This window comes from Mesoplodon bidens, assembly GCF_964165515.1.
Source record: "Mesoplodon bidens genome assembly, chromosome: 11".
Taxonomy (NCBI): domain Eukaryota; kingdom Metazoa; phylum Chordata; class Mammalia; order Artiodactyla; family Ziphiidae; genus Mesoplodon; species Mesoplodon bidens.
This window is the reverse complement of record NC_138167.1, coordinates 37,067,760-38,221,192: the sequence shown is the minus strand read 5'-3', so window position 1 is coordinate 38,221,192 and position 1,153,433 is coordinate 37,067,760. Positions and strand designations below refer to the sequence as shown.

Genomic DNA, 1,153,433 nt, shown 5'->3' with positions numbered 1-1,153,433 from the left:
AGTGACCTAATAATCTATCTTTTGTTGCCAATAATATATTTTGCATATATCTGCCCAAAGGCCAGATCAGGCCATGGTCACCTACATGGAAACCAAAAATTGCAGGCAATGACTCCAATAAGAACAGGAAAAAAATGCACATGCATGCATATATATATGTATCACATACATCTGCATAAACACACACATTCATGTGCACACACTCACACACCATGTGTAATATAACCTGAAACAATGAGGCATGGCAAATGGAAAAAAAGCAGGTAAACCATGTTCATATACCATTTCCAAATGAAAGTCACAAAGGGAATAAGGCATAGGCCCTGTAGTTGATGATCAAAAGCACTTATGAACAATGAGAGAAGACTGCAAAATATTTATATCAATCTTTACAGACATCTTCTTTTACACTGATAAAAACATATCCAGTTTTTCCATTGAATCTATCATTAGTAGCATCCATCAATCTACAACCTACACTGAGATATCAGTGAAATTTGACAGTCTTCTGATTGTACCAAGGCCTGAATCTTTCTGCTTTTGATCCTTCCCACTTCAGTCCCAAGCCAATTTTAACTCAACATCTTGCTCCATTGCATTTTGTAACTACCTGATAGATCTTTGTGTTTCCTGTTATTCGTAGGTGAATGCTTCATGTTTTAAGCCATATAATGGAGAAAATATAAGAATATAAACTTCTACTAAGTTGCTACCTTTCTCTTTCATTTTACCCCAGAGGCTAGGTTTCTTTAAAGAAAACAATGTTTAAAATAAGTCCTTTATATTCTTTAATTCAGAATACATGTTTACTAAACATTTTTCTAATTTTTCTAGATACCTTTGTCATTTATTTTTATAATATTAAGATTCATCAATTTTGTCTTAATATGCCTTAAAACCAAGTGGAAGAAGTGTCAAATTATCTCAAAATTTTGTTTTTAAAATTCAGTATACAATATTTGAATCTACTACAAGTTAAGCTAATACTACTTTAAGCAATACATGTGATAGGACTGTCTTTTAATATAGGCTAATTTAAATAAATGCCACTCAAAGGAATTTTTGTAGAAGGCACCTGTGCAAGATAGACTAGCAATAACTCAGTGGATCTACATTCATGGATCCTCTTCACAGTGGGATTACAGTGTATTATCAACACCTACCAGGTTCAAATATGAATTTGCATGGTGCTTTTTTATTACACATTTCTAATATATATTTACTTACATACCCCATTCAGGAATCGTTACTAGAATGTATAACAATAATAATTATAAGGATGATAACAGCTAACATTTATTGAAAGCTTACTATGTGCCTGGTCTATACTTTATGCAAGGTTTTTCAGCTAACCCTCACAAAAGCCTTATGAAGTAAGTAGTCTTACTGTATTTCTTTTACAGAAGAGGAAACTAAAGTTCAGAAAAACTAAGAACATTATTGTATTATATGAAAAATACATGAGAAACATTCAGGGGATAGTGAACTGATCGACTCATCTGAAATAATTTAATATAAGACAATAACCAGTGGAAAATAGGGGTGGGTAAACAGTTTGAACAAAATACAGTTATTGAGAGACAGAATAAGTTGTTTGGAGAGAATGTAAAGAAGGTTTAACAGTTCAATTTTGGAATCAGACCAGGAATATTCCCATCTTCATCACTTGCTAGTCATATGACCTTGGACAAATTTCATTGGGTATAAAATAAGGATATTACCAATACCTCACAGGCTTGTTGTGAAGATTAAATGAGATGAATGAGACGATGGATGGTAGAAGCAGTTAGTACATGCTCAGTAACTTCTAATCATTGATCTGATCCTATAGGTAGAAGGGGATAATGTTTCAGAAGTCTTCAAGACATCTCTCTTTTGTAAATAATAAATAGAAAAGACATGAATTGGATTAGAAATGCCCATTAAGAAGCTAAACTGCATTAATTGCTGGAATTCTTTCCTTTAGGTCCTGGTAAAAGCAGTGAAATGGAATATAATGGAAGGCAAGGTGGAAAAAATCAAGGAAAGGAAATACATTTGTGAAACATCTGCCAGTCTTGCACAAGGTCTGAATAAAGAGTTCAAGGTTCCAAATTTAAATAATCACAAATGTTAATAGATGGACTTTCATCTAGACTCACCAAATGTTTTAATATCATCTGTAACATGCCTGCCAAGTATTTATAGAACATATATTGAACAAACTGCTGAACAGAATAGGCTTCTTAAAATAGATCATTTTTTTTCAGGCAACTTTAAACTGTATAAAAGCAAAACTCCGAAATAGCTCATATCTACCTTGTGCCCCTAATACTAGTGTCTGAATCTATGTAGTCTGATCCCATTTCCACACACAGAGTCTTTCAGATAATGTAGCCCCTGCTAAATTTTCTACAAATAAAGTCCCTCAGCCCATTCAATTGTTTGCAAGCTGAATTTTTTTTAATTTAATTTTTATTGAGGTAACATTGATTTATAACATTATATAAGTTCATGTGTGCAACATTATAATTCTACTTTTGTGTACACTAACAAGGTGCTCACCACCAAAAATTCAGTTTCCATCCTTCACCATACAGTTGACCTCCTTCACTCATTTCACTCTCCCCCCACCCTTTCCCCTCTGGTAACCACTACTCTGTTCTCTATGTCTACGTGTTTGTTTTTGTTTGTTCATTTATTTGTTTTTTTTTTATATTCCACCTATGAGTGAAATCATATGGTAATTCTCTTTCTTCATCTGACTTGCTTCACTTTGCATAATACCTTCAAGGTCCATCCATGTTGTCAGAAATGAAAAAATTTCATTCTTTTTTATGAATGAATAGTATTCCATTGTATATATACACCACATCTTCTTTATCCATTCATTAAAAAAAAAGAACAAGGCTGAGTTTTTTAATCTTCTCACTATCCTTGTTCTTCTTAATGAGCTCTGCTTTGTCATGTCCCCTTTTAAAGAGTGGAGCTCAACATATGGCCTTCTACTTGAAGAGTACACACGGTGCTATAACAGAGGTGTGCTCAAGGTGCTAGAGACAGAGAAGTATCAACTCACTCTGCCTACAGAGCAGTGACTTCTGTGAAGACAGAAATCTTCACATGGGGTAATATTGAACTTGGATGATTAGGAATGTCTGAGTTGGAAGAGAACAACATCAGTCCACAGCTTTCAATGTATGGAATTTGAAGAAAAAGTACAGCATGCTAAAGTAAAGCTGTGAACCCATGAGGGATAAATGTAATTTAGAGCGCATGAAGAATAAGTTTGGAAAACAAAATTGCAAAGAAGATGAGAAAAGACTGTGAATGACTCTGTGTACTACACTAATACCATAGCAAAATAACATATCTGTTTATGAAATGGCTTGTTATTATTGCTCTTAAGATCACTAAAATTACAAATTTATTTTATCCATACTTGTTTCTGCTATCAAGCTATGTTTTACTCAACCTGAATTTGAGCACTTAATTCATTGGCTCCAACCTATAAGTCATTAGTCAGGCTTATTACAATTTTTTTCTATCATGATTGTATTACGTATTTTTCTTACCTTCCCATTTTCCCATGCTCCCTATATTTGCTTATTATATTATGACATAAAGCCTAGTGACTAGAATTACAGTACAGTTGACCCTGAAACAATGTGGGGGCTAGGGGCTACAACCCTCTGCACAGTCGAAAATCTGTGTATAACTTTACAGTGGGCCCTCTGTGTCCATGGCTCCGCATCCACAGATTCAACCAACCAGGCAGATTGCAGAACATGTAGTAGTATATCTTTATTGAAAAAAATCTGTGTACAAGTGTACCCATGTTGTTCAAAGCACTGTTTTTCAAGGGCCAAATGTATTACAAATTCTGGCTATTATATCACACATCACATACAAAAATTAAATCAACACAGACCATAGACTTAAATGTAATATTTAAAACTTATAAAACATCTAGAAGAAAATATAGGAGAAAATCTCTGTGACCTTGGAGTAGGCAATAGTTTCTTATATACAACACCTGAAGCAAAAAAGAAAACAACAACAAAAACCCTGATAAGTTGGCCTTAATCAAAATTAAGGCTTTTTTAAATAAAATCACACATTCAAGCCACAGATGGGGAGAAAATAATTACAAATCACATATTTAATAAAGTACTTGTATCCAGAATACATAAGGACATTAAAAATGGGCAAAAGATTTTAAAAGTTACTTTACAAAGGAAACACCTGGCAAATAATCACTTGAAAAGATGCTCAACATCATTACCCATTAGGAAAAAAGCAAATTAAAACTACATGAGACCAACAAGGACCTACTTTATAGCACAGGAAATTATACTCTATATCTTGTAATAACCTATAATGGAAGAGTTAATGTAAAAAAAGAATATATATATGTGTGTGTGTGTATATATATATATATATATATATATATATATATGTATATATATAAACTGAATCACTTTGCTGTACTCCTGAAACTAACACAACATTGTAAATCAACTATATTTCAATAAAAAACTATATATATATAAAAAAACACAGGAAAACTATATGAGCTACCAATACATTTCTATTAGAATAGCTAAAATGATATGTCAACTATTGTTGAGGTTGCAGACCAACTGGAACACTCATACACCACTGGTGAAAATGTGAAATGGTACAACCACTATGAAAAATTGTTTGGTAGCAACTTATAAAATTAAACGTATATCTACCATATGACCTATGTATTGTGCTCCATAGGTATTTATCCAAAAGAAATAAAAGTGTATGCCCATACAAAGGTATATATATGAATATTTATAGCAGCTTTATTTACAATCATCCAAAACTGGAAACAACCCAGGATGGATAAATAAATTGCAGTATATCCACACATTGGAATATTATTAACCAAAAGAAATGAGCTACAGATACATGAGGATACATGGATGAATCTCAAAATAATCATGCTGTGTGAAAAAGCCAGACCAAAAGAGTACATGCTATTAATTCCATTTATATAATATCCTAGAAAAAGCAAATTAATATATAAGTAACAGAAAGCAAATCAGTGATTGCTTGGGTACGAGTAGAGATGGACAGGGAGAGGCAGGTGGGAAGAATCACAAAGGACCAGAAGGAAGCTTAAAGGATGTTGAATATGTTCATTATTGTGACTGTGGTAAGCGTTTCATGGATACATACATATTTCAAAATTATCAAATTGTATACTTTAAATATGCACAGTTTATTGTGTGTCAGTTATACTTCAATAAAGTTGCTTTAAAAAAATCAGATAAATCTTTCAGTTTCAACATAGCCTCCAACAGTTTGCTGGATGATGGATGTCCTCCATCTTGTTTTTTGTGTGAGTCATGGTCCTCACTAATAAAAAGCAAAGTTGACATTTCTCAGCCATTTCTTAAGAACTCAGGAGAAAAGTATTATGTCTTACATGGAAAGCATCTCTTGAAGCCTGGGAATAAAGACTCTGATAGGAGACCTGACTAATTATAAGGAGAAAAAAAGTCAAATAGCTTCAGGTAATCTGTTATTGTAAATGGTGTAGTAACCTTGTGTGCCTCAATTAAAATATTTATCATATTTTTTCTAAATGTTTATTTTACTTATTTGCATCCCCACTTAAATTTGGAGCTCTTTCATAAAAAGAATTTACATCTTTTTTATCCATTGCCTAGCATCACTCCTGGCACTCACCTCTACCTAGTAAATGTTGATTCAACAACTAAGTGAATGAAAAATGGATAACACCTTGTATGCTATAGGAGGAAAACTCATAATGGAAGGAATACTAAGAATGATTTACCAAAAATAATTGGGAAGATGGTTGGAACCACTACCAAAGACCTCAGAAAATCATAGTCACTCCTATTTGAATATCTTTTGTATTTAGGCCACTTTACACAAATTGCCTCTAACCCTTAAAACAAACTTATAAGATAGGCATTATTATCTTCATTACAAAAATAAATAAAGCTTCTATTCACAGAGTTAAATGAATTGTCGGAGGTAATTATTCAAGTAAGTTGTGGACCTAGGATTTCTGGTGGATTTAGGTTTTGAAGCCAGATCTGCTGAATACAACAACCATGCTTTTTCCACTACATCTTGCTGGTGCCTAGTAGATACAAACAATTTCATAGAAAATTAATTATCATTATTTGAATTTGAAATCATAGTAAAATATGGTGAATATCCTTCCTTTTCCATCAGTGATCTTGAAGGGATGAAATTGGAATGTCTCTAGGAGAATATTCTCTATTAAAATGTCTAGTTCCATGAGAAAATTCTAGGTATATTTCTACCTAAATGAAAAAAACAAACCCCAAAACAGTGTACTCAGGGTTCTAAGGCATTATATAGGAGTTATGGAGAACTTTTAACTCTTCAGACACTTAGAAGTTTGTTTGGTGTTTTTCAGCTAAAAACATTATCTGGTCAGTTCTTGACCTTTCTTACTGAAAATGTCATCTTCTAGAAGACATAAGAAGTGATGGTTGAAACCACAAGTAACATGTGAATTGAGATAAAAGGAGCCCAAGGAATAGAGGTGATGTCATTTGGAAAGTGTATTACTAACTCCTTGGTCAGATGTGGAGAATGGTTATGTTCCTGACACAGATTAGTGTCTAGGTTGGGCATCTTCTAGAACTTCCATTGTTCATTGCACTCCAGATTGATTACACTGGGCTGTTTCCAGAATACCTTCTCTCTCATTACCACCATCCTGATCCACAGCATACCTCAATATTATGATCAACAGTAATTAGGAAATTTTAAAAGGAGTGCAGATTGGTAGATACAATATTGACTTTGGGTCATGACATTTGAGATTGAGGGAAAGAGTTGGTTTGTAATAAGAAATGTCCACTAGATATATATAGCTATTTTTCTGGAGTACTGAAGAGAGTTGATGTTGATGCAGGCTTTTGGGGCCATATGTATAGAAGTGAGATCAAAGCTTTGGAAGTAAAAGAGGTATCTAAGGGAAGGAGTATACACAGAGAAGAGAGCAGGAGGCGAATGATTAAAGCTATTCCCCAAGGAGGTGGGGGAATATAAACAAATATAAGAGACGTCAAGGTGTTTTCTGAAATAGAAGTTAACCAGGTTTGCATCAACTAGTGCCCACTTTCTAGGTTAAGAATTCAAGGGTCCTGTAAGGCAGTAGCTCACTTTGCAATGAAATTTCTTTGGGCATTATTTTATTTTTTAAGAAATGCACTTGGAAGCACAGAAACACTAAAATAGGCAAGAATGGTAAAAAGCTAATTCATGTAGATCCAATTAAAAACATGTTTCTGTGGCAGATGATACAATCTTGGTCGAATATCTTTTATATGCTACTCAAAGGAGCTCTGTGGTCCTTTAGAGAAACTCATTTTCTGGCAGAAGTTGGAAAGCATTTCTGGTATTAAAAAAATCAATGAGGAATAAAGCAAGAAGGATGAGTGGTAAACTCTCATTTAAAAACCTGTACACTGAACGGAATGCCTTTTTACAGCCTTTCAATGAGACAGGACTTCTTTAATTTGAACTGGAACAGCCTGTCTTCTATATATTTCTTAGCTTGCCTGACATAGAGGTCAGAAATTTACTGTGGGACAAGTTAGAATCACTTACGTATTATCTTAAATTTAGATTTGGCCTAGTATTTTTTTTTTTGCTGAAATGATAAGAGACACGGCAATAAAATGAAACTGCTGCTTTTATCACTTTCTGCTTGCAAAGTTTACAAAAATCATAAAATAAATTGTGCTTAAGGAAACCACTGAACTCATTAAGTTGTCTCTTTAAAATGATTAAGTCATTTTATCTCCCAATCAGCCCTGAATTGTTTTTTAAATGACCTTGTGGCATTTCCTGAATAGCCTTTCTTAGCAGGCAGGCACAAATATATACAAATGTGAGAATAAAATTATGTGAACTGTAATAGTGTTCAGTGTGAATTTTGACTTCTTTTTTACATGCTACCCCCAACTCCGCACCCTAAAGTTGTTCTGTAGTCGTTGTCACAGAAGAGTTGAATCAATTGAGTCAATTTAGTGTGTGCTTATTGATCATTATAAGGTGAAATGTACTTTATTGCTAGAGGTGTGCCTACCTTCAAAAAAATTACAATTGAAGAGGCAAGATATAAGTCCATAAAACTTTTAAAATAAAAATTAACTAGTAAAGTAACTCAACCAACAGTAGACTGCTTAGAAGAGGAAGAGACCACTCTAAGCTGGAATGACTGATTAATTAAGATATTATATGAGGTGGAGATCTGACTCATTAAAAGCTACTCAAAGCTAAAGATTTGATTCCTCCCAGTAGGATGCCCCCGTAACTTTTGCCTGTTTTCTTGTTTCAGGTACCTCATTTGCTTCTGTTCAACTACCAGATGCTCACCTTCCACAGACAGGCATCTCCACAGTTGCTTCAGAATATATCCCAGGGAACATCCCACAATCAGCTCCAACTAACCTTCCTCAATGCTTTTTTGGATCACACAATACATTTTGGATCACACAATAAACCCAATGCTAGATTCAGGCTTGAACCTGCAGGTATGACAAGAATGGTTAAAAAAGGTACCATAGAGTAAGTGCATCGATATTTGTAAGGATTTAGCCCTGACTGGGCATATAGTGCAAAGACCACCGGCATCAAAGTGCTGACCATGCAGTGAGTAGTTTGTGAGCATTAGGACTAGGAGACAAGAGTTAGCTGGAAGCAAGGAAAAACACAAGTATGTGGGGCAGAGTCACTATACTCTTCCTGACCCATCATCATGTGTGAAAAAGAATTCGACATATAGAGGTAAACTCCAGGCTTGGTTCTGGGGTCTGAAAAGAGAACTGGTCAAGGAAAGTAGGAGAACAGGGTTTAGAAGTACACAGAAGATACAAGAAGTGTCAGGTAAAGCCCAGAATACCCTAGGAATTCCACTTAAAGGAAGGAAAGGACTATCAGATAAAGGTATAGAGCTGGCTATAATATGATGATATGTGGGAACTGGCAATTTTAAAGGACATGGTAGGGAAAGATTCACTAGAAGGTGCCATTTTAGCAAAGAGTTGTAGGAATAGAGACTATATTCTTCCCTTCCTCCTCCAGGGTTCTGCTAATGAGGAGGAAAACCCATTGCATGATAATAATGATCATACTTGTATTACTTCCCCCAGTCTACTCTAATCTTCAATTCAGGATTGAATTCTGTACTGAAAACTTTCACAAAGAATAAGGCAAGGTGAAGTCTGATCTCTTCATGGAGGAAAGAAATTACTGCTACCAAACAGTATCATAGACATAATCATAGAGGAGAGAAGATTATTAATAAACACTGTTGATTTAGTATGAGAGGGAAACACATTCATTTAAGTATATATCGCTCTATCACATTGACAGATTCTGGGGGCAGAAGAGAAAATAGCCCTTGTCTTTGTGGTGCTTACAGTGCATAAATGTCAATCTACACGCTATGATGGAAACACACATTTGTAATCTAGGTCTGCATAAGAAGTCAGTGGAGTCTTGCAACAACAAAACTGAGATTAAAAAATGGAATAAGTAAGAGTTAAAAAGAACGGGAGATTAGGGGAGTGAATGATTTTGTGCTAGAGTAGAATCATATAACTCAGGGAAGATCTTAGACAGTTTAACAAAAGAAGATCAAATAGCTACCTACTGAACAAGAAGAGAAGAGTAGTTGGCTATGAGACTTCAGAGACAGGTGAGTAGGCAGGCGCAAGTGTGGCTCATTTAAAGATTTTGGTCTTTATATTTCAGGAAATGGGAAGCCAGTGAAAAGTTTTAAGCAAGAGAATGAAATGAATTTTAGAAAAGTCTTTGATTTGTATTTTTGAAGTTTCACTTCGGCAGCTGAGGTGAAAACATATTAGAGTGAGACAAGTGTAGATGTTGGGACCTGAGTTAGGGGTCTGAGGTTTGGTTAGTTTAGACCAGTTCCTAACAGTGGAAATGGACAGAAGAGACTTAGTGGCTGATTGGATGTGGGCCATGAGAGATGGGGGATAAGTCAGGAATGAATTTTAGGTTGATTTTATTAACAACTGAGGAGATTGAGAAGGCCATGTAGTGACATAGGATTCATTGGAATTAAAGCAGGTTTGGAGGATTCTGGGAAAGATGCAGAGAAGCTTAAAGATGGCTGTGAACTGAATGGGGAACAAACTGGCATGATCTGGGTTTGAGTCTAGTTTGTAAATACCAATACCACTATTGTTAGCTGTCATCTCTGGTTTATTTTCCACACAGCCAACATAATGATCCTTTTGAAATACAAGTAGAACATTTTGCTGTCCGCTAAAATCCCTCCAATGAATTCCCATCTTCCTGAAAGGAATTTCATGATCTTCATCCTCTACCCTCATCCACAGCCTCTGAGATCACTGCTTCAATTTCCTCTCACTCCCCACCTTACTCACTTTCCTCTGCCCCAGTGATGTCCTTACTTGTCTGTGATTAATGCCAAGTAATTCCTGTCTCTGCCTGGAAAGACTATCCTCCAGATATCCTCAAGGATAACCCCACTACTTTATTAATGTCTCTACTTAAGTCTCACCTTATCAGAGAGGTCCTCATTAATGAACATCTAAAAAACACTCATTTTTTTCTTTCCCTACTCTGGTTTATTTTTCATCTCAGCCTTCATCACACCTCAATTAATTATATAATAATATGTTTATTAAGAAAATAAGCTCTTTGAGAATAGGAAATTTATTTCCTTCCCTCATGTAACTTCAACGCATAGAACATAGCAAGCACTTAATTCATACTTGTCAGTTGACTATAGATTTTGTTCAACACTTCTTCTCACCAATTTCCTCTTCTCTTACACCTCTGCCCTTTTTAAATACTAGAGGAAACTCTTAATTAATCTCTACTAACTCAACTTTCCAGATTAACCAGTGCCATATGTTCCCTCTGTAAAGTCTGATGTCCAGAGAATACTGAAATCTCACAGCTGTTAGACTACTTCCTAGCAGTCTTATTTAATTCTTCTACCAGTAAATCAATAACATTGGTTTCCAATCTGTTGCTATCAGTTGGACTTGTCAGTGTCATTACAGAAAGTAATTTATTATTATGTAAATTGATATGAGTGTAAAAGGGAAAAACTGTTGTTTCTGTGAATACTAATTTGAATAATATGGAAAGACTTGATAAATTAGATTTATATTTATTTTTAAAATATTTATTTATTTATTTGGCTATGCAGGATCTTCGTTGCCGCATGCGGGATCTTCATTGCGGCATGTGGGATATTTAGTTGTGGCATGCGAACTCTTAGTTGCAGCATGTGGGTTCTAGTTCCCTGACAAGGGATCAAACCCAGGCCCCCAGTATTGGAAGCATGGAGTCTTAGGCACTGGACCATCAGGGAAATCCCAATGGGATTTATATTTTAAATCATTGCTATTGGCTGTCAACTTTAAAAGACTGAGGGGAAAATGTCATAAATAACCAGAATTATTCACTCCATATGATTATATATGCATATAGCCTTGTTCTATTTTAAATATGTTCAAACTGGAAATCTTAGATAATGCCTTATGGGTGTGGTTTATGCCAAAAAATGATGTTGAATTTCAATCAGTGAAAAAGAAAAGTCTTGGCTAGGCATCAAAAACTTGATAAATGTACGTTTATATGTTTGAAGTTAAAATGTTCAGGGCATTCATGAATATTTTTAATTCTACAATTTAACTGTTTTTTTCTCATTAATTAACACTGCAAGCATTTACTAGTAAATCGATTTCTCCTTAATCTAACCCTATAGATAATCCATATTCTGTCCTTCCCACATGCATCTCAGCACAGACGAAAATGAAGTTTCATCTTGTGTGTAAACTTGGATCTACTGGCATTGGTTGACCTTACTTCTATGTCAAAAAGCTACCTGTATTAGTCTGGTAAGGCTGCCGTAACAAAGTACAATAAATTGGGTGGCTTAAAAAAACAAACTTACTGTCTCATGGTGCTGGAGGCCAGAAGTCTGAAATCAATGTGTCAGAAGTGTTATGCTGCCTCTAAAGGTGCTAGGGAAGGATCTGTTACAGGCCTCTCTCCTAGCTTCTGATTGTTCTTTGGCTCAAGGTAGCATAACTCCAGTCTTCATAGGGCATTCTCCCTGTGTATATGTCTGTGTCCAAATTTCCTTCATTTTATAAGGACAACAGCCATATTGGAATATGGGCCCACACTACTACAGTACGACCTCATCTTAAGTTAACGAATTACATCTGCAATGACCTATTTCCAAATAAGGTCACATTCTGAACTACTGGAGGTTAAGACTTCAACATATGAATTTGGGGTGGACACAATTCAACCCATAACAATGCCTAACAGAAAACTTTGAATACAATAGAAACTTAGTAAATTCATAAGAGAGATATTAAAAAGTGAATGAGAAAATATGTGACTAAGTGAATGAAAGTATGAATGCTACCAGTTTTTTCCTTTTCCTACTTTCTTTTTCCATTATTTTGCCAACCCTATGGTTTATCCTCTGAAATTCAGATTCACTTTTCCAACACTAATGAATATAAGCCAACTCTGCAAATACACAAATGGACAGATACAACTATTTAAGAACTTTACAAATTATTTTCTTTATTTCTCAAATTTAATTATATCTTCCAGGGGAATAAATGTCTGTCATTGTTTATGCCAAACACAAACTTCAGTCTATACAGGACTTTAGTTCTTGCCTAAATATTAAGAGATTACAATTTTAGTTCAAGATTATACAAAAATAAACACAAACACAGTATGTTTGGAGAATCCTTCTTCCCAACATTGAAAAGTACAATATCAAATTACTCTTAAACCATTATTTCCATAATATTAAAACAGGTAACTGTGTGAAAATGACAATCTAAATGACATGCTGAAATGCTGATAGGCTCAGGCAGACATAACCAAATTAAAGTGAAAGTCTGAGAAAATATTCATTGAACATAGAGTTCATCACATAGCCAGTTCAAATATATTAAGTGGATTAAAACTTCCAGTTACACAGGCATTTATTAATCCACTGGTAATCATAAAACTTGACTTTGCTTATAAGCCATAATGACTAGGTCAGCTTATTATAGCCTCAGGTTTTTTGTTTTTGTTTTCTACTTCTAAGGACGCTTCCTTTTTTAATAGTGAAACAGTTCTTAAATTGAAGCATTAACAATGCTTACATCTTCTCTTTGAAATAACGGGTGATTCGTCATCAGGACAAGTTTCTTACAGATGACTCATTTATCTCAGCATGCAGTCTTAATCATAAAAAAAATTCAATGACAAGATCAGTGATGGATAAGAAGATATACACATGCATAATTTACTAATGCTTTCTTGCCAAATTTTAAAATATTTAAGTAAGACAAGATGATTTTCTTCATCTACTATGAAGAAAACAATTAGTCTTAAAAAAATAAGTCATAGCAAATAATTTTATCCTTACTGGACTGAATTTTGGGAGTCACTAATACAAAGAGGAGATTGCAGTAATATATGAAGTTTTTCAATTGATGTGGCCACTGACTTCCAACTGACAATCTAGTTTTCAGTTTATTTCATTTTTAAAATCTTACCTGACCCTCAAAGAAAAAATCTCATCATATTTTTCCCCTTTCCTTTTATTTCTGTTAACAGCATTACCATTCTCTTAATCAACCAGACTGAATCTTGAACTTCATTTATCTATTCAACAAATATATGCCCGATGACTACCAACTGGTAAAACTGTTCTAGCCTCTGGGAATATAAAGGTAAGAAGAGACAACTTACAAACAAAACCCATAATCAGACACCATTTCATACTCACGAAATGGAAAAATATGAAGAGTATAAAAATGGTAAGTTTTGTGGAGGATGTGGATTAACAAGAATTGTTACACACATTGGGGGAATATAACTTGATCAACAACTTTGGAAGACATTCTAACATTGTCTGTTAAAGCTGAAGATACACATACCATAGGCCAAGCAATTCCACTTTTAGGCATATACCCTAAATAAGCTCATGAATGTGCATAGCAGGACATATATAAGCATGTACATATCCTTAGTGTAACAATCCTATGCCTAATATATGTCCTTGCCTTCCAAAAGTGAAGAATATCCAATGAAATGTTAGTGAGAGGTGAGTATTTAGGTGTTATCATTGTTGTTATTATTTCTTACATATCTTATAGTTATTCTTTTGAAGACATTTAATTTGAAAAAGTAATAAGGATAAAGAAGCACTGATAATCATAAAAAATAAGACTTATGAAAATGAGGAACAAAATCAGAACAATACAAACCAATAGTAAGTAGAAGTGACAAAGAATCCATAAAGATCATAGAAATAAAAATAAAGCTATTGATTTAAAAGTAATTAGGAAAATTATACTTACACAGTCAAGAGAATTAGTGAATGGGAATATACAACTGAGGAATTCACCCAGAGCACAGTTCTGAAAGCTGCTCTTTGTAAAACCCACACCAAACCCACAATACCATCCTGCACTGAGTTTAGATATTGCCCACTGACTTTGGAATTTAAATGAAGCATCCAGAACTCCAATTTGTACTTTAAAACTCTTCCCTGACTGATTCTGCCTTTATATTGTGAGGTTACACATTCTGCCACCAACTGTGTGTGTTCTGACACTGGCTCAGGCATTTAGTTACCATGTGAATTTGTATGATGAATTAACTAATTTCTCTCTGCAGTGTGTTTATGTGTAAAATGAGGAAAATTATAGTGCCTTCCTAGTATTTTATTAAGATTAGATGAGTTAATATGTGTAAAATGCCTTTTTTTTCAATTCTTATTTCATTTTGGATAGTTTCCATTACTAATTTTACAAATGTACCTTTCTTTTCTTCTGCAGTGTCTAATAGGCTACTAATCTCTTCCAGTATATTTTTCATTCCAGACATTGTAATTTTCATCTCTAGAGGTTCAGCATTGTTCTTTTTTTATATCTTTCATGTTTCTACTTAATGAAATTCATCTTTCCTCTACCTTTTTGAACATATGGAACATAGAATAGAACTGTGTTAATACCCATGGCTGTTAATGCTATAATCCGTGTCACTTCTGGGTCTGTTTCCATTGATTGAGTTTTATCCTCATTATGGGTTGTATTTTAATGCTTCTTTTCATGCCTGGTAATATTTAATTTAATTTTAACTCGTTGGATCTGGAAATTTTGTACTTCTATATATTCTTAAGCTGTTTTCTAAGATACAGTTTATGCTACATAGAAACAGTTTTTGAGTTGTATTAGGTAGGACCAGAGCAGTCTTTAGTCTAGGGATGATTTTATTTCACTACTGAGGTGTTAGCATTCTGAGTACTCAACACAATACATCTTGATTTCAAGATTTTATACTCTGGCAAGTGGGAACACCAACTATTTCTGGCCTTATATGAGTTTACAGGGAGTGTGCCCTCTGTTCCTTTCAGGTGGTTCTTTTCCTGGCCTTTGGGTTGTTTCCTGGCATGTAATCAGTGCTCAGCTGGAGACTCTAGGGAGGCTCTCTGAAGATCTCTAAAATTTGTTCTCTTTTCTATCATTCTCTATGAAACACTGTACTCTGCTATGTGAGTTCTAACTACCTTGGCCTTACTGGACTCTCAACTCAATCTCCTCAACTCAGGAAGACTGCCAATATCTGAAAATAGATGTTTTATATATTGGTTTCAAATTTTTTAGCTCTTTTCAGGTGGAAGAGTAAATCTGGTCACTGTTCACCCTCTTGGCTAGCAGCAAAAGTTATGTAAGCTATTATTAACAGTGACACTTTCCTCTGAATCTTATCTAGCCCTTACATGTGAATGGCATGAAGTTAGTGAGGATATGCTTGCATGTGTGTTAACATCACAATTAACTCCAAATGGAAAAATAGGCAGCATTGCTTTCATGTTTTTCAGCCATGTATCCAGTGGTGTTTCACTGGCCCATTGACCCTTCACCCACATAGTCCCAGAAAGGTCCTCATTTAATCACTTCATGCTTCTAGCCATCTCCTTTCCCTTCTTCTGACTTCTCTTCTCATTTACCTCTGTGGAACAATAAAAACAACGATCCTCTCCTACATTTTTTGTATGATGATTCAGACCTTTTCTTTGCACATTTTGCTTTTCAGCCTTTATGCAGGGTCTCTAGACTTTACTTTTCTAAACAAAGGCAGTTGCTGCTTCCCAAAGGAAAATGAATGTGTCAGATGTTGAGATAATAAATACAGTGGTCAAGTACTCAAGTTATGGAATTAAACTGCTTGGTTCCAACTCTGACTTATTCTACCACTTGTACTCTAAATAACTTTAATCAGGCCATCTCTTGGTTCATCAGCCTTACCACCTGAAAACAAAAATAATCATACACCATACTATAAAGAGTTGTTTTCAGAATGGCACGAGATAATGCATTTTAAATGTTTTGTACAATGCCTGGCACACAGAAACTGTTCAGTATGTATGAGCTATATATATTGCAAGCAACGTGAACAAAAAAACCCTTCAAGTTGCTGTTTGTTAAATCAATTTCAGAGGTTAGAAAAATGAAGCTCAAAAATGTTATGACTTGCCAAAAACTTAACAACCAGTCAGTAGCAGAGACTGAATATGACCTCATCTCTTCTTGAACTCTCAGAAGTGCTATGACTGTTACTAACTCTCATTCTCATTCTGACTGTACTCTACTCTTGTAACAATTGTAATCAGAAATAACATCATTCTTAAAGCAATCAATGTAACTGAGGCCACCAGAGTACTATGGAATTGGTGAGGGACCTGTTTCTGCCACCAGTATAGGCTTGATGCCCACTAAGGTTCCTAGGAATCTAGAAAACTTGGCAGTAATATACAACTTCATATCCATTACAATGGTTAAAATTAAGAACACTGAGACTACAAATTGTTGACAAAGATAAGGAGCAACTGGAATATTCATACATTGCTGGTGGGAATGTAATTTAATACAACCATTCTGAATAGAAGTTTGACATTTATTTATCAAATTAAATGTCATATGACACAGCAATTTTATTGCTACAAATTTACCAAAAAGAAATGAAGACTTAAGTCCACAAAACAACTTATTCACAAAGGTCTATAGCAGCTTTATTCATAATTGCCAAGAGCAAAAAAAGAGCTCAAATGTCCATGAACATGTGAATGGATAAACAAATTGTGATATACTTATGCAATGGAATCCTCTCAGAAATGAAAAGAAATATTTATATGTACATTAACATGGATAAATTTTAAACATATATGCTTACTGAAAGAAATCAGAGACACAAAAGTATACATATGGTATGATTTCATTTCAGTGGAGCTTTAACACAAATAAAAGGAATCTGTAGTGATACAACTGAGATCAGTGGTGGCCTAGGGGTAGGGATGGGTAATTTGAGTGAAAAGGGATAAAGAGAATTTCTATATCTTTATTTTGGTAATGATTAAGTGGGTATACACATTTGTCAAAATTTACCAAAATATGCACTTAATATGTGTTTATTTTATTAATGTAAATTAAACCTCAGTAAAGTTGACAAAAAGAAGAAAATGCAATTGGCAAAATTTTTTACAAAGACAACCTATGGTCTTAGTGGACTTAACATTTAAACATTTTTCACTGAGCACCCCTTAAAAATAATCTGTTCTCTCAAGATCTTTTCTTTTTAACCTTTTATTTTATATTGGAGTATAGTTGATTAACAATGTTGTGTTAGTTGCAGGTGTACAGCAAAGTGATTCAGTTATACATATTCATGTATCTATTCTTTTTCAAATTCCTTTCCCATTTAGATTGTTACATAATACTGAGCAGAGTTCCCTGTGCTATACAGTAGCACAGGGAACTATACAGTAGGTCCTTGTTGGTTATCCATTTTAAATATAGTAGTGTGTACAGTCAGGATCTTCTAACTTTCTGTTTCTCTTTGTCTGCAGTGCTCTTTCCCAAAATAACAAGATCCACATAGACACTTCTTTGAGTTCTCTGTTGAATGTCATCTTATGAAAGACACCATCCATGACATCCTGTGTAACATCGTGTACCTACTTTTTGTTCCCATCACTCCACTTCCTTATCTTGCTTGATTTTTCTTCATAGCAGTTATTACCACCTGCACATTCTGTGTGTGTGTTTTTTTATGTATTTATTGTCTGCCTTCTCCCACTACTGAACGAGACAGAGTTTTTGCTCTTTCGTTCACCTCTATGTCCTCAAAACCACAAACAGGCAAGTGCTCCCATGTATGTGCTCAATATTTGCTGACCAATTGTTAGCAAGCAAGAATGCAGTAGAAAAATTAGCTACACAATAGTCAGCACAGAAGGTGGTTGCTGCTGCTGCAGGCCTGGCTGAAGTTAAAACTGGAGGCAATGGAATTAAAATTACAGGAGAGTAGAGCAGTGGTCTTCAACACTGGCTGCAAATTATTAGTACCTGGAGAGCTCTTAAGTAAAACACTGCTAATATCCAGGCCCTGCCACTGAAGAATCTAATTTAATCGGTCTAGAGTGGACCCAGACATTAATTTCTTTAAAGCTATCCAAGTGATATTAATGTGCAGCCATGGATGAGAACCACAGATACAGAAGAACAATTCACCCCTGTTCTTGCTCTCTGACTTTTGCTGAGGCATCTTTTCAATATACCCACAGGCCAAAAACTATGGCCACTTTCCTGGCTTCAAAGCTCAACTCTCCCAAGCAAGGAGCAGAGAAAAGTTATGATTCTAGGCATTTATATCAGCAGCAAATGTCTGCGAATTTCTGTCAGTGTGTGTATGTGCAAGTATGGGAGTGTACGTCTGTGAGCATGCATGTCTTTGAGGGGCAGGGAGGGAAAGAGGGAGAAAGAGAAAGAAAGAGTGTGAGTGTGTGTGTGTGTACCGTTAAGTATTTGAAACATACTTTTGGATTTGTTCAAAGAGACACAAAACACAGTTGGATAATTTAGTAATTTATCTAAGTACCATGACGTTTGTTTGGTTTGCATGGTTTCATGATTTTTTAAGTATTGTAAGACATAGCATCCTGGCCAACAGCCCTTTCTTTTTCAACTGGAACTCTAAGAGCAAGTGCCAACTGCAGGAGTGATATCAGGTCTAGACTGCAAGTTGCAGAGTGTGCAAGAATGTTGCTGAGGTAACCTCTTGGTCAAGAAGCAATCAAATATTTGAAAACAAATTTCAATCCGAGACTGGGATGAGGAGTCAAAACCAGGCTTAAAGTGGGAAGATAAGATAGTGAGGGGACAGCCAATAAGATCAAGCACATGGGTTTGAAAAAGAACATGAAAAACTGGAGCTAGATATAACTTGAATGCTGTGATGTGGGCACAGTCACATCTCCAGCTTCATGTGGGTACAGACATGACCTACTATTATTGCAACTATATTCTACTCATCTGGTTTAGACAGCTTTGAAAATAAAATACACCAGTGAAAGGAGAAAAACTAAACAAAACAATCATCATTTAATTAATTTGTCTACATAGTGCACATATGTTTGGAGTTAATTTTTATTTCACTAAGCAGACTATTCAGCCTGTCTTTTCTCTAGATTTTTATTATTTAGAATCTGTCTAGATCATTGGACATTTAAAAAAATAAGTATTACTAAAATGAACTAAGAAAACTACTCACATTTGTGTTATATCAAAATAATTTTAATATTAAGTGGGCAAGTGACTGCAAGTTAGGAATAACTTTTTAATATAGTTGCATGGGAAAAAACCCTAAGTTTTCAAATTATATCTATTAGGGGTTAGTTTTTTTTACAGTACCAAGAATATACTTTTGGAAATGGGAATATGTTTTCCTAGCAGGGGAAAAAATGCATTTATTGGAAATGCATTTGTTACATCTAAAGGCAAGTGATACTTAAATATACAAAGTAATCATAAAATTTAAACAAGATCTACATCAAATGTTAGAAGGGGAAAACAGGAAGATACAACAATGGACAGTGTGAAAATAAGAAAATAAGATTTGAAAATAAGATTTCAATCATGGTAAAATAACCAAATTTACTAGTTAAATACCTCTAGCTCCCCCTAGTTTTTGAAAGCATTTTAAAATGTAGTCATATTTCCAAATAGTGCCTTTACACTAATAGAAAAATTCTTCGAACAAAATGATTAAATCATTTCCTTAGCGAAGTTTTCAGTGAACTACTATAATTACCACTAAGTTCTCTTTAAACCCCTTATCAGTCAGGGTTTAATCAAGAGACAAATCACACAGTAATTTGAACAGGGAAAGTTTAATATAAACAAATATAAACTACTTATAGGTAATTAGCTACTCAAGGGAATTAAAAAAAAAAAAACAACTCTAAAGAATACACTATGGCTGAGAAACAGTACCAAGAATAAAACAAACTTGGAGATGGGGGCCTCTTCCCAAGGCTGGAGTTTGATTATTGTTTCAGAGACTGTGATTGAAGTACACTGGAGGTTGGAAAAATTCATGGCATTCCCCAGAGCCAGAGCTAGTCCATAGTCAGTGATCTGAGGCCGGTAGGTGGAGAACTTCCCAATGATATTAATGAAGTTCACTGGTTAAACTCACAGGGAGCTGGTTGGACTCCCACAGGATTTGCTAAAAGTTGCTGCAAGGGTGGGATGGAGGGAGAAGATGCTGAATTTATCCAAAAACCATGTGGGGCACCCATGGAACTCTTAGAAATCACCTTGGGGTGGAAGGTGAGGGAGGGTGTCCTGAGGAACTCATGAGAAATGCCCATGGGGGATGGTGACCAGGAAACCAGATGCAGGGCCTGAGGAACCTGCAGGAAGGCTTCCCCAGAGATGCTTCTTCCACTGGGAGCTCTGCATGCCAGTCTGGTGCCACAGGAGCCAGTAGGAAGAGGATCACAGCAGGAAGTGTAAGAGAACTCCCTCCTGCTGTGTCCTTCCTGCCCCCTCAACTGGAAAAGCTTAACACTGGGCCAGCTGGCCAGAGAGAAATATCAGTACCACAAGCAGGGCAATGAAGGTAAATTTAGAGCTGAGAGACAATACGTTGATAACGGGCCCACCACCCCCCTCACCAAATTTCTAGTACTCTTCACATCAACCTACCAATAGTTTGGAGCTCTATTTTTGAATAAATGATTACAATGTCATAAAGTCTTTCGTGACTAATTTTAACATGTTTGTTACAAAATGATCTGTATCTAGCAACTTCTCTTTCAAGATCAGTTTCTAATAAATTTTAAAACTCAGAACATCAGTAGCCTTCCAAAAACATCAGTAGCAATGACCTATTCATGAAAATCAGTAGCAATAACCTGTTCATGGTTAATTTTTCCTGGATACTTTGAGGAAAAGATTTAGCATATACTTAGTATTTCCATTATTACATGAGTATCAATCAGTGCATTATTAAGGAGTAAAATTAACAACACTAATACATTTTTCTCATCTCCTAAAGCTACTTCTAATATATAACTAAGTTGAATGAAACTAATTCATTTTCATTTTTAATAATCCACACGTGAATTTAAAAATATGTAACTCTTGTTAAAAATCATCTTTTTTCCCAGCCCAAAATATTTGGAGAAATATACTTAAAGCAGTATATGAATTTAATGCTCTTTTAAAAATATCATTGAATAAAGTAATAATATTTAGAGAAAAAATTCAGCTGCTTTTCTAAATTTTCTTTATTCTTATAAAGTTTTAGTTGCAAATGCTGGTTATTTGGAGTATTAAATGACTGACAAGAGAAATGTCTTTCTAGAATTCTCTGGCACTACTTAAGTATGAATATTTAGCTCTACAGAAATATAGGCCTTTACTGCAACTCTCACAGAGCAAGATGACTAAAAGCAAACAGCTGCTATGTCACAAAAGAGTCACCCCTAGTAATCTTCCCATCGGACTCAATTTAACACCTTCTTTTTTTTTTAATTTTTAAAATTTAAAATTTTAACTTCTTTTTTAATTTGTTTTTTAACATCTGTATTGGGGTATAATTGCTTTACAATGGTGTGTTAGTTTCTGCTTTATAACAAAGTGAATCAGTTATACATATACATATGTTCCCATATCTCTTCCCTCTTGCATCTCCCTCCCTCCCACCCTCCCTATCCCACCCCTCTAGGTGGTCACAAACCACATAGCTGATCTCCCTGTGCTATGCGGCTGCTTCCCACTAGCTATCTGTTTTACATTTGGTAGTGTATATATGTCCATGCCACTCTCTCACTTTGTCACAGCTTACCCTTCACCCTCCCCATATCCTCAAGTCTATTCTCTAGTAGGTCTGTGTCTTTATTCCCGTCTTGCCCCTAGGCTCTTCGTGACCTTTTTTTTTTTTCTTAGATTCCATATATATGTGTTAGCATACAGTATTTGTTTTTCTCTTTCTGACTTACTTCACTCTGTATGACAGACTCTAGGTCCATCCACCTCACTACAAATAACTCAATTTCGTTTGTTTTTATGGCTGAGTAATATTCCATTGTATATATGTGCCACATCTTCTTTATGCACTCATCTGTTGATAGACACTTAGGTTGCTTCCATGTCTTAGCTATTGTAAATAGAGCTGCAATGAACATTTTGGTACATGACTCTTTTTGAATTATGGTTTTCTCAGGGTGTATGCCCAGTAGTGGGATTGTTAAGTCATATGGTAGTTCTATTTTTAGTTTTTTAAGGAACCTCCATACTGTTCTCCATAGTGGCTGTATCAATTGACATTAGTGCAAGAGGGTTCCCTTTTCTCCACACCCTCTCCAGCATTTATTATTTGTAGATTTTTTTGACGTAAATCACAGCAAGATCCTTTTTGACCCACCTCCTAGAGAAATGGAAATAAAAACAAAAATAAACAAATGGGACCTAATGAAACTTCAAAACTTTTACACAGCAAAGGAAACCATAAACAAGACCAAAAGACAAACCTCAGAATGGGAGAAGATATTTGCAAATGAAGCAACTGAAAAAGGATTAATCTACAAAATTCACAAGCAGCTCATGCAGCTCAATATCAAAAAAACAAACAACCCAATCCAAAAATGGGCAGAAGACCTAAATAGACATTTCTCCAAAGAAGATATACAGATTGCCAACAAACACATGAAAGGATGCTCAACATCATTAATCATTAGAGAAATGCAAATCAAAACTACAATGAGGGCTTCCCTGGTGGCGCAGTGGTTGAGAGTTCGCCTGCCGATGCAGGGGACACAGGTTCGTGCCCCGGTCCGGGAAGATCCCACATGCCGTGGAGCGGCTGGGCCCGTGAGCCATGGCCGCTGAGCCTGCGCGTCTGGAACCTGTGCCCCGCAATGGGAGAGGCCACAACAGTGAGAGGCCCGCGTACCACAAAAAAAAAAAAAAACTACAATGAGATATCATCTCACACTGGTCAGAACGGCCATCATCAAAAAATCTACAAATAACACCTTCTTATTACTCATCAAATGCATCTAAACAAATGAGTCTAATGACATCATTTGTTTCACAGCTGGCCCACTTGATAAAAGAAAATTATTTCCATGCTCAGTATCTGAGAGGTAATGGATTCTATAATGGCCCAAAGTACTGTACTTTACCTTGTTTCTAGAAAAATTTCAACATAAACATGTATATAAATGTACTGTAAAACATGAAGGTTATTTGTACTTAATATAACTGCTCACTATTCTTTCACATTGTTAGGCTCTATATGGTACATGTACAAAAGAGTAGAAAAAGACAATGAGGGCTTGAATCTATAGCAAGTAAAACCTTGGATATTTATAGTGTATTCCCTCACAAAATGCAAAGTGCATTCCAATAGACTAGCTCATTTATATTATAAATTGAATAACCACAGGATCTAGGTTTCCACTAATGGTATAAAATCTAAGACACCAAACAAGCAGGAGAAAGGACAGATCCTCACTGCTTGGAGCCCCCATGAAGGGACTGTATCTATCTAACACCAGCCTTCACAAGGAAACACAGCTGGGGTCTGTGAACTGGCTCAGTGCAGCACCAATAATGTTGCATAGTGTAAAGCTAGAAGGCTAATAAAGGTCACTTCATAGAGGTCAGGCCAGTCACGTTTTCTTTCCATGGTGTGCCAAATATCTGTAAGCTGTTTATACAAAGAGGAAATGGCGTCAAAACCGTCAATCTGTCCAGCTCCCTTAAGGGACCACTGATGCACATGTGCTTGTCTCAGAGAAACATTTGTTACCATCTTCATGGAGAACTATTTTCTTTCAAACACACCATAAAAAATCTCTGACAGTACTTCAACTGGAAAGTTTGCTTGGTAAAGGGACATATATGTAGGGCCAGTTTAGGTGAACATCGACTGAAATTCTGACTCCCTCTGTGGTCTTTCTTCTCTCTTTACAAAGCGCAAGGAACCAGTACTGATACTGTCTTCTAAATGCCAAAAAAATGCAAATTCTAGTGAACGCTCAAATCCCAACCAATCACAATTAATTAACTGAATTTCTGTGAAGCAGTGTGACCTAAATGATATGGGAATTATGACATCCCAAGGCAGAGCAAAATGATGGAAAATTCTCTCCAAACTCAGTGAAAACTGTCATTTCACTTACGTGATCCCATTTACAATGTGGAAAGTCTGGAAGTCGTTGTCAAGACCAATCGCCTCAAACTTTCTGAAAACCCTGACATTCTCACATCGATTATATGACTATCTGAATAAGGTGGAAATGCAAGCCACTCTTGGCTATTTAAGGGTTAGTTTATGAATCAGCTAATTTTTGGAGGCCTCACCCATTTCTCTTCAATCACTACATTAGAAAAAAATGCTCCCAGGATAAAAACTTTAATTGCAGTTAGAACTTTTCCAAAGATTTTTGTATTTATTTTATCATCAAATCTCCATACCAACCTCAGCCACACAACACATAAAGTATAAATCCGTGACAGATAAACCTGGCAAAATGATCTTAATATTGATGAAGGCCATTACTTGTTTTCTCCCCAGCATATGCCCTTTTCACCCACATGCTGCTTTCCTTTTCTCACCAAGTACCTTCTCTAGATTTCATTAATAAAGACTTGTTCTCAGCAAACTAGACTAGCCATGGAAGTAGTTAATTTTAAGTTAGGTTAATAACGGCAAAAGTTATAGTTTTTCAGAAAGGCATTTGCATTATAGGACTTCAGTTTAATTTTTGATGTTGGTTTCTTGTGTACTGCTTCAGATCCTCTCAGCCCCACATTTTATTCCAGCCACTGGAGCAATTACAAATTCTGTGATGAAAGCATTTGATCAGATGAAATCTTTAAGTTCCTTTCCTAAGCTCCATATCATGAACATTTCATTTTCTGTCCTGAGGCTCCAGAATGCTTCATTGCATGACACTCACTAAACCCTCTTGGCGTTCATACATGTGAAAGGACATTTTGTGTGGAAAGAGAGTAAATGTGAAGTGAGAATATATATTGTCTTGGGAAGTGGCCAGTGTTATGGTCATCTGAGCAGGTGCTTGAAATAAGACTGAAAGATCAGAGATAAGGAAGGCCATTAGAGAAATAGAATGGACAAATGGGAGTTGGCAAAGCATGTAAAGATTTCTGTAAAACCAGAAAGCAGCCATCATGGAATATGCACTAACACCAAATAGACAAAATGATTAGCCTGCTTTCATCATAAGCACCCCAGAAATGGCATAATGCATAGATGAATGGAGTGTCCTTGATGACAGAGGTAGAGGCTATGTATGGGCCCAACAGGAGGGATTCAAACATTCCTAGGTCCATCTAACTAATGCTGCTGCTTCTAAATGTCCAATCTATCAAGAACAGAAACCATCACTCAGCCTTTGGTATAGCGGCCAGGTGGATTAAACTGGTTCTCTTCTGTTTGGAAGGACCAGAAGTTCATCCTCATGGAGAGAGTTACCTATTCCAAGTATGTGCTTGCCTTTCCTGTCTTCAGAGTCTTAGTCAACACCACCGTCTAGAGGGCTTATGGAATGCCTGATCCACAAGTAGGTAGTCCTACACAACATATCATGCACTTCACAGCAAAGAAAGTATGAGAGTGAGCCCATTACCATGGGATCAAGTGATTGTATCACATACTGTATCATCCTGAAGAAGCTGGTTTCATAGAGCACTGTAATGTCCTTCCAAATGCACAGCTTAAGTGCTAGTTCAGAACCATATGCTGGAAGGATGGTATGCTACCCTTCAGGATATGAGATATGCAGTAGATCAGAGACCATTTTATGTGCTGTTTCCCCTAACAGGGAAAGAACATGGGTCCAAGAACAAAAGAATAGAAGCAGGAGTGGGTCATTATCCTCAATGACCCACTGAGGAACCTAATGTTTACCATTCCCACAACTCTGGGCTCTACAGGGGTAGAGATCCTGGTTTCCAAAGGTGGTGCCATCTTGCAAGGGGACACAATAAAAGTCCCATCAGACTATAAGCTATGGTGGCCACCAGAATAGTTTGTACTCCTTGTGTCTGGGAACCAAGAGAAGAAATCATCTTCTTTGGGGCAGTAATTTACCCTAACCACCAGAAGGACATAGTACTGTTTCTACAAAATGGATGTAGAAGGAATATGCGTTGAATACAAGTGATCCACTTGGGTACCTCTCAATATTCTCTTACTCCACTGTAACTGTGAATGCAGCAACTCTGACCTGAAAAGAACATGAAGCCCCTTTTATGAAGTCCCTGAAACTCCCCTTACTCATCAGTACTGTAACTCAGAAGCAGTAATACATCCCAAAAGGAAGCGTAAGGATTAATGCCACCATCAAAGATTTAAAAGGTTTAGGGGTGGCGATATCCATTATATCTTCAGTCAATACATTTGTTGGGCCCTACGAAAACTGAATGGATAATGGCAGATAATGTTGAGCTCCATAAATTTTGCCAAGTGGTAGCCCCAATCACAACTGCCATGCAAAATGAGGTGTCTTCACTGGACAGAATAATGGGGCACATGGTACTAGGTGTGCAGCTATTGATCTGGTCAATGCACTCTTCTAAATCTTTATCAATAAGGAGGATCAAAGGCTGTTCTTTATTATTGCATGGGAAAACACATATAGTCTCTTTGCTCCATGATTATATTCATTTTCCTGCTCTGTCATAATACAGTCCTTAATTATCTTAATATTACATGGAAATGGACCATACTATAGCTACTCTTTAGGAGCATGATTTAAAAAAAAAAACTTCTGAAAATAAATTCCTCATATATTTCATCTCAAAATATATATACTTTTTTACTTTAATAACATAGCATATTCTGTTAGATTATATCATAATTTATTCAATCATCTGTTAATAATGCTTCCAATTTTGCTTGTAAACAATGATCCACTGGTTTTCTAGATAATGTGTGATTTGTTTGATAATTTTCTTAGAACATAAGACTACAAATGAACTTTAGTAGGACAAAGGATACATAATTTTTAAAACCTTAGATATGTATACAGTCACCTCAAGAAATATTATTCTAGTTTGCATTGCCACTAACATTTCTTGATACATTCACCAACATTAGGTAATAAAAATGGAAGAATTTAATTTAATAGTATCTTCCTTGGGGAAAGCTGTCCCTCCCTCTCTGTTTGTTGTTCGTTTATTTCTTAACCACCCCAGGATTATTTCAGTAATAGAAGGGTACCACTAAACTGATTTTTTAGGTGTCTAGTCCTTTTAAATGGAGTGGCCTTTTAAATGTTTTTAATGGCCTTGATAAATTTGAGTGTTGACATTTGGGGATAAAAGATAAAGCTGAACTGATTGCTCTATATAGGAGTGAATAAGGAATTATGAGATTCTCAGAGAGTGAGATCTGGAGAGCAGAAGAGGAAAGTGAGAAGAAAAAACAAAAGCAAAGGAGAAAGAGAAACAATGCATACATGATCAGAAGGGAAAGAAACAGAGACAGAAAAAGAGGTGGGGATGGGGAGAAGAAGAGGAAGAGAGAGAGAGAGAACATAGGGGAGCACTCACATCATGGCAAGAATGGTAAATTTAAGGGGAGAAGAAAACTAGGATTGGCACAGGCAATGAGGACACTTGAAAGGGAGAATAAACAAGAGCTTTTAAGTGATATGTGTTAAGATGTGCAATATAGACATTTGAAAGATTTTCTGTAAAGTCTACCTTTTGCATTAATGTCATTGTTTAAATGGAAAAGAAAAGGGGACTTGGGGTGATGCTGAGTGCCAAATCCTTCATCCACTTGGCAGTGATTCACAGTGGTTTGTCAAAGATTCTGGTGTACTGAAAGGGTAATTCTGGGCAGCTTCGGACTAGTAAGAAAACACTTAACCTGGGGTCAGGAGACTAAATCTAAGTTCTGGTATCACCTTCTAAGCGATAATGAGAGAGTCGTCTAAAGCCCTCCCAACCAAAATTTCTTCAGTAGGAAAAATTAAAAGATAATATTGAGCATTCTGAGTTATTAGACTAAGTTAAGTATATAATTTTTGAAGAAAAATGATTTGCATAATGTATTCCATGTAGTAGTCATTCAATAAATGTTTGCTGAATTTTGCAGACTATAATTCTTAGAAATACGATAGAAACAACCCAGAATAAAATATGTAAACCAATGGAAACTAGGTAAGAAGGAGACAAAGGAATTTTACAGCTCTATAAAGTAAGAATTGTCCAACTTATTTGACTCTAATTTGATTCCATCTCTTATTTACAAAAACCATATTATTGAATTTCAATATAAAATAATACATAACTGAAAACTTATTTGAAAATTCCTATAAAGAATATATAAAGTTGTCTCTTTTCAGTGATTACCATTTTCCATCAGATGGTTGGAAAGCCTTACTTCAAGAAGTGTTTGCCTAAACCCCAGCAATATTGTGATTTCTTATGATGTTTAAAATACTTAAATATTTAAAAATATTTATAAAATATAATAAGAATTTTCTACTTTATTAGTTTCCACATATTTATTTTTTCCATAATCAATCAGAGAGGTTTAGAGGGAGTGAACTGTTTAATTTTAATTATCATAGTCTATTTGATTCACATAGAAATATATTGAATTACTTACAAAGCTGCTAACTATGTAAATCTACTTCTTCAGAAGATATTGACTGAGGAAGCCCTAATAATCTAATGTAAAAATATGTACGTTTTATTTATTTATTTATTATTATTATTTTTTTGCGGTACACTGGCCTCTCACTGCCGGGGCCTCTCCTGTCGTGGAGCACAGTCTCCTGATGCGCAGGCTCAGTGGCCATGGCTCACAGGCCCAGCCACTCCGCGGCATGTGGGATCTTCCCAGGCTGGAGCATGAACCCATGTCCCCTGCATCGACAGGCGGACTCTCAACCACTGCGCCACCAGGGAAGCCCTGACCATTTTTAAAATATGAATTATTGATCCAACTATCAGTTCCAAAGGAGCTATTAATGTCCATCATTAAAACTATTTAATGGGGGCTTCCCTGGTGCAGCAGTGAGAGGCCCATGTACCGCAAAAAACAAACAAAGAAACAAACAAAAAACCTATTTAATGATTTTTTAAAGCAATGATTATTCACCTAATTGACCATAACAGTTGCTTTGGTGGAGTTATGGTATGACATCTAATATCTACTTAAAGACTTTATGAAATTACAATTATTGCTTCATTGTACTATCACAGAAAGGTAAGTAATCACTACTACCAATTGTCAACGGGAGAGCGGAATTAAAACTCACCCTTGCTCAGTGGAGTAATTTTCAACGTTGTAACATCAGGATATCACAATAGGAATGAATTTACCTGTCAAGATGTCTCAGAAACTTAAGTGTGAGAGTTACTGTACCCTCAATGATTTAAGCCCATATTCTGAACTTCCTTCCCTCTCACTTTTTTTTCCTGTCCTCCCTCTCTGCTTCTTTTCTTCCCCACTTTCCTGCATCATTCTCTCTTTTTAATTTTACTAACAGTTATACACTGTGCTCAGTGTACAATTATACACTGCTTGACCCCAGTAGCACAAGTTAAATAAAACCCATTCCCCTTTTCATATTCTGGTGGAGTAGGGAGAAAAGTTGATGAAAATTTATGGCTCAGTGTATTAAATGTTATGATAGATATGTACAAATGAATCACAAAAAGATGTCTTCTAATTCAGATGAGAGAGTCAGAGAAGGATGTCTGGAAACCATAATGATACATAACCTGAACTTTTTGGAAAGAAGTCTATTCAAGTAGATCTGGAGAGAGAGGGTACATCTGTCCGTGGCCCATGGCAAGAAATCATATTTGACTTATTCCAACCTCTAACCATCAAGTGAATTAAATTTTCCTCTTTTGGATTTACTGGAAGCTAATGCAACTTCTATTGTCTGTCTCTTAGTTGAGAACTTACATTTATATTTAACTAATGCTGCATTTAAGTAGTAAGATACTTGTTGCAAGAGAACACTATGCATGGTTGCACAGTGGTTAAGACTCCACACTCCCAATGCGGGGGGCCCGGGTTTGATCCCTGGTCAGGGAACTAGATCCCACATGCATGCCACAACTAAGAGTCTGCATGTCACAACTAAGGAGCCCGCATGTTGCAACTAAGAAGCCCACGTGCCACAAATAAGCAGCCCACATGGCACAACTAAGGAGCCCGCCTGCTGCAACTAAGGACCAGTGCAACCAAATAAATAAATAAATACATAAATATTAAAAAAAAAAAGTTTCTGGCTTGGAAAGCTTAGCAGTCTGTCAGGTCTTGCTCTCCTTGACACTGCTGCAGGATATTTAAGGTCTATCTGGCCCTTCTGAAGCTTAGACAAGAAAAAGAAATCAAAGGTTGGTGAATTTGTGGTGATGTAACATATGAGTCATCTATTGTTTCTGATCCTGGTGTTTCCTACTGTTTATTTGTTTGAATTAGTACCATGGTTTCTATAGAAGTAGAGGACAATCACTCAAATGTCCTTGCTTCACTTACTCAATAATAAGTTCTCTCCTCCCATTACGGACAAGCAAGAATAGGGTGGTGAATCACTTTCCACCAGGATTTATGATAGCAGGAAAGGTCTGGAATTGGAGTGTCCATTGCAAAATTAGTTGACATTCTAAAGGATAGGGGGGAAAAACACACATTAAGATTATGAGAGAACAAAGGGATTATAGAAACAGTTCCATTATTACTTGCTAAGGCATATCCCCAACATCCAGTTGGACTGAAAATCAGGCTAGCATGAATATAAATACTCACTCTTTCTAGGGCAAACAGCAGAGTTGTACAGCAACCTAGGAATTTATAATAGCAAATTTCTATCTCTGGATTGTGCATATATATCTGTGTGTTCAGGATTTGAAACAGGCCTAATGGAAATATTGCAGGCCTAATAGAAATATATGCCACAAAGAAAGAGAGTCTGATGCATCAGATAACTGTATTTCATTTCAGTATGGCAGGAATATAAAATGTGTACATGTGTGTGCACACATTTTCTTGTCTGGGTTTTTTGCTATGTACATTGGATGGAGGTAGCAAGGTAATGAAAAATAAAGGTACAGGGATAAGTAGGGAAGTCACCTAATAAACTGGCCTTATATGGCCAATTAGGGTATTTGGACCTTATCCTAGAGATCAGATAGAGAACAATCAAGAGTAAGTATGGGGCTTCCCTGGTGGCACAGTGGTTGGGAGTCCACCTGCCGATGCAGGGGACGCAGGTTCGTGCCCCGGTCCGGGAGGATCCTGCGTGCCATGGAGCGGCTGGGCCCATGAGCCATGGCCGCTGAGCCTGCGCATCCGGAGCCTGTGCTCCGCAACGGGAGAGGCCACAAGGGTGAGAGGCCCGCGTACTGCAAAAAAAAAAAAAAAAAGAAAAAAATAAAGTATGGAGGAACAGTGTTAATTTCTGGAAAACTCACTCTGACACATCAATGAAGGATAGATAAATTGGGAAGGGATCTGAATGAAATTAAGCAGACCAGAAAGGAGGTCTTGGATATTGTCATAAGTCAGTTGAGATAACCTGTGCTTCAATTAAACATTGCCAAAAGCATTAAGAGGAAATGAAAACAAGATGAAAAGAGTCATGGGGATGAATGATGGTGAGTTGCACAACAATGTGAATGTATTTAATACCACTGAAATGTACATTTACAATGGTTAAGACAGTAAATTTCATGTCATGTGTATTTACCACAATAAAAAAAATTGGAGAAAAAACAGAAAGTAGAGTACACAGAAATATTTGAGAGGCAGGATTGTATTTTAGACTCAACTTAATGTGGGTATGAATAAGGAGACTCTCTGGTGAATCTTTTATTTCTGAGTTGTACAACTGAATGGGAAAGGTGGACATTCTCAGATTCAGGAAAAACAGGGGAAGAGTAGAGTTTTTGATTGGAGGAAGGGTGACAGGCTAGATCATGTATTAACTGTTAGACTTGTTGATTTTGAGATGTCTGTTGCCATCTAGTTTATGATGCCCAATAGGCAAAGAGAAATATAGATGTGGGCCTGAGGGGAAAGGTCTGAGTGAGGGATATTGGAGATATAAATTTCAGTCATAAAATTTGAAGTCATAAATAGGAGTCATAAAATTTGAACTTAAAGCTATGGGGGTGGCAAAGAGAATGCCAAAGAGGGTTAGATAGGATGAGAGCAGTTTCAAGCTGAGCACTGAACCTTGGTTACCCCTATGTGAATGGGGCAAGTGATGGAAGAGTAGCCCTGGAATAGTGAAGAATAAACTGTCAAAAAAGGGAGAAAAGGGATTAGAGGAGACTGAGATCATAAGATAAAAGACAGGATAAGATCTCAAAAGAAAGAGCTTTAAGCAGTAGCAAATGGTGCAGAAAAAATATATAAAAGAATGACATATAATTTATAATTAGGAAGAACAAATAGTTTTAGCAGAAAGTTGGGCACAAAATCTAAGTCAGGCTAAATAAGAGTGAATTGATAAGGAAATGCCAATGACAAGGGGAGATATATAGCTCAGACACGATCCAGACATATAGTTCATGCTTGATATAAAAGGAAACAGAGAATAAAACTGTAACTGCAGGGAGAAGCTGAGTGTGTAGATACAAGATGAAACAAAAGTTATTGTTTATGTCTATTTTCTCGTTTTGTTTTTAGATGGGAGACATATTGGTCTGTATTTTGCTTAAAAGGCATCATTGTACAGAGAGGCATTGAAGGTTCATGATAACATAAATAATTAGAAGAAGAGCGGGCTTCTAAAATATGAGTGGTTTATTAGCCTGGAACAGAAGGAATAACATTTCTGCTAAGATATCAGGAAAGAAAGACAAGAAAGATTATCAAGAAACACTTGGGGGCTTCCCTGGTGGCACAGTGTTCTTGTCTGGGTTTTGTGCTATGTACATTGGATGGAGGTAGCAAGGTAATGAAAAATAAAGGTACAGGGATAAGTAGGGAAGTCACCTAATAAACTGGCCTTATATGGCCAATTAGGGTATTTGGACCTTATCCTAGAGATCAGATAGAGAACAATCAAGAGTAAGTATGGGGCTTCCTTGGTGGCACAGTGGTTGAAAGTCTGCCTGCCGATGCAGGGGACATGGGTTCGTGCCCCGGTCCAGGAAGACCCCACATGCTGCAGAGCAGCTAGGCCCGTGAGCTATGGCAGCTGAGCCTGTGTGTCTGGAGCCTGTGCTCCACAACAGGAGAGGCCACAACAGTGAGAGACCTGCGTACCGGGGGAAAAAAAAAAAAAAAAGAAACACTTGTAGTTCATGCCAAATGGCCTCTTTTAGGAGGCAAAATAATATCATTGTTATAAGCTGAGGCTCTGAAGAAAGACAATTTGGGCCCAAATCCCAGTCATATCACTTGGGAAATTTGCTTAGGTTCTTTCAAGCCTGCTTCCCTGTTTGGAAAAATAGGGTGACATGGAATTAATTGAGAAAATATATATCAAGTGATTAATATATTACACAGTAAATGCTCAATTCATGTTATAAGCTATTATTTTCTTTAGGAAAAAAAACTGAGACAATAACCAGTGACACTAAAGTCAGCTACGTGGTGAAGGTTTAGTGAGTAGGTTGGGGATTTGGGAGAGTTACTTGACTACAAGATGTGTAACATGACATTAAGAACTTTCTGCATGACATTGGGAGATCAGTAATGCCTTTCTTCAAATATAGTAAGTTAGAACACCAAATTATTTTGCAGCTTTCATCTCATTCTTGCCCCATGCACTCTTGTACTAATACAGCTTTAATGGCTCTCCATTAAAATCTGTTTTTTTAACTGACATATACTGAGCAGCTTTTATATGGCAGGCACTGTTCTAGGCTCCTTGAACACAGCACTGAATAAAACAGGTAAAACTTTCCACCCTCATGGAATTTCAGTTAAGCAGGAAAATTATACTGAGCAAGATAAATTAGTGAAATAGGTAGTGTGGTAAGTGGTGGTAAATGCTAAGGGGAAAAAACATGGAAATAGAAGAAAGTAGGGCTACAATTAGAGAAGATGACAGGTAAGGCCTTACTTGAAAGGTGACTGTTAAACAAAGATCCCAGAGGTGAGGGATCAAGTTACGTTGATAACTGAAGTATTCCAGGCACTTTATTTTTTTATACATCTTTGTTGGACTAAAATTGTTTCACAATGCTGTGTTAGTTTCTGTTGTACAACAAAGTGAATCAGCCATATGCATACATATATCCCCATACCCCTTCCCTCTTGAACCTCCCTCCCACCCTCCCTTATCTCACCCCTCTAGGTTATGGCAAAGCACTGAGCTTATCTCCCAGTGCTATGCTGCTGCTTTGCACTAGTTATCTATGCTACATTTGGTAGTGTATATATGTCAATGCCACTCTCTCACTTTGTCTCAGCTTACCCTTCCCCTGCTGTCTCATCGACTCCATTCTCTACATCTGTGTCATTATTTCTGTCCTGTCCCTAGGTTCTTCAGAACCCTTTTTATTTTATTTTTTTTTTAGATTCCATATATATGTGTTAGCATATGGTATTTGTTTTTCTCTTTCTGACTTACTTCACTCTGTATGACAGATTCTAGGTCCATCCATCTCACCACAAATAACTCATTTTTGTTTCTTTTTAGGGAGGAGTAATATTCCATTGTATATATATGCCACACCTCCTTTATCTATTCATCTGTCAATGGACGTTTAGGTTTCTTCCATGTCCTGGCTATTGTAAATAGTGCTGCAGTGAACAATGTGGTACATGTCTCTTTTTGAATTATGGTTTTCTGAGGGTGTATGCGCAGTAGTGGGATTGCTGGGTAATATGGTAGTTCTATTTTTAGTTTATTAAGGAACCACCATACTGTCCTCCATAGTGGCTGAATCAATTTACATTCCCATCAACAGTGCAGGAGGGTTCCCTTTTCACCACACCCTCTCTAACATTTATTGTTTCTAGAGTTTTTGATAATGGACATTCTGACCAGTGTGAGGTGATACCTCATTGTAGTTTTGATTTGTATTTCTCTAATTATTAGTGATGTTGAGCATTTTTTCATGAGACTCTTGGTCATCTGTATGTCTTCTTTGGTGAAATGTCTATTTAGGTCTTCCACCCATTTTTGAATTGGGTTGTTTGTTTTTTTGATATTGAGCTCCATGTGCTGTTTGTATATTTTGGAGATTAATCCTTTGTCCATTTTTTCATTTGCAAATATTTTCTCCCATTCTGAGGGTTATCTTTTCATCTTGTTTATAGTTTCCTTTGCTGTGCAAAAGCTTTTAAGTTTAATTAGGTCCCATTTGTTTATTTTTGCTTTTATTTTCATTACTCTAGGAGGTGGATCAAAAAAGATCTTGCTGCAGTTTATGTCAAAGAGTGTTTTTCCTATGTTTTCCTCTAAGAGTTTTATAGTGTCTGGCCTTACATTTAGGTCTTTAATCCATTTTGAGTTTATTTTTGTGTATAGTGTTAGGGAATATTCTAATGTCATTCTTTAACATGTACCTGTACAGTTTTCCCAGTACCACTTATTGAAGAGGTTATCTTTTCTGCATTGTATGTTCTTGCCTCCTTTGTCATAAACTAGGTGACCAAATGTGTGTTGGCTTATCTCTGGGCTTTCTATTCTGTACCATTGATATACATTTCTATTTTTGTGCCAGTACCATACTGTCTTGATTCCTGTAGCTTTGTAGTATAGTTTGAAGTTAGGGAGCCTGATTCCTCCAGCTCCATTTTTCTTTCTCAAGATTGATTTGGCTATTCAGGGTTTTTGTGTTTACATTCAAATTGTAAATTTTTTTACTGTAATTCTGTGAAGAATGCCATTGGAAGTTTGATAGGAATTGCATTGAATCTGTAGATTGCCTTGGGTAGTATAGTCATTTTCACAATATTGATTCTTGCAATCCAAGAACATGGTATATTTCTCCATCTGTTTACATCATCTCTGATTTCTTTCATCAGTGTTTTATAGTTTTCTGAGTACAACTCTTTCACCTCCTTAAGTAGGTTTATTCCTAGGTGTTTTATTCTTTTTGTTGCGATGCTAAATGTGATTGTTTCCTTAATTTCTCATTCTGATTCTTTGTTGTTAGTGTATAGGAATGTCAGAGATTTCTGTGCATTAATTTTGTATCCTGAAAACTTACCAAATTCATTGATTAATTCTAGTAGTTTTCTGGTGGCATCTTTAGGATTTTCTATGTAAGTTTCATGTCATCTGCAAACAGTGACAGTTTCACTACTTCTTTTCCAATTTGTATTCCTTTTATTTCTTTTTCTTCTCTGATTTCCTTGGCTAGGACTTGCAAAACTATGTTGAATAAAAGTGGCAAGAGTGGATATCCTTGTGTTGTTCCTGATCTTATTGGAAATGCTTTCAGTTTTTTACCATTGAGTAGGAGGCTTGCTGTGGGTTTGTCATATATGGTCTTTATTATGATGAGGTAGGTTCCCCCTATCCCCATTTTCTGGAGAGTTTTTATCATAAATGAGTGTTGAGCTTTGTGAAAAGCATTTTCTGCATCTCTTGAGATGATCATATGGTTTTTATTCCTTACTTTCTTAATATGGTGTATCACATTGACTTATTTGCATATATTGAAGAATCCTTGCATTCCTGGGATAAATCCCTCTTGATCATGGTGTATGATCCTTTTAACATGTTGTTGGATTCTGTTTGCTAGGAAATCAAAAGAAAGCTGGAGTAGCAATACTCGTATCAGATAAAATATACTTTAAAATAAAGACTGTTGAGGAGACCTTCAAGATGGTAGAGGAGTAAGACGTAGAAATCATCTTCCTCCCCACAAATACATCAAAAATACATCTACATGTGGAACAACTCCTACAGAACACCTAGTGAATGTTAGCAGAAGACCTCCGACTTCCCCAAAGGCAAGAAACTCTCCACATACCTGGGTAGGACAAAAGAAAAAAGGAAAAACAGAGACAAAAGAATAAGGATGGGACCTCCACCCCTGGGAAGGAGGTGTGAAGCAGGAAAAGTCCACACACTAGGAAGCCCCTTCACTGGCAGAGACGGCAGGTGCAGGGGGGAAGCTTTGGAGCCACAAAGCAGAGCAGAGCAACAGGAGTGCAGTGTGCAAAGCAGAGAGATTCCCGCACAGAGGATCGATGCCAACCAGCACTCACCAGCCTGAGAGGCTTGTCTGCTCACCCAGTGGGGCAGGTGGGGCCTGGGAGCTGAGGCTTGGGCTTCGGAGATCAGATCCCTAGGAGAGGACTGGGGTTGTCTGCATGAACACAGCCTGAAGGAGACTAGTGCTCCACAACTAGCCTGACAGAGTCTGGGAAAACATCTGGAACTGCCTAAGAGGCAAGAGACCATTGTTTCCAGGTGCACGAGGAGAGGGGATTCAGAGCACTGCATAAACGAGCTCCAGAGACAGGCGCTTGCCGTAGCTATCAGCACGGACATCAGAGATGGGCATGAGATGCTAAGGCTGCTACTGCAGCCATCAAGAAGCCTGTGTGCAAGCACAGGTCACTATCCACACCTCCCCTCCTGGCAGCCTGTGCAGCCTGACACTGCCAGGGTCCAGTGATCTAGGGACAACTTCCCCAGGAGAACACATGGCACGCCTCAGGCTGTTGCAACATCACTATGGCCTCTGCCACCGCAGGCTTCCCCGCATTTCGTAATCCTTCCTTCCCTGGCCTAAATGAGGCAGAGCCCCTGAATCAGCTGCTCCTTTAAAGCCCTCCTGTCTGGGCAGGGAACAGACGCCCTCAGGTGACCTACACGCAGAGGCCAAAATTTAAATTTGAGGACAGATACAAAGCTGAACCCCAGGAGCTGTTCGAACAAAGAAGACAATGGGAAACTTCTCCCAACAGCCTCAGGAGAAGCAGATTAAATCTCCACAGTCAACCTGATGTACCCTGCATCTCTGAAATACATGAATGGACAATGAATCATCCCAAAATTGAGGTGGTGGACTTGGGGAGCAACTGTAGACTTGGGGATTGCTTTCTGCATCTAATTTGTTTATCTTAGTTTAGTATTTAGAGCCTATTAACATTGGTAGATATGTTTATTGTTTCGGTTGTTCTCTTCCTTTATATACATATATATATATATATATATATATATATATATATATATATATATATATATATATATATATGTTTATTTCCCTTTTCTCTTTTTCTGAGTTTGTATGTATATGCTTCTTTGTGTGATTTTGTCTGTATAGCTCTGCTTTTACCATTTGTCCTAGGGTTCTGTCTGTCCATTTAGTTTGTTTATTTTTTATATAGTTTTATGTGCTTGTTATCATTAATGGATTCATTTTTTGGTTTGGTTGCTCTCTTCTTTCTTTCTTTTTTTATTACTTTTTTGTCTTTTATTTTGAATAATAATTTTTTTAGTTTTTATTTTGATAATTTTATTTTATTTTACTTTTTTCTTTCTTGCTCTCTTTCTTTCTTTTTCTCCCTTTTCTTCTGAGCTGTGTGGCTCACAGGGTCTTGGTGCTCCAGCTGGGTGTCAGGCCTGAACCTCTGAGATGGGAGAGCCAAGTTCAGGACAATGGTCCACAAGAGACCTCCAGGCCCACATAATATCAAATGATGAAAGCCCTCCCAGAGATCTCCATCTCAATGCTAAGACTCAGCTCCACTCAACGACCAGCAAGCTACAGTCCTGGACATGCTATGCGAAACAACTAGCAAGACAGGAATACAAACCCACCCATTAGCAGAGAGGCTGCCTAAAATCATAATAAGATCACAGACAACCCAAAACAGCACAGGACTCAGTCCTGCCCACCAGAAAGACAAGATGCAGCCTCACCCAACAGAACAGAGAAACCAGTCCCTTCACCAGGAAGCCTACACAACCCACTGAACCAACCTTACCCACTGGGGGCAGACACCAAAAACAACGAGAACTATGAAGCTGCAGCCTGCAAAGAAAGACTCCAAACACAGTACATTAAGCAAAATGAGAAGACAGAGAAATACGCAGCAGAGGAAGGAGGAAGGTAAAAACCCACCAGACCAAACAAATGAAGAGGAAATAGGCAGTCTACCTGAAAAGGAATTCAGAGTAATGATAGTAAAGATGATCCAAAATCTTGGAAACAGAATAGAGAAAATACAAGTAACGATTAACAAGGACCTAGAAGAACTAAAGAGCAAACAAACTATGATGAACAACACAATAAATAAAATTAAAAATTCTCTAGAAGGAATCAATAGCAGAATAACTGAGGCAGAAGAACAGATAAGTGACCTGGAAGATAAAATAGTGGAAATATCTACCACAGAGCAGAATAAAGAAAAAAGAACAAGAAGAATTGAGGACAGTCTCAGAGACTTCTGGGACAACATTAAATGCACCAACAATTGAATTGTAGGAATCCCAGAAGAAGCAGAGAAAAAAAAGGGACTGAGAAAATATTTGAAGAGATTATAGTTGAAAATGTCCCTAATATGGGAAAGGAAATAGTTAATCAAGTCCAGGAAGCACAGAATCCCATACAGGATAAATCCAAGGAGAAACATGTCAAGACACATATTAATCAAACTATCAAAAATTAAATACAAAGAAAAAATATTAAAAGCAACAAGGGAAAAGCAACAAATAACATACAAGGGAATCCCAATAAGGTTAACAGCTGATCTTTCAGCAGAAACACTGCAAGCCAGAAGAGAATCCCCATAAGGTTAACAGCTAATCTACCAGCAGAAACTCTGCACCAGAAAGGACAAACAAGGTTTTTCCCTTTCACTGCGTATTTAAAGTGATGAAAGGGAAAAACCAACAACCAAGATTACTCTACCCTGCAAGGATCTTATTTAGATTAGATGGAGAAATTAAAACCTTTACAGACAAGCAAAAGCTAAGAGAATTCAGCACCACCAAACCAGCTTTACAACAAATGCTAAAGGAACTTCTCTAAGCAGGAAACACAAGAGAAGGAAAAGACCTACAATAACAAACCCTAAACAGTTAAGAAAATGGTAATAGGAACATACATATCAATAATTACCTTAATTGTAAATGGATTAAATGCTCCAACCAAAAGACATAGACTGGCTGAATGGATACAAAAACAAGATCCATATATATGCTGTCTACAAGAGACCCACTTCAGACCTAGGGACACATACAGACTGAAAGTGAGGGGATGGAAAAAGATATTCCATGCAAATGGAAATCAAAAGAAAGCTGGAGTAGCAATTCTCATATCAGACAAAATAGACTTTAAAATAAGGTGTATTACAAGAGACAAACAAGGACACTACATAGTGATCAAGGGATCAAACCAAGAAGAAGATATAAGAATTGCAAATATTTATGCACCCAACATAGAAGCACCGCAATACATAAGGCAAATGCTAACAGCCATAAAAGGGGAAATCGACAGTAACACAATCATAGTAGGGGACTTTAACACCCCACTTTCACCAATGGACAGATCCTCCAAAATGAAAATAAATAAGGAAACACAAGCTTTAAATGATACATTAAACAAGATGGACTTAATTGATATTTATAGGACATTCCATCCTAAAACAACAGAATACACTTTCTTCTCAAGTGCTCATGAACATTCTCAAGGATAGATCATATCTTGGGTCACAAATCAAGCCTTGGTAAATTTACAAAAATTGAAATCATGTCAAGTATCTTTTCTGACCACAGTATTATGAGACTAGATATCAATTACAGGGAAAAAAACTGTAAAAAATATGCATGGAGGCTAAATACCCCACTTTCACCAATGGACAGATCAACCAAAGTGAAAATACATAAGGAAACACAAACTTTAAGTGATACATTAAACAAGATGGACTTAATAGATATTTATAGGACATTCCATCCAAACAAAACAGAATACAGTTTCTTCTCAAGTGTTCATGGAACATTCTCGAGGATAGATCATACCTTGGGTCAGAAATCAAGCCTTGGTAAATTTAAGAAAATTGAGATCCTATCAAGTATCTTTTCCAACCACAACACTGTGAGACTAGATATCAATTACAGGAAAAAAAAAACTGTACAAAATACAAACACATGGAGGCTAAACAATACATTACTAAATAACCAAGAGATCACCGAAGAAATCAAAGAGGAAATCAAAAAATACCTAGAAACAAGTGACAATGAAAACACGACGGCCCAAGACCTATGGGATGCAGCAAAAGCAGCTGTAAGAGGGAAGTTTACAGTGTTACAATCCTACCTCAAGAAACAAGAAAAATCTCAAATAAACAACCTAACCTTACATCTAAAGCAATTACAGACAGAAAAACAAAAAAAAAACCCAAAGTTAGCAGAAGGAAAGAAATCATAAAGATCAGATGAGAAATAAATGAAAAAGAAATGAAGGAAATGATCACAAAGATCAATAAAACTAAAAGCTGGTTCTTTGAGAAGATAAACAAAATTGATAAACCATTAACCAGACTCATCAGGAAAAAAAGAGAGAAGACTCAAATCAACAGAATTAGAAATGAAATAGGAGAAGTAACAACTGACACTGCAGAAATACAAGAGGTCATGAGAGATTACTAAGAGCAACTCTATGCCAATAAATTGGACAACCTGGAAGAAATGGACAATTCCTTAGAAAAACACAACCTTCTGAAACTGAACCAGGAAGAAATAGAAAATATAAACAGACCAATCACAAGCACGGAAATTGAGACTGTGATGAAAAATCTTCCAACAAACAAAAGTCCAGGATCAGATGGATTCACAGGTGAATTCTATCAAACATTTAGAGAAGAGCTAACACATATCCTTCTCAAACTCTCCCAAAATATAGCAGAGGGAGGAACACTCCCAAACTCATTCTACGAGGCCACCTTCACCCTGATACCACATCAAGCCAAAGATATCACAAGAAAACAACAGACCAATATCACTGATGAACATAGATGCAAAAATCCTCAACAAAATACTAGCAGAACAGAATGAGCAGCACATTAAAAGTATCATACACCATGATCAAGTGAGGTTTATCCCAGGGATGCAAGGATTCTTCAATATATGCAAATCAATCAATGTGATACACCATATTAACAAATTGAAGGAGAAAAGCCATATGATCATCTCAACAGATGCAGAAAAAGCTTTTGACAAAATTCAACACCCATTTATGATTAAAACTCTCCAGAAAGTAAGAATAGAGAGAGCTTACCTCAACATAATAAAGGCCATGTATGACAAACCCACAGCCAACATCGTTCTCAATATTGAAAAACTGAAACCATTTCCACTAAGACCAGGAACAAGACAAGGTTGCCCACTCTCACCACTATTATTCAACATAGTTTTGGAAATTTTAGCCACAGCAATCAGAGAAGAAAAGGAAATAAAAGGAATCCAAAACAGAAAAGTAGTAAAGCTGTCACTGTTTGCAAATGACATGATACTGTGCATAGAGAATCCTAAAGATGCTACCGGAAAACTACCAGAGCTCATCAATGAATTTGGTAAAGTAACAGGATACAAAATTAATGCACAGAAACCTCTTGCATTCCTATACACTAATGATGAAAAATCTGAAAGAGAAATTAAGAAAACACTCCCATTTACCATTGCAACAAGAAGAATAATATACTTAGTAATAAAGTTACCTAAGGAGACAAAAGACCTGTATGCAGAAAACTATAAGACACTGAGGAAAGAAATTAAAGATTATACAAACAGATGGAGAGATATACCATGTTCTTGGATTGGAAGAATCAACATTGTGAAAATGAGTATACTACCCAAAGCAATCCACAGATTCAATGCAATCCCTATCAAACTACCAATGGCATTTTGCACAGAACCAGAACAAAATGCACAATTTGTATGGAAACACAAAAGACCCCGAATAGCCAAAGGAATCTTGAGAAAGAAAAACGGAGCTGGAGGAATCAGGCTCCCTGACTTCAAACTATACTACAAAGCTTCAGGAATCAAGACAGTATGGTACTGGCACAGAAACAGAAATATAGATCAATGGAACAGGATATAAAGCCCAGAGATAATCCCATGCACATATGGTCACCTTATCTTTGATAAAGGAGGCAAGCATATACAGTGGAGAAAAGACAGACTCTTCAATAAGTGGTGCTGGGAAAACTGGACAGCTACATGTAAAAGAATGAAATTAGAACACTTCCTAACACCATACACAAAAATAAACTCAAAATGGATTCAAGACCTAAATGTAAGGCCAGACACTGTAAAACTCTTAGAGGAAAACATAGGAATAACACTCTTTGATATAAACCGCAGCAAGATCTTTTTTGACCCACTTCCCAGACTAATGAAAATAAAAGCAAAAGTAAACAAATGGGACCTAATTAAACTTAAAAGCTTTTGCACAGCAAAGGAAACCTTAAGATGAAAAGACGACCCTCAGAATGGGAGAAAATATTTACAAATGAAAAAATGGACAAAGGATTAATCTCCAAAATATACAAACAGCACATGGAGCTCAATATCAAAAAAACAAACAACCCAATTCAAAAATGGGTGGAAGACCTAAATAGACATTTCTCCAAAGAAGACATACAGATGGCCAAGAGCACATGAAAAGATGCTCAACATCACTAATAATTAGAGAAATGCAAATCAAAACTACAGTGAGCTATAACCTCACACTGGTCAGATGGCCATTATCAAAAACTAGAAACAATAAATGCTAGAGAGGGTGTGGTGAAAAGGGAACCCTCCTGCACTGTTGATGGGAATGTAGATTGATTCAGCCACTATGGAGGACAGTATGGTGGTTCCTTAATAAACTAAAAATAGAACTACCATATTACCCAGCAATCCCACTACTGGGCATATACCCTCAGAAAACCATAATTCAAAAAGAGTCACGTACTACAATGTTCACTGCAGCACTATTTACAATAGCCAGAACATAGAAGAAACCTAAATGTCCATTGACAGATGAATAGATAAATGAGGTGTGGCGCATATATACAATGGAATATTACTCAGCCCTAAAAAAGAAATGAAAATGAATTATTTGTGGTGAGGTGGATGTACCTAGAGTCTGTCATACTGAGTGAAGTAAGTCAGAAAGAGTTTACCATATGCTAACACATATATATGGAATCTAAAAAAAAAAAAAGAAAAAAGTGGTTCTGAAGAACCTTGGGGCAGGACAGGAATAAAGACACAGATGTAGAGGATGGACTTGAGGATATGGGGAGGGAGAAGGGTAAGGTGAGACAAAGTGAGAGAGTAGGATCGACATATATACACTACCGAATGTCATATAGATAGCTAGTGGGAAGCAGCTGCATAGCATAGGGAGACCAGCTCATGCTTTGTGAACACCTAGAGGTATGGGATAGGGAGAGTGGGAGGGAGACACAAGAGGGAGGGTTTATGGGGATATATGTATATGTATAGCTGATTCACTTTGTAATACAGCAGCAAGTATCACAACAGTGTAAAGCAATTATCCTCCAATAAATATGTTAGAAAAAAATCATATGTAGAAACTGTCCTTAATATCAACATTAAACCCACTTCATTTTAAAAAATATTTATTTTTATAATGAGCTGCATATACAAGTTATAGAAAGGAACGATTATAATACATTATTAGTTATCCAGAGTTTTAAGTTGTTACAGGAAGGTTATTACCAGGCTGACAGTTTAAGCAAATATGTAGTACAATTGAACAATTTGATCTTCAAGTAAAATAAATGGAAATCCATCTACTAGGGTTTTTAAATAAATCTAACTACAAAATGTTTTAGAACTAGTATGATTTTTCCCATTTGTTTTGACGTTTTAAAGATAAGCCTTACAAAATTTTCTTCCTTTTACACTAGTTCCTTGTAGTATATATTATTTATATCTTCCTGAACCACATACTTGATAGAACGTGTTAAATTATATGATACTTCAAGACAATGGGAAGCCACAAAAATTGCATGCACTATCAAAAATTTACTTATGAAATGAGAGCTTGGCTGTTTTTTTATTATTCATGTCTTTAAAAGACATTCAGCAAGTACATGTGTCTACTTAAAGGAGAGACTGTGTATCACATGATATTTCTTATTCAAAAATGATCTCGTTTCTTATCTAAGCATGTGTCAAGAAGTTTCAGTCTGTCCTCCATCTCATACAGGTTGAGTGACTAACATAAAATTGTGACAGCAACACCTGGCACATTTGAAGTCAGTGTAGTTAAGTGTGGATAGGATCAGATTAGGAAGCAGATAATCTCACTCAGTTAACAAATGCTCTGAGGACCCACTATGGGCTGGGCACTGCACCAACATTGGGGAATGTGCCAGGTGTTTAAGAGCCTTAATGCTGTATTTCTAAGATGCACATTTTTTCATGCTTTACCATCTCTGACATTGTGGTACCTCTTACAACAAACAAATGGCATGTTAGCTTTGATGAAACATGGTCATTCTAATTCCCTTTACTAAAATAGCATTTTTTAAAGGACGATAAGTACAATAAGCAGCCTGGAGTGAAGAGCATGGAGGTTAAGTATATGAGTAAATCTTGATCCTTTTTCTTATACTACTGCGTGAGAGGTCTTCTACTAGCATTTAAATAGCATGCTTTTAGGGCTTCCCTGGTGGCACAGTGGTTGAGAGTCCGCCTGCTGATGCAGGGAACATGGGTTCATGCCCCGGTCCAAGAAGATCCCACATGCTGCGGAGCGGCTGGGCCCATGGGCCATTGTCGCTGAACCTGCACATCTGGAGCCTGTGCTCTGCAGTGGGAGAGGCCACAACAGTGAGAGGCCCGCATACAGCAAAAAAAATAAATAAACAAATAGCATGCTTTTAATCATATGTATGTGTGCAAGCACTTTAATTTCTCAAGTTGTGAGCTACCTGAAGCCAAGGATAATATTGTATTCTTCTCTTTTCTCAAACTTGTGAAGAATAGGCACTCATTATATATGTATGAATAGGGACGTGATCATTGAGACCTGAGCTACAAAGGGAAGCATTTTTCCTCTTTCTCCCATTAAATTTGTGTTTGTATTCCACAAATAATAACAGATACTTGGTAAGGAGTCATTTCCTTCAATTACTGACTGTATAGGTATTTTCCAAGAGTGTGCATGTACGTGTGTTCTTTATTATGGTTAAAATCCAAATTCAATAAAATTGTGTGAATATTTACATTCACTTGAAGATAATGAAACATTTTGACCTGATGCCATCTTTGTATGTTTAAAAAAACAGATCAGAAGTTATAATTAAGATAATTTTAGACATTTGGCATTTGACCCGTTCAAAATCATGACTGAGTCTACAGAATACTGGGAACTCTTATTTTGGGTTCTTTCTTAATATAAAGCACATAATAAGCCACAACTAAATATCTGGACATAAGCTAAGGGTATGTTCCCAGCTAGAGAGATTTTTTCTCATGACTCAGGATTTTGTGTATCTTCATGTATCCTCTGCTATGGATCTGTGCACAATACCAAGACTTTCTTCTCCCCTGTTGTCAAACAGACAGAATCCCACAGATATGGCTTGTGTGATTTCTCAAAAAGCCCCCTTTCACCTGCTTTTAGAAATTTAACTTGGTTCAGGGGAATTTCAACTGCAAGAGCAAGCAAGCATCTTGCTCACGCTGTGGTAAACAAAGGATCTTGGTTTTGCAACACAGGGAGTGCCCCTAGCTTCCAGAATCACATGTACTAGTTCTTCTGAAGACTAGCAGAGGCAGCATCCTTTCTCCTCTTCCTCCCACATGCCCTGCTATTCAGTCCTCTCAGGCTTTGTCAACCCTTTTATCTAGTTTTTATTTTTGGGGGTTTAGCTGTCTCCTAGTTTCACAAAATTTATTTGTTAATTTCGTGTTTGGTATTTCTTGTTGCTTTTGGGTAATCCTCAGGAAGGAAATGAAATGCCAGCTTTACCCCATCATCCTTAAATCAGATATTCCCTGGAAGTGTTTCTATTAAAGCAGGAACCATTGAATGTATTTCTACTATAGGTAAAAAAATTTTCTGGGGAACTGCTATCAGAATTAATTGACGAACAGCAAGCTGTTCTCCACCTATTTATTCCTTCCTCCATTGAGTTATTGCTTCTTTCTTGCCTCTGGCTCCAGGGAAGTCACATTTTAAATGTGACTGGTGGATTCTACCCCACCAGGAATGACATCAAATCCCCATTGCAGTCCCCTAAGTTGAAGCAAACAGGTTGGTTACCATTAAGGAAGGTATTTTGCTATTGGTTCATTCTTCCCCAACCACCCTGTAAACACAGTAGAGCATTTATCTACCTTTGAACAATTATCATTCTAAATATTTGCCTTTCATCCTGCCTGATGGACATATTTATGATCTCTGTCAACGGTACTGTATCTGAACTGAGGGTTGTTGTTATTGTTTTATTCAGTTTTGTTTTAAGCAATCTACTAATTTGATTGAATTTCTACTCTAACTTTAAGTACTTATATTTTAAGCTGTGCCCGCCTTTGGGGAATTTACAACCTAATGTTTTCTCAACCTTCTTGTGGATGCTCTAGTGCTGGTTGACCTCTCTGTTGTGACTCTGAACCTCACTGAACTTCAAGACCTGGAAATAATTCACTCAGCACTCTTTACTTGATTCTAAACCTTTAGCTCTCAATTCATTACCATACCCTGAAACCCTAGTTTCTGCCTCAGCCAACCAAATGTGAGCATCTTATCAATGTAAAGAGAACCCACTGCCACTAATTCTCTGCTGCATCAACCACCCACCTTTTAGTGAGCTCTGAACATCCTCAGATATACTAATGTTTTTAACTATGCAGAAAATAATATTCTCTATAGTATTAGAAGTAGAAGCTTTTATTTAAGTACTTTATGCTGAGCACCAACTATGTCAGCTTAAAGCAGATAATGTTTCAAGAATCACGAGCACAACTTGAAAAGTAAAGGAAGAGTGCCAAATTGTAGCTGAGCGAACAGCTGTGGCCTAGATCTAGAAAAGCTATAGCAGCGGTGCTCTCAATTTAAAATGAACCCTGTGAAAGTTCTGAATGGCAGATCTCAGAGAAACTATATTTAAATTTTCACATAAAATTAAAGAACTTTCTTTTATATACACAGCAGTAGGTGATAGGAATTCAAAGCTTGGTCTCCTAAACAAATGACCACAAGCTCTTCCAGAATACATTTCTTTGCACTTCTCTGTTTATCTCCCTATAAATTAATTGTGGATGTTTATGTATTAGTATCAGAGAATTGGTCAACTTAATAATTAATAAAATGGTAGAAAGTCTGAATGTTATTGAGAACATTTTTTGGTAGGCTTAAAGAATAAGATGCTATTTTGTTTTGGGGGATCCTTATGAACATTTATCAGGAATCAAATATACAATATCATTAATAAAGGTGTTTTACAGTATACAAATATATTAAAATAAAATTAAGATGAATTGGATTTAATTAATGGACTGGTTACTTTGTTGTTGATGTTGCTTTAATTGAAGGAGTGAGAAAGTTATTTAAATGCTGAGGCAATCATTTGTTTTGCTGAGGTCATCTATGTTAGAAGAAGTAGGAGATTATCAGTGTAAATTTGGAATGAAGAAAATCTTCCTACAAAGACAATAAACCCAGAATATATAAAGACAAAATACAGACATATTTGACTATATACAAAGGAATAAAAAAGGGTATGATAAATATATTATGAACAAAGTCCAAAGGCATGTGATAGATTGAGAAAAATATTGGCAAAATGTGGGGCAGATAAAGAGTCAATAATCCAACCACCACCAAATGCCTACACATTGAGAAGAAAAGGCAAACAACCTAAAGAAAAATCAACAAATGATATGAGTAAGAGTTTCATAGAAGTAGAAATCCAAATATTAAATGAATCTATGCGTTCCCAAGTGTATTCATAGCCTAGGAAATGCAAATAAAAGATCCAAAAGGTGCTATTTTTAAACTATCAGATATTGGCAGAAATTTAAGGTACACCATCCAGTGCTAGTAAGAACATGGATAAATGTATATCCTAATTTACTACTAGTCAAAGTGTAAATTGCTGCAAACATTTTGGAAATTAGTCTGGGAATATGTATTAAAATTAATATTAATAAATGGACATTTTGAACTTTCAGTTTGGGAAGCATTTCCATGGAAATAAAAGAATTGGTATATAAGAATATACATACACACACACAGATATGTATTGTAGCATTATCCATAGGAAAAATTAATACAGAAAGCAACCAAAATAGACAACGGTAGGTGAATGATTGAATCAAATGGTGTTGCTTTCACTCAATGGGATATTCAGCAGTTATTAAAAAGTTTGTGTCTAATCAGTAACTATTTAAATGGAAGGATACCCAGGATATACTGTTAAGAAGAAAAAGAGGTTGCAATATAATGTGCACTAAATGATCTAGTTTTAATAAAAAGAAACAATTGCAAAAATAAGAGCACCATTTATATGGGTTTAGATATTTGTGTATATTTACATAAGCATGAGAAAAATAGTGTATGGATCAGGCCACTAAAACTGGTAATTCTGCAGACAGGGATGAGAGTTTGAATACAAAACCCATCTGCAACTTAAGAATTTAATAAAGTAAAACATTAAATATAAATATTTAATAGAAAAACACAGCATTTCTCTACTTGGCATTTACTTTAGTGTAAGGAATGAGGTTGGAATCAAACTTCAAGTTATTTTCTCAAAGATTAGTTAGTTGTCTGAGCACCATTATCTTTTCACCCACTCACTTGAAATATTATCTTTATCTTATATGAAATCCCCATATTGATTCATCTCATTCTGTACTACTATTATACTGTGTTAATTTCTGTAGCTTTATAAAACAGTCTACAATATAATTTAAAACTCTATCATTACTCTTTATTATAATTTTGTTAGATACTATCACACATGAATTTTACCATATAAAGTTGTTTATCATTTTGTCAAATTCCAAAAAATTGACATTAGATTAGGATTTTGTTTAATTTACAGTTTTATTTAGGGAAAATTAATATTTCACTATATTCAGTATTTCTTTCTCCCCAAAATATATTTTTTTATTTATTCAAATATTCTTTCAGAACATCAGAAAAATTTGTTTTCTTCCTATCAGTTCTGCACATTTTTTATTTGTGAATGTGTTATGCAAGTATGAAATAAGCTATTGACTCAGCCTTAGTTGAAAAAACTAAGCACACTATTTAAGTTTGAGCCAAAATAGTTCAGGAACCTACCAAACATACTTTAATGACTATAAACATGATTCAGTGGTTGGAGGTAGTTCTTAATCCACAATGTAGTCCATGTCCTTACAATTTATAAACAATGCTTTGTTCTAAGTTCTTTGTTTTTTTAGTCTTATTTTTTATTCTAACTTGCCTCATGCTAATAATTTTTCAATATATATCAGGGAAAAGAACATGGAACTGAAGCCAATCACAATTTTTTTAAGTCTTTTGGAAAATTTCTAAATAGAATATAGTACATTTCTCAATTTATAGCTTATTGAGTTATAATGTTCCATATAATAAGCATTTTGAAATGTCTGTCTATATTTGAGATCCAAGATAAGTATCTATGATGTAAAAATATTTTTAAACCTAAAAGCAAAGAATGCAAGTGTGTTATAACCAGCATGGTACTATATCACAAACCAATAAATTAGTCTGATTTTTTTTTTTTTTTTTTTTTTTTTTACTGTGTAGCAAAATTTACTCAACAAACACTTATTCCATCGTTTATTCAACAACAGTTTTGGATACTTAATGTGTGCCTGGAAATGTACTAGATTCTGAGGATATAAAAATGAGTATCAGTGGAGCGTACATAAAGTAAACCAGCAATTACAACACAAGATATAATATTTACTACTTTAGTCATAAGCCCAGAGCACATGACAGGCTCCTCGGCTCTTCAAGTTTTTGGTGAGATGGGGAATGTGGTGTTTTAGGGAAGGCTTCTGAGAAGTGATGTTTAAGTTGAGAACTAAGGAGGAATAGGAGCTAGTGTGCCCAAGAGTGAGAAAAAAAAAGAGTTCTGCATCGTAGATAACTCAGTGTGAGTATGGTAGGTTCAGACATCTGTAAGTGCTAGACCAAGAAAAATGTATTTTTGACTTTGCTGTGGGTTTTTTTTGTTGTTTTTTTGTTTTTTGCGGTACGCGGGCCTCTCACTGTTGTGGCTTCTCCCGTTGCGGAGCACAGGCTCCAGATGCGCAGGCTCAGCGGCCATGGCTCACGAGCCTAGCAGCTCCGCAGCATGTGGGATCTTCCCGGACCAGGGCACGAACCCGTGTGCGCTGCATCGGCAGGCGGACTCTCAACCACTGCGCCACCAGGGAAGCCCTGTTACTTTTCTTAACACATGAAGTGGTAAAGAAAGCCCTACACTGCACACATAATACTTGCAAATGCTAAAAAAAAAAAGTTGGACTTCAGTACCCACTAATGAAACACCCGTTGACAGAACAGATATAACTGCAGTTATAGATTCTTAACATACCAAAAGTTTTAACTTCTATCATATGAAACTTGAAACATCTTTGCTTTATAATTTACTCTATTTGGTCTTTTTTATCCTTAAAGCATTTAAAGATACTGAAGCAGTATTATATTTTACTCAAGTTTTTAAGAATTCACCTAAAAACAACGAATGGATATGACCTCTATTGAATAACTGAGTAAGTTAGGTTTCAGTGAAGAATATTTTCTTCCAAATGAGTCAAGCTGAAATAGAATTGATACACTTATAATTTGAGCATGTACTAAAATATTTAATATGCAGAGCTTGCAGAAGAGTAAAAAGTCAAGACTTCAAAAGGGTCAGAAAGGGCAAACAAAATAGTCTTTTTGGCACAAGAAATACTAAGTAATTCAAATAATATCAACAATATTAAGTACATTTGTGTTCTCTGTAGCAAACCCTTACATTTTCAACATAAACTATCTATTCCCATAACAGTTTTGTCCTCTATGTCCTCCCTGCAAATAGCCAGGCTCATGCTGCCTCCTTTCCTTTATTTATATGGGTTCAGGGGTTGAAGTGTTGACCCACTTCCTTCAAGAGCTGCCTCAAGCTCTTCTTCTTCATGAAGCTTTCTGTTAACATTCGAGCCCATAACAATCTTCACATTCTCTGAAGCACCAATATTATCAGTACCATGCATTTAGCATTATTCTTCAAATGGTAATTGAGTAGTTGCCTACACAGTGCTAGGTGCCAGGTACACAATAGTAAAGCTTGATGCCTTCTCTCACATTGCATAGAGACTAATCAGGGAGACAGACATAGAAAAAATTACAATGGAAAGCACTTTGTTAAACGTATTCAGGAAATGCCATTAAGAGGCGAGGGTATTTCGTTTAGTCATATTCTATTTTTATTTATTTGTTTCATGTATACTTTTATATAATTATTGTTTGCCTCCTAGCTCACAGCAGACTATAACACTGACCATCTAGTGATCTACTGAGTAGAATGTTTGCATATATTTTCATGAAAAAAATAACTGTCTTTGTAATTTTTCTGTAAATCTAGAACTGTTCCAAAACTTGAAAACTTATATAAAAATGATACTAAGGACTATGTGTATCTAAAGAGAAGTAATATTTGTAAATTACTCAAGTTCCCATTCATTCCATATGTATTTCCCCTCTTCTTAATAATTTTGACTATTGTTCTCAGAGCCTATTACCTCTTTCCCACATCCAATTCTTTGTCTAGAATTCCCCTACATTTTCTCTAAATTAGTAAAACCTGCAAGATGATTCAAATTGATTAACATGCAGTAGTTTGAAAATGAACACAGATTCCAATTTTGAAAAATAAGTGTGTAGCCAATTTTAGCATGTTAACTTGAAAATGTCAGTTGGCTACATGTGCATATGGAGCCTCAATGCTGAATGTCTGACTGCTAGACCAGTTGCACCATTAAAAAAGAGAGATTTGTAGTTCTTTGTGGAGACAACCTGAGATAACAGGATACTCCACACAGTATAACATGTTACTTGCACCTCCTGGAATGTGGTTATATCAGTTTCCTATTGCTGCTATAACAAATTACCTCAAACTTAGTGGCTTGAAACAACACAAATTTATTGTCTTTCAGTTTGAGAAGTCAGAGCCAAAAATGGGCCTTAATGGGCTAAAAAGCAAATGTCAGTAGGCCTGAGTTTCTTCTGGTGGTTTTAGGAGAGATTTGTTTCCTTACCTTTTCCAGCTTCTAGAGACTACCCACATTCTTTGGCTCATGGCCCCATTCCTCTATCTTCAAAGCATCAACGTTGAACTGAGTCCTTCTCACACTGCCAACTCTCTGGTTCTCTCCTGCCTCCCTCTTCTACTCTTCCCTTGTGATTACACTGAGCTCACCTGGATGATCCAGGCTAATCTCCTCATCTCAGAGTCAGCTGATTAGCAAACAATTCCATCTGCTCCCTTAAGTCCCCTTTGCCATGTAACCTAACATTTTAAAATCTGGGGATTAGAACATGGATATCTTTGGAAGATGTTTATTGTCTCTAGCATGGTGCTGACAAAATATCTACCCTCCTGTGATCAGACAAGACAGAACCAGCTTTTCAGGGTCCTACAGAGAGTGGAAATAAGACTGGATACCCTCTCTGCCTTTAGAAAATACAGCCCCATGAATTACCACTCATGGTGAATACTGAAAACCTTTACTTTCCCTTGAGGCAGGGATTCTGCCATTCTCAGGAGGTACAGCTCTTGACTCTGTCTTGTGTGTGATAAGCCCCACTGGATTAAAAGCAAAAGAACCTGTTTTCAGCTTTCTCTTTGGAAGTCAATTTTAACAACTTTAAAGATAGAGTATTCGTCAAGATTTTTCGTTTGATCGTAAATTAAAGCTGATCCTGACTAGACATTGCTATTGAGAAAATTCAAGTGCCATATCTGTACTGTGGACTGGATAGCAGCATTGCTTTAGCAGATTTTATGCTGATCATGAATTTAAGCCTCATTAACGATAGGCTGAGGGATTCGTCTAGCCATTCAGCACAAACTTGTTGAATACTACTTTCTTCAAGGCCATGGGCTAACACGTGGGGATTCAGGGGAAATAAAGACTGATGTAGTCTTATCTACATAAATTTAACCTTTTACCATGAGACAGAGATGTGAAACTACTAAATATACAATGAATTATTTAATTACAATTGTGGCCAGTGTTGCGAAGAGCAAAGCTCTATATATCCAGTAATTCTCCAGCTGTCATCAATTAGGTTAGAAGAAAGAGCTCATGAAAAGGAAAAGAAAGCACTAATGAAGTGAAAAATTTACCTGTTTAGTTCACCACTGTGTATGTATCACTTTGCACAGTGCCTGGCATTTACTAGAAACTTATTAAATATTTACTACATGAAAGAAGATGCTAGAATGGAAAAACCAGAGTGTTTTTATTAAGAACTATATTATTAAAAATGTATAATATTTGGACAGCAGAGCAGCCTTATATAAACCACGTTTCCCATAGGTTTATACAGAAGAAAGATGATGATCTGTGTTGAACAAGTCCCTTCCTGTTCTGTACCAGGTCTTTGATTGGGTTTCCTCACAATTTTCTGAGCCCACAATGAAGTAGTAGAGCCAAAAACAGTCTGACATGTCTCAGACACTGGAGTGAATGGAGCTGGCATGATCAGGTCTAGGGATTAGGGTAAAATCTATGGCCTAGACTCACTGAAATCTCATACACAACAGCAAGCCTGAGAAGGAATTATTGTGAGACCCAGAGGAACAATGAGACAACAGAGCTGGCAAGTGCTGATGAGAAGGTAAGCATGGAAATGAGGAATAAGTTTGTTAACATTTGGCCAGACTACACTCTTATGTCTCAGGTTGCCTTATGAAAATCATAGCACCTACATCCCATGCTGAGCTTTAAGACTTTCAGGACACTCATAATCTGTTAACTGCCAACACTTATCTTCAAAAACGGGGGTGTGGAATGAATAACAGTAATATTCTTCTCTTCTAAATCAATATGAAATAAAACTAAAAGTAAGCCTATAAGAGTGAGAACAGAAAAAACTTTTATTCCTCTTATTTTCAAAATATGTATAATTTCCTAATATAGATTAGGAAATATAGGAATCTATATTAACCTATATTAGGTTAATATAGATTAACCCTGTAATCTTCTCACATTACATATCAAAGAGGAAATCAGTTGTAGCTTATCTTATTTTTTCCCTCTTTTTTTTTTTTTGTTTTGAACCTGGCCTAGAAACATTAAGAAAGGCAAAGTAGTCTCACAATTCTTTCAGACAAAGAGAAAATAACCTTGAAGTCAAATGAAGAATGTCTATCATCTAAAGTAGAGATGAAAGAAATCTGATTAAAATCAGAATTCCCAACACTACATCTCTATTCACCACACCAAAATCAGGGGCTATTGATTCCTTTAATTAAAAAAGATCTGATATAGAAATACTACATTGAGACCAAGCCCACATGGGCAAGTCTGTCTGGATTTCTATATTTTGGCTCATACCTCAGAGACAGACATGCTTAAATTTGTAATTAAACATTACAAGACCATGATGCATGCTCATCCACTGAAAAATCCTGCAGGAAAGAGTGTAGGACCAAGGGAAGAGGAATGTGGGAAAGTGAGTAGACTCTCATGTGAGGAGGGGAAAATATAATAAGAGCCCAAAACACAGAATAATGGGTCAAAGGAACCAAAATAGAAAATAAAGAAAAAAGGAAAAAATTAATGAAAGTAAATCATTAAAATCAAGGTGAATTATGCATTAATCACTCATATCTCCCAAAGTGCATGACCAAAATACTATTAAATGAAGTTTAGACTGGGTACAGTCCTGTGTTAAATCCAACATCAAAAGATTATTCATGCATTAACTCTAAAAATGTGAATCAATGTTTATTCTGATTCCATGTCTCTCTAATACTGTCATTCTGTGCAGCTGATAATAAGGTAGACCTCAGCTAAGAAGTAGGAAACAAGGTAAAGCTTATATTCTTTTTTTCCCTAATAATCAGTAATAACTGTAATTCAAAGGAAACATCAGCTTTCTGAAGATATGCACACTGACACCAATTAATGACTTTCTACAGTTGTTTTATCTTTTTCATATATTAGTATTCACAACATATACATGGAAACAAAGTAAGAGGAAAGGGAGTAGAAAATGGAAGGAGAACAGCAGGAAAAGAGAGAAAAAAATGAGAGAAAGTGTGTCACTTCATAAATGGACCTGATCATTAAATTTTCATTGCAGTTTATCTCAGTTTTACATTTCAAGTACTTCAAGTATTTTAAAGTACTTACATTCCTTCTGTTTATTAAATGGCAAACTGGTTTAATGTTCTTAGGTCTAGGACCATGATGCTGGCATCTGAAGCAGAGCCAGTTCTCTACACTTATAAAACTGTCCTAAATATCTATTTCCTACGTGTATTATTAATAATGAATTTTTCTCTCCCTGGGACAGACTCTTTTATATATGCACATGGGATGGTGTTTAAATGCAAAATGCAGCATAAAAGGAATAAAACCACTGCAGCAACTTACAAAATTCTGAACAGAAAATGAGGAAGGCATAAAATAAACAAACCTACGAGAAATGGTAAAAAGAATACAGAAGTAAATGAGGAAGCGTAAACTATAAAACAGGAAAAGATGCTGAGAAAACAAGGTGTGGGCCAATTTAGCAGAAGAATGACTAAAAGTCTTCCAGACATTACATCTGCTTACCCTGATTGTTTCCATTGGAAAGACTGATTTCTACAGAACTTTGTCAATGATTCCTCTACCTGAGGGATATTAAAGAGAAAAGCCACAGGCCCAAAAGGGTGTCAATTGTGCTACAGCCCATGATACCAAACCTAGATTTAATACCTAGCCTAACTGCAGTTTCAACCTTCCTCAGAAATGTAATCTTAATCAGTTTGGAAGTTTCTGCTCAGAATCAATGAGGTAATCTGTCAAATGGGACCTCTCCATCCCCCGAAGAGGAAGAAGAGGCAATCTGCATAATAAAACCTTTACCATTCCAAAGCACCGCCCCCCCCAAAATAGGTGTGCTGGCCTAAAAATAATTCTTTTTTTATTTTGCTAATAGCTCCCTTGCCCCACTCTTCTTCCTATAAAAACTCCATTTTGTATGGCCTCTCAGAGGGCCCCCTGTTTGCTAGATGGGTTGCTGCCTGTTTCATGAATCAATGAATAAAACAAATCAGCTGTACAGATAAACTAGGTTGAATTTCAATTTTTAACATGGACCACAGTTGATTGATTAATCTGTCATTTAAACTGTAAACATTTCAAAGGCATTTCTTCTAGTGTGCTTGTGGCACCTTGAAGCTCAAAAATATTTGGTCAATTCAAATTTTGTTTGACATTTTATCAAAATAGTAAAGAGGAAAGGTATCACCATGTATTACCATCCAGTGGGGGAAAAAAAGGAAAAATATTTAAATTATTAATTTTAGGGGCATGGTTTGTATACTAAAGAACCGATGATCATATACAACTCACATGTCCACCACAACAGAGAAGGGATACTCCATAGAAAAGAGAAAAAATTTTTCAATCACAGAATTTTAGGTTTCCTGTCCTAGCTGTGATTCTTGAAGATCTCTGGAAGCTGTTCACAATTAAGATGCCTATGAGCAAAAGATTATGTTCCCCTTTGCTTTGCCAACAACAAACAGGATCTTTTAAATGTCCAATATCTGGTTCACAGAAGAGTTTATGGAAACCAAAAACATTAAAATTAGGAGCAAATCCTGGTGGTCTTGTACACTATTCTAGGAATCTATTGAAAAAGAGGTGAGTTTTATGGGAAAGATCTGGTGGCAGAGATGGTAGAGTAGGAAAGCCCTTAGCTCACCTCCTCCCATGGGCATACCAAAATGACAATTTACAGAGCAACTATCTATGAGAAAGACCTGAGGACTAGCAGAAAAGATTCTTCACAAATAAATATACAAAGAAGGAACCATAAGATAGGTAGGAGGGGCAGAGACACAGTATAGTCAAGACCAACACTCCCAGGTAGGCGATCCACACATGGAAGGATAATCACAACTGCAGAGGTTCTTTCCAAGGAGCAAGGGCTCTGAGCCCCACATTGGGTTCCGTAGCCCAGGGGCCTTGCACTGGGAAGACAAGACCCCAGAACATCTGGCTTTGAAGGCCAGTGGAGCTTGCATATGGGAGAGCCAGAGGACTGTAGGAAACAGAGATTCCAATCTTAAAGGGCATGTGCAAACTCTCACAAGCTCTGAGTCCCAGTGCAGAGGCCATAATTTGAAAGGAGATTGGGTCAAACCCACTTGCTAATATTGGAAGGCCTCCCTCCAGGAAACTGGGATTCCCCCTGAGGGCATATGCTGACAAGTGCCATTTTGGAGTCTTCTCTCTAGCCTATTAGTGGCAGGGGCTTACCTGCCCACTAGCAGACCAGCACCTGTCCTGGGATCCATGGGCCAAACAGCCAACTTCATAGGAACCTGGCCCCACACACCAGTAGGCTGGCACCAGCCCCAGCCTCCCAGTAGCCAGCCACCCTAGGACATACCCTCACCTACCAGTAGTTCAGCACCAGTCCCAGGACCCAATGAGCCCTGCAGCCAGACACCCAGGATGCAGTCCTACCCACCAGAAGGCTGGCACCAGCCCCAGGACCCCCAAGCCCTGCAGCCAGCCACCATGGGAACTGGCCCTGCCCACCAGTGAGCCAGCAGCCACCACATGAGGCAGGACCTGGCACCCACCTGGACCAGGGGGCAGCCCCACCTAACAGCATACTCACAGCAGTTGGCCCCATCACAATAGAAGAGTCCACAAAGCCTACATCAGGGCTACTCCTAGAGCATATAGCTCTGGCGATCAGAGGGAATTGTGCTGCTAGACTCCATAGGACATCGCCTATGAAGTAGGCATAAGTCTACTTCTACAAGATTGGGAAATGTAATTGACCTACCTAATAAGCAGAAATTACACACAGAGAATTAGGCAAAATGAGGAGACAGAAGAGTGTCTCGAACTAATGAATAAGTCAAAACCCCAGGAGAACTAAGCAAAGTGGAGATAAGCAATGTACCCAATAAAGTGTTCAAGGTAATGATCATAAAGATGCTCTAACTTGGGAGAAGAATGGTTGAACACAGTGAGAAATTTAACAAAGAGTTTTCTAGCATATATTTATATATTTATATTTTCTAATGTAAAATAAAGATGGACTGGGTTTCCCTGGTGGCACAGTGGTTGAGAGTCTGCCTGCCGATACAGGGGACACAGGTTCATGCCCTGGTCCGGGAAGATTCCACATGCCGTGGAGCAGCTAGGCCCGTGAGCCATGGCTGCTGAGCCTGCACGTCCAGAGCCTGTGCTCCACAACGGGAGAGGCGACAACAGTGAGAGGCCCACGTACCACAAACAAACAAACAAAAACAAACATGTGGAGGCTATATAGGATGCTACTAAAAAACCAATGGGTTACTGAAGAAATCAAAGAGGAAATCAAAAGATACCTGGAGACAAATGAAAATGAAAACACAAAAATCCAAAATCTATGTGATGCAGCAAAAGCAGTTCTAAGAGGGAATTTTATAGCAATACAAGTCTACCTCAGGAAACTAGAAAAATCTCAAAAAAAATCTAAACTTACATCTAAAGAAACTAGAAGAAGAAGAAAAAACAAAACCCAAAGTTAGTAAAAGGAAAGAATAAAGATCAGAGCAGCAATAAACGAAAGAGACAAAAAAAAAATAGCAAAAATCAATGAAACTAGAGCTAGTTCTTTGAAAAGATGAAAAAATGATTAACCTTTAGCCAGACTCATCAAGAAAGTAAGAGACAGAACCCAAATAAATAAAGTCAGAAGTGGAAGAGGAGAAGTTACAACTGACACCACAGAAATAAATAAGATCTTAAGAGATAACCATGAACAATTATACACCAATAAATTGGACAACAGGGAAGAAAATGAATACATTCCTAAAAACCAACAAATCTCCCAAGACTGAATCAGGAGTATATAGAAAATCTGAACAGACCTATTACCAGTAAAGAGATTGAATCAGTAATCAAAAAACTCCCAACAAACAAAACTCCAGGACTAGATCACTTCACAGTTAAATTCTACCAAACATTTAAAGAAGAGTTAACACCTATTCTTCTCAAACTATTCCAAAAATTTGAAGAGAAAACAACACTACTGAACTCATTCTCAGCATCACCCTCACACCAAAACTAGACAAAAACCACACACACAAAAAGAAAATTATAGGCTAATATCACTGAAGAAAATATATTCAAAAATCCTCAACAAAATATTAGCATACTGAATTCAACAATACCTGAAAAGAATCACACACAATGATCAAGTGGGATTATCCCAGGGATGCAAGTTGGATATATCTGTTCTGGCACTTCCATGGGGCATGAGAGCTGTTGGGGAGGGGGATATTTCCCCCTCTATCCCTCTTGAGATCTTGTGGCTGGACTAATAATCAAATTGACTCAAGACAGATTAACAGAAGAAAAAGAAACAAATTTTAGTTCATGTGCATGGAGGTCTCATAGAAATGAGACCTAAGAAGTGACCAAAGCAGGAAGCTTTTATCCTTTTTAGACAAAGAAACAATAAATTTGAGAGGAATTGGTAAGACAAAGAAACTTATGCTTGGATGCTTAATTAGTAAAGAATCTAAACAGAGTTTGGGCTTGGGGTAGTTAATTAAAGAAGTAACAAGATTTGTTTACACAGGCTTCTTGGCCCCAAATTCCCTATCCCTGGTGATAAGAGTGTCCATCTACTTCCAGATGCAGGGAGCACATCTTTCACATGAGAGACTTATTTCCTACTTTTGGGGAGACAGAGAGGAGAGTCAAAGTGTCCCACTTATTTGGCTGCTTAAGTAATTTTAATTCAAAATAATCAATATGCCATTGAGGCATATTTTGGGGTGGCTTGCCCTGGTCCCCAACAGAGTCCAGTTTCTGCCCTGGTCTCTCACTTGGGCCAAAGCCATTCCCCTAATGATTGGGTGGGTTAGATATTTTTACTGAAAGTAGTTTGAGAAGTGTTCCCTACACCTGAACAAACATTTGCTTCAATTAATGCATATTATAACACTCTCCTCACCTGCAGCTGAGACAACAAATATCCTACCCCCAAAATTAGCTCTCTTTTTCACTTGCAGACAATAGGGGATCTAGTGTCCCAGTTTCTTACTGGTTATATGCCCAAAGTGGTCACCAATATATAAAAATGTTGAAATACAAATACAAAATTATAGAAAAGTTGGCAGAAAAATACAGTAATATATCTTTCACTAGTCTGGAGACTAGTGATAATTTTCTCAGCTTTAGAAAAATATAAAAAGCCATAAAGGAAAGATTAGCAGTTTCAAAATTTCAGAAGCACCCTTACAATGAAAATCAACAAAACTGGGTCATATAGGAAAGCATCCTCCTGGTCTATGTAAGTGTTCATGTATGACAAAGAATTAACGTTCATATTATGCATAGATCGCCTTTGGATTTATGAGAAAAATATCAAGACCCCCAAGAGATATGTAGGCAAGAATTATGAATAGATCATTAGCAACCAAGGAAAAGCAAATACTGTAAAGATGAAAATAGTTCATCCTCACTGCTAAATTTAGAAATGTATATAAAATCAATTAAAATACCATTTTAACCCTACTAAGTTGCAGGGAAGGGAGTTCCACTCAGAGCTATTTATATAGGAGATAAATAGATATGCTTATACAATGCTTGCTGAATACCGAGTTAGAAAAATCCTAAAGGCAAGCAATGTAACAATATATACCAAGAACAAAAAATGTTCATTTTGTCCCAGGAATGTCACCTCTGGAAATTTATCATAAAGACAACTGAATGGAAGAAAAAAATCAATAGATAAAAAGAAGCTCGTCACAGGGCTGTCAAATGCTAACTACACATACAAACACACACAGGTATGCTCCCTACATTCTCTGAGTAACACATAGCATAGACTCTGTAAGAAATATGCCATACAATAGAATCATAATTTTGAAGATCATGTAGAAACACAAAGTTTATGGTATAAATGGAAAAAGAATAAAAATAAACAGAGGAATTTATACTATGACTGTACTTATAGATAGAATACATACACTTCAAAAGACTGGCAGTTAATCTGTAAAACTAGAAATCATGTTAAGAGGCTGGGATTAGAAGTAGTCTATTTTTCTAACATTTTAATAATTGTATATTGCTCTTAAGATTTACCAGAAATCTTCTTTCAAAGATTTGTTTCTGTAAGGTAAGTCATTTGTCATTCTCAGCACTGTCATAAGAAAATTTTAAGAGTTTCATTTGCTATGGAAATAAATTAATTCAAATTTTAGTTGACTCTAAACCCTGTTAAATTTTGATCCATAGAGAGGGAAAGAAACAGAAAAGGTGAATATTTTTCACATTTAAGGGAAACCCAAACTGTCATCAGCACCCTAAAATACTGCATACTCTGGTCACTTAACTATATGAAAGGAAAAATAAAGTCAAAGACGAGAGCTGGAATGTGTGTGAAATTATTAGTGCATTCTCATGTCAAAGAAAACAGTCATAAGCTATTCTCCAACTTAAAGTACCTGTGGGTCCAACTATAAAAAACTGCAAAAACTTCTGATGTTTCACTGACTTTAATCTCCAGAGACATCTTTAAACTCTGAGAAAGATTTTGACAATAAATTGCAAGAAATAGCTATATTAATTCCAAGAAAAATAGACAAGTCACTGAATAGCAGATATGCCTAGGGATTTCTTATTGTTATGAACTGGTGATGAAAATACTCAAACATTTCTCATCTTTTAGGCATCACAACAGGAGTGTACAGTTTTTATTAATTTAGCTTTTATTTTTATCAAAGATAAATATACTCATAATTTCAGGCATTAAGTAATTCTACAGGATTTTTTTTCTTTTTTTCCTTTTTTTTTAGAAAACAGTGATCTTTTTGTACCCCATTTCCTCTCTCCAAAGGATTCATGTTTAGCTAAAGCTTTTCATGTTTACTTCCTTATTCCTAATAGTTGCTCATAATGATACCTGTAAATTTTATTTCCATTCTTAGGCACTATTAAGTAAGTAGATAATGCCCTCCCAGTGCCCACCACAAACACATTCACATTTCTCAACTCACTAACCTCTGAATTTGATTAAGATAAATATTCTGTTTTTCTTTACTAGATGCATGGTTGTCACTGCTGAACTATGTTTGTTACCATGATTATTTTTTCTTTCCTGGACAATATTTTGCTTTCCCTGTAGTTAATTTTTTTCTGCTCACTTGCTTAGCTATCTACATACTCACCATTGATTTAACCCCCTAAACCTAACGAGATGTGTAATCCTCTCCTCAATACACTGAAAGAATTAGTTATTGCATTACTTTCATTTTTCTTAAAGAAATCTTTGCCAGAACAATTTCCCCTCCATTAGCCTGTTTGTCCTCTGAATCTGATGCATTGTCATTTTCTTGGGAACCTCTCTCACTGATATCTTGGCATTTCTTTTGCTTTTCTCCCTTTGGAGACTTTGTTTTTTTCATTCCATATTTTCCTCTATCTGTAAATAAAAATTCTAGATAGGAAATATTTTTCCATCAAAATTATTAAGCCATTGCTCTATTACCTTCCAACTGCCATGTGTCTGTTAAGATTACCTAATGCCATTCTGATTGTGGAAATAGCGGATCATCTTGTTTGTACCATCTAGAAATTTCAGAATGATGGGCATCCCCATGTGTCTTTTTCATCCAGTGTGCTATACACCTTGAGGGGGGACTTTCAATCTTGGAAGTGATATTCATTTCTATGTATTTTTCTTGAGTTGTTTCTTTGGTGATTTTCTATTTTGTGCTTTCTATCTTCTCTAATTCTGGCAATCATACTGTTGTGATGTTGGACTACCTGGATTAGTTCATTAATCATGTTATCTTTTCTCTCTTGCTTTACATATCTTTATCTCTGACAAATCTCGAGAAAATAGGGATTTTCTGGAGGTTTTCCTGATCTTATCTTCTTATTCTTTTTTGTTATTTTATTTCTATAATATTTCAATAACCAAGAGCTCACTTTTACATCTAAATGTTCCTTTTTATGACATATTTTTCTTATTTAATCGATACAGTACATTTTCTTATTGTTCTAAAAATATTAATGATATTTTAAATATTTTCTTCTGCCTTAAAAGTCCGTACTTATTCTAAATTGAGAGGCCATATAATATAGCGGTTATTAGTGTGGACTCCAGTAACTAAGTGCCTCCATTCAAGTCCAGACCCCACTACTTATTAGTTATGTGACCTTGCAAAAGTTAGTTAACCCTTCAGTATCTCAGTTTCTTTATCTATAAAAATTATAAATGATAGAGTTGTTCTGAATATTAAATGACTAATACATATAAAGTACTCATAACAATGCTTGGCATAAAGTAAGCCCTATATTTGTTGTGTTAAATGAGAAGCTGATCATTTTTCCCCCGTTTGTTAGTTTTGGACTTTGCCATTCATTCATTCATTTCTTTAAATATCTTGTGATATCCAACAGTATGCTCAGATCTATTTCTAGAGTACCGAAGAGATGACTGAAAACTCTATGCTTGCCAAGGATCTTTCCACTTGCAGTCTTCACTGTAGGCCATTTAGATGGGGAGCCCTGGAAATCAGTATGTTCATATCTTGGGCTTGTCAGATCCCTTGCCTGAAGAGTACACACCTATCTGTCAGGTAAGAGAAGATGGCTGGGCTTTCCAACCTTCAGTGTAAATGTTTACTTAAGCTTTTCCTTAAGGTATTTCTACCTATCACTCTGGTTTATGGTTTCTGGGGAATAAACTCCAGTGTTCAGTCTGTAAGGGATGAGCTAAATTAGGGAGAAGATCTGGGTAACTAATTTCCTCTTTTTTAAAAAATAAATAAATTTATTTATTTATTTATTTATGGCTGCATTTGGTCTTCGTTGCTGCGCGTGGGCTTTCTCTACTTGCGGTGAGCCGGGGCTACTCTTCGTGGCGGTGCAGGGGCTTCTCATTGCTGTGGATTCTCTTGTTGCAGAGCATGGTCTCTAGGTGCACTGGCTTCAGTAGTTGTGGCTCATGGGCTCTAGAGCGCAGGCTCAGTAGTGTGGTGCATGGGCTTAGTTGCTCCGCGGCATGTGGGATTTCCTGGACCAGGGCTCGAACTCGTGTTCCCTGCATTGGCAGGCGGATTCCTAAGCACTGTGCCACGAGGTAAGCCCTAATTTCCTCTTAAAACAAATTTCTTCAGAGGTCATTTCTCAGATTTCATTGTCACTGGCTTGCAAATCATATTCTCTGAGCTGGTCAGTTAGTAACCACTTAACCACAACTTTCCAGATTCCAATGCTCTCAACAGAAGTGGTTTTATATCTTGTTATAAACCTTTGATATTTCTTAAGGGATTTTACAGAGAATAAAGGTGAAAGTGAATGTTCAATTTACTATCTCTACCAAGATGTTGAAATGCCTATTTAAGACAATGAAAGGAAATTATTAGTGGAAAAAAAAATTGTCTAGTTTTACCTAGGCATTTATGTCTATAAATTTCTTTTTCTTCACAAGCATTGATATTTTGGGAATAGCACTACTGAATAATTGCGCCCTGTACTCATTTAAAATTTTTCTCTCGGGGCTTCCCTGGTGGCACAGTGGTTAAGAATCCACCTGCCAACGCAGGGGACAGGGCTTCGATCCCTGGTCTGGAAAGCTCCCACATGCTGTGAAGCAACTAAGCCCGTGCGCCACAACTACTGAGCCTGTGCTCTAGAGCCCGTGCTCCACAACAACAGAAGCCGCCGCAGTGAGAAGCCTGTGCACCGCAAGGAAAAGTAGTCCCCGCTAGCCACAATTAGAGAAAGCCCGTGCACAGCAACGAGGACCCAAAGCAGCCAAAAATAAACAAATAAATACATTTATTTAAAAAATTAAAATAAAATAAAAATTTTCTCTCAATAACAAAGCAGAAATAAAACCTTAGTTCTGACTCCAACCATGATATTCACTCCTCTGCTCAGCCAGCATCAGTCCCTCTACAGAGCAATTCCCAGTAGTGCTGGTATTCAGCATCAATCACCACACATTGCCTTCTTCACTTTGTGCTTAAGCATGTAAACATACATGAGGTTGTCTGTCTATAAGGTGCTATGTCTCACATTGTCTTTGCCATCTTCCATGAAAATGGTTCCAAAAAGAGATTTTTAAAAGGCTCAAGTGCTTAGGATAGATCTCAGAGAAACATCGTCTTTGGAATTGATTCAGAAAAGCTCAGCAAAAGAGAGTGAGAAAGTGAGAAAGAGCAATGACCAGAATATCCACTTTCTTTGTGTCTGGTATGGTGAAAGAAGCCTTACTTTTCAGGTTTGAATTTGCTATAAGCAGCGCTGTACTTTTAAACAGAATGTGCTTTATGGTAAGAGTTATTTCAGGAAATGTCTTTTTTGCCTTACACTCCGTTTGGGGGAAAACAAATTAAAAGCATTAAAGTGGTAGTAGGTGTATTTCTTTTGTAAAACAGAGTTTCAGTAATGCTAATTAATATTGCCAAGCTTAGCTATTCATCTATTCTATTTTTTAATTAAATAAAATTATAAGTTAATGGAAAGACATTTTATTACCTGTCTCCTTGATTAGCACTATAGGGTTTAAAAGCAAAGATTATCACTAAAACACTACTCCAGTGGTTCTATGATGGCAGCAAAATCCCTACTGTAGACAAGTAACATAGTGGAAATCAGGAACCACTTCAGTACTGAGCCATCAAACCTACTAAAGATACAATGTGACAACAGCATCTGGAACATAACATGTCAACCCTGAGTCAACTGAGCTTATCCTCTTTTGAAACACTGTCTCTGTCTCTGTCTATCACATGTTATACCTGATCCAAATGTTTTGACCTGTATTGATATCAAAGGAGCACAGTGAATGATTTAAGCATATAAGGAACACTGAGTGAAAGAAATCTTTTCTATAAGGTTAGTTCCTGAAATTATCGATAGCTGTTACAGAACACCTGCTCTGCAGATTTCTTCAGACCAAACAGAATTATTAAATTATTATTTCTTACTAAATTTTAAGAAACTATATTCAGTTGTTAAACTTAAGTATCCTCAGGTTGTTCTGTTATGCACCCAAATTCAAGATAGTCATACTGAAAAAAATTTTTTTTGACATGTAAAATGATTTCTATTGTACTCTGAAAATTCATTTTGCTCAGCACACATTAAAATTAGATCACTGATCACTCATTATTTTCTTTTTAAAAATTAATCAGCTATATTTATAAATACAAATATATATGTTCTATATAACTATATTTTATATATGAATATATTTTTGAGCAAAATAATTAATCCCCTGAGACTTCCCATGTAAATTTACCAACCTCACAAAAGCATATCTCTCCATCATAAAAAATACTCCATGCGTCTGACAGTATATTAGGCTTTGATTTGGAGAGGAATGGAGAATAAGATTTTGACATCATGTGGAAAAGTGAATTTAAATTATCGTAGATAGGCAACAATATTCATTATAAAATATCAGAAACTTAAATCACTGGTTCCCCATTATTTTCTTTTCTTAAATCATACACAAGCTGTGAGACAGAAGTGCCCTGGTTGCCTAGCTGAGTGATGAGAGCATGTGTCACTCGCTGCCAATTCAGACACACACTCCCTGATAAAGACTGAAATTGTAGAGAATTTTAATGGAAAGACAAACTGTGAAGTTCTTCTGTAGAGGCTATTACTTGATGCAGATGAAAAATGCAGAGCACAGTGCTCTGGGCTCTTTGGCCCATTCTGCTGAATTGAAAGGGAGAATTGAAAGGCTCCAATTATTCCATTTATTACCTTGATGAGTTTTTATAACATGAAACGAATTTGTGGTTAATGAGGATTTTATGTAGACTGTACATAGAAAAACTTATCTACAAAAAGCAAATAGTATTAGTTTCTGGCTAGTGAAGGTGAAAATGAAATGCAAAATAAAGTTGATTGACTTAAATTTAATATATAAAAGGTAGCACTAGTTAATAGAGTATTGATTAAAGATATAAAAAGAGAGGGTGACAATTCATCAAATATCCTTGTTCTAGGTCCTCAGCATGGCTGCTTAATAAACATCTTTTCTTGTAACTGATTTATATTTTCACATTACTCCTTTCATATCTTGTTTCTTTTTCTTATAGAAATATCAAAATCACATGCTACCATTACCAGCAGCACTTGCTCATGCAAAAACTATTATTAGAAAAAACCTCCTAGTTTATTTTAACATTTTAAATGGGATTGATCTTACAATAGGAGTAGGTACCAAAGGGTTAGGAGTAAATATAATTAAAACACATCAGCCAGAATCAGTCAACTAATTCAGGCTCAAAGTTATAATTGAAAAATAAATACATCTATAATCTGTATGTCCTTAATCTATGTAATATTAAATTTTCAAGTAATATATGATTCACTCATATATTTTATATGAATTTATGTATTTTATATAAATTTATAATATAATTTGCTTCTATTAAACACTTGTACCTAGGACCATTTTACAATATATCAAATATTAAAATAATTTTTAAATCTTAAGAAAATGCTTGGTTATCTTATTGAATTTACCTTCTCTTTCCTTTTACTAGGTGTTGTACTCCCCATATATGACAATTTACATCCTCAAACCACACACACACATACCAGCTTCCATTAAGTTTTTAGCACTGTGAAAGAGAAGAAATCTACACACAGCCTCTCCCCAGGGTTATGCAAAAACAATTCTGAATCCTAATTCAAGAAAAAATTTAACTGCTCTATGTGCAACAACTTCATCCTTTGTTATCCTCTAAGTCTTGGCACATAAAGTGATGGGTAGGTCCCTAATCACCACACTTCAACCCTCCTGAGAATACCTCATACCTCATGGAGTGCATGTTGTTCTGTAACTCGCAAATCTTGGAACTGAACAGAATACAGGAACAATCACCCTACTTATTGTAGAGTGTTTTAAGCATTTTCTTCTTTTTTTTGAACCACTAGTTAATTTTGAGCTACGCTTGACAATTCGAGCCTAAGCAAGAAATCTGCAATTCTGTGAAAAGTGACAATCAGTACTACTCCATGTCCATATATGGCCAAATAAATGGACTGTGATCCAGCACAGGGTGAATGGCCAACTTAACTATCAATCCAATTGTCAATCTGGTCAGCTGGTCCAAGAAACATCTAGCTAGAAACAATGGACTGTTCACAGGAAAATACGTTGAATAATTCTATTATGCCCTACTTAAGTTTCATAAATATTTTTCAATATATAAGAACATAAAAATACAGTAATTCTTTACATTTATTGATGATAGAAAAACAGGATTGAGTTGCATTATTTCTGCTCACAAATAGGATCCTGAAAAGTTGAGAACACGCTAGGGTAGAACTATTCTCTCCTTGAAATGATGTAATGAAAGAGTAAAAATACTTGCTGGACCAGTATTTTAAAAAGAAGCACAAGATTTTAGACTTGAACTAAAAAAGAAACAAACAAAACCTTAGCAGATGTTTTTGTTCCAAATTTATCATTTATGTTTAAAGAAATGTACAGCACATCTCTGTACATCTACCTTCTATAGTCAAGTGTGATCATTCTTGCCATGTACTCCCAAGATAATAGAAACTAAGAGCATTGTGCTAGAATAATTTTGAACCCTCATTAAAAAAGCTGCTGAATATGGTTAAGTATTACTATTAATCACTAGCTATGCTTAGGATCAATATAGCTGCATATTAAATTCAGCTTAGCATGAATTATGCCTAAAGATATATTTAAACAATTATGTGATACTTCTACATAGCTATGTGGACCATACAACCCAAATTTTCCAGCTCAATTCCAGTGTTAAATATTACATTTCATTGTCAGCACATGTGTCCTGGTTTTTATTTTGAAAACTTTAGTCACTTTATATATCAGTGATATTCCATGATTCATGATATTTATGTGGTATATTCTAATTAAAACTTCCTCTTGCTGCTTTGCTAAACACAACTCTCCATGGGAATAATAGGAAATGCCATATTATTTCCAAAGTTCATGAACATATATTTTTTCCTTTTACCTAATTAGTCCAAAAGTTGGTGTAAACAATAAAAGATAACACTACATTGTTTGCCATTCTTCCTTCTTCTTTATAGTCATCAAATTACTAAATCAATGTTAGTTACAATAGGCAAAAAATCAATCACTGTTCAGTCTAAAAAAGGGAGCAAAGAGATTTCCCCACACCTGATATAAGCCATATCTTCACAGAGGATGTATTAGGGACACAGTTTGCAAAAACACATAGCTATTCATAATAACACAATAATAATACCAGATACAATGGATAAATGAATACATTTCAGGACAAGGTTTTATTCTCCATTTCTTCCTAGGAGCAAGGCTTTTGTAGGATAAGAAACAGAGAGGTGGGAGGGTGAACCCATTTTGCATTATAATGGATACAAAGTAGCTAAGAGGCCATCAGAAGTAGCAAGATAAAGTTTTGTTGTTTTTAGATTGTTTTTATAGCTATTTCCCTCTGGAAAATGTGAAGGATCTAAATTTCCCCATCACAGACAGTGTAAGGACTGAAATGATCTGTTGCCTCTTCAGTTTCAATAACAAAGAGAAACTGAAGAACCTTGCCTATCCATTAAAGAATGTAGTCTGGATCTTTGAATGAGGGCATAGTGGTAGAAAATGCAAAGAGAAACATGTAAGGGAAGGGGGAGAGAGAGAGAGAGAACACCCATCTGAGGTGGATATTGTATGCACCATCAGATAAACTCAGGAAATTTTCCCACCATGCTCTAGACTGATCCATTTATAATTCTTTCTGATAATGATTATGGCAGCAGTAGGAGTTATATTTTGGAAGGTTCATCTAGTACACTGTTGAAAAACAGTTTTGGAGATGATTCCACTAAGTCTTACGTTTAAATTCAGTTAGCAAACATAACAGAAGAGTACAATGAGACTGTTGACATGGGTGGGGAATCTCACAAGGAAACAGAGTAGCCGCAACTGGCAGTAGGTGTAGCATCCCTGCATCAACTTAGGACTCAGAGAGCCACGGGAGGAATAGAGGGGACGTGAGTGAAAATTAGATTCAGTGAAGTTACACACTCTCAATTGCAGTTTTCTAACATCTAGTTCAGTGCTTCTAGCAGTCTGGAAACACCCACAATGAACTGAACTGGGCCATCTAAATACAAACAGGATATCCTGAGTTTAAAAAAATAGTATAGGAATGGTAATAATTTTTGTTGCTTAACATCAGTGCAGTTGTAGAATCAGCAAAGAGAAGTTTCACTTCTCCACTTAATTTGGGGGAGTTGAGATAGAGTAAAATATAGAAAGGAATCACCTGAAAGCCTAATTCAGCAGCCTGAGTACTATCAATTCTCAGAGGAGGCGACTATTTTAGATTTTGGAGGCTTTACTTCTTTCTCACTTAGAAGTTTATATTTCTTCTAGGAATCTCATCTATTTATTTGTAATAAAAAAACCCAGTTTTTAGCTTTTATCTGACCAGTTTCCTGCTACAAATAACAAAGGAAGGTGATATTTTAATAATCTGTCAATAATTTTTTTTTTTGGCCATACCACGTGGCTTGTAGAATTTTAGTTCCCTGACCAGAGATTGAACCCAGGCCCTCAGCAGTGAGAATGTGGAGTCTAACCATTGGACCGCCAGGGAATTCCCAAAAATTTGTTAATAAATTTAGCACAAAAAATTCATGTCTCAATAATGACAAGACAATGTATTTCAAAGATATTTTATAACTAGGCTGGAATGTCTGGGAGGAAGACAGAAAAAAAGACATTGTTTATTTGCATTTTAATAGAGTAAGAATCCCATTTTGAAAACTGCTGCAGCTTCATTTTAAACCAAACCATGTTTGAATATACCCATTTCAGCATTTTTAAACACCTCTGTTTCCCATTAAGCCACTACAGACATTTAATTTCCTCAGTAGAAACTCCACTGAGATAACTATATACAGAAAAAAGCATGAGCACTTTGGGCAATCCACTGACAGCAGTAATTGTGTGCGTGTAGTATGTTCCATCTCAGTGCCCAGAAAGTACCAATTCTGACAAAATAGATTCTTACTCTCCTAAATGGACAGACTTCACTACACTAACTCAAAGATGACTACATCATATTGCCACTTTTTAAGGGAAAATTTTATTTACATATGCTTCCTTTCTCCTTGACTCTAAACCAAATGAATTGAGTTTTATTTTGTCCAGTGATGTTATAAATCATGTTGAACATCTAAAGAATCTCTATTGTGAGGTAGTTTATTACCAAATATTTTCAAGGGTAATATGAAGGGATGCGGTGTTCATTCACATAGGAATGAAACTAGAAAACTGGAACTGTTGAACTACTGTTTATGTAATGAGGTCTGTAACTTCTAATTTTAAGTTAGTGCCAATTATTCCTCTGTTGGGGAAACTAACTTTCACTAAAGTTAATTACGAATAAATGCATTACATTGAGAGATTATTCTACCTGTCAATAAAACTGATCCTAGGATGTTTTGATGCCTGTCACTCTAAAAGTCATAAATCTTGAAAATAACATTGTCAATTCTTAATTATCTAAAAAATAATCTCTCTTCTCCTCCTTCCCTCCTGTTTCAGAGGAGGAATTACTCTAGTCTTTTTTTTTTTTTTTTTTTTTTTTGCTGTATGCAGGCCTCTCACCACTGCGGCCTCTCCCGCCGCGGAGCACAGGCTCCGGATGCGCAAGCCCAGCAGCCATGGCTCACGGGCCCAGCCACTCCACGGCATGTGGGATCTTCGCGGACCGGGACACGAACCTGTGTCCCCTGCATCGGCAGGCGGACTCTCAACCACTGCGCCACCAGGGAAGCCCTACCCTAGTCTTTTTCATGACTAATGTGTCTATGTCTATTCTGCTTTCATTTATTGCTGCCTTTTACAGAGAAAACCTTTGCTAGTACAGGACACTTTAAAAGTTGAAAGAGATTGACTTTCAGGAATAAATAGACCTCAGTTCAGACCTTGATAACTGTTTCCTAATTCCCAGAGGTGTGACCTTAAGGAAATTACTCAATCACCTTGCACCTGTAGGTAAAGAGTTTGCAAAATCTTTTTCCCTATTGCATGAAAATTTGGCCATTGGTTAACTTTAGCCAAATGACTCCTGCATGGTAAATTGTATTTAGACAGGGAGAAACTAGAAACATACTGTGAATACCTTATGGGAAAGCCATAGGTATTGACTTCCCTAAACGTAAAGTCTCTTGCAACTAACAACTTCCTTGCAAGGACCCTGGAAACTATGCTTGTGGAGTTGTTCAAGACCTTTTGGCTTTGGGGGAGCATGGGGATTCTAAGTCAGACCCACTTTAAATCCCTCTGATGAATCTCCTCTCCTAATACCTGAGCTGTCTGCTGGATGGTCTCCCGTGGGAGAAAAATATATGATGCTTCCCTGCTGGCATTCTGTGTTCCTATCCTATATATCCTTCTGAGCATCTAGTGTCAAATATGGCCTATGATAGTCTTGTAAATCTGAATATTTAATTGAGCCTAAGAAGACCTCCCCCCTTGAACAATGTGGAAGGATAATAAAATCTACCTTCTAATGATACTATGAGCATTAAATCAGATTGATCAGATTATACATAAATACATACACACATACTGATTTCCAACATACCTATACATGTTTCCTCACATACATGGTAAGAGCAAGCTCGTTGCATTGGAATTTTATCACAACTGTACTTTAAAGTGTGTTTTTGTAATTTATGATGTCAGTCTTCCCCTGGTAATTGTAAATTTGATGAGGGCAACAGTCATGACTTTCATTTTAATGTTCCCAGCTCCTATCAGACTGCTGCCACATAATAGATGTTCAACTTATGTCTTTGAACTTATGTTCTTTCCTATCACTGCCTCCTCTCACTGGAGAGATCCCAAACTGAGACCTGAAGAAAGCCAATTCCTTACAGTTTTAACAAGAGTTACTCTAAATGGGAAAGAAAAAGACTCATTGGCCAAATATATTTGGGAATCACCAGGTTAGGGGATGCTAAACGAACTTTGTTTTTTTCTTGTTGTTGTTTTGTTTTTTTTTTTTGTGCTACGCGGGCCTCTCACTGCTGTGGCCTCTCCCATTGTGGAGCACAGGCTCCGGACGCGCAGGCTCAGCGACCATGGCTCACGGGCCCAGCCGCTCCACGGCACGCGGGATCCTCCCAGACCGGGGCACGAACCCACGTCCCCTGCATCGGCAGGCGGACTCTCAACCACTGTGCCACCAGGGAAGCCCCACGAACTTTGTTTTTAATACAGTACTTTTTGCAATTCTCCAGAATGAAATGGAATGAGAGAAAGAGACATATACTTCCTGCTTGTGCAGTTCCATCCCTCTCTTTTAGGGCCAGATTTTGAGATAGGTTTTGTGCAGGAAATAACTGCCAGAAATTGAAAGATAGGTCCTCTTGGAGTGATAAGTGTCCTTGAATATAAACAGATGCAACTAATTCTCTCATATACAAGTGAGGGGAATGAGAACAGAAACATTTAGTAGATTTCCAAAAATCCCACAGCAAGTAATATTTCCCTATAGAGCTCACCCTACTGTTGATGGAAAATTGTTTAAAAAACTTGCCACAGCTTGTCGGACTATAACCCCACCCCACACACGTATAGAAATACTAATCATTCCAGATGATAACACAGTAAGATAAAGTAGAAAACTAAACACAAGTCCAAGAACCAGAGGAATCCTCAGGTGCTGGGTCTGTGGGAGTGATCTCACCTGGCCTTCATGCAAGTACTATTGGAACATTTGCTCACTACAGAGGCAAGATGAAGTTTTGCATTAGTTGCATCTGCTTTTCCCAGTCTCCCTTGGATCCTCAACTCTCAGCTCAATGACAACAAAGCATTGCCTCCCTTACTGCTTCTAAAGCCCTGTATGGTTTTCAGATCTTGGTAAGAACCTGTACTTAATTCTCTCTGGCACCTGTTTCCTTGTTTGCCTGCCCAGCTCAATCATAATTTCCACAGTGAGAGCCACTATCAATCACTCATACTATAACCCCCAGGATTCAGCACATAGTATGTCCTTACCAAATACTTTAAAAATTAATAGATGAGCTAATGTGATGAGGAGAGTTTAAAAAGAGCTGATCTGAGTGAGGAAATGGAGAAAGCAATATTTGTCCAGATAACGATCAATCTTTCTGTTTATGCAAACAGGGGGAAACATATTTAATAAAATTCTGTCATTAACTCTCATAACCATACAAGCATTTACTGAAAACTTAGGACCTTCTGATGATTCCTAATATATTTCACTGGGCTTAATAAAGACTGTATGGGGTCCAGAGCATGTAGGCTGTTGTTAGTTTAAGGTAAATAATTAAATATATAACATTTAAAAAAGAATTCTCAAAGAATCTAAGTCTCCTTTTACTCAGGATAGAGCAATTTTCTTCTTTCTTATTATAAAAGAAGTTATATAATCTCCAAGCCTCAGAAATCATTAAGAAGAGAGAAGTGGGAAAGGGAACCTATTTTACTTCTGAAGAGATTCGGGGGAAAAAGAGAAGAGGTAAATCCATGACTAGATCCTAAAAGACACAAAGCTTATTAATGCACTATATAAGTATTATACCATCAAATTTTACTCACAAAAGGAAAGAAAAATTGACCTTCATGAATCATTTAAGGGAACTTTGTCCTACATTTGTACTGGAAAGACAGAAGGAAAGGTCTAGATGTCATAAAGATAGGTTGTAAGGAAAAATTCTTATTTTTACCGTTAGCTAAAACAAATTAGAAATGTGTACACCCAGAGATGAACACACATACACACACACACACACACACACACACACACACACACCCCTATGGTCACCTAATCTGTGACAAAGCAGGCAAGAACATACAATGGAGAAAAGACAGCCTCTTCAATAAGTGGTGCTGGGAAAACTGGACAGCTACATGTAAGAGAATGAAATTAGAATACTCCCTAACACTACACACACAAAGTAAACTCAAAATGGATTAAAGACCTAAATGTAAGACCAGACACTATAAAACTCTTAGAGGAAAACATAGGAAAAACACTCTTTGACATAAATCACAGCAAGATCTTTTTTGACCCACCTCCTAGGGTAATGAAAATTAAAACAGATATAAACAAATAGGACCTAATGAAACTTAAAAGCTTTTGCAGAGCAAAGGAAACCATAAACAAGATGAAAAGACAACCCTCAGAATGGGAGAAAATATTTGCAAAAGATGCAACTGACAAAGGATTAATCTCCAAAATATACAAGCAGCTTATGCAGCTCAATATCAAATAAAACAAACAACCCAATCAAAAAATGGGTGAAAGACCTAAAGAGACCTTTCTCCAAAGAAGACATACAGATGGCCAACAAACACATGAAAAGGTGCTCAACATCACTAATTATTAGAGAAATGCAAATCAAAACTACAATGAGGTATCACCTCGTACCAGTCAGAATGGCCATCATCAAAAAATCTACCAAAAATAAATGTTGGAAAGGGTGTGGAGAAAAGGAAACCCTCATACACTATTGGTGGGAATGTAAATTGATACAGCCAGTATGGAAAACAGTATGGAGGTTCCTTAAAAAACTAAAAATAAAAGTACTGTATGACCCAATAATCCCACTACTGGGCATATATCCAGAGAAACCCATAATTCAAAAAAACACATGCATCCCAATGTTCATAGCAGCACTAATTACAATAGCCAGGACATGGAAGTAAACTAAATATCCATGAGCAGAGGAATGGATAAAGAAGATGTGGTACATATATACAATGGAATATTACTCAGTTGTAAAAAGGAATGAAATTGGGTCATTTGTAGAGATGTGGATGGACCTAGGGAGTCTCATACAGAGTGAAGTAAGTCAGAAAGAGAAAAGCAAGTATCGTACAATAACACATATATGTGGAATCTAGAAAAATAGTATAGATGACCTTATTTGCAGCTATAGAGACATAGACGTAGAGGACAAATGTATGGATACCAAGGGGGAAAGCAGTGGGGAGGGAGGAATTTGGAGACGGGGATTGACACATATATATTATTGATACAATATATAAAATAGACAACTGATGGGAACATACTGTATAGCACAGGGAACTCTGCCTAATGCACTGTGGTAACCCAAATAGGAGGAAAGTCCAAAAGGGAGGGGATATCTGTATGTGTACGGCTGACTAATTTTGTTGTTCACTGAAGGCTAACACAATATTGTAAAGCAACCATACTCCAATAAAATTTAATTTAAAAAAATGTGTACACAGATACCTGATTTATTTGACTGAAAAGGAATCTCTTCACCCACAATGACTCTTAATCATCATCTTAAAGACAAGCCCCCCTCCCACCTTCTAAAAGACCTCACTTATTCACGTTCTTGAATTAATAAAGAATATGTTGATTACAAAGAAACTCAACTCAAAATAAGTTAAACAGAAAGGAGGATTTGATTGGCTAGAAAATCCAGGTCTTCATGAAAGAGTTGAACAACCAAACAAATTTAATAAATGAGCTTGTGTGGTAAGGCAGTAATGCAGGCTGGATCTCAGAAACCAGAGAAGCAAGAGTGCAAGCACCCATAGGATGACCTCCAGGCCTCAGCTCAGCTTCCTTCTTATTTTTGGCCATACCATGAGGCTTGTGGGATCTTAGTTTCCCAACCAGGGATTGAACCCGGGCCCTTGGCAGTGAAAGAGCAGAGTCCTAACCACCTAATCATCTACCTTCTGCTCACCACTCTCTCATTACAAACTTACAAACTGCACACATGGCAAAAATAATAACCTCAAGTTTATGTTTGGGTGCTTCAGCATTGAAAGATTCATTGGACTTTCTTTCTAGATTCCAAGAGTGCCTCAATTTGGAAAGAGTGCCCAATATATATCAGTGAACCATAATCAGGGGAGCAAGCTCACGTAAGAATATAAGAGTTCCCTTAGTGTCCATATGAATGGGTGAAGAGAGAGTTAGTTCAAGAGGAAGGAGAGCTATTCCTGCAAGAGTTGTCACAAGACAAACAAATCACACATTGGTAAGTAGAGTAATAGCCCCCAAAGATGTCCATGTTTTTATCATCCTAATGCCCGGAACCTATGAATATATTACCTTGTACGGTAAAAGGAACATTGCAGATGTGATTAAGTTAAGGTTCTTGAAATGGGGAGATTATAATGGATTACTTGTGTATGCCCAATATAATCACAGGGTCCTTATAAAAGAAAGAAGGGGACAGGAGGGTCAGAGTCAGAGAGAGATATGAAGATGCTACACCTCTGGTTTTGAAGATCGAAAAAGGAGCCATAAGCCAAGAAATACAGCCTGCCTTCAGAAGGTGGAAAAGGCAAGGAAAAATTCTCTCTGAAGCTCCAGAAGAACACAGCCATGCTGACACTTTAATTTTAGCCTAGCAAGCTACATTTAGATCCCCAACCTCCAGAACTGTAATATAATAGATGTACTGTTTTGAGCCACCAAGTTTGTGGTACTTTTTTACAGCAGCAGTTGGAAACTAATTCATAGTCTGCCTATTGTAACCTTACTTCTTTAAGCAGCAGACTTACACATGCCATGTTCCAACATACACAATTTTCCATTTTCTTGAAAGAGTAATTTAAAATTAAAACTCCACCCTCCTGACTTATATTTAAAGTATAACTTTCTGCAGCATGACTTCTCACACCAGACCTCTGACTGATCTCTAAAAGGCCATCAGATGACTTCTTAGTGGACAAGCCATGTCTCCACATCTCCTTGGAAATACAGACCCATCAGTAGACTCCATTGACCAATATTCCTTCTTGAAAAGTCTCTCTTCCACATCTTTGGGTTAGTGTCCTCTCTCACTCTATTTTTTATATTGAGGTATGTTTGACAATTAAGAATTATATATATTTAAAATGTACAATTTGATGATGTGATATATATATATATATATATTATAAAAAATAATCAGCACATTCATGTTAATTAACATATCCAGGTGAGTGGGCTCTTTTAATTCTCTATTGCTGGTTTATTTTGTTATTTCCTCTTCGACTGATCCCTTAAACATAAACATCTTTTCCTCCAGCCTATGATCTTCTTCTCCTCTATACACTTTCTCCAAAGATCACTGGCTTGGCACATGGAGACACATAGATTTTAGTCTTGTGTCTGACAGTCAAATATTGGTCAGAATGTTTAGCATGATTGCATTTCCCAAATGACCATAATACCTGCTTATATGGTTGTTGGATGATCAGAGACAACATCTAGAAAATATCTGCACATAGTATAGACAATAAATTATGCCTTTATTATTTTGCTTCCTATGTTTCTCCTTTCATCCTTTTATAGTTGTCTTTCTCTAACCTTGCTCTTTCTTATCTAAATCTAAAACTGCCTACTGGACATCTGCCTAAGGATACTCTTATGGCCACATGTCTAAAAACCATCTCATTTCTCTCCTCTTATAGACCACAACTTCTGAGCTTATACCATCATAACATAATCACAAGTAGTCAACACCCCAAATCACAAGTCACAGTCATCACCCTGACTGGAAAGTTAATAAGTTAACAAATTACCTTCCAACTAGCTGTTTCTTAAAACCAATTATCATGAAATATCTCAGTTGACTTCTACATAATATACACATTTCTATTTCCAAACATTTTCTATTTTCTTTTACCCCCCATTCCCAACCCTACCATCTTCACTTTGTGTAATGATACTACTTTATAATTTGATGAAAATGAGTTCTGATGAGCTATCTCATCTTGCACCCCTTCACCTCAAATTTTCTCAACATCTCAATCACATTCTTACCCTTATCCTTCTATCAGAGAAAAAGCATTACTCTTCCTCTCCACCTACCTTTGAAAGAAGGAAAACCTCATAGCAATTTAAAAAAACAAGTTTAAGTATCAAAGAGACCTGGATTAAATTCCAAGCTTTTTTCACTTATTAGCTATATGATCATAACTTATCTTTTGTCTTGCTTTATTCAACTGTAAAACAGGCAAAATACCTCAAAAGACTGAGATGATGATTCAAAATGAAAGCACTTTGGATGGTGCCTTTACACTATTCTTGATCCCATTTCCTCTTGGTGATATTCCCCTGCTCACTACTGTATATGTTCTCTCCCATCACTAGACTTCTAACCTCAATCTCATCTTATTAAACTGAAATAGGGTTTGAGACTAAATGTCCTTCCTCCAAACCAGATTGACTGAAAAATGTTTAATCACCATACAGGGGGTTGCCTGATTCAGCAAATAAAAATACAGGACACTCAGTTAAATTTGAATTTCAGATAAACAATGAATATATTTCAGGATAATTTTTTAGTATAAGTATGTTGCATGCAATATTTGGGACATAACCATACTAAAAATATTTATTGTTTATCTGAAATTGAAATGTAACTAGGTAGCCCAGTATTTTATCTGGCAACCTTGATGATATATCATTTTAGAGATAGATGGGATCTTAGAAAAACCTCTGCTTTAATCCTTTCAAGAGACTTAAGTGGAGTGTTCTAAAAGTTAAATGAGTTAGTGTATACAAAGTACCCAGAAAATGTAGGGCACATGGTAAGCCCTTGTTAAATTGTTGCTATTTACTAAAACTTTTGAAAGTCTTATAGGTGCTTCTATTAATACTGACAAATATTACTATTTTATAGATGATAAAACTTAGGCTCAGAAAGACTAGGTGACATTATCAAGGTCTTGTGGATGTATAATGGTAGATGGTCACCTCCTCTAACTGCTAAGCTGATGCTTTTCATACTATTTGAGGTTACCTGCCATGAACTGTTGTAGGTCCCAATTTATACAACATGTGGAGTTACCTCAGAGTACTGGTGTCTCGGTCAAAGCAACAATGTAGTTTAAAAAGATAAATCTGCTCTTAAAAAAAAAAAAAGGAAGAGAAAAGAAAGAGAAAGTAGGCAAGAAAGGAGAGAGGGAGGGAGGGAGGGAATGCATTAAACTGAAAATGGATCATCCATTATCACTCTGGGTTTTGTGGTTTATTAAGATAAGCTCATCATAGGTAAAGCATTGACACACTTTTACTCCTGCTGAGTGACTCATGCCATGGAAAAGTTCCTGTTTTCCTTTACTCCTCTCCTACTGGTGGATAATACCCTTTCTTATTAATAGTCATTTTCACTAGAATTGGTGAAAACAGATATTTAAAATGAACCATTTTTACTCACTCTATAGCTGAGAGAACTCAATTCTGAGGACAATGAATTGCTGTCTCCCTTCTTTACAATGGACCAGTATGTGCCTAATGCCATTTCCTAGGTCTTCAGCTGAGATATTACCAACCTAACAGGGACAAACCGCTAATATGTGCAGGGACAGAATACTCTCAAGACATCTCATATTTTAAAAACACACTGGAATATGTCTATTTTGTATGATCTATAACCTCCCACACAGTACTGAAAAACACACACTGTGCTGAAGAAACAAAGTACAGAGGTCTAGTTATAAATAGCTACAGATGTAACTAGAAGAAATTAGTATTTGATTTCAAACATTCAAAGATATACTAAGGATCTAAACCTATTTTATTTTGAATTGGCAATGTTAAACTTACTGATCACCTAAATGGACTCATGAGAAACCTAATTTGATATTTCAACTCTTAAAAAGTAGAGAGTCAATATTTATTTGGTTTTGAAACCAAGTGGCTATAGCTATTGATCACAGCATAACCAAATACAAGTCAACTTGAACCCAGACCCATGGATAAGTATTGTGGTGAAGAATAGCACACATTTGAATTTTTGATATTATTTATTGACTTAATTAAGAGCAAATACTTAATTTTCCTATTGCATTTCATTTGTCACCTGCACCATCTTGATTGAAAATCAGTAGCAAGTAAGTGTCTAGACTTACATTTTTGACTACATTGTTTGAGTAATTCCTTGACTACATTTTTTGAGTAATTCCTGGACTGAAGGTATAACAATAATAAAATAATGATTCTAGCTTAACAATTATTAGACTCCAATCCAATGTCATCAATAAAAATAAGGCCATGAAAGGAAAGTACAACATTTTCATTAACTTTCTAAAAAAAAATCACTTCTAAATAGCTGCTTCAATCACTTCTTCTGCTTGGCAAGCAGCGGGGATTTTCTAAAACTTTTTAGTGCTCACAGTGGCCCACACATTTGGACAAGTTTACCTTCTTATCCTTTGTGGTCCACTTGCAAGAGTGAAAAGAATTAGGGGAGCAAATATACTTTACCTCAATCAGAATTCTAGGTGCAATCTGCAGGAGACTTTTATAACAACCAATTTTCTGTAGCCAAATCAGTCACAAGCCATACGCAGGATTGCTTATGCAAGATGGGTTCACCATAGGTGGGACAACTTCTGATGAAAAACCATTAAGGTAACTAGCGTGTGGTCAGCATCATTGGGGACCTGGCAGATTCAGGTAAGGATAGTACCTTCCCAAATATATCATAATCAGAGGACTGTTGTTTCCAAACTATAAGGTGTTTCAACTTAAATCCCTGAATATCATTTATGTCAAAGGCCTAATTAAGACTCAAAACATCACAATTGATGAACTACATATAAATTTATAAAACAGTAAATAGATAACAAAGATCCTCTTATGTTGTAAACTTGACATTTTTATAAAAAATAATGTGTCTAAAATAGTTAACAACCAAGTATCATAGGTATAGCAACAATAAAATAATGATTCTAGTTTAACAATTCTTAGACTTAATCTTAATTTTTCTAGCTACAAATGCCATTACATTTTTTACTTAAATTAGTTTATTATAATACACAGCTATAACTAGTTATAGACTTGATATAGGAATAGTTATTCTAAATTTATAAAATCTTTAGACAAAAGAATTATAAAACTATCAAACAAACAATATCAAATTTTGCATCAATAGTTTAATAGGTTGTGTTATTTTACTAAAATTGAACAATTATTTTCAGTGTATATATGATACATATTGTTATGGTGAAGGTTCTAAGTTTAAAATACATATATCTACTTTTTTATTGTGGGAAAATACACATAACATAAGATTTTTTTTTGCGGTACACGGGCCTCTCACTGCTGCGGCCTCTCCCGTTGTGGAGCACAGGCTCCGGACACGCAGCCTCAGCTGCCATGGCTCACGGGCCTAGCCGCTCTGCAGCATGTGGGATCTTCCCGAACTGGGGCACGAACCCAGGTCCCCTGCATTGGAAGGCGGACTCTCAACCACTGCGTCACCAGGGAAGCCCAAGTGTACTCTTCTGTGATATTAAGTATGTTCACATTTTTGTGCAATCATCACCACCATCCATCTCCAGAACTTTTTCATATTCCCAAACTGAAACTCTCTATCCATTAAATACCAACTCCCCATCTTATCTTCCCCTCAACCCCTGGCAACCACAAATCTACTTTCCGACTCTAAGAGTTTTACTACTCTAGGTACCACATATAAGTGGAATCATATAGTATTTGTCCTTTTGTGACTGGCTTATTTCACTCAGCAAAATGTCCACACAATTCATCTATGTTGTATCATGTGTCAGAATTTTCTTCCATTTTAAGGCCGAATAATATTCTATTGTATGTATGTATTACATCTTACTTATCCATTCATCTGCAGATGGACACTTGTATTGTTTCTGCCTTTTGGCTCTTGTGAATAACACTTCTATGAACAAAGGTGTACACATATCTGTTTGAATCCCAGCTTTAATTTCTTTGGGGTATATACCCACAAGTGAAATTGCTAGATCATATGGTAATTCTATATTTAATTTTTTGCGTAATTGCATGCTATTTCCCATAGCAGCTGCACCATTTCACATTCTTACCAGCAATCAAGTTACATTTTTGATCCTACTCCTTTTCAGTAGTGCCCTGATCTTGAAGCCCCACTGTCTAGTTTGGACTGACCGCCTTTGAGGCTAATAAAAATAATCTCAAAAATTATGCTGATAATGGTAGTCCTCATAAGTCCTTGGTTTTAATGGATGAAGATGTATCCTTACAGCCCTGTTAGCATTCTATTACTGTTACTTCTAACTTCTCCCTATTTTGGGCTCTTTGCATTAGCATATATGTGTATTAATGTAACAAAAAGAGAAAGGCACTCCTCTGTGTCTACTCAGGAAAAGAAGTCTTATTTTTTGTCATCCTGAATTCATTTGCAAAAGGTTCACTATTTCTCTTCTCCAGTAACCAACCCTTGTGTGTTTTTTGTGCTGTTTCCCAGGACTGAGTTTTCTCTGGGTGCAATCTCAGATTTGCTGGGCCTCTCAGGGCTGTTAGTGATGTGCCTGGTCACACTCCTGAGACAAGGGGAATTCTGCCCTGGTCCTGGACCAGTAAGCTCACTGCTCCTGTCTTCTTCTCCTGGGCTCTGCAGGTGGTCACAACTTCCTCTACCATTACTACTTCATCTTCAGCATCACATCTTCCCCATCACCCTTGATACTTAGATTCCTGCCAGTTTCTAGACTCTCATGTTCTCCATTGTTTGAGGCAGAAAGAAATAACTTCTGAGCACCATTCTGCTAAGAAAAATATCACCCATCTACTTCATTCTGATCTATTCTAATTCACCCCCTTTTTAAAAAGAGTAATTCAGGATATAGCTAGAAGAAAATCTAGCAGAAAATGGGTGTAGTTATTATTTTTTTATAAGAGGATTTCTATTTTTCAATATAATGGTAGAAGTGAAAGAAAAAAATAAAATACTTAAAATATCTCTACATAAAAAATTGCTACAACTTGGATGGATCTGGAGACATTATGCTAAGTGAAATAAGCCAGAAACAGAAAGACAAATACTGTATTATCTCACCTATATATGGAATATAAAATATTTAAACTCACAGAGCAGAGAGTTGAATGGTGGTTGCCAGAGACTGGGCTTGGGGTTGGAGGGAGTTGGACAAATAGAGAAGTGATGGTCAAAGGATACAAAGTTTCAGTTATGCAAGATAAATAGTTCTGGATATCCACTATATAGCATAATGCCTACAGCTAATTGTATTATATACTTAAAATTTGCTAAGAGGGTAGGTCTATGATAAGTGCTCTTACCACTAAATAAATAACTAGGATAATAATAAAGGGGTTGAGTAGAAATAAACGGGAGGTGATGAATATGTTTATGGCATTGATAGCAGTGATGGTTTCACATGTATATACTTATCCCCAAACTCATGGAGCTGCATACCTTAAATATGTACTGACTTCTACAAGTCAGTCATACCTCAATACATTTTTTTATTTTAAAAAGAAAGCATGTGACCTAGAAAGTAATGCATCAAAATATTATCAGTAATTAAATAGAGTATTGGGATGATCAAGTGATTTGTTTTTCACAGATATATTTGTGTTTTCCTCCCAAAATAATTATACATTACTCTCATCATCAGTAAAAACAAAATAGTTAATTAAAATAATATCAGTGATTTAAACAAAATGCATAGTAGTGGAAAGACCGAGTGCATTGGAAGAATATCCTCTGGGGCATGGATCTTGCGTTCCACCACAAACTAGCCACATGCGCTTGGTAAATTACATAAGCTCTCTGAACCTCAGTTTACTCACCTGAAAATCAGGTATAATACTTTTTTTTTTTTTTTTTTTTTTGCAGTACGCGGGCCTCTCACTGTTGTGGCCTCTCCCGTTGCGGAGCACAGGCTCCGGACACGCAGGCTCAGCGGCCATGGCTCACGGGCCCAGCCGCTCCGCGACATGTGGGATCTTCCCGGACCGGGGCACGAACCCGTGTCGCCTGCATCGGCAGGCAGACTCTCAACCACTGGGCCACCAGGGCAGCCCAGGTATAATACTTTTACCTTGAAGGGCTGTTATAAGGACTATGAGTCAACATAAATATGAAACACCAAAATGTGGTATATCTTAAGTGCTCATCACATGAGATCCAATATTACATCTTGCAAAGATTTTACCTTTTAATCATCTTTTTCCCAGCCTCTGGAGAGCAAGAGACACCATGTTTAATACATTAAAGCTACAGCTGGCATTATCCAACTCAGCAGCAAATCCATTTAAACACCTTTAAACACTCAAAAGTTTCCCAACCCTACCTGTCTGCTTGCACTAATGATCCCCAGCATTCAGAGACCTGCCTTTTATTCCTCCTGTGAGGCTCTGGCACCAACACAAAGACTGGTTATGTTTCTCACGCTCTGTCTTCCACTTTCACCGCTTTGTTCAGAGTACTGTAATAACATCTCAGAAAGTAAATTTGTGCTAGCCCAGGTAAACTTTGTTATCCTGTGGCACATTCTTGCTAAGCCATTAAATGCTCTAGAGTAAATCCTCCTGCTCTGCAGTTTAATAGGGGGTCACTCAGAGTTGTGGAACCAATTACATTCCTGCTCCCTGCTTCCCTCTATGGAAAAGGATTGACAAAGGACACACAAGAAGCCTGGTTACTGAAACGAGTCACTTTTCCCTTAATTGCAGCTTAATCAGCATGGTAGTCTCAGTGCTAATGAACATTAGTCCAACCAGATTTCAGCTGGAAGCAACCTAGAGAACTTCTCCAAGGCAATCATTTTATAGATGAGAAAATTCAAATCCAAAGAGTGAATGAACCCCTGGGACATAGTTGGCACTGATTATAAGCTTGGTGAATGAATTAACATTTATGTCAGAGGGCTAGATTATAGGACAAAAAGTGCTAGATAATATATTTTAAGGGATGACTATTGTTCTGTACTCTTCTAGGAGCTTTATGTGGGTTAGCCTTGGGGAACCTTACCACAACACATTTTACAAATGAGGAAACAGGTTTAGAACATTTGGTGATTCAACCAAGGCCACAAAGCTCTTAAGGGGTGGAGGTGGACTTTGATCCCCAAAAAATATGTCCACAGGTCACATACTCTTAATAAATAGTCTAAGCTCTTCTTCAGATTAGGGCTCCAGGCATGCATTTCTATTTTTAAAATACCTCTTAAGTCCCTCCATTTCTCTCCACCATTAATATTACTTAAGTTCAGCCACCATCCTCTCTCACTTCTCTTCCTGAAGCAGCCTCCTAACTAGTTTTCTTATCTGCAATCTTCTCCCTCTATTATTCTTTTCAGAACTATCAGACTCATCCTTCTGAAAGACAATTTAATCATACCATTCTCCATGGTTTAAACCCTGCAATGCATCCTCATTATCCTTGGTATATAATTCAGTTTATCAATGGCTCATAGGACCCTTCATATTCATTTCCCCCTTGAAACCCATAGGCTTATCATACTGAATTTCTTTCACTTGCTACAAAGCAATACTCTCTTTAACCTCTGCTCTAATCTACCCTTTGCCCTTGCTGGCTAACATCTATTGATTACAGGTTGCAGCTTAAACTTACTTGGGAAAGCATCCACTCAACCTCTCCCAAGTCTTGCTTAGATGCCTATCCTTTGTATGTGCTTCTCTAACAAAGAAAAACCCCAATCATGCCATATTGAAGATAATTGTTGAGTTGCCTTTTTCTCCCATTAAATTATTTACCAAGGCAACAATCAAACTAAATTTGCCTTTTCATCATTTGATCCCATTTGCCTAGGAAATTTTTCAACCTCTCTGTACTTCAAATTCCTCAACTAAAATGAGGATGATGAATGATACCTAACTTCACTGAGTTAAGTGAGAAAAGACATGTAAAATATGTAGTGCCGGGCTTCCCTGGTGGCACAGTGGTTGAGAGTCCGCCTGCCGATGCAGGGGACACGGGTTCGTGCCCCGATCCGGGAAGATCCCACATGCCGCGGAGAGGCTAGGCCCGTGAGCCATGGCCGCTGAGCCTGCGCGTCTGGAGCCTGTGCTCCGCAACGGGAGAGGCCACAACAGTGAGAGGCCCGCATACCGCAAAAAAAAAAAAAAAAAAAAAAAAAAAAAAAAAAAAATGTAGTGCCTGACACATAATAATGACTTAATGAATGGCAATAAATACAAAATTTCAATATATAGATACTTTGTGATATTTCATTAGGAAGGCAGGACAATTATATTAAATATCAGCTAAAATGGTGTCTGATATGTTTAAAATGAAATACATATTTGATTTTGAACAGTGGCAAGTTAAAGAAATGCTAAGGGAAAGGGTGAAGATGAGAGAGAGCAAAGGGGAAAGGCAAAGTAGGCTTTGAAGAAAAGCAGGGATTTGAAGAAGCTGGCTTTCTTGTGAGGCTGCAGGGCCCTGTATCATCCTGTGCAAAGGCCCTGTGGCCAAGGGAGCCCAATTCAGCTTCCTGAGGGAAGGAGGAATCTACCACGGTGGAATAAGAAGTTCATAGGGCATACTATTCCAGTATGGAATATTCTATATTATTTAGGAAACTCCCATTTAAATTCTGGGGAAAAAATTCACCTTATCTGCTTGCTAAATCTTGTATTTTTCTTAAAAAGAAACACGACATTTATTTCACAACAAAAAATGAAAGACAAACTTTACCAAAAATGTCTAAGCTGCCCATTTTAAACTCATTCACACTAAAGTAGAACTAGTCTATCAGCAGTTGTTAGATTCTTCCCATTTTCATTTCTAGAGGCAGATAGAGAGCAGGACAACTTCAGTTACATCAAAAGTTGAAGTATTCAGCTAAGTCTGTGTCTAGTGTGAGAGTAAGAGGAGTGGCAACAACAATCAACACAAGGTATGTTTCAAAGACTTCCTAAACAGCTCAGTTTAGGGCAGTGGATAGTGGGAGTGAGTAGAAATTGTGTATAAAGGTGTTTTGTCTTATAAAACTTTGAACTCAAAAAGCTCTGCTTCATATATTTTAGGGGCATGTGTAATTGTTTAGTGTGGAATCTCAGTTCCTATGGGAGTTCTTAATCTTGTGGTTGTGTACATAGGAAGCTGCCCTCCAAGAAGCTAGCAACTTAACAAGAGAAACCACAGTGGGCTAAATGAAGGAGGGGCTCCATCCACTTGAAAACCCATGCTTTTGTATGGGCCAGACCACCTCCCCTCCAGAATAAATCATGGGTAGAGAATGTGGTTCCCTTAAAAAGAGAAAACTGCACCACAGTAAGGTTCTCCAGTGTAATAAACCAAACACTTAGAAGGCTTTCACTATATATATATATATATATATATATATATATACACTGTGTGGATGTATGTGTGAGTGTATGTATGTATGTGTGTGTGTGTACATACACACATACATTATATATACATAAAAAATGAAATAAATTACAATTTTTTTTCCATGCATGACCAGCAAAATAAGAAACAAAGTACTTATGGTAAAGTGTTTTGACTTTGGAGTATTAACCACTTGACAGACAGCATGCTAAGCACTGCCTATGTATCCTCATGTATCTTCATAAGAATGTTGACGGACAGTCACTGTTATTCTTATTTTACTATGTAGAACTTGAGGTTCATAGAGGTTAACTAAATAGCCCAAGGTGACACAGCAGTACATGGCAGAACCAAAATCCAAGCCCTGCCCAAACTTCCTAGGCTTAAAGATGAGGCCATAGCCCCAAACCACAGCACAGGTGATCCTCATTTATTCTCCAACTGAATAACTACCATTACAGAAGCACCTGATTTCAAACACAAGCAAAGGCAAGTAAAGGCCCTGGATGATACAGCTTCAGCTCCAAAGGGAAAAACAAAGTCAAGGTTTAACTACCCAGAAAGCACCCCGAACTATAAAGAATGTTCTTCCCTTTTAAAGCCACCCTCATGATGTCAGGCTGCCAAGCATTTCCTTGCTGGAAGATATTACATGACTTTGCAGAGGATCCCAGTGCTTCTACTTCCCTCACACTCAACAGCCCCACGCCTTCAGCCTCCTATTTGCTTTCTCTTTAAGAAAATGCCCTCCAGACCCAAACATAATATCAAACAAAAATACATTTTTATTTCATTAAAACACCACTTCAGGCCAGAACAGGATTCTTACAGCTTAATCTTGTTTTCATGTCAAACATCTTAGTTGAAAAACAATTTTCAGTCATTGATTTCCCCAAATTCCCACTCCCCAAACATATCCCAAATATTTATCTCCCAAGAAGTTCTGTACTAGCAGGTTAAGTTATTTCAGATACATTGAATTATGATCTCTCAGGCGTTTAAAATAATGTAAGCAATAACTAAAAACACAACCGTCAAACTGTCCAAAGAGAACTTAATAGCCCTATTTTCCCTAAATTTTAAAACAGTGAATGAAAGGAAACAAACATTTGAATATCAAATCAGGATAATATTCTTCAGAGACAAATGTGAAAATAGGGAGTTGATTTCCCTGTAAAATTAAGAAGTTATACAGCATGTCGTGGTACATCTCAGACTTTAAAGTGCATGTGACTTACCGTAGGATCTTCTTACATTTGAGATTCCATTCCAGTAGGGCTGGAGTAGGACTGAGATTCTGCGTATCTAACAAACTCCTGGTTGATACTGCTGCTTCTGGTCTAGGTAACCAACTTCGAAGAGCAAGAACCTGGTATTTGAGTGGCTCTTGAGTTAAATAACCTGAGTTTGTTGCAACTTAATTACCTTGTGATCTTAGGTGCATTATTTAACCCTCTGTCTGCTCAAAGTTGTCTGCAAAGCAGGGCTAATCAGAATGTTGTTGTATAAGGCAACGTATGTGAAACATTTATCACTGTGTTTGGCAAATTAGAGATAATTAGAAGAAGGAGCAGGAGGAGGAGGGGAATTAGTGACGAATTAATGTGTTTTCTTTTGGTTTTTTTTTTTTTTTTTTTTTGCAGTACGCGGGCCTCTCACTGTTGTGGCCTCTCCCGTTGCAGAGCACAGGCTCTGGACGCGCAGGCTCAGCGGCCATGGCTCACGGGCCCAGCCGCTCCGCAAAATGTGGGATCTTCCCAGTCCGGGGCATGAACCCGCGTCCCCTGCATCGGCAGGCAGACTCCCAACCACTGCGCCACCAGGTAAGCCCCTGTGTTTTCTTTTAATGTGGCTGTTTAGTAGGTTCAGAGGGACAAGTCCTCAGCCTTATGGAAATAATGGAATTGTGTGTGTGTGTGTGTGTGTGTGCTCACTGTTTCACAACGATTTCAGTATATATGCATATATATTCACTATTTCACAATTATATAATTATACACATATAATATATAGCTTTAGTGTCAATTCACATATTTACTTAGCCTCTCTCCAAAAAGGATAAGAATGAATGATAAAATGATGAACACCCCTCAGGATCTAAAGAGCAGATATAAATGGGTCATTGAGTGTGAGCTTCTTAACTAAGCTCAGGACCTAACGACTAGGTCAAAAGCCAGAAGATTCAGGGAAGCCTTGAGCTCATGAAACTGCTAACACAGGACTAACTTGGCTACTGAAAGACTACTGAGAAATTCCGAAGGTCACTTGGAGCTAATTTCCCAGCCAGAGGAATTTCTGGTCAGCTAGGGATGATAAAAGATTTTTCAGGAGGAGTAAAAATTAACTTGACTAGTAGAAAGAGAAAACAGCATGAGCAAAGATCGTGTGATAAAATGGAGTGTGGTGGGAAAGAATCATTGGAAGAAGGTAGCCATTCTGGGAGAGCAAAGAGCAGGGGGCTACATGGCATGAAACGAGGGTAGATACTGGGGCAGTGCCAGATCATGTCTGACCTGGAGTCCATAGAAGGAGCTTTGTGTTGCTCTTATGAGCATTAATACGTTTTAAGCAATCACTGACATGATCAGATTTCAAAATATCACACTAGCTTCAGTATGATGTAAGGTCTGGAATGAAGCCAGAGCTGATACTGACCAGTTAAAAGACAATGAAAATCGGGCTTCCCTGGTGGCGCAGTGGTTGAGAGTCTGCCTGCCGATGCAGGGGACACGGGTTCGTGCCCCAGTCCAGGAGGATCCCACGTGCCGTGGAGCGGCTGGGCCTGTGAGCCATGGCTGCTGAGCCTGTGCATCCGGAGCCTGTGCTCCACGGCGGGAGAGTCCACAGCAGTGAGAGGCCTGCGTACTGCTAAAAAAAAAAAAAAAAAAAAAAGACTATGAAAATCATTGAAGACAATGATGGTAGAGTGAGAGAGGGGGATGGTGAGGCATAGGCACTGGAAATCATTAAAGGATTATAAACAGTGAATCAAGAAGGTAAGGTTGTCACTTTAGAAATATGTATGATAAATTAAAGATGGCAAGTCCAACGTAAGGTCAGTTTAAAGATTATGACAAAAGGACAAGAAGAAAATATGAAGATATGCACTAAGATTGAGGGGTTGGAGAGGAGAGAATGGATTTAAGCAATACTTAGAAATTAGAATCCCTTTTTAAATCACATGCTTGATGGTCCCCCAGCAGTCGGTGACATCATCAGTAAGGGAAAGATACAGATAAGGAGAGAAAGGGCTTTGAAAGGCTAGGTCATAGGTTCATGACTTGCAACACGGTTTAGTTGAGATACTTAATACACTTAACCATTCAGCAGCTTAATGTATGTCTTCCTTCAATCCTTTCACCTTTTTGCTAATAAAATTTCAGAGTTGCAGTAGTTCTCAGAGCAACACTGTAAGTCAAATAATATCATCCAAGTATAATTTCCCAAATATTTTTATGAAAGGGAGTTATGTTCTGACCAAGAGGTTGATATGCAATGATTTAAGAGCCAGACCTCAAATGTCATATTTAATCAACTGTAGCTTGGTGTGTGAGTACCCTGTATGAATGAAAACCACTTTATCAAGAGGCAGTGTCTGAGTCTGTAAACCGGATTGCACCTCCAGAGTAACGCTAGTCATCACAGGGTTTAACCATCTGAAACCTGAAACCAGAGAATCAAATCTTATGAACTGAAGCACATGGGGAGTCAACAGGTCAATGCAGTGTCTCGCTATTCGTTATAATGGCACTAAGCAATCACACGGATGGACTGGCAGAGCAACGTTCATGTGAATCACTGTTGTAACATCATCCTGCGTTCGTTTTTAGTTTGAACTATCTATGAAAGAGGTAGAGGAGACACCTGGCAATGCCCCTAAAGTAGGTGCTTTGACTTAGGAGCAGATAATGCCAAGATGAGTGTGTATTTATCTTTATCACAGAGAGCTGGATGGCAGTGCAGCCTGGGAAAGTTCCAGGGACATAGCTCACCCTTGATGATAAAGAGATCAGTGTTTTAAGGGAAAGAACATAGGCTTTAGAAGCTGGACTATTATAAACCTGGTTTTGCCCTAAAGTACTGCAATTCCTTGCTTTGCGTGCTTGAGAAAGAGAGCTTGGAAAAATCACATTTTCACCCATGAAATAATAATGACATTTATACCACATATAAAGACTAAAGAGCCAATATACAAAAAGCACATGGAAAAGTGACACACTTGTCACATATAAGTGCTCATAAATGTGTGTTCTTCCCCTCATTTTTCGATGAATGCTTCAAGACTTTAGTGTACATAAGAAGCCCCCAGGGTGCTTGTAATACTGTGGGTTCCTAGTCTCCACTTGCCAGTAATTCTAACTCATAGGTCTAGAGTAGTACTCAGAAATGTACATGCCGAAGTACACCAGTGACTGACACAGTTGATACCTGGACTGACTACATGTTGAGAGAGTGTTACAAGAAAGCTGAGACAGTTATTCAGGGACACAAAGGGGCAATCCTGGAACCACTACGAGAAAAGCACCGATAAAAATACACTACAAAAAAGGACTCAAGTTTCTTTGAGTGGTCCAAAATCTCCATAGGAAAGAAGGTGTTCCTTACCTGGGGCCAAATGCAGGATATTCCTCAGAGACAAATGTCACCGACATTGAAGATCATTCTGCAAAGTAACCTCAAATTTAAGACAAAACCATAAGTGATCGTCCTAAGACCAAGGATGTTCGACTTTAAAAAGTTAACTCTCAGGGCTTCCCTGACAGTCCAATCACTAAGACTACAACTTCTAATGCAGGAGGTGTGGGTTCCATCCCTGGTCAGGGAGCTAAGATCCCACATGCCTTGCAGCCAAAAAAAAAAACAAAAAACAAAACAAAACATAAAACAGAAGCAATATTGTAACAAATTCAATAAAGACTTTAAAAAATTGGTCCACATCAAAAAAAAACTTTTAAAAAAAAGGTTAAGCTCAGTGAGCTCAGTGAGTTCACTTATTTAAGCTCAGTGGATGAGTTTTTAGGAAAAAAACGAATCAAATATTTTAGTGTTAGGACATATATTTTCCTGTGCAAATTCATCATTTTCTGTGTTTTTCCCCCTGCTTTGCTATCTCAGAATCCCTAAGGAGTAAAGTCAGTTTCTTCTTATTACCCCCTCACTTAACATTTCCTTTGCTCAGTGCTGTACACAGAGCTCTCACATTAAGAACGATGAGTCAGTCAATCCTCTCCATACAGGATGTAGTACTTTACACTGTGTGCAAACACAGCAGCAGGTACAACGACATTCTACCTGATTTCCAAAAACTGTTCATCTCCCTAAGCAAGCTCTGTTCATTTAACTTGGCAGCCAACTTCCCCCTCCAGCAGTGGTTAGTGAGTGACCCAACTATTCTCATTCCCAGGTACCTTTCCATTCATCTAATAGCCTTGCTCTTCAAGATGTGTGAATGTATTAAATCACTCGTTGCTGGGCGGTGGTATATCACAGCTCTGCATGCCTAACTTCCACTGAAGCCGCTGACAAGAAAATCTCATGAAAAGAGATTACTCAATATAATAATCTTGTTCCAGATATGATTTGGGGGGGAGCCAGAGACCACAAAAAAGGAAGAAAAGGAGAAGAGGAAGAAGATATCAGGCAGCATGAATCAAAAATGAAAAAAAAAAAAACGAACAGTTTAGGCCCCTTCTTTTAAAATAGCTTTGGTATATGAGAGAATGAGAAAAGATTTCCCCCAAATCACAATACTTTGGGAACAAAACTAAACTGGGCTTTGTAAATAAGAATTTAAGACTTAGGAGAAAAATAGTTTAAAAGTTGCTAATCATTACTTTCAAATGCTCAAAAAAAACTCCAAACATCTCTCTATATTTAGGTCTTTTTAGAGCCCCAGAGAGAAATCAAGGAACTGGTAATCAGCACTTTCAAGATTAAATTCTAAGTGCCCCCAGACAATCAGAAAGTGGAACTTTCTTCTCTTCAGAGGTGTATGTAGTATGTGACTTGACTGAATGCAATCAGGTAGAGAACATAAAAGACCCGATTCTGAGTTAAAACCAAATTTCAGAGGTACAGGGGAAAAGGAGGACTGCAGAAAACGGGAGAGACAAAATCATCAATCTATCTCTCACAAGATTTTAAGACATATATATTTTTCCATATCTACAGTCTTTGTAGCTGCAAGAAAGGCAAATTAATTAAGGAACAGTTTGTTTTAGAAAAACTATCAATGAAAGATTTCACTTCCTGTAAATAATTATTTCTTTTATAGTACACTCTGTGCTAAAATATATTGCTATACAGGTTTCCCCAGTCACATTTATTGCCTAAAATAAGGTTCACCTATCTTCTGGTTTCCATAGAAAAGCCTCTAATGTGCCTAGATTTTAATCATTAAGAAACTTTTCTTATGAAGGAGAAAAGAAACCACTTGAAAGTTTTTCATGTATTTCCCCTTGAAATATTTCTGAAAGACTTTGAATGAAATATAATATTAATTCAGCAAAAATTCATGGAGTAGCAACTGTTCCAGCCTCTCTGCTTTCCCAGTTTGAGGCTGCTTCATTGTGAAGACTGGCTGTGCAGTCTGACACCATCAACGCATCCAGCCATGCTCCCTAAAGCTGAGGCAGCCCTCCCCGCAGAGTCCCTCTTCTTACACGCCCTGGGCACACCCTCTTGGTTAGAAGGCACAATTGCAGGTGGAATGCACATGTTAGATTCAGTTTCCACTTATCACTGGCCTAAGCATCACACCTACCCCCACCACGAGGATTATCGGGTCACTTGGCCCACACTGTGGGTATATTTCATCACCAGTCCTAGGAGAATATATAATGCGTCTATATTTTGAGTTCTCACACGCTGAACTCTCCAGTACTTTGCTACTTATTTCGCTGTGATCTTGTGAACTAGATATAGTAACAAGGCCAGCTAAGTATAGGCCCACCTCACTCTGTCCATCCAGCGTGTAATAATATAGCTTCTACTGTCCCTGTGCCAAAGACCACGTGTGGTCCTAAATTTTCACGATAACATTAAATACCAGCTTAAGCCACAAGGCTACTCACAACCTGTAACACCCATCCCTCTTGCCCAGCCTCTTCTCCTGCCCCTCCAGGAAAAAAATATGTATAAGCCTGTTGCTGCAGTCCTATTCTACCAATTAGAGTCGTGCAAATGAGGCATATAGTTCCATATCTCTGTACCTTTGAAAGTTTTTCTCTCTTTTCATAAAGCTAACTCCAGCATATCCCTCAAAACTCTACTCAGGCATAGAATCTCCTGGAAGCTTTCCCAGGTCCTTCCTTCCCAAATCTCTCTCACCTCTGTGCCCGAAGCTCTGCTGTGCACAAGGCTATAGTAACCTCTTCACTGTTCATTTATTGGTCTGTCACCCTCAAACAATTTGACTCATTGATTTATTAGCATGTTGCCATTTTAGGAGTTCTTTCTACATCTGCTTCCATGCTAAGTACCCAGACCTCTGGTGAAGCATTTAATTCTTAAAAGTCAGAGATAAAATTGTTTTCTCCATTCCTCAAAAGGGAAAGCAGTCTCCGGGGGGAAAAAATGATTTGCTCAAGGCCAAACAACTAGGAAACAGTGGAGCGAAGATTGGAACCTCCAAAGCTTTCAGTCTTTGCCAGTTTCCATTACTAGTCTTCTATCCTTAATGACAGTAGCAATGCTCAGCCCTTGTTAAGTGCTGAATAGATACTTACTGATAAGAATGAGTGAATGACACTGTTGATTAGACACAGTTGATTAGATTAGGAAAGGTACTTGACCACAGCTGTGCCAATCAGATTCTCTCTCCCAAGAATTTACAATTGGACTACATTCATGTTATTTTAACCTCCAAAGTACTATCCTGGAGAACTTACTCAGTGACAAACTGGGCACCTAGCTCACAATCTCTCTCTCCTTCAAAACCTGCCATCATCCTGGGGAAACTGGATACCTCACCCAACCTGCTGGCATCTCACTTTCCTGAAGCCTCCAACAGACATTTCTATAGACCTCTACTCTTATCTTGATCCCCTTACCCTGAGAACTGACCCTAGACTGCAGGGATGACCCCAGGAAGTCAGGTTAAGAGTATGTAACACATTTCTTGGACACAGTTGATTAGATTAAGAAAGATATTAGACCAGAATTGTGCCAATCAGATTCTCTCTCCCAAGAATATAGAATTGGACTGGTCAACTGAACAGAGAAAACAAACTCTGGAACTGAGAAGTGGCCTCATTTGTTCATGTACATGTCAAGCAGTGAAATCTAGTGTAGAGAGAGAATTTTGAAGCAGATACATAAAGCAGAAGCAAAAAAGATACAGAATATCACTTGAATTATTAATATTTTATACTTACTTTTACAGCATGGCTTAATTCCAGGCCACCCTTGAGTTTGTTCCATGAACTATCCATGTACATATAATATCTCACAAATTTTCTTTATTGTTTTGCTTGAGTTACTTGGAGAGTTTTACCTAAGATACTTCTTCATGTCCAGGTACCTTCTCCATCACTTTTCTTTAGTCACATGGACCTTGGATGCACACCAAATAGCTTTACTGTTACAGAACCAAACTTGAGTCTGCACGCCTGTGTGTAGTAAAGCCCATCTACTGACACTGGGTGTGGTAAAGGAAAGTGCAGCCTTTATTATAAGGTGCCAGACAAGGAGTCCGGGCCAACTAATGCTCAAAAAACACCCAAACTCCCCAGCGGGTTTTAGGAAAGCATTTTTCAAGGCAAGATGAGGGAGGGGAGTTGAGCTTATGCACAGTTCTCTGCTTGGTTGATGGTGAGGTAACAGAGTGTTGTCACAGGGGTTAATATTATCAATCCTCAGGCTCCAGTACATCCGGCGGTTTTGTGCTCATGGCCATCATGTAGTTAACTTCTTCCATTTGGTGGGGGTTTTAGCATCTGTAAAACAACTCAGAAAATATGCATCAGGCACTGTTATCTAGATAGTTCAAGGAGGAACTAAAGATTCTGTGGCTGCCATATGCCTGATTTACTGTTTCAATTCTTACCAGTTCTCCTGGCCCAACTGCTACTTTTGTCACTACATGTTTACGTCCTTTCTATCACTAATTCTTAAGCCAGGTTTTTGTGACTCAGGGGATACCTGGGAGACTACAGGTTTTCTACAAACGACAGACAGGGTGAGGACATGGTGGGAGGAGTCTGTCCCTGGAAGGCCCCATAGGATCCTGCTCTGTTACATTATTTTCAACATCATTAAGGCCAATATCCCCCTTCTGACTAAAAATTTAGGTTTTCCAACTTGCTTTGTCAGCTAATTTCTCTAACTGTTCATCAACCCTATCTAATTCTCTAGCCCATTGGGGCTTCAACCTTCTTCCTTTCCAAAAGCTTCCCATTGTGTGTTCACCTCCCTTCCTGTTCAGTTTAAATGTCATGGTCTTTCACTACTACCACTTGTCAATAGACTTCATTTCCTTGACACTTTGACCTTCTCTAGGATCATCTAAAACCCAAACATCCTCACACCAACCATAGCAACCAACTTGGATGAATCCAATTATCATGCCTTTTTCTATACCTGTATTTGGACAGCTAATATATATATACATTACATATATATGCTAATATACTTTATATATATATATATGTGTGTGTGTGTGTGTGTGTGTGTGTGTATATATATATATATACTTCTAAGCCAAGCACTATTTCAAGAGTTTGCTTACACAAACTCATGTAATATATGAGGTAAATATTATTATTTATATTTTACAGATAAATAAACTGAGGCACAAAAGGAGAAGTGACTTCCCAAGGTCACACAACTACTAAGAGGCAGAGCCAGAATTCAAATCCAGGCAGGTCTGGCTCTATAAAATGTGTTCTTATTTCATCCTTCTTCACATAAAAAAATAAAAATATATATATATAAACACCATTTTATAGGAATTCTCTCTCTGTGCCACCAAGAAGTTGAAATGTAGGTATGCACCCCCATTCTTTCTTTTCCTCCATCCCTCCTATTAGAATATTCCCTCTCTTTATGTCTGGATTTCTATTCCCTATACCCCATCTTCTCTGAAACCTTACTCTGGTTATTATACTCTCTCTCTTCTGTTTCTAAACCCTAAAGCCTAATTTCTAAGGAATTTCCTATTTTTTATATTCCAAACATTCCGTTATTCATTTTGCTATTATATTTTTAACAACCAAGAGATACTTCTTGGTCCTGATATTTCTTTCTTAATTTAACCTTTTTCTTGTTTAAGGCACACAAAACTTTTCTTATCTCTCAAAGGACATTAATTATAGTATTTTGAAATTTACTTTGTTTTCTCCATTGTCTTTATGGCATCCATGATTCTTTCACTCTTTGTTTATTTTGATCTGTCTTTCATGATTGAGGTTTTGAAAGGATGCTGTTTCTTCTTTAGCTATAGATTCATTCTTAATGCACTGATGACCTAATAGAATCACTGTGTTTGGGGGAAGAGCTTTCCCATATTAACTTCTGTGCAGAAAGATCTAAACATTCTGCTTGGGGACTCCAAAATATATCTGGGTTGGTTCAAGTTTGACATCTGTTATGGGCTGAACTGCAGTCCTCCCAAGTTCATATGCTGGAGTCCTAACCCCCAGTACTTCAGAATATGAACTTAACTTAATTGGAAATAGGGTTGCTGCAGATGTAATTAGGATAAGGTCATACTGGAGTAGGTTGGGCCCCTAATCCAATATGACTGATGTCCTTATGAAAGGGAAATTTGGACACAGAGACATACACACACACACAGAGCATTATGTGAAGATTAAGGCAGATATTGGGGTCATGCAATAGAATTGAAAGAATTCCAAAGATTGCAGGCAAGCCACCAAAAGCTAGGAGAGAGGCATGGAACAGATTTTTTTCTCACAGACCTCAGAAGGAACCAACCCTGATGACACCTTGATCTCAGACTTCTATTCTCCAAACTGTGAGACCATAAAATTATGTTGTTTAAGCCACCCAGTTTTTGGTACTTTGTTATGGAAGCCCTAGCAAACACCTCTAATTGCGCTTTAGGAGAGTTTGTTTCTGGCTTCTGCCATTTAAGGAGCAGGGTGATAAATACCAACTGGGATGCCCACTTTTCAGTATGTAAACTTTCAATTCCTCTGTTTGTAGTCCTGCAATTCACCACCTACACACCCAAACACACACACACACACGCACACACATACACATTCATCCTGTTGTGTCCAGTGTCCTGAAACTTTTTGATTTAATTTCTTCAGAGAAAAAGTCCTCTGGATAGTTATGGGGTGGAGGGGCAGGGTGGTGTTCTTCTGACTTTAATGACTGGGACAGTGGATCAACAACTCAAGTTCTCCATACGCAGATCTTCAAGATCCCCCTCTTTTCTTTCTATGCCTGCTATTTACTTTCTGTGGTAAATGGTTTCTCTGAGACCTGAAACTCTATGAGGAGTTTTGAGTCATTTAGAGGTACTGAAAATTCAGCAATATTGGTATCTCCTTCTGCAATAGCCTGGTTTCTACATTTCTATGCTTCATAAATGACTGATCATTTCTCTCTTTTGTGGTTTTCGAAAGCATGTGGCATACTCACTGTCACCGTTGTGGATACATATCTTTCTTAATCCTTTTATCTTCATTTTAACTGGTTTTCTAGGAGTGTGGCGGTAAGCATGTGTGAAGAATTTATCTTCTCTCAAGAAAACTCAATCAGCCTTTAAATATGTTCCTAAATTTGTACCTCTGTTAATTCCACATTTCCCCTTAACTACTATTCTGTCAGCCTCCCCCACAAACCTTGAATTATTTATACTCTCTCTCTATTTCATTACCTCTCCGTCCATCCTCACACATCTCATCTAAGCTTCCGCCCCTTCACCAGCTCCATTAAAAGTACCCATATAATGTCCCCTAAGATTTCAATGTCATTCAGTTGACTTCTGATCAGCACTGGTTAGATGGACATCCCCTACTTCTTGTCACATTCTCTCTCTTTGCCTCTCATGACCCTTTATCTTCATAACTTTCCTTCTACCTTCAAGGCTATGCATTTTCAGCGTTCTTTGTTAGCTGAGTCTTGTCAACCTGAAGTTTAAATGTTGGGATTCCCCAGGTGTTTCTCTGAGGCACATTTCTCTCCCAGGCTACTCTCTGCATGACAATTCATGCTACTCCCATGGCTCCACTTATTGTGCATTCCCTTGTGATTCTTAGGTGTACTTCTCTAGCTCAAACTGAGTCTGGGACCCACTGACCCATATATTCTACTACCCATTTGACATCTCCTTGCAGATTTCTTATAGGCATTTCAAACTAAATATTTAAGTTTAAAAAAGGTAATAGGGACTGCCCTGGTGGTGCAGTGGTTGAGAATACTCCTGCCAATGCAGGGGACACAGGTTCGAGCCCTGGTCAGGGAAGATCCCACGTGCCGTGGAGCAACTAAGCCCAAGCGCCACAACTGCTGAACCTGCACTCTAGAACCGTGAGCCACAACTACTGAGTGCATGTGCCACAACTACTGAAGCCCATGCGCCTAGAGCCCGTGCTCTGCAACAAGAGAAGCCACTGCAGTGAGAAGCCCACTCACCACAACGAAGAGTAGCCCCTGCTCACTGCAACTAGAGAAAGCCCATGCACAGAAATGAAGACCCAATGCAGCCAAAAATAAATAAATAAAATAAATAAATTTATATATAAAAAAGGGTAATATACCAAGACCACAATACAAGACACAGAAAAGCAGGTGTGTAAAGGAAATGTCATAGTAATAACCAGAATTGTAGAGGAATTAGTAGTGCCTGTTTCCTCAAGGAAAACAGAATAGAACACTAGAACGATGGATTTATAAATCAAGGTATTGTTAAGATCTGGTAAGAATCAACACTTGGAAAAAAATAGGTATTAGGTGAGATAAATTTTGAAAGAAGAATGAGAGGTTCAGCAAAACTGTGGTTTTGCTAGTGTAGAGGCATTTAGTGAGGGTCTTTGGGCAGCTGGGAGGTCAAGTGATGGCACATGGGATGAAGGAGCCAGACAGGAGCCTTCTTCTCACAATCTGTCCTGATGTTCATCCTGATTACAGATTTAATTATTAGTATGCTATTCATGTATAAAACATTTATATTTAAAAATCTTTCATTCAGTGTTGTCAACCATCTCTCAAGCTACAGCCACATAGGGGCACAGACAAGACTCACTTTGACTATATACCTTTTATTCCTTAGTTCAGCCCCACCAGCTAGATCCCCACAACTCATGAAAGAAAGCCCCGTCCTCCGTGTGAGGGATGAAGATGGAGAGGAAGGTCAGTGGAAGGCGTGACCTCTGTGATGCTTGAGGAACTGTTTCTTCTTCCTCTTGGGGATTCTTAGTTTGTCTCACCAGAGGGATAGTGCAAACTTTCCAGAAAAATATTGTTAATGAACCAAACTTGAATCTGCTGGATTGATGCTAGGCGAAGCCAATCTAGTGACACCAGGTTGTGGTGGAGGAAAGTACAGCATTTATTACAAGGTGCTCAACATGGGCCAAGCAAGGAGAATGGGCCACTCACGTTCAAAAGACCCGAACCCCTCAACGTCTTTTGGGGAAGGGTTTTTAAAGTCAGGGTGAGGGAGATGGTTGCAGGGTGCCTGATCAGCTTGTGCATATTCTTCTGATTGGTTGGTGGTAAGGTAACCAGGTGGTATTTGGGGAATCTCAGTCATCAATCTTCTGGTTCCAACTGGTCTGAAGTCTACATGCTGGTGGTCAGCATGCAATTAACTTCTTCCACCTGGTGAGGGTTTTAGTATCTTCAAAATAAGTCAAGGATTTGGCTCAGGATATTATCTATAGCCCTTGGGAGGAACTAAAGTCCCTTGACTTTGTTTTATGGCTATTATTATTTTTTCTTGCTTGACTGTTTTCCTTTGTTTCTGCATTTTCTCATTTCTCTGATTAAATTTGCTCTTTGGAACTCAGGGAAGGCCTAAGAAGCTAAAGCTTTGTTACAAACAAGAGGAAGGGACACAGGGCTGTCTGTCCGCAGGAAGGTCCTGCAGGGTTCTGGTCAGTTTCAATATGAGTGTCTGGTGCCAACATTACTTTCCCACCTGTGCTGTTGTTGTGAAATGAAGCCTTTTGTTTTCTTTCTCCCATAGCTCTGATCCCAAAATGGTATAAATATGCTTCTCCAGGGCAACCAGTGTTGCTTCACAACCTCCTCAGGAGCTTCCCAGGTGTAATCTGAAACTGGCCCCTGTCCTTGGCAGGGGGAGACCAAGAAAAAGGTAGATTACTCCAAATTGGTAGGTGGTAGGTTTAATAAGCAAGGGAACTTAGGTAGGATGCTTGTCTTGGTCAGCTGTAAGACAAGTAGATCTCAGCATATACCTGCCAGAATCTTAAAAGTTTACAGTCTTAAAAGTTTACCAGGGGGCTTCCCTGGTGGGGCAGTGGTTGAGAGTCCGCCTGCTGATGCAGAGGACACGGGTTCGTGCCCCGGTCTGGGAGGATCCCACATGCCGCAGAGCGGCTGGGCCCGTGAGCCATGGCTGTTGAGCCTGCGCATCTGGAGCCTGTGCTCCGCAACGGGAGAGGCCACAACAGTGAGAGGCCCACGTACCACACACACAAAAAAATTTACCAGGCATCAGCCATGTACTCAGTCCTGAGAGTCCCATCACCACATTTCTATTTCAATGAGGTATCCTTGGAGCAGCTTCTGGGAGTGGGGAAGGCAAGCTGAATGCACATTCCAAGGACAGGGGAGGGGGTGGGGAGCCTCCAGTTGCCTACTTCCAGTGTGTGCATCAATTGGCGACCACATCTTCTTGATTCCTTGCTCCAATGACCAGATTACATTGTTCTGCACTTTGTCATTCTGATTATTCTTCAGTTTGTTTTTTTTTTCCCCACTATGTCTTACCTTAGAACCGGTTTTTGAGATTGTTTCTCTTTATTTGACATGGACATTCAGTTTCACAGGACAAAACAGGCTCTCACAAAACTCTAACTTTCAGCCCTGCCTTTTTCCAAGGAACTGATCTTCCCCCTAAGCCATCTGTCTTGCCTCATTCTCATAGTTTAGTCAGCAGCAACTTGAGTATGTGTCTCTTTGGAGCTGTAACTATCCATCTTTAAGCTAATATTGAGAAATAGAACCCATTTCATATTCCCATCTTAAAGATGACAGTACTGACACTTAGACTGGTTATTTCAGGAAATTATAAAGCTAGTTAAATAAGATACTGTCTATAAAATGTTTAGCAGATAATTACACTTCTCACTACTTCCATACCACACCACCTGGCCAAATCATGATAATCTCTCATCCAGATTATTCCAATAGGCTCTTCATTGATCCTCCCACTGTTTATTATTCATTCTCACACAACAGCTCATGATATTTTTATTTTTTCATTTATTTTTTTAACATCTTTATTGGAGTATAATTGCTTTACAATGGTGTGTTAGTTTCTGCTGTATAACAAAGTGAATCAGCTATACATATACATATACCCTCATATCTCCTCCCTCTTGCGTCTCCCTCCCATCCTCCCTATCCCACCCCCATGATTTTTTTTTTTTTTTTTTTTTTTTTTTTTTTTTTTGCGGTACACCGGCCTCTCACTGTTGTGGCCTCTCCCGTTGCGGAGCACAGGCTCCAGACACGCAGGCTCAGGGGCCATGTCTCACGGGCCCAGCCGCTCCATGGCATGTGGGATCCCCACAGACCAGGGCACGAACTCGTGTCCCCCGCATCGGCAGGCGGACTCTCAACCACTGCGCCACCAGGGAAGCCCCGCATGATATTTTTAAAACACAAATTTGATTATGTCATTCCACAGCTCAAATTCTCTGATGGTTTCCCGTCTCAGAGTCAAAACCAAAGTCCTGACAATGCCCTATAAAGCTCCGTTTGACCTGGCCCTCTATTATGTCTCTTACTTGATCTGAAATGACTTTCCCTTCCATTTTCTGTCTCTGCCACATTGGCCTCCTGCTGCCATAGCGTGCACCAAGCGTGCAGCCACCTCAGGGCCTTTGCCCTGTTCTTATCTGCCTAGACACCCCCTCCCCCCACCATCCCAGGTATTTGCATGGCTGGATTCTTTATCTCCTTGAGGTCTCTGCTCAAGCATCACCTTTGCAGCTTGCCTAGCCACCTGATTTTAAATTGCAACCCTCCCATGACTCCCCGAACTCCCCAACTTCTCCCCTATCTAATTTTCCTCCATAATATTTTTCACTATCTAATATACTCCATGTTTTAGTTATTTTGTTTATTGTCTGTATCCTAAACACACACACACACACACACACTGTAAACCACAACAACAGGGACTTGTTTCTGTTTTGTTTACGGCTATATCCCTAGCAAACAGAAAACTGCCTGGATACCTAGTGGGTGCTCAATAAATATTTGTTGAATTAACAATGAAAACTCTTTTCCATAGTAGAGCTTAATAAATATTTGGTACATTTATTATTGATATTGTTCTCTTGTCACTGTACTATTACCATTAGTATTAGCCAGAATGAGAACCCAGTTCATCCGATGTCACATCTCAGTGATCTTCTTACTCATCCAAAAATACTGTTGGTGAGAAATAGAGAATAAATTATAGCAGCAAAAATAAATAAATAAATAGAAATAAAAAGGCACTCTGCTCTAAGAACTAATAAGTTTTCATCAAATGTGCACTGAAAATATGAAGGATGCAGCAAAACTGTTAAAATATGTTCCATATCCTCCCACATCATCTTCCAAAGTAGCATGGAGGCCAGTGATGCAAATAATGATTCAGGTGTTGTTATCAGAGAATAAGAATTACATGATTCAAGGTGCATGAATGTGTACGTGTTAAGAGTACTTTGAGAAGACATTTCTTAAATCAACAGAAGGTACTGGAGGAAAAGTTTATAACTCCCTTCCTTAAAAGAAAATATTGAACTTTTTCCTAACTTGGGACTGGAGGGCACTAAATACACATTCTCATAGTAGTCAAAAAATGGAAATAACTCCAAAAACCCCTTTCCTTAATTTTGAATTTATTAGATCACTCCCATGAAGATGGTTACATTAGAGATTCCCCTAAAGACACTTCCTGCCTACTTAAAGAGGTATTACTAGCCACATACCTACTGTATTTATGGTTTATGGGCTAGGTCAGACAATTGCTAACCTGTCCATGTCACAACACACTTAGCATATGGAGACCACAGGGTTGCAATCAGTGTCTTACACTAGTTGAAGGAGCTTTACAATGTTACTCAGCACCCCATGAGCGTTTGTTTTCTCATCTGTAAATCGCTATCATTGTATCCTTTCCATATGATGTTGAGAGGATTAAAGAAATGATGTATGTAAAATTCTTAGCACAGAGCCTGGAAAATAGCAGGTATATGATAAATGTTAATTTCCTTTCAATTTCCCCAGATACCCAAACCATGGGGCTCTTCCTCTGACTAGTTCATCTGATCACCTAATGTTAAGTATGTTAGCCTTCACTGATAATAGAAAACATTCTTACTGAAAAATGTTCTATGCCAAAATAAGTGACAAAATTGATACTAATATGGCATCTAAAATGCATCATAGAAGAGAAATTTTGAAGAAGATAAGACATAATTAGCTGATTGACAACTTTACCTAAGTAAGCTCAGATCAGAATAAACATACTATACAAATGCTGTTATGAGATGATGATTAAACAGGGTTGTAGTGAACAGTTGTTGTCTTTGCTGCTCAGCTCCCATGCCCTCTTCTGTTAGAAAGTTTGCTTTATGGGAACCTACCCTGCCTTGCTCTCATGCTGTGCCTTTAGGGTGAAGTGAGTGCCTTCTCTGGGCTACGGTACGGAGCATATGGCCTGGGCTAGGTCAGGCAATGCATTCCACCCACATGCTCACACTGGATGTCTCTGAGATGATACTTGTCCTGAGTCTGACCGGTCAGAGCCAATGAGACCAGTTTTAAACCCTCAAGTAGCTCTTCTGCTAGACTGACTGTGCTAAAAATGTAAGCCTGAAGCTGTGCGTGGCCCCCATGTAGAGCCTAGGAACAAAACCATTCCAAAGAAAGTAGAACAAAATATGTTTTCTTGTGTTAGAATATAATCGCCTAATTTAAAAGTATGTGTGACAGATATTGTTGGTGCCCTGCCCTTATCTTTTTAGCAGCTAAGGTTCCCATGCTTGGCTTCCTACGGCCAGCACCTGCAAGTCTATACCTGAAGTCTGTCTCTGGCTGCAGGAGCATGCTCTACCTAAAAGCAGAGGAGGTTGGAAATGCTTGGAAGGTCTCACCCCTTGGAATAGTCAAAAGTGAATGAGAAATAAGAATTAGGGGAAAAACAACCCAACTTCCTCACTCCTTGGAGTTGGAATAACTCTGAGACTGTTTTGTAACATCCCAGGTGAGCCCCACTTTTCCACAGAGGTAAGCTGTTAGCACGTCCTCACTTGGCTTCCTTCCTTTCCTCTCTTGCTTTCCAAATCCCCTACCAATTCTTCCTTCGGATTACTTCCAAAATAAGTACAAAAGTGCACGAAGCCTTCTTTTGGACTCTGCTTCCAGGAGAATCCAACCTAAGACATTTGACACCTGAGTAGCCCCAGGAAGCTGGCCCTCAAGGTGGAATGCTTGAATTGGTTCCCTCACTGGCCAACTGACAGCAAGGCCACCACTGCTGGTTTGTGCAGTGGAGTCCCTGACTTGAGATAGGATCAAGATTATCAAGAAACTCCCCTGTGGTAGATTGGGATGGGGTAGAAATGGAAGGTGATGAAGAAGCTTATGAAATAAGGCTTTGAAAGACATGGGAGTGTTGGTAATTACAGCTGTTCTAGAGTCGGTAGCCTGTTGTTTTGAGCAAAAAATCCCTGAAGGAAGAAAATAAGTCAATTATTAAAAGAGATTATCATTAGCTGCAGGCAGAGGGATGACTGTGCTGAAAATCAGGCCCAAGATTTGATTATAAGGATTGTGTTACAAAAGAAGCTTATAGCCCTGGCAACTTTCCTACTCTAAAGTCAGAAACTTGACAGGGAAGGAATGAGGCCCTTCTGGCCTACTCAATTCCCCACTCCACTGATGGTGCTTCAGAGATCAAGTCACAGACAACATGCACTCAAATTTCTACTTCCAGGTCTGCATCTAGGTTTTTTTTCTAGGGAAAACTAACCTAAACCAACACCTATAGTTTGGACTAACTCAGAACATTTTTGCTTATGTGAGCTAATAAAATTCCATTTCCATAAACCTATTTGAGCCAGGTTTTCTTTCACTGGCAACAAATGAGTTCTACCTCTTACAGAGGCTATAATAAAGTAGCTCTATGCCTATTTTTATAGAACAAGCATTATTTGCACAATTTGGGAGACCAACGTTACTTTTCTTAACCATTACCAATCATAATATAGATTTTCTAAAGTGTATATTCCTCAAAGCTAGGAATCATGGCACTGCTTTATTTGTAACTTTCACAACTCTCTAAACAGGATACATATTCCCTTTTGACTCCCATTTTCTAACCACAATTTCCTATTTTTCTAACTCAACATTTTAAGAATTAGCAATCTCTAGGTTTTTGTCTTTTATTTTTCTCATATTCTTCATGATTTAAAAAAAGACCTCATTTATCCCTTGTACATACTATGGTTTCAACTGTCACCTTCTTATTTCTTTTACCTGTTTACCTTCTGAGCATCACACTAAATGCCCACAAGACAACCTGTGCTCTGAGCCTCAGTACCCTAAATTAACTTCACTCCAAAACTAATCATTCACTATTCCCATCTCTCCTGTACCAAAACTTGTTAACTTGTCACTTCTAAATAAGTGATTTTACCAACCATGGAAGACCCAGCACTAGAAAAATCTCTCTCTCACTTTCTCTTTCTCCCTTTCTCTCCCCCTTTCCTACTTCCCCTTCTCTTCTCCTCTCTCTCACACTTTCTTTATTATCCATTCAACACTGAGCATGACTTTTCACCTGTTGCCAACATTACATTCATAAAAGCCAAAGAGGAAAGTCCAAGGGTCAAACAAAACCTTTTGTTCTAATTTACCCATTAGGAATGCCTACATGAATTAAGCCTGACCATTCAAGGCTGATGAGAATCAATTCAGAAATTAATACCTAAAAGAGTTATGTAAGTATCTAAAGTGTCTCCCTCTCCCCGTTGTTCTTCATATCCAATTAGTCATATCATGTTAATTGTAACACTTAAATAGCTCTCATTTCTATTGAGTCTATTCTCACCCTTTTCTTGACCACTTGTATGGGCCTTCTTAGGTCTCTCCAGTCCTGCCTAGATTACTGCAGCCCAAGTACCCCACTCTCTCTATCCCAGCCTCTGCACTGTTGCTGGAATGATCTTCCTGAAAATCCAAATTAAACTCTCTTTCTTCCTATTTAAAGCCTTCTAGGTTATGGTTGTCTTAAATGTGAAATTCAGTCTCTTGACCGTATAAATCTCTTCATAATCTGATACTCTATTCCCCCAGTCTCAAGCCCAGCATCTCGCCATGCAGCAGGTCCCCCCACTCACCTGGCTCCTCTGTATCAACTCAAACATCACCTCCTCTTGGAAGTCTTCCCTGACTCCCCAAGGCTGACTTAGTTAAGTGCTCCCACTTCTATCTCCATGAACATTTTGTGCAGATATATTATGGCAAATACCTCACTATATTTTATATATATGTGTGTGTATATATATATATATATGTATATATATATATATATATATATATTCCCATTTGACACTAAAGTGCTGAGGGCATGCTTTGTAGCTTATTCAACATTGACTTCTTAATGCTAAGCAAAGTGCCATGAGCTTTCAATAAATGCTTATTGAGAAAAATAAATGAATGAGTAGGTTGGTATCACATGTGGCCTAGCTTCTCTACATAGCATTGAGGGTCTATAGTAAAAATCCTAAATATTTATTTGCTTTCTCAAAGGGCCGTTAAAGATGTTCCACGAGGTCTCAGAAACACTATCCCTTGGAGTATAGGGGAAGAATTGGGCTGCTCAAGCCTTCTAATGGAGTCTGAGCAATGAAAGGTCATCTATAGAGCAATGTAATACACTTCTTCGGAGCAAAGCCTGTGGCATATTTTCAATGACTTAGCAATGCATTATGTATTGTCAATAATATCCAGACTGTAGCCAAGTAGGTTTGCATGTAACTAGAGCACAAGGTCACAGGAGAGATTATGGTGCTTGTAACTGAGCAGCATAAAGTCAATCTTCAGTTCAATGAAGGAAATAACATCACTGACAGCATCACTTTTCAATATGAGACAAATAAATTGCTTTTATGATTAGAGACATGTAACAGAAGTGTCCAATCTCCAATTCACTTTCAATAATGAGTTCAGCTCTCAACTAACCCTAGCCTTCAGAGCCAAGCAGGTTGTTGTAAGACAGCATAACGCCATCGCAAGACTCTCTCTACAACCCCTCCTCTGCAGTTAGTTCAACCCAAATGCACTGGAGCGTGTGTGCACACATGTGCGCACACACACACTCAGAGGAGCTGTGAATTATCTTGTGCCTCTGTCTGACCCAGGCTCAGTGGTTGCTCCTAACAACAGAAGTCTTCCAGCCTTTTGCACTCTCTTCTGTGTAATACTCTTTGTCAAGCTCAAATATCAATTCCTTTTTGAAGACATCCAGTCCATCTTGTTCAAAATGAGACTATCCTCCCTCCATTCCCCCATGGCCATTTGAACAAAACACATATTGTAATACATATATCAAAGTTATTCTAATTATTTGTTTATCTATATCATTTTTTTCACTTGATGGTTAACTCCTTAAGGACAAAGAATATGGTTTGCTCGGTTTTATGTCTCAGTATATCGAAGGATGCCTGGCACATCTAATGTGCTCATTATAAGTTGTTGAATGAATCAGTCATTATATTTCAGTTCTGGATTTGTCATTATTCTTCTAAGAATACAACTTTAAGAAAAGATAAATAATCCTTCTCAGATGGGAGAAGGATTATATTATTATATATTATTATATATAATAATATATTATTATAGAATTATATTATAGAATTATATTATTATATAGATTATTATATTATTATATAGATTATATTATTATATAGATTATATTATAGAATTATAGAATTATAATTCTAGAATCATGCATATCTGGGAAAAGAAAACATAGCTTAATTGGTCTGTCCAAGTGGTTAGAGCTTTATGTCCGAAGTAGGAGTCCTCCTTTCCAGCCAGATTGGCTCACCACTGCCCTGCATACATTAAATGCTAATCCCTACCCTGATACATTCAATCTAGAGGGCCTTTCCTCCTCTGCTCTGTGTATTTAACACTTATCTATCTTGAAAGATCCCGTTGAAATCCCACTTCCTCCATAAAGCTTCCCCAACAAGTCTGCACCTGACTTACCCTTTCATCCAAGGACTGGGACCAAAGCTATGCCTAGCACCTGACCTGAAGTTATCCTTCTCTTATCTGCACAAATCCTTGATTTGTATTCTCCACAAGATTCAGCACTTATAAATCCTTTCCCATGTTGCTTTTCACTTATTTTTCCCATTTTTATCTCCCAAGCCTCCTAAAAGATATAGGGCATTCCAATGTTTCCCTTTTATAGCATTAAGTAGATATGGATCATTTACATTGTAACCACAAACTTTGTCAAGTGTCATACCATCTCATGAGAAACTGATTAATTTCCTAAATTTGACTAAATCTGGGAACCTTGAGTACAAAGATGATATTACAATAATTCTTCACAACTTATTTAGTATGGAATAAAAATTTTAAGAAAGAGAAAATTAGTCCTTTGGCTACTTGACAAATTAGGGAAAGGAATTTTCTTTCCTCAGGCCCAAAATAATTTTGAGAAGTACAAAATTAATTTAAACACTATAAATTTATAGCAATATTTTTATGATCAGTATTAAAGAAGTTTATATTCACGGACACTGAGAAATTAAAAAATGTATCTACAGCAATGTGACAGAAAGCATTACAAGTAAATGTCTACAACATGCATGTACAAGTAAACAAAACTATACCTTTCAGATTTCCTATAACAATTGAATATATGTTCTAATCTCAGTGTCTAACACATAACTGCATTAGTAAAAGCATAAAATTATGTGAGACTTAAAATACCTTATACCGTACAGCCCACTATGCTAATTTATGTAGAGAGGCAACTTACATAATTTACTTTCTCTTTCACAGAGCAGGTGGAAAGCACAGGAAAAATTATTTTAAGGATATGTAGCTGGGCCTTTCAAAGCATAACATTTACAGAAAAATATTTTATTTAAAAAGAGGAACTTAACTCAGTACCCCTATTGTTTCTCAATACCTGAATGTTTGTTATTATGTAAGTTTGGACAATTTTCTTTGCTTTTATTTCCTATTAAGATATACCAAGTTTGTGGAGACAAAGCTGGGCAATTCTGTTCAGTAGTGATTTTGTGAAATATCTATAGCCTTCAGGAGGGGAAGGGAAAGAAATTGCATGTATTTATCACCCACTATGATCCAGGAACTGTGCTTGTTACTTAACCCTTATTATCTCTTGTACTACCTTGTTGATAAATGTGTACAGGTTGATCCAATCAAAAATATTCACTTTGAGGCCATTAATATTTTTAGTAGTGCAGTGTACAGTAAATACAGTTTACAGTAGTATAGCAGACTCTAGAGTGAGAGTGCCTGATTCAAATCACAACTGTACCATTTACTGTTTATATGACCTCTCTGGACCTCAATTTCCTAATCAATAAAATAATAGCGTTAAAACTTCCACCACATAGGTTTGCTGTGAAGATTAAATTGAGTTTATCTCTTAGAATAATGCCTTGGAAAGTAGACGTGTTCTCTAAATGTTCACTGATATTATTTAAAACTAATTACATAATAAATTATTCCCTGCTCAGGATGCAGTTTTTGCAATAGTTGCTTCTCAGATGTCAGTCTTAAAATTACCCTTGCAGGGTCACCAACATGGAAATGAAATGATAAGCTGAGCTCACCTGAACATAAACTCCTTAACATATTTATTAAGTTAGTACTTTAGAGACAGATGGATTGTTAAGGGTTAACCAAATTTTATTATTAAAAAAGATAAATAAATTTAAGTGGTTTTGTTTAGTAAATAAACATTTTCAAAAGTTACAGGCACTGAAGTGCTTGCTGGTAAACCAACTCTCTGGGGGGAAAAAATCTTTGATTTTTACTGTTTTCAGATTTCTTTGATATAAATTCTCCCACAAGCTAACTATTCTTTAATACCAACTAACACAATTCTTGTATATTTGACATTTTGGTTCTTATAAGCTGGCATGAGCCAGCCCCAAAGACCATGGGTATATGTATATTATCCACCTTCATTCCTGTTCTAACCAGAATCCCTCCAGGAACAGGGGCAGAGTGTTATCTTTGTCTAGTACTTGCTTTTCCATTTATTACCTGTTTTGGTTCTGTGTGACTAGAGCCTTTTAACTGCCCATGTATTCACAGAGTCTCCAGTCATTATGTCACAAAGGGCTTGAATGTGCTAACTGCCAAGTGAGCCTCAAGCAGCAGGGTGTAACATAAAGGTCACCACCCTGCAGTCACTGGGCTGGATTCAGCTTTTAGAGTTTTGTTTGATCAGTCAACAGCTTTCTAAAATACTGAATTAATTAGCAGCATCTACAAATTACGAGATTTCACATAAAAACATACATTCTCAGTTTGTCTTATGAAGTTTGAAGATCTGACAACATCAAGCCCACATCCCCACCAGGCAGTATCTTCCTGAAGCTAAATGGGCACTGCCCGCTTTAAAGGAAGCATACCACACTCTCTCTAGGTTGCCAATGTGTCCTCCACCCCTGATGCCTCACACCCTAGCCAATTTTGCTCATTTCTATTACTTACCTTGCCCCTGAAAGATTTTGAGTTGGGACCTATGGCATAATGTGTTTACAAAAAAAGAAAAAAAGCTTTGGAGTTATAGACAAACCTGGGAACTAGTCCAGCCTCTGCCACTGACTAATGTGTGAACATAAGCAAGTGATGAAACTCTGCTAAATCTGTTGCATTCTCTGAGAAATGAAAATAGAAATGAAAGTCACCTCCAAGGGTTATAAGGAGGACTAAACATGACAGCATATGACCATGTCTTGCCCCGGCACCATCATAGAATGGGGCTCCATACATGGTGGCCATCCATTCTCCCTTTTCTCCTAAGCTGACCTCTCGCAACTCTTCAGATTGTGTTCATATCACTTTGGCCAAACTCTCTTATGCTGTGCTCACTGAATTAGGCTTCTTTATTCCTTTTTCTTTACCATTCCTTTTGTTCCAAGTTGTATTTTCTTTGTACAAGTGCTACTTGTCTCAGAAATGTCAATGACCTCACTGATCTCTTTTTTGCACTCTGGTCATGCCAGTCATTCTAACTGTGTAGAACACAGGTACATCTGCAATATCTGACCCCTAGTCTCATCTGTCCACACACAGTGAAAGAAATAGGGAGATACCCCAGTGGTTTAGATGGAAAACAACCCCTTATTAACCAATTCCACGACCCCCTCCCTGCTCCACAGAAAACAAAGTACAGACTTTCAGTTATGAGATGAATAAGATCTGAGGCTCAATCACATAACATGATGACTGTATTTGATAACACTGTATTGTGTAATTGAAACTTGCTAAGAGAGGAGAACTTCAATGTTCTCACCAAATAATAAATAAAAAGTAAATATGTGAGGTGATGGATGTATTAATTGAGGGGAATCCTTTCACAGTGTGTACATATATCACATCATCACATTGTACACTTTAAACATCTTACAATTTTATTTTTCAGTTATACCTCTATAAAGGTGGAAGGGGATGGGGAACAACGTAACTTAGCCTTCAATGCATGCCCTGCTCTTTAAGTTTTAAGGTTTTTCCCACCCATTATTGTTGGATGGGGTAAAAATTGCTAAAAATCTAACTTACAAACTAGCTGCTGATTCTATTCATGTTTTTAATCTCTACAGAGAAGTATTTTATCACTTTATCACTTTTACTTTGATAACCCACTCCTTCCCAGCACACATATGCTACTAACCATCTAACTAAATGAAAGTACTTGTACTTTTTGATAGTAATAATGGTAATAATAACAGATTTATCTCCCGTCTTTACTTACTATCACATAATAAGTCATCAATTTCTGTTGATTCTACTTCCAGAACATACTTTAAGTCTATGTCTCTGTATCTCTGCTATTATCCACCCTAGTTTGAGCCATTCCAATTTCTTGCACAGAAAACTGCCACAGCCTCAGAGCTGCTCTGTCCACATACACCTTGACCTACATGAACCTAGTCTCCATCCAGTAGCTAGAGTGATCTTCTTAGCTATCGTCTGATAGCTAAAATGCTGGAAATGCTCCCCTGCTGGAAATGCTTCAAGGATTTCATTGCCCTTAGGAGAAATCTCAAATTCCATGACTGTGAGATGAACTGGTTCTACAGCAAGGAATAAGCCAGGCATAGGCCCTGCCTTCAAGGAGTTTAACATCTAGTGGCAGACAGAGACAGTAAAATAGTAAAAAAACATAAGTAGCTCTATAATTATGATTTTGGTAGGTTCTGTGAAGGAATTTTATAAATATTTAAATGAATTTATTGTGTCATTTCTATTTTGAAGGTTGCTATGACAAGACTCTGATAGGTAAAGGAGAGGATAGTGCAAAGCTTTAATTAATAACAGTTTCTTACAATAATAAAACAGTGTTTTCTAGGCACTCTGTGTGCACTCTCTCATTGAATTTGTGTAGTAGTCTTTTGTTTATTCTTTTGCAAATATTTATTGACCACTATGTGCCAGGCATGGTATGAGGAAATGATGTTCCAGAAAGGATTAAGACAGAAAAGAGAGGAGGAGATTAAAACCATAATAGCATAAGAAAAAGAACAGTAAAATTACAATTAAAATAATTACTGTAAATGAACGGTTGAGGTGGTCTGATGGATATAACAGGGACTAAAATTAAGGGTCACGAAATCTTTAGGCTAAGCCCTAAAAGATGAATAGGACTTAAAGGAGAGATAACAGATAAATTAAGAGTAGATACAGTGTAAAACTATGAGATCTAGTGTGTTAAAATGAATTGAGATTAGGAAACTGGAGTAAAGATAGATTTGGTGAGCAGACTATCTCCATTTTACAGATGAAGAAACTGTGGCAGAGGAAAATTAATAACCTGTCTAGGGTCACTTATCTATAAAGCTACTATTAAAAGGTTTGAACCCACCACTGTCTTCCTCCCAAATCTATTCTCTGGATCACCTCCTTGTGCTCTCTCTACAAGGTAGAAGCATGTATTTTAGTCAAGAATCCTACATTTATTCTATTATACACTTAAGAGAGCATGTCCTTATTATTTTTAATAACTAAATATAGAATTTTAATTATAAAATAGTTTCACACATTAAAAGCTACATAACAATTGAAAAACAATGATCCACATGACAGAGTATGAGGATTTGTTAAATGCATAATTAATTTTATTGATCTAAAAATCCAAATCACTTAATTACTTAAATCTTATAGCTTAGCAGTCTCTATTGACCAAAATAATTGGAAGATTGTTGAATTCCTACTCCCTTTTGAACTCCAGGTAGAGAGTTTTCATGTCTTTGCTTTGTTTTGTTTTTCATTGGTCATTTCAATATAGAAAATAATTATTATGACTCTATTTCTATGTCAACCTTAGCATATTTCAATAGAGAGCTAGATGCAAAATAGAGTTAATTGAATGAATGTCTCCTTCCTGGAAGAATGGAGTGTTTCAATGATCTAGGTAGAATAACTGCCAAATCAAGCGGGATTACCACTTTCATTGAACCATCTCATCTCAGGATTGGACAGGATAAAAAAGGGATTTATGTCCAGCCTACTTTTATGTGCTTAAGTTGCCTGTCAACATTGACACCTGGTGGTTATCTGGCACGTAAAGGAAAAGCTCTAGAGCTTCCCTGGTGGCGCAGTGGTTGAGAGTCCGCCTGCCGATGCAGGGAACATGGGTTCGTGCCCCGGTCTGGGAAGATCCCACATGCCGCGGAGTGGCTGGGCCCATGAGCCATGGCCGCTGAGCCTGCGCGTCCGGAGCCTGTGCTCCACAACGGGAGGGGCCGCAACAGTGAGAGTCCTGCGTACCGCAGGAAAAAAAAAAAAAAAGGTCTAGTGATGAGATACTTCTCAGAAAAATCCACTTACTCTTCAGAAAACTTGTTCAGAAAAATTTTCCTCATCTGGAACTGCAGTCACTTTCTTGGGGTTCACACTGTTCTATTTGAGGCATATCGAGCAAGTCTGTTTTCTCTTCAATATAACTAGCCCATTGAACATTATTTTGCATTTGTTAAAATATCTCTTTATTAACTATTAAAAGCAGAATAACTGTTATGTTACAATTGAGTTTTGCTTCCCAACGGTCAGTGTAACTAAGGCTGTCTTTCTGATTCTACGTCTCTGCAGGAATGAGTAACTGTTATTACAATGTTCTCCAGGCCATGCATAGATGTTTACTCCAGTTGTCTTGTCAACTCTCTCTCCATCTTCCTTCCTAGGCTGACCCATTTGGTTCCTACAAGCAACCATCGTAGGAAATAGTTGTAACTTCTCTGAGCATGTTCCCAATTCATTGTGTTCTAGAGTTAATGGCTCAATACAAACTCAGCAGTTAGTATGTATATTTTTCTAAGCTATGTTGATTACAACATTTAAAAAGAAAATTCACTTAAAAAGAGAATCTATTGGCTCAAATAAGTGAAAAGTTGAAGGAAAAATCTTTCTTCAGGCCCGATTGCATTCAAGGCTGCTGGGAACAAAGTCCAGGATGTGTAATTTGCACTTGACTCTGTTTTGGCTTCATTCTCTGGCAGCAGCTCTCTCTCACATTCCTCCAGCATAACAAAACTGTCGAAAGAGAGCACTCATTTTCCAGTTCTTCTGGCAAAATTCTCGGATTGATATTGACTTCCTGGCTTGCTCACATGTCTACTTTTAGTCAAAAGACTGGGTCTTTGGGTTATTCTATTCCCTTTGGCCAGGCCCAACTCATGTGGCCATTCCAGGAGGCAGCATCAGTCCTACTCAAATCACATGGACTAAAAAAGAAAAATAAGGAGTTCTCTAATACCAGAAAAAGGAAGGGCTGGGCAGGTGAAAGTACCGATATTCATTACACTGTAAAAAGAGCCATAGTGACAGCTCTTGTATGCCCTGTGGTCAGACAGAGACATAAAATAAATTACCATTTGTAGCACCTGAAAGATTCTATATAAGTTACACATGGCCTGTAAGTGGTGATTAGTGACTTTAAGTTAGAAGAAGGCCAGTTTGAATCTGTCCAAAATTTGAATCTTTTAAATTCACCAGCATATATCCTGTATTTAGGACAGTGCTTTGGCTATAATAGATGCTCAGAAAATATTTGTAAAATTGTTGTTGAAATTTTAAGCAAATATAACTATATGACACTACAAAATGGTGAATTTGTTTTCAAATATAAATATTAAAATCAGGACCCAAATATAAATTATGAATTAGTCCAGATATCCATCAACAAAGTATAAGACCTTCTTTGCATTCAATGTGCAAAGAAATTTACATAGATTTGTTTATTTAAAGTAGGTGAGAGAGATATAAGGAGGTTTGGGGAAAAATAAAAGGAAAACTATATGTGGCATCATGGAATAACAGGGAAGGTAAGTGTGTGTCAGTAAAACTCCTTAATTGTGAATAATACATTTAATTATTAAAACTGAAAGCGGAGTAAACATTCTGTTTACTTTGATTTGACACTCTTCCCTCTTTTATCTCAAACTAGAAGATGAAAATAGACAGGTTCATTGTAATTTTCTAAGCAGTCAGTTTCACTTCTTGATCACAGCATAGATTTTTCATGGGTTCACAACAAGGCAGAGAATTTGTTGATTCAATGAAAACAATTTCCATGGGTTTTAAAATTAATTTGATGATAGCTTTCCCACCAACATTAAAGTGTATGAAATTCACTTGCAAAATTAAACTAAAAGTTATACTTTTCATTATAACTTTTGAAAAAATGGTAAAATGAGAAAATTTATCAATAATAATTTACAAATGTATAATTTAAACTATGTAAGTTGCATTCTAGTGATATATACAAAGAACAAACAAGCAAACCAATAAAGTAATTTAAACCTATAAGTGTCATTCAGGATGCAAAAAAAAAAAAAAAAGACTGACACAGAGAACGACAGATGTGGTTAGGGTCAGTCTCTCTGAGAAGGTAATTTTTTTTTTCTTTTTTTTTTTTGCCGTACGCGGGCCTCTCACTGTTGTGGCCTCTACCGTTGCAGAGCACAGGCTCCGGACACACAGGCTCAGTGGCCATGGCTCACGGGCCCAGCCGCTCCGCGGCATGTGGGATCTTCCCAGACCGAGGCACGAACCCGTGTCCCCTGCATCGTCAGGTGGACTCTCAACCACTGCGCCACCAGGGAAGCCCTGAGAAGGTAATATTTTAACTAAGACAAAAATGCTAAAAAGGAGTTTTCCATACAAAGAACGGAAGGAGCTGCATCCTTGGCAGTGAGAACAGCACATGCAAAGGCTCCAAGACCAAATGACATTTGCAAATTTAATGAATTGTAAAAAGCCCTCATGTGACAGCTGTTTAAAGGGTTTAACGTGCAGGACTTTAGAGAGTATGGTAAAAAGTTTAAGTTTAATCTTTAGGAAGAAGAATAAACTACATCACAGGTTTTTAAACAGGGGAATGTTATGATTTAATTTGTGAACATATATTTAAATAAATAATAAATTGAAATCATCAAATATATGTGTTATGGGAACTCAATATCCCCATCATTAAATAGAAACCCTATTCTCCCATATCCTTTGCTCAGGATAATGAAACACTTTAAATACTGTAAAAACTCTCTAGATGCCTGCAAACAGAAAATAAGTAAGATCTACTTCTAAAAATGATAAAGAGAGTAATCTCAGACTTGTTAAAGAGAGTTTAGAGGAAGTTCTTTTTTAAATGATGAACAAAGGATAATTTTCTTTATAAATACCATTCAAATCAATAGTAAAAAGTAAAGCAACATATTAAAAATGAACAAGTGACATGAGGAGTTAATAAAAAGAAAAATATGAATCCTGAAGAGAATTTTGAAACAATGCTTAAGCTTATTAATGAATCAAACACAAGACTATGATGGGCTTTTGCCCCTGTTAGATTGGTGATTTTTTTTAATGCTAAAATCTAGTAGTGGCAATGATGTGGAAAAAACCAAGCATTAGAGAAAGTTCTAGTGAGGGGTTTGGAGAAGGCAAAAGAGATCCTAAGGAGAACTCACTAGGAAGAAAATTAGTATTACAAACTCAAGAGGAAACACTTACTGAACACTTACTATAGGCAAGATAATATTAAAAGCACTTATTTGTATAAATAAATCTAATTCATGTGATGATTTATTATGGCCATAGGGTCTTTACACAGTTAAACTCATTTAATACTCACAATAATGAGACAGTTACCATTATCATTCCTATTTACCAACAAAATAACAGAGCCCTAGAGGTACCTTGCCCAAGGTCATAGAGCTATCAAGGGGTTAAAGCTGAGATCCATGTGAGTCCAGGCAGCCTGATTGCAGTCAGCACTCTGAAATATGCTCTGTTGCACACAGAAAAGTTTGGCCTTGCTTGAGCTGTTGAATGAATCAATTTTCTGCACTTTTCTCATGGACCAAGCAAGCTCACATGTCACTTTCCTCCCATAAGCAGGTGCAGTGATGTAGAAATGCACTAAATTGTGCAGGAAACTCTAGCAGTCTTGGTTAGTAAACACTGGATCCCCTAAACCTACCATGGCGCTCCTCAAATACCAGTTATAAGACCAGACAAAGACTCCCTCCTTGACCAGACTTTAATCAGGTTCCTCTGTGCCCTCTTCTCAACCTGCCATCAACTCCCAGTTCAGTTTCAGCAAAGAATCCTGCTAAACCAGTTCATCAAGAATCCTCCCACCCTGGATATCTGATTATTTTGGCCTGCCTTTAGCAAGAATCCTATGAATCCAGTTTAGCAAAATCCCCCTACACTTGATATCTAATCGAGTTCCTCTTTGTAATTTTCCATCCATGGATCCCCTTACTCTGCTTATTTGCTACAAGTCCCCACAGCTATCTTTGCTGTGTTTGGAGTTGAACTCCATTCTATACTGAAGACTCTCTCCCCTACTGCAGTAGTTTAAATAAAATCTGTCTTGCCATTTTAACAAGTACAAACATTTCTTTTATAGACTCCAACTTACAGAAAGGTTCTGCTTACACCTATCCATAAAAAAAGATAAAGTGATTGTATCTAAAATATTTACTTTGAGCAGAACACAATGCAACAGTACTACACTGTGGAACTACATAAATCTATCACAAACTATCCAAAGAAGAAGAGAAGTCTATCATACATAACTTTATATGCTGTGTATTTAGCTATAACATATATTTAACAACAATTATTTAACAACATATATTTAACAACTATTAACATTAAGTAGATAAATCACTTAATGTTGGAGAAGACTAAAAAAAATCACATTTTAACATACACAACTAAACTGTAAATTTTGTTTGTTTTTATGTTTACAATTTATTTTGTGAAGATTGATTTTGCATTTAGATCAAAGTGCTTGCTTTCAATTCCAAGTTTTCTTGTGCACATATGGAAAGTGAAGCAATAGCTGTTATTATGCTAGTTCCAGTAACAGAAGAATTTCATAAACTCAAAATGTAAATTTTATGTGTCATAAGATACTTCAAATAGAATGTCAAAAAATTAATTTTGATAAATGTGATATTGTTTCATCCAATTCATGTAATCTAAGAAAAATGTTAGGGTATTCATTAGTTCAAAGGTGATATACGACATTATTTTTAATGCTAATATAAACTCAGTGCTCGAAATAGAAAATGATTTTTTTTTTTGAGGTGACAGTGTGGATACAATTTTGGATGGAGCACGTTGTGAAGCAAAACCAGGTCCTTATTAATTAAGAAAAATCTAAAACATAGAAATGTACTTAAAACTGATTGTGATGAACACCTAATTTGTAATTGTGTAGAAATGAGCTATAACATACCAATCCAAAAAGAAGTTGAAGTGTCAAAATATACAACTATTTTTATATATACATAGTGAAAGTAACTGCTGAAGTGAAGCTGAAGTTGAACACAAAAGAATACTTCAGCTTTACGGTGTATGCTTTCTGACTTAAATTCCTTTCATCAAGTTGATTTTAAACCTGTATGTGCTTTTGAAATTGACTTTGTAAATAAATTGTAAATATTTTAAATTGCATAAACATGTGGTCAAAAATGATAATTTTATATAGAAGGATGGAGGGGCCCCTAACAGGTTAACTTAGTTTAAAAATAAGATTTAAATGTTCAGAACACTCATAAGAATGTCAACAGTGTCCCTTCTTCCCCACAGTGTCACTCAGAAGAGCCCAACATCTTCTTGCAACAGTATGTGAGTGCTCAAACCTTTTCCAGTTTCCTTTATTAATCTCGATGTTTAAAAACTCATTTTATTCTGATTTCAAAAAGTTACTAAAAGAGTAATTCATTGCAAATATTCAGACTATTATGAAAGATATAAAATATAAAGGGAACATCCTCCTTAATTGCACCTCACAAAAATAACTACTGTTAACAGTATGTGCATTTTTTCCAGGTCTTTTTCTCAGTCTCTCTTCATTTATATTTTTACATATATATGTGTGTGTGTGTGTGTGTGTTTATATATATATATATATATATATATATATATATATATATATATATATATATATATATACACGTGTGGGTCAAACACGGGTTTATGCTGAGCATGTTATTCTACAATTTTTTTAATTTAACAACATGTCAATATGCATTGGACATCTTTCCATATCATACTGATCTTCCACAATCTGTCTGAGAGCATAGAAATCTGCTTTTAAACTAGCAGCCATTCAGAAAATTGTATGTCCATTATATAAGCTGAGTCTTTCTCAAGATTTCACTAAATTTCTATTAATGAAAAGTTACCAAGGAGCACGGGAAAAATAATTGAGTATAATGCCTATCAGCTGAGGAAGGAGGGAAACACTCCAGCTGGAGTCACTCACCACTGCTCAGGTCTAAGGGTGAAGCGACAGCTTGAATTTAAAGGACTTCCATAGGAAAAACTCCACGATCACATAACTGTGGAGTATAAAATGATCTTATCGCTAACAAAATATATATTTCTAATAATGGAGTAGTGTATTGAAAGCTGGTTTGGGGGCAGGCCATTGTTAAAGGAAAAGTCTGTCATGCCAGTGATGTCAGGGTTCTGAGGGTTATGGAAATAGACTCTATCAGGACTGTAGCTCAGGAAATGGAGTGTAACATGTCAAGTACTGTATCAATTTGGGGCAGGCCACTGGGCAGAAGTGCTCCTGGCATGGGTCAGTGCCCCAGCCAAATGAAAAACAATATAAATAGATCCAATTAAAAGCAATCCCCTTTTGGATGTCACTTTGGCCTTAAAGTAAGACAGGAAGGCAGACCTGCTTATCTTTGGTTAACGTTTGGGGGGAAGTAAAAAACGAAACAAAACAAAACTTCTGTAGCCTTCTTCCATGGCTCGACGTAGAATGAGTAACTAGGATGGAAGAAATAAAATTAAATTCCATGATCACAAACAGATTATCTAAAGAAACTTGGGACAGCTACTTGGATGCTGCAATTCAATTTCTGCTGCTGAAGTGTGACCTTAGGAAGTTAACTACTATTATAGCTCATCATGATTAAACTGCCATAGGCATTAAGAATCAGAAAGTTAGAAAAGAATTGTTCAGACAATTGGGGAAGAGACCATTTGAGGCAAATATTTTCTTTGTCTAAATTAGCTAGACTGGCAGAATATATTAAATGAATTCACAACATGAGTCCAAATTTCACAAATATTTATTGAACACTCTATGTTCAAAACATGGTGCTAGGTGCAGTCACATAACTTTTCATAATCTAACTGAGGCAACAATTATGAGAGAGGGTTATGATAAAGACTGTTACTCAAAGTTAAGAAATGACTTACCAGGGCTTCCCTGGTGGTGCAGTGGTTGAGAGTCCACCTGATGATGCAGGGGACACTGGTTCATGCCCCAGTCTGGGAGGATCCCACGTGCCGCGGAGCGGCTGGGCCTGTGAGCCATGGCCGCTGAGCCTGCGCTCTGCAATGGGAGAGGCCACAGCAGTGAGAGGCCCACGTACTGCAAAAAAAAAAAAAAAAAAAGGAAATGACTTACCAGAAATCATTGTTAGCTAACAGAAGAGCCCTTTTTGAACCCAATCTCCCATACACCACAGCTATAAAATTGCTAAATGTTCTACTTCTCTTAACAGAAGCACATTCTGCAACACATGATGTCCGGTTATACATAGTGACCCATGTCACTTTTCTTCCAGCAGTGTCCACTGGTAAAAAGCCCACAGGTCTGTTCACAGGAAACCAAGGTTTCAGCCCTAGGACTGCCCTTAGCTGTGTATTCCCAAGCAAGTCAATTCAACTGGCTTTGATTTCCTACAAAGGGAATGAATTAGTAAAAATTATGTAAGTTCTCTTCTAACTCCAAAATACAAACTTTAATGGTTATTAGTATCGATCATGTGAATTTTGATCCAGATTTAGCAAAATGTGTCTTGAGAACCCACTGAATAAAGGGTACTGTACTAAATATTTCCCCAAAGATTAGACATTTTTTCCTCCCAACAATCCTATGGAGTAGATATTATTGTTCCTATTTCACATATTAAAAACAACAGAATCTCAGAGACTGTAGAAAAATAAGCTCTCGCTGATTATAAATGACACAAACCATAATTTATATCTAGGTATCCTGACAACAAGTTCAGTGCCTCTATCATGACCACCCAGCTGTCTCTTGATCATGGTGGATGAATTTAATTTATATTGGCTCCATTACTTCAAAACTCCTTCTCAGGACCATTTTAAGGTTAGGGTTCCAGGAAAACGGTGTAGAAAAATTCAACAACGTCAAGCTTTTTTGGAAAGTTGCAGTAAAACTGAAATATATGACACTGACTGTAAGTTGCTGACAACTTTAATGAGCCTGAGCAATCCACAGGAAGAAAGTCTGTTACTATGTTTTCATTCCTAAAGCCAAAATTCAGAAATGTAATCTGGCCTAGGGAAGGGAAGTGTGTTGACAGCATTTGTGTCCCTGGTATTTGAGAGAGTTTCTAAAAGCAGCTTTTATATTTTATTCTTTATTCAGTTTCCAATATCTGTTGCACAAGTTGTAGCCTGCGCTGCAAGACTGGGAGAGAACACACATCCCAGCATTCTGTATTAATGTTTTCCTTCTTTGAAAACACATCTAAATTTCTACATTTTTGAGTTCTCTCTTTTTACTCCTTTGCAAGAGACTTAAATTATTTTTGTCCAGTTTTATTGCGATATAATCAACATTGAACATTGTATTAATATTAGTCCAAGATGTACAACACAATAGTTTCATATATGTATACACTGCAAAATGATTACCACAGTACATTTAGTTAACATACATTTCCACACAGGGTTGTGCTTTTTCTTGTGATGAGTACTTTTAAGATCTACTATTTAAGCGACTTTCAAATATACAGTATTGTTAACTATAGTCACCATGCTGCACATTACATCCCCGGAACATATTTACCATATAACTGGAAGTTTCTACCTTTTGACTGGCTTCACACATTTACCCCACTCTCCCAACTCTCACCTCTGGCAATGACCAACCTGATCTTTGTATCTATGAATTCAGGTTTTTTAGATTCTACAAATAAGATCATACAGTATTTGTCTTTCTCTGTCTGACTTATTTCACTCAGCATAATGCCTACAAGGTCCATCCATGTTGTTACAAATGGCAGGATTTTCTTCTTTTTTATGAAAATAATATCCCATTGTATATATAAACCATATTTTCTTCATTTGTTCATCTGCCAAAGGACACTTAAGTGGTTTCTATTAGGCTATTGTAAATAATGCTGCAATGAACATGGGGGTTCAGATATCTCTTTGAGATAGTTATTTTGTTTCCTGATATACCCAGAAGTGGAACTACTGGATCATATGGCAGTCCTATTTAAAATTTTTGAGCAATCTCCAGTAGTGCACAAGGGTTCCCTTCCTCCACAGCCTGGACAGCATTTGCTATCTCTTGTCTTTTTGACAATAGCCATTCAAACAGGTGTGAGGCGATATCTCATTATGGTTTTTAAAAAGACTTAAATTCTTAAAACAACTAAAAATATTTCTTAAGAGATAAGAAAAATGAGAGTTACAAATGTCATTTCAGTAAATGGGATAGTGCACATTCATAAGAATAGTCAAACATAGCACACACACACATATATACACACACTTCCTCTTTAAAAAACTACTCCCTGTTTTAAACCAACCATTTGCAACTCTGGCAATCTTTCAAAATAGCAACAAGAGTGATAAGAAAATGTATTTGTAACTATGCTCACTTTTCTGGGGAACACATTCAAAGAACTGTGACCCTCAGGAAACTGAGAACTGCTACTTATCTAAGTGCTAAAAAGTTAAAATCTACCGAGACTAATTGGACCATAATCTAGAAAATGCATTAATTTCTGTTTTCATTGGGTTCAATGTTAATGGGCACTATTAAATTATCAACATGGCAATTGGCAGTCAGTGCTGTTGGATAACTCTTGTTGGATAAATTGTGTCACGCCCCATTCACACTGAATCATATCTGGAACATGAAAAAATATATACACATCACTGTCAAATCAAATGATACCTTTTTATTGCCATAATTTGTGGTATCATAGATGGGAAATTTTAACTGAATGAGATATTATGTAATTTATTCTACTCATAATAAAAAAAGTAATAGTCTAGGGAAAATGATGATTTTTTGGTCTTTGTATTGAGAATGTGGCATATTGGTGGTACTTTAAACAAATTTTGTGCCTAAAGACTTAATGTGCATTTCCTGACCATCCTAGACATATAGTCTCTGTATATTTCCTTCATTTTTATTTGTTTATCTAAAATGTCCTTCTTATGACAGTTATATGCATTTATATACTCTTCTCAAATAGATGAAACTCTCTTAAACAGAAACTTTAAAATATTAGTCTAGCTGTTGAATGGAAAATGAATTAGGAGATGAGATAGGAAGAGAAGCAGCCAGAAGATCATAATAACAACTAAGGCAGGGACAGAGATAGGGCAAGTGAAGTAAATTTCATATTTATTTGAACTGAACAGATAAGGAACTGTGAATAAACAGGAAGATGTGGTGATACTTGTCAAGAATGACCCATATTCTTGACTTCAGAAATTATGTCAATGGTGGTAGAACTTTCTTGTGGGTTATGGTAAGAAGAGCAGTTTGGGAAATGGAAGCGAGGTGTACCAAAAGTGTATGTGTGCATATTAAGTTTGAGGTGTCTGTAGGAAATGCTAGTGAAAATGACAAATATTTGGCTCCAGGAGTGAGGAGTATGGAACTCAGAATAGATGTCTGAGTTGGAGAAATCTTGGAGTTACCACCACAGAGATTGCATTGTAAGCCATGTCTTAAATAACCTAGGAAAAGACTACAGAAAGAGAATTTAAGATGATCTTAGGCCAATTCCTTGGGAACTCTGCTATTGAGAAATCAGGGAAGGAGTTGAAGTCACCAAAGGAGATGAAGAAAAAGAGTCAAAGAGTAGAAAAAACACTAGAAGACAAGAGAAAAGACTGTTTAAAAGAGAAGTGATCAACAATATTATCTTCTGCTAAGTCTAGTAAGATATCTACAAAAAAATTCATCCCATTCCATATTATGGGAGTCATTGGTAAGCTGAGCAGAAGAATAGTGAAATAGAAGGGGCATACGTGTGAAGAAAATGAAAAAGTGTTTGCAAAATGTCGTCGCAGGAGTTTGACTGTGGGAAAAGGTGGAAGAACAGAGTGGTAGCTCTGTGTATCAGGATAATTTATGCTAGCTGCCTCTAATAGACAAACCCAAGGATTTTACACAGTCAGTGGTTATGTCTCACTCACATGGTATTCAGTGATGACCCCTCCTGGCCCTCATCCCATAATTATACCATCTGGAACACGTGGCCTCTAAGTTCACTGTGGCAGGATCTATGGAAAAGGGATATCAGCTCTTAGTGTTACATACCACTTTCACTCACACTCCATGAGCCAGAACCAGTCTTATGGCTCAGGAAAGTTAGAAATTTTAAGAGAGCACTTGAAATAGTTGGTGCATACATACTACTTAACCACTAAAACTGAAGCAGCAGGTGGGGGTCAAGGAATATTTTAATTTGTTGATTGGTTTGTTTTGTTTGTTTTTAAGATGGGAAGTATTAGAACCCATTTATTACCTGATGAGAATAGTCTGGGAAAGAGAGAAAGAGTGAGGTAGAATCAGAAGAGAAGGAAAGTCTCAGAAGACAAAATTTCATGAGAAGGGAAAAGGGGATGGAATCCAAAACACACGAGAAGAAACTAGCCTCTCGCATTTTATCTGCTGAATCACTGTCATAAAAGGAACCCATGGAGATTGGTTGAGGTATATTTGTAGATTTGGTGATGGAAAGATGAAGTGCCCATTTGATGACTTCTTGTCATCATAATGTGAAACAAGGTTATCAGCTGAAACTCCAGTAAATGGTGGGGTGGAAGCCCAAGAGATTGAGGAGCATGCTAAAGACATGAAATAGTTTCCATGGAGAAAAGAAGTCTTCCACTGGAAAACTATTTGATTTATTTCCTGCCACTTTCCCTCAAATATTCAGTTCTCCAACCACCTTAAAATACTTAATATAACCCAAATATGCCATGTACTTGCTCGGGTTTCATGATTTTATTCTTGCTTTTTCTCTTTCTAGACTATTCTCCCCAACCCCACCTTGTCTGCCTTGCAAATCTTCAGTCATCCTTTAGCTCTTGTCCCAAGTAGTGTCTCTTTTATGAAGACTTTTCTGTTCCTCCAGGAAGAGTTGGTCCCTTCTCCTTCCTCTTCCAGTAATCCATGTCTCCCCCATTAGACTCTAAGTTTCCTGAGATTATGAAACCTTTGCTCACAGAACTTAGCGCAGAGCATTGCACAAAATGTGGAGATGCTCATAATTGCTGGTGGACCAGATATTGGCATTTAGTAGAGTATAAAGTATATTAAAGGTTGTGAATAAAGTTTGTTACTCTAAAAATCTGATAGAAAGCTAAACTTTAATTAAATGTTTAAAATAGAATTCAAAATAGCAAAACAGGATAGAAATCAGCCCATATTTACTAACAGAGAATGGGTGTTTTCTGCCACATAAGCAGCCAGTTCCAAGTCAGAAACACTGTAAATAACTAATTAAAATATCTTTCTGTTGTAATAAAAATAAAATGCCTTAAGCAGTCTAACCTGCTTTCCCCAACTCATTTAGCAACTTCCTTACTGTGTAAGCGCCCTTTACAAAATAGACACCAGCTTTGCAGAAGGTATTTTTGAATAATTGAAATTTGAAAGCAAAAATTTTAAGGCATGCCATCTGTTTTGTTTTTCTTGGAACCCAATGATTTTATCTTTCCTGAGATTCAAACTACCTCACCCTTTATAGCAATTCATTAAAACTTCACAGCAAGGGGAAGGTGAACAGGAGAAGCACAGCCATAGGATATGAAAAATAGCTGTTTCTGCTCTGATTTCTGTATTCAGACCTCCCAGTTAATCCAGGGCATTTCTACCACTTTGAGTTATTTCTCTCATCTCTACAGGCGCTATGGGCAGGAAGATTTGGAGCTAATTTCCAATTTGGCAATTCAATTTTTAACCAATCTACACTGACATGGTTAAGTCTTCCATACCACTGCACAAATCCAATTAAAATCACCACTATTTAGGTAAAATAAAGTATTGCTAGATTTCTCAAAATCAATTAAAATCTAGGGTTCCAAAGTTGTCATCACCACACGCACCCCCGCACATTATTAGGAAGCAGCATGTAATTAGTGGAGGCAGGGTTTATGGGGAACTCAAATTTATTCGGCTAAAGGCAAAATTTTGGAGCATACTCCTTTATCCTCAATTAAATTACAAAATTAAATGTCCCTTCAAAAGTAAAGGAAGCCCCCACTGCATGGGAAACCCTGAAATGAAACAGGTACAATGGAAAAAACACTGGTCGCCCATGTGAGAGCCTCAGGTTTCAGAACTCCTACCACTACCTACTGTGCAACACCATACCTCTGAGTCTTGGTTTCCTCACCTGTGAAACGAGGGTGTTGGACCTCTTGATTCTTAAGATCAATTTCAGCCCTACAATTTGAAGAAATGCAAAGGCTGCAGATGGCATTCATGTCTCATTGTGAAACCTATCTGTATTCCTTTCATATTACCCAGGGCTGTGAAACTCAATAGGTGTTTAATAAATGGTGAATAAGTAAATGAATGCCTATGTGAAAGCAGGTGTATGAAGAGATTTGTAAGTCAGTGGAATGCAAGAAAGTAGAAGAGAGAAGCAGGGATAAATGGTGACTAAAAAGGAGAAAAAACATACAAGACCAGTGAAATATTTACATTTATTTAGTATGCTTGCCCACTGCTTCTTACTCACCTGCTACTTATTCTTTCAGGTACTGTTTGCTTCTAAGCCAGTAGTGAAAGGAATTGTTATGTATTAAAGTACCTGTTTTAATTAGTGTTTAGCTCAGCAACCAGCATTAAAAAATCTAAAATAATAGTGGCTTAATTGAGAAAAATGATTAGCTCTCACTCATGTAAATTAGGCAGTTCAGAGCTGGTGGTGTAGCTCCATGATCATCAGTAATGCAGGCTTCCTCTGTTCTTTGCTCTCAGTTTGAAAATGTTCCACCCTGCAGCCAGGAGGGCTGAGCAGCTCTAGCATAACTGCATGTCAGAACTAAGAGAATAAAAAGGAAGAAAAAAAGGCTTGTCTTTGTTTGAGGACACATCACTTATTCTTACATGCAAAGAACATAGTCACATGGCCAAAGATACACAGGAGGCAAGTGTTTTTCTGGGAAACTGTTATTACCACTAACATTTGGGGGAGTGTCTATTACTTTGAAGGAAAAGGAGAATGGATTTGGGGGGATGATATCTCCCACTGGACTTCTGGCCTATGTGCAGAATCTTGTGCTAGACTCAGAAGAAAAACTGTGAAGTAGCTTTTAGGAGCACCTAGCTTCCATTTTCTGTCACTCTCATTCTTGTAACAATTACTTCTTTCCTCCCAATCTCTCTTAACCTGGCGGAAACTAGACAAACTCCTCAGTTTTAATCTATTAGATACTCAGCGTGGTATCTTTCCAAAGAATGTTTGCATTTTCAAAGAAAATCCCAAGAGGTCAAAACTTAAGCCTAGAAATGAAATAAATGTCTCATTAAGTCTTACTGAAGAAAGGGAAAAGAAGGCACTCTTCCCTGAGCAGCTCAAATGATACTGCTAAGTACCAACTAGTTCATCTAGCAATAGGACCAACCTTGCAGCACATTCATTCTTGTTTTTGCTCCAATAGTTCTTGGCTCCATCCTTCTGCTGAATCATGGTTTTCTTCTTCCTGTATTCTTATTAAATGTTACAGAACTACATGGTATAAAGCAGAGTTTTATTGTTATTTTAATGCTATAATTAAATTTGATCTTCTAAATCTAAATGAAGATTATGGCTTGACATCATTGAAAACTTCAGGTTACAAAATCACCAAAAATATAACTATCAAACTCTTGGTAGACACTAATTTATGGACACTAATGTACTCATATGCAATTAATAATATTAAATTTTAATAAATAATAGCTATGCTAATTAAAGCAACAATAAAGAAATAAGTGACATCTATTACTACAAGACATTCCAATTTATGGAAGAAATTCAGCCCTTCATATGCCTCACTGTGTCTAGCTATTAGAGCACAGGGATCACTTTTGATTCCACATTGTGAGTCACTTATCATTCACTTGGCTCACTTTATAGCCACTATAGTCTACTGGGTGAATTCCAGATTCTAAATTAAATACCAAGGAGCATGACAGCTCTCCATATCTTTAAACTTCTGTTTAAAACAATGTAGACCGCTTAAAATTGGGCTGAAGCATCTGGTAGGTGTTAGTTCACTTAAACACGGTACATTTTTATCCTAAATTAAAATGCTGGAAAATTTTAGGAATCTCTTAAAGACATCACAGTTATGCTGAGGAGTTAGAAATAACTGGGACACCGTTCCATGACCACCTAGTCTACCAATATGCAAATTCCTCAGACAGCATTTGTTCTGGGTCCCCAGGCAACTCAATTCTGACTTGGTCAAAGATAAAGAATGGTACAAAAAGTGAGGAAGAGATGTGCGTAAAAATATCTGGGAAACTCTTAAAAGGGCAAATTCATGCAAAGCCCTGGGGTTCAATCTTGTTTCGGCATAGAGTGCAGATAGAGTGCAAAAATCTCCCTTTTTTTAATTACAAGAAAATCAGGTGATTCTGATAGAGGTTGCGGCAGGCCGAATACTCCCCCTCCCCCATCATAATCCCTGGAACCTGTGACTATTTACCTTACACAGAAAAAAAGGTTTATGGCAAAGGACCTTGAGATGGGGAACAAGAGCCTAGGTTATCCAGGTGGGCCCCATCTAATCACACAAATCCTTAAAAGTAGAGAACCCTTCCCATCTGCAGTCAGAGGGAGTCAGGACTGCAGAGGAAGGGTCAGAGAAGTGCAGTGTTGCTGGCTTTAAAGATGGAGGAAGGGGGCCGTGGAACAAGAAATGTGGGTTGCCTCTAGAAGCTATAAAAGGCAAGGAAATGGATTTTTTTTTCCCCCAGAGCCTCCAGAAAGGAAAGCAGCACTGCTGACACCTTGATTTTAGCAAATGAGATCTGTGTTGGACTTCTAACCCACAGAACTATAAGGTAATCAATTTATGTTGTTTTAAGCCATTAAGTTTGTGATAATGTGTTACAGTAACAATAGAAAACGAATACATGGGTGGTCTGAGAACCACACTTCAAATTCCTGTTAAGCGTTCAAAAATACGAAAACGCAAAATTCAGTGACATTTAAGTGGAGTAGTGTGACCTATTGCTCAAAAGGGAAAACGTTTTCTTTAGTCTGTTTAAATTCAGTGGTGGGAGTATTGCTTTTATGATACGGTTCTAAAGCAAATGTAAAATTGTTTTTCAATTTCATCACAAACTAAAAAGTAAAAAGATACAAAGATAAGAAAGAAAAGAATGCAGGAAGTAGAAAGGGAATAAGAAGAAAACAAAAAAAATGAGAGAAAAACAGGAGACTTTTGCTTACGTATATTGGGGAAGTAGCCTGATAAAGGATTTTAATGCTTTCTTATTACAAACACAAAGGCCTGACAAGTTAAAAAAAAAGAATGTCATAAAGCGGCCTAATAGCCACAACTGTTCCATATGTAGAACTTTTTTCTGAGTATGCCAATGTTTTATGTCCTGTGAAGCACACATGCCCCAGTAACTTCGATTCTGTTCTAAATCTGGCTCATAGTCACTATTCCACTTTCAGTCAAAAACACTTTGCATCTATTGTCTCCACACATTTTGACTTTTTTATTTCTATAATAAAATCCCTGCATCTGCTAAATGCTATACGTTTCCCAAATCCTGAATTCCAAATCAATACTTTTTAAAGCCCAGTAACACAACCGAATTCCCTTGTCTCTTCTCCAGGGCCAACCAAAAGCAAACTGTAAACAAGGATAAGTATATCTTTGAGCAAAGGGTTTTCTCTTGCTAGAGCCTACACTCTGCCCCATAGGTTGGAAACCCTAAGCCCCTAAATCGTTTATAAACCTCAGGCTGGGGTAATTTGGAGGGCATGTGGGAGGTTTGAGTTTCCGTATTTTAAAGCCAAAGATCAGAGTTAGAAAAAGTGGCAGTTAAAACATGTACTAGTTAGCATGAAGATGTACTAGAAAATATGTAGGTAATATAACCCTCCAGCTTAGTAAGAGCAAGGAGTCTTGGTAATCGACCTCAGCTGTGATCTAGCTAAATATGCTATCAACCCCATGTGCGTTGTCTTTTGAGAAAGCTGCCTTTTTCCCTGGATTTTTTTTTCCAGTTGAACACTCTGATTTACCAGAAATAAGTGAATGCCTGCTGCCACGTTTATAAAAGTACCTTATTTCTGCCGACACACTGATCCAGAGGGATCTTGGTCCGCCCAAGCCTTCCTTCTCTGTTAATACCCTATCCACCTTTCAAGCTTTATTTCTCCTCCATACCACTCAGCCAATGCTCCAGCTGTCCCAGTTGTTATGTCAGAGCATAATGGATAATTTACAGACCTTCCTTATCAACGAGTTTCCCCTCCTGTGTTCTAAACTCCCAGTAGGCTCTAATTAAGGAAGTAATAGCAAGCCAGGACCCAAAGAAGGCCTCTAGCCCAGTTACCTTTTACAATATGGCCCAAGAATTCAGTTTACAAAAAGCAGTCAGATTTGGATTAAAAAAATATTTTAAGGCAACTGATGCAGATACAGGGAAGAAATTTTTAAATATTCACTTTTTTTAATTGAACTAAGCATAAGCTTAGTTTTAGATTTCTGCATGGGATGAACCTTTTTTTAGTTTTAACTGAAGTTGAAACTCAAGCACAAGGCTCTGCAAGAATATGAATTATACTGAGTGGCCAGAGTTGTGGCAGTCACCCCCCAAAGAAATGGGTGATGCTGACAGCATGTGTCACGCTCCCTATGTACCCCATGTAAGAAGGAGAGAAATAAACAATAAATGGATCAAAGACTTGCATATAAAAACAAAATCATAAAAACTCTAAAAGGAACAACATAGAATGCTGTGGTGGTGGTTATTTTGTAGTAGAGAAGCATTTCTATGTTTTTTACATTTCCATTATAAAATTTTCAAATATGTAGTGTGGTAGGCAGAATGGTCCCCCAAAGACAACTACACCCTAATCCCTGGATCCTGTGATTATATTACTGTACAGGGCTAAAGGGACTTTGCAAATATAATTGTGGCAATGAATTTTAAGATAAGGAGAGTACCCTGGATTATCCAGGTGAACCCAATCTAATCACATGAGTAATTAAAAGCAGAGAACTCTCTGGCTGGAGTCACAGTGATGTGGCAGAAGAAGTTTGAGAGGTTAAAAGTGTGAGAGATTTGATCCACCTTTGCTGAAGGGAGACCATGTGGAAAGCATGAGCTGGAATATGGCAGCCTCTAGGAGGAGACATGGGGCCTAGCTGACAGCGAGCAAGGAAACAGGGAGCTCAGTCCTGTAAATGAAAGGAATTAACTTGGCCAACAACCTGAATGCCCTTGGAAGCAAATTCATTCCCCAAATCTTGAGAAAGGAAATCAGCCCTGCTGACTAACTGAATATGATTTTGTGATACTGGAACTGGAGATCACAGTTGAACTACTGTGTATCTGGTCTTCTGACCTATATACTGTGAGTTAAACTACAGAAGCAATAGAAAACTACAGAAGCAGTGTTAAATTATTTCATATTAAAAAAATTAAATGCAATAAACATCTTTGCCCACTACCTAAATTCAACAATCCTAAACATTGTCATATTACTTATGTTGTATTTTGCTCAGTCACCTCAAAGTGAGTTACAGAAGATCTGACTTCACCACTAAATTCTTGATCATGTATCCCCCCAAAATGACTCTCCTACATAATAACTACAGTATCATTATCACAGTTTACAAAATTGAAAATACAATCAGTTCTGCTATAATGTTTATTATGAAAGAATTTGTTCCAATACAATTAATACATTAGGAACAATTTGAGCATAACAGGATTTTGAATTTGTTTATGATTTTGCCAACAAGCTATAAATACTTTAATTTGGAACAGGATCCAATCGAATATCACAGATTGCATTTGGTTATGTCTCTTAGATCTTATCTGTAAAAGCACATATTTTTTTATATGACATTGATTTTTTAAAATCAGGTCAAGCTGTCCTAATAGAATATCTTAGATTGTTCCTGGACTTACCAAATTGTTTCTCATGATTTAATTTGTTTCTCTCCTTTACATTTTCTGTAAAATATTAGTTAGAACTGAAGTCTTAATTAGAATCAGGTTTTATATTTTGGAAGAGCAAGTCACAGGTGATAACTGTAAACCAACCTTCCTCTCCTTTCTTTCATCAACTGGGTCTATTTATTATTCTGTCTAAATTTCTACTGACTAGTCAAGAAAAATGTTTAATTCTTCCCCTTGCCAATTTTCAGAATAAGGACTAGGTGTAATAAGAATATGGGAATTCTAAGAAGATAAACTCAGAAGTAATAGAAGATTAATGTAAATGAGCTACAGGTTTTAAAAATGGATGCATCATAAAATTATGATGAAGTTAAATATTTCTTCTAGTTTTTTCTTTCATTACTCATACTAGAGTTAATGGCTAATTTCCATAAAAGAAAAACATCTGTAAATCAGTAAGAAAAATACCAACATTTCCGTAGAAAAATGAGAAAAACGACTATCAGTATAGAGAAATGCAAATGACTTCTAAATATAATATGCTCAACATTTATCTTACCTTTCCAATCACCAAAGATCAAAGATGTATCAATGTACAACTTTTATCAGTGTATAATACATACAATAATGATAAAATACAGTGTGATTGAAATGTGGAGAAACAGGTGTTCTCATGTGGTGTAGCTAAAAGTCAAAATTTGTACAACCTTTATTGAAGGCTACTTGGTAATGATTTTTTTTATGTTGGAACTGGGATATGGATTCTTTATTTTTTTCTTTTAATTTTTCTTTTATATTGGAGCATAGTTGATTAACAATGTTGTGCTAGTTTCAGGTGTACAAAAAAGTGATTTAGTTATACATATACATGTATCTATTCTTTTTCAAATTCTTTTCCCATTCAGGTTATTACAGAGTATTGAACAGATTTCCCTGTGCTATACAGTAGGTCCTTGTTGGTTATCTATTTTAAATACAACAGTGTGTATATGTCAGTCTCAAATTCCTGATCTAACCCTCTGCCCCACCCTTCCCCTCAGTAACCATAAGTTTGTTCTCGAAGTGTGTGAGTCACTTTCTCTTTTGTAAATAAGTTCATTATCATTATTTTAGATTCTGCATATAAGTGATATCATATGATATTTGTCTTTCTCCATTTGACTTACTTCACTTACTATGATAATTCCACGTCCATCCCACATTGCTACAAATGGCATTATTTCATACTTTTTAATGGCTGAGTAATATTCCATTATATATTTGTACCACATCTTCTCTACCCATTTATCTGTTGATGGACATTTAGGTTGCTTCCATATCTTGACTATTGGAAATAGTGCTGCAGTGAACATTAGGGTGCATATATCCTTTCAAACCATGGTTTTCTCCAGATATATGCCCAGCAGTGGAATTGCTGATCACATGGTAGCTCTAGTTTTAGTTTTTTAAGGAACCTCCATACTGTTCTCCATAGTGGCTGTACAAATTTAAATTCCCAACAACAGTGTAGGAGGGTTCCCTTTTATCCACACCCTCTCCAGCATTTGTTGTTTGTGGATTTTTTGATGACAGCTGTTTCGATTGGTGTGAGGTGATACCTCATCATCGTTTTGATTTACATTTCTCTAATAATTAGTGATGTTGAGCATCTTTTCATGTGTCTCTTGGCCATCTCTATGCCTTCTTTGGAGAAATGTCTACTTAGGTCTTCTGCCCATTTTTTGACTGGGCTGTTTGTTTTGATGATATTAAGCCACATGTGCTGTTTGTAAATTTTGGAGACTAACCCCTTGTCGGTTGCATCATTTGCAAATATTTTCTCCAATTCTGTGGGTTGTCTTTTTGTTTTGTTTATGGTTTCCTTTGCTGTACAAAAGCTTTTGAGTTTAATTAGGTCCCATTTGTTTGCTTTTGTTTCCATTACTTTAGGAGATGGATAGAAAGATATTGTTGTGATTGATGTCAAAGAGGGTTCTGCCTATTTTCCTCTAAGAGTTTTACAGTATCCAGTCTTACATTTAGGTCTTCAATCCATTTTGAGTTTATTTTTGTGTATGGTGTTAAACTATGTTCTGATTTCATTTTTTTAAATTAATTAATTTTATTTTTGGCTGCGTTGGGTCTTCGTTGCTGCACGTGGACTTTCTTTAGCTGCGATGAGTTGGGGCTACTCTTTGTTGCGGTGCGCGGACTTACTGCGGTGGCTTCTTTTGTTGTGGAGCATAAGCTCTAGGCACATGGGCTTCAGTTGTTGTGGCTCATGGTCTCTAGAGTGCAGGCTCAGTAGTTGTGGCACACCGGCTTAGTTGCTCTGTAGCATGTGGGATCTTCCTGGACCAGGGCTCAAACCAGTGTCCCTTGCATTGGCAAGCAGATTCTTAACCACTGCACCACAAGGGAAGTCCTAATTTCATTTTTTTTTTTTACATGTAGTTTTCCTGTTAACCCAGCACCATTTATTGAAGAGACTGTCTTTTCTCTATTGTATAGTCTTGCCTCCTTTGTTGTAGATCAGTTGACCATAGGTGCGTGGATTTATTTCTGGACTTTCCATCCTGTTCCATTGATCTATATTTCTGTTTTTGTGCCAGTACCATATTGTCTTGATTACTGTAGATTTGTAGGATAGTCTGAAGTCAGGGAGCCTGATTCCTCCACCTCCGTTTTTCTTTCTCAAGATTGCTTTGGCTATTTGGGGTCTTGTGTCTCCATATAAATTTAAAAATTTTTTGTTCTAGTTCTGTGAAAAATGCCATTGATAATTTTATAAGGATTGCATTGAACCTGTAGACCACTTGGTAATGATTATCAAAGTTAATCCATATACACTTTGAATCAATTCTCCTTAAGAATTTAGCCTATGGACATTCTTACAGATCAAAAACTAACAATATTTCAGTTACATTTTTAATAAGAATTTGGTAATGGTCTAAATGTCCATTAATTGGGATTGATTAAATGAATTTGGGCAGGCTTATAAAATGGAATGCTATGCAATAATGAAAAATAATGGGACAAAACTGTTAAATAATTTTATAGACAAGTTAAGTAAAAACACTACATGCAGAACAGTGAGTATAGGCCAGAACCGGTATCTATTAAAAATACAAGTATGTATATAAATAAGCATGTGTGCATATATCACATACACATAGGCATGTGTATGTTTGTATATGCAAAGACTATCTGGAAAAGTAACTGATAGCAGTCCCCTCCTGGGAGGTGAACTATGTCGCTTGGAACAATTACTGGAGAGAACATTTTGATATATTTTTTTTGTACTTTGTGCATGTTATGCTTTGTGGATATATTACCTAACCAAAAATAAATTAAAATACATATGTATGACTGGAAGAGATCACTTAATGAGTGAATCTAGTAGAAGGGAAAGATTCAAGAACTTTATTGTCAGTTCTGGAGTCTGGAACTTGGAAGTCAAGGTGCCAGAAGGGTTATGCTCTCACTGAAGACTTGAGAGAAGAATCCTTCCACGTTTCTTCTAGCTTCTAGTGGTCCTGATCTCTGGTGGCCTTGGCCTGCAGCCGCTCAAAGCAGGGTTTCAGTTCCCGGCCAGTGATTGAGGTCGGGTCACAGCAGTAAGAACACCTAATCCTAGCCGCCAGACCACCAGTGGTCAGTGACAAGGCCCTGGCCCTACGTCTTTGAGGAAAAAGAATTCCCACAAAGATGGAAAGTAGTGAAACAAGTAAAGTATTTATTAAGAGAAAAAATAGTACCTGTGGATAGACACATGGGCAGGCTCAGAGAGAGAGTCGTGCCCTCGTGGCAGTTTAAATCACTTATATGGGGCATTTCTTCTGTGTTTCCTTTGACCAATCATTTTGATTTGTCTGGTTCAAAGTCCGTATTTGGTATAGCTCAGGATTTTCCCATGCGTGTGCACACATCTCTTAGCCAAGATGGATTCTACTGAAGAGGCCTATGGGTAAGTGAGCATTAGTTGGCATCACTCTCCTTTTGACCTACAAGGAGCCTTTCTGCACATGTGTAGTTGGGGAGGTCTCCTGACTTCAAGAATGAGGAATATGTGGTCTCTTATCTTCTATCTAGGCAGGGCCTGGCCTCCTCCATCAATTGTCCTGTTATTCCCATCTCAGAGTATTAGTCCACAAGGAACGAACTCAAACTGTTTACCCTGGGTGTCCATCTGTCTCCTGCCTCAGTCCCAGGTATTTCCTGGTTTGTGAGAAAATAACTCCAATATCTGCCTCTGTCTTTAAGCTGCCCTCTTTTCTGTGCATGTGTTTTTCCAAATCCCCTTCTGTAAGAACACCAGTCACTGGACTGAGGCCATACATCCCAACCCAGGATGACTTCATCAGAAGATGCTCAGTTACATCTGCAAAGACCCTATTTCCAAATAAGGTCATATTCTGAGGTTTCAGGTGGATGTGAATTTTGGAGGGGACACTGTTCAACCCACAACACACTTCTACCAGGGGAGCTGAGAAGTATAGCATTTATTCTGAGCTGCTATAGATTTGGCGAAAAGTGAAGGTTCTGTTGCTGTGACAGAGAAGGTTAAACTGATCTAGAGGAACCAGCTCTCTCTGCCTCCCTGCACTAGCTTGGTTTTATTTTTACCTCACTGTTTGGTCCCCTTTTTTGTCATTATGGTTTTCTTTCCCTATTTTTCCCCCCAAACTCTAAATGTTGGAGAGCCTCAGATCCCAGTTCTTGAATTTCCCTAACTCTGATTTCCTTGGGTAATGAGGTTTGTATCCAAAATCTTTAAGATCTTAGCTTCACATCATGCCCTCACCATTGTGCCCAAGCCAGGACCACAAAGTGTGTCCCATCATAGTCTTGAAAAACAGTCCCTCTTGGAGCCATGCAGTTCAGTCTGTGCAGCCGATTTGGCAGCCCAAGCCCTGGCTACTATGCACATCTTTTAACTTCCAGCACTTTCATTCTCATGTCTTTCCCTCTATCTGGAATTCTTCCAATTCTTCATCTACCTTGTTCCAACTCATTCTCCAACTGTCAGCTAAACACAGCTTCCTAAGAGAAGCTTACCCCAACCTATCACAAATTATTCTATGCCCTCTATTATATGCTCTCACTTTTTACTCTCTACTTTTTTCCATAATAGCACTTATTTCCATTAAATTGAATTCATCTCTGAAACCATGTACCTAATGAAAGGCAACATGGCAGAGTGATGAAGAACACAGACTCTGGAACCAGTTCAACTGGGTTTAAATCCTGTCTTATAACCTAGCTTTCTGACCTCGGACAAATTGCTTGACTATCCTCAGCTTCCTCGTGTGTAAAATAGGATGAATATAGTATATACCTGATGAGATAGTTGTGGGAATATGGATTAAGGATATGAATAAGTCTAAACGTAGAGACATGTGAATGGATACATCTGATATATGTGACACATCGTTCAGCCATGGCATAATCATAGGTGGGCAGAAGGATTTGTCTTTTCTGCGAGTGACACAACTAGAACTTTGGGTATTATGGAAGCTGGAACTTATAATTGCAGATGATTTGAGGCACTAGTGTATATTCGGTTAAAGTATATTTCTTTAGAAAAGCTCCATATACATGTGTGGAAGATAACATAGGGCAACTCAGATAGCCAGTTCCTATATTTACCCTTGTCTTGCTCAAAATATGGGCTTGGGTACAGAATATTAGAATTCTAAGCTTTCTGTCAGCCAGAAATGACTGGGAGACCAAATTTTGACTAATAACAAGGGTACAGAAATCCCTACGAGGACTTTTCTTGATGAATCAAAAGACAGGTCCTTACAGGAGAAGGCTTAGGTGGTGGTTACCTAACCCTTTGCTGAATTTCTGTGTCCAGAATTCATAAGTGATGCCTAGAGTTCTGAGAGACTTTTGTATCCCCATGAGATCCAAACACTTAAGAATGGTAGAGTCAGAGAGTGGAAAGAGCCAGGTGCCTTGATGACTTGTATGACTATGTTAGCCCTGGATGCCCACACTGGACTTCTTGTTATGTGAGAAACATTGACCCTAAGAGGTTGAGTATATAAACAATGGCCAGACTACGTACAAAAATAGAACTCTGATCCACATACAAAGCCCAGGAAGCCAAACCATAGTCTGCAGCAATGGGCCTAGAATGGTCAGAACTTTTTCAAGGGTTACTGACAACTGTTTTTGCTTGCTCTCCTTCAAACTCAGAACCAACCAGCAAAAGCCAATATTTCCCTCCAAACCAATCATGTAAGATGCCCTGTTCCTAGTTAGCCTGCCTCCAGCTTCCCCAAACCAATAACTTCCAGTCAGAGCACATGTGACACGTTGTCTTTTTTTTTTTTTAAGTATAGAATTTTCCCACTCCTCTAATTGCTTTTGAGTCTCTGCCAAATGCAGATGATGATGTCTGCCTCCCTTGCTATAGAAAGTTCTGAATAAATAGCCTGTTTTTTCTCATTTGGGTGGTCTTTGTTTCCACAACCACATATGTGTTTAAACATCTGTTTGCCAGCTTTTCTGTTGCTTAGAGCTAAGTGAAATCTTGATGCACCATTATTGTTGTTTATAATGAGCTATTGTACTAATAAGGCAAAGAAAGCTATTGGGTAGTGCAGTGCTTCTCAAACTTCCATGTGCCTATAAACCCCCTGGGTTTCTGTTTTAGTAGGTGTGGGGTGAGGTCCAAGACTATAGTTCTAACAAGCTCCTAGGTGATGTCAGTTCTACGGGTCTGAGGCCCACATTTTGAGCAGTAAGGCTACAGTGGATACCTTCCAGCAAGCATTTAGATTTCCATCTTCAACAATTTTATAATTAAAAATATCAATTTTCCTTTTTATTAGGGGGAGAGGGATGCCAGGGAGGCATGAGTTCAGCCAAAGAAATGAACATGGTTTTTCATGTCCTCCTTTACCCCAATGTTCATTCTTTGGTGTCGAGGATTTCTCCCTAGGTTTTCCTTCTAGACCCTCTGGGTAGAAAAAGTCAAAGAGTTTATCAAAATGTGCTAGAAGACCAAGCAGGCAATCTGAATCCTTCACTCAAACACTCTTCTTTGTGAAATGCGATGAGAATCTGTGCTTGACAGCCTGGCTGCTGCAGGGCTTAACCCCCCATAGGTCACACAATCTGGCCCTCCAATATCAAAACGATGATACAGCAGTGCTTTGGTAATGAGAGGAAAATGTTTTTTGAATGAGCCTGCAAAATGCTGAGTCTCCAACAGATAAATATGAGAATGAGAGAGAAGGGAATTCATCAACTATTTCACTATATGCCACATTTTTTACATTCAAAACAAACATACAGCATTTCCCAAATCACTCTGTTATACAAACACTGTAAGGAAAAGAAACACCCCGGCATAATAAATAAAAGTCTGTTTATTAACATCACAGGAAGGTATGCTTTGAATTTCTGAGGGAGGTTTTACGTTCTGAAAATTTAGTAAGACTGAGCCTGAATTTTTTTTCAAACAGAATCTTCATTAAAGGCCCTGTCAGGAGAAGAAATCTTTGAATCTAGTAGTTATGTTTTTTTCCTAGATATTTTGAGATGTATGAAATTCAAATAAGAGTTAGCCTCTAAGACTGCTTAGGAGTTGTGACAGTCTCCAGTCTCAATTAATTTTGTGCCAACATGGCTTTAGAAATAGTGTGAACAAATCTACCAAACACACATAGTTTTGAGAATTGTAAATCAGACTGGCTGCCCAGTTCATAGAAAATAAAGTCATCATCATACCCTTCTCCCAGGCATCTGGAAGTCTGAAACACCCACTGAAAGAGTGAAAGGCTGTTGTAGCTCCTGATATCTGATAAATGGATATTAAAGCAATTACCGTCTTAAAGTGGTAATCTGACAATCTTTGTGCCGATAGCATAACAAAGTAAATATAATCTTAAATGTGGTCAATGACCAGAACGGTCTAATATTTCCCTTGACTAAGTTTGCTTGACTAAGTTAAATGGACTTGACTCTAGGCCCTCAACCCTTTTCTTATACAATTTACATTAGAAAACTTGCAATTGTGACTTCTTTCTCTGCCCCTTTGATATGTAAATCTTATTAAAAGCTTCTTACCAGTTTTACAAACTAAAAATATCTGTCTGAAGGACCTGGGTGCCAGCCCTTTGAAATAAAATCAAGGAAACCACCACAGGCTTGAGCAGAAACCTAGGGTATTTGTGGCCTCAAGGCTCCTTCTGTGGCAGGAGCTTCCACTTCCCTGAGGGGTGAAGTTCTTCATCAGTCATTTAGCTCCTGCTTCTTGGAGAGCTCCAGGAATACCTGAAAGTGGGGGGAAGAAATAAAGATAGGGATGCCAGGCTGCCTCCTGTAGCTCCAACTGAGAGCAAACTGTATGCACGTATTATACATTCTTATTCCTTGGATGATATAAAATTACTAAAACTGACCCACCTGCTCCAGGTGGACTGTGAGATGCTGTCCTCCTCCAGGCTGAAGCTCTGGACCTACCTCCCAGTCTCTGTGGGAGTGGGAGTGCCTAACTCCTGTAGGTGCCTTGCTCCAAATTGTAAAATGACCTCCTGTTAGGACAATAGAAGAAAGTTGACTCTTGTTTTCGGTAAGGCCAACTAGTAAACACAGGTGGCCTCTTCCCACCTCAGCTCTTAAAAACTCCCCAGCCCTTTGTTTCAGCCGAATTGAGCTCAGACTGTGTTCTGATCTCTCTCCCCTATTGCAATAATCTTGAAAAACTTCCTTGCCTGTTTAACTTTATCCAGTGCAATTTTTCCTTTGACATAGACATTCAATTATGTAAACTACTAAATGAATGCACTCATGTTCTCTAACATATTCACCATTAAAGAGAGGTAATGAAAGGAGGCAGTTTTCCAAGTAGTACTTATAACCACCACCACAACAAAATCGTGAGCCTTCTGGATTGGAAGAAGACACCAATGAACTGATTTGTTTATTAAGTTTCACAGCAAGCATGTTAGGTTTATACCATATTCGAGGTAAAATGTAAGGAAATAGAGGTACAGAGAGGAAAGTCACGCTCCCTGTGGACTATCACTCCCACACTCCAGAGGGGAGTCTGGGATGTAAATCAACAATTGTGATTCAGTGTGATAATTGCTTTCCTAGGAGTACATGCACTGAGTCTTTTGAAGGTCAAAGAGGAGTGTCTAATTTAGATAGGGAGGTGTTAGAGAGCAAGTGACATTTTAATTACAACTTGAAGGATCAGTGGGTATTAACCAGGCAGAAAGTTAGAGAATAGTTTAGGTAGCAGAAACAACAGCACAAGCCATGGAAATATGACAAGGCAGAGCATAATTTGAGACGATGCATTGTTTAGCAGGTGGCTAGTTCATAGTGTGTATGTGGAGCCCTTAACTCTTGTTCCCTCACCCCATAGCATATGTGTTAGCAAGCACGTTCAATTCAACTTCCAAAACAGAATCTGTCCACTTCTCCCCATCTCTACCCTACTTAAGTTTGATAAATAGAAGACATTTTAAGGTTGTCATTTCAGAGGCTCAGAACTGAGCCTCTCTGGTTTGAGCAAGGTCATAACACGAGTGAAATCACTAGCATAGAATTCAACCACTTCTCACTCCCTCCACCATGACTTCCTTAGAAGACCAACATATTTTTCACCTGGGTCATTCCAACAGCTTCCCAACTAGTCTGCCTGCTACCACTGTTTACCCTCCTACAATGTCATCTTCAGGCTACAGCCAGAATGTTCCCTTAAACATGCAAGTCAGAATCATGCTTTTGGTTAAATTCTTGTAGTTGCTTCCCATTGTCCTTACAATAAAATCCAGACTTTTTTTTTTGAGGGGAGCATGAATATGTTCATTCTGCTCCTCTGGTTTCATGAAAGGTTTTACAAAGGTACTTTTAGGCTTTTGCTTCATTTAAAAAAAAAATCCTCACAATGAAGTTATCTTTAATTACTGCATCAATAAATTGGGAAGAGAACTGGGCAGAGATAGCTCAGCCCCTCCCTTCTCCTTGGGATCTATAGAATTGTGGGGAACTTACCCACAGTCCTGCTCTCTGCCAACCAAAGAAAGGGTCCTGGCCCCAGAGGACGTTTTTGTATGATTGACTCCCTATTTAGCAACACATCTCAAATATCACCTGACTAGCATGTCTAAAGTAAGCCTTTCACCCCCATCACTCTCATAGGAACCACTGTTACTTTATAACATCACTCACATGACATTTTCTTCATTTGTTTTGTTTTGGTTTTTGGTCTCTCCACACTGGAAAATAAATCCATAAGAACAGGAATCTTTTCCTTCTATATCTCCAAAGCCTAGAACCATACCCAGCACAGGTAAACAAATAATTGTTATGTAGATTGAATCTACAGAAGGAAGGCTAGATAATGAAAAACAGTTGTGTCTAGCTAACGGCCTCAAATTTCATAGCATAAAACCTTTGTCCTCTTCAAATAGAGGGATTTTAAAACTTAAAACTTTAAAGCATTATTTAAAGTTTCAAAACTGAAAAAAAATAAAAGGAAATTAACTTTCAAATAATGATTTTTATAAAGCAGATTAGGAAATAATTAAAATAACTATAGCTACGCAGCTATGCAGAATACATGTTTTCTATTGGCTACTTGAAAGAAATACATCAATAGACAAGTTAGGACTTGGTTACATCAAAAATGGTCACATTTTGATTAATTGCTTAATAATGTAAATTTACTGCTTACCTATACTTAAGACTGTGAGAAATGTAATTGGGTTCTCTACCCTATGTGAGTAATCTCTAATTTTCATATTCATTAAATGACTTTTAATCTCACACACGAAAATATGCTGCTGCCCCTAGTTGTCTAAATAGGAAGATTCATTGTGTAAATGAAAGCAGCTGTAACATGACTCATTAATCTCTATAACATCATAGGTGATTCAAAGGACATGATTTTAAAACAACTGTCTACCCTGTACTATATAAAGATGGTTTCAAATTTGCTGTCAATGTCTCCTGGTCATTTGCTTGTGGTTTTAAGATAAGTCTCAGCTAATGTGTCTAGCTTGATTTAGAAAAACCTAAGGCATCATATATCTGAGGCAAAGATATTGATCTTCCTGAATGATAGTGTTTAAATTCCCACAGACCATATTCTCCAAAAGAAATTCATTAGTAGAATTGAAGATGCTCAGGAATTAGAAAGACAAGAGAATTTCTTCTTTCAGCACTTCATTCCATTGATCCTCTATAATTCCTCCTCTCTCAGATGAAGCTTGGGTAAGGCATCTGGCAACAAGATTGTCATTGCTGCTGTTGAAGTGACATTTGATTAAGCCAAGCTTCTAGGGCTTATATTTAAAAGGACTGGATTCTTGTGCTAAGAAGTTAATCCTTGTGTCTCTGATTCAACTACATTTGCAGATTTCAACAAGGGTTTTTATTTCTATCTCTTCTTCCATGGGTGATTACTTTGAAGGAGTTCTGATAGTCTGAGTTGCATTTGCTGTTTCTTTTGGAGATCTTCAAATAAAGGAATGTAGGTAGCCTTAGAAACCATCTTCCTCTTTCTATTTTTATAAGGTAAGGAAGTTATGGCATTCTTTTAGCTATTGATTTTTATTGATTTTGTGAATGTTTCTAAAACTTAAAATGTACAAACCACTTTCAAAAAACAAAATGTCTTTAAGACTATTGGTATTCAAATAAATTTTTTGTAAAATGACTTAAAATTTATACAAGCATAAAACCAGATGTAAAATCCTTTCATGTATATATCTTAACTACCATAAACCTGAAATTAAATATTAAACACTAAAACACACAATAGTTACAATTTTATTTATTGTGATGGATGATGTTGTGTCACTGGAATTAAATTGCCAAAGTTGGGGTTTAATAGTTAAAAGATGGAGCCTCAGGACTAGTTCCATGTGTAATAAATTCCTCAATTTTAACTTTTAATTCAGAAAATGGACTTTTGCAAAAATATGATTGGTAAGAATACATTAATAGTTCCCTTTTTGTTTGCTATTTCAGAAAACTCAGATGACTACCACTTAAAAATCATGGCTATCAAGCATATTCTCAAATGCCAGTTTTAAAAGTCAGTTGGTAACTCAAAACTTTCTGATTCAAATTAGCATTAAACTGAATGAAAATCCAATAGTTGATAGAATTGGGAAAATAAACACTAATCATTTCATATTTATTACCATAGTCACCGCTACTGAAATACTATAAATGGTTTATACAAATTAGATTTACTATAATACCTCTGGTCACAATGTTTCTAGACAGTGCAATTTCAGCACTGGTTCTTTACTCTTGATGGGTCTATACTATTTGGAGTCTGATGATCACTCAATTTCCCACTGATGTTCTCTGAGCTACATCAATACCCTCTTTTATACAGTACCTTACAGGGCCTTCAGCCTTCATCTGGGGTAAACATGATCTTAAACACAAATGTAAATGTTGGCACCATAATTTTGTGAAAATCTTCAGTAGTAACTCTTGAACCCCCAAGATTTTATCCCCAGATCCATGGAAGTATTGACTTTGATTATGTATTTATTTAACCACAAAAAGAGGAGGTAACATTGGTGGGCATAGTATGTGTTTCAAAGGAAAGACACATCTTTTTCCTTTTCTTTCCTTTTTTACCCCCCTACTTTCAATGTGCTCCCTGGCCGAGGGAGGAGTAGATGAGGGCTCAACAAGGCTAAAATGTTAGCTGCCTTCTGTGTGCCTGGTGACTTACATACTTAATCTCAGTTAATCCTCACACTATCCTTCACCATTTAGGACACAGGAGTCCAGAGAGATTATATAACTTGCTCAATCCCACAAACTAATAATTGTTTCAATCAGTTTCCAAACCTGGTTTATTCTTTCCAAAGCTGAGGCTCTTTCCCCTGAAGTCTTTATCTAAAGAACCCATACCATCAAATTTTAGTGATCATCATCTGTTGTGAGGTTTGTTTTTCCCCAAAAGACAGCAAAGTCCTGGGAGTTCCCTGGTGGTCCAGTGGTTAGGACTCTGTGCTTTCACTGCCATGGAAGAGGTGTAGTATCATATTCACTGTGGTGAAAGGAGTCCAGCCTAGTGTGGTGATAGTTATTTGTCCATGACTACTTTTCTATGAATGAATAAGTGAAAGAACGAATGGAAAAATAAAAGCAAATTATTCCTGGACATAAAATTTATATCTTTAAATCAATCCAAGTTTAGATTATTCTCTTAGCAACTGGAATGAGACAACATTACACTGACTAACTTCTACAAGCTTTCATGGACAAGCTCAGGAAACAGGGAACAGAAACCTGGACTATGTGCCTGATGGAGCTAACCCTAGAAACTATACCTAGTTGCATGTAATGTTATTTTATTAATTACTAAATAAACTTAAGCATCATGAGCTGCAATTACAAGGCCAGGCCCTGACTGATACCCTATGCAAAAAAAAAGTCCAGTAAGAAAGTTCTATCTACTCTATTTGCCAGAGTTAAAAAAAAAAAAAAAAAAAAAAAGGTGGGAAAGGAAAATTCCTAATCAAAGTTCTAGACAGTGATCTTCCTTATGGGCTACTAAAAATGATGCTTATACCTTCTCTTATACCTCCTTCTCATTTATTCATTAAGCTAATTATGAGTATCACCCCTTACTGTTTTTAACATTGTGCTGTATTTTAGAGAGTATGCCAAGAACTATTTTTCACACTTTGTATATTGTCCTGAGGAATAATGAATATCAGTAGAGATAATAAAATGAGAAATCATGCAATAAAAGCAAAAATGCAAGGCAATATAAAGACAAATGCTAAATTAATTGGCCCTTACCTTAAATATAATTGGGTATAACGGCTGTCATACCCCTTATAATATACAGTGTGGTGAGTAACCACCCAAATTCTATTTTCTCCAACTAGTCTTCATTTATATCTTTGACAAGAGGAATAATAATTCTTGTAAAAACAAGTCTTACCAAAAGGAAGCATGAGAGAGCTATGCAAGTGTTCTCAGATTGAAACAGTGTCAGAACCCTGAAGCTTCAAGGTGATAGTGAGTTTCCCCAAGATGAACCGCAGGGGTGTGTGTGTGTGTGTGTGTGTGTGTGTGTGTTTGTTTGTGTGTTTTAAAGATTGATTCATTATGTATTTACTTATTTTGGGCTGCATCGGGTCTTAGTTGCGGCACGCAGGATCTTTGTTGAGTCATGTGGGATCTTTCTTTGCTGCATGTGGGCTCTTTGCTTCAGTGCGTGGCCTTCTCTCTAGTCGTGGTGTGCAGTTTTTCTCTTCTCTAGTTGTGGCGTGCAGGCTCCAGGGCACATAGGCTCTATAGCTGTGGCGCATGGGTTCCAGAGCATGTGAGCTCTGTAGTTTGTGGCATGCAGGCTCTCTAGTTGAGGCATGCGAGCTCAGTAGTTGTGGCACATGGGCTTAGTTGCCCCGCGGCATGTGGGATCTTAGTTCCCTGACCAGGGATCGAACCCTCATCCCCTGCATTGGAAGGTGGACTCTTTACCACTGGACCACCAGGGAAGTCCTGCCCCAGGTGCGTTTTTATTTAGTTTTTATTAAGACTTGGAATAAAGTGGTTCTACTCATAAACCTCTCATGTCTTAGGAAAAAGGAGGCTAAAGCCCAAACTAATCACCTCATAATCGCTCTTCATTCCTGCCAGAAAAGGCACAACACATTTTAAAGATGACTACTATATTTTTTGCAAAAAAGTTAGCAAAATAAATTTTTTAAGATGTTCTACCAAAAAAATGCATGCAAGTAAGCAGCAAAACGATCTTTTGAATCTCTTTACTCTGATTATTTCTGACAGAAGCATCATAAAACAGATAAATTTATATCTATATGAAAAAGTTCCCACTAATTAAGATTGTTATATTTTCATTAAATATTTAATGAATATTACAATTTACACTCCAATTCTCTAATATGGCATTTATGATTATTAATTTAGAAATCTTGGAAATGTATTATTTTCAGCAATTAAATATTTATCCTTTTTTTTCAACAAAATGAGTATTATAGGTGCCTACAGTGTTCTGCTATTTATTTTTACCCTTTTAGGAAATGTTAATAAATAAATAAAAGTTGTGCCCATTGATGGACTATGAGAGGAAAAAAAAATCTGTTCTTCCTTTCTTTCCCTATTTTTAATTATTTTTAACTTTTTATTTTATATTGGAGTATAGTTGATTAACAATGTTGTGATAGTTTCAGGTGTACAGCAAAGTGATTCAGTTATACATATATAAAGGTATCTATTATAGGTATCTATTCTTTTTCAAATTTGTTTTCCATTTAGGTTGTTACATAATATTGAGCAGAGTTCCCTGTGTTATACAGTAGGTCCTTGCTGGTTATCCATTTTAAATATAGCAGTGTGTAAATGTCAATCCCACACTCCCTAACTATCTCTTCTTCCCAGATAATCATAAGTTCGTTCTCTCAGTCTGTGAGTCTGTTTCTGTTTTGTAAATAAGTTCATTTGTATCATTTCTTTTTAGATTCTGCATATAAGTGATATCATATATTTCTTTCTCTAACTTATTTCACTCAGTATGACAATCTCTATACATATTCCATTGTATATATGTACCACATCTTCTTTATCCATTCCTCTGTTGATGGACATTTAGGTTGCTTCCATGTCTTAGCTATTGTAAACGGTGCTGCAGTGAACACTGGGGTGCATGTATCCTTTTGAACCATGTTTATCTCTGGATATATGCCCAGGAGTAAGGTTGCAGGATCATATGGTAGCTCTAGTTTTAGTTTTTTAAGGAACCTCCATACTGTTCTCCATAGTGGCTGTACAAATTTAAATTCCCACCAACAGTGTAGGAGAGTTCCCTTTTATCCACACCCTCTCCAGCATTTGTTGTTTGTGGATTTTTTGATGACAGCCATTTTGACTGGTGTGAGGTGATACCTCATTGTCGTTTTGATTTGCATTTCTCTAACAATTAGTGATGTTGAGCATCTTTTCATGTGCCTCTTGACCATCTGTATGTCTTCTATGGAGAAATGTCTATTTAGGTCTTCTACCCATTTTTTGATTGGGTTGTTTGTTTTGATGATATTAAGCCACATGTGCTGTTTGTAAATTTTGGAGACTAATCCCTTGTCAGTTGCATCATCTGCAAATATTTTCTCCAATTCTGTGGGTTGTCTTTTTGTTTTGTTTATGGTTTCCTTTGCTGTGCAAAAGCTTTTGAGCTTAATTAGGTGCCAGTTGTTTATTTTTGTTTTTATTTTCATTACTCTGTGAGACAGATTGAAAAAGATATTGCTGCGATTAATGTCAGAGAGTGTTCTGCCAATGTTCTCCTCTAAGAGTTTTATAGTGCCAGGTCTCACATTTAGGTCTTTAATCTATTTTGAATTTATTTTTGTGGATGGTGTTAAAGAATGTCCTAATTTCTTTTTTTTTTTTTTTTTTTTTTTTTTTACATGTAGCTGTCCACTTTTCCCGGCACCATTTTTTGAAGAGGCTATCTTTCCTCCATTGTATAGTCTTACCTCCACTGTCATATATTAATTGACCATAAGTGCATGGGTTTATTTCTGGGCTTTCTGTCCTGTTCCATTGATCTCTATTTCTATTTTTGTGCCAGTACCATACTGTCTTGATGACTGTAGCTTTGTAGTATAGTCTGAATTCAGGGAGCTTGATTCCTTCAGTTTTGAAATTGATTCCAAAGCAGTTTCTCAAGGTTGCTTTGGCTATTCGGGATCTTTTTTGTCTCCATACAAATTTTAAGATTTTTGTTGTTGTTGTTCTAGTTCTTTGAAAAATGCTGTTGGTAATTTGATAGGAATTGGACTGAATCTGTAGATTGCCTTGGGTAGTATAGTCATTTTCACAATATTGGTTCTTCCAATCCAAGAACATATTATGTCTTTCCATCTGTTTGTGTCAACTTTGACTTCTTTCATCAGCATCTTATAGTTTCTGGCATATAGGACTTAGGTCTGCTTAGGTAGGTTTATTCCTATGTATATTATTCTTTTTGATGTGATGGTAAATAGGATTGTTTCTTTAATTTCTCTTTCTGATTTTTCATTGTTAGTGTATAGGAATGCAAGAGATTTCTGTGTATTAATTTTGTAACCTGAAACTTTACTAAATTCATTGATGAGCTCTAGTAGTTATCTGGTAGCATCTTTAGGATTTTCTGTGTATAGTACCCATGTCATCTGCAAACAATGACAGTTTTACTTCTTCTTTTCCATTTCGGATTCCTTTTATTTCTTTTTCTTCCCTGATTGTCATGGCTAGGACTTCCAAAACTATGTTGAATAAAAGTGGCGTGAACGGACATCCTTGTCTTGTTCCTGATCTTAGAGGAAATGCTTTTAGCTTTTCACTGTTGAGTATAATGTTAGCAGTAGGTTATCGTATATGTCCTTTATTATGTTGAGGTAGGTTCCCTCTGCGCCCACTTTCTGGAGAGTTTTTATCATAAATGCATGTTGAATTTTGTCAAAAGCTTTTCCTGCATCTATCAAGATGATCATATGGTTTTTATTCTTCAATTTGTTGCTGTGGTGTATCACACTGATTGATTTTTCTTGTTTCTTTAGGTAAGATTGTATTGCTATCAACTTCACTCTTAGAACTGCTTTTGCTACATCCCATAGGTTTTGGATCATTGTGCTTTTATTTTCATTTGTCTCTAGGTATTTTTTGATTTCTTCAGTGATCCACTGGTTGTTTAGTAGCATATTGTTTAGCTTCCATATGTCTGTGTTTTTAACAGTTTTTTCTTTCTTGCAGTTTATTTATAATCTCATAGTGTCATGGTCAGAAAAGATGCTTGATATGATTTCAATTTTTCTTAAATTTACCGAGACTCACTTTGTGGCCCAGCATGTGGTCAATCCTGGAGTGTTCCATGTGTGTTTGAGAATAATATGTATTCTGCTGCTTTTGGATGAAATGCTCTATAAATATCAGTTCAGTTCATCTGGTCTAATGTGTCATTTAAGGCCTGTGTTTCCTTATTGATTTTCTGTCTGGATGATCTGTCCATTGATGAAAATGGGGTGTTGAAGTCCCCTAATATTATTGTGTTACTGTCGATTTCTCCCTTTATGGATGTTAGTATTTGCCTTATATATTGAAGTGCTCCTATGTTGTGTGCATATATATTTACAATTGTTATATCTTCTTCTTGGATTGATCCCTTGATCATTAGGTACTGTCCTTTGTCTCTTATAAAAGTCTTTTAGTCTATTTTGTCTGATATGAGTATTGCTACTCCAGCTTTCTTTTGATTCCCATTTATGTGGAATACCTTTTTCCATCCCCTCTCTTTCAGTCTGTATGCGTCCCTAGGTCTGAAATGAGTCTCTTGTAGACAGCATATATATGGGTCTTATTTTTGTATCCATTCAGCCAGTCTATGTCTTTTGGTTGGAGCATTTAATCCATTTACATTTAAGGTAATTATGGATGTGTACATTTCTATTGCCATTTTCTTAATTGTTTTGGGTTTGTTTTTGTAGGTCTTTTTTCTTCCCTTCCTCTTATGTTCTCTTCTCCTGTGGATTGATGGCCATCTTTACTGTTGAGTTTGTGTTGCTTTCTTTTTTTTGTGTGTATCTATTGTAGTTTTTGGGTTTGCTGTTCCCATGAGGTTTTGATATAGCAGTCTATATATTTACAAGGTTGTTTTAAGTTGCTGGTCTCTTTCTTGCCTAGAGGAGCTCTTTTAGCATTTTTTTGCAAAGCTGGCCTGGTGGTGCTGAATTCTCTCAGCTTTTGCTTGTCTGTAAACCTTTTTATTTCTCCATCAAATCTGACTGAGAGCCTTGCTAGGTAGAGTATTCTTGCTTGTAGCTTCTTCCCTTTCATCATTTTAAATATATCATGCCACTCCCTTCTGGCCTGAAGAGATTCTGCTGACAGATCAGCTGATAACCTTATGGGAGTTCCCTTGTATGTTATTTGTCATTTTTCCCTTATTGCTTTTAACAATTTTTCTTTGTTGTTAATTTTTGTTAGGTTGATTCATATGTGTCTCAGTGTGTTCCTCCTTTGGTTTATCCTGCCTGTGACTCTGCGCACTTCCTGGACTTGGGTGACTGTTTCCTTTCCCATGTTAGGGAAGTTTTCAGCTATTATCTCCTCAAATATTTTCTCAGGTCCTTTCTCTCTCTCTTTTCCTTCTGGGACCCCAATAATGCAAATGTTGGTGCATTTAATGTTGTCCCACAAGTCTCTTAGACTGTCTTGCTTTCTTTTCATTCTTTTTCTTTATTCTGTTCCACAGCAGTACTTTCCACCATTCTGTCTTCCAGGTCACTTATCCATTCTTCTACGTCAGTTATTCTGCTATTGATTCCTTCTAGTGTATTTTTCATTTCAGTGATTGTATTGTTCATCTGTTTGTTTGTTCTTTAGTTCTTCTAGGTCTTTGTTAAACACTTCTTGCATCTTCTCGATCCTTGCCTCTGTTCTTTTTCCAAGATCCTGGATCATCTTCATTATCATTATTCTGAATTCTTTTTCCAGAAGGTTGCCTATCTTCACTTCAGTTAGTTGTTTTTCTGGGATTTTGTATTGTTCCTTCACCTGGGACATAATCCTCTGCCTTTTCATTTCGTCTGACTTCTGTGATTGTGGTTTTCATTCTGCAGGCTGCAGGATTGTAGTTCTTCTTGCTTCTGCTGTCTGCCCTCTGGTGGATGAGGCTATCTAAGAGGCTTTTTCAAGCTTCCTGATGGGAGGGGCTGGTGGTGGGTAGGACTGGGTCTTGTCCCTCTGGTGGGCAGGGCTCAGTAAAACTTTAATCCATTTGTCTCCTGATGTGTGGGGCTGTGTTCCCTCCTTGTTGGTTGTTTGGCCTGAGGCGACCCAGCACTAGAGCCTACAGGCCTTTTGGTGGGATTAATGATGGCCTCTGGGAGGTCTCACACTAATGAGTACTTCCCAGAACTGCTGTTGCCAGTGTCTTTGTCCCCACAGTGAGTCACAGCTGCCCCCGACCTCTGCAGGAGACCCACTCCAGCAGGAGGGTCTGACTTAGTCTCCTATGGGGTCACTGCTCTGTTCCTCAGGCCCTGATGCACACAAGACCCTGTGTGTGCCCTCCAAGAGTGGAGTTTCTGTCCCCCCCCATCCAGTGGAAGCTTTGCTGTTAAATCCCATTGACCCTCAAAGCCACACTCTCTGGGGACTCCTCCTCCTATTGCCAGACCCCCAGGCTGGAAAGCCTGACATGGGGCTCAGCACTTTCACTCCAGTGGGAGAACTTCCGTGGCACAATTGTTCTCCAGTCTGTGGGTTGCCCACCTGGCAGGTATGGGACTTGATTCTATTGTGATTGCACCTCTCCTACCATCTTGCCGTGGCTTCCCCTTTGTCCTTGGATGTAGGGTATCTTTTTTGGGAGGTTCCAGCATTTCTTTGTCGATGGTTGTCCAGCAGTTAGTTGTGATTCCAGTGTTCTCTTAAGAAGGGGTGAGTGCATGTCCTTCTACTCCATCATCTTGAGCTAATCGGCCCCTTTTTTAACATTTCAATTTACTTTGAAACTGTCTACTAGCATTTAATACTTAAAAGATTTCACTATGTCAGTTTTAAATAAGCTAAACCATCATTATTAGAATGGCATAGGGATTAATATTCCATCAGTTTTCCAGATCATTTTCTTAGTCAAGAGAGAGATGGGCCATATTCTTGTGCATGTTCTTTCATCCTACTCCCTGTAACTTCAGAAAAAAATACATATACCTTAAATATTTACTGTAGAAAGGAGACAGGCAGAGAAGAGACATATAATCCACAACGGAAAAATACATTAGTAAACGCCATTATGCTAATTCATTCAGTGAACACCTCATATGTGCCAGGGACTGCAGTAGTCACAGGGAATATAAGGGTGAGCAAGGCTGACCTTGTATAGACCATCACAGAACTTCAGATTGGTTGGAAATAGGGAAGAAAAAATTCCAGGATTCAAGACAGGGCACAAAGCTTAAATTAGCAAGCCCTCTGACAGAAGTGATGTGAAAATGGGCCTGACCTAATGGAAGATAAAATTAGAAGGCAGTGAGATAAGATGATGGAGAGGGTGGTGAGGAAGGGAACAGATAGGGCTAGAATAACAGGATTAATGTCTTTGAATAAAATGGAAAATTGAATTTTAGAAATAGTCTAAAGTATGATCTGCCTCAAACTATAAACAGATGTAACTTCTCAAAGAGTTTTCCCAAACCAGAAATCCATGTATTAACATTATTGCATTACATTGCATTCCACTGTGATAGTTTTTTGTTTTGGTTTTGGGCATTTCGAATGTAGTACTTCAAAATGTAGATGTCGTGCTTTTTTTTTCATAAATGTGTTTTGGAGGAGAAATTTGAAAGATGTAATGTATTAGTTGATAAGAAATAAATTCTGAAAACATAAAAGCATTGTAGAAAAAGTAACATTCATTCATTTGTTACTTTTTTTGATATCTACTATGTACTAGGTACTGCTTCTATATCTCAGGTATAACATGAGAAACCAAGAAGAAAATGTCTCCACCTTCACAGAGTTTTCATTCAAGTGGGAGAGACACATAAAAAGAGAATAAACGAATTATTATATGATACAATGACAGGAGACGTGTGCAAGAAAGTAGAACAAGTGTAAAAAGAGATGAAGATGGTAAGTGGGCAGCAGAGATATTTTGGATACAGCGAGCAGATAGGAATGTCAGAGGAGGTGACATTTGACCAAAGACCTGAAGGGAAAGAGGAATGAGCCATGTGAGGATCTGGGTGTGGGAGGGCAAAGGAGGGCTTCCAGGGAGATGGAACAGTGACTGGAAATTTACTGAGGTGGGAACTTGACATGTTTAGAAATGATAGGGAGGACAATAGGGCTGTGACCAAAGACAGAAGTGGCAGGAAAGAAGGACCGAGAGGTAATCAGGTAGGGCTTTGGAGGCCATAGTAAGACAGTTGAATTCTATTCTAAATATCATGGAAACCAACTGGACACTTTTGAGCAGAAAATGATGCAGTCTGATTTGTGCCTTGAAAGGATGTCACTCCTGTTTGGGGAAGAAACCATAGGATGTGCTGATAGAAACAGGGAAAGTAGTTAAAAGGCAATTAGTAGTAATCTAGGTAAGAGATTTGGTGACTTGGGTATATGCAAGTGGTGAAGGTGGTCAAAAGTGGCTAGATTCAGGATATAATTTGAAAAAGGACTGACAGAATTGTTAATGGATATGATTGGTGAAAGGAGAAGGTAAGCAGAGTTCATGATGACACCAAACTTTGGGGTATACGCAAGTGGGTATGTGGTCATGTCATTTATCAAACTGGGCACTATTAAGAGTAGATGGGAAACAAACAAAAAAAATGAGATCGAGAATTGAAGAAAATATAGGAGAGATGTTCTTATTCAGTGCAAAAATAGAAAGTGAAAACAAGGAAGAGAACAAAGGTGAAGGCAGAAGTCTTAAATGGGAATTCAAATGCAGCGATTGTATTTAATAGAAATTAAAACTTTAAAAACCTTTTCAAAAAGTGCGATTACTTGACTTTGTAATTGAATAGTTCTGTTGTCACAGACCAGGAAATATCTTCACATCACTGGCAGACTTTACATTGAATAGACATTATATTATTGTTATAGTATACTCCCCCAGACAATTGCTTTAATAGTATATGAATATGTCCTTTGCTTGAAGCCTCAGACAGGTAAAGCACAGTAGGTCTGTGCATTCATGTCTTATTGTCGAGCCTGAAAGAGAAGGTGCAGTAATCTAAGTGTCTTTCTCACATGGAAGGTGATGGCAGCCCTAGAAGATAATGATCTTCCATGGGGTGGACAGCCAGCATGTTGTTACATGCTACTGACGTGTCCTCCTAGAGCAATTTATTACTCAGAAGTTTTGAATTTCCCTAAGAGGAAAGAAAGCTTTTCGTGGGCATAGGTTTCTTTAGTGAATGCTTATGACAGAGCATTTCCGCTTCATTCTGTGTCACAAAGCTGCTTATCTATTAGGAATGGGAAAAGTCAGCTTTGATAAATTAGAAGCCTATTTTAAATTCTCCAGCTCAGAGCCATTATCTCTCAGTGCCTTTTAAGGTTTCACATTCCCTATTTTCAAGCTCAAGGGAAAATGGGAAGAAAGCTATCCCTTCTAACATAATACAGGGCTTTGATTGCTGGAGTTTGGTTGCAAAACAATTTGTAAGTCACAGACATTGATCACATTAATTTCCAACTGTAGTTTTTATAGCTACAAAATAAATAGTGTCAGAGTTGGTCTTAAAAGGAAACACAGAAAGACTACCATGTGCACATCAGCCCTTAACCTAAATTCACAATATTACAGTGGCTCAGATTTTTGCTTTCCAGTAGCACCACCCCCTATTTGGATAGAAACAGCATAATTAGGTGTGAGGTTTGATCTTTTATTGACACCCTATGGAGGCTAATGACAGTTTAAAGAGAGCCGTAATGATCTTAGCCTACATTTGGGGGAAAAGCAAAAGGTGTATCTGGAATTCTGGATAACAGTAGGGCTAAAACCAAATCTACCTGCTTTCCAACATGTTCTAGCTCAGAACATGATAAGAGGCCTGGAAGCACCACTGGGTAATCTCCACAGAGCTAGCAGCTGAGTCATTATGTGACTTAACACAAAAGCAAATTTCGAAGAATTGCAAGCTTAGGCAATCCCTATGATTTTTGAAGTTTATCCATCCACAAAACTGTTGCTTAAGCCCTTTCTATTGTTGTTTACCCCAAATCACCCTCCTCATCAGCAAGCTGAGTTTGAGTACATTTAAACCTAGCTGAACTTATTGGGCTCTTTCACATTTACCCCCAAATAAAAAGTTTTGAAATAGAGGATAGTTCAGAGATCACTAAGTAACTCCACCTTGCAGAGCAAAGATTCCTCAAATCATTTTGTTATCCTCTTTGTTCATGCTAATCTCTGGACCATCTTGGCTGGCCCCTCTGCTGTACAGACCTCTTTCCATGAGACTGGGATTTTGATTCTGTTTGTACCGATGCTGTTTTATCGTCTTAGTCCACTCTATGTTGAATGGAAATGTTAATAGCTGACACCCATCATTACCTAGAACAAAGTAGGAGTTGAATAAATGTGGGCTAGATTAACAAGTTAATTCTAATAACACCACATCTAGGAAGATATATCATTTCTGCCTTCGAAAATGTCTAAATTTAAGTAGTTGGGTCTCGGGGTGGGGCTTGCTAAGGAGATGATGACTAAATATCTGAGCAGAATTGGAGAGGAGGCAGGCAGAGGCCCTGCTGGCCATCACCCCTGGTTTCTGGAAATACTCACCATTGAAAGAGCCAGTGATTAGAACTTTAAAATATGAATTTATATATTATCTGATATTTGGGAAGACCTTCTTTATTAGCTCCAAATTTATTTTTGAAAGGAAATCACCTTTCCCTTAAAATACAAAGCTACTATTATTACTATTACTACTAGAATCATATCCTGCTGACCCAAACTATTTAATTTGAATCATGTAAATGGACTATGTACTTCCATTTGTGGTGTTCATGAAGGAACATAGGAGACTTAGAGATTCTTATACCAGGACTTTGAGGGAGAACAGAGGTGGTGGAGTCTCAGGTTGTAATTTCAGACAGGAAATAAAGGGATCTCATCAACTCCAACAACATTTGACCAAGACAGTCTTAATGTTCCTGCCCTTGGCTTGACTAAACTTTAGACTGGTTTTGTCCTGACTATAGGCTCCTGACCTCCCTTTTCTTAGAGCATTTACTTTAGACTACTTCTAATTGTAAATTCATTTTCTACATCTTTAAGATGTAAATCTTTTTAAAAGCCTCTTACCAGTTTCACAACCCAGGAATATCTTTCTCAAAAACCTGGGAGCCATCCTTTCGAAATTATCAAGAAAGATAGAGCCCCTTATCTCCCAGTCTCTGTGGAAGACTCAGAGCCTGTCTCCTGTGGGCGCCTTGCTCCAAGTTGTAAAACCACCTTCTGTCAAAATTTTACCTTCCTTTTGGGTAAGACGAACTATCAAACACAGGTGGCCTAAGATTCCCTCCCCCCTGAGCACACCAACACACATACCAACACACATACCAACACACACATGCACGCGCACACACTTGCTCTTAAAAACTCTCCCGCCTTTCTTTTCCTTCTAGTTGGGTATCCAGACCTGGTGTGCTCCCCCCATCCACCTATCTCTGGCAGTAGTATCAGACTAAAATCAATTTATGTTTGTCCATCTTATCCAGTGAACGTTTTTTTAACACCCTACTGCTCTTACACCAAGAAAGAAACAGTTTACGCTTAGAGTCCTACTGTCCCTGATCCTTCCTTGACAGGTTTATAGGCCTTTGTAGGTCTGCCACCTGCTCCATTTCTGTCGAGGAATGGGACAGAAGACGACTTCACCTGGGTCTTCATCAAGTTCCATACACTTCTGGTTGGAGACACCATCTTTTTCTTTCTTTCTCCTTCCTTCCTTCTCCTGCCCCCTTTCTCTTCTCCTTCCCATTTTTCTCCTTTCCTCTCCCTTTCTCCCTCTTTCTTTAGTGACAATTATTCACTTTTCCTGAAGGACAAGTCATCTCTTTAATGAGTTCAGGCTTTCAGAGGAAATAAAATAAAATCAATTTCCTTCTAATACAAAGGAAATTGCCAACATGGTTCTGCTTTCTACACTGAAAAGGCCACTGAGGTAAGGAAAGCTAAAGGGCCAGGCTACCTTCTTGAAGGGGAAAGAGGTTGAGAACAAAATAGGCACAGGAAACAAAATCAAAAACTGATATCTCAACCAAGTATCCTGCTAAAATAGCATGACCAAGTCATCCTCTTAAAGGAGAAATGAGAATTTGACCACCACTGTTCTATGAACAATTCAAGTGTAACTCTTCTTAAGTGAGACAGCCTGGTAGGTAACCCTGCAGACTAGCAGCACTGGCATCACCTGGGAGCTTTCAGAGACACCAAATCTCAGATGTTAACCTACTGGATCCAAACTGCAGTGTGATGAGGATCCCAGGTGATTCCAGTGCTCACTAAAGTTTGAGAAGCCTTGGCATGGAGAGAGCAAGCTCTGGAGTCTGAATAATAATCATGACGATTCAGCATAATGTGTCCAGTACAGTCAAGTGAGTTATATTATCACCAATACTTTTAACAGAGAAGGAAACAAGGCAATGAGAAGTAACTTGTCTAAAGTCAGAAAGCTAATGCGGGCATACCTTGTTTTATTGTGCTTCACTTTACTGGGCTTCAGATATTGCCTTTTTTTTACACATGGAAGCTTTCTGGCAACTCTGCTTTGAGCACATCTATTGGTGCCATCTTCCAACAGTATTTGCCCACTTCATGTCTCTGTCACATTTTGGTAATTCTTGCGATATTACAAACCCTCCACCAGCAAAAAGATTACTATTTGCTGATGGTTCAAATGATGGTTAGCACTTTTTCATCAATAAAGGTTTTTTTGTTTTTTTTTTGCCGTATGCGGGCCTCTCACTGTTGCGGCCTATCCCGTTGCGGAGCACAGGCTCCGGACGCGCAGGCCCAGCGGGCATGGCTCACGGGCCCAGCCGCTCCGCGGCATGCAGGATCCTTCCGGACCGGGGCATGAACCCGTGTCCCCTGCATCGGCAGGCGGACTCTCAACCACTGCGCCACCAGGGAAGCCCAATAAAGTATTTTTTAATTAAGGTATGTACATAGTTTTTTTAGACAATGCTACGGCACACTTAATGGACTACAGTATAGAGTAAACATAACTTTTATATGCAAGGGGAACCAAAAAAATTCGTGTGACTTTCTTTATTGCATATTTGCTTTATTGTGGTTGTCTGGAAGCAAACCTGTAGTATAGCTGAGGTATGCCTATAAATGGAATCAGGAAGTTAAATAAGAGTTAAATAACACCCAAGTTGAAACCCTGAGTCTGCTGCTTACTGGCTCTAGGCAACCTTGAGCAAGCTACCGAAACTTTGAGACTTTCTTATCTGAAAAATGCAAGTGGTATATACATTCCATGGTTATGTAGATTAAATGAGATTACTTGTATAAAGAATCACACATACATAGATATTGTTATTTGTATTTTCAGTGCTCCTGATAATCTCTGGAGAAGAAATAGTCGTTCTGTTCAAGAATAAATATATTCAATCATCCTTATGTTAGATGTGAGTTGGGAGTGAAGGTAACTACAACAGGTATATGAGACAGTACTGAGGAGAATTTATTTAATTTTCAGATCTTTGGCTGTGGAAATACATGATATATTCCAGGGACAGAGACTAGAGAAGAAATTGACAGGTCTGAGACTTCAAAGAAAAAAATGAAAGAAGTCATGGGAGGAAATGTTTAAACGGGCATCTTTTGTTGCCCATTAGCAGATGATTTTAATTTAATGTTTGCATTAAACCCTCAAGTGTTTAAAGTTAGCATAATTAGTCATTTTGCAATGTGATTTGCCTTAGGTTTTCCCATTGCTTTGTTTTTTCTTTGTTTCTTTTTTCTCTTTCTTTTTTTAGCCAGAGATTTACTCCGTAGGGTAGAAGATGAGAGACATAAAAAGGTGGAACCTGTTAAGAAGTAGTGAGCCTGTTAAAATCATGTCCCTAGAATCCTGATTCTATACTAGGCTTGTCAAGCGATGAGGCAAACTGAGAAGTCTCCTACAGTGTTTTCAAAGAAACCCGATACAAAAAACAATCTAAAAGCAAGCAGTGTGAGGTGTGAAATAAATCATGCTGCTGCAAAGACACCCCCTTGCTTTAACCCAGGAGCACCCATACTATATGAGTGCACAATTCACCCCTACATGTAGACACCCGCCCCCCACACACACACCCTTATATCCCCTCCTCATCTATCTGTCCCTGGTGTTTTGCTTTGCTGGTGACCAGAATAGAGTTTCTGAAATTATACTCTATATGGTACATTTGAAAAAAATTGATTTAAATTTCCTTTAAAATATATTTTTGCCTTGAAATTTATCACCAAGAACATATAACATGGGGCATGCTACAGTGCAGGCAGGGGACATTGCTAGGGTTCCTCATATACCATTTAAACCTCCAATTTCCTAATTATCACCTACTTCCTACTCCTTAGAATGAAACTGTTAGTGTATTTTACAGTATTAATAGATTTTTCATTAGCAATTGTGTTTCAGAATTGCTTTTCATATAAAAGCCTTGCACTTATTGTGTCATCCCATTGATCTTACCTCAGTGCATTCCTTACAGTCATTTCAGATGGCTAATAACTTGCTAATATAACTTTACAGGTACATTTTGTCCCTTTCTCTCCACCATTGTAGACATACCAGCTCATTAAACACTGTGAAAGCACAGAGGCTAAGGCCCTTTCTTTTAACAAGCCAGCCGTGTGAAACCAAAGTCTAAGCTCTTTTTCTTGTAATGATCTTGCCAAACCACCTCCATAATACCAGGAGGGTAGGGTGTGTGGAGGGAATATTTCACAGAATGGCTCCTACAAGGGGTAATTAATTTGGGGGTGGTATTTCTAAAGTTTTCTTTCAGATGTCGCTTTAATCTTCTTCCTATCTCGTGTCGTTTCCAAGTCTCATTGGTGCAGTTAGCGGGCTGAACAAGGAGCACTCCAAGCTCACACTGCACAATGAAACTTGTGTTGAGGCACAACTAACATTACTGGTTCCAGCCCCGCACCGCTTCTAACAACACATAAAATGACAACAAGTTGCTGTCACTTAGCAAAATAGCATCTGGGACGGTGTGAGTCTGCAGGAATCCTTAAGGGATTCCTGTTGTTGCTAACACGGTTGCTAACTATAAAACACAGGATTTTTCTATTCCCAGTTGTCCTTGTGATTACATTTGATTATTTGGGGGTTATGTTGGAATGAAAAGTGTTGACACTAGTCCAGACTGTTTAATAAATTGCTTACAGATAAAGGTGAAATAGGCCTGAAATTATTTATATGTTCCATAACAAAATAGAAGCCAGTAAATAGTAGAACCAGTAAGAATTTAGTAGTGCCTCTTGCTGAGTTTACTGTATATTTATATAAAACAAATATTGCATACCTGCCAGAAAAAAAATCAGCACAGTTTAATTTTAATTCCATTACCCCAGTTAAATTAACACAAAATGACAAAATTGTTCAATAATTGTATTTTATTATACCCACTGCTTATGCTTTCAAATAAAATCAGTCAGCTCTTAAAAACAGTGTTTCTCACAGGAGACTCTTTTAGTGAATGCCTGCTTCCAAAGTCTTCACTCAGAGTGAACTTGCCCTGACTTAATTCACTTACAGATATTTTCATAACCTCTCTCACACGAACATAAATGTTCATGGGCTACATCCAAGAAGTTAACAAGCCTAAGATAACAGCTCTGCCGAGCTGTGAATTCAATTCCTACTCTACTTTGAGGGAGAACATGGGATGCTAGCAAAATAATAAATGCAATACATCAACCTGTCTGCCTAGAGAACTCAACTTGCTCAAAATAAATTAACTTAAACCACCAATCTGGAGAGTTGAAATGCAAATGAACTAACATGGCTGCACTACCAATTCCATCTAGTTTTCACCACAGCAGTAGTTTTCAGTGACTGGAACACAGTTATAGTGGCTCTCACCACAGTGCGCCTGTAATACAATGTACACACTGCCATTCTAACCTTTTCTTCCATGTTTCATATTTATTTCTTTGGATGAGTTTTTTTCCCCCAGTGGTCTTGGGTCCACTGAAGGAAGATAGGGAGCATGTTTTGGTTTTAACAAATACTTGTCAAATAAATGAATGAATGAGTCAATAAATTAATTGAATACTAAACATTTCCATTTTTTTCAAATGACCTGAGTTCTTCATTTCTAACTTATGTGTTTAATATTAATACTATTTTATGTTTGCAGATATTTCAAATTTCAAATGTCTTTATTTGACTAAGCATCTTCCAAAGACCATTTCAAATGTAACTTCAACCATGAAGCCTTTGGTAATTCTTCTAACAGATATGACCTCTTCCTCCTTTGAGTACCCATAGCACTTTAAACGTACTTCTGTTTCAGAACCTTTCTTACTCCCTTTAATTTAGAGTTATTTCTTTTATTTCCCCAAACACACAGTAGGCTAAAATTTTCTCAAGGACAGGCAAGGACCACATTTTCCAGTTGCTAAGTTCAGCATGCAGCCATGTAAATGGGAGGTGTTTGATTCAAAGTAACTTAACCAAAATTATTGATCACAAAATATGGCTCAGTATTATAAAAGGTATCTTAATGATTAAAAAAAACCCATAATCCTCACTTATAAAAATTCTGGCCTTAAAAATAAAATATGTGAATTTCACCTAGTTCAACTAACTTACCAAAATGAAAAATGTGGGCTAAAATAGTTATGGATATCAGCATAGGAAAGAAGGAACATTTTAAAAACTAGAGAAGAAACAAGAACCATTATCTATGAAAAACAAATATCAGGAGCTATACTGTAATACAGTGGAATGAGCTCTGCCATTTGCTATTTCAAATGACCTTGGCAAAATTGCATTGCCTTTTAGGATCTCTATAAAATGGACAATCATACCCACTTTATTGTGAGAAGAATGAGAAGATTTCTGAAACTTCCTTTAAACTTTAAGATGCTACACAAATATGTTTTTAAACAAACAGAGGATGTGGCTTCAGGGATAGAAGGAAATGATGATGGTTGGGAAGGGTAAGGTTGTGTTGAAAACTCTCAAAGTCAAACAGAGCAGCTTGGATTTGATGAAGTAGAAAGTAGAACATGTGCATCTATCTTTAATGTGAAGAATGACATTATAAAAGTATCTTTAAGATATATAAATACAAAGTATTCAGAAGTGAAATGTCTGCCAGAGAAAGACAAATACTGTATATGCTCACCTATATGTAACATCTGAAAGAGCTGAACTCCTAGAAATAGAAAGTACAATGGTGTTTTCCAAGGGCTGGGGGAAATGAGATGTTGGTCGAAGGGTACAAATTTCCAGTTACAAGATGAGTGAATTTGGGGGGTCTAATGTACAGCATGGTGTCTGTAGTTAACAACACTGTATTATATACTTGAAAGCTGCCAAGAGAGGAGATCTTGAATGTTCTTACCACCAAAAAATGGTAATTATGGGAGATGTTTAGAGATGTTAACTAACATTATTGTGGTAATCATTTTGTAATATATATATCAAATCATCCTCTTGTATACCTTAAGCTTATACAATGTTATGTCAATTACATCTCAATAAATCTAGGGGGGAAGGGGGATACAGTAAACTTGTATGTTTGGGAGAAGGTGCCAGGCATCATCATTTTTAAAAAACACACCAGCTGATTCTAATGTGAACCAAATGGAGAATAAGACTATTCGTTGTGGTTATCATACTTTAATATGCATAATTACACCTGGGGATATTGTCAATATGCATGTTTTGAGGCAATGGGTCTGGGTTGTACCTGAGATTCAGTATTTGTAATAAGTCAATCATAGGTCCTACCAGGATCCTTTTTACTCCCAGATAAACTTTAATAAAAAATAAGTTTTGAAATGATCTGCAATTCTTAGAAGTCAAAATTTCTGTACAGTATGTTGTGTTTGGGAGAAATATTTTTGGAGTAGTTTTTTCCCCCAAGTTTTATTGAGACATAATTGACATATAGGATTGCATAACTTTAAGGTGTACAAAATAATGGTTTGCTATATGTGTTTATTGCAAAATGATTACTACAATAATTTTGGATAACATCTATCACCTCACATAGTTAAAATTTTTCCCTTGTGATGAGATTTTTTAAGATCTACTACTCTAGCGACTTTCAAATATATAATACAATATTAGCCGTAGTCATCATGCTGACATTTTGTTGATTGTTCCCTTTGCTGTGCAGAAGCTTTTTAGTTTGATATTGTCCCACTTGTTAATTTTTGCTTTGTTGCATTTACTTTTGGTGTCATATCCAAAAAAATCAATTGCCAGTACTAATGAAATGAAATTACCCCCTATTTTTCCTAACACTATTTATTGAAGAGACTATCCTTTCCCTATGTATATTCTTGGCTCCTTTGCTATAAATCAATAGACCATATATGTATGTGTTGATTTCTAGGCTCTCTATGCTGTTCTATGTTTCTGGTTTTATGCCAGTATATACTGTTAATTACTATAGCTTTGAATAACGTTTGAAATCAGAAAGTGTGATGCCTTCAGCTTTGTTCTTCTTTCTTAGGGCTGCTGTGGCTATTCAAGTTCTTTTGCAGTCCCATACAAAGTTTAGAATTATTTTTTCTATTTCTGCAAAAAAAAAAAAAAAAAAGCCATTGGGATCTTGATAGGGATTGCACTGAATCTATAGATGGCTTTGGGTAGTATGGCTGCTTTAACAATATTATTCTAATCTATGAACACTGGATATAGTTCCATTTATGTGTTTTCAATTTCTTTCATCTATGTCTATAATTTTCAGTGCACAGATCTTTCACCTCCTTTGTTAAATTTATTCCTAAGTGTTTTATTATTTTTGGTGCTATTGTAAATGGGTTTTCTTTTTCAGATATTTCTTTGTTAGTGTGTGGAAACACTACTGACTTTTGTGTGTTCATTTGGTACCCTGCATCTTTACTGAATTCATTTATTAAACCTAACAGGTTTTTTTTGTTGTTGGCATCTTTAGGATTTTCTATATATAATGTCAAGTCATCTGCAAATAAAAATAATTTAACTTCCTTTCCAATTCTAATGCCTTTTATTTCTTTTCTTGCCTCATTGCTCTGGTTAGGACTTCCAGTATTATGTTAAATAAAAGTGGTGACAGTGGGCACCCTGTCTTGTCCCTGATAGTAGTGGAAAATCGTTTACCATTGAGTATGATGTTAGCTGTGGGCTTGGCAAATTGTTTTAAACTTTGAAATAAATTTAAAAACACACAAAAAGCACTCAGCATGCCCTGGTGATTGAGACCAGAGTCAAGGAGACTAAGCTAGGAGATAGCAACAGAAATTTAAGCAAGGGGTGATTGAAGCCCAACTAGAACAATGGCACATAGAATGCAGATGAAAAGGGAGAAAACTGTGAGACATCTTAATGGAATACTGAGTAGAACTTGAACAAATAAGGATAGGGTGATGGGAAAGGCTGATGATTAATAAAGCAGAGACAAAGAAAATGAATGGTGGCCCAGTAGTAGATGGAACAAATGAAAAGGTAAACCAATGTACTATTTTATGTTGGATGTGAATTTAGAAAACAGTGGTCATAATCTACAATTTGGGATATAAACAAGTTGTTGTAGTGTAGCCACATTGATTTCGGAGGACCTAGATAGCCTTATTATCCTGAAATATTGATCCAACCCTCAACTTTCTGGATGAGGCAGGGTGAGGTGGGGGGGTCCTTTATTGTCTTAAGTGATAGTGCTCTGAGGAAGTACACTTGTCATTTACAGATGGTATTAGATCTGGCACTTTTTACTCTCAGAACTGTATCTTCCTGATGTTCCAGCCTATTTATTTTTTTTAAATCCCTTGCATAGACTGAATCAACTTCTGTTTTCAAAATATAAGTAAATTAATATAATCTATTGGGTACTTAATGCTATTATAAATGTGATGAAATGCAAAAATAGAGAAGCAAAGATTATTCCATGTTCACATGGTGTTTACAGTCTAGAAACTAAGAAAGGTTCACAGTCCTTCCCAGTTACTGGAAATTAGAGCTATTAATTTTAGACCCAGTTGTGTCTGATTCTTGCATTATTCCTCACCAAAGCAGGCATGATATTAACAAGGAGAAAACTCATGTGTCTTTGAAGGTCCAATGTCTGGTACGAGTCTCAGAAACTTAGAACCCCACTAAACTTAAATCTAACCTTACCTTTGTTCTGTGTACAATGGCTGGACTTCTGCCTCAGTTTCTCTTCTAGTCCTCCTGCTCTACACTTTGCTATTTTGTTGGCCAACCTAGGTCAGGTTGGTTCCTTTCCCTTGGGGATAAATTTTGTGCATATCCTAACCTGGCCATGAATACACTGCAAGTGTATCTTTTCAACTGGACTCCTCTTTCTATAATCTGTTCATCAGATTCAGTCATTCTTCCCTTCAATAAACACTGAGTTTTTATTTCAGCCTAATATATTTCAGGTTGGCTCTCCATACCTACATTTACTTGCCTAAGTCAAACGTAACCCTTCTAACACTTTACATTGAACTTCCTGAAATGCCCTAATAGGATTAAGACCTGTAGCCAACTCTGTTACTCACCCTCAAATCAAATCTTGTTTCTAATGCCTTTTCTTCCCATAGGCTTGCTAAAACTCTAGCATGAGTTGTGGCTGGGTCTGTCCAAGACATTTAAAAAGCAAGGTATATTTATATAACAACTTATATAGATATTACTGAGTCCCAAATGGGAGTCTTCTTAATGAAGTTCAAGTAAGTATGTAGTGCCCTACCTGTGAGATACACTTTTCACAATTTCTTCTGTGAATTTGCTGGGCATGCAGTTTTGCAACTCAATAATGTTTCTTGTGTTCTTTCATCTGCCACCTGGTTTGCAACACCCATACCGAAGCCTTTCACCTAATCCAATCTTTGTTCACATGATAAATGTCAACTTTTTTCTTTACCAAGCTCTGGAACAATTTGTTGTCTACAATCTTAACTTTTGTTTCTTTGAAGAGTCAATCAATCTGCCTCTGTGGAAACTTGAAAAAAGCATAAATTATAAAGGGACTCCTTACCTAAATTTTTCTATTCTGGATACCGTAATCTTAAATAAAAATCTATGGATCTCACTTATCTAGATATCAACTTAAGAGAATAACTGAGCAACTAAACTTGTTTTATTCTTAGCCTTATAAAGACAGCAAAATATTTAGTTGAGAATAACATCCCCACTATAGAATAAGAATTATATACATATTATTTAGAACCATTATATGAAAACATTATATTTTTAAAAGCTATATATGTAGTAGAGCTATGATACTAATCCTGTTTATTCTCATTAAGGAATGGTGACAGACTTTAGCCTAATATGACCGGTTCTACTGGGATTCCTGGTCTTGTGTTGTCAAAACTATGCTGATCTTTTTCTGTGGACTCCACACAGTTTTTGTCTCCTCAAAGTGTGTTCAGAGATACTTCTTTCTTATTACTGGATTTTTATCCTCAACTTTACCATTTAAAATTGCTGAAGTTTTACTCTAAGTACCTAGTCTGGGGCAGAGACAAGATGGTTGTTTACCAAACCCATGTCCTCCTTTTCCTGAGCACAGGAGTAGATTATATTTCTTTACAATGAGATGTGGCTGTGAGACTAAGCTCTGACCAGTGGAATGTGGATAGGGAGCCACACCCATAAAAGCCCTCCACAAGTGATCCAACATGCTTTGTTTCTCTTCTGACCAGCTGGAAGGGAGCTGACCCTAAGGGCCACTTTGTGAACCATAGATTGAAACTTGTATAGTCACAGGAAGAAAGGAGTCTAGGTTTTACGCCATTGAGAGAAGAGCCACTCACCAATCAGGAATACCCGTTTGGACATTATAGGAGAAAAAAATAGACTTGTGATAATCCATTTTAATATGAGATTTTATCTATTATATCAGCTAGTAATATCTTATTTAATAAGGTACTATTTAGGCCTGGAAATGGCTGAAGTGATACATTTCTGCTCATTGTCTTAATGAGTTGGGTATTTTGTTCATGGCCACTCATTGGCTAAGTTTTGTCCATTTATGTCTTGGGTTTGAATTTCAAAGCTCTAACATTTCTTTCTCAGTAGTAAACAATTTTACCTTAAGTCTAGTTAAAAATTCAAGAACAGATTATTTATGCATCTATTCTCTTCCTACTCCTATTTCTGTTGTGTAAAGGAAATAGAAAACAGGAAAGAGAAAACACAACTTCTCAACCAAGGTTATCCTGCATCAGTGAAGAATTTAGAGGTGGGAAGACTGGTCCAAAGTCTCTCTGGATGTATAGGCAGATAAGCAACAAAGTAGACTCTCAAAACCAAATGCCAAGTTGGGAGGTGGTCTGGGAAGCTGCTCCATCTTAGAGTAAGCAGCTCACATGGATATTTCCACCCAGTTGGGAAAAGTCATGACATGGGAAGTGGTATCTAGAAACCTGTCTTAGCTGTTGGACCCCCCCCCACCATGTAGGTGTTTATCCCCTCCATCTGCCTATGGAGAGATGCACTTACCTTCTCTGTGTTCTGGGGTCCCTGCCTTGGCTGATGGTAGGTATATTTCCACTCAGCCCTGTCTCAGTACTTAGAATTTAAGACAGACTTTATATGTTTTACTAATACCCTTTTTTTGTTAGGAAGTTTATACAAATTTGCTTATAAGTAACTCTCTTACTCCATCTCCTCCTACAAGTACCCATTTTCATATGCCATACTGTTACAGCCCTCCTGACCCAGAAATAGAGTCCTTACAAAATGTTGTAAGTAGTAAAGGAGAAGCGATTTAAACTGGGAATTAGACCCCAAGCCTCTTTTCCTCAGTAATACTACTCTACAAATATTAAGCACCTGCTGTATGCAAGCCTCTGTGCTTGGCTCTAGCTGTGAACGCAGGCTCAGCCCCTGCCCTTGTTGGAGCTTTAAGTCTGGTCAAATATGCTAGAAGGGAGAAATAGGGAAGGTATGTTCTATTCTTTTTGCCAGAAATTACACTTTTCTGATGGTTATCTGAACTGAAAACACCTTCCTTTTTAACATCATTAGCAGTTTGAAGGACCTAAGGGACGTGATATTTAAAATACATTCCATGCCCTGTAGGTCACAATAACTCTTATGATGTGTTTACCTACATTTTTTTTTCTAGCAAGTGTGTACATTGTTCATTACAGGAACCATATTTTTGTATCCTTTTCATTGCCAAGCACACTACCTGGCACCTGGTAAACACTCAATAAATAATTGATTTCTGCAAATAGTTCTCTGACCAGAATGCCTGAGTACCATTTTTGCTTGCATGAAAAACTGGCTACCCTCTCCTGTTACCTCTTACCATTCATATGAGAATCATGGAAATGTGCCCCACTGACTGTGAAAAGAGCTCAATCAATCCTAGAGAAATCTCTTCTTTAAACCTGTTTTCAGTTCAGACTCAAATCTTCTCACACTATTGCCAACATCTCCATCACATTTCTAACTCATAGAAATTATGTCTGGATATACCCTCCTACTCAGTGGGAGAAAACAGCAGGGCAAGTTTATACTCTTGCCCTTATTTCAAGAGAAGAGACTGTGAGGTACATTCATCGATCACTATCCAGAAAGTAATGAGAGAAGTAAAATCTTTGGGAAATCAATAATAAGGTGAGAGAGCGTGCAGGAGACAGCTGGCAGAATCTTGAAAATCAGAGTAATTCCACGGACAGAATTTCCTTACTCCAGATAATACTACATGAAAATATTATTGGACATGTTTAAAATATCAAATTTTAAAAAGAATACTGAGTATAGCTATCAGAAAAGTCTTTGGAACTGACCTATTCATTTGTATATTGACAGCAACTCTTTCCAAATGCTTAATTAAAACTTAATCATTAGGTATCATAAACTACTTATGTACAAATTCTTCAGAAAACATGCATTTTGTGAAAGAAGAGTTTGATTTGATTTAGATCTTTATTTTGTGGCTCCATGAGGAGAATTTATTTCTATATTACCATCAAATACTTTAAAAGTACATATATATTGGAAGGTTACAAACATATATTACTTTCTGGTATAATTGGAGGTAACTAATGTTTTTGCTAGCCTGTAAAATTATAATAAGTGTTTTAGGTGACAGTCATATCAGAAGAAAAGGAGCTTTCCTTCTTTATGCCCCTTAAAACTTTTACTATTATCAGTTTATAACAAAGCAAACATAATAAGACCTGTATATTCCTAAATTTTCATTGGTAATTAAAAAACAACCAACTTCAGTGAGATTCAAAAATTAATCATATTGTTTCTTTTTCTAACTTTTGCAAACTTTTTGGAATAGGAATAGGTAATACCATCAAGTCAGTTGATGTTGTCATAGTTAAAGATTAACTAAAATCAAATCAAGATTCACTGTACTACACTACATGGCTTCCTATAAATATTAAAATACAAGGCAACGTTTCTATTAACTATTCAATCATATTGTGGTATTTATAAGATTGTTCAAAAAATGAAATGATTTATTCCATTTAAAAGGGGAGGTGGTATAATATTCAAAACTGAAACACATTGAGAAATACTAGAGTAGAGAATAATATGTTAATATCTCAGACATTTCAAGTTTTTATCAAGAAAGACATGATTAATGAACAACCAAAATTAAAATTTCCCATAAAAATGAGATGAGTAAGAGAAGAAAGGCTGTATTTCCCATATATATATATATATATATTTATATACACACACACATATAAATGTGTATATATATATATATATATGTGTGTGTGTGTGTGTTTCTATGTGTACATGTATCAACCAAAAAAGACTATGAGAGCTGAAATTCCCTTAGGAATCAACCTCTCAATTAAAATGGGATTGATTCTCCAAGGCAGCACTGTTAGAAGAACAACTGCGCAGACTGGGTCAATAATAAAGTGAGGACATCCTCCAAGCCATTCATAATCTAACTCCTGTCCCATAGTTCAGATGCCTGAAAATGTAAGTCTGAGCATATGCCTCTACAAAAAATTTCTCATTTCACCCTCAAACTTCAGGATTATCTTATAAGAGGTGATGAATAGAACCTTCAGTTGATCCTGAGAAGAAATTCAATTTGATTTTTCCTGAGGCAGCAACCTGCCACCCACACATTATCTACCCCCTGAGTTGAAATAGCTCTTAGCATTCAAATGAACAAAAGTTCAAAAATGAAGAAAATACAGCTTTGGTACTATTGAATTCCAGTCCAAATCTGACTACAGAACTTAGAGTGTTAGAATAAAACCCAAATCTGAGTCACAATACAGTGAACATATGGGTTCATATATCCATTGTAAACGGTCCTACTGGGAAAAGTTTAGGGAATCCATGTAGAAATAGTTACCAAAACTCTATTGTATTTGTCTTTGGTCATCCTTTCTATCACCACAATCATTTTTAGTGTTTAAAGAGAGTGACATGGCAATAATAAAGAAATGGTCATCATAAGTACCCCTTCTCACATTATGGATTAATTTCAGTCCACAGTGTAAGAAGGGTGTTTTTATTTATTTTTCCCTTCCTATGTACAGCTTTTCTGTTTACAGTCCTTTGTTTTAAGCCAAGATTACCGAAGTGGGTGCTTAGTGTTTACAGTCCTCAGTTTGGCAATACAACACAAACACATTCAAAGCGAGTATTATCATACTAGGCCAAGAACAGGCACTCAGCTACTCTGGATGGGCTTCTACTTTTGATGCTTTCCTAAAATTATGTTATACCAAAGAAATGAAAATGTGGCCATGGTTTTGCTAGTATCACAAATCATATACAAAGCAAAGAGAAAATTCCACTCAACTTATAATGGAAAAGAGGCATTAATTTCCTCTAAAAAAATTCTGATTTTAAATATTATATGTTTTTTAAAAAATATTGTAAACTCATAAGATAGCAAAAAAAATTAATAGAAATTGCCATTATGTCATCACTTGGATAAAACCATCACTAATATTTTAGAATATTTTTCACATTTTCCAATGAATTCATGAGTGTGTTCATCTGTATATGACATAATATTTTTTATACGGCCTACATTTTTACTTATTATATGTGTTGTGTAATTTAAAACACTTTCATGGAAATTATTTTAATGGCTACATAATATTTAAAGATGGGCTTCCCTGGTGGCGCAGTGGTTGAGAGTCCGCCTGCCGATGCAGGGGACACGGGTTCGTGCCCCTATCCCGGAAGATCCCACATGCCGCGGAGCGGCTGGGCCCGCGAGCCATGGCCGCGGAGCCTGTGTGTCCGGAGCCTGTGCTCCGCAACGGGAGAGGCCACAGCAGTGAGAGGCCCGCGTACAGAAAAAAAAAAAAAAAAAAAAAAAAAAAAAAAAAATATTTAAAGATGATTACATCATACTGAATTCTTTTTTTTCTAAGTTTTTTGAGAAATATTTAACATAATATTTTACAGTTAAGTTGTACAACACAAAGATTTGGTATATGTGTAAATTCCAAGCTAATTACCACAATAAGTTTAGTTAACATACATTACCTCACATAGTTAAGTTTTTTTTCTTATGATGAGAGCTTTTAAGATTTACTCTTTCAGCAACTTTCAAATATACAATACAGTATTAAATATGGTCACCATGCTGTACATTACATCCCATGACTTATTTATTATAAGTTGGTACCTTGTGACTACCTTTATCCCCACACCTCCAAATCCTGTCTCTGGCAGCCATGAATAGGTTCTCTGCTTCTCTAAGTTTGTTTCTTTTAGATTCCACATATAAGTGAGATCATATAGTATTTGTTCCTGTGTCTGACTAAATTCACTTACCAAGATACCCCCAAGGTTCATCTATGTTGTTGCAAATGGCACAATTTTCTTTTTTTTTATGGCTGTGAATAATATATTCCATTGTAAACAAACATTTCCTTTATTCATTCATCCATTTAGAATGTTTACATGTATTATTGGCTATTCTGACTAATGCTGCAACAAACATGAAGGTGCAGGTATCTCCTTAAAATAGAGACTTTGAGAATTTCAGTGCGGTGGCCCAGGTTCAATCCCTGGTCAGGGAACTAAGATCCTGCGAGCTGTGTGGTATGGCCAAAAAAATTCTTTTAATAATAATAAAAAAATTATTTCCTTTTGATCTAGACTCAGAATTGGGATTGCTGGGTCATATGGTAGTTCTATATTTAACTTTTGTGGAACCTCCATAATGTTTTCCATAGTGACTGTACCAATTTACACATCCCTACCAACATGTACAAGGGTTCCCTTTTCTCCACATCCACACTAACACTTGTTTATTGTCTTTTTGATAACAGCCATTTAATTTGATGGCAGCCATTCTAACAAGTGTGAGGTGATATTGTGATTTTGATTTTCATTTCCCTGATGATTAGTGATGTTGAGGATATTTTCATGTTTCTTTTGTCCATTTGTATGTCTTCTTTGGAAAAATGTGTATTCAGTTCCTCTGCCCACTTTTAATTAGATGGTTACTTATTTATTTTTGTATTGAGTTGTATGAATTCTTTATATATTGGGTTGGCCAAAAAGTTCATTTGGGTTTTTCCATAAGATGTTACGGAAAATCCCGAATGAACTTTTTGGCCAATCCACTATTTTTGGATATTAACCCCTTATTGGATATATTGTTTATATATATTTTCTCCCATTATTTAGGTTGCCTTTTGATCTTGTTGGAGGTTTCCTTGGCTTCACAAAAGCTTTTTTAAAAATTTTATTCCACGTAGTCCCACTTAACCTATAACTTATTTTTGTTTTTGTTGCCTTTTCTTTTGGTGTCATATCCAAAAAATCATTGCCAGGACTAATGAAAGGAGCTTACCCCCTCTTATGTTTTCTTCCAGACATTTTATGGTTTCAGGTCTTACATTCAAGTCTTTAATCCCTGTTGAGTAGATTTTTGTGTATAGTATAACATAGGAAACCAGTTTCATTATTTCATATGTGGCTGCCCAGTTTTCTCAACACCATTATTGAAGAGACTATCATTTCCCCATTGTGTATTCTTGACTCCTTTGTCATAAATTGACTATTTATCTGTAAGTTTATTTATGGCTCTCCATTCTGTTCTATTTATTGATCTATGTGTTTGTTTTTATGTCAGTACTATAGTGTTTTGATTACTAAAGCTTTATAATATAGCTTGAAAATCAGAAAGTGTAATGCCTCCAGCTTTGCTTTTTCTCAAGATTGCTTTAGCTATTTAGGGTCTTTTTTGGTTCCATATGAATTTTAGGATTATTTTTTTCTATTTCAGAGAAAAAATTCCATTGGAATTTTAATAGGGATTGCATTGAATCTAAAAATGGCTTTGGGCACTATGCACATTTTAGCAACATGAATTCTTCCAATCCAAAAACATGGTAATTCCTTCTATTTATTTATCTTCTTCAGTTTCTTTCATTGACATCTTATAGCTTTCAGTGTACAGAATTTTCACCACCTTCAGTTTATTCTTAATTATTTTGGGGATACTATTGCAAATAGAATTTTTTTTTCTTATTTCTCTTTCTGAAAGTTTATTCTTAGTGTATAGAAATGCAACTGATTTTTGCATATTGATTTTGTATCCTGTAACTTTCTTAAATGTATTTGTCCTAACAGGTTTTGGTATCTTTAGGGTTTTCTATGTATGATGTTATGTCATCTTCAAATAGAGATAGTTTTACTTTTTTCTTTCCAATTTGGATGACTTCTTTCTTGCCTTCTCTTTTCTTGCCAAATTGCCCTGGCTAGGACTTTCAGTAATATGTTGAATGAAAGTAGTGAGAGTGGGCATCTTTGCCTTGTTCCTGATCTTAGAGGAAAAGCTTTCAGCTTTTTAACCATTGAGCATGATGTTAGCTATGGACTTATCATATACAGCCTTTATTACATTGAGGTATATTTCCTCTATACACACTTTGTTGAGAGTTTTTTTATGAAGGGATGTTGAATTTTGTCAAATTCTCTTTCTGTGTGTCTTGAGTAATTATGATTTTTTAATCCTTCATTTTGTTAATGCAGATCACATTGATATGTGTATGTTGAACCATTCTTTCCTCACTAGGATAAATCCCACTTGATCACAGTGTATGACACTTTTAATGTATGGTTAAATTTGGTCTGCTATTATTTTATTGAGAGTCTTTGCAACTATGTTTATCAGGGATATTGGTCTGTAATTTTCTTCTAGTGTCCTTATCTGATTTTGATATCAAGGTAATGCCAGCCTTGTAAAATGAGTTGAGAAGTGTTCCTTCATCTTCTCTTTTTGGAAGAGTTTGAGAAGGATCGATATTAATTCTTCTTTAAATGTTCGGTAGAATTCACCAGTGAAGTCATTTTATTTATTTATTATTATTATTTTTTTTGCTGTACGTGGGCCTCTCACTGTTGTGGCCTCTCCCGTTGCGGAGCACAGGCTCCGGATGTGCAGGCTCAGCAGCCATGGCTCATGGGCCCAGCCGCTCCGTGGCATGTGGGATCTTCCCGGACCAGGGCACGAACCCGTGTCCCCTGCATCAGCAGGCGGACTCTCAACCACTGCGCCACGAGGGAAGCCCCATTTTATTTTTTTGATGGGAAGATTTTGATTCCTGATTTAATCTACTAACTAGCTATTGATCTACTCGGATTTTCTGTTTCTTCATGATTAAGTCTTGATAGGTTGTAAGTTTCTAAGAATTTATCCATCTTTTTCTAGGCTCTCCAATTTGTTGGTGTATAATTGTTCATAGTAACCTTATGATCCTTTGTGTTTCTGTGGCATTATTTGTAATGTTTCCTATTTCATTTATAATTTTATTTATTTGAGCCTTCTCTTTCTTGGTAAGTCTAGCTAACACTTCTTTTTCTTTTCTTTTTTTTTTTTTTTTTAAATATGTGGACACTGTAGCAGAGGCTTTTGATGGCTACCAGAGACCATTCCCTTTCTCCCTCTTCTTTGGTCACATCTCATTATAAAAGCTTACCAAAACTTTCACTCAGTTTCCCAGGGTCCTATCTAGTTAGGGTAGCCAGGTGACCAAGCTCTGGCCATGAAGGAGACTGCTAGAAGAATTACTCTTAAGGCATCTGCTTTTCTGATAAGAATAATAGATGAGAGAAGAGAGTTGTTTCTGCCTCCTGTTTCTCCTTCCTTCATGAACTTGATGTTTCAAGCCAGACAGTTTTCTTGCAACTTTGTAGTGACAATAGTAAAGATGAAATGCAGGAATATAGATGTAGATGTAGAGAACAGACATATAGACACAGAGGGGGAAGGGGAGGGTGGGACGAATTGGGAGATTAGGTTTGACATAAATACACTACAATGTGTAAAAAAAGATAGCTAGTGGGAACCTGCTGTGTAGCACAGGGAGCTCAGCTTGCTGCTCTGTGATGACCTAGATGGGTGGGATGGGGTTCGGGGTGAGAGGGAGGTCCAAGATGGAGGAGATATAGGTATACATATAGCTGATTCACTTCATTGTACAGCTAACACAACATTATAAAGTAATTTTACTCCAATTAAAAAATGCTAATAAACTATGGATGGATGAACAGAAAGGTAAAGTGAACCTGGGATCTTGCTCATATTGCTGAGCTGCGAGATTAACCCTAATACCGTTGTTACATATACAGTGAATGTGCTTACCACTTAAAAACCTTGTGTAATGCCTAGCCGGATCTTTGCTATAGCCAGTATTTTTCCTAGCTGATCAGACATTTAGATGTTTTCAGGATTCTACTATATGAGACAACGATGAATGAAAATTTCCATACATAGATTTGTGTCCCCATTTCCTTATGTATTCTTTAAAATATAAAATGAAATAAATGTCATTTTATTATGTGTTTACAGAAAATCAATTGATTATATCTTAATATTTCAACAAAGAGCTGTAGATAGTATTTTATCATTCTGAAATTGTAACATCTCTTACATGCAACAGTTCTCCCTTCCTTTCTAATACCTGTTTTTTGTGTGTTTTAAGGTAATATTTTATCAAAAAAAAACATTTTTTAACATCTTTATTGGAGTATAATTGCTTTACAATGGTATGTTAGTTTATGCTGTATAACAAAGTGAATCAGCTATATGTATACATATATCCCCATATCCCCTCCCTGGTGTGTCTCCCTCCTACCCTCCCTATCCCACCCCTCTAGGTGGTCACAAATCACTGAGCTAACCTCACTGTGTGATGCAGCTGCTTCACACTAGCTATCTATTTTACATTTGGTAGTGTATATATGTCATTGCCATTCTTTCCCATCGTCCCAACTTCACCTTCCCCGTCCCCATGTCCTCAAGTCCATTCTCTATGTCTGTGTCTTTATTCCCGTCCTGCCCCTAGGTTCATTAGAAACATTTTTTTTATATTCCATATATATGTGTTAGCATATGGTATTTGTTTTTCTCTTTCTGACTTATTTCACTCTGCATGACAGCCGCAAGGTCCATCCACCTCACTACAAATAACTCAATTTCATTTCTTTTTATGGTTCAGTAATATTGCATGGTATATATATGCCACATCTTCTTTATCCATTCATCTGTTGATGGACATTTAGGTTGCTTCCATGTCCTGGCTATTGTAAACAGTGCTGCAATGAATATTGTGGTACATGACACTTTTTGAATTATGATTTTCTCAGGGTATATGCCCAGTAGTGGGATTGCTGGGTTGTATGGTAGTTCTATTTTTAGTTTTCCAAGAGAGCTCCATACTCTTTCCATAGTGGCTGTATCAATTTACATTCCCAACAACAGAGTATGTGGTTGCCTTTCCTCCACACCCTCTCCAGCATTTATTGTTTCTAGATTTCTTTTTTTCCCTTTTATTTTTTATTTATTTATTTATTTTTATTTTTATTATTAGTTTCTGCTTTATAACAAAGTGAATCAGTCATACATATATATATGTTCCCACATCCCTTCCCTCATGCATCTCCCTCCCTCCCACCCTCCCCATCCCACCCCTCCAGGCAGTCACAAAGCACCGAGCTGATCTCCCTGTGCTCTGCGGCTGCTTCCCACTATCTATCTACCTTACGTTTGGTAGTGTATATATGTCCATGCCTCCCTCTCGCTTTGTCACAGCTTACCCTTCGCCCTCCCCATATCCTCAAGTCCATTCTCTAGTAGGTCTGTGTCTTTATTCCTGTTTTACCCCTAGGTTCTTCATGACATTTTTTAAAATTCCATATATATGTGTTAGCATACGGTATTTGTCTTTCTCTTTCTGACTTACTTCACTCTGTAGGACAGACTCTAGGTCTATCCACCTCATTACAAATAGCTCAGTTTCGTTTCTTTTTATGGCTGAGTAATATTCCATTGTATATATGTGCCACATCTTCTTTATCCATTCATCCGATGATGGACACTTAGGTTGTTTCCATCTCCGGGCTATTGTGAATAGAGCTGCAATGAACGTTTTGGTACATGTTTCTTTTTGAATTATGGTTTTCTCAGGGTATATGCCCAGTAGTGGGATTGTTGGGTCATATGGTAGTTCTATTTTTAGTTATTTAAGGAACCTCCATACTGTTCTCCATAGTGGCTGTACCAATTCACATTCCCACCAGCAATGCAAGAGTGTTCCCTTTTCTCCACACCCTCTCCAGCATTTATTGTTTCTAGATTTCTTGATGATGGCCATTCTGACTGGTGTGAGATGATATCTCATTGTAGTTTTGATTTGCATTTCTCTAAAGATTAATGATGTTGAGCATTCTTTCATGTGTTTGTTGGAAGTCTATATATCTTCTTTGGAGAAATGCCTATTTAAGTCTTCTGCCCATTTTTGGATTGGGTTGTTTTTTTGCTATTAAGCTGCATGAGTTGTTTATAAATTTTGGAGATTAATCCTTTGTCAGTTGCTTCATTTGCAAATATTTTCTCCCATTCTGAGGGTTGTCTTTTGGTCTTGTTTATGGTTTCCTTTGCTGTGCAAAAGCTTTGAAGTTTCATTAGGTCCCATGTGTTTATCTTTGTTTTTATTTCCATTTCTCTAGGAGGTGGGTCCAAAAGGATCTTGCTGTGATTTATGTCATAGAGTGTTCTGCCTATGTTTTCCTCTAAGAGTTTGATAGTTTCTGGCCTTACATTTAGGTCTTTAATCCATTTTGAGCTTATTTTTGTGTATGGTGTTAGGGAATGATCTAATCTCATACTTTTACATGTCCCTGTCCAGTTTTCCCAGCACCACTTATTGAAGAGGCTGTCCTTTCTCCACTGTACATTCCTGCCTCCTTTATCAAAGATAAGTTGACCATATGTGCGTGGGTTTATCTCTGGGCATTCTATCCTGTTCCATTGATCTATCTTTCTGTTTTTGTGCCAGTACCACACTGTCTTGATTACTGTAGCTTTGTAGTAGAGTCTGAAGTCAGGGAGCCTGATTCCTCCAGCTCCGTTTTTCGTTCTCAAGATTGCTTTGGCTATTCGGGGTCTTTTGTTTTTCCAAACAAACTTTGAAATTTTTTGTTCTAGTTCTGTGAAAAATGCCAGTGGTAGTTTGATAGGGATTGCATTGAATCTGTAGATTGCTTTAGGTAGTAGAGTCATTTTCACAATATTGATTCTTCCAATCCATGAACATGGTATATCTCTCCATCTATTTGTATCATCTTTAATTTCTTTCATCAGTGTCTTATAATTTTCTGCATACAGGTCTTTTGTCTCCTTAGGTAGGTTTATTCCTAGATATTTTATTCTTTTTGTTGCAATGGTAAATGGGAGTGTTTTTCTAATTTCACACTCAGATTTTTCGTCATTAGTACAGGAATGCCAGAGCTTTCTGTGCATTAATTTTGTATCCTGCAACTTTACCAAATTCATTGATTAGCTCTAGTAGTTTTCTGGTAGCATCTTTAGGATTCTCTATGTATAGTATCATGTCATCTGCAAACAGTGACAGCTTTACTTCTTCTTTTCCAATTTGGATTCCTTTTATTTCCTTTTCTTCTCTGATTGCTGTGGTTAAAATTTCCAAAACTTTGTTGAATAAGAGTGGTGAGAGTGGGCAACTTTGTCTTGTTCCTGATCTTAGTGGAAATGGTTTCATTTTTTCACCATTGAGAATGATGTTGGCTGTGGGTTTGCCATATATGGCCTTTATTATGTTGAGGAAAGTGCCCTCTATGCCTACTTTCTGCAGGGTTTTTATGATTAATGGGTGTTGAATTTTGTCGAAAGCTTTCTCTGCATCTATTGAGATGATCATATGGTTTTTCTCCTTCAGTGTGTTAATATGGTGTATCATGTTGATTGATTTGCGTATATTGAAGAATCCTTGCATTCCTGCATAAACCCCACTTGATCATGGTGTATGATCCTTTTAATGTGCTATTGGATTCTCTTTGCCAGTATTTTGTTGAGGACTATTGAATCTATGTTCATGAGTGTTATTGGCCTGTAGTTTTCTTTCTTTGTGGCTTCCTTGTCTGGTTTTGGTATCAGGGTGATGGTGGCTTCGTAGAATGAGTTTGGGAGTGTTCTTCCCTCTCCTATATTTTGGAAGAGTTTGAGAAGGATAGGTGTTAGCTCTTCTCTAAATGTTTGATAGAATTCTCCTGTGAAACCATCTGGTCCTGGGCTTTTGTTTGTTGGAAGATTTTTAATCAGAGTTTCAATTTCATTACTTGTGATTGGTCTGTTCATATTTTCTATTTCTTTCTGATTCAGTCTTGGCAGGTTGTGCATTTCTAAGAATTTGTCCATTTCTTCCAGTTTGTCTATTTTATTGGCATGGAGTTGCTTGTAGTAATCTCTCATGATCTTTGTATTTCTGCAGTGTCAGTTGTTACTTCTCTTTTTTCATTTCTAATTCTATTGATTTGAGTCTTCTCCCTTTTTTTCTTGATGAGTCTGGCTAATGGTTTATCAATTTTGTTTATCTTCTCAAAGAACCAGCTTTTAGTTCTGTTGATCTTTGCTATCGTTTCCTTCATTTGTTTTTCATTCATTTCTGATCTGATTTTTATGATTTTTTTCCTTCTGCTAAGTATGGGGTTTTTTTGTTCTTCTTTAATTGCTTTAGGTGCAAGGTTAGGTTGTTCATTCAAGATGTTTCCTGTTTCTTAAGGTAGGATTGTATTGCTCTAAACTTCCCTCTTAGAACTGCTTTTGCTGCATCCCATAGGTTTTGTGTCGTCATGTCTCCATTGTCATTTGTTTTTACGTGATTTCCCCTTTGATTTCTTCAGTGATCACTTCGGTATTAAGTAGTGTATTGTTTAGCCTCCATGTGTTTGTATTTTTTACAGATCTTTTCCTGTATTTGATATCTAGTCTCATAGAGTTGTGGTTGGAAAAGATACTTGATACAATTTCAGTATTCTTAAATTTATTGAGGCTTGATTTGTGACCCAAGGTATGATCTATCCTGGAGAATGTTCCATGAGCACTTGAGAAAATTGTGTATTCTGTTGTTTTTGGATGGAATGTCCTATAAATATCAATTAAGTCCATGTTGTTTAATGTATCATTTAAAACTTGTGTTTCCTTATTTATTTTCATTTTGGATGATCTGTCCATTGGTGAAAGTGGGGTGTTAAAGTCCCCTACTATAAATGTGTTACTGTTGATTTCCCCTTTTATGGCCATTACTGTTTTCCTTATGTATTGAGGTGCTCCTCTGTTAGGTGCATAAATATTTACAATTGTTATGTATTCTTCTTGGATCGATCCCTTGATCATTATGTAGTGTCCTTTTGTGTCTCTTGTAATAGTCTTTATTTTAAAGTCTATTTTGTCTGATATGAGAATTGCTACTTCAGCTTTCTTTTGGTTTCCATTTGCATGGAATATCTTTTTCCATCTCCTCACTTTCAGTCTGTATGTGTCCCTAGGTCTGAACTGGGTCTCTTGTACACTGCATATATATGGGTCTTGTTTTTGTATCCATTCAGCCAGTCTGTGTCTTTTGGTGGGAGCATTTAATCCATTTGCATTTAAGGTAATTATCAATATGTATGTTCCTATTCCCATTTTCTTAATTGTTTTGGGTTTGTTATTGTAGGTCTTTTCCTTCTCTTTTGTTTCTTGCCTAGTGAAATTCCTTTAGCAGTTGTTGTAAATCTGGTGTGGTGGTGCTGAACTCTCTCAGCTTTTGCTTGTCTGTAAAGGTTTTAATTTTTCCATCAAATCTGAATTTGATCCTTGCTGGGTAGAATAATATTTTTTGTAGTTTTTCCTCCTTCATCACTTCAAATATGTCCTGCCAGTCCCTTCTGGCTTGCAGAGTTTCTGCTGAAAGATCAGCTGTTAACCTTATGGGGATTCCCTTCTATGTTATTTGTTGTTATTCCCTTGCTGCTTTTAATATGTTTTCTTTGTATTTAATTTTTGACAGTTTGGTTAATATGTGTCTTGGCGTGTTTCTCCTTGGATTCATCCTGTATGGGACTCTCTGTGCTTCTTGGACTTGATTAACTATTTCCTTTACCATATTAGGGAAGTTTTCAACTATAATCTCTTCAAATATTTTCTTTTCTTTTCCTTTCTTTGTCTCTTCTTCTTCTGGGACCCCTATAATTCAAATGTTGGTGCGTTTAATGTTATCCCAGAGGTCTCTGCGACTGTCCTCAGTTCTTTTCATTCTTTTTTCTTTATTCTGCTCTGCAGTAGTTATTTACACTATTTTATCTTCCAGGTGAGTTATCCGTTCTTCTGCCTCAGTTATTCTGCTATTGATCCCTTCTAGAGTAATTTTAATTTCATTTATTGTGTTGTTTATCATTGCTTGTTTCATCTTAATTCTTCTAGGTCCTTGTTAAATGTTTCTTGCATTTTCTGTATTCTATTCCCAAGATTCTGGATCATCTTTACTATCATTATTCTGAATTCTTTTTCAGGTAGACTGCCTATTTCCTCTTCATTTGTTAGGTCTGGTGGGTTTTTATCTTGCTCTTTCATCTGCTGCGTGTTTTTCTGTCTTCTCATTTTCCATATCTTACTGTGTTTGGGGTCTCCTTTTTGCAGGCTGCAGGTTCATAGTTCCCGTTGTTTTTGGTATCTGTCCCCAGTGGCTAAAGTTGGTTCAGTGGGTTGTGTAGGCTTCTTGGTGGAGGGAACTAGTGCCTGTGTTCTGGTGGGTGAGGCTGGATCTTGTCTTTCTGATGGGCTGGTCCACATCTGGTGGTGTGTTTTGGGCTGTCTGTGGCCTTATTATGATTTTAGGCAGCCTCTCTGCTAATGGGCGGGGTTGTGTTCCTGTCTTGCAAGTTATTTGGCATAGGGTGTCCTGCACTGTAGCTTGCTGGTCGTTGAGTGAAGCTGGGTGTTGGTGTTGAGATGGAGATCTCTGGGAGATTTTTGCCGTTTGATATTACATGGAGCTGGGAGGTCTCTTGTGGACCAGTGTCCCGAAGTTGGCTCTCCCACCTCAGAGGCACAGCACTGATTACTGGCTGCAGCACCAAGAGCCTTTCATCCACACGGCTAAGAATAAAAGGGAGAAAAAGTAGAAAGAAAGGAAGAAAGAAAGAAAGAAAGAGGATAAAAAATAAAATAAAGTAAGATAAAATAAAATAAATTTATTAAAATAAACAATAAAAAATAATTCTTAAGAAAAAAATAATTTTAAGTAAAAATAAAAACGGACGGACAGAACCCTAGGACAAATGGTGAAAGCAAAGCTATACAGACAAAATCTCACACAGAAGCATATACGTACACACTCAGAAAAAGAGGAAAAGGGGAAAAAATAATAAATCTTGCTCTTAAAGTCCACCTCCTCAATTTGGGATGATTTGTTGTCTATTCAGGTATTCCACCAATGCAGGGTACATCAAGTTGATTGTGGAGATTTAATCTGCTGCTCCTCAGGCTGCTGGGAGAGATTTCAATTTCTCTTCTTTGTTTGCACAGCTCCTGGGGCTCAGCTTTGGATTTGGCCCTGCCTCTGTGTGTAGGTCGCCGGAGGGCCTCTGTTCTTCGTTCAGACAGGACAGGGTTAAAGGAACATCTGATTCAGGGCCTCTGGCTCACTCAGGCCTGAGGGGGAGGGAGGGGTACGGATGCGGGGCGAGCCTGGGTGGCAGAGACTGGCATGATGTTGCAGCAGCCTGAGGTGCACCGTGCATTCTCCCGGGCATGTTGTCCCTGGATCACGGGACCCTGGCAGTGGCGGGTTGCACAGGCTCCTGGGAGGGGAGGTGTAGATAGTGACCTGTGCTTGCACACAGAATTTTTGGTGGCGGCAGCAGCAGCCTTAGCTTCTCATGCCAGTCTCTGGGGTCCACGCTGTTAGCCGGAGCTCACGCCCATCTCTGGAGCTCTTTTAAACAGTGCTCTTAACCCTCCCCTCTCCTTGTGCAGTGGGAAACAAAGAGGGAGGAAAAAGTCTCTTGCCTCTTTGGCAGGTCCAGACTTTTCCTCGGACTCCCTCCCGGCTAGCCGTGGTGCACTAATCCCTTCAGGCTGTGTTCACACCTCCAGTCCTCTCCCTGTGATCCCCGAGCCTCGGCTTGCAGCCCCCGCCCGCCCAGGCGGGTGAGCACACAAGCCTCTGGGGCTGGTGAGTGCCGATAGGCAGAGATCCTCTGTGCGGGAATCTCTCCACTTTGCCCTCTGCACCCCTGTTGCTGTGCTCTCCTCCGTGGCTCCGAAGCTTACCCACCCCCGTCTCCACCCGTGAAGGGGCTTCCTAGTACGTGGAAACCTTTCCTCCTTCACAGCTCCCTCCCACTGGTGCAGGTCCCGTCCCTATTCTTTGTCTCTATTTATTCTTTTTTCTTTTGCCCTACCCAGGTACGTGGGGAGTTTCTTGCCTTTGGGGAAGTCTGAGGTCTTCTGCCAGTGTTCAGTGGGTGTTCTGTAGGAGTTTTTCCATGTGTAGATGTATTTTTGATGTATCTGTGGGTAGGAAGGTGATCTCCACGTCTTACTCTTCCGCCATCTTCCCCCTCTAATTTTATTGATTTGAGTCCTCTCCCTTTTGTTTCTTGATGAGTCTGGCTAAAGGTTTATCAATTTATTTTTTATCTCTTCAAAGAGCCAGGTTTTAGTTTTATTGATCTTTGCTATCATTTCCTTCATTTCTTTTTCATTTATTGCTGATCTGATATTTATTATTTCTTTCCTTCTGCTAACTTTGGATTTTTTTTGTTCTTCTTTCTCTAATTGCTTTAGGTGTAAGGCTAGATTGTGTATGTGAGATGCTTCTTGTTTCTTGAGGTAGTGTTGTATTCCTATAAACTTCCCTCTTAGAACTGCTTTTGCTGCATCCCATAGGTTTTGGGTTGTCCTGTTTTCATTGTCATTTGTTTCTAGGTATTTTTTGATTTCCTCTTTGACTACTTCAGTTATCTCTTGGTTATTTAGTAGTGTATTGTTTAGCCTCCATGTGTTTGTAATTTTTACAGTTTTTATTTCCTGTAATTGATTTCTAATCTCATAATATTGTGGTTGGAAAAGATGCTTGATACAATTTCAATTTTCTTAAATTTACCAAGGCTTGATTTGTGACCCAAGATGTGATCTATCCTGGAGAATGTTCAATGAGCACTCGAGAAGGAAGTGTATTCTGCTGCTTTTGGGTAGAATGTCCTATAAATATCAATTAAATTTTTCTGGTCTATTGTGTCATTTAAAGCTTGTGTTTCCTTATTTATTTTTTGTCTGGATCATCTGTCCATTGGTGTAGTGGGGTGTTAAAGTCCTCCACTATTTTTGTATTACTGTCAATTTCCCCTTTTATGGCTGTTAGTATTTGCCTTATGTATTAAGGTGCTCCTATGTTGGGTGCATAGATATTTACAAGTGTTATATCTTCTTGGATTGATTCCTTGATCATAATGTAGTGGCCTTCCTTGTCTCTTGTAACAGTCTTTATTTTAAAGTCTATGTTTTCTGATATGAGTATTGCTACTCCAGCTTTTTTTGTTTGTTTGTTTGTTTGTTTTTTGCGATACACAGTCCTCTCACTGTTGTGGCCTCTCCTGTTGTGGAGCACAGGCTCCAGACACGCAGGCTCAGTAGCCATGGCTCACGGGCCTAGCCGCTTCGCGGTATGTGGGATCTTCCCAACCAGGGCACGAACCCACATCCCCTGCATTGGCAGGCGGACTCTCAACCACTGCGCCACCAGGGAAGCCCTCCAGGTTTCTTTTGATTCCCATTTGCATGGAATATCTTTTTCCATCCTGTCACTTTCAGTCTGTATGTGTCCCTAGGTCTGAAGTGGGTCTCTTGTAGACAGCATATATATGGGTCTTGTTTTTGTATCCATTCAGCTAGTCTGTGCCTGTTGGTTGGAGCATTTAATCCATTTACATTTAAGGTAATTATAGATGTGTGTGTTCCTATTACCATTTTCTTGATTGTTTGGGTTTGTTCTTGTAGGTCTGTTTCTTTTCTTGTGTTTCTCACCTAGAGAAGTTCCTTTAGCATTTGTCATAAGAAGGCTTGTTTGGTTGTGCTGAATTCTCTTAGCTTTTGCTTGTTTGAAAAGCTTTTGATTTCTCCATCGAATTTGAATGAGATTCTTGCTGGGTAGAGTAATCTTGGTTGTGAGTTTTTCCCTTTCATCACTTTAAATATGTCCTGCCACTCCCTTCTAGCCAGCAGAGTTTCTGCTGAAAAATCACCTGATAACCTTATGGGGATTCTGTTGTAGGTTATTTGTTGCTTTTCCCTTGCTGCTTTTAATATTTTTTCTTTGTATTTAATTTTTGTTTGTTTGATTAATATGTGTTTTGGTGTGTTTCTCCTTGGGTTTATCCTTTTTGGAACTCTCTGTGCTTCCTGGACTTGGGTGGCTATTTCCTTTCCCATGTTAGGGACGTTTTTGACTCTAATCTCTTCAAATAATTTCTCAGGTCCTTTCCCTTTCTCTTCTTTTTCTGGGACCCCTATAATTTGAATGTTGGTGCATTTAATGTTTTCTCTGAGGTCTCTGAGACTGTCATCATTTCTCTTCATTCTTTTTTTCTTTATTCTGCTCCTTGGCCGTTATTTCCACCATTCTGTCTTCCAGCTCACTTATTCATTCTTCTGCCTCAGTTATTCTCCTGTTGATTCCTTCTAGTGTATTTTTCACTTTAGTTATTGTGTTGTTCATCACTGATTATTTGTTCTTTAGTTCTCCTAGGTCCCTGTTAAACATTTTCTGAATCTTCTCAATCCGTGCCTCCATTCTATTTCTGAGATCTTGGATCATCTTTATTATTATTACCCTGAATTCTTTTTCAGGTAGACTGCCTATTTCCTCTTCATTTATTTGGTCTTATGGGATTTTACCTTGCTACTTCATCTGTAGCATATTTCTCTGTTGTCTTATTTTGTCTAACCTACTGTGTTTATGATCTTCTTTCCACAGGCTACAGGGTCATAGTCCCTCTAGCTTCTGGTGTCTGCCCCCTGGTGAGTGAGTCTAGTCCAGAGGCTTGTGCAGGCTTCCTGCTGAGTGGGCCTTGTGCCTGTGCTCTGGTGGATGGATTGAGTCTTTTCCCTCTGTAGGGCAGGGCCTCATCAGGTGATGTATTTTGGTGTGTCTGTGTGCTTAGTACCACTTTAGGCAGCCTGTCTACTGATGGGTGGGGCTGTATTCCTGTCTTGCTGGTTGTTTGGCATGAGGTGTCTAGCGCTGGAGTCTGTCTAAGCACTTATATGGGGCTGGGTCTTGGTGTTGATATGGATAATTACAGGAGCATGCATGCCAACTAAGATTCCTTGGATCCAGGAATTCTCTAGTGGCCCAGTGTCCTGGACTCTGTGATCCCACCCCAGAGGTTTGGGTCTGTTAGATGTTGACACAGTAATTAATTATTTAAATATTTTGGTTTCCACAGAGGGGTTGTTATTTTGTTGTGATTGTTAATTTATCAGATGATAGTTATGGTCATAGTTATTATTTTTACCTATGAATTCTGTTTATACTAAGCTGAAAATAAACCTCTGCTATTTCTGCTTTGTACCAACAATTTTTTGTAGAGTATTACAACCATATTTTGTACATCTTAGAGGCATTTAAAAAGAAAATATATTTTCTGTTCTGGTTACAATGCTTAATGTAGTTTTATCAATCCAACTTCATTAATTCTACTCAAAACTGAGATGTTATCACTTAATTTTTGACTACTTATGATAAAAACTGATAGTGATGTTAACCTTCCCAGTTGTAATTAAGCTTCTGTTCATCTCTCCTTGAATTCCTAAAATTTATTTCCATATTTTTATTCACATAAATTCACACAAATTTTCTGGCTGTTATAATTTCTTTATGGTATTTAACTTTCATGTATATGGAAATACTTTTTTTTCAATTTTTTCCCCTTACTCTTTTGTCTGCTCTTAATATTAACAAACTCTTTTTGTTTTAGTGGCTTTTACTTAATGTATCTTTGTTCACTTTTTTAATTTTTATCTTTCTGATTAAAAAATAGGTGCCTCTATTTAAAACCTATTTTTTATTTTACTTAATTTTATTGTAACTAAAATGTTTGTTATTTTTAAGTGTTTGTATCTTCACACTGACTGCTGTTTCCTACCCTTAGATTTCTGTCTTTTACTGTATTTGCTCTTCCTTGTCCTGTTATAAAAATATATATGCTGTATTTGATTCTACAGTGGTTACCTCAAAATTTTCCCAAAATTCACAAACTCTGTAATTCTCTATATTGCTATTTTATAAAGTCATTCTGAGAAGAACTAGCTTAGGGGATATTAATAGGTAGTCCTAATGATCAGAAAAGCTTGGGATGTAACAACCCCCTGTAAAATCTTAACAGCTTATAACAACAGGTTAGCATTTTCTCTCAGTTCTCTAGGGTGAGTGGGTTCAGCTCAGGGTCCCTGATTTTGTCAGGTTGGACAGGGTTCCAGTCATTAGAACCCACAATTGTGGTGGATGCCCAGGGGGACTCACTGTGATAGCTTGTAGCTTATCCTGGCTGTTGCTGAGACTGGGCTTACCAACTAGTGTGTCCACACACAGTTTTAACATGTAACTTTTTCTTCTCGCAACACGGTGGTGACTGGGTTCTGAAACAGAAAATCCCAAGAAAAAAGTGATCTAAGAATACCAAGCAGTACCTGTAAGATGACTTTATCTAACCTCAGAAGCCCTAGGAAAAAACTTCTGATGCAATAAATTGCTCAGAAAAAGTTAAGGCCAACCCAGATTCAAGAGGAGGGAAAATAAGTTCCACCTTTTTTGGAAAGAACAGTATTTTCATACAAGGAGGGAAGGAATTGGTAGAGGTCATCTTTTAGAGATTGACAAAACTTTCTCGTAGTTACAATATTTTTGAACATGTTGAAGAAAAAACTTGTGGAAGAGCTAACCAAATTATTTATTCTAGACAAGCCTTTTTCTCACATTTAACTTGCCATTCTTATAGCAACATTCCCTTAACAAGTAGCTTCAGAAGTGTGGCTTTAGGCCAGCACTGTCTAATACTACACATCTTGTATAATTTTAAGTGTTCTAATAATCACATTAAAACACAAAAATTAATTTAATAGAATATTTTATTTAACCCATTATTTCTAAAATATCATTATAACAAAATTAACAAAAAATAAGATGTTTTACCTATTTTTGTATTTGTCTTTGAAATCCAGTGTTGTTGAAATCTGTTATTTCCATATTACTTTTCTCTCTGAGTGATCTATCCATTGTTCATAGTGGAGTATTAAAGTCCCATACTATTATTGTGTTGCTGTGTATTTCTCCTTTTAGTTCCATTTGTATTTCTTTATATAGTTAAGTAATCTGATGTTGGATGCTTAAATATTTACAACTGCTATGTTTTCTTGATGAATTAACCTCTTTATCATTACATAATAACCTTCTTTGTCTCTTGTGACATTTTTAGCTTAAATTCTATTTTGTCTAAGTACCAGACAACCCTTGGTCTCTTTTAGTTAACATTTGCTTGGAATAGCTTTTTCCATCCCTTCACTTTCAGTCTATGCATATCATTTTGGCTAAAATGAGTCTCTTGTAGGCGTCATATCATTGTATCTTGTTTATATATCCACTCAGCCACTCTTGTATTTTGATTGGAAAACTTAATCCATAATGTTTAAAGTTACTATTGATAGGTATAGACTTACTATTGCCATTTTGTTCATTGTTTTCTGACTGTTTTGTAGCTCCTTTTATTCTTTGCCCCTCTCTTGTCTTGCTTTGTTATATGATGACTTTCTGTGGCAGTTTGCTTTCATTCCTTTGTCTTACTCTCTTGTACTACAGGTTTTTCCTTTGTGCTTACCATGAGGCTACATAAAATATTTTATAGTTAAGCATCCTATTTTAAGCTGGACCACTGGCTGGGCTGCACAATCACCTCTGGTTGGGTGGGATCACCACCTAGCAGGGTCGTGCCTACAATTAGTGCTGTAAGCTGGGCTCCTCAATTTTTCCTGGCCAGAATGAAGCCTTAGGCTGTGCTTCCCAAGTGGATCTGTCTGGATTCTGCATTCAGGCGGGGCTTCAAACAGAGCTTCATGATTAGACAGGGCTGTGCTCCACAATCAGGAGAGCCATAGTCTGTGGCCTGAAGTTAGATCAGGCCACACACTGGATTCCACCATTGGGCAGGTGTTGGTTGTGCTTTGCTGTTGGGCAAGGTCATTGGCCAAGTTCCCTGGTCAGGTGGGTTCCCCAGCTGAACCCTGCAGTTAGGTATCGCTGGAGGCTGCTGTGCTCCTTGTTTGTGCAGGGTTGCTATCCAGGCTCCCTGGTCAGGTGGTGCCATGGACTGTACTCAACAATCAGGCAGAGCCATAAGTTGTACTCTATAGTTGGGCAGGGCTGTAAACTGGGCTCTTTGGCTGGGCAGTTCCACAAGATGGGCTCTGAGGCCAGCTGGAATCACTGTTTCGGCTTCCTGGTCAGATTGGGTAGGAAGGTTTTCTCAGCAGTTTGGCACATCTGCTGACTTGCTTCCCTACTCAGGCATGCCATTGAATGTGCTGTGCAGCTGCCTGGCATCTATGGCCAGGCTTCCTGGTGGGACAGGACAGGAGCCATGCTCAGCAGTTGGACAGGGCTAATGACTTGCTGTCCTGTCTGCATAGGGCTGTAGAATGGGCTCCATAGTTTATATGGCTGTTGGCTGGGGACCCAAACAAGGCAGAACTGCTCACTGAGTTCTCTGGCCAGATAGGGCCATAGCTTGGATCTCTGCTTGGGCACCACCACCAGCAGAAACGTGTTCTGCCAATATTCATGCACTAGCTGCTGTGAGCTGTGACCTCCTTCTCCATCTCTGTCTGATCCCTCATAGTCCAGGCACAGCCAGTGATGCCTGTGAGGCAAGATCCAAGGAGCCCTTCTGGGAAGTATCTGACAGTGGTGTGAAGCAGGATGTCTACCTTGGGCTCTCTTTTGCCCACTAGAGAAACTGGAGGCCAGTGGGGGCTCTTATCAGTGTGGTGCCATGCCAGCCTGTGGGAGGAGCAATGCAGTCAAAGTGAAATCTCCTTTGACTTCTTCTAATGTGGTCCTTCTCAGTCTCTATGGTCCAAGGGAATGCTTCTGCCTAACCTGTGCATTCTGGAATCTTCACAAATGTGTCTTTTCTATGGATAGTTGCTAGTTGGTCTTGTCAGTGGGAATGAAGTCAGGAAGCACCTATTCTGCCATCTTAATGACATCACCTTGTTTCTTTTAATAAGGAAAAAGTAACCTGACTTCAGATTGTCAGTAGAAAGAGAATACAGATTACCCTTCATTCTGCTCCTCAGTTATTAGGCTGTTATAAAACTACTGCTGTCAGGTTTAAAGTAAACAGATACAGAAAGAAATGCATAGTTCACTTGTGTTGATCCATAGGAATTCATCTGATATGACTTTGCTGAGCAAAGGTAAATTGCTGCCCACACGCCTCAATTCTTTATCGGAAACAGAAATTGTTTCAGTGCAACAGTATGCATTTCTTCTTTATATAGGTTTAGTACATGAGAGACCACATCTTCAAGCATATACCATACACACATCTTTCATTCTTCCCTCTCATCTACAGTTTTTGGTGTAAGAAAATCATATATATCAGAATCCTGTATCCTACTGTGTACCACCTTCAACTTCCTGCTCTACTGTTTCCTAGTAGATATAAGCCCCAAAGGATGTAAGAATGTACTAATGGGACCTAGGGAGGGGATGGGCTTGATTCTGCTTTAGAAACCAACACTGAACAGTAGGGGATTGATTGCCAATTTTCTTGTTGCCATACAATCTGCATCAAAATGCAGGAAGTAAATAGCAAGGAGAACTGAACTCACTTCATGGTAGACACGGTTCTATTTCAAAATGGCAAAATGTGTCACAATGTTGTATCTTACTTCAGCTCCACATGATCTAAGGTTATTGTAATTTATTCTCAGTCTCATACATATGGTACTCTTAAATAAAGTTAATTTCAGAGATCAATTAATCAGTTAATCAAAACATTAATTCAATTTACCCAATGTAACTAAAATGATGATAATAATAATATAACAACAATAGTGGTAGAGTCCAGTATCAGTTATACAATGCCACTAGAGAGAGTTTAAGTATTCCCTACAATTTTCTACCTTAAGGAAAAGCACTGATAGGAATAGGTGAAGTATAAGGACAGTATTTGGTAATGATGCCAGGGTAAATTTTTGACTAATAGGGAAAAGAATAAAAAACACTTCTCCATAGCATGTGCTCTTTGCCTTTTTCTGGCAGGGGATTGCATCTCTCTGAGTCATCTTTGGATCTTCTTTTGAGATCTTGATCCTTTGAAACTCATGAAGACTGGTACAAAGTGCCTGTTAAATCTCCCATTTGGTAATGGATTCTTCTTCTGGAAAAGCCTAGAGTAGTAGTTCTCAACAGAAGGCAATTTTGCTACAAGAGGACATTTGGTGATGTGTGGAGTCATTTTACATGCTACAATGTACAGGACAGTCCTCCACAACAAAGAATTACCCATTCCAAAATATCAATGTGCTAAGATTGAAAAACTCTGTACTGTAATGATAAGGATGAAGGCCATGGGGTGGGAGGTGGGTGGGAAGCCAAGAACAGGTGACATAGGTACTTACATTATTACAGCTATTTCTAATTTTCACTATCACAATAAGCTTGTCATGTTGGTATTATCATCTCTAATCTTCATTTTTCACATGAGGAAGGTATTACGTATGTATGTACACACATAGGTAGACACATAGATAGATACATAGATATGTAGATACACAGAAAAATTATAAATAACCCTACAAAGTGTATTTTAATTACTAGAGTTTTTTGGCATTCAGAAAATATTATGACATTTCAACTGAGTTATTTTGCCCAAAAGCTCACAGAGCCAAGATCTAAATCCAAGTCTTACTGCAAACCCTTCAACTTTCCACGGTACAACTCTAGTTGTAATAACAGAAGTGCATATTCATTCATCTGTGAGCCACTGGTGAACACTTACTTGCCTGCTATTTTGTTCTGAGGGGTGAATGGACCTGGAAAGTATCAGGCGGCATGTGTTCACATGTATGTAGCTCTGTGCCATTGTAGAAAGTGTTTTTTTCATACATTATCTCATCCTCAAAACAGATCAGAAAACTGTGTTTTAGGTACATCAAGATTCACCACTGGATCTTTATGATTCTTTCCATTAACCTTTACTAGAAAAGACAGTCTCACCTTAGCTCTTCTCATGTTCACCGCAAGTGTTCTTGTGGTGTTCTTGTGGTTCTAATATTTGCTTAGTCACTCTAGGCAAAGAGAGGTGTTATTTGCTCATTATCCTGGGGCTTTGGCTGTCCCAAACCCTCCCAGGCCACAAGAGCTGAACACACTAGTAACCCACACCAGTGTGTTGTAGACACTGGTTGAGAGTATCTGTTTAGCGTCACATATAGGCTTTACAAGACTTCTCGTTTACTCCATTGCTCACTAAAATGTAGTAAGCAATGCTACTAACATTATGTCAGTACAAGCACAAATTTATGATCAAAATCACAATGATTAGTGCCCACATCAGATGTCCTATCTCTATAAACATAGCACCTTCATGTTTCCTAATATTTAAAACATTATAGAAAGGCTAGTTCAAACATTATCCAAATTATTACTGGAGATAGAGTAAAGAAATAGGTGTCTCTTATGAGAACATAAATGGCTAGGATATTTTTCTCAATGTTTTTTCTCATCATCAACAGAAACCAGTAAGAAAAAGTGAATTATGATATAATTATGTGCTTTTCTAGTGTACCATTAGTCTTTACCTTTACATGCTATTATAATTCACTTTACCCAACAAAAACAACATTCTTGATATATTAGCTCAAATTTACTGTAGTACGTCAGGAAGTAGAAATAAGAATCTCAAACATAATAACATGTCAATATGAGTGAATTTCTTTCTGTGACTGTGTCACTTTTGAGCATATTTCCCCCCACTCATTGGATTTTGGTCTCTTCAAACAACACTTCCCAACTCCTATCACACCATTATAAGTAAGTTTTAAGCCCTTTTAAATTAAATAATTTCACAGTTTCCTCTTGGCTAACCTTTTTCTCTAGCTAATCTAGAGTTTCTGTGAAATGTGAACAGATCAAATAATCACATGCATCCAATTTCTTACTTGAATGTGATAATTGTTAACAACTTCTTACAGTATTTTCTATTACCATGGATAAGATCACATTGATTTGCTTCATCAAAGGTGCTGAAATATTAATAATTTGTAGAAACAGAGTGTATTAAATAATCTAGTTTATTTGGTAGGTTTTTAGTAAAATTGAATTGTGATTGGGAGAGATTGTAGAATTTTCAAACATGGTATCTTGTCTTAGAGGATATTTAGTAGCTTTTTTATGGCTACAAGCTTTCAACCTGCTATGTTAATAATTCTTAGTAAATCAGTAATTTAATCTCCTAGTGAAGAGAAGGCATGTTCTTGTGGAATTCCAGAAAATAAGATGCCAGTCATCTGTGAATTAATTGTCCAAAATCTAACCTCAACAATTCAAATATTATAAGCTCATGCACCTGTGTTTTCAAAGCAAATGTCTGATATTTGTACCCTATATTTTTGGTTTTGACATATGAATTGAACTGAAAAACAAATTATGATTCATATATCTATTAATAAACAAAAATCTTAGCTCTGAAAATTTGTCTCATTTTTCTAAATACAATGTTTATAACTGCTATTCCTGTTTAGTTACATACACACACATAAACACACAAGTTCCTTCTCTTTTCTACCAAGTAGAGAATTGGTTATGAAATGAGAAAAAATAAATTGAAAAATAATTCATAGACAGTGACTCATAATTGGTATAATAGAAAGAAAAACTTTTTCAAATATAAATCTGTTTAGATCTCTGTCCTGCTCCAAGTCTTCAGTAATCCCCTCACTGCTTCAGGATAAATACTAAGTATTTTATTAGGTACCCAAGGCTCTTCAGTCTTTCCAGCCTCATGGCTCACCCCTCTTCACCATGCCTCTGATCCAGGTTTAGTCTATCTGATGTTCCTTGAACATACACACCAGAAGTATTGTTATTTTATGCCTTTGCCTAGCAATGCCTTTCCCAGGCTTCTATACCTGATGAGCTCAAATATTTTTTCCCACTGAGAGTAATCAGCATTCTTGACTTACCCTGTGCCTGTAGCCCTAGTTTGTCACTTGGTCTTCTTATGCTACGTTGTGCACACCTCTCCTTTCATTAAAGCATGAAATACTTCCACAGAACAAAAATGTTTGATCCTCCTCCAAGAAACATACAGGACCTTAGAATGTGAATTTTGTACAGTAAACTTACACTTGTTTCAACCTAAACTTATCTCCCCTTGTAACCTTGTTCTTTCACTTAACTTGTTTTGACCTTGAAGTCTTACATGACTACATTTTAAAATAAGTAAATATAGTTGTATTAATTTAAAAGCTGGCATCAAAATTCTTTTAGAGAAAATTGTCTTTATTAGGAAGCACATTTTAAAACCACAGTGAAAAGGTAACCCCCTGCGGGCATGTGTTGGCAGACTTTAAGACTATAAAAGCTATCCTGAAACTGCTCTGTGCTGACAATGAAGAGGAATTGGTTGGTGGGAAATGAGGAGGAAAGAGGATAGGAGGGGGAGAAAAGAGGACAATAGAAGACTTCAGCTAGAATTTTGAATATTGCAGAGAAACTTAGGAACAGGATTATCCTACTATTAAGCTGATTTCATTGATGTCATACAGACCTGTCCATCATTCTAAGTATCAAATACATAATCTGCAACAAGGGACAGAATTCCATCTCTGGGATGTCTAGGTACATAGCAGGTATACTGCTATGTACCTAGCAGTACCTACTGAATGGTGTTGTAAAAGGATCCCTAAAATGAGCTAATCTTGGAAGTGGTAGCTGGAATCAGGTATATCCATGAGACCATAAGAACACCTGATATTTGCAGGTATGTTTTTCTAGGCATTGACAACAATCTATGGAAAGCCAGTTAAATCCATCTGAGCTATACTTTAAGGACAGTGTGACTCCGCCTGATAGTTAGTTTGGAAGAAAATCGATCATGGTACCATTAACATAAGACTTTGTTTGAAAAATGCTTAGCAAGAGAAGGCACCAAAGATCTTTCTAATTTGAGAAATACCGGTAATGATTTTATAGAACTTTAGCAGGAGGGTTAACCTAATTTTCAGCTAATTTTAAATACAGTGCAAGGGCAAATATAAATTAAAAACAAAATGCTTAATTTTCATTTTTGAAAATAGAGACTTCTTTCCTCTCCTTTCCTTAGAAAATTTATTTTAAAAAACTTATAAGTTCTTTCTCTGTCTCTTTGAAATGCATGTAAATCTTTTCAGAAGTTATTAAGCCTCTTGCCAGCTTTATGATCCAAGAATATCTTTCTCAAGGACCTGGGAGCCATCTCTTTGAAATGCAAACATCAAGAAAGATAGTACCCGGCTTCCCTGGTGGCGCAGTGGTTGAGAATCTGCCTGCTAATGCAGGGGACACGGGTTCGAGCCCTGGTCTGGGAGGATCCCACATGCCGCGGAGCAACTAGGCCCGTGAGCCACGACTACTGAGCCTGCGCGTCTGGAGCCTGTGCTCCACAAGAGGCCGCGATAGTGAGAGGCCCGCACACCGCGATGAAGAGTGGCCCCCGCTTGCCACAACTAGAGAAAGCCCTCACACAGAAATGAAGACGCAACACAGCAAAAATTAATTAATTAATTAATTTAAAAAAAAAAAAAAAAGAAAGATAGTACCCCTACCTCCCCAGTGTCTGTTGGCAGGGCAGGAGCCTACCTTCAGCAAATGCCTAGCTCCAAGTAGCAAACCTACCTCCTGTCATAAAGATATGAGAAGTTTATTTTTCTTTGGTGTAAAAGCAATTAACTAATACAGTCATCCCAATTACTAGGTGAATTTAGGATGAACTATGTATGACAAATGGTGATATCAAGTACTCTGACTTGACTAGTTATTTATCGTCAAAACATGTATGCAATGGGTTGTATCTGCTTGCCTATATAAAAGGGTGAGGTTTCTTCTTATCTTTGTGATCTCTTCATAAATTGCCTATAGTACCTATCACGTCCAGGTTTACTGCTCATTCAGTAGTAAAACTTTTCTTTCTCTATTATCCTTGTGGTGAGGTTTTATACATTGGGAGGATATTTTGTTTTTAATTATTTCTACAACAACAGTTGGTCAAAAGAAGTTTCTCCCAAAAAGAAGGAATTTTTCTTGTAGATTAGTGACAATTGAGCAATTTGGATTTTATTGAGAGAGAATGAGGAGGAGGGTTTATTAAACCAATATCTTATGTATTAGACCAATATCTTGTGCAAAAGATATTGGGGAAAAAACAGCTGTGACAAAGAAGGGAGATGCAAGGACGTGAAAGAATCATGGTAGAAAATTCTCAGTCAATGTCTATTATGATGAATTATAAAAGTTAACATCAGTTATTGATTTGAATTATCTCTCTTCTATAAACACACTGACATCAAAGGGATTGTGTGACTCATGTCTATCCTTGCTGTCTAGCATTTACTACAATGTAATACTGTTTCTTTTTTGAGTTGATATATAATTGAGGGAAATTGTTTCAAGGTGGTGGAGTAGAAGGACACGTGCTCACTCCCTCTTGTGAGAGTACCAGAATCACAACTAACTGCTGAACAATCATCGACAGGAAGACACTGGAACTCACCAAAAAGACACCCCACATCCAAAGACAAAGGAGAAGCTGCAATGAGATGGTAGGAGGGGTACAATCACAATAAAGTCAAATCCCATAACCGCTGGGTGGGGACTCACAAACTGGAGAACATTATACCACACAAGTCCACCCACTGGAGTGAAGGTTCTGAGCTCCAGGTCAGGCTTCCCAACCTGGGGGTCTGGCAATGGGAGGAGGACTTACCAGAGAATCAGACTTTGAAGTCTAGTGGGATTTGATTGCAGAACTTCGACAGGACTGAGTGAAACAGAGACACCACTCTTGGAGGACACACAGAAAATGGTGTGCGAATCAGGTCCCAGAGGGAAGGAGCAGTGACCCCATGGGAGACTGAACCACACCTACCTGCTAGTGTTTGAAGGGTCTCCTGCAGAGGTGGGGGGTGGCTGTGGCTCACTGTGGGGACAAGGACACTGGCAACAGAAGTTCTGGGAAGTACTCCTTGGCATGAGCCCTCCCAGAGTCTGCCATTAGCTGCACCAAAGAGCCTGTAGCCTCCATTGCTGGCTCACCTCAAGCCAAAGAACCAACAGGGAGGGAACTCAGCCCCAGCCATCAGCAGACAAGTGGATTAAAGTTTTACTGAGCTCTTCCCACCAGAGAAACACCCAGCTCTACCCACCACCAGTCCCTCCCATCAGGAAGCTTTCACAAGCCTCTTAGGTAGCTTCATCCACCAGAGAGCAGACTGCAGAAGCAAGAAGAACTAATATCCCACAGCCTGTGAAACAAAAAGGACATTCACAGAAAGACAGACAAAATAAAAAGGCAGAGGACTATGTACCAGATGAAAGAACAAGATAAAATACCAGAAAAACAATTAAATGAAGTGGAGATAGGCAACCTTCCAGAAAAATAATTCAGAATAATAATAGTGAAGATGATCCAGGACCTCAGAAAAAGAATGGAGGCAAAGATCGAGAAGATGCAAGAAATGTTTAACAAAGACCTAGAAGAATTAAAGAATAAACAGAGATGAACAGTACAATAACTGAAATGAAAACTACACTAGAAGGAATCAATAGCAGAATAACTGAGGCAGAAGAACGGATAAGTGACCTAGAAGGCAGAATGGTGGAATTCACTGCTGTGGAACAGACTAAAGAAAAAAGAATGAAAAGAAATGAAAACAGCCTAGGAGACCTCTGGGACAACATTAAATGCAACAACATTCGCATTATAGGGGTCCCAGAAAGAGAAGAGAGAGAGAAAGGAGCCAAGAAAATATTTGAAGAGATTATAGTCAAAAACTTCCCTAACATGGGAAAGGAAATAGCCACCCAAAATCAGGAAGCAGAGAGTCCCAGGCAGGATAAACCCAAGGAGAAACACGCCAAGACACATAATAATCAAATTGGCAAAACTTAAAGACAAAGCAAAATTATTAAAAGCAACAAGGGAAAAATGACAAATAACATACAAGGGAACTCCCATAAGGTTAACAGCTGATTTCTCAGCAGAAACTCTACAAGCCAGAAGGGAGGGGCATGACATATTTAAAGTGATGAAAGGGAAGAACCTACCACCAAGATTACTCTACCTGGCAAGGATCTCATTCAGGTTCGACAGAAAAATCAAAAGTTTACAGATAAGCAAAAGCTAAGAGAATTCAGCACTACCAAACCAGCTTTATAACAAATGCATAGGGAACTTCTCTAAGTGGAAAAAAAAAAGAGAAGAAAAGGACCTACGAAAACAAACCCAAAACAATTAAGAAAATGATAATAGGAACATACATATCAATAATTACCTTAAATGTGAATGGATTAAATGCTCCAACCAAAAGACACAGCCTTGCTGAATGGATACAAAAACAAGATCTCTATATATGGTGTCTACAAGAGACCCACTTCAGACCTAGGGACACATACAGACTGAAAGTGAGGGGTTGAAAAAAGATATTCCTTGCAAATGGAAAACAAAAGAAAGCTAGAGTAGCAATCCTCATATCAGATTGAATAGACTTTAAAGTAAAGAATGTTACAAGAGACAAGGACACTGCATAATGATCAAGGGATGAACCCAAGAAGAAAATATAACAATTATAGATATATATGCACCCAAATGTATGCACCCATACATTTGCCTTATGTATAGGAGCAGCTCAGTACATAAGGCAAATGCTAACAGCTATAAAAGAGGAAATCGAGAGTAACACAATAATAGTGGGGGACTTTAACACCTCACTTACAGCTATGGACAGATCATCCAGACAGAAAATTAATAAGGAAACACAAGCTCTAAATGACAATAGACCAGAGAGATTTAATTGATATTTATAATACATTCCCTCCCAAAACCGCTGATATATAATTGACATGACATTGTATAAGTTTAAAGTTGTCTAATATGTTGATTTGAAACATTTACATATTGCAATATAATTACCACCATAGCTTGAGATAACACCACTCTCACATCACGTAATTATTTCTTTTGTGGTATGAGGACATTTAAGATCTAGTCTGTTAGCAATTTTGAAGTATATAATACAGTATTATTGATTATAATTAATATGCTGTGCATTAGATTTCTAGAACTTGTTTATCTACTAGTTGCAAGTTTGTACCTTTTAATAACATTTCCCCAATGCCCCTCCTCCCAACCCCCAGTAATGACTATTCTACTCTGTTTCTACTAGTTTGACTTTTTAAACTTCCATTAAATAAGTGATATCATACAGTATTTGTTTTTCTGTGTCTGGCTTTTCTCATTAAGCATAATTCCCTTAAGATCCATCCATATTGTTCTTTCTTTTCCATGGCTCAATAACATTTTATTATATATAAATACCACATCTTTATCCATTCATCCACTGATGGACACTTAGGATGTTTCCAATTCTTGGCTATTGTGAATAACACTGAAATAAACATGGAAGTGCAGATATCCTTTTGATATCCTGTTTTCATTTCCTTTATGTATATACCCATAAGTGAGATTGCTGGATCATGTGGTAGTTCTATTTTTAATTCTTTGAAGAGCCTCCATATCATTTCCCTTAGTAACTGTACCAATTTACATTACCACCAGCAGAATGCAAGGTTTCCCTTTTCTCAACATCCTTGCCAAAACTTATCTCTTTTCTTTTTCATAATAGCTATTTGAACAGGTGTGAGGTGCTATCTCATTGTGGTTTTGATTTGCATTGCCCTGATGATTAGTGATGTTGAGCATCTTTTCATGTATCTTTTGTCATTTATATGTCTTCTTTGGGAAAATGTCTATTCTGTTCCTCTGCACATTTTAAATTGAATTGTTTAGTTTCTCACAATTGAGTTGTATGAGTTCCTTATATATTTTGGATATTAACTCCTTATCAGATATATGTTTTGCAAATATTTTCTTCCATTCTGTAGGTTGTCTTTTCATTTTGTTGATTGTTTCCTTCATTGTGCAGAAGCTTTTAGTTTGATGCAATACCACTTATTGTTTTTTGCTTTATTATTATTATTTTTGGCTTAGTTTTTGGTGTCATATCCAAAAAAATCATTGCCAGAACTGATGTAAAGGAATTTGCCCCGTATGTCCTCCTCTAGATGTTTTATGGTTTGAGGTCTTACAGTCAAGTCTTTAGTTCATTTTGAGTAGATTTTTGTGTATGATGTAAGATAGGAATCCAGTTCCTTCTTTTGCATGTGGCTGTCCAGTTCTCCCAACACCATTTATTGAAGAAACTATCCATTCCCCATTATACATTGTTGGCTCCTTTATTATAAATGAATTGACCATATATTTGTGGGTTTATTCTTGGTGCTCTAGTGTGTCCCATTGATCTATGTGTCTGGTTTTATGCCAGTACATACTGTTTTGATTACTACAGATTTGTACTGTAGTTTGAAGTCAGGAAACATGATGCCTCTGGCTTTGTTCTTTCTCAAAATTGCTTTGGCTATTCAAAGTCTTTTGCATTTCCTACAAATTTTAGGATTGTTTTTACTATTTCTGTGAAAAATGCCATTATAATTTTGATAAGGATTACATTGAATCTTTAGATGGCTTTGAAAATTATGGATATTTTACAGTATGAATTCTTCTGATCCATAAAGAAAGGATACTTTTCCATTCATGTTTTCAGCTTCTTTTATCAGAATCATAGTTTTAATTGTACAGGTTTTTACTTCTTGGTTAAATTTATTCCTAAGTATTTTAATGGTTTTGATGCTATTGTGAATGGGATAGTATTATTTTAGCTCTTTTTCAGATATTTCATTGTTATTATATAGAAACACAATTGACTTCTGTATATTGATTTTATATCCTACACCTTTACTAAATTGGTTAATTAGTTCCAAAAGATTTTGGATTGAATCTTTGTGTTTTTTTATGTATAAGATTATATCATCTGTAAACAGAAACAATTTTATTTTTCTGATCTGGATGCCTTTTATTTCTTTCTCTTGTCTGATTGCTTTGGCTAGGACTTGCAGTACTACATTGAATAAGAGTGGTGAAAGTGGACACACCTTGTCTTGTTCCTAATATCTGAAGAAAAGCTTTCAATTTTTCACCATTAAGTATAATGTTGGCTGTGAGTTTACTGTAATGTCCTGTTTTATGTTGGGGTATGTTTCTTCTATACCCAATTTGTTGAGGGTTTTTATCATGAAAGGATGTTTTATTGTGTCCAATGCTTTTTCTGTATCTATTGAGATTATCATATGAGTTTTATCTTTCTATTAATGTGGTGTATCACATTTATTGATTTATATATGTTGAACCATCCATGCATCCCAAGGATAAATCCCACTTGGTTATAATATATGATCCATTTTATGTGTTGAATTCAGTGTTAATATTTTATTGAGAAGTTTTGCAACAATATTCATCATGTATATTGACTTATAGTATTCTTGTAGTGTACTTATCTGACTTGGTAATCAGGGTAATGCTACCTGGTAAAATGAATTTGGGGTTGTTCTCTGCTCTTTGATTTTTTGGAAGAATTTGAGAAGGATTGGCATTAATTCTTCTTTAAATATTTGGTAGAAATGAGCAGTGAAACTGTCTGATCCTGGGTTTTTCTGTGTTGGAAGGTTTTTGACTACTGATTTAATCTCCTCACTAGTTACTGGTCTCTTCAGATTTTCTATTTCTTCATGATTCTGTCTTGGTAGGTTGTATGTTCTAGGAATTCATCCATTTCTTTTAAGTTATTCAATTTCTTTGCTTGTAATTATTCATAGTAGTCTCATATGATCCTACATATTTTTGTGGTATTACTTGTAATGTCTCTTCATCATTTCTAATTTTATTCATTTGAGTCTTCTCTCTTTTTTCTTAGTTATTCTAGCTAAAGGATTGTTAAGTATATCTTTTTTAAAAAAACAGTTCCTATTTTTCTCTTTTCTAATGTGTTTCTGATCTCCTTTTTCATTTATTTGCACTGTGATCATTATTATTTCCTTCCTTCTGCTAACTTTGGGATTAGTTCGTTCTTTTTGAAACTAAGAGCTGACAAACTTTTGCCAACTTCTAGGCTTCTAATACAAATTAATTTTAAAATAGGTCTAGCTCTTGTGTAAAAGAAAAGGTCTTCTTACACAAAGCTTGTCTTTAATGACCTTATTTCTCTGTCCATTTGTTGGAAAGATTAATTGTGCTCCCCAGAACCTACAGTCATCTGAATCTGCTTTTGAAATTTGGCTTTTTCATTATAGTGGTTTTGTTTGTTTCATTTGGCTTTGAATCTCTGTTCTTCTAATAACCTTTCTGTCGCTATCCTAATGTCTTTTCACTTAAATATTCTTTCAAAAGTTACATGTTCCATGGTATAGGTTTCAAAAAACCTTGGAATTGAAGGATATTGCTTTCTCATTCTTAGTACAGTTACCTCATGCCATGGGACACTTTCCTTATTACTGTCCATCTAAGGGTGAAGATAATGACAGCCCCTGAAAATCCCACACCCAGCCCCCAGGGATGCTTTAATCAAATCTGTAATCTCCAGGGGGTTAAATAAGCATGTCCTTCTCTGCCTCCTCCACTGTAATACTGACCACCCTACTCTAATCATGTCTAACTCTTCCACCACCTCTTCCACCAGACTTAGAGCTCCCAGGAGGTCAGAAATATACTCCATTTATATTTTAACCATTAGCATCCAGTACTTTCTCTGGGGCTTAATAAATGTTTACTCACTCAATGAGTGAATCAAAATTTCTCCCAATACAAATGAAACTTGCTAAATTAAACCAGGATGAGGAAGGAAGTTGATCTAGTATACATCTTTGTATGATTCATAGTGATCATTTGGGAGCTATGTTGAGAAGGACTCTGAATATAAATATAAGTATGTAAATAAATCAGCATATAAATACACATACACACACTCCTTAAAAAGACTACTGTAATTAATTAGTAATATTTGCTTTGAACTAGTAGAATAATGCTAGCATGAGTGACACATATTTACCATCTCAAGACAAGATTTTAAAAAATATATGTGTGTGTGTGTGTGTGTATATATATATATATATATATATATATATATATATTTTTTTTTTTTTTTTTTTTTTTTTTGCAGTACAGGGGCCTCTCACTATTGAGGCCTCTCCCATTGCGGAGCACAGGCTCTGGACGTGCAGGCTCAGCGGCCATGGCTCACGGGCCTAGCCGCTCCATGGCATGTGGGATCTTCCCAGACCAGGGCACGAACCTGTGTCCCCTACATCGGCAGGCAGACTCTCAACCACTGTGCCACCAGGGAAGCCCATATATATTTTATATATGTGTATATATATATATTATTTTATAGTTAGTTTTCAAAAACCCTAATGTAATTTAAAGCATTTGATTTTTTCACAGCAACCTTGTTTCCTGCTTTATAGATGTGTAAAAGGAGATTAGAGCATTAAGTCATTTTCCAAAGCTTATAATTTATAATGTTAATAACTGGCTAACCTGGGACTCAAACCTGACTTCTAACAACAATAACAAAATAACAGAGATATCCCCACTACACCACTATTGCTCACTTCTCTATTGCCTGTAATTATATACAACTCTTGTGCAGGCATGCCCAAGCAATATATGGATGGCTACCATTATAGCATAATTACAGCAAGGAAACAGGCTGGAAAGTACAAATTGAACAATTTTACCAAAATGGATCCAGATGTCTCTTGCAAATGTCAGTTGTATTAACAGTTACTAATTACATGTTCTTGTACTATTCAGTGCAAAGTACTGTATTGTCCAAGTGATTGGAAGTTATTCAAGAGTTAGTTTAACAACAGAAATGTCCAGATAGTGATTGAACTTTGGTGGTAAAAATTAAGTTGAAGCCCTTCCTATTTGCTTTGCGTTGCCTTAAAAGTCAAATTAGCATAAATAAGCAAATATCTCTAACAACTATAATCCAAGAATACTGTAGCTCAAAAATATGTAAGGGGAATGAATAAGACATGAGGAAAAAACTCAAGAAGGCTGACACAAGGCATTAGCCTTCTCATGGTATTTGGTATTTTGTTTTCTTATTCTATGTATTCATAGTCCCCCCACCACCCCCTGCCGCAGTTCAACTCCTCAGGGATTTAGAAATTGGTGGTGAACAAAAGAACAATTCTAAATATTTCTGCAATCCTCTATAAACTCTGCTAAGGCCTATAGTAATATGTTCTGAATTGGGGGCTGAGGAATAAAGAAGTTAGGGGGACAGAGAAGGGGAGTCAGAAAGGTTGTATATAGATGTGGGAAGACATCTTCTTGTCAGCATTACTGTGTGACCATGGGCAAACAGATTTCCCACAGGTCTCTGGCATCAGCTGGCTCACCAAATAGTTGGGATAATAACGTGGAGTTGTGCGGGTCAAATGTGCAAATGTGCAAAATGTTTAGGAAAATGCCAGGGCTATGCCAGCTACTGAATAATTATAAGCCACTAGTAATAAAAATAGGTGTGGTTGTCAAAATTATTGGTTTTTAAAAAAAAAGAATAATTTCAGGAGTAGTATTAAGACAGTGCTGTAGTGCAAAGAACATAGAGTTGAAATACCTGGCTTTAAATCCAACCCCTGCTGATTATAATTAAACCTCTTAAACTCACTGATTCTTAGTGTCACCATAGGCAAAATAATATTTAATACAAAGGTCTATTGTGAAGATCAAGGCTTTGCACATAAAAAAAAGTCTTTGTAAATGAAAAGAAAAAATACTATGTAAACATTGGTTACCCTATTCCCACATATTCTCAGCACAGCCAGTTTGTGAGTTGAATGTCACAGTTTTCCTGGTGAAAATCTCTAGATGTTTTCTCCACCATTAGAGATTATTTCTGTAGCTTTTACAAATGCTTCTAAAGAAAGAATATATAAAGCTGTTATGTCAGTAGGTCCAGATGTGTAATGGATTTATGCCAGTCATTTCCATTCTGACAGCTAGGTAGAACAGATTTGAATAGGAGGTTGGAGAAGGAGGGCAGAGACAAAAGAGAGAACCAGAGCATGAAACACTATTTTGGAAGGACAGAAGTGACTAATTGATTATGAGTAAAGAGCATTAGACCTCCAAGAAAGAAGGCATTGGTAGGATCAAACACCCAAGAAAAATTTCACCCACAAACAGCACAGTTCAACTAAGTTAGACCTAGCTTGAACTTTTTATTTTCTTTTTGATTTAAAAACTATGAAGAATATATTATTGGACAAAATATTTTGCTCAGTTTAAGTATGATGTGAAAACCTTTTTTTAAGAGTTCATTTTCTTCACGTTACTTGCCAGCTCACTAATTTACTCAAGTTAACTATAAACACCACATAGAAATTACCATTTTTCTTTAATCACTGTTAGGAAAAAAGCTTCCTTTATCTTAAATTATTTGGTGTGTTTTCCCCAAAGATTCTGTGATGAACAATGCAGAATTCTAATGTGTTATAGTTCATGAAACTCACTTTATAAAAGTGGAAAACAACATTCTGGCTACCAGAAATCTCTGTAATGACACTGCCATCTTGAAGGAGCAGAGAACTGTAGAGGAGGCCACCTGTCAGCAGACCTTGGTAAAACAGTACATCTTTCAGAGCAGACTGTAACCATTACCTCTTTAATATGGAAATGAGCAGTCTCAGCATAGTTTCAAAACTTCTGAAATGTCAACACATAACATTTCACTGCACCTGCGTGAACCACAGAAATAACAGCTGTGTCCCCAATCTCGCTAAAAACATCATTGACAATTGCCTAAACTCACTTTTTTGCTTTGAAACTGTAAACTCTATTTTCTGTTTCCTGTCCTAAGCACATATATCTAGATTTCCCTGAGAAGAGCAACCTTACCTTAGCTATAACTTTTTGAGATACACTGTGGTAATGCTAATTCATGTGCAAGATTGTAAAATTGCCCATGATTCTAAATTGTGTCCTGTGGCATTCTTAATTAATGTGCAAATGTATTGTATTCCTTTCCAGATATTCTTCTCTACCTAGTCACAACAAAGCCACAGTGAGGTCTTGGATCACTGACTTCCAGGGTCACCTATAGGAGAAACACATTCCTAGGTTAATGAGCATCTTTGGGGTTTGGAAAAAACATCTATGGAATTAACCAAGTAAAAGACTGGATATTTTGCTAGTTAATATGTGGAGTGTTAGAGCATTCAGACCCAGAGCAAAATGTAAACATGACCTTAATTTACTAAGTTGTCCAAGTGATGTACCTAAACTTTTCCTCTCCACAATCACCCTGAAAGAACTCTAGGGATTATCTGGGATAAAAACAAGCAAATAAAATTAATAATAATATAGAATCTTATTAAGAATTATAGTAAATCAATATGTCAGTTCAGTGGTACATGTATAAAGCTTGAAGTGCCATTTTTCACTTGAACCAGTTTTCCTGAACAGTGTCTGTGAGCTAGTTTAATATGGCTTATTACATCAGAATTTTCCTGGCCAAGCTTCCTGCAGCTGAGGCACACATCCCTCCTGCTGAATACTGATCACCAAGGGATACTTACGTTCTTCCCTTGGTAGATGCCTCTTCTGTCTCTTTCAGCTGATGCCAAAGCCACGATTCACACATTGGGTAGTCCCAACATGTCTAAGAAATTCTCATCTCCTTGCTTTTAGTCACCATCTTTCTCTCTTCCCCTTCCCTTCGTTCAGATGTCATGTCCCTTGACCACCTTGTAGAGCAGTCACTTCAAGCTTTTAGCTACCTTTAACTCATCTGTTGACCCTTTGCACCATGACACTCCCCCTAATTGCATGATGGTCAGTGGATTTTCTCTTCCCAGTTTTAAAGGTACATGAATTTAGAACAGTGAAAAAGATTATTTTAAAATAAAGCAATTCTGATAATCTGCTGTTTGGATATTTGAATCTTTATTTTTTCCATGTTTATAATTAGAAATTTTATAAAAATTTTCCTGATTTTTCATTATTTTGGCAAAATATTCATATACTAATTAAAAGCATGGAAAACCTCATCAATTCTTCTTCAGTACCATATTGCCTTTTGTTATCCTAAGGTATGGATAACTTACAGCTTTGGGGAAAGGTTTAAAAGAAAAAGAGAAACAAAATATCTACAAATATATACCACTACCCTATTAAATAGGAAATGTAATAGTATAGCAAAGGAAGTTAAAATAATATAAATTATGAGTAGTGACAGGGCAGAGGTCTGCACAGAACTCAGAATTATAATTGGCCCACCCACGCCCAAACCAGAGTAGCCAATAACTCAGAAAACCCTATTCTCATGTGTCAATCTCCACCAAGATCCAGAGAGAAATGAAATGTGACCTTTAGCTGAAGGACAGTGAATGAAGAGGAGAATGCAGCTACCTTAGTTCCAGTATCACAAGGATCTTTGCAGCAGCAAACAGGAAAATATAGCTGGTGCTATGTAAATATAGTTGCTAAAGACTCCACACCTTAAAATCTGAATTATATAAACTTATAGACAGAGCATAAGAATTGTCTGCACCTTGAATATCAAGGATGACACAAAGAAGTGATCACAGTGTGGTGAGCCAACTCCTTTGAAATAGAAAAGGGGATTAGGAAACTACCAAATTCCACAATATACGTGGAAGGCTAAGGGTTGAGACATCTAACACATGCCGTCTAAACTAAATATAGCTCCAGTTTTCAAGATATATTGATTGGTGTGAAAGCCAACTTGATATTGCAGAGGGACCCAAAAATCAATGGTTCAAATAAGACAGAAGTTTGCACTGTAACAGTGTAAGACTGGCAGGTGGGCTCCACTCCATCAAGCTATCTATGGTTCAGACTAGCAGGGCAGCTCTACCATCCTGTGGACGTTGTCATCATCTGCATAGTAGAAGTGAGTTTGGACTATCCCCCAGTCCAAAGGTGATACATTTCACTTCTGCTCACATTCCCCTAGAAAAATTAAAGAGCAAAACTTGGTGGAAAGCTAGCCGGATTTGACTTAACAGTAGGGCTGCACGTTTTGTTTTTGGTTTAAGAGAAATGTGTGGTTAGATGAATGGTTGGATGGATGATTGACAACTATTAATGGTTTTCTAAACACTACAATGTATATGATCTAGTTGGTGTAATGACTCTTAACTAACCCTTTTTATGTTATAAATTCATTGTCTTGAGTTTAAGGATTGCTTATGTTGTTTGCAAAAAAATTAATGGATCTGAACGGGACTCAAATTGCAGAGATTAAAGTGTTGAGAATAAGGAGAGTAGGTGAGCATCAACATCACTGAATGATGTCTAAATAAGGATATCTCTAGACCTTCCCTTTTCTGTTACCAAGGATTTACATCCATTTTCCCTTATCCTCAATTTTCTTTATTGATGCATCAATGTTTGCTACTTTTCTACATAGTGAGCAATGACACATAGGTACAACATACATATGTAACACATCATTGAGAAATATGCAGCACAAACCAGTAATAAAATGTGCTGTGAGGTTGTGAAGAAAAGGAAACCCTTGTGTACTGTTGGTGGGAGCGTAAATTTGTACAGCTGCTGTAGGAAATGATACGGTTTTTCTCAAAAAATTAAACTTAAAATTTAAAATTAGCAATCTCACTTCTGGGCATATGTCCAAAGGAAATCAGGAACTCAGAAATATCTGCACCACCATGTTCACTGCAGCATTATTCATAATAGCCAAGATATGGAAATAACCCAAGGGTCTATCGATGGACGATTAAAGATGTGGTATATATATATATATATATATATATATATATATATATATATGGTGTGGTGTGTGTATGTGTATATATACACATACACACACAATGCAATATTATTCAGCCTTGAGAAAGAAGGAAGTCCTGCCATTTGTGACAACATGGATTAACCTGGATAATATTACGCTAAGTGAGATAAACCAGGCATAGAAAGACAAATACTGTATGTGGAATCACTTATATGTGGAATGTAAGAAAAAAAATAAACTTATAGAAGTAGAGAGTAGAAAGGTAATTAGTTACTGGGGCTAGATGGGTGGGGGAAATGGGGAGAATTTGTCAAAGGGTACAAAGTTGTGGTTGGTAGGATGATTAAGTCTGGAGATCTCATACACAGCATGATGGCTAGAGTTAATACTGTACTGAATACTGGAAATATGCTAAGAGTAGATTTCAGGTGCTTTATAAAAAGAAATGGTAACTATGTGAGGAGATGTGTTAATTAGCTTGACTTTAGTAATTATTTCACTTTACAACTTGATTTGATATACATATATCCATTTGATATATGTATATCAAATCATGTTATATGTTGTATACCTTATATGTACTATCTATATTAAAAATATATTTTATTTATTATTTATTTTTAACATCATTATTGGAGTATAATTGCTCTACAATGGTTAGTTTCTGCTTTATAACAAAGTGAATCAGCCATACATATACATATATTCCCATATTTCCTCCCTCTTGCATCTCCCTCTCACCCTCCCTATCCCACCCCTCTAGATGGTCACAAAGCACTGAGCTGATCTCCCTGTGCTATGTGGCTTCTTCCCACTAGCTATCAGTTTTACATTTGGTAGTGTATATGTGTCCATGCCACTCTCTCAATTCGTCCCAGCTTACCGTTCCCCCTCCCTGCATCCTCAAGTCCATTCTCTATGTCTGCGTCTTTATTGCCTGTCCTGCCCCTAGGTTCTTCAGAACCATTTTCTTTTTTTTTTTTTTAGATTCCATATAGATGTGTTAGCATACGGTATTTATTTTTCTCTTTCTGACTTAATTCACTCTGTATGACAGTCTCTAGGTCCATTCACCTCACTACAAATAACTCAATTTTCTTTCTTTCTATGGCTGAGTAATATTCCATTGTATATACGTGCCACATCTTCTTTATCTATCACTGTTGATGGACACTTAGGTTGCTTCCATGTCCTGGCTATTGTAAATAGAGCTGCAATGAACATTGTGGTATGTGACTATTTTGAATTATGGTTTTCTCAGGGTATATGCCCAGTAGTGGGATTGCTGTGTCATATGGTAGTTCTATTTTTAGTTTTTTAAGGAGCCTCCATACTGTTCTCGATAGTGGCTGTATCAATTCACATTCCCACCAAAAGTGCAAGAAGGTTCCCTTTTCTCCCCACCCTCTCCAGCATTTACTGCTTGTAGATTTTTTCATGATGACCATTCAGACCAGTGTGAGGTGATACCTCATTGTAGTTTTGATTTGCATTTCTCTGATGATTAGTGATGTTGAGCATCCTTTCATGTGTTTGATGGCAATCTGTATATCTTCTTTGGAAAAATGTCTATTTAGGTCTTCTGCCCATTTTTGGATTAGGTTGTTTGTTTTTTTGATATTGAGCTGCATGAGCTGCTTGAAAATTTTGTAGATTAATCCTTTTTCAGTTGCTTCATTTGCAAATATTTTCTTCCATTCTGAGGGTAGTCTTTTCGTCTTGTTTATGGTTTCATTTGCTGTGCAAAATATTTTAAGTTTCATTAGGTCCCATTTGTTTAATTTTGGTTTTGTTTCCATTTCTCTAGGACGTAGGTCAAAACGGATCTTTCTGTGATTTATGTCATAGAGTGTTCTGCCTATGTTTTCCTCTAAGAGGTTTATAGTGTCTGGCCTTACATTTAGGTCTTTAATCCATTTGGAGTTTATTTATGTGTATGATATAGGGAGTGTTCTAATATCATTCTTTTACATGTAGCTGTCCAGTTTTCACAACACCACTATTGAAGAGGCTGTCTTTCCTCCATTCTATATTCTTGCCTCCTTTATCAAAAAGAAGGTGACCATATGTGCATGGGTATATCTCTTGGCTTTCTATCCTGTTCCCTTGACCTATATTTCTGTTTTTGTGCCAGTACCATACTATCTTGATTACTGTAGCTTTGTAGTAGTATAGTCTGAAGTCCAAGAGCCTGATTCCTCCAGCTCCATTTTTCTTTCTCAAGATTGCTTTGGCTATTCGGGGTCCTTTGTGTTTCCATACAAATTGTGAATTTTTTTGTTCTAGTTCTGTGAAAAATGCCATTGGTAGTTTGATAGGGATTGCATTGAATTTGTAGATTGCTTTGTGTTGTAAAGTCATTTTCACAATATTGATTCTTCCAATCCAAGAACATGGTATATCTCTCCATCTGTTTGTATCATCTTTAATTTCTTTCACCAGTGTCTTATAGTTTTCTGCATAGAGGTCATTTGTCTCCTTACGTAGGTTTATTTCTAGGTTTTTATTCTTTTCGTTGCAGTGGTAAATGGGAGTGATTCCTTAATTTCTCCTTCAGATTTTTCATCATTACAGTATAGGAATGCAAGAGTTTTCTGTGCATTAATTTTGTATCCTACTACTTTACCAAATTCATTGATTAGCTCTAGTAGTTTTCTGGTAGCATCTTAGGATTCTCTATGTATAGTATCATGTCATCCTCAAACAGTGACAGTTTTACATCTTCTTTTCCAATTTGGATTCCTTTTATATCTTTTTTGTCTGTGATTGCTGTGGCTAAAACTGCCAAAGCTATGTTGAATAATAGTGGTGAGAGTGGGCAACCTTGTCTTATTCCTGATCTTAGTGGAAATAGTTTCAGTTTTTCACATTTGAGAACGATGTTGGCTGTGGTTTTGTCATATATGGCCTTTCTTATGTTGAGGTAAGTTTCCTCTGTACCTACTTTCTGGAGGGTTTTATCATAAATGGGTGTTGAATTTTGTCAAAAGCTTTTTCTGCATCTCTTGTGATGATCATATGGTTTCTCTCCTTCAATTTATTAATATGGTGTATCACATTGATTGATTTGCATATATTGAAGAATCCTTGCAAAGCTGGGATAAACCACACTTGATCATGGTGTATGATCCTTTTAATGTGCTGTTGGATTCTGTTTGCTAGTATTTTTCTTTCTATGTGACATCTTTGTCTGGTTTTGGTATCAGGGTGATGGTGCCCTCATAGAATGAGTTTGGGAGTGTTCCTCCCTCTACTATATTTTGGAAGAGTTTGAGAAGGATAGGTGTTAGCTCTTCTCTAAGTGTTTGATAGAATTCTCCTGTGAAGCCATCTGGTCCTGTGCTTTTGTTTGTTGGAAGATTTTTAATCACAGTTTCAATTTCAGTGCTTGTGATTGGTCTGTTCATATTTTCTATTTCTTCCTGGTTCAGTCTCGGCAGGTCCTGCATTTCTAAGACTTTGTCCATTTCTTCCAGGTTGTCCATTTTATTGGCATATAGTTGCTTGTAGTAATCTCTCATGACCCTTTGTATTTCTGCAGTGTCAGTTGTTATTTCTCCTTTTTCATTTCTAATTCTGTTGGTTTGATTCTTCCCTTTTTTTGTTTATGAGTCTGCTAATGGTTTATCAATTTTGTTTATCTTCTCAAAGAACCAGCTTTAATTTTATTGATTTTTGCTATTGTTTCCTTCATTTCTTTTTCATTTATTTCTAATCTAATCTTTATGATTTCTTTCCTTCTGCTACTTTTGCAGGGTTTTCTTGTTTGTTTTTGTTTTTCTTTCTCTAATTGCTTTATGTGTAAGTTTAGGTTGGTTATTTGAGATTTTTCTTCTTTCTTGAGGTAGAATTGTATTGCTATAAACTTCCCTCTTAGAACTGTTTTTGCTGCACCCCATAGGTTTTTGGCTGTTGTGTTTCATTGTCATTTATTTTTAGGTATTTCTTGATTTCCTCAGTGATCTCTTGGTTATTTAGTAGTGTACTGTTTAGCCTCCATGTGTTTGTATTTTTTACAGATTTTTTCCTGTAATTGATATCTAGTCTCATAGCATTGTGGTCAGAAAAGATACTTGATACGATTTCAATTTTCTTATATTTACCAAGGCTTGATTTGTGACCCAAGATATGATCTATCCTGCAGAATGTTCCAAGGCCACTTGAGAAGAAAGTTTATTCTGTAGTTTTTGGGTGGAATATCCTATAACTATCAATTATGTCCATCTTGTTTAATGTATTATTTAAAGTTTTGTTTGCTTATTAATTTGCATTTTGGAGGATCTGTCCATTGGTGAAAGTGGGGTGTTAAAGTCCCCTAATATGATTGTGTTACTGTAATTTCCCCTTTTATGGCTGTTAGCATTTGCCTTATGTATTGAGTTGTTCCTATATTGGATGCATACATATTTACAGTTGTTATATCTTCCTCTTGGATTGATCCCTTGATCATTATGTAGTGTCCTTCTCTGTCTCTTGTAATAGTGTTTATTTTAAAGTCCATTTTGTCTGATATGAGAATTGCTGCTCCAGATTTCTTTTGATTTCCATTTGCATGGAATGTCTTTTTCCATCCCCTCACTTTCAGTGTGTATGTATCCCTAGGCCTGAAGTGGGTCTCTAGTAGACAGCATATGTACGAGTCTTGTTTTTGTATCCATTCAGCCAGTCCATGTCTTTTGCTTGGAGTATTTAATCCATTTACATTTAAGGTAGTTATCAATATGTATGGTTCCCATTACCATTTTCTTAATTGTTTTGAGTTTGTTATTGTAGGTCTTTTCCTTCTCTTGTGTTTCCTACCTAGAGAAGTTCCTTTAGCATTTGTTCTAAAGCTGGTTTGGTGGTGTTGAATTGTCTTAGCTTTTGCTTGTCTGTAAAGGTTTTAATTTCTCCAACAAATCTGAATGACATCCTTGCTGAGTACAGTAATCTTGGTTGTAGGTTTTTCCCTTCCATCACTTTAAGCAAGTCAAGCCATTCCCTTTGGCTTACAGAGTTTCTGCTTAAAGATCAACTGTTAACCTTTTGGGGATTCCCTTTATGTTATTTGTTGCTTTTCCCTTGCTGCTTTTAATATGTTTTCTTTGTATTTAATTTTTGATAGTTTGATTAATATGTTTCTTGGCATGTTTCTCCTTGGATTTATCCTATATGGGACTCTCTGCTCTTCCTGGACTTGCTTGACTCTTTCCTTTCCCATGTTAGGTAAGTTTTCAACTATAATCTCTTCAAATAGTTTCTCAATCCATTTCTTTTTCTCTTCTTCTTCTGGAACCCCTATAATTTGAATGTTGGTGCATTTAGTGTTGTCCCAGAAGTCTCTGAGACTGTCCTCAATTCTTTTCATCTTTTTTCTTTATTTTGCTCTGTGGTAGTTATTTCCACTATTTTATCTTCCAGGTCACTTATCCATCCTTCTGCCTCAGTTATTCTGCTATTGATTCCTTCTAGAGAATTTTTAATTTCATTTATTGTGTTGTTCATCATTGTGTGTTTGGTGTTTAGTTCTTCTAGTTCCTTGTTATACATTTCTTGTATTTTCTCCATTCTGTTTGTAAGATTTTGGATCATCTTTACTATCATTACTCTGAATTCTTTTTCAGGTATACTGCCTATTTTCTCTTCATTTGTTTGGTCTGCTGGGTTTTTGCCTTGCTCCTTCATCTGCTGTGTGTTTCTCTATCTTCTCATTTTTCTTAACTTAACTGTGCTTGGGTTTCCTTTTTGCAGGCTGCAGATTCGTAGTTCCCATTGTTTTTGGTGTCTGTCCCCAGTGGCTAAGTTTGGTTCAGTGGGTTGTGTAGGCCTCCTGGTGGAGGGGACTGGTGCCTGTGTTCTGGTGGATGAAGCTGGATCTTGTCTTTCTGGTGGGCAGTTCCGTGTCCAGTGGTATGTTTTGTGGTGTCTGTGACCTTATATAATTTTAGGCAGCCTTTCTGCTCTTGGGTACGGTTGTGTTCCTGTGTTGCTAGTCATTTGGCATAGGGTGTCCAGCACTGTAACTTCCTGGTCGTTGAGTGGTGCTGGGTCTTAGCATTGTGATGGGGATCTCTGGGAGATTTTTCACCGTTTGGTATTATGTGGAACTGGGAGGTCTCTGGTGGATCAGTGTCCTGAACTCAGCTCTCTCACCTCTGAAGCACATGCCTGACACCTGGCTGGATCACCAAGATCCTTTCAGCCACACAGCTCAAAAGAAAAGGGAGAAAAAAAGAAAGAAATAAATAAAATAAAGTTATTAAAATAAAAACTTTTAAAAATTGTTAAAAATAAAAAAATTAAAATTGATTAAAAAAATGAATGAAGAGAGCAACGAAACCAAAAAACAAATTCACCAACGATAACAAGTGCTAAAAACTATCCTTAAAAAAAACAAAACAAAAAAAGGGACAGAGAGAACCCTAAGACAAATGGTAAAAGGAAAGCTATCCAGAAAAACTCACACAAAGAAGCATACACATACACACTCATGGAAAGGGAAAAAGGAAAAAAATATATATATATATCTATATATTAAAAAAAAAGGAAGAGAGCAACCAAATCAATAAACAAATCTACCAATGATAATAACGTCTAAATACTAAACTAAGATAAACATAAAACCAGAAACAAATTAGATGCAGATAGAAAACCCCAAGTCTACATTTGCTCCCAAAGTCTACCGCCTCGATTTTGGGATGATTCATTGTCTATTCAGGTATTCCAGAAATGCAGGGTACATCAGATTGATTGTGGAGATTTATTCCGCTGCTCCTGAGGCTGATGGGAGAGATTTTCCTTTCTTTGTTTGCACATCTCCTGGGGTTCAGCATTGAATTTGGCCCTGCCTCTGCATGTAGGTCACCTAAGGCCACCTGTTTCTGCCCAGACAGAACAGTGTTAAAGGAACAGCTGATTAGGGGGCTCTGGCTCACTCAGGCCAGGGGGAGGGAGGTGTACAGAATGTGGGGTGAGCCTGTGGTGGCAGAGGCCAGTGTGACGTTGCAACAGCCTGAAGTGCGCCGTGTGTTCTCCTGGGGAAGTGGTCCCTGGATCACGGGTCCCTGGCAGTGGCAGGCTGCACAGCCTCCCAGGAGCGGAGGTGTGGATAGTGACCTGTGCTTGCACACAGGCTTCTTGGTGGCTGCAGTAGCAGCCTTAGCTTTTCATGCCCGTCTCTGGTGTCTGTGCTGATAACCATGGCTCGCGCCAGCCTCTGGAGCTTCTTTAGGCGGTGCTCTGAATTCCCTCTCCTCACGCACCCTGAAACAATGGTCTCTTACTTCTTAGGCAGATCCAGACTTTTTCCCAGACTCCCTCCCTCCAGCCTAGCTGTGGCGCAGTAGCCCCCTTCAGGCTGTGTTCACGCAGCCAACCCCAGTCCTCTCCCTGGGATCTGATATCCGAAGCCTGAGCCTCAGCTCTCAGCCCCCGCCTGCCCTAACGGGTGAGCAGACAAGGCTTTCAGGCTGGTGAGTGCTGGTCGGCACTGATTCTCTGTGAGGGAATTTCTCCGCTTTGCCCTCTGCACCCCTGTTGCTGTGCTCTCCTCCGTGGCTCCGAAGCTTATCCCCTCTGCCACCCCCAGTCTCCACCCGTGATGAGCCTTCCTAGTGTGTGGAAACCTTTCCTCCTTCACAGCTCCCTCCCAGTGGTGCAGGTTCCACCCCTATTCTTTTGTCTCTGTTTATTCTTTTTTCTTTTGCCCTACCCAGGTACGTGGGGAGTTTCTTGCCTTTTGGGAAGTCTGAGGTCTTCTGCCAGCGTTCAGTAGGTGTTCTGAAGGAGTTGTTCCATATGTAGGTGTATTTCTGATGTATTTGTGGAGAGGAAGGTGATTTCCACGTCTTACTCTTCTGCCATCTTGAAGGTCTCCCAAAAAGTATATTTTAAAATGTGCTGTATACTGGCCTGGGGATCAACTGACTCCTCGTATTATTGGAAAGAGGAAGGTTTTTCAAGGCCCTCCAACCATTTTTTCCATAAAACTCCTCTCTTCCCTCAAAACAAAGTAGTTCAAGTGGTTATGAAGATGCATGTTTAGGGGTGTACATGTACAAAGGCCAGTCTCTCAACTGCTTTTGTGTCTGACTCATTCACTTTCACTATTTCCCTACTAATATGATAATGGAAATGTGGGAGCGGGGTTTATGACAACTGTTTGAAGATTTCTTGATCTGAGAAGTGGAGAGAGCATACCATTATGACAGTCTATCAAGGAGAGTTTAAAGGGTGTATTTAACCTGACTTATTTTTTTTTTTTTTTTGTGGTATGCGGGCCTCTCACTGTTGTGGTCTCTCCCGTTGCGGAGCACAGGCTCCGGACGCGCAGGCTCAGCAGCCATGGCTCACGGGCCCAGCCGCTCCACGGCATGTGGGATCTTCCCGGACCGGGACATGAACCCATGTCTCCTGCATCAGCAGGCGGACTCTCAACCACTGCGCCACCAGGGAAGCCCTAACCTGACTTTTTTGAACTAGATCATTTGGCAGTCACAGAGTCCAAGTACCACTCTTTTAGTTTCCCATTACGTTGATCTCAACAACATCCAAATAAAGAGAATGGCATATTCTCAAAAACAGAAGGTTTCTACAATTCTGCTGAGGTGTGAGCAGTGGCAGCATCTGCAGAAAGTTGCATAGAAACAGGTTTACACCAAGCTTCTATCAGTAATTCTTAGGGTATTAAGCTCATTTCACTGACAAGAAATGGCTTCATCCCTATAAAAATGTCTTCCAGCACAGTTTTTATTTGCACACCAGTATTTCTTATATGAAGCAGAAGAACACATTAAGGAAGATGAAGGAGGTAGTCTTACATTCCTGATTAGACATAGAGGCTTTGCAGGCAGACCAGTAGATATGCACCCATTGCTTGCTAGCTTTGAATCAGGCCAAATTATTTAAACAACCTAGGGCTCAGTTTCCTAATCTGTAAAAGGGCTATCATGTTTATTTCATGGCACAGTCTGAGGATGAAGTGAAAGAATATGTGAAAAGCACTTAGGACAGAGCTTGGCACATGGTTAGCAGTCACTAACCATGTCACACTTACCTACTATTGTTTATTCTTTGATGGACTTTGGGTTTAAGAATAATATTGACTATTTTTACAAATTATGGCAGAATCCTGCTGTTGTCTCTATCCATATCTGCAATCCAGTGTCTTTCATTAGTATTTAAATTGATGGTAAATATGTACATTTCCACAGCACTTCAAGATAATGTTTTCCTATATGTTTCAGTGGTGACTGATGGTCAAAACATCTGAGACTCACTATGCTTGGGAAAGTGGTAATGAAGCTTATAGAGCTTATTGAAAGTTCCATTTAACAAAATGTATTAGCCCATTCCAAATGTCATCTCCAACTCTATTGTATTTCAAGTCAAACACCATGCAAAAACAGATCTAAAGGGCTCTATTACTTGCTTATTTTCAAGGGCATGGGGAAAATGTCACCAGTTTGCAAACATAAGGGTCTCTATAGTGTCTGACAAAATGGTGGAAAGCAAGCTATGCACAAAATAGTTGCTGGTAATGATTCCTCACTAATAAGGAAATAATCAATGTTTTCTGATTTCCAAATCTTTCAGAATAGAATCTGCTCATTTCATTATTTCATTGACATGTTTTTTTTGGGTATCCATTAATGTAATATTTCCTTCCCCACTCAGTGGGGGAGATTTCTCTCTCGTGAAATGTCACCCTCCATAAATAAGAGTAGTTCAAGCCTTCTGTCACTCTAATAGTTAAACGATGGCAAAGCTGAGTGATTGAAACAGAAAGAGAAGTCACCTTGACAGGCCTGTAGCTGGGAAGCAGCTTAAGGCACCAGAGATTTTACTGCGAATGAGTTGAGTGAGTTTATATCTATCCACCAAACAAAATATATTTAAATAATATTCCAGCTTTGAGACAAATCAAGGAAATTCTTCTTGGAGTTTTTACTTCTCTGTTCAGTTATAAGAAAATATACACACTTTGGAAAAGGAAATTATAGGTTCTCTAGGCATTATGAAAATTACTGACGTCACTTTGGGGTCTTTTACAAAAGAATGTCATTAAAATAAAAAATAAATGAAGTGCTTACTATTGACCCTTCATATGAATTCTAGGACTCTGTAAAGGTTTGCGTTTTGTTATTGTTTAATATCCCACAATAGGTGTTAGAAAATCAGTTACATTCGTCAATTTGGAGTTGTATTAGCCAAAGTAAATATTAGGAAGAAATAGACGACAAGGAATTTAGAAAAATAAGTGTGCTACTTTAATATACAACTCACTGGGTAGGATCTTTTTTTTCTCCCTGAATTAAACACATAATTGCACCAAATTGCCATTTGGCATCACTAAAGTAAACTCTTTTGAACATTGTCATTACTATTTTCAACACAATCCAGGAAATGGCAGCACTTCACTTTATATAATAAAAATTAGAAGACTGCTTTGAGTCACAAATATGTAGAATCTTTTATACTTTTAGATTGGGTAAAGATTCCACTTTAATGATCTGAACAAAAATTAAACTGCCAGTTCAATATTATTGACATTTAAATTTTATGTAGGAAATACTGTATGACCCAACAACGAAAATTAGAGTTTTTCTTAAAAAAACAAAAAAATTAGAACCATTAGCCTTAATGTTTATTGCCTATCAACAGATTTTCCAAATTTAATAAAATGTAATGTGTTCCTGCTTTGATGCATTAACATTTCCCATCACACTTTCAATGCATGTTGATCATTGCTTAAAATTAAATTAAACTTGAGCAGGCCTCCAAGTCTAAGTTCAAGAGCTGCTCAGTTGCTGCATGACATTTTTCTGGAAGTGATAGAAATATAGGTAAAGATGCTGCATTAATCAGGAATATGCCTTGTAGTGCCCCACTAGGCAAGCTAAGTTCTTCCTGAAATAGTTACAGAATAACTTGTTTTCATGGAAGCAACTAGAGACCCTTTTAGTTAATTCAGACCCTGTCGCAGTTGGGAATGTGTGAAATCCTGCACACTGACTCTACACGAAAACAAAGCAAGCCTTGTCCCAGCTGTTCCAGGTGACCTGGAAGTGACTGCTCACGTCCCATTGGACTTTCCAGATCCACCTGTCTTTCAACCAGGAATCCCTGTCCAACATAATTCTTCCCCAATAGTGTTTATTGCCTATGTATTGTTTATGCCTTACAGTGTATAAGCCTACACACACACACACACACACATGTGCTCACATGTTGTGTTATTGGGATATTTTTCTTTTTTTAAACATCCTTTTATTTAGAATTACTACTGTTATTTTCCTTTATGTAATGCACAATGAAAACGAAAATTAATATCATGAGACTCTTGGTAGAGCCAAGAAAATCCAGAACCACCTGCTGAAACACTGACATGAAATCTTCAGGTTTGTTTTTCTATATATTTTCCTGGTTTCTGAACTTTGAAAGTTTATTTATGAGTATATATCAGTGGTGATTTTGTTATCAAAACTGAAAATAATGCTTTATAGGATGACATATACAAGTATACTTATGAAGAAAATAGAAGAGGATTTTTAAAAATCAGAATTTCTTTTATAAAATGTGGTATATTGTTTCTTGGGCCTTTATTATATTCCATGAGGAGGCTGCCCATCTGTGTGGGATATTGGCAGGACTGGTCTCAGACCAAAATGGAGTCACCACTTTCCATCCCAGAGATCAGTCAAAGTGTAAAATATTGAATGGGTCTGATTCTAACTATAGGCTTGAGCCTGGGAATTCCATTAACATATCTTAATGTATTTTGCTGAAAGCAAATTCTTAAAGGGCCAAGCCTGACAACTGTCTTCATATTTAAATGACCTTTTAAAACTATTACAATAAATCTATAAAATAGCTATATGCTGCTGTAATATGATGGAACCGATGGTTATCCTGACATTTTTTTCTTAGGCATTATCCTTTTTGCTTCCATAAGCAATGCCCTAAATTTTTGGTACAACTACCCTTTTATAGAAAAAGGTATTTAACATAAAAATCAGCCTTCAGCATTGTTTGACCTGAATATTACCAAATTATAAATCCCTTCATTCTCAGGCAAGCAGTGCTCAGTGTTTTTGGTATTCTACACAATCATTGCATTGCCTTTGTGAGGCTGATTTATACATGAAAAGCAAAAGATACAATAAAGCTATTCTTACCTTAACCTATATGTATAATTAAGTTAATTCTTATTTTGCTTGTCATATGTAAATAAGTCACTGATGGCTATTTAACCGTCTCCCTTTACATGACATCCTTTTTTTGGATTCCTGATTCCTGATGAAGTAGCCCTAGTGGTTCTTCCAATTACTTTGTCTCTACATGACAAATACAGTTGACCCTTGAACAACATGGGTTTGAACTGCACAGGTCCACTTGAACCCAATTTTTAAAAATAGTAAAAACTACAGTACTACATAATCCATAGTTAGTTGAATCTGCAGATGTGGAACCATGGATACAGAGGAACAAAACTATGTATAAGGAGGGCCAGCTATATGTTATAGGTGGATTTTCCACTGCACGGAGGGTTGGCGCCCCTAACCCCTGCATTGTTCAAGGGTCAACTCTCCAGTAATTATAAGTCCACTGTTGGATTCATTTAAAATCCCAGGTTAATATTTAAGCCTATGGTGGTATGTATCTTTCCCAGAGACTAGACTGACAAATTGAAAAATTTGGTTTCCTTGACTTATCAAGACTCAACTATATAGTGAGTCACTAGAAACAATTGTTCTTTCAGTCTGTTCAACAGGGAAGAAAATTGAGTGAATTTTGTCTCCTGGCATATTTGCTTCTAGCCTATCCCTACCAAGCTTTGAAAAAGTGAAAATGTGGTAAATGCTTATATAATCTGATCAAAGCATAGAGTCATGAAAAATAACCTACTTTTCACATTCCGTATCCAAGCTTAAATTTATCATACTGAATACACAATTCCCAGATTTCTACTTTTCTCAGCTTCCTCAAAATGATTCTTAAAAAGGAAACAAAACTTACTATCCAATTTTCTGGGACCCTGGAAGAAGCCCAGTGTAAGTCAAAGAAGATAGTATTCTTAGAACTTGGCTTTTGTTATAAAATGCTACTTGAATGCTTGGTTTTCAAATCTAGATTTTTTCCTGTCCCCCATGGCTCAACTGAGATTATCGTTTTCATAAAAACTTTCCATTGGCATCAATGACAGAAGGAGAGCCAAGGGCTTTAATTAAAGAACTCATGAACAGCAAAAGTCAGATGAGATCTTGTGTTATATTTTACAGTAGGCTTTCTTTACCAGTTGTGCCACTGCAAAGAACTTGCCTACCAAAATAGCAAGTTACCAAAAAAGAAATGTTTTCTGATAGAATTATTGATAGAAATCATGATTCATACTATATAACCAGGTGATGATAATGTGCAACAAATCTTATCTACAAATATTAGAGTCAAGTCTCAGAAGAAAAAAAAACAATTCTATTTCAAAACAGTCTGAATGATTTAAACCTGGGTATATATTTGTTCACACTGGCAATTGTCACTCTGGTAAAAAATAAAATAAAATAAATAAAAGAAAGTTTCTATTATCTGAATGCCCTATTTTACCCTTTATCCTAGTAGGATAAAAGTATTTTTAAAATAAATGTATTAGTTGGGAAACTACTCAGTAATAATTATGATGGTGATAAAAACTTACCTGCTAGAACCTTCTTGACATTAATTATTTCACAAAATTCTCACAGCTGCAGAGTTAGATTCTGTTGCCCTTATTTTACAAATGAGAAAATTAGGACTTAGAGACCATAAATAAGTTGTGCAAAGCTGTGGAAATGGAACTGGGATCCAGGTCTTCCTGACTGCAGACACCAAGCTCGGAACCACTTAGCAAAAGCACCTCTGTCCTTTTAATGGAAGTAGTCTACCATTGAAAGAGATTATAGCTACAGGACATTCAGCATTCTCTCTTCCAGAAGAATAAAGCATTCTGAATTTCACTAACTAGAATTTCAATATCAGAAGAGAAAATTAGAGTAGACAACCCCTCTGACCGGGAGACTAGTAAACATTTATCTCAATTGACAATCTTGGGGCTTGTGTTTAAGACGGTGAGAACTATGTCACTACCTATGGTATGAAAGACCAGCCATGACTATTTCTAGTAAGCTGTTTGCAGTAAGATCTTTTAGAATATAAATACACTATTAGATAGCATTTGCTACTAATAGCACTATGTTTCCCTCCATATGTTCTTCCTGTAGTTGTCTAATGAGTTCCTACATATAAAAAATGACAAGGGAATCTGTCTGAGGGATAATTCCAGCAACTATGGCATATGGAGACATTGTTTTCAAGTCCTTTTGCCATGATTTTGAAGCACAGCAGCAAGATTACCTGGTGGTAGAGGCTAGAACAATTGTCATCCCCTGCTTGTAAGTTCCACTGTGCTCTCTGCTGCAAATCTCAGGCTATCCTGTCAAACTTTGTGCTAACGGTGATAACGGGAAACAAGGCAAAATTTCTGTCAGAATTTGAGTACACACTTTCTCTTGTCCATCCCACGGTGACATCCTTCTGCCAAAAGATCAATTCCATGGCTCTATGAAAAGAATCATTAGGACTTTTACATTTGGTGTATTTAGTTTTACATCATTTATGTAGCCCTCCTGTGTTTCTGAGCAGTTTATGATCCTCCAAATACTGGTGAAGATTTGCCAGACTGACAGGTTTTATTTCAGTAAAGATATTTCCCAATCTAAAGCTCTGCTTTTCCCCAATTCAAATGGAGAAGACACTAACACCTTTGAGACAACATGGTAGAGAGCTGTAATGTAGTGAGAAGTGACTCTCCACCCCCTTTATCCTTCCACTTCCTTAAAGCAGTAGTCCCCAACCTTTTTGGCACCAGGGACCAGTTTCACGGAAGACAATTTTTCTATGGTGGGGGGGATGGTTCAGGCGGTAACGCTAGTGATGGGGAGCGATGGGGAGCGGCAGATGAAGCTTCGCCTGCTAGCCCACCACTCACCTCCTTCTGTGCGGCCCAGTTCCTAACAGGCTGCAGACCAGTATTGGTCCACAGCCCAGGGGTTGGGGACCCCTGCCTTAAAGACAATGGTTGTGCATCTCATTTCTCCCACATTCTAGTTACACAGATATATATTTACACCTCTACTTACTCACAAATAACGCATTCCTGGATTGAGCAGCTAGCACTGCCTTCTATCACACTTCTGTGTGTCCAGTCCTGCGTACTAGTACAGACATTTACTTTACTGATTATATGCCGCTCCCCAGTTTTGTGTTTTGACATTAACAGAATTGACAGTCTTCACTCACACCTATATTTTGTTTTCAACTATTCAAGCAAGTGGGTATTCCAGTTTTTCTTTCCCTCACTCTCTTTCTCTTTCTTCTCTCTTTTATTTCATCATTTAAACAAACAGGAATGTAAGTGTCTGCTACTTGCTAGACACTGTTTTAGGATCTGGGGAAACACTGCTTAAGATAAACAAGATCCTAACTTCCTGGGTTTACATTTGAGTCAAATGGGGACACCTAAATAATGCTGCTAATAACATTGCAGTGCATGTAACTTTTCAAATTAGTGTTTTTTTTTTTTTATATGTATATCCAGGAGTGGAATTGCTGTCATATGGTGGTCCTATTTTTACTTTTTTTGAGAAACCTCTGTATTGTTTTCCACAGTGGCTGCACCATTTTACATTCCCGCCACAGTGTACAAGCGTTGCCTTTTATCCACATCCTTGCCTACATTTGTTATTTGTGTTCTTTTTGATGGTATCCATTCTGACAGGTGTGAGGTAATATCTTATGGTTTGTTTTGTGTTTTTTTTGTGGTATGTGGGCCTCCCACTGTCGTGGCCTCTCCCGTTGCAGAGCACAGGCTCCGGACGCACAGGCCCAGCGGCCACGGCCCACGGGCCCAGCCGCTCCGCAGCATGCGGGATCCTCCCAGACCGGGGCACGAACCCGCCCCCCCTGCATTGGCAAGCGGACTCTCAACCACTGCGCCACCAGGGAAGCCCCTATCTTATGGTTTCGATTGGCATTTCCCTGATGATTAGTGATGTTGGCCATCTTTTCATTTGCCTGTTTTCAATCTGCATTTCCTCTTTGGAAAAGTATCTATTCAGTTCTTCTGCCCAGTTTTTAAGTGGGTTTGTTTTTGATGTTGAGTTGTATTTACTATTTATATATGTTGGATATGAATACCTTATTAGTCATACCATTTGCAAATATTTTCTCCCATTCAGTTTTGTTGATAGTTTCCTTTGCTGTGCAAAACTTTTAACTTTAATTAGGTCCCATTTGCTTATTTTTGCTTTTATTTCCTTTAGGAGAAGGATTAAAAACTATTACTATGATTTATGTCAAAGAGTGTCCTGCCTATATTTTCCTCAAGGAGTCTTATAGTATCCAATCTTACATTTAGGTCTTTAATCCATTTTGAGTTTATTTTTGTATATGGTGTTAGAAAATGTTCTACTTTCATTCTTCTGCATATAGCTGTCCAGTTGTCCCAGCACCACTTATTGAAGAGACTGTCTTTTCTCCATCATATATTCTTGTCTCCTTTGTCATAGATTAATTGATCATAAGTGTGTGGATTTATTTCTGGGCTTTCTATCCTGTTCCATTGATCTATGTGTCTGTTTTGTGCCAGTACTATACTGTTTTGATTACTGTAGCTTTGTAGCAGCTTGAGAACTTTCTTGTTTCTTAATGAGGTGTTAATTGTTCTGACCTTCCTTCTGAGAACTGCTTTTGCTACATCCTATATATTTTGGTATGTTGTATTTCCATTTGTTTGTCTCAACATTTCTTTTTAAATTTCTATTTTGAGTTTTTCTTTGATCTATTGTTTGTTCACTAGCATGTTGTTTAATCCCCACATATTTGTGAAATTCCAGTTTTCTTCTTATAATTAATTTCTTGGTTCAGACCACCATGATTGGAAATGGGGCTTGATATGCTTTCAATCTTTTAAAATTTATTAACAAATTTTGTGACCTAATATATGATATATCTCAGAGAATGTTTCATGTATGCTGAGAAGAATGTGTATTCTGCTGCTTGGATGGAATGTACTGTAAATGTCTGTTAAGTCTTTCAGGTCTAACATGTAGGTTAAGTCCAATTTTTCCTTATTGATTTTCCATCTGGATGATCTATCTATAGATGAAAATGGGGTATTAAGTCCCCTACTTTTACTGTATTGCTGTTTCTTTTTCACTTTTGGTGTTTAAATATTTGCTTTATATATTTAGGTGCTCCAATTTTGGGTGCTAAATATTTACAAATATTATATCCTCTATTGCATTGACCCCTTTATTATTATATATGATCTTCTTTGTCTATTACAATCTTTGTCTTAAAGTCTAAATTTTCTGATATAAGTACAGCTACCCCAGCTCTCTTTTGATTTTCATTAAAAAAATTATTTTTTATTTTCTTTTTTTTATTAGTTTCTGCTTTATAACAAAGTGAATCAGTTATACATATACATCTGTTCCCTTCCCTCTTGCATCTCCCTCCCTCCCACCCTCCCTATCCCACCCCTCTAGGCGGTCACAAAGCACCGAGCTGATCTCCCTGTGCTATGCAGCTGCTTCCCACTATCTACCTTACGTTTGGTAGTGTATATATGTCCATGCCTCTCTTTCATTTCATCACAGCTTACCCTTCCCCCTCCCCATATCCTCAAGTCCATTCTCCAGTAGGTCTGTGTCTTTATTCCTGTTTTACCCCTAGGTTCTTCATGATATTTTTTTTCTTAAATTACATATATATGTGTTAGCATATGGTATTTGTCTTTCCCTTTGTGACTTACTTCACTCTGTATGACAGACTCTAGGTCTATCCACCTCATTACAAATAGCTCGATTTCATTTCTTTTTATGTCTGAGTAATACTCCCTTGTATATATGTGCCACATCTTCTTTATCCATTCATCCGATGATGGACACTTAGGTTGTTTCCATCTCCGGGCTATTGTGAATAGAGCTGCAATGAACATTTTGGTACATGTCTCTTTTTGAATTATGGTTTTCTCAGGGTATATGCCTAGTAGTGGGATTGCTCGGTTATATGGTAGTTCTATTTTTAGTTTTTTAAGGAACCTCCATACTGTTCTCCATAGTGGATGTACCAATTCGCATTCCCACCAGCAGTGCAAGAGTGTTCCCTTTTCTCCACACCCTCTCCAGCATCTTTTTCCATCCCTTTACTTTCAGTCTGTGTATATGTCTTAAAGCTAACATGAGTCTCTTATAGGCAGCATAGCAGTTGGATCTTAATTTTTTTCTATTCAGCTACTGTCTTTTGATTGGAAAATTTAGTCCATTTACATTTAAAGTGATTATTAGTAGGTATGTACTTATTTCCAATATGTTAATTGTTTTCTGCATGTTTTTAATTCCTTTCTTCTCTTGTTCTCTTCCTTTGTAATTTTTAAAAAATTAATTAATTTATTTATTTTTGGCTGTGTTGGGTCTTCATTTCTGTGTGAGAGCTTTCTCTAGTCCTGGCAAGCAGGGGCCACTCTTCATTGCAGTGCGCAGGCCTCTCACTATCACAGCCTCTCTTGTTGCGGAGCACAGGCTCCAGATGTGCAGGCTCAGTAGTTGTGGCTCACGGGCCTAGTTGCTCCGCAGCATGTGGGATCTTCCCAGACCAGGGCTTGAACCCATGTCCCTTGCATTAGCAGGCAGATTCTCAACAACTGCACCACCAGGGAAGCCCTTCCTTTGTAATTTGATGACATTCTTTAGTGGTATGCTTAGATTTCTTTCTCTTTGTTTTGTGTATCTACTATAGTTTTTTTCACATACACACACACACACACACACACCGGGAGGTGTGTGTGTGTGTATATATATATATATACTTACATTTATAACAGTCTATTTTAATTTGATAACAATTTAAGTACAAATACATCTGAAGTTCTACTTATATTTTCACTCTCCCACCCCATGTTTTATGGGGGTTTTTTGTCACATTTTACTTCTTTTTATCTTGCCTATCCCTTAACTAATAATTGTAGTTATTATTTTTTCTTTTACCCTTCATACTAGCTTTATAAGTGATTCACCCACTACCTTTTTTAAATGTATTTACCTTTACCAGTGAGATTTATACTTTCATATGTTTTCTTGTTACAAATTAGCACCCTTTCATTTCAGCTATAATCACTATAACATTTCTTATAAGGCTTGTCTAATGGTGATGAAATTTTTCAGCTTTTGCATGTCTGGAAAACTCTTCATCTCTCCTTTAATTCTGGAGGACAGCTTTGCTGGGGAGAGTATTTTTGATTGGCATAATCTCTTTCAGGACTTTGAGTGTATTGTGCCACTCCCTTCTGGCCTGCAAAATTTCTGCTGACAAATGTTGATAATCTTTTGGGGATTCCTTTGTAATTAACAGGGTGTTTTCTTTTGCTGCTCTTAAGATTCTGTCCTTGCCTTTAACTTTTACAATTTAATTATTACCTAGGTGTGGGTCTCTGGATTCTTCTCACTTAGAACTTTCTGGGCTTCCTGAATGTGGGATGTTTGTTTTTTTCTCTAGGTTAAGAAAGTTTTCAGATATTATTTTATCAGATAAGTTTTCTTCACCTTTCTCTCTCTTCTCATTCTGGGAACCTTACAGGACAAATATTAGTCCTATTGATGTCATCACATAAGTCCCTTAGGCTATCTTCACTCTTTTTCCACCATTTCTTTTCTTGTTTTTCTCCTCCAATTTTATGAGTACCACTGCTTTGTCTTCAAGATCACTGATCCCTTCTTTGCTTCATCTAGTCTGCTACTGAACCCCTGATTGAGTTTTTTACTTCAGTTATCATATTCTTCAGTTCTGTATTTTGTTTGGCACTTTCTTATATTTTCTAGCTCTTTGGCGAAATGCACTTGATTTATGCATTGTTTTCTTGATCTCAGTGAGCATCTTTATCACACTTATTTTGAATGCTTTATCAGGTAATCACTTATCTCCATTTCATTAAAATCTTTTTCTGGGACTTTTATCATGTTCTTTCATTTGGAATGTGTTCCTCTGTTTCTTCACTTTCCTTGACTCTGTGTTAGGATTCAATGCATTAGATGAAACAACAACCTCTCCCAGTCTTGAAGGAGTGGTGACAGGTAGGAAATGAAACTTATTGTTTAACTTTGTCCTAGCTTTTGCTTGTCTCTAAAATTTCTGTGTTCGTCCAAACAGTCTGCTCTGTTCATAGTGGTTCCCAGTAGTTGACGTTGTTCTAAGACCTGTCAGTGTCTCAAAGAGGAGAATCTCAGTCAGCACCTAGATGCAGGCTTATTAGAAACTGAACCCTCAGGCAACAGCTTTTAAAATGTGTAAATATACCTCTTTTAGGGGAGACTGGGAGATGGGTATTTTTGCCTGCTCCCTCTGGTCAAGCCCTAGGTGGATAGACCATTAAGAACTGTTTGTTTGCTACTATCCTGTTGAGCCAGTGAATACAATCCCTGCTGGTCCTCAGAGCCAGGCTTATCAAAGGATGTAACCTCTGGGCAGCAGGCACATAAGCTTGGATATCAGATGTGTACACAAGCTGCTTTGGGGAGATGCTGGCAAATTGACGTGAGAAAGAGGGAGAACATGAAGATGGTGACTGCCTGCCTCTCCAGTAACTGGAAAGTATTGCAGTCAGCCCCTAGATGTGTGTTAAATAGAAGCCTGGCCCTCTGGTGGCAGCTCTGAATAAGCCAATAGGTTTCTTTCGTGGAAAGACTGGGTATTTCAGTCTGCTGCCTCTGCAGTGGGTCCTGCCTGGGGAAGATACTGGTGGTGAGTCCATGTGAACCCACTAAGAACTCTTTCTTAGTTCATTATGGCCTTGTGGGTCTCATGGACACAAGCCCTGTTAGCTTTCAGAGGTAGATGTTTTGGGGAGCTCTCTCTCAGGTAGAAATCTTAAATGTTGGGGCATGTGGGGCTTAAACCCTTCTCTCCTCAGAGAGAAGCTGGGGATTGTGAGTTCCTTCCCATTGTGTGTTGATGCTTGTGTGTCCCAATTATGTGTCATCAAGAATGGAGTTTATGACAAGAATGTTTCTCATCCTCTCCTACCCATTTTTTTCTCTTTCACCAAATGTGTACGAGCCACTCTGCTGGGTTCTGGATTTCTTTCAGAGAAAAGAATGTTCCATATATAGCTGTAGATTTAGTGGTTCCATAGGAGGAGGTAAGTTCAGGAGCTTCCTGTGTCACCATGAAGTGAAACTCTTACTGTTGAGTTTTGGGAGTTGTTTATATATTCTAGACACTAGTTATTTATTGAATATGTGGTTTGAAAATATTTTCTCCAAGTCTGTCATCGGTTTTTTCAATCTTTTCATGATTTTTCACAAAGCAGTTGTTTAAATTTTGATGAGGTCCAAGTTTTAATTTTTTTCTCTTATATTTTAGTATCAAGTCTAAGAACTTTTTGCCTAACTGTAGATCCCAAATATTTTCTCCTACCTTTTTTTTTCTAAGAGCTTTATAGTTTTGCATTTTACATTTGAGTCCACAATCTTTTTTGAGTTAATTTTTGTATAAGGTGTGAAGTTTAGGTTAAGATTTTTTGAGTTTTGGCTTTGTTAGTTTATCTGTTTTATTGTTTGCCTATGAATGTACAATTGTCTCAGCACAATTTGTTGAAAGGTAGCTTTATACTTTGGAAAATTTATTTTGGCTGTTGTGTGGAGGATGGATTATGCTAATGGGATAGAAATAGGGTGACCGGTTAAAAATTTGTTGTTTCATTTGTCTAGGTAATAGATGATGGTGAATTGTACCAGGGTGATAGCAGAGAAAATAAGGCAAAACAGATTCAGGGTGTTTGGAGCTGTAGAGTGAATAGCACTTGCTGATGGATTAGATGCAGCAGTGACAAAGAAAGAGAAATCAGAGATGAGTAAGTTTTTAATGTGAGAAACTGGGTGTACTGTAATTGTATTTACAAAATTAGAGGAAACTGAGGAAGAAGGTTTGAAGGTTGAGGTAGAGGAATCAAAAGTTCTGCTTTGCCCATGTTCTGTTTGAAACACCAATTAGACATCTGAGTGGAGATGTCAAGTAGGTTGTTGGGGTAAGGATCTTGTCATTCAAGGGCAAGATTAGGGCTGAAGCTACTAATTTGAGGAGTCATCATGAATAATATTTCCTAGGGAGAAAATATAAATGGAGAAGATAAAATCTTTCATCATTGTCTTAGATTAAGAAATTAAGTATCCTGAAATATTCACAGATGTAGATATCCTGAAAGTGATCAAGTTGGGTTAACTATTAATCTAATTTAGTAAATCTCTAATTCTGTTTAATTATTTATTCTGAGCATGCATCTGTGATTAAATATCTTAATATATTTTATTGTAAGAAATTACTAATTACCTAAATTAAATTATGTATCTTAGTAGAATCTTGTATGTGCATTATTGCAACCAAAAATATTAGAATCTAGTAAAGATTCTGCTTACAGTTGTGCATGATGGACACTGTACAACTCAAGGGACTGACATTCACATAGTGGAGTAGGTCAGTGGTGTTCCTTGGATTTGTGCAGTGCCCAATCTTATGACCACATGAGGCATGTATGAAACAACTAGTTTTACTGATCCAAAAGCACAAGTTAGAAACAGCAAGGAGCAGAAGAATTGACATCCTGATTTCCATTTCATTTTGTGGTTTCACAGCAAAGAAAAGAAGATGAAATCAAACAAAAGCAACTTTAAGAGAAAATCTGTCACTCTGGTTGAATTTTCTTTTACTTGAAATTCACCCTGTCTATATTCAGTTGAATAGAATGACATTTGATTGAACTGACGGGGAGAGAAAGTGACAAGATACATTCGGATTCAAGCTGTCAAAGTTGGTTTATTGTTTAGTGCAGCAACCCCTGAAATTAAATGAACACATACAGGAGATTCATCATAATGCTATCTGTGGAGTCCTGTTATAGGGAGACAGTGCTATTACAAAGTTCTCCCACAGTTATACTCCCAAGATGCACTTGATATTCTGCAAAAGAGCACATTGCATTGAAGCGATTCTGGAACTTTTTTTTTCCTTTTTTTTCATTTAAATTAGAAATCTGGTAATTGGATTTTTAAAAGCTCCTTGTGAAGTAATTATCTGTAATACATTCTCAAGTATTCTTTCTTAGTAAACCTGTAAGGGACACTGAGATATCTCATACCTTCCCTTTCACAACTGCCACATGGTTCTCTTTGAAACTGGTTCCAATAATGAGTCCTTTAAATGAGAAAATGGGCCATTTTAACTTTTTAAAACTAAATAATCACAAGACAAAAGTAGCCTAATGTTTGGCTAGAGATGAAATGAGGAGGGTGAAATGAGTTTCATACTATGTCATTACAAAGCTACAAAGCTACCAGAAGCAATTAAGCCAACAAAATATTTAAGCTTCTGTTAGTGTTTAGAGATGTTGGCAACATGCATCATTAGTTGTCATAATGAAATACCACAGGATTCAAAAATATCTAAAATCATCTTTGTAAAAATTAGCATAGAATAAATTAATAAAAAGCATTGAAGGTGAAAATATGACCAATCCTGGTGACTTTTTAGTAATATATTTGGACTGACTGACAATGAAATAGCAATAGATTGTTCGTGTACTCCAGAATAAACAATGTTTAAATTATAACTTGAGTGTGTTTCCTAATGCCTTCAAATTAAAAAAGAAATATTTTTCATGAGAACTCACCAGCCAAGACTGACAACAGTGATTATTTTTCTGCCAGTTAGCAGCATGGAACTTATGAGGAGCCATTTAATCCCTCAGATTGTTTAGCTGTGACATTTTTGATGCATAGTACAAGAGATTTAACTATCAGCCAGAAAACAAACAAAGATTAACATGACATTTGCACTGCAAATCACAATCACGCTCCATTTGCCAGAATCTTTCTTAACAGCTGATCCTCAACATTTCTGAGTTTAGGAACAAGTTAGTCAATCAACAAGAAGCAAACTCAGTTACTACTAAGTGTGCCTAGGTAGTGTATATTAAATTATGCAATGATTCATTTAATAAGCAATGTTTTGGCTGCCTGCTGCATCCCAGACATTGTTGCACAATTCGAATTCTAAGAGGAAAGGACTAGGATAGCAGAAGTTAGTTAGACAGCAAACAAGTAAGCATTAAGAAGGAAAGCAGTGGGAGTGTGGAGAACAGGTATCTATGCTGGCTTGTGGGGAATCAGGGGAGACTTAGCTGAGGCACCCACTGTGAAGGAAAGTACTTATTTTTTTCTGTCTTTTATCATTTTACAGAAAAATAGAAGCCTTGAGAATGGATTACAGATAATTACCTCACAATCAATTTAAAAAAGGTCTATATAAAATGTTTTCAGTTCAAACTACATGATATCAACTGAAAAAATGTATAACTGAGATTAACTATTTAATACCACCTACCCTGAATTAAGTCCTTCTTGAGAGTTTCGTTGTAGGAAGACTTTGTTAGAAAATTATTTTACCAATAGTACTCTTATATCTCAATTTTCGTCCACTTAATTTTATGGTGGAAATGTTAATCAACAGAATTTGATAATTTAAACTTACAGATGAGAAAGAGCTGACTGGGGGAAGGCTGGGGGAAGATAAAGGGAGAGTCTAGCTTCAGAGACCTTCAAAGAGGTGTTAGGATGAGCAGAGGTTGTTTTAAGAACTACATACAAGGACTTGGGTGTAACAGGATTAGTAGTACAGGCATAGCGGGCAGAAAGAAGTAGGCAGGAGCAAGAAAGTGGAATGCCATTGATGTCTGATACAGAGTATAGGTTTCATATCAGGACAGTGGGGAGCCATTGAAGAATTTAAAATTGATGTGTATCAAAATCACATTAGGATTGAAAAGGTGATACATATAAGCAAGCAAAGTTTGTCTTGGAGGGGAGTAAAACTAGCATGAAGCCACTAGAGGTGACTGAAAACATGGCCCCAATTCTTCATCCTTTCCTGTATGTAACCTTACAACGTGACTTTACAGCAACTTTCATTAAGAAGTAGAGTCTCCTTCTCCACCACCAGATTAACTTTGTAACTGGCTTTAGCCATAAAAATGTAGTCAGAGTGAACCCGTACCAGTTCTGAGTGTAAGCCTATCTTCACTGTCGCAGAACCTTGCCTCCTCTGCCATGAGGACAAGCCAAACTACCACTTGGAAGTAGCCCAGTTGTTTTAGCTAAGATCATCCTAGACCATCTTGCAGCCAGATACCCCGAACACATGGGAGGAAGTCCAGGCAGACTCAGCACTGCCTGCCCAAACACAGATCCCCACAGATACAAGTGTGGGCCCAGCCAAGACCAGCAGAACTTTCCAGCTGACCTCTAGACTTGGGAGGGATAATTGAGGGTTACCCTTTTATGCTGCTGTGTTTGGGAGTTATATATTACACAGCAGTGGGTAATTGATATATCACTCTAACAAAACTTCCCTTGATGCCTTACAAGTAGACACAATAACAGGGAACTTCACTTCCAATTAAAGGTCAAATATAAACCCTTAACGTAGAATGCAAACTATGTGTATAATTCTTTCTTCTGAAACATACTCAGGCATTACTGAGGTTCCTCATCATTAATATAGACTACCTTCATCAAAAGGATAGGCTTCTTTTTGGAGCACTGTATTTTCCCTGCTCTTTATTTCCACATTTTACTTGGAGCCACTTCTCTCTCTCTCAAGTGCTGCTATATGCAAACACAGTGTTTTGAGGAATTTATCTGAAGATTCTTAACTCAGTTACTACAAATTCAGTTTATTATCACTCCCAGAAGGATTGATAGAAGGTGAAACTTACATTTTATTCACTGCATCTAACAGTTCTTGGCACATAGTAGGAACATAAAAATATTTGTCCTAATTATTACTCATCCCTAATAAAACCGTTCTCCACTTTCAAATTTATTTCAAGTCTCTCTGACCCTCCCTAGATTTACAAACATCATTCCTTTTTATTTTATTTGCCCTATGAATTTTCCTATAGCCCCATGATACACTTTTTCAATAGCATACAAACTAACACCCTACTAGTTACTACTGCAAAGCTTAAAATCCTGGCTTTACCACTTACTATTATGTGACACTGTTGCTTAAACACTCCATGCCCCACTTTTCTTATTAGAGAATGGTAATATCAATAATATAGATCTCAGGTAAGGTTAAATAATACACTTAAATTGCTTAGAAAGGCCTCTTGGTACAGAGTAAGCTCAAGAGATGCTAGCCATTTTTTTTTACGTTGCCTATCTTCATCCAAAGTTGATCCCAACTATTCATTTTCACCCTTCCTTTGTCCAGACTACACTGATGGAAAAGTCACATGTCTCTACAAACTAAATGTCCTGTATTGTGACTTTATTGTCTTTTGAGCTCTCAGCATCTAGAAACACCAAGGTTTACTTGAAATATTTTCTACTCTCCTTGGAGATTCCAAACTGAGTTTTGTCCCTTGTACACTCAGCAGATGAACCTTATCTACTTAACACCTGTATATGCCATTCCTTCAGCCTAGAAGCTCCTAGCATTATTTTCCTTGGCCTCACATCTAAATTTGTCTCCAGCTTCATCCATCTTTTTTCTTTCTTTCTTTCTTTCTTTTTTTTTACTTATCTGACAAAAGAAACATTATTCCTCTCACATTAACCCTTCTGCTTAACATTCCCAACTCCACCTGTTTCTCCTTCCTCCAGGGTATTAATCCATCCCTCCCTTTATCAGTTTCTCCTTCCTTACTGCCTCCTTGCAGTATAAACCTATAAACCTTTCTGGCCTCTCAATCTTTCTGGCTTCTCCCATTAGAAAAAATATTTTCACTTAATCTTCCACTAAGGTTACTCTTTTACCTTCCTTACAGCCACTTAATTCCAGGAAAAAAATGATTTAAATGTAATGTCACTACATCTTCCTTTTCTATTTATCATTTGTACCAGCCAGCCCCAAACCCTTTCACATCATATATAATTTTATTATTTTCTACCAACTTGATTTTACATCACTGCAGAACAAATGGAACTTGGACATCTTTCACAATGAAAGAACCACCATCGAGTAAATACTATGTACAAGATAATGTGCTGAGCACTTTACACGTATTAACTCATTGAATCTTCACAACAAATCCTGTGAGGTAGATATCTTTATATCATGAATAAGGATACTGAGACTTAGTTAATTTCTCTTTCATTTATCTATTTATGATCTTGGAGTTACTAACTTCCTAAGTCTAAGTAGCCCAGGGACAAGCTGACACTCACCCATGTGCTAATCAACTTCAATGATTTCTTTCTGACTCCTGGGTTAACTACTGACACTGCTCTGTTGAAGGTTACCAAAGAACTAAACACCACTTGCCTCTTCACTGTTTACATCCCCTTAGAATTTCTATGGGATTTAATCCTGCTTATTCCTCATACATTTTATCTTTCTTTCCATCTAGATAGGAATACCCCTCCTTTCAACTTTCCTTTATATTTTCACTCTTAGGTTCTTAACACACCTCTCATCCTCTCCCTCCCTCCCTTATGGTACAGATGAACATACTCTAATTTCTTCCATATTAAGAAGAATACACTTTCAATTCTGCCTCCCCTGCATAACCACTACCCTACTTTTCCTTTTTATTCTCCTGTGAAATAGAAGTCTACATGTACTGTTTTCCACTTTCACATCTCTCATTCACTCTCCAACCCACTGAAATCTCAGCTCTACAATAAGCACTTCACTAAAACTTCTCTTTCCAAGACCAACATTCTCTAATTACAAATCCAATAAAGCCTGTTCAGTTCTTTTCTAACATGACCTTTCTGAACGTTTCCTTGGCACTGTAAACTCATTAATCTTAAAAAATGAACTCATTGTTTCCACCTGCCACTCAACTTGCTTTTCCTTCAGAGTTTTCTAATATTTAACTAAATCTCAATTATCCCACTTTAGTAGGCTCAGGGCTTTGAGTTCTCTTCCACGTCTCCCTTATACTCATCCAATAATCCCACCCAACTTCTCATTTCTACCTTGGCAAAACCCTTCATTAGTGGTTCTTAACCCAGAATGCACATTAAATCACCCAAGGAGATTTTTTAAAAATACTTGTTCCCAGACTCTAATCCTAAGTCAATTAAGAGAATCTCAGAGAGTAGGGTTGGGCGTGGGTAATTTTTAGATCTTCAAGTAATTTAAATTACTACCAGGATCGATATCTATTTTTTTCACATTCTCCTCAGTGTAATAGTCCAAGCTTAGGCCCTCATTAACTTTCCCTGGATTATGTTAGTCCCTTCTAACTTCTCTTCAAGCCCACAGTCTCTCTTCTTTAAGACTTTCCATCACATTTTTGCTGAAACCTGTGAAACAAAACTTTGTAGTGCCCTGCTCACATAACTTCTAAAGTTCAATCATTTTGTATAACAGATAAAACCTTCCAGAAAAATGTTTGACATAGTGCATAACATTTATTAATTTGAAATATAATGAAGATTTCAAAAAATCAAAACAAATATGAAACACTTTTGTCTTCTGTGTACTTACTTTTCATTGGTTAGCAGAATGCCCTGCAAATGTAGGACATTAAAAAAAATCCATTGAATAGATTTTAAAGGCCATTTTAAAGGCTAAACCTCAGCTAACATTTGATCTCACCAAATATGCATGTGCCTAGTAGGAATAAGTTAATTACATGCCGGATAATTGTGAGGTCTACACTACTTTTCAGTATCACACAGTGCAATGAATAAAATCTGCTACCTCTACTCTTTTTTCAAAGTATTCTATATATAAAACAAAAGAGAAGGAAAGGAAGGAAGGAAGGGAAAGATGGAAGGAAATGAGGGTAAGGAAGAAAAGAAGAAAACAAGAAAGGAGAGGAAGGCAGGTATGAAGGCAGACAGGCAGACAGACAAACCCTTACCTTAAAAAAATAGTAATGCTCTACTATGAGTTCTCTATGTGGGTAAGGGGAACAGGAGATACCCAATATGTGTCTCCCCAACCCGTCAGCTTCTCTGTGTCTTCCATCATTCTAATTCTCTCCACTTAAGTGGGTCAGAATGAGAAAGGGCTCCATGGTGAAAAATACTACTTGATATTTTTGCATATGTTGCTCTTTCAGATGGATATATGATCATGAATTGAGAAAATGATCAAAAATTTTAAAAGATCATGTCCCACTTAATCATCGTGCTATTAGCCATTGTGTATTATCAAAAGTCACAACCTACTTGTATAGCATTGCGTAGTAGCACAGGCCTTGCTGAGGGAAATAAAGAACAGGACCAAACTCCCTTTTTATTTCAACCATAGATGCAGATTCTCAGACCTCTTCCTACCCATTAATGCCAATTCCAAATTTGAAATCTTTTATGGTACTGTCTGATGTTAAAACTGGAAGTTTCCATTGTGTTAAGGCAACAAGAATGTATAAAAATAAAATAAAGCTATAGGATGTTATTCCATAAATAGAGAACTTCAAAAAAGTCATCACAAATCAGCCACTCATTGACCCATAGACTCTCATGATCTATTTTATGTTATGACATACTGAAGTAGGTGTTTACCAAATTAACTAAAAAGAATAAGATCGTATACACACACACATAAACATACCCAAAGTGCATGTGAAACTAGTGAAATCTGAATAAGGTCTGTATTTGAGTGGATAGTGTTGTACCAATGTCAATTTCTTGGTTTTGTAAGATGTTATCACTGGGCGATAATGGGGAAAAGGATACACAGAAATCCTCTAAGCTATTTTCATAACTTATTGGAAATCTTAAATTACTTCAAAATAAAAGCTATTTAAAGTAATTTTTAAAGGCTAAATCATAGCCATATTTTATGTTTTAATTAACATTTCCATATATGGTTGACCTTTGAACAACGCTGGGGTCAGGGGAGCTAACCCTCCATGCAGTCGAAAATCTGCGTATGACTTACAGTCCATCCTCCCTCTATGCGGTTCCTCCATACCCAAGGTTCTGCATCCCTGGAACCAGCCTCAGATTGTGTAGTACTGTAGTACTTAATGTTGAAAAAAATCCATGTATAAGTAGACCTGTGCAGTTCAAACCTATGTTGCTCAAGGGCCAACTGTATAATGAATTTCAAAGGATAAACAGTCATTATTTTCAACAATTTTTATAATAAAATGATTTTTGTATATTGCTAGCAAAATTTTGCCAGTTGTGCTCATAGTCAAGATGTGAGCAAGTGGCACAAGTGTAGATATATCTATTTCAATTGTTTCTTAGCAAAGAAGCAAGTCAAATATCGGAACCTTGTGTAAATGGCAAGATTTGCCACGGAGTTTTATAAAAAGAAGATTGAAGAATTTATGTCAGCTTCCCCATAAACTCAGAGGTTTTCCTAGATAGTCACTGAAGTGCTTTTAAGACAAAACACTGGAAAACAGATTCTCTGAATGTAACTCATGAAAAAGAGTCCATTTTATATTCCAATTTTATTCACCTTTTCTGAAGAGTCACAACATTAATCTACTGGGGATAATCTAGTTAATATATTTGAAATTCCATTTATTTTTTTCTATTGATATGCATGTATTACACTTGAATATAATACAGAATTTCCAGTGTTGTTTTAAGGGACATAGTTTAAAAAATGAGAGGCATGATCTATAATTTCAAACCTAGGACAAATTCATAATTTCCAAAATAATATAGTTTTCCACTTTGTTCCAAAGAAATTAATGATATTATTACTGATGCAGAAACTCCAGCACAACCGTTACTCCTTTCTTTATGAGTCAGACAGTCTTGAACCATAGCAAAATTCACCCAGAGCCATCTAGTTTTATATTCATAATTAAAATGGAAGGAGAAAGTCATTCCATTCCATGGACTAATGGGGCAGTATAGTTTACTTTAGTTCAATATCAAAAGCATACTTTACAAATTTAATGTTTAACAAATTTTACGCTTTTAGTCATTCTGCCAAGAAAAGATTCTGGGTAATGTATTGGTCTTTGAAAGTTGTTACCAACTTAACCTGGAGAGCTTTGGTCTGTATGTCAGCCTCCATCATGGAAATCAACATATACCTAATTGGCCATGTCAGTGAGTTTTAAAAAAACAAAACATGTCCACCCCTTCTCTAACATAATGGAGCTTCTAATAGGACAATTTCTGAAGTATCTTCCAATTAGTCTAAGTATGAGTAAAACATAGAAGCTCCTCCCCCTTTACATTCTTTCAAACTATACCTTTACACAATATCCAGAATGGCTATGCAATTTCCATTCTTCTCTCCCTCCGCATCACAAATGAAACAAAGCAGATGTAGTATAAAATTATACATTCTGCGAGTAACTTAGAAAAAAAAGTACATACATGTTTAAGGCTTTGAAATATTTATAAGATTTTTCTGTAGAACTGAAAACCACAAATGTTAAAAGTACTACGAAAACGTGGACAAACACTGACTAAAGAAATTGTTTGAACGGGACAACTGTAAGCAAATATTTATAAAATTTAGACCAAGAAAAAGAACAATTTATTCAACCAACAGATTGAATAAACAAATAGATAGGCATTCAAACAGTCATTGGGATAGAGCAAGAGACAGTCTTTTTAAAATGAGATAGAAAGGACAGTTTAAAAAAATACTAGAAGAAATCTAAGTGAATAACTTTCAAGCTAAGAAATCAAAACCCACATGCATCCCTGGCAATGTTTTGAAACTGAAGTTTACCTAAATATTTGACTGCTCACTGCTAATTTCTGTGAAGGGAAAAAGTAAAGATAAAGATGAAAGAAAAAGCCCACTTAAAAAAAAAAAAAACTGAAAGGGAGAGTACTCTAGAGGTACCAAACAGGAGTACTGAAAATGGTAATTCAGTTCTAACTACTACCTATTTAACTGACAGAGAGCTGCAGCAGTGTGTTAGCCTTGGGGAAACATGTCAGCTTGTCTATACATTCTTATATGATTGATGTATTCAGATAACTATTACTTGCCAACAATAATTATTATCAATGGATATATATTTCCATTCCTTTAACAAAAGCAACTTTAAGATGTTAAAACATGTAGGCTTTCAGAGCCCCAAGATTAGGATACAAATAAATTGTCTCAGTCTACACCATGCCAGAGGAGAAGTTCGCAAAAGAAAAGTCACTGAAGCCATGGGCAGTCCTAGCCACTGAACACAGGACTCAGGTCCATTACAGAAGGCCAGTGCACTTGGGAGACTTTCAGAAACAAGAAAAGCAGTCACATTTGGAGCCAAGAGCCCAAAAGGTAAGTGTCTCTGACACCATCCGGAAACACCAACTCTTCAGACAGTAACTTCAAATCCTTTTTGCAAGCGCAATTATACAAGTTGAACACAGTTCAAATCTGATGAAATCTTCATGATATAGAAGTTCATGTCGGACTTTTAAAAAGTCTTGATTCCAAGAAGAAGCTGATTACAAGCCATGAAATCCCCTGGAAATAATAGACTCCAGAGTGCCTCTTGTGAGCTGTATAAAAATTTTCCTTCAAGATCACCTCATGAGTTATGTTTCTATGCTGATGTTCAACGTAATCAGCCTTGAGGATCACTTGATTTATCCTTTGTTAATGGGTTACCTGCAAAAGAAGAAGAAAATAAAATCATTTCATAAGAGCCATTATCTTAAAACTCTACACAGTTAAGTATTAGAAATGAATATGTAACTCAAAATGCTGTATCAAATAAATTATTGAATTTTAAAGGACTACCATATTTAGGTATTTATAGCTTATTAAAATAATTATTTTCTCTATTATTTCATAATATTTTTAGAGCCCCTTGCACAATTATCCTAATGACTCCAACGGTGACCAGGAAGATCTTAACTGGTGATCTTTGCCCTTTCAGAATGAATCCCTGTTCTTTGCACAGGCTTGGTGGACATAATAACCCAGAGATCATACACATCATGCCAGGAGTCAGTGAAGAAAGGCCTTTGGCCTCAGGAATATAATCAGACCCCATCTTCAAGAAAGCCCTTGAGATCTGGTTCCATAAAATCCATTCTTGAAGTAGTTTAAAAGTTGAGTGCTGGGCTTCCCTGGTGGCGCAGTGGTTGAGAGTCCGTCTGCCGATGCAGGGGACACGGGTTCGTGCCCTGGTCCGGGAAGATCCCACATGCCATGGAGCGGCTGGGCCCGTGGGCCATGGCCTCTGAGCCTGCGCGTCCAGAGCCTGTGCTCCACAATGGGAGAGGCCACAACAGTGAGAGGCCCGTGTACCGCAAAAAAAAAAAAAAAAAAAAAAAAGTTGAGTGCTTATTTGACTCAACTGTATTTCAGAAAATTAGCTATTCATAAGGCAAAAAAAACCCCTATTATTTTGAGAGAAAAACAATTAATGATAGTACAATCCTTTACCAAATTTTAAAGGTGCCCAAATTTCTCATGAAATTGATTAGAGCAGTATTATTAATGCTATTATAAATTACTGAGGCAGATTCACACTGGATTTTCACACCTACTCAAGTCCAGAGAATGTCTGTATGCAGGAAAAAGGAATAATAGCTAGCTAGCTAGAATACCTGATACATACACAGATATCCCTATATGCACACGGAAGGAAAATGATATAGAGAGACAGATTTCTGCTCTGTCAATGAATTTCTAGTTATGCTCTTAATATCACAGTACTTGGAGTTGCCTAACAGTTCTTTTGCAGCAACGGTGAGTAACAAAAAGTGAGTTTTTAAAATTATTGTGGATACTTTGGTTTTATTTCATTAAATGACATAGTTACTTGTCTTTTCATGAAACATTTGCCAGAAGACTGGTTTTCTTTTGTGTTGTTTATTGTTCGGTCAACTATGAAAAATATGAACATTAAACAAAATAAGAAAGGCAGCTCTAGACTTTGCTTTGCCATAGCTGGTCTCCAAAGGAAGGTGTAAAATTCAAACAGGTAGGTTCTGCATGGAGGCAGCCTTCATATCTGTGTCTCGTTGGTCAGCTACCCCTCCCAAAGAAGGAGCTTCTGTCTGCGTATCTGTAGCTGCTCATACCCGTGCACAGAGAAACTATGGAAGAAATGGAACTGTGGGTGGGAAGACACAGATGTGAAGGGTCTGCTGGCTTCTAGAGATTCTGTGAGCAGGGGATATCTTTGATAGGGAAGCAATTTCATTATCAATTTGTCTGCCATTCAATGGTCATTTTATACAAGTTGTGAGAACGGCTTCCAGCCTGGGAGTCAGTGTAAGAAGAAGGTGGGGAGGAAATGTGAAGAGTGCTATGGACATGATGTTACAGGTTGCTGATGCAGATAGCTGATCACTGTGAAAAACACAGAAATGTTATTTTTGTGATACACTTTATTGACAAACATTGATTTAACACAATCTGATTTCCACTGGCTGAGAAAATTTACCTGCCTTTTCTGAAAATTCTCTTAATAGGAATCATTATGAAACATAATATGGGGACCAGTGCTTGAAATGACAGGAAAAAAAGAGGAAGAGAACAACTGGTTTAGCCTCAGGAGAGGTTCAACACAGGCAACTGGAGGGACACACTGCAATGACTCCAGGAAAGCAAGTGACACATCCTCTTGAGCCACTGCAAGCCCAGGTTCTAAGTCATCTCTTGATGGGTATGGCGGACGCATTCTTACATCTTCATTCCAAGGTAAGTATTTCATCCTGCTGGTTTCTATAAAGCTGAGGAGTGATTGTCTCAACCATTTATATATTTAAAGTTTTATTTTCACATAATTTAAAAAATAGACATCAAATTGACAGTATAATACCGAAGGTTTATATATCTGTAATAAATTTTTCTTCCATGTCAGTAAAGGAAACATATAACTATACACAAACACATAACTATACAATCCATATGCTCCAGAATATCATAAATACACATTTTTATCATGCTGTGTTTCTATCAGCTAAAATAATTGCTAGAAAACCAAACTTTAAACATGATTTAAAGAAGTGATCGTCTAAATAAGCATGGATTGAAACATAATGAAAGCTTTTCCTTATTCTCCAATTTCATGCACTATTTACTAGTTTCCTAGTTTATTAATCCTAAAAAATCCACATTTTATGAGATGAAGAGTAACAGACAACTTGTTTTCAGTATGATTTTTGTAAATCATTTGATTTTGATCAGAGGACTGTTGTGGTTCAGCACATAGAGCTCTGGATTTAGGTCAGTGTGGCAATAACACTAATTACACTGGCTCTGTCATACAACCTCTGGACCCTACAGCTTCCCATGTGTAAAGTGGGGATAATCTTGTTAGCCTCACAGCATTGGTATGAGGATCGAATTATTATACTTATGAAAACCTAGCTTTGTCAACTATGAAGTACTATAAAAATGAACGTTTTAGAGTTGGGATCAGTTTTTTTCAATGCATAAATGTTTAACAAGAAAACCACTAAAAGTAGAATGAGAGGATCCTACTAACAAACAGACATTCACTCTCAGGTTAGAGGACTACACTTAAGGAATTCAAACAAAGGCTATGTCATAATTTTCCCTTTTCAACGAAGTGTAAATATATCAGCACTCTCCCTGACAACTTCCAGATTTGTAGCAAATGAAATGGCAAAGCCAAAGATTTAAAAACATGTGGATGATTCTGAATACAGGTACATTGTCACCAATTTTGATCACCTAATATGCAAGGTCCAAATAACACTTTAAAATTATTGTCTAAAATTCAGTACAAAAAACGCTTTTATGATTTATATGCTCATTAAGTCCAAGTGAATCATGTTTAAATTATGACATGCTAATGGAGGGAAAATGATTGCCATTTTGCCCTTTATAGATGATAAACTGGAACTTCCTTAGATGATAAACTGGAACTTCCTGATATGAAAGAGTTGCTTAAACAATACTTATACAATCCAACATTTAAAAATTTTGCTATCTTTTAAAAGTAAGCTTTTAGTACATCAAATTAAGCACTGCCTTATTTTTAGAACTTAAATATTACTGTCTTTTCACTCAAGCCCATCTTTTGGAAGAGGCCAACTAGTAAAAGTTTTACCTTCAAAGGAGGCTTTTCTGCAAGTTTTCAGTGACTAAAAGCAGGAGGTTGCAATAAAATCACTTTTACAGGATAGGAAATAGCATTTGCTACCATGAATTCACTGTCTTCTTGTTCTGAGGGCAATAGATGTGAAATACTGCATGAGGGAGAGAAATGGTCCTACAATCATTACGGTTATGCCTTGAGCTTCATACACTATAATCACTATCTCAGTAAATTTGCCGTTCCAAAGGCAGTATTTTACACAGCTGTTCTTTTTCATGCAAATTTTATTTGTGTGTGCTGCACACCAGCCAATTCGGTAAATGAAACTACTTGGCTGCTGAACACATGCAATAATAAATTATTATTACTATTACTATTATTATTATCAATATTATTTCTAGTCACAAGCACAAAGCTATCTTGGTAATGAGCCGCCAGGTTGAAGAAGCTAATCTGGTAACATTAAATAAAAAGCACTGATTCTTTAAGATGAGAGCATCCATTTATTTCTTCCAGTCCAACAAATCTACTACAGGGCTCTGATTAGATTTCTCAAGAATTTATGCTAAAATCATGTCTTTTTACATCTGTTCACCAATTTAAATTGAGAAACTAAAACCAGGTAAGTGGCATATAAGATGCTGTATTTAAAATGAAGTGAAGTCAACTATTTTAATACTGTCTGTCTTCATTTTGTATTTTGACCATTATGTTATATTCTCTGCCCATCTTCAAGGTAAGATAAATTAGAAAGGCTAAAAAAGGTAAAAAAATTACAGAATCCATTCTGTCCCCAAGTGTAAAAGATGCTTTTATAAAGTTCTTAAAATCATTATATTCATGGAGCCTATAGTTCTTTTTCCCTGTTCAAATCATGCTGACTAGGTTACCAATGGGAGACAACACACTATGGTAAGAGGTATAATGACAAATAGTGTGGGCTCTGCAGACAGGCTGCCTGGGTTCAAATCTCTGCCTTATCACTTTCTAACACTGTGAGGTTGATAAATTATTTAAACCCCCTGAGCCTTAGTCTCCCCACGTGAAATATAAAAATGGTATTATCAGCCCTCATATGTTTGCTATTGTGATTAAATTAGATAATCCCTGCAAAGTGTTTGTCCAGGCAAATGCTTTTTAAATATTAACAGGTGGTAGCAGTAGTAATTCCCAAATAAGACACAAAAGGTGATGCATAGGATATCTATGGGAGGGGGCATTATTACTTCTTGTTTCTCTATAAACATTGATTTAATTAGTAAATTTGCTGTGTCTTATAGTAACTAAATTTGTAATTATTCATTTCATATGCTGTTAAAGTCATATATCAAGATGGAAGCACTATTGTTTTAGCTGGCTTTGGGAGAGAGACTGTCTTTTCAGACAAGGTGATAGAGAGTATGTAATGGTTAAAAAGGTTATACTTTGAAGCCAGGCTGTCTAGGTTCAGTGCTTAGTTCTGCTGATAACTCAGCATGTGACCTTGAGTAAAACAGTTATAATATCAGTACCTAAATCATAGGGTTGTATGAGCTGAGGAAAAAATAAGTTACTTGGTCAAATGCTTAGAACTAATATTCTAAGGCCCATAATAAGCATTATGTAAGTGGTAACATTATTCAGATATGGGTACATTTCTATGCACCTGAATGCATTGAATTCCTACATTTGCCCTCGATTATTTCTGAGCATACGTTACTAGTTTTTACAGGCAATTGCATTATTTGTTTTTCTAGTGGACCAGCTGCCATCAGACTCTACATGCAGGAAAAATATTTAGTACTACACTTTAACCACCTAGGCGTAAAAATAAATGTGGTATAATTATGCCAAACCTAATGCAGATTTATAAATTCCCTTATTCATTATTGATGGTTCCTTTGATGTATTTGGGTTCTATCCCATATCCCAGATTTCTTTTTTAATTTCAGTTGTTCACTTTGCCAGCCTACATAAATTTGTGAAATCACTGCCAAATCTCCACAGTATCAGTGTAAATCTTATCATATTAGCTTAATTTACAAAATATTCTTATTTTTTCCAGTGTGGTCATGAAAATCTTTTTATGAGGAACTATTGAACAATATTTATGTTCCTTCGAATATAAAATGAGTCACATACACACAAGAATAGAAGAGACAACGCATTATTAACATAAGTCAATTTCATTAAAAACTTTTTTTCACTAAAATACCCAGGTTATTAGAGAAACAAACATTTATATTTAAACTGATGGACATTCTTTAACTAATTGGAAGGCAAGGAATAGGTGGCAGTATTTCTGAAAGGAGCCAGCAGGTTAAAATGCAGTGCGTGTCGGATTTTTATAATACAGCTGCTTAACATCATAGATAGGCATCATTTCAAACTAATATTCCAATAATACATTTAACTTATTCGATATAGGTAAAAAGGAAGACTAGAATACACTCATGCTAAATGCCAATTTTTAAATTAGTTAATTAATTTCTTTATTAATGTATAATTGACATACATTGTATTTGTTTCAGGTATATAACATAAGGCACTCTACCATTTAAAACCTTTCTGAGTCAGTAAATGGATTCTTAAAGCAATCCCATTTTTTTAAACCACTAAATGCTGATTTGAATGAACTTTTCCTTGCTTGGAAAATAATTGCTGCTTCACTGCAAATGTATTTTTTTTAACGTAGCTCTTACAAGTATATGAATTAACTTCTTCACTTTTTGTGTACTAAATGTGCAATGAAAACATCATTACTCTGCAGTAGCAGGCTTTCTCATTTAAGCTGGAGAAAAGCTGCCATTGAGTTGGTCATAACTGTACATGAATGCACTTGTGCTTTCTTAAAGCACCTTATGCAATGAGGTATTATGAAATGGAAGACTCCTATTGGTCTGAAATATTCATTTAAGAGCAAGCTGACCAGACAGCTTTTAAGTATAGATGAGGCAGTTTAAGGCAATGACATATGAATCACCTTCATAAACATACACACCTATGTAAAAAATTAAGCCTCTATTTTACTTTCATGCTGGTGAAAGTGATTCCTATAAGCCCTGAAAACTACTGCATTTTCATACTGCAGTTTAATTTTCCTTCCTAAGAATGGCTGGTGCTGTGGCTTGGCCTCCACATTTAACATTTGGGGCACCAAAGCCAATCTGTTTAATACTTTGTCTGGGGTCAATATTGCCACTAACTGACCTTGTTATCTGTTCTATGAATTCTCAAAAAATTTATCTCAAAAAATTTAACAGCCTTGGGTGATTGGGAATAGTCATTTCAAACAACAGAGCATTTCTGTAGTTAACTGATTCTATTCTGTAACATCTTATGGAAAATCCCAAACTTTTTTGCCAACCCAATATTTAGGTGTACCTCAGTGTGGGTCCCGGTTTGGAAGCGGAAAATGGCATAAAGTCTTCCTAGACTTCTGTAAAAAATAACAGAGCACCAAACTGACTGAGAAGAGGTGGGATTGTTTTAATAAGAGTTTATAAGTGTTACAACCTTCTGGTTTTAGAACTTTAGACAAGTCACTAAAAAATCTCTCAACCTCTCTGGTTCGTTCATACCTGTTAAACAAGCTGGCTAGACTTAGTGAGTTTCTAATTCCCTTCTATCCCCAAGGATAATAAGGACTAATTCAAAATGGTATAAAATTTTATCCCAATTACTTTATTATTTACTTGATTAACTGATTACCTTATTTATTACCTAAATTCATTGGTGGCATAACCACTATATAGACTTCATTTTTCTAAAAAGCCTATATTAGAATGCAGGACTAGTGAGCTTTTACCACAAATACATCTGTCAGTGGCTTTCAGCTTCCTGTGCTGTGCAAATGAAGATCTCAACTAGAAATGAATCTTTGGAACAGATGGACTTGCACCATTTCTTGGAACTTTGAAAGCTGTACAGTGTGCCTGCCATGATCTCTTCTATGTGACTCATGAACGCAGATGACTGTTTGCACTGCCATTTATGCACATTCATCCACTCGGAGGCAGATCAACTGATTCTCTCTGGATGACATTAACTGTTAGCATTCCCTGACTTCTCTTTGGGTAGTTAATAAATTCCTTTGGGACATTAAGAAAATTTAAGACTTTCCTACTTCTCCTGGCTTTCTACCATATATACCTTCCATTTACTCCAGGTGGAAAAATGACAAAAATTTAGATAATTTTGAAAGACAACAGTATAATGGTATTACACTGTTTAAAGAAACATCATAAAGTCCTTAAAATGGGAAAACAATTAGTTTGAATGCTTTGAGGAAAGCTGCATAGATTTTTACAGATATTATTCCATATACCAGTGAGTTCACACATTTTTAGAGACAGTTGAAACTTTGAACTCAATTGGAAGGCACTTTTCCTGCTAAATTTGATAGTAGGCTCATTTCTTTAGACTCACCTCTCATTTGTAAAGAAGTAATTTGAATTGATAGTTTTTAATCCAATTTCTGTTGTAAAGACTTACTTTAAAAGCTTACATCTGGTCAAGTATCACAGTCAAGAATTTCAGCCTCACTGCATATAAGGGCTAACAGAAGTAAGCAATAAAAATTGTGTTTATAAGGTGAATTTAAGATAAGTGGAGTTTGGGAGGAAGGATTGAAACTTTGAAGAAATTTGTCTTAGTAGACTAGGAATTACTAAGAGAGCAACAGTTTCTCTTAGCTTCCTGGTTGGTTTGAGTTATAAATACAACTTTTCCTTGAGACACCTGTCTGCATAAAGAATATGTTGCTGGCATTTTGAAAGGAACTTGGTGTAACTTGTGGAAGAACGAGGCTAGTACCATGCCTGAAGCAGCACACACTCTCTCCTTTCCATCCCTATGTTCTGCCATAAAATTAAGTTTAGAGATGACCAATCTATATGTGGTACATTTTTGGGAAAAAATGTTTCTCTAAGTTAAAACTAGAATCCATTTTCTGGAGGATAGGGCAGCATAGGCAGTGATGTTTACTATGTTGGGGGTGTTTGCTTTTTTTTTTTTTCTATTTCCCAGATATATTTCTCCCTTTTAAAAAAATAGTCATAATCCATTAGTCTCAAATTCCCAAAGTTGATCAAAAGATGAACCTTTAAATCTAGCCACTTCTAATTACTTAGATGCTGTTATGACATAGCTTATTCAATTAAGGGGCAATTTAAATATAGAAAGAATGAACCATTAGGTAAGAACACAATCTTCATTTGGTTTATGGAGATTTGGTGAAAGTTTGATGGTTCAGTGCTTTTCATGCTAATTTCCAAACTAATAGGTCGAACACTGACAGAGGTCCACTTATACTCAGGATTTTGTTTTACCCATTTCATGTTCTTGGGAAAACAATATGTTAGCTGCAGGGTCATTTTAGGTGACAATATTAGGTTCACCAGTAATGACATATTGGCTATTTGTGGCCAGTTTCTCGGCCTCATATCAAAGAATGATGCTTCCCTACCCCTTTCTTATGAAAGATAATTCAGTGTCTTCTTTACTGACCACTGAAGCAGTTCTTTACCTTTGATCCCCAAAGCTGTATCAAGTTCATCTTTTCCCTGCAATCAGGGGTACCTGGAATGCTAATGGTAGTTATAAGAAAGAATATGTTACAGTTAATCCTGCAACACGATGTACACACCTGCTGCTCTGTGAGAAATAAACTGAGACAAGAGCTTATTTCTGGAGTTGTTTTGAATCTTTACTCCTCAACGAAACTTCTGTCCCTTCCTTAGAATGCCACCAACGCTAGGATTTGCCACACTAGTGCTCCAATATGGAACCAGAATATTAGTGTGGAAAAATCAAAAACTGTCATCAGGCACAGCAGAAACCTTCTCTTTCTACTTCTCCATTCACACTTGAAGAATTTTACACGTTTGCTTAAGGAACAAACACATGTCAGGTACTCCACTGTTCAAAAGATTATTACAGGAAACAAACCTGGGCAAAAGGGAATATTTCAACAAGCAGAAAGGGACAGCAAGACAATAACTTCCTTTACCTCCATAAAAGCCCACAATGGGGATAGTTTTGTACCTCTCTTAGAGGATTATAAACTCTTAGAACACTTTTTTTTTTAACTTCAGAAAAACACATACCCATAAACGGTACCTAAAATAGCTTTTACGAGAAATTGATATAAGGATAGTAAACATTTCTCATGACTATTTTGGGAAGCATTCTGCACAAATGTAAGAAAAGAATTCATTTAAAATCAAGGAAAAAAGTATATAGAAATCAACAGATAACCACTTTAACATAAAAGGGTAAAAGAACTGTAGGAACATTATGTAGTAATATTCAATTAGAATTCAGACTTAATATTTGCAAGCTTAACCATTCATAGTTTGCCTGAACATCTATGTATATAGTAGTTTGTAATTTGCTGAAGCATGACCCTGAATCATACATATTTTAATGCTGATAAATGAGGCCAAGTCATTTAACCAATGTGTAGGTCTAGCCACCCATGGGCACTCACTTCTAAAACCAGCTTTATCCTCTACTCATCAACTGTGTAATCCTCAGTAACAGTCTGAATGGGATTCATGATATTTTTCAGTTGTAATTTATGACATTTTGTAGATAGACTTTCAAAAGTTTTCTTTATAATCTGTCCCAAAGTACTCCAAAGGTATAAAACATGTACTATTTGATTTTCAAATATTTGAATAATTTAATATTGGAGAGTATAACATGAAAAATAATAAATCATATGAGGGAATGGCTAGTAATTAGGATCAGATAACAGAAGGTTTTGGTAAGATGAATCAAAAGTAAAGTAAAACATTTCCTACATAAGTTTGAGAGCTCAGGATAGTTAAAATCAATAGTAGAAAATAGACTAATCATGTCATAATATAAAAAGATATTTTCCAATTTTGAAAAAAACTTGAGTCTTTGAGCAATAAGAACAGAACCCTCTTCCCCATCATTGTTAATCTTGGCCTCTCTCTACCTAAGCAGAAAATGTAAGACTAAAATGATTGAGGAAGAACAGAACTTTTGGATTCTGGTCACATTTACTTGACTTTATCCAAATATATCAGGGCCAACATAGTCATGAAGTGGATCAGTGTCATGACTTGTCATGGTCACATGTGACTGAAGACAAAAGATGAAGCTGGAGAAAATTTAGAGGAGCTTCATATTTTTTAGAAAAAACAAGGAACAGATGGATAAATACACCACTTAATATATCCAGGCCTCCATTTTCTTCACATTGTTCAGAAACATGGAAAGCCTTTCAGGAATGTTAATTTCACTTCTCCCCATTGAATATTTTGAACAATGATAGCAATTTTCTCCAGATGTTTTATCTCTCATCAGTTTCTAGATCCTAGTCATCTTTTTATTTAGTTCCCCACTCTCTGTCTCACTGTCAATACTTTAATTGAGGTCTTTATTCCATCTGGTTTGTAGAGTTGGAATAACCTCCCAATTTGCCTCCCTGATTTGTCTTGTCCTTCACAGTGTCTGCTCCTCCTCTTTGCTATCATCATTCCTGAAAAGTCTATAAAGATGTCTTATCATAGAAGGAAATATAAATTCTTGCTGGTAATACAGAAGGTCCTTTATGAGAAGACCTCAACCCACCCAACTTCATCTCCCACCTTCCCAAGCCCTTCAGAGATGCATAGGCTCAACTCCAGTCACACTCAACTATTTAATCCTCCTAGGACTTGATGCCCATTCGTATCTCCTTATCTTTGTGTACATTTTACCTCTGCCTGAAATACTCTCCTTTCAAACCTCAGAACAAATGTTACCACTTCATAATTCATAAACCTTTGTGATTCATCCAGTCAGCACTTTGTTCATACTTCTAAGACATATCACATTATGATTATTTATTAATCTGTTTGTTTCTCCCACTTAACTATGATGTATTGAAATAAAATATTAGCATATTTTTTTCCTCAGTGCTAAGCAGCATTCCAGGTACATAAATGATGCCTAATATTTATTAAATGAAAGATTGCAATGATGGATGGGTGGGTGGATGGATAAATGAACAAATTAATTATGAATATAAGGGGAAAGTGATATGTAATTTCAGAAGAAGGAAAACTACAGGTACTCTTTGGATTCTCCAGGAATAGCAAGGGGAATGATTAAGTGACCCAAAAGGTCAGTTCCTCCATTTAAACATTTTTTTAGGATTATTCCCATGATTCTGTGGAAATTATAGATATGCATGTGTCCTGACATCAGCTTACATTTATACCTCGGATATTTAAATTTATTCTTATTTGGAGAAGGTCTGATTTTTAAAATGAAATTAATTCAGGAAAAGAATAATGCAAGAAGATAATAGCAATCTGTGGTGCTTTAATTTGTATTAGACTAACCACTAGGGATGTGGAAAATGTCCAAATAGATACATCAAGGTTGATTCTTGCAGATTCATTACAGTTAAAAATTATCCTAATTTAAAAAAAAAAGTACTTCTCTCTCTTCAGTAATTTCTATACTGCTGCTTAACACTGTCAGGAAAATTTTCAAATGAAATATTCTGTGGTGACAATTACCCTACACCTAGGTTTACATGTTCACTTGACATCAGGTGTGGTGGTACAAATGAAATATCATCAAATTTCCTATAATAGAACAAAGTAAACAGATACCATGATGAGTGATTCACCCCAAAATAATGTTGTGCATGCAATCCTTCTCTCTCCCCCTCTCCCTCCCCCCCTCCATCCCACTATCCTTCTCATATGTGCTATATACATACTATATTTAATTATACAGCCTCTATATTTAAGTTCAAGATGCCTGATCCCTCCAATCACCACTTTTCTTCCATTGGATTCTAATGCCAAGGACAGCTGATCACTTTGCTCCTCAGGGCAACCTGGAATCCTCTTCACTCTTCCTTTGCTTCCATCTCTCAGGTGATAATTGCTGGCATCAGTAGACAATGTGCACATCCATTTTCTCTTGTAATCCTCATAATTATTCTGTGACATTTTTTCCCCTTTTACTATTTGTTGTTATTAGTCCTTGTTACTAATCACTATTATCCCCAGTTTACAGTTGAACAAACTGGGGCTCAGATAACTTAAAAGTGAAACTTCTTAAAGATGCATGTAAACAGTGAGTGATAGTCTGGGGGCTGAGATTCCCATTTTGGGGCTTCAAACCTAGTGAAACAGGTCCTGCATATCTGGTTCTTCCATTGATTTGTTTGACTAATATTTACTGAGTGCATACTAAGTGGTAGGCATGGTCCTAGGTGTGAAAAAAAATCACTGCCCCTGTGAAACAGACAATATAGAGAGCCAGACAAATGACAGACATCATAAGTAAAATTTTACAGTATGTTAGGCCACACAGAAAGGTAGACAAGATGAAAAGGCACAGGGCTATGTACCAGATGAAGGAACAAGATAAAACCCCAGAAAAACAACTAAATGAAGTGGAGATAGTTAACATCCCAGAAAAAGAATTCAGAATAATGATAGTGAAGATGATCCAGGACCTCAGAAAAAGAATGGAGGCAAAGATGGAGAAGATGCAAGAAGTGTTTAACAAAGATCAAGAAGAATTAAAGAACAAACAAACAGAGATGAACAATACAATAACTGAAATGAAAAATACACTAGAAGGAATCAATAGCAGAATAACTGAGGCAGAAAAACGGATAAGTGACCTGGAAGACAGAATTGTGGAATTCACTGCTGTGGAACAGAATTTTTAAAAAAAAATGAAAAGAAATGAAGACAGCATAAGGGACCTCTGGGACAACATTCAATGCAACAACATTCACATTATAGGGGTCCCAGAAGGAGAAGAGAGAGAAAGGAACCAAGAAAATATTTGAAGAGATTATAGTCAAAAACTTCCCTAACATGGGAAACGAAATAGCCACCCAAGTCTAGGAAGCACAGAGAGTCCCATACAGGATAAACCCAAGGAGAAACATGCCGAGACACACAGTAATCAAATTGGCAAAAATTAAACACAAAGAGAAATTATTGAAAGCAGCAAGGGAAAAACTACCAATAACATACAAGGGAACTCCCATAAGGTTAACAGCTGATTTCTCAGCAGAAACTCTACAAGCCAGAAGGGAGTGACATGATATACCTAAAGTGATGAAAGGGAAGAATCTATAACCGAGATTACTCTACCCAGCAAGGATCTCATTAAGATTTGATGGAGAAATCAAAAGCTTTACAGACAAGCAAAAGCTAAGAGTATACAGCACCACCAAACCAGCTCTACAACAAATGCTAAAGGAACTTCTCTAAGTGGGAAACACAAGAGAAAAAAAGGACCTACAAAAAAAAAAAAAAACCCAAACAATTAAGAAAATGGTAATAGGAACAGACATATTGGTAATTACCTTAAACGTGAATGGATTAAATGCTCCAACCACAAGACACAGGCTCGCTGAATGGATACAGAAACAAGACCCATATATATGCTGTCTACAAGAGACCCACTTCAGACCTAGGGACACATAGAGACTCAGAGTGAGGGGATAGAAAAAGATATTCCATGCAAATGGAAATCAAAAGAAAGCTGGAGTAGTAATACTCATATCAGATAAAATAGACTTTAAAAGAATGTTACAAGAGACAAGGAAGGACACTACATAATGATTAAGGGATCAATCCAAGAAGAAGATATAACAATTAGAGATATATATGCACCCAACATAGGAGAACCTCAGTACATAAGGCAACTGCTAACAGCTATAAAAGAGGAAATCGACGGTAACACAATAAAAGTGGGGAACTTTAACACCTCACTTACACCAATGGACAGATCATCCAAACATAAAATTAATAAGGAAACACAAGTATTAAATGACACAATAGACCAGATAGATTGAATTGATATTTATAGGACATTCCATCCAAAAACAGCAGATTACACTTTCTTCTCAAGTGCACAAGGAACATTCTCCAGGATACATCACCTTTTGGGTCACAAATCAAGCCTTGGTAAATTTAAGAAAATTGAAATCATATCAAGCATCTTTTCTGACCACAACATTATGAGATTAGAAATCAATTACATGGAAAAAATGTAATAAACACAAACACATGGAGGCTAAACAATACGTTACTAAATAACCAAGAGATCACTGAAGAAATCAAAAAATACCTAGAGACAAATGAATATGAAAACACGGTGATCCAAAACCTATGGGATGCAGCAAAAGCATTTCTAATGGGGAAGTTTATAGCTATACAAGCCTACCTCAAGAAACAAGAAAAATCTCAAATAAACAATCTAACCTACACCTAAAGGAACTAGAGAAGGAAGAACAAACAAAACCCAAAGTTAGCAGAAGGAAAGAAATCATAAAGCCCAGAGCAGAAATAAATGAAATAGAAACAAAGAAAATAATAGCAAAGATCAATAAAACTAAAAGCTGGTTCTTTGAGAAGATGAACAAAATTGATAAACCATTAGCCAGACGCATCAAGAAAAAGAGGGAGAGGACTCAAATCAATAAAATTAGAAATGAAAAAGGAGAAGTTACAACGGACACCGCAGAAATACAAAGCATCCTAAGAGATTACTACAAGCAACTCTATGACAATAAAATGGACAACCTGGAAAAAATGGACAAATTCTTAGAAAGGTATAACCTTCCAAGACTGAACCAGGAAGACACAGAAAATATGAACAGACCAATCACAAGTAATGAAATTGAAACTGCGATTAAAAATCTTCCAACAGGGCTTCCCTGGTGGCGCAGTGGTTGAGAGTCCGCCTGCCGATGCAGGGGACATGGGTTCGTGCCCCGGTCCGGGAAGATCCCACATGCCACGGAGTGGCTGGGCCCGTGGGCCATGGCCGCTGAGCCTGTGTGTCCGGAGCCTGTGCTCCACAACAGGAGAGACCACAACAGTGAGAGGCCTGCGTACCGCAAAAAAAAAAAAAAAAAATCTTCCAACAAACAAAAGTCCAGGACCAGATGGCTTCACAGGTGAATTCTATCAAACATTTAGAGAAGAGCTAACACCCATCCTTCTCAAACTCTTCCAAAAAATTGCAGAGGAAGGAACACTCCCAAACTCATTCTACAAGGCCACCATCACCCTGACAGCAAAACCAGACAAAGATATTACAAAATAAGAAAATTACAGACCAATATCACTGATGAATATAGATGCAAAATCCTCAACAAAATACTAGCAAACAGAATCCAACAACACATTAAAAGGATCATACACCATGACCAAGTGGGACTTATCCCAGGGATGCAAGGATTCTTCAATATATGCAAATCAATCAATGTGATACCCCATAGTAACAAATTGAAGAATAAAAACCATATGATCATCTCAATAGATGCAGAAGAAGCTTTTGAAAAAATTCAACACCCATTTATGATAAAAACTCTCCAGAAAGTGGGCATAGAGGGACCCTACCTCAACATAATAAATGTCATATACGACAAACCCACAGCAAACATCATTCTCAATGGTGAAAAACTGAAAGCATTTCCTCTAAGATCAGGAACAAGACAAGGATGTCCACTCTCACCACTATTATTCAACATAGTTTTGGAAGTCCTAGCCACAGCAATCAGAGAAGAAAAAGAAATAAAAGGAATACAAATTGGAAAAGAAGAAGTAAAACTGTCACTGCAGATGACATGATACTATACATAGAGAATCCTAAAGATGCCACCAAAAAACTACTAGAGCTCATCAATAAATTTGGTAAAGTTGCAGGACAAAATTAATGCACAGAAATCTCTTGTATTCCTATACACTAATGATGAAAAATCTGAAAGAGAAATTAAGGAAACACTCTCATTTTCCATTGCAATAGAAAGAATAAAATACCTAGGAATAAACCTACCTAGGGAGACAAAAGACCTGCATGTAGAAAACTATAAGACAGTGATGAAAGAAATTAAAGATGACACCAACAGATGGAGAGATATACTATGTTCTTGGATTGGAAGAATCAATATTGTGAAAATGACTGTACTACCCAAAGCAATCTACAGATTCAGTGCAATCCCTATCAAATTACCAATGGCATTTTTTACAGAACTAGAACAAAAAATCTTAAAATTCGTATGGAGACAAAAAAGACCCTGAATAGCCAAAGCAGTCTTGATGGGAAAAGATGGAGCTGGAGGAATCAGACTCCCTGACTTCAGACTATACTACAAAGCTACAGTAATCAAGACAATATGGCACAAAAACAGAAATATAGGTCAATGGAACAAGATAGAAAGCCCAGAGATAAACCTATGCACCTATGGTCAACTAATCTATGACAAAGGAGGCAAGGACATACAATGGTGAAAAGACAGTCTCTTCAATAAATGGTGCTGGGAAAACTGGACGGCTACATGTAAAAGAATGAAATTAGGACACTCCCTAACACCATACACAAAAATAAATTTAAAATGGATTAGAGACCTAAATGTAAGACCAGACACTGTAAAACTCTTAGAAGAAAACATAGGAAGAACACTCTTTGACATAAATCACAGCAAGCTGTTTTTTGATCCACCTCCTAGAATAATGGAAATAAAAACAAAAATAAACAAATGGGACCTAATGAAACTTAACGGCTTTTGCACAGCAAAGGAAACCATAAACAAGACGAAAAGACAACCCTCAGAATGGGAGAAAATATTTGCAAATGAATCAATGGACAAAGGATTAATCTCCAAAATATATAAACAGCTCATGCAGCTCAATATTGGAAAAACAAACAACCCAATCCAAAAATGGGCAGAAGACCTAAATAGACATTTCTCCAAAGAAGACATACAGATGGCCAAGAAGCACATGAAAAGCTGCTTAACATCACTAATTATTAGAGAAATGTAAATCAAAACTACAATGAGGTATCACCTTACACCAGTTAGAATGGGCATCATCAGAAAATCTACAAACAACAAATGCTGGAGAGGGTGTGGAGAAAAGGGAACCCTCTTGCACTGTTGGTGGGAATGTAAATTGATACAGCCACTATGGAGAACAGTATGGAGGTTCCTTAAAGAACTAAAAATAGAGTTACCATATGATCCAGAATTCCCACTACTGGGCATATACCCAGAGAAAACTATAATTCAGAAAGACACATGCACCCCAATATTCATTGCATCACTCTTTACAATAGCCAGGTCATGGAAGCAACCTAAATGCCCATTGACAGACGAATGGATAAAGAAGATGTGGTACATATATACAATGGAATATTAGCCATAAAAAGGAACAAAATTGGGTCATTTGTATAGATGTGGATGGATCTAGAGACTGTCATACAGGGTGAAGTATGTTGGAAAGAGAAAAACAAATATCGTATATTAACACATATATGTGGAACCTAGGAAAATGGTACAGATGAAGAGGTTTGCAGGAAAGAAATGGAGACACAGATGTAGAGAGCAAACATGGACACCAAGGGGGGAAAGTGGCGGGGGGTGGTGGTGGTGGTGTGATTAATTGGGAGATTGGGATTGACAGGTATACACTGATATGTATAAAATGGATGACTATTAAGAACCTGCTGAATAAAATAATAAATAAAATTAACAAAAAGAAAAAAATAATAAGGTACGTTAGGCCACACCAAGAGAAAAATAAAATCAAGAGAAAGAGGGATTTTTGAAGCAGGGATGTGCAAGTTCAGTTAGCATAGATGGGGAAGACTTGCTGAGAAAGTGAGACTTCAGTAAAAACCTACATAGATAAGAGAGCCATCAAGCTGACAGCTAGGGGAAGAGCATTTCAGGCAGAAGGAACAGCATGTGCAAATGAGCAGAGACAAGAAAAGTAAAAGGGGTAAGGTGTGGCACTGGAGTAAGCAGGGAGGAGAGTGGTAGTAGATGAGGTCAGAGACATACATTCATTTATTCATCTATTTCTTTGTTTATTCAGCAAGTGTTGTTGCTCCCATGTTACTAAGATAAAGGTGGGCAAACACAGATATGGTCCTTGTTCTCATGGGCGCACAAAAAGGAACCACACTGAAGTGACCAGAAACACACATAGCTTCAAATCCTCCTCCCTTTAGAAGCCTCATTCCTGGAAGTTGGAACTGGATAGAACCTAAATGGATATCTGAAAGAGACCACGATGACTTCTTTTCATAAGCGCTGGAAGCTACTATTCTTTCTATTTAGACAGTGAAGTCTTGCAAAGTTTTAAGGGAGGAGAGGGTAGTGAGTGAATGTGTGTGCACGCACAGGGGAAGCAGCGGCTTTTCCTGGCAAACGTTTTCCACTCACTGGTGGCAAAGAATTCCTGAATACATGACTTACATTCACTTATACTCCAGCTAAATTGAGACATCCCCTAGTATAGAAAACCAATCTAGAAGAGGAAGGTCACTCATCCCTCCATTGTAGCATTTAGCTTTTCTTGTCTACGAGAAAAGCTTTGAAAGGAAGTCCCTCCCCCGCTACTATTCAACTGTTCTTGAGATGTTGAAGTTAAGGAGAAATGTGAGTTCGGTCATGAGAAAAAATGCCATATATCTGTTTTTAGAGGATTCTGAAAGGCAGAGATGGAGAAGAATCTAAACTAAATCTGAAGCACAGGGAAAATAATATCGTAGGTGTTACTCCATCCACGGCAAACTCATTTGAAATGTGTACCAGAGGAAAAGCCAAAAATTATTTGATCCATTAATGCTTTTCCTACTCAAATATTTATTCTCATAACTTAGAGGCTAGACGGCCTGGGTTCATCCCAGCTCCATTGCTTATTAGCTATGTAACTTTGGGCAACTTCTTCATTTCTCGATCTCCTCATTTGTAAAATGAAGATAATAATCAAGCCTATCTCATGGGGTGGCTGTGAAGATTAAGTGAACTATTATGTATTAAGTGCTTATAATATCACTTGATGATATCACTTGATGATAGTGAGAACTTAATGTTATTTTTACTTATTCTAGTAAAAATGGAAGTAGCATGCAATCACTAATATATGCAAAGTCACTTATCATGTAGTTTCTTGGTATCATGAGGAATTAAACCTTTTATCATTGGGAAATGTCCCTCCTTAGCAATAACTTTTGTCACAAATTCTTCTTTAGTACTAGTATTATTACATTGGCTTTCTTTAGGTTAGTGTTTGCATAGTGTATCTTTTCCATTTCAAAAAAATTTTCAGTTTTCCTTTATTTTTACATTTCAGAGGCACCCCTGTTAAATAGCATATACTTGTTTTGAATTTTTGATCCAGATTGACAATCCTTGTATTTGCCTTTTAACTGGATCATTTAGGCCACTTGCATTTGATATAATCACTGATAAATTTGGGTTACTAACTACCAAGTACTTGCTATTTATTCCACTTGTTCTAGAATCTTTTTTCCTCTCCTCTTCTGACTTCTTTCTTTTGTACTCTCTCTAACACTGACAATAACCTGCATGGGTTTAGTAACTCCAAACTGGACTAATCTCTCTTGGTCTTCATCCTCCCCTAGATTCTGGACAAGAAGCTCTTCACTTTCTTGTTGGCTTTTCAAAGCCTCCAAGTATACTACCTTATATTTTGTTAAGCTCTTCAATCTCCTTTTGGGGGAAGGGGAGAAGAAGGCGTACTTTAACTATATTATAAAATACCCATTACTAAAAGTGAAAGTCAAGTTACGTGGGTTGTTTTAACAATGAACTTGGTGTTGATTAGTCATGCAACAAATCGTGTAACATTTGAAATTTATCTTTGGTATTTACCCACATAGTACCTCTGCATTATAATCATGTTTAGATTGAGTCTTCTCTCCAAACTTACTTTCATCTAATGCTAAAAAAGAAATTAATTAATAGTTACTTACATTTGGGGTGACTATATTTTCCAGTTTGCCTTGGATAGTCCTGATTTACACCTGTTGTCCTGACTTCCTGTTGGGTCTATCCTGGAAATAAGTCCTAATATGGACAATAAATTATATTATCACCTACATAGAGTAGTTACCCTTATTGTGGAAATTTGAATTTTGGTAAATAACTCCTGAATGTTGAAATCTTCAAGCTATGAATGAGTGACTCTCTGATATAAGAATATGAGCCACTGGAATTCAGGCAAAACAAGGAACATACCTTGAAGCATAAAACGTTTCTGAAACCCATTAAATCACATCAAGTTGCTAATAAATTTTTAAGGCTGGCATTGGAGAAGGGTTCCTAGATATAGCTCTGTACTAACTTCTTCAACTTATCCAGCATAAAGATGAGACACAGAGGTTGTAATGTGAAAAACTGACTATAATATTATCAGTTAGTATTGTAATCCAAGATCATGAACTCTGAGAATCAATTAAAGCCATGGCATAGACTATTACCTTTGAGATAAAAGACTTGTTATAATAAGAAGACAAAGAGCCTTCTAACAAAATTTAGATCTATTTCAAAACTAATTACTAATACTCTCTTAAGTATAGGGTTCATTTACTGAAATTTTTGGTTATTTCTATTAGTTTATAATTGAAAATTCTATTATAATGGAATTTTCCCCAATTTTGCCTAAACTTGTCTATGAATTTCCATTTCCCCTAATTTAAAAATATTTTCTTTACTATGAATAATTAAAAGTTGTCTAAGAGGTAATATGTTTGACTCATACTGAATGTTCATCTGCTGCTGCTGATGATGAAGAAAATGATGAATTTAGGATTTTTAGAGAATCAGGCAGGCAGTATTATAAGCAATGGTTATGAGCATGTGGTTAAGAACATCAGCAAGGCATGGGCTTATCTTGAGTTAGCTATTCGTCAGCTGTGTGGCCCTGTTATTTCACTACCAAAAAACCTCAGTTTTCTTCCCTACACATGGAGATAAACCCTATCTATCTCTTCACACTACTGCGAAGGTTAAATGCAATAATGCCTGTAGTGAGAATACAATAAATCCTAACAAACACTTTCAAGCAGTACTTGAAATAAACATTTTAAAAAACAAAAGTTTAGCTACTCCAGATTATTCTCATTATTCCACTCATAAAATATGAACTCTAACTATATAATAAGGCATTAAGTGTGAATGTATTTCTGGATCTTTGATGTTATGATTGTCTTTTCCAATGCTATGCATTTCCTCTGCCACATCTGCTCTATTTTTAAAGGTTATATTACAGCAAGGATAAATTATAAAGAAGGTACATTATGTACATAAGATCTAACACAGTTTTTTATTTCCTGAGACCAAAAACTTACGTATAACACATTTTGTCTGAAATGTACTGGGGTTAAAAAAAAAATCAATTAGGTTTTATTTGTTATTCCATAAATAGGAATTAGTGGCCTCTGCTAATTGCTGAATATCTATAAACACTTTCAGTATCAGTTTCTACGTGGTGTTTTTGTGATTTAGTAAGAGCATTAATGTTATATTAGCAATAGCAAAATGGTCAAGGGTAGCTCAGCCTTCAATAAAACTGTCTTTTACTGCTGCACCAACTACTCCTAGCTAACCCCACCTTAAATTGCTACGGGCAAACAACTATATACCCTGAGAAAACCATAATTCAAAAAGAGACATGTACCAAAATGTTCATTGCAGCTCTATTCACAATAGCCCGGAGATGGAAACAACCTAAGTGTCCATCATCGGATGAATGGATAAAGAAGATGTGGCACATATATACAATGGAATATTACTCAGCCATAAAAAGAAATGAAACTGAGCTATTTGTAATGAGGTGGATAGACCTAGAGTCTGTCCTACAGAGTGAAGTAAGTCAGAAAGAGAAAGACAAATACCGTATGCTAACACATATATATGGAATTTTAAAAAAAATGTCATGAAGAACCTAGGAGTAAAACGGGAATAAAGACACAGACCTACTTGAGAATGGACTTGAGGATATGGGGAGGGGGAAGGGTAAGCTGTGACAAAGCGAAAGAGAGGCATGGACATATATACACTACCAAACGTAAGGTAGATAGATAGTGGGAAGCAGCCGCAGAGCACAGGGAGATCAGCTCGGTGCTTTGTGACTGCCTGGAGGGGTGGGATGGGGAGGGTGGGAGGGAGGGAGATGCATGAGGGAAGGGATGTGGGAACAGATGTATATGTATGACTGATTCACTTTGTTATAAAGCAGAAACTAATAAAAAAAATTTAAATGAAACGCCACCCTCTGAGCAACCTAGCACCTATACCCCAACATAACATCCTCCCTCTCAAGTTAACATTTTAACCATAAAGGGATACTTTCTGCGGGTCCGTCTTTGAACTGTACCAGTGGATACAAAAATACCAGTGAAGTATGTGTCAACAATTGCAGTGGTCAGAAAAAAAAATTGCCTCCTTCACTTTGTAGCTTCAATAAGTCCTCAAAAGAAGTTGCTGAAAAGCCACGAAAGGAGAAACTGTTTCTGTTCCTGCAGCATAAACCTGGGAAAGGTACCTTTACAAGTGATTACTACAAAAGTTCCCACCAGGCCCATCTGTGATAGGTAACTGGTATGGCCCAGATCCTGTGGCCATTACAGGCACTGGAATCCACCTATTCCATCTGCATGGTTTAGGATGAATTTTTGTAGCTAATCCAAAAGGGAATGGATACAGACAGACCAATTTCAAGGAACCTGTGTTTACTCTTTAAGGCCCTTGTTTAAATGCGAATGGAGGTGGTAAAGGAAGTCTTGAGAAGCCTCTACAACAGTATTTATTTATCAAGACTGACTCCTGTGGAATAATAATATCCATGTTTGAGTTATGAGAAAACTGACCCAATTTATGAGCCTATTCTTGCTTGGTTTATATATTTTACTTAACAAGCACATATAGCCCTTACACTTGGCCAAGAACTGTTTTAAGTGCTTTACAAATATTAACTCATTTAATCCAAATAAGGAACCTGTGTGGTGAGTATATTGTTGCCCCAATTCCACAGATGTGCAAATTGAGGAACAAAAATGTAAAACAACTTGCTCAAAGCCACTAGCTACTCTGAATCAGGATGTGAACTCAAGTAACCTAACTCTAGAGAGTTGGTTTCTTAATCATTACACCATCCTTGAAGATGTTCTCAACAGAACACAGCAGCAGTTTCTCACTGAAGCAAAGGGGACCCGTTGTAAAAACAGACAGACAGACAGTAGTTCCTGACAATGTATCCACTGAGAGTGGTTAAGGCAAAGCTAATAGAACTCTTGAAGCCTTCTTAGAGTCTTCAGCAATTAGTGCCGGGTTTTTTTTCATGCAAAAGTCCTACTAAATTAAACATAGATCATTGCTCACCCCCCTCCCAAGGAACAAAGCTTCTTTGCTTACATATTAGGCTAAGCATCTAGGCATAGAGCTCCACAATGTTTTTATGACTATACTTCTTAGCTCTGTTGTATGTGCTGTGACTAAAGAATGAGATTATTTTCTTTGGTGTTGTAATAGTTTTCTTTTCTTATTAAAATCACATCTTTTAGGCATAGATGATTTAAGATGACAACTTTTTAAACTACTTGGTTGCCTTACATATCTTCTCAGAAGATTGCCCTTTCCAAAGTAATCTTTTATCTGATAGATATAAGAGGAATGTAGCCTGAAGAGAAAGTAGCCAGAAAAAAATGTCAAAACTTCTACTGTACATAGGACAAGACAATATGTAATTAGAAGAGGCATCTCCATTTAGCAGAAATGTTGTGCCTATATTTGTCTTAGGATATCTAGTTCCTGACACAATGACAGGCATTGACTATATGTTCAATAAATGATTAACAAATGAATAATTTAGATACGATTTTGTTATACCATGTCTACTGATAGGTACTATACACGGAGTAAAAAAAAATCCCCCAAATTTACATAGAGAATGCCAAACTGCACACATGAAAAACATCCTCTAGGCATATAGAAAGATATTACTTCATTTAAAAATTTTTTTAAATATTTTTATTTAGGTATAATTGACATATAGCATGTAACATTATATTAGTTTCAGGTACACAACATAATGGTTCAATATTTGTATACATTGGGAAATGATCACCACTATAAGTTTAGTTAACATCCATCACATACACAGTTACAATTTTTTTCTTATTATGGGAACTTTTAAGATTTACTTTCTTAGCAACTTTCAAATAAGCACTACAGTATTATTAACTGTAGTCGCCATGATGTACATCACATCTCCATGACTTGTTTATAACTGGAAGTTTGTACTTTTTGATCCTTTACCCATTCTGCCCACTCCCAACCCCCACCTCTGGCAGCCACCAATCTGTTGTCTGTATCTGTATCTATGAGCTCGGTGTTTGGGGTTCTTTTTAGATACCACATATAAGAGAGATCATATGGTATTTGTTGCTCCCTGTCTAACTTATTTCACTTATCATAATGCTGTCAAGGTTCATCCATGTTGTCCCAAATGGCAAGATTTCCTTCTTTTTATGGCTGAATATTCCATTCTATGATTGTATCTGTATATATGTTTGTATGTGTGTATATATGTATATATATATATGTATATAAGTGTTTGTGTGTATCTATGTACATACACATGTATGTCCATTTTCTTTATCCATTCATCCAATGATGGACAATTAGGTTGTTTCCAAATCTTAGCTATTGTCAAGGAGCTTACTGTCTATGTTTTCTTCTAGAAGTTTTATGGTTTTAGGTCTAACATTGAGGTCTTTAATCCATTTTGAATTAATTTTTATCTATGCATGTATTCTTTTGTGTGTGGCTGTCCAATTTTCCTACCACAATTTATTGAAGAGATCATCCTTTTCCCATTGTATATTTTTGGCTCCTTTGTTGTAAATTAACTGGGTATATATGCATGAGTTTATTTTTGAGCTCTCTATTCTGTTCCATTTATCTATGTGTCTGTTTTTATGGCCACACCATATTGTTTTGATTACTATAATTTTGTAATACAGTTTGAAATCAGGAAGCATGATGCCTCCAGTTTTGTTCTTCTTTCTCAAGATTGCTTTATTTGGTTTGGGGTCTTTTGTTTTGATTCCATACAAACTTTAGAATTGTTTGTTCTATTTCTGTGAAAAATGCCATTAGAATTTTAATAGGGATTGCATTAAATCTATAGATTGCTTTGGTAATATGGACATTTTAACAATATTAATTCTTCCAACACATGAGCATGGTATATCTTTCCATTTATTTGCATCTTCTTCAATTTCTTTTAATCAATATCTTAGAGTTTTCAGTGTACAGGTCTTTCACTTCTCTGGTTAAATTTATTTTAGGTATTTTATTCTTTTTGATAAAATTATAACTGATATTGTTCTCTCAATCTCTCTTAGTTCATTGATCTTTTCTATTGTCTTTTAGTCTCTCTTTCATTTATTTCTGCATCTTGTTAGTTCCTTCCACTAACTTTGGGCTTAGTTTGTTCTTTTTTACCTGGGTCCTTGAGGGGTAATGTTAGGTTTTTTGAGATTTTTCTTGTTTCTTAATGTAGATGTTAATTGCTGTGAACTTCCCTCATAGAATTGCTTTTGCTGCATCTCATAAGTTTTGGTTGGTTATATTTCCATTTTTGTTTGTCTCAACATATTTTTAAATGTCTATTTTGATTTCTTTGACTTATCGGTTGTTCATTGGCATATTGTTTAATCTCCACATATTTGTGGATTTCTAGTTTTCTTCTTGTAGGTGATTTCTTTATTCATACCATTGTGGTCAGAAAAGGTGCTTGGTATGATTTCAATCTTTTTAAATGTATTCAGACTTGTTTAACATATGATCTATCTTGGAGAATATTCCATGTGCACTTAAGAAGAATGTGTATTCTGCTGTTTTTGTATGGAATGTTCTATAAATGTCTGTTAAGTCCATCTGGTCTAATGGGCAGATTAAGTTCAATGTTTTCTTATAGATTTTCTATCTGGATGATCTATCTATTGATGAAAATGGGGTATTGAAGACCCTTATTTTTATTGCATTGCTGTTTATTTCTCTCTTTAGGTCTGTTAATATTGACTTTATGTATTTAGGTGCTCCTATGTTGGGTACATAAATATCTACAAATATTATCCTCTTGTTACATTGACATGTTTATTATTATATATGATCTTCTTTGTCTCCAGTTACAGTCTTTGGCTTAAAGTCTATTTTGTCTGATATAAATATAGCTACCCCAACTCTCTTTTGGTTTCCATTTGCATGGAATTTTTTTCATCCTTTCACTTTCAGTCTGTGTGTGTCCTTACATCTGAAGTAGGTCTTGCAGAAACATAGAGACGGGTCCTCTTTTTTTTTTTTAATCCATTCAGCCACTCTATATCTTTTGATTGGAAAATTTAATTCATTTACATTTAATTATTAGTAGGTATGGACTTACTGTTATTTTGTTATTTTTCTCTGGCTATTTTGTAGTTTCTCTCTGTTAATTTCTTCTTCTGTTGCTCTCTTCCTTTGTAATCTGATGACTTTCTTTAGTGATGTCCTCAGATCCCTTTCTCTTTGTCTGTAGGTTTTTGCTTTGCAGTTACCTTGAGGCTTACATATATCAACTTACGTTTATAATTCTCTATTTTAAGTTGTTAACAACTTAAGACCAAATACATCTAAAGCTCTACATTTTTATTCTCCCACCCCACATTTTGTGTTTTTGTTGTCACATTATACATCCTTTTATCTTGGGTATCCCTTAACTAATTGTTGTAGTTACAGTTATTTTTACTACTTTTATCTTTTATTCTAAGTAATAACTTTATAAATAATTAATTCACTATCCTTTATATGTATTTACCTTTTACCAGTGAAATTTATACTTTTATATGTTTCCTTGTTACTAATTAGTGCTCCTTGTTTTCACTTTTAAGAATTCCCTTTAACATTTTTTGTAAGGCCAGTTTAATAATGAACTTCATTAGTCCTTTCTTGTCTGAAAAATTCTATCTTTCTTTCAATTCTGATAATAACTTTGCCAAGTAGAGTGTTCTTTGATGGTAGTTTTTTTTTTTTTTTTTTTTCTTTCAGCACTTGGAAAATTTCATGCCACTTCCTTTCTGCTGAGAAAACTGCAGATAGTTTTGTGGGGGTTCCTTTACATAACACGTTGTTTTTCTCTTGCTGCTTTTAAGATTCTCTCCTTGTCTTTAACTTTTGACATTTTAATTATAATGTGTATAGATTGGGTTATTTGGTTTTCATCTAATTAGGAACTCTCTGGGCTTCCTGAATGTGTCTGTTTCCTTCTCCAGGTTAGGGAGGTTTTCAGCCATTATTTTTTCAAATAAGCTTTCTTCCCCCTTTTCTCTTTTTTCTCCTTCTAGGATCCCATAATGCCAGTGTTAGTCTGCTTGATATTGTCCCATAAGTTCCTTAAGCTATCTTGACATTTTTTTCATTCTTTTTTTCTCTTTTTGCTGCTCTGATTGGGTGTGCCCCACTGCTCTGTTCTCAAGTTCACTGGTCCTTTTTTGCTTCCTCTAGTCTGCTGTTGAACCCCTGTAGTGTATCTTTCAGATCAGTTATTATAGGCTTTAGTCCTGTGACTTCTGTTTGGTACTTTTTATATTTTCTATGTCTTTGTTGAGATTCTCTCCATGTTCATTTATTCCTCTCCCAAGTTCAGTGACCATCTTTAAGACTATTACTTTGAATTCTTTACCAGATAAGTTACTTATCTCCATTCCACTAAGGTTTTTTTTTTTTTTTTTTCTTTGCGGTACACGGGCCTCTCATTGCCATGACCTCTCCCATTGCAGAGCACAGGCTCTGGACATGCAGGCTCAGCAGCCATGGCTCACAGGCCCAGCCGCTCCACAGCATGTGGGATCCTCCCAGACCGGGGCACAAACCCGTGCCCCCTGCATTGGCAGGCGGACTCCCAACCACTGTGCCACCAGGGAAGCCCTCCACTAAGGTATTTTTTTCTGAAGTTTTATCTTATTCTTTCATTTGGAACATATTCCTCTGATTCCTCATTTTTTTTGACTCTATGTTGGTTTCTACACACCAGATGAAAAAACCAACTCTCCCAGTCTGGAAGGAGTGGCCTCATTTAAGAGATAAGCCTTATCTCTCAACCCTGTCCTAGCTCTTGGTTGTCTCTCAAACCTTTGTGATTGTCCAAGCAGTCTATTTTATTTGTATTAGCTCCCAGTACTTAATGGTGTACCACTACCAGCCAGTGTCCCAAAGTGGGGTTCTTAGGAAGTACCAAGATTCAGGCTGAATGTAAGCCAGACTCTCAGGCAGCAGTTTTTAAAGTATGCAAACATGTGCAGTTCTGTGGACCACAAGTGTAAGCTCTGTTGGCCACCAGAGCCAGGTGACCTGGAAGTGTCCCCTGGGTGGCTGTCACAAAAATTGAGAGACTGGGGTTGTGTTTTAGTCTGCTACCTGTGCAGTGCCCTGGGGGTAAAAGCTTGTCAAGAACTGTTGCTCTGATTGTTACAGTCTTATGGGACCAGGAAATGTAAGTCCCCTAGCCTCCAGTGCCAGGTGATCAAGGCATGTCCCCTGGGTGGCAGTGGCAAAAACCAGGGCACCAGACAAAACCAGGACATCAGATGCATGTAAAAGCTCTCTTCTAGGGGATATTGGCACTCTGGAGCATGGCAGTGAAGGAGTGTAAAGATGGCAGCCATAAGGGAAAAAAAGAAACAAACATGGCACCTGACAGCTGAAGCAAGACAGAAGGAGAGCATGAAGATGATGTTATCATCCTCCATCCCTGATGAATATTCCAGCAGGCACCTAAATGTGTGTGTTAAATTAGATGCTTGTGCCTCAGGCTGACACTTTAATATGAGCAAATGAGCCTCTTAAAGTCTGGGTGCAATCTTCAGCCTATGCACTGGACCTTAGAGTAGGTAAGTCCAAGTGTGCAAGCCTTTTAAGAGCCATTCCTCAGTTCTCTACAGCCTTGTGGGTCTTATGGAGCTTCAGAGAGAAGCTTCAGGGTTTGAGTTCCCTCCCATTGTCAGTTGCTGTGCTGGAGGTAGGGTTTATGGTGAGACTGTGTCCCAGCCTCTCCTACTCACTTTGATATGTTTGTTTGTTTGTTTTTTTCTAATTTACCCAATGTGTAGCAGTTGCTCAGCCAGCCTTTAGAGTTGGTTCAGAAGAAATTGCTTCATATGTAGCTATAGACTCAGTGTGTTCATGGGAGGAGGTGAGTTTAGGATCTTCACATGTCACCATCTAAAACTGTAACCCTAAACAGAGATTCCACTTCTTGAATCCCCTGCAGTTGAGTGTATTACAGTTTTGACCAAGGATTGTCATCATATTTGTTGCCTCAGGGCTGATCATATAATTGATAGTGCAAAACCCTCCAGAATTATCTTTCCTTCTAGCATGATGACCAACAATACACCAGGTTATGTCAGCACTTCATCCTTGGTTCTGGAATGAAGAGGACTGAAAATTGGCACCACAGGCCACCTATGATGGAGATATAGCCTGACTAAGAAATAAACCTTTGTGGTTTTAAACTACTGAGACATTAAGCTTGTTTTTATTTTTTTCCTGTTTAGCCTAGTCTGATTAATACAGAGTCCATCCTATTATATAATAGTCCTCTATTAATACAGAGTCTATCCTACTTTTCTTTGCCTAGGAAATTTCTCCTGGGCAAAGACTATGTCTTTCTCATTTATGTATCGTCAGAGTTTGCGTAGAGCCTGACATATGGTAGATATTCAATAATATTTTAATAACTGGAAAAATATCTATTGAAGCTATATCATAACAGCATCAAAATGAAGTACAATACCTAAAATCTTAGGAAACAGAGTCTACAAACAGCATTGGAAAATTCCAGAATTCCAAGCCAAAATGTTTAACTTAAAAACTTAATCAAAAGGGGATATTATACGGGTGCCTAAAATGAATGCCTACAAGTCACTAAATTACAACTATAGATAAACTTTGTACAACTTTCTACTAAGCAAAAACAATGGAAACTGTTGGCAATTGAAAGTCCTAGGGAATGTTACTTAAGTTATTTATAATGAAACTCTAGTCTCCAGAGATTCTCATTTTAATATTGGTGGAATCGTTATAATTCTGCATGCCGATAGCTGGTTCAAGAGCTCCTTGCTTCATCAAATACATAAAACTTTTTCCCTTGTTTTCATCTTAGTTCAAAAAGTTCTCCCCTGTGGATGGGTATAATGGATGGATCTTGAGGGATGGTTTGTTTCCCCCATGAAAGCTGCCAATTCCTCACAGAATACTTTGTGAAAAGTATTACCAGCCTTTTATCTGGCTTCTAAGTGTAGAAATGTCTTGATTCGTATTGGTCAATCTAGTTCTTTAACCCTTGTAATTGTGTATGGAAAATTATACTCACATACAAACACACACACACACACTGTTTTGAATATGAATATTCACAGCATTTCTTCTAAGAGTATCAACTATGTAGTCATAATATTTGAAGAACCACATGATAGTCATGTCAATGTTAGTCAAAACTTTCTGAGAAAATACTGTAGAAGATATATTCATATCATGATGATTATATGGCATCTAGAGTTTTTACACTTAGGAAACAATATATTTAATTAGAAACAGTATAAACTTTTGAATCAGACAGATCTGTGTTTGGCCTTTGTCACTTAATAATTATGTAGTTTTAGGAAAGTTACTCAATCTATTTGAGCCTTTTTTTCCTCATCGGTACTAAAGAATAAGACTGACTTTCAGTTATGGTAATTATGAGACATATTTTATCTAAATAATATAGCACAGTACCTGGCAAAAGTTGTCACTCAGCAAAAGAAAGGTATTGTTATTACCCATATTATTATTACTGCTATTTTGTATCTTTCATCCATTTTTGAATACTGTTGCAAATATTAAAATACTCAAGTGTATTAGTCAAGGTTCTCTAGAAATACAAAACTGATAGGATAGAGGTCAGACTTTTGTTCAATTCAGGACTTTAACTAGTTGGATGAGGCCCACCCACATTATGGAGGGTAATCTGCTTTACTCAAGTCCACCAATTCAAATGTAAATCTCATCTAAAAACACCCTCCTAGAAACATCCCAAAAAATGTTTGACCAAATATCTGGGCATTGTGGCCCAGATAAGTGTACACATAAGATTAATCATCACACCAACTAATATCTTGCTCTTGACTTTCTGACTTTCTGAACACACAATTCCTATACTTTACTACCCTGTTATAAACAAGATCATCTGATGACTAAGCAAGAGTTACAACATGTCTTGAAATTCTTTCTAGTGGAACTTGAAAGAGATGCTCTCTCAATGTGACCATTCCTCTTGTAAAGCCTATAAAGAGGTAGCTGACATCTGCCTTTTGAACAGGGATTAGTCTACCTTCATGGTTGGTTTATAGAGTTCTCACTGTGTGCTAGATAAAAAGAGAAAAAAAGGGAAACACCCTGGAGAATCAGGTATGCCTATTCCAAAGCAAAAGATATGTAAACTCATAGAAGGGTGAAGAAAAAGGAAACTATTCATAAATTATCAGCGAGACTCAATGGAAGTGACACCCCACTTAATTATGCACAAGCACAGGATGTTGTCACTAATGCCCCATCCTCCTCTTAGAAAATCCAACCTAGGAGGACCCTGGAGGAGCTGAGCACACTATGTAAGCATGCATCATGAGATGGAGTTGGTGTACACATGTGGGAGTAAGGCCAAGAGAATCAAGTATGGAAGACATGGGAGAAGGCTGTTAAGTTTATAAGGCCTTGTGAAACCTTGACTAGCTGGGTAGACTTAACACTGACTGCACAGGAACTACAAGGCGCCATGCTGGGTGAAATGGAGAGTTAAAAAATACCTGATCCATCCTGACAATGTCTCCATCTTTCTGTAACTTCCAGAAGGCTAAATCCTTAGTGAGAGGTTACCGTTACTGTTACCAAAAATACTTCTACCCATAGTGAGAGATTACAGTACTACTGAAAATACAGTTGACCCTCGAACAATGAGGGGGTTGTGGTGCCCACCCCTGTGCAGTCGAAAATCTGCACAGACACAGTTCCACATCCACAGATTCAACCCACCACGGATCATGTAGTATTATTGAAAACAATCATCATATAAGTGGACCTGTGCAGATCAAACCCCTGTTGTTCAAGGGTCAACTGAACTTCTACCCTAGATTTTTAAAATCCATTGATATGAACAATTTTCTTTCATCTTACGATACCTTTGGTATTATATATAGTGATGAGATACAGTTTCACTGAATAGGGTCTCCTTAGACCATTACATAGGTGAAACGTGAATTTGTCTAAAAGTCACGGTTAACAGCTTTTATCATAAGCTTCATTCATAAGGGAATTCCATTACAGCTCACATAAGAAATCTTCAAAGTCATAACGTGGAGGCAGAGAGTTCACACCTGTATTATATATGCAGGGGTGCTTTCAACAAGTTGATTTCATTTCTGAAATTTAATCTCAAACAATGGTTGGCTGTCTGGCAGACATTTGCCTTTTCCATAATCTCACAAATCGATTACATGTTGTAACTGAAGTTGGAGGTTGAAATTTCTAATCATGATACCTGATTTAAATTTATCTGTCAGGCAAAGTGTCTGTTGAGAATATTCAATTTTATTTCAAGATAGAATAAAAGCATCTCAGTTATGAATCCTAGAAACAGGCTGAACAAATCAACTCTCCCCACAATTACTCAAACAGCCCTTTCAAGAATAGGGTATTTTAAAGTTGCAACACAGCAATTGCATTCGATTATTTGCAAACATCCTTTGAAAATGAATTTACACTGCCCGGTATTACCTAGTCTGTCTCTCTCTCTCTCTCTCACTCCTAGTTTTCCTTTAACAGGACTAGAAAGAGAATAGGAGATGCAAGGTAAAGGTAAAATATATTTGCCACCAGAAGAGAATAAGCAATAAAAGTTAAAGGTAAAATAGCCAACAGTAAGGAGAACCTCAACAGAACAGCCCTTTATTGACTTTGGGCTAATCCGACCATAAATCATGGGAAGCCAACATTGCAATTTAAAAAAAAATTAATTTATTAACTTATTTTTGGCTGCATTGAGTCTTCGTTGCTGCGTGTGGGCTTTCTCTAGTTGTGGTGAGTGGGGGCTAATCTTTGTTGCCGTGCGCGGGCTTCTCATCGCAGTGGCTTCACTTTGTTGCAGAGCACGGGCCCTAGAGCACGTGGGCTTCAGTATTTGTGGCTCGCGGTCTCTAGAGCAGAGGCTCAGTAGTTGTGGCACACGGGCTTAGTTGCTCTGTGGCATGTGAGATCTTCCCAGACCAGGGCTCGAACCGCTGTCACCTGCATTGGCAGGTGGATTCCTAACCACTGTGCCACCAGGGAAGTCCAACATTGCAATGTAATAGGAGCTAAACACAATAATACTGAACCACAACAGCTAAAGGTACATTCAACAGCTAAATAGCTCTTGTCTGTAACAAGTTCGATATTAAACATTATATAAATGGAATTCCCTGGCTTAGTATAAACTATAAAGATTTTGGCTTCTTTGCTTTAATGTGGCAATTTGAGTTTTATTATTAGATGACATTTCAACTGAATGGCTGATTTTGCTGTAAGTAATATATCTTGCTTAAAGATTTTTAAAGTGTTCTATAAGCTTAAAGCATTAATAAATATGTGCCATGTTGTAAGGTTCCAATATTCTTATTTGCGGGTGGCAATTTTAAATTATTTTCAGTTTAATTAGAGTTATTACTATGGTCCCATATACAAAATCCTTCTCCTTCCCCTCTCTCATATTTTATAACTAATAGAAAAATGTAAAGTGATTTAAAAGTCAATCCAGGGCTTCCCTGGTGGCGCAGTGGTCGGGAGTCCGCCTGCCGATGTAGGGGACGCGGGTTCATGCACCGGTCCGGGAAGATCCCACATGTTGTGGAGTGGCTGGGCCTGTGAGCCATGGCCACTGAGCCTGTGCATCTGGAGCCTGTGTTCCGCAACAGGAGAGGCCACAACAGTGAGAGGCCCGCGTACAGCAAAAAGAGAGAAAAAAAAAAAAAAGGCTAATCCAAAATGTACTCATTCAGTGTTGTCTCTATGAATAGATCATCAAGAGGAAAGTAGTCTAGTTGAGAAAGCATCTTAATGGATTTTCATTTTCTTACGGTAGTACAATGCCAGACGCAAAGGTGGAAAACAATTTAATTGAATCTTGACATCGCAGAACATAATATTTTCATTGTACTTAGTCACTATATACTAAGGAGACAAATTATTGAATAAGTTGCCTTTGAATGGCCTCAAAATCTATTATCCATTTGTTTTAGGAGGATTATAGGCCATGCAATGTTAAACTGCCAATAGACTCCAGTGGCACCTGTACAAACCTCTGTCCTACCACTTCTGCACATGACAGTGATTTATTGACTTTCTCTCCAATTGACTGTGAATCCTTGCACAGCAAAGAGTCATGATTTTTTTTTAATTTGAATTCCAAAGCCTACCACAATATCAGGCACAGTGCCACACATAGCAGACCTACAATTGATCTTTACAGAGTGAATGAACAAATGAATGGATAGGCATCCCTGAATGGAGTTTGTTAACTCTGCTAAAGGGATTCATATTCTTATTTTAAAGGGATTCATATTCTTATTTTTAAAATGTTTCTAACACTCCATTCTATTTTAAATAGATGCATATTCTGCAGTTTACAATGTGTTACCAATGACACCATCCAACTAGGAGGCAAGTATTAAGATTATGACAGTAAACAATATTCAGCTAACAGATCATGAATTTCCAGTATTTCTTGCAAATATCATATCCAGAAAGAAACTTAAAGGCCACATAATCTGTCTGTAGGTTCTATATCCTTGTTGTATCAACTGACAGTCCTGGCTCTCTGGAATTCTGTGTTCTCCCAGACTCTGGTCTCTTGGTTTTCCTATCTCTGTCCACACATCATGCTCCTTAACAAGTATCTTCTTCTACATTACCTGCTAAAATGTCTTTGATGCTCTTCCCTTTCAACACATTCCTTCTGGGAGAGCCTTTTAAATTAATTATACCAACACCATCTAGGGGATGACTATTCTCAGACTTCTGTCTTGATTTCTAGGGCTATATATCAAACTATCCACTTGATATCTCCACCTCATTGTGTCTTTATCAATTAATATCACCAAATTGATTAATCCAGAAATACGAGTATTTCTAGAATTTTCTTTCACTAACCTCTCATATTCAATTACTTATCAAGCCCTATTGATTCTCCTTCCCACCCCTCGACACCCTCACTGTATTACTTTCCTATCTTAGTTCAAGCCTGTTATCTCATACTTTCCTTAATTCCCTACAGTTGACACATTGCAGCCAAATAGACTCTGTAAAGTGTAAATCAGATGCTTCTCCTCTCCTGTTTAAGGTTCTTCAGTAGTTCACCATTGCTTAGAGAATAACATCCAAATCTTTTAACGTGGCAGTAGAAGGCCATCATGATTCCCCACCCAGGGGTTCCCCATCACCCCACTCCCCTCACACACATGAAGTCACCCCATAAACTGATTTCAATTCCAGGAGTAAGACATGATCTTTTATACCTCAATGCCTTTGCATAAGTTGTTTTGTGTTTGTTGTGGTAAATTGAACTAGTTAACTCTGATTTTCTGCTCATCCTTTAAGTCACAAATTGATGATTTCCAGAAATGAGGAACTTACTATTTCCCAAGTTATCCCATTCAACATCATCTTGAGCTGACACCAAGAGAGTTATTCCTTGTCTTTAATTGTATTCTTTGTAGTCACACAGAACAAGTCTAATGTTTTTCTTTCACATGATATTTCTTCAAATAATTTAAAACATGTTACTCCTAGTGCTTCTATTCTCTGAGGTAAATATCTACAAAGCCTTTTATGTAAGCTTCTTTTTTTTCACACCAACTGAAAGTTGGTGTCTAGAACTTTATTGGGTACCACAGTGAAGTCTAACCATTATAGAGTTAAGCTCAACTCTGCCCTTGTATTAAGCACACTTCACAACCAGCTGGCCATTATTCAGAGGTAGACTGCCCAGCAGGGAGCTGGGATTCATTCTCATCTTAGAGAGAGTTGGGAATTAGACCATAGCTGTCTCAGCACGAAGCATTTGGAATTCTGAGCTTGAGGGAAAATTTACCCCACTCTCCAAAGAGCATAAAACTGGATCTGAAATAATTGTTTAAGGGATTTCAAATCCATAGAAAATGTGTGAGGAGAAGGGAAAGAGTCACAGGAGAATGTATTTAGGGAAGATTATATTTTTTAATAGAATGGCTTTTACCCACCTCAGAAAAAGAAAAAGGCATAGAATCCCTGCTAGCTAGGGATACTTGAACTTCCTGTTCTATTCTCCCAGGGCTTATGAGGTACTATTTTTCTTTGATTAGGGCTCTCCAGATAACCAAAAACAGATGAGTGTTGCCTCTCCCAGGAATACTCACCTCTGAACAAATAGCAAGCTCCTCAATATTAAACATAAATCCCTGACAGAATTTTAACCCTCAGATTACAGACAGGATATTGTTTAGGCAGTAGCCTAAAGATGTACTTCACAGTGCTAATGAAATTTTATTATGTCCAAACTAGATTCCATTTCAATGTACAAACATTCACAATTAATTATAAGATTATGAGCATAATATTCAGAGCAATATTCAGAGTAACACCTGAATATTATTCAGAGTAACACCTAGAAATAAATACCTGGCTCAAGTACTGTAGAAGCATTTAAATCTTACAGGAACATCAAAGCACTCATATGTTGTCCATTTCTCATTTTAATTGTAAAAATATAGGCCAAGTTTTGGAATATATTTCCTTATGATATATTTTTAAAAGTCCTTGCAATAATTTCCAATAGCTTTCTAAAGAAATAACAAGGGAGACACTCCTGGATCTATTAAATTATTATTAAGTAAGTAAGCAGCTCTTAAGTTTAAAATACTAGGTTTAAAATGTTACTTTTAGTAGTGCTACTTCCTGGACACCTAGCTTAGTATCCCTTCTACTCTTGGACCCAAATCTAATTGAGAAAAAAAAATTTGTTTCTGTCCACATCTCTTTTTAAAATTTAATGTCATTATAGTAATTATATAGTTCCTTAAGTGCTTTTTTCAAATGTCCATATCATTTGAGATTTTAAATCTTTTCTGATATGAATTTCAATGTCTACATTTTTCTTACTATAGTAAAAAATTTTCACCTATCTTAATATCAAATTCAAGATGTTATACCATATTTAAATTTCTATTAAGTTAAGTAACCTAGATTTAATGGATATTAAGTATAACATAAAACCTGTTCTCCCCACAGTTTTCTCCAACTCACTTAATGTCAACTTCCTCATTCTATTTGCTCAGGACAAAAATTTAGGTCTATAGTGATGTGCCTCATAATACCTTTCTAACCCGAAATATGATCACTTACCTTGCTCACTCCCCCCAGCCACACTAGCATCATTGCTGTCTCTTGAATATGGTATTCCCAGGGTAGCTTCCATGGCAGGTACTATGCTTGTTTCTCCTTTATCTGGAAAGCGTGTCCTCTAGATGGTCACGTGGCTTATCCCCTCATCTCCTTGGAGACTTCAGTATGCAAACTCCCTTGGCTCAGCACTCTCCATTTCTCCTCCCTGCTTTACTTTTTCCCATGGCACCTACCACCATCTAACATATACTTTACTCATATATTTTAATTTTTGTCTCCCCCTGTCTGATAGGTAGAATTCTAAAGATATACCCTCAAGATTCCTGTCCCCTAGGTATTCAAATAAACACTAATCTTAGCACAGCTGTGAAGGGACAACGTCATTAAAGTTGCTAATCAGCTAATAGGGTAATCATCCTGGACTATCTGGGTGGGACAAATGTAATCCTTTGAGCTTTTAAAAGCAGAAGAGTAAAGCGGAGGAGAAATGGTAGAAGGGGGACATCGGAGAGATTTGAAGTGTGAGAAAGACTCAGTATGCCCTGACTGGTTTGAAGATGAAGGAGGCAATGTGATGGAGAAAGCAGATATTCTGATGGAGGTGAGAGAGGCTCTCAGATGACAGCTACTGGAGGGGTAGAAACCTCATTCCTACATTTAGAAGGAACCGAATTCTGTCAATAACCTGAATGGGCTTGGAAGCAGATTCCCCCTTAAAGCCTCCAGAAAATAAACACAGCCCTGTTGTGAAAAGATGAAGCATACCCATTAATTTCAGCCTTGTGAAACCCAGAGCAGACAAATAGCCGAGCTATGCTGTGCCTGGAAGTCTGACCTACAAATAATTAATGGATGTTGTATCACGTCACTAAATTTGCTAAGGCAGCAATAGAAAACCAATACACCGTATTAGAATCTAGGCCTTATGAGGGCAGGGATCCTCTCTTTTTTTTCCCCTGTGCTGTGCTCCAGAACCCAGAATAGCACCCAACAACAAAAGACGGTAAACACTCATTGAATGGAAGAATGTATCCAGTATACACATTTTTCCCCATGAAATCTATATTTTACAAGATCTTATGAAATTTTTACCCCAAAATATTGACTAAAAATATTTAAAATGTAAAAGATGAATTGATTTGAAAACTGTCTATTCAGTAGTTTGCATCTTTGCAAGTTAGCAGTGGCTACCACTCCCATGGAGCCAACATGAGTAGCAGTCAAATACTGCTTCTAAAGCCGTGGTTTTCAAACTGCATGTTGTAACATATTGGTGGGTTATAAAATCAATTTATGGGGTTGAGGAAGGGAGGAAGAGAGGGAGGAATGAAGGAAGGAAATAAAACCAAAAAATCAGGACTTAATTTTAGTGTGGGGTGTATGAGTTTATGTGTATGTGTGTGGGTGTGTTGTGTACGTGTTGGATCACAACGTAAGATGTATTTCTTACTTAGGTACCATCAAGATAATTTGAAAACCACAGCCCTAAAAGTTGTCATGCTCTGTCCTGTGGACCAGGGTGCAATTCAGGGCCTGGTCAGAGGTGAGATGAAGACAAAAGAATGGGGAATGTGTCTGTTAGAAAGGGCTGATCAAAAAAGGACCACACTACCCTAAGTCTATGTTAAATTTACAAGACGAGAGCTTGTGATTGAATAGTTCACAAATTGCACCCCCTTAAGGTGAGAAAATGAACTTTTCTCCTCTTGTGTTCTTCCTTTGCCTTGGACCTGGAGTAGCACCCCTGGACACCATTCAGACCCACCAACTCAGAGTCACCAAGTCTTGGTGTAAAATCAGGCAGCATCTGGAAGGGGATGACTTGAGGCTTCAATCAACAAAGCACCCTAAGATGCTATTTCTTTTCTCCCTTAGAGGGAGAGGATGAAAAACCTAACACTTACCTCTGTTCTGAGATTAGCTAGTTATTATTGTCATATAAATTTAGTTGGAAAGGAAGTTAGAAATGTCCTTGGCACAAGGAATCAAAGAATAAATGTTGTTTAGAAGAACTTGAAATTGAATCTACCTCAACATCTTCATTGTTTTTGCAGATGAGGAAGCTGAACTAGAGGTTTATGCTATCCCCATTATTATAACAATATTACTTGACTTATATTTACCAGTGATTCCAATGTTTATTGTTAGTGGGCTGCATATGGATAACAAAAGAATAATGCAGTTGTCTACTATTCATTCCCCCACTCAAAAGCATACTCCTGGTGGGCAGGCATCATGCTATGTTTATCTTTGTGCTCTAGTTAGTAACCACTGTGGTTGGGGAAATTAAATAAGATAATACCTGTGATGCACTTAGCAGAGTGACCAGCACACTTTAAGAGCTAAATAAATGCTTTCATATTTGATTTTGTTGCTTTGATTATAATATGAGCATTCTTATTATAGAATATTTATGCACAGGAAATTTTTTAACATTTGTTGATTTTCATTGCATTATACAACAAAATAAAATCATATTTTATGCCCTTAAAATCCATTTATGTTTGAAGGGACATTGAAAAACTACAGAGTTCTTATCTGCTTAAGGCACTTTAAGTAAACGAGTAAAGATGAAAGAATTCCAATTAGTTAAAAATTACTCAGAAAATGTCTTCTTAAGCATATGAGGATTCATGATTCATAAAGATAATATTTCTAATGAAAATATAAAAATCTTATATCAAGTTAAGTTCATTTTTCCTTAGGTAAGAACCAGACATCTGAGCTGCATGACTATAGGAGTGTGGAGTCCATACCAATGGCCAAGGGCTGTAAATCCTAAAATCAGAATGTGACTTCTTTTAGGAGATATTCCACAGAGAAAGAGTATCAAAACATTAAAAGAAATGAATCACAGTCTGTTTTTTCTGAGGATTCTAACAATGTTATCAAAGTTTTTTTCTCAATTCTTACAAGCTCTACAGCACCTCTCCCCCCTGCTACTTTTCTATTATATAATCAGCATATAATTATGTGCTTTTTCACACTGGAAATACTATTCTTTTATTAATGACTCTTTGAAAAGTTCTTTATTATTTATCTTTGAAAGTGAGTTTGAAATCAAAAGGCTTTCATGGATTTTCCTTTTTTCTTTTTAACTTAGGAGTTCTTTAAAGTAATACAGTAGATGGTTACAGATGTCATACGCAGTCATTAGTTTCCAGCTTTAAGGTGAGAAGTAGAGTTCGGGAAACAATGTTGCACCCTCCATTCTCTGCAGACTAAATGTTTGGGGTTTTGAAGAGCATGTATGCAAATATTGCTGTTCTAACAAAGGCTGTCTATTCTTTGCCTTTTCCCCTTGTTAGGACAAATAGAAAATGGGTTATTACAATAAGCTTCCTGAATTTAGTACAAAGACAGAAGGAGGATATAATTAGCATTTATGGGAAGTTCAATGTAAGTTCCAAATTAGTCTTAAATGAGAAATTCACCCAGCCCCTTATCTGTAGTCAGTTCTGGAAAGTACCATGCATCTCTGCTGAGGCCAAGCAAGCCTCATTGATGTTTTTGGCTGACTGCTTTTTTTCTAACATTAAATTTACCAGAGCACTCCAGATTGGATACGGGCAGTTATGAAGGAGGATGTACATTACTGCAAATTTTAATCATTTCTCGAACCATTTTGCTTGCAGTGATAATCCCATAAGACCAACATATCTTGCGTAAGGAACCCAAATGACTTTTTGCTGAGAGCAGCTCTTCAGTTACTTTTATAGCCTATTCCTGCTTAACTTCTAGACTTTCCCATTTGTGGCTAGGACCTGCCAAATCAGGGCTTCAGTGGCTTCTTGGCTCACCACAGCCATGGCTACCTTATTCAAGCCCGGCAAGTGGATAATAACACCAGTGATTAAAATAATGATCAGATTTCTTTTCAATAATATTGCTGCTGTTTATGTAGGGCAGAACCTACCTCTATCCAACACTTCCAATGTGGGCAAAGTAATGTTGTGCCAGAACTATTTCAAGAATTTGTCGCATCTCCAATACTTTTTGGACTATTTCAAAGGAGATGGCAGAACACTAAAAACATGATGACCTTGATAACTTTGCTTCTTTGGGGCCTCAGGGAAATTCACCTAATTGTTTTGTGAGCCAAACTAATATTCGTAATTGAACATCATTTTGCCTAGCCATTTGAAATGCCATGACGTTCCTTTAGTTGAAAATGTCCAAGTAGCTTCATTTTCACCAGCAATCTTTTTACTTGTGAAGGAAAAAGTAACAATAATTTACTTTGATTGTACTGAAGAAGCTCCTTCTCTCAAGCCCTCTTATCTTCTCTTATATATAATGATTTTTCCTTTTTTAAATGAGAATCATAGACTCTCAGGGTTGGAAGGAATTTTTAAGATAATTTAATACAAACACCCACTATTGCATGAATCCTCTCTACAGTATCTTCAGTGAGGTCTTCCGTTAACAGCTGTTCTCCAGGGCAAAGGAGATGAAGGAAAAATAGAAAGGGCAATCCACTATAAGTTATATGAATTTATAAATAAAACAAACTAGAGGATCTAGATGTGGTCTTCCCTACTCACAAGTTCTCAGTCTTTCATCTATATTGTTTAATTATATTATGAAGAATTTGTAAAGCAGAGACTCAATTTTATGTTTGAACTATTGAGAATATGGCCCAACAGGGAGTGAAGCAACACTTCTATAACAATTTATTATGAGAATTTAGATCACATGCTCCTGACGTTTTCATTTCAATGATCCAAAAAGCTAAAAATATTTTTAAAGGTCTACTTTATATGAACAGAATTATAGGAAACTTTCATCACTATTACTTAAGAATAAGTTAAATGATCTAGTATAAACTACAGGTTAAGAGATTAGGTTCTGGAATGAAAATATATGGTTTGATCCCTAACTTCCCATTGATTAGCTATATGACCTTGGGAAGTCACTTAACATTTTAAAGCTTTGGTTTACTCAGCTGTAAAAGAAGATAATAATATTACCTCTTTCACTGGGCTATTAAGAGGATTAAATGAGCTAATTCACATGAAGCACATTGTTCAGTATATGGCATAAGTTTTAAGTATCTAATAAGTGTTAGCTTCCTCATACCCACAGATGTAATAAAAACATAGAATTTAGATGTAGAGAACTCACTATTTAAAAAAAAAAATTGTTTCAGAATCTTAAATCTCCAGGCATTTACATGGGTGCTATTTTAGACTAAGGATTAATAGTGTTAGGAAAAAAAATTTCATGCTATAAATAGCTTATAGGGAAATTTTACATTGCCAGAATGGTTTTAACAAATCAATATGGATTATATCATGTGCTAACTGAATAATACAATTATACTAATTAACTGATCATGCATTCCACAGATTCTGGAAAATAGTGTCAGCCTTTAACTGACGAGTTTAGAGTCATGAAATCATTTGACAAAATATAAAGTTATTATTTATTAGAAACTTGGTTACTTCTCTGTATGTCTGAATAGTCAATGCACTAAAGATATTACTCAACATTATATATCTGATGGGATTTTAAAATAATCCTCCTGATATGTCCACACAAGGTTTAAAAAATAAAACTGCTATTGTTAATCAATACCATAAATTACAGTGTCTAGTTTTATGTTACATTTTATTAAATAAAACATCCCCTTTTTATAAAACATTATTCTGTTCTAGGCCCCAGTTATCCAGTTCTAAACAGTAGTCAGCTTTCCCCTTAGGGCAAAAAGCAAAATAAGACAAAACTTTCATTTGCTGATTCCACAAAGAATTTAAATTCTGCCAGTCCAGGGCTTCCCTGGTGGCGCAGTGGTTGAGAGTCCGCCTGCCGATGTGGGGGACATGGGTTTGTGCCCCGGTCCAGGAAGATCCCACATGCTGCGGAGCGGCTGGGCCCGTGAGCCATGGCCACTGAGCCTGCGCGTCCTGCGGAGCCTGTGCTCCGCAACGGGAGAGGCCACAGCAGTGAGAGGCCCGCGTACCGCAAAAAAAAAAAAAATCTGCCAGTCCAGAATATCCATGGAAGTAATTAGAAAATGAAGGAATAAAGCTATTTTTCACTTATTTCCTATCCCCCAGAAATCAGTCATTGCAAGCTGAAATACCTCACTGTCTGAAGAGCATTCCTTTTATTTGTTTTTTGGTTTTTTTTGCGGTATGCGGGCCTCTCACTGTTGTGGCCTCTCCCGTTGATCCGGACGCACAGGCTCAGCGGCCATGGCTCACGGGCACAGCTGCTCCGCAGCATGTGGGATCCTCCCAGACTGGGGCACGAACCCGTGTCCCCTGCATTGGCAGGCAGACTCTCAACCACTGCGCCACCAGGGAAGCCCCGAGCATTCCTTTTATATTGACCCTGAGATTTGAAAACTCCTCTTGATAACTGATTACGATTACAGACTTAACCATTAAAAAACTATTTATTGATCCAGAAATCAGGGAGGTCAAAATAATTACTCTCATTAAAATGAAAGAATATTAACTGGGAAATGTTTGTTGAGTCATATATAAATTCTCTTTTTTTCAGAATTTATTCAGATTACTATCCATCAGAAGAATGAGGGACTGGGGTCACCTTCCCAGCATTTAACAAGCATCCTGGGGCGGGGGTGTTCACATTTTTGTCAGTATCTCATGAAGGAACAAAGAGTATTTAATTATTAGGTAATATGACAGTTGATGGCAATCTACAGAAGATGTTATTCTGGGTGAAATAAAAATGTGCTATGAGAAAATGGGAAAAAAACATACAATGGAAAACTACTACCTCTCATCCTACAACCACCACTTAAAGATGTCACTGCACATGCTCCGTGCTCTATTAATTGAGAGACTTTTTGCTTTCACAGGCTGGCTGTCCACTTACCCTAGTTGTTTTCACTTTATTCCCAGAGGAACAGCTCCATCCTTTCCGATCTGGAAGAACTTTACATTCCTCGCCCTCAAGACATGGTTGCATATGGCACCACCATTTCTGTTCCACTATTGAAGCTACAGGAGATAGAAAAATCAATTTAACATTTTCTATTTGGGCTTGTTAATTCTTTGGATGCACATTTAAAGAGGAACAAAAGCCACATGTTTTTCCCACCACTGGGCTGATTAGATTTTGAAGGATGCTTTTTTTTTTTTTTTTTTTTGTCTAAAGGGAATAAATCTTTCTAGATTTTTTGATGAAAAATATTTTTAAATTTTTTACTTTACTGTAGTAAGAATACTTAAAATTTTAAGATGGTAGATCTCATGTTAAGTGTATAATACAGTATTGTTAATGATAGGCACATTTTTAAAGGATATTTCATGCAAACATATAGGCTTCATGGACACTAACATATTGGAAAGAAACTACGTGGATACATGCATATGCTGATTTACATAAACATATAAGAAAGTGAGTCCATGACCAGAGTCAATATTTTAGAATCAATGTAATATTTCCCACAAGTAGGCTAAAATCAGGAAGGCATTCAAATTAACACAATCTTTTTTTACTGTGGGCAGTAACTATCATCACAAGGAGTACACCATGAAAATATAAGCACTTAACACATTATTATTTATGATAACATCAATTATATAGACCCACATAAATATTTATATCCTATTGTAATTAGGTGAATCCTCCAAGAAAGAAATTAATATTTTGATAAATCTCTATAAAAATATTTCATGTGAATTCTATCCACAGCTAAACATTCACTCATCCGTGTGGTGTTTATTTTTCATTGTTAAGAACCAGCCATGTGTTTAGGTACCCACACTATTTAATCATCTATTTTCATTTTTCCTTTGCCAAATAATTTATACACACACACACACTTACCCTCCACTGGCAAATCAATATTTCATGGTATCAAAGTAAGAGGCACATGGACTTATTGGAACCTCATTATAATGTCTTTTGCTACAAAACCACATAAGATCTTAGACCATCTTCCAATAGATTTTAGATTTCAAAATGCTCTTCAAGTGACTTTGTACCAACCACATGATTGATGGTGCGGTCCCCCAGGATTAACCCCAGTCATCAGCATCATAGTGGGATTCCAGTTCTAAGCAGTTCTAGTCTACCCTATCACAAAGAGCAATGGAAGAAGCCTCACCATCCACACAAGATGGAGCAGCTCGTGTGGTACCTGCCACCTGCCCAGGGAAGCAGGAGCACTTGACTGTTTGTGAGCGTTCTTCTATCTTGTTCTTATTACAACATCTGTGGAGTGCCACCACCTCGCAAGTGCCCGTTTTAACATGGTGAGCTGCACAAACAAAAACAAAAGTTGAGATAACATTGAGAAAGCTTTGGATACTCCCCCACTCTTTTTAATTAGAAGCACATTAAATATAGCTCTATAGAGGATCCACCATGCATGAAACTAGAAGTACAATGATGCTGACTCCATAATGCAGATTTGATCTCTTTGCTAAATGTGGTAGGACCATTCCTGTCAGTAAATGCTTGGTGAAGCAGGAACAATTAGTGACTAGATTAGAATGAGCTGTTACAGCAGTCTGAAATATAGAGGCAATGTGTGGTATCATCAAAAACATATTTATTTGCATATGACTTTTTTTACACCTTTTTGTTCAACATGTTGATCAAAGTAAGGGAACCCCCTGGACAAGGTGTCCTGTACTAGGGCTGAGACAAACCTTATTCTCAAAGTAGGTGGGTTGATAAAGGTTATATTCTTCATCTAGGGGTGAGTGTAAGGGCCAGGAAGGGAAATTCTTTTCAGAAATCAGGGAGGCAGAGGGTGGGAACCCACTTCAGGATTCTTCTGCTCAATTTCCCTGGAAATGAACTAATTGGGTGATTTTTGAAATTGCTGCCATTTTCCTGAACGTTCCGTCCAGTCTCAGGGATGGCTGTGGCATGAAGCCAACAGTATTTCCCGCACCTCCTGGGGGGGCTGGCCCCACCCCTCAGCCAAGGCAAGGGCTCCAGGAGCTCCCTTGCCCCCCACCTTGCACCCTGGTTCTAAGTTTACAAAGTGTTTTCCTCGTTCCTTTAAGTCCACTTCCCTGCCTCTGACATTCCCTCCCTCCCTCCCACCTGCAGGGCTGAGATCAGAGGGTGGTGATGGTAAAGGGACCCGACAATGATGTGACCCTCTTGTCTCATGTCAGGGGAGAGAGCTCGGTGGCCTCCCCTCGCCCTCATGTTTACATTTGCAGTCTGAAGCACTTTAAGTTACGTGGAGTTTTTTGGTTTTGGGGGTTTTTTTTTTTGGTTTGTCTGTTCCTGTAACTTATTCTCCAACTACTGCTTCCAACTGAAATAAGACTATTAAATGCCTGTTCAGGAGGGGAAAAAAAAAATCATTCCTTTCAATTTTGCCTGAGGGAACAACTGCCACCAAATGACAACCACCACAGACAGAACTTGGATGGATTTATATCTAGCCTGGAAAACCCAGTTCACTAAGCTGTGAGGCTCCATTACCCATTTTCTTAACCTCCAGTAAGGCTACTGAACTGTTTGTGTGACTGAAATTTTTGGACCTCACTTATCACATTAGGGTAGGGTTCGAGTTTGCCTTCATTGTTTTTTTTACCCACTATTTCTTCTTCAAAGTATTAACCCTACTGTGAAATGATAAAGCAAAATTTCCATCTGATAAAAATAAAACCAGTTTAAAATCAAACATTTGTTGAAATGTTATGCTTTCAGAAATTTAAGAACATGTGATTGATATAAAAACAGATTTAAATAGAAAAGTAGGACATATGAAGTTGTTTCATGTTATAAACATACTGATATAATTTTGTAAATGAGATGAGTACATCATGCATTCATATCAATCTTCCCCTCAGAGATGAGGAACCACTAGGCAGTAACTCAGGTTAGATTGTTTGGATTTTTCTTCTAAGAGAGACCAAATCACATGGATTGTCCACCTCATCCCCCATGTGAAACCAAGAAACTCAGGCGTAACGTACAGCTTTGACACATAATCCTCAAAAGAATGTTAAGAAGCAGATACCATTTCCAATGTCACAAAGATTTTTCTGTCACGGTAGATACAAATGGGGATTTCTCCATGTGTGATTAAAACACAAGGCTATCAAACAAAAGCTAAAAACTTGAAATCTGGATTTCTGTTCCTTGTGCTCTAGAAAATATTTTCTTAGCTAAGGATGATTCAGTTTGTTTTAATTTATTGAATGCTTTATGTAATATTATGAGTCAAAATACTGCTTTCTACACTGAACCTCATTTAGTCACATTTTAATTGAGTCAATACCACATATCAGGCATGGTTCTGAGTAATGGGGATGCAACAATGTATAAGATGGACATAGACCTGCCCTCAAAGAGCTCATATTCCTGTGGAGAAAACAAATAATAATTAGGTACTAATGAGTAAGTAAGACAATATTAGATTTTCTAGCTCCTTGAAAGAAATGCAGTAGGGTAATGTGATTGAGAGTAATCAAGCAGGGAGGGAAGGCAGATTTTTGTGAGTCTCAGGGAAAACCTCTCTGAAGAGGTTTTAATGGCCTGAATGATGAGAAGAAAGCCTCCATGATGAAGAGCTAAGAAAGGAGGAACTTTCCAAAGAGAAGGAGCAGCAAATGAAAAGGTTCTGAAATGGGGAAACATGTGGTGTGTTCCCAGGACAGCAAGATGGCCAGTGTGCCTGTACTGTGGTTGAACAACTGAGAGGCTGAGGACAATGTGTCAGAAACGTAGGAAGATGGTGTAGGGGAGGGGGTGCTATGGTAAAGAGATTGGACTTTATTCTCATTGCAAGGAAAAACCTTTGGGTAGAAATGTTGTCATCTCATTAATGCTTTAGAAGTTTGCTCAAGCTGCTCTTTAGAGAATGGACTGAAGAAAGCAAGAGTGAAAGCAGGGAGACCAGTTGTGAAGGGGTTGCAGGAGTTCAGGAGGTGAAGGATGGGACACAGACTAGACTAAGAGTTGGGAAGAAGTACCAGATGAGGGATATTTCAGAGTAGAGTTGGTTTGACTTGCTAATGGATTGAGTATGAGCTGTGAGGGGAAGAGGAATTAAGGATTACTCCTAAGCTTGTCCTGAGGAATTAGAATTTGGTGGTTCTGGAAGACAGAGGAGGCCTGGGAAAGGGGGGTTTGGCAAAAGTTGGGTTGGGTCAGAATTACTGTAGTTCTGTTTTGTCTGTGTTAAGTCTGAGATTCTTATAAGACACAGGAGTAGAGATGTAAATCAGGCAGCAACACTTATAAAATGGAGCTTAGGGAAGATATCTAGACTGCAGATACACACTTAAGAGATCTAGGTTGATAGGTGAATTTAAAGCCATAGACTGGACTAAATTGCCATGGAAAGGCTACCGCTACTGATAGAAGTAGGGAAAGAATAGTCCAGAACCTAAATCTGGAAGAGGGGAGACAGTAGAAAAAACTGATAAGGAGCAGAACATGAGGTAAGAGAAAAAGAACATGAGATAAAGGCATGGAAAACCAAAGAATAAAATGTTTCAAGAAAGAGGGATTGGTCAGTTATGTCAAATGTTGCTGAAAGGTTTAATAAATGAAGTGAAATAATTGTCTACTAAAAAAATAATATGATGCAGCAGTTAAAACAGAGCCTCTAAAACCGCAGTAGCTAGGTGCAAATCTAAGCTTCTTCAAACAGCATTGTAACCTTGGGCACATCATCAAATATCTCTGATTAGTATTTTTTCTTATCTAAAAGAAGGATATTAATAGCACCACCTTCATATGGTTGATCTGGGGATTAAATGAGTTAATATGTATAAAGTATTTAGAATACTCCCTGCCTCATAACAGGTACTCTGTGTTAGCTATTATTAACACTTGATCTAGATAAAAATCATTTTAATGGCATGATGAAGATAAAAGCATGATTATAGTAAGTTTATTAGAGAATGAGATGCAAAACTGCAGATAATTATAAAAATTTCTTTCAAGGAGTTTTTCTGTGAAGGGAAGAAGGAGATGAAGTAATAGTTGGAATGAAGCAAAAGTTCAAGGAAATTTTTTTAATGGATGCCATAAAAGCATGCTTGCTTGCTGGAAAAATCTGGGAAAAAGAAAATGACAATATAGGAGAGAAAGTTGAGAATTAAAAAAAGAATGTTCTTGAAGGGAAATAAGGAATTGAGATTGAGGGCACCTGGGGGGTTGGCATTAGATTCATGTGGGGACATTTAATCCTAAGAGTGAAGGTGAGATATGTGAATACAGAGTCAGGTAGGTGTGAGCGGATTAGTTGGTGAGAAGATGAAGTTTCATATCTGATTTTATCTCATTTTGCTATGAAATATGAGAGATATTTGAGAAGAAAAAAGAATATGAAATATATATTTCAAAGAGGAAGAATAAATTTACTGGGAAAGAGTAGTAGGACTGCCCGGCAGGGAGTTGGCTGATGCACCCAGTAAACTGTAAAGGACACAGTGGAATTAATGAAGGGGTGGGATTACAGAACAAAATGGAAATAAACGACTGTGTGATGATAGATAATTTGGGATGCTTGGAGCTCTGATAGCAATTTAGGGAAACAGAGATGTAAGTCATGATGAGATGTGTCCTGCAAGTCTTTGAATGGAAGCCAGTTTAGAGACAAGAGATTATTAGGGTTTCTTCAGACAGTGATGCTAGTAGGCAGAGGACCGAGCTGAGACAGCTTCAGGAAGAGCTGGACAGTGGCTGGGCTCTCTTTTCCACAGAACTGCAGCGGCCAGGAGCACACAGTGAGGTTCCACTAGTCTCTATCCTGAGAAAACAGGCAGGAACCATTTCAGCATCATCCACCAGGGCTATTTTATCATGTTTGTTACAAGGAAATTTTTATCATATGTTGGAAAAGAATTGACAGGTAAAAAAAATTACACCTGGTTTTCCCTTCCCAATGCCAATGTCAAAATTCATTTCTACTTTTCCTGACAAGAAAAACTGTACTTCTCCACCCCATTAATTAAATCTATATGTGGTGATGTGACTTGCTTTGGCCAATGAAATGAAAGCTAAACTTACGAGCAAAAGCAAAGGATATCAGTCTATGTGGACATTTTAGTAGCTAGTGTCATTCACCAGATTTCTCCCACCAGCAAGAGCAACCAATTACATTCTTGATAGTGGAGACTATATCAGCCTGAGTCCCCAAGTAAAGAGACATGAAACAGAGTCCCCACCAACCATATGGACATATGAGTGAGAAATAAACCTTAAAGTGTTATAAGCCTCTAAAATTTGGTGGTTGTTTGTTACTGTCACAAAACTTAGCCTACCCTGACTACACAGTAGTATTTTCCATTGCTCCCTAGGTTGTGCAGTAGGATATATATTGTCAAATGTGTTAGTTGAAGGATAAGTCAGTGAAACATGATATCTCAAAAACCTGGATCATTCTAGCTTATTGAGTCAATGCAGAATGAACAGAAACAAGAAAATGTTGTTCAGATATTTATATAATTCAAAGGGTTATAAAGAGTCATTTTACAATTGGATAATTATGTTGGCTAAGTTCAGTATGTCAGAGCTCTGGTGAAGAAAGTGTGCTTATTTCTTCTTTGAGAAGAAAGGAGGTAAAATGATGTCCATAAGGTATAATGAAGAGAAGGATAAGGTAGGAGCTGCACTGGGAAGAAGAGAGCCATGTCCTCCCCCTTCAGAGAATAGGGGACTAAATGTTAAGGAATTAATAATAAAGGTGATGCAGAAGAGCAAACCTCACAGACCCAAGGCCTTTCTGCCCTGACCTTTCTCTTCATTGCCTGTGAATAAAATGCACAGACACACAGGTTGAGTTTCCTTGTGAGAAATAGGATTTTGTGAAAAATCTCTATCAGACTTTGTCCTTCTTATTACAATTGAAGTTGTAAAGCTTTCTGTGGGGGAATGAGAAGGGGATGATTAACCTTGTTAAAATAGAATAGATGATAGGTAGGTAGGTAGGTGGATGTGGGTGGATGGATGGATGGAAGGATGGATAATCCTGCACTCAAAGAGTTTTAAGGCATGGGTAGGGAGAATATTGACTGTTCAATATTTTATATATGCCAGTATATATGGTAAGTAAAATGAGATATCTCAAAATAGGGACGTGAATCTTCTAGCAAAACTTAGTTCACCTAAGCATGGCATACATACACACACACATAGTTTTCTTATTTGTCTGCTATATATCTTAACTTCTCATGTCAAATTCTTGTAGACAAAGGCTAACTTTTCATGTAAACTGCTAGTATGTGGCATGTGTTTAATAAATGGTAAACAAGCAATTTAAGAAGGTAAAACTAATTCCTGTGGTTTTCCTTTAAAAGGTTAATGAGACTGTAAAAAATTCAAGCAGTTACTAGAATTCTCTACACGGAGTCAGACAGAGCTCATGATAAACTAATCTAATCAAATATTAGGGCTTTCCAAATTAACAACATAGACTTCACAGACAATCAGCGTCATACTAAAATGATGCAAGACCCCCTGGAGAAGATTTAGATGAAAAAAGAACAAACAATTGTCTTCATGTCACAATCCCCAAGTCACAAAAGATAAAACAAAACAACAAAAAGCCCCACACCTTTCTGCTATTCTCTCCTCCCTGAATGTGATGCATTAATACAAAATGTTGCCTCCTACATTTTTGTGAAATGACACTAGAGAACACATAGATTTAATTCTTATGAAAACAGGATTACCAAGTCTTGCCCAGCTCTAATTGTTGCCTTGCAAGGTTATTACCTTCATATATCATTTCAACAATAGGATACCGCCCTACTGGTTCCTCAGAAACATGGCCTTAAGAGACTGCCTCTTAAATCATATCTTAAGATTCCTAAATGTTTTTGCAAAGCTGTTATGATTGGAATACTCTGGAATGAAGTCTTATAAGGCATTTTAGCAAAATCTTTGTTTCTCACTATTTTTTACCTTCTCCATAAGAAAAAAATATCTGAATAACATTTGGTTTATATGTGTGCATAAATTTTTAAAAATTATATATACACATACCTATATAGACACATTTAATTATATATAATTATATACACATATATGTTTATATATATGTTAATATGGTCACATTTTAGCCATTACCTGTGAACCAACTGTATACATAAATATGAAAAATGGGTTCACAGAATAGTATTTATGCAAATCATTTACCTTGAGTAGTGGTTGCTGGCCTTTGGTCAATAAGAGCACAAAGCTATGCATATCACATTCTAAATGTAAGAATAATCCATTCACTCTGGAAACAATTTAAGGAATAGTGGTATTTGCTAAGTAACATCCATAGAATATTCACTGTATGCTATGCATTGTTCCATTTTATCATCACAACAACCATTAAAGAGGAAACTATAATTATCCCCAATTTACAGATGAAGAAACTGAGCCAGAGAAATAGTAAGTAACTTGCCCAAGGTAAAATAGTAATAGACAAAACCAGAGGTGAGAATTCAGACAGTTTGCTTTCAGAAACCATGATCTTCAACACTATCATATGATGCCTTTTCTACAGAGCTCCGTGCACATGCAGTAGACTACAGTTCCAGATGATGTGAAGGAAAGCAAGAAGTGTATCACTGTTCCTACATGTGATACTTGGTAGCCTAGAAAGGACATGGGCTCTGGAACTGAAATATCTCAGTGCAAGTCTACCCTAACCTATACTATACTTGAGTAAATGCTTAAGCCCATTCACCTTTCAAAGAACTGGTTTGTTCATCTCTAAGATAGCTCCATCGAGTCCTTATAAAGACCAAATGAGATAATGTATGTGAAACTGCTTTTAAACTGTATAGCATTACTTAAATGTTATTTTAATTTTAACTATTAATGTAATTAATGAATACCAAAATGATACAACATATAAATTTAAAAGATATTGCTGTTAGAGAAAGATCTATATTCTATAAAAGTTCTAATATTTAAAAAAATCTATGTGTATATATATGTATATATATGTATACACACATAATTGTGTTGACATGAGATGCATGTAAAAAAAATTAATCTGACACAAGCTACAGAAGAGAGTAAATTTAGCGTCAAGTTGTGAATTTGTTCCTACTTGGTTTCCTCTCCATTAGATTTCAGTTCTTATTTGTATTCTGATTTGTCTCGTTGACTCTGAAATTTTGTTTGTCTCCATACACTCCTATTTAATAGTTTTACCCAGCTTGACTAGCTCCCCAGAGTATGCATTACACCTTCTAAGCAGAAATAAAGCATCACCTACATGCACCAATAGGCATCTGAAATGCAAGCTAGTTAGTGGATTTAGCTTGCTGTAAATCACTTTGAATGGAAAAAATGTGCTGAAACAAAAACTTTCTGAGACAGCTAATTTCTCACTTTAATTCATTAGACTGAAAAAATAGGGCACATTTTTAGACTTTCATGCTGAAGCAATCTAATTAAAAGAAATGGTCATTTAAAAAGCTCAATGAAATTTCAAAAGTTCACATAATTTATGAAGTCAGGATGACTGGGGAGGAAATAACCAAGTGTCAATGACATTTTTACAGAGCTTATTTTCTAAAACTGCTCCAGTTTCATATGGAAAAAATAAAATTATTGGGGAAAAACAGATTGCCACAAAGGATAATAATCCTAATAACAGTACAGTCTCCGTTAACAAAAGCAAACTCTCAACCAGAAGAGGTACCACAGTCTATTTTAAGAGAAAGAGGCAGAACAGAAGAAGATTCATTCTTGGGGGAATTTTAGATTCACTGCCCCTCAGCTCAATCATGAACATCTTCTATATCCACGTTTTAAATGAGAAGTGATGTTGAGGAAGGCAAACCTCAAAGAATATTGGTCTCTTTATAAACTGTCCAACAACTTCTGCTGGTAAGGTCTGCTCTGAAAAAGAGGAACTGGACCAATCAAATCCATTTCTCTAGAAATTTGAACTAAAAGTCACAGAATTGTCCCATGGAAATGGGCACTTGGGTCCAAAGGTCATTTGGCATCCGGAGTCAGGTAACCTGTGGAGAGCTTTGTGCAAGCCTCACGGTGTTGAGAGATGGGGACACATAGGCGTGGGAAACAAGCACAGGTACAAGGGTAAGAGACAAAAAGTAGGGAGTTCCACCACCTGCCTTGGTGTCTGCCTTTCTTGAGGTCTTCCTGAACTTTTTCCTCAATTCCTGAAATATTTTATAGAATAGGTTTCAGTGAGCCCCTTTTTTCCTGACGTAATTTGATGATGTCTTTGTTCTTTGAACCAAAAATAATATACTGACTAGAATATTTCCTCTTTTTAGATAAAGTTAAAATTAACAAAAGCTAATTATCAATCAGAAATATTGTACAGCACAGGGAACTATATTCAATATCCTGGAATAAACCATAATGGAAAAGAATATGAAAAAGAACATATATATATGTGTGTGTATATATATATGTGTGTGTGTGTGTGTGTATATATATATATATATATATATATATATACACACACATCTCAGTCACTTTGCTGTATGCCAGAAACTCACATAACACTGTAAATCAACTAGACTTCAATTTAAAAAAAAGAAGTATTTTCTACTCCTACTTTTAAGAGCAAAAGACAAGTTTCCACCTTCAAAGTAGGATCCAGGAAATTCACCATTCAACAGTCTCACTTCCTATATTTACCTCATAGTGAAAATTGACATTTCAAAAGATAACCAACTCCAATTACTATGAGGGGAAAATGATCCATAATATTCTTTTAAATGTTTCTAAAGGCAAACTTTTAAAAGTAGATTTCCTGCTTAATCCCAAATTATACCCCCAAAATGTGAAGAATCAGAACATCCCCAATTCCTAAACACTATGAGAGTCACACTGTTCTTTTATGACTAGTAATATTCCTGTAAGTGCTCCTAGGAAGGAGGGCAGGCAGCCCAAGCGCTTCTTCAGGAAAATGATAGAGTGAGTAGCAAAAGCAGTGAAAAGAAAGATGGGATTTTGTCCCTGAAGAGTGAAAAGTTGAGTAAGTCCCTGAGTCTCTATCCTCATCTGCAAAATGAGGAAATCAGACTAGTTTTAGAGGTAATTTAAAGGTTCCTTCCATTTCTAAAGTGTTATGAGTTCATGAAATGATTAAGTTTCATTACAATGGGTACAATATATGAGACCTATCAGAAAATGAAAGTCAAAGTAAAATGTATTTTTTAATTGCTTCAAACTGACAAATTAACCTAAGTCACTGAACTTAATGAGAAACTGAGAAGAGAGTTTATGAAATTTATATTTTGGATTTATTTCTTACCTGTATGAAGCCACAAATCTTAACTACACAGTGTAATATTCACTATAAAGTCAACCAGTATCCTCACGTTGCTTTATGTACAAAATTGTTTGATTACTGTTGATTCCATGAGAGCAATCAAGTCCAAAAGGTAATATGTAACACGGTGGTTTGGGTGAGGAGTCTGAAGTCAGATGGTCCAGGTTCAAGTCCCACCTTTAAAAGAGAGTATCTACCTATTCACCAAGACTCCTTTTTCTTTCCTCCTGGGCACACAACTAGACTACATTTTCCAGTCTCCCTTGCATGTAACACATGGAAGAGGGGCAGAAATGAGTTATACTTCTTCAAGACCAGGCCTACAAAAAACCTCCCACTCTATCAGCCACTCTCTCTCTTCCCCTTTCAGATAGATGTCAGTGCCAAAGGTGATCGTGAAGAGTCACCATCAGCCTGGGCCCCTGAATGACTGTAGAGGAGAGATCTACCTCCTGATACTAACTGGATTCACATACACAAGGAATAAACTTAGGCTATGTTAAACCAATAAGATTGAGTGTTATACCTGTTACAATAGCCAGTATTAATTAATATGCAATAATATTCCTAGTAATGGACTTAGGAAGGAGTTGGGTACCATCCAAGTGCTTCATGGGAAAAATTACACAAAGAATAAAAAGAGCAGTACTATAGTCTGAATGTTTGTGTCCTCCCAAAATTGATATGTTGAAAACCTAATACCCAAGGTGATAGTATTAAGAGGTAGGAACTTTGGGACCTTTGGAAGGTGATTAGATTTGGTGCTCTTATAAAAGAGAGTCCTGAGAGCTAATTTACCCTTTCTGCAATGTAAGGATACAACATGAAGTCTGAAACCCAGAAGGGGACCCTCACTCTACCGTGCTGGCACCCTGATCTCAGACTTCCACCCTCCGGGACTGTGAGAAATAAATTTCTGTTGTTTATAGGCCACCCACTCTTTGGTATTTTGTTATAGCAGCCCATGTGGACTAAGACACACAGAAGATAAAAGATGTGATTTGAAAAAATTAAGCCTCAGCTCCTCATCTGTAAAATGGGAATTGCATTATCATCTACCATAAAGGGTTATAATGAGGATCAACTGAGTCAACATTCATAATGATATATGATAAAGGGTAAATGTTAGCTATAATTATTATGGAGGCCTTACATCTTTGAATCTATTTATATACAATGTGAATATCTAAAAGAGAATCAATTGATTTTTAGAGACTTCAAGTCTAATAAAGTCCTACTTAGCCATTTTACAAAAAAGAAATTGATGGTTAGAAAACATTATCCTAATTCAAGATCATAGATTAGTACTCAGCTCTCTTAATTTTAGTTCAATGTCACTTCCATTACCAACACCCCACATCTCTTTGCTCACCAAATTCTTCTCATTTTGCCTCTTTTACACCTTAATTTCTCTCCCTCCTCTACGACCTCACTTCTACTGTCCTAGTCTAGGCATCCTTAGCATCTTTTCCTTGAATAATCATGAGGGTCCGTATTTGCTAGATCGTTCCCTTACACACATAAACACACACATTCTACCATAGTAGGTCTTTCTAAAATAAAGCCTAAGGTATAAAAGTCTCCTTGGCTTGTTGTTTTTCATAGGATAAATTCAAAACTCTTGGGCATAGCACACATATCCTTACATCAGGCCAACTCTGATTTCTCCAGCCTCACTTTCCTGGGCACTCCTGCTGCAACCTATGCGGAAGTTATATAAACTATTATATAAACTATAATTTTATTATATCATTGCTCAGCACCTTTCTCTCTTTCTTGAGTGCTGGCCCCACTTTTTACTCCACGGGAACACCTACCCCATCTTTAAAGTTCAGAACACTGTAACACCTACTCAATGAAGATTTAATCAACCCTTCAGGTAGACTGGACTGCTCTGTCCTCTAACATTTTCTTACTTATTTTGCCACACTTGTGACAGTTTTCTATACTTACTTTTTATATCTCTCTTTCCCTCTACTAAATTGTGAAGCCCAAACTTATGATTATTCATCTCCGAATCCCCAGCTTGATGCACAGTTTGAGATCCATAATAGAAAAATCAATATGCTTGATGAATAAATGAATACATAAATGGTTTACTACAAGAGTTCTCAAGAGAGAAAAAAACGGTAAATTTAATCATTTTTTCAAGTCTAGGCTTAGATGAACTTATTAGAATTGTAAAAATATTTGACCTTGCTATTTTGTGTATATGTGTTTAATTTGCTCTGTTGGAGAATCAAGTAGAGTTTCAAGAAGAGAGATACACTCAATGAGCCCTGGATTGGGACGTCAGAAGCCCTAAATTCTATTTCCAGAACTACCACAAATTGACTATTTAATTTTGTGTAATTCAGTTAACTATCTCTCTAAATCACAATTTATCATCCATAAAATATGGAAGTTGGCATATATGATAGGAGAACTTTTAATACCATGTATTAAAGAAAAAAAATGTAATGTCAGCTAAAAGCATTTCAACCAGTAGCATTTGTACATAATAGAAGAAACTTCCAACAAAATCAGTGAAAACCTGTTCATCAGAGAAGCAGTGGGATATTGTACTCTGACCCTGGAGACCTTGACTTCGGTCCCAAATTGGTCAGGACAACTCTTTGAAAAAATCACTTTACTTATTTGGACTTCAGTTTCCTCAACTACAAAATTAGAAGGATCTCTAAGTTTCTTTTCCACTCTGAAAATATATTATAAGCCACATACAAATCTAGATAGATAGAGGCACTAAAGTAATTTAATTTAAAAAAATGATTATCTACTGAGAGAAGGATGAACTTGTATTTCCTGTATCTAATTTTGCAGATTCATAATTCCATACCCTTCAATATACTAAGAGGTTTTCTACATCTGAGGTATTTTTTGAAGCCAGCAAGATATCTATAAACAGAAGAAATTGGTATTATTAAAGAATGAACAAAATCTTTGCCTTCCAACCAAATCTTCTCTCACACATGGAAGGTTTGCTTTGTTCCCAGTGATTGACATAAAAAGCAAATTTAGGTTATCTTTCCTCAACACTTCAGTAATTTCAATATGGAACATCCAGGTTCTGAGTGTCACTCTAGATCAAAAGTATATAAATCCTAAGTCAAATTTTTAAGGAAAACTACATAAGCCTTTAAAAAAAGTTTTTAGGTGTTAGTAGCTCTTTGAGAAGTTATATTCTGTACTACCTAGTCACTGGGTAAGAATTTTACATCGACATATCAATTAAACTTTTTTGGTTGTTGATAGCTTCTGATAATGTCCTCTTTAAAAAATGTGTTTAGAATTCACTTATGATGGGAAATTCAAATTAGAATAGAGGAGCAGCAAAGTGTAGTAGAAGGATCATTGGTCGGTGAGTCGGAAAAATCTGTGCCCTCATTTGCACTCCACTACTAACTAAACCTGAGATCTCTGCAAACTCATTCACACACATTAGAAGATTCATCTAACACTGATTAAGTTCCAGGCATTGCGCTGTCTCCTGAGAATATAAAACTGAAGGGAAAGCAGTCCCTGCTTTCAAGGAGCTTAGAAGGCAGAAGAAGGGGAGAGCCATGTAAAATAAAGTGATAAAGAGGCCATGACACGCATAGCCACAGAATGTACTAAGACAATTTAAAAAAAATGAATTGCACCCAGGAAGGGGCAGGTGTGAGAAGGGAGATAGGAAATAATTTGTAAAGAAGATGATGTTTAATCTGAATTTTGCAAGATTCTTGGAAGCTTGCCACGTCAAGTCAGCAATATTGGTCTTGCTTAGTTTCCTGGTCTAGACTAAATGATCTCTGAGCTTCCTCCGGTTTTAAATTTCTATAATTTCACTGACATCTTTAATAACAATATAGAAAGGTATTTATTTCTGTTTTGTTTACACATGTGTATATTTAACTACAGTACATATACTATCCAAAACCTTATATTGAAATATTTATAACATAAAACTTTCTAAAACAGTTATCTTGCTTCTTTAAACATTTATATCCTAAGCCTCATTTAACTTTTCAGCTTAATCTTTGCCTTGATTATAGGCATCCAGTCCTCGGGTGTGTTGGAAGTATAGCTTTAAACGGATGCAAAAAAACACATGACACAGTGTGAAATGTAGCAGTAAGTGAATACTAACTAAGTGGCATCCCAGGAATGTTATTTTGTGGAAAAGTTCCCTGGTGTTAATTCGTTCTTTTGGTAATTTGCCTTTTTTCTCCTGAAAGCGAAGTGAGCATGTACAGTAACAGGCCCTCATGGGCAGTGTAAAATGGACACCATCCAGCAAAACTAATTAATGAATCAAAGGCTCAGGCAGCCTTTGGCTGGGAGGCAGCAGAGTATCTGGTGGTTTCAAGAGGAAATCAGACAGATGCTGGCTTTTACACAGCTGTGACTTGCTGTGTAACTTTGAGCAGGTTTCTTACACTCAAGCTGCAGTTTCCTCATCTGCAAAACAAGAATAATAAGCCTACTTCACAATGTTGTTGGGAAGATTAAATTTAAAAAGGGAGGTGAAGCTCTTAGCACTGTGTCTACCACATAGACAATGTTTAGTGCTTACTGGCTATTATTATTATCATCACTATTACAAATCCAGGGTTCCTATTATCCTTGCGAGAACACTCTTCAGGATGAAGGATAGGACAGATGGCAGTGGTTTTAAATGAAACTAATTTATGGATATAGTCCTCAGCAAGTTACACTCTTATGGAAGAGTCAGTAGATAATGTAAATAATCACATAGCACAGTTGACCCTTGAACAACATGGGTTTGGACTGTGCAGATTCATTTACACACAGATTTTTTTCAGTAGTAAATACCACAGTACTGCACCATCCGTGCTCGGCTGAATTTGCAGAAGCAGAATCCTGGATGCGTGGGAACCACGTACACGGAGGGTGGACTATAAGTTTTATGGGGACGGTTGCCTGCTCCAAGGGTGGATGTCCCTCACCACCACACTGTTCAAGGGTCAACTGTAGTTGAGGACACAAATTCTAGAGCCAGACTACTTGGATTCAAATTCCAGTTCTGCTCTTTACTAGCTACATAACCTTTGACAAGTTACTTAACGTCTCTACAGCTCAGTTTCCTCATCTGTAAAATGAAGAAAAATCATAGTATCTGCCTCATAAGTCTTAAGGACTTAATTAATTAATACATAGAAAGTATTTGCAACAGATTCTGGCCACGGTACATATTCTGTAAATGTTTGCTATTGATAGAAATGACAATTTGCTTAACACCTCTGGTGAAGTAGGAGGTAGTGTCACTGATGGGGAGTGAGATGTGGTTGGTGGTTTGTTCTTACCTCAGTGGCATCAGCATTCTCATGAAGCCCTTCTGAGGAGAAGGACAGCTGACAGCCCATTCTCTAGGGTCAGACACACCCGGATTGGAAAGCTGACCTATTGTGCATGACCTCGTTCAAGTGACTTCACTCCAAAGTCTCAGGGGGCTTGGTCATACAATAGGAATCAAACTATCTACCTCATAAAACCATTGTGAGAATGAAATGGGATCCTGAATGTAAAGTGGTTACCTCTATACTTTTGGGGTTTTTTAAAAGGCTCAACCTAAGGCTTAAGTGAATTCAAAGCCCACGCCTTAATCCTGAATTGTCTCTCTAGCCTAAGGGGCAAGAAAGCTGCTCAGAAAAACTGTCAAACTGTTCTGCCACCAAACCCTCACTCTTGAACCTTATTCTTCATGATATCATTTGACCCCCACCACCCCATGCTAAATTTGCTTCTCACCTGGGACTCTTAGCGAGAGTCCTCATGACGCCTTGTGAACATTTACTGACAGACGCTTGCCACCATCCTTGACATTTTAGGTCCAACCCTGTGCCCTCCCCCACTCTGGCTCTCATTCTTATTCTCTCTGCCTCTCATGCATGACTTCAAAAATTTGTTCATTTAATATTTACTAAATGCCTGTGGTATGCTAAACACAGGGTGGCCAAAGTCTCTGCCTTGGTGGAGAAGCCAAACTTTCAGGAAATTATGACATAGCTGGAAGGCAGCACGGGGGACTGATTCAGGATACAGGCTATGAAATCAGATCAGCCCTGGCCCTCTTGCTTATTAGCTGTGTCTTCAATGAATTATGTAATTGCTCTGAGATTCAATTTCAGCTTTTGAGAAATGTGAATACCAATGTCCACTTGTAACTAGAAGACTAACCCTCCTCCATGAGTAACCACCCCCTACTTGCCTCTGGGAATTTGCTTAAGAACAAAGAAAATAAATCATTTTACCAGTTACCCTTTGCTTACAAAGATAGATGGAAGAGGAAACTTGCTTTAAAATAATTTTCAAACCTTTGGCTTCAAACTTGCTTTAAAATAATTTTCAAATCTTTCTGTAGATAAAAGGTCACTACCACATCTCTGCTTTTCGAAGACAAAAAGCAATGAGCCCAGTTGCAGAATGAACTGTGCTTAGCATCATATCAATAATACAAAGCTCTGCATTCACTATGGGCAAGTATCTTTGCATATTATATTGTATTTAAGAAAATATTTTTCTTCTTAAATTATGCTTAAAAGGTAGTCAGCCTAAGAAGTACATTTTTTTCTTTGGAGGTAGTGGTATGCATGTCTGTGCATGTGTATGATGTGTGTGTGTGTGTGTGTGTGCCTGAAAGAGAGTGAATATGAGAAAATTTAATCCAATAATTGCACATCTGAAAGCAAGTAGAATGAGGAGTACTTTTACTACACATGGGTACAGGTGTAGAGGACACTCAGAAGGAATCAGTACTTGGAGTGACAAAGTTCAAGTGACCATACAATTTATTAGCCAAATCAGGACCCAGTTGAGAGTAAAGGGGTTTGCTATTAATGATTATGCTGGAATAATAGGTATTAAATGGAGCTGTCTGGGTGCAAACTGGAACATATAATCACAGACAATGCTCACCCTGAACTGTTCTGCTAAAGCCTGACCTTGTTAACAATGGTCTTATTCTGGGCTAACTACCCAGGCTTTTGAAAATGTGCTGCTTTGGATCATTATGTCCTATGAACTCTCATGGTGGGGATTATGGGAGACTAAAATTCTAGAGGAGACTACAATCAATTGGTAGGAAACATGCTTTCCTACGTGAGGACGGAAATTTTTCACTCCAAAGCACAGCCATGTTTTCTTTGAAAAGCCTGTGCTGGGCTGGAGGTTTGCCCAGTTGCAGTCACGTGGTTTCCTCTCACTGTCAGAAAGCAAAGCTGCTGCATCCATGGTGTCTTTGTATCCAATCTGCTCTTTCCCTTTGTTTTGTTACTATAAATATTAATACTCAGTATGAGAACATCTCTATTAATGAAGAGAATGCAGCCCAAACGATATTGATTTTAGGCAAAACTTTACAGAGGTGTAAATAATTCTGTGTTCCGGGTGTGTCTGAGGATATCTGTCCAGATAAGGACAGTTACAACATGAAAATCATTAAATGCCCATTCTGAAAACAATGTCAAACATCCCGGAACATAGCGTAGGTGATTCAGGGACAGGGTATCTGGAAGAAACAGCAGAGCTCAGATTAAAATCAAAAGAGAGGGCAGGCAACCTACTGAGAGAGGATAAATGCCAACAGGCATACCTGTGTTAGGGCAGGACAAGGGTCCCAAATGGAAGAAACTAATAATGCAGGGACATGAGATCAATTTCAATCAAATTCAGTGAGAACCAGAAACATTGATAATGTTTTTTAACAACTGGAGAGCTTAGAGGTGGGGTTAGAAAGGGAAAGAATGTGGAAAGTGGATGACAAGAAGGGGTCAGTTTCTCAGCTTGACTAAACTTGAGACAGATTTTTTTTTTTTTTTTTTTGGTTTTTCCCCCCACACTATAGTCCCCGGACTTTCCTTTTCTTATAGCATTTACTGTAGCAAATTTGCAATTGAAAATTCTTCTGCCCATTTCAGGTGTGAATCTTCTCCCAGTCTCCTGCCAGTTTTACAACACAAGGATGTTTTTCTCAAAGATCTCAAAGAAGCCATCCCTTTGAAATACAATCATCAAGGGAGATAGAGACTGTGTCTTAGTCTCTGTGGGAGGGTGGGAGCCTAACTCGAATTTGCACCAATTAGCAGATGCTGATGAACACAGATAATCGTACTGACCAGTCTCCCCTCAAGGTCCTCCAGTACTTGTCCTCCAACTCACCTTCCTCCCCCGCAGCCCCCAGTGTTTAAAAATCCTCCTGCCTTTTACTTCAGTGGAGTTCCATCTCTCTTCCCTTGGCAATAGTCTTTTTTTTTTTTTTTTTTTTTTTGTGGTATGTGGGCCTCTCACTGTTGTGGCCTCTCCCGTTGCGGAGCACAGTCTCCGGACACACAGGCCCAGCGGCCATGGCTCACGGGCCCAGCCGCTCCGCGGCATGTGGGATACTCCCAGACCGGGGCACGAACCCATTTCCCCTGCATCGGCAGGCGGACTCTCAACCACTGCGCCACCAGGGAAGCCCGGCAATAGTCTTGAATAAAGTTTTCCTTGCCATTTTTAACAAGTGTCCAGCACAATTTTTTTCTTTTACAGGGGCTTACCGTACAGCATCTGCTTGGATACTGGAAACATCATAAGGTCTAAATCAAATGTGCGTGACTAGGACAACTGTGATTTCAGAAGCTCCCAAGGGCCTCCTCCTACCTCACTCTCCAAAAACAATCTCTTCACCAGCTTGCAGAGGAAACAAGGTTTTTCTAGCAAGGAATAAGCCTCTCCTACAATCAGAGTTAAAAGTCTGGTTGAGGTATCGCTTCAGTGTGAAGGCATTTCAGGAGTGGTGTAAGCAGTCAATCAATAGGTATAAATGGGTGCAGGAAGCGTGAGAAGAATAGAAGGACAAAGAGGGGGAATGTGGAGGAGGGGAAGTCAGGAAAAGGAGGGGAAAGATAAATTTCACAAGATCTACAGCTTAGCCTAGAATCTGCCTCATCTACTTCCAACTGGGCTTGGATAAAAAGAAGTTGGGGGCTGAGGTATTTTTGTCGTTCAGCTGCAAACACAGGCAGCCACACAGGGCTTGATTAATGAAGATGTTCAGGGTTTGTTTCATTAAACACTTCTGACTTATAAAGTAGCTTAGATTTTAGAATATCACTGTACTTGAAATCTGACATTGTTTTACTACTCTTCTTTCTATGGCATGAATCAAATTTGTGTGTGTGTTTGTGTATGTGTGTGTGTGTGTGTACGCACACCACAGCCTCAGGCATAGCAAAAATTACCAATCCCCCTCCATAACAGACAATGCTATGTTGGGAAAAAAAAAGCCCTCAGTGTAAAAATGTTAGAAACAAGCCATAAATATATATCTTAAAGTCATTAATGAATCTTATAGAAAAAATATTGTAACACAATTATATATTACTACAAAAAATTTTACTAAAAACCTCTAACCAACAAAATAATTGAGCTAAAATAATAATAATTACAATTAAAAATCAAGAAGAGCAGCAATTTTACTTTCCCATAGGGATAGTTGCCAATAAAAGAAGTGAAAATGGAAGTTTATGAGATTTCATGTCACTCACCAACCAATAAAGCTCACAAAACTCTTCTACATGTTTGAATTTTGTTCTTTTACCTCCTGAACTGGGGGATCTCCTTTAGGAAACAGTGGGGTTTGGGCCAGGAGGAATCGTGTGTTATATACGGTGGTATAAATGACTACTAAAAAGTCTATATTCCCATGAAATATTTGAGCCCAAAGGTACAAGGTTAAATTCTAGGCCTAAAAAATTAAACTTGCAGAGATTTCCCCTATCCTTTCGTTATTTAATCAGATTTCAAGCTCCTCTTAATTCAGGGACTATTTGAAGAGGTTTTAACTAAAGTTGACATCATACGTAATGCAGTATTTATGAGCTTAGGTGAAGCAAATATATTTATTTCCTGTTTGTTTAAGGTATTTAGCAAAGATTTGAAACCTGTTTCCCCTAGGAACATTTGAAAGATCTCTTTTATTTCCTGATAATGAAAAGCACAGCTGACATTTATAATTTTTTTCCAGGAGGTTCTAGAATTTAATCTTAAAGCTTGAGGAAAATATTTAATTTGGAGAATTTATGCTAAAATACTTTACATATTTAGTTCTCAACATACTTTACATCAAAGGGTCTTTAAGTTGTTTGAAAACTACTTACATAAAACACTGCTTACAGATCATTAACTACCTGACGGACAGCCCCAGGCAAGGAAGTCTGCAGTGTTTGGAGCCCACAGAAGATCAATCAGAAATATGAAAACAAAGCTATTAAGGGATATTGTAATGAATACAGAAATTAATATTCATTTTACATGGAATTGTTGAATAACGACTCCCTATTTTGGTTAAGACAAGTTCATGTGAATAGGCTTTGATCTCATATTCCTAATCACACATGACAGAATCAAGTCTTCTTTCTGGTAATAAACTGAAGGGCTTGTTACAGCTCCTCTTTTGTCCCACCAGTGTACTTAGTTATCATACTCTATTGTAAGAATTGGCTTCCTCAACTAAGACAGGGATGTCTTGAGTTTGGCACAGAGTAGGTATTCAATAAACATTTATTGAATTGAAACTAATGAACACTAAGGATATGTCAGACCGGAAGCTAACAAAGTATTCTTCACTTCCTATCCCAGACCTGACATTACTTATTTCATTAATAGAAAATTACTTCAGAAAGGGAAGTGGAAAAGGGGATCTGCTTTTTAAACTAGTAAAGCAATAGGTGGTTAGTATTTTAAATTATTTTACTTTCTTTTTTATGAATTTTTATTGGAGTATAGTTGCTGTATAACATTGTGTTAGTTTCTGCTGTACTAAATTATTTTAAATTTAATTCATTTGGATTCTTAACTCCCAAGACAAAATCATCAACAAGACCTCACTAAAAACCCAAGAATTAAGCACACTATACTTACAATTTTAAAGCAAATTCAATGTCATTAAGAAAGAATAGAAGGGCTTCCCTGGTGGTGCAGTGGTTGAGAGTCCACCTGCCGATGCAGGGGACACGGGTTTGTGCCCCGGTCTGGGAAGATCCCACATGCCACAGAGCAGCTGGGCCCATGAGCCATGACCACTGAGCCTGTGCGTCCGGAGCCTGTGCTCCACAACAGGAGAGGCCACAACAGTGAGAGGCCCGTGTACCACAAAAAACAAAACAAAACAAAACAAAACAACAACCATATGATAATCTCAATAGATGCAGAAAAAGCTTTTGACAAAATTCAACACCCATTTATGATAAAAACCCTCCAGAAAGTAGGCATAGAGAGAATTTACCTTAAGCAAGTAAAGGCCATATATGACAAACCCACAGCCAACATCGTTCTCAATGGTAAAATAATGAAACCGTTTCCACTACGATGAGGAGCAAGACAAGGTTGCCCATGTCACTGCTATTATTCAACATAGTTTTGGAAGTTTTAGCCACAGCAATCAGAGAAAAATAAGAAATAAAAGGAATCTAAATCAGAAAAGAAGTAAAACTGTCACTGTTTGCAGATGACATGATACTATACATAGAGAATCCTAAAGATGCTACCAGAAAACTACTAGAGCTAATCAATAAATCTGGTAAAGTAGCAGGATACAAAATTAATGCACAGAAATCTCTTGCATTCCTACACACTAATGATGAAAAATCTGAAAGAGAATTTAAGGAAACACTCCCATTTACCACTAAAATACTTAGGAATAAACCTACCTAAGGAGACAAAAGACCTGTATGCAGAAAACTATAAAAAACTGATGAAAGAAATTAAAGAAGATACAAACAGATGGAGAGGTATACCACATTCTTGGATTGGAAGATCAACATTGTGAAAATGACTATACTACCCAAAGCAATCTACAGATTCAATGCAATCCCTATCAAACTACCAATGGCATTTTTCACAGAACTAGAACAAAAATTTCACAATTTCGATAGAAACACAAAAGACCCCGAATAGCCAAAACAATCTTGAGAAAGAAAAACAGTGCTGGAGGAATCAGGCTCCTTGGCTTCAGCCTATACTACAAAGCTACAGTAATCAAGACTGTATGGTACTGGCACAAAAACAGAAATATAGAGCAATGGAACAGGATAGAAAGCCCAGAGATAAACCCACGTGCATATGGTCACTTTATCTTTGATTTAGGGGGGTAAGAATATACAATGGAGAAAAGACAGCCTCTTCAATAAGTGGTGCTGGGAAAACTGGACAGCTACATGTAAAAGAATGAAAGTAGAACACTCCCTAACACCATATACAAAAATAAACTCAAAATGGATTAAAGACCTAAGTGTAAAGCCAGTTACTATAAAACTCTTAGAGGAAAACATAGGCAGAAGACTCTATGACAGAAATCACAGCAAGATCCTTTTTAACCCACTTCCTAGAGAAATAGAAGTAAAGACAGAAGTAAACAAATGGGACCTGATGAAACTTCAAAGCTTTTGCACAGCAAAGGAAACCATAAACAAGATGAAAAGGCAACCCTCAGAATGGGAGAATATATTTGCAAATGAAGCAACTGACAAAGGACTAATCTCCAAAATTTACAAGCAGCTCATGCAGCTCAATATCGAAAAAACAAACAACCCAATCCAAAAATGGTCAGAAGACCTAAATAGACTTTTCTCCAAAGAAGATATACAGATTGCCATCATGAAAGGATGCTCAACACCACCAATCATTAGAGAAATGTAAATCAAATCCACAATGAGGTATTACCTCACACCGGTCAGAATTGCCATCATCAGAAAATCTACAAACAATAAATGCTGGAGAGGGTGTGGAGAGAAGGGAACCCTCTTGCCCTGTTGGTGGGAATGTAAATTGATACAGCTACTATGGAGAACAGTATGGAGGCTCCTTAAAAAACTAAAAATAGAGCTAACATACGACCCAGCAATCCCACTACTGGGCATATAACCTGAGAAAACCATAATTCAAAAAGAGTCATGTACCATAATGTTCATTGCATCACTGTTTACAATAGCCAGGACATGGAAGCAACCTAATTGTCCATCGACAGATGAATGGATAAAGAAGATGTGGCACATATATACAAGGGAATATTACTCAGCCATAAAAAGAAACAAAATTGAGTGATTTGTAGTGAGGTGGATGGACCTAGAGTCTGTTATACAGAGTAAAGTAAGTCAGAAAGAGAAAAACAAATACCGTATGCTAACACATATATATGGAATCTAAAAAAAAAAAAAAGGTACAGATGAACCTATTTGCAGGAGATGAATAAAGACGCAGATGTAGATAATGGACTTGAGGACACAGGGAGGGGGAAGGGTAAGCTGGGATGAATTGAGAGAGTGGCAGTGACATATACACACTACCAAATGTAAACTAGATAGCTAGTGGGAAGCAGCTGCATAGCATAGGGAGATCAGCTTGGTGCTTTGTGACCACCTAGTGGGATGGGATAGGGAGGGTGGGAGGGTGTCAAAAGAGGGAGGGAATATGGGGATATATGTATATGTATAGCTGATTCACTTTGTTATACAGCAGAAACTAACACAACATTGTATACTCCAATAAAGATGTTAAAATAAAATAAAATACACAGATTTTTTAAGGTTAAATAAATAAATAAATAAATAAACTTAACCATATAATCAAATTAAACAAATTTATCTAAATATTCTATGGCAGAGATAATTAAATTAGATGAAACTTCTAGACACAACTATCTTCTGGCTACAGGAAATCATCTGTAAATATAAGGACACAAATATGTTAAAATAAAAGGATGGAAAAAGCCACACCATGCAAACACTAATCAAAACAGCTGGTGTGAGTATTAATTTCAGACAAAGTTGATTTCAGTGCAAAGAATATTAAAAGGAGTAAGAGATAATACAAACAGGGATAAAGAATCAGGTCATCAAGAGGATATAACAATCAAGTTATACAAAGGCCACAATGGAATTAAATTAGAAGTCAACAATAGAGAGAGATCTAGAAATTGCCCAAATATTTGGAAACAAAATAATACACTTCTAAATAAGGCATAGATCAAAGGAGACATGAAAAGGGAAGTTAAAAGTTGTTTTTAACTGAAATTTTTAATGTAAATGAAATATAATCTGTCAAAATTTATGGGATGCTGGGAAACTTACAGGACTAAGCAACTAAATTATAAAGGAATAGGAATCTTAAATCAATGACCTCGGCTTCCATCTTAAGAAATTATAGAAAAAAGAAGGGGAAATTAAATGCAAAGTAAACAAAAGAGAGGAAGTAATAAATATTAGAGTTAAAAACCAGTGAACTAGAAAAATAGAGAATATTAATAAAACCAGAAGCTGATTCTTTGAGACATTCAATAAAATTCATAAACCTCTAGCCTGGGTTCTCAGGAACAAATGTGAGAAGAAAAATAATTACCCATAACAAGAATGAGAGATGTGACATCACTACAAATTTTATAGATATTAAAAGGGGAAAAAAATAACTTTGGGCCCATAATTTTAATGACTTAGATGAAATGAACAAATTCCTTGAAAAATATAAGCTACCAAGCCTTACTCAAGAAGAACAGTATAACCCAAATAAATAGCCCATATCTATTGAAGAAATTGAATTTTTAGTTTACAACTTTCCCACAGTGAGAAATCTAGGCCTAGCTGGCTTCACTTGTTAATTCTATAAATGTCTTTAAGGAAGACATAATACCATTTCTATCAAAACTTTCTGAAAATTGAAGAGGGGATATTATTTCCCCACTCATTCTCTAAGGCCCTCATTACCCTGATAACAAAACCAACAAACACATTATAAGAAAAGAAAACTATAGAAAAATGTCCCTGATGAATATAGATTTAGAATTTTAAATAAAATTTTAGCAAAACAAATATAATATATAAAAATGATAACAGATTGACCAAGTGGTGTTTATCTTAGGAATGCAAAGTTTGACATTTGAAAATCAATGTACTCTGCCATAATAATAAACTGAAAAAATGATTTTGATAAATAGAGAACAAGCAATTGACTAAATCTAACATGTATTCATGATAAAAACTCTCAGCAAATTAGGAATAGAAGACAACCTACTAAACTTGATAAAGGATATCTATGGAGAACCTACAACTATCCTACAGAATTGTGAGTGATTGATAATTTTCTCCCTAAAATCAGAAGCAAGACAAAGGTTTCCACTCTTACAACCTCTATTAACTGTTTAATGGAAGTTCTGGATAGTTCAATCAGGCAAGATAAAGATATAAAAAGCATCCAGATTGGAAAGGAAAATGTAAAACTGTATTTGTTGACAACATGATCACCTATGTAGAAGACCCTATAGAGAAGATACTGGAACTGAGTTTAGCAAGGTTGCAGGACACAACATTAATATACAAAAATAAATCGTATTTCTGTATATGAGCAACAATTAGAAATTGAAAAAAATTGTAAATAGCATCATAAATTATGAAATGCTTTAGGAATAAATGTGAGAAACGATGTGCAAGATGTATACACTGAGAATTACAAAATACTGTTGAAAGAAACTAAGAAAAATCTAAGTTAATGGAGAGATATACCTTGTTCAAGAGTCAAAATATTTAACACTGTTAAGACGTCAATTCTCCCCAAATTGATCTTCAGATTTATTGCAATCTTAATGGATACCAAAAGCCTAGCAGGAGGTTTTTGTAGAATTTTATAAATAGCAACTAAAATTACTACAGAAATGAAAAGGACCTAGAATACCCAAAATAACTTTGAAAAAGAAAAACAAAGAGAACTAATACCTCCTTATATTAAGATTTATTATTAAGCTAGAATAATCAAGACTATATAGTACTGACATAAAGATAGAAAAATAGATGAGTGGAACATAATAAAGAGTCCAGAAATAGACCCACACCTATATGGACAATTGACTTTCAACAAAAATGCAAGGGCAATTTAGAGGAGAAAAGACAACACTTTCAACAAATGGTGCTGGGAATATTGTCTAAACATGCAAAAGGAACACCTCCACAATAATAAAAAAAAAAAAGGCAGTACGTATGCATGATAAAGGATGTTCAACATCAGTAGTCATTAGGAAAATTCAAACAAAACCAGAATGATACATTCTTACACACCTATCAGAATTGCTAAAATTGAAAAGACTAACTAAACCAAGTGCTGGTGATGATGTGAAGGAAATGGAAGAACTAGAAGTCTCATATACACTTAGTGCAAATGTAAAAATGGAACAACTTTGAAAAATTGTTTGACAATTTCTTAAAGTGCTAAATATATCATATGACCTAGTCATTCTACTCCTAGTATGTTCCCAAAAGAAATAAAAGCATATGTCAACATAAAGGCTTGTAAGTAAATGTTTATAGCAGATACACACACACACACACACACACAGAGGCACACCCATAGAACACTTCAAATGACTCAAATAGCCATCAACAGGTGAATGGATAAACAAATTGTGATCTAATCATGCAACATAATACTACTAAGTATTAAAAAGCAGTGAACTATTCATACAAGCAACACGTGGATGCTTCTCAAATAATTATGCTGAATGAAAGAAGCCAGACTTAAGGGAATATAATTTCATTTATATAAAAGTCTAGAAAAATTCAAACTAATTTATAATGACAGAAAGCAGATTCATGGTTGCCTGGGAGTTGGAAGCTAAGGTGAGGTAGGAAAAAGCAGGAAGGCAAGATTTTAGAAAAGAAGAAAACAAGGAAAAATTACCTTATTTTCCTATTCTAAGAAAGAAATTTCTTACTCAAAAGGAAAATAAGAATCAAGAAATGAGATTTGAAAGGTATTATTAAAATTGTGGTTTGACTAGAAAACTCATGAGTGTCTGGCAGTTTTGAGTCCAGCCATTGTCTTTGTGATGAATAGATGACAAAATTAACTTATATTTAAACTTGTCTAATTCTTTAGCTCTGAACAATATTGTGAAGCATCTTCTTGGTCCCAGATTACGAGAAATGACAGGGAGTCTTTCTCAATCTGAAATTTACTGACTGCACAGTTTTACATAAAAGTAAATGCAGAAACATACCTAACAACTAGCAAGTAGTACAGGTAAAGCAGACATGCTTCATCATACATGTTTCAAACAGCTGTTACAAAACTCTCAATCAGACCAGAGACAGCAGTTGTGAATTCACAAGAGTAATTCTTGGTGTTTACCACCCAGATGTTAGGCCAGCTAACATGGAAGAGCTGATTCCACTGAGCAATTAACCTATTTAGTCCAGCTGGATGTGAGCAGAGTTCACACAGCGTCACGCACCAACAGCATCACTAGTAGCCTCCAAAAGCAAGGCTAATGAACAGTTTGCCACAGCGACACTGCTGAGCATGCCCCACTGCACATTCCAGAGGAAAAAAAATGCTCATCCATCAGCTTGCTTGCCAGCCACCAGTAACAGCCGTCTGTCAAGAAAGACTTTTCCTCTTTGGAAAAAAATCAAGGAAAACTAAAATGGAAGCATTCTCTAGAGAGTTATGCACTAATGACCCAGTGAAATTAAGTCTCAAATAGTACTGGGACACTGCCCATGAGCTGCAAAGGACAGCTGAATGGATTTATAGCTGCTGAGTCAGGAAAAGTTTTATATGAATTACACAGCAAATTGGCCTAGACTCAGCTGGGTGCAAAAATCTGTTATTAAAAAAAACCTACAACAACAACAAAACCCCCCCCCCAGAAAACCACAGATGCAGTACTTCATGTAAAAACTCTAAGACCTGGCCAGTTTTCCCCCATCTGACTTCAGCCTCTTGGGTGTACAGGGACTTATTTTATTCAATCAGTGTTTTAGCACTGGTGAAAGCATGTTACTCTGAATAGGTGATCTCATCTTCCACAAAATCAAGACCCCTCCATGGCCAGAGAGACAGATAAAGCTTTATTGCCAATGCTTCAATTACAGCTGCAGGCATGTGCTGGACACCAGTTCCCTGGGCTTGCTGATGCAAGAATTTGCTGCCTGTCAATAAGACTTTCTCCCATCTGAAATTTTTGTCTTTCAATTTTTTGACTATCCACCACAATAAGAAATATATTTTATATCATGATCCAGTACACTGTACACACAGAGGTGATTTTCCAAATATTTAACAGCGAGTGTGTTACAGGCATCCATCTTTCAGAATAGGGCATTAACCAAAGAGACTAAAGCATCAGCCATGTACACCACATTACCACCATACCAATACAAACTAGCTAAATTATCATGAAACACAAGTTTGAACCATACTTCTTACCCTTACTATGAGCAATGCATTTACATGTTTTTTTTCTGTTCTATTCTCTTTCTTTCATTTGTTTAAATGCTGATCATGACCTATTAATTGCTTTCATGATCAACTAATGCATCATGGCTTGCAGTTTGAAAAACACTGCCCTTGACAATGTGATTAATTTTTTTATTATGGAAAAATATACATAATGTAAAATTTACAATTTTAACCATTTTTAAGTGTAGAGTTCAGTGGTATTAAGTGCATTCACATTGTTGTACGACCATCACCACCATCCAACTCCAGAACTCTTCATTTTCCCAAACTGAAACTCTGTACCCGTTAAACGTTAATTCCCCATTCCCCTCTCCCCCCAAACCCCTGGCAACCACCCTTCTACTTTCTGTCTCTATGAATTTGACTACTCTAGGTACCTGTGTTTCACAATATTTCTACAGAATAGGAAAGAGCATATAATAGAACCACCATCAAATGCAAAGTTCTCTCATACTTACACGTTATATTGTTGAATGTCTTACAAGAAGACACTAAAGATCGATCCAAGAAGAAGATATAACAATTGTAAATATTTATACACCCAACATAGGAGCACCTCAATACATAAGGCAAATACTAACAGACATAAAAGGGGAAATCGACAGCAACACATTCATAGTAGGGGACTTTAACACCCCACTTTCACCAATGGACAGATCATCCAAAATGAAAATAAATAAGGAAACACAAGCTTTAAATGATACATTAAACAAGTTGGACTTAATTGATATTTATAGGACACTCCATCCAAAAACAACAGAATACACATTTTTCTCAAGTGCTCATGGAACATTCTCCAGGATAGATCATATCTTGGGTCACAAATCAAGCCTTGCTAAATTTAAGAAAATTGAAATTGTATCAAGTATCTTTTCCGACCACAATGCTATGAGACTAGACATCAATTACAGGAAAAGATCTGTAAAAAATACAAACACATGGAGGCTAAACAATACACTACTCAATAACGAAGTGATCACTGAAGAAATCAAAGAGGAAATTAAAAAATACCTAGAAACAACTGACAATGGAGACACGACGACCCTAAACCTATGGGACGCAGCAAAAGCAGTTCTAAGGGGGAAGTTTATAGCAATACAAGCCCACCTTAAGAAACAGGAAACATCTCGAGTAAACAACCTGACCCTGCACCTAAAGCAATTAGAGAAAGAAGAACAAAAATCTCCCAAAATTAGCAGAAGGAAAGAAATAATAAAGGTCAGATCAGAAATAAATGAAAAAGAAATCAGGGAAACAATAACAAAGATCAATAAAACTAAAAGCTGGTTCTTTGAGAAGATAAACAAAATTGATAAACCATTAGCCAGACTCATCAAGAAAAAAGAGGAGAAGACTCAAATCAATAGAATTAAAAATGAAAAAGGAGAAGTAACAACTGAGACTGCAGAAATACAAAAGATTGTGAGAGATTACTACAAGCAACACTATGCCAATAAAATCGACAACCTGGAAGAAATGGACAAATTCTTAGAAATGCACAACCTGCCAAGACTGACTCAGGAAGAAATAGAAAATATGAATAGACCAATCACAAGCACTGAAATTGAAACTGTGATTAAAAATCTTCCAACAAACAAAAGCCCAGGACCAGATGGCTTCACAGGCGAATTCTATCAAGCATTTAGAGAAGAGCTAACACCTATCGTTCTCAAACTCTTCCAAAATATAGCAGAGGGAGGAGCACTCCCAAACTCATTCTACGAGGCCACCATCACCTTGATACCAAAACCAGACAAGGATGTCACAAAGAAAGAAAACTACAGGCCAATATCACTGATGAACATAGATGCAAAAATCCTCAACAAAATACTAGCAAACAGAATCCAACAGCACATTAAAAGGATCATACACCATGATCAAGTGGGGTTTATTCCAGGAATGCAAGGATTCTTCAATATACGCAAATCAATCAATGTGATACACCATATAAACAAATTGAAGGAGAAAAAACATATGATCATCTCAATAGATGCAGAAAAAGCTTTCGACAAAATTCAACACCCATTTAAGATAAAAAGCCTGCAGAAAGTAGGCATAGAGGGAACTTTCCTCAACATAATAAAGGCCATATATGACAAACCCACAGCCAACATCGTCCTCAATGGTGAAAAACTGAAACCATTTCCACTAAGATCAGGAACAAGACAAGGCTGCCCACTCTCACCACTCTTATTCAACATAGTTTTGGAAGTTTTAGCCACAGCAATCAGAGAAGAAAAGGAAATAAAAGGAATCCAAATGGGAAAAGAAGAAGAAAAGCTGTCACTGTTTGCAGATGACATGATACTATACATAGAGAATCCTAAAGATGCTACCAGAAAACTACTAGAGCTAATCAATGAATTTGGTAAAGTAGCAGGATACAAAATTAATGCACAGAAATCTCTGGCATTCCTGTACACTAATGACGAAAAATCTGAAAATGAAATCAAGAAAACACTCCCATTTACCATTGCAACAAAAAGAATAAAATATCTAGGAATAAACCTACCTAAGGAGACAAAAGACCTGTATGCAGAAAATTATAAGACACTGATGAAAGAAATTAAAGATGATACAAATAGATGGAGAGATATACCATGCTCCTGGATTGGAAGAATCAATATTGTGAAAATGACTCTACTACCCAAAGCAATCTACAGATTCAATGCAATCCCTATCAAACTACCACTGGCATTTTTCACAGAACTAGAACAAAAAATTTCACAATTTGTTTGGAAAAACAAAAGACCCCAAATAGCCAAAGCAATCTTGAGAACGAAAAACGGAGCTGGAGGAATCAGGCTCCCTGACTTCAGACTCTACTACAAAGCTACAGTAATCAAGACAGTGTGGTACTGGCACAAAAACAGAAAGATAGATCAATGGAACAGGATAGAAAGTCCAGAGATAAACCCACGCACATATGGTCAACTTATCTTTGATAAAGGAGGCAGGAATGTACAGTGGAGAAAGGACAGCCTCTTCAATAAGTGGTGCTGGGAAAACTGGACAGGGACATGTAAAAGAATGAAATTAGAACACTCCCTAACACCATACACAAAAATAAGCTCAAAATGGATTAAAGACCTAAATGTAAGGCCAGAAACTATCAAACTCTTAGAGGAAAACATAGGCAGAACACTCTATGACATAAATCACAGCAAGATCCTTTTGGACCCACCTCCTAGAGAAATGGAAATAAAAACAAAGATAGACAAATGGGACCTAATGAAACTTCAAAGCTTTTGCACAGCAAAGGAAACCATAAACAAGACCAAAAGACAACCCTCAGAATGGGAGAAAATATTTGCAAATGAAGCAAGTGACAAACGATTAACCTCCAAAATTTATAAGCAGCTCATGCAGCTCAATAGCAAAAAAACAAACAAGCCAATCCAAAAATGGGCAGAAGACGTAAATAGGCATTTCTCCAAAGAAGATATACAGACTGCCAACAAACACATGAAAGAATGCTCAACATCATTAATCATTAGAGAAATGCAAATCAAAACTACAATGAGATATCATCTTACACCAGTCACAATGGCCATCATCAAGAAATCTAGCAACAATAAATGATGGAGAGGGTGTGGAGAAAAGGGAACACTCTTGCACTGCTGGTGGGAATGTGAATTGGTACAGCCACTATGGAGAACAGTATGGAGGTTCCTTAAAAAACTACAAATAGAACTACCATATGACCCAGCAATCCCACTACTAGGCATATACCCTGAGAAAACCATAATTCAAAAAGAGACATGTACCAAAATGTTCATTGCAGCTCTATTCACAATAGCCCGGAGATGGAAACAACCTAAGTGTCCGTCATTGGATGAATGGATAAAGAAGATGTGGCACATATATACAATGGAATATTACTCAGCCATAAAAAGAAATGAAACTGAGCTATTTGTAATGAGGTGGATAGACCTAGAGTCTGTCCTACAGAGTGAAGTAAGTCAGAAAGAGAAAGACAAATACAGTATGCTAACACATATATATGGAATTTAAGAAAAAAAAATGTCATGAAGAACCTAGGGGTAAAACAGGAGTAAAGACACAGACCTACTTGAGAATGGACTTGAGGAAATGGGGAGGGGGAAGGGTAAGCTGTGACAAAGAGAGAGAGAGGCATGGACATATATACAGTACCAAACGTAAGGTAGATAGATAGTGGGAAGTGGCTGCATAGCACAGGAGATCAGCTCGGTGCTTGGTGACTGCCTGGAGGGGTGGGATGGGGAGGGTGGGAGGGTGGGAGATGCAAGAGGGAAGGGATGTGGGAACAGATGTATATGTATGATTTATTCACTTTGCTATAAAGCAGAAACTAATAAAAAAAAGAGAAGATACTAAAGATCAGTGATACAGAGATCTACTAGATACATGAGATATTTAAAATGTTCTGTAGAATGTTATCTAAGATAATGGATTATATGATCTTTAAGAGGAAACACTCAGCATCAACAAATTTTGTTCTCCATTTTTCCTTCATAGGGCCAAGGGCCAACAGTTTGAACCCAGCAAGAAGCAGCATATCCTAGAATAGCTTTCAGCCAAGAAACAAAGGCAGATAGAAAACACAGCTTCCATCATTCTCAGCTCCACTGGGTCTCTATATGACTTGTACCAAATTTGCACATAAGCTTTACTACCAAATGTTTGAGTTAAATACACTTTTCACTTTTAAATTCTCAGACAGACAATAATACTTTGTGGATAGGGAACAGTATTACAGAGTCCATCTGTGATCCTCACAGCATGTGTTTGTTCCCCTTTTTCTTCTTGTTAAAAAAATAATATTATGTTGTTCACTGCTTAGCAGTATATTATTGTCATTATTATTATTATTTTAACCTTTGGGAAGAAGTCACACAATAAGTGTTATCAATAATTTAGACTTTGTCATTAAGGATGTTTTTCCTATCTTGGGATCAGGTTTTGATGGGTATAAGAGGGGCCTGTGTGAAAACTGAGGCAAAGGGTACAGCCCTTTCAAGAGGGCAAGGGAACCAAAGCCCTAATGGGGTAGAACCACTATCCAAGGCTCATCATAAACCTATAAGGTAAACAGTCAGAAAATATATTCATATCTCCAATTTAGAGATTAAAAAAACAAAGATACAGAGGATAAAATAATTTACTCAAGTGGTAGAATCCAGACAAAGAGATATGGTTTTGGGTTTCTAGTACAGTTCTCTTTTTCTCTGGGGAAGTATTAATCTTTCTATTCCTTCTAGTGTAAGATTGCATAAAATCAAGTAAATTATATTGCTCACAAATTAATACTATCATTTGTAATGGTACGTAATAGATATTTTTATATAAATGATAACTGAGATGATATCATAGAATTAATTTAAATAGCACTTAAAAAGAACATATTTGAAGTAATAAAATTAGTGATCAGAAGATAATATAATTAATCATAGTCACAAATAATACATTGACTATATTTCTATGTGGCACATATAATGTTGGTCACCTTTATCTACGATGTCTCTTTTAATCTTCAATACAACCCTAAGAAATTGGTAGTACTCTTGTCTGGGAACTCTGAATTCAAGTTTAAAACTTGATGGAGAAAAAAATTGCACAATTGGACCCTGCTTTCAGAAGAAAAATTTGACAGCTTTATGAAATTTATATTTATTAGGAGGAAGCTGCAAGTGACAAACCTTGATTCAATAACTGAAATCAGGAAATCATGAGAGGACTTTATTTGGACATGTTGAATACTGGTAACAGCCCAATATAGAGGGAGAAATTCATCGGGCACTTAGTTGGAAATGTGGCAACTTGATTGGCCTGAGAAATGAGCTGAGAAGTAATTTGCTACAATGGTAAAATCTATGAAGTTTTAAGAGTGCAGAGGGCACAAGCAATGATAAGGACTCAGAAGGCAGAAGTTTAGAAAGGGAGAAGAATGAGCACCAAATAGAAGGAATAGTCAGAGATACAGAGAAACAGGATAAGGCCAACTAGAGATAGAAATGGAAGACAGGTTTAAGAAAGGTTGTACGCAACTGTGTCAAATGCTTCAGAATGGCTAAGGAGGACCCTTAGGGAGAAAAGTCCTTTGCTGACCTTCAAGAGAACACTTACAAATCACAGGTCAGAAATAGACTCCTCATGGAACAAAAGAGATAAAAGTTAATGAGATGCCATTTATCATCCTCAGTGTAAGACACTGTAAAGCCAGCAAGGATCACCGTAGTGCATGTCAGTTATGAAGACTGCCTCAAAGGAATCCACTGGGCTAGGTATTTTCAGTGTCAGAGAGCTCTATGTGTGCATTGTTCTACACTGCAAGCATTATAACTTGAAACTCCTAGCATCCTTTAAAAGCTGTTTTTGAACTTTGAAAAACAATATGTTCCATTTTTTAAGAATGGATAGCAGATATAATTATTTAATATTTTCTTCCTGTGAAATGTAGACCTAATCAATAATTTTATCCCTGCAGTACAAATACTAAGCAAGACAAACCACTTGATAAGAATCAATATGTTCAATGACTGGGAAGACTTACTAGGGAGCATGGCTCTGTTCTCAGGACTGAAGTCCAAAGTTCTGTTAGCTCAAAGACTCTGACCAGGGAGATGTTACATTGGAGTTGAAAGTCTATCATGCAACAGAGTAGAAAGCGTAAAAGAGGAATCACTGATGGCAAAGGTATAAAAATTTACTCTCAAGTAACACAAAACAATGTCTGATTTCATCTAGGGTGGACTTCATTCAGATTCTGCAACCCACTTTGTGCCCAACTTTAAGCATCAATGTTCTGTTCCCTCTACTTACACTAAATAAGAATTTTCTATGATTAAAAGCAAGAACCTATGTCAGTAATTGTACATCTTATGGATAACAAAATTAACCTAAATCCCCTTAGGCATGTGTTGTATCAGTCAACCCTATACTGGCATAAATACATGAATTGAACATAAACACAATTTTTTTTCTAAGATTTCACTCAACTTTCTAATACATAACTATAGTTTGTTGATTTATTAAATATTTTTGTTAATTTTTAAAATCTGAAGCATAATAACTTCTTCCTTCATGACTAGCTAAATGAGATCTCAAGAGATTTGCTCTTATAAACCACTGAAATAACAAAAATATAGTACATATTCCAGAATAATAAGAACAATAAGAATAGTTAAGATTTACATATCACTCCCTATGTGCTAAGTGTAATTATACGCATATTACATATATTACCTTTTCAATACTCATAATAAGCCCACAGAAAAGTATTATTACTAAACACAATGTTATTCACTCAGCAAATTAAGGAAGAAAGGTAGGACTGGACTCAGTGCATTTGTTCAAAGTTTCCCACTCAAAATACTCAACATCTTCAAATGACAATATGAATTCTTTGAGACCAGAAGTACTGGTCCACAGTTTCCCAACCAAGTCAAGACTACAATATTATGGCTTTCATACTTAAATAAAAAAACTTATGAGCCATATTTCTCTTTTGTAAGTTTTCAATATTTAACAGGCAGTTGACACAAGTGTCCAATTCACTATTAATGTGGCTAATATATAAGATATTATGTCCATCTTCAAATACATTTGTCACTAATTATAAGCATTCACAAGCATATCTGTCAAGAACTTGCTATAAACAAAGCCATATGGTTTATGCTACCCTCTTCCCACAACTTCAAATTCAGGAGACTTGAATTAGCTCAGCAGGCACACTCTCTTTGATCTTTGCCAGGAGAAAGACAGGAGAAGGGTACTTCAACTAGTTCCTACTTATAAACTTATGCTAATATTGTCCAGGAAATAGATTAGGTCAAGTCTGGAGCAGAGAATTGAGTCAGGAACTGCATTTTGTATTACAACGATTCTAGGTGCCATTCATATAATATCTTTGGGTCAAGGTTGTTGAGCCAAGTTAAGCTTCTATCAAACAAGCACCTGCAATAAGTATGCTGTGGAATCGTTAACGCCTGAAAGTCTTTTAAAAATTAATAAATTCGAACACCTTTGAAGCACTTTCTAGGCCCCAAGTGCTTTATGCACATTATCTCATTTAAATTTTACATTAATCCTTTGCACCTCTTATTATTCCCATTTTTCAAATGAGAAAATTGAGGTCCATAGAAATTAAGTAACTACCTAAGATAATACAGCTCATAATTGGGAGAACCAAAAACCAAACTAACAAAACTTCCAAATTCAAATGGTCTATGGAAAGTTACCTATACTGCACCCATAACATTCCTATTTCTACATAAAAATGATTTGACATTGTAAACCAGACAGCAGAACAAGCCTTACTACACACATTCACATGTGACCAATTAAGCTTAAAAGCATAATTAGTAGATAGCAAGAATGCTAAGATTATTCCTTGCACAAAGTTAACAATTCTATTTTTATCTATCCATAATGTGGTACATATCTTGTATTAATGCATGATAAAGACAACATATATTATGATCAAAATTTTATTTTAATGATTATTTACTCATTTAATTTAAAATAAATAGTGCCTGAGGAAATAAAATGGGTAGAATGAAGGCACAATTCTTTCTAATGTACAACAATTGGCCACAATATGTAGCCGCTAAATTTTAAAAAATTATTTGTCAAAACACATTAGCAATTCTAAGAAATGGGCAGCTGAGACCCAGAGCACATACCAGTGAGATTTCTATACTTCACCTCATTCATGATTATGTGGAAACATCCAATTTTAATTCAAAAGCTCAAACTTCAATGAATTTTATGATTATATATTACTAAATTTAGAATAATATGTTTATTATTTTAAACAAAAATAGACAAAGTACATTTTGAATTTTTGCCAAATAAATATTTTTAAAAGATTCTTTGTTTATAACCCAAATGTTAAATATTGTTTAATATTTAATATTGTGGTGGAGATGATCATGGCAACTTCATGACTATGATAGGTAATTCCTTTATGCAAGATAAGTCCATCAAGATGCCTTAGGCGATGCTTTATAATTTCCAGAATGAATACATACCTCCTACAGAAATAAGGAATTGTATTCACTAGAATGTGCAAATGGCAACTTATTTAATTTTACCTTTTGAAAGTACAGAGATACCACTAAGCAGAGCTCATTAATATGTTTTTAATATGACTATAATCTATTCATAGACCCCAGAGCTGGGTTGGGATTGACCCTAAATTTCCGATGGTTTCATTTCAATAGAATTAACAAATTAAAATATTAAATTCTTTATTATTATGTACTCAGCAATATACAACACTAACTACAAACATACTTAAGATATAGTCTCTATAATCAAAACATACAGAGAAAAGAAGGAAAGTAACAACTATTAACATTGATTACTTTGATGTGAGGGATGGAGAGGGCAGATGATGACTGGTTCCCCAACACTGTGTTGTATTTTTGCAAGGAAAATGTATGATTTTTATTTTTGTATTTTATCCTTTCTGTGTAAATGTATACCAACTAGAAAAAAATGGTATGTAATTGTATGTGTGTATATGTGTGTGCATTCCCTATCTCATGGGGAATAATAACCTCATGGGAAAACTAACCTTAAAGGATGATTAGAATTTAGATTAGCTGAGAAGCAAAGCAGTGTGTGAAAGCATAGAGGTAGAAATGAGAGGATAGGACATGCTGTTTAGCAGGACATTAAGATGAGATGGGTGTTTCAAAAGCCTTTAAGTTTACGCAGAAGAGCTTAGGTTTCCAGGATAAAAGCAACATTGAAGGGCTATTGGTCTGGAAGGAGTAATGCAAGATGAGTTATAGGAGGGAAAGATTGGAATCAATGAATCAATGTTGTTCACAGTAGCCTCACATCCTTACACAGTGTCTGCAGCACAATATGCAATGAGTAAATGTTTTACCGAACGAGGCATCAGCGAATGAACTGTGAGATCAAAACGGAAAGTGAGGCTGGTAAAGGCATTTAGAAATGGTGGTTATGGGAAATCGATGAATCACAGATGACACCCAAGTTTGGAGCTATGTGAAAGCACACAGTTTGAAGGTGCTCTGTGTGCAAGACCACACATATGGAAAGGCAGAGAGCACAGGGTTCAGTGAGCAACCACAAAGGTCAGGCTGCCTTGATCATATTACAGACTTAACGTTTGTTAGCTAAACTTGGGCAAGTTATTTTACCACGTGAGCCTCAGTTTTCTCATATTTAAAAAACTGATAGTGATAATACTTTCTTATCTTTTTTTTTTTTTTTTGCGGTACGCGGGCCTCTCACTGATGTGGCCTCTCCCGTTGCGGAGCACAGGCTCCGGACGCGCAGGCTCAGCGGCCATGGCTCACGGGCCCAGCCGCTCCGCGGCATGTGGGATCCTCCCGGACCGGGGCACGAACCCATGTCCCCTGCATCGGCAGGCGGACTCTCAACCACTGTACCACCAGGGAAGCCCCGTACTTCCTTCTTTTTAAAATGGCACTAGAATAATACTTATGAGTTGAGATAAAAGTAGAGCACTTAGCAAACTGTCTTACACGTAGTAAGCATCAGTAAATGTTAGTTGCTGTTCTTGAGGTTATTTTCTTTTCCACAGAGTTACATTCATGAGGAGATTATTCTTTCAGATGTGTGTCAGGTATACTTGACTGAGTCTCAGGGCATTTGTCATAATAAAATTAGGCTGTATATAGCTCCTTATAAAAAGAACAACACAGGAACTGGTTATTGTCTAACTCATGATACTAACAAGAGTCATGATTAGAACACTTGAACTTTTTTTTTCTTTTTTTTTTTTTTTTTCCGGTACGCGGGCCTCTCACTGTTGTGGCCTCTCCCATTGCGGAGCACAGGCTCCGGACGCGCAGGCTCAGCGGCCATGGCTCACGGGCCTAGCCGCTCCGCAGCATGTGGGATCTTCCCGGACCGAGGCACGAACCCGTGTCCCCTGCATCGGCAGGTGGACTCTCAACCACTGCGCCACCAGGGAAGCCCCATTTGAACATTTTTCAATTAAAAAAAGGCATTATTCCTACAACAGTTTTCAACCAACAACATTACTGGATTTTCTTCCTAGTTTTATATCTTAATTTTTTGTACTAAGGGAAATCTAAATTTTACCTAAGGTTAAGTACAGAAAAGCCTTTCGGGGTAGGGGGTGGTAAGCTTGTGAATGTACTTTACCCTAATGCCAACAACACAAAGTCCCAAGCCCTTCTCAACTTTAATAGCTACCTTTGCAAGGGAAAGTTGGATGGCAATACCTATAAGCATAGGTGACTTAAATTTGATAAGTGCCAGCATTTGCAGGTGGTAATTTCCATACAACTTCCCAATCCCACAGTGCTTCCTGCAGACATAACAGGTCACCCCTCCACATAGTTTAGAGTCCTCCTGGGAAGTACTGGGTTGGCCAAAAGGTTCGTTCGGGTTTTTCCATAACATCTTACTGAAAAACCCAAACGAAATTTTTGGCCAACCCAATACATGGCTTCTCCCATCACCTTTGCCATCTGATCAAAGACTTCTTTTGTGTAAAATATAAATACAGATTTCCTCTTCCTATCCTCTCATCACTTTAAGTTTACCCCAAATATTGGTAAAAATGAACACCATAATATTTTTCCTCAAAATAAGCCCCACCCAACATTTTAAGAAATTCTGCTTCTGATTTTCAGTGTATTAAACTTAAACCTAACTTCCTAAAATAGTTCTACTCTTTCTCTAATGGGGGGAAAAAGTGTTTTAAAGGAGTCATTACTTTGATTTCCTTTTTTTAAAAAACATATGTATGTAACTTAATATCATGACTCCTGTGTCTTTAAATGTAGATATTGCCACTTACACTTAAGTACATTTTAGGAGATTAAATGTAGCCTCAGATAAAGTTTAAAAGATTGGGAGGGCAGTGCTGGCAACCAAGAACAGATTCGAATTATTGTTTCACATGATATGATTCCTATTACGTTAATGTGACTGCTGTAATAACATTTAAGTATTAATAAACTTTAAATAATATGGCAGAAATAGCTTGTTATCTAACAAGACAGCTATTTCCCCCTTGTACTCCTTTGCTTCTTTCACAGCTGTTGCTGGAAAGTAGCTGCCTGGCTAGAGGCTACATTTCCCAGCTTCCCTTTTATCTTGGTGAAGCCAAGCTGTAGTCAAAGGAATCAAAGTAGAAGTGAGATTCCCCACTTCCAGTCCTGGGGCATAAGAATCTCCTATACAATCCTCAATGATTTTTTGTTCTTCTCGCATCAGCCAGTTGGAAATATTTACTTAAGGTGACCTTATAAGCCAGCTGTTGAAGAAAGCAGATTTTAGTCAGCCTGGGTTTCTGAAAGACTGGGTGAGAACTAAGACCAACCCACCACTATTCCTGACACTGTCAGGGAATAAACTTTTACTGTATTAACCTATTGAGATTTGGTGGTTTATTTTTTACAGCAGCTAGAGTAATCTTAACTAGTCCATCCAGTCCAATTACTACACAGTAAAAGGAAACTACATTAACACTATATAACTTACATATAAGTAAAAATTAAAATTTCTCTCAAAGGGAGATTTCTAAATGGTAATGTCAAGAGAGTAACAATTATTATTAATAATAATACAAAATAAAAATTTATTTTACAATTTATCTAACATTTATCAGTTGCTTATGATGTACAATTCTACATGCATTATCACAATTAATTCTGAAAACCCTACCATTAAAAAATATAAAGCATATAAACTTTTAAAACAGTTGCTTTTTGTTTAATAATGTGCTGTGGAACTCCCTTGATAAGATCATTTGGCTTCAGACTGGAGACCTTTGAGAAGAGATTTTGTAAGAGAGCCATGGGACTGAGTGGAAGGAGAGGACGACAAGTTTCCCTAATGGGGTACCTAGAATTAGAGAGGAAGTGCACTCATAACGCAAACAAACCTGACCAAGTTCATGGCTGTGCCAGGGGACATGGACTCTTGCACCTCTGTCTGTGCCCTCACTGACCTGGTCATACCAGGCTTAAACTTGTCTAAATTGGCTAAACTTGCTTATGGGACCAGGATCAGTTGTCTTCCCCATTTTCGCTTTATGCCATAGCATCTTTCTGACCCCATTACTCAGATGTCTATGAGGGAAGCTGTATGAAAAACCAACATTCTTTGGAGTACAGTAAGTCCTCTACACACAAACGTTCAAGTTGCAAACTTTCAAAGATGCTAATGTGCCCCTGTATGCCAGCTGTTGTACTGTACTACTGTACTTTTCAAGGTACTGTACCGTAAGATTAAAAAGGTTTTCTTTAAAAGAAAATTATGTATATAAAGCATAGAGAGGCTAAGTGACTGGCCCCAGAGTATACTGATATTAGTTGGTAGAGAAGGGATTTAAAATACCCATCAACTGTAAGATAATCATACAGCTAGTGAATAAAGAGAACATTAAGAAATGCAAACCAATAAGAATAATGCAAATTTGTAAGTTCACTGTTCATTCAATTAGAAAGTGTTTATATACAGGGCATAATGATATTCAAGGACTGTGGGAAATAAGAATATGTAAAGGACATGAACCATGACATGAAGCATTTTTAAAACTAGTTGGAAACATGAACCATATACAAAATAACTACAATAAAATACAGTATATGGTAAATGTCATAATAATATTGCAGACTATTATGAGAGTTTAGGTGAGAAAGGTCACTTTAGCAGTAAGAGCGTAATTTTTGTAGAAAACGTACTTAATCTGGCCCTTCCTGAATGGGTAGAATTGAATAGGTAGATGTAGGAAAAAATCAAGTGGACAAAAATATGCTATAATCAAACATAGGAAATGACTGAGCAAAGAGCTAGTAAGACAAGGTAGGATCAGTTCATAGTGAATCTTGAATATCAAGCTAAGTTTTGACTTTATTAAGCACATAACAGAAGCCATTAGCAGAGTTCTATACTAGCTAGATGAATCTGATGGTTGAGTATGGATTGGCCTCATCTTTTTCTCCCTGTGTTAGTGCAATGGATATTTTGTTTTGTGCTTTACCTTTCTTTTTAATAAACATATACTAAAGACAATTCAAAAAATGCAGATGAATAAAAAACAAAAAATAACCTCCTAGCTTGTTTGCTATATCTCCCTCCCTAATTTTCCCTTGAATATATACACAGAAAGATGCTTTGCAAAAATAATACCAAATAACCCTTACTGTTGTATAACCTACTTTTAAAACTTCATCATCATAATGGTTGGATAGCATTCCATCAATGGACTAAATCATAATGTATTAAAAAACACCCAATTATAAAATTAGTTTGTACTCATTATTGACTATCATTAATAACAGTAATGACTAGCAGAGTCACATCAAAGATGTCCACATCTTAGTCCCCAGAACCCGTGAATATGTTACCTTACACACAAAGCAAAGGGGACTTTGAAGATATGATTAAGTTAAGGATCTTCAGATGGAAGATTATCCTGAAGTTTGGCCCAATGTTATCTCAAGGGTCCTTTCAAGAGAGAAAGGGTCAGAGTGAAAAAAGGTAATATGATAATAGAAACAGAGAAAGAGATTAGAAGATGCTATACTGCTGGCTTTGAAGATGAAGGACGGGATCACCAGCTAAGAAATGGAAATGCCTTCTAGAACCTAAAAAAGGCAAGGAAATCGATTTTCCCCAAGAGCCTCCTGAAGGAACAAAGCCCTGACAACACCTTTATTTTAGCCCACTAAGACCCATTTTGGACTTCTGAACCCAAGAACTGTAAGATAATTAATTTGTGTTGCTCTAAGTCACTAAGTGTGTGGTCATTTGTTTATAGCAGCAATAGGAAACTAATACATAAGTCTTTTGCATTAAGTAATGTGGGAGAAGATAGTGTCATGGAGTAAAATGGTGGTGGCAGAAATAGTAGAGAAGTTGATAAATCTGATATATATTTTCTAGGCAGATCTAATAGGAGAGGCATTAGATTGGACCCATGAGTTTTGACTTGACCATGTAGGTTATGAAAGCACGTATTAAGCTGGCTCAGTGGAGAGGTAAGGGCTGGAGACAAAAATTTTACTTAGAATTTTGGAGTCATCAGTATTTAGATGGTATTTAAAGCTATGAGGCTAGATAAAATTATTCCTCCATGCTTTAAATATTTATTAAGCACCTGCTTTTCTAAGATTGGGACATACAGCAGTGAACATCAAGACAAAACTGTCCCTGCTTTCATGGAGCATTTATTCCAGTGAAAGGAGACAGAAAGTAAAACAAATGAACAAATACAAATATAAATAGGAATAAGTGTTATAGTGAAAATAAAACTAGATGATGTGGGTCTTGGGGTCATTTTAAATGAAGCAGTCAGAAAAGTCTTTCTTGGGAATTGACAAGATGTACTAGAGTTTAGGGGAGGGGAACACACTTAGATTGGAGGTAAGACCTGTCTTCACTGAGGAAGCATTTAAGCTGAGACCTGTATGGCAAGGAAGCAGCCATACTTACTGTTGGACTTCTTGCCTGTCTTCTCCCATCTGACTGAGCACTTGGAGAACAAACATATTACCTAATACCTAATTCTTTTTGTATGCACAGAATCTGGCACTGAGATAGCTATTATTTATTTATTATGATTTTTTTTTTTTGTGGTACGCGGGCCTCTCACTGCTGTGGCCTCTCCCGTTGCGGAGCACAGGCTCCGGATGCACAGGCTCAGTGGCCATGGCTCACAGGCCCAGCCGCTCCGTGGCATGTGGGATCCTCCTGGACCGGGGCATGAACCTGTGTCCCCTGCATCAGCAGGTGGACTCCCAACCACTGCGCCACCAGGGAAGCCCTGAGATAGCTATTATTATGATATATATTATTATATATGTCTTTGAAAAATTATGAGCAAATAATAACTACATATTATGTACTAGATTTGGAAGGTCAAAAGGAATAAAAAGATTCTGTTGCTCTTTCCAGTAACTCACGATCTATTTGAAGAGACTATATATAAAAACAGTGACTGAGATGGCAATATATCAAGAAGCATATTGTACACTACATTATATGCTACATGATGACATCCTGATAAAGTGAACTAAAAGTGGGTTTATATGAAGACAAGATTTTTAAACCAGACTTTACACATAATATGATTGGGGACCTTAGCAAGTAACTTCTGAGACCTAATTTCCTAATCTGTAAATGGGAATAAACAGATCTTCCTGTCCTACTTGCACGTGACAGGGCTAAGTCGGTTGGAAAGGGAAAATAATAAAATAATAATTATTATGATAGTAAAAATACATATTAGGATAATATATCCTAATTATTAGTAGGATAACATTATTAAGAAACTAAAGTGCCAAAAGATGCTCTGGAGATAGAGAATATATGATGAAGAATTTATATTATAAGGTTTTGACTTACTGGAAATCTTAAACATACACAATCAATTCCTAGACAAGAATATTTTCCCCCAAGAGTGAGATTTTTATATTTTCCTAACCCAAAGGTCATCTTAAAGTTAGAGCTTTAAAGATGTTTTCTGTGTTAAGTGGTGACTAGGTATGCCCTAGGTCTTTAAAAACCGATGCCATAAATCTTTCCAGTTTTGATGCAGATTAGTGTAGCTCCGAGCAGCCATAAAAAAGCCACAATGAGTGAATTTTAGCAAAAAGCAATAACAGTGATATATAAAACTCACCAAATAAATATCAATCAGCCACCTCAAAATGACATATTGACAACAATTCTGTGGTCTATTCAACCAACCTCTACTTTTCTCCAGGCATTTTTTTCCTCAATTGCTCCAAATTTCATTCTCAGAAACTTTATATCACAGTGATGGCTCTGAGAAGCATCTGTGATTCAGTTTACCTTCACTTCTTGCTTCCATCATCATTCAGCAACACCCAAGGCTGCCAACTCTCCAAAATACGCTCTTCCAAGCGTCCAACATCAGCTGTACCATTCTCCCTCACAATTCAGCAGCAGGATGCCTGCCATCCTCACAAGAAGAATGGAATCTACATCTTCCTCCACTGGGACTTTCAGCCCATTGATGCTGATCATTTTTCTGAAGCCCCAACTTTCTCTCAATACTGCTTACCCATCATCAAATCTTCAACTCATTCTCTCTGGTCTATACTGTCACGTCTCTTTTTTTCTTTACCAAATAGAATGTGCCAAACCCTATTCCATAAAAATTGTGCATCTCATATTCTTTTACCTGTGTTTAATAGGTAATGTGCCAAAAAATTAGTCACTTTAGGCAAGTAATATAACCTCCCTGGGTCTTAATCTTCTCATCGGTAAAATTGGAGTGAGGTGAAATAAAATTAGTGGATTTCAAACTTTTATTAAACAGTGAGATTCTTTCTTCAAATGCTATTGTATGTTTTGCAATGTACAAAACAAACTGCCCCGAATGGAGCACCATCTGATGCAGGTTGAAATAGGATTCCAGAGCCCTGTCCCCCTGGTTCATTGTCATCCTTTCTAAGGATGACTCCTGAGGTATTTCCAAGTCTCAAGACTCCAAGGGCATATGATAGTCTTTGAACTAAGTGATCAGTAAGTCCCTCTCTAGCTCCAATATCAAAAGATTCTATTCAACGAGGAAAGAAAGATTGATCAGCAAGGAAACTATAATATTGTTGAGTGCCAATTTTTGTTTTACTAAATTACCCCATAAGCAGTATCCCATTCAATTCTCCCCAATAACACTATCATACTAATTTTTACAACTGAAAAGACAGAGACTCAGAGATTATAACTTGGTTAAGTTTATATATTTGTAAGAGGCTAGGATGGGATTCAAACTCTTGTTTCTTCTATTATTATACATTACCTCTAAACCAGATCACCTTTTCCTAACCTAGCCTTCATCCAGCCATCATCACTGGTTAATTACGTTCTCTGACATATTGTATAGTAAAGATGTTCAGCATATACGACCCATGGAATACGTTTGTATTTACTTATCCTAGTGAAAAGTAGAACAATAAGAAGGTGTAGGTTTACGTACAGTGCTAAGAAATAATAGTTTTGACCTAAAGAGAGAAATAGAGATGACAACATTGATATATTAATAAATAGTTAAAACTTTCCAAACCTAAGATTTTTAAATGTACTAGGAAAATTGTGGTTACCTGAAAATGTTACTTCAAAGAATATATTTTTAAATCCTCTTAACCCATCCAAACACCATCAAGTTCAGGGCATACATTGGATTTCTAGCACTTGTCAAATCTTTCCAACAGTAAAGTGTAAAGATAAGCAGATTTCTTCTCATATAATCAACTGAATTCCATGTCCTTAGAATACCTTTTCTATCTTTGCTCTTTTTCCCCTGGCGGATAGTCAGGGGTGAATTATGCAATATAGAGTCTAAAATTCCACTTCATCCAGATGCCTGATTTGCCAACTATTCATTTGTCGAAAACACATGTTTACTATCTGTTACATAATGGCTACAGCTCAGAACAGTTTCTGGTTTCCATTTCATGAATCGATATTGAGAATCTGACAAATGTCCTGGAAGGCATTTTTCAGTGTGCATTTCCATGAAATTTCATTAAATTTCATAAGTGCGCCAATATCTGGGAGGTAAAAACTTTCTCCTCCAAAGTTTTAAGTTTCAAAATCATTGTACATTTTTCTTTTCAAAATCTATGGACAAACTTCTGGAATAATCATGAAACTTCATTTGTCTCCAAATTTTGTTAAAAGTGTAGCTGATCTTGAAAAGAGCCACCCTACCCTATCCAGATAATATTGGGAAATTTTTTTTGCACAGGTCTTAATAATCACTGTTGAATTCTTAAAGAAACTACATTTATATCAGTTTCTCCTGCCCCAATATTTGCCAACAGCCCTCACTGTTTCAAGGATTCCATTATGCTGTGGATCAATGATGACATAATGATAGTGCATCTAATTTATTCACTTCAACATGACATGTTTATAAAATGACGGTGTGAGCATGAATTGTTCAAATAACTGGACACCAATAGATAATAATATTGTATGGTGTTTCAACTTTAAATCTGTCTCGACATATCCAAATAATGTGGGAAATATAAGTTTAGGTTAACTATAACATCTACATGCATCCCCTCATTGATTTTCATTTACCTATAAGAAGCAGTAATAGTATTATCTCTTTCTTCCTAGCTATCTGATTCTCTCACTCTACCTAACTGTGAGCTTTAGGAACTCCCAATATCCAGAATAATGCCTGTCAGAGTAAGTAATACAAAAAGAAGGAGAAGGAGGAAGGAAGGGAGAGAGGGAGGGGGTAGAGAGAAAGAGAAAAGGAAAGGAGAGGAGAGGAAAAAGATAAGCTTAATTATACTACCTTTTGTTTCAGCCCTACTGAACAAGGCACTCACTGAGTATTTGATGACTCTAAATAAATGAATGTGAAAACAAAGTGAAAATAACTCTACTTGGGAAAGGAGATGGATTCAAATCCAAGCTCTTGTCCCTCGATGGAATACCTGAAAACTCACCTGACCTCTCTGGATCTCACAAATAAAACAAAGGACTGGGACTAGGTGACTGGTAATTCTAGCAGTAACATTCTATGAGTTTTTATTTTTTTGTTTTACAAAGGGATATACACACACACACATACACATACAGAGAGAGAGAGAAAGGAAGAAAGATTCATGTTCTTTGTTTTGAAATATTATTCAATCAGTGTATGTATCTATATACTAAACTTTGGGAAGATGTCTGTACCTTCTCTAATTTGTTAGTGAGAGAGACAGCATTTTTTATTGCCTTGCACATAATAGGCATTCATTCAATGATTAGCTCCTCTTCTTTTCTGAAGACTACTTACAGTGTTGACACTTCATTTGATAAGGCTTACGCCACACACACACACACACACACACACACACATTCAACGAAACATCTCATTGCAATCTGAACTAACTGCTGTATGTAAGATAAATACATCTCTTAACTTACTTTTTCTAGCTATAGGGTAAAATGTTGATATATTCGTAATGATGATTAAGAATTTATTATACAGGTAAATGGCTTGAAAATTCTCAATTTTTTATTAAATGGAATCTGTTTTTATGATTCTTTTTAATAGCTAATCTAGGAAGTGGTTAGGAAATTTTAAAAAACCCAAAATATACCCACATTTAAATAAAAGTTCTCTTCCAGAACCTAAATTGGAGTTTTCAGAAAGCCTCGTGAGTATTATCTTTTAATAAAGTAGATTGCAAGGAAGAAAGGGAAGAAGAAAACAAGGGAAGAAGGGAGGGAGGTAGGGAGAATGAGAGAGGAGAAGAGAGAGAGGACCTTAGAAACAATGTTGCTTCAGAGCTGTTCTAGGAAATTCTGTATGTCACTGGAATGTGACTCATACTAACATAAATTTGCAAGTAAGAACTCTAATAAGGACATATTTACCCTCCATCCTTAAAAATCCACCAGCACTTCTGCAAGAGAATGTTAATTATAACAATGTGTAACTGACTTTATGGGATTTAAATTCAGAGAAATTTTTTTTAAATTAACTTGTGTTCAGCCATGCCTCAAAACTTGTTTCCAAAACTTAAGAAATGAAAATTCTGAACTTAGTATTCCCAGTCTTGAAGGATTTTCATTTCTGTAGAGCTCTTAATTTATAGGGAATTTTCTTAGCTATCCTCGTCTTTGAGTTTCCAATCTACCTATAGGGTAAATTGGAATTGTTAGCCCCATTTTACAGATAATCACAGTTATATGTGATTAAATGAATTATTTAAAAAATTTGCTAGAACTGAAAATCAATTATAAAGCAATAAATGCAAGAAATTTAATGATAGATTTTATGGAAAATCTCTCTTTTGAATATATTTTGCAAGTGATAATTTCTCATTCATTCCAAAGGAATCATTTGCGCTAAAAGATAAAATTAATTTGTGTACTAATTCAATCTGTGGCTACTATAGGTAAAGGTGTTCATCTTATTCTTCACTGATGATGAGAAAACATGAATTCAAAACATCGAGAAATGGTTCTTTCACCTCGCAAATCTTGTATTTTGAGCACCACAGATCTAAAATAAATCACCTATTTATTAGACACTTATCAATGCATGTACCCATTTGCCATGAGGCCCTGAATAGCATTAAATTGGAAGCAGTATCATGTAGTAAAGGAAATGAATCACACTGCTTTCATCTGTGCCCCTAACTCCAATCTATTAGACTTTCAAAGCCCCCTAAATAACCTAAATCAGAATAAAAATGCAACCATGAAGAGTCAAAATGCAGATAAGGTAAATTGCTAGAAAACTAAGAAACCAGTAGGGAGTGCAAGGTATTTGCTCACTGTGCATCTTCCTGGTGTTAACTGTCACTTCTCTGAAAATCTCCCCGACTCTTCAGATACAGGAACTGTTCCATCCTGTAGATTTGCTCCAGGGTTAGTTTATGTCACCACACTTCTAGCATATCGTATAATAATTTTGTTTATGCTTCCTTCTTCCCCAATAGACTATGAAACACTTAAAAGTTAGAACTAAGTCTTGACCTATGGATTCCTAGGGCCAGTGTAATGTCTAGTATGCAGTATATACTAAAGTGCATCAATATGTAATTAAGAATGAATGATTTACATTGAGGGAAGCACAAATATATTCTCCGAGGAGTAGAGCCTAACCAGGATCAGAAAAAGAGCCGGGAATACAGCCAAGGTTCAGATCAAAGTGTTTCACGTATTCATAATCGATCATTTTGACTATTCAGTCATTCCATATTTGCTCTCCATACAGTTATATCTAACTCTGAGGAAATATCATGATAGTTATTTTTTATTCTATAAGCTAACAGCTAGCATATGCATCCAAAAAATCTCATTTTAAAAATTGTGTAAAAGAATGTTTTAATTTTCTTTTTGTGTGTCAAAATAAGCATAATATCTGTGTACTTTTCACTCTGTTTTACCAATTTTAAAATGTTTGCAAAAAATACTCGAAAACCTGCTTCTTTGGATCAGAGCCAACCTTCCTAAACTATGTTTAACTGAAGTAATTTCAGTACAGGTACTCATTAACTTTGCTATCTAAGAGCTCAGGTTCTCCAGGTAGGTCACAAATTCAGCTTCAATCCTGGACAAATCACTCAACCTCTGAGCACTTTTGTTAGCAAGTCAATAAAATGAGTAATTGTACGAGATAACTTCGCAGGTTCTGTCCTGCTCATAGCACTCTGTACTGGTATAACTCCTCTTCAGGAATCTTAGTACAAACTCTGTAGTTGTTTCAGTCCTTGAAACAAACAGCAAATAAAGACAGCCTTCCTTCCCTCTCCAAATCCATCAGGTCCTTCAGTGTTTATATCCTATCAGTGGGGATCTGGCATGAAAGTTTTTTTAAAAAGAGGTGGGGAGATGGTTCCTAGAATAATACTTACAACAGAACATGAGGCAAGACTTAGGTGTGAACAAATAGGAACCACATACACAAAGCCATCATCATGGTGAAAGATTTTAAACTGGCCTCTAAGATACCCAGCTACTCCTGTCCACACCCTTGTAGGTTCCCCTCCTTTTGAGTATGGCTATGACCTGTGATTAGCTTCTAACCAGTAGAAGATGGCAAAAGTAATGGGATGCCACTTCATGATTATGTTATATAAGACTCTGTCTTGCTAGCCGAGTGGCTCTTGAGTCTCTCTTCCTTGCCAGCTGTGAAGAAGCAAGCTGCCAGGAAGTGACAACTCACACTACAGGGAAATGTTAGTCTCTGGGAGCTGAGGGCGGCCTCAGCCCTAGGCTGCAAGGAAATGAACTTGCCAATAACCTGAGTGAGCTTGGAAATAAATTCTTACCCAGCTGAGCCTCTGATGAGACCACAGACCCAGCCAAAACCTGGACTACAGCCTGGTGAGATCCTGAAGCACTGAACCCAGTTTAATGTGTCTGAACTCCTGACCCACAGAAACCATGAAATAATAAACATGCGTTGTTTTAAACTGCTAAGTTTGTGGTAATTTGTAATGCATCAATAGATAACTAATACAACTGTGAAGGTAATCTTGGTCTTTTCATGCTTGCATTTTGTGTAGGGTGTTCATCAGTGCCATACATTTAGGTAGTAGAAAGCATTCCGATTCATTTTCTCCCCTCTGGCCAAACAACAGATATAGCTATTTAATTTCCCAAAAAAGTAACACTTTATTCTCTCAGAAAATTGAAATAAAGCACCTTAGAAAATGAATGCAGAACTTATTCTCAAAGTAACTGATGAGGTCTTTGGTCATTCTTTACAGTTAGGGTCCACTAATACTGATAATAACATCTTAAAGTTATTCACTTATTCATCACATATTTAATGAACTTCCATTTTGTGGAAACTGTGAAAAGTACTCTGGGGAATCCAGATATAAATAAGACATGGCTAGTGTGCTAAGAGAAATTACAACTTTACTACACTAAGTTTTGAGAATGTGTTGACTGTGCAAAAGAGTTTAAGTTGTTTATAATACTGTATGTCTTAAAGGATCATAGTTTCAGAACAGAGGAAAATAAATGCATTATAGCAAAGGAAAATTGCTTGTATGAACCCATCTACAAAATCTTTCTAAAAAAATTTTCATTGTGGATAAATAACCATGAGTCTTACAGACATGTAATATTTCAATAACTGGATACATGGAAGAGAACATTCTATAGGAGAAAACAGTGAATAAAGGCACACAGAGGTAAGAATGAGGGGCATGTTCAGAGAACAAAGGATTTTGTCTTGAAAGTCATTATGGTTTATTGGAAAGATCAAAAGCACAGGATAGAGCATCAATTAAAAAATAATGAGGGCCTGCACCAGGCTGGGATGGAACAGAGCATCCAGCAGACAAGAAAGAAGTCATGGACATGGATCCTAGAATAAGCAGAACAGCTGGTTTCATGAGACAGATGATAGAGATGACTTGAAAATGATTCTGATGTTCCAAGCCTACATGAGAGGGAATAGAAGCATCATTAATGGAATGAGGAAAGCTAAGAGGCAGTACTGGTTTGTGAAGAAGAAACAGTTGGATGTGGTACCTGCTGTATATAAAGGACTAGTGAGAAGGGAGGGTTGAGAAGTAGGTGAGGAGAAGGAGAACAAGGGACGAGGAAACAAAGCAGTAGTTTCAGCTGAGTGTTGGGTTTATGATGAGTCACAAAGGTGGTAGAGAAAAATGGACATAGCGATACATATGACACCTTTACAAGGTGGCCCAGCAACAAGGCTCTTGAATAAGAACATCGAAAAAATAGGACGAGATTGGAGTTACTTAATGCTTTTCAGGGTATGTCTTACAACAAAAACTCAAAAGGAGAGCTCTGGTCTGAGTATTTTCAAAATAAGAAAAGAAATGTTTATTAAAACACTCCATAGAAATAAATAAAGCACAAATTTCAACGATAATGGTTATTTTGGAACATAGCAAGTCCCTTTTCTATTAGGAACAATTAAAGGAAAAAAACCTTCCATCTCTATTTTGAATATAGTATTAATAAGCCATGGATCTATAAAAATGGAATATATGCATAGCTGCACTGAGTGGGGAAAGACTGATGAAAGTTCAGGGAAATCTGAAGGTATTTTATGTATCTTCTTTGGGCAAATTCCTGACCTGCTTTCCAATTCTTAATACAACCCCCTGTGTTGAAGCAATGACGGCTAGATGCAGGATTATAACAACTTGGTTTTTAGCTATGGAAAGCAAGTTATTTCTTGACTAAGAATGTTAGGTCCAGACAAGCAAATAACACCATGCCCACTAGTCCTATAATTCGCATTTTGTTTTATAAGATTTTCTTGTTTTCCGTGGCTTCTAATTTTGGAATATGTGTAGCACACAACTTGATGCTGTGCCACTCTTTTTCACATCTTAACACATAGCACTTAACATAGTCCTATGCAGAAAAAGTGCTTATGCTTATCAATTGATCTATAATTATACACACACACATATCTGTAAATTTGAAATTGTGTTTTAAGTGAGAAAACAGATGTAAAATAGCTGGTAAACTGCTTTCTCATTAAGTACTTAAAAGAAACATGCAACTTAGAAATAGTGAATGACAAAAATGTTTTGAGATTAAAAACAAGAAAACTGGGAAACAGTAAGCTTAGGAAGCAGAAGCTATATTACATAAAAATATGAAGTATTAACAGCAACATAAAGCAAATAATTTATGAATATTTGAGTGGCTATGAGTCAGACAGCCCATGTGGGTCTTGACACAGTACATACTAATTTCCCAGTGGCCGGGGAATCTCACCTTAAATGCAAAATATTACCCTCAGCTTTGACTCACAGCAAGATGCATTACGCATGGTCTAGACTGTGCTCACCTCCTCATTCATTCGTAATTCCTCTCTCTCTCTCAGCTCTATTATTAACACCTTATACTTTGCTAGATTTTCTTCGGTCTTATGGTATATACTTAAGGGAATGACAGAATGTCAGTAAACAAATAGAGTCAATTTGTAGAGGCCATGTTTTCTTACAAATATTATGTTGTCAAAAGGAACTGTACTGACAATATGACCCACACAGCAGAGACTGAAGATTGTTCTCCAATATCCATGCTCTTCTTCTCTTATAGTAAGAGAACTTCCCAACCTTTAGCTGGGCATATAACTACTCAGAATGAACCAAGCCCAGTCCCTTGCAGTTGCAGGTAGCCTTATGATTTTGTTTTGGCCAAAGGGATGCCGGTAGAAGTATTATGTGTAACGGATAAGTTGCGCCCATAAAAGAAAGTAGCCTGTCCTCTTCTTCCCCTTTTCTACCATCATGGACCATGAAGATGAGGGGGTCACACTAGGAAGCTGAAGCACCAAGGGAGAAGAATCCTCCAACTTGATGAATTCTTGTCACAGAGCTCCAATATCATTTCAGAATTTTATGAGAGAGAAATAACCTTCTATCTTGCTTACGCAGTATTACTCTAAATCTTGTCATGTTTTTGAATTTATATCTTCATGATTCCAAAAGGCTCATGTATATTATCGAGGAAATAGGTTCTCTGCTGTTATTTGTTCTTAGAAATCATGCTTGTTTTATTTTCCTTTCAAACTTGTTGTTCCACTTTGGAAAAGGGATTATATTCAAATAATCTCAGAGCTGTAAGAAGCTTTATGTAACACACGATCTGGTATTTCCTGATGTGTATTCAATTCAAGCAGTAAACTCGTAAAATATAAATAAAGGGCATCAAAGTCAAAAAAGTTTGGAAAACTCTTAAAATTAATTCCTCTTTTTAAGATTCCCAAGGCATATTAGCATATCAGAAATAAGAGTATTGAGTTTCCCTGGTGGCGCAGTGGTTGAGAGTCCGCCTGCCGATGCAGGGGACACGGGTTTGTGCCCCGGTCTGGGAGGATCCCACATGCCGCGGAGCAGCTGGGCCCATGAGCCATGGCCACTGAGCCTGCGCATCTGGAGCCTGTGCTCCGCAACAGGAGAGGCCACAGCAGTGAGAGGCCCGTGTACCACAAAAAATAAAAATAAAAAATAAGAGTATTCCTGAAATAAATGAACATGTTTAACTTTTTTCCCCAGCAATGGAATATAGAAATATTTAAACACAATATACATTAACATACTTTATAAATACTGTTCTGTGGAACATTCTTTGGAGAATTTTGAATCACTAGATAATGTATAAGTCCCTACTACATGTTTAACAGATGGTCCTTCAGTTCATACTTAGATACCATCCAATAACAGAAAATTCACTACATCAAAAGATGGTCCATTTCACCCACTTCTCACTTTTGAAAATAAAGATATTAAGAAGGATATTAAAAAAGTGCTCAGGGGACTTCCGGGTAAGATGGCGGAAGAGTAAGACGCGGAGATCACCTTCCTCCCCACGGATACACCAGAAATACAGCTACACGTGGAACAACTTCTACAGCACACCTACTGAATGCTGGCAGAAGACCCCAGACCTCCCAAAAGGCAAGAAACTCCCCACATACCTGGGTAGGGCAAAGCGGAGAGATTCCCCCACAGAGGATCGGTGCCGAGCGGCACTCACCCGCCCGAGAGGCTTGTCTGCTCACCCGCCAGGGCGGGCGGCGCTGGAAGCTGAGGCTCGGGCTTCGGTCAGAGCGCAGGGAAAGGACTGGGGCTGGCGGCGAGAACTCAGCCTGAGGGGGGCTAATGTGCCACGGCTAGCCGGCAGGGAGTCCGGGAAAACTCTGGAGCTGCCGGAGAGGCAAGAGACTTTTTCTTCCCTCTTGGTTTCCTGATGCGCGAGGAGAGGGGATTGAGAGCGCTGCTTGAAGGGGCTCCACAGACGGGCGCGGGTCGCGACTGAAAGCGCGGAGCCCGGTGACGGGCGTGGGACGCTGGGGCTGCTGCTGCCGCCGCCAGGAAGCCTGTGTGCGAGCGCAGGTCACTGTCCACACCGCCCTTCCGGGAGCCTGTGCAGCCCGCCACTGCCGGGGTCCCGGGATCCAGGGGCGGCTTCCCTGGGAGAACGCACGGCGCGCCTCGGGCTGGTGCAACGTCACGCCGAACTCTGCCGCTGCAGGCTCGCCCCGCACTCCGTGCCCCTCCCTCCCGCCCGGCCTGAGTGAGCCAGAGTCCCCGAAGAGGCTGCTCCTTTAACCCTGTCCTGTCTGAGCGAAGAACAGACGCCCTCCGGCGACCTACACGCAGAGGCGGAGCCAAATCCAAAGCTGAGACCCAGGAGCTGTGAGAACAAAGAAGAGAAAGGGAAACCTCTCCCAGCAGCCTCAGAAGCAGCGGATTAAAGCTCCACAATCAACTTGATGTACCCTGCATCTGTGGAATACATGAATAGACAACAAATCATCCCAAATTGAGGAGCCAGGAGTCAGTGCTGTGCCTCTGAGGTGGGAGAGCCAACTTCAGGACACTGGTCCACAAGAGACCTCCCAGCTCCACATAATATCAAACGGCGAAAATCTTCCACAGATCTCCATCTCAACACCAGCACCTAGCTTCACTCAACGACCAGCAAGCTACAGTGCTGGACACCCTAAGCCAAACAACTAGCAAGACAGGAACACAACGCCACCCATTAGCAGAGAGGTGGCCTAAAATCATAAAAAGTCCGCAGACACCCCAAAACACACCACCAGACGTGGACCTGCCCACCAGAAAGACAAGATCCAGCCTCATTCACCAGAACACAGGCACTAGTACCTTCCACCAGGAAGCCTACACAACCCACTAAACCAACCTTAGCCACTGGGGACAGACACCAAAAACAACGGGAACTACGAACCTGCAGCCTGCAAAAAGGAGACCCCAAACACAGTAACATAAGCAAAATGAGAAGACAGAAAAACACACAGCAGGAGAAGGAACAAGATAAAAACCCACCAGACCTAACAAATGAAGACGTAATAGGCAGTCTACCTGAAAAAGAATTCAGAATAATGATGGTAAAGATGATCCAAGATTCTATTTCCCAGATCCAAAATCTTGGAAATAGAATAGACAAAATGCAAGAAACAGTTAACAAGGACCTAGAAGAACTAAAGATGAATCAAGCATCGATTAAAAACACAATACATGAAATAAAAAATACTCTAGATGGGATCAATAGCAGAATAACTGAGGCAGAAGAACGGATAAGTGAGGTGGAAGATAAAATAGTGGAAATAACTGCTGCAGAGCAAAATAAAGAAAAAAGAATGAAAAGAACAGAGGACAGTCTCAGAGACCTCTGGGACAACATTAAACGCACCAACATTCGAATTATAGGGGTTCCAGAAGAAGAAGAGAAAAAGAAAGGGACTGAGAAAATATTTGAAGAGATTATAGTTGAAAACTTCCCTAATATGGGAAAGGAAATAGTTAATCAAGTCCAGGAAGCACAGAGAGTCCCATACAGAATAAATCCAAGGAGAAATACGCCAAGACACATATTAATCAAACTGTCAAAAATGAAACACAAAGAAATCATATTAAAAGCAGCAAGGCAAAAACAACAAATAACACACAAGGGAATCCCCATCAGGATAACAGCTGATCTATCAGCAGAAACTCTACAAGCCAGAAGGGAGTGGCAGGACATAATTAAAGTGATGAAGGAGAAAAACCTGCAACCAAGATTACTCTACCCAGCAAGGATCTCATTCAGATTTGATGGAGAAATTAAAACGTTTACAGACAAGCAAAAGCTGAGAGAGTTCAGCACCACCAAACCAGCTTTACAACAAATGCTAAAGGAACTTCTCTAGGCAAGAAACACAACAGAAGGAAAAGACCTACAATAACGAACCCAAAACAATTAAGAAAATGGGAATAGGAACATACATATCGATAGTTACCTTAAATGTAAATGGACTAAATGCTCCCACCAAAAGACACAGATTGGCTGAATGGATACAAAAACAAGACTCATATATATGCTGTCTACAAGAGACCCACTTCAGACCTAGGGACACATACAGACTGAAAGTAAGGGGATGGAAAAAGATATTCCATGCAAATGGAAACCAAAAGAAAGCTGGAGTAGCAATTCTCATATCAGACAAAATAGACTTTAAAATAAAGACTACTAGAAGAGACAAAGAAGGACACTACATAATGATCAAGGGATCGATCCAAGAAGAAGATATAACAATTGTAAATATTTATGCACCAAACATACGAGCACCTCAATACATAAGGCAAATACTAACAGCCATAAAAGGAGAAATCGACAGTAAGACAATCATAGTAGGGGACTTTAACACCCCACTTTCACCAATGGACAGATCTTCCAAAATGAAAATAAATAAGGAAACACAAGCTTTAAATGATACATTAAACAAGATGGACTTAATTGATATTTATAGGACATTCCATCCCAAAACAACAGAATACACATTTTTCTCAAGTGCTCATGGAACATTCTCCAGGATAGATCATATCTTGGGTCACAAATCAAGCCTTGGTAAATTTAAGAAAACTGAAATTGTATCAAGTGTCTTTTCTGACCACAATGCTATGAGACTAGATATCAATTACAGGAAAAGAGCTGTAAAAAATACAAACACATGGAGGCTAAACAATACACTACTTAATAACGAAGTGATCACTGAAGAAATCAAAGAGGAAATTAAAAAATACCTAGAAACAAATGACAATGGAGACACGACGACCCAAAACCTATGGGACGCAGCAAAAGCAGTTCTAAGAGGGAAGTTTATAGCAATACAATCCCACCTTAAGAAACAGGAAACATCTCGAATAAACAACCTAACCTTGCACCTAAAGTAATTAGAGAAAGAAGAACAAAAACACCCCAAAGTCAGCAGAAGGAAAGAAATCATAAAAATCAGATCAGAAATAAATGAAAAAGAAATGAAGGAAACGATAGCAAAGATCAATAAAACTAAAAGCTGGTTCTTTGAGAAGATAAACAAAATTGATAAACCATTAGCCAGACTCATCAAGAAAAGAAGGGAGAAGACTCAAATCAATAGAATTAGAGATGAAAAAGGAGAAGTAACAACTGACACTGCAGAAATACAAAAGATCATGAGAGATTACTACAAGCAACTCTATGACCATAAAATGGACAACCTGGAAGAGATGGACAAATTCTTAGAAATGCACAACCTGCCAAGACTGACTCAGGAAGAAATAGAAAATATGAATAGACCAATCACAAGCACCGAAATTGAAACTGTGATTAAAAATCTTCCATCAAACAAAAGCCCAGGACCAGATGGCTTCACAGGCGAATTCTATCAAACATTTAGAGAAGAGCTAACACCCATCCTTCTCAAACTCTTCCAAACAATATCAGAGGAAGGAACACTCCCAAACTCATTCTACGAGGCCACCATCACCTTGATACCAAAACCAGGCAAGGATGTCACAAAGAAAGAAAACTACAGGCCAATATCACTGATGAACATAGATGCAAAAATCCTCAACAAAATACTAGCAAACAGAATCCAACAGCACATTAAAAGGATCATACACCATGATCAAGTGGGGTTTATTCCAGGAATGCAAGGATTCTTCAATATACGCAAATCAATCAATGTGATACACCATATTAACAAGTTGAAGGAGAAAAACCATATGATCATCTCAATAGATGCAGAGAAAGCTTTCGACAAAATTCAACACCCATTTATGATAAAAACCCTGCAGAAAGTAGGCATAGAGGGAACTTTCCGCAACATCATAAAGGCCATATATGACAAACCCACAGCCAACATTGTCCTCAATGGTGAAAAACTGAAACCATTTCCACTAAGATCAGGAACAAGACAAGGCTGCCCACTCTCACCACTCTTATTCAACATAGTTTTGGAAGTTTTAGCCACAGCAATCAGAGAAGAAAAGGAAATAAAAGGAATCCAAATGGGAAAAGAAGAAGTAAAGCTGTCACTGTTTGCAGATGACATGATACTATACATAGAGAATCCTAAAGATGCTACCGAAAAACTACTAGAACTAATCAATGAATTTGGTAAAGTAGCAGGATACAAAATTAATGTACAGAAATCTCTGGCATTCCTGTACACTAATGATGAAAAATCTGAAAATGAAATCAAGAAAACACTCCCATTTACCATTGCAACAAAAAGAATAAAATATCTAGGAATAAACCTACCTAAGGAGACAAAAGACCTGTATGCAGAAAATTATAAGACACTGATGAAAGAAATTAAAGATGATACAAATAGATGGAGAGATATACCATGCTCCTGGATTGGAAGAATCAATATTGTGAAAATGACTCTACTACCCAAAGCAATCTACAGATTCAATGCAATCCCTATCAAACTACCAATGGCATTTTTCACAGAACTAGAACAAAAAATTTCAAAATTTGTTTGGAAAAACAAAAGACCCCGAATAGCCAAAGCAATCTTGAGAACGAAAAACGGAGCTGGAGGAATCAGGCTCCCTGACTTCAGACTATACTACAAAGCTACAGTAATTAAGACAGTCTGGTACTGGCATAAAAACAGAAAGATAGATCAGTGGATCAGGATAGAAAGCCCAGAGATAAACCCACGCACATATGGCCAACTTATCTTTGATAAAGGAGGCAGGAATGTACAGTGGAGAAAGGACAGCCTCTTCAATAAGTGGTGCTGGGAAAACTGGACAGGGACATGTAAAAGTTTGAGATTAGATCATTCCCTAACACCATACACAAAAATAAGCTCAAAATGGATTAAAGACTTAAATGTAAGGCCAGAAACTATCAAACTCTTAGAGGAAAACATAGGTAGAACACTCTATGACATAAATCACAGCAAGATCCTTTTGGACCCACCTCCTAGAGAAATGGAAATAAAAACAAAGATAAACAAATGGGACCTAATGAAACTTCAAAGCTTTTGCACAGCAAAGGAAACCATAAACAAGACCAAAAGACAACCCTCAGAATGGGAGAAAATATTTGCAAATGAAGCAACTGACAAAGGATTAATCTCCAAAATTTATAAACAGCTCATGCAGCTCAATAGCAAAAAAACAAACAACCCAATCCAAAAATGGGCAGAAGACTTAAATAGGCATTTCTCCAAAGAAGATATACAGACTGCTAACAAACACATGAAAGAATGCTCAACATCATTAATCATTAGAGAAATGCAAATCAAAACTACAATGAGATATCATCTCACACCAGTCAGAATGGCCATCATCAAGAAATCTAGAAACAATAAATGCTGGAGAGGGTGTGGAAAAAAGGGAACACTCTTGCACTGCTGGTGGGAATGTGAATTGGTACAGGCACTATGGAGAACAGTATGGAGGTTCCTTAAAAAACTAAAAATAGAACTACCATATGACCCAGCAATCCCACTACTAGGCATATACCCTGAGAAAACCATAATTCCAAAAGAGACATGTACCAAAATGTTCATTGCAGCTCTATTCACAATAGCCCGGAGCTGGAAACAACCTAAGTGTCCATCATCGGATGAATGGATAAAGAAGATGTGGCACATATATACAATGGAATATTACTCAGCCATAAAAAGAAACGAAACTGAGCTATTTGTAATGAGGTGGATAGACCTAGAGTCTGTCATACAGAGTGAAGTAAGTCAGAAAGAGAAAGACAAATACCGTATGCTAACACATATATACGGAATTTAAAAAAAAAAAAAAAAAAAGTCATGAAGGACCTAGGGGCAAAACGGGAATAAAGACACAGACCTACTTGAGAATGGACTTGAGGATATGGGGAGGGGGAAGGGTAAGCTGTGACAAAGCGAAAGAGAGGCATGGACATATATACACTACCAAACGTAAGGTAGATAGATAGTGGGAAGCAGCCACAGAGCACAGGGAGATCAGCTCGGTGCTTTGTGACCGCCTGGAGGGGTGGGATGGGGAGGGTGGGAGGGAGGGAGATGCATGAGGGAAGGGATGTGGGAACAGATGTATATGTATGACTGATTCACTTTGTTATAAAGCAGAAACTAATTAAAAAATTAAAAAAAATAAAAAAATAAAAAAAAATAAAAAAAAAAAAAGAAGGATATTAATTAGTTCTATTAAATGTGTCCACATCCACCTTTTTGACCTCCATCTCATTTGCCAAATGTATATTAAGGATCATTTACCATTTTAATGATGGCATCTGAAAGTTCAATGAACTCATTTGAAACAACTCACATACTCAATCTACCTAGTAGATTGAGTTTCTCTTCAGCAATGTTTGGTCAATTCATTTCAGTTTCACAAGTATTCTACACGTTAGAGAGGAAGAAGTAAATTGAGTAAATCTTGTTTTCACTCAATCATCTGATAACCTAGCAAATAATATTCAAAGAAAGCCAATTATCTTCAGTATGACCAGTTTAATTATTTGCCATTTGACTAGAATCTTGAGAGTTGCAAAGCCAACGAATTATATAACTAAAGTGCTCACTTAGTCTTCTACATCCATTCTCCTAATCAGTAATTATTGCCATGATACATAGTCATAAATCCATATGTGCATGGGCCACATTAATCTTTCATTAGTCATGATAATAAAGCACAGTCTATTAGCAATTTTAAAATAATGCTAATCAACCAAAATAATAAAATTTATGACATAACTAACTTTATATAAATGGATATGGTAATATGTATGGTAATAGTAACTTTAACCATGAAATTAAAAATTGTTTTACCAACATAACCAATATTTGAGAAAAGAGTTTCTAAATGATTTGTTTTGATCAACTTTTTAAAAGAATTATTGTCTTGGTCAATTTGTTTGTGATCGAGCTGCTTTCAAGCTGATTATTTGCTACCCTTTAATAAATTGAGCAAATATATAGTTCTCAGGAATTTTTTAAAGCTGTATTCAATAAGTTTAACTAATCAAATTGATTTCAGTCAAATCTCTTGGACATGACTAACTGTAGCTCTCAACATTAAATGTCAGAAGTTTAATTAAAGAGAATTAATAGTGATTCCACTGAGCTCTGAGTAATATATAAACATTTGAATAGCCATTTAATGACTCTACATGGACAGTTTGATTCTGAATACAAATATATTCTTGAATAAATTAATAATGTTCTTGTTTCTTTTCCTAATTACAATTTCAAATTAAGCTTATTCAAATGTCTTATCACATTGGTAAGATATTTGTGGGTATTAATTCTATTTAAAACTAAAAAAGTCTCAGGATACATTTGGTTCTTGAGCTGTTTGTTGGAGAAATGTTTTTACAAAGAGTGGGCATTTAATATGGGCTGGACTAAAGTTTGGCTTCAGCCTTGGTATTAGGCCCAAATCTGCTATTAGGCTTGGTTTCAGATGTGGCTTTGAGAAGGCCAAATAGTCAAACACCTACTTCAATGTTATTTCTGGCCTCACTGAACTTGTGTATGATCAATGCTCATATAATGAATGGCTAGATAACCCTAATTTCTAATCACAATAACAAGATAAATAAAGACAGCAAGTCATTTGGATCCATTGTTAATATGAGAACATGTAACTTGGAGGAAACGTCCCTATGAGCTTTATATATTAAACAATTATTTTAGTCACTAATGCAAATTTATTTTTTCTAAGAGTAAAATGCTGCAATAATTTATATTTAATATTGAAACCTGCTAATTTTATGTCAAAAATAATTTAAAACATCCAAAGCTTTAAATAGGGACATGCATGTATTTAATAAATTTTAAAAAAAAACACAAATTATCTAGGTAATTTTAGGAAAAACATATATCTTCTTGATCCAAACATTTTTATGAAATGTAAATAATAATAATTTATGTAAATAATAGGGTAGAATAGTAAAGATTATAATGCTAATCTTTCCAGAATTATTTAGTTTATAAGCACTGATAACATTAAAAAATAGTTATTTCAAACCATCTTCAGCTCAAGTATAAAGAACACAAAGTACAAAAAACAAGAAGGTTTGAGAGAAAAATGTAGTATCTCAAAATATCTTGCTCCCCCATCTACTTTGGTGGACAGTGAGCATCTATTTTATATCACAAATAATGCAATAGAGTGTCTGCAGGAGCATTCTAAAAGATGAGAGTGCAGAGAAGTTATTGTTCCTACACAATAATGTTAAACATTTAAACTTTGAGTACTTGATATTTTGAAAATAAAATTTAATAATTTTAAAATTTATAAAACTTTAGATTTATTATCAACTTCAGAATTTAATTCTATGATTGTGATATTCAGCTTTGGCCTTGGCTTCAGTGGGCCATATATGTATTCAGTGCACTTCTACCAAAAATATAGGAAATTTTACATCTAAACAAATATTTTATTCAATCAATTCCAATAAATACAATTTTTTTTCCAATTTTTGCTTTTAAAAGTTTTTGAACTCCATTTTTGTTAGAACACTGTCTTGGAGACTAACCAATTTAATTTTGAACCACTGGGTGACCCTAAATAAGTGATTTTCCTTCTTTGAATATTGGTTTCTTACAAGTCATGGATAATAACACCTACTTTGCAGTAATGAATGCATTTAATGGGATCACATATGTAAGGACCTCAGCTCAGTGCTTGGTATGTAAAGATCCTCAATGATTGGTGCTTTTCACTTTCTTCTTCTGCTTGCCTATGCCTTTAATGCTTGGAACTGCTGTCATTGTCAGTTTATGGACCACGAAGGAAATTAGAAAAAAAGAAACATAGAAATTTGGAAATGGAAGGGAACTTTTAGAACATCTACTTTATTGTTTTCAATATTTTTAGTAGTAAACTCCTTTCTCAAAATAAAATTCCACATGGAACCCCAATATAAAACTGATCAACTCAGAGCCGTTCTGCTTGAAGCAGAGTTGGAGGGCCGTGAATCCACCTGTGTTCCCTTCCTTTTTACGCTGAGCACAGTGGATTCTTGATCACCCCACTCCTAAAGAGTTTCAGGATACTGTAAAGGAATGGAAAGCAGAAAGCATAAGAACTTATGAGTTCTACTTTCTGGAAACTGTCTTTACCCCAAATTGTATGCCCTTATGCAGGTCACTTAACCTCTTTTGTTAATCTCTTTGTTTTTTTTTTTTTTAATTTGATAACAAGGAGTTTGAATTATTCCATTTTAAAACTAATCTATTTCCATCTCTTTTCTTTCTTTTACCACCAAACTTCTTGAAAAGAAATTTATGTACATTAAATAGCTTTATCAAAATTTACCAACTCTGGCAAATCGTATTTTCAAAGATGGTAGCAATGAAATCCCCCTTTGCACATGTTCTTTTGCAGTGTGATATTACCAGTAGCCATCAAGAGTTGAAATCTAATTCCCCTCCCCTTGAGTCTGATTATCCTCCTTTCATCTGAGCTGGATTTAGTGTTTTGCTTGCGCCCAACACCATGTAGCAGCAGAAAGATACCATGTGATTTCCCAAGCTAGATCAGAAAAGGCCATGGAACTTACATCTGCTTCCCTCAGACAGTTCCTCTTAGAAACAACCCTGGCACCATGTTATGACATGCCCAAGCCAGAAGAGATGTCACCTAGAGGTGTTCTGGTCAACAGTTCCAGCTGAACCCCACAGGCAAGTTATGCCAGACAAGGCACCAGAAATGTGAACAAAGTCTCCAGGTGATTCCAGCTCCAGTCTTCAAGTCACTACAAGCCAATCAAGTGTTGTCAGCTGAGACCCCAAATAAGCCATCACTAATATGCCTTGTCCAAATTTCTGATTTACAGAATTCATGAGCATAACAAAATGGTCATCTTTTTGCCACTAAGGTTTGGGATAGCTGATATCTATTTCACAGCAACAGATAACTAGAAATTTCATAGCTTTATTATTTAACTAAATCCAGTGTTTTCTACTCATTTTTCATCCTCTCTAACCTTGAATTAAATATTCATCTTACCTTTATATTCATGACATAGCACATTCTGATTCTCTCACTACCTCAATCTCTTTCAGTGGATTCATTTCCTCTAGCGAACTCTCAGAAGAAGGCATCCCCAGAGCTCCTTTCTCCAGCCCTCTTCCCTGCTGTCTTCTCTTGACTAGCTCATCCACTGCTAGGAGTTAAATTATAAATTTAGTTATTCATTAATTCATGCAATAAATATTTACTGAGCACCTAAAATGTGTGTCAGACACTGTTCTAGGGACTGGATATATATTACTATGCCCCAAACAGACAGCATCCTTCCTCTGACAGTGCATACATTCTAGTAAAGATAAACAGAAAATAAATTAGCATATAATAGTATAATATCCCAAGTAGAAATCAGTGCTATGAAGAAATATAAAGCAGGGTGAAAAGAACAGAGGGGTAATCTTTTATACAGTTATAATGGAAGACATTTTTAATAAGATGTATTTGATCAGAGACCTATATAAAATGAGGGATCTAGTCCTATATATAGAGAGAGATCATTCCAGGAAGAGGTATGTAATCAGAGTGTTCAAAAATGACAAGAAGGTAGGAAGAGCTGGAGGGAGTGACAAAGCAGGACAGTTGTAGAAGATGTAGCCAGAGATTTATCCAGGAAGCAGACTGGATCTTTTGACTATCACAGAGGCTTTGGATGTTATTCTGAGTAAGATGAGGTGGAAACATCATATATGTTAATGAACCTCTGGTTCTCCTTTCCTTTGGGCCACAGAAAAATATACCTCTCAACTGGGCAAGACCTTTGGACTAGATGTGGCCAATGAAATATGAGTGGGAGGAACATGTTACCTGCCTGAGCAACCAATAAGGCTACATGTTCCCCGTGGTTGAGCTACAAAAATGTGGAGTCTCTATTAGCCTGGAACCTGAGGGACTATGGGGAACAGATATCACCATTCCTTTCCCCAAACAGACACACAAGGTTGTACAAGTGAGAGCCTTTCCAGGGGTTTACCAATAGGATGTATTTCTACAGTATAATCTAGCTGACTTTGACTAAGAATGGAAGGTACTGCAGGGTTTGAGTGGAAAAGTGACTTGATGACTTATATTTTGAAAAGTTCATATGGCTATTTTGTGGAAAATAGACTGTAGGGAAAAAGAATGAAATCAGGGAGATGAGTGAGAGTCAACAGGAATAGCCCAGGAGAGAGATGATAGTGAAATGGATTAAGGTGGTAACTAGGATGAGTATTATCCAAATTAGGACACCTTTGAGAGTAAAAGAGAATAATGGTGAAAAGTTAAACAAGCATATATAAATCCATTTAAAAGATATTAATAGGATATGCTGATGGACTGAATATTGAAAGTGAAAGAAAGAGAGGTGTCAAGGATTATTTCAAGCTTGTATCTTAGCAGGAGAAGAATGGAGATGGGGAGGACTAAGAGAAAGCAGATTTGGGGCAGGAGGTAAGGAATCAAAATATGATATTAGAAAAGTTAGGTTTGAAATGCATATTAGATATAAAGGAGAAATGTCCCTTAAGGAGTTGGGTATGTGGCTACATAAATAAGGGGAAAAGTTGGGATGGGAGATTAAAAAATTAGGAGTCATGAATATATAGATAGTATTCAAAATTATGGGAGTCTAGATAGAGAAAAGAAGAGGTCCAAGGACTGAGCCAGAAAGATGAGAAGGATCCTTTGAGGAGACTGAAAAACGATGGCAAATAAAGTTAAAAGAGAACCAGGACAGAAAGGGTCTCCAAGAAAAGTAAGTGAAGAAATATCTTAAGAGAAAGTATGCCCTGTGTCAGTATCTGCTGTGATGTCAAGTAAAGTGACTGCTGGGAGTATACCATGCATCTTGGCAACATGGAGATTATTGCTGACCTTGACAAGAACAGTTTCAGAAGACTGATGAGAACAAAAGCCTGACTGAGGTGGTTAAGAGAGAAAATGTAAAGATAAAAAGTAGAGACAGCGGGCTTCCCTGGTGGCGCAGTGGTTGAGAGCCTGCCTGCCGATGCAGGGGACACGGGTTCGTGCCCCCGGTCCGGGAAGATCCCACATGCCGCGGAGCGGCTGGGCCCGTGAGCCATGGCCGCTGAGCCTGCGCATCCGGAGCCTGTGCTCCGCAACGGGAGGGGCCACAACAGTGAGAGGCCCGCGTACCACAAAAAAAAAAAAAAAGTAGAGACAGCACATTCAGACAACTCCTTCAGGGAATTTTGCTCTAATTTGGAGTGAATAAATAAAGCAGGAAGTAAATGTGAGGTCAGGAGAAATTTTTTAAGCTATGAGATACAAGTATATGTTTATGTTAATAAGAATGATCTAATAGAGAGGAAATGATGATGCAGGGCACAAAAAAGGAACAGCTAAAGAAGTGAAGTCCTTACATTGTTAAGGCAGGGTTTATTTAGTGTATATGTAGAGGATTTGCCATGAACAGAGGCATGGAAAGTTCATCTGCTCTAACAGAAGAAAAGGGAGAGGATTGAGTAAGAAGATGGGTTACAGGTTTGGTTGTATGAGAATGTCAAAGTTCTCATCTGATTGTTTTTATTTTCTCAAAAAAAAAAAAGAACAAAGTCAACAACTGAAAGTCATGAGGTAAGAAGATGAAGAGCACACAGGAGAAAGAAATTGTGAAACAGTTTTGTCAGTTAATAGGTGAATTGATGAGGGCGGAGGATCTCAATCTGGGCTGCATATTGGATTCACATGGGGAATCCTTACTTGCAATCAATGCCCACACTATCCCAGAACAATTAAATCAGATTTTCAGGGACTGGGACCAAGGCACAGTTATTGTTTAAGAGCTACCAATGAAATTATTAATTGTAACTAAGTCTCAATTAATTTGATAACCATGAATTTAAGTTAGATAAGGCAACTTGTTTCTTTCCAAACCCCTCCAGAAATGATAATTTTTTTAAGTGAGTGCAGTATTTTTTAAATTTAATTTTATTTTATTTTTATACAACAGGCTTTTATTAGTTATCTATTTTATACATATTAGTGTATATATGTCAATCCCAATCTCCCAATTCATCCCACCACCACCCCCGCTTTCCCATCTTGGTGTCCATACATTTGTTCTCTACATCTGTGTCTCTATTTCTGCCTTGCACACCGGTTCATCTGTACCATTTTTCTAGATTGCACATATTTGCATTAATAAATGCTATTTGTTTTTCTCTTTCTGACTTACTTCACTCTGTATGACAATCTCTAGGTCCACCCATGTCTCTACAAATGACCCAAATTCATTTCTTCCTATGACTGAGTAATATTCCATTGCATATATGTACCACATCTTCTCTATCCATCTATCTGTCGAAGGGCATTTAGGTTGCTTCCATGACCTGGCTATTGTAAATACTGCTGCAATGAACACTGAGGTGCATGTGCCTTTTTGAATTATGGTTTTCTCTGGGTATATGCCCAGTAGTGGGATTGCTGGGTCATATGGTAATTCTACTTTTAGTTTTCCAAGGAACCTCCATACTGTTCTCCATAGTGGCTGTATCAATTTACATTCCCACCAACAGTGTAGGAGGGGGTTCCTTTTTATCCACACCCTCTCCAGCATTTGTTGTTTGTAGATTTTCTGATGATGCCCATTCTAACTGGTGTGAGTTGACACCTCATTGTAGTTTTGATTTGCATTTCTCTAATAATTAGTGATGTTGAGCAGATCTTCATGTGCCTCTTGGCCATCTGTATGTCTTCTTTGGAGAAATGCCTATTTAGGTCTTCAACCCATTTTTTGACTGGGTTTTTTTAATATTGAGCTGTATGAGCTGTTTATATATTTTGGAGATTAATCCTTTGTCTGTTGATTCGTTTGCAAATACTTTCTCCCATTCTGAGGGTTGTCTTTTCATCTTGTTTATAGTTTCCTTTGCTGAGCAAAAGCTTTTAAGTTTCATTAGGTCCCATTTGTTTATTTTTCTTTTTATTTCCATTACCCTAGGAGGTGGGTCAAAAAGATCTTGCTGTGATTTATGTCAAAGAGTGTTTTCCTCTAAGAGTTTTATAGTGTCCAGTTTTACATTTAGGTCTTTAATCCATTTTGAGTTTATTTTTGTGTATGTTGTTAGGGAGTGTTCTAATTTCATTCTTTTACATGTAGCTGTCCAATTTTCCCAGCACCACTTACTGAAGAGGCTGTCTTTTCTCCATTGTATATCCTTGCCTTCTTTGTCACAGATGAATTGACCAAAGGTGTGTGGGTTTATCTCTGGGCTTTTGATCCTATTCCATTAAACTATATTTCTGTTTTTGTGCCAGTACCATATTGGCTTGATTACTGTAGCTTTGTAGTATTGTCTGAAGTCAGGAAGTCTGATTCCTCCAGCTCCCGTTTTTTCCCTCAAGATTGCTTTGGCTATTTGGGGTCTTTGGTATCTCCATACAAATTTTAAGATTTTTTGTTCTAATTCTGTAAAAAATGACATTGGTAATTTGATAGGGCTTGCACTGAATCTGTAGATTGCTTTGGGAAGTATACTCATTTTCACAATATTTGTTCTTCCAATCCAAAAACACGGCATATCTCTCCAGCTGTTTGTGTCATCTTTGATTTCTTTCATCAGTGTCTTATAGTTTTCTGAGTACAGGTCTTTTGCCAGCTTAGGTAGGTTTATTCCTAGGTATTTTATTCTTTTTGTTGCAATGGTGAATGGGATTGTTCCCTTAATTTCTCTTTCTGATCTTTTGTCGTTAGTGTATAGGAATGCAAGAGATTTCTGTGCATTAATTTTGTAACCTACAGCTTTACCAAATTCATTGATTAGCTCTAGTAGTTTTCTGGTGGCATATTTAGGATTCTCTATGTATAGTATCATGTCATCTGCAAACAGTGACAGTTTTACTTCTTCTTTTCCAATTTGGATTCCTTTTATTTCTTTTTCTTCTCTGATTGCCATGGCTAGGAATTCCAAAACTATGTTGAATAATAGTGGTGACAGTGGACATCCTCATCTTGTTCCTGATCTTAGATGAAATGCTTTCAGTTTTTCACCATTGAGAATGATGTTTGCTGTGGGTTTGTTGTATATAGTCTTTACTATGTTGAGGTAGTTTCTCTCTATGCCCACTTTCTGGAGAGTTATCATAAATGGGTGTTGAATTTTGTCAAAAGCTTTTTCAGCATCTACTGAGATGATCATATGGATTTTATTCTTCAATTAGTTAATATGGGGTATCACATTGATTGATTTGCATATATTAAAGAATCCTTGCATCCCCAGGATAAATCCCACTTGATCATGGTGTATGATCTTTTTAATGTGTTGTTGGATTCTGTTCGCTAGTATTTTGTTGACGATTTTTGCATGTATATTCATCAGTGATATTGGTTGGTAATTTTTTTTTTTTTGTAGTATCTTAGTCTGGTTTGGGTATCAGGTTGATGGTGGCCTCGTAGAATGAGTTTGGGAGTGTTCCTCACTCTAAAATTTTTTGGAAGAGTTTGAGAAGGATGGGTGTTAGCTCTTCTCTAAATGTTTGATAGAATTCACCTGTGAAGCCATCTGGTCCTGGACTTTTCTTTGTTGGAAGATTTTTAATCACAGTTTCAATTTCATTACTTGTGATTGGTCTGTTCATATTTTCTATTTCTTCCTGGTTCAGTTTTGGAAGGTTATACCTTTCTAAGAATTTGTCCATTTCTTCCAGGTTGTCCATTTTATTGGCATAGAGTTGCTTGTAGTAGTCTCTTAGGATGTTTTGTATTTCTGCGGTGTCCATTGTAACTTCTCCTTTTTCATTTGTAATTTTATAGATTTGAGTCCTCTCCCTCTTTTTCTTGATGAGTCTGGCTAAAGGTTTATCAATTTCATTTATCTTCTCAAAGAACCAGCTTTTAGTTTCATTGATCTTTGCTACTGATTTTTTTGTTTCTATTTCATTTATTTCTGCTCTGATCTTTACAATTTCTTTCCTTCTGCTAACTTTGGGTTTTGTTTGTTCTTCTTTCTCCAGTTCCTTTAGGTGTAAGGTTAGATTGTTTATTTGAGATTTCTCTTATTTCTTGAGGTAGGATTCTATTGCTATAAACTTCCCTCTTAGAACTGCTTTTGCTGCATCCCATAGGTTTTGGATCATCATATTTTCATTGTCATTTGTCTCTAGGTATTTTTTTGATTCTCTCTTTGATTTCTTCAGGGATCTCTTGGTTATTTAGTAACGTATTGTTTAGCCTCCATTTGTTTGTACTTTTTACAGATTTTTTCCTGTAATTGATATCTAGTCTCATAGCGTTGTGGTCAGAAAAGATTCTTGATATGATTTCAATTTTCTTAAATTTACTGAGGCTTGATTTGTGAACCAAGATGTGATCTGTCCTGGAGAATGTTCTGTGTGCACTTGAGAGGAAAGTGTAATCTGCTGTTTTTGGATGGAATTTTCTATAAATATAAATTAAGTCAATCTGGTCTATTGTGTCATTTAAAGCTTGTGTTTTCTTATTAATTTTCTGTCTGGCTGATCTGTCCATTGGTGTAAGCGAGGTGTTAAAGTCCCCCACTATTATTGTGTTACTGTCGATATCCTCTTTATAGCTGTTAGCATTTGCCTTATGTATGGAGGTGCTCCTATGTTGGGTGCATATATATTTATAATTCTTATACCTTCTTCTTGGATTGATCCCTTGATCATTATGTAGTGTTCTTCCTTGGCTCTTGTAACATTTTTTATTTTAAAGTCTATTTTATCCAACATGAGTATTGCTACTCCAGCTTTCTTTTGATTTCCATTTGCATGGAATATCTTTTTCCATCCCCTCACTTTCAGCCTGTATGTGTCCCTAGGTCTGAAGTGGGTCTCTGTACACAGCATATCCATTGTTTTTGTACCCATTCAACAAATCTGTGTCTTTTGGTTGGAGCATATAATGCATTTATATTTAAGGTAATTATCAATATGTATGTTCCCATTACCATTTTAATTGTTTTGGGTTTGTTTTTGTAGGTCCTTTTCTTCTCTTGTGTTTCACACTTAGAGAAGTTCCTGTAGCATTTGTTGTAGAGCTGGTTTGGTGGTGCTGACTTCTCTGTTTGTTCTTTAATTCTTCTAGGTCTTTGTTAAACATTTCCTGCATCTTCTCAATCTTTGCCTCCATTCTTTTTCTGAGGTCCTGGATCATCTTCACTATCATTATTCTGAATTGCTTTTCTGGAAGGTTGCCTATCTCCATTTCATTTAGTTGTTTTTCTGGGGTTTTATCTTGTTCCTTTATCTGGTACAGAGTCCTCTGCCTTTTTATTTTGTCTTTCTGTGAATGTGGGTTTTGTTCCACAGTCTGCAGGACTGTAGTTCTTCTTGCTTTTGCTGTCTGCCCTCTGGTGGATGAGGCTATCTAAGAGGCTTGTGCAAGCTTCATGATGGGAGGGACTGGTGGTGGGTGGAGCTGGGTGTTGGTCTGGTAGGCAGAGCTCAGTAAAACTTTAATCTGCCTGTCTGCTGATGGGTGGGGCTCAGTTCTCTCCCTGTTGGTTGTTTATCCGGAGGCAACTCAGCACTGGAGGCTACAGGCTCTTTGGTAGGGCTAATGGCAGACTTTGGGATGGCTCATGCCAAGGAGTACTTCCCAGAACTTCTGCGGCCAGTGTCCTTGTCCCTGTGGTGAGCCACAGCCACCCCCCACCTCTGCAGGAGACCCTCCGACACTAGCAGGTAGGTCTGGTTCAGTCTCCTATGGGGTCACTGCTCCTTCCCCTTGGGTCCTGATGTGCACACTACTTTGTGTGTGCCCTCCAAGAGTGGAGTCTCTGTTTGTCCCAGTCTCCTGTCAAAGTTCTGCAATCAAATCCCATTAGCCTTCAAAGTCTGATACTCTGGGAATTCCTCCTCCTGTTGCTGGACCCCCAGGTTGGGAATCCTGACATGGGGCTCAGAACCTTCACTCCAGTGGATGGATTTTTGTGGTATAATTGTTCTCAAATTTGTGAGTCACCCACCCAGCAGTTATGGGATTTGATTTTATTGTGATTGCACCCCTCCTACCATCTCATTGTAGTTTCTCCCTTGTCTTTGGATGTGGGGTATCTTTTTTGGTGAGTTCCAGTGTCTTTCTGTTGATGATTGTTCCACAGTTAGTTGTGTCCAGAAATGGTAAAATTTATATTCCTGATTCTTGGGACCAAGGACATCACTCTTAGTCCCTACTCATTCTTCAATGAGTCTCTACTGCCTAGCCAGTAAAGTCAAATATCTGTGGCATAGCACCCAAAATACCTTATAAAATAGCCCCAAACTACCTTTTTGAATGTATCTCCATCTATAATGTTCCAGAACTTTCTTGCCCAGATAAACTGGGGTGAGTCAATACTCTAAACATTCCACAAAGCTTCACAACTCCCTGTGTTTCATTATACTATTTTACTACTTCCAAAGCTCCAAAATTTTAATGACTTCAAACCTGGCTGTGCATCAGAATAATTAGGGGAGGTCTAAAATACACATGAAATAGCCCCATTGCAAGATTTGGAGTAGCGCCTAGAGATTCTCACTATTCTCATGTGGTTCTTACAGAGACAAAATTGATCCCTAAACCAAAGATGAAAACCACTGTACCAAATGAACCCATTAAAATTCTTCTTATACTTCAAGATCCAGGGAATATCTCTTTATCATTTTCTCTTCTTGCTGAAATTCATTACTCCCTTTCTCATTTACACTATGTTTATTTTTTCTATATGCCAGGCACTGATCTAAATGCTTTCATATATATTATCTCACTTAATCCTCACAAGCACCGAGAATCAACATAGCTTAGATATAGTTCCTTCCTACTCTCATCATTTTCCTCCTGGGCCTAGCATAGACAAGTGTTCAGCTTATAGAAATCGCCTGCTTCTTCTCACTCAAGAGAAATAAGAATGTGGCAGAATGAGCAGGAAGTCAGTAAAATCAATAGCATCAGGCTGCCTGATGTTGAGACTTGCTGCTGAATGCCTTACCTGAACATTAGCTCTTATTTCTGCTATGAATAACTCCTGTGATTCACAGTGTTGAACTTAGCCTGACCCAGTGACTTTGGCTTCTGCAGAGGGAAATCTGGTGGACTGACTGCACCTTCAGGCCAGTCTGCAGCTCCATTTGCAATAGAGCATGCCCTCAGGTTGTATCTCAATACAATTGTATACTGACCTGGTGTACGGAGCTTGGTACATTGTTTTGCTATGAGGTCAGTACATGTTTTCCCAAGTCTCTTCTTGGGGAAAACATCAACTCATGGGGGACTATCCTAATTAGATAACTTCAAACAGTGAACAAACCCTGCAGGTAAAAATAAGTGGGAAAAAACTGCAAGAAATTTCCAGCTTTAAAATCCTACCAATAGTAGATTTTATCATTTGACTGGATTCTTATTTTTTCTGGCTTAAGTGACAGTCATTTCTCTTTATTATGACTCCCTATGCAATAAAATCAATAATACAACTTACTGAAGCCACACCAACTTTTTTTCCCATCAAATCATGTAATTTATTTCTTCCATGGTTCTGGTCACTCCAAACTTAATTCTTGGAACACAGTATTTCTTTTTTTCTGTCATTTTCTGAAGTTTTCTTCCTCTGTGACTATGAGCCTCTGTAATTGCTTTTGTTGTCTCAGCTGCTCTGTCTTGACTATTTTCTACATTTCTAACTAAATGCTAATCCATTTCTTCTCATTGCCTGAGAGAAATATCAGCTCAACACCAAACTTTACTCTCTTCTGACTATAAAATACATAAAACCTGTAAACAGGTATCAAGAAGAAAAAAAACACTACCTACAACCCAAATTAAGCCACTACTAACAGTAATGTGTTTTTCCTTCCAGGCTTTGATATATCTATATATGAATAACTATATTTTAACAATTAGGATAATGTTATACATAGTTTTTACTATAATTAAATTATATATATCAGATTTTATGCACTTTCCATGTTCTTTGTGAAAGGAGACTTAATATTTAAAAAACAAATTATTTTTAATGACTATAATACTTTACCAGACACTACTATGATTAATTATTTTCATACTGTTGAATGTTTAGGATAGTTTCCATCTTCTACTTCTATTACAAACAATGTTATGAGCAACCCTATAGCTACTTTTAAACTGTCAAAAAGAACTTTTATCCTTAAACATAGATCTCTGACATAGGTCTGAATTTTTCCTAAGATAGATTTATAGGAGTGAAATATTACTGAATGAAAGAGCACAAAAATCCTGTTCCTTCCTTCATTCAACCTAAAAGATAGGTTGTTAACACCTATTTTGTGCCAGACCCTATCCTAGGCTCTAGAAATACAGCTATGGACAAGTTGCAGCACCTAACCTTAAGAGGCCAACAGTTCAGCTGGAGATACAGTAATTGTACAATTGAACTAAGCATCTTCAGTACTGAAATAATAGTAAGTACAGTAGATGTTCCCTTAACTAATTTCCATTTAAGCAACTCTGGATTATTTGATGTTCTTCATTCCTAGCCTTTGATTAGTGGATTCCCCAACACCAAGAGTAGCATACTCTTGGTTAATGGCTACTTGTTCCCAGTGGAATTGTGTACTTACCAACACTCAGTTGTGCATGTCCCCAAACATGTCTATATCCGTTGTACTTGTTACTGCACTTACATAATTCAACTAACTATTATAAAAACTGATGCTATTTAAATGTGAAAGCTTTGGTAACATTCAAGAAAGAGGAGTAACTAAAAATGTATTTCTGAGGAGTTAGATGTGAGTGAAAAAGTATAAAAGATTAGAGAAAATGAGATCTGGAAAGATGCTACACACAGATTATTCAGCAAGTGTCTCAGATTCTTGAATCCCAACCTGGAAATTGAGATGATACATTATGAATGTTGTTTATACAGGGAAGATAAGGCAAAACTCTATTCAGAGGACCAATCTCAAAGTAAAGGCCTTAGCCCTCCATAACAGTTGAATGAACTGATGTATCTTTTTGCCAGTTTTAAATTTTACAGTGGCCTCCTTAAGTCAGCTGTTGGACTAATTAATCACTCCTGGTCTCAATGACAATGAATAAAAGATAAACTATTCCTTAACAAAAGCAAAGCTCTTATAAAATAGTTTCAAACTGCTTTGTTGAAAGTTAGTCTAAGTCTATTCCTCAAAACTAATTCGTGTCTCTTTACCATAAATTAACTATCACTTAGTATTCAGAATCTTTGCTAATTATATATATATATATATATATATATATATATATATCACTGTTATGCTTTTAGCAAATTAATAGTAAAATGGAACAAATATTTTTATGTTTATATGTTTATTGGGAATTTGTATTCCTTCCTTTGTGAATTTTCTGCTACCCTATAAGAGTATTTGTGGGGTTTTCCCTTAATGATTTGTAAAACATTCTTAAGGTATTTAAGCTATTACCTCGTTATCTGTCATAAATATTTTTTGAAGTCTGTTAGTTAACTGACCAAAGTTTTAATTAGTTTCATATAGTCAAATTCATCATTCCATAACTTTCATCTCTAAACTTATCTCTATAATGTAAATGATATAACAATCAACAGATTTGATAGGGATTACAGTCAATGTTCTATCTCAGAGCCATTTTACTTTATTTTTATTTTCTTTTTCTTTTGTTACTATTTCTTTGAGTTTTAACAATCAAAGGTTATCTGACGGGCTTCCCTGGTGGCGCAGTGGTTGAGAGTCCGCCTGCCGATGCAGGGGACACGGGTTCGTGCCCCGGTCCGGGAAGATCCCACATGCCGCGGAGCGGCTGGGCCCGTGAGCCATGGCCGCTGAGCCTGCGCGTCCGGAGCCTGTGCTCCGCAACGGGAGAGGCCACAACAGTGAGAGGCCCGCGTACCGCAAAAAAAAAAAAAAAAAAAAAAAAAAAAAAAAAAAAAAGGTTATCTGACACACCTTGTTATTCCCCTGTGTGGTTTCTTCTCCATTCTTTAACATCTCTCCTCACAAGGATAAAAATGAACATTGTTGTTTCTTCACATCATAACCCTTAACCCATTGGTGCTACCTGACAGTTACATAAATTGCAAAGCACTTTGATATATAACCATTTAGCAGTAGTATGTAAATATGAGTCATATTCTGGTTTAGACAGGGTGAAAATATTATATGAAATCCACTAATGTTCTCTTAAATGAAACTAATTTGGAACCTTTGAACCCTTCCCAATATCCATCACTTTTATTTCTGATATGCTTGCTTAGAAATTTTGTGACTGAGTCCAGGAATTCATTCCTACAGTCAATAACTACTAATCAGATATGTACTCTTAGCAAGATTCTGTGCTAATGGCTGAAAATAACACAGAAAAAACAGATGTGGTTGCTGCATTGCTGAAACTTGCATTCTAGTGGGGAAGAGAGATGGCAAACAAATTATACCAATAAAAAGTAATTATAACTTTAATAAGTGTTATGAAGAAGTGCAGAGCGCTACAAGAGCTCGTAATTAGGGTTCTTTGAGGAAATGCTCTCAGAGATTAGCACTGAAGGACTGGAAATAATTAGCCAGTAGAGTAGACACCACTGGAGTTGGCTGAGTGGCTCACAAAACTCAGAATAACTCTGTGCTACCACATCTGTTTTATGCGAGCTTAGCCCACAGCCCGAGCTGATTAAAGTAGGCATGGACATTTGATCCAAGGTGAGCTAATTCTGGGGGCTAAACCTAAGAGAGGAGAATCAATTCCACTCCGGTCAGAAAAGAGTCAACACAGAAGGGAGACCCAGCACATTGCTGTGGTTGTTCTCTGCATGAGGAGGAAAGAAATTGTAGGAGAAGAAAATGAAGTTTGTATCAGAAAGGAATGGACATGAGGGGCAGAGACAAAAGGGGATCCAGGCAGCATTTAAGTTTCTTGTGCCAGTTGTCCCCAAGGCCTGGATCACTCCTGACCTTCATACAGTTATGTGAGATGCTGCAGTGTGCTTCCAATAAATCCCTCTTTTTCCAAAGCTTGCTGAATATTAATTTCTGTAACTTTCAATCCAAAGCAAGCTAAGTCACAAAAGCATGTAAAATGGGGGGAAGTGTATTGCAGATAGAGAGACAACATACACCAAGGCTCAAAGCAGACAAAAGACTGACACATTGAAAGAATCCTTCAAGATGGAAAGAAAAGTCATCTGAAATGAGACTAGTCAGGTAGGAAGAGCTGGAATCTTGGGGTGCCTTATGGGCCATATACAGAATTTGGGATATAACCTATAAGAAATGTTCACACCATTCCTACTAAAGCAGAAAGGGAAGGAAACAAACAAACAAAAAAAGCAATTCATTGACTGAAAAATATGTTCCTCCCAGGCATTTAAAAAATATTTTCAGCAAACATGTTTGAGCACCTATTATATGCCAGGTGCTGCAAAAGTGTAACAGGGGCTGGGGCAGCAGGGGGAGGGATAAGTATTTGATTTCCCAGAAAACATTATTTAAAAGGTACATTGTTCATATATATATATATATATATATATATATATATATATATATATATATATATATATATATATATATATATGTATAACTGAATCACTTTGCTGTACATGTGGAGCTAACACAACACCGTAATTAACTATACTTCAATTTTTTAAATAGTTAAAAAAATAAATTTAAAAAAATTTAAAGGTACATTTTTCAATAATTTTGAAGAAATGTAACATTTGTAAAGATTGTTATGAATAACCTTAGAGCAGAGATTCTCAACTGGGAAAAACCCCACCTCCCACCCTGTCACCCCCAGGGACACTCAGCAATGTCTGAATACATTTGGGGCTATTAGGATTGAGCTGAGGGGCTGCTTGCATCTACTAGGTTGAGATTAGGGATGCTGCTAAAGCCCTGCAGTGCATAGGACAGGCCCTCCACAACAAAGAATTATCCACCCCTGAGTATCAGTAGTGTCAAGGTTGAGAAACCCTGCCTTAGAGGAAGCAAGGTGATAGTAAGACTATCTATTAGACATGAAGGAGCCAAAGAGTAGAGATTTCACTCAGCCTTGTTCTACCAGATGTTAAAACTTGCCTAAGCCTCTGAGGCACTGAAGCAGGCCATCTTTTGCATTCTAGAAACTTACTAATGGGGGACCATAGGCCAGAAAAATATGAAGATGAATAGACAGTAACACTATCAATCCTAAGATACCAATGAGCATATGATCCTGTAGAAGAACAATGAAGTGACTATCCAACCCCGTCTAGGGGGTCAAGGAACACTTTTTGGGGAGAGATGTCTTAGTTGCTGCCTAAGAAGGTAAGAGAAGGATCAGAATCAGTATCAGAAGAATGAGAAGCAATTAGTCAAGCAAGTTTGGAGCAGACATAGGGTGAAAACTGCACATAGAAGAAGGCTGAAATGCAAAGATCTGGAGCTGTAAGAGTGTATGGAATGTCCATGAGGCTCAGGTCCTCAGGACATTTGAAGCAGAGAGCCCAGCAGGGTCAAAGCTAGCAGAGAGAATGCTGGAGGGGTAAGTCCTTGCTGTCCTCAGAGGGGCAGGAACTCAAACTGAAAGCAGTGCCGCAGCAATCGAGTTAACAAAGCACAGAGTTGTGACCTGGTGTATTGTGAAGCGGGAAGCAGTGGCATTTTTAGGTTAATTCTGATTTAATATGCTTCAAGTCTATTTTTATACATGTGCCTGAAGTGCCTGAGTTCTGTATTTCACTGTGCCTGGATATTTATATCAAGGGTGTGATAAATCAGAGATAACGTTATTTGGCATGTTTCACAACCAGTCAGTTTGACTGACACAAGGAATCAACCTCGCATATTTTAAAACTTCTTAAATTTACTTTGGTTATAAGGCTGGGTATATGAAACATCCACTTCCACTGTTCCTTGACAAACCTTCCTTTAATTTTATATACATGTTAATCTGCAATATATACCCTCCAAACAGAGAAAAGACAATAAGCAGCACAGATTCTGGGACTAGAAGCCTTACTAAAGACACTGGTTGAGAGATGACAGAACAAATAAGCCAAATGAAAAATCTCAGGTAGAGAGCAAAACAATCTGATACCAGTTGCCGGGAATTATCTGTGTTTCTAAGGTAACTCCCACCACAGCTTGCTGTCTTCAGTATCTATAATACTACAGAAAATTTTCAGGCTTTTTTCTTTTCTTAAAGGTCTTTGAATTATTCAAGATCTCCAGTTAAACAAAAATTTTACTATTTTCATGACCAGCTTTCTAGTAAAGGAGCAAAGGAGAACAATAATGTTTCTTTCAATTCAGTTTCTCTTCTGAGATTGTTTTACCAAGACAGTGGGAAAGTGAGGATGGTGATACACAAATACACACTTAAGAGAAAAGGAACAGGCAGCATGAAGGAAATTTAGAATTAAAGCAAGGTCAAAGCCAGCAGTCAGAAGCCAAAAGTTACAGAAGTGCCAGAAATCAAGGCTAAGCAAGGTCAACCATCAGCATGAGACAGTCAAGATCCCGGTTACATAAAGTTCTTATACTGGCACAAAGCCTCTTCAGTTTAATTCAGCAAAGACTGATGGAGTGCCTAACCCTTAAGGTACTATGCATGTCCATGTCTCCTGCTGGAGCAAGGGTCAGCCCTAGCGAGAGGTCAGGCCACAGTCTGCGTGTACCAATAGGTGAGTCCCAGTATAAACGTGGTCCATAGCGCTGTATCTGCCATGGATAGTGTACAACCATGGCAAGAATAGACTCTGGCAAAAGAGCTTCATTATATTATACCAAAAGCTCTCTCCCTTTATTCAAAATTTAAATAGTCAACATAGGACTTCTTTTCTTCCCCAAAGAAAGGTATTTTGGAAGAATCTTTCTCAAACCAGCATACTTCTTAAGGATGAGGCTAATTCTAAGAGCAAAAAGGTAGAAAGTTAAAAGACCGACTGATAATAGGGTATCCAAATTGGTCAAGGGAGGTAACAGGACAAATAGAGCCCAGATAAACCAAGACATGTTTTCAGTTTATTACCCTCAAATTAAAGACTGTTCACTGCCAGATAAAGCTCAAGGTTTAAGGACAGGACCGGGGGTTTTAACGGCACAGTCTTCATAGGTAAGTTTTGTTTTTGTTTTTTGCTCGTGTTTCAAAGGTGTATAGAAAACAATTACACTTAACACTAGATTATGAATCTCCTCAGCCACCTACAAAAGCACATAGGGACAAAAGATAGGAGAGAAAAAAATACAATTTGGTTTGTTCAATCAAAGAGCTTCTCCCACATCGGGGGACTTGCTCTTTATTTTGGGGGGGTGTCAAATGGTCAATATCAAGTGCAACTTAAGTGTCTATATTCTAAATGCAGATGCTATTTTAGCACAGTGTGTTCTTGATTTTTTTTTAAAAGCTGAACTCTGTTGTTCTTGAAAACGTTAGGTACAAATCCTCTGAAATGTCTGACATCTTCAATTTCCAAACAATGGATAGCATAAATGTGTATGAAGAATAAGAGGCCAAGTTAAGAACCTGAGTTTATTCAGATTTCTGAGATTTTTGTAATAAGGCCATTTAAAGGGTTCTCATGTCAAGGCCTAATGGACTCAGTGCAATACTTTCAATAAACTAAACTAAAACACATATGATGAGACTCAATTTTTCAAAAACCTCAAAGCATGAGGAGCCCTAAATATTTGATGTTTTAATTTCATCAAAAATGAAAAATACAAAATAATAGCCACAGACTGAAACATTGGGGCAAACCGAAGAACTGTTCAACATTGAAGAAGACATTCCTTCTCTGCAAAGCCCTATGCAAGTCAGATTTAAACTTAAGCCACAGTTACATAGGATGTCTCTCTGAGGAATTTTCACTTGATGTTGAAATACACTAGCCTCAGATTCAGCGTGTGGCAACAACTGATGTTGCATCAGCTGCAGAGGAGATGAGCGGCCACATGCACAGAGAAGCGGAGCAGGTCAACAGAGGGAAGATGGAACCGGACATGCAGAGAAGAGTTGAGATTGATCACCACATGGAGAGAGAGACTAAGGGACGGGCTGCCTTTGTGTCAGAGTATATTCATTAGGTCTTGCAGGAGAACAGGGACAAACTTCCAAACAAACTTATCTCACTAAAAGCACGTGAGGAAGAAGAGGGCAATCATGAAAGGTTATTTCAGAAAAGTCTTCTCTGTCTGTAAATACAAGTCTGAGATCGCTGAGTCAGATAAATTGTTTGCTGAATTACTCTACGGCACTCTGTTCTTAAAACAAAGTTGGGATACAGTAGTTCCCCCTTACCCACGGTTTCAGTTTCTGTGGTTTCAGTTACCCAAGGTCGATGTGGTCTGAAAATAATAAACGGAATATTCCAGACATGAACAATTCATAAGTTTAAAATTGTACACCATTCTGAGTAGCATAATGAAATCTCAGAATGTCCTGCTCAGACCCGCCTGGACGTGAATCATCCTTTGTTCTGTGTATCCCGCTTGTTAGTCACTTAGGAGTGACTGACGTTATCAGATCAACTGTGGGGGGACATGCACTTATTAGTGGTTACAGTGTATGACCTCCAAGATTTTACAGTTCTGAAATTTTGAGTTAATTGGTTAACTTAGGAAGAGAAAATGTTCAGTATTAATAATAATACTGGAAAAATAATACATACTTGGCTTAGAAGAGTTGGTTCTAAAAGTGTTTAATTTATGTAGAGATGTAGATTATTGGGGCAGGTGGTAGTTTAAAGATGAGAGTTTTTATAAACTGGTACTTTCTCATTATTCATTTAATAATTCCTTCCCTAGAAAAGCCAAATGAGACTTCATGAGAATTCCACTTTAAATTATTTCTACATTTCAGCCAGTAGAGAAATACTTCAGCCTTGAGCTTCAGACTGACATGGAGTGGCAGGCATCTCCTGTTTGAAAAAGACTCTTATCTATGTGGTTTTCTGAGAAATATTTCAAGGCATTTTCAGCAAGACTGAAATCTGGTCAAGTAGTGCTTCAATGTTGCAGTATTCAGAAATGAATCACATATGGAGTCATTTGTTTCTCAAAATAGAAGGAAAAGTTTGCTTTATTGTTACAGTAGTAGAAAAGAAAGCAGTGTTTTCTACATATTTTCAACCGGTTATTATTCCTTTGAGATACCGAAATTTATATTATTATATTACCGAGACTAAGGTCTTTATTATTTAGGTTTAAATGAATCATTTTTACAGAAACTAGGTTTTAAAGCTCATTACACCCAAAGATTTCCATTATGATCTAATTTGAAATGAAAGTAAACAAACAGTAATTTTCTTCTGCTAAAATAAGAAGTCACTGTGCTTCAATAAAATATCACAAAACACAGTTACAGAGAACTAACAAACTGGCTAAAAAGCACAACTCGTGAACAATTATCAGCCATGTGAGAATCCATTACTAGTTCATAGAAAATCAGCTTTGTCTATGAGGGGTAACTGGCTGTTTTCTCATCCCTAGATGGTATATCGTTGCCTGCCTTAAAAACACTCCACAAAGCAACCTTATCGGGCAGTATTACAAAACTTAGAAGTATATACACAGTGTATATTTATATCTTAATATAATACAAACAGACTATCTAAAATTCAAAGAAAGCTACTATCATGTTGAGCTCAGGACCAGCTACAGAAATGAGTGTAAGTCAAAAGGAATTAAGAATGATGAAATAGTCTCCTTGATGTGGTAGCTGTTGGTTCCTGGGAAAACAGCAGAGAATAAACAGAAGTTTCATAATTAGAAGAAAGTCAAATGATAAACTGAGAAGTTTCCAAGGCAATTAGTTCAGTTATTATTGTAAATCTCAGGTGTCTAAGACAGCTGCAGCCTAATCGTGTCCACGATTAGGACATGATTGCTACACTGCTAGCAGTTGTAGCAGTGACAAAAATATAGGAGTTTCTTTATTGTGACACCGGCCATTCAGTGAGACTTACTAAAATGTAAATATATTTATATTTTAATTGATATTATTCTTAATACTTTTTACTTAGGTTCCCTTGTTTACTCAGAGACACTATCTCTTTGGGAAAAAAAGCATATGGAGACTCCAAATATGCCCAAGAGCTTAGTCACCCCCAGATTCTGGCTCCCAATATCCCAAGACTCAAGTTTCTCATTGCCTTACAGGGCCAGGACAACTGACATAGAGACCTTGAAATATCACATCATGAAACATTATGGCTCTACAATCAACCTTTGATTTATTAACAAGAATAGGATCTTTAGCACAGAAATTGGTCCTGTGAGGAGTTGGTATCAGGGCTTTGAGAGAAGGCAGATTAGAAACATTAAAAAAAAAAAAATCCCCTCAACAACAAGGACCTACTGTATAGCATAGGGAACTATATTCAGTATCTTGTAATAACCCATAATGGAATAGAATCTGAAAAAGTACATACACACACACACACACACACACACACACACACACACATATATATATGAATGAAATTGAATCACTTTGCTGTACACCTGAAACTAACAGTATTGTAAATCAACTGTACTTCAATTTTAAAAAATCCCCTCAAGGGATGAGATAAGTTTGCATCCTCTGGGGAAGACTACTTATTTTCCAAAGACAGTATCTCAGCCCTTGGAAATACAACCTTATTACTGAAGTTTCCCAGTGTGTCCAGAGGCATAAGCAATCATTTGATAACTCTAAAGTCTAAAGCACTTTGCCACTAGCACTCATATAAACAATCCACAAAATAAGGTTCTATAAAATACAAAACATCCAACATACCATATGGAAAGAGTCCAGGATGTTCCTATTAATAGAATAAATGGTTGCCTAATCCCATTTTATAAGATCATAATTCCTTCACTAACACTACAATGTAATGGTTGTGTTGAACTAACCACAGAATTCATTGTATAAAATAAGCTTTTGTTCCACTTTGCTTGATGATATTAAAAGTAATATTAACTCACATTTTGAAATAAATATATTTAGAGTCCAGATTAGAAGTCCAGACCCTTTTTGAAAACTGAAACTTTAGCTGAGGAACAAAAAAGTCAGTCTTGAAAAGTGGCAATTCCAGTACTGATCAATAGTAATATCCTGGAGTATCTTCATAGGTGCTGTCATTGCATGTCTGATATACCAGATGGATAGACTTTTTCCCTATGCTTATTAACGTAGTGTAAATATTATTGTGGCTTGACATCTGATATCCCATAGCATATTTTTTCCAAGTTTTTAAGAAATTGGGTTCAATGTTTCTTCTATTCAAACAAATATACATCTTCACTTTCAATAGCATTCTCTAAATGGTTAGATTCAAGTTCAAAAATACTTCTGAAAGATGAGTGGGCCTCATTCTAGTACTTCTACCAAGGTAATATAGAATTTTCATTAATGACACAATTTCTTAAAAGTTTATGACTTATGTGAAAATTCTGTACTCTGATAAAATAAGATCACAACCCCAAAACAAATTCAAGTAAGAAATCTGTAAAGGATAACGTTTTAAATGTTTCCGTGATATCAAGTTTGACTTGATTAGAGTTACTGTCTTTGTTTATGTAACTTGAATATTATTTCAATTAAAATAAAAACTTGATTTGTGATTAAATGAGATTTGTAACCTAAAACAACCACCTGGTCAATGGCAGCTCTGAGAATGACAGTCATATTTGATAGAGATATTTCATTTCCTCCATACAAATACAGAGTTTCAATGACTGTTAAGTTACAGTGGTCAAAGTTCTGCAATTTCAAAATTCAAGCTGTTACTCTAGGAAAACTAAAGACTCCGGTTCATCTCCCAGAGTATTTCATCAAGTAAGTCATGTTGTGATCATAGCTTGCAGTCATCCCTTCCTTCTTACTTCTCACACACAGTTCTCATCCTTCTCTGAGCCACCTTCCAACCACCTACACGTTTCCTCCTGTTACAAGTCCTTCACTCATCCATTACACATCGGCCATCTCCTACTTTCACTGACCCTCTCAGGCTGACACATATTTATTCAGTGTCTAGTAATTTTACTTTTTTTTCAACACTAAGGTGGACTTTACCATTTCTTCTGCTGTTTATACACATGTGCACATGCTTTGTCCTTATCTGTCTGTGAATAGGTAAGATTTTATTAAATACTTGTTGTGTTCAGACTTTCATTACACAAATGTGTTTTGCTTTTAGTTGATGAGTTCCTCAAGAGCACAATGATCTAATTCTTTTTTTTTTTTTTTTTTTTTTTGCAGTACGCGGGCCTCTCACTGTTGTGGCCTCTCCCGTTGCGGAGCACAGGCTCCGGACGCACAGGCTCAGCGGCCATGGCTCACGGGCCTAGCCGCTCCACGGCATGTGCGATCTTCCCAGACTGGGGCACGAACCCATGTCCCCTGCATCGGCAGGCGGATTCTCAACCACTGCGCCACCAGGGAAGCGCGATCTAATTCATTTTGATAGTCTCTTGGTGCCTAAGTAATACCTGGCATATAATAAATATGCAACACATATTTGTTGAATGAATGAATGATACATAATTATTAGGGAACTAAATGTTTGGAAAGAAAAAACCCAATGAGAATTTGATATTATTTCTGAAAGTTAATTATCTTCAATATCTGATATGTATAAATACTTTGAAAAAACTATAATACGTAAAATGTTTAAGAGAAATATGTTAGGATATATGTATTCCTACGTCAATATGATTGACCTAAAAAGAGTAAAATTTCTTCATTTTTTAAATGAATTCATTTACAAAGTTTATTTAACATAAATTTTAGGAATATATAAATTGCAAAGAAAAAAAGTGCTTTATCTATCTTTGACCCAAATATCCCCAGGGCACGAGCATTCTCCGGGAGTATTTGCTACAGTGTTTCATAATAATGTTAGAGTAGCATATCTTTGTTAGGAAACAAGAACAACGTTAAGGGTGATTTTACTTAAGTAACATCTATTTTGAGATAAGACATTTGCAGAGTTAGGAAATAACACATAGGCTGTACTTACTACACAAATAACTGAATAACTTATTAAAATAGCATGATTTTTATAGATGTTTAAATAGCATGCTTAAATAGATGTTTTCTCCCTGAGTCCTCTATTAGTGGGGCTGTCACTTTTATCTATAGTTGATTTTCACTTCTCTTTAAACTCCAATGTTTCAAATTAGGAAAAAAATTGATCAATTGATTGATTTTCTTAGCATTAACCTTCCAGTGAACTATAATAGTTATAACTTGAAAATAAATTATAAAGCAGATAGATTTTTCTCTAACTGGTAACACTCAGTTTCCTCAAAATACCCTCGCAGATATACATTTGCAAAAGCATATTAATTTCATGTATGGGCAAAGAATTAAGGGGCTGATTATTATATATATCATATTTCAAAAAAGCAAGAAAATGTTCCCTATATGACTTATACTTTAATGTTATTTCCCAAGAAATGTCTTTCAAAACCATCAATATTTATAAAAATATTATCTGTAAAATTTAAAATTTTGTATATAGTAGAAACTATAATAACTTATGGTTCTTAAAAAGAAATTCCATATGCATTATCATTTTTTATCTCTTCACCAATCCAGTGTAGGAAAATGAGCACCTTTTACTCCTATTTTACAGGTAAACTAAAATTTCAGTGGTAATATATTTCACCCAAGGGCATTCAGCTCAAACCCTAAATTCTCGTGACTCCAAATTTTCTTTTTTTCACCACCCTGATAAGTAGCTTAGGCACCATTTCAAATTAGTTTTTCAATCTGTTTATCTTATACATGCAGTCTTCTCTCATACTCATTGTGAACTTATAAATAATTTATTTGGGGAAGTAGACATGTTCATCATGAGTGATCAGCTAAGCAGTCATTTTGTTTGGTAATTTAATATCTAGTCTTGTGTCCTGTTGATTTTATTTTATTAACATCCAAATATCATGACCAGACTTGAATTAGTAAGTAAATGACTTCTTATTATATAGACATCCAGTACTTAGGGATACACAAATGGAACTCACAGTATGAAAAAGTACAGGCTAGAGAAGATATTAAACATATTTACCAGTGTCCTGATAACTTGTGTTATTATAAAAATTATAGAACAGTACAGTTTGGTGACTTGATAAGAAAGGTGTTCACAGGACCAAGACTAGAAGCCTGGTGTGAGTGAAAAAAATTTTAAGTACTTCAGCAGGCCATCATCTTTTTATTATGACACTGTGGAAAAAAATACAAATAAAACAAATTATAAGCTATATAAAAGAACTTTTTTCCTCAAATATTTTGTCATATGAACTCACAAATGTGTAGATTATTGATCTGATAGGTTATACCAACTTCTCCAAGTCCTTAAGGTCTGTTATATTGGTATGCTATTATGAATTTTTATAAAAATGATTAATGAGATAAAGAATAGTATGATGGGGCTTCCCTGGTGGCGCAGTGGTTGAGAGTCCGCCTGCTGATGCAGGGGACACGGGTTCGTGCCCCGGTCTGGGAAGATCCCACATGCCGCGGAGAGGCTGGGCCTGTGAGCCATGGCCGCTGGGCCTGCGCGTCCGGAGCCTGTGCCCCGCAACGGGAGAGGCCACAGCAGTGAGAGGCCCGCGTACCGCAAAAAAAAAAAAGAATAGTATGATGAAAAAGGTATCATAGTAAAGAAAATTGATTAACTCTGGGTCATGTACTTGCAACGAGGGTAATATCATCCCCCAAGGGGGTGAAAATTGTTTCATGGGAACCATGAAAAAATTCATGGAAAAATCTTACTTTGCCTATAAATCACAGATATACATACAGCACATAAACAGATACACAGTAGACAACTATTAGCAAGTTCTACTCCAAGTTAAAAAAATTCGAGACTCCTTTAACTTCCTATAATTGTTGCTAGGTGATGAGGATCAGTCATAGGAATGCATTTTAAAATTTTCCCAAAATATGTTATGGAATGTTTGTTGATAACTGCGCAGTGTCCCGTATATATGCCTGGAAATGACTAAACATTTTTCAATTAACGAATTGTTCACAGTCAAAAGAGAACAAATGCTTCATGATTTTTATCTCTTTTTTTTTAAAGCACACAACTATGCAATAATGATATAACTTCATTCAGTGAGTATTAAACCCACCAACACCAGAAAACTATACTCTCTTCTGAAATAGTAAGATTCACTCTCCTCTTAGCAGACCTGTTTTATTACAAAAAAAAAAATTATTGAATGCATGAAAAGAAGCTACAGTAAAAGAATACTCCTTTCATAGCCCAAATAAATAATGAATATGAAAGTATACTAGAAATAATATGTAGGATTACTTCATTTGTTTTAACTTTAAATGCTCAGAATTTCCCTAATTCTATACCTCCAAGTACATTCTAAACTGAAAACAAAATCCAATGTCTTAAAATAGAGGAAATATAGAGAAAAAGATTTCTTAAATGTATTTTTTAAGCTGTTTTCTAAAAGTCAATAATTAATCTTGGAACACTAGACCCACCACCATTAAAATAGGAAGAAAACACTAAGAATACCTGTTATCACCATTAATTTCTCAAACCCTTTTATAGATTCTGTTCAATGTTTTGAAATATGAAATCTTTAAAAGAAGAGACCATATCATAATTTCATTTATGCTAGATACTGTTAGGAACAGGTGATGTCTGAATACTTGAATCCATCTTCATAGAGCTTACAGATAAGTGGAAAAGTAAGCATAAACAAATAATTATATGAATAATTCATTCAGTACAATTGTGATGAGAGATGTAAAGGAAGCAAGGTGCTATGTGATCATATCACAGAGAAACTAACCTAGAAGAATAAGAAAAGCTTTATGGGGGAGATACTAGACATCAGTGATGGCCTGCAGTTAGCTAGACAAATAAAGCAACAAAAATGTGAAAAGCACACAGAGGGAAATGTGGCATAAAAGGGCACAGGGCCTCCAAGAAACTGCAAAAGAGAATGTGTCTGGATCACACTGAGTAAGAGCAAAAGTATCTGAAGAAGAGAACAAAAGACAAATCACACAGCGATTTGTCATGTATAAGTTTTTAACTTTATCTTAAGGGTTCTAGGTAGAGGAGTAAAACTATCAAATATTTATTTTTAGAAATTCACTTCACCTGCTGTGGGGAGAACTGACTGGAGTCAGGAAACTTTGGATGAGGAGGGAATTGCAACAGTTCAGAGAAGACAAAGACCACAGTATTCTAACACAAGCAATGCAACAGCATCATTTAAAAATATATTACAAGAACTAAAAATAAAATTTATAGAGCTCCTGCTTTGTACATCCATATAATTCAAGAAAGATGGAAGTTGATCAAAGTAAAGATGAAGAATGAGCTACAACAACAGGATGTGGAGGAAAATTTTGAAACTGGGAAAGAGACACATGGAAATAAAAGAGAGCCCAAGAAGAGAAGGAAGAGGATAAGAAAACTAAAAGAAAATAGCAAAATTAGAAACATTATTATTGTTCTGATTTAAGATGGTGGGTTGAAAAACATACATTTCAGTAGGAGACAACAGCAACAAAATTTTAGAACTGACTTATGGGACTCAAGAAAGAGAATCTCTAGGCTGGCAGTAGAGAATCATCAAAAGAACAAGGGACTGAGAGTTTATCAGGTAGGTTTGGAAGGGACAAGGGGTTGAGGGCTATAATTAGAAGCATTGGTGAAAGCTGTCTGAGAAGCGATTAAATCTCTAGTTACTCTCTATCATTCCATGTCACTGGGCAGCTGTCTTACCTGACAACTTGGCAAAAGCTTGAAGATTTATTGTGGTGGTGGGGTCGGGTGGGGAAAAGAGGTGGTCTCTGGACTGGGGATCACAAGACACAGCAGAGGTTGTAGGCACTGTACTGAATGAACTACAGAATGTTGACGTGGGCATACCTCCTCACCTCAGCTGCTTTCACCTCTCAACTCTTGACAACCTCAGACAAGAGATTAAAGGATTCCTCTCGAAGGAATCTGGATGATCCAAAAGAGAAAAGTTAAACATACTAACATTGGGAGTTCTCCAATAAAAGCCCTGCCACATCATCTTACATTGAATCTCCAATTCTACAAGCCCTACTAACAGGCTGAGAGCTTTCAGAACAGACAGTTTGGGATTATCAGCTATCTGAGGAAAGCTTCTAGCATGAAAAATAGAAACTAAATAAAGTAGGGACAAAATCTAGGAAGAAAAAGAGACTTTGCAAGAAGAAATACTTATAAATGGGGTGGGGTGGGGTGGCAGGAGAACACTCAGAAAACAAAAGTAGAGAGCACACAGAAATTAAAACTGTAAAAGACATAAAATTTTGCACAAATTTGTACAATAAAGGTGACAAAATCTCCCAACCCCCCTCCTCCAAACAAATAGAGCAAAAGAACAGAGAGACAATAGAAAACTATTACAAAACAAGTTTGGGAGGTCAAACAGCAAAACAATAGGAGATCCAAAATTGACAGAGGAGGAAAAAAATAAAATGGGACAAAAAGATAAGAGCATTAGTTAAATAAAAAATGAAAGTAAGGTTTTCTTTGAAAACTTTAAGCTTGAAAAGAGTCACTCAATAATTAAGAGGCAAAACCTAGATATATGCTGGCAATATATTTTTTAAAATTTAAAGTTAAAGAAACTATGTTAAAAGGATTCAGATACTCCACTCCCACCATCACCCTACCACAACCAAAAAAAGAAAAGAAAAAAGAAAAGAAAAAAAGAAAAATTACCTAGAGCTAGTAAAAGGACAAGCCTGGATGAAAACACAGACTGTCTGGAGTTCTGAAGCTGTGCTCATGCACACCATATGCTAATGCGTTGATTAGGCAAAATGTAAACTACTGGTAACAACACAAAGTGTTAATCCTTTATAAAGAGCTCTCATAAAAACATAAAGAAAAATAGGGTCACCTAATAAAAACAATAGACAATATACATGAAAAGGTAATTAATAAAAATATTAATGGTCAATAAACAATAAAAATTTTTATCATCTTTAATAATTTAAAATTGCAAATTAAAACAGAATGAAATTGACAAAGATTAGGTAGAATGATAAATCTCAAGGACTCCAAATTCATCTGGCCAAGTGTTGACACAGGTGTGTAAATTCCCTGCTGATGGGAATATGAATAGAAATGTTTGCAACTTGACAATATATATCAAAATGCATACCTTTTAACATGCATGATATTAATAAATAAACATCCTATGAATATATTACAACATTTTAATTTTGTTAGTGCTTCTTTTATACTTCCCAAATATTCTAAAATGAACACAAATTATTTTATAGTTAAAAATATCATTTTCAAAACATAATAATATTTTAAAATTTAAGTCATTTGAAATAGTAATTCCATCACTGCAAACCTAGCCTAATAAGCAGATATGGGGAAAAGCAATTGCAAATATAAATGTTCACTTCAGCATTATTTTTACTAGAGGAAAAATAAACAGCTCTAATATCCAATTATATAGTATGTTTAAATAATTTTCACAGGAAAGATGAAGAAATGCTCAAAATATAATAAGAAAGGAGAAAAATCTATGGATACAGTATATTCCTAATATTATATGAATAATATTTGAGAGTTAATAGTGACATGTGCATAGGATTACAGGTGTTTTAAAGTTTCTACTTTATATTTTTATATATTTTCAAATTTTTTCTAACAACAGTGTAGGACACTCTATGTTCTGAAAAGCTATAAACATGATTTTAAAAAAACATTAAATTTGAAAAGCATGAAAATTTACAATGAATGTGACCAAGCTTTAAAAGTTATCCAAGGTTTTCAAACTTATCAATGACAAATATTAAACTGGCAAAGGAATCAATGAATAATTCAAATAATGGAAAATGAAAATAATTCAAAAATTAACCATCCATTCATTAACTCAAAAATATAAATTAAAATATGAATAAGAGACTATGTCAGGAGCTTCTAAATTAACAATGATATTTATTTGTAGCCAATATTTTCAGACTGGTGAGAAGGGAAGTTTTATATACCTCTGTGAGGGAATCAAAAGTAATTTAACAACGTGTATAAATGTTCCTGTGGCAGATACTTGTCATTTTCTTTCAACATTTATCTTTCTATATTCCTCTGTATGTTGAAATGAACTGGAAGCTTAAATACGAAATTCCTCAGACTTTCTTGCCAGCTGGCTTCTGGTTAGATTCTGCCCATGGAAGTGTAGCAACCACAAAGATGTTTGCTTAGTTCTCCCTCAAAAGAACCCACTGAGAAGAACATAGTTGACTGATGGCCTCCAGTAACCCCACCTGTGGAGTTACACAGGCCACACTTTGTCTGGGCTGCTACCAGTCAGTGACTGAGCATGGCAGGAACACAACAGCCCGGCCTTTTTGCCCATTATGGGAGTCTTTGCAATGGGCAGCCTTTGCTCCAGGACCCCAAATTGGCCTGGCCAAGACTTTTTCAAAACTGTGCTGAAGTTTGGGGTTCTTCCTACTCAAGCCTCCTTCCTTCCTTCTCTTCTTTCACAGGTGTCAACCCTTCCTCCTGGTTTGAAGCTTCACTCCACCTACTCCTCCTCCCTCCCTCTTTATATTTCAAAAGTGTTTCCCCCAATAAACTTCTTGAATATTGAATTCTGTCCTAGAGTCTGCTTCTTAGAGGAAGGCACTCATAAGAAAGAGAGAGGCCACTTTTTTTTTTCTTTTTTTTCCCCTGCTTCTGGCTTCAGAAATGCTAAGGGAGATCACATGAATGCCTGTGGACTTCAGCAGCATTAGCAGAGAGTCTAGCAGCGCTAGCAGCATTCAGCCTCCTGGGCTCTTGCAATATCATGAGGGAATTGGTTCCAGGCTTCCTGCTCAGTGGCAGTGGAAGTGATTCCCAAAGCAGCAGCAATGCTTCAGCAACTTCAACAGCAAATAATACAATCAGGAGCTCTGGGTAATTCTGCTTTTCTTTTTGCTCTCCCACCTCTAGGGGAAGTAATAGCTTTCTGCAGTTAACCAATGTCTGGGTAGTAGTATCACCATTCCCTGTTACCTCCTCCAGCTCTTTCAACACTGTTGTAACCAGTTCCTTATTTTATTGTTTGTTTTTTTTTTTTTTGAGGTACGTAGGCCTCTCACCCTGTGTCCTCTTGCGTTGCGGAGCACAGGCTCCGGACACGCAGGCCCAGCGGCCATGGCTCATGGGCCCAGCCGCTCCACGGCATGTGGGATCCTGCCGGACCGGGCACGAACCCGTGTCTCCTGCATCAGCAGGCAGACTCTCAACCACTGCACCACCAGGGAAGCCCCAGTTCCTTATTTTAAACCACTTAGTGTGACTTTCTTTTTCCTGAGTGAATGCTGAATGATACAAACTTAATAATTTCTCATCTGTGTTAACTATGTAAAGAAATTTAAAAATGAACAAAATGTATTAATAAATTTAATTAATTGATAACTAATTAATATTAAATGTAAACAAAAATTCTACACAAATGTTTTTAGATTAGTATTAACAAACAAAAAAGTCTCAAAGAAATCTAACAACAAAGAATTTTCTTAAGTAATTTAGGACACATTATTACAATGTTTTTTCATGCCCCAATTAAAATATGTTTTTATGGATAGTTTTAGATATATAAGTAAATACATATCATTTATTGCTAATTATACTACTAAGTGGGGGAAAAAAAGTAATGTTGAATATGTACTTATCATACGGCCCACAGAGTTTTATTCTTAAAAATATACCTGGGGTTTTTTTTTTTTAATTCCGTATATATGTGTTAGCATACGGTATTTGTCTTTCTCTTTCTGACTAACTTCACTCTGTATGACAGACTCTAGGTCTATCCACCTCATTTCATGAAGAACCTAGGGGCAAAACGAGAATAAAGACACAGACCTACTTGAGAATGGACTTGAGGATATGGGGAGGGGGAAGGGTAAGCTGTGACAAAGCGAAAGAGAGGCATGGACATATATACACTACCAAACGTAAGGTAGATAGATAGTGGGAAGCAGCCGCAGAGCACAGGGAGATCAGCTCGGTGCTTTGTGACCGCCTGGAGGGGTGGGATGGGAAGGGTGGGAGGGAGGGAGATGCATGAGGGAAGGGATGTGGGAACAGATGTATATGTATGACTGATTCACTTTGTTATAAAGCAGAAACTAATTAAAAAAAAAAAAAGAGAGAAATCTAGAAACAATAAATGCTGGAGAGGGTGTGGAGAAAAGGGAACACTCTTGCACTGCTGGTGGGAATGTGAATTGGTACAGCCACTATGGAGAACGGTATGGAGGTTCCTTAAAAAACTACAAATAGAACTACCATATGACCCAGCAATCCCACTACTGGGCATATACCCTGAGAAAACCATAATTCCAAAAGAGACATGTACCAAAATGTTCATTGCAGCTCTATTCACAATAGCCCGGAGCTGGAAACAACCTAAGTGTCCATCATCGGATGAATGGATAAAGAAGATGTGGCACATATATACAATGGAATATTACTCAGCCATAAAAAGAAACGAAACTGAGCTATTTGTAATGAGGTGGATAGACCTAGAGTCTGTCATACAGAGTGAAGTTAGTCAGAAAGAGAAAGACAAATACCGTATGCTAACACATATATACGGAATTTAAAAAAAAAATGTCATGAAGAACCTAGGGGCAAAACGGGAATGAAGACGCAGACCTACTTGAGAATGGACTTGAGGATATGGGGAGGGGGAAGGGTGGGCTGTGACAAGGCGAAAGAGAGGCATGGACGTGTATACACTACCAAACGTAAGGTAGATAGATAGTGGGAAGCAGCCGCAGAGCACAGGGAGATCAGCTCGGTGCTTTGTGACCGCCTGGAGGGGTGGGATGGGGAGGGTGGGAGGGAGGGAGATGCATGAGGGAAGGGATGTGGGAACAGATGTATATGTATGACTGATTCACTTTGTTATAAAGCAGAAACTAATTAAAAAAATGAATAAATAAACTTAAAAAAAAATGGAAAAAAAAAAAAAAAAAAAATATACCTGGGGGAAATTCTGCACCTGTGAACCAAAGTACATGTACAAATAGTGTCCACAGCAGCATTGGCAATAACAGCCAACAACTGGAAAAACCCAAATGCCCATCAACAGTAAAAGATAAATGCATCACATTCTATTCACACAATGTACTCCTATGTCACAACATGGATGAATCTCAAGAAAAAATGTTGAGGGAAGAAGCAAATCACACTAAAAAAAAAATGCCTAAAATAGGATCCCAATTTTACAAAATTAAAAACCAGACAAAATAATACTATATTGTTTAGGCATAAGAAGTCAGGAAAGGGGTACCTCTGTGGGAGGAGTGGTTGTAATTAGGGGAGAGGCATAAGGAGGTTTGGGGAGCTGATATTTTATTGTCCTGTTTGGTATTTGCACAGTCGTTTGCCTTATGATTGTTATTTTGAGTGTACATATGGGTTTTATGCACTATTCTGTATAAATGAGATAACTTAAAATAAAAAAGAGAAAACAGCAACTTTATCTGCATCATTTAAAGCAGAATCACCAGCTCAGAGCTGCATAGTCTCTCACCTAGTCCATATCAATAAATGTATAATTAAATAAATGAATGAACATCATGCTCTCAAATATGTTTAATGCGTTCATAAATTAAACCAGACGAAAATATGCCCACATGGCATCTAATAATTTCTATGTGCAAGAATTATGGGTAATTTGATTTCTTTTGATATTTTTTTTTCTTACCAAAGTTTCTCAATGAACATGTATTACTCTGAAAATTCAATAAAATGAAAAATAAAATGTATTGTTAAAAGTCCAAAGTAGAGTCAGTTTATGTTATGGCCATTTTTCTTTCTCTTAGGACATTAATCCAATTGTTCTCATAAACAAGGTCCTTGAAACACTATGCATTATAATCAGGGTTCTTAAACTTTGGTGTACATCATAGTCAACTGCAAACCAGCCCAAGAGAACCTGGTAATATCCTAGCGAAATTGGTTCAAACAATTTTAACTATAAGAAAACCAACATTCTGAATATGGCCCCAAAGGATCTGCCCCACCACCTCCCCTGCCTAATTGTGCCTACCATCCTCCTTGCTTTTTGTCCTTCAGACACAGTGATCTTGTTTTTGCTCCAAAGCATTCTATTCCTTCATGTCTCAGCACCTTTGCACAGGCTACCGATCCTATCTGGATGCCCAGCTCCCACTCCTCATTCAGATCTCAGCTCAAATGGCTCTTCCCTAGAAAAGACCTCCCAGATTTCCCTCTACCCATTTTACAGTTTACATACTCTTATCCTGAAATCTTAGCTCTAAACATTTTAATAATTTATAGTTAAATATTTATTTGTCTGATTATCAGATTAATGTTTTTCATGCCTACTTTTCTGTAAGTTCCATAGGGCATGGACCATGCCTGTGTAGGTCACTTATTAACCTCCAGAACTTGACCTAAAGCCCAACACTTGACAGATACTCAATAAGTATTTTGTATATTTCAGAGTGAGAAAAGGAGGTCACAAAATTGTATTCTGTTTTTGAAAGGGTAGCAGTGGTTATTTTGGAAGGTAGGATTATGAGTGATTTTTATTTCTCCCTCCTTTGCTTATCTATATTTTTTAAAATGTCAATAGTAAATATTTATTGTTTTAGAATTAAAACAAATTTTGTTTTAATAAAAAAAATATATTTTTTGTTTTCTGGGTTGTTGGTTAGAGAAATGAATAAACTATCAAATGAACCAACAAACAAACGAAGAGCTACCAAAACAAATTAAATGGCTGCTCTCTCATCTAGGCTTTGGGCTGAAAATCACCTTTATTTTAAATTTGGTTTTCTTTGAAAATTTTTCATTCAGTCAAAAGTTGCAATTCAGATTAGTAAACACCTAGTATAATAATGGGAATAACACTCAATATTAGCTAATCAAATGAACATTTAAAAAATTTGTGTGTGTTACGTATAACTCTCATCTGTTTATAATCTCTTTCACACTAAATACAGATCCTTTTCCAACCCAAACATTCAATGATGACTCATTCTCTTTAGATTTAGTTTGGATGTGATGGGTAAAGGAAAAAAAGGCAAGAAAACATATTGACCTTCTAAGATTAATGACTATGTTTTTCTGTTGGGAACTTGGAGTCCTAAACTGAAATATTTCCTCTCTAATCCCCACTATCTGAAGCTGTACCTAATGTAATTGCTTCCAAGTGGGAAATACTGCTTATACTTTCTGATTGGCTGTCACAATGCTCTGAGTTAACCACTACCCCCCACACCCTCACCCCACCCCCCCACACCCCCCAGCTCTCAAAATATCCAGCTGAAGACAGTTGTGAGAATTCAGGACAGAATCTCTGGAGGTTTGTCTGTGTGTGAGGGACTTTTAGTTCCCAAAGCTCAGAAGATTTTATTAAGCAGGTGACAGCATTCTCTGATTTTTACATATCTCATTTTTCAAATACAAATGCTCTAGATTTCTACAGTGTTTCTACATTATGTTCAAGAAACAGAGTAAGACAATTCTCCAGTTGGTTGCTCTTGAGAACACAGTGCTATTGCACTGGTATTTGGAAGAGCTACTTATTCTATTGTTTCATCTCCTATAGTTACCTGTTCTGTAATGACCCAGCATCTTACTGCTCTCTTTCTTACATACTCTGCTCTATACACAGCAGCCTTGCTACTCCTCATGTCTCCAGGCATGCTCCTACTTGAAAGCATTCATACTTATTTACTGCTCTGCCTGCAACATCCTTCTCCCAGATATTTTCATGGCTGGCTCCATTGAAAAATTTAGGTCTTACCCAAAGGCCTTATTTAAAACTACAGTCCCTCTCGAACACTTCTTATTTTTTCCATAGAATTTATACTATAAAACTGTTTTACTTTTCCTTTTTATTATCTATCTTTCCACCTCTAGGACAAAAACTCCATAAAGAAAATGTTTGCGTCTTGTATGTACTGCTATATTCTCAGTCCTTATTGTGGGTACTCGAAAATTATTGAGTAAAACAAATTTTCCATCAGAATTATCCAATCTAAAATATTCCTGTGAAAACTACCAATAGACTCTATGAATCTAGAAGTCCTGATTCCCAGAAAGAGAATGCTTTTACCAGGGGAAACTGTAAGAGTCCTGCTAAACATATAGCTCCAATTGCTGCCTAGTCAGCCCCATAGACGAGCAAGAAAAAAAGAACTTAAATACTGATGAGTTTAATGACTCCAGTGACCACTGCTATGGGTAGCTTCTAGGAACCAGGGCAGGGGAGAATATGTTAGGCTCTCAGATGATCCACTGAGGTATTTCTTGGCATCCCAATGTCCAGTTACAACTATAAATTTATAAGTACAACAACCCCAGAATTCAGAACATGATAATCCAGAGCTCAGAACCCTCAGGTACGAGGTAAAACATCAGGTAAACCTTCTAGGTGAGCAGGAAGGAGAGAGGAATCTAAAATGGCTAGGGAAGTGGGCAGATAATGAGTATCAATAAAGGCCTTGGTACCAACTGCATTAGTAGCAGCCCCACTATTCCTCCTCAAGTAGGTTTTCTTGGAAATTATAACCAAGCAGAATCTTTGATAAGGTTTGCCTAGACAGAGTAAATTTAAAATAAGAAGCAAGCAGAGCTGAGGGGTATGAGAAGTTGACTGCAGTGATGTGTAGCTGTTGGTTCACTAGCAAGATCCTTTCTATCAGCAGTGCATCTTTCCTCCACTTGCTGTGAATGGTAGGGGATTACAATTCACAGCCCCTCCCTTGTTCAGAAATCCACCCTCTGCTAAAGAGAAGCTACTTCTCCAGGAAGGCTATTCCCTACCATGGGTAATAGATCAATGGCCAATGACAAATGGACACAAGTGTAGAAGAGGCTATTTATCTCACCTCAAGGAGCTCCTCTCTGTGGAGCAATTTATGTTTCTGATCCTCCCCAAAGGACCTGACCAGGCTGTTCTCCAGCTGAGACTCTATTTGTGCTCATCTTTTGTCTCCAAGTTTATCCTGCTGTCCTTGCTCTCTGTCTCCTGAGAGCACTCTTTCTATAAATCACATAAACAAGAATTCCTGACTTGGCTCTGCTTTTAGAGAAACCTAAGACACATGGTGTATGCAAATCATCTCTGGAAGAATGCATTCTAAATATAGGCCTTAAAAACTCTTGCAAATATGATTCCAGTGAACATTAGCTCACAAAATTTTTAAAAATCACAAAACCCTAAAATAAATAAAGTACTATGAGTGAGAGTCAACAGGAAGAAATCACAAAAATTTCATAAAATAGAAGCATCGAATTTTATATATACGTGAGATTTGATATAAAATGTATAAAAAGAAATATAAACTAAATAAATCAAGAACAAAATATATCAAAAACCAAGAAAATTTGTAAGAAAAAAAGAATTTTTAATAGCATGTAATAGATGAAATTAAAACTCAATATATGCATTAAAGAGCAGATTAGACCCAAGAGAACATAGAAATAGTGTGGTAGAAAAAAACAAATCTGAATATATATCCCAGAATATAGCACAGAAAGACTTGAAGATGTAAGATATAAAATAGAGGTTGAAATATATGGAGAATAGAGAGGGAAAGCTGACATACACCTAACCAGAGTTCTAGTTCAGTAGAGACAACGGTATAGAAGCAATATTTCAAGACATAATGCCTGGAATTCTTTCAAAGTTTATGAAAGACATCAATCCACAGATTCAGGAAGTCAACTAAATCCCAAATAGTATAAATAAAAAGAAATTCACTGCTAGATATTTATCATGTTACATGGAACAAGACTTCCTAGATTTGAATCCTGCTCTCAATGGTTACTAACTAAGCAACTTAGGCCAAATTATTTAAACTTTCTTTGCCACAGTTTCTGATCTATAAAATAGGATGAATAATAGTACCTACCTTATAGACTGTCATAAGGATCAAATGAGTTATTATCTACAAAGCTCTTAGAATAGAGCTGTTGGATTTTTAATATTCAACTGTATTACTTTTATCTTGAATGCTCACACGAAGTGCTCTCAATCAGACACAGATTTCTTATTAATTATCTCACAATAAAAAATAGAAATAAGCAAATAGGCCTTCCTTACTCTAAGCCCTACACATGATGAAAGCCATGTGGACTGTGGGAGATAGAGACTCCACTCTTACAGGGCAGACACAAACTCTCACACACTCTGGCACCCAGGGCAGAAGTGGTAATTTGAAAAAAGCCTGGGTCAGATCCACCTGCTGATCTTGGAGAGTCTCTCAGAGAGGCATGAGGGAACTGGAGCTCACCCTAGGGACACAGACACTGGTGGCAGCCAATTTGGGGGGACCTTGTTCTACCATGTGGACACAGGTGCTGGCAAGTGCAATTTTGGAATCCTCCTTCTAGCTTATTAGCACCAGGACCCAGTCCCACCCACTAGCCTATCAGCTCCAGTACTGGGATGCCTCAGGCCAAGCAACTAGCCAGGCAGAGAGACAGTCCCACCCACCAGCAGGCAGGCTGCCTTAAAACCCCACAGCTACCCCAGGACATGGCCCTGTCTACCAGACTGACCAAGACCCTGCCTCAAACACCAGTGTGCAGGCACTAGCCCTGGGACCCCAAGGGCCCTGCAACCAGAGACCCTAGGACCCAGCTCTGTCCACCAGTGGGCCGATACCATCCCCAAAACGACTGCAGCCCCACAGAACACTCAAAGGCCAAACACAGGCTCTAAAATACCTTGGGACCCTCAGCCGGCTGCCCCAGGATTCAATTTCACCCACCAGTGGGCCAGCAAAAACTTTGGGACACCCTGGACCACATAGTCAGCTGAGTCAGGAACAGGCCCTGCCCACCAACAGGCTAAAAGCAGCTCCAGGACCCCCAGGTCCCTGCAGCCAGAGATCCCAGGACACAGCTCAGCCCACCAGTGAGCTGGCACTAGCTCCAGGAGACCCTGGGCTCTGGCCCCACTCACCAGCAGGATGATAACCAGCCCTAGGAACCCCCAGACCCTGGCCACACCCATCAGCAGGACAACACCAGCTTGAGATACCTTGGACTTCTCAACAAGCTGCCCTGGGATACAGTCCCATTTATGAGTGGGCCAACATCAGCTCTTGGTCACCCTGGAACCAGTAGCCAGCCATGTGAGGAACCAGCCCCACCCACCAGCAGGCCAACACTAGATCCAGGAACCCTGGTCTGCAACCCCAGGACCCAGCTCTGCCCATCAGTGAGTCAACACTAGCTCCAGAACCCCAAAGGCTTCCATAGCCAGCCTCCATACAAGGCATAGCCTGGCAACCAACCAGACTCTGGGCCAGCCACATCTACCAGACTGCCCACAGTAGTCAGCCCGCCACAACAGAAGGACCCACACAGTCTAAATAGGGGGCACCACTAGAGCACGTAGCTCTGGTGATCAGAGAGGAGTGTGCTGTTGGGATTCAGAGGACATCTCCTACAAAAGGCTACTTCTCCAAGGTTGGGAAAAACAACTAAACAACCAGATACATAGATATTAAAAGTGGTAAATGAGGTGGCAGAGGAATATGTTCCAAATGGAGGAACATGTTCCAAACAAAGGAACAAGATACAACTCCAGAAGAAGAACTAAATGGAGATAGGCAATTTATCTGATAAAGAGTTCAAGGAAATTATTATAAAGATGATCAAAGAACTCAGGAGGAGAATGGATGAATAGAATGAGAAGTTATAATTTTTTAAGAAAGATTTAGAAAATATAAAGAAGAATCAAACAGATATGAAGAATACAATAAGTGAAATAAAAAATAAGTTAGAAGGAATCAACAGTAGATTGATACAGAAGGCTGGATCAGTGAACTGGAAGGCACAGTAGTGAAAATCACTGAAGCTGAACAGAAAAGAAAAAAAAAAGAAATGAGGACATTTAACAGACCTCTTGGACAACACCAACCATACTAACATTCACATTATAGGGGTCCTAGAAGAAGAAGAGAGAGAAAAAGGAACAGAACATATTTGAAGACATAATACCTGAAAACTTCACTAACCTGGGAAAAGAAACAGAAATCCAGGTCCAGGAAGCACAGAGTCCCAAAGAGGAACAAAACAAGACACACTGTAATTTAAATGGAAAAAAATAAAGAGAGAATATGTGCATTGGCCAAGATGGTGGAGTAGAAAGACCCTGAGCTCATCTCCTATCATGAGCACACCAAAATTACGACTATCTGCAGAACAACACTCTATGAAAAAGATGAGAAGCTACAGGAAAAGATTTTTCACAACTAAAAACCTAAAGAAGGAACCACAATGGGAAAGGTAGGATAGGAAAGGTGGGCTCACAATATAATCAAGTCCCATACCCCTGGGTGGGCAAACTGCAGCCCTGGGGTCCTGCACTGAGAAGACAAGTCCCCAGAGCATTTGGCTTTGAAGGCCAGTGGGGCTTAATTTGGGGAGTGCCAGGACCGAGGGAAACAGAGACTTTACCCTTAAAGGCCCACACAAAACCCCATATGCACTGGTACCCAGGGCAAAAGCAGTAATTTGACAGGAGCCTGGGCTAGATCTAACTGCTGGTCTTGGACAGTCACCTGGAGAGGCGGGGCGGGGGTGGCTGTAGCTCATTCTGGGGACATAGATACTGTCAGTAGCCATATTAGGGAGCTTTCTACCACACGGACACTGCTGCCGGCAGCTGGCATCATGGGATCCTCCCTCTGGCTCAATAGTGCCAAGATCTGGTCCCACCCAACAGCCTGTAGGCATCAGTGCTAGGAAGCCTCAGGCCAAACAACTAACTGGGTGGGGACACATCTCCACCCATCAGCAGACAGGCTGCTTAATGACTTCCTGAGCCCACAGCCACCTCTAGACACAGTCTTACCTACCAGAGGGCCAAGACACAGCTCCACCCACCAGTAGGCAGACACCAGCCCTGCCATCCAGGAAGCCTGCGCCAGCCTCTAGACCAGCCGAACCCACTAGGGGGCAGACACTAGATGCAAGAAAATCACAGTCCCTCAGCCTGAAGACCTAGTCCACCCATGGCAGGCTAGACCTTACCCTGGGACCAGTGGGGCCTGGGACCTGGGACCTGGGCCCTGGCCCTGCAACTAGCAGGCCAACACAAGCTTCAGGACACCATGGACCACATACCCAACTGTGTCAGGAACCAGACCCCTGCCCACCAGTGATCTGATACCAGCTCTGGGATCCCTGGGCCCTGCAGCCAGACTCCAGGACCCAGCTCTGCCTGCCAGTAGGTGGAGCAACAGCCCCAGAGTCTTCTGGACCCTGACTCCTACTGCCAGTGAGCCAACATTAGCCCCAGGGTTCCTTGGGGTTCTGCAGTCAGCTGCCTTATGACCAGGCCCCACTAGTCAGTAGCTAGCAACATCCACACAAAGCAGGGTCTGGTAATCAACTGGTCTAGGGGCCAACAAAGCCCACCAGTCAGCCTACATAGTCAGCCTGCCACAACAGAAGGACCTAGGCAGCCCTCTTAGGGGGAATTCTGAGAGCATATCGCTTAGATGACAAGAGGGGAGTATGCTGCTGGGCAATTTTTTTTTTACAGAACTAGAATGAATAATTCTAAAATTTGTAGGGAAACACAAAAGGCCCTGAATAGCCAAAGCAAACTTGAGTAAGAAGAACAGGACTGGAGGTGTCACACTTCCTGACTTAAAAGCTACAGCCATCAAATTAGGATGGTACTGGCATGAAAATAGAAATACATCAATGGAACAGAATAGAGAGCCCAGAAATAAACCCATGCACTTATGGTCAATTAATCTATGACTAGGAGGCAAGTATATACAATGGGGGAAAAAATAATAGTCTCTCAGTAAGCGGTGGGAAAACTGGACAGCTACAAGTTAAAGAATGGAATTAGAACATTTTCTCAAACCATATACAAAAATAAGCTCAAAATGGATTAAAGACTTAAATGTAAGACCTGAAATCATAAAACTCCTGGAAGAAAACATAGGCAGAACACTCTTTGACATAAATTGTAGCAATATATTTTTGGATCTATCTCTTAAAGTAATGGAAACAAAACCAAAAATAAACAAATGGGACCTAATTAAACTTAAAAGCTTTTGCACAGCAAAGGAAGCCATCAACAAAACAAAAGACAACCTACTAAATGGGTGAAAATATTTGTAAATGATATGACGGATAAGGGATTAATATACCATATACATAAACAACTCATACAACTCAAAATCAAAAAAACATACAACTTGATTAAAAAAATGGGCATAACCGAATACGCAATTTTCCAAAGGAGACACATAGATGGCCAAGAGGTACATGAAAAGGTGCTCAACATCGCTAATAATCGGGGATAAGCAAATCAAAACCACAATGAGATATCACCTCACACCTGTCAAAATGGCTATCATAAAAAGAATCACAAAAAATAAATGTTGGCAAGGATGTGAAGAAAAGGCAACTCTTGTACACTATTGGTGGGAATGTAAATTAGTGCAGACACTATGGAAAACAGGATGAAGTTGTCTCAAAAAACAAACAAAAAAAATAGATCTACCATATGATTCAACAACTCCACTCTTGGGTATATATCCAATATATCTGGAGAAAACTATAATTTGAAAAGATACATGCACCCCAATGTTCATTGCAGCACTATTTACAATAGACAAGACATGGAAGCAACCTAAATGTCCATCGACAAATGAAGAGATAAAGAAGATGTGGTACATATATACAATGGAATACTACTCAGCCATAAAAAATAATGAAATAATGCCATTTGCAGCAACATAGATGGACCTAGAGATTATCATACTAAGTGAAGTAAGTCAGACAGAAAAAGACAAATATCATATGATATTGCTTATATGTGGAATCAAAAAAAAAGATACAAATGAACTTGTTTACAAAACAGAAATAGATTCACAGACATAGAAAACAAGCTTTTGGTTACCAAGTGGGAAAGAGGTAGGAGAGGGATAAATTAGGAGGTTGGGATTAACATATACACACTACTATATATAAAATAGATAACCAACAACAACCTATGGTATAGCACAGGAATTATACTCAATATTTGTGATAACCTATAAGGGAAAAGAACCTGAGAAAAGAATTTGTATACACACACACACAGACATATATGTATATAACTGAATCACTGTGCTGTACACTTGAAACTAACACAACATTGTAAATCAACTATACTTCAATTTAAAAAAAAATCCACATGCAAACTCTAATTTGAAATTTTCGTACGCTCAGTGCTCAAAGGAGTCTTATTTATAATAGCCAAGCTACGGAAGCAACCTAAATGTCCATCAAAAGATGAATGGATAAAGAAGATGTAGTACACTTACACACACACACACACACACACACACACAGGAATACTACTCAGCCATAAAAAAGAATGAAATTTTGCCATTTGCAACAACATGGATAGACCTGGAGGGTATTGTGCTTAGTGAAATAAGTCAGACAAAGACAAATACTGTATGTTATTAAAATAAACAAATGAATATAACAAAACAGAAACAGTCACAGATATAGAGAACAAACTAGTGATTAACAGTGGGGAGAGGAAAGGAGGGAGGGGAAGCATAGGGATAGAGGATTAAGAGGTACAAACTATTATGTATAAAATAAGCTACAAGGGTATATTGTACAGCACAGGGAATATAGCCAATATTTTATAAAATCTCTGAATGGAATATAATCTATACAAATTTTGAATTACTATGTTGTATACCTGAAATTAATATAATATTGTAAATCTACTATACATCAGTAAGAAGAAATAACTTGAATAACTTTCTTAGTACTACCACTTTGGAAAAAAAGCATTTCACATAATCTGGTAAGACTGAAGATATGCAATGCCCTGTGACCCAGAATTTTGCTCCTTGGAATGTGCTCTTGAGAAACCCTGGCACATGTGCACAAGGAAAGAAGTAGACTATTCATAGAAGCATAGTTCATAATGATAAGAAAATAGAACACCAACTGTTCATGTACAAGAGAATAAATACATAAATTGTGGTGACTTCATACAACAAAATATGGGGCAACAGTAAAAAAAAAATTAGTATTAACTATAGTTACCATCAAGTATAATGAATGTCACAAATATATTGTTGGGCAAAGTAGCAAATTACAGAAAAACACAGTATTATACTATTATGTAAATTCAATAACAACAGAATTAAGCAGCATGCCATTTGGATATGTATAAACACATGGTGAAATTATAAATAAAAGCAAGGGAATTATAATCACAAAATTTAGAATAGTGATTATCTTGGGTAAGGAGGCAAAGTAATGAAATTAAAGTGGCAGACACAATCAGGTTCAAGAGAATTAGAAATGTTACATGTCTCAACTGGGGGGTGAGCACACTTGTGTTCACTTTATGAATATGTCCTAAAACATATATATACATTACACTTATTAAATGTAAAACAGTTTAAACAAAGGGGGCATTTTGCATGGAAAATGTAAAGGGAAGAAAGAAAGGAAAAGGGGAAGGAGGGAAAGAGGGAGAGGCAGAGAAACCTTTCCTAAATTCTTCCTCCAAAATATTCTTGGTAGGGTGGAAATGGATCAGCAAAACAACACAAAAGTTTATCTTCTATAATGTTTTAGAACTTTGAGTTTGGCAATTTGAGTGAGTTTTCTGAGTCAAGGTATAATCTCTTATGTTCAAGAAATATATTTTTGGCAAAAAGTAAGAAAAGATCTTAGTTTTGGAGTTAGCATAGAACATAACACAAGTTAAAAATTCTTAAAAACAGCTTTAAAAATTGTATGCAATATTCACTGTGGAGCAGTCCTTATGAATGATTCTCTTAGAGACCCCATCACTTGGCTTTGGAGATGAGAAAGCATCCTTATCATGAACCCTTGCTTTGCTGGGATGACACCCACAATTACTATGAATCTCCCCCAAAGCTCTCAATTCTACTTTTATAGGCTGGGAAGGTGCACTGGGGTGACCATGTATGGATGATGTGTCTTCTCCTGTTAAGCCCAAGGCATGGGGCCTGGCCCCAGTGGTTTGCCATTCATTCATTCATTCATTCATTTATCTATTTATCTATCTATCAATTTATCTATTTATCTATCTATTTAGCGGTACGCGGGTCTCTCACTGCTGTGGCCTCTCCCGTTGCGGAGCACAGGCTCCGGACGTGCAGGCTCAGCGGCCATGGCTCATGGGCCCAGCCGCTCCGTGGCATGTGGGATCTTCCCAGACCGGGGCACGAACCCATGTCCCCTGCATCGGCAGGCGGACTCTCAACCACTGCGCCACCAGGGAAGCCCGGTTTGCCCCCTTTTTAAAAGGTAAGTATTTAAGGCTGCTTTGTCCTTCCGTTTGGTTCACTGTAGCCAATTTGGAGGCATGTGAATAACATCTTCCTTAACAACTTCTTAATTTTATACCAGTAACCCTTATTAAAGAGAATATAAAGTTTTATCTGTGGATCCAAGTGCTGTACTAAAGAAAAGAAGAAATGCATACACACACACACACACACACACACACTGTGGGGCAAAAACAGGATTGTGAAATATGAAGGACCTCTTTATAAAATTCATATTTTGAAAGATGACTCTTTTTGGTTTTAAACACAGGGGGAAAAGATTTTGTCTTATAAGCATCCCTCCCTCACACCACATCTTTCCATTCCCTGGTGTACTTGTTCAGTGTAATGCTAATTAAATGCACATGTGTAACTATTTTAAGTGTTACAAAATTCAAGGCAGTCTTAACTTTCTCTTCAATCAAAAATAAAATAAGAAACTAAGTTGTTAGTCTGTGGACTTTACAGAGGAAAGAGAAAAGAATTGTAAAATCATATTTCACAGAAAAATCTAAATTGATTTTTCAGGTTATGAATACTTGATTATGGTAGAGACGGTCCAGAAATAGACTAAAATAAAATTAAATGGAATTTTAATTCATTTGGAGAAAGTATTCACTATACTGAGTCTTATGCTCAGAAAAGAGAACAGAAAGGGCATAATTTTGAGCTGTCAAGCTTAACACACATATATAAAACAAATATCGTCACCCTGCTCTATGGCAGAATTGAGCCTTCTCAATATCATACTGGGGTAAAATCAAAAGAGTGGCCAAAGATGTACTCTGGCATGAAGAAATATGATCTACAAAAAGCACGGAAAGGAAATTTACATGTATACGTATTATTCAGATACATATCATTAAAGATGGTTTCATTGTAGGATGATTGCAATTTGAAACTCATCTTTATTACGTGTCAACTCAACATTTTAACATTATTATCTTAAAAATGGAAACGTTAAGAAGAAAACAGAGTCACGATTCCATACTTTTGAACATTATTTGCAGAAGTGTCAGTAATCCTGGAAACATTTAAATAATCATTCATTACCATTCAAAGCCATATTAAGAATAACTCTCTCTGCATTTTTACTTAAAGAGAATTGCCATGGGTGGACCCACATTTAGTAAAATTAACTGACCAGTAAAAGCAGAACACAATAGTTTGTATTAAAGGGAGTCCCCTTCCTCAGAGAGCTGAGGAAGAAAACAGAACAACTTACCTTTATGATGGTTTGCACTGGACACAACCTTCCCCCACAAGGTTACAATAAAAATTATTATTAGCAGTTTTCCTTTTGTTGCTTTCTGTAAGTATCTCTTACTCATCCTGCAAATAAAAAAAAATAATAAAAATCCTAAGTATGTGAAACCATTGCTTTTCCATTATAACTGTGCTATATTTAAAGCTTCCCATGACACCTTAACACCTAAATTTGCATTTCTTATATTAAAATGTTATTCACTGTATATAAACTATGAACAGAAAAAAAATTAAAGTTTTCCAAATAAAGTGTCTTGATACAATGCAAGAGGTAAGAGAGGCCCTACCTCAGTCAATCTTATTTCACTTAACAACAGCCTAAATCAACTGGGAAACATCACCATTTTTCTTTCCATATAAATATAGATTCAACTTATTCAAAAAATCCAAGGCACAGTTGTTTGAATAATCTTTAAATAAGTGACTTATTCTACTCTAAGAAAAACAAACAAAACAAAACCTTCTTCAAGGCCAGGCCAAATGGTCAGAGTAAACAGTTTAGATAAAATGTGTGTGATGAATTCCTGCACAGAATAAAGTCACTTCAAATTTATTATTCCTAATGTGTTTTTTAAAAGTCACCTTACTGTACAACACTACTACTAGAGATACACAGATGTTTTAATATTACTGGAATCTACCATGCTGTACTTTATGAGAAGTAGAAGAAAAATGGAAAAGCAAAATGAAAAATATCTGGTTAACATTTTCAAGCTGAGACTACAAAACTCAGGAAAGCAAAGCAAAGTTATAATTAAATAATAGCTACCCATAGGAAAAATTTAGCAACTACTTTCTGTAGCACCTAAGACTATATTATTTCAATTGTTTTTCAGGACAAATGGGGGATGTTGGTATGTCTAACCCCATTTGTAGATGATGAAATTTGGAAATTTGCTGAGGTCATGTTTAATGATAGAGTAAAAAGTCAAACATCAAATAATCTAAATCTAAAATCTTTATATTATATAACTATATATATATATATAAATATATATTATATTATAATATAACTACTATATTGCTAAGGGGTAAGTGAACTATATAAGATATAATCCATCTGCATTTATTTATGAGGCAGATAAAATATACATCCATCACCCTGTGCCTTCTCAGGTTCGGATCCTATTTTGAACTCTAATCTTGTTTGACCTACATTCTTGCCTTCATTCTACTGCAAGTTTGTGAGGTCACTTCCTGACCTAGCTTGACTACTCCTCCTCTTGAGTTCTCTAAGTTATCTTTTTCCTTACACCTTCACTGCCAAAATATTCTGTCTCCAAAAGTATGACTCAATGGTGGCAATGATGGCTGTATAATTTTGAAGAGAAGTCATTCACACTGATAAGTGGATGAAAAAATTAATTGATATATTACTTATATTTAATATGGGTATACATGAACACTTCTTGGCCTGGGGAAGTTGTGCAAGCTGATTCAGATGTTGAGGAGACAGCGCAGTATGACTAAGAACACAGACTTACCCCCGAGTCAGATTGTTTGGATTTGAGTCCAGGCCCTCCTGGTTTTTAATTGTGTCATCTTATGCAAATTTCTGGATCTCTTGCCTCAGTTTCTTCTTCTCTAATATGGGATATGTGTGTGAAAAGCCAGGCCCAATGGCTGGCATGTAAAAGGGCTCAAAAAGTATGAGATTGGAAAGTGTTCATTCATTTGGATGTTTTGTTCCTTGAGTGTATGAGAGGCCTGTGGAGGGAGATGACTGGAGGGAATTTCAGTGGCCCCAATAGCTGCAAGTCCTCCATGGACCTTGGTCTTGTGACATGTCTAGAAAATGTACAAAGGAATGGGTGTTTGATCTTTCAGATTAGATTGCTTGGTTTAAAATCTGGCTTCCTGCCTACTTTCTATATGACTTTGGATGAATTACTTAACTAAGAGTATTTTTATTGTATTTAAAATGAGAAGGGGAGACCTTCAAGATGGCAGAGGAGTAAGATGTGGATATCACCTTCCTCCTCACAAATACATCAGAAATACATCTACATGTGGAGTAACTCCTACAGAACACCTACTGAAGGCTGGCAGAAGACCTCAGACTTCCCAAAAGGAAAGAAACTCCCCACGTACCTGGGTAGGGCAAAAGAAAAAACAGAGACAAAAGAATAGGGACAGGACCTGCCCCTCTGGGAGGGAGGTGTGAAGAAGGAAAAGTTTCCACACACTAGGAAGCCCCTTCGCGGGCAGAGACTGCTGGTGGCGGAGGGCGGAAGCTTCGGAGGGGTGCAGGGGTGTAGAGGGCAAAGCAGAGAGATTCCTGCAAGATGATCAGTGCCGACCAGCATTCACCAGCCTGACAGGCTTGTCTGCTCACGTGTTGGGATGGGTGGGGGCTGGGAGCTGAGGCTCCAGCTTTGGAGGTCAGATCCCAGGGAGAGGACTGGGGCTGGCCGCGTGAACACAGCCTGAAGGGGGCTACTATGCCACAGCTAGCAAGCAGGGAGTCTGGGACAAAGTCTGGAACTGCCTAAGAGGCAAGAGACCATTGTTTTGGGGGTGCGCGAGCAGTGGGGATTCAGAGCACTGCCTAAACGAGATCCAGAGACAGACATGAGCTGCGCCTATCAGTGCGGACACCAGAGACGGGCATGAAATGCTAAGGCTGCTGCTACAGCCACCAAGAAGCCTGTGTGCAAGCACAGGTCACTATCCACACCTCTGCTCCCGGGAGCCTGTGCAGCCTGCCACTGCCAGGGTCCCGTGATCCAGGGACCACTTCCCCAGGAGAACACACGGGGCGCCTAAGGCTGTTGCAACGTCATGTTTTCTCTGCCACTGCAGGCTTGCCCCACATTCCATACCCTCCCTCCGGCTTGAGTGAGCCAGAGCCCCCAATCAGCTGCTACTTTAACCCCATTCTGTCTGAGCAAACAACAGATGCCCTAAGGCGACCTACACGCAGAGGAAGGGTCAAATCCAAAGCTGAACCCCAGAACCTGTGAGAACAAAGAAGAGAAAGGGAAACCTCTCCCAGCAGCCACTGCAGCAAGAGAATAAATCTCCACAGTCAATGTGATGTACCCTGCATCTCTGGAATACCTGAATAGACAATGAATCATCCCAAAATTGAGGCAGTGGACTTTGTGTGATTTTGTCTGTAAAGCTTTGCTTTTACCATTTGTACTAGGGTTCTGTCTATCCGTTGTTTTGGGGGGTTTTTTTAGTATAGTTTTTTAGCTCTTCTTATCATTGGTGGATTTGTTTTTTGGTTTGGTTGCTCTCTTCTTTCTTTATTTCTTTTTTTTTTACTTTATAATTTTTAATAATTTTTATTTTTATTTTAATAAATTTATTTTATTTTCTTTCTTTCTTTCTTTCTTTCTTTTTTCCTCCTTTTTCTTCTGAGCCGTGTGGCTGACAGGGTCTTGGTGAGCCCAGGTGGGTGTCAGGCATGTGCTTCTGAGGTGGCAGAGCTGAGTGCAGGACACTGGTCCACCAGAGACCACCCAGCTCCACATAATATCAAATGGTAAAAGATCTCCCAGAGATCTCCATCTCAACGGTAAGACCCAGTTCCACTCAAAACCAGCAACCACAGTGCTGGACACCCTACACCAAACAACTAGCAAGGCAGGTCCACAACCCCACCCATTAGCAGAGAGGCTGCCTAAAATCATAATAAGGACACAGACACCACAAAACACACCACTGGACATGGTCCTGCCCACCAGAAAGACAAGATCCAGCCTCATCCACCAGATCACAGGCACTAGTCCCCTCCACCAAGAAGCCTATACAACCCACTGAACAAACCTTACCCACCGCAGGCAGACACCAAAAACAACAGGAAATATGAACCTGCAGCCTGTGAAAATGAGACCCCAAACACAGTAAGTTAGGCAAAATGACAAGACAGAGAAACACACAGCAGATGAAGGAGCACAGTAAAAACCCACTAGACCAAAAAATGAAGAGGAAATAGGCAGCCTACCTGAAACAAAATTCAGAGTAAAGATAGTAAACATGATACAAAATCTTGGAAATAAAATGGAGAAAATACAAGAAACGTTTAACAATGACCCAGAAGAACTAAGGAGCAAACAATGATGAATAACACAATGAATGAAATTTAAAATTCTCTAGAAGGAATCAATAGCAGAATAACAGAGGCAGAAGAATGGATAAGTGACCTGGAATATAAAATAGTGGAAATAACTACCTCAGACCAGAAAAAAGAAAAAAGGATGAGAAGAATTGACAACTGTCTCAGAGACCTCTGGGACAACATTAAACTCACCAACATTCGAATTATAGGGGTCCCAGAAGAAGAAGAGAAAAAGAAAGGGACTGAGAATATATTTGAAGATATTATAGTTGAAAATTTCCCTAATATGGGAAAGGAAATAGCCAATCAAGTCTAGGAAGCTCAGAGAATTCCACAGAGGATAAATCCAAGGAGAAACACGTGAAGACACATATTAATCAAACTGTTAAAAATTATATACAAGGAAGAAATATTAAAAGCAGCAAGGGAAAAGCAACAAATAACATACAAGGGAGTCCCCATAAGGTTAACAGCTGATCTTTCAGCAGAAACTCTGCAAGCCAGAAGGGAGTGGCAGAACATATTTAAAGTGATGAAAGAGCAAAAACTACAACCAAGATTACTCTGCCCAGCAAGGATCTCATTCAGATTCGACGAGGAAATCAAAACCTTTACAAAACAAGAAAACGCTTAGAGAATTCAGCACCACCAAACAGCTTTACAACAAATGCTAAAGGAACTTCTCTAGGCAGGAAACATAAGAGTAGGAAAAGACCTACAAAAAGAAACCCACAACAATTGAGAAAATGGTAATAGGAACAAACATATTGATAATTACCTTAAATATAAATGGATTAAATGCTCTAGCCAGAAGACATAGACTGGCTGGATGGACACAGAAACAAGACCCATATATATGCTGTCTACAAGAGACCCACTTCAGACCTAGGGACACATACAGACTGAAAGTGAGGGGGTGGAAAAAGATATTCCATACAAATGGAAATCACAAGAAAGCTAGAGCAGCAATTCTCATATCAGACAAAATAGACTTTAAAGACTATTACAAGAGACAAAGAAGGGATCAATAAAGGGATCGATCCAAGAAGAAGATATAACACTTGTAAATATTTATGCACCCAACATAGGAGCACCTCAACACATAAGGCAAATGCTAACAGCCATAAAAGGGGAAATCAACAGTAACACAATCATAGTAGGGGACTTTAACACCCTACTTTCACCAATGGACAGATCATCCAAAATGAAAACAAGTAAGGAATGATACATTAAATGATACATTAAACAAGATGGACTTAATTGATATTTATAGGACATTCCATCAAAAAAAAACCAGGATACACTTTCTTCACAAGTGCTCATGTAACATTTTCCAGGATAGATCATATCTTGGGTCACAAATCAAGCCCTGGTAAATTTAAGAAAACTGAAATATCAAGTATCTTTTCCGACTACAATGCTATGATACTAGATATCAATTACAGGAAAAAATCTGTAAAAAGTACAAACACCTGGAGGCTAAACAATATGCCACTAAATAACCAAGAGATCACTGAGGAAATCACAGAGGAAATCAAAATAAACCTAGAAACAAATGACAATGAAAACACGACGACCCAAAACCTATGGGATGCAGCAAAAGCAGTTCTAACAGGGAAGTTTATAGCAATACAATCTTACCACGAGAAATAAGAAAAATCTCAAATAAACAACATAACCTTACACCTAAAGCAGTTAGAGAAAGAAGAAAAAAAACAAATCCCAGAGTTAGCAGAAGGAAAGAAATCATAAAGATCAGATCAGAAATAAATGAAAAGAAATGAAGGAAACGATAGCAAAGATCAATAAAACTAAAAGCTGGTTCTTTGAGAAGATAAACAAAATTGATAAACCATCAGCCAGACTTATCAAGAAAAAAAGGGAAAATACTCAAATCAATAGAAATAGAAATGAAAAAGCAGAAGTAACAACTGACACTGCAGAAATACAAAGGATCATGAGACATTACTACAAGCCACTCTATTCCAATAAAATGGACAACCTGGAAGAAATGGATGAATTCTTAGAAAAGCACAACCTTCCAAGACAGAACCAGGAAGAAATAGAAAATATAAACAGGCCAATCACAAGCACTGAAATTGAAACTGTGATTAAAAATCTTCCAACAAACAAAATCCCAGGAAAAGATTGTTTCACAGGCAAATTCTATCAAATATTTAGAGAAGAGCTAACAGCTATCCTTCTCAAACTCTTCCAAAATATAGCAGAGGGAGGAACACTCCCAAAGTCATTTTACGATGCCACCATCACCCTGATACTAAAACCAAAGATGTCACAAAAAAAGAAAACTACAGGCCAATATTACTGACGAACATACACGCAAAAATCCTCAACAAATTACTAGCAAACAGAATCCAACAGCACGTGAAAAGGATAATACACCATGATAAAGTGGGGTATGTCCCAAGAATGCAAGGATTCTTCATTATACATAAATCAATCAATGTGATAAACCATATTAACAACTTGAAGGAGAAAAACCATACGATCATCTCAGTGATGCAGAAAATGCTTTTGACAAAATTCAGCACCGACTTATAATAAAATCCCTCCAGAAAGCAGGCATAAAGGGAACTTACCTCAACATAATAAAGGCCATATATGACAAACCCAAAGCCAACTTCATTCTCAATGGTGAAAAACAAACCATTTCCTCTAAGATCAGGAACAAGACAAGGTTCTCCACTCTCACTACTATGATTCAACATAGTTTTGGAGGTTTTAGCCACAGCAATCAGAGAAGAATAAGAAGTAAAAGGAATCCAAATTGGAAAAGAAGTAAAGTTGTCACTGTTTGCAGATGACAGGACACTATACATAGAGAATCCTAAAGATGGTACCAGAAAACTGCTAGAGCTAATCAATGAATTTGGTAAAGTAGCAGGATACAAAATTAATGCACAGAAATCTCTTGCATTCCTATCCACTAATGATGAAAAATCTGCAAAAGAAATTAAGGAAACACTCCCATTTACCATTGCAACAAAAAGAATAAAATACCTAGGAATAAACCTACCTAAGGAGACAAAAGACTTACATGCAGAAAACTATAAGACACTAATGAAAGAAATTAAAGACGATACAAACAGATGGAGAGATATACCATGTTCTTGGATTGGAAGAATCAACATTGTGAAAATGATTATACTACCAAAGCAATCTGCAGATTCAGTGCAATCCCTATGAAACTACAAATGGCATTTTTCACAGAACTAGAACAAAAAATTTCACAATTTGTATGGAAACACAAAAGACCCCAAATAGCCAAAGCAATCTTGAGAAAGAAAAACGGAGCTGGAGGAATCAGGCTCCCAGACTTCAGACTGTACTACAAAGCTACAATAATCAAGACAGTATGTATTGGCACAAAAACAGAAATATAGTTCAATGGAACAAGATAGAAAGCCCAGAGGTAAACCCACTCACATGTAGTCACCTTATTTTTGATAAAGGAGGCAAGAACATACAATGGAGAAAAGACAGCCTCTTCAATAAGTGGTGCTGGGAAAAGCTACATGTAAAAGAATGAAATTAGAACACTCCATAACACCATACACAAAAATAAACTCAAAATGGATTAAAGACCTAAATGTAAGGACAGAATCTATTAAACTCTTAGAGGAAAACATAGGCAGAACACTCTATGATATAAATCACAGCAAGATCCTTTTTGACCCACCTCCTAGAGAAAGGGAAATAAAAACAAAAATAAACAAATAAACCTAATGAAACTTCAAAGCTTTTGTACAGCAAAGGAAAACATAAACAAGATGAAAAGACAACCTCAGAATGGGAGAAAATATTTGCAATTGAAGCAACTGACAAGGGATTAATCTCCAAAATTTACAAGCAGCCCATGCAGCTCAATAGTAAAAAAACAAACAACCCAATCCAAAAATGGGCAGGAGACGTAAATAGACATTTCTCCAAAGAAGATACACAGACTGCCAACAAACACATGAAAGGATGCTCAACATCATTAATCATTAGAGAAATGCAAATCGAAATGACAATGAGGTATCACCTCACAACAGTCAGAATGGCCATTGTCAAAAAATCTACAAACAATAAATGCTGGAGAGGGTGTGGAGAAAAGGGAACCCTCCTGCCCTGTTGGTTGGAATGTAAATTGATACAGCCACTATGGAGAACAGTATGGAGTTTCCTTAAAAAACTAAAAATAGAACTTCCATATGACCGAGCACCCACTACTGGGCATATACCCTGAGAAAACCATAATTCAACAAGAGTTATGTACCACAATGTTCATTGCAGCTCTATTTAGAATAGCCAGGACATGGAAGCAACCTAAGTGTCCATCGACAGATGAATGGATAAAGAAGCTGTAGCACATATATACAATGGAATATTACTCAGCCATGAAAAGAAATGAAATTGAATTATTTTAGTGAGGTGGATGGACCTAGAGTCTGTCATACAGAGTGAAGTAAGTCAGAAAGAGAAAAAGAAATACTGTATGCTAACACATACATATGGTATCTAAAAAAAATGTTTCTGAAGAACCTAGGGGCAGGGCAGAAATAAAGATATAGACATAGAGAATGGACTTGAGGACACGGGGAGGGAGAAGGGTAAGCTGGACAAAGTGAAAGAGTGGCATGGATTTATATATACTACAAAATGTAAAATAGATAGCTAGTGGGGAGCAGCTGAATAGCACAGGGAGATCATCTCGGTGCTTTGTGACCACCTAGAGGGGTGGGATAGGGAGGGTGGGAGGGAGACACAAGGAGGAGGAGATATGGGTATATATGTATATGTATAGCTGATTCACTTTGTTATAAAGCAGAAACTAACACAACATTGTAAAGCAATTATACCCCAATAAAGATGTTTAAAAAAAAAGAATTTAGAAAAAAGTAAATTCTGCAACCAAAAAAAAGAAAAATGAGGATAATAATATCTACCTCATAGTGTTGTTTGTATGAAAACTAAATGAGATACTTCATGAAAGAATTTAACAATATGCATAGAAGATCATAAATGCTCCATAAGTATTAACCATTACTATGGTCATTACTTGGTTAGACCAGCATTTTCCTAATCTGTGTGTTCTGTGAGGCATCACTTTCACAGAACATTAATACCATACTAGTGAAAAACAAAGCGGGCAAATAGATTTGCAAAATTCTGGGTTCAACAAACTTAACCAGATTTTTTCTTTTTTTTAACCAGAGGCATATCTGAGTGTGCAGCATTTTCCAGAAACCTTCCTTCACAGTGTAATACAGGATACTTATATCCTCAGGAAGTGTCTTAAAGAAATAATCTGTTTTAGTATTCGCTCTCAGTAAAACCAAATGCCCATTTAAAATCTTCCATTCTATTGCCTTTGTGTTTGTTTTGTGGAGGGGGCACTCTTACTAATAGCTTTGTTATGAGCTCCTACTTTTCTCACATTTTTTCAGCCATCCTGCCTCCTCTTCTACATCCAATCCCTATGACCGTATTGGACTGCATATCCTATAACAGAGTGAACAGTTTAGCAAAATTCATCTGACAAGAAGAGCTGCTTAGCATAATTCTTGATAATAGGTTTCCCATAGCAAACGGCCTCTGCTACAAGGTCAATGACCCATTGTATTTTCCATACCATTGTCCACCCACCAAATGGGATGACAGAACTGACAGCTGGTCAAAATGGTAACTAGACATATGGAAACAGAAACACCACAAAGTCTCCAGGCTGTCAAACTAAAAAAGGAAGGAGAATGCAGGTCAACATTTGGAAGTCTGTAAAGACCCCTGTCTTCCCTTTCATACCACCCCCCATGCCAGTCCAGTCAACTACCATGTTCTGTCAATACTATTTCCTGAATATCCGTTAATCTTACACACTTATTTCCATACCTACTGCAATACTGCAATTCGGACCACCAAAGTTTCTCATGGGCAACACACAGCTTCCTAACTAGACTTCCTGCTGCCAATATTGCCATCATCTGGAATTGAAGGCAGGGTCTGTGTCTGCTTTTTCCATGACTCTATTTGCCGTATGTAGTACTTAGTAAGTGCCTGATAAATACTGTTGACTGAGTGTAATGCATTCTCTATGCTGTAGTCAAACATGTAACTATGATCATGAGACACCCTTCATATGATTATAACCTTCACATGATTCCCTCCTATTTTGAAAAAAAAAAAAAAAAGAAGTCCATAATTCTTAGCAGGGTTATACAAAACTTGTTTTGGGGGCTTCCCTGGTGGCGCAGTGGTTGAGAGTCTGCCTGCCAATGCAGGGGACACGGGTTCGTGCCCCAGTCCAGGAAGATCCCACATGCCGCGGAGTGGCTGGGTCCATGAGCCATGGCCGCTGAGCCTGCGCGTCCGGAGCCTGTGCTCCGCAGCGGGAGAGGCCACAACAGAGAGAGGCCCGCGTACCGCAAAAAAAACACAAAGGTATCAGGGAAAAAAACAAAAAAACCTTTCTCTTTACGTCTCCAATCTTATTTTACTCCATTCGTCTCCATCTCTCTCTCCACATACACTCATAGTCAATATTTTAACTCTACGAAATTTCTTCCAAGGCTTCCAGCTAAATCTCACCTCCTTGTCACCTGACACATATTAGCCACCCACCCCCTCACCCCATCCACTCTTCAAAATGCTAACTTCTATTCATTGGTCAGGGTGCAGTTTAGAATTCCTCCTATAGGATTTGGACAGGACCTGGTTAAGTGCCCTGCTTTTACATACTAGGCACTTGCCACATGTAATATAATTTTCTATTTACTTATCTCCATCCTTCACTGTCATATAAGATTCCTAAAGATAGGGACTGTGCACCACACATTTGGAAATACCTAGGGCCTGGTCCAAGTTTCAGCCCAATAACTAGCAAATGAGTATTTGCTGAATGCCAGTCATGTCATGTAGTAGAGCCAAATATATTGTGTACTTGCCAACATGAGCAGGAAGCAAGTATGTGTCACTATTTTAGGATAAAACTAAGAAGGGACACGCAGGAAGAAGAAAGTGGGAAAGGGGTAGGAGGGAGGCAGAAAAGAAAGAGCACAGTGGACAAGAAGAAAAAGAGAAGGGAGAAATCCAGTCTGTAATGTGATTTATTCTAACTGAGTTTTAAATAACAACCAAGTTGGGCTTTCCTGGTGGCGCAGTGGTTGAGAGTCCGCCTGCCGATGCAGGGGACACGGGTTCGTGCCCCGGTCCGGGAGGATCCCACATGCCATGGAGTGGCTGGGCCCGTGAGCCATGGCCACTGAGCCTGCGCGTCTGGAGCCTGTGCTCCGCAACGGGAGGGGCCACAACAGTGAGAGGCCCATGTACTGCAAAATAAATAAATAAATAAAATAAAATAAATAACAACCAAGTTTGAGCAAACTGAAGTATAATAGAGCAATGAAGGATTTTGGACAAAGGGGCATCACCAAAGAAGAAAACCCAAAAGAAAAAAAGCTGAATGATACACTTTTTCTGGGCTTTGTAAAAGAGCACAGAAGGAGGGGGCATTCACTTCTCATTCAATGTGCTAAACACCAGGTATCAGTTTAAAAACTTCCACCACAGTCAAGGCACTTTCAGAATTGTCACATTTATCTGTTAAAAAAAAAAAAAGCAAAATTTAAGTGAATTTTATAACAGCAAAAGCTGAGGGAAGAAGAAACTGGAAACTGAAGGATAAATTCAGAGAGGATGAAACCTTGAAATTGCTCCCCAAGCAGCAGCAGCTGGCAAGACAAGGGAAACAGGATAATTGAGAAATGGTAACCTTGGCAGTGAAGGATGTTGAAGTGAAAAGTTATCAAAGCAGAAGACTGACAATTAAATCTCCAGACTTTCTTCTGCTCTTCTCTTCTGTATTACATGTTTCAGTTATATTCACTGAGATGTAGATGTCTGAATGGTGTTAAAACCCTTTGCCTCCCCACTGACGTTAAAAGTGCACTTAATTATAAATAAACAAGAGCTGAAAAACTGTTATGCTGCTAGAAAAATCACTTCCCTGTAAAAAAAGAAGGTAAGTTTAACTGATCTAAAGAAGAGAAGATGGAAGGGGAAAAAAGGTGATAAAGGCCTATATACAAAGGAGATAAAAGCTGCAGCCCAGAATCCAACCACCTGGCCTCACCTAGAGCTTAAGGCACTTCTGTGGCAATACATAACAAAAGTCTCTTTAGGACGTTTCTCTACATTGATCTAACACTCATATCCACCTAGTATTAACTAATTACAATGACATGAACTTTAATTGCCAAATCTAGTACAGGAATTTAACCCTGAGGTAGCATGCTCCAACTGATAAGTCAAGTTCCTTCTCTCCTGATAGGGAAGAGAATGAGACTTAAAGAATGTAAAACGGATAATACTGCACCCCACTCCTTGCTGAAAACCTCAGAATTTACCTACCTATTAAAATGAGATAAAAAATTGAAATTTCTCATTGGAGAGAAAGCTCATGATCTCCCCCCTCAACCTCTCTGACCTCACCTCACAGCCCTGTTCCCCTCCTTCCCTACACTTCAGCCACACTGGCCTTCCCTCTGTCCCTCTGTCAGAGGACATGACCACCGGTTGACCCTCAAGCTGTACCCAGGCAGTCTGAGGCTCCTCACTCCCTCCCCTGCCCTTGGAATGTACATTCTGCCCACCGTGCCCACAGTGGGAGCTGTTCCAAGGATGTAGCCTTGAGAGAGTAATGTGTTGCTGAGACCATCTGGACTGAAAACGTGACTGAATCCCAGAAAAGCCTCTTAAGATTTGCTGTGCAGGTGTGGAGATCTACTCACTTCTAGCACCCAAGACAAGCTTGTAAGTTCTCTTGCTTGTTAAATGTGCCACCTAGCAATCTGGAGTGGTCTCTCTTTCTTGGGTCTCTCCTTGCCCTCCACATATTGGAGCTGGTTTCAGATTTCACCCTGGAAGCTCCAAGGGTGCAAACCAATGCCCCTGTGCCAAGCTTGTTCTAGACCTCACATTAAAGGTTAGCTCTGCCTTGAAGGCTCTCCCTCTAGTCTTTGCATGGTCAATTTCAGTTCATGACCACCTCCACAGAGAGCACCTCCTGAGCATCTTGCCCTTCAGAGTCCAGAGACACCCACCCCAGTCTCTCTTGCTCCCAATATTCTGTAGTGCAGATCTTCCTCAACTTACAATGGGGTTACATCCAGATAAACCCATTGTAAGTTGAAAATGCTTTGATACACCTAACCTACAAAACATCATAGCTCAGCCTAGTCTACCTTAAACATGCTCAGAACGCTTACATTAGCCTACAGTTGGGCAAAACCATCTAACATAAAGCCTATTTTATAATGAAGTGTTGAATATCTCATTAATTTATTGAATACTGTACTGAAAATGAAAAACAGAATGGTTGTACGGGAGCAGAATGGTTCTAAGTGCAGAAGTTGTTTACCCTTGGGATCATGGGGCTGAAGGAAGCTGCAGTTCGCCCATGTTGCCTGATATCAGGAGCAAGTATTGTACCATATACTGCTAGCCTGGTTAAAGATCAAAATTCAAAGTATACGTTCTACCGAATGTATCTAACTTTCCCACTATGGTAAGTTAAGCCATTGTAAATTGGGAACCATCTATATTTCCTTCACTTATTATAATCTGAAATTATCTTATTCACTTATTTATATATTTCAGGTATTTATTTTCTTTTTTCTCCCATTAAAATGTTATTTCTCTGAGGGAAGATCCTCTCTTTTTTTTTTTTTTTTTTTTTTTGCCACACCATGCAGAACTTCCCCACCCAGGGATCGAACCTGTGCCCCCTGCATTGGAAGCATGAAATCTTAGCCACTGGACCACCAGGGAACTCTAAGATCCTCTCTATTAGTCACTGCTCCAGCACACAGAACAATACCTACATCACAGAACATCAATGTATGTTTGATGAAAGAATGAGTGCATTGATTTTAGAATCAGAACAAATGAATCCTTTTTAATGGAGAAGTTTCATTACTTCTTCTATTTCAAACAGCTAAATGTCAGCTACACTCAGAAGCTAAGAATGCCAAGGGAAAGAACAGTGTACATACTGGTGGAGTGATACAAAATGAAGTGAGGAGAGTGGGAGATGAAAACAAATGAAAGTAGACTAAATTACTCTTTCAAGAGACATGCTGAGAAGGGAAGTAAAGATAAAATGGTAGCAAAAGAGACAGACTTGAACAGGTGATGGGGAAGAGCTAGAAGGAAGAGATAAGTTAAAAATAAAAATATCAGGGTAGACTAAGATTAAAAGTTTTTGTAAACTTCTATGCTCTACAAATATGTTATTATTACAATATTATTATTATTACCATGTTATTGTTATTATTATTACTTTTAATTTCACTATTTTATTTTATTTATTTTTTAATTTTTCAATTTTATTTACTTTTTTATACAGCAGGTTCTTATTAGTCATCAATTTTATACATATCAATGTATACATGTCAAACCCAATCGCCCAATTCATCACCCACCTCCACCCACCCGCTGCTTTCCACCCTTGGTGTCCATACGTTTGTTCTCTACATCTGTGTCTCAATTTCTACCCTGCAAACTGGTTCATCTGTACTATTTTTCTAGATTTCCATTTTTATCATATGCTTTAATATACAATATGTGTTTTTCTCTTTCTAACTTACTTCACTCTGTATAACAGTCTCTACATCCATCCATGTCTCAACAAATGACCCAATTTCGTTCCTTTTTATGGCTGAGTAATATTCCATTGTATATATGTACCACATCTTCTCTATCCATCTGTCTGTTGATGGGCATTTAGGTTGCTTCCATGACCTGGTTATTGTAAACAGTGCTGCAATGAACATTGGGGTGCATGTGTCTTTTTGAATTATGTTTTCTCTGGGTATATGCCCAGTAGTGGGATTGCTGGATCATATGGTAATTCTACTTTCAGTTTTTTAAGGAACCTCTGTACTGTTCTCCATAGTGGCTATACCAATTTACATTCCCACCAAGAGTGCAAGAGGGTTCCCATTTCTCTACACCCTCTCTAGCATTTGTTGTTTGTAGATTTTCTGATGATGCCCATTCTAACTGGTGTGAGGTGATACCTCATTGTAGTTTTGATTTGCATTTCTCTAATAATTAGTGATGTTGAGCAGCTTTTCATGTGCTTCTTGGCCATCTCTATGTCTTCTTTGGAGAAATGTCTATTTAGGTTTTCTGCCCATTTTTGGATTGGGTTGTTTGTTTTTCCAATATTGAGCTGTATGAGCTGTTTATATATTTTGGAGATTAATCCTTTGTCCGTTGATTCATTTACAAATATTTTTTCCCATTCTGAGGGTTGTCTTTTTGTCTTGTTTATGGTTTCCTTTGCTGTGCAAAAGCTTTGAAGTTTCACTAGGTCCCATTTGTTTATTTTTGGGTTTATTTCCATTACTCTAGGAGGTAGATCAAAAAAGATCTTGCTGTGATGTATGTCAAAGGGTGTTCTTCCTACATTTTCCTCTAAGAGTTTTACAGTGTCCAGTCTTACATTTAGGTCTCTAATACATTTTGAGTTTATTTTTGTGTATGGTGTTAGGGAGTGTTCTAATTTCATTCTTTTCTGTGTAGCTGTCCAGTTTTCCCAGCACCATTTATTGAAGAGACTGTCTTCTCTCTATTGTATATCCTTGCCTCCTTTGTCATAGATTAGTTGACCATAGGTGTGTCAGTTTACCTCTGGGCTTTCTATCTTGTTCCATTGATCTATATTTCTGTTTTTGTGCCAGTACCATATTTTCTTGATTACTATAGCTTTGTAGTATAGTCTGAAGTCAGGGAGTCTGATTCCTCCAGCTCCGTTTTTTTTCCCTCAAGACAGCTTTGGCTATTCGGGGTCTTTTGTGTCTCCACACAAATTTTAAGATTTTTTGTTCTAGTTCCGTAAAACATGCCATTGGTAATTTGATAGGGATTGCACTGAATCTGTAGATTGCTTTGGGTAGTGTAGTCATTTTCACAATATTGATTCTTCCAATTCAAGAACATGGTATATCTCTCCATCTGTTGGTATCATCTTTAATTTCTTTCATCAGTGTCTTATAGTTTTCTGCATACAAGTCTTTTGTCTCCTTAGGTAGGTTTATTCCTAGGTATTTTATTCTTTGTGTTGTAAAGGTAAACGGGAGTGTTTCCTTAATTTCTTTTTCAGATTTTTCATCATTAGTGTATAGGAATGCCAGAGATTTCTGTGCATTAATTTTGTATCCTGCTACTTCACCTAATTCATTGATTAGCTCTAGTAGTTTTCTGGTGGCATCTTTAGGATTCTCTATGTATAGTATCATGTCATCTGCAAACAGTGACACTTTTACTTCTCCTTTTCCAATTTGTATTCCTTTTATTTCTTTTTCTCCTCTGATTGCCATGGCTAAGACTTCCAAAACTATGTTGAATAACAGCGGTGAGAATGGACATCCTTGTCTCATTCCTGATTTTAGAGGAAATGCTTTCAGTTTTTCACCATTGAGAATGATATTTGCTGTGGGTTTGTCGTATATGGTCTTCATTATGTTGAGGTAGGTTCCCTCTATGTCCACTTTCTGGAGAGGTTTTATGATAAATGGGTGTTGAATTTTGTCAAAAGCTTTTTCTGCATCTATTGAGATGATCATATGGTTTTTCTTCTTCAGTTTGTTAATATGGTGTATCACATTGATTGATCTTCGTATATTGAAGAAACCTTGCATCCCTGGGATAAATCCCACTTGATCATAGTGTATGATCCTTTTAATGTGTTGTTGGATTCTGTGTGCTAGTATTTTGTTGAGGATTTTTACATCGATATTCATCAGTGATATTGGTCTGTAATTTTCTTTTTTTTTTCTTTGTAGCATCTTTGTCTGGTTTTGGTATCAGGGTGATGGTGGCCTCATAGAATTAGTTTGGGAGTGTTCCTTCCTCTGCAATTTTTTGGAAGAGTTTGAGAAGGATGGGTGTTAGCTCTTCTCTAAATGTTTAATAGAATTCACCTGTGAAGCCATCTGGTCCTGGACTTTTGTTTGTTGGAAGATTTTTAATCACAGTTTCAATTTCATTATTTGTGATTGATCTGTTTATATTTTCTATTTCTTCCTGGTTCAGTCTTGGAAGGTATACCATTCTAAAAATGTGTCCATTTCTTCCAGGTTGTCCATTTTATTGGCATAGAGCTGCTTTTAGTAGTCTCTTAGGATGCTTTGCATTTCTGCGGTGTCTGTTGTAACTTCTCCTTTTCATTTCTAATTTTATGGATTTGAGTCCTCTCCTTCTTTTTCTTGATGCGTCTGGCTAATGGTTTATCAATTTTGTTTATCTTCTCAAAGAACCAGCTTTTAGTTTTATTGATCTTTGTTATTGTTTTCTTTGTTTCTATTTGATTTATTTCTGCTCTGATCTTTATTTCTTTCCTTCTGCTAAGTTTGGGCTTTGTTTGTTCTTCTTTCTCTAGCTCCTTTAGGTGTAAGGTTAGACTGTTTATTTGAGATTTTTCTTATTTCTTGAGGTAGGCTTGTATAGCTATAAACTTCCCTCTTAGAACTGCTTTTGCTGCATCCCATAGGTTTTGGATCGTCGTGTTTTGTCATTTGTTTGTAGGTATTTTCTGATTTCCTCTTTGATTTCTTCAGTGACCTCTTGGTTATTTAGTAATGTATTGTTTAGCCTCCATGTGTTTGTACTTTTTACAGATTTTTTCCTGTAATTCATATCTAGTCTCATAGCATTGTGATTAGAAAAGATGCTTGATATGAGTTCAATTTTCTTAAGTTTACTGAGGCTTGATTTGTTAACCAAGATGTGATCTATCCTGGAGAATGTTCCATGCCCAATTGAGAATAAAGTGTAATCTGCTGTTTTTGGATGGAAGGTCCTATAAATATCAATTAAATCTATCTGGTCTATTGTGTCATTTAAAGCTTGTGTTTCCTTATTTATTTTCATTTTGGTGTAAGTGTCCATTGGTGTAAGTGAGGTGTTAAGGTCCCCCACTATTATTGTGTTACTGTCGATTTCTACATTTATAGCTGTTAGCAGTTGCCTTATGTACTGAGTTGCTCCTATGTTGGGTGCATATATATCTATAATTGTTATATCTTCTTCTTGGATTCATCCCTTGATCATTATGCAGTATCCTTCCTTGTCTCTTGTAACATTATTTTAAAGTCTATTTTGTCTGATATGAGTATTGTTACTCCAGCTACCTTTTGATTTCCATTTGAATGGAATGTCTTTTTCCATCCCCTCACTTTAACTCTGTATGTGTCCCTAGAAGTCAACCCTGGAGATTTAGCCAAGAAAGTTCCATTGGTTTCTAAGGATTGCCTGGCAGCAAATATAAGCCTTATTTAAGAACCACTATTGCCTCCTTCCTTCACCCAAAATTTATACTTCCATTCATTTTCCTACAATACGGCAATTTTGGTGGGTATAGAAACCCAGGAGTGCTTTTCCTTTATGCTTAGTAATGTACAGCCAAAGTGCTGATTTTACATAAATGCCTTTGCCACCTACAGACCATAACGATAGGAAATAGAAATGTATTATCATTTAAATGATTTTTCCTGAAACATACAATATTCTAAGGCTACAAGCTCTAATACCCAAAACAGACAAAAACACTACAGTCAAAGTAAAGCAATCATTTATGAAAGACACCTGAAACGATGAGGGCTAAGCTAAACCACATTGCTGTGCATCTGTTATTACAACTGAATCACTTACCTTCCTTTTCTATCTATAAAGTGGGAATGCCATCTGTTTTCTCAAACAGGAATGTCATTATAACTAACAAGAAATCATGTGACAGTTTGAACTTAAAAGAAAGACATGTGATAAATCAGCAGTATTACTATTTATTCAAAGATCCTTTTTTCAGAGCATGGGCTTGCAAGTCAGAACTACCTACCCGAATATGATCCTAGCTCCAACACATAATAGATAAATGCATTTGTCAAGTTTACTTAACAAATTTGAGCCTCAATACCCACATATGGAATGCATAAATACTATTACATACTGGTAGGACTGCTGTAAGGAATAAATACAATGTATATAAAGCATCTAACACAAAGCCAGAATAAAGAAGACACTCAAATTGCAGCAATTATTATACATTATTAATAATATCTGGAACATAGCCACCTGGATAGGAATTAGTGGGAAATAAAGTCTTTGAGCAACAAATAAAAGAACTTATGTGTTATAATCATAGGTGAAAATGAATCTACTTTTAGGAATTTATCCTGTCTGTAGAATTAAAGATAATATGAAACAGGTTTTAAAAAAAGGAAGCAAGACTGGTTAACAGAGTCTTCTGATGGCTCTGCAAAATGAATATTGATACTGGGATATCAGCGAATAGACATCAAATTTATAAATGTACAGAATTCTAGGATCATTAGATACAAGGACAAATACTCCTCAAATGCCTGTAGAGATAGCTGAAACATAGCATGCTAACTGAAGTTATTAATATTACTATGTATGTTTATAGGTTTAAATGTACTGGCACCTATGGCCAATTAATCTACGACAAAGGAGACAAGAATATACGATGGAGAAAAGACAGTCTCCTCAATAAGTGGTGGATGCTGAGACTTCACTTTGTACTAGCTGCTAGAGACAAGGTATTTAATTTCACAAAACCTCGGTTTCTGCTTCCATAACATGTAGTTAATAACAATACCTATTGGAATGGTTAATGAGCTAATTTATGTAAAGTTATAAGCACAGATCCTGACACATAGTAATCAATTGATAAATGCTAGCTGTGATACAGTCATCATTTAAAATTCTTCTGTGATTATCTTCCTTTTTCAATAAGGAAAAACCAGGTGACTGATCTCAATATCTGTTCCACAAGGCACCAAGAAGACAACACTAAACACATGTTTCTTACATGCCCTGTTGGGGTATTTTACTCCTTTCAAAGTAGTTGTAGATGGTTTGAGGGTAGTTAAATCCATCAGATTTAAATTTCATATCTCATTTCACTTCACAGTATTAACCTTAAACTAAATTCTGTCTCTGCATTTCTGTTTTGTCTTTAGTGCCCCTATCCTTATAATTGTTTATTGGTTTTTTATTATAAAATATTGCTTCCAGGATCCAAATTTGTTATTCCCAATGAAAAAAAATTAACAAAAGGCATTATGGTTATATGGTATGGTCAAAGTGAGATTTCACACTGAACCACCTGTAACAAGCAATATATGATGTCAAACAATAAGCGATAAACAAATTTGAGTGTAACTGAGATAAAATTTAAAATGTAATAAAGCTATTTAACTGGAAATAAGCCTAACCTATACAATTTGATATAAAATATATGCATACCACCAAATGATGGTACGTTGATGATGTTTATAAAGGAGAGGGCTAGGTACTTAAAATCTAGGCAACACAAAACCTCATTTCATACTTGATCTCCTCTCCCACAAAAACTTCAGGCAAAAATGTCAACAACTAGAAAAATCTGGATTTACCTCCTCCCACCTTCTTACAGCAATGATTCTCTGTCACAACATGGCTAGAAACAGGTGGTAGGAGACAGGCAGTATGTAGACAACCCGCAAAGCATCCACTTCTGAATGACAGAGATGGCAACATTTCACAGCTGTTGGGTGAAGAATCACTAAATAGAATAAGAAAGAAAACTTCCAATCGTACGCACCCTTTTATAGGTGGCCAAATCACAAACCTAACATTTAGTTTTGTGATTATGCATGGCAAAAACATAACCAGCTCTGCATTTAACACCTAAATTCCACATACGAGTTTCATAACAAAATACTTTCTTTCCTTTTTAAGTAAAACTTTTATGATTATTAAAGGAAATAATTTGGAGTCATAAAATCAATTCTAAATATTTGTCCACTCAATTACCATCAGGACTAGCTAAGTACTTTTATTCCTTTTGCTCTAGTTGTGCTTCTCTTGGGAAATGAGGCCACAGAAGAAATTCACTGCACCCCAACAACTTCTCCTTCATGCTAACAAAGAAGCAAAAGAATGAGTGGCAATGATGAAAAAAATTCACCTTTAAGGGTTCTTTGTTAGGATAACTTTTGTAGCTCAAGAAGGACACATTCTCACTGTGGCTGCAGCTACAGGTATGAGGGATTCTTCTCTCTGTGAATTCAGGCATCCACTGTGGTCCATAGGTCATCAAACACTGACTACTAACAGCATACATTCAGGAGTGAAACACGCCTTTACCAATAAACCACTGCAGTCCCTCCCTTCAACACAGAACCTTCTCAGCAGTAAGTGAACTAAAAGGTTAAAGTTGTATTTGTGAAGGCCTCTCCTCATATAACCATCTCCCAAAGGCACCAACACTAACGCATCTCAACCTTACCTTCAAAAAGTGTAAAAACAATCAAACCCCAAAAAAGGCATTGACAGCTATGTGTTGGAAGGCATGCCATTCTATAACCTCAAAAGAAACCAGTGGAAAGCGGTCCAAAAAGAGGCATTTAATCAAGTTCACCAGAGTCCACACTCTGCTCTAAGAGTAATAGTTTGAGCAAAATGTTTGGACATCCATGTGTACCAGCATTAAACTCCAAGCACAGCAATGTCACAATGCACAATGAAAGAGACTGCAGTTCTGAGACATGCATTTTTATTACTTCATTGTGCACACTCCCTGTATGTGTTCAATATTTGTGCATAACTTCATAAATCTTAATGAGTTCTTTTTGAGAGAAGAGTGGCACACCATCAGATTTTAATATAACAAAGTACTATACTTACTTTTCAGTTAATAGCTTAAGCAATTGAGAAGTCGGCTGATTAAGAATCAAAGCAGCAACCACTATGTGCTTTAAACCTCAGTCTGCAGTAAGCTGTGTAATATATATATATATATATATAGAAGTCCTACATTGCGGGGGTGGGGGAGGGGGACAGGGGAGAAGGTAGGATCGGTCCAAACTGTAGCCACTGTCATTTCATATTTGTTGAAAACCTACTGACCTTATTTCCTCCCAATTTATATCCTCTTACTTCATTGTTGGGAATAATAATATAAGACACATTACATAGGATACTATACAAAACAACTCTGCCACATACCACTACAGTTTTACAACAATTTGACCAATAATCCCTGAGTTAACACTCTTCTTACCATGTACAATTACTTTGTAAAGTATTTTACAAATCATCCCCCTTGCATAGATGAGGACACAGGCTCAGAAATTAAGTGATTTGTTCAAAGTTACTAAGTGGCAGAGCCAGAACTCAAAACCAGCTCTTCTAGCTCCAGGTCCAAAATTCTTTCCAGTAAAAGTTTGATAATGAAAACAATGATGCCAATATCCTATTTTCCATATTTTCAAATAGAATATGTACTTCAAAAAAATTCCTACTAAATTTGGGGTGGGGGGAGGATTTATGCCAAAAAAACAAAACAAAACAAAAAAAGATACCTTAACCATGGGTTTTTTTAAATGCTCAAAAAGATGCAAATCATACATGTCTGGAACTAAATTTAACTACTTATTGCTTTAATACTAGAGGGAAAGAGGAAGGAAGGGAAAGAGAGAGAGGGAGGGGGGGAGAAAAGGAGAGAGAAAGAAATGTACATGGAAATGTGAGTTTTGTTCTGCCATACCTCTCATTTCACATTAAGAAACAGAAATCCATAATCATATCTGAAATCTCTCAATTTTTAAATGTTCTCAGTTAATTCAATTTTAAAGAACACTCTGCATGCCAAATACTGCCTGTGGGCAGCCAGTGTGTGGCCTCTGATCTAAGCCATTGTTTTTCTTGGTATGTTTTAAAACAGACAGCACTTTCTATTCATAGGCTATATAAACTCTGTTTGATTTGAATCAGAAAAAACAAGTAGGGAGAAAGCATATAAAGACAAAAATGACCTTATACAAATTGGCTATGTTCCCCATGCTTCTTATTTAACCCCATTGAAAATTGTGCCTAGACTTATGGCCTTCAAATGCATGCTTTTATATCAAAGAACTGTACTTCTAGGAGTATTTTAAAACCCATAGATTTAAAGATGTTTAGAACATAAATGCAACATAAAACTGAGTGTGCCTTCCATGGGAGAATCCAGAGGCTAAAAACAGAGTATTCGTTCTTGCAAGGACAAGATCTGACTCTATACATTAGCAGTGCACATAAAGCTTATAATTGAGGATGAAATAAAGAAAAGGACCCACTGAAAAGCACGTCTTGAGCTAGAAGAAGCAATCACAGCATCTGCACTTTGGCATCGGGTAGAAAACACTGGACGAAAACAATAAAGCACAAGGTATAAAAATACCAAAATAAGTCAGCTGGTTCTTTTCAGCTGGGAGGAATAAAAACTACAGAGTACAAAAGGATATTCACAAGACTTTGGTAAAAATCTGAAGTCTTAAATAGCTCATGGTTCAGACAAGCTGGAAAATAGAGGCAAAGGAAGTAAATGGAGAATAAAACGTTTGTACTTAGTTTTCTCCTAGTACAAGGCTCAAAGGACAATTTAGAACTGCTTCAAATTAATTCTTTCACCACACTCAGGAATATGATTTCCTTGATGGCGCCATCTTTCACATAACCAAAGTCACTTCAATTTATTACACATAACTTTCCAGAAATCACCTTTAAAAAGTATCTAACATGAATGCCTTGGCCAACATTCTATTCTGTGTTTAAATCCTCTACTGACTACATGAAAATGCAGACTGAACACACGATGTGGATTAAGAACACTTGGATTCAAGTCTTGGTCACCTGCTACTGCTTAGGGAGGTGATTTCTGGAGTCATTTCATCTCTTTGAGCCTCAGTTGATTTTCTGGTAAAACGAAGGTATAATACTTGCTTTAACTACCTCACAGGGTTGCTGTGAAAAATAAATGAGCTAACCTATATGAAAGTGCCTTACAAGTTTTAACCCTAATAATCATATTATCTAAAGAGTCATCATCTAAAGGTTCATCATTCAGTGAAACCACAGCCTCACCAATCATGCAACAAATATGATTAAACATCTCCTGTTATTCTAAATACTGGCTATAATATAGCTGTGAAAATGACAGGCAGGATCCCTGCACACATGGAGCCTACAGTTTGATTAAAGTTGTAAATTCTTAATTTAAGTTTTGACAATAATACAATAAACAAAATAATTCATCTTTCAGCTAATAAAAGGATTATATAAGTTTTTGATAATGTATTGCTTATTTTCTATTAATTTACATAAAAAAGGAATATAATGGCATATCTTAATTAAATTCAGAAAGATACTTAGCCTGAAATCACAGTCAAAGTATTGTTTACTATACACACGTCATTGGTATGTAGTCATTATTAAACAGCAGAGACAACATTTGCAATCAGGCAAACTTACGGGGAATGCAGCTGTTTACTCAAAGTTTGGCTTGGGGAAATATCCAAAACAGTTATTATTGAGTGGTTATTTTATGCAAGGCATTCTGGTGGGCATTATAAGCGATACCAAAATCAGCAAGCCCGAGTTCCTTCCTTCTGTAAAGGACTCATAATAGAGGAATAGACGTAAGATTTGTAAGATCATGTAAGTAGGAGAATAATGCATGGAACATTAAATAAAAGATTGGTCTGTGTCTCTAAACCTCTACAAACACCCCTGTCAAAGTACCTTCATGAAATGCTGACAAAAAGGACAAAGCACCAGACTAGTCATCAAAATTCTTAGTTACAGTCTAATCATGTCTTCACCCAAATCCATTTACATGAACTAAAGCAAATTATTTCAACCCAGTTTTCCTATCTATAAAATAAAAACTAAAATACTACCAACTTTCTGGCTTTCTCAAACCCTTTTTAAAAAATAAACAGGACAGAGAGGAGCTTCAAGATGGCAGAGGAATAAGACGCAAAGATCACCTTCCTCCCCACAAATACATCAGAAATACATCTATACGTGGAACAGCTCCTACAGAACGACTACTGAATGCTACCAGAATATCTCAGACTTCCCAAAAGGCAAGAAACTCCCCATGTACCTGGGTAGGGCAAAAGAAAAAAGAAAAAACAGAGACAAAAGAATACGGACGGGACCTGCGCCAGTGGAAGGGAGCTGTGAAGGAGGAAAGGTTTCCAGGCACTAGGAAGCCCCTTTGCAGGTGGAGATGGGGGTGGGGGTGACGGTGGGGGGAAGCATTGGAGCCACGGAGGAGAGCGCAGCAACAGGGGTGCGGAGGGCAAAGTGGAGAGATTCCCGCACAGAGGATCGGTGCCGACCAGCACTCACCAGCCCAAAAGCCTTGTCTGCTCACCCTCTGGGGCGGGCGGGGCGGGGAGCTGAGGCTTGGGCTTCGGTCGGAGCGCAGGGAGAGGAATGGGGTTGGCGGCGTGAACGCAGCCTGAAGGGGGCTAGTGCGCCACGTCTAGCCGGGAGGGAGCTCGGGGGAAAAGTCTAGACCTGCCGAAGAGGCAAGAGACTTTTTCTTCCCTCTTTGTTTCCTGGTGCGTGAGGAGAGAGGATTAAGAGCGCTGCTTAAAGGAGCTCCAGAGACGGGTGTGAGTCGCGGCTATCAGCGTGGACCCCAGAGACGGGCATGAGATGCTAAGGCTGCGGCTGCAGCCACCAAGAAGCCTGTGTGCAAGCACAGGTCACTATCCACACCTCCCCTTCTGGGAGCCTGTGCAGCCCGCCACTGCCTGAGTCCCGTGATCCAGGGACAACTTCCCCAGGAGAACATACGGCGCGCCTCAGGCTGTTGCAATGGCACGCCGGCCTCTGCCGCCGCAGGCTCGACCTGCATCCGTACCCCTCCCTCCCCTGGGCCTGAGTGAGCCAGAGCCCCCTAATCAGCTGCTCCTTTAACCCCGTCCTGTCTGAGCGAAGAACAGAGGCCCTCAGGCGACCTACATGCACAGGCGGGTCCACATCCAAAGCTGAAACCCTGGAGCTGTGCGAACAAAGAAGAGAAGGAAATGTCTCCCAGTAGCCTCAGGAGCAGCAGATTAAATCTCCACAATGTGATGTACCATGCATCTGTGGAATACCTGAATAGACAACGAATCATCCCAAATTGAGGAAGTGGACGTTGGGAGCAAAGATATAGATATATTGTACCCTTTTTCTCTTTTTGTGACTGTGTATGGGTATGTTTCTGTGTGTGATTTTGTCTGTACAGCTTTGTGTTTACCATTTGTCCTAGGCTTCTGTCTGGTATTTTTTTTCTGTTTCTGTTTTTTTTTTACTTTTAAAAATTTTTTTCTTAATAATTATTTTTTACTTTAATTATTTTATTTTATTTTATTTTATTTCCTATTTTTTTCTATTTTTTCTCCCTTTATTCTAAAACATGTGGATGAAAGGCTCTTGGTGCTCCAGCCAGGCGTCAGGATTGTGTCTCTGAGGTGGGAGAGCCAAGTTCAGGACACTGGTCCACAAGAGACTTCCCAGCTCCACGTAATACCAAATGGCAAAAACCTCCCAGAGAACTCCATCTCAAAGCCAAGACCCAGCTTCACTCAATGACCAGCAAGCTACAGTGCTGGACACACTATGCCAAAAAACTAGCCAGACAGGAACACAACCCCATCCATTAAAAAGGAGGATGCCTAAAATCATAATAAGGCCACGGACATGCCAAAACACAGCACCAGACGTGGACCTGTCCACCACAAAGACAAGATCCAGCCTCATCCACCAGAACACAGGCACTAGTCCCCTCCACCACTAAGCTTACACAACCTACTGAACCAAACTTAGCCACTGGGGACAGACACCAAAAACAACAGGAACTATGAACCTGCAGCCTGTGAAAAGGAGACCACAAACACAGTAAGTTAAGCAAAATGAGAAGACAGAACAACACACAGAAGATGAAGGAGCAAGGCAAAAACCCACCAGACCTAACAAATGAAGAAGAAATAGGCAGTCTACCTGAAAAAGAATTCAGAATAATGATAGTAAAGATGATCCAAAATCTTGGAAATAGAATGGAGAAAATACAAGAAACGTTTAACAAGGACCTAGAAGAACTAAAGAGCAAACAAACAATGATGAACGACATGATGAATGAAATATAAAATTCTCTAGAAGGGATCAATAACAGAATAACTGAGGCAGAAGAACGGATAAGTGACGTGGAAGATAAAATAGGGGAAATAACTACTGCAGAGCACAATAAAGAAAAAAGAATGAAAAACTGAGGACAGTCTCAGAGACCTCTGGGACACCATTAAATGCACCAACGTTCGAATTATAGGGCTCCCCGAAGAAGAAGAGAAAAAGAAAGGGATTGAGAAAATATTTGAAGAGATTATAGATGAAAACTTCCCTAATGTGGGAAAGGAAATAGTTAATCAAGTCCAGAAGCACAGAGAGTCCCATACAGGATAAATCCAAGGAGAAACACGCCAACACACATATTAATCAAACTATCAAAAATTAAATACAAAGAAAAAATATTAAAAGCAGCAAGGGAAAAACAACAAATAACACACAAGGGAATCCACATAAGGTTAACAGCTGATTTTTCAGCTGAAACTCTGCAAGCCAGAAGGGAGTGGCAGGACGTATTTAAAGTGATGAAAGGGAAGAAGCTACAAGGAACATTACTTTACCCAGCAAGGATCTCATTCAGGTTCGATGGGGAAATTAAAAGCTTTACAGACAAGCAAAAGCTAAGAGAATTCAACACCACCAAACCAGCTTTACAACAAATGCTAAAGGAACTTCTCTAGGCAGGAAACACAAGAGAAGGAAAAGACCTACAATAACAAACCCAAAACAATTAAGAAAATGGTAATAGGAACATACATATCGATAAGTACCTTAAACGTAAATGGATTAAATGCTCCAACCAAAAGACATAGACTGGCTGAATGGATACAAAAACAAGACCCATATATATGCTGTCTACAAGAGACCCACTTCAAACCTAGGGACACATACAGACTGAAAGTGATGGGATAGAAAAAGATATTCCATGCAAATGGAAATCAAAACAAAGCTGGGGGCTTCCCAGGTGGCGCAGTGGTTGAGAGTCTGCCTGCCGATGCAAGGCACATGGGTTTGTACCCTGGTCCGGGAAGATCCCACATGCCGCAGAGCGGTAAGGCCCGTGAGCCATGGCTGCTGAGCCTGCGCATCCGGAGCCTGTGCTACACAATGGGAGAGGCCACAACAGTGAGAGGCCCACGTAACACACACACACAAAAAAGCAAAAAAAACCCAAAGCTGGAGTAGCAATTCTTATATCAGACAAAATATACTTTAAAATAAAGACTATTACAAGATACAAAGAAGGCCACTACCTAATGATCAAGGGATCGATCCAAGAAGAAGATATAACAATTGTAAATATTTCTGCACCCAACATAGGAGTACCTCAATACATAAGGCAAATACTAACAGCCATAAAAGGGGAAATCGACAGTAACACAATCATAGTAGGGGACTTTAACACCCCACTTTCACCAATGGATAGATCATCCAAAATGAAAGTAAAAAAGGAAACACAAGCTTTAAATGATACATTAAACAAGATGGACTTAATTGATATTTATAGGACATTCCATCCACAAACAACAGAATACACATTTTTCTCAAGTGCTTATGAGACATTCTCCAGGATAGAAAATATCTTGGGTCACAAATCAAGCCTTGGTAAATTTAAGAAAATTGAAATCATATCAAGTATCTTTTCTGACAACAACGCTATGAGCCTAGATGTCAATTACAGGAAAAAACCTGTAAAAAATACAAACACATGGAGGCTAAAAAATACACTACTTAATAACCAAGAGATCACTGAAGAAATCAAATAGGAAATCAAAAAATACCTACGAACAAATGACAGTGATACCACAATGACCCAAAACGTATAGGATGCAGCAAAAGCAGTTCTAAGAGCGAAGTTTATAGCAATGCAATCCTAACTTAAGATACAAGAAACATTTCAAAAAAACAACCTAACCCTACACCTAAAGCAATTAGAGAAAGAAGAACAAAAAAACCTCAAAGTTAGCAGAAGGAAAGAAATCATAAAGATCAGATCAGAAATAAATTAAAAAGAAATGAAGGAAACAATAGCAAAGATCAATAAAACTAAAAGCTGTTTCTTTGAGAAGATAAACAAAACTGATAAACCATTAGCCAGACTCATCAAGAAAAAAAGGGAAAGGACTCAAATTAGTAGAATAAATGAAAAAGCAGAAGTAAAAACTGACACTGCAGAAATACAGAGGATCATGAGAGATTACTACAAGCAACTCTATGCCAATAAAATGGACACCCTGGAAGAAATGGACAAATTCTTAGAAAAGCACAACCTTCCAAGACTGAACCAGGAAGAAATAGAAAATACAAACAGACCAATCACAAGCACAGAAATTTAAACCGTGATTAAAAATCTTCCAACAAACAAAAGCCGAGGATGAGATGGCTTCACAGGCGAATTCTATCAAACATTTAGAGAACAGCTAACACCTAACGTTCTGAAACTCTTCCAAAATATAGCAGAGGGAGGAGCACTCCCAAACTCATTCTACAAGACCACCATCACCCTGATACCAAAACCAGACAAAGATGTAACAAAGATAGAAAACTACAGGCCAATATCACTGATGAACATAGATGAAAAAATCCTCAATAAAATACTAGCAAACAGAATCCAACATCACATTAAAAGGATCATTCACCATGATCAAGTAGGGTTTATCCCAGGAATGCAAGGATTCTTCAATATATGCAAATCAAACAATGTGATACACCATATTAACAAATTGAAGGAGAAAAACCATATGATCATCTCAATCGATGCAGAGAAAGCTTTCAACAAAATTCAACACCCATTTATGATGAAAACACTTCAGAAAGTAGGCAAAGAAGGAACTTTCCTCAACTTAATGAAGGCCATATATGACAAAGCCACAGTCAACATCATCCTCAATGGTGAAAAACTGAAACCATTTCCACTAAGATCAGGAACAAGACAAGTTTGCCCACTCTCACCACTATTATTCAACATAGTTTTGTAAGTTTTAGCCACAGCTATCAGAGAAGAAAAAGAAATAAAAGGAATCCAAATAGGAAAAGAAGAAGTAAAGTAGTCACTGTTTGCAGATGACATGATACTATACATAGAGACTCCTAAAGACGCTACCAGAAAACTACTAGAGCTAATCAATGACTTTGGGAAAGTAGCAGGATACAAAATTAATGCACAGAAATCTCTAGCATTCCTATACACTAATGATGAAAAATCTGAAAGAGAAATTAAGAAAGCACTCCCATTTACCATTGCAATAAAAAGAATAAAATATCTAGGAATAAACCTACCTACAGAGACAAAAGACCTGTATGCAGAAAATTTTAAGACACTGATGAAAGAAATTAAAGATAGGGCTTCCCTGGTGGCGCAGTGGTTGAGAGTCCGCCTGCCGATGCAGGGGACGTGGGTTCGTGCCCCGGTCCGGGAAGACCCCACATGCCGCGGAGCAGCTGGGCCCGTGAGCCATGGCCGCTGAGCCTGCGCATCCGGAGCCTGTGCTCCGCAACGGGAGAGGCCACAACAGTGAGAGGCCTGCATAACGGAAAAAAAAAAAAAAAAAAAAAAAAAGAAAGAAATTAAAGATAATACAAATAGAGGGAGAGATATACCATGTTCTTGGACTGGAAGAATCAATATTGTGAAAATGACTCTACTACCCAAAGCAATCTACTGATTCAATGCAATCCTTATCAAACTACCACTGGCATTTTTCACAGAACTAGAACAAAAAATTTCACAATTTATATGGAAACACAAAAGACCCCAAATAGCCAAAGCAATCTTGAGAAAGAAAAACGGAGCTGGAGGAATCAGTGTCCCTGACTTCAGACTATACTACAAAGCTATAGTAATCAAGACAGTATGGTACTAGCACAAAAACAGAAATATACATAAATGGAACAGGATAGAAAGCCCAGAGATAAACCCACGCGCATATGGTCACCATATCTTTGATAAAGGATGCAATAATATACAGTGGAGAAAAGACAGCCTCTTCAATAAGTGGTGCAGGGAAAACTGGACAGCTACATGTAAAAGAATGAAATTAGAACACTCCCTAACACCATACACAAAAATAAACTCAAAATGGATTAAAGACCTAAATGTAAGGTCAGAATCTATCAAACTCTTAGAGGAAAACATAGGCAGAACAGTCTATGACATAAATCACAGCAAGATCCTTTTTGACCCACCTCCTAGAGAAATGGAAATAAAAACAAAAATAAACACATGGGACCTATGAAACTTCAAAGCTTTTGCACAGCAAAAGGAAACCATAAACAAGACGAAAACACAACCCTCAGAATGGGAGAAAATATTTGCAAATGAAGCAACTGACAAAGGATTCCTCTCCAAAATTTACAAGCAGCTCATCCAGTTCAATATCAAAAAAAACAAACAATGCAATCCAAAAATGGTCAGAAGACCTAAATAGACATTTCTCCAAAGAAGGTATACAGATTCACAATAAACACTTGAAAGAATGCTGAACATCATTAATCATTAGAGAAATGCAAGTCAAAACTACAATGAGATATTATCTCACACTGGTCAGAATGGTCATCATCAAAAAATCTACAAACAATACATGCTGGATAGGGTGTGGAGAAAAGGGCAACCTCTTGCACTTTTGGTGGGAATATAAATTGATATAGCCAGTATGGAGAACAGTATGGAGGTTCCTTAAAAAACTACAAATAGAACTACCATATGACCCAGCAATCCCACTACTGGGCATATACCCTGAGAAAACCATAATTCAAAAAGAGCCGTGTACCAAAATGTTCACTGCAGCTCTATTTACAATAGCCAGGATATGGAAGCAACCTAAGTGTCCATCAACAGATGAATGGGTAAAGAAGATGTGGCACATATATACAATGGAATATTACTCAGCCATAAAAAGAATCGAAATTGAGTTATTTGTAGTGAGGTGGATGGACCTAGAGTCTGTCCTACAGAGTGAAGTAAGTCAGAAAAAGAAAAACAAATGCTGTATGGTAACCCATATATATGGAATCTAAGGAGAAAAAAAAAAAAGTCCATGAAGAAACTAGGGCAAGATGGGAATAAAGACACAGACCGACTAGAGAATGGACTTGAGGATATGGGGAGGGGGAAGGGTAAACTGGGACAAAGTAAGAGATTGGCATGGACATATATACACTACGAAACATAAAATAGATAGCTAGTGGGAAGCAGCCACATAGCACAGGGTGATCAGCTTGGTGCTTTGTGACCACCTAGAGGGGTGGGATAGGGAGGGTGGGAGGGAGGGAGATGCAAGAGGGACAGATATGGGAACATATGTATATATATAACTGATTCACTTTGTTATAAAGCAGAAACTAACACACCATTGCAAAGCAATTATACTCCAATAAAGATGTTTAAAAAATCAGGATTGAATTAACAGATATATATGAATATCATTTACTCCACAATTTTGGTAGTTGCATTAGGTAACAGATGGGAAGCACCCTCACTGCTTCTGACACTAAGAACATCCTCAATAAGTGTTAAACCTGTATCTGAAGTAGGAAATAACTGAACTAAACCTTAAAGTACAGGTAAGATTTTAATAAGCACAGATGATAAGAAAGCATGCCATATCAAGGCATTTTTTGATATTTAAAGTTAAATTTAATACAAATTTCACATACTTCAACCTTCCCAGAAATGGTCACTTCATCTTAATTAAAGAAATGGAAATATTATGACTTAAGTCTTCATTCTGGGTTATGTATGTTTGGACAAGTTTAGGCAAACAGCAAAGATTCAGAAGTCCTACCACCAAACCTACAAGCATTGAGAAAATGCTAAAGCCAACTCAATCTGGGGAGAGACATGGAACTGGGAACATGAAAGGATTAAGGATGGCAAGCAGTCTCACTTGACTTCACCCTGGAGGCCATGGACTGGAGTAATAAGAGTTAAGTCTGGAACAATGCATTTCAAAAATAAGGAAACAGGCTCAGGGAAATGAAGTGATTTTCCTGATAGGGACACACCCCATAAGTGGCAGCTTTAGGACCCACATTCAGGTCCTCTGATTACAAATTCCTTGTTCCTTCTATCAAATCACTCTACAGCAATAGTAGTGGGCATATTATGCACCAGATGAAGAGTAGAGAAAGAGTTTCTGGCTTTCATATTAGTTGGCATTTTGCGCCAAGGGAGAAGGATGACATAATGCCAGGGTACAGGGAAGCTTTGGTCCTTTTTTATTCCTCTTCTGTGTTCAACTCATTCTGAGAATTGTATAAAAATATCAAGTTCACAGAACCCCTCACATGATCTGCTGACACCACACTGTACAAACTTCAAACTTAGATGATAATAGAATTAAGTTTTAGTCTACTTGGGAATACAATCCAATTTGTGAATTATCTGAGGAGCTTATTTCCACCTCAGTTCACCTTTGCTGTTCACCTGATTCTGGATTAACTCTGTCTACCTTAAGGTGTAAAGAAAAAAAAACTGGCCACTGTATTAAAATGTATTTAAGAAGGTAATTGTATGCTGGAGAGCGACATAATGGTCCCCAGCAATAATTTTGGACTCTCTTCTATTTGGGCTTATAGGTATCACTCTTCTCCATCCACTCTAGTGACTTGACCACTGATGTTATGCCATGCCTAAGCAGGCTTAATTCCCACCTACTGACAAAGGATAACACTATTGATATAAATTATTCTTCTCTCCTTTCAGAATTTTTGTTTCTGTGTAAGGCAGACAACTTGTCTAGGAATACTGACTTCACTCCATCTCAAGAACCAATCAGAAAGGAACCCAGTAAGTATAACCAATAGAATGCACCTAAATCTAGAAATAACTCCCATAGTTATGAAAAATAATTGATTGTTACTTGAGAGAGGATATGGGTAAGGCCTCCCTTTGATAAAGGAGAGCATTTTTCCAAAGCTGGAATCTATCTCTCCCCTCATTTAGACTCAGACCACCCTCCAGTACTTAGGATCAGCTCTAGCAGTTTGAATGAGAAATTTAAGTAGATCTGGCCCAAAACCATGGGACTCATCTCACATTTGTCAGTCTGGCTCTCGCAGGGTGCCCCAGTTCTGAAAATTGAACTTCTACTGTTTTCCCAGGCTTGACTTCTCTCTCCAGCACCAATAAAGGATCTCTCTTTGCTCTTGCCATCTCCCTGGAGCTCTTTCTGGTCCCGAAACTCAGCCCTAGTCTTTGCTACCTCCCAACAGTCTTCCTTGACATTGATTGTCTGCTTATACCTCTCCTGCTCTCCACAAGAATTCTCTGGACTATGATGCTTTTGCTTTATGGCCTAGGTACCATGCTTCACCTACCAGCATGGACTTTCCCTGAAGGACCCAAGATGAGCCTGATCCCACCATCAGACCCTGACAGTGACAAGGTCTAGTTCTGAGTCCAAATGGTCCCCATCTGTATCCACTTGCTGGTATTGATCTCTGGGGGCTTATAATCTAATTGAAAGAGATATACATTAAAAAAAAAGACTGGTTCTTGGTTTTTGTTGTTTTATATTGTCAGTTCTTACAGACATTTAAGATATCAAAGAATAAATAGTGTGGTTCATGAATTGGTAGGCTATTAGGCATTATTCAGCTATAATTAGGACAACTCAATCTGACATTGACAGTGTAATGGCAGTGGTGACTAGTGGGTATATAACGCAGGAACCAGACTTTCTGGATTCAAACCCTATTTTTGATATTTACCAACTCTGGGCTATTGGACAAAATTAACAAGTACTTCAATTGCTTCAATTATGAAATAGGGAAAATAATGCCTTTCTCAAAGAGTTGTGAAGATTAAATGTATTAATACATTTACACTGCTTAAGGTAGACATCACACATAATAAACTCTCAACAAGTAGATACGCATTATCTGGGTGGGCTGCCATATCTTACAAATAATTAGAAGAGTCACAAAGAAGATAAAATAGAAAAATAAGTGCCATACTGAAATCAGCTATTAACTCTTCCAAGGAGACCCCTCTGACCCTCCCTAGGACAAGCTAAATTTGCCTCCAATGTATCAGTAACTATTTAGCAGGGAGGTTTGGAGCACTAGGTCTGCCTAGACAGCTTACTACCTGTGTGAAAGTCCTTTCTCTGTTAAATGTAGAAAACAATGCTTCCTACCTGATAGGATTAGCTTTATTATTAAATTAGTTAAGACACATAAAGCACTTAGAAACCACTTACATGTTAGCTAACTTCTATTATTAGTGTAGCCCACAAAATAATCAGGGAGAGGAAGTGATGAAATCGGAATGTCCCTAAGTGGTTAGAGCCAGAAGGTATCCATGTTCCTGACAAACAAGCAGTTTATCATTACTCTGGCCCCAATCAGAACTCTTCCCACCAAAAGTAAATGCAAATCTTAATTGTAGCCAAAAGAACACACCACATGGAAAAGCCATTCAGATCATAAGGAAGCAATCATAGCTACATCCTCCTACAAACAGAGAAGCAGGCAAAGTGAGCATTATAAGTACATGTAACAACTCATATTCTGCAAAACTTTTAAAGTATGCAATCTTTCTTAGAAATTCAGTGAGAAGTTACACTTTAAAAGATCAAGTGGATAAAAAGACTTAGAATAAAAATGAGGGGCCCCAAGCAAGAATGCAGTAATCCAACACACACTGGGACAAGGCAAGAATAGTCTGGAAACGAAGCAGGATCAAAAGAACCTAAAGGAAGAAAATTTCAGTGTGGGTATTACCAAACTCTTAGTGAATGGGTCCTAGAAATGAATACACGAGTTTCACTCTATACCATTTGTAGTTGTACATAAACATGTCTTAGTCAATCACAAAGTAAATTTTAGAGTATATTTCTTATTCCAAAATACATATTCAGTTATTTTCAAACAAAGCCCTTCTGATCCTCCCCCTGCCCAGTAGAGGTCAAACTCCCCTGGAGTTGACAGTGGCTGTACAGTAGAGGTGTCTACAGCAGATCAGCCTTGACTGCCAACTGCCTGCGTGACCTTGGGAAAGTTATTTTCTCTCACTCTCTATTCATCTCCTTGTCTACAAAGTGGAGTTAATGTTGGAATCTACCTAATAGGAGGAGTGTGTTTATTAAATTAGCTGACCCAAATGAAACATTTAGGATAGCGCATGACACATAGAAAAAAAAAAAAAATATATATATATATATATATATATATATATATATATATATATATATATATATATATTCATTCTGTTTATCCCATTGGGTACCAAGTTAAAGGATATCACATTTGTTGTTGATGAGTATCTAGACTAACTGGACCCCACTGAGTATTCTAATCAATGTTCCGAGGATCAGAGGGGGCCAAAGCAGATAAATAACACCTCTCCTAGAATGGTGTATTCTGCCCTGCTCCTCAGGGCTCAGTCCCCACAACCAGGCTTAACAAGCTCATTTTCTCTAGCTTTATTTTACATTACAATCTGATTTACTAGGAATGAGCTGCCTGAGGACTTGGATGGTTCCTTTGATCTCTGTGTATCTTACATTTAACATAATGTCAGGCACAAACCAAGGTTTCAAAAAAACAAATGGTGAAGGATCAACAAATGAATATCAAACAAGGAATAATTATTTTAAATCCAGGACTACTTGCTAAAATCAGCAGACTTTTAAACTCACTAACAAAATGAAATTATCATTTTAATGTTAGAGTTTACAGCTAAAAGTTTTAGCAGTACTTTTTAAAGTGAATTGTGTAAACTGTCATGTTGGAGATCTTAAAACATTTTAATGGAATATTACCACCATTTCCTTCTGTCATTTAAAGACTTAAATTTTTTTTTCTGCCCCAGATGTTCTGAAAAGCGTGTGTGTTCTCTATGCATTAGACTGCCTAAACATCGAAAAATTATCTGCTTCCCCATCAACCACTAATGTTTTTTTCCATTACCAAATGAGAGGTTCTAAAGGTCCACAGTGACTAGGATAAATCACTCCATTTCCTTTACTCTATTAAAGGAGATATTTTATGTTCCACTGCCACAAAATCCAAGATGAACACCAGAAATAGCTTGTGAGTTGAAGACTTTCATTTTAAAATGACACCACAATTTATCTTATTTCTTACTGTACCATGAGCATTACATTATTCATTAGAAGCATTTGTTTTTTAATGGCTTTCTCTGAGTATAGCCTTCCCAGAACAAGGTGGTGATTTTGAGGGAGAGATAAGGTCACTTTCTGGAATTCTTTGCCGTGTGACAACAGTGTGTTTGCATAAATACAAATTCGCTGCTCTATGACATTCCTGTCATGTTTGCTCAGTGAGCAAGTAATTTGCCACTTTCATTACTCCAGGTACAAGGTACCTTGTGGAAAATCAATCTTCTTTCTGCTTTATACATCACAGCTGCCCCAGACACCAAGTGCATTCTGACTCTGAAATGAAGCTGTGAGAATAAGACACAAGTCTGTTTCAGCAACTGCATTATCCAGAGGGGTTAATGAATGTTATACCTCACTGGGAAACCCCATCTTGGGGCAGGGGAAATGTCTATACACAAAGCAAAGATGCTGTTTTGTGCAAAGCATTTCCTATGCCAGAGGGAGGGAAGTCTTAATAGTGGAACAAAGTAGCTACAGGAAGTTTAGTGAACAATTCTTCAGAAGTATTAATCTACCACCTCTTCAGGTCCCAAATCATTTTCTCCACCTCTTGACAGGCTGAAATTTGACTTTGAAAGACAATCCATTGCAGGATCCTGACTGGCTACAATATGTCAAGCTTCCCCCCAGGGACAGAGCCAGCGCATACCAGAAGATGAAATCATTCTCAGTGTTTTCATTGGTACTGATTGCCGATTTTTCATCAACGTGTCCAACTCAACATCATAACACAAGGGCCAGTGGGAAAAAGAAGTAGAAATATTTTCATTCCATACCTATCTTCAAATCCAAGGAAGGGTAATATGCTGGAATTTTCATGGTATATTGTATTTCTCAAATGTATTTTAGAAAACCACTAATTCAAATATCAACAAATATTTATTAGATACTTACTATATTCTATTGTGTGAGCTGTAGATAAAATAATTAACAAAAGAAACAATGTCCTTCTCCTCATGGAAGTTATGTTCCAGGAGAGCGAAAGTAAATGAATATCTAAATAAACTGAAGTGACAATTTTAAGTATTGATCAGGGCTGTGAAAAAAATAAAACAGAACCATGTGATAGACAGTGATAGAGGGGTGGAGGTTTCAAAGCAGCATTAGATGGGATGGTAAGGAAGATATTAGACAAAGGAACTAGCCATGAGAAAAAAAGAGGGGAAAGCATATTCTGGGCAAAAATTAAAAACAAAAAAGGCGGGAGAGAGAGAGAGAGTGAAATAGAAGGCTGTGTGTCTGGAGTAGGTAAATATGAGTCAGAAAAGCGGTACTGGCAAAAGTCAGATCATGGAGGCCTTGTTGGCTATGATCAAGAATTTGGGATTATTCAAAGGGCAGTGAAAAGCCATTGGAAAGTAGAAGTGGAGGGAGCTTTGAAACAATAGGGCAAATGACATGATCTCATTGACATTTTTTAAAGGTCACTTTATAAAGTGTTTTTGTATGGATAAAGAGTTGTAGGGGGTAGATGTAGTAGAATCAAAGGAACAGCGAGGGAGTTGGGGCCATCGTAGGTGAGTTATGATGATGACTTGACTCAGTAAGGTATCAGCAGAAATAAAGAAAAGTACACATGCTTGTGATACATTTTGGGTATATACACCTCGGGACTTGTCCAAAGATTTGATGAGAGGATAATAAAGAAAACATTGGTGTCATTAGTAAGAAAGAGGGGAGGTGGAAATGAATAATTTTCTTTTGAATATATTGAGAAGACAGATGTGCAAGATGTTACTTAGAAATTTGGGAACACAAACCTGGAGCTTAGGGAGAGGTAAATTCTGGGGCAAAAGGATGCTGTTTAACATCAAGTATCCAAATAAGCTCACGCAGGGTAGGGTTGCCAGATGAAAAACAGGACAGTAGCTAAATATGAATTTCAGATATAATGAATAATCTTTGGTATGGGTATGCCCCCAAATAAGGGAGATGTTGTTTAAAGGTACAAACTTACAAAGATAGTTGTTTAGGCAGGAAAAAGTTTTCACTTTTTCTTTCCCACCGTTGTCTTTATTTTTCATGAGTATGGGAATTATAAAATAGTCAATACAATAGATAAAAAGTCCTGGAGCTCTAATGCACAGTATAATGATTATAGACAACACTGTATTATAAACATCAAACATGCTATGAGACTACATCTTAATTATTCCCACCACAAAAAAGAAATAGTAATAATGTGATGTGATAGAGATGTTAGCTAATGCTACAATGGCAATCATACTGCAGTATATAAATGTATCAAAACAACATGTTGTATACCTTAAACTTATATAATATTAAATGTCAATTATACCTCAATAAAAAAGTATGTCCCAAACATTGCATTAAACATACTTATACAAAAGTATGTCCCCATAGTTTATGTGATAGAGACAGATGTGTGTGTTTACATTACATGGGACATACTTACACTAAAAAAATGTTGCATGAAATTCAAATTTAACTGGGTATCCTGTATTTTTAATTGCTTTATCTGGCAACCCTAACTCAAAGTAAGATTTTAAATAGAAAATACCAAGACCTAGTACACTCCAAACTTTAGAAGTGGAACAGAGAAAGAAGAGTTTATAAAATGTTTATAAGGATCCTCAGAAGGAGGAGCCAGTCAGGAGAGTGTACTGTCACTGGCACCAAAAGAAAAAAGGCATCCCAAAAAGAAAGTGATACTCAACTGAGACCAAATTTGACTGTTGTCTAGGGGTTGAATAAAATGAGTTCTACAAGTAACCATGACAGTGGACATCATGGAAGCAAGTCTTGGTGACCTTGAAAACAGCAGCAACAGTGAAGTGGAAGAAACAGAAGACCCTTTGGAGTGGGATAAGGAGATGAAGAAGTGGAGACAGTGAATATAGAAACAGGGCAGTAGCATGGAGAGACATAGGGTCAGGAAATACAGGAGGATGTGTGTATGTTTATCGGAACAATTCAGTGGAGAAGGAAAAGTGGACAATTCAGGACTGAGAGGGGAATATGGCAGGATCAAAGCCCTTGAGAGTAAATGAGATCCAAACCATGACAGATGGGTTGACTTACAGTAGTGGAAATAATTCTTCCATTTTGAAAGAAAGAAGATAGGGAATGTGAGCATGGTTTCCACTGGTTTCAAATTTTATAAATGACCCCATAGAAATATGTACACAAAAACAGTCCATTTATAATCAAATATTTTCCTACATTTTAGTTTGTTCAAAGTAACTCAGCTATTATATACTCATATAAACAAATGTAGATATATTCAAAATTAGTTGCCTGTTTCAAGATGCTTTAATAACAAAATGAATTAGTTAGATAGTAGTTTAAGGGGGAAAAAAGTGTTCACTTTTACCTTCCCATGGTTGCCTTTATTTTTCATGAATACTGGAATTATAAAAGAGCCTCTAAACTTTTATAACATCAAAACTGAAGTTTTTCTAAATGGAAATCAGATATTCTTAAATAACATTTCCCATAACAATTGCACCATACCATACATCATTAAGTAGATAAGTTTTACTAATAGAAAGTGAAAGCAAATACTGCCAAGTTCAAGAGAAACAAAGGTCAGTTGCTGTGGGAACCATGCTTTGGACCTCCTGACCTTTGTGTGTGTTGCTTAATATGGATATTTGCATTAGATCTACTCCAAAATAAAAATAAGGTATTCATTAATACAATTATAAAAGCAGCTCAGCAGCAAAGAAGACAGAGCTGTATTTGGGGAACACAAAAAGAAACAGTAAAGACATTTTAAAGACAGTATAACACCTTTAGAACATTTCTCTAAGTATCATGAAGTCATTTGTCAGTTACCTGAGGTCCTGATAATATTTGTAAATGAACACAACCGTTCGTCCCATGGTACATCATGTTCTTATTAACAAAAGAGTGATAGTCTGGCAAACAAAAATTCCCTGGTTTATTAAAGTTGCAGAGTAAGGATTGTCTACATGGTTCCTGTTATTTTTAGCACAAAGCTCACAGCTAAAACAATCTTGTATTCTTTCAAATATTTAAAGGAATGTGTCTCCTATCCATCCTGCATTTGAAGGAAAACTGATACTGCCTTTGGAACTGATAAAATATGGGTACAGAAAAAAAGTCTTATTATTAAACCAACTAACAAGTTGTTATCTACAGATAACACTATCCAGATTAAACAGGCCTCTTTCTCATCATGATTGCTACAATTTAAAATTTTCACCTTCCCTGTATTTCGACAGTATTTATCTTAGATTCTCTATATGAATGCAAGAAACATAAATGGAACAAAATCTAAGCTCCATAAAAGCAGAGGCCTTATATACCTTGTAGAGTGTCTGGTACCCAACAGACAGTTAATAAATGATGGACAGGTGGATGGATGGCAGGCCAAAAGGACTATGTAGAGAGGATGCTATGAAGTTTAGTCAGATGGTAAAAAGAGATCATAAATACTTTCTTCCACTCTTACCACTTCTATTCGACATAGTATGGGAAGTCCTAGCCACAGCAATCAGACAAGAAAAAGAAATAAAAGGCATCCAAATTGGAAGGGAAGAGGTTAAGTTGTCACTATTTGCAGATGACAAGATACTCTACATAGAGAACCCTAAAGATTCCAAACAAAAACTATTAGAACTAATAAACGAATTCATCAGGTAGCAGGACACATGATTAACATATAAAAATCTGTTGCATTTCTTTACACCATCATTGAAATATCAGAAAGAGAAAGTAAAAAACAATCCCATCTTAATTTACTTCAAAAAAAACCCAAATACCTAGGAATAAACTTAACCAAGGAGGTGAAAGACCTATACACTGAAAACTATAAAACACTGGTAAAGGAAATTGAGGATCATTCAAAGAAATAGAAAGATATCCCATGCTTTTGGATTGGAAGAATTCATAGTTAAAATGGCCATATTACTTGAAGCAATCTACAGATTTCATGTGATCCCTATCAAAATACCCATGACATTTTTCACAGAACTAGAACAAAGCAATCCTGAGGAAAAAGAACAAAGCAAGGACTAACTCTCCCAGACTTCAGACAATACTACAAAGCTACAGTAATCAAAACAGCATGGTATTGGCACAAAAACAGACAATAGATGAAAGGAACAGGATAGAGAGCCCAAAAATAAACCTACACACCGTAGTCAATTAATCTACAACAAAGGAGGCAAGAATATACAATGGAGAAAAAACAGTCTCTTCAGCAAGTGGTGTTGAGAAAGCTGGAAATCTACATGTAAATCAATGGAATTGGAACACTCCCACAAATCATATAAAAAAATAAACTCAAAATGATTTAAAGACCTAAATATAAAACACGACACCATAAACCTCCTAGAAGAGAACACAAGCAAAAGATTCTCGGACATAAATAGTAGCAATATTTTCTTAGATCAGTCTCCCAAGGCAAAAGAAATAAAAGCAAAAAATAAACAAATGGGACTTAATCAAACTTAAAAGCTTTTTCACAGCAAAGGAAACTATCAACAAAATGAAAAGACAACCTACAGGATGGAAGGAAATATTTGCAAATGATGTGACCGACAAGGGGTTAATATCCAAAATGTACAAACAGCTCATAGAACTCAATATCAAAAAAACAAACAACCCAATCAAAAGATGGCCAGAAGACCTAAACAGTATGTTTTCTTTGGAAATAAAACATACAAGTGGGTAACAGGCACATGAAAAGATGCTCAACATTGCTTATTATTAGAGAAATGCAAATCAAAACCACAATGAGATATCACCTCAAAGCATTCAGAATGGCTATCATCAAAATGTCTACAAACAATAAATGCTGGAGAGGGTGTGGAGAAAAGGGAACCTTCCTACACCATTGGTGGGAATGTAAATTGGTACTACCACTATGGAAAACACTATGGAGGTTCCTTAAAAAAACTAAAACTAGAGCTAGTTTGGTCCAGCTATCCTACTTCTGGGTATATATCCAGAAAAGACAAAAATTCTAATTCAAAAAAATACATGCACCCCAATGTTCATAGCAGCACTATTTATGTTAGCCAAGACATGGAAACAACTCAAGTGCCCATCAACAGACAACTGGCTTAAGAAGATATGGTATATACATATAATGCAGTATTACTCAGCCACAGAAAAGAATGAAATATTGTCATTTGCAGCAACATGGATGGACCTACAGAATATCATACTAAGTGAAGTACATCAGACAGAGAGAGACAAACATTATATGATATCACTTATATGTGGAATCTAAAAAATAATACAAATGAATCTATATACAAACCAGAAACAGACTCAGAAACAAAGAAAACAAACTTATGGTTACCAAAGAGAAGAGGAATTGGGGGGATGGGGAGAAGGGATAAATTAGGGGTATGGGATTAACAGATACAAACCACTATACATAAAATAGACAAGCAAAAAGGACTTACTATAGAACAGAGGGAACTATATTCAATATTTTACAACAATCTATAATGGAAAATAATCTCACATATATGTATGTGTGTGTGTATATATATATATATATATATATATATATATATATACACACACACACATACATATATATAACTGAATCACTTTGCTGCACACCTAACACAAAATTGTAAGTCAATTACACTTCAATAAAAAAATAAGTTTTCTTATCAGGTGAGAAAAATAAAGCACATAAAAGATTCTCAATGACTTGCCACCATCCATAATGCCACAGGTTAATGACAAATATTTTGATTCCATTTAAAAAATCCAGTCCTCCTACATCTTTCCACCCTCCACAAAGGACACACTCATTCTTCCCCGATCTACCCATTCACACACTCAAAAAGCAAAATGGATGTCAAAAATTAACCCAATGACACTCCAGGCTCTTGCGACTAGATTTTCCTCAGCTTTATTGAGATATAAACTTACACAACGTTATATATCAGTTAAGATATACAACATGATGATTTGATATAAGTATATATTGAAAAACAATTAACCACAACAAGGTTAGTTAACACCTCCATCCTCTCACATAATTACCAGTTTTGTGTGTGTGATGAGAACATTTAAGATATACTCTCCTAGAAACTTTCAAATATATAATACAGTATTGTTAACTACAGCCACCATGCTGTACATTAGATACACAGAACTTATATATCATGTAACTGGAAGTCTGTACCATTTGACTAACATCTCCTCATTTCCCCCGCCCCCTACCCCCTGACAGCCACCAACCTACTCTCAATTTCTATTATTTTAGCTTCTTTGGATTTCACATATAAGTGAAATCATACTGTATTTGTTTTTCTTTGTCTGACATTTCATTTACCATAATGCCATCAAGGTTCATCCATGTTGTCACAAACAGCAGGATTTCCTTCTTTTTACAGCTGAATGATATTCTGTGCTATGTATATACCATGTTTTCTTTATCCGTTCATCCATTGACACTGAGATTGTTTCTATGTTTTGGTCACTGTAAATAATGCTGCAATCAATTTAAGACTTGATACCTGGGATTTACTCAAGGGTTTCAAAGTCAACACAAATACAATGGAGTAGAGAGTCAGAGAGGGATTCACAAAGGTCAATATTCCCTAGAATAACACCCATGCTTATTTTAAATAACATTGACAGTTCAGATATTTGACAGCCTATCCCTCTAAATTATAAATAGGGGCAAACTCTTCATAAAGGAAATTCTCAGAGGCTGGACCTATGCTATTCTGCATAGTTGTATCCCAGAAGTCCACAACAGCACTGCCACATACTAGGTACTCAATAGATGTGTTTATTGGATGAATGAGTGAATGAAAGAATGAAGGAAGGCATTACTAGGCAATCCGGTAATCTAATTTCTAATCTAAGGTATTAGAGAACAGATTATGCAAATTCCTCAAGTGTTTAATTTTATTGAGAAGTTACTCCTTCCTGCCAAAAGTGTTGTCTTGTGAATAAGGATTTCATAAGACATAAGACTACAAATCCAAACAGCAACTGAAGGGAGAGAAGATAGAGGAGAGTGTGAGAAAGAAGGGAGGGAGAAAGGAAGGAAGGGGTTGATACAAAAGTTAGGGAGAGAAGGAATACAACTACTAAATGTTGGTGGATCAAGAGGATGGTACCTAAAAATCTATGCTCATAGATGAGTCAACAGGGAGCCAGTTCTTTATTCTATTTTTTCATTTCTTTCTTTAGCAATTACAGCCTTAAACTTAGCTGAAGCTAAGTATGAAATGCACAAGGAAAGTAATAACTCTGGGGTTATGAGTTAATAAAATTCTGGAATGAAAAAAATTAACAATGGCAATCAAAAGCACAAACTAAGCCAAGATCTAATTATATTATACTCTCATGAATGTAAAAAACATTATGAAATATTTAATAGTTGACCAAACTCCACGTTTTTTATCTGCCCAGGGATTCCATAGACTTGCATACAATTATCCCTTCAGTTAAATACACAGCACTCAACAAGTGCTTGGATTCACATTCACATCATTGTTCCTGATATTATGGGGTCACTTCAAATACTGGAATCTCTTGCTTTGCCAATCTCTCTGCTTAGAGAGGTTTCGGTTTTAGGCATTGCAATCTGCTCGTTCTAATCAGTACTCCTACACTAGTTGCCTATACCTTACAGGTGAGCCTTTTGGCAGATAATTTATTTGATTTTCTTTATTCTTATCTTGCCAGTACTTCGAAAATTGAATGAAGGAAGAAGGAGAGAGGGCTCAGCAGGCTTTGAACAACATGTCTCATTGTCAGTGGAAATCCTAAATATATACATTGATTTCTGAAAGACACCAGTACCTGAGCTAAGCTTTCAAAGGGAGATATAACTGTATTATCTATGTTCTCTTCTTTTGCTTGCCATCAAGTTATTTGTGATATAAACAGCAAATGGAGGATATAGTTACCTGAGAACATGGTACCCTAGGTAGTACTTTATCTCTGTGGTTGGTCAAGATGATTCCAATAATACCTGATTTCATGAGATACTACTTTTCTATACTATTTGATACATAGAAAAACAGGTAATGTACATAGTCAGAAAGAAGAATAAACGTGAACCACCACCTACTAAACCCATCATCAATTTAAGAACAAAAAAATTACCACTGCTCTTAAAGCTATCTATTTTTCCAGTTCCCCTCCTGCTTCTCTTCATCCAAAAGTAATCACTAACCTCCTTTCTAAAAAATAACTTTAGCAGATATATATGTATTCCTAACCAATGTGTTAATTCAATTTGCTTGGTTTGAGCTTTATAAATATGGTATCATACTGTGTGTAATCTCTTGAAACTTGTTTTTCACTCAGCATTATGTTTCAAAGATGTGTTTATGTTGTTACATCCAACTGTAATTCATTCACTTTCACAGTTAAATAATCCCTTGTGTGATTTTAGCAAAATATACTCATCCATTTCTTGTCAATGGAAATTTAGGTTGTTCCTAGGGGTTTCTGTTGTTGTATTTTTGCCATTGTCCATAAATACAACTAGAAATATTCTTATACATGTCTCCTGGTTCACATGTGTTAAAAGTTTCTCTAGGATTTATACATAAGAAAAGAATTGTTGGACATAGGGAGTGCATGTGATTACTTCACAAGATGACACTAAATTGTTTTCAAAAGTAGCTATCCTAATTTACATCCCCATTAGCAGCACTGTTTGAGTTTCCATTACTCCACACACTTGCCAACATTTGATATAGAAAAGCTTCTATACTTTTTTGCATTCTAGTGGGTATAAAATGGTACCCATTGTGGTCTTAATTTGCATTTCCCTGATTGTTACTTAAGATCAATTATTTTTTATTGAGATATAGTTAGCATATAACATTACACTCACTGATATCTGTTTTTTAATAAATTTATTTATTTTTGGCTGTGTTGGGTCTTTGCTGCTGCATGCAGGCTTTCTCTAGTTGCGGTGAGCGGGGGGCTACTCTTCGTTGCTGTGTACGGGCTTCTCACTGCAGTGGCTTCTCTTGTTGCAGAGCATAGGCTCTAGGCACGCAGACTTCAGTAGTTGTGGCATGCAGGCTCAGTATATGTGGCTCACGGACTCTGTAGCACAGGTTCAGTAGTCATGGCGCACAGGCTTAGCCGCTCCACGGCATGTGGGATTTTCCTGGACCAGGGCTCAAACCCGTGTCCCCTGCACTGGCAGGCAGATTCCCAACCACTGCGCAACCAGGGAAGCCCCCAGCTGATATCTTTTTATAGGATGCTTATTTTTTTTAACTTCTTGGTTTTCACTGATATTCATTAATTTCTGAACAGGTAATAGGTTTTAAAGTAAGCATTCAGGATTATTCCTTTGTTTCCATCACTGAGACACCAAGATCACATCAAGTTTTTTCATTAAATTAGCCAGCCAGTATTGAATTTTAAGTTGTAGATGTGATTACCAGTTTCTGATCTACTTTATAAGAAGCATGTTAGATTTTCTTTTAAAAAGCTACTGGTCACTTTTCACGGTCTTTCTAAAATATATTCTTACATATGTCCATTGGACTGAGAATATTTTCCCAATAGCATTCTGTCTATTTTCTAAGTAGATTTATTCTAATGTTGCCAAACTTGATTTGTTTTTTAAGTTTCCACTGTTCAATTTCACTTTCTAAAATAATTTAAAATTCTATTTTCCACTTTTTTGGTTGAAAAACATTCTCTAAATTTTATTATCACTTGCTAACTGTGGCAAAATAAATATGTGGTATTTGTATAGCAGAAAAGGACATATAAACAATGTAAGTATTATGCAAACGCCATGATATTTTTCAGGAGCTCATTTGAAGAAAGCAGATGTACTTGGCCTCTAAAAGTTATTTTTCTCAGATAAGATTAGAAGAAATACAACAGGATTTAAAGTTGAATTAAAGGTACCATACCAACAAAACACTTTGGATTCATATAGCTTTGTTATATTATATCTCCCACAGCACCAAGAGACAATTTTAGATTGTTAAACCATGTCAGTTAATGATGTTAATTACACAGCTACACATCCTCCCACAGATCTGCCATGATACATTTCTGAGAATGGGGTCTGTTTCTTTGAATATTTTTATGCATAGGCATCAAATTTTACCTCTTTAATGCACACAACTAAGGGAGCAGTACAACTTCTAGCAAACACAGTTTTAATGACTTTTACAGCACCTATGACTATGGATATGGCTTCCAGATCTACACCTCTGCCACTTAAACTCTTTAATTGCAATCTACTGATTTAGCCATGGGCATTAACATTAAAGATCCTATATTTTTCTGGTGTGGTACTATAGGAATCTAGCCTGTTGGTAACATATTAAATCCATGCTATCTACAAAATAATACAGTTTAAGAATTCTAGCCAAACTAAGGAATCAGGGAAAAATATATCACCTCAGTTAACAGCTTTACATTTAAAAAATGACTAACTGTCACTACCTTTAAAGTAAGATATCAATACCATGACTATTTTCTATATGTCCATCCTACTCAAAGCTGGAGATGGCATACTTTCAATGCTCAGTTAAAAGAATAGCACAGAAACCACTTCCTGTGCTAGAGTTAACTTCGTTGCCCTCATTGGCCTCTCTGTGGCATAAACACAACTGAGCCTTTTATTTTGAAACACATTCCTCTCTTCTGGGAGTGAGGCATCGAACACCCTTGCACTCTTGGTTCTCCTACTACCTTATTGGCCTCTCATTCTCAGGGTGCTTGGCTGATATTTGCTCTTCTGGCTGACCTCTGAATGGTTATCACACTGCCTCAAGGCTCTGTTGGAGCCTTCTTCTTTGTCTGCAAGGTATCCCCAAATGACCTCATCCAGTCCCATGACTTTAAGATGATCTCCTCACTGTTCATTCAGAAAATTTTCCTCCAACCCTGACATCTTAACCTGAGCTATACTTTCATATTCAATTGAAAATGTAGGGAATTCCCTGGCGGTCCAGTGGTTAGGACGCAGCACTTTCACTGCCAAGGGCCCGGGTTCAATCCCTGGTGGGAGGACTAAGATCCGGTAAGCTGTGTGCCACAGCCAAAAAAGAGAAGAAAAGAAAATGCAGCATCTCCAAATAGATGGCTAATAGATATCTCAAACCTAAAAAGTGGAGTTATGCATTTCCATCCTTCTCTCCCACCCGCTACTTCTCTCCTATCATTCATTGTACCACCATCTGGTCAAGTGAAAAATCCAGAAGTCACTTGTGATCCCTCCCTTTCTCTCTCTCCCATTTCCAAACTTTCAGCACATCCTATGCTCAACATCTTAAATATACATTAAATCCACCCACTTTTTTCCACCTCCATTCTTGTCCAAGTCTGGCCTTCACTACTACAATGGCGTTGTATCTGACTTCTCTGCTTCCACTCTTTCACCATAGAATTTTTTTCTCCTAATAACATACAGAGCCACCCTTTCTTTTTTATATGAAAATGTTAGCACTTAAAATTTTCCATTGCACTACCAATGTACTGTTATTACTCAGAATAAAATCCCAATTCCTGACCATGACCTCACAGGCTATTTGTGATCTGGCCTCTTCTACCTCTGCCATTTGATCACTGATCCTTCTCCCACCCACTCACCTCCTTTCTAAAAATGCCGAACTCAAGTCCTCAAGTCGTCTACACTGCCTTGTTCCTCTACCTGGAAGTACCGCTCATTCCCTCATTCTTCAGCTTTCTGTTCAAATTTAATATTTTCCTAGAGGGTTTCCTGACTATCATGTAGAGCTTACTACCCAGTTGATTTCCATCCAATGAACAGCACTATCAATAATAATGTATTTGTGCATTTGTTTGTATATTTTCTGATTCCTACCACCAGCATCTAAGTTCCACGTGAAGAACTTTTTCTGCCTTATTCACCACTGGGGTCCATGATGCTGCATCAAGAACAGTGGCTGGCACATAGTAGGCACTCAGTAAATATTTATGAAAGAAAAAAATTTTATAAAGCCTCTCCTTCTGATACCTGATAGCCATTCTCAAAAAAGGCCCTGAATTCTTTTTTATTTTAACATCAAATTTAACAGTCTTGGAGAAATTGCTTGATTTGTGGGCTGCTCTCTAATTTTAAAAAGCAGTGATTTTAAATCTCTATAGTTTCTCTGTACATCAACCATTACATGAGTCAAAAATGCAATTGCACTCATGAAGTTGAAAATTTCACATTTATTTTTACTTCTGAGGAAGTTCAAGAGCAAAGGCTCTTCCCTACAAAGTCAGTCGTAATTTACACTCATTAAATTACCTGTCTTTCAGACAATGGAACAATAATAGTCTAAGTGATTTGAGCCAAATGCCTCGCTTTGGGGAAGTCCTGCTGTACTTTTCAATATCCATCACCACAAATTACTAAAGATTTCTGCAACTGCTTTTGAGACACTAATAAACTGACATGTCATAGAAGTTAGAAGTAGAAACCTCAAAACATCCTTCTATATCAACTACATTACTAATAAGGTGAAAAAAAATACAAATTTGATCTGCAGTGATACACTGTGGCAATTAATGGTGATGTTCTAAAGACATAATACACACAAAGGCCCCCCTGGCTTTGCAGTCACAGTACCAGGTTGAAGGTAAACAATCTTCAATATAAAAATTTGGACATTTGGATGAAAAATGCCTTATTTTTTTTCCTGGTGGGACAAACTCCCCCTGAAACTTGGGTATTTAAGAGGCAGAGTAGAAAAGTGGAGTATAGAGAGTTTTTATATTTGTTTAAAATTTGGCTCAGCCTCTGACTAGTTTGTACTTGAGCATTTTACATATCTTTCCTCACCAAATATTCTGTCCTAGAGGCTGTACTAGGTGCTAGGGCTATAAAATAAGCCCTGTAGTAGTTTAGGGACTTAGTTTAGAGCCTTAGTTTTCTCCTAGATAAAATGGGAATAATACTAACCCCATGATGATCAACCAAGATAGAGTGGGCAACATATATAGCACAAAAGAAAACACTTCAGTAAATAACTTCTTATTTTTACAATTTTCAACCAGGTTACAGTAACCATGGAATGATTTCTGTTCCATTGGCAAAAAGCACACTATAACTACTGGCCTGAGCATAAAATGAATGAGACTAAAAAAGCAGTTGTACTTACCAAATTTCCATATGCTGAAAGGTTTATTAAATAAATGTTTCATTGGCCTCAATTCTGAGCCAATGAAAATGTATGAAACTCTACCATGTTGATTTTATTTAACAACCAACATATTTTTAATGTAATATCTTCAGTAGGTTGCCATTAAAAATTAGATGCTAAAAAGAAGTCAGAAGAAAGTGTACATTCAGTACCCAATGGAGAGTTAAGAGTTTTGTTTGTTTCATCTTCTGGTTCTACATTTCAAAACAATTAATTGGTTAAATTGAGGAATATAGCCAACAAGTATTATTCTGTTTCACAGAGAATTACTGTACCTAATTCAGCAGTACCTGAGATTCCTGAGATTCACATCCAAGGCCCTACACAGTGTAACAGGACTATTTTATGACTGTCTGAAAAATGTAGTCTCTTATCTTCTCCTAGAGTAAGAGATTATATTATTGTTCAAAAGCCTAAGCCATTACCAGGCCTTTTAATAAGTGTGCTAATTACTTGAAATGACATAAGAAGTACCATGAATGAAAGAGCAATAAGTTTTCAGTTCTTTTGAAACTATAGTTCAGTAACCCAACGTTACTATTACCTTAACAATCAAGATACTAATTTTGAGAGTTATAAATAGCTAGAATAATGATGATCCAAATTAAGGAAAATAAATCATTAGCTTAACCTCCCAAAAGGTAAGACGGTCTTGATATTATTTCTTTAACACTGAGGATCAAGTTCGCTCCTGTACATAAATGAATATGTAAACTAGAAGAGTGCTAAATAAATGCACAGAACTCGTATCACCAGAGTCTCAGTATCAGCAGACAGATCACTGTTACATATATTAAAGACTGTGGAAGTCTCCAAGAAAAATTTCCTCATATCAAATTGGTATGAAATGAGATTTTAATTAGAAAAAAAGGCTCTTGTCCTCCTCAGTTATGAAAGCAAAGCATAAAGCAGAATTCTTTTCTCAGACACAGGGGATAATAGCTTTTCAAAAATTACCAAAAGGCAAACACTTATTTTATTAAGTCCCTGAACGAAATGTCTTTGACATCTATCTATTGCTACGAGGCACACAGACACACTCTCACACAGAGGGCACAAAGCTCTTTTTCAATGCTTTATCAATTCATTTGAGTATACATGGAAAAAGCCTAAGGTCAGTAATCATGTTGTTAACATACATCTTTACTACTCTTTTTGTTGTGTTTTGTTTAAAGAAGATGTTGGGGGTAGGAGTTTTTATTAATTAATTTATTTATTTTTGCTGTGCTGCGTCTTCGTTTCTGTGCGAGGGCTTTCTCTAGTTGTGGCAAGCGGGGGCCACTCTTCATCGCGGTGCGCGGGTCTCTCACTATCGCGGCCTCTTGTTGCGGAGCACAGGCTCCAGACGCGCAGGCTCAGTAGTCGTGGCTCACGGGCCTGGTTGTCCGCGGCATGTGGGATCCTCCCAGACCAGGGCTCGAACCCGCATCCCCTGCATTAGCAGGCAGATTCTCAACCACTGCGCCACCAGGTAAGCCCCCATGTTTACTACTTTTAATCTCTTTTTTTTTTTTTTTGCTGTGCGCGGGACTCTCACTGTTGTGGCCTCTCCCATTGCGGAGCACAGGCTCCGGACGCGCAGGCCCAGCAGCCATGGCTCATGGGCCCAGCCGCTCCGCGGCATATGGGATCCTCCAGGACCGGGGCACGAACCCGTGTCCCCTGCATCAGCAGGCGGACTCTCAACCACTGCTCCACCAGGGAAGCCCTAATCTCCCTTTTAATAAAGAAAGTATACTACCTGATTCAGAGTAACTGCAGAGACATGAATTTGGTCCTTGATGGGTTGTCGAGAAAAAGTGTAACTATTCTAAACATCGAATGCTAACTTGGAAATATGGAAGAGTCACCTATATTCCACCACACTGCAGAGTATCACCGTCTGCAGGTTATAGGTCACAAATCCTATGACAAGGACATGGATTCTGGGGGCGGGGTGGGTGGTCTGGAAAATACGCAGAATATAAATTCTGAAAGGGTCAAACCCAGTGACATGTGCTGCTAGAATATCCCAGAACTTTGTCAAGAACGATCACCCCACACTCCCAAAATCAAACACCAAAAGATGATCCACTGAATATAATATCATTAAAGAACATGAACTGGGCTTCCCTGGTGGCGCAGTGGTTGAGAGTCCGCCTGCCGATGCAGGGGACACAGGTTCGTGCCCCGGTCTGGGAAGATCCCACATGCCGCGGAGCGGCTGGCCCGTGAGCCATGGGCTGCTGAGCCTGCGCATCTGGAGCCTGTGCTCCGCAATGGGAGAGGCCACAGCAGTGAGAGGCCCGCGTACCGCAAAAAAAAAAAAAAGAACATGAACTTATTTCATGTAAACTTGGGGAAATCTCTTTACAGAGCAGCACAGACATAGTTTTGCCTATATCTGAGAATGAAGGAATGAACTAGATGGTATCTCATGGTCTTTCCCATCCCTATATTTCACTGTATGATCATAATGTTGCATTCTTTACAAATATAAGTCAAACTGATACTAACTTTCCCCCAAAGTTAGTTTATTCCCTGGCCTGAAGTGTAATTTTTAATCCTAGAGTGATCCAACAGTGCAATTTCAGCAAGCGTGAAGGAGCCTACATTTCACTGTCGGAGAGTTACCAGGAGTGACAGTTTGTAATCCCATGGACACAATGAAGGATATTCACACATCAGGAAATCTGGAGAGAAAGGCATCCAAGGCCCTACAGAGGACAAGAAGTCAGTCACAAATCTGTAAACTGCACCAAGCATTTTGACCTTGAAGTCACAACATTTTCAAGGTTCTATTTACTTGTCTGTAAAAATGGAGGTGAGTTACCAAAGTATAAGAAAAATCATGCAATTTTAGAGCATCCTAATAGTTCCTGGAGATGCAAGGGTAAGTAAGGCACACACCCTCCGTACAGGTAAAGCTGAGCAGCAGGACATTTTTCATGAGAATTTGAGCTTCTAGATTAGAAATACACATTTGAGAGTCAGTGCATATGGATGTGTGTGGGGTGGAGGTTAGGACTGAGAGGCATGATATGATCAAACAGCAAAGAGTTTGGCATTAGCAGAGCTGTAGAAGGTCAATCCCTAGAAAACTGACAATATTTAAGGAGAAGCAAAGGAAAAGATGCCTACACCAAAGACACAGAGGCGGTGAGAAGTGCCAAGAGGGAGCAAGATTTAGGCAGCCAATGGGGAATAGAGAGTCACATGGGAAGGAATTAAACAGCAGTGGCAAATGCAGCAAAGAATAATAAAGAGATTGGAAACCACTCACTAAATATTTATAGACTGGGAGAAAGGACGAATTGAGAGTGGTCACATCTAAAGGCTTCTAGTTTTCCATAAATGAAAAGGCACAGTAAACTGTGGAAAATCAAAGTGGAAAAGTTGAGTAGGGTCTTGAAGACAGTGGTGAAAGTTTGGAATAGTCACTGAGAGGAATCTACTTAAGGAAAACTTTTCTCGGCCACTGAAAGGATCAGATGATATACATATTGCCATTTAAATGTGTAAAGCTAGTGCATTTATTCAACAAATAATTCTTAAAAGTGGTTATGGAAAAAGACAAGGATACATAAGAAAAATCTCGGATGTCAAAAATTCAAGTATGAAAATAATTGCCAATACAATGCAAAACAAGCCCCCCAAACAGTCACGAGCATCCGTGTGTGTGTGTGTGTGTGTGTGTGTGTGTTTTGGAGCTGCTGATTAAATGGATCCATCCACACTCTTTTCTCTTTCAGTCCCTCAGGACATAAGGCATGCACTAATTAGATGATTCATGAAATTTAGGGGTACAACCCACAGCATGGAAAGAAATGTTCTCCTATTTTTATTCATTGATATTACAATTTGAGTGTTAGGAACATAACTCCTGTGACTAACTAGAGAAGGCTGGAAAATGTCACACCCTCCTGACTTCCACAGAGTACAGTGAGCTGAGGACAACCAAATGAAGACGCAGGGGGCAGGGGGCTGAAAGGCTGTGACTATCCGCCTGTCTCTCAACTCAGTGGACAACACTCTCCCCAGAGGTTGACTCTGAGATAAATATAATCAACAAACACCCGCTGGGCAGGGCTGGGGGTTAAAGTGGTATAAATAATAGCCCCTGTCTTCAAGGAGTTCCCAGTTTAGTTGGAAAATAAAACATACCCATGAGAAATCTTAAATAACATTAACATTTTGCAGGCTGGTCAAGACAACTACAGAGCTAGCCCAGGGTTAAGCAGAATTCTTACCAAATTCATGCTGTAGACTGAAATGTAGTTAAAGAAAAAAGAATACATTTAAGGGAAAGCTGTGAAAGAGGCAGGAATTTGACTGGCTCTTAAAACTAGGTAAAGGTCAAGACCCCATGCAGCACAGCAAAAAACATTCAGTCCCATCATAATTAGTGCCCCCTTTGCCATGCCGTCACTCCTGATAAACTCTCCCTGTGCAGATCTGAACCATTTGTGTTTCTTCAATGCGGGTAACCAGCAGCCCTAACGCTACCAATGATTTGAACAACTCTATTTTAGGAGGCATGTCTTTCAAAGATCAGATACTTGATTGTTGCTTTGTCTTTAGGACTTGAAGAAATAAGACAAGTAATTTGCCTACAAGTTCCCCACATGGCTGAGGAGTTACAGCACGTACAGATGTTCACAAAGGTTGAATTGAATCATATTCTGTCCTCACAATTTTCAAAAGAAAAAAGCCATGTTCACTTTATGTTTTATTTTCTGGGCCGTTCATTTAAGATTGAATTGGAAAGCTTCTTTGAGTTTAGAGTTTTGCATTTGAAAGCAAAAACCAAACCAAAAAACCATAGTAATTTACCATAATTAGTACTCTTAGAATCACTCAGCAGCAGGAAGTTCCTTACCCCAATTCTCTACTCTATACTCCCACCTTCACCCAGACCCTGGGCAACATTTCAAGCAAAGAGGCACTGAGATTGGCCCAATCTTCCAAAACCCCTAAGCCATCAACAACCCTACCATTTCTTTTACACTCATGATTTTCAAGTCAAGCTAAGTTCTGTTTAACTCTTTGCATGTCTGAGTTACATCGTGATATTTTCCACTCACACATCCCTTTAAATTAATTTCCCTTGGGGTACCAAATGAAATCCCATAAGGAATTCATTGTCAGGCTTAGGTACAGGTACTGGAGATCACACCAAATCTTTAGAAAGCCCACACTTGTCATGCATTCAGTGAGCATGCATTATTTGTCCTAGTTTGTTTTCTGGATGCCTGCAAATGGAGAGCAAGAACAAAATCAGAGTTGGTGCTAGGGAAGTGGAAAGTAAGCATCAGGCCTAGACAGTGAGTCACAAATAGAACTAGGCATAAAAACAGGATTGATTACAGGGGTTCTGGATGAGAGATGTCAAGAACTTGAGAAGGTGAAACATCACAACAGCAGCCAAGAAACAACAAGCAAGGCTCCGATGAGGAAAATAAGCAATCAAAATACAAACAACACAGGACACCAGAAAGGAAGTAGGCAATCTCAAAGAAGAAGAACCAAATCAAAGCCAAACAGAAAGTAATGCCTCATCCCCATTCACTAATAATTCTCATCCAGCCCTTGTTGAGGAAGAACTTGAAAATTTTATCCAAACACTATCATTAGAGGAACCTAATGATACTGATAGTTACTGACTTATCAAGTGCCCGTATGCCTAGCATCTTATGTACATTATCTCATTTAAGTCTCAAAACAACTCTCTAGGCATTAATTAATTCTCCATTTTACACATGATAAATCTAAGATGCAAAAAGGTTAAGTAACTTCATAGGGTCATCCAAATAGTAAGAGCCAGAGCTGGGATTCAAAATGCTCATATCCCTATAATATGCTATTTAAGCTGAAGTTTGTGCCAGTAAAATGCATGTAATTCTCATTCTAGAACTGTGTTGTCCAATACAGTCACCATTAGCCACATGTGGTTATAGAACGCTTGAATTGTGCCTAGTGTCACATGTTGAAATGATGATATTTTGGATATATTGATTTAAAGAAAATACGCTGTGAAAATTAATTTTACCATTTTAATTTTTTTAATGTGACTACTACAAAAGTAAAAAATATATATTTAATTTTTTTTTTTTTTTTTTTTTTTTGCGGTATGCGGGCCTCTCACTGCTGTAGCCTCTCCCATTGTGGAGCACAGGCTTCAGACGCGCAGGCTCAGAGGCCATGGCTCACGGGCCCAGCCGCTCCGTGGCATGTGGGATCTTCCCGGACCGGGGCATGAACCTGTGTCCCCTGCATCGACAGACGGACTCTCAACCACTGCACCACCAGGGAAGCCCTATATTTAATATTTAATATATAGTATGTAATCTATATCTCATGTTTCTATTGATCAGCACTATCCTAAAGTATAAATTCAGTCTTTCCCAAGTCCTTTTTAAAACAAAACATAGGGGACTTTTCTGGTGGCAGAGTGGTTAAGAATCCGCCTGCAAAGGGAGGAGACATGGGATCGATCCCTGGTCCAGGAAGTTCCCATATGCTGTGGAACAACTAACCCCATGTGCCACAATTACTGAGCCTGCACTCTAGAGCCAGCGAGCCACAACTATTGAGCCCACGTGTCACAACTACTGAAGCTCATGTACCTAGAGGCCGTGCCCCACAGCAAGAGAAGCCACTGCAATGAGAAGCCTGCGCACCACAACGAACAGTGGTCCCCACTCACCGCAACTAGAGAAAGCACGCGCGCAGCAATGAAAACCCAACGCAGCCAAAAACAAATAAAATAAATTTAAAAAATAATAAATAGGGACTTCCCTGGTGGCACAGTGGTTAAGAATCTGCCTGCCAATGCAGGGGACATGGGTTTGAGCCCTGGTCCGAGAAGATCCCACATGCCACAGAGCAACTAAGCCCATGCGCCACAACTACTGAGCCTGTGCTCTAGAGCCCACGAGCCACAACTATTGAGCCCGTGTGCCACAACTAATGAAGCCTGCGTGCCTAAAGCCCATGCTCCTCAATAAGAGAAGCCACCCCAATGAGAAACCCAAGCACCACAACGAGGAGTAGCCCCCAATCGCTGCAACTAGAGAAAGCCCATGCACAGCAGGAAAGACCCAATGCAGCCAAAAATAAATAAATAAAAATAAATTTATAAAATTCCATATTTAAAAAGAAATAAACTAATAAAATAATAATAAAGTAAAAATAAAACAAAACATAGAATCTTGAAAGTTTTAGCTGTAAACAATATCCAGAGGGGTAAAAAGCCAAAAAAGAGCCCTAACTTTTCTCCTGGTTTTACCTTCCTTGCTGGAATCACTCTGCTTACTTTGCCACCATCATACCAGCATCTAAGTGTGGGAAGAAACTTTTTTTTTTAAACATCTGTATTGGAGTATAATTGCTTTACAATGGTGTGTTAGTTTCTGCACTATAACAAAGTGAATCAGTCATACATATACATACATACCCATATCCCTTCCCTCTTGCATCTCCTTCCCACCCTCTCTATCCCAATCCCCTACGTGGTCACAAAACATCGAGCTGATCTCCCTGTGCTATGTGGTTGCTTCCCACTAGCTATCTATTTTACATTTCTTACTGTATATATGTCCAAGCCACTGTCTTGCTTCATCCCAGCTTACATTTCCCCCTCCCCAGGTCCTCAAGTCCATTCTCTACGTCTGCATCTTTATTCCTGTCCTGCCCCTAGGTTCTTCAGAACCATTTACTTTTTTTTTTTAGATTCCATATGTATGTGTTAGCATACGGTATTTGTTTTTCTCTTTCTGACTTACTTCACTCTGTATGACAGATTCTACATACATCCACCTCACTACAAATAACAATTTCTTTTCTTTTTATGGCTGAGTAATATTCCATTGTATATATGTGCCACATCTTCTTTATCCATTCATCTGTCAATGGACACTTAGGTTGCTTCCATGTCCTGGCTATTGTAAATAATGCTGCAATGAACATTGTTGTACATGACTCTTTGAATTATGGTTTTCTCAGGGCATAAGCCCATTAGTGGGATTGCTGGGTCATATGGCAGTTCTATTTTTAGTTTCTTAAGGAACCTCCATACTGTTCTATATAGTGGCTGTATCAATTTACATTCCCACCAACAGTGCATAAGGGTTCCCTTTTCTCCACACCCTCTCCAGCATTTATTGTTTGTAGAAGTTTTGATGATGGCCATTCTGAGCCATGTGTGAGGTGATACCTCATTGTAGTTTTGATTTGCATTTCTCTAATGGTTAGTGATACTGAGGATCCTTTCATGTGTTAGTTGGCAATCTATATATCTTCTTTGGAGAAATGTCTATTTAGGTCTTTCACCCATTTTTGGATTGGGTGGTTTGTATTTTTGATATTGAGCTGCATGTGTTCCTTGCATATTTTGGAGATTACTCCTTTGCCAGTTATTTCATTTGCAAATATTTTCTCCCATTCTGAGGGCCGTCTTTTCATCTTGTTTATGGTTTCCTTTGCTGTGCAAAAGCTTTGAAGTTTCATTAGGTCACCTTTATTCACTTTTGTTTTTATTTCCATTTCTCTAGGAGAGGGGTCAAAGAGGATCTGGCTGTGATTTATGTCATACAGTGTTCTGCCTATGTTTTCCTCCAAGAGTTTTATACTGTCTCACCTTACATTTAGGTCTTTAATCCATTTTGAGTTTATTTTTGTGTATGGTGTTAGGGGGTGTTCTAATTTCATTCTTCTACATGTAGCTGTCCAGTTTTCCCAGCACCACTTATTGAAGAGGCTGTCTTTTCACCATTCTACATTCTTGCCTCCTTTATCAAAAGTAAGGTGACCATACGGGCATGGGTTTCTCTCTGGGCTTTCTATCCTCTTCTATCTTTTTCTGTTTTTCTGCCAGAACCATATTGTCTTGATTACTTGATTACTGTAGCTTTGTAGTGTAGTGTGAAGTCTGGGAGTCTGATTCCTCCAGCTCTGTTTTTCTTTCTCAAGATTGCTTTAGTTATTCGGGGTCTTCTGTGTTTCCATACAAATTGTGAAATTTTTTGTTCTAGTTCTGTGAAAAATGCCATTGGTAATTTGATAGGGATTGCATTGAATCTGTAGATTGCTTTAGGTAGTATAGTCAGTTTCACAATGTTGATTCTACCAATCCAACAACATGGTATATCTTATCTTTAAGCTCTTTCATCAGTGTCTTATAGTTTTCTGCATACAGATATTTTGTCTCCTTTGGTAGGTTTATTACTAGGTATTTTATTCTTTTGTTGCAATGGTAAATGGGAGTGTTTCCTTAACTTCAGTTTCAGATTTTTCATCAGTGTATAGGAGTGCAAGAGATTTCTGTGCATTAATTTTGTATCCTGCTACTTTACCTAATTCATTGATTAGCTCTAATAGTTTTCTGGTAGCATCTTTAGGATTCTCTATGTATACTATCATGTAATCTGCAAACAGTGACAGTTTTACTTCTTTTCTGATTTGGATTCCCTTTATTTCTTTTTCTTCTCTGATGGCTGTGGCTAAAACTTCCAAAACTATGTTGAATAATAGTGGTGAGAGTGGACAACCTTGTCTTGTTCCTGATCTTAGAGGAAATGGTTTCAGTTTTTCACCATTGAGAACAATGTTGGCTGTGGGTTTGTCATATATGGCCTTTATTATATTGAGGTAAGTTCCCTCTATGCCTTCTTTCTGGAGGGTTTTTATCATAACTGGATGTTGAATTTTTGAGAAAGTTTTTTCTGCATCTACTCAGATGATCATATCATATGGTTTTAATCCTTCAGTTTGTTAATATGGTTTATCACATTGATTGATTTGTGTATATTGAAGAGTCCTTGCATTCCTGGGATGATCCCCACTTGATCATTGTGTATGATCCCTTTAATGTGCTGTTGGATTCTGTTTGCAAGTATTTTGTTGAGGGTTTTTGCATCTATGTTCATCAGTGATATTGGCCTGTAGTTTTCATTCTTTGTGACATCTTTGTCTGGTTTTGGTATAAGGGTGATGGTGGAATTGTAGAATGAGTTTGGGAGTGTTCCTCCCTCTACTATATTTTGGAAGAGTTTAAGAAGGATACGTGCTAGCTCTTCTCTAAATATTTGATAGAATTTGCCCTGTGAAGCCATCTAGTCCTGGGCTTTTTTTGTTGGAAGAATTTTAATCACAGTTTCATTTCAGTGCTTGCGATTAGTCTGTTTTTATTTTCTATTTCTTCCTGGTTCAGTCTTGGAAGGTTGTGCTTTTCTAAGAATTTGTCCATTTCTTCCAGGTTGCCCATTTTATTGGCATTGAGTTGCTTGTAGTAATCTCTCATGATCCTTTGTATTTCTGCAGTGTCAGTTTTTACTTCTCCTTTTTCACTTCCAATTCTATTGATTTGAGTCCTTTCCCTTTTTTTCTTGATGAGTCTGGCTAATGGTTTATCAATTTTGTTTACCTTCTCAAAGAAACAGCTTTTAGTTTTATTCATCTTTGCTATTGTTTCCTTCATTTCTTTTCATTTATTTCTGATCTGATCTTTATGATTTCTTTCATCCTGCTAATTTTGGGGTTTGTTTGTTCTTCTTTCTCTAACTGCTTTAGGTGTAAGGTTAGGTTGTTTGAGATTTTTCTTGTTTCTTGAGGTAGGATTGTATTGCTATAAACTTCCCTCTTAGAACTGCTTTTGCTGCATCCCATAGGTTTTGGGTTGTCGTGTTTTCATTGTCATTTGTTTCTAGATATTTTTTTATTTCCTCTTTGATTTCTTAAGTGATCTCTTGGTTATTAAGTAGTGTACTGTTTAGCCTCCATGTTTTTGTATTTTTTTTCAGATTTTTTTCCTGTAATAGATATCTAGTCTCATAGCATTGTGGTCAGAGAAGATACTTGATACTATTTCAATTTTCTTAAATATACCAAGGTTTGATTTGTGACCCAAGATATGATCAATCCTGGAAAATGTTCCATGAGCACTTGAGAAGAAAGTGTGTTCTGTTTTTTTTTGGATGGAATGTCCTATAAATATCAATTAAGTCCATCTTGTTTAATGTATCATTTAAAGCTTGTGTTTCCTTATTTATTTTCATTTTGGAGGATCTGTCCATTGGTGAAAGTAGGGTGTTAAAGTCCCTTACTATGATTGTGTTACTGTCGATTTCCCCTTTTATGGCTGTTAGCATTTGCCTTATGTATTGAGATGCTCCTATGTTGGGTGCATAAATATTTACAAGTGTTATATCTTCTTCTTGGATCGATCCCTTGATCATTATGTACTGTCCTCCTTTGTCTCTTGTAATAGTCTTTAAAGTCTATTTTGTCTGATATGAGAATTGCTACTCTAGCTTTCTTGTGATTTCCATTTGTATGGAATAGCTTTTTCCACCCCCTCACTTTCAGTCTGTATGTGTCCCTAGGTCTGAAGTGGGTCTCTTGTAGGCAGCATATATATGGGTCTTGTTTCTGTGTCCATCCAGCCAGTCTATGTCTTTTGGTTGGAGCATTTAATCCATTTACATTTAAGGTAATTATCAATATGTATGTTCCTATTCCCATTTTCTTAATTGTTTTGGGTTTGTTATTGTAGGTATTTTCCTTCTCTTGTGTTTCCTGCTTAGAGAAGTTCCTTTACCATTTGCTGTAAAGCTGGTTTGGTGGTGCTGAATTATCTTAGCATTTTCTTGTCTGTAAAGCTTTTAATTTCCCCTTCGACAGTGAATGAGATCCTTGCTGGGTAGAGTAATGTTCGTTGTAGCTTCTTCCCTTTCATCACTTTAAATATGTCCTGCCACTCCCTTCTGGCTTGCAGAGTTTCTGCTGAAAGATCAGCTGTATCCCCTTATGGGGATTCCCTTGTATGTTATTTGTTGCTTTTCCCTTGCTGCTTTTGATATGTTTTCTTTGTATTTAATTTTTGATAGTTTGATTAATATGTGCCTTGGTGTGTTTCTCCTTGGATTTATCCTGTATGGGACTCTCTCTGCTCCTGGACTTGTTTGACTATTTTTTTTTCCAAATTGGGGAAGTTTTCAACTATAATCTCGTCAAATATTTTCTCAGTCCCTTGCTTTTTCTCTTCTTCTTCTGGCAGCCCTAAAATTCGAATGTTGGTGTGTTTAATGTTGTCCCAGAGGTCTCTGATACTATCCTCAATTCTTTTCATTCTTTGTTGTTTATTCTGCCTTGCGGTAGTTATTTCCACTATTTTCTCTTCCAGGTCACTTATCCGTTCTTCTGCCTCTGTTATTCTGCTATTGATTCCTTCTAGAGTATTTTATATTGCATTCATCGTGTCGTTCATCATTGTTTGTTTGCTCTTTAGTTCTTCTAGGTCCTTGTTAAATGTTTCTTGTACTTTCTCCATTGTGTTTCCAGGATTTTGGATCATGTTTACTGTCATTACTCTGAATTCTTTAGACTGCCTATTTCCTCTTCATTTGTTTGGTCTGGTGGGTTTTTACCTTGCTCCTTCAACTGCTGTGTATTTCTCTGTCTTCTCATTTTGCTTAACTTACTGCATTTGGGGTCTCCCTTTCACAGGCTGCAGGTTCATAGTTCCCTTTTTGTTGTTGTTGTGTGTCCCCAGTGTTTGAGGTTGGTTCAGTGGGTTGTGTAGGCTTCCTGCTGGAGGGGACTGGTGCCTGTGTTCTGGTGGATAAGGCTGGATCTTGTCTTTCCGGTGCGCAGGACCGTGTCCAGTGGTGTGTTTTGGGGTGTTTCTGAACTTATGATTTTAGGCAGCCTCTCTGCTAATGGGCCGGGTTGTGTTCCTGTCTTGCTAGATTTTTGGCATGGGGTGTCCAGCACTGGAGCTTGCTGTTCATTGAGTGGAGCTGTACCTTAGCACTGAGATGGAGATCTCTGTGAGAGCTCTTGCCGATTAATATTACGAGGGTCTGGGAGGTCTCTGGTGGACCAATGTCCTGAACTCGGCTCTCCTACCTCTGGGGTTCAGGCATTACACCCGGCTGGAGCACCAAGACCGTTTCACCCACATGGCTCAGAATAAAAGGGAGAAAAGAAGAAAAAGAAAGAAAGAAAGAAAAAATAAATAAAATAAATAAAGTTATTAACATAAAAAATAAAAATATTATTAAAATTAAAAAGTAATTTTTTAAAAAAAGAAGAGAGCAACCAAACCAGTAAACAAATCCACCAATATTATCAAGTGCTAAAAACTATGCTAAAAAGAAAAATGGACAGAGAGTACCCTAGGTCAAATTGTAAAAGCAAACCTATACAGAGAAAATCACACAAAGAAGCATACACATACATACTCACAAAAAGAGAAAAAGGAAAAGAAATATATATATATATATAAAGGAAGAGAGCAACCAAATAGATAAACAAATCTACCAATTACCAATAATAATAAGCTCTAAATACTAAATTAAGATAAACATAAAACTAGAAACAAATTAGATGCAGAAAGCAAACCCTAAGTCTACAGTTGCTCCCAAAGTCCACCGCCTCAGTGTTAGGATGATATTCCACAGATGCAGGGTACATCAAGTTGTTTGTGGAGATTTAATCCGACGCTCCTGAGGCTGCATGGAGAGATTTCCCTTTCTCTTCTGTGTTCGCACAGCTCCTGGGGTTCAGCTTTGGATTTGGCTCCACCTCTGCATGTAGTTCTCCTGAGGGCATCTGTTCCCCATCCAGACAGGAGGGGGTTAAAGGAGCAGCTATTAGGGGGCTCTGGCTCACTCAGGCCAGGGGAAGGGCAGGGTATGGAATACAGGGCGAGCCTGCGGCAGCAGAGACTAACATAACATTGCACCAGCCTGAGGCACGCCTTGTGTTCTCCCGGGGAAGTGGTCCCTGGATCACGGGACCCTGGCAGTGGCGGGCTGCACAGGCTCCCGGGAGGGGAGGTGTGGATAGTGACCTGTGCTTGACACAGGCTTCTTGGTAGCTGCAGCAGCAGCCTTGGCATCTCATGCCCGTCTCGTGTCTGTGCTGATAGCTGCGGCTCGTGCCCATCTCTGGAGCTCGTTTAGGTGGTGCTCTCCATCCCCTCTCCTCACTCACCCCAAAACAATGGTCTGTTGCCTCTTAGGCAGGTGCAGACTTTTTCCCGGACTCCCTCCCAGTTAGCTGTGGTGCACTAGTCCCCTTCAGGCTGTGTTCACACAGCCAACCCCAGTCCTCTCTCTGGGTTCTGACCTCCAAAGCCCAAGCCTCAGCTCCCAGCCCCCACCTGCCCTGGCAGGTGAGCAGACAAGCCTCTCGGACTGCTGAGTGCTGGTCAGAACTGATCCTCTGTACAGGAATCTCTCCGCTTTGCCCTCTGCATCCCTGTTGCTGCGCTCTGTTCTGTAGCTCCGAAGCTATCCCCCCGCCCACCTCTCGTCTCTACCAGTGAAGGGGGCTTCCTAGTGTGTGGAAACTTTTCCTCCTTCACAGCTCCGTCCCAGAGGGGCAGGTCCTGTCCCTATTCTTTTGTCTCTATTTTTGCTTTTGCCCTACCCAGGTATGTGGGAAGTTTCTTGCCTTTTGGGAAGTCTGAGGTCTTCTGCCCGCATTCAACAGGTGTTCTGTAGGAGTTGTTCCACATGTAGATGTATTTTTGATGTATTTGTGGGGAGGAAGGTGATTTCCATGTCTTACTCCTCCACCATCTTGTAGGTCCTCTTCACAAACTTTTCTTTTAGTTCCTCTTAGTATAGCTAAGAAATTTTTGCCTTTTTAAAAAGATATTTTGAATGACCATAATGAAACAGAAGTGAATCACAGAAGATTCAAGGAACAGTAAATTAGCCTGGATAACAAATCAGAAGTTTCAATTCTAACCTTAGTTAACTTGTATAAGAGCTTGGAAGCCTCATCCTATCTCAGTGAGGAAGCGGCCATGTAGGCCTGGGTTCACACACTTAAAAACTTACAGAATTCTATACTGGTTATACAGATGAGAGGAAAAGTTCTGGCAGCGTACAATAAGGAGTGGTCGTGTGTTTAGTAAATAGGTGATGGATGTCTGTCTTCAAAGCATTAAATTTCAAATTTTTAAAAACACTCTGCAATAACTGCTATGGAGGTAACCATGAACAATCTTCTCTCCCAGTTTTGGGGATGTAGGCTTTAGTACACTAGAATGAAGACCAAGTTAAGAGAGAAATACCAGGAAAGAAATTAGGTGAGCAAAGAAGGTGCTATAAAAGGAAACTGAGCTTAAGATGGTCCTGATTACTAGACAAAGTGCTCATCCTTATAGAACCCAAGAAATCAGCATCATCAATTGACATTTATCATATAAAACTTCTAACATTTCTCAAAAGATTTTATGGATATGTGTTGTGTGTTGATTATTATACACACTAATCCCTGGAGATAACTTTAATGCAATAGTTTTTGTTGACACTTTGAAAGCCTGGCTCCTTTTCTGTCCTCAGTCTGTGGTTCATATCCCTCTCTGTTTTATAAGATAGAAGTCAGGAGGATGTGGACCGCAGGGAGCAAGTGGAGAGGGATTATGATCCCGACTTCCAAGTATCTGTAACATTCCTTATTAATATTTGTTGTGTGACTTCACTTTCTCAGTAATTTAATTCTTAAGCAAATGAATGGGGTCAGCAATAACAAACCAGAAGTCCTTCATTCAAGAAAGCTACAATCTGGTCAGAAAACATATGCCTCAAAGGTAACTATGCCCAGCCTGAAAGAAGATTTCAGGACAGTCAGATGACAGGAGAAGCCAGATGCAGTATTTTCATAACACTTTAACACAGCCCAACATCTGAGTCCTGAGGGCTATGTTTTCCTAGTATTCAGAATAGAGGCGACAGAAAAAGAAATCTATTTAAATAAGAACATTTGGAGTGACTGTGTGGTACAGTAATTACAAGCACAGGACTAAGAGAGAAAGACCCAGACACTTAACCTGCTGGAGTTAGATTAGGTAGTCACCCCATCCCCTAACACCTCCAACATTCCAGGATTCTGTGATGGAGAGGTTTGTTCCCTACATCTATTCTAAACGATTATAGTAATGCCATGTAGGAATGAGACCAGTCTTTACTACAGGTAAAAAGAGTGATGAAATTTGGGGACACAAGGAAATCTACCCTAATCACCACTCTCTCACCCCACACTTGTCCCTGACACCTTAATTTTCAGGATGAAGACCCATGGGTAGAATTTCAGTCAGCATAAATGGATAACAGTGTTAAATGTTCAGCTGGAAGGCATTAAAATCAAACTTCATTTACTTCTTAACTTTGCCATGGGAAATGGCATGTCTTAGGATCTAGTATTAAATTTCTGTAAGTGGTCTAAAGTTTGCCTCACATGAGAAGAGGAAGACCCAAAATATGAGTATCAGGTTCATCACAGTGCTCCCCAAAATGTGCTCAGCCATCCAAAAGTGCGGGAGTTTGGGCAATTGCCTTGAGTGTCCATAAGTTTGGAATCTATTATTTAGAAAGCCTAGATATTTGAAACTATGAGTCACTCTAAGCCCCATGAAAATGATTAGTGCTATTCCAGTTCAAGACTCTCTTGGTCCATCAATAAGTAAAGACTACCTAACAGAAAATATTAGACATGGGAGACTTTTCTTCAAAAGAGATTTCTAAAAACTATTCTCATGGCTAGACTGTAGGACCTGCAATTATGTTCTCAAGATTGCACTCTAAAATTATCGTATACCATTCATTGAATCATTCAACATACATTTCAGTGTGTGCTGTTGTGCCAAGGAAGGGGCCTAGAATTGACAAAGAATTAGACATCCAAGAATGTTAGTCTCTCCACAGCTGTTTTCCAGGTGGAAAGACAGGCTACAAAAAAGTTATTTTATATATGTAGTATAAGAAAATGACGTGTCATACCCTGGACCTAACTGGCAACTTGTCCTACAACTCTATTTCCCAGATTAATATAGTTTAAGACTTGAAAGGGACCACAAACATAAGTAGTCCAAACATCCCCCCCAATCCTCTCTGCAAGATCCCCACCAAGTGGCTATCCTACATATTCTAGAAATCACCCCAAGTAAAGGAACTCTCTCCCACCAATTAGGACAGATTCATTTTCCCAGTAGAACCTGGTCCTAAGCCATGCAAATCAAGTCAGAGCCCCCATCCATACATCCATTTTTAAATATTTGAGGACAGCTCTCAGTTTTTCCCTGACTGATCTAAGTTATCCCCAGGGCCTTCAGCCCTTCCTCACATGAAATAGCATGAAAGCCTTTGTCACTGAGGTTACTCTCTTCTGAACAGGCTCCAGTTGTTCTATGTCCCTATTGAAAGATGAGATCCAGAACTAAATATAATAAAGTATTTTTAAAAAGATACTTTGGGGTCTGATAGATCTGTGTTAGAACAGATCTAAAAACTGCCAACTGTTTGACCTTCAGCAAGTTAATTAACCTCCCTGAGTCTGTTTCTTGTTGGGGTTTTTTTGAATTTTATTTTTAATTTTTTTTTTAACCCCACATTTTGTTTATTTATTTATTTTTGGCTGTGTTGGGTCTTCGTTTCTGTTCAAGGGCTTTCTCTAGTTGTGGCAAGCGGGGGCCACTCTTCATCGCGGTGTGCGGGCCTCTCACTGTCGTGGCCTCTCTTGTTGCGGAGCACAGGCTCCAGACGCGCAGGCTCAGTAGTTGTGGCTCACGGGCCTAGTTGCTCCGTGGCATGTGGGATCTTCCCAGACCAGGGCTCGAACCCTTGTCCCCTGCATTAGCAGGCAGATTCTCAACCACTGCGCCACCAGGGAAGCCCCTGAATTTTATTTTATTTATTTTTTTATACAGCAGGTTCTTATTAGTTATCCATTTCATATATATTAGTGTATATATGTCAATCCCAATCTCCCAATTCATCACACTACCAACCCCCTGCCGCTTTCCCCCCTTGGTGTCCATATGTTTGTTCTCTACATCTGTGTCTCTATTTCTGCCCTGCAAACTGGTTCATCTGTACCACTTTTCTAGGTTCCACATATATGCATTAATATACGATATTTTTTTTTCTCTTTCTGACTTACTTCACTCTGTATGACAGTCTTTAGATCCATCCACGTCTCTACAAATGACCCAATTTCATTCCTTTTTATGGCTGAGTAATATTCCATTGTATATATGTACCACATTTTCATTATCCATTCATCTGTCGATGGTCATTTAGGTTGCTTCCATGACCTGGCTATTGTAAATAGTGCTGTAATGAATATTGGGGTGCACGTGTCTTTTTGAAGTATGTTTTTTTCTGGGTATATGCCCAGTAGTGGGATTGCTAGGTCATATGGTAATTCTATTTTTAGTTTTTTAAGGAACCTCCATACTGTTCTCCATAGTGGCTATAACTCCGAGTTTGTTTGTTAACTTCTGTGTACTAGCAATCAGAATGTTTCATTATATTCCTCAAAGGTCGATTGCAAGGATTGAATGTGATGTAGTCTGTATAATACTCAGCATGGTATCTGACAAATAGCAAAGGTTTAATTAATGGTAGTTGTTTTTACAGTGTTATTATTTTTACTTTCCAGATGTAATCTGACTAGCCCAAAGTAATGCATGACTGTTAATTCATCTTTGAAGATGTTAAAATTTACTTGAAGACTCTCTATTGCCTCTTTCCATTTTTCACCTTTGGTTGCAATGCTATGCTTTTGTTTTTTTATTCTCTGGTTTCTTGGCTTGGTAACTCATCTACCTCTGGCTTTTGCTTTCATCCCACTTTTGTTTAGAAGAAATTGCTGAGTGGGAACATCTAAGCCACATGTCACAGTGAATCTGTAGTACGGGTTCAAAAAGATCTCTTATTCCCAATTAATAGAATCACAGTGAAAATTCAAAATTAATCTAAGATGCTCTCCATTTTTGCTTGAAAAATAATTTTAAAAGGATATACTTCAGGTTTAATGCTTCCTTATCCAAATTATGTACAGATGTTGCCTGGAAATGTATTCTTAATAGCTACATTAACTATGATAAGTTCACTCACATCATTGTCATTCATGTCTAATTAACCTAAATGCCCAACTGGGAGTAGTAAGAACTTACACACAGCAAGGAGAGTGAGTCATGTGGATCTCCCAGCCCCCAGTCCTGCCATTTGAATGTACAAAGATAGGAGAGGGAAATGAAGATGAGGGTTCAAGATCAACAGGGGGAACTGTCAGGAGAACCTGGCAGGATTATGTTAATAGCTTAGATCAGAAGTCATTGGACTTGGAAACTTTCTCATGACGAGGAAACTTCTCTCTTATCTTTCATGAGATAATGACATAGTGAGAAAAAGTATGAAATTGCCCCTATGAATCCAAGTCCAGACAGCATTTTGGAAAAAATGCACAATTTTTTTCATAACTTTCACCTGTCATAAATTAAACATTTAGTTTTCTTTAATAATAAAGTCAGAGTTATATCCAGTTCTTCATATGTCATTCCTGACAATAAGGCATCCAGGCTCTGCTTCATTATGTCCACTGGTGAGAGGCTCACTACCTCATACAACATAGTATTCCAATGATGAGCTGTCTGTAGGTTAGACACTTTTCCTTTTATTAGATCAAACTCTATGCCCTCCTTAGCTCCACTTTATAATTAACCTGTGCTCTCTAGAGCAACATATAAGGAAGCTCAACAGATGGGAAACTGAGGGGAAGGAGCTGGTAGGTATTTGGACACAGAGCATTTTTTTCTGTTGCCTGTTAAAGTAGGCCAGCCCACTTCTTTCTAATAGGGGACAAGCCCTACTAGGGGCCTGAAAAAAATAGGATGAGAATGTTTGTCTGTTACTGGGTACATGTCTATCAAAGTCACACAACTCCTACATGAGGCATGGACCTGAAGGCCCAAGAAGCCATGTAGTTTAAAAAAAAAAAAAAAAGGGCTTCCCTGGTGGTGCAGTGGTTGAGAGTCCACCTGCCGATGCAGGGGACACGGGTTCGTGCCCCGGTCCGGGAAGATCCCACATGCCATGGAGCGGCTGGGCCCGTGAGCCATGGCCGCTGAGCCTGCACGTCCAGAGCCTGTGCTCCACAACCGGAGAGGCCACAGCAGTGAGAGGCCTGCATACGGCAAAACAAAAAACAAAAAAAAAAGTAAAACAAAAAAAAAACCCTTGGCCAACCGCAGGCAGAGCCTAGCTCCACAAAAGAGAGTCAGTAACTATGTTTTGGAAACAAAAGGACAACACTATGTTCAGAAGCTTCCTGAAATTTATGAATAAATGCAGTTTTAGAGAGGCAGTATTAGGTAGTTCAGGGGTTCTCAATTATACTAGGTATAAAAACCATGCTTGTTTAAAATGCAGACGGTTGGGTTCTATCCTTAGAGATTCTAATTCAGTATCTCTAGTGCAGGGCCCAGAAGAGTTCATATTTAGCAAGGGCAGGCTCTTTGGGAAATACTGGTGCCATGGTTAACAGCTCTGGAGTCAGAGAGATGTGAGTTAATAACTGGGTTTGCCAGTACCAACCATATTCCTTCTTTAGTAAAATGGAGATGATAATCACAGTTTTAATGTCTTTGAGGTATTAAAAGTATTAAATAAGAAAATGTAAAGTATATAGCACACTGCCTATATAGTAGCCCATTAAGTAATTTGTAGCCATTATTATTTTTACTTTTCATTATTACAATGTATTGATTTCAATTTTCCCTCAAGGAATTACTTAAACTATCAAGACTACTTTCCCTTTTGGCTTCCTTTTTCTGATGCTCTAAGTGAAATTCAGAAGGTCTCTTTGGAAATAGGGCATAGAGGAATCAACCAGAAAACCTGTTATTTTGATATTCACTATACCTTTCATAGCCAGCCTTTCCCTCTTTCAACTTTTCCTCTCCCAGACACTACCCTCTGATTTCTACTGCCATTTCTCTTGTACAAGCCCTCTGGCATGTTGCACATTTTGCCTAGAAAGCTCTTCTAACTGCCTTTCTGAATAAATAGTTTCCATCTGTGAAACACTCAGATCAACCATCACCTCCCCAAAGCAATCTTTCTGATCATTGTATCTTGTTTTCTAATTGTAATTGTATAATGGTCAATTTCTTCATCTAGTACATGTAATCATCAAGTCTAAATCTGCAGTAAGAGTAGGAAGTTGGGCAATGGGGCAATGGATAGTAGTTAATTGCTCAACCCAAAACAATAAAGTCTTTTCAAATTGCTTAATTCAAGAAAATACATTTTTGGCCTAGCTTATCAGTATTATATCCTCAATTTTCCACTTTGCTTTCTTGAGGCTGACTCATGCTAAGATTTCTCGGTCTCATTAGTTCATTACCAATGTGAAGTTATCATATGCAAAATTTTAAAAAAAAGTAATAATCATGAAGGCGATTTTTGAAGTACTTGAAGCACCATGAAGCACTGAAGTTAAAATATTTATAGTGTTGGTATAATATATAACTGATATAACAAATCAGCACTAATTTAGACACTAAATGAGACAATGAATTGTGAAATAACATTCAGTTTTTCCAGTGACAATTGAATAAATCATTAAGTATACTATATAGAATAGTATAATTTTCTAATAGTATAATAAGTAAGCTATATAGAATATTAGACAGCAATATTAAGATGCTATGAAAAAAAATGGACAAGTGGAAAGTTGCCAGAGAAGGCTTCACTGAGAAGATAGAGACTTAAAGAAAATGATAGAGTAGCCAAGCAAATATTTGGGGCAAAAATTCCCTCTGGAAATGCCGGTGAAAAGGTCAAGAGGCAGGAGTGTGACTGGTGGGTTTAGAGGCCAGTGCAGCTGGAGCAGAACAGGAAAAAAGGGAAAGTAGTAGGAGCCAACATGTGAAAGAAAGTGGTGGACCAAGTCATAATGGGACTTATGGGCCTTTATGAGGAATTGACTTTTACTCTGAGTGGCAAAGAGAACTACAGGAGTGTTTGAGCAGAGGAATGAGAAGATCTGACTTAGGTGTTAATCACTCTGGCTGCTTGATTGAGATATATTGTGGAGTAGGGAAGGGAGCAGGGGAGCCAGCAAGGAGGTTATATACTAATCCAGGTCAGAACAATGATGACTGAGGCCAGAGCGATAACAGTGGAGGTGGTGAGAAGTGGCCAGATGCTGGACATAATTTGAAGGTAGAGTAAGAAGTCTTACTGATAGACTGAATGTGATTGAAGGCAGAGTATGAAGTCTTACCATTAGATTGAATGTGAGTACTAGAAAAAGAGGACTCAAGGTTGACTCCAAGGTTTTGGGGTCTAGCATGGAAGAACAGAACTGCTGCTATTTCAGATGGAAAAGCCTATCAGCTGTCTATCAGCTCTCCATGTGGAACTGTTGGATTAAGCAACTTGATATATAAGTGAAGAGTTAAGCATAAAGATCTGGTTATAACTAGTTTGGGAGCCATTAGCATAGTGATGTTATTTGAAGACAGAATTGGATGGTATGACTATGGGTGAGTATATACAGAAGAGAAGAGGATTAAAGACTGAGCCCAAGGCCTCACAAACATTGAGAGCTCAGGGAAAAAAGAAGAAACCAGTAAAGGAGACTGAGAGAAAATTAGGTAGGAGAGAAATCAAGAGTGTGGTATCCTGTAAGTGAAATAAAGAAAGTTTATCAAGGAGAAGTGTGTGATCAGCTATGTCAAATGCTGTTAATCCATCAAGGAAGATGAAGACTAAGAACTGAACATTGGCTTTAGCCATGTGGAAGTCTTTGGTTATCATAACTAGAGCAGATTTAGAGGAGAGGTGACACAAAGACCAGATAAGATTTGTTATAAGAGAGAATGGAAGAAGAGCAAAATTTCTGCAAAGGGATGTAAAATGCTAGAACTGGTGGAGAAGTGCGATGAAAATACCTTTTTTTTTAAATATTGGGGAGGACTTCCCTGGTGGTGCAGTGGTTTGGAATCGGCCTGCCAATTCAGGGGACACGGGTTCAAGCCCTGGTCTGGGAAGATCCCACATGCCGCGGAGCAACGAAGCCCGTGTGCCACTACTACTGAGCCTGCACTCTAGAGCCCATGAGCCACAACTACTGAAGCCCACGTGCCTAGAGCCCGTGCTCTGCAACAAGAGAGACCACCGCAATGAGAAGCCCGCACACCAAAACAAAGAGTAGTCCCCGCTCGCCGCAACTAGAGAAAGCCCGTGTGCAGCAACAAAGACCCAACGCAGCCAAAAATTAATAAATAAATAAATAAATAAAATAACATAAAATAAAATAAAATATTGGGGAAATAACAGAATGTTTGTATGCTGGTGAAAATGATCCACTTAAGAGGTGAATAAATGACGATGGTAAGAGATGGGAGCATCAGTAGTTATGTCCTTGGGAGGTGGGAGGTGGGGTTCATTGTTCCAATGAACAAGTGGAGGTATTGGCTTTAGGTAGGAACAGGGATAGATCATCTACGGCAATGCTGGCAGGATAGAAACATCCCCGGGGAGTCTTTTAAAACTACAATGCCCAGACCCCAACTAACAGGTTCTGATTTAACTGGTCTAGTTCAGGAGCTGAGGCATCAGTAGTTTTATAAAACTCCCAGGTGATTTTGGTGTGCCCACAGGGTTGAGAGCACTGCTCTATGGTAGAAGGCAGAAAGGCAGATGCTGGTGGGTGGGTAGATGTGCTAGTGGAAGTTCTCTGCTGATCCTTCAGTTTTCTCAATAAATCAGGAAGCAAGGTCATCAGGGAAGAGTGAGGATGAGGAAGGGGTACTGGGCTTTGAGGAGAGAGGAAACATGGTGAAATAGGCATGCAGAGAGTGGAAGAGTAAGGAAACTAGTGAAGGGCCGCATGATGCCAAGAAGCGTTCAAGACCCATTTTAGGTATATGGTTACAGATTTAAAGAGATACCAGTCAACTTGTTTTACTCTAGTCTCAATCAGCTGCACAAGCGCAGAAAGAGAGAAGTTAGATTTAAAGGAGGTTGTGCTTCTACAAGGAAGTATAAAGAAGCAAAAGAAGGGCAAGTGAGTTAAGAATATACATAAGGGGTCTTCCCTGGTGGCGCAGTGATTGGGAGTCCGCCTGCCGATGCAGGGGACACAGGTTCGTGTCCCGGTCCGGGAAGATCCCACATGCCGTGGAGCGGCTGGGCCCGTGAGCCATGGCTGCTGGGCCTGCGTGTCCGGAGTCTGTTCTCTGCAACGGGAGAGGCCACAACAGTGAGAGGCCCACGTACCGCAAAAAAAAAAAAAAAAAAAAAGTATATACATAAGGCAGTGAGTATAATGACTGACCATGGGATTAAAATTAGGTAGAGAAGGTTGAGAGAATAAAGAGGCTGGAGGATAGTAAAAAGATGGTAGGATTAATGGATTGAAGATCCTGGAGAGGTTGAAGGATTAATGGAGGATATTAGAAGGATGTCAGGATAGTAAAAGGAATTAAATGAAAAGGCCATAGATGGTAGTCAGAGAGCAGCACAGCTGAAATTGAAATTATGTGTGGGTTATAGTTATTGGTAGTGTCAAAGCCAGAGAATGACCAGGGATTAAATGGCTGAAGTAGGAAGAAAGACAAGACTATTAGAGAAAGGGAGTTCAGGAAACTGAGCTGCCAAGGTGTTGGAAGGATTATGCACATTTACATTAAACTTTCCATGAACTAACAGTGGCAGAAGGTAAAATCATCAAGAAATGTAGAAGAATAATTCAAGAATCAGTAAATAAGAACACTGAGAGGTAGCAGATCATATAGTCTGCTGACATGAGTTTCAACACTGGGGTGTTTGAGGGGGGACAAAGGGGGAATGAGCTAAAAGTAGCAAAGGAGTAACTAGGAAACCTTCCCCACTTCCAGCTTTAACAGTAGGAGGGCTACTGGAGGGAAAAAGCAACAACTTGAGAAACCTGCATGGGAAGCAAGATCCTCTGAAGAGCCAGGTTATTATTAGTACAAGAAGGTGAAGGAACTGTTCAGAGAAAATTGAGAATATGGAGGTTCTGTTTATGATGGCCCAATGTGAAAAGTATTGGAAGATGGGGAGTGTAAGAGGAGGAGACAGAAGAGGAGATGGGCAACCCTAATGGGAATTAGCAACCTTAATGGGAATTAGCAACCCTAATGGGAATTAGCACATGGGAGAAATCTGGAGTTTCTTGTGGAGAATAACTTTAAAGGAATAAAGGGCATATGAAGCTAGACCTAACAGGCTCAAGGCAAAAATGTAATAGTGAGGCTGAGAATGTTTGGGAAAAATGGAAAAAAAATCTAAGGTTCTCTCTTGATCTTTTAGGTGGAATCAAGGAGGTCCAGAGCAACGGAGCATTCTTAGCCCTCCTGTTGGTGGAATGTAGGCTCTCCCTTTAAAATATAAAGTAAAATTTCATAAGAAAAATAGACCCTTTAAAAAAACTGAGGTGGTGACAGCATCAGTGAAAAGAACATGAGGTTTGGAAACAGAACACTTGAAGTTAAATTTCAGCTACAGAAATTGGTAAATCAAACTACAGTTGACCTTCTAGGCAATGACCCTCCATTCATTTGAAACTCTGCATATAAGGTATAGTCAGCCCTCCATAAACATGGTTCCTCCGTGTTTACAGTTCCACGTCCACAGATTCAACCAACTACAGATCAGATGGTACAGTACTGCAGTATTTACTACTGAAGAAAATCCACGTACTAGTGGATGGACCTGCACAATTCAAACCTGTGTGATTCAAGGGTCAACTGTAATTGTTTTTACAGATTTCATCACCAGCTGCCCATTGGCCATCATGACCCTAAAGAAATTTACAGTCACACAAGCTGTCCCTTAGCACGGGTATTCAGTTTGTGTTATCCTAATCTCTGGAATACTCTCCTGAAAGAGTTAGAAACACTAATAATCATAATGATAAACATAATCTCATTAAGCACAGTTTGCAAAGGCTATGGGGCCAATAGAACTGGATGAGCAATTCAGTATCGAGAGCCAAGGTGGGGTCAAGTCATCACAGGAAGTCCACCTATCTCCCCAGATCCATCACCATGCAATTTCCACATAGAGAGAACAGGTGACATATCAACATAACAGCAGCAGATGGCAAATGAAAAGCAACACAGACCATTTGATAAATCCTTGGTGCCAAAACTATCCAAAAGCCCCTTAGGATCAGCCTTGGGAAGAAGGGGAAGAAAAGGAGAACAGGATCTTGAATCTGACTATTCACCAAAAATAGACTTAAGTTTTAAACCAGAAGTGACTGTATAACCTTAAATAGACAAGTCAAAATGAAGCCTTGAGAGCTAAACTAAGTTCAGATAAAGGAACACACAGAAACTTACACCTTTGTACCCCTGGATGCTAAGAAGCAGCTTCAACAAAAGTAGGAAACATGCATTGAGCACTTAGCATGTGGTAGACTTCATGCTAAGCAGTTTACATGGATTATCACACTCCTCTTCACAGCAACCCTCTGAGTAAACACTATTATTTGCTCTATTTTGCAGACAAGAAAACTGAAACCTCATACCTACTCAGGGGCAAAACCAGTATTCAAGCTGCTGGATACAAAGCACCTGATCCTAACCATCATGCTCTATACTATACTGTTTTACACCTAGTAGAACAAGCCATTTATATATTCACTATTTTAGGACTTTATTTTACTTTAGGACATTACATGCAGTGGATATCTCCAAAATACTCATTTCTCCACTGGAGTTAAGTTCCTCAAGACCTTGGAACATATTTTCAGAATTTTCAGTTTCCCCTTATAGCACTCTGCATGAGGTAGGGAGTAACTAATGCCCTTGAATAGCAATGTCTGTAATCCAATTTGTCAGGTGCCATGAGGCACAATGGTCCACCTGGGAGCAGCACTTCCTTTGATAGCCTTGATGGTAAGTCCTAAGAGGATTCCATAGCAGAAGCAATTTGGTGCCAACATCTTAATGAATACAGTGAAAACCTGCCTTCTTCTTAAGCCTGGTGATAGTTAGTTGGTTTGACAAAATACATGACTAGACAGATGAGAGGTCATATATTTCCTTGTACTACATGTCAAAATAGCTAAAGAAATTAGGCTGTTCAACATGTTCTTGCTGCTCATGCCACCATCAGTTTAATCATGATCACAAATAGCTATAGTTTTTCACAAGGCATTCTTTGATTAAGTGTATTATCATTTTTTTTCAATTTTAGGATTACTGGAAACTCTGATCCATTCCACGTGTTACCCTTCAACACTCATAATTAATCCCTGCTACGAGCACACCTAAATTAATCCTCACGCTGTACACCTATATTAGATTGAAAATATCAGATACCTTGGTTCATCTAATACATAAAAACACTTTAATTTCAGATGCAAATATTACAGTACTCCAATTCAAATCAACGTAACAAGGAGGGCACTATGCCTGATCTTCTGCTGGAAAGCACTTAGCACTGTCCAGCTGCTATGAAATTGGATACCTTTTAATGCCTTTCTGTAATAAGCATATTATATGAAGGCCATGACTGAGGAATCTACATTCCTACCATGTAATTATTGTTGCAGCTTACCTGTAGTCTTTTGTGAAACTCTGCACAACACATAAAAATCTTGGATCTGCTCTGCTTCTCCCAGTAGTTTCAAAAACTAAAGAGAAATATATTTTAATCTCTAGTATAGAAGGTACAGTTTAACTCTAGCTGCATGTGTCCCTGTTGGTCACTGTCATTTTGTAATGTTACAAGGGCTTTCCTTTTAAAATGCACAGTGGGCTTATATAGCAACTTTATCAGAGGAATTACCTTCTTTGGGAAATTTTCTAGAGCACAAAAAGTAATATAAAGCAAACCAATTTTTGTATCAAGTTTGTGCCAGGAAATTTCTATAGATAATCAAAATTCTGTATATAGGGCTCCTGCTTGCCTACAGAAATGTATCTGAAGATAATTCTGCTTCACCAATGTTTTCATTCCTTGCAAACATTATACTAAAGCATAAATTTCCTGCTTCACCTCATAAGTTTTTTCACCTCAGCTACTTCAAATAACATTATAAATCACTGACTCATTTCAAATTAAATTTTGTACCAGAAAACTAATTTCCTTATCCAAAGTATTAAAAGAATGTATATTATTAATGTACATAAACAAAAAGCACCCATATGGTATTTTTAAGGGAGAAAAACAGTTTGTAGACTTTTTCCTATTTTGGGAAAGGGTCTCTGAAGGGCCACTAAAAATGCAGCCCATTGCCAGGGAGGGAGGAATTTTCCTCTAACCTTCTAGGTTCTTCCGGCTGCTTTAAGAAGTAAACTGACATGAGAGATCAACAGGAGAAAATAAAACATAAGGTAAATAATATGTATACATGAGAGAGACCCAGGAAAATTGAGTAACTCATCAAAACGGGCAAAACCCTCAACTTAAATACCATCTTCAACTAAAGGCAAAAGGGAATGTTGGCGCTAGTGGTTTGGGACTTCAAAGGGAAGGAAGGCAATTCACATAGAGATGGAAAAACAAGTGTTTGTTAAACACATTTGCTGGGCCTTGCAGAGAAAATGGGACACAGAGTGGACTCTGATCTCTAAGAGTCCCTCCCACATACACACGCCTAGCCCTTACTCTGCAGATATCCCTGGTGCCAGCTCTATTCCAGGAACAGGCCCTCTATCTAAATTATTTTAGGCTGTTTGGGGGAAGGTCGAAGTTTCTTCCTGAGTCTTTTGGGCCTTGATTTTTTTTCAGCTCAAAGTAATCTGCATGCCAATGAGACATTTGGGGGAAATTCCCTGGCGGTCCAGTGGTTAGGACTCAGCAGTTTCACTGCCATGGGCCTGGGTGCAATCCCTGGTCAGGAACTCAGATCCCACAAGCTGCGCGTCACAGCCAACATGACCAATTCTATCAGTGATGGGGTCCTTTACAGAAAAAGACGAGGAGCTGAGATATACGTGATGCAATATTATTTCCTTTTCTACTTGTGTTCAAGTTTTGAAAAGAAACCGGAGGGGGTGAGAGTGGTAATAATGCTTTCCGAGGCTGGGAAATGAAGTAGCTAGAGAGGTGAAAAGTGAAATATCAGATGATGGTCCAGCAAGGAGACGAAAGATAGCACACACACCCTCAGTCTTTTAATGCCCCAGAATAGCCCCTCAAACACTTCTTTTCTATAAGATTCTAGATTTTCTGCACCCAAGTGGCTCCATTAGCCTTGCCATATCTTTCCTCTCCCTGGCAGAGAGTTGATTCCTTAATATTTTATGAGAGTCCATTGGAAATTAGTCTGTGTGGTACACTTTTTGCTGCATCACAGAGCCATCAAGTCAAACGTTAGATGCAGGTTTCCCTAGGCTACAAGCTGCTGTTTCCTGGGTCTAAGGAACTATGAAAGCTAAGCAGGGTTCAAGGCAGCCATGGAAGTGACAGAAATTAGGTGTGCCTAGCTGAGCTTAAAATCAAGTTCCCCAAACTACTTCTACATAGTGAAAAAGACCTGTAGAGGTCAAGGTAAAGGAGGTACTTGTGCTGATGCAGGAAGGAATCTTTGTATGCTCACCCACATTTGTTTCATTTCTGGATTTATCTCTGATGCTTCATGGTATCAAGGAAGGAACATAGAATTTGGGATCAAACAGACTGAGCTCAAATCCCAGTTCAATCTCGTTAAGATTTTCAACAAAAAATATTCTTAAGAGCTCTGAGCTACATTTACATACCGGGTAGGTGATAACTACCTCATTAGTTTGTCATGAGGATTAAATAAAATAATACATATAAAGTTTCTGGTGCAGAACTTTAACCCAGGGGTTTAAAAATATGTCACCTATTTATTGGCCTAAAACAGTTCAAAATAATTTAATAGTAGCAGCTGTTGTAATAGTAGCAGATATAGTAAGAACAATAACAACGACCTTTTACTTGATAGGCTAGGCACTGTGCTAAACATATGCACAGAGTATTTCTAAATCTCATAAAAATCCTACAACATGGATGTTATTTAACAGAAAATTATCTCTGTTGAGTTGTACAAACAGCAAGGAGAAAACTGGTCAGGTAGAGAAGATTCCATCCCTTGACTGGAGTCAGGGTTCTGCCAGACAAACTGGCATCTAATTTGACTTGAGGAAGATTAACTAACTTCTCCAAGGTCACACAGCTAAGAAAAGTTCCCAATGCTCATTTTCATTTTCTTTTCTTTTTCATTTTATGTTTTTGGCTGCACCATGTGGTATGCGGGATCTTAGTTTCCCAACCAGGGATGGAACCCATGCCCCCTGCAGTGGAAGATCAGAGTCTTACTGGACAACCAGGGAAGTCCCCTCATTTTCTTTATGTATTCTAAATTCAATAGTTTTTCCTAGTTTATGCAACATATCTCAAAACCTAAAAGTAAAAGAGATCCTTGGGGCCCAAGTAAATCCATACATACTCACTACCATAAATCCCATTGCTGCACAGCCCAAGACAGTCAGATAAATACTGTTCCCCAGAACTCCTTAAACCAGAAACCCATGGAGTAATACTATGATACTAATAGTATTATACTATACTATTAATATTATACCATTAAGTAATAAATACTATACCCATCAGAGAGAGAAGGCCAGAATCTCCGTCTGACAACGAAGTCCCCAAGAGGTGGGCTGAGAGGGACACAAGATCACAAAACCCCCATTCACAAGGGCTCAGAGACTCAGAATTGAGGAATAAAGCCTAAACCTCACCACCACTGATAACATAAAGTGCAGGGGGAAAGCAACTATCTCATTAGGAATTAATGTTGAGTCCAAACACCAACTAAAATCACATTTAGCACCTCAGAAAGGAACAAAATTACTATATGGTGATGATGAGGCCCTTTCCTGTACCTCTTTATCATGCTCAACTGAACTCAGATGTGATATACAATAACCCCTGGGACCATCAAATATATACCAACTAGATACTCATTTGCTTGGGAAAACCCTGTCTCGAAGCAGAGAGAAATAGTCCTCAACTTCTCCAGACATTTCTTCATTCTGTTTATGACACTTGATAGAGATACTTCTCTGTAACTCAGGAACTGTGTTTCAAATATTGGAGTTGAGTGAGAGTTTCTCTGCAGAGAACTTTCTACACGGTCACTCCTAACATTTAGCACATAGTGAATTCAATGGCTAACTCGGGAAAGAAGGACTGAGCCCAAAATCTAAATAAATAAAATATATTGATTTTGCAAAGATTCTCCACTTCTTGAAAGGATTTATTTAAATAACCACTTCGTTATCACATTTAATGTGTGACTCTGTTTACATACTTCCACTTGTGGGGAAATATATTTATAAAATGAAGAACACTTATTTGTCTCACATCAGGTAAGATTTATGAAAAATGAGTCCACTTGGCTGAATTCATAAACATCAACTAAGCCTTTTGTGAAAACATATATGAAATAACTAATTACTGACTATATAACACCATCACTTGAATCAGGATGAAAAACAGAACTGCAAAGCACCATAGCAAAGTGCTAAGTTTTACTAATATTCGTTACCCTGAAAAAAATGTTAATTCTATGAGAGTGTATTTTATTTTTACAATGTCTGGGTTTTGACAACATTATCCAGAAATAATTATTCAATAATGAATGCCAAGAAACCCAAGTACCAAAATGATAAGAAATATTTCAAGCTACCTTTCCCAGAAATACAATCTGTTTCTCATTTGATAGAAACTCATCATAAGCAACTGTCTATATCATAGTCCCCCAGAAAACTTCATCATGCTCTAATTCATCAAAAGCCACCAGACTGAATTGCCATTTAATACCCGATTCAATGAAATAATTCATCTAGCTATTCATAAATTTATAAACACCTTATCAAGTACTTGTGCTACACCACACCAATTTTAAACTCCATGCAATATATCAGAAACTAATTCTTGATATATTCGTAGTTTCATCATGGGATTTACACAGGTTTCACAAACATCACAGCTCTAAGAAAAAGAATATGACATTCTTCAGTATATTCATTACCTAGAAATAGAAAAATTGTAAACATTTATCAAAGAAATCTGCAATGAATGTAAAAAATCATTTTTGAATTGATCAACTTTTGAACAAACCCAAAGAGAAACCGAGACTTAAAAAACCTGGGGTCAGGCAGCCCCACTCCTCACTAAGTTGTATAATCTTAGCCAACTTGGATTTCAAATTTCATTTATAAAGTAGGGAAAAGTGCAATTTCTGTCTATTTCAGAGACTTTTTTGTGGAGCAAATGGTATAATTTATGAGCTACATAAAAGTATGTAATGTTATTATCAAGGGCATTTTCAAGTGAAAGGAGAGAAACTGTGAAACACAGTAGTTGGCTGCCTCTCCTGGTGGGACTGTTCTCTTCACCCACTCATAGCAGAAGAGCTAAAAATAAGTTATTTGCTGAAGGAGGACCCAGAGAAAAAGAGCAATACTCTGGCACTGAAATGTTCACTCTTGGGGAAGTTCCTAAATTTCACTGAGCCTCAGTATCTCTTCCTTTCTAACAGGAACAGCTTCCCAGCCCCAGCTTCACACACATATGACAATACATTGAACAGTGTTCAATCCTCCTCAGCTTTCTTATTTGTAAAATTAGCTTTAGAGACAATATATTTAAAGGCTATACCTCATGCTTAGCATATCTGTTTATTCAGCAAAGAATCTCTTCTAGCTGATGCAGATATAACAGAGAAACAGAACAGAAAAATCCCAGGCCCCAGTTGAGTTTATATTTGAGTATGAGAAGAACAAACAATAAACTGAATACATGAGTGAAATATGTAGTCTCTCAGATGACAGCAGTGCCACCAACTTCATGAGCACATGATCTGTGGAAATACCCAAGGCCCTGAGATCAGAAGGACCTGTGTTCGGTCTAATGGGGTGCTGGTGTCACCTTGAAATTGTTAGTACTTTTGAACAAGTGGCCTCGCATTCGCATTTCCTGAATGGCAGGAGATGTTATGGAAAAAGTAAAGTGGCAGGGGATAGGGAGACATGTGGTGAGAGGTAGGAGGGGCGGTCAGCAGGGCCTCAATGTGAGACTGTACATTCTGAGCACTACGCAAGGGTGCCCAGCTGAGAAGGCTAATGGAGCTGAAAACCACCTAGAGGTAGAAGGTTTTTTTCTTTGCACAAAACTGACTCCATGTAGCTCTCTAGATAGCTTGTACCAGAGAGGACAATCACAGAGGTTACCATGTGCCACAGGTATTTCAATTCAGTAGCCCAGCAGCCCATCTTCTTGTCCCCCTGTAAACCACAGAACTACACCTCCAGGGTGGGCACTATACTGCTATTGACACGGACATTAAGGTAGCAATGGGCCTACTGATAAGGCCTCCCTGAAAGGGTGATACTTGAGTAAATGTCCCAAGAGGTGAGCAAATGAGTTGTACAGAATGGAGGAAGCAGGAACGAGGCCAAGAGAACAGTAAGTGCACACTCCTTGAGACAGGAGCCTGGCTCATATTCCTGCATGAGCCCAGAGCTCAAAAGGCCCAGAATTGGGGCCAGGGGAGGAGATCAGGTCAGAGAGGCAAGTGGCACTGTGAGGCCATCATCAGGACTTTGGCTTTCATTCAGATATGGGAAGCCATTGATGTTTTGCACAAAGTATCATGTTATGGATTCTGGGCTGAGAATAGACTGAACTGGTTAAGAGTGGAAATATAGGGAGTGCAGTTAGGAGGTTGTTGTGATTATCCAGATGAGAATGATGGTGGCTTAGACCAGGATAGTAGCAGAAAAAAAGTGATGAGAAGAGGAAGAGGTTAGATTTTGGATGTATTTTTGAAAGTAAAGCCAACAGGACTTACTGATGGGTTTGTTAGAGGAGGTAAGAGAAAGAGAGGAGGCAAGGATGACTCTAAGAGTTTTGCCCAGAGGAACTCGAAGGATAGTTACCATTAACCAAGATGGGAAAGACTGGCAGGACTTGTTTGGTGGAAAATCAGGAATCAGTTTTAGATAACTTACACATGACCCTTGAACAATGGGGGTTAGAGGTGCTGACCCTCCACACACTCAAAAAAATAGTTCTTCTATATCTATGGTTCTACATCTATGGACTCAATCAATCTCGGATTGTGTACTACTGTAGTATGTATTTAGTGAAAAAAAATCTGCATATAAGTGGACCTGTACAGGTCACACCTGTGTTGTTCAATGGTCAACTGTATATTGGAGATGTGTATTAGACATCAAACTAGGCAGTAGAGTAGATATATGGGTTTGGAATTCAGGGAAAAGTCTGGGCTAAAGATTCAAATTTGGAAGTCATCAATATGTTGATGATATTTAAGGTTATGAGATTGGACAGGATCATCAAAGAATAATGATGAAAAAGGTCCAAGACTAAGACTCAAAGCCCTTCAACATTTAGAGTGAAATAAAGAGGAAGCAGCAAAGGAAACTGAGAAGGACCAGCCAGTGAGGTTAAAGCAAAACTAGGAGGGTGGGATGGCATGAGTCCCAGGAAAATATGTCCAGGAGGAGAAGATCACTGCATCACATACTGCTCTGAGGTCAAGTAAGAGGACTGAGAATTGATCCTTCAGTATAGACAAATTGATCCACCTCAATAAATAGTGGCTATGATGGAAACTTCAGAAGGAGAAAAGTAGAAAAACAGGTCAAATTTATAAACTACTTCATGAAGCTATTAGAATACTATAGTTGTGAGTTTACCATTTAGCTACATTAGGGGAAACTGTATTCATTTATTTAAGGTGAATATAGTTTAATGCCAGGTTGTTCCAGATAGGAGCCACTAGCCATATATGACTACTGAATACTTAAAATATGACTCGTGTGAATTAAGAACTAAATTTTAAATTTTAATTAAATGTAATAAACAAATTTTAGTTTGAAAACATATATGATTCAGTTATTCAAAAACATTTATATATGTTTTGAACAGCTCGTGTACGTGAATCTATTTTTAACTGTAATTTTATAAAACTGAAATACAGATTAAGTATTTTCCATGAAAACTGGATATGCTGTAATTGTAAACTGCAACCAAATTTTGAAGACTTACTACCAAAAACCTCAAAATATATTATTAATAATTTTTATATTGATTATATGTTAAAATAATATTTTAGACATAGTATATAAATAAAATATTATTAAAATTAATTTCAACTGTTTATTTTACTTTTTTAATGTGGCTACTAGAAAATTTTTAATTACATATTGGCTCACATTATTATTTATTGGACAGCACTGGTCTAAAGGACTCATGTTGTGGACAAAATTAGGACTTGCCAAAATTAAGAACTCGGACACCTGTTTCATCACAAGCTTCTCTACAGCAACTGAAAAACAATAATGTACAAGGGACAATGTGATGCTCCCTTTCTAGAAATTTGCATGTAATTTTTCCATTCTGTTCATGGAAAGCCCCACCTCAGTTCATTGAGCCAATTTCCGCCTATGCTTCAAAAATCTGCCCCAGTAATATATGTTCTGAGGGTGAATTTTCTGATCCCTTTTAAGTCAAGGTTCTCCTAGGCTCCTTGGTATAGAGGTGATACCATTAGTGCACTATACTTTACATGACTTATAGAAATCACAAACATCTGGAAAGTAGCCACATAATCTGAAAGAAGAAATAGAGAGATGATGCCAAGAATGACTGAGTACCTATTATGAGTCAGTTGGCACATTTTTTTAAATTTAATCTGTACAAAACCCTTCATTGTTATAGTAACCTTTAACCATTATTGAGTCTTATTTGGCAGACACAGTGGTAAACACCTTACATATATTAACTTTTTCCATCTTCACAGCTCCATAGAATGGGTTCTATTATTATCCCCATTCCACAGAGCAGAGGATACTTGCACAAGGTTACACAGCTAATAAGCATCAAAGCCAAGATTAAAATTCAGGCAGTCCCTTATATTTAAGGTCTGAAGGAAGCACAACCTTAATGCAAAGGACTTCTAATACAAGCATTTACAAATCTGAAAGTCAAAGAAATCAACTAGAAGTAAGTGTTGTCCATAGAAGCATATGGAGGCAATAGTGAGACACCCCAGAAGACCTTGGAAATAAGGCAGATAAGACAATCAGAGACATGGAAGGTCACTTTAAAGACTAATATATTCAGAATGGTTCAGTTCATATAAAGCACAAAACATGGCAGAACAAGTTATATTGTTTCATGATGTATCTGTAACTTGTAAAGATATAAAAAGCAAGCAAATGATTTTCACAAATGATAGGATGCTGGTTTTCCCTTGGGAAGAGAACTTACTGTAATCATGGGGAGCTTCAAGAGTATTGTAAATGATCTACTTATTGACGTGGGTGGTAGTTTTTGGATGTTTGCATTGTAATTCTTAGTTAAATTATACATATTTTTTAATGTAAATACAACAGCAGTAACACCTTAGCATCTTAGCTCTAGAGTCCACACTCTTACACCCACAGGAAAAGAAGGGCAGAGGTTAGTAACTGCCTCTCCCCATTGCTGAGTCCTACTTAACACTCTATCTCACCTTAAGCATCATCTCCCCACCCAAGCCCTCTAATTCTCCTATTTAAGTAGCTCCTCTCTGTGTTTTACTATCCTTTACTGCTTAGCACTCGTGATGGTTAATTTTACGTCAATTTGACTGGGCCACAGGGTGCCTAGATATTTGGTCAAACATTATTCAGAGTGTGTCTGTGAGGGTGTTTTGATTGAGACTAACATTTGAATCAGTAGGACTGAGTAAAGCAGATTGCCCTCCCTAATGTGGGTTGCCCTCATCCAATCAGCTGAAGGCCTGATTAAAATAAAAAGTCTGAACCTCCCACAAGAAAAAGAGAACCTCCTTCTGCCTGACTGCTTGAGCTAGGATACTGGTCTTTTCCTGCTTTCAGACTTGAACGGAAAGATTAGCTCTTCTTGGGTCTCCAACCTGCCAGCTTTCAATGGAATTTATGCCATCAGCCCTCATGGTTCCCAGGTGCTCAGACTGAGACTAGACCTACACCATCGGCTCTCCTGCATCTCCACTTTTAAGTGCACACTTCAGTAGAGTTAAGTTCGCATTGTTGTGAAACAGATCTTGAGAACTCCTTCACCTTTATATCCATTAAATAATAAGTGCCCTTTTCTGCCTTCACCCAGCCCCTGGTAACTACACCCACCATTCTTTCTATTCCTATGAATTTTACTACTTTAGATAACTTATAGAAGACAAATCATACAGTATTTGTCTTTTTGTAACTGATTTATTTCATTTACCATAATGTCCTTGAGGTTCATTCATGTTGCAGCACGTGACATGATTTCCTTCCTTTTTAAGTCTGAATAATATCCCATCGTGTGTATATATCACATTTTGTCTACCCATTCATCTGTTAATGGGCATTTGGGTTACTTCTACCTCTTGGTTATTGTGAATAGTGCTGCTCTGAACATACATGTGCAATGATCTCTTGGAGACCCTGCATTCAATTATTTTGGATACACACCCAGAAGTGACATTGCTGGATCATATGGTAGTTCCATTTTTAATTTTTTGAGGAACATCTATAATGTTTTCCAAGCAGCTGCACTGTTTTACAATCCCACTAAAAGTACACAGTGGTTCCAATTTCTCCACATCCTCACCAGCACTTACTATTTTCTGGTTTTTTGGTAGTAGCCTAATGATGATGCTAATAAGTGTGAGATTATATCTCACTGTGGTTTTGACCTGCATTTCTCTGATGATGAGTAATGTTATACATCTTTTCATATGCTTGTTAGCCATTTGCATATCATCTTTGTAAAAATATCTATTCATGTCCTTTACCCATTTTTTAATCAGGTTATTTGATTTTTCATTGTTGAGTTATAGGGTGCTTTTATATATTCTGGACATTAATCCTTTAACAAATACATGATTTGTTTTGTTTTTGTTTTGAGAATAATGACTTTGTTGTTTCTAGATATTTTTCTCCTACTAAGTTGGGAGCTCCAAGAAGTACTGTCTATTTCTTCTCTGCTATAAACCCAGAACCTATTACAATGACCGGTAAGTACATGGTAGGCAGCCAGCCAATGGGGATTGAAAAACAAAGAATAGATACATACCATATAGCTAGGAGAGTAGACACAGGCTTTGAGCTAGCTCTCTCCCATTAACTCTTACTCCATAGGAAAGGTGTGATCTTCCTTGGATTGAAGCCTAATGACTTTTATTAGCTGTACAATTTTGTAAACTTGTTCACCTGGCTTTTCCTAGAGATTAACCCTAAATGACTAGGACTGAAAATTAGGTGCTTATAGGGAAAGGTTAAGATAAGGATGCTGCTAGAGAAGAAGACTTGGTGAAATGAGACCAAACAAGAAGTCAGAAGAATCGACTCAATAAGCAAACTGAATAGGTTACATGCAGGAGGAAGCAGCCTCAAACATGTGGATTTTCCCCAAGGGCTCCAAGGAGCACAGGAGGAAGACTGATGCTTAGAAAAATGACCTTACCAAAGAAGAGGTTAAATTATGCAGGGTTTTTATTACAGACAAATATATGTTTTAGAAAGGTTTTTCAAACAAAATGGTTAAAATAAAAGAAGTCTAATATTTTAAAAAGAAAAAATATCAGCAACATGGACTATTCCCACCCAGAACACCTTACAGACTGAAAATTACAAATAAACAAAGAGTGAATGGGCATGTCTGCAATAAATGTGCATAGGTGTGCATAAACATGGTGCCTCCAACTAGACAACTGACCATCTGTTGTGAGATGAAAATTAAACAAACCATCGGAGAGAGGAGGAAAAATGTCGGAATCACAGGGGAAAGCCTTGACAACTTTGTCTAGAAAACAAAACTAAAGAGGGAAATGGGATGAAGGGCACTGAAGGAAAGAGAAAAGTAAAGATGTGTCACAAAGGAAATGTAGTTTATCCTTTTTTCCTTCTCCACATGACACTGAGGTATATACTATGAATTTCAAAATAAGTCAGGAAATCAACACACACAGCTGAAATTGTGCCATAGTTTCACTCCTGAGCTCTGGAAGGAGTGTCAGTAATGCTGCCTTTGGCATCCTTTGAAAGATGATCCACAATGATACACCCACCCCTTTAGGCTTATATGAGGGGAGGACACCCACTGAATAGAATTTGGTGCTACAGGGAATCTTGAGAGTAATATGTAATTTGTGTCGACATTTATAATGCCTCCTTTCCTCTTAATAAAATATCTATTCAGAAAATTTATACTTATAATTTATATTGTGTATCTGTACTATATATTAGGATATACCCAGGAAAGCTAGAAAGGGAATATAAGTTAAAAATATTTCATGGAATAAATTAGTTGGTAAATTCATGTACAAGTGCATTGGTACAGGGTTCCAAATCTGAAATAAACATTAAATAGGCTAACTTTTCTGATGCTTGGGAAAGTGCTTGGCATATGAAAAGTACGTGTTAAATAAAAAAATAAAATACGCAATGTGTATATATATTATATACACATTATATTTCACTTTTCTCAGAATAATGCCTATTATTTAAAATAAATATCTATTTGAAAACGGGCAGCAAAGTCCTGACAAAATGCTACTTAATTTTTACTATTTCCCTGTGAGTAACTTTATGGTTTTACAATAGAAAAAAATATCTTGTTGCCAACATATTCCAACTTAAATATATTTTTAGAGTTTGGCTTTTCTTATCTTAGAAATAAGTAGAGGAGTCTCTAGGCTAAGTGTCTGTTGTAATAACTGATTTTAATTTTGCTAATGGGTTGTTTAGGTACCTGGAAGGCTGAGAAGCAATGGGGAGATAAGTCACGTCACAAACTATAGAGTTACATCAGGTGCTACATGCCTGTTTACATTTGGAAAATCTAAGACTCTAAAAATACACTGAACATAAGAAAGAGATTGTAATACTGTTTTTCAGATGGTCAAGCAAACTTTAGCTAAAGCTACAACTGTAGCAGCTAAAATAAGCCCCTGGTATTCGTAATGTCTAGTAAAAGCTAGGCTCTGTATGTGGTGCAAAACTGTCTAAAGGAAATCTGCCTTAAACAGCACGCTGGGATTACCACCACTTGTGCAGCCTGAAGATAAAGGGATCCTGACAGCCAAGTATTTTCCACTCTCTGCCTCCATAAATTGATCCTCCTGCTGTAGTCGGAACTCTCAGGCTCCTAACTCACAGAATGTTAGAAATAAAAGGGGTCCCAGCAAACATTTATACCTCCCTTGTGTTACAAAGGAAAAAAGCTGAGACCCAAGAGAACTGAAGCTACTTACTCCAGGCCACAGAACCAGAGTTATGCCCAGACCACTTTCTTATTATCACCTTGCCATGTCACTGCTGTTCCAATTTTGTCATCCATCACTACCTCTCAACAGTCCTTCAACAATTCTCCTACTTCAAAATAAGCCACAACCCTAGGATCCTGACTATATAATCACCAACCCAGTTTCAAATGCTGGAATTATCCAATGAGGCATACCTCTGGTGACATATTTAAGATCATTTAAAAATCAAAACGAAGTGAGGTTCATGAAGGTTCAGGCATCCAAACTGGAGGCAGGTGGCCATTGTGGATATGGTTTCAGACATGTTTCTGCATCGCTGAGAACTTGAATTTTTTGAACTGTATCAAACTCAAGGACACTATCAGCCATTTTCAAAACAATATTTACTAGCAGCTGCTAGCTGCAACCCTGTAGTTTCAAAGCCCTCCCCACCTCAAATCTTCACAATTATGTAACCTTTTTAAATCCCAACCAATCCTTTCTTAGCAAGCACCGCTTACTTTTTGCCAGCTCCAATCCTAATTCTTGACAAACAATTTATGTAAACTTGCAGGTTTTTTGCCTTTATAAGTTCCCTCCATCTTGCAGTCTGGCAGCACAGGATTCAAGTACTCCTTGGATCTGTGTATCCTGGGCTACAGCCCTAACAAACCCCAAATAAATGTTTTCCCCACCCCCCAACCAGGTCTCCATTCTTGGAATTCATGGTTAACTCCTCTGCCAAACTAATCACTATTTGCACCTATTACAGAAATTAGTTGGTCTTAACGTTTAAGGCTTCAGTCAGATTTCTGTAAGCTGCAATATTTACCTCATAAGAAGGAAAAATAAGTTAAATATAGCTTAACTAATACACACTTGAGAAAAAATGCAAAGGATTTTAAGTAATGTAATAACCTAAGAAGGCCAAACCCAGAGTAGCAATTTGACTTCTTCCTGGTGTTACTGGTGGCTAAGTGGTGAGGAAAATGGATTGACAAAGAAAATGTTTCTCATCTCTCCTGCCACATTTTTTCCGCTTCTTTCTTTGTGCACACATGACTAGTCTCAAGTCTCTGCAAATGCTACCAACTATCTAGGTGATGACTGACAGGAAGGCAGACAGATGGAGCCATGACAGATACATGTGCTGCCCACTTTCCACCACAGACTCTAAGGCAACAATGTCCAAGCTGTCAATCTATATTTCAGTGCTTTCATTAGATAATCATTTTTCTCTATTAGGTAATAATGAAGAAGACTTTCAGTGGAAAAAAAAAGAGACTATAAAAAATATTAAATACTAAAGGTTTATATCAATTATTTCCACCTTCAGTTTGCTTTGCATGTCCCTTTCTGAAGTTTTATATTTTTATTCCTTGTTCTTGTGGTCAAGTTTCTTTTTTTTTTTTTACTTGACTCAAATTAATTTATTCTTCCCTAGATTTCCAGTTGCTAAATCCTTATCTTCCTGGGATCAAACCAAAAACTCCAAGAACTGACAAAGACAAGCCCACTGGAAACAGAAAGGCTTTCAGAAACACAATACTTACACTCTGCTATTTACAGAATATTTCTACATACATATATATGTCGATTGAAAAAAAAAAGCGCAACCTAAAAGTTGAAAATTATGTTTTATTTGTCAGACTTTCTGAGGACTTCAAGCCTGGGAGGCAGCCTCTCAGAATAGCCCTGAGGGACTTGTATGAAGAGGTTAGGGAGGAGCCAGGATATACAGGGGTTTTTGCAACAAAGACCAGGTAGTTAGAACATCAAAGATTACCGTTAATTAAAGAAAAGCGACATCTCAAGTTAATGAGCTCTCTCAAGTTAATGAGACTTTTCTATGTTTGGAAAGATGGAAGAGTCTGGCTCACTGACATCATTCCTTTGATATACACCTTAGCTATCTACAGCCTGCATCCTGTTCTTTCCCATCCTGAGTTCCCTCAGGGTTCACTGTGGGGGGTGAGGGGAGGCAGCTGTAGCGGCTTGATGGCTGAAACATCCTTTGTTCACTGATATGGCAGGCAACATTTTTTCATTCACATATTCATTTATCTACACCATGATTTTGTAAAGGAACAAGACCCTATGGGGCTTTCCTGGGACAGACCCCCTCCCCCATATCCTCTGCTTTAGAAGTACCTAGATAATAGTATCTGATGCACATTTCCTGAGTTGTTTTACAGATGCCAAAATCTACACCAAATTTAACTACTTTATGACCATGAGCATATAGTCCCCAGGCCTACTGGAGCCTAAGGACTGACGATGTTAACCCCTGTGATAGGGCCTTGTTACCTCACCATCAACCAACTGGAGAATTGTGTAAGAGCTAATCCACATACCCTGAGACTTCCCTCCCTCACCTGGCCTTTAAAAATGCTTTCCTGAAACCCAGTGGGGAGTTTGGGCTTTTTGATCATATCTGTGCCAGACTCTTTGTAGAGCACCTTATAATAAATGCTGCGCTTTCCTTCACCACAATCAGTAGATTGGCTTTAGTGCTTGTGAGCAAGCAGACCCAAGTTTGGCTCAGTAACAGTTTTCCAATTTGTTAATCTTTAGTATTCTTTTCATTGCCTTACAAATTGTATATCTAAAGCTACAGAGAATTTATGAGATATATGATAGTTTAAGAGAAATCATTTACATGTCCCAGAATCAGGCATACTCCCTAAGTAAGTTTCTATATATATTTGATTATTTATGTAGCCATAAAAAAGCCAAGTGTTTTTGGTTTTGCACGCAAGATGAACTTTTTTAGATCATTTCTCCTCCTTTATATTTTGTAAAAATAGAAAAATATGATCTGTTAAAATAGCCCAGAGAACCAAGACCAATTTTTAAATATGTCATTTTATTCTGACTGGCACAAGATTATGTCTTTCATAAGTAATTTTACTTAAGTAAATGTGAATTTTGAGAAAATGTTTAATATGACATGAATCTTCTGGAGCTATTTTACGTATGGATCTATACACAATTTCTGCTTAATTAAGTGGCCTTAAATTCTTGTTGGTTGGGTACTTAAATAAATTTAATAAATGGCTTCTGTTTTCATTACTTTACAGTATTCCATGGGAAGAAATGAGATAGGAACAAAAATAAAGAGTAGATAAGGTAGACTATAAACCTCTGTGAGAAGTACAAACAAATTATTTTAGGAGTCCAAATGAGAGATAAAGAACATATCTGATGAAGGAGATAAGAAAGGTATTCACACAGGAGGTGATATTTTAAATGAACCTTGAAAGATAAAAAGAATTATGCCAAGTGGAAATAGTACGAGGAAAGTTCTATGCTAAAGACAGTATAACTAAGGCAAAGAAGAGTTACACATATTGGAAGAATTGAGCATACTGAAGGGGCTGGGGGGAAGAAGTTTAGCTAGAACACAGAGTACCAGGAGACTAGTATAAGACAAGACAAGTCTAGCTAGATTTGTACTTAACTTAATAGTCAATAATAAAGCACAAACACTTACCCAAAGCAAAACTATAGAGTGTCTCTTCATCCCATCTCCTGTTCATGTTTATCATTTCTCCATGAAGCAATAAGGCTCTTCTGGAGGTTAGAGAAACACTAAATAAAGATTTAGCTACTCCAGTGTCCTGAGAACCAATTGCCCTCACCTGAAAGCACTATGCAAAGGCATTGTATGTTTGCACTTTCCAAAGAAAAAATGACACTCTCTTTAAAAAAAAGTCCTGTAACTTTGTATTACCACCATCCACCTAGTCTGTATTTTTCAGGTGGTTATTTCAGTTGAATTATAGGTCTTTGTAACAAGAAGTTAAATGCAAAAGATGCTAATCCATTGGAAAACAGGTACAAGTTAGCACTGGCTTTCAAGTCAGGAAAATAGTTGAGTAACAGTAGCTCAGAAAAGGTGTAATTTCAATGAACTTACACTGTAGGATAAGAACAAATGAAATGCAGCTATGTTCAGCTTTTCCCTGAGACTGATAACTACTGCCAATCACTCACTGAGAAATTCACATTTCTTACAGCTTCCTTCATTATTTATTTGCTACATTTCTGTGGGATTTTAGCCTACACACACACGCACAAATGTGTATGATTAATAAGCAGTGACTTCAGCTAGTAAGTTATTTGTTAGTAACACACAGTAAGTATATAACAGCTTCATGACTTCTGTAATATTGGGGGAGCCTGCCTCAGTGTCTTCCTCAGCAAAACATGAGGGCATGGTTGGACAAATGTAGTACTGAAACAGGAGGGAAAGGAGCAGGACACAACCTTTAAAAGAATGGCATAGCCATTGAGGATACGACATAAACTGGTTAGAACCAACTAGGTCCAAGATGGCAGAAGATTTGACTTCCAGTAGACCTTGAGCCTCATTATATGCTAATTGTAATTCACTAGTATATGCTAAATGACACACCCACAGGTGCCATGACAGTTCCAAGCTGACCATAAGAGGACAAAAAATGGGCTGTGGCCCAAATCCTGGAAATCCCTGTCCCTTCCCTGAAATAATTAGAATAATCATCCCATTTATTAGCCTATGAAATTACCCAGCCCATAAAAACTAACCACCTCATATTACGGGTCAGCTCTCACTTTCCCAGACAACCCCACACCCTAGAGCCATTCTAGCCTTTTGAGACAGACTGCATTCTATCTATGGAATGTGTATCTCTTTAAATAAACCACTTCTTACCGATCATTTCGTCTCTCATTGGATTCTTCCTGCGATGAGACATAAAGAACTTCAGCTTCCTTAAGTCCTGAGTGAAGGTGTGTGATTTCAATTAAAAGACAATGTGTTCAAGTCCCAGTCTGAGTTGTGTGGTTTCAATACCACAGAAAGTCATATGTCACAGAGACACAGAGAAGACAAAGTGTGATAAAATCAGTCACAGAAATAGGTATTTCACTGATAAGTCACTACATGCGCATTTTTGAAAAGCATATTAACAAAGGTCCTACTTTCTTAGATCTACCATTACCTGAACTTACTTAGAAATAAAGGTTTAGAAATTAGTTTAACAAAGACGCTGAAGTTAAAGTATGAATTTAAAGCAACTGCAGACCTACTGATGGGAACTAATAAGTGTTTTTGAAAAGTCTACTCAAGATTCTAGAGAGAACATTTATTTTACTTTTTTTTTTGGTGAGGTAGAAAGGGAGAGTGGAATACCACTTAGGTAGCATTTGGAGTTTGTAATACGTAAATCTAAATTCAAGTTAATTGCTTAGAAAACAAGAGGCATCTCATTTATAGTATAGGTTAGACCATGGTCAATCAATATTTTTCCTATGTGTACCTTACTTTAACCCTATAATTTTTTTTTTCTTTTTCCTTTTTGGGTCCTGATGAAAGGACAGGGAGAGGATAGGCTGGGATGCCCAGAGGATCAAAAACAACTCAGAAAACCGCTTAATCAGGTGGAAGAACTGCAGCCGTGATCAATCTTCCCAAAGGAAGCCCAATCTCACAGGATCTTGGAAAATTACAGGGGCCCAGCAGGGGAGTCATCAGAGAGAAACACCTGGGTGTATGGGTGGGGCCAGAGGCCCCTCTTCACAGAATCATCTGGAAAGCATCTGGCTCATACCACCTTTCATGCACACACCAATCCTTCTCCATGCGCCCCCTTCAACACTCCTCACACCCACATCAAAGTCAGTGCAGAGGGGCCTCGCCCCAGAGGACAGGCCAGGTGCGTGAAAGGGCTGTGATCTGAAGCCTTAGCTGGAGAAGAAGTGACCAAGGCCAGAACTGGGGGTGAACTGCACATGCGTAGGCTGAAAATCTACAGCCTTCCAGGAGCCAGAAGAGCCCCAGAGCAGCCACAAGGGCTTCTGGCCCAGAACCCTGGGGCCCCAAAGCTACATCTGCCAAGGTCCAAGGCCACAGCAGCCTGAATGCACCATTCCATTGCACATCCTCATGGCCAGCTGTTCCTCCCAGCATCTGTGAGGTGTCTAAACCAAGGAGATCATGGCTTCCTGTTCCTCCAGCCTTACCCCTGAAGAGTAGCCTCGGAGCATTAGTCTCTCCTGACTCAGCTCATCTATTAGCATATGTTCCCCTTTGGTGGGGGAACTCTGTACACAAAATACCTTTGGTAATACTGCTTGGAGAAATACCTTTGGTATTACTGCTTGGAGATATATAGGTGGGGTGCATTGAGCTGAAAAGACAATATGATTTTGGTGAGGAAAGTGAACAGAGAAGATAATCAGCATCCTTTCTACAACTCTGTCCAAATGGTGCTTAATTCTCTTTGGGTTAGCTACTTACTACAGTGTTAAATGTAATTTCAATTTGGTGCACAAAGGGAAACTCATGTATGTAAATGATACTAGGCAACTTTTAGTATTAGAAACTAGGACAAAAAAAAAAAATCTCTAGCTATTACATTACCACACAGATATTTCCACTTGAATATTTTTTCTGTAGCAAGCCCTATTTCAGGGTTCGTTGACCTACATGAAATCATTAAACCACAGAAAACATTTATTAACTTGAAGTCTTCATTTATTTTATAGCTCTAAGAAGCTCACAAGTACCAGAGTAGTATAACCTTCCCTGAATACATACACATCATCATCCCAGTAAAGGTTATATTGAGGGTCTCGATGTAGTAGACTACAGTACCTGGAAATAATATTGTTTTTTTTTAAAATAGTGTCTTAAATTCCACATATTATTAGAATAATAAAATATCTGGATTATGACCTTACTAGCTGATATTTATTGCTTAATTTGGAGAAAGTATTAACATAGATTGGTTGTGTACACATTAACTATATTATTTAGACAAAAAAAAGTACATTACCCTATATTTACCTTCATACAATAGATGTTTCTAGAAAGATTAAATTTAATCAAAATGTGTATCAAATTAACTTTAAATTTAATATATAGTGAAGAGGAGTTTTTCTGGAAGGGACTACAAAATTGGAAATCCATTGATTTCACAAACTACTTAATTTACAACGTTGCATGGTTCTCACACTGGACATTGGAGTAGTAGATATGGTGACTGAACCATGAATCAAGCAAGCACATATGGTGATTTTATTTATATCAGTTTTCCTGGTGCCAGAAGCCCTCACAATGTCCCAAATTTAATGATATAATTTTAGTGATTTTAAAAATTAAATAGCTCAATAATATATACAAATATTTTAATTTAGTCTCAATCACAATTTCTCTGTTAAGTTGAGAACATGAGATTTAGTGGCAAACATTAACACATGAATAACAATGATCAGAAAGCTAGGTTCTAGTAGCCTACTAATTTATGAAGGGTAGCTAGTTAGAGTTTTTTTTAATTGTTTTTGTCCTGTACTTGCTAAAGATTTTCAGGAACCCCTGTCAGGATCAAAGGACTCCATTTTATTGCATTCTGTCTCAGTAGATTCTTTTATAAAGTAAAGAATTCTTTAGCAATGTACCCCTTTATTGGATTTATACATGCTCATTTTCAACAACTAATGTCTTCAATAGAGGCAAATACGTGTCTTTTGTAGGTGGATTAAAGATTTCACTGACAAAGTAAAATTAAACAATTCTTTCACAATCATGTTTCTTCCCTTCCTCCATCTTCTTGAATTCCAAAAAGGGGAAGGAAAACACACAGTAATATTGGTTTGCTGACTCTTTGCCTTGAAATGCCGATTTTTTGAGAAATTAAGAGGGATAAAATGACTGCACTTTCAGTATACATAATGATACCTGAAAATGCAGTTGGGTTTTTTTTTAAGAATCTGAAGTTTTGTTTCCACAGAAAACCAGATGGTGTGTTTTTGGTTTGGGGGTGGTAGTGGAATTTTGTTTTGTCTGTTGTTGTTGTTTTTTAAAAACAGGTGTGACATTTTCTCCAGCTACTGTATTAGCATATTTAATTGCTAAGTTCCCAGGCAGTCATCTCAATTCTTTTACCAGCAGATGGTGAAAGTGATATTAAAAGAGGAGTAAGGATTTTTCAAAAAACATTTCAGAACAGTATGAGATCTGCTTTCCTCAATGGGTGTGACAACCTGTGATGAGCACTAACGGAAATCACATAACAGCATCTACAGTGCATTTGCCTTTAATTACTTGACAGTTATCCATATTCTGTGAAATTACTCACACATTATCTAACAAAGCATTATGTACTTTCAGTAACTTTCTTCAAATCATTTTATAACCATTAGCTAATTAAACTGCACAATACTCCAGCAAAATATGTAGGTAGAAAGTTTTATAAGCTTTATGTTACTGAATTCCCAGGTATATCACTCACAGAGATGGAAGTTAAATGTAAGTCCCAAACTCACAAGGATTTATACTTCATGTCACATTTGCTCCTCAAATATAAATGACTAGTGTTTAGAATAAGACATTTGGTATCGCAGGCACTGTTAGTTGCTTCTCCACATCCATTCTTCTCTTCTTAGCTAACAGAATCCTTCTGTTCAGAGTGGCCATTGTTAAAGAAAAACTTATTCTGACATTTGTTCAAATAATAAGGAAGAGGTTATCCCAGACTATAATAATAGGGATATTGCAATAGGGGACAGAGATCGGACTCAATTCCAGATACAGCAAAGACAGCTGGGGATTTATAGGCAAAGAACAGAGTTGAGGGGGCCAGTGGATAAAAAATTATAGACAGGAAATGTCAAAGATAAGAGGATTCTTGCTAAACTAACCTAATAGAATTCTTGCTAAAGACAAGTCAAGGATTTGTACATCAAAGATGGGAGATGAGGAATGTGATCAAATATCAAGGGTGGGGGAATTCTCACTAAAATGACTTAACAGGATTTATTGCTAACACTGGGCTGGGCAGGCCAAAAACAGGACGGTGGCCAAAGTCGAGGACTAGTCAAGAAGAGAGCTCAGAGGAGCCTAACTAAAGTTTGGTCAAAGAGTCTTTGTTACCATGTGTTCAGCTAAAAATTTAAATCTCCCTTGTTGCTGGGTATGACATGTTACATGGTTCTGAACAACAACATATAAAGGAAAGTCCACTGGAAAGTTTTGGGACTGTTTTTACTTTTCAAATGTAGGCACTGCCTCCCTCTCCCACTTCTTTCTGAACACAATGAATCCTAATTGTGACCATGGGGATGAAAGCCACATGCTAAAGATGGTGGAACAGAAAGAAAGAGCCCAGGATATTGCTGAAAACATGTAACTCTTGATGCAACTCTGGGCTGCTTCCTCCAGACTTCCTGTTATGTGAGAAATATTAAACCAGTATAGTCAGGTTTTCTGTAATTAACAGTGGAAAGCACTGTGGAGCAACTAAGACTGTGCACAACTACTGAGCCTGTGCTCTAGAGCCCGTGAGCCACAACTACTGAGCCCACGTGCCACAACTACTGAAGCCCGAGAGCCTAGAGCCCGCACTCGGCAAAAAGAGAAGCCACCACAATGAGAAGCCCGCGCACTGCGACTCAGAGTAGCCCCTGCTCGCCTCACCGAGAGAAAACCCGCACGTAGCAATGAAGACCCAACGCAGCCAAAAATAAATAAATTAAATTAATTAATTTATTTTAAAAAAAAGTATAAAGCAATCTTGGCTGAGACGTTTGGCAAACATGACTCCCTTATTATGTTAGAGTGTTCCTGGCAAAATTCTAAGTTCAGTTGGAAAGATAAAATTCAGAAGTTAATTCTTGAAAAATTAAATATTAAGAATGAATGAACCATAGACATCTCTTTCTTCAGCATTCGTGCAATGCTTGTTTTGAGAATATGTTACCCAGGGGAGAAATCTGGGATATGGGATATAAAGATTTGTAACCCAGTTTTTAAAAACTTAGCATGAGCTAATATAATCCATATGTAACAATAGGATTCCTGATTAAGTAAAATAGAACGTAATCGATTATTAAAATAGAAATCACAGCATTCTGAATAGCCACAAAGACACCTTAATTCTGTGGTTCTCTGAAAGAGAATCTCTCCCCCTGGACAGCAGAGCACATGGCTTCCAGGAGTGCAGAGACCCTCTGCACATCTGGTCTGAGCTACAAACAGCCTCCTCCAATGCCCCAGTGTTCCAAGCAAATATCATTTCCTACATGTGCTATGAGATGAAAAATATGGGAAACCCCTGCTTCAGAATAGTGATTCTTAACTGTGGCTTGAGTTTTGAGATGGATCACAAGGAATTCGTTACAAAAATAAAACATTAAAATTTATAAATGACTTCTTTTGCAAATGTAGGCAAATTCATAGTTACCTGTGAGTACAATTTCTCTCACATTTTGATAATTTCTTCTTTAGTTTGCTAACACTTTTAATTATGCATACATACACACATATAAATGCATAAATGTGGCTCACACTTTGGGGAAGGGCAGTCTTCTTTTTATTATTTCCCTTTTTACTCAGCTTCCCACATCCCCTTACCCTTCACCCATCTCCTCCAGCCTCCATCTACAACAGCACCCCACCCTCGATCCTCAGCCGACCTAGGTGTGTATTCTTTCTTATTTTCTCATATAATTCTATACAGACTTACATGTGCACACAAATATATGTAGAGATACATATATACAATTTGCTTTTCATTGTTTTATCAAAAATGAGCGATATTATTAAACTTCTCTTTTCTTAACACAATAATATCTCATGGAAATCTCTCCAAGTTATGATATTAATATTTTCTTTTTAATGGCTGCATAGTATTCCAAACTGTACATATATACACATACATATATACATATGCTACTGATGGGTACTTTATTTTCTGATTTTCAACAGGGCAAAATGCTTTAATAAATATTTACTTATAAGTAGGTGCTTTTATTTCTATAGTATAAATTCCCAACACTACAATTCTAATTTTTTTAAATGACCTCTGAAGTGGCTATTTCCATCAGCAATATATGAATAACCTTTTTTCTATATCCCTACCAATAATTTGTATTACTAGTCTCTTTCAAATTTTGCTATTCTAATATTTATGAAGTTATATCTCATTTTTATTTTCATTTCCATTTCTCTACATTTAGATTTGAGCATCCTTTCATATGTTTGTTGACCATTTGTATTTGCTCTTCTGTGAATCATATATTCATAACATTTTCCCATTTTTCTTGGGCTGCTTACCTTTGTCTTGCAAGTTTTCTTAACTATATAAATATTCATCACCATGACTACATATATTTTCCAGGTCTACTGTGTGTTTATCAATTTTTTTTTTGTTTTCCATACATAGGTTTTCAATTTTCAAGTGATTAAATAAAACTCTTCTTTTTTCTTTGTACATAATGAGTAGGTTATTCATCTTGGTTAAGGAGGTTTCCCTAACCCCTATATTTTTGGAGTCATTTATACATTTAACATTTTACATTTTAATCTGTGTGAAATTTATTTTTGTATATGGCATAAGAAAGGGATCCATTTTTATTCTCTTGCAGAAAAAACTGAAGCCACCATGTTTGTGAATATTAATTTCTTATATTTACCATTTTCACTATTCTCTTCTTTTTTACTAATCCATTCATCTATTCTTATAATGATTTAACTACAGAGGGCTTATAGTGAGCTCTTTTATCTGATATGAAAAATGCCTCCATAGTCTTCTTTTTCACATTTTTATTGACTGTTCTCAACCATTTATTCTTCCATATGAACTATAAAATCATTTTATCCAGTTAAAAAAATTAATCTGTTGGGATTCCCGATGAAATTGTATTAAATATATATGTTAATTTGGGGAAAGTTAACATTTTCATTATCTGCCTCCCCCATCTAAGAATATGATATGTCTATTCCTTTATTCAAAGTTTGCTTTATGGTTTTAATTATATGTCATTATTTTGTTTGCATAGGTCTGCTACTCCTCTGGATAAATTTACTTCTAAGTATTTTACAATTTTGTCACTATTATAAAAGTTGTGTTTATAAGTATCTCATTAGAATAAAGAAAATAAATTGATTATTTTTGTTTACGTGAAGTATATTTGGCTAACTTACCAAATTCTATTATTAATTCTATGAGTTGCTTTTATTCAATATAAATATACATCTCAGATATATGCTTTATTAGTAGGAATAAAGTAGAACAATAATATGGGCCCTGAAATTGACCCTAGGATTATGTCCATCATAATATCATCAACAATTATGCCTTTGTGTAGAGGTGGAAGAACAGAATGTCTATCCTGAGACATCTAATAAATAAATGGACTGAGTAAACAAATTTCATGTATTATTACTTGGTATCCACATATTTCTTCTTCAGTCAGAAGTAGACATTTCTGCTTTTTCTTTAAAGCCTTGAATTATCTCATAAATTTACACTTTATCAAAAGTTTCAGTGCATTACTTTTTATCCAATAATAACATGGCTGGTTTGTGTGCTGGATTTGTTTTATTTAATTTTTAATTTCATATTTTTAATTTCACATTTTAAATTTCATATTTGAATAACTTGGTAATTTCTTTATCATTCACCACTTTATGGGTGTAAATCTTAATAACTAAAATCTGTGTGTTGTTTTATACTATGATTCTGTCTTCAATATCTTTCTCTAGAAAATATCTCTGGGTTCAATGCTCCTTCCTCTGTGCTGCAAAATCACTCTGCATACATCTCTAAATGGCAACAAGGAGCACAATAAGGTGCCCAGCCATTATATTGTGAATTCTTTAAGGACACAAGCTACATCCAATTATCATTGTATCTCCAATAACTAACACACTGCTGGGCATATTTTTGGTGCTAAATATGTCTGCTGAATAGAGTTTTATGGTTCACTAAATTTATATTGATTCATTTTATCTTCACAACTACCCTGTGAGAAATGCTTTATTATTAATCTCATTTCTCAGATGAAGAAATAGACTGAACAGCTCAGAGAGTGATTGTACAAGGACTGGAATCTGGTCTTCTAGTTCCCCCTCCCATATAATCATTGCTGTTACACACATGACCAAAGTAGGGCATCCTCCAATTATAGAAATCAGTGTTTACCTATATAATCAATTGTATGATTCAATTATACTACATTTGCAGATATTTTAAAAATTATCCTTGTGCTTTTTTTAAATTATAGCCACTTAGTCCTGTTTAACCAAAAAAAACTTCCAATCTCAAACTTGCCTTGCTAAACATTTACAACATCTTATAAGCATGTACAACCTGATGAAAACAAAAAGAACAAAACTCTTCTTTTCTCCTTTCTGTATTTGCTATCAACTTGAGCCTATAATTTTTACTTGGATATATATTCTCTGTCCAATATTAATGCTATGAAACTGTGATCATCTTGGCTGATGAGATAATATCGTTTCTAATCAAAATTTTACTCTAGAGTTAAACCTTCACTTTTGCTTTCTGGGAGCTTTTAGCTTGACATAACACCTTATATTCCATAGTGCTTTTACATAACTTTAATGTCAGTGGGGCAAACCCTCCTCCCCCTCATTTTACAGGTTAAGAAATTATGTTCTAAAGAGGATAAGGACCTCATACTTATTAGGTCACAAAAGCAATGAATCGCAGTGTAGAGATACACAGCAGGTCCTATGACACCAAGCTTACGGAGCTGTTCTTTTTACTTCTCCAGCCACGTAATTCAGTATATTTCAGGTTCTCCATGTGACTAGTTATTTTGTTTGTTTTAAAAATAAAGTCCTGGTCACCTTCTATGTTTGTCTCAATCTCTTCTATAGCATTAAATGCTTTGATTAGAAAGATTCCCCAAATTTATTTGGTTTTATCTTGTTATCTACTTGAAATAAGTAGGTCCAGTGTTTTCTCCACAAACAAACAGAAGACAGCATTCAACTCCATTTTAATTTCAGAATACTTAAGCCCTCTAATGACAAAAAGCTTAGCTACTTACTGTTTTTTCTTTCACTAGAATTCAGTAATTTGAACTTTGCTGATTACAACAATACTTTCACTACTTTTATTGATTTACATTAAAACCCACCAAATGCTACATTCATTCATTGGTTACTGTTAAAGATCATGTGTTTTACATTTAATATAGAACTTCCAGTAATTCCTGCTTAGCTTCATATTTTAACCCAAACTCCTGAAAAGTAATTTAAGTATCTGGTTCACAGCTTAATTCAAAACATAACTCAAGTAGAGTAAGTTATCTCCCTGAAATAGTTCTTATTTTATACATATAAGGTTGATCTGGTTATCTTTTCTTTAAACAGTGTTCTATTTAGTCACTGAGGAGCTGAAAAGTAGATAATTAAATGCTTGTAATTCTGAAAGATGCAGTCATGAGTGGATGGAGACCTGAGTCTTAAGATTTTTCTTCTAGCTTATTTGGTTTTTAATTTTTTTAAATCATTATATGTAGTCTATATTCAGATTTCTTTTCTTCAGATAACATCCTCATAAAAATTCTTCATTAGAAAATCTTATCATTCATTCCTTACTATATATTCCCAATACCATAATTTAGACTGTCATTTTAACCTAAATTTTTGTAAAACTCCCCCTCACTGTCTTTTTTCTCCCTTCCATGAGCTGCTCAGTTATGCTAAAGCTGAGCTCTCAGAATGCTTTAACCTCTCAGAGATGCCCTGACACCTCAAATTTACCACATGCTAAATAACCCTCTTCCTCTACCATCCCCCTCCCCCCAATCTGCCACTTCTCCACTGAGTCTTAGCATTACCAAATTAGCAACAATGAGTCATCTCTGATTACTCCCCCTTCCTCATCCCACACTCTTCTTCATTCACTCATACATACACTAAACAAATATTTGACTCCCTAATTATGTATCAGAACAATGCTAGATACTACTCATTTTGTTCTTTTTGCCAGCTTTTTCTTTCTCTACTCACTTCTCTTCTCCTAATGTCAAAATTCTATTCATCCTTCAGGACCCAAATGACATTTGCACTTTATATATGAAACCTTCTCTAATTTCTCCCCATACTCCCCCATAAGAACGGTTTTCTTATGTGCCCAAAGAATTATTAATTTACACTATTCTCACAACACTCAGTGCAGTTTGATTTGAATTAGAAAGTTATCTGTACCCTCTCCGCTAGATTATAGTACCTCTAGAACAATGAAATGCTTTATATATATTTAGGTTCCCATCAAGAAGTTAGTACAGAGGTTCAAAGGTTAATTAACAATGTTAGCAGAGCACAGTAACAGAATATTTGAAGAAAAGTCATACCTAAGAATCCATACAAGCAAGTAATCACTTGGGAGAGGGTAACTGGCAAGAATGGTCCCTCTCCTAGGAGAAAAGTGACGTCCTAGGCAGGTAACCAGGCAAGGACTCAATCAGGGAGCAAGGCAAAAGTTGATTTTAAACACTAGAGTCCAAGCAAGACTATATCAAACTAAAACTCTTCTGCGCAGCAAAGGAAACCATCAACAAAGTAAAAAGGCAATGTACAGAATAGGAGAAAATATTTGCAAACCGCATATCCAATAAGGGGTTAATATCCAAAATAAAGAAGAAATTCACACAACTCAATAGTAAAAAAATCAAATAATCTAACTTGAAAATGGACAAAGGACTTGAATAAACATTTTTCCAAAGACAACATGCAAATGGTCAACAGGTACAAGAAACGTGTTCAACATCACTAACCATCAAGGAAAGGCAAAGCAAAACCACGATGAGATATCACCTCATACCTATTAGAATGGCTATTATCCAAAAGAAAGAAAGAACAAATGCATGTGAGGATGTAGAGAAAAGAAAACATTTGTACACTGTTGGTGGGAATGTAAATTGGTGCAGCCAGTATGGTAAAAAGTATGGGAGAAATACTTTTAATTGAGAAATTAAAACTCAATTAGAAATTAGAACTACCATATGAGAGAGTTACCCCACTTCCACATATATATCCAAAAGAATTGAAATCAAGATCTGAGTGAGATATCAGTACTTCATGTTCATAGCAGCATTATCCACAACAGCCAATGTATGAAAACAACTTAAATGTCCACTAATGAATCAATAGATAAAGAAAGTGTGGCATATAAACATACAGTGGAATATTATTCAGCCTTCAAAAAGAAAGAATGCTGTCATTTGGTACAAAATGGATAAACCCAGAAGACATTATGCTAAGTGAATTAAGTCAGACAGAGAGAGAGAGAACTACTACCTGGTATCACTTACATGTGCACAAACTTTCAGTTAGAAGATGAATAAGGCCTGAGGATCCACCATATAACATGGTGACTGCAGTTGATAACACTGTATTGTACAAATGAAATTTGTTAAAAGAATGGAACTGAAATGTTCTCACCAAAAAAAAAAAAAAAAAGGTAAATAGAGGGAATCCTTTCACAATGTATATCAAACCATCACATTGTACACTTTAAATATCTTACCATTTTATTTGTCATTTATGCCTCAATAAAACTGGGGGAAAAAAGTGAACACTGGAGTCCAGGAGGAGACTGAATCTCAGCAGCAACAAGTAAGAAGTCCAATTACCAGGGATTGACTAGTTCTAAGAGTACTTGGACACCATCATGGAATTACTTATTACTCCTTAGCCAGTCATAAATGGCACTGTGAAGTGGGGACGAGACTGAGGTCACAAGCAGATCAGTAGTCCCCAAGTCTGGGAAGCTAAGAATTACATGGAATTGTGCAACACCTAAAACACCTAATCAGGGATACATTCAGTTGCATTCAGTCAACGTCAGCCTTTGGGTTAAAGGCTAAATTCTGTAATATGGCCTAGAAATTTCTGAAAAATATGGACCCTGCCTCCCTCTCCAGGCTCATCTGATATCACTGTCTACCTAGCACATCCTCTGAGCTTCAGCCATCCTAGTATCTAGTTTCTCTACGTGCCTCTCCCAGAGCCTTCTACCATTTTTCCTTCTCTTCTCTATATCTAGCTAGCTCCTTATCCTTTAGTTTTCCACTCAAGTAAGTATAACCTCATTCACTTCATCACCACTAAGAGATTGTAAAGCATTTAAAGGCAGGAACTCTGTCTTAACTGGTGCGTGTGTGTGTGTGTAGGGGAGGTTGTAAAATATACGAAACGATTTTTACCTTCATCATTTTAAAGTGTACAGTAGTGTTAAGTACATTCACATTGTTGTACAACAAATCTCCAGAATCCATTTTATTTTGCAAAACTGAAACTCTATACCCATTAAACAATAACTTCCCATTCCCTTCTGCCCCAACCACTGGAAACTATCTTTCTACTTTCTGTCTCCATAAATTTGACAATTCTAGGTACCTCATTTAAGTGGAATCACAGTATATGTCTTCTTGTGACTGGCTTATTTCACTTAGTATAAGGTCCTCCAGGTTCATCCATGTTGTAGCATATGTCAGAACTTCCTTCCTTTATAAGGTTGAATCATATTCCATTATATGTATATGCCACATTTTATCTATTCATCCACGGGGGGACACTTGGGTTGTTTCCACCTTTTGCTTATTATGAATAATGTTGCTATGAATATGGGTGTACAAAATTTCAAGACACTGCTTTCAATTCTTCTGGATATATGCCAAGAAGTGTAATTGCTGGATCATATGGTAATTCTATTTTCAGCTTTTTGAGAAACCACCATACTGTTTTCCATAGCAGCTGTACCATTTTACACTCATACCAACAGTGCATAAGTGTTCCAATTTCTCCTCATCCTAGCCAACACTTTTTTGCCATTTTTTTAATCTAAGGGGTGTGAGTTAGTATTAATCATCTTTTAAATCATCCACATCATCAAGGTTATGCCTGAGAATATAATAAATGTTCAATAAATACTTATGGAATTAAACTGGCAAAGAGCTCAGCTCAGTAGCATCCAAGGAGAGCAGATGCACATTACATGGTATAATTCTGTCTTAAGGGAGCTTGGAGGAGAGCCCATTTTGCTCTCATTTGCAGCTATGCTAACACAACTTTTAACTTTCTACTTTCTCATTTGTTTTAAACTATGTGGACACATTTACAACACTAAAGTGGGAGATTTCAAGAACAAATATGAAATTCTTTATGTTTTGCCAGTCAATAAAGCAGATGCTTCTCTATATCTATCTTTTTCTATGTGTACATTCTATTATGTTAAGTTTACAAATGAACAGTAGATGTATGGGAGAATAATACCCAAGTTGTCCTGGGTACAAAAATATATCTATTATTACAAACAAAATTTTAAGTTGCTCCAAATTAAATGTGAGACGTGCTGAGGGACTATATCACAGAGGGTCCTAATCATTTCTTGTGGGTCAGGCTTCAGTGAGGAGGTGATGTTTGAGTGTATCTTTCTCTATGTGTATATTCTATTGTGTTAAGTTTTCAGAACAGCATGTGTACTTTTCGGTAACTAGACAATAATTAATTCAATCAAGATACACTAGTTAATCTTCTGCTAAAAATAAAGACTGTGCTAGGCTCAATGGGGTTACAAAGAAGAACTCAAGGACTTAACTTGCTCCCAAGAAATAACATATTAACTGGGAATAACCATGCCCCATAGAAGTCCTATACCAGAGGAAGTTTAAAATTTTCAAATGCAGTAACTTAAATGTAAAGGATAAGTTACAGAGAATCTAATAGCCATCTATTATGTATTTAGTGAAATGATTTGATTCAAGAATCAAATCTAGGAGACTTCCCTGGTAGCGCAGTGGTTAAGAATCTGCCTGCCAATGCAGCGGACACAGGCTCGATCCCTGGTCCTGGAAGATCCCACATGCCAAGGAGCAACTAAGCCCGTGCGCCACAACTACTGATCCTGTGCTCTAGAGCCCGCGAGCCACAACTACTGAGCCTGCACATAACTACTGAAGCCTGCACACCTACAGCCTGTGCTCCGCAACAAGAGGAGCCACTGGAATGAGAAGCCTGCGCACCGCAACAAAGAGTAGCCCCCGCCCACCGGAACTAGAGAAAGCCCGCGCACAGCAACAAAGACCCAACGCAGCTAAAAATAAATAAATAAATTTATTTAAAAAAAAAAAAAAGAGGGGCTTCCGTGGTGGTGCAGTGGTTGGGAGTCCGCCTGCCAATGCAGGGGACGAGGGTTCGGGCCCTGGTCCGGGAGGATCCCACATGCTGCAGAGCAGCTGAGCCCGTGCGCCACAATTACTGAGCCCACATGCCGCAACGGCTGGGCACGTGCACCTGGAGCCCGTGCTCCGCAACAAGTGAGGCCACAGCAATACGCCCGCACACCGCACCGCAACGAAGAGTGGCCCCTGCTCGCCGCAGCTGGAAAGGGCCTGCATGCAGCGACGAAGGCCCAGTGCAGCCAAGAATAAATAAAATTAAATAAATAAATTTTTAAAAATGAAGTTTATTTGCTCTCAAGTAAAGGACATTTGTTTAAAAAAAAGAATCAAATCTAAAGAATCAAAAATCAAATATTATGCCCCCATTGTTCTTTCTATCATTTTGAATGAAACACATCCAGCAGCCCACATACACAAGAAACATTGGCAGACTGGTACTGTTTTTTCAATCTCTAATAATATATATAATATATAATATAATTGAAATGAAACCTTAACAAACTCCTTGAACCATTCAAAATAGTGTTCATAGAAGTGTCCTCCTTTGGAATATCAAACATTCAGTTCAGAACTAGAAAAGTAATCACAATAGTAGCAGGAGGAGTGAAAAAATATCAGAAGAAAGAAAACTAACATGCACTTACAGTCAGGATTTATGGAGTATAGTATTATATGAATGAAGAGAAAACAATCTATTCACCAGTGTCACCCATTCTCCAATGAAGCAGATAATAGTCCCTATATGATATCCACACAAGCAACAAACCCCATAAACAGGTCTGCAGGCCCATATTTCTGCAATCTTGGTCCTGGCCCAGTAATGGTGGGCAACCACTGTTTACTAAGGTCTTTTCGTTGGTCCGGTGGGTATTCATCACTTCAGACATATTATCAACTGAAACATGCTGAAAACATGTTCCCTCTCTTTCCAACACTAGCTGCTCTTTGAGGTAGCTTTACAGATGGCTAGATATTTAGAAAATGAAATTTTTAAAAACCTTCATTTCTGCTGGGCAGTGTTAATTTTCTTCTTCCACATACAACTTCTTATTCTGATTTTTGGGCCTTTCCTCATGCTATTTTACCTACCCAGTTTATCTTCTATAACCCCTCTACCAGCACTTCTATGACAACCCTGTCAGTATTATTAACTTTCCCTAACTCACTCCATTCTCCAAGCCAAACATCACTTTCTTTGAGCTCCTAGAATACTCTACACACATATTATAGTATAATAAGCTTGTGCTTCAGCCCCCTACATTTTACATGCCTCAACAATGCACGTTAAAGCTTCTTGTTCATTTTAAACCACTGTACAAAAATATGAGACACACAACATGGGCCTCAATCTCAGTGTCATTGCTTAAAATCCTACATTCAGCATTTTGAGCTTCTTGTGTTTGTTTGGAGATTATGTCTGCTTGCTTGTTTATTTTTTTAGAGGTTGTATGATTTAATCATCATAATAATTATAATAACTTCCAGTTTCTGAGAGCTTACTCTGTTCCAGTCACTGTGCTAATCATTCACATATATTTTCTTAGTTAATCACTGAAACAATGATATTCAGTTGAGTTGGTATGAGGATAAGTATTTCAATTAACTATATTAGGAAACTGATAGAAAAAGAAGTTAAGGAATTTGCCCTAGAATTCATATCCCTATGAACTCCCACATCTACTAGAGATGATATCTAGGTTACCCTGGGTGAGTTCATGAACCACTTTGAGCCACATTTCTTCATCAATGAAATAATGTGATTTTAGGTACTAACAGGAATTATGTACATAAAATACATAAAAAAGTGATTACCATATAGGAAATATTTAGCTAGTCCTATTTCTTTTTCCTTTTTCTTTCTAAATAAATTAGAAACTCTTCAAGTCAAGAAACATCTTTATGATGTTGGTGTGCCCTAGTGTTTCTAGCATAACAATGTTACCATAAGTAATCCATAAATGCTTTATGACTGAACAATATACATTTATTGTTAAGGAAAAAGATATATTCATATACTAAGCAATTTTAAGGTTAAAAAAAGACCTCTTTCAAAAAATATACTTTAAACTTTTTTTATTCCTAACTTCAGAGTCTATTATCCATCAGTGAGACTATACAAAGGATATGAAAACCTACAATTTAACATAGACTATCTGGAGACATTCAGTGACTAAACAGGAGAATCCTTACCTAGCTTGTGGCTATTAGACTACTTTAAAAATATAGGACCTACTCTGCTTGCCCAAATCTTATTTTACACATTGTGTAAGACAGCAGTACGAAAGAGGCATGATTCCATAAGCATCTCAAGTGAATGATCTACTAGGTACTGAGTGAAAAATAAATGAAGACATATACCTGATCACCAATGAACTCACAGTCTAATAGAGAAAACATGTATGACATAATGTGGTAAATACTTTTTAAAAGGTACAAAAATAATAATATAATGACACAAAGGAAGGAGATATTCACTAAGCTTGAAGGATCAGAGAACTCAATACACATTTGAACTTGGCCTTGTAAAAGAGTACAAGTTCACACGCAAAGAAGGAGACAAAGGAATATTCCGTACAGAGAAAATTGTGAGAACAAAGGCACAGATCCATGAAAAAATTACATGGCAATATGTTCAGAGGATGTCAAGAAATCCAATACGGCTAAAGCAAAGGGCAAATAAAGATGTATCATCAGAGATAGGATGGGAAAGGAAGATACAGTCAAACTGTTAAAGACTGCCAAATGAGGAATGTCACTCCCACCTGTTCCACAAGAATTAAGTCATTAGCCACTGCAGTCACCGACCTTCAACATACCCAGAAGGGAATTCAGGGAAGAGATTAGGAATGAGGTACTGTGTTCTGGGAAAACTGGCAAAACAGTCCTTCAGATAGTAGATATTTTCAGGAAAAAACTCTATGAACCCAAATTCTTGCGTCTTCCCATACTTAGAAAAGCATTAACTAAGATATCTGCTCCTTGTGACTAGCAGCAACATTCTACCAAGATGTGTGCTTGATCACTTGTACCCTCTGCCCAAATCACATACATATTGAACTCCCAGCCTCCCCCACCTCTATGGAACATTCTATCAGAGCTATCTAAGAGGCTGTCTCCTGGGCTATAGTCCCTCAGTAAGACACTGAAGAGATTCAACTCACAGCTCTTAAATTATGCATTTTGTTTGTTTGTTTGTTTTCCAGTTGACAAGACCTTGACAGCCATGTTAAGAATCATGGACTCAAAGCAGAAGGTTGGGCTCTACCATTTCAACCCAGAGAAGAATATTTTTACTCTGCCATTTTAACACAGCTGTACACCAAATTCCTGTGTCTTTGTTCATATATATATATATATATATATATATATATATATATATATATATCCTCCTTTTTTCTTGGCACTAAGAATACAAAAGAATAAATAAAAAATAAATCAATTATCCATTTGATAATGGAGATTACTGGTAAATCTCATCAAATCAGAATAGAACTGATAATGGTTAAATTATTCATGATAAAACTTGTTAGCAACTAAAAATTGATGGAAGAATCAAATTTTCTTAATAAAATTTATATCTAAATATTTTTTTGTTTCCCAAATATTGGACTTTTTAAAATAATGGCCATAAAAGAAAAAATATAATGTCAGAAGCTGTAATTTGTTAAATATGATAAGAACGAAGTTGGCTATAAAGGATGAGCAAGATTTAAATAAACAAAGGAGGGATGACACATATGGAATATAAGAAATAAACCAATTTAGCCAAATGAATTGCTTTTCTTCAGAAGTTATGGTGTTAAGAATTAAATGGCAGATCAAGCCCAGAGCCTGAAGGAACTTACAACAGTCAAAGGAGTATGGTGATAACAAAAACTAAGGTCTTTTGCAAGAAAATGACATAATGGAAGCACTTTTTTTTTAGATAATTAGTTAACAAACCTGCATGAAGTGCCTACTGGACCAAGAGAGAGGAGTTGTTGAGAAGTGGTTACAGAAACAAGAGTCACCAATTAGCAAGTTCCTGCAAAAATCATCATGAACACCTAGACTAGAATGGCTACATTACGAACAGAGAAGAAAAATCCAAAAAGCATTTTAGGAGATGAAAAAAATGGTCCTCAGTGATTCACTCTACACAGGTAAAACAAACAAAAAGCTAGCAAGCTAAAGAATACATCTTCTGGCACATCTGCTTTTAACCCTAGGAATTTCAAAAAGGAGAGGGTAACCCACAACATCTAGTGACCCATTAGTTCTACATGAATCAAGATTGAAAAAAGTCACTGGATATAGCAAAACATGTCATTAGTGAACTTAAAAAAGAAATGAAAAGAAAATGGGAGGATATAGAAAGCAGGGCAAATAAGGAGTGGCAAAATTAGGAAAAAAGAAAAAAACAAGAAGTGGAAATCAAAGACAATGGATATAGAATATTCATTCAAAAATCATATGAGAAAAGGTGATGAGAGACTTCCTTAAAAAAAAAGTAACGGTTACCTGGGTCTTGAAAGATGGGTAGGAATCAGAAAATGGTAAATTATGTAATACTCTTGAATATACTCAGTCTTGTTATTAAGCTCATGAGAAGATAAATTAATAGAGGAATAGAAGTTATGTTCAATAATAAATCAAGCAGCTGGGCTAAGGCATCAGCATTGTTTATAGAAAAGGACAAGTTGAGAAGGGAGGACCTTAAATTGGCTTAGTTAGAAGATACACCCACGTGGTAATAATTTTACTCTCCCAGTCCTCCCAAAGTTCTATGGATCCTAAGTCCCTGAATTAAAACCTTTGCAGTTAGAATTCACAGCTTGGATTCTGTTTTCTTGGCCAAACCGTGACTGATGGGCAAGGTATAAGGGTATCAGGTCTAGATAACTTAGGGAAGCTAGAAATTGGGAAAGAATTAAGCAGTAAAAAATAAGACAGAATGAAGAATCTGTAGTGGAAATAGAACAAGTAGAATAGCTTTTCTAACAGAGCAAATGACTTTTACCTAAGAACAAACTGGTACTTGGGAATAAATATTATTGGCAGCAGTAAATCATCTGGAGGAACAGCTGGGCATCAGGAGATGAGCTGCCAAAAGAAAGAAGCATACAAGAAATATCTGAGGGAAAGTCAGGGGGTAACCATTAAACCGGGATCAACTGGATTACAGATAGTTCAAATCCATGATAGGAAGTAGAGGATGTATCTTATACAAAAATCAAGTGACCCAAATGAAGTAATTCATGCTTTAGAAATGATTTTCCCACCTACCCCAATGCTCCATTCAAATACTAGTACCAGAAAGCAGAACACTTTCTCTATTACCATCCCAAGATAAAAATATTCATGTGAACTGTATAAGAGAGCAGTTTTTTTCCCTTTCAAACATATAATACCCATTAAAATAAATGCATGTTTTTAATAAACTATCAAAGATAGATTATAGATACTGTTAGTAAAAGTCATTTGGGTTCATTTCTTCTACTTAGGAGCATACATAGGAATGCAAGTTAAAAGTGCACTACAAAAATGTTATGATTTCCAAGTGCCTCTAACCTTCTCCCTTACATAACATTACGTTAACAATCAAGGGGAAAGAATATTTCATATCTCATTTTAATCAAGTATCCTCCAAGGATGAATACATGTTGCAAACATAGATAAGTTTGATTTCCTTAGAAAATATCATTTATATTATTATTTTTTAGTTACAGGTTAACACAGTGTTTCCTAAACTTGTGTTCCTTCTAGAATCACATGGGGATTTTTTTTTTTTTTTTTTTTTTTGCGGTACGCGGGCCTCTCACTGTTGTGGCCTCTCCCGTTGCAGAGCACAGGCTCCGGATGCGCAGGCTCAGCGGCCATGGCTCACGGGCCCAGCCGCTCCGCGGCATCACATGGGGATTTTTAAAAATTCCAAATCCAAGTCTACCATCTAGAGCAATTAAATCACAACCTCTGGGTTTGAGGCACAGGCATCATTATTTTTTGAAGTTCCCCAGGTGATTCCAATGTGCAGACAGGTTGGAAATCAGTGCATTAATACAGAACTCCTTAAAGGAAACCTGATTAGCCCTTGTGAGCAGCAGCTCTCAGACTTTGCTGCACACCAGGATCATCTGGGAAGTTCTAAAATCCCTAGACCCTAGCTGCACCCCAGATTAATTAAATTATAAACTTTGGGAGATGAGAGCCAGTCACCAGTTGTTTTTTAAAGCTCCAAATGTACAGCCAAGTTTAAGAATCAATGTGGCTTGTAATACACAATCATTAGATGACTGGAACAAGAACTTTATTTTTTAATTTAATAATTCTTATTAAAACTCTCCAAAAAAAAAAAAACAGGAGGAAAAGAACAAGAATGTGTATTATGTAAAAATAATGTGCTCTAGTAAGCAGAACAGCTATTACGTTAACAATATTAAAAATTAAGACAGCATCTAAAAAAGACTAAGCAAGACAAAAGGAGAAAAAGAAATGTAACCACTGCATTTAAATAGGTCTGATTGAATCTCTCAGTCTCTACATAATTAAAATATGCCCCTGTCCCATTCACTACTCTTGCCAAATGTGTAAGTCTAAGAAAACTTAAAAAGAAAGAATTTTAGTTGTAGAAAAAGGTTTCCAAATACTCAGATATGTAAATTGAGTGACTGAATAACTTCAAAGCAAGTAAAGGTCATCTCTCATCTCTCACTCCCATTCTAATCAGTAGTTCCTGGCCACTCTTTGGTTTTGTTGAAAATTAGCTCAGTAAGAACAAAATATATATTACATTTCAAATGCAACAGAAAGGGTGGTTGAATTAAGATGATTTGATGATATAACTTCTAAATGTTTATTTAATCTTCGCTTTTATGTAAATATCTTTCAATGGAAGGTTTAAGTATCATTTAAAACAGATTTTATAAAGTATAATTAGATGTGCTGTCAGATGGGAAGACAAATTAAAAGTGCAATTCATACTGTTACAGCAGCAGTGCCACCCGGAACAGCTGATCTTTTGCACAATGCTCACAGCAGAATGTAATCCAGTCTCCACAGCACACGTGAGTATAGACTTGCAAGGATACTAGCATTTAAATTATTAATCAATGCAGTTTCCTTTGGGGAAAAAAACCCGTGTGCTACATAAATGGGAGAAAGGTTTTTAACTTTTGCAAACTGACTGCCTGGTTAAAAAAAAACAAAAAGAAACAAAGCCTCAGTTATCATTAGTTCATCTATGTAACAGCTAGGCATGCACCACAAATTAACAGTATATGCTTAAGACAAAGTTATGTGCAAACATCTATACAGCTGCTGGGGCCCAGGGCAGGCTGCCCCTTATGCCTCAATGGCATATTCATTATTTTGAATTAAAGTTACTTGATAAACAGCCAGTAGGAAAAAGATTTATTTAAAAAAAAAAATTCTGACCCCCTGCTTTCCCCCTGAATGCAGGAATAAACTCATATGAAGGTGTCCTCCTTATACCCAGAGGATAGAAAGCATCTTTATCACCAGAGTTAAACAATTCAAAGCTAAGAAAGCTGCATAAACAAACTGTTACTTCTTCATTAGTCTGCTAGTCCAAGTACCAGCCCCACTGTTTTGTTAAATCTCCACAAATAACTATTTCTTTGTCTAATAATGATATACAAACAGCCTGCTTTGGTCACTTTGGGGGTCTCATTTCTATGAGACTTCTGTGCATACCAATTAATTTTTTTTTCACATGTGAATCTGTCTTGTGTCAATTTAATTATTAGACCAGCCAAAAGAACTCAAGAACGGAAAGGGGAGCAAATTTCCCCCTGCCCAACACAGCCAGCCATTTGGGGAGGATTTAGCAGTTGTTATAAATACAAATCCCTGGGCTGAAGCCAGATGAACCAAGAGATTTCTAAATTATCTGCAGTTTCTAATGCAGAGGTAGGTGCAATTCTAGATATTGGTAGTCTTAAACCTTTAATAATCACTTTCCCTCTTCATCCGCTTGGAAGAGTCTTTCACAGCTGAAAAAGTCAAAGATGATATGATCTGACCTTTCAACCTCTGCACTGAGCCACTATTGGACTAACTAGTTACCCAATCAAAAGGCAATGTTTTTCTCAACAACCTGAGTTGTTATTGTTAATGAAACAAGGAGGCCTTAAAACCGAGGTGGCTCAAATGTCATGGGGGCCTATGTAACCAAACCAAAACCTAAGCCTGTAAATGCCTCAGGGCTGCAAAATCTAAGCTTAAGGACAACCAATCACAAAGAGCCAACCAGGCATTAAACCATAGCCAATCAAATATTTTCCTTTCTCTGTTTCCACACCTTTCCTCTGTAAGTCTTTCCCTGGACCCCTGTAGGTAGAGTGTCCCTAACCACTTCCACTTTAGTGCTGCCAAACTGGAATCGATTTCTCTCAATTAGACTCTTAAAAATTTTAATATGCTTCAGTTTATCTTGCAACATACATAACTCTGAAAATAAAAATCATAAAAACAATTTTAAAATGGACACTCCTAGCCGTTAAAGAAACACACATGTATCATCTAAATCAGCTTTTACTTTGAGTCTGGTCAGCAACGTTTATTATGATTCAAACATTATTTAAAAAAATAAGATAATTTAAAAACCATTCTTTCTAAGCACAAAACATTTTGCAACTTTTCATATGAATTTGCTTTATAAACTACATATACTTTAGTTCAAATGAAAGACTCAAACTTTTCTGCCCAAGCTTCATTAAATGGTTGATGTGATCGGCATTTCAATTCTCCTCTTAGCAAAATCAACAGACAAATATTTCATCTCCAAATTTTAAAATGGTTCTAAATTGCTAATATTAAAAAAGCATTTTTAATTTTAATTATCTCCTTCCCTAAAAGATGGTCTAGTCTTTTTGCATCCACACTAGAAATACTAGAAGTATTATAAAAGCTCTAGCAAATTATGAAACAAAAATGTCTTATTGTTTGATTTTGCTATTTGGCATTGTTCCCCAAGAATGCACTGAATGTCCTGTCTTCCATTGCTATGCCCAGACAATGAACGTGATGCTGTTAGCAAGCCATTTCTGACTGAAACCTCTTCTTTTGTGAAACTCATTCAGTAACCCTGTACCTGGCCTCTAAAAAGAAGAAAACTGTATTTGTACGTCTTATACTCGGTAGACCAAGGAAGTAAAACCGTCACTCTTTTTAAAAGCCTAGTTTTCTCTTGGTTGCCTTTGTTTAAGTCTACAGGTCTTTGTCATTTCCTAGAGCATGTGGCCACTCTTTCCTTTTGTCTCTCTCACCATAAGATAAATCAACTCAAAGCAGCCACTTTTGTGAACATCGGTCTTTCTTTCAGCTAGGCTCCTAGAATGCAAATGTAGTGGTGTCCTCTTTCTTCTGATCAGTTCTCAGACACCTTTGATTGTTTTGGGGGGAATGGGAAATATAAAGAGGAAAGGAAGGATCATAATGTAGGTTTCAGGAAGTTAAGAATTTGCCTTCTTTTTGATTAAGAATTCATTTTATAAGAATCATAAAAACAGCCCTATGACATTGTCTGTGGTGAGGGTACTCAGAAGAAGTGAAGGGGAGCAGAATTTGTCCCCCAAATATGTCTCTTTGGCATAAGGATTATTTTAGGGTGATTATTTTTAGGAAACAGCACACATAGGAGAAGCTCTTGAAAACCAAGTAGAAGTTACCCTTTTGTAAGAGACATTTACAAGGGAAATCTCCATTTGTAACCAGGTCTCCCTCTCTGTACCTGGAAGAGGAGGATGTTTAAATCTCTAGAAAGTCTTATCAATGGAGAAGGCATGGATTTAAATCTGCATGACAACCATACCCTTGATTGCTGTGCTTTGCCTGGTAACCTCCCATAACTGACCTCCCCCTCTCTCAACATCTTCTTTAGTCTTTCACTGAAGAAGGTTGTTTAAGGTGGTGGCTTGGGCCATTTGGGGGAGTTTCTTAGTTTTCCTGGATATCTCCCTTGTATATAAGAGGTAAACATGTCATCTTCTGTTTGTTTTTCTGTTAATCTGTTATTTATCACAGCGGGTGGGGGAAGTCTCAGCCAAGAACTTAGAAGGGTAGAGGAAAAAGTATTCTTCCTTCCCCACAGCAGCATTACCCAGATTTTGTTCAGCAATGAATTTTTATTGATCTGTGTGACTTTGGGCAAGTTTCTTAGCTCCTCTGTACCACATTTTCCCATGTGAAAATAAATGTAATAATATTACATCTCTCTAGAGAAGGTTATTATATTAAAAGGGATAATGTACATAAAATACTCCACCCATCTGAGTAATTGCCAAATTAAATTAACCCTTACTTTGAAAGCAGAATTTAATGATGATCTCCAAAAGGCCTAGTACCCTCTATAAATGACTTCTAAAATAAATTTGTTGAACTCAGCATCCTTATCTGCATCTATCATACCCATCGTACCCCACATTCCAAGATATACACCTACTGATGTCACAATATTTTGTGACAAATACTCTAATTGGGGGACTTAGTAATTTCCAAAATGAAAATGTATTTTGAAATTAAAAAGAAAGGAAAAATATTCCTATATGAGAAAGAAAGAAGGATTGGCATACATCTCTGTCAGAGAGAAGTACTGGGAGGGAAAAAGAACAACCCACAGGTCATAGACATCCCCACACACATTAGACCTGGGTGTCTGTGTGGTGCTTAGTGGCTGTCAAAGTTGAAGATGCCTTGGACTCATCTGGGGAGCATTAAGTCTGTGTGGATAAAATGCTGATTTGGGGGTCTCCACCTAAACTACTGAATTAGAACCTCGGTAGCTGGGGGATGGGCAAGAGCTCCCTCCTAGGCTCAAAGTGAGGCAGGAGATAGATGGGTCCCGGGGCAAACAGTTGGAGCTCATTCTCTGTGGACCGATACTCCAAGATGAAAATAGCAGGACAATGGAGAGAGAAGGCTGGGCCCTGCCCAGATAAGAGATAAAAGACCACATATTCCTCATTCTCAAAGTCAAGCAGACCTTCCCAACTACACATGCACAGAAAGGCTCCTCAGGGGTCAAAAAGGGAAGGGGCACCACCTCATAGTAAGTGATGTCAACTACCCATAGGCCTCTTAGCTAGAATCCATCTTGGCTAAGAGATGCACAAGAACACAGGGGAGGACTCTGAGATAAACCAAATATGGACTCAGAGCCAGGCAAAGCAAGATGATTGGCCAGAGGAAGCCCGGAAGAAATGTCCCATAAAAGTGATTCAAACTATCACAAGGGCGCGACTCTCTCTCTGATCCCGCCCACGTGTCTCTCCACATGTACTGTACTGTTTTTCCTCCTAATAAACACTTTACTTGCTTCACTACTTTCCATCTCTATGAGGAAATTCATTTCTACACAGCTGACGGGCCAGGGCCTTGTCACTGGCCACTGGTCCGTGGTGGTCTGGTGGCTAGGATTCAGCGCTCTCACTGCGGCTGCCCGACCTCAATCTTTGGCTGGGAACCGAAATCCTGCTTCAAGCCACTGTAGGCCAAGGCCACCTGAGGTTAAAAGTCTCTCCCAGTGACTACGATGCAGTAGTCCATGTACCGTACTCTAAGAAACTGGTAGAACTGAAGTCTCATATGAGCAGTAACTATGCTTACTGACTGTTGCCCACTCTTGCCTACATTTGCATTGCTTTTCAAACTAAGCACACATGGAGATGGTCAATATTTCCTAAATAAACCTTTGCAACTGCCTCCCAATCAGAAAAACCAAAAGCCTAGCTCTCCAGTAACCAAGAAAGTGTGTGAAAATCATTTCCATGGGAGAATATACTTCACTTGTTCAGTGCTAAACTGTAATAGGTTATAATGTGAAACTAAATGACATTTGCCATTTTCTTACAAATAACTTGATGTTATTCCCTTTTGGTATCAAATGGATTACCATCAAGATGAATTCTGGTCAAACTCCCCCAAACAGCACAGTTACTTTGCAATTGTGCAGCACATTGTTTACTTACCCTGCCACTGCAGGGCACTTACCACATAATTAGATAAAGAGTGATTATCCTTTGAGGAACCAATAACTAAGTGGAATTTGTGTATGGGAAAAGGAATCACTGCCTTACTGGATAAACAAAGGAAAGAGATCTTTAATGAAGGTCTAAAAATTAATCCACTAAAAATATCTCAAATGTCATGGGTTTTAGATTATATCACCTGGAATAAAAATGAACAAAATCAAACAGAGAAAATTTAGTGAAATGGTGATTCATTTTCTGTATTATCATTTCAGAACTTAAAGCTGGCTGCATAAGTTCACCCTTTCTACTTTAAAAATGCTGAAATCGGGGCTTCCCTGGTGGCACAGTGGTTGAGAGTCCGCCTGCTGATGCAGGGGACGCGGGTTCGTGCCCCGGTCCGGGAAGATCCCATGTGCCGCGGAGTGGCTGGGCCCGTGAGCCATGGCCACTGAGCCTGTGCGTCCGGAGCCTGTGCTCTGCAACGGGAGAGGCCACAACAGTGAGAGGCCCGCGTACTGCAAAAAAAAAAAAAAAAAAATGCTGAAATCCAAGTGGATCTATATAGCCAGGGCATATGCAGAGTGTGAAAGGAGGGAGGTAATGTATGTTCTAGCACTGAAGTGCTGCCCATAAAATGTCCTGAACTGGGTAAAATGTCATTCGAATTTGAAAAGGAAGGAGAGTTCATAAGGAGGAAGTTCAGAAAATAGCAGAGAAAATAAGAGGAAAGAGTGAAAAAAAAATTAATCTCAAAGAGAAAAGCACTATTGACACAATGTAAGTATACAGCATAGTCCCCACCCTGGGGAACTCATCACTACAGTAAAGGCACCCAGAAGGAAGCCAGTTAGTGAAAGATGTAGAAATGGGGAACCTGACTGGAAGAGAAGTCTCACAAAGGTATCATCATGGAGATAAATAAAAAGAAAAAATTAACAGTCAGCCCTCTATGTTCATTCTCCACCCCACATCCCATAGGCAAGCCTTACCAAGCCTGTGTTCTATGAAAGAATACTTTAAAGGCCACACTGCCTAGAGGCATTACCGTGAATGTTTGTTCAGAAAACAATTTATTTTCTTTTGCATAAGTTATCTTTGAAGTGTATTTCATGCTCAGGAATTGTTCAGAATTACTTCCAAGTACTCTTTCTCCCATAGGAATATGTCCCTGGGATCACAATATAAGAGAATCAAAAAAGATTATTTGATTTTCAAATAACAGAGCATGACTTTCCTTTGTCTTTTGAACCTCAGGTGCAAGGAAATAGCACATTATCATCGTTGTAAAGCCTCTCTCTTTTGTTTAATTTCCAAAGTATTCTTAATCCTCCCTTGCTCCATAGCCCCCCTTTCCTAAACTGCTTGCTACATGTCCTGAAATATGTCCATATATTTATGAAAATAGCAAGTTCATGTGTTTCATTTACAAAAGCAAATAATAGGCTATGCATCTCAATTTTTAAAAGTTGTTTCTTTTTTTCTTAACTTGTACCATGTTCTTAGTATCTAAGTTTTAATATCTACCCATGTTGCTCTATCTATATCTAGTTTGCTGCTTTGAAGGCACTTGTTCAGCATACTTATTCCACATTTCACTTTCTCAGTTCCCTAGTTATAGATCTCTTCAATGCCTCTGAAGAAGAGCAGAATATGCCATCCCAAAATACGCCACTCTGGCATACTGATGATTTTGAATTGAAGTTACTTAAGGAAAAGCCAATAAAAAAAGGTACTCTGAACCTCCTCTGTCACCCTGAAAGCAGGAAACAAATCTCCCATGTGAAAAAGTACCCTCCCTGTACCAGAAGGGTAAAAGGCATCCTTATCACCAGAAACAGGGAATTTAGGGCCAAGAAGGCTGTATAAACAAACCTGTGACCTCTTCACTAATTTACTACCCCAAGCCCAAACCCCTTCGCCTTGTCCATTCTTCATAAATGTATTGTCTAAAACTGTCTAAAAGGTATAAAATGTTGCCTGCTTTGGTCACTTATTTGAGTCTTATACTTTTATGATGTCCTGTACATACAAAATTAAATTTGTTTTTTTCCTGTCAATATGTCTTATGTCAATTTAATTATTAGGCCAGCGAAAGAATCGAGAAGGGATGAAGGGGAAAATTTTCCACCCCTACACCTCTAACTCTTAAGTACCACTCCCAACACCATCAAAACAGATGAGAGAGAAAGATAATCCTCAGATATATTCCTTTACGTTTGTTAGAATTTACTATAGGGTGTACCTAGGCCTGAGTGAGTAGCCACGGAACACGTGCTAACTTAATTTCACTAACTGCTACCGGATGGCTTTCCAGAATGACTATCCAGGCACACCCTTGTTTTATTGTGTGCTGCTTCATTGCACTTTGCAGACATTGTGTTTTTTGTTTTTGTTTTTGTTTTTGTTTTTTACAAACTGAACGTTCGTGGCAACGCTGCACCAAGAAAGTCTATTGACGTCATTTTTCCAACAGCATTTTTTCACTTCACGTCTCTGTGTCACATTCTGGTAATTCTCGCAATATTTTAAACGTTTTCATTGCTATTATCCTTGTTCTGGTGATCTGTGATGTTGCTATTGTAAATGTTTTGGGGTGCCACAAACCACACCCATATAAAATAGCGAACTAAACCAATAAATGTTGGGTGGGTTCTGAATGCTCCACCAACTAGTCGTTCCTGTCTCTCTCCCTCTCTTCTGGCCTTCCTATTCCCTGAGACACAGCAATACTGAAATTAGGCCAGTTAGTAACCCTACAATAGCCTCTAAGCGTTCAAGTGACAGAAAGAGTCAAGCGATGGGGAAAACATCATGGTTGTCTTATGTTAAGAAGGTACCACATTTTCTATAGAACACTCTATTTATTTTGTTCTTTACAATGTATCAATACTACATGTCCCATAAATCCACTCTCCGGTTTATACCCAGTGAGATCCAAAATGACACCCTTGGGGCAAAAAACAAGCAAAAGCTCCCATTCAGATTGCCACTGACTTTCATTCTGGATACTTTCTGCTATTATCATGAAGTAGTAAAAACTGGGGAGGGGTGGAATTCTAGGGCCTTAGGTCCCTGGGATTATTAATCAGCAGTCTAGAAATCAATCTGAAGCCCCTTCATTTTAAGAATCCGGGAAGTCAGTGCAGTATCCTGCTCAGAGACTGAAAAACAAGCTTAACAGTCCCTATTAAACAGCTAAAGCTAATAGCTTCAAGTCCTAATACTAACACCTCTATGATCTCAGGCCTCCTCCTTTTTGTTCACATGTATTATTATTGCTATTCTGCAAACACATCAAGCATCCCAGGGTCTCCTGCTATTTACTCTGCCCTAAACTATCCCCATCTAGCCACATGGCTCATTCCTGGCTTTGCTCAAGTGTCTATTTAGCAAAGAGCCCTCCACAACCACCCTTCATGGCACAGTGCCTCACACTCTGCTATACTATGTTTCGATGCACTTATCACATATGTGTCCCCACTAAAGTGTAAACACCATGAAGGCAAGGATTTTGTCTGTTTCTTTCCCTGGGCAAGGATTTTGTCTGTTTCTTTCCCTGGGCTATCACCAGCATCTAGAACAGTGTCAGGCCCAAAGAAGGTACTTAAATATTTGTGGAACAAATCGATTTAGATTATGATAGACTGCTGAAGATCTCATCATGAAGGAGACAGCCCAGTCCCTGCCCTCATGGAGCTTACACGCTCATAAGGGAAGCAGACTTATAAGCTTTGCAGTAGAACTCAGGTCTTCTGACTCAGGCAGCCCTTCCCACTCCGCCATGCTGAACAAGGTATAAAAGGTGAGGTTGGATTATTACCAACAGCTAAGGGAAGACAGTATCAAATATGAGAAAAGAAGGCTGTAAAAGCCAAATTAGTTGCCTTTTTCCATTATGTACCTTTAAAGCTTTTATGGTTTTCCAGAGACCCATTCAGCTTAGAGGCAACAAAAGAAGAAGTAGCTGTGAGGACTCTTCACAGACTGCTATTATTCTAAAGAGCATTTTCAGTTATATTTCTCATACATGGGATAGCATTTAAGCTGTAAATAAATTATCACAGTAGTAATTTAATCGATGTGCATACATTTACACATATATATAACCTCACATATAGTTTAACAAGGGGTACAAGAACTGACAATTTGGAACTGTTTCAGTGATTATATAACTTGTCCCCATTAAGTCATGATGCTTATTTTCAAACAGAATGAAAGCAATATCTACCAAGTCTTATTAGAATTGTGATAGTTTTTCTATCAGTGAGTGAGTTAGAACATAAAGCTTCTGTCCACATGCATTGGAGTAAGAATAAACATCCTATTTTATATTTTAAGCCAGACTGTCCTTGAGGAAAGTGAAAGGAACTGAAGTTTTAAACAAGGAACTGAAGTTTTAAACACTGTCTTAGAATCTAACTGAGAGACAGGGAGAAGGTGAAAGTTGCTATGAATGTGAAGTTGGGCTGATTATACCCTCTAGAAGCCACAGTTCATTCCTATTGACAGACAATGCTGTCTGACACCAGAGAAATCCAATCAAACAGACTAGCTCCTGCACTGAGAGCTTAGGGACTCACACATCAAAACTGGGGAGGAATACTGGGCTTATTTTGACTTGTATAATATGTCCTAAATATGGGTGAACAAAAGAACATAGAAATATTTTGCAAATAATTTTCACTAGAAGTTTATTTTGTCCTGTGTATACTTTAGCTTCCAGGAATCATCAGGGATGAAGTATTAAGCAGCAGTCTTCTGATCCTAAACTCTCCAAGGGAGGAAAACAAATTGCTTTATCTTGCACTATCATCGTGAAATACATTGAATTGTTATGAAACTTCTGTATGGTTTTTATGGGCTACTTTTATTTATTTTTTAAATTGTAGTTAATATTTTAATCTAATATAACCAAAATATCATTTCAACATGTAATCAATATGAAAATTGTTAATAAGATATTTTATATCTTTTAATTGCATCAAATAAAAAAGGTGTTATTATATAGTATGAAACAAAAGTGTGTGTGCCTGTGTAGTTGGTCAATAGCAATGAAATCACAAAGCTAATTCAATCTTCAGTATGTGGTATTCATTCAAGCAGAAATACAATGCAGTCCTTACAAAAATAAGGCACTTTGGTGAAACAACACATGTGTATTGGTAATTTTCACCTTCTTCCTCTTCATGGCTGTGTCCCTCAGACGTCTAGGATCAAGGTATGTACAAGAAAGTTTTAAAAAAATATTTTTAATTCCAAGAAATATATTTATAAATGGATAAGAGTCAAAAGCATACCAATCTCTTATGTTTGAAAACAAAAATCATTCAAATTTTGAAGAATTACATAAAAATATGACATTATATAAACAGGCCTTGACAGACGCCAAACCAAGGAGAAGACAAGCAAATCTTCTAGATCAGAGGCTCACATTCTCCAGCACTAAAGCCACCACCTGCTACAAAGTAATTCTCTTGGTCAAGAAAATGAACTCCAGTAGATCCACATCTTGGGGAATTATTTAAAACAGAACATACAAATTATTTCCTTTGAGAATCTCATCTTAGATAGCTGAGTTCCCTCCTCCAAATATAAACAAAGTCATTAAAATCATAATTTTGCTATTGTTTTTAAGCATCCAGTTTTATAAGTGAGGAGGATACAAATACCTTTTTGTTCTTTTTAAAATTCAAAGAACAGGCTTGCAGTACGGTTTTAAGAATCTTAGTGCAGTGGGCTCTACAACTCATAAATCATAACGTGCTTCCTTGAAGCATCCTCTTTACATGTGGTTGAATTAAAAAACCAATAAGGGTTGGTGAGCAATAGTACTGCTGGTTTCTGTTAGAATGAGAGCTGTATCTATAGATCTCTGCCTGCTTTTCAATCCAGTAATCCATCAAGGTCCAGGACAAAGGAGTACATGGTCCTGGTCAACTCATCACTGAGCAAATGTACACATGTACTTCTCTCTGGATCTGGGGGCCATTACTGCACAGCCTGAGTATCGTGGCTAATTTGTGTTCTGCCTTGTTCAAAATACAGATTGCCTTTGTTAGAAACTGACAGGAAATAGTATCCCCCTGCAAGCTGCCAAACTAAAGAGAGTCCAAGAAAGTCTACACCCTTCCCAAATGACAGTTGACCTGTTGAAAGCTGTACTTCTGAGAATAAAAAATGTCTAAACCCAAAAAGGCTAATCTAAATGCATTCAAATTATTCAGGCTACTTCTCCTCCTAAAGTACATTATCAAAATCTGTAAATAAAACAATACTGTAACATCTCACGAAAGCTCTCCTTGGTAGAAAGAAGCAAATAGACACAGAAACGTTGCCCCAAAACAGAGTGTGCTCGGAAAGCTCAGGGGGAAAATCTAATGGTTTAACTTAAATCAAGGCCTCAACAAATGTTTGCTGAAGCAAATTAAAATCAATAAATTTCCCTAAGGCTTATATCATATAAAATAAGTAAAAAATTATAAATCATCACCACAGTGAAATCCTTCTTTCAATTAGTATTCTTCCATAGTCAATGAACTGGTGTTTTGATGGATACAGTGGGGTATGACCAGGTTGGAGGGTTGCCCTGGTAGTGCCCAAGCTTTGGGGGATTGTTTCTGGGGTGCCACCATAGTCCAAGCGTGAATTCCAGACTGAACTAAGCTCCCTGCTTTACAAGTCTCAATGGAAGTATCCCTTTCTCCTGAGGAAGCTCTTTGGGGGAAACTATTCTGTCGTTGGTTTCTTTTTCATATGTCTTATATGGCCACCTCATTCCCCAGTAGGACTTGAAGCATTTCAAGCAGCAGAGAGTGAAATAAACTAAATGTATTCTAAAATGCTCCCAGATTTAGAGTCTAGAGAATTTTTTATAATATTAAAATACATAAAACAGCTGAGTTAAAAATTAAAATGGATCAGAAGTCATTTGGGAAGTAATGAAATCAAAAGAAGTATGTGAATCCATATGGAAAGACAAACTCTGCTGGTAATAAACTCATGGAGTTTTCCACATGATACCTCCTGTGGGAGACCTTAAGAAGCAGAGTACAAATGTCTCCAATTCATTCATTAATTCAACTGTGTTCATTGGCAAAAATTACTGTGTGCACTGCAATTTTGCTTAGGAAATATTCTTCAAATAGCTGTTTCTGAACTTGCCCTTTGATCAAAGCCAAGGATGTAACATTTAATTACACTCAACAAGTCAAATAAACTCAAATCAAAAATTCAAACAAAAAGATTACTCAACCAATACATTCTGTTAGAAAACTAAGGTTTTAGCTAAGACCTGTTGGTATTCTGGAGATGTAATTTGGTCCCAGCAACAGAGTTCAGAGACTATTCGGTTCTCATTGAATAATGTGTCTCTTGAACTGTTTCTCAAAATGCAGTTTCAAACATGTTTCATAGAAGGCTGTATATTGCAAGCTTGGGCTCTCTGCTAAGTGATGCAGGATGTGGGAGTCTACATTTTTAATTGACGCCCGAGAAGCAGAGTAGACATACTATTTTGACACTTAGGAATACAACTTTTATCCTTGTTTCAGGAAACAGCCCCATCACAATATAAAGACAGATACAGGGGTGTCTGTGAATAGGAACAAATTTTTTCTCAAAAATAAAGATTCTTTTTTTAGTTCCTCAAATGCTTCTTACATGATAGAAATGCCTCTGACAAGGAAAAAAATTTTAAGGCAGATATTTGTTGATAGCATGCTGTATTGATTAGACCTCTTTAAGATGACATTTAAAGTAGCACTGCCACATGATGCTCCCCACCAAGAAGAGTTAGCTGGAAGAGGGTCCTGTGCTCACTACTTTTGGGTAGCAGCATGGAGCTCTAAAATGGAGTTGCCTGTATCCTCTCCTCAAGATGTGGAAGAATGCCTGGCAATCCGTAGAGGACAAGGATAATAATAACATCTACCTCATACCAAAAAACCCCAAAAAAACTCAAAAAACAAAAAAACTGTTATCCCTCCTTCCCACAAAAAGGATCATGCCGAAGACATACTGAAAAGCTGTGTTGTCCCATTAATGTTCCTTTACAGAGAAAACGTTGACAATTGTACATGACTTGGACAAATGCCCATCACATGCCAATAGTTTCTTGGCTATGTGAAATCACTCCTGGCTAACCAAGAGTATTAAAAAAAAAAATGTGCTCGCCACTCTCTAACTGCTTACCAAGTCCCTCAGCACTACCACTGCAACTGCCTGCCTCCTCCAGAAAAAGTGTCACTGCCCACCTTCTCAGAGGGGAGAAGCTAGAACCGACTCATAGCTTGTGTTAGAAGATGGGTGTGAGAACCTGCACTTCTTTACCCACCCCCAGAATAGACATATTTCAAGAGTGGCATCTGGCAGATCTCATCATCTGAAGCAAATATTTAGAAGTGCTCCAAAATAGGAGGCCAAAAAGCCTACTGCCCTCACAGCCTGTTAAAATAAATGGAGAGAAGAATATGCAGAGGACATTGATTATCCAGGCTGGAGTGCGCCCAAGTCAGAACAATTAATGTACCCTAAATGTGTAAATAATCACCCTCAATATTTTAGTGATTTCAGTAATTGAGAATCATCTTTTCTTCATCCGTTTCACCTCCAAAACAGCCCTCCCTACAATTCAGTCTCTATTAGCAATCTGCTGAGACATTAATTGAATATTGACCCAAAGAAATGTCTGCTACCTGTGGCATCACTGCAATTCCCCAATCGGAAACCAGCTCTAAATTTTACAGCATGTAAAGAATTCCATCTCACTGCTTTGATTATATTTTAACTGCTAGTACTTGGAAGCCAAAGAATTTTATTTAAAAATAAGGGTTAAAAAAAATTTAAGACAACTTCAGTATAATGGGAAAAGCCCTGGATTAGCAGTCAGGAGTCTCAGCTTTCTATTACTGTGCTGTTCTTCCAAACTCTATGACTATGTACCATTTGTTCATTTATTCTTTTATTCAACTATTTACTAAGTGTCTACTCTGAGCTAAGCACTGTGTCAGTTTCTCTGATTCTTCATTTGTTTAAAGGGCAATATTTATATCTATTCTGACAAACACACCAGGTTGCTATGAGTATTAAAACTGTTTATGTGGTAGTTCCTAGTAAACAATAAAGCACTGTGCAATTATGAAGTGGCTATTATTAAAAACATTCTAACCTGTTTGACTCTGCATATGACCACCACATCAAGGAGTGTATATGTATATAAATAGAATTTGTGTGTACCTGATATGTGAATTGTGCACAATGATGTGTGTGGTACAATATATGTGAGCTATACCAAACAAACTGTAATTTGTGGAATTAATAGAAATGGCAAGGCAGGATATCTAAGTGAAGAAAACAGTGAATGCTCTTAGATACCCATGAAATAACTACAAAGGGGCCAAATGAAATTTACAATTTATAAGGCAATACATGGAGAGAAGCAATAGAACATGCTGCTTTATGTTGTATTCTGGAACCAGGAAGTCTAGGTGCAATTATTGGCTCTACCACTTCCAGCTATTGCCTAAGAAAAGTTGCTTAATTTCTGGGCCTCAGTTTCCTCTTCTATGAAATGTGATCAATTATAGTATCCACCTATGGACTTGTTGGGCAGACTCAATGGACTAGCATATTAGAGTTCATGTTATACAGCACATTTTAAGTTTGCCTAACGATGAGCTGTTTCTAATGCAGAGACTTTTCCATCTTTTATATTTAAGGGGGGGTATCAGAGATAATGATGCTTATAAATCACTTTGGTGAATTTTACTACAGGCACATATAGGTTTTTATGTTACTTCTCTATTCAAGTATCTATAAAGGCTTCATGTGGCCTACCAGGTACAGTCTCAAGTTTTTCAATGGTTTTTAAAGCCTTATGTCATCAGCCACTATCCAAACATTTCTCACATTTTCTAACATGAATTCTATAGTTCAATTATATCAATGGCCCCCACTATTGGCTCTTTTCCATTAGCATAAATTAATGATATATCTCCCCTCTTGAAAGAAAATTCTGTTGATCTTCCTTATTTCATTTCTTTGCTTCCTTTTATAGCAAAGCTTCCTAAAAGAATTATCTATACTTGCTCTCTGAATTTCCTGGTGCATTCTCTCTTGAACCTATTCTAAGTCGGTTTTATTCCCTACTAGTTTCCCAAAAACAGCTCTTGTCAAGGCCAGTAATCTGAACATCGTCAAACCCAATTGCCAATGCTCAGGGATCCTCTTACTCATCTATTAAGTAAAAATTGACTTTACTGATCACTTCCTGCCTTTTGAAACACTTCCTTCATTTTGGCTTCTAAAACACTACTCTTTCAATTCTTCTCTTACATTATTTCTCAGTCTTCTTTGCTGGTGGTTCCTTCTCATCTTCCTGTCCTCTAAGCATTGATCTAACTCAGGACTCAATCCTCAGACCTCTTGTCTTCTTACACTAACTCCCTAGCTCAACTTATCCCGTCATATGGCTTTAAAAACTATCTAAGTGCAAATTTCTCTCAAATTTATATTTTAGGTTCTTCCTCTCTCCTGAAATCCAGACAAACTTCCAAATTCTATTAGTTGGTTCCATCCGGAAAGCTAAAAAAATCTTAAAGTTTGTATGTCCTACAGAACTCTTGATCATTCCACCCATGGCTGCTACTACTCCATCTCCCTAAATTCAGTAAATGGAGACTCCATTCAGATGAAGTCTTTCTTGATCAGCCTCTTTCTCTCACACTCTACATTCAATCCATCAGCAAATCCTGCCAACTCCTTGTTGAAAATATATCCAACATCTAATCAGATCTTATAGTTTCCACCACTATCCAAAGGCCCCTTTGCCTTTCAGATGGACTTTTTCCAAGAGCGTCTCTCTGTGCTTTTGCCCTAGTCTCCCTACAGCCTGTTCCTGCACAGCAGCCAGAGTAAGCCTTTAACATAAGTGTATCACCACTCCCCTCAAATATCTAAATGGTTTCCCATTTCAATCGGTTGAACCCAGTATCTCCACCACAGCCCTCTCTGGTGCCTTCACTAAGGCCCTATATGATCTGGCCACTGTTTCCTCTCTAACCTCATCCATCACTCCTCACCAGCTCCACCATCCACCTTTTTCTGCTTCACCTACACTGCTCTTCCTTTTCTTCCAACACACATTCCTCCACCAGATTATAAGCTCCATGAGAGTGGAAACATGGGCATTTTATAAACTGCTGCATCCCCTGAACCAAGAACAGTGCCTAGCACATTCATATTCCCACCAAAAGAACAGACTGAATGAATGATGACGCTTTCTCTCTATTGTTCCATAAATAATAGCTCCTACACACTGAGTGTCAACCCCAATGCCTACACTATGTCAAACTTTCATGAAAACTCTGAAGGCAACCGTTACTATCCCTAGGATGCAGATGAGGAAGCTGAATCCCTGGAAGGTTATATTTCATGTCCCAGATCACACAGCTGGAAAGTGGCAGCACTGAGATTTTAACTAAAGTCTCTGATCTTTTCGCTAGGTCTCTCTGCTCATTAAATATTCCACAATCACTTCTATCCCTTCAACTGGTGTTCTTACCATATCCGGGATGCCCTCTTCCAACCCTAAATCTCAGATTGCTACTACAAATCAACACTTCTCTTAGTAATTTCCTTTTTCAACATCCCACTCATCCATATGAATCACTCCAATTCATGTCAGTGTCTCCATTCTCAGGATTAAAGCAGTTAAAGTTTGTGAAGTACCATAGTCCTCTCGAGTATACATGTTTTCCATAGTTTTCTAATCTGTATGTGTGTCAATCTTATCTGCCAAACAAATACAATTCAGGGCCTTATTTTGGAAACTATTTTATTAAAATGTCTTTCTGCCTCATATCTTGGTCATCATGTTCCTAATAGGTGTTAAATGATTGGTTGACCAGAAGATACACAAATATGTATAAAAATACAACATACCTGGATGTCAGAAGATACACACCTCACTGTTGCCATTCAGATATTCTTATCATTGGACATAAAAGCTCAGAGAGCAGAGGTCCATTTGCTTAGATTAATCAAAGTTTCATACATCATGATTTTCCTTTCTAATCCTGCTAACCCTCAGTTATCACATTTGTAAATTGAGGACACTCCACAAATGGTCACTGTTAGGTATAGATACTGAAATAGATGCTTAATCATTTTCTAACACTGAGACTAAAGTGTGTGTTAAGGAGATGTTTATTTGCCTCAAATGCTTGCATTTCATTCCCCTCCAATTTAGACTGAAAGCAGATGAAAGATTCATGTTTCTTAAATACCACGTCGCTAACATTGCTTGCTGTCTTATGAAACACTGCCCAGCTCTTTACTACTATAGAATGAATTCTAGACTGCTCTGTCTCCCACCAAAAACTCCTCACCTCTAGAGCCCACTCTCTACAAACTGGCCCATGACTTTGTAACTAATAGTCCAGGCCAATAAGCTTGCACATTTTAAGTAATTCAATGAGATATCATATGCACATAATACATTTACTCTATCCTTTGTCCCTTGCCCAGGTAAGTTCACCTGCACAGTGCACCTTTTCCACCCTCACTTTAGGATTGACATTCCCCCCTTCTTCAGAGTCCAGACATCTCCACTGAGAAAAAGGAAGCCACCAAAGCAGAACTCTGTCATCGTCACAACCTCAAACAAACAAACCTGTTTGTGCCTGTTTGGTCTTCTTCCCTCAGATTACAATGGGGAAAATGTCAGTATTCTTATGAAAGACAAATGCGTCCAGCCATAGTCAGAATCCCCTACCTTACTGTCTTCTCAAGACCTCTCCCCTGAAACTTGTCTCTCCATCTCTTACCCTCTCCTGAGTAATTCTCACCAACATTCAAATATGTTTCAACACATCCCAGCTGGAGAGAGGAGAAAACACCTCACCCAGCTCACTTAACCCCCAGGTGCTTTTCTACTCTCCCTAATAGTCTACACATGCATTCCCATTTTGGTCCATTCTAACCACATTTCTACCCATCTTTCTACCAATACCATCCTGGTCAAAGTTGCCAGTGACCTCTATTTTGCCAAATGTAATGGACTCTTCTTTGTCCTTATCTTTTTTGACATAGTCTTTGGCATAGTTGCCCACTCCATCATCCTCGGTTTCTACTTCTTTAAGCTCCCAGCTTTCTTCCTACTTGCCTGGAGACTTTTCTCAGTCTCTCTTTCTCCTTTTCCCTTAACTCAACTCTAAATGTTTGTTCTAAACTTGGGCCCGGGCTGTCTTCTTTTTTATGTTGTACAATATATCTTGAACATATGCACTTCTCTGCATCTCCATTGAAATCGTCCCTTCCCAGGCCATCATCCTTGCTAGCCTAGTCCACTGAAACTGCCTCTTCACTGGTTCCCCTGTCTTGTATCTCTTCCATTTGCCATTCAACAAGAATGATCCTATTAAACACAAATCAGTTCACTTCACTCTCCTGCATAATACCCTCAGTGGCTTCTTAAACACAGAGGATAAAATTCAGCCTCTTATATTGATCTCCAAGGCCTTGCATCATCTGCTCCCCCCACTCTTCTACCCTGCCTCAACAGGACTTGAGTAGTCAGTCCTGTACCCCTGTCACCTTTAGTTCACTATGCTTCAGCCACAATGGTCTACTTTCAGTTTCTCAAATAAGCTAAGCTCTTTCCCACGTCACAGCCTTTACACATGCTGTTCCCTCTTCTCAGAACACCCTCTTCCATCTTCATATGATCACTTCCTTCAAGTTTAGCATAAATGTCACCTGCTTAGAAAGGGTTTTCGCATGACCTCAAAATTCAATCAAAGTGTCTTTCCCACCCTCAGTTTTCTCTATTTGGGTACTATATCTTCATCATAGCACGTATCTAACTGTTTTATGTATTTGTTTAGATTTTTGTTGTTGTTTATTTGTTTCTGCCTCCTCTATTAGAATATAGCCTGGGACCAGGTCTGCTTTTTTCAACATTGTGTTCCCCCATGCCTAGCATAGTTCCTAGCTCATAGTGGGTACTCAGGAAATACAGATTGAATGAATCAATGAATATGTGCAAGATTTAAGAGTATACCTGCTAATATTTCATGATTCCATTTATATAAAATATCCAGAATAGGCACATCAATAGAAACAGAAAGATGAGTCAGTGCCTAGGGCTTGGGGTAGCTGAAAAGAAAGACTGCTAAAGAGTACGGGGTTTCTTTCTGGAGCAATAAATAAGTTTTTAAATGGACTGTGGTAATGGTTGCACAACTCTTCAAATACACAGAAATCACTAAATTGTACACTTTAAATGGGTGAACTGTATAGTATGTAAATCATGTCACAATAATGCTGTTCCCTCTCCCACCAAAGACAACATTTAATTAATCTGTGGGTTGGTTGGGTTGTTTGTTTACATTTCATTGACAAAAGATGTACACTAACCTACATTTTATTTGTTTTATAGTACTTAAGGGTACTATCAAAAGTAAATGAATATGGGATAATGCCAACAAGGCAGTCAAATAGTAAAGAAGTATTTATCCAACTCCTACTACATACCATGTGAGATATTGAAGCAAACCAAAAAGAAAAATGCCTCAAACCTGCCCTTAAAGAATATGAAGAATCAATTTAATCCAGGTTAAGATAAGAGGGAAACAATGAAGATCACTATATCAGAAACCTCTTATTACCCATCTCCCATCCTCCTCCACCCCTTTTTACTCCAATTGGTATTTCAGCAACCAGCTGCGTGCAAGTGTAACCTAACAACCCCTCACCTCAGCTTTCTACCAGGGGACTCCACTGCAGCCACAGTGACATTGCAAAAATGCTCAGCAATTCCAACATATGTGCAAACCTAGAGTAGGTGGGAGTTAACCACTGGTACAACCCTGGGAGCTTATACATAAATACTCCACTCTTCTGTGTCTCAGATGCACAATTCTCAGGTGTAACGTCCACTATTTCTCAAAAGTTTGCCCAGTGGGATTGAGTCAGAGTTGGGGACTGATTTTGCTGCTGTGGGCTGATTGAGTCAGCCCACAGCAGCAAACAGCTCAAAACTTCACCTTGGATAGGTTATTATTGCTTCCCTCTTCCTCTTTTGCAAGTGTTCCACTTCTGCATCCTTGGATCACTTCCCAAAATCAACTACTTGTGTGAAAGCCCATGTTTTGAGTTCTCCTTTGGGAAGCAGTCTCAGCTTCAAGCAACCTTCAAAGTCTATTTCTCTGCTCTCATCACCTTAGCAAGAGGAACCAAATAATCTGAATCCAAATCACGATATCACATCAATCAGATAAGATAGCGAAAAATTCTGCTTAGGTCTACACACTTACCAAGCTACTTTGCTAAACAATTAATTTTATTTCAATTCATTCATTCCTTCATCAAATATTGATTGCCCACTATAAACCAGGCTCTCTTTCAAGTCCTGGAAATACAGCAATGGACACAACAAAATCTACAGTCTCAGGAGGAGAGGATTAAGAGGTACAAACTACTACATACAAAATATATAGGCTCTACTCAATGCTCTGTGGTGAACTAAATGGGAAGGAAATCCAAAAAAGAGGGGATATATGTATATGTATAGCTGATTCATATTTGCTGTACAGTAGAAACTAACATTGTAAAGCAACTATACTTCAATAAAAATTAATTTAAAAAATGTAATAATAAAAAAATAAAGTAAACAGGAGAATCTCAAAAAAATAAAATAAAATAAAATAGCCATACATATATAGTACAACACAGGGAATATAGCCAATATTTTATAATAACTATAAATGGAATACAAACTAAAAATTGTGAATCACTATGCTATACACCTGAAGCTTATATAATATTGCACATCAACTATACCTCAATAAAAAAATATCTACACTCTCTGGAGGTTATATTCTAGTGGAAAGAAACAAACAATAAATAAGTAAATATAGAATATGCCAGCTGGTCATAAGTGGTGTAATTTAAAAAAAAATAGTAAAGTGATAACAAGTGTTGGGGAGAGGTAGTGACAAGAGAAGGAATCTCTGAAAGAGTGGTATTTGAGCAGAGATCTGAATGAAGTGAGAAGTGAACCTGAAACTATCTGGAGGAAATCGTTCCAGGCAAATAGCATAGCAAGGGCAAAGGCCTGCAGTTAGGAATGAACTTGGTCTGTTCAAGAAAGAGCAAGAAAGCAGTAAGTCCCCTACGTAGGAACCTTCAAGTTGCAAACTTTCAAAGAACCGAAGAGATTCACGAAGCAGGAAATGGCAAGGGGATTTTCTTTATTTGAGGAGGCACTGTTAGTTTTTGAGGCACAGGACCCAAACGTAGAACAGTACACGAAGGTTACAGCAGCATTTCAGAATACAATCCAGTGCTACCATGTCATCTATGATGAGAGGAAAAGAGCTACTACCCAGACATCACCAGATCATTTTTTCAAGAGGGTAGATAGAATTGAATCCAGCAAGGAACCAGAACCTGTGCCATCAGCGTCAGGCGTGAATGAAATTGCAGCCTGCCCTCCATCTCCTATTACTGACGATCCTTCAGCTCTGCTATCTCCCACCTCCTCTCCCTCCTCCAGTCAGTAACTCTTCTTGCCGGTTCACTCGATGCCAGCCCCTGTATGCCAGCTGTTGTACTGCACCACTGTACTTTTCAAGGTACTGCACTGTACGATTAAAAACGTTTTATATTTTCTGTTTGTTTGTTTTTAATGTAATATTTGTGTGAAAAGTATTATAAACCCATTACAGTACCACACTATATAGCCAGTTGTGTTAGTTGGGTACCTAGGCTAAATTTGTTGGACTTAACGAACAAATTGGACTTATGAATTCGCTCTCAGAACAGAACTCGTTTGTATGTACGGGTCTTACTGGAGAGCTGGAGTTGAAGGAGCTCGGAGAACGGCAGGAAAGAGGCAGCATATCTCTTGAAGACCAAGAGACAGAAGTTAGAGGAAATAAGAGGAAGCCATGGGGGAGTTTTGAAATGTGACTGAATTTACCATTCTATAGGATCTTTCTGGCTGTTGTGTGGTGAAGTCACTTTAGGAGGGCAGAGGTGGAAGGCCAGAGACCCGTGAAAAAGCTTTAACAGTGGTCCAGGAGGGAGAGAACAGTAGATAAAGATGCAGGGAGGGAGAAAGCATTCAAATGACTTAAGCATCTAAAAGAAAAGTGATCATGTTAATCCTGCTCAAGTATTGTTTTTCTTGCAAATGAACGTTTTGACCAAAAGCTAAATTCACATTAAACAAAGAAAATTTTAAATGAATTTTTAAATAAGAAAGTTCATACTGTTGACAAAGAAGAGCAAAGTCTTATTTTTAAGTGCTTACGTTAAGGAGAGAACTTAGATCAGCTTCCTCAGCCACAATCTACAGGAAATCAAACGTCAGATGTCAATTACACAAGCCAGGAGGGAAAAGAAAATCCTAGGCTCACTAGTCGAAAGATTAGAACATTAAAAGGAATTTAATGAGTACATTTAATGGAGAAATTTAGGGAATAAACCAGCACAGGTAAAGGAGAGTGGAAATTTTCCTTAAAAGTACGATTGCCAATTCCTGTCATTCAGAACACCGGTATGAGGGGAAATCTGAGGTTTTACTGAAATGATAAGATTTCAGATCTACAGATTTTTTTAACATAAATGTAATATAGCATAACTTTTAAAATATTTCCAGAAAACTATTTTTAAAATACCATTTGCTTCTTCATTTATTGCATCTCCTCCCCTTACACCTTTTTAAAAAAATGATACTTGCATGAAGATTGAACCTAGATGTAAAGATGCAAATAATATTTTTTTATGACACAGGTAGGTATCTTTTTCACTCTTTAACAAACACTTTATATATTAATGGCCAACACTTACTTAGTAGTTACTATATGCTACACACTGTCTTATGTACGTTGCATATATAAAAGCATTTAATCCTCACAACTGTATTAGGCATGTGTTATAATTTGTACCATTTTACAGATGAGGAAACTGAGGCCCTAAAAAGTTAAATATCTTGACTAAAATCTCACAACTGGAAGCCAGAATTCAAACCCAGGCAGTCTGGCTCTGTGTTCTTAACCACTACACATACCATCTCCTATTGTGCTGCGTAGCTGGTAGCTTGGTTTAGGAGGAAAAATCTAGCAGCAGCATCTGGAGGATGTAATTGAAGGAGAACAAGGGAGGGGTTGGGAATACTCATCTCTCCTCAATAGCTAATTCCACCAACACCAGGGAAGATGCAAGTGACATTTTCTAATCCTGCCAAACATCTCACCTAGAAGTGTGAGAGATTCACCTTCCACATTGTAGGCAGCTTCTCATATCCTAAAGATTTTCTTCCAGCCGTAGCAGTCAAGTGTTAACCTCTTCTGTAATAATACCAGGGCATGATGCCAGAAAAGCTGGGTTTTTACTCAGCGGGGTGAACAAGACCTAGTTTCAAATACTAGGCTTCCTTATTTCTTATCTAGAGATTTCATTTAAAATTTCATTTAAAAATACCCTTGCCATTAAGAGGATCTTAATATGAAAGGAAACAATTCTATTTAATTCCAGGGGTTTTTGTCTTCCAACTTAACTGAATGACAAATTTCAAAATACCATTCTACCAAAGCATGCCTCCTTCTTCAAAAATGGTCTTAAGACGCTCTCTCAGGAAATCTTCCCAGACGTTCCCAAACAATTCATGCAATAGCCTCAACACATAAATACAATTAGGCTTTCATCTCATAGTACTTAAATTTAGCCTCATAAAAATCCAACCTAGAAGATCCTTAGATATTAGTATCTGCATTTGCTGAGTATAGAAGTTAAAGGACAGAGAGCTTAAATGTCTTCCATAGGATCATATAACTTGATAAAATATGGAGAAGATATGTGGATACAGCTTCATAAAAGTAAAGACCAGACCACTCAATCATCCATTGATGGTGGGTCAGTCAGTTAGCTGGCTGACTGATTAGCCTGTGCCCAGTTTCATGCTAATCAACAGAGTTTCATAGAGAATCATTCGAAACTCCCAAGCAAGTTCTTTAACCACCCGGACCTGCTTCCTTATCTATATAATGAGGCTAATACTAGTACTTATATCCCAGAATTATTTTGAAGATTAAATGAGGTAATGTATGTCAGCATTTAGCACAGTGCCTGGCACAAAGGTTTTTAATAAACTTAAAGAAAAAACTTTGTAATTAAAGCTAATAATAACTGAGCTCCTCTCATCAGAATGGTAGAAAGGTGGCCTGGATGACATATGTCAGAAATGATGGACAAAGTCTTTCCCAAACCTGTGAGACTATGGAAAGAGGTAATATAAGTTGGCTAATATAAGTTCTTGGCTAATATAAGTTCTTTTTACCCTATTTGCTGACATAGGAGCACCTTCTCAGAAATAGTCATATATTTACAGAGAAAAATCTTACAAACAAACAAAAAATTAAAGGAGTTTCAAAGACACACCAAAATAAATTGATCAAATGTTTGGATTAACCAACTCATTTATTTTTCCATTAAGATTACTGCCATTTCCTATTGCCTACACATTTAAAAACAAAAAACAAATATAGCAACCAAAATTAAATCATAAAAAATAATAAATGTGGCTTTTAGCCTAGTCCCATGATTTAGCATTTTATTATGTACTCCCTGTGTCATTCTTTAGTTTCTTCATATGTCTTAGCTATTCAAAGTACATTAGGAGAAGCTCAAGACAACCATATCATATACTTTCTTTTTATTCCCTGCAACACTTACTATAACTTCCAGTACATAATAGATGGTCAGTACCTTGATATCATGGTAGTTGTGAACTAGATTCCATATTAGCTGGTGGCCAGGACATGGTGCACATGGAACTCTCACACATTACAAGAGGGAGGTCAGAATTGGTACAAACACTTTGGAAAAATGTTTGACAGTATTTAAGAAAACTGAACAGATACATACCCTATGACCCAGCAATTTCACTACTGGTATATATTGAGCAGATACACATAAATATGTGCACCCCCAAAATCGTCAAAGATGATCAAAGCAGTATTACATGGAATATCCCCAAACTGAAACAATCTAAATGTTCTTCCAGGATAGAAAAAATAAGTGACTTATGACATACTCATAGAATACTGGGTAGCAAAGAAAACAAACCATTCCCTCTCATATCAATAATGGTGACTCTCACAAACATAATGTTAAGCAAAAGAAACCAGACCCAGAGAGGTTCATACTCTATGATTCAATTTACATAGGGTCAAAAACAGGTAGAATGGGGCTTCCCTGGTGGCACAGTGGTTGGGAATCTGCCTGCCAGTGCAGGGGACACGGGTTCGGGCCCTGCTCCGGGAGGATCCCACATGCTGTGGAGCAACTAAGCCCGTGCGCCACAGCTGCTGAGCCTGCACTCTGGAGCCCATGAGCCACGACTGCTGAGGCCCACGTGCCTAGAGCCCATGCTCCGCGGCGGGATAGGGCACCACGATGAGAAGTCCACGCGCCACAAGTAGAGAAAGACTGCACATAACAATGAAGGCCCAACGCAGCCAAAAATAAATAAATAAATTAAAAAAAAAAAAAAACAGGTAGAATGAACCTATAAAGACAGAAATCTGAACAGTGATTGCCTTTGGGAGAGGGACATAAGAGGGACTCATGTAGTACGAGGAATAAAACATACTGCTGTAAATAAAAAGCTTCAGGATCAACATTATACTCCACTGCTACCTTCCCCCTGCCTAATGGTATCACTGTAATTTATGAATATTTTATAGGAATTCTAAAAGTCAGGGGAAAAAACATCAGAGCAAGAACATTGGTCTGTAAGACCTTCTTTGAGGTTCTATTGCTTCCTTGAAATATCAGCTCTGCAAGTCAGTTAAGTTACTAAACTTCGCTCTGTGCTCCCTCATCTGGAAAATAAATGTATTGAACTGACATCTTTTATCCTCTAGGTGACATAATATATAGTGATTCACTTGTACATAAAAAGTAAAACAAAAATACGCTATGATTACAACTATTTAAGAACTAAACATCAGAAGAAACTATGAGAAGCTACAATTAACTGCTCTTAAGTGATGATGCTGTCAAATGGTTTTAATACAAATAAAACTTGGAAACAAGAGATCCCATAGTAGTATGAACAGAAGAGCATTACCAGAAAAATAAGAGCCAGATGGTTTTAACACCAGCCCAGAGGACCCTCAATCCTCCAACCTCTCTCGGTTGTGTGAGCCATATCATGTGTCCCTTTGTCCAGCCAATGGAAAACATCTTCAGGGACTGGCAATGACATAAGAGGGCAGGTCACAGCAATTAAGTCTTGCAATGGCTTCTGCTTCATTGTGTTTGCATAGACCATAGGCTATAATACTCTATATATTACAGGTATTCAGTAAATATTGGTAGATTTGATTCCTTGGGATAAAAAAGAAGTGTTCTGTGAGGCATACACTTCGGTCATAAAAGACATTTCTTGGTTTCTCCTTTTAGTGGGAATGTAGCGATCTTGCCATCTTCACCCTCCTTAAAGGAACTAAGAGAAACCCTGGCTCCTCCCTGAGCAGCCTGCTCCCCTTGCGTCTCAAGAGTTGGCTTTCTCTCCTACAATCGGGCCTGGAAGTGAAGTAGGTGTCCTCCTTGCTTCTCACTGCAGCGTCCCTCTCCAGTTACATTCTCATATTGCAATACATTCTTCTCATTACAGTCTCCTTCTCTCCTCCATAAAATTCCCTAGCTTGGAATCTCATCAGATATAATCACCCCAAGCCCACAATCTTGATATCATCTACTAATACCTAGTCATTCCTCTTATCGTTTGACTATTTTAGCACCTAGTTTACTATGACTCTCTAAAATCCTATCTTAATTTTTGGCTATTTCAATTCATACATAAATAGGCCTTCCAACACCCTGGCCTCTCCCCAAATTTCTTTCCTCCAATAATCATGCCCTACACCCTATCCTAAGCACTGAATCTCAAGTCACACTCCTCACCTTATTACCTACAAATCCTCCAAAATCTAAGTTTCATGCATCCCGTTTCCTGATCACTTCCTGTCTTTAAGTACGTTCCTCCTAGTTCAGATCACTCTGACAATGCTTAAACCTCTTAGGAACGTGCAGAGCATTAATCCTACTCCTTTTCACTGTCCTTCACCCTTCTGATCTCTCTCCACCCTCCTAAATAGATTAAAATTCTATGGAAAATTATTATAATAACTTCCTTACATATATTCTTGAATCCTTTCCTCTCTCACCATCATCATCTTGCATTAGTCTTCTAACAGGTCCTCCGGCTTCTATTTTTATCTACCAACAACCTATTTGCAACACAGCAGCCAGAAGGATCCTTTAAAAACTTAAGCCAGATCATGTAATTTTTCTATTCAATACCCTCAGTTGGCTTCCATCTCAGAGTAAAATCCAAAGTCCAAGCACTAGCTTATGAGCCCAGCCATGACCAGTGCCACTTTTCTCTGACTTCCTCTCCTCCTCCTACCCCTCTGTTCACTCACTGTAAGCCAGTAACTGATCCCTTCAATGAGCCTCAAACCCACCAGACATGCCACACGTCAAGGCCTTTGCACTGACTGTCTCCTCTGCCTGGAATGCTGTTGTCTTAGGTATGTCTCCGTGATTTTCTCCTTTGTCTTCAAGTTTTGCCAAATCTCAGCTGCTAAATGAGGGTTACCTTGAAATCCTATTTAAAATTGTAACCCACTCACCCCAGACTAGCACTCCCGACCCTCCACACCTGCTTTATTTTTCTTTTTACTACTGCACTTTTAAGCAACTACTATACTATAAAATTTGTTTATTTATTATTTTAACTGCTTTCCCCTTGCTCCTCCACTGTTAGAATTTAGACTCCATGAGTGACAAAGGTTTCGATCTGTCTTGTTCACTTATACATCCCAAGTACCTAAAGCAATGCCTAGTATATAGTAGATGCACAGTAAATATGCTTAAAGAAATTAAACATAAATATGTTTCTATGTGTGACTTGCTGGATTTCAAAAGAACAAAAAGCAGATTGCAGTAAAACCTTTCAGATTCCTCATGTGCAATCTTTCGATAAGAAGTGGGCTCAGAAAGATTAGAAAGTTCCTAATGACCCATAAAAGTCTAAAAGTTGATTTCTGTATTTTCCGCCATAAGTAACAAATGTCCTAAATATAGATCCACAGATAAGTCTATAAAAGCATATTTAATTTACATTTATCTAAAATGCCATATATTATAAATGGATAACAGTGAGTTAAACCATCTCAATGTCAATTAACTAATGAAAAACACAAAGAAACTTTTGGAGGTGATGGATATGTCTGTTACCTTGATTGTGGTGATGGTATCACGGGTATATGCATATGCCCAAACTCACCAAACTGTATACATTAAACATGTGCAGTGTTTGGCATATCAATTTTTCAATAAAGCTTTTTATTAAAAACAAAACAAATAACTAATAAAAAGTATCATTTTATCATGAATACCAACACTTAAGAGCAGCTATGTTTAATTAAAGAAAGTGAGAAAAAAGATGGAAACTTTTTTGTCAATTCTGAAGGGTACTTCAAGACGCTTTTAAGGCTACTAGAAATGGAGCCTTTGTTACATCTATTTTTCACTTCAAAGCCTGGTTTCCCTTATCCCTGTAAGAAGTAGATGACTAGCACTGCTCTTAAACTTCTAGTCTGCATACAGGTTCTTTTCAGCTCATCTAAATGAAATAAAAAGAGAGCTGGAAAGGGTGAAGGAGAACAGGTGTCTCTGAGATTACTAAGCAACAGCTAGAAGGTGGGGGGGAGGGCAAAAAGGTGTTAAAAAGAAGAAAAATTACTTGAGCTAAAAATAGCTGTATTGTAAAAGAGAAGGAAGCATCTTGTCTCTGCTCAGACATGAGTAGAGAGAAAGAAAAAACAGCATCTCCAAGTCCGGTGGGAAATGTGACAGCGTGTAATGCCTTTAAGACAAGGAAAATGAGCAAGATAACTGCTCAATTAGTGAATCAATGAATAAGTGAATGAATTCATAAGTTGTGTGTTTATAACTTGAGGGTTGCTTTCACTGTGGGAAAGAAGCAGCCTGGGAAGAAGTGTCACATCCTGATGACCAGTCATTCTGGCTACCTTTTAAGGGTTCTACTTTTACTCATATTGCCTTCGCTTTAGCCTTGCTTCTTTCTCTCTTTCCTATCAGATGTTAGAGACAGATCCATTGTGGCTTCAGAATACAGATATGCTCCTGCAAATTCACATACAACATAATTTAATTTAAAATATGGGTGAAATACATGCTTAATTATTCAGTTATATTTATATAGCACTTTCCATTTTACTAGCCATTTTAAGGCAAGATTTTAGCACAGAAGTGCATTCAGGGACCACATACCACCTACATCACAGTTAATCTAGTTCAAATTGTTCATTCTGAAAGCAGGAAAATGAAATCCAGTGATGTTCAATGACTTGTCTAGGGTCACAGAGCTGGACTAGAATGGAGGTTCTCTCTATGTACCTCCTGCTTTCTTTCCAGTTACCCACACAAATAAATCAGGCAGGGCTTACTACATGCATTTTACAAATAAGGAAAGTGAGGTGGAGACAGGCCAGATGCCCTAAGCTGCACAAACGGTAAGCACCCGACTCAAATTTGATGCTCTTTCTGATATGTGTACCTGCCAATGGAAAGTCACATCTGGAGAAGAAACAACTGCAAAGCAAGTAAACCTTGGATAATCTACCCCAAAATCATCTATTTATTAAAATTTGCTTTTCATTATCAAGCTCTGTTCAACAAAATAAGCCTGTTTTCTCTTTTTTAATACCATTAAGGCTCATAGCAAGGATTTATTATTGTATTTTTTTCTTCTCTCAATTTATAAAAACAAATTTTCATCTCCTTGGATGACTTGGAACAGTAAAAAATCTGTCCTGATAATAGGAGTATTGACTAGATCCTAAATTCCCTTCCATTGGATAGTTTTTGTTTTAGAAACTACATACAGATAATTTGAAAGTTCATTGCTTTAGACTTTTTTTTTTTTTAACTTTCCTTTCTAACTCATCTGTGCTTTTTACCGACAAAAGGAAACAGGGTTGTGAAGTGGGCCCTCTGCTGGCAAAAGGAAGAAAATTGTCCTACTCTTTTTTTTCTGTAACATCTTTATTGGAATATAATTGCTTTACAGTGTTGTGTTATTTTCTGCTGTATAACAAAGTGAATCAGATATATGTATACATATATCCCCATATCCCCTCCCTCTTGCACCTCCCTCCTACCCTCCCTATCCCACCCCTAAAGGTGGTCACAAAGCACCCAGCTGATCTCCCCTGTGCTATGCGGCTGCTTCCCATTAGCTATCTATTTTACATTTGGTAGTGTATATATGTCCACGCCGCTCTCTCACTTCATCCCAGCTTACCTTTCCCCTTACCCATGTCCTCAAGTCCATTCTCTACATCTGCATCTTTATTCCTATCCTGCCCCTAGGTACTTCAGGATCTTTTTTTTTTTTTTTTTTTTTTAGATTCCATATATATTTGGTAGCATACTGTATTTGTTTTTCTCTTTCTTACTTCACTCTGTATGACAGACACTAGGTCCATCCACCTCACTACAAATAACTCAATTTCGTTCCTTTTATGGCTGAATAATATTCCACTGTATATATGTGTCACATCTTCTTTATCCATTCATCTGTCAATGGACACTTAGGTTGCTTCCATGTCCTGGCTATTGTAAATAGTGCTGCAATGAACACTGTGGTACATGACTCTTTTTGAATTATAGTTTTCTCAGGGCATATGCCCAGTAGTGGGATTGCTGGGTGGCATGGTAGTTCTATTTTTAGTTTTTTAAGGAACCTCCATACTGTTCTCCATAGTGGCTGTATCAATTGACATTCCCACCAACAGTGCAAGAGGGATCTCTTTTCTCCACACCCTCTCCAACATTTATTGTTCGTAGATATTTTGACGATGGCCATTCTGACTGGTGTGAGGTGATACCTCACTGTAGTTCTGATTTGCATTTCTCTAATGATTAGTGATGTTGAGCATCCTTTCATGTGTTTGTTAGCAATCTGTATATCTTCTTTGGAGAAAAGTCTATTTAGGTCTTCTGCCCATTTTGGGATTGGGTTGTTTGTTTTTTTGCTATTGAGCTGCATGAACTGCTTGTAAATTTTGGAGAGGAATCCTTTGTCAGTTGCTTCATTTGTAAATATTTTCTCCCATTCTGAGGGTTGTCTTTTCATCTTCTTTATGGTTTCCTTGGCTGTGCAAAAGTTTTTAAGTTTCATAGGTCCCATGTGTTTATTTTTGTTTTTATTTCCATTTCTCTAGGAGGTGGGTCAAAAAGGATCTTGCTGTCATTTACGTCATAGAGTTTTCTGCCTATGTTTTCCTCTAAGAGTTTGATAGTGTCTGGCCTTACATTTAGGTCTTGAATCCATTTTGAGTTTATTTTTGTGTATGGTGTTAGGGAGTGCTCTAATTTCATTCTTTTACATGTAGCTGTCCAGTTTTCCCAGCACCACTTATTGAAGAGGCTGTCTTTTCTCCATTGTATACTCTTGCCTCCTTTCTCAAAGATAAGGTGACTATATGTGCATGGGTTTATCTCTGGGCTTTCTATCCTGTTCCATTGATCTATATTTCTGTTTTTCTGCCAGTATCATACTGTCTTAATTACTGTAGCTTTGTAGTATAGTCTAAAGTCAGGGAACCTGATTCCTCCAGCTCCGTTTTTCTTTCTCAAGATTGCTTTGGCTATTCAGGGTCTTTTGTGTTTCCATAGAAATTGTAAAATTTTTTGTTCTAGTTCTAGAAAATTGTCATACTTTAAACCAAAGAGATCTATGAGTTATGTTAATATCTGGTATCATCTAAAGATCTGAAATATATGAGGCCACAAATGATTGATTTTTAAGATAACCATATTATAGTATAGGCACTTAAAGCTGGAAAGATTTACAAGGCATAGAAACTGAAACTGAATATAGAGTTTATATTTATTTCAGCATTTTATATTTGTTTTACTACTAGCTGAAGTCTAACAGAGGCTACAGCTAGGAAAAGAAAGTGAAATCCTCCTCAGTTTGATGGAGCCACTGCAATTTTTCACCATATTTTGCCAAGTGAATTGTCAATTGCTTATCAATTGTAAATAGCAATTGCAAGCACTGACACTGTCACTTAAATGGAAGTCACCAAATTCTGTGACTAACATATCTTCTCCCCACCCATTTCTATCACTGCTGTTCAGTAATTCCCATCAACATTTTAAATATCTGCTTGCAAGACAAAAAAGAGAGAGAGATCCCTAGCTCACCACAAATGTTCATTACAAGTGTGTGCTTTGGACACGAGGAAGTTACTTAAACTGTCAACTATAAACTTAGGATAATATTTCTTATCTCATAAGGTTGTTTGTGGACTAAAGGGACAAAATATGTTGAGTTTTGAGAAACAGATCTTGCCCATGAAGCATAACAGACATGCTATGATGTTGATCTGTGCTATGTGATCTGTCCCCTGGACAGCTCTTCTACCATTTTCCCTCTACTCCAGCCATACTGAGTCCTTGCTAAGCACACCATGCACCTGGGCCTTTGCACGTGCTGACCATTATGATTCTAATGTTCTTTACACATAGAGCCTCACAGCCTGTTCCCAGTTCATTTAGGGCTCTGCACCATATCAAAAGGATCTTCACTGATCTTCCTACATAAAATCATATCCCTTCACCCTGACTTTTTTCCTAGCATTTATCACTTCCTGTTATTACAGTGATTTTGTTTTCTAGTCCATATCTTCCCACTAGGAGGCAAACTCTGTGAGGCAGGGAGTTTACTTATTTGGTTCACTGCTTTTTCACAATGAGTGGAAGAGTACCTGGTTCATAGTAGGTAATCAATTAATATTTGTTGAATTAATGAATAAATGGACTTATCAGGCATACTACAGAGATAATTTCTGCTTTAAATGGGGGAGTAAACTAATGACTTCTAGAGCCCCATTCTATGATTTTATAAAGAAAGATCATCTTGAATAAAGACACCCCCATCCTCTTCACACTGATTACTAAAAGTACTTTCAGAAGTCCTCATAAACAGGACTTACTTATAATAAGTTCTTTCTTATTCCTTTTTTGCAAAGGAATAAATTATAAACAAGTTAATGAAATGAATTTTGACAGCACCATAAAAAAGATTGATCAGATGTTTAAATAATTGAGTGCACTACCACATAAAATATTTTTTCTTCTGGATTACAGTAGTCTCCCGTTATCCTCAGTTTCACTTTCCACTGTTTCAGTTACTTGCAGTCAAGTGAGGCTTGAAAATATTAAATGGAAAATTCCCCAAATAAACAATTCATAAGTTTTAAATTGCATACCATTCCGAGTAGCATGATGCACTCTGGTGCCATCCCACTCAATTCCAGGATCCCCAACACTTCAAGTCATCTGCCCCTGACATCCAACCATCGACATCATCACAGTTCAATGATCCAGGATCACCTGAAGCAGATGATGCTCCTAACGTATTTTATCAGAAGGTCAATAATAGCCTAACGCTACGTCAAAATGCCTACATCATTCACCTCACTTCATCTCATCACGCAGGCATTATATTATATCATCACAAGAAGAAGGCTGAGTACAGTACAGTAAGATATTTTGAGAGAGAGATACCACATTCACATAACTTTTATTAAATTATCTTGTTTTAATTTTATTATTAGTTGTTGTTAATCTCTTACTGGGCCTAATTTATAAATTAAACTTTATTATAAGTATGTATGTATTAGAAAAAACATAGTACATATAGGGTTCAGTACTATCTGAGGTTTCAGGTATCCACTGGGAGGTTTTGGAATGTATTCCTCAAGGATGGGGGGGACGACTGTACTGTCTTTTTTTTTTTTTTTTTTTTTTGCGGTACAGGGGCCTCTCACTGTTGTGGCCTCTCCCGTTGCGGAGCACAGGCTCCGGACGCGCAGGCTCAGCGGCCACGGCTCACGGGCCCAGCCGCTCCGTGGCATGTGGGATCTTCCCGGACCGGGGCACGAAGCCATGTCCCCTGCATCGGCAGGCGGACTCTCAACCACTGCGCCACCAGGGAAGCCCTGTACTGTCTTCTTTTGATCAAGCATTTTAAGACAAATAAAATACAGCTACCAAAAATAGCTATAAAAATATCATACTCCTGGAAATGGTTAAGTGGTTAAATGTTAAATATTTCACATAGTTATTATTCTTTTTAAAATTAAATTTATAAGATAATAATGCTTCTCAAGAATGAAAAAGGAAAAGTGGTAACAGAAAAAAATATATAAATTTTAAATGTGTGAACATATGCTAGTACCTACTGTTTTGTTTTTTTTCATTATGACACTGCCAAAACTTGTTAAAATAGAAGTATGTTAACACACCATCACACTCTACAACATCTTTTGGGTCTGATCCAAAGATGATATGCCTAGAATTCATCTTAAAGAAATATTATACTGTACTAAAAATACTGCTACTATAAAAGCCCAACTTTATAATGGACACATTTTAAGTATTATCTGTTATCACTAAGGAATAAACAAAATGATGGAATTGTTAACATGTCCAAATATTCCTATCTGGCTTTCTGGTATTTCCATCTATTTAGATGCACCAGGATTGCACAGAAGAAAAATGATTGCAGTCATTTGGTGTTTAGAAAAAAACCTGACACCATCCATTTATTGCCAACATTTTAGGCCCCATATTGTACATGATGAGAGAAATGACCTTTGAGAGAAAATTGTGGGCTCAGAGAAAAATCAAATGACTGAAATTGACAGAAAAGACAGTTGTTGCAATCATACTTGGATCTTCTTCTCAAATGACCAACTTTTCTCAACCAGTAAATTTTGTTATTTAATTATGCTTCTCAGTGAAAATCTCCAACCAAGTATATATTACAAGAAGGGAAATCCTGTAGCATATACAAGCAGCTTTTTGAAAAAGAAAGGCAAAGCCATGAGAACTTCGGTATCTAGTCATTTTAGAATCATCAAATTGAATGCATAATTTCAGATCTTCATAACATTTTACAAAGTAATAAATTACTTAAAATTGGTAAATGAATTTTGGGAATATCTTAAGACCAAAAGGTGATACAATATGAAATCATCATGTTCCCTAGTACCCATCCTTCTTACAGAGATTATCAAAAAGCAAGTGAGAAGCCTCAAGTTCCTGAGACTATTCATTCATTTAATAAGCACTTCTTGTGTGCCTAGTATGTGTCAGGAATTAACAGCTGCTGAGAATATGAAGATTATATATAGTTCCAACCCCCTTAGTCCTGACATAGCAGACAGGACTTCTGATTTGGCAGATAACATTACCACCATGAAAAGCTCTCAAAGAAAAGTCAAAAAGAAACTAAGCATTAGATATGGAGCAATTTATACACACTCATTTGTCCATTCCAGATATAAAAAAATTCATGTAAAAGTATGATATTATAATCTTTCAAATGACTAAGCCATCACAAGCAATACATTTTGTCATTCCATCCATTTATCACCCCTAGAAAGTAATAAGAGAATTACATTCCTTGTTTTGCATATGAGGAAACCAATATTCTGAAAACTTTATGACATGTACAAGGTAAAAAAAATGAGATCTTAAATCTGAACTCTGTTCTGCTAGCATCTAGTCTATGGTTTTTCCTTTTACAGCAATTTATCTTACCATATAAAATAAACTCTTCCTTCTGTTTCCCTCTTCAAACGCTGATGGAAATGCCTTAGTGCAAAGTACTGTATGTTAAAATAATTCAATGTACTTTGAAAAGTGCCCCCAAACAGCTTTTCCAATTACCATAAAAGCATAAAGGAAGGCAGCCCATTGAGGTAGCCTCATTAACATACTTAGATGTGGTTAAGAAATATACTGTTCTCCACTAATTTTTATATCTTCTTACTATATTTTTCCAGCATTCAAAACATCCATATAAAAACATTAATTTGGAACTGTAGTATAAGATAGCCAATGAGCTCCAGGGTTTGCATTAAGTAGACCAGAGTTAGCATCTCAGCAACTCCACTAGGCTCTTCTAGAAACCTCAGTTTGCTTCAACTGTAAAACAGTTACAGTTACGTCATACAACAGTTACGACCACCACATTTGTAAAATGCTTGGTTGAGCTATCAGCACATGAATGCTAAATAAATCATACATTTGTATATAATTTTCAAGTGTTCTTGAGTCATTTTATAATGAATGCACAACATTACAGATAGAATCTGTAGAAATCTAGAATTTCTAAGGGCTAATTTTTTAGTCATATCCAGTAGACATTGAATAAAAGTGATTTAGCAGTGACAATAAGAACTAGACCACCTGATATACATCTAGTGCCTGGAGAATTATCAATAACTATTAATTATCTGATTGTCACATTATTAAAAGTTGATGTCTGTACTTCTCCTAAGGTAAATATAAAAAACAAAATATTTCATCTGTAATAAAACTCCTATTTTTATTACTTTTATTTTCCTGTAGGTTAATGTATCACATTGAAACTAATGAAAGGCACACATACCATCTTCCTCATATCTCAGCATTTACGATTAAACAAACTGCTGGTTTATAATACTGTTGTTATTTTAACTTCTGTAGATGTTTTGTGAAGGCACAAAGGTGCCTGTAGTCAGAAAGAAAATATCTCCCATTTTTCTTAGTACCTTCAAACTTCCATTACTTACACTCTTATTAAATTTTGTCTAAACATGAAAGTAGAAAAATCTCTACAAGAGTGAAATTGTATCCAAATTATTTCATCTCAGACTTTGTCTTATTCCTAAAATTACACTACAGAAACAAATATTTGGAATTTAGTGGGAACTAATCCAATCTAAAACATAGCATTTGAAATTTAATCTCACCAATAACAATAGAGACTCAGTATTTTTTTGATATTATAATACTGTTAAATACTCCACAATAAAATGCACTCATAGAAGAGAAAAAATAAAATCCTCTTTTCCCAATTATTGCAAGGTTAGAAAAAAAATTACTTAAATCTAAATACTGGAGGAAAATGTAGTTTGCAGAAAATAATGTAAGTGCACTCATGCTGCAGACAAACATTGCTCTGAAATTCACCCAGTTAACAAAAAGAGTTCAGGGCCTCAACACACCCTTACACACCCTTCTTACTAAAATGCTGGACATTAATTCCTTGCCCAAGAGGCATTCATGGTCCCATATTTAAAATCATACAGGTTCACAAGGGGAACATTTAGATTATCTGCAGATACTGTCATGTGAATTTAGCCTATTATTGAGCATTTGCAGTTTATGGACAAAGGATCAGTAAATTCAGTGGGATAGGCTATGTAAGAAGGATTAGGTTATCAGACTATAAATGAGGTAGAATTTTACTACATGGAAATCAGTGAGATAAATTCAAGTTTTGCAGCTTATAAATTTGTGGTATTTATGGTAAGGGCGGCACAATAGAAATCAATGCCTGCCACTACCCACCTACAAATCTCTAATCATAACATTTTAACAGGCTTGAACTAAAATAAAATTAAGTAGAACACGATTTTCCCGGTTAACATATTTTAAAAGTGTTAAAAGCATTTATTAATACATATAACAAGAAAAAGGAAAGAAGACTTCCTGTTGCTACTGGGTACCATTTGAGACTTAAATTCATAGTAAGTCTAAAATTCCAATATCCAATTTTTCAGGCAAACAATACACCCATATATTTACCATCACACAGCATGGTAGCTCTGCTGGACTTGATTATAAAAAAGCACCCTTATTACTAGCCCAATACCACAGTGTGAGTAATAAACTGCATTGTAAGAGGTATAGGATTACTTAATGAATTGAAATAATATGAAATTGCTTTTCAGTAGAGTGTGTTGAAGCCAGGTCATTCCACTGAATAACCTATCTTATTCACTCAACTACTTACGTCTTTAAATCTTGACCATTTATGGTTAGGCAATACAGGAGATTCAGTATGTACATATGATAAATTAGGTGTAAGTTAAGCCATAATGTAAGGTTACTTCAAACAGAGCATAATCAAGAGCCAAAACACCATTACACTTTTACAATAATTGATATAACAGCAACAAGTTCTACCTCACAAAGCCTACTCAACTGGTCTCATCAATACAGGCAAAGTGAAAATTATCAACCTTAGATCCACTTTTTATGAATAGTGCCTAGGACACAGAAGATGCTCCTGAAATACTTGATAGCTGATTATTGACTGATGTCTTTGTGAGCAACTGTGAAACAAATTAACCAAATTTTTAAAATACATGTTATTCCACTGGGTTCTATAACAGAAAGACCCAACTGGCATCACAAATCTTGATTCTATTTTAGGCACCAAAAGGCAAATAATTAGAAAGCTACATCCTCAAGGTTTCTGTGTACATTTAGAATATTAGTGAGTCAAGTTTGGCACAAGATACCAATATGCAGACATAATCAGACAGTATATTAACAAATGCTGCTGAGTAATTAATTTTGTGTTTGTGAGTTGGAAATAATTTAAAGCTATTTTCAGTTTTCAGATACTTCTCATCTTGGCTGCCATCACTATATATACCAAAAAGCAACTCAAAGTCAGATTCAAGTAGCACTTATTAAGCAGAACTATTAAATACCAAGCAATGGGCTGGACTTTTCCGCATAAATTGATGATTCTGACATCTAACCAGGTTTGGAAACCAACCTGCCAGTGTTTGAATACAATATCTCCATAAAGCCATGCTTAACTAGCTCCACTAATAGGGAAAACAACCTGGTAAAGGCCATGCATTTTATCTTTGAAGACCTCTATTAGCCAAAATCTGTGTTCTGAGAACGTTTATCCTACGACCTCATTGAGTCTTTCAAACAAGCCCTCTTGCTGTATTACATGAGAACACAGCTCGTCACAAACGTGAAAACAGTTATCATTTCTCCACTTCCTTCATTTTAAAGTTGTCTGCCCATCATAGATCTTTTTGGTAGCCTCCCATCTTTTTCCTTCACATAGTTTACAACTAATGTATCAGCTGTGTGTTTACTTTTTACAGCCTGTGCTTTCCACTAGGACTCTCTCCATGAGTTCAGAGATCAAGGCCATTTTGTGCACCACTGCACAGGAAACACCTAAAAGAGATCAGTACTCAGAAACTATTTGATGGATGAATAAATCAAAGAATAAATAAATGATTTGGGGGGCATACGCCCAAATTAAATTTTTTTAATTTTTAAAAATTTGGAGAAATAGTCACAGAAAGAGTAAGAGTGCCTGATTTAGCTGGTCTCCTACATAGTACAAAATTCCAGTAAAAGATTTTTAAATTATTTCTTAAGTAAGTAAACTTTTCCAATGATGAAGATCAGCAGCATCTGTTTATTCTATATATATTTACTGTTTTTCCACAATGTACAACAATGTACCAGACACTGGTAATATAGTGGTGAACAGAATAGATACAGGTCTTGCCCTCAGGATGTGATAACAAAATTTAAGAGGTTACTATATAAAGAAGCAAAGTAGAATATTTACTGCCTTAATTTCACATCCTTGCATAGATCTAGCAGTGGAACATCAATCCCAATAATTGGATAATAACCATAATAAAGAAAAACAAAGAATGTAGGCCTCAGTTTAAACCAATAAATCATAGAGTTATAAAACTAAAACAAGCAGTCAAATTCAGAGACAGAGAGCAGAATGGCGGTCACCAAGGGCTGAGGAGAGAGGAGAATGGGGAGTTAGTGCTTCATGGGCACAGAATTTTAGTTTGGGAGGATGAAAAAGGCTGTAGAGATGGATGGTGTTGATGGTTGCATGAAAATTTGAATGTACTTAGTGCCACTGAACTGTATACTTAAAAAATAGTGAAAATGATAAATTTTGTTATATATATTCTACCACAATAAAAAAAAAAAAAAACTACAGGGGAGACCTTCAAGATGGTGGAGGAGTGAGATGTGGAGATCACCTTCCTCCCCACAGATACATCAGAAATACACCTACATGTGGAACAACTCCTACAGAACACCTACTGAACGCTGGCAGAAGACCTCAGACCTCCCAAAAGGCAAGAAACTCCCCACGTACCTGGGTAGGGCAAAAGAAAAAAGAAAACAGAGACAGAAGAATAGGGACGGGACCTGCACCAGTGGGAGGGAGCCATGAAGGAGAAAAGGTTTCCACACACTAGAAGCCCCTTCGTGGGCGCAGACTGCAGGTGGCGGAGGGGGAAGCTTCGGAGCCACGGAGGAGAGCTCAGCAACAGGGGTGCGGAGGGCAAAGTGGAGAGATTCCCGCACAGAGGATAGGTGCTGACCGGCACTCACCAGCCCAAGAGGCTTGTCTGCTCACCCGCCGGGGCAGGCGGGGGCTGGGAGCTGAGGCTTGGGCTTCGGTCGGATCGCAGGGAGAGGACTGGGATTGGCTGCGTGAACACAGCCTGAAGGGGGCTAGTGCGTCACAGCTGGCCAGGCCGGAGTCCGGGAGCTGCCGAAGAGGCAAGAGACCATTGTTTCAGGTTGCGCGAGGAGAGGGGATTCAGAGCACCGCCTAAACGAGCTCCAGAGATGGGCGTGAGCCGCGGCTATCAGCACGGACCACAGAGACGGGCATGAGACACTAAGGCTGCTGCCGCCACCACCAAGGAGCCTGTGTGTGAGCACAGGTCACTGTCCACACCCCCCCTCCCGGGAGCCTGTGCAGCCCGCCACTGCCAGGGTCCCGGGATCCAGGGACAACTTCCCCGGGAGAACGCATGATGCGCCTCGGATTGGTGCAATGTCACATCGGTCTCTGCAGCCGCAGGCTTGCCCCGCATCCGTACCCCTCCCTCCCCCTGGCCTGAGTGAGCCAGAGCCCCCAAAGCACCTGCTCCTTTAACCCCGTCCTGTCTGAGCGAAGAACAGAGGCCCTCAGGCAACCTACACACAGAGGCGGGACCAAATCCAAAGCTGAACCCCAGGAGCTGTGTGAACAAACAAGAGAAAGGGAAATCTCTCCCAGCAGCCTCAGGAACAGTGGATTAAATCTCCACAGTCAACTTGATGTACCCTGCATCTGTGGAATACCTGAATAGACAACGAATAACCCCAAAATTGCGGCAGTAGCCTTTGTGTGATTTTGTCTGTATAGCTTTGCTTTTACCATTTGTCCTAGGGGTCTGTCCGCTTTTTTGTTTTTTGGGGGTTTTTTTAGTATAGTTTTTTAGTGCTTCTTATCATTGGTGAATTTATTTTTTGGTTTCGTTGCTTTCTTCTTTCTTTCTTTTCTTATTACTTTAAAATATTTTTTATTTTTAATAATTTTTTTATTTTGTATTTTAATAAGTTTATATTTTATTTATTTATTTTTTCCTCCCTTTTCTTCTGAGCCATGTGGCTGACAGGGTCTTGGTGCTCCGGCCGGGTGTCAGGCCTGTGCCTCTGAGGTGGGAGAGACAAGTTAAGGATATTGGTCCACCAGAGACCTCCGGCTCCATAAAATATCAAACAGTGAAAGCTCTCCCAGAGATCTCCATCTCAACACTAAGACCCAGCTCCACTCAACAACCAGTAAACTACAGTGCTGGACAATCTATGACAAACAACTAGCAAGACAGGAACACAACCCCACCCATTAGCAGAGAGGCTGCCTACAATCATAATAAGGCCACAGACACCCCAAAAACAACACCGGACATGGTCCTGCCCACCAGAATGACAAAATCAAGCCTCATCCACCAGAATACAGGCACCAGTCCCCTCCATCAGGAGGATCACACAACCCACTGACCCAACCTTACCCACTGGGGGCAGAAACCAAAAACAACAGAAGCTACAAACCTGCAGCCTCCAAAAAGGAGACCCCAAACACAGTAGGTTACACAAAATGAGAAGACAGAAAATCACACAGCAGATGAAGGAGCAAGGTAAAAACCAACCAGACCAAACAAATGAAGAGGAAATAGGCACTCTACCTGAGAAAGAATTCAGAGTACTGATAGTAAAGATGATACAAAATCTAGGAAATAGAATAAAGAAAATACAAGAAAAGTTTAACAAGGACCTAGAAGAAATAAAGAGCAAACAAACAATGATGAAGAACACAATAAATGAAATTAAAAGTTCTCTAGAAGGAATCAAGAGCAGAATAACTGAGGCAGAAGAACAGATATGTGACCTGGAAGATAAAATACTGGAAATAACTACCACAGAGCAGAATAAAGAAAAAGGAATGAAAAGAATAGAGGACAGTCTCAGAGACCTCTGGGACAACATTAAATGCACCAACATTCAAATTATAGGGGTCCAAGAGGAAGAAGAGAAGAAGAAAGGGACTGAGAAAATATTTGAAGAGATTATAGTTGAAAACTTCCCTAATATGGGAAAGGAAATAGTCAATCAAGTCCAGGAAGCACAGAGATTCCCATACAGGATAAATCCAAGTAGAAACACACCAATACATATTAATCAAACTATCAAAAGTTAAATACAAAGAAAAAATATTAAAAGCAGCAAGGGAAAAACAACAAATAGCATACAAGGGAATCTGCATAAGGTTAACAGCTGATCTTTCAGCAGAAACTCTGCAAGCCAGAAGGGAGTGGCAGGACATATTTAAAGTGATGAAAGGAAAAAACCTACAACCAAGACTACTCTACCCAGCAAGGATCTCATTCAGATTCAACAGAGAAATCAAAACCTTTGCAGACAAGCAAAAGCTAACAGAATTCAGCACCACCAAACCAGCTTTACAACAAATAAAGGAACTTCTCTAGGCAGGAAATACAAGAGAAGGAAAAGACCTACAATAACAAACCAAAAACAATTAAGAAAATGGTAATAGGAACCATACATATCGATAACTACCTTAACTGTAAATGGAGCAAATGCTCCAACCAAAAGACACAGACTGGCTGAATGGATACAAAAACAAGACCCATATATATGCTGTCTAGAAGAGACCCACTTCAGACCTAGGGACACATAAAGACTGAAAGTGAAGGAATGGAAAAAGATATTCCATGCAAATGGGAATCAAAAGAAAGTTGAAGTAGCAATTCTCATATCAGACAAAATAGACTTTAAAATAAAGAGTATTACAAGAGAGAAAGAAGGATACTACATAATGATCAGGTGATCCACCCAAGAAGAAGATACAACAATTGTAAATATTTATGCACCCAACATAGGAGCACCTCAATACTTAAGGCAACTGCTAACAGCTGTAACAGGGGAAATCAACAGTAAAACAACCATAGTAGGGGAGTTTAACACCCCACTTTCACCAATGGACAGATCCTCCAAAATGAAAATAAATAATCTTTAAATGATACATTAAACAAGATGGACTTAATTGATATTTATAGGACATTCCATCCAAAAACAACAGAATACACTTTCTTCTCAAGTGCTCATGGAACATTCTCCAGGACAGACAATATCTTGGGTCACAAATTAAGCCTTGGTAAATTTTAAAAAATTGAAATCATATCAAGTATCTTTTCCAACCACAATGTCTTGAAACTAAATACCATTTACAAGAAAAAATCTGTAAAAAATACAAACACATGGAGGCTAAAAAATACACTACTAAATAACCAACAGATCACTGAAGAAATCAAAGAAAAAATCAAAAAATACCTAGAAACAAATGACAATGAAAACACGGTGACTTAAAATCTATGGGATGCAGCAAAAGCAGTTTTAAGAAGGGAGTTTATAGCAATACAATACCTCAAGAAACAAGAAACAACTCAAATAAAGAATCTAACCTTACTCCTACAGCAATTAGAGAAAGAAGAACAAAACAACCCCAAAGTTAGCAAAAGGAAAGAAATCATAAAGATCAGATCAGAAATAAATGAAAAAGAAATGAAGGAAACAATAGCAAAGATGAATAAAACTAAAAGCTGCTCCTTGACAGCTCTTTGATAAACCACTATCCAGACTCATCAAGCAAAAAAGGGAGAAGACTCAAATCAATAGAATTAGAAATGAAAAAGGAGAAGTAACAACTGACACTGCAGAAATACAAAGGGTCATGAGAGATTACTACAAGAAACTACGTGCCAATAAAATGGACAACCTGGAAGAAATGGACAAATTCTTAGAAAAGCACAGCCTTCCAAGCCTGAACAAGGAAAAAACAGAAAATATAAACAGACCAATCACAAGCACTGAAATTGAAACTGTGATTAAAAATCTTCCAACAAACAAAAGCCCAGGACCAGATGGCTTCACAGGTGAATTCTACCAAACATTTAGAGAAGAACTAACACCTATCCTTCTCAAACTCTTCCAAAGTATAGCAGAGGGAGGAACACTCCCAAACTAATTCTACAAGCCCACCATCACCCTGATACCAAAGCCAGACACAGATGTCACAAAGAAAGAAAACTATAGGCCAATATCGCTGATGAACATAGATGCAAAAATCCTCAACAAAATACTAACAAACAGAATCCAACAGCACATTAAAAGGATCATAAACAATGATCAAGTGGGGTTTCTCCCAGGAATGCAAGGATTCTTCAGTATTTGCAAATCAATATGATATACCATAATAACAAATTGAAGGAGAAAAACCATATGATCATCTCAATAGATGCAGAAAAAGCTTTCAACAAAATTCAACACCCAGGTAGGATAAAAACCCTCCAGAAAGTGGGCACAGAGGGAAGTTACCTCAACATAATAAAGGCCATATATGACAAACCCACAGCCAATATCATTCTCAATGGTGAAAAACTGAAACCATTTCCTCTAAGATCAGGAACAAGAAAAGGCTGGTCACTCTCACCACTATTATTCAACATAGTTTTGGAAGTTTTAGCCACAGCAATCAGAGAAGAAAAAGAAATAAAAGGAATCCAAATCAGAAAAGAAGAAGTAAAACTGTCACTGTTTGCAGATGACATGATACTATACATAGAGAAACCAGAAAATTACTAGAGCTAATCAGTGAATTTGGTAAAGTAGCAGGATACAAAACTAATGCACAGAAATCTCTTGCATTCCTATACACTAATGATGAAAAATCTGAAGGAGAAATTAAGGAAACTCTCCCATTTACCATTGCAACAAAAAGAATAAAATACCTAGGAATAAACCTACCTAAGGAGACAAAAGACCTATATGCAGAAAACTATAAGACACTGATGAAAGAAATTAAAGATGATACAAACAGATGGAGAGACATACCATGTTCTTGGATTGGAAGGATCAACATTCTGAAAATGACTATACTACCCAATCAATGTACAGATTCAATGCAATCCCTATCAAACTACCAAGGGCATTTTTCACAGAACTAGAACAAAAAATTTCACAATTTGTATGGAAACACAAAAGACCCCGAATAGCCAAAGCAATCTTGAGAACGAAAAACAGAGCTGGAGGAATCAGGCTCCCAGACTTCAGACTATACTACAAAGCTACAGTCATCAAGACAGTATGGTACTGGCACAAAAACAGAAATATAGATCAATGGAACAGGATTGAAAGCCCAGAGATAAACTCACACACATATGTTCCCCTTATTTTTGGTAAAGGAGGCAAGAATATACAATGGAGAAAAGACAACCTCTTCAACAAGTGGTGCTAGGAAAACTGGACAGCTACATATAAAAGAATGAAATTAGAACACTCTTTAACACTATACACAAAAATAAAGTCCAAATGGATTAAAGACCTAAATGTAAGGCCAGACACTATCAAACTCTTAGAGGAAAACATTGGCAGAACACTCTTTGACATAAATCACAGCAAGATCCTTTTTGATGCACATCCTAGAGAAATGGACATAAAAACAAAAATAAACAAATGGGACCTAATGAAACTTAAAATCTTTTGCACAGCATAGGAAAACTTAAATAAGACGAAAAGACAACCCTCAGAATGGGAGAAAATATTTGCAAATGGAGCAACTGACAAAGGATTAATCTCCAAAATTTACAAGCAGCTCATGCAGCTCAATACCAAAAAAACAGACAACACAATCCAAAATTGGGCAGAAGACCTAAATAGACATTTCTCCAAAGAAGATATACAGATTGCCAACAAACACATAAAAGGATGCTCTACATCACTAATCATTAGAGAAATGCAAATCAAAACTACAATGAGGTATCACCTTACACCAGTCAGAATGGCCATAATAAAAAAATCCACAAACAATAAATGCTGGAGAGGGTGTGGAGAAAAGGGAACCCTCTTGCACTGTTGGTGGGAATGTAAACTGATACAGTTACTATGGAGAACAGTATGGAGTTTCCTTAAAAAACTTAAAAAAGAACTATCATACAACCCAGCAATCCCCCTACTGGGCATATACCCTGAGAAAATCATAATTCAAAAAGAGTCATGTACTGCAATGTTCATTGCCACTCTATTTATAATAGCCAGGACATGGAAGCAACCTAAGTGCCCATCGACAGGTGAAGGGATAAAGAAGATGTGGCACATACATACAATGGAATATTACTCAGCCATAAAAAGAAACAAAATTTGAGTTATTTGTAGTGATGTGGATGGACTTAGAGTCTGTCATACAGAGTGAAGTAAGTCAGAACGAGAAAAACAAATACCATATGCTAACACATATATATGGAATCTAAAAAAAAATAGAAAATGGTTCTGAAGAACCTAGGGGCAGGACAGGAATAAATACACAGATGTAGAGAATGGACTTGAGGACACAGGGAGGGAGGGGGAAGGGTAAGCTGGGATGAAATGAGAAAGTGGCATGGACATATATACACTACCAAATGTAAAATAGATAGCTAGTGGGAAGCAGCCGCATAGCACAGGGAGATCAGCTCAGTGCTTTGTGACCACCTAGAGGGGTGGGATAAGGAGGGTGGGAGGGAGATGCAAGAGGGAGGAGATACGGGGATATATGTATATGTATAGCTGATTCACTTTGTTATAAAGCAGAAACTAACGCACCATTGTAAAGCAATTATACCCCTATAAAAATGTTAAAAACAAAAAACGGCAGAAAAAAAACTGAGTCACACAAATTGGTTATACCTCCTGACAGTACAATAGTCATTCAGCACCTCCATGTACAGAAGGGCAGGTCCTCAGTTTGTTTTTGAGTTCCACATGCACAAGGATGGAGAAACACCACCAGCAGCAGGATCCTCAAATAAAGAAAGACAACTACATTTGACAAATGATGCATCATTATGTGACTAGCAAGGAACCTCAAGGACACTTGACAGCTCATTTTTTACTCAAATTCCCTTTGAGGAAAACTCTCCAGGGCTATGAGTCTCAGTGTTTTGCTTTGTTTTCTTGTTTTAATTCTCTCTCCTCCAAAACACAAAGAAATTTTTTACCTCTCAAGTGAAAACGGCTAACTCTGAAAAGTCCCAGGACACGACCACCAGAAATGACTTCAGGATGAAACTGAGATGTACTGACAAAGCTCACTGGAAAATGTTATCAACGCCTGAATACTATGACCGTTCTCAGTCCCTTCTTTACACACTCAATAAGGGAAACAACATTTAGAATCAAGATGCAGGTGGCATATTAATTAAAACCTTTTTTAAATATAACACGTAACGCCTACTGTAACAACATTCCTCTGAGTCCTTCCCAGAACCAAGCATCCTACCAACCATACATATGGAAAACAAAACCAGAAACACTATCACTGCCAAGCCAGTCAAGCTGTCAACAATATTTATTATCGAGTATACAGGGTACTAGTAGATAATACAAAAGAAACTCTCATCCTTTACCTTTTAGGAGCTCATAACAGGAAGGATAATGATTTGTACTCTATATCTGAGGCAGGGAATTGGAATACAATGATGAAACGAACATGGGCTCTGGAGTGAGACTGACAGTGATGTAATCCCAACTCAACAACTTTTTAGCTGCATGTCCTTATAATAATAGCTAAATTACTGAAGGCTTAGCATGCACCAGGAAGTTTGGTCTATAATCCACCTCAGGTAATCCTCACAAACCCTATAAAGTAAATACTACTATTATTTTACACATAAACTCATGTTATTTAATTGCTGAGCCTCAGTTTCTTTTGAGTGGGGAGGGATTAACACCAACCTCATACCATTGTTTTGCAAGTTAAATGAGTTAATGTGTAAAAAAATAACTAAGATACTACAGGCGCTCAATGAATGAATGCTGATACCATGATTTAATTTTTATATATTTATAGAAATAGCACATATTTGGAAAGGTTATTCTAGGGGAGCGTTTTAGAGAGCACTACTTTTTATACACGCTGAACTGTTTATAAATACAATTTAATTCAGGAAATGTATGTGTTCTTGTTATATAGAAGACACTGTACCAGACACTGCAATGTACACAAAGATATATGACACAATTTCTATCATTAAGGTGTTTAATCCAGTGAATTTAAAAGAAAATATATTCTATCTTAAAATTAAGGCAACTGACCGATGGACCAAGGGTTGGGGCTTGGTGTGAAATATCCCTGTTCTGTATATTCTGTTACACTTGCCATCACCCTTTTGTCCCATAAAGGCAATTTGACTTTTTTTTTCCTCTACAAAATATGACTTTCTACAAGTTAAATACCAGGTAAATCCACCCAAGCATGGTTGCTCTTTTTTTTTCATATTAATGTGGCATATATTTTATAAACATCTGTACCAATTGAACACATGCTGATTTCCAATCACTGGTATGCAATTCTCTCAAGAAAAGATAAGCAGCCTGCATTCAGACATTCTGTTTATAATGACAACCTAAACTATCACGCTCACTACTATCTTCTATAATTAGAATGAGTAAAAAAAAATGATCAATAATGGAAAAGCTTCTTATTCACCTCACATGGCAATATGCTTCTGATTTCTAGTGAGATTTCCTAAGACATTTATGGTGAAATCTACCCAGAACACTGATCTCAATTGGAAATCTTATAGTTTGGGAGAATGCAGGAAATTTCCTCAGGGAAACAGGGAGATATATGATATAAGGCACTGGATATTTCCATGGTAAATAAATATTGAGCATGTATAAAGTATCTGAGAGAATTTATAATAACAGAATATCTGACACAATAACTAATATATGTTATAAAATACCTCCTATCTCTTCTAGGCAAACCCCATCAAAGTAAACTTTTGAAAGCAGTTGACTTGCTGAAGTAACATAATCATTAGTCAAAATCCTTTACATTTCACCACGAAATCTCTAGTACTACAAGTGTCCTTCATCTTTCCAGGAAAGAATAGCAATACATGCCTATGGTTAAATAGTATTGCCATGTATCCACACAAAACCAAGCAAAGGCTTAAAGACAGTATTTTTAAAATACATCTACAGATTTCAATTCAACTAAGTCTGCAATTAAATTAGAAAACTGATATTTTATACCACAAAAAATGCTGTTACTTCCTGAATTTCTGATTTAATTATTTTCAATTTTTAATAATATTTAACATTTTTATTCAATTTTAGTTGTATTCATTTCATTGTTAGACACTGAGGTTACCTCACTATCAACAGTGAAAGATAGTGTCATCATTGTAAATTAAACTGATGCCAAACAGTCTCAATAGGATATTGGGAATTTATATAAAAATATTTCACTGTTACTAAATGACTACCAATGCCAAATTCTATACTGCCATTGTGTAGTATAACTTCAGAGCAAGACGGAAAAGAGCAACATACACAAAGATAATTAAAATACTGTATAAAAAGTGCTACACTAATGATATATACAAAGCTCCATAGAAACACAGAGGGATGTGCCCTCACCAAAGTCCCCATCTCTTCTTTTCTACCTGGAGAAGAGCTGACTTCTATTTTGAAGAGCTGATCTTCTACCTTGAAGAACAAATAATAGCTCACTAAGCAGAAAATTAAAGCAAACAAACAAAAACTGGAGAGGACATTTTCAGTAAAGAAAGATGCAAGACACATGGTCTATAGGTAGAAATAGGCATGGTGTTTTCAGAGGATGTCAATTCCTTGTGTCAGTGAGTTGTAGCATACACTCAAGTGTACTGGCTGAGCACCATTTCCATGCCAGGCATTTTGCTACACTGGGGAGCAACAAATATCACACAGGCCAAATTTTTCCTGCTGCCTGATTTTGTATGGCCTGCAAACTAAGAAAAATTCTTACATTTTTAAGTGGATGAAAAAAATCAAAAGAATAACATTTCATGATACATGAAAATTATATGAAATTCCAATTTTAGTGTCCATAGATAAAGTTTTATTGGAACACAGTCACATTCATTCCTTTGCATATGGTCCATGGCTGCTTTTGTGCTATGCTAGCAGAACTGAATAGTCCTGACGGTGACAGTATAGCCCACAAAGCCTAAAGCATTTACAAAACTAGAAAAAGTTGCTGATCCACATGCTAGACAATGGCAAAAGAAAACAATGTCTAATTGTGGAGATGAACAAGGAAGCAGACCTAATCTCGGAATGTTACAGGAGCACACGGTTGGGACACATAGCCCAAATTGTGGCAAGGGACTGTGAATAAGGAAAGGTTTATAAAACCAGATTAGATTAAACTAAGAGATCAAATCATGATCTTTACCTGTCATGCTAAAGACTTCAAATTTCATTTTGAAAGCAATGGCGTGCCTTTGCAGGGTGTTAAGAAGGCCTATGATATGATCTGTCTTGTATTTCAAAACAACGATCCTGATCACAATGTACCTAAGTGTACTTACTACCTTTTTCTGGCAAAGCAAAAAAAACACTGTGGGGCTTCCCTGGTAGTGCAGTGGTTGAAAGTCCGCCTGCCGATGCAGGGGACACGGGTTCGTGCCCTGGTCCGGGAAGATCCCACATGCTGTGGAGCGGCTGGACCCGTGAGCCATGGCCACTGAGCCTGCACGTCTGGAGCCTGTGCTCCGCAACAGGAGAGGCCACAACGGTGAGAGGCCCGCGTACTGCAAAAAAAAAACCAAACAAAAAAACAAAATAACCCACTGGGACATAAGGACTAGGAAGAGCCAAGAGCATTCTTATCAGGCAACCGTCTTTCTTATTCACTTTCTCTCTTTTAATAAAATAATGACAACAACAATGATAGCTAGTACTTATTGAGCATTACTGTGTACCAGGCACTTGCTAAGTGTTTTAGATGTATTAACTCATTCAATCCTCACACATATGACCTGTGCAAGTAATTCTTACTGAGCTGGAGACATAAGATAACATGAGACTTAACACTTCTCTGGATGAAAATATTTCTAGTGTTCAAACCACATACTTTTTTCCACTCCTAGCTGAATATGTTAAACACTTGTAGCATAACTTTAACTCCCTGTGTCAAGCAAGACAGGTCGCTGAGTCGTCACTCATTCATCCACTACAATCAGGTACTAAGTGTCGATCATGTATGAGGAACCAAACTGGGGAGGCAGGGGTATACAACTGCAAGCAGTTTCCATTCCCAGGGGTTCCAACAGCTGAATGAGAAAAGTAAACACACCGCCACTCTCAGACCTGAAACCCAGTCACTATTCATTCCATCAACCCAGGATTACACTGTTGGATACACCTAATCCTTGAAATTCTTCTTCTTAAAGAATCCACCTTCTAAGTAGTTTTGTGGATACATGTTCCGGCATGTTCCAGAAGAGAGAGAGGGAGACAGAAAGAAAGAGAATTAACAAGTGTCGGTGATGAGAATGAAGACAAGACAGAAATCAATGCTTCACACATGTTATTTCTGGCCTGCTTCCCGAAAACAAAACTAATGAAATATAACAAGGGATTGTTACTTGGCATGACTAGCTTAGAAACAGAGGGAAAAGGGCATAGGGGAGGGGAGGGGGACCCACTATGAACAAGAGGTGGACCTTCCTCAGTGATACTTCACATTCGTCTTCATTTATACTATAAAAGGTGCAGAAAATGTTTCATACCTCTAAGTATTTTGCTTATATTAAATCAATTTGCTTTCGAGTTCAGATCCAAATTTAGTAATTATGTGCACATCTAGGATACCTGTATCCTATGGTGTATTTCACAGGTTTACAGGCTTAATCACTTTATTGGAAAATTAGGTAAAATCAGATGACAAACAAAAAAGTTACCATTTTATTGGAGCACTGCCCACACAGTACAAGATTTACAAACCAAGACTAGACCATGAGTAAACCATGACTTTGTAATTAGAAACATACTAAAGTGTGTCTGGAATTCCCTCCAGACTTCTTACAGTAGCAGCATACTCTCGAGACTCACTAGAAAACAATGCCAAGAGGGAATGACAGCATTTCGTACTTTTTCAATTCACCTGAGATGGATAGATTTACCACTACACCCACACTTCATATTCTAAACTTGACCTGCTGACAAATGGGATTTAAAAAGGCAAAGAGAAAAAAATCAGGTAGGGAAAACCACAGGTCTTTTCCCAAAACTTCCCACTAACATTTACCTCTCACTAATTTTTTTTCTTTACTGCAAATTATCATCTTTATTTTCAGAGGGTAACTAACCTCAGTTATCTTATTAGAAGGTTTACGGGAGAGTTAAATAGACATTTGTTAAGATTGTCAAGTCAGAAATGTGGATTCGTTCTAAAGTGCCTTTTTGTGTCTGACTTAATTAAAAGTTTTCCAATATCAGGCTCAACCTCTTCTCTTTACTGCCTGAAGAGACTCTGTTCCCACTCCTCTTACCTGACTCAGATGTAGAGACATTGTCTGCATCATGTGGACCCCTCTTTCCCCATCTCACCACACCATAATTTGGTACAATCATCCTTGACTACACTAGGAAAGTCAATGAACAGCTCCATGATCTCAGTATTCATTCTCCTTAGCTCTCTGTACAGACTTGGTCTATACTACTGAAAATACAACTTTCTAAAACCCACAGCCTAAGTAACCTGACTGTATTATGTTGATTGAATAGTCATGGAGAGTTTGATAAATAGTTGTCTAGAAACAGATATGACTCTCACCATGCTTAGCTTCTTCCAAAATGATTCTGTGATAGTGTTCAAGGTGCCTCCTGCCTGAATAGAACACAACCTCTGCAGGCTGTTTCTACTTGGCAGCTAGATGAAATTCATATCCCACCTGAGAAATCATTCTGATTTCTACATAATGACTATCTATTATTTGACAGCTTTCTCTCAGTAAGACATAGATCCAAAAAATATTATTGTGGACTGTTTTTACTTATAGGAAAGAGTTCCTACCTAAAACTGATCTATATTCAACAGAGCAGGTAAAAATTAGTGAGACCATTTTATTGTTGTTGTTTTGTTAATGTCAGTGTAAAAAAATCTGCTTTAACTTGCTTTGTATCACACTTAGTAAAGCATAATAAGCATCGTATTTTACAGGCATTTAATACAGGCATGACTCAGAGATATTGCAGGTTCAGTTCCAGACCACTGCAATATAGCAAGTATCATGAGTCCCATGAATTTTTTGGTTTCCCAGTGCATATAAAAGTTATGTTTATACTACCTTGTAGTCCATTAAGTGTGCAATAGCATTATGTCTAAAAAAATGTACATACCTTTATTAAAAAATACTTTATTGCTAAAACATGCCAACCATCATCTGAGCTTTCAGCTAGTCATAAGTTTTTTGCTGCTGGAAGGGTCTTGCCTTGATGTTGATGGCTGCTGACTGATCAGGGTGGTGGTTGCTGAAGGTTAGGCTGGCTGTGGCAATTAAAAAAAAAAAAAGGACAACAATGAAGTTTGCTGCATTGATTGAGTCTTCCTTTCACCAAAAATTTCTTTGTGGCATGCAATGCTGGTTGATATCATTTTACCCACTACAGAACTTCTTTCAAGATTGGAGTCAGTCCTCTCAAACCCTGATGCTGCTTTATCAACTAAATTAATGTAATATTCTAAATCCTTTGTTGTCATTTCAACAGTCTTCACAGCATCTTCACCAGGAGTAGATTCCATCTCAAGAAACCACTTTCTTTGCTCATCTGTAACAAGCAACTCCTCATCCACTCAAGTTTTATCATGAGATTGCAGCAATTCAGACACATCTTCAGGCTCCTCTTCTAATTCTAGTTCTCTTGCTGTTTCCACCACATCTGCAGTTACTTCCTCCACTGAAGTCTTCAATCTCTCAAAGTCATCCATGAGAATTGGAATCAGCTTCTTCCAAACTCCTATTAATGTTGATATTTTGACTTCTTCTCATGAATCACAAATGTTCTTAATGGCATCTAGAATGGTGAATCTAGATGGTGAATCCTTTCCAGAAGGATTTTCAATTTTCAAAGGATTTTCAATACTTTTCAATTTTCAGTTGACCCTTGAGCAATGAGGGGTTTCAAGATGTCACCCCTCCACACAGTTCAAAACTGCATATAACTTATAGTTGGCCTTCAGCATCTACAGATTCAACCAACCACGAATCACGTAGTACTGTAGTATTTACTAATGAAAACAATCTGCATATAAGAGGACTCACAAAGTTCAAATTGTATTATTCCAGGGTCAACTCTAATTTGCCTAGATCCATCAGAGGAATCACTATCTCTATCAGCTATAACCTCATGAAATGTACTTCTTAAATCATAAGACTTGAAAGTTGAAACTATCCCTTGATCCATGGACTGCAAAATGGATGTTGTGTTAGTAGTCGTGAAAACAATATTAATCTCATTGTACATCTCCATCGGAGCTCTTGGGTGACCAAGTGCATTATCAATGAGCAGTGTTATTTTGAAAGGAATCTTTTTTTCTGAGCAGTAAGTTTCAACAGTGTGCTTAAAATATTCAGTAAACCATGTTGTAAACAGATGTGCTGCCGTCCAGGCTTTGTTTTTCCATTTACAGAGCACAGGCAGAGATTTAGCATAATTCCTAAGGGCCCTAGGATTTTCAGAATGGTAAATGAGCACTGGTTTCAAATTCAAGTCACGAGCTGCATTAACCCATAACAGGAAATTCAGCCTGTTATTTGGAGCTTTGAAGCCTTGAAACCAGGCCTTGAGTTCTCCTCTCTAGCTCTGAAAGTCCTACATGGCACCTTCTTCCAATAGAAGGCTGTTTCATCTACATTGAAAATCTGTTGTTTAGTGTAGCCACCTTCATTAACGATCTTAGCTAGATCTTCTGGATAACTTGCTGCAGCTTCTACAACAGCACTTCCTGCTTCACATTGCCGTTTTATGTTATGGAGATGTCTTCTTTCCTTCAACCTCATGAACCAACCTCTGTTAGCTTCAAACTTTTCTTCTGCAGCTTCTTCACCTCTCTCAGCTTCATATAATTAAAGAGAGTTAGGGCCTTGCTCTGGATTAGGTTTTGGCTTAAGGGAATTCTGTGGTTGGCTGGATATTCTATCCAGACCACTCAGACTTTCTCCATATCAGCAATAAGGCTGTTTCACTTTCTTTCTCATTCGTGTGTTCACTGGAGTAGCAGTTTTAATTTTCTTCAAGAATTCTTCCTTTGCATTCACAACTTGGCTGAATGGCACAAAAGGCCTAGCTTTCAGCCTATCTCGACTTCCAACACACCTTCCTCATTAATCTTAATCATGTCTAGCTTTTGATTTAAAGTGAAAGACCTAAGATTCTTCCTTTCATTTAAAGGCCATTGAAGAGTTATTAATTGGCCTGATTTCAATACTGTTGTGTCTCAGGGAATAAGGAAGACCAAGGAGAGAGAGAGAGAGATAGGGGAACAGCTGGTCAGGACACACACATTTATCAATTAAGTTTGCTGTCTTATATGGGTGAGATTTGTGGCAGCCCAAAACTAGTAACGTTAGGGACTTCCCTGGTGGTCCAGCGGTTAAGACTCCATGATTCCACTGCAGGGGGAGCGGAGCGCGGATTCGATCCTTGGTCAGGGAGCAAAGATCCCGCATGCCACTCAATGCGGCCAACAACAACAAAAAAACCTAACATTAAAGATCACTAATCACACACAGATCACCATAACAAATATAATGATAATGCAAAAGCTTGAAATATTGTGAGAATTATCAAGATGTAACATAGAGTGAGCAAATGCTTTTAGAAAAATGGCACCAATAGACTTGCTCAATGAAGGATTGCCACAAAACTTAAATTTGTAAAAGACACAATATCTGTGAAGCACAATAAAGAAATACACAATAAAATGAGGTATGCCTGTAATGAAAAACATGTTTTATGAGAAAAATTGTAACCTAATTCAAATTTTATTTTCTAGCTCTGATTTTTAAAAATTGGTTGTTCCATCTTTTTTTTTTCTTTCTTTCTTTTCTTTTTTTACCCATGTTGCATGGTTTGCAGGATCTCAGTTCCCCCACCAGGGATTGAACCTGGCCCACGGCAGTGAAAGCCCAGAATCCTAACCACTAGGCCACCAGGGAACTCTCTGTTCCATCTTAATCGCAATGCAAAGTAGAGTTTTTAACCTAAAGAAAAAGTCTAATAAAAAAGTATTGAGCGGATGAACCTGTTTGCAAGGCAGAAATAGAGACACAGAGGTAGAGAACAAACATGGACACCAAGGGGGAGAAGGGGGGGGTGGGATAAATTGGGAGATTAGGATTGACATATATACACTAATATGTATAAAATAGATAACTAATGAGAACCTGCTGTATAGCACAGGAACTCTACTTAATACTCTGTGGTGACCTAAACGGGAAGGAAATCCAAAAAAGAGGGGATATATGTATACATATAGCTAATTCACTTTGCTGTACAGTAGAAACTAACACAGTATTGTAAAGCAACTATACACCAATAAAAATAAATAAATAACTAAAGTGCTATGGAAACAAACCAAAAAAAAAAAAAAAAAGTATTCAGCACCTATTACATGTACTGTAGAGAAAGGCAAGATAAGTAAGTAGTCAAGACTCTCAATTAACCTAGTAATACATATTAATATGACAAACAATCAACCCTGCTTCATTTTTTTATACCAAGTATATTTCAGCACATGCAGGAACCCAATCAATAAGGACCACTAATAACTTATATTTCAAGGGATTAAAAAAAACCCTACTAATAATATAATAATTAGAAGGGATATGTACATCATTCTTTCTAAATAAAAAAAAAACTAACCGGGGTTTCCCTGGTGGGGCAGTGGTTAAGAATCCGCCTGCCAACGCAGGGGACACGGGTTCGAGCCCTGGTCCCAGAAGATCCCACATGCCACGGAGCAACTAAGCCCATGTGCCACAACTACTGAGCCTGCACTCTAGAGCCCATGAGCCACAACTACTGAAGCCCGCGTGCCTAGAGCCCGTGCTCCACAACAAGAGAAGCCACCGCACCGCAGCTAAGAGTAGCCTCCACTCGCCGCAACTAGAGAAAACCCACACACAGCAACAAAGACGCGCGCACAGCAACGAAGACCCAACGCAGCCAAAGAAAAAAAAAAGAAGACTAACCAAGAAAAGGATGAATTAAAATTAGTCAATTGCCATTCTGTAACCCTCTGACAAAACACTGATAAAATGGGAAGGTTGCTTAGGTGTTCCATATGTGTGATTTCCATTGCTCACTTGTGTCAAGGTTTCCTTGCGTAGATGGATTTCGCCAGTGCACTAAGTCACACAAGAAGAGAGAGAGAGGAACATGTAAGCACCCCCCCCCCGCTGCCAGCCCTCCCCACAATTTTCACCGGGGTGAACCCATGATAGATTTGCTTCCTTCTTGTTAATGTGAATTTCCAGTCTCTTGGCAAAGCCTGGAAACATCTCTTGTCACTAGAACAGGTTGATCTGCTTATTGATCTGCTTTTCTCTTTCCAGCTCTAGCTCAACTTGACCTTTTGCGCTGCAAACTCCGTCGTTTGTCTCACAAACAGCTCTGATTCCTCCATCAGCTGGCAAACAGGGGTCATTTTGTCCAACTTTGTTTTCATCTACAGTGTCTGGGAGATGGTCTGTTTTGAATTTGCTGAATAATGCTATTCTCTGCATCTTCAATTTTTATCAAAGTTTTCTATTTCAGAAAGAAATCAAAATCACGATCTTTTGGGGATTTCAAGCTTAAACAAAATGCCTTCAACAAAGAAGAGCACTTAGAATTATAAATTTGCATTTAAATGCTTGACCGTGCTGGCATCACTTATGTGGCAATATCAGACAGCTTGAGATAAATCAGAACACAGCTTGAAATTATAGTCCTAACTTATCCGATTTCATAATAATTTTAGTGTCTTTCCTTTAAAAACCAATAACTCAAAGACTTACATTTTTTCCACGGAGTTTTCTTCTCTTTTTGAATAATAGCTCTCCCATGGTTCACAGAATGACATATATAAAAGCACTATTTCTACAATAATTATTCCTAGTTTTTAAATTTAGCTAAACAACATCTGCCACATATTTATAAGTATAAAATTAGACAAAATCACTGAACTAAAAGCAGACTAATTTAAAATATGTAAATTAAAATTTTCTAGGCTGGACCAAGAAAGTTACTTGTAAGTTATTATTTTGAATTGCATTTTATGTGATCGCAAGACAAAGAAGTAACATGCCACATGCAGCCTTTCAGTATGGCCCTAGACACAGGGTAGGGACTAAGAGGATAATGTTTACACTCAAACAAATTAATGAACTAGAATGTTGTTCATGGGGCAATAGAGTAGGAATTTTAAAAAAGCTACTAGAGAAAATTAAATTATCCTTAAGAGAAGTAATCTAACTTTTAAATTTCTAAGAAAGTGAAATTCATTGCAATAAGCAAAGCAAGAAAAGATTCAGTTTCTTTTTGCTAGTGTTGATGATTGATAATGTTTATATGTGTAACACTTTTCATTTAAGAGTCCCAAAACAGTCTAATGATTTTTTTCTTGCATAGTACAACAACATTATCCTACTTATAGAAAGTAAATTTTACCCCATATTCCTGCCTCAGGGAAAAAAAAAAAAAAGACCTTCATATGTGGCACTTTGCCATATGCCAGCTCCGGTCTGAAGGCTATTTTTGTATTCTAAATCCTCTCTACAGTTACTCCCATTTTAGAGATGAAGAAATTGAAAAACGTAAGGGTTAATTAATTTAATTTGCCCATTTGTCAAAGGTAGAAAATGGTAAAGCAGAGATTCTAATCCAGGTGTCTGTCTACAGTATTCATGGGCTTAATCATCATGCTCTAATGCTTTTCAACCATCAAACCCATTTGGAGAACTAAGAGAAGATCTCAGAAGTTCTGAGGTATAGTGGGCTAAAAATCTCCTGTCTCCATGTTATCCAAATCAGTCATTCTTTTTCTGTGTGGAAAGATTTTGACCTTTCAGTCTGGATGTTTACTTCCTAACTCATCAGAGCTATAGAGTCAGACTCTTGTCTGACTGGTTGGGTTCAAATTCCAGGATGCCATGTCATGCATGGAAGAAAACAATGTCCCTTGTGTTTTCCTTTTTGTAAGAGAAAATTCCCAAAATATTTCTCTACTAATCTAGCACCATACCAAGTTCTCAAGGAATGTATACAAAGGCAATTTTTCATACTTGTTTTCTATGAGTTAGTCTGGCCTTCTACTGTGGCAGGCTGGGCTGGGCTTGAGGACCTAGTCTGTCTACCAAGAGCTAGACCAGGAAGGGAAAAGAAGGCCAATGTTCATTCACTGCTCCACAGTGAGTCTCCCCTCTCTCTCCCCATCTTTAACCTCTGAACCTGACTTCTTTGTCTGCAAGGCAAGAAAGCCAGTAGGTCTTGGAAAAAGATGTCTTCTACCTAAGGTTCAAAGCAGAGACATTTATGAAATAATTCTTAGCTGCCAGCTACTCAGTACTCACTATGTGGTCAATGCTAGAGGTCTCGATGGCCAAACATGTCAACACAGCATAAAAGAAAAGCATCACGTGAATACCTAGAATCCATCTTAGATTACAAGAAAGTTTAAACAAATTGTGTAAACCCAGTTAGTTTTCCGAAGTTTCCCCTAAACTATTGCTTTAATCATAACAGAAGGTTCTCAAAGCTTCTGACAGCCAGCAGTTGCAAAGTCAACAATAGGCTGACAGGCCACCTGTTGCAAGGTAGGAACCAAGAACAAATGTGAGTCAAAACAGCTTTGTTTATTAAGCAGGAAAAGGGACATCTGTCATAACAGTCAGTACAACCACCCTAAAGGACAATCTATAGACCAGACTACTTCCCAGGTCCTGCTTGCTTCCATCAACCCTTCCTTCACATCTAATACACATCTAAGAGGGGTCTCTGCCATCTATTATCTGTACTGTGATAATAATAACATGCCACAAATGCATAATTATTTTCACTTTTAAAACATGGGTGAAAACGTGTATTTAATGTGTAATTAATAGATATGCATTAGAAAATTTATAAAGATGGATATTTTTAAAGACTGATAATGTGGTAAATATTGAAAATGGAAAATGCTGTCAGTGTATTTAATTCTTAAATTAAAAATTAGGTAAGTAACATTTTAACTTTGACTAATTGGTTTTAAACAATTTTTATATTTTTATTCCAAGTGAAAACAGGCCAGCTATCTCAAACCATTCAGTTAGGATATATAATCTATAAGGGAAACACCCAGTGGCAGCACTGTTGTGGTTGGTTGAGATGACAGGAAGGAAGAAAACCATCAAATTATGGAAGACCTAGCATGTGTCTGATGTGCTAGACAGGTTCACCTGTATGGTATCTTTCTTTTTTTTTTTTTTTTTTTTGCAGTACGCGGGCCTCTCACTGCTGTGGCCTCTCCCTTTGTGGAGCACAGGCTCCGGACTCACAGGCTCAGCGGCCATGGCTCACAGGCCCAGCCGCTCTGTGGCATGTGGGATCTTCCCGGACCGGGGCACGAACCCGCGTCCCCTGCATCGGCAGGCGGACTCTCAACCACTGCGCCACCAGGGAAGCCCTGTATGGTATCTTTTTAACACTAATATTATGCTTGTGAGGGAGGTATTATCATAGTCATTTTACAGATAACAAAATGATATGCCTGAGAGATTTGTGACTCATCTAAGGTCATACAGGTAATAATTAACATGTCTTCTGCTTGCATATCTACCAACTCCAGTAAACTATGCATTATAGTTTCTATGTCCCATGCCTGAAGAATTTAAATTCACATGAGAGGGTGGCTAAGTAGCAAACAATATGGCAGAACATCCTCAACTGACAAGACAAACTGTTCTTCCCCCTAACCCACCCCCTGCAAAATAAATAAATAAATAAATGTGGACTATTAAGGCAAGAGAAAGTGCAATCACCCTATACTTCTGTATCACTTCATTAGTTAAAACAAAGTCTCTCTCAAATAACCAGAATAATAAACCCAGATGAGGAAAGTTGACTCCAGCCCTCGTGATCATGGCAACCTAAATGAACTTACATAGGATAGGAATCTCTCACCCCACCCCCATACACACACACACACACACACACACCATGTAGGACTCTAGAGAAGTTTCTAGAGAATCAGGGTGAACACAGCAACAGCATCAGAGCAGTGTATGAAAAAATGACCTCAGAATTAACATAGGACCCTGCTTTCCCTAAAGAGCTACCTTTATTTCCCATTGAGGTCTCATCTGGCCGCCTCATGTAAGTAAAGAGTAATCACAACAATTCTCCCAGGGTGTCACCCGGCTGTATTTTAACAACATAAAAGCACAAAATTTATCCTACAGGAAGAATTCACAATGACCATTCCTACCACTCATTCATTTTCATCATTCCACTGTTGAGGAGGAGAAGCTCAGATAGGGTCAAAGGTATACCAGAATTCTTAGAAACCCAAAGAAGGTGGCAAGTAGGATGCCTGAAACCAAGACTAAGGAGAGGTTGCAATTACTGGCGAACACAAGGTCCTGGGTATGAGTGAGAAAGTGGCTGGCTGAGGTTAGAAGGTCATGGAGAAGGAAACTCCTAGGAACTCAGAGGCAAGGATATGGGAAGGATCACTTAAGTGTACATTTCAACGACCAAGAATTAAGATGGGGAGAAGGTGAGAGACAGCCATGAGGGAAACTGCTGAGAAATGATGAGAGAAGACCCAAGGGTTGGAAGCCAAAGAAATGAATAAGAGTACTTTAAAGGAGTTTAGGAGGAGGGCAGGAGCACCGTCTGAAAACAGCAATGAGGAGCAAGGAAGACATGGACCCCACCCCAGGCCTGGGGGTACAAAGCAGAGGTACAGGAGGAAAACAGCCAGCTCTTGCCAGGCCTTCCATGAAAACAGTAACCTCAGGGAAAGCCAGTTGTCAGAAAAAGAAAGTGAAAGGAATATTCAGAGAAAAATTCTGAAACTAGCACAGATTTTTCTGATAACAGTTCATGGCTCTAGAAAGCACAAGGAGGGGTGTTTAGGAGTCAGGGAGGCATGTTATAAAGGGACAAGATAGAGAATGGACGGAGGCTGAAATAATGAGGCATGGGACATGATGGGGTGTGATCTGGAAGACTAAAAGTTCTTATTGTGATTGACTTACACAAGATTAAGAACATAAGATTTGTCTCAATCGATTCAAAGCAAATGGTGAAGGGGAGGCTGAGTGCTGGAGGTGGGAGGGATGGGTTTCAGGGGCTGCCTCTTTACCCTCAGTGGTACAGGTGAAAGGCATAGGGGAAGTGTGGGCTTAGTCTCAGTGCACAGCTCTATGGAGTAGGTACTATTATGATTCCCATTTTACTTATGAGAAATAGAGTGAACTTTACTATGTACTTAAAGCTCCAGGACCAAGGACTACAAGAGCTGGGTCATGTCTGCTTTAGGGAGAAGGGATCTGGATCTGCAGAGAGAGAGAGAAGTTACAGAGGATGAAGATCAAGGGGTGGGTCCAGTGTGAAGAGCCAAGACCTTCTTGACTACCAAAAAGGTCCTTGAGGCTAGACAAATCCACAGAAAATTATAAAGAATACACATTGCCTGTGCATATATATCTTGAGAACTTGGGGAACACAAGTTTAATAGTCATCTAGGCTATACATTTCTCTGGTGTCACTTCTGGTGACATATATTTTGTAGCATTTGGAGCATAATTCAAATATTTATAATGGCCTACTTTATTAACAATCTTATTTAGTTTTGAGTGCATTCTAATATTTTTGGAATGAATTTTCCAGGCCAATTTATCTGATAAGAAAAAATATAGCTGATATGGTATAAGGAAGATTATGAGAAGATTATGAGAAAGCAAAAAGTGAATTATTCTTAATATTAGCAAAGATTTTAATTAGGCTCTGCTTGCTTTTTATTATCAGGTTGGGGAAATATGGTCCATAATGTAAATAACATTGAAAAGTTGGCTAGAAAGTGTACTAAAAAGCAGTTATTGATGGCATAATACCAACCTGGAAATGCAAAGCAAGTGTTAGTCCAAGAGATCAGTGGTGAGTGATGAATTACAAACATCTCTGCTGCTAACAGAATAACAAATAGAATAATGTTGAACATACAAAGCAGAAGGAGATAACTATGATGAGGGAAAAACCCACCTGAGAGAGGTAACAGACAGAACTTCATTCAGCAATAGGACCCTTCTCAATCTCATTCAACCCAAAAGTTTTCTGATGGAATCCAGTAATACACATTGGCATTGATAGAACATGCACGTTAAGATTTATTCAAACGTTGCCAATATCTATGACAATAGTTCTGAGAACTGTTTTGCAAAACACATGTATGTGAAAGGGTTATAGGGTATAAAAAGCATTATATTTATATTTATAATTGTACTTGTAATAATAATAATTGTAGTATTATTTCTAGTCTCACCAATATGTAGTGTTTACATCCTTAAGAACCCCTGGCATGATAAGAGCATTGGCAATCATATTACTCATTATCTGATTTTTTAATTAAGTTCCATAGTAATAATGGGTTTTGCTTTGTTTTGTTTTTCCTTCAAAAATTTCTCCTATAAGACTTCTTACACAACCTTGTAAAGCAATTATACTCCAATAAAGATGTTAAAAAAAGAATTTTTTAAAAAATAAATGTATTTATTTATTTTTTTGGCTATGTTGGGTCTTCATTTCTGTGCGAGGGCTTTCTCTAGTAGTGGCGAGCGGGGGGCCACTCTTCATCGCGGTACGCAGGCTTCTCACTGTCGCGGCCTCTCTTGCGGAGCACAGGCTCCAGACGCTCAGGCTCAGTAGCTGTGGCTCACGGGCCTAGTTGCTCCGCGGCACGTGGGATCTTCCCAGACCAGGGCTCGAACCCGTGTCTCCTGCACTGGCAAGCAGATTCACAACCACTGCGCCACCAGGCAAGCCCAAAAAAAGACTTCTTGATGCATTAAATAAAAATCTCCAGGTCTCTTTTAACAAGACAAAAACAAACCCGCTTAAAGCTACCTATATTTATGAGCATCAAGAGTGTTCTTAGTATTTCCTGCTCAATATTAATCAGACAAACAGAAACAGAAAAGTATGTGTAAGTTCCATATTCCTCTATTTATCTTAAAAATAAAACCAGAAAAGGAAGCAGCATTCTCACCTAAAAATATCCTCCCCCTCAGCAATGATTCCCATTCTTCATGGGTTTTTATCATTGTTGTTGTTATATCATCAAGGGATTTAAAGAGTAAATAAAAATATATGATCCAAACATCTATCTCTTCCTTTTCCCCAACTAAGGCTCTGCCCTGCGAGAAAACACATGCATAGACAGCCAGCCCACTTCTACAGCCACATCACACTGGCACCTGGAAAGTTAGTTCAGCCTCTCTGTGGAGAGGAGTGAGCTAAGCCATTACCCTTGCTTTTCCAAGGCTGAAATTATGGTGGGTTACATCACCTTTTGGCAGAAATATCACCCTTCCTGTGTCTTCTTATGAAACACCACCATATGCCTTCTCTCATCATGAGGTGTTTCACGAAATTCATATATTCCTGTGTGTCTAGAGAGCTCAAAGTCCATGAGCAAAGGAATCCCCAAATCCTAATATCAGGAAATAGATAATGACTAAAAATGACCTCACTCATTGCAGATCACTGATACAGAATGTATCAGCCCCTAGGAAAAAGGCTTGCTTTTTATAATTCTGCACATTTTTGTACATTTCTTTAGATTTCAAAGACCCAGTTCTCTAGTGACAAAGGTTTCCATTAATGAGTTAATGCCTCAAGAAAAGGACGCTTTGTGTATATAGATAGATAATGCATGTGTGTATATATATATATACACACACATATATATATTTGTATGCATGTATATATACACACACACACACATATATATATATATATCTCACATCTTCATTATCCATTTATCCGATGGGCACTTAGGTTGTTTCTGTATCTTGTCTATTGTGAAAAATGCTGCAATGAACATAGGGGTGGATATATCTTTCCAAGTTTGTGTTTTTGTATTCTTCAGATAAATACCCAGAAAAGAAAAGACAAACTCCAACAACACTGACTTTATCACCTAAATTCTCTATCCATTCCTAATCACTAGTCCTAAACCAAAAAATTAGCAAAAGGATTTATATTAATGATCCTGTTAGAATATGAAAAATATTCTTACAGGTGTCACGATTTATGTCACCAATTTATGAATACATTGTGTATCAAATGTTCATATGTAAGTTGAGGTTTGTAGTTGACATGCATTTTCTTACAGAATCAATGGCTTAAATAATGGTTAGTTTCCTGGCTATCATATGAAAATCTATTTGAACTATTATGTACCAAAGCAAATAGGACTATTGCAAATTTGTTTCACTATTACTCAGAACATTTTTTCTATGGAAAAAACAAATTCAAAGTTCATCCGTCTGGGCTTCCCTGGTGGCGCAGTGGTTGAGAGTCCGCCTGCCAATGCAGGGGACACGGGTTCGTGCCCCGGTTTGGGAGGATCCTGCATGCTGCGGAGCGGCTGGGTCCATGGGCCACGGCCGCTGAGCCTGCGTGTCCGAAAAAAAAGTTCATCCATCCATTTGTTTATATTAAACTGAATCATATGAAAATGTTGTTTCTGAAGGTCAAAAACTGCTGAATATCAACAACTTCATATGATTAAAGCTGATACATTCATTCAAGAAAAATTAACTGAATAGCTTGAGATAGAAAGAGGCTGGGAACAGAGATATGCAAGTCAAAGTGCTTGTATTTTACAGACCATCACATCCGGTTAACACACAAATGTGTGTAACAGGTACATGACATTATGAGCAGGAATTTGATGCATAAGGGCAGCTAAAAACACCACACATTTCTTTATTACCAAGCAATGTAAGCAGTAGACATCTTCACCTCTCTCTGAACCCAACTCCCTTTGCCAACCCCACACCCTGCGTAGGGACAGGAGGAAGGTTAGGCATCACTTGGCAGACAAACCACATGAACGCAAGTCAAAAGTTTACTAGACTTGCCTTCAATAGGAAAGGCCAGAGTCAGTTCATTCTCCACGAGTTTATACATACATAATGGTCTATAATTCAAATTTTCTCATTATTCTCTTTAGCTGTAATGTTCATTCAAATTTGTTCCAGATAATAAATAGATTAATCAATTTAATAAGGATATTCAGTCTGTTTTCTATTTGAAAAATCTAGAGGGTGAACACCTCTGCTTTATGTAGGCTGCCTAATTATGTTAACTATATTTGACTGAGTATATATTAGACAGCAAGCCGAGCAGGATGTTTAGATCACAATAGGATCCCTTATTCTCAACTCTAAATTGCATAGTTAATCTTCAATTAAATTTCTCACAAATTTCCCCATAGCCAATATTATTATTATTAAATTCCTATAAAATTATAGTTTGGGGAATTGGATGATACAATCTTAGAAACCAGTCCAGTTCCAATAGAATTTTAAAATTTTAATCATCTTTCTGAATATAAAGTAATATTCATTAATTTTTTAAAAAATCAAACAATGCAAAAATAAAGTAGAAAATGAGAGTCAGCTGTAATTGGAGTGAGAAGGGTAGAATAAGGAGAGCAAGGAATGGTGATTAAAAAAAAAGTGAGTGACTTTGCACTCATTGTATCAAAACAACCACATCCAAAAAGCCATGACCAACATATCCTACTTTGCCTATAACTACTATACAAAACAGTATGTGATTAAATACCAGATATGGTTTAAATTAAAATATGCCCTATAGATTTAGAGGAGAGAGGTCACCCCCAGCTAACGTGTCAAAAATAGCAATAGGTCTAATTCTTTATAAATATCTTATTTGATGAGTCATTCATTCGAGAGAGATTTATTGAGTGACTACGAAGTATAAAGCCCTAACCCCAGACAGCCACTGGGGATACAACATCAAATTGGCCCTGCCCTCCTGAAGATTATATTCTAATGAAGGAGGTAAGATGTGAACAACCAATTACACAATACATTACTTAGAGTATTATTAAGGTCAAAGGCACAAGAATACATGGTGCTCTAAGAGCTTAAGGCAATCTAACCTAGTGGGAGAGATATGGAAGATATGTTTGAGGAGTGCTATTAACTGAGCTGTGAAGGATTCAAAGTGAATTCCTACTAGACAAATGAAAAAAGTAGGAAGCGGGGGTCCATGTATAGAGAGCTGCAAATAAAAAAGCTTTAAAAATAGAAAGCAACAGAGGTTATTCAAAGAACTGAAAGGAAACCAGTGTGCCTTGGAGTAGAGGGTGCAATGAAAGGGTAGCCAGAGATGTGGCTGGTGAAATAGGCAGGGGTCTGGTACCATAGGGCAAGGTTTCTGAACCTTAGTGCTAGACATTTGGGGTCGATAATTCTTTATTGTGAGGACCTACCCTGCACATTGTAGGATGTTTAACAGTATCTCTGGCCTCTACACACTAGATGGCAGTAACACTACTCCCCAACCCCACCTCCCAGGAGAACCAAAAATGTCTCCAGATTTTGCTGAATATATCCTTGGGGACAAAACCATCCCCAATTAAGAACCACTGCCATAGGCCTTGTAGGTGATGTTAATGAGTTTGGCCTTTATCCTAAAAACAATGACATGATACTGAATACTTTTAGCAAATGAGTGATTTTTCAAACAATCTGGGTAGGGAAAGAGGAAATTAATTAAAAGAGTGAAATTCTACAGCTGCCAGAGAACTAATAGCTCTCCAGCCTACAGAAGAGAAGGGGGATCTGTTGCTCAACCAAGCCTGAGATGTTCTGAATTAGGTAAGCTGCCTTGTTGGCAGTAGAAACAGGGCCACTGGTTACATGTTTCCTCATTGTTCATTCACTTATCTGGATCACTGAGACTTCAGGGGCCTTTTTTGAATCTGTGTTCACCATACAGCCTAGTAGTAATGCTGGGGGGTGGGACTTAGCTAAAATTAGTATGGGGAATAAATTGTAAATAAACATTATAAAAATATAGAATATGTAGCAATGATTATATTTTATGCTCCTTTGAGTACATCCTCATATGTATATTTTTACCACAAAACTAAAAATATCAAATTCCAGAACCAAAGCAAATATCAAATACTGAAAATGAAGACATTGTGCCACCAGAAGCAGTAATCTTTGCTTTTTTTTTTTAAAGAAATCTCATGGTTGTACTAACTTGAAACTTTTATTGGTTAGAACAGAATGTCAGTCAACCATTTCCATCCTTATTAACTCAGTTCCTTCTGCTTTTGGGACAGACATATAATTTGACACTGAGGTTTCTTTTTACTTCAATTCTGCTGCATTGTCAGTTATTTTTATATTAGTGAGTGCTTAGAGGGTATTTATCATGTAATTTAGAGACAATAAATAAATCTGGATGAGTTTATAAAAGACTTGCTATGTACATCCTCATTAGGAACCATAAGAGAATGTTTTCTGTCATAACACTGACCAGGTGAAAGTTAATTTGTTTAGTGCCTCTACCTTCAGACTTTGTCTTTTTCTCTCTCGCTGTTTCCCATGTGTGGGCTCTGCCAGTGAACTTACTGTTCCTTCTCCATCTGTGCTCACAAACCATGGCCCATCTGTTTAGGATGAGTTTCATTCAAACCAATAACCAAGAAGCAGGAACCAGTGTCCTTAAGCATACAACCGGGATGGAAAAACACTGCCAATGGAATCCCTCTGACCCATAAACCAGCTGAAGTCTCCAATAGCTAATGCTATCATTAAACTGCTCTCACTGGAATTCTGGCTCAAAGTTCCAGGCAAATTTCTGACTTTTGCAAAACCATGATTCTGAAACCATTCATGCCACAAGTAAATAATGTATATCATGTCTGCTTCTAAGCACTTGCAGCATGGGTTCATAAGCTTTGGTTGGTATCAGAATTATCTGCACTGCCTTTTACAAATACATATGTCCAGGCCCCACTACAGACTTATGGAATAAGATTAACCAGAGATAGAAGCAGACCATCTGTGCTTTTAAAAAAATCCACAAAAGAACCAGCACAGCAAATTCTGATGTGCACCAAAATTTAAGAGTAACTACGTTATAGACTAGAGCAATAATTAGTAATGGTCAAATAATTAATTATTAATTGGTCAGACATAAATATAATTGACAACATAAATTATTTTACCCCAGGTGATTTGACAGTTTCCTCTACTAGACTGAAATCTCTTTGGAGGAAATACTGATAAAATCTCATAATCACATTTGTACCCCATACCCAGTCATATAGCAGATGCTCAATAAAGTTTAGAAAAATAAAGAAATAAAATCTACATACATGAATATCAACTTTAATCAGTTTTCTTATTTCATTTGTATATAAGAAAAACTTCTAGATGTACACAAAGAGGAAAAAAATGAAATGCCAGGATCTTCACTTCATTTTATCACTTAGAAGTACCATGCAAGAACGTACAACATGTCAGGTTCCCAGAAAGGAAATGCATATTCCTCTTACCCATCTTTTCCACCATGAATGCATTTTAAGCCTCAATTATTAAGAGCAATTAAAATAAGCCATTTGTATATGATAGTTATAAAGTTCCCAGGAAGAAATTAGATTACTCCCAAATCCCTCATCCGGCCATCCCCCATACACCCATTCGCTGACCTGACTGCTCATTACTGCATTACTCTTTTGCAACATCTGCCTCAGAAGATGCCTGCATCTTTTCAAAAACAGCAGTTTCTGTGCTTGCACAAAGTGGCCCACAATGGATATTCCAGATCCCACATTTGATTTGAGATATCAGTAGCTCAAATGCAGAGGAAATGCAGAACCAGAATTCCTAATATGCAGGCACAAAATGCAATGGGTGCGTTGGACTGTAATGATATACAAATTCATCTGATGTGTTAAACTCTATGCGCCTTATGCTAGTTCTCTACTTATTCTGAATCCGTCCAACAATGACAAATATTCTCCCACTTACAGAGCACTCTGCAAAAATTGCTGAGTAAGGGCACTCTAATTGGTTCATTCCTAATAAATCACTGTAATTTATGTTGCACACATCCCCTTGGAGAGGGGCTGATGTGAGCCCCTAATAAGAGGCTGATGTGCATAACATATTTCTTCAAAAAAAAGAATAAGAAAGAAATGCCTTTCACTGGATTCTTACTCTGGACATGCAGTTGTAAAGCAGAAATTTGATGGTTGAGAGCAGGGCATTAAGCAATGTCAAGAGAGATCAGTTGCCAAATGGAGCTTAGAATAGGGCTTTTTAAAGTAACTCAGATAAAAATTAATGTTACATTGCCTCAGCATCAATGCCATCTTCGCCATTAGTATGGCTAGGATTGCTGCTAAGTACTCGAGAAAGGGGAACTTAAAGGAGAGGGGTGGCTCCACCACCTGTTACTTAGAAAGTCCTGAGATGCATATATACTTGTGCAGTCCACCTATAAACCCCACCACTATCACCATGGCTGATGTCCACCATGTCTTATCTGTACCCACTTGAATTCAATACTTCCTAGCCTGAAAAATACATAAGAACCACCTAGAGCACTTCTTAAAACAGATGCCTGAACCCACCCCTAGAGATTTTGATTCAGTAGGTTGAGGTGGGTCCAAATACTGGCATTTCCCAAAACCTCCCAGGTGATACAGATGCTGTTGGTCTGTGGGCCACACTTTGAGTGACATTCCTCCAAGTGGTTTTTTTCTGATTCCTTTTATACTTCAGCATTGTTTCTGGATGTTCATGTTAACTTGGTAAACTAAGAATGCTGAAGGCGAACCCACTGGGGGATTTGGCCTGTGTTGTATCATTCTAAGCATTTCCCTAGGAAGGACCTTGAATAGGAGAAGGCCACTCAACAGTCCCCTGTAAGTATGATGTTTAGATTGGTAAACTCGCTAGAAAGTGAAATAGCCAGGATCCACTGTAAGACAGTCTGACTTCAAAGACCATGTTCATTCCATTACACCATAACTATCATTAAAGTCATAAGGAGATGGAATGATTTACAGAGAGAGGACCCAAAAGTAGCTGCAGTCAGAACCTTTGGGAATACCAACTGTTACGGGTTGAGTTGTGCCCCCCCCAAAAAAGATATGTTGCAGTCCTAACCCCACCCCCCAGTAAATCAGAATGTGACTTTATTTGGAAACAGAGTCTTTAGAAAGGTGATAAAGGTAAAATAAGATCATTAGGATGGGCCCTCATTCAATGTGAATGGTGTTCCTATAAAAAAAGGTAAATTTGAACAGAGAGACAAACTTGCACAAAGGGAAAATGATGTAAAGACACACAGGAAGAAGATGGCCATGTGACTGTAAAGATCCATCAGCAAGTCAAGGAATACCAAGGATTGCTGGAAGCTAGAAAACGCAAGGAAGGATTCTCCCATAGAGCCTTCAGAGAGAGCACAGCTCTGCAGACATCTTGATTTCAGACTTCTAGTGACTAGCATTATGTGACAATAGATTTCTGTTGTTTTAAGACACCCAGTTTTGGGTACTTTCTCGCAGCAGCCCTAGAAAACTAACACACCAATATTTACAGGAACAGAAGGAAGTGCCCACAAAGGAGGCTAAGAGGCCATGGTTGGATGGAGAGAAGTGCTATACCATAGGATCAAAGGGGAAAGAGGCTGAACTGAATTTGGATTAAAGAGAAACATGTAAGAATTTCACAAAAATTACCTAAACAATTGTCTTCCCTTTAAAATGACCTTTCCAGTCAAGTGAAAAACTTTAACTGGTCATGTGATGAGGAAATCTCAAAACATTTTTGAGACATCAATTGTTAGCAGGAAAGAACTATAACAAATCTTTACATGTCCATAGGACCTTATTACTCAAACATTTTTATCATTGATTCTCAAAACAATCTGATAAGGTAGACATTGACTCCATTGTTTAAGTAAGAGCTGAGAAAAAATCTAAACTTTAAGTGAAATTGTAAAATGTACAAGCATTAGGTTAACTGTTTCCTTATTTAATATTTACAATAATCTTCTGAGGGAGATGTCATTCACCTTTCACAACAGATATATAGAAATCTTAGGTAAATTGTCCAGGATCAGACAACTGGTAAGTGGTTTTTAAAAAAGGCATTCAAACTCATATCTGTTGCCTCCAAAACTCATGTTCTTTCTACTACATGGTAACAGGCCTCCATGGGGACTGCTGAACTCCATGAAATAATTACTAAAATGAGACAGGTACTGAAAATGGAACTTTTTTTTTTCCTTCTGACTCCCCTTTGCCCATTTCTCCCACCTCCCACCCCTGCCTCTGGCAACCACTAGCCTATTCTCTGACTCAATCAGCTTAGTTTTTTTATTTGCCTTTTTAAGAGTCCATGTGTAAGAGACATCATAGGATATTTGTCTTCCTCTCTCTGACTTATATTTCACTTAGCATAATCTCCTTGAGGTTCATCCAAGTTGTTGCAGATGGCAAGATTTCATTCATTTTCATGGCTACATAATATCCCATTTCATATATATACCATAATTTCTTTATCCATTCATCCATCAATAGATATTTAGGTTGTTTCCATATCTTGGCTATTGTAAATAGTGCTGCAATGAACAAGGGGGTTCATATATCTTTTCCAATTCGTGTTTTTGTTTTCCTTGGATAAATACCCAAAAATAGAATTGCTCTTGGTTTCACTGATCTTTCCTATTGTTGTTTTTTTTTTCTGGTCTCTATTGTACTTATTTCCTCTCTGATCTTTATTATTCCCTTCCTTCTGCTGACTTTGGGCTTTGTTTGGTCTTCTTTTTCTAATTTCTTTAGATTGTAGGTTAGGTTATTTGAGGATACTCTGCCCATTTTTTAATCAGGTTATTTGTTTTATGTTGTTGAATTGTATGAGTTATTTACATATTTTTGATGTTAACCCTTTATCAGATATGTGATTTTCAAATATTTTCTCCCATTCAGTAGGTTGCATTTTTATTTTGTTGATGATTTCCTTTGCTGTGTAGAGGCTTTTTAGCTTTATATAGTCTGCTTGATTTTTTTTGCTTTTCTTTCTTTTACTTTGGGTCTGAGAGTCAAAAATTTATTACCAAGACATTGTCAAGGAGCTTACCACTTCTGTTTTCTTCTAGGAGTTAAATGGTTTCAGGTGTTAAGTTTAAGCCTTTATTCCATTTTGAGTTAATTTTTTTGTATGATGTAAGATAGTGGTCCAGTTTCATTCTTTTGCATGTGGCTATCCAGTTTCCCCAATAATTATTACAATGAGATAGGTACTGAAAGTGGATTTATGAAACTATATCTTCTTAACTTCACAGAAATAGTTAAAAGATATTTCTCCTATCTGAGAGAACTTTATGCATAGAGTAGCTAAAGAAAACTCACATAGAAGTAATTAGAGTTTATTGCTGCCAAAATAAAATATATTTCCCATCAATGTGTATTAGGAAAATGGACCTTCTGGTCAGGTGAACAACTTTAACTGGCTATGTGGTTAGGAAATCTCAAAGCAGAATTTGGAGGTCACAATCAGAATTATGTGTATACTTACTTATTCTTCTCCTTGATAAAGGGTGGAAATCAGCTTAGGACACAAACCATATGGCACATTGCAATGTAAAATTTAAGTATTTTAATACCATCATGTTTTCTTAACACACTGAAGATTAAATAAAGCTCTATGGTTTAATAAAGATTTCTCACAGGACCTAAAAGATTTTCTTTCAAAGACTAACCTACTTCATTTTAAGGTAATTTTCATGCATCTTTAAGTTCTAAAACAAGATTCCAATACTGCTTAAAATCCAAGAATCCAGAGGAGCAAAGGATATAGCATTCTATTGGGACTCACAGAGTAATAAGGGCTGTCCAAGAGGCATTTACTTTATCCATGTTGTCTTAATACCTTATAAAAATGTATTTTAAATAATGTTCATGACGGAAAGTCTCTAAGAGGGCTGCCTCCACCACGGCATACATACTTGAAGGGAATTCCCAGGAGAGAGAAGAGTCCTTCATGGGATATCTTACCTGTCCCCAGGCTCTCTTCTTCCCACAATCAAAATTACTTGAAGCCTCAACTATGCCCCAGTGTTTAGGATTCTGATCTTATGGAGAAATATTATGAACAACCCTAGCCCAAAACTTAGAGTCAAACAGAATCAGCATAAGTCTCCTTGACTGCTAGACCAATTCAGGTGCTTGAAACCAAATTCTAACCAGCTGAATTTAGTTCTAGTTTCTGCACTGAAGTCTTTCTTTCAGTAACATGCATAGTGCATGTACTCCTCCAGAGTTGAGACTTTGGCTTCATCTGGCCAGTCTCCCTGCTGGAACAGTCTTGCCCTAAATTCCAGTCTAGTGGCTGAGAACTTGCAACTCGTGGAACGGTTTCTCTGGTCCTACCAGCCTGAAGGCCTGCCTGGACTCCTAAGCACTTGCATTATATTACTTTATCTTACCTATCAAAACACTTATAACTCCATGATGAGCCTGTATTTTGTTCATTATATACTTTTTAATAATGGGCTCTGCATCTCATCAACTGTATTAAACCACATATATCATTTTCTCATCTGTTCCATTCCAATGAAGTGGACTTTCAGTATACTCTATCCTGCCAAGGTTAACTGTGTGAAATCAGCCCTGTCCTGAACACAACCTATTTTAGGGATCACTTCTTGGATCCACCTAAATGCAGAATTGTCAGCACCTTGTCTTTCCTTCCCTCCTTTAGGGTCTTCATCATCAAAACTTCATAATTTCTACCAACCTCAATCATTTTATAAAATATAAAATTAGATCCTCAAAAAAATAAATGAGCTAGAGAGATCAGCCAAAATGACAAAGAAAGAAGTAACAAATGTTTATAAGTAGTATGTCTTTCATTCCTAAAATAAAAATTGAAAAGATGCCATTTTAATTAATATTTCATGTATGTCTTAAATCCTGCCTTTTTTTCAGAAGGATAAATAATATTTGCATTTAATGAAAATTATATGGTAATTGAATCTCCAGAATTCAGTACAATAATCTTTAAATTTTACTTGTTGGTGTTTTGTTTTGCCCCAAATAATTCTGGAAATATGTCACAATCTAAGTACCTTTGCAAGAAGTCTATTCTTCAAAGGAAAGGCCTACATTGCCTTACCTATAATATCTGATAATTCTATCCAATATTAAACCCATAAATCCCTACACATTGATTGAAACCACATGCTGGGGCATTTTATTAAGATTTATAAAAGCTTTGCTGATTGTTGTGAGGGGGACCTTCAAGATGGTGGAGGAGTAAGACGTGGAGCTCACCTTCCTCCTCACAAATACATTAAAAATAAATCTACAAATGGAACAACTCTTACAAAACACCTACTGACTGCTGGCAGAAGACCTCAGACTTCCCAAAAGGCAAGAAAATCCCCACGTACCTGGGTAGGGCAAAAAAAGAAAAAAGAAAAAAACAGACAAAAGAATAGGGACAGGACCTGCACCTCTGGGAGGGAGCTGTGAAGGAGGAAAATTTTCCACACACTAGGAAGCCCCTTCACTGGTAGAGACGGGGACTGGCCAGGGGTTGGGGGGGGTAGCTCTGGAGCCACAGAGGAGACCACAGCAACGGGGTGCAGAGGGCAAAGCGGAGAGATTCCCGCACAGGGGACTGGTGCCAACGAGCACTCACCAGCCTGAGAGGCTTGTCTGCTCACCCACCAGGGCAGGTGGGGGCTGGGAGCTGAGGTTCGGGCTTCAGAGGTCAGATCCCAGGGAGAGGACTGGGGTTGGCTGCATGAACACAGCCTGAAGGGGGCTAGTGCACCACAGCTAGCCAGGAGGGAGTCCGGGAAAAAGTCTGGAACTGCATAAGAGGCAAGACACCATTGTTTCAGGGTGCATGAGGAGAGGGGATTCCTTCCCCGTCTGCCCACAGAAGGCAGAGCACCACCTAAATGAGCTCCAGAGAAAGGCACAAGCTGCAGCTATCAGCTCGGACGCCAGAGATGGGCATGAAATGCTAAGGCTGCTGGGCCACCACCAAGAATCCTGTGTGCAAGCGCAGCTCACTATTGACACACAACGCCCCCCCACTGGGAGACTGTGCAGCCCGCCACTGCCAGGGTCCCATGATCCAGGGACAACTTCCCTGGGAGAACACACTGTGCGCCTCAGGCTGCAGCAACATCACACTGGCCTCTGCCACCACAGGCTCGCCCTGCATTCCAACTATGACAACCATACCCCTCCCTACCTCTGGCCTGAGTGAGCCCGAGCCCCATAATCAGCTGCTGCTTTAACCCCCTGTTGTCTGGGAGGGGAAAAGATGCCTGAGGGTAACCTACAGGCAGAGGTGGGGTGAAAACCAAAGCTGAAGCCCAGGAGCTGTCCAAGAGAAAGGGAAATTTCTCCATGCAGCCTCAGAAGCAGTGGATTAAATCCCCACAATCAACTTGATGTATCCTGCATCTGTAGAATACATGAACAGACAACGAATCATCCCAAAATTGAGGCAGTGGACTTTGGGGGCACCTGTAGACTTGGAGTTTGCTGTCTGTGACTGAATTGTTTCTGATTTTTTGTTAATCCTAGTTTAGTTTTTAGCGCTTGTTATCATTGGTGGATTTATTTACTGGTTTGGTTGCTCTCTTTTTTAAAAAAATTATCATTATATTTCTATGTTAATAATTTCTTTTATTTTTTTATTTATTATTAAATTCTTCTTTCTCTCTTTTATCTCCCTTTTCTTCTGAGCCGTGTGCCTGACAGGGTCTTGGTGCTCCAGCCTGGTATCAGGCCTGAGCCTCTAAGGTGGGAGAGTCAAGTTCAGAACATTGGACCACCAGAGACCTCTCGGCCCCAGGTAACATCAATCAGTGAGAGCTCTCCCAGAGATCTCCGACTCAGAGCTAAGAGTCTTAAGCTCCATCCAATGGCCAGCAAGCACCAGTGTTGGATGCACCATGTCAAACAACTCGTTAGACAGGAATACTACCCCACCCATTAGCAGACAGGCTATCTACAGACATACAAAGTTCACAGACACCCAAAAACACACCACCAGACGTGGCCCTGTGCACCAGAATGACAAGACCCAGCCTCACTCACCAGAACACAGGCGCCAGTCCCCTCCACCAGGAAGCCTACACAACCCACTGAACAAACCTCACCCACTGGGGGCAGACACCAAAAACAACAGGAATTAAGAATCTAGCCTGCAGAAAGCAGAGCCAAACACAATAAGTTAAACAAAATAAGAAGACAGAGATATATGCAGCAGATGAAGGAGCAAGGTAAAAACCCACCAGACCAAACAAATGAAGAGGAAATAGGCAGTCTACCTGAAAAAAAATTCAGAGTAATGATAGTAAAGATGATCCAAAATCTTGGAAATAGAATGGAGAAAATACAAGAAACGTTTAACAAGGACCTAGAAGAACTAAGGAGCATGCAAACAATGACGAACAACACAATAAGTGAAATTAAAAATTCTCCAGAAGGAATCAATAGCAGAATAACTGAGGCAGAAGAACGGATGACTAACATGGAAGATAAAATAGTGGAAATAATTACCACAGAGCAGAATAAAGAAAAAAGAATGAAAAGAATTGAGGACAGTCGCAGAGACCTCTGGGACAACATTAAATGCACCAACATTCAAAATATAGGGGTCCCAGAAGAAGAAGAGAAAAAGAAAGGGTCTGAGAAAATATTTGAAGAGATTATAGTTGAAAACTTCCCTAACATGGGAAAGGAAATAGTCAGTCAAGTCCAGGAAGCACAGAGAGTCCCATACAGGATAAATCCAAGGAAAAACACACCAAGACACATATTTTTTTTTTTAATTTTTTGCTTTATAACAAATTTAATCAGTTATACATATACATATGTTTCCATATCCCCTCCCTTTTGCGTCTCCCTCCCACCCTCCCTATCCCACCCCTCCAGGCGGTCACAAAGCACCGAGCTGATCTCCCTGTGCTATGCAGTTGCTTCCCACTAGCTATCTACCTTACGTTTGGTAGTGTATATATGTCCATGCCGCTCTTTCACTTTGTCACAGCTTACCCTTCCCCCTCCCCATATCCTCAAGTCCATTCTCTAGTAGGTCTGTGCAAGACACATATTGATCAAACTATCAAAAATTAACTACAAAGAAAAAATATTAAAAGCAGCAAGGGAAAAGCAACAAATAATACACAAGGGAATCCACAAAATGTTAACAGCTGACCTTTCAGTAGGAACTCTGCATCCAGAAGGGAGTGGCGAGACATATTTAAAGTGATGAAAGGGAAAAACCTACAACCAAGATACTCTACCCAGCAAGGATTTCATTGAGATTTGACGGAGAAATCAAAACCTTTACAGACAAGAAAAAGTTAAAAGAATTCAGCACAACCAAGCCAGCTTTACAACAAATGCTAAAGGAACTTCTCTAGGCAAGAAACACAAGAGAAGGAAAAGACCTACAATAACAAACCCAAAACAATTGAGAAAACGGTAATAGGAACATATGTATCAATAATTACCTTTAATGAAAATGGACTAAATGCTCCAACCATAAGACAAAGACTGGCTGAATGGATACAAAAACAAGACCTGTATTATACAAGAGACCCACTTCAGACCTAGGGACACATACAGACTGAAAGTGAGGGGATGGAAAAAGGTATTCCATGCAAAAGGGAATCAAAAGGAAGCTGGAGTAGCAATTCTCATATCAGACAAAACAGACTTTAAAATAAAGACTATTACATGAGACAAAGAAGGACACTACATAGTGACCAAGGGATCAATCCAAGAAGAGGATATAAAATTTGTAAATATTTATGCACCCAACGTAGGAGCACCTCAATACATAAGGCAAATGTTAACAGCCAAAAAAGGGGATATCAACAGGAACACAATAACAGTAGGGGGCTTTAACACCACACTTTCACCAATGGACAGATCATCCAAAATGAAAATAAATAAGGAAACACAATCTATAAATGACACATCAGACAAGATGGACTTAATTGATATTTATAGGACATTCCATCCAAAGACAACAGAATACACTTTCTTCTCAAGTGCTCATGGAATATTCTCCAGGAGAGATCATATCTTGGGTCACAAATCAAGCCTTGGTAAATTTAAGAAAACTGAAATTGTATCAAGGATCTTTTCTGACCACATGCTATGAGACTAGATATCAATTACAGGAAAAAACTGTAAAAAATGCTAACACAGGGAGGCTAAATAATATGCTACTAAGTAATCAAGAGATCACTGAAGAAATCAAAAAATACCTAGAAACAAATGACCATGAAAATACGACAACCCAAAACCTATGGGATGTAGCAAAAGCAGTTCTAGGACGGAAGTCTGTAGCAATAAAATCCTACCTCAAGAAACAAGAAACATGTCAAATAAACAACCTAGCCTTACACTTAAAGCAATTAGAGAAAGAAAAACAAAAAAAAAACCCTAAAGTTAGCAGGAAAGAAATCATAAAGATTAGATCCAAAAAAAATGAAAAAGAAATAAAGGAAAAATAGCAAAGATCAATAAAACTAAAAGCTGGTTCTTTGAGAAGATAAACAAAATTGATAAACCATTAGACAGACTCATCAAGAAAAAAAGGGAGAAGACTCAAATCAATAGAATTAGAAATGAAAAAGGAGAAGTAACAACTGATACTGCAGAAATACAAAGGATCATGAGAGATTATTACATGCAACTCTTTGCCAATAAAATGGACAACCTGGAAGAAATGGACAAATTCTTAGAAAAGCACAACCTTCTGAGACTGAACTAGGAAGAAACAGAAAATATAAACAGACCAATCACAAGTAATGAAATTGAAACTGTGATTACAAGTCTTCCAACAAACAAAAGCCAAGGACCAGATGGCTTCACAGGCGAATTCTATCAAATATTTAGAGAAGAGCTAACACCTATCCTTCTCAAACTTCCAAAATATAGCAGAGGGAAGAACACTCCCAAACTCATTCTACGAGGCCACCATTCATTACCATGATACCAAAACCAGACACTGATGTCACAGAAAAAGAAAATTACAGGCCAATGTCACTGATGAACATAGACACAAAAATCCTCAACAAAATACTAGCAAACAGAATCCAGCAACACATTAAAAGGATCATATGCCATAATCAAGTGGGATTTATACCAGGAAGGCAAGGATTCTTCAATATACACAAATCAATCAATGTGATACACCATATTGACAAATTGAAGGATAAAACCTTATAGATGCAGAAAAAGCTTCTGGCCAAATTTAACATCATTTTTTGATAAAAGCTCTCCAGAGTAGGCATAGAGGGAAACTACCTCAACATAATAAAGGCCATATATGACAAACCTACAGCCAACATCATTCTCATTGGTGAAAAACTGAAACTATCTTCTTTAAGATCAGGAACAAGACAAGGTTGCCCACTCTCACCACTATTATTCAACATAGTTTTGGAAGTTTTAGCCACAGCAATCAGAGCAGAATAAGAAATAAAAGGAATACAAATCATAAAAGAAGAAGTAAAACTGTCACTGTTTGCAGATGACATGATATTATACATAGAGAATCCTAAAGATGCTACCAGAAAACTGCTAGAGCTAATCAGTGAATTTGGTAAAGTATCAGGATATAAATTAATGCACAGAAGTCTCTTCCATTCCTATACACTAATGATGAAAAATCTGAAAGAGAAATTAAGGAAACACTCCCATTTACCACTGCAACAAAAAGAATAAAATACCTAGGAATAAACCTACCTAAGGAGACAAAAGACTTGTATGCAGAAAACTATAAGACACTGATGAAAGAAATTAAACATGATACCAACAGATGGAGAGATATACCATGTTCGTGGATTGGAAGATCAACATCGTGAAAATGACTATATTACCCAAAGCAATCTATAGATTCAATGCAATCCCTCTCAAACTACTAATGGCATTTTTCACAGAACTAGAACAAAAAAATTCACTATTTATATGGAAACACAAAGACCCTGAATGGCCAAAGCAATCTTGAGAAAGAAAAACGGAGCTGGAGGAATCACGCTCCCAGACTTCAGACTATACTATAAAGCTACACTAATCAAGACAGTATGGTACTGGCATAAAAACATAAATATAGGTCAGTGGAACAGGGTAGAAAGTCCAGAGATAAACCCATGCATGTATGGTCACCTCATCTTTGATAAAGGAGGTAAGAATATAAAATGGAAAAAAGACAGCCTCTTCAATAAATGGTGCTGGGAAAACTGGACAGCTACATGTAAAAGAATGAAATTAGAACACTCCCTAACACCATACACAAAAATAAACTCAAAAGACCTAAATGTAAGGCCAGACACTATAAACCTCTTAGAGGAAAACATAGGCAGAACACTCTATGACATAAATCACAGCAAGATCCGTTTTGACCCACCTCCTAGAGAAATGGAAATAAAAACAAAAATAAACACATGGGACCAATGAAACTTAAAAGCTTTTACACAGCAAAGGAAACCATAAACAAGGTGAAAAGAAAACCCTCAGAATGGGAGAAAATATTTACAAATGAAGCAACTGACAAAGGATTAATCTCTAAAATATACAAGCAACTCATGCAGATCAATATCAAAAAAAAAACAAACAATCTCATCCAAAAATGGGCAGGAGATCTAATTAGACATTTCTCCAAAGAAGATATACAAATTGCCAACAAACACATGAAAGGATGCTCAACATCACTAACCATTAGAGAAATGCAAATCAAAACTACAATGAGGTATCACCTCACACCAGTCAGAATGGCCATCATCAAGAAATCTACAAACAATAAATGCTGGAGGGGGTGTGGAGAAAAGGGAACCTTCTTGCACTGTTGGTGGGAATGTAAATTGATACAGCCACTATGGAGAACAGTATGGAGGTTCCTTTAAAAACTAAAAATAGAAGTCCCACATAACCCAGCAATCCCACTACTGGTCATATACCCTGAGAAAACCGTAATTCAAAAGGAGTCATGTACCACAATGTTCACTGCAGCACTATTTACAATAGCCAGGACATGGAAGCAACCTAAGTGTCCATCGACAGATGAATGGATAAAGAAGATGTGGCACATATACACAATGGAATATTACTCAGCCATAAAAAGAAATGAAATTGAGTTATTTGTAGTGAGGTGGATGGACCTAGAGTCTGTCATACAGAGTGAAGTAAGTCAGAAGGAGAAAAACAAATACCGTATGCTAACACATATATATGGAATCTAAAAAAAAAAAAAAGGTTCTGAATAACCTGGGGGCAGGACAGGAATAAAGACGCAGATGTAGAGAATGGACTTGAGGACATGGAGAGGGGGAAGGGGAAGCTGGGACAAAGTGAGAGAGCGGCATTGACATATATGCACTACCAAATGTAAAATAGATAGCTACTGGGAAGCAACTACATAGCACAGGGAGATTAGCTCTGTGCTTTGTGATCACCTAGAGGGGTGTGATAGGGAGGGTGGGAGGGAGGTGCAAGAGGGAGGGGATATGGGGATACATGTATACATATAGCTGATTCACTTTGTTATACAGCAGAAACTAACACAACACTGTAAAGCAAGTATACTCCAATTAAGATGTTTAAAAAAAATAAAACGTTTGCTGCCATCAGATTGACTGCTGCATTAACAATTATGATAATCACTTTGGAAAAATAGCACAAAGGAAAGCACTAAAAAGTAACAAGTGCCACTTGTCCTAACATTCTAAAGCAAATATAATCTTCTTCAATTCAAAAATCTTCTATTAATTACTCATGAGACTTATAACTGTTCCACACAATTTCCAAACCTTTTTCATCTTTGAAATGCAAATTTTCAGATACAGAGGTACTTGAGAATCCACTAACATTATGATCCTAAAGTAACATTATATTCCCTCTGTGAAGGAGAGCAGGCAGTGGGTACAGTGGGTATTAAGGAGCTACGGGTTGTTTTTTGTTTGTTTTTTAAGCACCAGGAAAACTCAGATTGCAAAAATTAACTCCCCTCTCCTATGTTTCCTATTTTTTGAATTGACCAAATCTTTTTAGTTTACATTCTTAATATTAGTACAACTGGCAATAATCTGGGAATTTTAACACTTTAAAGCTGCTATCATATTTATATAACTTAGAGTAACAAAAGCTTTATATCTACAGATAAAGTGATGAGAGTTATGGATCATGAGAATACCAGGGTCTGTACCTGGGAAGGGGGTCACCAAAAGGTAGCAAAGTGCAACATATTCTGGGGATAAAACTAGGCCAGTCATGTGCATTTGCCATGAGTGGAGAAAGTCTGAACAGTCTGTGTCTGGCTTACAGCTGGCAGGCATCATCATGGCACAGCCAATGGACGAAGCATTAATAAACATGGAGGTGGAGATGATTTTCAGTTCAGATCCATCCTCCTTTCATCTGGCTCCACTGCCTGCTTCTTATACGCTGGTAAATCAATAGTCTTTAGCAGACATTATTTCTTGTGCCAAACATCTTGGGGGCCAACTGCTTTTGGAAAAGTCCATGACAACTAGAGTCTTTTATCTTTCATTCTTTTGAGGTACCACTCTCCAAATGCTAGTTGAACAGCTGGGCTTAAAATCTCTCCCAGGTATGGAAAGGGAAAGCAGGCAATCCGTCTCCTTCAAGCTTCCGAACTATGTGAGAACAGAGCAGGACCTAGGATAGCTGGGCTGATTTCTGCTTCTCCTCTCATTTGGCATAAAAGGGTCTCCATCTGTGTTCCTTGGGCCCTTTGAAAATCACTGTGCCTGATATTTTAAGGCCCTGAACACCAGAGATGGCATTCCTTTTAGAGGGAAAAACAGACTGAACCACCCATCCAACATAGCAATGGGTTCCTTTATGGAGAAACTTAACTAGCCCACCTGGCACACAGCTGAGACATGGATATTCTTTACTTAATGTGGATATAGTCGAAGTCATACAGAGTAAGAAATAAGAATATAATTCTAAGGAAATATAGTTCCCACAAATTAAATTGATTACATTCATGCTCTAGTTGCCCTGTTCATTTCCAAAGTATTTTATGCTGATAACCTCCTTCCCAACTTCTCTGTTCATGCTTGGTCTCACACATTCTCTTAATCTGTTAATTATCTGTGTTAGTTATTCATCAAATACTATATGTTTTTGGCTGGAATCTGACCAAGTAATAAAAGAATTTTCATGCTCTCCTAGAAATAACTTATAAGAGACAAATCTAGATTTCATCATACAATGCACATGATGTACTCCCCAGAGAGATGTTAGCATTAAAAACAAAGATGCTTATCCCTTTCTTTCAAAGCAAAGTAATGTGGATTCTGAAAATTTCAGCCAAAACTAAAATATTCAAAAACAACAAATTACTTACAGGTAAAGATGTTATGCTTTCAACTTACGCTCTACAAACTTTGGCCATGTCTTCTATTAAAAAACACGAACCTATATCAGGTAAGATATTAACCTGGGGCTATTTGTAATGTTTATAAAAGTTGAGAAATACTACATGTGAGAGAATCTAACATGACATTTTCCCCTTCCCCAAATCAATCAAATTACAATGGCTACCAGAATGGTATGAGAGAAACCATTGTTCTCAACACACAGATAGCAAACTGCGAGGAGGCTTCCCAAACCACTATTGTCTGCAGAGTCAACAAAAGACGGGAAAGAATACAAACTGCCTGTAGTAAGAAAGACCAGAGCAAGGGAGCTGAACACCAACAGAGAACTTAAGGAAAAGAACTGTGATCCAAAGAAAACCAGAGGGAAAACCAGATGAAAGGTGAAATTGGAAAGGAAGAAAACCAGCTAGAGAAATAAGGGGCCCCAGTTAGGGATACAAAAGTCAAAGTAGCCCAGGGCTACAATGATGGATCCCGAAGGCAATACTTCTATAATTTGCTTTTTAAAAACTGAGACTGGATCTAAAAGATTAAAGTGTGTTTCTGATACTATTTCACCCCAAAATTCAACCTGCTCCCATGTTTGTTGTATTATCAGAGCTAGAAAAATGAATCAAGATATGTCAGTTCCTATGATTTATTGCTATCCAATTAGGGAGATCCCGGCTCAATGATCAGAAACAAAGATTAAAGGAAGAAGATACTATAAAGGCTAAAACTTGTACAATCTTCTATCTCAACTGACTACACAAAAAGATATGCAGAACCTAATTTATTATGGGTTATAAATCATTGCAAGTGTTAAAGGAAAAAAAAACAGATGTTAACATTTAAACATGTTTCTTCTGAATTTTGGTATACTGTTACCTAATTGATAAAAATATTTTAAATGAAACTAAAAATACCCTTATTTTGACAGAGCAAACATATCCAATATAAGAGATACTTATGTAAATTTAAAGTATGTATACAAGTATAGAATACTGTAAGGATTTGAGTAAATACTGGTACTATAATTGTTATTTGGCCCCTTCATTCTAACTGCCTACACCTTACTTAATCAGAAAAAACACTGGCCAGGATCAGTACATGAATAACTAAAACCATGTGGATTGAGGGATTTGTCTTGGTCTAATGGTTATTTAACAGATTACTGCTCTGTTCATTAGATAGGGTTAATACTTCAACATATTTGCACAATCCCAAGAATTTTTAGTTTTACTTTTTATTCCTTAGGCTAACACACATAGAAAATGCATGTAAGAAGACTGAGATCATCTTAAAATTAGTAAAGTAAAATAGTAATTATAAGAATTACATCAGGAACTGAAGCATCAAAAAATGTGATTTATTAATGCATGATAAACATATTCTCGGCAAGAAATTTCAGTCAATTCTGATGTCAATTCAGCATCTCAGCGATAGCAAGATCTTTAAGACAGAAATAAGGTTAGGTTGGAGGGAGGGAGGGAGAAATGACGTAAGGTCAGGCATCTGGATGCCTGGATTTTAGATCTTCCATCGATAAGCTGTATGATATTTGACAAGTCATAACCTCTCTAAACCACAATTTTTCCATAATATATAAGCTCAACTTATGTCCCAGAAGCACTGTGATGGTTAAATTAGATGGTGTAGGTGACATTATTTTATAAATGATAAAGCCAATATAATATAAATTTATTACTACTACCAATATTCAGCTCAACAGAGGAAACAATAAGAAATAATGAAGAATAAATGGATTAGATGCTGGGTTTATTTGATCACAGAGTACTGGTAAGTTTCATTAATTCAATTCTCAATGTAGATTTTCAAATTTATTTATCCAAAGTGTTAGTTTGGCACTTTTTCATAAATACTTGTTAAATGTAAAAACTTATTTAACCAGGTAATTAATAAATTATCTTCTTTCCTTGAAGTACACATAGTCACAAATGTGTAAAGCAACTGTCATTTTACTACTTCAGTGACATTTTTTAAAAAGAAATAACAGGGCTTCCCTGGTGGCACAGTGGTTGAGAGTCTGCCTGCCGATGCAGGGAACACGGGTTCGTGCTCCGGTCCGGGAGGATCCCACATGCCGTGGAGTGGCTGGGCCCGTGAGCCATGGCCGCTGAGCCTGCGCGTCCGGAGCCTGTGCTCCGCAACGGGAGAGGCCACAACAGTGAGAGGCCCGCATACCGCAAAAAAAAAAAATAATAAAATAATAATAATAATAATAATAATAATCTTTTAGTTTCACTTTAGTCTACTGGCCTTCAAGAATGATCTAGTCTGAATTTCCTGGAATACTAGGATGTGTGTAAATAGAGGTTAAAATGGAAAATGGGCAACTACTTTCTCAGTTGGAAAGTTTCTAAATAGAAACTCTTCACAAGTCCTTGATATGCAGGCCTTTAAAATACCACAGGGAAAAAAACACACAACTACATACATTCCTACTTTAAAGAAAACAATGTGTTATGATAAAGTGATCTCTGTAGCATATCTTTTCAAATAATTCTTTTTTTTTGGGGGGGTGATCACCTTAAAGTAACTAGAGATTGCTTCCAATCAGGGAAATTATCTCTCAAATATCTGCATTGAATCGTTTTGGGAAAAGCAAATATAAGACAGTAACAACACCCTTGAGATACTAGAAATTAAATCCTCACTTATCTATACATGTTTTCCTAGTTACATTTCCCAAATTTCTGAATCTTCATTTGTCGTCAGTTACCCCTTTATTTACTGCTCAACATTTTATCATAATGTTGTTATATCAAATTCATTATTACTTATGCCCCCATTAGTTTCATTTTATTATTATAAGGAAGCCATAGTAAACTCAATATGCAAATTGTCCAAATAATAGAATTAATAAAACAGAGAACTAAATGATTTTGCGTAATCCAAGGCCCAAACCTTGTTATCACAGTTGAGTTATTTCATAGTAGAGGACAGGACCCACTAGCAATGTGTAAATATTTCAGCTGGAGACCACATACATAATGAACATAGACCAAAGAAGAGGAATGTATCACCAAAGATTTGATAATGTAAACAAAATATCTGTAAGCAGAGCCACATTAAGAAGCTGACTAGCAGAAAGAGAAAAACAAATATCATATATTAACCAATACATGTGAAATCTGAAAAAACTGGTACAGACGATCTTATTTACAAAGTAGAAACAGGGACAAAGACGTAGAGAATAAATTTATGGATACCCAGGGGGCAAGGGAGAGTGGGATGAATTGGGAGATAGGGATTGACATATATACACTACTATGTATAAAAGAGGTAACTAATGAGAACCTACTGTAGAGCACAGGGAACTCAGTGCTCTGCGGTGACCTAAATGAGAAGGAAATCCAAAAAAGAGGGGATATATGTATACGTACACCTGATCCACTCTGCTGTACAGCAGAGACTAACAACATTGTAAAGCAACTATACTCTAATTAAAAAAAAAAAAGCTGACTAGCGTGCAGTTGCTCATGTTACCAAGAAACTATCATTAGATATGTAACCAGATGGAGAAAATTGTACTGACCCAAAGTTCTCTCAGGGAGAGGCTGTATGAAAGAATCAGTCTCATGAGGTGGAGTACTTCCTCCTGGGGTATATGTCCAAGCAACTCTGGTGATGTGTCTTCTAGGGAGGTAGGGGGGCCTTCACTGAGTGAGCCTCCAGAAGCTGTCCTGTACCTATCGCACCCTCCATCAGCACTCCTCCAAATAAATGTTGAATAAAGAAATAAAGAGAATTTTGCAGAAGGGGCACAAAATTATTGCTCTACCAGGGCAGCCCCATGTCACCTAATATGATCAGATTTTCATTTTAGATGGTACACTCTGTGACAGCACCGTGGACTGCAGGGGAGACACATAGTTACAGAGAAATACTAGCAGACAATCACAATCACCCAGGCAAGAAGCGTCTGTCATGTAACTCAGTCATGCAGCTGAACCCAGGCATGAGTTTGGAGGAGGTCATACGGGGAACAAGCAAACAAAGAGGAGAGCAGAGTGTCCTTAACTAAAACATTTTCAGTTGAATAATGGGCAAAGAAGCTAAACAACACTGAGTTCAGGAAGAAGTGGGAGACTGAAAAAGAGATGAATATAAACCCCTTTTCCATGAAGATTGGCTATGAAGGGGTGTTTTCAATCATCTTAAATGTTTTAATAGCATTAGGAGAAAGTCAACATATATAGGAAAAATAGAAGGATATGAAAACCAGGTTGCCAGGTGAGGTCAATTTATATATATTATGTAATATGCTATTAAGTTTACTGAGTGACCTATTAGCAACATAAAGAAAGAGTAAATCAGAATCTTACCAAGCAATTTCGAATGAAGACAAACCCTCTGTACCTCACACACCAACAGTACTGACATGGTGCTACAGGGAAGCATTGTTAGTGGTTGCCTGTAAGAGGGTAGCTTCAGAAAACTTCCAAGCTGCCACCTGAATATCAAAAATGAATAATTTAGCTAAGCATGAATCACCTTCAGACAATGTGTAGATTCACAAGTATAAAATCAGACCAGTTTTGACTAGAACAATGGCACAGTGCTGGCTCGTTTGGGTGTAGAGCAAAAATTCCCATATTCCTTGTACATTTGAGATAGCCTATTCTTTTGGAAAGAGAATTACAAAATGCCTCTACTATTACCACTTCTGAAGGGCAACGAAAACGCTTGAGATCATGCCCTCTAGTTTTCCAGAGACACAAATTTTGAAAGTTACCCTTGCCTTTCTTGCCAAGATGTCACAAAGGTAAAAAGAATAAAAATTTCATTACAATTCCACATCTACTCAGGTATGTAAAACAAATGGTCACATCCATACCTATCAGTTAATAACATGAAACACCTCCATATAATTCCTAGTAACCTGGCAGTAAATCCCTACAACTAAGAGCTAAAGTGATTTCAAACCTGTTCTGTGCCAGCGCTGGCCCCTGAGTGAGTTTTGTGTACTTCTGCTCAACTCCATGTTCAGTGAGGTCAAATCAATAGCTTAACAGTCATGGTGGGAGTATTTATACCACAGAAACTGGAAAACACTGCAAATCAGAGTTCTGTCCCCTTCTAGAGAGGGGTTGTTAAACCTTACTAGCCTACCATGACTCTAAGCATCCTTGCATCAGGTCTATAAAAAAGCAGACTTGGATCCCTTAGTATCTCTCAGTCTGGAAGAGTTCTCCAGGATTTCCATAACACCAACATTTTCAAGTCTGAAAATTTACTCTCTCCAAGGAAACACACCTTAACAGCCTCCTTAGTGTTGCTAAATTATACCAGAGGAAAGAAGACTTTTTTGCTAAATCAGCTTTTGGTATTGCTCTAATATTTCAGTTCTGCACTTCCTGACAGCTAGGAGTCTAACTACCACTCTTCCATTCATCCATTCAGTAATCCTTGACTATTCAGACCTTTAGCCCAGTGAGGCACACACATTTACTCCTTACTCCTCCCTCCTCTTGCCTGCTTCGTGCAAAAGACTTCATCCAGATCCAGAAACAAATGCCCATATTTTGTGATAAGGAATGGCAATCATATTACTCATAACCTTGCTTTACAAGTATGTGCTCCTTGCTCTGTGTCAGGTGCTGACAATAAAAAGATGAATCAAGCAAAGTCCCTCCTTATGGAGGGTTGTAAGATCAAGCTGACAAACAGACATCTAAACAACTGCTTCCTCATGTATTTTAAGAGTAGAAACAGCAAGAATATTTTGGAATTCCGGAAGAATTTCGAAAATATAAAATTTCCCATTACATGGATACTTCAATTCAATTCAATTCATTTACTTAGTGATCACAGTGAACCAGGCACTGTGCATACCTCTCCCCTGACCATAAAGATATAGAAACAGTGAGAGAAGCAGACATGCCATCAGTGAAGTTATACTATAGTATTAGCTGCATGTAGGATGCCACTCAGCAGTGAGGTATACTCTAGCCCTCAAAACCATATCCTGTATGGTCAGAAAAAATGTTTAAATGAATTAAATAAAAACAAAACATACACAAGCTGGCATACTTTCAAAAATAATTCTCTACCCCCTTCAAAGAAAGAACAAGTAATACAAATAGAACACTTCTCTTTCAACCACTAACTGCATTTTATAATATTAATGGTTGTCATATAACATGAAACTTATGTACATCACACATAAACATCATAGATTGCTACCAAATCAAAGCAATATTCAATTGATATCCTGTAATTTATAATCAATTAAAATGTTCTGTAAATGAGAAAATTAATGTATACTAACTCCCATTAACAAAATATCAAATGCAGTAAGCAAAATAGAAACTAAACATAGTTTATTCCATATTAACAAACCAGAATAACAAATATTACAATTTCATTAAGACGTGATCAAAATTGCTAAGAATTAAATCTCTATACAAAAGTTTATCTCATCCAAAGGAATACACAACAAACTGTTCCTAAAACAGCTGAATTAAAAATTTTAAAAAAACAACATTTTTCCAAAGATAGCTCCTGGATATATCTCTTCATAATATTAAATAATTTAATAATTATTCAGTGTGGTATTCTTAAAAGATCACAATACTCAACCTGTATGATATTCCACCAATTTATATGTATACAAACAATATCTTAAAGGGAACTTGAAAATAATTTTCATATTAAATTTACAACAGGAGTCAGCAAATATTTTCTAAAAAGCACCAGATTGTAAATATTTTAGGCTTTATAGTCCATACGGTCTTTGTTGTAAGGACTAACTCTGCCTTTGTAGTATGAAAGTATCCATAGACAATACATAAAATAAGGAGCATGCCAAGGGCCAATAAAACTTTATTTACAAAAACAGGCAGTGGGCGGAAGTAGCCTACAAGCCATAGTATGCCAATCTCAATTTCAGTTTTAAAAATTGAGCTGATTCAAACATCTTCATAGGTGCCTCTAATACCCCATCTCCTCCTTGTTCTACCTTCTCTTTGTTCTGAGAAGACTGTACTAACGTGTGCTCTAAGCAACTGGTGATTAGATAGTTTTACATAACATTTTATTTATTTTTTATTTTTCATATTTTTAATGCACTAAACTACTGCATAATTTATTTTTTAACATCTTTATTGGAGTATAACTGCTTTACAATGGTGTGTTAGTTTCTGCTTTATAACAAAGTGAATCAGTTATACATATACATATATCCCTGTATCTCCTCCCTCTTGTGTCTACCTTCCTCCCACCCTCCCTACCCCACCCCTCTAGGTGGTCACAAAGCACCGAGCTGATCTCCCTGTGCTATGCGGCTGCTTCCCACCAGCTATCTATTTTACGTTTGGTACTGTATATATGTCCATGCCATTCTCACACTTTGTCCCAGCTTACCCCTCTCCCTCCCCATATCCTCAAGTCCATTCTCCAGTAGGTCTGTGTCTTTATTCCCGTCTTACCCCTAGGTTCTTCATGACCATTTTTTTTCTTTGATTCCATATATATGTGTTAGCACACGGTATTTTTCTCTTTCTGACTTACTTCACTCTGTATGACAGACTCTAGGTCCATCCACCTCACTACAAATCACTCAATTTCATTTCTTTTTATGGCTGGGTAATATTCCATTGTATATATGTGCTACAACTTCTTTATCCATTCATCTGTCAATGGACACTTAGGTTGCTTCCATGTCCTGGCTATTGTAAAAAGAGCTGCAATGAACATTTTGGTACATGACTCTTTTTGAATGATGGTTTTCTCAGGGTATATGCCCAGTAGTGAGATTGCTGGGTCATATGGTAGTTCTATTTTTAGTTTTTTAAGAAACCTCCATACTGTTTTCCATAGTGGCTGTATCAATTTACATTCCCACCAAGAGTGCAAGAGGGTTCCCTTTTCTCCACACCCCCGCCAGCATTTATTTTTTGTACATTTTTTGATGATGGCCATGCTGACCAGTGTGAGATGATATCACATTGTAGTTTTGATTTGCATTTCTCTAATGATTAATGATGTTGAGCATTCTTTCATGTGTTTGTTGGCAGTCTGTATATCTTCTTTGGAGAAATGTCTATTTAGGTCTTCTGATCATTTTTGGATTGGGTTGTTTGTTTTTTGATATTGAGCCGCATGAGCTGCTTGTAAATTTTGGAGATGAATCCTTGGTCAGTTGCTTCATTTGTAAATATTTTCTCCCAGTCTGAGGGTTGTCTTTTCGTCTTGTTTATGGTTTCCTTTGCTGTGCAAAAGCTTTTAAGTTTCATTAGGTCCCATTTGTTTATTTTTGTTTATGTATCCATTGCTCTAGGAGGTGGGTCAAAAAGGATCTTGCTGTGATTTATGTCAGAGTGTTCTGCCTATGTTTTCCTCTAAGAGTTTGATAGTGTCTGGCCTTACATTTAGGTCTTTAATCCATTTGGAGTTTATTTTTGGGTATGGTGTGAGGGAGTGTTCTAATTTCATTCTTTTACATGTAGCTGTCCAGTTTTCCCAGCACCACTTATTGAAGAGGCTGTCTTTTCTCCATTGTATATTCTTGCTTCCTTTATCAGAGATAAGGTGACCATATGTGCATGGGTTTATCTCTGGGCTTTCTATCCTATTCCATTGATCTATATATTTTTTTTGTGCCAGTACCATACAGTCTTGATGACTGTAGCTTTGTAGTATAGTCTGAAATCAGGGAGCCTGATTCCTCCAGCTCCGTTTTTCTTTCTCAAGATTGCTTTGGCTATTCAGGGTCTTTTGTGTTTCCATACAAATTGTGAATTTTTTTGTTCTAGTTCCATGAAAAATGCCAGTGGTAGTTTGATAGGGATTGCATTGAATCTGTAGATTGCTTTGGGTAGTATAGTCATTTTCAAAATGTTGATTCTTCCAATCCAAGAACATGCAATATCTCTCCATCTGTTTGTGTCATCTTTAATTTCTTTCATCAGTGTCTTATAATTTTCTGTATACAGGTCTTTTGTCTCCTTAGGTAGTTTTATTCCTCGATATTTTATTCCTTTTGTTGCAATGGTAAATGGGAGTGTTTCCTCAATTTTACTTTCATATTTCATCATTAGTGTATAGGGATCCAAGAAATGTCTGTGCATTAATTTGTATCCTGCTACTTTACCAGATTCATTGATTAGCTCTAGCAGTTTTCTGGTAGCATCTTTAGGATTCTCTATGTATAGTATCATGTCATCTTCAAACAGTGACAGATTTACTTCTTCTTTTCTGATTTGGATTCCTTTTATTTATTTTTCTTCTCTGATTGCTGTGGCTAAAACTTCCAAAACTAAGTTGAATAAGAGTGGTGAGAGTGGGCAACCTTGTCTTGTTCCTGATCTTAGTGGAAATGGTTTCAGTTTTTCACCATTGAGGATGATGTTGGCTGTGGGTTTGTCATATATGGCCTTTATTATGTTGAGGAAAGTTCCCTCTATGCCTACTTTCTGGAGGGTTTTTATCATAAATGGGTGTTGAATTTTGTCAAAAGCTTTCTCTGCATCTATTGAGATGATCATATGGTTTTTCTCCTTCAATTTGTTAATATGGTGTATCACGTTGATTAATTTGCATATATTGAAGAATCCTTGCATTCCTGGGATAAAACCCACTTGATCATGGTGTATGATCCTTTTTTTTTTTTTTTTTTTTTTGCGATACGCGGGCCTCTCACTGTTGTGGCCTCTCCCGTTGCGGAGCATAGGCTCCGGATGCGCAGGCTCAGCAGCCATGGCTCACGGGCCCAGCCGCCCCGTGGCATGTGGGATCTTCCCACACCGGGGCACAAACCCGTGTCCCCTGCATCGGCAGGCGGACTCTCAACCACTGTGCCACCAGGGAAGCCCCTATGATCCTTTTAATGTGCTGTTGGATTCTGTTTGCTAGTATTTTGTTGAGGATTTTTGCATCTATGTTCATCAGCAATATTGGTTTCTAGTTTTCTTTCTTTGTGACATCTTTGTCTGGCTTTGGTATCAGGGTGATGGTAACCTCATAGAATGAGTTTGGGAGTGTTTCTTCCTCTGCTATATTTTGGAAGAGTTTGAGAAGAATAGGTGTTAGCTCTTCTCTCAATGTTTGATAGAATTTGCCTATGAAGCCATCTGGTCCTGGGCTTTTGTTTCTTGGAAGATTTTTAATCACAGTTTCAATTTCAGTGCTTGTGATTGGTCTGTTCATATTTTCTATTTTTTCCTGGTTCAGTCTCAGAAGGTTGTGCATTTCTAAGAATTTGTTATAACATTTTATTTTAAACAGTCCTCCTCTGCCTGTGCACCCTCTATCAGTCCTCCTAACACCTGGAGGTGAACAAGTACCTATTTGGCCCTCAGTATAGGCAACTCGCTCCAGCAGTCCCTTTAAAATGATGAAAGCTGCTCTGCCTAAATTCTAATTGTTCTAGAACTTCAGGGTCTGACCCAGAACATAAAAGTAGAATTTAAGAGAACCTGCATATATTGTGAAGATATTAGTTGCAAATTAAGATTGTATCCAAGCACTGATATTTATTGTTTGCTAAATAGGGAGTACAGATTTTAAACTGATAATTTCTTTAAAGTTTGTTATTTGGGTATTATTTGAAAGTTTACTGAGAAAGTTTACAGTTCATTCTGACTTTCTTCAGAAATTAAGTAAACTAACATTGGCTCATTTAAGAAGTGAAAGATTATGGGGAGAAAAGGTTGAAAGCTTAGTGTTTCTTTTTATTACACAGAAATTTCTGAATTGAGCAATAAGCTAAAACAGTGCAAAAAAAACCAAACTTTAATCTCATGGGATCAATTACTGATGGTCCCATAAGATTTCTAAAATCAAAGTTAATTTAATTCATTTTCATCCAAATCAAAATCATGAAAATATGTAAAAAGCAAACAGTACATTTTCCCTAAGCAATAATTATTCCTTCCTCCAAGTTTCCTGTATATCACTATGACTCAGATTAATATTCTCTGAGTAGTTGATTTTTACTTGTTTGGTCAGTATAAGATGCTGCTCTGAATATACATGTTTAATCTTCTGGTATATGTTTTAAAATATTCTTACTTATTTTTTTGCTGTGAGCTTGAAAGAATATCTTTACACATATGGAAAATGAAAAGACCCCGTGTAGAGAAACTAACATGCAGAGTATGTAAGACTGTTATATGACTAATAAATGGATAATTTACTAACTTTGAAATCAAATTAATAAATAGGCTAAAATTTTTATAACTTAATCTATTTACTATGATCCTATCTGAAATATTTATTTTTACTAAAAAAATTGTTTTAACATAAAATAAAGCAAAGCATTCACAATGCCAACAAAATAAGTTTCAATAATTCAATTTATTAGAAAAATGTTGAGGGGAACTCTATCCTTTTTCACTCCTTTGCAAGTTGAGAAGCTATCCCATACATTATAATTAAATTCTACTAATGTGAATTCTGCCTCTATTGCTTAGTAACTGAGTGACTTTGGACAAGTTACTTAATCTCTCTCTGGGTCTCAATTTTCTCCCCTATAAAATGGAAATAATATTAAAACCTATTTTGTCAAGTTGATGTGAGATTTATGTGAGATAATACTTATAATCTACTATAAACAGAGTTTAATACATAGACAATGTTGAATAAATGTTAGCCATTATAACATGTTCATTTTTCTTAGTTCTGTGTCATTTTATTTACTACAAGTTGACCTCAAACTATACAAACAAGAGATTATAGCTGCATAGATAGGATAATTGGGGTCACATAGTTTGGACAGGAGAAACACATAGAGGACAACTCAATACAAAGGACATAGCTATGAACTTCTAGTGACTAGTAATGGCTGTCAGGTCAGTCTGGTACACAGCAGGCAGGATGCCCAAGCAATGTTTTCAGCCAGCAACATCAAGCAGACCAAAAAACCAAAAAGCCAAAGTGTATACAGCAACAGATTCAATGGTTAACAACTCTAACCCAAATATGAAAAGCATGTCTGCATGTGGACAAACTCAAATGTGGGCATGATATTGAAAGGTTTATACTTTGCCTTTTCAGCCCTCTTCATCATTAGTGCCTTAGATTTAATATAAACACTTGCCCATTATGTTGCTAACACAGCAACATTTCAAAAATAAAGTTCCAGAACACTTAAATCTAATTCTCAGACTAGGCAAAAATCTCAATTCACCTCAGTGTCTTCAGCCTGAAGGAAATGGATACAAGTTACAAGACACTTTAAGCTTTATCCCACTGAAACTTATTTAAAAAGAAAGGGAAGGTGTATTTTACTGTGAACTGCACTTTGAAGTAAAGGCAATATAATGGTACTTCTGGAATCCCATCAACTTTGAATAAAAAAGGAGTAGTTCACACTTAACACTGTGTTTTGTTTTGTTTTTTTTTTTTTTTGCGGTACGCGGGCCTCTCACTGTTGTGGCCTCTCCCGTTGCAGAGCACAGGCTCCGGACGCGCAGGCTCAGTGGCCATGGCTCACGGGCCCAGCCGCTCCGCGGCATGTGGGATCTTCCCGGACCGGGGCACGAACCCATGTCCCCTGCATCGGCAGGCAGACTCCCAACCACTGCACCACCAGGGAAGCCCTAACACTGTGTTTTATAAAACTCTTCCAGATACTTGAAGTGTGAAAGCTGCTACTTTACATAAAACAACACTCTAGTCTGTAAAGCTGTGCTCTAAATATATAACACTCGGGTACATCTCATGGCATTTTAAATTGCATTGTTTTCTGGACCTGCATTTATTGGTGATGTCAAAACTAAATAATTATAAAAGTGTCCCAATTTAAAGTATGGGAACATTGTGATTTCAACACAGAACCTTATTTTTAAAATAGTATTTTTATCTTCTAAATATAATTAAAGAGGAAAATTTATTCTCATACATAAAACAGGTTTTCCTGGATCACTGTAACAGTTAATATTTAACCCATATAGTCCAGAAAGATTAAAAAAAAAAAAGTCTGCAATAGAAAAGAGCCTCTCAAGGGGGAATTGGATGAGGGTGGTCAAAAGACACAACTTGCAGTTTTAAGATAAATACTAGGGATGTAATGTGCAACATGATTAATATAATCAACACTGATGTATGTTACATATGAAAGATAAGAGAGTAAATTCTAAGAGTTCTCATTACAAGGGAAAAAATTATTTTCTCTTTTTTTGTATCTGTATGAGATGATGGATGTTCACTAAACTATTGTGGAAATCATTTCATGAAGTATGTAAATCAAATCATTATGCTGTATACCTTAAACCTATACAGTGCTCTATGTCAATTATATCTAAATAAAGCTGGAAAAAAAAAGAGAAAATCCTCTCCATCTGATTTTCCACATGCCATTTAGTCAACTTATTACACTGGTAAGTATAGATATTTCCACATTCAGTTACCACTGGCATTCATTTCAACCTTCAGTAGCAGAATTAAACTTATCAAAGCTGATTATGTGTTATGAAGGTCACAATTACCGTGCTGCCACCATTTGAAGGCCAAACTACAAGTGAAACCTAGCAGGATGCTGCGGGCTCCTCCCAGGTACAAAAGCCCCTCCATGTCCCTTGTCTCCTGTTTGTAGAAAAGCTGTAGACTCCCAGGCATCCCCTGAGTCACAAAAGAGTAGAGTTAAGCAGTTAATGATTAGGACAATAGAGTCACAAAATTTTTAGTTCCTCCCTGAAGGATATAGATAACAGTGTCTGATGCACATTCCTGAGTTGCTTTGCAGATACTATAACTGCCACCAGAGGGAAAAAGCTAACTGCATGATGACCAAACTGCAGCCATGACATAAGGTACTGCATCATTTTTCTCTTTTTAATTTTTTTTTATTGAAGTATAGTTGATTTACAATGTTGTGCCAATTCCTGCTGTACAAAAAAGTGACTCAGTTATACACACATATACATTCTTTTTTTTATATTCTTTTCCATTGTGGTTTATTACAGGATACTGAATATAGCTCCCTGTGCTATACATTAGGACCTTGTTGTTTATCCATTCTAAATGCAATAGTTTGCATCTACTAACCCTAAACTCCCAGTTCATCCCTCTCCTTCCCCCTCGGCAACCACAAGTCTGTTCTCTATGTCTATGAGTCTGTTTCTGTTTTGTAGATAGGGTCATTTGTGCCATATTTTAGATTTCACATATAAGTGATATCATATGGTATTTGTCTTTCTCTTTCTGACTTACTCCACTTAGTATGATAACCTCTAATTGCATCCATATGATTCAGCAATTCGACTCCTGGGAATATACCCAGACAAAACTATAATTCAGAAAGATACATGCACCCCTATGTTCATAGCAGTACTATTCACAAAAGCCAAGACACGGAAACAACCTAAATGTCCATCAACAGATGACTGGATAAAGAAGATGTGGTACATATATACAATGGAATACTACTTAGCCATAAAAAAGAATGAAATAATGCTATTTACGGCAACATGGATTCAACTAAGCTGCTGTATCTTGAGCAGCACTGAATCTATGGCTTGCACAATTCCAGAAACTGGCCTCAAGAGAATGGAAACAAACCGACCCTGGAGTTGAAGATTAACTGCACTTAAAACAATCAAGATGACACTGACCGAACCACCGCATGATCAGCTTCAAGATGATTGTCGGGGCTGTCTGTGCTGTTTTGCACAAAGCCGCCACTTGCTGCTCTTATGTAAATACCCCCTCACAGGTAGAGACTAGTACTAAAAAGATTAGACAACAGGCCACCTGGCTCCAACAGACCTTAGACCACCATACTCCCCTGTTTCAGGGGGTGGGATTGGTTTATTAACCTATTTTCTTGGATTCTCTCGGAAATTAGGTCAATGTTTGAAGGAATTCTTAAGTTGGGACTAACTCTTTTACTAATTATTGTGGGGTTTTTATCTGCTAGTAAAGGAGGTCATAATTGGCATAATGACTCTTTGCAAAAGAATTACTAAAAAGTTAGTAATGAGATGCCTCTTTTGGAATCTCAACCAACATGTAAGGGAACCAAAGACTATTTCTTACACCATGTCATATCCTTCCACTCTAAGAATCATTTGTCACCCAGGCTCAGCTTGAAGAAGATACAAAAGATGGAACTTTGCCCCTTTTCCACAGCAATGGAAGGAAAATCTGACAGTGGAGATGGTAAGTGAGGCAATGAGATGGTACCTAGGGACGCTCAACTCCTCAGCATTAGTCCAACTCTATTTCTTAGTTATGATATGGCTTGTGATCGTATGCTTACTATGCCTGACTTCTACGCTAGTTCACCATTAACTTAGCTTAGCTTGCTGCTGATGGAGAAAGCTTTTGATGTATATCGAGATTGAAGATTAGTTGTTCTATAGGCTTCACCCTTGTTTCTTATTCTCCAAGAATAGCTATCCAAAGATTTATGGCTCAGATAATGTTCCAACTGCAGGTGATACCTGACAGCTACTTGGAACTGCCTGATTCAGACAATCATCTCTGAAAATAGAAGTTTATCCCCTTAGCAGCACATAGCCCCTTCCTCTTTTCCCTATATAATTTCTGAGCAAAACCTGGGGAGTTGGGAGTTGGTTCTTTGGGACATGAGTCCACCTTCTCCTCAGGATTGCCAGCTTCCTCAATAAAGTTATCTTTCCTTTTACTCAACACTTGTCTCTCAGTATTGGATCCCTGAGCGACAAGCAGCCGAATCTGAGTTCGGTAACACCAGGACTGGAAAAAAAAAAAAGATTTCAAGTGCTGTACCTAAATAATATTCAGTAGAAGATATCAATAGTTATCTAAAGAGATATTATCAATCTAATTATGTTTTACATAGTAGTTTTCAAGCTACAGGTTGTAACCTATTAATGTGTCCCAAAATCAATTTAGTGGTTCACAATGTGCATTTTTTAAATTAAATAATAAAATAAATTAGAATAGAAATATTAAAGTATACCATATGTAATAAGAGTATCTTCTCATAAAATGTCTTTCTCAGTTATGTATTTGTGTTCATACTGGGTTGTAATTAAAATCTATTTCTTACTATAGGTAACTGTTAGAAACATTTGAAAGTCAACAGAGAACTATTATGCATAAATTTAAGTATAAAACTAAAATGTAAAACTCTTGACTCTTGCTTACAATTTATCTCTGTAGTTTACTGCCCACTCAAACAAGAATTTAATATACTTCTGCAATATCTAATGTTGTAGCAAATATAGAAAAATGATTCTTTGCATTAAAGCTCAAATTTTCATTCCTGATGTTATGACCTACATTTTTAAAAACTGGAAATAAAACTTTTCTCTTTGCTGAATCCACCTTTTCTAACTCTTTTTGTTTGGGAAGGTGGATATCTAAAGTTGGGTAGCACAAGGAAAGCCACACATTAGTTAGCTTGCTAGCTCCCTAGAAGTTTAAACCATTGTCTTCTTCAATATGCAATTGTAACCAATATTCCCTCTAATTTTAAAAATGTGTATAGAATATCATGCTATAAAAGTAACTAACCAGAATGCTTGAACATAACTTAGAAAAATTAACCTAATGTACATAACCATCAGTGTGGCATATAGTAATGAGTAATGATAAGTAGGAATAGTAAGTAATAAGTAGTACCAGTAGTATGTGGTGTAACCAGTCACTGATAGCATATTAGCAGAAAGGAATTGCTCTAGAACTTTTTGGGACCTGGGAGTTTGTGGTCCATGGGTTCCCCTACCAAACTCACCTCTCTCACAACACTGTCACTCTCCTGGAGGTGTCCATCTCAGCAATCTGCAACTTTCTGGGGCTGATTTAAGGCAACCACTGGACACTTTTGTCTGCTGTGATGTATATCTTAATACCTGAGGCTGAACAAACACCTTAGCCAGGATCTCCCCAAAACACTGAAGTCACAAATGTTTGGCCATCCAGGGAAACTGAAAATCAAGAACTACCTCAGAGACACTGAATCCTGCATTCTCTAGCAGGCTAAACAGGTGTTGCCTGCCTCTGATACAATCCCCCAAAAAAGGCTAGTCTTTCCTTAAAAGCATTAAGGGGGTGGTTTCTAATCCTCTGTCAAGACAAGATTAGCTAGTATTTATTTTGTTTAGGGCTTTTCTATCTACATTCCTGAGAGAAAAAGTCCTGCAATTTTCTTTTCTCATACTTTCCTTTTCTGATTTTGGTGTCAAGATTGTGCTATACATCCATTGCTATTCTCTGGAAAAGTGTGCGGTGGAATATGGTAATTACTTTTTCCTTGAATGTTAGGAAGAACTACCTATAATACCAATGAAGCCTAGTGTTTTATTTGTGGGAAGATATTTATTAATTCATTTAATTTCTTCAGTGCTTATAGAATTTTTTCAGGTTTTCTATCTCTTTTTGAGTTTTTGTAGAAAGTGATTTTTAAAAAATTTTCTCCATTTTTGTCTTAGTTTTCAAATTTACTACCCTTAAGTTTTTCACATTACCTTTCTGATCTTGTTAATTTCTCAACTGTGTCCCCCCCCTTTTTTATTCTTAACAATTTTTATGGCTTTTTCTCATAATCCATCTTGCTAGATATTTGCTAATTATGTTAGTCTTTTCAAAGAAACAAATTCTGACTTTGTTGGTGCTATCTCTTAAAACTGTTTTCTTTCTAAATTGTGATTATTTTGGAGCTTATTCCTACTATTTGATACTGTATTTCCTTTTTTTCTCTTACTTTCTAGGCCTTTTTTCTTCTTTTCTTGCCTTTTCTAAATTATTTTCTTCCTCATTCCATTTTTTTTACTTTACTAATTTGGAAATTATGTACTCTGCCCCTTTTAAGTCTTACCCTTAAAATTTTATTATTCAGGGCTTCTCTGGTGGTGCAGTGGTTAAGAATCTTCCTGCCAAAACAGGGGACATGGGTTGAGCCCTGGTCCAGGAAGATCCCACATGCCATGGAGTAACTAAGCCCGTGTGCCACAACTACTGAACCCACGAGCCACAACTACTGAAGCCTGCATGCCTAGAGCCTGTGCTCCACAACTAAGAGTAGCCCCCACACACTGCAACTAGAGAAAGCCTGCATGCAGCAATGGAGACCCAATGCAGCCAAAAATAAAATAAATTTAAAAAATAAAATAAATAAAAATAAATAAAATAAATAAAAATTAAAAAAAATTTATTATGAATATTTTAAAAAGTAAAGCCTAAAATTAATCAATATTATTTCCCTCCTTTCAAAAAATATACAGAATTCAGAATACTTTGTCTTGTCATATTTTGTCATACTCCACTCTCAATTATATGCTATTGCCAAATATTTTAATTCTATCTCAACCACACAAATTAGACACTGCTGTTACTGATTCATGTAGTGGGTATCAGTTTAGCTGCAACCACACATTTCTGATTTTCTTTGATCACCATTCCTTCTTACATTCAGATTTCCCTTAAGGAATCACTCATAAGTATATCCTTAGAATTTCTTTTAGTGAATCCCTTTCTTTAATTTTATGAAAATATCTTTGTTTTGCCCATATTTTGAAAGACTGATTTGCTGAACATAAAATTATAGTTAGACAATTGTTTTCTTTTAATAATTAAAGATATTATTCCACTATCCTCTAGCTCCCATTCTTGCCATTGAAAAGTCCACTATACTTTGTCATTCCTTTGCAGGGAATCTGTCCTTTCATTGAGCGGCTTATAAGTTCCTTGCACTATCACTATTATGGGCCTTGGACATAGATACCCTTTTGTTTCCTTGGGATTCTTTGGGATTTCTTAAACTTAAGAATTAATATCTTTCATCAGTTTTGAAAAATTCCCAGCCATTAGCTCTTCAAAATTCAGCTCTCCTTCATTCTCTCTCCTCTCCTCCCAAAACTCTGATTAGGTAGATATTAGACTTTTCATGTATTATTTTATTCAGCAATATGTATACAGTACTAAGTTCCAGACTGATTTAGGCACTGGGAATACAGCAGTGAGTAACACAGTCAAACGCTACCCTCAGAGTCCTAACATTCTAATGAGGCAAGGCAGACAGCAGGGATATAAGCACAGTTGTAGTAGGTCTGATAGGGCTGTTTCAGTTCCCAGCGTCCCTTTCATGTGTTTTCATCTCTTTTTCTCTCTGTGCCCCTTTCATTCATTCATTTAAGAAGTAATTATGGGCTTCCCTGGTGGCGCAGTGGTTGAGAGTCCGCCTGCCGATGCAGGGGACACGGGTTCGTGCCCCTATCCCGGAAGATCCCACATGCCGCGGAGCAGCTGGGCCCGCGAGCCATGGCCGCGGAGCCTGTGTGTCCGGAGCCTGTGCTCCGCAACGGGAGAGGCCACAACAGTGAGAGGCCCGCGTACAGCAAAAAAAAAAAAAAAAAAAAAAAAAAAAAAAAAAGAAGTAATTATTGTGCATCTACTATGGGAGAGGCATTATTTTAGGCCCCAGGGCTGCTGCTCTAAACATGAAGGACAGTCTATTGGGTGGGATATGGGAACACCAGCCATAAACAAATACATAATAAACAGTATGTCACTGGATAATAAATACTCTGAAGAAAGATAAAGCATGGTAATAGATATCAGACATGCAGTAATGAGTGCAGGTTGCTCTTTAATCATGGATGGTCAGGGAAGACCTTCCAAATAAGGTATCATTTGAGCAGAAACCTAAAAGGAGTGAAGGAGCAAGCCATGTGACAGTCAGAATAAACAGTAAGAGTCAAGGTAAGTTCATTATGAATGATTTCTTCAGGTCTTCCTTACAGGCCACTAATTCCATTTTCAGCTACATTTACTGTTTAGTCTGCCCATTGAGTTTTTAATATCAAATTTTATATTTTTCATTTAGAAGTTCTATTTGCTTTTCAAATCTGTTTGATCAGTTTCATAATCTCTTGTTCATTGCTCATATTTTCATCCCATCCTTTACTTCTTCAAACTGTATTAAACATATTTATTATATTTATGTCTGATCATTCTAATATCTGAAGTCTTTGAGGATTAGTTGCTTATGTTACATAACAGTCGTACCACAAGCTTAGTAACCTAAAACAACACACATTTAGTATCTCACAGTTTCAGTGGGTCAGGAGTCTGGCCTAGGCTTAACTGGATCCTTTGCTCAGGGTCTCACAGAGCTGCAGTCAAGGTGCTAGCCAGGGCTGCAGACTCAGTTAGGGAAGGATCCGCTTCCAAGATCCCATGGTTGTTGGCAGCATTCAGTTCCTTGCAATCTTCCAGACTGAGGAGTTTCACTTTTCTGCTGGCTGTTGGCTGGAGGCTGCCCTCAGCTTCTTACCTTAAGGTCTTCTCCATAGGACATCTCACGACACAGCAGCATCCTTCTTCAAAACCACCAAAGGAAAATCTCCTTGCAAGATGGTGCAATAGAATATTATGTATCATAATCACAGAAGTGACAATCCATCCTCTTTGTCCTCTACTCATTAAGAGTTACAGGTTCCACGTATGCTCAAGGAAAGGAGATGACACAATGGTGTGAATGTCAGGGAGCAGGGACCATGGGGCCACCTCAGAGTCTGCCTGCCCTTCAGTCTGATTCTATTATCTGTTGTTTCAGGTGGTTCTCTCATGGGGGGCCTTGTTTCAACTTTGAGGTATTTTCTTTGTTATCTTGTTTAAGGAAATTCTTGGAGGCATAGATAGAAGGAACACACAAGTGGCAAGAAATCAAATTTCAAACTCATATGAGAGCCATATTGTCTTTTCAAATTCTCAGGCATGACCTTTCCTTTCCCCTGCAACCCAGGAGCAATGTCAAGACAAGCACATCTTCTTGTCTTGTCTTTATACACAGAGTTTTGTTTTGTTTTTTCTTTTTAATGGCTTCTATTTATTTATTTATTTATTTTTGGCTGCACTGGGTCTTTGTTGCTGCACGTGGGCTTTCTCTAGTTGCGGAGAGTGGGGGCTACTTTTCATTGCAGTGCACGGGCTTCTCCTTGCAGTGCTTCTCTTGATGTGGAACATGGGCTCTAGGCACGCGGGCATCAGTAGTTATGGCACAAGGGCTCAGTAGTGTGGCTCACAGGCAACAGACTGCATGCTCAGTAGTTGTGGCACACGGGCTTAGTTGCTCTGCTGCATGTGGGATCTACTCAGACCAGGGCTTGAACCCGTGTCCTCTACATTAGCAGGTGGATTCTTAACCACTGTGTCACCAGGGAAGTCCCCACACAATGAGTCTTTACTGGTTTACTCCTCCGCAAAAGATGCCGCCCTTTGGTCTCTCAAACTGCCCACTTGGGGTGGATCTTAGGTTTTTGTCTCCTGTCCTCACCTTCATCAGCCATTATGTGGTTATTTTCTCTTTTTTTTTTTTGAATTTTTGAATTTTATTTTATTTATTTATTTTTTATACAGTAGGTTCTTATTAGTTATCTATTTTATACATATTAGTGTATATATGTCAATCCCAATCTCCCAATTCATCCCACCACATCCCCCCCACCACCAATTTCCCTCCTTGGTGTCCATACATTTGCTCTCTACATCTGTGTCTCTATTTCTGCCTTGCAAACCATTTCATCTGTACCATTTTTCTAGATTCCACATATATGCATTAATATACAATATTTGTTTTTCTCTTTCTGATGTACTTTACTCTGTATGACAGTCTCTAGACCCATCCACGTCTCTACAAATGACCCAATTTCGTTCATTTTTATGGCTGAGTAATATTCCATTGTATCTACGTACCAATATCTTCTTTCTCCATTCACCTGTCGATAGGCATTTAGGTTACTTCCATGACCTGGTTATTGTAAATAGTGCTGCAATGAACGTTGGGATGCATGTGTCTTTTTGAATTATGGTTTTCTCTGGGTATATGCCCAGTAGTGAGACTGCTGGGTCATATGGAAATTCTATTTTTAGTTTTTTAAGGAACCTCCATACTGTTCTCCATAGTGGCTGTATCAATTTATATTCCCACCAACAGTGCAAGAGGGTTCTATTTTTGTGTATGATATTAGGAAGGGTTCTAATTTCATTCTTTTACATGAAGGTGTCCAGTTTTCTCAGCACCATTTATTGAAGAGGCTGTCCTTGCTCCATTGTATATTCTTGCCTCCTTTATCAGAAATAAGGTGACCATATGTGCATGGGTTTATCTCTGGGCTTTCCATCCTGTTCCATTGATCTATATTTATGTTTTTGTGCCAGTACCATACTGTCTTGATTACTGAAGCTTTGTAGCATAGTCTGAAGTCAGGGAGTCTGATTCCTCCAGCTCCGTTTTTTTCCCTCAAGACAGCTTTGGCTATTTGGGGTCTTTTGTGTCTCCATACAAATTTTAAGATTTTTTTGTTCTATTTCAGTAAAAAATGCCACTGGTAATTTGATAGGGATTGCATTGAATCTGTAGATTGCTTTGGGTGGTAGAGTCATTTTCACAACATTGTTTCTTCTAAGCCAAGAACATAGTATATCACTCCATCTGTTTCTGTCATCTTTGATTTCTTTCATCAGTGTCTTACAGTTTTCTGAGTACAGATCTTTTACCTCCTTAGGTAGGTTTATTCCTAGGTATTTTATTCTTTTTGTTGCAATGCTGAATTAGAGTGTTTCCTTAATTTCTCTTTCTGATCTTTCATTGTTAGTGTATAGGAATGCAAGAGATTTCAGGGCATTAATTTAGTATCCTGCAACTTTACCAAATTCATTGATTAGCTCTAGCAGTTTTCTGATAGCATCTTTAGGATTGCCTATGTACAGTATCATGTCATCTGCAAACAGTGACACTTTTACTTCTTTTCCAATTTGGAATCCTTTTGTTTCTATTTCTTCTCTGACTGCCATGGATAGGACTTCCAAACCTATGTTTAATAATAGTGGTGAGAGTGGACATCCTTGTCCTCTTCCTGATCTTAGAGGAAATGCTTTCAGTTTTTCACCATTGAGAATGATGTTTCCTGTGGGTTTCTCATATATGGCCTTTATTATGTTGAGGTAGGTTCCCTCTATGCCCACTTTCCAGAGGGATTTTATCCTAACTGGGTGTTGAATTTTGTTGAAAGCTTTTTCTGCATCTATTGAGATGATCATATGGTTTTTATTCTTCAAATTGTTAATATGGTGTATCACATTGTTTGATTTGCATATACTGAAGAATCCTTGCATCCCTGGGATAAATCCCACTTGATCATGGTATATGATCCTTTTAATGTGTTGTTGGATTCTGTTTGCTAGTATTTTGTTGAGGATTTTTGAATCTATATTCATCACTGATATTGGTCTGTAATTTTCTTTTTTTATAGTATCTCTGTCTGGGTTTGGTATCAGGGTGATGGTGGCCTCGTAGAATGAGTTTAGGAGTGTTCCTTTCTCTGCAATTTTTTGGAAGAGTTTGAGAAGGATGGGTGTTAGCTCTTCTCTAAATGTTTGATAGAATTCACCTGTGAAGCCATCTGGTCCTGGACTTTTGTATGTTGGAAGACTTTTAATCACAATTTCAATTTTATTACTTGTGACTGATCTGTTCATATTTCTATTTCTTCCTGGTTCAGTCTTGGAAGGTTATACCTTTCTAAGAATTTGTCCATTTTTTCCAGGTTGCCCATTTTATTAGCATAGAGTTTCTTGTCATAGTCTCTCATGATCCTTTGTATTTCTGTGGTGTCCGTTGTAACTTCTCCTTTTTCATTTCTAATTTTATTGATTTGAGTCCTCTCCCTCTTTTTCTTCATGAGTCTGGCTAAAGGTTTATCAATTTTCTTTATCTTCTCAAAGAACCAGCTTTTAGTTTTATTGATTTTTGCTATTGTTTTCTTTGTTTCTATTTCATTTATTTCTGCTCTGATCTTTATGATTTCTTTCCTTCTACTAACTTTGTGTTTGTTTGTTCTTCCTTCTCTAGTTCCTTTAGGTGTGAGGTTAGATTCTTTGAGATTTTTCTTGTTTCATGAAGCAGGATTGTATTGCTATAAACTTCCCTCTTAGAACTGCTTTTGCTGTATCCCATAGGTTTTGGATCGTTGTGTTTTCATTGTGATTTGTCTCTACATATTTTTTTATTTCCTCTTTGATTTCTTCAGTGATCTCTTGGTTAGTAGTAGCTTACTGTTTAGCCTCTATGTGTTTGTGGCTTTTACTTTTTTTCCCTGTAATTGATTTCTAAACTCATAGCATTGTGGTTGGAAAAGATGCTTGATATGATTTCAATTTTCTAAATTTACCAAGGCTTGATTTGTGACCCAAGATGTGATCTATCCTGGAGAATGTTCCATACGCACTTGAGAAGAAAGTGTAATCTTCTGTTTTTGGATAGAATGTCCTATAAATATCAATTAAATCTATCTGGTCTACTGTGTCATTTAAAGTTTGTGTTTCCTTATTAATTTTCTGTCTGAATGATCTGTCCTCTGGTGTAAGTGAGGTGTTAAAGTCCCCCACTATTACTGTGTTACTGTCGATTTCCTCTTTTACAGATGTTAGCAGTTGCTGAGGTGCTCCTATGTTGGGTGCATATATATTTATAATTGTTATATCTTCTTGGATTGATCCCTTGATCATTATGTAGTGTCCTTCCTTGCCTCCTGTAACATTCTTTATTTTAAAGTCTATTTTATCTGAGTATTGCTACTCCAGGTTTCTTTTGATTTCCATTTGCATAGAATATCTTTTTCCATCCCCTCACTTTCAGTCTGTATGTGTCCCTAGGTCTGAAGTGGGTCCCTTGTAGATAACAATATATATGCATCCTGTTTCAGTATCCATTCAGCGAGCCTGTGTCTTTTGGTTGGAGCATTTAATCCATTCATGTTTAAGGTAATTATCCATATGTATGTTCCTATTACCATTTTCTTAATTGTTATGGGTTTGTGTTTGTAGGTCCTTTTCTTCTCTTGTGTTTCCCACTCACAGAAGTTCCTTTAGCATTTGTTGTAGCGCTGGTTTGGTGGTGCTGAATTCTCTTAGCTTTTGCTTGTCTGTAAAACTTTTGATTTCTCCATCGAATGTGAGATCCTTGCTGGGTAGAGTAATCTTGGTTGTAGGTTCTTCCCTTTCATCACTTTAAAAATATTGTGCCACTCTCTTCTGGCTTGTAGAGTTTCTGCTCATAAATCAGTTGTTAACTTTATGGGAGTTCTCTTGTATGTTATTTGTTATTTTTCACTTGCTGCTGTCAATAGTTTTTCTTTGTCTTTAATTTTTGTCAATTTGATTACTAAATGTCTTGGTGTGTTTCTCCTTGGGTGTGTCCTGCCTGGGACTCTCTGCATTTCCTGGACTTGGGTGTCTATTTCCCTTCCCAATGTTAGGGAAGTTTTCAACTATAATCTCTTCAAATATTTTCTCTGCTCCTTTCTCTCTCTCTTCTCCTTCTGGGACCACTATAATGTGAATCTTGGTGTGTTTAATGTTGCTCCAGAGGTCTTTTATGCTGTCTTCATTTCTTTTCATTCTTTTTTCTTTATCCTGTTCTACAGCAGTGAATTCCACCATTCTGTCTTCCAGGTCACTTATCCGTTCTTCTGCCTCAGTTATTCTGCTATTGATTCCTTCTAGTGTATTTTTCATTTCAGTTATTGTATTGTTCATCTCTGTTTGTTTGATCTTTAATTCTTTTAGGTGTTTGTTAAACAGTTCTTACATCTTCTCGATCTTTGCCTTCATTCTTTTTCCAAGGTCCTGGATCATCTTCATTATCATTTTTTTTAAAATTCTTTTTCTGGAAGTTTGCCTATCTCCATTTAGTTGTTTTTCTGGGGTTTTATCTTGTTCCTTCATCTGGTACATAGTCCTCTGCCTTTTCATTTTGTCTGTCTTTCTGTGAACATGGTTTTCATTCCACAGGCTGCAGAAATGTAGTTCTTCTTTCTTCTGGTGTCTGCCCTCTGGTGGATGAGTCTATCTAAGAGGATGTGCAAGCTTCCTGATGGGAGGGACTGGTGGTCGGTAGACCTGGGTGTTGCTCTGGTGGGTAGAGCTCAGTAAAACTTTATTACACTTGTCTGCTGATGGGTGGGGCTGGGTTCCTTCCCTGTTGGTTGTTTGGTTGAGGCAACCCAACACTGGAGCCTACCCAGCTCTTTGGTGGGGCTAATGACGACTCTGGGAAGGCTCACGCCAAGGAGTACTTCCTAGAACTTCTGCTGCCAGTATCCTTGTCCCCATGGTGAGCCAAAGCCATCCCCTGCCTCTGCAGGAGACCCTCCAACACTAGCAGGTAGGTCTGGTTCAGTCTCCTATGGGGTCACTGTTCCTTCCCCTGGGTCCCGATGCACTCACTACTTTGTGTGTGCCCTCCAAGAGTGGAGTCTCTGTCTCCCCCAGTCCTGTTGAAGTCCTGCAATCAAATCCCACTAGCCTTCAAAGTCTGACTCTCTGGGAATTCCTCCTCCCATTGCCGGACCCCCAGGTTGGGAAGCCTGACATGGGGCTCAGAACCTTCACTCCAGTGGGTGGACTTCTGTGGTATAATTGTTCTTCAGTTTGTGAGTCACCCACTCAGAGGTTACGGGATTTGATTTTATTGTGATTGCACCCCTTCTACCATCTCACTGAGGCTTCTCCTTTGTCTTTGGATGTGGGGTATCTTTTCTGATGAGTTCCAGTGTCTTCCTGTCAATGACTGTTCAGCAGGTAGTTGAGATTCCAGTGCTCCTGCAAGAGGGAGTGAGCGCACGTCCTCCTACTCTGCCATCTTGAACGAATCTCCCCATTATGTGGTTCTTATAGGCAGATACCTTTAGGGATATTGTAAGAGTTAAATATATCCTACAGTGAATGGGGTGGTAAAAGGGCAGTCACAGATGTGAGGTATAAAACAATGCTACACTTTTAGTACAATCTTTTAACATAATTTAACTCTATTACCACTAGGAGTGTTCTCACATGATGAGGTACAAGAATTACTTTGGAAAGTGGCAGCACCACAGGAATAGAGATGCTAGAAGGTGTCAGAAAAAATTAGAAGACATCACTCATTCATTCATTTGACAAATATTTACTGAGCATCTACAAGGTATCAGAGCAGAAAATTCTCCAGCTTTAGAGATTAATAAAGTGACAAATACAAGTGACAAAAGTCTTTGCCCACAGGAAATTTGCATCTACTAAGCATTTTATTAACCATGAGGTCATTAAGCTATTTATTTTAAGAGTGGGAAAGACACTCTTTGGCACCAAGAGGTCCAAAGGAGGCTCAGATAAAAAGCAATGTAAAAACATAAAACTCTTCTACTTGGCCATGTGACTGAAAATTAGATTTGACCCTTCATTTTCAAGATGAAATTTATTAATTTAAAATGTTTGCTAAGTCTGTTAATAACATGCTCTGTCTTGTAGGGGGAGCTCAAGCTTCCTGCATCTGGATGGGGAGCAAATGATGAAGGATAAAATTAAAAATAATATTGGAACAGGAAATGGGCTTACAGTTTGACTTGACAAGAAACTATAGGCCTTTTCTTCTGTGCTTTTCTGTGCTTGAAATATCCTTTCACCACTCTGAATTTTTTTTTTTTTAAGAATATTGCTCTCTTGACTCTCAGCCTTATTTTAACATATTCACTACCATGCAATAAGGGTGGAAAGACAGTCCTTGGACTGCCTAGCTAGGGAGGATCTCTCCCCATCCCACTCTGAGGACACCTGTGAGTGGGCCAGTTAGGCCATCCTCTGCTCTAAATCTCAGCAAGAAATGTAATGCCTTTTCCCTTGGATTCATCCTTGCCTACTCATCATCTTAGTAGTAAGACCACAAGGATCAAGTTCAAAGTGTGGGCCTAGGCAAAGGGCAGAGGGGAGCAATGAGGTTGATTTTAGTCTAGGCCTTACCTCAGGAAGACAAGGGAGGCTGGAAGTCCACACACAGTCCAACCCAACTTATGAGGACCAGGGGTTGGGAGCCAAAACTTATAATGACAAAAGGAGTCATTACATCAAAGTATCCCACTCTTCAAGTTTCCTCGTGATCCTGCAGTTGTGGTGGAGGGCTGGTCAGGGATGTAGCAGAATAGGTTCCAGGGCAACTTAGCTTCTTTTTACCCTGAAGATAAATCTAATAAGGTCCAACTCTATGAAACAGAGATTATCATATCTCTTTTACAAGTGAGGAAACCAAGACTTGGAACTCAGATGAACTACCTAAGATCACGGAGGTAATAAAGAGAAAAACTAGGTTTGGGGACAGATTTTTTGCTCAACTATGCTGATTTATTAAAGGACCTGGTTATTTTCCACTGGTGTTTGTACCATTTGCAGTGGTTTTCATACATGGTCCTCAAAATCACCCAGCCAAGTATTAGAGCAAGTGTTATTATTCCTTTTTACAAAAAAAAAAAAGTCCTACACCACTGCCCCCTTGTCTTGATCTGCTTGAAATGGTGTGGAGTGGTAAACCCACCTTTATTAGTTTTCTATTCTTGCCATAACAAATTATCACAAACATAGTGGCTTACAACTGCAGAAATTTATTATCTTACAGTTCTGTAGCTCACCATACTAAAATCAAGGTGTTCGTAGGCTGCATTTTTTTTCTGGAGGCTCTAAGAGAAATTCCATTTCTTGCTTGTTGACAAAATTCAGTTCCTTACAGTTGTAAAACTGAGGTCTCCATTTTCCTGCTGGCTATAGGCTAAAGACCTTTCCCAGTTTTTAAAGGTCATTGCATTCCTTGGCTCATGGTCCCCTTCCTCTATCTTGAAATCCAGCAACAGTGGTCAAGTCCCTCTCACAAATCCTTCCTCTTCCTTCTTCTGTCTCATCTCTCTGACCCAGCAGGGAAAGGTGTTCCACTCTTAAGGACTCATATAATTAGTTGGGCCCACCTAGATCATCCACTAAAGTCTCCCACCTTACCCTTGACCCTTACTTTTACCATGATCACATCTTCAAAGCCTCTTTTGCCATAGCACGGTATCCCCCGCAAATTCATATATCAAAATCTTAACCCCCAAGGTAATGGTATTAGGAGGTAGGGCCTTTGAGAAGCAATTAGATCATGAGAGTAAAGCCCTCATCAATGGGATTAGTGCCTTATTAAAAAAAAAAAAAAAAGTCCCAGAAAGCTCTTTCTCACCCTCTCTGCTATGAATAGATAAAATTAGAAAACGGCCATCAGCAACCTAGAATAGGGTCCTTACCAGTTCCTCACTAGAACCTCTGTTCCAGCCTCTGGAACTGTGAGAAATAAATTTCTGTTGTTTATAAGCCCCTCTAGCCTATGATATTCTGTTATAGCATCGTGTACTGCCTAAGACAGCCATGTAAGGTAACATATTGACAGGTTTTGAATCTCAGGACACAGACATCTTTGAGGACCAATTATTCTGCTTCCACACAGTCCTAGTGGCTTGGCTCCATGATGTTCCTTATGCAGAAAAGTTGTGCTGGCTACAGACAGAGGCTGCATTGGGAAGAAGGAAAGGGTTTTGGTAATGACCTCTTTAGGTCATGCACAGCAAAAAATGGGAGGCTTCAAATAATTGCAATAATGAAATTAGTATTATATAAATGTGATTTTAGACAGTTTCAAAAGAGGAAATAAACTTCCTAAGTAATTAGAATAGTATTTTTTATTGGGGTGTACTTATTTTGTGATGCAGAACTAACAATAACTTTTCAAGCTATGTACTATTAAGTTCCTATTATATATCATTAAGATGCTTTATGAAACAATAATAATCCAAATCTTTAATGCCAAACCATGTCACAACAGGGAAATATTATTTGTTTCCATAAAAATTTTAATAATGACAACACATTCATTTTTTTTCTTTCTCTAGGTTTATGTCTGTGGTACTTTATCACCTTAGGATAATTATCTTTTTTGTGATGCAAGCATTTTCCATTAATTCAACCTGAAATGGCAAATTTAAAAGTGTTTTTTGTGATTTCAGAATATATTTACTTATTCCATTAGAAGATAAGTTTCTTTTTGAGTATTACTTAGTCACTTTAGTCTTTTTTTTTTCAGTCTTCTTATAAGTGATAGGTGCTTTGTAGAAGGAAAAGTTGTTTATAATCTCTTATTCCTAAAGTTTTCCCCAAATCTTAACTTGAAATAGTCCTGTAATTTCTAGTGCTAACCTAAGCCAATAGTTATAATAATTGGGCTATTTATGTATCTACTTTGTTTTATGAATAAATCCAGAAGGCTTATCATACCATAACATTATTCTTTTTTCTTTTTAAACATCTTTATTGGAGTATAATTGCTTTACAATGGTGTGTTAGTTTCTGCTTTATAACAAAATGAATCATATATACATATACATATGTCCCCATATCTCTTCCCTCTTGCATCTCCCTCCCTCCCACCCTCCCTATCCCACCCCTCTAGGTGGTCACAAAGCACCGAGCTGATCTCCCTGTGCTATGCAGCTACTTTGCACTAGCTATCGATTTCACATTTCATACCATAATATTCTTATTCACTTACCTCCTCAAGTTTATCTGAGGAAACAGAAATATGTATTCCATAAATAGGTTGAGTTACCCTTTAGTCAGCACCCTTGGGATCTTTCTATAGCAATGAAATCCACTCAGTATGCAGCCCTAGAAAAGGCACCTCTGATCAAAAGGCAGAAACAGAGGCAATGAAATGTTCATCTTAATGCTTAACCTAATCATATTTTTCTGTTTGCCCAATGAATGCTATTCACATAGCAAATTCTTCATTATCCAAATGGGAGTAAAGTGTTTTGATATATCAAATATTATGATTAATAGAAATATGTCACATGTAGATTTCTTGTAATCAAAATCCTTTAAGAACAAAACTTAATCATTAAGGATATCCCAGAAATGAACCTAAATACAAAGAAAGCCAACAGTTTCTGTTGTCACACCTAGGAAAGGTGGCTGGCCATGCACAGAAAGTAGACTAGATGATCCTAATGTTTAAGGGCAAGAAGAGAAAAGGAGCTCTATAGAAAAACAATGATAAGAGCTACTATTTACTCTTCACTTTCTTTGTTCCTGAGATAGTGCTAAGTGCTTAATATACATTAATACATTCCTAACAACAGTCGTGTAGTTTATGTGGCATGACCATTTTAGAGTAGAGGAAATTGAGGCTCAAGAGCAAGTTTTAAAATTTGCTTAAGATCAAATAGCTAATAAGTGTCAGAGTTGGGATTTTTGAACCTGAGTTCAAAGTTCATGATCTTTCTAAAATTTCTAAAAACTTTAGCTAAGAATTATTAACACTATTATTTTTTAACTACTGGGGGGAAAGACACTTTTATTTTGTGGGCTTTTGTAACATATTTTGCCATGTCGTATATACACACCGACAAAAAATAATTTATGTATTAGTCTAAAATACTAGTTGTCAGACAACAAACAACTTACCTATGCTTTCTTATTAACGTACTGCTGGTACAACATTAAGAGGGAACCCAGGGCTAGCTTGCAAGCCAGAAACAATAAGAGGAGAATAAAAGGAAAAATATACATCACCGAATCTGTTGGCCTTTGTTTTCAAATCTGCCTTCAAGGGGCTCAACAGAGATGATGCAAAATTTAAAATATAATTATCCAAGTAAAAGTATGTTTCTGTTCAATATAATCATTGAGTTTTCCATTCATTTCACCTGAAACAAACTGTGGTTGGCAACATTCAAGCGCACATAGTTTCCATGTAATTCACAAAACCTCCAAAACTATCACTACAGAAATATCACTGACAATCCTGGCCATAATTTTTCTACTGAATTTGCTCTATCTTTTGAACTAGAAGTCCAGTTTCTGTTTGTCTAGATTTCTCTGGGTCATCAATATTAATTTTACTATTTTAACTAATAGTATAAGGTCTTGTGCATACATAATTGAATGCTATGTACAATATTACTTTAGAAAGCTGTTTTGCTATATTTTAGCACTATGCCTATGCTTAAAAGCACTCCCTCAGGATTAGCAAATCATATAGCTTTGTTTTTCCTCCAAGGAATTTGGTTCCCAAAACCAGTCATGATGCAAGCATTTTGTGCAAGTTATTTTCATAATGAGTATAAGCTTTGTATGAAATCAGAACATCCAACACACATATGTATTTTACTAAGAAAGTGCTCATTAAGATGATATACCTCACTTCCAAGAAAAACCATAGAGCAGTCAAAATGTCAATAATATTTGTAGGGGTAGTAAACAGGAATAGGAATTTCTAATTGCAAAAATCAAATACTCAGCAACATGTTGCAGGCCAAAGAAACAATCAGTGATCATAATGTAAGAGGCTCTTGTTTTCCTGTGTAGTCTTACCAACAAAAATACCAAAACAATATTGAAAAAATGTGCAGTTGAAAACTCCAAATCATACCCAGACTTGCAAAATCAGTATTCAGACTGAGAACTCTGTGTATCTGAGTACAGGCCCAGAGCCTAATACATTATGAACTTTTTTCTGTTTACTCTTACTTTTTTCTATTTATTCTTTATTATACAGTTTGCCTCTGGATCATACAAAAGATCATCATGTTCGGTCAACATTTAAAATCATACAGTTTGACTAACGAAGCAGTATTATGTATACTGATAAAACATCTGACTCTGTGTGTGTGTGTGTGTGTGTGTTTTAATGATTAATAGGAGTAGAACTAGAACTCTGGGCTCTGCTCATATATTTCACCTCAAAATATTTACGCCTGTGCTCAGCCTTATCATCCACAAAATAATAAAAGAAAAACAAGTTTTTTCTGGCATGTCAGTTATAAACACACCAACAGCCTCCAGAGCCACACCAATGTTTAATGTCAGTGTAATCTAGAGAGTGCCAATGCATGTAGGAAAACCTTGAGGTAAACCCTGTCATTTCTGTGTGATAAGGAATAGTAATTTTTCACAGAGGAAGGATACTGCAAATTAGTAACTGGAAAGTAAAAGCAGGAGAATTCCCCATATAAATAAAAGCCTAACCCTTTCTCTTTTCCTGAAACAGCCTAATTTTTTTTCAATGATAAAGCATCAGACAAAATTTTACTCTCCTTAGAATATCAAAAGGAAATTTCAAGGAATATTCAGGTGTCTTCTAAATATCCATGTATCACAAACAAGGCAAATAAAAGATCAGATTTCACATTTAAATTTGCATTATTATGACATTATTTAAATGACTTATTTCAACTTGACTGTGTACCTCCTTATTACTTTCCTTTTCTTTCCTTTTTAATAATTTTTGGTTTTGCTTTCCAATTTGTTTAGGCTCTTCTGAATAAAAAGGAAGACTATTAGTATCAGGTGTCCGATTCTACAAACTCCATCCCCCAATTCCACAGTAGCTCAATTCTAAAGACACTGGACCATAATTCCTTTTCCCTTGGCTTTTACAAAAATAGAAATAATAAGCCTTATTTAGCTGCTTCACTTTGCAAATACAAACACCAAAGCAACTCAGAAGAGATCTCTATATTTTTCTAACTTTTTAATGCAGAAAACATTGTGACGAAAGTCCTTATAAATACAACTGAAAGGAGGAAGCTAGAACTACGAAGTTAACCTTCAAGGAATTTTAAATGACAAATACCCTGACATGGGCTGACCTGTGGCCTCCCTTCAGTTCCAATGGCACATCCTCAGTTACCTGTGCAAATCTGTCACATAGAAAACTTGGCACTGACAAAGTTGTGGGAGCTTTGGGAGAAAGAGATGAGATGGGATTCTCTTTTTATAACCTCACCTCTGCTCTGTTTTGAAAAGCTGAAAAATATCGAAGCTAAGCTATTTTTCCTGCTGGCATCCTAAGAGCAATTATCTCATCTTCCACCTGCCTCCTTGGAATAGGTTTTACAATAGTTAAGCAAGGGGCTCATATATCACGCCAGTCAAATTATCAGATGAGCTCACTTTCTGCTAGAATTTGGAAATGGAAAAATTCACAGACTCCAAATATTATTCAAAAAATTCCATTTAGAGCATTTTTCCTTCACCAAGCCAAATCTTATCTTTGACTTCACATCGAGAATTTCAGATGTTTTGTACTACTCGGCCCTCGTTAGGAATCACCAGGAAATGTGAACCTGCAGTCTGCATGATTGTATCCATCAGAAATACTGATGCTCATAGGTAATCATTCAAAAGTAGAAACGATGAATTCCTACTGATGGAACACATCGGTGCTACCAACACCAGTGCCCAGACCAATGGAACAATGCTGTTCAGAAACCATGAACCTGAAGGTCACCAATTTCCTCTTGGTCTTAGAAGTTTCTGACGTAGGGCTATCACAAAGCATGTACTCTCTAAAACTGAACAAAGCCAGCTTGCAAACCTCAATCACAAAAGAAGCAGAGTGATTTTGAATCACAGTTTCCACAGATGGGATTAGCTTGTGCAACCTCTGGAAGCCACCAATAAATGGCTTCTGGGTTCCACACTGGTCTCCTGCCCTCCAGGCTGGGTCCTTTCTCATTGCTTCCTAACAGCCCATTACCCTTTTTTGTTTATCTCTGGCCATAACAGAAAATCCCTAATGGCACAGGGGCAGGGAAAGAATCAAAACAGATTTCTTTAAACGTGGGTGTTGTTTATTTTCTGGCAATCACTGATCTGGTGCTCTTATTATGAGTCCAAGGGGACAGGGACAGCATTTAATCTTTATTCTATACACACCTAGGACATTACCAAAACTAAGAGAACGCTGAACTGTAGCTTCCCAGGCTCACAGTGCCTCCTGGATAGATAGTCACCTTCAGAAGCCACGCTCCCGGGAGCCCCCCAAATTGTATTTTAATAGCATAAACAACCTCCAGCAGAACGGGAACAACAGATATTTAAACCATATAATGACACTAGCTAATGTGTGTTGAGCAGTTCCTAAGTGCCAGATAAATGTATAAATAGGGTCCTTACATATGTATGTTGAGTCCAAGTGTTTCTTTCCTACACTTGAAAAAAAAGCAAATAAATAATATATCACTACTCAGGACTCAAATGCTACCCTTGGATCTTTGAGTTTTGCTTCTTCCATGTGATAAGAACAACATAATAGTGACCATGCACGTTGCTTCAGGTTCAATGTGCATGGCCACTGCACTCTTCATTAATATTACAAAGATTTGCTACCACATTTTAAAAGAAAAACAATTTTATTTGGATTAGGTATCATGCTTGTTATGGCCAATGCACATGTGTTGAGTTCTTTCTACTATTTATAATGTTGCAAGGTAGCCTTACTTCCCAAAGACATTTATACACTTCCTTGCTAGTCTGAGAGTAATATTAATCCATCCATTTATTCATTCTTTCATGAGCCATCTGAGACCAGCTCTCAGCAAGGAACTAGAGGAAATTCCAAAGATATAGAAGTTAGCTTCTTTTTTATGATATTTATTGCTTGTGCTGCTTTATGTTTAGAACATTATTGGGGAATTTTAAAAGGTGTATTGAATGAGGTATAACAATAGCAATGGACTGCAGAGACTTTCTTAATCTCTTTCTAACACTGACACCACTGGTAACATTTTTTAAGCAAACCTCAAGGGACATAACTCTTTCCACAAGGACAAGAAAGTGTGTGTGTATGCATGGGGCAGGGGTGGAGGGAGGGAGGAAGAAGGAGGTAAAAGAGGAGGGCAAGAAAGAAAGAGAGAGAACATGGTACAAAATTCACCAAACATATATTGAAAAATAGGCTTCAAAATATATAAGCTAGGAGCAATAATCATAAAAGCAAATATAGTCAACAATCTGATCTTTCATGACTTCATTGAAACCAAAAGGATTTTGATGGCAGCTCTTTGGCTAGGGCATCTATGTTAAGTGTTCCCTTACAGATGGAGAAAGTGGCATACTTCCACTGCCTTGCCTCTGCTAGTAGTTAGGGCTACACCCATTTGTAGTAGTTAGGGCTATACCCAACTGTAGTAGTTAGGGCTACACCCGTAGCAACCAATGAGTTGAGGGTGACCTGATAACAAATTCAGAAATTATTTCTAGTACAAAAGATATAGCATCAAGCTACCCAAAGAAAAATCCCTTAGTTATCTTGTACTCTGAATACCTCACCTAAGGGTTAAATAATTATTAATATAATTTTAGTGCATCATGAGGTATCAGTGTGCTCTTTTTTCCTCTTTCTTGTTTTTCATGTCTATGTTTGCAGGGGTCAGTGTATAGTTTTTTATAGTCTCATCATCCATCTCAGTTATAAAACATGAAGGTTTCAGCTATATCAAATTTCAAACTAAGTAATCAAATCCAAATATGTGAAATAAAGTGACATAACCCACCACTAATTAGTGTCCTCCTATAATTAATGTGAAGTTAAACCTTGTTTAATATACAAACTGCAGAGTCCTACTCAAATAAAAAGCAAAAAAATAGTCTTTCAATAATTATGTATTAAATCGATTGTAGACAGGCACTTCTGCAGGTTCTGTGAATACAGTGATGAAAGGGCTTAGAGCCAAAGGGGTCAGAGGCTGGTAAATGCTATGGAGATACTAAAAGTAACCATGTGAAGGAAAGCAACAGCAAAGCCCTCTCTGAGAAGGTACCATTTAGGCTAAAATTGAAATGTCAAGGAGGAAACAATCTTATGAAGATAAGAAGGAAGAACTCTCCAGGCAGAGGGAACACTCGGTGCACAGGATTTAAGTGCAAATAAGTTTGGCACGTGGCTGAAGCAGAGAGAGCTAGGCGAGAACAGGATCACAAAAGAAGCTCAGAGAAGTAGGCAAGTCATGTAGGACTTCGCAAGCCGGAATAAGGAGAGTGGATTTCCTAAGTGGGAATGGGGAGCTTTAAAGTGTTCTTAAGCAGGAGAGCAACACACAGAGGATGAATTTTCGGGGAGCGACAATCCAAGAAAGGATACCAAGGAGACACCATGCTGACTTCAACTAGAATGTTAGGAGAAAGAGAAAAGACAGGTTTGAGATATGTTTTGAATATAGGGTTAATCAAAACTGGCTGATAGAGACAAGGCCAACTCCTAGATATCTGGATTGAACAAGTACTGTGAAGATGACAGTGCCAGTACTGAAATGGGGAAGACTTGAAGGGGTGGAGGATGTACAGTTTTGTTGTGGCCTTGTTCTGTTTCAGATGTCTAGGCACACCAGGTCTTGATGTTTTATCAAGCAATATACTTCACCACCCTAATGTTTATAAAAATTAATAATATCATGATAGGCAGAGAAACTAAACCTCTTTATATTACTATTTTGTCACACTCATTCTCCAAGTATCCTGCCTTAGAAAAAGTTGCATCTCTGAAGAAAGATGGGTATGCTGAAATATCAAATGGGCATGAGGACCAACATCCTTGGGCAACAATATCTTGCACCCTCAACGTTAAAAATAACCCACTCCACAGCTTAAGACACTGAATGACAAAATGATGGAGCAAAGCCAAAAAGAGAACAAATACCCTGATCAGCTGATAAGACAGACTTTTACCCTAGAGCAGGTCATTTTTGTACAGTGAGATTGTTTAGTCTGAAAGAGAAATCAGTGTGAAAATATAGTTCTTGGACGTTCTTGCTCTTATCTGAAGCCACAGAGACCTTTAAAATCCTCCCAACAGAATGGCATAGAGGACAGGGCAAGGGCTTAAACAAACAAACTCAAGATATTGCTTTAGATACCAGGAAGTACCACATTCCATCTATAGTATTACAGAAAACAAAAACAAGCAATGCAGAATAGTGGCCAGAAGTAAGCAAAAGAGAGAGGGAGAGAGACTGGAATCTGAAAAAAAATTACTACAAATACCATATTCTAAACATTCCTGCCTGAAGATTTCCCTGTTACTCTAGTAAGAATAATATATGTCAAAGTTTTTTTCATAACAAATCCATAGATATAGAACACTTTGAAAATAAATTCCATTTCCCTCTTGCCTCTGAAGACACATCCTTTGATCATTAATTATTTTCATGACAAATAGCATTGTGAGCTCATATATGCAATATTTACATCGAATATAACCAGAATCCTTTTATCTACCTGATTTTTAAACTTTTAATGACTATAGGAAACTTGTCATAGAGGTAAGATGGACACATTTTCAGATACCAAGCATTGTACCAAGAAGACTCTCTTGTTCACTGTTATTAAATGAAACATTTGTATAATAATGGCAGCTATCACTTGAGTACTTACCATATGTCAGACACAAATGTACTATTTACATAGTATCTTATTTAATATGTAAATCATTCAATGTACTAGGTATTCCATTAAAAGAGAAATAAGGAAAAAGCAGTGCCCATTATGGTGGACATGCTAGCTGTTCTTCGGATAGTAATAAAGTTCTAGGTGGGATATGGATGCCAAGCTAGACACTGTATTGAATATGTCCCCAGGCTCCGTTGCAGCTAATGTGGCCACGTGTCCAAGCTCTTATCAATGGAGTGTGGGTGGAAGCAATGCATGCACATGTCACCTCACTTTCTTGAGTGGAAATCAGTGCAACTGGATTAGACACTCTCCCCCTTCTCATAGCTACGATGGCCGTTTCAGCTCTGTTCCTGTTTCACTGTAAGCAGCAGAGCTACCAGTCAGATGATAATGCTTAAGACTATTTATGGAACCACTATTTTGATGTCGATTTGTTGCAGCAGCTTAGCTACTCTAATTAATAGATCATACACACACATATGTATATACATACATGCAGCCATACATATATGTGTATGTTACAGTCAATAAACAATAGGGGCTTTTGTTTTTACTTTTGCAGGATTATTAATCCATTAACTTCCTTAAGAGTAAGTACAGACCAAATCGCCAAGATCACCCACATGAGCTATAAATGAGATTATTTTTTTCTGATGATTACTGCTAATAACATTTCAATTGCACAGTTTTGAATTTAAATGTTATAGTTTACAAAACATTTCCAAAAAATTCTCTCTTGATCCTCATTACATTCCATTTACTTTGTACTTAACCAAACGTATTCAGAGCAGTTGGTGACCTGCCGAATAGTACACAGCCCTCAACCAGGAGAGGAGGTGCTAAACCAAAATCTGTGCTCTTTCAACAACAACTTCCACCAATTCTTTTTTCCACAGCATTAACCAGCAGTTTTACTGTTATACAACATACAAAGCAGAAGGAATAAAAATATAACTTCTCATCCCCATAAGTATCCTCATGGGCTAGTGAGGACATTATTTAGATAAGATAGTTTTTCTGAAGGCCCTGAAGATACAGATAGCTGTTCAGGGCCACATCAAAGTCTCTGGGAAAAAATAATCTGAAACTGGAACCTCTAAAAAGGAGAAAGCTCAGAAGTGGAATTCTAATAGAAATGAAGCCTCAATGAATTTTAGATTCCTCCAGTATATTAGTCCAGATTTAGGTGATTAACTTTCTGAGATATTTAATATAAATGAAAATATTGCATATTCTTCTAATCCTAATTATTTATGGATCCATCAACCATAAAAGGAATTATTCAACACTAGATAAATTATTAAATTCATTAATTACTAACCTAGAGAATTACTGGCTGACTTGATTAGGTCTGTCTTTAAAACCAACAGTTTAAAGAAATGTCAATTAATTTGACACTAGTGATTTCAGAAGCTGTAAAACATATGAACATGGTTTAATGAGATCCTTTTATTCTGTGTTCTGTTTTCACTAATTGACAAAGAAATATTCATTGATATTTTGGTTCAAAGTCACTGCGTAAGCTTTTATGTAACAGTAAATTAAAAATTAAAATTCCTTCTTAAATTAGCAAGTAATGATTGTTTAATTACAAAAGAGGAAATGCTTGGTAACTTCTTTCTCAACTGTTAAAAGGAAAGTAATATTGTTGGTGAAGAAATGAGGATTAGCATCGACTGTGGCTGATTTCTGTGAAGAAATTTATTTTAATGACTGGATCATTAAATCCCCCTAAGGCTATGCAACAGGTATTATAAAGCATGGAAGAAATTTTATAAAGATATAAAACATCTTTCTCCCTTAGCTGCCAGGATACCACTTTGTTCCAATTCTCTTCCAAATTCTGACAACTAATCAGTATTTTCCAGTATTGCCTGTCTGTCTCCAGAGCTTTTTCTTTTTATCCCATATACTCTCCCCCAGGATGATTTCATCCAGACCCGTGAATTCAACTAGCACCAATACGCTGACTGTCAAAATCCACATCTTCAACACAAACCCCATGCTAAGTTCCCAATCCATATTTTGAAACCTCTACTTCTATATCCCAGGACTTCAAAATCAACATGTTCCAGATTTACTATCTCTACTCCCTAACCCACATCCAAATCAACTGTTAGCCCTCCTGTGTTTTCTCTCTCAATGAATGGTTTCAGTCTTCTCCTGCAGTGCTTTGTCTGTGTTACTCTGGGTACACCCATGAGCATCTAGGGCCTTCATATCAGAAGAGCAATGCCATGCTTCCCAAGGAAGAGGGGAGAAACCTAAAATCCTCCACTCTTGTTTACTTTGGCCCTAGAGATCCATGCAGCCCAGCTTATGTGCATATATCACAAATTTTTCTTGAAAACAATTCCTTAAGTTGCAGCTATAGCCTTTCTCTCTATAAGGTCATATGTAGTCCACAGAGTCAGACTGTATTATTCCCAATGTCATGTTGTCATCTGCAACTACCCTTCTCTCCAAACTCAGCTCTCCAGGAGCGATACACTAACATTCCTTTTGCAAGCTTCTTTCCTCCAAAAAAGTCTAGCCATGCACACAGAAGCCTAGAAAAATTGCTGGTCTCACATACCCAGAAACATTTGAATCTCTATTTAATCTCAACTCTCTCTGTCTGTCTGTCTGTATCTCTCTGTCTCTCTCTCTCTCTCTCTAACACACACACACACACACACACACACACACACACACTTCCTTCCAAATCTGCAAACTCAATGTCTGCATTTCTCATCTCCTAACATTCACCTTCATCCTTGTCACAGGGGCAGATAGTAAACTGACAAAAAAAAAGAGCATAAATTTAAAATGAAGTTAAAAATGTATTTTGTCAATTATTTTCAAATTATTCAATGTTTCTGATGGGTCTACAGGATTGGAGTCAACAGTGTGGCTTGATAAAGTTTTAATAGCCTGTTGTTACTAAATCCACTATTGAAAACCAGTATTTCTATCTAGAATACTGGTTAATCTGGGCCAACCTATGCATGTTTTTCAGAAGCTGCTCACAGAAAATAAATCAAGTAGCACAGTAATGGCAAAGCCAATCCCTTAGTCTCTCCATATTAATTTTCTTCCTCTGTATCACAAATCAGCACAAATTTAGCAGCTTAAAACAGTAATTTATTAGCTCATAACTATCTAGGTCAGAAGTCCAAGCATAAAGACACTGGTTACACTGCTCAGTCTCACAGGTTAAAATCAAATTGTCGGTCAGGCTGTATTCTCATCTGGAACACAGCTCCTCCTACAAAATATGAAGTTGAGGCAGAATTCAATTCCTTGCAGTCATAGGACTGTAGTCCCCAATTCTTTATTGGCTGTCAGCTGGAGGTTGTTCTCAGATCTCAGAGGCCAGCCTCATTCCTTGCCATGTAATCCTCTCCATCTTCAAAGCAAGCAACAGAGATTTTCTCTTGTGTCAAAAATTCCCACTCTCTGTGAATCTCGTTCTACAGGAAGAGTGCAGTCCCTTTTAAAGACTGACCTGATGAGGTCAGGCTCACCAAGGAAGAATCTCCCCCTCTTTTTTTTTTAACATCTTTATTCAAGTATAATTGCTTTACAATGGTGCGTTAGTTTCTGCTGTATAACAAAGTGAATCAGCTATACATATACATGTATCCCCATATCTCCTCCCTCTTGCATCTCCCTCCCACCCTCCCTATCCCACCCCTCTAAGTGGTCATGAAGCACCAAGCTGATCTCCCTGTACTATGCGGCAGTTTCCCACTAGCTATCTATTTTACATTTGGTAGTGTGTATATGTCCATGCCACTCTCTCATTTCGTCCCAGCTTACCCTTCTACCTCCCCATGTCCTCAAGTCCATTCTCTACATCTGCGTCTTTATTCCTGTCCTGCCCCTAGGTTCTTCAGAACCTTTTTTTTTTTAAGATTCCATATATATGTGTTAGCATACAGTATTTGTTTTTCTCTTTCTGACTTACTTCACTCTTTATGACAGTCTCTAGGTCCATCCACCTCACTACAGAAAACTCAATTTCGTTTCTTTTTATGGCTGAATAATATTTCATTATATATATGTGCCACATCTTCTTTATCCATTCATCTGTCGATGGACACTTAGGTTGCTTCCATGTCCTGGCTATTCTAAATAGAGCTGCAATGAACATTGTGGCACATGACTCTTTTTGAATTACGGCTTTCTCAGGGTATATGCCCAGCAGTGAGATTGCTGGGTCGTATGGTAGTTCTAATTTTAGTTTTTTAAGGAACCTCCATACTGCTCTCCATAGTGACTATATCAATTTACATTCCCACCAACAGTGCAAGAGGGTTCCCTTTTCTCCACACCCTTTCCAGCATTTATTGTTTGTAGATTTTTTGATGATGGCCATTCTGACTGGTGTGAGGTGATACCTCAATGTAGTTTTGATTTGCATTTCTCTAATAATTAGTGATGTTGAGCATCCTTTCATGTGTTTGTTGGCAATCTGTATATCTTCTTTGGAGAAGGCAATCTGTATATCTTCTTTGGAGAAATGTGTATTTAGATCTTCTGCCCATTTTTGGATTGGGTTTTTTTTTTTTTTTTTTTTGGTATTGAGCTGCATGTGCTGCTTGTAAATTTTGGAGATTAATCCTTTGTCAGTTGCTTCATTTGCAAATATTTTCTCCCAGTCTGAGGGTTGTCTTTCATATTTATGGTTTCCTTTGCTGTGCAAAAGCTTTTAAGTTTCATTAGGTTCCATTTGCTTATTTTAGTTTTTATTCCCATTTTTCTAGGAGGTGGGTCAAAAGGATCTTGCTGTGATTTATGTCATAGAGTGTTCTGCCTATGTTTTCCTCTAAGAGTTTTATAGTGTCTGACCTTACATTTAGGTCTTTAATCCATTTTGAGTTTATTTTTGTGTATGGTGTTAGGGAGTGTTCTAATTTCATTCTTTTACATGTAGCTGTCCAGTTTTCCCAGACCACTTATTGAAGAGACTGTCTTTTCTCCATTGTATATTCTTGCCTCTTTTCTCAAAGATAAGGTGACCATACGTCTGTGGGTTTAGCTCTGGTCTTTCTATTCTGTTCCATTGATCTATATTTATGTTTTTGTACCAGTACCATACTGTCTTGATTAGTGTAGCTTTATAGTATAGTGTGAAGTCCGGGAGCATGATTCCTCCAGCTCCGCTTTTCTTTCTCAAGATTGCTTTGACCATTCAGTGTCTTTGTGTTTCCATATAAATTGTGAAATTTTTTGTTCTAGTTTTGTGAAAAATGCCCTTGGTAGTTTGATAGGGATTGCATTGAATTTGTAGATTGCTTTGGGTAGTATACTCATTTTCACAGTGTTGATTCTTCCAATCCAAGAACATGGAATATCTCTCCATCTGTTTGTGTCATCTTTAATTTCTTTCATCAGTGTCTTATAGTTTTCTGCATACAGGTGTTTTGTCTCCTTAGGTAGGTTTATTCCTAGGTATTTCATTCTTTTTGTTGCAATGGTGAATGAGAGTGTTTTCTTAATTTCTCTTTCTGATCTTTCATTCCCCTTTTTAAAGCTTCATCAGATGCCTAATTCATGCTCATATTTGAAGAGAGGGAATTATATAAAGACATACAGCAGAAGGTAGAAATCTTGTGGGCCATCTTAACACTCTGCCTCCCACACTAACCTTCCTACTTATAATAGTTCTTTCCTACCACATAATCATGCACTAGATTGAATTACCTCCTGGTCAGGGAGAGGAGGGAAAAATAGAAAAAGAACAATAGACATGGGGAGAAGAATGTATGCTACTGTTACGGCTTCTTTGATTTCCACATATGTGAAATTTACAAAATTCTAAAATCTATACATTATTCAATGTGGATCTAGTAAATCTCTGAATTTCTCTGGGCTTCAAGTTCATTATTTATAAAACAATGATTCCTACTTTGTAAGGCTATACATTCATACATAACATGTTTATAAAATTTACAAGGTGACCAAAAAGAAAAAAATGGCCTCAACTTCACTTTATATTAATGTCCATGAAGAATAGTCTATACAACTATTCATGAAAAAAATTTTCACAAATGGTCTATTTTCTCTTAGCATTAAAACCTTCCCCTAAGTATTACTTCTACTTATAGAATTAAACTACCTTTGCAATTAATGAATCATTTTAACGTTTCAAGTTACCTTCACAATTATTGTCACATTAATTTTATAATTTAAATAAGTCTATGTAAAATAGATAAAGCATGTATTACTTTTCTCATTTTACAAATGGAAAAAAAACCCTGAGTCTGAAAATGTTAAATAATTTTTCCTAGGCAAGTTAGGAACAGAACCAAAAGCAGATTCCAATTTTCATTGAGCTCATGAGCTCATAGTCTTTTGATGTGGGCTCTGAAGTCAAGAAAAGACAGTAATTACATCATGTTATCAAAATAATAACCAGTTTCATTCAATCACAATGGAACATTTCAATTGAATTCTGAAGAATACCCATTATAATTTAAAAATACAGTCTCTTAAGAATAATTTGTGTCATTCACTCACTCACTGAACAGTTAATACATTACAGTAACAATGGGTCCACCATGTTCTACAGTTTTGTTTTGTTTTTTTCCATTTAATCCTTGCAACAACCCTTTGAGAGTGGGCACTATTATTATTCTTATTTTACAGATGAGGAAACTAAAGCAAAAAAAATATACTTGCTCAAATTCATACACAGTAAGTGGTAGAGCTGAAACTTAAACTTTCACAGTCTGATTCCAGAATGGAGGCTCTTACCAGTAGACACTGTTGCCTCAACAGACATTTTGCTGAGTGTCTTCTAAACTCAAGGCACGGGGAATTTGTTTTGTAAGTTTTTTTTTTTTTTTTAAGTAATGGAGATTATAAACTGAAGCAGCAATCTGATCTGATATGAACCTGTTATATCTGATATGACTATGACATGATCTAATCTGAATCAGTACTTTGGGTAGAAAATGCACTGCTACAATTTCTATAACTTTCACAATGGTAGAGACCACTGTTTTCTTCTAACCTTTCTGTTATCAGAAGAGAGTTTTTATTTGTAAAGACTTACAGAACGTAGAAAAATGCTTACTGGACACCCCCCAAAATCTGATTAAACATTTCTCTGAGGTACATGTCAAATACAGGTTTTATCTTTTGAGATACATCTGTATTTTAATACTCTCTCTCTCCTCCTCACCATCAAAACAAAAACAAAATCAAATAACAGTGAATTTTATTTTGTTTTACTGTTACCATATTGGTTTACTTCCTTCCAATAATTTTTTTTTATTGGAGTATAACTGCTTTACAATGTTGTTAGTTTCTGCTGTACAATGAAGTGAATCAGCTATATGTATAAATATATCCTCTCCCTCTTGGACCTCCCTCTCATCCCCCACCCCATCCCTCCCATCTAGGTCATCACAAAGCACTGAGCTGGGCTCCCTGTGCTACACTACAGGTTCCCACCAGATATCTATTTTACACATGGTAGTGTATTTAAGTCAAACCTAATCTCTCAATTCATTCCACCCCTCCCCTTCCTCCCCTGTGTCCGCTCGTCTGTTCTCTACATCTTTATCTCTATTCCTGCCCTGGAAATAAGTTCATCTGTACTATTTTTCTAGATCCCATATATATGCACTAACATGTTTTTTTTTTCTCTTTCCGACTTACTTCACTCAGTATGACAGACTCTAGGTCCATCCACATCTCTAAAAGTGGCCCAATTTCATTCCTTTCATAGCTGAGTAATATTCCATTGTATAAATGTACCACATCTTCTTTATCCATTCATCTGTCAATGGACATTTAGGTTGTTTCTATGACCTGGTTATTGTAAATAGTACTTCAATGAACATTGGGGTACATGTGTCTTTTTGAATTATGGTTTCCTCTGGGTATATGCCCAGTAATGGGATTCCTGGGTTGTATGGTAGTTCTATTTTAAGTTTTTAAAGGAACCTCCATACTGTTCTCCATAGTGGCTGTATCAATTTACATTCCCACCAACAATGCAGGAAGGTTCCCTTTTCTCCACACCCTCTCCAGCATTTGTTGTTTGTAGATTTTTTGATGATGGCCATTCTGACCCATGTGAGGTGATACCTCATTGTAGTTTTGATTTGCATTTCTCTAATAATTAGTGATGTTGAGCAGCTTTTCATGTGCCTCATGGCTATCTGAGTGTCACCTTTGGAGAAATATCTATTTAGGTCTTTGGCCCAATTTTTGATTGGGTTTTTGTTTTTTGATGTTGAGCTGCATGAGCTGTTTATATATTTTGGAGATTAATCCTTTGTCTGTTGATTCGTTGCAAATATTTTCTCCCATTCTGAGGGTTGTCTTTTCATCTTGTTTATGGTTTCCCTTGCTGTGTAAAAGCTCTGAAGTTTCATTAGGTCCCATTTGTATATTTTTGTTTTTATTTCCATTACTCTAGGAGGTGGGTCAAAAAAGGTCTTGCTACTATTTATGTCAAAGAGTGTTCTTCCCATCTTTTCCTGTAAGACTTTTATAGTGTCTGATTTTACATTTAGGTCTTTAATCCATTTGGAGTTTATTTTTGTGTATGGTGTTAGGGAGTGTTCTAATTTCATTCTTTTACATGTAGCTGTCCAGTTTTCCCAGCACCACTTATTGAAGAGGCTGTCTTTTCTCCATTGTATATTCTTGCCTCCTTTATCAAAGATAATAACCTGTTCCATTAATCTATATTTCTGTTTTTGTGGTTTTGTGTTTTACTGTAGCTTTGTAGTATAGTGTGAAGTCAGGGAGCCTGATTCCTTCAGCTCCGTTTTTCTTTCTCAAGATTGCTTTGGCTATTCGGGGTCTTCTGTGTTTTCATACAAACTGTAAAATGTTTTATTCTAATTCTGTGAAAAATGCCACTGATAATTTGATAGGGATAGCTTTGAATCTGTAGATTGCTTTGGGTAGTATGGTCATTTTCACAATATTGATTCTTCCACTCCAACAATATGGTATATCTCTCCATCTGTTTGTGTCATCTTTGATTTCTTTCATCAATGTTTTATAGTTTTCTGCATACAGGGTCTTTTGCCTTCTTAGGTAGGTTTATCCCTAGGTGTTTTATTCTTTTTGTTGCAGTGGTAAATGGGATTGTTTCCTTAATTTCTCTTTCTGATGTTTTGTTGTTAGCGTATAGGAATGCAAGAGATTTCTTTGCTTGAATTCTGTATCCTGCAACTTTACCAAATTCATTGATTAGCTCTAGTAGTTTTCTGGTGGCATCTTTAGGATTCTCTATGTATAGTATCATGTCATCTGCAAACAGTGACAGTTTTACTTCTTCTTTTCCAATTTGTATTCCTTTTATATCTTTTCCTTCTCTGAATGCTGTGGCTAGGACTTCCAAAACTATGTTGAATAATAGTGGCGAGAGTGGACATCCTTGTCTTTTTCCTGATCTTAGAGGAAATGTTTTCAGTTTTTCACCACTGAGAATAATATTTGCTGTGGGTTTGTCGTATATGGCCTTTATTATGTTGAGGTAGGTTCCCTCTATGCCCACTTTCTGGAGATTTTTTTTTTAATCGTAAATGGGTGTTGAATTTTGTCAGAAGCTTTTTCTGCATCTATTGAGATGATCATATGGTTTTTATTCTTTAGTTTGTTAATATGGTGTATCACTTTGATTTGCGTATATTGAAGAATCCTTGCATCCCTGGGATAAATCCCACTTGATCATGGTGTATGATCCTTTAATGTGTTGTTGGATTCTGTTTGCTAGTATTTTGTTGAGGTTTTTTGTGTCTATGGTCATCAGTGATATTAGTCTATAATTTTTTTGTGTGATATCTTTGTCTGGTTTTGGTATCAGGGTGATGGTGGCCTCATAGAACAAGTTTGAGTGTGTTCCTCCCTCTTCAGTTTTTTGGAAGAGTTTGAGAGGGATAGGTGTTAGCTCTAATAACAGTGAGCTTTAGTTAATCTGAGTCTGAACAATATTTTTATAGCTGCAAACCCAAATCATCATTTACAAATACAATTTTATTCTAATGTTAGAACTTTGGTTTGTCTCCAAGAGTTTCAGCATAAGACAGAAAAAAATGTCTTATTTGTTTTAAACATTATTTTTATGTAACAATGGCCAGATAGACAGCGAAGAAACCAGTATAGGAGTATCTTAAGCATACTGGAGTCTCAACAGATTATCTCTGTCATTAAAATATCTAGAACATTTAAATTATGTTAGTAGCCTTAGCCTTTTTGTGAGTTTTAAAATTTTTTATCATCTAATTTGAATTCTTCCCACACTGCTGACTGCTACTTGGATAATGCCTTATTCTTATTGTATATATATGCTTGTGTGTATGTTTCAAAAGATACATTCAAGAAGGGATGCATCAGTATTCCCGGCATGTTTTTACACTGAACTCCAAATTCAAAAGATTTATGGCTTAAGTATGAGTACATAGTACATTTTCCAAAAAAAAAAAAAAAAAGCCAACCTTTCATCAAAATCTGTACTAGGTATGCGAAGGGAGACAAAATCATCTGGCAACCACAGTACATTTTTCTAGTATTTCCTCTCATATATTTATATTCCTTTTCCTTTCACAATTTTCCAATCCAAGTTTACAGGAAAGCTTTTTGAGAGCACAAAACCACTTCCCAATTATAGCCTTGATAATTAAACAGCTTATCTAATACTTGTTTAAATAATGAACCCAATTATGACAGTCATTAGCAATTTTCCATTTGTTCTTCTCTAATTATAATAATACAGTACAAAAGGTAGAGATGTAATACAAATGATGCTAAAGGAAGAAGTGCAAAGTCAGATTCACAAGAAGTGGGAAAAGTCTATTGGCATCTTTACCAATGCACAGTTGAAAACGTTTGCCAAGACCTGAGAGAAATGTTTGGACATCAGTCTGCAATAATTCTTATGAGAAGAGAAATTCTGCTCCCCCTAAAGGGGGAAAAGAGAATAGTCAAAGGAAGTTCTTCCTCCAGTGGTTCATTTACTTCTGTTGAATTTTTCCTTCCTAATTAGTAGGCCTCAGACTATCATCAACACTCATGCCTAGAGGTAAAGACTGGACAAAGAAATAGTAGAGACAGCAGACAGATATCTGAATGACAGAAGCTTTAAGAAATACTCTAAAACCCACCCAGAGAATTTATTTTGTTTTCTTTTACCATAATCTGTAGCATTGAAAAATAAATCTCATACTTCAAAAAAAATTGGTGAGAGAGGAAAGTTCTAAGCAAGACATGTTGGCATCAATTAAAACATTTACTAAGGCTTTCCTGGTACAGTAGTTGTTCCCCTATGACTCAAGAGCCAGAGGGTGTATGCAAAATTCAGGTCTATTTGCGATTTGAGCTTTTAAAATATCATCCAAGTCTCTTTCTTTCCTCAAAAAGAGAAAGAGAACCCATTTAAGGTGGCTAGAAGCCACTGCATTCATCATACATGACCTCAAGCTTTAGGATCCATGAGGAATTCCTCAGTTGCTGCTTTCACTAACAACTAAAAAATCCAAATGTTGTTGGTCTTGTCAGACAGCTCTCTTTGCCAGGTTTCTCCAAGATGCTTCTTTGCTATCTGTGCAAGTTCCCACCCCCCATTCCACAGTCAAGCAGAGTGAGTACCACCCACCAGACTGAGAAGAGGCTGTTTACCACTGTCCCAGGCTGTGCAACCCTAGATCCAAACTTCAGTCCCTCCAATCTCTATCATCAAGGAAACTATGATTTGTCTTTTTTATCAGATCTCCCTATCTCCATCAGCAGATTCTTTCACAAATAGTATAAGCAGATTTTCTTGAGGTAAGAGGAGGGATTATAGAAAGAAGAGTCTTCTCTACCCTCCAATCAATTATTAAGGAGAGGAATGCCAAAGTTTTTAGGCCCGTTTCCTCCACTGTGGGTCATGGTTCATAATATGTTATGAACCATAAATAGGACTGGATTACCCCAGTTAAATAAACTAGCCAAAGTTAAAGTGATGAGATATCTTATATGAAACATAAAGAATCAAAAAGAAAATCTATTCTGAAGCTCATTGTCCCCATTTCTTCTTTGGACAAAAGGAGACTTTTCAATGTTTGTTACACTGCCTATGTTATATTTTAACCCAGTCTTAGTGGAGTGAGGTAAATTAAGCCTGATTAACCATGCTTCCAAGAGTATAACTTCTAGGCTATATGGTCCTAAAAGAAATAAGAGCAGGAGAAGAAATTTGACCTGGAAGGTGACCAATACAAATTAAATAAACTCTCAGGTTAGCACAAGATTCTATGATTCTAATAAGTAAACATTTATTTGCCTTAGAAACTTCATGTGAATGTCTTCTTTTGTTCACTCATTTCACATTTTAATATGTGCCAAGCTCTCATGGAAGGACTGGGGATATAATGGAGAGCAAGCCAGGCATGATCTATAATCTCACAGAGCTTATATGTTATGGGAGTGACAGAAATCAAAAAATAGAACAGGTACTATATACCAAACACAAAAAGTAATTGTAAATGGATCAAAGATTTAAAATGTAAGAGGTAAAACTATAAAAGTTTTAGAAGAAAACATAGGGGAAAACTTCATGACATTGGATTTGGCAATTATTTCTGGTATATAATATCAAAAGCACAAGCAAAAAGAAAAAATAGATAATTTGAACTTCCTCAAAATTAAAAACTATTGTACATTGAAGGACACTATCAACAGAGTAAAAAGGCAACTCATAGAATGGGAGAAATATTTGCAAACCATCTGTCTGATAAGAATATATTCAGAATATATAAAGAACTCCTATAACTCAACAATAAAAACTGATTTAAAAATGGCAAAAGACTTAAATAGGCATTTCTGTAAAAAAGATAAACAAATGGGCAATAAGCACATGAAAAAGATGCTCAACATCACTCACCATTAGGGAAATGTAAGTCAAAACTACAATAAGATACCACTTTACATCCATTAGGATGACTTATATCAAAAAAACAAATAAACAATAAACAAACAAAACCCACACAGAAAATAAGTGTTGGTGAGGATGTGGAGAAATTAAAACCCTGTTCACTGCTGGTGGGAATGTAAAGTAGTGCAGTCACTATGGAAAACTGTATGGTGGTTCCTAAAAAACTTAAACATGGAATTATCATATGATCCAGCAATTCCATTTGAGTATATACCCAAAAGATTTGGAAGCAGGGACTCAAACAGATATCTGTATGCAGAGCAGCATTACTTACAATAGCCAAAAGGTGAAAGCAAACTAAGTGTCCATCAATAAACAAATGGATAAACAAAATGTGGTTTACACACACACAGTGGAATATTATTCAGACTTAAAAAGGAAATAAATTCTGACATATGCTACAATATAGATGAACCTTGAGAACATATGCTAAGTGAAATAAGCAATCACAACAGGACAACTACTGTATGATTTCATTTATATGAGGTATCAATATTTTGAGTAGTCAAACTCATCGAGACTCAATATAAAATGGTGGGTGCAAGGGACTGGGGCAAGGGAGGTATAGGAAGTTATGGTTTAATGGGTATGGAGTTTCCCACACCCACTCCTAGGCGTTTACCCAGAAAAAACTATAATTTAAAAAGATACATGCACTTCTATGTTCACAGCAGCACTATTTACAATAGCCAAGACATGGAAAAAAATATCCATGAACAGATGAATGGATAAAGAAATGGGGTATATATACACAATGGGATATTACTCAGACATCAAAAAGAATGAAATAATGCCATTTGCAGCAACATGGGTGGACCTAGAGATTATCATACTAAGTGAAGTCAGAAAGAATGAGACAAATATCATATGATATCACTTACATGTGGAATCTAAAATATGATACAGATCAACATATCTGTGAAACAAAAACAGACACAGATATAGAGAACAGCGTTGTGGTTGCCAAGGGGGAGGAAGGGGAGGGGAGGGAAGGAATGGGAGTTTGGGAATAGCAGATGCAGACTATTATATATAGGATGGATAAACAACAAGGTCCTACTGTATAGCACAGGAGACTATATTCAATACCCTGTGACAGATCATAATGAAAAAGAATATGAAAAAGAAATACATATGTATAACTGAGTCACTTTGCTGTGCAGAAAAAATTAACACAACATTGTAAATCAACTATACTTCAGTAAAATTTTTTAAATGGCTATGGCATTTCACTTTAGGAAGATGAAAAAAGTTCTGGAGATGGACGGTGGTGATGTTTGCACAACAGTGGGAATGTCCTAAAATCCACTGAATTTTGCATGTAAAAATCATAAATATTACGCCATGTGGGTTTTTTGTTTGTTTTTGTTTGTTTGTTTTGTTTGTTTTTTGCGGTACATGGGCCTCTCACTGCTGCGGCCCATCCCGCTGCGGAGCACAGGCTCCGGACGTTCAGGCCCAGCGGCCATGGCTCATGGGCCCAGCCGCTCCAGGGCATGTGGGATCTTCCCGGACCGGGGCACGAACCCGTGTCCCCTGCATCGGCAGGCAGACTCTCGACCACTGCGCCACCAGGGAAGCCCTGCCATGTGTATTTTACCACAATTTTAAAAAAGAGGATAATTTCAGATACTGAGAAGTGTATAAAGAAACATAATATGATGGAGTGACTGGAGAAAGGGTGAAGACAGCATTAGAATGAGCTAGAGTACTCAAGAGGAAGTGACGTCTTTTTTTTTTTTTGGAGTATAATTGCTTAACAATGGTGTGTTAGTTTCTGCTTTATAACAAAATGAATCAGTTATACATATACATATGTTCCCATATCCCCTCCCTCTGGCGTCTCCCTCCCACCCTCCCTATCCCACCCCTCCAGGTGGTCACAAAGCACCGAGCTGATCTCCCTGTGCTATGTGGCTGCTTCCCACTAGCTATCTACCTTACGTTTAGTAGTGTATATATGTCCATGCCTCTCTTTTCCATTTGTTTTATCCATGAGTTCTTCCTGCCCCTGTTCCTCATTCCATCTCAATTCAGTAGGTAGGTACACATCTCAAAACTTCAGTAGACAAAAAAAAATAAGGCCAACTGAGTCAGCCAACTAAATGATAGCTCAAATAACTGGCCAGAAAATAAATGAAAAAAAGAGCAATTTCCAGGAGGAGTAGCATGTACAGGAGGGGCTCTCATGGTGCCCCCAGTCCTTCTGCTCATGCAGAGACAAAGATCATGGAAGAGGATCACTGGTCTGGCAAGGCTGGTACAAGGAGCTGTATCCTGGAACCTGGAGCCTGCAATGGGTTTATACCACAAAGTGAATAGAAGGAAAGACTGAGGGGAAGCCTCAGGGAAAAAAGCCCTAAAGAGAGACTGCTTGCTCCACAGCAAATGGCATTGGCATTGAGTTAGAAAACACATCAGAAGTGGGGAAATAAGGCTACATAAGAATTCTTCCTTAGAAGGACATTAGTGACACAAGAACATCTTGCATCTAAACAATTAGAAGTGATGGAGTTAGTCCTCCGGAAAATTTGGAAGTCAAGAAATAGGTTTGGGGCTTCCCTGGTGGCGCAGTGGTTGAGAGTCCGCTTGCCGATGCAGGGGACACGGGTTCGTGCCCCGGTCCAGGAAGACCCCACATGCCGCGGAGCGGCTGGGCCCGTGAGCCACGGCCGCTGAGCTTGCGCGTCCGGAGCCTGTGCTCCGCAACGGGAGAGGCCACAACAGTGAGAGGCCCGCGTACAGAGAAAACAAACAAACAAAAAGAAATAGGTTTGGATATCTGGAAGTTGTCATTTCCTGAAATACTCTCAGTGAGCTCAGGTCAGACTTATTATTTTGAATTCTGAGGGAAAAACCAAGCTGACCTGTTATCTATTCTTCTCACAAAACACACACACACACACACAACAAAACAAAACCAAAATTATAAGGATATAGTGTTGCTTTTTCTTTTCCTTTATCCAAAGGAGAAGCAGTAGCAATGAAAAAATTCTCTAAAGTTTTCTTCTTAATTCTAAAGTTCAACAGATTTCCTCAAGGCCAAAATAGGATTTCAAACCAAACCTGAGACAACTGTTAACCAAATGAACACCAAAGTTTTGTACTACAACTACTCTCCTTTATTGATATTTGAAGGCCAGTTAGTTACGATTAAACCCTCTTACTACAAAATGAACCAATATACTCTTTAAAGTGATTGATAATTGACTAGGGATTGTCAGTGAATGTGATCTGGGTAAAGAAGCAAACAGAAACGTTAGTTGTGTTTCAAAGGGAATTGTTGTACTTCCCCTGCTACCCATAATTTCTAGCCTATTTTAAGCCTCAGTTTTGTGAACCATCTACATACTATGATTTCCAGTATTAACATTTTTTTTTCTTTTTTTTGCACTACGCGGGCCTCTCACTGTTGTGGCCTCTCCCGTTGCGGAGCACAGGCTCCGGACGTGCAGGCTCAGCGGCCATGGCTCACAGGCCCAGCCGCTCCGCGGCATGTGGGATCTTCCCGGACCGGGGCATGAACCCGTGTCCCCTGCATCGGCAGGCGGATTCTCAACCACTGCGCCTCCAGGGAAGCCCTATAATTGTCTTTGTTTTGGTTTTTTTGTTTGTTTTTGCGGTACGCGGGCCTCTCACTGTTGTAGCCCCTCCCGCCGCGGAGCACAGGCTTCGGACGCGCAGGCTCAGCAGCCATGGCTCACGGGCCCAGCCACTCCGCGGCAATGTGGGATCTTCCCGGACCGGGGCATGAACCTGTGTCCCCTGCATCGGCAGGTGGACTCTCAACCACTGCACCACCAGGGAAGCCCCAGGGTAACATATTTGATGAGGCTTTTGCCTATACAAATATCATTCATCTTGCCACCCTCATTTGCTTTACTTTCTTAACAGAGTTCTTTAATCACAGATATTTCCACAGATCCATCAAACCTTGCTCATCATGCTATCCTGTAGTCAGTATCACGAGGGATATCATCGCGGCGTTGTCCTTTATGAATTATGTGCTACCTAAATATTATCACTTCTCACAAGGTTGCCTGAGCGTGATGTTCCACACATAGTTACCTTCAGGCCCTTGCAGTGTCTGCTCATTTTACTTAACATTAGAGTCTCGGGACTTCCCTGGTGACACAGTAGTTAAGAATCCACCTGCCATGGGCTTCCCTGGTGGCGCAGTGGTTGGGAATCCACCTGACAGTGCAGGGGACACGGGTTCGAGCCCTGGTCCAGGAAGATCCCACATGCTGCAGAGCAACTAAGCCTGGATGCCACAACTACTGAGCCTCTCTCTAGAGCCTGTGAGCCACATCTACTGAGCCTACGTGCCACAACTACTGAAGCCCGTGCACCTAGAGCCTGTGCTCTGCAGCAAGAGAAGCCACTGCAACAAGAAGCCCGCGCACTGCAACTAGAGAAATCCCACGTACAGCACCGAAGACCCAACACAGCCAAAAATAAATAAATAAAATAAATAAATTTATTTAAAAAAAATCCACCTGCCAATGCAGGGGACATGGTTTGGATACCTGGTCCAGGAAGATCCCACATGCCACGGAGCAACTAAGTCCATGCGCCACAACTACTGAGCCTGCGCGCTAGAGCCCACAAGGCACAACTATTGAGCCCGCATGCCACAACTACTGAAGCCCGTACGCCTAGAGCCCGTGCTCCACAGCAAGAGAAGCCACTGCAAATGAGAAGCCTGTGCACTGCAATGAAGAGTAGCCCCTGCTCACGGCAACTAGAGAAAGCCTGTGCGCAACAAAGACCCAACGCAGCACCCCCCACAAAAAAAAAAAATTAAAAAACATTAGAGTCTCCCTTGGTTTCAGTTCACATTCAGATCTTGGCTTTTTTAGTGGATAAAATTTTAACATGATTTCAAAATCATCTCTAACCTCTAGTCCAGTAAACTCTCGGGGGATTTATTCAAAAATTTCAATTGGTGGACTGAATTGAAAGCTTTTTCTACAAATAAGTGATGAGCTATAGGAAATTGGACTCTGACTAAAATCTCCTGGCAGTCATTTATACATTTTTTGAATAAAAAATTTTCAAACTACCACAAAGTTATCAAAATTAGACTGCAAAATCAAAGAAAACAGAAAATAAAATGTTTCTACTTTGGAAAATAGAAGCATACTTTCACAGTTTAAAGAATAGTGAGGTTTCTAAACACAACAGTTGGCATCACTTTGAACAATCTGTTGATTTAGAAAGAGAAAGAGAAAGAGCTTGCCTCAAGACTGTGTGAATAAGACATTTTCCTTTGGCAACTGAGGAATAATTGGAGGCTGAAATAGAGTCACTATCAGTTATAGTGCTAAAGCCTCAAGGTCAACTGAAAAACTAGTCTGTTCAGTTTGTTTTCTACAATTGTTTAATTACCCCCTTTTTTTCTTTTTTGAACATGACAAATATTTTTTCTAAAGAACAGATAAAATCCCAATTGCAACCTTCATTTTCCAGGTTAAATATTCCCAGTTCGATCAAGATAAATGACCAAAGTTATCTCTTCTTTGGTTCTTTAGTCCTTTCCAGAAATCTGCCACTTTTGTTAAAACATCTCATAAATCCTTCAGAGCATAGCCAGCATGGGCCTAAATTTGATTTCTAATAATTAAGACTGAATAACGCTGGCCAAGCTGGATTCTTTACCACATAATATAGATATTCATGCCTAGTCTCCATTGTTTTCCCACTTTTAGGAAATTTGAACCAAAGATTTGAATATTCACACACATAATGCAGCAAAATTAATCAAGCAGGTATCTTTAAGTACTTAGTATGCACCAAGCATTTTGCTAGGTACAGACACAGACTTTTCTTATCTCAGGTGCCAAGGCAAAGAGTTGGCTTGAAGTCGTATTGCAAATTCTACATTTCTCATCCAACTTTCCCACAACTATTTCAGTCCACAGTGATTCTTTCTCTTTTCCTAAGCAACTGTATCATTTATATCTATATTTCTCAATTTAATTCAAGGCAGTAAATATCTATTTGACATTAAATATCATTACAGACCTTGGCACATGCTTAGCATACAGTAAAAGAATATTAAACACGTGCCTCCCTCTTTAACATAACATATATACTTACATAAACACATGGAAACCCCTAATGTAACATTTCTCCAGATACAAGTCTTACATTTTTATGCCTGGTGTTTTACAATGTTCCTGTCGGTAGGGGGTGGAGAAGAATAGGATCACCAAACTACCCATGAAGAACTGACCAATCAATTGATAGTTTGACCAGGTAATTCATATCTCATATAGCTATTTGCCATCCTTTCTCATATCTCCAGTGCAATCATTCAAAGCCACACTTAAATTAACAGCCACACTTAGGTGATCCTACTCCCTATATATTCATTCAATCATTTGTCAGATTGAAGTCAAAGTATAAGTTCAATCACAAGACTGTTCCATAATTGGCTCATACCTGCTCTAGGAAAGAGATTTTGAAGCACCTTTTGAAGAGTTGTTATTAACTGTTGTTAAATGTTTCCAAGAAGAGTAAAACATTCTAATGGCTATCAACAGAGTACCAAGTTGAGTGACACATTCTTTTCAGCTGATCATTATCAGGTGTGATACTGGGCAACAACAGTGAATTTTTTAAAAGGATAAATAATAGCCACCTATTGGCATCTGTACCCACACACTCTACCTTCTTTCTTGACAACATGGAACCATCTGTGCTCCGAGTTAAGCTCAACCCTCTGTTTGTGCACTAGATCCCATCCCCTCACACTTACTCAGGAACACTGATCCAGCTCATCTCCCCTTGCTCTTACATGAGCAGATTGTCCTTCTCATGGATCATTACCATAGACACACAAACATGTTGTGAGTTCTCCCGTTAAAAAAAAAAAATTCTTGACCTCATTCCCCTGTACCTTCATCTCTTATCACCTCATTTCTCTCTAATCCTTTATTGCAAACCTCTTTAAAAAGTTGTTTAAACTCCCATCTCCAATGTCTAGCCTCCCATTCTTTCCAATCGGGCTTTCACTCCCTCCAAAACCACTCCTATCAAGGTCACAAATTACCTTCCACCTCCATAAATTCCATGGTCAGCTTTTGGGTCCAGTAGTATGAGAACTAATCAACCCAGTTTCCTTCAAATATCTTCTTCAATTCACTTCCAGAACCCCACTGGTTTTCCTTTCCACTCCTTCTCAGCCTCCTTTAAGGTTGCCTGCTCAACTCCCCAACTTCAAATAACCTGATGCCTAGAATAGGGCCTGGAACATGGTAGATGTCTAATATACATCTCTTGAATGGATTAATAAATCAATCAATTTCATTAACAAGTGTATTGAAAACCTGCTGAAGTAGCTTGGGAGATGGATCTGAGGTCAATGGTACGATTTTTTTTTTTTATATCTCTGCCTGTTATGGGAATACTCTATTGAGAGAGAAAAGGCATAATGTTTAAATTTCCTTAGACCATTTCAGAGACATGGGCCTTGCAAATCATCTCCCTCCAAATCTCATACAATTTTTAAACTATTATAATTAAATGAATATTTACCATTTATCATTGATCAGACATTAGTTTCCAGTCAAATTTATACTTCAATAGAGGTTTTGTTTGTAATATGAAAACTTTATAGTCCATTCATATCCTTTTAATAATCAATATGTCCACTATATTTATGGATAGTTGATAGCAGTTAGCATACAACTTTATTATTTTAGAATATTATAAAGGACTTGGCTGTTATAATTTTGCATTTAAAATGCATTATTGCTACATCTCTGATTTATTTGATTCTCTGTCATTGGTTAGGAGCATAACCTCCAACAATATCAATCCTTTGGGAAAATATTACCTGCTTTATAGAATCATTTTCAGGAATGTGTTGAGGTGAAAAGAAATGACTGAATGCATTTATATATGTATTAACATAAGCCCCTCTTGTGTGCATGCTGTGGGTTCATCAAAATGATATTAATGATGGAAATGAAGATCTCAGATAATAGTAATTCAAATTATAAATGTTTAATGGTAAGATGCAATGACAAGAATAGATTGTGTATTGGCATTACTAGAGATTTTTTTAAACTAATAGAATTCACACATTCAAATAAATTTTGACTTCAAAGTTGTTATGTTTCTTAAAAGAATTAACCAGACCCCCTGGGGAGTCTAAATTTTTAGCTACAAAGGTAATAACTGCTAGAAATAATACATGCAACTAGGTGTTGTTCTCCTCAAAGTGATACCCTTGCAAGCCTGCACGATCTTCCAGTGATGGTGCCATAGGCTCAGAATCTTTTCGGAACTCTACCTTTGAAAACATTGCCAGAGGTCACAACCACACTCTTTTGATTATCCTCAGAGGGCAACATGTTCATACTTTGAGGGTGGATTTTTTTTTTTTTTTAAAGAACAAAAATTATTTGGTGTCAGGGCCAATCAGGTGAATAAAACTGAGTAATACTATCTTGAATCTAAAACAAGATTTGGCTACAAAATAAAAAGGCAGATGTCCTTGTAAAGACTGTCATATTTACTCTGAAGGCAAGTCTGAAAAAGGAAGGGATTTTAACATGTATTAAGCAATTACACAGCAGGGTTGAAATGTTTGCAGCCTCCGGGAGTGAATACTTTGAAAGATATCAATCACTTTGATTATACATTCAGAAACTTTTGTGTTTTAAAAGTTCTTTCCTGTGGATATTTACTAATTTAGATACCTAAGAGCCAACCTTCCCCATCCTTCTCAGGGTTACATCTCCCAACATTAAAAAGATCTGTATCATTGACTAAAGTAGCTTTATTAAGAGAGAATTTAAGAAATTAGTTTACCTCTTAAAATTTCAAACAGACACATAACATAGGGAAAAATAGAACAAATGAAAACCTGAATTTTATCCCCAAATTATCTAGTATATTTGTTTATTTATAATATATTTGTTTATTTATAATGAGCTAATATTGAATGCTTACTCTCTTCCAGATCCTGTTCTAAACACATCGAACATGTTAATTTCATCTTTACAAGAACCTTATAAAATACATTCTATTATCAGCTTTATTTTAAAAATGGAGAAACTGAAATCAGAGTGATTAAGAAACCACCAAAAATCACATAACGCAAAAGAGGTAGAGTTAGGACAGGAACAAAGGCAATTCAATTCAGAGCCTGTTTTCTGAAATACAATGCTATGTTGCTTAGAATGCTGCCCATATTATCATGACAAGTTAGGAAAATGTATGTTTCAAAGGTGATAAAATTTGCAGGAATGAGGAGATATAACAAAGAAATATCAGCCATCAGCAAGTTCTTCTTAACCACCTGGTCTTCCAAATGTTAAAGATGTTTGTAATAATATCATTATACCTGCTTACCTACCCCCAGATCCCAGGCTCCAGACTTCATAAATATAGTCAAAGTGTCTGCCTTGCATTCTCTTACAAAACTTTCCTATCTCATGACACATACAACCACAAGAGCATCATAAGCATGATACTATAGGGGTAGGAAATGCAAGGTCCTTAAAGTGTCAGGAATTGTGCTAGGTGCTGAGGCTGCACCTGAGAGAAGGGATGTAATCACCACCCTGCAGGAGTTAAGAGGTAGACAGTCAAGAAACAAGTAAATAAATGAGTGTTATTTGAATTATGATGGAAATAAACACAGCACTGTGGTTAAGAGCATAAAGGGGATGCTGGAAATGTCTAGAGAATCACAGTCAGGCCCAACACACTGAAGCCCTGTAAGGCCAGATGGCAGAGCAGTGAATAAGATGTAGAAGTGTCACAGCAAGAAATTATGAAACCGTTATCCATATCGGAGTAGCACAGCTGAAATGACTTTTTTTTAATAAGGTAGACCCCCCCATGAGTTGATATGTCCAACTCTCACACTAGTCTAAAAAGGGTTAAAAGGTAAAAATTCCTCTTACCTTAAGGGTCCTTCATACCTCATTCTACTATACTTTGGGTGAGCCTCTGAAAGATACAGGAGGTTCCAAGAATCTGCATCCATCCTCACCACTGTATTCTTAGATACACGTGTATCCTGCACTGCTTATTGTCTTATTCACAGTAACACAAAAGAAAACTGAGAGCTTGCTCAAAGATGAGAATCCTTTTTTGCCAACCCTCAAGTATGAAGCAGTCTTTGTGAATTGACCTACCTCAGAAAAAGCCTCTCTGAGGATGCGATACTTAAACTGAAATCTGAAAGATGAGGAGACAGTTACGCAAAGCTCCAAGAGAAAGGGCATTACAGATCTGGTTCAGAGATTAAACTTTTACAAAGACCAATATTAGGAAAATGTCTCTTCTATATTGCTATATCTCTTAATACCTTTTTACCTTACCACTTCCCTCTACCATGAAACCAGCATCCATGAGAAGATGTGGAAGCCATTATCAAAAGAAGGGTGACTTTGGTTCTCTTATTTGGGGATCTTATCTGCTGGTGGGCTCTTAATATCTTTAAGCACAGCCGAAGTCCCCAGATGGATCTGGGGACTCCTATCTTGATGCCAAAGATATTGCTTAGATTGAGGTGTGCTCTTTCTAAAGTCAAGCATCCACATATCACTGTTAATACAAACACTAAAATCACCTAAGTACTAGAGAGAAAACAAGGGGAAGGGGAAGGAGCTCTGCTCCAACTCTATCTGAATCAAAAAGAAACTCTTAGGGCTTCCCTGGTGGCGCAGTGGTTGAGAGTCCGCCTGCCGATGCAGAGGACGCGGGTTCGTGCCCCGGTCCGGGAAGATCCCACATGAGGCGGAGCGGCTGGGCCCGTGAGCCATGGCCGCTGAGCCTGAGCATTCGGAGCCTGTGCTCTGCAATGGGAGAGGCCACAACAATGAGAGGCCCGCGTACCGCAAAAAAAAAAAGAAACTCTTAAAAAAAAAAAAAGGTAAGAAATGTAAAAAGAGAGGGGGCGTGTCACAATGTGATCCTGTTTATAGGTAAGGAAATATAAAATATTAGCTGAAAAAGCAGGGGAATAAAGTTTATTTAAAAGGGTTTATTAAATTAGGTATCCAGGATTATACCAACTGAGTAAGTCTCCACTTTTATAAGTATGTATTCCCAGAAGAAGGTAAACAATCAAATCTTGCCTTTCAATTATTTTTAATGAAAATACTTCCAAAGTGTACAATGTGATTTCCAATATTTCAATAATAACAACTCAGTGTTACAAATGAAGCCAAATCTTCCAGGAGAGCTAGTGTTGACACATAGGCACAAATGGCTTAGCTTGTCACTCACAGGCAGTGTGCAAACCGTTCCCGAGGCTGCTAAGAAGTGCTGATCGCCAGGCCTCCCAAATGTCACCCCGATTCGTGCAGGGGCTGTTGAGCAGAAGGCGCGTGTGTCTGTGCATGTCCTCATGGGTCACATGCCTGAAATCACACAGCCCCGCGCCCCCGGCTGCAATGCTGTTCCGCGGGCTTTGTACATATCTCTCTCTCTCTGACTCCACCATCAGAATGTGAACTGTTGTTACACCCCCGTGCTATTTCTAAGCTTCTGAGTCAGCTGTTTCAGCTGTTTCTAATTTCCACTATTCTCTTTCCATTTTTTCAGCAATTATTCAAAAAGAATTTATTGAGTAGGAATTCTGTCCCAAGGACGGTGTTAGGCGCCAACTGAACAAAACAAACATGGCACCTGATCGCATAGCGCTTACAACGCAAAATAGAGAAAGAGATTAAACAAACAAATAAATCTGTTCTTACAACTTGCAGTAATACAGTACTATCAAGGGGAGGAACAGAAAGGAGTTCACTGTGACTCAGGTTCCAGAAGCCTTTTCTGAGGAAATAATTAAACCAAGGCCTAAAGGATAAGTAGGAGAGAGCCAGGAAAACAGTGGAGAGAAGACCTTCAAGAAATAAGGTGGGGGCTTCCCTGGTGGCGCAGTGGTTGAGAGTCCGCCTGCCGATGCAGGGGACACGGGCTCGTGCCCCGGTCCGGGAAGATCCCACACACCGCGGAGCGGCTCCCGTGAGCCATGGCCGCTGAGCCTGTGCGTCCGGAGCCTGTGCTCCGCAGCGGGAGAGGCCGCAACAGTGAGAGGCCCGCGTACCACAAAAAAAAAAAGAAAGAAAGAAAAGAAATAAGGTGCAACATGGTTAAAGGCCTAAGATCAAAGACAGTTGGCACATGTGAGGAATGGAAAGAAGGCCAGTCAAAGGCCAAGGGAAAACTGAGGTGATAAGGTGGGGAAAGAAGTAGGAGCCAGATCATGCCAGATCACAGTAAATATTTTCAGCACAAGGACTGGCCAATATTGACATTATCTGCTTGAATATATTTTAAATGATTGCTCTGTCTGTTCCCTGGGAAAGAACCAAGAAGGCAAGAGTGGAACACAGGAGGCCAATTACAGAGGCACTGCAGTCGTGCAGGTGGACTCCATTTATTTTCAGTGAGTTTCTTCTCTCCTCTAGTCACTTATAACCCCACTCTGATTTTTTTATGGAAAAGCTTAACTTATTAGAGATACCAGGATCCCTCTTTTCTTCGGTGTGGCAAATCAAATAATCAGTGTAAGAAAAGTTCTGACTTTTCTCAGCGGTATTCACTATTCTTGGAAGCTGTTTTATCATTAAAGTCTAAGGATGTTTTAAGATTGTGAAGTTGATTCCCAGATAACGAAGTGTTTACATTCCCTTGTATCGCAAGGAGATAGTTCCTAAAATTCTATTGGGTATTATATACATATATATTACATACACACACACACTTTTTTTTAACCAAAAGAATTTACTCTTTTGGAAGTATAAAAACATTTGCCAAAATTTAATTTCAATGATGAATGACACTGCCTTAACATTTTATCACAGGGGTTCTTAACCTAAAGCCCATAAACCTCTAAGGAGACTATGAACTAGCTCCCTGAAGGAATACACAAACACTCAGATGCGTTTGTGCTTAGAGAGATTTTCCTGCAGAGGTCTGTAACACTCATCAGATTTTCAGTAGGGTTCAAGAGTGAGTGACTGAGGTTAATGTACCTGTGCCTAGCAAGCCTTCCCATCACCCATGAGCACATGACCAAGGTCTGGCCAAACAGAGTCTTCCCTGGTACTGACATATGAAGAGAAAGAAATTTGTTCCACTGGAGTTGCTAAGCTTGGGTTGCAATGGCCATGTCCCCTGCCAAATGGAAAAAATCCATCCAAAATAGAACAAATGTGTAAAGAAATAGAAACATGGGTAAAAAAAATTAGGCAGATAGATTTTTGCCATCACTGTGTCCCTGGTTCCACTCATTAAGGTCTAGTTCTTGCATCTCTTCTTCCAATTCTGAGATCTACCCCAGTATTCTTCCAAGCTATTTGAGCTGTTCAGTTCTTTTGGTTAAGCTAGTCTGAGTTGAAGTTCTCTGTCACTTGCAACAGAAGTAGTTCTGGCTTATAAGTAACCTTCCAAAGCTTAAGAATTATCTCTTGGGCTTCCCTGGTGGTGCAGTGGTTGGGAGTCCGCCTGCCGATGCAGGGGACGCGGGTTCGTGCCCCGGTCTGCACATGCCACGGAGCGGCTGGGCCCGTGAGCCATGGCCGCTGAGCCTCTGCGTCCAGAGCCTGTGCTCCGCAACGGGAGAGGCCGCAGCAGTGAGAGGCCCGCGTACGGCAAAAAAAAAAAAAAAAAAAAAAAAAAGAATTATCTCTTTAATGTAGTGATCTGATAGCAGAATCCAACAGAGACTTATAGATATTAAAATTGAAACTGAACCAAAATACAAATTCATATTTGACCAGCTAACATTCAGAGACATTACTGACTTAGAGATTTAATTTTATTGGATTTAATTCTAGTGGCAGAAATTAAAACCCAATTAGCACCTGTGGAAAGCCTATTAAATTATATTTACACATTAAATGTTTGCTTAATAAATCTAATAAACCATAAGATCACTTGAGGTTACAAAGCAGATGGCATATTTTAGATAAATTTAAAGGAATCAGGCAGCTACCATAAAATTTTTAATCCATTACATGTCATAAAATACTCTAAAAATTCCATGAAAGAAAAGGATCTGTGAGTCTCTTCAATTTTATTCTAGTGATAATAATGATATAAGGAGCAAAAACTGATAAATCACAAAATATAGGAACACTGCCCAATCAATAGTGTATGTCTCTAGAACATCCTCCAAATCAATAAAATATATAATAATGACAAGAAGCACCTAAGAGTAAATGAAAAAAAAACAAAAAAAGTGAATTGTAACACAGCCCAGAACCAATATCCAAACTATATTAAAAGTGCATTTAACACAAGAATGTGATCAATCTTCTTAACTTCAGTAACACAGGCAATAAATAAAATTTATCTTTTCTCCTTCATACTAGAGAGTCACAACATTCTAGAAACCTCACAAAACTATAAATAGTTTTGAAACTTAGACTACCCTAGCACTTTGCTACAGACTCACACCTGCAGGCTTTCAGCAGTATCTAGATCATTCAAAGTGTATAATTACCAAGTTCAATGACCAGTTTTCTGAGTTGTGAATTATAAATTTTCAGTCAAAGAAATAGCAATGCAGTGAAACCTCATTGACAATGGGGTGTTTTAGATACATAAATTTCACCAAACAGATAAGGAGGCAAATAATAGAATGAGAGGTAGCGATGTACAAGGTCCTTGCTGGCTGCACTTTACATATATGATGTCATCCCAGCCTTACAGCACCCCTGCATGGTGGGAAGTTATCACCTCTGCTTTATGGTAGATAAGGAAATGGAAGCTCAAGCATTAAGAAACCTGCCCACATCACTTAAGCATAAGAGGTGAATCCGGAATGTAAGCCCAGTACAATGCCAAGTCCTATCATGCTGCCTTCTTTTAGCTACCAAATTTTTTTTTCATTTAGACCATGTTTAGTTAATAAGTGGTAATAAAAAGGGAATGAATTTTAGATATGAATTTCCTTTTAAAATTTGTTTGTTTTTTTATAACCCCTCCAGGCCAAGCTTTTGATTATTCTACTTGCTGTCACTGTGTATTGTGTATTCCTAATAGTAGCTTTCCACACACATGTGTGTACACACATACACCTTCAAGTTTGCTCTTCCAATCTGCTATGGATGGGGAAACAAGATGATCATGTTGTTTAAGAGCTATAGGTTTATTAAGAATCATAAAATTCTGGAATAAGCCAGAAAGTCAATTCCATGTCTTCATAGTAACATCTTTGAACCGGTGTTTCAGAAGCCTCCTCAGTTTATTTTCTTACTTCTAGTAAAAATTACATCCTAAAGGACTGACATTTCAGAAAGCAGGATTGGAGATAGAAAATCACCTCCAAGTACATGAAATGTGGCTGTCATTATACATTTATGCAGTTTGGTCTGAGATTTTTAGCAAACAAGCTGACTTCTAAACATAAACTCTAGTAATAATTGATGGAATACACTGTATTTTCAATCCTTTACACACCTTTTAGCATCACTCTAAAATATTATTTGTTATAGCCTATATCATACCCCTTATTCTATCAGGTCTTTCTAAAAGAACAGTGTAACCTTTCCTATAACAATGGAGGTCGTCAATTTTGTACATGTCCAAAGTGCTGTGCTGGGCATTCTATGTACAGGGACTCATTAATTCTCATAACCACGCAGGTCTTTCACTAGTGGCTGCACACATTGTGCTCTACAAACTTTGGGGGGCCAGTCACTTAGACTACAGTTTGAACTGCACTCCTTGGGCATAGGCAAAGCCCAACTCATGCAGTAGCCTAAAGGTAGGTACTATTTTGTTCTTCACAGAAACTGAGGAAAATGAGGCTTGGAAAGTTATGTAAATGATAGAGCTACATCAGAAAAATAGGTCTTAATCACTATGATAAGAGACGTCCTATTGTTTCCTATAGAATATTGTTTAATTGTTACACTTTAGGACATACCTGTTAAGGGCTGACTATTTGTACCGCTCCCCTGCCCGCAATTCATATGTTGAAAACCTAGCCCCAAAAATGATGGTATTAGGAGGTGGGGCTTTTAGGAAGTAATTAGGACATGAAGGTGGAGCCTTCATGAATGGGGTTAGTGCCCTTACAAGAAGAAATACAAGAGCTTGCTCTCTCTCTGCCATGTAAGGTGGCCACCAGAAGACCAAACTAGAAGGAGTGCCCTTACCAAGAACCAGACCTGCTGACAACCTGATCTCAGACTTCCAGGCTCCAGAACTGTGAGAAATAAATATCTGTTGTTGAAGCTACCCAATCTGTGGTATTTTGTTATGGGAACCCAAACTAAAACAATACCTACTCACACAGACACTCAGATACACATGCACAAACACTCACAATGCAGAAATGGCCTAGGTTAGTAGCAGATTATTCAACAACTGTTTTTCAAGGGCACTCCAGAATAAACAAAGACCCAGGAAAGTCCTCAAGATTCTAAGCGATCCCTCAAACATAAGAGCAGCTTGAGAAGCCAGCACTCCACAGACTAGGTTCCTTAACCAATAGCCTATACTCACCCGAGGTCCACAAGGGCCAATACATACTTGAACAATGAACTTGACACACTCAGTGCCAAGGCTGACACTCAATTATCAGACCATCTCCTAAATAAGTCTAAAGGTAAAAAGAAGAACTGATACTGTTTATATTTCAAAGGAATGGAACCCAGGTCCTCGAGGAAGATATTCCAGGGTCATAAAGCTGAGAAAAGGCACATCCAGTTTCCAGAAGCATATATATACTTTTCACAGAGAGGAGAAAGTACCTACAGTTACAAGTTTTCTAAAGTAAAAAAAGGGGGGAATGTCTCTTCCCTCATTTTCAACAGTGACAATTAAGCCTCTTAATTTTATTTGTCCTTATACCAACCAGGTTCAGTGTGCTTACCATAATCCAAACTCAGTTAAAGAAGATATGTGACTACTGCAAGTCCCCAGACAAGAAAATGCCAAATGGTTTCTACACCATAAAATCACACAAATTAATATATCATGCCAAACCACATGCATTATGAACTACCATGATTATTGATAATATATTTCACCAAGGGAAAAGCAAATTGTTAATAAGCCTTTGTTTTCCTGCCCATTTCTGACAGGGATGATGATTTCATTTTTAACTTGTTCAGAAGTAAATTTATAATGATAACCAAAGAGAAACGTTTTGCTCCCCATGTGAGATTATCTATACAATCATTAGCCATTAAAAATGTATTACGTTGATAACAAAGGGGAGTTTTGCATTCATCTAAATAATGCATGTCACCCTACAAAAGACTAACCGTACAGCAGAGATAAGTTAAATGAGTCAATTTACCAAAATTCCCAATCAGTCCTATAGTTAGAACATATATCTGGCTGATAATGCATCCCAGACACATAGTTCAAACTATTTAATGAACTTTCTACCTATACACAGTAATTTTCCACTAAGTGCTCTTATAAAGCATCATCTAATGTTAGCATTAAGGGGGATGTGTAATACCAATCAATAGCCAAATAAAACCACCAGAAGTCAGAAGGGGATAATGCAGAGAGTAATGCTTTCTGATGAGACCTTTAGAGGGCAACATCAAAAGGAATCATCCAGAGGCTCTTGCCATTAGTATATCACATGCAACCTTGAGGAAGTTGCTAACACAGCTCCTATTTAGTGAAAAAAGGTGCAATCTTAGTTCTTGCCTCATGCGCTTCAATTCCTCTAGGAAAATGCTTCAATAAGAAGGAATATCATAAAGAAAAGAATAAAGGCTTAATGAAAATATTAAGTAGAGTTTTAAATTCAAACATTATCCAAAAAGTTCCCTGGGTTTTGGTGTTTGGAAAGGTGGAGGAAGAGGCAAAGGGGAAGGAATGCTTCAATGCTGTCAAATCTAAAATCTGCCCTCAGATCTGATGTGTTTGGCAAATTAAAAGAAAGCGTAAGAGAATCACAAAGGATGACCCTCTGGTCTGCTTGCTGAGAGTCTGTAGAGTAACAGTAAACTTTCCTTTAGCATGTTCTCCTTTAATTTACATGAAAAGAGAACTGTGTCTCCAACACTCACCCTTAACTTCCTACTATGAAGACAGCTGCCTTATGTACCTTTCAGCAAATTAAAAATTGCAATAGCTTCACTGTCAGGAGCAGCAGCCACAGTGAAGAGACTTGCAAAAGAGCTTCCTTTTACTGCTGCAGAGTGTTCTATTTCCAAAGGATTACTGTTACCTTTTGACTACAGCAAAGAACCTCCCAAGAAAGGATACCCCTCCTTTACTACTAGCCTCTCCACTGTTCCTTGACAAAGATCAAGACAAAATCCCTAACAAGAAAGATTTCTTAATCCTCTTCATGCATAGATTTTTACTTTCATATACTTATACTGTTAAGATTCACCCTCTATCCATTACATATAATGAAAGTAATTAATAAAAAGTTAAAAGCAGGGCTTCCCTGGTGGCGCAGTGGTTAAGAGTCTGCCTTCCGATGCAGGGGACACGGGTTCGTGCCCCGGTCCGGGAAGATCCCACATGCCGCAGAGCGGCTAGGCCCGTGAACCATGGCCGCTGAGCCTGCGCGTCTGGAACCTGTGCTCCGCAACGGGAGAGGCCACAACAGTGAGACCCGCGTACGGCAAAAAAAAAAAAAAAAAAAAAAAGTTAAAAGCAAAACAAAATTTAGATCACTCTGTAGTTCAGGCAAAAGTTTAAAATAGCTCTGGTATTTTCAAAAAAAAAAAAAGTTGAGAATGGAGACCAATCAGAGTTAATAAAGCTACTAGAAAAAAGATAGACATCATTTCTTGAAATGGCAAAAGGCAAAAAAAATGAAGACTACCAAAGGGAACATCAAGTAAAAGCAGCCAGAGTCCTAAGTTTGGCTCTCACTTTATTTTTCCAAATAAACAAAATTCTGTCTCAAAAATGCAAATAAAGTGGTAAATTCTGAGGAATTTTTTAAAGCCATGTTTTCTTAATTGTAGGGATGTCAACATTTTCAGGATTCTGACTTAATGAACTAAAATTATTTCCTTAAGTAGGGCTTGCATTCAGAGAGGAAACTGAAATAGAAGGTCTGAAAGAAAAGTTATTTCATTAGGATATTCACTGGACTTCTTAACTCTTCTGCATTTCTGTTTTCTTCAATGCAAGTTCATAACTATAACCTCTTCCTTCCACACGTAGCATATAAAAGCTGTTTCATTTTGTTAAAATCTCCCGGATGACTGAAATAAGAATACTACTAAATAGAACATAAATTACTGTAGTATTTATTACATTAATATTATTTTTAGTATCTGCCAGAGGCCATTAAAATTATCTTCTCTTTTCTGCTTGAGAAGTCATAAACAGTATTGTCTCAAGAATTTATTCTTTCATTTATCTTTTCATGGCTTTTTTTGCCATACTTTATGAAAAACCATATGAAAGCTTTTACATGTGTATCAGTGATTTCTAACGTGCAAAAAAATTAGATTGTTTAGGAAATCCAAGGAATCATAATGTCTCAATAATTAAAGTTATTTTGTAAAACCAACAAAGAACATTTTATATCATGGGTCAGGTTGCTAAAAGCCTCCAATTAGTAAAACTTTTAATAATAATATAGATTATTACCATTGCCAGGCACATTAAATACATGATCAGATTTAATACCTACAGCAATACTGTGGAGTTGTACTTGTATTCCCATTTTACAGAAAGGCAAAGTATATTACCCAGGCCGACACAGATACTAAATGGTAGAGACAGCCTTTGAATCAGAATCTACTTGAATCCAAAGCCCAGGATTTAACCACTACTTACATTACCAGGCATATTTGTTATCAATTGTCTCACTATTGTAATTATACAGATTGTTTTCCTTAGTATGATTCATGACTCTAAGAGTCCCCAAAGATTACTCCAAGAACTTAATTTTTATTAATAATTTTTGTCAGAGTTCTTATATGGAACATTTCTAATTCAAGGGTATCATTTAATTGAACATGGGCTGACCTAATTATGGATTTTTCGAAATGCAGTGTGATCTTGGTCACTTAAGCCAAGCCTAATTTCTAAAATTAACATAGCACCTTTTCTTAAAATAGTTTCTTGAAATAGTGACCTCTTTTGGGTAATTCCTCCCCTGTAATGTGGCTATTTTCTATTTTTATGTTAATCTCAAGTCTTGAGAAACTAATAAATTCGTCCTGATCAGAATATCACCAAACTGAAAACTAACAAGAGTTACCTCCCCATTTGTACAAAGATTGTGTATGCCCCCCTCCCTAGGCCCCTGTTTTCCAAGTTTATATATCAGATCATCTTCATGCTATTGCAGAAGTATTTCACACTGAACTGATTTTTTTTTCAATTTATGACAGCATATTACAAGAGCTAAGGTAAGATTTTTACAGTTCATGATTCTCTAGCCTTGGATCAAGCCATGCTGCTGCTCAATCTTTTTCAGTCCTTGTTAACAGAGGCCATTGTAACTAAACCAAAATATATAGAATGTACAGTGCCAGGTTCAAATTGCAGACCATAAACTCAGGTGGGCAAGAAATATCACTTTTGTATATTGAAGTTTCTATAACTGTGGAATGGAAATGTCACCTCAGTAAATTTAAAGATGCATCTTCACATCTACCCTCACCTGCCCTCCTCACAGTCCTAGTTTCCCAAGGTTAGGTCTGATTACTACCCTGTGGAGGGAGCATAATTGTACCACAACCCAGAGAGTTCAGAGTGAATCTCATGCCATTTACATGCAATGGTACCTACTCAGACACCCAGTTTCTTTTTTTATCCTTGGCCATTGACCCAAGGAAATTACTGCCAGGTGTACTTTCATACTCATCCACAATAGCCCCATCACATCTAGATGCCTCAACTTCAGTAAAGTCATTCGACTGTTATTCTCTGCATCCTTCTGTGGTCTAGTCTCCCAAGTGAAGGAGAGTCAAGGGAATAACAGAAAATAGTATGTAGGGGGCTTCCCTGGTGGTGCAGGGATTAAGAATCTGCCAGCCAATGCAGGGCACACAGGTTGGAGCCCTGGTCCAGGAAGATCCCACATGCTGTGGAGCAACTAAGCCCATACACCACAACTACTGAGCCAGCAGGTCCGCAACAAGAGAAGCCACCGCAATGAGAAGCCCACGCACCGCAACCAAGAGTAGCCCCCGCTCACCACAACTAGAGAAAACCCGCACACAGCAACAAAGACCCAATGAAGCCAAAAATAAATAAAATAAAAGGAGGATCCAGATGAAATATATTTTTTAAAAAAATAGTATGGAGGGAGGAAAGGTGCATTAGATAATCTAAAAAAAAATCTAACCACATTTTTAAATAAAATATTAGTTCTTTTGTGTGTCTGAAAACGTGAAAATAATTGATTGGACTTCAATATGTAGAGGGTATTCCAGTGGCATTTTTCACAGAAATAGAATAAACAATCCTAAAATTTTTGTGGAAACATAAAAGACCCAGAAGAGCCAAAGCAATCTTAGGAAAAACAACAAAGCTGGAGCCATCATATGCCATGATTTCAAACTATATTACAAAGCTATAGTAATTAAGACAGTATGGTACTGATGCAAAAGCAGAGCATAAAGAACCCAGAAATAAACCCACACTCATATGATCAATTAATAAATGACAAAGGAGTCAAGAATATATAATAGGGAAAGGACAGTCTCTTCAATTTGAGAAAACTGGACAGCCATATGCAAAAGAACAAAACTGGACCACTATCTTACACCTTTCACAAAAATTAACTCAAAGTGCATTAAAGACTTGAATGTAAGACCTGAAACTATAAAATTTCTAGAAGAAAACATAAGTGGTAAGCACCTTGACATAGGTCTTAGCAATGATTTTTTTAATCTGACAGCAAAAGCAAAAGCAACAAGAGCAAAAATAAACAAGTGAGACTACATAAAACTAAAAAGCTTCTGCACAGCAAAGGAAACCATCAACAAAATGAAAAGGCAACCCAGTGAATGGGAGAAAAATATTTGCAAATCATATATCTGATAAGGGGCTAATATCCAAAATGTATAAAGAACTCACACAATTCAACAGCCCCCAAAAAAATCCAATTAAAAAATGGGCAGAAGATCTGAATAAACGTTTTTCCAAAGAAGACATATAGATGGCTGACAGGTACAGGAAGAGATACTCGATATCATTTATCACCAGGGAAATGCAAATCAAAACTTCAGTAAGATATCACCTTACACCTGTCAGATGGGCTGTTATCAAAAAGACAACAAATAACAAGTGTTGGCGAGAATGCAGAGAAAATGGAACCCACATGCATTCTTGCTGGCAATGTAAATTGTGCAACCACTATGGAAAATAGTATTGAGGTTTCTCAAAAAAATTAAAAATAGAACTACCGGGCTTCCCTGGTGGCGCAGTGGTTGAGAGTCCGCCTGCCAATGCAGGGCACACGGGTTCGAGTCCTGGTCTGGGAAGATCCCACATGCCACGGAGCAGCTGGCCCCGTGAGCCACAATTACTGAGCCTGCGCGTCTGGAGCCTGTGCTCCGCAACAAGAGAGGCCGCAATAGTGAGAGGCCCGCGCACCGCGATGAGGAGTGGCCCCCACTTGCCACAACTAGAGAAAGCCCTCGCACAGAAATGAAGACCCAACACAGCCATAAATAGATAAAAATAAATAAATAAATAATAATTAAAAAAAAAATAGAACTACCATATGATTTAGCAACATAACTTTCAGGTATTTATCCAAAGAAAATAAAAACACTAATTTGAAAATATATGTGTACTCCCATGTTCACTGCTGTATTATTTACAATTGCCAAGAGACGAAATGCCCATTAATGGATGAATGGATAAAGAAACTGTACGTATGTACACATACACACACACACACCGTGCAATATTATTCAGCCATAAAAAAGTATGAAATCTTGCCATTTGTAACAACATGGATGGACCTCAAGGGGATTATGCTAAATGAAATAAGTCAGAGAGAGGAAGAGAAAGACAAGTACCAAATGCTCTCTCTTACAGGTGGAATCGAATAAACAAACAAACAAACAAATAAACAAACCAAGCTCACAGCTACAGTGAACAGATTGGTGGTTGCCAGAGGCAGGAGTAAGGGGCCCTCCCTTACCTCCCCACCTGTATGGGGCACTGGTGTGGAGTTATGATGTCTGGGGCCATTTTTCAAACACAAAGTGACAAGCTCAACGACCAAAAGGTGAGAAGATGAAGAAGGCACAACAGACAAGAGAAAAGAGTTGGGATTCTTCATGAACTCATAGAGATACCACCCCATCTCTGCCTACTCTTGGCAAGGTGAAGCAATTAAATGCTTTGCTGAACTGCTCGGGCTATTTTAATAAAGCACTTATAGCAAAAAGCAAGAGCTACTGACTGCATTGACCAGAGATGGGATTTATACTCAGGTTTCCATGATGCTAAAAACTATTCTCTTGGGAGTTTGGGGAGAGAAGACAGCCCTCAGTGCCCTTCCACTGAGGAGCCAGCTTGCCAGCCCCAGACTGCTTGTATTGGACTACTAGGTGTTAGGAAAACTTGTATCTTGTCTAAGTCACTTGTCTCCATTTCTGTGACAACATCTATTTGCTACCTTAAAGTGTCCTGTGTTAGCTCTTCTGTAAATGTCTGATAGAATTCACCAACACCTATCCTTCTCAAATTTTTCCAAAATATAACAGAGGGAGGAACACTCCCAAACTCATTCTATGAGACCACCATCACCCTGATACCAAAACCAGACAAAGATGTCACAATGAACACCACAGGCCAATATCCCTGATGAACATAGATGCAAAAATCCTCAACAAAATACTAGCAAACAGAATCCAACAGCACATTAGAAGGATCATACACCATGATCAAGTGGGGTATATCCCAGGAATGCAAGGATTCTTCAATATAAGCAAATCAATCAATGTGATACACCATATTAACAAACTGAAGGAGAAAAACCATATGATCATCTCAATAGATGCAGAAAAAGCTTTTGACAAAATTCAACACCCAGTTATGATAAAAAAAAAATCTCCAGAAAGTGGGCATAGAGGGAACCTACCTCAACATAATAAAGGCCATATATGACAAAACCACAGACAACGTTGTTCTCAATGGTAAAAAACTGAAAACATTTCCTATAAGATCAGGAACAAGACAAGGTTGCCCACTCTCACCACTATTATTCAACATAGTTTTGGAAGATTTAGCCACAGCAATTAAAAAGAAAAAGAAATAAAACGAATCCAAATCATAAAGAAGAAGTAAAGTAGTCACTGTTTGCAGATGACATGAGACTATACATAGAGAATCCTCAAGATGCCACCAGAAAACTGCTAGAGCTAATCAGTGAATTTGGTGAAGTAGTAGGATACAAAATTAATGCACAGAAATCTCTAGCATTCCTATACACTAATGATGAAAAATCTGAAAGAGAAATTAAGGAAGCACTCCTATTTACCACTGCAACAAAAAGAATAAAATACCTAGGAATAAACCTACCTAAGGAGACAAAAGACCTGTATGCAGAAATCTATAAGACACTGATGAAAGAAATTAAAGATGATACAAACAAATGGAGAGATATACCATGTTCTTGAATGGGAAGAATCAACATTGTGAAAATGACTATACTACCCAAAGCAATCTACAGATTCAATGTAATCCCTATCAAAATACCACTGGCATTTTTCACAGAACTAGAACAAAAAACTTCACAATTTGTATGGAAACACAGAAGACCCTGAATAGCCAAAGCAACTTGAGAAAGAAAAATGGAGCTGGAGGAATCAGGCTCCCTGAATTCACACTATACTACAAAGCTACAGTCATCAAGACAGTATGGTACTGGCACAAAAACAGAAATATAGATCAATGGAACAGGATAGAAAGAACAGAGCTAAACCCACGCACATATGGTCACCTTATCTTTGAGAAAGGAGGCAAGAATATACAATGGAGAAGAGACAGCCTCTTCAATAAGTGGTGCTGGGGAAACAGGACAGCTACATGTAAAAGAATGAAATTATAACACTCTCTAACACCATACACAAAAATAAACTCAAAATGGATTAAAGACCTAAATGTAAGGCCAGACATTATAAAACTCTTATAGGAAAACATAGGTAGAACACTCTATGACATAAATCACAGCAAGATCCTTTTGGACCCACCTCCTAGAGAAATGGAAATAAAAACAAAAATAAACAAATGGGATCTAATGAGACTTAAAAGCTTTTGCTCAGCAAAGGAAATCATAACCATAAACAAGATGAAAGACAACCCTCAGAATGGGAGAAAATATTTGCAAATGAAGCAACTGACAAAGAATTAATCTCCAAAATTTACAAGCAGCTCATGCAGCTCAATACCAAAAAAAGAAACCCAATCCAAAAATGAGCAGAAGACCTAAATAGACATTTCTCCAAACAAGATATACAGATTACCAACAAACACATGAAAGGATGCTCAACATCACTAATCATTAGAGAAATGCAAATCAAGACTACAATGAGGTATCACCTCACACCAGTCAGAATGGCCATCATCAAAAAATCTACAAACAATAAATGCTGGAGAGGGTGTGGAGAAAAGGGAACCCTCTTGCACTGTTGGTGGGAATGTAAATTGATACAGCCACTATGGAGAACAGTATGGAGGTTCCTTAAAAAACTAAAAAAAGAACTACCATATGACCCAGTAGTCCCATTACTGGGCATATACCCTGAGAAAACCATAATTTAAAAAGAGGCATGTACCACAATGTTCATTGCAGCTCTATTTAGAATAGCCAGGACATGGAAGCAACCTAAGTGTCCATCAACAGATGAATGGATAAAGAAGATGTGGCACATATATACAATGGAATATTACTCAGCCATAAAAAGAAACAAAATTGAGTTATTTATAGTGAGGTGGGTAGACCTAGAGTCTGTCATACAGAGTGAAGTAAGTCAGAAAGAAAAAAACAAACACCGTATGCTAACACATATATATGGAATCTAAAAAAAAAAGCAAAAAAATGGTTCTGAAGAACCTAGGGGCAGGACAGGAATAAAGACTCAGATGTAGAGAATGGACCTGAGGACACAGGGAGGGGGAAGGGTAAGCTGGGATGAAGTGAGAGAGTGAGATGGACATATATACCCTACCACATGTAAAATAGATAGCTAGTGGGAAGCAGCAGCATAGCACAGGGAGATCAGCTCGGTGCTTTGTGACCACCTAGAGGGGTGGGATAGGGAGGGTGGGAGGGAGATGCAAGGGGGAGGAGATATGGGGATATATGCATATGTATAGTTGATTCACTTTGTTATAAAGCAGAAAGTAACACACCTTTGTAAAGCAATTATATTCCAATAAAGATGTTAAAAAAATGCCCTGTGTTGTCTAACAAGCACAGTAAGGTATTAGTTTTAGGAATGTGACACAATATTACAAAATTAGTCTTTAAAAAAGAAGAAAAATGTGGAGGGTATGCTTGGGTCCTTGACTTCAAATGTGTGCTGTGAGGCTTACACAAGTTTCCCTCTGAAGGACTGAGACATACTTCAAGAGAGAGAGGTAGCCATCTTCTAGAGCAGCTATCTCCAAGTGGCAAGAGGCCCACATGACCACAATTAGAGGAGACACACCTCACGCATGAAGCAAGACCTTGTCGGCAGAGAAAACACAGTGGCTCCAAATATAAGCCCACAACCAACTGTCACAATGTGAAAGATGCTGCTAAGTATGGGTGTTCTTTTGCAATTAAGCTGCTCTCATGTGCTCAACTCTATACAACATGCTCTAGACGCTGCAGTGAGTAGCAACCGGGATTTTTTTATTTACCAATAGTTAATTCTTCGAAACAATTAAGTGGGGAGGGAGCCTCTAGTCCTTAGTAAAAATGACAGGGATTTGGGAATAACGGCATTTGCAAATTTAATACTGTCAGAGTTTTCCTCTAATTTGGGGGCCTTTTTGCTTTCTTACGTCCATTGTGAGACCCAGATAATAAGCTTTACTGTTGTGCCTCAACACCTAGAAGGGGGCCTGGGCAACAGCAGGCACTCATAGCAAGAATCACAGTCACAGAAAAGGATGTTGTTATGGGCTGAGTTGTGTTCCCCAAAATTCATATGTTGAAATTCCAAGCTCTAGTACCTCAGAAAGTAACCATATTTGGAGATAAATTCTTTGAAGTGGTGATTAAGTTAAAATGTGGCCAATGCTGGGTAGGGAGGTGAGGAGGAGTTAATCCAATTTGACTAGTGTCCTTATAAGAAGAGGAAGAGTCAACAGAGATGTGTAGGCACAGAAGAAAGACCTTGAGAGGACACAGCAAGAAGGTAGCCATCTGCAAGCCAAGGAGAGAGGCCTCAAAAGAAACCAAACCTGTCAATACTATGAACTTGGACTTCTAGCCTCCAGAACTGTGAAAAAATGAATTTCTGTTGTTTAAGCCATTCTGTCTGTGATTTTGTTATGGTAGCCCTAGCAAACTAATGCAGATGTGAATAAATATCTAGGATTCATTACAAAATAGTATTTCCAAATTTTTAAAACTGCCATTTGTTTTTGTCAGCTGAAATTCCTATCCCTTTTATTGATTAGTTCTCTCATTTTTGGATCATGTATATTCCACTTTATATTTGTATTATATTATAGTTACAGTAATTCACAACAGATTTAATTTTGCTATTCTAAGATGCTTCCAATTTTGTTTTCTAAATATAACAAACTGTATTTTAGGAAATGTGTTTTAGGAAATAAGATGTTTTAGATCTGAAAATTCCACACACTGACCCAGGGTATTCAGCCCAAGACCCCACATCTTTTAAACAGGTATGTTTAGGCTGATTATTTAAATGCTCAGCACTTCAAATGTTTCAGTTATCTAATCTTTATGAGGTTTTAATAACTTCTGCAGCAAAAATTGGTTTCAGATACTGCCTTAATTTTTTTCTTTAAAAAACAGATGAAATATAATTAAAATGTGCACCAAGAAATGGAGAATGACTTTTATATCTTTTATGTGATAGACTCATAATCTGGGAATAAGCTCAAAAAGTGTTTTTCATATAACATATAATCTAAAAATGCATAGATAAATACTATAAAAACAGTAACAATATAGTCTGCCATGTCAACTCTGAAAATATGGTTAAATACTGTATTTCCTTAATAGTCATATATTTGGGGAACTAGTTCATCGTTTTCTCTTTGTACCACAGGTGTACAAAGTTGGATTAATCATAATCCTTGGCTCATACCAAACTCACATCATGGGTAACTGTATGACCCACTTTCATTTATTTAGCCATTTTTAATAATGTAATAAGGAACTACGAATTTCCCCACCCATAAGAAGAGGATTTTGATTGGAACCCACGTTCAGCTACATGGTCACCTCACATGACAACCATTTCGATTCCAAGACCTGAGGCAATAACCACATTAATTTCCATATTCATCATTCCCTTGATGTCCCTGTTTAACAGACTTATTATATCTATCTGTATTTCAAGAGATATTTTAGTTATTTTAACTTTATAAAAATGGTATATTATATATAATACTTTAGAATTTGATTATTTTTACTTAGTATTACACGGCTAAGACTCCTTCATATTTGTAAATGCTGTACTTTATTTGACTACTGTGTCATATTTTACTGTGACTATATCACAGTTTATTCATCCATGCTCCTACTGCTATGCATTTGCATTGTTTCCAGGTTATTCTTTAAATAGCACTGATATGAACATCCTTGTACATTTTTTCCATTGCCCATGCAAATGAGGTTTACTGAATATTTAGTATTGGAATTTCTGGATCATAGGATATATGAATGTGCAATTTTTTCCAAAATGTTCAATGTTTTCTAAAATGATTGTACCAATTTACACTCTGACCAACAGTGAACATCTAGTGGATCTATCCTCTCCAAAAATTCATATTATCAGGCTTTTCATTTTTTTGCCAAAAGAAGAGCATAAAATGATATTGTACTATTGTTTTTTTTGCATTTCCATAATCACTAACGGGTATGATATGATGTAATGACCATCTCTTCATATGTGTGTTGATCATATGAGTTTCACTTCTATGAAATATCTATTAAGGATTTTTTTCCCTATTTTTCTTACTGATTTGTAGATGTTTCTGTGCTCTTGACACCAATCCTTTGTCAATTGTGTATGTCATGAATATCTTCTCCTGGTTTGTGATAGGACTTCTCATTTTTTTTAAGTGGTCTCTTGATGAACTAAAGTTCTTATTTTAATATAGTAAAATATGTCTTTTCTTTTATAGTCGACATGTTTTATGCCTTTTTTAAGGAATATTTTCCTACTTCTAGGTTTAAAATACATTCACCTATATTTTTTACTGTTTAAGTATTTGCTTTTAACATTTAAATCCTTAATGCATCTAGAGCTGATTTTTTTATATACTGTAAGGTAAGGATCAAATTTCCTAAGTTTCTTGATACTTAATGAACTATTTGTTCTTCAAGCATTGATCTCTAGTTATAGGAAATTGCAATTACAGGATTCTAAAATCAACTATCCCAAAATTCTGATATTACTTACTTATACAATACCTTCCTAAATGAAAGAAAATCTTACACAGTAGTAACTGAAGTTACTAATTCCATCATATACAATAAGAATGATTATTAAAAGGAGAGAAAATGAAGGTGATTTTCCTGACAACTAAGCATGCCCAATCCCTTCATCAAGGCATATTTAATAATCTATTTTAACTAATTGGAACACACAAACTCACACATATACACAACATACATAGAAAGCAACAGCAGTGTGGAAGAGGCAAGCATAATCATTGTTCCACACACATATCAACTTCCATATCTATTTTTGCATTCCTACTAGGATTTGTTTTACAGTCATTTTGTATATTGATTATTTTGAATTCTACTCTAAAATAAAATTAACCTCTACCTTATATATAAAATTGGTTCACAAAGAAATGGCATACCAAACAGTAAATTAATTGCCAAATATCCACTATCTCAGAGGAACTCTTGTTTCTCTGTTTCTCCAGCATTTTACTCTATAAAAGTGAAAGGGTTTAACTTCCAATCCATTTAACAAACACCTGTTAAACATCTAGGGACTTCCCTGGTGGTCCAGTGGTAAAGAATCCGCCTTCCAATGCAGAGGACTCAGGTTCCATCTCTGGTCAGGGAACTAAGATCCCACATGCCACAGGGAAGCCAAGCCCACACACCACAACTACTGATCTCGCACGCCTCAGCTAGAGAGCCGGAGTGCTGCAAACTACAGAGCCCATGTGCTCTGGAACCCATGTGCCACAAGACAGAGCCCACGTGCCCTGGGGTCTGAGCACCACAACTAGAGAAGAGAAAAAACCCACACACCACAACTAGAGAGAAGCCCGCGTGCCACAACTAAGGCCTAATGCTGCCAAAAATATAATAAAATTTAAAAAAAATCCACTATGGGCAAAGCACTGAACTAGATAGTATAAAGGATAAACTTGTTGTCCTTTGTATGGAATACAAAGTTGTTCCATAATATAATCAAGGAGACATAAATAAATTTAAAATGGGACCAACTATGATAAGTTATATTGGGTTGACTAAAAGATTCGTTCGGTTTTTTCCATAAGATGGTTCTAGAAGCACTTTGTTGTCTTTAACTTCATTCGAAACAATTTTGTTAGACTGTATTGTGACAGCTGTCATATCAGTGTGCATTTAAAAGAAAACATCAAAATTGGTGAATTTTTGTGTAGCCATTTTAATATTGAAGATGGAAGGAAAAAGCAACATTTTTGGCATATTATGCTTTATTATTTCAAGAAAGGTAAAAACAAAACTGAAACACAAAAAAAGAAAGATTTGTGCAGTGTATGGAGAAGGTGCTGTGACTGACTGAACATGCCAAAATTGGTTTGTGAAGTTTCGTGGAGATTTCTCGCTGAACATGCTCCACTGGTCAGGTAGACCAGTTGCAGTTGACAGCAATCAAATCGAGACATTAATTGACAACAATCAACATTATACCATGTGGGAGATAGCCGACAGACTCAAAATATCCAAATCAAGTGTTGAAAATCATTTGCACCAGCCTGGTTATCTTAATCGCTTTGATGTTTGGGTTCCACATAAGTTAAGCCAAAAAAACCATTCTTGACCATATTTCCACATGAAATTCTCTACTTAAACATAATGAAACATTCCATTTTTAAAACAAATTGTGACAGGCAATGAAAAGTGGATACTGTACAATGTGGAATGGAAGAGACCGTGGGGCAAGTGAAATGAACCACCACCAACCACACCAAAGGCCAGTCTTCATCTAAAGAAGGTGATGTGCATGTGGTGGGATTGGAAGGGAGTCCTCTATTATGAGCTCCTTCCAGAAAACCAAACATTTAATTCCAACAAGTACTGCTCCCAGTTAGACTAACTGAAGGCAGCACATGACGAAAAGCATCTGGAATTAATCAACAGAAAACCCATAATCTTCCATCAGGATAATGCAAGACCACATGTTTCTTTGATGACCAGGCAAAAACTGTTACAGCTTGGCTGGGAAGTTCTGGTTCATCTGCCATATTCACCAGACATTGCATCTTCGGATTTCCATTTATTTCGGTCTTTACAAAATTCTCTTAACAGAAAAAATTTCAATTCCCTGTGAAAGACTGTAAAAGGCACCTGGAATAGTTCTTTGCTCAGAAAGATAAAAAGTTTTGGGAAGATGGAATTATGAAGTTGCCTGAAAAATGGCAGAAGGTAGTGGAACAAAACAGTGAATACTTTGTTCAATATAGTTCTTGGTAAGGGAGATTGTGACTGACATATACATACTAATATGTATAAAATAGATAACTAAAAAGAACCTGCTGTATAAAAAATAAATAAAATTGAAAAAAGTTCTTAGTTAAAATAAAATATGTATCTTCTACTTTAAAACTGAAGGAACTTTTTGGCCAACCCAATATAATAGAAGTAGTCACAAATGTTCATTGGGTTCAATTATGTTTGTAATTACTAAGCACATAAGAGGATACAGCATTGTACTTTTCAGTGGCCTCACTAAATAGGCATTTTTTAATCTCTTTTTATAGAGTCCATTTAGTAATTTCATGATGTTGGGAATTTAGAATAAAAACAGTCAACAGCAGGCAAAATCCATTTCCAGGCATGCCTCAGAGTGTAATGTAAACACTAGCATAGCAGATGATGACTGTTGCCAGCATACTTGATGAAGGCTTTTCTCCAAACTCAAAAGAGAAGAACTGAAGAACAGGGTGTTTCCAAACTCTCCTGTCCTGTAGTTTACATAGTCAGACAGTTCCAGCCTACTCAGTTTCTTGGCTTTAGGTTTCTACCTGACCCAAGAGAAGGGCCAGCTCTACAAAAAATTATGAAGATTTTTAATGCCTGTGCCAGGCCCTCTACTTCCCTGTCTTATCTGTTTTCCACACTCCCACTTGCCTTTATTCAGAACCTCTAGTGGAGCATCCCACCCAGACCTTCCAGTCCCAAAGGACACATCATGATTTCTATGACCTACCCAAGGTAGATTCTAACTCTGCCCACTACTCCTCCCACCTCAAGGCTCTATCCAGTATCACATCCCCTAAGAGTTTTGGGTATCTTCCAAGGTAATCCCAACCTAATCTCACAAATAATGTATACCAATATGAGAAATTTAGAGAGGCCCCATCCTTCCCAGGACAGTGAATATAATCATGAGGCTTTTAATTCAGGTAGAAAAAAAGTATGGTGCTGCAAAAATTTTAAAGAAAATTCTTTGCACTTGCAGTCAAAACACCTCAGATCGAATCTAAATTCCACAATAATTAATGCGTGAGATTGAGCCATTTAACTCTACTGAGACCCAGTTAATCTATTAAATGGAAGGAATATTAGCAAATTCACATGAGTGTTGTAGAAAATTACATGAAGTATAAGAGTATTTGTAAACTATTAAGTGATCTAAAATATAAGTGATTTTCATTTTATGGCAATGATAAACCACCAGGAAAGATATTTAATTAGACATCCCTCAAGACATTCTGTAGTATTGCCTACTTCACCTATGCTAGGAATAGGACTGTCCACAAATTTGTAAGAGACAAGGATAATTTCCAAAATCATGCCTTCATTCAGTCATTGGCCCCAAATAAAAAGTGAATGCCAGGTACAAGAATATACAAGAGTAACCAAAGTAGACATGGTTCCTGCCCTCATGGAGCTTATATTCTGCCCATGGTTTAAAAACATTTGGAAAATATGGAGACACTGCAAACACAAACAGGACCACCGAATTCCCAGGTGAGCACCAATCTTACTGAAATGAGCATCATCTTTGTTTTCTTACTGAAAGAGGGAGGCTACGCTTATTTCCATAAATCAGCCTGTGAAACCAGCATAATCTTAAACGATATAATCTGCTTCATCATTCCTAACCAGCAAAAAACAAAGTAGTCTAGATGAGACCCAGGATTTTCATAACAGAAAGCCTAATGGAACATTTCTATACCTGAAAAAGTAGGATATTTGCTTTCTGTTTGAGTCACACGTTAGCTCTCTTATAATAACAGCTAAAGCTGAGGGCTCACTAGGCTCTAGGCATGGTTTTAAGCAGATGACATTCTGTCTCATTTAACCATTATAACTACATGCAATAGATACATTATCTTGCCATTTTTTTGGAGGAGGGAAATAAGGCATAGAGAGGTTGAGAAACTTATCCTAGGTCACACATCTTTTTTTTTTTTTTTTTTTTTTTTGCGGTACGCAGGCCTCTCACTGCTGTGGCCTCTCCCGTTGTGGAGCACAGGCTCCGGACGCGCAGGCTCAGCGGCCATGGCTCACGGGCCCAGCCACTCTGCGGCATGTGGGATCTTCCCGGACCGGGGCACAAACCTGTGTCCCCTGCATCGGCCGGCGGACTCTCAACCACTGCGCCACCAGGCAAGCCCACACATCTATTTTTTGATGTGCCCAAGATTCAAATCCAGGCTGTCTGACTACACAGTCCATCTGCACCCACTGTGTTCTACTGCCTCTTTATAGATTCCTCTCAATAGAGAGATTGATGGCTATATTAATATAGTATACGGAGAATGAGGAACCACTGTTCAACAGAACCACAGTCACTTCAGAACTCATTCTAAGGTACTGGGTGCCTCCAGAAGCACCAATCACACGGGCTTGGTGTGAATGGCACTCCCTAGGAGTATGCAGTACACAAACGGCATAACCGCTCACAGTGGCCCTGTATCTCCATCATAACCATACTTTTTATCTCACAGCGTTTCTCATGTTGCTTCTCCACAAAAAGAGGCCCTGTCCACTCCTCTCTTCTGCTCTCACCATGCACAAAACCACTCATTATTCAGGCCCACTCAAATCCTCCTTGAAGCCTTTCTGGGTTCTTCCAGCTACCTCAAGGATCAGCAGGTCTGTCTTGTGAACACCTACTTTATGTTCAGTTTACTTTGCGGGCACTTGGAACCACTGCTTAACATTTGATTACACACATAGTGTTTTGTGTTTTACCAAACACACTTATCTACTCAACTACATGTAAGTTCACTGAGCACAGAAAATGGTTTTGATTCTCGCTTCTGACTACACCACTCCCCCATATACACAGATACACACACATTCTGCACCTCAGTTCAATAATTACTGTTTGCATAGTTGGTGGACTAATTGATTAATCTATTGAATAAATATTCACCTAAACTTAAATAGCCTCCAACATTTTCTACACTCAGACACAGATGCACACGCAATGTGTGAGCCAGTGAGGTAATAGACTAAGAAAGGGAATTAAAAAGAAAAAGCTTTCACTGGGAAATTACCCTAAATATAAAAATCACAAGAAATGGAAATGTATAAGGATTCAATCTAAAAAGTTTTAAAGGGAGAAATGGCTAACCAGAAAAGTAAGAAAAAGAAAGTAGTATTATACCTTTAGCATTAAACTACCTTCTCAGGATCTGAAAATCAAATGCTTCTCTCCATCAATTCTGTCATTTTCCTTCAGAAGATGTCATATATCTCCCAGGTTTCAAGTACATTTTAAAATCCACATGGCTTGCACCTTCTACTTTACTTCTTCCTTCTACTCTCTTTCAATCACACATACACATACACCCCATATATCCTGATTTCTTCCCCTGCCCCTCAAAAAATCTCTTTTTGACCATGAGTTACTAGTTTTGAGTCATCAAAATAGTGCCAGAGAAAATTTCGTTCACTAACTTGGGCTCCCTCTGCTGGGCCTGCAGCAGTAAAACATACAGCTCTGTAGAAGCGGAGGTTTTGGACCTCATTCCCCACAGAATTTCTCCTGTTTTAACTAAAACTAAACTCAATATCCAACAGAATATAATCATTTGAAAACAGAAGAGATTTAGGACTTGGATAAATTAGTAACAATAAATCAAGACAAGTGGTTGTTTAAGAAATTGCAACATAGATCAGTGTTTTTGCCCCTGCTTATTTTCAGGTATAGAATGGTGGAATTCAGCAGGGGATCTCAAAGATGGCAGAGATAATGATGTAAACCTGTGCAGAAGAAAATAATCACAAGAAATAAGATCTAGATTACATGTGTGTTTGTCAGAAGCTAATGCAGATGGATATGATCCAAGGTCATATAAAGCCTCTAAACAAGGTTCCTGAGGAAGTAAAGAAAAAGCAGCAGCAGCTAGGTAGAATTACTGAGGTATCACAAATAGAAGCTTTGATAACATCACTGAAATATACTAGCAAACCTGATGGTATAAAGTATATTGGGCCAACACAGTCACACACACACACCAAAAAACAAAACAAAACAAAAAACCCTGAAGTCACAAAGTACATTCACATTTATTAAAGATAATAGAAATGTAACTTACATATCAGAATGGAAATGGTGCATATTGATTCCTGTTACTAAGAAATATTATTTCTCATTTAATTGATTTGGTGCTTACTATAAAAGAGAATGGTTAAATTGACCTAAACAAACCATCAGACCAGGAAAAAGAATGAAAATAGACCCAAGACGCTTAAAACTCCAGAATAATATTGTCTGTAATATTTTTTTCCCTTAAGACAGCCTGGTATTCTGCAATAAATATCTTAACTTAACCCCAGGGTGATCTTGCAGAATCATCAAATACTCAGGGAACTGGATATTCCATAGCCTAGAAATTCAAGGCCTGAGCTTTTCTCTCCAGAGTCCAGTATGAATACTGGCAGAACCTGAGGCCTTTACTGGTAGCTCTTCTGGTGTTGCCAGGCCTCCTGCCTTCCCCACTGTCAAATAATTAGCTGCTATAAAGAGTTAAGAAGACTCCAGTCCACGACCAGCTACAAACTTGACATGCCCAGTACAAGATGAAAATGCAGGACCCCTTATGCAAAATGTATTGATTTAAGGATTTCAAGAGAGGGATAGCAGAGCACGAAACCAACCAAGTAAACCTTTCAAAGCACAGCCCTTCTAAGTGCAAGGCCCCATGTGACTATATAAGTCACAGGCCCATGACACTGGCCCAGCTCTAGCCTAGATAGTTGGAGGTTAGCAACTAACCTAGGAGGTTAGCCATAAAAATGTCTTCATGGGTCCTTAATACCCAAAGATGCTCCCTTTGTCTTACTATCCTCAAAGAATTTCCTTTGCAAGAAAGACATCTTTACTAAAACAAGGTTTTGCTTAGTTCACCAAATGCATACCAGAATCTGTTTTTTGTTCTGTCTATCCAAGTTTGGTTTTGGAGACAAAGCATCTGTTGAGAAAGCCTAAGACAACACATGCTGACTTTTTTGTTTCCTTTCCTGTGAGGGGCTGTACCATTTAAGTGGCTAAAAACACAACCTCCAAAGTCAAATCACCTGTGTTCAAATCTCACCTCCACCACTGACCACCTGTGTGACTATGAACAAGTTACATAACCTTTCTGAATCTCTGTTTCCAACAGCAAATGATAATGGTACCACTTCATAGGGTTGCTTACCAAGATATATTGAGGCATTATCTACAAAGAGTTTAAGTTCTGGGTCCATAATTATTGATGAATTTGGTATTATGATTACACAATAAGAAATTTTTTCAGATGTTTCACAATCTGGATCATGGAAAACCAGCTGGTTACCAATGAGCCTCCTGGCATTCAAAACAGTTGTGTTTGGTGTGGTTTAATGGATTATCTTATATGAAATAACTTTTGGTGTAGCCCCCATGTTCTCCAGATTTTTAAATGCCTTTGTTTATTCATTTATTTCATAAATATATATATTAATTCTCTATTCTGGGATAAGCACTATGCTAGATATGAAGAATGAAAGACTGACAAGATTAAATTTCTGCTCTAAATGAGCTCAACAACCAGAAATTTAAATGAATAATTTTAATACAATGTGCCAAGTGCAACAACTATTGGAAGACAATTCTCCAAGGATCTCTCCTTTTTCGGCACTTTCTGAGCAAAGGCATTAAAAGCTATTTTATTGTAGACTAGCTGTTCAGGAATGTTTGTATACCAAATAGCCTTCCAAGATATAGTTACTCTCTCTCCATGGGAGAGGGCAGATTTGTGTTTTGACCAGAATAATAAAGATAATGTGTTCTTCCAGGGCAAAGTGTGAGCAGGTTTGCTAGCAGCCCTCCTTAAAAGGCTCAGGTTTCCAAAGTTCAGAATTCCTCAGTTGTGCCACAAACCTGCTGTGTGTGTATAGAAGGGGAAAATAGATATTCCATTCAGAGGGAAGCCACGTATGAAACAGCACTGTATAGATGCTTCAGCACAAAGGATGAAATAAAGCCAACAAGTAAGGTCAGAGATAGAAAGTGGGTAAAGATGAGTCTAGAGAACCACACAAAGGCAGAACCTTGAGGGACTTTATGTGCCAAGCATAAACTATTTCATAATAACTGTTCAGCTAAAAATTTTTCAGCATTATAGCTCTTGAAAAGTCGTGCCATTTTTTGAGCAAATCTTATTTTTTTCTATAGAGCAACATTTTTCCCCAAATCCACTAAATATATACTCTATAACATGTGATATACTGATGTTACTGTTTTAGGGAGACACCAATATACTTGACTTACCAGTTTTTAGTATCTTATGGCATACATTTATTTATTTATTTTTATTAGTTTCTGCTTTATAACAAAGTGAATCAGTCATACATATACATCTGTTCCCACATCCCTGGAATACATTTAAATCAAGTAACACATTTGGATAAACCAATAAAAAAAATTTTGAGAGCATATGTATGGGTACATATATGCTGTAGTTTCATCATGGGTTCATGTAGTAGATGTAGTGCTGAGTTTAGCCTTTATTTGGTGCTCAAGGTATTTTCCTGTGTTCTCTTTAGAAAGTGAAGCTTGAGTACAAGATAATTATCAATCCAAAAACACTGAAGAACTGGTAAAGGAAATGAGTCAGAAAGAAGACTGCACCCTCCAAAGAATGATCAACTCTATCATTCACTACCCACTCTCCCAAGTCTTGTCTTCTTCCTTCGGCAAATATAATAAGCCTTCATTTTATGTAGAAATTGGATTTATTTACTTTCAAATTGTTTATTATTTATATAAAACTGTCCTCATGTTTGAATTGCTATCTTTTTCTAACTGTGAAAGCTGTTTGGGCATCTTAAGTTGGGATTGAACTCACCATAATTTTTCTCGTTAAAACTAATAGATTTGGGGATAGCTTCAACATGGCAGAGTAAGATGTGGAGATCCCCTTCCTCCCCACAAATACACCAAAAATACATGTGGAACACTTCCTACAGAACACCTACTGAACACTGACAGAAGACCTCAGACCTCCCAAAACGCAAGAAACTCCCCACGTACCTGGGTAGGGCAACAGAAAAAAGAAAAAACGGAGACAAAACAATAGGGACGGGACCTGCACCACGGGGAGGGAGCTGTGAAGGGGGAAAGGTTTCTACACACTAGGAAGCCCCTTCACTGGCAGAGATGGGGGGTGGGCCGGGGGGAAGCTTCAGAGCCACGGAGGAAAGCGCAGCAACAGGGGTGCAGAGGGCAAAGCGGAGGGACTTCCTGCACAGTGGATTGATGCTGACCAGCACTAACCAGCCTGAGAGGCTTGTCTGCTCATCTGCCAGGGCGGGTGGGAGCTGGGAGCTGAGGTTCGGGCTTCAGAGGTCAGATCCTAGGGAGAGGACTGGGGTTGGCTGCGTGAACACAGCCTGAAGGGGGCTAGTGTGTCACAGATAGCCAGGAGGTAGTGTGGGAAAAAGTCTGGAACTGCCTAAGAGACAAGAGACCATTTTTCAGGGTGCATGAGGAAAGGGGATTCAGAGCACCACCTAAACGAGCTCCAGAGATGGATGCAAGTTGCGGCTATCAGACACCAGAGACAGTCATGAGACACTAAGCTGCTGCTGCAGCCACCAAGAAGCCTGTGTGCAAGCACAGGTCACTATCCACACCTCCCCGGCCAGGAGCCTGTGCCGCCGCCACAGCCAGGGTCCCATGATCCAGGGACAACTTCCCCGGGAGAACACACGGCGCGCCTCAGGCTGGTGCAACGTCATGCCGGCCTCTGCCTCAGCAGGCTCACCCTGCATTCAGTACCCCTGGCTTGAGTGAGCGAAAGCCCCCTGATCTGCTGATCCTTTAACCCCGTCCTGTCTGGGCAGGAACAGATGCCCTCAGGCAACCTGCACACAGAGGCAGGGCCACACCCAAAGCTGAACCCCAGGAGCTGTGCGAACAAAGCAGAGAAAGGGAAATTTCTCCCAGCAGCCTCAGGAAGAGCAGATTAAATCTCCACAATCAACTTGATGTACCCTGCATCTGTGGAATACCTGAATAGACAACGAATCATCCCCAAATTGAGGCGGTGGACTTTGGGAGCAAATGTAGAATTGGGGTTTCCTTTCAGCATCTATTTCTTTCAAATTTTATGTTTCTATTAGTTTAGTATTTAGAGCTTATTATCATTGGTAGATTTGCTCATTGATTTGGTTGTTCTCTTCCTTTGCTATTTATATAGATTTTTTTTTCCTATTTCTCTTTTTGTGAGTGTGTATGTGTATGCTTCTTTGTGTGATCTTGTCAGTGTAGCTTTGCTTTTACCATTTCTCCTAGGGTTCTGTCTGTCTTTTTTTTTTCTTTTTTGATATAGTTTTCAGCACTTATCACTGGTGGATTTGTTTTTTAGTTTGTTTGCTCTCTTTCTTTCTTTCTTTTTATTTTATTATGTTTTTATTTTTAATAATTTCTTTTTATTTTTTATTTTAATAACTTTATTTTTCTTCCTTTCTTTCTTCTTTTTTCTCCCTTTTCTTCTGAGCCGTGTGGCGGACAAGGTCTTGGTGCACTGGTGGGGTGTCAGGCCTCAGCCTCTGAGGTGGGAGAGCCAAGTTCAGGACATTGGTCCACCAGAGACCTCCCGGCCCCACGTAATATCAAATGGCAAATGCTCTCCCAAAGATCTCCATCTCAACACTAAACCCAGCTCCACTCAACGACAAGCAAGCTATAGTGCTGGACACCCTAGGCCAAACAACTAGCAAGGCAGGAACATAACCCCAGCCATTAGCAGAAAGCCTGCCTAAAATCATAATGAGTTCACAGACACCTCAAAACACCACAGGACCTGGCCCTACCCACCAAAAAGACAAGATCCAGCCTCATCCACCAGAACACAGGCACCAGTCCCCTCCACCAGGGAGCCTACACAACTCACTGAACCAACCTTGCCCACTGGGGGCAGACACCAAAAACAACGGGAGCTATGAACCTGCAGCCTGTGAAAAGGAGACCCCAAACACAGAAAGTTAAGCAAATTGAGAAGACAGAGAAACACACAGCCAATGAAGGAGCAAGGTAAAAACTCACCAGACCAAACAAATGAAGAGGAAATAGGCACTCTACCTGAAAAAGAATTCAGAGTAATGATAGTAAAGATGATCCAAGATCTTGGGAATAGAATGGAGAAAATACAAGAAACGTTTAACAAGGTCCTAGAAGAACTAAACAGCAAAAAACAATGATGAACAATACAAAAAAATGAAATTAAAAATTCTCTAGAAGGAATCAATAGCAGAATAACCAAGGGAGAAGAACGGATAAGTGACGTGGAAGACAAAATAGTGGAAATAACTACTGCAGAGCAGAATAAAGAAAAAAGAAAGAAAAGAATTGAGGACAGTCTCAGAGACCTCTGGGACAACATTAAATGCACAAACATTCAAATTATAGGAAGAAGAAGAGAAAAAGAAAGGGACTGAGAAATATTTGAAGAGATTATAGTTGAAAACTTCCCTAATATGGGAAAGGAAATAGTCAATCAAGTCCAGGAAGCACAGAGAGTCCCATACAGGATAATTCCAATGAGAAACACGCCAAGACACATATTAATCAAACTTTCAAAAATGAAATACAAAGAAAAAATATTAAAAGCAGCAAGGGAAAAGCAACGACAAGCAAAAGTTAAGAGAATTCAGCACCACCAAACCAACAACAACAACAAATGCTAGCTTTACAACAAATGCTAAAGGAATTTCTCTAGGCAGGAAACACAAGAAAAGGAAAAGACCTACAATAAGAAAACCAAAACAATTGAGAAAATGGTAATAGGAACATACATATTGATAACCACCTTAAATTTAAATGGACTAAATGCTCCAACCAAAAGACACAGATTGGCTGAAGAGATATAAAAACAAGACCCATACTTATGCTGTCTACAAGAGACCCACTTCAGACCTAGGGACACATACAGATTGAAAGGGAGGGGATAGAAAAAGATATTCCATGCAAATGGAAATCAAAAGAAAGCTGGAGTAGCAATTCTCATATCAGACAAAGTTGACTTTAAAATAAAGACTATTACAAGAGACAAAGAAGGACACTACATAATGATCAAGGGGTCAATCCAAGAAGAAGATATAACAATGGTAAATATTTCTGCACCCAACATAGGAGCACCTCAATACATAAGGCAAATGCTAAGAGCCATAAAAGCAGAAATCGAGAGTAACACAATCATAGTAGGGGATTTTAACACCCCACTTTCACCAATGGACAGATCATCCAAAATGAAAATAAATAAGGAAACACAAGCTTTAAATGATACATTAAACAAGATGGACTTAATTGATATTTATAGGACATTCCATCCAAAGCCAACAGAATACACTTTCTTCTCAAGTGGTCATGGAGTATTCTCCAGGATAGATCATATCTTCAGTCACAAATCAAGCCTTGGTACATTTAAGAAAACTGAAATCATATCAAGTATCTTTTCCAACCATAATACTATGAGACTAGATATCAATTACAAGAAAAAAATCTGTAAAAAATAAAAACACATGGAGGTTACACAATACACTACTAAATAACCAAGAGACCACTGAAGAAATCAAAGAGGAAATCAAAAAAAACCTAAAAACACATTACAATGAAAACACAACGACCCAAAACCTATGGGATGCAGCAAAAGCAGTTCTAAGAGGGAAGTTTAGAGCAATACAATCCTACCTCAAGAAACAAGAAAAAAAAAAAAAAAACCTAACGTTACACCTAAAGAAACTAGAGAAAGAGAAACAAACAGTACCCAAAGTTAGTAGAAGGAAAGAAATCATAAAGATCAGAACAGAAATAAATGAAATGGAAACAAAGAAAACAATAGCTAAGATGAATAGAACTAAAACCTGTTTCTTTGAGAAGATAAACCAAATTGATAAACCACTAGCCAGACTCATCAGGGAAAAAAGGGAGAAGATTCAAATCAATAGAATTAGAAATGAAAAAGGAGAAGTAACAACTGACCCTGCAGAAATACAAAGGATCATGAGAGATTACTACAAACAAACCTATGACAACAAAATGGACAATCTGGAAGGAATGGACAAATATTTAGAAAAGCACTACCTTCCAAGAAGAACGAGGAAGAAATAGAAAATATAAACAGACCAATCACAAGCACTGAAATTGAACTGTGATTAAAAATCTTCCAACAAAATAAATCCCAGGACCAGATGGCTTCACAGGTGAATTCTATCAAACACTTAGAGAGGAGCTAACACCGATCCTTCTCAAACTCTTCCAAAATGTAGGAGAGGGAGGAACACTCCCAACCTCATTCTACGAGCCTACCATCACCCTGATACCAAAACAAGACAAAGATGTCACAAAAAAAGAAAAATACAGGCCAACATCACTGATGAACATAGATGTAAATATCCTAAACAAAATACTAGCAAACAGAATCCAACGCACATTAAAAGGATCATACACCATGATCAAATGAGGTTTAGCCCAGAAATGCAAGGATTCTTCAATATACACAAATCAAACAATGTAATAAATCATATTAACAAATTGAAGGAGAAAAACCATATGATCATCTCAATAGATGCAGAAAAAAATTTCAACAAAATTCAACACCCAGTTATGATAAAAATCCTCCAGAAAGTAGGCATAGAGGGAACATACCTCAACATAATAAAGGCCACATATGACAAATTTACAGCCAACATCGTTCTCAATAGTGAAAAACTGAAAACACTTCCTCTAGGACCAGGAACAAGAGAAGATTGCCCACTCTCATCACTGTTATTTAACATAGTTTTGGAAGTTTTAGCCACAGCAATCAGAGAAGAAAAAGAAATAAAAGGAATACAAATCAAAAAAGATGAAGTAAAGCTGTCACTGTTTGCAGATGACATGAGACTATACACAGAGAATCCTCAAGATGCCAGCAGAAAACTACTAGAGCTAATCAATGAATTTGGTGAAGTAGCAGGATACAAACTTAATGACCAGAAATCTCTTGCATTCCTATACACTAATGATGAAAAATCTGAAAGAGAAATTAAGGAAACACTCCCATTTACCATTACAACAAAAAGAATAAAATACCTAACTATAAACCCACTTAAGGAGAGAGAACACCTGTATGCAAAAAACTATAAGACACTGATGAAAGAAATTAAACATGACAAAAACAGAAGGAGGGATATACCATGTTCTTACACTGGAAGAATCAACATTGTGAAAATGACTATACTACCCAAAGCAATCTATAGATTCAATGCAATCCCTATCAAACTACCAATGGCATTTTTCACAGAACTAGAACAAAAAATTTCACAATTTGTATGGAAACACAAAAGACCCCGAATAGCCAAAGCAATCTTGAAGAAGAAAAACGGAGCTGGAGGAATCAGGCTCCCAGATTTCACATTATACTACAAAGCTACAGTCATCAAGACAGTATGATACTGGCACAAAAACAAAAATACAGATCAATGGAACAGGATAGAAAGCCCAGAGATAAACCCATGCACATAAGGTCACCTTATCTTTGATAAAGGAGGCAAGAACATACAATGGAGAAAAGACAGTCTCTTCAATAACTGGTGCTGGGAAAACTGGACAGCTACATAAAAAAGGATGAAATTAGAACACTCCCTAACACCATAGTCAAAAATAAACTCCAAATATATTAAAGACCTAAATGTAAGGCCAGACACTATCAAACTCTTAGAGGAAAACATAGGCAGAACACTCTATGACATAAATCACAGCAAGATCCTTTTTGACCCACCTCCTAGAGAAATGGAAATAAAAACAAAAATAAACACATGGGACCTAATGAAACTTCAAAGCTTTTGCACGGCAAAGGAAACCATAAAAAAGACAAAAAGACAACCCTCAGAATGGGAGAAAATATTTGCAAATGAAGCAACTGACAAAGGATTAATCTCCAAAATTTACAAGCAGCTCATGCAGCTCAATATCAAAAGAACAAACAACCCAATCCAAAAATGGGCAGAAGACCTACATAGACATTTCTCCAAAGAAGATATACAGAGTGCCAACAAACACATGAAAGGATGCTCAACATCACTCATCATTAGAGAAATGCAAATCCAAACTACAGTGAGGTATCACCTCACACCGGTCAGAATGGTCATCATCAAAAAATCTACAAACAGTAAATGCTGGAGAGGGTGCGGAGATAAGAGAACCCTCTTGCACCATTGGTGGAAATGTAAATTGATACAGCCACTATGGAGAACAGTATGGCGGATCCTTAATAAACTTAAAATAAAACTACCATACAACCCAGCAATCCCACTACTGGGCATATATCTTGAGAAAACCATAATTCTAAGAGTCATGTACCACAATGTTCATTGCAACTCTATTTACAATAGCCAGGACATGGAAGCAACCTAAGTGTCCATCGACAGACAAATGGATAAAGAAGATGTGGCACATATATACAATGGATTACTCAGCCATAAAACGAAATGAATTGAGTTGTCTGTAGTGAGGTGGATGGACCTAGAGACTGTCATACAGAGTGAAGTAAGTCAGAAAGACAAAAACAAATACCGTATGCTAACACATATATATGGAATCTAAAAAAAAAAAAAAAAAGATTCTGAAGGACCTAGGGGCAGGACAGGAATAAAGATGCAGATGCAGAGAATGGACTTGAGGACGTGAGGAGGGGGAAGGGTAAGCTGGGACGAAGTAAGAGAGTGGCATGGACATAGACACTACCAAATGTAAAATAGACAGCTAGTGGGGAGAAGCCACATAGCACAGGTAGAACAGCTCGGTGCTTTGTGACCACCTAGAGGAGTGGGATAGGGAGGGTGGGAGGGAGGAGATATGGGGATATATGTATATGTATAGCTGATTTACTTTGTTATATAGCAGAAACTAAATACACCATTGTAAAGTAATTATACTACAATAAAGATGTTCAAAAAAGAAGCTAACGGATTTCTTTTACTTTGAGTTTTTCAGTTGGCAATAGGTTTTTCTGAAAATGAATTAAAGTCATTAAATGAGAGATAAGTGAACTTTCAATTTTGTGGTAGGCTCTGAGGAGACAATGAATGTCTTAAACAGAAGAGCATAACACAGCAGTCAGGATCCAGTGCTCCCCAGTCTTAATACAGGGTTAAAACCTGGCTCTACCACTTATTACATATGTCACCTAGCCCAAGTTTCTTCTTGTGCATTAGTTTTCTTGTCTGTGCATTAAAGGTAATAATAGTTCTGATATCATACTATTGTGAAAATTGAGATTTACTGTACATTGAGCACCTAGAAGAATACCAAGTACATCGAAGGTACTCAATTAAATGTTACCTGCTAATATTATTCCCTTCATATTTGTGGCTTCTGTACATCATTCTGACATCAAATGTGGAGAACAGATTTGAAGGTATCAAGACTGGCGAGAAAGAAGTCCACCGGAGGCACAATCAAGGCAAGAAAAAAATGAGTAGGGAATAAGAAGCAAGAGTATGGTGAAAAACAATGCCTTCTATTTTGGACATGTTGAGATTAAGTTGCCTGAATTACATTTTTTTCCCTTCTATCTCAGTAGTTTGTTTCAGTCAATTTTATCACTCCGTTCTAGGACAAAACAGAAATATGTAAAAGCTGAATTAGGATTACACTTTGAAACAGAAACTGCAGAATATATGGGCTCAAGAATTTTCAATGTTTATTCAATGTTAATCTATTTAGAGAATGGCCCTGGGAGCCACGTGCTTATTGTTAAGCGTGACAAAAATCAATGCACTGAGTTTGCACTCAGAGAATTCATTTCCCAGGAAACTGAGAAGTTGTGAAACATTGTGAAAGCTTATGTTTTTACCCTGCCCTTCCCAAGGCTTGTTATAACAGAAAGAGGGCTTCCTGGTGGCACAGTGGTTAAGAATCTGCCTGCCAATGCAGGGGACATGGGTTCGAGCCCTGGTCCGGGAAAATCCCACATGCTGCAGAGCAACTAAGCCCATGCCACAACGACTGAGCCTGTGCTCTAGAGCCTGTGTGCCACAGCTACTGAGCCTGTGCTCTAGAGCCTGTAAGCCACACTACTGAGCCCACGTGCCATAACTACTGAAGCCCGCGTGCCAAGAGCCCATGCTCTGCAACAAGAGAAGACACCACAATGAAAAGCCCACGCACTGCAATGAAGAGTAGCCCCAACTCGCAGCAACTAGAGAAAGCCCGCGCAGCAAGGAAGACCCAACACGACCAAAAAAATAAATAAATAATAAAGTTTCCTTTAAAAAAAAAAAAGTATCTAACAGAAAGAGTTAAAAAACAAATCCAGGTTAAAAACAAAAAGCAAGAGGTCAAAACAGGTATAAGTGACAGATTTTGTTCCTTTCATGCTTTGTTTATCCTCCGACCACTTATAACACATAATTCACATAACTCCCCGCTGCTCCTCCCCGCAATCTCAATACTCCCCTGTCCCACTCTTTCTTCCCTGGCCCCAGCACCTCCTCCAGCAACTGCACAGAAGGGCAGGGACTATTGCTGATTTATGTTTAGGTCTCTTCTTTGCAGAATAGCATAGCACATATTAGGTGTTTAATGTTGGTTAGTAAAAAAGGAATCATTGATTGCATAAACCCACTTACTAATGATAAGCTACTTACTCATCTCATAACTCAAAGAGTGGTTCAGAGGATAAGACTAGGGTCACACAATAGGTGGTTTCTAGTATTTAAGTCTCTGTACTTGTAAATCCCATATACCACATCTGAATTCATGTGTACAAGAAGATACTATAGACACATAAAATTTTAGTCTCATGCTTGAAACTTTTATTTTCCAAATAGTTCAGTAAACAACATCATAAAAAGTTCTACCTGATTTGCTGTGCTAGCCCCAGACTGTGAACGAGACAGTCCTCCATAAATAGTTAATTCATTGACTAATAGATTCCTTTCTTTTTCCTACCCAGAAGTGGGTATTTTTCTTTCCCATTTTGTTGGATTGTGCCCACAAATAAACCTTGTCCAAATGATAGAAGGAAAAATTTCCTTCTTTCTTATGTTTCCCTAGTAGGCTTGAAATAAAAGCATAGGGTATTGTAACAACAGCTGTGTTGACAGAAGTATTATTCCAATACCATGTCACTTATTATTTTTAAAGTGTATTTAAAACACATTAATAGAGATCAAGTTATATCTCAATTTTCTTGTAATGTGAAAAGTAAATAATCTGCCCTATAAGAAAGAAGCAGCAATTCTAACTCAAATAACTGTTATGACACAAGAATTAATTGACACTCTTCAGATAATTGTAACACAGCATAACATCTTTATCCATCTAGCAACCAGGAATCCTCACAAACCAACACTTCTACACTTCACCAATACAGTGGAAATTGATGTTGATAAAGACAGTGAAGCACTGTTAGATGCTAAATTATCATCTAAACCACCAAAAGTATTCGCTGTCATCTTGTAGTTTAACTGAATATTGCTGAATTATAATTTGATAAGAAGTGCTAGCCTGCACAGCAGAGTTTCTATAGACATTTTGGACCAGATAATGTTTTGTTGTGGGGACTGTCCAGTGCGTTGTAGGATGCTTAGCAGCATCCCTGGGCTTTACCCACTCAACAGCAGTAGCACCTCTTCCTCCCAGCACCCTATCAAAAATGTCTCCACGCACTGCCATGTGTCCACTAGGAGGCAAAATTGCCCTCAGTTGAGAGCCACCGTTATAGTAGGCATAATGTGTGGCAACTCTTTTTTTTTTTTTTTTTTTTTTTTTGTGGTGTGTGGGCCTCTCACCATTGCGGCCTCTCCCGCTGCAGAGCACAGGCTCCGGATGCGCAGGCTCAGCGGCCATGGCTCACGGGCCCAGCCGCCCCGCGGGATGTGGGATCTTCCCGGACCGGGGCACGAACCCGTGTCCCCTGCATCGGCAGGTGGACCCTCAACCACTGCGGCACCAGGGAAGCCCTGTGGCAACTCTTGAAGATCAAAAATACCACAATATTCTATTTCCCAATCATCCTGGATAAACAAGAAGTCTGTATGTTATGCTTTGGTAACACTCCATTAACCAGCATATTAGACAAACCCAGAAATCCCATTTCCTTGTTACAACAGAGGAGAAACATAAATCCAAAGTATCCATTCATGAACTTAACCTTCTTACATTTTAGCAGCTATTTTTAACAATAAATTAGACGACAAGGTATTCTAATACCTTGAGTATGTTCAAAAATTTTCAGTGTTCATTCAGCTATTTTTAACAATAAATTAGAAGCCAAGGTAGTTCTTCAGGTAAATTGCCTCCGTTGTCACAAGTAACTGGGGGCTTGAGGGACTTTACAACCATAGTTGTAGCCTCATACATAAAGGTCCCCCTTAGCTTGTTCTTTTACTCTTGGGAAACAAGGTAACTCATTATCTTTTCAACTGCTATCAGGAAGCCTACAAAATTTCTCCTGCTATTGCTGAAACGCACATGAAGGAGGAAAAGCATTACATTTTAGCTCAAAATTAAAGGGGCAAAAGTAAAATATGATTCAAGGGGTAAGGAATAAATGAATAAATAAACTAATATTACAAATAAAGACCAGTTCATGACATCTTTACTGGCCAACTCAATTGCCAGGATATACTGTGGTAGGAAAATGAATGAAAATGAGAGTTCCTTATTATTTAAACTTAGAAAATAAAATATTTGGTGTATTCCTCAGTTTGTTTCATTTGGCACTTCCTGAGCACTCACTAAGCAGCAGGCACTGCGCTAGAGCCATTCACAGAGGTTGAGAGCATTGCCACACATAGATGTATGACATGCTCCACATAGCGGTCTTCTCTAGCTGGTGCTTGAAATCCACTGACTCATATTAGATATGTTTTAATTGTTCATATTTTCCAAACACAGTATGTTTTCTTTGAGAGGGACATACTATTTGTAAGCAAGGGTCAAGAAAGGGAAAAGAGAGGGGAGAGAAAATGGTCTGTTTGGGAACATTTTATTAAACTGTAAAAATCTTTTTCTGAACAAGAAAGTGAAAAAAAAAGTGGTTAACAAACTGAAAACCTGACAAGGGATAAGCATCAGCAAATTGCTTAACAAAAAGGTAGCTACCGTTACAATGTTGATGCAAAATCAAAAAAGCCAGCTGACATAAAATAACATGTTAAAACAGAAAAACCTTACTAATGAAAAGGGACAATGCTGTAGAGCTCATTGGCTTTTGTGGAAAGAATGTCACATGTGAAGCAGTACAGTACTGCAGTTCACTAGATGAGCTAGAAATGTAGGGCACAAACGCAAAATGTCAGAGCCCATTCCCTGCTAAGTAATTATAATTAAGAGGTCACCTACCACCCCTGAAATTGTAAAGAGTCTTTGGTTGGCATCCCACAAGGGAGAAAGAAAAAGAGGTAACATCTGCACTTTCTCTATGCACTCAAGCTTATCCAACAGCAAGTAGTTAACTCCTACATAGTTAGAGGAAGTTTGGTATATAAATTAATTATTTTATAGAGACTTAGAAAGTTCTTGAAGTGCAGAGCTTTGGGCATGTTCTCTAACAACTCTCCACAGATCCCTCTGCAAAATTCAAATGGCTCTCAGTTGTGCTCCTGGAACAGCCCAGTGGCTGTGTGTGCACTGTACCAGATACATTATGACCAAAGCAATAGAAACACCTTTTTGGTTTTTCATTTAATTCAAGGGAACAGGTAAGAGAGGTCCACTTAGGTGTGAATTTTGTAGCAGCAGAAAAAAGTCTATGCCCACTATCTAAAATGGCCATTTTCAAATGTTCTATCTTTTTTAAACCCAGCTTTCAGGGAACCAGATATGTTTGTTTAATTCTAATCTGAGCTACTATCTCAACTGTTTCGCTCGTTAAACAAATCAAGCCACTATTCTCCATTTTTGCGCTTGCTGCCTTCCATTTCTATCCTTCCATTGTTTCTATGATGGTTCTTTTACTAGCAATTAGTATTTCAGTCATTCCTCTTTCACAACTTCATGGCCAGGTCAGGTTTAATGTTTGAGAACCCTTCTAGATGCTGGAAGCGTGCATTTAGTTCACAGCATTAAAATGGAAAATGGTGTATTAAAGCAACAAATGAGAGATGCCAACACAAAACTGAATTGTCAAAAGCAAGAATGAAATCTACACTGACAAAATTTTCAACATGAAATAAAATTTGTGTCACATTTCATCCCAGGTGAACTTGCTTTTTAAAGTAAACACTTTGGGATAGTATTCACAACAAGAAGTTACCTTAATCTGGATTTTCCCTGAGTGTGCATTTAAGATTAAAACTAAATAATGCCATTTGCAGCAACATGGATGGACCTAGAGATTATCATACTAAATGAAGTAAGCCAGAGAAAGACAAATATCATATGATATCACTTATATGTGGAATCTAAAAAAAAATAAAAGACAAATGCACTTATACACAAAACAGAAATAGACCCACAGACACAGAAAACAAACTTATGGTTACCAAAGGGGAAAGGTGGGGAGGGGCAGGGGCATAAACTAGGAGTTTGGGATTAATAGATACACACTACTATATATAAAATAGACAACAAGGACCTACTGTATAGCACAAGGAACTATATTCAATACCATAATAAACTAATGGAAAAGAATCTGAAAAAGAATATATATGTATATATATGTACATACGCATAACTGAATCATTTTGCTGTACACCTGAAACTAACACAACATTGTAAATCAACTATATTTCAATTTAAAAAAAGAAACCTTAGTTTTATACTAGACTTTAGAATGGCACTTCAGGTGTCAGAGGGTATTGTAGCCTATCACTTCTTGATATTCATACCTGGTACTCACACCCCTGTGTAGTCCCACACTGTATCAAGATTGGCCTGTGTAATCAATGGAATATGGCAAAAGTGATGGTATTCCACTTATGAGATTAAATAATAAAACACACACAAAAAAATATTAAACTCTAATCACTTCTGTCTTCAGAAAAGCCAATTTTTTTTTTTTTTTTTTTCTTTCTTTTTTTTTTTTTTTTTAATTTTTTAATTAGTTTCTGCTTTATAACAAAGTGAATCAGTCATACATATACATCTGTTCCCACATCCCTTCCCTCATGCATCTCCCTCCCTCCCACCCTCCCCATCCCACCCCTCCAGGCGGTCACAAAGCACCGAGCTGATCTCCCTGTGCTCTGCGGCTGCTTCCCACTATCTATCTACCTTACGTTTGGTAGTGTATATATGTCCATGCCTCTCTCTCGCTTTGTCACAGCTTACCCTTCCCCCTCCCCATATCCTCAAGTCCATTCTCAAGTAGGTCTGTGTCTTTATTCCCGTTTTACCCCTAGGTCCTTCATGACTTTTTTTTTTTTTTTTAAATTCCGTATATATGTGTTAGCATACGGTATTTGTCTTTCTCTTTCTGACTAACTTCACTCTGTATGACAGACTCTAGGTCTATCCACCTCATTACAAATAGCTCAGTTTCGTTTCTTTTTATGGCTGAGTAATATTCCATTGTATATATGTGCCACATCTTCTTTATCCATTCATCCGATGATGGACACTTAGGTTGTTTCCAGCTCCGGGCTATTGTGAATAGAGCTGCAATGAACATTTTGGTACATGTCTCTTTTGGAATTATGGTTTTCTCAGGGTATATGCCTAGTAGTGGGATTGCTGGGTCATATGGTAGTTCTATTTTTAGTTTTTTAAGGAACCTCCATACTGTTCTCCATAGTGGCTGTACCAATTCACATTCCCACCAGCAGTGCAAGAGTGTTCCCTTTTTTCCACACCCTCTCCAGCATTTATTGTTTCTAGATTTCTTGATGATGGCCATTCTGACTGGTGTGAGATGATATCTCATTGTAGTTTTGATTTGCATTTCTCTAATGATTAATGATGTTGAGCATTCTTTCATGTGTTTGTTGGCAGTCTGTATATCTTCTTTGGAGAAATGCCTATTTAAGTCTTCTGCCCATTTTTGGATTGGGTTGTTTGTTTTTTTGCTATTGAGCTGCATGAGCTGTTTATAAATTTTGGAGATTAATCCTTTGTCAGTTGCTTCATTTGCAAATATTTTCTCCCATTCTGAGGGTTGTCTTTTGGTCTTGTTTATGGTTTCCTTTGCTGTGCAAAAGCTTTGAAGTTTCATTAGGTCCCATTTGTTTATCTTTGTTTTTATTTCCATTTCTCTAGGAGGTGGGTCCAAAAGGATCTTGCTGTGATTTATGTCATAGAGTGTTCTACCTATGTTTTCCTCTAAGAGTTTGATAGTTTCTGGCCTTACATTTAAGTCTTTAATCCATTTTGAGCTTATTTTTGTGTATGGTGTTAGGGAATGATCTAATCTCAAACTTTTACATGTCCCTGTCCAGTTTTCCCAGCACCACTTATTGAAGAGGCTGTCCTTTCTCCACTGTACATTCCTGCCTCCTTTATCAAAGATAAGTTGGCCATATGTGCGTGGGTTTATCTCTGAGCAGAAAAGCCAATTTTTAACAATAAAATGAGGATCCAGTGGACATTGTGGGTATCTCCCCAATATCCATCCCATCTTCTCCCTAGTGCATATTAACCAGGTTGTGCATGTATTCACCCCAACCCCAACTCCAGGGTGGGCTCTGATAGGTCTAAACCAGTGACTTCAACCCTATCATATCCATTGGCCTCTTTATGTAATAATAATTTTGTAATATCTCTTTCTATACTAAAAAATTAATTCATAAATAAATATAATTTCAAAAAGCAGTATGATGCTCAAAATAAAAGGCAAAGTAGAAATAAAAGGAATTCATAAAACAAATATATTTCAATATGTAAATATTTAGACATGATAACGTAATTAAATGCCTATACCTTTACATGGAACCATCATGAAATGAGACACCTACATACGCAAGTGATAAGGTGTATTGCACAGACACCTCAAAAACCAGAGCATCATAACAACCATGATGTGATTTTTTTCAAATGGATGAACAAATCTTGGAAAAATTCTGAACAAATTACAATATTCTCACAACATACCCAATAGCTATGTTTCTGGGAAATTCAGTATATATTAAAATATTGTCCCCCAAACTCTGCTTGGTGTTTAAATGTGGCACAGCTAAGCTCTACGTTCAGATGATTATATAAAATTTTTCACCTATATATTTTCCAGAAGCACATCCAAAATGTATGCAGAATATGGGACAATTCTTTGTGGTGCAGGCCTGTCCTATGCACTGAAGGACCTTTAGCATCCCTGGTCTTCAACCACTAAATGTCAGTTTTGCACCCCCTCCCTTCATTGTGACAACACAGCACTCCTTATAAGTTTTTGTGCACACACACCCAACAGTTAGTATCACTTCCCATTAAGAATCTTTGGGAATAGTCTCACTACAACTATTATTTCAGGAATAAATATGGAGCCCAGGCCTAAGCCAGTCTGCATGAATGTTATCCTGGTTCTATCAAGGTCAACCCAATTAGAACAAAGCTCAGGACTTATGGTGGAAATTCTGGAATCTTTTTTCTTTTTGTACAGTGTGGTATGTGGATACAAAATCTGGAACTGGGCAAAACTGAATCACAGAAGAGAAAAGAACTAAGAAAAGGACAGAAAAAAAATAGAGATGGAGATTTACTCAATCATCCTAGAAGCCTCATTTCAATTACATAAGCAAACAATTCCCCTTTAATTCATAAGCCATATTAATCTTTGTTTTTCCATTACCTGCAGATGGAAGTATTCCCCTTGCCCTCCAAGGATGCAACATGACTCAGGGAAAAGAGCAAGACATAGCCTCATGAAGGCAAGGATTTTGAATATCTGATATAATATTGTGTTGCTGAAGCATAGCATGGTGCCCAGCTGCCAATAAATATTAATTAGTTGAATGAATAAACAAACAAACATAGGCTTGGACAAACAAACATGGAGTATAAAGGCTTGCACTATCTTCATAGCTTTGCCATTTACTACCTAGGATAACCCTGGGCAAATAGCCTCTCAGATTCCTTACCTGTAAAACTGAGAACAGAGTTCTATCTGCTCACCTGTCCATTTTCATCTCATAATATTTTACCCCTAGATTATTATGGTTAGCCACATTGAACTCCTTGCAAAACAGTCTACTCTCTTTCCTGAGTCATGGCCTTTACAAAGGTTATCTCCTCTTGGAATGCTCTTTCTCTTCCCCTTCTTATGGTTGACTTTTCCTGCTTCTTCATGATTCAATGGAGGGTCACTTCCTCTACCAAGTCATCCTGACAACCCTGCAGCCACACCCACATTTCTATCACATTCCATTAATTTTTTCCATTGAACTTATCACAATCTACATTAATCTTGGTTTTGATTTGTTTCCTAATTTATCTAGTGTCTCTTTCACTAGAAGGTAAACTTGATGAGGGCAGGAAGTATATCTATCTAGTTCATCTATCACCAGCACCTAGCACATAATTGTCAATACATAATTGTGAAATGAATGGTCCTTAATTCTCCAGCCCACCTCATACCACTCAAACTCTATATTCTGTAGCTATCTGGACTTATTTAAATTCCTCAAACAAGCTTTTGCACATGTTACACCACCTACCAAAAGTCATCTTCCATTCCAGTGTTGCAGTACTACCTCACTTCCTGATCTCATCTCCCATTACTTGTCTAATTTCTACTGTTCTATAGGGTCTTATCCTAACATCATTCGTTTCCAGAAGGCTTTCTCTGGCCCAAAATACTAAGTAAAGCCCCCACTACTGCCCACTGCAATAATGCCAAATCACAATACTAATCACATGTACTATAACAATTACTTAATTATCTCTTTTCCCTGGTAACCTGTAAGCCCTATGGAAATAAGGACTACATCTTGGCCACAGCTTCAGTCACATCGTAGGTGCTTAACAAAACCAGTTTCCTTCCCTCTCTCAGTAAGACTGGTCACTCTATATGAGGTTGTGATCAAGAGACTTACAAAAAAGAGCCAGTTGTGTGTGGGGGGAGTCCCCAAATGACCCAAGCAAAGCCACATTCTTAGCAAAATCTGACTCCTCTAACTTCATATCAGGCAAAATGCCAGTTGTGAAGGACTGGATAGTTAAATAAATTGCTTAGCAATCCAGTGACAGGCATCACAAGATTGCCATCAGATTTACAATTTGGAAACTCAGCTACTCAACAAAAGTAAAAATCTCTTCATCAGAAGGTTATGGAGCCAGCAGGGTGTTACTACTACAAGGTGAGAAAGATTTGGAAAATCCATCATAGATATAAAGCAAAGGGTTGTTTGAAAATGAAAATAAACATTAGAAAGAAAAAACATGTAATGAAAATAGATTTTATATATCATGGTAAAACAACCAAATTAAATAAGAAAACAAGCTTTCCGTTTAGAAAGCGAATTTAGAGGCTGATTTACCACCTCTGAATTATACCACTTATGGATATCATCAGCTCAATTAAGTTAGTAACAAAGCTTGCATTATGCAATCAAGTGAAAGATCATATAAAGTGCTATTAGAAAAGCATATCTTTTGACTGGTCAGTAGCTAAAGAATGAGAACTTATTGCGATATGAACTATCTGATAAACAATGTAAATCGCAGGAGAAATCATATATGTACAGAAGGAATGCTTGGCTCCTTCACCCTGATTGACTTTTCTCTGTTCTTTCTGTGTCTCAGGAGAAGAACGCTCTTTCTCCTGCCAGAGGCATCATCATGATGAATGCTGATGAGACAATATTTGACTTATCACTGCCTAGACACTTATTTTGCAGGCAGTTTTTCAACTTTGTAAATTCATTGGCTTGCACACACAGCAGTATCTGGGGTATGAGTCCTAGTTTACAAGTGGACAGGTTTTTGTTTTTAAATTATAGAGATTTCTATTAGGAGAAAAAGTATATTGCCTTTCATCAATTTAGAAGACCCAAGAAACATAAAAGTTATTTTATTTAATAGAGTGATCCACAATTATTATGAATCATGTAATGTAAGTATGGATACAGATGGGTTCGATAGATACAAATCCAGAATCAGAATGTGGCAGTTTTCATCTCTTCTGTGATTCTTCTGTCAACTCTGATAATTTTCAAAGATATCTGTTTTACCCTTCTAGGAAAGTGTATCATTCCAATATTCAACAATTACAAATAGCAAAGGACAAACCTTTCAGAATATGATTCCCCCCACCCATGTTCTGGGAGAACACTGCACAGAAAAAATAAGCTATCCTTGTAATTCACAACAGTAAGTATAAAGTATAAAGATCTCCTAAGCTTTTTTCATATACAGTATATATGCAGAGAAGTTTATAATTAGCAGTGGTCAGGGAGTCAAAGACAAAAGATATTGACAGACTGAGAAATGTAAGAAGCCAGGATAACATCTCCTAACCACAAAGTGTTTTGTGGTGAAATATTTGTTAAGAGAATCAGCAAGAGTAGGCAACAATTTCTCTTACATGGGGGAATGGGGGATGGGGAGGCGGTATTTAGAACACAGCCATTGGCTAAGTAAAACTTTATAGAACAGTGGTTGGTAACATTTTGGGGTTCATGGGCCTCTTTTTCTTATAATCTTCAATTTCTTATTCCCAGAAAAAAATATGCATATGCACAAAATTTTCATAAAATTTGAGGAGATTCCCTGAGCCCCTTAAGTCTATCCTTGGAAACCATTCCCCATTCCCCAAGAGAAGCCTCTGCTTTGGAGAGGACCCTCACCTTTAACATGAGACTGAAACTTAAAGAAAAAAGCATTGTATTAGGAATTTGTCCTCAATACAGTTCCAGCTATTTGGCCAGAAAACCTCTTTTTCTCACCCCTGCCACCTCAAGGACAAGTGTACTGGGAAACGCCCTGCACAGATTCTGCCCAGAGTCAAAGTAACATATCAATAGTTTATGGGCAAATAAACCATGATCTATTGAGTTTACATTATAAGTGACAATACCTAAGCTAATGAAGAATGGAAGAAAACTAATACTTATGAAGCACTTTGGTAGGCTAACCCATCTACAAGTTGTTGTCACCCTACCATGATATTAAATCTTCATAAGAACCCTGGGAGTTGGTTATTTCCTATCTTGGTCAGTTCAAGCTGCTATAACAATATACCACAGATTGGGTAGTTTATACACAACAAATTTATTTCTCACAGTTGTGGAGGCTGGAAGTCCAAGATCAAGGCACCAAACTGTAAGACTCTCAAGTGGAGACATGTCAAGTTTTCACGTGTCACGTCAAGACATTAACTGTGGATGTGTTCTGGTGAGGACTCTCTTCCTGGTTCCCAGCCGGCACTTCTCCTTGTGGTGGAAGGGTGAGGGATCTTTCTGGAACCTCTTTTATAAGAGCACTAATCCCACCTATGAGGGCTCTACCCTCATGACCTAATCACCTCCACCTCCTAACACCATCATCTTGGAGGGTAAACTTCAACATATGGATTTTGGGAGAACACAAACATTCAGACCACAGCATTCCCATTCAAAGACAGTGGTTCCATAAGGTTAGTAACCTGCCCAAGGTCACACTCCTGATATGTGATGGAAATTGGATTCTAACTCAGATTTCTCTAATTCCAAAGCCCACATGCTCTCTATTATGTTCTATTATCCCACAGCTAAGTTTATGGCATGGTCATCTACAGTGCTTGGAATGCAGACAGAGTCCAGGGCCTCTTTCTTGGAGCACACACCTAATCTAGTCAAAAGTCTCCCAACCCTTTCTCACCACCTCTACTGCAAACACCCTGGTATAAGGCATCAGCAACTCCATATGGGTTATTGTATGTTTGGGGATTTTTAAAATAAATTTATTTAGTTATTTATTTATTTTTGGCTGTATTGGGTCTTGGTTGCTGTGCACAGGCTTTTCTCTAGTTGCCGCGAGTGGGGGCTACTCTTCATTGCAGTGCGTGGGCTTCTCATTGCGGTGGCTTCTCTCGTTGCAGAGCACGGGCTCTAGGTGCACGGGCTTCAGTAGTTGTGGCACACCGGCTCAGCAATTGTGGCTCGTGGGCTCTAGAGCGCAGGCTCAGTAGTTGTGGCGCATGGGCTTAGTTGCTCCGTGGCATGTGGGATCTTCCCAGACCAGGGCTCGAACCCATGTCACCTGCATTGGCAGGCGGATTCCTAACCACTGTGCCACCAGGGAAGTCCTGGGTTATTATAATAGCCTCCTCTCACTAGTCTCCCAGCTCCTATTCTTGCCCCCATACATTCTGTCTTCAACACAGCAGCCAAAGTGGTCCTTTTAAAGCATAAATTAGATTATAGCATCACTCCTCTGCTCAAAGCCTGCAGTGTCTCCCCAACATACTCTGAATAAAAACCATAGGCCTTACAAAAGCCTACAAAGTCCAACTCCATCAGGCCCCACCCTTGCCTCTCTGATCTCACCTTGGATCTTTGAAATCTCTTCCTACAGATCACTCCAATCTAGGTAGAATGGCCTCCTTGATGTACCTCTTGACTTCAGTACCTACTTATTCTCTCTGCCAGGAATGTTCTTCCCCCAGATTCCCTATCACAAACTCCCACACATCTTTTAAGACCTCGTCTCAAAAGCCACCTCCTCTGTAAGGTCTTTCCTGACCACACTATTTGAAATTGCATACAAACTTCGACCTCAACATTCCTTATCCCTCTACCTGTCTTTATTTTTCCCTATATCACTTATTATCATTTGACTTACCATTAATATTGCTTGTTCGCTTATGTTCTGTTTTCTGCTCCCTGTAGAATGTAAAGTTTCACAAGAATAGGAATTCTTGCCTGTTTACCACTATAGCTCCAATTGCCAGAACAATGCCAGGCACATAGTAGATGCACAATCAACATTTGATGAAGGAATGAATAAATAAATGGTCACTGGTACTTCAAGTCCCAGTTGACAGACCAACAGAAGGCACTGAATTGTGCAGTCTTCTAGAACCCACATGGATGATGGCTGCTGTAACAGAGGGTTGCCTTGCTACACTCCACTGCACACCAGTTAAATGCAGCCTTTGAGTGTGTACGCGGTGCTCAGCAAGGTTTGGCTTCCCCTGGTACAACCAAATGTCTGCTTCACGTCTCTTTTCAGTTCAGTGCACCACTTAAGACATCTAAAGCAGTGGAAATAGAAACGTTCATTTTAATTTAAAACAACCTTTTTTTCAGAAGAGGTGTGAGCTTTCCATTTTAAACAGGCTTGCCAACCAAATCCTTAATTCAATAATGAGTACCACAGAATTAATAGATTTCATGCCCCCCAAAGACCAGCAATAGGGTGAAAAAAGTAATTTCTGTCCTTGCCCATGGAGTAACTAGACAAATAAAAGAAACCCTAAGATTTTATGAAATTGTTAGATGTGTTTAAATTGTGGGAACATGGAAGGGGGGACTTTTTCCAAAGCTTTAATACCTTTAACACCAACCTAGGCAGAGGTCTTGTCAATCACTTGTTAAAAGGTGAGTTTGGGGAAAATATAGAATAAATACAAATAAGTAAGCCAATGTGTTTTAACACTCCTGAAGAAAGCAATAGCCAGCAAGATAGTCATTATTATAATTACTTGGTACTGTCATGACCAATGCATCCAACCCTGTAAAATGAATTACTGAGTGTCATAAAATTTAAGTGTTTTGTAGGATTCATTTCCCCTATTTAGGGATTGTAATTTACAAAGAAGTAGGATAAACTGAAACATTCTACCCTAGAGAATCAGCACTACAAGTTGCTTTTACTGGAAAAGCAAAATAAAAATTTTTATGAGAGAATATGAAGTTTACCCCTACTATTTTATAGTTTACTCATTGATTTAATATAAAATTAAACAGCAAATCAAGGAATTCATAATTGGGGATAGGAAGGATATGTTAGCCAGAGTCTACATCAGAGAAACATTTTCTCTGGTGAGCAGGCTGTGTGACCAATGACATACATCTTAACAAGCACTGCTTGAAACCATAGCATGTGATAAAAAGACTAAGGAGTCAACACTTTGGAGAGAAGCTTTCTCATTATTCTAAAGTCATGACACATCAGAGCTGGAAAGGATCCAGCCCAATTTCCCCATTATACAGACAAGATAGTTGAGGTTTAGATTTGAGAAGTGACTAATACAGTTTACACAGTGACTGAGCCAGGACTAAGATAAAGTCTCCTAACCCCCAATCAATCATCTTTTTACTATATTGTGAGTACTCAAGACATTCTGGTTTCCCTTTTTTTTTTTTTTTTTGCGGTACGCGGGCCTCTCACTGTCGCGGCCTCTCCCATTGCAGAGCACAGGCTCCGGACGCGCAGGCTCAGCGGCCATGGCTTATGGGCCCAGCCGCTCCGCGGCACGTGCGATCTTCCCGGACCGGGGCACAAACCCGTGTCCCCTGCATCAGCAGGCGGACTCTCAACCACTGCACCACCAGGGAAGGGAAGCCCTCTGGTTTCCCTTTAAGTAGCAGGAGGAAAGACAGAGAAAAGACACTGTCATTTATTATGGTTTATTTGTATTTTTTAATATAAAGTCTTTAAAAAGACAATACCAGAGTGGCAGTGTGTATTTCATTTCCCCAGAGCATATGGGCTCTTGGGTGAGTGTGTTCTATGAAGAGATCTGTCCTGGGAACTCAGCAGATTTTACTGTAAATATTTTAGCAGTTTCCCATTATTTGCTGTGGGATGAAATTTATCCCAGCCTCCCCAAACCAATGTCTGCAGATTAGAAGCAGTTTTGTGAGGGAGTGCCTGCAACAAGAATGACCGCATTCTTCATTCAAGAATGTTTGGTAGACATTCAAAGAAGGACTTCCTCCTGCCCAAGAAGAGAGAACAGCTTCAGCTATCAGCTCCTCCAGCTTCCCATCAGCTGCAGAAAACTGTCTCGCCAGAGCACGAGCCCTCTGGTACCACCCAAATCTGGTGTCCAAGCAAGGTGGTAGGATAAACAGTTGGGCCAATGCAGGACAATTCTGAGGCACGATATTTGCTCCAGAGCTCACTCCCAGGGGGAGCAAGGCTTTGTCGGACCTACATCACAGTTCGACTTCTCCCTCCACCCAATTCTGCTTTCTGAAACCTTCACAGGTGTTGATCCCCAGTAAATATCTTGCACCCCAAGCTCTGCCCCAGCATGTGCTTCAACTCAATCCAAACTACCACAAATGTTTACTTTGTTTCTCAGGCAGACACCCTAACCACAAGGTTTCAGCCAGCCCAGGGTGGTACCCAGTTCATACTCTCACCAACTTCCCAGGTGCTGATTGTGCACTCGTACTGTCAGAAGTGGGTTATTTCCTATAGGAGCAGGGAAATTTGAGAGAACGATCAAAGACTATAGGCATTGCTCACATCAGATCAAAAAGTCAGCCCGTGAGCTGAGTGAAAACAGCCTAGACTACAGAGAGGACAGATGAGCCCCTGGTGAAGTGGATACCAGGGAAGGACCCTCTGTTCACATTTTATCAGGATCAGCTTTCCTGGCCCAACACTGTGCTGGGTGCTTTACACATGCTGCCCCTTCAAATCCTCACAACCACCCTCTGCTCTGAGGTAGGTTTTATCATCCCTGATTTACAGTTTTGGAAACGGAGAGGCTACATAAATTCTTCAAGGTCACCAACATGATCACAGATGCCTGGAATTCCTTTCACAATAAACAAAGTTCTTCATTCCATACACAGAAGGTAGGTTTAAAGCCCTGAAGCATTATTGGAGATGGAAAATTCAGAATGATGATGGGGTTGTGGGGCCTGCGTGTTCCCTGTAGCCTGACAGGAAGAATATTACAGGTGTGAGGGCTCACCCTTGGCTAATGGGTATGCTTTTCTCTGAAGTGGTTCAAGGGTTTTGGCACCAGCCTGGAAAGTTCCAGCTCCTGCTGCTGTTGGATGGGCTCTCATCTAAGCCTCAACCTTCAGAAGCTTTACCTGAAGTCTTCTACATCTGCTCCCTGCTTTGAGGATAAACCTCAGACCTGGTACTCACAGCATTCAAACAAGGAACTCTGCTTGGCCCTTTGTTATTTCGAGGCTTAAATTTTACCGTATGTTGCAGCTTAACAGTTTTACCTTTTTTAGTGAATAATCTTTTGATTTGGTTTTATAATGTTACCTGCTTTTTACATTTTTTAAACTGTAAATAATGAGATGATGTAAGCAAAGAAATTGAGAGGAGAGCCGTACCCCAAACAGGGGAAACCGAGTGCTTATTTTCTATAGTTAGTTCTGCACAGGCTTTTCCTATAGCCCTAAGGGGGACTCCTAGGCAAGCCTCAATAAACATTAAACTCAGTCAATTAAGAAAGACTGACAGAGCCACACTCATCACTGGTCCCAGTAATTTAGGAGAATCATAAACTAAATGTTCCTATGGAAGTACGCGGGCCTTGAAACTGGACTTCACACTAAATTATCATCATTTCTGTTGTTATTATCAGCCACTTATTGAGTGCCTACAAATGCCAGACTTTACATGTTATCCTCATCACTCAGCGAAGGAGGCATTTTCATCTGTGTGTGCTAGCTACTGGTAGGTATTATTTCCCCCTTTTTATAAAAGAAACAGGGGCTCATAAAGGTTAAGTAACTTGTCACTTTATGAGCTTGTGATCTTAGGAAAGCTATTTAACCTATCCAAGCCTGTTCTGGCAAGTATAAAACGGGAAAAATGATAACTACTAGAGCCTGTAGAGTACCCACAGCCCCAGCCTCTGCCTGGCTCACACTAGGCCCTCAATTAGCATTTCTTGAATAAATGAAATTCACAAGGTCTAAAGGTGATAAGAATTAGAAGCACTGCATGAAAATGGACTAGAACATTCTGTGGCAAATGGTGGCTCAATCATTGTCATCCGGAGTTACACATTGGTAAGTAGCAGGCCAGGAATTCCAACTTTGTCTCTCAGTCTCCAAATACCTCAATTCTTTTCACTATCCTGCATCATGTTTAAGATCAAGGCATTCTTATGTTTCCAGAATAATTTGGAGACTAAAGACATACAATAGCAAAAATTCATAGTGTCTCCCAAGCATGACCACCCAATATTGATCAGAGAAGCTGAGAAGAAAATAGGAGAAAAGTTCTACGCAAGTCAGACCTTTCAATGAAATTTCTCAGCAATGCTTCCAGCAAAGTTCCCTATGACATTTTCTAGAAGGATTAACAGTCTGCAATTAGTAGAATCCCCTTTAAATTTAGGTGGATTCTCAAAAAAAATCAAATTAAATAGATCCACCTCTTGTTAAGGCAGAATATCTGAGATGATTTTTATATGGTTAATAGTTATTGAATTGTAACTATTTTCAAGGCAACGTTTTAACCACTCCATGTGAATTAACATCTTTAATCCTGATGACAACTCTACTGTTTAAGTACTACTAGTGTCCTCATTTTCCAGTGCAGAAGAGTGAAGCACACAGAGGTCAAGGAACACGCTCAAAGTTACACTGTGAATAAGGGTTTAGCAGAGATTTAAACCCAGGCATTCCAGAGCCAGAGACCACTATGCTATACAGTCCCTCTGTATCTGCCTTTCCAGACTCCTTTGCTTTAAAGAAACTTAAGAAATGGCTAAGTTTAAAATTGTGCCTAACGAGTTTTTTTCAATAAGGAGATGACTACACCATGCTAGGTTACCTCCCATCCACCTGTGACATAACCCCGTAGCCTTCCAAGACTAACAGCCCTCTTTACCTCCCTGAAAATACTAAGCCCCTTTGGCAGAAGAATCTCCCATACATGACTGTCATCTGAAGAGAGCCTCTAATTGCATTTGTGGACTTACTTAGCAAAGAACCAGGTACTGTTAAGGCATGCCTGACTTTCTATAAAGCCAAGTGATCAGTATGCAGAGCTTAGACCTTAGAACTAATCATCTACAGGAATGTTTTCACCAGCTGAACTTCTCAAAGAATCTGACCAGCCCAAAGGCTACCTGACTAGAAACTTGTTTTTCCATCTGTACAACCTACCCAGGAGAACATTCTTAGAGTCACCACACTGCACTACTCCAGCACATGTCATTCACATGATCCATGTGAAAGGAGCTGCCTGGATCAGTGCAGTACTCACCCTGAGCAGTTGTGAACAACCACCCAAACTCATCTAATGGCAATCTCATAGCAATTTTCTCTGCCTGCCCCACAGTCTTAATCACCTAGTCTCCTCTTGATGGTACCCATTTCTTGGAGACCATTAGTCAAATTGTCCTTTAAAATTCTTGAGAATTCCCTGGCAGTCCAGTGATTAGGACTCCACACTTCCACTGCAGGGGGCACGGGGTTCAATTCCTGGTCGGGGAACTAAGATTCCACATGCTGTGTGGCATGGTCAAAAAAAAAAAAAAGTTCTAAAGCTCCCTTATGTTTACCATATAATTGATAGTTTTTTTCTTTCCTGTGGAAAACAAATGGTACTAGCAAATGATGACTGCTATCTATTGTTCTTAAGTAAGATGTGTATGTCCTTCTCTAGAAGATACAGTTCAATACAGAAAGAATGAAATGTTAGCCAAGATCCTGTAAGAAATATCTTTGTCCAAAATTATACTATGGGCATATACCCAGAGAAAACCATAATTGACAAAGACACATGCACCCCAATGTTCATTGCAGCACTATTTATAATAGCCAGGACATGGAAGCAACCCAAATGTCCATCAACAGAGGAATGGATAAAAAGATGTGGGACATATATACGATGGAATATTACTCAGCCATAAAAAGGAATGAAACTGGGTCATTTGCAGAGACGTGGATGGACCTAAAGACCATCATACAGAGTGAAGTAAGTCAGAAAGAGAAAAACAAACATCGTATATTAATGTTTATATGTGGAATCTAGAAAAATGGTATAAATGATCTTATTTGCAAAGCAGAAATAGAGACACAGACATAGAGAACAAACGTATGGGCGGTATGAATTGGGAGACTAGGATTGACACATATACACTATTGATAATATGTATAAAATAGACAACTAATGAGAACCGACTGTACAGCATAAGGAACTCTACTCAGTGCTCTGTGGTGACCTAAATGAGAAGGAAATCCAAAAAGGAGGGGATATATGTACACAGAGCTGATTTACTTCACTGTACAGCAGAAACTAACACAACATTGTAAGGCAACTATACTCCAATAAAAATTAATTAAAAAAATAAACTCTTAAAATTAAAAAAAAATTATACCAGCTTCCTATTTAATATTGCTACTAAAAAGCAGAAAGTGGCCTGCCTCTGGAAGCACCTCTATTGAGGCATGCAATTATGATTGGATATCATTCCTGCCAATCACTTCTGTCCAGAAGAGCTCAACAAAAAGGTAAAATTGCCAAAACCCTACAAAGGAATTACTCTATCCCTCACCTCCATCAATAAAAAGGGAAGGTCCAAATATGGTTGGACATTTGTAGAAAAAACTAAGAAAAAGAACCCACAAAGAGAGCTGATCCAATGTGGTAATATATAAATGCTGTGTGATCCTTTTTTAGATACAGAACAAAGAATCAGAAGAATAATCTTTTGCTGATTTACATCTGTAGGTAACTAGATTTGCTTCTTTTTCTTAATTTCAAATATATGTTAAAATTAACCCAAAAGGAGATACTCCTAATATTTGGCATCATTTAAAGCAATATCCCAGACTCTTTAGTAGAACACCACCTACATCCAAGGCCATAGAATGTCATCACATCGCCCCACAGCTGGCAGTTTTTTCATTAAGCCACTGACCTCTCAAGATGGACTGGTCAAGGAGGCCTATATTCTCATCTGTTAAGAAATTGATCTGGTGGTTATGACTCAGCCAGATGCATTTGGCCTTGATGTCCAACCTGGAAGTGTTAGTAAATCATCACCTACATGAACCAGTTTATTTAAAAGCCTCTCCTCGGTGGGGTATAAACATAAAAAGTTTTTTTTCTTTCTCTCCAAAGCCTCCTAAGTGGCTCCCCTCTTCTCCAGTGTAGCAGAGCATTTAACAGTGTCCTGGGCAGGCTCCATAACTTCTTAACCACCTTTTGTTTTCAACAGTTTGTTCAATCTGATTTCCAATCTCATATCAGATTGAAAGCTTTCCCCACTCATTATTGCTCAGTCTGTGGTAGAATGGATGTGAAGGAAGTAGAGAAAAATATATTATTTAACTTATCTTCCTCCTTTACCTTAGAGTGAACATCGGCGATCTCCCTCTAGGACATTCCCTCCTCCACTGGGTCTCTCCCCCTTCAGATGAAAGGGACAAGCATCTCTTACTTGAATGGCATTACTGGGTACCACTGGCCATGGATGTGCAATCTGCAGAAAATGTCCAACCCCTCACATGTGAGACACACGTGTGAATCTTTCTTTTTGCAATTCACTCTTCAGTATTCAGCTATACCAAATAACTTCCTTCAGCTCTTACTTGGCCACAGAAATGCCTTTACAGAACTATAATATTATGCCTTGGCCTTTATCAGGGGTCAATATAAGGAATCTCAATACGACATTTCTTCCTTGTTTGTGAAGGTGCTGCTGAAGACTTTGTCCATGTCCCTTACATAAAGATACATGTCATGAACTCCCCTTAGAGTTACGGCTAGAAAAATCTTCTATGTTCCTTTTTTTAAGATACCAAAGAATTTGTCATTTAGATTTGCCTTTAGCTGCCAAAAAACTGAAAGTTAAATCTGGGCACGGGGTCAGAAGGGAGGACCTATATTCAAGATGCTGTGTTTTCTGACCCAATTATCAATTATCACCCGGCTCTTCATTAATTCAGCCAACATTAATTTAGTACTTAGGTGCCAAGTACTGTGGTAGGCACCAAGGGCACAAAGATTATTAAAACACGATGCTTTCCCTGAAAGAGATCTTGGTTAAATGGCTGTTGTTCTTCTATCTTCATGATCTTTGTGTATACATCTACCTTAATTTGTAACTATCTCATATCTGTTTTCAAAAACAGATATGGTATCACAGGCAAATAAATGAATTAGCATGACCTGGTAAGAGAAGACATTGATTTAAATTTGCCTTCAGGGGTAGGTAAGTTATATTCTTTTCTCTTAGCCTCTTGAATCATCTCACAGACTGAACCTCTCTTCCAATCCATCCTACAATCAGATTAATTTTCCTAACAGGCCCTTTCTGATCACATCACTCATCTATTCAAAAGTATTAACTGCCGCACCACACACTTGTCCTCAAAATAAAATCAACAAAACAGTAGCAAGTCAGAGGTAGTCTTAAGAATATGGAACCTGCCTAAATGTTTCATCCCTTATATGTATTTATGAGTGGATGGGAATGGGTAACCCATTCCTAGACTAAAATAGGCACATCCAACTGCCTAAGGCCTTGTCATTAAAAAAAAAAAAAAAAATTACAATAGATACATGTGTACTTTCGCCTAAAATTCAACTTTTTATCCATTTGGGATCTTATAACCACCATGTAGCTTATTTACTTTATTTCCCAGTTTTGCCCACATTCATATCATCACCACTACCACCAAAGGGGGAAGGGAGGAGCGATTTTGCAGTTTCGAATTTAGTTTCAAATGTACCTGAAAATCTGACCCCTAGAAACAGAGGGGCTCTAAGAGGTCCCTTGAGATGCAGACTGGTTTCTTTCCTTTAGTCAGGAAAGGCATTCTTTTTACCCTTTATAAATTCAACAACTTTAGCAAACCAAAGTTCAAGGTCACCCAGCCAATCAGCACCTATCTTGTTGGTTTCACCTTCCTCCCAGGGTACCTCTCTGAAGAAGAATGACAACCCATGAGCCACTACGGAAAGCAGTCCATGGTGACTGTCCACCACCCATCAGTGCAATTCTCTTGCAGATTAGTCCTTAATTGAAAGTTTCCACAGAGAAAGATGGTGTTCCTAGATCTTGCTACTTTCAGAAAAGTCTAAGATGTCTTCTCTATATAAAGGAAGGTTTTCTTTATTTTAAATGCACAAGATTGTCCAGAATGACAATATATATGGCCTATTTGCAGTATCTGATGTGTCTATAGTTATTTAGTGTCATATAGAAAAGACCTGATACTTCATGATAAGATTTTAGTAGCAATTTCATAACCCAATTATATGTTATCATTGAGAAGAAAATCCTTTAGCCAGCTTACTCTGATTTCCACTGTAATTCTTCCACTTTTCTAGCCAGAAAAAGTGTTAGGAAGCTAATTTCTTTCTCCTCCAAATTTCTGTATCTAGTACATAGAATAGAAATCTCTATTTATACACACCCTTGAGCCCAACAGGACTTCTATGTCACACATTAGAACAGACTCTATTATTTAGAAAAGTATATTTATGGGGTTAGGAACACTAACAAGACTTGAGAAATAAATTCTTCATTTACATTTAATTCAGTTATCAGATACAGTTACCCAGTGAACTACAGAAAAAAAATGATGTTAACCTTTAGATGTTTATGATTCTAGGGACAAATAGGAAACACAATGCAAGACTGTAGTGCAGAATATTTTCAATAAAGCAGACATTTCTGAGTTAATACATTCCTCTGTAACAGCAAGCCAATCCGTAAAATATACAGCATAGTGATGTTGCTTTAGAAAATGTACAAACACCTTACACTGCAATCAACTATATCTAGAGGGGGAAAAAAAGATGATGGCTGGAAGGTTTTTCCTGCCATGCTCATTAGAGAGAATTTTTTTAATTACATTCACATTCTCAGATTACTTATTTGTATGCACAGTGAACAATGCAGAGAAAAAAAAACCTTAAAGTGGATATGATTTGCTGAAAACTACTGAGAAAAATGTGAACTTATGTCAATTCCTTACACAGGATAAAGCAGCTGAGGAGGAAGAAGACCTCCAAGAAGATGAGGCACCCTGACGCCCCTTAAACTCAGGAATTCACTCTTGACCCAAAAGATAGCACTAAAATGTGACAAAACATTCACTGTTTAGAGATTTTACTTTTTTGTTCATTGCCTGTAGCTCAAAGAGGTCTCAAGTTCTCTGTAAACATGGAACCCAAAATTGTCTAATCCAGATCTGAAGGATAGATATGAACATTCTGACAATGTCTTCCTCTGCATAGTAATTCATCTCCTGTTTAAAGATCTGTGTTATGCTATTCTGAAATTCAGGGTCACTCTCCCATAGAAGTGAGGCATAGAGCTGTGATGGGGGCAGTGTATAATTTTAGGCTATTTGTACACAGCTGCAGCTACTTGCATGGGTAATTGCTTTTGCCCAAATCACCAGCATAATTGTGGCTCTAAAGACATAGATTTGAAAGCCACTGAAGTGTCAAATTATATTACAACAATAGAGCCAGTTCTCTAGAAAATATTCAGGTTTTAATTTTAATCAAGCTCCAAGAATGTGTTGAACCCTTGCTCTAGGGCAAAAAAAAATGCCAAAATGTTGTGATATGTTGATGTCTAGCCTGACAAACAGAGGAAGGACGCTAGCTGCATATTCTATAGTAAGACTACATTAATAATTCTAGTACCACCACCTCGCCTGGTGCCTGGTATTCAATAACTTTGTTTTTAATGAATGAATACAACTTCTAATTTCTACAATTTAAATCGGAAATTTGGGATCTGAAGGTAGAAGGACCAGCTATGGTTCTTCTGAGAGGTGGCTGGTGAAGGCTGTCCAGAGCAGAGTGGTGACTACAACAAAACTGGATTTATCTGCTACCTCTGGCATATGTTTGGCACACTGACCCCCTGACCTATCACATTACATTATTCTATCAGGTGAAGAGGAACATGAGTAGCTACTCTGGAAAATACTGCAACCTAATTAGACAGGATTTCTGAGAAGAACAATAACAGGAACATAAAATCAAAACACTAAAGCAACTGTGTGATACAAACAAAGCAATGTAGTATTGTGAAAAAGAATATAAGATACAGAGTATAAAGACATGTTCACATCCTAAGGACTGCCATTTATGTGTTATGTGCTCTTAATCAAATGACTGAAACTCTAACTAGTAATATATTTTTATTAGTAATGGATTGCCTGCAGGTGAACAACTGTGAGCGTTGTTTTCACATAAGAAGTCCAGGAGTATGGAGTTGTTGGAGTTGGTTTGGTGATTTAAAGGAAGCCAGGGTCATTGTTACTGGAGTTCTCTTGGCCTTTCCCTCTGGTCCTAAGAAATCTGTGATAGCTCTAGCTCTAACAGTTATGTCTGTTATGAGAGGAGGAAGGGGGACAGAAGAGGACAGAAGCTTCATTGGAAGAGAAAAAGCTCTTGAGATCCAAGTAAGACTTCCGTTTATAGTTCATTGACTACAACTGTGTCACATACCACTGGTAGCAAAGGAGGTTAGGAAATGTAGGGGTTTTTTAAGCTGGACACATTTCCAGTCCAGTCACAACTGGGGTTATGTTAGTAAAGAAGGGAGATTGGAATGAATAGGTAACTAACAATGTCTGCCTCAATATTCTTTACAGACTTGGTGTTAAGGATTATATGAGATAACATATTTGAAAACGTTCAGTTAACCATAAAGCTAAACAAAATTGGTATTTAATTGAGGTGTAGTTCATGTACAATATTATGTAAATTTCAGGTGTACAACATAGTGATTCACAATTTTTAAAGGTTATATTCCATTTATAGTTATAAAATATTAGCTATATTCCCTGTGTTGTACAATATACCCTTGCAGCCTATTTATTTTACACATAGTAGTTTCTGTCTCCTAATCCCCTACCCCTATCTTACCTCTCGTCCCTTCCCTCTCCACACTGATAACCACAAGTTTGTTTTCTATATCTGTGAGTCTGTTTCGTTCTTGTTATATTCACTAGTTTACTTTTTTGATTCTACATCTAAGTGATATCATACAGTATTTGTCTTCCTCTGTCTGACTTATTTCAATTAGGATTATACCTTCCAAGTCCATCAATGTTGTTGCAAATGGCAGAATTTCATTCTTTTTTATGGCTGAGCAGTATTCCAAAAGTTGAACATTTTTTAAGTGCAATAAATATTAGCCTATTTTCATGTACATACAGTATCTTGGAAAATGACCTTAAGATAAAATATATACTATATTTTAACTAACATATAAGCATATTAACTGATATATAGTATATTAGGTCACACACACACACCTGAAGCAAATGGGAGGAATTAATTTCTTTTCCTTATGTACTGAGGCAATGTAAATTAAAACCATATGTGATTCAGTTATGGTCTATAGCATTAATGCATAGCACAGGAGTTTTTTATGTTTTGCTTAATTTTTTATGTAAATACATCATTTACCTTTGATGACTCAGGTTTTTGCCTAAAAATGGGGTATATATGCCTTCACTTCATTTACATGTTATAAAACTAAATAGTAATTATGCAGTTTGTAAATTAAAATGCCTTGAAACACTATCCTCTCCCTCAAAAAATAAATAAAAATACAACTATAAAAAAATTTAAGCACAAAATTCTAAAGAATTTATCTTCAGTATCCAAAAATATATAATAGACAATGTATTTTTTTCTTTCAAGAAGTCAATTTTTTCATATCCTAGAAAATGGTTTGGGAAAAAGATGATTTTTTTAAATAAAAAAATCAATGCAGGAAAGAAGAAATTAGGAAAATATTCTGTCTCAGTGACAACTAATTATAGTGCCCTATGAAGAAGCAGTTGGCACAGTTACTTGATTTTTATCGACTATCAGAGCATAGATAGATATTAAAATGCAGTTTGAATGTGCATGATGTTAAAGTGGCAAGTGATATTAAGGAGGAGACATTTAGAAGGCCTCAGAAGTCACCTTGCCCACACCTACACCTAACCACGGCAGCAATACCTCTGCAGTCAAGTCTGCCTCCCTGAGTCTCATCAGTTCACTTACTACCTCAGGGTTTTTGCACTTGCTGTCTCCTCCTCATTTTTCCACATGGCTGTTTCCTTCTCATCATCCCAGGGCTGATTCAAATGTCACCTCCATAGAGATGCCTTCTGGGAACATCCTGACTAAAGAGCTGACCTCCTCCAGCCTTTCCCACCCTGAAAGAGTCACTCACCATCATCTCACTTTTATTTCTTCATTGCATTTACAATTACTTGACATATTTTATTTGGTTTGTTTATCCTATGCCTCCCCACTAGTCTAGAATATAAACTCCACAAAATCAGGGGCACTGTCTGTCTTGTTTATAGCTCTACCTCTAGTACCTAAAACAGGGTTCATCACAAAGTAAGTGTTCCATAAATATTTGTTGAGTGGGAAAAAAGATATATGTGCATTCTGTAAACCACAAGTTTATAGAACCACTTTAGATATTTGGAAAGGACTAAGTTGCTGCATATAGGTGTACACAGTAGGCAGTATTTCAAATCATAAATGTAAGTTTCATATAATAATTCATTAAAACATATTCTATTGGCATATTTCTACTGAGGGAAGGATTTTAAGTACCTAAGGAAAACTAAAGAGCTGACCCAGACATTCCCCTGGTGAGTTCTTCAAAAGTTATTAGCATATAAGAATGTATTTTTCCAGGCACTGTCAGCTCTCCATGGGAACAGAGTAAAGTCTTGTCAGATCAATAAGCTAAATTCCTTAGACAAAGGACTCTCAAATTGCTGTCCCCTTAAATCTGTATCTTGTATCTTAGACTTAGATCTCTGTTCTTCAGATTCATTTCTCTCCTACCCAACCCAGTTATAAAGACATAGTTGTGAAACTATAACTGGTCTTATTTTGGACGTTTCTTTTTTTTCTCACCTTTAGTTTCCAAGACAGGATGGTAAAGGTAAGATACGTAATTAAAAGCAAAACAGAATGTTAACCTCCTTAATTATCTCCAACACTTAAGGTTCATGTACTTCCAGTACAAATGAAAAGGAAAAGGCACTGGAAGATAGGAAGCATTTGACTCCTTCCTCAAGTCAGTTAAAACAAGAAAGAGGAAATGTTCATCTTTCACTGAAATACTCCAGTTTAGAACTACAAGGTAATAACTTCACATATTATACAGGTACGAAAACTGAATTCTTAATCTAATACGGAGTTCTAAAAAAATTATTAGAGTTCAGCTTGTCAAAAGACTCATTATAGAAGAACCATAATTTCTTCCTGTCCCATGGTATAAGTTGACATAGCACTGAAGAACTCTTCTGTTTCTGTAAATGCATCAGATGTGGCTAAAAGACATTTTTTTAGTGCTGAAGTTGTTTCCTTAAAGTATTGGCTTATGCAATGCTGTAGTCAATCACTTGCCAAAAGGTGGGTTCAGGGGAGAATATAACAGAAACTAAACAAAGGATTTTAATAATCCTGAAGAAACTAACATTTGATGTAATGGCCATTAATAAAAATATTCATGCTATCATTACCAGCAGAACTGCCACCATAAACTGAGGAGACTATGGTGAATTACTGAGCATCATAAAATTCTTAAGTATCTTGTAGGATGCATTTCCCCATTTAGGGATTACAACTCAGGAAGAAATATTCTAAAAGGAACAGCCTGCTCCTTTGAGTGTCAGAACTCCAGGTTGTTTTCATAGAAGGCCACAATAAATATTTTTTAGGGCAGAATCTGAATAATAGACTTGAATTCTCTATCAAGTCTCAGCTTTCTAACTAAGCTCAGTGCAAACAAAGTAAAGTAGTAGAGGAAGACAATGTTTGATGCTCTTAGCTTGCCCCATGATATTCCAATTCCTACATTCTTGGATGCACTGCCCGGGAACTCTGTATCTTCAAGTATCTCCTCTCACCTCTGTACCTTTACCAAACTCATTCAACTCAAGCAATATGCCATCCTCTGTGTGCCAGGTCCCAACCAGATCCCATGTTTTTAGAGCTAAGAGGGCAAAGTGATTGGTGTTAAGGATATATCTGAAGTCCTTTCTGAAAATCTCCTGGGAACCTGGCCATGCAACTGCCCTTTCCCCCCACCAGGAATATCTCTCTTGGCCTTTCTTCTTTCCCTAACAGCTCTATGATCCCAGATGATAATTAAGTACAAGAAAAAGTCAATATGTCTATGAGCAGGCATGTAGCCAGCTGATAAAAGAGATTTCTACCAAGGTTCAGTGTCACTTCCTGTATTAGTCAGGGTTCTCCAGAGAAACAGAACCAATGGATTATGAAAGGAGAGCTCTTCATAGTAATATGAGGAACTGGAAGCTCCCGCAACCATGGAAGCTAAGAAGTCCCACAATCTTCTGTCTGCAAGCTGGAGACTGAGGAAAGCCAGTGGTATAATTCAGGCCAAGTCCCAAGGCCTGAGAACCAGAGGAGCCAATAAGGGAAATCCCAGTCCAAGGGCAAAGGAAGATGAAATGAGATGTTGCAGCTCAAGCAGTGAGGCAGAAAAAGGGGGCAAATTCCTCCTTCCTCTCACTTTTGTTCTGGTCAAGCCCCCAAAGACTGGATGATGCCTACTCACATTGGGGAGGGCAATCTATTTGTCTGAATCCATCGATTCAAATGTTAATGTCACCCAGAAACACCCTCACAGACACGCCCAGAAATAATGCTTAATCTGGGCAACCCATGGCCCACTCAAATTGACATATATAATTAATTAACCATCACACCTCCTAAGAAAATCTTCCCAGAATCCTTCAGGTAGTTTCTCACTCTTACATTCTGTTCACACTTCTCTTAAAGGCCTTGGCCAGTTGCAATTATTTGGTGTCTCCTAATAAAGTGTCATCTCTTCATATTCATCTCTGTGCCCTTACCTTAGCACAGTACCTGTCACCGAAAATACTGAATAAATGTTGACAAATATTAATGGGTTAGAAAACAATAAGAAATTGTTTTTCACTGCCATCCAGGGGCTCCAAGTCATGCAAAGGAGATGAGGCACGCATATAAATAACTCTGATATATGACAGAGAGTAACGTGTCGTAAGAGAAAGGTACAAACGCTTACTGCCAGTTTCTGACTTCAATATGATCAGCTGCAAGTGCACATGAGTGTGAAGGCAGGTGTGTCTCCTATAGGTATGTCCCTGACCAGCTCTGTGTCCATACCTGTGAGAGGGGTCTGAAATTAGGTCTGGTTGCTCTCAGGGTGGTATTGCAAGGGCAAATACACATTTAAAATATAAGACTTAATCACTATCTCAAAGAGACATCTGCGCTCCCAAGGTCACTGAAGCACCATTCACAATAGCCAAGATGGGAAAACAACCTAAATGCTCATCAATAGATGAATAAAGAAAATGTGGTGTACATAAACAATGGAATTTTATTCAGCCTTTAAAAAGAAGGAGATTCTGCCATCTCTGATAATACGGATGAAACTTGAGGACATCGCGCTGAATAAAATGAGCCAGACACAGAAAGACAAATATTGCATGATGTTACATATATGTGGAATATGTGTGTGTGTGTATTTTTAAGGCAAACTCATAGTAACAGAGAGTATAATAGCAGTTACCAGAGCCTGAGGCACAGGGGAAAAGGGAGAGATTTTTTAAAAAGAAGAAGGGAAAAAAAGTAGAATAGCAGTTGCCAAGAGGTAGGGCAAGAGGGTATTGGGAGTTATTGTTTACTGAGTACAGTTTTCAGTTTTATAGAATGAAAAGAATTCTGGAGATGGATGGTGGTGACAGTTGCACAGCAATAGGAAGGTACCTAATACCACCAAACTGTACATTTAAAAAGATTAAGACAGAAAGTTTTATATTATGGGCACTTTACCACACTAAAAAATTAATAATCTGACATATAAAATACTACCAGAAAAGAAAAATACTTCAGAGAGTGAAGAATGTCTGAATGTATATCTACAACAAAAGCACAGTGAATGAGAGGACTGCTCTTCTGTATATTAAAGAAAGTTGAAAATTTTGGAATTTTTTAAAAAAGAAGAAAATAAGGGAAGACACATCCTCCCCAACCCTCACTCACTATCCCTTTCCTTATTTACTTTCAAAGATTTGTAATTTTAAGTTCTTTCTCTCTTCGAAATACACATAAATCTTTTTAAAAGGTAAGTCAATCTCTTGCTGACTTTAAAACCCAGGAACATATTCCTCAAAGACCTGGGAACCAACTCTCTGAAATGTAATTATCTAGGAAGATAGCACCCCATCTTCCTATGTCTATTGGGAGGGCAGGAACCTAACTTCAGTGGGAAATTCTTACCAAATTGCAATAACTACCTCCTGTCATGAGAAGAGAGTATATCCTCTGGATAAAGTCAATTAGCTAACATAGATGGTCACCTCAATTACCAGGTGAATATATGATAAACTATGCTTGACAAGTGGTACTGTCTAGTCTCCTAACTTGAGGACTAGTTACTATTTATCTGGAGGACACATAATGATTTGTATCTGCTTAGCTATACAAAAGGCTGAGATTGTTTCCATCTTTATAATCTCTTAACAGATCACCTGTGATACACATGACATTCTGGTTTAATACTTATTCAGTAATAAAAGTGTTGTCATTCTCTCTACCTTTGTAGAGAGGTTTCCTAAGTTGGAAGGATATGTTGTTTTTCATTTTATTTCCCCAACAGCATCCAGCACGAACACTGAAATGCCCAGTGCATTGCAGCCTTTCTCTAGTCACCAGCAAATTTGCCTTGTTTATTTGACTGGGGTTCCTCTTTGGATTCTGAAGTCATAAAGTAATAAAATCTTACCATTTAGAAGGAATTTAGATGTCAACTAAGAATTTGGTATCTATTATGTGAATGTCCCTATGTGGCATTCTACAAAAAAAAAAAAAAAAGTTCAGCTTTTTTTTTTTTTTTTAAGGTTTTAGGTCTTTTAAGATCTAAGGAAAGGGAAGACATTCAAAGACAGAAATGAAGGAAGATGGCACTGCAAATAGAAGATGCAGCGTGAACACAGTACAAAGGAGGAAAAACAGGGCGTTTGGAGAACACTAAGAAGCTTGATCACATTGAAATGTTGAATGCATGTAGGACCTTGGAAGACAGAACCAGTAATGTAAGTTACGACAATAGTGCAGAGATCTACATGCCAGGAGGAAGAGTTTCCACTTAACGATCAAAATGTAACCCAGGCGGAGACCTTCAAGATGGCGGAGGAGTAAGACCTGTAGATCACTTTCCTCCCCACAAACACATCAGAAATACATCTGCATGTGGAACAACTCCTACAGAACACCTACTGAACGCTGGCAGAAGACCTCAGACCTCCCAAAAGGCAAGAAACTCCCCTCCTACCTGGGTAGGGCAAAGGACAAAAGATTAAACAGAGACAAAAGAATAGGGGCGGGACCTGCACCTTCACAGGGAGGGAGCCGTGAAGGAGGAAAGGTTTCCACACACTAGAAGCCCCTTCCGCGGGCAGAGACTGCGGGTGGCGGAGACGGGAAGCTTCGGAGCCGTGGAGGAGAGCGCAGCAACAGGGGTGCGGAGGGCAAAGCAGAGACATTCCCGCACAGAGGATCGGTGCCAACCGGCACTCACCAGCCCGAGAGGCTTGTCTGCTCACGTGCCAGGGCGGGTGGGGCTGGGAGCTGAGGCTCGGGCTTCGGAGGTCGGATCCCAGGGAGAGGACTGGGGTTGGCTGCGTGAACACAGCCTGAAGGGGCTAGTGCCACAGCGAACCGGGAGGGAGTCCGGGAAAAACTCTGTAGCTGCCTAGGATGCAAGAGACCATTGTTTGGGGGTACACCAGGAGAGGGGATTCAGAGCACCACCTAAACGAGCTCCAGAGACGGGCGCGAGCCGCGGCTATCAGCGTGGACCCCAGAGACGGGCATGAGATGCCATGGCTGCTGCTGCAGCCACCAAGAAGCCTGTGTGCAAGCACAGGTCACTATCCACACCTCCCCTCCCGGGAGCCTGTGAAGCCCGCCACTGCCAGGGTCCCGTGATCCAGGGACAACTTCCCCGGGAGAACACACGGCACGCCTCAGGCTGGTGCAACGTCACGCCGGCCTCTGCCGCTGCAGGCTCGCCCCGCACTCCATGCCCTTCCCTCCCCCCGGCCTGAGTGAGCCAGAGCCCCCGAATCAGCGGCTCCTTTAACGCAGTCCTGTCTGAGCGAAGAACAGATGCCCTCAGGCGACCTACATGGAGAGGCGGGGCCAAATCCAAAGCTGAACCCCGGAAGCTGTGCGAACAAAGAAGAGAAAGGGAACTCTCTCCCAGCAGCCTCAGGAGCAGCGGATTAAATCTCCACAATCAACTTGATGTACCCTGCATCTGTGGAATACCTGAATAGAAAATGAACCATCCCAAATTGAGGAGGTGGACTTTGGGAGCAATTTTAGATTTGGGGTTTGCTTTCTGCATCAAATTTGCTTCTGGTATCTTAGTTTAATATTTTGAGTTTATTATCATTGGAAGATTCCTTTATTGATTTGGTTGCTCTCTCCCTTTTTTATATATATATAAAAAACATATATATTCCTTTCCTTTTTCTCTTTTTGTGAGTGTATATGTGTATGCTTCTTTGTGTGATTTTGTCTGCATGGCATTGCTTTTACCATTTGTCCTAGGGTTCTATCTGTCCTTTTTTTTTTTTTTTTTTTACTTTTTAATTTTTTTAATTTTTTTTATTTTAACAACTTTATTTTATTGTATTTTTTCTTTCTTTCTTTTTTTTCTCCCTTTTCTTCTGAGCCATGTGGCTGACAAGGTCTTGGTGCTATGGCCAGGTGTCAGGCCTGTGTATCTGAGGTGGGAGAGCTGAGTTCAGGACACTGGTCCACCAGAGACCTCCCAGCTCCATGTAATAGCAAACAGTAAAAGCTCTCCCAAAGATCTCCATCTCAACGTTAAGACCCAGCTCCACTCAACAACCAGCAAGCTACAGTGCTGGACACCCTATGCCAAACAACTAACAAGACAAGAATACAACCCCACCCATTAGCAGAGACACTGCCTAAAATCATAATAAGGTCAGAGTACCCCAACACACACCAGAAAGACAAGATTCGGTCTCATCCACCAGAACACAGGCACCAGGCCCCTCCACCAGGAAGCCTACACAACCCATTGAACTAACCTGAGCCATGGGGGGCAGACACCAAAAACAACGGGAACTAGGAACCTGCAGCCTGAGAAGAGGAGACCCCAAACACAGTAAGTTAAGCACAAAAACAACGGGAACTAGGAACCTGCAGCCTGAGAAGAGGAGACCCCAAACACAGTAAGTTAAGCAAAATGAGAAGACAGAGAAACACACAGCAGATAAAGGAGTAAGGGAAAAACCTACCAGACCAAACAAATGAAGAATAGGCAGTCTACCTGGAAAAGAACTCAGAGTAATGATAGTAAAGATGATCCAAAATCTTGGAAATAGAATGGAGAAAAATACAAGAAATGTTTAACAAGCATCTAGAACTAAAGAGGATACAAACAATGATGAACAACACAATAAATGAAATTAAAAACTCCCTAGAAGGAATCAATAGCAGAATAACTGAGGCAGAAGAATGGATAAGTGACTGGGAAGGTAAAATAGTGGAAATAACTACCACAGAGCAGAAAAAAGAAAAAAGAATGAAAAGAATTAAGGACAGTCTCAGAGACCTCTGGGACAACATTAAATGGACCAACATTCTAGTAATAGGGGTCCCAGAAGAAGAAGAGAAGAAGAAAGGGACTGAGAAAATATTTGAAGAGATTATAGTTGAAAACTTCCCTAATATGGGAAAGGAAATAGTCAATCAAGTGCAGGAAGCACAGAAAGTCCCATACAGGATAAATCCAAGGAGGAACACGCCAAGACACACATTAATAAAATTATCAAAAATTAAATACAGGGCTTCCCTGGTGGCGCAGTGGTTGGGAGTCTGCCTGCTAATGCAGGGGACACGGGTTTGGGCCCTGGTATGGGAGGATCCCACGTGCTGCGGAGCGGCTGGGCCTGTGAGCCACGACTACTGAGCCTGCGCGTCTGGAGCCTGTGCTCCGCAACAGGAGAGGCCGCAATAGTGAGAGGCCCGCGCACTGCGATGAAGAGTGGCCTCCGCTTGCCACAACTAGAGAAAGCCCTCACACAGAAATGAAGACCCAACACAGACAAGAATAAATAAATAAATAAATTTAAAAAAAAAAAAAAAAAATTAAATACAAAGAAAAAGTATTGAAAGCAGCAAGGGAAAAGCAACAAATAATATACAAGGGAATCATCAAAAGGTTAACAGCTCATCCTTCAGTAGAAACTCTGCAAGGCAGAAGGGAGTGGCAGGACATATTTAAAGTGATGAAAGGGAAAAACCTACAACTAAGGTTACTCTACCCAGCAAGGATCTCATTCAGATTCGATGGAAAAATTAAAACATTTACAGACAAGCAAAAGCTAAGAGGCTTCAGCACTACCAAACCAGCTTACAAAAAAATGCTAAAGGAACTTCTCTAGGCAGGAAACACAAGAGAAGGAAAAGACCTACAATAACAAACCCAAAGTATCAAGTAACTTTTCCGACCACAATGCTATGACACTAGATATAAATTACAGGAAAAAAAATCTGTAAAAAATACAAACACAAGGAGGCTAAACAATATACTACTAAATAACAAAGAGATCAGTGAAGCAATCACAGAGGAAATCAAAAACTCCCTAGAGGGCTTCCCTGGTGGTGCAGTGGTTGAGAGTCTGCCTGCCAATGCAGGGGATGTGGGTTCGTGCCCCGGTCCGGGAAGATCCCACATGCCGCGGAGAAGTTAGGCCCATGAGCCATGGCCCCTGAGCCTGCGCATCCGGTGCCTGTAGCTCCACAATAGGAGAGGCCACAACAGTGAGAGGCCCGCGTACAGAAAAAAAAAAATCCCTAGAAACAAATGACAATGAGAACACGACGACCCAAAACCTACAGGATGCAGTAAAAGCAGTTTTAAGAGGGAAGTTTATAGCAATAAAATCCTACCTCAAGAAACAAGAAACATCTCAAATAAACAACCTAAACTTACACCTAAAGCAATTAGAGAAAGAAGAACAAAAAACCCCCAGAGTTAGCTGAAGGAAAGAAATCATAAAGATAAGAGCAGAAATAAATGAAAAAGAAATGAAGGAAACAATAGCAAAGATCAATAAAACTAAAAGCTGGTCTTTGAGAGGATAAACAAAATTGATAAACCATTAACCAAACTCATCAAGAAAAAAAGGGAGAAAACTCAAATCAATAAAATTAGAAATGAACATGGAGAACTAACAACTGGCATTGCAGAAATACAAAGGATCATGAAAGATTACTACAAGCAACTCTATGCCAATAAAATGGACAACCTGGAAGAAATGGACAAATTCTTTAAAAACCTTCAGAGAATGAACCAGGAAGAAACAGAAAATATAAACAGACCAATCACAAGCACTGAAATTGAGACTGTAATTTAAAAGCTTCCAACAAACAAAAGCCCAGGACCAGATGGCTTCACAGGCAAATTCTATCAAACATTTAGAGAAGAGCTAACACCTATCCTTCTCAAACCCATCCAAAATATAGCAGAGGGAGGAACAGTCCCAAACTCATTCTACGAGGCCACCATCACCCTGATACTAAAACCAGACAAAGATGTCACAAAGAAAGAAAACTACAGGCCAATATCACTGATGAACATAGATGCAAAAATCCTCAACAAAATACTAGCAAACAGAATCCAACAACACATTAAAAGGATCATACACCATGACCAAGTGGGACTTATCCCAGGGATGCAAGGATTCTTCAAATACACAAATCAATCAATGTGATAAATCATATTAACAAATTGAAGGAGAAAAACCATATCATCATCTCAATAGATACAGAGAAAACTTTTCACAAAATTCAACACCCAGTTATGGTAAAAACCCTCCAGAAAGTAGACATAGAGGGAACTTACCTCAACATAATAAATGCTATATATGACAAACCCACATCCAACATCGTTCTCAATGGTGAAAAACTGAAACCATTTGCACTAAGACCATGAACAAGACAAGGTTGCCCACTCTCACCACTATTATTCAACATAGTTTTGGAAGTTTTACCATGGCAATGAGAGAAGAAAAAGAAATAAAACGAATCCAAATCAGAAAAGAAGAAGTAAAGCCGTCACTGTTTGCAGATGACATGATACTATACATAGAGAATCCTATAGATGCTACCAGAAAGCTACTAGAGCTAATCAATGAATTTAGTGAAGTAGCAGGATACAAAATTAATGCACAGAAATCTCTTGCATTCTTATACACTTATGATGAAAAATCTGAAAGAGAAATTAAGGAAACACTCCCATTTGACATTGCAACAAAAAGAATAGAATATGTAGGAATAAACCTACCTAAGGAGATAAAAGACCTGTATGCAGAAAACTATAAGACACTGATGAAAGAAATTAAAGATGATACAAAGAGATGGAGAGATATACCATGTTCATGGATTGGAAGAATCAACATTGTGAAAATGACTCTACTACCCAAAGCAAGCTACAGATTCAATGCAATCCTTATCGAACTACCAAGGGCATTTTTCACAGAACTAGAACAAAAAATTTCACAATTTATATGGAAACACAAAAGACCCTGAATAGCCAAACAATCTTGAGAAAGAAAAGCAGAGCTGGAGGAATCAGGCTCCCAAACTTCAGACTATACTACAAAGCTACAGTCATCAAGACCGTACAGTACTGGCACAAAAAAGAAATATAGATCAATGGAACAGGATAGAAAGCCCAGAGATAAACCCATGCACATATGGTCACCTTATCTTTGATAAAGTATGCAAGAATATACAATGGAGAAAAGACAGCCTCTTCAATAACTGGTGCTGGGAAAAGGGAACAGCTACATGTAAAAGAATGAAATTAGAACACTCCCCAACAGCACACACAAAAATAAGCTCAAAATGGATTAAAGCCCTAAATGTAAGGCCAGACACTATCAAACTGTTAGAGGAAATCATAGGCAGAACACTCTATGACATAAATCACAGCAAGATCCTTTTGGACCACCTCTTAGAATAATGGAAATAAAAACAAAAATAAACAAATGGGACCTAATGAAACTTAAAAGCTTCTGCACAGCAAAGGAAACCATAAACAAGACAAAAAGACAACCCTCAGAATGGGAGAAAATATTTGCAAATGAAGCAACTGACAAAGGAGTAATCTCCAAAATTTACAAGCAACTCATGCAGCTCAATATCAAAAAAACAAACAACCCAATTCAAAAAATGGGCAGAAGACCTAAATAGACATTTCTCCAAAGAAGATATACAGATTGCCAACAAACACATGAGAGGATGCTCAACATCACTAATCATCAGAGAAATGCAAATCAAAACTACAATGAGGTATCACCTCACACCAGTCAGAATGGCCATCATTAAAAAATCTACAAACAATAAATGCTGGAGAGGGTGTGGAAAAAAGGGAACACTCTTGCACTGTTGGTAGGAATGTCAATTGATACAGCACTGTGGAGAACAGTATGGAGGTTCCTTTAAAAACTAAAAATAGGACTACCATATGACCCATCAATCCCACTACTGGGCATATACCCTGAGATAACCACAATTCAAAAAGAATCATGTACCACAATGTTCATTGCAGCTCTATTTACAAAAGCCAGGACATGGAAGCAACCTAAGTGTCCATCGACAGATGAATGGATAAAGAAGATGTGGCACATATATACAATGGAATATTACTCAGCCATAAAAAGAAACGAAATTGAGTTCTTTGTAGTGAGGTGGATGGACCTAGAGTCTGTCATACCGAGTGAAGTAAGTCAGAAAGAGAAAAACAAATACCGTATGCTAACACATATATATGGAATCTAAAAAAAAAAAAAAGGCTCTGAAGAACGTAGGGGCAGGACAGGAATAAAGATTCAGACATAAAAAATGGACTTGAGGACATGAGGAGGGGAAAGTGTAAGCTGGGAAGAAGTGTGAGAGTGGGATGGACATATATACATTACCAAATATAAAATAGATAGCTAGTGGGAAGCAGCTGCATAGCACAGGGAGATCAGCTCAGTGCTTTGTGACCACCTAGAGGGGTGGGATAGGGAGGATGGGATGGAGACACAAGAGGGAGGAGATATCATGATATATGTATATGTAAAGCTGATTCACTTTGTTATACAACAGAAACTAACACACCACTGTAAAGCAATTATATTCCAATAAAGATGTTAAAAATAAAATAAAGTAAAAATTAAATTAAATTTTTAAAAAGTTACCCAGGTTGTCTCTGAAGGGAGCAACATATGATTTAGCAAGGATCTTCCATGATAAATACAAAAACGTATGTTCAGTGCTACACTCCCTTTTTATTATTTTTTTTTTTTTTTGTGGTACACGGGCCTCTCACTGCTGTGGCCTCTCCCGTTGCGGAGCACAGGCTCCGGACACGCAGGCTCAGCTGCCATGGCTCACGGGCCCAGCCGCTCCGCGGCATGTGGGATCCTCCCGGACCGGGACCCGAACCCGTGTCCCCTGCATCGGCAGGCGGACTCTCAACCACTGCGCCACCAGGGAAGCCCCCCCTTTTTATTTTTTTAATGTTTTTATTTTGTTATTGAAATATAGTTGATTAACAGTATTTCACATGTACAGAAAAGTGATTCATATATATATATACACACACATATATATATATACACATATATATTTATATATATTCTTCTCCAGATTATTTTCCATTATAGGTTATTACAAGATACTGAGTGTAGTTCCCTGTGCTATACAATAGGTGTAGGTCCTTACTATTTATCTCTTTCATATGTAGTAGTGTGTATCTGTTAATCCTAAATTCCCAAATTATCATTCCCCACCTTTCCTCTTTGGTAACCATAAGTTTGTTTTCTGTGCCCGTGAGTGTATTTCTGTTTTGTAAATAAGTTCATTTGTATCATTTTTTTAGATTCTACATATAAGTGGTACCATATGATATTTATCTTTCTCTGACTTACTTCACTTAGTATGATAATCTCTAGGTCCATCCATGTAGTTACAAACGGCAATAGTTCATTCTTTTTTTATGGCTGAGTAATATTCCATTGTATATATATATCACATATTCTTTATCCACTCATAGGTCGACAGACATTTAGGTTGCTTCTGTGTCTTGGGTACTGTAAATAGTGCTGCTATGAACATTGGGGTAATGCTACACTCTCTTTACAATTCTGTAAAAATTATCCTTAATTCCAGCCTAAATCTTCAAACACTAGAAGAAAAGATAAATCTCAACTTTTCATTGCTCTTAGGAGCAGGTCTCTTATCTGACCACAGTTATCAGTTTTATCTCCATAACAGCTAACAGCAGTTTTGGGGTGTTGTTATTAAGATGGCATGGCTGTTTAGAAGAACTATTTCTTTGTTTTCAACTCCTTATCTTCTGGGCCAGAGCAACCATTGCTCTCACTTTTCTTATGCTGTCACTCACGGTGGCTAAGGCCAGTGGTTCCAGTTTTTATTTGACCTTCCTTCTCATTTTCAGGGAAGTGTCTTACCTATTTAAAGACGATTTGCTGAAACCAAATGAGCAGTCACGGAAATGTAAGAACCCACAGAACGTCGTCTTTCATTTGTAAAATCTGCATTCAAAGACAAAGGCTTTTAAAGAGAGGCTGTTATTTAAGTAAAGCAAATACATCTGTTTGTTTTCCAAGTAATATATATCTCTCACTGGCCTATCATAATTGCAATGGATCTTCAAAACGCTAGGCAAAGGAAGAAATGGATGTCAGCAATAACCATTTGTACTAACATGTCATATTTCTTTTGATAAGTATATTAAAAACACAAAGATTAAGGGTATGGAGAAGTGGGGGAAAGTTTCATTTTAACTCTTTCCCGTGACTTCATAAAAAGAATTTTCACTTCAACAGATGTTTCTATCATCAGAGCTGAGATCTAATTTATTTTTGGAAAACAGAGAAAATGAAACTGTTATGAATAGTCTTATTTCAGGCAATCAAAGAGAGTGGAACAAGAAATCTAGTATTTGATTTGTTTTCCACAAGCACGGTTCAAAGAACATCTGTGCTTATGCCTCAAATCCTTCTGTATAGGGCTCTCCCTTAGAAGTTTTCATAAGAGCTGAGTTCACTGATCTGCAATTTGGTAAACCTGAGGTTTTTGAAGGGCAGCCAAAGTTTCACTTAGGTTTGACAGAGAGAGTTGTTGAGAAACTGAGAACATCTATCTTGTTCCTGGAGAACTTAAGATACATTTTTATACTCCGGACATCATTGTGACTTGCAGACAAAAGCCAGGCAGCCTTATTGAGACACTGAGTTCTTTTTAAAGAAATATTTCATTTAGTTTCTTAATGAGCATGTCTGTCTTTAGTGAAAGAAATATGCCTAAAAATACAAGTGCTACTTCCCATGGGAATGTCTAAGTTTTAAATCTAGCTAGGGTTCAGGTCTTAGATTCATACATACAAGATTCACTCAAGATTTAAAACAATAATTATTTTTTACAAATCCACCCAGCAATTAATCAACTGGAAAAATTAATCAACTGGAAAAATTCAGACATAATCTTGGTTATTTCAGAGTAGTTTCCAAATGTTAGAGCTTCTCATACATTTCAGATTAAATCATGATATTTTTCATAAAAGGTACATTAAATATCATATAAAAGAAAGAATAGGGATAAAGTAATTAGTACAAAGCCTGGCACAAAGGGCTCAATAAGCAACAGCTGTCAATTCAGTAGGGCAGTAGTGGTAGCAATAGCAGTAGTCATCCACCCTCTCCTCACCGAACAGTTCATTTTACAGATGAGGCCCAGAAAAATTAAATCATTTGCCCAAGGTTACAAAGCTGGCTAGTGGCAGAGCTGAAATTGGAAGGCAGGCCCCTTTACAAGTCTAATATTGTTTCCCCAATACCTTGGGGGGAATAATTTTTTCAATTATAATGAGCTCTTTTGTCATATAAAAGATCCTTAGAGAGAAAGGCTAAACTTCATTTCTATCTTCCGGTGGCAAGCCTTCTCAGTTTCTATCCTGATTAACTTGTAATTTCAGAATGTGATGGGATTTTTCTCAGTCCTCACCTTCTTTTAACCTCTGCTATTTTTCACACCATCACTACACTGTCCTTCAGCCTGAGCGACACCACAGTAAACCAACTCCTCTCTCTCTATTTACTCCTTCTGTGTTTACTTTCTCCCTCCTTCCTCATGTACCCAAAGCATGGGAATCTCTAGAGCTGAATGCTTGAATCTGTTCTTTCTCCTTCAGAGATCACATGTATTCCCAAGGACTCTCTCTATGCAGCTAACTCTAAAACGTCTTCAGCCCTCATGTCTTTCTTGAAATCTAGCAGCAAATTTCCAGTTTCCTACCGGATGTTACTACCTAAGTGTTCCAATATTATCTCAAAACTACTATGTCTGGAATCAAAATTATCATCTTCCCCCCTAAAGAAGCTCAAAATCTCCATTTTCAAAGTTTGTTAACAGTTCCATAATTCTTCCAGTCTTGAAATCATGAAGACATCGTTGAGTCTCCTCACCCTTCAGACGTGATCGATCACAAATTCTATTATATCTTTTCTTTTTTCCTTCCTTTCGTTTCCCACTAATATCACATTAGTTTAGTTCCTCACCTGCAAGGCCAGTTCTGAGAGCCTATTAACTGATGGCTCCGCCTTTACTCCTCACCGTCTTACAAACTCCCTGAGGGTAATTTATCTTCCTGAGTCACATTCTATCATATTATTCCTCAGATCAAATCTGTCCAACCACTTCACTGCACCTACAAGATAGGATCTAAACGCTTTGGCTTTGCAATCAGAACTCTCTACCATCTTGCCCTGTTATCCACTATGTTCATTCAATTTCTCAGCAAAATACAAAGTTACATACCAAGTTTGTACGTTTAATATTTCTCTTTGACATTATTCAGGCAATGAGAAAAGGTGTACAGTGCTCAGAATTAATGTGATGGTTTTTCTTTCTTATGAACAAAAATTAAATTTAAACAACCTAATACTTTTTTAGAATTGACGTCACTCACTATTAACATTTTCCAAATGAAGAAGTTTACCTTCTAGAAAGGTTTTATAATCATTGTCTTCCACAGGCAATTCAGGCTAAAATACAGTCTCGATAATAGTACTAAACAAAAGCAGGAAGTCTGTTTCATTTTTCTCCAACAAAATGTTAAGGAAGTCTGTCCAAAACTTACTGCTTAGGGAACCCAGAATTTAACATTTTGCCAGCTGGGCTGTTTTTTTTTTTTTTAATTGGTGGTTACTTAAGCTTACTACAGTCAGTCTCTCTTTCTTCCATATTATTAACAAGCATTATCTGCATTCTGACTTCTCAGGATGTTCAGGGGCTAGTATCATGAATGCTCTTTTGGGAAGGCTATTAGCTAAATCCCTCTGCAAAGAAATACACCTACAATAACAATTCTTTGATTTTTCTCATATTTTGTTTCTTTTTCTTTCATGTATCCCTCGTTCTTTAAAAAAAATTATCTAATGCAAACTGAAGCTACCCTGAAACACCACTTCTTAACTATCAGATTGACACAAATCAAAAAATTTGACATGTTCTTTTGGCAATTTGGTAGAACAATGTGCACTTCATACAATGCTTGTGTTAACGGAAAATGGTAAAACCCTAAGGAGGGAAATTTAGCAAAATTACATGTGATTTTAGCCTATAAGCCATTAATTTCACTTCTAAGAATCTATCCCAAAGTAATACTGGCAACACAAAAAAAGCCCATTTTTGTAGCACTATTTAATAATAGCAAAGGAATGGAAATAACTTATAAATTGATTAAAGACTCTATGTTCTCTTTTTCAACCTTTGCTTCCTTTTCTTTTTTTCCTCTTCTCTTCTTACCTTTCCCCTTTGTTTGCTATCTTCCCTTCACCTCTACCCCTGGACCTTAACAAACTACAAGGATTCCAAAATACCTCCTTAAGAACTGCTCTGACAATTGCTAGGAGGAGATTTACACCCATGATCCCAAACATGAGGCATGAAAAACCAAAACAGCCTCCAACTGTCCCAACCACAAGTTCCCCAACAGTTAAGGTGAAGAAGCAAAATGGCTAAACCACCAAGACATGTACTCCTCACTTCTCACACTGTGAAATTCCAGGACCAATACAACTCGAGAAATTATTTGGGTTTCAGGTACTTCCCAGTGAACATCAGCTAACTAAAGCTCATAATCTCTACCTGAATCATTTTAGCTATTATTTTCTTTGACAAACCCCAATGTCCATCTTTAGGAATTGACCAAATAAACTATATTACATCCACCAAATGAACACTATGCAAGTGTAAAAAGGGCTTAGGAATCTTTATATACTACAATGGAATGATTTCCAGAAATACTACGTGAAAAAAAAAATCAGTGGAGTACAATATGCTGCCATTTATCTAAGGGTTTAATATATAAATATATACATGCATTTAATTATTTTTAAAAATACATAAGAACCAAAATTTTTTTAACAGTTACTTATATAGAGGGAGGGAGGGAAGTGGTTGAAGGGAACAGGGATAGAAACTAGACTTCTCTGAATATGCCTTGTGTGTTAGATACAAATATTTTACTTTTAAATTAAATTTTTAAAAGCAAGCTCTGAAAGCTAAAAGCAGTATGAAACCAGTGAATCTATGTAGCATAAGCACAGAGAGAAACTATTAACTAACATCAGATGTTTTCAGTACTCAGTCATTGGTGATAGAGTTGGTATTGTCCTCCTGAGACTGCTGTGTGTACGCTGTCTGATGAAACAAATGAACAATTATATTGTTGTCATTGGTAAAAAGGCTTTCCACCATGGGATGAGACATAAAATCAAAGAAATTAAGTGAAAACTCTATAGTCCTAAACTTTAATTGGAGGTATTATGAATTTATAATAAAACATCATAAAAGTTAATATTTCCTAGTTCTGTACACCAGAAAGGCTTTGAAACAACATTCAACCCAATAGCAGTGGGCAAACCTAGTTCCCAAGTCGTAGTTCTAAATGTCATTTCCTAACAAAAAGAAGCAGGGCTTCTTGAGAAAATAGTTTATTCCAGGTTTGGAGAAGGAAAAGTATAAGATAAGGTTGAGACATCTTGTCACACTAAAAATAGGGTTGTTCAAAACCTCATGAGAAAACTTGAAAAGGTTCTTACTGACCAAAGATAGGGCAATTTGAGCATTAATAAGTATAATATCTGCAATGGAATGAAACATATGAAATATAAGTTCATAATTATAATTTTTAAAAGCTCAATAGTCACCTTTGAAAGATGCTAAAAATATAACATTATTTGTAAATTTAAAAAAAATCACTTTTGTCCTGCCTTTTCTACCTATACCTCTGTGTGAACAAATAGTTGAGAAGGAGAAATTTCTCTTTATAGAAATAGTATAGCCAATAAATTTAAAAGGAATAATTGAATTAGTAAATCACTACTTTGTAACCCTTCATAAATTAATAGATCTAGGCACTGAGCATCAGTGATTATTAACATCAGGAAAGAGAGACAACCAGATATTATGTAGGTGTACAACACCATCTGTGAAGTATTCTTGCCCCAAAAATCTAAATTGAATATGACCATGCTTCTAGTTTGAATTACCAACTTACCAAAAATATAGGGAACAAATAAATGGGTTAAAAACATAGCAAGGATTCAACTGGCAAATCCAGACTATAGGAAATATACTGGACAAATGACCTGATTTCTTCCACTGATAAATTACAAGGAAGAAGAATAAAAGAGATGGAGAGGGAATGTAGGTTTAAAAATATTTGAGAGGTATCAATCATGAGTGGATGGATTGCTTTGGATCCCAATTCAAACAAACTCTATGTATATCCTGATCCAAGATATCTGTTTATATTCTTTTAAGATCCTGATCTTAGAAGTTCCCATCGCAAGAAATTCCAACACTGACTGCTGGATATTCGGTAATATTTAGGAATTAATGTTAAATTTTTAGGTGTGGTGACATCATTGTGATTAATTTTTGGACATATAACACTATTAGTTAAGGTGTATACCACAGTGATTTGATATATGTATATATTGTGAAATGATCACCACAATAAGATAATATCCATCATCTCATGTAGTTACATGTTCTTTTCTCTTGTGAAGAGAGCACTTAAGATTTACTCTCTTATCAGCTTTCAAATATACAATGCAGTCAGCATGCTATACATTACACCCCCAGAACTTACTTACCTTATAACTAGAAGTTTATACCTTTTGATTCCCTTCACCCATTTCCCCCACTCCCTCCCTCTGGCAACCACCAATCTGTTCTCTGTTTCTATAAGTTTGTTTTTGTTTTTGTTTCAAATACAAGTGAAATCATACTGCGTCTGTCTTTCTTTGTCTGACTTATTTCATTTAGCATAATGTCCTTGAGGTCCATCCATGTTGTCACCAATGGCAAAATTTCATTCTTTTTTTATGGCTAAAGAATATTCCATTGTATAAATGTACCACATTTTCTTTATCCATTTATCCATCAATAGACCCTTAGGTTCTTGCCATGGCTATTACAAATAATGATGCAATGAGCATGGGGTGCAGATATCTCTTTGAGATAGTTATTTCCGTTTCTTTGGATATATATGCAGAAATGGAATTGCTGGATCATATGGTAGCTCTATTCTTATTTTTTTGAGAAATCTCCATATGGTTTTCCATAGTGGCTGTACCAATTTACATTCCCACCAACAGTGTACAAAGGTTCCCTTTTCTCCACATCCTTACCAACACTTATTTCTTCTCTTTTTAATGATACCCAATTTGACAATATGAGGTAGTATCTCACTGAGGTTTTGATTGCATTTCTCTAATAATTAGTGATGTTGAGGACCTTTTCCTGTACCTGTTGACCACTTGTATGTATTCTTTGGAAAAATGTCTAGCCAGTTCTTCACCCATTATTTAATTGGATTGTTTGGTTTTTTGCTATTGAATTGTAGGAGTTATTTATACACATACAGATATATGTATGCATACATATTTATATAATATATACTTTTATATGTGTATATAGACATATTACATATATACATTTATATACAGCATATAATGTCTTATATACAGTATAGAACGTCTTGCATACTATAATACAATGATGAAACATTAAGGAAGACACAAATAAATGGAAAGACACTCTATGCTCATGGATCAGAAGAATTAATATTGTTTAAATGTCCATACTACCCAAAGAAGTCTACAGATTTAATGCAATCCCTATCAAAATTCCAATGGCATTTTTCACAGAAATAGAACACACAATGGTAAAATTTGTATGGAACCACAAAAGACCCAAAGAACCAAAGCAACCTTGAGAAAGAAGAACAAAGATGGAGTCATGGTGTGTCTTGATTTCAAACTATATTACAAAGCTACAGTAATCAAAACAGTATAGTATTGGCATAAAAACAGACACATAGATCAATAGAATAGAAACAGAAATATATCCATACATATACAGTCAATTAAGTTATGACAAAAGGGCCAAGAATATGCAATGGGGAAATAAATGGTGTTGGGAAAACTGGACAGCCATATACAAAAGAATGAAACTGGATCACTATCTTACACCAGACACAAAATCAACTCAAAATAAATTAAAGACCTGAACATAAGAAGTGAAGCCATAAAACTTCTAGAAGAAAACACAGTGGGTAAGCTTACTGACTTCAGTCTCGGCAATGAATTTTTGGATTTGACAATTAAAGCAAAAATAAACTAGTGGCACTACATCAAATTAAAAAGCTTCTGTTTAGTTTTTTGAAAAAATAAAAAGGCAACCCATGGAACAGGAGAAAATATTTGCAAATCATATATCTGATAAAGGGTTAATATTCAAAATATATAAAAATTTTTTAAATTCATTATCTTTTAGAGAAATACTGAAATATTTTCAGAAGAAATGATAGCTATCTTGGACATTCTAATTCAGGGTAGGGGAATGGATGGAGGTATAGACGAACAAAAACAGCCATAAATTGGTTTTTGTGGAAGCTGGGTGATTTGGCCAATATCATACACCTAGTAAGCAACATAACTCTTATCTTAGTTGTATGATGCCAAAGTCTGTGATCTATCTGGTCACTGAGATTCTCTCAAATGCACCACATAGATGCCTGCACATGACCATTTGTAAATTGATGACTACCTACATTACCTAGCTTTTCAGGGTTCTCCATGCCTTAATTATGCATTTAGTGAGAGCTTTATAAGTGTGTACCTATTATAATAAAAAGTGAGGCCAACTAGAAGAGTGGCAAATTAGACTTAGAAAAAAAGCACAAGAAATAGATGTTTTAAACTAAGTAACAGGTCTTTTTAATAAGTGTTTTTGTTAATATATTCTATTCATAACTGATAGCACCTAAATAATAGAAATGAGTCTGAGATGCATAACAGAAACGAGTTTACAGTATAAGCACAAATTTAAAAGTTCAATTAAGATTATAAGAGAATTCCCTTATTGTATAGCTTCCACGTTCTTTACAAGCAGCATAACTGTCTTGTTTGTCTTGTTGTGCCAGTGATTTATGAAAGGTAGAAGAGAATATTGCAGTCCCAAGGACCCTAAGGCAAGACTTAATAGCACCCTTGAGCCTAAAATAATTGATATCCTTTTTTTAAATGACAAACGAAGGAAACTATATGTCAAAGTACAGTGTTATCATCATCATAATAGTAAGTAAAGGTACTTTTAAAGTCAAGTAAATCAGATAATAGGTCACAGCAACACACTGGGTGAGTACTTTAGTCAAATCTCTTTGAGGAAAGAAATCTCCTAGTGATATAGCGAGTACAAAGATGCACCTTCTCCTGAAACGTTGCCAAAACATGAAAGAAACACTAGTTTTGAAATTTGTCCAACTTGTACATCAAGTCAGCCAGGTTCCTGAGATAGATAACTCTGCTTTTATGTTCTTCCATTTCCACATTTGCTCTACCAGAATAATGTACTTGTTTATTACTTCTGTAGTATTTACTCAATAGGGACCATCAAGAGCTATAAAACCCAACTGCAATATGGGCTTTATCAGATAGCAGACTAGCTTGGCTATTGGCCTATTGTTATAGCCCTACCCATCAACATTTTGTATCCACGATTTTTAAAAGTATGCTTATTCTTACTTTTATATTCAGGCTGCTATAGATTGATTCTTGATTGACCTCTATTTTGAAAACAATAAGTAGTTTGCAGCCTAGCAACATTATATTATTCACTTTGCTATGACACATCACACTTAAGGTATCACATGATCTCTCTGATTATACACTGTATTATTGCTGTTACGATTATTTTAGTATTAATTACTGTTATTATTGCTTTATTATTAACCATCACCTTGTTACTGATAACTGATTTGTGCAGATGAGCTATAGTATTTGAAGAGAAAAGAGAACATAAGTAAGCAAATCCTTAATACACAATTCTTCAGCTCTGCTTTGCTAAAATTTTACATTACAGAACAATTCCAGATTCTGAAATATAGTCCCTGAAATTTGATGGTATTGAAAGAAAACTACAGCTGTGACTAGAACAAAGTTTGAATGATAAGAAGAAACTTCTGCTGCATGACATTCCATTTATAATAAATCATTGGGAACAGACACTCCCCAAACAAAGAATTTCATCAGAGACTTCAAAGGACCTCTTTTCTTCCCTTTTGATGTGCTGCATACTGATAATACTGAGAAAGTAAGAATAAATACATTTCGGGGCTTCCCTGGTGGTGCAGTGGTTAAGAATCTGCCTGCCAATACAGGGGACATGGGTTCAAGCCCTGATCCAGGAAGATCCCACATGCCACGGAGCAACTAAGCCCGTGCACCACAACTACTGAGCCTGCACTCTAGAGTCCGTGAGCCACAACTACTGAGCCCACGTGCCACAACTACTAAAGCCCGCGTGTCTACAGCCCGTGCTCTGCAACGAGAAGCCTCCGCAATGAGAAGCCTGCACACCGCAATGAAGAGCAACCCCCGCTCGCCCCAACTAGAGAAAGCCCACGCACAGCAACCAAGACCCAATGCAGCCAAAACTAAATAAATAAATAAAATTTATTTTTAAGAAAAGAATAAATATATTTAATCTATTATAATATTAAGAAACTGGCCACAGGCCCACACCTATTATTTTTAAAAATTCATGGAGGATTAGGAAGATAGAGTATAACTATATTGTCTCTCATATATATATATTTTTAAACGTTACTGGAAACCTATCAGAGCAAATCATCATAAAATCTTTGTCAAAAAGAAAAACAGCATAGATCATGTAGTAAGCCCATTCTTTAAAAAAGAAAACATTTCAGGAATTTCCCTGTCTGTCCAATGGTTAAGGCTCTGTGCTTCCACTGCAGGGGCATGGGTTCAACCCCTCATTAGGGAACTAGGATCCTGCATGCCACATGGTGTGGCCAAAAAAAAAAGAAAAGAAAGAAAACATTTCAGACAAATTTAACATTTTTAGTTAACAAAATTATAAGTTTAGGAGATAAAAAACAAGGATGTTTTTCTTCCTTCCTCCCTCTCTCCCTTCCTTCTCCAGCAAACATTTATTAAGGGACAACAACATGCCAGGAAATAGGCAAAGAACAGCCCCTGCCTTCAAGAATCACATAATCTAGTGTTTAAGGCAAACAAATAATTTCATCAAAATAAGGTGGAGGCATTAAGGGATGGAAATCAAAGTTGTGAGTGCTTAAAAGAGGGCCCCAATAGTTCCATCTAAATAGAAGACTCTCTTGACATGACTTCAGTGATATATTCATCAGCATACCAAAAAGTATCTCCAATTTCATGTAACTACAAGAATTCAGCAAGAAAAATGAAGCATTACAGGAATTAATCTTGGATCCAGAGTGGTTTAAATGGTTTTCCACAGCCTCCATAATGGCCCAGACAGCATGCTTCATAACACTGTGGGCAGCTATGTCAAAAGCTCTTTCAAGGCAAGGGCTGACTTCTCCCTCTTTTACTGCATATAATACTCAGTAAAAACACAGAGTAGGTGCTTAATACATATTAATTTTACACTCAAAGCTACATGAACACGCAAAGTGTTTTCATATATAAAGATGAAATTAAAATGTCAGTGACCTTGGTTAATTGAAAATAATCAACAGAAAACAAATAAAGGCTAGAGCAAGTCTTTGCCTTTGAATTCAAATAATCTGGGTCCAAATTTGAGTTGTCACCTAATAAGCTTAGTGGCCTTCAGCAGGGCTACTCTTTAATCTCTTTAACAATCAACTAGGGCTTCCCTGGTGGCGCAGTGGTTGAGAGTCTGCCTGCCGATGCAGGGGACACGGGTTCGTGCCCCGGTCCCGGAAGATCCCGCATGCCGCGGAGCGGCTGGGCCCGCGAGCCATGGCCGCGGAGCCTGTGTGTCCGGAGCCTGTGCTCCGCAACGGGAGAGGCCACAGCAGTGAGAGGCCCGCGTACAGCAAAAAAAAAAAAAAAAAAACAATCAACTATTTAGCCATAAAATGAGGATGAGGATATCGATACTAATCCCTGGGGCCCTTAGGTCATTATGAGGAATAAATAAACTAACATATATAAAGGTCCCTAACTCAGGGCATCTCCCAATGTAAAGTACTCTGTAAATGTTAGTCTCACGTCTTCACTACATACATGGAAAAAGTGAGGTTTCCTAACTAGAAAAGACCTTGAAGGGTCTCTTCCTCAATTTCCCTTTAAGACATTCTGAACTTAGTGAAAAAGGTCATTCCACAACCTTCCTTATCAAATGGTTTAATCTCCTTTAGGAGCAGAAGAAACTGGCCTCATTATCAAGCATAAACTTCATCCATTCATTTATTTGACTATTATTAAGTATCTACCACATGCAATGGACTTCATTCCAGACCAGTATCTTCTAAACCTGTGTCTGAGTTTCTGATCTAGATAACCTGGTGAATGATAAGTATCCATAACCTCCACTATTGGAAATTCACCACTTTCTGAGACAACTTTTTTTTTTTTTTTTTTTTTTTTTTTTTTGCGGTACACAGGCCTCTCACTCTTGTGGCCTCTCCCGTTGCGGAGCACAGGCTCAGCGGCCATGGCTCACGGGCCCAGCCGCTCCGCGGCATGTGGGATCTTCCCGGACCGGGGCACGAACCCGTGTTCCCTGCATCGGCAGGCGGACTCTCAACCACTGCGCCACCAGGGAAGCCCGGGAGACAACTTTTAAGTCTTTACTCAGATTTAAATATTATTTGGTGACAAAGGAAAACATAGAAGAGTTTTGAGAGAGTAGAGAATGAGTTCAATTGGAGACATCCAGATGGAGAGGCCTAGTATACATTGGATATTCAGACTAAAAAATCTTGCTATGAACCTCAGATTTGGAAATCATCAACACATTGGCACTAGTTAAGTGATCAGAGTAAATAAGATCAACACGGAAATGTAAATACATAGATGTGCCAAGGACAGAATACTAGGGAACATCATATTTCAAGGAAATACTGAGGAAGAGGAGCCAACAAAAGAGGTTCTAAAGAATGATGATGGGACTACGACCTTCAGGATGGCGGAAGAATAAGACATGGAGGTCACCTTCCTCCCCACAAACACATCAGAAATACATCTACATGTGGAACAACTCCTACAGAACACCTACTGAACGCTGGCAGAAGACCTCAGACTTCCCAAAAGGCAAGAACTCCCCACGTACCTGGGTAGGGCAAAAGAAAAAAGAAAAAACAGAGACAAAAGAATAGGGACAGGACCTGCACCAGTAGGAGGGAGCCGTGAAGGAGGAAAAGTTTCCACACACTAGGAAGCCCCTACGCGGGTGGAGACGGGAGTGGGGGTGACGTGGGGTGGGAGGAGCTTTGGAGCAACGGAGGAAAGCGCAGCAACAGGGGTGCGGAGGGCAAAGCGGAGAGATTCCTGCACAGAGGATCGGTGCCGACCAGCACTCACCAGCCTGATAGGCTTGTCTGCTCGCCCGCCGGGCAGGCGGGGGCTGGGAGCTAAGGCTCGGGCTTTGGTCGGATCCCAGGGAGAGGACTGGGGTTGGCTGCGTGAACACAGCCTGAAGGGGTTAGTGCGCCACGGCTAGCCGGGAGGGAGTCCAGGAAAAGGTCTGGAGCTGCCGAACAGGCAAGAGACCATTGTTTTGGGGTGTGCGAGGAGAGGGGATTCAGAGCACCACCTAAACGAGCTCCAGAGGTGGGCGCGAGCCGCTGATATCAGCACGGACCCCAGAGACGGGCATGAGATGCTAAGGCTGCTGCTACCACCACCAAGAAGCCTGTGTGCGAGCACAGGTCACTATCCACACCTCCCCTCCCGGGAGCCTGTGAAGCCCGCCACTGCCAGGGTCCCGTGATCCAGGGATAACTTCCCCGGGAGAGCACACAGCACGCGTCAGGCTGGTGCAACGTCCTGCTGGCCTCTGCCGCCACAGGCTCGCCCCACATCCATACCCCTCCCTGCCCCTGGCCTGAGTGAGCCAGAGCCCCCTAATCAGCCGCTTCTTTAACCCCGTCCCGCTGAGGTAAGAACAGACACCCTAAGGTGACCTACACGCAGAGGCAGGGCCAAATCCAAGCTGAACCCCAGGAGCTGTGCGAACAAAGAAGAGAAAGGGAAATTCCTCCCAGCAGCCTCAGGAGCAGCAGATTAAATCTCCACAATCAATTTGATGAACGCTGCATCTGTGGAATACTTGAAAAAGACAACGGACCATTCCAAATTCAGGCGGTGGACATTGGGAGAAACGATGTATTTTTTTTTCCTTTTTCTCTTTTTGTGAGTGTGTATGTGTATGCTTCTGTGTGTGATTTTTCTGTATAGCTTTGTTTTTACCATTTGTCCTAGGTACAGACAGGGTTCTGTCTGTCCATTTTTTGTGTTTCTTTTTAGTATAGTTTTTAGCACTTCTTATCATTGGTGGATTTGTTTTTTAGTTTGGTTGCTCTCTTCTTTCTAACTTTTCTTTTCTTCTTTTTTTATTACTTTTTTTATCTTTAATAATTGTCTTTTATTTTAATAACTTTATATTATTTTACTTTATTTTTTCTTTCTTTCTTTCTTTCTTTCTTTTTTTCTCCCTTTCCTTCTGAGCCGTGTGGCTGACAGGGTCTTGGTGCTCTGGCCGGGTGTCAGAGCTGTGCCTCTGAGGTGGGAGAGCCAAGTTCAGGATATTGGTCCACGAGAGATCTCCCAACTCCATGTAATAGCAAACAGCGAAGGCTCTCCCAGAGATCTCCATCTCAGCACTAAGACCCAGCTCCACTCAACAACCAGCAAGCTACAGTGATGGACACACTAAGCCAAACAACTAGCAAGACAGGAACACAACACCAACTATTAGCAGAGACGCTGCCTAAAATCATAAGGTCACAGACACCCCAAAACACACCACCAGACACAGTTCTGCCCACCAGAAAGACAAGATCCAGGCTCATCCACCAGAACACAGCTATCAGTCCCCTCCACCAGGAAGCCTACACAACCCACTGAACCAACCTTACCCACCGGGGGCAGACACCAAAAACAATGGGAACTATGAACCTGCAGCCTGCGAAAAGGAGACTCCAAACACAGTAAGTTAAGCAAAATGAGAAGACAGAGAAACACACAGCAGATGAAGAAGCAAGGGAAAAAACCCACCAGACCAAACAAATGAAGAGGAAATAGGCAGTCTACCTGGAAAAGAACTCAGAGAATGATAGTAAAGATGATCCAAAATCTTGGAAACAGAATGGAGAAAATACAAGAAACGTTTAACAAGGATACAGAAGAACTAAAGAGCAAACAAACTTCTCTAGAAGGAATCAATAGCAGAATAACTGAGGCAGAAAAACAGGTAAGTGACCTGGAAGATAAAATAGTGGAAATAACTACCACAGACCAGAATAAAGAAAAAAGAATGAAAAGAATTGAGGACAGTCTCAGAGACCTCTGGGACAACATTAAATGCACCAATCTTCAAATTATAGGGGTCCCAGAAGAAGAGAAAAAGAAAAGGACTGAGAAAATATTTGAAGAGATTATAGTTGAAAACTTCCCTAATATGGGAAAGGAAATAGTTAATCAAGTGCAGGAAGCACAGAGAGTCCCATACAGGATAAATCTAAGGAGAAACACACCAAGATACATAATAATCAAACTATTAAAAATTAAGTACAAAGGAAAACTATTAAAAGCAGCAAGGGAAAAACAACAAATAACATACAAGGGAATCCCCATAAGGTTAACTGCTGATCTTTCAGCAGAAACTCTGTAAGCCGGAAGAGAGGAACACTCCCAAACTCATTATACGAGGCCACCATCACCCTGATACCAAAACCAGACAGAGATGTCACAAAGAAAGAAAACTACAGACCAATATCACTGATGAACATAGATGCAAAAATCCTCAACAAAATACTAGCAAACAGAATCCAACAGCACATTAAAAGGATCATACACCATGATCAAGTGGGGTTTATTCCAGGAATGCAAGAATTCTTCAATATATGCAAATCGATCAATGTGACACACCATATTAACAAACTGAAGGAGAAAACCATATGATCATCTTAATAGGTGCAGAGAAAGCATCTGACAAAATTCAACACCCAGTTATGATAAAAACCCTGCAGAAAGTAGGCATAGAGGGAACTTGCCTCAACATAATAAAGGCCACATATGACAAACCCACAGTAAACATTATTCTCAATGGTGAAAAACTGAAAGCATTTCATCTAAGATCAGGAACAAGACAAGGTTGCCCACTCTCACCACTCTTATTCAACATAGTTTTGGAAGTTTTAGCTACCGCAATCAGAGAAGAAAAAGAAATAAAGCGAATCCAAATCGGAAAAGAAGAAGTAAAGCTGTCACTGGTTGCAGATGACATGATACTATATGCAGAGAATCCTAAAGATGCTACCAGAAAACTACTAGAGCTAATCAGTGAATTTGGCAAAGTTGCAGGATACAAAATTAATGCACAGAAATCTCTTGCATTCCTATACACTAATGATGAAAAATCTGAAAGAGAAATTAAGGAAATACTCCCATTTACCATTGCAACAAAAAGAATAAAATACCTAGGAATAAACCTACCTAAGGTGACAAAAGACCTGTGTGCAGAAAACTATAAGACTCTGATGAAAGAAATTAAAGATGATACAAATAGATGGAGAGATGTACCATGTTCTTGGATTGGAAGAATCAATATTGTGAAAATGACTATATTACCCCAGGCAGACTACAGATTCACTGTAATCCCTATCAAATTACCAATGGCATGTTTTACAGAACTAGAACAAAAAATCTTAAAATTTGTATGGAGACACAAAAGACCCCGAATAGTCTTGAGGGAAAAAAATGGAGCTGGAGGAATCAGGCTCCCAGACTTCCTACTGTACTACAAAGCTGCAGTCATCAAGACAGTATGGTACTGGCACAAAAACAGAAATATAGGTCAATGCAACAGGATAGAAAGCCCATATGGTCACCTTAATTTTGATAAAGGATGCAAGAATATACAATGGAGAAAAGACAGCCTCTTCAATAAGTGATGCTGGGAAAACTGGACAGCTACATGTAAAAGAATGAAATTAGAACACTCCCTAACACCATACACAAAAATAAACTCAAAATGGATTAAAGACCTAAATGTAAGTCCAGACAGTATAAAATTCTTAGAGGAAAACGTAGGCAGAACACTCTATGACATAAATCACAGCAAGATCCTTTTTGACCACCTCTTAGAGAAATGTAAAGAAAAACAAAAATAAACAAATGGGACCTAATGAAACTTAAAAGCTTTTGCACAGCAAAAGAAAACATAAACAAGACGAAAAGGCAACCCTCAGACTGGGAGAAAATATTTGCAAATGAAGCAAGTGACAAAGGAGTTATCTCCAAAATTTACAAGCAGCACATGCAGCTTAATATCAAAAAAACAAACAACCCAATCCAAAAATAGGCAGAAGACCTAAATAGACATTTCTCCAAACAAGATATACAGATTGCCAACAAACACATGAAAGGATGCTCAACATCACTAATCATTAGAGAAATGCAAATCAAAACTACAATGAGGTATCACCTCACACCAGTCAGAATGGCCATCATCAAAAAATCTACAAACAATAAATGCTGGAGGGGGTGTGGAGAAAAGGGAACCCTCTTGCACTGTTGGTGGAAATGTCAGTTGATACAGCCACTATGGAGAACAGTATGGAGGTTCCTTAAAAAACTAAAAATGGAACTACCATACGACCCAGCAATCCCACTACTGGGCATATACCCAGAGAAAACCATAATTCAAAAAGAGTCATGTACCACAATGTTCACTGCAGCACTATTTACAGTAGCCAGGACATGGAAGCAACCTAAGTGTCCATCAATGGATGAATGGATAAAGAAGATATGGCACATATATACAATGGAATATTACTCATCTATAAAAAGAAACAAAATTGAGTTATTTGTATGAGGTGGATAGACCTAGAGTCTGTCATACAGAGTGAAGTAAGTCAGAAAGAGAAAAACAAATACCATATGCTAACACATATATATGGAATCTAAAACAACAACAACAACAACAAAATGGTTCTGAAGAACCTAGGCGCAGGAAAGGAATAAAAACACGAAAGTAGAGAATGGACTTGAGGACACGGGGAGGGGGAAGGGTAAGCTGGGACGAAGTGAGAGAGTGGCAATGACATTATATATACCACCAAATGTAAAATAGATAGCTAGTGGGAAGCAGCCGCATAGCACAGGGAGATCTGCTCGGTGCTTTGTGATCACCTAGAGGGGTGGGATAGGGAGGGTGGGAGGTAAGCACAAGAGGGAGGAGATATGGGGATATATGTATATGTATAGCTGATTCAGTTCGTTATACAGCATAAACTAATACACCATTGTAAAGCAATTATACTCCAATAAAGATGTTAAAAAAAAAAAGAATGATCATAGAAGTAGGAAGAGAGCCACAAATATTGTTCAATAGCCTGTGGTGGGAGAGAAGTTGAGTTGGAAAAAAAGGTAATGGTCATCTAAATCAAATGTCAGAGAAATCAAATAAAATGAAGCCTAAATAAAATCCACTGGGTCAAAAATTTAATTTGCCCATAAAGAAGTTCAAAGAAAACTAACTTAATAAAAGGTCCATCTACCATTTGAATGCCTCCAAAATAATGCTCTCCTGGAATCTGTCCAGTTGCACTTTCATGAACACCCCAATGTTAGAAGTTTACCACTTTCTAAAACCCTTAATTTTTAGACAGCTCTAAATATTACAAATTTTTTCTCCTTTTGAATCAAAATCTTACTCCTTATACGTCTTTCCACTGATGCAACACTATTTTCTAAATATTTGAAGATACAGCCTTACCCTGATTGGCAAATATATTTGTGTGTATATGTATATATATACATAACATGTTTGTGTATTGGCTATCTCTCCTATTAGATTATAAACTCCAAGAAGTAAGGAAACTCTCTGCTTTACTACGTAAGTATTTGCAGCACATAGCATAGTGCCTGACACATAGCAGTTTAATCACATAAACAATGATTAAATGAATACAGATATTGACAAATAGGGTATTAAACTCTAGAATAAATTACTGAATGAAATTTTAGCATCCTTTTCTCTGTAGATTTTTTTTCCTTAATTGGATCAAGGTTATGTGATCAATGGTCACATAACTTTCTAAATCAGTGTAAGAAAGCAAGACAGATTAGGTGCCCTCTGAAATGCCCTTTCAGAACTTTGATTCTATAAAAAGCTGACAAAGATTATTTGTAGTGGAAACATAGCGTTGGGAAATCAGAAAAACCAGGTTCCAGACCTGGGTCTGCCACTATTTTTGTGCTCTTCAGCAAATCTGGCTGCTTCTCTGGTCCTTGAGAACTCATTTATATAAAGTGAGGCTTTTGGATTCTACTATATATACTCCAAGGTTTTTTTCCTGATTTAAAACTATAAGATTATGGCAGGGGGAGGGGTTGAATCAGGTGTAAATGTTATAATAAAATGAGAAAATATATAAAAATAGAAAAATATTAGAAATGCCTACTCATTGCTCTGATTATATCATTTCTTTAAACTTCACATTTTTCTTCTTTTCTAAAGTTATTGTGTATCTACAATAAACTCCTTTTATAGCACATTTTCACTTTGCCATATCCCCAGTCATTTGAAATAAAACTGTCCTGTCATCTTCAACAAAGTGGCTCTTCAAATGAAAGTACACTGTTGTTTGTTATGATTTTAAATCTTATCTTTCACAAGAGGCTTTTCTCTTAGTATAACAAAACTTTCTAGCTGGGGCTTTTTATAGTTTTAGAGTGCAATCTATAATGATACTTAAATTATTGATAATTAAGATAAATTATCACTACTAATCCATTCTAGAAGCAATAATTATATCAATAATTCAGACTAAGAAACTGAAGTAAACAAAGAGCATATAAAACATAATATATATATATATATTCTGAATATATATATATATATACATATATATGCTTACTTTGCATGATATGTCTCATTTAAAAAATAAAAACGATTCAATATGTTCCCATCCCTTTCCAACTCTGAGTTTTAAAGACAGATTCAAAAGAAAATATAATGTAGCTATTGCACAATACAGTACTCCTCCTTTGATTTGGTCATCATATTAAACACATCTGTAACCTTCAAGAATAGGAACCTACTATTCACATGACCATAGAATGTCTGCTGTCTGTATTATCATATTATTAGGAAAAAAAGTCCATTTACAGATATATTTTCTGTTTTACTCAAAAAGGGATTATCTGAATTCTTCCAATACAATTAATGTTTTCATGAAGCTTTGTCATTAATCAGAAAATTAGAAGAATGCATTGTTCAATACTCACCAAGCATTTAACATCTTATTAGTCTTATACTGATGTTCTACAGACGCAACTGAGCTCTGCAGCCAGGACTGCTGCATAGGCTATTCCCACCCTACCCTTAAGAAACACATTTTCTTACATAGCAAAGAGCGAAGAGAGATTTTTGTAAGATAAATATAATAGAATGTTTCAGCCTGAATTTAAATTCCAGAAAAAGACACACTTTAGCTCACATTTGTTTAGAAGTTAGAGCTTTTTTTTTCAATTCAAAGGTACAAACATATGAGTATGTGAATGAATTTTTCAAATTTTCTTGAATGCTAGATCTTTATCTCATTACTTAATAAAATTTTTTATCAAATGGAATTAGAGAATCATAGAAAGCTACGTATGGGAAATCTGAGAGATATTCAAAGAATGCTATGGACGTTATAGTGTAATTTTAATGATACAATTCTAAACTTAGAGAGGTAGGACCTACTTAGGATGTGTAGATAGAAATAATTTGAACCAAGACAATTCTTTAACCAGCAATCTATTAAGCAGAATGAGTCTACTATTCTAACAAGTATGACTGAGGTGCAGTACTATATGGTTAAAAACTCAGCTCTGAAGCCAGGGTGTATGATTCAAGACTTGTCTGATTCTTAAAAGCTATACAGCCTTGGTCAAGTCACTTATTTATAAAATAGGGATAACAGTAGCACCTTCTTCTGGAATTACTGTGTATACTAGATGAGAGAATTCATGTAAAGTGTTTGGCACAGTGCCTGGCACATTGTGAATGCTCCACTTTTTAATTTTTCAAATGTCTACAGATCTCCACAAAGAGTAAAGACCACAGGGGAAAGTCTCTATCCCCTCACAGTGTGCTTGTCCATGACAGCTCTGCAGGGGCACAGCCTTAATACAACGATCTCCAGGGTTAGCAGAGGGGAAAATACAAATAAAAAGCACCAGGCAGGGGCTTCCCTGGTGGCGCAGTGGTTGAGAGTCCGCCTGCCGATGCAGGGGACGCGGGTTCGTGCCCCGGTCCGGGAGGATCCCACATGCCGCGGAGCGGCTGGGCCCGTGAGCCATGGCCGCTGAGCCTGTGCGTCCGGAGCCTGCGCTCCCCAAGGGGAGAGGCCACAACAGTGAGAGGCCCGCGTAACGCAAAAAAAAAAAAAAAAAAAAAAAAAAAAAAAAGCACCAGGCATCCTCCCCACTTTCCTGCATTGCTCTCTCTTCCTGCTATCATCAGCTTCTCTACACAGCAGATCATTACAGGAAAGGTGGACCTCATGGTTTATGAGGTCAAGTTGCAGCAAGCTGAACAAAAGCCCAAAGAGAGAACAACAGAGAAAAACGTGAGTCTTCTTTCTGATATTAGAAAGAGCTGAGATTCTTTTATATATGTTATTGCTCCCCAGGGCTCTCTCCTTGGTGTTTATACAACACTCTTCCTGGAGATCTCATCTAGTTAGGTTTCAACAGCAACATGTACACTGATGACTCCCAAATCTCTATGTCATAACCGTAATTCTGTCCTGAACACCCAACCCAAATTTACCATTACTTATTTAGATTTCCTCTTGAGTATCCCAAGGGTACCTCAAACTCAGAATACTTAAAATTAAACCAACTATCTTCATCTAAATAGACTAGAGTAGCTTTGGGGATCTCACTGTATAAACAGCACCAGTCGCCCAAGCCAGGACCTATTCTTGACCCTTTCCCTCTTCAGCACATTCTGTCTCCAGGACCAATTGGTTCCATCTCTTACCTCTAAATTGTGCCTTTTCTTCCTCCCTTCTTCCAACGTTTTTTGTCAAACTCTTGCCAATTCTCACTAGCTCTCTAGCTGGTCTCCCTGGCTTCCTATTCTGGATGCCATGGAACCTCCCCTCTATAGTGCCACCAAAGGATCTTTCTAAATATCAGAGGAGGATGGGTCTGAAGAGGGTCCTCAGAACTAAAAGCCTGGCAGTGTATAATAGGTCATTAATTTTGTTACAATTCTTCTTAGAGTGGTTATGAAAGTGGACATAAACTACATAAAGAAAAAGAGACTTTCTTTAATGTAACATAAAGATGTACTGTTAAGAACTACAAAGGGTCTGAGACTTTTTATGCTACTTGGAAGCCTGCCATATTTTATGGATGCTGGCAAAAGACACAAGACTCCTGGGTCAGAGGACTTGTTACATAGCAAGAAGCATGAACATCACTTTCGAGTCAGTTCCCTTTGTCCGCAAGTCCCACAGGTGTGATACAAAGCAGTCCATATGTATGTTGCACATGCCTTGGTTTGTGGAACCTTGAGATTAGGAAATTTTTTATGATGGGCTACAAGCAGACACACCCTTTGTCTTGGAGGGAGACATTATTTTATTATGCTGGACAGCAAGCAAATCTGCCCTGTGATTCAGAGGAAGACATTATCTTCCAAGACTGATCATTTTCTAAACATCCTTAAAAAGATATTATGAAACAAAAGGGTACTTAGTGTCTTGAGAGACCCAGGGAGAATTTTCTTCCAACAGACAGGCTTTGAATTCAAGCCAACCTCTTGGCACTCCCTAGTTGTATGATTTTTACCAGTCTCTATCAGTTTCCTCACCTGAAATTGAGGATAGCACTTATCCCTAACTCACAGCCATTTTAAACATCAAATGAAATCACATGCATGAAACTGTTTTATAAACAATACAGCAGCATACAAATGTTGTTATTATTTATGCCTCTAGAACACACGATTGTTTATTATGCAGATAAAAAATATAGAATTTTAGAATAACAAAATTAAAGATCAATTAATAAAACACTTAGTTATCCCCTGAATATTCTAGGGTAGGCTTAGGTAGTACAAGTTGAAGAATAAAACATTTCTAGATCAAGAATTTCACAGTCTAGGAAGGAAGCAGACAGGGCAGTGTCTAAGATATGTTCAGGGGACAGAATAGAAGCACAGAAGGATGACCTATGGTCATCACTGACTTATAGAGCTTAGAGAGATCTAAGTAATCATTAAATCCAATTATCTTATTTACCACTGAGAAAACTGATGACAAAAATGTTCAGTAACTTTTTTCAGGGTTGACTACATGTAGGTGAGGTCAGAACTAGGATCCATTCTTTCTGGCTTTTAGTTTGGTTTAAAAAAACCCAAAAAACAAAAAAACCTGACAGAAATTTCTTATTCCTGGACAGAGTTTTTACAAAATCTAGAGGGAAAAATTGGTTTGGCACCATACATCTTTCCCTCTATAACTTTACTTTAGTTTGTTGCCATTTTACCTCTTTGTTCCCCAAGAATTACAATGGATGTGTTCTTTGTCTTTTTCCTTCTCTCAAAGGTCAATTATTTCCTCTTTTTGTTGTATAAAAATTCTAGCTAGAACGAACTTCCCTTCTGACCCTTTTTCTTCCCTTTCACTCCATCTGACCTCCTATCTAATACCTTTTTCCCATCATATCCTACAAAATGCTAACCCTGCCACCTTTATAATCCCTGATTGCCAGTTATTCAGTCTGCTTTTTGCTTTCATTTCACTCCAGTCTGCCATACCATCTACCCAGTGAACTTGAAGCAGATTTCACAAAATACAAAATGAAATATTAGCCACAAACCCTGAGGCCCATTTTAAAGACTAGAGGTAATCAGCAGCTAGGAAAAGATTCTAGTCAAGGAAGACCATAACTCACACAGTCTTCCCAGAAATATAACAGAAACTATGCTCCAAGGTAAAGTTTCACCAATATACAATAAGCTTGATTTTAATTCTCATTGATTTGAAAATCTTTCAGTACTATATAGTACCTAAATTTTTCATTAATCTCATATTTGAGATTGGGTTGGGAAAGAAGTATAGACCTGTCTTTTTCAATAAGTTCCACAGTGTCCCTAGCTCAATAGCCTTAGATCTTAATTATAAAAGTATGAGTGTTTTTGGACAATACAGAGAAAAATCATATCCCTTCAATTTAAAGTCTGTCCTCTGACTCATTAAAAAGTTCCAAAAATATACTTTATATTTCAAAGAGTGAAGACATTATATTTAAGGGTTTTTAGCAGCTTTTTAAGTATATAGGAATGTTAATATAACCAGTTTAATGCAATCTTTTAAAATAAAGGCAATGCAATAATTCAACTTTAAGTTTTTAACGATATAATGAGTTGCCTTTTTTGGTTTTATAATACACATGAGTTTGCTTCATATTCAAATACAGTCAAAGAATTTTAATTTTGTGAAATTATCTATGGTGCAAGCATTTAAAAGCTTTGCTTAACCCAGAAGGACTAAAATAAAATCAATACTTGAATACATACTATCTGTACTAAATAGCATTTAAAATTAGAACACCAGTAATTTTCAACATCATTGAAGCCAAGAACAATGATATCAGTCAATAGTGTTCCTGAAGGTGAAATAAGTAAATCTGGTTCATGATAAATTATGAAAATGGTAATTATGTAGATAAGAATAAATGGCTTTAAATTCCCTAATGAATGATAAGTCAAGTCACTGACAAGAGTAATCAAAATATATTCCATATGTGATTAACAACACTTAAATTTGACATTGACAAATATTATTTAATTCAAACAACAGTAGAATCACAAGCATATGTAGTCTCTAAACCTCCAGGTTACAATAAATTGTAGAAAGAATGGGAATACCGGCCAGCATGCTCATTTTGTTTTTGTCCTTGCTGTTTTGCCTAGAATGTATTTATTTTTTAATGCTAATATACCTTTCAGGTTAGAGATGGAAAGTGCAGGTCAAAATAAATGCGCTCTCTCTCTCACACACACAACAAACACACAATTAGAATAAATGACAGTTCTTCATAGAATACTTCCTCACACACTGAAGAAACATACAAAAAGACATTCTATCAATATGAACTATTGATCATCTTCCCATTAAATTTATTAAGTACTGTAATGTACCAGACACTGTGTTAAGCACCAGGAATCAATAGAAACATGTTAAACATGGTTCTGCCTCACAGAGCTTACAGTCTAATGGACTCAGTAAAATCAATTCATATCATTACTCAGCTATAAGCAAAGCTATTCAATATAACAGAAACTTCTATTAAAAGCACTTAAAAGAAACTGAGTAAGATTTAATAGCATTACTATTACAAACTATATTAATCATACAACTTGCAAGAAAACAAATTGATTCACTCTCTCTCAGACTGACATGTCTAAATCTAATCTCAGTTTATAATTAATATACCAGAATAAGAAAACATGTAAGAATTTCCCGGGCATTGATAAAACTGGCAACAAAATTTTTTTGAACTGAGCTTGTGACATGAGACCCAGGTCTTTTCTCAATAGATTAGAGTCACACATCTGAGCTATAACACTTCTGGCATTAGTAAAACTGGTTTAGTGAAAAAACTATTAATAAAATATGAAGAAGTTAAACTCCCTAAATGATAAGCTATTATGTCTTCAATACTAAATTGAACACTTATGAATTCTGTGCTCAGATTAAAGAGCCTTTGAGAAAAGTGTTTAGAGTCGGTGGCCAGGTTTATGCTGCTTACTACAAGGAGAAACCTGTCTGAGAAGAATTGGAGGCTTCCAACATTTGTGTGTGCATGAAATGAAATTCAGTGGTAAAGAAGCTCTCTAAAGCCTTGCGACTCAAGTACCAGCTGCATTAGCTTCATCCAGGAGCTTGTTAGATATGCAGAATCTCCAGGACCCACTGCAGAACCTGCATTTTAGCAAAATTCCCCCAGATGATTAGTGTGCGTGTCGAAGTTTAAGAAGCACCTATCTAAAGGGATAGGTTTTACTGAACTATAGAGCCATTCCAAATATTTGGCATAAATTTAAACTTCTGTATTCCCAGCACATCTCCTAAACCCTCCAAGGTACCACCAGCTTCAAGGTGAGTTCAGCAACAATGAGTCAATCAGAAGAAAACTACAAACAGCGGTGAGATTGAACCACACATTATTATCATTCAGCATCTCCAGCTGAGCCTTTTACTGTCAACCACCCTGGCTCCAGATGCAACTGGGGTTGGAGGATTGTACCTACAGAGGACAGAAGGGCTAGCTGTCTTCACACATCCCTCTGTCAACAGTGACACAGTCATGTTGCAGGCCCTTAGCCTGCATATGGCCCACAGATATGTCTGTTGGCCCACACAGTACTTCAAATTTGAATTTAATACCATCATTTATAAATCTGAAACTTTCACGTTAAAACATCTGCACATCTAAGTTCTCTTCTACAAATCATGGCAACACCAGACCCACATTCCGGCATGGCAACAAGTGGAGCCAAGGTTCGGCTATCCCACTCAGAATGCCAGAATCTCCACTATTCCCTACAGTCTCCCCAACACTGTAGCTGAGGCTATGTGTCAGTTGCCATTTGTCATCTTCCATTTGGTCTGCTTCATTCATTCACATTCCCAGCCTAACTCCTATAGGCATTTGAATTTGCAACCCCTTTAAGAGGCTCTAGGAAGCATCATGTCACTGATCTCAAGTCATTCAGCCTATCTGAATTTCTTTCTTTCAGGTACGTAACTCAGGAAAAGGAGCTATTGTTTGTGTCACCTTTAGTTTGATCATCGATCTTGTAAGCTGGAATCAATCCACTAAACTACATTATTACCTCACCTTAAATACACACTGTGATATTTTTCTTCCCAACTCAGACATTTTAACTATTTTAACTCTTTTCAGAACTGTACTTCACAGTTATAAACAAGAATTAATAGAAAGAGCAGATATAACACAAATACACTGTTGAACCATTCCTCCAGATTCATTTCAAAACTTCAAGTACTATACTAAAACAGTAAATTCTGTATCTTTGTCTTTTTTGTTTACTGAAATACCCCAAGCACCTAGAGAGTGTTCAGCAAATACTTATTGAATATATGAATGAACTTTCCCAAGGATTATAAATTCTCTAAAGTTCATATGCAGATTTTGAATGACTGTGTTTCATTATTAACAGGTATATGAAGATTATTCATTTGCTAACTAGTTCTATTTGGATTAATCAACCAAACCATTTTATCTCAGTGACTATGAAAACCAGCAGTAAAGAAGAGACATGTAACCTCAACAAGCCTAAGACTCATGGCCTATCACAACTTGTTTTGCAGCAAAACAGCATCATGCAAAGTAGGCAAAATGGATAAACAGAATAAGAGTTAGTTTGATTCAATTTTATATCCCTACATCTATAGTCTTTAGTCATCACCATAATCATCATTAACATCATCATCATCATCCCAATCATATAAAACTTAACTTTTACAAATTGCTTACTGAAAAGCATTTATGGAACTTTTACTGGTGCTCCAGGAACTTTTTGTGCTAGATGTCCCTTGACTTTCTGAATAAAGGTATGTCCTGGAATACTGTTATACTTCCCATACCATGATGTTTAGTAGGTCAGAATACAGGAAAAAATTACAGTTTTAATAATCTTGAAAATTTGACTGAAGAAAATATATTGCTGAGAAACTGAGGCACAGAGAAATAAATTGATTTTCTTGTGGTTACATGGTTATTTATTGGTAGAGTTAGAAAAGCATCTCCAGAGCTCTCACCACTGCACCACATTAGTTTTATAATAGTCATTTTCAAAATTTATCTGCTAACTAAAATGAAAGCCAATGAATTTTAACCACTCAACAAATTATGTGATGAGCAAATATATCTTCAAATAGCAAAGTCTAAATTTTGACCCAGTTCTGGTGTATTTATAAACATACAACAATCAATCTAAAAGGAGTTTGCAATAATGCTACATATGTATCTTAGCAGGATACTACTGTGATACAACATTTCAAGAACTAAGCCTGAAAAAAAAAATTAGGTTAGAATTTTCCTCGAACTTAAAGCTGCCCAAAATGGGGCCTCTGTTTTCTGGAGTATGAGATTTCAATGCCCTTTCACTCTCCCCTTGGGCTTTGGATTGCCTGACTTAAAGGTGGATCATCTACCTCCTTTCTCCTTTTATACCATAAAAGAGAGCTAAAGTTAGAGCTGTTTCACTCAAACTCAACTTTCTGAAGAAAATACAAACAAAAGCAGGACCACGTCACTGCTACTGACATGTCTGATGGCCATTCTAAGGAGGAATTTACTGAACTCTTCAGCACCAACAAATTTGAGTATGCCATCCATCATACACCTACAACAAGGAAAACTAAACTGAGAAGGAAATGGTAACAATAACTAGGTTTTTCCACCTTAAATGAATTTGGAACTGTCATAAACTAATATAAATTTAAAATATAAGTATATATGTTGTTTTCCTCAAATAATCTGAGTTGACCACTTCTGAATTCTTCTTATCTGAACAATCACAAATTTGCTACATCGGTCCATCAAGCTCTATTATTTGAGTAGACCCAAGTTTTAGGGCTGTAAAAGCCCTGCTCTCTTGAAGAACCCATTCTAACAAAGTCTCAGTGTTCTATTAATAGGTTGAGGTTTTGTTATTAAGATTCCTATGACCACATAACCCATTTTTAGTTGCCTGCCTTTGCTTACTCCAATCCATCAAGACAAAAAATATGAAGCCAGAAAAATGCAGACTAGGACAAATAACACACCTTGCATTTCTTATATAGATGGTCTTTTTCATAATAGAGCAGGAGAGAGAAAGCATATTTACTTCCTCCAATATTTAAGTACAATTTTCACTGGAATCTCCAAGAAGGATGTTAAAAAAGGGAGAAAAACTCAGCCAGAACCAAAGAAAACCATGGCACAGTTTTTACATATAAATAATAATTTTTAGTGGTCAGTTTTTTTGCACCAGAAATAATCCATTTGTATCCTCATAGCTCAGGCCATTCTGCTTGAAAACTTTAATTCCAAAGCACATATACACTTTTCCAAAAATCTTCTGTCATAGTGCCTACTGTGGATACATTCATGAATTCACTTATAAAGAAGGGCATAATCTGCCACCTCCATAATCTGTTCTGTATTATTAAACTCAACAGAAAGCTCCATATGCAGCGACAGGAGGCCATAGGCAATTAACACTGTAAACTGTAAGGTTTAGAATCTTTGTATGCACATGCATGCAATTATACAGTGACTAGTTCATAGCAGCAAAAAAAAAAAAAAAAACTCATAAAAATATTTAGTAAAACAAACCTTTGCACTCTCCGGGCTTTACGTGAAGAGTTAGCTTTATGTAGCACAAAAATAAAAGAGCAAAGAAGACTTGTTTGGCAGATTGTCCCCATTTTGTCAAAGTACTAAATTTAGCCTACCACCATAATTGCTAAGAAGGCAACATTATCACATTATCCAATCTCTCTGTAAAGAGTTTCCAAAATCTACTGTGTAAAAGGAGCATTATAAATATAAATTTAATTGATAAGTATGTTTGTGCTATTGCTAGGGGAAAGGGAGATGTACCTTTGCTAACTGGCCATTCAGGGGAAATCATAAAATAATTACAGGTACTATGGAGTAATTTAGGAAACTGAAGGAAGTGATTAAAAGGACTTTATCTAATATAAGCATATAAACTATGATTCCCTAGCTATATTTCATACCCCATAGGGATAATTGTGAATAAAACGGAATACTTTCTTTACAGCTTATATAGTCATGTCTCATCTGAATCCCAAGTTACCTGAAAGTCTTATATTTTTCAATGGTAATAATAATCAATTGCCTAAATATGCTAGATTTTCACTAATTCCAGTGACTAGGTGGCCTAGTTACAGCACAGGATGAAATCCAACAACGACATGTGGTATACACATTGGAAATGGGTGCATTTAGGAAATTTAACAAATTTGGAGTATAATATCAATATGTTTCTGGAAATTTTGTAGATACCATTTGAAACCAGAATAGTATGCGCTAATGTAACACACGGTTTGTGTTTTGACTGTGGAGGCACATATTTAATAAAGACAGAATACAGATATATTCACTGTTTAAAATGTGTTGAGATTTCTAGTCATAGTGTCAATAAACACATCCCAAAGCACCCCTACATAGAGGACAAAAAATTGATTTTTTTTTGCATTTGTAGCCTAATGAATAAAAATATCTCCGAAAGAAAAACTGAAGAGAAAAAATACTGCCTGCAACGGTGGCTCAAAGAGTAAAACTCAATTATAAATGACCTTGTTAAACCATGGTTGCCCAGTTGCACTGTAGGTCAAATCATGTAAAATAGTGAAAAACTAGGTACCTTAAAAATGTAGACATTTTTTTAAAAGTCATTCCCTGCCCCTTCAATACTAAACCAGTATTTTACATGGATCCCATTAAAAGCATATGTATGTATGTATGCATGTGCATATATATGTATAGAAGTAGAAATTAGATTCATATTGCAGAGAAAAGTATTTAAATACCACTTTTCTTCACATTCCAATGAAGTCTAACCATTCCTCTTAAAATTTCTGTTGAGAATAAGCAGAAGATAAGAATTGTTAGCTATATTTCACTGACAGGGCACTGAATCACTGTGCCAAATGAATAGCATCAGATTTTCTAAAAATTACCCAGGAAATCAGCGGCCAATGACAACTAAAAACCAAAACTAATTTCTAGGTCTCTGTTTGCTAGGGCCACCTTTCCACCTCCCGTTTCAGACTGCACTCCAAACCAAAAGTAAAACTGTTCTCTAAAAAGACTTACAGTAACTCATTGTGGGACTATTCCTCCTCTTCCAGTGGTACAGTTCCATGTGCTCTAAGTAATTCAAACTAAACCAAAGAATTTTCCAACAAAATAACAAAGTCACCATATTACATGGCATTAAAATCAATGGTTCATAAGCAAGATATAGGATGTGAAATGCTGTGCAGGTATGTGGACCAGACATGAGGTTGATTCGGCTGGCTTGGCCTTCATATCTGGCAGCAATCTGTGTTAATGCGTTTCTTCTCTTTGTTTTGATGGAGCCCTACTAATAACAAGTTGATGAACTGCGTTTGTAAATGTCAGTTATAGATCAAAGGGGGCTATGTTAGATGCTTATTTTACTTCAACTTATGGTTTTTCACCTAGAAAACAAAACTGCATTGCACAGTAAAGTTCCTTATTTTTACTTGACTCTTCAATGAACAAAACAGCTGCAGAATAATGCGATTTAATGAGGCATTCCTAATAAAATACTGGAGAAGTAAAAGCAGGGGCACTGAACTGTTTCTGTTTGTTTCATCTTCTCAAATATATTAGAAATAACTGATGACACTTTGGAACATTCCTAGTTTGGGACATGCATTAAAGAGGTAAATGCCCATTCGTTTGCTGCCACAGCTGAACTTAGGCAGAATTTGACAGTACCTTTTATTAGGGCCCATGATAAAAAACAAAACAAAACAAAAAACAAAAACAAACGTCTGGAACATGCTGGAGAGGCACATCTTACCCTACCTGTATGGGATAATCCATAACCTGCAATTAGTGATAAATCAAACTTAAAATGCACTTTCAACATTTACGTATTCAAAAACACATTGTTAAGGATCATCATTAAAATACTACGTTAAAGATACACAATCCAGGACAACTAAACCTTTCTGATATTATACAAAATAACTTCCATAAAATCTTCTATCACCCCCTGAATTTCATCACTTCATAAATTTTTAAAAAGGAAAAGTGGCCATGTCTAAAAACAGATCTTTTTACAGCTGTTGTCATCACATTTTTATAACTCGGTGGTTAGTAAATACTGTAATGCAGTCTCCAAGCAATATGTACCTTTTTTGACATAGATCCATGGGATCTCAGTGAATCTTCACTCTCCAGTTTGTCACTTAAAATAGCTAATACTTTTCAGATTCAAAATCACACATACTCAGAAAGCTTAGGTTCCTTTTTAGCACAACTTGTAGCATTACAGGTGTTTGCTTTCACGTCGAGGTTTTTTGGTTCTTCCGTAAGAGACATATATCATAGCACTATGTATAAATATGTAAATTCAAGCATCCTAAATTACAAGACTGTATTAAAGGCAAGAATCAAGATTTCAGTCTCAAAGAATGCCTGATTTGAATAAAGCCACACAATAAAACTGTGTTCTGCCTCTTAAAAGTACTGTGTCTAAGCAGTTGGCAGTGTGACACTGCTTTCATAGTATTATGTCTATAAATAATGCAATCTAATTTTTTTCATTGAAAATTAAGAAAATGAAAATAAAATAAGCTCCAGTGTGGTTCGTAATGGCCTTTCAATGGCTACAGATGGTTTTAAAAATTAGGACTCTAAAAAGGTCAGTATGCAAACAACTGACCCAGGAAGAGATCCAGAACAGAATAAAGTAGGAAAAGGGAAGATTAAATGTGTCTGATCATTTTTAAGGATCTTAGGTGCCAAATTTGAAACTGTAAAAGATTCACCAGTCTGAGAGTACATGTGCAAACATGGGAAGGCTGGAATAAATACAAATAATCTTAATGCCCTGGTTTTTAAAGCCTTTAGAAGTGTTTTCAGAATCCTTTGCTAGTTATTGCCATTTAGGACTTTACCCAGAAATCTTAAATTAATTACTCATTTGTCTTAACTTACATTGCCTAACAGAGCAGTTTTAAAGTGTTAATTGATAATAGTCTGAATGTTGATGTCTCAAACAATCGAGTTGGGGAAGACTGGAACCAGATAATTATCATGCAGTCAATAGTCATTAAAATTCATCCTGTCCTGAGTAAAAGACCCTTATACACTGACTGCTTTGGGGGTACTTTTCAGAGCAAAGGTTGCATACAGGTTTGTTTGGTTTTGTTTTTTTCAAGAATGATGTTTGCAAAATTCAAGAGGGTATTTAACACTCACAAAAAGGAGACATTTTCTTTTCTGTCTTATTGCCACAAGCCAAACTCACCCAGCACCGGGTGAAAACAGGCTAGCTATCCACTGTAGTGACTACACCTGTGATTCCACCCAGTTCAGGCAATCGTTTAACACTTGCTCAGGAGGTGGAATACTGACTCGAAAGCCTCACGTCTACCACGGGGCTCTGCAAGCACCTACAGTTCCTCCTTTTCAAGTGGGGACTAGATAGCTCAGCCCGCAGCTCTAGGAGAAACAGGGCAATGGATCTCAAACTTTCCTTTACAAAGGCAGTTTCTGGAAATAACACGTTCCCCACTGACAAGTGAAGATCAGTGGCTTAAAGAAAACACCTCTTGGTGGAACCTGGCCTTTTGGAATAGAAGGGGGAAGGGACAGGAAAGCAGTGGGGCAGAAAAACCGTGTACTATTAGCAAGATTCTAGAGGCATCTATGCGGAAATAAATGAAAAACCGTTAGTTTCTCGAAGCTGTTCTTTTTCTGAACGCTGTTCCTAAAATGATCCTTGTCCTAAAGCTCTCCTGTAGTATCCTTTACTGAAGCTTTATCTCACTCAGTAGTAAAGCGTCCGGTACCAAATCTAAATAAACCTTTACACAGATGAGGCTCCAGAACTTATCAAGAAGATTCTTTATGAAAATGGTTAGAGGTGGAGAAATCAATAGCCTCATTGAAACATCCACCCTCTACAGACAGGCCCGAGAAGTAACGAATCAGAAGTGGACAGAAAGTGGGGATTTCAGAAAGGCGACCTGACATCCCATTGATCCTCCCTTGAACGCGACCCCCAACTTCTTTTTAGGAGTCCAAAATGGTTACGAACCGAGATTGGTTTGGTTGAGAGATCGAATTAAAACCCACTTCAACCTCGGCCGGGTCGCTCGTTGTGTTAAGAGAAATGGGGCACAGAAGAGAGGGAGGGCAAGGCTCTCGGAACCGCCTTACACTTGCTCAGATCCCCTTCTCGGCGTTCCTCTACCCCCGCCCCTACCCTGGACGCCCAACCAGCATCTGCTATCACCTCTCGCCTTCCCCGGGCAAGCTCCCTACAGCCCCCGACCCTCGGAGAGGGGAGGGCTTCCGGGCCCCGGGTCCTCCAGCTGCCGCCCGAATCCCCAGCGCCGGCGGGAGGCGCGGCTGGCACCTACCTGCAGCCCGGCTTCCTGGTGGCGGCAACACCTAGCGATGCTCCTGCAGCTTCCGCGGGCCCGCGCCAGCCTTATCGCTCTTGCATCGCTTCCAAGATGCCAATCCGCCGTCACCGTTCTGGGGCATAGGGAACCGAAGTCTGGTGGTGTGTGCTCGTGGAGGGCGTGTGAGTGTGGCCCCGAGCGTGCGTGTGTGCGCGCGCGCGCGTGTGTTTCCTCCTCCGAGAGCAAAGAGGGTTCAGGAATCTCTTGACATCCAAACTGGAATCCCCTGAAAGTGGGTGGAAGATGGCGTGCGGGAGCCTCGTTTCTTTCCTCCTCTCGTTTTTCACAAGTCAAAGTAATCAAAAGATTTGTTTACTGGGGAAACGCCGAAGTCCTGCAGCCCTCGCCAGCGCCCGCGGTCGCCAGCGGTCCTCGCCGGTTGCGCGCGGTGCGCTCAGCTCCTCACAATGCGAGAATCAAGGCGGTCTTGCAGCAGGTACCGCTCTTAGTCCATCTCTGATTTGTTTGCTTTGAACGCCGAGTAAAGACTTTTCCTCCTGCCACACGTCGTCTCTGCCTCTCACACATACACACACTCACGCATACTCGGTTCCTTTTCCCCCGCCCTCCCTTTTTGCTCTCTGGGGAAAGGCAATTGGACGGAACAGTTCACCTTCAGAAAAAGCAGCCTCCGCCACGTACTTCTCCAGTTCCCTGGCTCTCGTAGGTCCCGGGTCTCCGTTGTGCGAGAGTTGCTGGAGAGGTTCGGGGCAGGAAGGAGGAGAGGCTCTGAGCTCGGCAGTCTTCCGCCCGCGAGACGCTGGAGTTCCTCCGTCAGGCGCCCCTGTTCCCGCTTTTAGCAGATAGGTCCCAGCTGATGCCCTCTCGGAGACTTGGCGCCAAGTCCACTTAACAGCAACTCCAGGCCAGCTGCAGACCCTCAATCCCTCCTCGAAGTGCTGCGGGCAGAGCCCCACGCAGCCCAACCGCTGCCCCTCTAGGCATCGTGGGCTGGGAGGAAGGGAAACCGCCGCTGTCCCCCGTCCCTAGTACGCTGGGCACAGTCACCGCCGAGAAGGTGCGTGTTCCAACATCGAACACAAGCGAGCAGGTGCTGCGTGTGTCAGTTCGCTAAAGGAGGGGAGGGAGATGGGGCGGGGGAGGAGGGCGGGGGAGGAGGGCGGGGAAACAAATCCGGTCACCAGAATAAAAAGAATTAAGCGGTTTAGAAACCGAAGCCTCCTCTCCGCCGCCCACCCTAGGGCGCTGCACTGTCAAAAAAAAAACACTAGTGGTACCTTTTAGAAAGTCACCGTAGAGGGCAGAGCCCCCTGTTCCACCCAGACCCCTTATTCCACCCAGCCTGGACGTCCAGAGAGTCCGGAGTGACTGACTTCCCTGTATAGTACAAGGAGAACGCAGGGAGGAAATAGGTGCCAACACTTCAGGTTGAGCTAAGCAGGAAAATGCGAGGGCGGGACCAGGCGGCGTTGCCTCCCTCTGTCTCCCAACAGCCACCTCTGTTAGCAGCCGCAGCTGCTTCTGAGAGGAAACTGCGGTCTCGCAGAAAAAGAAAGAGGCAGTACAAGATGAGAGGGCGGCAATTGGTATAAAAGCTGGACTATGTCTCCCTCTAGAGGGAGGCCAGGGTTAGAAAGCTTTACTGACTACGACTCCAATTTCTCCACAAAGAAAAAGAAAACAATATCGGTTCCAGAGAATTTTGTACTTTTACAAATTCCAACCTCTAATGGATTTAGAGAGAGGATTTGCACTGCAGGCTTATGTAAGCAGAGTCCTTGCTAAAGGAACCTCTCAATATTTACAGAAATTTAATAGCAAGACGCTGGAAGGTCATTTCCTTACAGGTTTGGTCAATTTGGGTGTTGGTTTAAGCAGTATGCATACGAGCTCAAAAGAAGGATCTTCTTAGACTCACTCTGATCAAGTTTGGCGATGAACAATACCTTAATCTAGTGATTAGAGGATTATGCAAAAATGAATAAGTAGTAATAATGAATTTAGAAAAAGAAAAGAAAATCTAAAGCAAAGAAATAGCATGCTGATCCAGGAAATCTTACAAGCCCCTTACATCTAGGGATATCTCAAAGATCTTGCTTTGGAGCCAATATTCATACTCTTATTTAACTAAACTAATCATTGTCAACTAAACTAACCAGAAGAGGAGTTCGGGGTTTTTGAGCGTCAGCTGCTGGCATTCCTTGTCTGGTGCCTACAATAAACATTGCACTTTCCTTCACCAAAACCTGGTATCAGTGGATTGGCTTTACTGCACCAAGGCAGGTGGACCCAAGTTTTGTTCGGTAACAATAGTGTCATGGATGTTATAATGTTTTGTTACTTCAGTCAAGTCCAAGCTAGGTTCCATCCATAACTTTAATATTTAGATTTTGTGATCTAACTATTTGAAAGTTTTCATTCAAAATATTTCTATATGATACAACAAACTAGTGAATATAACAAAAAAGAAGCAGACTGACAGATATAGAGGACAAACTAATGGTTATCAGTGGCAGTAGAGGAGCAATACAGGGCTGGGGGAAAGAGAGGTACAAACTACTGGGTATAAGATAGGCTCAAGGATGCACTGTATAACACTGAGAATATAGCCAATATTTTGTAATAACTGTAAATGAAGGGTAACCTTTAAAAATTGTACAAAAGTTTTTTAAATAAACTTAAAAATAAATAATAAAAATAAAACAAAAAATTCTGTATGTTTAAAAATTATAAAAAATGTATTCAAGTTTTTATTAAACTCCTTCCCATTTCCATTCACTCTGAATTTTTGAAGTAGTCATATTTTAACTTGATAATCTAATTTAGTACAGGCTTAAAGAAAGAAAAGAATTTATAAGAAATAGCTTAGACTGACTGAAGTCATTTAAAACAAGGAGCCAAAACTAAGTCATGTAGTTTTATTATTTAGCTAATTGTACTATAGTAAGTTTGAATCAGTCAAACGCATGGCAGTCATTTGAGGTAACCTCACCTGGTCTCTTTCAAAAGTTTCATGTCATATGGTCAAAGATTTTTATTTCATTCCTCTTACTGTTAATGAAAGTGGGGTCTGGCTGCTTGCCACTCAAAAGCCAAAAAAGAGGCAACGTTGCTGGAAAGGAAAGCTTGCTTTATTTTGGATGCCAGCAACAAGTGGGGGAGAGCAGACTCCTGTCTAAAGGCCAACCTGACACAACCACTGACAATCAGTGGGCAAGACCTCTTATGGACGGAGGAAGGGGGCTACATGTAGAAACAGCACAGTTAGCTCTGACAGTCATCTTGAAATTGGTCATGTGGTGGTCTGACCAATGTTATCCTGATTGTCTTAAGTACAATTAATCTTCAGTTCCAGGGTCAATTCCCATTTCCTTGAGGCCAGTTTTTGGAATTGTGGCAGCTTATGTCAGAGCTACAGCTGGTCATCATGTGGTTAACTTCTTCCACCTGGTGGAAGTTTCAGTATCTACAAGGCAGCTCACAGGATGTGGCTCAGGATATTATCTATAGCCCTTGAGGAGGAACCAAAGGTCCTTGACCTTGCTTAATGACAAAACTATTATTATTTGGACTCCTTTTACTGTTTTCCTTTGTTTCTGCATTTTCTCACTTCTCTGATTAAACTTATTCTTTGGCTAAAGTTTTTGCACAGACAAAAGGCAGGCAGAGGCCATGGTGGGGGGTGCGAAGGACCATGGGGTCCTGCTCCGTTTCATTACCTAGCAACTTATTTCCCCAGGGAGCAAAGTTTACATTTTAAAACACCTGGCGCTGTTTCATTGCCAATCTTACAGTATTCTCAGTCTGCTATGTTAAGTAGTAGGATGGAATCCAAGCAGGAATGACTGGAAATCTGGACTCTGTGCTGGGAGGCATAGCCATTTACAAAATCACTTTAGAACATTGGCCTTCCTTTCTTACAAGAAATATAAAGTATACTTTATAATCCTTCTAGCTTCTAATTCAAGTAGCTCTCTGTGACTATAGGAAAATCTATCATTTTATCATATTGTTAAATTTTTATTTTTATTGTTAAAATATATGACATTTCATCCTTATTTTCCTAATTAAACCCATCATGTTTTTACAAAAATGTAAAGAAAAAAGTTCGTAAAGAGAACAAATGTGTAAATTAATTACAAAATATAATAGAATTTCTTATCCAAAGTCATATGATACTTAAATTCTGTAATAACCTTTGTACTTTTTGTACAGATCCAGATAATTTCTAATGATTTTTAGATCAAGGTATTCCTATTTCCAGCACCTCCTAGACTTTGAAATCAAATATTTTGTTTTCCTTCTGAAACAAAATGGCAAATACTTCCCTAGTTTAATAGAAATCTTGAGGTGATACTTCTTATCTTCTGTTTATTTAAACTGCCTGCCTCCTCCCATATAAACAGTAAAAACTAATTACTTGGAATGCAGAACTTCACTGACAGTAACCCAGAGCATAGCTCTTCATGTTCTGAGAGCTCACTGAAACATCACTTTGGGGCACTATAAGCTTGCTGGAGGCTTTCTATATTATCGCAAATTCTTATCTCAAGTCCTCACAACATGCCATAAAGTACCTGATATAACCCCATTTTACACATGAAAAAAATTGAGACAATTTCACCGTGATTAAGTGGCAGAGCTGGGAATTAAACCAGATGGCTCTACCTGAATCCAAAACCAGTTTTTGGTTTGGTTTTGGCTTTGATATTTTTTTCTACCCTCCCCAGAACCACCACTAAAATAGGCTGTCTTCTATATTACAGGGAAATAAAAATCATTTGGACCTGGATATCGAAAAAACTTAGCTAAAGAATGTGAGTCCATTAATAAGAATAGAAAGAAGTTATTCATGGGAAAGAGAGAAGAAAAATTGGCACCAGATCCCCTCAGCACTCAGCCAAGGTCTAGGATATTAAAACAAATGAACAAAAAAATTCTGATTCCTAGTGTGTAAGTGAAGAGGAGTGCCGTTCATTCTTCCTTATCTCCTCTTGTTTTGTTTATTTGGTCCTAACCACCTCATTCTACTGATATCTTTTTCAGTAATGTCTCCCTCACTCACTTTTGTTTTCATGTAATTAGGTAAACAGAAGGAAGCACAGAATCCGTTTCACATAACCTAAGGTGGCATGTTATTAACTTTTAGAATCCCCATCACCTAGCATAGTACTTAATACACAATAAATACTCTATAAATACATTATGGTCAGTAATCAGGAAACCAAATTGGTCAAGTGAGCAGACTGAAACCATGATGATAAACCAAAAGAATTACTCCACAGAGCCATATGAGAAAGTAACTGAGGTAGGAAAACTGCCCTATATGGAGGAGTGAGGCAAATGGAACAAACCACTCCAAAACTTAGTGGTTTAAAGAACAAGCATTGATTTAGTTCACATTTTTGTGGGATTGGCAATATGGGTTGAGCTCAGCTCGTCAGCTGGGCAGTTCCTCTGAACTCAGCTGAGCTCACTTGTGTATCTGTGGTCAACTGGCACTATAGTGCCTCACTATAAGCTGACTGTAAGCTGGAGTATTTGAGAGTAACTAAGCTGCTAGTCCCTTATCATCTAACAGGGTACACTAGCTGTTTACATGGTGGCAATCACAGGCTTCCAAGAGTAGCAATAGGGGAAGCCTCAGTACCCCAGCACTTTCCAAGTCTCTGCTCACATCATGTTTGCTACAGTCCCCTTGGCTAAGCAGTTCATCAGACCAGCCCAGATTCAAGGGGTGAAGAAAGACTCCATCTCTTAATCGGTAGAGCTACAAAAACCTAGTACATTAAAGAACCTGGTATGGGGGGAAAAGTATTTGCTTTCATTTTTGCAATCTAGCATGATAGCTATCCCAGAAAGCTAGCATCTTGCACGGTAGCTTAATCCACCAAGTGTTTCATGGACTGACCTGTGCACAGCAGAGTATTCCCATTATAGATTAGAGGACACCTGTCTTGGGTAAGAACAAGATGTTTGTTCAGATTATTGAGTCCCTGGACTGTTCCCATTATCAATTTAAAAGAAATAGTCCATCCAACACCTTTCACCAATACAATGCAACACGTTTCTGTAATTCTCTGTCTCACTAGAAAGTGCAAATGTTCCAAGATTTAACATACTTTCCACATTAGCCATTGAATTAATCTCAGGGCTTTAATTTACAATTCAGATTTATCAACAGGATTATAAAAATTCGACTTGTTAAGCTAGAAATCACTAGCCACTTTTACGTGACAGTGATTATGTCATCTTTGGTACACAAACCTGATAGCATCTATTTCGGTTATTTAGAGACTTTGTTTACTTCCTGATTTTTTTTTTTTTTTTTTTTTTTTTTTTTTTTGCGGTACGCGGGCCTCTCACCATTTCAGTCTCTCCCGTTGCGGAGCACAGGCTCCGGACGCGCAGGCCCAGCGGCCATGGCTCACGGGCCCAGGCGCTCCGTGGCACGTGGGATCTTCCCGGACCGGGGCACGAACCCATGTCCCCTGCACCGGCAAGCGGACTCCCAACCACTGCACCGCCAGGGAAGCCTACTTCCTGATTTTTTTTATCATACTCCAAAGAATTGAGATGAGTAAAACCTACTATAATGGCTTCCCAAATGGACTTGGCTGAAACCCTTGGCACCACCTCACCACATCTGCAAACAATCTCTACCTGGTTAACTCCAACTCATTCATTAAGGCTCAGGACAAGGGTTATCTTCTCTAAAAAATCATCCATAATTCCCTTAATCCACTATATTAACCGTTTCTCCTCTGTGCTCCCAAACACCTGAGAGTTCCCTCTATCTTAACACTTATCACATTGTGTTGTAATTGAGTCATTTTTAATAGATTATCCTACATTAGACTATATCCCTCTTGAAGGTACACAGTCATGTTCATCATTGTTTCATCTACGAAAGCTACAGACATGAATGGATGAGCAACTAATATATCTCAGTTCACAAGACTGTGGAGAAATGTATGGTCACATTTATTTTATTATCCAATAATAATGACTTTAGGCCTCCATCTTGCTGATCACAAGCATTACATGCATCTAGACACTAGAGTCCCAAGTGCCTACAGGCACTCTTGAAGAATGCTGACATGGTTTATAAAATTAGCCTTCTTCATTACTGCACCTGCACACACACCAGAGACAGGAGCTCAAATGCACTCCTTAAGGTCTATCTTGTCCTGCTGACCTCCAGAGCTCCACCTGCCTGTTTCTATTTCCTACATTCAGCTGCTTCTATGCACATTTTAGCACTAAGCCCCACTTCAGAATAGTAACTGAAGTTCAATTTGCTCCAACAGCTGAACAGCAGTGGTTCCTTGAGTACAGGGAAAGTTTCACTTCTCCACAATGTTATACTCAGTCCAAGACCAAAGAAAAATAGCCCTAGACTCTAGAAGACCCATCTCTTGGTGAGCAACTTAAGTTACAAGCACATAGATATTTTCCCCAAGGTGTGCCCGCACTGCCAGAGTAGCTAGGTAAGAAAGAGAGCTGGTATCAGCTTCATGCTGCATCCAGTATAAGCCCTTCCCTGTGACAACTTAGGTACTGGTGTTGAGCCCAGGTCTCTAGTGTCTAGACATTCTCATTCCTTGTGAACCTGAGGTCGACCATAGGGAGGGATGAAGTGAGATGGGTAATCTTGGTCTCACTCCTTGGCCAGATGCTTGCTGAGTTGCAGAGACCAGGGTGAAAAAGAGCCCTTAGGAGAATCTACCATTTGTTTCCCAATAGTCTGGGGGAAAATGTGAAATTAGAGAAAAGTGCCTGCTTCTTGTGTGAAAAATCTAAAGGTAGGAGGCTAGCTGAAGTGACCAAGGCCAGCAGTCCAAAAAAGAGGGTCATCTGATAGTCAAGAGGCAAATCTATCATTTCATGGGACAAAGACATAGTAGTTCCATGGACCAAGTGGGTGTCACACAAGGTAGTGGCCTGAGTCATCAAAGCAATGGAAGAAAAATAAAACTATTTATTGATTGCACTTAATTTGTACCCATTCTGTTTATTTATGGGCTAACATGGGTTCTATGAATATTGGCTTTCAGGGCATGTTAGTTCTGTAGCATAAGGTAGTAAGAAACTATTTATAGATACTACTTGTTAGTAGAAAGAAGCTATTAATATCATGGTAGGCTGAGACCTAATGATTTCTAGAACTAAATAGGTAGCAAGTAAGTAGCTATAAAATCATTATGAAGAGCTAGCATGGGGTTAGGGTTCAGCAGAGACTGACACACTCCAGATCTCTGAGAAATTAATGATCCATGTAATGAATATACCAGTCTCAGCAGTATAGGTTAGAGGGCAGAATCATCAGGATTAAGAATGTTGTCTTACTAAACCACTCCCTTCCTCCATCAGAAATTAAAATTTCCATTGGTTTGAGGTAGGAAGTCCAGAGTCTTTAACAACTTTACCTCATTTAAGTCATTGGCTGTGTTCATTCATAAGATTTTCATAAGTTACCAAGACCTGCTTGTACTTCAGTCTCTACCTGAGGTGTGATATACAGCCTCATGCCAATACTACGGCTCCAGATTATCTCTCTTGATTTTATCATGCTTGTAGTAATCATGGGTAATCAATGTTTCTTCTAATCCTCATTCTTCCTGCTTGGTTTATTGGATTAACGAGATTGCTTTTGGCCTCTCATTCCCTTTTTGCCCTCTTTCCTCCCCCACTTCCCCATTGCAAGGTTGTGGAAGCAGACAGACTCTCACTTTATCAGGGAACCAGATTCCACACAACAAGGTACATTCTGAAGGTACAAACCAAGATGAAAGTCAGTTTCAGTACCATGCTTAAGAGCCTGGTCTTCCTAGTCTTTAGCTCAAAGTCCCATTTCCCTGTATTATCTGCCAACTAGATATTAATAATCCATAGATTTCATCCACAGAATGTAGCTAAGAATAAGGGGAAGGGGAGCAAAATCCACTGAACTAATTGACCATGCATCAAAGGTTATTTTTCACTGAAGCTAAGTAGAGGATAAGGTTTACAAGTTTTACTCAGAAATGGGAAAGAAAAGAAAGAAAACTAACACATTTCTTTCTTCTCATAATAGTTCTATAAAACAGATATTATCTCATTTTATGACTTATACACTAAGGTTCAGAGATTAAGTAAATTGCCCAAAAGTTCAGTTAAAAAGTGAGAGCAGCCAGAATTACAATTAGATCTGACTCAAGAGCATTAATAAGAACTCATGTCTCCTAGTTATTAGCCCATTGTTCTTTTCACTTTACATATTGTTCTGATTTAATTATTTCCACAAAGCTCAAGTGCAAACCCTGAAATTCCTCCATTCAAACTCTCTTTGGATTTCTGCACAAAATTTTCTCCTATTTTTAGTATAATATAAAATGACATCTGTCACCCAACATGATCAAAATATTGCCTGCAAAGGTTTAAGTGTTTCAAGAAACTTCACTATGTATTTCAGCCATCCAGTGTCAAAACAGAGCAACTGCATGCAGGTGCTGATGTTTCTACAGACAGGCATGATAGTACATACTGTCTGCTTTACCGCAACAAAAATAAATCATGACAGAGGTTCTTAAGTCTTTCAATGGTAAAGATTGTACATTTAGAAGATACTCCCACAACAGAAAGAAGCACATGAAAATGAGAAGCCAATATTTTTTAAATGAAGAATTTAAATAGTGTAAGTGAAGATGTGCCTGTTCCAAAATCCTAGAAAAAATGGAATAAAAGGAAATGAGATAATAAAGTTTAATCATATGTAAAGAAGCAGTCAAAAGTAAGAGGAGGTAGGGCTTCCCTGGTGGCGCAGTGGTTGAGAGTCCGCCTGCCAATGCAGGGGACACAGGTTCGTGCCCTGGTCCGGGAAGATCCCACATGCTGCGGAGCAGCTGGGCCCGTGAGCCATGGCCGCTGGGCCTGCGCGTCCGGAGCCTGTGGTCCGCAACGGGAGAGGCCACAACAGTAAGAGGCCCGCGTACCGGAAAAAAAATAAAAATAGGAGGAGGTAAATTCAGTTTTTAACACATTTTTAACGTACTTTAATGTACAGGTTAATTAGACAGTGTAATGAGCTACAAAAAGAATTAGTGGACTTGCCAATATTGGAGGTATTCACGAAATCTCTACTGACAACTGATGGGAAACATAGAAATCAAGTTCCCTCAAGTCGTAATTACAAACACAAGGAAACAACATGCAGCAAGAGATCTATGAAGACTAATGTTAGAACATCATCATCATCTAAGTGGATTTACTACACACTTAATTGTATGTAGATAGCACCTGCCCTTTCAAGAAAGTCTAAAAGAGCAAAATGATAACATCACTACAAATGAAGCTAGTAGCTCATTAATCCAATTAAATGAATGGCAAAGAGGTGTGAATTTCAGAGATGGAGTATAATTTAAATTTTAAAAGTAGAAAAATAGCCATAGAACTCTGAGTAAGAAAAGGAAAGGATTTTTAATGGTAATATGTCTTATTTCATAATTATTCAGGTTTTCTGCTTGGGCTCTCTGGGTCAACCTCGGCTATGAAATCCTAGCTCTACTAGGGTGTTGGCCCCAACACAGTGCACAAATATACAATGTTGTAGATTGGACAAGTAGCTCTCAACATTTTAATTAGTTTCCATGTGTGGGATAGAAAGCATTCTTATAAATGTACCAGGACTATTCAAAATTCTTGACTTCTTTACTGTAAGTCCTTTCTCTCCCACTGACAAAGCATAGTTAATACAAGTGACTAAACAGGGCAATTATAAAGGACAATCATAGGGATAACTTTTCCAGTTTACACTGCAAAGTAAATACTTCCCAAAGCTTTGTGCTTTATTAAGTCACTTTATTATTAATGACTAACTTCACAAAAAATCACCAAATTGTATGAAGCCAGTAGTCAAGCAATAAATATTGTTAATGACCATAATTCAATTATCCCCTGTGGCTCAAGCCACCATTAGACGCTTTGCAAGTTGCCAAGGTGTCAAAGCTGAGCCTATCCAAGTTCGCTGACATACGTGGAGGAAAAGTCATTCTACTCCTCTCTGCTTAATAACCATTCTCTAAACGTTGATTCTTCTCTCCTTGGCAGATGAACTGCTTTCCTTTAAAAACCTGTTAGAATAATTCAGATTGTAATATGCTCTACCACCAAAAAAATTTCTAATAAAAATGAAATATTTGAAAACTGTTTCTTTCTTATTCATTTGGCATTCTAAATTATCAAAGTTGTAACCCAATTCTCAAGAGAAGAAAATAAATTGCAACTGTGCTGACACAATAGGTTTCTCAACTCTTGTGTTACTTTAAGGAGAATAAAAAACACACTTAAACAACTGAGTCCAAGAGATGTAAATTCCAAGGTAAAAAAAAATATGTACAAATGATTAAAACTTTTAATATCAGAGCTCCTGAAGATGCCTGAAAATAAGCCCAAACAAATGATTGAAACGTGAAGTCTTTGCCTTATATTCTAGTTCTAAAAAAAATGCAACTATGAAATTATATAAAATGGAAGCCTCAGGTAACATATTTTGTTCTCTTTGGTGGAAATAATTATATTAAAGGCTGTGAAATAACTGTATAAGTATAATTTATACTGGCAACCCAGGAAGTTTTGAGGCCACAAATTTTATTTTAGCCCCTGTCTCTGATTCAATTTATATCCAGAAGCCACTATAAATGTCTGTCTTCTCTCCTAGATTTACACCAGGCAACTGCTAGTATACAACACATCCCTCAATCCCTCCTCACTAGGATAAGGAGCACAGTTGGAGAAGTAGTGGAGTGTGTTAGAGCCCAGGATAGGCTGCCCTCAAATGTGCCTCAATGGCATATTGATTATACTGAATAAAAGTTACTTAAGAGCCAGTGCAAGAGGGACAGTTTGACTCTCCTTTCTGTCTCCCTAAAGCAGGAAATAAACCTCTCATATGACAGGTGCACTCCCTGCATCTGGAAGTAGGACACTCTTATCACCAGAGATAGGGAATTTGGGGCCAAGAAGCCTGTGTAAACAAACCTTGTTACTTCTTTAATTTACTACCCTAAGCCCAAACTCTGTTTAGATTCTTCACTGATTAAGTACCCAAAGGCTATGTTTCTTTGTCCTGTCCGCTCTTGACAAATGTATTGTTTCTTTGCCTAAAAAGTATAAAAGCTTCCTGCTTTGGCCACTTCTTAGGTCCTATATCTATGAGACCTCCATACACATAAATTAAAATGTGTTTCTTTTTCTCTTGTTAACCTGTCTTGTGTCCATTTTATTATTAGTCTGACCACAAGAACTCAAGAGGGGTAGAGGGGCAAATTTTTCCCTCCTGGACAGTCAGTGAGCCATCAGGAGGCTAGGTGGACCCCCCACTTTCCACCCTGAGACTTCTGCCACTGAGAGAACGTGAGACATCTGACAAAGGTGGTAAAATGCCTGCAAGGTCTGGTGGAAGCAAAGTGGTGAGAGCCCTTTTCTCTCTCTCTCTAAATTTAGATGAGCAGGAGAAAATATTTGTAGAGCTAGTTGGTTGGACTTAGTGACACCTGGGGATCCTTTTCCTCCCAGATACCGTCTCTGATTTTCTTTCTTTTTAATTGAAGTATAGTTTATTTACAATGTCATGTTAGTTTCAGGTGTACAGCAAAGTGATTGTTTTATATATTTTTTTCAGATTCTTTTCTATTATAGTTTATTATAAGATACTGAATATAGTTCCCTATGCTATACAGTAGGACCTTATTTTTTATCTATTTCATACATAGTAGTGTGTACCTGTTAATCCCAAGCTCCTAATTTATCCCTCTTCCCCAGCCCTGTCCCCTTTGGTAACCATAAACTTGCTTTCTAAGTCTGTAAATCTGTTTCTGTTTTGTAAATAAGTCCATCTGCATCTTAGTTTAGGTACTACATATAAGTGATATCATATGATATTTGTCTTTCTCTGTCTGACTTCACTCAGTATGATAATCTCTAGGTTCATCCATGTTGCTACAAATGACATTATTTCATTCTTTTTTATGGCTGAGTAATATACCATTGTATATATGCACCACATCTTTTTTATCTATTCCTCTGTTGATGGACATTTACATTGCTTCAATGTCCTGGCTATTGTAAACAGTGTTTCAATGAACACTGGGATGCATGTATTTTTTTGAATTATGGTTTTCTCCAGATATATGCCCAGGAGTGGGATTGCTAGATCATATGGTAGCTCCACTTTAGTTTTTTAAGGAACTTCCATACTGTTCTCCATAGTGGCTATACCAGTTTACATTCCCACCAACAGTGTAGGAGGGTTGCCTTTTCTCCACACCCTCTCCAGCATTTACATTTGGAGATTTTTTGATGATGGTCATTCTGACCAGTGTGAGGTGATACCTCACTGTAGTTTTGATTTGCATTTCTCTAATAATTAGTGATGTTGAGCATCTTCTCATGTGCTTTTTGGCCATCTGTATGTCTTCTTTGGAAAAATGTCTATTTCGATCTTCTGCCCATTTTTTGCTTGGGTTGGGTTTTTTTTTTTTATATTGAGCTGCATATTATAAACAGCTGTCATATTAGTACTTTCAGGAGGATCAAATTGAAAGGGGAAAAAAGTATAATGGCTAGCCTTCGGGAATCCCTTATTCTGAAAAAAACAAAAATTAGATTTAAAGATCCAACATAAATTCTTCTTCTTAAAAAAGAAAAGAAAAAAAAAGAAATAGATCATCTGGAAGCCAATATTCAAGGGCTATTAGAAACAACTGTCTTTGTCTTACAAATCTCTACAAAATCAGAAATGCAACTCTAGAAACAAGTCAAGGCCCACTTATCTTTACCAATCCCAAAACTTCACCTATTCCTCTCAAAATGCTTGTTGATATTATAAAAGATCAGGATATTGGAGCAAAATTGTCCCAAACTTTAAAAAAAATTTATAATAGTAACTACCCTAAGCTTATAATAGACAATTATATTCCAAAACTCCTAGGAGAAAGCTTGTATTTTCTTTCTCTGTCCCTTAAAGTCATAAATCTTATCACGTCTTTGAAATGTAAACACAGTCCACATTGCCTGAGACTGAGCCAGATTAGCTCAATTGGTAGAACCTGAAACAAACATAACAAAACAACACACAAAAAAAAGGAAAGAGGCCTTTTTAAATACAAACTGTTAAAAGGATTCTCTTGCTCAAATTCTAATAAATCACAACCTCCTTATAATTGCTTGTCAAGGGCAAATACATATCTTAAAAGTATTCTCCACAAAGGGAACCCTCCTACACTGTTGGTGGGAATGTAAGTTGGTGCAGCCACTGTGGAAAACAGTATGGGAGTTCCTCAGAAAAACTAAAAAGAGAATTACCATATGATCCAACAATCCCACTCCTGGGCATATATCCAGATAAAACTATAATTCAAAAAGATACATGCACCCCTATGTTCATAGCAGCACTATTCACAATAGCCAAGACATGGAAACAACCTATTGTTGACAGGTGAATGGATAAAGAAGATGTGGTACATATATCCAATGGAATACTACTCAGCCATAAAAAAGAATGAAATAATGTCATTTGCAGCAACATGGATGCAACTAGAGATTATCATATTAAGGGAAGTAAGTCAGAAAGATACCATATAATATCACTTATATGTGGAATCTAAAATATGACACAAATGAACCTATGTATGAAACAGAAACAAAATCAGGGACATAGAGAATAGACTGATGGTTGCCAAGAGGGTGGGGGGTGGGAGAGGCTAGGAGTGGGAGTTTGGGATTAGCAGATGCAAACTGGTATATATATAGAATGGATAAACAACAAGGTTCTACTGTATAGCACAGGGAACTATATTCAACATTCTGTGATAAACCATAATGGAAACAAATATGAAAAAGAATGTATATATATATGTATAACTGAGTCACCTTGCTGTATAACAGTAATTAACACAACATTGTAATTCAACTATACTTCAATAAAAAATAAATTTAAAAAAAGTATTCTCCACAAATAATAAAAGACTTAAGCCATCTGAGTAAGTGAACTTCATTTATTCCAACTGTTATTTATAAAATAGTGAGTTTTGTATTGTACCTGATTCATGGCTAAAGTTTTAAAATGAAAACTATGAGATCTCTGGTTGTGCCTGTCTACATGTCTATATGTGTACATTGTAGATATGGTATTTTTCTACCATCAGATGATTTGACAAAATTAATTTATAAAGGAGCTCTATTTCTTTGACCTAAACAAACAAGTGCTTTTATTAAAATTCTCAAAAGTATAATAAAGACTAACACAAATATTTTTCAAGTTCACATGATCTAGAATAATCTTTGGTGAATAAAAGCTAACTTTAAGCTTGTTGGCTTAATTAATACAGGTATGTCTTCAGAGTTATCAGCATTAAATACAATGCAGATAAACACCTTTTGTTCTACCTGGGTATACTGGTCAAATGGGGTCATGTAGTCTCTGTTGCAGTTTGTCAACAACAACAAAAAAACTTAAGTGAAAGAGCGGCATGGACATATATACACTACCAAACGTAAGGTAGATAGCTAGTGGGAAGCAGCCGCATAGCACAGGGAGATCAGCTTGGTGCTTTGTGACCGCCTGGAGGGGTGGGATAGGGAGGGTGGGAGGGAGACGCAAATGGGAGGGGATATGGGAACATATGTATATGTATAACTGATTAAATTTGTTATAAAGCAAAAAATAAAAAAAATAAAAAAATAAAAAAAACTTAAGGTAATGACTAATTGCTTCATTGTCTCATGAAATTGTCATGAGTAATCTAAGTATGACCATTAAAAACATATGACTTAAATAGACATAAATGAGATAAGAGTTCTTAGATAAAATTTTTAACAATAATTATTTTATGATATGTCTACTTAAATTGTTTCCTAAATCTCTTTGGTAATTTATACCCTTAGAGTTTTGCAAAGTTAAATTAAATGATGGGGATTCACTGAATGTCTAGATCATTTCCAAATAAGATAAAATACTGAAACATTTATTGCTAAACAAGTCTTAAGTTTACCTACTTTTGACCTCTATTACAGAGACTAAATAAGTTTGGGTTTATTAGTAAATATATCTTATGCTTTATTGAAAGACTGTACTATGAAATAGCATATGTTTCTAGAAATTATAAAATATATTTATAAGTTTGCTAAGCCACAAAATGTTAATACAGTTCACAATTGTTTACTTCTTTATTTTCACTAAAAAAATTAAAATTTCAAAGGATTAAGAATTCTAATTAACACATGTGGCTAAAGCTACCAGAAACAATAAGTGAAGTAAGATGTGTTTTGGGGTAAGAAAAGCTATAAGGTATGGAGATGTTTTTGTTAAGGAAAAAGAAAGTGATTTTGTCCTAAAGCTGCTTATTTCTAAATGGGAAAGAAAACAAGTGATAAATAAAATGGACATGGAAAATTGTAAAAGGTTTGTGGGAAAAAAAGGAATCTTTCTAAAGGAATTTTATCTGTGGTAAGGACTGGCTAAGACTGCAGTGAATTTAATTAAGCAAATAAATCTTAATATTGAAAGTAAGCTGGTACAAAATTAAAATTTGATTTTTCTATCTGTGAAAAGGACAACGTTTTCTTAGATTATTGGTCTGGTTTTAATAAAAAATTGTAGACAAAGGTTTTCTTTACCTTTAATATAATCTGTCTAGAAAAACAAAGATTCTATATTTTGTCTTTAACAGGTCTTTGATTACTTAGAAGAAAAGGAAAGAAACTGAATTTTTTCAATATTAAAAGAGCTAGGGGGCTTTCCTGGTGGCGCAGTGGTTGAGAGTCTGCCTGCCAATTCAGGGGACACGGGTTCGTGCCCCGGTCCGGGAAGATCCCACATGCCAAGGAGCAGCTGGGCCCGTGAGCCATGGCCGCTGAGCCTGCGCACCCAGAGCCTGTGCTCCGTAACGGGAGAGGCCACAACGGTGAGGGGCCCGCATACAGCAAAAAATAAATAAATAAGTAGAGCTAGGGCTTTTTATAACTATTTAACTTCTCTATTTGCCTGTGAAGTCTTTGTCATTTTGATTAAAAGTATAACTAAGTATTGTTTCATAATGACCTCTGATCCTATTTAACCAAGTGTTTTTTAAACTTTTGATATTTTTGACAAATTTCCCAAAAATAAATTTTCCAAAAATAAAATTCTAAATGAAGACTTATTGACCTGGAAATAAGTTTGGGGTTTTCTAAAGGTCCCTAGAATGTCTCAAAAGATTTATTTTCTTTTCTTATAAAAGGGAGATATTAAATTAATTAGGCTTATTTGTAAATTTTCATATTTATTAAATTACATAGGAAGCATTGTCAAATAAATGATGATAAGCTTTCTTAGGTTATATTGTATGAATAAATGTTATTAATTAAATGTTCTAGAAAATATATGAAATTTCTAAAATTTGGATATGCCCTAGTATAATGTTACCAGTCATAATTCTAGTTATTATCTTAAAATGTGTGTCACAGAGATAACTAAATTTCCTCTCAATTCCATTATAATGAATCAGATCTTTAATAATAGCTATTTTTAAGTTTTTTATCATTTACAGACAGTTATTGTTTTACTCATATGTTTTTACAAAAGCTTCCTGCAAATGTGTTTTATCTTCAAAGAACTTCATGGAAAGGAATCTAACAAGTACTCTAGAATACAAGTTTCTGATGTCTTTCAAATAAAACCACTGAACTGGGTAAGAATTTACAGAACCCTAATGGAGAAATTGATGCCTTCATAAAATTCCTAACAAAAGATTAAGGAGAACAAGAATTAATTACATGGGGCTAAATGAACTGAGGAAGATGATTATAATTTTTTATGATTTTTTCTGCGACATCACTGATTTTTTAAATGTTTTACTTCTCCAGATTTGAGAAGCAATTTTGTAAATTATACCTTTGTAAGCCAGATCAAAACATTTACCTGTTTTTCTCTATTTGATTCCTCCAGAATTCAGAAACTCTCAGTGAGTATTCTTATTTTCTTGACAATATAGTTATTTGCATATGTTCAATAAGAATCTGTTGTCCTTATAACAGGACACAACTGGAGTCATTGATTATATTACCAAAGCTTTGACTGGAATGTCATATTTGAGAGATACATGCCTAGACTCAGATATGACTAGACAGCTTTAAGGAACTAAGGTTGACTTTATGGAGCCAATAAAGCCCCTTGGAAAAACAGCCTGGTGCTTTGTTTACAGGGTTCCCAGCAGTCTTTCCAGGTGAGTAAGAAATTTCACTTCCTGACAGGTACAGAATCCTCAAAACATTTGGGGGACCTTGAGAAGAGAGGAATTAACCCAAATCTATACATATTGCAAACAATGTCTGATGGCAAATATTGATATTTGGCTTGGCTTCATACTTTTGAGAGGCTATTAAAAGTTCAATCTGAGATTCCTTCTAAAGTTCTGACAAAGCAGATTTTTAAAAGCCTATATGGTGCAATCACTATTCTTGCTGTAGTTATATGAATAACTAGGCCAAGTTTATTGAAACTAGACTTATTTTGCAAATAAATTCATCTTAATTTGGCTATCTTTGGTAAAAATGGGGGTAATTGTAGAGAGAAAAAAAATATGTTTCAGCAGAAACTGTAATACATACTATAGATACCAGATTCTAGTTCTGTTAACTACTGTCTTTGAGGTTTTTGTTATTTACCTGTAAACTGAACTGGATCCTGAATTATTCTAGTTTCCTCTAACATCTGACTATGACTCTCCAAACTAACATTTCCAAATTTCTCCTAAATTTTCATTTGAAATCATTGAGAATTAAAACTGCCCTTTTCCCTGAAGTCCTGCAAACTGAAGCTAGGTGACTTGATATAAACTTCAGAGAAATTGTCACAATCTTCATGCCTGTTGCTGCAGGAGCCATTCAGAAAGTTTACTGATGACATCATCAGAGACATTTCAAACTGTAAAAGATGCTTCAACCCTAATATCTAGAAATCTTCTTGACTGACTGGACTCTGGGCTCAGAAACTGGTTTATAATCAGCTCCAATCATTAACCTCTGTTTTCCTTTTGTTTCCATTGACACACTTGTTAAATACACAATTGCTTGAACCATAGGTTTAACTTTTGGAACCCACCTACTCAAATGAGTCTAAGTGAACTGGCCTATTGTCAAGACTAAGAGACTGGTTCAATGAGATGGAAAAATATACCAGCTCAAATTTTAATATGTGAAACTTCCAGGGAAGTTGCAGAGCAGGGAACTCTTGGAGCCCAGGGCAGACTGCCCCAAAATGTGCCTCAATGGCATATTAATTATTTTGAATTAAAGTTACTTAAGAAAGAGCCGATACAAGAGGGACGATTTAACCCACCTCTCTGTCTCCCCAAGCAGAAAATAAATCTCTCATGTGAAAGGTGCACTCTCTGCATCTGGAAGTAGAAGGACACTCTTATCACCAGAGAAGGGAATTCAGGACCAAGAAGCCTGTGTAAACAAACCTTGTTACTTCTTTAACTTACTACCCCAAGCCCAAACTCGATTTAGAATCTTCATTAATTAAGTACCCAAAGGCTACATTTCTTTGTCCTGTCCCGTTCTTTACAAATGTATTGTTTCTTTGTCTAAAAAGTATAAAAGCTTCCTGCTTTGTCCACTTCTTAGGTCCCATTTTTATGAGACCTCCATACACACGAATTAAAATGTGTTTCTTTTTCTCCTGTTAATCTGTCTTGTGTTCGTTTTATTTTTAGTCCAGCCACAAGAACTCAAGAGAGGTAGAGGGCAATATTTCCCCCTTCCCAACAAGAGAAAGAATAAAAAAGTTCTAAGTCATACTTAGAATTCAGAGGAGAAATCCCTGGTTGTAATCTGTTTATAAACAATCTGCATAGTTTTCAGTATGAATACTTGAACAATGTAAGTTCAATTTGTTTAATAATTATTAAAAGTACAAGTTGCTATTAGGTACTTCTTTGTGTAGTACGGGGCTTTTTAAATATACATCGTCTGGTCTTTTAGAATTTATAACCCAAGCCAGAGAATAAAAATGCTATCAGTCTCTGAAATCCTTTAAAATCAGTTATTCTTTATCTCAACTCTAGGTAGCTTCAACTTACAATGGGATGTCTTTCAAGACTTTTTATGTTATTTGAAATTCAGCATGTCCCCATCCCATGGAAACAATGATTAAAATGGAAATTAGGTTCCCAGACCTGTGTACCAAAATAAAAAGTTCAGAAAAAAAAAAAAAAAAAACGTTAAACAAAGAGATGCTGAATCAAGTTCCCAGTTGATACCACTACCAGAATGTAAACACCCTTTGGACTCTTAACACTTGGGGGAATAAATAAGAACCTGACGAAAGAACATACTTCTAAAATTTAATGAACTGTTTCAAGGAGACTGGTGATCCCCTGAACCACCCAGGAACCCCCGGTTAAGAAGGGCTGACTTAGACATATGAGTGACATCAACAAGGTGGTGGAAAGAAAATCTCACCTCTTGTCCCCCCGACAGAGACATCGATAAAACAACAATAATTGGGCCAAAATACCTTCATAAGGCTTTCAGAATCCAATTAAGAACTTGCAACACCCCAAAAGAGCACAAAATCAAGAAAATAAAGTGGTTTCACTTTATTCATGTCAGCCCCTCCCTCAAGCCACCCAGTTCAGGGCTGAGATCACTCAGCCTGCAATTTCTTCCTCAGGGGAAAGAAGGAGTGACGTGCCCATCTAGCATCTGTAGCCTTCCCGGGAACTGCCCAAGGGACTTACTTCTGTCTCACTTCATTCATTCAGTGTGCTGAGGCAACTACCATAGTTAGAACACCTGGGGGCAGCTAAGAACAAAGAAAAGATGGCTTCACTAGTGAATTCTACCAAACATTAAAGAAGAATTAATACCAATTCTTCTCAAAATCTTCCCAAAAAATTGAAGAGGAGGGAACACTTTAAATTCATTTTAAGAGGCCAGCATTACCCTGATACCAAAGCCAGACAAAGACACTACAAGAAAAGAAATTACAGGTCAATATCCCTGATAAATATAGATGCAAAAGTCCCCAACAAAAAAAAATCAAGCAAACCAAATTCAACAGCATATTAAAAGGATCATAGACCATAATCAAGGTGGATTTATCCCTGAGATTCAAGGATGGCACAACATAAGCATATCAATGAATATGATGCATCGCATTAACAGAATACAGGATAAAAATTATACGATCATCCTAATAGAAGCAGAAAAAGCATTTGACAAAAGTCAGCATTCTTTCATGATTAAAAACTCTCAACAAATTAGGTATAACTGGAATGTACCTCAACATAATAAAGACCATATGTGACAAGCCCACAGACAACATCATACTCAATGGTGAAAAGTTAAAAGCCTTTAAGATCAGAAACAAGACAAGAATGTTCACTCATACCCCTTCAGCAATGCTGAGACTCACTCTCCTGATTCAAGGCAAAAAGGGGGCATGTCTAGAAAAGGAAGGAAGTTGTGGAACACATCTAAGAGAGATTACTAAAAAGCTAAATCATTTCTGCATAAGATACTTTTGTATATTCACATAGGACACTGAAAATTTCTAATTATTGATAAGTCATTTTTTCATAAAGTATTTATTAATTGCATGATGATATTCAGTCACCAAAACAATCACTGTTATACTATACCTAGGTCATTCAAGTTTTCCCTTCTCAGTAGTTGCCCTAACAGTGGGAATATCCTGAAGTGGAAAAAGGTTAGGATTTTTTTCATTTCATTTCATAGGATACAAGAATGACAAATTTACCAGCACATACCACAGCCTAGGGAAGTACTGACATTTTCACCTATTCTTTTGCCTTTCAGCTTTGTTTTTCAGCTACAAAGAATTATCTGAATATAATCTTGCTCTGGGTAAATTTATTGTAGCCACAGCCTCTCCAGGATAGTATTTGGCTTAAGAAAAAGAACACTGTTTCACAAACAAAAAAGATATTGGTACAAACATAGGTTTTGCAACTTACTGTTCGTGTAATCTAAATTCCCTGAACCCTATCTGTTGAGACAGGGCACCTATATAATATCAGCTATTTTAATTACAGGGATTGTGGTGAGCCTTAAATAAACTTATATAATTATGAAGACTGGCAAGTTTCACCCATTGAAAGAGCAAGTCCCAAGGACCTGTATCACCATGACAAGTGAATAGGTTAACAATTTTCTCAACCTTTCTTCCCCAAAGGGACCTGACCTAAGACCATTTAGTCAACGAAGAAAATGCCCAAACATTTCAAGGGCTTTTGGACACAGAGTTTGAGTTGACACTGAAACATCATCATGTTTCCCCTGTTAGAGTACCAGAATATGGGGGTGATGTAATAGATCCAGTCCTGTCAAATTCCTCTGCTAACAGTGGGTCCACAGAGTGCTCCAGTGTCTATTTGTTCCCTCTCCTGTTCCTAAAGGCATAATTATTATGAACATATTTGGTAATTAGCAGAACCTCCATATTGGTTACCTGGACTGTGAGATAAGACCTATGCAGCTTCAAACCACCTTCATCAAGATTATAGTTTTTTAAAGTATTTTATCCCTGGTTGGGAGTTGAGGCGAGTAACAGAGACTAGTGCCACCATTAAAGACCTTCAGGATGCATGGTTGCTGGTTCTCATCATATCCCCATTTCATTAACCAGCCTGGACCTTACCAAAAAAAAAGACGTATCTTGGAGAATGACAGGAAAGTAAGGCAATGTCAATTAGAAAGCAACCCCAATTGCAGTTGCTATGCCAGTTGTGACCTCTTTGCTAGAACAGATTACCATGGCCTTGGGTGCATGGTATACTATCATTGATATGATGAACATGTCATTTTCCATCCCTACTGGAAAGATGAGAAATCGTTTGAATTCACTTGAAGCAAATATGTGTATATATTTACAGTCTTAACCAGAACTAGATTAATTCTTTTCCCCTCTGACATAATATAGTCATAAAGATCTGAACTGGTCATTTGGCAAGACATGGCATTGGTTCACTTTATTGATGGTACCTTGCTAATCAGACTGGATGAGCAAGAAGTTGCATACAAAAAAAAATGTTGCATACATATAATAGGCCTTGGTATAACATATGTGTTCCAAAAATTGGGAGTTATTATACTCCAATAAAGGTGTTAAAAAAATAAATAATTTTTTTTAAAAAGTGGGAGTTAAACTATATGAAAATTCAGGGAAGTTCCATATAAGTAATATGTAGGAGTCCAGTGCTCTGGGACAAGTCATGACATTCTTTCTAAACTAAGGAACAAATTATTGCATCTTGTCTCTCCCTGCACAAATAAGGAAGCATAATGCCCTGTATTTGTCTTTTGGTTCTGGAAGTAACATATTACACACTAGTAAATACTGCTCTGATGCACTTAACAGGTGCCATGAAAGTGTGAGTGAGACTCAAAGCAGGAAAGAGACTTGCAGCAGGTCCAGGTTGAGTGCTTGGACCATATGATTTGGCAGATCCTTCAGTATTCAAGGTATCAGTGATGGGAAAAGATATCATGTGGCGTTTATGACAAGCTCCCAAAGTGAAATCACAATGTACATCCTTAGGGTTCTGATCAAACTATGCCATCTGTAGTAGTGAGTTATACAGCATTTTAAAAAATTATAAAAGGTCTCTGGAATGCTACTGGACCTTGGTAGAGACAGAGGCCTGACCATGGGAGATCAAGTGACCAGTGGGCGAGAACTACTCATTATAGGTGGGTTCTGCCAGACCTCTCCTAAGTCAGTTCAAGAGAGCCATCTGGCCAAGATCAAACCTATTCCCTGGGTTCCACCTACCTCCAATGTCTAATCCAGATACAAGGGTATAAAAGCTCAGCACTTCCTTCAAAGTAGAACACCTCTGAAGGGCCATACTAGTTCCAGAATTCCCCTTGAGATGGCTGAGGCCATTGTCACAACTGAATCACAGCTCAACTCCTCCCTCTTGCCATTCTTACTTCCTTTGATCCCCCATGGATATCGATCCCAAGGACATTCTTCAATAAATTTCTGGCAAGCAAATGTGCATCTAAGAATCTTTTCCCCAGGAAAACTTACCTAAGATACATGTACCAAAATTCTACTCAGTTAGGTGAAAGTGGGGAAGGGGAATAAAGAAGCTTTACTTCTGGATTTTTCTAAATAAATCTGAATTGAATTGATTTCTAATTTATGAAGAAAAAGAGTGGGAGAAAGGAAGAGAGGGAGGTAAAGGAAAGGTAAAAGAGACTCCCCTCCTCATGTCTGATAAACACATCTTCCCCATTCCTTGAAAAGCTATGTAATCAGTTGTGTAGCCTTTCACTTCCCAGTTACTAAAGTGGAGGATATTATCCCAGAAAAACACTACCATTTGCTATTCAGCAAAGAAACTAAACATTTTAACCCAAACTGTATTTGTTTTTACCTCCTGTGAAAATTCTGAATTTTACTCATTCACTTAATAAATATCTATTTAGCACCTATAATATGTCAAGCGCTGATCTATTTCTATAATATAGTAGTATTATCTTTATGTACACTCTTAAATCTATAAGCCAAATAGATATTTCAAGTATTATTAGGTATAATGTTATTCCTAGCCACTTATTTTCCTTCTCTTTTACATTTTGTTGATACCTCACTGCAAGTCACAAAGTCAATAAAGCAATAATAATCAGAGTAGATATCATCTATTCACCAAAGATATCCTGAAGGACATTTTTTCTCAAGCAGTTACACATTTACATAGGACATTCAATAATATCATACTTGCAAAGTAGCTAGGCAGTTTGGCATTTTGGATTTGAAATGATGAGATTAAAATGGCAGTATATGAAAACTGTGACTTGGACTACATGAGAAAAGATGAGGACAAAATAATATTTTACTAATGAATATGTCAAGGTGAGTATAGCAAAAGAAAACATTTTTATGGAAAAATATTTTTGAAAAGACTTAATTTAAAAGTCCCTCTTATTAATATTATATCTCTGTAAATCGATGAATAAAAATACGCTCCAGCTCTAAAAACAAAAACTTGGTTGATTTATAGGAGTTCAAATATAGACCTAAAAGAAATTAATTTGATTATTTGAAGTGTGAAATGAAGAATTAGGTTTAGTTAAAATTTAAGTGAAACTTTAGGTCACGATTTTACTTGTATTTAATAGAAAACTTGAAGACGTTGCTAACACAAGTGCTTTGGGGAATGCAAAGCATTGGTAGATACAAGAGAGGACTAGAGAATATCTACAAACAGTAACCACAAAATAAACTAAATCTACACTTAGTCTAAACCAATATAAACCTGAATTTCTGTATACCAAGGACAGAGTTGTTCTAAAATATTCAGAAGTTAGTTCTAAGAGTAAAATTTTTAGGACTGTTGACTCGAAACTTTGAAAAGACATATATTTTTTATAAGAGATTTATTTGCTAACAAAAATTTTTTTCACTTAAAGTTGTAAGCAATATTTGTCATAAGGGGTTGAATTTGTTCACTAAAATTATGACAATTAGATCACTAAATATAACCTTACTGCTCTTATTATAAATGACCCACCTACCCTGTACATAAAACTGTGCCTTCTTCTATTAAATTAGAACTGTATCAGTGAGTCTTCCTCCTTGAATAGCTTGCTAAATTAAATTATTCTAACATATTAACTTTAAAACACAACACAAAATCTCATTCTGTCACAGGGTTTACTCAACAAGCTAACCTATGGATTTGGGAATTTGTTTTTAACCTAGTGATCAAAGAGAATGTGAGATGGAAACAGAAAATACTTGTTTCAGAAAGTGAAAAAATCTAAAACAAAATTATGGAGTATTATTAAACAGCTAAATTACTGAAGTGTCATTTTTAAAAAATGTTGAGAATGTCTTTACTAAAGGCAGAACCTAATGAGAGACAGAAACAAACTACCGGAATGAAAAAAAAAGAACTATAACAAAGTATAAGTCATGTGAAAGTAAGCAGTGCAAATAAACTATCAGGAAAAATAAATACAATAAAGAAAAACACTAATAATTATTTTGAAAAGAAATTACAAAATTAAGCCAATTAGTGAAAAGGAAGAAAATACAATTTAACAAATTGAGAAACTAAACATAAGTACCAAAAGATTTTGAAAAATATCTGATTAGGGCTTCCCTGGTGGCGCAGTGGTTGAGAGTCCGCCTGCCGATGCAGGGGACACGGGTTCGTGCCCCGGTCTGGGAAGATCCCACATGCCGCAGAGCGGCTAGGCCCGTGAGCCATGGCTGCTGAGCCTGCGCATCCGGAGCCTGTGCTCTGCAAGGGGAGAGGCCACAACAGTGAGAGGCCCGCCTACCGCAAAAAAAAAAAAAAAAAAAAAAAAAATATCTGATTAAAACAGCAATGAGATACTACTACACACTTAATAGAATGACAGGTCCAAAACACTGACACCACCAAATGCCAATGAGGATGTGAAGCAACAGGAACTCTCATTCATTGCTGGTGGGAATACAAAATGGTACAACCACTTTGGAAGACAGTCTGGCCATTTCTTATAAAACTAAATATTCTCTTAACATGTGATCCAGCAAACATGCTCCTTGATATTTACTCAAATGAGTTGAAAACCTATGTCCACACAAAAACCTGCAGATGTTTATAGTAGCTTTATTCATAACTGCCAAAATTTGGGAGAAATGATGATATTCTTCTGTAGGTGAAAGGATAAACTGTCGTCCATCCAGATAATGGAATATTATTCAGTGATAAAAGGAAATGAGTTATCAAGCTGTGAAAATGCATGGAAGAAGCTTAAATGCATATTATTAAGTGAAAGAAGCCAATCTGAAAAGGCCAAATACTATACGATTCCAACTATATGATATTCTGGAAAAGGCAAAACTATATAGACTGTACAAAGATCCATGGTTGCCAAGGATTCTTGGGGGGAGGGATGAATAGACAAAGCACAAAGGATTTTTAGGCCAGTGCTACTAGTCTGTATGATACTATAATGGTGAATACATGTCATTATACATTTGTCAAAACCCATAGAATATGCAAAACCAAGAGTGGATCCTACTTTGAACTATGAACTTTGGATGATAATGATGTGTCAATGAAGGTTGTAACAAATGTAGCACTCCGGTAAGTAACGTTGATAGTGGGGGAAGCTATGTATGTGTAGGGGTAAGGAGTATATGGGAAATCTCTGTACCTTCCATTCAATCTTGCTGTAAACCTAACACTACTCTAAAAACTAAAGTCTATTTTTTAAAAAGAAAGAGAAAGAGAGATGCCTGGAAGAAATGAAACAAAATATTTTAAAAAGTAATCATCTCTGAGTAGTTAAAATATAGGTCATTTTTATTTTCTTTATTATGCTTCTCTGTATTTTCCAATTTTCTATGATATACATGTATTGCTATTATATATTATAACCAGAAGTTACCTATGCTATCTTTAAAAAGATTTGGAAATTACTGAAAATATTTTTAATAGTATAGCAAGAGGAGAGAATATATTTTCAACACATATAAGCAACAAAGAGCTATTATCCAAAATATATAAAAACTCTTACAAATCCCTAAGTTGGAGACTTCCAGAGTAAAGATTCCTAAACCATGTTAAACAAAGAGTTTAAGTCCAATAAAAATATGGAGTGGGGGCTAAATAAGGGTTAAAACAAGCAAGACATTTAAGGAAGTGGTCTGTGTCTGTGACAGAGAGGTGAAGAGAGACATTGCATTGTGAAAACCTCTATTCCATTGGATATACATGCCTATCTCCATTGACTGGGGAGAAGTAAAGGCTTTAAAACAACACACGTGCACACACACACACACACACACACACACAAATTCTAGATAATAAGGAAATTCCAGCTAGCCTCAACATGGCTCTGGCTCCTTCCCAACATGAGCCACCCACACGTACCTCATCCAGCAAAAACTTACCTCCTTTAAAATGAGTAATCAATAAAGAACCAGCACAAGATCTGTACAAAGATTCTACCAGAGTACATAAATACAGAAAGCTTATGAAGAACATTCTCCAGAAAATATTGCTGAAGGATAAGTAAAAATTGTGACCCACGCATTTCACCATAAAATTAATATATATATTCATATTTTTCCATGAACTGAAAACAGAAGAATTCATATATACATACTGTGATTGGTTTAAAAATATTAAGAAAGAATCTCATTTATAATAACAATAAAAAAGGATAAAATAGCTAAGATTTTATTAAGTAAAAAGTATGTGACATTTATATAAAGACTTTTAAAATAATATTAAAGGACACAAGAGAAGACTTAAACAAATGAAGAAGCATACCAATTCTTGGTTAGAAAGACACAACATTATTAAGATATAAATTCTCCTTAAATTAATCTATAAATTCAATGCAATCCCAATAAGAATATTAACAGGACAGCTACACAGAAAAGACGGCTGACAGAGGTGGGGGATGGGGAGTGGGCAAAATGAGTGAAGGGAGTCAAAGATACAAACTTTCAATTATAAAATAAATTAAGTCACGGGATGTACTGTACAACATGGTGACTATAGTTAATAATATTGTATTGCAATTTGAAAGTTGCTGAGTTAATCTTAAAAGTTCTCACTACAAGAAAAAAAATTGTGTAACTGTGTATCGTTGACAAATGTTGACTAGAATTATTGTGCTGATCATTTTGCAATATATACAAAAATCAAACAATTATGTTGTACATCTGAAACTAAAATAATGTTGTATGTCAATCACACCTCAATTTAAAAAAATACTAACAGGATTCTTCCATTAGCAAGCTGATTCTAAATTTTATATATAAAACATAAATAAATAATATGTGATCAAATGCTTTTTGACAAGGGTAACAAGACCATAATCAGGAAAAGACAGTCTTTTCAACAAGTGGTATTGGAAGAACTGGATATCCACACACAAAAAGTTGGACTCTCACCTTACACTACATACAAAAACTAACTCAAAATGGATTAAGACCCAAGCAAAAGAGCTAAAACTATAGAATCTTTAGAAGAAAACATAGGGGGAAACCTTCATGACGTTGGATTTGACAATGACTTCTTGGATATGACACCAAAAACACAGGTAACAGAAGAAAAAAAAAGATAAAGTGGACTTCATCAAAACTGTAAAATTTGTGGAGCAAAGGACACTATCAACAGAGTGAAAAGGGAATGCAAAATGATGCAGCCACTGTCAAAAACAGTATAGTTGTTCATCAAAAAACAGTATAGTTGTTCCTCAAAAAGATGAAATAGAGTTACCATGCGATTTAGTAATTCCACTACTGGGTATATACCAAACAGAGGTGAAAGCGGGGACTCAGACAGGTATTTGTACACCCATGTTCATGCAGCATTATTCACAATAGCCAAAAGGTAAAAGCAACCCAAGTGTCCATCAACAGATGAATGGAACAGAGGATAATATATGACAATAATAATGTATCATTATATATTACTCAGCCTTTAAAAAGGAAAGAAATTCTGACACATGCTACAAAATGTTTGAATCTTAAGGGCATTATGCTAAGTGAAATAAGCCAGAAAAAAAAAGACAAATATTATATGATTCCACCTACATATGATACTTAGAGTAGTCAAATTATAGAGACAGAAAGTAGAATCATGGTTTCCAGCAACTGAGAGAAGGGAGGAATGGAGAGTTATTGTTTAATGAGTGCAAAGTTTCAGTTTGGGAAGATTCCTGGAGGTGGATGGTGTTGATGTTTGCACAACAATGGAAATGTGCTTAGCTTCACTATATTATACACTTAAAAATGGCCAGAATAGTGATTTTTATGTTATGTACATTTTACCACAATTTTTAAACAAAAATTTAAGTTTAAAAAATAAGTAATAGTCAATACATTTCTGAAAAAAGAGTATTTTAAAAAGTAGCCAACTAGTTAATTAAAACAGTGTGTTATAGCATAATAATAAACCAACAGATAGAAGAAATAGACTAGAGTGTCCAGAAACAGATAAAATAAAATGAGAATTTAAATGTTTTGAGTCATGAAGGGGAGTTCCCTGGTGGTCCAGTGGTTAGGATTCGGCTCTTTCACTGCCATGGCCCAGGTTCAGTCCCTGGTCAGGGAACTGAGATCCCCACAAGCCACACAGAGTGGACAAAGAAAAACAAAGGTGAATGTTTTGAGTCATTAAAAGAAAGATGATTACTTAATAAACGCTATTGGAGTAGCCTTATGGAAAATAACAAAATTTGATTCATATTTCCCATTTTAAAATAAGAAAAATTCCAGATTGATCAAAGACTCAAATATTAATAGATTATAAAGGAGTTAGAAGAAACCATGTGAAAAAAAATTTATGATCTTGAAATAAGGAAATTCTTTCTAAGTATGCTTCCAAACGAAAAGCCATAAAAGAAAAAACTAATTTGACTACAATTAATTTTTATAAAAATTACATGGAAAACCCACTAAAGTTTTTTTAAAAAGAGCAAAGCTGGAAATAACCTGCAATTTATTCATTGACAAATGATTAATTTCCCTTATATAGTAAGAGTGTCTCCAAATCAGCATTATAGAGAAAAATATGGAAAATGCAGAAAAATCTAGAGACACTTCATGGGTTCTTGGTCATATGAAAAGATGCTCCAACTTTCTCACAGGAAGAGAAACATATATAAAGATACACTGAAATATCAATTTTCACCTATAACTTTGGCAAAGATTCAAAAGTTTAATATAACACTCTTGACAAGAGCACAGAGAAGCGGGGATTTTTATACATTACCGGTTGGTGTGTAAATGAGTTTAAAATCTGTAGAAGACAAGTCAGCAATATTTAACAAAACTTCCAAGGTTCCTGCATTTTGACCCAGCAATCCCACTTCTAACAACTAATCCTACAGGTAGTCTCATCCAACCAACATACACCCTATTCCCAAACAACATATTTAGATTTTGTTCCCTAGGCTATGCTTATTGCCTTTGAGAAGTTTACTTTGCTGGCTCTAAGATATTCTAAGATAATGTTGTGTTCTCTCTGCTTCCTCCTACAACTACTTTTGCTTAATTTTTAAAGCTTTCATCGTCATTTCCACCTATCTGGTGGATTGGGGTTTTAGCTGTCTCCTGGTTTGTGTTCTTTTATTTTCTCATTTTCCTTGCTGCTTTCAGATGATTTTTAGTAAGAGAAAAGGAAAATGCCAACTACATATGACACCATCTTCAAACCAGAAGTCCTCCTGGGTCCTTGAATTCTCTAATCCCTTGGCTTCTGAAATTTGACTCCCTCCTGATTTTCCTTTTCCTGTCTGACCTATCCTCCTCATTCACCTTCATAAATTCTTCTTCCTATGACATCCCTTAAATGTTATTGAGTTTTAGAATGCCATTCTTGGTCCACATCTTTCTCTTGACATACTCATCTGAAGCAATCCCATCTATTCTCTGGGCCTTACCTACCATCAGTATATTACTGCCCCCTCCCCCAAATCTTTAGCATTGACCCCCATCTTCAGACGTTTACATCAATTCACCTTGTATTATTTAAGTCCTTCAAACAATGAATACCTAAAATGCACCAGGTAAAGGTTGACAGACTCAAGCAATTTGAATTTATAAGTACTGTTGCTTTGATATATTGTACTGTAATTTCCTGTTTCCTATGTTGTGTAATTTTTTAGTCAGCAAATACTACTTAATTGGCTCTCTAATTATTGGGCCTAGAAATATACAATAATTAAGGTGGCTCTCTTTTCAGAGTTGTTTTCTGACAGAAAATTAGAAATTGTAAACTTAGGTAAAACTTTGAAGATGTGTATATTACTTATCTCTGTGTTAGAAACATTATAGCTAGCCAGACTTTAGTCCTTTAAACCATACACTCAAACATGGAAGAAATAATCATTAATCCTGACCTGTCACTGTATATGCCCTTATTTTCACATCCCACAGACTTCTAATCTCAGTTTTCTCAGTTAAAAAAAAATGCACCTCATCAAAGGTGAATTATTCAATGTTACAAATGTTTATTGAGTACCCACTTATATGAAAGCCCCTGTGCTAGATGCTTTGAAAGATGTAAAAATGAATAGAGGCTCTATCGTTCCAGAGATTTACAGTCTAGAGATGACAAAAACAAATAACAAGTGTCATTCTTCCATGTGCAAGAATATAATATGTGCCAGAAGAAGTTACAAATAAAGCGCTACAGAGGATCAATGGAGGAAGAAATAATATCTGGATAGGGGAATGGAGGGTGAGGAAGGTCAGGAAGAGTTTGAGGTGGACCTTGAGATGACCAGAAACAATGAGTAGAGTTTTGCTACATTAAAGCCTGAGGGCAGAAGAGAAAAGGGGTGGTGAGGACATTCCAGACCAGTTGGTTTTAATCTTAACTGCATACTAGCTCACTAGGAGGATATTTAATTCTCAACACCTCTCCTGACACACACACAAGCCTACATTAAGCAACATTATTTTATGAGGAGAGAATAACATGTGTCCTGCATAACAGGAAGATATGAAAGGTAGATATATTCTGGGAAACTGAAGGACCCATTTTTGTTTAAACATGAGGTACATGTAAGAAAGTGATAAAAGATAATTTTGTAAGGTTAGATTGGGGTCAGATCATGCAGCAAACTTGCCTCACATCGGTACTTCTCCTGTAAGCACTTAAGATGGTTCAGAGATATAAATGTCTCCTATTTTCATCAGAGATAAAGTCAGAGTTTCATTTTTCTCTTCTCTTTGTTTTGAAGGAATTTTCAAAAGGAAGACTCAGAAAAATCTTTGCCACCTTGAAAAGGGGCTACCCTTTCCTTTCTTTTTTTACACTCAATTTAATTTTCTAACATTAAGTCCTAATCCTGGCTGATATAGAAGCTTTATCTAGTTTTTTCAGTTAATTTCAGTCTAATTTACCAAGCTCTCAGTGGAGTTCCTAATTTGGTTCCAGCAACTGCTGCCATAATAGTTATTGGGAATGTGGAAGTTTAACTTCTGTATCCTCTGAGGAAGCAGTATACCATAGTAGAAGGAACAGAAGACATTTCTGACTGCTTCCCCAATTGGAAATTATCTCAAACAACAAGAAAAAGAAACAGAAATACAACATTTTTGCCTATACTGGGAGAAGCAAAGATAAGCAAGCTGCCTTAGCCCTCACAACCTTAGAATGGCTCAAGAATTGGAGGCAGTGATGCAGAGAAGGGGCTGAAAACACAGAGGTTGCTTGTAAGACTGTACAGCTTGTAATGAAACTCCCAAGTTCTCATCCTCAAAGAAGCCAGGCAACTTCCCCAATCCCTGCAGGGAAACGAGTATTTGTTCTCTGGAAATACAGAGAGGTCCCAGTTGGAAGATGACCAGGCATAGATGAAAAAAGTTCATACTGAGCAGTAGGACCCTTCTCCTCTTTCCTCCTTTTGGCTCCAGAAAGAAGATAGAAGGAAAGCAAACAAAATTCCAAAAATGGTGACGAAAGAAAGTACCAAGATAACAGTGAACATCAAAGCTGAGAATGCAACCAATTCAGATTGTCAGGACATCAGATATGTCCAGTGTTGATGTTTCCATGGGGGGAGATAGAACAAATAAGTTGTCCTAAAGTTTAGCCCTGATGAAAATTATATTGAGATATATTTTATGGCAGTTTTGGAACTATGGGAAAACTTTATTCAAATTTTCAAAGGAAAATAATGAATGAAGATAAAAAATCAAGCAATTATCAACTTCAGAAAAAAAGAACAAGATAGGAAATAAAAGCATAGTCTAATGCTTGGCTCAACAGTGATCAATATTTACGTAGTCAAAAGATGCTGACACAGTTAGAGATTTAATAAGCAAAAATTGAGATACAAAATTATATAGAAAAATAGAAGGAAGGAATAAGAAGCTATGAATGAGCTAAAGTCTTTATGTTCCAAGGCAAGAAGACAACAGATGTTTACGATTAATAATCAAGTGATGGCAGTACATGCATATTGTATATAAATGGAGGTAAATATCAGAATAAACTTTTAAAACAGTTGGAAGTGGTGGCTTCCAGGGAGAAGAATGAGAAAAGGTAGAAAATGGGACTACAATTTTTTATGCTATACTTTTATGCTATACTCTACAATTTTTATGCTATACTCTGAATTTTTAACTAAGTATAATACTTTGGCAAAAAGTAAATAAAGGACATGAAGGTTAACATGAACATACTGTAAAACTCAACATTCCTATTTCTAGATACATACTCTAGAGAAACTCTCACACATTTATGAGGGTCATATGCAAAATATTGACCCAAACTGAAATGTCTATTGGAAGAAAACTAACTAAATAAAATATGGTATGCTTAAATGATAGAATATCATACAGCAAGTAAAAGCAACCCACTAATTTTATATATATATATATATATATATATATATATATATATATATATATATATATATATATACACACACACACACACACACACACACATATATACATGATTAGTGGATTATAAAAAACAATGCTGTCAGAAAAAAAAGCAGTTGCAGTATAATTTATACAGGATGAATTCATTTAAGTAAAGTCTAAAACATAAAACAATACTCTAAATTTTACCTGAATATATTTTTATGTGTGTAAAGGCATAAAATTTGAATGAAAAGACACATCGAGCATTTGCTTCAGCAGCACATATATTAAAATTGGAACGATACAGAGAAGATTAGCCTGATTAAGTTGCTAGAGCTGTTGAAGCCACCAAATTTTTTGTGATACACAAGCAGGAAGTGGGCAGGTGAATTCACCTACCTGCATCCTTACCTCATTTATATCCTTAGCACTGCTTATTAACTGCTTTTGTGGTACACCAACATAAAAGCCTTGAACCAAGTCCAAGTTGTGATTTTCACCTATCTTCAAACTAAAATTAAAGCTTTGTGTTCCAGTCTAAGATACAGAGAAATAAATACAGAGAGACATTTAAAACAAGAAAGAAAGAAAAGACACATTGAATTTATAGGGAAAGAGGAAGGAAATGGGACTAGATTGGGGGGACAAAGACTCCAAGTTATCCTTAATGTTTTAGTCACTATATTATAAAAAGATAAAGCAAATATGACAAAATATTAACTATTGAGGATTCTTTATGGTCATTTTCTAGTGTATGTTTTATTACTTTGTATAATTTCCTATATTTTTAAAATATTTCAAATTTTAAAATTTAATTGCACAAATTTTAAAATTTAACATCACACACACCTAGCCTAATACATGTATAAGATTAAAAAGCAAAGTCTTCTTAGTCCAAGGAAACACAGTACTTTGATTGGAGTAAGTTCACATAGATTGAAATTCACACACCTTATGTGAACATAATCTGTAATAACCAACCACCTTGTAAAACTCTAATAAAAAACCTATTATTTAAAAATAAGCACATTTCTTCCCCAAAGCTAGATTCACTTAACAGTCTTTTTAACTGAGTCACTGACCTGAAAAGTAGATAATAAATATGTTTTACATAAAATTGTGTTGAAACCTACAGGCAAAATTATTGATTTTAAGCTAAGTTATTAAGATTTTTAAATATTAAGATACTCAAGATATTAAGAAAATGAAAACACCCTTAGTTATGAAAGATTTACATAGTAAGAGGAAATTATATAGAATATATCCAGGATATCAATTTTCCATTACATATTCTCATATAGAGACTACATTTGAATGCCAAGCTTCTCCACTTAGTAATAATGCTGATAAAGGAAGCCTGGCAGGAAAATGCTTTAGTACTTATGATGCTGGACCTGCAATGTAGCACTAGCAAATTTGGCTTTAAGAACTGCCTAATTATGTATTTATAGATGCATATCATGTACCTTTAGGCTGGAATCGAGCCCCATAGCCGTTTCAGTTTATCAAGTAAATGAAGTAATTTTTATAAAACATTATGCAGTCGATTAAACCAAGCAACAATATATACTCATGATTATTTGTAAAGGCTATCATTTATGGACTGATTTTTTGTTTTATTGTGTGGTTAAATGCCAGGGACTTGAACCAGCAAAAACTAACTACATGGTATAAACCCAGAAAACTAAGATGATGGCTCAGTAGCAATCTTCTCTTAATGATTACAGCTATTAGTTAACATTCATTGCACACTGGCATCATTCTTCTCATTTTATAAAATATCCCTGTCTTTTCAAAGGACCAGATTTTAGCTTTTTTTGATCCTTCTTTTTGTTTCTATTTTCTATTTTGTTAGTTTCTGTGACTTATTCTGTTGTACTTTTTCAATATTTTAAAATGAAATTTTAGCTTAGTTTTCATTTTTTCTTATTTATGCATTTAGACCTTACATGTCACTCTTGGTTCTGTTTTACCACCAGACTATTCTCACTGTTACTCCTTTATAAATGTTATATAATTTCCAATTTGATTTATTTTAGCCATGAACCATTTAGTTTTCAAACACATAGTATTTGGGGCCATCTCTTTCTTTAGATTTCTGATTTTGTTCAGAAAAGGAGCTCTTTATGACATGGATTGTTTGATATTTTTTGAAATCTTCTTTATGGCTTTGTACTGCTTGATTTTTGTAAACGTTTTACACATGTTTGAAATAATCTGTATTCTCTAAATGTTGGCCAGAAGAGTCTATATATGATTATTAGATCAAGCGTGTTGCTTATGCTGTCCTAATATTCTCTATCTTTACTGATTTTTGCTTGATCCATCAGCTTTTTAAAAATATATTTATTTATTTATTTTGACTGTGCTGGGTCTTAGTTGTGGCATTTGGGATCTTTTAAAAGAGTTTCTCAATTTCTACTTACAATTCTTTAGACTTTCTGTTTTATATGTTTTGAGGTCATGCCTCTAGATACGAAAAGATTCAAGATGTTACATTTTCCTTATAAACTGTTATTTTTATCAGTAAATAGTGACTTTTTTCCTAATAAGTTATTTTCTTTTTTGCCTCATAGTCTATATTGATAGAAATTTGATTGATAATAGATGGTAAGACAACTCAAAATAGGTTTTGATCTACCAGCAAAACCAACTTTCTTTGGTATTCTCCTGGCATATTATTTTCGATCATTTTATGTTCACCATTTCTGTATGTCTTCATGTTTTTGGTACCTCATAAATTGCTTAAGGCTGTTTTATTTTTTTTAAGTAGGTATAAAACCTCTGGTTTTTAACAAGTCCAATCACTCATATTTACTGTGATTATATTTGGACTTATTTCTACTATCATAAATATGCTATGCTTTCTATATGCTATGCTTTCCATTGCTGCTTCTTTTAGTTTTTCCCTGTTTGCTATTATTGCTGCTGTCATTGCTGTTTGCCTTCTAGTGGATTGGCTTAATTTACTGTCTCATTTTTTTTTCTTTTTGTAACAGTTACCCTTAAATTTTTAACATGCTTTCTTAAAACGGTCTAAAGTTAATTGATACTGCTACACTTAGACCATTTATTGTATTTGTTAAAATTATTTCCTTTCAACTTTCTTTGTTTTAATTTTTAATTGTAAAATATGTAAAACAAAATTACTGTCACAACCATTTTTAAGTGTACAGTTCAGTAGTGCTAATTATATTCACATTGTTATGCACCCAATCTCCAGAACTCTTTTCACCTTGCAAAACTGAAATTTTATACCCATTAAACGACAGCCTCCCCATTCCTCTCTTTCCCCAGCCCTTTATAACCACTGTTACATTTTCTGTCTCCATGAATTTGACTACTCCAGGGACCTTGTGTAAATGGAATCCTATAGTATTTGGTTTTTTGTGACTGGCTTATTTCACTCAGCATGATGTCCTCAAGAGTCATTCATACAACAATTTTTTTAAATATTTAATTTAATTTTACTTTTGGCTGCACTGGGTCTTCATTGAGGCATGCGGGCTTTCTCTAGTTGCGGCAAGCAGGGGCTACTCTTCGTTGTGGTGTGCAAGCTTCTCCTTGTGGTGGCTTCTCTTGTTGCAGAGCACAGGTTCTAGGGGCACTGGCTTCAGTAGTTGTGGCATGAGGGCACAGTAGTTGTGGCTCATGGGCTCTAGAGTGCAGGCTCAGTAGTTGTGGTGCATGGGCTTTGTTGCTCCGCGGCATGTGGGATCTTCCCAGACCAGAGATCGAACCTGTGTCCCCTGGATTGGCAGGAGGATTCTTATCCACTGCACCACCAGAGAAGTCCACACGACTACTTTTTAAAACACCCCTCCTTCAAAATCAGTCTAATCAATGGTTATGTGTATTTATTTCCTCATTCATAATGGCTTCTTACATTCATTTCTAAATTGTTTTCATCTTCCTGAAGTACATTGTGTGAGAAGTTGTGAGAAGGTCAGTGTCCTGTAAACTCAATCTTCTCCTAAAATTCTCTTTATTTCCCTTCATCTTGAATAATTTAACTGCATACAGAATTTTAAGCTGATAGTAATTTTCCCCTCAGTACTTTGAAGATATTTTCTCAATGTCTTCTTGCATACACTGTAGCTGATGAGAAGTTTTCTATCTAAATGGCATTTCTTTAATAGGGAACTGTCTTTTCTCTTAGTATTTAAGATTTTCTCTGAGATTCATATTTTTATGCTCATGAAAATGGGTCTAGGTATTTATAGGTATGAATATATATGTATGGATTTATTTTTATTTTTCTTATCAAACTCATTTTAATTTCTGTACATATAGGTATGTGTTTGTGTATCTTTAGAGAGAGAAAGAGTGTGTGTGTGTGTGTGTGTGTGTGTATAGAGAAAGAGAGAGAATTGTTTTTGTTTAGTTTTACTTGCATCAAGTTCATTTTAATTTTTGAATCTGAAGACTTTGTTTTTTATTCTGGAAAAAAATCATAGGCATTTTCTGTTTGAATATTGCTTATTTTTCATTCTGGAACTCCTATTAGACATATGTTGGGTTTTATCCATTCTCCATTAAATTATTGTTCTTTCATATTTTCCATAATTTATCTCTCTATTCTGCATCCTGGTAATACAGTAGACAGATGATTTTTCAGCAAATGATCACTCCTTTTCCCTTGTCCCACAGGAGGAATATACTTCTCTACTACTGATGTGGGCTTGCATAGTTGGGCTTGTTTCTTGGTCTCTTGCTTTTTGCATGAGAACAGGGCTAGCTTCTGGCTTGAGGAAGATGAGATATGTGTGAAGCAGACTTAGACCCAATTTGCAGCTTAGAGACCAGTTGAGTCCTGCCAAGATCGGCCAAACTCCATCCAACCCACAAATGTATAAGAAATATATGTAGATTATTGTGTGATACTATGATTTGGAGTGTTTTGAAAGGCAGAAAAATTTGACTGATACAGAATTTGGTATTTAAAGTGCTACTGTAACAAAAACCTAAGTTGTGCAGCACTGGCCTTGGGAATGGGCAGCAGGCAATGATGTACTTGTCATAGGAGAGTGGAAAAATGGCAGCAGTGTTATGTAGTGGAAAAACGTTTGGGAAAATTGTCACCTGCAATAACATGGAAGGCAGAACATGTACTTAATAAACTTGTGAAGTTAGGTGAGATGATTTCAAAGCAGGATGTTAAAAAGTGGGCTGCTGCTAGCTGTACTTGAAAAGGCATAATAAAGAGATGAACTCAAAAAGACCTGCCTGAATTATAGTTGAGAAAAAATATACAGTCCAGAGGGCTTCCCTGGTGGCGCAGTGGTTGAGAGTCCGCCTGCCGATGCAGGGGACACGGGTTCGTGCCCTGGTCCGGGAGGATCCCACATGCCGCGGAGCAGCTGGGCCCGTGAGCCGTGGCCACTGAGCCTGTGCGTCCGGAGCCTGTGCTCCGCAGCGGGAGAGGCCACAGCAGTGAGAGGCCCGCGTACCGCAAAAAAAATAAATAAATAAATAAAAATATACAGTCCAGAAATTCTGAAACTTGCAGGGTTAAAAATGAAACTGTTTATCACCAAATTCCAACTTCAGAGAAAAAGCAAGTCTAGGCTACTACCAGTAATACTTGACCTCAGGATAAAGACAAAATCAAGGGTGTAACTGCAACACCCTTTGTTAAAACCTCAGAAAAGATAAAGGTGGTATTGCAGGTCAAAATGCCATGAAAGTCAGCTCTGACATGGAGATTAGCCTGCAAAGAAGTGCTCTCAGGATCAAAACCTGTGGAAGAAAGGAAGCAAGCAAGATTGAGCAGAGAAAGAAATTGGGCTATAATGCATTTACAAAAAGACTTCAATCCACTGAAACTAAATGGCTCCTCTGAGTTGATCCAAACTGAGGCATTGAGGCCACATCTTTATAACCCCATATCAACTAGTCATTACACACTAGATGCCCCCTGGAATGGAGCATCTCCTAGGCATGGTGGTCCATTGTTTGATATATTATAAAAGATCCTATGCCATGAGATCAAACCCTCTGTAAGCCCTTTGATGGTAGAGATGGTGGAGATACTGCTGGCAGGAAAGGAAAATTCATGCATGTAATATCAGTTGTAATCAAGATGAATCATTGCCTTTTCCAGAATCAGGGTCCAATGTACTTAACTTGACATCATTTGTTTCTCCTCTAGGGATGATTCCATATTACAGGCTCAGCATTGGTCTCTGTTCCCAGCAAGTTGGACATTTGGCAGCAGTACAGCTAGCTCAGTCTTGATAAACAGGAACTGTGCTGTGGGCCCCTCGTATAGCCACCATCCCTGCCCCTGTGGTTATGACATTCATGTGCTCATTGTTCCACCTCTGGGGATAGAAGCTATTTCATGCCAACTGTTGTAGTCATTCAGTCTATTTGTTCAATACTTCCTCTGTGGTGTATGCTTTATGGTTGGTGCTCACATATAATACAAAACTCTTGACATTTTTGCCCATCTCCTTAGGTCCATCCATATAACTTTTCCTCAGGCTTCCTGGCCCTCAGTCTAACAATAGTTCTCCTTGCAGGCCCCTGAACAAACTTGTCTTTCCATGCAAAGTCGATGACCAGGTGTACCACCCAAAGTTCTGATCACTGGGAGAATTTCTCTGTTTTCTTTTAAGCCCACCCAAGAAAGGCTCTGTAGTGCAGACATGATCCTTTTCTTGGCTTTGACCAACATACTGAGCTAAGTCATTCATAAATAAACCTCAACTTTTTCCTTTTATCGTAAACTAATCATTAGGTATCAATCATGCAGCCATAGAGATGAGCTTAAGTAGACAGTGTCTACTACACATGTTATCTACTAAATCTTTTCACCTGGGTAAAAGGGATCTAAAGAAATAAAGGATATGGTCCCAGAAAACCTTGATAGTACCCAAAATATCTGTAATTATGTCTTTAAAGTAGGATGACCATATCTCAAAGAGAATTGTGGAGCATTTTGATATGTAGCACTGACTGGAATCAATACATAGAAAATCCATGACTGTTTTTGAAAGCTATTCTAGCCAAAGCACCACAGGCCTGAGCTAAAAGAAATTGAGACTTTTCAAATATAAAAAGAACTTTGGGCCCCAACTTTCTATAGGCAGGGACCAGACCATGACATCATCTTAGCTACAAAGAAAAGCCCTCTTCAGAAGTGGCTAAGGAGGATGATAAAAAAAATAAAGATCCTTCCTCCCCACAAGAGGACAGAGCAAAGAGCCATGAAGAAGCACAGATGGGACTAGGACTAGAGACGAAACTCTAGTTCCAAGAGACGGAACTAGGACTTCATCAAGGAACATCCCAGACCCCCAAGGTGGAGGTACTTGCAAATATTTGTCTAGCAAGATTTCAAAATTGGTATGAGCCAGTGACTCCTATCTGTGTCTCATTCTTCTCCTTTTCAAATGGAAGTGTCTATTATAGTTATCCTGTCCTTGTTCCACCATCATATGTTGAATGTATGAGAGCAGATACCTTATCCTTTAAGTTTCTAGGTCTGTGAATCACAAAGAGATACTCTAAAACTTATATAAGTCATGTGATCCTACACTTTAAATCTGATGTCATGACTGAATGAGACTTTTGGGGTGTCTTGGAATGGAAGTGAGTGTATTTTACATATGGTTGGTGAATGAAAATTTGTGACTGAAAAAGTAGACTGTAGTAGATTAGACTTAAAACATTGTTCAACAAATAGTCATTCTTTTCCTTCCTCCTCTGGAGAGGAGTATATTTTGCCCCTATTTAATTTTGGGCTTGGCCATTTAATGTCCTTTGGCTAATTGAATGTTAATGGACCTGACAGGACCAGAGGCTTGCAATGCGCTTATATGACTGAGCTTTCTCTCTTGCATTCCAGCTTTTCACATCAGAAGGATATGCCTCAGGTACACTGATCTTTATGATAACAGAAATGTAGGGTATACTTGGACCCAACTTGCAGCTTAGAGCCAAGGTCAGCTGAGTCTAAACTAGATTTGTCAAGCCTTAGTAACAATAGGTGTAAGAAATAAATGAAAGCTTATATTCCCTGCATGCTACCAAGTATATGGGTGGTTGGCTGCACAGCAAAAGCCAAGTAGTATAGGGAGATTTTCTCAGATCAAGAATTTAATTTATATAGGGGTAGGGGATTAAGAGATACAAACCACTATGTATAAAATAAATAAGCAATAAGGATATATTGTACAGCACAGGGACATATAGCCATTATTTTGTAATAACTTTAAATGGAGCATAATCTATAAAAATAGTGAATCAACATGTTGTACACCTGAAACTAATATCATAAATCAACTATACTTCAATAAAAAATAAAATAAATTTTAAAAAGATTCAATTTATGAATTGTTTCTTCATTTGCATCTTAGTTGTAATTTAATCTTTTGCTATGACCAGAATGTGGTGCCCAAGCCAAAGTCATATTTTGAAGCCCTAACCCCCAGTACCATGGAATTTGGAGGTAGGTCCTTTGGAGAGCAATTAGGATTACATTAGGTTATGAGGGTGGGGTCCTCATGGTTGGATTAGTGCCCTTATAAAAAGAGGAGGAAACATGAGATGGCTCTCTCTCCCTGATTACCTGCTTTAATTGAATCATCAGTCTTCACCTGTCTTTGGACTGGGACTTGCACCATCTGTACCTTCTGCAGGTTCTTGTGTCTTCAGACTCAGACTGGAATTTATATCACTGGCATTCCTAGCCCTCCAGCTTCCAGACGACAGATCATAGGACTTCTCAACTTCTATAATTGCATAAGCCAATAAAGAAATAAATAAATGTATGCATATGCATATCCTACATATATGTATATGTATATCTTATATATGTGTGTGTATCCTATTGGTTCTGTTTCTCTGAAGAATCCTAACTAATAAAGAAATCGGTATTAAGAAGTAGGATGCTGCTGTAACAAATATCTAAAAATGTGGAAGTACCTTTGGAATTGGGTAATGGGTAGAGGATGGAAGAATTTTGAAATGCAGGGTAGAAAAAGCTCATATTGTCATGAAGAGACTGCTAAAGGTGATGCTGGTGAGAGCTCAGAAAGAAAAGAGGAAAACTAGAGAGAAAGCCTCCATCTTCTTAGAGAATACATAAATAATCATGAACAGAATGTTGGTAGAAATGTGGATGGTAAAAGGCCATTCTGATGAGGTCTCAGATGGAAATGAGGAACAGATTATTGGAAACTGGAGGAAAGGCTATCCTCATTATACAGTGGCAGAGAATCTGGCTGACTTGTGTTTGCATTCTAGTGTGTTGTGGAAGGTAGAACTTGCAAAAGATAAAACTGGGTGTTCAGCTGAGGAGATTTCCAAAAAAAGTGTGGAGGAGTAGCTTGGTTCCTTCTGACTGCATATAGTGAAATATAAGAAAAGAGATTTGAATTGAATACAGAATTACTGAGCAAAAAGGAACTAGAACTTAAATATTTGGAAAATTCTCAGCCTGTCCATAAAAAAAAAATGAGAAAGTGTGTTCAAAAGAGAATGCTAAGGGTATGGCTGACTGACCATTCAATTAGGAGTTTAACATGGGTGTGAATCACAGATCTAATCAACCATCCCAGCAACAGCACTGCCGGTTTGAACTGAAAGTAACGGAGAGGGGACAAAATGAAGGAAGGCTGTCAGACTCCTTAGACCCTACAGGACCTCAACCATAGTGCTATTAGGCTGTGAACATGTGTTATTCTTCAAGATAAGGGAAGAATGGCCCTGAGGGGGAGATCAGCTCAGTGCTTTGTGACCACCTAGAGGGGTGGGATAGGGAGGGTGGGAGGGAGGGAGATGCAAGAGGGAAGAGATATGGGGACATATGTATATGTATAACTGATTCACTTTGTTATAAAGCAGAAACTAACACACCAATGTAAAGCAATTATACTCCAATAAAGATGTCAAAAAAAAAAAAAAAAGAATGGCCCTGAGGGTGATTCAGAGATCTTCAGGGCCAGCACCTCACTTTCAACAGGCTAGACAGCCACCGAAGGAAGCTATGGGGTGGGACTGCCTGGAGCTGTGGGGGCATGACGCCCACTGGAAGAACTGTGGTGTAGACTGCGTGTTCCCACTGAGCCATGGGGATGGTATTGGCCACTCCAGGAGATTTGGAGGGCAAAGCATCCAACCAGGACTATTCTCTCACCTTAAGATCCAATGAACTTCAATACAAATTAATTTTAAAAAAACTTAATTAAACTAAAACTTAAATAAATGCTTAATTAATTTTTACACTAAAAAAAAATCCAATGGGATTTACCTTGCTAGAGTTTAAGTTGCTTGGGACCCAGCACCCATTCCTTCTCTCCCATTTCTCCCATTTAGAATGGAAATGTCTATCCTATGCCTTCTCACATTGAATTTTGGAAGTGCAGAACTGCTTGGTTTCACATGTTCACTCACAGCTGGAGAGGAATTTTTGCCTCAAGATGAATCATAGCTCGAGACTCACCCATATGTAATTTAGATGGACTTTAGAATTGATGCTGGAAAGAGTCAAGACTTTTGGCGTTGTTCAGGTAGAGTGAATGTATTTTGCCTGTGAGAAGGATATAAATTTGGGAAAGCCAGTGGCAGAATACTATGGACTGAAATGTTTTTGTGTACCACTGGCCCCCAAATTCACATATTGAAGCTCCAATCCCCAGTGTGACGGTATTTGAAAGTAGGACATTTAAGAAGTGATTAAAGTTAGATTAGGTCATAAAGGTGGGGCCTCATGTAGGGATTAAACCCCTTATAAAAAGAGGAGACAGGACATCTACTCCAATTTATGGAAAAGGTGGTAACTCTAACTCCCACTAACATCTCTAATTTTCAGCCACCAGAAAGGAAGAACACAAACGGGGGAGTGATAAACATGATCCTTCCTTTTAAGAGCGTGAATAAGAAGTTTCACATATCACTTCTGCTCACATTCTATTGACCACAACCTAGAACATGACCACACATATTAGGAAAGGAGATTAATAGACCATGGTGTGACACCATGTTCATAAATTGCGAGACAATATTGTTAAGATGACATTACTTCCCAAACTGATCTACAGATCCCAAGCAATCTTTATCAAAATCCCAGCTGACTTCTTTACAAAAATTGAGAAGCTAATTCTAATATTATTATGGCATTTCAAGAATCTCAGAATAGCCAAGACAATCCTGAGAGAGAAGAACAAGGTTGGTGAACTCACACTTCTCGATTTCACAGCATATTGCAAAACTAGATTAATCAATGCATTGTGATACTGCCATAAGGATAAATACAGAGATGAATAAAATGGAGAGTCTTCCTAGTTATCATTTGTTAATTTTCAAAGAGGGTGCCAAGACAATTAAATGGGGGAAGGAATAGTATTTTTAACTAGTAATGCTGGAATTTCCGCATGCAAAAGAATTAAATTGGACCCTTACCTCACACCACATATAAAATGGATCAAAGACTAAATGTAAGATCCAAAGCTATAAGACTCTGAGAAGAAAATATAGGTATAAATCTTTAGGACCTCAGATTAAGCAATGTCTTAGAACACCAAAAGAACAAGCAAAAAAAGAATAAACAGATAAAATCGGACATCAAATTTAAAACCTTTTGCTTCAAAGGACACCAACAAAAAAGTGAAAAGCTAACCCACACAATGGGAGAAAATTTTTGGACATCATCTATCTGATAAAGGTCTAGGATCTAAAATATTTACAGAACACATAACTCAGTAATAAAAAAATCCAATTATAAAATGGGCAAAGAATGTGGATAGACATTTATCCAAAGAAGATATACAAAGGACCGATAAGCAAATGAAAAGATGCTCAATATCATTAGCCATCAGGGAAATGCAAATCAAAACCACAATGAGATATTACTTTACACACACTAGTATGCCTATAGTCAAAAAGACAGATAATAACAAGGGTTGCTGAAGATGTGCAGAAATTGGGACCCTCATAGACTGCTGGTGGCAATGTAAAATGCTGCAGCCACTTTGGAAAACAATCTGATAGTTCTTCAAATGATTAGACATAGAGTGACCATTTGACCCAGCAATCCCACTCCTAGGTACATACCCAAGAGAAGTGGAAATATCCACACAAACAATTGTACGTGATGTTCACAGCAACATTATTGATAGTAGTCCAAAAATGGAAACCTATCAAATGTCCATCAACTATGAGTGGATTAAATTAAGTGTGGTATATCCATACAATGGAATTATTATTATTATTATTATTCAATAAAAAGAAATGACACACTGATACACGCTACATAGATAAAACTTGAAAACATTATGCAAAATCAAAGAGGTCAGTCACAAGGGAGCATATATTGTATGATTCTACTTAAATGAAATGTCCAAATAGGCAAATCTATAGAGACAGAAAATAGATTCATGGTTGCTTGGGGCTGAAGGGCTGAAAGGATTGGGGTACAGCTATGGGATGTGGGGTTTGGGGAGGGTAATGATGATATTCTAATACTGTGGCAATGGATGCACAATTCTGTGAATGTACTAAAAGACATTAGATTGCACACTTTAAAGGAGTCAAATGTATGGTATGTGAATTATATCTCAAAGTGGTTTTATTTTTTTTTTATTTTTTATTTTTTTTTTTTCTTTTTTTTTTGCGGTATGCGGGCCTCTCACTGTTGTGGCCTCTCCCGTTGCGGAGCACAGGCTCCGGACGCGCAGGCCCAGCGGCCATGGCTCACGGGCCCAGCCGCTCCGCGGCATATGGGATCCTCCCAGACCGGGGCACGAACCCGTATCCCCTGCATCGGCAGGCGGACTCTCAACCACTGCGCCACCAGGGAGGCCCTCAAAGTGGTTTTAAAAAAGAAAAAAACATCCAGAGTGTTTGGTTGTGTAGCCATGTGTTCAGCTGAAACTTCTATTGCTATGGAAGAAAAGGAGAGTATACATTTAGAGACAGTAAGCAGTCTCTGCCATAGGTACTACTCTGACTTTTGGCACTATTAGTACAGTTTCCAATTTAGTAGCAAATCATGTTACATTAAGAATGCCCAATATCATTAATATAGTGACTTACTGAATTAGTGTGACATTATAGCAAGAGCAACGAAGCAAGAGTAAGGTTATTTGGATGCTAGTCCTGACCCTACCTTTTTACTAGCTTTATGACCTTGGTAAGTCGCAAACTTTCTAAGTATTAAACTGCTCATCCAAAAGGTAAGGATTAAATGAGATGATTGCTACATCCATTGAGTTCTAAGGACATTTGATTTCAACTCTACAAATGGATATTTTCACAGACTGTTTCCTTCCTATTTGTCATTTCAAGAGTCAAGCACTTGCTTACAGTGTTCCCAGGAGCCCCCCTCATGTATAACAACTACTGTAAATATTGTTCAAATAATATTTACTTCTTATTCTCAAATAGTTCATCTTTAATTCTCCATTCAAGAGTTTGTATTTTACTATTTGAGGCACTGAAAGTGAATGAGAGCTTTTCTCCTTAATATTTATTACAGACTCTTAGGGATAAATTAGATCAGGATAACACATCTAAAACCCTGACTTTATTTTTATTTTTTTTATACAGCAGGTTCTTATTAGTCATCAATTTTATACACATCAGTGTATACATGTCAATCCCAATCACCCAATTCAGCACACCACCATCCCCACCCTCCCCGCGGCTTTCCCCCCTTGGTGTCCATACATTTGTTCTCTACATCTGTGTCTCAACTTCTGCCCTGCAAACCTGTTCATCTGTACCATTTTTCTAAGTTCCACATACATGCGTTAATATATGATATTTGTTTTCCTCTTTCTGACTTACTTCACTCTGTATGACAGTCTCTAGATCCATCCACGTCTCAACAAATGACTCAATTTCGTTCCTTTTTATGGCTGAGTAATATTCCATTGTATATATGTACCACATCTTCTTTATCCATTTGTCTGTCAATGGGCATTTAGGTTGCTTCCATGACCTGGCTATTGTAAATAGTGCTGCAATGAACATTGCGCTGCATGCGTCTTTTTGAATTACGGTTTTCTCTGGGTATATGCCCAGTAGTGGGAATGCTGGATCATATGGTAATTCTCTTTTTAGTTTTTTAAGGAACCTCCATACTGTTCTCCATAGTGGCTATATCAATTTACATTCCCACCAAGAGTGCAAGAGGGTTCCCTTTTCTCCACACCCTCTCCAGCATTTGTTGTTTGTAGATTTTCTGATGATGCCCATTCTAACTGGTGTGAGGTAATACCTCATTGTAGTTTTGATTTACATTTCTCTAATAATTAGTGATGTTGAGCAGCTTTTCATGTGCTTCTTGGCCATCTGTATGTCTTCTTTGGAGAAATGTCTATTTAGGTCTTCTGCCCATTTTTGGATTGGGTTGTTTATTTCTTTAATATTGAGCTGCATGAGCTGTTTATATATTTTGGAGATTAATCCTTTGTCCGTTGACTCATTTGCAAATATTTTCTCCCATTCTGAGGGTTGTCTTCTCATCTTGTTTATGGTTTCCTTTGCTGTGCAAAAGCTTTGAAGTTTCATTAGGTCCCATTTGTTTATTTTTGTTTTTATTTCCATTACTCTAGGAGGATGATCAAAAAATTCTTGCTGTGATTTATGTCAAAGAGTGTTCTTCCTATGTTTTCCTCTAAGAGTTTTATAGTGTCCAGTCTTACATTTAGGTCTTGAATCCATTTTGAGTTTATTTTTGTATATGGTGTTAGGGAGTGTTCTAATTTCATTCTTTTGCATGTAGCTGTCCAGTTTTCCCAGCACCACTTATTGAAGAGACTGTCTTTTCTCCATTGTATATCTTTGCCTCCTTTGTCATAGATTAGTTGACCCTAGGTGCGTGGGTTTACCTCTGGGCTTTCTACCTTGTTCCATTGATCTATGTTTCTGTTTTTGTGCCAGTACCATATTGTCTTGATTACTGTAGCTTTGTAGTATAGTCTGAAGTCAGGGAGTCTGATTCCTCCAGCTCCGTTTTTTTCCCTCAAGACTGCTTTGGCTATTCAGGGTCTTTTGTGTCTCCATACAAATTTTAAGATTATTTGCTCTAGTTCTGTAAAAAAATGCCATTGGTAATTTGATAGGGATTGCACTGAATCTGTAGATTGCTTGTGGTAGTATAGTCATTTTCACAATATTGATTCTTCCAAGCCAAGAACATGGTATATCTCTCCATCTGTTGGTATCATCTTTAATTTCTTTCATCAGTGTCTTACAGTTTTCTGCATACAGGTCTTTTGTCTCCCTAGGTAGGTTTATTCCTAGGTATTTTATTCTTTTTGTTTCAATGGTAAATGGGAGTGTTTCCTTAATTTCTCTTTCAGATTTTTCATCATTAGTATATAGGAATGCAAGAGATTTCTGTGCATTAATTTTGTATCCTGCAACTTTACCAAATTCATCAATTAGCTCTAGTAGTTTTCTGGTGGCATTTTTAGGATTCTCTATGTATAGTATCATGTCATCTGCAAACAGTGACAGTTTTACTTCTTCTTTTCCAATTTGTATTCCTTTTACTTATTTTTCTTCTCTAATTGCTGTGGCTAGGACTTCCAAAACTATGTTGAATAATAGTGGTGAGAGTAGACATCCTTGTCTTGTTCCTGATCTTAGAGGAAATGCTTTCAGTTTTTCACCATTGAGAATGATGTTTGCTGTGTGTTTGTCGTATATGGCCTTTATTATTATGTTGAGGTAGGTTCCCTGTATGCCCACTTTCTGGAGAGTTTTTATCATAAATGGGTGTTGAATTTTGTCAAAAGCTTTTTCTGCATCTATTGAGATGATCATATGGTTTTTATTCTTCAATTTGTTAATATGGTGTAGCACATTGATTGATTTGCATATATTGAAGAATCCTTGCATCCCTGGGATAAATCTCACTCGATCATGGTGTATGATCCTTTTAATGTGTTGTTGTATTCTGTTTGCTAGTATTTTGTTGAGGAGTTTTGCATCTATATTTATCAGTGATATTGGTCTGTAATTTTCTTTTTTTGTAGTATCTTTGTCTGGTAAAACCCTGACTTTAAACAGGAAAGTATTCAACTACAGTTGTTAAGTATCATTAGTAAAGGAGATTCCTTGAATTATTTGGCTGTAATTCCCAACAAAAAAATCTTAGTTATAGCTAACTCAAGCTTCTCAGTTCCATCTGTCTCCAATTAAGGGAAATGTAACTCTAAATAGCATTTTTCAAGATGTTTTGCTCTTAAATTTAAGTCTATTTAATCATTTTTAGTTATTTTAAAAGCCATCTTCATATTGCCATTGTCTGTGTCTTATGTAATAGTTTACTTATTCAAGACTCCTTTGACTCTCATGTTGTATTATTTATTACCTATCAAAATATGAGTCCTAAGGAGTTAGTTTTATAAGTCAATACATAGGCACTTTCAGTACTTTTCAGGGAAGTCATGTTTTCAGTCCCATGGATCCCCAAACTGCTCCCTAGGCATGAAGAGACATGGGTCCAGGAAGAAAAAAAGGATTTGAACTCATTTGGGGGTAGGGTGAGGTAGGATAGGGGTGGGTATCCACTGCCTCAATACAAAATGCAGAATGTTTATAAAAAGAATAATTATTGATGCTTTCATTTTTAACATATGTTGTAGTCTGTCTCTATAATGGAGATTTCTCAAAGGACTACTTAACTTCATAAAATCATATAGAGGGCTTCTAACACAGCAGATTCCTAGTTCTCACCTGCTGATTTTCTGATTTGAGAGGTATCCAATAATGTGCCACTTTTACATATCGCATACTTATTCTTACATACATCAAAGTTTGAGGATGACAACAGCCTACAAAAAGATCTTTTCCTCTTTTCAGTGTTTCCAAAATAAAATCCATTTTTAATAAGATTTTGAATGCAGTAACAAAGACTATGATCCTTAAAAATCTAAAGCAAACAAGGTTTTGACATAGAGTCTACAAATTATCACACATTTAAGTTGTCATAGGTAAATACGTGGTGTACACATATATCATATGTGGTACGCGATTTATACAAGTATTTCATTCCCTCTGCTTAAACATTATCTAAATATATATATATATATAATATATAAATATATCTTAAAAATCTATATGCCATAGCATATATTTGTATTACATTTATATTTAAGCATTTATGACTTAACAAATCTTAAAGTAGGTCTTTGTATAGGCAGTACAACTTTTTTAACATAAAAATATATTACTTTTACATTGCTTACTAAAGATAGTTATCATCAATTAGATACACAATTCTTAGTTTATTGTGCTTTAACTAAAATATGATTTATCTACTAAAAAATGAAGCCAAATGGACTATAAATGGTTAATATAGAGATATCAAAAAGAAGAAATGATTGAATATAAAATCAATCCACTGATACAACCCAGCATTTTTATTAAAGAAATTGCCATAATTTTTAAGAAGGAAAAGAATCCTAGATGAAGTGATGCCAGTTACAGTATATGAGAGTTATACTAGAGTTTGTTCATTTAATTTACTGAGACTAAATATTCCTAGAGGGCTGGGGATAGAAATTTTTCTATCAAGAACTGACAATCCAGCCTTACAGCTACAATATAATTGCACTCTTATCACAAGGTCATTGTCTGAATTTGGGCAAAATTAATTCAAGAAGCTAACCTATCTCTTTACACTAATGCTTCCCAAACTTTGGAAAGCATAACAACCACCTGTGAGATTGTTAATATGCAGCATTCTAAACTTTAACCCCTATAGATTCTGATTTACTGTGTCTGGAGTTGGGCCTAAGAATCCACATTTTTAAATGCACCTTAAGTGATTGTGATACAGCTAATTTACAGACAAGACTCTTAGAAACACTGCCTGAGTTAGTTTAGAAACACTCATTTTCCTTTTTAACCCTCCAGCCATTAACAGTCCGTTGGATAAGTAATATACCTTCAGTGGTGAAAAGGAAGAATAAATTCCAAATGAGTTCTATCATCCCTTTCTGAAGTTCATATGAAGGACTGCATTCTCTTCTTAGATTCCTTGTTCCCTAATTTAAGAGTTCCTTTTTTGAGGGGGAAGCCCTAGAATTTAATTTGAGGTAGCCAAGTCTATTCTTAATCAGCAAATACTATTTCTATAGCTTTTAAAGAAACACCCAGGGGCTTCCCTGGTGGCGCAGTGGTTGGGAGTCTGCCTGCCGATGCAGGGGACAGGGGTTCGAGCCCTGGTCTGGGAAGATCCCACATGCCGCGGAGCAACTAGCCCCGTGAGCCACAAATACTGAGCCTGTGCGTCTGGAGCCTGTGCTCCGCAACGAGAGGCCTGTGCACTGCGATGAGGAGTGGCCCCCACTTGCCGCGGCTGGGGAAAGCCCTCGCACAGAAACGAAGAGCCAACACAGCCATAAATAAATAAATAAATTAATTAATTAAAAAAAAAAAAAAAGCAAAATTCCTTTAAAAAAAAAAAAAAGAAACACCCAATTCCTGAGTTGATTTCATCACAAATGTTCTTCCATATCATGATAGCAAATATGTAATAAAATCATTGTCAGTAGGGACTTCCCTGATGGTGTAGTGGTTAAGAATCCGCCTGCCAATGCAGGGGACACGGGTTCGAGCCCTGGTCTGGAAAGATCCCACATGCCGCGGAGCAACTAAGCCCGTGCGCCACAACTACTGAGCCTGCACTCTGGAGCCCGCGAGCCACAACTACCGAAGCCTGCACATCTACAGCCTGTGCTCCGCAACAAGAGAAGCCACCGCAGTGAGAAGCCTGCACACGACAACGAAGAGTAGCCCCCGCTCACTGCAACTAGGGAAAGTGCACGCGCAACAACGAAGATCCAATGCAGGCAAAAATTAATTAATTTATTTATTTAATTTTTAAAAAATCATTGTCAGTAAAAATTTCCTTCCCAGTGAATTACCATTTCCCTTAGATGAGTCTTTCTATAATTAAAAAACGTATTTACTCTCTTTACCATAGTTTTAAAGTTCTTTCAGACAAAAAAGTATTCGCATCTTTATAAATTGTTATTGTTTGTTTTCTGAATTAATTTATGCAATATGAAAATAGAAAGCTTACAAATGCAAACCGTGTTAACAGTAGAAGAATTTGGAGAAAACTTCCTCTATTTTGGAAGTCTGACAGTTCTGAACTGTCTTTTAATTTTCTAGTTTCTTTTACTTTCACTTAAAGAGAAACAAAATTGAAATTCATTTTTCTCTGAAAGGGCTAAAAGAAACTTGCTGTATAGCACCATTTACACGGACTATTCAAAAGCAGTTAGAGCATTATGGAGTCTAAAGGGCAGTACTTAAAACCACTCAGCTCTTGCTCTATTAAAGACAGGGTACTTTCCTCCTTACCTTGATCTACTTCTCTTTTCCATTAACCACTTTAAGTAGTCAGTAGACATGGGTTTTATCCTTAGTTTTAACTTGCCTGCAAAGCCATTTCATTCAGTAAGTATATACTTATCAAGGAACCATTGTCCACATAGACCTGTATCAAATACCTTGGAAAATCAGAAGGAAGGCAGGGAAGAAGGGAAGGAGGGCGAGAAGGAAGGCAGAAGGAAGGAAGGAAACAAAGTTTTGACCACGTGTATGGATTTGTACTCTATTTTGGCTAGCAGTTATCTGTATTATCCAGCCCATATGTAATTACAGCTCTACTCCTCATAAGTCACCTTGACTCAATTTCCTCTGATTGTAGTACATGAGGTTCCCTTAACTGCTGCTCTTGCTTCCCTGAACTGTTTCAGAGTCTCTATTAGTGAGTCTTTATAGCGTTTTTCTGCAGAGTATGCCAATAATTCTACTACAACTGGTCTAGTGGAAATGTAGAAATGTAATGTGGAAATGTAATCAGCATAATTTACAAACTCCAGGTCATCATTCTTGATGAATATTTATTAAAATTTGATGTTACGAATTTGGCAACACTGCCTAAAAAGTTAAAAAGTATCTCATAATCACTGAAGACTTTAGTATGGCTATTACTTTCTATATTGTTGTCAGTTTTACAGTTCATTGCTAAAAATATCTTCCATACTTTTGTGAACCAGCAGTCCAGAGAATATATCTTATTGAGCCCAATTTCTTGTTATGCATGACATAACATATCTGTGTAGTACTACAGTAGGTGGATACAGTGGTCAATTTTAGGTCTGAAAATATTTTGCTTTGTCTTAATTTCCTCAGGATAGGCTGTTCTACTACCTATCTGCATTAGCTTTCTATTGCTACTGTAACAAGTTACCACAAACTTAGTGGCTTGAAACAACACACATGTTTTATCTTACATTTCTATTGGTTAGAAGTGGAATACAGATTTCACTGAGCTAAAATCAAGGCAGTCTTCCTTTCTGGAGACTTCATTTCCTTGCCTTTTCCAGCTTCTAGAAGCCATCTACATTCCTTGGTTCATGGCCCCTTTATTCCATCTTCAAAGCTGTTCCTCCGTTGTCATATCAACGTCTGACCACAGCCAGGGAAGTTTCTGGCTGTGGTCAGAGGTAGATTCATGTGACTAGATTGGACCCAACTGGATAATGCAAGATAATCTCCCCATCTCAGGGTCCTCAACCTTAATCAAATCAACAAAGTCCTTTTTGCCATGTTGCCACATAAGGTAACATATTCACAGGTTCCAGGATTAGGACATGGACATCTTTGGGGAGCCACTACTCTGCCTTCTGTGCTGTCAGTCTCAGTCCACAGGTAAGATGACTATAACACATGTATTTGATCTATTATGTATCTATATTTATAATTAGAGGACATTCATAATCATATGAAAATATTTTTGTATCATATTCCACTATTGGCTTCCAAGTACATTGTTTTACCCTTAAGAACACCTTCACAGAAAAGACTGTGAGTAAAGCTGGACTTTTAATATTATCCTTCTCAGCCCCTTTAATGATTGGGTGTCTTTGACATAGGATACTACTAATTTTAACAGAATTATTTATATTACTGCATACAGCTTTGTGGTCTTAATGAATTTGTTTAAACATTCAAATTTAATATCTGCCCCAGTCTAAGAGGGACAGATATTTCATAAGTAATATTTGCTACTATATATTGAGCTCTATTATGAGTTTCACATTCATTACTTCATTCTCTTTTTGACTGAATGCTATAAAAGAAGTCTATTATTTCCATTTCACAGATGAGGAAACTAAAGTTTCCAGTATCACAGAACTAGTAAGTAGCAGAGTGGGGCATTCAAATATAGGTCTTTCTAAGATATATAATTTTTCCACTATATTGTATTAAATTTCCATAAACATTAAGTAAATCAAGTTATATGTGGAGGTATATTGTTATTTCCTGCACATATCATGAATTCCTCATGCTAAACAAATCACATCCAATGTATTACATAGTGGTCTTGGGCCACTAATAATTTTAGAAATGCACAACTGACACAGTTCAAAGGGCCTAGACAGAAGCATACTGGCTAGCAACAAAAAGTGATAGTAAATATTTTTATAAAATCACTAGACTTGTTTTACCTTCATTGTTGATGTCTTCTAACTTGACTAAACCATCCATGTGGTCTGTAGTGCCCCTATTGCTTAGAGATACCTGAAGACAACATCATGAAAAATTCCTCATACAATGTTTATATCACTCCCAGAACACAGATGTATTCTTTAAGAACTGCTATTATATTGTTCTAAAACTCTGTGTAAGCAATTTAAATCTTTCTGCTACCTAAGCCAAAATGAAGAGAAGGATTGTTCAAACAGAAAATCTGAATAATTCAGTCCTTTCTTGGGAGGAAACAAAGTTAATCTCTCTGGACTCTATATAGTTGAAGAATCACTGGATCATTACACAAGTCTCTACCTCACTTTGGATGTGTAGATTTTGAAGACCCATGGGCATAAAAGAAAACATTTTTAAACTCATGCACAAAACTGATGTAAGTATGATCAAGTATATAATGTTAAGATCAATATTTTGTTTAATTTAACCTGTCCTTTAAAACAAAATATCAGCATGTTTGAAGTGATTTAGCTTTCTAAAGTCCATCTATTATTATGAAGCTTGGGAAAAGGACCCAGAAGCTGCTTAGCATTTCTATTTTTTCATGAAGTGGTTCTTTATTAACCTTGAAGTCTATATATAAATATAATAACATATTCAACCTTTAATCTATCAATACATATAAGCAACAAATAAAGAAAAAATAAAACAGGCAGATTTCCCTCCTATCAACCTTGATTTAATCTATATTACTCTTGATTGGATAGGATAACCAGAGTCTTTTCTTGGAAAAGTTTCCCACCATACAGGTACATTTCATTCTGAAATATCTAGGACCCACAGAATATACTATGTCTTAAGAATTTTTTTGCTATAATTCTAGACCTATAAGACTATTCAATTTGTTTATTGATTCAATTCAATTTAGTTCTCTGATCATTTAGTATCTACTATAGATTGACATCAGCCTTCAGAGTAGTGTCAGCTTCCACAGCATTTTGTGTACGCTTCCAAAATAGAGAATAAAAAGCAGCTCAGATTAATTCATTAGCAGACTTCATGCCTATGTTAAAATTAAACCTTCTAGATCCTTTAGGGTAGAAGGTATAATTTTTTTTGTTCTAACTTTTTTAGTTTAAGTAACTTTAGTTAGGGCAGATCGTTCATTAGAGTTCCTGCAACTCCTTACTGTCAGTTTTTCTTCGCCCATTTACATTATCTATATTGAACCCTTGCAAGCATTTGAGTTTCAGCCCCAGAAGAGTCTAATCACCTTATTTTTAATTAGAAAACAAATGTTCACAGCGATTAAATAACTTGGCCAAGGTGACCCATATAGTTAGTGGCACTGAGCCAGAGTCAAAAGCCAAGTATACTGGCCCTTTTTCTAAGACACTGTATTCATTTCACTACTTTTTCTTTCTCTTTATCAGCACCTAACATTTATCTGAAATAAGAAGCCTCTGTGGGTTTTTTTTTAAGTTTTAAAAACTGCATCGTGGCACTTACAATTTTTATTCATATCTCAAGTTTAAAAATATCATTAACAGATTAAGCACATTACTACATGCTGTTTTGGTGTTTGCACTACTCCCCCGCCTTTCCACTGCCTTTTAGCTGTCCAGAGAGCTAGTAAAGCAAAAAGAGAGTTATAAAATTACAAAAGAGAAAAGAATGAAGGGTTTAGACAGTTGAACAGGCATGGGGGAGTGGGGCGTTATCGGAGGGAATAACTGTAGAGGAAGGACAAGGAAGGAGGAAAAAGTGAAACAGTGGTTCCTGAAGACCCGAGATAAGAAGTGTTGAGAAATAAAGACAGCAAGGTCATCAATCATTGTTCCTTTAGGGGATGTGCTGATTCTAGCAGATTTTTCCTTAGGCTCATGTAGCCAGCACCAAACAAAATTGTGAAGTATGCAAAGCTCCTCTTGGAATTCTTTGTACTTTCTTGCATTCAGCTCTATTTTTTAAAAAAATGCAGTGCTTTTTCTTCTTTCTCTGGTCCATCTCAGGCTGAAAACCAGCTCTCATTTAACACCTTAGTTTTAAGACTTACTCTCTCCTAGACTGTTGACATTTGAAGTCCTATCTTTTAATTGTAGGATACAAGAACCTTTCTGAAAGGGATCATTTAAACATCGGTGAGCAGAGAGGAAATTATTTGAAGATGAAGGAATCCTGCCTTTATATAAGGTGCACTTTATTCATATGAAGCCTAATTTCTAAAGTACCCAGCATACCCCCTTTCCCTATTCAAAGCCCTAGATTAAATTTTTAACGGACAAGAAAGGTGCAGAGTCTGAGAAGGCAATGGCAATCACCAAGTAAATATTACATTTTTAGAAAATTAACTAAGGGAAGCATCAATGAAGATACTCATTCCAAAGAAGCTGATGTAACCCCTGGCTTATATTCAATTATCTGTGTGATTCAAGGGAAAGTAACATTTCTCATCAATTATCTACTTAGTTATTCAGTAGAGAAAATATTCAGTAGTGGACCTTAACCAATTTAGTATTTATAAACAATATCTTATTTCTCTTCATAATTGAGAGTAGAATAAGCATAAGTAAAATAGGCAGAATTTCCATAAATTAGTAAACTGAAGTCACTAGAAAGTTGATTGCTGTAATCAAGATCATGAAGGTCAGTAGAAAAATAAAAGCTTACTCAAAACTTCTAGATTCTGGAGCTAGACTGCTTGGTTTCAAATTTGGGTTCTGCCAATTGCCTCAATATGCCCCGCGTGCCGCAAAGGAAAAAAAAAAAAGATAATATTTCAAAGTGCTTAGAACCTGGTTTGGCACTTTATAAGTGCTTGTTAAATAAAATACTATGACTATTATTTCTTTCTTGACTCTGAAGGCAACTAGGTCTACAAAATGACCTCATAAATCTGACATATAATTCAAATTGACATTGAACTTACACATCTATATCCAATTAACTCATTGCCTTGAACATGGTGCAAATGAAGAAAAGGTTAGTTCATTTTTTGCATGGCTACAGAATTCAACATATCAAAAATGCACTTTCTTTGAAAGGAAATTGGACAGCAGTGTGCATGAGGCATCACTTCTCAATTATGTTATATTTATAAAATGATGGAGAGTATGTTTGCCTTCAAAGTCCGTAACTTTTTTCCAACAGCTTTATTGAGATATAATTTACACACTATTAAAATTCATCCTGTCAATAGTGAAGAACATTAGTGTTTATTGATTGGCTACTATGTCCCAAGTAATAAACTCACATTGTTTCATTTAATCTTTATAAAAATTCTTTAACATAGGTACTGTTATTCCCAATTTAATGACTAAACTATAAGTTAAATACTTTGCAGCTAGAGGTTGAGATGAGGTTTGAACTCATGTTCATATGACTCCACTATTCTTCCCATTTCATGCTATCTTTCTCTGGAAAACTACTTAGTTCTCTTTCAGAGGTTGGGTGGGAAAGGAGGGAAACGTAACCCTTTGATGGTATTCATAGTTAAACAAACTAATTTTTAACTTGTCAAGAGTCAAATAGTATAAGAAATATCAGTAATTGGAAGCTGTTTTCAGAATTTCAAATCAAGGATGATACGATAATACAAAATAGTATTATTTCAAAGAAAATAAGCAGTAATAATGCTGATACACACAAATTACGATGCCAATATACACTACCCTTGGAAGGGTTTAGCACTTCTTAGTAGCATATTACACCCAGTTACTGCATTCTCACCAAATGAGTTAGTGTAGAGGTTGAAAATGAGTAAACAAGAGAGATCATGCAGGAATTCTTATCCATAGTTTAGTCTTTTCACATCACGTGTTATCTTAAAGTCAAATCTCCGAACATCTTCATGCTTGGAATTACTTAAGCAGTTTTGCCACAATTCATTTATGAAACACATATTTGGGTGGTTCTTATATGTTAGGCAGCATTGTGCTAGCCGCTAGTTGTACAAAGGTTTTTTGGGGGTTGTTTTATGACTCTAGGGCAGCTCAGTTTACATTTTAATTTAGGCTTTCATACGGAGTGGTAATTAGTGTACTATAGTGTATAGATAGCCAGTGGGCTTTTGGAAGCTGGATTGCCTCTCCACTTACTGTGTGACGTTAGCATTTGATTTTTGAGAAACTCGGTTTTCCCACTTATAACACAACTGGCTTCAAATAATAGCTGGTATTATCTACTTTCAGGTTGCACACACCAGGCGAAGGTGTGCCTAAGAAAATGTTACTTCTTAACATCTAGGAGAATGGGTTTCTCGCCCGTTTTTTCCCCTTTAGTACCTGGCATTATTCGATACATATTTTACACTCTGTTCACCGAGGAAATGGAACATGTTTTTCACTGCAGCTTAGCTATCTGGGTGTGCCTGGGGAGGCGTCACAAAGAACCTGTAAAAGGTCTCCACCTACAGCAGGAGTAGAAGCGCAAGAAAGAGCCCAGGCAGAGCATTGCGGCTAAGCGTTCGGTTTCGGATTGTTCTCTGTTTGACCCAATATTCACCGAGTTTAGGTTCTGCGACTCGCAACGAAAAGACTCGAGTCACGGACCTGTTAAAAATTTTCTGCCATATTTTAGCCGTCCCCACGCCCCCCGCCCCACCCTCAAGCGTGAGTGAATGCGCAAATAAGGATTTTCAGGCGTCTGTGGGAAAGAGGGAGGGGAAGGCAGAAGTCAAGGATGGACGGGGTGGTGGCACCGCTCAAGCGCGAGAGGACCGAGGCCCCAAACACGAGAGTTAAAACCAGGCGGTCCCGGGCCGGAGAAGACCGAGGCGAGCTGCTGGACGGGCGGGAGCCGATGGGGGGCAGCAGACCACCGCGGCGCGCTCACTCTGCTCGGGCCCAACGCTTCTCCGGAGGCGCACCCCCCCAACCTTTCGTCTCTTTTGGTTTCGACCTGCCGACTGGGCGGGGCCGCGGGACGCCATTCCCACAATGCTCTGGGGCGTGCCGCGGCGGTTGCTGCCGCCTCCGCTACCGCTAGTGGAAGAAGATGGCGGAAGGCGGAGCGGCGGATTTGGACATCCAGCGGTCTGACATCGCGACGCTACTCAAAACCCCGCTCCGGAAAGGGGACACCTGGTGAGGGAAAGGGGTTGAGGTGGCTGTGGTTGCCCGAGGGTGGTGGAGAACTGGGCGGGAACTGCGGGCTGGTGTCTCGGTGGTGACAGGTGCGGGCAGGTCCGGCGGCGGCCGCCTCGGGCAGCAGGATTTTGGCCGCTCCCGAAAGGTTGGGGCAAAGATCGGACCCGAAATGAGGGCCAGGGTTCGTGGCTCGTCGGAGCATGCTAAGAGGCTTGCGGGGAGCGGCGGCGGCGGCGGCGGCTCGTGCAGTTCCCTTCGTCCTTCTTCCTCTGGTACTGCCGCTCCCACCCCAGGCCTTCCCGAACGATAGGTTACACTCGTTGGTGTGAGTCTCTTAATGTTTGACAGGTCCTGGTCCCGCAGCTGATCAGGATCTCACCCTCTACTTCTTTAGTCATTTCTTTTCCCGGCATTGTCGGCATCCAAGTTCCCTATTCTGATTCTCGTATTCTTCCGGGAGGCCGGCTGCAGGATGTTTGCGGTTCGTACTACACAGGTGGCATGTGTCAGGGCGCCACTTAAGAGAAAGGAACCTTAGTTCCTAGTTCCTTGTCAAAAGGAGGGAGGGGAGTACGGAACCTTAGGCTTCTGAGTGGTACCACGTGGTCTTGTGCCTTGGAGACTTGATAGACGCCGGTAGCGTTTCTCTTAGAAGTGCATCTCTTCCCTCCTGTTTGAAGGATAACGCAGGCCTGCAAAAAGTAGATAAGTCCACTTGAGGCTTAAGTCACTTGTTAACGTTCAGACTTATAAAATACGAAAGGATATACTTAAAATACTGAAGGAAGTATTTGGAGATTTTAATATTTGTGGGCCAATATCAAGTGGTATTCAGAATAACTTCAGTATGTGAATATGTAACATAAAGTGCTCTGTTTTATTAGGAAGTATAATGAGCTTCTTTATTATAATAAAAGTTATTTTCATTTCTCATCGTCACCATAACAGTGGTATATAATTTACAGAGTGTTTTTTCATTTACTCGATATGGCTTAGTGGAAGGAACATAAGATTTAGACCCAAATTAGGTTACCTTTTCACCACTTAGTTTGCAGTATGACTTTGAGGAAAGTTACTTTAAATCATTGCACCTCAGTACCTTCGTCTATGAAATGGACAGAATAATTTCATTATAGGGCTTTATCCTGAGTCAGTGAAATATTTTAAAAGATTATTTATGAGAGAACATTAAATTTTAGTTACCTTTTTATCACCGCCATTTCTGATAAAATGCTGTGGTATTAGAATCATTTTCAAGTAAGCTAGTAGATGGCAGACTTGGGACTTGAATTTAAGTACTTTGATCTAAGTCTTGGTACTTTTTTCCTACTTTGTTAGGCTGCATACTCTGTTTATATGATAAAAATCCCTGAGGATGTAAACATATACTTGTTGCATTATAGCAAAAAATATTTAATAATTATTGTTCATATGGCAGTGTTCCTAAGATGTTTATTACTGTGGGGAAATTGGACATTTCCTAGGACATTTATGTTTACCTTGGCCTGTGGATTGTTAAAGATGAAATCAATCCTTGCTTCTTATTGTTTGTTAAAGAACACTTTAAAATTCTTAATTTACCTTGCCTGTTACCACCTCATAAAAAGATAAATGTGGATTTCCACAAAATAGAAATCTACAATTTAATATATAGATATTATTTATATGGGTATTCTCTTTAATGTTGTGGTTTTGATATACTGAGTAATAATTGGTGGTGTTGGATCTACAGGATGATGGGAGCAATATGAGTATTGTGAGCACTAAACGTTAAAGTTTAGCATTTTTATTTTTTGACAAAGTTACTGTAAATCATTTTAAAAGATCTATTTAAAAGAGTAAATACAGGAAGTCTATAAATTTGAGTCATTTCAGTGCTTCCATTTTAAAGAAAAGGAAACTGAGGCCCAGATATTTAGGTAACAGCAGAATGTGCAAATTTTTATCCTCACAATTGAGTTCCCCTCTTATTTAAAGAAAAAAATGCAGGAAAAAGATGGTGCTGGGATACTGCAGAAACTATATAGTTTGGTTTATATGCGAGCCAGTTTTCTTGGAATTAGCAGGTGAAACCTGTTAAAAAAGGAATTAACAAAAGTTTGATTCAGAGTTTTAAGGAGAATAATTTCGTAAGTACAAATTTGATAATGTATTCATGAGTACAGAATTAGTACAGATATTTAATGATTTAGTTGTAACTTGGGTTCATGTTTTTGGAACTCATTAAAACTTGTTAAAAAGTTATTTCTCTTTTTAAGGTCTTAAAAATCGTTGGATTAGTCATTTATGGGTATTTGGGCAAATACTGTTTGTTATTTTATAGCTGAAATGGGCCATATGCAAATGGAACATTGTCTTGGTATATGTATATAACAATCTTGGAAAGACTGATTGGACTATTGAGAAAAAATGGTAGGTTTACCATGAGTTTATTCTTGAAATTTTAATACTAATGTTTGGTGTTATCATGAAATGCATGCAGATGAATAAAGTTCATTAATTAGGTTGTGAGCACTTTGCAGATAAGGACTGCCTCTTAGTACTCTGGTAATTAATGCTAACACCTGGGCAAGGATAAAAATTTGCTTCTACATGAATTTCTGTTTATTTGTAAATGGTGAATGATTTTTATCTGGAAGCTAACCTTCTAGAAATGAAAATAAGTTACACATGTCTGAGATGAGGAGAAACAAACCTTATGATATGTTTGGTATTAGACTTCATAGTGACAGTAATGTCAAAATTGATGCAAGAGAGTCGTACCTTTTAAAAAGGTTGGGTATAAAAGTAACACAGATCTGCATTAGATGGAGTAAAGCAGTGGTCTTGTATGCTGTTTCTTGATCTGTGTTCAGCTCCAAGGAGAGATTCAGAAAACCAGGAACAAGACTGTTAGAATTTAGAAACTATAGAGGAGTGGGATAGGGAGGGGGGGAGGCAGGGAGACGCAAGAGGGAAGAGATATGGGAACCATATGTATATGTATAACTGATTCACTTTGTTATAAAGCAGAAACTAACACACCATTGTAAAGCAATTATACTCCAATAAAGATGTAAAAAGAAAGAAAGAAAGAAAGAAAGAAAGAAAGAAAGAAAGAAAGAAAGAAACTATAGAGGAAGAATAAAGGAACTAGAACTGTTTAGCTTAGGATGAATGAAAGATAACTTAATTTTCAGATACATGGTAGTTTCTCCTGATAAGATAAAAGGAAAATTTGCTTAAAGTTCATTGCATGTAAGTATATTAAGGATGGAGGAACCTATTGAAGGGGATGATAGTTAAATGAATAAATGTACAAATGTGCAAAGGCATGTTGTGGGTTATGGAATACTCTCTTTGGAGATTTCTTTTAAAATAGATTTATTATGAATAAATAAACAGATGACTACAAATCACCAAAATCACTGCTTTATTTCCCCATTTTATTAAGTGTTATTCATCTACCAGTCATTTTCACTAATTTTTATGTTCAAGTATGTTCAAAGCTAACTTTATAAATTAAATTTTGCATGTCATTTTTATATAAACCCTAATAAAATAACTCAAGTAGGTTTAAGGTAAATTTGGAGAGTAGCTTTAATTTGCACTTAGAGTCATTTAAAATATGTATGATGTTTTTGCCTCAGTAAAGTGCCGAGGAATCACATCAGTCAGGTTTTTAGATAGGAGAGACACTAATTTCAATTTCAGAGCTTTCCTTCCATTCCTACTCTTTTACTTAGAAGTCTTTGAGGCTTTATTTTATATGGTCCCTTATGTTTTTGCGACTTAGAGTTACACTAACAGAAAATAATCTTAAGTCAAAAAATCAGTTAATAATGTAAATGGACACTATTAATCAATATGAACTCCAAATTGTTTAGTGTGTACTTGTTGAGAAGTTTTTACATTACTGTTACTGTTAACTTTAGTTGTAACAAAGTGTTTACCACTGAAATAGGGTATATATTACATCATTTGCAGGAAATGAAACCAGAAAGCAAAACTGTTTTTTAGTGTTAGTAAATTGATGAAAATAAGGACAGAAATAGGGACATTAAAGTGTATTTTTCACATTTTAGTTGCTTAAAATTGAGAAAAGCAATTTTTCCTAATTTAATTGTTTTCATAAGTTTTAAAATCACTTGTAAGTTGTTAGTGAAGCCAAGATTAATGTACCCTATTTGGCCAAGAAGATCCAGAGCTTTAGTCAGTGATTTCATTTATCTACTTAGTGACATTCAGGCTTTATTTTTTCCTAAATCATACCATTTTTTTATTAGCACATACAAGGTATTAACTAGATGTTCTTTTTAGAAAATAGTTTTGTGACAGTTATTAATCTTGCTTGCATGAAAGTATAATAAGAAAAAAATTGTCAGGCTATGACCGATCATATTACATTTGAAAACACTGTGCTAGGTGTTGTTGAAGTACTTACATATGTTAACTTATTTACTCATCACCACAATTCTAGGGTACTAGAATGTGAATGTGCTCTAATTCACATTTGCCAGAATAGGAATTCACCCGGATAGGCTCAAAGAGGTGTTCACACATTGATATATCTGAGATTTGAACCCAAGTAGTCTGGGGCTTTAATTCAGGCTTTAAAAATACTGTTCTACGCTGCCTTTTATTTTAAAGACGCATTTTAAAGTGTTCCACTTTTTAAAAAAATGGACATTCTTTTCTCTTTAAATGGAGTCTATTTTATATTTAGCAGCAGAATTCTTCCATTTTATCCCACACTTGTTTCTTGTGACTGTTCAGTTTAGATATGGTAGAAAATCTTAACATCTTGCTTTTGGAAATTAAAATCTGTTTAAAGATTAATAGGTTATTTACTGAATATGTAGAATAAATATTATTTTGATCCAAAAGTACATTTAAACAAAAGAAACTGGGATTGTGTATTATTTAGATTTAGGGTTTTAATTGTTTATCAGTAATCATAAGAGATTGTTAGAGGCCATATGGCCCCTTTTCATATAGTTTTACAGAAACAGCATATCAAGTAGATAGGAAGAACTTGTAGGATATTTTGTTTTAGTACTTTGCCCATATTTCTTAAAGTGTTTGGTTTACAATAAACCACAAATACATAAGACTTTTTTTCAACTAAAAATCCATAGGAATAACCCAACACAGAAAATGCAAATGTGAAAGTTTGTTATTTTATTTTCTATGTTTACCAACTTTTTGTGAATTTTCAAAGTCAAAGCACATTTGAATTAAGACAGTGGAAGGTACATAACCATATTGATACCTCTTTAACATCTTCCTGAAAACTGACAGTCCATGTAACATGACTGCTAATAAAATCAATTTTGCCATGTTAGTCATTAGATATATTGGTTTTATTACATGAGTTTAGAGTGATTTTTCTTTTCCTCACTTTGAGAATCACTTTAGAAAAAAAACGTAATTATTATAAAAGTGAATTGAAACACCATCAGATATATTGGCAGGGAGATAAAGGGAAGGTTGAGAACTACTGGTGGAGGTGTTTGCATGCATTATCTGGTTGGATTCTCAAAATAAGGATCAAAGTATGTATTTATATTCCTTTCTTGTAGATGAGAAGTCTGAGCTCAGAGGAATCAGTTGGTTTGCATGTGGTTCACAGGTGATAATACCACCACTAGTGAACCTTTATTGAATGCTTACTCTGTTCCAGCCACTATTCTAAATGCTTTATACATGTGCAGCATATAATAAGAGCAAATACTCTTATTTACCTCATTTTATGGGTGTGTGATGATTTCAGAGATGGTTTTTTAAATACCTGGCTTATAATGATTTAGAATACTAAATCCTACCAGTATCTCCTTAGTATTAAAAATGTTTTGTGCTGTCACTACTTACGTGTAATTCAAACAGTATTTCATAAGGCAGTAAACTATTTCTTCTTAGTCTCCATATAGAATTTTTCAGCGATTACTAGTTTTTCCTTGCCTGCATAATGTCAGCCCGGTTTGTGCTTCTTATTTTCATTTCCTTAGTTACTACTGTAATTCACACTCTGTATCTTATATTTATTCCTTTGAAGTCATTTTTCTAGATTCTTTCACCATCTATTCTTTAAACAAAGGGAATGTATTTCCTTTCAACTTTATCATCCAGTTTACACAGAAACCACTACTAAAGAAACCTAGAATAAGACTGATTGATAGTAAGTGACCTCAGTTTTGGATATAGATTAAAATGATGTATCTGAGGGAACAATCAAGAATAGCTCCTCAAAAAGAAGAAGCTCAGATTCTAATATAAGGCAGAAAACCTCTGTAGGATTAACCTATATTTGGTTATGCCTAGAATACTGCTTCTGTCGGTAAGATTCTGCATAGCTTCTTTATAGCTCTCCAAAAAGAAAAGGAGGGTAATGACTACTGTTTCCTCTTCATGAGGAGGAGAATTAAGAATACTGTCCCTTCCACTCTCCTTTTAGTTTTGAGAAGACCCACATATTAGTGTGATAATTCCTTGTGGTTCAGGAAAATCGTGATTCAAGAAAATGGTTTAGCAGAAGTAGCCATGGAAAAGACTTCCTCTGTGAAAGAAGTTAAAGGCTCTCACAAGTTAAGTCCAATGTGGCTCTGAGACCAGGCTATTCTGAGTTTCAGAGAGGCAGTTTTTGTTATTTTTTTAATTGAAATATAGTTGATTTACAATGTTGTGTTAGTTTCAGGTGTACAGCAAAGTGATTCAGTTATACCTATACATATATCCATTCTTTTTTAGATTCTTTTCCATTATAGATATTACAAGATATTGAATATGGTTCCCTGTGCTATACAGTAGGTCCTTGTTGGTTATCTGTTCTATATATAGTGTTTTGTATATTTTAATCACAAACTCTCCTAATTTACCCCCCCCACCCCACCCCCAAAAGCACACACACACACTCACACACTTTCCCCTTTGGTAACCATAAGTTTGTTTTCTATGTCTGTGAGTGTGTTTCTGTTTTGTAAATAGGTTCATTTGTATCCATGTTTTTAGATTCCACATGTAAGTGATATCATCTGATATTTGCCTTTCTTTGTCTGACTGACTTCACTTAGTACAGAGAGCCAGTTAAAACCTGGGAGCATTAGAGACAAAATTAAAAAGAGCATCAAGTTCCTGTAGTAAAAAAACAAAAACATTAAGAATGATAGGGTGATAATTATATTTATCATGTTTTACATTACATCTCTAGTATGAATTTATTTTCTAACTGTTAAGTTTGTACCTTTTGACTGCCTTCATCCAATTCCTCTTCCCCCCACTCCTGCCTCTAGTAACCACACTCTTTTTATATGAGTTTGGTTGGTTGTTTTTGTAGTATAATTGTCCTGTATCACTATGTTACTTCCTGTTGCAGAACATAGCGATTTGATATTTCTGTACATTTCAAAATGATCACCAAAATAAGTCTAGTTATGATCTATCACCATGCAAAGATACTACATAATTGTTGACTGTATTTCCGGCACTGTACATTTCATACCGGTGACTCATTTATTTTACAGCTTGAAGTTTGTACCTCTTAATCTCATTCACCTATTTCTCTCCTCCTCCCACCTTCCTTTCCTCTAGCAACCACCTGTTTGTTCTCTGTATCTATGACTGTTTTCTGTTTTGTTATGTTTGTTCATTTTTTAGATTCCACATATATGTGAAATCATACGTATTTGTCCTGTCTGAGTTACTTCATTTAGCATAATACCCTCTATGTCCATTCATGTTGTTGCAAATGGCAAAATTTCATTCTTTAAGACTGAGTAGTATTCCATTGTAATATAATTAACAGTGCTGTATGTTATATATGAAAGTTGTTAGAGTAAATCCTTAGAGTTCTCATCATAAGGAAAAAAGTTTTTTTCTACTTAATTTTGTATTATATGAGATAATGGATGTTCACTAAACTTATTGTGGTAATTATTTCATAGTGCATATAAGTGAAATCATTATGCTGTACACCTTAAACTCATATAGTGCTGTATGTCAATTATATCTCAATAAAACTGGAGGAAAGAAAAAAAGAATGGTAAGGGTTAAATGATCATGGTTAAAGAGACCTGATAATTTGGGTTGCTTTATATTATTTAGCAATATAACAGCTTGACAAAGTTTAACAGTTTAATCAAGAAATTTATCTTTGATATAGATGGAAAATGTATTTTCATAACTTTGGATATCAAGCAGAAGAAACTTTTGATTCTCAGGAGAGATGTAGCTAAGTATTTATATGTACCGTGTAGTTGTGGCTATGATTACAAATATTACCACTCTTTTATAAGGTTAAGAGCTCTTTGCATGTATGAAATAAGTGATAGTGTTCTCATTTTACAGATTCAGAAACTGAGGTACAGAGTTAAGTGCACATGGTAATATACTCAGTCAGTGGTAGAGCAGAGATTCTGACTTAGACAGTCAACTCTAACACCTGCATTTTAAACTGTACTGCCTGCCTATGAGTGATAAGCCATAGCCATTTATGGAAGCAATTTTTTGAGGGATGAATACTTGAAAGTATTAGAATCAAAAAGTGACAGCTTTGTCATATTAGTAGAACACCATATTCATCTAGTTATCCATGTGAGGAACCTCTAGAATTTTCTAGGTCTTTCTGGTTTAGCATTCTAGTCACAGCAGTCTCATTTCTAACTAATATAGCTCTTTGATACAGATGGTGGTTCCCGTTTCCTGCAAAGTCTTTACATGTTCCTACCTTATAGGACTTTACACATCATTCATATTATTTCCAGTACATTTTACTAAGCCCTGACTTTCACTTTCTTCAAAACCAATCTCTGTAAAATCATCCATAATAATTCCATCCAGATCTATGGCCCTTTCACTCTCTTCTTTTTTTTTTTTAACACAAGAGCTTTATAGTGATATAATTCACATATCATACAATTTGCCCACTTGATGTGTACAATTCACTGGATTTGGGTATGTCCACAAAGTTGTGCAACCATCATCACAATCAATTTTGGAATATTTTTATCATCCCTAAAAGAAACCTCATACCTATTAGCAGTCTCCCCTGCCCCCTTTTCTACCCAAATCTCCCTGTTTTTGGCAGCTACTAATCTACTTTCTTGTTCTATAATTTTGCCTTCTGGATATTTCATGTAAATAGAATCATATAATATGTGTGATTTTTGTGCCTGGCTTCATTCACTTAACATGTTTTTTAGGTTCATCCATTTTGTTGTGTGTATCAGTACTTCATTTCTTTTTATTTCCAAAAAATGTTCCATTGTATAGATATACCACATTGAATTATTCCTTCATCGGTTGATGGACATTTGGGTTGTTCACAACTTTTGACTGTTACAAATAATCCTGCTATGAACATTTGTGTGCAAGTTTTTGTCTAGACACAAGTTTTCATTTCTTTTGGGTGTATACCTAGGAATGGAATTGCCAAGTCTCTGTGTTTGCTTTTTAAGAACTGATAGACTCTTTTCCAAACCAGTTGCACCATTTTCCATTTCCACCAGCAGTGTATGAGGGCTCCAGTTTCTCCACATCCTTGAAGTGCTTGTTGTTGCCTGTCTTTTTGATTATAGCCATCTTGGTAGATGTGAAGTGGTATCTCATTGGGGTTTTGATTTCAGTTTTCATAGTGGCTAATGATGTTGCACATCTTTTCATATATGCTTATTGACCCTTTGTATATCTTTGGCAAAATGTCTGTCTAGATCCTTTGCCTATTTTCCAGTTTGGTTATTTGGCTCTTTATTATTGAGTTTTAAGAGTTCTTTATTCTGGGTACAAACTCCTTATCAGATAGACGATTTGCAGAATTTTCTCTGATTCTGTGGGTTTTCTTTTCACTTTCACAATCTTACTTGGCCTCCTTCCTGAGTTCTTTATTTGTCTCTTAGTTTAGATGTAAAAAGAGGTCATAAAAATTAGTTCTTGCCAACTGATGAATTTAATGTGCAGAACAGAAAATAGGTTGGAAACGCTTCACATGTAAAAATTAAGATATAAAGGGATGATTATTTGGTTTATTTGATGGTTTATTTGAAAGAACTTCATAGCTTTCTTTGGCTATGTTTTACTGATGAGTTTTAGTTTGTGGTACTTAAAAAAAATTCAGTGAAATATCTAGTTTATAACGATTTAAAATACTACATACGGGACTTCCCTGCCGGTCCAGTGGTTAAGACTTTGCCTTCCAATACAGGGGATGCGGGTTTGTTCCCTGGTCAGGGAGCTAAGATCCCACATGCCTTGTGGCCAGAATACCAAAACATAAAACAGAAGCAATGTAGTAACAAATTCAATAGCGCCTTTAAAAATGGTCCACATCTGGGCTTTCCTGGTGGCGCAGTGGTTGAGAGTCCGCCTGCCGATGCAGGGGACGCGGGTTCGTGCCCTGGTCCGGGAAGATCCCACATGCCGCGGAGCGGCTGGGCCCGTGAGCCATGGCCGCTGAGCCTGCGTGTCCGGAGCCTGTGCTCCGCAACGGAGAGGCCACAACAGTGAGAGGCCCGCCTACAGGGAAAAAAAAAAAAAATGGTCCTCATCAAAAAAATAAATAAAATACTAGATACTATTAATATCTCTTTTACTATTAAAAATGGTTTATGCTATTGCAACTCATGTAATTTAAACAGTATTTTATTAAATGAGAGGATTAGTCATAGTGAATTAATATCCAAAATTGTTTATGCTGTTAATTCTACACACAATAGTTACACATGTTGTTCTCAGATTAAGTGTGCTACATTGGATTAGGCTGAAATTTTTATGTATCTTCTTAGTTGTAAAAGAGTGACAGTATTATGTCTACTTTGAGGAGAAAAAGGTAGGATTTTTTTTGAAAAAATAAACGTCATATTTATGTCAGTAGTAGGCAATTAAGAAGGAACTGCTTATCTGAAAGTTGTCAGCATAAACATGTACTAATCAAAAAAACACACACACACACACACACAACTATACATTCACTGGCTCTGCGGTTTTCTAAATCCAGCTTTTGGGATTTCCCCATTTCCCTGTACTGCTTTTAAATGTCTTTGTAGTTAGGACTATTTCTAAGTCATTTATTGGTCCCTTTATATCTTTCTTAAATTTGCTTCTAGTGTGTATAAAAACACTAAACAACTTTTGAGACTCTCCTATCTTTCCCCACTACCATCCCCCCCAAAACAACCAAACAACAACAAAAAACCTACACCCTGGCTTTTTTAGTTCTTACAGTAGCTTTTCTGCATTTGAGGACTGTCTTAAAATTGACTCAGATTTATTTGGGTTCCTAAAATTGACCCCGCTTTTCTGGAGCCATTGAAGATTATTCTGTCCAGACCACAGTACAAATTGTCTTTCTTGATGCCATTAGAATATTTAGCACCATACAATTGAAGTACCCATAACTTTATGTAAGTTTTTGATTTATTAAACATTTCATGAGTATTTGAACCTCCCAACAATCCTGTGAGATACTGCCAGTGGTCATCATGAAATGTAAATCAGGTCATATCTCTTCTAAATATTTTTCATTGGCTTTCATTGCATTTAGGATAAAATCTTTAATTACCTTAAAGGCTCTATGTAGTCTGGCCCCAGCCTACCTTATCTAGCATCTCTTCTCCCTTTGTCATAAACTCCAACTGCATTTAGTCAGTTCCTCCAGCATACCTAACTCCCGAAGTTGTTCTGGCCCTAGCGCGTGCTGTTCCTTCCGTCTAGATAGCTTTTTATCTTATTCTTCGTGAAATAACTCCTGTCCATATGCTAAAATATTATTTTTTCAAAAAGGCTTTCCTTTATTCTAAATAGGGACCCCTTTATTATGCTTTCATAGCTCCCTATGCGTCACAGCACTTACTACAGTATTTTACTACATCTTAATTACTTACTGTCTCTTTCCTCCACTAGACTCTGAATTCCATGAACATAGGGCTCTTGGCTATTTTGCTGACAACTAATGCATACGGAATAGCATATATGTAGTAGACCTCCAATAAATATTTTTTGAATGAATGTATTTCCATTTCTAAGATGAGCAATCTAAAGGTTTAGCATTGAGTAACTTCTCTAAGACCTCACAGCAAGTAATGTCAGAAAGAGAACTTTGGTCTAGTACTTTTTCTACAGTAAATTTAGAATTCACATCTACTTAAGTCTCATTTCAGGAGGTAAGAAAATTTATAAGCAAAAATAATCATGAAAACAAATTGCTGTTGGGTGTGCTTTTCTGCTAAGTTCCTGATAGGCAAAGATCTAACATTTACCAAAAGGTGCCCCCACTTTGAAAATACTTATTTTGTTCATGAGTAAAAAAGAACTTGAGGACTGGCCTCGGGATGCAAATTTTGGAATCATTGGTATGAGTTACAATATCACTGAGAGTATTAACAGTGAGAGAAGAAGAAATTTGAGAGCAGCTCTGTGGAATACTAACATTTAAGCAGAGGAAGAGAATATTGTTAAATTACATATATATATAATTGTATGTAATATATATTTACTGTTATATTAATACAATATTAATTATATTATTATTAGATATAATATATAATATAATATTATATATATATGTATTCCTCCTATCCAGAAAGGTAGAATCACAGATTATTTTTAAAAGCATTGATATGGTAATAAAATTATGGATCCTTTGGATTTGTTAGGGTGGCCGTTGGTAACTTAGTGAGAACCTTTTTGAGAGCCCATTGAGGTAGGAAGATCTGTTGTGCTAGGTTGAAGCGCAAGTGAGGGTTGAGGAGAGCTTGGCTGCAGGGACAAGTCAGAAAAATGGGGGTAGATAGAAGAGGAAATGAATATGTGAGTTGGGAGGTAATGTCGGGGGAATGGGGAAAAGAGTTGGCCCCTCTTATATGCTAAGTTAAAAAAAGAGAGAAGAGATACAGGGAGCAACAAGGGGATTAGTGGCTGTTAATGACGTAAGTCTCCAAGGAAGCAGAAGGAAATTAGATCCAAAGACTAGGAACAAAAATTATTAGCCTTGGATTTAAGGAGGGTTATATTCCTCCACGATATATTAGGGAATCAGGTATGATAAAGGTGTGGAACAAAAGAGTAAGAAAGTTGGGGCTTTTACTTCCTTGAAAAGTAAGCAGCAAGGCTGCCTATTCAGCCTAATGGGCTAGAGACTTAATGAGACTGGCAAATTATTGGAAATAGAGAAGGCTAAATGGAGACATGCTGGAGGATTGTGGGTCATCTTTAAAGGACTTGAGATATTGATTGAAGACCATAGATCTTTAATCTCGATGAAATTTTCTTTAGTAATTTTTGAACTCAGATAATAACATGATCAAAATATTTTCATATTGATGTACTTAGTGTTTGAGAATCATCGGTCGCGACCTAGTATGAGGCATCGTCATAAAATCCCTTGTAATCCACTGAAACAGAGGGGAATGACAGCGATTAAGCCACAGCCAGAGGCCTCAGTCAAAAGTAAAATGATCTTGAGCATATTTTGGCACATTTGCTTCATAGCTTTTTATATGGAAACAGTCAGATGGCTCAATATTATTCAGAAGTATTTCACCTTTAGTTTCATCTATAAGGTATAGACTCCTTTGTGTAAGAAACTTAGTCTGTTTATCATAAAGCGATTAATAACTACTCTGTACTTTGGGCTATCAAGATATTTGCACATTAGTATTTACTTGAATTTTAGATGGTTGCATGTCTATAGTTTAATGTAATATTGATACTAAAGCTTGATCAGCTCAAAATCAGTATTTCTGTCAGTTTTAGGATTTTTTGATTGATTTGCTTATATTATCTTCCCAGATATCAAGGGTAGTAATCTATACTTTCTGTACATTGTGCTTTTCTTATGAGATGTCAGCCAGTCATTTTTACTTTTCTGGCTTACTTACTAGGCGTTAGTTACCAAAAGGAAATATTTCTTGAAAATGAATACATTACTATATATCAGAATCATAATTTGATCAATTTGGAAATAATCAAATAAATCATGTTTTTCTAAAGAAAATTCTTCAAAGCTTATGTAAGTTTTTTGTTCAAATCTAATGCAAATTCATCTGTTGGATTTGGAAGAGGTAATATAAAATGTAAAAGATAAATGTGAGGTAATAGAAAATTAGAAATTTCTTTAAAAAATAAAACTAAAGCTATGCATTTTATACATTTTGCTGTACATATTTTTTATCCTATTTTTATGCTTGAAATTTTCATTTGCTGAATCTATCAGCTTTTTTGACTGCAACATTATTCATAGTCTGTACATTTGACTCCATTTCATTTTGTGTATGTATATGAAGATATATATATAAACTATTATTCTATATTAAATAGAAAACATATTAGTCATAGTAAATATTTCAGGAAACAGAATACAAAGAAAAATATAACAAAACACCTGTGTACACCTTTCTTAGTTTAAAAAAATAAAACATTACAGATACAGTTGAATCTCCCTGTACATGTTTCCCTAATCCTAACCCCTTCCCTCCCTTGCCAGAGGGAGCCACCATCCAGAAATTGATTTTTATTATTCTCTTTACTTATATTTTTAATATATATGCATGGATTTATGAGTAATATTATTTGTGGCATGTTTAAAATTTTTATATAGTTGTACTGTGTGTGCATATCTATGTTATCTTAATATGTTTGTGTTATATTACATGTAGCCTTTTGCAGCTTGTATTTTTTACTTCAACACAGTTTTGAGATTTATCCATGTTAGTTCATGTAGTATTTTTCATTTTAGTTTTTGGGTAGTATTTCTTGGTAGGAATAATGAATATTGGTTTTGGGTTTTTTTGCAATTTTCCATTTGCAAATTATGCTGCGTTATGTATTCTTCAGTTGTATTCTTGTAAATATGTGCAAGAGTTTCTGTAGGGTAAAACTTAGCAATGGCAATACATGATTCTATGGTATGCACATCTTCATCTTTAATAAATATTGCCAAATTATTCTCCAAAATGAGGATTCTAGTTTATACCCCAGTTGGTAGTTTATGAGTTTCAGTTACTACACGTCTTCTCCACACTTAATATTGACACATGTGCATGTGCTTGTGTGTTCAACAATTTCATGACAATGATGTGGTATGGTGTTAATTTGTATTTTTCACATTGCTAATGAGATTGAACATCTTCTCATATGTGTAGAGGCCATTCTGATGTTCTGTGAATTGCCCTTTTTTTTGCATTCTTTTTTTAAAAAATTAAAGGTGTTTTTCATGTTCTAATCCTTTGTTGGTTATAGGCGGTATAAGTATCTTTCCCAATCTATATCTTTCTTTACTTGGTGCGTTTGTTGAGCAGAAGCTTTTCATTTTAACCTTGCAATTTTATCAGCTTTTACCTTTAAGATTTTTTGTTTTTTTGTCTTAACTCTTCCTATATTCTGAAGTAACAAGGATTTTCTCCTATATCTTTAAAAAAATTATATTTTAGCTTCCCATTTATGTTTTTAATCCAACTACAATTTATTTTTGTAATTTTCTGCTGTAATGCAGCATGTGTACCTAAAAATCTCTGTGCTATATGCAAAATCATGCAATAAAAACCACAGGGCATACGGGAAAAATAGGATTGGGGCACAGAGCTTTAAAAATTTTTTTTCAGGCACCCATTTTTTTTTTAAAAAAGATACTTAATAAAATGGTAGCATGGTTTTACACATTTTAAATGGTTAAGAAATACATTAATACTGCAATAAGTACGGTATTTTTATTTTGAAAAAGATGAGATTTGCTTGAAGTGGGATTGTGAAATGGTAGAAGGAGAGTTATCCGAAATCTGCCAAGAAGTTGTAACACCAGATGTGGAGAGTGTGGTTCATAACACATGGTGAATGTAGGTAGATGTTTAAAATGTATGTTTTGTGCATACCTGTGCAGCTCAGTGTAGCTGGGAAATTTTCCACATATATCTGGTGTTTGTTTCAGTTAGGATGAGGGTGAGACAAGCAAGGAACCTAGGGTGTAAAATTTAAGGAAGCACTCCCTGTTAGGGTCCCTAGGCATCTCACTTGCCTCACCCTAGTCCTTGCACTGCTTATGGGTGAAGTAGTGCTTAAGCATGCACTGAATTTGTGTTACTGCTCCCTTGTATATCAATCATGTTGAACACATTCAGGCTTTCGTAAGAAACTTTTTCGAATAGAACTGACTACATATGTGAGGTATAGAGCTCTTAATTAATTTTTCCCGTATAGGTGGCCAGATCTTTCTACACTGGTTTGTAATGATTTTAGCATGCAGCATAGTTCCACATATATTTGAGCCTGGTTCTTGTTTCTTTGTGCTATTTTCATTGGTCTTTCCGCTTCTCCCTATGCTAATAACACATTTTCTTAATCACAGGTCTGGCACTAACTTTGTAACTTGGGGCAAGTTAATTTCTGTGTGCCTATGAAATTATAATAGTGCCTTCCTCATTGGGTAGTTAAAGGAGTAAATGAGCCAGTATATTAAAGTGCTTAGAAGTATGTGCCTGGCCCAAGAGTAAAGCTCAAATGTTAGTTATTTTGTTATTATTAAAAGTAAATCCTGTTAGTTAATAAAGAGTCTTGAGATCTAGTAGACTGAGATTGCCATCTTGTTTTTCCTTTTCCAAACTAAGAGGAAGTGAGGAGAAGCTTTTGGAAGGATTCCCTGAGAAAGTGATGGTTAAACTATCTGAAAGATGATAAGAGTTAACTAGGTGTTGAGAGCAGTAGGAGAATATTTGAGGCAGAAGGAGCCATGAGGCAGAAAAAAGTGTGTCCAGGAACTAGATCTCAGCACAAAGAAAAATGGTACCAGTTAAGACTAGAGAGGTAAGTAGGAGCAGATCAGATCATGCAAGACCTATTAGGCAATGTTAAGCATTTTAGACTTCATGTTAAAATTAGTTACAACTATTTGTAAAGATTGATATTTCAAGAATAAAAGCCATGAAGTATTAATCTTTACAAATAGTTATAACTATTCAAAAAAGAAACTCAGAAGCTAAAGTTGGGTGCATCTGGACCCTAATAGCATATCAAGGATTAAGAGTGCTGTTGAGAATGTAAAATAAATTCAAGTCCTTGTTCACTTACTTGTAATCTTGGTGAGCTATTATTGATTTTGTTCTAGCCTTTTATGAGTTAAAATTAAGCAATCTTGTGTTTAGGGCAGATTCTTAATAGATTACGGTTAGAGTTTTTACAGTACAACAAATCCGTGTAAATGTCTTGAAATATTTTTTTTTCATTTATTTGTCCACTTCATCTAATTTCAAGGGTGCATCTATAACTACACATTATTTCAGTAATAGACACTCCTGTTTTTTCTATTTCCCTCATGTTTCATGACCACAACATTCTGCAAGTAAGTTATAGGTGCCTTTAATAGAAATATGATGGCCATTTTCAATTGAAGGTAGTGTTAAAAACAGCTGAATTTTCATCAGTTGGGAGAGTTTCCTCTCATAATGGTTTCATTATACAGAAAGCACTCAGTTCAAGATCTAGGAAAGAAAGTTGAACTAGAAATATTATGGCAGCAGATGAATTCTGCCCAATGCAACCCTGCACTAAAACTAAAGAATTTATTAAATACTTTGGGAGGTAAAACGTCATCTTTTAGAAATATCTTTTAGGTAAATGTAAATAGAATTTTGATAGTATTCCACAAATATTTTTAATGTAAGTTTTATAAATGACATTTTAAATTATAGTATTATTGTTAATCTATAAGTTCAGCACAATTCTAATCAAAATCTTAATAGGGTTTTTTGTGGAACTTGATTAACTGATTCTAAAATTCATATGGAAGAGCAAATGGCCAAAGATAGTTAAGACCGTTTGCAACAAGAAGAAGCTGGGGGAACGTGCCCTAAATAATATCAATATAAAAGTAATTAAGACAATTAAAATGGCACAATAATAGAAAAATAGATTAATGGAATAGGGGAAAGATCGCTTAGTATGACATTTATTTGCAAAGAAAGCAAATGAAATGTCTGAATATCTTGTTTAAATTGCAAGGGAGAAAGAGTCTAAAAAATTTTAGTGGGTGATATACAATTAAGTATGATTTTCTTTATTATCAATTTAACATATAAAGTCATTGCTAGTCTGATCTATTTTATTTATCTTAGAAACAGGGTTTTCTTAAAACTTAGTTTTTCAACTCTTATTTTCTCATAAATATCAAAAGCTACAATTTGGGGGCTTTCCATTGTGTAACCCTGATAGTGCGTTTGGAATACTCATGTATAGATAATTCTGCCTTACCCACTTTTAGGGAATTAAACTGCTGATGAATATTATTTAAGTATTGTGGGGTTTTGCTATGTTAGTGCCTTTGTTTCAAACATAACTGTAGCGTTTCTTTCCTATAGTGCTGTATGTATAGTGCTATAAGCACAGAAATATTAGAATGATGTTCTAAAAAACTTGGTTATGCATGTGGGCTTTAAACATCTTGTTAATCTTTACTTTTGCTTTTGTTTGTGATTGAACCTGGTTAAGTGTGGGGAAGGTGTTTCTGGAAAAGAATTTAAAATAATTATGAACCAGTGGCAAAGCATAGTAGGTATAATATAAATCAATTTGTAAAGTTTTTTAGATTTATAATTTTTTATGCTTTCTTGCTAGAGAACCATTATTTTATTTTTTCTGTCACTGGTCATCTGATGAGAAACTAATTTAGGTATTTGAAAGTAAGATGAATTTAGTTTCAGTAATGCTTATTATAGTGCTTGGTATCACACTTTTGAAATCAATTAAAAACCAGTCCTGCTTGCCCCAGCAGATTTTACTAATGTATGAGAAACAATTGGAGACAGTATTGTTGTTATTAACTTTTGTTGGTAAAGAAGCGAATTATTTTTAAAGTTTCTTTTAAGCTTTGATTATGATTACTAAAATCAATCTTGCAAACCTTTAATAATTGCTTTCCTTACCCCATAAAAGATACAGTTAAATATATAAAATTAACATATTGTAAGTTTTTTGCAAAAGAACCATTTTCCATATTTATATTTTACCATGTTGCATTTAAAATTTTATTTTGGCTGATTCTTATAATTACCATTTGAATTTTTGTCCAATTGGTAAATATTCTGTTGAATAGCTATTGCAGTTTTTTAAAATGCTGTTAAGGATTTTTTTAAATGTATATGTTAATAGTTGTCTTTGATAGATACTTTATAGAACAATAGAAATAATACTTTACACAAGTGAAATATTTTTCTTCCACTACTGTGACATAGTTATTCTCAGTAGTCCCTGGAAGTAGACATGTACTTTGATATAAAATAAAATATAAAAAATAGGCAGATTTTCTGCTATTCCTATAGTTCCTGGTATTTTCCTTTACCGATTTCTCTTCTTTTTTAGGTACCTAGTCGATAGTCGCTGGTTCAAACAGTGGAAAAAATATGTTGGCTTTGACAGTTGGGACAAATACCAGATGGGAGATCAAAATGTATATCCTGGACCCATTGATAACTCTGGGCTTCTTAAAGGTATTATTTCCTTCTTTCAGTCAGGCTGTAAATGTGTTCGTTTCAGTATGTTATAGTAATATGGAAAATGTTAATGTAAATAAATTGGTAAATTAGAAATTTCTTTGTGTAGTCATCCCCCAGTGTCCATGCGGGGATTGGTTCCAAGACCCCTTTCAGATACCAAAATCTATGGATGGTCAAGCCCCTTATATAAAATGGCATAATATTTGCATATTATCTGTGTATCCTCCCATATACTTTAAATTATTTGTAGGTTATCTGTAATACCTAATAAAATATAAATGCTATGCAAATAGTTTCTGGTACACGGAAAATTCAAGTTTTTCTTTTTGGAACTTTCTGAAATTTTTTTTTTCCCTCAAATATTTTCTGTCCAGGGTTGGTTGAATCTGCAGATACAGGACCCATGGATACAGAGGGCCGACTGTATTATAGATTTGACCTAATGAATTCAGATTATTCTGTTATAATTAGTTATATTCTGTATCATGATGAATTCTGTTTGTCATTTCTGATTAATAAGGGTTTATTATCGTTTAAACCTAGAATGTAAATTAGAAAGCACTATCTTATTGTTTGGGGAAAATGCTGTATTGTGTATTATTTTGCTAATGGGCACATGACTTTTCTCTTTAAGTTGGGGATCAGTGGTATATGGTTACATTCTTGGATTTTTGCATTAATCTTCTACAACCTTTACTACTTGCCAGCTCTTCTAAAACTCGCATAACATTTAAAGAGAATAAAACATAAGTACCAGAACTTCCATTTCTGGCCAGGATGGAATAACAGGGACTAGACTTATCCTTCCACTTGAATGAACTAAAACCCTGACAAAAAACATGAAACAGTGGTTCTCAAAACATTGGACATCAGGCAACAAACAACAGTGATCCCTGAGAGGTATGAAACAAATGAAGTGAGCCCTATGATTTCCTCAGCTTACTGTACTGAGTTTCCAAGACACAGCACAGAAGGAGAAACCCACGCAAAGCCTGGCAACCTCCCTTAGTTGAGGAAAGGGTTTGGAGTCCACGGAGACGAAGGCAGCCAGAGTTCTCAGGGCAGAGTACCAGAGAGGAATGAGCAGCACACAAAGAGAAAGAGACCTAGAGATCTATAGAAGCTCTCTTTTAAGTCTAGAGCTGACTGTTGACCAGTGCATGTATGTGAGGAAGCTACCGAAGGCCAAGGAAAGAACCATCCAAAAGAATTAGAAGGAACAATTGTTTAGGTTCATGTTACCAAATCAAGTTCATTTGCCAGATGCACAGCAAGCCAAATTCTGAGATACCAAGGTTTGCAGCAGAGAAAGGGTTTATTCATAAGGCAACCAAGTGAGGAGCCAGGAGAACAAATCTCAAATCTGCCTCCCTGATGGCAAGAGGCTCAGGGAATTTATGGGAACAAAGAAGCAGGGTGGTCTGAAGTGTGGCGAGCATGGGAAAAGGTAATTGGTGATAAGGAAAGAGTGAGGTAATAGTCGTTCTGTGCAGGTGCAGCTAAGCTATTTGCTTCTCTGTGGGACTCCGAAAATGGAGGCATTAACAGGTGCTGAGGGTGGAGTTTTTGGCCCTCTCATGTCAAAAGGTCACCAAGCGGACATTCACACAAGCCCAGTTGGACAGTCGGTGGTCTTAACCAGTCTTAGCTCCACCTAGAACTGAACACAGCTGATTTCAAGTTCCTGAAAAACAACTCAGGCAAATATCTTATTGTTTAGGCTATGCGAAGCTTGGAGGACATGCAAGTTTTTATAAAAACAATTAAAGTGAGCTTGATCAGTAAAGGCAGGTTACAGTTATAGTTTAATGGATCTAACTGATGAGTATCCTCGGTTTCACTCATAAAGGACCAGGAATAATGTGTTCACAGTAGCCAGAGTGGAGAACCTTATAAATCATGAGGTAGACTGCAGAGAATGGGTTTGCCTCTATAGAAGGGCAAAATTTATCCTTCTAAATTGAAAGTATCAAACTAATTCCAAGTAACTTAACTGCATCTCAGAACAGAACACAAGAGTATTGGTAGGAATACAAAAATATCCAGCATCCAACAAGATAAAATTTATAATATCTTGGATGCAACCAAATATTATCTGGAATGCAAAGAAACAGAAAAATACAATGCATACTAAGGAGAAATAGCAATGTTTAAAAAAATATTTTTTAAGCGGAAAAGAACGAAGAACAAATGAAACAGATACAAAACAAGTAGTAAGATGGTAGATTTAAACCCAGCTCTATGAACAGTCGTATTTAATGTAAATATCCCAATTTGAAGTAGAGACTGTAAGATTGCATTAAAAAAAGACTCAACTGTATACTGTCCACTAGAAACCCACCTTAAATATAAAGATACAAATAGATTAAGAGATTGAAAAATTGTAAGACTGACCTCCAGTGACCCTCCTCTTACATAATCATCTCCTTTTTGAGTGTGAGTGGAACCTGAGAATAGGATATCATTCCTGTGATTATTTATATTATATGACAAAAGGGAGATTATCCCAGTGAGCTTTATCTAATCGTGCATGCCCTTTAAAAGCAGAGTTTTCTCTGGCTGGTAGCTGTAGAAATCAGGATTCAAAGCATGAGAAGGACTCATTGCTGGTTTGAAAATGGAGGGGACTACGTGAGAAGGAAAACAGGCATCCTCCAGGAATAAAGAGAGTCTTTGGGCCCACAGCTAGCAAGGAAACAGGCACCTCATACCTGTAGCCATGAGGAACTGAATTCTGCCAACAGTCTGAATGGACTTGGAAGTAGATTCTTCCCCAGAGCCTTCAGATAGGAGACCAGCCTGGTGACATCTTGATTTCTTCCTTGTAAGACCCTAAGTAGAAAACCCAGTTGAGCCCATCTGAACTTCTGACCCATAGAACTGTGAGATAATAAATGGGTGTTGTTTTAAACTACTATGGTTATTTGTTATGTAGCCATAGAAAACTAATACACATACTAAACACTAATCAAAAGAAAGCTGGAATGGCCATATTAATATCAGATGTTAAGTTTCAGAACGGAGAACATTACTAGGGATAAAAGTTCATTTCATGATCATAAATGGTCCAGGACAATTTGTTAAGAAAACATAATAATCCTAAATATATACCTAGCTAATGGCATAACTTGAAAATATGTAAAGCAAAAAACTGATAGAACTGCAAGGAGAAATAGAAAAATATCCACAATTATATAATGGATATTTCAATATTCTTCTCTCCATAAATGATGGAAAACGTGTAGATGGAAAAGTAATGAAATAAATCAACCTACCTGTCCTAATTGACATTTATAGAATATTCCACTGAACAACAGCAGAATGAAAATTCTCTTTAGGTGTACACATGAAGCATTTAAATAGACTATATTCTGGGCCATAAAACCTGTCTCAATAAAGTTAGAAGGGGGCTGGTGGTGCAGTGGTTAGAATCCGCCTGCCATTGCAGGGGACACGGGTTTGAGCCCTGGTCCAGGAAGATCCCACATGCCGCGGAGCAACTAAGCCCGTGCACCACAACTACTGAGCCTGTGCTCTAGAGCCCGTGAGCCACAACTACTGAAGCCCACGTGCTTAGAGCCCGTGCCCCACAACAGGAGAAGCCACTGCAGTGAGAAGCCCGTGCACTTCAACGAAGAGTAGCCCCCGCTTACCGCAACTAGAGAAAGCCTGCGTGCAGCAACAAAGACCCAGTGCAGCCAAAAGTAAATAAATAAAATAAATAATTTTTTTTAAAAAATAAATAAAGTTAGAAGGATTTAAATCATATGAAATATGTTTTCTTACTACAGTGGAATAAATAAGTTAATAACAGACAGTTGGAACATCTTCAGATGTTTGGAGACTAACATACTTCTGCATAAGCCATGGGTCAAAAATAACTCAAAGGGGAAATTAGCAAGTATTTTTAACTAAATGAAAGTGAAAGCAAAACATATCAAAATTTGTGGAAGGTGGCTAAATAGTATGTGGGGGGTAATTTATAGCTCTTAACATCTATAAAGAAAAGAAAGGTCTGAAATCTTTGACCTTGGTTTCTGACTCAAACTAAAAGTAAGAACAAATTAAACCTAAATCAAGCAGAAGAAAGGAACTACTAATAAGTTCAGAACAGAAATTAAAGAGAAAATAGAAAAATAGGGAAAATCAATGAAACCAAAAACTGGTTCTTTGTGAAGATAATAAAATTTATAAATACCTAGTTTGATCATCAGAAAAAGGGAAAAGACACAACTACCAATATCAGGAACAAGAGAGGTAACATCAATACAGAAATCTACAAACAGCAAAAGGAGAATAAAAGAATATTATGAACTTTATGCCATTAAATTCAACAAATTAGATGAAAAAGACAAATTTCTTGAAAGATGAAAACTACCAAAGCTCATTCCAAAGGAATGGATTCTCTGAATAGCCCTGAATAACAAAAGCTCTTTTAGAAAATTGGGAGAGAATACGTCCCAATTCATGCTATGAAACCGTCATTACCTTGATACCAATATCTGGCAGAGACATTTCAAGAGAAAAAATTTGAGACCATTATCCCTCATGAACATAGATGCATCAGTTATTAACAAAATTTTAGTAAATCAAGTCCAACAATAAAGAAGATATATATAGAAATAAACATTAAGTATAAATAGAGAAATAAATATTACAAAGATAATATATAATATAAAACAAAAGAGTAAAATACAAGGAAACTTCCTCAACCTCATAATGGACATCTATGGAAAACCTACAGAAGACATACTCAACAGTGAAAGACTGAGTCCTCTCCCTCTAAAATCAGGAAAAAACAAGGATGTCTACTCTCAGCCCTTCAAGCCAAGATTGTACTGAAGGGCCTAGGCAGTGTAATAAGGCAAGAAGAAGAGATAAAAGGCATACAGCTTGTATCGGAAGAAGTAATAAATCTTCCTTTATTCACATAACCTATGTCTATGTAGAAAATTTAATGGAGGGCTTCCCTGGTGGCGCAGTGGTTGAGAGTCCGCCTGCCGATGCAGGGGACACGGGTTCGTTCTCCAGTCTGGGAAGATTCCCACATGCCGCGGAGCGGCTGGGCCCGTGAGCCATGGCCACTGAGCCTGCGCATCCGGAGCCTGTGCTCCGCAACGGGAGAGGCCACAGCAGTGAGAAGCCCGCGTACCACAAAAAAAAAAAAAAAAAATTTAATGGAATCTACAAAAAGAAAACTTCTAGAACTAATAAATGAGATTAGCCTGTAGGATACAAGATCATTATTCAAAAACCAATTGTATTTTTGTACACTAAAAATGAACTAACATGAATTGAAATTTCAAAAGTACATTTTATAGTGGCACCAAAAACATAAAATACAGGGAAGTCTGATAACATGTGCAAGGCATGTAAACTAAAAACCATAAGACATTGCTGAGATAAATAAAACCTAAATAAAGACAGAAATTATGTTAGTGGATCAGAAAACTCAATATTGTTAAATTCCCCCACTCAATCTACAGATTCAACACAATTCCAAATCACATTTCTAGTAGGTGTTTTTCTATCTCATTTAAAAATGAGACAGAATTTACATACCATAGAATTCATCCTTTTAAATTCTGTGATTCACTGTTTTTTGGTATATTCACAAAGTTTTACAACCATCACCACCGTCTAATTCCACAAAATTTTCGTCACCCCAGAAAGAAACTTTGTATCCATGAGCAGTCACTCTCCATCCCCACTCAAGACCCAGCCATAGGCAATCACTAGTATACTTCCTGTCTCTATGGATTCGCCTTTTAGGGACATTTCATCTAAATGGAATCATACAGTATGTGGCCTTATCGTTTGACCTCTTTCACTTAGCACAAAGTTTTAAAGTGTCTTCATGTAGCATGAATCAGTACTTCATTTCTTTTTATGGATGAGTAATTTTCCATTGTATGGAGATATGCCACATTTAATTTATCCATTCATCAATTGATGGACATTTGGGTTGTTTTCACTTTCTGGCTATTATGAATTATGTTGCTCTGAACATTCATGTACAAATTTTTGTGTAGATGTATATTTTAATTTCTCATGGATCTATACCTAGGCATGGGATTACTAGGTCATATATTAACTCTGTGTTTAACTATTTGAAGAATTGCTAGACTTTTCCAAAATAGTTGCATCATTTTACATTCCCACCAGCAACAAGTAGGGTACCAGTTTCTCTACATCTTGCCAAAGCTTGTCATTGTCTGTTTGTTTATTATAGCCATCCTAATGGGTATGAAATATTATCTATTGTTATTTTGATTTGTATTTCCCTAGTGATTAATGATGTTAAGTATCTTGTCTGTGCTGCTTATATCTTTTTTGGAGAAATGTCTATTCAGATCCTGTGCCCATTTTTTAATTGGATTATTTGTCTATTTATTATGTTTTAAGAGTTGTTTATGTATTCTGAATCCTAGTCCCTTATCAGACATATGATTTCCAAAAATTGTCTCCTAACATGTGGATTGTCTTTTACTTTCTTGATGGTGCCTCTAAAGTGCAAATTAATTTTGATGAAGTCCAATTTATCTGTTTTTTTCCTTTGGTTGCTTGTGATTTGGGTGTCAGAAAGCATCACCTAATCCAAGATCAGAAAAAACTTATGTTTTTTCCTAAGAGTTTTATAGTTTTGGCTGTTATATTTATGTCTTTGATCAATTTTAAGTTAGTATTTGTATATGGTGTGAGGTAAGAATCAATTGAACAGATTAGAGAATCCAGAAGTAGATCCACACATGTATGGCCAATTGATTTTACAGAAAGTTGTAAGGGGAATTCAGTGGAGAGAAGATAGTCTTTTAAACAAATGCTGCTTGAGCATTAAGTATCTATTTGCCAGAAACAGGTGAACTTTGATCTATACCTGGCACCATATACAAAATTAACTCAAAACAGACCATAGACCTATATGTAAAAACCAAAACTATAGAAAAAAATAGGAGAAAAATTTTGTGACATTGTGTTAGGCAAAGTTTTCTTAAATATGAATTTAAAAAGCACAGTTGATAAAAGAAAAAAATTGATGGCTTGTATTTCATCATTAACAAATGCTTCAAATGACACTGTTCAGAGAATGAAACAATAAAGCACAATGTGGGAGAAAATATTTGCAAATCACCTAGCTGATAAAATATTTATATGCAGAATAAGGAATTCCATAAAGCCCAGTGGAAAAAGTAGACAAAAGGTTTGAACAGATGCCTCCCCAAAGAAGATAGTGTTTTCAAAAAGCACATGTGGGACTTCCCTGGTGGCACAGTGGATAAGAATCTGCCTGCCAATGTAGGTGACACGGGTTTGATTCCTGGTCTGGGAAGATGCCACATGCCACGGAGCAACTAAACCCGTGCGCCACAACTACTGAGCTTGCACTCTAGAGCCCGCATGCTGCAACTGCTGAGCCTGTTTGCCACAACTACTGAAGCCCACACACCTAGAGCCCGTGCTCCACAACAAGAGAAGCCACCACAATGAGAAGCCCACACACTGCAATGAAGAGTAGCCCCAGCTCGCCACAACTAGAGAAAGCCCGCACACAGCCAAAAATAAATTAAAATTTAAAGGAGAAAAAGCACGTGTAAATATACTCAACATCAATTGTCATTAGAAAAATGAAGATTAAAACCACAATGAGGTCCTACTATACATGTGTTAAAATGATTAAAATTTAAAAGATGAGCCCATACCAAGTATTAACAAGGATGTGGTGCAAGTAGAACTTTCATACACTGTTTTTGGGAATGAAGTAGTCTTGCAATTTCTTAAAAAGCTAAACATACATTTACCATAGGAACCAACCATTCTACATATGAAAACTTGTACATGAGTGACCACACACTGTTATTTGTAGTAGAGAAAATTAGAAACAATCCAAAATGCCCATCAACAGCTGAATGGATAAACAAATTATAGAATATCCATATAATGAAATCCTACTCAGCAATTAAAAGGAATGAACTATTGATACATAAAAACATGGATGGATTTCAAGATAATGATGCAGCATAAATGAAGCCAAACAAAGCAGTACATACTATTTTTTATATAATATTTTAGAAAATGCAAATTAGTCTACAATTGCAAAATACAGATAAGTGGTTTTCAGGGGTCAGGACAGTAGACCTGGATGGACAAGAAGAGATTACAAAAAAGGGCTACAGGGAAACCTTTGGTGGTGGGGGATACTGATAGATCTCTTCATCGTTTTGGTGATGATGGTTTCACACTTGTAGTGATATGTCAGAACTTATCAAATTTTACACCTTAAATCTGCAACAGTTTGTATCAATTTTATGTCAATAAACACAGAAGTAACAAAAATTAGGGGTTCTGTGTTTAGGGGTGTTCTCCCCCTAAAAAAATGATCCAAAAATTGATCATTTTATTTTATCCACTAGATATAAATTACTATTTGGATTCTGTTACATAATAAAATCATTTACTCAAAATCTTGAATTATTGTGGAGAATAGCATAGAAGTCTTAATTTTTAAACTTTTTTTTCCCCTAAATTTACTTCAAAGTAGTCTGTTATAGTGGAAAGAAAATGGATATTAGCATAAACAGATACATGTTTGAGTCCAGTCTCTACAGTTTTCTGTATGTGAACTTGGGCAAGTTAATCAATATCTGAATCTATTTACTAAGTAAAATGTAGCTATCTACTTGATAATATTGTTCTGAAAATCAACTGAGATGAAAGGGTTTTCCATAATAATACCTTTCATAGTACCTGCAATTTTCTGAATGATTTGGGGCAAGTTACTCAATTTGCTTGAATATATTTTTTGATCTAAAATAGATATCTATCTCTGGCCTGTCCTATACTGCATTTCTAGTTCAACTGGAATTTTGAAAATGGATCATAGAATTAGAACCATATCTGAACAACTACCTCTACTTTAGATCTGTGGAGGAATCTAGATCATGGGCCCTCTATAGAGTAATGAGATGCCCTTTTGTGATTTCCATCATGGTTCCCAGCCCATGTGCTATGGCATCATTGTTAAAAGTTATTGATTTGCTTCTGAATTTTCTTCATCAGCTAATGCTAGAACGATCACTATTACCATGTGAGGGATCTCTGATACTTAAAATATTTGGGAAACAGTCTTCATTCAGATCTTTTGGCTAACAGTTACACTTTAGTATTTTTTTTAAGAGCCCAATGAAAGAAAAATTATTTTTTTAAACACTGTTGGTTGCCTGGTACACATTGAAACTTTGTAAAGCAACAGTTTATTTTGGAATATGTAGACTTAGATGTGAACCTCTTCAGAGCTTTCTTCAAAACTCATTATTTAAATACCTGAGTTAGTCTCCATGAGTTTACGTAATTTTTAATGTGTACAACCAAAGTATTTAGAGATATGTAGTATTGTTTCTTTTTATGTATTGAGTTTATTTTTCCTTTTGTAGATGGTGATGCCCAGTCACTTAAGGAGCATCTTATTGATGAATTGGATTACATACTGTTGCCAACTGAGGGCTGGAATAAACTTGTCAGCTGGTACACATTGATGGAAGGTCAGGAACCAATAGCACGGAAGGTACATATTAAGAATAACTGAATAGAAATATTTTTCTTAGTTCACATTTTCTTGTTAATTTCAATGACTTATGAAGCCTCCTCAATTATCTTGGAGAAAAAGACCATCAGAATGTTACTGTACACTAACACACATAGAGGGTTTACTATATGCTAGCCACTGTTATAAGCACATCATATACATTATTAACTAGTTTAATCCTCATAAAAAATTCTCTGAGGTAAGTATTATCCCTATTTTATAGATGAGGAAATGAGGACAGAGGTAGAGAGGTGCAGGGTCTTTTAGAAAGCCACATGAGTTTACGTACTTAAGTAGCCTGACTCTGACTTTTTTTTCTGATTAAAAAATTTTTTTAAATGATAAGGAAACTAAAAGTAGAAGAAATATTTTACAGCATACAATTTTCTTAAAACTTGAAAATGCAGATATTTTTCTTATCCCTATTTTAAGTTTTACAGTTACAGTCTAGAAAAATTAAAAATGACCCACTTTTTTTATTTTTTGGTTAACTAAAAATTCATTTATGAAAGTATCAGTATCACCATAGTAGAATAATACCAACTGCTTAAAGTAGATCTGTCAGCCTTACACAAGTATTTGATAGTGTATTTGGATGGAGCAAAATTATTTATCTGATTTTATTTCTACATAAAAACGATTAAAAAGCCGAATTATGTAACACAAGGGTATAAACCGCTGATAGACCAAACCATATTTGGATTTATTTGGAACTGATGCTACAAAGTTAATATATTAACAGTTTGTATTTGTGTATCTATGGTTTAGGTATAGAATTGAATTTCGTTTTCTAAATAGAATGTGAATGTGCCTTTTATTTAGTTTAGTGTAGTTTAATTCTGTTCCTTAATTTCACTCAGTCTTTTCTTATAGCCATTTCAAAGTTAAGATTCATATCTACTAGGAATGCTACCCATAAATTATATATATTTATATATATATGTAATGGCCTATCATTTTTATCTATAATTGCTGGAGAATTGAGTGTTTTTACTGTTTGAAGGATAAACTACTCAGCTGTAAAACTATGTAGAAGAAGACCTTCATTCCTGGGATAAAGGAAAATCTGTAATATGTCTGGAATATCTTCAAATGTGTAAAACTGTATTAATTCAACCTTAATGACATGCTTTTTTTTCTTAATAATTGTAGCATATCATATAATATAGTAAACAGGTCAACTGACAACTCCATTGGCATTTCTTTTTGAAAGAGGGCTTACTGGCATTTCTTGAAATCTGTGTCTGATAAGCAAGTTAAAGAAGATAAAGAATCATGAAGACTTCATACAGGGAGAAAGAAAAAAAGTTTAAGAAGTCTGTTAGGAGGCTATATATTTATTTTTAATAAGGTAGTTGGAATTCACTCAACTTGTAAAATAATTTTCAAACTTCAGTGTGGTTTCTTCCCTCTTTGTTTCCTGGTGCGCGAGGAGAGGGGATTAAGAGCACTGCTTAAAGGAGCTCCAGAGACGGGCGCGAGCCGCGGCTAACAGTGCAGACCCCAGAGACGGGCATGAGATGCTAAGGCTGATGCTGCCACCACCAAGAAGCCTGTGTGTGAGCACAGGTCACTCTCCACACATCCCTTCCGGGGAGCCTGTGCAGCCCACCACTTGCAGGGAGGGTCTCGGGATCCAGGGACAACTTCCCTGGGAGAACGCACGGCACACCTCAGGCTGGTGCAACGTCACGCTAGCCTCTGCCACCGCAGGCTTGCCCCGCACTCCGTAACCCTCCCTCCCCCTGGCCGGAGTGAGCCAGAGCCCCCGAATCAGCGGCTTATTTAACCCCGTCTTGTCTGAGCAAAGAACAGACGCCCTCAGGTGACCTACACGCAGAGGCCGGGCCAAATCCAAAGCTGAACCCCGGGAGCTGTGCGAACAAACAAGAGAAAGAGAAATCTCTCCCAGCAGCCTCAGGAGCAGCAGATTAAATCTCCACAATCAACTTGATGTACCCTGCATCTGTGGAATATCTGAATAGACAACGAATCATCCCAAATTGAGGAGGTGGACTTTGAGAGCAAGATTTATTATTTTTTCCCCTTTTTCCTCTTTTTGTGAGTGTGTATGTGTATGCTTCTGTGTGAGATTTTGTCTGTATAGCTTTGCTTTCACCATTTCTCCTAGGGCTCTATCCGTCCTTTTTTTTTTACTTTTTAAAAAAATTTTATTCTTGATAATTATTTTTTTATTTTAATAACTTTCTTTTATTTTACCTTACTTTATTTATTTATTTATTTATTTATTTATTTTTTGCGGTATGCGGGCCTCTCACCGCTGTGGCCTCTTCCATTGCAGAGCACAGGCTCCGGACGCCCAGGCCCAGCGGCCATGGCTCATGGGCCCAGCCGCTCCGCGGCACATGGGATCCTCCCGGACCAGGGCACGAACCCATGTCCCCCACATCGGCAGGCGGACTCCGAACCACTGCGCCACCAGGGAAGCCCCTACCGAACTTTATTTTATTTTATTTCATTTTATCCTCTTCCTTTCTTTCTACTTTTTCTCCCTTTTATTCTCAGCCGTGTGGATGAAAGGCTCTTGGTGTTGCAGCCAGCAGTCAGTGCTGTGCCTCTGAGGTGGGAGAGCCAACTTCAGCACACTGGTCCACAAGACACCTCCCAGCTCCATGTAATATCAAATGGGGAAAATCTCCCAGAGATCTCCATCTCAACACCAACACCCAGCTTCACTCAACGACCAGCAAGCTACAGTGCTGGACACCCTATGCCAACCAACTACCAAGACAGGAAAACAACACCACCCATTAGCAGAGAGGCTGCCTAAAATCATAATAAGTCCACAGACACCCCAAAACACACCACCAGACATGGACCTGCCCACCAGAAAGACAAGATCCAGCCTCATCCACCAGAACACAAGCACTAATCCCCTCCACCAGGAAGCCTACACAACCCACTGAACCAACTTTAGCCACTGGGGACAGACACTAGAAATAACGGGAACTACGAACCTGCAGCCTGCAAAAAGGAGACCCCAAACACAGTAAGATAAGCAAAATGAGAAGACAGAGAAACACACAGCAGATGAAGGAGCAAGATAAAAACCCACCAGACCTAACAAATGAAGAGGAAATAGGCGGTCTACCTGAAAAAGAATTCAGAATAATGATAGTAAAGATGACCCAAAATCTTGGAAATAAAATACAGAAAATGGAAGAAACATCTAACAAGGACCTAGAAGAACTAAAGATGAAACAAGCAATGATGAGCAACACAATAAATGAAATTAAAAATACTCTAGATGGGATCAGTAGCAGAATAACTGAGGCAGAAGAACAGATAAATGACCTGGAAGATAAAATAGTGGAAATAACTGCTGCACAGCAGAATAAAGAAAAGAGAATGAAAGGAACTGAGGACACTCTCAGAGACTTCTGGGACAATATTAAACGCACCAACATTTGAATTATAGGGGTTCCAGAAAAAGAGGAAAAGAAAGGGACTGAGGAAATATTTGAAGAGATTATAGTTGAAAACTTCCCTAATACGGGAAAGGAAATAGTTAATCAAGTGCAGGAAGCACAGAGTCCCATACAGGATAAATCCAGGGAGAAACACTCCAAGACACATATTAATCAAACTGTCAAAAATTAAATACAAAGAAAACATATTAAAAGCAGCAAGGGAAAAACAACAAACAACACACAAGGGAATCTCCATAAGGTTAACAGCTGATCTTTCAGCAGGAACTCTGCAAGCCAGAAGGGAGTGGCAGGACATACTGAAAGTGATGAAGGAGAAAAACCTGCAACCAAGATTACTCTGCCCAGCAAGGATCTCATTGAGATTTCATGGAGAAGTTAAAACCTTTACAGACAAGCAAAAGCTGAGAGAGTTCAGTACCACCAAACCAGCTTTACAACAAATGCTAAACGATCTTCTCTAGGCAAGAAACACAAGAGAAGGAAAAGACCTACAATAACAAACCAAAACAATTAAGAAAATGGGAATAGGAACATACATATCGATAATTACCTTAAATGTAAATGGATTAAATGCTCCCACCAAAAGACACAGACTGGCTGAATGGATACAAAAACAGGACCCATATATATGCTGTCTACAAGAGACCCACTTCAGACCTAGAGACACATATAGACTGAAAGTGAGGGGATGGAAAAAGATAGTCCATGCAAATAGAAACCAAAAGAAAGCTGGAGTAGCAATTCTCATATCAGACAAAATAGACTTTAAAATAAAGACTCTTATAAGAGACAAAGAAGGACACTACATAATGATCCAGGGATCGATCCAAGAAGAAGATATAACAATTGTAAATATTTATGCACCCAACATAGGAGCACCTCAGTACATAAGCTAAATACTAACAGCCATAAAAGGGGAAATCGACAGTAACACAATCATTGTAGGGGACTTTAACACCCCACTTTCACCAATGGACAGATCATCCAAAATGAAAATAAATAAGGAAACACAAGCCTTAAAAGATACATTAAACAAGATGGACTTAATTGATATTTATAGGACATTCCATCCAAAAACAACAGAATACACATTTTTCTCAAGTGCTCATGGAACATTCTCCAGGATAGATCCTATCTTGGGTCACAAATCAAGCCTTGGTAAATTTAAGAAAATTGAAATTGTATCAAGTATCTTTTCCGATCACAACGCTATGAGACTAGATATCAATTACAGGAAAAGATCTGTAAAAAATACAAACACGAGGCTAAACAATACACTACTTAATAACGAAGTGATCACTGAAGAAATCAAAGAGGAAATTTAAAAATACCTAGAAACAAATGACATTGGAGACATGACGACCCAAAACCTATGGGATGCAGCAAAAGCAGTTCTAAGAGGGAAGTTTATAGCAATACAATCCCACCTTAAGAAACAGGAAACATCTCGAATAAACAACCTAACCTTGCACCTAAAGAATTTAGAGAAAGAAGAACAAAAAACCCCCAAAGTTAGCAGAAGGAAAGAAATCATAAATATCAGATCAGAAATAAATGAAAAAGAAATGACGGAAACGATAGCAAAGATCAATAAAACTAAAAGTTGGTTCCTTGAGAACATAAACAAAATTGGTAAACCATTAGCCAGACTCATCAGGAAAAAAAGAGAGAACACTCAAGTCAATAGAATTAGAAATGGAAAAGGAGGAGTAACAACTGACACTGCAGAAATACAAAAGATCATGAGAGAGATTACTACAAGCAACTCTATGCCAATAAAATAGTCAACCTGGAAAAAATGGATAAATTCTTAGAAATGCACAACCTGCCAAGACTGAATCAGGAAGAAATAGAAAATATGAACAGATGAATCACAAGCACTGAAATTGAAACTGTGATAAAAAATCTTCCAACAAACAAAAGCCCGGGACCAGATGGCTTCACAGGCAAATTCAATCAAACGTTTAGAGAAGAGCTAACTCCTCTCCTTCTCAAACTCTTCCAAAATATAGCAGAGGGAGGAACACTCCCAAACTCATTCTAGAAGGCCACCACCACCCTGATACCAAAACCAGACAAGGATGTCACAAAGAAAACTACAGGCCAATATCACTGATGAACATAGATGCAAAAATCCTCAACAAAATACTAGCAAACAGAATCCAACAGCACATTAAACGGGTCATACACCATGATCAAGAGGGGTTTATTCCAGGAATTCAAGGATTCTTCAGTATACACAAATCAGTCAATGTGATACACCATATTAACAAATTGAACGAGAAAAACCATTTGATCATCTCAATAGATGCAGAAAAAGCTGTCGACAAAATTCAATACCCATTTATGATAAAAAAACCCTCCAGAAAGTAGGCTTAGAGGGAACTTTCCTCAACATAATAAAGGCCGTATATGACAAACCCACAGCCAACATCATCCTCAATGGTGAAAAACTGAAAGCATTTCCATTAAGATCAGGAACAAGACAAGGTTGCCCACTCTCACCACTCTTATTCAACCTAGTTTTGGAAGTTTTATCCACAGAAATCAGAAAAGAAAAGGAAATAAAAGGAATCCAAATCGGAAAAGAAGAAGTAAAGCTGTCACTGTTTGCAGATGACATGGAACTATACATAGAGAATCCAAAAGATGCTACCAGAAAACTACTAGAGCTAATCAATGAATTTGGTAAAGTAGCAGGATACAAAATTAATGCACAGAAATCTCTGGCATTCCTGTACACTAATGTTGAAAAATCGAAAGTGAAATCAAGAAAACACTCCCATTTACCGCTGCAACAAAAAGAATAAAATATCTAGGAATAAACCTACTTAAGGAGACAAAAGACCTGTATGCAGAAAATTATAAGACACTGATGAAAGAAATTAAAGATGATACAAATAGATGGAGAGATATACCATGCTCCTGGATTGGAAGAATCAATATTGTGAAAATGACTCTACTACCCAAAGCAATCTACAGATTCAGTGCAATCCCTATCAAACTACCACTGGCATTTTTCACAGAACTAGAACAAAAAATTTCACAATCTGTATGGAAGCACAAAAGACCCCAAATAACCAAAGCAATCTTGAGAACGAAAAACGGAGCTGGAGGAATCAGGCTCCCTGACTTCAGACTATACTACAAAGCTACAGTAGTCAAGACAGTATGGTTCTGGCAAAAAAAATAGAAATATAGATCTGTGGAACAGGATAGAAAGCCCAGAGATAAACCCACGCACATATGGTCAACTTATCTTTGAGAAAGGAGGCAGGAATGTACAGTGGAGAAAGGACAGCCTCTTCAATAAGTGGTGCTGGGAAAACTGGACAGGGACATGTAAAAGTATGAGATTAGATCACTCGCTAGCACCATACTCAAAAATAAGCTCAAAATGGATTAAAGACCTAAATGTAAGGCCAGAAACTATCAAACTCTTAGAGGAAAACATAGGCAGAACACTCTGTGACATAAATCACAGCAAGATCCTTTTTGACCCACCTCCTAGAGAAATGGAAATAAAAACAAAAATAAACAAATGGGACCTAATGAAACTTCAAAGCTTTTGCACAGCAAAGGAAACCATAAACACCAAAAGACAACCCTCAGAATGGGAAAAAATATTTGCAAATGAAGCAACTGACAAAGGATTAATCTCCAAAATTTATAAGCAGTTTATGCAGCTCAATAGCATAAAAAAATCCAAAAATGGGCAGAAGGCCTAAATAGACATTTCTCCAAAGAAGATATACAGACTGCCAACAAACATGAAAGAATGCTCGACATCATTAATCATTAGAGAAATGTAAATCAAAACTACAATGAGATATCATTTCACACCAGTCAGAATGGCCATCATCAAGAAATCTAGCAACAATAAATGCTGGAGAGGGTGTGGAGAAAAGGGAACACTCTTGCACTGCTGGTGGGAATGTGAATTGGTACAGCCACTATGGAGAACAGTATGGAGTTTCCTTAAAAAACTAATAATAGAACTACCATATGATCCAGTAATCCCACTACTGGCCATATACCCTGAGAAAACCATAATTCAAAAAGAGTCATGTAACAAAATGTTCATTGCAGCTCTATTTACAATAGCCAGGAGCTGGAAACAACCTAAGTGTCCATCATGTGATGAATGGATAAAGAAGATGTGGCACATATATACAATGGAATATTACTCAGCCATAAAAAGAAACGAAACTGAGCTATTTATCATGGTGTGGATGGACCTAGAGTCTGTCCTACAGAGTGAAGTAAGTCAGAAAGAGAAAGACAAATACCGTATGCTAATACATATGTATGGAATTTAGGGAAAAAAAAGATGTCATGAAGAACCTAGGGGTAAGACAGGAATAAAGACACAGACCTACTAGAGAATGGACTTGAGGATGTGGGGAGGGGGAAGGGTAAGCTGTGACAAAGTGAGAGAGTGGCATGGACATATATACAGTACCAAACGTAAGGTAGATAGCTATTGGGAAGCAGCCGCATAGCACAGGGAGATCAGCTCGGTGCTTTGTGACCGACTGGAGGGGTGGGATAGGGAGGGTGGGAGGGAGGGAGATGCAAGAGGGAAGAGTTATGGGAACATATGTATATGTATATCTGATTTACTTTGTTATAAAGCAGAAACTAACACACCATTATAAAGCAATTATCTTCCAATAAAGATGTAAAAAAAAAAAAAAAAAAAAAACTTTAGTGTGTATAAAATTACCTAGAGGGGCCTTCCCTGGTGGAGCAGTGGTTGAGAGTCTGCCTGCCGATGCAGGGGACGCGTGTTCGTGCCCCGGTCTTGGAAGATCCCACATGCCACGGAGTAGCTAGGCCCGTGAGCCATAGCCGCTGAGCCTGCGCGTCCGGGGCCTGTGCTCCCCAACGGGAGAGGCCACAATAGTGAGAGGCCCGCGTACCGCAAAAAAAAAAAAAAAAAAAAAATTACCTAGAGTACTTATTAAAATGTGTCTTCCTCCAGAATTAAATCAGTAAGTCTGGGAATTTCCATTTTTGATATGCTTCTGATGCCAGTGAACTCAAAGAACAGACTCTTACGCCAGTGGAACTTACTTAAAAGAATAGGCTGTTTTTTTAGAGTCTGAAGCCCAGCCTTGTTTTTTTTATTTTTTTATTTTTTTGTGGTACGCAGGCCTCTCACTGTTGCAGCCTCTTGTTGCGGAGCACAGGTTCCGGACGCGCGGGCTCAGCGGCCATGGCTCACGGGCCCAGCCGCTCTGCGACATGTGGGATCTTCCCGAACCCGGGCACGAATCTGTGTCCTCTGCCTCGGCCGGTGGACTCTCAACCACTGCTCCACCAGGGAAGCCCTAGGTTCGAATTTTACTAATCTCTCATTGCCTTGAGGAATCTGGAATGGGTAATGCTCCTTCTGTCATGTAGAAAGAAAGTTAACCATCTTCCTGGACCTAAAATCATCACTAAACTGTCTCACTTAAAATATGAGGCGTTCAATTTAAAACAAAAACAAAACAGGTAAATGAGCAGGAAGTACAATGGGACCAAAATCCAAAAGAAACTATAGGTAATAGAAACAGACACGTGAGGAATCCAGATAATGGAATTATCAGACAGAAACCTTAAAACCCTGTGCTTGTTATGTTCAGAAAAATAAGATAGTTGAAAAGAAGAACCAAATATAATTCTAAAAGTGAACAATAATATGAAAATATTAAGTATTAAGAACATAGTATTTGAGAGAAATGCTAGACTAAAAAGAAGGAGAGAATGTGTAAACTAAATGATAACATCAATAGAAAATATATTGACCAAAGTTTAAAGCCACTGAAGTATGGAAAATAAAGAAAAAAGCAGATGGGCACATGGAATACAGTGAATAAGTTTAGCATACATTTAAGTGGACTCCTCAAAGGAAAGGAAAGACAGAATGGGGTAGAAGTAATACTGGAAGTAATAGCTGAGAATTTTCCGAAAATGGTGAAAGGTATCATGCTACACATTAAAGAAATGCTGTGAATTCCAAGCTGAAAAAAAAATGCAAAGAAAACCATATGCAATAAAACTGTTGAGAAACAAAGATATTCCTGATAGTAGCCAGAAAAGAAGATATATTACCTTCAAAGTAAGGGTAAGACAAAGGAGTGATATCTCAAGAGAAATAAATGCCAAGAAAATAATAGTGTATCTTCAGCATGCTGAAAGAAAATAACTGCTAACCTTGAATTCTATGACCAAGGAAATGATCCTTCAGAATAATGGTGACAAAAGCTGTTTTCAGATAAACAAATTGATAGGTTTTGTTACCAGCAGACTTGCACTAAAGGAAATACAAAACAGTCTTCAGAATGAAAAATTACTCCGTATGGAATCTTGGAGACACAGGAAAAAATGTTGACTGACAAAAGCACATACTGTGAATAGATGTTAAGGTGGGCTGTTTAAAATAGTAATAATTCCTTATGAGGGTGAAAATATGTATAAAATTAAAGTGTATAACAATATTAGTATATACGTTAAGATAGTTGCCCCCAAGACAACAGCCATTATCTCCACCTCCTCATATCCACAGCCTTGGATAGTCCCCGTCCACATTGTACCAGCGTCTTGGTATTGTACTGTACTGGTCTTTGTGGCCAGTGACATATAGCAGAAGTCATGGTAAAGTATAGCACTTTCAAGATTAAGTTTTAGGTCAAAGGAATAAACTTACAGTTATAAAGTAAATAAGTTATGGGGATGTATTTGTACAGCATGGTGACTATAGTTAAAAATATTGCATATTTGAAAATTGCTAAGAGTTCTAGAAGATCTTAAAAGTTCTCATCACAAGAAAAAAAAGTGTAACTATGTAGGGTGATGGATGTTAACTAGACTTATTGTGGTGATCATTTCACCGTATATACAAATATTGAATAGTTTTGTTATACACCTGAAACTAATGTAATGTTATATGTCAGTTGTACCTCATTAAAAAAGAAAAGATTAAGATTATAAAAGACACCTTGGCTTACATCTTGGGTGCACACGCCCTCTTGCTCTCTCTCATTTCTCAGTCTGGGAAATTCAACTGCACATTCAGGCAGCCTATGGAGGGGCTCACATGTTAAGGAATTGAGATCTCTGGCCAATAGAGAGGAATGGAGGCCTGCTAACAACCATGTGAGTGAGCTTGGAAGTGAATCCTACAGTCTCATTTGAGCTTCCAGATAATTGAAGTCCCAGTCCACAGCTTGACAACAACCTCGTGAGAGACCCCACGCCAGAACAGTCCAGCTAAGCTGCTCCAGATTCTTGACCCTCAGAAACTATGTGAGATAATGTTTGCTTTGTTAAGCTGATAAACCTGGGGTAATTTATTATGCAGTAGTAGGTAGCTAATACTGATTTTGGTTCCTGGAAGTTGCATGCAACCGTAACAAAAACTTGAGATGTGGTGGTGGCTTTGGAACTGGGCAGTGGATAGAAGCTGTAAGAATTTTAAGAGTATTAATGAAAGCCTAAAGTGCCTTGAATAAATTGGTAGTAGAATTTTAGACTTTGAGGAGGCTGCCAGTGAGATCTTAAAGGAAAGAGGAAATCTTGGAACCCAGTTATTTTTGTTATAAGGTGGCAGAAAGTTTAACAACGTGTCAATCTGCAGTAAACTGAAAGATAAAAAATATATTCATGAACTAAATGATCTGCCAAAATGTTGAAAGTACTGCTGGGTTTCTTCTTGTGTTGCCTTTAGTCAGATATGAGGAAAGAGAAGCTAAAGAAAGGACTGTTAAATAAAAAAGAGCCAAGACTTGCTAGTTTTGAAAATTAGCCTCTCCAGATGACAACACTAAAACTAAGAAATATTTCCAAGCAAAGATCAAACTCAAGGCACTCTTAAGAAAGCATGGTCTAAAGTTGAAGCCAAGGTTGTGACTGTAAAATTTCTTGGTTAAGACCTCAGAAAAGTTGAAGGTAGTGCCTCACAATACTCTTCAGAAAAAAGGGCCCTTTAAAGGATTTTAAGGTGTACTTTATACCGCCTTTCAATACGTGGCTTTTAGGAACAGTAGGGCTTCTAAGAAGCTTTAGGGCAATGTTCCTGAGCCTTCTCAGTATAAACCCAAGGTAGAAAGGACTTAGCTAGAGGACATTTGTGGTTGTGACTTTTGCCTACTGGGTTGAACTCCAGTGAGATCCACTGGAGACGCACAGTGTTTTCAAGAACCACTGCCATCTTGGACTGCAGAGACAGTATAAAATTAGAGAGGCCTTTGCCCTTGCAGACTGCTACAAGCAGGAATCAGACTAAGAATTTACTCAACTGCAAACATGTGCTAACTTTCATGAAAAAAAGGATGACTCAGAAAACAGAAGCAAATGTTATGAAGAGTCATTTTCATGTCAAGGCAAAAGTGAGCCCTAACCAAGGAACTTTCAGTATTTATCTTTTAGTTCACAGGCCTGTAGATCAAGAGGAACTATACTCGAGATGCTTAAGGAACTATGTCCAAGGATCCTCATCTGTACCTTAGTCAGATATAGATGACAAGTTTCTGAACTTTGAGTTGATGCTGTAATGGGATGAGACTAGTGGGGGCCTTTGTGGGGGGTGGAGTGTATTTTGCATGTTGGCGAGAGGGTCTGTGACTTATTGGGTACCAGAGGTTTGACTGTTGTAGGCAACCTCACAGATGCTCCCAAGTTATCGCCACCTCCTGTTATTCACACTCTTATGTAATCTACATCATACCAGAGTTGGTCTGTGTGACCAGTAAAATATGGCAGAAGTGATAGTATGTTGTTTCTGAGTTTGTAAAAGATACTGGAGTGCTCTCTGGCTCTCTCTTGGATCAGTCACTCTGAGTGAAGCCATATGCCATGCAGGCAGCCTATGGAAAGACTCACATGATGAGGAACTAAAAGTCTCTGCCAACAGCTGGAGAGGAATGGAGGCCTGCCAACAACACATGAATGAGCTTGGAAGCAGATTTGAACAACATGATTAACCACCATGACCTAATTGACATGCGTTGCACTTAATGCAGAATACAAAAATTTTTAAGTGGAATTTTTACCAAAATTAACCACATGCTGGGCCATCAAGCAAATTCCAATATATTTCTAATGATAGAAATTATTCAGTGTATTTTCTGTCCTCAGGGGAATTTAGAAGTCTGTAACAGAAAGATAACTAGATGATCTCTCAGCTACCTAGAAATGGAACAATATACTTCTAAGTAATCCTTAGGTCAAAGGTATAAAAAGTAAAATTAGACATATTTTGAACTGAAGAATAATGGTGCATCATAAAAGAATGACTAAAGTCATTCTTAGAAGGAACTTTATAGCTTAAATGTAAATACTGGAAAAGAAGAAAGACTGTACTCAAAATGAGAAGAAAAGGAAATTAAGCCTAATCAAGAAATAATATGAAGTAGACATTAATAAAATAGAAAAAAAATTGCATTAAATGAACAAAGTTGACTCATTATAAAGAACATTGGAATTAGATTAGTAAAATAAAGATGAGTCCTGGCAAGACTGATCAAGAATAAAAGGAAAATAGGCCCAAGTCACCTATATTAGGAATGGAAAAGGGGACATCATAGCAGAGTCTAAAGCCTTTTTTAAAAGATTAATTTTGAATAATTTTATGTAATTTAAAAATTTAGGTGGACAGATTTCTAGAAAAATACAACAGTGTTGAAATAAATAGAAAATCTCAATTGCCCTCTCTGAATAAAGAAATTAAATCATTAAATAAAAATCTTTTCACAAAGAAAACTGTAGCTCCAGAAGGCATCACCAGTAAATATTCAACCAAATATTTAATAACACAATACCAAATAATTTACACAATATTAACAAGCCAAACCCAGCATTATGCAAAAAGGGAGTTAAAAAATGGCCAGGCTGGATTTTTTTCAAATGCAATTTTGGTTTTACTTTGAAAATCACTTATTATAATTTTTGTATTATCTGGTAGAAAAACCATCTCAGTAGATGCAGAAAAAGCATTTGATAAAACTCAATATCTATGTATGATTTTTTTAAGAAAAGCTAGAAATAGAAACCTATTTCAGACATACTTATTGGTAAAATATTCAAAGTTCTTCCTCTCCGATCAGGGACAAGACAAGGATAACTATATTAGAGGTCTTAGCCAGTGTGGTAATGCAGGGAAAAGAACTCAAAGAATAAGGATTGAAAATAAATAAAATTGTAATGTTCTAAAAGACATGATTTTATATGTTGAAAATTCCAAAAGTTGTACTAACAAATCATTAAAATCAATAATTAAGTTTCACAAGGTGGTTGGATATAAGGTAAATATAGAAAAATGAGTTATTTATCAGCAACAAATAAAGTTGAATTTTAAAATAATGTTTACAACAGATCAAAGTACGTAGAAATAAACCTTACAAAATTACTTCTCTACAATGAAAATTATGAAACATTACTGAGCAAAATTAAAGAAGACCTAATGAATTGATAGTTAGGGGGTCACCAAACTTTTTCTGTAAAAAGCCAGATAGCAAATATTTTCAGCTTTGTTGGCCAAAATGGTCGCTGTGGAACTACTCATCTCTGCTGTTTTGGGTGCAAAAACAGCCATAGGTGACACGTAAATGAATGGGAATAACTGTGTTCCAGTAAAATGTTATTTACAAAAATAGATGATGAGCGAGATTTAGCCTATGGATCATAGTTAGCCCACTCCTGATCTAGGTGCTGGTTAATTAATGTCTACCAACATCATAAAAAGAGGGGCAACTAGATATTATTTGCATCTTGTGTAGAATATATCTCACAATCCCTATGAAGTAGTCTTACTAAAAATTGCAAGAATTAAAAGATTGATGGTAAACTTTTCAGTTAAAAGACACTTAAAAAAACAAAAAAGAGACTTGAGACTTATCAGTCATTTGCAGTGTATGGGCTTCATTTGGATCTATATTAAAAATGATTTTAATTTAATTTTAATGTAATGAATATTCGATGTTAAGGGATTAGTTTTAATATTTTAGGTGTGATCATGTGTTTATGGTTATGTCTGAGTCCTTGTTTCTGAAGAAATATATCTTGAAATATTTGTATAGAATATCACAAGTAGGATTTGTTTGTTGTACGTTAACACCTGTGATTTCATAGTTGTGTTATACTTCTCTGCTAGTCTCTCTGTCTTTACCACTGGGTGTTCTCACCCTGATTCCAGGGACTGGGTCTAATTCACCTGTGTATTTCTAGGGCTAAGCATAGATGCTCAATAAGTGCTGCCAAAGTGAATGTAGCTAACTCCTCAAAAATAGTAAATGTGTCTATTAGGCCCAGTGTTATCAAATTGCTTTAAAGTACTAGATTTCTTTAGAAATTACTTTCTGTTTCCAAGGGGGGAGCAGTCATATGCCGATATAAAGAGTAGACTACATTAGGTTTATCAGGTATATTTCATAGCTTTAGTCAAAATGCTCTCTAATATTCACAGCAAAATGAACAAATGGAAATTATATTTATTTTAATTTAGCATAAACATATTTCCCTAACTAACTTAGTAAAAAAACTTGACCTTCATTGTAGCCATGAATTAATAGAATCCAAGCACAGATTTCAACAACATTATAATTCACTTAGGAAAAAAACACTTTAGCTGTCACCTCTAATTCTGAAACATAACTGATATTTCTGAATATTCACCTTTCTGTCTTATTTCAAATGTGTATCTTAATGGTTATAATAACTAGGTAAATCTTTGTATCCTGTTTTTTCTAAGCCTGTTTCTTCCTGTTACAGTCTTAATAGCCATCATTTTAAATGATTATTTTCAACACAAACATTTTTAATGAAGGTAGGATACTTTATATAAACAAATATAAAGAAGATGCTATATATGAACAAGTAATATACGTATGATTATGACACTACTACATAAATATGCTAATTATTTTTCTCTGCTGTGATGCTGTTGTATTCAAGCTTTAACCATTCATACAGTCTGGTTCTTTCAAATAAAAATTGTTTGAGGACAAACTCATATCTTCCTTAAAAGAACTGCTTTTTAATACACTACTTTTGGAAACAGTAAAATATCTTATAAATACAGTAGTAGTATTCTGAGTAATGTTAGTGAGGGTTTTAGCAATGTAAGATACTGTTGGAGAAAAGAAGAAAAATGAGAAATATTCTGAATCCCAATAAAGAGTAGGTTTTGAAATAATCTTGATTTTTTTTTTTTTTTTTTTTGCGGTATGCGGGCCTCTCACTGTTGTGGCCTCTCCCGTTGCGGAGCACAGGCTCTGGACGCGCAGGCTCAGCGGCCATGGCTCACGGGCCCAGCCGCTCCGCGGCATGTGGGATCCTCCCGGACCGGGGCACGAACCTGCGTCCCCTGCATCGGCAGGCGGACTCTCAACCACTGCGCCACCAGGGAAGCCCCCTTGATTTTTTTTTAAATTTTATTTTATTGGAGTATAGTTGATTTACAGTGTTGTGTTAGTTTCAGGTGTACATTAAAGTGATTCAGTTATACCTATACATATATCCATTCTTTTTTAGATTCTTTTCTTGTATAGGTTATCACAGAATATTGAGTAGAGTGCCCCTGTTTTAGGTCCTTGTTGGTTATCTGTCTTACATACGATAGTGAAATAGTGAACTGATGTTTTGTTTTCATTGTTGACAGTGAGTTTCTGACAGTTAAATCACCAGGTTCTTTCCAGGAAAATACCTATTAGTTTTATGAAGATTCTCATTTTTTAAAAAACTATGCTTACTTAGAAAATATATACCTCAATATAAATCATAATGAACGATTTTCTTATTTTTTGTTATTTTATCCTGTTTCTTTATCCCATTACCTGCTGTATTGTTAGTCATCCCCTCCCCACCCGCCAATAAAATGAGGCCTGTAGCTACCTCAGTTTTGGCAACCTACCGATGATTAGTAACTAACTTGATATAATATTATTTTAGGATTCTTACTCACATATTGACTCCCAGAGCAGAAATTTCTGATTAATAAGAATATTTGATTCCTAGCTTTACAGCTTCAAGTAATCTTAGAAATGATGTAATATCCTTTGCTTCCTTCATAACTTCAAATAAGCATGAAGCAAAATCCTTCAAATAAAGTATAAAACAAATTTAATTAGTTCAGGGTTAAACAGTTGTATATTAGTTTGTAAAATGGGTTAAGTTAATTAACACGGAAGTGCATGCTGCTGCTTGTTTTAGAAATGTGAATGTAACAAGTATAATTAGGAGAATATATGTGACAAAGTATCATAAAAATTAGCATTGGATTGGATATTTTAAATACTAGACAAACTACATTTGAACTTTTTGAGCTAAAACAATTCCCTGCAAGTGAAAGACAAATTTATGAGTCCCTTATTGAATTGATGCAAAGCATGTGAGTACAACAGTCATTTGGAGCCTCCCTTTTGCCATATTTGTCTAATGTATCACATATCAGGCCGATTACTATTTTCAGAAACAGTGTTCATGGCTGAAATCCTACAGTTAACCTTTAGAAGATCAAAAGGAAATATACTTATTAATAAGGTGAACCTAATATATACATATTTTCTCTTTTTCTGCCTTATTGCTTGCATGTTTAGCAGCTTTTTTTTTTTCATTTGTTGCATAGAATTACTGAGTATGCATTTAAAGGTCAAACAAAGTCATCTTAGGATGGAAAACTAACATATCAGTTACAGGGCATAGCTGGATATTTTGGCAACAGTAATTTGTAGTTATTGTTTTGAAAGATTTATTTTAACGTATAGAGTGATATTATAGCTGTTGCTAACTGAAATTGTATAAAACTTACAATTTTTAAAGGTTTTCTGCTTGAGATCAAGTACTAAAAGCTAAAAGTATGTATCTTTAATCAGAGCTGCATTTACACTTTGCATTCACTTTCTCATCATAAATACTAAATGTATTCATTATTTATAGTATACCAAAGTATCTTCATAGACTAGTAGAATGCCTTTCTAAACTGTCTGTTAATGTTTGTGTCATGATTATTCATATTCTGTTAAATATTAAAATTTCCAAAAATGTTCCTTTCTTTTTCAGCTATCCAATATCTATTATTTTATACTGATGGGTTTTAATAGTTACTAGTTTCTCACTGGAGATCTGTAGTTTTTTTCTAAAGCCTCTTTAGAGAAAGGTATTGTTATTCAGAACAGTGAAATATATCAAGCTGTAGCTGATAACAATTTGTTTTTTTTTTAGGTGGTTGAACAGGGTATGTTTGTAAAACACTGCAAAGTAGAAGTATATCTCACAGAATTGAAGCTCTGTGAAAATGGAAACATGAACAATGTTGTAACTCGAAGATTTAGCAAAGCTGACACAATAGGTAATGCAAGATCCTGTTTCTTTGTTAAACCATTGCTATTCGAAATTTATTTAAAATTCTATTTGTTATATGCTACTAAGATGATAACCATTTTAAGGGTTTATCCTTAGACATCACAGATTTCCAAGCATCATACAATAAGTCTTAGCTTAGAGTTGAATTATTTATCATTTCTAGGTCTACTTTACATTATTAAATGAGGTTAATATTTGTGCCATTTTACTTTTAAAAAAATCAAATAATTGTTTTAATTTAGCATTTGAAAATACATATGTTTGTAACATATGACTATAAATTGAAGTAGAACTTTAAATAAAAGCTTGCTTAGGTAAAACTTTGTCAGGTAATGTAATATATATATCAATATAATAATTTACCATTCTTAGCATGGAAAATGACTGTTTCTTTTCTTTTTTCTCACAGTTTATTCTTTGGACTCTATAAATACAAAATTAAGTAGCTACTTACAGCAGCGGGCTTAGCATTAATATGACTCATTGATTTTTTTTTTAATAATGAGTAGGTTACAGAATTATATATCAAATATAAGTGTGCCTAACTCCTTCTGTGTATTTATATATCTTTATATATTTACATATCTACACATGTAAATGTATATTTAAATACATGTAAATTTATAATTCTGTTTAAAAGCCACATGTTAATTTAAGATCAGGAATGTATTGAATAACAAAATAAAACTCATAGATTCAGAGAACAGATTGGTGGCTGCCAGATGGGAGGGACTTGGGGGTTCGGTGAAATTGGGTGAAGGGGATTAAGAGGTATAAACTTCCAGTAAGTCATGAGGATGTAATGTACAGCATGGTGACTATGGTCAATAATATTGAATTGCAAATTTGAAAGTTGCTAAGAAAGTAAATCTTAAAAGTTCTCATCACAAGGAAAAAGTTTTTCTAACTTTGTATGGTGACAGATGGTCACTTATTGTGGTGATCACTTAGTGATGTATACAAATGTTGAACCATTCTGTCATACACCTAAAACTAATAAAATGTTTAATGTCAATTATACTTCAATTTAAAAAAAGAATATATTGAATAAATGTTTTGTAAATAAATGATTATGCATTTAATAACAGAATTGCAGTACTTTTTGATAAGACACAACTCAAAATAAAAATTTTAAAAGGTCGTTACTTTCAAATAAAGTTTTTGGAACAGAAGATTAATGGCAGTAACATTGATCTTGTTGGAAAGTGTAAATGGACACTGGAGAAGGACATAACACTTAATGTAGAACTTAGAAAGAAAGAAAGATTAGAAAATTTATGAATTATAGCACCGTATAGCTTTTCTTGTTGGAACCAGTCATTAAGTACACTTTATTAAAAGTAAATAAAAATATTTCTGAATTTCTTAAGTACATTTGACTTTCACCACATAGCCATTTCACTGCAGGAAAATACTTTTAACTCATAATTTTCATGAAATAGTACCATTCTTCAATTCCTAATGCTTGGTTAATCCTAATGTTTTTGCCAGACATTATGTATGGATTTTTTATTTTCCCTCTTTTTATTTACCGAGAACATCTGTAAGTTGAGATGCAATTTCAGTAAAGTCACACAGTCATCTTTCTAAAATGAATGCTTAAAATGTTAGGAACTCCATATAAATGTCATTTTATTACATTATTATGTATAAAGTATTATTATGGATAAAGTACTTAACTTTTGCAGTTCTAGATTTTTGGAACATATTCAGGAAAGTAAAACATTTCTATATCCTAAGAACTGAAAGTTTTAAATGTATCAAATTACATTAATCATGATATTAAAATGTACACAGTAAGAATCTTTAAGAATCTGTCTGTCCAACAAAGATGACCTATTAAAATTAATTCAGAGACTAACTTCTGAAATGTTCAGCCAATTGGAATATAAATAAACTACCTCTTAAATGCTTGATGTAGATAATGTTTTCTAGTTATTTTAAAGTTTGGTGTTTTCTAGTTAAAGTTTGGTATTAAACTTTTGGTATTAAAGTTTCTTTGTTTCTTACCTCATTTCTATAGGAAATATATATATATATATATATATATATATATATATATGTTACATGAGACAATAAGAAACTTATTTTAGAACATTAGTTCACTGAAAAATATCTTAAAACTCATTATGTGAAGATCTAAGGTTTAATTTGTGAACTCAAAACAAGCATTTTGGAGTTTTTACATTAAGTACTAGGTAAGAATTGTCAAGGAGATGATTTGTAAAGAATCTCTGCTTCAAAAAGTTTATGACTTACATAGATGTTAATTAGCATAGTTTAAATTTACTAATACTTTAAAATGCTACATACATTGGCTATATGCCTTAAAATTGTATATGAATAAATTTTTTCACATAGCTAACATTTCTTATTAGAACAGTTTTTTCAAACTGTGTTGTCTATACTTTCATGGTCATTAAACAGTTTGTGGAGTAAAGAGAATGGAATGGAAAATATCAGAATAGAAAATATCAACATATATGTGTATAGTGGGTCACAATTCCTTACTGTAGTTTTAAAAGTTTGAAAATCTATGTTAGAGCAAGTTTGCTTTCTAAGCAAAAATTTTTGCAAAGATTAATCAAGTCAGGAATTTTAGAAACTTCATGGTTATGGGTATAATAGTTAGCAGTTATTGAATACTTACTATGCTTTAGGCACTTTACAGGAAATTTCTTATTTAAAGCTCAACATTACTGTACCCTCATCTTAAAGGTGATAAAGCCTAGGCTAAGAAAGGTTAAGTAACCTACATAGGTTCACCCTGCTACCAAGTGATAGAGCCAGTATTTTAACTCCTTAACCCGGCCTCTTATACCAGAGTCTCACTTCTTAATTGGCTGCCTTATACAATCTGTGCAAATGTTAATTGGGCTGATTTTGTGTTTCTTTAGGAAGTGAGTTTTGAAACAAAGAATTTGATAAGAAAGGAAATACGAGATGTATATTTTTCCCTGTGTGTTTTTTCACTCGTGATTAAAAAGGATCAAAATAGCTATGTACATGAAATACAGTATACAAATTTTGTAAACGGAATTAAGAAATATAAGCACCTGTTTACTGTTTTTACCAAATTAATAAAATGTTCCATTTTCAGCTAGTAATGCCTACATTGATTTACAATAAAAATGATAGTAGCCGTAGGTAGGATCTAAATAATTTACCATGTTCAGAGCCAAGATACTTGGCCTTTTTAATATTTTTCTACCTAAATTGATATATTTGGGTATTGAACATGTATCAGTAAGAAAGATAAAACTTGTTTTTATTTTTTCTTTAAAGATACCACTGAAAAATAATTTTATTATTAAATTTGAAAAATGCTTTATGTTTATAAAATGTATTAATAGAACTGCTTAACTTTTTTTTTTATAATTGCTTCACAATGGTGTATTAGTTTCTGCTTTATAACAAAGTGCATCAGTTATACATATACATCTGTTCCCATATCCCTTCCCTCTTGCGTCTCCCTCCCTCCCACCCTCCCTATCCCACCCCTCCAGTCGGTCACAAAGCACCGAGCTGATCTCCCTGCGCTATGCGGCTGCTTCCCACTAGCTATGTACCTTACGTTTGGTAGTGTATATATGTCCATGCCTCTCTCTCACTTTATCACAGCTTACCCTTCCCCCTCCCCATATCCTCAAGTCCATTCTCAAGTAGGTCTGTGTCTTTATTCCTGTCTTACCCCTAGGTTCTTCATGACATTTTTTTTCTTAAATTCCATATATATGTGTTAGCATAAGGTATTTGTCTTTCTCTTTCTGACTTACTTCACTCTGTAGGACAGACTCTAGGTCCATCCACCTCATTACAAATAGCTCAGTTTCGTTTCTTTTTATGGCTGAGTAATATTCCATTGTATATATGTGCCACATCTTCTTTATCCATTCATCGGATGATGGACACTTAGGTTGTTTCCATCTCCTGGCTATTGTAAATAGAGCTGCAATGAACATTTTGTTACATGACTCTTTTTGAATTATGGTTTTCTCAGGGTATATGGCCAGTAGTGGGATTGCTGGGTCATATGGTAGTTCTATTTTTAGTTTTTTAAGGAACCTCCATACTGTTCTCCATAGTGGCTGTACCAATTCACATTCCCACCAGCAGTGCAAGAGTGTTCCCTTTTCTCCACACCCTCTCCAGCATTTATTGTTTCTAGAATTTTTGATGATGGCCATTCTGACTGGTGTGAAATGATATCTCATTGTAGTTTTGATTTACATTTCTCTAATGATTAATGATGTCGAGCATTCTTTCATAATGTTTGTTGGCAGTCTGTGTATCTTCTTTGGAGAAATGTCTATTTAGGTCTTCTGCCCATTTTTGGATTGTTTTTTTGCTATTGAGCTGCATGAACTGCTTATAAATTTTGGAGATTAATCCTTTGTCAGTTGCTTCATTTGCAAATATTTTCTCCCATTCTGAGGGTTGTCTTTTGGTGTTTATGGTTTCCTTTGCTGTGCAAAAGCTTTGAAGTTTCATTAGGTCCCATTTGTTTATTTTTGTTTTTATTTCCATTTCTCTAGGAGGTGAGTCAAAAGGATCTTGCTGTGATTTATATCATAGAGTGTTCTGCCTATGTTCTCCTCTAAGAGTTTGATAGTTTCTGGCCTTACAGTTAGGTCTTTAATCCATTTTGAGCTTATTTTTGTGTATGGTGTTAGCGAGTGATCTACTCTCATACTTTTACATGTCCCTGTCCAGTTTTCCCAGCACCACTTATTGAAGAGGCTGTCCTTTCTCCACTGTACACTCCTACCTCCTTTATCAAAGATAAGTTGACCATATATGCGTGGGTTTATCTCTGGGCTTTCTATCCTGTTCCGTTGATCTATCTTTCTGCTTTTGTGCCAGTACCACACTGTCTTGATTACTGTAGCTTTGTAGTATAGTCTGAAGTCAGGGAGCCTGATTCCTCCAGCTCCGTTTTTCGTTCTCAAGATTGCTTTGGTTATTTGGGGTCTTTTGTTTTTCCAAACAAATTGTGAAATTTTTTGTTCTAGTTCTGTGAAAAATGCCAGTGGTAGTTTGATGGGGATTGCACTGAATCTGTAGATTGCTTTGGGTAGTAGAGTCATTTTCACAATATTGATTCTTCCAATCCAGGAGCATGGTATATCTCTCCATCTATTTGTATCATCTTTAATTTCTTTCATCAGTGTCTTATAATTTTCTGCATAGAGGTCTTTTGTCTCCTTAGGTAGGTTTATTCCTAGATATTTTATTCTTTCTGTTGCAATGGTAAATGGGAGTGTTTTCTTCATTTCACTTTCAGATTTTTCATCATTAGTGTACAGGAATGCCAGAGATTTCTGTGCATTAATTTTGTATCCTGCTACTTTACCAAATTCATTGATTAGCTCTAGTAGTTTTCTGGTAGCATCTATAGGATTCTCTATGTATAGTATCATGTCATCTGCAAACAGTGACAGCTTTACTTCTTCTTTTCCGATTTGGATTCCTTTTATTTCTTTTTCTTCTCTGATTTCTGTGGCTAAAACTTCCAAAACTAAGTTGAATAAGAGTGGTGAGAGTGGGCAGCCTTGTCTTGTTCCTGATCTTAGTGGAAATGGTTTCAGTTTTTCACCATCGAGGACGATGTTGGCTGTGGGTTTGTCATATATGGCCTTTATTATGTTGAGGGAAGTTCCCTCTATGCCTACTTTCTGCAGGGTTTTTATCATAAATGGGTGTTGAATTTTGTCGAAAGCTCTCTCTGCATCTATTGAGATGATCATATGGTTTTTCTTCTTCAATTTGTTAATATGGTGTATCACATTGATTGATTTTCGTATATTGAAGAATCCTTGCATTCCTGGAATAAACCCCACTTGATCATGGTGTATGATCCTTTTAATGTGCTGTTGGATTCTGTTTGCTAGTATTTTGTTGAGCATTTTTGCATCTATGTTCATCAGTGTTATTGGCCTGTAGTTTTCTTTCTTTGTGACATCTTTGTCTGGTTCTGTTATCAGGGTGATGGTGGCCTTGAAGAATGAGTTTGGGAGTGTTCCTCCCTCTGCTATATTTTGGAAGAGTTTGAGAAGGATAGGTGTTAGCTCTTCTCTAAATGTTTCATAGAATTCGCCTGTGAAGCCATCTGGTCCTGCGCTTTTGTTTGTTGGAAGATTTTTAATCACAGTTTCAATTTCAGTGCTTGTGATTGATCTGTTCATATTTTCTATTTCTTCCTGATTCAGTCTTGGCAGGTTGTGCATTTCTAAGAATTTGTCCATTTCTTACAGGTTGTCCATTTTATTGGCATAGAGTTGCTCGTAGTAATCTCTCATGATCTTTTGTATTTCTGCAGTGTCAGTTGTTACTTCTCCTTTTTCATTTCTAATTCTATTGATTTGAGTCTTCTCCCTTTTTTTCTTGATGAATCTGGCTAATGGTTTATCAATTTTGTTTATCTTCTCAAGGAGCCACCTTTTAGTTTTATTGATCTTTGCTATCATTTCCTTCATTTCTTTTTCTTTTTTTTTCTGATCTGATCTTTATGATTTCTTTCCTCCTGCTAACTTTGGGGGTTTTTGTTCTTTTTCTAATTGCTTTAGGTGCAAGGTCAGGTTGTTTACTCGAGATGCTTCCTGTTTCTTAAGGTGGGATTTTATTGCTATAAACTTCCCTCTTAGAACTGCTTTTGCTGCATCCCATAGGTTTTGGGTCGTCGTGTCTCCATTGTCATTTGTTTCTAGGTATTTTTTAATTTCCTCTTTGATTTCTTCAGTGATCACTTCGTTATTAAGTAGTGTATTGTTTAGCCTCCATGTGTTTGTATTTTTTACAGATCTTTTCCTGTCATTGATATCTAGTCTCATAGCATTGTGATCGGAAAAGATACTTGATACAATTTCAATTTTCTTAAATTTACCAAGGCTTGATTTGTGACCCTGGATAGGATCTATCCTGGAGAATGTTCCATGAGCACTTGAGAAAAATGTGTATTCTGTTGTTTTTGGATGGAATGTCCTATAAATATCAATTAAGTCCATCTTGTTTAATGTATCTTTTAAGGCTTGTGTTTCCTTATTTATTTTCATTTTGGATGATCTGTCCATTGGTGAAAGTGGTGTTTTAAAGTCCCCTACTGTGAATGTGTTACTGTCGATTTCCCCTTTTATGGCTGTTAGTATTTGCCTTATGTACTGAGGTGCTCCTATGTTGGGTGCATAAATATTTACAATTGTTATATCTTCTTCTTGGATCAATCCCTGGATCATTATGTAGTGTCCTTCTTTGTCTCTTGTAATAGTCTTTATTTTATAGTCTATTTTGTCTGATATGAGAATTGCTACTCCAGCTTTCTTTTGATTTCCATTTGCATGGAATATCTTTTACCATCCCCTTACTTTCAATCTGTATGTGTCTCTAGGTCTGAAGTGGGTCTCTTGTAGACAGCATATATATGGGTCTTGTTTTTGTATCCATTCAGCCAGTCTGTGTCTTTTGGTGGGAGCATTTAGTCCATTTACCTTTAAAGTAATTATTGATATGTATGTTCCTGTTCCCATTTACTTAATTGTTTTGGGTTCATTATTGTAGGTCTTTTCCTTCTTCTGTGTTTCTTGCCTAGAGAACTTCCTTTAGCATTTGTTGTAAAGCTGGTTTGGTGGTGCTGATCTCTCTCAGCTTTTGCTTGTATGTAAAGGTTTTAATTTCTCCATCAAATCTGAATGAGATCCTTGCAGGGCAGAGTAATCTTAGTTGCAGGTTTTTCTCCTTCATCACTTTCAATATGTCCTGCCACTCCCTTCTGGCTTGCAGAGTTCCTGCTGAAAGATCAGCTGTTAACCTTATGGGGATTCCCTTGTGTGTTATTTGTTGTTTTTCCCTTGCTGCTTTTAATATGTTTTCTTTGTATTTAACTTTTGACAGTTTGATTAATATGTGTCTTGACGTATTTCTCCTTGGATTTATTCTGTATGGGACTCTGTGCCTCCTGGACTCGATTAACTATCTCCTTTCCCGTATTAGGGAAGTTTTCAACTATAATCTCTTCAAATATTTTCTCAGTCCCTTTCTTTTTCTCTTCTTCTTCTGGAACCCCTATAATTCTGTTTGTGTGTTTAATGTTGTCCCAGAGGTCTCTGAGAGTGTCCTCAGTTCTTTTCATTCTTTTTTCTTTATTCTGCTGTGCAGCAGTTATTTCCACTATTTTATCTTCCAGGTCACTTATCCGTTCTTCTGCCTCAGTTATTCTGCTATTGATCCCATCTAGAGTATTTTTCATTTCATTTATTGTGTTGCTCATCGTTGCTTGTTTCATCTTTAGTTCTTCTAGGTCCTTGTTAAATGTTTCTTGCATTTTGTCTATTCTATTTCCAAGATTTTGGATCATCTTTACTATCATTATTCTGAATTCTTTTTCAGGTAGACCGCCTATTTCCTCTTCATTTGTTAGGTCTGGTGGGTTTTTATCTTGCTCCTTCACCTGCTGTGTGTTTTTCTGTCTTCTCATTTTGCTTATGTTACTGTGTTTGGGGTCTCCTTTTTGCAGGCTGCAGGTTCGTAGTTCCCGTTGTTTTTGGTGTCTGTCCCCAGTGGCTAAAGTTGGTTCAGTGGGTTGTGTAGGCTTCCTGGTGGAGGGGACTAGTACCTGTGTTCTGGTGGATGAGGCTGGATCTTGTCTTTCTGGTGGGCAGGTCCACGTTTGGTGGTGTGTTTTGGGGTGTCTGTGGACTTATTATGATTTTAGGCAGCCTCTCTGCTAATGGGTGGGGTTGTGTTCCTGTCTTGCTAGTTGTTTGGCATAGGGTGTCCAGCACTGTAGCTTGCTGGTCTTTGAGTGAAGCTGGGTGCTGGTGTTGAAATGGAGATCTCTGGGAGATTTTTGCCATTTGATATTATGTGGAGCTGGGAGGTCTCTGTGGACCAGTGTGCTGAAGTTGGCTCTCCCACCTCAGAGGCACAGCACTGACTGCTGGCTGCAGCACCAAGAGCCTTTCATCCACACGGCTCAGAATAAAAGGCAGAAAAAGTAGAAAAAAAGAATTAGTAGAAGGAAGGAAGGAAGGAAGAAAGAAAGAAAGAGGGAGGGAGGGAGGAAAGAAAGAAACAAAGAAAGAAAGAAAGGAGGGAGGGAGGAAGGTAGGAAAAAAAGAAAGAGAAGATAAAGTAAAATAGAATACAGTATGATAAAATATAATAAAGCTATTAAATTAAAAAATAATTATTATGCAAAAAAATTTTTTAAAAACGGATGGATAGAACCCTGGGATAAATGGTGGAAGCAAAGCTATACAGACAAAATCTCACACAGAAGCATACACATACACACTCACAAAAAGAGGAAAAGGGGAAAAAATTAAAAATCTTCCTCTCAAAGTCCACCTCCTCAATTTGGGATGATTCATTGTCTAAAGGAGGGAAGGAAGGAAAGAAAGAAAGAAAGAAAGAAGATAAATTAAAATTAAGATAAAGTTATTAAAATAAAATAATTATTAAGAAAAAAATTTAAGAAAAAAAAAAAAGGACGGATAGAACCCTAGGACAAATGGTGGAAGCAAAGCTGTACAGACAAAATCTCACACTGAAACATACACATACACATTCACAAAAAGAGGAAAAGGGGAAAAAATCATAGATCTTGCTCTCCAAGTCCATCTCCTCATTTTGGGATGATTCGTTGTCTATTCATGTATTCCACAGATGCAGGGTACATCAAGTTGATTGTGGAGCTTTAATCCACTGCTTCTGAGGCTGCTGGGAGAGATTTCCCTTTCTCTTCTTTATTCTCACAGCTCCCTGGTCTCAGCTTTGGATTTGGCTCCGCCTCTGCGTGTAGATCCCCGGAGGGCGTCTGTTGTTCCCTCAAACAGGACGGGGTTAAAGGAGGAGCCGCTTCGGGGACTCTGGCTCACTCAGGCCGGGGGGAGGGAGGGGTATGGAGTGTGGGGCGAGCCTGTGGCGGCAGAGGGCGGCGTGACTTTGCACCAGCCCAAGGTGTGCCATGCACTCTCCCGGGGAAGCTGTCCCTGGATCCCGGGACCCCGGCAGTGGTGGGCTGCACAGGCTCCCTGGAAAGGGGGCGTGGACAGTGACCTGCGCTCACACACAGGCCTCTTGGCGTCGGCAGCAGCAGCCCCAGCCTCCCACGCCCGTCTCTGGGGTCCGCGCTTTTAGCCAAGGCTCGCGCCCGTCTCTGGAGCTCCTTTAAGCAGCGCTCTTAGTCCCCTCTCCTTGCGCACCAGGAAACAAAGAGTGAAGAAAAAGTCTCTTGCCTCTTCGGCAGGTCCAGACTTTTTTCCGGACTCCCTCCCGGCCAGCCGTGGTGCACTAACCCCTTCAGGCTGTGTTCACACAGCCAACCCCAGTCCTCTCGCTGCGCTCTGACTGAAGCCCAAGCCTCAGCTCCCAGCCCCACCTGCCCCAGCGGCCGCGCAGACAAGCGTCTCGGGCTGGTGAGTGCCCGTCGGCACCTATCCTCTGTGCGGGAATCTCTCCGCTTTTCCCTCCGCACCCCTGTTGCTGTGTTCTCCGCGGCTCTGAAGCTACCCCCCTCCGCCACCCGCAGTCTCCACCTGCGAAGGGGCTTCCTAGTGTGTGGAAACCTTTCTTCCTTCATGGCTCCCTCCCACTGGTGCAGGTCCCGTCCTTATCCTTTTGTCTCTGTTTATTCTTTTTTCTTTTGCCCTACCCATGTACGTGGGGAGTTTCTTACGTTTTGGGAGGTCTGAGGTCTTCTGCCAGCGTTCAGTAGGTGTTCTGTAGGAGTTGTTCCACGTGTAGATGAATTTCTGGTATATCTGTGGGGAGGAAGGTTATCTCCGCGTCTTACTCTTCCGCCATCTTCCCCTCCCTCACTGCTTAACTTTCTTAGTAAATGTTCCTACTAGAAATGTTTGTCACAATAATTTTATTTCTGTTATCTGTGTTAATATTTTTTTATCTCTTTTTGCTTTTCATTAACTGCCTAATAGAGTCGGATTAATATACAGAAAAATATGCACATGTTCTCAATACCTTGACATTCTCAACTCCAGTGATCTTGGTCTGCATCCAGCCTCAACCACCAGTTCCCATAGATATACCCTAGGCTGTCATTATCTACAGCTGCAGTTGCCAAATTTCAGTTTAAGCAAACTGCTTTCTGGCTACCACTTCCTCTGCTCCCGTTCTCTCTTGAACCCACTAAATCAGACCAACCACTTCCTTGGTTCTGCTTCTGTGATGGTCTCTAATTACTTCTACATTGATACATCCAGTGGTCGAAGTCTTCCATTTCTTAACGTGCCAGCAAAAATGAACATACTTACTCACTTTTCCATCTAGAAATGTTTTCTCTTCACATGGCTGCCAGGGCACAAGTTCTCACTGGCTGCATCTTCTCAGAGTCCTTTGTAAGTTCCTCTTCATATTTCTGGCCTCAGAACATCAGTGTGATATGCTCAGTCCTTGTATCTTCTTTCTTTTCCTTGAAGACTTCCTCTAGTCCCCTGGCTTTAAATACTTTTCTGTATATTGATGTCTTATATCTCCTACCCAAACTCTCCCTTAATTCCAGTTTCAGCCATTCCATATCTTCACATGTGTCTGATGAGAATCTAAAGATAACATATATGAAACTAAACTCTCTCCCTTCCCCCTGAAACCTACTACTCTGTCATTTTTCCTCATCTGAGTAATCGTCACTTGCACTCTTCTAATTGCTCAGGCCAAAACCCTTGGTATCATAATGATTGGCTTGTATTTCTCACCCTGCATATAATTTAGCAACGTATCTTCTAAGCAGTGCCTTCAGAATCTACTCCCAGTCTGACCACTTAACATTGCTTCCACTGTTACCACCTTGGTTTGGATTTCTGTAGTAGCCTAGTCTCTCTCACCCTTGACATCCTGCAGTTTGTTTTCACTAGCAGCAAAAGTGAACATTTGAAGTGTCAATTGGATCATACCACTTCTCTGCTCAAAACTCCTAAATGACTTCCCTTCTTAATCAGATAAAATAGAATACTTTCATAACTGCCTCAATTCTGTATGGTCCTACATGAGCACCTTTATGGTCTTATTTCCACCTTACTCATTCCACTTCAGCCACATTGGTGCACCGTTCTGTTCTAAAACATGCCAAATACATTCCCATCTCAGGGTCTTTGCATTACCCTTTTCAAAACTCAATAAAGGGGGCATTTCCATATGTGTTGGTATATATTATATTATGTATATAAATATGTATGTATTAATAGAAAAAAATGCCTGGAAGAAGAAGTATCAAAATGTTAACAGTGGTTATCTCTAGGTGGACGTTTTATTTGTACTTGTATTTTCTGAATTTTTGCAATGAGCAAGATTTATTTTTTCAATCAGGAAAGAAGTATTCATTTTTATAGAAAGACTAAAATGACCTCCCTTCCTTGGCTTCTTCCTCTTTCGTCCTTCCTCCGTTACTTTCTGTTTCTTGATCTGGGTACTGCTTACACGGGTGTATCCACTATGGAAATTTATCATTATATACTGACGATTTGTGTATTTTTCCATATACATTTACACTTCAATTTAAAAAAAATGCCGCCAAAATAGAAAGCAGTACTTACAGTATATTTATATTTATTTAATGTAATTTTTTTAATGTTCTGGCTAGTTTGCATTAAGTTTTGAAATACACTGTAGTAATTACTACTTATTTAATGCCTTAATCAAACTGTCATTGACTATAAGACTATTAAAGAACATTAGCTGCTAAGTAAAACATAAACAGTGTTATTGGACTAAGTTTAATTATGTAAGATAGATGTGGGTTTTTATATTTTTTTAAGAGAGCATGTATTTTTAGGTTTAGTATTTTACAAATAATGTTTTGTCCAAAATTAATCAAGTATTCTAAAATTTAGAAGTATTTCATATTTCTTTATATGTCATAAAATATATTAAGTGTAATTTTCTTGAGTCTAAGTTAGGTACATTATTGACCAGAATTTGATAGATATAGTAGTATTTTCTAATATCTCTTTCTAATGTTTAAGTACTTTAAAAGATTCATCTAAATATGGTACCGAAACTTAATTACTCTCAAACATGTAGACACTCCTATATCTTATTTTACAGCAGATTAAGCTGCTCCAGTTTTTTTAAAAAAAGACTTCTTCCATTCAGATAATTGGTTTAGAAATAAAGAAAATATATGGCTTTACCTTGGAAATAAGAACTTTTGACCAATTCAGACCTCTCTTCAAAGAAGGCACTTTTCTTTGTGTCCCTGTAATCTATTTAATTTTAGTTAGCTATTTAAACTGTAAATTGTATTCAACTTAATACAAATTATTCTTAAATTGGTTATAACTTAAAATATTTTTTATCTGTGGTATCCCTGAGTCATACTTTAGTTTCTAACTAACGTATCATTAGAAAATATATTGATTTTATAATGTGTAAAAAGTTAAAGTTCATCCTGTATAACATAAATTATATTTAATTGTTATATTATTGAACCCTTACCTTTTGAGGTCTTAATTTCCCAAAGTAATCATCTGGGTTATAATTACCATTTTGTTCCTAAAAAGTATACCTGGTCTTAAAATTTTTCTTTATTGTTTTTATGTATTTCCTACATATTTGTTTATCTATTCTTGCTATTATATCAGTAATTTAAATTTAGGATTTTTATGCTAGTGAGCACTTAACTCTCTGTGGTATATTTTTAAATATTATATTTACATATATTTCCTCCTTAAATCTAGATACAATTGAAAAGGAAATAAGAAAAATCTTCAATATTCCAGATGAAAAGGAGACCAGATTGTGGAACAAATACATGAGTAATACATTTGAACCACTGAATAAGCCAGACAGCACCATTCAGGATGCTGGTTTATACCAAGGACAGGTATTTTTTAGCAATACTGTTTATTTTAAGCATACTATACATGAAGTTTTTGGGAGTCACAAACTTTATGGCTATCCTGACAATCTATAATTGGTTCTACTGTTTCTGGTTTCCTCTTTCTAACTCCTCTCTATCCCTGCTGGTCACTAATTATAACTTCTGCTTCTCTCCTTGAGCTTGAGAATAACCTACTTTTTAAAAAGAAATTATTTTCCACTGAAAAATAGCTAATATAATAAGGGGTCAGCAAACTTTGTAAAGGATCAAATAATAAATATTTTTGGCTCAGCAGTCTGTAAGGTCTCTGTCACGACTACAACTTTGCCATTGTAGTAGCAAGAAAGTAGCCATAAACAATATGTAAAAAATGGATATGGCTATGTTCCAACAAACTTTATTTACAAAAGCAGTCAGTGAGCTAAGTGAACTTAGTTTGCCAACCCCTGCTAGAAGGTATCAACCCCCAATTTGGTCTTTCTTTATGACAGAATCTAAAGAAATGAATGTGTTGAGAAATGAAGACTTTTAGACACAATCAGCAAGTTCTACTGATTCCACCTTCTAAACATCTCTTTAATTAATGTTTGTAGCCCATTCTTACCCCTTATCTTTCCGTAATCTCTTAACAAATCCCTCTGCTTCCAGTCTTTTGCATGTTTGTTCTCAGTCTTCCGTATTTCTGTCAGAATACTCTTTCTAAAATCTAAACCTTAGGGCTTCCCTGGTGGCGCAGTGGTTGAGAGTCCGCCTGCCGATGCAGGGGACACGGGTTCGTGGCCCAGTCCGGGAAGATCCCACATGCCGCAGAGCGGCTGGGCCCATGAGCCATGGCCACTGAGCCTGCGCGTCTGGAGCCTGTGCTCCACAATGGGAGAGGCCACAACAGTGAGAGGCCCGCGTACTGCAAAAAAAAAAAAAAGTGAACCTTATTATTTCCTTTTCATAAACCTTTCCTGGCTCCTTAACAATTGTAGAATAAAGTCCAGGCACCTTAATGCAGCATGCAAGTCATGGTTTATCCTTTTGCCTAGTCTTCCAGCATCTTTCGATTATCCTTGCCTTTGGATTTACACTCTAATAATACCAAACTGAACTACTTATAGTTCCCTAAGCCTGCTATGCTTTTACATACTCCTGTGCTTTCATATATGTTGTTCCATCTGCCTGTTGTACCGTTCTCCCCAGTCCCTGCATTCATCCAGAAAAAGTCCTTTTAAACATCCAAATATTGAAATTAAGCATCCCATCCTTTCATATAATCTAACCAGATCAGATTATTTATCCTTCAAATTCCAATTCAAAATTTGTCACATCATTTCTTGAGCCTTTCCTGATCTATTTATTTCAGTATCTAGTTGAGGTATAGGATTTGTTTTAATTTGGAGAAGAGATTTCTCCCTTAACTTCCATAGTGATTTACATATATGTCTTGTGTCATTCATTAAGTTATTTATATATTAAGCTCCCCAACTAGACTGTGAGGTCCTTGTTTTAGTTGGACTTTATTTCCTATTTATTTTTATTTTAGTACCTAACCCAGAGCCTGCCACTCTAGTATATGGAAGTTTTTTGTTTTGTTTTGTTCTGTTTTATTTAAAATTAATACTGATATATGATGTAAGTTATTTAAAAAAATCAGAGGAACAGAAGGAAATTAATTTTTTAGCAAATGCCTACTATATATCAGGTATTGTACTCAGCTATAAAACAGTGATTTTCAGACTTATTTTAGCCATTATATTCTTATATGAAATCTTATGAAATCTAATAATATGTGTTACAATTAAAAGGAGTTACCCAGTTGAAGCTGAGTGTGAGACATTTGGAACTCTACTGGTTAGTCAACACTCCCCTCCTTAGCCAGCCAACTTCCTCTTTCTGTCTTCCAAATAGACATACACTTCTCTCCTTGGTTACCATCCATCAGGCCTTGAGGTAGCTCCTGGAGTACAATTTAAAATATATAGGATTATTTCTTTAAATCTTTTCAGTAATTGATTCTGAGTAATGGCTATTATTCTACTCATCATGTACATTAGAAAACCAAGGCTTAGAGAATTTAATTTGTTATTCTTGATAGGAATGCATTTATCAGAATGAAGATGACAGAATAAATTACTTTAATAAGAAGATTAACTATCTTATTAAATATATTATTCTTATAAAATATCTTTAGGGACATTTGATCTTTTGAAATAGGAATTGTTCAAAAAACATGGATTAAATTTTCTAGGTTTTGTACCAGTTATTTTCTGACTGATGATAAATGAACTAAACACTATCTTAGACTTAAAAGAAGTTTGGTTTTTTTGTTTTGTTTTGTTTTTTTACTGAAATCAAAAGTATCCTCATTAGAAAGTGAAACGAAGATACATTATTGAAGAGTTTATCTCCCAAAGTGGGTGGTCTTTATCTCTCTCCCTTGTATGTGTGTGTTCAATTTAATTAAATCTTAAAATCTTTTAAAAAATAATTTCATTTTGAGTTAAAGTTTTAACCATGAGCAAAATTTTATTCAGAAAATGATACATTTGAATAAACAAGTGAGTTTTAACATTTCTGGTGGCATTCAACATTAATATCTGTGACTGTAAAGACAAAAAGAATTTAAAGTACAAATACTGCGAGGAATTAAAGGTTACAGTTGAACTTTAAATATTTACTTGATTCTTCAGCTTTAAGACCTTCCTTTAAAAAACAAGCCATAAACAATGATATTAAATGCATAACTTTGAAATTTTCTGTAGGTAAAATCTTTTGTTTTATAACTGGTTCAAGTCCTCCTAGAGACAGTATGTATGTATATATATATGTTTTTTTATATAATATAGTTTCTATGTAGATGTCTGTAGAGTTATAAGTTGTAGCAAAGGAAAACCTTTCTTCAGAAGTTAAAAACTACTCACTAAATTCAATTTTATAAATATGTAAAATATGTAAGTATATATCAGAATGATGCCAGTTGAGCATAATGGTTAATTGTCTGTGGTAGGTAAGGAGAGAAATGTGATCAGGGAGGGATCAGGATGGCAGGTATACAGTGCACTTATTCATTATATGTTACATATACTTCATGTGTGTGTTTTTTTGTTTGTTTTTGGCCACACCATGTGGCATGCGGGAATCTTAGTTCCCTGACCAGGGATTGAACCCGTGCCCCCTGCACTGGGGGTGCAGAGTCTTAACTACTGGACCACCAGGGATGTCCCTCATGTGTGTTTTTTTTTTTTTTTTTTTTTTTTTGGCGGTACGCGGGCCTCTCACTGCTGTGACCTCTCCCGTTGCGGAGCACAGGCTCCGGACGCGCAGGCTCAGCGGCCATGGCTCACGGGCCCAGCCGCTCCGCGGCATGTGGGATCCTCCCGGACCGGGGCACGAACCCGCGTCCCCTGCATCGGCAGGCGGACTCCCAACCACTGCGCCACCAGGGAAGCCCCACCATGTGTGTTTCTTGAATGTAGGAAATAACTGTTTTTCTTTTAAAAGACAACTTTAGTATTTTAATTAGCTTACTCTTTCAACAGCAAGATTCCATGAGTTTTTTAAATCGCTGTTTCATTGTTATATGTCTTCTGAATCAGGCTTACATTTTACATGGTTAAGATCCAAATGCTAGCTTATAAATTGCCTGAAACATATAGTCCACAAAAGTATATTGCTAAGAGTTTACAGAACAGGTTACAAGATTGCAATTTTAAGAAACAAGAGTTAATGAAACTGAATATGTAGAATATATGCAAAATTTTAATGCCTTGAATTTGCTTCAAGGCATGTTTTCTATATTATAGTTTTCCTGTGGAAATTTAGATATTATTATTATATTATTAATTATTTTGGTTAGTTTTTCTTCTTTGCACAGACTTGCCCCTAGTAAAAACTAGAAGAAAGCCTTCTTTTTTAGACTGAAACATACGAAAAAAGATTCTGGGATGTTTTAAAATATAGTATAGCTCACCTTAGCCTGTACTTTTCATTTATTAGAGGTGTTTTTTGTCTACCCTGACCATGCTGCAGTAGGGAACTTCAGTCTGATTCTCACACACATGGCTCTATCGTTTATATATTAAAAGATTTTATAATTTCATAATGTAAATAAAGACAAATTTCATAGCCCCAAACAAATTATGTGTAATTATGTATACTCTGTAATTTGGGATTATTTTTGCCACTGTTCCTCAGTATTTACATAATAATAGCTGACTGAGATCATACATCAGTATGTTTAACAACTATAACCATTTATTCAGCATCTGTTTTTTGCACAGTACTTTTACAAGCTACAAATAGAAAAGGAATAGAAAATGTGCCCTAAACTCAAGGAACTTACATTGCATCTAGTTTTTTATACTTAAAGTCATAGAACCAATGATTTTCCTTGTAGTGTTTTACCTTCTTTCTTTCTGACCGTCATTGCTGACTTCTTATATTTAAGGTCTCTTTATCTCCCTTGGCCAGCTTTGGAATCAAAATGCAAATGCCTCTTCACCTTGTCTACTGTGTCCTTTAAGTCATCGCAGAGTTACTTTAGTTTCTTAGCATATACAGCTAATCTTCTGAAGCTATTTTAACTTCAGGGTTAAGGAAATACACTCTTTTATTGTGTCTTATTTGCAGGTGTTAGTGATAGAACAGAAGAATGAAGATGGAACATGGCCAAGGGGTCCTTCTACTCCTAAGTAAGTGCTCCCACTTTTTATGGCTCAGTGCATGATGTTGAAGCTTTGATTTCAGATAATAAAATCCAGAATGATAGAAGAACCTAATTGTATATTGCAATTGTAAATATATATAGCTTCTTTATATTTTAATATTTTATTCTTCTATAGAAGTTATCTAAGTTTGCACTTAAATGAATATGCTGTAATTTAAAAGCCTTCCAATTCTAATCTCTTTTAGAATAAGGTACAGTATAAATACGTTACAAATGTAATGGTGCATTGTCTAATACAATCAAATCACTATTAAACATTTTGTTTAATATTTTTCAAGCATTTTGTGGTATTTTTAAAAGTGTCTGTTAAAAGAATGCTCTTTATCAAAATGAATCTGATGTGAAAGCAACATTTTAAATCTAGTCGTGAAAGCAATATTTTATTTATTTAGATACGTGTTTTAGAATATAACAGCACAAGTAGAGATAAAGGAGTATAAGAATTGCTTTTGAGGGTAAATGAGTGATTAGAAACCTTTTAAACTTTTTTTTTAATTGTGGTAAGAAAACTTGATATCTGCCCTCTTAACAAAGTTTTAAATGTGTGCACTTACAGTATTATTAACTGTAGGCACATTGTTGTACAGCAAATCTCTAGAATTTATTCATCTTATATAATAAACTTTATTCCTGTTAAAGAGTAATTCCTCATTTCTCCCTTCCCCCAGCCCCTGGGAACCACCGTTCTACTCTCTGTTTCTATGAGTTTGACTAGTTTACATAGCCTCATATAAGTGGAATCATACAGTATTTGTCTGTGATTGACTTACTTTACCAAGCATACTGTCCCTTAGGTTCATCAGTGTTATCACATGTGCATGATTTCCTTGCTTTTTTAAGGCTGAATACAATTCCATTGTATGTATATACCATATTTTCTTTATCCATTTATCCGTCAATAGACATTTAGGTTGTTTTCATTATCTGGGCTATTGTAAATTATACTGCAGTGAACTTGGGAGTGCAGATGTCTCTTCAAGATACTGATTTCATTTCCTTTGGATATATACCCAGAAATGAGATTTCTGAGTCATGTGCTAGTTCTATTTCTAATTTTTTGAGGAACTTCCATACTGTTTTTCATAGCAGCTGCTCCATCTTACATTTCCACCGAGAGTATGCAAGGGTTCCAATTTCCCTACATTCTTGCTAGTACTTGTTATCTTTTGTTCTTTTGATAATAGGCATCCTAACAGGTGTGAGGTGGTATCTCATTGTGGTTTGATTTGCATTTCCCCAATGATTTCTGACGTTGAACATCTTTTTAATATACCTATTACCTGTCTGTATGCCTTCTTTAGAGAAGTGTCTATTCAAAGAAGTCTCAGGCCCATTTTTTAATCTGGTTATTTGGGGGTTTTGCTGTTGAATTGTAATGAGTGTCTTATATATTTGGATATTAACCCCTTACCAGATATGTGGTTTAAAGATTTAAAAATAAGACCTTATACGGGGAGGGGGAAGGGTAAGCTGGGACGAAGTGAGAGAGTGGCATGGACATATATACACTACCAAATGTAAAACAGATAGCTAGTGGGAAGCAGCTGCATAGCACAGGGAGATCAGCTCAGTGCTTTGTGACCACCTAGAGGGGTGGGATGGGGGGGTGGGATAGGGAGAGTGGGAGCGAGGGAGGTGCAAGAGGGAAGAGAGATGTGGACATATGTATATGTATAACTGATTCACCCTGTTATAAAGCAGAAACTAACACACCATTGTAAAGCAATTATACTCCAATAGAGATGTTAAAAAAAAAACAAAAAACCTGAATCTGTACATCTAGAAGAAATCTTAGGGGAAAAGCTTCATGACATTGGTCTAGGCAGAGATTTCATGAATATGACACCAAGAGCACAAGCAACAAAAGCAATTATAAACAAAAGGGACTACATCAGACTAAAAAGTTTCCACACAGTAAAGGAAGCAATCAACAGAGTGAAAAGGCAACATGCCAAATGGGAGGAAATATTTTTAAGGGTTTTAGGATTATCAGAAACACTTAGGGCTAGTTGTATTTCAATATTTGGACTTTCTAAACCTCTGAGAAGTAATATGGTACATGTGCCACCTATTATTTTACTATTTTTGTAGAGTCCAGGGGGACTCTTATAGTTAAGCACATTAATATTCAGTAAGTATCCACACTAAGTAAGATAAAAAGGAGTGTAAATAGCATCATTTCAGTTCAGGTTAGATTGCCCTGAAGTGAATTATGAAAATTTTTTTAAGTTTTCAGAGATTTTGGAATTTCAGATTTTCTGATAAGAGGTTGTGAATTTGTTTTGAAACCTTAAAATAATTATTCTTAAATAAATAAATAATTTAGTAATTGCTAACCTAGCTAATAAACTAAATTGCCAAGTGATAGTTCATTAGAATACAAAAAATTTTTAATCACTATCTAGTGTATGAAAAGACTCTCAATAAACTAAGAATAAAAGGGAATTCTCCTAACTTGTTAAAGCCTATAAACCCAAAATCTGTAGCAAACATTTAATTGAGAAATTTTGAACACAAACCAAATAAGATTAGAATTTTAAAAAGAAATAAAATTCACTATTTACATATGATGCAATCTGTAAAATCCAAAAGCAATCAGCAGACTACTAGAACTAAGAGAATTCAGCAACATTATCTAATACAAGATTAATTTGTAAAAATTAATAGATGTCTTCCATACCCATAGGTTAGCATTCTTTTTTATGAAGAACCAGATAAGTATTTTTAGCTTTATGGGCCATAGGGTCTCTGACTCAACTATAACTACCGATATAGCAGTAGACATTGTGTAAACAAATGCGTGTGGCTGCGCTCCAGTAAAACTTTATTTAAAAAACATGGATTTGTCTTGTGAGCCATAGATTCCTGACCCTGCTATATAACATTAGTAACCCACTTAGAAAATAGCATAACAAAAAATAACTTAATTAGGAATGCATAAAACCTTCATGGAAAAAAAATTCTAACTTCATTAAAGACAAAAGATTATTGTGTACTATATGGCTTAACCTAGCCTTTCTCTAAATTTGTCATGTCAGTGCCTCCTATTCAGAATTCTATCCTGGGGCTTCCGTAGTGGTGCAGTGGTTAAGAATCGGCCTGCCAATGCAGGGGACACAGGTTCAAGCCCTCGTCCAGGAATATTCCACATGCCGTGGAGCAGCTAAGTCCGTGCACCACAACTACTGAACCTGCGCTCTAGAGCCTGCGAGCCACAGCTACTGAGCCCACGTGCCACAACTACTGAAGCCCTCACACCTAGACCCTGTGCTCCGCAACAAGAGAAGCCACTGCAGGGAGAAGCCTGCGCACTGCAACGAAGAGTAGCCCCCGCTCACCACAACTACAGAAAGCCTGCACGCAGCAACAAAGGCCCATAGTAGCCAAAAAGAAATAAATAAAATAAATTTTAAAAAACAGGAACAAAATTCTATCCTGACCTTTTTTTTTTCCTCTGCTTGTGTGTGTGAGAAACTTCAGAAACTCATTCTAAAATTAGCATATTCCAATAAAGATCCAGGATTAGCTAAGTCAGTTTTGACAAAGAAGAGGAAGGGAAGTGTTTACCTACTAGATAGTAAGAATTACTGCAAAGGTATGGTAATAAAAACACTATGACGCTAGCAAAAAAAAAGGCAAATAGACTGGAATAAACTAGTGAGCTAAGAAAAACTCCTATATGTATGATAAGTGGCACTGCTAGGCAGTGAAAAACAGGTTGCTTAAAGCAGATAGGTGCTTAGATTTATTAGGAGTACTAACTATTTGGAGAAAAGAAAGCAGAATCACTGCCTTACACATTACATACAAAGACTCCAGAAGGACTAAAGACTCAAATAAGAAATGTAAAGCTTTAAAGCTAATAAGATATTTTGGAGAATATCTGTGGCCTAGGGATCACAGAACATAGTGCGAAAATTAATGTTTGATTGCATTAAATTAAGTATTTCTGGTAAAGGAACCATATACAAAGTTAAAAGTCAAATGTCGGTTTTAGAAAATCTAAAACCTACAAGAGAATAATACCCACAGTGTACAAAGAACTGCTGTGAATTAACAGAAACAAAGCAAACAAGCTTTTAAAAAATAAAAGATATAAATAGTTTAAAGAAGGGGAAGCCCAAGTGCTGACAGGTAGCTGAGGAGATATACAAACTCACTAGTAATCAGAAAAATTAAAGCATGAGATACAATCTAATAGCCATCAGAATGACAAAAACTTAAAAGGGTGCTAATAAAAAGTGTTTGGAGGGTTGTAGAAGTCTTATGTACTGATGGTGGGAGTACAAACTAGTACCATGCTATATATCAGTATTTAATTAAATCAGGAATGTTTAATCCCTCTGACCTGTCACTCAGCGGAATTTTTCACACAGGTCCCTGAATATACAATCTTTGTAGCTGCATTGTTTGTGGTAGTGGGGATTTGAAGACAGCCTAGTAAGTATCTATCTCTGGTAGAGTGAATAAGAAAAATGATGGTGATAGACTGTGGAATGCCAGTGCAGCAGATAGAAGTAACAATGGTGAGATCTTTGAAACTGGATAAACTTTAAAACAGAGTTGAGAGAAAAAATAAAAACAAAATGAGATTTCACTCAGTACCATTTAGGTAAACTTAGAAAATACTGTGTAAAATTATAATATTCAAGAACATTGAGAAAACACCTATAGTGGAGGAAAATAGTACAGATAAAAAAAGTTTGAGGAATTAACATTTACTTTTATTTATATGTATAGAATTGAAGTAAGGATGCAAATTCTTTTTTTTGGGTAAATGGCAACTTTAAAAAGAAAGAATTCTGTGTGTTCATTGAAGTTACATTACAAGCAGATGTAACTTAGACAAATTCAACTCCAGCAGAAGGCATGTAATTTTAAGGTCCTCAAGAAAGAAACTTCAAGTTATTAAGATACAGAACAGCCTGTTTTATATGCTTAGAATTGTCATCATATTTTTCAGGAGACAACCCCTCATCCTCAACATGGTATGAAGATGCTAGTTCTAATAAACATCACTAACCTGGGGTCTGTCCAGTGCTCATACTGCTTAGCACATAACCGTTTCCTACCTAGAGTGTCAAAAGCCAAGGAAAAATCATTAAAAACTATAATATGGTGATAGAAGGAAGAATCACCTGTTGAGTTTGTTAAAACACTGTTTCCTCAGCCCCATCCCCAGAATTTCTGTTTCGGTAGATCTGGGTAGGCCTCATGAATTTGCATTTCTGCTAAGCTCACAGGTGATTCTAATGCTGTTGGTCTAAGTATCACACTTTGAGAAATTCTGTAGATAACGTTTCTTAATATGTATTATGTGAACCCCCATAGGCAGCAGCTTCCAGAGTCCTCCCCCAGGCCAGCAGAATATAAATCTTTATGAAGGGACTCAGGAATCTGAATTTCATGATTCATTTCCTTTTTGGTCATATAACTGCACAACTGGAGATGAAAGGGGAAAATAATAGAAAGTTTCACTCACTTTTAGGTGCCAATAATGCATTGCACTACACTGATAGAAGAAGTTATCCAAAGTACTGTATAACATCTTGTTTATTACTTAATGTTTTCTAAAGTGAAAAATGTTAGTGGTTTTCCAAACAGCCAAATAAAAATAATTCTTTATAAATAAAAACAATAATACCAGTTAAAACAAAAAACAAAAAAACCACACCACTACAGTAGGCATATGTTCACTAAGAGAAAGCATGTTAGTATCTAAGTGTCTGACTTTTCCATACCACTGAAAACAAAGAAATTAATTGTTCTGAAGGCCCTAAAATCATACTAGGCCCTTTGTTGTTGTTGTTGTTGTTGTTTTTGTTTTTTTTGGCTGCGTTGGGTCTTCCCTGCGATGCGCAGGCTTCTTGTTGCGGAGCACGGGCTCTAGGCATGTGGGCTTCAGTAGTTGCAGCACGCGGGCTCAGTAGCTGTGGCTGGCAGGCTCTAGAGCTCAGGCTCAGTAGTTGTGGTGCACGGGCTTAGTTGCTCCGCGGCACGTGGGATCTTCCCGGACCAGGGCTCGAACCTGTGTCCCCTGCATTGGCAGGCGGATTTTTAACCACTGCGCCAGCAGGGAAGTCCCTAGGCCCATTTTTATCAGAATGGAGACCATATAGCCTCATCTGAAGAAATGCTAAATATTAAAAAAAAAATGTTAGGCGTAAAATATAATTTTGTTTAGAACATGTAGTCCTATTGGGCTTCCCTGGTGGCGCAGTGGTTGAGAGTCCGCCTGCCGATGCAGGGATCACGGGTTCGTGCCCCGGTCTGGGAAGATCCCACATGCCGCGGAGCGACTGGGCCCGTGAGCCATGACCGCTGAGCCTGCGCGTCCGGAGCCTGTGCTCTGCAACGGAGAGGCCACAACAGTGAGAGGCCCGTGTACTGCAAACAAAAACAAAAACATGTAGTCCTATTTATAAAAATGGATATACCCTAAGACAACCCAAAGTCTATATTAGAAACCTAAAAACCTACCTAAAAATTTTTCAGAAGTTTTCTATGTGGATTTTTCTGCTAGATATCAATTTATAATTTGAATTTTTCATCTTTATATTCATGTTGTATTTTTTAAATATTAAAATGCTTAGTTTTTTCAGAACATGCATTTCTAATCTAGTTCTTAAGCATCTCATTTCTTAAAACCTCTCAAAAACGTGATATTTTCTAATGATACCTTAGAAAAGCTTAAACCACTCTAACTTTTTTTCTATTCTGTTAAATTTGACTATTTTCCGAAGATGTTGGCATTGGGTGGATAGTCTGATTATTCAATTGGAGATGTGTGGCTAGTTACAGCTTGTATTTTTTTAAAATTATTTTAAAGTAGAATAATTGTAGAATCCTGGGTGTTGCTGAAGAGAGGAGAAACCTAATCAATAGATTATCCCTTACTTTCCAGAAAATTTGTTTAGTGTTAACACCTTATTCCTCAGTTAGAAGCAGTACAGCTTTATTAATTGACTAAGTTGTACTATTAATTTTTTTCTGTATGGTTTCATTTAGGTATAACTATCTCAAAGAATGCCTTTGAGATTACTAACATTATGGAAATAAAAAGGTCCAAATTTTGCTGTTTTCCTGAAATAAGTAAAAATTCTTGTGAGGGTAACATGAGAAGTTGATGTAATTCAGACGTTTTCATTAATTGCTCAAAAATATTGACGAGATATGTGAGTAAAAATCTGGTGGAAGAAGATAAGCGTCATTGATAACTGAAGAGGCACTTTTTCATGGGTTAGAAAATATTCAGAGAAGAATCCAAAATCAACAAGGTAAGGCATGAGAGGCTAAAAAAAATCAAATAGAAAACTAAGCCAGTAGTTCTTAACTCATATGTTGTCCCCCTGCCATCTGTGGTGTTCTGATTAACAGAATTCCAAATTGGTGACTGAAGCACTAAGTATAAACTTAATCTAGTGGCATATTAGTATTTTTACAGCACTCTGTCCCTGAGTGCTCTTCTTGGAGAGAGGAAGCACTTTATAAATAAAACCATTGCGTACTATTTTTCAGTTAGGATAAATAATAAACATCTAGGTGACTCTGCAATATTCTGTTTTTGTTTTTTTTACACCAGCTGTTTTGCTGTTGTACCTGTTTAAGTACAGGTAGAAAAACTTAGCATATACTTTAGAATTTTTTAAAGAGTTATTAAGCCCAATTTGCATATATAGTAATTGCACGGTTAACTGTATAAATGGATTCAGAAATGGTGGATAGACCTATTAGATTGAAAATTCATATTAGGAAACTTGTCAGATAAAGTGTTTTCATTTTAACAATAAACTGTACAGAGACTTTACAGGCTCCGGACGTGCAGGCTCAGCGGCCATGGCTCACGGGCCCAGCCACTCCGCAGCATGTGGGATCTTCCTGGACCGGGGCACGAACCCGCATCCCCTGCATCGGCAGGCGGACTCTCAACCACCGCACCACCAGGGAAACCCTGTACAGAAACTTTTAAAGTATTTATAAGCATGATAGTCTCTACTTATTTGAAACATTAGTAGGTTATGACAGTTTTATTTTGGTACTAAAAGAACAGTGGTTATTATAGTTCACAGAAAGTGCATTCTTAAAGTTTCTATGAAAGTATACAAATTTGTTACCAATTTTAACCTTGTTCAAATACTGGAAATGGGGGATTGAGTGATTTTGGATGTAGGGGTCGAGAGGATGGCTCAAGAGCCAGTTTTTTATTTCTTGTCATTCATGCATATTCATATATTTTAAGTTAATAATATGTCTTCAATTTGAAATGCAACCTGTGAGCCATAAATCTAGGGTAACATTCTAAAACCTGCAATTTCTTGTCATTTTTAAAGACATTTTGAGTCTTTATAAATTTTCTTTCATGCTTCATCTCATTTTATCTCATTCTTATTATTGGTCTCATTAAGGAAAAGACATAGAGCATGACATTGTAAATCAACTATACTCCAAAAAAATTTTTTTTAAAGAAAAAGACATAAAATGACTTTTTCTGAGACTAAAGTTTGAGGTAATGGAACAGCCAAACAGAACTGCCTAGGATGAAGTTAAATATAGGGAGCCAAAGCTTGGGGAGTAATGAGAACTGCAGGTATGGAGTTATATTCCTAGAAGTGAGAAATATTAGGTGTATGTGAATTATCTAATTCAAAATGTAAAGAACTGTATACTAAACCTTAAAGGGTATCCCTAAGTAATGATATAAAAGAAAGATCAAATAGATAATCGTGTAGATTCAGGAAAACTTGGATTCTGTTTTGTCATAGAGGCCAAAGGAAAAAAGAGCTTCTAGAAGAAAGGGAATGAATGGTAAGCAGTGCTAAATGATGCAGAAATTGGGGGGAGACAGAAGAGATTCGGTGTATTTGACAGATGGGGTCAGCATGATGAGAATGACAAATAGTAGGAAAAGGGGATGAATACCTAGTCAGAAAATGGAACACCTGGTATAGATCATTCATCACGTAATGTACTGAAAGAAGTAAGATAACTAAGGTGTACTTGGTTGGAAATGCAGGATTCCTGGAGAGAAAAAGAAACTATATAAATCTGTTTGTTATTTAAATATACACATCCTTTCCTGGGTGTTTGTCACCTAACGATGAAGGCAGCATAATGGTAGAATGAAGTTCTTGTGTACTGCTATTTACCGATAAACTGGTTTTTTCTGGTTATTTTATTTTGGTGGTCCAAACTCCAAATCTTTTTTGGAAAAGCTTGTGCTTGTACATAAACACACACTTCCCATAACTCTGTACTTTGAGGTTCCTCAATTTAATATTCATTAAGATCTTGAGTGTGTATGCAGATTTTCCTTTGAAATGCTGAAAATGCACATCGATTAAATAAATCTTTCCTTCATGTAAACACTGTTACCTACTTTCTGTTGTGGTAAGATAATGTATAACCTAGTACTATGTCTCCAAGTTTTACCAAAGAGAGCATGGTCACAGTCAAGCTTCTTAGTTAGTGTTAGCTTCAATATTTAAAAGCCATATCCAAATTCAATTGAAATTAAGACATTTAAATAGTATTTCATGCATAAATGAATGTAACTTAAGTATTCAGTTCTGATATAGATGCTTGATTCAGGGGTACTCACAAATAATTATTGGTTATTTTATTTCTTCCTTTCTCCCCTAGTTCTGAAAAAGATTTGAGCAATTTACAGTAACACATGTAAGTCAAAGTTAACTATATGAATAGATACAAAAGTCAGGACAAATGGAAAATAAACAATTGTCATAGTAAGTTGAAACCAGAGAAGTTAGCTGGTAGGGAGCAGTAAGGGCTTTTGAAGTTACTAAAATTAATCTGCATATGTATGAATTTATTTTGGATCCTGATTCAAACTACCCAGTTTTTGAGGCAATTGGGGAAAAGATGTAAACATGAACTGACTGTTAGATTGGGACAGACAGTAGTATCAAAAACGGTTTCTTACCTGCTAGGGATGCATACTGTAGTGTTTACAGGTGAAATTATAAATGTCTGGGATTTGCTTTAAAGTTGTCCAGCAAAAACATGAAGGAATGTGGAGGCCAAGGAGATTATAAAAAACCAAGAGTGGTAGAATGTTAATAATTTTTGAAACTGAATGACTGATATTGGGTACATGAGGACTTGTGTGTTTGGAGATATCTGTAATAACAGCAAAAATAAAAATGGGTTGCAGTTTTGGTATTGAGATTGATAATGGCTAAAGAAAAGTAACTGTAGTTTTATTTTTTTTAAGTGGAATGTTTTGTCAAATACCATACAGAGCAGTCAAAATGAGGAACAAAAATCAGGTTATGAGAAACACTTTATATATAAATTTCCTTAAATTGTCTTTTGTTTAAGTATTTAACACCCTGCCTGACACAGAGGAAACACATAGCAAATGCTTGTTGAACTGAACTAATCTGTATCTCACAAGAATAAAGGTGCTTAATTTTTCAAGAGATTTAAATTTCTCTTTTTCCTCTAAGAACTTACCCTAGGATGATTGTTAGAAATGGGGAAAGTTTAAGGTCGGTCTTGTCTTTCTTAATAAGATAGTTTTTGTTTTATAATGTCAAAATTTACAAATTCGGGTTGTTTTATATCAGGTTTGAAAATAACTATAAAAAGTTTTAAATAACTAATTTTGCTATGTCAGCATTCAGACTTAATTTCTCTATATTTTGATTGCTCAGTATGGTATTAGATTTCCATGTATGTTGACTATTTAGGTAACTTACAAAGATTAAGCTGTATTTTTCTGTTCAAGTACGAAGTTCAGCTTAGCCTTGAATTGCAGGCTTTTAGTTGAAACATTGGAAATAGGGAAATTAAAATACTGCATTCAGTTGTCAGGGATGAAGTTTTTCTCTCTTCATGAAATCATTTCAGCTAAACTCATGTTTTACCTTCTTCTGTCTTGTTAAGAGACGATTCACTGCCTTATATTACACTTAGCCCAAACTAGCCAAAATTAGTTTAACACTAGATAAATGGCTTAATATCTAGTTTATGTATAATATTCTGAGCATTTTCTTCACTCGTCTCTTCAGAAAGCTACTAGTGCGAAGTTGCTAATAAACAGTGTAATTTCCAAGTTATATCAAAGAAAGAGAGTTAAAGAATTCAGGTTATAATCCACAGATTGACTAGTCAACCCCTACACTAACTCCACAAATGTTAGCTAGGTTGGGCTATGTGTAATCTCGGTCAGAAGTTGGAATCACAATAGATAAGTGATCTAACTATTAACCATAATGTCTGTAACAGGAGGCAAAAAGTGTTATCATACTTTTATTTAGCTGTGGATCACCACATCCATCCTGCTCTCTCTGATCTCCATGCTCTTTAAGAACAATCTCTCTACCAATAGCATTTATCTCAGTGTTTCCTAGACCTCGTTTTTCCTTTGTTATCTCCTGTCTCCTATACATATAAATGCCTAGCATACTGCCACACGTATAGTAGACACTCAGTTAACACTAGTTCGTGCTTTTGTTTCTTTTCCAGTATCACCTTCCTTGCTAACCTATAGATACAAACAAATCTCTCCCATCTTTTAAAACAAGACCATCAGCTTCCTCTGAATACCACTTAGTTTTTCTTCTAATAACCAACTTCTTTAAAAAGGCAGTGCTTGGGCTTCCCTGGTGGTGCAGCGGTTGAGAGTCCGCCTGCCGATGCAGGGGACACGGGTTTGTGCCCCGGTCCGGGAAGATCCCACATGCCGCGGAGCGGCTGGGCCCGTGAGCCATGGCCGCTGAGCCTGCGCGTCTGGAGCCTGTGCTCTGCAACGGGAGAGGCCACAACACTTAGAGGCCCGCGTACCGCAAAAAAAAAAAAAAAAAAAAGCAGTGCTTACCATTCCTTACCACATATTCAGAATTTAACAAAGTCCTTATTTAACTTTTTAAACCTAGTTTATTTGACCTCTCTTAAATACTTCTTTTTGATAGCTATCTCCTAAAGAAATTCTCTTATTTTGAATCCATGATACCACAGTTTTTCACGGCTACCTCCTTGGCAGTATGCAGTTTTACCTGCCATTGTTTTTGTATAGTGAAGGAGGTCAGATAATAAATAACACGTTTGTGTTTTTATGAAAATAGTTTTGATCATGGACAGGTACCCTGAAGGGATCTTGTATCCCCCTCAGTGTCCATGGACTGTACTTTGAGAACTGCTTCCTAAACCTCCAAGATATGTTGCCCTTGCCCACTCCACTGTCTTAGTCCCAGCCTTTTTTACTTCTCACCTTTGTTGTTTTTATAGTCTCCTAAATGCTCTTCCAATCTTCAGTCACATTCTCTTCCTCAAGAGTTACCTTTCTAGAATACAAATCTGATTACGTTGATACTGTTAAAATCTTTCAACATGCCACAGCACAATTGGATAAAATCCAAATTCCTTTGGAGAACATAAAAAGGTTCTTCATTATACCTACCTTACTAACCTCTGTTCCTATCACTACACCCTACTCTTTCAGCCAATTCATTGGTAATTCCCTAAACACATCATGCTTTCTATAGTCCCACACATTTTCACATGCTATTCTTTCCACCTGGAGTACTCTCACTTTACAGTTTCCACCTACCCCTCCAACTGTGCACATCATTTTAAAATCATGTTACTACCCACAAAATTTGACTTAGTTATATATATAATATATATATATATATATTATATATATATATATTTTTTTTTTTTTGCGATACGCGGGCCTCTCACTGTTGTGGCCTCTCCATTGCGGAGCACAGGCTCCGGACGCGCAGGCTTAGTGGCCATGGCTCACGGGCCCAGCCGCTCCGCGGCATGTGGGATCTTCCCGGACCGGGGCACGAACCCGTGTGTCCCCTGCATCAGCAGGCGGACTCTCAACCACTGCGCCACCAGGGAAGCCCTTTTTGTTATAATTTTAAAATTTGTTTAAGGACTTACGCTGTTTTATAGTTATTTTGCTTGTATCATTTTCCCCTATTAGAGTATGAGCTATTTGAGATCAGGAACTATCTCTCTCTTTGTACCCCTAGTACTTAACAAGGGCAAGGCATAATGTAATCATTTAATAAATGTTTGAGTGTTTTAATGAATTTCATAGAAAATTCTAATACTGTTCTGGGATAGAGTTGCTAATGAATAGTAAAAAGGCCACAGATGGGCAGAAAAAGGGGAAAAAATATATATATATGCCTCAGCCATATATAATATGTAAAAAATATACATATTATAAATAAAATAAAGTAATCTTTATTTTCATAACTTTTACTATAAGTAAAATTCAAGGGAATATTTCAGTTTCTATCTGTATACTTGAAAAGTTGTAGTGAATTGAATTAAATTGTAGTCAGATGGATCACATTTTGAAAAATTAACTTCCTTAATTGATTATAAGTCAATCTCGGTGTTTTTAGATTGTTTTCCTAAGTTAGCATTCTTAACATGAAGGCAGAAAATGCCAGAATACTTCTATATTAATATTAATTCTATTAATATCTTAAAATTAGTACCTTAAAATATTAGTATGTTAAAATTACCTTTTAAATTTGTTTTCTACATTGTTTTATATTAAAACTTGGTTGCTTGTATTTTTGGATTTGAGCTTAGTACAGTTAAATAAAATCTTGTAAGGGTCTTCCATCAGAAAAGCAGTTAAATAGAAGTCCCACTTAATGTAATCTACCTGTATATAACCTGCATCAACAACAACAAAAAAACTCTCCTTTAAAATGAAGAAAAAAATTTTACCAATATTTCATAATATATAAAACTTCAAAAGTTAAGTAAAATTTTATATGTAAGAAATTTTATTACCCACCACTTAGTTTAGCAAAATCCAAATTACCTAAAAGCAAATTTTGTAGATTACACTTTCCTGCCCAATGACCATTTTGCTGTTCATTAGCACCTGAGTAGAGGAAATAAAATAATTTTTAAACAGTAATCACTTTGGGCCTCACTAATTTAGAATTTATGATGACTGAGATACTGGACTGAAAGTATTAGCTTCTTACAGCCCGTGGCCTAGATGTTGCCTAGTAAATTAAAATTGTATACAAAATTACAAGGGAAATTAAATCTTTTAGAGGTTTTTAAGTACTACTTTAAAATAATCATTCCTATATAATGGATTTGTTTACTATAAATCATGCCTATAAAGCATATTTGTTGATTAAAAGCCATTAGTAATTTAGATTTCTCCAAAAACATTCTGAATTAGTGAGGTGTGTAATAGATAGTGAGATATATATCTGTTCAGTTTTTGCAGGGATAACCTTGGCCAAAAATTACTTCTCAGGATTATGTTTGTAATTCTCTTTGCTATTTCATCCCTCTTGCCTTACAGTTTTAAAAATTGATAAAATCTATGATATCTGTGTCTGTGTTGTATATAATTGGAATGCCATAGTACCTACTGAGACACAGAGTAGATTTCTTTTACATGCTTCCTTTAAAAATTAATATTTTAATTCCATTGATTTAAGGAAATTATTGATTGTAAGATATTAATAATGGTTACCTGAACTCAGAACTGGGTGTATTGCATTAGTAGATTTATAAGAATAATATCAAGTTTTATATTTAATTTGATAAATTTCCTTTGAAAATAGTTCCCTTATATACTATTATTTTTTATATGAACAAATACATTGGAAATTGAAAACGAAAGGGTATATGGTGATTTTGCTCATAAATCTGTTTTCCAGCATTCATTTACTACATACATTGTCATCTGTAGTTCTTTTCTTTATTTCATAATTAATTTCAAAATTCAGCATTTTTTATCTAATTTAACATTTTCATATTTTTAAAGGTCCCCAGGTGCATCCAATTTTTCAACTTTACCAAAGATCTCTCCTTCATCTCTATCAAATAATTATAACAACATCAACAACAGAAAGTAAGCACTGAATCTTGAAAACTCTTTGTTTAATTGATCGCCCTATTGTGGTTGCAAAAAATCTCTTGTATCTAAAATTTAGGATAAAAGTCTTAATGCATTAAAATTGATTTTCTTTTAAATTACTGGTCAGTTCTTCAAGGAGTAACTTCACAAGAAAGCAAGCAGAGGTATAAACTTCTTGATTTAATATATATACTACAATAATTTACTAAAAGAGAAATAAAGCACTTTCAGAATTTCATATTCTAAACACTAATTATTGAAATATATATACAAGTCTGTTATAATTCAAATTTTTAGGAACAGTATAAATTTCAGATATCATTTTAGAACTAGACATGTAATCACAGATAATACATAATGTTTTTTAAAAGTGTTTATCAGTGATTCTCAACTGGAAAACATACAAATTTTTATGTTTATCAAAAAGGCAATTACTTTTTCTGAAAAAGTTTGGAGAAACAATTCCCTTGCTCCATCAGGAATAGTATTCAGAATCTTAGGATTTACAAAAATTACATGAAAATGTGTGCCATATTGCTATAAGAAAAAGGATTCAAAGTCACTTGGGATTCACTATAATGTCTGACATGGATGTATTACCTTGAAAATTGGCATGGTTTTATATAAAAGGATAAAAAGAAAACTTTATTTATAATTAGTCCATTCAATTATGGGAAGGATTTTAATCCAGAGATGATTATTGTCCTTTTACTTCTTGGATATATACATTGTAGTTTATGTATTAGGTTTACAGGATTTATGTAGTTAAATATTTACACTACTTGTCCAGTTCATAAATGGCATCTGATTATTCCAAAGGGTAAATTTAAAAGGACTGAAACTATTCATGAAATAATCTTTTAAAAAGCACCGTTAATTGAATTTATAGGTTTAATTAATGTTCCCTTAAAATTCATATGGAGAGGTGGGGCTTGACAAAATGATTTTAATTTTAACATACATCTGGATTGTAAATATATAAGAATAGCCAAAATAATTTTGGAAAGGAAAAACAGTGAGAAAGGATTAATCTTACTAAATATCACAACCTGTTATAAAGATATAATAATTCAAACAGCATAGTACTGACCCAAGAATATACCTCCAGATCAGTGGAATAGAAAAGGGAGCCCAGAAACAGACCTTTATATATAAAAGAATGTAATGTGATCAGAAAGTATCCTAGACTAATGGAGAATGGGCAGATTATCCAGGCAATGCTATTGGAAAAATTGGATTGCTATTTCTCTTTAAAACTTTAAATTAAATTAAAAATTTTAATTGTCAAGCATATTAAAAATTAAACAGCAAATAAATGGAAAATATTATTGCTACAAATGACGAAGGACAGATACTCTTAGTATATCAAGCTCATAAAAATCAGTGAGAAATTTTTTAAGACAACTAGAAAAGTAAGTAAATGATGCAGCTGAGCAATGAAAATAAGAGAATTAAAACAGACATTTTAAATGTTCAAGTTCACTACTAACTAGAGATATGTAAATTAAAAACATAAACAACTCCATCCACTTTCCCCCACCTCAATCTCATTGGGAAAAGTTAAGTGATGGTATCCGTTCTTGTAAGGATTCTGTTTGAGTGGTTGGAGTATTAGTCCAACTTTCGTAGAAAAGAGTTTGCTATATGTATCAAGAAGATTTAAAACACGAATTCCTTACTTTAGTAGTAACAAGATACGTGCACTGTAGTATAATAGTGAAATATTGAAGACACTGGATATCCAAAATTGCAGTGTAGTGTGTTCTCTTCTATTTAAAAATGTATATCCACAGGCAAAAGAGTAAAGGGAAATATCCTCCTGTAATCTGGTTTGTATTTTACATGGTATCTTTTAATGTAATTCATCAAAAGTAATTTTCTCATCTGAGATAAAATATTGTTTGTGTTTCTACCAATTGCAGATGGCTCCCACATTTACTATAAAAGAATTTGGTTCCAGGTATAACATGTACTTATAGTTAGTTATTCTTTGGAGAGATTTTTTAGCATTGTATATAGACTGTATTGAACATAGGCTGTATTTTGACCAGAGTTGCCATATTAGTATATGTGATCTGGTGCTTCTGTTTTTGTCTTATTTCCCTCTCACAGTAAAAATATGACAGTACAATCTGATCTCAAAACCTCTGACTGCAGAAAATATTATGAGAGGAATTGGAGTGTTGTCTTAAAAGTTTAGAACATGATTAATTAATGATTCTACTCCTATGACTAGGTTATATTTTTAGCTATTTATATTTGTCTATTTTAGACACTAAAATAGTCCTTTCATATTAGAAAATTTTAATAGCAAACAGCTACTGGTACCACCTTACTTAAAAGTAAAACTTAACCTTTCTTAGTAAGGAACAAAATTTAAACATTTACAAAATGGAGAGTTTTTTTTTTTTACTTTAAAAAACTTGAATTAATGTTATCATAACAATTATTTCACATAAAATTTATTTCTTGACTTTTCAACTTGTGGAAATAAGTAGCTGCTTAAGACTTCAGGTGGAAATAGCATAGTTTCTTTAAAAGTATGTAAAATGGGTAATAACCTTTTAAGATTAAATACATTTATGAAACTTCATATATGTGGAGATAATACTCCAAGTGTAAAATGCATATTAAAATCAGTAGTTGTGACACAAAGTTTATATGGCATTTTTTTACAAATTCAAGACTTAAACTGATACATTATTAAGATGTAAAGTTTTCATTTCCAGAAATAAGAATATTTGTTATAAAAGTAATAACAAAGTGTACTTGGAATTATTTCATTGAAGTTTAATAAAGTTTAAGTTTTTATTAAAAACTAATATTATGAAGAATCAGATGCCAGAATATTGTTCATTCACCCTGTGTAGTAGTTTTACTTGTTAATCCGTACAGTATTAATTCTTGCCTCAATTATAATTTAAGTACATTTTTAATATGTACCAAAATCTTTCCACTCTCCGCATTTTTCTTCTGTCTTGCTGCATTTGCTTTACTATAATACTTCTAAAAAAATCTCTTTAGGGCTTCCCTGGTGGCGCAGTGGTTGGGAGTCCGCCTGCCGATGCAGGGGAAACGGGTTCGTGCCCTGGTCTGGGAAGATCCCACATGCCGCGGAGCGGCTGGGCCCGTGAGCCATGGCCGCTGGGCCTGCGCGTCCGGAGCCTGTGCTCCACAACGGGAGAGGCCACAACAGTGAGAGGCCCACATACCGCAAAAAAAAAAAAAAAAAAAAAATCTCTTTAATGTATTTATTTATTTTTTATTATTATTATTTTTTTGCAGTACGCGGGCCTCTCACTGCTGTGGCCTCTCCCGTTGCGGAGCACAGGCTCCGGACGCGCAGGCACAGCAGCCATGGCTCACGGGCCCAGCCGCTCCGCGGCATGTGGGATCCTCCCGGACCCGGGCACGAACCTGTGTTCCCTGCATCGTCAGGCAGACTCCCAACCACTGCGCCACCAGGGAAGCCTTTAATGTATTTATTGTCTCAACTCTTGGCATTCCACATCGAGGCACATTGTATTTTTCTGTTAATTCATTTAAAGCTCTTTTATTTGAAATGGAAATGACTCCCTGTAAGAGATTAAGCAATGAAAAGGAACTGGATTTTGGAGACTGCCAGAGACTAGCCATCTGGCTTTTGACAAGTTAGTTGCTGAAAGTATCATTTCATTAACTGCAAAGTGAGCATAATTACAGTTATGAGGATTAAATTATAGATTTATAGTGTTTATAATGTTAAATGTAAATGCTAATTAAAAAGTCAGTTTCATCCACCATCACCCTGATACCAAAACCAGACAGAGATGCTACAAAAAAAGAAAATTACAGGCCAATATTACTGATGAATATAGATGCAAAAATCCTCAACAAAATACTAGCAAACAGAATCCAACAACACATTAAAAGGATCATACACCGAGATCAAGTGGGATTTATCCCAGGGATGCAAGGATTCTTCAATATACGCAAATCAATCAATGTGATACACCATATTAACAAATTGAAGAATAAAAATCATATGTTCATGTCAATAGATGCAGAAAAAGCTTTTGAGAAAATTCAACACCCATTTATGATGAAAACTCCAGAAAGTGGGCATACAGGGAACCTGCCTCAACAAAATAAAGGCTATATATGACAAACCCACAGCAAACATCATTCTCAATGGTGAAAAACTAAAAGCATTTTCCTCTAAGGTCAGGAAGAAGACAAGGATGTCCACTCTCGCCACTGTTATTCAACATAGTTTTGGAAGTCCTAGCCACAGCAATCAAAGAAGAAAAAGAAATAAAAGGAATCCAGATTGGAAAAGAAGAGGTAAAACTGTCACTGTTTGCAGATGACATGATACTATACATAGAGAATCCTAAAGATGCCACTAGAAAACTACTAGAGTTAATCAGTGAATTTGGTAAAGTTGCAGGATACAAAATTAATGCAGAGAAATCTTGCATTCCTATACACTAACAACGAAAGATCAGAAAGAAAAATTAAAGAAACAGTCCCATTCACCATTGCAACAAAAAGAATAAAATACCTAGGAATAAAACTATCTATGGAGATAAAAGACCTGTACTCAGAAAACTATACAACACTGATGAAAGAAATCAAAGATGACACAAACAGATGGAGAGATACACCATGTTCTTGGCTTAGAAGATTCAATGTTGTGAAAATCACTATAATACCCACAGCAATCTACAGATTCATTGCAATCCCTATCAAACTACCAATGGCGTTTTTTACAGAACTAGAACAAAAGATTTTAAAATTTGTATGGAGACACAAAAGACCTCAAATAGCCAAAGCAATCCTGAGGGAAAAAAACAGAGCTGAAGGAATCAGAGTTCCTGACTTCAGACTATACTACAAAGCTACAATAATCAAGACAATATGGTACTGGCACAGAAACAGAAATATTGATCAGTGGAACAGGATAGAAAGCCCAGAGATAAACACATGCACATATGGTCACCTTATCTTTGATAAAGGAGGCAAGGATGTACAATGGAGAAAAGGCAGTCTCTTCAATAAGTGGTGCTGGGAAAACTGGACAAGTACATGTAAAATAAAGAAATTAGAACCTCCCTCATACCATACACAAAAATAAACTCAAAATGGATTAAATACCTAAATGTAAGACCAGACACTGTAAAACTCTTAGAGGAAAACATAGGAGGAACACTCTTTGACATAAATCACAGCAAGATCTTTTTTGACCCACCTCCTAGAGTAATGGAAATAAAAACAAAAATAATGAATGAAACTAATGAAACTTAAAAGCTTTTTGCACAGCAAAGGGAACTATAAGCAAGACAAAAAGACAACCCTCAGGATGGGAGAAAATGTTTGCAAACAAATCAATGAACAAAGGATTAAACTCCAAAATATACAGGCAGTTCATGCAGCTCAATATCAAAAAACAAACAGCCCAATCAAAAAAATGGGCAGAAAACCTAAATAGACATCTCTCCAAAGAAGACATTCAGATGGCCAAGAGGCACATGAAAAGCTGCTCAACATCACTAATTATTAGAGAAATGCAAATCAAAACTACAATGAGGAATCACCTCACACTGGTTAGAATGGGCATCATCAGAAAATCTACAAACAAGTGCTGGAGAGGGTGTGGAGGAAAGGGAACCCTCTTGCACTGTTGGGAATGTAAATTGATACAGCCACTATGGAGAACAGTATGGAGGCTCCTTAAAAAACTAAAAATAGAATTACCATATGACCCAGCAATCCCACTACTGGGCATATACCCAGAGAAAACCATAATTCAAAAAGACACGTACACCCCAATGTTCATTGCAGCACTATTTACAATAGCCAGGTCATGAAAGCAACCTAAATGCCCATCGACAGATGAGTGGATAAAGAAGATGTGGTACATATGTACAATGGAGTATTACTCAGCCATAAAAAGGAATGAAATTGGGTCATTTGTAGAGATGTGGATGGACCTAGAGACTGTCATACAGAGTGAAGTAAGTCAGAAAGAGAAAAACAAGTATCGTATATTAATGTATATGTGTGGAATCTAGAAAAAGGGTACAGATGAACCGGTTTGCAAGGCAGAAATAGAGACACAGAAGTAGAGAACAAATGTATGGACAACAAGGGGGGAAAGTGGAGAGGGGGGTGGGATGAATTGGGAGATTGGGATTGACATATATACACTAATATGTATAAAATAGATAACTAATAAGAATGTGCTGTATAAAATATACATAAAATTAAATTTTAAAGTCAGTTTCAAATATTTATAGAAAGATAAGGGCTCGATTTTACTAAAAAATGTTATATTTTAAAATGTATATTCATTTAAGATGAATTAATCTAGCATAGCATTAAAATTCCCATTAAGATTACTGGCAAGTTTATTTGTTTTTGCAAAGTAACATAACCTTATGGGATAAGGACTAGCTTACAACCTTTAGAAAAAAAAATAGCAACAGTAGTCATGAAAGATACAGAGGCTGTCTTTCGGGTTTAGGTTTACACATACTTTGTTGAAGTGTTTAAAGAGCTGTTGGTTTTGACATTTTCCACGACAGACTTTATTTGATTTAAAGAACACATAAGATGTGGATTATAAGTGACCAATGAAGATAGTATTAAAATATTTTTAATTTGTTAGTTTTCTTTATTATCATTGAGCATGTAGACTACCATCTTAATTTTTGGCTAAGGTTTATTCTTATCCTGTCACTTAAAATGTAGATATCCTTTTAGGATTCGGATCACTTGCATGGGTGTTGGTGTGGGTGTGTGTATGCATGAGCATGTATTTGGGCATACTTTCCCTCTGTACTCTGACTTAAGTTTTATTATAATTTTACAGCTGATATATATGGGGTTTCTTTAACATGTTGAAAATGTAGGCCTTGCATTTTTGTAATATATAGCAGACCTTGATTTTAAGCACTTCTTTTTTTAACTTTTTTTTAAAAATTATTATTTATTTATTATTTATTTTTGGCTGTGTTGGGTCTTCGTTTCTGTGCGAGGGCTTTCTCTAGTTGCGGCAAGCGGGGGCCACTCTTCATCGCGATGCGCGGGCCTCTCTCTATCGCGGCCTCTCTTGTTGCGGAGCACAGGCTCCAAACGCGCAGGCTCAGTAGTTGTGGCTCAGGGGCCCAGTTGCTCCGCGGCATGTGGGGTCCTCCCAGACCAGGGCTCTAACCCGTGTCCCCTGCATTGGCAGGCAGACTCTCAACCACTGCGCCACCAGGGAAGCCCCTTAAGCACTTCTTAAAGGGGTAAAAGGAAAACCAGGATTCAGTTTTTTGTTACATGTCCTCAACGTTAGATTCAAGAATCCAGTCACTGAGTGACTATATATGGAATTGCTGATAGGTGCCTTGAACTTTGTTACTGCTAATATAAAATAAAATATGAATTATAAGGCTAGTGATCTGCAAAATCCAAAAGACGCTTGAACCCGTTTTTTTTTTTTCTTTAAGTTTAAAACAAGTAAATAGCTACAAGTCTATGAATTGATCAAGGTTGCACTTCTTTGGAGCCTGCTCTTTTTGTTTAACTTTGGGGTAGGTTGGTTTTTCAGTCTGAGAGTTGATCTTTTATTTGTGATGAAGGGGGATGTTTTCTTAAAAATACAAAAATATTAGTGGGATAGCATTGTGTGTGTAAATTTTGGTTGATATGGTTTTGTGTGTTTTACCTGTTGGTTTGTTAGGGTGTGTAAGTTTACTAAAGGCTTTGTTAGAACAAGCAGTAGTACAGTTCATTTTAACTGTTATAAAGTGAGAGTATAGAAGCTACAATAAGAAGTATTTGAAATTATAAGTAAAAACTTTAAAAAAAATAATACCAAGGATAAATTATAGCCAATTGAGATTGTCAGAGTTACTGATTTACCATGTTTATTTGTAACACTGTATTCATTTATTTACATCATTATTTGCTTTTAGCAAATAACCTTGATTCTTGTTTAGGTTTGTTCTAGTGAATAAAAAAAATAATGATTGAAAGTATGCTTTTGAATTATATCCAAAGCATCCATCATAAATATCTTATAAGATAACCTATTAAAAATTAAGGAAGAATCTATCCTTTTCCACAAAATTTTTTTTAGTTACATGTAAAAAGAAAGAGGGATCTAACTTATTGACTTCTCTTAGTTCTTTGTAAAATTACCCTGATTCTCTAAGGTTGAATATTATGTAGGGTTTTTTTAAGATTAATATTTATTTTACTCATAGTACAAATTATCCTGAGGTTGTATTTACCTAGTTAAATAAACTGCATTAATCTAACAAACTAGAAGATTCTTTCCATAATAGTAATACTGAAGTGTGTACTTGCTTCGAATCATTTCATTTTTGCATTGCTGATCACCCCAGGCTGTTTTCTGCATTTGAATACCAGATTTTGCTGGTCTAGCGTAGAATACTATAAATAGAATCTTTGATGCATCAGAACAGTGGTGTCACAAAGGCCCTGGAAATCTCTGCTCTCACCTGTAACTAAAGCACAACTCTTCCTGCTTCTACTGTTCTCACTCTATTACAGTAGCAGGATGTAAAAGGGACATCAATGAGATGATTTATTGCTGCGGGTGGTGTTTAAAATCTGAATGTTTTACATTTGATGGAGCAATGAAGAATGGAGCAAGCTGTGAGGCTGCTCCAGTTAATCAAGGGTAGAAAGACATAATGTGGTTTGTATTGGTTGGTGTGGTATATGATGCCGTGATTTTGTTGATTGAAAGAGGAGTATATTAATTAAGGGGGTTATTTTTATTTAGGTTTGTTTTAAAAGTACCTGAGTTAAGTGCTTTATAAAAAAATTAATGACTGACCACATATCTCAAATAGGTTTAAAGTACTCTGTTCATTATAACTATATGATGATAATTGGCTGCATTATGAAAAAGATTTTTTGTTTTCTTCCAGTGTGAAAAACTCAAATTATTGTCTCCCATCATATACTGCTTATAAGAACTATGATTATTCAGAACCTGGAAGAAACAATGAACAGCCCGGCCTCTGTGGCCTAAGTAACTTGGGAAATACGTGTTTCATGAACTCAGCTATTCAGGTAGGTCTTTCTAAACAAAATGAAACTCATATGTTTTATGGTAATCAATAATACACGAGGAATAGAGTTGGGTTTTACATGTCAGAATATGAGTATTATATGTGTTTGGAGAGTTTGTGTTTTCATGGAAGATTTAAGCATACACATTTGAATCATTCATTCTAAGAATATCTTATGATTCTCAGTTAGGTGGCATGTGATTGATTATCATATAGTAGAAGATTAAATATAAGTTCATACAAAAAATATAATTCCAAACAGAAAACCTAGGCTCTCTGAGAAGAAAAAAAAGCTAGTGAGATCTCTCCTTTATATGAAGTCTCTTGCTTTCTTTAGACATTGGTGGGAATTTCAGGGAATGATTATTTTATGGTCACCAGTGTTCTAACTCTAAATAAAATTAGTTTTAAACCTTTTTTTTTACCTTAATGTGAAATTAAGATTTGTAAAAATAAGAAAATTTTATGAACCTTTTGTATACATATTTTTAACAAATCACTTTCCCTTAATACTCTTTCAATTTGGGGATATAACAGATCACTGCCCTTTTTTTCCCTTTGTCTCTCCATAGAGCTTCCCTTTTCTTCCTGCTCTGTCTGTACCTTCTTCCAGTTTTACTTGTGAAATATTTATGTCTTTGATTGATTGTGAAGTAACAAGATCCATGTATACTTTAATATCACTGTTACTGTGCATAAAATTAGAGCTGGTTATTTTATTCCCCTTTTACAAATAAAATTCTGTATTTCAAAAAGCCCAAAATAATGGTATACTATTTTGATATTTGAATTTTAACCTTCTTTTGGAAGTCTTTTTTTTTTCTTTCTTTTTTTTTTTGTGTGTGTGCAATTCTGAATTTTTATTTTTAAATCTGCAGTATTCTGTTCTCTATCTATATTTTAATACTGAATCTCCTATGCCCAGGAGGCACCCTCCAAAGATATAAATTAAATACAGATATGGATTGATAAGGACATTATTGCAAATCTTGACTATCTGAGAAAAGTATAGGACTCTTTATCATCCAAAATTCAGAATAAATCCTTTGTACATAGTCATTAATCCAGTTGTTTCCTAAATGAACCATTGCCTTTATAGCATTCTTGAAAAACTAGAAATTTAACTGTCATAACTCTTGACCAGGAGTTGGCAACTTTTCTTAGACATGCACTGGGATGGGATGTATAATTGATTAATTCCTGATATCTTGGTTTAGAGTTGAGCCACTCAGGAAATAGCCTATCTGCTGAAGCAGATACTGTGTAGGTTAATAAACTATTCCTTTATAAACTTTCTTTGATGAGTAATATTGCTTATACTTTAATGTGAATTACTTTATCCAAAATTTTTTTCTAGGATCCCAGCACTAGTTAGACAATTAAATTTTAAAATATTTTATCTTTATTTTCCGGAAGAGGAGAAAGGGAACTCATCTGAGAAGATCAAGCCAAAACATACTGTTATCCTGGCAGTTATTTAGATAACAAAGTAAAGTGCATGGGTGCTGAGCTTTCAGATTAGGAACAGGGCAGACATATTGTAATTTTGTTTGTATATCTGTTGGACTACCCTGCCTAATCACTGAAAAATCATCTTCAGCACCACCTCTGGAAAATGTTTTATATAATCGGTGGTTACATCAGTATCAGAAAACCCTTTCTCATATCACCAATCATATTAATCGTTATACAACTGCTTATCCTTGCACTACCAAAATTACTTTGGTTCTGGAGGCTTGATATTCTTGAAGTCTTTTGGGTTTTGTTTTGTTTTTTAACATTGTAGTATGGAAAACCAGTCTTGTTGCTTTTTCGTAAGGATTAAGACTAGGAAATTCAAAAAGTTTTAATAGCATAAGCATAAAAAATTTGAGTCTATTAGAACAAGAGTTAGTGTTCTTGCTAATCATTCATGGTAGTCTCTAGCTTACATTCAAACTAAATTCCTTCTAGGGCAATATTACATTCTAGTTTCCTGTGCCTTTGTTATAGTCTATTTAGTGTTGTCTCCATATGATTAACTCAATTTCTCAAAAACAAGTATTAAAATGAAATCTTCTAATCAGCCATGTTGAGCTAGATTTGGCATTTGTTGAACTATTTTGTGTATGTTTAAGGTATAAGAAACTTCATTTATTAGTTTTTGCTTCTGTTCAAAGCAATTTTATTACAATAGGTATGTCTAATGCTGACCTTCTCTTTTAATATATTTCACCTTTACATGTTTCATTTCAACTGAGATATAGCCATGAGGGTGAGGTTTGTTAGGGTGATAGTTTGTAATTTTCTGATAATATCATAAAGTAAGAAAAAATTTTCATGAAAATTTTAGCAAAGTATTTTAAGCAGTGGGTATTATTTTATGTCTGTATCTTGTTGGAAACTGTACTTTTTCTAAAATAAAACTCTCCAATCAAGTTGGAGAAGAGAAAAAATTAGTTTTAATTTTTGCTGCTTTTGACTTTTAATCCAAATCCAGAATTAGAAAAGCTAGTACTTCAGTTTTATTTTCTGAAAGCATCTGTGATTTTTAATTGCTTTAGATGTCAGCTCTCAAGTTGAAAATTCACCATAGGAGGGAATATAAAATGGTGGCAGTAGCCTATGTTATTCTATTTCATGAACACCATGTAAGTTCTTAGGTCCACAGGTAAAAAGGGTAAAAGATAGTTAATAGAGTAGATTTTTTAAAATAATTTTTTTAGATATTGTTTCCTCAGTTATGCTTTATTTCAAGTTTCTTTGTGACTTCTGTGAAACTGAAGATAATTCATGAACTTCAGAAAATATTATAAAATAAAATTTCTACTGATAATTTGTATTTTAATATAATTCCTTTTATTAATTCAATCATTCTAAAAATATGAGTGGGCATTAGTACATCAGGCAGTGTAATTATTTACATATTGTTAACAATATGGATGTGAAAACATACCTATTTTTTCTTTGTGAGAATGGGTTATGCTTAACCCATCAGTAGCCTTGAGATGATGAAATTGTTTGATAGCTTGTGATTAAAAACTTAAGCACCAATCTGAGTGTGATTTAATATCATTATTGTTATTATTCAATTTAATTATATTGATATTCAAGATTTTCTCTGATTTAATGGTACAACTGAGTATTAAATTTTTCTGATGAGTACAGTACTGCCACATAGTTTCAATTTATCAAGTTAATATTTACTGAATGGCAAACATGTGAGATACTTTTAGACATAGATCCTGACTTATGAAGAGTATAGTCTTGATATTGTGATTTTTCAAATGTTTTACTTTTAGCATGAAATTTTTTTTTAATTATTATTGTGAAAAGTTGAATTGTATCCTCAATATTTAAACAGATGTAGTGAAGTTGCTTTGGTTGGGTGAAGTGCCCAGAGTCCCATCTGCTTTCTTCTATTTAGTGGCCCCAGAAGCATTCTTATGGGATCCCAGGACTCTGAGGAACAGTTTAAAAACCATATTCTGGCTAGAGAAAAGAAAACAACACATTAAAAATTAGCAATATAAGTTAGAAGCACAGACTATGGAGTTACACTATCTGGATTGAAAACGTCTCTACTACTGATCACCTGTGCTGCCCTGTATAAGTTATTTCTACAACTCATTTTTCTCCTCAGGTGAGGAAAATAATAGTACCCATATCTTAGGAGTTTTGTGGGGATTAAGTGCGTTGATGAATATAAAGCTCTTAGGATAGTGACTGGCACATTGGAAGTGAATGGGTATTAGATTATGATATTATTTTATCTTTTTAAATTGAAGGAGTCAAGCAGAATGACTTCGGGAAAATTCTACCATCCATAGTCCCTGTATTTATTTGTTCTCCTTTCCTACAAGTCTTATTCCACTTTGTCAGGACCTAGTGAATGAAGAAAGACTTGAATGTACTTTTAATTCTTTTTTGCTTAGTAGTATTACAATAATGGTATTTATCATCTCCATTTCTGAGCTGTGTTAATTTAGCTCTCCTAGGCATACTTGATAGGCAAGGGATATAACAACATAGAACTGTTCATGAATAGTCAACCTGCAGGAAATTTAAAATTCTTGAGTTCAGGTTATCTCTGGCCTCAGCCTCCTGAGTAGTTATGATTACAGGCATATACCACCATGTCCCAGTGGTACAAATAAGTTAACAAAGTAGTTTTCTAGGGCCCTAAATGTATTACTCCATTGAGAGAATGTCTAGTTTTTGAAATTTGCATTATTGGAGGTAATTTTAATTAGCATTAGTTGAGTAGATTTCAGGAGCACTCCAACCCTTGTCTTTTTCATTGTCAAGGCCTAGGAGGCTCATGACTGGCCTCCTGAAAGAAGCAACTCTTCAGATGGATTTGAAGCAGGGGAGTGATATGGTCTTTTCCACTGGAAAGCTGCATGGCATGAGATAGTTGTTTTCAAACTCTTTACTTGGAAGTAATAGGTCTCCTTAAACAGACTCTAGGAATTCACTGAAAAAACTGATAGTAATCAAGGACCTGTTCATTATCCCTGTCACACAATGCAAAGTCAGTTGAAATTCCAGGCTTTTTTTTTTTTTTTTTTTTTTTTGCGGTATGCGGGCCTCTCACTGTTGTGGCCTCTCCCTTTGCGGAGCACAGGCTCCGGACACGCAGGCTCAGCGGCCATAGCTCACGGGCCCAGCCACTCTGCGGCATATGGGATCTTCCCAGACCGGGGCACGAACCCATGTCCCCTGCATCGGCAGGCAGGCTCTCAACCACTGCGCCACCAGGGAAGCCCCTCCAGGCATTTTTAAGGTCAGCTTCTTCCTGTGATCTGTTGGGTTAGGGAAAAAATCTTTCTGTAAATTCAGAAGAATATAGAAAGTTGAAAGTTTTTTTATAAGACTTAGTTAAAGAGAATGAGTGATACTACACAGAAATAATATTCTTTTAGGAAACTAGGTTCTCATTATAATGTAAAACAGTAAAAAAGTCATTACTAAAGCTATTATTTCTGTGTTCTAGTACTTCATAACTTTGAATGTGACTAAGTGTAATGCTTTTCTACACTTACCTGAGACTCTCATTTTGCATTTATTGGAACAAATTCTTGGAAACGCACTTTAACATGAAGCTTTGTAATTTTATTCAAATTAACCAAACTTACAGCTGAATAAATGAACATAGTTTCAATCACAAAAAGAAACACCTAACCCCGGAGACATAAGAATTTTAAAAAACAGTTTAGGATTTTAAAGAAAATGATGACTTGCGATAAGCTGAGAATGTGGCTGATTAAAAATTCAGATAATATTCCTAGGGCAGATTTTTATCTATCCAAGCAATTAAACTGAATTATTTGAGTTCCTTCCATACTATGTGCCAAAAATTACATGGCAAACTAGCATCAAAAATATGTTTAATTATCTATCAAATGACAACTCAATCAGATCTTTCCAATTTGATAAAGGTAAAGAAATGGAAACAGCCTTACTTGTATTAGAACCATTCACTTTCCCATCACAGGTACCAATGTTTCTACTTCTCCCTTGTTTGCAGAGAAAGGGAGAAGTATCCCTTCCCTTTAGAAAAAGAAAAGGGACTGGGAAAAGAGAACCTGAATTCTCAGGCAGCTTATTTATGGAAAGAGTATATATAGTAAAGTTCTGTAAGTATTCAGTTTTCATAACTGGAGCAGAAACGGTATCTCTGAAAAAATACCTTGTACCTGTGTTACTTGGCTAAAATGATTTCTAGTCACGAAAATATGCCTTTCTTAACCAACAGTCTTACTTGTCTGTTCTTCACATTCTTCCAAATTAATATACAAATTTCTCTAGGATTAATGCTTCTATTTCTGTTAATATAAACTTTCTAATGTTTTGTCAGTCCCTAATTCTATAATAGGAAATGACAAGAGTACAGGTTACAGGGGAAAGGCTTATTTCAAGGAGTTGTAAATAATTACATCTGATTTTAATACAGAATTGTTTTACATTATCTTTACTAGGTAGAATTACTTGCAGTGCTAACATTTATGGCAGCAGTTTTTAATATAATCACACTGAAGTATCTTTTATTGATTTTAATAACTACTCAAAGTATTTGTAAATGAAAACATAAGAAATGTTAATCTTTAATATATAATGGTGACTACAAATTTGCCCCCTCTAACAAAACAAAAGAAAAGTGTTTCCAGATTTACTTCTGTTACCTAAAAATCAAAAACAGTTCATTTTCTTGTTGTCAAAATCTTTTCTAAAATACATTTTCTTCCTTTAATAAAGGTATGCATATCATTCAACACATTATGATTGGAATATTCTTAAGTATATCAGGGTTATGTTCTAAATTTTATAAATTGGTATTATTGAATAGTGTAACTAGAAAATATAAGGTATTGGACTGATAGAGACTTTCAAAGGAGAAAGCCATGCTAAATTTCTCTTAAAGCCTTGTTTGTTGTCTTTTGCCTATTTGTTCTAACGTATACATTTAAATTCTGGTCAGTTGCGGCTATGCTGTTTTAATTACTAAAAGGCCCTCATCTGTTAGATTTTTTTCTTCTAATATTACACTTAAGATCATCTTTCTATTTTAGTTTGTGCGTAAAAATAGTTTGTGGTGATGCATGTTACCAATGATCAACTTCATTAGTGTTTTCACTTTGCCAATAATTGATGCTTAGTTCAGTATTTTTTTTTAGTAGTGTATATATGGAAACCAATTTTTACCAATCACCTCTTTACAGTAATTTGTAAACTATACTATACTGGGAGAGTGTCAATGAGTTGGTTACTGAAAACCATTGCTTAATTAATAATAATATTTAAAATAAATTACTAATTCTCATAAATTCATGTTAAAATATTAACAGCCCAGTAATGAACTTGCAGTATCTGATAGTAACAGTATCCTTCTTTGCATAGTAAAGGTTGTTTTTCATATCATTGTCGCTTTCTTAATTTCCTCTTCACAGACACCCCTGGGTTAGGGCATCTATTATCCTTATTTCACTGATGAGGAAATTGAGGCAAGGAAAGTTTAAGTGACTTGTCATTCACTAAGACAAGTTAATAAATGAGTTAAAACTGGGCTGTTATTCAGATATCCTGAGATAATGTATCTTTCATAATTATACTAGTCAGCTTGTAAGAAATGCTTTTAAAATGTTTCATTTTATTGTCACATATACATAACATAACATTCACCATTTTAACTATTTTTAAGTTCAGTGGTATTAAGTATATTCACATTGTTGTACAACCATTAAAAATGTTTTTATGTTTATGCCAAATTTATGGCCCCCATAATACAAGATATTCCCGTAAGGTGTTCCCATAACTGTTTGCATGATTCAAACAGTTTCCCTGGGAGGTTATTTACACACTTACTCATTTGATGGTGTGTTCGAAATAGTTTAAGAGCTCCTTTTGGAATTGCTTTCATTCTTCTGAATTTCACTGATGGAGATTTCTCTTCCTTTGATGACAAAGTTGATTTTTCAAAAACCTGATGTTATTCAGAGCATTATCTGCAGAATATTATAGGTGGTCAAGCTAGATAATTTTTTTCAAATAATAAATATACTTATTCAGTCATCCATTCATTTACTCAGCAAATATTCATCAAGGGCCCACTAGGTGCCTTTCACTCTGATAGGCAATAACTATACCATGGTGAACAAAACCAGTACTATTTCCATGGATCGTAGTCTAGTAGGGGAGATAAACATTAAATAAATTGTGAATACTTTAAGCATCATGAAAAGAAAAAATCATGGAGAGTACTCTGAGTATAACAAGAGCTGGGAGAGCACCTAATTTATATTGGATACCATGTTCCCCAGAAGTAACCTTTGAGCTATGACCAAAGAATAGGTGTTAGTTGGGCAGGTGAGAGTTGAAGTCAGATGGAGCAACAGCATGTGCAAAGCCCCTAAGGTGGGCAAGTTTGAGGAACCAAAGATGAATAACCTGTGAGATAATATTTAAATGGGGGTGGGATAAAATGAGTTCAGAGAAATAGGCAAAAGCCAGATCATGTAGGGGGAATATGGATTGTAATTATTAAAAGGCATTGAAGGTTCCAGGCTGCTATCATCTCACCTGGTTTATTGCAGTTATCTTCTAGCTGATTTCTCTGCTTATACCCTTAACTCCTATGGTCTGTCCTCACAAGAACAGCCAGAGCAATGTTTTTAAACTTAAGGCATTTCCTGTTACCCTTTGTCCTTATCACTAAATGCCTTCTTATTTCACTCAACAGAAGCTAGAGTTCTTAAAAGAGAATATAAGGCCGTGCATGATCTGGCTTCTGTCTTATTTTCTACCACTTTCCTCCATGCTCACTCTGCTCCATCCTCAGTAGCCCCCTCACATATTGCACAAATGTTCCTGCCTTGGGGTCTCTGAACTTATAATTTCCTACACTTGGAATGTTCTTTCTCCAAATGTTTATATCCTTACTTTCTCACTTCCTTTAGGTCTCTATTATCAGTCAGATTCTTCCCCACTCACTGTATACGATGGTAACTGCCCTCTCCCATTCCATGACCACCTGATATATGCTGTATATATATATTTGAGTTTTTTATTTATCTATTTGCCTCCCTCTACTCCCAACTCATGCTCCATGAGCACAGGGGTTTTGTTTTAGTCACTGCTATAGCCCCATTACCTCAAACAGTGTCTGGCATGTATTGTAGAAGGCATTCAAATTAATGAAAAGTGAAGGAAATCACAAGTGTGTGTCTTGTTTTTGGCTTGTACATCATAATGTTAACATAACGGTAACAGTGGGAGGAGAGACACAGGAGAAGTAGGTTTGGGGTAAGGAGAAGATTATGAGTTAATTTTAGTCATGTTCAGTTTGTCATGCCAATGAAACATCCAAGTGGATATATCATAGGCAGTTGGATATTCTAGTATGGAACATAGACCAGAGGCCTAGGTTGGAAATAAAAATATGACTGTAGATGGTATTTAAAATCAGGGAAATGATTGCATCTGTGAAGTGAGGCCATCTGTGAAAAAGAGATCCCAGGACTAAGCCTTACAATATAACATTTGAATATAACATTTGAATATAACATTTGAAAGGAGGAAAGACACTACTGTTGCAACAGGAAAAAAAGAAATGGATTATGGACGCAAGTAGTTTCTAGATTTTGTAATGACTTCCGTTATCCTAAAAGTACGAGACCAGATCATAAGCTAAGAATGAAAGAATAAGATTGCTCAGCAATGTTGAGATCTCATTGTTTGAGATCTTAATGTTTAGCTACATGGTGCATAAAACAGATGGGTTCATACATTAAAATGATTGGGTTCATCTAGGGCTGTAAAGAGAAAAGGTCAAAGGAATTAAGAGCAACTAGACTAATTTTCTTATTTAGCTAATCCAGTAAACATCCTTGAGACCTGCTCCATGCCAAGTGTTGTTCTAGACGCTGGTGGTACAGAGTTGAACAAGACTGTGCCTATCCTCTCGAATGTCGTGCTGTAGTGAATGAGATAGCCATATAAATAAATTAGATGTAACATGTGACATGATAGAAAGCATGATCAGCCAAATGTTTTGAAAGCAAAGAAAAGAGAGCCATTGGAAAATAAGTGAGGCTTCACCAAGGAGGTGACACTTGAGTTGGGTCTTGATTTCATTTGATTGAGTATATTATTCATAATGACTTATGTTTGGTTCATCTGGTCATAAAAAGAGCAGTGACTTACCAGAGGTACAACGATAACATTATAGCTCATGCTTGTTACTACATTTTTCCACCACAAAAAACCCTACATCAGAGGGAGGAACACTCCCAAACTCATTCTATGAAGCCACCATCACCCTGATACCAAAACCAGACAAAGATGTCACAAAGAAAGAAAACTACAGGCCAGTATCACTGATGAACATAGATGCAAAAATCCTCAACAAAATACTAGCAAGCAGAATCCAACAGCACATTAAAAGGATCATACACCGTGATCAAGTGGGGTTTATCCCAGGAATGCAAGGATTCTTCAGTATACGCAAATCAATATGATACATCATATTAACAAATTGAACGAGAAAAACCATATGATCATCTCAATAGATGCAGAGAAAGCTTTCGACAAAATTCAACACCCATTTATGATAAAAACCCTCCAGAAAATAGGCATAGAGGAAACTTACCTCAACGTAATAAAGGCCATATATGACAAACCCACAGCCAACATCGCCCTCAATGGTGAAAAACTGAAACCATTTCCACTAAGATCAGGAACAAGAGAAGGTTGCCCACTCTCACCACTATGATTCAACATTGTTTTGGAAGTTTTAGCCACAGCCGTCAGAGAAGAAAAAGAAATAAAAGGAATCCAAATCGGAAAAGAAGTAAAGCTGTCACTGTTTGCAGATGACATGATACTATACATAGAGAATCCTAAAGATGCTACCAGAAAACTACTAGAGCTAATCAATGAATTTGGTAAAGTAGCAGGATACAAAATTAATGCACAGAAATCTCTTGCATTCCTATACACTAATGATGAAAAACATGAAAGTGAAATTAAGGAAACACTCCCATTTACCACTGCAACAAAAAGAATAAAATATCTAAGAATACGGCTACCTAAGGAGACAAAAGACCTGTATGCAGAAACCTATAAGACACTGATGAAAGAAATTAAGGATGATACAGACAGATGGAGAGATATGCCATGTTCTTGGATTGGAAGAATCAACATTGTGAAAATGACTCTACTACCCAAAGCAATCCACAGATTCAGTGCAATCCCGATCAAACTGCCAAGGGCATTTTTCACAGAACTAGAACAAAATGTTTCACAATTTGTATGGAAACAAAAAGACCCCGAATAGCCAAAGCAGTCTTGAGAAAGAAAACCAGAGCTGGAGGAATCAGGCTCCCTGGCGTCAGACTATACTACAAAGCTACAGTAATCAAGACAGTATGGTACTGGCACAAAAACAGAAATATAGATCAATGGAACAGGATAGAAAGCCTAGAGATAAACCCACACATATATGGTCACCTTATTTTTGATAAAGGAGGCAAGAATATACAGTGGAGAAAAGGCAGTCTCTTCAATAATTGGTGCTGGGAAAATGGGACAGCTACATGTAAACAAATGGAATTAGAACATTCTCTAACACCATACCCAAAAATAAACTCAAAATGGATTAAAGACCTAAATGTAAGGTCAGACACTATAAAACTCTTAGAGGAAAACATAGGCAGAACACTATGACATAAATCACAGCAAGATCCTTTTTGACCCACCTCCTAGAGAAATGGAAATAAAAACAAAAATAAACAAATAGAACCTAATGAAACTTAAAATTTTTTGCACAGCAAAGGAAACCATAAACAAGACGAAAAGACAACCATCAGAATGGGAGAAAATATTTGCAAATGAAGCAACTGACAAAGCATGAATCTCATGCAGCTCAATATCAAAAAAACCAACAACCCAATCAAAAAATGGGCAGAAAACCTAAATAGACATTTCTCCAAAGAAGATATACAGATTGCCAACAAACACATGAAAGGATGCTCAACATCATTAATCATTAGAGAAATGCAAATCAAAACTACAGTGAGTTATCACCTCACACCGGTCACAATGGCCATCATCAAAAAATCTACAATAAATGCTGGAGAGGGTGTGGAGAAAAGGGAACCCTCTTGCACTGTTGGGAATGTAAATTGATACAGCCACTATGGAGAACAGTATGGAGGTTCCTTAAAAAACTACAAATAGAACTACCATATGACCCAGCAATCCCACTGCTGGGCATATACCCTGAGAAAACCATAATTCCAAAAGAGTCATGTACCACAGTGTTCATTGCAACTCTATTTACAATAACCAGGACATGGAAGCAACCTAAGTGTCCATCGACAGATGAATGGATGATGAAGATGTGGCACACATATATAATGGAATATTTCACAGCCATAAAAAGGAACGAAATTGAGTTGTTTGTAGTGAGGTGGTCGGTCCTATGTACACTACCAAATGTAAAACCGATAGCTAGTGGGAAGCAGTCGCACAGCACAGAGAGATCAGCTCAGTGCTCATGTAGAAGGGTGGGATTGGGAGGGTGGGAGGGAGGGAGACACAAGAGGGAAGAGATATGGAGATATGTATATGTGTGTTGCTGATTCACTTTGTTATAAAGCAAAATCTAGCACACCATTGTAAAGCAATTATACTCCAATAAAAAAATTAAAAAAAAAAGAAATCATATTTTACCATAGTAAAAACCACATTTTTCATACACTCAATAAACACATACTGACACCTCCTGGATGCTAGACAGCAATGCTTTTTTGTACATCTGCCAACTCTAAAAAGAGAAGTACCTAAATATTTTGAGCAGTGACAATATCAGTGAAACAAACATATACTCTCCTAAAGTAATTAAGTCAAAAATGATGTTCATATGAATTTGAAGTGTTTACTGGAAAAATCACTCTTTGCTTTATAATCAAGTCCCATGTATAATTAAAAATATGTCTTCATTTAGATTTTTTTAATATATAAATTATTTATTTATTTTTGACTGCTTTAGGTCTTCATTGCTGTGCACAGGCCTTCTCTAGTTGTGGCGAGGTAGGGGCTACTCTTCGTTCCTATGCGCGGGCTTCTCATTGCCATGGCTTCTGTCGTTGTGGAGCGTGGGCTCTAGGTGCTTAGTCTTCTGTAGTTGCAGCACATGGACTCAGTAGTTGTGACGCACGGGCTTAGTTGCTCCACGGCATGTGGGATCTCCCCAGATTAGAGCTCGAATCCGTGTCTCCTGCATTGGCAGGCAGATTCTTAACCACTGTGCCACCAGGGAAGTCCTATTTAGAGAGATTTTGTTTTGAATATAAACTGAACATTGACTGACACACACATGACAATATACATACATACATATTTATTATGCATATATGAATGAATACATATATTTTTAAATAGTTTTGGTATATGATTAAGGTATTTTGTGTAATTCTTCAGTAATTTCCCAGGGCTTTTCTAAGCATTATGTACCTTACCCAAGAGAAAGCTTTCAGTAACTTTTTTTTTTTTTTTTTTTGCGGTACGCAGGCCTCTCACTGTTGTGGCCTCTCTCGTTGCGGAGCACAGGCTCCGGACGCGCAGGCTCAGCGGCCATGGCTCACGGGCCTAGCCGCTCCGCAGCATGTGGGATCTTCCCGGACCGGGGCACGAACCCGTGTCCCCTGCATTGGCAGGCGGACTCTCAACCACTGTGCCACTAGGGAAGCCCTCAGTAACTGTTTTTAAAAGAAAGTAAAAACAAGTTCTTGACCAAAATATTACTAACTGTTCATAAGGAAATTCTTAATAGCAAGATATAATATACTTTATGATTCCTCTTACATTCATTGAATACCATACCAAAAGTATCTGTATCATCATAATTATGCCACCATCTTCCTGAGACCGCTCTTACCTTCCCTGAGACTTGTTACATTAATTGTCTCTTCTTTGTTCTGTATCTTTAACCTCACCTCTTCACTGTCTTCCTCGTATATGCATGGTCAACTCTTTTTTTTAATGGGGTGGGAGGGAGATGGAGTGAGGAGGACCCTTGACCTTGAAAAGGGTGGTCTGTCCTTTCTCCCTACTTTCTCATGTCCCACTCGATAGCCCTCATGTCTGCAGCTTAGCACAGTAGTTAAAGCTTAGATTTTGCAACTTGACTGCTTGGATTCAAATCCTAGTTCTGTTACTTGTAAGTTGTGTGACCTTGGATAAGAAACGTTTTAGTTTATCTGTTAAATGAAGATAACATGCTTAAGTGCTTGGCACATAACAAGCAACGTGTAAGTATCAACTGCTGTTATATCATCACTGTGACCATCATACCACCCCATAGAAATTGTTTTTGGTAAGGTCATTCTTGACTCCGTTTCCTAGGCTCTTTGTAGCCCCTTTACCTTTGAGAAGTTGACATCTGCTTAAAAGTGACAAATCCCAGATCTTTCTCCACCATACTTCTCCCTCCTGAGTTTCCCTCCAAAATATAACTATTAGATGGACATTTCTGCCTAAACAATATTAAAGATAACTCAAACTCAGGATGTCTATGACTAAACGTCATAGACATCAGGATGTCTATTTCCTAGAAACCCGATGCTTTTATTTATTATACTCCCTTATAGGTGCAACCATTAATTAACCCAAGTCAAAACCTGAGACTTACCACAAGTTCTGTTCATTCTACTGCCTCTTAAATGTCACTTGTATCTATCTTTTCCTTTCCTGTCAGTACAGTATTTTAACACTTGAGCATCTTTTAAGTGAACTGTTGAAAAATACATCTAACTCATCTCTTTGTTCCATCATTTATCCTCTTCTGATCCATTTAGTACACTGCTCCCAGAGTCAGTTTTTAAAAGCAAATACCTCCTTACTTAAAACTCATTTCCGGGACTTCCCTGGTGGTGCAGTGGTTAAGAATCTGCCTGCCAGTGCAGGGGACACAGGTTCGAGCCCTGGTCCGGGAAGATCCCACGTGCCGCAGAGCAGCTAAGCCCATGCGCCACAACTACTGAGCCTGCGCTCTAGAGCCTGCGTGCCACAACTACTGAAGCCTGCTCGCCTGGAGCCCCCTCACCTACACTGGGGAAAGCCCACACAGTAACGAAGACCCAATGCAGACAAAAATTAATTAATTAATTATTTTTAAAAGCCTCATTTCCTATCACCTAAAGTATAAAATCCAAACTGGACCCTACCTAGCTCTTTAACCAAAACTAAAGGTTCTTGGAATTCATTAAGTTTCAAATCTCTTTATATATAATGTTACCTCTTCCCTAGTTGCCTTTCACACACACATATGCGTGCATGCGCACACACATACAAACACACACACACACCTTTTCCTCTATCTCTTCTGGACAAATACCTACTACACAGTAAGAATCATGAAATTAGAGGCTATCTTTGGTTTTCTTTTATATCCCCAATGTTTGGTATAATGCCACATAATAGTAACTACATTAGAACAGTGTTTCTTACAGTATTTGGATGAGACAATGCTGGTCAACAATAAAATAACTATAGAAATTAGGCATAAGTGAATGATCCAGAACTTTTATAGCAGTTAGGTTAGTTTCATATCTATTAAATCTAATAATTTAAAAATGGGTCTTTCTTTTCTGTATGCTTTCTCTTATTTCATTTTTCTAGTGGTTCATTTTTGTCTTCTAAAAAACTTTATAGAAGAATCAGTCTGTGACAGTTTGAAAATTTAAAAAGATACTAGTCCTTCTACATAGATGATTTGAGAAGCACTGCATTAGGAAAATTTACCTGAAATATTTAGTACTTGACCTGTACCAGATTAATGATATTTCTGGAGCTGTCTAAATGTCAAAGAGCACAATAATTTTTAAAAGAATTATAGCTTTTAATATATATATTTACTTCTTGCAAAGACCTACCAATTTATATAAAGTCTAATATACACTATAGCTTATGTTCTGCTGATGTAGCCAGTCTGATAGTACTTGAATTGGGCTGCCATGTTCATCACAGCTTGGCAGAACATACCCTACTACTCTGCAAATTGTTTCTTGAACGATTTCACAATGAATGGCATGAAAACATCATTTTAGAACAGTATTTCTGTATTTCTAGTCTCATAATGGTCTTCTGTTCTTAATATCTGTTGAGTGATTAATCAAATAAATTTAAAGTTCTCTTTTATTATGAAAATAGTTAGAAACCTTCATAGTTATGTTATCACATAGTCCTTAAATTTCTGTTTCAACTCAGCTTAAATATTAATATTGTCAATTATGGGCCTAGTGTAATGAAATGATACAGAGAAGTATATTACTTGGTAGTTCTTTCAAAGAATGCAGTAAGTCAGTTAAACTTTTTTAAAAATTCTGCTGTCCATTTCTTTATGCCTTAGCAGGATAACTAAAAGATGAATAAATCACATAATTCTTAATACTAATTTATTCAAAAATGTTTCTTTACTGAATATTATGTTCAGGGGACTGAACAAAACTATAAAACACTTGTTTTTTCTTAAAACCTTTCACTATCTTACTTGCTTAAAATATTGGCATTCATTTCATTGTGAGCCAGTTTTGAATTATTAATAGGGTAATTAATAGGTAATTAATAAGCTACTAAACATTAAAATTGAGCTAATAAGCTTTAGTTCTTTAAAATAAATATAACTTACACTAATATTTATTAATGTTATTAGAACCATTTAGCTTGAGCATGCGTCCCATAAACTGAATATCTAAACATAAAAATCATTCAATAAATAGCCTGTTACTTAAAAAAAAAATTAAACAATTGCTGTTACAATCTAGTAGTTTTAAAGCATCATACAACTACCTGAAGCTTATAACATCATTGTTGATCTAATCGTTATCCCAGAAGCTTTCAAATTTCTCTGTATTGCAAGTGGATCTTCTATCCAGTTTCTACTTTTAGCTTTTAATATGAAAAAATCACTGGTCTTTATATAATCATGTTTTTTTAAGCATGACATCTCTAGTTATAGGACTTACTCACTGCAAGTAACAGGGTAGTCCTTTTGACAAAATTTTCCTTCCTCAGTCCCATAGATGAGGAGGGGAAAGGCATTGACATTTCTTTGCTAGCCAAAAGGTTTCCCATTAGTTCTCATACTTCCCAAGCTTTCATAATAGTTCTTAATTAAATTCAAGTAGCGTGTGAAGAGAGATTACATAGAATTTGAAGAAAGGGTGACAGCAGGGACTTTAAATGAAGTTTAATTTTATTCATGTCCTAAGCATAGTGACCAGATTAATGATAAACATGAAAATGTTAGAACATCTTTGTCCAATTCAAAAATACTGTCTTTAGACCTACTTTATGTAAAATTTCAATATTTTAAGTCAAGTGTATGGCAGTTCTCTCTTCACTAACTAGGTGAGAGGGGGAAGAAAACATACTTAAAGTTTTTTAAAACTAAATAAATAAAAAGAAAGTTATATTGACTTATATTTTACTTACACAAATTTGTTCTTTAAAGAAAGCTTGAAGAGAGAATGGAAATGTAAAGCAAAATAGAGCTATAGTTGTATTTGTTTGCCTAAAATATATGGAGAAACTTCAGAACTGATCTCAAATATAATGAGATTTGCCTTTCCTAGGAAAAATAATAATAAAAGATAAAACATGAAGTGTCTTAAAAATATCTCATTTTCCAAACCTCCGTGGTGAAGGGGCAGGCTTATATTTGTAGTTCTTCATTGTAAAAGTCTACGTCATAGTTTTCTGTCTTATCCACTACTTTTTTACAGAATTTGAGCCAGTATCCCAGTTTTAATAAAATGCTTTGGAGTTATACAGTACCTTTTTATAACGTTTATACTCTTGTCATGACAAATTGAAAAATAACAACATGACAAATTCGAAAATTCTTTATCCATCTAATCTTAAAAATCCAAAATAAGATATTTGGGGGTATTCTAAGATTACTTTAACCATGGATTACTTTAGGTTTTATTTTTTAAATCATAAGAAAATAAAATGGTTTCCTCATTTTAGATTGGGTTTTTATTTTTAGTATTGGTCAGTTTGAAAGTGTAGCTACTTTAAGAGTTGTGAGTGGCGTTACATTTTGATCAGTTACAGAATGAGTTACACAACTCAAAGGCTTTAGGTATTCAAAAATTAAGTTTGTTTTCTTTCCTGTTCTAGTTACCGGTTTACTAAAATAGTGAGCATACATGATCACTTGAAAATTGGGCTTCTGGAGCACCTGAACAGAAAGGGAGTGGTTCATATTCAGCATTACAAAAGACAACTTTCTCTTTTTGAAGGGGATTACTTTGACTATTTTCCAGGTACTGGGGAAATTCCAGATTCATTACAAGTTATTGGGATGGCTATTAATTATTCATTTCCTAAAATATGTTGATTATAGACTTGAGATTTGGTTATATAGTAGAACTTTATTTCAATTCATCAATTTTTTTAAAATATATAGAAGTTTATAGTGAAATACAAAATTGAGACTCTTATATGAGTCACTCTTTCAAAGAACTCAAGAAACATCAGTCTTACTGATCAGAACATATTTAATGGAAGAACTTTTTGAAAGTAATGTAAGAGGAATAGGATTTTTGCATGTGTATGTAAGGAAAAGTTATGTACAAAATATTGTAGTCTTTCCATGAAATTTAAGTAATGAGAGAGAATCATACTTCACATAATATTCCAATTTTAGGATGTTGGGTTAAGCGCAGAAATTTATAATCAGAGAGTTTTTCATAGATAATTAATACTTTATAAAATAGTCCAATGGTATATGCATTCTTTTTAAAAAAGTTCTTCATGGTGACAGTGATTAAAGGTCTGTATACATTGAGCCATATAGAATGTCCACTGGATGAGATACTTGATTATTTAGAAGAATTTTTTTAAGAATTGTGGTGTCTAGTTCCAGGTTGATTTGGGAAAAAGAGTCTTCATGAAAATATATTACCAAATATTTTTCTTTCACATATCTTTTATTTATATGGATTTATCTTGACAGTTATTTTTTGGAGTATTCACAATAGTTATTTTTCCTTCATTAGAAAAGCCTCTTTAGGCATTATTTGGACTTTATTTTTGAACTTGTAGAACTTTAAATAGGTTATAGTTATGTAACAGGGTGCAATTCAGATCTTAGTCAAGTGTTTTCCCACTGTTCTCAGTCTCTAAGGACTGATTTACTGTATAAGTTTTTATTCATTCATCACATACCTTTATTACGGTATGTGCCAGGCATTGTGCTAGATGCTAAGTTACAAAGGTGAATAAGACATGGACTCTGCTCTCAAGATAAGGACAGTCTAAGTGAATTCAAGGTATAGCATTAGTCCAGAAGAAGGAATGTTCTTCCTTGAGGTGCTGAGATGTTGAGATGAGTTTTAAAGAATAAGTAGGAATTTCTTAAAGGGGAAGAATGTTCTAAGAAGGGGAGGAGTACATGCTAAGGCTCAGTCTTAATACCTTAAACTAAGGAATATATCTTAAGACCCCTTATTCAAATTCATATTCAAGAATACTCTTACTTGCAATTTCCATTTTAAATGCATATGTGAGCACAAGTAGAGAACTACAAAGCCATTTTGAGGAACAGATACATTTGCTCACAAAACGATTGGCTTGCACATAATACACCATTCTCATCATTCCTCATGGATCAACATCTTTTCATGCTAGCTTATATCCTCAACCTTCCAGTTAGCCAGCTGTGAAGATGCTTTATCACAAAGGCTAAATTAATGAATGCCAAAAGTCTACCATACACTAAATATGAAACTTTAGTATTTCATATTACCATATACTAAATGTGAAAGTTTTTTTAATCCTTAGATCTTCAAATGCTCTTGTCAGTTTTGCACACTATTAACTTGCCTAGGGATCATAAAAAATATTTAAATAAATAATTTGCCTAGTTAACAAGTGCATTTGTCTGTTGATTAATGTAGCTTTTTTACTTTTTCTCTTTTGCATCAAGAATTGAAACTACTAGTACAGAATCTTTTTCTTCAGTCTGATTATTGCTTTATTTTTAACATGTTATTTGACAGAATTCTACCCAATATTAGGACCAACTCTATACACAATTATAATACAAACAAAATGTGGCTTGAGATACATGTTTTATGATCAGTCACATTACTTCATTTATGGACCTCATTTTTTTGGTGATGACTTGTAATAGGTGGTTCTTAAACTATGAAAGTGTTGGCATAAAAAAAAAATAAATAAAAAATAAAAAAAAATAAAAAATAAAAAAATAAAAATAAATAAAAATAAATAAAAAAAAAAAAAAAGAAAGTGTTGGCATTTGTCAGTGTCAGGCAGTTGAAATCAAATGAATTAATAGGTGAAGCTCAAAATGGCATGTGACTATTAGAATGGCACAAAACTCATAAGTAGCTGTAAAAGTAACATACTAATACTGTTGAAATAATCCTTTTTGTTTTTATCATACATTCATATATATTCTCAGGTTTTGTGGGGGGGTTTTTATTCTCAGTTTTTGCTAAGAAAAACCATGTATGTTAAGGATGAGGGTTTTGTTTTGTTTTGTTTTGTTTGCCGTTCAGGAAACATTGAGAATAAGAGATATATCCACATAGGCACAACATATGTTGTATGATTTCTAGTCCATATTACATTACTGGAGTAAAGTATCATGAGTTAAAAAGGACATTTCCTATGTCTACATATGTAGGACTTCTAATATCTACATGCCTTAAAAAAGGAATTGTTCTGGAACAGTCCCAATCAGATAGGAAAGTGATGTTTTTTATAATAGAAGAATCTTTGAGAGAAATGCTTCAGAACTTTGGTTATAGTTTTTATTATTGAACTAATGAAAGTTATCTTTATTCTTTAAAACATTGTATTTAATGGCAGCCAGTCCAAGTATCCAATTTTCTTGTAATTGTCGAAGATGTTCATGTTTCTAAGATAGCCTCATGTTAAAAGATTGAATAATGAGTTGCATAAATTAAAAATCAAGCTGTATTATGACCAAATTTAAGAAATGGGCTTCTTTCTTCTACCAGAATGATGGCATTGAATACTGATGTCACCTGGAGGAAATATTTTAGTTGTTTGAGCTCTATTACAATAGTTCCTTGAAATTTATACCAAAAGAGAACTTTTAATGTTTAACTGGTTTTCATATTATTTCAAGAATATAGTGACTCCTATAGTAACATTATATTCAAGGTGAAGGAGAAAATTATGGTATTTTCAAGATGAGGAAAATAGTCTAACATCAGTTTAGTTTTTAAACTATTACAATCTATGTAGAACAGTTAAATCGGCTATTGAATTTATGTATTTGTGTTTTAGAAAATTTTTAGAAAAATTAAGGTTGTGAGTTCCTTAAAACATTATGTTCAGCAAATAAGATGCTTTGGGGGACCATTTAGTATTTAATAGTTTACATTTAAATATAAAGTTTATCTCAAAATATATTGGTTATGATATCTTGACAGGAAATACAGGCAGTTACTTATTAAGACTATTTGTATTTTGTTGTTTAGTTTGTTATCAGTGAATTATAATCAGTTTCAAATTGGCATGAGTCACTATGAAAATAAGCACTGGTCTCTGTGTCATTGACTTTTTAAAAATACAAGTAGAGGCCCACTACAAAGCAGATGGTAGATTAAATGAAAGTCAAACAAAAGGGGACCAGGGAGTTTTTACTAGGTGCTGTCTTTTTGGATTTAGTATTCAGGTAGAAGTGCTTGAAGAAACTTTTGAAATTATGCATTACAAGCAAAAATATTTTTGCCTCACTTTGTGATATTTCATTCAACAAAATTTGAGTACTCTGTGCCAAACGTTGAAAGAAAAGAGTTAAGAAAAAGAAGAAAAAATGGAGGATAAATACATTAGTAAATATAGGCAAAAAACATTTTAACTAAGCATGCATTTATTGTATACATGCTAAATGCCAAGGGACATTGTGCTCAGTGCTAGAGACATGAATTTAAAGGATATGATCCTGCTCTCATGGAAGTCTCAGTCCATTTGGCAAGACAGACAACCTAAAAATTAAAGTTACAGTATATTATAAAATAAATGCTGTAATAAAAGTAAGCAATAAGGAAACATACAGGAGGAAACACTATAAGGGAACCTGGGAATCCTTCCCAGACAGGATACCTGAATGGTTTAGTAGAAGTTAGTAAGGCAAAGAAGGTATATTTCATATAGGTAGAGTAATGAGAACTTAAAAAGTGAGAGAATGCATGGAGGTCAAAGAACCACAAGTAATCAAATAAGGCTGGGATGGAAGTTTTTTTGTTTTTTGTTTTTTTAAAGGTACTTTATTGACAAGGGATGAAGCTAAATAGATGGGCAAAAGACAGACCCTTCTAAAGATTTGAAATTTTAATCTGAAATTGCTATTAAAGGATTTGTAGCAAGGAAGTGACATAATTAAGTCATAAATTTTAGTGACAAATTTTAGAAAGATCACTCTGGATGCTATGGAAAGCTAGATTTTCAATTATAGTTGGAAGCTCTTTGCAAGCTAAGGATAAACATGAATAATTAGGTAAAAACAAAGCTCAAGAGTTATTCATGTTTGCACAACTTGATTTTTTGAAGTGTTTAAACGATAAAGCATTAGGTGCTTTATATAATTGTTACACGCAGTAGTAGAATATTATATTCTTAGTATAACCCTGAGCTGATCAAATATAAGGATTTGAAAAGTAATTGATAATTGTTGTAAATGCTGTCTGACCTCCAGTTTGCCTCATCGACTATTTAGTGTTGGTCCTTTTTGTACTAAATGAGATGATACTGCTAAGTGATGGCATTTATGTCCTATGTGGTCATGGTGTATTCTAGGTTGCCTGGCCCTACCTCCAGTGCTGGGTTTATAATTAAAATGACATATATTACAAAAAGAAAAGAGAAAATGAAACTCAGAAGGCCTGTAAGAATTATGGAAGTTTGAGATATAAAAGGAATTAAGAGGAGAGGTAGAAAAAAGTCTCTTCCCTAACTACTTCCTACACTGTAGCTTACCTCTTGTTCACATAAAATATTTTGCTGTTAAAAAAGACATGTAAATAACTGTACAGGCTGTATAGCCCACCTCAAACATTTTTAAACTGTTGATATTATTTTCATTGCCTAAGAATAATACAATAACAAGTCCCATTATATTATGAAGAGTTCTCCCTTTTACCTTGAGGTAGGGGCCAGACTGCCAGTTTGGACATTATTATTTTTATTAGAAAATTCCAAAATAGATATCATAGTAACATGAGTACACATAAATTGATTTATAATTGAAACCACAAAATATAACGCCGTAATCTATTTTTAAGAATTGAATATGCTTGGGCTTCCCTGGTGGCGCAGTGGTTGAGAGTCCGCCTGCCGATGCAGGGGACACGGGTTCGTGCCCCGTTCCGGGAAGATCCCACATGCCATGGAGTGGCTGGGCCCATGAGCCATGGCCGCTGAGCCTGTGCGTCCGGAGCCTGTGCTCCGCAACGGGAGAGGCCACAACAGTGAGAGGCCCGCATACCGGAAAAAAAAAAAATTGAATATGCTTAATTTTGGAGTTTTAGCCAAACAGTATATGACATATAGTCATAGTTTATAGCATCCAAGTTATCAGCATGAACTCAGCAGGCTGAACCTTTCATAGTTACCAAAACTATTTAACTTATTCCGTATGAGTGGTAAGCAAGCTTTGAAAAACTTTTATTTCCATTAATATAAGTCTGAACTGTCATAAGAACAGGTTTCTACTACTTTACGTGCAAGCAACTAGCTTCACTTAAGGCACTTTGTCACTTTACTCCAAGACAAATATCTTCCTGCAGCCAAAAAAAAGTTACTTATATGACCGTATGTCTGTGTCAGTCATTACATGTTCTAATTAATGGCTCTAGACATCTACTTGATAAAGTAATATTCGGTTCAAAATGAAGTCACATTTTATGGTATTATCAACTTAAAAAATTATTTCATCTTGAGATAAAATATTGTGGAAAAACTGTACCTCCGCCATCTATTTTATTTTAAATCCTAAATTATTTAATTCAAAGTGGAACAGAGCTGGAGAATTAACTTATTCATAATTTTAATCTTGCCATAAAGGAAAGTTGGATTGTTGTGTTATTAAAGAAGAGCTAGAAGAAGTAAGAACACAGTTAGCCAGAGTTCACATAACAAGTTTGTTTTCTGAGGTTCAGCTGATCTGTACTCTCCCTTCTAAAAATGGTTGATCCAAAAGGAAAGTTTAGAAGGCTGCTCTTCGATAAGGAACTGATAATGGAAGCAGTAAATACCTCTTTAAAGTTCATTTCTTGCTTGCGCTCTGTCTCAGTTTTTACCTACTCAGGCTAATTTGCAGATGCCTGGGATGATTAGACAATCCATAATTTCTACCAGTCAAGTAAAAGAAGGAAAGAAAATTCTGAGCTTCTCTCCCAGTTAACCAGTAGCTTGCTGTGGTTAAAATTAATGCAGATTTTACAGCAACAAATATTAGCATTTTCATTTACTATAAGTAATTGACTTGAAATTTGGGAAATGAATAGTTGAGCACATCATTTGAGTGTTTATTTGATCAGTTACTTATTAGTGCAAGAGGCCATCATGTAAATTTTTCTCTGTATATTATCACTTTGTTTCTCTCTACATTTTAACATGCTTAACGTGTGGTTTCTTTTACTTGAAAATATATTTTATTCTTTGCAGTGTTTGAGCAATACACCTCCACTTACTGAATATTTCCTGAATGATAAGTATCAAGAAGAACTGAATTTTGACAATCCCTTAGGAATGAGAGGTGAAATAGCTAAATCTTATGCTGAATTGATCAAGCAAATGTGGTCTGGAAAATTTAGCTACGTCACACCAAGAGCCTTTAAGGTTAGTATGGTAAATACATTTTCAACAAGGCCTGTATCACACCCAAGAGGACAAAAATCTTTGGGAAAGGGGTAAAAAAACCATAGCTATTACAGTGGTTTGTGGCCCTCCAAAGGGACTCAGCACATAAATACATACACAGCATATATGGTATTAAATTTTCAGGGTGGGGCACATAATAGATGATTAATTTAAACTGTCCAAAAAGAGTTCTGGAGGATGGTAAAGGAAATAATGAAATAAAGTTTGAGAAACACTGGTATGGTTCAAAATGACTATAGACAGCAGTGAGCATTTGCAGATTGTTTTAGAATACAGCACATCTCCAAGAAACCCACATAAATATTTTACACAAATGTAAAGACTAAATTTGGGCATGTCATTAAACTCTAAGAACTTTATTTTGAGAGTCATTATTGGTTTGAAAAATTATTGAAATGAAACTGGTCTGCAAAGTAAGCACTAAATATTAATTAAATATTTTCAATATAATTCTTAATCTTCTATTTTTTCTTATTTGTGAAGTAGTTAATTCTTAGAATCAAAATCTCAAGTAATTTAGTTTGTCATTCAAATAAGAATTAAACTGAAATTTAGCTTTATATTGTTAAAGTTTTCCTAATTAATTATATGGGTGAGATTTATGAGAAATTTTAAACATTTGAAGAAAATAAGCAGTTTTCAACCATTTTTTATACAACTTAAATGATGTTCATATAGAACATGGACTGGGCAACATTTTATTAACTAGGTACCAGTTCTTAAAAAATAAAAGACAAATCAAAAGAAGTCCTGCATTTATCTTCCTTAACTTTCCAAACTTAGGACAAACTAGTTCAGACAAGTCATTTCTCAACCATTATCCATGATTCCAACTAGTTTCATTTTACAAGATGTTCTCAATTATGTGTAAATAGGTCCTTGATATCTGACTTTTTTCTTTTGCATTTCTTTTCAGTCTCATCAAAAAAAAGCACTGCAAAGACTAGGAAAATTATATATGAACATGAATATTCTTTTTATCTCTATGAGATTTATCCTCTCTTTACACACAGAAACTAAATGAGAGCATTTTACTTTTTTCAAGTGACCCAGAAATGTTACTGAATTTTAAGTCTTCAGTGTTTCCCAATCCTTCGTACAAAACTATACCATATTTTCTCAGTGTTCTCTCCTTAGGTCAGCATTTCTTTTCTATTTTACAGATTAGTTATCATTATTAAAATATTTTTAGATATGTAATTCTTTACGTGTATTTATCCATATGTAATTATCATATCTGCATATGACTGCAAAAGTGCCACAAGTTGATTTGAAGGTTACAAATAAATTTTAGGAAGTAGGTGAATTCACAAATATGGAATCTGTGAATAATGAAAATGGACTATATATTTTTTAAATCAATCTTGTCCCTAGAACTGATTTTATAGTTTTGCTTCTCTTACAGACACAGGTAGGACGTTTTGCACCTCAGTTCTCTGGATACCAGCAACAAGACTGTCAAGAACTATTAGCTTTCCTATTAGATGGACTACATGAGGATTTGAATAGAATTAGGAAAAAACCATATATACAATTAAAAGATGCTGATGGAAGACCAGATAAGGTAAATTTAACCATATTATTGTCATCATTGTTATAATAATGTGGTATCTCTTTGTAATATGTGTCTGTTTTCCTTACAGGTAGTTGCTGAAGAAGCCTGGGAAAACCATTTAAAAAGAAATGATTCTATCATAGTAGATATATTTCATGGCCTTTTTAAATCAACTTTAGTTTGTCCTGAATGTGCTAAGATTTCAGTAACATTTGATCCTTTTTGTTACTTGACACTTCCATTGCCCATGAAAAAGGAACGTACCTTGGAAGTTTATTTAGTTAGAATGGATCCACTTACGAAACCTATGCAGGTAGGAAGTGATTAATTTCTTTGCATTTGTTATTTATTTTTTTTTTTTTTCTTTTTGCGGTATGCGGGCCTCTCACTGTTGTGGCCTCTCCCGTTGCGGAGCACAGGCTCCGGATGCGCAGGCCCAGTGGCCATGGCTCACGGGCCCAGCCGCTCCGCGGCATATGGGATCCTCCCAGACCGGGGCACGAACCCGTATCCCCTGCATCGGCAGGCAGACTCTCAACCACTGCGCCACCAGGGAGGCCCACATTTGTTATTTTTATAAAAGATTAGTGTTGAGTCCTTATGCCTCAAGTACAATTCGATAATAATAAGCTGTTTTGCATAAGAGATTTTTATACACTAATTAGTACAACTTTTCAGAATCTTGAAAGGGTGAGGGATGTGTAAAGTACTATTATTTGTCATGTAAAAACAAAATTCTCAAAGACTTTTTCTTATCAAAGAAAAATGGGAGGTGGTTTGATTTTACAATATCGGTATGAATATTAGCTTACAAAGATTAATAACATAGTAATTTCCCAGTTTTCCAACTTGAACTTTCTTTAATGTTCATTGTAATTTTTTTCCTACTGGCTGTTGGAAGAGAAACTAATACTTGCTATACATTTTGATTCATATTATGATAAGATAATGGTATATTTATTTTTTTAACATCTTTATTGGAGTATAATTGCTTTACAATGTTGTGTTAGTTTCTGCTGTATAACAAAGTGAATCAGTTATATGTATACACATATCCCCATATCCCCTCCGTCTTGCGTCTCATTCCCACCCTGCCTATCCCACCCCTCTAGGTGGTCACAAAGCACCAATATGATCTCCCTGTGCAACGCAGCTGCTTCCCACTAGCTATCTATTTTACATTTGGTAGTGTATATATGTCAGTGCTACTCACTCACTTCGTCCCAGCTTACCCTTGGCCCTCCCTCTGTCCTCAAGTCCATTCTGTACATCTGCATCTTTATTCCTGTCCTGCCCCTTCCTTTTTTTTTTTGATTCCATATATATATGTTAGCATACAGAATTTGTTTTTCTCTTTCTGACTTACTTCACTCTGTATGACAGACTCTACAACCATCCACCTCACTACAAATAATTCAATTTTGTTTCTTTTTATGGTTGAGTAATATTCCATTGTATATATGTGCCACATCTTCTTTATCCATTCACCTGTCGATGGACACTTAGGTGGCTTCCATGTCCTGGCTATTGTAAATAGTGCTGCAGTGAATATTGTGGTACATGACTCTTTTTGAATTATGATTTTCTCAGGGTATGTGCCCAGTAGTGGGATTGCTGGGTTGTATTGTAGTTCTATTTTTAGTTTTTTAAGGAACCTCCATACTGTTCTCCATAGTGGCTGTATCAATTTACATTCCCACCAAGAGTACAAGAGGGTTCCCTTTTCTCCACACCCTCTCCAGCATCTATTGTTTGTAGATTTTTTGATGTTGGCCATTCTGACTGGTGTGAGGTGATACCTCATTGTAGTTTTGATTTGCATTTCTCTAATGATGAGTGATGTTGAGCATCCTTTCATGTGTTTGTTGGCACTCTGTATATCTTCTTTGGAGAAATGTCTGTTTAGGTCTTCTGCCCATTTTTGGATTGGGATGTTTGTTTTTTTGGTATTGAGCTGCCTGAGCTGCTTGTATATTTTGGAGATTAATCCTTTGTCAGTTGCTTCGTTTGCAAATATTTTCTCCCATTCTGAGGGTTGTCTTTTCATCTTGTTTATGATTTCCTTTGCTATGCAAAAGCTTTTAAGTTTCATTAGGTCCCATTTGTTTATTTTTGTTTTTATTTCCATTTCTCTAGGAGGTGGGTCAAAAGGATCTTGCTGTGATTTATGTCATAGAGTGTTCTGCCTGTGCTTTCCTCCAAGAGTTTTACAGTGTCTGACCTTGTATTTAGGTCTTTAATCCATTTTGAGTTTATTTTTGTGTATGGTGTTAGGGAGTGTTCTAATTTCATTCTTTTACATGTAGCTGTCCTGTTTTCCCAGCACCACTTATTGAAGAGGCTGTCTTTTCTCCATTGTATATTCTTGCCTCCTTTATCAAAGATAAGGTGACCATATGTGGGTGGGTTTATCTCGGCTTTCTATCCTGTTCCATTGATCTGTATTGCTGTTTTTGTGCCAGTACCATACTGTCTTGATTACTGTAGCTTTGTAGTATAGTCTGAAGACAGGGAACCTGATTCCTCCAGCTCCGTTTTTCTTTCTCAAGATTGCTTTTGGCTATTCTGGGTCTTTTGTGTTTCCATACAAATTGTGAAATTTTTGGTTCTAGTTCTGTGAAAAATGCCCTTGGTAGTTTGATAGGGATTGCATTGAATCTGTAGATTGCTTTGGATAGTATAGTCATTTTCACAATATTGATTCTTCCCATCCAAGAACGTGGTATATCTCTCCATTATTTGTATCGTCTTTAATTCTTTCATCAGTGTCTTATAGTCTTCTGCATATAGGTCTTTTGCCTCCTTAGATAGGTTTATTCCTAGGTATTTTATTCTTTTTGTTGCAGTGGTAAATGGGAGTGCTTCCTTAATTTCTCTTTCAGATTTTTCCTTATTAGTGTATAGGAATGCAAGAGATTTCTGTGCATTAATTTTGTATCCTGCTACTTTACCAAATTCACTGATTAGCTCTAGTAGTTTTCTGTTAGCATCTTTAGGACTCTATGTATAGTCTCATGTCACCTTCAAATAGTCACCGTTATACTTCTTCTTTTCCAATTTGGATTCCTTTTATTTCTTTTTCTTCTCTAATTGCTGTGGCTAGGACTTCCAAAACTATGTTGAATAATAGTGGCGAGAGTGGGCAACCTTGTCTTGTTCCTGATCTTAGAGGAAATGGTTTCAATAATAGTATATTCAAATACCTGTAATTTTTAGGCATCTTAAGAACCTGGAAAAGAAGTGGAAATTTAGTTAGGCTAAAAATACTTGTTTCAGTAGTGTTCTAATATTTTAACAGTTTGGGTTATCACATAACACTTAGTCTATGCAAGAGCCCTGTGCTAGACCTTAATATCAATTGTCTGCCTGATTCCATTGCCTAGTGTTATAATTGGATTTTTTTACATTTTATGGAGCAAAACACTATATTTTCTCCCTTTATTAATCAGTTAATCATTTTCTGATACTTGACCCACCCTAATAAAAGTATTTCGTTCCTTTTCTACCTTCTGTTACCCTAATTTCTATTATAGCACTTACCAAATTTTATTATGACCTTTGGTTTACTTTAACTTTTGTCCCCAGACCATGAATTCTTTGAAGAAAAGGACTTCGTAAATCTTTGTATTCCCAACCCTCATGACTTAGAAGTGTTCAAAAATTTTATTCATTCAAATGGGCACCTACTGATTGTAAAGCTCTGGTAAACAAGACAGACATAGTTCCTACTTTAGAAGATTCTTTACTAAAGATCTTAGTTGAGGGTTCCAGCCAGCAGTGCAGTTTGTTAGAGCCTATTAGTTGTATTAGTCTGCTCGGGCTGCCATAACAAAATACCATAGACTGAGGGACTTAAGCAACAGAAAATTATTTCCCCACAGTTCTGGAGGCTAGAAGTCTAAATCAAGAGAGCCAGCCTGGTGGTTTCTAGTGCAGACTCTTCCTCACTTACAGATGGCCGCCTCCTCTGCTGTGTCCTCACAGGGCAGAGAGAGAGACTGGGAGCACAAGCTTTCTGGTGTCTCTTCTTACAAGGATGTTAATCCCATCATGAGGCCCCCACCTTCATGATCTCATCTAAATCTCTCAAAGGCTCCATCTCCAAATACCATCACAGGGCTTCACATAGGAATTTTGAGATGACAGAATTCAGTCCATAGCAGTGTTCATGAAATCTTTATGAAAGGTACGCTTTGAACAAAATTGTCATTGTACCATTCATTTAGTGGAAGTGTTTGGGTTTACTGTCAACAGGGCACAGAATATGAAGTACTCATAAAAATATAGTACTTTCATCCAAAATAATTAAAGTTGGTAGAGACTAGTCATGTACTCAGTTATGCAAATTTCACCCATTTCTTGTGCTATTTATGTATTTGCTTCATGAACTCATTGAACCTGGTACCTTCATGTCAGTATTTCATCCATCAGTGCTGAGAATATTTTAGAGAACAAGAGAGACATGGCACTTGCCCTTATCCATGAGCAAGGTTAATGAATACCTGCTTTTATTTTTGGCCAGGGGCATATATGTTCACATGTCTAAAATCACATCCTTTAGATACTCACTTATTCACTTGTTTAGAAGTATAGGATTTTTAACATTCTTTTCAATGGAGAGAAGGTATAGCAATGCTAAACTACATCCTTAACCTCTCTAGTTTGTAACTTTACAAATATATGCCAGTGACTATAATGGAATAAGAGAGGAGTATAAAAAAATGAGTAAAAATTTATTGCAACATAAAATAAATGTACTCTATTTCTCTGTACTCATTTGTTAAAGATAGTACTTTCCCATGCCAATAATATAACATCTATTATGTAGAAGCAAATTGAAATCAAATTACACATTAACCTGGAAAGTATGTGTTGAATGATCTTCCATAATTTGGGTTTTAAATTAGTTTTCCAGCAATGTGAATTTCACTGATTTACCTCTTTTCTCACTTGGTGACCAGAAACATAAATTTGTGGAAGTTAGAGCCGTGATCAGCACAGAGGAATTGGGATTTTTTTTTCCTTTTGGAGACAGTAACAACTCAAATCCAAAATTATCACTTCATTAACACTGTGCTTTAACCAGCTCTAGAGGAAAAGGGAATTAGCTAGGTTAGCCCACTTGATGAGTTTTCCCATCACTGAAGTAGATTTGAGTCATGGAAGTTTATTTGTAATTGTGTTGAACATGTGTTATGTATTGGACTCACATACTATGCAAGATGCTGGAAGTACAAGGGTGTTCCTAGTCCTTGTTCTCAAGAAGCTTTTCATAGAGTGTGAAAAGTGCTCTGACAGTGTGCTGTAGGGATATACAGAAGGAATAACCTACCCAAACTGGTGATGATGCCTTTGCTGGATCCTGAAGGATGATCAGGTTTTAAAATTAATCACATGGAAGTTGGGAATAAAGTATTATATAGAACAAGAGAGTGACACGTACAAACGGCTGAAGGCAAAAGAGAATGTGGCCCACTTCTGGAAACTACAAGTAGATAATATGGTAGATCACAAAGAACCTTGATGCTTTCATAGGAAGTTTGGGCTTCATCCTAAAAGACTAAGGGAGCCATTAAAGTGTATTAAGTATAAAGAGATTGTATGGTCAGATTTGTATTTCTGAAAGAACATTCTGGCTAGTGCAAAGATTGGATTGGAGGGGCTTAGATCAGATGTACTAAGACCAGGTAGGAGGTTTTTGCAGTGATGAGATGACAGAGGACAAGGGCTTGACCTCTTAAGCTAAGTGTCAGGATGGCAATCAGATAGAAGAACCAGTTGAATATAGGAGTTGAAAATGTATTAAGAGTATTCAAGTTTATTGAACTGGAAAACTGAGGAGAGAATGGTACTATTTGTTTTAATGGGAGATATAGGAAGAAAGGTTTAAGAAGAAACCTATTTTAGTATTGGATATGTTGACCTAACATGACCTAAATCTGTGTTTAGTATTGGACAAGTTGAGATTCGTGAGGAAAATTTAGGAGGTATATCAATAGGCCTTGACTTTATGTATGTAGACTAGAGGAGAGAGGTCTGTGCTTGAGATATAAATTGGGTGGTGAGCTCTATGAAGATGGTAGTGAATGTCTTAGAAGGATGAGATCACCCAAATGATCATCTAAATCAGAACTGTTTTAAAAATAAAAAGGACCATATTAATAGTTAGACCAGGACAGCAGGCTAATCTAGGACTTGCCAAAGCAAACTGGGATATATTGTCACCTAGTCTAAGGAAAGCATATAGAATCAAGAAGGCTGAGGATAAAACACTGAAGGATAATGCTAGAGGGTAGTTCTTCACTCAAAAGAAGGTGTGACCAGGACATTAAAGAATAAGAAGTGTAGTGTCATATGGAGAGGAGAATTTTGAAGGAGGCAGTGGTCAGCAGTAATGTTGCAGAGAGTTCAATAAAGTAAGGACTGGTAAAGATTTGGTTAAATGATAGTATTGACAGCCTTGGTAACAGGTTAAATAAAGAGGTGAAGGCAAAAGCCAGGAGTGGATAAATAAGTGAATGAGAGATAAAGAAGTTACGATAGTAAGTGTAGACATTACTTTTAATAAGGTTATTTATAAAGCAGAGGAGAAAGGGCGATAATTAGTGGAAAATTATTAGAAAACAGTGAGAGACTGTTTTGTTTTTTGAGACTTGTATATAGTTCAGTGCTTTTATAAGAGTCAAATAAAATGAAATAAAGGATAATTGCTGGGTTTATGTTCTAGAGCAGCGGTCCCCAGCCTTTTTAGCACCAGGGAGCGGTTTCATGGAAGACAGGTTTTCCACGGAACGGAGGCAGGGGTGGGATGGGGTGGGGGATGGCTCAGGCAGTAATGCGAGCAATGGGGAGTGATGGGGAGCGATGGCGAGCGATGGGGAGCAATGGGGAGCGGCAGAGGAAGCTTCGCTCGCTCGCCTCCTGCTGTGCGGCCCGGTTCCTAACAGGCTACAGAACAGTACTAGTCTGTGGCCCAGGGGTTGGGGACCCCTGTTCTAAAGGAGGCAGAAAAGGATAGATGCCAGGGTTAGCCTTGAATGGGAAGAGTAACACCCGATTCTCTTTCCTTGTGTCAAAAGAGACAGAGAAAAGGACCTTTTAGACTCAAGTTTGTAGGGGGAACAGTAAGTTGGAGATTTTCCTATCCAGTAGCCTATATTTTTCTCAGTGAAATAGGTATTCTGCTGATAGTGAGGGGAGAAGTGGTAAAATTAAAAGCCTAAGAAATGGTGAAGATTTTAAATAGTTATTAAGAAAAATAAGAGAATAAGGGAATAAAGGCTACACAGAAGAATTTCTGGCTGGTGTTGAAGGATCAGTTGAGATTGAGCACTGTGAGTCTGTACTACACCAGTCTCTGAAGTTGAGCAGTTTACTCCAGCAATCTAAACAACTCTGAGAAAGTATAGCAAGAATAAACCTGAATAACAAAGTAATTAATGTTTTTGCGATGAGTGGTTGAAGGGATGAATCATGGGGCTGGAAGGGCATGGAGATAATAGGGAGCTGATAAACTAGGAGAAAATAGAGAATTAGAAGGACTAGATATCTCAGGGCAAGCCAAGAATAGGAAAGAATGAGTTTCCAGGAAAAGTAAATAGTGATTAAACAGTTAAGAGTCTAAGATGTCAGAGGTGGTGCAGGAGATGGCAAGGTCCAAGAAGTGAACTACAGTTGAAGCAAGTGTAGGTCTTTGAATTGAGGAGTCAGGGAACAATAAGATAAACCATCCATGTGGACTTTGTCACCCAGGATGATGCCAAGATTGGAGACAAGACACGGTGAGCCAGATGCCACCGTGAATGTGAGGAAGCGACCAAAAGGTCTATCTCACCTAGTGAATATTTTCCAAAGTAATAAATGTATTATAATTTTTTTTTGTTTTTTAGTACAAAGTGGTTGTCCCCAAAATTGGAAACATACTTGATCTTTGTACAGCGTTGTCTGCTTTGTCAGGAGTACCTGCAGATAAGGTAGGATGTTTCTGGGTTTAAAGTATGTAAGTTGGAGTTTAATTTTTCACTGTTGTAAAACCAGCTTAATAGAAATTTATTTCCTTTTAGATGATAGTTACTGATATATACAATCATAGATTTCACAGAATATTCGCAATGGATGAAAACCTTAGTAGTATTATGGAACGGGATGATATTTATGTGTAAGTATGAAATCTATTGTGCAAATATTACTTGAGAAAAAATTGAAAAGAAATATCATAAAATTTTCAAGAGTTTATAGTCAATTTTATCCTTGTAGGTTTGAGATTAACATCAATAGAACAGAAGATACAGAGCATGTGATTATTCCTGTTTGCCTGAGAGAAAAATTTAGACACTCAAGTTACACCCACCATACTGGTTCTTCACTTTTTGGTCAGCCTTTTCTTATGGCTGTACCACGAAACAACACTGAAGATAAACTCTATAATCTTCTGCTTGTGAGAATGTGGTAAGTGCCAAACAATTCTACATTAACAAAATAAAATATTAAATAGCTAATAAAAGTAAACATGCAAGGTACTATCAGAATATAATTAGTTGTCTGTATTATTTCAGCTTTGTTTAGATGGGTAGCAATGTAAGAAATCACATTATAGTCTAATCCAGTTTCTTGATCATGTAAACCACATTACTGATATTCCTGATATTGTAGTCCCATAAACCATACATAAAGATGACATTATAAACTATAAGTGGTCTTAGCAATAATATATATATATCATCTAAATGAGGATCTTTATAAAATAATTTTATGTCAAGAAATTATTTGCCACAAACTTTTAACATATAAAAGAAAGATGTTAAAACCCTAGAAGTAACAAATTAACTTATTTTCATAAAGACAGCCAAACACAAATGATTACGGTATCATGTCTTGAGTTTGAATTTATCATTGAATCCACTAATGACCACTGTTAATTGTATTTAGAGGTTTTGTTTTATTGAAAGAATGAAAAACTTTTTTTTAAGTTTTTGCCTTTATAGAACTGAACTTGTTTGATTTCTGATTTTATTTAAGCCGATATGTCAAAATATCTACTGACACTGAAGAAACCGAAGGATCCCTACACTGCTGTAAGGACCAAAGTATTAATGGGAATGGCCCAAATGGCATACATGAAGAAGGCTCACCAAGTAAGACTTCCCTATTAAATTGTAAAAACTTTTCACTTGGATTATTGCTGCAGAGAAAAATTAAGAGGATGGGGATTAAGGAACTAAACAATATTTGCAAGCCTGGGAAAAATAGTGTTAGTATTAATAAGTTTTAAATGTAACATTGGGTTTATTTAAAGATTTCTAATATCTAATTTTAGGTGAAATGGAAACAGATGAGCCAGATGATGAATCCAGCCAGGATCAAGAACTTCCATCTGAGAATGAAAACAGTCAGTCTGAAGATTCAGTTGGAGGAGATAATGATTCTGAAAATGGATTATGTACTGAGGAAACTTGCAAAGGTCAACTCATGGGACACAAAAAACGATTGTTTACATTCCAGTTCAACAACTTAGGCAATACTGATATCAACTACATCAAAGATGATACCAGGCATATAAGATTTGATGATAGGCAGCTTAGACTAGATGGTAAGTATTTGTGAAAATGGCTTAAACACTAAACTTGAGCGCATGTTACTTTTTTTAGGTGAAACCATGAAATTCAACACTATCATGAAAAATAACATTTATGTATCTATCTACATTTTTAAATGAAAAGCCTTCATTTCTAAGTATACTAAAACACATGTCAGTGTTTATTAAATGAAAGTTGGACTTATGTTTAAGTTTTTTTTAGCTCTAAAATATCTTAATGGCTTGGAAACAGCTATTTACCCTGATCACCTAGTGCAAGTAGAAGAGACTGCTATTTGTTTATTCTGGTATATATCTTAACATTAAAATATATTAGTTTTTAACATTAAGGCATATTAAATCTTAAAGAAAAAATATGTTTTCCACCTTAGAAAGATCTTTTCTTGCTTTGGATTGGGATCCTGATTTGAAAAAAAGATATTTTGATGAAAATGCTGCTGAGGTAGGTCATCAATCATTCCTTCTTTATCTTTCCCTGTTGATCACACTGTTTTGTTACACTCTTTTGCTTCTACCAACTATGTTTATTTTGCAGTAAAAAATTGGTTATGTGCTAAAAGAGAAAAGGCTTGTTGGTTTTGGAACTGCTTTTTGTTTAAACTTCCTGGTTGTGCATTTAGGTGTGTATACAGGAATTATTAGAAGTGTAGTGTAAATCTCAGCTGAAATAAGCTTTGGTTTTTTTGAGAACATTTAGGAGTTTTTCATTACTATTCATAGTAAGATGGTATCACTAAAATGAGTTTTGTTTCATTTGTTTTCTTAACTCAAGAAATACTTCTCTTTAGGATTTTGAAAAACATGAAAGTGTGGAATACAAACCTCCTAAAAAACCCTTTGTGAAATTAAAAGATTGCATTGAGCTTTTTACAACAAAAGAAAAGCTGGGTGCTGAAGATCCCTGGTAAGAGACAATATTAAATAATTGTGTCTAATTATTTTTTAAGGATTTATACTGAGGTATGTGGTACATCAAATTGAAAAAGTGATATTTAAATTCCCTTTGATATTTTTAACAATAAGCATTTCTTTATATGCTAATAATATATTAAGAGGGATGAGAATGTCTTTAAAAGTATTATTATAATGTTAAGCTTTAATTTTGTTACTATATTTTCCATAATAGCCATTTTACTGTGAATAATTAATTTTAGTTACATTTTCCCAAGAACTTTTATCTGTGCAGCTATTTCAAGAGAAGCTTTTTTAGGAAAATCACAATATGTTTTGTGGCATTACTAATTCCATTAGAGTCCAGAAGTTTTGAGATTTTTCTCATGCCTGTATCTCAGCACAGTTTTATAATACATCCATGTCTTTTTAGCATACTGTAATGTAAATAATCTAGCCCTCATTATTTCTTTGAATACTTATTTACATATTCATTTTTAATCGTTAAATCTATTTGGAAAATGTATTGATGATAAAAATAATAATAGAAGTTCCTATCTGTTATATATTAGGCATTACCTAATATTACCTCTAACATTATCTCTAACAAGCTTTAAATATTTCTCTTTATTTTTAGGTATTGTCCAAATTGTAAAGAACATCAGCAAGCCACAAAGAAATTAGATTTATGGTCCCTGCCTCCAGTACTTGTGGTACATCTCAAGCGATTTTCTTACAGTCGATACATGAGAGACAAGTTAGATACCTTAGTTGATTTTCCTATCAAGTAAGTTCTGATTTTGCTTCATAAACATTGGGCACCTCTAGCTTTTTTTTAGACATTAGGTAAGTTTGCACCCAAATTTTAGGGTTTTTTTTTTTTTGTCTATTTACTTTTACATATAGTTGACTTTAAATATTATATTGGTTTCATGTGTACAGCATAGTGATTTGATGTTTTTATACCTTACACAGCATACAAAATTATTATAATACTACTGACTATATTTTCTGTGCTATATACTAAGTCCCTTTGACTTATTTTATAACTGATAGTTTGTACCTCTTAATCCCCTTCACCTTTTTCACGCATCCCCCCACCTTCTTCCCTCTGGCAACCACCAGTTTGTTCTCCGTATCTGTGAGTCTGTTTCTGTTTTGTTATATTTGCTCATTTGTTTTGTTTTTTAGCGTCCAATCTCAGTTTTTGAGTGTATTTTTGGGTACTTCTGACAATTTGTGTGGATCGGTAACAATTTTTATTCCTTCTTAAGAGATCTTTCAAAGATCAAAGAGAAAATATATTTTTTGAAAAAACAAGAGTAAGACTCTATGTTACATAATCTTATGAGTTCACTGGCCCTGTTTATAAATCTAAGATACTTCATGGGATCTTAGTGATTTTCTTTTTCCCAGGACTTATTTCATCATTAATCCTCAATTATTTCTAAATGCTTTTTTAAAAAGACTAATGTGAAAACAGCATAACGGAATTGCTTAGAAGGAGGATGATGCAGTAGTGTAATAAGTCATCCCTGTTGTCATCCTTCAGTTTTCTTATTGCAGCGTCCAGAGTATGACATCCTATTTGTAAATATGTGTAAAGAAGTCTGGAGACAGCATCTTGGTAGCCTTTTTTGTTTTTCTTTTAAGCTTTCACTAAACATAATTGAGAATTCAGAAGGACAAAAAGGGAATAGTGTATCTTCATTCATGGAGTCCAGGACTTTATCATACACTATCTTGTGACAAGAACATTCTACTCTCCCATTTCGCTAAAAAAAAATTGGTAGTATTCTTTCATATTTCATGATATTTGTGCACCAAATTTACTTATTACAGTTAGTAAGTAAACAAATACTGAAGGCAGGTGTGTGTGCATGCAGAGGTGATTAGAAGGAAATAGGTGATGTAATATTGAAAACATTCTTTGGATTGCTTATTCTAATTGGCATTTATAAATTTAAAATTGAAAACGTTTTGCAATTATAGAACAAAAAATGCTAATTTTCTCTTTAACAAAACAAAATTTTGAGCCATCAAAGTTTTCAAGAATACAGCATTTTGAAAATGTGAGTACAAGGTGAAACAAAAGTAATGATAAGCTAGAACCTTTTAGAGATGTATTTGAAATTTAGAATCATAATTGCTTTTTAATTATGTAAATACAAGAAGAATAACCAGAAATAATGATAAGCTATAAAATGGTCATATTCCAGTTTCATGCATGCTAGATTATATAAACAGTTGGTTATATTTCAGAGAATGTTACCCATTTAGGTTACAGAGGTCATCAAAACCTGAAAAATATAGAATAGATATTGGGATTATATTTAAGTATATACTTATATTTAAATTATGATAAAATTTCTTAAAAAGTTGTTTTTCACTGTCCCTTTATTCTTCCTTAAATAAATCATTTCTGAAAATGACTTTAAAAAATAAAAGAATCCACATGGTAAATGGTGATGTCTGTATCTCCTCATATACTAAGAGAGAAATGTATTAGCATGAAAACATTAATCTGAATAACAACAATCATTGGAGAATTTTTAAATTCTCAATCTCTAAGAAAATTTTTGCCAAAACATTCAAATCTCAAGGGTATTTATATAATTTGTTTTATAAAGTTATTTGGCTCTTAGTAATTTCTTTAGTAAGATAGATAGATAGATAGATGGGAATACATTTAAATGAGAGTCAAACAACACTGACAAAGGAGAGTAGAATTCATTACATTTAGGGAAAACATAAAACTAACTTGATCTCTTTTTTAAACAGTGATTTGGATATGTCGGAATTCCTAATTAATCCAAATGCAGGTCCTTGCCGCTATAATTTGATTGCTGTTTCCAACCACTATGGAGGGATGGGAGGAGGACACTGTAAGTTGATAGTTTACCTTTTTACTAAAATCATGGTGTTTGATAACTCCAGACTTTTTTCCTTAAGCTATTTATTACTTCTTAAAGGGAAATTGTGAGATGTGTCTTACATACAGCAGTCATTCAATAGATATTGATTAATGAATGAATCAGTTTTTGAACCTTTTTTTTTTTTAACATCAAGAGTAGAGGATTGAGTTAATCATGCTCCATAGTTCAAAGCACAGGAAATCACTGGTCCATTCAGAGCTCCTGTCCTTCCCCATTCTCCTTCCCCTTCCGTTTCTAACTTGTTTGATGTATGAGCTCTCATGAATCGTGCAGCATTGTTAATTTACATGATTGTTACTCTGCTGTGGATCTTACTTTTCTCTCTTGACACTTAAGACTTCTCCATATTACTTTGTGTCAATTTAATTCATTGCTTCTAACCACACATGATTTATATATCTAACCATATTTTATTTCTCTATTCGCTTCATGGTGGACATCCAAATTGTCTTTAACTTTCTACCACCACAAGAGCAATAAACATCATTATGGTCTCCTACGTGAGAATTTGATTGAGCTACATACCCAGATGTAAGATTGCTGGGTTATAGAGTAAAGTACTGTGAGATGGCTCTCCAGGACGGTTATACCAGTCTGTGCTCTCCAACTGATAGGTTTTTCTGTCTGTTGAACCAGCATTGCATTCTGGGATAAATCCTAGTCTTGAAGTATTTTTTAATATACCCAGTTGGATTTGGTTAGCTGATTTTATTTAGGATTGTTAAAATTTAATTCATAAATGAAATGATACTGCAATTTTTTTATATTGTTCTTACTTTGGAATCAAGATTACAGTCTAGCCTAATGAAACAGGCTGGGATACTTTACTCTTTTTCTATTTCCTGGGGCAACTAGTATAATATAGGAATTAACTATTCATGGAAGTCTAGTAGAATTCACGTATAAAACTATCTGGGCTTTACAGTCATAAATTTTTCTGTTTATATCATGCTTATTGAAGTATATTCAGTTTTCTTTTTCTAAAATGTGTACATTCTGGCATTCTCCATTTTTCTAAAAATGTATGTTTTCCAATATATTTGAGAGTAGTTGTTTGTAATACTCTTGTGCTGTATTTTTGTCCCTTTTTCTTTTCTGTCTTGTCAAAGAATTAGCTTTCTATTTTATTACATTTTTCTCATTGTTATACATGTATGTATTCTGTCTCATTGATTTCTTCTCTTCCCTTTGGTATATTTTTCTTCTTGTTAATTTGGGTTTGCTCTGTTTCTCTTTTTCCAGCTTCTTGTGTTGAATGCTTATTAACTTTTTGTTTTCCTTTTGTTCCCCTCTATTGAAGGCTATAATTAAAGCTGTAAATGTCCCTTTAAATATTCCTTTACCACTATTCCATAAATATTGAAATGTAGTATTCATTGTCTTTCAATTCTATATATGTCTTTAGTTTCCTTTATAATTTTCTGATTATCCCAAGATTATCTCATCATATGCTTTTTCAAATATATGGTTTTATAAAGCTCTCCTTTGTTTCTTAATTTTAATTTTATTTCATAGCATTTAGGGGCATTATCTATATTATATTAGTCCTAGGAGTTTATTAAGCCTTCCATGGGGCTTAATATATGGTCTGTTCCTTAAATGTTTGTGTACTTGAAAAGCATACGTATTCCCCATTTAAACATAGAGTTCTATATTTCCGTTACAGTTAATCTGATCAGTTGTATTCAAATCGTTACTATCTCTGGTTATTTTTGATGTTCATTCTTTTTCTGAGAGGAATTTGTCAGACTCCTACTGAAGTGTTGATTTATCTGTTTCTTCTAACAGTTTTATTAATTCTTTTGCATTATTAGTTTCATTTATGTTTAAAATGGGTAGCTCTTCTTTCTCTATTGTTCCTTTTACCAGAATTTGACATTCATTTTTCCTTTTGTCTTTTTCTCAGAATTACAAATATTAATTTAGCTTTCTTTTGATATCATGATTTCGTTTGCAAACTGTGTGCCTTCTTGTTAGATTTGTCTCTTATAATCTATATTATTGTTAAATCTTATCTTTTTATTTTCAGACTTACTGGTCTGAAAATATGTTTCGTTAAATTTGGGAGTGTGGTGGTCTTGATTTCAGATTGACAAATTTATAACCCATAATGGGCTCCACCCAGAAGAACAATAATTTTGTTTAAGAGGGGTAGAATTATTTAGAAGACAAAACCTATAAAGTCACTTTTTAGAAACTATGACAGCAAATAATTGTTTTGAGTACATTTTGCAACTTTGTTTCCTCAGTTACTGGATAGTTTATACAAAGTATGGATGGGAGCATTGGGCATTTTTTTTTTAACTTAAAGATAAAGCAGATCTTTAAAATTTGTGCACATCAATTGATCGTTTTTTACCTTTCCTTTGCTCTGTACTTTTGTTAAAGACTGGAAAAGATTCTGTTGTAAAAACCTCTACAAATCAATGAGATAATACTGTTGGAAAAATATTAGTCATAGAAAAGTTAAATTTTGGTTGAAAATTCAAACTTTGGAATCAGAAACAGGCCTGAGTTTAAATCCTAACTCTGCTACCTAACCGCTATACTGTTGGACAAATTAAACTTCTCTTGATGCCTCCCTTTCCCCATCTCTAAAATCAGAAGAATAGTAATGATAGTACCTTCTTTACAAGATAATACATGTAAAGTGCATAGCACTGTGCCTGATACACCAGAAGCACTACATAAAAGTTAATCACCAGTTATTGTCATTAGTATTGTTATTCTGTGAATTAAAAAATAATAAATCTGTCCTGTTTATCCCTGGGATGAAAAAAGTCACATATTTCAACTTATATGAAAGTACTGTAGGCTTCTAGTTTGTAGGAAATTATTCTAAAAACCTTTAATCATTGGAATCAGTTAAATACATGATAGACAGGACTTATATAGATGATTATCATGTAATTTTAATAGGTATTCCCTATATTAGATGGTTTTAAAGTTTTGAGGGTTCCCTCCCAGGAAACCACAGCTCATTTAAGTCACAGAAGCAATTATATTTTTTCATTAGATACTGCTTTCGCAAAAAATAAAGATGATGGAAAATGGTACTACTTTGATGACAGTAGTGTCTCAACTGCATCTGAAGACCAGATTGTGGTAAGTGTATCTTTTATTCCTGAAAATCAAGGAACCTACTGTTTTAAAAGGGGCCCATGGAACACTATAGTCTATATTCTAGCAATTCTAATAGGTGAGAGACTTGCTCTGCTTTAAAGAAACGTAAAATTGTCCTCTAAGTGGAAATCTGTCTACTAAATTTGCCCACTAACAGAAGCATAAGTTGAAACATGAAAATTTTTCTGGTTTTCAACATGAAAACTGGAGTTTTCTAATGAAAATATCACATTTTCCCCTGAAAAATAGGCTCAGACATTCTAGACATTGACTGCCTAAAGTCAGAATGCTAAAGTAGAAAAAAAAAATTCTTTAAGGGCCTTACCATACCTCAGATTTTTAAAGTCTTACCCTTTATGACAATTACATATTCAAACTCAAAATGATATAGTTATATAAAACAAATTACAGATTTTTAAAAAATTAATGCTGTGCATTTGTTACTTTGATGTTTTCTGAATAGTAGAAAAATTAGGAAGTTACATCTAGTCACACTTGCATCAGTTTATCAGCCACAGCTGGAGCCAAAATATTGGCATTTGTTTTGTTTCCCATCAGAGCACATTTTTATTATCAGATATTGATTGATGAACACATGACTAGTATGTTCTAAGAAGAAAACTAATAATTGCTTGATAAGAATTTATTATTCTATAAATTTTGCCTTTCTGTATATTTTACTTATTGATGACAGTATTACAAATTATGAGAATTAAGGTATTTGCTCATGTGATGACATTTCCTATACATAGGTTTTCTGGTGATGTTGGGGAGCATTGACTGCTTTACTTTATTTCCTGATTCAAATTATATATTCCTTGAGAGCAGAGACTAGTTTTTTACTTTTTTAGTTTATAATGCTTTAAAAGTCTTCAACTAAAATTGTTCGATTTAATAAGTTAATAAACTTCTGAGCCCAATTACTGACATAGTTTTAATTGGTCATTGGATGAACAGATATGAAATTATTTTGAATTGTTTCTCTGTAGATGTTTCATATTTTTATCTATATATGTGTATATAATTTATATATTTATATATTAAGTTATGTACCGTTGCTTATCTCCCTACAGCTGTAACAAAGAACAAGAAGACTTTTGAACTCTTAATATTTTAATATTTTTTAAAATGTGTATACGCCTAAGTTAACTACATTTTTAGTTTATATTTAGACTTCTAATTTCATATCATATCCCTCACTTTTCAATTCTGTTCTCCTTTTTAATCTACCAACCAAAACATCCTGAAGTTACCTACATTGTCCTTCAAAGTCTATTTGACAACACTGCCCTAATCTTGCTTTCAAATAAATAATATATCTCGTTTATATACAATAAGTGAATTTGATGTTACCTTACATTTTAACAATGACAATTCTTCATTTAGTCAACAGGTACTTGAGTACCTTCTATATATAGCACTTCATTCTAAACAAGGTTAAAAGACAGCTATCTGTGATTTCAAGAGGCTTACAATCTAAAGGTGATGAGAAGTGAATTGACAATTGTATATGATAATTACTATTAAATATCTTGGCTGTATAGGTTGGAGGCATCTGTCTCAACTGATTCGGGGTTTAAGGAGACAGGGCCAGTGCAGGGAAGTTTGCACAGAGAAAGTGGTGTTTGACCTGAGTTGCGGATACAAATAGTGGTAAATTAGACAAAAGATGCAAAGGTATTCCAGGCAAAAAGAACAGTACCTACAAAAGCAAGGAGGCATGACAGAATATAGCATTTAGGGGAACAGCAAATAATTTGGTGTTACTGAAGGGAAAGACTCTTGTTGGGGATATGGAGCAGAAATTAGGCTGGGGCTAAACCTAGCACTCAGATCAAGAAAGATGACATTTTTCGTTGTTTAGACCTTTTTTTTTTTTGCGATACGCGGGCCTCTCACTGTTGCGACCTCTCCCGTTGCGGAGCACAGGCTCCGGACGCGCAGGCTCAGCGGCCATGGCTCATGGGCCCAGCCGCTCCACACCATGTGGGATCTTCCCGGACCAGGGAACGAACCAGTGTCCCCTGTATCGGCAGGCGGACCTCAACCATTGAGCCACCAGGGAAGCCCTAGACCTTTTCTTAAAGTTTGTAAGAAGTATTGGATGGTTGTTAAGTAATAGAAGAACATTATTAAATTTGCATCTTAACATGTCTTATGAACACTTTAGAAGACAGGTTGGAGGGCACTGAGTACAGAAGCAGAAAGGTCATTATTGTCTCCAGAGGAAAGGAGGCTGTCATGTAAGTTAACCAACAAGAGCTTCTAAATTTAAAGTAGTGGTAGTAAGTATATAGACAAGGGGAGAATGGATTTGTGAGCTACTTAATGGATAGAAATAATAGAACTTGATTAAGATTAGATATAAAGAGGTAGAGAGAGAGAAGTTGAAGATGACTCTTCAACATTCACTAAGGTAGTAAACATAGGAAGAAAATTTGCTGTGAAGTTTGAGATACATGTATAATAGCTATGTGGAAATTTCCATTAGGAAATTGGACTAATAGGACTAGGGTGAGTTAACTCAAGGGTGAGAACTGGCTTCAGTTATAAATCTGAATTGTCTGTCTTAGGTAGCAGTTAAAACCATAGGTTCGAATGAGTCACCTATGGGAAGATACAGATTGAGAAAGAGCAGTAGGCTGAGGACAGAACATGATTTTTTTTGAAGGTCAGGATTTAAAGAGCCACAGAAAAGTAGAAGAAACTGTAGAGATGGAAGATCTAAGGAAAAGTGGTGTAACAGAAGCCAAAAATGCTTTAATGCAGGTAAGAAGAGTAGTAAAGCATTAAATGCTACAGAAAGACTGGCTTAAAAAGGCATCCATTTAATTTGTTAATAGGAGGTTTTTGAGCCTAGTGAAAGCCATTTCATTAGAATGGTTGCGGCAGTCACATTGAATTGAGGAGTGTACGTGAGAGTGAATGATGAATATTAGATTTTCTGTCTCCAGCCTGGCTGTGAGGATGAGGAAGAGGAAGAGGTATATGGCAGCTAGAAGAAGTGGTAGAATGGAGAGGGATTTATGATGGGAAAAGACTTAAGTATTTTTTATGCCCAAAAGTCCAGTAGATAAGGACTCTTTAAAGATACACAGTGATGATTGATGGAGCAATATCCTTAAGATGGTAAGAAAAGTTAGAATCTAGAGCAAATACAGAATGAAGTTATTACTATTAGAAAGAAGCTTACCTTTTCCTTAGAGACAGGAGGGAAGAAAGCATAGAATTCTATTTCATTTTAGAGTAACTAGGTTAATCTGTGATACAGTTGGATTTATTTATCTATCCAGCTAACTTAGAAGAGAATAAAAATGTTAAATCCAGTGACCATTTTTCCTTTATATATATAGAAGTCATCTTATATTTACTCAGTTTTAGTAACCCCCATTTGACCATGTGTGGTTTTCTTGATTTATGTCCTGTCACCAAAATTGGTTACCAGCTCAAAATTCATACTGTATTTAACATAACCTTTAAGAATCATAACCATTTTAACATTCTTTTTTTGTTTGTTTTAACAGTCCAAAGCAGCATATGTACTCTTCTACCAGAGGCAAGACACTTTCAGTGGAACTGGCTTTTTTCCTCTTGACCGAGAAACTAAAGGTGCTTCAGCTGCCACAGGCATCCCATTAGAAAGTGATGAAGATAGCAATGATAATGACAATGATATAGAAAATGAAAACTGTATGCACACTAACTAATGAAAGTCCTAGAAGCCATAAAAGAGAGACTTTCCTGCTGGTGGTATCAAAATGATGAAGTTACCCACCACATTAAACAAAAGTCTGAGATGGGGAGTTTCAGATAACTGAATGTAAATCCTTTATCAGATTTTAACTTGTGCAGTACTTGAAGTGAAACACAATGAAAACTTTAACAGAAATTGTCTCTTAATACATTTACAGTCTTGTATTTACAAGCTAAATATATATAGGAAATCACAAATAAATCCCTTTTAAGTTTGCTGCTGTTTTGATGAATTATGTTTTCTTTAATTTTTTGGATGTGAGTTAATTGATGACAAACGTTAAATTTGTGGATGTTGGTCATTTATTTTGCTCAAATAATACTGCAAGAAAACTATGGCTGAACTTAGTTTTTGGATAATCTAATTCATGTGCATTAAGCTGCCACATATACTACTATGATATTTAGCTGCGGTATCCATGTGGCATAAATACTGCAGTAGTATTCTTGGAAAACCAAATTTTCAAATCTTTGCCTGGTAGTCAATGTGGGCCTGTTATAAAACCAAATCATGATACAAGAAATAATCTTGAAAAAGTTATTTCCTTTTATAGTATCATAAAAAATCCAGAATGTTATGTTCATCTTATTACTACTGTGGAAACAGGTTCTAGATTTCACACTTCATCGAAAGTCACTTTTCAGTTAAATGTAAGTATTTTTTACTGCTATTGGGATCTATTCCCTAGATATTCAAATTCTTTTTGACTTACTTTAAAATGCATATCTTTAATCTGGTGTTGGTCCAAAATTAAAATTTTGGCTGTCTGTTTTTCTCTACCCCATTTTTTGGTAATTTGGCAACTTTCAGCTCTCCCAAGTATTGTAATATAAGGACAAACTTAATAGTATTCTGTATCCATAGTAATAATTACATCAAGCTTAGATGAGAATTTTTTTTTCATATACTGGCCTTTAAATCACTAATGGACAATTGGCTTTACAGGTAGGTCTGTTAACTTTCTTTGTGTGTTCCTGATGGAATTCACCATAGCCTTACAGCTTTTCTCAGAAGGTAACTTGTTACAAGAGAATTGGCATTTGCATGTTCCAGAGTCAGAACCTGTACAGTATATAAAGTATACAAACCTTGAATTTTATTTTAGTTCACCACATTCAAGGATCCAGGATGCCAAAAATATGTGTGAACATTTGAAACATTTTTCATTTGCTGCTTTTTCCCTTTGATCTAGTTGAAAGAATGTACTGTCAGTTGGCATACAATACTGCCTTTAATAGAAAATAAATGCTGGGACACATTTCACATATCGACTACCTGAGAAATTGCTTTGTGTCCCACTGTTATTAAAGCAAAAAGTATAATGTTCTTCACTTGAACTAATCAAATACAATAGATTATAAATTGTGTATTGTAAATAAAAGTTCACTCTGTGAGTGCACATTTTGGTAAATTATTTATTTATGTTAGCATTTAAAAGTGAAAGAGAAATGCATTTGACCAGGATAAATGAGGTATGTTGATCATGGCTTTACTTTATACCGTGATATTAAAGCTGGTTTTTCATCCTGGTATTTTTAAAGCTGCTTTGGGTTTTTCCTTTTTTCTCTTCTTTTCTTTTCTTTTTTTCTTTCTTTTTTTTTTTTTAATGTAAACTAACCTCCTGCATGACAGAGGTTAAAATTTTGTCTGCACTTGAGTTCACTTGAGTTTACATTTGAAATGTGCATGTTTATTTATACAGATTTCAATAAAGCTATTCAAGGCCTTATTTAGTCTTTTATTTCTTACTCTGAATCTTTTAATAAAAATCCTCTATTTTATGGTAGGTCACCATAGACTTTTTAGTTATACAGTTAAAAATAGAAAGGAAAGCATGTCATAGCTAAGTAAATCCTACTGTTAAGGACATGTTTTAAAGTTGACTTTTTCAGTTTAAATATTTAGTCATTGAGCAAATGTTTGTTTGTATACCTACTAATCTAGAATCTTGAGATCTAGCAGTAAACAAATATCCCTGTGCTCACAGAGTTTGCAGTCTGTCTGCTACCTGCCAACTAGCAAACTTTATTTCCATTTTTCTGAGGTTTAAAGAAAAGACAAAATTTTTTCTAGCTCTAGATTGTAGTCTCTACCCTAGTTGTCCATAGAGACCATTCCTTTTTCCTGTGATTAACTTATATTCCCACTGAAGGAAAAGAAAATGATGTTAATAATACCATTGAATTTGTCAAACTCAAATGGCATTTTCAGCTGCAAAAAAAAAAAAAAACTGTAAAAATAGTACAAAGGCTAATCCATACTCTAATTAAAAGTAAATATTCATAGGTAGTACAGGGTAGTAGGAATATATCCAGTCTAGAATTCTGCTTCTAGCTTTGCTACTTAGTAATCACATGACTTTGAATTTAATCTCTCCTGGTCTGTTTCTTCGCCTGTAAAATAATAATAATAATAGGAGCATTTATTGAGCACTTCCATGGACCAGGTACTATATATTAAAGTGTTACATGTATTACCTCATATAATTCCACAATAGCTACAAGGTAGGAACATTCATCATCCCCATTTCTCATACGGAGAAACCAAGGTACAAAGCAGCCAATATTCCCAAGTTCACGCAATTGCTATGTGGTAGCCAATATTCTATCCTCAGGTACATGTGCTACTTCCCACTAGTTATAGTGTCTGACTCACAGGATTGTTTGGAGCTCAAACAAGATAATGCATTTTATGGGAAGGTGCTTTGTAAGCTATGTGGTATACTCATTACTGACTTTTTCAGTCTGAATACAAAGTCATCTTGAAGTCTAATAACTTTGCTCCCAAAAGTAACTTCAGGTGAATATTTGAGTACTGAATAAGAGAAATACCAGCTGGAACATTGACTAACCATTCCCTTTTAAAACTAACTTCATTCAACTTACATACATTTATTACAATTTTAATTAAATTTTAAATGTGGCATTTTTTTCCTTGTTCATCTAACTCAACTGTGCCCTTCTTTACATTTCCCCAAATGCAACCCTGATTTTCAGGACTTTTTTTCTTCACCTATGATTTAGTTTTAATTAATCTATATGAAAAAGCTGCAGCCTAATGTTTTATTTAAGTATCCTGCTTTCTCTTATAATCTGTATTCCTTTAGTAGTCCTATATTTATCCTTGCTTTTCTGGCAGCTAGATATAAAGCTACACAAAACAGTGGTTTGGGTATGAAGAAAATTAGTTAAGTGTCAAAGCCATTGATACAGTATAAAGACAGTGCTTGTTCATCAACTAATTTCATTGAGGTGAGGACATCTTATGAGAAATAAGCCAGGAGACTATGAGATAAAATGAGTAAAGTCTCCTTCAGTGGCTTATAAAAGGGAGTTGGGGGGTGGGGCGTGGTTTGCGGGGGTGGGGAGCATGCCAGTAGGAGCCTTTCACCCCAGAGAAGAATGTACTGTCTCTGACACTATCACTGGTACATGGTGATAACAAAACGTAAGCCAACTTTTAGTCTGTTTTATTATCTTTAAGTACTTTACAGACAATACATTTCATTACTGCCTGCTTCCCATCCTCCCTACTTGTAGCTATGCTTCTGATCTTTGCTTGTGCAGTATAGATGAGCACATTCTCTCCAGTTTAGTTTTTAAGGTAGAAATGTGGAGAATTCTTGTATACAGGGGAAGGAACCAAAAGTCTTTAAAATCTCAGAGGAGTGAGAAGGAAAGGAAAATAAATTTTATTTCTGAAGCCAAAGAAGAATAGTGGAAATCTTTGGTCATATTTTTTGCTCTACAATAAAGTAATTTTTTAAATTTTTATTTGAAACAGCTTCTCTTGAAAAGGTAACTATGTTGATAACTCACAGATACTTTTTTTTAAGTGCCAGAGGATAGAGAAAGGGGGAAGGAGAGTGTATTTATATTCTTGCTGACATATATTAAGTTGTAGAGCTATATAGTCTATTGTTTCATTATCAGAGTTTTTTAATGAGAAACATGTTTAATTTATCTTATAAGCATTATTCTAGGTTGGGGGGTATTTCAATTCTATATATTTTTTCATGTGTTTAATTCATATTTACCATATATTAAAGCAAAAGAATTTCAGAATAGCTCAGATAACACTTTCATTTAAAACTGGATTAGGTATATTCAAATTTTTAATCAGCATAGAATAGGTTTTTAAATATCAGAATCAGGAAGATAAAATATACATGTAAAATGTACATAGTAAAAATTCAAATATTGATCAAGCCTTATTTGCACTAATGATGGGGTAAAGAATTTTTAAATGGATAATATAAAACAGACAGTACAAAAATTATTTTTGGCAAATATATGCATTGGGAAACATACTCACACTACATCATACCATGGTCTAATTATAACCAGCTCTATCTTTGGAAGCCTGGAAATTGCCAGGATAGTGAAAGGGAAGAGACTCTGGGTTATTAAGAGAATCCAGAAAGTGGATAAACCAGGGAAAATCAAGAGTTGACATAATATTGTGGACTAGAGTCTCAAAGGACAGAGAGAAAAATCAGTCAAATGGGTTTTGATGTCATTTTTTTTCTAGAAATGCCTATTAAATATTATACAAAGCAGCTAAAAATACAGCTCTTTGGAAATTGTTCTTTTAAATGGAAATGCTGTAAAAATAAGACTGCACATTTTCAGTATGCACAAAATCAAATATTTTAAATGTTTGAATTGTTTTGGTAATTAACTATGTTCTACTGTAGAAAATCATGGTTGAAGTTGGTGCTCATTTTGCTCAAAGTTTTCCCTCATATCAGGAACTTGTAGTTTGTTCTATATAGTTTGATGAAACAAAAAAATAGTTTTATTTGCTGTGACCTTCAAATCCATTGCTAGGAGTTAAATCTACATACATACAAGTAAAACAATAAATACGGAAACATCCCAACAGTCTTTTCCCATAATGTGTATTCTTACGTTTTTCTCAGTAATGACAAATTCTTTACATTTCCCAAACTGTTTTAAACCTTAAGTATCACCTTGCTTTTTAATTCTTAAAACCTTTCAGGATTCTTAAACTCTGTAATATCTCAAACCGAGGTTTCTCATTAACACTTATTTGTTTTTCTTTTAAACTTTATGAAAGAATATTGTAGATTAACAGTCATTGTAACTCCTTATTCCTCCTCTGTTCATTGATTCTTAGGTATGCTAGGTTTTGAATAGTTTAGACTCATATATTAAAGTGTTCTTCTTAGTCTGGCCTTACATGTGTGCCTTCACTCTTTCATCTGGCCTGCTTTTCTTCTGACCTTGAGTTCTCCCTATAAGTAGTGACAGTATTTCATTTTCTCTATACTGAAAACAATCTTTTGATTATATGAAGTGGGCAATTTTAAAATTCTCTTGAGTTCGTCAGAATTAATCACATCATGACCTTTTAAGTCATTTCCCAAAGAAGTTCAAGACGTCCAGATCATTGTTCATCCCCTGAGCTCCCTAACTCCTGCAATGAATTATCAGTGTCCTGAAGACCACTTAAGACAGAGCAACCTCCAAGCATATATGAATTATTTTAGAATTGCCCTCACTTAAGAAAACCAAAAAATAAACTAAATATGGAGAAATTATTGATAGTACATTTTTTTATTCCTGTAGGACACATATTGAGTGACTTTAGTAAGATAAAACTCAATTTATAAAACAATTTCAATCTTGTGCCATGTATCTATAGTGTGAGTTGTAACATTGCAAATTCAAACAGTAAACATCAATAATCACGAATACTTGGGTAAGATGTTTGTTGGGAGACAGTGAGATAGGGTAGGAAAAATTCTGTATTTAAAACCGTTTCACCACAGCTAGCTCTTAAAGTCATTGGCTTCTGAATTTTAGTTTTCTCAACCATAAAATATCAGTTTCTTGTGAGGATTAAGAGTTAATGGATATAGAGGTATGAACTTCGAGGTTTTGCCAAATAAGGCATATTTCCTATTATGGACAACTAGAGTGCTCTATCATTGCTGATGAAAGACTTCTTCAATTGAAGGCTCAAATTCAGCTTTTAAAGTTATTGTTAAGTATATATTTTTAGCAGAAGAATAACCAGTAGGATGGATCAAATTAATATTTGTTTTTTCATTTTTTTTTAAAGATATTCTCCTAGCTCCTGTAAAAGACTTGGAGCAGAAGTCTTAATGTGATGGTAAGCTTGAAAATTAAAATTTCATCACGGATACTAGAATCCAGTTACATACTAACAGATTTGTTTTTTAAAGCTATTTATGAGCATAACTAAACATTTTACACTTAAAACCCTTTTCTCTGCCTTCAGCAATCATGGATTATGTTGTCTTTTCCCCCCAACTTTATTTATCAGTATCTAAAATCATTTGAGTAAAGTAAAATCCAAACTCCACAGGTTATGACTTTTATTGTTGGGATATAATTAGTAAAAGTCAGATTCTTTTCCTCTCTTTAGCTTAAAGTCCTCCTCCAAACCCTCCATGAATAAAAGAGTGGTTTAGAACATAGGCTTAGGACTTTAACCACCTGAGTTCTGGGCCTACCACTTTTCTGTAAGTCTTGTTACCTCTCTGACTCCCAATTTGCAAACTAGAGCAGCTCCAGAATTTCCATCTTAGGAGGGCTTGGGGTGAACAGTCCAAGTAGAAGGAAGTGTGAGACTCTTAAAACTGCATGTTTGCTCAGCAAGCACATGGCTTTTCTTGGAATGTACAGTTTACTTGTGGTAGAGGGCTATTAATAGTTATTTGTGAGGAAGCCAAACTCCCCATCTACCTAAGCCATCCACTCCTGGCACTGAGTATTACCCTACCTTTTAGAATAATTGTGAGGTATAAATTGTGTCCTGATCATTATGAAGAATGCAGCAGGTATTATTACTAACAAAGAAGTACACCCAAGTGTGGGAATGACTGTTCTCTCTTTACACATGAGACTAATTATCGTTATTCAATATCATTCACACTCAAGTTCCAATAAGCTTTCTTCAGCAAGAGAACAAAGAATAGGGTAACAATTATTCCACCCAGATTGCCTGTTCAACTGGTGCTTGAGGGAAAAGATTGAGAACTAGCCCTTATCCAACTCCTCACCTTCCCTCAAACATATACAATTTGACAACTCTGGGCTTTCCCACATACTATTCTGTTCAATGGTCTTCATTATCTCCTACCAGGCAAACTCCTACACACATTCTTCAGGACCAATCCCAACATACACTGGCTTGCTCTTCCTGACACATCAGTTGTCACCTTGGGCTATGCATATCTCATCCCCCATTAGACTGAATTAATCTGATGGAAGAGTCTTGTTCATAGATGCTAAGATGGTGTTGGGTATAGTATGTGTTCCAAATGTGATAATTATTAAATGAAGGATTTGCCTCAATATCTGAAGCATCACTGTATTACTGTGATTTTGTTTTATCCCTGATGTATTACTGAGTATTTTTAAAGCTTTCAAAGTAAATTTACCTTATGAATGTGCATTAAAAATAGATATGTTTAAAATACAGTAACATTCTAAATTCAGTATTATTAAGAATAATAAATTCAGTATTATTTATGGAATTTACAATATTCAAGATTAAATGTAAAAAATAGCAACATTTCATTTATATTTTCTAAAGACATTTTTATTGCAAAGAAATCTGTCTTTCAACCCAGTTTTTGTCTGGTTTCCATGGCAAAGTAACCATTCTGTGACTAGGCTAATAGCCTCCTTATCTAGTATCACATATACAACATTCTGAAGTCTACTTTCCCTTAAGATTGTCCATTTTTCTTGAGTCCAAAGTTTTCCAGGAGAATTAACAACTATCAAAAGTTAGATCTAGGGCTTCTCTGGTGGCGCAGTGGTTGAGAGTCCGCCTGCCCATGCAGGGGACACGGGTTCGTTCCCTGGTCCGGGAAGATCCCACATGCGGCGGAGTGGCTGGGCCCATGAGCCATGGCCGCTGAGCCTGCGCGTCCGGAGCCTGTGCTCCGCAACGGCAGAGGCCGCAACAGGGAGAGGCCGCAACAGTGAGAGGCCCGTGTACCACAAGAAAAAAAAAAAAAAAAGATCTAGATCCTTTTTGCCTCTGCATTGACCAACAATGTAGTCACCAAGTTTGTCTTCATGCATCTTCTGAGAAGGGTCTCAGAGTTATTAAATACTAATGAGAGTTTACCTACTGATTGCTTCCAAGCAACCTGTGTAGTGGTACTATGTTTAAACAAACACTGCCTTGAGACCCCATCCCCATGGGAGCCCACAATTTATATAGTATTAATAAGCCTGGATGAGTTGTTACTGCTGTCCCAAAATAGAAGTCCCTAAATCACCCTCAAGCACATTGAAATAGTAAAAATACTATATAGTATTTGGTTGGAATATACAAAGACTGGTGTACAAATTACTAATTTGGGAAGTGAAACAGTCCATAGTTTTCAGACTTGAATTCCCATTTTAAAAAGACCTCACTTTTTCAATTTTACTCCGATAAGAAATAAAAATTAAATTAAACAAGAAGTAATGTGGGGAGTGGGAGAAAAAAAAAACAACCTCACTTTTGAGGCAAAAAAAGAGTCTTGTTGATGGCCAAGGGTAAGACTCAGTTTCCCAACAGGGTAAATTAATTTTGAAAACAAAAGGAGCCAAATGTTAAGGAAAGAGAAGATAGTCAAGTTTGATTGGAAAGGAGAGATTTTCTGTGGTTTTTTTCTTTCGTGGGTGGTTTAAGCTATAAAGAAAATATTTTCTTGGACAGATCCCTCAAAATTCCCTTTAAACAACTAGGTAGACTGGGAACATCCTGGATCTTCCCACTTTTCTTAAAAATGGCACACAGAAGATGAACTATATAATGACACCAATTATGATTGTGTAAAAATAAAATAGCCCAACCGGAATTACTTGTACACGATCCATTAACAAGATTTTTAAACCCTCAATGATAGACCCAGAAGGAAAATTAAATTGCTTAGCTTGTTCAAAGTCTGCTTTTTGAAACACATGGCAAACCACCTCTTTGATACATATTCTAGAAATAAGTAGTATAGTACAGAAGTATTTGTGTAATTTTAATATGTGTGAGGCTCACAGTGAGTGGTGCTAAGACCAGGTGTTTTCTTTGGTGCTAGCGAAATTGGTGTAACTCTGGAAGCCACTTTCATACTACAATTATTAGCAAATACAGAATTTAGCTTCAGAGTTCAGTGAGTCCTAACAGCCTGCCCTCAAAGTGTGAGACAACCTAAAACCAGGGCAGAGAGAAGACAGCTCCTTGTCTTAGATGCTAGCTATATCTCCCTCTCCTGTCACTGGACCCACACATACTCTCCAGATTCTGGGACACTTCTATTTACTTCAAGGTTTTTTTTTGTTTTTTTTTTTTTTTGCGGTACGTGGGCCTCTCACTGTTGTGGCCTCTCCCATTGTGGAGCACAGGCTCCGGACGCGCAGGCTCAGCGGCCACGGCTCACAGGCCCAGCCGCTCCGCGGCATGTGGGATCTTCCCGGACCGGGGCACGAACCCTCATCCCCTGCATCGGCAGCATCGGCAGGCGGACTCTCAACCACTGCGCCACCAGGGAAGCCCTACTTCAAGTTTTTAATGCCTATTTGTTTCTACCCTTACATTTAGCTGGTATTTAGCTGGTATTTAGCTGGTAAACTTGGATTTTTACCTAGTCATCCTTCTGTTACTGCTGTCTGTTTCCACAGCTACATCGGATTTCCAAGGGCATGGCTTATCTGTTCAGACTCTGATGTTTGCTCGTTTTCCGCAGTTTTGGTTTGGTTTTTCAAAATGTAATGTTGGGATTCACCCCTAAAATCAAGGTTACTGTTTTGTCTTCTCTGTCTTTGCCTAAGGTATATTTTCTTGGACTCTGTAAATCTGCCCATAGGAAACCCATAGGAAAACTGTAATAGACTACACTCCCTGTAACTAGACTGTTAACTTCAAGGATCAGGGATGTTATTCTATAGTAAATATTTTGTGGATATATTTCCACAACTGTCACGTTGTTGTTGTTGTTTTCTTCATGTAATTTCAAATATAGTAAAACCAAGTTCTTCGAGAAAAAAGGTCAGGATCCAAATAATTCAATGAAAATTAGTATATTGTTTAAAAAATGAGAAATACCTTCCAAGGATATTCATTAAAATGTTCATTTCAGTTGCCTTGATGAGGCATTGATATTGTTACATTGCCTCCATATGTCATAAAATAGAAAATAACATGTATCATTCACAATTCCTAGAAATATAAAGAAACAGGAAGTGTAAACCCATGGTAAATGGAAACAGATCCAAAGATAACCCAGATGTTAGAATTGGTAAACAAGGACTTTAAAATAACTATAATAAATACATTAAAGAATCCACAGGAAAAGATAGAATGAGTAAGAAATAGGGAATTTCAGGAAATACATATGAAAACTATAAGAAATAACCAAATGTAAATATTAAAACTAAATATAATAACTGAAATCAAAAATCTATTAATTGGATGGGATTAATGCAGAACACAGCTTAAAAACAAGTCTAGAAATTATCCAAAATAAGGCATAGAGATTTTTTCCCCCTAAATTTACAGGGACACAAAGACTTGTGAGAGAGAACCAAACAGGAGAAGAATGATGTAGAAAAAAATAATTGAAAACAGATGGCTGAAGTTTTCCCAAATTTGACTGAAAATATCAACTTAAGCCAGCATACCCCAAGCAGGATAAGAAGAAAAGAAGACCACATCCATACCCTTAAATAGTCAAATTAATAAAAATCCAAGATAAAAATTAATTCTCAGAAGCAGCCATGGGGGGAAAAAAGTCACATTACTAGCAAATAACATAACAGCTGACATTTCATTAGAAACAACAAAGGCCAGGAGAAAATGGAATGGCGTCTCTGAGGTGCTAAGGTGGGGGAAGGGGGAGGGAAACCTGTCAAATTTAGGATTAATACACAAGAAAATATCCTTCTAAAATGAAGGCAAATTAAACATTTTCAGATTCAAAATAATTTGTCTGTCAGTAACCCATAATACAGAAGTGTTTATGGAAATGCTCAAAGAATTTCCAGATGGAAATTTCAGATCTACAGGAAGGAATAAAACCTCTGGAAATGGTGAGTAGAGTATGTGGATAAATGGAAAATTTTTTCTTTCTTAGATAAAAATCAAATGGTTGTTCAAAACAAAATGAATGAAAACATACTGTGGGATTTGTAACATGTGAATAAAATATATGACATCAGACAAAGGAGAGTGGTTTATGTGAAATTATACTGTTATAAAGTTCTTATATGTGGATTAATATAATATGAATGCAAAAGATCATGATATATTAAGAATGTATACTATAGGGACTTCCCTGGCGGTCCAGTGGTTAAGGCTTCGCCTTCCAATGCAGGGGGTGTGGGTTCAATCCCTGGTCAGGGAGCTAAGATCCCACATGCCTTGTGACCAAAAAACCAAAACATAAAACAAGCAATATTGTAACAAATTCAATAAAGACTTTAAAAATGGTCCACATCAAAAAAATCTTTAAAAAAACATATACTATAAACCCTAGAGCAACCACACACAAAAAAAGAAAAAGAACAAGAGGCATAACTAAAAGCCAGTAAAACAGATAAAATGTAATAATATATAATACTCATGTCACCCCCCTCCCCCACACACAAAAAAAGTAAAGGTAGAAAAGGAGGGAAAAGGAACAAAGAAAGAACAAATGGTAAACAAAGGATGATGGTAGATTTAAATCCAACCATATTAATAACTAAATGTAATGGACTAAACTCTGAATAAGGCAGGAGAAAGAAAGATCCAACCATATGCTTTTTCCGAGAGACACTTTATAAAGACCAAACAAGTTATAAGTAAAAAGATACACCTAGCATAGGGAATTTAGTGTGGCCATATTAATATAAGGTGATTGACACTTATAGAACACTACACAAAACAAATGCACATGGAATAGTCTCTAAGACAAAATGCTGGTCCGTAATTAAGTTTCAGTAAATTGCAAAGGATTGATGTCCTATAGAATACGCTCTCACACCACCAAATAATTAAATTAGAAATACAGTCAGCCCCCTCGGTATCTGTGGGTTCCACGTTGGTGGATTCAGCCAACCTAGGACCCAAAATATTTGAAAAATATTTCCAGAAAGTTCCAGAAAGCAAAACTTGAATTTGCTGCATGCCAAGATCAAGGTGCTGGCAGAGTTGGTTTCCTCTGAGGCCTCTCCCCTTGGCTTGCAGATGACCACCTTCTTGCCTTCTCTTCACATGGTCACCATGCAGTGTACCCTTGGTGTTTCTCTGTGTGTTCTAGTCTTATAAGGACACCAGTCATAATTGGATTAGGGCCCTCTCTAATGCTCTCATTTTAACTTAATTACCTCTTCAAAATACAGTCAAATACAGTCAATTTTGAGGTACTGAGGGGTAAGCCTTCGACTTGAGGGGAACACAATTCAGCCCATAACACTGATAGAATAAATTATCAATATCAGGAATGAAAGCAAGGACATGACTAGATTTTACAAAGATTAAAAGGATAATAAAAGATTATGAACAACTGACAATAAATTCAATTAAATGGACAGTTTCCTTAAAGAGAACAACTTAACAAAAATACCACTTATCACAATTGACACAGGAGACCTAGAAACTCTGAAAAGCTCTGCATCTTAAACACGCTGAATTTGTATCTAACAACCTTCCCAGAGAGATAAAAGGAAGATTTTGGTTCCATCAGGACACTAAAGTCCACTACAGCTTATCTGTTTTTGAATTACAACTAAAATCTCTTGAGAATATTCATAAGCAACTACCTGAGCATTCTGAAAAGTAAACAAAAAATTGTGGAAGGAAGTCAGCAGTTGGAAAAGCAATCCATAAAGGAGTAAATTTTCTGAGTTTCTGTTTTATAGCTATGCCCCCAAGGGGGGGCTCAGTTGTAGAAATGTGTGATCATGTAGATGGCTAGCCTCCAACAGAACCTTGTTTTCCTGTCCAAAGGAACCACAAAAAGGGAAACTTGCAGGTCAGAAAGTGTAACAAGAATTCTGGATTTGGGGAAAGGGATTACCTAATTTGGTGTAACAGGCTCACCCCTGGGCTGTGCATGGACAGGACAAATCTAAAACTTCATAACACTTAACATTTTGACCATTGCTCAAGTCTCATACTAACCCCTGAAAAGCACATGTGCAGGTCGGACCCAAAACAGTATAGCAAATGCTTTATGACCTGAACTATGATTTAAACCAGGGCCCAAATCTCAGACTAATACTGGGTGATGGTTGTATGGCAAGACAGAACTTTAACTGAGTTGATAGACTGGCTAAAAAAAATTAACATCCTCCATAAGATTATAAGAGAACCCACAGTCTACACAGTATTGCAGTCACAATTTCCAGGATATAATTCAAAGTTACTTAGCATATAAAGTATGAGTAAAGTGACTAATTAACCAGGCAAAGACAACCAACAGATTTCAAGACACAGCTGTAGTAATCAAGATGGTGGTATTGGCAGAGGAATAAACACACAGATCAATGGAACAGAAGGGAGAGCTCCAAAATAGCATCACACAAGTATGGCCAACTGGTATTTGACAAAGTTGCAAAAGCATTTTGATGGAGAGAGGACACTCTTTTCAACAATGGTGTGGAGTAATTAAATATCCATAAGCAAAAGAATAAGCCTAGACCTGAAACTCATACCTTATACAAAAATTAACTCGAAGTGAATCATAGATTTAAAAGCAAAGTATAAAACTATAAAGCTAAAAGAAGATAACACAAGAGAATAAAGCATGGTGACAATTCCAAATGCTGATGAAGATACAGAAAAACAGTCTTGTACATTGCTGATGGGAATATAGAGTAGTACAGCCACTCTGGTAAATAATTTTGCATTTTCTTTAAAGACATTTATCATACAACCCAGCAATCACTGTTGACATTTATTCTAGAGAAATGAATACATAAGTCTTCATTAAAACCTGAACATGATTGTTCATAACTCTATTTGTAATAGCCCAAAATTGAAACAACCAAAATGTCTCTCAGTAGGTGAACAGTTAAACTGATATATGCAGACTATGGAATTCTACTCAGCAGTAAAAAGGAAAAAAACTATATCTTCATATAACAACTACACTGAATCTCAAGGGCATTGTACTGAGTGAAAAAAAAATCCAATTCCAAAAACTCATACTGTATAATTCCATATATATGTGTATATATATATATATATATATATATATATATATATATATATATATGGTTCTCATAATGAAAAAAATACAGAAATGGAAAGATTAGTGGTTGGTGAAAGTAGGGGTGTAATTATAAAACAATAGCACCAGAGAGGTTTCTGTGGTGATGAAATAGTTTGGTATCTTGACTGCAGTAGTCATTACACAAATCTATACATGTGATTAAATGATATAGAACTACATATACACACCATATTAATGTCATTTCCTGTCAATGTCATTTGCTATTGTACTATAATTGTATAAGATGTAACCATTGAGGTAAACAGGATGAAAGATGCATAGTGCCTTTCTGTATTACCTTTGCAACTTTTTATTCTATAATTATTTCAAATTAAAACATTCTCAAAAATTAAAGATATAATCACTCAATGAACCTGAAGAGTGATAAGCAGAAGTTATGGAATCTGAAGGACAAAAGCAGGGAAAGATTTTTAAAAGAAAGAAAGAGAAAAAAAAGAGCATAGCATCAAAGGTCTATGGAACAATATTTTAAAAATCTAACATACTTGCCCCTGGAGTTCCAGAAAGAGAGGATAAAGAGATTGGGGCCAAAAAAATTATTCGAAGAAATAATGCCCCAAACATCACAAATTTAATGAGACATACATTTACAGAGGCAAAAAGTTTGATGCACCCCAAACAAGATAAAGAAAATAATATTTAGACACATTTTAATGAAACTACTGAAGACTTTTGTAAAAGGATTTTTAAAAATCTTAACAGAAGTAGAGAAAAATGAAACATTACATATGGGGAAACAATGATTGGAATGCTCTTGGATTTCTCATCAGAAGCCATGAAACTCAGACAATGGAAGAACATCTTTAAAGTGCTCAAAGAAAAGAGTGGTCAACACAGGATTCTATGTCCAGCAAAAATATCCATCAGAATAAATAAAGATATTCTGAGATGAAAGGAAATTATGAGAATTCATCATCAGCAGATTGATTCGAGAAGAATACTTAAAGGAAATGATTCAGGCTAAAGAGGAATACCAAAGAGAAACTTAGAAGTTGAAAAATGAAGGAAAAGCAACACAAATGGTAAAGATCTGAGTAAATTTAACAGTCTATTTTTCTCCTATTAGATTCTTTAAAATATGCATAACTGATGAAAGCAAAAAATGATTGGGACATAGTCAATGGGTCTCTCTAACTCTGACACATGTTGCTAAGTGTGTAAAGGATTGCAAGACCCTGACAACTCTTTCATCCAGGTCATTTCTCAGGATTGTTTTTGCAGCTGGAAAGTATGAAAGGTGAGGTAATATCTTCCATCACATAAAAAGCTGATCTCCTTACTGATTGCCATAAAAGTAGACCCCTTAAAGCTCCTTTCCTGTGGCCCCAAAATCCACTAATTTTGCAGGCTTCATCAGGCCTTCTGCATTGCCTTGTGGGTCTTATGGCTCAGGTAATCAGCATAAAAATACTCTTGCCTCTGCTGTCACCATAAGTTTCAGAGTCTAGTGTGCATGTCTACTGTGCATAGTCTAGGGTACCTTACCTAGGATTCTACTGTGTTCAGTACCCATGAAATGGTAGCATGCTAACTTAATAGCTTGAAAGTTGATTAAAATAAATCCCCTCTCAAAATTGTAACACTGCCTGGTAGGAATATCAATATATGTAGATATATATGACAACTATAACATAAAGAGGGCAGGGTAAAGCAACCTACATGGTTGTAAGACTTCTACATTTCCCTTGAGGTGGTAAAATATTAACCTGGATATAGTGGGAAAGGTTGGGTATGTGTAATTTAATCTATAGAGAAACCATTAAGACAAAAAAGAAACCCAAAAGATTGCCAAAAAGCCAATAAATTAAAATGGAATATGAAAGTATTCAAATAATAGAAATAGAGGTAAGAAAGAAGATCAAAATACAGAGGAGACAGCCAGTAAACAAAGTAGAAGACTTAAACCAACTATATCAATAATTACATTAATATAAATGATCTAAACATACCAATTAAAAGATAGAGATTGTTAGATTAGATGGTGTTTTAGTTTTCTGGGGCTGCTGTTAAAAAAGTACCACCACCTGAGTGGCTCAACCAACAGAAATTTTCTTACAGTTTTGGAGGTTAAAAGTCTGAGATCAAGGTGTGAGCAGGGTTGAGCCTTCTGGGCGCTATGAGGAAGAATTTGCTCCCCTTCTAGCTCCTAGTGGTTAGCTGGCAAACTTTGATGTTCCTTGGCTTGTCTACATCACCCCAATCTCTGCCTCCATATTCACATGACATTCTCCCTGTATGTGTCTTTCTCCATTAACCCACTTTATAACGTCACCAGCCATACTGGATTAGGTGCTTAACCCTACACCAACATGGTCTCATCTTAACTAATTATATCCACAAAGACCTTATTTCCAAATAAGGTCACATTCTGAGGTACTAGTTAGGATGTCAACATGTGAATCTGGGGGGACACACAATTCAACCCATAAACGATAAACTCATAGATGATAAATTCAAGTCCTAAATATATGCTGCCTATGAGAAACTTGCATTAAATACAAAGACACAGGTGAAATGTAAATGAAAAGGAATAGATGTGCTGTGCTAACACCAATCAAAAGAAAACTGGAGTAACTATATTAATTTCAAAGTGGACAAATCTACAATTATAACTAAAGATACCATCACCCCTAACTGGTAGAGCAAGTAGACCGAAAATGAAAAGGGATATAGTAGCCATAAATAGTGCTACCAACCAAACTGACCTAATTGACCTTTATGGAATACTCCACCTAACAACGCCCAAATACACTCTTTGCAACTATACATGGAACATTTGCCAGGATAGACCATATTCTGGGCCATAAAAAACCCTTAAGGGCATTTTAAAAATTTAAATCATACCAAGTATGTTTTGTAAACATAATAGAAAACTAGAAATCAATATTTTTAATCTGGAAAATACTTAAATATTTAGAAATTTTATAACCTACTTCTAAATAACCTAAGGGTCCAAGAGGCAGTTACAGGGGAAATCAGAAAATATTTTTAATTGAATGGAAGTGAAAAAGCATAACATACCAAAATGTGTGTGATGCAGCTTAAGCAGTGCTTTGGGGAAATTTAGAACATTAAATGTTTACTAAAGAAGAATAGTGTCAAGTCATCTAAGCCTCGGTCTAGAGACTATAAAAAAAAAAAGAGCAAATTAAACCCAAAGCAAGCAGAAGAAAAGAAATAATGATAAGGGCAGAGATTAGTAAAATGAATAACAGAAAAACAATTGAGAAAATAAAACCATAGGGCTAATTCTTTGAAAAGATCAATAAAGTTGATAAATTCTAACCATAATGATGAAGAAAAATAGAGAGAAAACCAAAATGACCAATTTCAGAAATGAGAGATGATATCACTACAGAGTATACAGATATTAAAAGAATAAGAGAATATCAGCAAACAACTTTACACCCATAAATTTGACCTTAGGTAAAAAGAACAGATTCCTTGAAAAAGAAAAACTAAAAGGGCTAACTGAAGACAAAATGGATAACCTGAACAGTCCTATAGCTACTAGAAGAATTAAATTAGTATATAAAACTCTTCCAAAAAGAACTCAGGTCCAAATGACTCCACTGGTGAGCTCTACCAAACACTTAAGGAAGAAGTAATACTAATTACAAACTTTTTCAAAAAATAGAAGAGAAAATATCCTAAATCACATAGCCAGCATTATCCTGACACCAAAAACAGAAAAATAAGAATACAAGAAAACCACAGACAAATATCTTTTATGAACCTAGACACAAATATCCTCAATAAAATATTAGCAAATTGAATCTAACAATATATAAGGATGTATTATCATACACCATGAGCAAGTGGGATTTGTTCTGGGAATGCAAGGCTAGTCTAACATTCAAAAACCAATCAATATATTTCACCATTTTAACTAATTTGAAAAGAAAAATTATATTGCCATCTCAGTAAATGCAGAAAAGGCATTTGACAAAATTCAGCACACATTCATGAGTTTAAAATCCTTAACACTAGTAACAGAAGGGAACCTCCTCAATTTTGCAAAGGACATCTACAAAAAGTCTACAGTCATTATCATACTTAACAATCAAAGATTCCATGGTTTTCCCCTAGGATTAACAAGGCAAATGTTGGGAAAGGCAGTCTAATGTGCACTGCTTGTTGACCACCCCCCCATCTAGTTTCAGAAGAACAGGACTTGGGCCTAGAATACTTCTTTACCAAGAGATAAGGAACCCATATAGTCAGTGCCAGATTTATCACCTTGTATGGGAATATCGTCTTTTTCAGACCCAATGTGTATTCCTTTGTTCTGCTTAAGTATTTATACTCAATGCATCAATGACTCTCAGGCACTTTCCAGCTTTCGTTTATTTCAGACTCCATGGAGGAGGAAGAGGTGTCCTTCTGCTACAGCACAAGAGGGGTGCATGCAGGCTAATTGCCTGTGTTGGCATCCTGGTGGGACCCACTGGCCATAGGGGACCAATGCACACAATTGGAGCTGATCTTTCTCTGTCTCTTCTCCATGTAAGTAAAATTGTTGTTCCACCTAGTGTTTGACTGTGTTATGTTTTCCTTGGCAACTCCATTACCAAGTATAGTGGAATGAAAGTGAGTGGAAGTGTTTGGACTTCTATTCCTGGTGATTTGCATAGTAATGATCTTTGCTATCCTTCATGTTGTTGGAGACCTCCCCTGACATTGGTAACCAGTGTTCAATGTTCTGCCTGACATCAAGGATGTCTCCTCTCAATGTGCCCACATGTTGGAGGGTCTAGCCAGTGTAATAAATCATGAAAAAGAAATAAAAGACACATAGACTGGAAAAGAAGAAATAACACTGTCTGTATTCATAGAAAGCATAATTGTTTACATATAAAATCCCAAAGAATATCAAAAAATAGTAGTATACATAGTTTAACAAGATTGCAAGATTAAGTATAAAACATCAGTTGTATTTCTCTATATAAGGAATGAAAACTGGAAATCATTTTTGAAAGTACCATTTGTAAAAGTATCATGTATAAATTCAAGAATAAATCTCAGAAAAATGTGCTGAAACTATATGGTGAAAACTATAAAACACTGATGATCTGTGACCCAATTAAATAAAAGAATATATCATATTTATGGATATGTTAATATTGTAAAGCTGTCAATTTTATCCTAAGAGATCTATAGAATCTACACAATCTCAATCAAAATCCCAGCAAAACTTTTTATAGAAATGGACAAGATCATTATAACAATTATATAGAAAATCAAAAGAAATAGCCTAAGAATTTTGAATAAGAATGAAGTTGGAGGGGAGTTCCCTGGTGGCACAGTAGTTAAGAATCTGCCTGCCATTGCAGGGGACACGGATTCGATCCCTGGTCCAGGAAGATCCCACATGCCACAGAGCAACTAAGCCCTTGCACCACAACTACGGAGCCTGTGCTCTAGAGCCCATGAGCCACAACTACTGAGCCTCCATGCCACAACTACTGAAGCCTGCACGCCCTAGAGCCCATGTACCGCAACTACTGAGCCTACATGTTGCAACTACTGAAGCCCACATGCTCTAGGGCCTATGTGCCACAACTACTGAGCCTGCGTGCTGCAACTGCTGAAGCCTGTACACCTAGAGCCCGTGCTCTACAACAAGGGAAGCCACTGCAATGAGAAGCCCGTGCACCGCAATGAAGACTAGCCCCTGCTTGCCGCAACTAGAGAAAGCCCACACACAGCAACAAAGACCCAACCAGGCCAAAAAGAAAAAAGAAAAAAAAAAAAAGAACAAAGTTGGAGGGCTCACACAACCTGATTGTAAAACTTACTATAAAACTATATTGGGCTTCCCTGGTGGCGCAGTGGTTGCGAGTCCGCCTGCCAATGCAGCGGACACGGGTTCGTGCCCCAGTCTGGGAAGATCCCACATGCCGCGGAGCAGCTGGGCCCGTGAGCCATGGCCGCTGGGCCTGCACGTCCAGGGCCTGTGCTCCGCAACGGGAGAGGCCACAGCAGTGAGAGTCCCGCGTACCGCAAAAAAAAAAAAAAAAAAAAAAAAAAACTATAATCAGGGCTTCCCTGGTGGCACAGTGGTTGAGAGTCCGCCTGCCGATGCAGGGGACATGGGTTCGTGCCCCGGTCCAGGAAGATCCCACATGCCGTGGAGTGGCTGGGCCCGTGAGCCATGGCCGCTGAGCCTGCACATCTGGAGCCTGTGCTCCGCAACGGGAGAGGCCACAACAGTGAGAGGCCCGCGTACCGCAAAAAAAAAAAAAACAACTATAATCAGACAGTGCAGTATTGGTAAAAGATGGACACAAAGATCAATGGAACAGAATAGAGTCCAGAAATAGATCAATTGATTTGATCAATTGATTTTTTACATAAGTTTAATAGTAATTCAATGGAGAACGGATAGTCATTTTAACAAACAGTGCTGCAACAATGGAACATTCCTATGCAAAATAGCTAACCCCAACCCATAACTTACACCTTATGCAAAAATTAACCCAAAATGGATCACAGATCAAAAGGTAAAAATCTAAAACTATAAACTTAGGGGAAAAATGAAGAGAAAACCTTTTTGACTATGGGTCAGGCAAAGATATCATAGTTATGACAGCTAATGCATAATATGAAATGAAAAAGTTTGATAAATTAAACTTTACAAAAATTGCAGAACTTCTGTTCTGCAGAAGACACTGTTAAAGAATGAAAAAGCAGTCCACAGACTGGGAGGAAAATCTTTGCAACTGATATATCTCATAAAAAAAAAACTTGTACCCAAAATATAAAAAAGAACTCTCAAAACTCAACAGTGGGCTTCCCTGGTGGCGCAGTGGTTGAGAGTCCGCCTGCCGATGCAGGGGACACGGGTTCGTGCCCCGGTCCGGGAAGATCCCACATGCCGCGGAGCGCCTGGGCCCGTGAGCCATGGCCACTGAGCCTGCGCGTCCAGAGCCTGTGCTCCACAATGGGAGAGGCCACAGCAGTGGGAGGCCCGCGTACTGCAAAAGAACCCAAAAACAAACAAACAAAAAAAAAACTCAACAGTAAGGAAGGAAACAACTCAATTTTTTAAAAAAAGGGTAAGAGATTTGAATAGGTATTCCACTAAAGAAGATATATTGATGGCCTATAAACAGATGAAAAGATGCTCAACATAAATCATTAGAGAAATGCAAATTAAACCACAGTGTGATACCACTATAGACCTATTAGAATGGCTAAAGTAAATACCAAGTTTTAGTGAGGATGTGGAGCAGGTGGAACACTCCACTACTAGTGGGAATGCAAAATGGTATAGCCATTTTATACAGTAATCAAAACAGTGTGGTACTGGCACAAAAACAGACATACAGATCAATGGAACAGAATAAAGAGCCCAGAAAAACCCCACATGCCTACGGTCAATTAATCTTTGACAAAAGAGGCAAGAATATAAAATGGGAAAAGGTCTCCTCAGCAAGTGGTGCTGGGAAAGTTGGACAGCTGCATGTAAATCAATGAAATTAGAACACATCCTTACACCATGCACAAAAATAAACTCAAAATGGCTTAAAGACTTAAACATAATATATGACACTATAAAACTCCTAGAAGAGATCATAGGCAAAACGTTCTCTGACATAAATTGTACCAATGTTTTCTTGGTCAGTCTCCCATGGCAATAGAAATAAAAACAAAAATCAACAAATGGGACCTAACCAAACTTACAAGCTTTTGCACAGCAAAGGAAACCATAAACAGAATGAAAAGACAATCTACAGAATGGGAGAAAATATTGGCAAACGATGCAAGCAACAAGGGCTTAATTTCCAAAATATAGTAACAGCTCATACAACTCAACAACAAAAAAACAACCCTATCGAAAAATGGGCAGACGACCTAAATAGACATTTCTCCAAAGAAGATACACTGATGGCCAATAGGCACATGAAAAGATGTTCAACATTGCTCATTATTAGAGAAATGCAAATCAAAACTACAGTGAGGTATCACCTCACACCAGTCAGAATGGCCATCACTAAAAAGTCTACAAATAACAAATGCTGGAGAGGGAGTGGAGAAAAAGGAACCCTCTTACACTGTTGGTGGGAATGAAATTCGTACAGCCACTATGGAAAACAGTATGGAGTTTCCTCAAAAAGGTAAAAATAGAGTTGCTATATGATCCAGCAATCCCACTCCTGGGCACATACCCAGACAAAACTATAATTTGAAAAGATCCATGCACCCCTATGTTCATAGCAGCACCATTTACCATAGCCAAGACATGGAATCAACCTAAATGTCCATCAACAGATAAATGGATAAAGAAGATATGGTACATATATACAGTGGAATATTAGTCATCAAAAAGAATGAAATAATGCCATTTTCAGCAACATGGATGGACCTAGAGATTATCATACTAAAAAGTAAGTCAGAAAGAGAGACACACCATATGATATCACTTATATGTGGAATCTAAAATATGACACAAATGAACATATCTACAAAACAGAAACAGACTCACAGACATAGGGAACAGACTTGTGGTTGCCAAGGGGGAGGGAAGGATTGGGAGTTTGGGATTAGTAGAGGCAAACTATTACATATAGGATGGATAAACAACAAGGTCCTACTGTATAGCACAGGGAACTGTATTCAATATCCTGTGACAAACCATAATGGAAAAGAATATGAAAAAGAATATATATGTATAACTGAGTCAGTACAGAAGAAACCAGCACAACATTGTAAGTCAACTATACTTCAATAAAATTTTTTTAAAAAAGAATAAATTGAACAGAGCAGAAAAAATGGTATAGCCATTTTGGAAAACAGTCTGACAGTTTCTTATAAAGTTAACCATATAACCCAACAATCCAATTTCCAAGTATTTACTTGAGAGAAATAAAAATGAATTTAATTAATAGGTTCATAGAATTCATAGTTGTATACACACACAAAGTTACTTTTACTGTATATAAATTATACCTAACTATAAAAAAAATTTTTTAACTGACCAGAAAAACAAACAAACAAACAAAAGCCTTGAAGTTTCACTTTTGAATTCTATCTATCACACACTTAAGGAAGAAATAACACTAATCTTACACAAACTCTTCCAGAAAATAAAGGGAACACCCTCCAATTCATTTTATAAGGCCACTTCATACTAAAACCTGTAAAACCCAATAAACATAAATGCAGAAATACACACACAAAGTTAGCATAGGACTCCAGCAATTTACAAAAATAATTGTACATCATAACCAAGTAGGGTTTATCCCAGAAATGCAAGGTTAGTTAAAAAATCTATGAGTTGTTGCTCAGTGTATATGGAATTTCTGTTTTCCAAAATGAAAAATTTCCTAGAGATCTGTTACAGAACAATACACTTCACATATTTTGATGGTCTCTCATTAAGTGTGTAAATATTTAAAATTGTTATAACTTCTTGCTGTATTAAACTTTTGTTAATGCATAATGTCTTTCCTTGTCTCTTGTAGCCTTTTTTGATTTAAGTCCATTTTGTCTTGTATTAGCATAACAGGAGTGGTTCTTTTGGTTACTATTTGCATGGAATATCTTTTTCCATCCTTTCACTTTAAACCTGTTTGTATCTTTGGATCTCAAGTGAATCTCTCACGGACAGCATATAGTTGGATCATGTGTATTTATCCATCTGGCATAATACCATCCTGGCAATCTCTGTCCTTTTCATTGGAGAGTAATCCATTTACATTTAAAGTTATTACTGATAAGGAAGGACTTACTTCTGTCATTATGCTATATACTAATTCAATCTCCTTACTAGTAATCAGTCTGTTCAGATTGTTTGTTTCTTCATGATTCAAGCTTGGTAGGATGTATGTTTCTAGGAATTTATCCATTTCTTCAAGGTTTTTAATTTGTTGGCATATAATTGTTCATAGTAGTTTCTTACAATCTTTAGTATTTCTGTGGTATCACTTGTAAGGTCTCTTTCATTTCTGATTTATTTATTTCAGTACTCTCTTTTTTTCTTGGTGAATTTAGTTAAAGTTTGTCAATTTTGTTTATCTTTTCAAAGAACCAGCTCTTAGTTTCACCGATCCTCTCTATTGTCTTTTTAGTTTCTGTTTCATTTATTTCCATTCTGATCCTTATTTCCTTCCTTCTAACTTTGGCTTAGTTTGTTCTTTTTTTAGTTCCTTGAGGTATAAAGTTAGGCTGTTTATTTCAGATCTTTCATTTTTCTTAATGAAGGCATTTACCACTATAAATTTCCCTCTTAGAACTGCTTTTGCTACATTCCTTAAGTTTTAGTTTGTTGTTTCCATTTTCATTTGTCTCAAGATATTTTTTGGTTTTCCCTTTGATTTCTTCTTTGACCATTGGTTTTAGGAGCTTGTTGTTTAATCTCCACATATTTGTGATTTTCCCAGTTTTCCACTTATAACTAATTTCTAGTTTCATACCATCATGGTCAGAAAACATACTTGATATGATTTCAATCTTCTTAAACTTATTAAGACTTGTTTTGTGGTCTAACGTGATCTATCCTAAAGAATGTTCCACATGTGCTTGAGAAGAATATTCTGCTACTGTTGAATGGAATGTTCTGTAAATGTCTGTTAGGTCCATCTGACCTAAAATGTAGTTTAAGTCCAACATTTCCTTATCGATTTTCTGTCTGGATAAACTATCTGTTGTTGAAAGTTGAAAGATTTAATGAATTTTTAGGCTATAATAGAAAACTAACAAGAAATTTCTCCCCTGAGACTGTTTCAGGTCCTTTAAACCACTCTGATCCACCTCTGCTATTAGTTCTCCTTTAGTAATCAAGTGTAAGAAGGACTGGATTGATGAAGTTGGTTCTCTGCTATAGTTATGTCATCTCTGATAAAATTATTCTCCAGCAGGCAGATGACTTACATGGAAAGATTGGTACAATACTCCCAAAGATATTATTTTCCTCTATCTCTGCTCTGCCCTCTTCTTCACATCCTTTGAAGAGGCACCTTGCTGCTGGTTAAAAGTGTGAACTGTGGAGTCAAACTTCCTGGGTTGAAATCCCAGCCCCACCACTTAGTAGCCTCGGGAAATTTAACTTAACCTCTTCCTGCCTGAGGCTTCTCATCTCTAAAGTGGATATAATAGTGTTTATTTTATAAGATTATTATTAGGACAATATAAGAATAATAGTAAAAGGCTTAGGTCAATGCCTGTGTGTGCCAACTTAATTGAGTTCCTATTTCCTATGTCTGCAACGTACTGTGATGTTAGTATTTCTGATATAAATTTGTCTCTCAAATAGAAGTGGGAGGAGTCCTGGAAAGAATAGGTCTTGTCTCTCTTCCTCCTCTCTCTCAATCCCTCTGCAACTTTTTCTCTGGCTCCCTCTCATTCTCTCAGCAAATATCTACTGAGCACCTTCTACGTACCAGGCACTATTTTAGGCTGATGATTATATTTTGAATCAGAAAAGCATTTTCCCTCTCTTTTTACAATATAATGAAACAAATCAGTACTTGAGCAGGCTATTGCAGTGCAATAAGGTAGAAAGAGGGAGGGGAAGGCAAGAACACAAGGTATTCTGTGTCTATCTATTCTTTGTGTTTCTCTCTTTTTCTGTCTGACTCTGTCCCTCTCTTCCTCTGTCTCTGTGTGTATGCCTCTTGAAGGAAATTAAGAGATTTCCCAAAGTACAGGAAGAACTTACTGTATGAGTACAGTTAACCTGGGATAGTCTGGCTGTAGCCAATTCTAGCCAGCAGGGGGCAGGGGTGTCCAGCTGTATAAATCAGTGCAGTTACTCAAATGTTTCTAAGACCTACTTTTAAAAAGTGCTTTTTAAAAAAAAATTTTATTGGAGTATAGTTGATTTACAATGTTGTGTTAGTTTCAGGTGTACAGCAAAGTGAATCAGTTATACATATACATATATCCACTCTTTTTTAGATCCTTTTCCCATATAGGCCATTACAGAATATTGAGTAGACTTCCCTGTGCTCCACAGTAGGTCCTTATTAGTTATCTACTTTATACATAGTAGTGTGTATATGTCAATTCAAATATCCCAGTTTATCCCTCCTCCCCTTACCCCCTGGTAACCATAAGTTAGTTTAAAAAAAAAGTTCTTTTAATTTGTTCTGTGGAATTCTTTCAAGTTTTAAGCTGTATAATTGTACATAGCAAAAATGACTATTGGTATTGTCATGTTAAAACAATTCCAATTTGGCAAATTGGAATAAGTTTCTACTGATCATGAATGTTGATTTTGTTTTCACACAAGGATTTAGCCTCTCCTTAGACCTCCAAATAACAAAATTTTCTGCCTTTTTATATTCAGCAGATAATTTCAACTGGAGACAGGGATGGATGGAAAAACTTACACTCCCAAGACATCAGGCCTCACCAGCAATCTTGGGCTTCTCATTTAAATTCCCTGAGTTTTTACTGAAGAAGTTTGCAAAGACCAGGGTGAAGGCTATATTGGACTGCCCAGGGAACCACACTCTTCAGGGACTGTGGACATTAGGAAGACATGTCCAGTTGACATTGAAAGGCTAAGCCAAGGATATGACCTTGCTTTCTGATCTCTTGGCTTTCTGAACTCACAGCTGTCACAACAGGGGCCTTCCCAAAAGTCAGACCCACTTCAACTGTGTTAAAAAGTTGGGGTTCTTGAATGTTTCCAAGGAACTTACCTTTTATCCCTTTGTTTGATACTTGTTTTACAACAGATACATTTTGAGTTTCTATTTAACATAGAAATTATACTCTAGCACTCAAGGTGCTTTCTATAGTCTTTATTGGTGCTTTCTAAACATCCCTTAAAACAAACAGATTTGGTACAGAGAAGAATACTCGGGGCCTCCCTGGTGGCGCAGTGGTTGAGAGTCCACCTGCCGATGCAGGGGACACGGGTTTGTGCCCCAGTCCGGGAAGATCCCACATGCCGCGGAGCGGCTGGGCCTGTGAGCCATGGCCGCTGAGCCTGTGCTCCGCAATGGGAGAGGCCACAACAGTGAGAGGCCTGCGTACCGCAAAAAAAAAAAAAAAAAAGAATACTCTTCAATTTCCTTGTTTTTGTTATATAGTTTATTCTTAATTCTAGGTATTTTATTTTTAATATTTAACAATAGTACATGTTGTATATAAAAAATTTGAAAAATACAAGATTGAAAGCAAAAATTGTCCAACATTCTACCAACCAGTGATAACCAGCACTCATATTTTGCTATACAACTTTCTGGTCTTGCTGTCTCTGTCTTTAAGAAAAGTGGAATCACACTAGATGTGACAGAGACTCAGAGTTGTCTCCCAGGATTTGTTCTCCTTTTCTTTCTATATAGTAAGATCCCAAGCTTTTAGCTCAGCATATGACCTCAACTTGCAGGCTGGTGTGGCCATACAAATTAAGTTCTAGCCAATGGGCTACAAGTGCAATGATGAAAAGTTCTAGCAGATTTTGGTGAAGCGGGGACATACCCTTCCATCTCCTTCTCTTCCTTCCCCGTAGTTAGAATGCAAACATAATGATTAGAGCTGGAGTAGCCAGCTTAGACTGCAAGAAGCCCCGTGCTGAAGGTTGCAGAACAATCACATGCAAGGAGCCTGTGTCTCTGATTACCCTGGAACAACCATCCCAAGCTGGAATTCTGTTTACATGAGGGCAAAGTAAACCTCAATCTTGTTAAAGTCACTTTTTTTGTGTATTTTTGTAACTCAAAGCCACACTTCATGCAAACTAGTATGCTAGATCTATATGTAGTTCTATAATTACATTCAAATATCCAGTCTCTTTTCTCTCTATATATAGAGTACAATAAGTATCATCCTACCACATAGCTTTATTGCTTAAAATAGGAGAGCAGTGCCCATGCAAATAGCTTTGAAAATATGGTTTTTAATGGCTGCATAATATTCTATTGTCTCATAGTTTAACCATGCCTCTATTTCCCCCAATGTATTACTCTTATTTCTAATGAGGAAGAGGGAACCTCCTTGTATATAAACCTTTGTTCACATTGCTAATTATTTTAGGAAATAGTCCTACATGTGATTAGTTTTTATATTTTCACTTTTATCTACTGTTGGGATTTTGTTGTTATTTTTAGAAAAAAGTATGTAGTGTTTGATACTCATAAAAGAATATTTATGTAATGACTATGTAAGTTTAAAGAAGAAGAAGAAAATAAACACCATGGAACCCTTTATCCAATCTCAGAACTCAACCACTATCAATATTTGAAGCTGCATGTGGCCTCCTCCCTAGTCTTAACCCCTCCTAACCTCCAGAGAAAAATACTGCACTCAAGTTTGTTGCTGTCATCTCTCCCTTTTTTGTTGTTATTTGTCTTACCACATATATATCACTCAGTTCCTGAAGCCAAAAGTATTGGAGTCACTCTTCAATTCTTATTAGTCTTACCCCTCACATCCAATCTGTCAGCAAATCCTGCTGGCTCTGCCTTTAAAAACATATCCGGAATTCACCACCACAGCAACATTCTATTCCAAGCCACCATCTCTCACCTGCATCACCAATGTAGCCCCCTAACTTGGTTCCCTGTTTCCATCCATGCCCCCTTCCAGTCCACTTTCAATACAGCAGCTTGAGTAATTCTGTTTAAACCTAAGTCAGATAGTGCACGAAGTCAGATCTTTGCATAATAGCTCTCTATCTCAGAGAAAAACCCTACAATATCCCATGGTTGGTCCCACCCCTCTCTCTCAACCTTGCTTCTCTGAACACACTCAGACTTTGGGGTTTTGTATTTGCTGTGTCTCCTGTCTGGAAGGCTCTCTCCCCAAATCTCTGCACAGCTAACTCCTCGCTTCGTTCAAGTCTTCCCTCAAATATATCTTCTCAGAGAGGCCTTCCCTGGCCACCCTATCTAATCAATCTCCCTACCACTTCCTAGCCCCTTCCTTTAAGATTAACTTTCTACTTTGTAACATGTTTAATTTACTTACCTTGTTTGTTGTCTGTTCCATCACTTGAAAGTAAGCACCCTGAGGGCAGGCTTTTTTATCTTTTGTGTTTACTGCTGCCTCTATCTTTGGTGTCTAGAACTCTGCTTGGAATATAGTAGGCACTCAAAACACATTTGTTGAATCAAAATTGAATTGAGTGTATATATTCTCATACCATATATTGTTTAGCTCTGTGGCTTCTGAGTTTTATGAAAATGGTAGCCTCCTCTAAATCTACATCTATGTCTTGCTTTATCTACTCAATGTTTTTTTTACACATTTAAAATATTTATTTATTTATTTATTTAATTTTTTTGCTGTGTTGGGTCTTTGTTGCTGTGCGCGGGCTTTAGTTGCAGCGAGCAGGAGCTGCTCTTCGTTGTGGTGCGCAGGCTTCTCATTGCCATGGCTTCTCTTTTTTGTTGTTTTTGTTTTGTTTTGTTTGTTTGTTTTTTGCGGTACGCGGGCCTCTCACTGTTGTGGCCTCTCCCGTTGTGGAGCACAGACTCCGGACGTGCAGGCTCAGCGGCCATGGCTCACGGGCCCAGCCACTCCGTGGCATGTGGGATCTCCCTGGACCGGGGCACGAACCCATGTCCCCTGCATCAGCAGGCGGACTCTCAACCACTGCGCCACCAGGGAAGCCCCCGTGGCTTCTCTTGTTGCAGAGCACGGGCTCTAGGCGCACAGGCTTCAGTAGTTGTGGCTCACGGGCTCTAGAGCACAGGCTCAGTAGTTGCAGGCACGGGCTTAGTTGCTCCACGGCATGTGGGATTTCCCGGACCAGGGCTTGAACCCGTGTCCCCTGCATTGGCAGGTGGATTCTGAACCACTGCACCTCCAGGGAAGTCCCTCTACTCAATATGATATGTCTGGTTTACCCATGTTTGTCTGTATGTCTGTAATTAATTCATTTTCACCACAGTTTGATATTTTGCTGTCTGTGCCATTATTTAATTAGCCATTCTTCTCTTGATGGACATTTAGGTTGTTTCCTGTTGATTTATATATACTTATGCACAAATGTGTATATAAACATTTATATACATTTACACATATGCCTCTGGGATCTTGTTAGCATGTCTGTGGGATAAAGTTTTACAAACGGAATTTTTGGAGTAAAGGATATTCCTGTTTTCTTGATTTAAAAAAATTATTTTTAACTGTTATATAAAAATAAACATTAGATAAAACATACCACCTTAACCATTGTAAGGTATACAGTTAAGTAATACTAAATATATTCACAGTGTTGTAAAACAGCTCTCCAGAAGTTGTTCATCTCGCAGAGCTGAAAGCCTATGCCAATTAAACAACAACCCTGCATTTCCCACTCCCTCCAGCCTCTGGCAACCACTATTCAGATCTTCTATTTCTGTAAATTTGACTAGTTTAGAGATGTCATAAGTGGAATCACACAGTATTTGTCTGTTTGTGACTGGCTTATTTCATTTAGCATAATGCCCTCAAGTTTCATCCATGTGATAAATATGCATCTTTTTTTGTACTATGTTGTCCTTTTTGTTCCACTTCCTTAGAGATTTCTCAATTTGATTTTCTATTTTTCTCATAAATTATTTTTCACTATACATTTTTTTACTTAAAAAGGTGAGCATAAAAACTAAATAATATCATAATTATGAAAACAATATACTTAGCAGGAATTAATTCAGTAAATACAGGGAATTTCCTGATGGTCTAGTGGTTAGGACTCGGCTCTTTCACTGCTGGGGCCCAGGTTCAATCCCTCGTCTGCAAACTGAGATTTTACAAACCATGTAGTGTGGCCAAAATTAAATTAAATTAAATTAAATTAAATACAAACATAAAATCTTGTATTTTTGGCCACCTTTAAATATTTTTAAATTAATTTTATTGAAATATAATTTACATATAAAATTAACAAATTTTAGGCGTTCAATTCACTTTGACAAATGTATACAGTTCTATAACCATCACCAGAATCATAACGTAACATCTCACCCCAGAAACTTTCCCCATGCCCTTTTTTAGACAATTCTCTCCTCTTGCCCTTGGCCCCTGGCACCACTGCATGGGAGGGCATGGGAGCATATTCTGAAATTATCTTTACAATTTTTCTGTAGAGCTAAAATTATTTCAAATACAGGCATACCACGTTTTGTTGTGCTTGGCAGATATTGCCTTTTTTTTTTTTTTTTTTTACAAACAAGGTTTTGTGGCAGCGCTGCATTGAGCGAGTCTATAGGTGACATTTTTCCAATAGCATTTGCTCACTTCATGTTTCTGTCTCACATTTTGGTAATTCTTGAAATATTTCAGACTTTTTCATTATCATTATATTTGTTGTGGTGATCTATGATCAGTGATTTCTGATGTTACTATTATAATTGTCTTGGGGCACCAGAAACTGCACCCATTTAAGACAGTGAGCTTAATTGGTAAATGTTGTGTGTTCTGACTGCTCCACCAATTAACCATTCCCCCGTCTCTCTCCCTCTCCTCAGGCCTCCCTATTCCCTGAAGCACAACAATATTGAAATTGGGCCAATTAATAACCCTGCAATGGCCTCCAAGTGTTCAGGTAAGAGTTGCCCGTCTCTCACTTTAAATCAAAAGCTAGAAATGATTAAGCTTAGTGAGGAAGGCATGTTGAAAGGTGAGATGGGTCAAAACTAGGCCTCTTGTGCCAATTAGCCAAGTTGTGAATGCAAAGGAAAAGGTCTTGAAGGAAATTAAAAGTGTTAACTCCAGTGAACACAGGACAGATGAGAAAGCAAAACACCCTAATTGCTGATATGGAGAAAGTTGTAGTGGTCTGGACAGAATATCAAACTGGCCACAACATTTCCTTAAGCCTAATCCAGAACAATATCCTAACTCTCTTCAATTCTATGTAGGCTGAGAGAGGCAAGGAAGCTGCAGAAGAATAGTTTGAAGCTAGCAGTGGCTGGTTTTTGAGGTTAAAGGAGCCAACTCCATAACATAAAAGTGCAAGGTGAAGCCACAAGTGCTGAGTTAGAAGCTGCAGCGAGTTATCCAGAATATTTAGCTAAGATAATGAATGCTGGTGGCTACACCAAACAACGGATTTTCAATGTAGACAAAACAGCCTTATATTGGAAGAAGATGCAATCTAGGACTTTCATTGTTAAAGAGGAGAAGGCAAGGCCTGGCCTCAAAGCTTCAAAGGACAGGCTGACTCTCCTGTTAGGGTCTAAAGCAGCTGGTGACTTCGAGTTGAAGTCAATGATTGTTTACCATTCTGAAAATCCTAGGGCCTTTAGGAATTATGCTAAATCTAGTCCACCTGTGCTCTGTAAGTGAAACAACAAAGCCTGGATGATAGCACATCTGTTTACAACATGGTTTACTGAATTTTTTTTTTTTTTTTTTTTTTTTTTTTTTGCGGTACGCAGGCCTCTCACTGCTGTGGCCCCTCCCGTTGCGGAGCACAGGCTCCGGACGCGCAGGCCCAGCGACCATGGCTCACGGGCCCAGCCACTCCAAGGCATGCGGGATCTTCCCAGACCGGGGCACGAACCCATGTCCCCTGCATCAGCAGGCGGACTCCCAACCGCTGAGCCACCAGGGAAGCCCGGTTTACTGAATATTTTAAGCCCACTGTTGACACCTACTACTACTCAGAAAAAAAGATTCCTTTCAAATAGTACTGCCCATTGACCGAACCTGGTCACCCAGGGGCTCTGATGGAGATGTACAATGAGATTCATGTTGTCTCCATGCCTGATAATACAACACCCATTCTGCAGCCTGTGGATCAAAGAGCAATTTCACCTTTCAAGTCTTATTATTTAAGAAATACATTTCATAAGGCTATAGCTGCCATAGATAGTTATTCCTCTGATGGATCTGGGCAAAGTCAATTGAAAAACTTCTGAAAAGGATTCATCATTCTAGATGCCATTAAGAACATTCACAATTCATGGAAAGGAGTAAAAATATCAACATGAACAGGAATTTGGAAGAAGTTGATTCCAACCCTCATGGATGACTTTGAGGGGTTCAAGATTTTAGTGGAGGAAGTAACTACAGATGTGGTAGAAATAGCAAGAAAAATACAATTAGAAGTAGAGACTGAAGATGTGACTGAATTGCTATAATCTCTGATAAAACTTTCATAGAGGAGGAGTTGCTTCTTACAGATAAGTAAAAAAAAGTAGTTTCTTGAAATGGAATCTACTCCTGGTGAATATGCTATGAAAATTGTTTAAATGACAACAAAGGATTTAGAATATTACATAAACATGATTGATAAAGCAGTGGCAAGTTTTGAGAGGATTGTTTCCAACTTTGAAAGAAGTTCTACTCTGGGTAAAATGCTATCAAATGGCATTGCATGCTACAGATAAATCATTTGTGAAAAAAGAGTCAATTGATGTGGCCGACTTCATTGCTGTCTTATTTTAAGAAATTACCAGTCACCCCAGCCTTCAGAAACCGCCACCATGATCAGTCAGCAGCCATCAACATCGAGGCAAGACCCTCCACCAGCAAAAATACTATGACTTGCTGAAGGCTCAGATGATGGTTAGCATGTTTTAGCAATAAAGCTTTTTTTTATTTTTTAAATTAATTTTTATTGGAGTATAGTTGCTTTATAATTCTGTGTTAGTAAAGCATTTTTTAATTAAGTTATGTGTACATTGTTGTTTTAGACATAATGCTATCACACAATAGACTACAGAATAGTGTAAACATATTTTTACATAAACATAAACATAAACATATAACATAACATATAACACATAAACATAAACATATAAACTTTTTTATGCATTGGGAAACCAAAAAGTTCATATGACTGACCTTATTGCGATGTTTGCTTTATGTGGTGGTCTAGAACCGAACTTGCAATATCTTTGAGTTGTGCTGGTACAAAGTTTAGTTAAGAGAGAAAGAGTGAGTAGAAGACCTGTACTCACCTGTTATTCATTTTGCTGTCCTGGAGCTACTTCATTCCATTATTTATCACCCAGAGATAGGATGGCACCAGTATTAATTTCCTATTGCTGCTGTAACACAACTACAACAAATGTAATTGCTTAAAATAAGAGAAACTTATGATTTTAAAATTCTGGAAATACAAAGTCAGAAATGGGTCTTATGGGCTGAAGTCAAGATTTTAGCAGAACTATGTTCCTTCTGGAGATTCTAGGGGAGAATTTGTTTCCTTGTCTTTTTCAGCTTGTAAAAGTCATCTACATTCCTTGGCTTATGGTCCCTTTCTCCATCTGTAGGGCTAGCAACATAACATCTTCAAATTTTTCTCTCTCCCTTGCAGTCACATACCTATACTTCTGTTGCCACATCTCCTTCTGTGACTCTGACCCTCCTACATCTCTCTTAAAACCCTTGTGATTATATTGGGGCCACCTGGATAGTCCAGGATACTCTTCCCAGCTGAAGATCCTTAAGTAACTCAATCACATCTACAACATTCCTTTTGCTGTGGAGGGAGTTACCAGGGCTTAGGCTATGGACATCTTTGGGGGAAGATTTTTCTGTTTACCACATACACCTGTGAAATTCTAGGAATGTTGGTTACATCCTAGGGTGGTCATATAGTTGGGAGGTACCAGGATACCAATATGGCCCTACTTACTGTGTGAGACTTGTGAACCAAGTTTCTATCATACTTTGATCTGTGGGGAATGACTACAAGAGACAGGGATGCAAAACTGAGGAGAATTGCCTATTTTAATCTGATGCTTTGGCAGAGCAGGGGTTTGAATTTGCGATCTGATCAAAGGAACTGTATTTGAGTGATCCAGGCAAGAGTGAGACTTACTTAATATGGATACTCCTAGTTTGTGACCAGAAACTTAGAACCTAAGAAGGAGAGATCATCCTCTGTAGCAATTGGAACCATCTGATACAATGACAACCTGCAGGGGCAGGTAGGTGAGGGAAATACATTGATTACTTAGTCCTGGGGAATGCCTAATTTCCATAAGCTTTCCAAAGTATACTGTAGCAGTCAAGTTCGATGTTAGAAAGATGATGCTTTTGTTCACTTAGAAGAAGGACATGTTAAAGGCCCTTAGTATCCTAAGTAAAGAATAAAGAATACTATTAATTCTGTCATTGGCTACCAGTGTCTGCTGACATAGGGGCTGAAGGGGAAAAGTACATTAGGTACGTGTGCAGTCAGTAAATGGGTGGATTGTGGTTAAAACACGTTCTTAATTAAGGGGGGGCATCATGCTACCTACAACTACTGCTGAGAACAGGTGGATCCCATAGATTGTAGACAAAGGTACTGAGTGTGATAAAGTGTAGGGGTTCCAGGTAGAGATGCTGATGGGTAGTAGACACCCTGATGAAAATAATCAGGGTCACATATAGTTGGCTTTCAGGAATTTATTGCTTGAGCAATGGCAGAAAAGAGTTTTCTAGAAAAAAGAGTTACAGATTGCATAATTGACCAGTATATTATTACCGCTTGTACTGGATATTTTCCTTTTTCTCATCTAAGTCCACTCTCCACTGTTTCCTCCCTTCTCAGTAATCTTGGAAATTGAATTTAATATACTGCATCAATAAGATTCTGTACTCTCAGGCTTCCTGTTGGGCTTGAGAGGCACTGGCAGGAGGGCAGAAGGAGGGAAGAGGGTAATGGCCAGACATTATTCCTCAGCTCCCAGCCTGCAAGCTCACTGCGGGTTAGCTCTGTCTATACACAGGCCACAACTCCTACAATTATAACTACTGTCATCAGGTTCCAGTGACTGGCCTTCTCCTTGTCTCTTCAAGGGGTAAGCAGGGGACAGGTTTGGGGGTGGATAAGAGCTCCTAATGGATTTTAGTCCAGGGTGTTTCACCTTCCCTTGTAAGGATTCTTTTAAGCCTGCCCAAACCTCTGTAAATAGCCCCTTTATTAAGCAATCCTCAAATACTCCTCTTAAGAGCGCCATCTATCTCTTGCTTGTCTCCTGACTCATACATCACTCAAACTAAGGAATAGATCCTCCACCATGGGAATTCCTTATGAGCCTGAGCAGTTCAGGAGTGGCTTGGGGTATTGAGGGGTGCTTCTGAATAATACAATTTAGTTTTTTGATTTAAAGGAATGCAGCAACCCCTGTGACAGGGAGATGTCTGTTTAACACCTTGGAATTCATTTATTCAATAAATAATTATTGAGCATATGTTATGTGCCAGGCACTAGTGATACAGCAGTGAAGAAAACAAACACCCCTGCGCTTGTGGACCTCTATGCAGTTGGAGGAGATAGATGATGAGCAGAATACATAAATAAAATACATACCGTATGTTAGATGCTACGAAGGAAAAATAAAGGCAGGGAAGAAAGATGGGGGAGTTGGAAGATGTGCAATTTTAAATTGGATGCTCAGTGAGAGCTTCAGTGAGGAAGTAACATTTGAGTGATGACTTCAAAGAGAGTTGGCAAAATAGTTGCTGGGATGTACAAATAGGATTCAGGATATGAAGTAGGTGCCTGAAACCTTACATATCAGATATTTGCAGGCTGAGAGATTTTGCTGTTTCTGTGACATTACATGAAACAAGCTATTTTCCAAGGATACTCCAGCCAAATTTTCATTATAGCAGCTGTCAGCCATAGCGCTGATGGTGCTGAGAATGAGCTGAAGGAATGTGGCCATGCTTGGCATCTTTTACAAAATTAGGCTGCAAAATCACCCTCTCCCTTTCTAATCCTCGGGACTAGTATATTACAGTGTAAGAAAACTATCCCCTTCCCGTACTGCTTCTTTTAATACGAAGAAACTCTTTGAAGAGTCACCTGAAGAAGTGACAGAAAAAGGAAGTGGTTGACAGCTGGAGACCTTCTGCTCTGGGGGCTCATCCCTATTTGCTCCCTTCCCATCCCCCAGCTTAAACTCGCCGGGAAGAATAAAACCTAGGGCAGGGCTTTGGCCCATTCTGCAATACATGAGATCAGTCCACGTAACTGATACCTCTGAGGAAATGAGATCATAGGCCTGAATAATAAGATACCTGGATCAGTTAGGAAGGATGTTCAGTTGCTGCTAGTAACAGACACATCTATTATGATACATAAGGATATATATTTCCCACTTAATGGAAATCTAGGGAAATAGGCAATCAAAGGCTAATAGAGCAGCTCTACAAAGGCATAAAGGAGCCAGGCTTTCTTCTCTACCATTCTTAGTGTTTCCACCCTTACCTCACAAAATGGCTGCTTGAAAGTTCAACCATCGTTATCTGCTTTCCAGGTAGGGAACAGGAAGAAAGACAGGAGGGCCAGGACTATACCTCAGCTGATCTCCCCAAAGTCCTATCTACCAACTTCCACTTAGTTTTAAGGTGATTGGGGAATGATGTTTTAAGCATTTTATAGTCTTACAGTAGTGTTTGTTACTTATAGGCTTTTCATGAGTTTTCTTACGTTTTAAGAAATTTATTTGGGGTTTGGGGTTGATGTGAAATGTATTATAACTTCCACTGGCTAGGGACTTCACTCAGAACACCTCATCTTCAAAAATGGATTAATGGGGCTTCCCTGGTGGGGCAGTGGTTGAGAGTCCACCTGCCGATGTAGGGGACACGGGTTCGTGCCCCGGTCCGGGAAGATCCCACATGCCGCGGAGCGGCTGGGCCCGTGAGCCATGGCTGCTGAGCCTGCACGTCCGGAGCCTGTGCTCCGCAACGGGAGAGGCCACAACAGTGAGAGGCCTGCGTACCGCAAAAAAAAAAAAAAAGGATTAATGACATTAAGCAGGAAATGCCTACATTAGCAAATTAAGTCTAATAGTGTCCAAAAAATTCATTATAATCAAGTTTATCTTAAGAATGTAAGCATAATCTATGTCAGAAAAGTCTGGCAATATAATTCCTCCCTAATATTCTAAAGGAGAATATCATATGATAAACTCAGAAGACTTTAATAATGATTACCATTTATGCTAATTTTAAAAAATCCTTTAAAAACATGAAATAGAAGGAAACTCCCTCATCTTGATAAATGTTTAATACAAAAAACGTAGAGCAAACTTTTTACTTAATGGAAAAAATTTAGATGCATTTGCTTTAAGATCAGAAAAACACAAGTTTGCTCACATTCATTCGTACTATTTTACATGGTTCTGCAGTACCTAGTAAGCTGTATAGGAAAAGAAAAAAAAGACGTAAGAATCAGGAAAAAAATGATAATCTTCTCACTATTTGTAGATGATATGATCATCTGTATAGAAAACTCAGAATCAACAAGCAAACTATCAGCACGAATGAGAGCACTGAGAAAGAGCACCAGATACAAGATGTATTGATAAAAATCAATAACATTTCTCTATATGAGTAATGATCAACTGGAAAACATAATTTAAAAGCAAGTATATAAATATCTAAGAATTTAATTTATCAAATAATATAGAAGTTACCTATGAAAAAATAGTTTAACCTTTATTAAAAGACATAGGGAAATATTCAAATAAATGGGAAAATATTTTACTTTTGAATGAGATAACATTATTATAAAGACATCTATTCTCCCCAAATTAATCCATAAATTCTGTGCAATCTCAATAAAAATTCCAGCTTTATTTATTTATAAACTCAACAGTCTGAAGTTATCTGAAAGAACAAAGGTTATCTTTTTTAGTTGTAAAAGAAGAGCCAAATTCAGAGGAGCGGGTGGTAAGACATACTACAAAGCCATGGAAATAAAACAGTAAAGTACAAGAACAGATAAATAAACACTGGAACAGAATAGGGAGCTCAGAGATACAGCCATATATATTTGAGAGTTATTACCACAAAACAGGGAAAGGATAAACTAAACTTTTTCATGGATGGTTTGGGGAAAACTAGATCACCAAATAGAGAAAAAAATAAAACCATGTTCCTTCCAAATATGATAGTTGAATGTGGACCCTAAATATATTAAAGACTAAATGTGAACTTTAAATTCACAAAGATAATGGAAAATTATGTAGCCCCAGTTGTCCTCTTGCTGTGTCCTCAAATGGTTGTCTCTCTATGTCAGTGTCTTGACCTCCTCTTCCTACAAGGATACCAGTCATATTGGATTAGGTCCTACCCATGTGACTTTAGTTTACCTTAATTACCTCTTTAAAGGTCCTGTCTACAAATGCAGTTGACCCTTGAACAAACTGGGCGTTACAGGTGCCGAGCCTCTGTGCAGTTGAAAATCGCGTATAATTTATAGTTGGTCCTCTGTATTAGAGGTTCCTCTGTATCCAGAGTTCTGCATCCATGGAGTCAACCAAGCTTGGATGGTGTAGTACTGTAGTATGTACTATCAAAGAAAAATCCGTGTGAAAGTGGACCCATGTGGTTCAAACCTGTTGTTCAAGAGTCAACTGTATCGTTGTGGTATTCTGTGGTGCTAGGGGTTAGGACTTCAACATATGAATTTTGAGGGGACACAATTCAGCCCAATAACACACAGGGGTAAGTCACAACTCCTAATCCAGTCATCCAGACATATGTCTATTGTAACACAGGAAGGAGTTACTTTGGTTCTATTGAATGGGGCTCTTCCTGATTCTTTTCTGTTTGAGGAAGAGTCTTGCTGGACAAAAGTTATCTTAACTCTTAAAAAAAATTTTTTTTAATTGTAGTAAAATAGGCATAACATAAAATTTACCATCTTAACCATCTTAAGTGTATAGTTCGGCAGTGTTAAGTGTATTCACATTTTGTGCAACCAATCTTCAGAACTTTTTGTCTTGAAAAACTGAAATTCTATTCCGTTTAAACAATGCCCCATTTCCCCTCCCCACCAGTCCCTGCAACCACAATTATACTTTCTGTTTCTATGAGTTTGACTACTCAAGATACCTCATATAAGTGGAACAATAGAGCATTTGTCGTTTTATGGCTGGCTTATTTCACTTAGCATTATGTCCTCAAGGTTCATCCATATTGTTGCATGTGTCAGATTTTTCCTCCTTTTTAAGGCTAATAATATTTCACTGTATGTATAAACTACATTTTTTTATTCATTCATCTGTGAATCCATTCATCCATTTATTTATCCCAAATGTCAATGGACATTTTGGGTTTCTTCTACTGTTTTGGCTATCATAAATAATGCTGCTATGAATGTGATGGGTGCACAAATATCTCTTTGAGACCCTGCTTTCTATTCTTTTGGATATATGCCCAGAAGTGGTATTTCTGGGTTATATGGTAGTTCTATTTTCAATTTTTTGAAGAACCGCTATATTATTTTCCATAGCAGCATCTTGGCACTATTGGAGTGGGGATTTAATCCTTGACTCTTTCCATTGAGAGGAACTCTTTCTGGCCCTTTTCTGTCTGGGTGAGAATTTTTCTGGATGGAAGTCTTCTTAGGTGTTTTTTTTTTTTTTTTTTTTGAGTGAGGGTTCAATCCCTGACTCTTTCTGTTGAGTGGAATTCTTCTAGGCTCTTTTCTGCTGAGTCGAATATTACTCCTAGATCTTTCATGAGATCTTTTTTTGTTTATTTGAGTACTAGCCTAGACACATGAGTAATTCTCACTCCATGAGGCTCCTCTCCTCCTGACTACATGCTCCATCACTATGGCACTAATGCAGTCTAAGATCTCCAAAAATGTCAACATTTTTACAAAGGATAGTTTGGAGCTACAATGTCCTCTCCCTGGGGTTCCTGGGATCTCCCCAGCCTGGTTCATCTATGGGAGGCCCATGCATCCTAAGGATCAAAAAACCCCTCTAGATAATGGTGTTGTTTCTCTTGGTATGAAGAAACTGAAAAGTGGCTTTATCAGTCTCACTTTAGTGGGGCCATTCAACAATCTCAATCAACTTTATCTGAAGCTATTTAACCTTTAAGGATTACCTGTCCTCCTCACCCATTGCTCCTTCATCTATTCCAACCTTAAAGACACCCATACCTGCCTCCTTTTCCTCTCCTTATCCATCTGCTCCTTCAGACTCCTTTTCTCTCTCTCCACCACGTCCTGAACTTCCTTGTATCTACCCACCCCACACCCCTGCCAAACCTGATCCACTTTGCTGTCTCCCCACTACCCTATAGTTACTCAAGACTTTGGCCCTACTTTTCTGGTACTTGGACTTCAAGGAAGGAAAGTTGAAGGACTTCAATTGTCCCTTCTCAACAAGTCTTTTTTTTTTTTTTTTGGCCCCACTGCATGGCAGGATCTTAGTTCCCCAACCAGAGATGGAACCTGGGGCCCCAGCAGTGGAAGCACAGAGTCCTAACCACTGGACTGCCAAGGGATTCCCAATAAGTCATTTTTAAGCATTGGTCTCAATCTGCCTTAAATGAGATAAGAAAGGGCTTTCCTGAACCATGAAAAAACAGAAAATTTCTACATAATTCAGATTAGTTTTAGAGGTATATTCTCCAGGGCTTCCAGACCTTTATCAATTAGCCAAACTTCTTGTGGGTCCTGGAGATGCCAGGATCCACTTATAGTCTGAAAAACCAAAGACTCAATTAAATCAAAATATAACCTAGGTCAATCATAGGGCTAAGGAGAGTGGAGAATAACTCAGATTGCATCCCTACAGAATAGACTGGTCAAAGATTCAAGGGTAGGGCTTCCCTGGTGGCGCAGTGGTTGAGAGTCCGCCTGCCGATGCAGAGAACACGGGTTCGTGCCCCGGTCTGGGAGGATCCCACATGCCGCGGAGCAGCTGGGCCCGTGAGCCATGGCCGCTGAGCCTGCGCATCCGGAGCCTGTGCTCCGCAACGGGAGAGGCCACAACAGTGAGAGGCCCACGTACCACAAAAAAAAAAAAAAAGATTCAAGGGTAGAGATACTAAAGAGGCAAATGAGTCTCTAATTATAGGCATATCTAATTATATTATTAGGAAACATCTGGAAGGATTATTCAGGCCTAACCCTGATGACCACACGGTATGTGCTTTAGATACCGGTTTGTTAATGGGCTCTGTGCAGAACTTAGGCCATTCAGAAACATATTAATTGGTAGAATGCTCGTCTCTCCAAAATCCATGCATAGGCTGATAAAATTAAATCCACAAAATGCAAGCTCCTGACTCTTCAACTTAAACAACTTGAAGAAAATTGGAGGTTGGACAGGACTACAAAAAGCACAATCCTGAAGATGAAGAAATGATGAGAAAAAATAATGAAGACACTTGCTCTAGGATCTGGATAAAAAGTTTGACTTTATCAAAATTAAGGATTTCTTTTCGATGAAGAACATTGTGAACAAAGTTAATAAACATCCAAAAAATTAGGAGAAAGCATTAGTATTGTCTAATACAGACGAGGTATTGATATGTAGAATATATGAGAAATGCCTCCAAGTCAACATTGACAAGGAAACCCAATGGAAACAGGGACAGACTCTCAGACAAGGAACCCCAAGTGTCTGACATGCACATGAAAAGATATATGAAGCCATTAGTAAGTACATAAATACAAATTAAATCAGTGAGATAAGACTTTCTATCCATCAGATTAGCAAAAAGTAAATAGTCTATTAATGTGAAATGTTAGTGGGAAGGTGGAGATACAGGAACCCTCATGTGCTGCTGGTGACAAATTAGGTTTGTTCGTCCATTCTGTAAAGATATCTGGCAGTCCATGGTCTAAATATACGTATTCATACATATATGAATATACACATATAGTCTAAATATATATGTAAATTGCATTTACATAGTTATATGTATATGTATATATAGTATATATATAATTTATATACACATATATTTGCATATATGTGTATATAAATAGATTATAGGTATTTAGACTATAGTTATATGTTCAAGAGAGAGATTCCTAAGTTTGTTCATTTGCCTTTCCATGTTTTCAAAAACTACCTTCCTTTAGCTGCACTTTTGCCCTGAGAGAGCTCTGAGTCAGGTGAACAAAAGGCAGTGTGTTGTGTCAGTCCTTCAGAGAACCTGCAGACAGATGATAGCAGACAAACACAATTCCCTGGGAACAAGGCCCCCTCTCCTTCCCTCCAGAACCAGGTATCCACACCAGGAACGTGAGCTGCCGGCCAGAAGACCCGCTGCTCTGTCGGGAGGGGATGGGGTAAGGCTAGGTTAAAACACTATAGACACTTTTTTCTTTTCTTTTTTTTTTTTTTTTGCCGTACGCGGGCCTCTCACTGCTGTGGCCTCTCCCGTTGTGGAGCACAGGCTCCGGACGCGCAGGCTCAGCGGCCATGGCTCACGGGCCCAGCCGCTCCGCAGCATGTGGGATCTTCCCAGACCGGGGCACGAACCCGTGTCCCCTGCATCGGTAGGTGGACTCTCAACCACTGCGCCACCAGGGAAGCCCGACACTTTTTTCTTGATTCAGTGTTTTCTTGGTTGTTATTAATCTTTGACCACATTCCAGAGTTCTGACAAAGTTGATTCTGGCAGTTTTTGTTCATTTTTTTTGGTGTTTCTATGAAAGGACAGGTCAGGCTACCTACTCTACCGTTTTGACTGACATCTGTCCTCACCAAGAATTTTTTTTTTTTTTTCTTTTTTTTGGTACGCGGGCCTCTCACTGTTGTGGCCTCTCCCATTGCGGAGCACAGGCTCTGGATGTGCTGACTCAGTGGCCATGGCTCACAGGCCCAGCCACTTTGCGGCATGTGGGATCTTCCTGGACCGGGGCACGAACCCGTGTCCCCTGCATCAGCAGGCGGACTCTCAACCACTGCGCCACCAGGGAAGCTCTCACCAAGAATTTTTTTAAAATAAAGCCAGTTGCCCCTAAATGCCTTACAATGAAAATATATACTATTCAGTGCATAAAAGTAGTGAGGAAAATACATTCACTGACTATTCTAGGTTTTGTATTAAGAGGACATGGAGTGCATACTTTTTGAGTACTGGTCATGCTTCAAGCGCAGTGCTAGAAATCTTACATTTATTAAATCATCACTGACTAGCTTGGGTCATCTGTGGCCTCTGTAAAACAAGAGGGTTGGATGATCTCTAACGTCCCTTCTAGCTCTAATCCTGTATGACTCTAAAAAGATCTTGCTTTGTATTTTGAAAAGAACCAGAGTATACTTACTGTTGAAATGGAAACATGTTAGAAAAAAGAAAAGATCAGTTGCTGAGAAATAAATGCAGTGCTGTACCTGATGTAATACTGATGACTGAAGATGGGGCTTCTAGATGTCAGTCTGGCTAATGGTAGAGTCAGGCAAAGAGCAGGTAACTGGGAAACGGGATGGTTGGGGGAAGGGAACAAAAAAACTAATAAATTCCTGTTTTTAAAACCTTTTCTTTTTTTTTTCCTGTTGCTTGTCTTTTTGGCTGCAGAAAAGATAACATGCCCTGGGGTATTGAGGGCTGGAGATGGGAAAACTGGGAGAAGATGGAAAGAGAAGGGAGTTAGAACTGCCAGGGGAAAGGGCAGGTGGTAGACTGAGACAAAGAGCTTCTTAAATGTATTTATGGATTCAAGAGCTGTTGAATTACCCCATCTCTTCCCTTTTTTTGTAGTCTGAAATTAAATGAAAATAGACAAGTGAGAAAAATGAATAAAAAGCTACAAAACTGAAACTAGAGTGATTTAATAACTCCAGGACCAAACAACATGATCTTCAGATCCTAGTCTAGGGAACAAGTGACTTTCTCAGCAAACAGATAACATTTGTTATCAAAAGTACACAAAGTGGGGACTTCCCTGGTGGTCCAGTGGCTAAGACTCCATGCTCCCAATGCAGGGGCCCCCGGTTCGATCCCTGGTCAGGGAACTAGAGCCCACATGCCGCAACTAAGTGTTCACATGCCGCAACAAAGATCCCGTGGGCCACAACTAAGACCCAGCACAGGCAAATGAAGAAATAAATATTAAAAAAAAAAAGTACACAAAGTGTTCCTCTGTTCACCTATCTGGCACTCTGCCAGGCAATGTGTAAAAATTAGGCATAAATGTAGACAGGAACTATAAAGAAACAAGAAAAATGAAGACCAAAAATTTAATCAGATGGTGGGAATGTGAGTGGATTGGTTTGTTTTTGTATTCCTGCTATGGTGTGATTTTAATTCTTGTAAAACTGATTTTAAAAATGTAAAGTCACTAATCCTGTAACACAGTAATTTATAAAAGAAAAGATTTATCAAATGTCAGATATATTACCAGAGTCTTGAAAGTCATCTTTGACTGCCTGCAGAGTAACCAAACCTTGATCAAGAATCTACATTGTTTTCACTGATCTCAAGAAGAAATCTTGGTTGTTACTCAAGTTTTATTTCAAAGATTTGAGACATTTATGTCTGGCACACACCATATGCCACATACAGTTGTTTCCACAATGACCAGATATTTTTTACAGTTCAGGTCTTAAAATTTGAAGAAAGAAATCTCATCCTAGTAGCAGTATTCATTTATTCAGTCAATCACTCATTCACTCACTCACGCAACAAGTATCGATGTTTCTTGAGGGAAGGAAACAGCTATGTGGGAAAAGACGCAGAGTGGCAGGTACATGGCAGCCCTCACTTCCAAAATTTATCCCAGTTCTCTCTGTGGGATCAGATTGCCTAGTGTGTATACCCTATCCCTTATTTTGTTGTCCTTTGCTTGAATTCTTGTCTTGATAACCTTCTCAGTATCTTTGTTCCTCTTTGATAGAGGACAAGAATCCACGTAACCAAAATGAATGTTTATTGAAGCCAGGTATATATTTGCCAGTTGCCAGGCGTATAGCAATGAATAATACAAGGGCCTTTCCACTGAAGAACTTATAGTATAGCGGGGAGACAGAAAAATAAGCTTATAATTAAATGGAACGTATGTTATTCTCCACAGGGAAATGTACTGAGTGTTATGACAAACCTAAAGTTTTTTCTTTTTAAACAAATAATCAATCTGAAAGGAATAATCAATAAAATGTTCAGGAAATAGATTAAGGGGGGAAATGTCTCAAGCTTTACCAGATTTTCATGGGACAACATGTCATTTCTGAAATACAGATGAAGTAGGAGCACAAATTTTATAGTCAAAAAACCTGAGTTGAGGGACTTCCCTGGTGGTCCAGAGGTTAAGACTCTGCCCTTCTAATGCAGGGGGCATGGGTTCGATCCCTGGTTGGGAAACTAAGATCCCACACGCCGTGGAGTGTGGCAAAAAAAACACAAAAAACAAACAAAAAAACCCCAACTGGCAATCCTGACTCACAACTTTCTATTTAGAGGACTTTTAGTAAGTGAATTAATCTCTTTGAGTCTGAGTTTCCTCATCTGTAAAATAGGAACAGTAATTCTTAATTCACAGGATTCTTTTGTAAATGTTAAATTAAATGAGATAGTAAATACATTTATTTTTTTTCAAGTTAGACTTTTTATTATTACTGACCTGAGAGATTTAATTCTCTCATCAGTTTATATTCACATCATAAAACATAAATTAATTTCATTGTTTTCATTTATTTATTTATTTTGTTGTTTTGGGGCAGAATATGCATATCATGCAGTGTGTTAGACCACACAGCCAATTTATTGCTGCTGAGTCCTTTAAAAATTTCAAGAGAGATTTTTTTAAAATTTGATATTAAACTAAGCAAAAAAAATTAGTGGGTCTAAAAGTAAATGCATTTATTATAGAGATTCCCACACAGTTGCTCTAGAAGTGGGAACTGTTCTCTCTTCAGACTTAGAGGAGGACTTACAAGACAAACCTAGCCTGGATGCTGCTTTGCATGGACACCTCTTTCCTGATTTTCCCAGTTAGGAAATATTGAGCTAAACCAATGCGATCTCCTAGTTCTCTATGGGACACATCTTCTAACTCTAGAACACATTTTGAGGTGTCTAGTCAAGCAGCTGGACACAGATGTATTAACTACAGTGAGGTTGGGCTAACCAGGAAGGATGGGAGTGTGAAACTGTGTGTGCGCATTTGATGAAAGAGCAGTAGGGTGAGAAGTGGGAAGAATCAGCCAGAGGAGAATAAATGAAACTGAGGCCATAGGAAGAAGTCTAGACAGGGAGGTGGCATTTGATATCCAAGAACAGATTAACAAACACAGATGATATTAATATTCAGGGAGGATAACTGACTTCAAGAAGTTCCAGTTAGAGGAACTGCTTGTTCACCCATGTGGGCAGACAAAGCTCCTGGATACAGGCACCTAGAAGTAGGCAATATTCTGACATGCAGGTAGGTGGACATGACATGAGGCTGGGGCTCAGGGACTGACTCTCAGTTTGAGAAGGAGTCTGGGGATTCATGAGAATCATTCTAGAGAATCGGGGTACCAGGCAGGTCACAAAGCCAGGTTTTCAAACACTGGAGAAGAAAGCAGTGATCTAACTACCGACACTGATGCTAGATGCAAGGTTTCTCAGCCTTGGCACCACTGACATTTTGGACTGGATAACTCTTTGTTAGGGGGGGCTGCCCTGGGCATTGTGAAATGTTTGGCATCAGCTCTGGCCTCTACCCACCAGATGCCATTTGTCTCCCCTCCTCAAGTTGTGACAATCTAAAACGTCTCCAGACACTGCCCACTGTCCCAGGGCAGCGTGGATGGGGAGATGGGAGCGGGGGAAAAGTCGCCCCTAATTGAGAACCACTGTGCTGGCATATGCCTGGTGGGAGAGCACTGCTCCAGCGGTGGAGGCTGGGTTAAGAGGGTCTCAGGGATGGTTTGATCTAGAGGACGGAATGACAGACAGTGGCCCAGTAAGACACTGTAGTGAAGCGTTCTGCCAGATCTGTCGCTTTCATCATTTCTGTTCAGCCTGTCCTGTTTTCTCTACTCCCTTTTCAGTGTGCTTTTGCGTCTTGAGCTGCCCTTGGGCTTCTGGTTTCTTTGCCTCCTACACACGGAGAGCCAAAAGACCTGGGATAGCCTTTGGCCAACGGCTGATGTGGCCGATGTACGTGAGACAGATCCCTTGCCTAGGGGCTTCCCTAATGTTCCCCTGCCCTCCTTGGGGCTTTGCCTGATTGGTCTCTTCCATTTCCCTGCTTCCCCTACTCTCTACTGGCTTCTTCTGGGAACATGTCCTTAATAAATTACTCGCACACAAATCTCTCCTTAGGGTCTGCTCCCAGGGAACCCAGCTTAATACAGCCAGGAAGACTGGGGTCAAAGGACAGAGTCAGGTTTGAGAAACAAGTCCAGGAGAGCATCTCAGAATGAAGGCTATGAAGGATAAGCTGGCCTGAAGCCCCCATCATATAGGTTTCCAGTGTGAGCCCTGCAATGAGAGAACTGACTGAAAGGAGCTGGGGGCAACCAGACAGTGTGGTCTTGGCCTCAGGAACAAGATTGAAAGCAAGAATAAAGGACAAGGCTTTAAGATGCTATAGAAATAACAACTATTAGAAGAAATATCTCTAAAATGATTTCTTGTTAATATTAAATATCTCTAGAGAATTCATCATTACAGGATGAAAGAGTCTAACCCACTGGACTCTGAAAACAGTGCAGTGGAGTATTTCAATCTCTGTAATATAGAAACAACCCAGCAAGTCTATATACTGCCACTCCTCCCTCGGCTGGTTAAAACATTCAGTGAACTGCTAAGAGTGGAGGACATCTATCAGAGGTGACTGTTCCCTCTTCTATCTCAAAGCAGAACTATTTCTGCACCATTTGCACTCTGGTAGCTGATTGATACAATGATTTTGGGAAGGACCAACTAAGAGCAGTTTTGCAGTGAAGATGGCTATCTTGTTAAAAAACTTGCTCCTTCATTGTTACTTCATTGTTACTGCCATTCCACACAACAGGGACCAAACTTTGATGGGCCATATGTAAGAATCATTTTATGTTCATAAAGAGGTTACAATAAAGACAGAAAATAAAATGTTTAAAAAATCATTTTGGGGGCTTCCCTGGTGGTGCAGTGGTTGAGAGTCCGCCTGCTGATGCAGGGGACGCAGATTCATGCCCCGGTCCAGGAGGATCCCACATGCCGCAGAGTGGCTGGGCCCGTGAGCCATGGCCGCTAAGCCTGCGCGTCTGGAGCCTGTGCTCCACAACGGGAGATGCCACAACAGTGAGAGGCCCGCATACCGCAAAAAAAAAAAAAAAAAATCATTTTGGAAAGTAAGCATAAGTAATATATACACAACTTATTTTTTACATTTAGAAACATGATGTTTGAAATAGTAGGTTATAGGTTCTCTATTCACAATTTGTCTTTCATAATCATTTTCTTATTGTGTAAAGAAATCATCTGTGTTCTTCAGTTAGTATGTAATTTAGACCAGCCAGCAAGTTATAATTTTTAATTCTGAAAATTAAAGCTTAAGGGATTCTTTGAGAATATTTTTTAAGAAGTACACAGACAGTATGTGCCAAGAGGCATTAAAGACTATCTCTGGACTAAGTAAAATTCTTTGAAAAAGAAAACTGTGGAAATGAATTGATTTCAGGAAAAATAATTGAGAGAATTAATGATGACAAAGGAAAAATAATAGAGTGAGACTAAAATAAAACTAAAATTAAATTCATAACAGCTATTAATTATGAGTTAACATAGTTTTAATCTCCAAATGCTTTAGATTATAAATAATAATTAAAATATAATTGCTGATAAAAAGTGAATAAGAAAGCACTTACAAACACATTTGCAAATAAAATTTCTTATTAATTCATTCAACTAACAGATCTCTGATACATTTTCTTCAGCACAGATGCCCATGTTCTGTACCACATGAGAACCTTCCCCTAACCACATAGATCCATCACCCTTGACCACAGCTGTTTGAACCAGGTGTGTCCCCTGCTCCAAAAACAGTTAATCTGTAAACTTTCTGGTGACCTATGAGGTGGTCCAGCAAAAAGCACAGCAAAATAGGAATATACCATATATATGTGATTTGCAGAACTACTTAGATTCTTTCTCTTTAGAAATATGAATGTGACACATAAAGAGAACATATGTAGTTGGTAGGGTAGTGAGACAGAAGCTAAATAGACACAGAGAAATAAGAAAAGCAGCAAAGACCATGAGGTAGCAAAAAACACGGGGAAACAGAAGCCATAAGAAAACAGAATCTCACTGATGTGTAGAATTGGAGTGAGGTAACTGGTTGGAAGAGGCAGGAGAAATATTAGTAGAAACATAGGGTAGCTGTGTCTTGGTAATACTTGAGCATTCTAGGGAGAAGGAAGCAAAATGCATCTGCTGCTGAGATCAATCAAGCAGTACAGACACCAAAGGTTTTTCTAGTTTTCAAACTACATTCTAGGCTCTTTGAAGCCAAGCTTTTCCTATATTCCCATGGGGCCTGGCTTTGTGGTTGAAACTCCTTTCTCATTTTCTCATGCACTATTCTTTGAACCCCTACTGCCTGAGGTATCTAAAAATAATCTAACTAGTACACCATGAAAAGGAGTTTGGACTTCAATCAAAACAATAATTATAAAAGGGATTCACATTTTCATTTCAGAAAGAAGACCCTGGGACCAATGTGGAAATAAGTTGAAAATGGACTAGAGGTAGAGATTATACTTTGGAATCTGTTTTAAATCAGCGAGAGATGGTGATGGATGATCGATGAATTGGATTACGAAGGGGGATGAATGAACAGAATTTGATTCAGCTTAGATGTAGTCAGTGAGGGAGCAGGCAGAGTCAAGTCTGATTCCTAGTTTCCTCGTCTGGGCAACCAGGTGGATGGTGATGCCTTTCATTGAGAAGGGTGACGTATGAAGAGGACCGACTCCTTTATGGGGAGGAGTGGCAGGTGCCAGTGAAACTTCCAGGTAAAGATGTCCAGTAGGCAGTGGAATGTTCATATCTGGATCTCACACAAGAGCTCTGGAGTTATAATTTTGTGTATAAGGGCTTGATATTATGAATTTCAGAGATATCTGAAATAACAATTTCTTGTTTTATTTCCATAGCACTAACTTTAGGGATGCTCTTGGACTAGGCTGTGTTAGCCTAGGGAAGCTGAGAATATAGGATTTGTTCATGTCTGAATATCCTCTGTACTGCACCTTAGCTATCACACTGTACATTGTATAACTCTGAGATTGATGAGTTACCTTGCCTAGGTGAGGCAGTCTCTTCAGAAGGCTATGTATAGGACCAGTTTAGCTTTACGTATATAAGGCTAGGACTAGAAGGGGAAGTAAAGTTTCCAGAAGTTCTGATGTTATATATTCCAGAAGGTCTGAGTATTTGGAAGGTCTAGAAGCTTGCACTTTCATGTCTTGGCTGATATTACAACTATATTCCTTTCTGTATCCCTTAGATATGTAAATCCAAGTGTTATCCCTATTGTGGTATTTCTGTTAATCTGGACATTCTATTGGTATTTGTCAAAATGGAGGTTATATAGGGTGATATCAATGGATTGGTAGGAATTGAAGTCATGGTGTTTATAAGGTCACTTGGGAGGATAAATTAAGAAAAGAGAGCAGGGAACAGAATCCTGGGAAATACTAATATTTAAGGAGTAGGTGAAAGAGAGAAAAGTCCAAGAGGAGAATAAATGAATGATGATGAAATCTCAGGGACTGAACAACTAGAAAGGTAGATTGAGTAATATTTGTATGTCATCATTAAACTGAGATAGATGTTTCAGAATGATATTAGATGTTTTCTTGTTACACATGAATACATGCTCATTGTTAGATTAACTTTCTAAAAGATTCATAGCAAAGGCTCAGAAAAAGATGGGTTTCTTAATTTTCAACTAGAAAGTTAAAACTTGCTGATAATTAAGTCTATTTAGAAGTTAATAAAAGACTTAGCATGAGTAATGACCTCAAAAGTTACCTTTTTCTATTTAAAACATTTACTCAACACTTAATGTGTGCTAGGTATTGTGCTTTACCTGCAATATCTCATTTAGATATTAGAACTACCTCATGAGGATGGCACTTGTATTTTCTTCTTTTAAAGAAGTAGAATGCACCCCAATGTTCATTGCAGCACTGTTTACATTAGCCAGGTCATGGAAGCAACCTAAATGCCCATCGACAGATGAATGTATAAAGAAGATGTGGTACATATATACAATGGAATATTACTCAGCCATAAAAAGGAATGATATTGGGTCATTTGTTGAGATGTGGATGAATCTAGAGACCGTCATACAGAGTGAAGTAAGTCAGAAAGAGAAAAACAAATATCGTATATTAATGCATATATGTGGAACCTAGAAAAATGGTACAGATGAACTGGTTTGCAGGGCAGAAGTTGAGACACAGATGTAGAGAACAAATGTATGGACACCAAGGGGGGAAAGCCGCGGGCGGGGGGGGGATGTGGTGTGATGAACTGGGTGATTGGGATTGACATGTATACACTGATGTGTATAAAATTGATGACTAATAAGAACCTGCTGTATAAAAAAATAAATAAAATAAAATTTAAAAATAAATAAATAAATAAATAAGTGGAAACTGAACATTTGAGAGGTTAAATAATTTGCTGGAGTCACCCAGGTAGTAACTAACAGGGCGAAGATTCAAATGGAGGGCTTTTTGACTTGAGAGCCTGAGGCTTAGCTACTATTTGATAATGCTGTGAAAGCATTATTTATGGTAATAAAAGGTTAGATTTATCAGGCATTTATTAGTGTAATTTTCAATGAAGGAAGATTCTGTAGGCACATTACACTCATACCAACATTTACAGGTGTGCTACAATTTAAAAAGTACTTCTTGATATACCTGAAAACAATAATACATATTTGAAAAATTTGTTTTTGGTACTAAAAGAGAAATGATTCTGTTTCCAGAATGCTAACTCCTGAGTTTATCTGATTTCTTAACTTGTGAAACCAAAAATTGCTTTTACCTTTGCTAACTTGCTTGGTTTCAGCATAAAGTCATGCATTGTTCCCAGGGCAATACAGCCTCTCTGGGCATATGTAAGTGGAAAACTATTTGTTTTTGTTTTTTTTAAAGAAATTTACGGAATACTAGATATAGGTAATTGTTACATATTAAGAAAATTTTGGCGTTTCAAATCATTTTGTGTTGCTTTTAATCAATGAATTCCAACTTCATTACCTCAACTATATATAATAGAGATGTAAAAGACTCTAGGAAGATTGATTTTGAGTAAATCATGCCAAAGTTACTAATAATGAAAACAAATAGGGCTTCCCTGGTGGCGCAGTGGTTAAGAATCCACCTGCAAGGCAGGGGACACGGGTTCGAGCCCTGGTCCGGGAAGGTCCCACATGCCGCGGAGCAACTAAGCCCGTGCGCCACAACTGCTGAGCCCATAAGCCACAACTACTGAGCCCACGTGCCACAACTACTGAAGTCCGCGTGCCTACAGCCCGAGCTCCGCGACAAGAGAAGCCACTGCAATGAGAAGCCTGTGCACTGCAACCACGAGTAGCCCCTGCTCGACGCAACTGGAGAAAGCCCATGCGCAGCAACGAAGACCCATAGCAGCCAAATATAAATAAATAAAATAATTTAAAAAACAAATAAATTTCAATAGAAAAATTGGCTACATAGAAAAAGGCACTAGATGGGATCTTGATCCTAGAGCAGCGGTCCCCAACCATTTTGGCACCAGGGACCGGTTTCGTGGAAGACAATTTTTCCATGGACGGGGTGGGGGAATGGTTCAGGTGGTAATGCGAGCAATGGGGAGCGATGGGTATCGGCAGATGAAGCTTTGCTCGCTGGCCGCTCACCTCCTGCCGTGCGGCCAGGTTCCTAACAGGCTGTGGACCAGTACCGGTCCATGGCCTGGGGAGTTGGGGACCCTTGTCATAGATTACTAGGCCAGTTATTAGAGGCTCATTTTTAAAAAGCTCCCTGGGACCTCAAGAATAACATCTGCCACATATTCCTGTATTCTGCCAAAGTTTTTTTCTTTTTTTTTGGAAATAAAGCTTTATTGGAACACATCTGTGCCCATTCCTTTGCATATTGTCTGTGGCTGCTTTTGTGACAATTTTGCCAAAGTTTTTATTTTTATTTTTTTGCTAAATTCACATCTTTTAATACAGCTGTCAAGTTTCCCAGAAGTTGTGTGATAGGCACAAATGATCCAAGCTACTGTTCTAGGACCTCCCTACTTTTACCTCATCTGCCACCTTTATTCACCCTTGCTTTGCTTTGTCTCAGAGGAAAAAAAAAAAAAGAAATTACTTAGTTTACAAATTACTTGTGGTGCAAGGCCTTCTTATTTTACAACCAACACTGCTGCCCACTGAAAATCTCATAGGTCCCTGTCTTCCGTCCTGTAAAGGTGTCATTAGCTCAGTTGTCTGAAGGTGTTCATTTCCTCATCTCCTACCTTTACCCTGGTTCAGGCTTTCCCTCTGCCTTTCTTTGCTTCCTACTCATTAGCTGCGAAATGTTTTGGGCAAAAGTATACTGACCTGGATCTTCGGAGAAGCACAGATGACGTTTCTGTTTATCTTTGCCTCCCATGTATTTGGCACTTCAGACCTAATGAAGGCTTTTATATGGGTTCCTTATTTGAGCATCAAAATGCTGTTTTTAGTAGGGTATCCATTCATTCAACAAATATTAATCGATCACCTACTTTGCGCCAAGCACTGTTCTAAACACTGGAGATACAGCAGGGAACAAAACAGAAACAAATAAAACAAAACAAAAACCCCCAACGCTTCTGAAACTTTCATTTTAGCGAGGAGACAGACACGCAGTAAAGGAGGCAAGACAGATCGCAGAGCGCCAAGTAGGTGAAAAGAGGAATTCTGGCTTTTACTTTGGGTAAAATGGAAAACCAGCGAAGGGTTTGGAATAGAGGGCAGTTTAATGTTCCATTTTACAGATTAGGAAAATAAGTGACTGCTCCGCAATAAGTGGACCAGCATGCTTTGTACAACTCTGTGGAGGAATTGCAATTTAGGTCCTCAGGGGGGAAAAATTAACAGAAGGTAAGCGTTGATTTGGGGCCACTAGCCCCGAGATTCGAAGGGGCAGAAATGAAGAGGGACAAGACAAATGAAGATTAATCCGAAAGGAAGCAAACTGTTTACACCGAAATATAATTTAACACAAACATACGCAAAGAGGTACAACAACGAGTACCAGGGACTCTATTCAGACACCTGTCACCTAAAAGGAAGCGAATCTCCAGGCAAACTGCGCCTTAACGCGGCTCGGAGGCCGGGAGCGGGGGCCTCGGGAAGCGCCTCGGGCCTGATCCGGGCCCGCCCGGAGCGTGACCACGCCCCTGGCCACGCCTTGCCTGAGGCTCGCCGCCCGGGTTGGCCGCGGCGGAGGCGGTGGCCGCGGTGCCCGGAAGTGCAGCTGACGTGTCCCGGCCGCGCTCGGAATTGTGGGCGACTCGGCTAATGGCGTCGGGGAGTCTGGGAGGTCTAGGGAGACATCGCTGAAGCTTCTCACCAGCTTGGCTGGTGACAACCTGTGTGGCCCGGCCTGCGTCAGCGGGAGGGACTTGCCCACCTTGTGGGCTCCTCTGCCAGAGCCGGCGGAGGTTAGCGGGGCGGGGCGACTGCGGGGGCCCCTCGGATAAGAGCCGGGGGAGTTGCGAGGAGGCTGTCGGGGGCGCTCGGGCTCGCTGCCCAGGCCGGGCCGCGCCCCCGCGGAGCTCTAGAGGCGGACAGCCCAAGGGCCGGAGGCGCCTGGAAGAAGCTGCCGGTCACCCCACGGAGCTGACAAGTGCCGGAGTTCGTTTGCGCCGCTCAGGAATTGGCACGGAGCTTGGTGGATCATGTCTGGCACCAACAGCCCCGAGGCGGTTAAGAAGCTGCTGGAGAATATGCAGAGCGACTTGCGGGCCCTGTCCCTGGAATGCAAGAAGAAATTCCCACCTGTCAAGGAGGTAAGCTTCGGGCGACTTCGGGAGAAGGCACGGTGAGCATAGCCGGTCCTGTTAGACCCCGTCCTTCACTTGCATCTTCCAGCCCTGTCTGATTCCCCTTTGGCCCTCCACCTGTCCAGATGTACGAGCCGGTGGGTTTTTCCACAAGCGTTTTTATAGTTTGCTTTGGCGAGTGTGAGGCGCTTTCATTTTCTCTACCGTCCTGTCCACCAGATTTAGGAACGAAGTTCGCGGCTTGAGCCGATTCAGCGAATTCAGCTAGGTGTATGGTACCCTCCCCTTTTCTGGCCGTTTTCAAACATTAAATTGGTCACGGCAGGATTCAGAAACTTATGTTTGTTGCTTCTAAAAACTAATAATCATAGTTGTTGTACAGTCTGTGCCCCTTTGCGTTTATAGTATATATCGCTCAATTGGAAGTAGCTTTCCTTCTTTGTCATGGGTCATGCAGCTTAACTCTTATCAATCTCATGAAGTGTTCAATTATCTGGAGACATCTGACTTAGGACAAACAGTGAAGAGCCACAGGAATCATTTAAGCCTTGTTATGAGCAATACTGTACTGAGAAGTTTGGGCTTAGAGTCAAATAGAATACACCTGAATTTAAGTGCTAGCAAAACAGAAAGACATCTTAACCTCTTTGAGCTTCAGTTTTCTTTCTGATGTAAAATAGGGTTAAATAGTGGGTTTATTACAATATGATGAGAAAGTCTTAAGAGGGAAAAAGCGTATTATTATTAAACAGACTCAAGTTAATAATATATACAAATTAAATTCTCCAAATAGTTCCTGAATTGAAATTATTAACATTTAGTCTCTATTGGCTTTTTATCTTAAGATGCCATTTTATTTCTCTTAAACTTTTTAAAGATGCCTCTCAATTTCTTTTCACGTTTCTGAAATAAGATATTTCAGTGACATTTTTGTAAAAACAATTATTTTATATTTCTTCCTATTTAATGTAGTTTGGAGTACCTGCAATTTCATAATTAGAACTTACCCAGTAAAGTTTGAGTTTTAGACTTCTAAGGAACCTTAACTTTTCTGTAAGTGCTTTGGTCTCATCATTCTTCAACAAACTCCATCTAGTATTTTTTTTAATAAAGTAAGAAAATATTACCTACCCAATGATGGAAACCAGATGTGCCACTTTTGGAAAGATGACTATTATAAGTTTTATTTCAGACAGTCAGTAGTTTGTTGTGATATGGATTTTCATTATTTTCTCTGTATGATCTGTTCAAAGTTATAAAAAGTATTTGAAAGAATTTGGCCAAGAAAACACACACAAAAAACAATTTGGCCATTTTAAATAATTTTAAAGAAATAGGCTGTTCTAATTGTAAGGAAATTAGACAATTTCAAATCCTGTTTTGTAATTTTAACAATAATTTATAGAACCGGCTATTCTCAGTTCTTATAATCCATATAAAAATTGTGATTCCTCTGTATCATAGGCTTTTGTGGGCTGACTTGTGGATTTAATTGCCATTTATTACATTATTTCTATTGGAAAATGCATTCGGAGCTCCAAACAGCTAATTTACAAAGTTCTAAAACTCAATCCCTTTCTAATCTAGGAACTTTCAGTAAAGCTCATTAGCTTTTTTTACTTGAACCTTAGCTAAAGAGGTATTTAGTAATTGCACCTCGTCTTCTAGGTTATGGCAAAAGTAACTTTTGGTGTGATTATCTCTGATACATAATTTTGTGTATAGTACAGGCTCCACAAGAATTTGTTGGATATAAGAACTTTGACTTCTTAACCAGTGGCACTTTTAATATGCTTAGGGCAGTCCTTTAGGAATTGAAAAAAAAAACCTTGACTGTGTCACAAGTGTAAAACAAGAATGAAGTAATTAATTAGCCTAATAGTGATGGTGTTTTAGGAGGGAGGCTTGACTTTCAAGAAATATTTTGATTGAATTAAATTTTCCCTGGTAATTTGATAGCAGTGCTGTATTTTGATTTTTGTTCTTAAAAGAACTGGTAAGTTTTTAGTAGTATTTATTTTTTGGGAGGGTGGGGGTCAGGGGAGAAGTGTGCTTGGTAGACCCTAAGGCAAAGCCTTTCTAAGTATAAGAAGCTTTTCCATTTGTATACTGATTTTCTGGTTAACATTCTCCCAGTATCTTCACAAACATTATCTGAAAAACAGTCATTTTGACCTACTTAGAAGCCTGCTCAAGAACTTAATACAATACAGTTCTAACTGCATATGTGCTTTGGAATGGTTGTCTCCTTCCCCATTACTTTTTTTTTTATTTTTTAGCTGCATTGGATCTTCTTTGCTGTGTGAAGGCTTTCTCTAGTTGCGGCAAGCAGTGGCTTCTCTTGTTGCGGAGCACAGGCTCTAGGTGCGCGAGCTTCAGTAGTTGTGGCTCATGGGCTCTAGAGTGCAGGCTCAGTAGTTGTGGTGCACGGGCTTAGTTGCTCAGCGACGTGTGGGATCTACCCAGACCAGGGCTTGAACCTGTTTCCCCTGCATTGGCAGGCAGATTCTTAACCACTGCGCCACCAGGGAAGTCCCTCTCCATTACTTTATAAACAAGGTAGAATGAAGTGAGACATTCTATGTTTAGTCTTTAAGTTTTAATAATTTCTACCTTTTTGGCCATAGTGCTTGGCTCTAATATTTTTCTTAATTAATAATCTGGATTTTTTAAGATTTCAAATCTTTTACAAAAACAGAAGAAAAGAGTGTTAATAAAGGATAATGTCTTACTTACTGATATTTATTACTTATCTTTGGATTTTCTACAGTTTTCTCCAACTTAATTGTTTTCATTTACAAAACAATTTGCATATTAAGTTGTTTTTATAGTGGCTGTAATATCATTTTGTCATTTTATAATAAAGATAGTAATTAAATAATAACAGCAATACAGTCCTTCCTCTTTTTTCTCCTTATTTTCCTTAAATATGAATTTTCATGCTTCAGCAATATAACTTTCTTTCTTTTCTTTCTTTCTTTCTTTCTTTCTCTCTTTCTCTCTCTCTCTCTCTTTCTTTAATAAATTTATTTATTTTATTATTTATTTTTGGCTGCGTTGGGGCTTTGTTGCTGCGTGCAGGCTTTCTCCAGTTGCCGCGAGTGGGGGCTACTCCTCACTGTGGTGCACGGGCTTCATTGTGGTGGCTTCTCTTGTTGCGGAGCACGGGGTCTAGGCGTGTGGACTTCAGTAGTTGTGGCACACAGGCTCAGTAGTTGTGGCTCGCGGGCTCTAGAGCACAAGCTCAGTAGTTGTGGTGCACGGGCTTAGTTGCTCCGCGGCATGTGGGATCTTCCTGGACCTGGGCTTGAACTCGTGTCCCCTGCATTGGCAGGCGGATTCTCAACCACTGCGCCACCAGGGAAGCCTTTTTTTTTTTTTTTTTTTTTTAGCATAGGCGTACTAGCTGATTTGTTCTGGAATATTTGTATGAAAAATTTTTTCATTGTCTTAAAAATTACTTTAAAACTTTGTAAAATCACTTTTGTGTAATTGATATTCAGTGGCCTTCAGAGGCAGTAAACTCTGAGGTTTTATGTATTTAACGAATAAAACCTTTTTGGTCATTTCTATTTGCAGGCACTACTCTGTGGAAACAGATGAGGGGGATCTAATTGAGCCTAGAAGTTTGGTCAGAGCGAGTTTGTAATTCCTGAGCCGAGTCTTTATAGGATGAGTAGAAGCCAGCCAAGAGAAGAAGGGGATCATTCTAGGCAGAGGAAATAGCACATGTTTGTATTCCACGTAAAAGAAATTTCATGCTGAAGGTGATTGGAAGCCATTAAGGTTTTTTAAGAGAGGGAGTAACATCAAATTTATATTCAGTAACATTACAGTAACAGTACTGAAGGGAAGAATTAGAGGGGATTGAGATTGAGGCATAGAGAGCAAATTTTATAGAGATGATTGTCTGCACTGAGGTAGCAGTAGGGGTAGACAGAAAGTTGCTTGTACTGTGGTAGACGTGTGTGAAAGAGAGAGTATGCATTAGAGAGATGTAGCAGGCAAAATTACCAGGGCACAGTGACCTTTTCATAATATAGAAAGCGAAATCTGTGATGCCTCCCAGGTTTCTGGCTTGGGAAACTGGGTAAATCACTAAGAGGAAAAAATGTTGTTGGAGAAAATGAGTAGTCATGAATATTAAGTTTAAGATTTATGTGTGACATCCAAGTGGAAATGATCAGTAGGTGTTTGAAAGTGAAGGTTTGGCACTTAAGAGGGAAGTCTAGAATTTTAGATTTAGGCGTATCAGTTATACATGTTAGTAGAAACCATAGGAGTAGATAAAATAGTCCAGGAAGAGTGTATAGAACGAAAATATCAGGAGGAACTTCGGGAAATAACAGCATTAAAGGGAAAGAGGCAGCTGGGGTGACTAAGGTTAGGGATATGGGAGAGAAAGGGAATACTTGGCTAGAGCAAGGTCCCTGAGAAAGCTGGAGTTTCAAGGGCTTAAGTGTATGAACTGGCTTTCGATCTGAGAAGGGACACATTATCTTCTGACAGAAGAAGGGTAAAAGAAAAAAATGGATTTGAATGTAATAAATTTGAACGAGAGGCATAATGGAGGGATAGGAAGTTGTGGACAGTTTGACCTATGGCCTCTGTTTTCTTGGTAAGATAGGAAACAAGCTTGTTGCTAGGAGCAGTTTGTGGTGAAAATAGTGATAGGAACTTTGAGGGGAGCAGTGGATCACTTTGTAGAAGTGAAGGAGAAAGTGACTTGGAACACTTAAGAGTCTTCACAGGAAAAATGGTTGAAATGACGATGGATCATGAGATCTAGGCTGGATTCCCAAAGAAGGCAATCCAAGACAACTTTGATTGATTGCAGGATGGAAAGGATAAGGGACTAGCAGCAATTTGATTGAATTGGAACACTTTAATCCAAGAACAGTGGTATTGGGGAGTGAGAGAGCTAGAAGGATAAAGACAAAAGGGACAAAAGTGGAGATATTGGATTTCAGATTGCCAAGTGGTGCTGCACTAGAGGATGACGAAGTCCAGGGAGTGGGTGATAGAAGAGGAAAGGGAATGAAGGTCATTTGACTTGAGGTGCTCAGAATTAGGATTGAGGATGGGGTTTTTCCTCTCTCTTTTTAAATGAAGTGGAATCAGTAAGGGTGTATATAATAAAGTACAAGTAGTCTTCCCAGGCTATGTACGTTGTTTCTTCTTATACATTTAAGTTTTGGTTGGCAGGGATTTTTGCCTATAAAAGCAAAGGTTCCTGTGGTAGAGTTCCTCAGTGTCTGTTGTTTTTATGCATTAGCTGGCTGAGCGGGGACCCTTGGTGAGAGAGATGCCCTCTACTTACCATGACAGGATTGTCCCTTCAACCAGCTATTTGGGGACTGAGGCCCAAGTCAGCTGGCTCTTCTGCTAGGGTGAAGATCTCATTTTCAGGACCTTATGACAGTGAAGAATGAGGGCTGGATCATGTATACATGCTTAATTGGGAGCTGTTTTTGTTTAGTATCCTATAACGTACTATAGTTTTCTTCCTGTTGACGTTGGTCAGAGAAATTTGCTCATGATACAGCCAATTGTGTTCTTTCCCTCATTAGCATAAAGAATAAATCCATGTTTTATACACTGAAATAAATTAGTTTTCACAATTTATTCAAAAAACTTATCAACACTAGTCAGAGCAGTATGACAAGTGTGGTAAGGAGTTATAAATTATTTTGGTCAAGACTTACTTTCCTGTATAATGCAATTTTACATAGTTACATAGACATGCTAGTGATCTTAGATTTTGACTCTGCTCTTCTTTTTATGCTGCTGTTGACTTTATTCCAGAAAAGGTACATTAGATTCCTAGGGTCTATTAAATTCATCTTCTTCTGATAAATATTTTAGATGTTAACTTCAAGAGTAATATAAGCAGTAACATTTTCACTAGGACGTCTAGGAAAATTTTACAAGCTTATTGCAGTATTCTAAGAGCATTTTACAATGAGAGCTTTTTAAAAAGCTTTTGATTAGTCTATAACATGTTTTATATATTTATGAAAGTTAGTACCAGAGCCACTGAAATTTATTGTTAAAGTGTAAAGCATACATAGCTTATTTTTTTACTAAGATTTTGACCATTGTATTTTTACTTTCATGAAAATGAATAGAGAGCAAATGTCAATGAAAACATAGTTTAGTCAAAAAAGAATGTATTATCTTCTTAGCATTGTGCTTTGGTGACATAGAAGAAATAAAAGACATTGTTTCAGGCTAATAAACCAAAAAGGAAGACAGTCTCCGGAAATGGAAATATTTTCCTCCTTTTTTCTTTTATAGAAGTGTAGCTTATTTTTAACCATGTAGAAAATAGAGGGTTTTGCTATTTACTCTTATCATTTAATAGAAGTTAGTTTCTTAAGTGTAAATCATGGCAGGAAATACAAAAATCAATGAGAAACTGCCTTTATCTTCTTGAAGTTAACTCAAGAGTTGAGTAAAATACTGTCTTTCCACTAGGTTAGGAATGTTGCATCCATTGACTCTATTGCAACTTGGCTATTTGTTGCTATTCATCTTTCTCATTTTGACTTTTGTAACACTCTACTTTCCTATTTCTCCTCCCTCTCTCAGTATTCCTTCTCTTTTTCTTTACATATAGGTGTATCCCAAGTTCTGTCTTGAGACCTCTTCTTTCTCTGTGCTCATCTCCTTTGCACTCTCATCTCCTCCCATTGCTTCGGGCCTTACTACAGTGCTGATGACTTCTAAGTCTACTTCATTAACTCTGCTCTCTTTACTGAGCTTAGACCTGTGTTTCCACCTATCTGTTAAACACATCTACCAGAGTATCTTTCACATACTTCAGATAGAACTTCTGGTAATTGAACTTACTTTTCTTAAAACTTGTCCTGTCCCCACATTTCACTTGTTCTGTTAATGGTAGTTATCACTGTTGCTTACCTTGGTTATATGTGGTTGTCTTCTCTCCCTCAACTCTCTTTACATTGTATTCATTGTCAGATGTTCCTTCCAACTCTGTAATTTCTAACATATCTCACCTCTTTTCTATTTTCTTAGCTATTATTCTAGCTCCAGGTTTCAATCTTATGACTGAGCTTTGATGTGCGTTAATGGCACAAAAGACCATTCTGTATGTTACCACCGGATTAATGTACCTGAACAGGTCAGAAACTCTCAGTGGCTACTCTGTACTTATGGAACTCCTCAGCATAGCATTTAAGACCTTCTTGGTCTTCCCAACCTTCTTTCATCACCCTCAGTTTTCCTCAAATGTGTTTATAATTCAGCCAAACTCTGTTGCCTGCTATTCATTCTCCAAATATGCCCATATTCTCTTCATATGCCAAATATGCCCATTCTCCAAATACTCCATCCCTCTTCCATGCTGTGGCTTTTGAGGTTCCTTTTGCTGTCCTGGAATCACCTCCTTCCATCTTTTTATAGTTAAAATTCTACCTTTAATTTAACCCATGTTGCTTATTTATTTGTTGCCTGAATGACCCAACTTTACAGATAATGTTCTCATTTCTTCCCTCATTCACTCATTCATATATTCATTCATTTGTTCCTGAGATAATTTTTGAACACCGGCTGTGTGCCATGTACTAGCTGGTTGCTGTGGCAAGAACAGTTGCAGCTCCTGCCCAGAATTTTCAAGCTAATATGTTTTCCTCTGCTTTCTTAACTTTCATATAAGCTTACTTTATAAGTTATTTCCTTATAACTTTTTTTTAAACATCTTTAAAAATATGGAACGCTTCACGAATTTGCGTGTCACCCTTGTGCAGGGGCCATGCTAATCTTCTCTGTATCGTTCCAATTTTAGTATATGTGCTGCCAAAGTGAGCACCCTTATAACTCTTATGTTTTACCTTCTGCTATGGTATTTCTTTTCTAAATTGCTCCTTAAGGGTCAGTTTTGCATCTTTGTTTATCCTTCTGTCCATCATAGTTCAAAGCATTTGTATATCTGAGAGGTGCTAATTAGATACTTGTTGGAGATTAAATTTTTAAAGAAGGAAAAAAAGGGATACCATATATGTAGGTGTACCACATATATATCTTTAGCTATCCACATGTAATCTGCACTTCAGTCTTTCATTTGATATGTATCTTAAAGGAAATTTGTTTCCTAGAAGCCAGAGGTTTTTCTTTGTTCGTTTTGTTTTGTTTTTATTTTTTAGTCCAGAGATTTTGAATAGGATGCCATGTAGGTATATATTTTTCAGAGCTTTGGGATTTTAGACTAATTACATGTTACAGAAGAAAAATTTATTGGTTTCAATGTAGTAATTGTTTAATGAGCATATTGTCCTCTAGGGAGTGTTCTAGATCTATTAGGTATTCCCAAGTGAGAACTTGACTTTAGGTCTTTTGATTTTACCTGACATCTGAAATCATAAGTCTACAGGCAGCTTCATACCTCCCTAGTATCTTTTGATATTCTCCTCTTTTGATTATTCTCCTTAACTTGCCATTAACTTGAATTTCACATTTCTTCTTTTAGCTCTTGTTTCATGCTACGTCCTGTGAATAATTAATTTGGAGCTTTGGTAAATTTGTTCTAATTTTGAGGCTGTACTCTCATAGATGTTATTAAAAATAAATATGGTTTTTGTTTTGTTTTTTAAAATACAACATAGAAGCTTTGGTGAAGAGAAGCGTATTATCATTATTGTAAATTTGTGTGTGGTTCTAGTAGTGGACATTTGCTAATTCCCTTCCTCTCATCCATTCCCTCTTCTTTCAGTGGTAGGCTGCACTCGTCCTTCATTTTCAACCCTTTGAATTTAGATGAATTAATCTCATTCCTTGCTCTAGGATACCTTGATTCGTTTAATCTAATTTAACCCTCCCTATCCCCACCTCTGTTTCTGCCCAAGTCACATAATGCCAGTGAGTGATCCTGGAAAGGGAAAGCTTCCTCTGTCTTCCTCAAGAGCTACTGGAAGAGACCTTTTCTCTCTTTCTGGATAGTGTCATATGAAGTTGTGAGGTGTAGAATGGCTGGAACTAATTTTATTGCCAAGATTGGGAGCAGCCTGAGGATGAACCTACCCAGGGAACAGGACAGAACCAAGAGAATGGTAGAGAAGTGAAACTGCAGTCCTGATGACATTTTGTGAATCTCTGGGTCAAATTTCCTCCGTATTTTTATTTTTCAGTGAGTGGGCAGTAAAGTCCCTCCCTTTGTGTAGAACTTTTCATTTGTTTATTTAGAAATGTTTATTACATAGCCCCTGTATGCTAGGTACTGTGATAGGCATTAGTAATATGGGGAGATGAATGAAATATATTTCTTATCCTCATGGGGCTTACAGCTAGAGTAGAGAAACAGACATATCATAGGAGGAATAGGATCAACCATAGGTACAAACCACAGACAGCCCACAAAGATGGAAGGGCTTTTTGATACTTGCCATAGAAAGAAGGTGGTGGAAAAAATTATTTCTGTCACTGCTCATGGTACTACAGGAGTGCCAAAATCAAAAAAACCTGCACTATCTTCATGTTGTTAGCAGTGGTTTAATTTCAGCAAAGCTTTATTTGTCACATTAACTTAGTGTTCACTTTATTGTGAATGTGTTGGCTTTATAATTTAAGAGCTATAAAAATAAGGAGTTTATTCCTAATTTTATTTATAAATACTTAAATATGTCAGTGACTGGATAGGTCCATGAGATTTTTCTTTTTTTTACTTTTAAAAGATGTCCTTACACTACTCAGTTTCGAGAAACACTAGTAGAGGTGGGTTCTGGGGGACCATTGAAGAGTTGAGACAGTGGATGGGTGGAGGACAAGATTTGAAGTAGAGAAATCTCTTAGTTTAGGTTGATAATGAGAAGTTTGAACTAAGGTGTAGAAGTGGCATTTGAGGAGAAAAAAGAGTATAAGAGATGTGCGCTACATAGCCTTTGTGGCTGATTATATTTGTGGGATGAGGGAGAAGCCCCAGGTGTCTGGTCAGTGACTGGATGGGTGCTGCTGCTGTTTGGAAAAATAAAGATTATAGGAAGAAGAAATAGGTTTTTCTGGGGCTGAGGTGGAAGTTGGGTGTGTGTGTGAGAGATAATAGCATCCGTTTTGAATATTTGGAATTTAAGGTGCCTTTAACATATATAGGTTAATAAATCCTATAGTTTAGGAGACAGTTAAGGGACAGGAATATAATTTAGGATTCTTCAGCCTTTAGAAAGTAATTGAAACCATAGGATTGAGATTGCCCAGGAAGAGTTTATTGAGAAGTGAGGCCAAGCATATTCTGTGTGCTCTTGAAAGAGGAGTCAGCATTCTCTCTTGTCTCTGCTTTTCTATACTGCTAGCTTGCATGTTCAGAGTCCCTGGTGGGTGTGTCTATTTGGGTAAGCAAAGAATTTTGAGAAAGAGAAAAAAATATTTCTTGAGAGACATTAATTTTAAGATTAACAAATATTAAATGCTGCAGTATATTTAATACTTTTGGTTTTGTTTCCCAACTCATAGATTGCCCTCAGGAATAGAGATTTTAGGTTACCCACCGTAACTTATATCATCCCTATTCAAGTCTACAGGACTGACACTTTTTTTTTTCCATAAGGGCCAATTCAGGAAAAAAATAACTATATTTACAATTGAGGGGCTTCCCTGGTGGCGCAGTGGTTAAGAATCCGCCTGCCAATGCAGGGGACACGAGTTCAAGCCCAGGTCCAGGAAGATCCCACATGCCGCGGAGCAACTAAGCCCGTGCACCACAACTACTGAGCTTGTGCTCTAGAGCCTGCGAACCACAACTACTGAGCCCGCATGCCACAACTACTGAAACCTGCATGCCTAGAGCCCATGCTCTGCAACAAGAGAAGCCACCGCAATGAGAAGCGGGCGCACCGCAACAAAGAGTAACTAACCCCTGCTCGCCACAACCAGAGAAAAGCCTGCGCACAGGAACGAAGACCCAACACAGCCAAAAATAAAATAAATAAAATTTATATAAAAAAAATTGAGTAGTTCCCCTATGGATATATAAGTATCTAATCAGAGTAGGGGTTACTTTTAAAGCAAGAGGTTAAAGACTCTTCTTCACACAGAATAGTCTCTGATAAATAGAAGGAAATCTGGGCTGAATACTTGCATTTATATGGGACACTTAAAGATGTAGGCTAGGCTGAGGTATGAAGTAGCACTGCAGTGACTAGGGGGACTGTGATATACAACTGTTGTCAATAAACATTGATAGTGAAACTTTCCAGCAACACAGGGTACCTATGACAATAAGATGGTTCAGTTTCAAAGTTTGACAATAGGAAGTTGGATGTAAAAAATTAGGAGCTGTGAGATAGTTCTAATTATATCTGAGGTAACAAACAGTCCTTTTGGTGATTTCTTGAGCCTTTGAATGAAAATACTGGTTATATATCTTTTAAAACACTTGTTACTTTGGAACTGCTTAAGGAAAAAGCACTCATTATTTTCCTTATTGTGTGTACATATAAAAATATGTGTTAAATATATATTTTTTATAACTTGTTTATGATTCATACATGGGTCAATTCTTATTTATCTGAGGAAATCAAAATAGTGTCTGGCAAATTTGAAATCCTTTACCTGCATCTAGCATCCACTGTGCTACAGGACTGATTTTGGAAACTGACTAGAATTCAGGAAGTTAGGACAGATTACATTGGGATTTATGATGGTTTAGTTTGATCAGTCTCTGTTGATACTGAAATAGAATGAAATACTGAATTGAGCATATGCAGGGTACATAGGGCCATAGTAAGGAGGGGGAGAGTTTGAACATTTGAAAATGATGATGGAAGAAAGCTCAGTGACCACAGGTTAATTTCAGTTGGCTCAGTAAGAAAATTACCTAAGAGAGTTTGAGATGCTGTATGAGTATAACAAAGTATACATAATAATTTCGGTGTTACTGAATTTTTATAGTAGTAAATTTGTTGTGGTTTGTACATCTTCATCGTGTATCCAGAATCTGACCACTCCGTACCGTCTCAGTCACTATCACCTCAGGCCTATCCACCATCATCTTTTGCTTATGTTATTACAGTAGCCTCTTAAATTTTGCTACATATTGGAATCACCTGAAGATTTTTAAAAATACCAGTGCTTGACTCCCACTGGCAGTCATTCTGATTTAATTGAAATGGGTTGCAACCTGGGCATCAAGCTTTTTTTTTTTTAAAGCTCCTGGTGTTTCTAATATGCACTGCCCCCAGATAATCAGAAAATCAATAATTTTTCCCTGGAGTAATTTATTTTGACTATATTTTCCTGCTAGTAGCTATGTTCATTTAATGTGGGACATTTCCATCTCTTAAAGTTGTAGAAGTAAGTTGTAGTATATCCGTTAGGCTTCTTAGCTGTGAGCAATGAAAGCTGACTTGGGCTGACTTAAGCAGAAATTAAGTTTACTGATAAAACATTGAGGGTCTCACAGAATTGGTAGAAGGCTGGATGGAGTGAGCCTTAGAAATTACAGGAACGAAGGAAGGCTGAACAGCTAAGAACCACAGCAAAACTCATTGCCAGTGAGACCATTACTGTTGTCTCTGCTGAACAGTGACTGGGTGCCTTAGATTGCACTGCTGGTTGTGCTGGCCACCCCATGCCACCACTGGTTCTGCTGCCATCACTGCCCTTGGAAACTAGATGCTGGCTCCACTGTGGCTGTTGTCAGAGTTCCATCTTGTCTCTGCTTTTCTGTGCCACTAGCCTCCGTATTCAAAATTCCTGGCGGGTGTGCCTATTTGGATAATCGGAGGCTGCCAGGGTATGTGGGAAAACAAGTATCTGGCAGTTGAAATTTTGAATAGTAGAAGATAGGCTCTGTCTTGCATCAAAACTCATAAAGTTGAGTTCTCCGATCACAGGCAAGGGCTTCACGAGCTTGGAAGCCAACAAAATGACAAAGGTCTACTATACATCGTATAGCCTACAATGTGTTATTTGTTTTATGCATTAATCCACTGGTCCTCAACCTAATAACCCAAAGGACACTGGGTTCTTCCATAATTATTTTTAAATCTTTAGAGCCTGCTACCACTTGTCTCTTAGTAAACAGTAGGGGATGAAATCAATGAACAAGTAGCAAGCAAATTAATAGGAAAATTTGAACATATATGAGTATTTATTATTTTTGGAGGCATGGAGATCAGTATAAGTATAAAATAGGCATATTTCTCGATAGTAAAAATGTCCTGAGTTTCTGTAATGGATGTTATATATCAATATTTTATCTCAACAGTGTCCAGTAGAAATATAATGTGGGCTGAATATGCAATCCATATATGTAATTTTAAATTGCATTAAAAAAGTAAAATGAAACATTTAATTTTAATAATATATAATATTTAACCCAGTATATTCAAACCAGTATATATATAACCCAGCATATATATCATTTCAACATTTAATCAATGTAAATATTTAAGGGATAGTTTACATTCTTTTTTCCATACTAAGTCTTCAAAATCTAGTGTATATTTTATACTTAGAATACAACTCGATTCAGGCCAGCCACATATAAAGTGCTTAGTAGCTACATGTAGCCAAATGACTCCCATATTGAACACCGCAGTTCTGTGGCATAGTGTAAAATGCCATATGACTTTCAAGTACTGCCAGCTCAACATACTTATGTTGAAGTGATTGACACACCTTATGAAAACTGAATGTGTGTTTAAAAAAACGCAATCTAAAAGTAGTGACAGAGTTCTTAGTTATTCATTCTCTTCTAATTCAAAGAAGTTTTACTTGATTTTGCAGTGTTTTGCAATTTTTTTTATGGTTGAGAGAGAAGTGTGAAATGGGAAAGAGAAACCTAATTTTTTTCATTAGGCTTTGTTTTTGTTTATTATTTTTTATTTTCTGAAGATTTAAATGTGAGAGACTAGGGATTCCCAGTGCATTTTAAGGCATAGAAAGGCAACATGCTGTAGTGCAGAGCTTACATGTGAATAATCAAATTAATCACATTTTATTCCATTTAATGTGTGTTTCACTACCAGGCTTTAGTATCTGAAGTTTGGAAATAAAAAAATAATAGTGACTGACTCTGTGCTTGAGATTTTATCATATATGATTTCTTTTCCCTAGATAATTCATGTTGATAGTAAGTTTTATGTTCTAATTATTTTTATTCTTGCAGGCTGCTGAATCAGGAATAATAAAAGTTAAAACAATAGCTGCACGAAACACCGAAATTTTGGCAGGTAATTTTTTTGCATTAAAAATTCAACAATTAATGAAAATTTGACCAACAGTAAAAGTAGAATCTTAAAACCCGTAAGTTTTTTTATAGCATCTCTTTCTTATGCCCCAACATGCTATCCATTATGATAAAGAACGTGTGAAAGTCCCTAATTTATGAACTAATTGGGTTTCCCAGAGATGAATGCTGTACGATTCTCTGAAATCAGAAAACTTAAAACTACTAACTCCTTGAAGGAAAGGATCTTTCTTACTCTTCTTTGTATTGTCCTCCACCTCTTATCAATCACCTAAGATACATCTTACCCATAAGAGACATTCAATCAATATTTGTTGAATTGAATGGCAGATTGGTTCTCAGACCACCTTCTAAGACCTATTTTATCTTTAATAAAATATAAGAAGGTCATAATATAGCATTAAAAACTTAGTAGTAGTACTATTTGAGTTTTGAGTCCTGAGACTAAGACAACATGGTCATGAAGAAAAAATGGGAAAAACAGAGAAAAGTGTTGTCTTAACATTCTTTTGATTGACACTGCTTTTCAGGGAGGAATTTTCAAGAGTTTCTCTCTGGCACCCTTTTGATACTCAGTCTGCTTCTTCCTTTTCCTTGGTGACTTTCTCTTCTTGCCTCAATAATGAACATGGAAAAGAAGGAAACTGGCATTTTTTGAGAACCTGTTACATGCGAGGCATTTGGGCCACTCTTTCTTATATGACAACCTTGTGGGGAAATACTCTTATTTAATAGTAGAGCAAATTGAGATGCAAAGAGATTTAAGTTACTGGCCTAAGGTCACATGGTAAGTGGTGGAATCAGATTCAAATCCCAGGCTGTTCAGAGCCCATGTTCTTCCTGCTGCAGTGTGCTGCCACGGTATCGTGAGGTTTTGACACTAGCTACTCCCTCCCAGGTGTTTATATTTAACCATTGCTTACTTCGCTGATCCTTCAATCTGCATTTCCAATTCCAGTAGTGCTATTGGTCTCAGCTAGTTATAGGAGAAAAGCAGTCCTATTAAGTTAATGTACACAAAGTCCAAATAGTAGAGAATCTGTTTAACTCTCAAGTCTCTTTACATTTTTAAAAGAAGAATACCAGTAAATCCCTAAATGGTGGAATTTCAAACAGTATTACAAAATGTAATGAAGACTTTGGGGGCAGTTTAGGGGTGACAGGTGAGAGTGGATTTCACTTGTCAGCTTAGGGTTAGCCCTGTTAAGTTGCATCTGTTTTTCACAGCTTCTCTGATTTTGAACATTCTGACAAAACACCAAAGAGTTTTATAACATTATTCACAGCATTGGATAATGCTCTGTGTGCATGTTGAGGAAAGGGGTATAGTGAAGTGGTGGGTAAAGGCACAGGTATGTATGGTTGGATTGGGAGGATGGGCAAGTGGGTTTGGGAGATGCATGTTGGGTTGATTAGCTACCATGAGGAAATTAATGTTTCCAGATAAATTATGGGCCTGGGTATTTTTAAGTTGGAGACATCATAGGCCAATCATATTAGAATATCATTACAAATATTTACATTTGCTACTGTCATTGCTGATATCATGGTAAGTCCTTAATCTCTAGTAATAGAAATTTTCATTAAGTCTGTAGTTGATAGAAGAACTTTTAAAAAGACTGATTTCTTCAGAGAATCACTGTCTGTTACAGAGTTCTGTACCAAGTAAAGTGTCTAATTCATATTAAGGGCAAGTAAGAAAAATTTTGTCTCAGTATGAGTTTAATATATAAGCTGGCTATTAATTTCATTTTAATTCAGTTAGCTTTATTTAAATCAAGTTAGAACAAATCTTTATGCACATACAATTAATAGTTCTTGCTTTAATATCCATAGCATCCAACCATGTACTTGAGGAGCTATATTAGCATTTAAACTTTTTTCTAGTATTTTAACCAAGTATTTATAGCAGTTGATAAGTAAAAATTTGTAAATTTTAGACCACTGTCATCTTGAAAAATCAAAGGCTCCTAAGAAAAAGGAAAGAATTTAAATTAATCAATAGGTCATTTCTAAAGTACTTAATTCAAGGCATAGTTAACACTGAGAAAAATTTTTAGTTAACTTTTTTATTTACTGAGAAGTGTTTACTTCTCTGTAGTTCTAAAGACTATAGGTTACTACTTCTGTGCTATAATGGATGTTAAAGAAATCAAACAATTGAGGAGTCTCAAATGAAATGAGATACTGAATTCTCAGATATCTCTGCATATTCAGAAAATATAAAAGGTTGCTATAAAAATCAGAACCCTTAATTAGGATTGACTAATCTGATTAAACAGTACTTAGCATAGATTTTAACCAACTTTTTTTCTTAAATTTATTTTCCAAGGAAAGTTTATTTACATTGCAGAATAAGTCTTTGCTTTACATCTCCCCTTCTTTTAAGCATCCTCCTTTAATGTTTATTTTTCTTTGTTTTCACTGCTGTCATGAATGCTGACATAAGTGGAATGCTATGCCAGGTAATGTCAGCATCGATGCAAATATACAGATCATTATCTCAACATTGCCTTTTTCTTTAAAGATAAAACTGCAAATGAGAGATAGCAAGCAACATAAAGTTTTTCATTTAGAAGGCCAGGTACCTTACTCTTACATTTGACTGCCGTATATTACAAATTGTTTTTATTATCCCAGCTTACAATAAATATACTTGAAATTGACTGAGAAGGCTTGTGTTACACAGAAATTACATAAACAGAGAATCTGCTATTTTAATAAATATTTGAAACAAGGAGCTCAATGAAGTTGTGATATTTTAAAATTGTATATTTAACCCCTAACTGAAAACCATAAGTTACATCCACCTATGACTGCTTTCATCTACTGTCAGTATGCATAGAGAATTTTTACATAGATAATCATTATGTATGATTTGTGTTCTTCTTTCCTCACAGTTTCCCTCATCCTTTTCATAGCTACATAGTCTTATTACTAAAAGGTCTCTAATTTATGTAGCAGTGAGTAAATATACTTTGGAATTTTTTTTCTGACATTAAAAGGTAATTTATCTGTTTATTTTTTTCAGTATATTATAATTCATCAGTACATATACCTGTGATATCTTGCGAACATCTATAGAATATATCATATAACATATTCTTAATAAAGAAATAATTATGTAAGAATCACTAGGGGAGATACGAAGATGGGAAATAGAATTCATCTGCAATCTATATGTTAATACAAGAAATATATTTGAAAAGTATGTTTGTGCCATTTGTTCTGTTTAGCTTACCTGCTCCTCCATTTACTTTTTGGAGTTCTTTGCCAGAAATTTTCCCTTCCAAATGACATACTTCCTGAGGTCAGGATCAATATCTTATTCTCCCTTATATTGCTAGTAGTTAGCACATTACATGGGAAATAAATAGTAAGCCCTCCTTAAATGTAGGCTAATAAATGAGTCACTCCAAAATGCAAGTAAGTCTCTGAGTTCTGCCTCTAGTATATTTTTCTACCTTTCTTTAATTTTTCATGTTATGATTATTTGAGTACATGAATTTTGTCATATTTAGTTCATGTCAGCCAGTTAATGGAGTAATGAAGGAGACAGACCCTAAACAGAAAATTCTGAGGCTGTATGGTAAATGCCAAGATGGAAGTATAGACAGGCTTGTTACGAGAACATTGGGAAGGCTCCTAACCCAACCTGGGAATCTGAAGCTGAGTCTTGATGCTTGTAAAGGAGTTAGCCAGGCAAATAAGGTGTAGAAGCTATAAGTAAGGGAAGTTACTTAAATACATGCGGTATAAAACAGTTCCGTCTATTTGGATACACTGTCCAACTATTGCCATTGTGTAACTTCCTGAGCAGCTTGATGGAAAGAGTTTGAATCAGGAAGGTGACACATTCATATTAATATTTTTATACTCTGTACATTACTCTGACAGCAGTGTGAAAGGTTTATTTCAGTGTATCATCAGTAAGACAGAGGTCTGTTGGTAGACTATTTCTGTAATCTGGGATAGAAGATACAGGGGGCTGTACTTAATGCCTTGCTCACAAACTGACCTAATGGGTCAGAGAGATTTTCTGCCATATAATGTGTTCTTATTTATTGTTTTCCCCCCTTTTTAAAAAAACATTAAACAGTTTTAATTTGTATCCTGCCTTTTATAATATTATATCATATATACTTTTTTTGATGCCATCTTTTCTAATTTTTTAAATTGTTCCATATTTCATCAGGTGATTGTAGTTTATTTAACAATTCCTTTATGTTAGGCATGTTTCAATATTTAGAATTATTTCTTTAAGATACATTTCTAGAAATGAAATTATTAAATTAAAGGGCATGAACATGTTCTTAGAATTTGTCATCATACCACTTTCTGAAAAGATAAAAGTTTATACCTTTACTGACAATATGTGAGTATATTTTTATAGCATCCTTGCCAGATTATTATTTTTAAAAAGCTTTTTGGTAATTGAACAAGCAATGGCTTCTCATTTTAATTGACATTTCTTTTTAATGTTGAACATTTTTCTCTGAATTATTAAATTATTTTCTTCTTATTATTACTTTTTTTGGAGTTTTTGTGTTTTCTTTATCAAATTGAGCTATTTATACAGCAAAAATATTAACTTCTCATCATGTTTATATCATATTTTCTGCATCATTTACCTTTTAATTTTTTTATCTAGATGCTTTTAATTTTTACATAATTTAACAAATTTTTCTTATTTGTTGCGCTCCACTTAGGCAGTCCTTCTCCTTCCACATAGTTGATAATCATTTTCATTGTCTTCTAGTTTTTCTATGGTTTGATTTTTTCTTTATAATATATGGGGTGACATGAGGACCTAGATTTTTTTTCTTTTGCAAAATTACTAACCGATTGGACCAACATCATTCTTCCTTTTCCTGTAATGTACTTTTAAGATGAAGCTGCTCATACTTTTATTTTTCCTCATATTGAATCATTTAAAATATTTTCAGACATTTTGAACCATTAAAATTTTTTTAATGTTAGAAGTATCAGTCTTTCCCATAACTAGATTTTAAGGGTTTTGAGGGTAGCAATCACGTCTGCATCACATTTTATTTCTTTCACAAGAATTATAATTTGTTATTTAATGACTGTTAAAATTTATAATAAAACTTTTATTAACCCCTATTAGTGTGATTCATAGTGGGGTATCCTAGTTTAATTCTTTTTTTCCAGGATAAAAACTGCAATTTTGCAGTGAAACTGCTCAGAGCAAGGAAACCCCTAGGATATGGGGACCTGCTGGACCTCTTTCAGGTGTGTGAAAGTGCATCATTTGATCTCACAGTTATAAAATTTGGAAATAAAATATATTTATCAAACATACAGTGTTATTCTGTTAAAGGAGTTGTGCTTCTTAAGGGACTTAGGTAGAAATTAAACTTTTTTTCTCCCCACCCCACCCCCACCCGCCAAGTTTTGATTAAAAAGAGTTGACCTTTTCCTCTTTTTTCCATGGAATGATTTTTTTAAAAATGGTTAAGGCAAGATGTCTTTATATTGCTGCACAGCCTTTTCCTCAGTGTGGTTTCTAAACTCTAAACCCGTAGGAAGCTTTCTATGTAAAGCCACCTTTAAATGCATGTAATGAAAATGATTGTTTATAAAGAGAAAGCAGCAATTGCTCAATTAGAAGAGTAGAATTAATTTCTGCTTTTTAGGGCCATTATGACATTTAACAGAAGAGAAAAATAACTAGAAACTTCTAAAAAACGATCTTTCTATTACTTCATTGTGATCTAGATATGGTAGATATGTTCCCGTTTTTCACATTATGCTTCAAAAAGTAGAATAGATCAATAGGTTTTATTTTTTGGTTGTTCTTGATCATCTATTCTGGATAACAGAAATTTCCTTTGACCATTATATTCTCAAATAAACTGGGAGAAAAAAAAGTAGGAAGGGTACCTTTGACTTAATAGAATTAAAAATTACTTTTATTATTAGCTTAGCTCAGCTTGATAGATCTGGATAACTGTGACCGACATGTATACAATATTTCAGTGTAACTCGCCTTGTTTTATTCATTCTAAGATACACAGTTTTTTCACATGTTAATATCCCCCAAATTGGTATGCATTTTACAATTCATGGCATCTTAGAATCACTGTGGGCCAGGTAGCGTTGCAGTTGTCATTTTCAGTGCATGTGTGAACTTGTTCATACTATCACATCAGTTGAGTTAACGTGCATTGTTGGTATTGCGTAAGTTTCATTGCTATTTGAAATGTCACCCTAGTTGTTGTGCACAAACTTTCTGTTAACATCTTATGGTAAGGTCAAAAAAAGCACCACTGGGCTTCCCCGGTGGTGCAGTGGTTGAGAGTCCGCCTGCCAATGCAGGGGACGTGGGTTCGTGCCCCGGTCCGGGAGGATCCCACATGCCGCGGCGCGGCTGGGCCCATGAGCCATGGCCGCTGGGCCTGTGCGTCCAGAGCCTGTGCTCCGCAACGGGAGAGGCCACAACAGTGAGAGGCCCGCGTACCGCAAAAAAAAAAAAAATAAATAAATAAAAAAATAAAATAAATAAAAATAAAAATAAAAAAAGCACCACCATCAAAGCGTGCAGAATGGGTGTCATTAGCTTAGAAGAATATCTCAGAGACAGTAGTGAAGTACTCTCAAGCAATGAGGCATCCCAAACAAACAATCCAATTAAAAATTGGACAGAAGATCTAAATAAGACATTTTTTCCAAAGAAGATATACAGATAGCCAACAGGTACATGAAAAGGTGCTCAACATCATTAATCATCAGGGATATGCAAATCAAAACCACAATGAGGATATCACCTTACACTTGTTAGAATGGCTATTATCAAAAAGATAAGAAATAACAATGGCCTTCTTGGCCTAGAGTATGAAATTGTGAGGAAAAAGTATAAGTGATTAGAATGCATCGTATTATAGTTTAATTGGCAAAGGTAATTGGCACTGATTTTCTTTCTGGTGATATGGGTGTGTCTTAAAATCATTGTCCTCAGAGCCTCTATGAAAGTACATTGTTTTTTCTTCATTCATCTGAAGACTTCAGGCAATTGGTTTCTCTTAGACACTTTTGACTCTTTTAATTTCCATTTGCATCAAATGCTGTTTACCTTAAAGAGTGGCAGCATAATGTTGTGGGAAGAATAGTGAACCAGGGATTAGAAGACATTTTCAGTTTCTGGTTTTACCACCTACTTATTGTGTTACTTGGTCCAAATCATACCCTATAAACTCTATATGAGTATTGTGATACTCAAATGAGAAACACATGTTAATGTAATAAAAATTATAAGTGCCACTTGTTAGTATTGAAAACTTATATTTGCCTGAACAAGATTTAATAATTTGGAATGTTTTGCAGAGTTAAGAATGGCCTTATACTTCATTGATTCTGGCAGAATTGAATATAGCAGGATATTTACTGCTTCAGAATAGTATTTTTTGAGCTTTGTTGTCATCTTTAATCACTCATGTAAAATGTTTTGTGACATTGTTATGGAAATTTTATGTCTCTGGTTTTGATTCAAAACCTTTATGCACAAGAAAACAAGGAAATAAGGCAAGGGAGCTTTTTTGAAGACACTGTTCTTTGCCAGTCATATTTGCCTTCTCTTAGCTGTGCTAAATCAGTGACTTATACTGGCATACTGAGGGACTTTGCAGAGCATGCTGTAGTAAATAGTAGTCTTTATTTGCCATACCATAAAGGGAGCTTTGGGAGAAGAAAGAAGGGGATTTAAGTGATAAAATTAATGTTAACACTAGTTTTACACTTTTAAAGGTGATTCTGGATGACCTTCTCACAATTTCTTTTGAAAAACATGTTAAAACTCAGATTTCTGTGTCTTTATTACAATTCTTAACATCAAAAAATAATTGGTGGATGTAGTACATTTGAAAACAAATACCAAACACATAAGTTTAAAGTTCTCTTGACTTGGAATTTTATGTTATTTATTCAAATTCCCTGAAGATGAAAAACCTGTCTTGTTCATCTTTGTGTAGCCATTCAGTAAGTGTGTATTGATTTAATTTCATTTTGTAAATTTAATTATGTATAATTCAGTTTGTGCATTTTCTAATCTTTTACATTTTTGTTGCCATTTTAAAACTTCTGAAAGTATTGGCTTGGTAGAAGGAGTTATTTTAAGATTTGGAATTACAGCATGTGCATCCAATTAGTTTAAAGCAATACTTCAGTAATAAGATGAGTAATGTTATTGTTTTTAATGAGTTTACTTCTTGAAGAAGAAATTAGAGCCAATGAATTCAAGGCATATAATAAAATTCTAGGGAGTTTCTGAATATTCTTTCAGAAATGTTGTGGGGTTGATGTATATACTATTTTTAATTACTTTTCTGCTCTAGAATATGAATTCTTATTCCTGTTTTCCCTTCTGTGCTATTGAAGAAATAGAGTCTTTCTCTGACGCAGGATAGAACTTCTGAGAAATTGCCATTAAAGAGTTTATAGAAGAAGATGGAGGAGAACCAAAGGAGTGTCAGGAGAAAGGCATGGGAGAGCTGAACTTAAGGGGGAGTAGTTTAGATACAGAGTCTGTAGTATTTATGTGAAGTATTTTAACTCTTACTGCTTGATTTTTATTTTGGTATTTATTTTACATTAAGTGATTTTTTTATTAAGATTGTCATTACTGGTTGTAATTATATAAAATATTCTTATTTATGAATTCTATTTAAAATTTTATTTTATATGTGTTCCAAATAAAGCATTGAAAGAGAACAGCTCAGAGGTTGTTCAGCCTTTTCTTATGGGTTGTGGAACCAAGGAACCGAAGATCACTCAGCTATGTTTAGCCGCCATTCAGAGGCTCATGTCCCATGAAGTTGTGTCTGAGGTAATGTGAAGATTTTATCTGAACTGTGCACTTACAAGTCAAATCATGAGTTTTCATAAGGAGAGAATAGAACATACCTGATATTTTAATGTACAACAGTGCTTGAAGGACATTGGCTTAATTTTAAAAGGTTACCAAATTGTCTCATTATTAAACGCTCAGAATAAAGAACGAAGTACATTTTGTCAAGTCATTTGTAATCTAAGAATTCATAGTTCACTAATATAGATGAAATCTTAAGAACCAAGCAAGTTTTCAATATCACTGACAGAGAATATTATTCATAAATTATTTTTTAAAAGGTAGGAGAGAAAATCATGACTGTTTGCTAGATTATCTGAAGTGATAGTTTGTTGTTCGTTAACTTAAGTGTATTGTTTGTATCTGACCTTATGATGGTAAAATAAGGAAAAACATTTCATCACTATGAATCTGCATCACTTTAATTATTTAAGGACCCAAACACCTATATTTTATTTGTTGACAATAATTAAAATAATTGTTTTACAGACTGCAGCTGGAAATATAATTAACATGCTTTGGCAGCTAATGGAAAATAGTCTTGAAGAACTTAAGCTGCTTCAAACAGTTCTTGTTCTTTTAACAACCAATACAGTAGTTCATGACGAGGCACTCTCAAAGGTAGGAAGCCTGTTTGTCAACGTTTGTAAGTGCTTTGAGACAGTATTTGAATAAGCTGACTGAAAGAGAAAAGCCTGGTGCTGTTTGAACAGCACCTTTCCTGTGGCTATTGCGATAATGCACATTGCATGTTAAAAGCCATCGGTGCTTTATTTTTCACAGGTTAGAAGTGAAATTAGGTTAAGGTGATTAAGCAGAGCCCCTTGGATATAGCTGACAGGATTAGTTATGAATAGGATGTGGAAAAAGAAAAGTAGCAGAAGAAAAGGAATAGAGAAAGAGGAAAAAAAGAAAAATGTGTTTTGAGGTATCAGTGTTCTCCACAATTACCTTGGGTATTCCTGATAGCTCTCCCTTTCCCCCTTTTAAAAATAATTTCACATATATATGTTATGTAAACCAGATAGTTTAAATCTGGCCCTTAAGTATCTGGAAAAATGTCCTTTTGGCATTGATACATTGATGCTAGGTAAGGCTGCATGTATGATAGCTATTTCTCATTCCTTTCTTATTCCCACCCTCTTTAGGAACATATAACAGCTGTTCTATTATTTGTTTCACTCTTTTAAAAGTTTTTTAAAATTAAGAAATACTTCTAAAGAACAGAAAGTACAGCAAGTAATATAAAAAACAGTCTTTACTTCATGGTTTACTATTTAGGGAAATTGTTGGAGTTTCAGTAATAGTTGTATTATAATTTGTATGCCTTTAAGAATGGCTGACTTGTAAAGTAGCAAAGTATACCATCACAGTATACTGTATAGAGACTGTATCTCTTTTCTAGTTATTCATTTGATGTTCTTAGGATATAATGAGATTTTAATTGCAAATAGCTTATGCTTTTACCCCATACCTGCTTATAAGATATTTAATGTATTTTTATATATATGTTTGTTGTATGTAGTTCCTCTTGGTTTCTAGCTATCAAATTATTGTTCTGATACATATATTTAAAATTTTATAAAAGGCTATCATTTGACCTACCCAAGCAATAAGAACTGATTATAGTTTTATAAATAAATATAGGATTTATTTTGGTATTTTGGTTAATTTGGAAATGTAATATTTGGGGATGAAAAATGAAGTATAAAGAAATAATATAAAACTGGGTAATAGGAAAGCTTCTCTATAACATGTACTTTTCCTTTATGTTGAAATTTTAAAAGTGTTAGTGGTATCAAAGGCTTGTTTTCTTTTAAGTGTTTAATATAATTAATATGATAAGGCATAGCATTTAAAAATACCATTATTATGTTTTCCTCCAAGACTGGCTTCTTTTAAAACTGTAAAACTTCTAGAAGAACACACAGGAGAAAATTTTTGTGACCTTGGGGTAGGTAGAGACTTCTTAGGTAGGGCACAAACCCATGAACCATAAAAGAAGCCACAGAATGGGGGAAATATTCACAAATATCTGACAAAGGACTTTTATCTAGAATTTATTGAAAACACTCTTACAACTCATTCATAAGACAACCCAATAAAAAATGGACAAATGATTTCAACAGACACTTTACAAAATAATCTATTCAGCTGACTAATGAATACATGGAAAGTGCCTCAGAATCTTTAGTTATCAGGGAAAAGCAGATTAAAACCACAAGGAGATATTATTACACACCCATTAGAATAGTTAAGATTTAAAAAGACTGACCATATCAAGTGTTGTTGAGAATATGCAATAATTTTGAACTCACACATACTGCTGGCAGGAATATAAAATTGTAAAGCAACTTTGGAAAACTAACAGTTTCTTTAAAATCTTAACTTATACTTACTATGTGATCTGTCCATTTCACTCTTAGGTGTTTACTTACCCAGGTAAATGAAAATACATGTCCTCATTGAGATTTGTATGTGAATGTTCACAGCAGCTTTATGTACAGTAGCCAAAAACTGAAACAACCCAAATGTGTATCAGGAGATGAATGGTTAAGTAGAATGTGGTATACTCATACCATGGATTAAAAAAGTACAACTTACTGATACAAAGAAAAACGTGGATGAATTTCACAAATATTACAAGCGAAAGAAACCAAACAGAAAAGAGCACATACTGAATGATTCTATTTGTATAGAAAATACCAGCTAATCTATAGTGATAAAAGCAGATTGGTGGTTACCTGGGGCCAAGGGTGGAGGAAAAAATGGACTGCAAGAGCACAAGGAAACTTTTAGGATGGTGGAAATGTCTTATACTTGATTGTGGCAGTAGTTCCATAGGTGAATATAACTGTCAGAGCTCATAAAATTATATACTTTAAAGGGATACAGTTTATTATATATAAATTATACCTTAATAAAGTTTATTTTAAAAGAAAAAATGATTCCTTTTTTAAAAATTATTCATTTATATGCTTAGCAAGTTTATATAGTATTTCTCCAGATGATTTAGTGATACAACAAAGTTTGAGTACTTGCTATTTGCAAAAAAAAAAGTTGTTCTGGGAAAATAAAAGCACAACACATTATTATATACATGTTAAAAGAACCAGATTGTGAAAGGAGTATTTCACATTACCTTGGTTAATCTTATGTGTTTGTGTATTTACTGAGAGTTTGAATTATTTAAAAATCCTGAGCTTTTTGTAGTTTTATTATATAAAAGAGTGAGACTTTTAGTGTAGGTGATTGAAGCAGCGAAATAAATTATTTAATTTTGGGTTACATCAGATAAAATAAAGATAATAACCATGTTCCTCAATCTTATTTCACACTAAATGGAAATTGTTTTTTTAGGCAATTGTTCTTTGTTTTCGACTACACTTCACAAAAGATAATATTACAAATAATACAGCTGCTGCTACAGTGCGACAAGTTGTTACTGTTGTGTTTGAGAGGATGGTTGCTGAAGATGAACGACACAGAGGTAAAGTGAAAAAAGTTGTTTCCTTTTGACAGTGGGTGGCTCTAACATCCATGCTTTTCTCTTTTATTGATTGTCAGCCATTCCCCTATGAACTTAGGCTACCTAAAAATTAGAATACTTTAAAAAGTCTGTTTATTTTAACTTCATTATTATTGATAATGGCAATTCAAAAGATTAATCCTCCATAATTTTATCACCCTAAAAAGTGGACTCTATTTTCCATGTTTATTTCTAATATATTCATAATTTCATATCGAAGATGATAATTTCACATTTCACACCAGATGTTGCATTTTAAGTATTTTTAGCCAAACATTACATTATGTGAATTTTTCATGTTATTTTTTTATTTTTGTAATTGAAATTTTAATGGTTGCATTATATTTTGTGGCTATTCTATAATTTAATGAACTACTTGTGTTCAATAGTTTAGTATTGTTTTGAGTGTCTTCCTACATACATATTTCCACATGAATTATTTCTTTAGGGTAAATTCCCAAGAGTGAGCTTCCCTTATGTGAATCTTTGTCTCTGCCTATTAACATGTATTAATCAAGAATATTTATATAATGTAAAGTTTAATATTTTCATATTTGCATCAAATACTTGTAATTTTTAGCATCTTTTTCTTTGTGATTTACAACATTTCCTAAAAACTTAGAAACATGTCCTGTCACAGAGCTTACAGATACTATGTTTCTGTTATAATTTTTATAATTTGATAACTTTTAACATTTTTTTCATTTGTTACCCTTATTGGATGAAAATTAAATTTTTTCCCATGATCAGTTGAAAAGATCATAAGATGCTACCAAGAGCAACCTCTCTGTTCGATGGAGTCAAGAAACAAAAGATTAAACTTTTTTTTCCCTTTACATAGTTTTTTCTTTCCCCTTAAACTCTTTTTTTTTTTTTTTTTTTCGGTACATGGGCCTCTCACTGTTGTGGCCTCTCCCGTTGCGGAGCACAGGCTCCGGATGCGCAGGCTCAGCGGCCATGGCTCATGGGCCCAGCCGCTCCGCGGCATGTGGGATCTTCCCGGCCCGGGGCATGAACCCGTGTCCCCTGCATCGGCAGGCAGACTCTCGACCACTGCGCCACCAGGGACGCCCTCCCCTTAAACTCTTGATATTAGCAATCTTGGTAATACTGGTAAAAAAAACCGGCAGTACTAGTAAGTAATGATAATGCTGCCTACTCTAATAATTGCTTCACTTTTCCTGAAATTAACCATTGGTCAGATTTTTCACATTCAGTTTGAGCATTTAATCTGTTGATTTATTAGAATATTCCCACTGACTTTGGTCTCACTTTTCCTAGGGGAAATGCAGGTGGAATTCTAGCAGTTTGGAATATTAAGGAATTAAACTTAAGGGATAAAACAGGGCAGTTCTCCAGTTTGAATGTCTTGTATATTCATAATCTCAATATAAGTTCTGGATTGGTAGTTTTGGCTGTGTGTCTCTAAAGACTAATACTTTCTAATAAGGTAGAAAATACTTAGAACCTCTTTCTTTTCAAGTAGTCATTGAGTCAACATTTATTCAAAACAGGCTGTCATAACTTACAGGGAATGATATCTTCTTAGTATTCAAAGAAATTGGGAAGCCCCATTCTAGTTGACTCTTAGCTAGTCAGTACCTGTGACTGACATAGTACTTGTGGCAGATCAAGCAGTTAATTCTTTTGAAGATGGAGAGATGATAGAGAAATTAACCATGTGATAAATATTTATATGTTTGATATTTAATGGTACATGCAAGGATCATGTGGATTTTGAATCCATGAAATAAAGAGACTGGAGAAAGGGGTACTGAGAAAATCAAATGTATGCGTAAAGATACTAAGTTTATTAAAATGAATGTAAGACAGTGAAGAGTGATTTTTATGGCATTTTGTATAAAAATGGGATTCCCGGGGGCCTCCCTGGTGGCGCAGTGGTTGAGAGTCCGCCTGCCGATGCAGGGGATACGGGTTCATGCCCCGGTCTGGGAGGATCCCATATGCCGCGGAGCGGCTGGGCCCGTGAGCCATGGCCGCTGGGCCTGCGCGTCCGGAGCCTGTGCTCCGCAACGGGAGAGGCCACAACAGTGAGAGGCCCGCATACCGCAAAAAGAGAAAAAAAAAAAAAAAAAAAAAAAAAATGGGATTCCCAATTTTTCTTTCCATTTTGGAGGCATGGTTGTGAAGTTATTATTAAAGTTTATAATTTTATAAATAAGTGTTTATTTTAAGCATACCTTTTAGACAGTATATATGATTTATTAAAGGTCATTATGAACTCCTAAAACCCCTCTAATTTTGATTGCAGATGTTGTAGAACAACCAGTACTAGTCCAAGGAAATAGTAACAGAAGATCTGTCAGTACCCTCAAACCTTGTGCTAAAGATGCATATATGCTTTTCCAGGTATTTCAGTTGATAAGAATAATTTTTATTATACAATATAGTTTTGTATGAATTTTTGATTTTGGAATTTTGTATCTGATTCAGTTTTTTAAGCGTCATTTTTTTTTAATTGTCCAATTTTAAAGTGTCAAAGAGGTACAGGTTTCCCCCACTATCTGACAGTAGCACATTTCTGTGAAACCTTTCATAAGACAAAATGACCTAAAGTGAAAAAGCAATTACCTTAGTACACAATTACCTAACGAATGCACAAAATAGATCGAGATAAAGCACAGATGCTCACAGACACAGTTCAAAGCTATGGCAGCTTGATGCTGAGATGCTGAGTGTAGTTCCCGGGGAAAGAGCTTGGCAGTACCACTCTTGCTGCCTGGGGTGTGTGCTGCCTCTACTATGGCCTCGCTGCAAAGCAAGTGCTGACACGATTTTCACTTTTGCCTTTTATTTTTTTTCTGTAAAAGTGAAAATCCTCTTCAAATTTCTTATGGTTAGAGAAAACAGGTGCTAACGTAGGTCTTCTGTAAAAGCTAAGTGGCAAAGAGAACTTTTGAAAAGCCCATGATACCTGTATTTAAAAAAAATTCTAAAACATTAAAGAGCATCTATAGCTAATTAACATGATAAAATGTTATGTTTCACTTTAAGGAAATAAAATGAATTAAACCCTGAACTAGATATATTAAGGATGACTAGTCATATAAAATACTTCCTTTAATAGGAAAATTAAAGTACTAAACTTCTGTTCTACCTAATGTAATTTGATATGCAAATACCTGATTTTTACATTACTTGTCATGAATAAATAAGATTAACCTGCACTGAAAATTTTATTAATTTTGATTAAAGGGTTAAGTGGTTTTTCATTAAAACAATGTTAGAATAACCATTTTATCTGTGCACTCTATATATTTAGTTTACTTATATAATCAACTATACAATTAATCAAAATTTGAATTACCAGTACTTAGTTCCTAAGGAGTAAAACCTATTATTTAAGAAGAGATACTTTAAAAAATTTTTTATGAACTATAAAATGAAAGGACATTTCATTCCAGCATGTGAAATATTTAATTATTTTTTATTCATTGTTTGATTTATTTTCCCAGGACCTTTGTCAGTTGGTTAATGCTGATGCCCCTTACTGGCTAGTAGGCATGACAGAAATGACCCGAACATTTGGCCTCGAATTACTTGAGTCAGTCTTGAATGATTTTCCACAAGTCTTTTTACAAGTAAGCCATTTGTAGTATCTTGCAACAAAATTAATCTTTAATTTTTTCACAGATATTTTTCAAGAGAATAACATGTATTTTCCCCCACATTAAAAGATGCAAAAAATCATAACCTTAGACTTTAGACATATAATAATTTGCTGATATCTTAATTTTTGTTGTGCCCAAGCAGTTTGAAATTTTAACATTAGAAGGAATTCCTAGAGTGTCTAGTCAAGCATTTCCCAATCTAAGGGTGTACAGAGGAATGTGGTACATGAGCTATTTTTATATTTAAAAGTCTTAAAAAATTGTTACTAATTTTTTTACTTTTTTATATGCAGCTTTGTGCTTTAACATAATTTAAATGGAAAAAAGAAGTCATCAATGCTTAATAAATTTAATGTGCTATACAGAATATTTCAAAACAGAAGGTTAATAGGGGAAAAAGTGAGAAAGAATTCAAACTTTTCATTTTACTTGTAAGAAGCTAAATTCCAAAAGTGATTCAGTGATTTACATGGGGTTCTTTAGTTATTAGCAGATCTTGAACAAACACTTAGAACTTTTAACTACTACTTTAGCTCCTTTCCCTACCATGCTGCCCCTCCCTAAGTCATCTATTTTATCCTTGCTCTTACCTACAAAATGTGTGAATCAAGTGCGAAAAAAGTAGGTCCTTTCAATGGTAACAGTATTAACTGATGATTAACTGATGATTCAATGATAACAATATTAACTGATGATTCCCTTTCTTATATTAGTATAGGATAAGTTTAGATACAACTCGACTAATTGTATAAACTGATAGTTGTAACAGCTACCACTTTGGACTGCCTACTCCATGCTGTGACTTTGCTAAATTCCTTATATATCATACTCTCTTTAAGCTGCACAAATGCCTGAGAAGTACCAATTATTCCTACTTTACACAGGAGGAAGCTAAGACTTTAAGAGGGTTAAATAATTTGTCTAAGGTTTCCTAGTTTGTAAGTGCCCTCACCCTCTAACCACACTGTCATTCTTGTTGTTCCTAAATGATCCAGGTGGACTCCTGCTCCTAGGCCTTTGTACTTCCTGCTTCCTGAACCCGGAATGCTTTTCTCCCATATGGCTTGTTCTCTTACTCTTTTGGGGTCTTTACTCAGTGGTCAACCTACCAGATAAACCTTCCTCACCACTGTGTAAAATGGCAGCTTTTTTTCATGGCAGCACTCTTGTCTTTCTTACTCCTTGTTATTTTTCTTTATATCACTTATTTCCTCCTGGCATATATATCTGTACATTAGTTGATCTTCTCACTTCCCCTGCAGGAAGGTAAGCTCTATGAGGCAGGGACTTAGTTCACTGTTGTATAGGTGCCTGTAGTGGTGCCTGGCATATGACAGGTGTTCAATAAATATTTAAATGAGTGAATGAATTTGTAAATGAATTTGAATTTGACGAGATTGGGCATGTTCAGGGTGGTATGGCCATAGACAATGAATTTGAATTTGAAATGTCTATAGTTTGGATTATGTTTTTTAATTTTGTAGGAAAAGATTTGAAAAAATGTTTCCAGATTTATTGTGCCCATAATAAATCTATTCTACTTTATTCTTCCTGCTATAATGCAGAGGAGAAAAAAGAATTATTCTGTGTAAGATCCTAGAATTTACACCTACAAAGTTTTCTTCAAGAGATAAATATTTGCTTTCATTCACTCATTATTCACTCATCCAATCAAAATTTACCAATCCCTTACAATATGCTAGTCCATGTGTTCAGTGCCAAGGATACAGAATTTAAATAAGACAGATAAAGTTCCTGCCCTTACGGCACTTATCAATCTAATTGGAAGAAAGGCATTAACTGAATGATAAGCCATGATGAGTGCTATGAGGAAAAAGTATAAAAAGTGCTATGGAAATGAGTAACATAGGTACTAAACCTGGTGGAGAGTTGGTGATGAATGAAGGCTATGAAGCTTTCACCTGAAAGATAAAGAGTAGTTAGTTGGGGGAAATAGGTAGTATAGGAAAAGAATATTCCAGAGCAGTGGCTCTAAGAAAGGATCTGTCTTCTCTTTTAGAAAATAAACTTTATAAGGGAAGGGACAAAATCGAACTTAACCTTGAATTCCTTTACCTAGCACAGTGCTTGGTGCATATTAAACAGTCAGCAAGTAAATGCTGAATAAATCATTGAAATGTGAGGAAAAAGCAGTCTTTTACCTTCTTCAAAATAAAATCAGTGAGTTATAGGACTAATTATACTTTATTAATCAAAGATGACTTTTGGCTTTCTGGCTTGAGCAGTGTGTTGCTTGCTACTAAGGTGGAATACTCTGGGCAGAACTTTTGCTAGAAAGGATAGTTTATTCAGTTTTGAACTTACTCATTTTGAGATACCTGAGTGTACACAAAATGGTAGTTTAATTTATGCATCTTGAGCTCAGAAGTAAGGTTTTGGGCTAAAGTTATAAATTTAAACTTCACTGGCATATAGTTGCTAATTGAAGATATGGGAGTGAATGAGATCACCTATGGCGATAACATATGGAAGTGAGGACCTGATATTCTGGAGCTCTGAGGAACCTCATTGTTAAATGGTTGGGCATGAGAGGATGAGCATACAAAAGAGACTAAGAACATGGGGGCCAGAAGTGTAGGAATGCATCTGAGAGACTGTGGCATAATAAAAGACAAAAGCAGAGAAAGCTTCAAGATGAACCAAGTAATCAGTTATGTCAGGTGCTTCAAAGAAATTTGGTAAGACTGAAAGGGCAGTGATTGCTGTGTCCACAGAGATCATGAGTATAATGAGAATAGTTTCAGTGGAGATGGAGTGGTTGATGGGGGTTGTGGAGGAAACCCAGTTGCAGCTAGTTGAATAGTGAGGGGGAAAAGTGAATAGATAAAACTTTTCAGAGTTGTCTGTAATATTTATGAATTAACCAATACCTAAGGTTATTTAATAAAGTATGAAAACGGACTTAACTATGCTTTTCATTTTGTCAGTGAAACTACTGTAGATTTGAGAGTAGAATTTCAAATCACTTAACTCTTAAGATGCCATTTTTTGGGGGGAGGAATTGAAAGTACATTAAAATGGATATAAAAGCAATTATACTCCAATAAAGATGTTAAAAAAATGGATATAAAAGACTAGAAGGATATATATTTGGAGTCAACAATGATGACTCACTAACTTATCTCTGGGAGGTGAGATGAAGCAAAGCTTTTATTTTTATCTTTTTACTTATTTGTGTCTTCTTTCTTTTTTTTTTTCTCTAGTGAAGCTGATTTTTCTTGAATGAACCTGATTTTTTTAAAAAAATACATTTTACAAATTTTGTGATTCTGAACAAATAAACCTCTATGCCTTATTTTTCCTTTTTTTGGTAAGATTAAAGGATTAGATTGGTAGATTTTTATTATTGTTTCTTTGTTTGCAGCTTCAATGAAATTGAGATGCTTAAAACAACAGAATAATATATATTTGAGGTTAGACATTAAATGTAGACTGGACTTTGTATTGTCAGTATAATGGGACTACTTTTGGCTAATATAGTCAAGGCATTAATAGATTAAGGGAGCTTTTCTGCATAGTATGCCATAATTATAAGTAAAATCTAAGAATTCTTTGCAAGATTCCCAGACTTTAAAATAATTATGCTTGTTTGTCATTGTGTTTTTATCAGCTCATTGTGTTCTGTTCAAGCAATCTAAGTAGAACAAAATATTAACTTAATTAGTAAATCTTCTATGCATGAATAGAATTATCTTTGCAAAATAAAATCTGAATTATATAATTTATTATAGTTTATTAATCAGATTTTTTGTCAGCTGCCTATTTAAATGCTTTATCTGTTTGAATTTGTGTAATCTATTTTCTTTCTTCTGTTCTTTATGTTTTTAATTGCTAGTGTCCTACAAAAATTAAAATTCCTAGTAATAAACAACGTTTTAATTCCAAAATTATTAAATGTTCCCTTTTAACTTAGATTCTTTTTAAAACTTATTGAAATATTGTTTGATCTTATATTCTCAAAGAACAATACTAATTTCAGAATTGTGTGTAAAATGGTAAAATAATAAACTGTATAAACTTATAATAAAGCTAAATTATTCATACTGATTATTAAAGATTATTATTAACTGTGAGACTGTTTTATAAGCATTAAGTACAAACTAAGTTAATTCTTCTTTTTTTCTTTTTTTTTTTTTTAATCTTTGCAAATAGCATCAGGAATTTAGTTTCCTCCTCAAAGAAAGGGTATGTCCTCTTGTGATAAAGCTCTTTTCTCCAAATATAAAGTTCAGACAAGGTTCCAGCACTTCATCTTCTCCAGCACCAGTTGAAAAACCATATTTTCCTATCTGCATGCGTTTGCTGAGAGTAGTATCTGTTCTGATTAAGCAATTTTACAGTCTTTTGGTAAGTGCTAATTTTCATATGTGTTTGTGTGTGTAATCGCATGAAGTCTCTTCTGAGAAGATGATGTATTTAGCTTTTTCACTTCAGTTAAGCAAACTTTTTTTTTTGAGCACCTATAGGTACTGTCTTAGGTACTCAAAAGTTCATTCTTCCCTTCCTTATGTTTATGTGGCATTTTTAATGTATGTAAAGAAGAGTCATGGCCTGTTATCAGATTTGGTGAATTCTAGCATTAGAAATCAATTTTTACTTTCAGTCTAATATTGTATCTATTTTGCATAAATTTTTGGATGCAGGATATGTTGTGATATTCCAGATCATAATTCTTTCAATGTAATGATTGACTCTTAAATGTTTTTCAGAGAAAATGGTATATGATGGTATGTTTCTTTTTAATTTTATGTTAAGTTAAATTCAGCATTTTACCTTCATTTTAATTAACAAAAGTAATTGGTTAGGGCTTCCCTTGTGGTGCAGTGGTTGAGAATCTGCCTGCCAATGCGGGGGACATGGGTTCAAGCCCTGGTCTGGGAAGATCCCACATGCTGCGGAGCAACTAGGCCCGTGAGCCACAACTACTGAGCCTGCGCGTCTGGAGCCTGTGCTCCACAACAAGAGAGGCCGTAATAGTGAGAGGCCCGTGCACCGCGATGAAGAGTGGCCCCCGCTTGCTGCAACTAGAGAAAGCCCTTGCACAGAAACGAAGACCCAACACAGCCAAAAATAACTAAATTAATTAATTAATTAATTTTAAAAAAAAGTTCTCATCACAAGAAAAAAGAATTTTTTTTTTTTTAAAAAAAGAGGGCTTCCTTGGTGGCGCAGTGGTTGAGAGTCTGCCTGCCAATGCAGGGGACGCGGGTTCATGCCTCAGTCCGGGAAGATCCCACATGCCGTGGAGCGGCTAGACCCGGGAGCTACAGCTGCTGAGCCTGCGCGTCTGGAGCCTGTGCTCCAAAACGGGAGAGGCCACAACAGTGAGAGGCCCGCATACTGCAAAAAAAAAAAGAAAGTAATTGGTTATAGACCATCTATGAAAAGTCAATATGCTACATGTTAGTGATAACCAACAACATAACAAACTATTAGACCATATAGGTAGTTTATACTAAATTCTGTGGAGACTATTTTAAAAAAAAAGTTTTTTCCATATTTATGTTATACTTGTCATAGATGTTCTTTTCATATTCCAAGTCCATTTATGTAAAATGCATTTAGAAATAGTCTTTATAAGCACTGTAGTTATAATTTTTTCTGGCCATGTGAGGTATATCTATAATATATCTAATACATTGTATGGCAATGCTGTAGGAAATCAAGTCATTTCAAAATGTGTTGCTAAGAATGAAATTACAACACTCCCTAACACCATATACAAAAATAAACTCCAAATGGATTATAAAGACCTGAATGTAAGACTGGACACTATAAAGCTCTTAGAGGAAAATATAGGAAGAACACTCTTTGATGTAAATCACAGCAAGATCTTTTTTGACCTACTTCCTAGAGTAATGAAAATAAAAACAAAAATAAACAAATGGGACCTAATGAAACTTAAAAGCTTTTGCACAGCAAAGGAAACTATAAAGAAGACAAAAAGACAACCTCAGAATGGGAGAAAATATTTGCAAACAAATCAATGGACAAAGGATTAATCTCCAAAATATATGAACAGCTCATGCAGCTCAATATTAAAAAAACAAACAACCCAATCCAAAAATGGGCAGAAGACCTAAATAGACATTTCTCTAAAGAAGACATACAGATGGCCACAAGGCACAGGAAAAGCTGCTCAGCACGACTAATTATTAGAGAAATGCAAATCAAGACTACAATGAGGTATTACCTCACACCGGTTAGAATGGGCATCATCAGAAAATGTACAAACAACAAATGCTGGAGAGGGTGTGGAGAAAAGGGAACCCTCTTGCACTGTTGGTGGGAATGTAAATTGATACAGCCACTATGGAGAACAGTATGGAGGTTCCTTAAAAAATCTAAAAATAGAATTACCATATGACCCAGCAATCCCACTCCTGGGCATATACCCAGAGAAAACCATAATTCAAAAAGGCACATGCACCCCATTGTTCATTGCAGCACTGTTTACAATAGCCAGGTGATGGAAGCAACCTAAATGCCCATCGACAGACAAATGGATAAAGAAGTTGTGGTACATGTATACAATGGAATATTACTCAGCCATAAAAAGGAACAAAATTGTGTCATTTGTAGAGGCGTGGATGGACCTAGAGATTGTCATACAGAATGAAGTAAGTCAGAAAGAGAAAAACAGATATCGTAAATTAATGCACATATGTGGAATCTAGAAAAATGGTGCAGATGAACCAGTTTGCAAGGCAGAGATGGAGACACAAATATAGAGAACAAACGTATGGGGAATAAGGGGGGAAAGCGGGGAGGGGGGTGATGGTGGTGGGATGAATTGGGAGATTGGGTTTGACGTATATACACTAATATGTATAAAATAGATAACTGATAAGAACCTGCTATATAAGAAAAACAAAGTTAAATTAAAAAAAGAGAATGTGTTGCTATTTAGGGAACTGTAAACTATCAGAGCTTGGTGCCAAGGGTTTAAGAGTCTTTTAAAGTTCTTCTTTTTTAAGAAAGGTAGATTAGTTTCTCTAAAGATGGAAAGCTTTTATCTATCAGCTGTTATATTTTCTGTATTGTGTTTATTTATAGTCTGTTTCTATCCACAAAGAAACTTAAAAAAAAATGTACAGCAGAGTGAAAAGATGATAGAATAGGAAGCTCCAGGCACTCTACCCCTCATGGAGACACCAACTTAACAATATACAGAACAGATTGCCCTTGTGAGAACTTTAGAAACCAGCTTAGAAAGTACAGCACCTCAGGCAAGTCCAAGGCCAAGAAAAGGTTCATTAGAGTAGGTAGGAAAACCCATTGCACTTACCCGCTGTACCTCATCCCACTCCTGGCACAGCACAGCATAGTATGATCAAGGGAAATTCCCAACTTATGCCTTCTCCTTCAGGTGGAAAAGAAAGGTGAAATATGCAACCAATGTCCTGACTTCTGGGGGTACTGCCCAAGGGACTGATTTTTTGTCTCACCTGACTCTTGGACACTTAAAAGAAAGGCAGCAACATACTTGGATGCCTGGGGGCCTGCTGAGATCAAAGTCAAGCCCTGTGGCTTTCCACAGCACCAGGGAGATTGTAGTAACACAGACAGACAACAGAGGAAGCACCAATACCTTGACTTGATACAGCACCACAGACTGCAGTACTACATACAGACACCAGAGGGAGCTCCTGAGTGGAAATCGGCAAACGTCTTTAGCTGGGAAATTACACACATAAGCCCAGAGAGGACACATTGACAGAAAAGGTTTGAAAGGACCCCAAAATCTCTAGCTGGGCTTATTGGTAAAGATCTTTCCCTGTACAAAGCCAGTCCATAAAGACTAAAAGAGTTAGCTGTTTTTTCAAATGCCCAAATTTCAACAGAAAATAAGAAGACATACAAATAAACAGGAAAACATGGCCTAACCAAAGGAGCAAAATAAACCTCCAGAAGCTGTCCCTGAAGAAATGGAGATAAGTGAGTTACCCAACAAAGAATTCAAAATAATCATCACAAAGATGCTCAGAGAGCTAAAAAAGAACACAGACAACTAGTCAGGAAAATGGTATATGAACAAAATGAGAATATCAACAAAGAGAAACTATAAAAAAGAACCAAACAAATTCTGAAGCTGAAGAATACAATAACTGAATTGAAAAAATTCACTAGAGGAAATAGACAGCAGACTGGATCAAGCAGAAGGAGGAATCAGCAAAGTTGAAGACAGGTTATTTGAAATTACCAAGTCAGAGGAGCAAAAAGAAAAAAGAATGAAGAGACCCTATGGGACACCTCAAGTAGACCAGTATATGCATGTCTAGGAAAAACGCACTGTGTTTTACTTTCACACTCACAATACCTCTGTAACCAAACATAGATATTTTTCCCACACTGACCAGTTCTCTGACAACCAGGTGTCTTACATTTTGATTAAATTCTGACATATTCCAGAGTTAGCACAGGCCCCATAGGTTAAGGGATCAGTCTGCGAGACTGTCCCCTGTTTTAGATGCCAGTCCCAAGTAGTGGATCCCCAGGTTACCAACAACTTCTGTCTAACTTGGCTACAAATTGGAGGATCTCACGACCCCTTCTTGGGGTTCAATAACTTGATAAAGTGACTCACAGAACACAGGAAAACATTTTACTTACTTTTGCCAATTTATTAGCAAGGATATTTTAAAGGATACCAATGAACAGGCAGATGAAGAGATACATAGGGTGAATTCTGGAAGGGTCCTGAGAGCAGGAGCTTCTGTCCCTGTGAAGCTGGGGTATACCACCCTTCTGTCATGTAAATGTGTTGACTAACCTGGATATTCCCCAAACTCCATCTTTTGGCAATTTTTAGGGAGGTTCCATCATGTAGGCATGATTGATTATTAACTCAATTTCCACCCCTCTTCCCACTCCAGAGAATGGAGGGTGGGGCTGAAAGTACCAAGCTTCTAATCATGGTTTGCTCTTTCTGGTAACTAACCCCTATTCCAGAGTCCATTGAGAGTTGCTTCATTGGAACAAAAGATACTCCTGTTACCTACGAAGTTACAAGGGATTTAGGAGCTCTGTGTCAGATGCTCCTATCATTCAGGAAATTACAAGGGTTTTAGGAGGTATGTGTCAGGAACCGGGGTCAGAAGTCAATTCTTAGAACAAAGGATGCTCCTAGCCACCCCTATTTACAAGGGTTTTAGGAGCTCTCCTAAAATCAGGGGTGGAGACCAGCATATATATTTCTTATTATTTCACAATGCATTATGGGAGCCTTAGATGAGGAGGGAAAGGGGCAGAGAGCCTATTTGAAGAAGTAATGGCTGAAACTCTCCAAATTTGCAGAAGGAAATGGACGTACAAATTCATGAAGCTCAAAGAATTCCAACTGGGATTAATTCAAGAGACCTAAACAGAGACACATTATAATCAAGCTGTCAGAAGTCACAGACAAAATATCTTTAAAGCAGAAAAAGAAAAGTGACTCTTCATGTGCAAGGGAGCTTTCATAACATTTTCAGCAGACTTCTCAGCAGAAACCTTGCCAGCCAGAAGGGAATGGGGTGATATATTCAAAGTACTGAAAGCAAAAACTGTCAATCAAGAATACTAATCAAAACTTTCCTTCAAAATGAAGGAGAAATGAAGTCTTTCCCAGATGAACTGAGAGAGAGTTTATTACCTGTTTGACTAGGCCGAATATATGTCACTTCACTATTTATTCCCTAAGTATTATCAGAGTTGTCTTGGGAGGGCTTCTCTCTCTTCCCTCTCTAAAATACATGTTTAACTAGTTAAATTAACATAAGGCTATAGAAAGAGAAGACATTTCTCCTTTTCCTTTTCATATCCACTAATCAGAAATGGAGAACCCCATCTTTTTTCTGTTCTCCACAATAATGCAGCATGCTTACATCTTCACCACGACAAATGCAGAATTCACATTTTGTTTCTGTTCCCAAATCAAGAATTACCAACTTAATTATCTTTTATTTTTATAAAACTTGGTGCTGAATTGTATCCCTTCAAAATTTATATGTTGAAGCCCTAACCCCCCACTGTGACAGTATTTGGAGATGAGATCTTTGGGAGATAATTAGGTTAGACGAGGTCATGAAGGTAGGGCCCCCATGATAGAATTAGTGACCTTATACAAAGAGATACTGGAGAGCGTGTTCTCTCTCTCTGTCTGCCATGTGACGACACAGTAGTAAGGCAGCCGCCTGCAAGCCAGAAAAAGAGCCCTCACCAGAACCCAACCATGCTGCCACCCCGATCTCAGACTTCCAGCCTCTAGAACTGTGAGAAATAAATTTCTGTTTTCTAAGCCACCCAGTCTATGGTATTTTGTTACGGCAGCTCAAGCAGACTAAGGCATTTTGTTTCTGTTCACCACTTCTGTTGTCTAGCGGTTCATCCAGTGACTTTTTCATAGCTACAGAAATCTTATTCTTTAGTAATTTCAATTTTAGATGGAATTGCTGTTACTGAGTGCATATACTCTGGATACTAACAAGTACTTTACATTCATTCATTTAGACTTTACTACAACCCTATAAAGCAGGCCTTCATATTTCTATTTTACAGCTGAAAAAATGAGGTTCAGAATATTTATGTAGTTTGCCTGAGATCCTACAGTTTATAAGCTGCAGAGCTGGGATGTTAAGTAATCATCTGTTAAGTAAATCATCTTTTACGCCCCCAAAACCCACACTCTTAACCCCACTGCATTTTATTCTTCACTGTTTTCTTAGTTCTCATTTCTTCCTCTCTCCAAGGCTGCCAGTGCCAAGTTTCCTGTACAACAGTACATTCTCTATATTTTGATCTTAGTCTCCTCGATTTGGGGGGACAGAATGGGGAGAGATAAAAGCACAACCAGCTACAGTAAAGATTGAATGTTGCTGTTTGAAGGAAGAGAAAAGCCTGCTTCTATTCTTCACTTATCAATTCGGCATGATGACCAACTGGTAAAACTTCCCTTCATAACAAGGCAGCTCTAGGACTGTGCTGCAAAGATGAATTCTTCAGATATGACATTAATTCCTCAGTGTTATAATTTGTTACATGGAGACTTGACTCATTAGTACGGAACAGTTCAGACATTCTTGCTTCTCCAAGGGCAAAAGTTAGAAGTGTGGTTGTTGTGGGGTGAGATACGTGATTGATGTGGAATGCATCTCTCTTATTTCTCTTGTGTTTTCTATATTTAAACCTGGAAATGATACATCTTAAAGGACATACTAGAGTAGTAATTCTTATACTTTTCGGTTGTAAGACCCCTTTATATGCTTTAAAAATATTGAGGAGCTTTCATTTATGTGGATTATTTCTAACATTATTTACTGTATTAAAAATTAAGTCTGAGATGATACTAAAACCCATTACATGTTAACAGAAAAATTTATTTTCGTGAAAGATACCTATATTTTCCAAAGAAAAGAAAAACATTGTTTTATATTTTTTGCAAATTTCTTTAATGTCTGGCTTAATAGAAAATAACTGGATTCTCATACCTTCTTCTATTTTCATTCTTTTGTGATACGTTGTTTCGGTCAAAGCATACGAAGAAAATCTGTCCTCACAATGATATATAGTTAGAAAAGGCAGAATTATTTTAATGGCATTTTCAGGTAATAGTATATATTCTTCTTCGATCTTATACCAAACTGAACCAGTGACTCTTTCTTATAGGTGTAGAAATGAAACCATGGTAATGACATTTTTATACTCTTACATTAAAATTCATTGATTCATCTGATGCTTCAATTGTATCCTTTACTCATGCATCATTTATTATGGTTGAGCAAATGTTCCAAATGTTAATACTTTATATAGTACCAAAAATCTCATGTGTTAATATCAGCAACCATTTATCAGAAGAGTCTTTTGTTTTTAAAAAGCTGTCAAGGTCACAACAGCAGATATAAGTTTTCCAAAATTCTAATTTTTATTTGAAAGCTTGAATCTTATCATTGACAATAAATACTGTCCATTGTTTCCCCAAAAGTGACAGGCTTACTTGGTTAATTTTTGAGAAAATATCTGCAATATACACAAGTCTAAATAGTCATAGTTTGCCATAAACTCTTCTAGTTAAAACGGTTCTCATAGGAGAAAAAAAGTGATTAGTTCAGTTCCCAGCTGTGCCTTTCCTTCAGACAACCATTGTACTTTGATACACAGCAAAAGTACTTCACGTGTACTTCTGTTTTTGTCACACAGAAAATTACAAAGACATGCACGTATGGGTCAGATTTGATAAAATCGATAGTATTTTATTTGTTATTTGTTATTTTATTTTTGTTCATTGTGATTGTGGTCCTTAGGTGAAATAGACCCTTTTAATTTCCTTAATTGTGTGTGATGGTGAAGAATACAATGACAGCAGTACAGTTTGGTGCTACTGCCTTGATTCTTGCTAAAGCACCAGCTGTTTTACCCACCATTGTTTTGAATCATCAGTACAAATGTCAATACATTAAAAATGGCAAGTAATATCTTAGTCTTATTACGAAAATAGTGTGATGTTACAGATGTACTGAAATGGTCTGAGGGACCACACTTTGGGAACCACTGCACTGGAGAACCAGTGTTCTTCCCCAGTATTCACCAGCTTATCTCTTATTCTATCAAGTAACTCAGGGCAGAGAAGATAACTAATCTTCTGTTAATATATAGAGAGTGATTAGAAGAAATGAGAATGCTCCAGTCATTCGGGTACAGATATAATATAGGTAGTACACTATGTTCTTTCCACGTTCTGTCATCTGAGCTAGGTGCTCTTCTGGTCTCTGATACACTTAGGCTCCATGCCCAGATGTCTTTTTTAGGAACATATCTTTAAGGAGTTTACTAAACTTAGTTGTAAGTGGCTAGCATATCTCTCTTCTGCCTTTGACTTACTGCTTTTAAAAAGGAATGAATGGGCTCAGTTGACTTGTGCAACTTAATTTTCCACGTCTTTACATATATTTCTCTCACAAAGGATCTTATCACTAACAAATCCACTAGCTATAAGGTTGTTAGCACTAAACAGCTCCTGAGAAATAGACTCCTGCATTTAAATATTCTACAAGACTTTCTTCATTGTCTCCTGAGCAAACAGTTATCTTATGTACATTAAACCTTATCAGACATCTATGTGGTATTTTGATGAAAATTTCCACCAGGATGGCTTTGATTCATCTTAAACATCAGTTGTCTCTTGACTATTATTTGGTACCAGAGGACTATAGGAATTCAGAAACATTCATCACCCTTCATGCTAGTATAATGGTGTTCACGGAGTACTTTTGTGCCACAAGAGTTGGACTTGGACCGTAGATACCTGTTTCATATGAGTGCAGCCTCTTGGAGGAAAGGCTTAACTTAGATTCACAATAGGCACCTTCCATTGATAGATACCCTTGAGGACAATTCATTGTCCTCAGCCACTAGTTCTCTGACCAGAGCTTCACACTTGGCAAGGAGGGAAGAAGCAAGAGCAAAGCTCCAGACCTCAGGAGAGAGGCTCTCTCTGTTACCCAAATCACAAGATTTTAGTGGCTGTAGTATAAAATTGAGTGATTGTTTGATTTGTACTGTAGTCACTTTTTCATAGGAGAGGAAATGAAAGGAAACTCTTCTAGGCAAGTTTTATAACATTAATAATTCCTTTGGCTGTGATGTACTTGATGTTTCTGAGAGCCTATATTTTCTGGCTTGAAAACCTAACCAGTGAGCTTCAATTCTGTCACCGTTTTAAATTCTACTTTTACTCTAAAGCAGATAGTACACATTTTGAAGGACCTACTCATGTTAAAACTCTTCAGTAGATATAACTATTGCCCAGTGAGTCACTAGCATGCTTCTCTCCTTTTCAGTTCTTTACTAAAAGGGGTAATTTTATTTAGAAAAAATAGTAAGCACTGTGCATTTGCATGTTACTTTGTCATGTCTAGGGGATTTTTTTACTCTTATATTTTTCTCATTTGAGTTCTCAGGAAGGTGCAGGTACTTTTATCCTTTATTTATAAGACAATTACCTAGCTTGTTGTCATCTACAAAGTTGATGGATAAAGAAGCTGAGCCATGTGATTTCTCATCAGTGCTTTTCAACCGTATCAAGTTTAGGACAGTGACAAAGCTCTGCCTTATGACTTACCCAGTCATAGCAGTCTAAGGATGAAATTGTTTTTAGTTATCCCTCCTACTTTATCCTTATAATTATGTCCTATTTTTAAGCATCTACCTAAAAGGCATTAGAAAATGCCAACTGCTGAGACTTTGGGCTAAAATCCTAAGGGCTCCTGTATTCTCACATTTCCTTGCCTCGCATTATGCGCACTCATTTTGGAGCACCCCCAGCTAAAACGTCCAATAACCTGCTGTCCTTGGTGTGGAAGTATGATTTAGTTTGGCCTAGTGATCACAATGTCAGGTTAATTCTTACCTCCCAGAGGTCCTGCTGTGTCCTCAACAAATATGTAACAGAAACAACCTTTGAATAACCTGGTTACTTTTCATTTGTTCATTCGTTCAGTTATCAGACATTTAATGAATAATGTCAAGAATATGCTTTAAATGTTGTTATTTATTTATAAAGAGCTTGCAAAGGAGATGGTTTATATTAATACCAAAGGTAATAACTAATAGTTAATAATGCAAAACTATGTACCAAGCCTTGTTCTGAGTACTTTATATATCTTACACCTGTCAACTGCTATAGGTTCCTTCTTGTTTTCCTACTAGAAAGTATATGCTAAACATTCTTTGGCTTATTGCCTCTTTGTTTCTTAAGCAGCATAAGAACACATGGAAAAAGTGTTGTGATATTATGAAGGGTACATGAGTGTACATGATACATGCTGCCTTCCAGGAATGAGGATGGCATGATGGTGCATAGTGCTTTCTAAAGAATAGGTATAAAAGATTAACCATGTTAGAAGATCATTAGTGTGAGTTTTCAATGATATATTTAGAGAGACACTGATTATTTTTACTGTTATCTTTTCCATATATAACTACTTTTCCCTTCTTTTCTTTTTCTCCACTCCCCATTAAGGATCATAATTTATTTAAAATTAAAAGATTTTATTGGTTTGTCCATAGGAGTAAGAATAAGTATAATTTATAATTCTTAGATTTAAAGAAATATTATTTAAAATGTTGTATTTTTTAGGTAACTGAATGTGAAATATTTCTGTCACTTCTGGTGAAATTTCTGGATGCAGATAAACCACAGTGGCTACGAGCTGTTGCAGTGGAATCAATACACAGACTCTGTGTGCAGCCTCAGCTATTGAGGTAAAACCTCAGCAATATTTTGTTAAATGGATAGGTTAATATTTATGCTAGCAGAAAGAGCTTGAATATTTGTTTCAAATAATGATTTCTAAACAAAGAAAATTGTGTATTGTATGTATATGGAGGGGTGTAGGTGTGGGCAAAACGTGTGGTTAGGGATTGCCATCAGTTGAATTTACTGTGTTAATATGGCCAAGATAATTTTTTTAGAACACTGACCTCATTCTGAACCTTTGTCCAGAGTTAGTAAAATCACTCAGGTGTGATGAAGAAGTTTTAAGTATAGCATTGAGACTGATTTATCAGCATTGCTTGCTATTAAAAAAAGTTTAAAAATTTTAATCAAATATTTTCTTCAGAAACATTTAAAATTATTTTACAGGTCATTTTGTCAGTCCTATGATATGAAACAGCATTCTACCAAGGTTTTTCGTGATATTGTGAATGCACTGGGATCTTTTATCCAGTCCTTGTTTCTTGTCCCTCCTACTGGAAATCCTGCTACAACAAACCAAGCTGGTAAAGGCTTACTCATATTTTGGTTTTTATATTCTGCCATAATTTACAATATTCAGTGTTCTGAGAGGATATTTACAGAAATCCTGTGACTAGAGAAATTGAGGTTACCTAAATATATACATTTATTTTATAATTTATTATATTTCTTTATAATATTTTATGTTTTATATATAAATATAAAGATTTACACTTAAAGAATAATTTGATCTCACTGAGGTAACCATGTTTATTTCTTTCCAGAATATATTTTCTTCTCTGATATACTTTCAGTTCCTCTCATCACATAAGAACAAAAGTTTAGATGCTAATTTTCATTTTAGAAGAATCTTCATTTGGTGCCTCTCTTTAAAGAGTGTGGTTACTACTAAGGTAGTAACTAAGGAGGTCTGTTAGTCATTCTTTTAACAAAACAGGTGAACATGATTTAAGTTTGGAAATCAGTGTATAGCTTCTTGTTCCCTTTAACTTCTTTCTCTTCCATTTTTAACTTTCTGATTAGTGGTCTCTTTTGTCCTTTATTCCCACCTCTGATAAAAAGTGATTCAACAAAAGGTATGTTACATAGTTTGTCAGTATTTTTAGTCATAGTACCTTTTATATAAAGAAGGAAATGGTGTTTTGGGGAAACAGGGAGACTCTAGTAGCCAGAATAGGATTGATACATTTCATTTATTTGTGCAGTATCCATTCCTATAGCATAATTTTTAAAAATTGACCAAGTGTTTGAATATTATGGATTTGTAATTAAGTAGTAAATTGGTGTCTTTGCTTGCTTTCCCTTATCTAACAGGAAACAATAATTCAGGTGGCCCTGTCTCGGCACCAGCTAACTCAGGAATGTTGGGGATTGGTGGAGGTGTTACTTTGCTACCAGCATTTGAATATAGGGGAACTTGGATACCTATTCTGACTGTAACAGTACAAGGCAGTGCTAAAGCAACCTAGTAAGTAGTAGTAGCATTATTTTGTAAGGAATGTTATTGTTGGGGGTTATATTTTATACTAAAATGTTTCTCTCTGCATTATATTTAAAATTTTAGACCTACTATTTCTAATATATTTAAGAACTAATTTTCTTTTGTCATATTTTGAGAATTTTATCTAGGACTGGATTTTGTTTGTTTTCTTTTGTACTGCTTGAGGACTGTTAACAGCATTATAAAACAGAATGTGATTTCTTTACCTAAGGACCTATCCACTTGTTCTGTATGGCTTTTTGATTTAAGTATGTGGCTTGATTTCAGGCCTTGTGGACTTAGGTCTTCTGATACTGAGTTACCTTCAGCAAATTAGTTTACCTATTTAAAAATCTCAGTGTACTCAACTATAAAATGGGAGTAGTGATATATCTACCTTTCAGGATTCTGTATGTGAATAGTTAAGTGTTTGGCTGATCACACTTTTAGGGTTTAACACATAGAACTTTTAGTTTAATTAAAGTGTTTAATGGATTCCACATGTGTTATTTAAAAATTTGTCATTAGACATTTCAATTTAACAACTACGTATTCAGCAGTGTATTGTTGATTTTTCTTAAGTAAATCTTAGTGAACTCTAGTGCTTACAGAGTTAAAGCAACCAATACTACATGTGTTTAACATTGCCACAGTTGTGAGGCAGTTAATTAAGATATTTTGAGTAATTGATATGCATAATTAAAACACTGTTCCAGTGACAGTAAATCAAGACTTAAACTGTGAAGCAGAATCTCTGACTAGTTTAAATCATGAATTTGTATGATATGTCAGCCTGCATTGTATCATCACAATGATATTTTACTGTGCAGCTTTTTATTTTGCCTAAAATTGTAAAAGTAAAGAGTCATAAAGGACTGAAATATTGTTATTCTTAGTCACTTAAAAGATTGAAGTTACTGTCTCATATAGGCTTTGCCTTGCTACAAAGGCTAATGATTGAGTATACTACAGTATCAAGTTGTAAAAGAATGAGATTTCTAGCACTGAAGGAGACATTAATAATTATCTCATTCATTACCCCACCTTATTTTTTAAATTGAAAAAATCCCAACACAGAACAAAATTGCTGCTCTTGTGCACCTTACATTTTAGTGAGTGAGATAGTCAATAAAGATGCAAATAAACATATAGTATCACTTTGGGTAGTGGTTAACTGTTTGAAGAAAAAGCAAGTTATAAGGGTGTAGAGAGTGATCACAGTGAAGATAGGAACAGAAAGGATATATCTGAGGAAATAAGAGTAAGAAAAGACATAATTATTATTTTTTTAACATCTTTATTGGAGTATAATTGCTTTACAATGTTGTGTTAATTTCTGCTGTATAACAAGGTGAATCAGCTATATGTATACATATATCCCCATATCTCCTCCCTCTTGGGTCTCCCTCCTACCGTCCCTATCCCACCTCTCTAGGTGGTCACAAAGCACCAAGTTGATCTCCCTGTGCTATGTGGCTAGCTATCGATTTTACGTTTGGTAGTGTATATATGTCCATATATGTCCATACCACTCTCTCACTTCGTCCCAGCTTACCCTTCCCCCTCCCCATGTCCTCAAGTCCATTCTCTACGTCTGCATCTTTATTCCTGTCCTGCCCCTAGGTTCTTCAGAACCTTTTTTTTTTAGATTCTATGTATATGTGTTAGCATATGGTATTTGTTTTTCTCTTTCTGACTTACTTCACTCTGTATGACAGACTCTAGGTCCATCCACCTCACTACAAATAACTCAATTTCGTTTCTTTTTATGGCTGAGTAATATTCCATTGTATATATGTGCCACATCTTCTTTATCCATTCATCTGTTGATGGACATTTAGGTTGCTTCCATGTCCTAGCTATTGTAAATAGTGGTGCAATGAACATTGTGGTGCATGACTCTTTTCGAATTATGGTTTTCTCAGGGTATATGCCCAGTAGTAGGATTGCTGGGTTGTATGGTAGTTCTATTTTTAGTTTTCTAAAGAAACTCCATACTGTTTTCCATAGTGTATCAATTTACATTCCCACCAACAGTACAAGAGGGTTCCCTTTCCTCCACACCCTCTCCAGCATTTATTGTTTGTAGATTTTTTGATGATGGCCATTCTGACTGGTGTGAGCTGCTACCTCATTGTAGTTTTGATTTGCATTTCTCTAATGATTAGTGATGTTAAGCATCCTTTCATATGTTTGTTGGCAATCGGTATGTCTTCTTTGGAGAGATGTCTTTTTAGATCTTCTGCCCATTTTTGGATTGGGTAGTTTGTTTTTTTGATATTGAGCTGCATGAGATTCATCCTTTGTCAGTTGCTTCATTTGCAAATATTTTCTCCCATTCTGAGGGTTGTCTTTTCGTCTTGTTTATGTTTTCCTTAGCTGTGCAAAAGCTTTTAAGTTTCATTAGGTCCCATTTGTTTATTTTTGTTTTTATTTCCATTTCTCTAGGAGGTGGGTCAAAAAGCATCTTGCTGTGATTTGTGTCATAGAGTGTTCTGCCTATGTTTTCCTCTAAGAGTTTTATAGTGTCTGGTCTTACATTTACGTCTTTAATCCATTTAGAGTTTATTTTTGTATATGGTGTTAGGCAGTGTTCTAATTTCATTCTTTTACATGTAGCTGTCCAGTTTTCCCAGCACCACTTATTGAAGAGGCTGTCTTTTCTCCATTGTATATTCTTGCCTCTTTTATCAAAAATAAGGTGACCATATGTGCATGGGTTTATCTCTGGGCTTTCTATCCTGTTCCATTGATCTATATTTCTGTTTTTGTACCATACTGTCTTGATTACCGTAGCTTTGTAGTATAGTCTGAAGTCAGGGAGCCTGATTCCTCCAGCTCTGTTTTTCTTTCTCAAGATTGCTTTGGCTATTCGGGATCTTTTGTTTTTCCATACAAATTGTGAAATTTTTTGTTCTAGTTCTGTGAAAAATGCCATTGGTAGTTTGATAGGGATTGCATTGAATCTGTAGATTGCTTTGGGTAGTACAGTCATTTTCACAATGCTGGTTCTTCCAATCCAAGAACATGGTATATCTCTCCATCTGTTTGTATCGTCTTTAATTTCTTTCATCAGTGTCTTATAGTTTTCTGCATACAGGTCTTTTATCTCCTTAGGTAGGTTTATTCCTAGATATTTTATTCTTTTTGTTGCAGTGGTAAATGGGAGTGTTTCCTTAATTTCACTTTCACGTTTATCGTCATTAGTGCATAGGAATGCAAGAGATTCCTATGCATTAATTTTGTATCCTGCTACTTTACCAAATTCATTGATTAGCTCTAGTAGTTTTCTGGTAGTGTCTTTAGGATTCTCTATTATAGTATCATGTCACCTGCAAACAGTGACAGCTTTACTTCTTTTCCGATTTGGATTCCTTTTATTTCTTTTTCTTCTCTGATTGCTGTGGCTCAAACTTCCAAAACAATGTTGAATCATAGTGGTGAGAGTGGGCAATCTTGTCTTATTCCTGATCTTAGTGGAGATGGTTTCAATTTTTCACCGTTGAGGGCGATGTTGGCTGTGGGCTTGTCATTTATGGCCTTTATTATGTTGAGGTAAGTTCCCTGTATGCCTATTTTCTGGAGGGTTTTTATCATAAATGGGTGTTGAATTTTGTCGAAAGCTTTCTCTGCATCTATTGAGATGATCATATGGTTTTTCTCCTTCAAGTTGTTAATATGGTGAATCACATTGATTGATTTGAGTATACTGAAGAATCCTTGCATTCCTGGGATAAACCCCACTTGATCATGGTGTATGATCCTTTTAATGTGCTGTTGAATTCTGCTTGCTAGTATTTTGTTGAGGATTTTTGCATCTATGTTCATCAGTGATATTGGCCTGTAGTTTTCTTTCTTTGTGACATATCTGTCTGGTTTTGGTATCAGGGTGATGGTGGCCTTGTAGAATGAGTTTGGGAGTGTTTTTCCCTCTGCTGTATTTTAGAAGTGTTTGAGAAGGATAGGTGTTAGCTTTTCTCTAAATGTTTGGTAGAATTCACCTGTGAAGCCCTCTGGTCCTGGACTCTTGTTTGTTGGAAGATTTTTAATCACAGTTTCAATTTCAGTGCTTGTGATTGGTCTGTTTATATTTCCTATTTCTTCCTGGTTCAGTTTCGGAAGGTTGTGCTTTTCTAAGAATGTGTCCATTTCTTCCAGGCTGTCCATTTTATTGGCATATAGTTGCTTGTAGTAATCTCTCATGATCCTTTGTATTTCTGCAATGTCAGTTGTTACTTCTCGTTTTTCATTTCTAATTCTGTTGATTTGAGTCTTCTCTCTTTTTTTCTTGATGAGTCTGGCTAATAGTTCATCAATTGTTTATCTTCTCAATGAACCAGCTTTTAGTTTTATTTATCTTTCCTATTGTTTCCTCCATTTCTTTTTCATTTATTTCTGATCTGATCTTTATGATTTCTTTCCTTCTGCTAACTTTGGGGGTTCTTTTGTTCTTCTTTCTCTAATTGCTTTAGATGTAAGGTTTGGTTGTTTATTTGAGATATTTCTTGTTTCTTGAGGTAGGATTGTATTTCTATAAACTTCCTGCTTAGAACTGCTTTTGCTGCATGCCATAGGTGTTGGGTCGTCGTGTTTTCATTGTCATTTGTTTCTGGGTATTTTTTGATTTCCTCTTTGATTTCTTCAGTGATCTCTTGATTATTTAGCAGTGTATTGTTTAGCCTCCATATGTTTGCTTTATTTACAGGTTTTTTCCTGTAATTGATACCTAGTCTCATAGCGTTGTGGTCAGAAAAGATACTTGATGATTTCAATTTTCTTAAATTTACCAAGGCTTGATTTGTGATGCAAGATAGGATCTATCCTGGGGAATGTTCTATGAGCACTTGAGAAGAAAGTGTAATCTGCCGTTTTTGGATGGAATGTCCTATAAATATCAGTCAAGTCCATCTTGTTTAGTGTGTCATTTAAGGCTTGTGTTTCCTTATTTATTTTCATTTTGGAAGATCTGTCCATTGGTGAAAGTGGGGTGTTAAAGTCCCCTACTATAATTGTGTTACTGTTGATTTCCTCTTTTATGGCTGTTAGCATTTGCCGTATGTATTGAGGAGCTCCTATGTTGAGTGCATAAATATTTACAATTGTTATATCTTCTGTTTGGATTGATCCCTTGATCATTATGTAGTGTCCTTCTTTGTCTCTTGTAATAGTCTTTATTTTAAAATCTATTTTGTCTGATATGAGAATTGCTACTCCAGCTTTCTTTTGATTTCCATGTGCATGGAATATCTTTTTCCATCCCCTCACTTTCAGTCTGTATGTGTCCCTAGGTCTGAAGTGGGTCTCTTGTAGACATCATATATATGGGTCTTATTTTTGTATCCATTCAGCCAGTCTGTGTCTTTTGGTTGGAGCATTTACATTTAAGGTAGTTATTGACATGTATGTTCCTATTACCATTTTCTTAATTGTTTTGGGTTTGTTAATGTAAGTCTTTTCCTTCTCTTGTGTTTCCTGCCTAGAGAAATTCCTTTAGCATTTTTTCTAAAGGTGGTTTGGTGGTGCTGAATTCTCAGCTTTTGCTTGTGCAAAGACATAATTAAAAGGAAAGAGTGAAGATATATGATTGAGGAAGAAAAATAAGAACAAATAACAGGAGAGTAAATGCTTGGCCAAGTTGTAGAGTTGCTTTTTTTAATTAATAAAAGTCTCTACCAAGTTGTTTATTGATTATTTAATCCTTATCAATTAAGAAACTTGGATTTTAACTAGTTTTGCTACTAAATACTATGATTTTGAGTAGGGCACTTTATTTCACTTGATCTTAATCTTCTTATCTTTAATACATGGTTAGGACTAAATCTCTAAAGGAACATATAAATAAATTTTCTTTTCTTTTTTTTAGTGCTATAGATACTGACATTACTCACTTCTGAAATCATAAATAGACGGAAAATATTGGGTTTCTTTTGTAAATGGGTTAGTATGTTCACATTGGGACTTACCTGTTGAATTGGTATCTTTTATTCATTCATTGTGAATTTTAGTATAAAATGATTTTCACTGTTTTCTTTGAAGACATACATATAAATCTTAATTGTGTATACAGTTCTTTTTTGACTTCTTAAGTGTGTAATAATTTGAAAACTTAAGTGACATAAAGACAAGTAGTTTTGACATAATTGATGACAATATATTCTTTCAAATTTATTATACTATGGCTCCCTTCGAAGTTGGGCTTGTGACAGTTTTTTCAACTTGACCTTAATTTTAAAATATTTAAATAAATGGGTTACCTTTAATCTAAAAGTGGAGTTTGTGTAGTAATTATAATAAAGCAGCACTGAAACAGTTACAAAAGTGTGGGTGTGTTTAGGTTTGTGGTATAAATTACCTTTTTCTGTTAACTATTCTGGTGCTTAAAGTCTGTACCACAGTATTTGGGAATTAGAGTTTGTGATGTTTAGGAGTATTTTATCTGTTTTAGATGCATTTTTCCAATAGAGAATATATTCTTTGAGAACAGAGATTTGTCTAACAAGATGCTTGGCACTGATTGGTTTAGTATGTGGCTCTTTGAGGCTAATTGGCCTGGCAAAGATTAAACCCATAAACTTCACTTCCCCATTTGAGCTTAAATATCTTGATCAGTAATATAAATATGTTTGTATTGATTACCTAAATTTTAAAAATACTGAGAGTTGGCCCATATGGGTTAAATTGATAGGCTTTAGAGTCGGACTTGGGTTAAAAACTGCTGACTGATAACTGTCACCATAGTTCACAGTTTCATCATCTGTATCTCTTAGGGTTTTTGTGAGGAGTTAAATGAGGTTCATTAAAAAAAAAAACCCTTAGTGTCCCAGGCTCAGAGTAAATTGCTCAATAAATGATAGGTATACATAGGTGTTTTTATTGTTTATTCTGAGTTTTACATCTTTATAAATTTCCTACCTTATACTGATTATGATTCGGAGACTTTTAGAATTTGAGTTTGGAAATTACTTTTATTAGCTTTTCTTATTATGATCTTTAGTGATTTCAATTTTGTTTTTGAGGTATAAGTAACATAGAATTAAATTTGCCCTTTTACAATGTACAGTTCATGGTTTTATTATATTCAGACGTTAGGCAACCATAAGCACCATCTAATTTCAGAACTTTTTCATCACCCCAGAAAAAAAAAAGCCATATCCATAAGCAGTCATTCTCCAGTCTCCCTTTCCCTACCCCTTAGCAACTACTAATCTACTTTCTCTGTTGATTTGCTTATTTTGGATATTTCATATGAATGGAATCATACAATAAATATTCTTGTGTGTCAGGCTTCTTTTATTCAGCATAATGTTTTGAAGGTTCATCTGTGTTTCAGGTTGTACCAGTACTTTCTGTTTGTGGCTGAATAATATTCCACCGTATGGTAATACCACGTTTTGTTTATCTCATTGTCAGTTGATGGGCATTTGGGTTGTTTCCACTTTTTGGCTATGAATAATGCTGCTATGAGCATTTGCCTGCAAGTTTTTGCATAGATGTTTTCATTTCTACTGGATGTATACCTAGGAGTGGAATTGCTTGGCCATATAGTTACTCTACGTTTTACTTTCTGATGAACTGCCAAGCTGTTTTCCCAAGCGACCACACCATTTTACATTTTCACCAACAATGTGTGAGGGTTTAAGTTTCACCACATCCTTAGCAATACTTGTTACTGTCTTTTGATTATAGCCGTCCTAGTGGGTAAGTGGTATCTTACTGTGTTTCAAATTGACATTGAGCATCTCATTCATGTGCTTATTGGCCATTTATATATCATCTTGGAAGAAATATCTATTGAAATCCTTTGCTCCTTTTTAATTGGGTTTTCTTTTTATTATTATTGAGCTGTGAAAGTTCTTACATATTCAGCATCTAGTCCCTTATCAGATATATGATTTGCAAAAATTTTCTTGCATTCTGTGGTTTGTCTTTTCATTTTCTTGATAGTGTCCTTTGAAGCACAATCATTTTTAATTTTGATGAATTCAGTTTATCTGTTTTTCCTTTGGTCACTTATGCATTTTGATATCATACCTAACAAACCATTTCATAATTTGAGGTCATAAAGATTTTTGTCCATGTTTTCTTCTAAGAGTTTTTAGTTTTAGATCTTACATTTAGGTCATTGATTAATTTTGAGTTAATTTTTGTATATGGTATGAGGTAAGGCTCCAGTATCACTCTTTTACATGTGAATATCCATTAGTTCTTTCCCCATTGAATTATTCTTTCTCCATTGAATTATCTTGACAGATTTCCATTTTAAGGGATTTAAAACCTGTTTGTCATGATTTGAAACAAAAGGTTTGTTGTCTTTCTGTCTGAAAGCTATGTCCTAATTACGGAGTATAACTTGCTCTAAAATTTGAACGTGACACACTGATGCTTTAAGTATTAACCTTGCCCTGTTGGCCGATTGTATCTGAGATGATAGGATGACAGATGAGCTGGATATCTCACAGTAATAATTTTCCCTAGTATGAAAGCTTCTTTTCCTCTTTATAGGATTGATTTGATTTTATAACATCTTATTTTATTTATTTATTACCTTTTTAAAATTATCGTTAATTTACAATATTGTGTTAGTTTCAAGTGTACAACAAAGTGATTTCACTTATACATAAATATTTATAGATACTCTTTTTCAGATTCTTTTCCATTACAGGTTATTACAGGATATTGAGTGTAGTCCCCTGTGCTATATAGTAGGTCCTTGTTGTTTACCGATTTTTTATAGCAGCTTATTTTAAAAGCAGCTAAGTCAGAGTTTGAGATGGCTTGTAATCTGTCTTTTTCTATTTTGTATGTAAGTATTTTTTCTAATGTCAACAATTAATGAAAATACTGGCACAACTTGGGGGAGAGGCAAAAAGTGAATTATTAAAATAATCGGTTATCATACTGGTCAGGCCTTAATTTTTCTAATCAGTTTCTTAGAATACCACGAAGGGATCTGTCCTCCAAACGAAACCCAGTAGTGACCATTTACTTTTGCTATTCTGTTAATCTTAATTTCTGTAGTCTACAGATTATAGAAATAGTTATATATATTTTCATCATTGTGGCTTCTCACTAAGCATCTGATTTTTTCATAATTTCAGCCTAGAGATGTTGGACAAAGTTGAGCCCCCAACTATACCAGAAGGTTATGCTATGTCTGTGGCATTCCATTGTTTGCTAGACCTTGTACGTGGAATCACTAGTATGATTGAAGGAGAGTTAGGAGAGGTTGAAACAGAATGTCAGACTACTACCACTGAAGCAGCTTCTTCACCAACACAGTCATCAGAACAGCAAGAATTACAGTCAACATCAGACCAAATGGATAAAGCAATAGGTATATTATTATGATTCTGTATTTTTAATTTTTATTTTGAAATAATTTTAAATTAACAGGGAAATTGCAAAAATAATAGTTTCCATATATCCTTCACCATGATATTCCAATTGTTAACTACCATATTTGTGTTATCATTCTCTCTATATACATGTCATTATACTTTTTTTCTGAACTATTTGAGAATAAGTTGCAGACATGATGCCCATTACCCCTTAGTACTTTAAAGTGTATTTTCTAAAAATAAGGACAGTTTCCTACTTAACCACAGTATAGTCACCATCAGAAATTTAGCATCAATTCAATATGTCTTCGAATCCCAAATGTCCTTCAAATTTTGCCATTTGCCTCAGTGATGTCCTTTATGGTCTAGGATTACATGTTGAAATCAGTTGCGTATCTCTATACCCTCCTTCAGTCTGGAACAATTCCTTAATTTTTCCATGTTTTATATGACCTTGAAATTTTTGAAGAGAACAGCCCAGTCAACTTGGGTTTGTTTTTGTTTCCTCATAATTAGATTCAATATATTCATTTTTGGCAGAGCTACCACAGAAATGTTGCTATGCTATACACTGGTGATGTTAACTTTTATCATTTGGTTAGTATGATGTATGCCTTGTTTCTTCAGTATAAAGTTAATTATTAACTTTTTCTGGAGAAATACTTTGAGATATCTGTAAAAGAGAGCTTTCCCTTCTTCCTCATTTATTTTGTTTCATTTATTTATTTGTATTAGTGTAGACTCTCAGATTCCTATTTTATTCAAAGAGTTACAATGTTTGATTATCATTATTTGGTTTGACGCTCATTATCCCTGACATGGCCATTTGGGACCCCTTTCAAGCTAGCCCCTGTGTCCTTTTATCATCCCATGTCCTTTTGTCATTTTCTGAGCACTACCTTACTGTCTGATACAGCAGAATGTTCTAAGATCATCTTGGATGTTTCTTGCCTAACCTAGGAGTCAGTTATTTTTCCAAGGAGCCCTAGTTCCTTTTAGTGGAGAATAGTATTTAGAAACTAACACATGGGCATTAAGTATACTTCTTGGTACTTGAATAGAAATACACACATACATGAGCACACATCTATCTACATTTTAAAAGTATGTATCTTGGGACTTCCCTGGTGTTGCAGTGGTTAAGAATCTACCTGCCAATGCAGGGGACACATTCGAACCCTGGTCTGGGAAGATCCCACATACTGCGGAGCAGTTAAGCCCATGCGCCACAACTACTAAGCCTGCGCTCTGGAGCCTGCAAGCCACAACTACTGAAGCCTGAGCGCCTAGAGCCCGTGCTCCGCAACAGGAGAAGCCACCACAATGAAAAGCCTGCATACTGCAACGAAGTGTAGCCCCCGCTCGCCGCAACGAGAGAAAGCCCACGCACGGCAATGAAGACCCCCCCACAGCCATAAATAAATAAATAAATAAATTTTAAAGATCTTTAAAAAATAAATAAAAATAAAAACATATATCTCTCTATATTAAATACCATGAGGTCACACCAATTTTTTCAATTCCAGTTTAATACCACAGGGTTTACTTTTAACTTTCCATATTTGTAATTTCCTTCTCCAACAGTGAGAAACCTGATCCTGTTTTACTCCGTGTATTTACTTATTTGCACGATATACAGTGTATGTAACCAGTCTCGTAGCTGAGCCTGCTTATCACAGTGTCTCACTGCCAGCTGGTCACACAGGCCGAAAGTTTGGCCCAATGAAATGGAAGGGAATAGGAACTGATATTATATATATAAATATATATATATTTTGAAGATCACTTTTGTAAGAAAGATCTTATCATTGATATGGTAAAACTACTCAGTTTTAAAACTTCTTGGGAATTCCCTGGTGGTCCAGTGTTTAGGACTTTGCGCTCTCACTGCTGAGGGACCATGTTCCATCCCTGGTTGGGGTACTAAGATCCCACAAGCCACATGGCACAACCAAAAAAAAACGTCTTGAATTCTGAAACTATGGTATGGTTTTAAAATTTTCATTTATTCAGATATATATTAAATGTTACAGCTTTATTATTTAATAATTGAGTTGTTTTTGGAATATTTGCTATATTACCAAGTGATAAGGGGGATTATAGAGTTTGACATACTGTCAAGTGCTGTGACATCTGTAATTATCATTAAATATTGTATGTTTTTCCTTTAAGTTAGTAGAGCCGTTTGGGAAGAAATGGTGAATGCCTGCTGGTGTGGTCTGCTTGCTGCACTCTCACTCCTTCTTGATGCCAGGTATTAAGTCTTTGTAAGTTTTATATTGCATGTGGCAGTTAAAAAGAAAACAACAAACCATTAAAATGGTTTCCTTAAATTTATCCTGAGAATTATTTCCTAATACTAGTTTTTATGTTCGTGGAATGTTATTATTTTTCTGCCATCCTCTTCCCCCATCCTATTGTCACATGTTATAATGGAAAATACAATCCTAAAATAACAGAATGCCCTTTTCTTTTCTTTTTTTTTAACATCTTTATTGGAGTATAATTGCTTTACAATGGTGTGTTAGTTTCTGCTGTATAACAAAGTGTATCAATATACATATATCCATATCCCCATATCTCCTCCCTCTTGCGTCTCCCTCCCCCCATCCCTATCCCACCCCTTTAGGTGGACACAAAGCACTGAGTTGATCTCCCTGTGCTATGCTATGTGGCTGCTTCCCACTAGCTATCTATTTTACATTTGGTGGTGTATATATGTCAGTGCTACTCTCTCACTTCGTCCCAGCTTACACTTCCCCCTCCCTGTGTCCTCAAGTCCAGTCTCTACATCTGTGTCTTTATTCCTGTCCTGCCCCTAGGTTCATCAGAATCTTTTTTCTTTTTTTTTTAGATTCCATATATATGTGTTAGCATATGGTATTTGTTTTTCTCTTTCTGACTTGCTTCACTCTGTATGACAGACTCTAGGTCCATCCACCTCACTACAAATAACTCAATTTTGTTTCTTTTTATGGGTGAGTGATATTCCATTGTATATATGTGCCACATTTTCTTTATCCACAGAATGCCTTTTTCATTTTAAGCTTTACTACTACTTCTACAATGATGATGATTATATTATTCAATTATTTTTGATGTTTTTCTTCAGAATTATAGAATTTACTGATTTTAAAATGCTTGATATTTTTAAGTTACATCTTTGAGTTCTTGACCATTTTCTTCATTAATGAATATATGTGTCATAAATTGCTTTTAACCAGTTCAAATTTTCAGATGTTTATTATTTAAAAGTTCTTCTTAAGTAGACTGATTTTGACAATGTATTAAATAGATTTTCTTAAAACTTTACTGACTGCCTAATTCCACATCATGTTTGGCAGCATAATTTAAAATAAATTAATCATACTAAATAAAATTCTTTTTCTTTTCAGCACAGATGAAGCTGCCACTGAGAATATTTTAAAAGCTGAACTGACTATGGCTGCTCTTTGTGGAAGACTGGGCCTTGTAACTTCAAGAGATGCCTTTATAACTGCAATATGCAAAGGTTCCCTGCCTCCCCATTATGCTCTTACTGTATTGAATACCACCACTGCAGCCACACTTTCCAACAAATGTAAGATTTCAGCTTCCTCAGAGTTCTCTTCATCTAGTGGGGTGACATGGCATAGGGAAAAGATTATAGAAATTCTGAGTTCAAGCCTCTGCTTTTCCACTCACTGAGTCTCTGACCTCTGTGGGAAGTTAATGTCCCTGAGCCTCAATTTCTTCCATCTTTTTAAAACAATGGAGGTGGGAGTAGGGCAGAATAATACCAATTTTAAACAATGATTGTGAGGATAAAAGAAGATAAATCTAGAAGTCCTTTGTAAACTCTAGCATACTGTTGAAATGGGAGTGGTTAGTTTGTTTTGTTTTTAATGGAACTAGTAGAACAGTAATGTTTGCCACCACTTAGATTAAGTTGACATTCAAAAAAATTTTTTTTCTTGTTGATTACTTTGTTACATGTTACATGTCATATAAATAAATTTCAGTGTGATGCTCAGTTTTCAAACTGAAAATGTGAGTATTGGTCTCTCTTCAACTTTAAGTAGAAAAGTTTACTGGGAATACATGTTTAAAACAGTAAGTGTCCTAAATTCTATTTTGCTTGTGAAGCAATCTACCAAAGTTTTATAATTTGTTAAAGCTATATATAAAATTACTTAATATTTGCCTAACTTGTCTTTATTCTTTCACCTCCTGGGTTTTCAAAATGTTTGCATATAGATAATAGCTAACTAAATAAATGTCATAGATGAACTTATTTTAATCAAATTAATGTTTTAAAATATAACATTACTTTGAGTACAACATGAAAAGTATATTTTAATTATTTAGGTTTTCCTTTGTGTTCTAGCATATTCCATTCAGGGCCAAAGTGTTATGATGATCAGTCCATCAAGTGAATCTCACCAGCAAGTTGTGGCAGTGGGTCAACCGCTAGCAGTCCAGCCTCAAGGGACAGTAATGGTAAAGTACTTTTTCTTTTCTTGGTAACCAATTAATACTAATTAACTATCAAGGAAATCTTTCGTACCTTTTTTATGTTTCTCAAAATTCATCATTATACTTACTTTTATCTGAATGATACTTTTAGAAAAACTAGATAAATATGGAGTGACATTATTATAACCAACTATGATAACACAACTTTTAAGCAAATGAATTTGTTCTGTACAAAACCATCCAAGCCTATTTTCTTAGTATTTTTGTTTTTTAGTAAAAAAATTTGAATACGTTAATACTTCTTTATAAGCTTATAATTTTCAAGAATGCATAACAGTTCTTGCAAATATATCCTTTTTTAATATAGCTAACTTCCAAAAATATCCAGTGTATGAGGACTTTACTTAACTTGGCACACTGCCATGGGGCTGTTCTTGGAACATCATGGCAACTTGTCCTGGCAACTCTACAGGTATGTTGTAGCCTCTGGGTCAGAGGCCAATGTTGTTTTTATATCTAAATGCTAACAGTTAAACTTACCAGTGCCTATCGGTCCTTTGGGCAGGCCTGAATAGACAGTAAGTATGAAAAAGAAGTCAGAAAAAGAAAAAAGACATGGCTCATATTGTACAAAGCAATGGGATGTTTCTTGTAATGGCCTGTTCTACTGCCTATGTTTGGTGTAATAAGTCTTTTGTATGAATATTAATTACTAATTTATATTTAGTTATTAGATACCTACTACTGATTTTAGTTTTAGTTACTGGAATTTTTGTAGGTTTATAAATTTCTTTGTTTTGATTTTTTTTTTTTTTTAACAGCACCTAGTATGGATTCTGGGATTAAAGCCTAGTAGTGGTGGTGCCTTGAAACCTGGGAGAGCTGTAGAAGGACCCAGTACAGTAAGCTCTAGTCATTCTTACTCAATTAGTACTTCTCAAAATGTTTATATGTTACATTTAATTTTATTCTTCTCTTAGGTTCTAACAACAGCAGTGATGACAGATTTGCCAGTGATTTCCAACATACTTTCAAGACTGTTTGAAAGCTCACAGTAAGAGTCAGGTTTTTTAATTGATACAAACATTATTGTTAGCTGTATATTTTAGATCAGAATGTCTTATTTCTTCATTGTTTTTTTTAGGTATCTTGATGATGTATCATTGCATCATTTAATAAATGCACTTTGTTCCTTATCCCTAGAAGCAATGGATATGGCCTATGGAAATAATAAGGTGTGATATTCTACCTTTCTGTGTTAAATATGGTATATTATTTTGTTTAATAAGGTATATATTCATTATGATCTTAGCGTTTTACAAGTGGGAGTAATACCTTGTAGGCTAGCCCTGTTCTGTTGGGTTTTTATATTTATGGTTGTTATTTGTTGAAGGGGGAGTGAAGAGGACATTTTTTGGCTTATGGTATGTGCCAGTATGTATTATGATTTTAAATTGTGTCCATTTCTCTCATGTACTGAATATTTTAAAAAATATTTCTATAAAGAATAATTCAACACCACATTTATAAATATGTTCCACAAAATGTCACAATAATCCTCATGACTATAACTTATGATTGGGGCAGTACAAGTTTTAAATCAAGGAATATATGTCTCAGTTTCTCTTGCCTTCATTGGGTTGGAAAATAAGGTGCTAATCATTTCTTTCTGAAGGTAATGATTCTCCCTACCTTGAAAATTAAATTTTTGCTTTGTTTGTTGACTAAATGAATAGAACAGTACTTTTGAGAACATTTCTTTCTATACTCAAAATATCATTTTCTGTTAAACTTGGAAAAGCACGGGAATATTTGGGTTTATTTATACCTTAGAAATTATTTAAAATAAAATACTTTCTACATTTTAAAATGAATAAATATAGTACTTGGACCATTTACAAATAAATGAAGACATCCAGAAAATAATTAGAATAGCAGAGAATGCAGCTTATGGTTTATTTAATATCCAACTGTAGGATCCAAAATTATGTTGTCTGCCTAGTCCTTAATTATAATTCTGGGTACTGTGGCTTGTCATCTTGGCTCATGTAATTCATTTAAATATTAGCCAATAAGATCTTATTAGGACAAAGTTTTGTATATTAAAGCATGTAGAGAATTACATAAACATGCAGGTATTTGAAAATATATATTATAGTTTACTCCAAATCAAGGCAAGGATGATATGAAATACAGTGAAGTAATCAAATTCTTGATACCTTCAATAATCCTACATCCTTAAGATTAATTCTTAACACAAAAGTATAATATTTTTAATAGAGTACCGTAATGAAATCTGAGCAAGTTTATATGGTAATGGCTTGAGATTTTATGTATTCACTCAACAAGTACAATATGTTTACTATGTACATGACACTCTGTTAGAAAATATAAAGGAAATGTAAGATTTCTACTTTGAAAGAGCATGTAAACCACTTGGCCCATGGATAAGTGGCAGTTAAGGTAGTAAGAGAGTCTAAATAAATGGTATAGATATTAAGTGATATGAGACCTATTTTCTGAATCCTTATTGACTTGTTACATAAGATTTTTTAGTACATATTTTTACTAAAATGAATTAAAACTAATCAAGATAAATTAAATTTGTGATTGAAGATGAATATTCAAGGAACGGTAGGATATATATATGTATGAAAGGGCAGGTTCATGGAAGTCAGAAGAGAAAAATGTTACATGAAGTTGGGATCAATGAGGATTGAGAAAAAAATAGATTTGAGTATTATTAGTTTATTGTTCACCTTGAGGAGTATAATTTCAATAGAGTTGTAGGAGTAGATGTGATATTTCAGGGAGGCTTGGAGGGAACAGATGTTGAGAAAATGGACACACTGGAATAGAGATGACTTCCCTGAGAATGGGGTCACATCTCTCCATTTTAGGATTTAATTTTGTAAAGTAATGTAGTGATAAGGAATGGAAATAAAAGTTTTTAGAAGTATTCAAGTGTGAACTTTATAAAAATTATTTTTATGGAGGTATAAAACAGTTTATTATTCAGTTGTGCTTTCTGTAAAAATTTATAAATGTTCAGATGTTAAAATAAGTAGAAACATTTGTATTTTTTTTTACTTTTTTTTAAAGTTTATCAATGTTAGGTGTTCTGAGTGAGTTAAATAGCTTAGGAATTAAAATGTATATATCATTGTCCTTTAGGTGTGGCTTTAAAGTGACCAGTCATCTCATTTTTGGTCCTCATTTCAGGAATTTGTGCTAATGTGTTGAGGTGGTAGCTGATAGTAAAGCTTGCAAATTCTTTCTTAGAAGGGGGCAATATTGATGATACTTGTGCAGGCATATTACCAGACTCAGTATAACAACAACAAAAATAATAAAAGAGCTATTATTCTTTGTTTACTGTATGTCAGGTACTAATGTATTTTTATTTAATCATTTAAGACAACTTTGTCAGGTTCAGTAGTAGTAACCCCTTTTTACAGATGAAATATAAAACTAGCTTAAATAACCTGCCTGGGGTCACCTATTTAGTGATTGGTAGAGCTTGGATTTGAACCCACATGTGTCTCATTCAGAGCTCCATTCTTTTTTTTTTTTTTAATTTATTTTCTTTATTTTATTTTTGGCTGCATTGGGCCTTCATTGCCGCACGCAGGCTTTTTCTCTAGTTGCGGAGAGTGGGGGCTACTGTTCGTTGCGGTGAGCAGGCTTGTCACTGCGTTGGCTTCTCGTTGCAGAGCACGGGCCCTAGGTGTGTGGGCTTCAGTAGTTGTTGCGCACGGGCTCAGTAGTTGTGGCTTGCAGGCTCAGTAGTTGTGGTGCATGGGCTTAGTTGCTCGGAGGCATGTGGGATCTTCCCGGACCAGGGCTCGAACCCGTGTCCCCTGCATTGGCAGGTGGTTTCTTAACCACTGTGCCACCAGGTAAGCCCCAGAGCTCCATTCTTAACCACTTCACTTGTGGCTCTAAGTTTTGTGTGCATCAAAGTCAGGTATGGCATTTTTAAAAATTGCACAAGTCAAGGCCACTTTCTAGGCTTCATGAATATAAGAATCTTTGGGTATGAGGTCTGGACATATACATTCTTCTAAATGCTACGTGATTCCTCTGTGTATCCTCATTAGAATAAGAAGAAGGAGGAAAAGGAGGAGGTAATACTAGGCAATTTATGAGGATTTATTATGTGCCAGGCACTTTCTAACGTGAGGTCATTTCTGTATATTATTATCTCCATTTCATAGATTAAAAAAAATTAGTAGCCTTAAAACATGAAATTTTGCCATTTGCAACAACATGGATGGACCTGGAAGGTATTATGCTTAGTGAAATATGTCAGAGAGAGAAAGACAAATACTGTATGTTATCACTTATATGTGGAATAAAAAAAAAAACACAAAATAAAACAACCCCCCCCCAAAAACTAGTGAATATAATTAAAAAAAAGCAAACTAGTAGTTACCAGTGAGGAGAGGAAATGAGGAAGGGGCAAATAGGGTAAGGGAATTAAGAGGTACAAACTCTTTTTTTGTATAAAATAAATAAGCAACAAGGTTATATTGTGTGGCACAGGGAATATAGCCAATATTTTGTAGTAACTATAAATGGAATATAATCTATAAAAATTTTGAATCACTGTGTTGTATACCTGAAACTAATATCATAAATCAGTTATACCTCAATAAAAAAATTACTCAAGGTTACATAGCTATTAAGTGGTAGTACTGACATGTTAAAAGTTCATAGGCCTATGAACTTATATTGTCTCTAGAATGGTGAATTTTTCTACCACAAAAATTTTTAGGGTACGTACAGCATTAGCACACACAGGCAGGGTCAACCTGACTATATTTATCTTAGACCCCAGGGTACTTGGTTTAACGGCTTTTACTAGGAAAGAAAGATAATATCACACATTTTCATAATAGGTTTTTATCAGCCCTGTAAAAATGTTGAGTATAGAATAATTACGAAATCTTTTTCCTTAAAAATTGTAAAACTATTATCCTCTTAATTTGTTTTTAAAGTTTCAGTTGCCTTTTGTTTTTTCTAATGCATTGTCTCCTTTTGAAGTACCACAGCCACTCATCAAAAAATTCTCACGGTTTTAGTCAGCTTAGTTTTCATTTAAGTATATTTTACTACCTCTGTTAATATTGAGTTAGAGATAGTTGCCCTTTGATCTTTTTACTGAAACTGTTCTTATAACACATGGAGCAGGTACTCTAATTTAGCCACTTATGAGGTACACTGACTCCCTTTCTGTTGTTGAAATGCCAGCGACTGAGAAACGGGGTTTGTCTTCTGTCTCTGCAGCTTTTCTGTTAGTGTCTAAACTGACAACGCTTATCTCTGCCTCTTCTTGACGTCATGCTTCTTTCCCCTGATCTCTGTTGCCTCCTTTCTGTTTTTTGGGGTTTTTTTTTCGTATTTCCTGATATTAACACATAAACCCTGAGCATTTGAAGACTTCACTAATAAGAATATATATCAGTCAGCTTAGCCTGCCATAACAAAATACTGTAGACTGGATAACTTAAACTATAGAAATTAATTTTCTCATAGTTCTGGAAGCTGTAAGTTCAAAATCAGGTTGCCAGCATGATCAGTTCTGGTGTGGATGCTCTTCCTGGATTGAAAGATGGCTGCCTTCTCACTGTGTCCTCACATGGCAGGGAGAGAGGGAAAGGGAGAGGGAAAAGGGGGAAGAAAAGGGAAAAGGAGTGTGCCTGAGCTCACAAGCTCTTTGGTGTTTGGACATTAATCTTACCGTGTTGGGGCCCCACCCTTATGATCTCATTTAACCTGAATTACTTCTATATAGACCCTATCTCCATATACCATCAGACTGGGGGTTAGAGTTACAGCATATGAAGTTTGGGGGGTGGGGGTCACAATTCAGTCCATAGGCAAATTCTTTCCTTCTGGTCAGAAGACTAGCCATTTTGTGTGTCTGGTATAATTTTTGAATTTTCACTCTTTCCCCACTAAAGCATTCTCTTCCCAACCAAATTTTCCAATTAGGAGCTATTCTAGATACTTGAGGGTGGGCAGAAAGGCTTGTCTTATGATAACTGAGGTTTTGTTCTATTTACTGCTAATTAATCATATATTAATTATAGTCATGCTCTTCACAGTATTCTCAGTTTTATTTACAAGTGAAATACTCAAATTCTCCTTATAATATAAAAATGTATTATGTTTTCTCTCTAGGAACCATCTCTTTTTGCTGTTGCCAAATTGTTAGAAACTGGTCTAGTTAACATGCACCGAATAGAAATTCTATGGAGACCTCTAACTGGCCATCTACTTGAGGTAACCTCTTTTTCTTAATTATTATATTTACTTTTTGTTTAGGATAAAGACATACACAGTGAATTAATAATTGTGGATAACCATAAGAAAAAACAGCATTAACATTTTTTTCTTTGTACTTCTGTTTGTATATTTTATCAGGGACTAAAGTTTTATAGTAATCGTTTTGGTGAAGGAACAGGTTGACTTTTTTGGCTGAAAATGGGTGATATATCAATGAAATCTCTGAAGTCTCCTTCAGCTGATAGCTTGGGACCCCTTTCTTTTATTATATAATCTTTTGATCCCCTCACCTTCAGCTAGTTCTGAAACTTCAAGGCAATTAGCACTGAGACTTCGTACTGAACACTGCTCCTTTACAGCCTTTCCTGTGATTATGAGGTAGCTCTTCTACAAAGGGAAAAAAACCTATTTGGTATCACTAATTATAAATAGTGCCAGGGAATTTTATTTGGATTTCTATTCTCTTGTATTCAGACTGGGGTGAATCTGAAGAATTAGCTGCTTCTTAATAACAGCTGCTTCTATGGAATACATGTTTATGTGCAGTTTAGGTTTAGGTTGTTATGATTGTTTCACATTATCTTAGTAATCTGAGAAAGGTATTCTTAATAGGAAAAAAATGTGCTTGTCTTTTCTTTCTTTTTTTCCCTCCATTTTATTGGGATTACTTTTATGAGCTATTAAAGAATATATGCAGATTTCTTCATTATAGGATTCTCATGAAATGGCAAAAAATAAGTTTTTTCAAATTTTAGCTCAGTGTTTGATTATGAAGATAGACCTGATTAGGAACCTGAGTATCTGCTGCTTTTGTTTATTCTGATGACATCATTTACCTTTATGAAATCCTTTCTTTTCTGTGACTTGTTTAGTTTCATTTTTTATCTTCTGTCTCTCTATTGCTTCCTCTTGCCTCTTATTCAGAAGGTAAGCTTTTGGATATTTTCATATATTCTTCAACCTTTATTGATGCACATTTGATATAATTTTTTAAATATGAAAGAATAGAAAATGTGATGTTTTAATTTTTCTTTTCTCAAACTGATGTGTGATGCATAGCAGAAGTATACAAATTAAATATTAATTTTTTTTCCACATGTATACCCTTAGGTGTGCCAGCATCCAAACTCTCGAATGAGAGAATGGGGAGCAGAAGCTTTAACTTCACTTATTAAAGCAGGATTAACATTTAACCATGATCCTCCACTTTCACAAAACCAGGTAAAAAAAAAAATCTCTTTTTTAAAAGTACTTAATGTAAGATCATCCTCTCCCATGTGTAACTTTTCTTAATTTATCAAATAGATGATAGTCTAAAAGTGGGTCTTGTTGCTTAATATTCTATTTTATTTGTAGGCCATGGATCTCTTACAGAAGGTTGATATGTCTAGATTTTTAGGATTATCTGTATTGAAATTTTTTCTTGTTAATAACACTGAACTAAGTTAATAAATTACCTAGAATTGGTCTCCCGGTCTAGAAGTTTCCCTCTTCATGCAGTGCCAAGACTTCATTTGGGGTCCATACTTTATTAGCCTCTTTTCCTTTGGTCCTTACCTGTCTCTATTTTTATTTTTCCCACTCATTACCCTTACATTGGGAGAAACAAGTGGCAGAAGAGGAAAGCACAATAAAATAGATTTTTATTTTTAAATACTTTTAAAGGTTATTTTATACTTTCAGAGTTTACTTTTGTCATGAATCCTTTGTCCTGACTCCCATAATCATTCACATACATCTTATACAGTTTCTAAAAAGTACACGAAAGTTTTATTATTTGAAGATTGAGTAGGAATGAGGCATTTAATAGCCATTCCCATTGCCCTCTTATCTTACTGTATTGTATGTAGTTATAGTCTACAAATTTCCTCAACAAATAATATTGAGTGCATGCTATGCCAGGCAGTATTTTAGCTGCCTGGGAATAGAATGATGAACAGGACAGAGAAGATCATTTTTATAGAGCTTTCATTTTAGTGATTTCATATTTTTTTCCTACTACAATTTAAGTTTTTTATAACAAAAGCCCTGTTTGTGTATATATCCTCAGCATCTAGTTTAATACCTGGCACATGGTGAGAGCTTAATAAATGTTTGCTCAGTCAGTGAACCAAATAAATGAATCCTTGGAGAGAACAAAATTAAAAATGAAGCAAGTGCTTTCAAATGCTGAAAAGAATAGAACAAAGTGCTTTTTCCACTTTGCAACAGTAAAAAAAATTTTGTGGTTTTATGTCATCTTTGTCTACTGTACTTGTTCATTTTTAGGAGTACTGAGACTTTTAAATTTCAATACATGGGGTATGCATTAATAGAGTGAATGAAAGGTAATTTTAGAAATTGGGAATTGTTTTCTTCTCTCCAAATAGAGCTAGGTATATATAGATATATTTCCTTTAGTGAGATTCATTTATATATGGGTCTATAGTTAATACCTTTTAACATAAGATCACTCCCTATTTATCCTGAAATGTAGCATCTTGAAGATTGATTTTTATTTTCTCTTATTAAAAAGAAAGACATAGATGACAAAATAATCCTAATGATTACTGTTAGAGAAATCTTTTTCAATGTTTATTTTACTAAAAAAATTCTCTTTACCATTGCAGTCTGAGTGGAGGTGAATATAAACTTGAAAGGCAATAGCAGAGCCTTTCTGTGTTCTGGGACTTCTCATTCTAATTAGCTTCTTGCGTCCTTTTCAGAGGCTGCAGTTGCTTTTACTGAACCCATTAAAGGAGATGTCCAGTGTTAACCATCCAGATATCCGACTCAAGCAATTAGAATGTGTGTTGCAGATTCTGCAGAGTCAGGGAGACAGTCTTGGGCCTGGATGGCCGTTAGTGCTTGGAGTTATGGGAGCAATCAGAAATGATCAAGGGTAAGTGTTTAAAATTAACATCCAAAAAGTGATAGGGAAAGGGAATCCCTCCTAAAATCTTGGGATGATGGTTAATTTTTTATGTATGCCCTTCCTGCTTAAGTTTAAGATCTAGAATAGTCTTTCTTACCCTACCTTCAAGTGGCTATAGGGAATTCTTAGGGCTCACGTTTGTTTTGGAAGGATGGAAAAATTGCTGTTTCTTTGCCATTTATACATGAATACAAGGTTCTTACTTAACAATAAGAAAAATGCATCAATCTAACAAACTTTGAAACACATCCAAAGGTTGAGTTTCCTTTTGGTAAACGATTTGGTAAGATGTAAATGAACATTTAGTGTTTGACCTCTCTACATATACTATACTTGCTAGTTAGTCTGATTACATGGGTAAATAGTTCCTGCTCTGAAAGTAGAAACCTGTGGAAAAGGAACAAGGCCTAGGGTCCTAGTAACAAAGTAGTTTGTTATGCTGCAAAAGAATAGGACTCCAAAAAAAAAAAAAAGAAAAAAAGAAAAAAAAAGAATAGGACTCCAGTGGGAGGGGTATATGCCTGTGGAGTGGGGCAGAGCCAAAACTGTAAAGGACCTTGTATGCCTTTATAAATTATTTGGACTTATCCTCAGTACATTTGGGAGGAATTGTAGGATTTTAAGCAGAGGAATGATGTGATTTGTTATGTGTTTGAGATACCTCATTATGTCAGTAGCATGGAGGGGTAAATGGGAAATCCTGCAGCGCTCTCTAGAAGTAGGAGGAGATGGATTTGAGCTACTTAATAGATTGACTGTTGGAGTGAAGGCAGAAATAGCAAACAGAATCAGGGATGACTCCAAGATTTGTGACTTAGGCAGCTTAGTGGATGGTGGTATTATTAACTAAATAGGGAATACAGAAGGAAGAGCACAATTGGAGGAAAGGTATGGACTTGTTTAATGTAAGGTAGTACATTGCAGTGGCGAGATTTAGCAAACATTTGGATATATTTGTCTGTAATTCTGTGGCACGACTCATCTTGTTTTGATGACTAGTTTAGAGTTTTACATGATGGAAATGCTTGAGACTCCTGTGGAAAATTAATTTTTCTTATTTATTTGTAATAACAAATTTCCTTATATACTATAAAATACGAGATGATTAAAGTGGAAAGATATCAGCCAAAGCCTAGATCATCCCAACAGTTATAAAATAGAGTGTGTTGTAAGGATGAAATTAACTAATACATGTAAAATACTTAGAAAGTACACAATATAGTAAATGCTCAATGTGTTAGCTATTTTAATGTTTTTATTATTTTTTTTCACCACCAGAATTTTTCTCCAAAACCATATACTTCTTATGGTCTTCATTTGAAATACAAAATTACTCTTTACTTTTACAGACTAGATGTAGAATTTTAAATAAAATATAATATAGATATAAAAGAATAAGGAACTCATTTTCATTCAGTGAGTGAATTGTGTGTATTCTCCTGTGCTAGGCACCATGCTAGATACTGAGGGTACAGTGGTGAGGAAGTAGCTGTATCCAGTTTCCCTTTTTCATTCAATGTCTATGTTTTGTTTGACTAATTGATGCAATAGAAATAATATGGCATTAGTACATAGTTTCTTTTTTTTTTAGTTTACTGCTTTTATTTCTTATTCCTGTACTTTATTTTTATTTGTTAATTATTTTTAAGTAAGCCTATCTTTTTTTACATTTATGTAAATGATGAAGTACTCTATAATCTACCTTAGGGAAGATTTTCTTGTTCGAATTTTAAAATAAAATTTTACTTCAAATTATTGTAGGTATGTATTTTTCCTTGCATTTATGTTAAATACATGAGTATAAATTTCTTTTCTTTTGTATTTTCAGAGAATCCTTGATACGAACTGCATTCCAGTGTCTTCAGTTGGTTGTGACAGATTTTCTACCAACAATGCCTTGCACTTGCCTGCAGATAGTTGTAGATGTTGCAGGTAGCTTTGGACTTCATAACCAAGAGCTTAATATTAGTTTAACTTCAATAGGTTTATTGGTAAGTATCATTGCCTTCCTCATATAATCTAGAAATCACTGTTTGCAATTGAGAGTGAATGCCAAGCTAATGCTATGCTTTTGACTCTATAGGAGTCATTTAAATGACTTTTAAGTACGAAACTTATTCCTTGTATGAAGGGTTAAATAATCTCATTTAAGAAATGATTATTTAAAAGCAGAGTATTTGGGATACTTTTGATATATTGAGCTGAAATTTGGCTTTTGTAAGGTTTGTTATGGGAGGATTTAGTAAACAAATAATAGTACATACAAGAGAAATATTCAGTTGACTCTGCTGTGAAGGGTAATTGATTTCTTTTTAAATTTAATTTTATTTATTTTTTTATACAGCAGGTTCTTATTATCTATTTTATACATATTAGTGTACATATGTCAATCCCAATCTCCCAGTTCATCCTACCACCACCATTACCCCCTTTCCCCCCTTGGTGTCCATACATTTGTTCTCTACATCTGTGTCTCTATTTCTGCCTTGCAAACTGGTTCATCTGTACCCTTTTTCTAGATTCCACATATGTGCGTTAATATACGATATTTGTTTTTCTCTTTCTGACTTACTTCACTCTGTATCACAGTCTCTAGGTCCATCCATGTCTGAACAAATGACCCAATTTCGTTCCTTTTTATGGCGGAGTAATATTCCATTGTGTACATGTGCCACGTCTTCTTTATCCATGCATCTGTGGATGGGCATTTAGGTTGCTTGCATGACCTGGCTATTGTAAATAATGCTGCAATGAACATTGGGGTGCCTGTGTCTTTTTGAATTATGGTTTTCTCTGGGTATATGCCCAGTAGTGGGATTGCTGGGTCATATGATAATTCTATTTTTAGTTTTTTAAGGAACCTCCATACTGTTCTCCATAGTGGCTGTATCAATTTACATTCCCACCAACAGTGCAAGAGGGTTCCCTTTTCTCCACACCCTCCCCAGCATTTGTTTGTAGGTTTTCTGATGATGCCCATTCCAACCAGTGTGAGTTGATACCTCATTGTAGATTTGATTTGTATTTCTCTAATAATTAATGATGTTGAACACCTTTTTTTTGTTTTTAAGCCTTCATGCTTCTTATTTTTTTTATTTCTAAATTTGTTTATTTATTTATTCATTTATGGCTGCATTGGGTCTTCGTTGCTGCGCACGGACTTTCTCTAGTTGCGGAGAGCAGGGGCTACTCTTCATTGCGGTGTGTGGGCTTCTCATTGTGGTGGCTTCTCTTGTTACGGAACATGGGCTCTAGGCACGTGAGCTTCAATAGTTGTGGCATACAGGCTCAGTAGTTGTGGCTCGTGGGCTCTAGAGCGCAGGCTCAGTAGTTGTGGTGCACAGGCTTAGTTGCTTTGCGGCATGTAAGATCTTCCCGGACCAGGGCTCGAACCCGTGTCCCCTGCATTGGCAGATGGATTCTCAACCACTGCGACACCAGGGAAGTCCGAGCAGCTTTTCCTGTGCCTTTTGGCCATCTGTATGTCTTCTTTGGTGAAATGTCTATTTAGGTCTTCTGCCCATTTTTGGATTGGGTTGTTTGTTTTTTAAATATTGAATTGTATGAGCTGTTTATATATTTTGGAGATTAATTCTTTGTCCGTTGATTCGTTTGCAAATATTTTCTTCCATTCTGAGGGTTGTCTTTTCGTTTTGTTTATAGTTTCCTTTGCTGTGCAAAAGCTTTTAAGTTTCATTAGGTCCCATTTGTTTATTTTTGTTTTTATTTCCAATACTCTAGGAGGTGGGTCAAAAAAGATCTTGCTGTGATTTATGTCAAAGAGTGTTCTTCCTATGTTTTCCTCTCAGAGTTTTATAGTGTCCGGTCTTACATTTAGGTTTCTAATCCATTTTGAGTTTATTGTTGTGTATGGTGTAAGGGAGGGTTCTAACTTCATTCTTTTACATGTAGCTGTCCAGTTTTCCTAGCACCCCTTTTTTTTTTTTTTGCGGTACGTGGGCCTCTCACTGTTGTGGCCTCTCCCATTGTGGAGCACAGGCTCCGGACGCGCAAGCTCAGCAGCCGTGGCTCACGAGCCCAGCCTCTCCGTGGCATGTGGAATGTTCCTGGACCGGGGCACGAACCTGTGTCCCCTGCATCGGCAGGCGGACTCTCAACCACTGCGCCACCAGGGAAGCCCTAACTTTGGGGTTTTTTTGTTCTTCTTTCTCTAATTGCTTTGGGTGTAAGGTTAGGTTGTTTATTTGAGTTGTTTCTTGTTTCTTGAGGAAGGACTGTATTGCTATAAACTTCCCTCTTAGAACTGCTTTTGCTGCTTCCCATAGGTTTTGGGTCATCGTGTTTTCATTGTCATTTGTTTCTAGGTATTTTTTGCTTTCCTCTTTGATTTCTTCAGTGATCTCTTGGTTATTTAGTAGTGTATTTTTTAGCCTCCATGTGTTTGTATTTTTTACAGATTTTTTCCTGTAATTGATACCTAGTCTCAGTGTTGTGATCAGAAAAGATACTTGATATGATTTCAGTTTTCTTAAATTTACCAAGGCTTGATTTGTGACCCAAGATATGATCTTTCCTGGAGAATGTTCCATGAGCACTTGAGAAGAAAGTGTATTCTGTTGGTTTTGGATGGAATGTCCTATAAATATCAATTAACTCCATCTTGTTTAATGTATCATTTAAAGCTTGTGTTCCCTTATTTATTTTCATTTTGGATGATCTGTTCACTGGTGAAAGTGGGGTGTTAAAGTCCCCTACTATGATTGTGTTACTGTCAGTTTCCCTTTTTATGGCTGTTGGCATCTGCCTTATGTATTGAGGAGCTCCTATGTCGGGTGCATAAATATTTACAATTGTTATATCTTCTTCTTGGATTGATCCCTTGATCATTATGTAGTGTTCTTCTTTGTAATAGTCTTTATTTTAAAGTCTATTTTGTCTGATGTGAGAGTTGCTACTCCAACTTTCTTTTGATTTCCATTTGCATGGAATATCTTTTTCCATCCCCTCACTTTCAGTCTGTATGTGTCCCTAGGTCTGAAGGGGGTCTCTTGTCGACAGCATATATACGGGTCTTGTTTTTGTATCCATTCAGCAAGCCTGTGTCTTTTGTTTGAAGCATTTAATTCATTCACATTTAAGGTAATTATCGATATGTATGTTCCTATTACTATTTTCTTAATTGTTTTGGGTTGTTTTTATAGGTTCTTTTCTTCTGTTTTGTTTCCCACTTAGAGAAGTTTCTATAGCATTTGCTGCAGAGCTGGTTTGGTGGTGCTGTATTCCCTTAGCTTTTGCTTATCTGTAAAGGTTTTAATTTCTCCGTCGAATCTGAATGAGATCCTTGCCGGGTAGAGTAATCTTGGTTGTAGGTGCTTCCCTTTCATCACTTAAAATACATCATACCACCCCCTTCTGGCTTGTAGAGTTTCTGCTGAGAAATCAGCTGTTGATCTTATGGGAGTTCCCTTGTATGTTATTTGTCATTTTTCCCTTGTTGCTCTTAATAATTTTTCTTTGTCTTTAATTTTTGTCAGTTTGATTACTTCGTGTCTCAGTGTGTTTCTCCTTGGGTTTATCCTGCCTGGGACTCTCTGCACTTCCTGGATTTGGGCAGCTATTTCTTTTCCCATGTTAGGGAAGTTTTCAGCTATAATCTTCAAATATTTTCTTGGGTCCTTTCTCTCTCTCTTCTTCTTCTGGGATCCCTATAATGCGAACGTTGGTGCATTTCATGTTGTCCCAGAGGTCTCTTAGGCTGTCTTTATTTCTTTTCATTCTATTTTCTTTATTCTGTTCTGCGGCAGTGAATTCCACAATTCTGTCTTCCAGGTTACTTATCCGTTCTTCTGCCTCAGTTATTCTGCTATTGATTCCTTCCAGTATGTTTTTCATTTCAGTTATTGTATTGTTCATCTCTGTTTGTTTGTTCTGTAATTCTTCTAAGTGTTTGTTCTTTAATTCTTCCAGGTCTTTGTTAAACATTTCTTTCATCTTCTCGATCTTTGCCTCCATTCTTTTTCCGAGGTCTTGGATCATGTTCACTATCATTATTCTGAATTCTTTTTCTGGAAGGTTGCCTATCTCCACTTCATTTAGTTGTTTCTCTGGTGTTTTATATTGTTCCTTCATCTGGTACATAGTCCTCTGCCTTTACATTTTGTGTATCTTTCTGTGAATGTGGTTTTTGTTCCACAGGCTGCAGGATTGTAGTTCTTCTTGCTTCTGCTGTCTCAAGGGTAACTGATTTTTAACGTTATTTTCGTAGTAACATTTTTTTTAAATTGAAGTATAGTTGATTTACAATGTTGTGTTAATTTCTGCTGTACGGCAAAGTAATTCAGTTATACATATATATATACATTATCTTTTATATTCCTTTCCATTATGGTTTATCATAGGATATTGAGTATAGTTCCCTGTGCTATATACAGTAGGACCTTGTTGTTTATCAATTCTAAATAGTTTGTATCTGCTAACACCAAATTCTTAATCCATCCATCCCTCACCCCTCTTCCCCTTGGCAACCACAAGTTTGTTCTTTATGTGTGTGAATCTGTTTCTGTTTCATAGGTAGGTTCATTTGTATCGTATTTTATATTCCATATATAAGTGATATCATATGGTATTTTTCTTTCTCTTTCTGACAGTAGTAACATTTTTATGTACTACTTATTTAGGAAGTAAAGCTTCAATAAAGACTTTACCATTTACATAGTCCTGTAGTGTGTCAACACTGCTTAGTTAGGTGTTTAGGAGATAGCATATAATAGTGAGAGAGCCTAGACTGTGGAAACAGATATACATGTACTATTTTAATTCTGTCTGCATCTTGTTCATTGTTAAACTGTTGACCTCTTGAGCCTCATTTCACTTATCTTGAGTATAGAAATAATTAAATCTATGTTAAGGTATTGTTAATATTACATTAAACATATAGAGAAGAAAACAGTATACATTTATTTAAAGGCAATTATTTAGACTTTTAAATACATATTATAATTCAGAAGTTTTTAAGGTCAAACTTAATGTTCCTTACAACTAGATAAGCTAATATTTTACAATTAAAAATGTAATCATAGGGGAAAGCATAGGCATGTTGAGTATTTAATTGCTCCCAAAGAGTGGTTGGTTAATTCAGTGTTGATTAAATTACTGCTACTCCTTTATTTTACGTTTATGTTCATAGGTATTGTATTCTCTTCATTTTTACAATTGACGTAATTCTCATTAATTCACATACCTTACTGTGGTTGACAATGAACTCAATAAGACATGTTTGGAGATATTAATTACTCTTGTATGAAATTACAAAATATTATTAAATGATAGTAAGGGATTGTTTAATAATTTTGTTAGGGTAATAATGGTATCATGGTTATGTTTTTTAAAGCCTTTTCTAGTAGAGATTATAAAATATAGGCATGAAGAAAATATGACAAAATGTTAACAATTGTTATATCTAGATGTGGTGGTTATATCAGTATATTGATATATTCTCCCTGTTTTTCTGTATGTTCTTGAAATTTTTCATATTAAACATTTTTTTTCTTTTTCATTGTTCTTCATTTCTTTTAATTTTTACTGTGAAGTAAAGATATACCCAGACACCTCAGTACCCATCACCCAAGCCAGGAAATGGCACATCACCCTACTTAAGACCCTTCATATGCCCCTCTCAGATTGCACTGGTCTCCTCTGTCAAAGTCATTAGTATCCTGAAATTTCTGTTACTTGCTTCCCTGTTTTTCTTTATAGTTTTTATCACTTCATGCTTTTATATTTAAATAATATATTGTTTGCAATTGCCTGTTTATTAAACAGAATAAGTAGAATCATACTTTAATCTTCTGTTGTTTCTTTGCTCAACATTTATTTTTGAGATTCATCCCTGGTGATTTAATCATGCAGTATTTCATTGTATGATTATACCACAATTTAATGATCCAGTCTACCTTTGGTGAACATTTGGATTATTTCTTGGTCTTTGCAATTATGAGCAATGCTGTCATAAAGATTCTTGCACTTGTGCAAGGAATTTTTTGAGGGCACATAGCCTACATTGGAATTGCTGGGTCTTTATGTATGTGCATGTTCAACTTTCTAGGTAGAACCAACTTGTTTTCTTTTTTTCTTTTATTTATTGAGGTATAGTTGATTTATAATATACTAGTTTCAGGTGTACAACATAGTGATTCAAAATTTTTATGATTATACTCCATTTAAAGTTATTATAAAATATTGGCTATATTCCCTGTGCTTTACAATATTTCCTTGTAGCTTGTTTATTTTATACATAGTAGTTTATACCTCTTAATCTCCTATTCCTATATTGTCCCTTCCCACTTCCATCTCCCCTCTAGCTTGTTCTGTATGAGTCTCTTTCTCTGTTGTTGTATTCATTTGTTTGAATCATCTTAGATTCTGCATATAAATGATAACATACAGTATTTGTTTTTCTTTGTCTTATTTCGCTAACCATAATACCTTCCAGGTTCATCCATGTTGTTGAAAAAGGCAAATTTTCATTCTTCTTTATGGCTGAGTAGTATTCCATTGTGTGTGTGTGTGTGTGCGTGTGTGTGTACGTGTATGTATATACAGAGAGAGATAGATATACATATATATATAATATATACAATCTATTTATTTACCTATCTAGCTACCACATCTTCTTTATCCATTCATCTGTTGATGGGCACTTAGGTACCTCTATATCTTGGCTATTGTAAATAGTGCTGCTATGAACATTGGGGTGCATGTGTCTTTTCAAATTAGTGTTTTCATTTTTTCCGAATATATATCCAGGAGTGGAATTTCTGGATCATATGGTAGTTCTATTTTTAGTTTTTTGAGGAACCTCCATATTGTTTTCCACATTGACTGCACCAATGTTTTCAAATTATTAATGTTAGCACAAGGTTGCTCCCTCAAATTCTGAAATCAGATAGAGGCACTTGACAGAAGAGGAGATATTTTCATTAAATCCATTCTACTAGAAAAGGAGTTTCTGAAATAATTGTTTTTTTAATTCTGAAAAAGTATGTGTTGCATATCTATGTGTTTAAAATAAAATCTATGAATAAATTGATATTTTCTCCTTTGCTTTTTAGTGGAATATTTCAGATTATTTTTTCCAAAGAGGAGAAACTATTGAAAAAGAATTAAATAACGAAGAGGCAGCACAGCAAAAGCAGGCAGAAGAGAAAGGAGTGGTTTTAAATCGGCCGTTCCACCCTGCACCACCGTTTGATTGTTTGTGGTTGTGTCTTTATGCAAAATTGGGTGAACTATGTGTGGACCCCCGTCCTGCTGTCAGGAAGAGTGCAGGGCAAACTCTGTTTTCAACAATTGGTGCACATGGAACTTTATTACAGCACTCAACGTGGCACACTGTTATTTGGAAGGTACTGTAAAATAGCTTGAGTTATCAGTTCTTAATTGAGACATGCTTATATACTTTTTCAATTAAACTTGTTACTGTTAATTTTTTTAAAATGTTTTTAATTTTTAGTTTTTTTATTGAAGTCTAGTTGATTTAAAATGTGTTAGTTTCACTTTCACTGAACATGATTCAGTTATACATATATATTTTCTTCCTATTAATTTTTAAACAAGAGTTTCTGTGCATTTGGCAAAACAGAAAATGTTAGCTTTGTCGTATTTTTAATTGCACCTCACATAGATTAAATACTAAAAGCCTCATCTTTTTATCTCTTTATCTCCTTTACACTTCCCTTTCTCCTCATTTTCCCCTGTGGTAATAAAACTAGTAGTTGTTAAACCACTACCTATAATTCAAATATAATATAGTCAAATGAAAATTTTATAAATAAAGAATTTCAACAGTAGTGAAATTTACTTGCAGACTCACCAAACAAAAACCACCTCCAATTTGTAAATTCCATGTTTATTCATTAAATATGCAGTTTAATTTTTTAATTTTTCAATTTTATCTTCTTTTTAAAATGTTCTTACAAAGTCAACAGCTTATTAGTGAGCATCCCCTCTTTGCTAAAAGCTCTCTGTTTTTTGTTTAATCTGTTCCATTTTAATAAAATTCTATTTATAATCCTTTCATTGCTTTTGTGAATTTTTTAAATCAGCAAGTTTGACGGTAGGCAAAATGGTAAACCTTCATTGTATTTAACAATGTTTTCAGTTTAATAAAAAGACCCCAGAATTTCCTCTTAAAAAATTAATAATGTATGTTCCCTAATGAAAATAATTAAAAGCCCTGCTCCCTACTCCTATGTCTCCTGTTTTTTTTCGTTGTCTTTTTTTTTTACTAGCTGCACCACGCGGCATGAGGGATGTCAGGGATCGAACCCAGGCCCCCTGCATTGGGAGCATAGTCTTAACCACTGGACCACCAGGGAAGTCCCCTCTTGTGTCTTCTGTTTCAACTCTATCCCCTGGCTTCTCAGTTCACAAACATGCTGAAGAGTCCTTTACTGTTTTAAAAAACAAACTGATATTTCTCTGATTCCTGTTTTCTTTTCAGACAGCTTCATTGTTAATCTTGCTGCCTAAATCTCAGTAATTTTTTTTTCTCACTTCCCCTGCATTCCCTTACCCCCTTGTAATTTGATATCCAGATTATTTTACTTCAGAGTATCTTAAACCTTAGCATGTAACAGAATCTCCTAGAGGACTTATTAAAGAACAAATTGCTTGAGCCACTGTCCCCAACCCCCTAGAGTTTCTGATTTCTTTCCCCTGGCCTGGGGACTGAGAATTTGCATGTCTGTGAAGTTCCCGGGTGATGCTGATGGTTCTGAGACCATATTTTTAGAACCACACAAATTGTTCATAGGCTGTACAGGTAGTCTCCTAATTGCCAAGTCTCTTGCCCCATGCTCAATCCTTATCCTACTCACTTTTTGTAGCATTTAATACTGCTGATTATTTTTTCCTTGAAATTTCTCTTCCTTTGGCTTCTGTTCCACAGCATGCGTATGCTTCTCTATTCAATTTTTTTTTATTTTTTTGGCTCCTATTACTTCCTCTGATTCTACATTTTAAATGTAAACATTCCCCAAATCCCAACCGCTTCCTGCTTGATTTTTTTCAAGCACCTTCATCCAGTCCTGAAGTTTCAGCAGTAACCTCTGTCCAGATGTCACTCATAGTTATATATTTGCCTGGATCCCTCTCCTTAGCTTCATTCCCTTGTTGTACATTACCCCCTAGATGCTCCATTGGCGCCTCAGCTCAGTAAGTCTTAGACAATAGTCTATCCAATTTATTTTAATTTTTCATATTCCATGACCTTAAGGATAAACTTAATATAAGGATACCTCTGTTGGTCAGTTTCGTCTAATATATGGGGATTGATCAGAATGTCAGGTGTGATTCTTTGTAACAATGCCTAATTTTCTATGCTGTTACTTAAGCTGTGTTATCAATACTTTTTATATGCATTGTTATAAATATTTAGGTTCTCTTTCATCTATTGGACCGAGTTCGAGAGTCTTCTACCACTGCAGACAAAGAAAAGATTGAGTCCGGAGGTGGCAATATTCTCATTCATCATTCAAGGGACACAGCAGAGAAGCAATGGGCTGAGACATGGGTTTTAACATTGGCCGGAGTAGCAAGAATCTTCAACACTAGAAGATATTTACTGCAACCTTTAGGTAGATATACATTTTTTTTTCTGAGTATACAAGTAATTAATGTTAAAGGAAATTTGGAAAATACAGGAGATTCTTTAAAGTTCATATACAATGCTACTTTTCAAGAATAATCCGTCTTAACTGCCAGTCTTTGTGTTATGTATGGTGTGTGCATGAGCATGCACATTTTCATTCATCTCACTGAAAAAATATGTAATGTGCACCTACTGTGGGTGAGTCTCTAGGGGATACAATGTCCTTGCTATATCATGGGTATGAGGGAAGAACTATAATTACATAAATAAATACAAAATTGCTACAGCGGTCAGTGCTAAAAGGAGCTTATAATAGATTGTGTGCTTATAATAGATATTTGACCAGGCCAGTGAGGTATGTATAGGCTTCCCTGAGAAAGCAATATTTTATCTGAGTAGTAGTTCATCAGGCAAGGGCAGGAGGAACTGGGAAGAGCCTTACAGGCAGAGAGAATGTGTAAAAGAGATGGGAGAAGATTGAGGAGATGGGGATGGTGAGGACCCCGGCATGTTTGAAGGTCTGGAATGAAGAGAACACGGAAAAGTGTAATTCCACATGAGGTTGTAGAGGTAGAGAGAGGCCAGAGCATGGAACACTTTGTAGGTTATGTTCAAAAGTTAAGACTTTATTCTAAGAGCACTGAAAACCACTGGAAAGTTTTAATCCATAATGTGATGTGATCAGATATGCAGTTCAGAAATATCACTTCAGATGATACGTGTACAATGGAATGGCCACAAAGAAGAATGGTAGGATACTGTTAGACTGGTGAGGAAACTGTTGGTGGTGTAGATCAATGCCTCTCAACCAGGGCCAATTTTGCCCAATGTACTCCCTGCCCCCACAGGATATTTGCCAATGTCTGGAGACAGTTTTGTTTGTCACAACTGGGGAAGGACATGCACTACTGGCTTCTGGGGGGAATAGCAGCCAGGGATGCTGCTACACATCTTACAATGCACAGGATAGCCCCTACAACAAAGAATTATCCAACCCAAAATGTTAGTAGTATTGAGATTGAGAAACTCTGGTGTAGATTATAATACCTTCCTTCAATTCTGGTGGTAGGGCTGGGATTGATTGAGAAAAGTGAACAGAAGTACTTTTGTACATAATTGTGAACAAGGTGTATATATTATTTTTTTAATTTATTATTTTATGGTTGGCTTTTTTCCCCCCTCATTATGTTAAAGCATAAGCATATTTACTCTTTTCGTAGGCATTTTTGTGTGGTGTTCATCATGTACACTTTAGGGCTGTCTCTATTTTATATATACACATACATACATATAATGTACATATATATACATTTTAAATCTTAGTTTTTTTCATGTAAAATTTACATATAATGAAATGTGCCAATCTTAACTGTATGTTTGCTGAGTTTTGACAAATAAGCATCATTTTTAATACCTCTGTGATAGTTACTTTATCTTAAAAGCTAAGAACTAATAGATTTAGATTTTTAAAAATGAAGACATGATGCAGTTCATGTAGCTTTGGTGATTTTTTATAGTTTGGACACTAGGAAATGGTTTTTATTATTTTAGAATAAGATTATGGTGTCAGGGTGATGCTCATAGAATGGTTCAGAAGTGTTCCTTCTTCTGCAGTTTTTTTTTTGAGTAGTTTGAGAAGGATAGGTGTTAACTCTTCTGTAAATGTTTGGTAGAATTCACCTGTGAAGCCATCTGGTCCTGGACGTTTGTTCGTTGGAGTTTTTAAATTACTGATTCAATTTCATAACCAATAATTGTTCATATTTTCTGTTTCTTCCTGGTTCAGTCTTGGGAGATTCTTTCAAAGAATTTGTCCATTTCTTCTAGGTTGTCCATTTTATTGGTGGATAGTTGTTCATAGAAGTCTCTTATGATTCTTTGTATTTCTGTGGTGTCAGTTGTAACTTCTTCTTTTTCATTTCTGATTTTATTGATTTGGGCCCTCTCCCTTTTTTTCTTGCTGAGTCTGGCTGAAGGTTTGTCAATTTGGTTTATCTTTTCAAAGCAGCAGCTTTTAGTTTCATTGATCTTTTCTTTTTTTTTTTTTTAGTCTCTATTTCATTTATTTCTGCTCTGATCTTTATGATTTCTTTCCTTCTACTAACTTTGGGTTTTGTTCTTTTGTCTCTAGTTCGTTTAGGTGTAAAGTTAGGTTGTTCATTTGAGATTTTTCTTATTTCCTGAAGTAAGCTCGTATTGCTATAAACTTTCCTATTAGAACTGCTTTTGCTGGCGTCCCAAAGGTTTTGGATCTTTGTACTTTCATTTTCATTTGTCTCTAGGTATTTTTTGATTTCCTCTTTGATTTCTTCAGTGATCCATTGGCTGTTTAGTAGCATATTGTTTAGCCTCCACTTGTTTGTGGTTTTTTGCAGTTTTTTTCTTGTAGTTGAAAATTTTGCCATTTGCAGCAACATGGGTAGACTTGCAGGGCATTATGCTAAGTGAAGTAAGTCAGACAGAGAAAGACAAATACTGTATGATATCACTTCTATGTAGAATCTAAAAAATACAACAAACTAGTGAATATAACAAAAAAGAAGCAGACTCACAGATACAGAGAACAAACTAGTGGTTACCAGTGGGGACAAGGGGCAAGTGGGGCAATATAGGGGTGGGGGACTGGGAGCTGCAAACTGTTGGGTATAAGATAGGCTACAAGGATGTATTTTACAACACTGGAATATAGCCAGTATTTTGTAATAATTGTAAATAGAGTGTAACCTTTAAAAATTGTATAAAAAAATTTAAAAATATTTTTAAATAATGCAGTTAATATTTTTAACATAACCATGTGCAATATATAATTATACCTAGCCTTTTAGAAAGAAGACTTCTTCCTAGACATAGAATATATTAATGAAAGAATTGCTGGGTTTTTTCCTTCCTATGGCATGGAATATTCTAAATCTGAGACTTGGTCACCATTCTGGTGGGGAAATGTAATGTTTCATCTGACTTTTGGACTGGAATGGTAACAAGCAGAAGTATTTTGTTCGTTGTTTTGATAGTTTTTAGACAAAAATTTTTAAAACTCTGAACAGTTTACTGAAAAATCTGTTTTTTTATTGTATGTAAATTATACTTCAATTAAAAAAAAAGAGTATGGAGAGGAAGAGGCGTATAACTGGGCAAGTGTTATCATTTATCCTATAAAAGCAGAGCAGTACTTAACTGTTTTATACCAGACTTAGTTCCAGCTTTCCAATTAACTGAATGCTTCCTCAGTCATATGGGTTTATCCCTGCTTGAAAAAACATCTAGTCTTTGATAGCTTTTGTGAAGTGAAATTCTTTAAACCTCAATTATCTCTATTTCATAGCCAACTTATGTTATCCTTTGCAGAATGTCAGTTCCTCTGATTTTTGCATTATTTAAATACAAATAGGTGGGTAATAATCCATGCTACTAACAAAGCCATTGGGCTAGATGTCTGTAGGAACAAGATCATTTTTTGCTGGGCTTTATAGGAACAAACCACACCTGGCCATAGAGAATTTCATTATAAACGTGCTTAGTTGGTCACAGGAGTAGAGCAAGAGATTGAATTGATTAGTGGAAACAACAGCTACCATTCAGCCCATGCTTTGCTGATGGTAGATCAGTCGACTCAGTTTTACATGGGAGAAATAAATTTAGACTCATTGTAAAAGGACAGTCTAATCTTTATGGTGCATTTTCTCCTGGAAACTCACTGATGGGGGAAAAATGTTTAAGAAAATTCCACAACTGTAAAATTATTTAAATATGAAAACCAAAGTGTAAAGTTAAGATTTTTATGGAGTATGATTTACAGTTTATTTTAAACATTTAGACAGATAAAAAAACGTGTATCATACTGTTATAACTTTTCCAATATGCTTAAGAATGGGAACATCTTACTTAATCATTAATAACGATAGATGGATAGACTGAAGATGTTACTGAAAAGTTTTTGTTTTCACCCTCTTAAGTTTTTATTCTGTTCTCCTTAGGTAGAAGTACTAGAATAGAAACATGTATACATACATTTACAGAGTTTTATTTTTAAGACCAAAACCTTGTTTGATATACTCATTATCCTCTTCTTGATGCTGTTTGTTCCTGTAGCTGACAAAAATTTTTTACTGGATTTTTGGGTTGTAATGATTTTAATTCACATTGTTAGTACCTTAGCGTATTTTTTCTAGTTCTATAGGAATTTAAGCAGAAAAATAAAGCAAATAAACTTTAAACTGTCTAATAGTAAGAGAAAATTTGATCTCTTTTATGGTGATAAAATTTTTTTTCCTCTTCCTAATATAGGAGATTTTTCAAGAGCATGGGATGTTCTTCTTGACCATATACAATCAGCAGCGCTCAGCAAAAACAATGAAGTATCTCTGGCTGCGTTGAAAAGCTTCCAGGAAATTTTACAGATTGTGACCCCTGTCAGAGACTCAGATAAGCCTGAGACACCACCTGCAGTTAATGTCCCTGTGCCTGTCCTTTTAGGGTCCATATCAGGCCCTGGCCTGAACAGGCCATTTGTAAGAACAGATTCCATTGGAGAAAGACTTGGAAGATACAGCAGCTTTGAGCCACCCGTAGTTACTGATGAGCTTGAAGATTTGAATCTCTGGTGGGCTGCATGGAATACCTGGTATAGAGTTGGATCTGAAAGCACTAAGCCTCCTATTACTTTTGATAAACTAACTTTCATTCCCAGCCAGCCTTTTCTTACAGCTTTAATTCAGATATTTCCAGCTCTTTACCAACACATAAAAACTGGTTTCAACATGGATGATTTGCAAAAGTTGGGAGTCATACTACACAGTGCCGTTTCAGTCCCAATAAGTTCAGATGCATCCCCTTTCATTCTTCCATCTTACACTGAAGCAGTTTTGACAAGTTTACAGGAAGCTGTACTTACAGCTCTAGATGTTCTCCAAAAGGTAATAGAATTTTAGTGGCTGTCTAAGCAATATTGCATATGATTCTCTGGAACTTTTTTTACTTTGCTATATATTTTTTGGGATAAATTCTGGATCATCAAGATTGTTGTGTATGTATACTTCGGGATGAATTCAAGATTGTAAAGATCCAGTTATTTTTAAGACTTTTATTTTTCTAATATATTTTAAAAGGTATTTCAGGTTTATTTTGAGAGTCTTTAAGAAACTGCCTGCATTCTCTTGCTTCTATTCACCAGCTTTTTTGGTTTGTTCATGCAACTCTTCACAAGAGGTTATACTTTTGGAATGACGACTTTAGTAAAGTATTTCTATAATTAGAAAATTAATAAGCCATGGGATTATATTTTGTTTTTTTCATCTGTACTTAAATTTAGCTCTGGAATTGTTGGACGCCTATATTTTTTAAAAAAGAAGTAAGAATAAATTTATGAAGTATTTTTCTCACAGAAATTTTAAAAAGATATATTTTAACCTATGTGTGTTTTGTTACTGCAAAATATGTATGTATATATATATTAAAACAGACCTAAAAATTATTGAGCAGATTCCAGTTAGCAAGCAAGACCAGATCAAAGTCGAAGAATTTTTTAAACTGTCAAGTTCATTATTAGCACAATTCACATCAACCAAAATGCTAAACAAAAAAATGCCACCTTTCGAAGAGCCAGCAATCCCAACAAAGTAGCTATGACATTCTAACAAAACTAAAATGGGAGTATTAGAGTCTGATCACACATGTGTTATCAGTAGCCATTTGTGTACTGAAGATCATGTTTTCTAATTAAATGATTGCCTTATATCCAACTGGATTGAAGAAAACTTTCACAGTAAGAATAGTGGTTTCTACTACACCATAATACGCCTTGAATGACTCTGGAGGAAGTCTAGCTGAGCAGTAATTCCTTGATCTCTTTACCCCTAGTTACACTGTGCAGAGAAACAAATTGTGTAGAAACTTAAAATCTAAGAGAATCTGGCATTTTAAAAACTTTATTGTAGGGATATAAGTTCTCCATAATTGAACTCAGAAGAGCTGCTTTTATTTTCAGTGGGGGAAGAAAAGTAGCCTGTCAATAATAACTTTTTTCTCCCTGACTGTGAACATAAGTTGCTTATAGACTGCCTTAGAGGGAATGGAAAAGTTAATATATTAGAGAAAGAGAGCATAGGCTTTGTGAGATACCCATAATCTAGAACTTTCAGATGTTTAATTCAAGCTTTTATATATGTGCAGAGGATAGTAAACAAAAGGAAACAACAAACCCCCAAAACTTTTTTCCAGGGAAAAAAGTATATAATTTTATTTAGGAAAAAAACTGCTGCTTTCACAGTAAGAAAACAAATAGAATCATTCATCCCAATTACTAGGAATTTGTTCTAAGCTTTGAACTTTTAATGGCTTTGAAAGCAATATATACCTTCAGTTGGGAACTTAGGAAGTTTTATTGTTAGAAACTTAGGAAGTTTTATTTATATAAATTGATATCATTTTGCCTTACTAATGTTCACTCTAGCCATTGTTTATTACTTATGTGATTATCTAAATGATGTTTCATAATACTTGAACGTGATTCAAATATATGGGGTCTTTAATATTTCCTAACAGAAAACATATTTCATTATTAGTAAAGAGTGTTTTTATTTTTTCTTTCTTTTTCTTTTTCCAAGTAAGGATGTTTTTATATTTCCCCCCACAGGTGTCAGAAAATTTTTTCACAAGCAAAATTTACTTGCTTTGGGACTTTATTCATAGACTAATAAGCTATTCTGCAAAACATTTTATTGATTAAAAGCAGTTTTCCTTCCTAAAGGAAAAACTCATTTCTAATTTCATGTTTACCCTTACATTGTTTAGGGTTTCAGGGTCATAGTCTTTTCCTTGGTTGTCAAATCACTAGTTCACAACCAAAATGATTTAGCCATGTAGGCTAACTTTTTTTTTTTTGGCAAAGATATTTTGGCATACATGGGGGACCTGAGAATTTGATTATCTGCTTTCCCTAAGTTCTGAGATCAGGAGACTGCATTTATCTTATTTATTGCCACACGGATTGAATTATTTTAAATGACTTAATAAGAGAAACCTTGAACCATGTCAGAGGTTAGATGTCCAGTTTCTTTTCTTTTTTTCACATACACAGTTTTCAAGGACTAATAGGAACTGTTGTCCAGATTGCTTATTGATTCTTAGCTTTTGGACTAAAATCTGTTACCAGATTTATATATAGGCTTTTCTGATAAACTTCAGAATACTGAAGAAAGCCAATAATAACTTTTTCTTAGATGAAGTTTGTTGTAAAAAAAAAAAAAAGAAAAAAGAGTTGGTTCCATATTATGCATTTTAAGATTCCAGAATTCAACTGTAACACTATTAGTTTTTAGTTTTGTTTTTTTCTTAATAAAGGACCACTGAAAATCAAAACATATAGTCCAGGTCATTATTTGTTGCTAAGGTATTTTCAGAAAAATTTTGATACTTAGTTTTCTAAGGTCTCCACACAGACTTTTCCCTCCCTCCCTCCCTCCTTCTCTCTCTTCCTCCCTTCCTTTGTCACTGAAAATAAAAGAATTCATTTAGGGTAATCATATCTTTTCCACAGTAATTACTACTTGTTTACTTGTAAGAGTTAAGACTCAGCAAGGGGTTAATAAAGAAGACCGTGAAACTATTAGAAGTAGTTAGTAGAGAGAATTTTTTTAGGCTGTATACCTTTCAAGTTCATGATTCACTGTTTCCGAGAAAAGTAACCAAGTAGGGAAAGATGGTATTAGATATCTTTGTTCTACTTTCACATTGTAATTATTGGATAATCTAACGTACTAATGGGCAGCACTTTGCTTATCTACTTTGTACCTCAAGATAATTTTATCTAAAACACCAGTTAAAGCTAAACGGCTACCTCTTCTCTGAGGGAAAATAAAACTAGTCTTTTATCTGACAGGTTAAAAAAGCCATGATTGCATGAAAATATAAACGTTGTACACATCTTTTTAAAGAAATTCCTTAAAATTTTGAAATGCTTTGAATTTTGATTTTGTATTTTGAGGGTACCTCAAGTGTAGAATGATCATGCTTTTTGTTTTGTAAAGCACAAATATATTTTAGATACTCCATAACATATCATTAAATATTTTTCCCACAGAGGGAAACGAACACTAAAACAGGAAAATATGAAAGGATGGGAGGAGAAAACACATAAAACATAAGACATAAAAACATAAGATTTATTTTTAAGTACTTTAAATGTATTTGAAGTAATTAAAATCTGCAGTGTCAGAATATGTATGCTGTTTTTTGAAATTATTTGTAGCATTAAGTTTAATTTCTATTAAATTTTTAAAATTTTCTTGTTTTAAATCAAGTCTATATATTTAGATACATTAGACACTAAATATACTCTGCCCTGTTAAAAATTAATATACTGTATACATTTCTTTTAGAAACAAATTTTTATTCATAACTTATTTTCCCAACTGTAATGAACATGATTATTTGTTAAAGTCTGTGGACCAGGCATGATACAGGAATCAGCTGTCATTTCAATAAATTAATGCCATCACTTAAGTAGAAGTCAATATCATCTTAATCAGTGAAGCATTGTAAATGGTCTGATGGGTATATTACTGAACAAATGATCAGATTGTGGAACCTCAGAACTGCCTGGGTTTTCTCTTTAAGTGCTTGCCCTTTGTTTAGTCTGCTAAGTAATGAGCCACACTTTTAATTAAAAAACGTTTTTTAACTGATTAATTCATTTAGCCTACACTTTATTCAATAATAGTTTAAAATAGCTTAAATGTCCTTCAGGGCTTATAAAAAATTGTATAATACTTAACATAAAATAAGACAGTCTTTTCGATTCTTTGGTTAAACAAAAGCATATACAGTAAAGAACTTAATGGAGTTCAGATTATGCATTCTACTATTCATATATTGTTTTTATAGGCCATCTGTATAGGACCGGAAAACATGCAGATAATGTATCCAGCTATATTTGACCAGTTATTGGCATTTGTAGAATTTTCCTGTAAACCTCCACAGTATGGACAGCTAGAAACAAAACACATTGCAAATGCAAAATATAATCAGGTAATTTGCTATAAATTATATTTACTCTGTAAGATTTCATGGCTTATAAATATAGTCAGTTCCACCTAAGATGGACTTTGATTATCCCAGAAAATTTTCATTCACAAATAAACTTTCATATGTATGTTAACAGTTTAAGCTGAAAAGAAACACTATTTGGAAGACCTTTTCTGTGTTCCTTTTGTGTGTTCGTTTGTTTATTACTTTCTTTTCCCAAGTGGTTCTCCAGAAAGTTTGGCCTTTCATGTTACTCTTTCTTCGAAGTTCCTTTCTTTGTGTCCTCATCCCACTATAAAATGGCTTCTAAATCCCTAAGCCTAATCTTATCTAAAATAGATATCTGCAATACAAAATGAAGAAATCTGTGTGTACTAAATAAGTCTACTACTGGTGTGAAATTTAGTTGGATTTTACATAAAAGATTTTTATAGCCATAGTTGGCAAATTTTAACTTTGTTTTGGCTTAGGGGAAAAGTAAATTTCTGAATGCATGCACATGCTGATTTTGTTCACTCAACATAAAAATTATAATTTTACATGGTCCGAAACATAGTTTTAATGTGTATTAACTTTTCTCATTCTATTTGTCTTGCAACACAATGGAATCACAATAGATCCAACTATTTGCACCGGTGAGTTAAATTTCCTAAAATTGTCCTAACCTATTGGCAACAAATAAAGTACATCTTTCCCAGTTTTTGATAGAATGCTCTATGTACTTTTTCTGATAGTTATAATTTTTGCCTGGCTGAAAATTATTCTTTCATGAAGTACATATCTCTTTGAAAACTTTGCATGTAATATAATCTGGCCTAAAACCAAGGTCTAAACTTTAAGACAAAGAAGCTTTCGCTTTGAAAGCAATATGATTTCATTTAATCTCATTTTTATTTTAACTCTGTGAAAATATTACTTTCTAGGCGGAATGGGTAGCCTTGAATTATGTACCATTTGCTGAAAGGTCTTTAGAAGTAGTTGTGGATTTATACCAAAAAACAGCCTGTCACAAAGCAGTGGTGAATGAGAAGGTACTCCAGAATATTATTAAGGTATTTTTTTTTAATTTCCATACTTTCATTTAATAATGTCAGTATTATTGAAATTTCTCTTTAGGTAATAATATATTATCATACATTGAGATAAATGGAAAATATACTTTGTTATTATTTATAGTTACTCTTCTCCAACATTCATGGATATTATTTAGGAAGCAAATTTTTTTTTAATTAATTTATTTATTTTTGGCTGTGTTGGGTCTTCGTTTCTATGTGAGGGCTTTCTCTAGTTGTGGCCAGCGGGGGCCACTCTTCATTGCCGTGCGCAGGCCTCTCACTATCGCGACCTCTCTTGTTGCGGAGCACAGGCTCCAGATGCGCAGGCTCGGTAGTTGTGGCTCACGGGCCCAGTTGCTCCGCGGCATGTGGGATCCTCCCAGACCATGGCTCAAACCTGTGTCCCCTGCGTTGGCAAGCGGATTCTCAACCACTGCACCACCAGGGAAACCCAGGAAGCCGTTTTTTTAAAACGAGAAGGCTTTTTTAATGAAAACTATTTTAAAGTAAGAGTGCATTAGATTTTTTATGATTATTAAATTTTGCCACATAAGACAATAAGCATCCTGTTTCTTAGGACAGGATGCTCTATGATTTTGGGGCAGATGAGCCTGAGAGTGTTTCTCATCTGTAGAAGAACGGTAATACCAATACAAATTTCATGTCTTTTGTTTTGTTTTGTTTTGTTTGTTTTTTTGTTTTTTTTGGTACGCGGGCCTCTCACTGTTGTGGCCTCTCCCGTTGCGGAGCACAGGCTCCGGACGCGCAGGCTCAGCGGCCATGGCTCACGGGCCCAGCCGCTCCCCGGCATGTGGGATCTTCCTGGACCGGGGCACGAACCCGTATCCCCTGCATCGGCAGGCGGACTCTCAACCACTGCGCCACCTGGGAATCCCCCAAATTTCATGTCTTAACCATTAAGAGATTCAACTGAGATATGGCATTTAATGATACTTGCCAAGTAGTCAGTGTTGAATAAAAAGTTAGGTTCCCCCTTCCCTCAATAGACAAGGAAATAACTAAACTGCCTAGGGGATCTTGGCAAGGATTAACAGAAGTATCATTTGAAGAAGGAGTACCAGCAAAAAGGGAGAAGGAGATATAGATCAATTAAGCAATATAAAAGATCATGGTATATTTTTAAAGCAGTGTTGAGAAATCCCACTTAGGGAGGTGGCAGGGCCTGGAATAGGTCTGAAAAAGTGGCTATGGGTATTAAAAGCCATCATAAGGCATCAGATTTTATTCTTTAACCATTGAAGGTTTGAACATGGAGGAGTGACATGAATCAGTTTGAATTTTTTAAGGAATTAAATAATCAGTTTTCTGTACTCCAGAACACTTCATTGATGCCACTTACTACATTGCATTGTGGTTAATTGGACAAGGCTCTTCCTTCCTCAGAAATTGTGAGCTTCGTGACAGCAAGAACTGAATTTTCCAGTTCCATATATATTTACTGACTATATACTATATACCAATCTCTGTATTAGTTGCTTAAATATTAAAAAAATAAATATATAAATCAAATATATTTGCTGTGCTTAATATTCCCTTGACATTGGTAAAATATTAATCTAGTAGTAAACCATACTTTTCATTTATCTAATCTTGAGTTATAACATGTTAATTCAGAGTGGCCGGTGTATAATTTAGTATTCTTTTGTTTGCATATGACACAAATTCAGGCTCTGACTAGCTTTAACAATAAAGGGGCAGGCTTAGTTGGAAAATTCAGAGATGGAGGGCTTTAGGATTGGTTGATCCAGTGGTTCAGTACTATCACCAAAAACCAAAAATTTTTTCCCTGTTCTGCTTTCCAAGGGGTTGACTGCATCCTAACTATGTTTCCTCTCATAGTTGTAGGCTAATAAAGGGATTATATGTCAATAGCAGGTGTGTGTGTGTGTGTGTGTGTGTGTGTGTGTTTATCAGATTCTTCTTAAGTTACTAAAATTAAGTGAATTGGCTTTAGTCCCATGCCCAGTCTTGAACCAGTGATTATGGCCAGAGAAGTGGAGTAGATTGATTGGCTTAATAAAGTAATCATCTCTTTACCCTAATTTCCAACTGGATGTGGGGAGGGGAAAGAAATAAATAGATTCTGGGTAGGCTAATTATCTGTTAGTGGAGGCCCATTTCATGCTAATATGTAGTGGTTCACATGTTCACTGTGTGAGTATTCGGTAATCATTTGTGTAGAGGATGATGAAATCAGGTTTTATGTTCACTCCGTAACATTAAAATATGAAAATGTATCTCTTCTACTCTTTATCTTTCTCAGACTAGAATTTTTATATAAAAGCTGAATTTTCAGTCTAATGCACATTATCAGACGGTATTTTGAAACTATTTATTGATGGTGCTCTGGGATAACTCACTGTGATAGTTTGGTCAGTCTAGTCTTCTAGTTGTTGGATAGTACTATGACCAGAGAAATTCATTCTGAACCACTGAATTAGTTCTTTAATGATTAACAGCAACCTCTCTCAGAAGTTGACCAATTAAATAGTAAGTCTCAATATTTTAGTCACTAGACATAGTTCAGATGCTGTGCTGTGTTCTCAAGGGTTAAAGATAAACCAAGTTCTTGAATTATCAACTTTTCTCAAATATTTGGAAAAGGAAAAAACTACATTAAAATATTAGTGTAGAGTATAAAATTCAAAGAATTTTAAAGATAAAGTATAAGACTTCAAAGTAATGATACTCTAGGCCATGTTTACCTAACCATTAGTGAAAAAATATAAGCAGTATTGATCTCTCTTGGATGAGAGAAACCCCATCAGTCAAATTATTTTCTGCCAGGAGAACTATGGCAGAATGCTCTAATTTTATAACATCAAGTTGGAGAAGCTGCAAAATTGTAAGTTTCTTACTCTTAACTTTTCAGAAAACATCCCTATTTTTTCTGATGCGAAACCGAGGTTCAAAAAGGTTATTATTCAGTCCTTATTCAGGGTCATGGTTTATAAAATGGACATAGGACTTAAAAGTATATCTTTCTAGGGAATTCCCTGGCAGTCCAGTGGTTAGGACTCTGCGCTTTCAGTGCTGAGGGTGAGGGTTCTATCCCTGGTCAGGGAGCTAAGATCTCATATGCCTCGGGGTGTGGCCAATAAAAAAAAAGTATATTTTTCTAGGCAGTATGACTTGAGGACCATGTCTGAGAATTGGTCTTTCTAGAAAATAACATCCTATTTAAAATGAAAATACCTATGTTATTATTTTTTGCTCTCAGCTATAGTTTTTTTTAAAGTAATTAAAGCTGTGTGTGTTTGTTTTAATTTCTACTTATCTTAAACTGTCTTTATTTTCACAGACTCTTAGGGTTCCTCTCAGTTTGAAGTATTCCTGCCCTTCTGAAAGCACATGGAAACTAGCAGTATCTTCTCTCCTCAAAGTTCTTTCTATTGGGCTACCTGTTGCCCGGCAGCATGCTTCTTCTGGAAAATTTGACAGTATGTGGCCAGAACTAGCCAACACTTTTGAAGACTTTCTCTTTACTAAAAGGTCAGCTTATTCATTTTTACAGTTAAGACAGTCTTTCAAGAAGTACACATTATACCTGTAATTGCTCTAAAAACAGTATTTCTCATTATTCATTCATTAACAAAGTAATTGACTCTTAAGATTGCTAGATTGTATACAAAGAAGAAGTGGATTAGGCATTTATCCACTGGGTACATTATCTGTGAGCAGTGGAGATTTTTGCTCTTTACAGTGTTTTGGTTGTAAGACAGGGGTCTATATATAAGGTCACATGAATGCATCATAATTAAGGAGCCATGGTTTTAATTCGATGAAGTTAAGAATATCCATTTTAAAAATCTGATGCCCATTTAGCATTACAAGAGAAAAACAACTTCAGAAAATGAGGTTTTTTTTAGAATAAATAAGATCATTGGTAATAACGAACAGCTCTTTAAGATGTTTAAGTTTTGCAAAGAAGAATGGAATTTTCATTGTATACATTCCAACTGAGGGTGTATCTTAAGGATGCTATTTTGACCCCTCACTGAATGAGAATAAGGTAATTAGAATACGGAATTTTTTGAATGAGGAGTCTGCTGCAGTCTCTCTAGAGCTGTACTATCTAATACAGCAGTCACTAGTACAATTAACTTAAATTTTTAATTAACTAAGTCACATTAATAATTCAGTTCTTCATTCTCACTAGCCACGTTTCAACATTGCCATGTGTGGCTAGTGGTTGCTCTAGTGGGTACTGCAGATCATTGAACATTCCCATCATCACAGGAAGTTCTGTTTGGCAGCACTAATCTCAAATGTGCCATTTTACTAAAGATGGACTTACCAGTAATAGCTGTGATAGGTAGGTAGTCTTCAGTACTCCTACAATCTAATTTTCCTTTGTGCTATAGTGGTGAAATTCTATGACAAAAAATTTTTTTTCTATTTTTTTATCCATTAATCATTTTTTAAAACTATAGAATGATGAATGTGTCATGCACTGCTATTTAATCATTAAAAATGGTTAGTTTGAAACCATTTAAATTATAAATTTCATATACTTGAAGAAAAACCTACATTGGCATATTGATAATGATCAGATGAGTCTACAACAGAATGATTTAACTGAAGAGTTTCTATCTTTCTAATGTGGTTTAGTTATTAAGTAAAGAAAAGTTGTAGAGTGCAGAAGGTTAACTTAAATTTTTCTCTATAAAGGCTTATCTGATATTTCAGAATTGGAAGTAATGACATGTGATTGTAATTTCTGTTTCCATAACTGGTCAGACTTTGTTTTGCTTTCTTATATATTTCTCAACTCTAGAAATCTTATTAATACCAATGCAAGCATATTCTTTGTATTGAATATATGCAGGAAAGTCATAGTGACTCACAAAGCATATCTAAGCAAATTCTGTTTTCATTTTTAAAATAACCCTGGGTATTTGCGTTCCTTTGTGGACTCTGTTGCCTAAGTCACTAAGGTAATTTGTATGAAGCAAACAGATTTAGAAATTTAAACTTTTCTTTTTCTTTCTCAATTATCTGTCTGTATATGCATGTTGCCCTATTAATAAGTTGAATGAGCTTAGATCAGTTTTTTTGAAATGAGTAAAACTTCTTTAAGAATTTCTTTTCCTATGACTCTTTCCACCATCTTTCTTCTCAAGTTTCTTATTGAACATTCTTCATTTTCCAGGCTTTGTTCTTATTTTATTAAATTCAGTTTCTTAAGTAATTTCTTTGTATACAGGAAAGTAGGTAGAGAAACAAAGGCCTAATAATAGGTAATTAACATTTTATGTAATTTTTGTATTCATGAAGTTGTAGTATAATTTCATTACAGTATTTTGCCTGTTGGAGGCCCTGCTTACATTAAAGGTTTGAGTATATTGAGTATGTTGAAAAATCACACAGTTTAAGAAACAGTTAACATAGAGGATAAGAGCATTGACTCAGGAGCCAAATTACCTGGATTCAAATCCCAACTGTACAACTTTGTAACTGTGATATTTTGTACAAGTTATTTATCTTTCAGTGACTCATTTTCCTCATCTGCTAAATAGGAATAGTAATGCTACCTAACTCATAGGGTTATTGTGAGGATTAAATCATTTAAATGAATGCTTAGAATAGTTCCTGGAATGTAAGTGCTTCTATTAAAATGCTTGCTCCTGCTATTATCCTCATAATCATTATTTCTTTCACTTAAGAGAAGCTGACATTATCCATATCCTTTAGCATGAAAAAGCTGTATTTTAAACTAAAAACTTAAAGACCAAAACTCTAAATAACTGGGACTAGGAAATTTACCCCTAAATTTGTGTATTTTTTAAATGGCTAGAAAAAAAATAAAGGTACTAAATTCTGGTACTAAGTAACACAGAATCAGTGTTCTAAGTTGTGGTTATTCTAGTTACACATTTAAGCCTTCTACTACATGAAGTAGTAGTACTACTCCTGTATTGGGAGTCAGGAGACCTGTGGTCTACTCTTGACTCTGCCACCTACTTTCTGTTCACCTTGAACTGGTCATTTCCTCTCAGTTGGCATCATTGTCCTTCATTATAAGACTAAATTAATTGATTTGACTAGTTGTAAAAGTCCACAATTATTTTATGTATTTTGACTTAATGTTTTAATCAGTGTTTTTAATTGAATAGTTTACATGGATAAAGCCAATTTAATTTTTATTTCATAGTCCAAAAATACCTTAAGGCTCAAAGTGAAAGCTTTTATTAGTTAGTTGATGATAAAAATGCAGTGCTCACTAAGAGAACTTAAAAACCATGCACATTTTCACAGTTTCATGAGAAGATTTCGTCTTTGTTTTTGTTTTCCAAATAATTGATTACTTTGGAAAATCACAAACTGTTAGATTTTAAATTTTATTTTATGGCACATATACACAATGTTCTATAATTGAAATCTATCAGTAGTAGTATTTGAACAGTAGGAAGAGTGTTTGGAATAGCATGACTTAGGTTTTTAGATAATATGAATATTTGAGTATCTTTTATATTGGAACATTTATAAGTTTTTTAACCTAATTACTGATACTCAAAGACTGTGTGAATAACCATACCTTTCTCTGTGATGTTTCCCAACTGTTTATGTTCTGCAAACTGCTTTCATACAGTAACAGTAACAGTACAGTAACAAAGAAAACAAATAAAACCAAAATCAACTAGAAGAAACAAGAGGCTTTGGACATCACTGAGGACTATCATAAGTGAATGAATTGTTTAAATGAGTGAAAGAAAAACAATTAAAAATGAGAAACATAAGGACTGTAACCTGGTGGACACTTAAAGTCTGTTAGGAATTCATTCAGCCACCCTTTCAGTGCCAAAACATGGTACTTGTCCTCTAGAAGACACGTGGGCTAGTGGCAATTCATACAATAGTCTGTTGACCTTCAGTTAATAAGTACTACCCAAAAGAATTGAAATGAAACGTGTTCACACAAAAACTTGTACACTAATGTTTATAGCAGTATTATAACAGCCAAAAAATGAAAACAATCCAAATGTTCAGCTGATGAATGGATAAATTAAATGTGATATGTACATCCATACAGTGGAATATTCAGCCATAAAAAGGAATGAAATACTGATGCATGTTACAACATAGATGAATCTTGAAAAAATTATGCTAAGTGAAAGAACCCAGACACAAAAGGCCATATATTATATGATCTCATTTATGTGATATATCCAGAATAGGCAAATCAGTAGAGATAGAAAATAGATGAATGGTTATCAGAGTTGGGAGGAGGGTAGAATGGGGAGTGACTACTAATGGATACAGAGTTTCTTTTGGAGGTGATGAAAATGTTCTAGAAGTAAAAGAGGTGACCATTGCACAACTTTGTGAATATACTAAAAAGCTGAATTATGCAGTTTAAAAGGGTGAATTTTATGGTGTATGAATTATATCTCACAAAATAATTTTAATGTACCATTCAGAGAGAACTGATGAAAAATACACATAATACTTTATCAGTTTGAAGCCTCTTTTCTTTCAAATAAAGATTCATGAAAAAAAATTTTTTTTAATTACTAACTACTCCTCAAGCTTAGAGACTATACAGGTCTTATATGGCCCATTTGTACCTGCAATATTGACTATCTCCCTTTATAATTTATAGGTAAATTCTGTTAATCATCTGTGTTTTTAAAAGCTCGACCAGTGTTTTTTGATATGCTCACAATATCTAGAAAGGATACTAACTATAAATTAAAATAAATAAACATTAGGGTGAGTTCTGAGATCAGAATATTCAATCTGTGCACAATTGAATCAACTCCTGATTTTATTGATCATTAGGATTAGGAGGAGTGAACCTTTCAGCTTTGTATGCTACTCTCTTCCCTCATTATAAGATATTTTAAAACTACAGTTCAGGGGCTTCCCTGGTGGCGCAGTGGTTAAGAATCCGCCTGCCAATGCAGGGGACACGGGTTTGAGCCCTGGTCCAGGAAGATTCCACAGGCCACGGAGCAACTAAGCACCACAGCTACTGAGCCTGCGCTCTAGAGCCCGTGAGCTACAACTACTGAAGCTCGTGCGCCTAGAGCCTGTGCTCCGCAACAAGAGAAGCCACTGAAATGAGAAGCCCTCGCACTGCAATGAAGAGTAGCTCCCCCTCGCCACAGCTAGAGAAAGCCCGCGTGCGGCAACAAAGACCCAATGCAGCCAAAAATGAATAAATAAATGAAATCTATTAAAAACATTGGAAGTCTCAAAAAGAAAAATAAGGTTCAGTGTTTCTGATATGTGATCCCAATAATATTAATATTGTATGTTCCTGATAAGCTTTTTTTTTATTAGTACAATAGTTAGCCAATTGGTATTTGTCTTTGTGTGTGTGTGTGTATTTTAATACGTGTGATTAGATAAACCAAATAATACCAAATAGAGCAAAAATAGCTCTAGGTACAAAACTCTATACTGTACCTCTATATCTAAATATGATAATACTATTTTTACATTTATAACTTTTATAAAAGAGAAGAACTTAGGCTCAAATATCATATAAATCTAGGTTCAAACTGTGGCCTTGTCATTTATTTACGATGTGTTCTTGGTTATATTACTAGCCATTTGAAGCTTCAGTTTCCTCTTCTGTCAATTACATGATAATACATGTGGTTACTGTGGAACATAGGAGATAATGTAAATAAAGCTCTTAATACAGTGGCTGGCTCTCTAATTTTAGCTGTCATTATTATTGTTATAATCATTACCATTCTCAGCTGTTTTTTAAGTGCTTAATATTTCATTGTTTCATAAGTTTAATAGAACTATATTGCTCATGCTTATTCAGAGCCACAGGGTCTAGAATTAGCTTTGGTTCCCTTGAAACTGTTGATTTATTCAGATCTTGTTGGAACACTGTTCTGTTTTAGAAAGTCTGAATCAGTCCACTTCTTTCCAGATGTTCTCTATCTTTTACTGTAAAGATATTTAGTATATCATATTTATTACAAATTAATGATCAGTGGGCTGTTGCTGAGTGAATAATTCAGCATCTTGACCAAGGCTCTTTTAACTCTCTCTGAAATTACTGGCAATGTAAGTGAATTCAGTTTTTGTCACAGTGGTAATTTTTGCTGTAACTCCATATGATAGTATCTTTACTTTTCTTTGTTTTTCATTCATAGTATTAAAAGAAGTTTTGTTCTATAGATTTTATTTAGTTCAAGATTGGACTAATTATTTTTGTAGCTAGAATTTCATGTTTGTAATTAGCTTAGTCATTTATACTAATTAATTAAAAATAGTGTTCTTTTAAATAACTGATAATGTTCTAACTTGGGTGAGAAAATATATTTTTTGATACTCAAATTCTGTTTATTTTCTGTTTGTATTTTAAGGAAATATTTTACCTTTAAAAATCAAGTCTTTTATTTATTTATTTTTTAGCATACCTCCAGATAACCTCTCTATTCAAGAATTTCAAAGAAATGAAAGTATTGATGTTGAGGTGAGGAAGCTATTTAAAACATTTTCCTTTGACCATTTATGAAAACCAAATAGTAGAAATGTTGAAACTGTAAAATTGCTTAAAAAAAAAAAAAAGTAAAGTGATAGGTTGAGCTTGAACCTAAAAGCATTAAAACACAAAGGTTAAAGTTTAATTTTTAAAGCACTGACATTTAAAAAATTAATTTCTTATATTTGTTAGCTTTGTGCTGTGTGCGTGTTGTCCAGATACTTAGTTGTGTCCATTTAATAATTTTAAAAAGCAGTTGATTTAGTAAAATAAATCCATCAGTCAGTAAGCATGTATTTGAGAGCTTACTTTATAGTTTGACAAATCAGATATTTGTATTTCAATTAATCAATAAGTTGCTCAGATTTTTCTATTTTTAACCAGATGTAGAAGCAAATAATGAATGTTTTTTTAAAGAATATATTTTGCTGATTATAACTGGAATTTGAAGAAGTAGCTTTTGGTTATGGATTTTTTTGTTGGGGGGGGTTTATTTTTTCCCTTTAAGTGGGATAAGGGAACTTTTAAATAAAGCAAATCAAATAAATTACATAGAAAGCATAGGCATCATATTGATATATAGATGCACAATATTGCCTTTTGTCCCATTGCTATGTTAACTCTTGAAAACGCTTCTTCAAACCTTTCTTCTTTCTCTTCAAAAGGCAAAATAACACATTGTGTGTTAGAAATAAACTGTTCAACAAAAATGAATATAACTTCTTAATGGCTCATTTTTATGGTTCTAAAAGGAGATTTAAATCATGTTCTTAATCCTGTTTTAGATATTTTATTCTAACATGGATACATTTCATATGCTGATTTTTTTCTCCAGAGTGCTCTTTGCATTTATCATGTTGCAGATCAAAATTTATTGAAGTTGTTGTATAGTAAACAGTTTATAGTATTGACTATTTTGTAATAATGTTATTTACTAAGACAGATTAGGGAAACAGACTAATTATCCTGCATGTTAACATTAAAATGGTTGTATGGTTCTATTAAGAAAGATTCTTTAACTGGTTTTCTTTTAAAATAAAATTTAAATTTTACTCTAGAAATTATCATTTGAGTTAGTCTCTTTCAAGAAAAAAAAATACCTTTGAATTTGCATCTTTTGTTTTAGGTAGTTCAGCTTATCAGCACTGAGATACTACCTTATGCCAATTTTATTCCTAAGGAATTTGTTGGTCAGATAATGACTATGCTTAATAAGGGATCAATACATTCTCAGTCATCTTCATTTACAGGTATGTTATTTCAATGATTTTTTTTAATGTTAATAAGTATTGAAGCACTTTTGAAGAAGCTGACTTCTACTAGAAATGTTTACTCCTACAATTGTGGTAAATGTAAACAGGAGAATGGTTAAGAATGTGATATAGAACATTAAGCTTTATGAGGGGAAAACGTGGTAAATATTCTGTGATGAATTAAATTACAAAGCACTTATGGAATCCACCTAAATCATTGCAGGCTGACATAAATCACCAGTTTTGTGAAGTCATGGATTATTGGGAGGTAGTGAATGTGTATTCTGCCACTTAGTAGTTGGTTAAGTGTCAGGTTTTTTTGTTTGTTTTGTTTTGTTTTTTTGCGGTACGTGGGCCTCTCACTGCTGTGGCCTCTCCCGTTGCGGAGCACAGGCTCCGGACGCGCAGGCCCAGCGGCCATGGCTCACGGGCCCAGCCGCTCCGCAGCATGTGGGATCTTCCCAGACCAGGGCACAAACCCATGTCCCCAGCATCGGCAGGCGGACTCTCAACCACTGCGCCACCAGGGAAGCCCCCTGTCAGTTTTGTCATCTGTAAAATAAAGATATTAATACCAACCTCTCAGGACTATAAATTGCAGAGCTAGTTCATTAAAAAAAAAAAAAATCCTTAACATTTGTTAAGGGAACTAAGATTTAGTGAATGACCACAGTGTGCAGGGTATTAGGCTAGAATATTAATCTCATTCCTCACAACATTTCTGTGAGGATAGGTTCTACTGTATTACAGAGGGGAAATGGGTTTAGAAAGGTTGAAAAAAATTGCCACAGTCTTAAGGCTGGAGACCAAAGTTCATCTTTAAAAAGAACCACATGCTTCTTTTGATGTACCATATTGGGAGATGAGATGTAAGTTGCTTTTTGCTATTATTTCTTTTTTTTAAACCTATGCTCAAGTGTTAAATGTAATCGTGGCACCATAATGTGATTTTTTTTGGTGAGATAATTAAAAAGTTCTAAATTTGTGCCATACATATCCTTAGTCCCCAGAATTTAATGGAGCTGTGACTAAATTCTACTAAAGTGTGGTAAACACTTTAAAGAGCATTTCTATGTACAGTTTGACCACTAGATACTGCTTACTTCACAAACTGGTTCTTTTTCCTAGCCCAGACAGTTTTTAAAATTAATCTGGTAAAGTACAGGTTTGAAAACATTAGAACCTCAGAGAAAAAATTTTGAAGTCCATTTATCTTAATTTAGTCAACTTTTTATTAAGAATATTTAAAAATTATAGATAAATTTTTTATAAAATACATTTTAAGAACCATGTTTATAATTATATGTAAATATTCTAAGCTAAATAAGGATTACCAAGTTACCATGTATACTTTTTCTAGCAGTTTTCTGATGATACCTCTTGCCATTTATAATATTAAATGTACCAAGATAAAGAAGGTACATGTATGTTCTTCCAGTGACTTGACCATTGGACACAAATTTCTCAGCTTTAACTTGGACTTTTCTTTAAACATATACATACAAAGTCTTTCCTGCTAATAAACAAGACCAAGCTATAAACACAGAGGTTCCAGTGATTATTTTTGGTCCCCTGCTCTTAAGTATGATATGACAGCCACAGGTCACAGGCGTTTGAGGAAAACTTCCAGCACAAAAGAGAAAGACCAAAACAAATGAAGAGAGGGTGAAAGAAACTGGTAGGAAAGAGATAAAATGCAGAGCCATAGAAAACATTTATTTAAAAATATATATAATTAGGATGCTTTAGGAGATAACAGATTTTACATTCATGAAACAAGAAGAATGCTATTAAAATGGAACAATCAGAACACAAAAGAGCTCAAAGAAGCTAAAAATATGATAGCTGAAATATGTTCAATGAAGTGTTGGAAGGAAACATTAAGGAAATATAACCCAGAAGTAGAGCAAAGACAAACAAGTGGACAGTATGAGAAGAAAGAAATAAAATGGATCCGAGGGATCTAACATCTGACAATAGGTCTTCCAGAAAGAGAGAATAGAGAAAAGCTAGGAGAGGAAATTATCAAAGAAACAAACTGAAGATACAAATCTGCAGATTAAAAGCGGTCTCTCAGTACCCAGAATAGTGAAAGAAAAAAGACTCACAATAAGACATGTCATCATGAAATACCAGAATAATAGAAATAAAGAGAAGATGCTAAAAGATTTCAAAAAGAAAAGAAAAAAGTTCAAACACAAAAGAGTTGTATCAAAAGGACATTGCAATTCTCAGGAACACTGGATGCTCAGAGACATTGAGGCTGTGGTTTCATAGTCATAAATGGAAAAGATTTTTAACATGGAGTTTTATACCTAGGCCCACTGTTGGCCAAGTGAGGAGTGTAGAATGGTAATTCTCAAATGTCAGTGTGCATTATCCTCACCTGGAGTGAAGTTATTGCTGGGCTGTAACCCCAGAATTTCTGATTCAATAGGTCTGGGGTGAGGCATGAGAATTTGCATTTCTAACAAGTTCTCTGGTGGTGCTGATGCTGCTAGGAAACACACTTTGAGTACCACAGTAAAATGACATTTTCAGAAATGTAAGGTCTCAAAATTTTTACTTCCCATTCACTTTCTCAGGTACTACAGAATATGCCCTGTGAAAACAAAGGAGTAAATCAAGAAAAGGGAAAGCATGAGGTCTAGAAAGTAAGATATAACACAAGAGAGAAAAAAACAACTCACAGGGTGAGGCCAAAGACTAGTTCCAGGATATAACTGGACAGTATGTCCAGAGAGCAACTAGTCCAGACTGGAGCAGAGGTCAGGGTCCAGGGAAGATGTTGCCAAGAGAAAAAAGAAAGAAAGAAACAGACAAACAAACGGATTATTCCAAGTTTGACCATATGGAAGATTATTGAGAGGTACTCTAGTGCTGTTGAAGTGTATAAAAAGACCAAGACAAGAAAAATGTTGAAGTGATGAGAGTGGATAGTCTTGCCTTGTTTTTTGACCTTGCAAGGAGGAAAACTGTTCGTGTGTGTGTGTGTGTGTGTGTGTGTATAGTGTGTGTGTGTATATATATATATATATATATGTATATATATATGGTATAAGTTTTTCATAGATGCTCTTTATCAGTTAAGGAATTTCCTTCTATTCCTAGTTTGCTAAGAATTGTGTCATTAAGGTGTATTTATTTAACCTTGTATTAACCATCAAACATTGTTAATTCTACAGAAGCAGAGATTGATATTCGTTTGAGAGAAGATTTTTCTAAAATGTGTTTTGAAACACTGCTCCAGTTTTCCTTCAGTAACAAAGTCACAACACCTCAAGAAGGCTACATCTCACGAATGGCACTCTCAGTGCTTCTAAAGAGATCTCAAGATGTACTATATCGTTATATAGAGGATGAAAGATTAAGTGGTAAATGCCCTCTTCCAAGGTATATGTATATATGTATTTTTTTAATTAAAGAAGGAAATACACTGTCATAGTTATTAATACTTTTAAAAAGCTCTGGAAATCAAGTGTTTTCATAAGTGATCTGAACTTAACCTGAGGCTGTTTATAATTTTATTTATCCCATACAGTGTAAATATTCATAAGTTTTGCTGCAGATATATTACTGTGTTTATTATGGGGTGCTTTTTCATACTGCTCATGGAGGTTAAGTAATATATGGTATATATACCAAATTACTTATTTTAATTCGAAAAAAATTGAATTCTAAAATATATCTTCTCAAGGATTTCTGGGTAAGGACTTGTAGGTCTGTATGAACACATGATCGTGAGTCCCTCTAGAGAGAAAATAATAGATAAATCATACTTTATGAACTTCCTAGTTTGTTTTACAGTCATTTCTAGGTTTCTCTGTAAGTCAATCTAGCCATATCTTAGATCTTCTTTTCATCTACTTTGCTTAATTAAGCCCTTGTACCTAAACTGATTTGCTTCTCATGTAGTCAGGCCTTGCCAGTTGAAGGGGATCTAGGTCCTTCTGCTAAGCCAAGGCTAAATAAAGTTGGGGTATATATCAGAATTCATCAAAAAATACAGTCATAAATTGCAGTTATGTTGCCAATCTATTTTTTAATGTGTAAGTTAGAGGTTAAAGCAAAGCAAGTGAAGCAAACAGAAAATAATATTGGAAGACAAAGTTATCAAAGTCAGGAAAGAGTTAGGAAAATCATTTCAGGTCCCATCTCATAAAGCAGTAAATCAGTAACCCTAAGTCTTTGTTTACATTCTTATTTACTTAGAATAAATCTCCAGAGTTGGGATTGACCTGTCAAAAGATATAGACATTTTAAAAGGTTTTGATATATATTACAAATTGCCTGTTAGAGACTTCTATCAGTTTATGTTCTCCCAGGAGTATATGACTGTCTTTTCCCTCAATTTTTAGCAGTTTAAAATTATTTGCCGTTTTATCACTTATTTTATCTTTTTAAAAATTTGATGAATGAAGAAATAGCCACATAGTAGTTTGCTTTTTAAAAATTTTTCTTTTCTTTTTTTAATTACCAATGCTTATTTGCCATTTGTATTTCTACTTTTAGCGTCCACTGTATTTTGAATTTCTAGAACATAAATTATACCTCCTAGTGGATTTTATACAAAAACATTCCAAAGACAGATGTTAGTAATTTGGTTATTGTCATGATTGAAAATTGATTTATTAAAATTGACCTCTGAAGCATACTTGGAAAAGCAGTAATGGAGTTGCCTTGATTGGAATATTTTTATTGGAGTATAAGATATTATTCAATTTCAGAAAGCAGCTTTCCTTCATTTTTTGTGTTTTAAGTGTTTATTGCTTTAAATTGAGTCTTATTTATAGTTGTTTTATTGTATCATCATCCTATGTTTGATGCAGTATTATTGCATTATTTTCTAAAAAGCTACACTGCAACACAATAAAATACTTGTATACTTACAAAGGGAGACTTGAAATAGTACCCTGTCATAGTATTAGGAAAATCTTATCTGTTGAGTGATAACACAGATTCATACCAGGAGTAGGGTGTGGGGGAGGACTGTAGAGCAAAAGAGATATATTTCTGCAACGAGAAAGAAAGAAATCAAACTATTCTTATTGGTCCTTTACCCCAAGTTTATTCTTCATTGCTAATGTCTCCAAACAGTGTCACCTTGGGGTTGATTTTGAGCATATTTCTTATTTGTTGTTTTAGAAAGTTAAATAAGTACTATTGTGATTTTAAAGATACTTTTAACAGCATGATAAAATATGTGAAGGGGGTAATAGTGATCTTTATTTCCCTTTAAGCTTTGGCAGATCTCTTTTAGTACTAATAAGTTAAAAAAAAACTGCTGTAGAAGTTTTAAAAGCACATCTTGTACAGTGTTTTAATTTGAAGTAGTTCTATGAAATATCTTACTAATAAATTTAGATTTGCATGAGTAGATTGCCTCCCCCGTTTTAATGTTGATAACTTAGAATAACTATAAATCTTAATTGCACACTGAAGTACATGTTAATGAAATGATTTTCTTTTATAAGAATTTAAAACTAATATTAACTTTGCATTGTTTTGTGTTCAGTGTTTTCCAAAGTATGTCTATTTGTATAACTTAGTACAAAATACACATGGCATATCTTAAAATCTTGATGGAAATAATTTCCCATCTTTTTTTTAGGCAACAAGTAACAGAAATCATATTTGTCTTAAAAGCAGTCAGTACTCTGATTGATTCACTTAAGAAAACTCAGCCTGAGAATGGTAAGTGCTTGGAAACTCAGTTATTCTAAATTTATAACATTTATGTTCTATTTGTGTTGTATTTTTATACTACTATTAAGTTAACTGAGTTTTAGGACCATAACAGGTATAAGACATTTTTCTCCAGGCCTTATGACAACAAAGCAGCAAGTCCATTAGGATGTCACTTAAGTAAAATTACTTTGTAATGTTTTCTTTATTTTAAGCAAATTTTGCTGACTTCCCGCCCCCAGCTTTGAGATGTAGTTGACATACAACCGTGTATAAGTTGAAGGTATACAACTTGTTGATTTGATACCCTCTTATATTGCAATATGTTTACCATGGAAGTGTTAGCTAACACCTCCATCATGTCACACAATTACCATTCCTTGTCTGTGCTGAGAACATTTTAAGATCTACTCTCTTAGCAACCTGCAAGTATATAACACAGTATTATTAACTGTAATCACCATGCTGTATATTAAATCCCTGGAATTTATTCATCTTATACCTGGAAGTTTGTACTCTTTGACCAACATCTACCCATTTCCCTGACCCTCCCAGAATTGGCAACCACCATTCTACCCTCTGTTTCTAGGAGTTCAGCTTTTGTAGATTCCACATATAAGCGATATCATAATATAGTATTTGTCTTTCTCTGTGTGACATTTCACTTAACATAATGCCCTCAGGTCCATCCCATTGTCTCAAAAGGCAGGATTTTCTTCTTTCTCACGGGTGAATAATATTTTGTTGTGTGTGTGTGTTTACAAATATATATAAATATACATATACACATGTAGCACATCATTATCCATTCATCCATTGATGGACACTTAGGTTGTTTCTATGTCTTGGCTATTGTGAGTAATGCTACAATGAACATGGGGGTGCGGTTATCTCTTTGAGATCCTGTTTCCTTTTTCTTTGGACATATGCCTAGAAGTGGAGTTGCTGGATCATATGGTAGTTCTATTTTTAATTTTTTGAGGAAACTCTATACAATTTTTCATGGTGGTTGTACTACATTACATTCCCATGCACAGGGCACAAGGCTTCCCTTTTCTCCACATCCTTGCTAACACTTAATATTCCTTCTTTTTTTGATGACACCATTCAAACAGGTTTGAAGTGATACCTCCTTGTGGCTTATGATTATTATTATTTTATTTATTGAGGTACGATTGGTTTATAACATTATATGTTTCATGTGTACAACATTATATTTTTACTTGTGTATATACTACACTAGTGTGCTCACCACCAAAAGTTTAGTTTTTATCCATCACTGTACAGGTGTCCCCCTTTATCCATTTCACCCTCCCCCATCTCCCTTCCCTTCTGGTAACCACTACTCTGTTCTCTGTATCTATGTGTTTGTTTTTATTTGGTTTGGTTTGTTTGTTTATTTTTATTTTTTTAAAATATTCCACATATGAGTGAAATCATGCAGTATTTGTCTTTCTCCATCTGACTTATTTTGCTTAGCATAATACCCTCAAGTTCCATCATGCTGTTGAAAATGGCAAGATTTCCTTCTTTTTTATGGCTGAGTAGTAGTATCCCATTGTATATATATGTATACATGTGTGTGTGTGTATAGAGCATCGTCTTTAGCCATTAATCCATTGATGTTTCCATTTCTTGGCTATTGTAAATAATGCTGTGATGAACATGGGATGCATGTATCTTTTCAGATTAGTATTTTCGTATTCTTCAGATAAATGCCCAGAAGTGTAATTGCTGGATCATATGGTAGTTCTAGTCCTAATCTTTTGAGGAACATCCATACTGTTTTCCATAGTGGCTACACAAATTTATATTTTCACTAACATTGTATAAGGATTCCCTTTCCCCTCCACATCCTAACATTTGTTATTTTCTTGCCTTTTCAATAGTAGTCATTCTAATAGGCATGAGGTTATATTTCATTGTGGTTTTGATTTGCATCTCCCTAATGATTAGTCATGTTGAGAATCTTTTCATGTGCCTATGGCCATCTGTATGGTTTTTTTTTAATAAATTTATTTTATTTATTTATTTTTGGCTGCATTGGGTCTTCGTTGCTGCGCGCAGGCTTTCTCTAGTTGCATTGAGCGGGGGCTGCTCTTCGTTGAGGTGCACAGGCTTCCACTGCAATGGCTTCTCTTGTTGCGGAGCACAGGCTCTCGGTGCACGGGCTTCAGTAGTTGCAGCACGCAGGCTCAGTAGTTGTGGCGCACGTGCTTAGTTGCTCCGCGGCATGTGGGATCTTCCCAGACCAGGGCTTGAACCCGTGTCTCCTGCATTGGCAGGTGGATTCTTAACCACTGTGCCACCAGGGAAGCCCCATCTGTATGTCTTTTTTGGAAAAATGTCTATTCAGATCCTCTGCCCATTTTTTAATAGAGTTGTTTGTTTTTTTGTTGATGAGTTGTATGAGTTCCTTATGTATTTTGGATATTAACCCCTTATCAGATTTAATGATTTGCAAATATCTTCTTCCATTTGGTAGGTAATCTTTTCATTTTGTTGATAGTTTCCTTTGCTGTACAGAAGCTTTTTAGTTTGATACACTCTCATTTATTTATTTTTGCTTTTCTTACCCTTGCCTGGGGAGATATATCCAGAAAGATATTTCTAAGACCAGTGTGAATGAGTGTACTGCCTATGTTTTTGTCTAGGATTTTTATGGTTTCAGGTCTTACATTCAAGTCTTTAATCCATTTTGAGTTGATTTTTGTGTCTGGTGTAAGATAAGTAATATAGTGGTCTAGTTTTATTCTTTTGCGTCTGGCTGTCCAGTTCTCCCAACACCTTTTATTGAAGACACTATCCTTTCTCCATTGTATGTTCTTTGTTCTTTTGAGGTAAATTAATTTTCCATATATGTATGGGTTTATTTCTAGGCTCTCAACTGAATTCCATTGATCTGTGTGTCTGTTTTGCTGGCAATACCAGGCTGTTTTGATTGCTACAGTTTTGTAGTATAATTTGAAAACAGGGAGTGTGATACCTACAGCTTTGCTCTTTTTTTCTTAGGATTGCTTTGCTCTTCAGGGTCTTTTGTGGTTCCGTATAAATTTTAGGACTTTTTTGTTCTATTTCTGTGAAAAATATCATTGGGATTTTGATAGGGATTACATTGGCTCTGTAGATTGCTTTAGGTAATATGGACATTTTAACAATGTTAATTCTTCCAATCCATGAGTATGGAACATCTTTCTATTCCTTTGCATCTTCTTCAGTTTCTTTCACCAGTGTCTTATAGTTTTCAGTGTACAGGTTCTTTCACCTCCTTGGTTAAATTTGTTCCTAGGTATTTTATTCTTTTTGCTGCGATTGTAAATGAGACTGTTTTCCTAATTTCTCTTTCTGATAGTTTGTTGCTGGTGTACAGAATGCAACAGATTTGTGTATGTTGATTTCATACCCTGCAACTTTAATATATTCATTTATTATTCCTAACAGTTTTTTGGTGGAGTCTTTAGGATTTTCTATATATAAAATCATGTCATCCGGAAATAGTGATAGTTTTATGTCTTCCTTTCCAATTTTGATGCCTTTTATTTCTTTCTCTTGCCTAATTGCTTTGGTTAGGACTTCCAAAACCCTGTTGAATAAGAGTGGTGAGAGTAGGCATTCTTGTCCTTTTCCTGATCTTAGAGAGATGGCTTTCAATTTTTCACCATTGTGTATGATGTTAGCTGTGGGTTTGTCATACAGCTTTTATCATTGTTGAGGTACAGTTCTCTATATCCATTTTATTGAGAGTTTTTATTAGAAAAATAGGTGTTGAAACTTGTCAAATGCTTTTCCTTTATCTGTTGAGATGATCATAAGGTTTTTATCCATTTTGTTAATGTGGTGTATTGTGTTGATTAATTTGCAGTTGAAATTAATTTGTATCTCTGGAATAAATCCCACTTAATCATTGTGTATGATCCTTTCAACGTATTGTTGAGTTCAGTTTGCTAATATTTTGTTGACAGTGTTTGCATTTATGTTCAACAGACATATTGGCTTGCAATTTTCTTTTTTCTTTGTTGTCCTTATTTGATTTTGGTATCAGGGTAATGGTGGCCTTGTAAAATGAGGAAGCATTCCCTCCCCTTCTATTTTTTGGAAGAATTTAGGAAGCATTAGTATTAAATTTTCTTTGAATATTTGGTAGAATTCACCTGTGAAGCCATCTGGTCCTGGATTTTTGTTTTTTTATGAGGTTTTTTATTACCGTTTCAGTCGCCTTGCTAGTGATCAGTCTATTCAGATTTCCTGTTTCTTCATGATTCAGTCTTGGAAGACTGTATGATTCTGAGAATTTATCCATTTCATCTACATTGTCCATTTTGTTGGCATATAGCTGTTCATAGTATTCTCATAATACTTTCGGCATATAGCTGTTCATAGTATTCTCATAATACATTCTATTTTTGTGGTATCTGTTGCTATTTCTCTTTTTTTTTTTTTAATTTTTTTTGGCCATGCTGCATGGTATGCGGGATCTTAGTTCCCCAACCAGGGATCAGGCTTGTGCCCCCTGCAGTGGAAGCACAGAGTCTTAACCACTGGACCACCAGGGAAGTCCCTCTCCTCTTTTGTTTTTGATTTTATTCATCTAAGCCTTCTCTTTTTTCCTCAGTGAGTCTAGCTAAAGGTTTCTCAGTTTTGTTGCTCTTTTTTAAGAAGCAGCTCTTAGTTTTATTGATCTTTGCTATTGTCTTTAGTGTCTATTTCAGTTATTTCTGCTCTGCTCTTTATTATTTCCTTTCTTCCACTGACTTTGGGCTTCATTTGTCCTTTTCTAGTTCCTTTAACTGTAAGGTTAGATTTTTTGAGATTTTTCTTGTTCCTTGAGGCAGGCCTGTATTGCTATAAATTTCCCCATAAATACCACTTTTGCTGCATCCCATAGATTTTGGAATGTTGTATTTTTGTTTCCATTTGTCTTCGGGTGTTTTTAAAATTTATCCTTTGCTTTCTTCATTGACCCAGTAGTTGTTCAGTAGCATGTTTTTTTAGTTTGCACATATTTGTGATTTTTCCAGCTTTCTTTTTGTAGTTGATTTCTAGTGTCATACCATTTGTGATCAGAAAAGATGTTTGATATGGTTTCAGTCTTCTTAAATTTATTGGGACTTGTTTTGTACCCCAACATATGGTCTGTCCTTAATAATGTTCCATGTGCACTTGAGAAGAATGTGTATTCTGGTGCATTTGGATAGCATGTTCTGTATAAATCTATCAAGCCCATCTGGTCTAAGTTTCATTGAAGGCCACTATTTCTTTGTTGACTTTCGGTCTGAATGATCTATCCATTGCTGTAAGTGGGGTGTTAAAAGTCACCTACTATTACTGTGTTGCCGTCAGTTTCTCCCTTTAGATGTATTAATAATTGCTTTATATATTTTGGTGCTTTTATGTTAGGTACATACATATTAACTGTTAGGTACATATATATTAACTCTTATGTCTTCTTGATGAATTTTCCCCTTTATCATTATATAGTATTCACCTTTGTCTCTTGTCACCTTTTTTGGCTTGAAGTGTATTTTGTCTGATATGAGTATGGGTACATCCACTTTCTTTTGGCTGTCATGTGCTTGAAGTATCATCTTCCATCCCTTCATTTTGAGCCTGTGTTTGTCTTCAGAGCTGACATGAGTCTCCTGGAGGCAGCATGTACTCAGGCCTTATTTTTTAATCCATCCAACCAGTCTATGTCTTTTGATTGGTGAATTCAATCCATTTACATTTAGGGTGATTATTGATGGATGAGGACTGAGTACTGCCACTTTATCTTTTGTTTTCTGGTTGGTCTATATCTCCATTGTTTCTCTTGTGTTTCTGCCAGTTTCATTTGTTGGGGTTTTTATGATGTTTTTCTCAGTTTTCTCCTTTTTTATGTTTTGAATCTCTGCTCTAGATTTATATTTTGTGTTTACCTTGATGTTTATGACATGTCTCATAGATGAAATATTTCTTTTTCTGCTGATAGCATGTTATTTTTATTTGCCTATACAGGTTCTGTCCTTTTCCTATTCCCCTTTTGTGTTTTTTGTTGGCTCAAATTATCCTTTTTTATGTTGTGATTTTGTTACTAAATTAAAATAGTTATAGTTATTTTTTACTGCTTTTTCCCCTTTAACCTTCACGCTATAATTAAGTATTTAAAAGATTTTGTCTGTATTATCACCTTATTCAATGTTTTGTGAACTTTTACCTTTTTGTTTCAAGTAGAAGAGCTCCTTTCAACATTTCTTGTAAGGCAGGTCTTTGTTGGTGAACTCCTCCCTCAGCTTGTTTGTCTGGGAAAGGCTTTATTTCTCCTTCATATCTGAAGGATAACTTTGCTGGATAGAGTATGCTTGGCTGATAGTTTTTAATCTTTCAACATTTTGAGTATGTCATTCCATTCTCTCCTGGCCTGTAGATTTTCTTATGAGAAATCTGCTGATAGCCTAATGAGTTACCTAATCGTAGGTTACCATTCTTTTTTCCCTGGATGCTTTTAAAATTCTTTCTTTTTTTTTTTTTTTTTTTTTGGTACGCGGGCTTCTCACTGCTGTGGCCTCTCCCGTTGTGGAGCACAGGCTCCGGACGCGCAGGCTCTGCGGCCATGGCTCACGGGCCCAGCCGCTTCGCGGCATGTGGGATCTTCCCGAACCGGGGCACGAACCTGTGTCCCCTGCATCGGCAGGCAGACTCTCAACCACTGCGCCCGCCACCAGGGAAGCCCTAAAATTCTTTCTTTGTCATTGATTTTTCACAGTTTTAATATGTCTTGGAGAAGGTCTTTTTGCATTGAGCTGTTCTCATAGCTTCATGGACTTGTATATCCAGTTCCTTCCCCAGGTTTAGGAAGGTCTCAACTATTATTTCTTTAAATAAACCCTCTGCCTCCTTCTCCTGGGATATTCATTATTCTGATGTTGCTTTTCCTAATAGAGTTGGATAGTTCTTATAGAATTTCATTTTTTATAGATCTTAGCTCTCTTTCCTCTTCTACTTGTATTGATTTCTTGATTTCTATCTTTGAGCTAGCTAATTCTCTCTTCCATATGGTCTGCTCTATTTCCCATATGTTCTTATGCATTCTTCATCTCATTTACTGAGTTCTTTGGCTCCAGAATTTCTGTTTGGTTCCTTTTCAGAGTTTCAGTTTCTTTGGTAATGTATTCCTCTGCTCATTAATATTATTCCTAAGCTCATCGAACTACCTTTCTAAATTTTCTTGTAGCTTGTTGAATTTCTTTAGGACAGCTATTTTGAATTCTGTCAGTTAGATTGCAGTATTATTTAATTTTAAGTTTGGTTTCTGGAGAACTGTCATTTTCTTTTGTGATACCATATTACTCTGGTTTTTCATGGTGCTTGATGAGTTGTTCCTCTCATATATTTGAAGTAACACACCTTTTTCTTTAGTAAGGCTTCTTTTAAATGACTCTAACAATTTAACAGGTTAGTAATTAGAGGCCTTTCTTTTGTTTTTCAGTAGGTGGCACTATAGTACAAGTTTTTGGTTTCTCTTACCTGAGTTGCCTTTGGTTATTTATATTTGAGAAATGGCACTTTCCATCCTCCACTGCCTCTGCTAGAGGTGTTGTCTGGTGCCCTTGTTGTCACCGCTTATGCTTTCAGGGTTGCTGGTACCTTGCTGCTGCCAGTATCACTGTTGTTACTGGTGTCGCTGCCTATGGCACTGAGATAGCAGGTGTGTCCACCATGTCTGGGATCTCCTGGATCCATGCTCCTGGGTCCAGTGCAGTGGGGACAGAGGGTGGTTGGGTGAGGAACTGAGGTCTTGGGTGCTTTTGCCACATCCAGGGTTATCAGTTTCATGGACGCTGCTGCTATGGGCAAAAGGGCCAGAGTCATATGTGCCTGCATGACTGGAGGGATAACGTTGCAGGCCCTGTTGTTGCCTAGTTCCCTGTAGCCTTAGCCACTGCTGTGGCTGAGAAGCTGGAGTCATGTGCATCACCTGCCCTGCTGCTACCAGGTTTTCGGAGGCTGCAGGCTTAGCTGCTGTGGCTGGGAATCTAGGACTGCAGGCACCACCTCCACTGTTTCCCTGGTCCTGCCTCCTCTGTGTGTTTCAGCCCATCCACTCTTTTTTTTGGCCACACTGCTTGTGGGATCTTAGTTCCCTGACCAGGGATTGAACCCAGGCCCTTGGCATTGAGAGTGCGGAGTCCTAACCACTGCACCACCAGGGAATTCCTAGTCCATCCACTCTTATGTATAGTTGTACAGATGTGTGGAATTCTCTGGAATCCTGGTGTATTGGGCAGAGACACTTTTATTGAGTTATGGATGTTTTACTAGTTATAGATTGAAGGTAAGAGACAAAGGGAGCTTCTCACACTGCTATGATCCTGACTTCACAGTCTGGCTGGATTTTTTTTTAAACTAAATTGGTCTGAATATAGATAATTTATATTATATATATATATATATATATTTTTTTTTTTAGATGTTGGGGGTAGGAGTTTATTAATTAATTTATTTATTTTTGCTGTGTTGGGTCTTCGTTTCTGTGCAAGGGCTTTCTCTAGTTGTGGCAAGTGGGGGCCACTCTTCATCGCGGTGCGCGGGCCTCTCACTATCGCAGCCTCTCTTGTTGCAGAGCCCAGGCTCCAGACGCGCAGGCTCAGTAGTTGTGGCTAACGGGCCTAGTTGCTCCACGGCATGTGGGATCCTCCCAGACTGGGGCTCGAACCCGTGTCCCCTGCATTAGCAGGCAGATTCTCAACCACTGCACCACCAGGGAAGCCCTGATATTTTATATATTTTTAATGTAGAACATGACTGACTTTTTTGGGTTGTAGGAGGCTTCTGCATTTGTAGTGATTTATCATATAGATGTGATATGATATTTGAATTATTTTTATAGCCTTTTCTCATTTGTTTCTTCTTTCTGTCAGTCATTTCTATCCAATCCATTCTTCCATCAATGCCAGAAATGATTTTTCCAAAAGTGCAGCTTTGCTCATTCATTTTTCCATCCTTGTAAAACAAAACAAAATAATCTTTTTCATTAACCATAACCTACCAAATACAAAGAGTACTACTGTCTGACTCCATTCTATTCATGCTTTATTTCCCACTAGACTTCATATATCCTACGTTCTCACCAAACTAAAATTCTTAGTCTATCCAAGTATTCCTAGTCCTTTGCTCATTCCATTCTCCTGCCCATATCCACCCTGTTCAGATATCACACCACTTTTAAGCCTTGTTTTTATTCCTTAAAGGTGAGCAATTTCTTTTTTTGGTGAACTTGTAGCTCTTTTATGTGTGGCTTTGTCTTAAAGCACTCTGTTTGTATTATAGTTATACATGTACATGACTCATGCCTCTTAAGGTGTAAACTTCTTGACAGGCTATTTGAACCATGTTTTATTCTATTTTGAATCCTTTACAACACTGCTGCTCAAAGCGTGTGTGTTTTCTTTTTTGGACCAGCTACTGGTCCAGGACAAGATAAAGAGCTGGCATCAGAGTATAAGTCAGTTGTGTCACTGAGCACACTGGTTCAGCTGACTTTTTATATAAGACTTTGCTATAGAAGGAAGTGTGTTTATTTACATTCTGGCACAAGCACCGTAGCAGATTGGCGCTTTAAGCAGCATTTGTGGAGCACAGGCTCCGGATGCGCAGGCTCAGCGGCCATGGCTCACGGGCCTGGCCGCTCCGTGGCATGTGAGATCTTCCCGGACCGGGGCACGAACCCGCGTCCCCTGCATCGGCAGGCGGACTCTCAACCACTGCACCACCAGGGAAGCCCAGCATTACTTTTAATAACCAAGAAAAAAGTAGGTTCCTAATAAATGCCTAATAAGTGAGTCCCAGCATATTTGTTCCTGTCAGGTGTTACACAATTAAATACATATTTTTCTGTTTTCAACATTCACTGACTGTTACTTTGGCCTAGAAAGCGTGAGTATTATATTGGATATTAAGAGGCAGTAGACTTGTGTATATTCAACCCAAAAGAAGGGGTAGAATTTCTAAGAAAAATTCTGGGACAGTGTCCTTAATTTATCCCATCAAGTTCAAATTTGAGTTATCTTAATAAAATGTTCTGTTTGAATTTTCAGAGAGGGAGACCATGCATTGATTTCCTGGAGACCAGTAAAATCTTTATTAGATCACAGGATAGAATTTGATTCTTAGAAATATGTTATACTTAAGAAATAAACAGGAACTTCTCTATTTTTCATGTTATTGCTATAGATGTGTTAGATACAGCAAATGTATTTCAGTGCATAGTACTTGCATTATTATTATTATTATTTTATTTATTTATTTATTTGCGGTACGCGGGCCTCTCACTGTTGTGGCCTCTCCCATTGCGGAGCACAGGCTCCGGATGCGCAGGCTCAATGGCCATGGCTCATGGGCCCAACCGCTCCACGGCACGTGGGATCCTCCCGGACTGGGGCACAAACCTGTGTCCCCTGCATCGGCAGGCGGACTCTCAACCACTGCGCCACCAGGGAAGCCCTACTTGCATTATTTTTTATTTTTTATGATCTTTAGATAGCTGTCAAGAATGTAACCAGAATTTGTATAAAGGAAGAAAAGGGAAGGAAAAGGAAAACTTAGTAACCTGTTTTTTACAAAGTCAGTGGGCTATGGGTAGGGCAGCCTAGTAATGATAGATGATCTAACTAAATTAATGTTAAAAATTGTTTGAGTTTGAATTATACCTCTGGGCATATTAAGTGAAGACTTAAATTAAATGTAACCATAAATGATGATGATGGTATAGTAACATATTAAAATGGTATGATAAGCTTCATTAAGAAACAGAAAAAAAGAAGACAACTTAGAGAAGCCCAGGCCTTCCCAGCAGAGATATATTGGACATGCTTGTAGTCAGTCCAAAATTAATTCTAGGGTGTGGCTACAAGGTTTGGAACCAGTGTTCACCCAACATTTGTTTAGAACATTTGTTATTTGTTTTAGGGTTTCCTAGTGGGAGAGGAGGCATTTGTTGGCCTTATTTATCACCTTACTTGATCTTTAATTAAAATTTTGAATAGGTAGTAAACATATACATGGTTCAGAAATTCAAAAATATTGAACGATATACAGGGAACATGTCTTTCCCCTGTTCTGTATCTGCCCAGCTCTTACATTACCACAGTGAACCATTTTTATTAGTTTGTGGATCCTTCCATAAGTTTATTATGTAAATACAAAATACATATGTAGTCGGCCCTTGAACAATGCAGGAGTTAGGGGTGCTGACCTTCCAAGCAGTTAGATGGTTCTTCTGTATCTGGGGTTCTACATCCCTGGATTCAGCCAACTGGGGATTGTGTAGCACTATAGTATTTACTGTGTATAAGTGGATCCACACAGTTCAGACCTGTGTTGTTCAAAAGTCAACTGTGCTCCAGTACGCCCCCAGTTTTCAACACGAATTAATATGCATGATAACCCCATGTTTTACCTACTGTTCGGAGCACTCTTCATTTTTTCCACTTCATAAAATATCATGGAGATTCTTCCATATCAATACATACAGCTTTTTCATTGTTTTTGATAGTTAAGTCCAAAGTGCCCATGAAGACCTATGGTTAGTTTTTAAAACATTTTAATTTAAGAAATTTGAGTATCTTCCCCTGAGTTTAAGATGTTATCTTAAATAATTTATTTTTGTATTTTCCTATAATAAACCAAGAATAAGTTTGATCAGTTAACTATCTGGGCCAATCTAGATAGCTTTCAATCTATGCAATCTTTTTTTTCCCCCCAAATTCTTTTATTGCAGTAAAATACATGTAACAAAACTTACTATGGTAACCATTTTTTCAGTGGCATTAAATACATCCACAGTGTTGGCAACCATCGCCACCAGCCATGTCCATAACTCTTTTCGTTTTATAAATGAAACTCTGTACTTGTTAAACAATAACTCCCCATTCCCCACTTCTCCTAGCCCCTGGTTATCACCATTCTACTTTTTATCTCTATGATCTTGACTACTCTAAGTACTTCATATAAGTTGAAACATACAGTATTTGCCTTTTTGTGACTGGCTTATTTCACTTAGCTAATGTTGTTAAGGTTCATCCATATTTTAGTATGTTGCAGTTTTCCTTCTTTTTTGAGGCTGAATAATATTCCATTGTGTGTGTGTATATCTTTATATATCCATTCATCCGTTGGTGGACACCTGGGTTACTTCCATGGTGTTAGCTGTTGTGAATAATGCTGCTGTGAACATGTGTGTACAGATATCTCTTTGAGATCCTGCTTTTAATTCTTTTGGGTATATACCAGAAGTGGAATTGCTGGGTCATATGGTAAATTCTATTTTTTATTTTTTGAGGAATCACCATACTGTTTCCCACAGTGGCTGTACCATTTTACGTTCCCCCCAACAGTGAACAAGGGTTCTGTTTTCTCTACAGCCTCACCTACACTTGTTTTCTGTTTGTTTGTTTGTTGTTTTATAGTAGCTATTCTGTTAAGCATGAGGTGGTATCTCATTGTTGTTTTGATTTGCATTTTCCTAATGGTTAATGGTGTTGAGCATTATTTCATGTGCTTTATTGACCATTTGTATATCTTCTTTGGAGAAATATCTATTCAAGTCCTTTGCCCATTTTTGAATTATTTGTTTTTTTCTTTTGTTCTTGAAGCCTCTTTGCACCTCTGTGATCAGAAGCAGCAATTAGAGCACAGACCCCTGATAGTTGGAGTATAGGGTCCTGTTTTCCCACCCTGGCCTCCCACAAGCTGTGTGCAAGCTGCTCCAGGAACACCTGCACAGCTGCTTACCACATGGCTAGGAATAGAGGATGATGGGTAGCTGCTACTGTGCTAAGGGCTTAGACTGACGAAAATTAACTGCAGTATACTATCCAGGTCTTCTCTGGAAGTTGCAAGACTTCAGTAGACTCCAGAGTTCCAAAATAGTTGCATTAAATTCTGCCAGTTCAGTTGTCTAGGTGGGCAGACAGATTCCTGGTACTTACTACTTTGCCATTTCCCAGAATTCTCTCTATGTAATCTTTTGTTAAATGATTAGTGGAAAGCTTTATAGACAACAGCTGGAGCAGACTGTTTAAAACTACTTAGGCCATTGGTTTTTTTAATGTTTCTTTTTTGTTGTTGCTGTTAAGCAGCAAAATTCTTTTTACAAATGAAATCTGATGTGGATTTCCAACATACAAAATAGCTAAAAGCAAAGCAGCTCTGGCCTGACATTCCCTCCCTCACCAATACCCGTCAGCTCCACACCCCTTTTCTTCTTCCCACCTCCACTCTGAGGAAGCCCTTGTTGAGGTGGAGAAGAGATTAAATGAGCAGATTAAATTAGCATTTCCCAAGATATGACTAAGGAATGAATATTAATGATGAGGGATGTCAGTAGATATTGAATGGGGGAAAATTACATAATCAAATTCATTTTGGAAACCTTGGATTGGATAAGAGTTAAACCTATTCTTTAACTATGAACCTGTGTGAATTATGAATCCCCCAAAAGGAAGATTATACGTACAACATTTGCCAAACTTATTTGACCATCAGTTTTTTTAAAGAAGTAACTTGAAGAACACTAGTTTGAGAACCTCATTTCTTTATTCTATAGTGAAAGTCAAGATATGAGAAATTAAATGACTTGTTCAGGGACACCCAGCACTAACTTATTTCAGAAAGGTTTTTAGACACTTAGTTGACACTCAGTAAATTGGAGTGAAAAACGGAACCAAAGCTCATTATGCATAGTATAGTGTTCTTTCTTTTATACTACACTGCCTCAGCAATTTGAGATTTGTTCTGCCAAGTGCCATATACATATACTTTCTATGAAAAATCTGTCATCAGGTTTTATCGTGTATTGCACTCTCAACAATACGCACAGTACTTATAGGAAAATAGAAATGTAATATGTGATCTCAGAGTATAAGGAAATCACAAAGTAATTGTGATACAACACTTTTGTCCGTTCACCAAATAACATTTAACTGTATTAGCTGTTCATAATAGTGATGAAGAAGGCAGAAATGTCCCTCCCCACTACAGCTTAAATCTAGTCAGATACATTAAAGATTAGCAAACAGTGTAAGAGAAGAATGGATCTATGTGTGGTCATTTGAAGTTAAAATCAATATTGAGGACATTATTAGGAAAATTATTTAAGATATATATATATTTTTTTAGCATATAACTGCATAAAAAGTTGAATTGTTTTCTAATTGTTCTTGAAAAGTACACTTTCTTCTCTGGCTGTTAAACTGAAAATGACAAAGGTTTGAATTATTCTAAGTTGTTTTGTTAGCTTCCAAGACCTTCACATATTGAAGTATCATTTTAAATGTACTCTGTCAAGTTTGGTGGTATTGATGATTCTGCACACTGATCATATATTTTTCCCTCATACTGTATTAAATATTGCAGGAAGTCTTCCAAAGTTTAAAGAAAGAACAGGTACAAGCTTGTGGAATTTCCATATTTTGGATTTCTTTTTTTTTGCATTGTGTTTAAAGGATTGTGTTTATGTTAACTGGATAATCTGCCATTTCAATCCACTCTTTTTTGAGGTTTTATACTTTTTGCATTACAGTTGATGGAAATACCTGGGCACAAGTAATTGCCTTATACCCAACTTTAGTAGAATGCATCACCTGCTCATCTTCAGAAGTCTGCTCTGCACTTAAAGAGGCACTAGTTCCTTTTAAGGATTTCATGCAGCCACCAGCATCCAAAGTTCAAAATGGAGAATCTTGACCAGTTACAATAAATTTTAAGAAGAATGATATACAAAAATGTTTGCTCCTCAGTGAATTTTCTGTGAGAAGGACGTTTCTTACTACAAATAATTCTTGGCAGCTGTTGTTTAGCCTCCTTTAAATTGTACTTACCTGAGTTAAGTAATTCATATTACAAGCTTACATGTCAACAAAGGTTCCTGAATGAGTAGCAGTGCAAGCCTTTAATAAATTAAACTGATGGGAGAGATAGTTAATACTACAACATACCTGCTACCATATCTTCAGTTGGTGATTTAAAAGTAAGCTTATGTACAGTTTGTGGTGTATGTGTTAATGATGTACTTTTTAAAAAGAAAAAATATATTTCATTTTGTCAGATTTATTAGGCTGGTGTTTTTGCACCCTTTTTCTAGTACAAAATTGTACTAAAATTTTATGCAAGATGGTACTGTAACATTCCATATTGTCTATAACCAGCCTTTGTAAACAAAGGGAACTGATATACTTGTGTGTATAATAAATGGTACAGTTCTGTATAAAATAGTTGCATTTATTATTTAAATTTTTAAAATATTGATAATGTTAAATGCTTGAAACTGTATTTATTATTAATACAAAATTGTTTGCTTACATTTTTACTTATAATTTGCCTTCTTAAGTGGCAGATATGCTTATCGTATGATCATACAGTTAGCTTAATGCTTATTTTAAATGTATTTACTAGTGACTATTAAACATCTGGCCAGAAAGGTCATGAGAACACAGCAGCAGATAGTTTATGATTTGCTGATATTGCAACTTTGAAGTATAGGTTATTATTAAAACTTAATATATTGAGATAAATTGTAGCACTATGACTCCATCATACCTCATTTCTTTAAATATCTTTCCCAGATTTCACTTAACTCTGTCTCTTTTTATATTTGCTGTCTGGATTTTAAAGACTATTTTATATTTCTACTGATTTTTTTTTCCCCCACTGACTAACAACATTGATCACTGTCTTTGAAATATGACCCAGGCAAGATAATTTTAGATTTCCTAAAATTTTGCTGCGAGGTTTTGTTCATTTGAGTGCTTCATTTTGTAACATATTCTCAAGAAGAAAATAACTGTGCTAACCCACAAATATAAAATATGTGTGTATTCTAAAACAATGAGAAGTGTATTTTTAGAGATGTGAAGCATTTAGAAGTACAGTAAACTTTCTGTCATGGAGTAAAATGCTAATTTTGTTTCACTTTCCTATCTTAGTGAAGAAGAAGAGTGCTCTTGAATACACTAACTTAATTATTTCTTAAAAAGCTGACTGGCCTAGCTCACTGTATTTTTTCTTTAATGGATTATGATATTATATTTTTCTTCTGAGTTAAATTTTCATAATTATTTATGTGAAGACTCAAAGATGTTTAAAAATGATTATTCGTAGGAAATTACGATGGTCTTAGTATTATTTTAGTGTTCTGGAAGGCCTCTGATTTTAATAGAATTTATAAATTTCAGCTTCTCTAGAATAAGTATAAAACTACAAGAGGATATTAGAATTGAGTAATGAATTAGATACAATTTTGAGGCTGTGTATTTATTTAATTTGCACTAGTATCTGTAAACATGTGATAAGGTCTTTTTTTTCGAGGGGATGTTATTTTTCTTAACACTAATTAATGAATTTCTATTTTATAATTTCACCTAAAATTAAGGTAAAATATGGCATTTCCTAGATTCCATCTTCAGCATTTCCTTAAAGAAAGTTGTGAAAAAAAATTCAATCTGTGCATTTAGTTTATTTTCTGTAATTGGATATGTTAAACTGGGAATTAGAAAAATCTGCATATCACTGATAAAGTGTTGAAATTGAATAAGAAGGGTAGTGTTCCAATTCAGTAACACGTTAAAAATATTGCCATGAATTTACATGAAGTAAAAATATGCCTGTTCTTGAGAAATAACAGATCAATTGCAATCAGAATAATTATTCTCCAGTGAAAGTTAGATGTGAGTCAAGGGTATGCAGCATATATTTATATAAACTGAGTAGTTTTAGCTAACATTGTATTAGTTTTCAATACTAGGACCATGCCCTACAGAAAAAAAAAAAGGCATAAATATGGTGAATTTGTAAATACCATATAGTATGGTAATCATCCCAGTGGGCTGCCCACTTCGTGGTATAATTTGACAGGTTCTTCCTCCCAGAATATCTCCTGCCGCCCCCAGGAATCACTACTAGCAATTCATTCCCTTGAGTCAAGGCTGCATTTTCTAAAATATCCTGATCCCTGGGGAGGTTAACACCTTGTCCTGTTGGTATGAATTGCCTTCTTTAGTTACTAGAAGAACTGGGCTGTGTGAGATTACTATTGGTAGATGCTAGGAGATTCAAAAAGGAAGCTTCCAAAGCTAAGATCATTTTATAGCACATTTGAGACTATGACTGATCCTTGAAAC

General features: G+C 36.8%; 3 protein-coding genes across 11 annotated transcripts; 2 read left to right on the top strand and 1 right to left on the bottom strand.

The window, feature by feature from the left end:
• Window positions 1-244,788: 244,788 nt before the first annotated feature.
• TAFA2 (TAFA chemokine like family member 2) lies at window positions 244,789-776,033 on the bottom strand (the record flags this gene model as incomplete). Of its 3 annotated transcripts, XM_081248765.1 has the most annotated exons (5): window positions 568,497-568,552; window positions 403,351-403,457; window positions 293,214-293,366; window positions 291,977-292,101; window positions 244,789-247,433 (listed from the first exon to the last, which is right to left on the bottom strand). In XM_081248765.1, exons 2-5 carry the CDS (start codon window positions 403,454-403,456, stop codon window positions 247,422-247,424), a joined length of 396 nt encoding a protein of 131 aa, XP_081104891.1. In that variant the 5' UTR covers window position 403,457; window positions 568,497-568,552. The 3 variants fall into 3 exon arrangements, with proteins under 3 accessions (XP_081104891.1, XP_081104890.1, XP_081104889.1); XM_081248764.1 differs by lacking the exons at window positions 244,789-247,433; window positions 568,497-568,552 and adding an exon at window positions 775,808-776,033 and having other exon boundaries at window positions 291,932-292,101; XM_081248763.1 differs by lacking the exon at window positions 244,789-247,433 and having other exon boundaries at window positions 291,932-292,101.
• A 60,579-nt stretch (window positions 776,034-836,612) lies between these two features.
• USP15 (ubiquitin specific peptidase 15) lies at window positions 836,613-972,574 on the top strand. 5 transcript variants are annotated; one of them, XM_081249011.1, is made up of 22 exons: window positions 836,613-836,749; window positions 856,067-856,194; window positions 865,632-865,762; window positions 883,441-883,567; window positions 897,270-897,415; window positions 902,030-902,091; window positions 916,915-917,001; window positions 925,935-926,079; window positions 950,289-950,462; window positions 951,910-952,068; window positions 952,148-952,372; window positions 959,949-960,032; window positions 960,123-960,217; window positions 960,316-960,507; window positions 961,078-961,193; window positions 961,376-961,648; window positions 962,026-962,096; window positions 962,443-962,558; window positions 963,183-963,332; window positions 965,327-965,430; window positions 968,498-968,586; window positions 972,129-972,574. In XM_081249011.1, exons 1-22 carry the CDS (start codon window positions 836,661-836,663, stop codon window positions 972,309-972,311), a joined length of 2,946 nt encoding a protein of 981 aa, XP_081105137.1. In that variant the 5' UTR covers window positions 836,613-836,660; the 3' UTR covers window positions 972,312-972,574. The 5 variants fall into 5 exon arrangements, 4 of the variants coding, with proteins under 4 accessions (XP_081105137.1, XP_081105138.1, XP_081105140.1 ...); XM_081249012.1 differs by lacking the exon at window positions 916,915-917,001; XM_081249013.1 differs by lacking the exons at window positions 836,613-836,749; window positions 856,067-856,194; window positions 865,632-865,762; ... (3 more) ...; window positions 916,915-917,001; window positions 925,935-926,079 and adding an exon at window positions 943,776-943,888.
• A 55,163-nt stretch (window positions 972,575-1,027,737) lies between these two features.
• On the top strand, window positions 1,027,738-1,152,746 carry MON2 (MON2 homolog, regulator of endosome-to-Golgi trafficking). 3 transcript variants are annotated; one of them, XM_081249974.1, is made up of 35 exons: window positions 1,027,738-1,028,228; window positions 1,042,345-1,042,408; window positions 1,051,140-1,051,267; window positions 1,051,778-1,051,909; window positions 1,054,649-1,054,778; window positions 1,057,090-1,057,187; window positions 1,058,294-1,058,419; window positions 1,062,623-1,062,817; window positions 1,073,586-1,073,710; window positions 1,074,093-1,074,229; window positions 1,075,020-1,075,173; window positions 1,084,284-1,084,519; window positions 1,086,696-1,086,777; window positions 1,087,919-1,088,103; window positions 1,088,890-1,089,002; window positions 1,089,346-1,089,450; window positions 1,089,800-1,089,880; window positions 1,089,959-1,090,032; window positions 1,090,123-1,090,213; window positions 1,095,165-1,095,266; window positions 1,096,380-1,096,490; window positions 1,097,975-1,098,150; window positions 1,100,012-1,100,174; window positions 1,107,255-1,107,548; window positions 1,109,582-1,109,780; window positions 1,114,079-1,114,707; window positions 1,118,675-1,118,818; window positions 1,119,433-1,119,450; window positions 1,119,739-1,119,867; window positions 1,123,193-1,123,383; window positions 1,129,273-1,129,333; window positions 1,130,469-1,130,592; window positions 1,133,781-1,133,988; window positions 1,136,207-1,136,289; window positions 1,150,838-1,152,746. In XM_081249974.1, the coding sequence occupies exons 1-35, from the start codon at window positions 1,028,118-1,028,120 to the stop codon at window positions 1,150,999-1,151,001; spliced, it is 5,163 nt and encodes a 1,720-aa protein (XP_081106100.1). In that variant the 5' UTR covers window positions 1,027,738-1,028,117; the 3' UTR covers window positions 1,151,002-1,152,746. The 3 variants fall into 3 exon arrangements, with proteins under 3 accessions (XP_081106100.1, XP_081106101.1, XP_081106102.1); XM_081249976.1 differs by lacking the exon at window positions 1,027,738-1,028,228 and adding an exon at window positions 1,047,598-1,047,678 and having other exon boundaries at window positions 1,042,346-1,042,408; XM_081249975.1 differs by lacking the exon at window positions 1,119,433-1,119,450.
• The last annotated feature ends 687 nt before the right edge of the window (window positions 1,152,747-1,153,433 follow it).

Bases quoted from the DNA above. Each gene is read 5' to 3' on its own strand.
- USP15 (XM_081249011.1), top strand. From the start codon at position 836,661: ATGGCGGAAGGCGGAGCGGCGGATTTGGACATCCAGCGGTCTGACATC. The intron at 883,568-897,269 runs GTAATGCAAGAT...CCTTAAATCTAG, and splicing joins TAGCAAAGCTGACACAATAG to ATACAATTGAAAAGGAAATA. The intron at 962,097-962,442 runs GTAGGTCATCAA...ACTTCTCTTTAG, and splicing joins TTGATGAAAATGCTGCTGAG to GATTTTGAAAAACATGAAAG.
- MON2 (XM_081249974.1), top strand. From the start codon at position 1,028,118: ATGTCTGGCACCAACAGCCCCGAGGCGGTTAAGAAGCTGCTGGAGAAT. The intron at 1,042,409-1,051,139 runs GTAATTTTTTTG...TTCCAAATAAAG, and splicing joins AAACACCGAAATTTTGGCAG to CATTGAAAGAGAACAGCTCA. The intron at 1,100,175-1,107,254 runs GTAAGTATCATT...TTTGCTTTTTAG, and splicing joins TAACTTCAATAGGTTTATTG to TGGAATATTTCAGATTATTT.